Here is a 1,153,433-nt window from a genome sequence, read left to right as displayed (position 1 = left end):
GTTATGATCATACTCTTTAAGATACAGGTAGATGGTACTGAATATCTTCTTTTTAAGCACAGGGCATGTTTAATACCAGCAAAATGCTGTATGCTATAACAAACGTCCAGCTGAATTTCTAAAATGTAAAGAGAAAAATACTAAAATTTTTCCTTTAGCTCTTCATGTTAGGCTAGCCATGCTTATGTTTTCGTTTGTTTTTTTTTTAAATCTCAATACTGGAAAAGTAACAATCACAATTAGAAAAGTAGCATTTTCTTATGTGTGGATACAAATTCTACTCTCAAAAAATTTGTATTGATTATTTTTGTATCTCCTCCAATAATAAGTGCTTCTTGGGAAGCAATATGACCCTCTCCTTGGGTAGACACACACACACACACACACACACACATGCAAAATAAGTGTCCTATTTCTCTCTTGGGCTGGCATTACTTCCATAAGCTAAAAATGGTTCTCCAGCTATCAAAACAGTTTAATATGGGTTAGAACTTAAGTAAAAATCAAAGCTGTCAAACAGTATATTTTGGGAACCATTAATAAGCTGACTTCACAATTCAGATGGAGCATCACTGCTGTGTAATGTTTACATGTTGCACATGTAAAGGTTTAGTCACATGTGGGGATATAATTTTTATGCCTAAATTAGTCATCCACAGCTAAAGACCAATGACAAGCTTTTGCTTATAATGAAGGCATAGGATACAGTCTGTTTTAGTATAAAAATATAATAATAACTTCTTCATTGTAAAAATTATACATGAATGGTATTTTTGATCATTAGAAAACTATTGCAGTAAACCAGGAGAAATTAGATGAGGGTCTGAACTACTCCATTGAGATTGAAGAGAAGTGGACAGTTTTGAGACACAGTTAGGTGACAGATCTTGTTGGTCCCCTGGATGTAGGAAAGAGGAAGGAATCAGGATTTTGATCAGGTTTCATGTTTGACTGGAAGGGTGGATAGTGACACTATTTACTGAGATCAGGAACACTGGAAGAGAAGCAGAAATAGAGCTTGGAAGGAAGGAGAAGATTAAGAATATAAGGGTAGCTTGGGATGTGTTTGAGGTGAGCATGCGACATCCAAATGAGGATATCCAGTATGTAGGATGTCACTGATGTGATGAGGAGCTAGACCGGGAGTATAGATTTGGAAGTATTAGAAGACAGGCGATAATCGAAGCCATGAGTGTATATATAAGACCACTTTAGAAAATAATGTAGAGTAAGGAGAGGGAAAAGCATAGAAAAATGGTTCTATATATCATTAAATTAGTCACTAAGAGGTGTTACCTTGTTGAAATATTGAAAATAAGTGCTACAAGAGTATTAAGGATGTTGTTTAATAACAATGTGAAGCTGCCAACGTTTATAAATTAATTCTGCTTTCTAATGCCTTCAACATCCTTTTGTTACGTAGTGTGGTTTCCTTAAGTTACCACACACACATTAACTCCCTGTGCAGTTGAGGCCAATCAATTTCACTTTATGCCACACAAAAGTGAAATGCTCCTAACCACACATTTTGTTATTTATTTGTGTTTTAGAAAACATAGACCTGCACAACCAAGTAATTCAATTGAAATTACACAAATCTTCTAATTTCTCATGGATAAATAACCTGTGTAAATGACTGACATCATACAAGTTTCACAACTGCCCATTTTTCAACTTCCTCTCTAACCTTTGGTGATCAAGACTTTTAAGAGACTTCAAGACCTCACCAATCACAGGATCTATATCTCTGTTCTTCGTCTCGTGCTATCAGTTACAAAGAACATTCTGCCACCTCTAAACTCTACGTTGAACTTTACCAAAGAAGCAGGATACTATGCAAGTCTTGCTAATTAAATGTTAAATTAACCCAATGTACCACAAACAAAATAATCCCAGGTCATACATATCATTATAAACAATTCTTAAATTATTTTCTGAAAGCATTAACATTGTAGTAGTCGCTATATAATGACTCCATTTTATTTTGGAAAAAAATTTTAATAATTCAAGAAACCTGAGTTGTCTCATAATATCTAATTCATCAACCACTCCTATCCTTTGTCACTGAAGCCAGGGTTCCAAGTTATTGTTTTAAAAAGTTACCTCTTAAGCCTGGTGGCCTTATGAAAATGCCTAACTTATTGTCAGCTTCACACACAGAGGATTAATTTTCATTTACATTTTCATACATTGCAAAGTTTCCTGTTAGAAAGCCTTTGAATCCTCCTTCTCAGCTGTAATATTATTAACTTCTATTACTTAAAGTACTTCTATTGTAAAATCTGACTGCTTCTGAAAAAGGCTATACTAAGAGCTTAATGTTCATTATGATGGTACGGATGTAACACATTTCCATGATCTTTGGTATCTTAAGATATTTGTACTTCCCCTGAGTCTAAAGAGAAACCAAAATGACATGCACTCTCACAGTATTTAAGGCAGGAATTGACTGGGAAAGATTTAGGTTACTGTAGAGTTAAGAAACCCTGTAAGGTTGGATACCTTTGAAGTGTTTTCCTACCTGTGTTTCCAGTAAAGTATAAAGCTAGGTGGAAAATTTCAGAAATCGTCATTTTTTAAAACATAGAGTAATATTCAGACTCAGAAAAAATAATAGGGAAACTAATACCATGATTTCATCTAAAAAAGTGTCAAATTACTTCTTCATAATCAAGAGAAGTATTTTTGCCTAGAATGAAAACAGAGAAAAGCACATTACTTATCCCCCACATACTCCAACTAGTTTGACTTGTCTTCATTAGTAGTACCTTTCTGCAACGGAATGATGTACGACTGGATGAACAATTCTGATGACTATGTTCTGGTCTGATGGCACAGGTTTTCCAATCAGGACTGGTGGTTCAGTAGTTCCTTATATTGTATTTGGTCCAAATTAAAGGAAATGTTTTCTCTGTCCTATGTATAATAATAATAACTATTTTAACGTATTTACTTTCTATTTACTTTAATCTTAATATTGATGGGATAATCTGTCATACATATTAAACTTCTAGGTTACCTCAGGACTGTTTGTATTGCATTTGTTGTACTGTAATTTAACAGTTTACTTGTCTACTTCCTTTGAACTATGAGCTCCTTGGAAATAAGAATGTACGCAGAAACCACGTCTTGTTCTATATAATCTCAACATCTGGAAAAGTATCTAGCCTATCACAGGCAATAATAATAAGTGTTTGCAGATAAATGTACTAGATATTCAGACTAAATGGATAATGATGGTATTACTTTAGAAAGAGAATAGAGAAGCAGTACATAGTTATTAGAGTATAGCCCTGGCACAATCAACTATAGGTTTAGCTCTCAAATGCATCATCTACTAACTGTATGAATTGGACAAATTATTTAGCTTTCCTGAACTTCATTTTCCTTTCCATAAGAAGGGAATGGCAACGCCTGTCTTTGAGGATTCCATTAAGATTAAGTGAGCGAATGTATAGAAAACATTTATTACTGAGTGTGGTTCACAGTAAAGCTCTCAAAAAATATCAGCAAAAACAAAATGAGCTTAAATACATATTTCTTAAAGAAATGAGGTTTTTTCCTATTCCTTGTTGTAAAAAGGAACTGGACTTTTGGTTCAAAATAGTCAACTGAACAACCATGTTTATCTGACCTCTTTCCCATGATCCCATTTCAATGACAGCAAAGATTAACAAAAAATAAATCTTTGACAGTAAATCTATGCTTAAAAAAAAAAAAAAAACCCTCAAGAGAATTAGAAAACAAGCCACAGACTGGGAAAAAATGTTTGCAAAAGAAATATACGATAAAAAAATAACCTGTTATCAAAAATATATAAAAACTCTTAAAACTCAACAAAAACAAAATGAGCAATCCAATTAAAAATTGTGTATAACCTGACCAGACACCTTATCAAAACAGATGTATGGTGGCAAGTAAGCACATTAAAAGATATTCAACATCATAAGTAATTAGGAAATTTCAAATTAAAACAATGAGATACCACTACATGCCAATTAGAATGTTAAAATCCAAAACACTGACAACACTAAATGATGACAAAGACGTGGAGCAATGAAAACTTTCATTCACTACTGGTGGGAATGCAACATGATACAGTCACTTTGGAAGACAGTTTGGCTGTTTCTTACAAAACAGAGCACACTATTTCCATATGATCCAGCAATCATGTACTTTAGTATTTACCCAAATGAATTGAAAACTTATGTCCACACAAAAACCTACATATAGATGTTTTTAGCAGCTTTATTCATAATTGCCAAATCCCGTAAGCAACCAGGTAAGTAGGTAAGTGGATAAATAAACTGTGGCACTCCAGACAAAGGAATATTATTCAATACTAAAAAGAAAAAAGCAATCAAGCCATGAAGAGACATGAAGGAAGCTGTAATGCATATTATTAAGTGAAAGATGCCAATTTGAAAAGGCCACATACTGTATGATTCCAACTATATGACAATCTGGAAAAAGGAAAACCGGAGACAATAAAAAGATTAATACTTGCTAGGGGTTTAGGAGTAGGGAGGGATGAATAGGCAGAGCACAAAGGGTTTTTAAGGCAGTGAAACTGTTCTATATGATACTACAATAGTAGATACATGTCATACATTTGTCAAAACCCAGAGAATGTACAACACCAAGAGGGAACCCTAATACAAATTATGGGCTTTGGGTGATAATGATGTGTCAATGCAGGTTCATCAATTGTAACAAATGAACCACTGTGGTGAGGGATGTTGATAGGGTTGTGTATATTTAGGGACAGGTGATGTATGGGAACTCTCCATACTTTTTAATCAATTTTGCTATGAACCTAAAACTGTTCTAGACAATAAGTTTTATTAATTAAAAAAAGAAAAAAAAAGCAAACCAATATTTTGTTGTATTTAATTAAAATATAAATGTTTGTAACTGCAACTGTTATTCAAAAATGAAAAAAAATTCCTGGTGATTCACATACAACCTTACTTATTATTATTGTTTGCTATTTTAACTCTCTTAAATAATCACTCTGCTGTCATAAAATTATATTAAGGGTAATTTTTCTCTTAGGGTAAAGTATTTCTGGATTCTCTCGCGTGTTTTGATGGTAGCACACTTTCAAATATACACAGCAGAATGATATATTCTTTTATAGCTTATGAAACCTACTAGAGATTAAATTTATATCAGGCCATGTCCTCTGAAGGATACAAACATGAGCCTTGTATCAGTCTATGTTAATTAATGGTTTACTTCTGTAAACTGCTACTTGCCTTAGGTTCATATTTGATTGTTAAGCACAAGCAAAAAACCTCAGAAATAACTCAGAAGTATTCATATATCATTGCAGATCTGTATAAATCAATTTATAGATTAACATTTATCTTTATTTCATGGAGAAGCAATTACCTATCAATTGTAACCTAGTCTAAATCTTACTTATTACATCATTTGTTCTTTCCATTGCTATGTCTGACTCAAGATGGAAATGAAAATATTGATTTAATTTTTACACCTTACCCTAAATCTCTGGACACATATTCACAACCCCAAAATGACAGTGGATTTGAATCCCATAATTAAAATGTGGCCTCAAGAAAATTTCCAGAGAACTCTCATGTAACAAAAATGAGACACAAATGCACAAAAAAGAGAGATCTATTATGAGAACAAGGTAAAGAAGAAATTTGAAAATCTTTTCTGTTTTCCCAAGTTGACTAAAAGGAAAAAACCATAAAGCAAATTAATGTTAAATAAAATAGAAAAATGGAAAGAGATGCATTTTCAACAACTATCTCAGTTTGGCATAAAACTGTGATTTGCTATGACAGTCTAGGTTTCTTTATCCCAGTTTGCTAATGTTCGATGAAGGAGTGGAGGCAGAAGTGATGATTACCAAGGTGGACTGAAAAGGGGACGGCTGATAGTGAAATGCATACATGGGGATGAGCTAGTGTTTTAGATTAATCACAGTTTAGAGAAATAAAAATTTGGTATAGAATTCTTCCCTTACTTTTTGGTCACATAGCATTCACATCTGTGTTTTATTATGGTCTGAAATATGTAGTAAATAATGAATAAAATATCTATAATCCTATCTAGATTTTTTGTCTATGATCAGACTATCTACAATGCCAGATAGCTCAAGTAATTAGCTCAATGTCTGAATAAAATTGTCTAAAAATATATATAGTTGCTATTTTCTGGTTCTTCAAGAACTTGAGATTGTCTACCTATCATCTCTTCTTTTAGGACTCAACCCCAACCCCATCCACAGCAATCCCGCTCAGTCATGTGATTTGGATTGGGTATATCACCAACTTGAGTACTCTCCCCTTTTCCGGCCTCTTTGGGATTCCTCATTGGCAGTCTCATTGGGCCTACCCAAATGGAATGCTACTTTCCCTTGGCTATGATGATCTGTTTGGAGGTGAGGAATGTGATCAAAGCCAATTCTTCCCAAGAGTTTTGGCAGGAAAACCTGCAAAGATATTGTATGATTTCACAAGCATGCAGGAACCATATAAAGCATTGATAAGCTTTGTGGAAGAACATAAAGGAAAGTTAAATACATGGAAAGGCATACCATATTTCTGTTATGGGTAGGAAGACTCAAAATGAACAAAATACTCTCTCAAAATTGATCTATTCATACTATTCATTTTTGACTAAAACAAATACATAAAATCAGAATGTTCAGTCCATATTTGTATGGAAGAATATACAAAATCAAAAGACAAATGAACACTAAAGAAAAATTTTTAAACCTATGTGAGAGACACAGAGTTAATGTTTATAATATGTAAAAAAAAATAGCACATACCAGAAAAATACAAACAATTCCATAGGAAGAAATGGTTGCCTAACATGAAAAAAGCAATCACAAAGAAAATCAATGGCAAATAATCATATGCAAGATGACCAACAAAAATGTCAATTAACGTGATATCATCCTTCATCCATCAGAGTAGTAAAAATATAAAAGTACTGATAATGCCAAATGTTGATGAGAGTATAAGGAAATAGATTTTCACATATACGAGGTCTGACAATTAAGTTCACGAACTTGCCACCATGCGCTTACATTGGCAGCACTGTACATACAGCTCAGTAAGGTTTCATAACCTTGATATATCAGTGTCTCATAGCTGTGTTCGTGTCGACGTGTGGCGGTGTCTTGCTGTGTGGTGTTCATTATCGTTGTTGTGTGTTTTTGTGTGCCGTCATGAGAATATCTGAGCTTGAATTAGAGGAACAAACATTAAATTTCTTATTAAACTTGGCAAGAGTGGAAGTGAAATCAGGGACATGTTAATCCAAGTTTATGGGGATAATGCCATGCAGAAAATAGCAAGATACAAATGGATTAAACATTTTTCTGAGGGGAGACAACATGTCACTGATGAAGAGAGGTCAGGGTGGCCAGTAACAAGCAGAACTGACGAAAACCTTGCAAAAATTTGTCAAATTGTGCATCAAAACCATAGGCTGACTGTGAGAAGCATAGCAAACCAAGTAAACATTGATAGAGAAACCGAAAATCTTGGCATGAGAACGGTGTGTGCAAAAATGTCCTGAAGGAGCTCTCCAATAAACAAAAGCAAAGGAGAGTCGAAGTTTGCCAAGACCTTTTGGAGAGGCAAGATGATGTTTTGGGCCATGTTATCACTGGTGATGAAACATGGGTGCACCAATACGACCCTGAAACAAAGCATCAAAGTGCACAATGGAAGTCAGCCAATTCTCCATGACCAAAATTTCCTTCAGTCCAAATCAAGAGTCAAAACGATACTGCTAACCTTTTTTTTAATATCAGAGGGATTATTCATTACGAATATGTACCAACTGGAAAAAACAGTTAACCAAGTTTACTATTTGGAAGTGCTGAAAAGGCTGCATGAAAAAGTTAGACGAAAACAACCTGAACTTTTCGTCAACAATTCATGGCTCTTGCATCATGACAATGCACCAGCTCACATGGCACTCTCTGTGAGGGAGTTTTTAGCCAGTAAACAAGTAACTGTATTGGAACACCCTCCCTACTCACCTGATCTGGCCCCCAATGAACTTCTTTCTTTACCTGAAGATAAAGGAAATATTGAAAGAAAGACATTTTGATGACATTCAGGACATCAAGGGTAATACGATGATGGCTCTAAAGACCATTCCAGAAAAAGAGTTCCAAAATTTCTTTGAAGGATGGACTAGGCACTGGTATTGGTGCATAGCTTCCCAAGGGGAGTACTTCAAAGGTGACCATAGTGTTATTCAGCAATGAGGCATGTAGCACTTTTTCTAGGATGAGTTCACGAACCTAATTGTTAGACCTTGTATTGTTGGTGGTAGTATAAATTAGTTCAATAATTTGGAGGGCAGTATTTTTTATAACTTTGTATTAATTAAAAATATTTGTAAACCACTGAAATGTTGATCAAGATGGACTTGGCTAACAAATTAAACTATAACAATAAAATGAATGCTCAATATCCATTAAAACATATAAGAGCGATCTATATGATTTTATGTGAAAAGAAATTTCTTTAATATTATGGGATAAAAGACATGAATTGCAAAAAAATGTATAAAACTAAATATGCAAATAAGTCACATATCAATTATAATTGTTACATCTATTCAGTGCTTACCACTCAGTGCCAGACACTAAGTTACACACCAAGTGCTGCATATGCAAGCCCACACATGTGCAATCACATACTCACTTATACGTATATGTATAAACATGCATCAGACTTTTATTACATTTGTGGAGTGGGAGTGCTGGAGCAGAGGATAGGGTGGAGGGAGAAGGTTGACAGGTAAGGAGGTTCAAGATAGATGATGTTCCATTACTACTACACACAACAGTATTTACTTGAATTATTTTTATTCTGGACATGTATTTGATTTATTTTCAGGAAAAAAAACAAAGATACTATAAAAGAAAGAGAAATATAAATACATGATATTTTTTAAATTATCACAAAACTTATTCATTATTTTCAAAAGATGTAATTTCTATCTGTGCTGTTTTCTCAAATACAGTGCCTTGCTCATCTTTGCATTTCATTTAGTTTCTTCACATGAGCAATTCTTAATAAATGGTGGCTCAATGGAATGAAAAGTTAGTTTTATTAGGGAGTCTTGAAAATAGTAAGGTTTTGTAGCTTGGATTTAGTTCTCATTATGTCAAGAAATTAAAGCTATAAAAGAATACAGCTTTTAAAAATATATTCCTCCATGACATACTTATTTCAAATAACAGACAAAAATATAATTTTAGTTTTCGTGTATAATGTAGCTCTTTGGACATTTAATATTTTTCAAACATAACCATAGCTTTTATTCTGCTGCCTTTGGTAAAAGCAAGTTCAAGTAAATTTACAAACTGTGTGTTACACGAAAACATATGTATGTACACATACAGTTTGGATATTTTTAACATATCTTTCTGAAATTGGTATATTTTAAGATCATGTAAGAAAAATCATTTGTTTTAAAAGAATGCCTCCAGAAAATGGTAACTTATGCCATCACTTCCGCCATCCTGGTTTTAGGATATACTTGGGCTCACAAACACGTAATTAAAATGCTCTGTCAAATAATAAAACATCTTGACTCTGGAAGCAGACATTCACCAGGACTGAAAATATGGAGAATGACAAGAAGGGGTCTTAATTTCAATTTTAAAATTCACAAAGGGTCACTGTCACAAGAAACATTTATAACGGGAGGTTTAACTTTCTGCTTTTCTCTATTGCTATCTTCTGCATCAGTTGTGTTAGGAAATATGACCACATCAGCTCCAAAAGAGAAGTTCATCCCATTCAATAAATCAAACTCAAATAACATGAAAAGTTCTCATGTCTGTGGGGTGAATAATTGTCCTCCAACTGTCAGGTAGCCACATTTCAAAGATCTTGTTGATTAAGGATATCTTAATCAGAAAGATTACTTATATCTTTTGAAAAGAAATATCAAAAGCTAAATTGCATTTTGCTAAAGTCACATACAGAAATATGTGGATTTGAAAATCACAAATACAACAGATTGAAGGACCCATTACTTGGCACCAAATTACCCTCTTGAAAAGAGTGCCCTTACTGTGGAAGTGTGTATTAAACAATATAATAATATTTCGTTTGTAAATTCCTGCACTCTCCAGAATATACTGCTAAAATGATTTTTACTGAGCATTCAGAGATATGGGAAGTTTGGCTTGTAGTAGGACTATCTTTTATTAGATGTATTGCACACTACAAGATGAATCAATTTCTCAATGAGTCCTTAAAAACTGCCATTTTAACTCTAAATTAATATATTCAGTAAATATAATTTGGAAAATTACATGAAATATGATCTTTCATCTATTGAGTCAGAAAGTAAAAAACATTGAGTGACTAAATGACTCTCTAGCTACATTCCTTCCTGCTTAATACTAAATATAATAGCCAAAAAGAATGAGTTCATCCTCTGTGAATAAGCAAAAAAAGAAGTTAAGAACTGAGCACACCTATATTAAAAGATGTTATGGGGTAAAGATATGAGATAGGTCTTGTTTTCCCAACATTATTTTTCCAAGGCATTTTGTAAGTATTTTGTAAATTGTTCTTTGCATGGCCAAAGATTATTTAAGATTAGTTAAAGGGAGATCTTTAAAAAATACATCACTTTGAAGAAGAAAATATTTCAGTTTGTGTTTTGGCATACAAGTATCAGTGATGAGACTTCCCCATTTCTACAAGATTGCTTGCTAATTGAGCCTGTAGAAATATCATAGCGGGTTGGTAGTTGGTCTAAGTGAAAGGTCTGATAGTGAATTATTAAATGTAAAATTAAAATATCATCAGACCTTTTAAAAAATAACTTACAATGTGTAAAATGAACCAGAAACCAAGAAATAACTGTTTGGCATCTGGTAGTACTTAAAAATATAACAAAAATAAGACATTTTAGGCAATTATTCCAATATCTTAGGCCATATATCCATGTATTAAGGGGGGAATTAACAGACATATCTCAATCTATTAAATGTACAAATCCAGAATTAAACAAATTTTAATCTATATTTTCTAGAAATTAAGTGTAGGACTGAGCAACATGACTCCTAGACCACAGGAGCTGCTACCGTAGTAAAAATGTGTGACAAAAAGTCATACTGCCCGGAGACCTATGCAGATTGTAATCTGATGAATTCTGTGAGCAAAAAAAAAGTAGGACTACGTTGGCAATGATGTTTTGATGGGGAATATCTGGATTAATCTGTGGTTCTGAAACGTAAGGGCATCAAGATATTGGGGAATGAATTTCTAAAGCAAAGCCCATCTCCAAAGTGGTTGTGAGAAAGATTGGCTTAGTCTACTTTTTCACAACTTGTCTGATTACAAGAATCAACTAGCACTCTAATGAAAAATATAGATTCTCAGTGACATTTCTTCATCCCAGGTCTGACCCAGAATGGCTGGAGTGATGCCAAAATCTGCGTTTTTGACAAGACCCCAGGTGAATCTTATAAAAAGTAGGTTTAGGAAACCCTTTCCTAATCTCTTTAATTTTTCTGACTTGCACTTGAACAACATTCCTGAAAAGTAATTATTCAGTACTGAATAGAGAAAACTACCCTCATTCTAAGGAGCTCAATTATCAGGTGAGATAATTATGATCATTTCTGTATTACAAATGAAGCAATGGAAATTTAGAAGGGTTAAATATATGATCCACAGTGTCACGGCTAGTAAATGTCAGATGTAAGTTTTAAAGGTTGGTCCTAGGACCTATTTTAATCCTTTATACTAACCATTGTGGAAAATTCAAACATTAAAGCAACTAGTAAATTCTATCAATTTTGACAGTATGATTATTTTAAATCATAAACAACCAATTGTTATATGACAGTCTTCATGTTCCATTTTAATCAGACATATTTGTGTCTTACAAACACAGCTTACTACTCCACTGGTTAGAGGTCATGGCTTTTATTTTATTTTATTTTATTTTATTTTATTTTATTACTTTATAACACAACAATTCAGGAGCTCAGTTCACAGTTGTGAGAAAGAAAATTGCCCAAAAAAAATTCATCAAGTTAAAAAAATAAAAAACAAATACCAGTTAAACAAAAATAAATTACTCTCATATTATTTAACCATTCTAGATTAAAATGCAATACTCCTGGTCTACTTCACTATTGGGTTACCTCATCACTAACCAACTCATACGGCATTAGACTCCAAAGTCAAATGGCAGAAAGAGATGTTATAAGGTATCTACAGTGCATCTACCCGACCTGATTCCCTTCAGATCTTAAGGGCCTTCTCAGATCCAAACACCTAATTCTAAGCTGCCACATACCAGAAGTAACTCTATTTTACCTGCCTTAACTTAAAGTTAGTTTCTTTGCAATGTTATCTTTTTAAAAAATGAATCTGAGAATAGCAAGTAGAAGGTGGTTGTGTACAATTGCTGTGAATGGTAAGCATACACTAGGCTGTGGATTCTTAGAATATTGCCATAAAGACAGGTGGTCCTCTACATTTTTATTCAGGGCTCATATTTCTAACTGCTGAGAAAGAACAGTGACATATGACACAAAATTCAGGGCTAGATATTCAAGGAATTAGTTTAAATCAAGTATTCATTGATTCTATTTTCTAACATTTGTTCTCTGGGGTTAGAAACTGAATTTTCAGATGCCCTAGTCTACCAAGACATGTCATGTTAGACCTCAAGGCTTTGCATGGAATTTTCTGTAAAGGCCTGTTCCTCATTTGCACAGGGAAGTGAAGACTGTTCTTATAAATACGAACCATAAAGACTGGCAATTTATACCACTTTTCTCAAGCTATTTATTAGCAAAAGTAAAATAACAGTGCTTGCATTAAATACGAAGTCTGAAAATGTAGTTTATTGCTTTACATGTATAACTTGGTAGACATAGTTAATCATGTTCTTTAACTGTTACTGTTGTTATGAAAGTGAATCAAGTTTATGGAAGTTCCCTATATGCTCAATCTGTACAAGCCAGAAATCACGACCAATCATGCTATCATTCCATCAATCACTATAAAGCCACTCTGTTTTCTTAGCTTCCACATCTAATCAATCATAAATACTACTGCTTGAAGATCCTAACAATTTCTCAAAGCCATACTTTTCTCTCCATCACCACTGACAGCCATTGTTCAGGCTGCCATCATCTTCAGCCAAATTAATTACAATTGTCTCCTGAGTCTAGGTCTGTCCTCTTTCCATCCATCCTGCGTACTATGGTCATGGTAATATTTCTAAGAGCCAAGCCTAATCATATCCCTTCCTGATTAGAATCCATTAATAACACCTAACATATTTAAAGGGATATATCCGAACTGCTTAGTATATCACACAAGACCCTTTGAAATCTGGCATCTGCATACCCTTCCAGCCCTATATCTCATCACTCACTCCATTCCTCCACCCCAGGGATTAGCAAAATGCTTGACACTTAGTAAACAATCAGTATTTGTTGAATTAATAACTGAACTTTTTAAAGATACTGATACACAGAAAAGTTCAGTGACTTGTTCACTATTGATACAAGCTGCTGTGGCTACCAAACACTGCTTTATAACTTTCTAAATCCATCAAATAATAAAAGACATATGCAATTGCATGGCTCTTTACATAATACCTCCATTAGCTCACACTTTAAAGAGGCAAGTGTTGGTCCTTACTAAAATTTCTTCTCTTCAATAAGATAGACGATAAGAATGGGATCAAAATGCGGCCAGTTTGAATCAAATTAAGAAGTGGCTCCTGTGTTCACATTCTTTATTAATACCTTCCTCAATTTGGCACTTCACTGTATAGGCACATCTCTTCAAACATGTGCTGTGAGTTGTCTTGCATATCTTTCCCTATGGGCTATTTCAGGGAAATTACTAGATTTCAAGTGAGGTGTTGGAGTAACATGTGGGACCCAAGGAACTGTGTGCTACTTTACTGTGATCTCTTATGTCTTTGACAATTTGCAGTTCCATAAATCACAACATAAACATAATTTTTAAATAATTTTATTCATATGTTCCAACTCTCATAGGAAATTTCACTGTGCTTAATGCATTTAATAAATCATTAAGTAAACCAAATGAAAACAGAATGTGATAGAGACAGACATGAAAGGTTTTCCCTGAAATTTAAGTTTACAAATGAGTCAGGAGACCTGACCAATGAGGAAGCAGCCAGAATGTCTCCAGGGAAGAAAAGGCAATATACACACAATTGCAAGTGGTTCAATGTTAAAATGACTCCTGATTATTTCCCTTCACATATCAATACAACTACTTAGTCTAATAAGTTTATGTTTTATATACTCTGCATCTTAGAACTTTTTAATGTTACCCTTTGACAAGAGTCATCATAGAGTGATAATATTTCAGGCTCATGTAAGTTCAAAATAGTGAATTATGATCTTTTCTTCCTGAACTCAGTAAAACTCTCATTGTTTTTCCTCTGGTCTTGCTAGCATCCCCAATATTGCAGGCATGTACAATAAATGAAATATAATTTCTGTTCTTGGTATTTAAGGCCAATATGTTCAGGAAATTAAGGCTTGCACTGTTCTCTCAATCTTCTCTTCATCCTTGAAATCTCCAATTCTGGTTTTGTAAAAGGCAAAGATATAGCTACTTATGTCAATAAAGGTTATGAATAACCTTAAGAATATTAATTTCAATTAATTTTATTTAAAACATGTACTATGCACCACCTTATGATAATCTCTAATCATATCAACAGGGAGGTTTCAACCAATTTTTCTCTCTTACATTCTTAAATGATGTGGCCATATTGATGAATTACTGTGTGTACAATAATACGTAATGAAGAGAAAGAGAGAATATGGAGAAAACTTTTCATTTCCCTGATATACTTTTTAAGCCAAGATTTTTCGATTTTGGTTGTATTTGGAATTGCAAAGGTCAGTACTTGTTTAAATACAAACTAGTTTTCAGAAAGCTACCTAATCTCCACTAATCTTCAATTCCCTAATCTAGAAATTAAAAGGGTTGGATTGGAGCATATAATTTCTAAATGTTTCCTAAAGTTCCTACTACTTGCAGCATTATGCAATTTCACTATTTTCTTGTAGGTTATAATCTCTCAATCCTATTGTGCTGATTTTCATGTTGTCAAAAATATCTGATTTATTTTATTTATGTTAATTGTTAATGTTAAAAGGAATATTTTCTTTGCATGAACATTGAGGGAGCATAACATTTTCCTATTATTCAGAAGGAAGAAGCACAACCCCAGGGATACAAGATAGATTATAAAATCACTTACAGTTATTGTCACATATTTATCATGACCATATCACAGAATGGGGGATTTGAATCCTTTTTTTTCTGATTGCTCAAACAACTATGTAGAATGATGTTTCCTAAATTGGCTTTTCAAGACAATAAAAAGTATTGAAAGATTATTTATGTAATATTTATTACCAAAAGACTCAGTGCTTTAAAAAAATATGATCTAAGTAATCTTCACATCTGTAATAGAAAAGGTTTCTAATATGATGAAACTAAAGCACCAAGAAAGTTACTTGATTCTCTCTGCTTAAGAATAGCAAGTGAGTCTAAGTGCTTTTTACCAGGTAATGAAGAAAATACTGTATAGTACCGTGTTTCCCCGAAAATAAGACCTAGCCAGACAATCAGTTCTAATGCATGCTTTGGAGAAAAAATTAATATAAGACCCAGTCTTATATAAGACCAGGTATAATGTAATATAATGTAGTATAATATAATATAATACTGGGTATAATATAATATAATGTAATATAATACCAGGTATAATATAATTATAATATAATATAATATAATATAATATAATATAATATAATATAATATAATATAATATAATATAGACTGGGTCTTATATTAATTTTTGCTCCAAAAGATGCATTAGCGCTGATTGTCCAGGTAGGTCTTATTTTCGGGGAAACACAGTAGGACCTATCTCAGGATATCTGCCCAGCCCATATTGTTTTCTTTAAGAACATCCTCCCACTGCCACTTAGCAGCCATTTTTATAGCCCTCGGCTGATTGGACCAAGAATGAAAGCCTTCCCCTACCATAGTCATTCCATTGGCTGAGTTGCTCCAGTCAATACTCCCAAATACTGGGTCAAGAGAGACTAGCCATCTGTTCGGTGGCACTCAAGCTGGAAGGCCATGTAACCTAGGAATGGGTGTCATATGCATCCCAAAGTATCAAGAGATGAAGGAGGGAGGGATGGAGGAAGGAAGACAGGAAGGGAGAGATAGGAGCACTATATTCTATCCTCAGGTTGAGTTAAAAAAAAAAAAGTCTATATCTCGAGTAAATTCTCCTTAATTCAATCTAATTTGAGTTGTTTTTTATTATTGTAACAAATTCTCCCCTAAGACCAATGACTCTCAATTCATTCCATGATTGTCTCCCTAAACTTTCATTTACTGGACTAATGAGGTATCTGGTAACTTCTACCAACATTTGCAAAAGCAGTTTAAGAAGATTAATAAGCATAAAAGTTATCTAGTTCCATAAATTATAGCTCTGACCAATTACATTTAATAAGATGTGATTTTTTTTCTGAAAAAGATCACTGTCATTCCCAGCCAACTTTGAGAAATAAAAACAGTCTCTAGAAAGAGACTCCATACAGATACTGGATTTTCTCTTTCTCTACTTTCTCCATAGAAATTAAGGGCTGGCTCTACTAGTTGTTATTAGAAAGTATCTATTATGAATAAATGATGGAAACTAAAATTGATTCATAAGATTTTTTGTTATTTCTTATTATTTCCTAATCCCAGGAAAGCACAAAACTACTTTAAAATGCCTTTTGCTTTATACATTTTGATAAATTAGCATGGGAAATGATTTAGCCAGTATCAATTTTGAAAAAGTACAAGAATATTATTTCTGACTTTAACAATTGACTTCCTATTCTAAATCCTTTTTCTCTGTATATCACTCTCATTATATGGGTACATATAGGTATGTGACATCAACTAGAAAAGCAGAAAGAACCATTATGAATGACACAGACAAGGGATTTATAATGGGGTTTTTGACCTTACTAAACTATGGGAGCAGATTAAACAATCTTTTTAAGACTGTTGCTTCTGTATCTGGTCCTGGGCCTGAAAATGGAAGGCCCAGGACCAGACACAGAAAGATGGACCTGAAATGGGGAGGGCAAGAATTAACTGGAACCAAAGTCAGTCTCTCATGGCCTTCAACTTGGATGATGTGGGTGTCCTGCAGGAGAAGCTGGGACTCTTCCAGTACAGAGCTCAACATGTACTTGACTTAGGAGTTAGAGCGGCTGAATATCTGGCAGGAGCTGCTGGCCATCACAGCCCCACACCAACAAGGTGAGCCAGCAAATGAACAACAACATACAATAGCTGCCAGCAGAGCACAGAGCCCTGAACTAACCCTCCAAGCATAAAAGAACATGCCTTTGTTTAACTTCCACTCACCAAATCTCATGCACAGTGTCACTTGCCTCTCACATTAACTGGGAAGTAGGTAGGCAGAGAATTCTGGGAAATTTGTTTCCAGCTTAACTAAATCGATGTAATGCAAATCCATTGCACTGTGGTTGTTGCTTGCTAATATCCTCTTATCAGTTAGAAACAAAGAAAGCCCAAATCTTAACTTCTACACTTATTTGACAAGTTATTTTTGTGTTGAAACAAAAATTATAATAACATGGCCACGTTTCAAGTTTCCTTGTTTTTTTTTTTTACCAGAAACTGATGTGAATAGGTTAATAATGAATAGTAATAATTAATGTTAATATTTGAATTACATTTGCTTTAGTTAGGTATTTTGCAACCCACAACCTAGTATGTGACCTGATTCTTTCTTTTTATCTGTGTCAATGTCCCTTGATCATCAGGTTGAGCCATATTTATTTCTCATTTCCTTTCTCTTCCCAGCTCTTTCTTGAGTAATTTCCAATAGTGTACAACATAGTGCAACCTATGGTTAGTTCCCATGACTCTTTAAATTGTTCAAATTTTAAAGAGATGGTGTCTGATGACAAATAGCTTGAACTTCTAACATGCCCATCCAAATGAAAATCGTGTTACTGGAGTTGTTATATTGACTTGTTTGAGGGCATAAACACAGCACTTACTTTTTTTTACACTTTGGCTACTTGCAAAGCTTTTGTGGATTGCACAGTTCATTGTTTATGTAAGCTAAATCCACTTGTCACCTACTGTTGGAGCTCTGTTTTCTCCAACAAAGTTTCTTAATGTTTGATAAGGCATGAACTCTCATGAGAATGTATGAAAGATATGCACTTTCTCCTCAAAAAAATATAAATAAATGTGCATGGTATACAATTTTAGAAAGTCTGTGACCCTTAAAGCCCATCTACATATCCTCAGAAATATGCACAGACCCCAAATTAAGAAATCCTATTCTTGTTTAATAATGATGGTTATGAAGAATACTTGAAATCTATAGGATATCAATTCAAATGTATCATATTAAATTGAAATCCCTTTGGGGTGGGGATGCTTAGTCACATTTTTTTAAAGATGTCTCTATTAGGCAGTGACACTGTCATTCTGAAACTGTTTTGGAGTTTAAAGGCTGCTTTCCTCCATCCAAACCGCCTCTTTCATATTTTCATTACTGTTTGACCACCCACCTGGTGTTCTAACAAAGTGGTTTGCACTTAATTGATGCCCAACTTAAATATTTTAATACACTTTAACTTATACCAAATAGTAAATGGATATTTTATTCTTCTTTACAAAAATGTTTTCAAACTTTCTAATCACAGTTTTCCATTTGATTCATGGGTCTCAAAGTTATTTTCGTTTCCATGTGGTACTTACTAATATCAAGGTTTGTATAATGTAGACAGCCTCCAAACAAGGAAAAGATTTCTGTTTTAGTAATTAAGCCTGCTTGCATTTAGAAAGTAGTTTCCCACAATTTAAAAAATAATGTCCAGTTTCACATGGAGAATTTTTTCAGCCTACACATATCTGGATTGATTGTCCATCATCTAAATCACAAAGTGAGGTTCTGATTTGTAATTTGTTCCATCATGAAATTGAGTGTAACATCTGTTTTTCATGTTTCACCTTCTTACCCCTTTTACTCATTACTATTGTTTTTTATCCAGTGGTTTCCAATTGCAAATGTTTTGAAATCTTCATCCTTATTCTTAAAGATAAGGAATTTTTCAGAAATCAGTTTACTGTGCTTAAAATTCAGTAAAAATATTATAGTATCAAGTTGAGGAAATCTATGGATTAGAAAAAAAAGGAAGGATTTATATAACTCTTTGTCTAAAACTGGCTTCTCCTTAGTGAGGTGGTGAGGGAAGATATAAAATATTGACATAGCATTATTTTGCCTTCCTGACAGCTGTGGGCTTCTCCCACACATGGCATTTGTAAAGATGAAGTGATGATGATAGCATGTCCTCCTGTGTGGGTATGGCTTTGGAAATCATCCAGAGTTCTGTCTCCATCAACTCCATCCAGGTGACTCCCAAAAAAGTCAGGAAGAGGGATAATGGGTTGAAGGACTGGTTTGAATATGATGCATCTGCAAAGTGAAGACCTCACAGTAAAATACTGTGGGTGGAGAAAAAAAATAGCAGCATATATTAAAAAATTGACTGATTTTTTTCACATACTTCCCCTTTTCATATTTCTAGCTAGTAAACAGGTTTTTAAATTCCTTGTCTCAAAGAATCTTAAAATAATTTCTTTCACTCCCTTCACTCCCTGAGGTGCTCCCGTGGGATTGGACACTGAATAGAAAGAACTGTGTGGGTCCCGTGTGTGTGTGTGTGTGTGTGTGTGTAGGAGCTTTCCACAGTCAGAAGTCACATACATATGATAACACTATGTGAAAACAGTAACCATCACAAACTAGAGTCCAGAAAGAAAACAGAAATAAATATGTTATACAGTTAAAGGGTTTTATGTTGAAATGGCTGCTCTTCTTCTACTACTGTAGTCTGCATTATTGAGATTTCTAGAAGCATCACTTTCTGTTCTAATTTTAAAAATCATGTTCACAAAACAAAAATGATAACCTGTTTTAGCTCTGTTTTTCAAAATGAGAATGATTAGAAGAGGGCCATTTGGAGCCCTATAATTTAGGTGCCTCAAGCTATCATTCTCCTAATTACTGTAAGAATTCATCTCAACACCATTATAGGGTAACTTTAAATATACTCACACATGCTAAAGCATTCCTTGAAGTGTAATACCCAATATAAAATAAAATAAGACAAACGTGTGTTAAAATACAAGGTGAAAATTAAATAAAGAATTCTCAGAGTAACTTTTAACACATTAAATATTGTGTATTTGTGCAAATTTATCAAACTTATAGTTTCTCTCTACATATATATTTGCAAAGTTTTAATTTGGGAGATGTCAATTTTGCAATTGATTAATTCTTTGAAAAATTCTAGCAACTGAAAATATTAATTATATGATGGTGGGTGAGGAAATCATTCACAAAATACAACCAGACATACATTCTGAAGCAATGCTGTCACTTGGTTGAACTATATCCCTTGCTAAGACACTTTCAAAATTAACATTTAAGATGGTTAAATTCTTTTGCAAAACAGTAACTACAGAAAACACAAAGGTTCCTAAATCTACCTAATTATATCTTCACTTATATGCATTTTTAATGAACAACTAACAGTAATTGCTACTCTGGAGTAGTGAAATATACAAACCTATTTATTTTTGTTTAAAAAACACACAGCTGTCCCTTTGAGAGTCTTCAGGAGGTAAAGTTATGTGACTCACTAATGCAGGAAGTTCCCAGCATTTATGGCTTACACACAATTCTTTTTCATTACGTTCTTTACATTTAGTAGTGAATGGCTAAATTTGGAAATGCTGTCTTTTACTGAAAAATAACACTACATTCTGGCATCTAAAGACTTCTTTTATATTCAGCACATTTCTGAAACCTAGAGTGTAAACATGGGTGTAAAAATATTCCATCAGTCAAGTATCTGTTAAGTAGCTTAAAAAATAAACTTTCAGAGACACTGAAGATATTTTTGTTTGCCAGCTTAGACCTACTTACTCTTCATCAGTATCAGGAAGTTTTACTTTGAATTAATGCAGAACTATGTCCTGAACAGTTAACAAAATATAAGACATAGTACAACTATGAATAATGAGATAGATTTTCTCTACCACAAATAAAAATGTTGGCATTCTATTCATTATCTTGCATGGTAAGTAATAATATTTTCACCAGATAGTTAGGAATGGTGAGCAAAGACATGAACAAAGGACAGACAACATCTGGGGGAGGAGAGAACTGTATCCATCCCTGTTCCCGCAGACCACTTACTCACTCTGAGCCTCAGTCTTCTCACCTGTTGAATGGAAATTATACTGATGACTTTACATTTGAAATGAAGATTGGATACTCTTGTTTCTGGAAAGCACATAGTCCACAGTATCTCAGTCATGAGCTTTTTATATCATTAAGTTATTGTGATCATTGCTAAGAGTTCCAATGACAATTGCGGCACATGTATGTACAACTCCCTCAGATCCCTTTAGATTTTCCTGGATGTGTTGCTTTCACTTCCAAAAGTCACACCTGTGACACCTCATCAGCAGAGGGCTAACCACAAGCTGTTAGAGCCTACTTTTCTGGACAGAGAACAGAAAGTAACTAGAGACTAAGTACAGCCCGTGGCCATTGGCTGAACTTGTGTGGGTACAAATGCCTCAGTTCCCCAGACCCAGGCAATCCAAGGTGTGGCCCACATTCCTCCAGAGCTTCTCCTTGAGATTGAAACAAAGCCAACTTCCCTGGAACTTTGCTTCGTATTGCACCCTTGCTCAGCCTCCTCTCCTTCCCAGTCCCACTGTATGCACCTCTTTTATTTTTTTTTCCCCCTTGGTGCCATTTCTTAGTAAACTGCTTTGCTACAAATCCTGATCTGAGGGTCTGCTTCTAGGGAAGCCCAATCTAAGGTAATGATGAAGAAGGAGGTAGAGGAGGAAACGTGGGAAGTAGATGTGATGATTAATTGCATGTGTCAACTTGACTGAGCCACAGTGTACCGAGATATTTGGTTAAACATTATTTCTGTATGTGTGTGTGTGTGTGTGTGTGTGTGTGTCTATGCTTCTGGATGAGATTAACATTTGAATCAGTAGACTGAGTAAAGTAGACTACCCTTCCCAATGTAGGTGGGCCTCATCCAATCTGTTGGAGGCCTGAATAGAACAAAAGGCTGAGTAAGGGAGAATTCATTCTCTCTGCCTTGTGGTCTTCAAGCTGGGATATCAGTCTTCTCCTGCATTTGGACTCATATTGGAATTTAGGAGTGTACCATCTGCTCTCCTAGTTCTCAGGCCTTCAGACTGCACATCTTCGGATGTCTCAGCCTCCACAACTGCATGAGTCAATTCTTTATTTTATATGCACACTCACACACAAATACACTCACACACACAAATACACACACACACACACACACACACACACACACACACACACACCCTTCCCCTATTGGTTTTATTTCTCTGGAGAACCCTGACTATTACAGAGGAGGATTCAGAAGTAAAGAAGTTCCTAACATTCTTCACTTCCCTAGAATTGGAGTAAGAATGGAGAGTGGACGGCAATAAGATGGACTAGAGAGAGTATTTCTGTGGTAACTGATGAAGCCAGGACCAGCCCTCTTGCTCTCCAAGGATTATGTGGGGGCACAAAAAAATATGGATCAGAAGATACATTCCTTTCCTGTTGGATTTCCAATATGTATAATTATTGTCTGTTTTATGATATTTTTCTGTAGTAGTCTGGAATCCTGCTCCTATGAGCTTGCTTAAGGTCAGCTGCTTATGGTGAGGGGTCACCTGTGAGTCTCCAGTGTTCACTGAACATTTGATGCATAAGTTAGTGACTGAGTAAATCAATAGAATAAATTTCACAGACTAATCTCATCAATGCCATATTTTGAGTATCATATTTATGTTTTGTTTTGTTTTTTTAAGAGAGACTACAAAGCATGACAAGGAGAACAGGGGCCAGGAGTCAAGAAGCCTAAATCTCCACCATTGTGCTGTCACTACATACTTATCTGACATGGGACAAGTTACCATCGTTTTGAACTTCAACTGCCTAACATACTAAAATATTTGAATTTTGAATATCCCATTAACTATAACATTATAGTTTGCCACTAGAAAAAATCAAGTTGAGAAAAATAGAAAACACAATTTTTCTATTTGATAATTGTATAAAACCCAGAGTGAGGACAAGTGACCAATTCTGAACTTGAGACATATAATTTTGCAGTCCTCTTTAAGATTACAAAACTATAAATTCCAAACCAGGTACAAAGGTGTATATTATTTTTAGTGATAAAAATAGTCACAACAAATTATAAAATTCAAAAGTTAAATAGCACAAATATCAAAAGTATAAGACAATAATATATTTTATGAATTAACACTTGACACAACTCTATTTTTCTAAATTTTGGGACTACATATACTCTTTGATTGCTTCTCCATATGATAGTACTTTTACAATCTCATAGAGGAAATAGAAAGTTAATTTATTCTTGCTTTTACATAATTGAAAAGTTATTTTGTATTGAAAACTTCAAAGAAATGTTAGTGATTTTGACATCAGAACTTTTAAATTCCATTGTGATATACTAAGGAAGTTGTTGACATTTTAAACCTTCTACCAGTCTCCAGTCTTTTCACTTGTTGCTTGGCATCCACAAACACAGTTCATTTCAGTTATATTTAAACATTTACCTCATTAGCTATTATGAAAAATATACAAAATTAAATTGAAATAAGTTAAACCACAATGCAATTTTAAATTGCCACTCCACAGTATTGGCCAGTATAATTAAATTCCTCTTCTATTAATATCGTATATTTCAACTTACTGATATGTGTATGTGTGTGTGTGTGTGTGTGTGTGTGTGTGTGTGTGTGTGTCCTATTATGTAAACTAAGTACATTTTAAAGGGTGGTTACTTTTTCTTTTCATTATGAAAACTTCCAAATATAGATGAATAGCCCAGTGAGCATCCATGTACCTACTACCCGGATTCAACAATTGTTAACATTTTGCCATATTTACTTTATTTATACGTTTGTCATTTCACAGTGCCAGTGACAATTTTGCATGATATTTCATCTGAACCTGCCAGACTTCCTTAGGTAAAGATGAGGAAGATCCTCCAAGACATGATATGATATGTTTAGATGCATAAAATATACAACTTTTCACCCAAAGTAGTACAGCAACAGGTTTTCTGATAAATTCTATTTTGTGCAATTCCCCTATATAATGCATATGTTGCATATTTAACTGTATATACTACATTAGCCAGTGTATTCCTGACAAGAAAGAACTTACTTTTTGATTAGGCATGCATGAAAATCAAATCCTCAGCTTCCCAATTTACACATATTCTGATTGGATGGCTTTTCCCAGAGTAACTGAGTCTCCACGCATTTCAACCCCTGTGTTTCCTTCATTCCTCACATACTTCCTGCACTATGCACCGTAGTTCCTATTGTTTGAAGACGTCTAGCCATGGGTAGTAGGAGTATTCCTAGAAGTCATTAGTACCCCTGAAGAGCTTCACTTCACTTTTCACAGCAGTAATTGCAAGCAAAATTAATTATTCAATGCTTTTTAAATGGAATCCCCAAAATGTTCACAGCCATTGCAATCCCACCTGATAGGAGAGAGAAAGTGTGTGTGGGGCGGGGAGAGGGAAGAGGGGACATGGGGCAAGGGAGACGGAGGGTGTAAGGGAAGAGAATGCAAGTTGAAAAGACAAATGGTCTTAAGCATGTACGTCTAAGATAGTTTTCCTTGTCAAATTGAACGTAAGTGGCTTTAAAAGGAGTCTATACACGTGAGAGGGCCCGAAGGTGTAGTTGCATGAGCTTCGTGGTATAGCTGTCTCTGTTCCTGTCTGTCCTCCCATAAATCTCAGGTGAAAATCAAGTCCCAGACACCCAGAGCTAGGATTGTTGAATCATCCTGTGAATGGGCTTATGGTTATAGCAGAAATTGTTGTTAATTTCTGAGTATATAAGCTGAAGTATTTAAGTATGAAATGTCCTGACAATTATAATTCACTTTCAAATGACTTGGAAAAATTATAGAGGTATGTATGTATGCATGCATTGATGAACCAAATATGGCAAAATGTTAGCAACTGTGAAACCCAGATGGTGTATATGTGGATGTCCATTGCACCACTTTTTTCTACTTTTCTGTGTGTTTGAAATTTTTCATAATAAAAGTCTGAAAATAAGGCACTGTAAGAAATTCATTTAATAGAAGAGAAAACTGAGGTCCAGCGAAGTCAAAGGACTTTGCTAAGGTCACAGCACAAGCTGCTCCACATTCTCTGTGGCTGCTTCTCTTGATGAAAGGAGCCAGGATTCTCACTTAGGGGTTTTCTTGAGGTAAAGGTCAGGTGTGCATTTGACTCCTCATTCTGCAATATCTCGTTTGGAGCACAACAGAAACACACAGGGACTGTGACCAAAATGCTAAAGAGTATGACTGTTCCCATCTTTCATCCATGGGTAGGATCTAAGCAGTGGAGAAGGCCAGGTTATAGCTCTGCTGCCTACTAACAAGTCTGGGAGTAAACACAGAGAACTTTACTGGATCTGCTTAGCTGATCTCCAAGAGTGAATTTCTTGCTTACATGCTAATTCTGGTATTTTGTCTGTAAGTGTTTAGCACTTTTTAAAAAATGGATATAGGGTTTAGTCTCTCAAAGAAAGCAGATCACTTGGAGAAACCCAGCGGATGCTTTCTCCTATAAGGAATTTTTGCAACCATATGAAACTGGACAAAGGAAAAAGAAAGGAAAGATGGGTTTACCCAACTCAGTTGCAATGTCTACAGCACTGTGCTTTTGTTTTAAAGAAACCTCCTTGGCAGTTGGTCAGTGCACAAATATATATTGAGTTTGTTTTCTGTGTCTACAGCTATCCTCCTGGAAGGCTGTCACAGGGCAGGTAACGGTAAAGGAAAGATGCCAAGAGTAAAAAAGCAACAGGCAAAGAACACAAGAATTCATCTGTGAACAAAGAGCTGGAGACACAGTAGGAGACTCTCAGTGGAACAACAGGCTTCAGAGCCCCACAGGATGTGCAGGTCCCACCCTATCAGGGAGAGGAAACTGTCAGATCCTTAGAAATGCTCTCTTTTGCTATACTCAATGTTTTATATAAACTCCCTGTCCCCCAGGACTGCTCTAGAGAGGCTGCCTCCATGCCTGCCTGCTCACCAGGTCAAATAACCAATACCAACCACTCCTCCATATTCCTGAGCACAGAATCAAAGGTCCCAGGCATTTCAGCTCTTCAGGATAGACTTCAGGCCCACCAGAGAGCTCTTCCTGTAGCTAGTTTCTATAATGAAGCGGTGTGGGAAAAAAGCAACAAAGAAAAACAGCCATTGCCTTTATGAAGCTTAGAGCTCAATGATCAGAGAGACATTAAACAACATATTAAAAATTAATTTTAAATAATTGCAAATTTACATAGGTTTGCAAAAGAGAAAAGGAGGCCCTAGTTATGTAGACAGGGAGATCTATCTATACATCTATAGGTAACAGACACACACACATGCATTTTACTACAAATACCCAGAGAACCTTGCTATTAGCAATAACGTCTTTGGTTACAAAGAACAACTCTCTTAATGGTGCTTTAGAGTAAGGCTAGATGTGAAAACAAAAAAGGCAAGCATCACGGATATCCACCTGGGCCTCATGGGGACACAGGAGTCACAGAAGCTGGGCTTGTAGAGTCCCTAAAAATTATGGGGACCTGGAAGTACACAAATCCTCCAGGGTGGCTCTTTCCACAAGTTTAACTCTTTGTAACCCCAGCAGAAGGGATGCAGTAATATCAATAATAATGAATATATACAATGTATTAGACATTGTTCTACATGCTTTACATTTATTTGTACATTAGAAGAGGAAACTAAAACGTAGAAAATTTAAGTGACTTCCCAAGTTCATAGAGCCAAGATTTGAACACGGCTCACTTCAGAACCCTCAGTTTTTACTTTCTACTTTCTTCTTATAGTTATTTAACTTTTCTCTATCTTTTGTCATCACCAACTAACCACCTCATCCTCTGCTCTGGATTTTATAAACACTCTTACTTATTAGGAGGTTATACTTCAGAGCTCCTGCCACTGATTTTTCTCTGTATGTCTTTATGCCCCTGTTCCCACTGACAACTTACTTTATCTCTGTATCTCAAGTCAAAATTTCAGAATGAGAAAATCGAATTGTCCCTCTCAAATACTTCTTGTAGTAAAACACATCCTCTTTCTATAATTTGGTTGCCCTCAGGTCAGATGCCTGTATTAGTTACCTACTGCTGTGTAACAAGTTACCTGAAAATGTAGTGGCATAAAATAGGTACTTACTATGCTTATGGATTTTGTGTGTTAAGGATTAGGACAAAGTGGAGTATGGACGACTTGCCTCTGCTTCACTATGTCCGGGCAGACTTAAAGTCTGGGGGCTGTAACCATCTGAAGGCTAATTCACTCATATATCTGGATTGATTCTGAGAGGACTCAAACACTCGGGAACAAGAACAGCTGAGTCTCCTTGGGCATCTCTATATCTATGTATCTTCCCAAATAATCTCTCCATGATGGTGGCTCAGGGTAGCAGGACTCCATATGATCTCACAGTTCTAAAGCATGTACACCAAGAGAAAGAGCCAAGGGGGTATTGTACTGATTTTTTTTTTATGACCAAGCATTGGAAGTGAGGAGTCACTTCTCTTGTAGTATCAGGCTCACTGAGACTCAAAGGAAACAACCCTAGGGCAAACATAGGAAAGGGATAGGGGCACGGATATAGTGAGATAGGAAGCTGCTCATGGAAACATCTAGTTGACAGTATCTTCTATTGTCAGATAACTTTGAGGTCTCCTTGGCCTCAAAGTTATAACCACATCTCCTTTAGAACCCATGCCATCGTCAGCTGGCCCCAAATGATAGAACTATGATTATCTCACCAGAAAATTCAATTGTCAGCTCTAGAAACTGTATTACTGTCCAAATTAGCTTGCAGTCCTCTTCCAGTATGGAGCCTCAAAACCATGAAGCAAAAGGCCTATTTTTTTTCAATGTGATATGAGTTTATTTTGAGGGAGAAGTAGGTATATTATTGCACAGGGAGAGCATAGACGACTCCGGGCACTACTGTCCATTTCAACCCCCGGAGTTTGTGATATTATTCCTGACCTCCTGGACAAGAGTCAGAAGACGTATCTCTTTCAGTTTGGGACTCAGCAAAGAAGATGCTGCAGACTCTATGCTGTCCTGAGAGGAAAGGGACTCTATTCATCCTTCTTTTAAAATAATTAATTTTCAAGTGTTTTACAAATATGATTGCAATGTTTTTATCCTATTGTTATAGTTCAATTGTAAGTTTCCCCATATTAAATTATGGTTATGTTCCCTAATCTACAGTATGGCAAGTACTTTGTATGATAATATTTTTAGAGAATAAAGAGTTATCCAGAGATTATGGTTCCCTGAACACATTTGATTTTGAGGAGTTCTAAAATAACACAATCAACTTTTCCCTCTTGGAGTTATTATTTGCAGTTAGATTTACAGAAGACCTTAGGTGATTTGTTTCATTGTTTTTGTTTTCCACAAATCATCTTCTTAAAGATATTATGTTATGATGCTGTTGCTTTTTTTTTAAAAAAAAGGATAGGTCCCTCTTTGACTTTTGATTATAAGGTGATGTATTTTTCCTCCATATTAAATTTGAAAGCTGAAATCATTGATTCAAACTAGACAAAATGTGAACAGAAGCTTCTCTTTCGGGTATCCCTCTCACATATCATTAATATCCTAAGCATGGAATTATGCAAATTTGTAGCAAGGCCATTTTCTTCTCTCCCCAACACCTCATGTATGCTTTTCAATGACCCAAAGCTAGTTTTTTGACAAAAGTTATCAAATTGCTAAATCTCTACCCAGACTCTCAGGGAAAAGAAATACAGAAGACACAGATTACTAACACCAGGAATAAAAGGGAGCATCTCTAAAGATTCTAGATTATGAATGGGATTCTATGGATAATAAAAATGATTGTCCAATAAATTTGAGTGTCTAAATGAAATGGATAAATCCCTTTGAGGACAGAAACAGTCAAAAAAATCACTAAAAAAAATGCTAATCTGAAAACTAAAATTTTCTAAATTGTATTGATCTTTTCAAAAAACATAAATTTGTGTTTCATTGATTTGCTCCATTGTTTTTATGTTCTCTACTTTATTAATTTCCACTTTAATCCTTATTATTTCCTTTCATCTGCTTTTCTGGACTTAATGTTCTTATTTTTCCAGTGTCTTAACATGGAAGATTACATTGTTAACTTGAGATTTTCCTTTGTTTTTGATGTAAGTGTATTACTATAAATTTCGTTCTAAGCACATCTTCAGTTGCATGCTTTTGATTTATTTGTGATTTTCCTTGTGATTTATTCTTTGACCCATTGGTTATTCAGTACTACGTTTTTTTATTTTACATATGTATATGAATATTTATAGAATGATTTTCGAGAGAATTGACATCTTAACAATATTGAACTTTTCAGTACATTAAGATGGTATATCGCTCCATTTATTTATGTATTCTTTGATTTCTTTTATCAGGTTTTATAATTTGTAATGGGTATGGATATATACATATATATATATGAAATTGAACTTTTAGTTCAAAAATCTCCAAAAAAAAAAAAGAAAAAAAAAGAAACTCTAGTGTTAGGTGGCTTATCTGATGAATTCTACCAAAAATTTAAAAGAGATTATGTCAATTCTACACAAATTCTTTCAGAAAATTGAAACCCATTCTACGAAGTTAACATTACTTTGACATCAAAACTAGAAAAGATATCATAGGGAAAAAAAACTACAGATCAATATCTTTTGTAAATACAGACACAAAAATATGCAACGATAATAGCAAATCTAGCCCAACAATATATAAAAGGGTAATACATCATGACCATATGAAGCATTATATCCCCAAAATGCAAGACTAGTTCAATATTCAAAATAAATCAATGAAATTCACCATACCTACAAACTAAAGAGGAAAACTGTATTATCATCTCAATAGATGCAGGAAATATCAGACAAAATTTATTATCTGTTCATGATAAAAACTCTCTAAATTAATAATCAAAGGAAACTTTATCAACTTGATAAAGTACATCTAGAAAAAAATGTATAACCAATATTAAACCTAATAATGAGAGACTAAATGTTTTACCCCTAAGATACAGAACAAAGCAAAGATATCTGCTTTCACAACTTCTATTCAAAATTGTACTGGAGATCTTAGCCAGTGCAATAATATAAGAAAGGCAAGAAAATGCATCCAGAACTGAAAGAAAGACTAAAACTATCCTTTTTATATATGACATGATTGTCTACATAGAAAATCCCCCCAAAACTAGGAAAAACTACCAAAACAACGAAGTAGGTTCAGCAAAGTTGTAGAATATAGGTTAAATATCCAAAAATCAGATTGTCTGTTTTCAGTGTAAACACTTGAAACCCATATAATTTTACTAACCAATGTCACACCAATAAATTCAATAAAAAATAAAAAAATCCAAAAATCAATCATACACTTCTATATGAACAATTAAAAATGGAAATAAAATATAATTTACAACAGCTCCAAAAATATGAAATGCTTTGATATAAATCTTACAAAATATGTGCAATAGTCCATTGAAAACTATAAAACACTGATGGAAGAAACTAAAGAATACATAAATAAATGGAGAGATATACCATCTTAATGGACTGAAAAGTTCAGTATTGTTAAGATGTCAATTCTCTCAAAACTCATCTATAAATATTCACTAACATATGTAAAACAAAAAACATAGCACTAAATAACCAATGGGTCAAAGAATAAATCACATAGAAAATTAGAAAATACTTTGAGATGAATGTAAATGAAGACATGATATACAAAAACTTAAGGGATACAACTAAAGATGTGCTTACAGGGAAATTTATAGTACAAACACCTACATCAAAAACAAAAAAAGACCTCAAGTTAACAATGTAATCTTCCATGTTAAGACACTGGAAAAAGAAGAATGTTAAGCCCAGAGAAGCAGATGAAAGGAAATAATAAGGATTAAAGTGGAAATTAATAAAGTAGAGAATATAAAAACAATGGAGCAAATCAATGAAACCCAAATTTATGGTTTTTGAAAAGATCGATAAAATAGAGAAAACTTTGGCTAGACTGATCAGAAAAAAACAGAGAGAAGACTCAAATTACTAAAATCAAGAATCAAAGAGGGACATTACTACTGGTCTTACAGAAATAAAGTTTTATAAGGGAATACTAAAGGCATATGAAAGAGAATACTAAGTACTGTACGGCAACACATTAAATAATTTAGATGAAATGAGAAAAATTCTTTAAAAGATACAAACTATAAAAACTGACTCAAGACAGAATAGAAAATCTGAATAGGCTTAAGACAAGAGATTCAATTAGTAGTTTTAAACCTACATACAAAGAAAACTCTAGGCCCAAAATGGCTTCACCAGTGAATTGTACCAAACATTTAAAGATTTTTATATCAATTCTTTACAAACACTCCCTAGGAATAAAAAAAGAACACTTTTCAAATCATTCAGTGAAGTCAGTATTATCTTGATAACAAAGCCAGACAAATACATGCCAACAAAACTGCAGACATAAAGACCCTCAAAAAAAAAAAAAAAAAATACTAGAGAATAAAATAAAGCAATACATACAATGGAATTTATCCAAGGAATGCAATGCTGTTATAATATCCGAAAATCAATTAACGTAATATGCCACATCAATAGAATAAAAGGCAATAAAACCACTTCATTATCTCAATAAATACAAATTATACTTGACAAAATTCAACATCCTTTCATGATAAAAGCACTAAATAACACAGAAATACAAGGAACCTTCCTCAAGCTTATAAGGAGCATTTTAAAAAAATAGAAAAAAAGGAAATAACACTCACAGTGAAAGACTGAACGCTTCTCCCCTAAGATCAGCAGCAAGACAAGAATGGTTGATTTCTCAACTTTTATTCAACATTGTTTTTGAAGTTCTACCTGGGACAACTAAACAAGAAAGAGAAATAAAAGCCATCCAAATTGGAAAAAAAGAAGTAAAACTCTCAAAGGTAGAGTTCTAAGGAAAACACACACACACACACACACACACACACACACACACACACACACGGGTGGAGGGCACCTGTTAGAGCTAATAAACAAGTTCAACAAAGTTGCAGGATACAAAATCTATATACAAAAATCAGTTGTATTTCTATATACTGTCAATGAACATTCTAAAAATTATGTAAAAACAACTCCATTTGCAAGCACATCAAAAAAGAATACAATATTTAAAAATAAGTGTGACAAAGAGTGAAAATTATACTCTGAAAACTACAAAACGTTGAAAAATTTAACGAAGACTTAAATGGAAAGATGTCCCATGTGTGTGGATCAGGAGACTTAATTCTCTTAAAATGGTAACATTCTTGCAAATATTCTACAGTAAAAATCCTAGCTGACTTCTGTGCAGAAATTGACAGACTAATTCTAAAATCCATGTGGCAATCAAAAAGAGCTAGAATAGCCAAAATTATTTTGAAAAAGATAACAGTTGGTGGACACATACTTCCCAATTTCAGAACTTACTACAAAACTAATCAAAATTATATGGTACTGGCGTAGGATAGACTTATGGATAAATGGAATAAAATTGGAAGTCTAGAAATGAATCCTTGTATTTATGATCAAATGATTTTTGACAAGAATACCAAAACAATTGAATAAGTAAAGAATAGTCTTTTTCAACAAATGGCACTGAGACAACTGGATATCCCTTCAAAAAATGAATTAACACTATATACAAATATATATTTACTCAAAATGCATCAAAGATCTAAATTTAAGAGCTATAACTATGAAACTCTTATAACATAGGTGTGCAGGTTTGAGACCTTGGATTATGCAATGCTTTCTTAGATATGACACCAAAAGCCCAAACAAACAAACAAACAAAAAAAGATAAATTGGACATCATCAAAATTAAAAACTTTTTGTGCTCAAAAGACACCATCAGTAAAGTGAAAAGACAGCGCAAAGATTGTCAGAAAGTTTTTACAGGTCATACATATGATAAGGGGCTTGAATTTGGAATATATAAAGAACTACTACAACTCAACAATAAAGAGAAAAATAACCCAATCAAAAAAGTGGGGAAAGAATCTGAATAGACACTTCTCCAAAGAAAAAACTACAAATGGTCAATAAGCACATGAAAAGATGTTCAACATCATCAGCCATCAGAAGAATGAAAATCAAAACTATAATGAGATATTACTTCACAACCACTAGGATAGCTATAATAAAACATTGGAAAATAACTAGTGTTGGTGAGGGTGTAGAGCAATTGGAATTTTCGGACACTGATGGGATTGTAAAAGCATATGGTGTTTCCCCAAAAGGTTAAACATAAAGTTATCAAATAACCCAGTGTTTCCACTCCTAGGTGTGTGCCCAAGAGAAATGAAAATACACGTCCATACAAACTTGTATATGATGTTCATAGCAGCATTAGTCATAACAACTGACAAGTGGAAACATTCTACAACATGGGTGAAACTTGAAAATACGCCAAGTGAAAGAACAAATCAAAAGGACCACGTATTGTATATGAGGTGTCCAGAATAGGCAAATCTATTAAAGGTAGATTAGGGGTTGCCTAGAGTTGGGCAGTAGGAAGTTGGGGGTGTTGATGTAGGAGTACTAAGTTTCTTTATTGGGTATTAAATGTATAATGGTGATAGTTGTTTAATTCCAAATATACTGAATTGTACACTTCAAATGGGCAAATGGTATGGTATGTGCAATACATCTCAATAAAATATTTAAAAGAAAACAACAAACTGATCTATAGATCCAAAGCAATTCCAAGCAATATTACAGCAAACATTTTTTTTTTAGAAATCAACAAGCTGGTTCTAAAGTTTAAATGAATAAGCAAAGGAATTAGAAGAGATAGCCTAAATTATTTTGAAGAAGAACAAAGGTGATGTACTCACACTACCTGATTCTCAGACCTACTATACAGAAATCAATACAGTGTGCTATCATGGAAAGGTCATGGAACTGAATAAACCAAAAAATAACCTCTCACTTATATGGTCAATTGTTTTTGACAAAGGTGCAAAACACATTGTTGGAGAAAAGATAATCTTTTCAACAAATAGTGCTAAAAACATTGGATATTCCTGTCCAATAAATAAACAAACCTCGATCTGTAGCTCACACCATATACAAAACATTTGAACAGATATTTCACTAAAGAAGATAGACAAGTGTCAAATGAAGACTTAAGATACTCAACAACATTAGACATTAGGGAAATACAAATTAAAACCACATCGATATACTACTACATACCTATTAACACTTTGTAAGCGGGCATTTTCCCGCCAAATCGCGTCGTAACGTGGGGCTTTTTTGACATTTTCTTGCCAAAATTAGACTTTCCGTAAAATATTCATATCTTTTGATCTATTTGATATTTTTCTATGAAACTTTCAGTGTTTTAGTTTAAAAAGAGGTCTCTATTTATTTACTTTGCAAAATTTTTGTCGGTTCCAACTAGAGGCGATATGACGAGTTTACTTGTTTCCCACAATGTTAGAAGACTTATTTTAAAATGACAATACCAAGTGCTGGCAATGATGAAAAACAACTGCAACACTCATACACTGGTGGTGGAAATTCAAAATGTAACCATATAAACCTAGCATGTCACTCAGAAATCTCATTCTAAGATATTTAACAACTGAAATCAAAACTTATGGTGACACAAAAACATAGATACCAGTGTTTCTACTAGCTTTACTGGTAATCACCCAAACTAGAAATAATCAAAATACCTTTCAATTAAGAAATGAGTAATCAAAGGAGGTTGCACCCACATGATGGAATATTACTCAGTAGTAATAAAGAAAGTACTACTGATGCATGCAACAACATGGATATTGCTAAGTACACTATGCTAAGTAATTGAATCTAGACACAAATGGCCACATATGAGGTCGGACAATTAAGTTCACGAACTCACCCTAGAAAAAGTGCTACATACCTCATTGCTGAGTATCACAATGGTCACCTTTGAAGTACTCCCCTAGGGAAGCTATGCACCGACACCAGCGACTAGTCCACGCTTCAAAGTAATTTTGGAACTCTTTTTCTGGAATGGCCACCAGAGCTGTCATCATATTATCCTTGATGTCCTGAATGTCATCAAAATGTCTTCCTTTCAATATTTCCTTTATCTTTGGGTAAAGAAAGAAGTCACTGGGGCCCAGATCAGGTGAGTAGGGAGGGTGTTCTAATACAGTTATTTGTTTAGTGGCTAAAAACTCCCTCACAGACAGTGCCAAGTGAGCTGGTGCTTTGTCGTGATGCAAGAGCCATGAATTGTTGGCAAAAAGTTCAGTTCGTCTAACTTTTTCATGTAGCCTTTTCAGCACTTCCAAATAGTAAACTTGGTTAACTGTTTATTCAGTTGGTACAAATTCATAATGAATAAACCATCGGGTATCAAAAAAGGTTAGCAACATCGTTGCAGCAAGTTTGAGAACTTAATTGTCACATCTCATATTTCACTAAACTTTATTTGACATTTATATGTTATCTATTTTCATCAGAGCAAATCATTCAACAAAAGAATTTCAAAAATGGAAGAGAGCTAAATAATCCCCGCCCTTTACATATAAAGAATATGAGATTCAGAGAAAACAACTGGCAACGATTATGCAAATAGTTAATGTCAGATTTGGGACTAAAATTCAGGTAACCAGATTCTTTCAGAGTTTTAAATTTATAGTTTAAAAAACTAATATGATGATTTTTTTTGGTTCTATTTCTTTGTTCCATTTTTATGGAACCACAAAAGACCCTGAATAAGCAAAGCAATCCTAAGAAAAAAGAACAGTGCTGGAGGTATCACTCCTTGACTTCAGCTTGTACTACAGAGCAACAATAATCAAAACAGCATGGTATTGGCAGAAAAACAGACGTGCAGACCCATGGAATAGAATTGAGAACCCAGAAATAAATCCCCATAAGTATGAACAGATAATTTTTGACAATGAAGCCAAAAACTTACAATGGAGAAACAACAAACTCTTCAATAAATGGTGCTGGGAAAATTGGAAAGCCACATGCAAAAAAATGAAACTGGACTGCTATCTGTCACCATGTACCAAAATTAATTCAAAATGGATCAAAGACCTAAACATAAGACCTGACACAATAAACTGCATAGAAAAAAACATAGGTACTAAACTTATGGACTTTGGGTTCAAAGAACATTTTATGAATTTGACTCCAAAGACAAGGGAGGTAAAGCTAAAATAAATGAATGGGACTATATCAAACTTAAAAGCTTCTGCACAGCAAAAGAAAACCATCGACAAAATAAAGAGGCAACCAACCAAATGGGAGAAGATTTTTGCAAACAATGCCTCCGATAAGGGGCTAATATCCAAAATATATAAGGAACTCATACAACACAACAACAACAAAAACAAACGATCCAATTGAAAAATGGGCAGAGGACCTGAAGAGACATTTCTCCAAAGAGGACATACAAATGGCAAATAGACATATGAAAAAATGCTCAACATCACTAATCATCAGAGAAATGCAAATAAAAACCACAATGAGATATCACCTCACATCAGTTAGAATGGCTATGATCAACAAGACAAATAGTAACAAGTGTTGGAGAGGCTGTGGAGAAAAAGGAACCCTCATACACTGTTGGTGGGAATGCAGATTGGTGCAGCCAGGCAGTGTGGTGGTTCCTCAAAAAATTAAGCATAGAATTACCATATGACCCAGTAATCCCTCTCCTGGGTATCTACCCAAAAATCTGAAAACCTTTATTCATAAAGACATATGTGTTCCAATGCTCATTGCAGTTTTATTTATGATGGCCAAGACATGGAAACAACCAAAGTGTCCTTCGATAGATGAATGGATAAAGAAGTTATGGTACATATACACAATGGAATACTATTCTGCCATAAGAAAAGATGAAACAGTACCTTTTGCAACAACATGGATGGATCTCAAGATTATAATGCTAAGTGAAATAAGTCAGACAGAAAACATAGAGAACCATATGATTTCACTGATATGTGGTATATAAAACTGAAAACAACAAAAGAACGAGACAAACAAATGAAGAAACAAAAATTCATAGACACAGACCATAGTTTAGTGGTTACCAGAGGGTAAGGGGGGAGGTGGTAGATGAGGGTTTAGGGGATCAAATGTATGGTGATGAAAAGAGAACTGATTCTGGGTGGTGAACACACAATGTGATATATATGTATATATATATATATATATATATATATATATATATATATATATATATGATGTATTACAGAATTGTACACCGGAAATCTATGTAACTTTACTAACAATTGTCACCCTAATAAACTTTAATTAAAAAACAAAACAAAACAAAAAACTAATATGAGGTATCCTTAAAGTAGACAAAGAAAGAGATTGGAAAATATTTTTAATGTCTTTATTGTAAAATTTATAAGTTAGTTAAGCAAATAATTATAGAACCAATAAAGATAAATTCAGTACAGTATTATAGGAAGTATATTAAAAGTGATTATGGAAACAGAAGATACAGTTTAAGTTAAATTAATGGCCATTTCATAAACATTTCACTTTTCCTTTTTCAGTTTTACTACAGTAATTTAAAGCAAATACGATTGATTATAGAACATGGTGTCCAATTTAGAATTTTTCATAATCATTAGTGTAGACACCTTAAGTCAAGCACACAAATGTCCTTCTAAAAAGGTCCTTGGAGAATTGATAAGAAAACAAAGTAACGTGTTTACTTTTAAATGATTCATGTAGTTCAAGTTTAACATAATTGGACATGGATTGTTATTGGAGTTTCATTTCTGTATTCTTCAGTACACGTGGTGGGAAACTTTTAGTCATAAGGCATTTCTCTCTCAAGGATGTAAATGCCTTTGACATTGCTGGATGATTTTGTCACCAAGGGAATGAGCACCATCTGTCCCTGCTTAGTTGTGTTGAGAATGTTGACCTGACAGCACACGGCGAAACTGGAGAAGCCTGAAGGAGTATCTCCATTCCTTTTGAATCTAGTAATACGTTATCTGAAGTGTTGCAAAACCATATGAGTTTAGTTCTGTGCAATGACGACAGTAGAATTATTGTCAGTCTGTAAAAGATTAATTATGGGAGTTTAGAAACAGAAAGACATACGTAGAAGCTCTCTGGGTTCAGAACTAATAACCTTTTCCAGCTATCGTATAGGAGTAAAAGGGAAAAACAGATTCTTTGTTGAGGATCTAATTGAGATTGCTGAGCTAGAGACTAATCTGAGGGAACACAGATTAGTGTTAAAAGAAGCTACATTGATGAGGGTGTTGTATAATTTGAACAATATTCTACTTAATTCCCAATAAACTTGGGAGATACCTTTGTAATCATAATTCACCTTTCATTTTAGTCTATTATAATCAAAAACCAGAAGAGAAGCAGACACAAATGTCAGGCAACTGCAAAGGTTTTAATTCCTCTGACCCATATGTCTAATTTTATAAGTAGCCTATTATCTCCATTTATAGTACATATGTGTACTAATTAGCTCATCATATTATGTGTCCTGAAACATTCTCTTCCTCCTCCTTCTGTGCTCTCTCTTTCTATTAATGGAACTAGCATCACCTCAGTTCCAAAGTTTGGAATCCTTTTAGCCCCTCCACCCATTAGTTGCTTGGTAATTGATTCTACTTTCAGAATAGACTATATCTCTAATTTGTTTTCAATATTGCAATCACAATTCAAGTCTTCCTTCCCTATCATGTGTTTACTCTCCAAATATTCAAGTTGGATTTCCTTTCCCCAATCTTCCCTCTATAGTCTGATTATGATTCATTTTTCTACAAAACAACTCTAGCCATTTTCTATGATGTATAATCTTTGGTTATCCCAAATGATTTGTTGAACAAAGCACAAATGCAAGTAGGCAATCATGATTTCTCATTGTATGACTCTATTTGCTTTATCTTCCTTTGTGTTCCCTGCTCTCAGTTTTTTTGCCTCTATCTTATTTATGAGGTCTCCTCTTCCTGAAATGCCCACTCACTTTCTATTTATCCATTAAGACCTAGATAACATTTTGCACTCCACACAGAACTTTCTTGGTTCACACAGTTATGAACAATTTTTTGCCCCTTGAATGTTTACAGAATGGGGCTGAAAGTTATCCACGTAAGAATAGTACGAGGACTAGATGTGGAAAGCATAGCATTGTTGGCCCACATATGTACCTTTGCAGTTCAGACCACCGTGTTAAAAAAAGGATGATAGATGACCAGTACAACTCCTTACCCTAATATACTTTCCAAGGAAGACTCTGGAAAATAAAGACTTGTCAGCCTTCTCCCCACATCCAAACATTTGGTTGAATTTATAATAAAAAAAAGTGGTATTAAACATTTAAGCACAAAAAGAACATATGAGAAAGGGGAACATGTTTTTATGAGGGAAAAATGCTTGAAAAATCCACTGGATTTCTTTGAAAGGATAGATAACCATGAAAGTGATTTGCCTCAATGGAGGTGATTGTTAGACTTCTGTGGCAAAGGACTGTCTGTTTCCTTTCAGTTCATGCCCCATGCTTTGTAACAATTACACAATGGTTTGCACAATTCTCTAAATAATCAATGCCCTTTCATATCTCCATGCCTGTACATCCTCTTCTCGGTTCTGTAGGCTATATTAAATGTTACTTCATTTTTGAAACCTTCCCCCAAAGCAAAGAAATAAATTCACATTTCTCAATTTCCTGGTATTTTGGCCCTATCTCTATTATGATAGAACTCACAATGGTGCCCTCATTGCTTTTTTTACAACCTACCTTTACTTATGGACAAATCCCTGCACTGTAATGACTTAGTTATTATTCCCTCTTTGTATCACCAGAATCTAGTACATTAACACATAGTAGGTGGTCAACAATACTGGATAAATGAAAGAAAAAATAAATTTCAATATGGTAGGGACTAATAACCCCAAGTTTCAAAAGAAAATGAGGTTCTGAATTTAAATTACTAGCTCCTATCTAGCCAAGTAATCAGCAGGAGAGCTAATATTCAAACTTAAGTTTACTTACTCCAATACTAATGCTCATTTTCCAAAATAACTCACGTGAACTTCTTCACCAAATCCTTGCATATTCAAGTTAGGTGACACTCTTGAAGTATTAACTAGCTAGATTTTAAAAAAGCAAGAGGCATACTTCTTTATACAGAGGCAGAACTGTAGTAAGTCTTAAATACAAATAACTACATTTATGTACATACGCATTCATAAAAGATTAAGGTAAAACAAATATATTCAAATAATTCTTAACTTTGAGAAAGCCATGCCCTTCTGAACAAATATACCCTTCATGTGACTATTAAAGAAAGATAATTGGACTCCATGAATCTGGGTCTGAACCGATATTTGATTCAAACAGATTTCAGCTTGATAGAAGAACATGGAATGCCCCTCAGTGTTTGTGGTACGAAGAGGATATGAGCTGATTAATGCAGCCTTCTAACTATACCGAGTTATTATTTTAGTCAGGCAAAAGAACTATGTGACTAGGTTTCAAAACAAATTAATTATTTCAGGTTACTTAAAATTGTTTTAAGTGCTGGTAAGCCAGGAAATAGCAGTCAAATATCATGTCCATATTATAAACTGATTAGCCATGTATCCCATGTAATGATTGATTACAGCTGTGTCTACAGACTTGGCCATTGAGTAATTCCAATAAACATTTCCACCTACCAACACTATCTTTTTCAATGGCAGGACTATTGGCAGAGATAAGAAAAATTGGTTACTCTGCCTGTACCAGAATTGAGATAAAACATTCAAAATCAGACAAAGGTAGAAGAGAATAATTCTAAAGAAATCATTCTGCCTCATTAGTAAAGACACGATATCCTTTGTTATTGGATTTCTTTCCCCACCAACACATATGCCATGGACGAATTTGGGAATGAGAGTTCAGACTATGTGGATCATTGGTGTGATGCAGTGTAGCCACATGTGTGTTCGTGCCTTATTCTCTCCTTAAGCACTCTTTTTCTCTACTATTAAAAAAATACATGCAATTTGTTGTCAATTTATGCAGAACTGTTGAAGTGTAATGTCATTTTGGTCAAAATTAGATTGCATAAATTCAAAAACCCTAACCTGAGATCATTCAATTTCCCAAATTACAAGATTTACATATTAATAACTCCTAGGTCATTTTTCTTTTCACCAGCTCTAATTGCAACCAGAATTTATGGCTTGCGATCTTTTAAAATCCAAATGCAATGGCTAAGTGCTTATAGCCTGGAGCCTTGCCACACTGTTATAGAGACCCTCCATATATACAAATCTAAAAGGTTGGGGCTCTGCATTTCATTCTAGTTTTCCCCCACAGCATGGTTCTCAACACATTATTTGATATATACTCACTCTTGAGCAAACCCTACTGCCAAATGTCGATGATGAGAGTATTTATGGCCCATTGATTCAAAATGTGTTCACTTTTCTGTCATATTCATCTTTATCATCATGGAGAGATAAAATTCAAGAAATCAGAATTTTCTCCTTGGATTCATCTTGCCAATTTCCATAGCATCTATGAATTGGAAAACGGGAAAAAAGTGAAATCTTGTTTGCGTATGTATGCATGTATGTATGTTCTGAGCTATGAGTTTTGGGTGTCCTTTGAAGTAACAGGATCTCCTCCAGAGAGAAGGAGTTAGTGCAGATTTTGATTCAGTCAAAACATGCTTATCCCTTTGGCAGCTGGAAAAAGCAAGCATTGTTTGGAGGGATATATCTCAACTCACTGAAGTGAGTTTATATTTATATGCACATGCTTAATGGTCAATTAAAGAGCCATTCCACAGGCTGCAGTAAGGAGGGTTTAAATTCAAAACTCTCTTGGCCTTATTTAACAGCAAAGCAAATGGCAGTACATTTCTCATTGAAGATCTCTTTTCAATGAAGGCATCTGTAATGCATAGTTCACTTGGGCAGTGATTAATCAGAAACCAGGGAAGAAAATCTCCAGCCAGAGTACAGCTGAGCGGAGGAGCAGGGCCAAGACTGAGAGGACTGAAGTGAAAATTGTGATCCTGAAAATTTTCTCTATATTAAATTTAGTTCTACAAATACTTTTTGAATGACTTCTCTGTGCAAGATATAATACAAGTTGCTTCAGGGAATGTCCAGATGTAAAATCAGTTCCTGTGTCCTCATCTTAACTAGGCTAAGACAAATTCAAACAAAATACAAGATGATGATACCTGCAGAGGTGAAGGCACAAAGTACTGCTGTGGAGTCCAGAGATCACAGAGAGATCACATTTATCTGAGTAGATAAGGCTTTCGGGAATACATTCATGCAAGATGGACTTAGAAAGAAGATTTCGGCAGGCTGAGCAAGTGGGTGGTTTTCTAGGTAGAAGGAAAACAAGAACAACACATGACGAGGAGGACAGAGACATGAGACACGTCTGGGAATGCTGCATTCGTGTAGTTTGAATGCTTTGGGAACTTAACATAGCCTTTGGGAACTACTATTAAAACATATTTGGGGGTCACATTGGAGAAAACCTTGAAAGCTCTAAAAGATTTTTTGTACTGTTTCTACAGACCAAAAAGAAGTCTTCAGTGGGGAACTCATTCTTGTTTAGTTTGCTGTTAAGTAAGAGCAGAGAATTTAGAATTAAACCATAGTTTTAAGCTATAGTCTTTGGAAAGTCTCATTAATATTAGGTACCTATACGGCAAGATGGATTTGGGGGATGAATCAACAACTAATGAGGACTTATCACAGTAACATAGGTAGGGGATAATCTGGATTCCAAATTGATCCCCTCCTCCACTTGACAATAATAACGGTAATAATTATAACAACTATGTAAAATACCTAAGAAGCCAGGTTAAACTGACCAGAAGCCATGTGTTTGACTACCACTCTCTCCTAACTCCCATTTGGGCACCAGGCAACTCTTCTTCCCTCACTGCTGTCTAAACAAAGCCTTAGGAGGGCCACAATTACCCACCTCCTCTTGACACCAGCCCCTCTGGTGCTGGGGAAGGCTGTGGGTATGTTACCAGTCCTCCAGGTCTCCATGTCTGAGACTATCTGAGAGAGTGGGCTGCATACCAAGATGGATACAGCATGGGCTCTGGAGACCAGCTACAAGGTTCAAATGTTGTCCCTGCCACATGACAGATATGCTAAAAAGGGGGAATTGGAGCAAATAATACAGGGGACATTGATTCCTGTATTAGGGGCACCATGGTGCTCCTATTTGTATCTCCCTTTCTCGGTCTTTGCACTCTGTTATTTCTAAGTCCTTGATAGACTAAATAACCTTCCAAGGGATCCATAGAAAGCCAAAGGCATAACATCTAAAAACATGAGTCTTTTTTAGTCTTCTAGTCAAAAGATCATAAATCGTTTGCAGAATACAAAATAGAGTTCAGTTGTAATTACAGAAAAGGAGAAACACAATTATCTGTTAAAAGCCATTCTTGCATCACAGAAAACTTTCATCTGTTCTTTTTTAAATGGCAGAAATATATATATATATATATTATTTTTTACAGATATTCAACTTTCTGCTAACTAGATAAGAAGCACATGTGATGTCAACAAGGTCAAGAAATGGAGAAGAAAGAACGGACTGTGGGCTGGTCTGGCAGTGGGATTTTCACGACTTTTATTTTAGATGACATTAAGTTCTCCTCTTTCAATAGCATGTGCATTTTTTAATACATTGACAGAAGAGAAAGAAACACATTTTTATCTATATTTATGTTCCAAAAGTTTCTCGGGAGAGAGCACTCAAAACTTTAAATATTCTGTATTAGGCAAGGTGTGATGCGCCAGCTGTATGTGCCTCTTTTTGCTCAGATCTGCTCCAGCCCAGCCCTTCCTCTGCTCTGTGTTGCAGGAAACCACATTTCTTAAGATCCCTTCCCCTCTGGCATGTAGGTAGGCTGGGCCAATGGGAGGCAATAATAGAAGACTGGACGGCAAGCTAAGGAGCGGGGCCAGGGTATTTCTCTCCTCTGCCTCCAGTCACATCACTGGCACTGACTGAGTGTCCACCCTGATTCCAGCTCTTGGCAGACAGCCCCTCACTCTGTGATTCCAGTTTCCACTACACAGTCCCAGCTTCTGGGATCTGGTTACACCACCTCTTCAGTGTCCCTCTAGCCCCAAAGTTCTGGTGGTTTCCTAATGTTGGTTAATCTCTGGGTTTGCTCACCATCTCCTGTGGGGGTCCCTTGATACTTACATCACCTGTGTAAACAGTCTTGTATGAAATTCCCTCTGTTTGAAATATACACATTGGCTTCTGTGTTCCCTCACTCTGAATGTTAGCACTGTATAACTCTTTAATCCAAATGCTGTTGGCCAGGGTTTCCCTTGCCACAAGTGTGAAGCAGTCACTCAGCTTTCTAATATTTCCTCCCTCTCCTTCTGCATCCACATCCTAACCTAGTGCTTCCATTCAGAGTCCCAGTGGCTTCAGAGTGTCATCAAATGCTGATTCATCCTTCTCCTTCCTTACCTAGCCTGGTCTCAGAGCACATATTGGCAAGCCATCAGAAAGTTAACCCATTATCATAACATCTGACATCTTTACATGGAACACATCCCAGGGTTATTTACTTAAAATACCATTTCTCCCCAAAGCCAGAACCCTTCTAGCATAGCCTAAATTTCTCAACAGCATTTTTGCTATCTTAATTCCCCTTGCTCACAATGTCACAATAGAGTTCAAATACACCATGCCCTCATCATTCTTCCCAGCAATTAGTTGCCACTAACAGTTAATCTTCATAATGGATTTTGCATTTTTCTCTCTCTTTCCTTTCAACATCACTGTCACCCTCAGGCCCACATCACCTTCACCTGGTTGATTTTGTGAGGCTCACCTAGACTTGTCTGTCTGCCTCTAAGGTTAGCCAGCTGTCATCAATCCCAGGTAAAATTTAATCAGCTTTAACACCATTTTCATAGTTAGTTCTTGATCATAAGCTTCAACTGTTCTCCATATATTGCTTATTATACAGTTCAAATTTAGCTTGGCATTCAATACCCCCATGATCAGTCAAAATATACGTTCCCAACAGTAGTTATTACCCTTTGTAATATGTAAACCCTCTCCTCTGATCATTCTGAATATCTCCAGTTAGGCTGTTTGTGACTTGCTTTTCTGGATTCTGATCCCTGAGGTAGACTAATAGTTAGTGAGCAATGTATGTGATTTTTGAGTCCTCATCACTGTCCCCACCCCCTGCCCAAGTGTTTACAAGTTCTAAAAGTCATTGTAATATTCTCTAGCTCTCTGCAGACTTAGAATCTAGTCTCGACCTGTCTTGAATCTCTTGAGTTCCTGAGAATATAAGTCAGGTGTAATGAAGAAGGAGGCATGTGTGCCGAGGACTGGAGTTGAATTAAAGGAATCCATGGTAAACATAATAGTATATTCTAATTCTTCTCTCAAGTAGTCACTTTCTGTATAGCTCCTGAACGCTATATATGAGTTAGGCTCCCAGAGGCTCTTTGCACCAGGAGATAGCTATTCCATAAAAAATTAGATCCCTTGGGAAAAACCACTCTGGGCTATACAGATCCCATGAGGCACTGCAAAAATAAGAGGGCCTTGGAGCTGAGATGAGACTGGATTAGAAAATAGGTTGTATTGCTCAGACTGTCCTATAACCAGGCAACTGCTCTGACATTTAGAACCATTAAAATATTGGGCTTCTGTGCTACTGATATATACAAGAACTTCTAAAAGGACAAGCAAGCCAGCTGTTGATATTTATGAGACCCTATAAAATGATCAAGAAAGAAAATATGTACTTGAACAGTTTATTATCCATAAACACTGGGCTAATTCATCTCTGCTAATGAGGGCTTCCAAAACACATCCTAAATCTTTTGCTGAACATCTGTGCTAAATGTGAGTGGTTATGTTAGTACCAAATAAACTCAGTTTTCACTAATTTATTGCCATGAGTTAAAAGTTATCATTCTTTTATTAAAAATAACTTCAAATACTAAAAGCACAGACCATAACTTTATATGAAGAAATAATATTATATTTTTATTATAGTCATTTTAAAAACAATATTCAATATTCTAAGGACTAGGATAAAAATATTATAGATGAAAAAAATCACAGAAACGCTTATAGATAAGTAAAAACATGTAATTATTTGCCCCTAACGAATGGCATCTAAAGATGACACAGCTAATATTGGTTCTCTTCAGGTGAAGTCATTCCTTGGCATTCATCATTTTTCCAGCTCAAGCTGTCTCCTTCTTTATTTCCCAATACTAAGCAAGGAGAAACATCTAGAGCACTGAAGGGAAATAAGAATGTAGCAGCTGGATCTTTTATTTGCTTAAGAGCTCAAAGCTGAATGATTATAAAATTATATGGTTGTTACAGATAACTTCACAACACACCATCCAAAAATCATTGGAGCTTCCCCTGCCTCTTTATTCATCCAACCCTATTGGAGGGCACGAAGGATGAGGGTAGCAAAGTAGACAATGTGACTCTTCATAGTGCATAAAATCACTAGAGGAGACCCTGAAATATCCAAGTCCTTAAATTCCCTATAATATCCACAATATTCAACCTTTATACTGTAAGTATTTGTTTAGTCATTGAAACGACTGAAAATGTTGGATTAAAGTCTTGGAACTTAATAATTATGTAAAAGAAAATTACTTACTCTCTCTGAAATCAGAAGAAATGGAATCCTAGGAATCACACATACACATATAAAAATGTACATTACTTCTCTAGATGATATAAGGCAAAACAACTGTTTTTGTACAGCTCCCAAATACTGAAGTCTTAAGAATTATCTTGGCTTTCGTTACCTATATAAACCTTAATACTTCATTCTAATTTGCAATTTTTAAATTGCACTTTGGCTTTAAAAAAATGACGCGGAGGGTGAAGACAGAGAAAGTTGTTGACATAACCTAAATTAATGAGTGTTTCGAGCTCTATGGAAAATATAGATTTTGTATTTTGTTGTGTTGTTTTTTAAGGATATTGATTCAATCTTTTTAATTAAATTTATTGGAGTGACATATTTAATAAAGTTATATAGGTTTCAAGTGTACAATTCTGTAATACTTAATCTGTATATTGTACTGTGTGTTCACCATTCAAAGATAAATCTCCTTCCATCACCATATATTTGACCCTCGTTACCTCTTCTACCTCCTCCCTTACCCTCTGGTAACCACTAAACTGTTGTCTGTGTTTATGAGGTTTTACCTGTTTGTTTGATTTAATCTTAATTTTTAATGTATGCCAAAGAGAATGACAGTCAATTTGGGGAGAATAAAAATTATTCTAGAAATCAACTGAATGAAGTTCATGAAAAGATTTAAAAAAATATATTTTTTTAATGCTGAAAATGACAACAGTGAGGGAAATAGCCTGAACAGATATTAAAATATTGCAAAACCAGCTCTTAAAATATACTGTTGAACTAGTAAAGGAAGAGACAGGCATACCACTGGAACAGGGTGAAAAATACAAAGACAAGCAAATGAGAATTTAACACATAATAAGGTAACACTTCAAATCAGTGAGAGGAAAATGGATTATTCAATAAAATACGTAGAGCTCAAGAGTTGGTTATTAAATATGTGTGTGTTTAAATTGCTATAGTATATTTTATACTAACTGGCTCCAGGTAAAGTATAAGACAAAAATTAAACTATAAAATATTTGAAGAAATAGATGTGAATATAAATTTTTTCTTGATGCTGGAAAGGACTTTTTAAGCTTTACAAAATATAGAAAACAAAATAACGTGTCACTGGTAAATTTGACTATATAAAAATGTAGAACTTCTCTATTATAAGGAACGCTGTAATTTTTCTTTTTTAAAAGGAAAAATGGGAGCATAAACATTTGCAACAGACATGAAAGACCTCCTTTCTCTCTGATCTAAACATCTGAATCTATACCTACATATAGATTCATAAAACAAATAACACCTAACATCTAGGGACTATCAAAACAATGCATTTTGCCCTGTGTAATACCTGAGTTGTTGTTGCCCTGAGGTACCCCATTCTAATTGCCAAGATTAGTGGATTCAGTTCAAAGTGTTTCTTTTATGTTTAAAACTTAACTGTCCCCAGGAACAGAATATGACTCAGGGGGAGTGCCAGCTAGACAAGAAGAGAAAGAAGAAAACCTACCAATTCTACCGTAGTAGGGTGTGGAAAAGAGAAAAGCAGTAGAAGTAGAGAATCAGATAAAAATATGTTAGCTCTTCCCTCATGAACCAAAACCATGAAGGAGCAGGGTTTTGGAAAGATGGAGAGAAAAGCCATAAGCAGGAGAGGTCTGTGCCCCTCTTCCAATTTAAAACTCTGAAAAGAAAAAAGTTAAAAATAGTGACCTAAAGTGGTAGGGAAGAGAAAGGGCCTGAGTTAATACTACCAGGCTTCCCTTGGCTCTTTCTGAGTATGAAATGTTTCCAAGGCTGGAGGAGAGTGGAGAAACTAAGTGAGAGCTCAACAGAGGGAGACACGGCTCCAGCTGAGACAGCTAAGGGATCACAGGCCCTGACCAAGTGGAGAGACCAGCTTTAGCTTCAGGAGAAGATTTCACCACAGAAACAAATAACCGGATAGACAATACACTTCACAAATGACCACTCAAGCGTCTTTTTACCTTTTATAAAGTACCCCCATACTACATGGGATCACATAAGTACAAAAGTCCCTTCAACACACAAACATTAGATATCACCTTGGTGAAGGAAAGTGTATCTTAAAGTCTGAGCATGTGCTTGAGATTGAGTTGTCTAAAAAATAAGTCTGTTTAAACTAGAATTATCTGAGATACACTCATTGATAAGTTTTAAGTTCTTCCTGTCCACCACTTCCACCAATGCCCTCCCCCAGGAGTGGGGGCTCATGAGAAAGATTGGACTAGTTGTAGAAAACATACACGCTAAATTTCCTTTCTTTATGGAGTACAAAGGAAATTTGTGATCCTGCTACATACATAAAAATTTCTTTTAAAACAATAAAAAGAAAAATGGGCAGGACATAACTAAGTAATTCCTAAATGGAGAAACTAAAAACCTACCATGACACCAAGAGTGGACTGTAGGTAATAATGATGTGTCCATGTAGGGTCATAAGGAAAGAAACATTCTAGTGATGGATGCTGATAGTCAGGGAGGTTATGCATGTGTGGAGCAGGGGTATATGGGAAATCTCTTCCTCTCAATTTTGCTGTGAACCTAAAATGGTCAAAGAATAAAGTCTATTTTTTAAAAAAAACTTACCATAATAAAACATTCAACCTCATTAATAATTAATAAAGAAGTACACATTAAAGCAACATGGCTTTCTTATCTATCAAACTATTAAACATTTAGCTTTTGAAGTGCTGAGGGTGCAGGGTTGCTGATTCTGGTAAAAACTGGCATTTCTGGAGGCAATTTAGCATATATTTTTAAAGCTTTAAAATTCTTTTTTCTAGTATTCGTCCCCCAAAAGTAATTAAGGAGCCACGTGACCCCTTAACCATGAAACCTTTTTTTTTTTAACCATCATTTATAACATTGAAAACATGGAAACAAGTAGTATCATTGTGCTCCAGACTGTCCCTAGCAGAAAGGTCACTCACTGCAAGACCAGTACCTAGTCAATGTGCAGAGGAATGAATGATAATTAGGTATATTTGACATGACAGGGTGTCTCTTATGTGTTTTTGATGGGTGAAGCCAGGTAGGCCCCTTGCCCTGGTACTCAATTACATCCACAGATTTACATATGAGTAGGAGTCAAGATGATTTTTAAAAGAAAAAAAGGATTAAGACCAAAACTCAGTTCCTTTTGAAATTCAAATATCTGCTCTTTTGAACGAAGAGGACCCTGATGGAGGACTGCATAGAGGAAAGAACAACTGGAAAAAACCTAAGCAGCCACAGCCAGCAAGTCTGGACTGGTGGTCCTCTCTCAACACGACCTAGGTGGTCAGAAGAGAGTTGGTTTTGAGAACAGTATAAAACTAATGCTTGATCCAGTCACCTGGGAGGGAACCTTGAGAAAAACTAAAAATAACCACATGTAGGCCAAAAACTAATTACTGAGAGCTCTAACTCTGGAGATTACTATTTTGGGAGAGGTGTGTCCATGGCTAAACTTAACACCCAGGAAAGGCACCTCCTCTCCTGTATGCCAAGGAAGTGCTATGGGGAGTGGAAGCAGTGAGGCAAACGCGGCGTGCTAAAGCTTGTCCCGGCTGTGCATGAAGGCGAGGGATGCCGGAGGAGTCCTCTGGCTTGATTTAGAAGCCTTGGCATTCTTGGCTACATCATATAAAAACACTAAGGGGCAAAAAAGGACCAGGATTCCTTAAGTATGGTCACATAGGGGACTGGAAGTGTCATAATTTTAATATTGGAGAAAATGTAGCCTCACTTTGATGTTACAGACTAGTCAGTTTTGAAGATATTTGGTTTGTGCATATTTGTTAGTTGGGAGGGTTACAGGGGGTAGAGGCAGGATTGTCTATGGGTGCATATAAAACCCATATGAAAGAATAAATACCAATGCATTAAGCATAGTTGTTTTTGGATGGATGGGATTTTTATTATTTTAAATGTTCTTCTTTTGTCTATATTTTCTAATATAAAGTATTGAGTTTTCATCAACAAAAAGCAACTTTATTTTAGGAAAAATAACCTTAACTGAAATTCCAGTTAATGTTGATCTTGCAGATATTTAATTATTTCCCACAATACTTAATAAAAGCAGGAACTTTGTCACTCATGCTTTATCCAAAATGAACACATTTTCATTTGTCCTTTGACAAGATTCATAATTGCAATGATCTTTTATTCTTCAGCTCAGATAAATATGTCCATTCAATTAATATCGCAGTGAAAATTCACAGGATTTTCTATAAATAGAGACGAAACATAAAATATTATTCAGGTCATTCAAGTTTTATTATTTGGAGATTGTGTTGTACTGCCAAACTGGTGACAAAATAAAAAGATTAAATCAGATTCTCAAGACATTAAGTTGTTGGCCAACAACCAAATTCCTATATAGGCAAAGCAATAAATGTAAATGAGAGAACTTTTATTCATGACACAATTTAATTATAGTCCTTCTTTTCTTTATTCTCAAAGAAAAACGTGAAGGAGGTTTTAACATTCATTTATCAACTATACATACAGTGAACTGCTGTCTCCAAGTTATCTCTACAACACCTACTAGAGAAAGGAAACACTTTTGTGCACTCAATGACTGCATTCTTTTATTCCCCATTACCATGTAACTATCAGGACTTGCTTGATATATCCCGTGATATCACTGCACTGGGAGCTGGTTAGTGGAATCCCTAGGGATCAGTGATACACAGAATGACTATCCTGAAATGATGGAACTACACAATGAAGACATTTTACAACCAAAGAGACTTGAAAGATTAACTCACCCTCATCTGTCATTTTACAGTTGTAGAAATAACTGGAGACCCAGCCATATCAAGGGTCACAAAGCTAATGATAAGCCAAGCCAAGCCTAAAAAGCAGACCTTTTGTTTCCTGAACTAGTACATCTTTTTTAAACCTTCAAGCTTAAAAATGGTGCAAGGAAAACTGCATCTTAACCAAGTTTCAATTTATTTGGATTCAATGGTAATAAGAGCCATTTTTCACCCCCTCATGATTTCACTATTAAACTATTCTTTCCAAATAAAATTCCTGGTGTATATTTTTATACATTGATTTATTCAATAATTTGGTTTCTTCTCATGTGCCAGGCATTATTTTGATTGTATGTTTAAGCAATGGGTCAAAGTTCTCCAGGGAAACAGAACCAACAGGGTGTGTGTGTGTGTGTGTGTGTGTGTGTGTGTGTGTGTGTGTGTGTGTAAAGAGAGAGAGAGAGGTTGATTTTAAAGGAATTGGGGCTAATGTGATCGTAGAGGCTTGGCAAGTCCTAAATGTGATGGAGTGGCCATCAGGCTGCAGACTCAGGGAAGAGTGGCAATTCATGTCCACAGGCAGTCTTTGGCAGAATTCTTCTTGCTTGGGGAGGTCAACCTTCAACTGTTTGGATGAGACCGATCAACATTATAGAGAGTGATGTGCTTTACTCAAAGATCACCAATTTAGATGTTATTCTTATCTATAAAATAATTTCATGGAAACTCAGAATAATGTTTGACCAAACATCCAGGTAGCAGGGTCCTGTCAAGTTGACACATAATATTAACCATTGCAAGCAAGACTGTCAGTTAGGTCAGTAGCTGTCTTTAAACCAAAGTCAAGTTTGGCTTTAGATCACAAGAACGAGTTTCTGATTCCTTTACCGCTGATGGTGCCTGACTGGATAACTAGCTGTTAGGCTCATTCTCTTGGGCCCACCAGCACTTAAGAGGATTATTTAGTTGCTCTTGTGTACATGGAAGTATTCTAAAGAGCTGTACATTTTTTTAAATGTGTTTTGCAATAAACTCCAGGAAAATCAAGATACCCATGGAAATTAGCATGGAAAGTGACAACACTCAGGTACTCATCCTAAGCAGTGGGGAAAATTATGTTCCAGCAGACCATTATAAAGCACCTTCCCAATGGCAGGCAAAGTGACCTAGTGACTCCTTACTCACAAAAGCAGAGCTAATCCTTGTATGGAAATTAGACAACCACAATGCCTGAGAGTATGGCTGCTTAGGGCCCTCCTCCAAAAGGCCTGTAATTTGAAACAGAGTAGCCAGTAGTATTCAAGAATTTGATTAAAAAGTAGGGGGAAGAAGATGAAAATAATGTGTGTTTCTCTCCTTCTGTCCCCATCCACATAAAAAGACTGGGATTCTAACTGGAAACAACAGGCCAATTATGCAAATTTCTTCAGCCGGGTTATCTATGCACAAAATATGAATTGCTCATGTCTGTAAACTACTTTTAGCCTATTGAAGTGAAAATTTGACTTTAATTCCCAAGTAATAAATCATATTCATCTTTAGAATATGACTTGATTAAATATAAACCACACACTCAATTATATTACATTTCAAGATGTTTCTAGACTCGAAAATGCTAATTAAACACAGATCAGTATCTGTTTTCATACCCTGTTAAGAATAATCTTTCGCCTTGGGTTGGAAGAACACAGCTGGTCATTCTGTTCAATATGCTCCCTCAAGCAACATAAAAGAGTGTCCCTATTCCCACTATATTCTAAAGTTTATCAGAACCAGATAGCTTAAGTGTCATATCATCACTTTGAGCATTAGCAGTATAATAAAACAATAATTAGTTCTTCAAAAGTACTTGTTGAAGTAGCTTATCTTTCTTGATGATCTCCATTCATGAATAAAGAGACACTTTAGGATAACTAGATGTTTTTAATGCAAAGGTGTTAAGATGAATAATAATCTGAGTCTGCAGAAAGCATTAAAAACTTACAAAAAATTCCTCAGTTAGTGTGAAAATTTGAATACCTCAAAAATCAGTTGGTAATTCTTGGGAAAATATGTATTTCTAGATTTTCTTTTTTTTTTTTCTTTTTAAAGCACAAGATAGGTAGTAGAATATTTCAATTTTAAAATCTTCCGATCTTGTGATAAGCACGCTCACAGATTCAGTTCTAATACATTCAATGGGCATAATGTTTTAGGCACAATTCATCTTCACTGGGATAATTATGGACTTCAAATTTTTCTTTTATTTTTCTTGGAGTATTATGGCACAAGTTCTCAGAAATATTCTAAATTTTTATCACTTTATTTTTGGATATTTAATTAGAACCTCTTAAATTGATATTTCTTATTTTAAATATAAATGAAGAATTTAATAGATTTATAGGAGTATTTATGCTTTGTTCATATACATGCATGAATAGAAGAAGGCTTATTTGCATAAAAGTCCTCCTTTAAAAGTTTTGGAAGTGTTCAGTCACTGACAAAAATATCAATTATTATAATTTGGACTCAGTGGTTAAACTAGACTGTAATAAATATTATGAAAGATTCCTCTTGTTTAAAAAATAATGTGTGTAACACAAAGCCTGACTATACATGCATCCATTTAAAACTAATTTTTGGATTCCAATCTTAAAAATAATGATTGCTATAATTTTTTGAGTTTCTTTTAATTTGCAATGTTTAAAAATTGAACTATAAAACTTTACTTGAGCCAATGTTAAATCAACTGCGTAAGAAAAAGTGCCATAAAGTTTTTCTTTATAACATTTTGAATAAAAAATTACTTGTAACAAGTTAAACGAGGAAGAATCAGAGATAAAACTAGAAGTTCTGATGGGCAAGATTTGACATTAATATCACCTGAGTAGTTGTGTAACAAGTGTTAAAAGTTTCCTCTGTGCTTCAAGAGTGACATTGAAAAATCATCCTAGTAATCAAAATACCATATGCCTAATCTAGACATTATCATGCTCTCATCTCTTTCCAATCTAGATTGCATAGTTAAGTAGTCCTTTGAAAAACAACATGAATGGTTCTTGAGATTATTATGCTAAGTGAAATAAGTCAGACAGAAAAAGTTGAGAACCATATGACTTCACTGATATGTGGCATATAAAACTGGAAGCAACAAAGGAACAAGACAAACAAATAAAGTAACAAAAATTCATAAACACAACAGTTTAGTGGTTACCAGAGGGTAAGGGAGAAAAGGGGATAGAAGAGGGTAAAGGGGGTCAAATATATGGTAATGGAAGGAAAACTGATTCTGGGTGGTGAACACACAATGTGACATATAGGGGATGTATTACAATATTGTACACTTGAAACCTATGTCATTTTAGTAACCACTGTCACCCCAATAAATTTAATGGAAAAATAAAAATATATTTCTTAAGTGCACTTAAATATGTTTAAATCTTTCATTCTTAACACACACACACACACACACACACACACAAACACACACTTCCAGGTCTCATGTCTATATATGAAATCCTGAATACTTCATTATTTTCCCTTCTAATTTTACACTGTTAGTCATAGTTTGTGTCATATGTTGATCACTTCCAAATTAATATCTCTAGAATACATATCTTCTGTTCTCTAAATTTGTGTCCAATTGCCTACCATGAAATTCTAATTAAAGTCTCATAGACATTTCAACCTAAACATTCTCAAAATATCATCTCCCTATAAATAATTAGACCCTTTCTCTTAAATTCGGCTATCTCAAGGCAATATAAAAGCACAAGATCAAAACATGAATGCCATCTTTTAATTTCCCTCTCCATCAGCCCACACACTTAATCTTTTTCTGGCCCCCTACTTAAAATCCCACCTTCTTAATACTCCCTTTCTTATTTGTCTCTTTTTCTTCATAGTATTTTTCACCATCTAATATACCAAATATTGTACTTATTCATCCTGTCTATTATCTGTTTTCTCTCTCTAAGGTATAATAATTACCATGAATTCAGAGATTTTTTTCTCTTATTCACAGCTGAAATGGTATTTGCACATAGTAAAATCTCTCTATATATGAAGTTCTTATCAGCAAATTATTTCTAGGTTTGTTTTTATGAAATATTTTATCACCTAATTATCAGATGCTTCTCTTCCTTTGAAAGTGTAGTAATTTTTTTTATTAAATGCTGAACATTATGGATAATATACGGTAAAGGCTCTGCATAATACTGTTTTTTAAAGATGGTTGAGTTTTGTTATGGCAGCTACTTAAGTTATTATACTACAGATTTACCTTATTTTGATGAGGTCTGTTTTAGGCTTTGTTAGGATGGTCGATTCTAGTTTTGTTCTTACTCCTAAGACATGATACGTACTCCTACAGAGTGGTCTTTCTGGGATCTCTTCACTCAGGTTGGCTTGGACTCTAACGTTAATGTCCCTGCGCTGGAATGTCTCCTTAGTTCTCAGCCTCCCTGGAGAGGCTGTCTTCCAAACCTCCTGGAATTTCATACTATACTTGCCTAGTCCAGGAATTGACCACAGACCTAAGAGCCCTTTCCACTCAGATTTCTTTGGTTTCTTCTTTGCAGGGCTGCCATTTTTGGTGTCCTACAGGCAAATATCAGCCAATTTAGCACCACAAACTCATCGTTCATTGGGCAAAACTGATGCTCGCTACTTGGCTTCTCTCTCCCTACACAATAGGCTAGAACATGTTCTTTGAGAGAAAGCTGTGTTAATCTGGAGCTTAGCTCTTGTGTTTCTCCTCTCCCAAGGATTGTAGCCCAGCACTGAGGTGTTATCCAATGCCTGCAAATATTGTTTTATATATTTTATCCAGGTTTCAGTTATTTACAGTGGCAGGATACGTGTATATATAATACAAGTTACTCCATAATGACCAGAGACAGAAACTCAACAAACATTTTTTTGTGATACATGGACAAATTAAACACAACTTTCAGGAATTATCCATCAAAACTAATGCAACTGCTAATGCCTTTACAATTATGCCAATTCCTAGTATCTTAAGACCACTGCATGTTAGTTATCAAATCCTATTGATTCTACCCCTTTAATATTCCTTGAACCCACCTTTTATTTTTCCTTATTCCCTCTTCCTTAATTTAGGCCATCATTACCTCTAGTCTAGATTACAGTTATAGTGCTCTGACTTGTCTCCAGTCCTGCCTCACTCCAAATCACTTACCATACTTCAATGAGTGTTTTGTTTTGTTTGTTTTTTAATGTTAATATTATATGTTATGCGTTTATGCAAAATCCTCCAATGGTTCTTCATTGCCCTCAGGATCAAACCCAGACTTCTTGTGTTCCTCTGTAGCCTCATCTCTCTCTGCTGCCCTCCTCCTTTCCCCTTCCCCCTTAACATATATTGTAAATTACCATCAGTTCCTAGACATTCATGGTTCTCTCTTACTGCCAGGCCCTTGCACATGCTGCTTTACTCCACCTGAAACAATCCTCTGTTTGGACTAACTCCAGCCATCCATTCACATGCCATGTTTTCTGGGAACTCTGCAATTTCTCTGGCCCCTTGGATTAGGCACCCCACATGTTCTCATTTGCATTCTTCACTTTCCCCAATCATCATCTCATCATCTGTACTGCACAGTTTTATAATTATCTATGTACTTTTCTGTACCCCCACTAGAGCATAAGTTTCTTGGGGCAAGCCCCAAATGTCATTCATTGTTTTATTCCTATTTACTAGATTATCAAATAAATATTTCTTGAATTAATGCATATTCATTTTTAGCAACTTGCCTAACAAGAATATAGTTCTTCTCAATTTATAATATATCCTCATTTTGTGCAATAAAGTAATAAATACATAAATACACCTCCTTTCAAGAGTATATAAAATAGTAGATGCCAAAGGCCACATATTAATAAGAGTACAACAGTAAAATTATACAAAACAGAATGAAAAGCCTTGGTTAGATCTGTGTCAGATAACTGAATATATGAAAACCTCTATATTTCGGTTTTGTGATACATGGACAAATTAAACACAATTTTCAGGAATTATCCATCAAAACTAATACAACTGCTAATGCCTCTACAATTATGCCAATTCCTAGTATCTTAAGACCACTGCATGTTAGTTATAAAAGAGTTTAGAATTAACTCATCCTCTTCGTTTCATAGATGAAGAGCTGAGTTTAAAGGAAACAAAGTGAGTTTCCTGTATTCCCACAGTTAGCTGAATGGTAGCAGTATAACTCAAGTCTCTTGTACTCTTTCAATTGTCTTCAAATTTATTATGTTCTGTGTGAAAGAAACATTGACCGTCACCAACTTTACTGAAGTCCTAGTATGTGTCAGGGAAAACAACCCCCTTAACACCCCATATCCATCTCTTATCTTAGAACTCACTTATATAACCATGAAAGAAGTAACTACAAACACATTAGAGGAACTGAAGATTGGGTGGGACAGAAAGAAGACTCTGACATAACCACTCACTGTCAATTTCTAGTTAGTGAATAATCTAATAATAAATATTACGGATATTTAATTCTGATCTCTCTAACAAGTGGTTTTTCTTTAAGAGAGAATTTCTTCCTTGGTTTTTATTGGATTTTAGTGAATAACATATGTGGGCATCAAAGATATGTGTTCAATTGAACCCAGGAAGAAAAATATCATTGACTTTTGTTCATCAAGGAGTGAAAGCCACACCACAAGATAATAAAAGTAAGTAACTTCTATTTTCTGAATACATTCCACAAGGGCTATTCATTAGCCTTAAATTCTTTTTGGAACTAAGTGATGGGATAACTTATAAGTAAAAATGTATATGACTTTTGTTTTGTTTTTTAAAAAAAGACTGTCCAAAATCAAATACTTGAGTATACAATATGGGAATCAGTTACATTTTAATCACAATTATTATTGTGATTCAGGGATCTAGATGCTACAAAAAAAAATAGTCTATTAGAAAATGTCTCATATCATGGCATTAATATTATTTTTGAAGAAACATTTTGACTAATAGCTTATTATAACATATCATTTTCTGATCCTGCTGTACACTCCATTAGTGGAGCTGAAAGTATTTATAAGAATGGTCTTATATTTTTTCTTCCAACATATCTATAAGCAGTATTGAATTAATCTATACTTTATAAACAAGAACAGTTAGGTACTTGGGGTTTACCCTCCTTATCTAGAATCCCAAAACCATTTAGCACCAGCCTGAGGAACAGAAGGAGCATCTTAAATTAGGCTCACAGAAGCAACCCTGTTCTGAAGACAGGTATTGACTTTGATATGATCAGCCTGGGGCCCTGCCCAATGGACTGTAGCATTCATTGAGTATTTCTGATGTGCAGAAACTATGCTAATCACTTTACAAGCATTAACACATTGAATCTATTATCATCCCCATTTTATAGAAGAGGAAACTGAGGCACACAGAGTTGAGTAGCTTGCCTGAAATTTACAGCAAACAAGCAGTTGAACTAGAAATTAAAGCCAGGAAGTCTGATTCCAGAATCCTCACACTTAATCACTACCCTGGTCTACTTATCCACACACCCCACCTTTCTATTTCACCCCACAAATGTTGCCTTAATGAAAAAACAAGTTCTTCCTCAATTTCCATTTGACCTTTGCCTTATTCACCAAGAACCACTAAAACAGCTGAAATTTTTTTTTTATTAAAATGCATTCACTTAGGGTAGCAAGGACTCTAAAACACAAGGCTAGCAATTAAGCAAATGGGGTCCTTGGAGGAAATGTTTCTTTGTCCCAAGAGAGTCATTACAACCCACCTAGCATAAGAAAGCAATACAGTATATGCTTTTGAGGGTTCAACATAACACACATGTCAGCTTCCCCAACCAGTATTCACCAGAGAATTCCATGTATCTATGGCCTCATGTTCATGTTTTAAAGGGTACTGACGGATAGTAATGCTATGATAATGCCAAAAATCAAGATCCAAATACTTAGCCCAGACACATGGCTTTCATCAGCTCCACAAAGCTCAAGAGATATTTATCAGCCTCTGATCAAAGGAAGCAGCAGGAACCGATACAAACACAAGACAGGACGCGTGCAGTGTACTCCACTCAAGAACATCCAGGGCAGTGCATCTCCAGGAATAGAGACAGCACATCAGCAATCATTGTGGTAGTCCAATGAATGGAGGTCTCTTTGAACACAAAACCCTGAATACATCAAACTGAAAAATCAGATCCTGATATAGCGTGACTTGTGTGTATATTGCTGTAAGAAATATCTTACTCATGTGAGGGGCCTGTCAACTTGCTTTCAAACATTAGCAGAGTGAAGCACTAAAATCATGTGACTTCTCAAGTGTGCTTAGTTCTGCACAGATAAAACTGCTCTCTTTGGAATCATAGTGAAGAAAGAGGGAAAGGCATCTGCAAACCATGAAGCTATTAAACAAATTTGTTTCGCGAGTACTTGAAGGTACTTGCAGTCCTAATTAATGTCTCTTGCAAATGCACCCTCATAGCTAACGTTCCCTTTCCTAATCTAAGCCATATGCTCCTTCCTTCCTTTTAACGATGTAAATGGAAATCACTGGTGTTTTTTCACTGAATATTTCTATTACAAAAAAGTGTGTGTTTTTTTCCAGGCTGATGCTCTGTGCTGAGATCAATAGGTGAGAAAATCCCTCTGTGAAAAGTTTCCCATTTTTTCCTCTTCTTATAGCCTATATGCAGAGGTAAGGCCTTTTGTGTAATTTTTAAATGTTGCATTAAGTATCTTGCTTGCATTAGAAGCAAGCCTCTACAGGGTAGCTCTTTTCACATAAAGAACAGGTAAATTGAAAGTGGATAGCTGAGTCCAATAGATAGCGTGTACAATTGAAGCACAGTCACCATATCTCCATAAGGAGGTTTATGGTTTACAGTAAGGTTCAGGAAATAACTTGCTTTCTTCTGGAAGCTAATAGATTAAATCAAATTCCTTAACCTTTTCTAGTTACTACTGTAGATCTGTTTTCATTTTAAGACTCACACTTCACATATGTGACTGCAGTAAAGAGAGATATGCAGATAGATGAGATCTCAGAGTTGGAAGAGACCCTAGTGATCACACAGTTGGGTGGTTGGTGAGCCTCACTGCTTCCTCCCTGGAGAAATTATAATTCAAATAACTAGAGGTGGACCTGATGGAACCAGATATATTATTTTTCAAAAGCACTCTTGGTGATTCTCATGCATGCCCTAGATTGAGAAGCACTGATCTTGTCCCCCGATCACTTTTGGGGCCAGTGATATTACATTATTTATTCAATGTCCTTGGACAGTTGTTTATGGCAGGGAGGTGACCACAACCTTAGGCTCTAGACCTCCACTCCTGTGCATTTTCCTCTACCTTATATTATATATTTCTTATAATCCTTGCTTTTAAAAAAATAATAAAATCAGTTTGATGATAGAAATATCTGTAAAAACACAAAAACAGAACTACTCTCCTACTCTCCCCTTTTCAAGGGCCTCTTCCCTACCTTCTATTTTTCTTCTTGCAACCTCTCCAGAATGCCAGCTATAAGTTAATAGTCTTTGCTATCTAACTCCAGAATTAAATTTACATTTTAGTAAACCATTCCAGAATTTCCTCCAAAAGTATTGCTTTTACCCGTGCAAAACACAAAGAAATGACTCTTATCTGCTCCCATACTAAAATCATAATAGCAGACAAATAAGCACACTGTACTTCGTGGGTTTGACCTAGATCATCTCACCGCATCCTCACAACAACTTTATGAGGTCAGTATGTTATTATTCACATTTCACCGATAAGAAAACTGAGCCACCAAAGTTCAAGTAATTTCTCCCAGTAAATTCCCCCAATTTAAGTAATTTCACGTGTCTAGCAACTTGTAGTCAGTCAGTTTAGGCTCAAGAATTACAATGTGAAGCTGTCCTTCAAAAGTAATTTTTTATTTTTAGTCATGACAAACTAACATTTACAAAGCATTTTGAAAAGAGCATTTTACTCATCTCCCATACAATCTCTTTTAAACATTTCATTTAAACATTACAAGATTGAATAGCAACACTATTTGAACAGAAACCAAGGCTGAGGAAGAACCGACTATTTTCACAGGTACTAGGTGGCCAAACCCCAATTTGAACCTTTGTTTGTGACGTGTGCAGTGCTGCAATCAACCGACCACACTGCTTTATATCTGAGCTTTTTTTTTCCACAGCCCTGATGAGCATTTCTTATGAATAGCCCTGCTAGGAAAAAAGTATAAAATGGACTATAAACAGCAAAAACAAATGCCTTGCTGTTCAGATTAAATTGTTGATTGTACTGAAGTTCATGGGCACATTAGGAAACAAAATAAATTGCAGCAAATCTCCCCAAAGATTTTGTTGTCCATCCTTTTATTTTTATTCATATAATCTGTGCTTACTGAGCTGCAGTAAAAGATGCATGGGCTATTTTTATTCGGAGAAAGGCGATAACACCAGCCAAGCAGAGGGACCCATCCATGACCAGAATGCAATGGGCTTCATTATCTTTCAACTCACTCCTAAATGACTCATGGAGAGCTGGCAGATGGGGTTTTCTCTCACCCCTTGCCTTGCACTTATTTAATTATTTTAACTTAGTTTTTGTTCTGCTATCATGATGTTTAATAGGCAGATATATTTAGGAATAGGTTTCTTCTTCTAATATTGACCAGTGTGTTTAGAAAATTTCTCAGACTTTAAATTCTAGATCAAGCGAGGGTAGAGAATAATGAGAACAAAAAAATATATATTGTTGATAACTAACATTTACTAGATACATACAATATGTCAGATCAGTATCTGCCAATGACTTCGCATGCCTTCCTTATTTAGTCATACAATGATTTCAAATGGGGAGGCTGAGCTTTAGAGAGATTAAGAAACCTACTCTGGGTTAAACAGCTCATAAGTGGTGGAAGCAGAAAATCTGTACAAGTCCCTATTCTTAATTTTCATGCAATGCTTATTTAGTAGCAGTTACAAGCTCTAACACTCAGGGGAAAGATACCAAATAGTAAGGTGATAAAGAAACCCACAAATAAGGAAGAAGTAAAACTGTCACTATATTCAGATGACATGATTCTATATATAGAAAACCCTAAAGTCTCCACCAGAAAACTATTGGAAACAATAACCAAATACAGTAAAGTTGCAGGATACAAAATCAAAATACAAAAATCCAGTAAGTTCCTATATACTTTCCTATATACTCACAACGAAATACCAGAAAAAGTTATGAAGAAAACAATCCCATCTACAATTGCAACAAAAGAGATAAAATACCTAGGAATAAACTTAACAAAGGAAGTGAAGGACCTGTACACTGAAAACTACGAGACACTGCTGAAAGAAATTGAAGAACATATGAAGAAATGGAGATATATTCCATGTCCATGGAATGGAAGAATTAACATTGTTAAAATGGCCATATTACCTAAAACAACATACAGATTTAATGCAATCCCTATCAAAATCCCAATGGCATCTTTTACACAAATAGAACAAAAAAAATCCTCAGATTTGTATGGAACCACAAGAGACCCAGAATAGCCAAAGCAATCCTGAGAAAAACAGAACAAAACCAAAGGCATCACACACCTCAATTAGAAACTATACTAACAAGCTACAATACCCAAAACAGTATGGTATTTGGTAGAAAAACAGACACACAGACCAGTGGAATAGATTTGAAAACCCACACATATATGGGCAACTAATTTTCAACAAAGCCAAAAAAATACACGATAGAAAGAAAAGCCTCTTAAATAAATGGTGCGGGACAATTAAAAAGCCACATGCAAAAGAATGAAACTAGAGTGCTATCTAACATGCAAAAATAAACCTAAAATGGATTAGAGTCTTGAATATAAGACATGAAACAAGAAAATACGTAGAAGAAAACATAGGTGCTAAATTTATGAACCATGGTCTCAGAGAATTTGTTTTGTTTTCTGGCTTAATTAATTAATTAATTAATTTGGTCTTTAAAAAAATTTTCCTTTTTTTATTTTTCAGAGGGTTTTTGTGAACTTGACCCCAAAGGCAATGGAAATAAAAGCTAAAATAAATTAATGAGACTACATCAAACTAAAAAGCTTCTGCACAGCAAAATAAATCATCAACAAAACAAAAAGGCAACTAACTGGGGAGAAGATATTTTCAAATGATACCTCTGAAAAGAGGCTAATATTCAAGGAATATTAAAGAACTCATACATCTCAACAACAACAAAAAACAAACAATCCAATTTAAAAATGGGCACAGGGGTGAGGTGGGGGAGCCCTCCAAACAGGTTTGAGTCGCAACCATTCCCCATGTAGGGAGTGTAGATGGCCCTAGTATGCTTCCTGGGAGAGAGAACACAGGCCTGAGGAAGGTCCCGGTCCCAGAACAAGATCAGAGAAGGAGCTGCTCTCGATCCCTGCACAGAAGAACCTCCAGATTCCCAGAAAACACAGATCCACATGTCCTTCCCCGTCTCAACTGAAAGAAAGAAGAGATGAGGAAGAGAAAGAAACGAATGAAACAAATAGCAAAGAAGGTCAGATTTCTAAGAAAGAATTCGAGGGCAACACAGAGGAAGAAATAGAAATGATGACGTTAATGGGATTTGTCTCCTTTGACTCAACAAAAGAGAAAAAGGTGATGGCTCTGTAAATGCCGATGCCATAAACGGGTCTCAGAAGAGGAAGTACAAGCAGGACATGAATCAAAAAGGCAGATTCAACAGACCTTTGGATTACATTGCTTGAGAATTGACATGTTGAAGAATTATGTTTATCCCCTCATCCTGATCAGAAGAGTGGATTTTGTATTTTGTATTTCATATGCATCAAAAACAGGATCACAGTCCTTCCTTCTTGTAAAGTTATAAAATTTTATTGATGATATGTGCAGTTCATTTGACTTGCCTCAAAAGAAGAAAGGTTAAATACTACATTTTTTCTTTTTCTTTTAGGAAATATCATTTGTAACAATGATCAACCTCATTGTTTTTTCCTTATTCCTGAGGAAGCCGTATATTTTTTCCTCTTGGATGCTTGTTAGGACATTTTAAAACACATAAACGTAATTTGGATGTAAGTTTCTCAAATAAAGCAATATTTCTACCCCTTTGGAAACAAAACAACAACAAAAAATGGGCAGAGGACCTGAACAGACACTTTTCCCAAGAAGATGTACAGATGGCCAACAGATATGTGAAAAGATGCTCAACCTCACTAGCTATTAGAGAAATGCAAATCAAAGCCACAATGAGAAGGATTGATGTCATAGGAATGGCGGCAGCGAGGCGGATTTCTTGAATTGTCCTCCGGAACTTACCACAAATTGAACATTTATAATCCATCAAAGGACTCTCTGTTCACCACACAGAACAGCTAAGAGACTCGTACGAGGATTACTTGAAGGACCCAGCTCAAGAGGCACAAGATTCAACACACCCAGAGGCCAACTCCAGACCAAACCAGAGTACTACCGGGTTTGACCTACAAGTGACAGACCCAGAGGGAATTCTCTACAGGCACAAGAGCCCATTCGTGCCAAGCCTCATTTGAGCGGTCACCCCTCACTCAGCAGAACATCTGCTGTGGGAGCCAAGTCTCACAACTAGTCAGTCTAGGAATCAATCCCACCTACTCACAAGCCAAAAGCAATTAAACATCAACTTTAACAGGACAATATACACAACACAAGAGTCACCTTTGGAGCACATGCAGAGGAGAGGAAGGAAATGGTGCAAGTCAAATATAAAGGACACATACTACATAAGATAACCCAGCAGAAACTAAGAACCCTAAGGAATCTAACTAATACATCAGAGCAAACACAGAGAGTCAGCCAGAATGGGGAAATAAAGAAACATGTCCCAAATAAAAGAACAGAAGAAACCTCCAGAATTGGAACCAAGTGAAATAGAGGTAACCAACCTATCAGAGACAGAGTTCAGAACACTGATGATAAGAATGTTTAAGGAGATTAGTGGCGACATAAAGAAGGATAGAGAAATCATAATGAACAACCCGTTAGAATTAAAGAATAAAATAACTGAAATAAAGAACACACTTGAAGGAATTACCAACAGGTTAGATGAAGCAGAGGATTGAATCAGCGACTTAAAAGACAAGTTAGCGTCTGCTAAATGGAACAACAAAAAGAAAAAAGAACAAAAAACAATGAAAAGGGTTTAAGAGGCCTCTGGGATAACATCAAGCACAACAACATGCACATCATAGGAATTCCAGAAGGTGAAGAGAGGGAGCAAAGGATTGAGAACATATTTGAAGTAATAATGTCCGAAAACTTTCCTAACCTGATGAAGGAAACCAACATACAAGCCCAGGAAGTGCAGCGAGTTCCAACCTGGATAAACCCAAACAGGTCCACACCAAGACACATTATAGTTAAAATGGCAAAGGTTAAAGACAAAGAGAGAATCCTAAAAGCAGCAAGAGAAAGACAGCGGCTTACATACAAGGGAACTCCTATAAGACTCTCAAATGACTTTTCTACAGAAACACTGCAGGCCAGAAAGGAGTGGCAGTAGATACTCAAAGTGATGGGGAACAAAGGCCTACAACCTAGATTGCTTTATCCAGGAAGGTTATCATTTAAAATGGAAGGAGAGATAAACAGCTTCCCAGAAAAGAATAAGCTAGAGGAATTTATTACCACCAAACTAGCATTGCAGAAAATTGTAAAAGGTCTTCTGTAAACAGAAGAAAGAAGAAAACAATCTAAATACATATTTAAAAAATGGCAATAACTATGTACCTATCAATAATCACTTTAAATGTAAATGCATTAAATACTCCAATCAAAAGACATAGGGTGGCTGAGTGGAAAAGAAAGCAAGACCCTTGTATATGCTATATACAAGAGACTCACCTCAGATCAAAAAACACACACAGGCTGAAAGTGAAGGGTTGGAGTAAGATATTTCATGCAAATGGAAATGAGAAAAGAGCTGGAGTTGCAATACTTATATCTGACAAAATAGACTTTAAAATGAAGAACATATTAAAAGACAAAGATGGGCACTATAGACTAATAAAGGGATCGATCTGACAAGAGGGCATAATCCTAGTAAACATCTATGCACCCAACATAGGAGCACCTAAATATATAAAACAGATATTGACTGACATAAAAACAGAGATCAACAGTAACACTATCATAGTAGGAGACTTCAACACACCTTTGACAACAAGAGAGAGGTCTTCCAGACAGAAAATCAATATGGAAACAATAGCCTTAAATGACACATTGGATCACTTGGATTTAATCGATATTTTCAGAGCATTTCACCCCAAAGCTGCACAATACACGTTCTTCTCAAGCACACATGGAACATTTTTCAAGATAGACCACATGTTAGGCCACAAAACAAATCTTGATAAATTTAAGAAAATTGAAATCATACCAATTGTCTTCTCTGACCACAGAAATTAGAAATGAACTACAGGCGAAAAAAAGGAAGACACACCAATTCATGGAGTCTGAATAATATGTTACTAGATAATAAATGGGTCAACCATGAGATCAAGGAAGAAATCAAAAGATATCTCGAGACAAACGAAAATGAAAACACAACAACCCAAAATCTATGGGATGCAGTGAAAGCAGTCCTAAGAGGGAAATTCATAGCATTGCAGGCTTACCTAAAGAAACAAGAAACATCACTAATCAACAGTTTATCTTCATACTTAGAGGATCTGGAAAAAGAACAGCAAAATAAGCCCAAAGGGAGTACAAGGAAGGAAATAATAAAGATCAGAGTGGAAATAAATGAAATAGAAACGAGAAAAACAATACAAAAATCAATGAATCCAAGAGTTGGTTTTTAGAGAAGATAAACAAAATCGACAAACCTTTAGCCAGACTTATCAAAAAATAAAATAAAATAAAATAAAATAAAATAAAATAAAAAGAGAGAGAGAGGACCCAAATTAACAAAATCAGAAATGAAAGAGGAGAAGTGACAACAGACACCACAGAAATACAAAAAATTTTAAGAAATTACTATGAGCAACTATATGCCAACAACTTTGACAATCTAGAAGGAATGGACAATTTTCTAGAAGCATACAACTTTCCAAGGCTAACTCAAAAAACGGAAAACCTGAATAGACTGATTACCACCAGGGAAATTGAATCAGTAATCGACAATCTCCCAACAAAGAAAAGCCCTGGACCAGATGACTTGACAGGTGAATTTTACAAAACATTCAAAAAAGAATTATCTCCTATTCTCCTTAAGTTTTTTGAAAAAATTCAGAAGGAGGGAAGGCTCCCAAAAACTTTTTACGAGGTCACTATCACCCTGATCCCAAAATCAGATAAAGACACTGTAAAAAAAGAAAACTACAGGACAATATCTCTAATGAACATAGATGCAAAAATCCTCAACAAAATATTATTAGTGAACAGAATTCAGCAATACATTATTTAAAAAGCATACAGCATGATCAAGTGTGATGCATTCCTGGTATGCAAGTGTGGTTCAACATCACAAATCAATTAATGTGATATACCACATTAACAAAATGAAAAATAAAAATCATATGATCATATCAACAGATGCAGAAAAAGCATTTGGCAAAATCCAGCAGCCATGTATGATAAAAACCCTTAAGAAAGTGGGAATAGAGGGATCATATATCAACATAATAAGGGCCATATATGATAAACCCACAGCTAACATCATACTCAATGGGGAAATGCTAAAACTATTCCCCTTAAGGTGAGGAACAAGGCAAGGTTGCCCACTTTCTCCACTTCTATTCAACACAGTGCTGGAAGTTCTAGCCACAGCAATCAGACAAGAAAAAGAAATAAAAGGCATCCAAATTGGTCAGGAGGAAGTAAAATTGTCATTATATGCAGATGACATGATACTATATATAGAGAACCCTAAAGACTCCACCAAAAAACTACTAGAGCTGATAAATGAATTAGTAAAGTAGCAGGATACAAAATTAATATTCAGAAATCAGTTGCATTTATATATACCAATAATAGAATATCAGAAGGAGAAATTAAGAAAACAATGCCATTTACAATTGCTTCAAAGACTATAAAATACCTGGGAATAAATTTAACCAAAGAAGTAAAAGATCTGTACTCAGAAAATTGTAAGAAATTAAAGAAGATACAAATAGATGGAAACACATACCATGTTCATGGATAGGAAGAATTAATATAGTTAAAATGTCCATACTGACTAAGGCAATATACATATTCAGCACAATTCCTATCAAAATGCCAAGGACGTTTTTCACAGAAATAGAACATATAATCCTAAAATTTATATGGATAGCCTCGGCAATCTTGAGAAATAAGAACAAAGTGGGAGGTATAACTGTACTTGACATCAAATTATACTACAAGACTACAGTAATCAAAACAGCATGGTACTGGCATAAAAACAGACATATAGATCAATGGAACAGAATAGAGAGCCCAGAAATAAATCCATGCCTATATGGTCATTTAATCTACGACAAGGGAAGCAAGAATTTACAGTGGGGTAAAGACAGTCTATTCAATAAATGGTGCTTGGAAACCTGGACAGACACATGCAAAAAAATGAAGCTGGACCACCTCCTTACACCATAATAAATTAAAAATGGTTTAAATACTTAAATGTAAGATCTGAAACCATAAAATTCCTAGAAGAAAATATAGGAAGAAATTTTACAGACATTACCCGAAGTAAGATTTTTATGGATATATCCACTCGGAAAATGAAAGTAAGAGAAAAAATAAACATTTGGGATTACATCAAACTGAAAAAAAAAATTCACAGCAAAGGAAACCATCAATAAAACAAAAAGAGATCCTACTGAATGGGAGAAGATATTTGCCAATGATATATCTAATAAGGGGTTAATATCCAAAATTTATTTAAAAACTCACTCAATTCAACTGCAAAAAAACAAACAACCCAATTAAAAAATGTACGAGGACATCAAGAGACATTTTTCTAAAGAGGAGATACAGATGGCAAACAGACATATGAAAAAATTCTCAACCTCACTAATCATTAGAGAAATGCAAATAAAAACCACAATGAGATACCACCTCATCCCAGTCAAAATAGCTACCATCAATAAATCAACAAACAACAAGTGCTGGCAAGGATGTGGAGAAAAGGAAACCCTTGTGCACTGTTGGTGGGATTGCAGATTGGTGCAGCCACTATGGAAAACAGTATGGAGGTATCTCAAAAATCTGAAAATGGAACTACCTTATGATCCAGCAATTCCACTCCTAGGTATCTATCCAGAGAAATCCAAAACTCTAATTCAAAAAAGTTCATGCACCCATATGTTTATTGCAGTACTATGCACAATAGCCAAGACATGGAAACAATTGAAATGCCCATCGGTAGACGACTGGATTAAGAAAATGTGGTACATTTATACAATGGAGTATTATGCAGCCATAAAGAAGAAAGAAATCTTACCATTTGCAACAACATGGATAGACCTAGAGAACATTATGTTAAGTGAAATAAGTCAGACAGCGAAAGACAAATATCATATGATCTCACTTATATGTGGAATCTAAAGAAAAGAATAAATGAATGAACTAATCAGAAACAGTCTCAGAGACATAGAGGAAAAACTGAGGGTTGCTAGATGGGAGGGAGGTGGGAATAGGGGGAAAGTGAGGGGATTAGAAAGCACAGTCAATAACCACAAGATTGCCACAGGGTTACAAAAGTCAATTTGGGGAATGTAATCAATAATGTGGTAAAGATTTTGTAGGGTATCCAATGGACACTTGTCTCGTTAGGGAGACCACCTCAGGGAAGATGTAGATGCCTGATCACTGCACTGTACACCTGAAGCTGAAGCTGAACAATAATGAATGTCAACTACAAGTTTATATATATATATATATATATACACACACACACACATATATATATATATTTACAAGAAGCGGAGTAAAGCATTAGGAGTAGAGACAGTAGAAATGTAATGGCTGTGTGTGATGTCATAGTGGATGGGGGAGGGGGGTTGTCACTGTGTGAGGGATATAAATGATAAATGTCTCACCATTACATTGTTTTGTGCACCTGAAACTAATAAAAAATGAAAAAAAAACCCACAAAAAACCACAATGAGATACAACCTCACACCTGTTAGGATGGCTATTATCAATATACAAGAAATAAAAAGTATTGGAGAAGACGTGGAAAAAAAGAAACACTTGTACACTACTGATGGGAATATAAATTAGTGCAGCTTCCATGGAGGTGCCTCAAAAAATTAAGAATGGGTCATAAATGCAGTAAGAGCCAGCAATCCCTATTCTGGGTATCTACCTGAAAAATTTGAAAACACTTATTTGTAAAGATATATGTATCCCTATGTTCATTGCAGCATTATTCACAGTAGCTAAGACACAGAAACAACTAAGTGTCCTTAGACAAATGATTAGGAAAAGCAAAAGTGGTACATATATACAATGGAATACTACTCAGCCATGAAAAAAGCTAAATCCATTTACAATGACATGGATGGATCTTGAGAGTATTATATTAAGTAAAATAAGTGAGATGGAAAAGGACAAGAATGCTATTATTTCACTCACATGTGAGATATAAAACAAAGCAGCAAACAAAACAAACTCATAGATACAGACAACAGAATGGTAATTACCAGTGAAAAAGCAGGGGTGGGGGTGAAATGAAGATAGTAAAAGGGGTCAAATATAGGTGACGGAAGGAGACTTAACTTTGGCTGATAAGCACACAATGGAAGATACAGATGGTGTATTATAAAATTGTACACATGAAACATACAATGTTATTAACCAATGATACCCCAATAAATTTAATTTAAAAAAGAAATTAAAATACCAAAAAAGAAAGGAAGGAAGGAAGGAAGGAAGGAAGGAAGGAAGGAAGGAAGGAAGGAAGGATAGGAAGGGAGGAAGAAAGAAATCCACAAAGTTAATATTCAAGCATTTGGATAGGTATCAAATAATGAATAAGGCACCATGAAAATGAAGGATCAGGAAAGAGTCATAGATGCATTGTCCTCACCCCCTTGTGCAGCCACAGGAAGTGCAGTCAGCAGCAGCCTCCAGCAGTCAGTCCTTCAGGATCTACTTTAATTGCAGACAGCCATGTTGACCACAGCCTCACCCACCTGGGCCAGCCTGCATCTTGTGACTGACTAGGCAGGGGCACCAAAGCCCAGTCATTTTGGCCCAAGGCCTTGACAGGCAACGCTCTCTCCAAAAGTCCCCGCCAAGTTGGCCAATGTAAAATTATAGTTAACTCTACTCACCCTCCTAAAGACTTAACTTTAAAAAGCAAATTAAATGTGGTTAAAGATTTTAAAGTACTAATGAAGCTTATATATGGGGCCCATTCTCCTTTGTTTTATAGATCACCAGGCATGCACACTCTGGGAGCTGAAATAAAATTACCAATCAAAACATTTTATGTGTTGTTACTCTGTGTCCTCAACTGTACTAGTTCTCCGTTGACAGTAGAATAATCTGGCCACCTATGCTGCTATAACAAGGGAGGTCACGCCCCTCAGGTGTGTGTTGAGGCAACTGGCTTTGGAAAGCTTTTCTACTGAGCGATGTAAATTTGGTCAAGTGATTTAGCTTCTCTGAACTTCAGTTTTTCTCCAGTATAAAATGGAGACAATATCTTCCTTTTTTATGGCTGTTGGAGGAAATAAAAAATATATGAAGGTGCCAGACACAAGGCTTGGTATTCAATAAATGGTGAATACTTGCTGTAGTTAGTAATTATGGCTGTAATAGTAATTTGTTAACAAGAGTAGTAGTAGTTATTCCATGGAGAAGTTAGCTGGAAAAAAAAAATGCTGCAATACCTGCAGCTTCCCCAGTGTCCCTGGATCCCCACCACTAAGGCAGGTAGCTGCATTGTATAACCTCTCCTCCAGGTGTAATACATCCATGTATTTGAAAAGAACACCTATGACTTCCTCTGTCCACATGCAAGGTCACAGGCATGAACAGATAATTAATCATCAAAGAGGAACGATTTTAGGATTCAAAGTATCCACTGATCTCTTTTCCATCACTAGTGATATCTGACAGGACAAGTACCAATTTGGTTCCTCAAATATTTAGTCCAAGATGTGGTCCACTTACAAGGTACGAGGCACCAAATATGGGGGAGAAAAGATGACTAGTGCTCACTTTTTTCCCTTGAGGAACTACAATCTAATGGAAGAAAGACGGATATGTAAACAGTAAGGGACCTGGGAAATAAGCCAAAATTGGAGACCTCAGAGGAAAACACTAAGTAGCAAGAACAATCTAAAACTTCAGGGACCTTGGAGCCGGTACATGGAAACCAAACAAAAGTGCTTCTACCATTGCCTGTTTCTTCATTTGTGTTCATGTGATTCCAGGGTCATTCCTTAAAAGTTGGTCAATGATTATATGATGTATAATTATGCCATAATTTTAACAAAGAGGCTATGCAAGCCACTCTAATCAGCTCTAATATTTCATGCTAGAGAATAGAGACTAAATCTCAAATTCCTTTTTTAAGACAGAGACATAATTTCTAAGGATATGCTAACACATTTTCTACATTTATTTAAATAGAATCAGGATTAATGCATATTACAAATGGAAAACATAGCTTCTTAAATGCCAATGCAGTGAGAAAGTTTGGAAAAGCCATTGAAGTGATTAGCAGAAAGAAATTTTGTCTGAGCTTTCCTTCTCTGATGAAAGTAGAACCTCCTTAATAGAGCTGCCATTAACCCCCTTCTGGGGCAGCTCCCACACTCCTTCCAGGAAGGAGATTGACCAGTACAATCTCCCATACTTTCATATTAAAGACTTAAACCACTACCAGCCTCCCCCACCCGCCACCTGTTGTTAAGCTGATATGTAAACACTTACCTGTGGCTACTCTGCTAGTTAATCACTACTGAGTCCTCCCACAATAAAATAAACTTTTCTCCTGTTAATCTGTCAGTTAATTTATGGGCTCCACCATTGGAACCCTAAATTGGACATACTTAAATTGGAACCTAAATTGGAACCATTCAAATATGTGACATGAGATCAGGGAGAAAAAATCCCTCCCTTTACTCTACAGGCCATCTAACATAGATCTGAAAACTGCACTTTAAAATAGTAATATTTTTATGATGTATGTTCACTTGTCTTGATTTTTTTTTTCAAAATTTATGGAGTTTGGTGAATTTTGTTATAGAGATGAATGCTACTCCTCTATGTTAGGACTAAAAAAGCATGCCTTTCCATTATATCTTGTTAATTTTTGAAAGATGTTAAAAATAGAATTTTTGCTTAATACAAATATATTTGTGGTTAACATATTTTTTAGTATGTCCAATTAAAATTTCAAATGCACTGAACCAAGGTAAAGCTGTTTTAAAGTGAAGTATGTCTAGAGACAAAGCATGAATATTGAAAGAGTGATGTGTAATCTTGGTTTCATGTACTCAAATTTTAAGAATCATACATAAACTACAGTGGTCACCACACCCAGACAGTGATGTTTCCATAGTAACCAATCTGTTTATAAAGAAATGGGTGATGTGGAAGGAGAACAACAACAAAGTGAAAAATAAGTAACTGGCCCTAACTATATAATGACAGCAAGAAAAACACTAAGATAAGACATGTTGAGATGGTGCTTTACCTGAGGAAAATTTAAGGAACTTGGAAGATTCTGGAAGATGAGTCATGTCTTCTGTCTCTTTTGAATCTTTTTGTAGTCTGAAACCAAGTAATGCACAAAATAGGCACTCAAATATGAGAGAGAGAGAGAGAGAGAGAGAGAGAGAGAGAGAGAGAGAGAAGGAAAGATAGGGAGGAGAGGAAAGGAGGGGGGAAAAAGGAGAATCCAAACAAAACAAACATTCCTGTAACCATTAGCTCAGTAAGCATCCAAATAATAGAGCAAATATCAGTGATCACTTTTACCATCAATTCTCAGACATAATAATCAACCGTTAATGCTAAAAAGGATTCACGGTTCAGTTCCTTACTAAAACCTATTATTACAGGTGTTCACAAATGTTACTCAAATGGCTCTTGAATTCTGCTTTCCACTGTGAAGAGAAAGGCTCAGGCTGAAGGTGAATTATTTTCATAAGTTTGAGTTTAATTCATTTAGCCAGTTTTAAATTTTGAGCACAGAAAAACATAACGTTTCCTTTCCTTATGGCATTTTTACGCTCAAATAAGTCAAAAAGCATCTAACCTGTCAACAACTCAAGTAATAAAATTTTTTTAAAAAGGCATGATTTTGAAGATTCATACATTTAAACAGACATGGACACTTTATAGCATGTTTGTAGGTATTTTGGTTTTTCAATGTGATCTTTGGGGTTTGATTTAGTTTTGTATTTTCTGTTGTAAGTTTATCTATCTTTAAGCTTACAATAGCAATTTAAAATTAAATTGGCCATATTGGAAAAGTTAATTTACTTGTGTTGCAGATTGAAACAGAAATAATTCAGGTTGTTACTTACAAAGCAGTTTGCCTCTGTAAACCTCAATGCTTTAGAAAAACGTCATTTAGTGATAAGTTTGAAATTACTGTGTTGACTGTGTAAAATGTAACTATGTGCTTCTGTGAGTGAATGTGTACAAAGATCCCCTGAGACCATGTTAACATGCAGATTATGATTTAGAAGGTCTGAAGGAAAGCCTGAGATTCACCATTTCCGACACCCAGGTGATGCTAAAGCTGCTGGTCAGCAAACCACATTTTGAACAGCAAAGCTTTAGAGAACTAGAATCTTTCATTAAATATTTTCCATTTTTTTCCTTTACAATTTGTGATTCATTCATTTAAAATTTTCACCTTTAGAATAGCTAAGTGTTCCATTCCTTTGTATTCTTTAGTACATAAAAAGAGGTACCACATGGAATTTCTTTAGAAATCTGTAAGAACTGCTTACCAAAAAGTTAATTTGTTTGCTTTTCTGTCTGTCTTTGGTAGAGATAGCCTTGGTTATTTTAAGTCCAACCCTTGCAACAAATTTTGCTGCATTTACAAAATGTGCTGATGTGAAAATCTCAGAAATAGTCACAGATCCAGAAGATATCTCCAGACCTGACCAACAATAACATCTTTGGCAAAACATGGAGGAACAGGAAGCTGTAACAAGTTTTTTTTTAGCCCCAAAAGCAACCACAAACGATATTTCATACTGTTGTTGGAATAACAGAATCAATGTCCTCCATGTGAACTAGCAAAAAAGACACCATTAAAATGCAATTGGAAGCCATGAACTGAAAAATGGTACAGACTAAAAGAGTAATGATACAAGCAGGACACAAACAGGAAGCCAGGAAATCTTAAGGGAAATCTTCCATGGCCTCAACTCTATTAAAACAACAACAACAAAAAATATATACCATGTTTCTATGAAAATAATACCTAGCCGGACAATCATCTCTCATGTGTCTTTTGGAGCAAAAATTAATATAAGACCCAGTCTTATTTTACTATAATATAAGACCGGGCCTTAATATAATATAATATAATATAATATAATATAATATAATATAATATAATATAGTATAGTATAGTATAGTATAGTATAGTATAGTATAGTATAATATAATATAATATAATATAATATAATACCGGGTGTTAGATTAATTTTTGCTCCAAAAGATGCATTAGAGCTGATTGTCTGGCTAGGTCTTATTTTTGGGGAAACACAGTATATACACAATCAAGTATTGTCTCATGATTTCTTTTTTTCTTAATTTCTAGTTTTAAATTCATACTAGTGAAAAGCAGGAAAATCCACCTCAAGAGATCCTGACACTGGGCAGTTGGGCTCATGTATTACAACCTTCATTCATTCAAAAATGGTAAAACCCAGGGTTAATTTGCCCCTGTAAATAAAGTCAGAAATTATTGGTATATGGTTCTTCTGCTTAAAAGAGACTATATATATATATATATATATATATATATATATATATATATATATATATATATATATATATATATAAACTTATAACTTCTTTTTTGTTGTTGTTATAGTTTTCTATCTGTCCACAAGCTTTTTGTACAATCTTGAGTAGGTAACCCGGTAGTTCAATCTGGTTACCTACTTAAGATTATACTATTTAATTAATCTTATTCACCTGGTTAATGTGTTAGTTTTTAATTAACTATAGATGATCAATGAGTGAATACTTTATAAGGAAAGAGAGCAAAATACATGCATATTTATTTAATTTCATACTAAAATAGAACAAAATTTCAGAAGCTAAAGGTAACATACAGATTTAACAGTAATAAAAATTACCATTTTTTTTAAACATTTGGATGTTTAAGCGTCTTCACTATCGGTGTACTAGCTAGTGTGGTTTTAGCTTTGTTAAAAGCCTATGAGGACACTAAAATAAATTATTATCCACTACTGCCTTTTCCTCAATTTATCTCATACCCATGTCTCTTAGGACAGAGGGGGGAAATGGTATATGACTGACTAGACACATTAATGTGAGTCAAAAAGGCAATCAAGTGAGGTTTCAGATGTTTACCTCTTTGCAAAACATCAATTCATACACACTGAACTCACCAAACACTCAAAATTATTATAAATTAAGAATGCAATTTTATTAAATGGACTCAAAAATCTTTCAAAATATGGTCAAGAATGTTGTATTTGTACCCACGAACAGGATAAAATGACTTTAAATTATCTGACTCCTATATTAAAGTGGTAAATACATTCACTCAAGCATTTATTAAGCACTCCCCAAAAGCCCAAAAATTTGAATAGGAATCACAACCCCCTATTGATGTAAATAGGTAAATGCATCTTTTTCATTTGCAATGTGACCAACAGCAAAAACAAAAATCCCTAATCCATAAGGCTGTACCACCCCATTTTAAAGCACAGACTCCCCAGAAAAGTAGGAAGGATAAGATTCTGGGAACAAATGTAAAAGACGTTTAAGTACTCATGTCCTTATAAGAAAATCATATCCCACAATAAGACATTTCACTAAATTCAGAATGGAACTTTAAATTTTAACAGCTGACAGCAGAATTTCTTACACCTTTCAACATTTTCAATTTCTTATACTGCATTTGTATTTACGTATATAAATTGACCCATGTGATGCTAAATATATTCCCAAAATACTAATAAAAACTCACATTGTTTATTTATAATGTAAATAAGAAGGAAAATATTTGCTAAACTTTATGCCTTTTTATTCATGTAATGAATCAAATTCTCACAGATTATTATAAGGCTTAAATGATATGTAGGACAAAATACAATTGTTGAGAAACAACAAGGTCTTAAACTTAACAATAAATGATCACAGTTATTAAAAAAAACAAAAACAAAAAACCTGCCCTTTTAGTTACCTCATGTATCACTCGTTCATTGGCAGGCTCACATAAACATTCTTTCTCCAATCCAGAGATTGCATTCAAGAGGCACGGGCCACATTCAATTTAAAAATATGTGTGGATTGAAGAATATGTTTTGGTTTGGTTTGGTTTTCACAATTTGATATTTTGACGGTCTTTAGAGAGGATCTGAGCTTGCTACCTCACCCAATTTCTCACCCTTCCCTGTTATTTAACACTCCGTCAAATACACTATTTTATCTTACCTGTCCTTTGCTCTAAACCCTGCACCATAAGCCACTGTCAATGGAAAAAAAACCAAATAATATAGCATCCACTGAAGCATCGTCACGTGTAAGGGAAATGCTCCTTTTCTTTTTCCTTACACCATAATTGGTAAATATCCTTTCATTTCATACCACAGCACGTCAACATATAAGAGGCTAGGGAATACTCAACACAAACCAGTTTGTCAGCGTTTCAGCAACTCTTGTGACTCTGGGCATCCTGAAAAATTGTCTGCTGATCTGTACACAGGTCAGCTTAGTATATGAGTCTTCTTTGCAACATTCTCTTGCACCAGTGAATGAAAACATGAGGTCTTCCCTGTTCCCTATCCCCCTATCCTTTCAACGCTTCAGACAATGGAATTTTCCATTAGAAAGAGAGAGGGTAGCACTTGGAGGGGAAAAATCAGTATTTTGTTCTCCTTCTTCTGTCCACTATAATACAAAGCTTTGCTCCTCCTCCCGGGAAAATGTAAGGCTGGCTGGCAGTCAGTTTGACAGAAGGAGAGCAGTGCAGCGGAAAATTGGATAACAGGATAAAAATCTATGGGGCCACAGGAATCCTATCAAAACTGGCTCCTCCTGTCAAAACCCAGACAAGTGACAAGGAGAAATATAGAATGTTATTTATATTTAAATATTTCTAATGATATCATAATTTTGCTTCTGCCTCTGTTAGGCAGCCATTTTCCTGTGAGCCACCATTCTGCAAACCAAATGTTAAGTTGGAGAAAATCTACATAAGAATCAGACAACTTCAATCAGACATCCAGGAAAACCCTATAAACTCCTCAAATAGCTATTTCTAAATAACAGAGAACAATTTATTTTTTCAAAGGCATTTTCCTTAGAATACAATAGTCAAGTTCAATAAAAACAGATTATTCCTAACTCTTTGGGCATGGGAAAATCAAGCTACCTAGCAGGTAGCTAATAGCTTAATTTCACTTAAAATTAAGTCTGGTATTTTGGAAAATGCCCTACTTCCTTTCTTCATAATGTGTCAAATTGAGTCATTCTGTAGGTCATTATAGCCTTAACTTACTAAACTTTACAAGAAGTCCAGTAAACTGACATTTAAATTGCCAAAAGATACAAATTTTCTTATTTTAAATCTTGGAAAAAAGTTTTGATGCAAATATTCTAAATGAATATGAATTATAATTAATTATATTATTAAAACCCGATGATTTTGGAGTACTTCCTTAAGCGAATACATAAGTAATACTGAAGAATTTAGCCCCATAACGAAGGACAACAGTTATAAATAATACTCTATAAAATCCAATTTATATTACACATCCATAGAACTTGAATTCTAAGATTCCTAAGTACTTATTGGTCATCTTTAATACATGTATACTTTTCTTTTTTTACAGAGGGATAACTATATGTGTGTGAGTGTGTGTGTGTGAGTGTGTGTGTGTGTGTATCTCATATCAGACTTGGGCAACAAAAAGCAAAGTGAAAGATTGTTAACATGCAACTTCATTAATCTACATAAAAACAATATCTTTATTGTCCATAATATACAACACAACATGCCAAGTGCAGGGAGAAAAAGCAAATATAAACGGGTGTTCAGTGGCAAGAACATGCCGTCTAAGACTTATGTTCAGAGTGCTGCAGACAGAGAACGGAGCAACTGAGGATCCCCCATCTGTATTTCATTTCCAGCCGGAACATCTCTGGAATGCTATCAAGGCGCCAAACTTCCTGAACCCATCTTCCTGAACAAAGTTAGTTTTCCCCTGCTACCCACTTCTTCCACTCTGTTCTAAAGGACTCCCTCACTCTTGCTCATATACACTGTTCTCACTCCTAACTACTCTTGCTTATGCTGTTCCTCTGTCTGGATTGTCCTTGATCCCTCCCTCTCTTACTCAAAGCCTAACCTTTTAAGATCTAACCAAAGTATCACTTTACCTTGAAGCCTTTTTTGACTAATCCAAATAATTGTTTACCTTGTGTAAGGCAATGTTCTAGGTGTTCAACATATATGACCTTATTTAGTTGTCACAACTCCATAGGTAGTACTCCATTTTAGAGATGCAAAAAGCTCAGAGCAGTTAAAACATTTGCCTCAAGATACACCGCAAAAAAGTGGCAAAGTCCATATCCAAGTCCCATCTGTCTGACGCAAAGGCTTACGTAGTCAGGGAACTACTCTGTTATTTTGTTCCTTTATAATACCTTTTTCCCTCAGCTCATGTTCTAGGTGGTACATGAGTCAGCATTTAATAGTTCCTGTGTTACTCTGTACTAATCTGGAGTCTCCAGTTAGACTATAAATGTGTATAAGTTTATTTATCCCACGCTCCAACCTAATAGCAGGCATTTAACTTGTTGATGGATTGAACCTAGTAAAACTACAGCATTTTAATACATTTGAGAGAAAGCTGTGCTATTTTGCCATTGGTTTGGGTTATCCATAGTTCTATTACCCCTGTGGGACTATTTGTCTTCTCGTGAACTATAAAATGTGATGTCACACAAAAAATCTTCATTTTCATTCAACAGGTCCTTATTGAGTGACAATTAAGTGATAGCATTTGGCCAGGCATGTGGGAAAAATACTGAAGAGGTTTAAGACAATCTCTACTTTTAAGAACTTATTATCTTGTTGGAGAGAGGTGTTTTTCCATTTTAAGTTATATATATATAACATATATATATATATATATGTTATATATATAATCTGTATTAAGTATATTTTACATGTAAGTATATATATATTATATATGTATATGAGTTAATATATAAAACATGAGTTTATACATAAAATATGCTTTAATACAGTGCCTAGCATATAGTAAGGGCTTAATAAATATTGTATCCATCCATTAATAGTAAATGGAGGATAGTGAGCAGAATTAATCTGTCATTATTCATAATAAATGGTTATCATTTATTACCACAGACATCATTCAACAAATATTTAGTGTGTTTCTATTCTGTCTTTCCATAACGCACAGTCTGGCAAAGTCAATGTTAAAAAGATACAGAAAGCATAACAAATTGGATTTTTTTCTTATGGGGCTCTCTCCAGAAAAATGCCTTGTGGACTAACTCCTAGGTGTGAGCTCACATTTTTCAATATCGTATTTTTTTTCTCCTTAAAAAAATGGAACACAGCAAAAAAGGATTACGTTTTTGTATATCTAGTTCAGATGAACTCTGGCTATGATTTTATTCTAGTATTCCCATAAATATATAAATGCTCTCTTGTGATTGTTTTTATTACATGAATTTGGATACATTAGCCTAAGATTAGGCAAATTAAATGTGAAAATATCATCAATACATCCTAGCATCAAGAGCAATATGTGGTTCTTTGATTCTCTGACTGACTTTAATGGATTACAATGAGGCACCAGCTAAAGGCTGGTGATTTAAATAATAAACAGAGGGTTCAAAGCTGTGGCTAATTCATTACTCACACATCTCTAGTTGAGATAGTAATTTAAAGTTATGTGTGTCACATTAATTGTAATCTTGTTTCCAAATGACAAGATAAATATCTCAAGGAACATAATATACTGTGGTCATAGGTCAAACCAAATGAATGTCTAAAATAGATTAGCACTAAGTACATGCAATATGTCATGTTTATACATTTTTAAATGGATAAATTGTATTAACATTAAGCAGATTGTTCATTACATATCATCAATGTTTAGCTTTACGTGCATTAATACTCTATTCAGTTATAGCATTCTCTGAAAATGCCACACACAGAGATGCTGTAAAATTCCTGGCTGAAAATTTAATACTGGAGAAAAAAATAGAGGCTAATTTGTACCTTTCCCACCAAGACTTAATTGTTTTGTTTCACATATCTGTGAAACCAATATATTTTGGCCTTCAAGTGACTTAACAAAGGGCAATGTCACAACTAGCGAAAGGAGAAAATTGCCAAAATGTCAGGTCCCTACCAAAGTGTCTACATTTTATTTTAAGCCTCTCCATCAGCTGAGACTGGATCAGAACCTCAAACATTGTCCTAGAGTAGAAAACCAAATTGTCTCCCAATATCACATGGCAAAGTAAATGCAGAATAAGGATGCAGGCTGTTATTGTAATTACAAAACAGAGAGTTGGTTTTCAGATTTAGACTCAAATTTAACAGTTGTGATTTTAATATGGATGAAACAGTTTTCCGACCTACAAGCCCTGAGATAGTTGGTGAAGTATTTGTTCAACTCTCGCATTCACTGTGTAAACTAGTCATCAACACACTGATGTTTTCTTAGCCTAAAATTCCTGCTGGGAAAGGGCTTTGTATTACTTGGGTGAATATTTTGAAAAGTCTCTCACGGAGAATGAGGGACACTTGAAGAAGGAGCAGCAAGCCAACTGTACCCAGTCCACAGAAATATTTTGTTTACCTTGTACAGGTGCTCTTTTTGGGCTTTTGCCTGCTACTGCTGTTTGTTTGTATGTTTGTTTTCACCAAATTTGAGTGTCTTTAAAGGAAAGCCAGCAGCCTAGAGTTCAACAGTTGCCTCTACTCCTGCTTTACTTATGCAAAGCTCCACCCCACACCAGGGTTACCTGTGGGCAGTAGAGTTGGTGATAGATTGTTTCTTCTCTGCTGAAGACAAGGCATTTGTTTTGCCAAGTGGAGTTTGCACAGAACTGAAATGATCAGACAGCAGAGGGTTCTTTTCTAATCCTGCTTCCTAGTTGATTCTGTGATGTGCCCAATATTTTTTCAATATATTTTTTAAACTGCTAGCTAGTCAGTTGGCTTCTATAGTTTATAACCAAGAACCTTAACTGATAATATCTAGAAATCTTCCCTTCTGTCTTCTGTCGCTATCAATCCTCCTCCTTTGTCACACTTCCTATCCCAAGTCACATGTTATTCCTTAAGGAAATGTTCTCTGACCCCTCAGGCTAGGACAGGCAGCTCAATCCATGGTTTAAAAGCACTTTTTATTTTTCAGTCTGACCTCTGTTACTAAAAATTATAATTAATTATTTAACTACCATTATATGATCAATTTTCCTCCAGTAGAATTTTGTTCGAGGGCAGAAAACATGACTATCTTGTTCATTTTTGTATCCCCAGCATCTCACATAGTAGGTCTCGCAAAACATAAAGTCAAACACAAACTTTTTGCTGTCGTTACTGTCTTTGAGAGCTTACAACCTTCAATCATCCATTTTAGCTTGAATTGAAAGTGATATTGTCTTCATTTATTTTTATATTTTCCAATGTATTTAATCTATTAATTTTGAAATTGGTGTTTCAAACTCAATTCGATGTTGCCATCCTCTGTCCTCAAAAGTTCCAGTTGAATAAGTACTTTATTCAGTGAATTCTTTCCCTATGGAGAGGCCAACATATAATTAGAAGTTTGCTTCATGAACATGGAATCTGAAAACAAAGTCAATTATTTGATTTGATTGTTCAGTGGCATCTGGCTAAGGAAACTTGACTGAGAACTGACATATTCCTGCCAAGATGTCTGACAGGTCCGTGAGCCAGCATTCCCTCTGCACGAATGGGAAGTGTCAATGCTTGCCTCTCTGGCCCTCATTTTTCTCTGCTGACCAATGATCCCTCCCCTCTTCTAACTGTTTCATCCTTTCTTTAGATATGTTGTTGCCCCTCAAGCCTACATTTGATGGTGTGAGAACAATTTATTTCAAAGATAGTTTTATACCTGATCAGGTTTGGCGGCTAGGAAGCAGGAGAAAGAAAAGCAGTATTCTTAGGACTGACTCTTTAGATGTTGTGGTTCTTTGTTCCAGTTAATTCGGTAAAATCAATGTGGCCTGCATCACCAGCCTGAGGTATAATTAAGATCATAAATCTTTTTAATAGTCAAATTAATCATTCAATCCCCCACAGGACCGATTTAAAAGCACGTCCAATGGCTACCTCTTGAAACCTCTCCCTTTAACCAAGTTGTCAAGAACAGTGGACACTTATGCAGTTCAAAGAAGTCATCTGATTTTCATTCATCTTAAGCAGGAGAATTAACACAGGAAGGAAAGAAAGCAGGGAAACAGGGAAAGAGAAAGACTAAACAACAAGGAAGAGAAGGTTGGCATTCAAGTTGATTGACCAGTTTCACACTAGCCCCAACATTCAATTGTCATTTCTGCTGACACTGCCATTCAAATTCACTGCACTTAACTGATCCAGTCCAGTGCATTTTTTTTCAGCCTTTTTACTCTCCCCAGTGATGCAGCACAAGCTACAGAGGTGTACCACACAGAGGTTAACAAAGTTACAGATCTCCTTTTACCCTTTCAGCCGAGGCCACAATATGCCTATTGTGACAGAGGTCTTCCAGCCCCAGAACATTCTGGAATGAATCTTCCTTCATGATTTCCTACAATTCGCTAGACACAGACCTGCATTCCCTTGGGGCAAATGCTCCTTTGGACACAAAAGTGCACTTATTTGAAATCATCTCCACCTATCTGATGATCTGATAAGGTGGTCTCCAATGGAATGCAGTGATTCTTTTTCCTTCTAGAAGTCTTTGACAATGCAAATTTACTCCACTTTTCTCCAAAGTTGCATAGCAAAAGATACATGGAGAAAACTTTATCAAGTCACAAAATATCCTGACACATACTTTTCCAGAGTCAATGGGTTCCTGCCTTTTCCATTTGCATATTAAGGGATGTTCAAAAATCTCCTCTCAGAATTAAGAGAACTTGCTCCAAATTGGCCCTTTATCGTTGCCTAACAGAAATGTGGCTTGCCGCTTCATTCACCAACCAGAGAACAAAAAACTTGTTATTTCTTGCCAGGTACCCCTCAAATCGCTACAAAAAATATATATATAAAACCCATAATTATTAAACATATTATAAGAAAATGTGGAACTGACTTGAAAAGTATAATATAGTAGATAATTGGACCATTTAGCATAGTTACAATTGGTAACAGTAGCCTAAATTTTGCCCAAGTATCCATCCTTCCTACATGCAGCCTATGTGACTTCTCAGTCCCATGTCTGTAGAGATGGGCCATGTGTCTCAGGACTAAATGGATTCTATTTCCCTGGACACAGTGATTGATTCAGGGATGGGTCCATGACTCAGTATCAGCCTAAGAGAACCAAGTTTTTGCTCTACTCTTGAAGGAGAGAGCTTTTTCCTTTTAGATGAGATGTGTAACCACCACCAAAAAGCTGCCTTAAAATGGAGCCAACCCAGAAGAAGCAGAGCTAGCAATAAATCCTGGTCATATCAGATACAGAGTGCTCAATTAATGAAACAATGAACTTCCTTTTTGGTTGATTATTTTGGTTTGGAATTTCTATGAAAAGATTCTCATCTGATACATATGAACCAATTAGCATATTAGAAGGTTTAAATTAGTGATGTACTGAGTACAAGAGAAGGGTGGGGAAGCACATTTTCTTTTTCTCTCTAAATTTGTGCCTCTTGTAACCACTATAACAACAGGAAGTACAGTTTAATTGGAAATAGGCTAACATAGTTCTAAGAATAATCATCTAAGGCTAACTGCCTGGGTAGTTTTGATGTCAGATAAATTGGCTCGCCTATTATAAACTGCATCTCTCCTGATTAGTATTTGATTAAACAACAAAAATAACCTCTTAGAACTATCAACAGCTTTCTGGATGCTAGTTTTCTTAGCAAGATAATGAGCATAATACATTGTTTAACATGTTTTTAATTGGATGAATATCAGATACACAATGTTTTTCTATCATTGATGCCTTTTGTGCTAAGAATTTCATTACATCCTAGAATTACCACATAAAAATTTCCCTGTATTTGTCACAAACATATTCCTACACACAAAGATAATTGCCACAATGTCACTACACTCACACACAACTTTTTTCAACTATCCACTTGAAGTCCTGGAGCACTTAGCCGGGTTGAAAGATTCTGCTTTTGACCATGATTTGTTCTTTTCAAAATAAACTTCTTTAAAAAAAGAAAAATTTGGGTGGCTTTTTGTTTCAACAGAAGTCCTCAGCAGTTACGAATTGCCCATTCCATGTAGTTCTGTGAGAAGAAGGAAACTGAAAATGTGGTCCTTACACTCCAGAAGTTTATAAGCAGGTTCTAGTCACAAAATGCACAGGGTAAAAAAAAAAATTAGTACCATTTACACAGCAAAATACAAATGAATATAATGCAGAATCATTCACTGATGAGAAAATAAATGGTAAAGGGGTTCTTAGTAAATTGTTGTGTCATCAGAGGGAAGTAGGTTAGTCAGGAAAGTCTGCTTAAACATTCATCAATACTTAGAGTCACATAATACTGCAAAATGAATGATTTTTATCACTCATCTATTCAACAACGATTACACAAATTCTGTGTTAGGTGCTGTGTTCGGTGCACGTGGTCCTTCTTGTTTCAATTAGTCTTTTACTTTGAATACATATCAGTTGTCAGAATCATTTTCCTGGTTCATGACACTATCATTGATTCATTCAGAGGCCACAATGGGTTGTTTCCAGTGTGAGACTATTATAAATAATGTTCGTATCTCTTGTACACATGGTTGTATACGCATATATCTAAGGGAGTGGAAATGCTGAGTGAAATGGTATAAACATGCTTTAATTTAAAAGATAATGCTAAATTATTTTTTAAAGTCATTGAACTCATTTATATTCCTGCCGGCAATAAGTAAAAAATCTAGTTGATCCACATTCTCACCAACACTTGGTATTGTTAGACTGCTTAATTTTTCATGTATAAAATGGTATCTCACAGTGGTCTTGTTTCCTAATTAAAGTTAGGTTAAGCATCTCTGCATATATTTTGTGGCAATATACATGCTTTTTCTTTCTCCTTTTTTGACTATAGCAGCCTTAACATTATAGATATACATAGATAAAGATAATAGAATACCAAATACAAGATTCTAGCAAGTCAACAAAACATGGAGAATCACTTAAGAGCTAAGTCTCTTATATTCTTCGCTCATTGAGGGATATGTGAAATAACACTTGCACTTTGTCCTAGTAACTAAATGAAATATTAACCTAACTCCTAACTATTACTCACCTTATATAATATGAAACAAGTATGCATCAGAATTCCTAATTTTCTCAGGCTTTTCCATATCTCGCCTCATTCCCAAAGCTACCCTGTTTTCCTGAAGATAAGACCTAGCCGGACCATCAGCTCTAATGCATCTTTCAGAGCCAAAATTAATATAAGACCCGGTCCTATTTTACTATAATATAAGACCGGGTCTTATATTAATTTTCTGGCTAGGTCTTATTTTCAGGGAAACATGGTAATAAAATTCCAATCAAATCAAAAGTAGAGCATTTAGACAGGAAAGATCCCTTTTACACAGAATGAATGAATGATCTGAGTCCAAGACCTTTACAGACTGCAGGCTCATGCATTTTGGTCATGGTCTGAAGACTAGTTGACTATCCAGGAACACAGAATTCTCTGGTCAGCTTAGAACCACCCCTGATGACCACACTGGGATGACCTGTACTATGAGACTGCAGAAAAATCACTTCAAACAAAAGTAAAATTGGAATATACATTAGAGTCAAAGCAAGGAGCGTTTGCTTTGGGCACATGGCAGAATACCAATTACAGTCACACTCTTTCAATTTTTCAATTTCCAAATGTGAAAGAAAGATAATGATTTTTCCTTCACAGGGTGCCTGACACTGACTGAAAAGCACAATAAAATACTGGAGACACTTTACAGCTATAAAAACAAACCAAACATAATTTAACAAATTAACAAATCTTTAAAAAAGTTTTTAAATGGTGAAAAGAAATACTTATATGTTCAAGCCATATTCAGGATTTCTGAACTTTTTAAGATCATAGTTGCTTTCCTCAAATGAATGCCCTAAATTACAAAGCTTCAGAATCCAGAGTTTCCAACGGAAGCATACGAGATGGGGAAAGTCTCAACTGTAAGGTCTTCATTTGCATTTGTAGACTGTTGTCTTAGTCCATTCAGGCTGCTATAACAAAAGGCCACAGACTGGGTAATTTACAAACCATAACAATTTATTTCTCACAGTCTGGAGGCTGGGAAGTCCAAGATCAAGCTTGCATGGTGGCGTTCTGGTGAAGGCCTCCTTCCTCATAGCTTGTGCCTTCTCACGGTGTCCTTACATAGTGGCAGGGCTTGAGATCTCTCTGGAGCCACTTGTATAAAGCACTAATCCCACTCATGAGGGCTCTACCCTCATGGCTGAAGCACCTCTCAAAGGCCCTACCTACTACCATCCATTGGGTATTACGATTTCATTATAGGAATTATGGGGGGATATAAACATTCACATGAGAGCAACTATATTTCTAGTATATTTTCTTCCTCAACATTCCAGTGTATTTGAAATAGGCAGATATTTAAATTTGCATTTTTACCAGTGGACAAAATGAGTCAAAGAGAAATGAGGCAAATTTTCCAAAAACCACAAGGGGATTTATCCCCATAAAAAGACCTAGAAGTCACATCTCCTAAATCTTATTGTGGCCTGTAATTGGGGAAACCGCTTTCTGCTCTTCTCATGATAAATGAGTTAAGGGAAAAACAAGTACAATTCCAATAGTACATCAATTCAAATCTTTTTTTTTTTAAAGAGGTATAAAAGTGCCATGTGATCCTTATTTTAATTGTGTGTATATAAGGAATCTATGAAAAGCTTATGAAACCGGTTACCAGCCACCTCAACTCTTTTTTGTGTGTCCTTATAAAAATTCCCATATGTCACAACTGTCACACCTACTTGTTAAATTGGAGAAATTCTTGAATCACACTAAGCAGATGCTGGAACAGATGGAAAGTTTCTTTTTGGGCTGAGAAAAAGAAATTTTCAATTAAGAAATGCCTGGACACTATTTTATCTCCCTTCTAGTTGACTGAACTATGAGATTTCCTTATGTTACAGTTTACAATTAAAAAAAAAATCCATTTCCCTCAGTATTCTTTATTTCTTCATGTTATCTATAAACATTAGGTAAAATCTGCTCATTTTATTCGTGCCTTATAAAATTGTTATGGTGCTTTCAAAAAATTGAAAATTACTGATATAGTTTCATGTAATGGTTACATTTAACACCTTTATCCTTATCCATCTTGTGTCAAATTTGCCTCTTACATTTTCTCTCCACTTACAACTTTAAACACTACCTATTATGGGTCTAACTATAGTTTCTTCAGTATGTTAGTCCCTACCTATCCAAAAAGAAGCATTACAACGCAAATTAAAATAGATTCTTTGGGCAGGCATGGAAGCAGATGTCAGCTTTTCTACCAACTACTGTTCCAGGCCCCCAAGTACAATCTCCAACCAACAGTTACCTTCCTTTGTATCTTTCTGGGGAAAAGGTGAGTGGTTCATTCCTGAGCCATCCACCTGGCAGCTGCTTCTGACAGGCACTCCTGCCATGCCCTGATTCTCCTTTTGAGCCCTTTCCATGCTTCACTGCTGCTACCATCCCAAGCTCTTGATTCCCCCAAATGACCACTAACCTGAGGATATGCAGAACAGCCTTCACAGAAGGTCTGTGACAGTAGAGGGAGATGTACAGCAGCTCACAGCCTGACAGGTATCTTGAGATAAAGTATCAGTCCTATTCCTTAAATGCCCTCAGCCATTTAAACATGCTTACTGTTTTAGTGCAGTTTTAGGTTCACAGCTCAATTGAGCAGAAAGTACAGCAAGTTCCCAGGAGGTGCCCCTATTCAGCACCCCACCCCCCACCCCCCCACACACACACGATCTCCTCTATTATCAACATCCCACACGACAGTGGTACATTTGTCAAAATCAATGAACCTACAATGAAACATCATTATCACCCCAAATCTGTATTTTACATTAGGGCTTACTCTTGCTGTTGTACATTCTATGGGTTTTGACAAAAGTATAATGACGTGTATCCAATATTGTAGTATCATACAAAATAGTTTCACTGCCTTAAAAATCCTCTATGTTCCACCTATTCATCTCTTCCTCTCCCTAACCCCTGGCAACCACTGATCTTTTTATTATCTCTATAGTTTTGTCTCTTCCAGAATGTAATATAGTTGGAATCATACAGTATGTAGCCTTTTCAATTTGCTTTCATTCATCTAGTAATAGGAATTTAAGGTTCTTCCATGCTTTTCATGGCTTGATAGCTCCTTTCTTTTTAGTGCTGAAGAACATTCCATTGTCTGGATGTACCACAGTTTATTTCCCCACTCACCTCCTGAAGGTCACATTGGTTGCTCCCAGGTTTCGGCCATTATGAATAAAGCTGCTATAGACATCCCTGTAAAGGCTTTTGTGTGGATAAAAGTTTTCACTTCATTGAGGTAAATACCAAGGAGCACAATAGCTAGATCACATGGTAAGAGTGTTTAGTTTATAAGAAATTGTCAAACTGTCTTCCAAAATGGCTGTACCATTTTTTATTCCCACCAGCAATAAATGAGAGTTCCTATTGCTCCATATCCTCCCCAGACTTGGTGTTGTCAACGTTTTGGATGTTGGCCATTCTCATATGTGTAATAGTATCTCACTGTTGTTTTAATTTGCAATTCCCTAATGACGTATGATGTTGAGCATCCTTTCATATGCTTATTTGCCATCTGTATATCTTCTTTGATGAGGTATCTGTTCAGGTCTCTTGCCTATTGTTTTAATCAGGTTGTCTCCTTATTGTTCAGCTTTAAGAGTTCTTTGTATATTTTGGATGACAGTTCTTTATCAGATGTGTCTTTTGCAAATTTTTTTTCCCAGTCTGTGTCTTGTCTTCTTCTTCCCTTGACATTGTTTTACACAGAGCAGAAGTTTTTAATTTTAATAAAGTCCAGTTTATCAATTATTTCTTCCATGGGTGGTGCCTCTGGTGTTAATATCTAAAAGGTCATGTTATATCTAAATGTCACCCAAGGTCATTTAGATTTTCTCCTATGTTACCTTCTAGGAGTTTTATAGTTTAGCCTTTTACATTTAGGTCTAGGTTCCATTTTGAGTTAAATTTTGTGAAGGGTCTGGATCTAGATTCATTTTTTTGCATGTAGATGTCCAGTTGTTCTAGCACCCTCAGGCATTTTTTTAATGACTAAATTTCCAGCTTCCCTGAGATCCCAAAATTCTTGTTTATTTTTTATTATGAAATAGTTTTCCTAGTCTTCGTCTGTTTAATTTTCCCAGAGGGCCTCACTTTTATAATCGAACTCACTGGTTAAGCTATAATTAAATGAGCGAGATGTTCCCTTACTGCATGTCCTTCATTAGAATGTGTTAGGGAACATCTGGGTGGGAAAGAAGCGGTCGTTGACTTTGCCACACTTTTATTTCAATTGCAGATAAAACTGACCCGGTACTATCATGTGAAAACATTGATGAACTATCATGCTGGACATCTTTCTAACTTTCACCTTGTGCTTTTCCTTTCTTATCTTTCTCTTCTTTTTCAACATTTTGTGAAATAAAACCACAAAGAAACTTTGATAATTAAATCAAGTTCTGGTTGAAAAATGTAGATGTTGAGATTACTTACTGTGTTTTATATGTATATAAAACCATATATATATATATATATATATATATATATATATATATATATATATATATATGGTCTCTCTATTATATACTTAAGTACCTGGTTGCCAATATTTAATAAATCCTCTTAATTGTCAAATTTCAAATTTTTACTTTTTTATCTTGATGCTGGCAATTCGTAGCATCCTGTTTTCTAAGATGTATTTTAAATAAGTCAACACATTTTAGAAAACAGCTTTATGAGTGAATAGAACACCTTCTGCCCACCAGCTTTCCAACTTCAAGGGAGCATTTTAAAGAATAATTATTACATTTCTCATACCATGTAAGAAAAGACCTGAGGTGCCAACTATTGAGATTTGCTTGCAAGGTGTAATAGAAATATTTCGTTAGAAATTATGTATCATCCCTATCCTTGCGGAGACATGACACACAAGATAAAGTAGAAAGAGATAGTAATAAATGGCTACCACAACATAAGTGAACCCTCTGAAATGTGAGAAGAGCATTAAAACAAAGTGGCTATATTTTAAAGAGTTGAGGATTATACACTGATACCCTTTTCCTGGAATTGCCATTGCATCAGAATACATTTCATTTGAGTAAAGTTCTACTAATGTTCCTTGGAGTCTTTAGCTTTAAGCTTCTGTAAAAATATGTCTTAATTAATTTTGAAGATTTAGGAATATTTCTCAGACACTAACACCTAGTGAAATAGGAATAATCATTATTACTTATTTTTGCTATAGTATCACTTGTACGTGCCTTAAAAATATTGGATAAGTATTTATAAAGACATTCCTCATAATCCTGAAGTTAGTTTGCTAACTGTCTTCTATGACAGCAGGTAAACAAAAATGTGGAGAAATTAAGTGAATTCTTATAGAGAAGTCTAAAGATATAAAGGCAATCATTCTAAATTACCTTCCTTAGAAACTGTCTCTTTTTTACCAAGCTTCTCAAAAGGATTTCAAGGTAAGAAAAAGAAAAAAAAAAAAGGCAAATGTCTAAAATTCAACAATGAGAATAATACGTAAACATCAACACATTATTTTCCTCTGACAATGAAAACAATAAACTGTTAAAGCTCTGTAAGACTGGTCCAAATTAAGATTTAGTACCAAAATAAAAGATTAAAAAAACAACACTTTAACTCCATTAAATAATTAGGCTTTATGTATGTATGTATGTACATATGTGTGTGTGTGTATCTATCTATCTATCTATCTATCTATCTATCTATCTATCTATATATATATTTTTTCCTTTAAATTATATTTCACTTTGCTTATAGTTTGTAGGTTTTCTGCTATTTTTCAATGCCTTTTGTTGTTTTCCCAAGTAAAAGACATAATGATCCCACTAATTCTTTCTAAATTAAAGTTTTACAGTAAAACTGCCATTATCTCTTTATGTTCATTGCTTTTCTTCAGAAAACAAGTTTGAAAATTAAATGCCTCCATTACAAGCCAACAAAATAAGATCACTTCTTAAACTTGTGCCCAATGCTCCATTTGGGGCCTCTTTTGCAAATGTGTGATTACATTTTCATGCAACCGAAGCAGTAAAAATTTCTCCTCCAAATTACTTTGTATCCCCACAACCAAATAGACTTTAGTGTGTGAAAATAAAAGTTTGCTGAGGTTGGAGGAGATTGTCCTATTCAGAATCTTGGCTGCTTTAATTTAAAATGAGTGTCTCTTCTTTTTTTACCCACTGCAAACAAAGGGCTCCTAACTTTTTAGTAGCGACAATGAGAAAGAATTAAAAAGACGGGTGAGTAGCTTTTCAAGTCATCAGCACAGCTGAGGAATTGGCCATTGACAGCTGGACTGATGGAATATTATGAGTAGTCAAAGGAAGCCCATAAGAACCATATGGAGTGACATACCAACCCTTTTGATGTGCCCATCGGAAACTCCCATAGCTGATGCTGTTCGCACAGCTGTAGGGTATTAGGAAGGAGCCTTAAATGAACAAGAGAGCCCTCTTTGGGGTCATTCTGTACCATAATAACGTTAACTAAAACCTGCTGGTAGTGAAGCAACTTAGTGGGGGGACAATAATACATCACTGTTTTGTGATGGCTGACTTAAGCGATAGGGAGTTCTGTCTTTTGTGTGTTTTGAGAAATTAATTTTATGTCTGAGTTTTATAGTGATCTCCTGGAGCTTATAAATGTGGTGTGGTTTTTTTTGTTTGTTGGTTTGTTTATACCTACTTGTATAGCTCTTAAAATTCCAAATTATGTTTTTTATTAAATCAATAAAATTTCTTTGAATTAAATGCAAAAAATCTCCAAAACAGACAAAAAGCAAACAACCCAGAGAGAGAATCTCTAAATAATTTCTTGAATACCTCAAGTGAATAATCAAGTAAATGTATAATTTACAACCAACATGAAAGTTTTGGAACACCATCCTGAGCAGCCAAGGCTCCATTTGAAATGAAAATATAGGGGTAGGTATACTTCTCGGCAAATTATTTCTTTAACATTATTGATAACAGGATATGAATAGATTACTTTCTAGCAAAACTCAACAATTAAGTAAAAAGTAGCTTTAAGATAAATTCAACCTACAACTGTCATTCTACAGTGGAGAAGCCAGGTTCTTTTCCCATTTGAATTTCAAGCATGACAATATTCAGAAAAATGTTACAATAAAATAAGAACCATACACCATAGTTTAAAAATAACCAATGACTCCTTCTATTGTTCCTTCAACAAACACTTAGTAAGACTTATTATGTGTAGCAGCCTGATATCCCAATGATTAATAACTGTGGCTCAGTTTAAGAGCTTCTGTATCTGGACATAGCTGAGAGAAGTGAAGTCAAGTGTTAAGCCAAAAATGTCCTGGCTTCTACATCAAGCCAATATGGGAAGGCCAAAGAATCACTCATAGCTCATTATAAGATAATGATCAGATTTTTCTCATGTGTGTAGATGCTTTACTCAATAAGGTAAATATTGTTGAATCAATAAAAGCACAATCAAGAAAACCTATTAAATAAAAAAAAGAAAAAAGAAAAAAAGAGAAAGTTTCCACGTTTTCCTTTTCAATTGTGCTTTCTGATAGATAAAGAGCACTTAAATCGGGACCAATCCTAACAGAAACGTGTGGCTGTGGTGCAATCCCAATCTTTCTCTTTGCTGCACACAGTTGTCCTTTTTAACCACACCTAATAGCACACGGCATTCATGCAGAGGAGGAGTTGTGAGTCAGGGGCAGGTTCAGCCGCTGACACTCTGTGAAGCAAATGTCTGAGAGTGACATTGTGCGGCTGCTTGTTGGAGAAACTCCCCAAACCCCGAACACTCCACTGATTCCTTTCTTTCACTTGATTTTTAAGTTTTTCTGTTTTCAGATTCCTGGCCTGATTTGTATTGTTTAAAGTCAGTCAGGTGCAGCCACAAGAGGAGAAGGAGGAGAAACTTGGGGAAACAAAGTCTATTATACTCACAGATCCTAGCGATAGGAAGCGTGGCCATGCAGGGCCTCACCGACAAACCCCAGGGTGGTCAGGAGGCAGAAGACACGAGTCATGGCAGAGTGTAGGCCTTTGCCTTCATTGGGGTTTCTGTGGGAAAAGCAAACCAGGGCAGGAAACCAAGTTAGGATTAGCTAGTTTGAATAATTTCAGTGGGCTTTGGGCTACAGGGATGTTTCTCTAGTTGCCTGGTACCTGGCCCTGGGATGATTAAGGCACAGGAATATTGCTTTTGGGGTGCAGAGGCCAGATAGAGAAGGTGTGGCTTGCATATCAAAGGCATGTTCTGGCTGGGCCCTTTGCTATCTCTAAGAATTATCTAGCCCCAGGGGGAGCAGTTTCTCCCTAGCCAGAAAGATTTTTTTTTTTAAGATGTCAAAATATCACAATAACAGAAAACAAACAAAAAAAACAATGCACACACACACACACACTCAAAAACATGGCCTTAAAAAGAACGTAATTAAAAAACTTAGATGAAAAAATACTTTCCATTAATTTATCTTTACACAAAAATAGTAGTAAATCATGGCCACCTATACAGTATGCTTTTCAGGGTGCTTTAAGAAGACTGATGTTAATTTGTTCTCCATCCCGGAATTCTTTCTTTTAAGTAGCAATTTTTATGATCAGCAATCAGCAGAAAAGCCCAATAAAGCTTCAGAAATCCCATGGTCTCAGCTACAGCACTCTCTCTCGTGAGCTGTACTTCAGAAACCCCATTTTCCTTTCCCCACTCTTATACTGAGTAAAGGCTTGGAAATGTAATATTTATTTCTATCTAATAGAGAGCACAGTGTGACAACCAATCCTTTTGACACACACAGGTATGACACAGAGGCTGCTCTGGCTGAGATCCAGGCCATCATACAGACAGAGCAAGGAATTTTTTCAGCCCATTTTGGCGATGTTCCAAGTGCTGGGTCTTGCTTTGTGTTGATACCTAAATGTGTGTGTGATTGCTTGAGGTGAAGTGGAAAGGGACTAGTTGGAAATGTTCCTATATTAAAAGATGTAAAAACTCATAAGAAATAGATTACGCCCACTATTTCCAACGTGATAAAAATTCTTGGAAGATATTTTCTGTAGTTGCATGGCTAGGTCACTACATCTCTTGGTTGGCCTGATTCCTTGCTGGTTTATGCCTGTTGTTCCAGGGTATTTTGAATAGCATGCCCTTTTGTCTTCAAAAGTGTATGATAGCTGGAGTTTACATTCCAGCCCCACTGTTGTCCAGGACAATTGGGACAAATTGCCTCACCACTGTCACAGTTTTATGTGTAAATGGGAATAGCAGTGCCTATCTCATTAGGTGGCTGTGAGAATAGTGTCTTAATGCCGATGGGGGACTTAGAATAGTGCTCGGTACTTAGTAGGTACTCAGTAAGAGTTAGCTATGATTTTACATCATGGCCTTTATTTTATGACTCAAAAGTTATTATGTATTGCTTTCTTACATTTTGGAGTCATCATTAGTCATCTGTCTATAAATATATATATGAAATAAATATCAGGAGATAGTGTCTTTAGAGAGAATACACATTCTCATTGTATATACTATATAATTATTTGACCTGTGGTAAATATAAAACTATCAATGGCCTGGGGTAAATAGAAACCTGTGCATTGACTTTCTAAAATTGGATTTTTGCATGTAATAGATGTAGATAGAGTACACTATTTATTCAATACCAAGATGCAATTTTTCTTTTAACAATTTTCAATACAGAAAACAACTTTCAATCAATGTGTATAAATGCTTTGGTATCCCCTATTCCACAAATAATTTGTTTTTGAAATGAGATTTGGAATCATGAAAATAATGATATTTGGAAATACATATATATACACCACATTTTTATAAATATATGTCAAATACTGTCTTTTAATATGTGTGTGCATGTTTGTGTGTAAAGTTGCTTAATTTATAAAGAAGGATACTGATACATTTGACCATAAAAATTAAAGGACATTTAAGAAAATGACAAGACTAGCCACAAAATAGGAGATGATACGACACATATATGCGTAACTGAAAGTGATAGTATCACAAATATATAAAAGTCATACAGATCAACAAGATTTAAAAAAAGGAGAAAACCAGGAAAAATACAGGAATAAGAGTTTCATACAAAAGAAATACATTTGGCTAATAAACAGATAAATTTGATAAATCTCATGAAAAAATATTGACAGTGAATATCAGATTATAATGAATTATCATTTTCAAAATTTGTGGCAAAAATCAAAACATTAGACAATACTGAGTGTTAGAGAATGAAGCTGTCTCACCAGTTTTATGAAAATAATTTGCAAAGCTGTAAATCTTTTAGATTTGAACACTAGTATATCCTATGGCCAGCAATAGCCTTCCAAGGGACATATGCAAGGTAAATATTTAGATGTGTGAACCCAGGACCCACATAAGAAAGTTCCTAGATCACAGCTCAGAACAGCAAAAGCTTTGAAAATGCCAAATGCACAATCATAGGAAAATGAATAAATAAATTTGGTATATGTTCACCATATATTATAAAACAGTAAAAAATTAACAAATTATAGATACAATGACATACATGAATCTCATAACAATATTGGATGAAATAAAATAAAACTAAACAAAATAGCGTATTGTTTAGATATTCGCATATGCATATCGTATGTATATGTGGTGTATATATGCTAGATGGGTATACAATATGTTATGTATTAGGTATGTATAATTATGTTATTATATAGGTTATATATTATGTATACTCGTATGCTATATGTATATATGATGTATCGTGTTATACATCTATGCATAGTTTATGCATATATAAAACTATTATAAAAAAACTATTTATAAAAGAAATAAACACAAAATTGGGGATATTGTTTACCTCTGAGGGGAGAGAAATGGATCAGAAAAAAGTGTATAGATAAATTTAAGATAAATGTGATAATTCCAGTTTTGGGGTTAGATTGTAGGGTCCTGGACATCTTTATATTATTAAGACAAACACATAAAAGAGAGCCATGCTCATTCAAAGGATAATAGTGTATCAAGGACCAAGAATTATGATTAATCCAATTCTAGACATCTGGAGTCCAGAAAAAATGGCAGTTCCCTTTAAAAGATTAGTGGTTATTTGCTTTTACAGACTTTCCTTGTTGAATTTTGTGTTGTACTTACTATCTCATGAGAGTCATTCCGCATGTCATTACTTCTTCTTTTATACTACATGTCAAAAGATAAAATTACACAGAATAGAAGAGCACTTCCTTTCACATTTTACAAAATCTACTACAGTGATCACTGCTCAGTAGGCAATACACAGTATTGCTGATGTCTTCAAAGACCCACCAGGTAACCAGGGAACTTGATGAGAGAGCAGAAGTAACAACCTGATTTATTTAGAAACAAGCAAACAAACCTAGAGAAGCCTATTTGCTTTTCTCTTCTTGCCGATCCCTTTTATTTTGCAGATCACTGTCTGCTGCACACGCCCGTGCTTCCTGTTCCTAGTGATAAATACTAACAAGGGCGAGTGAAATACAGTCCATCGGCAAATGTAAAATATAAATGTATATTTCCATTTGTAGATACGAGTACAATCAGAGAGAAAATATATGGCAGGAAACATTTTCTAAAGACTCAAGAAGAAAGAGCTTTTGAAATGTATTAATCTAATTATCACTACCTACATTTACATTAAAATGTTATAGAAAAGCCCAGCTTTAGGCATATACTTTGCACTTGGTGATTTTAAGTTTCAAATTAAAAATTGCTACTGTGATCAATCAAACTCCTGGCAACCAAGCAAAGAATATATAATTTAAAGGTACAGTAAATGTCAATGAAATATCATGGGCAGACTAATAAAAATAAAATAAAAACATTAAACCACAAATTTGAACCAACCTACAAAAACCATTCATGAATATGCAGCTAATTATTCACATAGTATGGTCTTAACTAACTCCAGAAATGAAAACAGAAATGTTTTCTCCCTCCCCCAGAACTTTAAGAAGACTATGACAACAGACTTGGCATTTGATCATAATCTCCAAATTGGTGATGTCAAGAAATTCCGCTGAGGAGCATATGTGCATCTGTTTGCTTACATGGCTGCTTCTGTAGCCGTGCTTCATGACTCATCTGTTTTTAGACAGAGTTTACTAGTTCAAGAGGAGCTGGTAGTGAGGTATAATGAACAGGAAAAAGGACAAAGACCTATATGTCATTCATTCACGCAATAAATATTTATTCTGTATCTTCTACCTGCCATATACTACGCTGGATGGCATGTTGAACAGAAATGGCAAGGCCCTGCCCTCATACAGCTTATAGTCCTTTGGGGAATGCAGCCAAGTGCGTGGAGAACTGAATTGCAGAGTGGTGTGTAGCGACTGGAGAAGCACAAGTGTTATAATGCTTTCAGCAATCTGGATTTTAAGAATCCACAGACACATCAACAAATCAGGGTTCTTGTGGAAGAGTAAACCAATGCCTGCACATTAGGATTACCTAGGATCTTTTCAAAATTGCAAAGCAGTGGCCACACTCAGATCAACTTAAATGACAATCTCTGGGGATGGGACATGACACAGGTAGTTTTTTAAGCTCACTAGATGATACCAATGTGTAGAGAAGTTTGGGAACAACTTGCCTAGAAACAGGAAATAAAGGGGAACTGAAACTGCTCTCTGCATAATGGACCTGGTATAATTTTCAGGCTACAAATTCAGATATGTTAAAACAAACAAACAGACAAACAAACAAACAAACTCTGTCGTTTTCTATAAATGACTGTAATTTCTCTTTTAAGCCCCCAATGCCGCTGGGTGGCATTGCTCTCAGTCAATCCATTCCAAGTCTCTCCTTTCTTCCCTCTGTTCTTCTTTTACTGGGCCTGGGGGTAGGAAGAGTTATAATGTACCAAGGTGGGAGAGAAGGGTTAGCAGGGATGAGCTTCTAATCCCCAGCTAATGTCACCTATGTTGATATTATTGAGGGCTCCTATTGAGGGCTCCACTGAGTGCTCTCAATACATGGCTTCTCCGGTGTCATTTCTGAGATCCCTAGTACACCTGGCTCATCCCATCCACAGGGGCTCTCAGTTCACAGCCTCCCTGCTCCTGGCCACAAAGATAGATGTTTTTTGCTCTACTTCCACATTACACTGAAGTTCAAGGAGTAGAGATAGCATTTAAAAACAGTGTAGAAAGGAACAATTGGGAAAGAAAAAGACTGTTCGTAATATATCAAAATAAATCATGATACTTACTTCTCATCAGTGACTGATTATGTAAAGGAAATTTTATGTTTCTTAAAATTTGCTTGGCTTTTATTATCAGTATTATCTTCAACTCTCTCTTTCCTGAAATCTTTTTAAGCTACTTGTCCATTTTGTGAGGGTTAATTTTTTTAATTAAAAAATATAGTCCGTAAGTCTACTTAACTGAAGGCACAAAACTGCAATACTGCGCAGTCTATTAAAAGCTAACAAGCTATAATAGGAGGATGGCCGTGTCTGCATCTCCAATTCAGAGAATTCCCAGTATTTTCACAGGAAACCTCCTGGATCACTTGTGACTCTTGACTGGCTGATAAGGCACCAGTGTCAATTTTTTTTTTAAGAGTCGTCAAATTTTTTATACAAATGGGTTAAACCCACTTAAAGATGAATACTGGCCAGCAACTGTCTTGCAGCCTTTCTTCAGTTCCTATATGATTCTCTATTTTGCATACTCATCCCAGGATTGTGTTTCTAGCATCAGCAAATAATAAACTATTGAAATGAGAGCCTATATTTATGGTTGGCAAAATCAATTGTTGCTTTATGATTTTACAATTTTTTTCTTGATCTCTCAAAAACTAAATACTTCAGAATATACATATTTAGGTCCTATTATATCTCTAGATAACCTTCCACTAAAAGATGCAGCAATCTACTGAAATATCTGAGGATCATTTTTGTTAGGTTAGGAAATATTAAATGTAAAACAAAATAGCAGATCAGAAAAAGTTTTCACTAGGTAAAATGTATTTGCAGATTTAGAAAAATACTGGAAGGAAACAAGAAATCAAATTAATGATTACATATCATGTAATTGGAAAATGAGTATTTTGCTTTCAGACTTCCTTGAACCTTTCAGTAATTATTATAATACTGAATATTTTAATAGTCCCTTGGTGTTTATTGTACTAGATATAAACAGAACTACAACTCTGCTCACTAGAATACAGTTTAGCATGTCCTGGCTTGAGTAAAGTTTCTTTACAACATAACTAAAAGCCCCAAACTGGTTAGTCAGTAGCACAAGAATTAGGATACTCCTAAGCTTTATAAAGAAGTACTGCTTTCTAGAAAGGCTTTTATACATCTGAAAGTTGAGGGTCGAATTTCTGTGGTGTGTTTATTTTTAAGTTGCAATATAGTGATATAGATATTTCAAAGTATTTCTCATTGATCAGTAAAAACGTGCTCAGGCTGAATGCTTTTAAATATGCATGACTAGGTTCCAAGTGACTCTGGTCATTTATTTGCTATGTGGCAGCCCATCTGACTGCCTGTTATGTGGTCAGTAGAAGCAGTCCAGAACTCAATGTCACACAGCAGAGAAAGTTCAGGTTCAGAACACTGACTCTGAAGATTAAGTGATATTACATGGTATCTGGAAAAAGAATTCAAAGAGCTCTAAATGAGAACAAGAATGAGCAAATCTATTGCCTTTTTATTGAGAAAGGAATAGAAGCATCATCCTGGCTAGGGTTAATTTTCTGTATAACAGACAATCTTCCGCTACAGAAAGATTGCTGATGCTTTTTCTATGTATACTCATAGCAAGCAGATTCCAGGTCACACACATTCTGTGACACAAAAGTGAGTTCTTACAGATGCGATGCAAATGGTATCTGGGCTATGGGAGAAAGAGGAGGATTGGATGGACCCGCTTTCTTTTAAGAAGCAGATGGCTTGTAATATCTAAATCGAAACAAAAATACCCAAATACAGAGACTCTTCCTCCTCACTCTTGGGAACTTCAAAATCAGATTTATTGAACTTTAGCTATATTTAGGTATTATTTGTAAAGAATGTGGGTTTCCAGAGATGGTCTTTATGCATCTTGCAGTCAAGTAGGAGCATGTAAGTACAAACAGCTAACGTACAAGGCAGAGTTAGGGAATGAGCCACAAAAGAGATGACTCAAAGTTTGTAAGAAAAATGTCTGACTGAGAGGATCAGAAGCTTTGTGAAGGACACAGACTATGAAATAGACTGCAATAATAGGTAAGATTTCAATAGAGTGCATGTAAAGAATGCTTTCCTGGGGGTAGATAAGACACTACACGTGAGGCAGAGGCAATACATGGAGGTCATGATGGGAGAAACTGGGGCATGGACCATGCAGCCTATACAGGCACACCTCAGAGATATTACAAGTTCCGTTCCAGGCCACCACAATACAGTGAGTATCACAATAAAGCAAGTTGTAATCTTTTGCTGGTAAAGGGTCTTGCCTTCAATTTGTAAAAATAAAAAATAAAAAACCAAAAAAAAACCACGTAGCATCTGTAAAGTGCAATAAAGTGAAGCAGAATAAAATGAGCTATGCCTGCATAGAGGGGTAAGAGAAACATACAATATAGAGGGAGCACATATTCTGACTATAAACTGAATTTAGCCACTGGAGGACTTGTCTGGCCTGGTCAATCTTCAGTTTTCTTTTAACTGCAGAAAAAGAGAAGGTGTGTGTGTGCTTTATTTGAATTAACTACCAATACTTAAATATTGGGGGGGGGGTCACACATAAAAATCTAAATGTTTGGCTTCTCTTGGAAAATCTAAGGTTCTGGTAGCAACAAAGGGCCTGCATTCTGCATATCAGTACCCAGGGCAGATGAGCAGACGGGGAGCTCTGCACAGGACTCAAAGTGTCGGTGGCCACAGTCCTAAGCACTTCCTACTGCCTCTGCGAACGTCAGTTGCCTTTATTATTATGACTAGGCTGGCTTTTCATCATTACTGATGCTGTTGTTGTTTCATAGTAAAGACAGCAGTTTTTCTTCAAACTTCTTTTACATATGTCTCAGGTATCTGACGCCTGTGGGTATTTGAGCTTTTTGACCTCCACCATAAAAAAAAAGAGAGAGAGAGAAAAAAATCAGCAGACAATGAACACCAGTGGGAAGCATTTGGTCTTCATTTGGTAGCCAATGACAAAGCTTTGAAATATTTTGAGGACTGAAGTGACTGATGGGCAGAATGCTTTATGAAGCTAAATGTAGAAAAGGATAATAAAAATAATTGCAGGAGGGAAATTGAGGTGGAAAAAACACTTAGATGGCCAATCCATGGTTCAAATAAAAGGTAAATAGGGTTGGAGTTCAGTGGCATGGGTGGGAATGGGAAGAAAAAGACACATGTCAGAGATACTGGAGAGATAGAATCAGGCAAGTTACTGAATTGCAAGAAGAGATGGAGAAAGAGACAAGCAATTAAAAATGACACTGAGATCTCGGACCACGGTAGAAAGGTAGTTCCACCAACAGAAATAGAAGTGAGTAAAATCTGGAGTTGTTGCTGATTTTCCCAGGGGAAGATTATCACTTACTTTACAGCACGCTGAGTTTGTGGTGCCTGTTAAACATCCTGGTGGAGAAATACATCTAAAGGGGAAGACATTCCTAAAAGTCAATAGAGCACAGCAGTTAAAAGCATGGGCTTTGGAATCAGATAGAGCTCAGATTCCTCATCTATAAAATGAGGGTAACATTAGATCCCACTACTCTCCTTGGGAAACCTAACGAGTAATGCACAGTGACTGTTTAGTAAAAAGTGATTACGTATTTGAATTGAGAATTAGCTATATGTAAATGCTCATGGAAGCTGGGAGAATGAAAGAAATAACTAAAGACAAGACTGTAGAAAGAGAACAAGTGATGTGAATGCCACCCAAAATCGAGAAATGCAGTGATAACTGCTCGTAAGCCAGCCTTTGGTGATTATGGATTCAAGACAGTCACTGGATATGCAATTATGGACCTCAGGGACACAGAACTCCCAGGTGGCACCTACCTTTTGGAACACTGATTGAAACAATCTGTTTCTATGTAAATGACTTGTACTCTTATCTCCAGTAATGTCTACTGATCTCATGATCCATCAATAGAGAGGACTGGTGAGTCAGGCAAGTCTGGATGGATGGATGGATGGATGGATGGATGGATGGATGGATGGATGGATGGATGGATAGACGAATAGACAGGGGAGATGGTGTACTGTGCAGGACTGCTTGAAATTGAAAGGATCCTGTCACAAGATCTTACACGAAGTTAATTAATTTAGAGGTGCTGTAGACTCCTGGCATTAGAAAATCAAACATTTGTATTTTCAGTCTCTCACAAAAGTCGACGAGACACAGACAAATGAGAAAATTGGCTAGTAAGTAACTCTAGCTAAGTGTCAGAATTTATATCTCAAAATGTCTCCCTTGTTAAAAAAAAAATGTTTTAATTATTAATTTCCAACCTCTCTCCCCCAAGATATTTAACCCTAGAGCTGGAAATAGAAGTAAAGAAGCCAATGAGATCAATGGTTGGTCATAAGACTAGACTGTTCAATTCAGCAGTGACTTAGTGACTTAGAATGATATGAACATTTCATATAGAAGCAAATAAAATCAATTAATGAACAGTTTTCACTTACACTGAAATCAGAATAAAAAATTTGCACTTAGTAAGAGAAAATTTTATTGAAAGTTGAAAAAATTGTTAAAATATGGTGAGTTGCACAAACATTTTCCTTGCTAATTTAGGGATACATAAGATGTCATACGTCAAGAGTGTGCATTATTGGTTGCTTATGAGCATGCCTTTTTATAGAAAGAAATAACTTCCAGAAAGAGAACTGGTTATGAGGCAGAAAGATAGGAATTTAGGTCTCAGTTTACCATTTAGCTACTTACTTCTGTACTTTGACACCTAAATGAGCCGTGGCAAGTATGTCACTGAATCAGCCCAGTCCTCAGTGTTTTTTAACACATAAGAAAAGGAGGAAGGCAGATTGGACTAAATGACCTCTAGCACAGAGAATTTTCCAGGTCTGACAATTTATGAAACTGAATAAAAATGAATTCTACAATATGTATTGTGTTAATGTCCCATTCTATTTTAACACTCCTTTCGATTTTATGTCTGAGATGAGTAAAAAAAAAAAGGCTCAAATGTCTTCACAGAAGACCTTGATGGTTTATTAATTTCCCTCAGTACTAGGTTCCAAAATGACTGATAAAGCGGAGCCATCATGTAAAGGCAATTCTCCAAAGCTTCTCATCAGGGTAAGCCTACAGATTGCTTCCTAAGAACAAGATACAATTTTAAAAATTTCTAAGTAGACACGATAATCACAAGGAACCTCTTTTCTTTTAGCTGCTCCTTGTACACAGTCCAGCTTAGGCCCTTAGCCTCCTACCAGCTCCTCAAGAGAGACCATCATCTACCTGGATTTTGCTGCTTTTGTTAAACTCCCTTATTCAAGCAAGAGGCAGTAGTGCAAGGGTTCTCCAAAACAAAACTCAAAAGAACCTCAAATTAGAATATATAATCTGTTTTTGTGGCTTATTTATAGCTCTTGACCAAAGCTGTTAGAAGGAGAGCAGCACAGGTTATGGGGCCCACTTTCTAGCTTCCTCACATATATCTAGATTCAGGTGGAATAGGTCTAAATAAAACAAAATAAAATCATCAGAACTGTTTTTCCTCATATGATACATTGATTGTTCTTGGACTGAATTCTGTTCCTTCTGATATACTGAAAAGTGATTAAAGTGATTCATAGTAGGAAAAAAACAAACAAATTCCTCAACAATAATTTTATAATAATTTTCATAATTTCAAAGTTGAAGGATTCAAAATGTATTTTGACATATTTGACCTAAATTTGTTAAATGTTGACTAATTTTTAGAATATATATTCATATGTTCTTTGTGGCTTTCATAACAAAAATGTTCCCAATCTGCAAACCTCCAAACTAAAACCATTCAATATCAAACTCAGAAATCTGCTCTACTGGCTAGATCTGACTGCTGAAACAGAAATATGTTCAAAACACAAATCATTTTATTGACGTGAGATGGGCAAGGACCCCTGGGAGAGATTACAAAGCATGCCAAATAGATTTCAGGCAATTTAGATCATAATAAGAAGTACATCCAGAACATCAAGAATTTACAAGACAGAGACATATTATTTCTGACAACTTTATGGCATGTGCTTTTCACAATTTCTAACATTTCTTCCTTGAATGAAATGTTCACAATGAAACTGGATAATCAGATTTACTCTTAGCCTCTTTACCTGGGTCACATAATCTTGTCAGAAATTCTAGAGAAGTATCTAAATATCCTGATGCTACTAAATACTCCTTTGAAGATCAGAGTCCACTAATTTTAATACTAATCAAACTAAACCATTTGGAAACACCCAGATTTATTTTGCTTCTGTAACTTAGTAGCTTACTATGTTCATTACTTCACTTCTATTAGGTTCTGATGAATTCTATTCTAGTTAGAATGATTCAATCATACTAAGTATTGGCCTGATTCTCCGATCCTTCTGCCCATATAACTTCAACAAAGTCAAAATCCCTTTCAAAGTACTTCAACCTTGAGAATTCATGTGCTGTCCATATGGTAATATTTGTACAGTTTTTAAATGATTGTGTCTTTGTTGCTATTATTATCTTCTTCTCAAACAAAACAAACAGAACAAACAGTGCATGTCATGCCCATCTTTTTCAGAGAAGCAATCTTCAGAAAGTACGTAAGGCCCAACTGGAAAATGTTCTAACAATACCGTCTTCCCTGTTTTCTCAATTTACTACAGGTGGATAATCTCTAAAAACCCAAGACAGTGAACAGATTGAATCACTTTTGACTATTTGAATCTTGAATGAATTCCAGAGTGCTTAGAGTCAAGCTGCTTTGCCTTTCTTTAATAAAGAATTCCTCAAATAAAGATTAAATGATTTTTCTTTGAATATTGGCCCAAAGTACTAGAATATTGTGTGCTTTGGAAAACCACATTCATTATAAAATGAGCGTTTAAACATTATAATTGCACTAATATTTTAATCGCTGTTGCCATAAATTTGGGGGCAGGGGCTCTCTTAAAATCTTTCTTTGGTATGCTGAAGTTCTCTAAAAGAGACAAAATTCTAATAAATTGAGAAATTAAAACATAACTGGAATATTTCATTATATAAATACTATAGTGAGCTTTGAAAAGTTGCAGACTTTCAACACTGAATAATAGTGTAAAATATTTTCCAATCTACTAATTGGGCCTCAGAGTTTTAGTTTGGTATGAGGTCCATCACCAGCATGATTTGGCTACTCTAAATTTAGCATTGACCACCATCTTAGGCTGAATTTGCCATCAACTGAAACGAAGGCCAGGAAAGTGAAAGTATGCAAATGGCTTAATAAGATGGTGCATACTCTATTAAATTATAATGCATCTGACAAAATAAATCAAAATATAAATCTTGACCAACTAGCATTCAGTCTCCAATTGAGATCGAATTTCAATATACCTGAAAATGATCTCCCTGTTTAAACTATGTACATTTAGATGTCCTCAAAATTTGCTTTAGATTTCCATTGTTGATGAACATAGTCAAAGCTACCTCTTATTTCCTTGATTTAAATATGGCAAATGTTAAGGACAAAGATAAAATATTGATTCTGGACATAAAGGGAGTAAGCAGTAGCAATAATGCCTAATAGATTTGTCATGGTGTATGAAGAAAATGTACTTTTCATAGTTATCCTGTATCAAAAAAAAAAACAAACCTTTCAATGGAGCCATCTCATTTCACCATATGCACAGGAAACTTACCATCATAATCACAAGGGTCAATGAGCACTGTAGAAACCACATTGTGAGGTTAAATAAGCACAGACTTTGCTGTCACTTTCAGGCTGAAAAATTCTGGTCAAACTTACATTGATTTTGGAAGAATATGAGCTATTAGCTTAAAGCTAATAGCTAGCATAAAGATAAGTTATCCTAGCAGTTGCTTTGGAATTTCAACATTAGGGGAAAAAATCAAAATTGGCACCTGCGTTGTTGTGTAAAATGCATAGCTACATAAGAAAAATCTCTCTCTTTTTTTTTTTTTTTTGTAAAAATTCTGTTTCCCCAGTTGCACTGTTTGAAAGTGAATCTGTGTACCAGAAGGTTGTCCAGGATTATGAAACGTAATGCAATTTACCACAAGCAAATATAAACATTTTCAAGGAAAGCACAAGGCAAGAGACATGAAAGACCATATGTTTTCAATGCTCTCCATGTCAAAACAATACCAGTCTCCAGAAAATAACTGCTAGTCATATTGAATTATTTAGCCAGATATCTTCCAAAAGTTACTTGAAGAAAGTACAGTGCACTCCATGTACCGTGTAATGGATAAAAATAGATTTCCCCAAACCAAATGTATTACATTCATGAATTATTTTATTGGCCATAATACTGTAAAAAAATTTCAGTTTTACTGCTCATGGGTTAGTGGCAAAGGTAAAAATGAGATAAGAAAAAAACAGAGGTTTAATTTTCTAGAAAATGTTTCTCAACAAGCTATGTAAACTCCTTTTAATTAAACTAATATTCTTAATACACAAAAACAGACAAGGCATTTCCCCTCCCAGAGACTAAGATTTTTTTTCTCCTTCTGCTGAGGGACTGTAACATTTCACAGGCTCATGTAGTTCTTGCCATGCTCTACTTCGAGGTACACACACCACCACCACCATCACCACCACCACCACCACCACCACAACAACAACAACAAATCTACCTGGGAAAGAAGGGGTTGAGGTAAAAGTTCTCTAAGCCACTTTCGAGCTTTAATGTTCCATGAGCTAGCTTTTTAAGCTGTTTTGCTTTGTTTTTACTAAATTTATTGGGATGACATTTGTTAACAATATTATATAAGTTTCAAATGAACAATCTTATATCATCTATGCATTGCATTGTATGCTTACCACCCAGTCTAGTCTCCCTTCATCACCATAAATTTGACTCTCTTTTTAACCTGTATTTTAATACTGTTCACTTGACTAGATGGATGGAGCATTGAAAATGATGTGTTCAACCATTCATCTGTTCTCAAACTACTAGAAATGGTCACTTATATTGCACACCACTTGCTAAATAATGATATCACAACTTGGCGAATGAATCCTCAAAGAAAAATCTCTAATATCAAAGGAATAAACCATGCCCCAGAAATAGCTACCCACACTAAAGAGAAAGAAAAGGGAAAGCAAAATGGAAGCATTTTTCCCTGGTGATCGTTGGCAGAATTAGTAGATATTCCCTTCCAGAATTTCTCTCCTAATCTTTTTTATATTTCGAGAGCCTACAATTTACTTCCTATTCCTTCTATTTATCAGAACCTACCCTGTTACCAGACCATTTGCTAAATGCTTACTATACCTTATCTCACATAATCTTCCCAGGAACCTACTGCACATCTTGACACACAGAATGTGCTAAATAATTTGCAGGACCCAGTGCAAAATGAAAATATAGGGTTCATGGTTCAAATAAGCTAGTGGAAAGTATCATTACAGTTACTAAAATATAAAACCTTGCTTTTCCTTTGCAGTCTCTTTCTCAGGGCATTCTTATTTGCTATTTAATGCTGTGCTTCCTTGCACTTGTGATACCTGCTAAGGGGTGCTGGGACTCGCCCGTCATGTGCAGTGTGTGCACACTCCTTCACGTGGAAAGCTCATCAGCTGACCAGATGCCAGATGTGCCACTTTGCCAGCCACTGGCTCAAAGGCTGGCCCTGGTTGGGATCAGGGGTGTTGAGTTAGGCATCTTCCCCACCTAGAAGCCAAACACCTCAATCCAAGCTAGAGCAAACACACTAGGTACCTGGATCTGGAGTGAAGAAAAGTGTCCTTTCTGTCCCCACCTGGGTGCAATGCACCCTAGACTGTCAGAGTGGAGAGACCCTCCCTGTACCTGCACCTGTGCCCAAGCCTTTGCTAAGGAAGGAGGGCCCCAGTTACCATGTTTCCCTGAAAATAAGACCTAGCCTGACAATCAGCTCTAATGCATCATTTGGAGCAAAAATTAATATAAGACCCAGTCTATATTATATTATATTATATTATATTATATTATATTATATTATATTATATTATATTAAAAACCCGGCCTTATTTTACTATAAGACTGGGTCTTATAGTAAAATAAGACCAGGTCTTACATTAATTTTTGCTCCAAAACACTCATTAGAACTATCTGTCTAGACCTTATTTTTGGGAAACACAGTATCACCAGAGGGTCAGGAAGGCCAGTCAGGGTCCAAGAAGCCAGGTGGCTAGGGAGCTGGCAGCCAAGAACCCACATTGGGGTGGTGGAGAAGCAGTAGTGAGCCCCCCGCCCCTCATTGTCATATCCAATTACACTTACAGATCACAAAATCAAAGTTAAAATTACTGATGCCTGGTCAAGATGGCAGAATAGGCACATGTGGTGCTCACCTCTCAGAACCACATCAATTACAATTAAACCAAAGAAAAACCATTATTGAGAATCTCCTGAAGTGTAGCTGAAATGAAGCCTCACAACTATGAACAAACAGAAAAAGCCAACTTGAGACTGCTGGGAGGGGCAGAGACACGGAACATGCTGGTCCCACACTCACTGTGATCATTAAAAATCAGGAGGGCCATCTCAGCTGTTGAGGTCTCCTAAAGAGCAAAGGGTCCCAACTCCACACCAGCTTCTCCAGTCCAGAGTTCCAGTACTGGGGAGAGAAGTCCCCATGAATTCTGGCTGGGTCCCAGGTGCTCCTCTTACAAGGCCCACACATGGCTGATGGACTCACTCACTCTGAGCTCCAGCACTGGGGCAGCAGCTCAAAAGGCACCAGGGATATGCAGGGAGGAACCGAATTGTCTAGCTTCAGGGTGAAGGCTGGAGGGGCAGCTTCCCCCCAGTCAGATAAGCTGCTGGAAACCATTGTTTCTTTGTTGAGCCCTCCCTCTTCCATTGTGCAGATATAGGCAGATGCTATATCTGAGTCTTCATCAAACTGGCTATCAACTTTTGTCTGCCCCATCCTAATTATTCCCAGACACCCCACCCCACCTAAATTTTGGGAATACCCAAGCCTCTGGTTCCAGTGGCTTTTCCATATACAAAGCCTGCCTTGATTAATGCTACAGACTTTTCTAAAATCTCTAAAAGGTTTACAAAACTCATACAAGCAGCATTTGGCTTCAGTGTGTCTCCTACCTAAGCCCAGCACTAGTGACAGGCAGGCTTGGTGTGCAATGTGACCTCTCAAGGTACCTCCAAGCACAGCATGACCATTTCTGGATTACTTTGTGAATCATGCCAGGTGGCCCCAGGCAGGACACAGACTGCAGCTGAACTTGGAATGCAGCAGGTTCCCTCCCAAGAGGCGCCGGGGATGGCAGGCCCAGTGGCCAGCTTTGGACTGGGCTGGAGCATCAACCAGCTGCCTCCAAAAATGACACATCCAAAAGGCAAACTGGGCAGGTACTAGAGCCCTGTTAAAGCAAACCCTGCTCTGTAGAGTCAGCCCCTGCATAACAGCTCCTTCACTGTAGTTATGGCAAGTCCTCATAACCAATCAGACTGAGGGTCAATCCCTCCCATTGATGTGTAAACAGCAACCAAGGCTCAACTACAACAGGAGGGCACACACAATATACACAAGGGGCACTTCTGGATTGCCTGAATTTGGTGACCACGGAGATTGTGTCACTGCGCCTGACAAGACACCTACTACATAGGGTCACTCTACTAAGACCAAGAGACATAGCAGCCATACCTAGTACATAGAAACAAACACAGGGAAGCAGCCAAAGTAGGGAGACAAAAAAACAAAACATGTCCCAAATAAGAAAACAGAATAAAACTCCAGAAAAAGAACTAAACAAAAATGGAGATAAGCAATCTACCAGATGCAGAGTTCCAAACACTGGCTATAGGGATGCTTGATTATCTCAGGGAGAACTTCAACAAAGAGATAGGAAACATAAAAATGGAGACAGAAAACATGAAAAAGAATCAGTCAGAAATAAAGAATGCAATAATTGAGTTGCAGAATATATTAGAGGGAATCAACAGTAGATTAGATAGAGCAGAGAATCAAATTAGCGATTTAGAATATAAGGTAGCACAATTTTGGGGTTTTTTTTTAGTTGACTGTTTTTATATACATTTTGACTTTAGCAATGATTGATATACATACAGTCTCTTGTATCTGGGTTAGAATATGTATGTCATGAACGACTTTGTGAATCCACAAAATGTTCAACAGATCTTTCTAAATGTACCACTTTTATTAAAAAGACACGTGTTCTCAATAAACTAACAGTTTCTTTGGAAAACTGCAGTCTGATGAAGTAGAAATGAGATGAACTGGCAGCCCAGAGTAGAGTTGGTTTTGGTAGTAGTTGAAAGGACAGATCCAGACATTGGGCATGTGGTGAGCTCTATCTAGGTGGGGCCCGGAAATGGTAAAGAAAGTGAGATAACTCTCCCTCTTCTTTCTTCTCTCCTCCTCCTCTTCCTGCAGCATCACTGCCAGCTCCTATACTGTTTTCTTCACAGATCAAAAGACATCTGTCTTCACCAGCTAGGATGTATCAAGAAACATCTTCTCTAGACTGTTCCCTATATTTTACCACAGGCAGATTATTTGGGGACTGTCCCTAAAGATAGTGACATCTGATTGTCTCAGTTTTACACTAATTATAGTCATGTTTTTAACACAGAACACAAAAATCACAGGTATGATCTTAGTAGTTAAGGATTCCCCTAAAATTTTTATTAGGATACATAGCTACCTAATATATTTGAATTGTAAACCTAAGAGTGATTCACCATCAGGCTTGCCAAGACCTAAGTTGCCTGAAAAAGGTAAGATGCTATGATAAGGCAGACATAGGACTAAGAAATGAAACTAACTTCATCGTGGTTCCAGGGTACATGAACAGAAACCTAAATTAGACAATGTAAAAAAAGTATGAATATACCATATTATGCCTGGCCCATTTTAGTATCCATAAACAATGGGACCCAAACCTGTGGTAGACAACAGCAGTAGTTGAAAGCAGGGACAATCCTTATGGACAGCCAGGTGGGAATATTCTTCTGAAATCTTTTTCTTCCTTATGTAAATGATTACATTTTGGGAACTGGAACACAGATATCTGAGGCTCTAATAATAGTTTCTAATTGTTTTCCTTCTAAGAAATATTTGGCACCTTTCCACCTTTTGCTTTTCTTATGTCAAAACCCTCTCCAAATTTAGTTTACATTCTCTTCTCCAATCTTAGATTATCTTGACAGACCCACATGCTATAATAAGAGGTTTCCTCCTTTTGACAGACCACGTGTTTTTCATCAGAGGCAATAGTATAAAAAAATGTTCTTCAACATTATTTGTGTCAACGTTTCACTTCCCTTATTCTTCCTTCTATTCCAAACTCCTGACTGTCGAACGCAGGAAAATGTTTATTTATCTTTTTAAAATTCTATCTGTAAACCCAAACTGTTCAGTTTCTACCTTAGAATTACAACTTACAAGAAATATATTCTGGATATTTTTCTCAGTGGTATCATTTTATTCTTGGTGTATTAGCCAAAGTGTGTAGAAATTAGTGAATTGTAGAATCTTGATACAGCTTGTGATTTTTCCTGGAAACTATGCACAGCAGGAGGTCTCCCAACCACCATGGCTTTTCCTGGAAGAATAATGCCAAAGATCAGTATTTTTCCATAGAGTGTGGGCAGGTTTCAGCTTCATTAAAGTTCAGATTTCATATATTAGAAGACGAGGATTATCTAACTCCAGAAGTAGTTTCTTCTTCACCTTTTTCTCTGTAACATCGCATATTCACTTGCCAATATTTTAACCCTAATCTTTGTTTTCCTATACCTCCTCAAGCCATTTTATTTATTTTGTTTCTGTTTTGTATGTCTTAACATTTTGCCTAGGAGCGCTTCATCTTCCTAAACAAGTAGGAGCTAAATCAGACACTGATCAACACTTTTTTCAAAGTTTTGTTGTGTTTTCCTCTATTACGTAATAGTAACATTTTTTTACGTACTTTTTCATGTTATATTTTTAAGCTTTCCATCTATCACTAAGCTTTCCATCCCCCCAGTGGTTATATTCTCCTAAGATATTATTTATTATTAACTACTACCACAACCAGCATTGTCACCACTGCGCCTAACACATTCATGACATTAAATAAGAATCCAGTAAGTGTTTGGTGAATTACAAAATTAACCAAAAACCATTCCTTTTTGGTCATAATTCTTTTAGCTCTAAATGGATAACAATCCTGTATAGCAGAAAAATACTGCAAATTCTTGAGTACTAGGGGTTCCTTTTGAACTCTGAATGTCTACCTCTCAGGTACAAAATCTACTAATCTTCTGAGTATTAGAAATTAGTACTGATGCACACCATCCAATGAGCCCAAACTCCTTCAATAGACACAATAGCACCCCCACGTCTTTGCCAGCAATGTAACAAAGTATTTTATTCATCGCTTCCTGCCATTATCTCTACCTCCTATCACTTCTTGCTTTTGTGATCTCAGATTCCTAGGAACATTGTTTCAAAGTCTCGTTTGGCTCCTTCACAATCCCTTGATCCTTTTTGTTACAAATTTTCCATTTCTAATTCAAGAATAAATTAGATTCCAAGAATAAGTATATTTATGCCCTATATTTATGTTTTTACTTTTTCGTAATCAGAGTGAAACAGAAAACAATATTATAAATTCCTTTGTAATATTTTAGTAAGTTTACCTTGGTTTTCAAATATCTTTAGAAGTCTTTTTATAGTTACATAATAACAACAGAAATCAACAAATTATTAAGTCAGGACATAGAAAAAGAGAGAAAACTGTTGCAATTAGATTTGGAAATCAAATTCCAAGGCACTCATAATTCAATAAATGCTAAATATCAGTAACATACTCTTCATTGAAAGCTACTTGTTATTCTATAAATCTTTACAGAAAATATTTATCTTTGAACTTCCAGAACCTCGCATGATATCTAGTATGTAATACACAAGTTTAGCTAAACTATATACAGTATTGAATCAGATACCAAGCAAAGTTATAACAGAAATAGAGGACATTTATTTATTCTTAAGACATTTGCAGTTTAACAGAGCTGCAACATATAAGAAATGTAACAAATGTTAGGGCATATATATTAATAAGATTGCATATGAACTTAAACTAATGTCTTTATTGAAAAACTTCTTAGAGCCTTTAATATATTCAGCTGCACTGAAAAAGGTGGATAAAGAGAATTACACAAACTTAATTGGTAGTTCTGTAAGTTTTTCCTACCCCTCCAAAAGAACACTGATTAATAGCTTTCAAAAAAGCAGCACTCCATAAAAAAACCTTTCAGAAAGTGATGAACTAATGTGATGGCAATGCCTAAAACAAGACATTAAGCAACAAAAAGATTCATAGATAGTAGTCCTGAGCTGAGTTTTGAAGGAGACATGCTGGCAAAGATGGGAAAAGGCAAGACTAATGTATGTTCTTTAACTCACATTTTGAAGAGATGCAAACAAATTGAACATAGATTAGCTTAACTGTAGCAGTACCTGTAAACCAAAGCTGGCAAGAAAGGAGCATGTAGGTAGAATTTACTAGAGTGGAAGAATAACTGTCCGGCTTTTAAAACAGAGGTTTCAAAAAGACTGTGTCTGCGGTCTGTGCGTATATCACTACTGATGAGATTATGGATTTACATTCCAATGACAAAAACATGACAATAAATGCAGTTTGTTACCTACACTAGGTAACATTAATCTAGTACTGTGTCCTACTAGTCCAAAAGTAGGTATGTTTATCAGTGTGAGGGACTGAAGTTCATCTTCCAAATTGAGTGCCCATTTGGATGAGTTGAAATACATTAGAGCATTTGTGCTCTTTTACTGAAAGGAGGAAATATGAGGTATTTGGAAGTTGGGGTTTGGAAGAACCTAGGGAAAATAGAGAAAAAAAAGATATATAATGGATATCCTGATGTTATTCAGCAAGATAGTTCTAAGATGTGTTTTGTAACATATAAGGAAGAAAATTTAGATTCAGAGCTAAAGCTGCTATTCCCAAATAGAACTCTGAGATTTGAGACTCTGGCACCTAAATGAAAGTTTGAAACTAATATGGGTAAAGGAACATCTCAGCCTCTGGACTGAAAGAGGACGGCAACTTCAGGTGGGGCCTGCAAAGCAGTGACCAAGCAATGGTAGACACCCTTGAGGCCAGTGGAGTGGCAAGGAAGCTGCTTTCCCAGCAAGGCAGCTGCTTTCCCAGCAAGGTGTCAACTGCAGTCATTGTGATGCGATACCTCCCTCAAGTGACTTACTGGTGGCATGGTGAAAAATGTGAGTCTATTGTTTTTCTCCTGCACATGTGAGACATCCCTGGGATTGTGCAGACATAAATGATGCTGAAGTACAATATGTATGTAGAAGAGCCATAATTATTTAGCATTAACATTAATGAGACTTCTTTTGAACTTATAGGTTGGTCAGACCTGATGATATTTATGGAACGTAAATATACAGTGTTTCTATACGGTGATTGAAGACATACTTCTTGATCAAGAATGAAAGACACTAGTATCTATAGAGATCTGTACAATAATTATGTATAGTGCACCAATCATGACACAGTAGGTGCAAAATAGCTTGCATTCCAACCCAGCATCACTGTTGCCATGGGATAGTATAGTTTAAAACACTATATAGGTATAACCAAAAGGCTGTATAAAGCTAAAAGACCTCTACTGTTTCACCTTTGTTCTCAATGCTTCTCTTGTTCTTTCAACTGTGCCCCATTGTCTTACAAATAAAATCCAGTTTCATCGTCATGTCACATGAGGGTCCATCATAATTTACCCTGTCACTCTGACTTCATTGTCCCTCATTTACATTCTAGGATCCAGCTGACAATATATGATGAATGAATAAATAATAAATACATTTGTTTTCCAAAACACTGTTAAAGGCATGGTTGTGACAAAAATTAAATTGCATAACTTTTCATAAAGAGTTTGATCCCACATTTCTCCATGAAATGGGCATAGACTATAGAACAAGAATATGACCTAATTAAGGTCATATTAATTAAGAAAAATTAAGAATAGTTCTAATTCATTTGCAGTATGCCACTACTGAGCAAAGAGACCTCTATATACCAAAATTCCTGTTTCAAAATGCTCACAAGTCTGTAAAATTTTCCAGATACCAAAACGGCTCTGCATTCAAAGCTAGAGAGGCTGACTCTTACCCATAGACAGTGTTTGTGAATACACCCCAGAATGTCTTCATTATTGCAGCATCACCTTCCTCTGTGGCCCCAAGATCCAGGGCCCAGAACTTCATCCCTGTTGACACTCTCCATCCTATCCAAATACATGGATGTTGAAGGCGGTCACCATCTCCAAATGGCCAGTTTTAATGCAGGCTTTACTGGGATCACATTGCGATATGTCTATAGATATAATCACTACCATTTTTTTCTGTAGTTTGCCTAAATTAATAATGATAATAATTTCTATCCCATGTCATTCTGACTACTCAGTAATAGTCATTGCAGTGAAATGCACGCACCATAAAGAAAAGTCCATAGCTCTAAACATAGTCTTCATGAGTGGTACCCACCACCATATTTACATGGACTAGTAGCCCCACACTCTCTCTTATCAAGATACAGTAAATAAACTACTCCACTGAAACATAATGACTATTTGGTCTAAATCAGTAAGAGTCATATGTTTCCAAGTAGAAATAGCTTTTCTGGGTCCTAGCCCAAGACAAGTTCAAAGCAGGATTCTGAAACATCATTTTTGGTCACTCTGATTTCTCTCAAAATAATATAGGCTGATATACAGTATTTTCCTTTAAATCGTTTTTTCTTAAAATTATTTTGAATTGATGGTTATGATTGATGAAATGCATAACTAATAGTTATGACGAAAGCTTAACTATTTACCAATTGATCCAGAAAACTAAAAAAATGTTAAATGTTACTTCTTTAGGTGGTAGAGTCATCTTTAACAAGAAACTGTTGGGACAACAACTTGGTCAGGCTTATCGTCCCTATTTTGCTGATGAAAACTCAGCTCAAGAGCCTTCTTAGTTCTCTGGTGCAGATGCTGCCACTTGATACAGCAGTTTTCCTTCTCTGTAACTGCCTCGGTGCACATGCCAGCTACATGTGGTTAAGGCCTGGATGAAGTTTCAGGCTCTAGGGTCTTTAAATGCACTACAGCCAGCAGGGTCTGGAAAGGTTACACCAGAGTAACCCCTCTAATGCAACACAGCTGATTCCCCTCTCATTTAAAAGGTCAGTTCAAATCTTTTTATATTTTTATGTCCCATATCCAACATTTATTTTGCAAGCCAAGTGCATTAAATCTAAGAACTTCAAAGAATCACAGGCTTTACATGGACTTTGATAAATCATTGAATAGAACCTCTTGCTTACAAGCAATGCTGTAGTTAAGCCATCCCAATAAAGTACCCTAGTTTTAAAGACCATCATAGAAAGATTTTCCCAGTCTGCCTAGATATCCTATTACAAACCCCTAGTAGGCTTACTTCACCAAAAATTCGTTTTCACATATCATCTAAATCCTTCACATCCTAACAAGTATATTTTTTCTATATACTTGACTAGCTCACCATCTTTCTTACCAACTTCCATTGCTTTTTTCAGTTGATGGCCTTATTCTCTTAGTTACCAGTGATGTAAATTGTACATATCTATCTTTTAGGACTTTCAAGCCATCACTTGACTGGTCACCAATCCATCCTTCCTTCACAAACTTTCCTGGATCCATTTTATTTCCTCACCATTTCCAGGGTCTTCAACCTAGTTCGCTGTGCTATCTAGTGAGTAGAGTGGAGAGAATGCTGAATAGAATCATGAAAAAGTCTCCAGCATTGGTTCTGCCCAAAATAGACTAATGGCCTTGGATAAGTCATTCTATCTTCCTAAGCAAATGCCTCCTCAGTAAAATGAAAGAATTAAAATAAATTTCTCAGGTTAGCTTACTGTTCATTATTTTGTAAGTTTATGATTCTTTAAAACTTAATTGGTTCTCTATTTTTATATTCTCCTCATCCTGCACACTACCATTAAATTAAAATTCTCAACTTGGATTACCTCTTTATGAGAAAACTAAGGTTTACAGAGAGTAACTTGCTCTTCCAAGATCACACACTTCAGAACCGATAGAAGGAGGACATATTCAGGGCCAGGACTAGAGTCAGGCTGGCAAGGTGCACAGGGCACAACATTTAAGGTGACACATACTCTCAGGCTAGTGCAAGTGCAAGGTTGGCATCTAAAAGTGCACCCTGAATACCTTGCTTGGCACTCACTAGAGACATATGTTCACCTACTGCTGGAACTACCTGGTCATCAGGACCAGTGAAATTTATGTTACTATTATTAGATTTGAAGGCCATATCATATCATTTTGTTCAAAAAAATCATTTCCACCATTATTCACTTGAAATGAAATGAAGAAACATGCATCCTGCTTTATTTTTTTAATACAACAGAATTCCAAGGTAAATAAGTAATATCGGCATAATTTTATAATATTTTTTCATTCACCTATCAATAAACAAATTTTATTTACACATGGATGTTCACATCATGATAATGTTGAACATCGTACCATCATGAGATGCATAGCACTATATTTTGAGACTATCCTCTGCAACCTGTGAACCAAAGGGTCCAGGTTACTTCTGACAGGAAGATAGTTTCCTCACAAAGGCACACATGCAGTTGTTTATCTTCTAATGTGTAATGTTGGTATAAGTTCTGGTCAATGGACTTGTCCTAGGTTGAAATTAAATTGTGCTTATTCCAGGATTTGAGCCTGAGTGGGCATAACTAAGAATCCGAAGGAACCCAGCCTCCCAGAACACGAAACTAAGAAGCCTCTCAGTAAACACTAAAAGAGAAGAAATAATTGAGTTGTAAATATTTTGTTCAAGAATAGCAGATTAGTTTCAGAGGAGAGATGTTTCTGGGTTTAACATTCATTCAACAATCATTTGTTGATCTATTATTTTATTCCATGTGTCCTGTAAGTTTCCAGGGATACAAAGATAAATGGACCTATTTCTGTCCTAAGAAGTATATAGTCCAGAGGGGTATCTAGAAGGTTACAATGTATTATGTCATCACACTTTCTGTGGGGGTTAGAGGCAAGTTGAGTGTGTGCTGTGAGAGCGCGAGGAGAAGAATCTCACCCACACTGGGGCAGTCAGGAGGTGACCTCTGATCTGAAGCTTGGAAAGGAAGTAAGAGTTAAGCAGACAAAAACAAATAGGAAGAGCATATCTAGCAGAGGAAATAAATGGTGGCACAGAGGAAGGACCATAGTTTCTGCCATGGGATTACCCTCTGCCCTGGGGCCATGAATTCACATAAGAGGTTAATAAGCAGAAAGCAGGTTGCTTCTCAGAAATCTCTACGGGATATTAAGAATATAAAGTCTCAACTCCATCAGTACCAGTAGTTTCTGCAGTGACAAGAACAAAGTACCTTCAATATCCTTGAGGGATTGATGGGTATCAGTGGTTATCTTAATGCATTTAGCTGACATTAATAACAACAAATATGTGTAGTAAAGAATTTGGCCTTGTCAAAGAGAAGGGCTGGCCTTTGGTATACAATCTCAGTTTATGGGGAGGCAATTTCTCCTGATAGGAATGTCTCTGTTAACCTTGGAGCCTCAGGTCATTCTGGATAGTCTAACAATGTGATTTAGGGTGGGAAAGGACCACATCTGATAGAATTTAGGGTGAGGGCTGACCATGTCAGAAAGGCCAACAATACATTCTAGGATGGGGGCTTTGGATTATGCCCAGATGGGTTAGAGACTAGAGACTGAGATCCACTACATGGACAATTAATCATTCCTACCTACATTATGGAGCGCCCAATAGAAACTCTGAACACCGAGGCTCCAGTGAGCGTCTCTGTTTGGCAATACTCAATGTATATTGTCACATACTATTGGCAAGAGAATAAGTCATCCTGATTCCACAGCGAGAGGACAATGGAGGCTCTGTGTTTGGTGCTTCTCCTAGATTCTACCCTTTGGATGATTTTAATCTGCATCTACTCCCTGTAGTAAATTGTAACTGTGTGTATAATAATTTGCAGTGAGCTCTGTGTGTCCTTCTAGTGCGTTATGAAGCCTGAGAGAAACTCCTAACTAGCAGTTGGAATTAGAAGTCAGGTTAGTCTCTTTGGGGGACTGTTTACTCTAACTTACATTATACCAAAATTCTCACAAAGGATAAGAGTTATAGCAAGCCAGAGAAGGAGAAAAGAAAATGGCTGACATTATTTATGGAGAATAAATGAAACATCCACTGAAAACTTCCAAATAATTTGGAAGAAAATTGAGGAGGACTAAAATTCACACTGAGTGGGTAAGGGGATGACTAGAAGTTTTAATTTTAGCACAAATTGTTACGATTTTATTTTAATACCTTATCTAATATAGTCTAAGAAATACAGGATACATGTATTACTGTAAATATTGTATTTCCTATCATGGTCAAATAAGCTCCTCTCAGACAAACACTTCTGCAGATAAAAGTATAAAAATCTGAATAAAACAAAATAAAGCTGGCTGAAGACACTGGAATGTGAACAAAAGTAAGATGGTACTGAGTGGGATTCAATACTTAGATGAAGGGGATGGAGTGATGTATCCTATTTAAAAAAAAAAACACACAAAAAACAACAGTTTGTTTTTTTAATCAAAGTGCAGGGTGCTATGTGGGGCATATACATGGGATAGCTAGAATTTGGATAGAAAGCCCTGGTCATATGGCAAAAAGAAAGATAAACTTTGGGAGAACTACAACCACTGAAAAATGGGGGAGTTTTGAGAAGGGAATCCCAAATCTTTAGCCCCTTAACTATGTTTGTGAAGGGCAGTTACAACAGGCCAGCTAAGACTAATGTAACTGCAGTTAAATTTGAGCTGCTATCTACTGCAGGAGAGAAAGTTTATAATTTGAGTTCTGCCAAGCTGAAAAATATTACAAAACTCAATATTCTTCACAGGAACTTACATAAACCAGAGACTCTACAATATATCATTTACAATGATAAGGATATAATCTAAAATTACCTGACATACAAAAAACAAGAAAATATAAGTCATTCTTCAATGAGGCCAACCCTGAGATGACATAGAAGTTGGAATTAGCAAACAAGAATTTTAAAGCAGCCATTATAATTATTCTCAAGGACATAAAGGAAAATGTGTGCAATGAATAAAAAGATACAAAATCTCAGCAGAGAAATAGAAACTATAAAAGAATCAAATGGTAAGTCTACACCTAAAAATGCAATACCTAAAATTTTGAAATGTGCTAGATGAGATTAAAAGCAGTCTGAAATGACAAAAGTCAGTAAACTTGAAGATAGACCGATATAAATAACCTAATCTGAAGAACAGAGAGAAAAATGGAAAAAATAAAGAGTCTCAGGGATTTATGGGATATCATCAAGTACACCCAGTTATACGTGGGTATAACTGGACTCCCAGGAAAGTAGAAGAAAGAATGTAACAGAAAAAAAATATTGGAAGAGATAATGGGCAAAATTTCCCCAAATTTGATAAAAAGACGTAAATGTAATGATTCAAGCTCAGCAAACCATAAACAGAATAAACATCCCTCCAAAGCCATATACACATACACAGGTTCATAATAGGTTCATAATAGATTCTAAAAGCAAAACAGAAAGAGAGGAATGTTGACAGAAGTCAAATAAAAATGATATGTTTCACATAGGGAAACAATATATTCAAGTGACTGCTGACATCCCATCAGAAATGATGGGGGCTAGAACAATGAGAAACATCCTTAATGGATCTGTCAACCCAGAATTCTATATCTAATGAAAATATCTCTCAAAAACGGAGGCAAAGCATGTACTAGAGGGACATGTACCCATAAATGCCAGGTAAGCACATATTTATTTACTGTTTTGTCTGTTTCTTTGATTCACACTGAAAATTTGTTTCCTAACGTGCCTCAAAAACTCAAGATTTATAACTTTTCATGTAAAGCATTCTCCACCCTCCATTCAGCATTGTACAGTTTACCTGCCAGTTTACCCATTATATCAACATGTTTTTAAACTTTATGGAATTGGGGCTCTACGTTCTCTCTACATATATTTTTATATGTGCCATGGTTATACCACTGCCTTTAAAAATGTGAAACACTTTGGCTGTTTCCATGTCTTGGCCACATGGAAACAACCAAAATGTCCTTCGATAGATGAATGGATAAAGAAGTTGTGGTATATATACACAATGGAATACGATTCGGCAGTAAGAAAAGATGATATAGGAACATTTGTGACAACATGGATGGGTCTTGAGAGTATAATGCTAAGCGAAATAAGTCAGACAGAAAAAGCAGAGAACCATATGATTTTACTGATATGTAGTATATAAACCAAAAAAAAACCAAAAGAACAAGACAAACAAAGGAGAAACAAAAACTCATAGACACAGACAATAGTTTAGTGGATACCAGAGGGTAAGGGGGGTGGGGGATGGGAGATGAGGGTAAGGGGGATCAAATATATGGTGATGGAAGGAGAACTGACTCTGTGTGGTGAACACACAATGGGATTTATAGATGATGTAATACAGAATTGTACACTTGAAATCTATGTAATTTTACTAACAATCGTCACCCCAATATATTAAAAAAAAAAAAAGGGAAACACTCCACTAACCTCAGCTGTGTTCTAATTTCCCATCAACAAGAAAGCTGACAGTGCTTCCCTTAAAGGGTAGGGAGAAAAAGACCTTGGGTTACTTCAATATTTTGAGAGCCTTATGCAGAGGACATCAAAATGCTGTTTACAGGAATGTTAAAAAAAAAAAAAATCAAACTGCCACTCAAAGGTAAACATAGAGGTTTAAATTAATACGAAGTGTTTTGAATTCCTGGGACAAAATAATCATGGAAATACAGCATATTTAGACACTATGATATCCTAGATAATTCAGATACCCTAGATAACTTTAAAATAATGATAAAATTAGTAAATTGAACATTGCTGTATCTATTTTTAAATTTCCCTTTTCTAAATCTACCAAATTAAAATCTTCTTTTGAGATATCCGATACAGAGAAAATTTTCTTTTTATTTGTTTCCTCATTGCACAACTATTAATCCTCAGTGAAATAAAAATATTAAATAGTGTTTATGCTTGGAGGAGTTGCTAAGATTCATAAAAACCATTTTCCTTCCTTAAATATCTAGTTGTGAAACCAGAAATGCTAACTGACTTCCAAGTTTGAGCAGCAAAGTAAGCAGAAATGCCGGGTAAGCACAAATTTATTTACTGTTTTTTCTGTTTCTTTGATTCAGACCGAAAATTTGTTTCCTAACCTGCCTCAAAAACTCAAGATTTATAACTTTTCATGTAAAGCATTCTGCACCCTCCATTCAGCATTGTACAATTTACCTGCCAGTTTACCCATTTTATCAACATGTTTTTAAACTTTATGGAATTGGGGCTCTACCTTCTCTCTCTACATATTTTTATATGTGCTGTGGTTATACCACTGCCTTTAAAAATGTGAAACAGTGCAAAATAAGCATCACAGTGATGCTTATTTCAGAGGATCTCCATTAACATTTCTTTTGGGACTCCTGACTATAGATCTGAGGCAAGCCACATGGAGAATTCTATTGTTAACTGAATTCTATCGTTACTTGAAAGCCAAATAAAGGTTGGGAAGCTTTGACCTTGTGGTTTGGTTTTATACATCAACCTTCTCATGTTGTAGTCACTGCTCTTAACCCTGATATGGACTCTTCAAAATTGAATAGTCCTTTTAAATAAGCATCTTTCCACCACACAAAGTATTCTGTAAGAATTTTGCAATCACAGACCACATATTCAAATTGATGTGTTCGCAAATCTTCCTTCATATTGGTCATTTTCATTCTCATTAGTCTCACTAACCTGAGTTACTCAAGAAATAACCACCCACTACTTGTTTGAAAACGTCAAATTACTTTTTCTTGTTTTAGATTTTTTAATCCATGCTTTGTTTTTGAAACTCAAGTTCTATATCCTAAAGTAGTTCAATATAATCAGTAGCATTGAAAAATGTAAGTGAATCTATTAACACTTAACAAAGCTACTTCTTGCTGTTATGAATTGCCCCTCCCTCTCCTTTTCTCTTTTATCTACTACTTATTTTATGTTTACCAATTGTCAGCTACCCCGGTAAGTATTTTATATACATTCCCATATTTTATTCTCACAAAATTCTAAGAGGATGTTATTTTTCCCCATTTAAAGTTGAAAAACTAAGACTTCCAGAAAGTAAGTAAAGTACCTTAAGTTGTGAAGTTAGTAAGGGACAGAAATAAGATCTGAAACATATGGAGCGGATTCCATTAGTTATACTACACTGTTTCCTATTTTCTCTCTTTTAATAGAGTGAGGTAATATATAATAGTCATTCAAATTATATATATATGTTATAAAACTATATGTATTATATGTATATAATAATTATATACTATAATTACATCATCTGTATACTACATTATACTTATATAACATATAATATACATTTATATATAAATCATATGTAGTAGAAATTATATAAATATGTAGTATTTAGAAAATTATAGAAAACAAGTTATGCAATCCAATACATGCATAATGTAATTGTTGTATCTGAGTTCTAAACTGAACATTATGAGTCAGTATATTTTAGTCATATCTCATACTTTGAAAACATCCTTACACCAGATTTATGTAGCCCCTCAAATTATGATTGCTTTTCTACAAAGGTCAGTCTGATTAGTAATGGCCTTGTTAATTATGCCACTATTGAAGAATTACAACTGATTATTTCAGCCAACAGCAGATGTAGTGATAATTTTTGTTAAGGCAGCTTGTATCTATTACAATGAAAAATTAGAATAAGATTTTATTTATAAAATTGGTCATTTTGTTGAAAATAACATTAGCAATGGTTTGATAGTATGGAAATACAATAACCTGCTGGCAAATGTATGGCTACTTTTTGATGTTGGCAGAGATCTGATTGTATACACCAGCACAGCATACAGTGAAATAATATTTGTGTGTGATGATCCCAGTTGGTTCCTGTACTATATTAGGCAAGTATTTTTAAGTTGCATAAATACATTCAGCTTGAATTTTCCTGTGCTTGTGTAAGATAAATACCCTTAACACTCATACACTCATATTTTAGGCATTTGGTTTAGAAATAGCAGCATATATTCTCTTTGTGATGCCTTGAGTTCATTTTTAAAGCACATCAGTTTAATATTTTGGCAGAATAAACTGGTTTCTGACAGATGAAAGTACGTGGTCTAGTGAAACATAGTTTTCAAATAAAGGAGACTGAAGCAACTAACTTGTTTTTATTCAGGAACAAAATTTCAAAGGACTCAGATCAGCTTGAAAAAGATCATTTGATTTTTAATAAGGGTGTAACAACTTGAATGTGCTTATATATGGGTTTGATAAATAGGCCTCCATTTTAAGTGACAAAGAAGATTTAAAATGTACATTTCACAATGTAAAACTTTTATTAGATAAACTGATGCTTCATTGTTGTTTTTTAAGCTGAGATCAAAACTTGCCAGAAATGAGCTCCTTTTTCTTACCTTTACTATTCCTTAATAATATGGTGTATTTGGCAATGATTTCAAATAGAAATGTTGTTGTTTTCTGCTTTGCTTTTTGGCAGAACAAGCTGTCTCACTGAGCATAAGCAACGAGGAATACAGGCAGAGTATAAAGGAAGTAAAACTAATGAGCGCTAGTATAAAAAAGCGTGAAGCCAAATTATAAGTGGGTGAGAAAAACGTATACGAAATAGAAATATGAGGGCAAGCATGAGAGATACGCAGGCATTAGTTTACGAATAGGTGTGAACATAACTTAAAATGCTTGTGAAAGAACGTGTAAAACAGGGTGCAAAATAAATTAAGTGCATGTTTACAACTGTGATTTCTAAAAGAACTCTCACCAACCAGACTAAGTAAGGGTCGTGGGGCCTTAAAGATAATGTCTACCTGGAAATGATGTAATTTCCATAGCTGCACCAAGTTATAGTAGCCTTTGAAAGGATGTACAATACATATTCAAGCTGGGTTACTGGCTAAGGGCAGCTTGGAGTTTTCAGTCAGCCAGTTTTGATATCTTAGAACTCTGCTAGGTTTGGCTCATATGTGAACCACAAAGATTCCCACTATGCACTTCATTCCCAAGAGATAGAAAGCATGTCTAAGTGGGGAGACACAGCTTGATTTATAATCTGGAAAGAGTGTGGGACACAATTTAAAATGATGTGTAAACGCTTGAAATTCTTGAGGATTTTCTTTTCTTTACCTTTGTCTTGTAATGTTGTAAGTAAGTCACAGTTAGATGAATTTCCATATATATTTTCGGTGCTTGCCTTTGAGGTTCTTTTATATCATGTTAATTGAAAGATTTCTGATGTATTTCTTGGGAAAATAAAGATCACAGGATTTGGAATCAGAAAAAGTGAGTTGAGTCCTGGCTAAGCTTGAACAAATCATTTATCTTATCTGAGTCTTAGTTTCCTGGGGCTAATAAAATATCTCAAAAGTGTTGAATAAGTCTGTCAAATGATAATCACTACTGAAAGAAAAGATTAGCTACTATGCTAGATGCTTTATCTATTGTAATTCATTTAATCCTCATAATTCTCAAGTGAAAGATTTTTTATTTCACTTTTCAGATGAAAAATGAAGACATAAAGAAGTAACTAACCAGCCTCAGCTCATAGGTAGTAAGTGTGGGAGCCACAGTTAAATTCAAGCCTGTCTTATCTCAAAGCCCACACTTTTTTCGCCAAGTTACCCTATCTGCCTAAGCGGTATGATTGTATTTTGTAAACTGAGAAGTTCATTATGTTTTATTATTGAAAGCAAAGATTAGTGATTAGAATTATTAATCACCTAATATAATCGATCAACACTTTGCTCATATTTTGAGCATGTTTTGATACACTGTAGGAATTTCTTATTGCTACTTTCTATCCTGGTTGATACATAGATGAAAGCTCAGGAAGAGATCTATGGCAGATATTTCCTTTTCTTTCTGGGGCCACAGCTAGACTACGCTTCCCAGTCTTCAACTCAGTTAGAGTGGGCCACGTATTTAAGTTCCAGATGATAAACTGTGGACAGAGTCATATAAAAGCTTCTAGGGCTGCCCCATAAATCTCCCATTTTTCTCTCTTCTCTCAACAACTGTTCCAATGCCAAAGATCCAGGAGGGGACTCCAAAAGCCCTCGGGGATGGTGGAGCCACTGCACAAAAGAAATTATATCCTTAAATAACTACATGAAATAGAGCTTCTATCCCTACCCAGACCCTGCCAATCCACATTGGATCAATGAACCTTTGCTATATTAAGCCACTGAGATGTGAGAGTTATTCATTATAGCAGTTAGTGCACCCTGACTTGCACAAGATTTTACCTTAGATATGGTTTATTAAATCAGACCCGTGGGCCATTTAGCTCAGATGCCCGTCTCAGACAATTGCACAGGGGCATATTACATAAGAATAATGTAATAATAACAATGGCTGACACCATTCTATAAAGTGCTTACTATGTGCTAGGCACTATATTAAATATAAAGCCACTAACCTTAGCTTTACACGTATTATTTTATTAAACCTTCACCCTATGATACAGGCACTATTCATTATTTTCATTTGACCAAAAAGGAGACTCTACCTTAGTTTAAATAATTTGCTCAAACTCAAATACAATTCATTTTGACTCCCAAGCCCATGCCTACATCCATTGTATGGGAAGTTTTCAGTGCCTTAGATTTCTTAAACAATCAAACGACAATCTATCACTGTAAGTTTATCTAAACAGTTTGGCAATGTGTTTATAATTTCTATTTGGAATACCTCAACTCCATACATTTACTAACTTCTTTATATATCCTCAAAATTCCTGCTTGGAGCTAAAAGAAATGACCCCCTCATTCTCTCCAAATCATTGGCTTTCTTGATGTAAAACATATAAAATAATAGCTAATAACAGGTTTCAAAATTCCATTTTTAAATTGACTTTATAAAACTATCTCAGTTAGTTTCAAGAAGCTTTTCTGATAATTTCCTTGATTTCCTATTTGGTTGTGAAAGAATGTTGAGCTGACATCGACAAAAAAATCATCTACCAGATGTCCATCAGTTCAGAAATAAAGTTCTCATTATTTTCCATAAAGACTACCTTACACTTGTGTGTATCAAAGTTACTGGCCATTTTCTGCTCACTCTTAGATTCTGCAGTTTCTTCTTTACTCTAAGATTTCACTGGCAAGAAAAGTCTATGTTATATATAAATGTGAACATTTCACTCTGCCTTGTTTACTCTAATATTTATTACAATAGTCAAGAAAACAATTTCCATCACCATCACTAATCCATAATGGACACTAGTGGGAGTGCTGTATCTATGTGGTAAAATAACTGTTTATTCCTAACCATTCCTTCCTTTTTTAAAAAGCCAGTTCCCAATCACTGACAAAATATCTTCTTTAAAATATGTGGAGGCTTTTCGTGCCAGCACGAAACCAGAGGAGTGATCAGGGTGGAGAATGAAAGAGTTAGAGAATATCTTGAGATTACCATTGAAACGAGTAATGAGAAAGTTGCAGAATTTTAAAAGATGTTTATCTCATCTGATTAAGACTGTCTATGAACTGGTTTGTTCATAATGAAAAGCATTATTCATTGGTAACACGATTCGTACTTACTCTTATGCAATTACTTAATTTTAATTTTCTGGGCTATAGAAGAGCTTATAGGTCTTTTCAATCAGTAAATATAATATATAAATATATAAATATATAAATATATAAATATATAAATATATAAATATATATATATATATATATACACACACACACACACACATACATATAAAATCTTAGACTCTTTTATCTTAATTTTACTATTTTGTACATTTGTCCTTTCCAGTTCTCTAGTAAGGATGGATATTAAAAACATAAATGACATCTATAAAATAGTAAAAACTGGATTGTCATACAGATTAAATTAGTGACCTCTAAATAAATTCCCCAAATTAAAATTTTGCTTCTAAAAATGCCATTCTCCAGTGATAACTGTTAAGCACTTTTCATCTATACAGTCCCCTAGGAGCATAGCTTTCATTTTCTCCTGATTGTAAGTACAGACTGGAAGGAAATTCTCATTGTTTTCTTTCCCAGTAATCCATCTACTGTATTTCCCCCTGTAAGCTTCTCTGTTTACAGAGAAGGGCAAAACCATCACATAAAAAACACAGAGCTATTTTTACACTTCCCCTTAGTTTTCTCAAGATCCTCTATGAGGAAAATCTAGAATTCCATAGAACATAAGTGTTTTCTCTGCTTTATGTATCATTTCCCTCAACTGCCTTTCCTCCTCCACAGAAACAGCAGAATAACCTATTTAAATGTAAACTGAGGGTTTGAAGCTCTCAAATGATTAACCCCTTCCTGTTCAGAATAAAGTCCAAGTGTCTTCCTATAGCTACCGTGCTCTTCCACAACCTCGTCCTTGTCTACCTATCCAGTCTTCCCACCTCACAGATTACACACCAGCAACACAGAACGAGCACACCAGGCAGTTCGCTGTTTCCAGGCCTTGGTTTATATGTCTTTCACCCTCTGCTATGCCTAACTCCTCAGGGTCAAACAATTCAGTGACACCCCCGTACCTCAGGTGAGACTGCATTTTCTTTCTCCTAGATATTATAATAACTGTACTTATCATCATCATTGTTTTGCCATGTTGCATTTTAACAATCTGTGTATGTATCTGTCTTCACCACATTACACTGTGATCTGGAGGGCGGAGAGTTTCCTGATTCTTTCATGTGTAAATCTCGGTACCTTAGCAGATGTTCTAGCACGTAGTAGACATAATAAATATTTCTTGAGTGAAAAAATTAAATATATTGAAAGTTAGCTCAGCTGAACCATCCAAATGTAAGGTTTGATTCAGCTGTCCTTTTACCTGAGCATCTCTTTTAAACTGTATATGTGGGGTGTTTGTGTTTTAATGTTTACGTCTCTGTTTTTTGTGGTTTGTTTTGTTTCTGCACCTTTACTCACACATTATCTGTTTTCTATTTTTCTTTTGCTTTTTTGAAGTTCTTATACAGTATTACATGGTTGGCAAAAATTACACTACAGCTTATGTTTTTATAAGATTGTCTTTAAATAACTGCTTTAAATTACAAACTATGATATAACTAACAAAATTATTTCAATGTATGTATATTTACACCACCCATTTTGATCATCTGCAGATTCAAAATCAATATCAGTCTATAAATTAGCTTTATTCACTGTTGTTTTCAGATTATGTTAGTTCACAGGGGTTTCAAATTCCAGCATTCTCAAAATTGAGAGTTTTGTCAACATCCATCACTCAACCCAAAATTTCATAACTACTTTTCCCTCCACTTTTGATATAATTAAGGTATAAAAACAAATATACCTAAAGGCAGAACAGTTTGGTTGGGAATAATGCATCTAAATAAAAGGTCCTGATTTGGTGATAGAATTAAAGCTAAAAATGGCTGTTATAATAGTTTTTAGTATATAAGAGTAAAACTCTTCACCATTCAAAAGTGCAAAATAAAGGCTGTGTACATATTACACTGTAAGGAGAATAAAACACACAAATCAAGCAGAAAAAAAGAATGCATTGTACATATATGTGCATGCACATATACAAAGAAAGAGATTAATAATAGTGACTTAATAATGGCATTCGTTATATTTTAATGTTGGTGTGCTAGCAATACACAAAAATTAAAGAAAGACATGATCAATAACAAATTACATTCATACAATATAACTCAAATAATATAACACATGGAAAATAAATAGAAAGAACTACATCAAAACGTTAACAATAAATTTTGTCTTGGAGTGAAAGAAATATAGATTTTTCTTCCCTCTGCTTTTTTGTATTTTCCAGTTTTCCAAAATAAAGATCTACTCAAATGGAGAGAAATAACTTCTGTTAAAAAAAAAAAAAAAAGGAACCAGCAAGGACATAATCTTTGCCTTTCTGTAAACCCATACTTCAAGCTGTAATCCCTAAAAATTTATAGCTTGAAAGTATTTTCACATTTAATTTATCATTTGATCCTTACAAGAAAACAGATTTCTACAAACATTTCTACAGATTCTGCAGGAATTTAGGAACTTCCAAAGATCGCCAGCTATTAAGTGACAGAGACATTTTTAAAATAAATTCTAGTTATAGTTTAAGTATTAACTATTTTAATGAAAAGGGCAATCATAGACCACTAAAGAAGGTGCAGGAGGAAGAGGGAGAGTCGCAGAGCCAGAGAACAGGAGGGATTACTGGGGTGTAAATCAAGAACTACTAATAATATTTAATGAGCGTGGAACACAGACCACACTCAGTTCTGAGCACTTTGCACACATAATGGCCTTTAATCTTCTACGAGGAATTTAACATCACCGTCTCCATTATACAAATGGGAAAATTGAAGTACAGAGAGGCTAAGGAAGCTGGTCAAAGTCACAAAAAGGTAAGTGGCAGAGTCAAGAGTCAAGCCTCGCATTCTGACCCATTAACCTGGACTCTTAAAACCTACTCTATGCTGCTCCCAGCATAAGCCATAGAAGTCACCAACAAACAGACCTCCATCAGTTTCAGGCTTTCTTGAGAGACCTGAATGATTATAAATGAACCAATTTTCAATCATTTCAGCAAACTGAGATTTTTAAAACTTCATCATTTTCTTAGGATATTAGTTCTAGTTCCTTTTTAACAAGTGAAGGGAAATCAAAGGATTAAACAGCAAAATGTAACAGCGATTTAACAACCTAAGTTTTGCTAATCACTAGTTTATGGGAGAAAAAAAGTGTTTTATTACATGAAAATACAAATCATCTGGATATATTAATCATGAACTAGATTCAATACCAGAATAAATAATAACAGAAAAAAATTTCCTAACCTTGAGGCCACAATATAGGAACAGCATCAGCCCTTCCCATTTATCTATAAATCGAACATTCTGGTTTTGGCTTTCCTACTCCTGCTCAGAGATATGGTTGTAACAAATGATTTTAAATTACACATATATAAATATATATATATATATTACATATATATATATATATATATATATATATATATATATATCTCGAGAGAGAGAGAGAAAGAGAGACTTCTTTTTAGTTTTTAGGAGTCTTGTCTTCTCACACTAAACCCACAGATGGAGCAGTTTTACCTTGGATTTTACTACTTGGTTGAAAATAAATAGAGTTTTCTGACTCATGATACCCACTGAGTCAAAAAGAAATTTTAATCTTTGAGTTCTGTAAAAGTAGATTTGAATTTAACGACTGAGCCATTTCAGAATATATGCTCCAGTTCCTACTAGCTCTAGACCAAGTGAATATAAATCATCATCTATTGAAATTACACTTGAACATGGTACACTCAATAATAAAAAGCGTAAGAACAGTGTAACTAGATTCTAATGTATATACTAAGTCTTAAGTTTATTTCATTTTCTTTAGGTTTTCTACATGGAATTTAGTGAATCAATTATTAAATATTAGTGTCACTCATTGAGTTAGATAATCCACGAGCTTCACTGTTCCAGTCTTACCTATTGACTTCCTTTGTCTAGATTGATTTTTTCTCAGATAGACACAGGATAAATTGCCTAGCTAGATTTTAAACTCTTTAGCTTTAGGCATTTTCTTTGTTTTTTCTTTCTTTCTTTTTTTTTTAATCCTTGCAAATTTAGACACCATAGTAAACTGTTGTTTGCTTCATAATGGCCTCTTCAGTATGTTTCACAGTCTTTTGTGGAGAATAATGACATAATGATAGTTCTCTCAAACCTGTATTTTCTACTTGATAAACTAGCAATTATGCGATTAAAGTATTTTTAGAAATTCACATTAAGTATATGATACTCTAGAAGCCAGTCCATCATGTAATTACACATTCAGCAGAGAAATAATTTACATAACTAAAAACCATTTCAAACAGTATCCAAGAACAGTACGTGATATATATAAATTTTTTATTGGGGAATATTAGGGAACTGTGTGTTTCTCCAGGGCCCATCCACTCCAAGTCATTGTCCTTCAATCTAGTTGTGGAGGACAGAGCTCAGCTCCAAGTCCAGTTGCTGTTTTCAATCTTCAGTTGCGGGGGTGGGGGGGGGGGCGCAGCCCACCATCCCATGCAGGAATTAAACCGACAAAGTTGTTGTTCAGAGCTCGTGTTCTAACCAACTGAGCCATCTGGCTGCCCCAGTATGTTATTTTTTTAATTGATACATATTTTAAAAATATTAAATAGTTTTATATATAATATGCTTTTTTGTTAGTTAGGATTATAAATTCTAAATATTATAAATTGTTTCAAAGTTTCATTTTCTGTCCTTAGTGAAAGGAAGCTATGCTAGACTTTGCTGAAAATGTGCTAATGTTCTGGATACATTAGGAGCAACACAGAAAAACCTTAAGATTCCCTCCAAAAATCACATATTTACAGAGAATAAAGAAAGGGAGGCAAAGCCCAGGACTTTTCTTAGATATACCTTAAAGACACATTTGACTAGATCTTTGTGATTTCCTTTAAATGTCAGGTCATTACACCAACATTGTGATGAGTTGGAGGAGATATAAATATATTCATACATATTATTTTCCTTAGGAAACAGGAAGGATATTTTACAGGATGCCCAAGAGATTCAAACAGCATTTACTGGGAGGACCCATCCTCAAAACATAAATATAATAACATCTATTTCTCTTCACTCTTTTGTTCAACTCCTGGAAGAATCAGTTACCTTGCTTTTCCTCAGTCCATTGAGGAAAACTATAGAAAGTTACAGAAGTATATCTCGAGAACTAACCCTTCAAAGGGATAGCCTCCTACACACAAGCACGTGGGCGACTATTGCCTAAAAAGAAAGTTTCAGTTATTAAGTAAAATTAATCAAGTTGCCAAACCATATATGTTATTTTAAGACACATGGATTTTTTTTTTACAGAAAGATAATATAAATTAATATTGGATCACAGCTATTAAAAAGGGTTAATTTGTCAGTCATTGTGTAAAGGATAAAAATGATAGAGATACCATCTGACATGGGCATAAAGCTTCACAGAGCTACAACTTACAGAGCCTTGTGGCCCCATCATTACTGTGGGAATTAGGTAGGGTGGGGAACACTAAGTGTACTTTCTTATCACTTGGGGGTGAAGACACTTTATCAAGGATAGGAGGTGGCAGGGGTAGGACTCTCTGTCCTGGGTCTTCTGAGCTCATGCTCACTGCTGTTACATACCGTGTGTCTTCTCAGTGCCTGGGTTTTGTCCTTTCTCAAAGAGCAAAGGCTTTCCATAATTGTGTAGTGAGACGAGTAATACTTAACAAAATTTACTGCTGTACAGAGGGAGTTGTCTAAGAACATACTGTTTTGTTCGTCTCTACCCGAAATTTGTTTATAAGGATCACAACTGTTAAAAAGGAACTACTGTATTTTGCAAAATGAAACAAACATTGCAACATTTGAGCTCTCAGCTCAGAATTTAAGAACACCGTGTCCTGTAATTTTGATTTTTAGATAACCAACTGTAACTACGTATGCAACTCCTGGCTGACCTTATCAGTTTATGTCTAGGAATTTTTGGATGAAAAAAATATTGAATTGTTTCTTGATCCTACTTCTATCTGTCCATAAAATTCCCATCTTCCTAGGCGCAATGGGAGACAATGTGGTAAGCATATCAGTGTAACACATCACAGAAGTCAAAACTTGATGGGAAATTTAAATCATACTACACTTTGGGTATTTAAAGAAAAAAAATACAACCTTGAAGAAGCCTTTTCTGATTTTATTTCCACTGTACTTTGTTATGTGCTGACAAAATTTCAATGCACAGGAGCTCTCTAGTCTTCAAAGTAAAAACTGTGGAGGTCTTGAGGTCAGGCAGGCCACCCTGTTGTCACTCATTTCCTGTACTAATGTTACACCTGAAGAAAGCTTTAATGGTTTGGTGTAAACAAAGCAAAATTAAAAAAGAAAACTTTTAGAAAATACACTTTCAGAAAATTAAAGATAATTAATTATTGCATTTAAAAACTCCATCATTTGTGCCTTAATAATATGACCTATCATAAAAATGCCATTTTAATTGTTTTACCATCTGTCTAAATGTTTTGTATTTATTGTTATTTCCAGCAGTTAACAATAAGAAAATAGCAGTGATATGGTCAGTATGAGACCACTTTTTATTAGAAATCATGAAATTAATGAGCTGTGAAGAAAAGGTTGCTAATCATACTTCTTTTGCAATCTTGTAAAAAATAATTACTAATGCTCATGGATAAAGTATATGTAAAGTAAATACATATATGTGCATAGTCTGACAGGTGAACTTCTTTAATCCAAAACAAAATTACTTAATAAACTATAAAATAATGTACAAATGGAAAGATTATCATTATTATTATTATTGTTATTATTACCGTGTTTCCCTGAAAATAAGACCTAGCCAGACAATCAGCTCTAATATGTCTTTTGGAGCAAAAATTAATATAAGACTCGGTATTATATTATATCATATCATATCATTATATTAAATTATATTATATTATATTATATCATATCATATCATATCATATCATATCATATCATATCATATTATATTATATAAGACCTAGTCTTCTGTTAATTTTCACTCCAAAAGACGCATTAGAGCTGATTGTCTGGCTAGGTCTTATTTTCGGGGAAACACGGTATTATCATCATCTGCAGTTTAATGCAAAGAACAGTATCAAAATTTTAGTGTACAGATTCAAACAATCCAAAAAACTTTAAAAGCGAGTAGAAAGAATAAGATAGATTATGGTTTTTGTTTCATTATATTTTTAAAATATAATATACATGATATCTATATTTGGGAAAGCAATAAATCTGCACTTATACTTAAAGATAAGTGCGTGTCCACTCCTACTTACTGGGCAAAACACAAACTGTCCATCTGCTACTTGCTAGACAACACACCAAGAGTCACTAAGGTTATTTTCAATAAGGCGTATAAGAGCTGGGTTCTAGACTCCTACAACATTCTCAGATCCACCTACTAAGTTACTAAGTCTGTTGCCTCGGCTAAGTTACTTATGTTTCAGTTTCTTCATTTTGAAAAGCAGATAATGTGGTACCAGCTCCTGAGGATGTGTGAATATATTTGAGTCATGGTAGGTTTCGAGCTTAGCCAGACTGCCACATAGTAAGGACTCAATATATGTTGTTACAATATGGGTATATGTTTCCTCACAGGGGCATTTCAGAGCCGCTGACTGCTTACCAAATTCTTTGTTCACACCAAGGAAATTAGAATCCTACCCAGATTCACTTTCATGAGTTAGAGTATTTGCCCTATAGAGTATATGTAGATGAAATCTTAAGTGATCCATGCTTTCAAATGTAACTGGTAAACTGATAACCAAAATTATCTTACCAAAAAAAAGCTCTAATACATTTCAATAGCTTAATGGTCACAATAGACTTAATAAAGCTTTATTCCTAATTCTTGCCAAGTGACTTCATTTCTTCATTCATTCATTCATTAAAAAAAAAAGTATTCATGGAACCCCTATTACATCCCAGGCACCATATTCAGTTGTGGGATACAAAGTCAAGCAAAAAATAAATACAATCTCTACCTTCATGTCTTAAGGAAGATAAATATTAATCAAACTCATTGCACAAAATGAATATAAAATTACAACTGTAAAAAGTGCTTCAAAGGAGAAAAACCAGTGCTTGTGGTGGTTTAATTATGTTGGTGAGGGAAAGCTTCCCTGAAGACGTGATAATTGAATTGATGTCAGAAGAATTAACAAGATAAAAATTGTGAGCTACTATGTTCCAAATATAAGAAGTTATGAGTGAATAGGAAGGAACTCGGCCCTTTTAGGGGCTTGAGGGAAAGCAAGTGAGACTGGAGGTCAGAGAAGCAGAAGCATGGAGTGAAGGAGATGAGGCTGGAGGAGGGAGGCATGATAAGGAGTTCATGTTCTTATCCGAACCTAACACCAAAGGAAAACCATCGAAGAATTTTAAGTCTGGGTATGCGGCTGGTTTTGAGGAGAGGAAGAGGTTGACACAATCCAATGTCAATTCTGTTCTGTTGACATGATCCAATGTGAACAGTTTAGAGGGAGTCAGAATAGTTGTGGAAAAACCAGTTAGGAGGCTGTTGCTGGGGTTCAAGAAAGAGAATGTGGAAGCTTAGATCAGGGCAGTTGAGCTAAAAATATGTGCAAGTGATAGGGGGAGAATTTGGTTTTCCATAAAACATATTCTTTTCTTTCACTGATTGACCAGGCACACTTTTTGTGTAAAGACATTCTCCTTTTGAAATGGTCTAGAGAATCCAAGTAACGGTTAATGGTGGGTAACGGTTTTCATACACATTTGAATTCAATGAGGAACAACCAAACCGCTAGTTTCTAAGTAATCAGTAACATCTCCCTTTAGGTTAAACCTTTGTCCAGTATTACCGTGAAACACGCAACACTGAAAATGAACCAAAGGAAATTTTCCTTTGAAATTTCCATTGAAACATATTTTGATTATGAAAATACCATAGATAAACAATAATTTATGAAAAATTAGATCAGAGCAGTAATACCTTTTAATGCAAGCTGAAAGAAAAGCAAATATATCCAGGAAAGGGAGGGAATCATAGGAAATAACCAATGGCATTATCTTTGGAATCTCCCAGAAGACTGCCTTAGGAAGAATATCTTCTATATATTGGCCACTAAACAACCATATTTTATACGTAAAAGTGGTATATAAAATAGCCAAAGCACCTTCACAGTACCTCATAGCAACTGAATGAGTGAATGAATCTCTCTCTCTCTCTCTCTCTCTCTCTCTCTCTCTCTCTCTGTCTCTCTCTCTGTCTCTGTCTCTGTCTCTCTGTCTCTCTCTCTCTCTCTCTCTCTCTCTCTCACACACACACACACACACACGAGTGCACACAAATAGAACTGAAATGTATAAAGCTCACACATCTTGAAGGATTAAGCAGAAAAACAAAAAGGACAGCACAAAACACATCTTCATTTCACAAAACATGCACAGAAACATCCATTACCATTTTCTCTAAGATAAATTGTATCTCTCAACTCAAAGAAAACAAAATGAAATTATTGGCAGCCTAGTTCACCCTGAGTAGAAGTGAGACATTAATTTAGATCGTTGTGCACATTGCAAAGTTATTGCACTGCAGGGATTTGCAATTATATAATGCAGAATCAGAACTCTGTTTGGGTGTCACTTGACTGCCAGCATCCATGGGTGAGCTGTGTAACACTCCTCTGTCATGTAGCTCATGTGAGAAAAGAATTCTGTTGTTCCAAGAAATGGCACTCATCTTGGAGACCTTCCCAGTTACACAAAAGAGCGCAATTTCCACATTATCCCCAGGCATATTGTCTAGGATGATATGTCTGTGATAGCTTCATGTGTAAATTATATACACAGTTCTACTAATGAAAGACGAGCAGACTGCTTTTTGGTGGTTGCAGTGCAGAAAAACAAAATCAATCTGTTTTTCATTTTTTTAAAATGACACCTGAGCTATCTCTAATAATCAACAGTCTGTGAGGGTTAGATGGTAGATGGGGTAAATGCTCTATGATTATCTATCAGAATTGGAACTGGCAAGCCATGTCAAAAAGAGTGCAGACAACCACCTCATAACTGACTTATTTCAGTACTTTTGTTTTAAGTCCTTCAAACTTATAATTTATGGTTATCTCACTTTTTCATCAGGCATTGCACTCTTTTGTATGTTGGTTTAATTTTTCTACCTATGAAAGTGTACTCACAGAAGAAAGACAAGAAGTAAAGGAAGGATGAATATTTTCATATTTAGTGCCCATTTGGTAACAAAATTCCCTATTTGGTGCATAGTGTGTGCCAGATACAGGAGATAAACTAGAACACAGGACAGTGTTTTCTTTCCCTCTGGAATTTCACAACTCTCCTATTAAGTCCAAAGCATGAAAACTTTTGTAAACTAGTTTTCAGTACAATTTGGAAGATGTATTTTATTAAATTCAAGCATTTTAAACCGTAAAAGAAGAACAGAGAATTTAAAATTAAGGTAGACCTAATAATATTTGTTGAGCATTGACTATGCATATAAATTTTGCACATAACCTTGTCATTGGATTATTATAATCTTTATTTTAAAGATGAGAAAATTTAGGCTTACTCAAGTTATACTACACGATCACAGATTTTATAAGGGGAACCTGAATTTAAGCCAATTTTCTATGGTTCCACAGTATTTCTCTCTTATTCATTTCTCTGTACTACTCGATTTTAACATTTATTACAACTTGAACATTCGGGCATTGGTGTCCTAGTTTTTGTTTATTTAATTTTATTGCTTGACTTGATAAAATAAATTAATCCATTCTCCTTTTATCTTATCCTGAGGTTCTAAGTGGGGAAAGTTAACCAAGTCATATTCTGGGTTATTTCATTATAGTTGAATACATAATCATGTTGCTCTTTCAAACAATTTTTCTATTGCTTTCATGCAAAAATTGGTTTACTGAACACATGTTACATGCCAAGCACTGTGCTAGGTGCTCTGTGAGTAAGATGGATCCTTGCGCTATTCTTACAGGAAAACCAGAACTAACAATAAATAAAATAAAGGTCTAATAATTGATATGGTAAGAAGAATTCCGGGTGCTAAGAAAGCAACTGCCAGCAGAAGTGGCATTTGAATTGTCACCTGAAACTTGCAGAATACCTGAACTAGCTTTGATATTGATTTTTCCCACCTGGACTTCATCTCCCAGGATTTGGCTTTTCTCCATGTTATTCAACTGAATTTGCTTTCTCACTGGCCTCCAACCATCACCTAATTTCCAAATGGACTAGGTCACCATATGGCAGTCTACACTGTTGACGAATAGCAGCTTTTGGTGATTCTCTCTTTTCTTGGTATCCCTGCTTCTACACTAATCTGGTTTTCTCCCTTCATCCCTGACCCCTTCCTTCCACTTCTCTTTCTCCTTACTGCTGCTCATCCTCTTTACACCTGCCCAGACGCTGTCCTCATGTCCACCCTTCTGTGGCTTCTACTATTTTCTCCCAAACTCTATTATTCTTTTAAAGTCATGTTTTAGACTATTTTTTATGTTTATTTTCCATAAAGTAGCATACCTGACAGTCATATATATCTGCATAAAAACAAGATAATGTATATCATATATACTATAAATAATGACATAAAACAAAATTATAAATTTAATTTAAAAAGCTTAAAATTATACCCCTATATTTAAAAAAGTTATCTGGTAAGTTATGTGACTCATTTTTATATTATATGTGGAATTAACATATGCTAGAATTTTAAAAACAGAAAATAGATTAGATATGCTTGGGAAGAAAAAGAGGAAATTGCAGAGAATAAGTTAAGTGTTCATATCCCAAATGCCACTGATCCCTAGATAGTCCTTTTGACTTATCAGGGGACAGAGACATTAATCTTTGACTAAATTGGTGCAAGCAGTGGCATTTTTTCCACAATTACTGAAATTAAGGGAAATGTTACCCTCTCCTAAGATAACACACATTATCCAGAAACTCCTATGGCTTTCCAACAACCCAACCTCTAAAAATGTATCAGAAAAATGAATGAAACCCTTAACTGAATAGGATAGAGTAAAAAAACAAAATGTTTATTCTCTCACAAAGGTGAAAACATAAGTATTTCATGAAATTGAAAAAAAGACTTTGAAGCTAGGAATGAATAAATGTATCTGTATTAGATAACATACAAGAAACTTATTATGAAAAAGGTAATCAAATGATTTGACCTGAGTTAAGATTGCATTTGCTTTCTAAATTTGCCATTCTCATAGATTAAAGGAGAGCATAGAGAATTATGGATGTTTACAGTTCATTAAAAGCTCATGGAATATATTCTATATCTAAAGAAAACCCATCTTTCTCTCCTTGCCTCTTTCCTTCCTTCTAGTGAGGTAGGTCTAAATAAAGAGGTGATGGAACTATAGTGGCCCAGCCTGATACACGGTATTGTGATGTGAGACACCAAAGGGGGTTAGGAGGTTCACTATGTGGAGGGAGCAGGGTGATGGCTACCCTGGAGCACAGTTGGAGCTTTAAGAAGGTATCTGCTTAGGGGGCAGCAGTAGCTAGGCATGGAGTGACAAGGTTTTACATACAGGCGAGATCAGATTAGTACCTATACCTAGGATCACGAGAACCAGGTTTCTTACTGTCCGGAGGATACCAATACAGAAAGGAAAAACACTGAAATGAACTTTATAGTGCTGGATTAGAATTAAAGTATCAGTGTAAACTCAAAGTTTTCAATATTCATTGATAGATATAAAAATACAAATAGGTATAACATACAGGTATATATTCCCTAGCACTGCCCACTGAAAGAACCTAGGAACATTGACACTCTAGTAGAAATAAACATATCTAACACCCAGATCTTGATTTCTAAATACCATCGTTCATAAAAAGAAGCAGAGATGCTTGGACAAATTACTAATTCCAGGGCTCAGGCAGAGAAAGTACAAGATGAGCCTTCCTGTGTCAGAAAGTAGGAAAGTGCTCAATGAATGAAAGCAACATGCCCAAAATACACAGAAAAATGGCATGAATGGGCTCCTACTGGTCAAATCTGGGACAATATGGGTAGCAAAATAAGTAATAGCATTAGCAAATCGTAACTCATTGAATAAAACAGGAATCCATGAATCCATATCAATAAAACTAAACAAATGAATAAATAAATGGGAAAAAGAGAAAGTCTTTTCTTAACAGTGGACTACAATTAATAAATACAAATTGAATGATAATATTAGAAAATCACCATTTGTCAACCATCACTGTAATAATTCAGTCAAGAAACATCAATGAATGTTGAAACTAAAGAGAGTTTGATAAGAAATGAGACATTTGAATAGTTTCAAATTATCTCCACACAAACATTCATTAAATTATGAAGGGAGAATTAGTAACTTTACATTTGCAGAAGCCTAACCAACACAATTTTAACCAAGTGATCTAAGTTACAGTATTGAGATGAACTGAAGTAATGGAGCAACAATATTCTATAATAGGGTAACAAAAAAATATCATTCCTTCTGTGATAGTCATACCAAAAATGCATACTCTGAAATTAATATTAAGGAAACAAACATACTCAAATTGAGGACCAGTCTACAAACAGCTGGCCAAGTGACTAGGTCAAAAAAATCAAGGAAATGCTAAAGAACTCTTCCAGATGGAGAGTTTCAAGAGCGGTGGCATCTAAATGCATCACATGATCCTAGGTAAACACTCTTGTTTTAAAGGCCTTTTTCTGAGGCAGTTGGTGAACCTTGAATAAGATCTGTTGACTAAATGGTAGTAACGCATTAATGTTAATTTTCTGCCTTTGATGATTGCACCCTGATAATGCAGGAGAATGTCATTGTTTATAGGAATTATACAGTGAAATATTTGGGGATGATGTGGCAATATGGTGTCAACTTACTCTCAGGAAAGAAAAGTTCTTTGTATTGGACTTCCTGCTTTTCAATAAGTTTGATATTATTTCAAAATAAATAAATGCACTCATTCACACACACTATATATGTCTAGACGTGTGTAAATCTATATAAGATAGATAGATAGATAGATAGATAGATAGATAGATAGATAGATGAAATACTTGAGTCAATTTTCAACCAATCCTTTTCTGTATTTGTCACAAACATTTTCATTCATGCGTGAAAAATGTATAATGTTCCCTCTTACACCTAAACTTGTGGACAGACACACATGTACCAAATTTTCTCTTTAGTGAAAAATATTTGATATTAATTTCTGTCATTTTCTAAGGATATTTTTAGATCTAAAGAGAAGTTTTATCCACAAAAGAAAGCCAGAAATTTAACATTAAGGAAGAAATACATGGATATTATATTTCTTTGATTTGGTGTGTATTTTTTCTATAAAGCATAAATAGGCATTTCTTTTATTTGAGCAAGGAAGGATGGCTACTGAAAACTGAAAATAAGCTCTGAACTTTGGGGAAAGTAGGAATTTCTCCAAGAACAAAACTGCTAATCAGCACAGGAGGTTACACATAACAATCAGATGGAAAGAGAGCCCAAAGAGTGCCTTCAAGTGATGAGTCGACCAAAATCCTCCAGCGAAGAGCTATCTGCATGGGTTTTATCAGACATTGTCTGAAAAAGAAGCTTCTAAATGACAGTAACATTTAAAATGAAAGGGCCCATATGCACATTCGTGCCATTTTTCTCTTAAACTGACTCCACTCAAACTTTGGCCCCAACCTGTATACTGAAACTGCTCTTTGTAAGACTGCCAAGGACTTCCACACTGACATTTGCACTGCTTAGTGCTCAGTTTCATCTCATTTATTCTATCAGCTGACTTCTACAAAGGTCATCACCTCCTCCTCCTTTTTTCACTTTGCTTATACGTCTACACTAGTTTTCTTCCTAACTCATTGGCTTCTACCTCTTAATATTGGAGCTCCAGCATTGGACAGCTTCTCTTTTCTGTCCATATATTTTTCTTTTAATAATCTCATTTGGTCTTACAGCTCGCAAAACCATCTGTGCAGGCTGGACTCCTCTCTTGATCTCAAATTCAGATAAAATAAAACTGTCTACTTGATATCTCCACTTCGATATTTATTAGATATTTTCACTTTCACTTTCCCAGACTCCTGACCTTCCCTTCCAAAAGCTGCTCTTCTAAATGTCTTCCTATCGCTGTTGATGGCATATCCACCTTTCTAATTGATTAGAACAAAAAGCTTGGAGTCATTCTTGACTTTTTTTCTTTCTCTCATAACCACATCCAGTGTGGTATAAATCCTGTCAGTTCCACCTTCAAGATATATCCAGAATCTCACTATGTTTCACTACCTTCACTGTAACTTCCCTGGTTCAAGCCACCTTCATCCTGTCATGATCACTAAAATAGCCTCTTAAGTGGTCTCATGGCTTCAACCTTTGCCCTTACAACCTCTTTCCAACACAGAAGCCAAAATGATCCTTCAAAATTTGTCAGATATTATCACTGTTCTGGTGAAAACTTTCCAATGGCTTTTTATTTCAGAGTAAAGGCCAAAATACTTATAACGTCGTATAAAGCCCTACAAAATCTGCTTTCTGTACTTTATTTTTACTTCCCCTATAGTACTTTCCCCTTGCTTACTCCACTCTAGCCTCTCTGACCTGCTTGTTGCATCTGAAAAATTCCTGGTGTGCTCCTACCTCAGAGTACTTGGTAGTCCCTCTAACTGGAAAGCTCTTGCCCCAGATGCCTACCTGGATGCCTCCCTTACTTCTTTCATGTCTTAGCTCATGTCATCTCTTCAGCAAGGCTTTCCCTGGTTACCCTACTTACAATTGCTGCTCTTTTCATTCTAAACCACTCCTTGCTCTCTAATTCCCCTTTCCTGCTGTATTTTTCTCCATACTGCATAACACTGTCTAGCATCCTATATAATGTACTTATTTATTTTATTTAATGTGTATTTCCCTGCTAGAATATAAACCACACAAGCACATGTTTTTATCTTTTAGTTTACTACTATATTTCTAGCACTGAATTAGTGTCTGACACATGTTATCCATTCCATAAATATTTATGGATGAGTGAAACTTAATGGGAAAGCAATAAACTAAAGTAGCAATAAACTAAATAAACTAAACAATCAGAACTTGGTGCAATACAGTAGGAAACGGAAGAGATATAGTGGAAACCAGATCGATATATTGCATAGATAACAACATCAGTAAGATCAGCCTGCCCAACTATAGCTGGTTGAAATCTTCCCTGGGTTACAAGGTATCTCAGTCTGAATAAGGATTAAACCCTAGTTGGTGCAATCTGGTACCTAGTTGAAGCAGGATAGGGCCAATAACTCATATCATAAACTTTGGCAAACAAGTGTCTACATAGAATTTCAGATAGTAAAAGTATACCACATTTTCCAATAGTTTAGAGTGTTAATCTATGAGCCCACATTCAAACAGACAGGTAAACACGCAATAAACAAATGAAGAATCAGCACAAAGGCTAATGTTAGTTTAATAACTGTGCTTTTAGCAATTCTATCAGGTTGTTGCAAAAGTAATTGCAGTTTTTGCAATTTTTTCATAACTTTTGAAACCGCAATTACTTTTGCACCAAACTAATAAATATCACAGGAGAGTGGGACGAGTCATCAGATAGCTGATATTACCTACTTAAGATTTGGCAAATCACAGAATCTTGAAAATTTTTATGTCTGAGGACAGTGTTCTTAATTTGAGAGCCTCTTGGGAGAATGAAAACAGTGATTTTAAACCTACGGAATACAATCTGATCCCTCAGAAAAGTCTCTGGTCCTTCAAAGTCTCTGAATTTTCCTGAAGGCTCCTTGTAAATACTTGGAAAAGACTTCGAGGAGTCTCATTGTCTGGCAGTAGGACTAAATGATCAAAATCTCATGCTTTGAATACAAGTGTAACTTTGAAGGAATAATATAATCTTTCTGAACTTCATTTCCCCATCTATAAAATAGGAATAATAAACATAACTTCTTCACTGGGTTATGCAAACTAAATGATATATAGGGGCTATTAAATAAAAGTTAACTACATTATAGCCAATGCAGCATATGGTATATACAAATATAGATACAGAAATATCAGAAAGATTAGGATTCACCTACCATAGGTAAATATGACATAAGCAGTGTTTGTATTGTGTGTCTCAGAAGTTTTTTTGCTTCTTACTTCCACTTTCTGAAGCTTTCGCTCTTGAATATTCTTCTCATATGGCCAGTATTCACATATTAACTCTACCCTCAGCTTTGGATATTTTAAGTTTAAGACAACTGTGAGTCATCCAAGTACAGATGTCAAGAAGCTATCTAGAGAAGACTTCCAACCAAAATAAAGTTGAAACAACTAAAATAGTAAAACAAAATAGATAAAATAATTATTTTTAAGACACTTGATATCGAGCAATAAACAAGACTGATCTGTGAGATACAGAAAATAAATGAGGTGAGCCTTAAGATGATCTCATTTAAATCTCTGAGACAGTTCCACAAGGTAAAATAGGAAATAAGAAACTGGTAGATGCCCTGAGTTGAAGACATAGAGTTGGAGTCTAGGGATATCAGGAAGGTTAGACTTCAAAGGACAAAAACCAACCAACCAACCAAAAAAACTAAAGCACTGGAGAAGAGAGGTACATTCAGAGAGAACTCTGCCAATCTGCAGAGAATCTCTCTCGAGTATTCAGTAGAGTACTGATTAGCACATCCATTTAAGGACTGAGAAAGAACTATCTGAAAGACTGAGAGAGAGTAGAACTTGGAGATCACATGGGCTGGGAACAGGCCTGTTCACACCAGCTAGACTGTAAAATCTCATTTTATGGGACATTAGGTTAGTGCTCAGTTAATATGCTGCAGTAATAATTGCCCTAGACCAAACACTGCTCTGATCCCAGCTAATCTTAAAGAAATACCTGAAAGAGTCAAATTGTTTCCAAGTAATTTAACTGTATTCAAGAACAAAGCTCAAAAATATTTATAGGAATAAAAAAATATCCAGCATGAATGAGGTAAAATTCACAATGTGTGGTATCAAATCAAAAATTACCAGGCATGCGAAGCAGAAGGAAAATCTGACCCATGACAAAGGAAAAAATGAATCAACTGAAACTGACCCAGAAATGATACAGATGTTAAAATTAGCAGTCACGAATTGTTTTTCCATATTTTCAAAAACTCAAGGTGAAATATGGAAGTTATTTTAAAAAGACAAAATAAAACTTCTGGAGATTAGAACTACAATGTCTGAGATGAAAAAGACACTGAGTTATAGGAACATAAGATTAGGCATTATAGAAGAAAAGACTTAGTGGACTTAAAGACATGGCAATAGGAATGATCAAAATGAAACATTGAGGAAAAAAGAGATTGAAAAATAAACAGAGCTTTATGAAGCTCATTCTAAAACTCACATAGAAATGCAAAGATCTAGAAGAGCCAAAACAACTTTGAATAACAGAAAAGATGGAAGTGTAACACTACCGGATTCCAAGATGAATATAAGCTACAGTAATGAAAGCAGTGCGGTATTGGCATAAAAATACACAAATAGATCAATGAAACAGAATAAAGTCTGGAAACAGACCTACATATATATATAGACAACTGAATTTTTTGACAAAGGTAAAGGAAAAGACAATTGAATTGAGAAAGGATAGTCTTTCAAAAAGTGGTTCTAGAACAATTGGATCTCCATATGCAAGAAAATGAACTTTGGCCCATAACTAATACCATATTAAAAAATTAATTCAAAATGGACCCTATGCCTAAATATAGAACATAGAATTATAAAACTGCTTGAAGAAAATATAGGAGAAAATTGATGTGACTCTGGTCTAGGCAGATTTTCGATATAACACCAAAAACATAATACAGAAACAGATCAATCAATTGTACTTTATCAAAATTAAAGATGTATGATCTTTGAAAGATACTGTTGAGAGAATGAAAAGACAAGCTATTTGCAAATTATATGCCTGCTAAAGGACTTATATCTAGAAAAAATATATGTGTGAATATATATATTTATTCTCAAAACTCAATAATAAGAAAATAAACAACTCAATTAAAATATGGGCACAAGAGTTGAACATATACTTCACCAAAAATGACATGAATATAGCAAATAAGCACAGAAAAGACACTCAATATTATGTATTATTAGGGAAATGAAAATTAAAACTACAATGAGATAACAGTACATACCTATTAGAACTAAAATTAAAATACTGACCAGACTAAGTGTTGACAAGGAAGAGGAATAACTAGAGCTCTCATACATGTGTGGTGGGCATAACAGTGGAACAATCAGATTAGAAAAGAGTCTGGCAGCTTCCTAAAATTTTAAACTTATGCCTCCTGTATGATCCAGCCATTCCATTCCTAGGTATTTACCCAAAAGAAACTAAAACATATATCCCCTCAAAAGCTTACGCAAATGTTTATGGCAGCTTTATTTGCAATAGTCAGATATTTGAAACAACTCAAATACTCATCAGCATGTGAATGGATAAATGAATTGTGGTGTATTCATACAATGGATTACCACTACAACAAAATACTACTGCTCAGCAATAAAAAGGAATAAACGCTTGATAAATGCAACAACATAGGTGAATCACAGAATAATTGGATGAGTGAAAAAAAGGCCAGATGAAAAGATTGAAAAAATATTTCAAATGGTTAAATTATCATTGTTTATTTGTATTTTGTCATCTTAAAGCAATAGCCCGAAACCCTTTAAATACTACAGGGACACTTCATTCATGATATCAAATTCTGTTATTTATATAAAATTCTAAAATATGTAAACCAATGCATAGTGACAAAAAGCAGTTGGTCGCCTGGGGACTAGTGAGGGGGTGAGGGTAATGGGAGGAATTAGAAAAGACACGAAGAAACTTCTAGGGTGATCACTATGTTTAGCATGTCGTTGGGGTGATGGTTTCATGGGTAACCACATGTGTCAAAACTTACGAAGTGTACATTTTAAATATGTGTGTTTTATTGTATGTCATTTTTTTTTTCAATTAAGCTGTTAGAAGGAAAAGGAGGAAGAAAAGTAGGAGGATGAGGAGGAGAAGGAAGGAGCAGGAAAGAAGGAAGTAGATATCTGAGCTTAGAGAAGAGGTGTTTGCTAGAGATAAATTTGGTAGTCATTAACGTATAGAAAGTACTTCAAACCTTGGGAATGAATGAAATCACCAGCGAGAGATTAGTCAGAAAGAGAAGAGGGTCTAGGATATTGCCTTAAGAAACACCAAAATTTAGAAGTTCAGAATGACGAGGATCATGACAAACTCTTCTGTTTTCTTAAGTTGCTTAAATACAATTGATACCAAGTTTGAAGCCTTTAATCATTTTATTCACTACACACTGAACCAGTAGGAATACAGATCCATTTAAGATAGTTTGTCATGTAACAATTATTGTATCCTTTAATACTTGTTCCTATTCATTAGTCCATAGCATTTAATATGATTATAATTGATCTCAATTTATAAAGTCATCTTTTGTTTTCTCCCAATGTTATTATTTTTTAAAGTTCCATTAAAAGCTCTCTATTATAGTAAAAATACTTCTTATATTTCTATTAAATATGCTAGCACATACTGAAGGCATAACATTCTAACTTAATATTAACCTAACAGCATTATACTTGGTCTGTGTCATCAATAGAGTACAGAATATAAAGTAGCCACAGAAATGAAAATGTGAACATAGTCATTTTAATTGATGTTTATGAGCTTATGTGTCAGTGTATCCTAAATTAAGCATATTAGAGTACAAAAGAATTAAGTTTTGTGTTTAAGCATAATGTTAATTATTTCAATTGACTAAATTAACTTTGTTTATTTCCATGTTGTTTTATTAGAGCTATACAGCCTTGAAACCTTTTAAATACTAAAGGAATGCTTGAGAGTAAATCCTCATATTTATATCAGAAATGGAGTTTTATTTCCAAAATCAAATGTATCTCTTCTCGTATTCTCTCCCCAGTGCAGTCTATTCACTCTGCTTCTTCCTGCCCATTGTCAAATGTTTTTGTAAATACTGTTTATGCTCACTGGCTCCACTTCCCATTGCTCTCAGCCAGTCAGTCTTCTGAAATTGCTGTCTCAGAGCCCACCATGAAATCTCAGTCTCCAGCTTCCCTGAGCACTCTTCTATTCTCCTGTTACTTGAACTTGCTGCAACATTTGACACTACAGATCGCTCTGTTCTCCTCACAACTTCCTTTTTTCCTTCCGGGATTCTACCTCCTCTTACTTTGCTGGCTGTTCCTTAATCAGTTTCTGAGTTTTTCCTTCTCAGCTTAAATTTTGAATCTGCGTGTTTCTATGTTCTACCCTTTTCTTTCTCTCCCCTTCCTAGACAAACATATCTCCATCCATATTTTTCCCGCCAGCCACCTAAATTATTTGCACTTCCGTGAAAGATAGCCTATTCTCCCTCTTGGAGCCAAAACACCCTTGCCTACCTCAGTTTCTTGGCTAAGTGGACATGGAAGACTCAGGTCCAAGAAAATATGTAATCCTTAATGGCTCAGAGGCCATGTGTATTCAACAATAAGCAAGTCTTAGTAAAGAATAAACCTTACCAAATAACTATGTTGTAATACTATATAAAGCGATAATCAGACACTCAGTTTCAATTTTTAACAAATTTACTTGAGGGGTAGTTTTCAGGAAAACAAAAAAACAAAAACAAATACAAACTTGAGGTTGTCAGTTTCTGAGCAGTATACAAAAGTTGTGGGAAAACACTAGAGAATAAAATATAAGAAAGGATATGCACTTTCCACTTGGCCTAGAGCCACGGCTCATTCTATATGAATCTCATAAACGTCCTGTCTAGTTCAAAATAGCAAGAGTAAATTAAGGCATAATTTTTCACCAGAGGATACAGCATTATGCTGAAGCTAGAGAAGCTCTGTTCCTAGTATTCATGACTCCTCAGTTTTATAGATGAGTCCAACTTAAAATACTGACACTTCAAGTTATAAACCTCCTTGGACTAGGCCCAAGATATATCTACAGTGAGGTATGTTTTAGTGGCTAAGAAACCCAGAGGATTTGGAAATTCTTTATTCACGCATATGCCGCTAATGCCACTAATGGAAGAATATGTCTTACTGACACAAAAGCAAATTTCTCTTCATTTCTCTTCAAATCACATTATTCACTGAAAAAATTTTTCATCAAAATCACAGTTTATGAGTAATGAAATATAAACAATTTGTATCTGTGTGTTCTATAATCACATGAAATTAGCCTGTATAAAGTAATCAATTCGTTTTTCATTGCTTAGGAATACTTTATTTGCATTATCTAAATAAAATTTTAGTGTTTATAGGTGTCATTATCTGAAGTTTTATATGCACTTAGATCTTTTAAATGCCATCAAAATATTCCATGTTTACATTTGGTAAAGAAAAAACGGTGTGTGTGTGTGTGTGTGTGTGTGTGTATGTGTGTGTAGAGAGAGAATACAAAAGAGATAATGGGATTAAGAGATGATAAGAGACCAAACACTTATTCAAATTAATTCTGTACATAAAATAATATGTGGCTCATAAAATATGTTTCACTAAGTGCAACAGATTTTATTTGTTAACTTAAAATGCTGATTTTAAAGATCTCCATATTCACATTTAAAAACACATATTGCACATTATGTAACATGTCTGTTTTTTCCTTTTAGTTTTGTAATCATTTTAATATCTAAATCACACGAAAATATTTAATGAGCTCTACAAATAAAATTATTTTTAAACCTATGTTTCTCTCAGTACTTCCTATTTACAAAGCAGCAGATCACATCAGTACCTATGTACAATCAAAAAGGAATACATTCTGTTTATTATTCTTTCAAGACAGTTTATGACAAATGAATTACATTCATGTAGTTTTCACATGAGAATAGAAAATTATAAATGTTAGATAGAGACTATAAGTATGGAGTAGGTAGGTCAATGACATTTACAAAGAATATTATCTTAAAGAGCCGTCCATTAATAAGCTTCTGAGCATATTGCTTGGCAGACACATTTATAACCCAGGGAATAGCCCACTAAAGGCTTTCATTTCAGTTACTACGAAGATTCTCAAGGGTGACTCTAGGAGTCTGTGATGAAAGACCATTGTAGTTAGTTAATACGTTTTCCACGACTAATTGTCTCTACTATTTTCTCTACTAATAAGATCGAAGTCCATTATTTAATTGTTTTAGGTTTCAAGATCTTAAAAAGAATAAAGATATTAGACTTTACAATTAGGGAAAACCCTACGGTACTGGAGAGTTCTCTGTGTAGAAATCTGTCAAGAGTCATTGAGCCGATGTCTAATATCTGTACTGACTTTTACCAGAACACAACTGAAATGAGTGTGGCATGTTAATACTGAAAGGAAGTTTCTCATCTAATCAACAGGTGAAAATTTTCCCCATGGTTCTAAGAACATGGGCTTTCTGCATGGTTTTCTTATTCAAGAAGCCTAGCTCATTAATTTTGAAAAAGACACTGCAGAGCTGCTCCACCCAACCATCCCCGCCCTAGGAGTTAAGTCAACAGAAGGTGAAAGGTCATGAGATCACAAGAAGAGCACTAATGTGGCCAACTGTTTTTATGAGCTGCTAATTTCCTTTAACATTGCTTTTATTTAAAAAGGGCTAGTGAAAACGGTATTTGTGTTTACGTGTTTCTTTTGAGCTCTGCCACTTCACATAATCAAGACTTCTGGCCTAAACAGTGATTGTCAAAGCCCAGCATTTATAGTGAAAGAAAACAATTACTAATCTCTGCAATTTGTTGTTATTTGGTGATTATTGAGCATGTGAGTTAGAAATTCAGAATTCTTATACTATGTTAGTCTATCATGCCCCCTACTTGTCCACTTCAATATAGATATTCATCATATATATATATATATATATATATTCATCATATATATTAATTATATATATTAATTATGTATATATATTTTAGAAAAGAGGTTTGGTTTTTAAATATATTGATGGAGGAAAATCACTTCTCGGCCTTTTGACTAAGATCAAGTGTGATGGAGGAAATTTCTCAAAGAAAATCTAAAGCTCAAAAAAATACTCTTAGGATTTCTTTTTCCCAACTTCAGGGTTTAAACCTTTTATCTCCTCTCAGAGAAATAAGTTTTGAAATAATTTTAAAATGTCCAAAATGGCTTATGTTATATGTTGGTCCAGTTTCTTACTGTACTAGGATAATTTTTAATGTTCTTCCCAAGTTTTATATTGAGGTTCATCTTTAAAACAGGCATATTCTAGAAATCTTGTAAAGGTAGAAGTAGCAACATACTTATATTGTAGCAAAAACATTTGTATCTTCTAAAGTCAATCATTACAAAATTTTTATCTTGCCTTCACGAAGCGTGTTTAGAATTAGTATTCCTAAATTATTCTATTTAAAGACAGATAAGTCCCTGAAAATCCCCATCCAATGTCAATGAAAGTGGTACACAATCCCCACCTTAGAGGTGGTAGAAAATACAACCAGACTAATGAATATAAAAGTTCAGATGACTTCAGAAAGCCATGATAAAGGGGACATAATCTTACCCTAAAATATGGGTTTTCTGGTCATTAATTGTATTGTTAATATTCAAGCCACATATTTTGCATCTGCCTTCATGCATTTCTAAGATAATGCTATTTTATTTTCAGAATGTTCACCATTGCTAATTTGATATTGTTTCCCAACATTTCCATCAGAGGGCCCTACAGAGTTCTCAGTACGTGGGTGAAGCACATCACCACCAAATCAGTGTTGTCATCCTCCCAGGAACACTTTCCTGGCTCAGTTTCACGGGCCCTAGTGAACCACAAAAGCCTAAGCAGTAGACAATCAACTTCATAGTGTTTCCCCAGAACCCCTGCAAAAGTGATAGACAACAGCCATAAGAGCATCAAGGATTCATTGCATGGAAAATAAGAGTAAAGTACCCAGTAAAAGACAGATATGTTTCCCTGGGAATGCAAAGAGATTTCAAGTGGTGGGCAAAGGCAAGACTTGAGTACATTGCCTGGAACTTCTACCAGGGCATCAACGTTGAACTCCAATGGAGAGTAATTAACTGGGAGGATCAACTACCAGGAGCCAGAGCCTGACACTAAGTCAGGGTGGGGATGGGGATACTGATGGAGGAGGGTCTGACTGATGTTGCTGTGATGTGTGTCTGGCAGAAGCAAGTGAAGGTGGATCTGACACTGGCAATCATTTATGTCCCTTTCAGCCACCTTTTAGCTCTCTGGCTCCCTTTTCCACATTCTGCTCAACAATCACCCTGCACACTCTTCCCTACTAGATAATCACTGCTTACAACCTGGTGAATGTCTTTCTGTACCCATCCTCATGAAGTCACATGTAGGTAGGTAGGTAGGTAAATTGATGGTTTGGTGATTACTTGGAGACCTATTATATACACTCTTCTGCACCTGTACTTCTTAGTACATTTTAGAAACGCCTCAATGATACAGACCTAATTCATTCTTCTCAGTAGCAGCATAATACTTTATGTGTTAATATAATTCATCCAACCATTCTCTTACCAGTGGATATTCGCTTTGTTTATTGGTTCATTTGCCATTACAAACCATTCCTTCAGGCAACAGATCTTTATTAAATACCCTCTAACGCTTGGTCAACTGTAGGGAAGGAGCAATGAACAAAACAAAGGCCCCAGCCTCACAGAACATCCGTTCTAGTGGAGGGAAGGAGCAATGATTTATGTAACATAGTGTTACATTTTTATTACGCTAAAGAAGACAGAAAGTTAGAGAAAAATGCTTATTTAAATAAGGTGGTCAGAAACCTCTCTCAGAAGATATTTGATCAGAAACCTAAATGACGTGAGGGAGTAAGCCATGAGGGGTGTTAACAGAAGAGGAACCTAGTCAGGAGAAATAGCAAGAACCGAGGAGGGGAAGGGAGACCATCTGCAGAGTGACTGAGATTGGAGGGCAATGCCACTGTGCCTGAGGCCCAATGAACAGGAGGAGAAAGTCAGGCAAAGGAGCAGAGAGACACCCTGCCCAGTGTCCAGAAGCAGTAGGGTTTGGAAGGCTGTGGTAGATACTTTAGAAGTGACACAATACAGACCCACAGATATTGCTACATTGGTCTCCAAAAAGGTTATCACAATTCACATTTCTACAAGCAGTCTGTGAATGAGCTTTTCCCCATACCAGGGGGTAGTAGGTTCTAATTGTTAATAAGTTGATATTTAAAGTGATATCTAATTGTTATTTTAATTTTTGTGTCTTACTAGGAACTTATTTTTATTTAACAAAAACCTGAATGGTACTTACTGTGTGGCATGCACTGTTCTAAACACTTTATATGAATTACCTTGTTTGACAACCCAGTGTGGCAGAAACCATTATTTTAGAGAAGAGGAACCTAAGGCAGACGGCTACTAAGTAACTTGCTTCAGGTCACATAACTAGGTAGCAGTGGTTTCGGAATTTAAATATAGGCAATTAGGCTCCAAAGTCTATATAGCTGTTTTTCAGCCATTTGAGTTTGCTATTCTATCATCTGTAGCCTAAACCTGAAAAGTTAAGGAGAATAAAATATCTGTACATAAAAGCTATACAAATGTAAAATATTCTTGTTAGGTTATCATGTCTGTCAAACCTAAAGAGAGGTCTGGATATTAGATCCACCAGCGAGAAACAGAAGAGTTTCACTGAAAAACAAACAAACAAACAAAAAAAAACCCTCATGTTGAGAAAAAACACAATTCTGGTATAATCTCAGGTCTGATGGCCTCCACAGTAATAGTTGTCAGAGCTAGAACTAGAGCCTTGAAATTAGTAGTATTAACACAAAGCTACTGGGCAGGATAAGTTACTAAGAGGCCCAGCAGGTACCCATGTGAGATACAATGTTCGAGGTTGGAAGGAAATGGTCTTTTAAAACACTGACTTTTAACTGCAATTATAATAATGTATATCAATAAAGATGTGTAAAAACCATTAAAAGGAGCTTGTTTTGATCACCATTGTCCAATCTTTTCTCAAAACCTCCGGTTTTATTTCCTTCGATTGGTACCCCTCATATTCTGTGAGGGAGGAAGGAGCAGCCCGGACAAAGCACACACGGCCTGAAGGTCAGTGGGAGGCACAGCCTTGAAGACTGAGAACCACAAATATCTGTCAAGTCCGCGTTGTCTTTTCATGCAAAAGGTCTGAGGAGCTCTTAATAATCTAATATTCACGATGTAAGAAAACACTATTTCAGACCTTCAAACATGTAGCCCTTTTAGAGGATTATGAAACACCCATTTAAAATAGCCATGCATTTGCCAAAAGGAGGCTAAGAAAGAACTTAGGCATGAAATTGATTGCATCTCAACTTTAAAACTCTTGATGCGGGAAAAAAACAGAGGATGCTTGATGTACAACAGGTCTACATCTTTTTGGTCTCACTAATTTCATTAAGTTTTAATTCATATGTTGGGCTTCAAGATAAACTTTTAGAATGAAACAAAAAGAAAGTAAAATCAGCCTTCAAAAACCAAGGGATCAGTAAAACTTCAGTCATACTCTCTAGCCATCATTTGGCTTTTAAAATCCTGATTACCTTCCATCAAAAAAAAAAAAAAAAAAAAAGCATTTCCTCTTGTCTAGACAACATAACCTGCTTCTTTCTCAGATAGAAACCTTGGGAAGCGGGCTCTGTCTCATTTCACTCACACCATTTATGATTCTACACAGACCAGGGCTGCGTGTCCCTTCCACGCCACAAGAAGGAAACCCTGCAAGGTGGTGCTTCCATCCTTCCTGGGCACAAGCCTTCACCAAATTCTGTTTTGAAAAATATTTTTCCTGTTTTCTTTTCACTTACCTTGTGAAGTCTCATCTCCATCTGACATCTGACAGTGGCTTTGGGTGTAGGCTAACGCAAAAAATCGAAAGCGGCAAGCAGTGGTTAGGGAGGTGAGTTTCCGTGGAGTAGACAGGTTGAGCAATCTAATGCAGAGGATGCCAAGTTCAGATCAGACTCCAAATACTAAAACTGAGAAGTCAACGATAGTGTAGTATTGGGCGGCCCAATATTTTTACACTACCCACACATGGAACTGTGAAACATTTTGACAATTTTCTTTAACTACAGAGTTCTGCTTTTTAGAAATATTTCTTCCAACTTACAAAGACTTTTATATAGACTGTATTTTTGAGAAAGGGAAACCTTCTTCCCTTAAGATATATTATCCAGGAGCCATTATATGCACCCCTGATAACACATTGCTATTGCATCCTTCTGGAGGGTACTTATACTCAGGAGGGTATCTTATATTTCTCTGCATTCCTCATCATACTACTACAACGTGTTCCTAGGAGTTTAAAGTATGCATGCATATATCCATTCATCCATTTATTCACTCAGATAATTTATTAGCCATGTATTAAGCCTCTCTTCTGCATTCCCTGAAGATATACCCGCAGATAAGACATAGTCCCTGCCCTCAATGAATTTATAAAATCTAGTTGGGAAAGAAAACTGAGGAAACAACTGTGAATACCATGTGAGAGTTTGGATAACCAAGTTTCTATAGAATACACTGGGCCCCAAACAGGGAAATGGACACTGTGAGGTAGAAGAATGGACCAAAGGAGAGACGATTTTAAAACTGTTGTAAAGAGTATTGCTTGGGCATTTTCCATGCAAGGAAATGCATTCCCAAATTGGGGCCCAGCATGTGCAGAGATCCAGGCACAAAAGAGTACATTATGTTCTGGGAATTGCAGCTAGTTCTATATTGATGAAGTGTAGAGGACCCTGACGAGGGATTCAACAGAGATAGTAACAAGATGATTATTCATGTCAGGAGTCATTTCTCTCATAGAACAAAAATAAATGGCAAGCACATCTACGTATCACTTCCTAAGAAATAGTTTAGTCAAAGATTTGATCACTTTAAAGAAAAATGTTAATGAAATGTATCAAGGTGCTTTCAAGAATATAACCCATGACAGAAAAAAAATTTATGTGTATATTAAACATTTTCACAATGGTGAATGTTCTCAGTGCTAACACATGAAGCAGAAATAGATTATAAAATACTAATCCCTTTTGAAAAACCATATCCACTTTATTTCCATTTATCACAATGACTTCTATTAATAGGAAATTACAGCATCTATAATAGTGTCTGGCACATAATAGGTACTCAATAAAGAGGTGTTGGTGGAAGTAACACATGAAGGCAAAGAAATTCTTTGGGCACTGAGCCTGGCTCTCCAGCTTGTACCTGCTACTGCTCCTTTGATAACTAGTCTTTTCACCTTGGTGTTTTTAGAATTGGATTCACTAGGTCTCATTTTGGTTCCTACACCCAACTTTTCCTCTATCCCACAAGAGACGGAGATACTTGAAAGCTTTGGTAGGTGTGTCTGGGCAGGCTCAAAGGACACAGCCATCAGGCAATCGGTCTTGCACATGCAACCCAAACGCGCAGAGCTGCAGTTGCCACCATCCGTGGCAATTCAAAACGTACGAGTCAAAAAGAGAAAAGCAAAAGCTCCATAGGCTGCCACAGTAAAAGAAACAGAGAACCATTACCTCTGTGCTCTGCCTTCTACTATTTAGGTAAGCGTGTTTAGGGGGTGGGGTGGTGATGATAGTGGGAAAAGTGCAGGAGAGAGGGGAAAAAAGAGAATGGTTGATAAACAAGTATGCTTAACAGAAGGAAGTCTTAGGTGATGATATAAAATCTCAGGGCCAGACCCAGAGACCATTGCAACCTACAGAAATGTCTCTCCAGACTCATTCCTGCCTCTATGTACCTCATCACTTCTTGGTATGCTGCCAATCACTCCTACTTTCTTCTGGTCCTCTTCAGAACCCCTTGCCTTATACTTCTTTCACCTCTTTGTTTTGCAACTATCCCACTACTGTCTTTTTGTCAAAATGGATCAAAGCACTTAGAAATTATGAGCTGGATGGGACTTTATAGACTATCAAACTCAAAACGTTCATGTCATGTTTGAAGAAACAGTAGACAGAAGAACTCTAGTTTCTCATCAACCACATTTCTGGTGTGTCGCAGAGATGAACCTTTGTCTTCTGACACTCCACCTATCCCTGCCACCAGGGTCCAGGGTCTTTTCACCATTATCGGGTTATCACTGCTCCTTGTTATCCCAATGTGTTAGTGGATGATTATGGCTTAATCATTAACTCTTTCTAATAAATCACCAGTTGGTATTGACTCCTCTTTCCCCTCCAATCTCTGTGCTTTTCTTCCATTTCATCCACTTAAAAAATGTAAGCCCCAGCCTCATTTGTCCTGTCCTTCCATGAATCCATCTATCTCAATTCCACTCTTCGCTTCTGAACTCATGGCACCTCTGATCTGAACTACTTATTTTGCAAGCATGTGTTTACTTTTTTGATTAGTCTCTTCAATTGCTACTTGACTTGCTTATGTGTATCTTTTCTTCTTGTCTAGAAGATAATCTTCTTGAAGGTGGAAACCACATTGTATTTGTTCCTGTATTTACCCATTAAGATTGTACTGTGCACAAGATAGAAATTCAAGATATATTTGCACAGTGAATAGACCTGGTAATAGAATGGGTGCTTTAATAAAAGGAAGCTTGTAATGGAAGATAAACATTTCTTGGCCTGTGAATCTTGCTATACGACTAGCTTCTAGAAAAATGGGCCAGGCAAAGTTCTAGACATTCTTCGGCCTTAACCTGTTTTTGTGAATTAAATAAATAGGGGGGGGGGGAAAGAGTTGTCATTCAGCTCATTCAAATTAAAGGCTATGCCTAACTTGTTGATCTCTAAAGTTCTACCAGCTCTTAAATTCTAACTACTACAATCCACGGTCATAGTCAGAATTTGGAACACTTCGATTTACAATGTTCTTCAAAGTTTTTTCCTGAAACTACACTGCAAGTCTAAGGAAATAAGTTCATCCTTCAGCCCCGCCCTTGACAAACTTCTGTTTTATTCCTGAGAAAATATAAGAAGATGTGATAGAAATTATGGGTTTTTTGTTTGTTTGTGTTATGTCACGATTGGAGGCCTAAATACAAGCATATCCCAGGAAATTAATTCGAAACTCAGAATGTTTTTCCCTCATTAACAATATAACACATGGAAAGTAGATCCTAAAGCATGTAATTAATTCTTTAGTTGAGATACATTATAGGCAAAATAAATTTCGCTAGTTAGACTGAGGGCATACCTGCTACCATTTCAGTTTTGTATATGGAAATTTGCATATAAAATTCTAGAATACTGAACGACAAATAAATATTTGGAATAAAATCTGTTCATACTTTAGGATCTATTTAAAGCTACATTTTATCTGGTAAAAAGCAATGTTCTTGAACTTATTTTTCAAACTAGAATGTGGTTATATAGATACATTTCAGTGTATCTATAGCCTTTCTTTGATTGATCCCATGAGAAGGTACAGAGCTTAACATCTAATTAATTTACAATTTGTTTGCAAAATCTATTTACTTCCTTAAGAAGGAATCAACTACCACATAGCATTTAATACATAGCATTTAATACATTTGCTAGGGCAAATTTCACTTCTATACACAAAAATTTTTAAATCTTAAAGTGTTACTTATAATTTAAGCTTTACTTATTTATGTTCATTTTAAATTGAAGTAAAACTTGCTCACTTCTGCTGCACTTAAACTAAGTGACTTCAACTAGAAACAAGTAACAGTATTTTTAATTGTTTAATATTTTTCTCTTACCTAGAATTTCATTTTATCTAAAAAGATGGTTGGTATATATCCTACACACCTCTCTATATGAAATTACAATAAAGGTTTTATTCCTATTCAACAAATTATTAAGCATCAATTACATGTAGGAATATGTGTCACTGTAATATCAGAGTCAGCTGAGTTTGAAATACAGATTTTCTCTGCTCTCAGTCAACCTTCATCACTTGCTGGGGTGTAACTGATGTCTTTATCCACATTACTCAGATGAAATCCTAGCAAAAATTGTACTCAACTCTTTAACGCAAAATTTCCAGGAAGCATTATAATAGTGGCACAGCCCAGAAGAAAGAGCTTGGTCTTTGGAGTGAGACAGATATGGATTTGAATTCTGGCTCTGCTTCCTGAATTCTGGCTCTGCAATATTAGCTGTGTGATATTGCACAAGTTAATTAACCTCTCTAAGCCACAATGTTTTCATCTGTGAAATAATGCTTACCTCTCGGAACAATGTTCGGCCAGCACACAGAGGTATTGCCATACTGCTTAATAAATAGTTGAAGCACTTCCGTATATCAGTAAGTAGCTGCTGCCCAACTCCCAGGAATCCCATGTCTCAGTCTGTACCACGATCCTCTGGACCTCCCCCAAATTTGGGAACCAAACGGTCAATGCCTCACCAAGCAGGGAGGCTTCTGGGATTCTTCTCCAAAGTGGCTATTCTGATTGATCAGTGCCCTTGTTCCACTGGTTATTAAACATAAAATAATAACATAAAATACTTCACACAGTCATTCTTAGGATTTAGTGAGCTATCAATGCCTACCATTTAGCAGGGTTTTGTGTTCTTTACTGTAAACTGTCCTATCTCTGCTCAGTCTCGCAAGGCTCAATGTGTCAACTGTGGCTTATTGAGAAAATCTCTTCCTTCATAAGATCACAGAAGCTTTTACCTCCAAATTATTTCCTCCTTTCTTTGTTCCCTGACAATTCTGACCATATGTCTTTAGTGTAAATGTATTTAGCAATCTTAAAATGCAGAAAAAATAAAAGATTTCTAAACTACATCAAAATGGGTTAGTAGATGGACTGAGTCAAAATGAGTTGTTTTTGACTTTCACATCAATTCATTAAATTAATGAAAGTGTGTATACTGTTTCTATGTTCGTATGGTTTGTTTGACAATGTATAATCATAAACGCACACAAAATTAAGGAGAGAACAAGGGTTTGTGATTTGGTTTAACTGTGAAATACAAAACCAGATAATTCTGATCTCTTTGTTTCAGGCAAAGAAAGGTTCAGTTCTCAAAAGAAATGATAAAATAAATTCCTTTTCTCCAACTGAGTGGTTAAAGAAAATGGCTAACTCAGAAAAACCAAAATCCCAAAACCACATAAATCCTTGACTTTGAAAACACCAAGTGTATAAGGAAGTACATAGATGTATTGCAAAGGTGTTTGTCCTTTCCCCATTTTCCTGCCAGTCCCTTTTAGCGGAGAATGATAATGTGAGTGTACATCCCTACGTATTTCTACTCAGAACTGACCTGTGTGCACTGGGTTAGAAGCATTTCTGCTCCTCTCTATTCCTGTTGGCCTGATGGGGCACAATTAGCATAGACTATTAGGTAGGGCAGCGAGTGGACAGCTTGCCAATCAGATTTACTATTGAAACAGTGGGTGTTGCCACTTCTAGCCATTTCTGACACTACTGTTAGGAATCATATCATGACATTAGCCGAGTGCTATTTGGCCGTGGAAACCTAGTAGGTCATCAGTTTATGCCCCCATCCTCCATACAAGTGGCAGGTGGAGCAGCATAGCCCCTGCTAATGCCATTAGCTGGAGGCTCTGGCCTGTCGATGAGAGTTTACGGGGTTTTGTTGTTGTTTTTTTTAATTCATCAGGCCATATGCTGCCAGGCTCTCATGCAAATAGACAAAATTACAAATAATAAAAAAGAACCAACTGGTTTAGTGGTCAGCTGTTTTCTGTCATCACTGCCATCTACGTGAAAGGCCAGTTAATGACAAAGGAGTTTTAGACTCCCAGTGACATCACCCTAAAGGGATGGGTACTTCGAAATCCAAGCCCCATTCAAACCGTGTTAAACCTCTGCCCTAGGGTAACTCAGTGCCAGTGTCTATTTGGCTAAAAAGCAGGGAAGCCTGGACTTCCAGCTGGCCTGGAGATTGGGCAGGCGTCTCTAATGCTCCCTCCAGCTGAGGCCCATTGTCCACTGCTGCGAGCAGAGAAAAGGTTAACTTCCGTTTAGGTTGGGTTAAGTTGGGGCTTCAGGGTTTATCAGATTCAGCAACACTTAGAATAAGCAGATTTAGCAATACAAGATTAGTTAATGCAATTTTCTGTTTTAAAATTATAAGAAAATTAGCAGTTGTAGGCTGTTTGGAAATCCCTGACTTTTATATCGAAGACTGCAAGAAAATCTCTTCAATCAGATTCTAAACTCTTCCCCTGAAATACTTTCACTTAAAATTAAAATGTTGCTAAACTTTTGTATAATTGCTGCTATTTCTATGTCATCCTTATTACCAAGTTTCCAATTTGTAAAATGGAGAATTTCACCCCCTTGACAGCATTCACACATGTATCACCCATTTTAACACAATAGATTCACAACCAGAAAATGAAGTAGACTGACTCAGAATTCATGTCTATATGTGTATATTTAAAATGATTCCATTTACGAAATGTTGTGCTCATGTTCCTGTGCACCTCGCTCAGGTCACTTTGAAGCCATAATTTGCATCTTTTTAAAGACAATTTAAAACCAAATCTGCTCAATTAATATGCAATGCGTTACAGTTCTAAAATCGTCAAAATAAAAGTATCATGGATATGTGTATGCCTGTATGTGTGAAACTGGGTGATGACAGTGTCTTGTTCAACTCTTGCTACATAGCAAGGATATATTGAAGAGTGCTTTTGCCCACAGTGGCCAAAGCACAACCAATGTCTTGCAGGCAAGCAAATGCAAATTATTCTCCTTCCTATTTTCCCTACCATGTCACCAAAACCTGAGTTCCTTAGTGTGTTACTGGGTTTTCATCTGCCTCCTGGCTAATTTGTAATAGAAAATGTGATTTTGAAACGCATGTGGGCTTAACTCTGTCCAGAATGGTTCCCAGATCCACTGTGGGGAGGGCGGCAAATCATAATAGAAAGTTGGCAAAGGTTTGTCTCCAGCAAACTGTCATAAATACACTTTACCAAAATCCAACAGCTTTTTAATAAAGAAAATTTGTTAGTTCATGGATAAAATTAACATTGTTAGAAAAACTATTACATGTTGTATATAAAAAACAAGGACAATGAAAGATAATGCTCCCTTTAACTTTTCAAAAGAGAGAGATCATAGAGTCCTATAATAGAGAATAACAGTCTCTGTTGTCGCTGATATTTATGATCCTATATTGCAAATCAAATTAGTTAATTTTTTTTTAATTTGAAAGGGTTTACTTCACTGGGAGACAAGGTTCATGGTGTAATGTCTTACAAGGAAAGGTCTACATTTTCAACAAATTGAAAGCTGAGAAACTAGCAGCTAGATTGACCTTAACTTGAATATATGTTGACAAGGAGTAATTCAGTCAGTTTACGAAAGATAAATTATGAGATATTTCAAACATTTTCATGTTATGGGAAAGTACATAAGTGAGGTGTGGAAGAACAGATAGTGTTCTAGTATCTTGCTAGAAAATTTCAAGATAACAATATATTTCACAATACATTCTAAAATTTACAATTCACATTTAATGGTGATAACATTTCTTCTCTCTCATGAAAATTCACACCCATAAGAGGCAAATTGATTTACATGATGCAAAAATTTATCTTTATATCACTATGTATTCAAGTAGGACAGCTAAACATAAATTTTAGGAACAAAATGGCTAATCAAATTTAGTTATTAAAAAACCAAGCACGTAAACAACTTATGGATGAAAATCTCACTCTTCCTTAGCTAAAGTAATAAGGCCAAAAATAAATAAAATGCAGATGGTTCTCATATACAGGAAGCAAAACATTTAATCATATCCTCTGGTGATTCTTTTACATAAACAGTAGATTGAACCACAACTCTATCTCACTGAATTGAGTGAAGTTATTTTAAAGAATAAAGAGGTTGTATTCTGGAAACAGAGTTGAATTCATTCATTCATTCATTCATTCATTCATTCATTCATTCAACAAATATTTATTAGACTCTCCCATTATGTGCCAGACACTCCGTTTTCTAGGCACTGGACATCCATCTGTGATCAAGATAGTCTCTAGCCTCATGTATAGGCAAACCCTAAACAGGAAAATAAACAAATAAGCAAGATAATTAGAGGCTGTGGTAAGAGCTGTAAAGAAAATGAATAGGTAATATAATTGAGAGTAACTGGCTGAGAAGAACATTTCAGATAGCTGAAGATGATTCGTTTACTGGCGTGAAAAGTATAATATCATTTACTTGTGACATATTCAAAGACAGACAATATCAGAGAGTCAAATCTTTTCAGAGTTAAATAGGGACTTAGAGATTATTCAATGTTACTTCCTCATTCTATACAATAAAATCAAAGTTCAGGTAGGTTAAGTGGCTTACTCAATGTCCCATAGCTTTAGCTCAACAACTAGCTTTCACTGTTAAAAAGCAAATGGAAAAGCTTTACTGGTATATATTACTTTGCTAACTATTGCATGTTGGTGAGACATACATCTAAATGCCACAACTAAATCTAGTTATCAACTAGCTACAATGGAAAGAAATTATAAATAATGATCTTCATCTAATTAGATTGTTTAATAACTTGTATATGGCATGTGGACCTAAATATTTGACATAAAGTTTCTACTTTCATGCCTTCACAATAATGATTTTTCTTTCCAGAATGATCTAAGAAGGCTATATTCCTTGGGTACTAGATACATAAATAGATGCATGGAAAACATTAGCAACAAAATGTTCACCTGAATTTTATAAGAAAAATCATCATAATACTAAAAATCTATTGGGCTAGATCAGATCTTAAAGTTTAAATAATAAAAATAATAATAGAGGGATGACACCATCAAACACCTATAAAGTATTTTATCCTTATTTCAGTAATCTAATATAATCCTGAAACAAATAAGAATGGCATAAGTAGAATGGATATTATTATAATTCTTTTACAAGTGATAAACTGAGATTCAGAGAGGATAAGAGACTTGTCCAAGGTCACACAGCTAGCAAGTACCAAAGAGAAGTGAAATCTCGCCTTCTCATCCCAACCTTCACGTGTTTTCACCAGAACACCTCACAAACACGTATTATGGAAGCATTGGGTACTTAATACAGTGCCAAGTTCCAGGCCGGAAAGAGACATGGGCTTTGCCTGTCAGCAGCTCATAGTGTAAATGTACATACACACACACACACACACACACACACACACACACACACGGATCAGCTTGCTTGAAAAATGAATCACCCTCAGCAGCGAGGTCTTTCTATACAAGGTCTCACTCACAAACATTTCCCTCTCAAAAAAGTTCCATTAGTAAATTCTCAGGCACGAAGGTATCAATAGTTCCCAGTGTTGGCGCACTATCTAGCTAGCTTGTCTTCGTGCTTTCCAAGGGCCATATTAAAGAATACAGCAAAGAAGTGCATGTGAGTAATTATAACAGACTCATTTGCTTCCACCATTAACCTAAATGCAGTATATTTAAACTATAACAGACAAACAGAGGCAGCACGAGTTAGGGAATGCCCCAGACATCAAAATAGTTTCTTTAACTAGGAAATTTATCCCACCAGCTAAAGAAATCCACTATAGAAAGACAGATTATTCCATCATCTTGTGACCAATACTGCTATGTTGTGAGTCCAGCTCAGTGTCATATCCCTAACTGCAGATGAGCTGGCTGTTGGGATTGCCAACTGCTCGCTCAGAGACTTGCATGTAAAGCTCTAAAATGGCCCATTACATCAGGTAGTTCAGAGGCATTTCATGATCCTGACTTCTAGAACAAGCATAGATAATTAATAAGGCTGACAGAGCCCATTATTTTTACACTCAAGTGCATCACATTAAATTAACAGACAGAGGCCACATGATGTGTGACATTTTCTCCACTGATAATCACTTTTGCCACCACATTTTTTTCTTTCATGGGCTGGAATCCAATAGCCAGTCACTGTGCAGCGATTCTATCAGCACCCAGCATTTTGTTTTGTTTTGATTTTCCTTAACTGGGAAAGCTATTTTGAGTCATTCTCACTGGTAGGACTCTGACATGGTGGGAAAAAAATTTGAGATAAAATATTAGCATAAAGAGAGACAAATAGAGAGCCGGCATTGTATCAGTCAAAGGATACCCAAAGTAGATTAGATAGAAATATATATATATATATATATATATATATATATATATATATATATATGACCTTAGAAAATAATCTGATTATACCCTCATATTTTCAGAAACGGTATTTTTAGATCCTAATAAATTATATCATAAAACACAGCTATCCTTTGAGGAATTAAAGAAATTATTTTACCTACTCTGTGCTTTCCAATTACATGATGTGCTGTTTTATAAATTCTCACTTTCATACATTAAAAGAAAAAGTCGAACTTAGTACTTCTATTATCAGTAATGATAGAAATAGTGCACTTGTATATTTAGAGTGACTTTCATCAGAGAAATAACCATTGAAAAGTGATTGCTAAAATTAAGTAATTCATAAGCATTAAATCTGACTGCAGAACAATGAAACCTATATGAGCATACTAGAATGGATATATATTCTAATGTTTGCTGCCATCACAGTTTCTTTGCAAGGAATTGTAAAGCCAATGCTGCTGCCTTTTAGAACTAAAAAAAGAATTTTCAGTACATAACTTTAAAATCGTTCTTACTTCATAGTTACATGGTCTTTCTTCCTCCCCTTCTTTCTTCTCTTTCTTCCATCCATTCTTCCTTCTATCTTTTCACTTAAGAGTTTACTAGAAATTGACCACCTAACTAATTTATATTATATGGCTCTAGATCAACTTTGTAAGTAAAATGTCAAATCTACCCTTAAATGCTGAAGATTTGCCACCCGTGAAACATTCATCAGCCACATAACTCATAGTTGTAGTGCAACATCTTTACCTGTGGAACGCAAAGTCATGAGTATTATGCTTTAAACACTGTGCATTTACTATTGCTCAACACAGCTACTAATTCATTTGATGAGGGGGCATTTCTATGTCTATGCAGAAATGATTTACCCTGAAACAGAGTCCATCTAAATCACATTAAAATAATTTTGCTTTGAAAGTACCATTCCAAATGAGATCAATTAATCTTCCCAGTCCACTACAAAAATGTCACCTGTGGACCCTACCTCCAGCTAGAAAACTCTTCTAAAACTCCACATGGCCACACTAACATCTCCAGTTTCATGGACTTATTGGTTAAGACAATAAAATCCTGGATCTATCCATCTCTTTTCTGAGACACTTTATTCAGAGGAAAGAATACCTTCTCCCCATTGTGCTGATGCATTTGTAAGCTCAGCATTGAAAGTTTTCCGATGGCATGCCCTGAGCTTTGTCCAGTCCACTGCTCTAGGCTCTCTGTCTCACTGATGAAGTCTGTCATTTATTGGAGAGCTGCAGGCTTCTCCCTGTCAGCTCAGCTTTGTGTGCAGATAAGTCATGTGTGTAAAGCACACTGAATGCCACACTGACAGATACCTACAAAACATGAGATACAGATGTCATTTTTAAAGCATCTCAGAAACGAAATCATTTGCTGAGGCAGTCTTAAGGGCCTAATAAGCAAATGTAAATATTTTAGGATTGCTATAATGTTGATTGAGTTTCAAGGAATTGGCCCCCAGATTCTTTCAAACCTGAGAATGGAAGGATCCCTGTGTAGGGGACAATCTGACAGAAACCACTTGACATGGTGTGATTCAATGAGATGTATTTGAGAAGGTTACCAGTCCCTCACTATTGTCCTTACGGGCTTTGGCCATGATGGTGTCTTCATTTCCTTGTGTGTTAAAGACCGCAAACACTGAGAAGAGGATCACAGACAGGATGACAGAAGTAGAGAAACGCACCACAGATAAAATTCATTTTCTCACAATCTTGTACAAGACCTCTCTTGATTATAAAGACATAACTCTATGTAGACAAAAATGTATACAGTTTTTTCCTCCTAAATAACATTCTCCATTAATTTTGAAGCAAGACTACTGATCTCAATTACCTGATAATTCCTTTTATCCCACATCTAAAGTCTAATATATTGGATATGTTTTAGAAAAATTGGTGTATATCTATATCTATATCTATATCTATATCTATATCTATATCTATATCTATATCTATATCTATATCTATATCTATATCTATATATATATATATATATATAAAATGCTATACCTTGATTTGTATCTACTTGTTGACTTTGACTGTCATTTCAGATTCAAAAATCACCTTTGAGAACATTAATGGTTACCTCCACCTACGCTGGGTAAGAAAGTCCCACCCCCATCTGCATCACGATTGGCAAACCATCCCTACTTACAGAGTCTAGAATCTAAACCATTCTCCTTCCTCCTGGCTTTGAATCTCATATAACCATACGTTATCAATCACTACTCCTTCCTGCGGATCATCAACCAATTCCAAGGTCATTTCTCACTATTTCTTCAAGAATCATTCCCAACTAGCTTCCAAATCTTCATATATTGAATCATATATCAGATTATATCCAATCCCCTCTGCTATAGATTGAATATTTGTGTCCCCCCAATATTCAGATGTGATGGCATTAGAAGGTGGGGACTTTGGGAAGTGATTATGCCATGAGAGCTGATCCCTCATGAATGGGATTAGTTCTTTTATAAGGGAGACCCCGGAGAGTTCCACTGCCCTTTCCACCATATGAGGTGACAGCAAGAAGTCATGGGTCTATGAACCAGAAAGCAGGCCCACAATAGACAGGAAATCTGCTGGTGTCTTGATCTTGGACTCCCCAGTTTCCAGAACTGGGAGACATAAACTGTTGTTTACAATCCAGCCCGTCTATGATATTCTATTACAGCTGCCCAAACAGACTAAGACAAGCCCTCTAACCTGACTAACTTACCTTCCTCCTTCTTTGAATAAAACTTGGTGACGTCTACTTATTTCAACTCCTCTATAAAGCTTACCGTAATAGTTCTAGCCCCGGGCTTTTCAAACTTTACTTCAAGCCAGTGTGGCTGGGGCATCTTGTTAAAATGCAGATTCTGATTCAATAGATCTGGACAGTGCAATCTCTGCCTGAGAGTGCGCATTTCTAACAAGCTCCTAGGTGAAGCTGACGTTGCAGGTTCCCAGATACATTTTGAGTAACCAAGTGCTACCCTCTAAATTCATATAGGGCAGGGCAGGCACCATGCATGATTTATTCACTTTTTGTCTCCCGTGAATCACTGAGTACTTGACACATCACAACATTCAATAAATACTTGTTGAGTAAATGATCGACTGAATGAATAAATGTGTAACATTTACTCCGTCACTTAGCAAATTCTGTTTAAAATAGAGTACTTTTATATGCACTTCTTCTTTGACTGAAATTTAGTTGAGGGCAGGTATCATATTGTACTTTTTTGTATCTTTGAAGGGCTCTATATACCCTTTGTGTCCACAGAACATAAGCACTCAATATAAATACTGATTAAGAAGTCAACTGATAAAATGACTGATTGAATAAGAAACTGGCAAAGGAAGGGCATCAGATGTACCCTACACATGAGGAACCCAGAGTGCAAGGGTCATTTAACAAGCTGGCCAGACCAACAGACTGTAAGCTTCAAGTCCAGCAAAAGGCAGAGGAAGAGGGCAAAAATATTAAAATGAGCCACCAGGAAAAAACAAAAAAGACCTTTGTAGACACAAGCACACTCTAATGAGAAAAGTGCTTCAGTTAGTTAAAATGCCAAGCCAGTGGTTGATATGCTTGGGAATAAAACCAAGCATTATTACAGTGGTAGGCAGATGGTGCATTTTTTTTCTTAATTCAAAGCTTCACTTTTGTAAATAACAATGGAAATTGAACAACTGGCACATGCCAAGCTTTGCAGACTATATTAAGGGTTTTCAGAAATGAATTTCCTCAACAATTTCTGCCTTTGGAGTATTTAAATGTATACTGACTTGCAGTATTATTTATTCAATAATTCACATCTGTGTGCTATTTTCTTAATCAGGCTGCACCCACCCAGGAGGTAGGGACCTGATCTATGCATATAGTAGGCAGATAGTGATACTTGTTGAGTAAATAAAGTATTTAGAATAACTTGAATGGCACACCACTCTGGTTGCAGATATGGATCTTGTATTAAGTAGAGAAGAGCATGGAAGTGAAGGGTCAAGAAGTGGAATTTAAGGCATGTAACTTGAATGGATTCCTGGATGGAGAGGGACTTCACACATATTGGATATGGATTTCTTTCTTTTTCTTTTTTTTAAATTACATTGCCAGAAGATGAACTAGTTTAGAATTCTGTCAGTGACTGGTTCTTACAAAATATCATTTATGTAAATAGATGAAAACTGTGGTGCCCTAAAGCTTTCAGGGTCACTTCACCAAACATTGACTCTGCCACCAGATTACAAGTAAGCCAGATACAAACAACTTACCAGTACGGGTAATGCACTATATTTTTTTATTATATTTATCAGAAAAGCAGTTAAGGTATTAATTCCTTAAACATATAGGGTATATGTGTGTGTGTGTGTGTGTGTGTGTGTGTGTGTGTGTGTGTGTTATGTAATATATATATATAAACTAGCATATATATATATGTATGTATATATATATATATATATATACATACATATATATATATGCTCAAATAACTTATGGTTCAAAAAATACCTATAATGTTTAGGATTCATGTTTTAATCTATTAAGTACCTATTCTATAATTACTTAGACAATTATGCTTTGATTCTGCCTAAAAGGAGTCTGCAAGAATATGGGGGCTTCTCATACAAAGAGTATTTAAAATAGAATAGAATTAGCAATCTGTAACTTAAAATTATACATAACATTTAGCTTCATTTAAAAGTAGAGCGCCAGAAGAAGCAGATTTCCATGGCATTTTCATTATGCAGAGAGGTAAACAACAAATAAATAAGCCATACATGAATATGAAATTAACAGCATGATAATTGCTTTACTCTTAGAGTGTGTGCGATATTCAATCCTCAAATAAACACTTACTTAACCTCATTCTCACATATGCCTATTGCTTTTATCAAAAGCAGCACACCTAGAATGTTCAAACTAAGACAGCTTCCACAATAAGATACAGAGTCCACAGAATTCACTGCCATCTCTTGGAAATTTCAGAGTGATTGCTTTGCAAGCTCTAGTATTGGAGATACACTCGAGAACCACTGGAAATTGAGAAGTCAATAAAAAATGCATTGCACATATCATTACTATTGTGTATAGGATACTTAACTCCTCTGCTAGTTCTTCCAACAGCCTCAACCATCATCAGCACAGCCGTTCCAGGGAAGTGCTACCACCCTGCTAGCCCCAGTCCATGCTCTCCCTCTCCTGTACAAACCCCTGTTGACTTGTTTTACTACATTTTTGCAGGAAACTGCTGAATCTTTTTTTCTGCTGAATTTTTCCATCTCTTGCAGTAAGCAGAAATTCTTTCTGTTTCCTCATGGCTCTCAGTAACAGCTAAAGTCTATCTTGTGCTGTGGGCCCAGCTTTGCCCTAAATTTAACCCCAAGTAATAGTTTCTCCTTCTTACTCACCCTGAAACTGACTCATTTATAAAGAGACTGGTGGCATTACTGGAGTTTTACAGTAAAAAAGGGTTAAAAGGTCAGTAATAATGTTACCTCTACCCTTATGAGTGTGAAACTAGTAGAATTTAAAGTTATTTGTTGTAACCTGATAAACACGTCTCATTATTTTCCACGTTGTACTCAAAGGTAAGGCTTAGATGTATGGCTTATGTACACATGACCCTGTCTTTCCTACCAGGAAGTATCAACCACTTCACTGGAAGCTAGCAACTGAAAACAAAATAAAAATAAAGAAAGGAAAAAAATAAAAAATTATGAGGTCTAATGGAAAGGAAATCTTGTCATCCCAAACAGTATTTTTAAAAATTATTAAATTCTATTGTCCCAGTACGTCTTTGTTGAACTAAACTTAAATTTGACACAATGGGCAAATTTAAGCCTGAGGCTTTTATGCCATTATCAGAGCCTCTGTCAGTGAGTGCTTTCACCTAATTACATTTGATGCAGCAAATCAACAACACCACTGCTGGTTATGACCTCTGCCAAGAGCACTAGCGAGCTAGACAAATGGAGCTTAAGATGCTATTAGTTGTTCTGTTGCAAAGTTCCAGATACAGCCCGACAGGAGGCTGTTGCATGGCTTGGGCATGCATCCTCCAGATGGCATTCTGCTCTGGCTTGTGGCAAAGCTCACAGGGATACTGGCACATTTTCTCTGTCAAAATGAAAGTTTTCCAATTACAAGGAGATAATGTGAGGAGATGCAAACTTAATCTCTTGAACAAAAGGTTGCAAGCTGTGTAATAGCCATTTCAGGGGAGAGATTTCACTATCGTTCAATTGATTTAAACATTGCATATCACAAAATGGGCTATCTTTCCTAATAAAACCAAGGAATTGGCTGCAGTTGATTTTATTTCCTGGAACAGTGTTGTAGTCGTTTCATCATCTAAGGGAGGCTTCTTTTAAATCAGTGCTCTTCCACTGAACTGAACCCTGTGATTATTTTTTTTCCTAATGTGCGAACAGGTACAAAGCAGCCATTTTTTCCTTTCCGTTAAACACCAAATGCCTTAAATGAAGGCATTAGGTGTGATGTTACAACAGACCACTACGGATACCAGATCATAGAATTTCATTAAGAAGACTATACATGTTCACCGATTAGAAAGCACTATCATCATCACAACCAATTCGTTAAAATGTTTGTTTCTTCATTTTCTAACCTGCTGAGCACTGGCAGAAATGATATGCAGAACTGTCAATAGCTATGGAAATGAGGTGATATGCCTCAAATTTATCCAAAAATAGCTGACCCCTCCAAGTAAGTCAGTGGTACTTGTTGCAAGGTTACTTCTCAGGAAGATGTTGATTTGCCACTTAACATGAACGTGCTGTGGGAGAAAGCAGAGGAACACTGTACATCCACTACATCGACTCCAACAGGAACACTACATAGGATGAGAGTGTACATGTGCTGGCTTCCAACAAAACGTTCGTTACCCAGGATAACTGTCAGCACACTCCTGCACTGAATATGTTATACAGAATTTCAGCAGCGAGTAAATGCAAATGATCATATCATTCTAATGTAAGCAAAGAACCTTCAATATTTATGCTGGATTTTGTGTGTGTGTGTGTGTGTGTGTGTGTGTGTGATTTAAGGAGAATTAACCAATCCAAAATTTCTAAGCACAGATTTGGAATGTTAAAAGGGACAGGATAGACTTCCAAAAATTAATTTAGCTATCTCACACAGAGATGCATCAAATTCCAATATCATTTAAAATACATATTTCACTCATTTAGATGAAGACCAGTGGTGCAAGGTGGTAGAAAACACCAAATTGCAGTCAGTAGGGTAAAACCATAGGCAGCAGATGTCTTTTGTCATTTCCATAGACAGTAGCTAGGAAATTATCATTTCTTTGCTGAAAATTCTGTCAGCTAAATAAAGCAGGATTACAAATTCTAAGTATTCTCAACTGCAACATTGTAAGATCTGTAAATCAGTCAGATATACAAGCAAGCCCTTCAAATCACTCAGAAAACTTAACAGACTCCTGTTGAAGAGTTAACATTGTCAAGCAATGAGCATTTTTAAAAAGTCTCAATATCAACATAAAGTGGTCTATAACAGCTGTTGTAAAGCTCAACATCAATTTTATGTCGGCTCAACTGCTAAACAGCCTTCACAATGACATCCCTCAGGAGGCATTTAAGGGCCCAAGTGTATAGCAATTTAAAAACTGAGCAGGAAATCAAAACTAATTCCTAGTCTGTTTACGAAAATATGTCTCCCTATGTTCTTGTACCACCACCTAGTGGTTACATAGCTCTCAATCGGCCCATTAATAGAAAATAAATAGCTGTTGTGATGTTTTAAAATGCAAAGGAGAAAGAAAGGAAGAAAAATGGGAAAGAGGGAGGGAGGAAGAAAAAGGAGGAAAGGAAAAGCAGAGAAGAGAGAATATTAAAAGAAAACTGGAAAAAGGAGAAGAAAGTAAAATAAATAAAAACAATTTCCAGGTCTCAGGATCCTCATAAAATTCATAGAAAATCATTTGAAATTAAATCATTATCTAAAACCATTTTTTTTGTGCATTTACCAAGTACACGTAAATTCTGAAGTTGTCATAACAATGGCCTGTTTAAAAAAAAAGGTGGGTGAGTTTCTAGGGATTTATCCTACACTATAGAACCTACAGATATATTTACCCATACGTATGAACTAATATAAGTACAAAATTATACCATTATTTGTAATAGATTCACTGTTGATCAGTAGAGCTATTTCTATAAATTATGACACATCCATAAAACAAAGAATGAAATAGGTATTTGTCTTGCTGTGGAATAATCTCTAAGAAAGTTGGTTAAGTGGGGTAAAGGCAAGATGTAGAACAATGTGTTTTGCATACTACTACTTGTATAAATATATAAATAGACAAGAAGCTGGAAAAATTACCTCGACAGAGGGAAACCAGGTGAGTTGAAGCCAAGGTGGGCAGAAGATATTTTGTAAACCACATGGATGTATTTTCTATTCAAAACTAAATAAACAAATTTTAAACCTAAAAATTAGTACATGATTTGAAAAAACTAAGAATTGCATATGTTTTTTTCAAATCAATAAAGCTACCTCAGAAATTTTTCATTTGAAGAAATATTTGTCATATTGAATGTGAATGTAAATTTAACATAAATGTGACCAAAATATGAAATTTCAAATTTTCTCTATAAAAAGAAATACAATAGTCCAAAGGGGAGAAATTGTTTGTAAAAGGCATAAAATTAAAGTAATGAAAATACTACAAGCATTCACTCTCACAGTTTGATAAACTCTGCGGACCCGGGTTGAGGAATATTCTTGCTGGAAGAGTCGGCATTTCAGGCCCTTCATGAAACTAGTACATTGGAGGCAGCTAGTTGCTCATCAGATGTCTAAGAGCAGAAAAGTGGAGAACTATCTATTTAGGAGGTGAAAAGAAGTAGAGAAGGTGCATAAATTCTTTAATGGCGGAGGAATGATATCAGGACCATTTAGACTCAACTCAACCTTCAAAAAGGACTGTGTTTTAGATGTAGCTATTAGTATCTTCAAAATGAGACTATACCCATTGTCACAGGGAGTAGTAGATACAACTGGCAGAAGAATAAGGTCCATTGTAAAATTTTGTGCTAAGAGGTGCACTTGTCAAATACAAACATTTAACATAGACCATCATTTCTCTGCTCCTGACATATCAAGCCGTTCTTTATTTTTTATTATTCTGGGAGCTTGAGAAAATGAAAATCTCTGAGAAGTCCTAGAGCAGACCCTGAGTAATCCAGGGAAGCTGCAAAATAGGGTTAGGAAGGGAAAAAACTCAGCAGGTTTTGGATCATGAGACCTGCAGAAACTGATGTTATGGAACTTAAGAAGGGCATACGAGACCACCAAAGGAAGAAAGCTAAGCATGAGTGAGGCACAGACAAAGCTTCTACACCTACCGTCCTAATATAAGAGAAAGCACTGGAATGGTTGGCTTTTGTTTCATGACCTGATAAAACCTTTCTAACATTAATGTAAGAGTCGCTTTTCTTCTTCTGTTGATATTCATAGTTTTCAGTCTATTTCAAAGGTCAATATTAAGCTATGCCACTGTGATGGTTAATTTTATTTGTCAACTTGACTGGCCCACGGGGTGCCCACATATTTGGTTCAACATTATTCTGGGTGTGTCTGTGAGGGTGCTTCTGGATGAAATTAATATTTGAATCTGTAGACTGAATAAAGCAGATCAGCCTCCCCAGTGTGGGTAGGCCTCTTCCAATCAATTGAAGGCCAAATAGCATAAAAGGTTGAATTCTGTCCAGTGCTTTATCTGCATCAATTGATATGATCATGTGATTAATTTTTTCTCTAGTCTATCAATATAGTGGACTATACTGATTGATTTTCAGATATTGAAGCAGCTTTGCATAGCTGAAATGAAACTCACTTGGTTATAATAAATTCTTTTTATATTGCTGAATTCTCTTTGTTAATATTTGTTAAGTGTTTTTGTGTCTATATTTATGAGAAATATTGGTCTGTAGTTTTATGTTCTGTCCTTGGTTTTGGTATAAGGTTATTACCAGCTTTATATAAATAAATTGGAAGTATCCCTTCATCTCCTCTTTTCTGGAAGAGATTGTGTGGAACTGGTGTGAGTTCTTATTTAAATATTTGGTAGAATTTTCTTGTAAAAATATTTGGGCCTGAGATTTCTTTTTTGGGGAGTATTTTAATTATGAATTAAATTTTCTTAATAGTCATAGGGGTATTCAAGTTATACATTTTTCATTGGGTGAGTTGTGGTAGTTTGTGTTTTTTGAGGAATTTATCCATTCCATCTAACCTGTCAAATTTATGTCTGTAGTATTGTTGATAATGTTCTCTTATTGTTCTTTTGATGCCTATAAGATGTGTAGTGAAATCTTTTGTTCCATTCCTGATATTGATAATTTGTGTCTTTTGTTGTTGTTGTTGTTGTTAGTATTGCTAGAGGTTTGTAAATGTTGTTCAACTTTTCAAGAAACCAACTCTTTCATTTTCATAGATTTTTTTTCTACTGATTTCTGTTTTCAATACTATTGATTTCTGCTTTTATCTTTATTATTACCTTTCTTCTGTTTGCTTTGGGTTTATTTTGTTCTTTTTCTAGTTTCTTTTTTTTCACAGCAAATACTTCATTTACTTAATAAAGTAAACATATTTCTGTTTATTTTTCTATTTTCTAGAGGTGGGAGCTTGTTGATTTGATACCTTTCCTCTTTTCCAATATATTCTAATATAAGTATTTAGTGCTATAAACTTTATTTTCAGCATTATTTTAGTTGTGTTCCAAAAGTTCTAATATTTTCAATAATTTACTTTCATTCAAAGTTTCACAGTTTAATGTACTTTTTAAATTTCTCCTATGACTTCCTCTTTGACCCATGGATTATTTATAAGTGTATTGTTTAGATTCTGATTATCTGGAATGTTCCTATTTCTCTGTATTGATTTATAGTTTGATATTATTATGATCAGGGAACACATACTGTAATGATTTCAAGACTTTAAAATTTGTTAAAAATTTGTTTTATAGCCTAGGATTTGGTTTATCTTGGTACATGGTCTGTGTACATTTGAAAAGAATATGCATTCTGTTATTGTTGGATAAAATGGTCTATAAATGTCATTTAGATCCTGTTGGTTGATGGTGTTATTTTATATACTATTTCTATCAATTGGTAAAATGGGGGAGGGGGGGTTGAATTCTCCAACTTTAACTGTGCATTTGTCTGTTTCTCCTTTCATTTCTGTCAACTTTCGCTCACATATTTTATATCTCTGTTTGTTGCACACATATTTAGGATTACTATGTTTTGGGGGTGGATTGACATTTTTACCATTATATAATGTCCCTCTCTGTATCTAGTAATTTTCTTTGCTCTGAAGTCTATCTATCCACTATTAATATAGTAACTCCTGCTTTGCCTTGATTAATGTTAGCATACTATATCTTTTTCCATTCTTTTACTTTTAACCTGCCTATATCATTACATTTTAAATGAGTTTCTTGTTGGCAGTAAATAGTCTAGTCATGGTTTTTAATCCACTCTGCCAATCTTTGTCTTTTAACTGGTGTATTTAGAACTTTACATTTAGTATAATTATTGATATGTTAAAGTATAAGTCTGTCTTTTATTTCTTATTTAGTTTGTTCTGCTTTTCATTTCTGTTTTCCTTTTCCTGCCTCCCTATAAGTTACTTCAACATTTTTTAGAATTGTGTTTTGATTCATCTATCATATTTTTGAGTGTATCTCTTTGTATATCATCTTAGTGGCTGCTTTAGGCATTACATTATATGTACATAACATGCCACAACCTACTACTGATGTCAACCTTTTACCAGTTTAAGTGAAGTATAGAAGCCTTAATTTCCCCTCATATTCCTTTAGCTTCCTCTGTTTATAACTGTCTTAAATATTTCCTCTACCTACATTCACAACCACAGACAGTGTTATTATTTGTGCATCAATAATCAAACATAATCTATCAGGTTGGTGCATAAGTAATTGCAGTTTTTGTAATTATTTTTAATCTTTTAAACCGCAATTACTTTTGCACCAACCTAATAGAAAACTTAAGAGAAGTAAATTCTTTTCTATTTACTTATTTTTTTGCCTATGGAAAAGCCCTGGAACTGGAATCATCTGATATCTCTGAAGACAGGAACAGGACGTGCAGCCTTGATTGAAAGTTAAGTTTGTCTAAGTGACAAACAACTGGACTCCCATCCCCACCCTGTACTACCTTCCACCATTCTCATATTATAGGTGCTTCCAGGACAATAGATAGTTAAAAAAGGACTGAGTTATTTATAGGAAACACGGGTATTGAAAAGGAGTCTACAAACCAACAGTAATATTCCAGTCGACCCTGCACCAGACTCCACTCCACACTCAGATGGTGGCAAACACAGTTCTACTCCCATGGTGAAAACTGGAAGATTTCTTTGATTATTAAATTAAACTTGAAAAAAAGCCCTATATATACTGGCCTTTAGGTGTTTTTAAGATTGAAAATCCTTATTATCCCATAATGAAACCCATACAGTAAACAAGCACAACCATGCATGTAGAACTTCCAATCAGCTTTTTAGTAACTGACTCTTAAATATGAACAGTCAAAAATCACCTGGCATTTAAGGAAAACATCTGATGTGAAAGAGAGAAACCAAAGCAAATAAGCAGAAAAATAAAAATTTTGGAAGAATCAAGGACAATACAGTAATCTGAAGAAAAGTGAAAAGAGAGAAGATATTGCTTTCATGAAGAAAGAATGAGATACCAGATAAAGGAGCATTTAGAGAATAATAAAGAGCTCTTGAAAATTAGAAATATAACAAATAAAAGATAAATATATAACAAATAAAAGAAATATAACAGGTTGGGAAGTAATGTTGCGGGTGCCTGTTAGAAAAAAGAAAAACAGAAAAAGCATGAAAATAGGAGAGAAAAATAAGAAAATAATAGAATCAAATGACGAGCTCCAACATCTATTAATACAAGTTCCAGAAATTAACTCAGATAAAATGAGAAGGGAAGAAAGTATCAAATAATATATAGTATGTGATTCAGACTGGAATGGAAGAAGAAGGATCCAGGAGAGCTGACATTGGGGGGAAAATGGAAACTGATAGGTTAGCCATGTGTTAAAATCTGTAAGAGTTTTAGAGACCTAGCAGACAGTTTGGAAATGAATTAACAACAATATCACAGAAAACTAAGTAAAAATAAAATTAGGCAATTTGGGGGAAGGAGGAAGTTGTATAAGAAAGTAAATTTAATTATAAAGTAATATTTTGCTTTGCCGTGGAAGACTTTTATGTTGTCATAATAATGTAACATTGAATACATATTTAACCCAATGTGAACAGAATGAGGGAAATTGGGAGAGGCTACGGGGAACGGTAGTGAAAAATTCCATCTTCCATGGTAGAAAGTCATGTCAATAGATAATGTCTCAAATTGGAAAGCCAAGAAATAGCAGTATACATACGTTATTGAAAACAGAGTTTAAAGCCAGAAAAATATAGTTAAAAGAGTTAAAAGTAAACGCCTCCAGGAAATGAGGATCAGAGGGTGGAGAGGCATGGGACGGTAAGGGGCCTGTGAAATTTTTCACAAGCTTTATGATATTATTTTACTTTTTCTATATGTATGTGTTATTCATTAAAAATTGATTTGAAAATATAAGAACAGTGATCACAATGCACTCTGAAAAAACTTGAGCAATACAAAATTACTACCAAAACATTAAGATTTTTCCCCCCTTTCCCATTGCCCAAGGTGACGTATCCTCTCAGTTGTAAAGAATCTGGTTTGTATACTTCAGAACATTATTTTCTGCACATAGAAATGTACATCTAAGTTTCAAAAGCAGTTCAGGAGGACGTAGTTGGTATGGTTAATTTTATGTGTCAACTTGGTTAGGCCACAATTCCTAGATAGTTGGTTAAACACTATTCTAGATGTTTCTGTGAGGAAATTTTTTGGATTGGATTAATATTTAAATCAACAGACTGCAGTAAAGCAAATAACCCTCGGTAATATGGTTGGGACTTGGCCAATCAGTTGACAATTTTAAGGGAAAACAGACTGAAATCCCTAGAGGAAGAGGGAATTCTGCTTCTAGTATATCTTCAGACTCAAACTGCAGTTCTTTCCTGGGTCTCCAGCCTGCCAGCCTACCTTGCAGATTTTGCCTTTGCCGGCCTCCTTAATCATGTGAGCCAGTTCTTTAAAATAAATTCCTTTCTCTTTTTATCTATCTATCTATCTATCTATCTATCTATCTATCTATCTATCTATCTATCATCTGTGTGTCACACATCCTGTTGGTTCTGTTCTCGGCAGAACCTGACTACTACAGCAGTGTTAAAAGGATATATTGAGAATGGACTTGAAGGCTGAGAGGCATCAGAGGGTGGAGAGGCATGGGACGGTAAGAGGCCTGTGAAATTTTTCACAAGCTTTGTGATATTATTTTACTTTTTCTATATGTATGTGCTATTCATTAAAAACTAATTTGAAAATATAAGAACAGTGATCACAATGCACTCTGAAAAAAGTTGAGCAATACAAAATTACTACCAAAATTTTCCCTGACCGGACATGGGATATATGCTAAAGAAGTCTTTATAGAGAAAACGCAAAAGCAAAGATAGACTGGTTAGTTGCTCTATGTGACCGCAGGGAAATGCATAATAGGGAACATTATTAATATGAGGCATGTTTGTTCAAGGATTTAAATTTTAATAGTAATTTAAGAGATGACATGCTGGTAGTTGTGTTCACATTAACACGCTGCAATTCTTCTTTCACTCAAGTCAAAGGCTAAAAAAACACACACGCTTGGGAGAGAAGCTGAAATAGTGGAAAGCAGTAAAGAATCAAACTGACTTACTTTCAAATCCCTGAAGACAGAGTTGCTTTCAAATTCTTATTCTGTCTTGAATTGGCTGTATTGTCTTGAACAGGTAATTTCATTTCTCTCGTCTTGTGTTCCCATATCTATAAAAATGAGGATAATTATACCTCTCTCACATAGTTATGGAGATAATTAAATAAGAGGATGTATGTGAAAGTAAAACCCACATTATGTTGGACAAGAAGTCATTAACGAGTAATGAATATTAGTTGCTTCTAGGGAGCAGTTTAAAGGACCGGAGGAGGTCTTAAGTGACTTGCTGGCAGGGGGAGTTTCATGTCTCTCATCACAGGGGAGAGAGGGGAAAGGGAGGAGGAGGGAGGGAGTGATTGAGTGAGGGGGGAGGGAAGGAAAAAGGGGGCAGAGGAGGAGGAGGAGATGGAGGGGAGAAGTCCTGAGAGAGAGAGAGAGAGAGAGAGAGAGAGAGAGAGAGAGAGAGAGAGAGAAACCCTGATCACCCAGAAATAAAATGACTGCCATTCAGAAAGATGTGGGTGGAGTGTCCAAGTTAGTGAGGCAGAGAGCTGAGCTACAGGAACAAGGGAGGAGGAACTGGAGAAAATATTTTTTGTTATATTCTTTGTTTGTCATTGTATGTGTAATGAGGTTACTTTTTAATCGCTGGCACCAGAATTTCTCTTAGAGAACTATCTTTGTTGAGGAAAATGTCCTGCTTGTGTGTTCCTTCCCACCTTGGGGCCCACAAGGGCGTTCACAGGGATCAAGAAGTAGGAAGAGGGGGGCCAGCCCGGTGGCTCAGGCGGTTAGAGATCCATGCTCCTAACTCCGAAGGCTGCCAGTTGGATTCCCACATAGGCCAGTGGGCTCTCAACCACAAGGTTGCCAGTTCAATTCCTTGACTCCCGCAAGGGATGGTGGGCAGCACCCCCTGCAACTAAAATTGAACATGGCACCTTGAGCTGAGCTGCCGCTGAGCTCCCGGATGGCTCAGTTGGTTGGAGTGTGTCCTCTCAACCGCAAGGTTGCTGGTTCGACTCCCGCAAGGGATGGTGGGCTGTGCCCCCTGCAACTAGCAAGGGCAACTGGACCTGGAGCTGAACTGCACCCTCCACAACTAAGACTGAAAGGACAACAACTTGAAACTGAATGGCACCCTCCACAAGACAACAACTTGACTTGGAAAAAAGTGCTGGAAGTACACACTGTTCCCCAATAAAGTCCTGTAAAAAAAAAAAAAAAAAAAAAAGTAGGAAGAGGAAGGGTAGCTGCTCTGCATGACATGAAGGGAGGAAGGGACTTCCTGTGTGTTTGTTTCCCTCTGGATAAAAGGGGCAAAAAATGAGTAAAGGCCAGAGAGAAGGAGAGAGGAGAAGCCAGCAAGATAGAAACAGACCTGGGAGGAGGCAAGAGAAATCGGTGAAACCCTGAGGTGGTGGGGTGGCCAAAGAAGAAATGCCTGATGCTATTGTAAGATACTGGTTTTGCTGTACTGCAAATTCCTACCTTCACCATTGTCTCCCCTATTGAACTCCCGTGTGAGGTGACTAAGCTCATGGATGCTAAGTGGGGCTTTCATTTGTATATCTGTACCTTTGTTCTCAGGAGCATATATTTTAAAGACATCAGAGCAGAAGGTGTGCCTGTGGCCCATAAGTCTCAAGGCACTTACTGGTTTTCAATAAATTCACTTTTCCAACATTATTCCTCACTCCTTCTCAATTCAAGTATTCTCCTGCAATTATTTCTCAACACATCATCTACCAAATGTACTTTTTAATTATCATCGGAGGTATCACCATTGTCTTTTCCCATCTTCTGCTCCCTATTTCATTTCTATTTAAGGTTCAACTCAATAGCCTCTTCTTCCATGAAGCCTCCCTGATCACTGCAGCCCAGTCTGCCACCCTCTCTGCAACTCCCCCCACTTAATGTCTTTAGAATTTGTGTGTGTGTCTTTAATTTGATGATTAACTTTTATCTTTTTACATGCAAATACCTTACTCTCTAGACTACTTCAAGGAAGGGGCCAGCAAATTGAGTAAAAGTAACCCAAAACATCAGAGAGTATTATTGTTTAATGGAAAGACAAATGACAAGGAAATTGTCTGAGTTTTTCAACTTTTCAGCTATATTTTTTAAGCAGAAGCTTTCATAGCATAAAATCTGGCTAATTCTCATTTCTTTCAAATTTTACACTAATAACCTTCATCAAAATCACAAGCAACAAAAACATGTTATTTTGGGGAGGGTACGAGTCATGTCCCACCAATGAGTAGAGCAGAGCTACTGTGTTTATTTATCAAATGCTCAGTGAAGTATTGCTTCAAAAGGACTCCCTATTAGTACTAAATACAGTTGTCTGGGCTCAACATTATTTTTGTCTGAGGATCTTCAATCAATATCTCACACCTTTAACAGCATGGCTAGGTGCATCAATCAAATTATTTTATTGATTGCTCGACAAATGTAAAAATAATGGAATTTTAGAGCCACAGAGCTATCTGCAGAAACACTTTGCTCTGCTTCTGCTTCTTCTTGTTCACTTTTGGTTTCTGATGATACTGTTCAAGACATCAGAGTGATGATGACATGCTCTGCTCCCTAGGGGACATATTTTTGCTTCCAGTTTCACTAACTGAGCATTGTATTGGGCTCACACTGCCCAGCACTATAATAGTGCATTACTTGGGACAAAACTACGCTTGGCTAACTCCAACAAAAATCACTGCAGATTACAACTACAGAGACCAAAAGAGAATAATGCAATGAAAAATGAACACCAGTGTTTTGTAGCAGGTGAAATATCCCTCTCACCCAAACACATAAACTTCACCAGCAAGAGGCATCTTTTTAGAAGGCTATTGCTATAACATATGTATCTTGACTGCAGCAACGACCATAAGCAAATAAAAATGATGGCTTTTTTTTTTTTCAGCCATAAAGAAGAATGAAATCGTACCATTTGCAACGATATGGACAGTCTTAGAGAACATTATGCTAAGTGAAATAAGTCAGACAGAGAAAGACAAATATCGTAAGATCTCACTTGTATGTGGAATCTAAAGAATAGAACAAATGAACAAACTAATCAGAAGTATAGAGGAAAAACTAATGGTTGCTAATTGGGAGGGGGGTGGGGATGAGGGAGAAGGTAAGGGGATTAAAAACCACAAATTGGTATTCAATATTGCCACAGGGATATGAAAGGCAGTCTGGGGAATATAATCAATAATGTAAAGAATTTGTAGGGTGTCAGATGGGCACATGTCTTATTAGGGAGACCACTTCATGGACGGTGTAGATGCCTGACCACTGCGCTGTACACCTGACTCTGAAGCTGAATAATATTGAATGTCAACTGTAATTGGCAGATTCTTGGATCACTTTGCCATAATCTCTGTTAGAGTACAGTTGGAAGGGCTCCCGAGCACCCATATACTATCAACCCAGATGATGAGTTGTGGGCCACATTTTAAAAAACACTGCTTTGGTGCTCATAGCACCAAAGTCACCTGTTCGATTCCCACATGGACCAGTGAGCTGCACCCTCCACAACTAGATTGAACAAAAATAAAAAGAAAGAAACACTGTTTTGGATCTTAGACAACATAGGCTTATGCTCTCTATAATGAGAACTGGAAATACTGTGGATGGTCCCCCTCCCCCAATATTGTTCAGAACCTGAGCCAATCTGGGCTCTGAAGCAGTTAATCGTGTCTGAAACATGTTGCATTGGAACGCAAGGACTTCTAATATGAAAATTTCCAGTAAGGAAGGGTCAGTATAACAAGGTCATGCGACTGACAGTTGCTTTAGGACAAGAACATTTGATACTCGGTTTCAAGACCTGTGCAAATTTATAATGATCAAAACAGCAAAACACTCCAGCGCTATATTTGTGGTGACTCAATTATGTGGATACGTTTCTATTTAATTAAATAGTCAGCATTGGATGCGAACTGGGTAGGTTGCTGCAGACAGTGGGTCCATACCATCATCATTAATTTGGAGGCATGTGAGTACATAGGATCATTTTCAGAGTTGGGGCACAGCACTAGCAGCATAGGAAGCACCTGTACTAAGATAGTGAGCCCTGCGTTCTCATCCACTACAGTGTAACTCAAGGCCTCAGGCTTTTCAGGTCCCAGGTCCTGAGTTTGAATCCTGGTTCTGCCACTGTGCTGGGCAACCTTGGGCAAATTACTTAGTCTCAATAAACGCTCCTGTATTGAGGTGTTTTTAAGGAATCAAAGAAATCCCATATGGAGATGACAAAGCACAGCAGTAGTGAGTTCTCAGGCTCTCTTATACTCCCTTCCTTAGTAATGTTTCCTTTCCTGATTGATAGTATGACTATACAGCAAGTCATCCAAACTAGAAGGTTCAGGGCCATTTTAAAAAATCCACCCCCTTCTTCATGCTGCTTATCCAATTAATCAAGTCTATCAGCTCTGTTCCTAACAACCTACCAACTGCCATCTGCTCTATCAGGTCTTTATACTTGAGTCCTTGTTTATCTAGAATGTTCTTGCCCTTCCATTCCTCTATAGGAGAGCGAGCCATGTCTCACGCTCTCGGAACGGCACAAAGCCTTTGATCATTCAGGGCTGCACAGGCTTACCCAGGGCCACACAGTGCTGCAGCTGAAACAGGACACTACACACCTCGATTACTCCCTATGGCTGAGCTCCTTCCTCATGTGGGTGCCTGTTTAGGAGGTAAAGAGCGACCCTTTAATACAGGCTCTGGGCAGGGGCCTGCAGATGGCTGTCATCTTAATGTATATAATTAATATGCCCCCGCCCACTCTTGAGGCCCCTAGTGCCACCCTGTAAAACAGTGCCCACTGCCATCTCACCCCAGGGGCTTACACCTTAGGAAAGAGGAATGAAACCACCCTTTTCACAGAAATCTTAGGCCAGATGAAATGCAGCCATTGTTTCAATTTGACTAAAAGGGTTTTTCTATGAGTATTTTTTAACAAAGGGAATCAAGACACAAAGAACATCTATGCTAATTAGAAGTGTAGAGGCCAAGACAAAAAGAAATCAAGAGATATTTTCAAATGAAAAAAATTCTCTGAACGTAGGAAATACCTGAATTATGCATTTAAAAATGAAAACCATTTCAAATGATTTCTTTTACATCACAGCTACCCTACTTCACTACCTCTCAGATAACTTCTGAGAGCTAAACAAGGACTACATGTTAGGAAAACAATAACTGTTTGTTAAGTGATTTTTCAGACATCAACATACCTACTATAAACGGTAGACCTAGATGGCAAAGAGGAGAATTCATCAAAAAAAATTTAAAAAGCACCCAACAAAAAAATCATGAATTTTGTTGCCTTATTCTTGCTGTTGCCAATTCCTAGAACCAAGTGTTGAAGGCTTGAACGTCAATTACTGAGAGCACAATTATAAACCCAGCAGAGGCAAACTTAGAACTGGCAGGAAAAGAAAAGCAGCAGGCATGAGCCCCAGGGACAGGGCCATCATACATGGTCCAGGAAATCCGTCCTCAACAGGGTTAAACACATTTAGGACTTAACAATGATTAAGAGATTTATTCAAACATTTGCCAAATACGAGACAGCTGTAGGAGGTTACCTAAAGAATGTGTTCTGGGATTGGGCGGAAGCACTGATCCTGCTGCTCATGACAAGGACGCTTTTCCATGACACAAGCTACCTTCTGCTGTATTATTCCATCTTCAGTGGCATTTTTTAAAAAAGTGAATCTATGGTTGGAAGTGCTTATGCCAAACAAAGAAATAAGCCCCCTAGGAGAGGGTGGAGTAGGTACAGTTAATCATAGATTAGAGCTAGAAAAAGAACTAAGCTAGTCAGATTGTTTGGGGGATAGAGTTCCTTTTCTGAAAATAAAGACTATAAGAAGCTGTTTGACATTGCATACATCCAAAAAACATAACGGACATTGATGGAGCACCTCACATGTGCCAGGCAAATGCAGTTACGTTCCACTCTTTACAACTCTTAATCTCATTTGAACCTTACAGCAACCCTATGAAATAAGTACTATTGCTAGACACATTTTACAGGTAAAAAATTTAAACCAAGAGAGGTTAAGTAATTTACCCAGGCTAAACAGCTAGCATGGGGTAGAGAGCCCATGTTGTTAAGTGCCAGCTATATGCCCAGCCTTACTATGGAATGTTGATAGTTTTAACTATCCAAATTTGGTCTGCTTCTCAAAAACTATAAAAACAAAACCATAAAACCTTCAAGTAACTATGAAATCATTCTTCCTGTCTACCGAGCATAAAATTAAAGATTTAATTAATACAGATAAGTAGATTACACCATAAGAATAGAGAAATTAGAGACAGGGGAGTGCTATCTTGATGAAAACCAAGGTAGGGGAAAGTCAACAATGCTCTTAAGGTCTAAAACAAAGTTGTCCTGTTAAAAACAAAAAGAAACTGTACAGATGGCCCAAGATAGTATGAATGCAAGACCTAGTTAACATATCTTTTTATTTTACATTCATAAAAATCTCAAAACATTTTATATCTACAACTCCAAATAATAATACTACATGTAGAAATAAATTTAATGTAAATATTTGTTTCCATATATTTCCTTAACGTCACATTTTAAGATATGAACACACAGTTTCACAGCCAAAACTCCCCTTCCCCTCTCCACAGGAAGCTAGGCCTAGGCATGGGAGCCATGGCTGGCTGGACAGAGGATCAGGGACATAGCTGGGTAGGACGCAGGCTGAGCACACGCCGAGGAAGGACGAGGAAGGAGAGAATGCTCAGGCTGGGTTGAGTTGAGAATGGTAGCAAACAACTCATAAAACAACTTCTAAAACAGTGTGCCGAGCTAGCTAGCCCCTTTGATAATGGGCTATGGGGGATTCAATTTTACCAAAAGAAAGAACAAAACCAAAGCTTCACATTCCTAGCACAGAAACAGAAAAATAGCCCCTCAAACATGCTTTGTGTACAAGAATTTATTAAGGGAACAAAAACGTGTCAACCCGCAGGTTAGACACTGAATATAGGAAAATAACAACTGTTCCCAAGAAGGCTACTCATGGTCGAGAATGAGACAAACCAGATTTTCAGGAGTCCCTAGCTACGGAGGGGCTGCAGGGTTCCCTGGAGTGGAAGCAGAAACATCTGGCTTCGGGAAAGAAGAAAGTTGACTCTGCCAGCTGTGATAGCTCCCCTCTCCATGGAGAATGCAGCCTTTGTGTGAAGTCATGGCACCCTGGGCACGGGTGTGGGGGCTGCGAGGCAGCTGCGGCTGCGGGGCAGTGGGGGCTGCAGCCACAGCCAGTGGCCACAGCCAGTGAGTTCTCAGGCCTGTGCTGGGGAGGGAGGCAGAGGAAGTCAAAGCAGCCACATTTACATGGAAGGAAGGTAGCAGTAGAGAGACTTTCAAGCAATAACCTCTCCTTTATTTGAACTAGAGAGACACTTGAGGGGCCAAAGCACAAGACAACTATTAATACACCTTCTGAATGGTCCCCATGCTGAATACCTAGGGAAATAAGATCTGTTGCATATGACTGTAGAGAAATCTTTAACAGCAAATAACTGATAATAAGTATTTCTTGAGCTACTATCAGTTGGCTGGGAGCTGGGCATGCAATGAAGAGTAGGAAGGCATGGTCCTTCGTGTTCATGTCCTTCAGAAGCCCAGGTGGGGAAGATGTATGGCCAAATACACACAAAAGAGAAAGTACCCTAACTACAGATTGGAGTGATTTCTACTAAGGAAAGAGCCTGGTTATATGAGAGTAGATGACAAAGGAAGTTGGCCTAAATGGGTTGGTGGGGTGGAGCAGTTTTCCCAATTGAAAATATTTTGTAGTGATAGAATAGTATGTCATGCAACTCAACTATTAACATTGAAAATTACCTAAGAAATCCATTCACTGTAGCAGATGACCTAGAGGTTTCTATAAGTATGAAAGGGAAAGAAGTGTGCTTTGGACAGATTTGTTCAGATTAGCCCTGCTAAGTAGACCAGACTCTAACAGGCAATATTTGACTTATTGTTGTAGTTTCATATACAGTACATGTTGTTATGTCATTATAAAATGAGGTTTCTTAGCTATTTCCATTCCAATCGTGCTCGGGATTCTTTATTATTTATCAGTTTTCTTAGAAACCCCCAATGAGGAAAGCTAATGATCTTACATGCACGCTCACTGAGAGAAATTTTACCAATCACAGCACACAATAGCTCAAATAGGATGGCTATATATTAGTGAAATGAGTAAAACTGATTAAAAGATGAAAAAATATAATATCCATATTTAACATGTTTTAAAATATATTTTTAAACATACTATTTAGCATATTTAATCTTTGAGACCAATTAAATTTTCATAACCCTTAAAGTGACGTAATTATTATCGAATACTGCTATGTGAAGTTCAAAGAAATATAACTGTTTTCTCATAATAACGATGACGATAACAACACATTCAAAGATACTGAAGAAAAGAACTGATTAAAATGGAAAGGGACTAGCTAGTTGGAAACAAACATTTGAGTAACAGTTTTGTATTTTAAGCTGTTGCAATAGTAATTAAGACTGAAATTGCTTTCAAGTTAACTTACTTTAAGTTAAAATACTTTTATATTTAGCACCATCTTTACCCATTCACTTAACAAGAATAGAATAAGCATTGTTCTAAGGAGATAAAAACTTTAAGAAGTTTCTTTCAGTTGCCTATCGGTGATTTTCAATACATTTTCAATGTGTTGAATTCTTAAACTCAAAAAAATAATTTCCAAGTTCTTAAAATACTTCTATCAAAGTTTTGAACAATATCTTGCCAAGAAAAGCCTGCAACATTAAAAACAGTATCATTCCTAATACTTGCTGAATATCCTTAAACAAGTTGTGGATTTCAAGCAATTCAACCCATCACGGCCAGAAAACTATGATCTAAATGATTTGAGGTGCAATGCCTACTGAATTTCTATTCATTATCCTCCTGATAAGGGAGTATGCAAGCCATCAATACAAAATCTTGATCTTCCTATGTGTGGCTAAGCTTACAAAGAAAAGACAACATCAAGAGAGCTTGAAAGGCAAGATCTCCTAGATGCCATTTTTTTTGGCAAAAATGAGGACGCGGGGCTTACCTTTGCAGCCTGCCAGGAAGCACCCACAACTTGAAACTTGAGGATGTGTTGGGATATCCGGTCCAGGGTTGCAGATATGGCTTGGAGATGTGCTGTGTAAAGCATTGCTACTCAAAGTCTGTTCTCAGGATCAGCCCTTAAAAAGGCAAACTCATGACCCTCATCGACAGAACCAGAATCTCTAAGATAGCGCTAAGTTTAACAAGCTCTCCTCCCAAACCTTAGTCTGACTAAGGGCAAGAACTTCCGGTCTCATGGCCCGCTGTGTGCTGGGTTATAGAACGTGCTCTAAACATACAGGTGAAGGAGATTAAGTTCCTTCATACCAGCAACATGGACACCACCTGGGAGTGTCAGAAATGCAGAAGTCTCCTCCCCCAGCACTACAGAATCATAATTTGCATTTTAGTTGGAAGTTGATTTCCTCTGTTCTCCTGGAGGGTACTCCCTGGAACAATCAGCCCCTGCCCCCTGCTGCCTGTCCTCTCAAGCAGTAGCTAGGGCACTCTGGGCTTCTTTTCACTCTCTTCCCTATCCAAATCCCCTTCACCCAACAACTTGCTTCATTCAGGTTGGGGGTCAGGTGATTTTTCCGAGTTAATGAGCTTTAGTGTATAGTCACTGAATAAACTCAGTGTGTTACTGATTCCTGTAACATCAGTATTAAAAAAAATGTATTTCTCTATGCTGCACACCTGAAACTAACATAAAATAATATTGAATGTCAATTGTAATTGAAAAATAAATAAATAAATAAATAAATAAATAAATAAATAAATAAATAAATAAATAAAGATTTCTGGAGATGCCTTTAGGCCAAAGAATGAATCTCTAATGGTGGGATTCTAGGCACAGTGAGAAACTGGTCAAGAAGGTAAAGGTTTTGTAGGAGCTGTACTTTTGATATGCTACAAATCAGACATGAGGTTGGCTAGCTCGTCCTGGTCTTCCACCTGGATTCCTTCCCTTTATATTTTAAGAATTGATTGAACAAATGGGAATCTAATCATTCCCACTGACCCATCATCTAGATTTGTTTGAACTCTCTCACAACCCAAGACCATTGTGAGCCCAATATTCAAGGTATTTTAGGCTGGTAACATTTTAGTGGCTCCAGGAGGGGAAAAATTAACGTAAAAGTGAGATACGCCTGGGGTGGGGGAGCTTTTGAAGGTCCTATATGCACCACTACTTTGCAACATACTGAAATGTCCTGGAATTGCACTCTTGCCTCCTCCATAACCACTCCACTGCCAAATCTGGAAATCCAGGTTTCCAAATATCAAGATTATAGGATGGGGATGGTGGCAAGGAAACAAATACGGTTTTTAAAAAGTTTTCTAGGCAATTCTGATACACATGCCCAGCTTCTCCAACTGATAATCATCGATCAGTTGTGTAGGTTTTATTATGAAGTTTTGAATAATTTAATGGTGGCTACACTGTTATTTCTTGAAATGAAACATACCATAAAAGTATAAGTTTTCTTTCATATGTGGAAGGTTATTTTATACCTCACGTTGATCTCTGCATGATTTGATATACACAAGTTTTGAATCAAAACATAGGTCCAAGCCTGCAAAAACAACAGCTATTATAATTTTTAATTTTAAAAATCTCTTGAACTATACTGGTAACTTTTAATCTTGCACCATTTGAAATCAAATCACAAATTGAAGAGAGCTACATTTATTACACACTTCTTCATCAATATTTACTTAACATCGACCATGCACTAAACACTCCAGCAAACAGCCTGCTGCGATTTGGGCAGTCACTTATTGTCACTTAAAATTCACAGTGAAGTTTGAAAATATGATCCTGTACTTCTCCCACTTTAACCTTGATTTCTGTGATTTAACTGAAACATTTGAAGTAAACAAACCAAACCAAATCATCTTGAATTTCAATAGTTTACAATGTACCTCAATGATATGAAACAAGCCTTTCTAAAGTTGAAATTGTGGCAAATTTTTACAAGATGGACCATAAAGGAGAAACCATTTTTTCTTTTTATTTATTATAAAAACAATATTACCACATAAAGGGGAAACTTAAATTTACCCATAGTGCGACCACCCTAACATCTTTTTATCTTTATTCACAAACATAATTTTCACATAATTGTCGCCTGTGTATTTACACAATTTTGGGAAAATCACTATTTAAAACCTTATGTACAGGATTATGTGTAGTCTCCTCTTTAAGGAAATTACCATGTTTCCCCGAAAATAAAACCTAACCGGAAAATAAGCCCTAGCATGATTTTTCAGGATGACATCCCCTGAACATAAGCCCTAATGCGTCTTTTGGAGCAAAAATTAATGTAAGACCCAGTCTTATTTTTGGGGAAATACGATATACAGTGTAAAACCTACAATATGCAATATGCTCCATAATCCCCAAGTCCCCGATAGCTTCCACCTTCCAGACCAAATTACAACCGCCTTTCTCTCTCCACTTGAGTACAAGAACTAAGATGAGGTTCACATTAGTCTGAGTTCACCATCTCTAAAATAGTGTATGTAAAACATAGTTGTTAGCGTCTTGGTTGTTTAGTACATTGTCTTTGTGCAATCTTTATAAAATCTTAAAATTCCATCTTAAAAATCACTATACTGACTAAACTGATTTCAATCATTTTTAATTATTATTCCACTCTTCTTGAGCTTGTTTTATAGGCAAGATAGATGGTACAGATGACAGATGCAGGAGATCTGCATCTAAAGACCATCCGAAGGAGAAACAGACTTTGGGTAGAACAGGCTGCAGCACTGCCAGTCTGGGTCCATCAGATGTCGACTGGTGACCATGGACCAATCCCTTTGTCCTCTTGCGCTTCGGTTACTCTACTGTAAAATGTCAAATGAGTATTTGCATTCTATCTCTTTGGAGATATGACAAAAACCAGAATACAAGTAGAGTATTTTGAAATCCTTAGATGAAAGGCACCGTTTTTTTTAAATTGAAAGATCTCACTTTTATTAATATTCATTAGGACACATATAACTTATTACTAGCCTGTATAATAAAACTTCCCTGTAACATTCTGGTTAAAAATTATAAATGAGTTCACCTTTCCAATGTGTTCTGGAGAGCACGTTGAGGCAGTTTCACTTAGTGACACACTGACATCTAGTGGAGATTTATGGTGCACTGTGGGATACCATACACATTTCTGGTGAGGCCGAGTTCTGCAAAAGCACTTTGTGGTCCTTATGCAAAGCATCAAGAAAAGACACAAATTTAAAAAGAAAGGTGCAATTCCTGAATACTTAAGTTTTGCTTGTTCAATTAAAAACACTGACCAATTCTCAAGACATTTAATCCAAAGTTATGAGATGATGCAGGTGGAGGTTATCATTTTAACCAGAATGGTAGTGTTGGAGTTGTGAGATCCCCCAAAACCGGCCTCTGATTCAGAGTTTAAAGGGGCAAGTATGTGACTGTGCGCTCATCTGCTCTTTCTTTCTACAAGTAGTGCTGTGAGGGTGGGGGGAAGAGGAAAGGAAGAGAAGAGAGGGGAGACAGGGGAGGGAAATGTGGAAGAAGTAAGTTTTCTAGATTTCTTTTTTTATCACATCCCTTGAATTTCTGTACCTCTTTGTGGTTAGAAATTTATTAAATCCATATTTATTAAATACACATACATTTGCTTAAGTTCCCTTAAGCAAATGTATGTGTAAGCTTTTTGGCGTATCATTAAGCATTTATGTAAAAACCTGCTCATTTACTACACTGCATTTACTTTGGAATAAAAGTATAAAACAAAATGTTTCTATTACCCTGAGCTTTCACAAATATAGTGTGGCTCTGTTTCCTTTCCATCCATTCCAAAAGCTACAAGAAATAACTGTTGAGTGGCGATGGGAGAAAGCCCATTTGACACCCGCATGTGATTAAATTAACAAATACTCATTGCAAGATTGTCACAACCGCATTATATCTGCTACTGTACAAATTAAATGTTGTCCCCTCCTCCACTTTACTGAAAGTGGGCAGGACTAAGTGCAGATGGTCTACTTGGATCTACACTAGTCTACTTGTTTACTTCTGAGCTTCAGCCACTGGATGGGACTTCTTTACACTGTTTAATGGCTTCATTATTCCAATGAACAGGAAAAGCTGAAGAGGAGGAGTTCTGGGAGCTGGAATAAATAATTTTTTTATACCGCCCTGTGCTTAGCTGGTTTCTGGCAGACAGACCCTTTCACCACAACTTTTCTGGAAAACAAAAAAAAAGAAGAAGAAAAAGAAGAAAGAAAAAAAGAAAGCAAAGTGAAAACATTTTTACTGTAAGTCTGAAGGAAACAGGGAACTAAAAAAAAAACAAAAAACCTCAAGGATTAGGAAATGTGTGATTTTTCTCTGGAGAGGAATGTGCACGAGTTTGTTCCCACCACACCCAGATGCCTCTAAATTCTTTGACTCCTGCATTCTTTCATTTACGTCTGGGAATCAGAAGAATCGTCTAGAAATGATTAGACCAGACCAGCTCTCAAGTATAAGATCCTAGAAGAATCTATGGCAGTTACATTAATTATACCTAAACATCCTTAAGTAAATATGTATCTCTTATTGGTGACGTTAAATTTAAAAATATGTATATATACTCACTTATGTCCTTCTTGGCAATTAATTAAACTTCAATCTTCAGAGCCCAGAGACAAAAACAAACAAAAAACAAAAAAAAGATGTGATACAACCTATTAGCACAAGGGAAAACAATATTCTAATAGTGAAGCTTCACGCTACACTCAAACACATAATTATCCATGCAATTTGCAATTTTATTGTTTTACTGCTTAAGTCTTTCCAGATACTTCCACTAAATAAGTTTTTTCCTGACACTACAACATTTCTGCAGTGTTGTTCATTGTTGTTTTTTTTCACTTACATAATTGAGAAAATTAGGCCCAGACAAGTGAATATGAATACATATATTCATATTCACTTGTCTGGGCCTAATTCTCTCTCTCTCAATCTCTCTCTCTCTCTCTCTCTCTCTCTCTCTCTCTCTCTCGTTCTCTCTCTCTCTATAATAGGAATATATATATATATATATATATATATATATATATATATATATATATATTCCTATTTACAGAGAAAGACAGTAAAGGAGAAATGTGAAAGCTTAGTTACTCTATTACAGGCTGGTGGTAAGTTATCTAGAGTTCAGTATCCTGAAGACCCAGAAATCACAATTGAAATAACTTATTATTGGCATATTTTACTCACAAAGAAACTGTTGTGATAAATCAATGACCTCTAACTACTCTAAGTGATAATGCAACTAAAATCTAAACGTCATCTTCTCCATATTCATCTTTCAAGAGAACGTGTCAAAATGTCAGGATGTAACAAACCCTTGGTAACTAGTTTTCATATATATGTAATATACATTTTATTCAATGAGCTGTTTTATTTTGGAAATGGTGATTTTAAAGGTTTCTGGGCAGGATCCCAACTTTGGAGCTCAGGTTATGTGAACAGATTCCAGCGACTTTCAGGGGAGCCTTCAGCCATTTTGGTGTGCCTATGTGTATGTGTCCTCCTAAGTCCCTCTTCTGATGCCCCTGTCCCAGGTATGCCACTATGCAGTAGATAGGAACTGAGTCTTCTAGACATGCTCAGAGTTGTAGATGCTAAAGAAGAGGCGACGACTAAGAAATCAGTCCGTGGGGATGTTATCTGATGTGAATCTAGACATGTGGTCAGAGTACCTGTACACAACCTATTTAATGTCAGAAAAACAATTTACAGGAACATTATAGAATCAGTACTAATAGTCCCACCACCAGATCCACCAGCCTTTGTGATCTTGGTTTCCCTGTAAATGTAAAGAAAAGAGAGACAAGTTTGACTTACAGAATCTGAGGAAACTTTTTATTGATCTCTGTATCCTTCCAGTGATATAAGAACAGGCAATACAATGTTTTTAACTCAAGCTCAAAAGCGTAAACCTTTTCCCAAAGCTGAAACGGGCTGGTCATTTTCTCCATAGTATAGTACCCTCTCTTAAATCAACCATCATCCTCCATCAACATAATATCCCACAACTGAGTACAAAAAGGGGGTGCTTTTGCTGTTCCTCTTCAGAGGTCCCCCTGGAGTGTTCTTATCTTGTGGGACTTGGCATCCTGTAATACTTACCAGCTAGTGTTCCCCAAATGATCACCAGTTACATAAATCCTACTTTGAAAATACATAAAGAGAAAAAATGCATTTCTGGCTAATCACAAAGAAAGCTCTAACCAGATCCAAGTGAAAAGGAATACCAAAAGGTTTTCTAAATTTAAGTAACAAAACATAGGGCTTTAGAGATGCTATTCCTTGCAATCTTCCAGCTGGCCTTAGATAAGGAAATGCTATCTTAGCAAGGTACCTGAGAAGAGATATCAGCCAGCGGAACACAACGAAACCAAGAAGAGGACCAGCACGAGACTTAAAAACCTCTGCGCCTTTAAACTCACTTCAATAACATTTGAAAAGCCTCCCTTTTGATTTGAACTAACATTAGCCTAGCTAACAGGTAACTTTAATCCTGGAAAGTTTTGTGCCCATGTTTAAATATGGCCAAATACTTGTTAATCTTACTAGAAACATATCACTATCATGAAAATAAAAGCAAGTGGTACCATATGCCAACCTGATATACAGTGCTTATACACTGATTATGTACTTGCCTGTAATGTCATTTTATGAAGGCACTTGCATATAGTTAATATGTAAGCTAAAACACTTCCAAATATTCAAATCCAGCCAAAAAAAATATACAAAGTTGCCCACTCACGACTGAATTATTCTGGACTGAACAGAAGGCTCGATTTCAGCACTGCCAAATGCTCTCAGGCACAGAAGCAATGCACCATCTGTCTTGAAGCACCAAGTACATCAATTCAGATGTAAAATACTGGGGGGCAAGCAACGTATCTTAAACAATCCATTTTCTGAAGCTTGGAACTTAACATGGCCAGCCACAGGTTACATGCCTCAATACTCTGAACTGCTAGTAGTAAAAAAATTATGAGGATGTCAGAACATCAGAGAGTTGTAGTCCTATGAGCAGAAAACCTTGAAGAAGAGTCAGAGGATGAAGGAAGTGTTCTCAGTGAGTCACTATTGCTACTGCTCTGAGAAAATATTTTTAAGGGAAAGATGGAACTGCTGCCATTGGCAAGAATGACTCTGGTATTTCACTACAAAACAAGTGCATTTGAAGCTGCCACTAAAATAGAAGCTGCCTCATCATGGGAACACACTGATGTCATGACAGAAAGCTAGGTTTGTGAGGAGCCTGGACTTTATTCTGTAAACAATGGGCAACCACTCAAGTCTTAGGAGCAAGCAGTGTCCTAGTGAAGAGCTTACTCTGGGAGGATTACTGTGATAGTGACGGGAAGAAGAGATGGGAGTCTTCTGTACAGACATGAGGCTAACTTACAAGGTTCCAGCAGATAAGGGGTAACCGAGGGACTGGATAAGGCTAGGACTACAAAGGAGAAAACAGAGTCAAAACACGATGACCTTCAGCAATGAGAGAAAAAGTCAGCAACCATCAGCCTGTGTGTTATGTGACATATGCGGAAGAATATTATGATTTGTGTAACTTATGAAATAAGAGCCGTGCCCTGTTTCTTCTAAGCTCAGATAAGTATAGTTGGGTTTAAATGTGCAATGATCACACCAAAGGTATTGCTCAGCAAGACTCACTTGTGGGGAGGCGGGGGAAGTTAACTTCTAAGCAATTTGTTAATTCTTGACTCTAAGCAAAATTAAGTGGTTGCACCAATTATGATTCAGGCCTCCCTTTGTCAAGCTAAATTTTCAGAGAAAATAAGCTAAGACATGTTCCATTTCTTATGTACGGACCTTGGGAGCAGGAAATCAAGACAGTTGCAGGGAAATGGAAGCAAGGCAGAGTGCAGGAGCCACGGTCACGAGCTCAGTGCCCCGTGGAATCTCTGGAAACGAAACCTGCTCTTCCAAGTCTCTACTCCTTGAGTGAGGCCCAGGGGGACAGAGGCCTGGAGCTGGGAGTGTCCTACCATGAGACTAGCATGGAAGTCAGGGTAACAGGAGCTGGTGTCTCTGTCCTCTGACAATTATATCCACAAAGCAGACCTGGGGTAAAGAATGCTCAATTTCCTAGAATCATCTGAAATGGGCAAGAAAGAGCTGTTTTTCTCTATCTAACTGAGAGAATTCATCTGCCACCTCATCCACTGTGGTGTTTCCAAAGCTCTCTGTACTCAACCTAAGAGCTCTTTTCCCGACAAGACTACGATGAGCTTTTTGGGAAACATGAGTTTCTTCTGTTTCCAGAATTTACAGCAGACAAAGCTTTCAAGAAATGCTTAAATTCCTCTAGTTAAATTTGGTGTCAAGGTAGATTCTTCAATGACTACGGAAAATCACTTGAAGGAAAGAAAATACTAAGGTGCTAAGATTTAAACCAACGAAGTGGTGCCCCCAGCCTCACTTTCAGCCAATAGGCACTTCCTAGTTCATGGAGCAGAAGCAACAAGCAAGCTTCCCACTACATTGAGGCTTCGGCTGGACCCATGCCCTGGTCCTCTGCAGCTCTGTTAACTATGGATGGGACAAGATGTCTCAGTTCCCAGCAAAGGCCAACAACTTCACTTGAGTGCTAGATCTTCTACCTGTGCCCCCCCCCCCCCCGCCCACCTAGAATTCAAGAATCTGGCGAAGGCCAATACTGCTAAGTGCTGGATAGTGTTTCCAGAGCTCCTAGTCTAGTCAGGAAGAGAGACAAATGTCCAAGGAAAGTGCAGAGAGCTTTGGAAATACCCTCAGTAAATGGTGTGGCAGACGCTTTTCTCCAGAACACTGCCTCTGCCCTACATTGTCCATTTCCCATATCTACTCATTCCCATCAACATACAATGTAGTTTTTCGCATCTTAGAAAAAGCAAAACTCTGATTACTCCCCATTTCTCTACGTTACTGCAAATTGTTGGAAATCTCCAATTTCTTTCCATTATCTTTGGCATCTACTCTAGTCGAGCTTTTGACCTCACCGCTCCTACAAAACTGTGCTTGTAAGTCACTAATGCCACCACCATAAAATGGACATTTCAGTCCTCTTATTTGACTCATCAGGAGCTCTGCTGTTGACCATTCCCACCTCCTTGAAATCCTTCCTTTCCCAGTCCCCACTCTCCCAGAGTTTTCCTTTTACGCTTCTGCTCCATACTGGGTTGCTCTGCTGATTCATCTCCTTGACTTCTTATCGCTGGAGTGCCCGGACTTCTCTAACAACACTTCCTTGATTTGGGTTTCATAGTTTAAGTATCACCTGTACACTCACGAGTCCCAAAAGTACATGCCTGGCCCAGAACAAACTCCTGAATTCCAGACAGCACTAACACCTCCATTTGGATGTTTTACAGGCATTTCAAATTTAGCCTGGAGAAAACTAAGCTTAATCTTTCCCCAATCCTGCTCTACCCCTAAGTTCATCTTAGTTAATTCAACTCCAGCATTCTAGCTTGCTCTGTATCCAAATTTTGATTCCTTTTTCACATGACATACTCAAATCTATTAGCAAATCTTGTTAGCTCTATCTTGAACTGGAATCTGATCCTTTTACTACTCCCCACACTGACGCCACTCAGGCTGAAGTCATCAGTATCTCTTACCCTGCTCCCTCTTCCCCCGTCTTTTCCCTAACAGTAACCAGAGATTCTAATAAGATGGCATATCCTATCACTCTGGCTAAAATACCCTCCAATGGCTTCCCATCTTACTTAGTATCCTACCAAACGCCTTACAATGGAATATAATGGACTACATACAAGACCCTTTGTCATCTGTCCAGCTGTCATCTCCTTGATCCCACCTCCTACTCCTCTCCTAGTTGCTCATTCAGTCCCACCTTCCCTCAACTTTTTTCGCTGTTTTTCTCATGCATCAGGCATGCTCTTGCTGCAGGGTCATTTAATGTGCCATTCCAGGATGTGCTATTCTTCTGCCTGGAATACTCTTTCCCCGTGTGGCTAATCCCTCACCATCTTCAGCCCTTGACTCAACTTTTTGGTGAGGTCTTTTCTAGCTTTTTAGAACTGCATTGCAACCTTCCCCTTTTTCCCTCCCAGCATACACTCCCAATTTCCTTTCCCTGTTTTAGTTTCCTCTATAGCACTTATATACCAGGGGTGCCAAAAAATGTATACACACGACTTGTATTCATCTTTTGTTACCATTTTTTATTGAATATTACAATTTTAATGTTTTTTTCTTTCTTAAAATGTGTACAATTTTTTATTGGCACTGTGTATGTGTATTACTTTTTATTCAACTTCTGTCTCCCTGCACTGAAAAGTCAATGCTATATAGAGATTTTTTGTGTGCTGTGTTCACTGTTAATCCCAAACACATAATAATATTTGCCAGAGTATACAACTAATAACTTGAGTGAAATGAACCGAATCCCTGATTTCTACGGGCTCCTGATCAAGCTGAGGGAGATGACATAAAACACAAATAAAATTATGTGTCATTAAAAAAAAACTATAGAAAACTCATGTATATTTGAAATGACCTTTTACCGTGAGGGAATTGTGAGGCCAGGGAAAGAACTTAGCAGAGGGCTAAAGTGCTCCTAAAAATGATAATCAGGTAGGGGTGCCAGTGATACTCCTATACTGTATAGATTTATTCCCTCACTCCCTTGTGTTCCTTGTAATTACTCTTCTCCATTACTTTATAGATGAAATCATGACATGCTCATATAAAAACTGTCATAAGCGCTTAGTCTCAGTCACTACAATATTTTCACACACTTGGCCCCATAACTGTCAGTACTTCTCTTGGTGCCCAATACCTCTCACAGGTTTACCTTTGTCCCCCTCGGTCTGAATTAGGCCTGGAGCAATAAGCAGCAAGCATACCTGATCCACTCAGCTGACTTATGAAATACATTACAATGACTGAGCAGCTGTTGGAATTAACACTCCTGGAATCAGGGAGCCTTTACCCAGTCACCTATCAATTTTACATATTGGCCCAGGAAAACATGGAGCAATAAAGAAACATAGGGACCTGTTGGATTCTTTTATCCTGTTCTATGTCCCTTTCTCACAGAAGCTAGAATTAGGGGAGGGAGGGGGGACAAAAACAGAGACTTGGATATCTCAATAACCAATTTTCAATACTCAAGGCCTGACCTCTCCATATTACTGTACAGTAAACTAGTTCCTGTTCCCTAAAATACTTCCCTCAACTTCTTTTGAAAGTTTTTCAAAGGTCATCACTTCATTTCACCTATTATATTTCCCTAAAAGAATATGGTAAGCAGATACACATATTCCTCTGTGTTCTCCTTTCAACAGTAAAAGGGAAAAGGATAAATAAATCAATTAAGATAGTAATATGAAATTATGTAAATTTTTTAGCAAAGTATTTTGGTATATAAGGACTTTTGAAATTACCAGCTTAAACCATTCTCCATTTTAAATTTAGTAAACATTAAAGATGGCACTAACCCATTGTTACTTCTCATATTTTGAGTTAACAGGACTGTATCCAGCATCTATCACATAGAAAGCACTGAGTCAGTATGATGGGGACTTGAGACAGGGCTGATATGCTTCACATGGTCTCTGAATAATCTTATGGAGAAGACTTACATGTGTGGTATCATATTTACTCAGCAAGCATTGCTGAAGTTGGACAATTAAGTTTGTGAACTCATCCTAGAAAAAGTGCTACCTACCTCATTGCTGAATATCACTATGGTCACCTTCCAAGTACTCCCCTTGGGAAGCTATGCACTGACGCCAGCACCTAGTCTACCCGTCAAAGCCATTTTGGAACTTTTTCTGGAATGGCCATCAGAGCTGTCATTGTATTACCCTCGATGTCCTGAATGTAATCAAAATGTCTCACTTTCAATATTTCCTTTATCTTCAGGTAAAGAAAGAAGTCGTTGGGGGCCAGATCAGGTGAGTAGGGAGGGTGATCCAATACAGTTATTTGTTTACTGGCCAAAAACTCCCTCACAGACAGTGCCGTGTGAGCTGGTGCATTGTCATGATGCAAGTGCCATAAATTGTTGGCGCAAAGTTCAGTTCGTCTAACTTTTTCACGTAGCCTTTTCAGCACTTCCAAATAGTAAACTTGGTTAACTGTTTATTCAGTTGGTACAAATTCATAATGAATAATCCCTCTGATATCAAAAAAGGTTAGCAACATCATTGCAACAAGTTCGCGAACTTAATTGTCAGACCTCACATATGTTAGATATTGGGCTGAGATAGAAACAAGGAGTATAGATATTATCCTCCAAAAGCTTACCACCGAGAAATACATATAAGGTATTAAACTGAAATAATAAAATGCTAAAATGCATACTAGAGACATTGGGTACTAAGAATAGTTTGAAAGACAGAGAGTGATTATTTTAAAAGCATCAAATAATATTAAGTACGTTTAATATTATAGATTGGGTAAAATTTAGCAAATCATTACACTAATATTTTCATAGTTAAATCAGCAGGGACATTTCTTCAATTCTCATTCAACAGAAAATGGATTCACATTAGCAAAGATGTGTCCTCTGCTAAGAAGGAAAAAATCTATCTGGGCAAATTATAAACTACTTAAGGATGTGACAATGTATTCATCTCTGTACGCATCATATTGCCTAAAAGGACCTTCAATTAGCAAGCACTTAAAATTTGTAGAATAAACTCATAAGAGGTCAAAGGGTTAAACAGCATAACCACCCACCACACAACCCCTCCAAAAGAAAAAAGCAAGAAAAAAGGATTCTTGCTCACAAGAGAACCTGGCTTGTTGCTGGTACTTGGAAATATGCACGTGCTTGAATTCCTTTTATTACTTCTGATGTTTGTGCAGAAAGACAGACAAAGGTACTTGATAGTAAAATAGAAAGGTTTCATCAAAGGCATTGGACTTGAGATACACTTTAGGGATTGGAGGATTTGGGGAAAAAAAAAACTTCTAATGCTTTGTGTTGGGTACACTGGCATAATTGGGACTCCAAGCTAATTGGATTTCAACAAAGTAACCTATAAATATGGACGATTTAGAGTGAATTTAAATTTCTCTAAATACACTCATTGGTAGTATCTAGGTTTGTTGAACAATTCCTATGCTATGCCATAGTCCAGCTTACATCTGAAGACATCCAGGGATAATACCCAGGGCTCTGCTGCCTAATCAAAGCCAAATCACTTTCTCATATATAATTAAATTAATGACAATATTACTAAAAGATGTTTACACTGTCCCTGTGCCTGAATCTGGGCAATCTAACTTATTTTTTAATTTTCAAACTTAGCTTCTTATGTTTGGTCTTACAGGATATTATCATTTAAAAAATCACCTTGGGCTTCTACTCACATGAGCTACTGAGACCCCAAGAAGTTGAGAGTACAGCAGACAGCAAACTGAAACAAGAGAGATACTGCTGGAAATCCAGGATACTGCCTTCAGAGAAGTGCTTATGAGTTAACGGAGAGTTAGGGAGAAAAAGCAGTTAGGCTAGGTGTGGTAGCATGCATCTGCCATAGAGGATCACTCCTCATTTCTAAGTAACAAGGTTGATTCTGACCAGGCTTTAACACTACCCATCACTGTTGGCAATGCAATGTATATACCAGTCCCAGAAATTCACTTTATGACCATTTTGAAAGGGCTATCAGTCCACTGTATAGAAACATTCTATTGCACACTGGAGAGCTATACATTTAAATCATTAAAGAACTTTACCCCCAAAAAGTTGACAAACTAATTACAAAAAATTGACGTTTCAAATAATGCCTATCTACTAAAATGTAATTATGAATTGTTTTTGAGTATTACTTGAAAAATATTTGACATAAAACATTTATATATTCTATTTATCTAAAATAAGGAACACTAACAGAAATATAAATGAATAATATAATTGTAGACTCATTATCTCAGCCTCTTAAAATAAACAGCAATGGTTTTATAAAAATAATTATTTCATATCATGCCATAATTCTGTCAAAAGACCGTAACATATTTGTCAACTGAATATGTGTTAATGTACTGCATTAACATGACCACAATGCAGCTTAATATCTGAAGTCACAGGACTAAAATTGACTTAAATTTTACAATAGTCATTCTTGTATTGTTAAAAGAATACACTTGGAAAAGTTAGTGGGCTGACTCCAAATACACAACACCTCAAAGTTCTTATTAGCACGAGTAGCATATACATGGGTCAATTCAAACTGGGTATGTCTACAGAATTTTATCCCTGTGATTTCCTGGCAAAAAAAGCAATGTCTAGACAGGTAATACAGCTTATTTTCATAAAAGTAGTTATCAAATGCTTATAAATTTCCTGATGTGGTTATGTGATGTATGGTTAACTAAATTTAATATAACATCATTCCTTATTTTCCAAACTAAAAAATGGAAAACCAGTGATGTTATAAGTATTCCTATGACAAATGTCTAAATAAACATACCTCAGATTCATTGAAAAGTATCAATAAAGCCTTATTTTGTAAGGTTCTATCTGAGACTTTAAAATAGACTATTAAAGTAAGGATTTACTAAAATACAAAAGTATACATATGTTTATGAATAATTTTCAGAAGTTATCAATGTATCTCTTGTTATCTGATATATATATATATATATATATATATATATATATATATATATATATATATATATATATATCCTATGTTATAACAAAAACTCGTAGCCTAGTGGTAAAGAATGGGGCTGGACCTCCACATCATAATGGTTGTGCAATCTGGGACCAGTTATTTAACCTGTTTGCATCAGTTTCACCCTGTCAGCTGAGGATCATCATTGTCTCCTCTCCTTAGCTCTTTAGGGGGTATTAAATAAGATAAGCCCCTTTGGTAATGAAATGGTGCCTGACACATCGTGGTAGCACAGCCCCTCTGAGGGCACATGGTTATAATGAGAACAGTCCAGGCTCCACGGTAACGTGGCCATTCCTGAATACTTATGCAGTTACACTTGGGCTTGTAACTTGTAAAATTTGCTCTTAAAGAGAAAAAAATCTGGGTTTTGAAATATCATAATTGACATCTAGAGCAAAGTTTCAAAGGAAAAAGGCCCTTATTTACAGTATACATAGATGAATATCTATGTAATTTGGAAGCAGATATTTAGTATTTCAAAAAAAGAGAAAAAAAAATTCAGAATTTTAAGGGGACCTAATAGTAGGAAACCAAATGATGAAGTTTTTTTTTTTTTTCAGTCCATTTGAAACTGTTCCCTGAAAGAGAAAGCAGAACAAGCATAAATTTTAAACTTACTTGAGTTTGAGGACAGAGAATAGGGAAATAATCAAACTCATCTCTTTTGTTTAATAATGAACAAATTTAAAGTCAAAGAAGTATCTTACTCAAGGCTACAAACGTAGTTTGTGGAAGAGTCATAATTTATAATCCCAGGTGAGTAGAGGGAATTACAGCCCACAAAGTAAGCCAAATGGCTGTGAGTGGTAATTAGGTTGATAGCAAATGAAGGAAGTCCAATGACAGTGTCCCCAGATATTCTCATATTCAGTATGATGGAAGCTTCTCTAGCACCAAGAGAGAAATTCATTACTCTAGGATGTAGAATGCACACTATTGGAACTGGGGAAACCTTTCAATAGCTAACACACAGAAAGCCTTAGAGCTCACAGGGAAGGTCCCTACTCTCATCACAGTGACTTGCACTACATTACAGATTATTCGTCACTGCTTAAAATAGTCAAGGCTTACAAATTTTCATAGGCCTAAGCCTGAATTCTTCAAAAAACTACCTATTGGTCTGGTGTTCCTTTGTCATATGGGGAGGATTTTTTAGGGTGAGTTTAACTGAAAGATAAGTATATAAATATTTTATTTTTACTGCCTTAAGACTTCTATTGACAAACACCCAAATAGGAGACCACTATTCTTAGTGAGGGTATATTCAAACTATAAATGTTTTACTTTTATCTTGAAGCAATGTATTTTTATGCTAATAATTCCACTCTATAAATTTTAAGGTTGTAGGTGCTCTATTTCCGTACTTAGGACTGGAGAAGACATTTGCTTCATATTCCACAATCCTGGTTACATGACCAGAGAATGACTTCAATAATTATCCCAGTCATAAAAAAATTTTAAAAAGCACGTTTATACTGTGTACCAAATCTGAATATTGCAAAGTAATTCTAACTCCTATAAGAAATCTAGTATTTAATAATTATAACCAGAAAGAAGGAATCTATATAATCTATAAACCCCTTGAAATTTGGGCAGACTAATCCAGAGTTCTATTGTACCTTTAGGGCAGATAAGGTACAACTCAGCTTAGCCATCAGCTACATCTGCTGGCCAAGTACCACAATAAGAATGGTCTCACATACACCCCATACATCATGAAAATTCAAGAGTGGGATTAGAAGTAAAGTAAAAAATGTACCAAGACATAGAATAGCTACCAGACTATAGTTATTTGACAATGCTGCCCAATGGTAGAAAGAAATAACCAATTTGGAAACAAAATGTTCCACAAGACAATATTAGATTTACCGAGTGAGCCAGGATTTTGTATTATTTTTAGCTCAAATATCTTATTATCAAATGTAGAGTTTTATATGTTTTCGAGACCAATGGTTTAAAATCCGGTTTTGCATATTTAAGCTCATCATGTTCGTTTACTAGGACTTAAAGGAAAAAAACATTACACACTTAATAAGATTTCAAATGTTTTCAATTTAATAATTCATTTATTTGTACTAGTCTTTAGTAGTCAATCTTCATATCCACATTTTTACTTCAACAATCAGCTCAGACATACCTTCTAACAAGACTGACTTAAAATATTACGACAGGAAACTATGCCTTCAGGAGCATGTTTATTGTGTTTGAGATGATACATCAGGTGCTCTCTGAGCTACAAAGGGTCAAAGGAAATCCTCTCATTACAAACTGACAAAGGTAAAAGGTAAAACATTTTTCACAACAGCATTAACCACATACTCAGAAATAGATCTGGGTTTAATACAAATGACATAATTCCTAGTCATCTACGGCTACTTTTATAACTTCATACAGATAATGAATTAGGCTAAAATGCACTATAATATTTGGTAGACTTCAGGACCAGTATCCTTAGTACATCACAAAATACATTTTGATATCCCAAAGAAGCAAGACTTGCAAGTAGGCATTTTAAACATAACTAATCTACAGCTACAAAGTTCTACTCTTGATAGCGTTTACCTTTTTGGGGAGTCTCCCAGTCTCCAAAGGATAAAAGCAGAGAGTAGAATCAGTATAACATATACACAGAAGTCCGTATTGTAAAGGCTATAAAGATTTGCAGCACAGTAAGAAGATGCCTTCTGCTCCTTCACACTGCATACAAATGACGTGAATTATGTTGCGTATCTCTTGGTCCACTGTCTGGCTATCCTGTCATGTTCTGCTCTGTTGGTCAAATACTGAGTGGCTATGCTTCCGACCAGGGGATCCGCTGGAAAAGTGGGAAGAATATGGAAAGATGTTATATGGTGTCCTCAGGTACAGTTTAATATGCTAGTAAATGGAAATGCTCACCTTTCACTAGCATCTTCATATATAATGGCTACATTTTCAAAATAAAAATATTTAAACATAATCATCTGTATATTTTAATATTCAAACTAGAAAAGCCTCTTTAAAAAATGAATGTTGAGCTAATATAATTTTTATAAAAGATGTAGGTGTGCCTTTAATATACAAAACCTGTTGTATACTCTTAGCACTTCATTCAATAAGAGTGCTAGATGATTAATTTCTGCTTTCTTATAAATATTTAAAAAAATGTAATTTTAAAATAAAAACTCAGATCTAACAATGTAATGCTATTCAGAATAAAATGTTTCCTTCAATCTGTGAGATAATATGTCTTAAATTACTATCCTTATCTTCATTTGAAAACTTAACCATTTTGTTTAAAATAGAATTCTGAACTGGAAATTCAATCTGAGATGTAAACCTTTATATTGAATTTGTTTTTCAAAACGGTAAAATATGTACATGTGCTACAATATTTGAAGTGCACCAAACAACAGCCCGTAAAAAGTAAAGCTCTCTTCCTTCCAGACTCTAACTACTCAGAAGTTTCTCTCCCGGACACACGACTGTTACCTGTTTATAGCATTTCTATCCAGAGCTGTCATAAACATTTACAAGCATTTAGAATACTGTTGTGCATATGTATTTTTTTCAGTGCCCAGTTTTTTTACTTAATATATCTTAGAGAGCTTTCCCTATTAGTTCATATAGAGTGGTCTCATTCTTTTTAACAGGAACATCCTCTATTAAAGGATATTCACATTGTTTCCAATCTTTTGCTTTAATAAATGTCACAATAAATTCATTCATTCATTCATTTCTTCCTTCCTTCCTACCTACCTATCTACCTACCTCTTTGGTATATGTACAACTGCTAGGTCTAATATAATAGTAATAGCCTTTGGTGATTAATGTTTAGGAAAAAAAGTCAACTTCTTTTAAAAATGACCTCTTAGTAAGATAACATACTCAAAATCCTTGGCTTAAATACCACCTTTCAAATCAGCTACCCATGTTAAAGATTATGTGTGGCAGTTATGCATTTCTTTAAAATGTTATGAATTATGCACTAATGACTTTATCTCTGAGGTTATACAATCATAATCTAGTCCAACTCTCTGACTAGCCATAATTTTTTTTAATATCCACTATTACTATATCAAACACAACTAACTATAATCCAAAAAGGAAAAAAGAACAAGATGCCCCTCATTACTAAGTGCTTGCTTTAAAGCTCATTGGAAGTATAAAACAAAAGGAGTCACTGGTGTCAGAGACATTTGTTACTGTCAAAAGTGGTTTGTACAGCTACATAATTCAGAAAACATGAGGCCATCAATAATAGGGAGAAAATAATTACAGGGCAGTATTCCATTACAACTAAAGAAAGTTATTGTGAAACTTTTGGTCAGTTCTAATAGAAATGGCAGTAATAATTTCCTCGCAAAATGTTTTATGCTGACCTTTAAACCAACAGCATTTGTTAAAAACCAAAAAAATTCATTGGTCTCTGTAGCCTCATTGTCTGTGTTAATAAAAATTTGCTTACCAGGGTTGCAGTCTGTCAAAAGAGAACAAATTGACAGCAAAACCTTTGAAATAGTCAAAGCAGGACTCCAGTTGTCTTTCAGGATGTCCAGACAGATGACCCCCTGACTGTTGATGTTGCAGTGATAGATTCTGGTGCGGAAAGTAACCTGGGGCAGTCACATTAAAGACAAAGAAAAGGAATACTTTCGTACCAACCAAAACTCTCACCAGCAAATATGAAGGGTAACACATCACAGATGACACTAAACAGCAAATAATTTAACTGACAAGCTAATCAAATAGTATGTTTAAGTGATAACAAATTTAAATGGTTTTAATTCAGTTGAAAGAAATTTTATTTTTACCCAGTATAGCAAGAACTATATTGATCTTAAGCCAAAGTAAGTAGTGATTTCATTAATCAAAATGAATGACACAGTAATTCTATATATGTATGTGTGTGTGCACCATATACACATGCATGGACGGGCACAACACACCCCTGTTTAAAGACAGAAAGTGAAGGAGAACAAAAATGTTTTGATGCCAGAGGTAAGTGGAACTGGTAAAGAATTTTTTTTTTTAAACATCAAATGAAAGTTACATTAGGTTGTTAGTAGAAACAATCGGTATCAATCCAGCTAATTTCTTGCCATGTGTCAGAAAATACTAAGAGAAGGATTTAGATAGAGGAAGGTGGGTTAAATCATGGGCCTATTTCTCAGCCTTTCATTTCTGCAAGTGCCTCAATGTCTAGTTAGACTAAGACAAGCAATATAAATAAAACAAGCAAAATCTTAAGCTACTGAATAAAAGAAACTAATATATCACTAAGATATGTGAAAAAAGAGGATAAATCATAGGAACAAATACTGTCAAGTTTCAAAACAATCACAAAAACTAATTGGGTGTTTAATTCTGAATTTGGAGTTGCCGAGAAAAAAAAAAGAGTTTGTGATTTCTTGGAATTAGCAATGTACTGTGATCTCCCAAGTAGAGTCTAGAAAGAAAATATTAAAAGCCCTCAAAAGTGTATTTCTGATAGGGATGCAAAATTAAAAACAAGAAACCACCTGTCTATAGGGCAAGAAACCACTGGTCTTGCAGGGGTGAGGCGAAAGGAGACTATGCACCTCTAGAACTGTTCTAATATAATACATACTAATTACATAGAGTTCTTAAAATGTGGCTAGTTGAACTGATAGGCTAAAAGTAGAAAATATATACCAGATTTCAGGGTGGACGGGTGGCTCAGTTGGTTAGAGCGCGAGCTCTGGGCAATGGGGCTGCCGGTTCGATTCCCACATGGGCCAGCGAGCTGCGCCCTCTGTAACTAGAATGAAATCAATGAGCTGCCGCTCAGTTGGTTGGAGCATGGGCTCTCAACCACAAGGCTGCCGGTTCGACTCCTCGACTCCCACAAGGGATGGTGGGTTACGCCCCCTGCAACTAAGATTGAACACAGCACCTTGAGCTGAGTTGCCGCTGAGCTCCCAGATGGCTCAGCTGGTCTGAGCTGCGCCCTCCACAACTAAAATTGAAAGGACAACTTGACTTGGAAAAGTCCTGGCCCCAATTAAATCTTTAAAAACAAAACAAAACAAAAAAATATATATATATAGATACACACCAGATTTCAAAGACTCAGCACCAAAAAGAGAATGAATGTAAAATATCATTAATAATACTCTTATATTGGTTACCTGTTGAAATGACAGTATTTGGGATATACTGTTAAATAAAATATATTATTAAAATTAATTCAGTTTCTATTTTTTTAATGTCGTTACTAGAAAATTTAAAATAAATGTGTAGGTTGCATTATTTTAGCAGTTCTGCTCTACAATGTGGGAATAATATATGTTCAGATTATTGACAGCTGATTGATTACAAGCATTGTTTACAAATGCAATACATTATTTTGAGTCCTTTCAGCTATTCACAATGAGTGAACAGAAGAGAACTAAAATTTTATAATTCTTCAAGAAGCTCAACACTTTATCAAAATTAAGCAGTAGAGAAATAATTGTACCGATCACTAAGATAACAGCAGCCTTATTTTTTTTTGACTTGTCCAACTACAGATCTGAATAATATTGTAGAAGATATCTTAGTCAAGAGGAATTAATCAACATTAAAGTATTAGAAAATTAAAATATTGAGACTATCAAAAAAATTAACAAGCTAAATTGATAACCATTACATTAACCAAAATGATTATAAATCATATATAGAACTACAGGTTGAAACCATTACATTAGTCATTTTCTATTTTTCCATTAAAAAATGTTAAGAAAAGTCTTTTACAGATTTTCCCTCATGTACAAAGACGATTTTGTAAAAAAATAAATCTTGCAAAGTTTTTTCTGCTAATTTTGCTACCATGTTAAAACCACTTTCCCATATGAAAAATGAGGCATGCAGAAAGAAGGATCACTAGTTACAAATACAGTCATGAGCTACTTTGCTAAAGTTTTATTTGTTTTCTGTAATGCACAAAACCACTGAATGCAAATTGAGCAGTGAGTGATATACTGCCATTTAATGAGTCATTGTGTGTTGTATTTGGGGGGGCGGGGGTGACAGGGTCTTTTTCTGTTTACATAATAGCTTACTTGTTCTATTTGCAATTTCATTTCTTTCATCTGTACATAGTTAAGAGAAATAACTGCCAAAAAAAAAGCTATCTTCTAGTTTTCCTAACTACCCCCCTTCTCAATTATTCAGGTTTCCTAGGAGACCATGAAGTAAGTAGTTATATAAATACTTATGTTAAGATATAAGTACTTACCGCATGAGCTCCTTCTTCATGTGAATACAATTTGTGGCATTATTAACATGTAAGTTTTGTCCCTTTATTTGATTGATCTAGCAAGACATACCCTAATACCTGAGAGCATTAAGTAAGACAATCACTTAAATATCTTAAATCCTGATGGGACCACATAGTAAAGCACCCAAAAAACTGATAGCTATAGTTGAGAGCAAATACCTCTAGGAGATACTGAACCTTGGTATCTGCAATTTAAGGTAAATACCAATAGGTGGAACTATTGTTACCTTATTAGATAATGGACAAATGATCCTGTCATTTTTAAAAATAAAATGAACGCTTTATTTACGCACTCACGTATGCGCTCATGCATTCAAGTGTTACATATATTTTAAATAGTATTTGGAACAGAAGGAACTATGTTGAAAAGAAAAACTTTTCATCATAGTTAAAGGGTTGTTATAACACTAGTATGCTCTGTGACTAAAGCATAATTATACTCAAATTTAATACTGATGGTTTTACCTGATGGCTTGACCATTTCATAATGAGAACTCAGAGGAGGAAGCTATTTAAGTAACTTATGTTTAAGACTTGAAAAATAACTGCCAGTCATTATAAGGCACAACTCAACTCTTCTCTCCGTTATCTGTCTACTTCATATTCAGAGATAACAGGATACTTCAAAAATCTATCTTTAAGTCACCTAGCAACCTAATTCCCTTTACTACATCATACCTACAGAGGGCACAAAATAACTTTACTAAATAGTATTGATTTTCAAGTTTTTGCTCATCCATAAAGATAAGGTATTTAGCACAAAATTCAACTTACTTAATTTAACCCTTATTTCTGGAAGCTGTCAAACAGATTTTCTTTTTATCTCAATATGTTCCTTAAGGAAGAAGGTTCACAAGATATTTTCCCTCATATCAAAAATCTAAAATTTAACTGCTTTATTGATGTGCAAAGTGGCATACTTTTATTTACAATAAATCCTCTTTCTGCTGATTACGAAAGATATTTGTAAAAGGCAGAAATCAATTACTTTCACAGTTTTAAAATTCTTGGTTACATGAGTTTCCATATCAATCCATGAAAAACAATGAAATTAAAATGATTACATCAATACACATTTAACCGCTAGAATAAATTTTTTGGAGAGAGATAAATATTAAAGAATGCACTTCTAGGATCTTACCTTTGGTGGCTTAAATGGATAATCGGATGAAAAGGTGATATCCAGAAAAAACACACCACCTTCATATACAGACCCTGGTGGACCAAGTATAGTCGATCTCCATTCATAAATGTTATCTCCTTTAGGCCCAGCACTATTTAAAAGAAATTAAAAATCAATGTGTATATCTGTAAGCAATGAATGTTAACATCTTAAACCAATTAAGTATTAAAGGTAAATTAGCAATCTAAAGCAATGAGATACGCACCAATGAAAGGACGCATGTGTGTGTATAAACTTATTTGCAAATATTTAACTTACAGAAAAACTGCAAGGACAAAGAACATCCTTATAATGTTACACAGAATCTCCTTCTGTTAGCATTTTGCCCCATTTGCTTGATCACCCCACCCCTCCCTCCCTTCTTTCTCTCTATATATGTACATGTGTACACACCCACACACACAAAGTGCTTTTTTTCTAAGTCATTTGGGAATAAGTTGAATATACCACATAGCCCTTTCGACATAAACACTTCATTGTGCATTTCCTAAAATCACCTCCAATAAAATCACAATAAAGCTACAATTCAGTAAATATAATGGCAACACTTTAACATATAATCTGAAAAAATTATGCTGTGAACTGACCCAATAATGTCTTAAAAAAATTAATTTTTCTCCAGATACAGGATCCAGTCTTGGGACGATCCATGCCCTACATGTCTAGTCCTCTTTAATATGATGGAGCCCTTTAGCCTTTGACTTTTAACATTTTTTAATACAGCTCTTTTTTAAACAGAATGCTCATTATTTTGCACTTGTCTGATGTTTCCTCATGATTAGATGCAAGTGATGCATTCCTGGCCAGAACAGTATTTAAGTGACGTTATGTTCTTCTCAGGGTATCACATCCGGAGGCATATGGGAGTCACCTGTCCCTAACTGGTGATGTTAATTTTCATTACCCAGATCAAATGCTGTCCAGTTTTCCTACTGCTTACTTAGGATCTTTTTCCTACAACCAATAGACAACCTTTGGACAGACACTTTAAGACCATGCAAATATCCTGTTCTTCATTAACATTTCTTCCTTAGATTTAACACCTATTTGTGATTCTTGGATGAACTGAAGAACTACTACCGTGTTTCCCTGAAAATAAGACTGAGCCGGACCATCAGCTCTAATGTATCTTTTGGAGCAAAAATTAATATAAGACCCGGTATTATTTTATATTATATTATACCCGGTCTTACGTTAAAATAAGACCAGGTCTTATATTAATTTTTGCTCCAAAAGGCAGATTAGAGCTGATGGTCCAGTTAGGTCTTATTTGCAGGGAAACACGGTATGATGGAAATAAAATCATGACTTTGCAACTCCTACCTTTCTTCCACATCTATCAGCTGGCTCGAGCCCTTTCTTCTCCCATTTGTATGAATGTGTACATGCCTGGTGAGGTCTCAAGGATTCCTGTGTTTTTCCTAATGATTTACAATTCACTACAGACTTTAATTATTTTGATGTTCAAATCATCCCAGATTTGTCCAGTGGGAGCCCCTTCAAAATGTCCCCTATAACCTTGTGATAGGATGCCATCATTTCTCTTTTTGTTTTTTGTACTTCCTTACTTTCTGGCATAACGAGATGTCCTAGGGTTCCCAGCCTTGGAATCAACCATTTCCTTCAAGCAGCTCTGGGTCCTTTTAGTGAGAATGTTGTTAAAACCAATGTCTGAGTGCTAGGTACTACTAAGTCCCAGGTACATTGCATTGTGCTCAACACATTTCATTTATAAAATACAAACAAGACTGACAATTCAAATAAAATTTAAATTCACAATTATTTGTTGGTAAGATGCACCCAATACTCCTTAAAACTTAAATTCTCTTCAAATTTACCTTACAGACTTCCATTTTTCTCTAACCTTTACATGGTAAATTATCTTGATTTCCTAAACTAATATATTGTATAAGCTTTTCTTCTTTTAAAGCGACCTTCAGTTCAGAAATTATCTGCATGTTTGATTTAAAATAAGTGCAAACCAGCATTGATAAATCAACCATATTAATTACAATATGACATTCAGATATAGTTAAAATGATTTAACTAGCATATTTTATTAATTCTGTAAAACATAAACTATGAATTGTGAACATCAGCTAAGTGATGCTATCAATAATTAAATATATGCTCTAAAAAATAGTTCATACAGAAAGGGTATAGAAAATTTGATGGTATAACCAAAATGTTTACAGGATGCTTCAATAACCTATCTTTATGGCAGATATATATGACAAATAAAATCTTACTATTTTGGCCTAATATTTAGGGAAAATATATTTTTGAATACTATATAAGTTTGAAGCATACACAGCAATTGAAACTAATTACAGTAATGGCTCGTTGTTCTGTTATCATTTGAGAATCAGGTATATTCCTTAAGTGAATTTTCACTGTCACTAAAAACATACAAAACCAGGTACCAATTTTGCTTTAAAACAAACAAACAAACAAAAAACAGATGTGATTCAATGACATATCATGTTCTAAGTTAATTTTTCTCTTAGTGACTCAAAATAATCATTCAAAAATTAAATTATAGTGTCAGAGACTTCTATTATATAGCCTCTTTACTAAAATGTTTCTGAACTACACATCACACACTGGTGATGGTGGTGGTGGTGGTAATGATGTTACCTCAGGTTTACTCCATCCTTATTATAAGCCAGGCATTGTTCATAGCATCAGAGAACGTAACTCATTTAATTCTCCTTACAAATCTATGAGGTAGGTACTATTATTATATTTCTATTTTTAGATGAGGACACCAAAGTTGAGAGTTAAACAACTTGCTGTATGTCCCACAGCTACAAACTAAACAGAATTTAGATCAAGTCTGAGAACTAGTCTGTATTGTCCTCAATGATTTTGCTTTATTTCCTCTTATAATTTCAGTGCTGCTCCATCTAATTTAATCCCCAGTTAAATTTTGCAAATTATTATTTGTGTGAGAACCCAAGGGGTGCTGTTCTCCAAAGAAACCAAATTTCCTCAGCAATACTTTTTTGGTTCCTAGCGGAACTATGTTATGATTCAGATGGTTGAATAGAAGGTACACTGGAGATTACTATATTTTAATGAATCACGTAATTTCAGTCTGGAAAGGACCTGGTTGAGGCCAAACCCCTCCCTTCACACGTGAAGAAACTGAGAAACAGAAAGTAAATAATCCATCTTAACCGCCCCCCGACAGTTGCTAGAGCTGGTATTCCCACACCAAACTCTTGGTTTTTAAATTTGCTGTCTTCTCACTTACATGCAATGTTGCCACAGGCCAAAATATGTTTATTACATCTTATTATATCTTTCATGAGATATGTAATATATAGAATATTAAATGTGACTTTCTCTTTGTCTTGGAGTAGATGAGTAGGGCTGTAGCTTATGGTAGGTAGAGTGATTCCTTTACTGTTCTGTTCCAAAGATACCTAGCCCAAGGTGAGTAAGGGCTAAAATTTAGCCCCTATGTTGGGTGCCTTGTCTGAACAAAGGAGCCCTTGTTCCTTCTCACAAAGGTGCCAACTGCTAGTGAAGACATGGGGGCAGGTAGGGAAGGAAGGTGTTGGATGCAGGATTGACTCTCCACCCTAATTCAAACAAAGCATTTGACAGGCTAGCAGCAGACCTGCCACTGAGGATACACAGCTAAGTAGAAAATGGGTGATAAATGCTGATAGGTGCTATTTACACCTTTCACTAGTTTTCACTCTCTTTTCCACAAACGCAACACTATAGCAATTCTACACTCAGCCCTGGATCATCTATTTTTTTTCCCTCTCTTGTGAGTCACTCACTCCGGGAAGAATACCACAATGTCATTTCCCCAATCTTTATTAAAAACAAACCTCCATTCCTCTTACTCTTCCAGCGCCCATCTCATGGTACTTTAACAGGCTTACTCCAGAATTGCTCCACTGAAAACAGCTCTCATCCAAGGTCACCATCACTAGACTCAAGGCTCATTTATCAAATCCTAAACTTATTTGCCTAGTGCAGCAACGTTTAACACTTCTTCCTCCTCGATACATTAGGTTGGTGCAAAAGTAATTGCAGTTTAGGAGCGGCCAGTTAGCTCAGTTGCAACAAGGCTGCTGGTTCGATTCCTGCATGGGACTGTGGGCTGCGCCCCCTGCAACTAAGATTGAAAACGGTGACTGGACTTGGAGCTGAGCTGCGCCCTCCACAACTAGATTGAAGGACAACAACTTGACTTGGAGCTGATAGGTCCTGGAAAAAAAGACTGTTACCCAATAAAATTAATAGAAAAAAAAAAAGTAATTGCGGTTTAAAAAGTTAAAAATAATTGCAAAAACCGCAATTACCTTTGCACCAACCTAATAGTCTCTCTGTTTGGTTGCTAGAATAATATACTTAACTGGTTTTCCTCCTAACTTTCCTGGTCCCTCACTATTGCTATTCCTTAGCTATTCCTTATCTCCCTAACCTGTAAATATTGCCAGTCCTCCAGAGTTCAGTCCTTGGGCCTCCTCTTTTCTACCTACATCTACGCTTTTAGTGATCTCATGCAGGTTTATGGCTTTCAATGGGGCCAATAAACTCTTAACTCCCAAATCTGTATCACCAGCCTAGATTTCTACCCTGAAATCCAGAACTATTAATCTAAATGCTCAATAACAGTCTTCAATTATTTTAAATCTAGTAATTTTGAAAAAAATTTAGCATCTCCCAAATTCAGTTCTTGATATTCCAATTCCTTCTACAATCTTTGCTATTTCAGCTAATGGCAACTCCATCCTTCCAGTCTGTAAGGGCAAAAGCCTAAACCTCATCCTTCACAACATTCTTTCTACCCCACATCCAGTTTGTGAACAAATCCTATTAGTTTGATCTTCAATACACACCAAAAATTCTACTACTCTCCACGCCTATCAGCCCTCCTTGATCCTCTGCCTGGTTAATTACAAGAGCCTGCCTGCCTTGGGGGCTTTGACCCTAGCCCACCATGGCGATCTCTTCTCAATATGACAACCAGGTAGAGCCAGAGTTAAAAAATAAATCAGATTACGTAACTGGTCAAAACCTTCCAAAGGCTTACCTTATTCTGTGTTAAAGTCTTATGACCCTACAAGGCATTGCATAAATTGCTGCCACCATCACCACCACCATTCTTCTTATCTGTTCTTCTCTTTCTTGTTCAACTGGCTGAGCAACCTGTTTCTCCAACATATAATGTCACTTCTGCCTGAGGGCCTTTGCACCAGTTGTTTCTCTGCTCTTCCTCAAGATATCCATAGGGTTTGCTCCTTCACCTTCTGCAGGTCTTAACTCAAAAGTCACCTTCTCAGTAAGGCCTTTCGTGGCCACTCTATCTAAAGTGTCACACATGATTTCCACATTTCATATCCTCCTTTTTAGTTTTTTTCCATAGCATCTACTACTCTCTAGCATATATTTTATTTATTTATCTTACTTATTTGTCTGCGTTCTGCTATAATATACTCGTAAGTTCCGTGGGGTTACATGATGTGGACTGGGCTCTTCAACTTACAGTGGATGGAACTTATTTTTTGCTCTAAAAGTTAGATGTGTTTTAATAACTCAAAGTGACTGAAGAGCTGTGGGAACTGCCCACAGGGAGAAGAAGGAATATTCTATAGAACTAGTGTAATGGCAGAGGAAAGGGAAAGAAAAGAGGAAAGGGGGAAGCAGAAAGGGAATTTTTCCTTATATTACCTTCATAAGGAAAGGTTTTTACTAGCAACTTACTTCACTGATATAGTAAAAATAAAATTAATTCCTGTTCTGAGTCAAATTACGAAAAAACAGAGATAAAATTAACAGGGGTTTTGTTTACTGAAACCTCAATTATACACTAATGCCAAAAAAAATGATCAATTGTTAAATTCCATAATTGAGGACCCAATCTTTTGTTTAAATACCACTAAGAAAATGAGGAACACCTTTATTTTGTCTTCCCCTGCAAACATTCATTTCTTCCTTTTAAATACCATGTTTCCTATAAGCCATTATATCTTCCACACAAAACAACAAAAGTAAAAGCAGGTAGGAAGTTTAGACAGTGATAAACTTGCACCTGGGAGTTTTCTGTTACTAGCTATTCCTCTTGCTAACAAGTGACACTATTTCAGACATCAGCAGCTTGAGGACCGGTAGGTATCTTAGCAAAACCAATTTCTCATTGCTTATTTTTTTCAGCAATTACGGTTACTGGAAGGGTCATAAACACTGTACTTTTCTAGCAAAGGAGTGATTCCCTATAAGAACTTCCAAATGCTAACTGAATAATGGATTCAATTTATAAATGTACTTTTTTAACACAACGCTTTTAACATATATAACTTTTAAATCATGTACTAAGCCAAATGCGAGATTTACATTAAATTCTACATGTTTCCTATCCCTATGGCAAAAGTCTTATCTTAAAATGAGCTGAACTAAATTCAAGGATAAAAGAATAAAAGAATGGCTTAAGTCTGACTTGACATAACTATGAAAATTGGTATATGGTGAGAGTCCTACTTTAAATCGTTAAATTGTTAACATAAATACTCCTATGTGTGTAGTCTGCATTTGGAAAAAAACATATCTTACTAATACAAAGTTATTATTTGAGCATGGATTTAATTTTATGGCTACAAAAAGGAAAGAGCTTGAACTAAGATGCCATATTGGTGTAACTTCTATAGGCTGTATCAACCTTGACTAAATTCAAAGCACTATATAGTAACATAAAATCTATTAAAAATATAAATAAAATCAAAGAACAAAATAAATGAAGAGATAATCTGTGTTTATGGATAAGAAGACAATATTGTCAAGATGCCAGTTCTTCCCAACCTGATCTATGGATTCAATGTCATCCCAATCAAAATCACAGCAAGTTATTTTGTGTATATCAACAAACTGACTCTGAAGATTGAGGCAAAAGACCCAGAATAGCCAGCTCAATACTGAAGGAGAACCAAGTTAGAGGACTGACACTATCCAACATCAACACTTACTATAAAGCAACAGTAATCAAGACAGTGTGGTATTGAGAAAAGAATACTCAGGAGATTACTGGAACAGAACAGAGAGCCCAGAAATAGACCCACATGAAGTCAAAAGTGACCTTGACAAAGGAGCAAAGGCAATACAATGAAGCAAAGATTGTCTTTTCAAAATTATGCTAAGCGAAATGTCACACAGAAAAAGTCTAGAACCGTATGACTTCACTGATATGTGGGATATAAAACTGAAAGCAACAAAAGAACAAGACAAAGAAATAAAGAAACAAAAACTCATAGACACAGACAATAGTGGTGACCAGAGAGTAAGGTGGTTGCGGGGTGGGAGATGAGGGTAAAGGGATCAAATATATGGTGATGGAAGGAGAACTGACTCTGGGTGATGAACACACAATGTGATATATAGATTATGTAATACAGAATTGTACACTTGAAACCTGTAATTTTACTAATCTTTGTCACTCCAATATATTTTAATTAAAAAAAATTTTAAATGGTGCTGGATCAACTGGACCTACTCATGTAAAAAATGAAATTTAGACACACAGACATTATACTCTTCACAAACATTAACTCAAAATGTATCATAGACCTAAAATAAAATTCAAAACTATAAAACACCTACAAGATAACATAGGAGAAAAATTAGATGACCTTGAGTATGGCGATAACTTTTTAGATACAACACCAGAGGCATTATCCATGAAAGAATTGATAAGCTGTACTTCATTCAAATTAAAATCTGCTCTGCAGAAGACAATGTGGAAGAATGAGAAGACAAGTCACAGACTGGGAGAAAATATTTGTAAAAGACACGTGATAAAGGACTATTATCCAAGATCTACAAAGAACTCTTACAACTCAACAAGAAAATGAACCCCATTTAAAAACGGGCAAAAGACCTGCAGATACCTCACCAAAGAATATATACAAATGACAATTAAACATATGGAAAGACAGTCAACATCCTATGTTGTTATGGACTGAATTTTTGTGTGCCCCTAAAATTCATGATGAAATCCTACCTCCCGATGTGATGATATTTAGAGGGGGGCCTTTGGGCAGTGATTAGGTCAGACGATAGAGCCCTCATGAATGGGATTAGTGCCCTTTAAAGAACTCAAGAACTCCTTTGCCCTTTCTGGTACGGAAGGACACAGTGAGATGGTCCCCATCTGTGAACCAGAAAGGAGGACCTCACCAGACACTAAATCTTGAACTTCCAAGGCTCCAGAACGGGGAAAAATAAACTTCTGTTGTTTATAAGCCACCCAGTCTATGGTATTCTGTTAGAGCACTCCAAACGGACTAAGACATGTCATCAGGGAATTGCAAATCAAAACAAGATACTACTACATACCAATTAGAATGGCCAAAACTCAAAACAGTGACAAATGCTGGCAAGAATGTGGAAAAACAGGAACTCTCATTCATTGCTGGTGGGAATGCAAAATGGTACAGCTACTTGGGAAGACAGTTTCTTACAAAACTAAACAGACTCTTACCATACGATCTAGCAATTGCCCTCTTTGGTACTTAATGAACTAAAAACTTATGTCCACACAAAAAGCTGCACACAGATGTTCACAGCAGCTTTACTCATAACGGACAAAATGTGGAAGCAACCAAGATATCCTTTAATAGGCTGAGTGGATAAACAAACTGTTGTTGCCACACAGCAGCCTACCCGTCTGTCCCCTTGTACCTGCCCCTAAAGCAATGAGAGTCCGTGAGACGGATCCTTTCAGGGGCTTTGCTTCACCTTTGTGCTTGCACCTTATGTCTCCCTGTTTGGCCCCAGAAAGATGGATGGTTAGTCAATGACGGGTCCCTGGGAGGCAGGGAAGAATGATCTAAGCCAGACACAGTCACGTGGGGACCATCTGGAGAACTTGCAGGGTCGACAGAGGTGGGCACAGCCCCCACCTTCCCCCAGCTAAGGAGAGCCTCTGCCTCTGTGGCTGCTTTCCTTACCACATCCTGCGGGGGAAGTGACTCAGTGATGTGCTCTCCATCTACTCATATGCATAAAGGTTTTTGTCCCTTGGGGAGGTACATATATCCAGGTTCTGCTGCCTGCAGGCAAGGGTGATTGGTTTGAGTCAGTTTCCTAGTATAATGTGTGAGATTCACAGATCTTGAGATTAACGAGCTTTACTTCCACACCTAACTAATAAAAGCTATGGGTTGGCCCTATTCGGGGCCCAGTCCTTTGGGGCTTGTGTCCCTTGGCCCCGCTTGCAATCTATTCTTGGCTACTGTCTTTTTTAACCTTGTGCTGCCCTCCTCGCTCCCCACAACTCTTGATGCTCTGGACGCGACAAACTGTGATACACACAGATGATAGAACATGATTTAGCACTCAAAAGATAGGCGCTATCAAACCATGAAAAACTTAAATGCACATTACTAAGTGGAAGAAGCCAATATGAAAGACTATATACCGTATGATTCCAACTATATGACATGCCAGAAAAGGAAAACTATGGAGACAGTAAAAATATCAGTGGTTACCAGGGCTTTACGGGGAGGGAGTGATGGACAGGCAGAACACAGAGATCTTTAGCGCAGTGTAACTATTCTGTGTGATACTACAATGGTGGGTATGTGTCATTACATGTTTGCCAAAACTCAGAATGCAGAACTCCAAGAATGAATCCCAACGCACACCATGGACTGTAAGTGATAATGATGTGGCAAATCCAGGTTCATCAATTTTAACAAAAGTTACCAGTGTGGTGTGGGATGTAGGCAGTGGGGAGGCTGTGTATGAGGGAACAGCGGGTACATGGATGGGAATTCTCTGTACTTTCTGCTCAATGTTGCTGTGAACCTAAAACTGTTCTAGAAATAAACTATATTAATTAGAAAAAATGCAAATAAAGTTTAGAACAAGTAAATGTTTCTGTATTAAAGCAAGAAGTAGTAAATGTTCATGTGTTGGTATGTAAAAAAAGTTTCCAAATTAAAAACGGATGTGCCCAAAAACTTGTTTTAAAATGAGGTACTATGGAACTTGGAACACATCTGAACCACAGTAATATAAATGGTGGTTTCCACGGTGGCTCACAAACAGCAAGTTCAGCCATTTCCCCCATGACATTAATGAGGTACTGTGTATCTGCAGATCCCTGACTTTTCTCTGATTAATTGAGACATCAGGCGTGCCTGTCCTCCCCTCCAAATTGCTAATTCTAACACCCGTCGCCTTTCTCCTCCTAGTACCCGCTACTATCTCAGCTGAAGCCTGAGTTCTACCTGTCCTGGAACACAGGAAGTGGATAAAGGTAACCTTAGTTATCAGTGAGTTGTTCACTTTAGCAAGGTTATCAATGGTGGTCGGAGCTTTGGGATGATCTCGGCATACAGAAGCATCAATTTAATTACATGAAGTACATCAAAGGCTAAATGAACATGTATACACTAGACTGGAAACCTCAGCAAACTTTGCACTGAGAAAATGTACCATAACAAGAATAGCACCTGAAGCAACAACAGCAACCATTTGCTTGTCTGAGTGCTCGTATGCGGCCAGAAGTCACGAGGTTAAATGCTGTGTATCTCATTTAATCCTCCTAGCAATACTATGAGAGAGATACTGTAACGATTACAGATTCACAGGAGAAAAACCAAGGCTCACAGCAGTTAAGCAGCTTCCCCAAAAGTCTCACGGCTAGCATGCAAGCAGTAAGCTTCTATCTACACAGAATACAATCTTAATCAACTCTCTGTATCTCTTGCCAAACTTCAAACAATTGTTTTATAAGTGAACAGGTTGTATTCCTAAGTGCTTCGGAAAAAGTCATTATTTCTCTAGGTTAAAAGTAGATAGCAGTTCACAATTTATTAGGGAGAGGTATAAAACTGGGAAAGGGGAGAAGGCTTAGGAAATAAAACAGGGAAAAAATTCTATAAACTAGAATGATAGAGCTAGCTATCTGATAGCACTTCACAATTATCTTCCTATTCCCCTGCCCCAGAATACCCTCTTTCTGGTAAATTTAAGACCTTGTGAAGTCTGGTGAAGAATGGTATTGCTTATTAATCCATACTGTGTCTTTTTGAGCGTATACATTCACTTTGATTCTGAAAAATGTATTTGAGCTTTTACATCATTATGCTAGTACAGTACTTTGCATACTTTCCACAGTAGATTCAATGGAGGAAATAGAAATATATTCATTCATTAAAGATTTGAGTGTCTACTTTTTGTGCTGGGTACCTGTGCTAGAAACTAAAGATAAAATGGCCACTGCCTACAGGGAAATTAACACCTAGCTGGAGATATAGATATTAATCAAATAAACGTACAAAAAAATGTGAAACAGAAGATGTGCTACAAAGGAGAGGTATACCTTGGGAATGCCATGGGATGTGACCTAGTTAGGAAGATCAGGAAAGATTCACAGAGGAAGCAATACTTGAGATGGTATTTTAAACACCCAGTGGGAGTTAACTAGGAGAAGGTAAAAGGCAGGGCTGGGGAAAGCTGAACAGCATATGTAAATACCCTGAGGCAGTAAGGAGCAAGGGGAGTGGCAAGGCCTAGAAATAAGGCCACAGAGGTAGAAGCAAAGAGCACAGAGGGGGGAGTGCAATAGGAGAACTAAAGCAGGAAGTAGTCACAAATATCCATGCAGGGCCTTGTCAAGCCGAATTAATGATATTTGTCTTTATTACAGATGGAATAGGAAGACATCAACATATTTTAAGGAGGGGAGGAGGCCATACTAATATTTACATTTTGAAAAGCCTCCTCCGATTGCTGTGTGGAGAATGGTCTGGAAGAGGACCAGAGGGGCTGTAGGTGGACTACTGCAGCAATGCAGGTGAAGATGATAGCAGGCTGGACTAAAGTGATATTACAGATAAGAGAAGACTTGAGTTATTTAGGAGGCGAAAATCAACCAAGCTTATGTTTTTGGAATATGGGAGATAAGGGATATCAAGAAGAATTCATAGTTTCCTGGACTGAGATGGATATAGATGCCATTTACTAAGGCAGGAACAATGAAAAAGGAACTGGTTTTGGACATAATGGGATTAAGATGTCTTTGAAATAAAGAACAGCTATGTCAAAGATGTTATATATTGCAAAGCTATGCAGAGGGCGCCAAAAAAAATGTATACACATTTTAAGAAAGGAAAAAACTATTAGAATTGTAATATTCAATACATACCGATAACAAATGATAAATACAAGTCACGTTTTACTTCTGTAATCACAAGAGGTGCTCAAAGTGGTTACCATCAGCATCCAGACACTTCTGGTTATGGTGAACTACTGCTTGAGCAACGTTGACCAAAGCGTCCACTTGTATACATTTTTTGGCACCCCCGGTATATTGCAGAGAGATATATACGAGGTATACCGCAGATATAGATATATATATCTCTCTCTCTCACACACACACACACACACACACACACACAAAACTTTAAAACTCAGAGTTGAGGCCTAAGGTGTAGATGTCAATTTGTGAGACTCTGGTACATACACAGGTGGTAATTCAAGTCCTGCCGGTGGGATGGGCCAGATTATCAAGTGCAGATGAGACAAGGAGATGACACCTGGGATGAGAGTGCCACATATACATCATGATAATATATGGTAGACCTATGACAAGTGTATGATAAAAGGGCACAAAAAGTAAACAGGAGCAAAGCAGAGGAAAGATTAATTACATGAAGGTATACGGAAAAAAGCTGGGTTTGAAAAGGATGTTAGGGAATAAGGAAGACTTCTAAGAATATAGGGATCATACCAGCTCACAATGAGAAAAATAAACAGTAATTTGTACAGATCTCCTAGACATGTTAAATGGTGTGAGGCAGCGAGAGAGACAGACAGACTAGACTGGGTTAAAGACAACAAACAAGCTAGTAAACGTTCCAAGTCTAGTTTATCTTGAAGCTTAAACTAAGCACAGACTAAAAGTACCCTTTTGGCCATTAGTTTTTTTATATATCTTGTTTTGTTTTGAAGTGTGACATGAGGGCCAAGTATGGAAATGTAGGTTCTACCAGGAATTGTTTGTGCTGTGTGCTGCATTTTTGTTCAAAACATTAATAATGTCAACATAGAATCCCTGACCTGCAAAAAACTTTCAAAATTCAATAAATCTATTTTCTGCTTTATGGAAAATCATTTTCCTCCTTGGCTAATGTAATTATAAAGCTTCATAATATAGGTAGTAGGTATAGCTATAAAACAATGAGGTACTCCCAAAACTCAGTGTTAATGACTCATTCTTATAACATTTACTGAGCACCCACTATGTGCTGGGCACTACTAGGTACTCAAAGTAGTGTGATGAACAGACTAGACCCAATCTGTGCCCAGAGATAATAAATATTGAACAAACAACACAAAATTAATAACATGAAAGAACACTGGAAAAAATATAAAGTCACTTACATAACAGGGTATCTCCCAAAAAGAATACAGGAAAAATAGTAGTTAAATTAATCATCTGTTTTTTTTGTTTTTGTTTTTTTATCCTAACATATCTAAGACATGGGCTATATTCCCATCAATTAACATTAGTTCATTCAAGCTTAATAAGGGAACAGTGTGGACAAAATCTCCCAGGTGATTTTAATAAGCAACCCCGTTAGCAAAAAGAGCAGATCCTCAAATAAATACATTGTTTTGTTCAGCGCTGTTTCGTTGTAAGTTGATAAGATGTTGTAGGAACCAAACTCTTGTTCACATCAATTAGCCTTTGGTAAAATTGATTTTGTTATACAGTTGACCCTTGAACAATGCTGGGGTTAGGGGGCGCCATCCCCTGTAAAGTCAAAATTCCACATATAACTTTTGACTCCCCCAAAACTTAACTACTAATAGCATACTGTTGAGTGGAAGCCTTACCAATAACATAAACAGTAAATTAACATATATTTTGTAAGTTATAGTGTATTCTTATAATAAAGTAAACTAGAGGAAAGAAAATGTTAAGAACATCATAAGAAAAATACATTTACAATATTGTACAGTTATTGAAAAAAAATGCAGGTATAAATGAACCCATACAACAGTTCAAACCTGTGTTGTTCAAGAGTCACATGTACTCCGTCTCACTTAAAGTTGCAGAACTTATCAACTTTAAGTGGGGAGTTACTATAGTAAGTTCCCTGGTGGTATTACTACATCTGAACCCATGGGTCATGACCTTGGCTGCCAAGTGGACTCACCTGTGGAGCTTTAAAAATGACTGATTCTTAGGTCCTAGCCATAGCTACACCATTTCCCAACTACGAGATTCTGATTTAATCAGTGTGGGGTGTGTTCTGAACTTAGAGAGGTTTAAAAGCTCATCAGTGATAGAATGTGCAGCCAATATATTCAAAATGACTGCAGAGAGGAGGAGATCTGATATGCACGAAAAACAGGAAAAGACAATGAATGAAAAAAACAACAACAAAACATTCCAATCCTCAGATATGACATAATTACCTGGGATCTGTATAGTTACTTCCCTTGTGCAGACAGATATTACAGGCTATAATAACTTTGGTAAAACTCAATTCTTTAGAATATAGTGATTTTACCAATAACTTATTCTTTTCGGCTCAGCCAGAGGCATGCCAGCCTCCTTAGACAACTTCCCCATCACAACCTCAAAAAATTACAATGATAACCAGCAGAATATAACAACATTTTTTTTAAATTGGTCAGACAAGAAAATGTCTCAAAAATATTTTTACTCATATAATGCATAAATAATTCTGCCCATACATTTGTCATTAAAAAGTAAAAATGTTATGACAGTTTAAGATCCTTGTTCTTCCTGCTCTATGCTTCCGTGCTGTTTCCCTCCCTCCCTCTCTGCCTATAGAACAGCAGACTTAAAAGCCTAAACACAAGGTAAAGCTATCAGAGACAGGTACAATGTTATTTTTAAATCCCAGTTAAACATTTAGTAAGTTCTCTCACTTTGTTTTCTAACATTTAGAAAATTCTACATAATGGAAAAATGTTATTAATTATGTACAATACTTATTAAGGCTAGAACATTAACCAGTAACACCCCTAGGTCTTACATAATTGTTGTGTTATAAAACATTTTTAAAACAACTGAATAGTCTGAGACGTATAACTACCATTCAGGGACTTTACTAATATTTTATCATCTAAAAGAATATAAAATGTAAAAAGGTTCACTAAGAAGATAAAGAATACATTATGTGACACAAAACAGTTCTATTGGCATTATTGGAATATTGAAATTAGGTCAGAAACTTCAAATTACAATAAGCTAAAACCAAATTCTCCTTAGAATAAAGCCTTACAGAAAACACAACATCCTGTTAATGTAAACTCACATTCTCTACCCTCTTGAAAGATTCTTTTTTTCCACTTTCATCCCTCATTATTTGGGTTTGCCCTGAAGTTCAGTCTTTAGCACTCTACTTTTTCCTACGTATAATGCCACAGGTCCACAGCTTTCATATCACACACACACACACACACACACACACACATTTATTACTTAGAGACATCCTGTTTCACATAAACTACATATAGACAGTTTCTAAATTTTGAGTTGCGGCATTATTTACGAGTACTTTGCATTTATCACTGTTTCGTCAAGTACTACTTACTGAACATTGTACTTATCTGTTCAGTTGTCACCTCAAACTCAACAGTCAAAAGAATCTTCAAAATAAAACCTGGACCTTCTAAAGACCAAAAATTGTAGTACTTGATTGCAAAAGTGTGAGACAGTCATGCTCACACTACTAGTGAGAGGAGAAAGAAGTACAACTTTTTAAAGGTTCGTTAACCACATGTCAAGAGCCATTTGATCAAGTAATCTCACTCCCAAGAAGCTGTTCTAAGAGAATATACAGCGATGTGGATCAAGATTTTTGTAGAAGGAGGCTCAAAGCAAAATAATAATGAGACTCAAAATAACTTAGAAGTCTAACAAAATGGTACTATGAACTATGATGTAGCCATTAAAAATCAAGATTTTGAAGATGATTTAATGACTTGAGGAAATTCTCACAACAGAGTAAGAGGTCACAAAACTGTACACAATAGCAATCAAAATGTGTAAAAATATGTATATGTAGCTATCATATTTTAAAGAGGAATGGTTACATCTACAAAGAAATCATAGTTGATTTTTATTATACATTTTTTTTGCTTTTGTGTATTACCAACTATTCTACAATATAATCAGAAAATAAGTATTATTTTTAAAAAATGGCAATTTCATTTACCATTCCAGTGGTGCAGGCATAAAACTCAAGTTTTTAATCTCCTTCCTTACCAGATCCTATATCCAATCATTCCAGCAAACTTTTTAAAGCAATCTTTATTATAACACAAGAACAGAAGTATTGAAAAGCCATGGAAATCCTGTGGAATCCTTGGAAAATTCCTCATGCCATTTTTCCAACCTCCCTGATCACTCCTGCCTCTTTCAATATTCTTTATCTGAATTTATTAATAAATAGAAGGCCCTCCCTAATGCTATAAGTAACTTTTTCCTCTTTTTGAACATATCTAGTACACACTGCTGTTTGGCTTTCTGGTTAGGTCACACTGACGGAGGGCAGACCAGAAGACGAGCACAGCAGCCTGAGGTCAAGGCAGAAACATGAAATATTTAAACAACCCCTGGAGGCACAGAACAGTAACATCTTTCACAATAACCTCTTGAGTTAACAAGAAAAGACTGCATTATGTTCAGTACATACTCTGCTTCTTAAGACAGGCAAATGTTACTTTTCAAACATCTGGAAAACTTAAAGTATGCTTGAAAATTGATGTGTTAGACCAAAGAGATGTGACAACTACATGCAATGTGGTACCCTGGAATGGATCCTAGAACCAAGATATTAGCGAAAAAATTGATCTGCATAAAGCCTATAGCTGAGTTAACAGTACTTTACCAATACTAATTTCTCAGTTTTGACCAACATAGCAGAAGGCTTCAGATACGCTCTCAGCTGTGACTGCCTTCTACTGCCTAAGGAATAAGGTCCCCCTGCAGTACTAAGCCAGAAGTAGTAGGGTCGGCCCTGATGACCCTGTGCTGCGTGATGGTGGAGTTAGGTCTGGTGCCTCACACTCCAGTGCCTTCTAGATCACACTGCCTCCTGTCCAAAGCCTGGTTATCATTCAAGTCACCAAGTGAAAGCACCAGACATGAATATAATTCACAAAACCTTATCGCAATTTGCAGTATTAAGAATCCTTATGTTTCACGGCACGCACAGAAAACCCCGATATCCATCTGAGCTATATACTAACATTTCAGAGTAAGCTTCTATTTACTGTACAATGCCCCTATAATGAGAGGTAAAGGGCTTTGTCTCAAGTGCTATTTGATACTCTGGATGAGGACTAAAGTCTACTTTAAGAAGGGAAAAAAAGTCAGTGAATCTTTGAAGCGTAACTCTTCATTGTGCTTCTTTAGAGGAAAGGAAATGTGCTGAAGCATCAGAAGGAACCTCTTAAGAGATTATTTATGAAAATTCAAGTCTTCCATTCTTCTAACATAGAGTATTTCATTTACTGCAGTCCTACTCTTTTGATCAAACTAACAATATGACAGTAGGACAGTAATTTTATAAAAATCCCACAAACTGTTTTGTTAAAGAGCATTTAAACTATGATTATTTGAATATTATAGCTGCTGAAAAGTGACTTCCTTTGTCATCAAAAGAAACAGTTTTTCAGGTATTTTTAACCTACGGATCCAACTGAAAGCTCGTGATTATCCACTCTCCTCCTTTACATTACACCTTACACTATACAGAGATTACATTTTTTCCTAACCTTACAAGTTTCTATGTTATAGCATTTTTGTATGTCCCAAAGCAGCTAGTATAATGCTTTCCACATCACACTTAAATGCTTGTTGAATAAATGTTAAGCATGATAAAAGGCATCATGGCACAAGATTAATTCTTTATAACAAAAATTTTGAGCTATCCACCCATTTTTTATTTTATGTACATCAGAAGCCAAGTACTATAGACTGTGGTAAGGATAAAAGTGATAAATAAGATGCCACATAACTGAATTTACAGATATGAAAATGATTAAACGCAATACAGTGCAACATGTGCAGAACTAGAGTTTAACACCGTGTGGAAGAATGAAGGAGGAGGTGCCAACTCTGCTCAGTTGGGTATAAACAGAAGCTCTATGCATGCCTGACTCTAAGGCAATGCTCCATTTTCCCAGGAAAAAGAAAAAAGTTTCCCAAGTCAATTTAAGTATATCAATTTTTAGGAATGTCAAAAGAAACAGAGGAAGGTTAGTCTGTGTTTTATAAACTACAGTAAAGCTGTTGGCTCTGTGGATCGTGAAAGCTTTGGAGGACTGAAAGAAACGGGTGTGTCTCAGCACTTGACTGTCCTGATTGCGGATGGGAAGTCACTGTCAGGACAGAATATGGAGACAGAATGGTTTCTATAGGCAAAGGTGTGAGACAAGGGTGCATTTTGTCCCCCTATTTGTTTAATCTGCACATACGAAAAACTGACTAGACTCAGAGGAAGGAGGAGTGAAAACTGGTGGCAGAAATATCAATAACTTAAGATATGCAGATGACACCATCTTACTGGCAGAAGGTAGCACTGATTTGAAATGCCAAATCAAAGTGCCGAAAGAGGACTGCATCTGAACATCAAGAAGACAAAGATAATGACTACAAAATACACAACTTTAACATAGATAATGGAAACACAGAAATGGTTAAAGATTTGCTTACCTGGGTTCAGTCATCAGTTCAAATGGAGACTGCAGCCAAGACATCAAGAGATGGCTGGGAGTCAGAAGGGCAGCAATGGAAGAATCAAGTAAGATCATCAAGAGCAAAGATGTGTCATTAGAGACCCAGGCTAAGAAGAATGATGACAGGGGGAAAAAAGGGATTCATTTGCAACATGGTATCAGAGAAGAGTTCTATGGATACCCTGGACCGCCAGAAAGACTAACAAGTGGGTCCTAGAGCAAATTAAGCCTGAAACATCACTGGAGGGAAACATAATAGAACTGAAGCTGCCCTACTTCGGGCACATCAGGAGAAGGCAGGGTTCCTCGGAAAAGACAGTAATGCTGGGAAAGATAGAAGGCAGCCGGAAAGAGGAAGAGCGAATATGAGATGGACTGACTCCATAAAAGAAGCCATAGGCATGAGTCTGCAGGAGCTGAGCAGGGCTGTGGAGAACAGGACACTGGGGACATCACTCATTCACAGGGTCACCAGGTGTCCGAGCCGACTCAATGGCACATAACACGTACACGCATAAGAAAACAGTCAAATGGCCACTTTAACTATTCACTAGTTCAGCTACAGATATTTAAAATCATCCAATAAAATAATAAATTAACTTGCAAATAATACTTTTCTCGTCTCATGTTTCATTAAAATTTTATTCAACTCCTTGACATCAGTGTCTTTATCGTTGGAATCATTTTCTAGAGTATATTATCTTCACTTCTAAGTTATTGAGATGCAGCATTTTTTGATTCTGTAATGGAGTTATCAGAAATTTTATCACCGCCTAAAATACCATTTGTACAATCTTAAGACGAATGTTTTTCCATTCAACCTAAAAGCATATTTATTATGTGCTCAATTTATTATATTCCTTTTACCCATTTATTATATTCCTTTTTAAATGTTTTAATCAGCTTTGTTGAGGTATAATTTATTTATAATAAAAGTCACCATTTTGAAGTCAACAATTTGGTTAAGTTTTGATAAACATAAACATATAATTGTGTTAACATCGCTGCATCATGATATAGAACATTTCCACTATCTCAAAAGAAGTCCCTCATGTTCCTTTGCAGTTAATTTCTCCCCACCCCTTCCTTACCAATGAGAACTACTGATCTGCTTTCTGTCACTATAGTTTTGCCTTTTCTAGAATGTTTTATCAGTAGAATCATACAGTATGTAGAATTCTGTGACTGGGTTTGTTCACTTAACATAATCCCTTTAGACTCATCCATGTTATGGTGTGTATCAGCAGTTCATTCTATTGTATGCGAGTAGCTACTATGTTCCCCCCAAAAATAAGACCTAGCCGACCATCAGCTCCAATGCGTCTTTTGGAGCAAAAAATAATGTAAGACATGGTATTCTATATTATATTATGTTACGTTATGTTATGTTATATTATATTATAATGGGTCTTCAATATTAATTTTTGCTCCAAAAGACACATTAGCGCTGATGGTCTGGCTAGGGCTTATTTTCGGGGAAACACGGTATATCATATTTTGTTTATCCATTCACCCAGTTGGTAAATACTGGTTTTCAGCTTTTGGCTATTAGTACTACAACTGCTATAAATATTCATATATATCTCTGTGAAACTATGTTTTCATTTCTCTTAGGTAAATGTCTGTAAGTGGTAGTGCCTGGTGTAGTAGTGTCCTAAGGCTACCGTAACAAAGTATCACAAATTGGGTGGCTTAAAACAACAGAAATTTATTCTCTTACAGTTCTGAAGGATAGAAGTGTGAAATCAAGGTGTCAATAGGGCCACGCTCGCTTGAACCCTCTAGGAAAGAATCTGTTACATGTCTTTTTTTCAGCTTCTGGTACTGTCAGTCATTCTTGGCAGTTCTTGGTTTACTCCTGTATAACATCAATCTCTGCTTCCATCGTCATACAGTGTTCTCCCTTTAAGTTTCTGTCTTCACATGGCCATTTCTATCCTCTGTGTCTTCCCTCTTCTTGTAACGACACAAGTCATACTGGATTAAGAACTCCCTACTCCAGTATGACCTTATCTCAAACTGTAATGACCCTATTTCCAAATAAGGTCACATTCTGAGGTACTGAGGATTAGGACTTAACCCCAACTTTCTGGGGGACACAATTCAACCCATAACACTGGGTCATATGGTAAGTGTATGCTTATAATAACAAAATGCCTATTATTCAAAGTACGTTTACCATTTTGCCTTCTCAACACTAATTTATGATAGTTCCAACTACTCCCCAACATTTGGTATAATGTTTTTTATTGTTTTTCAATTTTAACCATTCTAGGATGTGTATAGTTGTATCTCACTGTGGTTTTAATCTGCATTTCCCTCATGACTAATTACATTAAGCCTCATGGAATTTACATAGCTTTGTACGTGACATGTCTATTAAATCTTTTGCTCAAGTTGAGCTGGTTTGTTTTCTCAGTTACGAAGGAAGGGATCTTTGTATGTTCTGGATACAAGTTGTTTATCAGACAAAGATTTTGCCAGTATTTTCTACCTATCTGTGGCTTGACACTTAATTTTCTCAACAGTCTTCTATTTTGATGAAGTCTAATTTACTCATTTTTCTTTTATTTTATGCTTCTGTGTCCTAAAAAATCTTTGCTTAATCCAGTCATGAAAACTTTTTCAGGTTTTATTTTTAGAGTTTTATTGTTTTAGCTTCCACATTTATTTCTACGACCCATTTTAATTTTTATGTATGATATGAGGCAAAGGTCAAGGCTCATTATTTTGCATATGGATATTCAGTTATTGTAGTACCATCTGTTGAAATCACTTCCCTAATTAATTAACTTGGCACAATTGCCAAAAAATCAATTGACCATTTATTTGACCATTTATTTTTTTGGACTTTCTATTCTGTTCCACTGATCACTATATGTCTATCTTTATGCCAATACCACACTACCTTGATGACTGTAGTATTATACAGTAAGTCTTGGAATCAGTTAGTGACAATCCTCTAACTTTGTTCTTCACTTTCAAACACTAGAATGTCCAAGATGGTGCACCCTATGATCCAATCTCTCCATCCTATCCATTTCAAACAAAAATTTGATATTTCAAATATACCACTCAAGAAAATGAGGATTATGTCTCTGCTGTTTAAAGAATGTACTGTATTGATATCACCTACCACACAGGAGGCTTACTTTAATATATACTTATAGAGTTCAATGCCACATAAAATAAATACTGAACCCTAACAGCTGACTGCTAAAGGATCAAAAGGATCCACTGTAAGTGTATATTGCCTATGATGCGACCCTCCTCCTGCCCCCACGCCCCACTGCAAGAATCCTGAAAACAAATAAGAGTAAGACTTTAATTAGCAATAATAGTTATTTAAAAATTAACTCATTTTTTTTAGGTACATATTTTTTTTAAAAAATCAATAAAGTGATAATTCTTGCATATAAAAAAGAAAAATTAGTAACTGTAAGTAGTGCAACAACCAAAAGAATACCTTAGGAAAAGGGATATTCTATACACACACACACATCCATATATATGTATTCATATACATATGTATATATAATACATACATATAAATATATATTATATATAAGGATGCATTTCTATCATTATATGTCCATCCTTATATACCTTTATGTATTTATATCTACTGTGCTTCCCCAAAAATAAAACCTAGCCGAACAATCAGCTCTAATGCGTCTTCTGGAGCAAAAATTAATATGCGACCTGGTCTTATTTCACTGTAAGACCCGGTCTTATATAATATAATATATAATTAAAAATATAATACAATATAATACCAGGCCTTACGTTAATTTTTGCTCCAAAAGATACATTAGAGCTGATTGTCTGCTTAGGTCTTATTTTGGGGGAAACTCTGTGTGTGTGTGTGTGTGTGTGTGTATAAATGTATATCAGTATATATCCCTGCATCATACAAATCACAAAACAGGTACCTGAAAAATTTTTTACTTGTAGGTTCCACTTTTCACTATTTAAAGTGGTGTTGTCCCTTAAAAAAAATGAATACAAATTCTAAAACAAAACTGTTCTTTTTCTGTAATACACACAAATTAAAAATTCTGAATACCAACTCTGAAGTACTTAAATGACTTGAATAGCCTATGAATAATTTGTATATTATATATACTCGTATATTATGTAGCTTTGCCAAAGGGGATTTTGCTATTTATCTAAAAAGAATTTATCTACTTGGAATTATCTGAAATACTAGTATCTTATCTTTCCCCTCTCTACCTTTCATAAGTTACAAGTCTCAAATAAATTCTTCCCTGAAGATGTTATTACACAGACTTTGAATGTATCAACTCTAGCAAAATTTCCAGGATAATGTCAAAGTTCTGTTTAAATTCAAATTCTAGTATTTTCTATTACTCAAACCTTTTCACCTGTTGAAAACCACATGTTGTCCTCAACACCTCTTTGGAGATTTAAATATAATTTATAAATGAAATATAATTCAATGTGCATACTGAAATTTGAGTAGGGCTTAAAGTACTAGTGACACATTAGCTCCAGGAAATTTCAGATAGTGTTTGATAATCCTGAAATTACATCAAATGCTTGTTCATAAATTTCAGTTGTTCTGAATCATACTTGGGAATAAAACACATTTAAAAATGATATTTTTTCAACCTCATTTTCTTTGCGCATCCAAATTATGGAGATATACTTTAAATATGCTTTTTTTTCAGACTGTAAATTTCGTATTTATAATGAAAAAAAGACCAGATTAAAAAGATTTCGACCATTAACAAAGAAATGCATATAAATAAGAAAGTGTTAAGATACAAAGAACATATCCAAAAACACTGAATATTTTTTGAAAATTCATTATCTTATCCACACTATCTACACAATGGAGGTTCCCTTTGATAGGGACCACTTGCGTAAGATGGCCAAATGATTTTTCTGCAGTCTCATATATGAAAGAATGATATACATTTTTAGCAAATAGCAGACGCTGACTCTCTAGAGAAATAAATGTCACCAATTAAAAATAAATGTAGAATATGTGTTATTTCATACAATTGCTACCAGATGAATAAGGCTATGTTCCCCTTTTCCTTTGAAATGATGTTCACTTTAGCTTTCTTAAGACATTACTTCAACATAAAAGTTCATTTAGTCAGAGACATCTCCCTAGGTAAGCTGGGTATAGAACCTGCTCAAATCAAAGCAGCACTTCTTCAGAAAACAAAAATCTCAGAAGGGTATTTGTTTTCCAGGTTTTGCTAATGGAACACCTCCCTGATGGAGGTTTCCCATTGCAGAAAATAATTCTTAGACGATAAGAACAGATTACATGGTATTTCGACATTGGGATTTGTGAGCCTGGCAAAGTTTGAGTCGGAAACAATGGCATTTAAAAAGTCATTAGTCTGCAACCATTTAAATCGGGAAAGGTGTGATTGGCATTAAACACTTCTATAGTCCTTGTGTTATAGGAAAGGACATTAAGATACTAACTTAGGATTTCTTTAAGTAGGGATGGTAAAATGTCAAGGGAATAAATGAGAAGACCAGAGCTAACATCATACTCAATAGAGAAAAGCTGAAAGCTTTTCCTTTAAGATCAGGAACAAGATGCCTACTCTCTCGCCACTTTTATTCAATACAGCATTGGAAGTCCTATGAAAAGCTATTAGTTAAGGTAAAGAAATAACAGGCATCCAAATAAAAAAGTGAAATTGTCTCTATTTGCAGATGACATGATATTACACAGTGACAACCTTAAATACACCACAAAAAAAAACACAAAACAAAACAAAAAAAAACAGAACTAATAAACAAATTCAGTTGCAGGGAAAAAAAAAAAAATCAACAGATGAAAATTTAGTTAAGTTTCTATAACGAACTACCAAAAAGAGAAATTAAGAAAATAATTACATTTACAATTGCATCAAAAGAGAATAAAATACACAGGAATAAATTTACCTAAGGAGGTAAAATATCGGTACACTGAAAACTATAAAACACTGATAGAAGAAACTGAAGACAAAAATAAATGGAAAGATATTCTGTACTCACGGATTGGAAGAATTAATATTGTTAAATATTCACACTACCCAAAGCAATCTACAGATTCAATGCAATCCCTATCAAAATCCCAGCGACATTTTTCAAAGAAAAAGCATCAACAATCCTAAAATTTGTATGGAAGAACAACAGACCCTGAATAATCCAAAGTAATCCTGAGAAATAAGAACAAAGCCAGAGTTATCAATCTCCGATTTCAAACCTTATCACAAAGGTACAGTAATCAAAACAGTACTGACTTAAAAAATGATATAAAATGAATAGAACAGAAACGAAAGTACAGAAAACAACCCCACACATATACGGCCAATTAATTTGTGACAAAAGAGTAAAGAATTATGTGCAAAGAACAGTCTATTTCCAAAAGAATGAAACTGAACCAGTACCTTACCAACATAAAAAATTCAATTCAAAATGGATTAACAACTTGAATGTAAGACTTGAAACCATATAACTCCTAGAAGAACATACAGGTAATAAATAAACTCCTTGGTATCAGTCACCAAAAGCAAAGGCAACAAAAGTAAAAATAAACAAGAGGGATTACGTAAAACTACACAGCAAAGGAAACCATTAACAAAATAAAGCAACCTATAGAATAGGAAAAAATATTCAAATCATATCTCTGGTAAGAGGCTAATATCCAAAATATATAAAGAACTCATATAAATCAGTAGCAAAACAATAGTCTGATTAAAAAATAGGCAGAGCATCTGAACATTTTTCCAAAGGAAACATACAAGTACACATGGCTAACAGGTACATGAAAGGTACTCAACATCACTAATCATCAGGGAAATGTAAATCAAAACCATAATGAGCTATATCACCTCACTCCTGTTAGAAAGGCTATTATCAAAAAGACAAAAAAAAAATAAGTGTTGTTGAGCATGTGGGAAGAGAGAATCTTGTGCATCACTGATGGGAATGTAAATTGGTGCAGCCATTATGGAAAAGAGCCTTGAAAAAGTAAAACTAGAACTATCTATGGATTCAGAAATTCCACTTCTGGGTATCATTTATCAAAAGGAACCAAGAACACTAACTCAAAAAGATATATACACCCCTATGTTCATTGAAGCATTATTTACCATAGCCAAGACGTGGAAATAACCTAAATGTCTGTCCACTGATGGATGGATGAATGGATAAGGAAAATGTGGTATACACATATATATTCTCTTTTGCCCTCCCCCGAATTATCCAGCCATAAAAAAAGAAAGAAATCTTAACATCTGCAATGAAATGGATGATCTTGAGGGCATTATGCTAAATGGAATTTAGTCAGACACAGAAAAACAAATATTGTATGACCTCACTTTTATGTGCAATCTTAAATAAACACTCATAGATACAGAGAACTGGTGGTTTGCCAGAGTGGAAGATGGGGAGTAGGCTAAATGGATGAAGGTGGTCGACACAGACCTTCAGTTATACAATAAATAAGTTCTGGGAATGTAATGTATAGCATGGTGACTACAGTTAACAATACTGTATTATAATTTTATAATACAATACTGTATTATACTGTGACAATAGTTTTATTAAATGTATTGGGGTAATGTTGCTTAGTAGTTATATAAGTTTTAAGTGTACAATTCTATAACACATCATCTATACATTGCACTGTGTTCACACCCAGTCAAGTCTCCTTCCATCACGATATACTGACCCCCTTTACCCTCTTCTACCACCCCCCTCTTCCTTTTTCCTCTGGTAACCACTAAACTGTTATCTGTGTCTATGAGTTTTTGTTTGTTTGTTTGTTGCTTTCAGTTTTATAACCCATGTGAGAGAAATCATACGGTTCTTGACTTTGTTATTTGCTGCAACATGGATGGATCGAGAATATCATGCTAAGCAAATAAGTCAAATGGAACAATATTGTATTTTGTATTTGAAAGTTGCTAGGCATAATAATTTCAAGAGCTATCCATGTTGTCGCAAATGGCATTATTTCATCTTTTCTCACGTCAGAATAGTATTCCATTGTGTATATATACCACATCTTCTTTACCCAATCATCTGTCGAAGGACCCATGGTTGTTTCCATGTCTTGGCCACTGTAAATGAAGCTGCAATGAACATCGGAACACATACATCTTTACAGATAAATGTTTTCAGGTTTTTTAGGTATACACGGTTGGATCTTGAAATTATTATGCTAAGCAAAATAAGTCAGACAAAAAAGTCGAGAACAATATGACTTCACTGATATGTGGTATATAAAACTGAAAGGAACAAGACAAAGAAAGAAACAAAAACTCATAGACACAGACAATAGTTCAGTGGTTACCAGAGGGTAAGGGGGAAGGGAGATAGTAGAAGAGGACAAAGGGGATCAAATATATGGTGATTGGAAGGAGAACTCACTGGGTGGTGAACACACGTGATATACAGATGATGTATTACAAAACTGTACACTTGAAACCCATGTAATTTTACTAACCATCGTCACCCCAATAAATTTTAATTAAAAAAAAAGAAGACGGTTCCTAGGAAAGTCAATCTTAAAAAATTCTCATCAGAAGAAAAACATTTTTAAATTATATATGATTATGGATGTTAACTAGACTTAATTGTGATTATTTTGCAATATATAGATTTATAGTGCCACTGTTATATACCTGCATATATACCTATGTTATTATATATACCTATTATTATGTTATTAGATATATAATGCCACTGTTATATACTTGTATATATACCTATGTTATTATATATACCATATATGTTATACATCAATTGTATCTTCTTTTTTTCTAAAAAACATCAAAAAAGAGAAAAGACTGTAGAAGTCTAACTACATTGTGATACCAAGTATACAATGCTCAAAAGTATACTGTTTAGGAATATAAACAGAACCTATTATTCTTAAAGTAGTAGCGGAAAAATTTTTAAAAACTTCATCTGGGTGAGGCGAAGCAAAGGGACTGGATATGGAAAGACAACATCAATAGATTCAATGATATATTCTAGTTCTTAAGGGAGGTGAGAGGTCATCATGTTTATTTTATTATTATGCGTCACAGCATGTTACACCTATTCTATGCATTATACCATACATGTATACTTAATAATGAATATACTTATACTTACATACACAATAAAATACTTTTTATGTATAATCAAATGACTGGGAAAGTAGAATTATAGAAATGCAGAGTGGGAGACAGCAAATAAAACCTATATTCAGCGTCAATTATTTAAAAAATTATACTAGGAGAGAATGTGGGCTCTTCTGTCACCGTAAAAGACCATTAAAAGATACAATATGCTTCAGTACTCGTGTTTCATAATTACATTATTTTTTTAAGTTAAATCTCAGAATTAAATCACTTTACATCTAGGAATTCCTGGTAAGATCTTTTCACTTAATGGGATCAAATAGTTCTACTTTCAATGTCTTCCTAAATTAAAAAAAAAAACAAACTGTCAAATTCTAAGAAAATGCCAAAACAACCTATAGAATATGTAATCTACCTCTGCTATACTCAAAAACCCGTTTTTCTATGAAAATGTCTAATGTATAATCCTCAAATCAGTTTCAAATTTTCTGACTAAATCTTCCAAAGGCTTTAAATTTTTCTGCTGTTTTAATTAAGACTATTTAAGTATTCATTATCCCAATACACTTGATTCTATAGCAAGTCTCTTCAGTTCTATCATTTTATTAACTACTCTGTTGACCTTCTAAATGGAATAAAATTGCTTCTTGGCATTATTCAAATTTTAACATATGTTTTGAACATTAAAAATAATTTTTACATAATTTAGGAAAAAACGTTGAGTACAAGTTTATGCAAATTTCCATAAATCCATTTCCAGCCCTTTTGAAAACTGTTCCATATAGAGTTGAACTATTTTAGAGTTTTAAAAAACAAAAAAGGAATACACATTGACATTTCACTTGTTCTTACAGAAGATGAGATGCGAACTCAAATTTTTCTCTTCTATTAAGTCTAACAGATTGTCACTAAAATGATTCTTTACTGCAAATATATGTAGATGTGACTGTGGAAGATTATTAATAGCCAATAATATGATTCAAATCCAGAGTTAATTTAATATAATGACCCCATCTTTCCATTATTTCTGAGACAAGTTCAGTAACAGCACTGTAGTTACTTAAATCCAGGGGGAAAAATGACATGGTATTTAACAACTATGATTAAAGGTACATCGTAGATAACTGTTCTAAAAGAATACCCTTAAATGCATATCCCAGGCAATTGTACCTGTTTTCATAATAAATGTCGAAGGAAAATACCAGTTGTCTTGTCAAACAAGCCTGAACACATTTTTAACATCAACAATCATGAAAAAAATAGGTAATATCTTCAATGAAAAAATTAACATTATGACACTGTGAAAATTGTACTTATTTGTAAATAAAATACTGTTAATAAAAACATTTCCCGAAAACAAACTTACTTCACTATATATATTAACAGCAGGGTTTCTGGTCCATTTAGAAGAGTGTCTAGGATACTGAATATGTTTAGGAATTCAAGTACACTGGACAAAGTGGTCCGGTTTCTGGACGAATGCCCAGATGCTATCTAAATCTAAACTCTGTTGTCCCTAAAAATTACTTGATATTTTCACCTGAGAATACTTCCAAGTTTAGTCCCAGAACCCACCAGCATGTGACTGACTAAAGCCACAAGAATTGGTTATACTGGATTCTAAAAATTTTGAACATTTCTTTTCACTCGTCCTATCAATGGGATCATGACATTTTGCTATTCTGCTTTTATTAATCAAGATTTTAGTAATAAAGATTTTGAAGCAACAGTATAATATACATCAGAAAAACTTACTTTTGAAATTACTACATTTGAATTACTATAATTCAAGTGAATTACCTAAGTAAAAAAACAGACACTCTTATTTCATTTCTATTAAAGACTCCGGGGAATCCCGTACGTTGTTTGTTTTTTTAGTGTGTACAGTTTTTCATTTATAAAACTGCTACACAAAACTGTCCTTATAAAAATAAATTACACAATGATACCATCTAGGTGGTGGGCATACAAGGAGTTGATACAGGGAGTTGCTGTAAAAATTTTAGCTTTGCTTACACATTTTCATAATATTGAGAGAAAAAGATTACTGTAATATTAACTCATATCTTCATAGTAGCAGCACATCACAACTACATCTACATAATATCATTTATATGTAAAAGATGAAGCTTGAAAATAAACTGGGTAAAAATTCAAAGTATAAGTTATAGTTCTACAATTGTTTTATTAGAGCTTTACCTAGCTCTGGTTATTGCTTGTTCATTCCATGATGATTAAAACTCAATTTCCAAAATACTTTATTAAATATTCCTTCTTTTTAAAAAACCTTTCTGAATTGCTTTTCATACAAGGTGAGTGAATGACAGATGGTAGGACAGAAGGATGGAGTCCCACTTTTTCCTAACCAAGCTTTAACATACTCCATAATTCACTTTAATAGTCAATCATATATACTGTCAACCATTTTCTGAGAACAAGTCATTCAAAAGACTAATTTTGGAAGAAGACAGATGAAGATATTAATGAATATATTTTTAAATAATCCTTCGGTGAATCATTGCTAAAGTCCTCATATCAACCAACTTTTGTCTCATAACGGAGGACTGAATATACATGTTTATCTCCTCCCCTTTCACGACCTCTTATGATGTTAGTGAGGAGGGAGGGCGGGGAGTGACCAGTCAGATCTATGGTAAACATGAGTACTGGGAGAAGTTATAAACATAAGAAGTATCATAAAACAGGTTTTTGCATTGCTGTATCACTGGAGGCAGTAAAGGACAGGGAGGAATAAACTGGGTCTAATGAAGGCTGATAATAATAGTAATCATGTAATATTTACTGAGCACTACCCTTAAGTGGTAGGCACTATTTTAAGTACGTTTTATGTATCAGTGCATTTAGTTCTCACACTCCATGAGGTAGATACTATTATTATCCTCACTGTATAAAAGAAATTGAGGTACAAAAGAAAGAACTTAATAGACCTAAAGTCACATCTAGTAAGTGATGATGCAATACAGAGCCCATGCCGTTAAGCCTTTGCTATACTGGATGTCCATGCTTGTTATGCCCAGAAATACCCAGAGGTTGTCAGAGTGGAGTTACTTAAAGAGCGTAACTATTGCTGAGTCAGGCAGTGTAAAGGAAGCTGCACACTGGCTATACTGGCTAAAATCCTTTGTCTTCTTTTTGATGTCACACAGCAATCCATGATTCCTTTAAGTAGCAGGTTCCTTATCACCAAATGGAAGGACAAGGCACTAAATTATTTAAATTATTTGTTAACAAACATCATTGATAATGGAGATTTTGTGGCTATATTTTTTGAGGAATCAGAAGACAAAGAGGATATACTACTTAATGTAAACATAAACTTAAGAAATTAAGGTAAAAATATCTGAATCCAACTTTAAAAATTTAGTAACTTAACCCAACTCATTCCTTCACTGTTCAGTATACAGCTGATTCTCATTTATTCATGGATTTTTGTATTTGCGAATTCACTCACTCCCCAAAATGTATTTATAAATATCAAATCAACACTAGTGATGCAAATGTAGTCTGTCGAGGCATGGGCAGAGTGGCAAAAAAACATCTGAGTCCCAGATGAGGCAGAACAAAACAACACTGCCTTCTTGTCCAGCTCTGGTAATATAAAGGTCTATTTAGTACCATGGCTCTTTACATTTTTGCTGTAACATTTTTGTTACATTTACATTTTTGTTTTGTTGGTGACTTACTGTTTGAAATGGCCCACAGGCATAGTGCTGAAGTGCTGTCTAGTATCCCTAAGTGCAAGAAGGCTCCGATGTGCCTTATGAGAAAATATGCGGTAGACAAGCTTCATTGAGGGCCATGGGTTCAATGTTAATGAATTTACAATGTATATTACAGGTGTCTTTAAAAAGAAACCTAAACAAGGTTATGTATTGATCTGTTGACAAAAATAAAACCAGAGGCTCACAGGAACCTAACCTTGTATTTCCCTTCAGAAGCAATGCTTCAGTATTTACTAATTCAGTGTCTGTTGGCAATATTATAGAACAGAACCACTGCAACTAACAAGAAACGACTGAATTTCTTGTTCCAACCATCTGATAAATCTTCCTGAAATGATGGAGCTAGCAAAATTAATCTTATTTTCCAGACAATCTTACTGAAAAGGTTAAACTTCCTACCAGGCAACTATTAAACATTGATTTTTATTTTTGCATGATTCCTAGACTTACTATACTGACCATAATAATCAGACAGGACATCAATACGTATACATTCCCATTTAAATTCTAATATTATTGTTAATGAAACATTGCATATGTACTGCATTTTACAATTTCCAAAATGATATACACATTATTTCATTTTCACAAAAGTTTGAGGGCAGCTTTCACACTCTTAATAAAACAAGTGATCGAAAGAAAAGAATTAGTAGTTTCACATACAAGAAAGACTAGGTCATGATTCTCAGGACCAAACCTCCAAACCTGCAGGTGCACTCAGAAATCATTTAGGTTAAGACAACAAAATTCAAAAACATTTCCCAACCTACTTAAGGTCTTTGAAAAAAATGAAATATAATAAGCTAATAGAAATACCTAATTAGTCTATAAAAATATTAAGAAACCTATCACTTCAAACACTACTAAATTACATGGTTACATGACCACAGATATCGATATAGCACATCTAAAAGAAAAATTGTAACTGTGAGGTGGGAGTGGTTTACAATTATTTGAATAACTGATTTTTAAAACTTATATAAGGACAGAAAAATATAATTGAAATGAGTATATAAATTCCAGAGGGAAAAAACAACACTCCACTGGGATTAATATCTTGTTTGCCAGTAAAAACACTACAATCCTGAGTAATCACATGTTATTTAGTTGCAACTATGTTATTATGTATGCAAATCAACAAAAGTGGTATATTGCTGTAGCAATTACATTCTCCATGTTTCTGTACCTGTTAAACTACCTTTCTTGAAATAATTACTGCTTTTTATTCACAGTAGTCTATAAAATTATTGACAACGTTTGCAATAACCCTTTCATAAGTTTAAAATGCATATACATTAAAAAACTGAAACATTTCCAAATAAAACATTATGGAACAGGAAGGATAAAATTCCCTTTCTTTTCCATGTTCTATCATTCTCTAAGTCTAAAAATGTAATAAAAACTTTAACCTACCCAGTCAGCTATAACCATATCACTCGATTTTACACTCACACCAAGGAATTCCTGGATATTTTAAGATTAATTTAAACTTTTGTACTTCGTATGACTATCTAATATTTTTTCTTATGCCTGACATATGAAATCGACTTTTCGTTGTTCACCTTCTTTGTCTTAGCTTTATACAAAAACTAGTTTGAACATTTCCTATGAATCTACAGTAAGGCTTTTATCTCATCTTAGTTGCAAACCAGTTGGTAACATTTGGTCAGCCAGCATACGGAAATGTGGTAGTGGCAGTGTTGAAGAATTATGAAAAGAGGAAGTTAGAGGACAATAATCTGGTTTCAGTACATTGTTATTTATGATCAAAATCTTCTCATCCATCGTTATGGGTTTAATTGTGTCCCATCCCAAGATATGTTGAAGCCCTGACCTACAATACCTCAAAATGTGACCATATTTAGAAACAGTCACTGCAGAAGGAATGAAAGATGAGTCACACTGGAGTAATGGTGGGCCCTTAATCCAATATGGCATCTATCTTTATAAGAAGAAAAGGGATACAGAGACACTGAGGGAGAAGATGGCCATGTGACAATAAAGGCAGAGACTGGAATGGTGTATCTACAAACCAAGGACAGCCCAAGACTGCCTGCATATACCAACAGAAGAGGCAAGGAAAAGTTTTCCCCTATAGCCTTCAATGGCCCTGCCCACACATCTTGCTTTCAAGAACTTCTAGCCTCCAGGGCTGTGAGACAACACATTTACATTTAAAGCCACACATTTTGTGGTACTTTGTTACAGCAGCCCAAAAATACTAACACATCAAACTTCAAAAACAAACACAAACAAACAAAAAACACACACCAGTAAATAGACTTGAAAACCAGTGGTACATTGTGCCCTCCAATGAAAATAACTTTTAATATAATTACAAATGAAGCTTCCCAACCGGAGAGGTTTGCAGTTACTATTCCTTCAAAATGCAAAATGAAAATAAAATCCATGTTATGCTTTCCAAAGTAACAACATGAAACAAGTTAAAAATGCCACTGCACACTGTATTTTGAAAGTTTTAAAAGTTTTCTTTTAGGGGCGAAAAGAAGGTAAGTGCTTCTGAGTGACTTTCATGGGCAGCAAATTTTTAGAACTGGCTGAACATAATCAAATGATTTAATGTCTGTCAACTATAAGTTTCACAGACCCGTATTCTCATAAATTTTAGAGCTGCAAAGGAACTTCAGAGTTTTAGTATTTCAACTTCCTCATTTTACAATGAAAAATCTGCAACCTGAGAACGCAGATGTCTCCTACTCCTAGCCCAGACAATTGTTTCTCAGGAAAATAATTCTCCCCTACACAATAGGCATGAAAGTTTTCTAGATCATCTAGATACTGGGGAAAAAACAACAACAATTACATACGTTGCATTAGTACACTGTGGCCATTTATTGAAATATTACCATTGTATCAATTCAAAGATGAAGAATCCTTGCAGAATGAAAAACCAGAATGTAAAAGCCCCAACTAACTCCTGCAATCAAAATTATTTCCTTCAAGCTCTTCAGAACCAGCTTATTAAAAGGTCCAGTAAAAGAACAAACATTAGAAATTGAAACAAAATGCAGAGACATCAGGAAATGAGACAGGCACACAATTTTAACTACCTGCACACCCCTGGGTTCTGAGGCACAAAAACTAATAATGAATAGATGGATCATTGACACTGAAATGTGTTTACATACTTGTACACACACACACAACACTCCTATAGGTATATAGTGCACTCACTATGTCTTCTGTATGTTAAATATACCTTATGTGTATAGATGAATATATTAACCACACATGTAAACACGGGGGTTTGTGTGTGTGTATTAATGTATGACATCACCAGAATTACATTCCTGCAAGAGGGGCAGAATATTTACATATAAATAGTGTTCTTTAGATTTTACTAACATTAGTACTAATACAACCCTTTTCAAGAAAGGACTCAATCCCTTAGATCAACTGCTCTCTTTAGAAAGGCAGCCTAAATCCCCTATCCCCTGGCTATCAAAGCCTCCTTTTTAGTTGATAACTGAAAGAAAGGCAAACTAAAGGAGTATTTTGGATCTAAATATTAAATTAAAAAAAAAATTAAACCTTTTATTTAACACTGCTTTTAAATACGCCAGACATGACACAGGAGAGTAAGCTACACAAAATAGATTAAGGGAAAATTCAGAGCTAGAAGGGGCGGAAGAAACAAATCTAGAAGCAGCGACATTTACTGAGTGTGGTGTGCATACTACTGCATGTCCCAGAGTTGATTTTAGACCACGTACAAATAAAACTGTCTTCCCTTGGAGAAAACTGCCCAGAACTATTGCACTCATGGTCCAGTCTTAGGAGAAAAACTGTTGGCTTAATACAGGAGAATCTTACTTGGGTTCCCCCTCATATTCCCCCAACTCAGCCTCCAGAGTCCCAATGTCAGATGTACCTACCTCTAAGCTATGGTTTCTGAGACCCTCTCACTGGCCCTGCCTTACTTGTCCCAGCGGCCTCTCTTGGGCCTCAACTTTCACCTCTACACTCCTTCAATCTCTGAAGAGTCCTGGCCGCTGTCCTGCTTTCATCTGAGCTCCCAGTCCCATGCTTCTTCCAGATTTCCCAATCCCTGTGTCCCTCCTGTGGGCTCCCTTCTCCGAAGAGTGCTGCATCCTCAGTTCCAGGTTCCATTCCTGGTCCAATGCAATACCCCATTCCCAGCTCTCTCTTTTAAATCGAAGGCAGGAACTCTTTACTCTAGCCCATCTTCTTGTCTGCAACACAGTTCTCAGATGGAATCCAAACCCACTTTTCTGCCAGTCCCAAACCCACGTTTCTGAACTGCTCTGGCATTCCCAGACTCTAGCCTCTAACCTAAAGAGATTTCTTTCTCTCAGGGCCTTGGGTCCTTCCTTTCATATATCTTTTTTCTTCTTTTTTTCTGGGAGGAAGACAGAGTTCCTTCTTTGCCTTTTCATTTTTTCATACCAGTTTGTTAGTTTTGATTTTATTTATCAAGCAGTTTCCTTCTGAAATAAATTTAAGTAAAACAAGAATATAGATTTACAGAAAACTATCAAGTAAATCACAGCAGTAGTGACACATGGATAGGGCAACAGTTAATAAAATGGTACAAAAATGAATGAAGTTTTGGATGTACTGATGCTGTGTAAAAAGCATCAGTTTTGGAGTCAAGATACTTGAGTTAGAATTCTACCTTCATCACTTACTAGGCAGGTAATCTGGTCAAGTTACCTAACCACATCTGTAAAATGGGGCTAACACGCACAGCCTCAAAGAGGATTGTAAGGATTAAATGAGAACATATTAAGAAAATGGCACTATGCCTGTCATACAGACGATGCTCAATAAATGTTTTTTCATGGCTCTGACTCCGACTCCATTTCCACCATTTTATTGATAAAGAAAAAAAGGTATAAAAAAGGTAAAGGTTACATGTCTTTTCCAAGTTTGTATAGCTACATTGGTGACAGATTTAGGATTAAAACTCAGTTTCCCTAACTCTGAACCCATTACATTGTTCATTACCATTTATTTAAAAGTCTTTATTAAAAAATCTTCACTGGTACTGTGTTTCCCAGAATATAAGACCTAGCCTAACAACGAGCTCTAACGCATCTTTTGGAGCAAAACTTCATATAAGACCCGGTCTTATTTTACTATAAGACCAGGTGATAATGATATGATCTGATATATAATATGATATTATATGATACCGGGTCTCATATGAAGTTTTGCTCCAAAAGATGCATTACAGCTGATTGTCCGGCTAGGTCTTATTTTCGGGGAACACGGTAAATTACTCCAATCTCATTCTCATAGCTCTAACATGCTCCATGGTATACTACGTAACATTCTCAACATGGTGAGAAGAGGACACAATTTCTAGTTTTCAGGTATTTCCAGTACAGTTAGCTGTGAATTACTGAGCTGATAACCTTTGTGAGTCTCGTCTTCAGTATATGGGACAAAGACCAAGCAATCCTTTAGTGATTGCATTTATTCCAGACCTCTTTGTGTTCTTTTAAACACCCCAATTTTTTGTTACCATTCAGTTTTGATGGAATTTGTAGTATCTGTTTTTTAAAATGTCTATTATTTCTTGGGGACTTCCTAAACCAATTAGTTTGCTTTTAACCTATCCTTATCTGTTGAAATGATAAATACAAAGTAAAAAATAGTCTTGCCTTTATCATTTAATGAAAATTGTTCATTTTTCCAAGAATGCTGACATTGTCTTTTAATACTACCCTTAGTTTGTTTCTTTAAGATTAAACTTTATCATTTATCTCACCACTTGGTTTTTTAAAAAGTAAAATCTTTTACTTTTGTTCCCCTTTTATTGTAAAAATCCACCAAGTACAATCTCTGCTCTGCTTTGTCTCAAAAAATACTACAGTTATTGACAAATGTTCTAGATTCATTAAGACAAAAAAAAAAAAAATCAAGTGACCAATTTAGTTTGGGAGGAACACATACAAGCCACAAGACAAAGCTACATAAAAAGCTGCATCTTTAAAATGGTCTAGTGGCTTAATATTATAGTCCATAAATGCCTTATTTCAATTTTAAAATATCCTTTTACAGACCCTGACTTTTAAACTAAATTGACATTTATAGAGTTATGCCCTTATTTCTCACGCTCTTGATCCTTAAATAAACATTTAAAAGTGTTGAGTCCCTTCCATTTCAAAAGGGGGAAATTTCTTAATTAAAAAAAAAACACAAACACACACACACACCAAACATCTCTTTACTTCATTTTCCTCTGCAGCTATGGGCTTCAGTCCTTCTACTCCCCCTCTTGACCAAACTTCTTAAAAGAGTTGCACCTCCATTCTCTCGTTTCCCACTTACTTTTTACTCCAACTTGTTTTCACCTCCATTCCTCTTTTAAAAGTTTTGCTAAAATCATCTCCTACTAGAGAACAAATCCACCAAATATTATTCAATCCTCAACTTGCTTTATTTACTTTGATACTGCCATGAAACACTATCTTCCTTAGGTTTCCCTGACATATATCTGTCTTGTTTTATTCCTACCTCCAGGACAGTCCCTTCCATTTTATTTGCTGACGTAGTCTCCTCTAAACCATTCAAAGATGATATTCCTCAGAGCTTCCCCCTCCCTTTTTTATCTTCTCAGTCTACATTCACCTACACGAACTTTAACCATAAATTGCCATCTAGACACCTAAAGTTCTTAAATAATTATTTCTGGCTCAGACTGTTTCTCTCAGCTAGAGTAGCAACACTCCATTCACACCGAATGTACCTCACGTAACACAAACTCAATTCAAACTCAATTCCTTCTGAACATGAACTTTAGATTCTGCCCCCAATTCACTCCACCACAACCAAAACCATTGAAAACAAAAGCAAAACCTCCATCCCCACTCTGGTCTCCATCTAAGATACGGTACCACAGGCACTTGATTGCTCACGTCATAAAGATGGGAGTCATCCCTAACATCCCATCTCCTTCACCACCCATGTCTTGTCAAACACTAGATTCTGTCCATCTTCTGGCATATCTCTCACATGTATTCACTTCTTTTAACCCTACTGCCACAACCATCATCTCCTCCCTGGACTACAGTTTTTCTTAACTCATTTGCCAGTATCACCTCTTGTTTTCCCTTCTGCAGCAGATATTATATTCCAAAAATGACCCCATTAATATTGTGGTCCAACTGCTTTTCCACAACCTTGCCATTCCCCGTTAAGAGGCATAATCTCTTTCTCGTCTCTTGAATTTGGGTGAGACTTTGGTCTGAAAAGGCAACGCAGCTTCCATCTAGATCCCCTCTCTCCTGCGCCCCCTCTCCCCTCCCTCTCCGTCTGTCTTTCTCGGTGTCAGAATGTTTCTGAAACCCAGCCATCATGTTTTAAGGAAGCCCAGGCCACATGGAGAAGCCACGCTCCCCCTCCTCCATCGCTCTCTTTCTTTACTTACTCTCAAGGCAGTTAGCTGCAGGTACAAAGCCATTTAAGCAGCCAATTGAGAGACCTACGTGAAGAGGAACTGAGGCCTCCTGCCAATAGTCAGTGAGAAACCAAGACCTACCAAACAGCTACGTGAAGGAGCCATCTTGAAATGGATCCTCCAATCTAATGGAGTCTGCAGATAACTACAGCCTGCTAATAAGCACCCTGACTGCAACTTCATAGAAAATCCTGAACCAAAAGCACTGAGCTAATGCTCCCCAAATTCTTGACTCATAGAAAGTATGAAAATAATGTTTGCTATTTTAGCCACTAACTTGTGGGGTAGTTTACTAAGTAGCAATAAATAATTAACACAACCCTTAGGGGACACTATCATAACACTTAATGTCTTTCCTTTTTCACGCTTAATACATTTGCAATTTTAAAAAAATTAATATATATATGTTTTCCTCACTGAAAAAGATGTTTATGGGCAGAGACAAGGCCTGACTGTTAGTTTTGACACCATGTAATGTCTAACGCACAGTAGAAACACCAGAAATATTCAATATGAGGAATGTCAATATTTATCAATACTTCTAAATTCATGACTACTCACGTGTTATAATGATAAAACTTTAGTCTAATGTGTGAGGCCACCAAATAGCTTAATATCTTAATTCAAAAGTAGACATTAATTACAAATATATACGAGTATACACAGGGGTTGTCAAAAAAATGTGTACGCATTTTAAGAAAGGAAAACTGTATTAAAATTGTAATACTCAATATACACCGATAACAAAAGATGAATACAAGTCACGTTTGACTTCTGCAATTACAAGAGGTGCTGAAAGTGGTTACCATCAGCGTCCAGACACTTCTGATTATAGCGAACTACTGCAAGCAGTAACGTTGACCAAAGTGTCCACTTGTATACATTCTTCTCGCCCCACCCCGGGGTGTGTGTGTCTGTGTGTGTGTGTGTCTCCCAAAGTATCAGTATATAAAGAACACATTGCATTTATTTTACTAGTCAGATCTTCCAAACTGGCTTCAGGCATAACAAAGAGGTTACTTTGTGCCATTAAATGTTAAACCTCTGTGTGCTTAGCTGACATCACGTTGTTGTCAGATAAATGACTTAAAATCAACCACACACACATAAACCTGTATCTATGAGAGCACATGTACCTGGGCGTGTATGTGTGAGACACACACACATTCCCACACATCCTTGACCATGTTTGTTTGTTTTTTAAGAGCTAGTAGAGTACCTAAAATATACAACAAACTACCTAGGGAATAATGTAAATCATAAGACAGCACTGATTCAGATGACAACTGCAGCACACAAACAAGTATTCAGTAGGAAGTTTTAACTCACTGTCTGCAGAGGTACTCAAGGCACAAGTAAAGGTCTGAGACAGATTTGAATACTGCCAATTAGCACATCCATGTAAGAATAAAATACAAAAAGAGAACATAATGAAACTATCAGCAGGAGATCTATATATTCAGTATTCTATAATACCATATTTCTTTTTATCAAAAAGGACTTTTTCCCCCTAAATTCATTTTATCAGTCAAAGGCTGTTTTAGTGACTCTAAAGTCCCACTAGAAAACATTGTTTATCCAAACAGAAAAAGGAAGTATAACCCTGAGAAAACTTCCACTAGCTACTATTTTCCTTTTATATCTGTGTAATGAAGTTCACATGTAACTTCTCAATCCATTTTGGCAGCCATAACAATTACCAAAATCTAACAAAAACAGTGTCGATCCTAATAGAATTTTTACACTATAGCAAGGAGAATTTTCAGTCTGATAAAAGTATTAAAAACATGTATAGTTTCTGCAGATAATCTCCCTATTTCCAGACAGCATACAAAAAAAAAAAAAAAAAAAAATCAAGGCAGAAAGGTATACCTAGAAATACATGAACATCTCTTTGACGACTTCTACAGCTAAAAATATCAACCACTACTCTTATTTTAAAAAGAAATCAACTAAAAGCAATCACGTCAAAAATTAACTCCTCAATATTAGAAAGGACAGGACAAATAAGAAACAGTAGTACAATAACATGTTAGTAACCAGTTCTAACAAACTGAAATTGAGCCCTCTATTGATTTCTTTGAAAATGAGACTTATATAGAGAAGCACAATTAAAATAGAAAATAATACAGCCTACCACAAATATAATTTTCTAATTATTATACCAGTATTATACCAGAAGAAATATTTTGGTTGACTTTCACCATACTATTTCTAGTCAGTAAAGCATTACCATAATCCAGAAAGTGTTAAAAGAAGAAAAACAAAAAAAAGGATGTGAGTAGAATCTTATTACAAACCACGTATCTGTCTAGAAAAGAACAGAAAGTAGAAATGGTATTTACAATATCAAGATGCAAATACAGTAGAGGACAATTAAAGAGTAAAAAATATTTTAAAAACTTGAAGTTAGTTTATCAAGAAAAATAAGTTTGCACTTTTATAATAAAAAGCATTTATAAAGCAGCTAAGTGCCGATGTGCTTTATTAGTACCATTTTGCAATCCTAGATATCAACAAATCCTTAAAATGGTACTTCTTATATTTCCTAGAGGAATTACTGTTAGCATGTACTTTAGAGCACAGGAGTCAGAAGAAAATTTTAAAAACACTTTAGCAAAAGAAAACTAAACACTGAAAGGAAGAAAATTGTAACTGTTCATTGACTTCAAGCAGGTATATACACTACAATACACAAAAGCAATATGGCGATTTAATAATTCACAGGGGGCTTTATAGATAAATAGTGGAAAAGATCATTTACTTTTCAGTTACTTGTTTTGTATATGCCCAATCCCTCAACATCAAAAATATTACACACGCTTAGGAAAAATAGCACACTAGCATTAATTTAACAATTACTCGATTACTGAGGAAAATCAGGGACTAGATAGGATATTCCTCAAAAGGAGCAGGAGGTGAAAAAACATCCGAGTTGGCTAAAAGAATCACTTCCTTTATCTTTATACAAATAGTATAAAATATGCTGTTTTAGAATAATCATCTTTAGCACTGCTCCAGTATTTAATGCATCAAGGCCCAATATTATTCTATTCAACAAATTTATGTTCCCACTGGAAAATAAATTATAGCCTAGTGTGATGGGGAAAGAGTACAGCTGACCCTTCAACAACACGGTTTGAACCACATGGGTCCACGTATGCGTGGATTTTTCAATAAATGTACTGGAGAACTTTTTGGAGATTTGTGACAATTTGAAAAAACCTCACAGATGAATTGCATAGCCTAGAAATATTCAGAAAAAGTTAGGTATGTCATGAATGCACAAAGGATACATAGATACTAGTCTATTTTATCACTTACTATCATAAAATACAAATCTACCATAAAAGGTTAAAATTTATCAAAACTTATGCACACAACACTTACAGACTGCACATGGCACCACCGACAGAGAGGAATGTACATAAATGTACACAAAAGATGCAGTATTAAATCATAACTGTATAAAATCAACTATAGTACAGATTATACTGCTAATAATTTCATAGCCACCTCATGTTGGTATTGCAATGAGCTCAAGTGTTATGAGTATCTGCTTAAAATGCCATGTGACGCTAAAATCTCCAAATGAGCAAGCAGCTTGTCTCTCCAGTAAATTGCATATCTCAAGTAAAAAGAGATCTCTTGCGGTTCCCACACATTTTCCATCATGTTTAGGGCAATACTGTAAACCTTGATTAACAACATGGGACCCATACAAAATGCCACTAGTGAAGCTGGAAGTACTCCCAAGAAGCAGAGGAAAGTCATGACTTTACAAGAAAAAAAAGTTGAATTGTTTGATATGTACCCGTAGATTGAGGTCTGCAGCTGTGGTTGCCCACCATTTCAAAATAAATGAATCCAGTGTAAGGAACATTGCAAAAAAAGAAAAGAAAATTTGTGAAGCCATTGTTATAGCTACACCAGCAGGCATGAAAATCGTGCACTTTTTGCTAAATATATTTTATTTTGTACTGAAAATGAAGCTTTATGTGGACGCAGCATTGTTCTTAGAAAGGCATAGCTATAGACTCAAACATGATTGGAGAAAAAGCAAAGTCATTGTATTACAAGTTAAAGCAAAAGGAAGGTGAAGGATCTAAAGCTGGAGAATTTAATGCCAATAAAGAATGGTTTGGTAATTTTAGAAAGGTTTGGCTTAAAAAATGTCAAGATAAAAGGAGAAGCAGCTTCTGTTGAACAAGAGCAGCAGACGAGTTCCCAGACACCACTAAAAAAAACACTGAGCAGAAAGGATATCTGCCTAAACAAGTTTTAAACCCAGACTAAAGTGCCCTATTCGGGGGTGGGGGGGGCACAAAGGACATTTATTAGTAAGGAAGGTAGCTGAGCACCAGGATTTAAGGCAGAAGGGATAGGCTAACCCGACTGTTTTGTGCAAATGCAGGTGGGTTTATGATCAGGACTGCTCTTAGCTATAAAGTTGCTAATTCCCGAGGCTTGAAGAGAAAAGCCAAACAACAGCTGCCAGCCTTTTGGTTGTACAAAATGAAGGCCTAGACAGCAAGAACCCTTTCTGAAGTGGTTCACCCATGTTTTGTCCCTGAAGTCAGGAAGTGCCTTGCAAGTAAGGGACTGCCTTTTAAAGTTCTTCTGATACTGAACAATGCCCCGGCCACCCAGAGCTCCATTTCAACACCAAAGGTATTGAAGTGGTCTACGTTCCCAAACACAACGTCTCTCACTCAGCCTCTAGATGAAGGGATCAAAAGGACCTGTAACGCTCATTACACATGGTATTCTATGGAAAGGACTCTCAACACTATGGCAGAGAACTCCACTCAAGAGAACATCATGAAAGTCTGGAAGGATCACACCATTGAAGACGCCAGGGTTGTTACAGAAAAGCTGTGAAAGCCATCAAGCCTGAAACAGTTAATTTCCTGCTGGCGAAAAAAGATGTAGTGAATGACATCAGAAGATTTATGACAGAGCCAATTGAAGAAATCATGAAAGAGATTGTGAATATCGCCAGAAAGGTATAGGGGAATGAAGGGTTACAAAATAAGGATCTTGGAGAAATTTAAGAGCTAACAGATACCACACCAGAGGAATTAAAAGATGACCACTCGGTGGAGATGAGTGTTTCTAAACCAGTGCCAGAAGATGTGCAAGAACATCAATGAAGATAGCAGTGCCAGAAAACAAACTGACGCTAGAAAGTCTGGCAGGAGGGTTCGATTGTTCAGGATTGCTTTTGACTTCTTCTACGACGTGGGACCTTTCTGTGATACAGGCAGTGAAACTAAAGCAAGTAGTGGAAGGATGTGTACAGTACAGAAACATTTTAAAGAAATGAAAAAGCAAAAAAGTCAGACAGCAACGACTACGTATTAATATTTCCGTCAAGTTATACCAAGTGTGCCTGCCTCTGGCGCCTCCCCTTCCACCTCCTCCGCCTCTGCTGCCCCCGAGACAGACCAAGTCCTCACCGTCCTCCTAAGCAGACCTTTATGATGATCCACTTCCACTTAATGAGTAGTAAACAATCATCGTGCCATACAGTTAATAAACTTCTCTGTTGTGTAGGTATGACTGTCTTTGCGTGCAAATTGAATAACCATATGGCAAGAAATGTATAAAATGTTTTGTGTCATCATATCATCACTGCCTCAGAATCCACTGTGTAGAGCATCACGTGCAAGACGTGCCGGACACGGACAGCCTACCCTTACCCAGGCCTGAGGTGAGTGATATTTAACATACAATTAATAATGTTAGTCTTCTTACTGTTTTATAACTTTGCTTTCAAAGAATCACATTACCATACAGTATGCCTCCCCCTCTAGTTATTAGAAAAACTGTATCAGCCTATCATCACAGGCAAGTGGTTTTTAAAAAACTGTAACAATGTTTCCAATACTGTATTATGAATATGACTGTAAAACTATATGCCATAAACATAATGATTCATTCTCTAGTATATAGACCAGCCTAACAATGAAACTCTTGTGTCGATTATACTAGGCTACCATAAAGCAACCGTGTTGCTGTTTTTTCTTTATCATGCAATTTTCAGTGCGTGAATTGTTACACCTGTATATAAATTTGAGTTTCTTTTCTACATTATCTTTTCATTTTTGATGTTTAGTGATAGTAATACACGTTAACATTTACAGTGTTTTGTATCATATAAGATGATATTGATGTAGACACTGACAGACTATTCATCTTGTAAACAGACAATGTAAACTTACGATCAATAAACACAGCATAGTAAATATATTTTCTCTACCTTATAAATTTCTTAATAACATTTTATTTTCTCTAGCTTAGTTTATTGTAAGAATACAGTATATAATACACATAACATACAAAATGTGTTAATCGTAACTCTTTATGTTATTGTTAAGGCTTCTAGTCAATAATAGGCTATGAAGTTTCGGGGGAGTCAAAAGTTATACACAGACTTTGACCATATGGCGGCATGGGGGTCAGCATGTTGTTCAAGGAAGGGTGTGATTTGAGACTGAGTGACTTATTCAAAGCCTACAGGTGAGAATCACAGTCACAATCTATCAAATTATTATTTCAAATTTATCTCTGAAGAAATTAAACCACCATCTCTCGGTATCTGTTTAATGTTTGCTTGTAAGAAGCTGATCTGTCTAAAGCATGCCAGTGCTCTTTAACCCACTTTAAGTATGCCATTTTCCCAATTCAAAGCCATTGAGGAATTCCCTTCCCCTTCCACTATCCTCCTTCCTACTAGAGACTCTATCACAGCGAGGCCCAATCTCTCCTTCTCCTGGAACCTGGAGCTGCCACCAGCACTGTTGTAAATGGCTTGGAACTGGGAAACCTTTCCTTACACAATCAGTGCTGCAGTATATGACCCTGGAACTAAGTGCATTTTCCACCAGCAGTCAGCTTCTATGCATGTAAACAAAATATGAATGCCACTTTAACAATTTATAAGACCAGTACAGTTAAGAGCATGAACTCTGGAGCCAGTCTACCTGAGTTCAAATCTTGGTTCCACCTTTTACCAAATGCATAATCCTAGGCAATTACTTTATCTCTCTGTGCCTTAGTTCTCTCATCCCAAAGTGAAAATAACATTCATAAGGCTGCTGTGAAATTTGGAATAATGCCTGGTACATAGTAATTCTTCAATATTAGCAGAATTCTTTGTGAAGTGTCCATTCCCATGTAGAAAAACAAAACCTTTATGCAAAAATAGCTGCCTGACTGGCATAGCAACCATACTTGTCTATATTGTAGAGACCCTATCATGTCAGAATCAGTTATCACTAAGCCCAAAGTTTACACTGATTAAATCTTGACACTTGTCAAGTCCTACTGAAAAAAGCCATATTAAAGACTACTGAGACTACAAAACACTGCATTTGTTTGGTATTATTTTCAGTGTATGCTAGGGAAACAAGGACATATTGACTTCTCCATTCCTGCAGAAGCTTGGATAAAAGTTCAAGACTCCATTCAATATAGTAGCCACTAACCACATGTGGCTATTAAAATTTTAGGTAAGTAAAATTAAATTACAAATTCAGTTCCTCATTAGTACTAGCCATATTTGAAGAGCTTAGATCCTACACGTGGCTGCCATCAGACATTTCTACCACTGCAGAAAGTTCTTTGGGACAACACTGAAGTAGACAGAGCTGGGCAGCAGCACGGTCTGCTCCGCTGGCCTCCCTTCACTGTCTGGCCTCCCAGTGAGTAGTGGCAGAAAGAACATGCCGTTGCAGGGCTCCTCCAGAAAAGGTAACGCTAGAGACCAAAGCTGATCCAATGGAAGGTCCAATGGACTAACTAATTTCAGCTCCAATTTCCATTTCCATTTCCACTGTTAGAGAACAACAATGCTCTACAGCTATTTGCCCATGTATTTCTAAGCATAACAGAAAAAAAGAGAGGATCAATTTTTACTTAGTTCAGTTTTAGTTGACTTCCTCTCCTTTCCCCCAATTCAGTCTATTCTGTTTACAAAACAATAAAAGTGCTAATATGGTTTGTTTACCAATGGGGAGTAACAACTGGGATTAACAAAGTAATTGTGAGAGAAACAGGCCGCCATGTTTTTCCCTGTGCCATACCACCTACTGTTCAGATGAGGGGAAAGAATAAGGAAGCAAGCTGTTCCAATTTGATGGAAGAACTCTGAAAACCTGAAGGGTCACTTTTCTTTTTCTCATCCTATTCAAAGGGGTAATGGGTATATAGGATCTGATTTATCCAAATTATAATTCCAGTTATCAAATCACCACAAACTGTTAGAAAAGATAGGATTATGTAACCCTCTTGCTGAATTTGGGTCAAGGCAGTTATGACAACTTTGAAGGACTGGGGGATGAAAGAGACCTCAGACTACCTGGGTCAAAATATTACCTGCTCAGCGATGCCTCAAGCTAAATTAGTTCATTGTTTCATAACATTCCCAATGCAGTATCTTGCTAGATAGGAGATTAAATTATTAAATATTCTAAATGTTGCATGGCTTTTAAAGTAATTTCATTCTGAAATTTTGAGTGCTGAAGTACCAGTAGTACCTTACTCAAAGATTATTCTTTCAGAAATGAGTATTACCTGAAGCATTAGAAGGATCCCCAAGAGTTTCTAATATTTTACTATTTGCAAAACACAAATGTTTTGACATTGGGTTGCCTTATGACGAAAAGACCCAAAGAAGGGTGCCAGATTTAGCAAATAAAAATACAGGATGACCTCTCTGATTTATTTCATACAACTGCATACAAATCTACAATTATCTCAAAATAAAAAGTTAAAGAAAAACAGGACATCTAGTTAAATCTGAATTTTAGATAAACAAGGAATATTTAGTGTAAGTATATCTCATGTATATTTGGGACATATAAACAACAATTTACTTGTTGAAATTCAGATAAAATTAGGTGTCCTGTATTTTATCTGGCTACCCTATACCTCAGAATTTTAGCCTTCATGGAATCTAGAATGGCAATGAGTGGAAGTTGACAAAATCTGAAATCACAATCAACATGGACAATATAAAATAGACACTCAACAGAGAGGAGAGCCTTTAAAATAAGTGAAGACATGCCTATGAGAGCAAACCCTAGCCTCTGAATCTAATGCCAGTGCAAGAGAATCCTGTCAGGGGAATTTTTTCTCCGTTAGTGGTGCTCAAGTAAGTCTAGCTTCACTCTGTTAACACAAATCCCAAATAGTGTCACAAACTTGCGCCTCTCCACACCCTCCCATTCTGGCTTGCTCTCAGAGTAAGGGCTCTAGAAAATAGAAATGCCTCCTGATTTTGTTGCTACAGAAAGACTAAGCTTGGACCTTCTCCTTCCAGCTGTGGCAGCCACCTAACCCTCAGCCCAACCACTGGCAATTAGGATCAGTATCTTGTTTTAGTTGTAACTAAACAAACCAAAATCCTAGCTATAGGCTCTTCAGGAAAACTAACAGAAGCAATTCAAGACATCTAGCTGAGGTTTAACCAAAAAGTACGTGCATACCTTGGAGATACTGCAGGTTCCCTTTCAGACCACCGCAATAAAGCAAATATCCCAATAAAGTGAATCACAATTTCTTTGGTTTGCCAGTGCGTATAAAAGTTTACACTATACTGTAGTCTATTAAGTGTGAAAGAGCATAATGTCTAAAAAAATGTACACACCTTAATTTAAAAATACTTTATTGCTAAAAAATGCTAACCACCATCTGAGCTTCAGTGAATTACACTATCTTTTTGCTCATGGAGGGTCTTACCTCGATGTTGATGAAAATACATCTGCAAGACGAAATAAAGGAAGTACAATAAAACAGGGTATGCCTATAAACTTGTTTTGGTAAAGTCATTCAAAAATCTAATTAACCCTACCCCCTTTGCAAACATTTTTGCCATTCCACAACTCAAACAAATGTAATTTCATATTCATAAAAAAATATTTAACACAGATATCCAAAATTAAAGTTATAAAAACAGATCTGTGAAATGCAATAGAGAAAAAATGTAGATTTATATAACCACCCCAAATTCTTCAACAGTTCTTTAACAGGAAACTATAAGCCAAGGGAATCAAACCCAAATGCTCTCAACTGCCCAGCAGGTAGTGTAAATAAGTAATTTAAGGAAGCCAGCATACTGGGAAGAATGAGGACTATGGAGAACGCCTGCCACTCCAAAAGAGGCACCTACTGATTTTGCTAGTCAGGTCCATTCACTTGACTTGTGGTAACCATTTCACATTTGCAGCCCTTCTCATAACCTACATATGCTTCCAGCGGAGTGAATGCTACCCAAGTCTCAGGGATAGAATATTCACCTAAGAATGAGCCATATGAATATTTCACCCCAGCTCCACTTATCCCATTGTGACTGATTCATGGATGAACCCAATTAGAGTTAATGAGATGCAGTTAGACTTCTGATGAAAATACTGAGGCCAGGACTTTCACACTACTTCACACTATATCTGTACCAAAAGGATGTAGATGGGAGGTAGGAGCAGTTATCTTATGACTGCAACTAGAAAGCCTGTCTAATAATGGAGAGAGGTACCCTGTTTCCCTGAAAATAAGACCTAGCCGGACAATCAGCTCCAATGCGTCTTTTGGAGCAAAAATTAATATAAGACCCAGTGTTATATTATATTACATATTATATTAATTTTTGCTCCAAAAGATGCATTGGAGCTGATTATCCGACTTATTTTCGGGGAAACAGGGTAACAGATGGAGAGGTAAGTCAGATGCTGATGGCATGCCTAAGGCCAACTCTGCCTTGAACTTTTCAATTATGTGAAACAACTTATTCGGTTTTGCCATTATTTAATTACACCAACAAATTCATGATTTTCTTAAGCCAGTTTGGTTTGGGTTTTCTTCTACTGCAACCAAATGACTCCTGATACAGGTATTTAAAGTCAATTTTTAAAAATAATTCACACACGGGCCGGCCCAGTGGCTCAGGCGGTTGGAGCTCCATGCTACTAACTCCAAAGGCTGCCGGTTCGATTCCCACATGGGCCAGTGGGCTCTCAACCACAAGGTTGCCGGTTCAATTCCTCAAGTCCCTCAAGGGATGGTGGTGGGCTCTGCCCCCTGCAACTAAGATTGAACATGGCACCTTGAGCTGAGCTGCCGCTGAGCTCCCAGATGGCTCAGTTGGTTGGAGTGCGTCCTCTCAACCACAAGGTTGCCGGTTCGACTCCCACAAGGGATGGTGGGCTGTGCCCCCTGCAACTAGCAACGGCAACTGGACCTGGAGCTGAGCTGCGCCCTCCACAACTAAGACTGAAAGGACAACAACTTGAAGCTGAACAGCACCCTCCACAACTAAGATCGAAAGGACAACAACTTGACTTGGAAAAAAGGCCTGGAAGTACACACTGTTCCCCAATAAAATCCTGTTCCCCTTCCCCAATAAAAAAAATAATAATTAAAAAATAATAATAATTCACACACAAACACAGTGCTGAGTTTGGCTGATAGGCTCTGCCAGTATGCAAGTATTTGCAAATATAAACTCGTGTTTCATTTAAAATTTTTTCAAAACATTTTCTGTGTAAGATACAGTCTACCTTAAGATTTAACAAATACTAGCTTTCAAAACTACAGTTGGCAAAAGCCCAAGAAGCAACAGTGGCCTTGGTTGTCACTTACAATATAATACACATTGTTGTTTTTCACACTAAAGCAGACTATATAATGCCTTGGTCTCTTTAAAAAGAAATAAGCCCTAAGCATATGCATACAACACAAACATAAATTTAAAAGTACTCCTTGCTACAGACTATTGTGCTAAACTGATTATCCTTCTCTCTTCTGCCCAAGCCTGCAGATACATTCTCTCTCCTGCACACACACATATTCATACCTCCTGCCGTCACAGTATCTAAGGCAGTATGATGAACAGCATTATCTTTTGAATCAGACAGTCCTGAGTTTTAATCTTGCTTCCATCATTAATTAGTGTGTCTTTAGACGAGTTACATAATCTCTCAAAGATTTATTCTTCTCATTTCTAAAAAGATGATAATGAGAGAATTGAGAAATAATACATGTAAATCACCTAGCAAAGTGCCTCGCATAGTCAGTAAGTAATAGCTGTTGTTTCAAATGGGCATGCATCGCTGAAATTGACACTTGTTATTGTAACTCAACACACACAAAAAGTGAAATGGCAAACAAAATGTACAAGACCAGAAGTCTTGGAAAACAGTTTGGTTCTATCATGTATTTACTATGTGCAACCAAATAAATTGTTTTATGAGCATTTTAATAATCAAATTTCGTGTTCAAAAACAGCAAACTAACTTACGGAATTATGGTAGTGAATAAAAATCTCAAATCCAAAAAACGGGGAACTATATCTTATTTAAAGTTCATATCAAATGAAGTCTAACTATAATTAGATTAAGTCAATTTTATATTGTGAGAAAATATTATCCCTCTTGGAAGGAAGTTCTTAGAAAGATATAAATAATTTGAATTAAACTTATTTACAAAGTATTTCTATAAATGTCTAGAGAACACCACATTTGCTCATTAGAGGTTGTCTGAAACGTGAGTATTGCTAATGGCAAAATTATCTACCAGATAAAACAGTCATAAATACATTACCTTAAAAGGTGCTAATATAAAAATATAAACTCTTAACAAATGACATTTCAGCTTAGAAAACTAATGAAAATATATTTAAGTCCAATACAAGCTCCTTACTAAATAAACTCCCCATCTAGGAATCCCCATTAAGCTACATACACTTCCTGTTACAAAAGGGATGTTCAGGATATACTGTCCACTCCTCAAAGAGAATAGGAAGATTCCCCCTCAAACAAAAACCTATGAATATACTACCATAAGATACCAACAACAAAACATCATGGGCAGACACACGTTTCAAAACAAAACCCTCTGGAAAACAGCCTGCATCTCTGTACTGGGTGTCGAGCTCTCTTATAGACCTTTAACATGTAATCACCACTAGCCAAGAAGGGTTATTAATCTTCCTTTTACAAACTGGGGTGTGCCCCAGTTCTTGATGTCTATGCACAATAAAAAGGAGTAAGAGGGAATAAAGGACAAGTTAATCCATGATAGGTAAAAAGACACAAACAGGGAAATATTCTAAATCCATGCCTGTCCAACACTGTGCATACCTGTGGTTACTAAGCACTTACCAAGTGGCTAGTCTGAATTGATATATGCTAAGTGTAAAATACACACCAGATTTCAAACACATTGTACCAAAAAAAAACAAAACTGGTAAAATAGCTCATTAATAATTTTATATTGTTTGCACTTTGAAATAATAATTTAGGATATTGGAGTTAATAAAATATATTAAAATTTCACATATTTCTTTTTAACTTTTAATGTGTCTACTAGAAAACTGAAAATTACATATGTGGTTTGCATTACATTTTTACTGGACAGCACTGTTCTAAATCATGACATCTAAATCTATGAGTTTCGAGGATTTTTATTCGTAATCATTTCTAAAGTTTGTCACTAACAACAACAAAAAATAAACATATCTGTCAGTTTATACAATCTACATTTCCCGTCACTTTTCCATACATTTTCATACACACCTCTTAGGATGCCCTAACAGCAGTGAACAAAATAAACATATTAAAATACAATATAGATTATATTTGAAAATAGATCAGAAGACATTATTTTACTAATGTACTAGTGCTTTTATCGCGAAGCCAACAACTGATACACATTTTCATTAAAACAACAATCCCTTAAAACAAATCCATTCCAAAAGGTGGTTAGTAGGCCGATCATAAAGTCAACCTGCTCCTGGAATGTCACTTGTGAGCTAGGTGTGAAAGGCCACATGTACCTCTAGCTGATGCCAACTGGGCTTCTATGATACTGCATTGCCTGCTACTTGTGATAGGCAACTCCTTGAAATGCCATGCACCAACAGCTAGAAAAGTTCTTCCTTGTAAACTTCCATTATTAAAAACCAAAGACATGGATAAACATCACATTTTTTATCACCAAATATTTAATAGTGAAGACAGTATCATCTTACTAGATAGAGGATTTAAAAATTAAAATTGTAAAATATCCTCATCCATAGTTGAAAACAATGTATCAGATTTGAAAGGTGAATGCATTCAGATTATTTTCACCCAGAACCATCCATCCATTCATTTGTCAATGAGTTACCCAAATCTCTTTAACCACAACTCAAGTTATAAACTAATCTGTGACTTCTAAATCCCAACTCCTCTTTTCAATATCCTGCAGAGATTTCTTATTGCGCTCACATGTCAGGGTCCTGACCTTCAGTTTTGAGAGGTCTCATTAGGCCACTTCAGGCCTAAGCTCTATTTTTTTCTTTTCTGCCTATTTCATCCATTGTGCTTGAGCAAACCTACTTATCTGGTGCTCCATCAACACACCCCTTCTCCAAGTCACCTCTTTTGTTATATTTCCACTTCTTGTTCCCCTACACATTCATAATGGGACGGGGGACTTCCAAGACTCGAGGCAAAAATGTTATTTTATTTTCTCCAGCTGATTAAGATGCTCTTTAAATTCTACTTCAACATACAAGCTCTTGACTTTTCTTTCGGGAGGTTATTTCTCTCCCACCTATCCTTCCTGAATAAGCGACATATTTTACCTTGTTTCTTCACACTAATTTACATTAAATGCAATTAATTCATTTATAAAACTCTGGAGCTTGGAAGGAATTTTGTGGTCCCCTAAACCTGAAATATTATGCTGATGTAGTTTTCTGAGGAGTTGGTTCATAGTTTCCAGTAGGTTTTTTTAAAGGCCAGGGAGTACAACCCCTCTAGTGTTGTTTCTAGTTCCTGCCTCTTTAAGAGCATGTGTTAATTTATATGCTTCATCCAAGCAATATGAATCTTGATAAATTTATCACTGATCTAACTCTTTATGAACAATACATATCCTTTGTAATGCTGATGCAAACATTTCTCCTGTATGTTTAAAAGTTTTGTTCCTTTTCATAGCACCTGCTTTACCGACTGGAATGTCAATCACCTCCTTTATAATTTTACTTATCGATTCAAAATTAAAGTTAATCTGCAGAGTCTAATCATGGCCACCACACTGGACAACTCCAGGGGGTGTCACTCACACTGTATTCTGTTTAGCACAGCAGAGCAGTGTGAGTGGCACCCCTTAGAGTGTACAGTGGGGATGTTCTGGATCAACCAACAATAAATATGCCCATTTCGCAGTTTTCCAACAGTTTGATTTTTTACAATATATTTTAGGTTTCATTCATCTGGAGCTTATATATTGTAAAAGCTGTGATTAACAATTTTTTAAGTCACTATTCATTTATACTAATTTCATTTAATAAGTATTCTTAACTCCAGTTTTGGAAAGTTACTTTAACAGATTATTTTTTTAAAGGTGTTTAAATATACGGAGTCTCAATCTGAATTTCTAGTGAACATAACTTTAAAAAATATATATGTATCTTCTATGTGCTAGAAAGTGGGATAAATTTTGATAATGAAAAATGCAAAATATGGTTGCTGAACACAAAAGTCTTAGTCTTATCAGAGAAGTAAAATCATTACTATCCCGTGTAATAACTTCTTATTGTGTTCCACTCATTATTACTATTTGTGGACTAGAACAGTTTTTCACTTTTAAATCTTTGTGTTAGAATTGGTTCTAACACTTCATTTTTCAAAATGCTCTTTCATAAGCATATCTATTTTTCCACAAAACAACTGCTGTTTACGATTATGTACAACATGCATCACGTATGTAATATCTAATATACTAAAAAACAAATGAAACAATTATTATCTGCATTTCTGAGAGGACGTAAATAACTTGTTCAAAACCTTTCAGTTACTTTGTGGAGCTCAGACTTGAACTTGCATTTGTCTAACTTCAAAGCCCGTTATCTGAGTCAGCTGGCCTTCCTGTATGTACAGAAAGGACAATTTTTTTTGGTGAGGGGAAGGTTCATTCGGTCTCTGCCTTCACAATATTTATACCTTTTATCTTTTCAAACTTTATATTATAGTCAGTTATTACAAACCTATAATGGAGGCACACCTGACTTTTTTCCCCCTCATTATTCACAAATATTTTCAATAAACACAATATTGGCTTTTTGTTAAAGAAAAGCCTATTTTTATTATTTTAAGGAAGAATTTGCTTCTACTTCAGTGTTTAATTTGGGAGTTTTAATATACCAAATGATATCACAACTGATTAGGGAAATGGAAACCCAAACCGCAGTAAGATACCTCTTAACACCCACTAGACTGGCTATAATTAAAAAATAACTGAAACAAAATAACAGAAAATAAGTGTGGCAAGGATGTGGAGAAATTGGAACCCTCATACATTGTTGGTGGGAAACGTAAAATGGTACAGCCTTTGTGAAAAACAGGTTTGGCAGTTTCTCAAAAAATTAAACAGATAATTAACATATGACACAGCAATTCCACTCCTAGGAATATACCCCAAAGATCTGAAAACAGGTATTCAAATAAATGCTAATACACAAATGTTCATAGCGGCACTACTTACAGTAGCCAAAAGGTGGAAACATAACCAATGTCCATACCCAACCGATGAAGGATAAAATATACCAAATGCTTTTATTTCGTATTTTGTATTTCATGAAATGCTCAATCATTTTTCTTCTTTAGTCTCTTGCTGCAGTCAGAGGACTGGGAATTGCCATTCTTTGCAGTCTTAAAACAAAATCCCTTTGTTGAGGGGTATTATTCTTTTCTAATAAATAAATTCTACTTGTTTTTACAATTGTAATAGTCCTATTCCTCAATGAAATTAGACTGTCATTTTGGTAGTAACGGTATTGTGCTTGGGGATTTAGATAATATTTGCCTCAAAACACGTTTAAGGTATACACCTGAAACTAATACAAATAAATAGATAAATAAATAAATAAAATATTTATGATCCTTTCCCATCTTTGTCTATGCTCTAGAATAAAAGATAAATTGGGAAATAGCTGCCACTTAGAAGTTTAGAATGTATTATCCATAAATTTATAAATAAAAGTATACATTCTTTTAAGTTATTTCACAGATCTAATTTATATTTTCAAATGAATCATCCTCTTGATTATCTAAAGAAACAGCTGTTAGTTTTTTTTAATTTTTCTTGTCTTTTATAAAATAAAAACACATATTAGTGAGATTTAGGAATATCTCTGGTGCTTTTTTAGTTCATTCCATCATGCTCCAAAGTTGTAACTTACTATGTTCTGATTTACTTCTATTTTCAGCTGTTTGCACCAAAATTTCATGCCCTCATTAACTCATTAAGCTACACATACAAAACTTTAATGTTTAGCAGACTCCTCCCACATGTTTCTTTCCATTATGACAGGCAATCAAAGTATAGGGGGTGCTTAAGTAAAAAATAGCTAGACATTAAAATCAAGTAAGAAACATGATCTTAACTGTCCTTCTCTACTTTCATAGAGAATAAATGGTATTTCATTATCTACCCTGCCTCTTTTCCACTCTCCCCATCCCAACTAAGACCTCACGCCTCTGAGTACTATTTCTCAAAAAATGATTGGAATGGGTAGCTCGTACCTGGATCCTATGAGATACACTTCTTAAAATGCACATTCTCAGGCCAGCCTTGGACTAACTATATCAGAATCTCTTCTTTGGATAATTGCTGATTATAACAATCTCTTGGTTCACCAAGTCCAACCAGAACACTGCCCACATATAGCATCAGAGTGGCCCTATAATTTACCATACAGCTGGAGCATTTCTGAAAGTGAAAGGGAATGCTATTAATAATTACACCAACATAACAGATATAAACCAGGATGTATGGTAACAGCAGGATTGCTGTGGTGCTCCGCACTTTGAGAATTTGGGTAGTTTCAGAACTACTTTCAACTAGCAAGTTCATTAAAATTATTTGAATACGTAGTTCAACAGCATTATATTAAGAGCTGAAAATATGAAGAAACAGAAGATCCATACCCAGTCCTGGTGCCCAGTTCAGTTGGGAAGAAAGGGCACATAACAAGAGGTGGCAAGCAGCAAAAATAAAAAATACTTAACTGTCTCAAAAAGAAATGCGCAGGAAAAAGTCTTCACAAGAAGATGTAGGATGTGAAAAGGGCCTTCCTTAACAAGGATCACTACTATTTGGAGGATTACAGCCATTCCATACAATGAGAGAAGGTAAAGATGCAGAGCCTAGAAAACCCATGTAATGCTCTGGGGATGGGAAACAAGCCACTTTTGCTCGAGTATAGGGCTTTCATACATAATGGAAGATAAAAATAAAGATAAGTTAGGTGCCAAATGCAGAAAACTTTGATGGACAACCACTGAGATTTCTGAGGGAATTCCATAATCAAAAAGCAACGTTGACAAATGTGGCCTTGAGTGCTCAGGGGAGATCAGAGGGGATAAAAGATACAAAGGTGAAAAAAGGACAGATAGTACACGTACTCAGAAACACTAAATATTAACGATGAAATAAATAGAAAAGATTTCAGGAACGTCAAGAAAGAAGTTGAAAGTAAACAGACCTAAGGTGGGCACCTAAAACAAAAAAGAAATTAAAGAAGTCATGAAGAAAACACTGATAGCTATATTACCAAATGGCATTATTGAAATAAAATAGAAGAAGAAAAAAACGAATTTAAAAAAAATGAAAAAAATCCAAGACAAAAAAGTGGAGACGTAGCTATATACATGGCCCAATAACCTAAGATAAATGAGAAGCCAGATAGTGAATAAGGAGAGAAAAGATGACAGAATTAAGTGGGCTTTAAAAATAAATCTCAGAAACAGTAAAAGGTTAATAATTAGAAAGAGACCGGAAACACAAGGAAAGGAAAAGTTCAGTTTGAGACAATGGGGTAGCAGAAAAATCCTGTTACGAACACAGGCTTTCCTATAAATAAAATTAAACTCAAGGGAATATACAAAGATACCTATTTGCAAGAGAGCAGGTGTATGTACATGTTAAGCTCATGCAGGAAGTTCAAATTCAGTGTGAGATTTCAGAGTTTGGGGGAGGAATAAAGAGTAAATTGCTAGAGGAAGAAAATACCATTTTTTGCATAGAAGACATTACATATGCAGCAAAATCACACATATTTGGTTATGATAGGCTTTACATAAGAAATCTATGACAAATTATTATACATTACTTGAAGCAACACTATACAATTTTCTTTTTTTTTTTTTTAACTACAGCATAATGATTTACTATCATTACAATGTGGAATCGAGCCAGTAATTTGCAACTGGAAGTAATAACCCTTCCTCTCCCACGACATTTGGAATCTGAGGAGGTGGTTTCTGGTGGCCACAATACTGGGAGCGGGCCCTACTAGCATTTAGTCAGTAGAGTCCAAGGATGCTCAACATCTTCCAAGACAAAGCACACTCATCCCCACATGCCAAGCAAGGCGCTGATGAGAAACTCCCTAAATAGACAAAGAAGGTTGCTTTGTCTTGTATATTAATAACAATAAGGTTCGTCAATTTAATTCTCGTGGTAAATTAATCTGATTCTGATAAAGGTCTTTGGATTCCACTTTGATCTATTTTAATTCAGAACTTAAAAATAGAACTTTAGTTCTAATAAAGATATTTCAGTTATTCTAATGCTAAGACATTAATTAGCCCTTGACAAATGATGAAGAGGTGGCTAGGAGAATACAGTGTTTAAAACAGTAGCTTCAATAAGTATTCAGTTTTCAAAATAACATCTAGGGCAATGGTTAAGTTGAATGCATGCATTTGCATGATTTTACCACCAAATATGTCCATGCAATTTTAATACAGCCAAAGTTTCCTAAGGCAAAGCAATTTAAGTTGAAGTTTACTTAAAATTACGAAGATCTATAAGGATTATAATGGCAATATACTAAAGTAGTGCAATGGATTGAAACACAGCAATGATTCTGAAAAGGATACTAGGAAACAAACTTGTTATTTTGAAAAAGATTTAAAAAAGAAAAACTGGTAAACAAGGGAAAGAATTAAGCACTTATTCCGCTCTCACTATGTAACTTACCAAACTAGGTAACCAAACAGAAGATGTGGGTGTCTCTTTAGAGATGTATTCCAATGACTGCTAGCATCACAAAGACAACCAGATCTTATGTGTCTCCTGATAGAAAAACACACTACCACCTTTGAAAAAAAGAGAAAAGGAAAAGAGAAGAAAAGAAAGGAAAAGAAAAGAAAAGAAAAGGAGAAAACCAAGCCTCTTGACCTAACTCCCAAATTTACAAGAAACACTGAACACAAAGAACAATATTAAACTACGCCATAGGAATGCAAGAAGCAAAATCCAGACTGAGAAACTCTGCCCAGTTTCATCACTAAATAAATAGCAAAAATGAAAAACAAAAAACAAAAAGAGGAACTTACAGATCAGAAGAGATATAAAAGATATCAACCAATCACAATGTATCTATTTCAAAACTGATTCAAATAAATTGAGGGGAGGGGTTGTCTAGGACATTCATAAGACATTAATAAATTTAAAAAGACTGATTAAGGAATTTGGATAAAATTTTTAGACCTGTTAATGACATTGTGGTTAAGTTAAAAGGAGTCCTTATCTTTTGAAAATGCATACTGAAATATGTTATTTAAAAATACAGATGAAATGATGTCTGAGATTTGTTTCAATGTAATATGGAGGGTAAAATAGAGGGGTTATAGATGAAACAAGATTGGTCAAGGGCTGGTAACTACTAAAACTGGGTGAAGATTACATGGGGATTCATCATACCAGTCTGTTTACTTTCGTATATATTTCAAGCTCTCCATAAGAAAAAGTTAATCTTAAAAAACTAAGAAACCTCAGCAGGAGGGAAAAGCAATCATTTGTAACATGTTTATTTTAGAGTTTAAAAAAGAACAAAATGAATACTTGGCATAGTCCTCTGATGGATATGGGAATATTAAGCATCTGGGAGGATATAACAGAAATGTCTTTTAATTTTTTAAACAAACTGGCGTAAATAAAATAAAGAAAATAAAAAGGGACAGTAGTTAAAATTGTCATTGAATTCCACGCTGATCACATGTATCTAAATTTGTGTTTGAACCCTTCAAATGCCAGACTTTTCCTCATTGTGATAGCAAGTAAATTTACTACAAGCATATATACATCACAAATGCAACAAATAAAACCAACACTCTTAGAAACAAGTGTGAAAAATAAAACCATAAAGTCAAGGCCTTATGGTAGCCTCTATATTTTGTTGTTGCTACTGTTTAAATTGGGAAGACTACAGAAAGCAATAGGAAGCTATAAAAAAATATGTAGGCACAATCTTCTGAGATCGATTCTCTAGGGGGACCCTGAATAAATGGATTCTTGACCTACTAAAATTTAATGTGAAAAAATGATCCATTTGTAAAGGACCTATAAGGTTGTAAATAGCAAAATGAACTACAAATAACCACCCTCAGAAAGGAAATGAATGTTGTTTATAAAAAGTGAGACACATGGATGTAAAAAGAGGATCATCATGATGATTTATAAGTAAAGGAAAATAAAATAAAAAGGTAACAAAATTCATGTTTCCCCAGGCCTTTCATTCAGACGAAAACATGTGGAGCTATACTCCCAAAAGCAATTTCAGACTAGAGATGTCTTTATTTTTCCCCAGACAAGCAAGAAGTTAAACAGAATGACAAAGTACATTTGCTCTGGGACAGTGAAGCAGCAAAGAAACTTCTGAATGGCATAACTGCTCCAACTCCCTACAAAACAGGCAGACTACACCTCGGACAATGAACGAACACAGCACTACTGCAATTGCTTTCAAAGTGCTGTTTCTTACAAATAACCATAAAATTAAAACTATTATTATATACTCCAAGCACCAAATAAAGGAGACTGGGATTCTTAAAAATTTAAATAATCCTAGAAATTTGACCTTACTGCTATTATTCTTAAGGTAATCATTTCCTACTGACCATCACATCCAAAATAGACACTAAAAACAAGCTTATGCTGTTTATCTGTATACTTTATAAAACCCATGAAATGTTGAGAGAAAAAACTCAAAGCTTTAGAGTTTAATATTTCATTTAGACAAGACGCAAGGCACAGACTGATTTGTAAAACTCAGTACTTCCATTAATGTAAAATGAACCATGTAAACTTCGCAGGTCACTGAGAACAAGCATCTGTTTTGCCAAGTGGACAGAGCAGCTCATCTTCCAGAGATGCATAAGAAAAGCAAGTCCCTATACAAATATCTACAGATAATTTTTGTATAAATTCACAAGTTTAGGAAAAACAGTGCTTAAATAAACTATGAGAAAATATAAAACAAGACAAAATTAAGAGGAATCTAATATAAAGCCAAATTTCTGTAAAAAAAAAAAATCAGATCTGGTATAAGTATTAAAAAATATTAAGAAGCATTGCTAAGAAATCAACATTAAAATTCTCCTAAAATCCTGTGTGACTGAGGCTTTTCTCCATAAAGCTAAAAATTTTTATCTGCAAAGAGATTTTTTCCAACTTCAAAGCAATTCATAAACATGGACTGCTTCACAATACCCCAGAGGAAAAAAGGAGAGGTAGATTTAAAGTTATTCCTTTGCCCACAGGAAAGCCATACACAAAGAACTACAAGGCAGAGAACAAAGATTTGCCTTTTCTGTTATGATCACATTCAATCCCTTACCTTTCTTACAAGGAAAGGGAATACGGCAAGAAAACTGGCAAGCTGGGGAATGATCCCTGAAAAGAAAATGCTTCTAAATAATTTTTAAAAAGTAAATAAATAAAAACAGTAAGAGCCTAGTACTCCCAAGCCAAAGGAAACTCACTTCTTTCCCCAACTTACCATCTGGACCTTACTTGTTGAGTTCTAAAACCCTACAGAAATAGTACTTTGAATCCTTCAAGAGACTATATACAAACAAATGAGATTTATTTACACTAAGCATGCACCTACAGACCAATATCAACTCTGAATGCTTCTACCAGATTTTTCGAGCAGCACTACACAAAAGTGCTTCCCTCCGTATCAAAAGTAAACCTAGTCTTTTGTCCTTGATCAGTTGTGTACATGCACTACATATGTGACATTTGGCAATTTTCTCAACAACCCTGATTCAGTTTTGAAATTTTAACAAGAATGATACTTCTTTATAGGGTTGTTTTGGGAATTAAAATAGTGTATCAATAGGTACTATACTATGGATCAGAGTACAGTGCCAGGCTGGGTGTGCAATTATTTCCTCTTTCCTCTTTTGAAGTGACAGTGCGAGTCATCTTATTCATGAAGTATGTATCCTTTGCAGCAGAGAAACTGATTAGAAACTGATTTCTCACTGAATCCCCATATGCTCCTGCACATTTTCCAGCCACCGAGCAGTTAGCTGAGGCCATGTGATTAATTCATGTCTTACTTCCAGACCAAAGCACTTGAAAGTTAGCACATGACCCTCCAGCTCTCTTGCCTGAACAAATGTTCCAAACGGCAGGGCTGGAAGACACAACCAGCATAGATCTGAGTCAACACGTGGAAGACCCACCCAGGAGAGTTCATATGAGCAAACCTTTATATGTTGATGTGTTATAAGCCTTCTAAGTTTGTTAATGCAACACAGCTAGCAAAATTTAGCATTTCCTTTTACAACAAATTACACTCAAACATTACAAGACAAAATACATACATAAAAATGGCAAGTCCTATGTTTAAATATTAAAGGATATCTTCCTTTCTGTATAATTCTCTTAATCTAGACTAAATGGAATGATTAAAAGACAATATCTGATAGCAAAGTGGAAAAGTAATCCAATATGAACAGAATAATTTGAAAAGAAACTGGTATTATAATTTCTCCTTAAGGGGAAAGAATTCTAAAATCAAATGTCTAAATTCTTTTCTTCTAAAGGATACAAGTTACACAACAACAAAAAAAGCCATGATCCAAAAAATAACAACTGAGAAACTGAAGAGGGCTTTTAGGAAACAGGTAAAAGAAAGGAAAGCAGAGCAAGACTTTACAACACATTTTCACTGTGAGTAAACTAACTAGTAATTTGTCATTGCAAAAGAAGTAGTAAGTATAGGGTCACAACTGCTTATACACCATTCTGGAATCCCAAAAGCTCTGATTATCAAAGCTTTTTTTTTTTTTTTTTTTAAACATTAGAAGTAATTTGGCAGTAACATCAAACATGACCTAACCTGAAACTCTTTGTAGTCTCTATGTATCCCACTTACTATGAATACTCACACCTTTTTTTGTGTGTAGAAATATGCATATGTATGATTAGGGAGTACTCTTTGATTATGTTATATAAAATACAAAAAGCACATCATATTCCCTTTCTAAAATCTGAAAATGTCTGCATTCTGAAACACAACTAGCTCTAAGCATTTGAAATAAAAATGACTGCGGACTTGTTAACAATAAAAACAAAAAAAATCTCCATATTGTCTTAATGAAAATAAAATCCAAATGCTCAACATCACTAATCATCAGAGAAATGCAAATCAAAACCACAATGAGATGTCACCTCACCCCAGTCAGAATGGCTATCATCAACAAGACAAATAGTAACAAGTGTTGGAGAGGCTGTGGAGAAAAAGGAACCCTCATACACTGTTGGTGGGAATGCAGACTGGTGCAGCCATTATGGAAGGCAGTGTGGAGGTTCCTCAAAAAATTACGAATAGAATTACCATATGACCCAGCAATCCCTCTCCTGGGTATCTACCCAAAAAATCTGAAAACATTTATCTATAAAGACAAGTGTGCTCCAATGTTCATTGCAGCTTTGTTTACGGTGGCCAAGACATGGAAACAACCAAAATGTCCTTCGATAGATGAATGGATAAAGAAGTTGTGGTATATATACACAATGGAATACTATTCGGCCGTAAGAAAAGATGGAATAATAACATTTGCAACAACATGGATGGATCTTGAGATTATAATGCTGAGTGAAATAAGTCAGACAGAAAAAGCAGAGAACCATATGATGTCACTGATATGCAGTATATAAACTGAAAACAACAAAAGAACAAGACAAACAAATGAGAAAAAACAACTCATAGACACAGACAATAGTTTAGTGGTTACCAGAGGGTAAGGGGGGAGGTGGTAGATGAAGGTAAACGGGATCAAATATATGGTGATGGAAAGAGACCTGACTCTGGGTGGTGAACATACAATATGATATATAGATAATGTATTACAGAATTGTACACCTGAAATCTATGTAACTTTACCAACAATTGTCACCCCAATAAACTTTAATTCAAAAAAATAAAAGCCAAATAAAGAGCATGGGTTTCTAACCTGTTTATAATTCAATGTAAAACTGAATTTTGATGATTTTTCAATAGTAGTTCTCTTTTATGGTACTTCAATCTTCCTAGTAGAACACAGAAACAATCAGCCTAAAGTTAAATTATGTGGGGGTATAATTAACTAGAAAACATAAAAGAAATAAAAATACTGCTGTAAGCATTTCTGGCCTCAATAGACCATAATTTATCAGGTACTCAAGGGAGCCATTCTGTAGGTTCACATATAGATATGTGTGTGTGTTATAAAAAATAGTATACACATACATCAGATAATATAAAATACAGCACAAGAGTAGTGGGAGGTGGGGACACCAGCTCTGAGGAAAGTGTAGGAGAATATATTAAGCAGGCATCACTAATAAGATAGGAAAATGGTAAAAAGCAAACTATGCAAACTTTCAAGACGCAAGGTGGTAGACTATCTACATTCTTTGTTATGGGGGGTTGTCCTAGGTATTGCAGTACACCTGACCTCTACTCACTAAAGGTCAGCAGCCCCCTCCTTGTGAAAAGCAAAAAAGTCTCCTGGGCATCGCAAATTGTTTGGGAGGCAAGTAGGGAGGCAAAAATGGCACCCAGTTGAGAACTACTCATCCAGAGGCAAAGGATTAGAAGTTTAATGATGTTTCTTTTTCTAGACTGTAATAAAATGCCAAGTATACTTTTCCCCAGTAGGGAAAAGAAAAAAAGTCATTTCCTATTTCTCTGTATCTACAAGCAGTTTATTGTTTTTTAATCTCAATTTTGTAGAGAAGATGAGAATGACAGATGAAGTTCTCCATTCTCAATCAGAATGCCCTGGCACTATAAGTAAGAATGATTTGTTGATTTTGTTATGACTAAACATATCTACCTGTTATAGCAACTCATTTGAGGGAATGAGGTACCAAATCGTTTCCTATAGAAAGAACAAAACAACTTGGGAGTGTTGCATGCAGCTGGAAAGTAACCATATAACTTTTGTATAATAAATGCACAGTGTTCATCCACTTTCTAATTACATTATCTGTACTGAGCTAATAGATTCCTAATAAAATATAACCTATTTGGGGGGAAGAATACTGTTATCAACCACATCATTCCCTTGGAAAAAAGTTTTTAGTTGCAATAGTACTGAGTCCTTCTGCTACACTGACATATATGAGGGAAATAATTAGGCTTTTTGTGATTATCTATCTTAAGTAAATAACATATGGGATATTTAATAGATTTTCTCCATTCTAAAGTCATTGTTTTGCCTGAATTTTTATTCCTGTGAATTTGAGACTTCAATTTATTTATTAACAAATCTTCACATGCAAAACACTATGTGAAGAGATACAAAAAATGTATGACAATCTTCCTTTCAAAGGAACATTAACTCTTACAGAAGGCAGACAAACAAGTAAATAATTATAGTATACAGCTATATTATGCATTACACTTGTGGTGAAGCAACTATTAATTTACTGAAAATTAAAATATTTAAAATTATTAGAATGTTCAAAGGCCAAGAAAATCCTCCTTTTTGAGGTCTATGTGGATGTCAAGATGTAATTAATAATAAACTAATAAGAACTATGCATTGGTAAATGACCACAGTAGGGTGGGATGGAAAACACCTTCATTCAGAGTAGTTCTGTACTTCTCTGTTTTACAAATCAAGCTTCCAATTATGAATTAGTTTTTATAAAAAGGGAGTTCAGGATTTTTTTCTTTTGAAGAGCTGAAAATAAAAGGACTAGATGATTCAGGGGATAATTTTGTTTTATACAATAGAGTACACTCACATCACTGTCTAAACAATACCGTTGAATGTATAAGTAAAAAAAGAAAAGGCAATCTATCTATATAGGAGGGTTTAAAATCAAGCAGTACTGTATAAGCAAGCAACAAAGCTATGTAGATTATTTTGATCACGTTATTTTGATCATGACCTGCCTTCATAAATCAATTAGAAAAAGCTTCCCAAGCCTGTCCTTAGATCACAGACAAGGAAAGAATACTATGTTTAGGTAGCTGGTAACTATATCAATTCAGAGTCTAAATTTTACAAATACTGATACAATCTCATTCTCAATAAAACTACAAATTCTTATAATAAAATATTTAAAATGGGAAGCATAACTATCACCCTTATTTTAAAAAGTTTCATAATTTCCTGGACAGTCAAAGCATTCTCTATTGAACTAAGTTATCATTAACCTTACGCATTTTCCTTTGAAGGGCATATACTATTTGTTCATCTTTGTCCAATATTCTCACGTTTATTTTCTTTTTTATTCAAGTTTCAAGGAACTGCTTTTCCTAACCTCAAACAAACAACTGGTTGCTATGTTCTCCATAAATAGGTACTAAATTGATGAAAATGAAATTATTCCTATGGTAGGATGAAACTGCCTCTCCTACTTTAATCATGCGGTGGGCACTTTATTGACTCAATTTACAGTTACAAAACTTTAAAACATATTAACTCATATAATCCTCAACAAACCAATAAAGGGGGTATCATTTTAATCTCCATTTCACAACTAAGGAAACTAAAAGAGAGAAATATCCCATAAATTATCCAAGATAAACAGCTAATAAGTGTCAGAGCAGGGAGGGATATGAACCCAGACAGTCTAGCTCCAGTACCAGTGCTTTTCAAACCTTAATATACAAGTACACACAATTGACCTGGGCATCTTGCTGACATTCAGATTCTGATTCAGTACTTCTGCAGGAATGGGAGACAAATTTCTTCATGTCTAACAATCTCACCTATGATGCAGATGCTACTGGTCTGAAGATCACCCTTTGAGCAGCAAAGTTCTAGTCTACCCTAGAAAGTGGTGTAAAGTAGTGGTAATCCTCAAAAGGAGGTAGAGGTAGAGTTCATCCATAGTTAGACAGTTAAGCTGATGAGTAAATCAGCGTCTGCCAACTTCTGGTTTAGAACATAACTGCTTCTTTTATTAAATTTTTTTTAAAAAGGAAGTTAGCAAAATTTGCTAGTATTATTTATAGTACCTGCTTTCAGGTTTTGCATATAAACATATTAGTACTTTAACTTGATACTGAACACCTCCTTCCAATAAACCTTTCCCACATTCAAAAATTATTTATAAATGTCCCCGAATATCTACTTTAACACAGATTCAATCTGCACATATTACAGAATATTTTAAGAGCACATATTTGTGCTTTCTCATTTATAAGTTAAAAATTCAGCATCTTTCCATACTTTTGTAGCTTGTACAAGTGGTAACTGAGAGAGAAGGACACACTGTGGGCAACAGGTGGAATATCAATGTCTTAACAGCACATCCCCCAATAATTCTAGTCAACAACTTTCTCTAAAAACAGATAAGGAAATACCAGAAACACAATTTCCTTTCATTCTTATTGGTGTATCAACAGTTTATACTCTAAGCTAGAATATAGTATGTAAAGATTATAAATTGAAGTCACAAAATATTGTATCCCTATGTTTAGGATACTTTGGCCTGAGATACTCCAAGCTTGTAAAAATTATATTAAAACCCATAATGGAATTCTGATTAATTAACTACACATGAAAGTCAAAAGAATTAGGTTTTATCAATTTCAGGCAATATGAATTCAGATATTCTAGAATTTATTAATATAAAATCTATTTTAATCATTTAATTTAAACTATACAATCATCATAAAGCTAAAATTCTCACCAATGCACCTGTGAATTATAAGAACACCACAATCTGTCACATACCTGACATGAAAGTAAAAATACAATACAAATTTGGACTCAGCTGTCAAAAATCCTAAAATGCCTCCTCTAAACACTTAATATTCCAAATTCCTGCTCACGGGCAAAGACTAGATATTCTACCCAAAAGAATCTGAAGACACTTATAATAAAACACACATAGCATCTGGATATTTCCCATGTCAGGCATATATGGAAGAAGACTGTCCCCAAACTAGTAAGAAACAACTTTTCCCAGTCCTAGACTAAGACTCATTTTGTTTTTCCTTTAATCACTCACACAGGCACAAAGAAACTCATATAAAAAGAACTAGAGAATAAAAGATGTCAACTGCAATAGTTGACAGTAAACGTAAGTTGTGACAAGGGAAAGCAGAGATGATGTATTCCAGGGTTTTGTTCACAAGCAAGACCAAAGGTTTGCTATTTCACTAGTCTAATCCCTAAATGTGAAGTGCTATCCCATGGACTGAAATGAAATCTGGTATTCAAAGAGAATAAAAACAAACTAAACTTTCTATCTCCTAGAAAGATTCTACTTCCTCTAAAATAATCCTCAGTGACCTTGTGGAACCATTCCTAGGTTAAATTGCAAAGGGTATTTCTTCAGCAACTGCAACACTAGGCTACTGCTCTAAGGGCATTCAACACATGTCAACTGGGCTCTAGATTTATGCAGGTACACTAGTTTGCGCCTTTTGCAGAAAAATCAAAAGAAGAAACCTTCAAAAATGTTTGACCTTACATGCAATTTTAAAACATTTAAGAGTTTTAAATTGATAGATCATTACATCTTTTATAATGGGAAATATCACAATACACTCTGCAATTTAAGTGATTCTTCCAGAGAGCAAATTTAAGTTGACCACCCCCCCCCAAATGGCTACAGATTTGACACACCACTTAGAAGCCTAGAAATACTTTGATTTATTTATTCTCTAAAGCGGTGCTATTCAATAGAAATAGAATACAAGCCACATACGGAATTTAAAATTTTCTAATAACCACATTAAATTTGTACAAAGTAAAAGTGAAATTAATTTTAAAACGTATTTTATATAACACAATATATCCAAAATATTATCATTTCAACATGTAACAAATCTTTTTTAAAAAGCTCAAGATATTTTACATTCTTTTCTTCATACTGTTTTCAAAATCTGATGAGTATTTCACACTGAGAGCATATCTCATTTTGGACTAATGTGAACTGGTCAATAGCCACAAGTGGCTATGGCTACATTATGAGACAGTGCAGCTCATAAGTAATACTTTCAAATCAAATATAACACTATCTGTTTAAAATTAATTTACATTCATGTTTTCTACTTTAAAGGAAATGGCTGATTACAAATATGAACAAAACTGTTAATTCACTGGATAAATCAGGATCAGATACCTTATCTGAAGATCTGGTTAACGCAAACAAGCAGCAATTGGGTAATACCCTACTGTATCTCAAATAGACTTCAGAGATAGATCTGATCATCATCACAAGTGAACACAACTTGCAGCAAAAATACAGGTAAGACAAGTAAACATTTTCCTATCAAACCATAACACGGCCTTATTTCTAGGAGCCACTCACATTCTTGACCACTTATCTCTATGAAGTTATCTACCAGACTGTTTTTCTAAGTTAGATGAATTCTGGAAGCCATACAGTCACACAAAGCACTAAGTAAGATGAATTGAAAAAAGTATTTCAAACAAAAAATTATCAAGCAGTTATTGTAATGTATCTTATGCCAACCTTAAATTACTCAACACGAGTTTCACAGAAATGAATTCTTCCAATAAATTCCAATTCATTTACTGCTTGTCATACATACTGCCAGTACCTAAATTACTAAGCATTCCCCAAGTAATTAAGATATTTGATTAAAATGTAAATAATTCCAACAATGCATTCTCTAGAAAACAACTAAAACCATTAGCTTAGCACATAAAATTTGTCCTTAAGGCAAGTTACTGAATAAATCAAACAGAAACAACTACTCTCCTGTTTACTGCATTTACATTTTATAACACATTCAGCAATTTCTAAATTTGGAAGGTCAGTTCAGATTGCACACAAGCAGTAACTTTAAAACTTAGCAAAATTTTAGAAGTTCTGGAATAATATACTTCTAAATAAACACACTACAGAAATATCACAACAGAACAAAAATCAGCACCGTTCATACCAATCTCAGTAAGAAGCACAAAATCAGTATATGCGTAAGTCCAAAATGTATGACTTAAAAAAGTATTTTTTTCCTCTCAAATTTACGTAATTCCCATTAGAAATTTTTTGTTTAATTTACTTGAAAACCTGAAAAGAAGCAACTGTAGCCTCTTTTGCAGAACATACATCCAAGGACGATCCATTAATCGCTTGGTATTTTTCCACAATTTGAAATTAGAAAAACAAAATTAGTGTCTTACCTGCAGTTAGGAGGAGGATCAAGGGTTATTTCAGCTAGCTCCTTCTGAATTCTGTTAGTGAAATGAGAACAGACAAAAAGGATTTGAGATAGTCTACAGAATAACCGGGGAATTACACTGCCCTCTACCACCATGCAGTTAAATGCAAGGCTGGCTTTGCCTTCAGTAATGCTAACATGGCTGCTTCCTCTTTGTTCTCAGAGGCATAACCCAAATCCCTTAACAGAAACTTTGCAGCTTTTTTTCTCACTTGCTACTGTAAATAAGTAAGACATTTACACCTGATTAGAGAAATAGTCCTCCACCAGCACTCAGTAAAAGATATAAAATCCATTTTAAAACACTTTTTACCAAAGAAATTCTCTTTTCAAGCTTATATGCAAATGAGACAAGAAGGGAGGAGGGAAAGCACCAGAATATTTGACAATGGCTTGAAGTCACTTTTACTGAGGTGAGGTAAGAATTAACAAGCTCCGGCTCTTGCACATTAATAGTTTTGACAACATTTTATCTGTCAAAAAAAAGTTTAAAATTTTCAAACATCTTCACCAGTGAACAACTTCCAAAGGACTCTGTCATTATTTAACCATATCCATTTTCCCTGATCTTAAGTACAATACAGCACTTAAATTTAATAAACTTGGGGGGAAAGGTGAATAAATTATATAGATTTGAGTAAAGGGCAAAAAAAGCAGTTACATTATTTTATTCAAATTTAAAATGTTTTCAAAACTTAAGATGTGTTTAATATATTCCTCAACAGGACTACAATAAATTGACAAAGATTGTAAATTATTCCAAACACTGTTGTTACTTAATACTTTCATTCTTAACACTTGATTATTGATACAAGAGATGAAAATCCATAGAAAAATAAGAGTACTTCTGAATCACTATAGAACACCAGTATTTGATGCGTTTTTAGATTTTCTTTTTCCTTTGGTGGTGATCAATAAAATGTCAATAGTCACTAATACTATAGGTACATTTGACGTATAATTACTAGAATTCATGGATATTCCACTGGTACCACTGATGGAGTGCCATTTGACAGAATATTATTTTCACCATCATAGATAATAAAAATCAGCAGGAAACAAATGATTTTTCACTTACACCCAACAAAATGTTTCTCCTGCTGTTGCGTGTTAAAGTGTCAAACATATCCAAAAGTTTTACAGGTAAAGGGCACAATGACAATGAAAGTTTCAATCACCAAGTGCCACCTAAAATTGTTAAATGGCTACTTTTCAGTTTTATTTGCCCTCACAGGAATTCAGAGGCGTAACCATAATTTAGCTACAAAAACTAATACCTGGGATGCATGACTTAAAGTCATGTTTGGAAAACTGAAAGCAGATTTGCAGCACAATTTTTAAATCTGCTTTCAAATATAGCCAAGGCCTTGAATTTACAAAATTTCTAGCAAACGTGATTGTTTCTGATCACTAAGTTTCATGAAGAGAAGAACTGCTGATCTCTAACAGTGTCAATTTCAATGAAGAAGAGTATGACTCATAAAAAGGAACATCTTCAATGTACCAGCTAATTTGGGTTCACCAAATTTTCCTTGCCAACTCCTTAAACAATCTGTCAGAATGTTAGTCCAATCTCTCTACTCAAGGACACTTACTGAAGTTACCAAAGTACTGAATGAGTTTGCTTAAAAGTATAATTCTAGAGAGGTGGCTCATATACCACTCAAAGAATGACAACTCATTCAAGTAGAAATAAAACAGATCACGAAGTAAATATTTTTCAACAACTGTAAAACCAACAAAAATGCCCAACCATTTGGAAGACAACCTGACAGTGTGCTTAATCCTTCTTTTATACATTACCTTTTAGCACTAGTGGATAACTTAGCAGTGGTTTTGCTAGACAGTTTGGTGTTTTTCTTCTGCTGGGTGGCAGAAGGTTTTCTTTCTTCTTGTTCTTCAGGCTCAGGAGCGGCTGGGTCTCGCTGGTCCGCATCTGAACTACCACTGCTGGTGCTGGGGCTCTCATCATCGGACCTTTGCCTATCACTGGACATCTTGATGAAGTTATAACTTGGAAAACTTGTAAAAAGAAAAAAGGGGAAGAAAGGAAACGTTAAGCCTAAGAAATAAACCCACAGCATTTTCTTCTCTTAATATTCACCTACAACCATATTTTAATGAAAACGCTTCAAAGTGTTCACACTTATCTCATCGTACAGCAAGGTTACAGGGGAGGTGATGTGTCTCACAACGCCAGCGCTCAGGGATTTACCGAACTCAAGTTAGAAAACCCACTCACATTTTTTTCCATCCCTTGGACAATCTATCAATTGTCTACTTTCTCAGAAGGCATGAAACAGATTTGCCAGGGAACTTAGGCAATGAACATTAATAACATATGACACACAGTAAATAACAGATCTCGCTGAAAAATGTTAAAAAGTCACTAATAACGTCTAAATATTTACACGCTGACACTGGTCAAAGCTACCAAATTCCCTTTCCGAGAGGAAAACATACCCTGTTAATCGCCCATATGCTTATTTAAGGTGGCGATTCCTCCTCTGTGCACGTAAGCCTTTAAATACAACACTTAGGAATTTAAAAATCAACTAACAAGCTGCTCTAGCCGTTTCCACAGCCAGCAGCGAAGATTCATCCGGCCAAGACCGAGCTGCCACCCTGGGAAAAAGCAGAATCCAAACTGCACCTTCTGCAAAGCTCCCAATACCATCAAGGTTGCTCGCTCAATTTTCACATCACGGACCGACATTTTGTCCAAAATAACGAAAAAAATAAAATCAGAAGAAAAACAAACAAACAAAGCCCCAAGAAGTGCAACAAATTTCCGCGTCCGAGGAGGCGAGCCGCGGCCGGCGGCGGCGGCCACGCAGCTCCGCGGCCCTTTGTGGGGAGGGCCGCGCGGGGGCCGCGGGCAGCGCTCGCCGCGCCGGGCGCCAAGTGATGCGAGCAGCCCAGCCGGCCCCACCGCGGCTCGCGGACACCGGAGGCGCGGGCGCCGGGCGCGAACAAAGCTGCCCGCCCCCGCCCCCTCCCCCACCGCCGCCGCCCCAGCCGCCCCCCACGCGGCCCCCCGGCCCGGCCGCCTTACCTCGGCCGCCCGCCCGGCCCGCTCCCGCGCCGCTACGGTGTGGGGGAGGGAGAGAGAAAAATACCCTTCCTTAAGGAAATGGAGGCAGCTGGGGGGGGGAAAGGGGGGGGAGGGAAAAAAAGAAGCCGAGGAGGCTCTGGCCGGGGAGTGTGGAACATTGAAAGTCGGAGGGGGTTGTGCAGTGCCGGGCTCCGGCCGGAGGGTGGCGCCGCCCAGCGCCTTCGGAAAAAACGGGGGGTGGGAGCTCGGCTGGGCGAGGGCGCGAGCTCCCGGTGAGGCGGAGAGGACGCGGGAGACCCCCGCGCGTTGTGGCCTCCCGCCGCCGCCGCCCGGCTCGGCTCCTCCCGACCGCGCAGTCAGCAAGTTCCGAGGCGAGCGCGGGGGGAGGGGCGGGCGCGGTGGCGGCGCGCGTGCTCGCTGCTTGCCTGGCGGAGGGGCGCGCGCCGCCGGCGGTCGACGGGCGCGAGCTGCTCCCGCGCGCTCCCGCGCGCTCTCTCCGCGCCTCTGTTCACCTGGGGGGCGCACGCGTCCGCCCGCGCGCGGCCAGGACAAAGAGCGCAGCGGGGACCCGGCGGGCTGGCCCCTGCCGCCCTTGGCCGCGGAGCCCGTGCCTGAGAGGGCGGGGGCGAGGGCGCCGTCTCGCGGGGCTGCTGTGCCGCGGGGTGGCTTCCGGCCTGAGCCCGCCTCCAGAGCGAGGCTGCCCATTGGGCTACCCACCCCGCAGGGTGGGTCAGGGTGCCTTCGGGGCGGGCGGAACGAGGTCATCCTCGAGGCTGGCCACATCCCCTCTGCCGGCGCAGGGGCGGGTGTGCACCCCGGTGCCCCCACGCGTGGGCAAGGGCTCTGGGCGCATGGTAGGGAGTTCCCCGCTGACCTGAAGACTAGTGGGTATCGTTGACAAGGCCAGGCAGGCCGAGGAAAACTGCCTCTTGCCCCTCATGTGAGCTAAAGGGGCAAGATGGGGTCTTGGGCATTGAGGAAGGAAAAAAAGGAATTCGAGACTATGGGACCAGCCTCTGCTTCTCCTGGGCCCTCACCCTGCCTTCAGATGCTTTGAAAACTTAAAAATCCAAAATAATTTTTTAAATGTCCCGCTCAAGGTTTTTTAAAGTGAGGGAGGGGAGTTAGGAGGTTCCAACCTGACAGTTTACTGTGGGGCTGTTCTGACGTGCATGCTAGATGCCAGTTCTGGAAAGAGAAGCCCTGAGTGCTACTTGGTCAGGATGTCCACACAGAAAAGCTTCAGATGGGATAGTGAAGGTCAGTTTTGTTCTATCATTCTCTCTTGCAGTCCAGGTGGACTCGGCAGTTTTTGCTCCAGGCACAGAAGCCAGAAGTACGAAAACTTCCTGTTTGCAGTCCAGATTTCTCCAACTACTGAGAACTTGCTCCAGTGATGGAGCCCCAAAGGAATTTGTGGATTCCTCTCCCAGAAGCATCCAGGGGCAGGAGTGCTGGGAGAAGGTGGAGTTCACAGAGGGAGTGAGAATGGCAGAGTCAATAGTAGATGAGCTAAAGTTAAAGGGGGGGAAAAAACTGAGTGAGCCAACATATTTACTTATTTTTCCTCCAAATAAAAGTTTTGGTAGAGGGTTGCTTACAACTCTGAAGGATAAAAATTTCTGTAATTTTCCAAAGACACAGTCATTCAGTGAACTTTATTGAGGGCTATTCTGCTAGGTGCTGGACACACAAAATTCACTCAATCACTGTGACTAAAGCAAGGTCCCATTATGTTCTAGAAACTCCCAGTCCAGGAGGAGAACAGTTCATTAAAGTTCACCAGGTTGTTAAGGAGGAAGGATACTCCAGTCAGAATGAACAGCATGTCTCAAGAAATGGTGAAGAAAGAGTATGGTGTGTGTGTTGACAAGCATTTTGATTTGGCCAGATCAAAGAAAGCTTGTGGAAAGAGCTTGTTAGTGAAAATATAGACAGAAGGTCCCCTCCAACTTTTACACTGTGATGCTACAGCAAAAAGCCAGCCAATTTGGAGTTTGGACTTTGTTTGGAATGGGCTGCTGTGAAAGGAAAGCTGTATATAAAAATGGATTCTTTTAGGAAATTTAACATCACAGAAATAGCGTGAAAGCCCAAAGGCCAGTTGCTGATAGCATTTGGGTAGGGCCAGGAGATTGGGAGATAAAGATACTGAGCTGTGGTTTGCTAGCATCTTCTATAGAAGAAACAATATTGAGCTGAAAAGCAAGGGAACTGGATTCTAGTATCATTCTACCAAGTTTATGTGACTTCAGGGAAGTTACTTGTTCCAACTTAATTTTTCTCATAGGTAAAAGATTATAGTAAATGTTCTGAGTCCTCTTGCTCAAAAATTCCATGATTCTTCCATGAGTTTAAAGTCATGGAGTTCCACTCAACATTCTTTCAACAGAATACTTAGGAACTACCAAATGCTGGGCAATTGGAATGAAATATAGGTGCTGCTGTTCCTGAGCTCATTGGGTAGTGGGACAGCCAGAAATGTACCAGTAGACTACAGAATGAGCAGTGCTGCATTAAAGGAGTGAACAGAATGACTGGAGCATTATTAATTATCAATTAATAATTAGTAATGGATTATTAATTAAGTTTGGGGTCATGGGGTGTGGTTTAAAAGAAGTAACAATCAACTGGGCCAGAGGGATCAATAGGTGATAATATAGATAATGCTCTTGGCAAAATACCTGGAAATAATAGGTGTTCAATAGTACTTACCATATTGTTAAAGTCACCATAAAGAGAATGAATAGCTCTGTAAGGTTAGGGAGAGTAGTGGCCTGCCCTCGCAATATCAGGTGTCCTGTTACCTTTATTCACATGACTAAAGGGGTCATTCAAGTGATTCTTGCCAGCTCACAGCTCTCCGCCAATGTAATGCAACATCACCATCTTGAACAGAAGCAACATGTAAGTTATGCATTGTTTCTAATTTGAAGTTCTTCTGAGACAGGTTAGCTAGCATGTTGCTAGGTAGACAGTGTGTGTGTGTGTGTGTGTGGGGTCCCTGGTGGAATAAACAAAAAGCAGCCATATCCTGAAACTCCGGGTTCTGGAATGTCTCCTTCACTCCAGGACAACGTTCTGAGAACGCGCCTAAGATTAATAAATTATCTCAAATCCCTTTTGGCTGGACAAAGGAGCAGATCTGATAGCTAGAAAAGGGTTATTTTGTTCATCCCTTCAGGATGGACAAATGGGACAAACCTGATAGGTAAATTCCATTAGAAGGCCCCTTCCCCAAGCAGACAAGGGAAGGTATAAAAGCAAGAACTTTTGCCTCAGTCACGACGCTTCCCGGTTTCGGGAACCCCTCCCACTTGGGAGCTGCAACCTCTTCTCCTGCCGCTAATAAACTATCTTCCTTTACAACTCTTTGCCTCTCCCTGGTCCGTGTGTCCATTCTTTGGCTTCACAAGACACGATCCCGGCCTACACCCGGAAATTGCCCCTAGATCCTACATCATTACATCACTTCCTCAGAGGACACCCTCTTTGGTAATAATTTTCTCTCTTGTTTTTTGTCATGTCTACCCTTGAAATTAGGGATCATATTTATAGTACATCCCCTGAGGGTGTACAAATTTGACCTAATGCAAATTATTTCATAAAGCGTATAATATTTCCCATATGACTTCTCAAAATAGTATCACAAAGCAAACACCAGCTACTACAAGAAGATCGTTCCCCCTCTGTCTCCTATTTTTCTCTTGGTGTGGGTCCTGCCAGCTTCTCTTTCACAACTCTGAGAGACTCAGAGGTAAGAGGAAAGATACTAAATCAAATTATAACACATATTGGCACAATTACCTCTTCTCCCCCTTTTCCCTCAAATTTTGTGACCAAAGGGAGCTGTCATAAGAGCAGACAAAGAAGGCCCCAGAATCCTTTAAACTCCCCAGTTTGGGAAATGCTTTTTTTCCTGAGCCTTCAATGTGTCTCAGTGTTACATATGTACATAAGTATATCCATGTATGTCCAAGAATTCTACAGGAATGTATCATTAATTGCCTAAGAAGTTTCTGAATTGAATGATTATATAAGTTACAGTGAGGCTACAGATCTTTTTAATCATCCACCATGGCCAGCAGCATACATCACACATAATGGATATAGAATAAACACTTAATTATTTTGTTGATTTCAGAGTGCATTGTTTGTCTCTTTCACTCAATGACTTTTCTCACTATCCCTTCATTTCACCCCTTTCTTTTTTTCAGGCTATTTCAAATGCTACCCAGTTACTTATATCCTTTTGTCCTCTGGCTATAAAATGTTCTCTTTCTACCCATGAAAACGGGATTGTTTTACTAGGAAGTCATTTCTTGGCCCCAGCTTAGTTTAAGAAGCCATGTTTGCATTGTGAGTTTCAGTGTCTCTCTCTGGACCCCCAGATTCCAATGCACTGCTTGACATGACTACATTCCTCCATTGTATCATGCATGGAAAACCTGCTGTGTGCCAGACCCTAGGATGGGCTCTGGAAATGGAAAGGTGCTTAAGCCTCTGACTTCAAGGACTTCAGGGCAAAACTCAGATCATTTCCTGCTTTTCTCCTTTGAGGTAATTCTGAGGGAGGGTAAATATCAAAAAGAGCTCACGTCTTTATTCCATAAAAAGCTCGTACGTGTTAAATGAAAACATAAGCACCTTAATAGGGCAAAAGGCATGAACAGAAAATTTTTAAAAGAAATACATTTAATTAACCTTAGTAAAAAACAAACAAACAAAACCTTGCTAGTTATCAAAAAGGAAAATTAAAATGAGATACCTATCAAAACAACAAAACAATTTTTAGTGATTATAATCATTGCTGGCAAATTGGTATAAAATAAATTCCTTTTGTCCATTTCCAGTGGCAGTGAAAACTGTTACAAGCCTTTTGAAAAGCAGTTTGGAAGTTGGTATCAAGAGCCTTAAATGTGTTTATACCCTTTAACCAAATTTCTCCATTTCAAGAAATGTATCTTAAGGAAACATTCTAAATGTGAAAAAAACAACATAGAAAAATTGGAAATGTCCAACTATAGGAAAATGACTACACAAACTGATTCACCCATACAATGAAATTTGCAATTCTTAAAATAATACACATGAAGAGCATGCAAAAATACACAAATGGATTATAATAAAATGTTAATGAGGGCAGGATTTTTCTATTTTGTGAAATTAGAGCCTGACTTTAAAGCTTAGCAAGGTATCTGGCACAAAGTAAGTGCTCAATAAATATTTGCCAAATGAATGCACAGTAGCTTTACAGCTAGCAAGACAAAAATATCTGAAAGGAACATATTCTAAAAGGTTAAATTAATTATGCTAATATTTTAGAACAATTTTGAATAAGCTTTTTCATTATTTCTATATTTAGTTCTTTTCTAATTTTCTTAATAAACAAGTACTACTTTAATAACAAGAAGAAAAAGATGTGACTAAATGGAAAGAAGTACATTTGGTTAAAATAAATACTGTTTCAACAGTTTTTTAATTAAGTTATTTTATAAATTAAAAGAAATTATGAAAATTCAAGTGGACTGTTTTAGAATTTGTGAAAATTATAAAGTCGATATAAAAAAATAGGCAAGACTATTTTTTAAATCCTTAAAAATTCATGTGAGGGACTCTACATTAAAACAATAAGCTCTAGCTCAAGGATAGATAGATCACTGGGACAGAAGAAGTAACCAAGAACTAGGTGATTTAATACAGAGCAAATGAAACTTTACCTAAAACACAGAAAAACAAAGGCTTTTTCAATTAGTGATACTGAGGTAACTAGTTACCAATATGGACAAGCTCACATTTAGAACCATGCCTTATATCATACATCAGCATACTCATAAATTACAGATGAATTCAAGAGTTAAGTTTTTTAAATGTCACTCCTTAGAAAACTTAGAATAATTTGAGCACTTAATGTAGACAGAAAGGAATTATGATATGCTACACTGAAAACCAACAGAAAAAAAGTCACAGAAGAAAACACGTATTTGACCAGGTACAAAAATTGAATCCTCAATATGTTTCCCGACACACATACACCTACATGCACCAAGTTGAAACAATGAAAGAGACAAAACAGCTTGTACTATAAAAAAGGATTAATATATATCACATATAATTCTGTATAGCCATAAAAATATCAAATTATCATAGACAGTTAAAGGACATGTCAGAAATTTGAGGTTATTAAACTGTATGTTGCCTTAAAAATAAAATCTAAGAAATGTATATTAAAATGAGGTACTACATTCTTGTCCACAAAGTTTTCAAGTCTAAAAACTGTATGATGCCAAATACCTGTGAGAATATTACGAGAAGGGCACTTTTCTATATTGCTGGTGGCATTGTAAATTGCTATAAGCTTTTTTTGGAAAGCAATTTGGCAATGTGTTTCAAGAATCATAAAAATGTTCATACCCTTTAACCTAGTAATTCTACTTCTGGGAATCTATTCTAAGGAAATAATCCAAAATATTAAAAAATGCCATATGCCTGACAATGTTTATCCCAGTGTAATTTATGCTATATAAATATGGAAACCACTCAAACTGTCCAACATAAGGGCTGTGCTTTAGTAAATTATGGTCCATTCACTCAGTGGAATATACATGAATATAAAACAGTGAGTATTATAACTATCATTTTTATCATCAATTTCACCTCTTGGTTTAAATCCCTTTCTATGAGATCAGCCTCTGTTTTGCTTAGTTAATAAGACTAACAAAAGATGTTGTGCATCATTTCCTTAACTGATAGTTTTACTTAATATTATGTCATTTAAATTTTTCTAAGATGCTTTGGAGTATCTTGTGTGTGAAATCAGGTTAAGTGTATTTTTTCTGCTTCAGAAAACAAATTGTATACACAATATGATACCTGCTTACTTGTGATTCTGGCCACCTTTCCTATATTGCACAAGTGGTTCTCATTGGAAGAGATTCAATAATAAATGATATGCTTTAATTTGACATGATAAACAATTTTAATTTGACATGATAAACAAGTTCACATTTTAGTTGAATGTCTTTTTAACTAAAGAAGTAAAAAAGTATTTTTAAATGGGGATATTAATTAAGTTTTTGAGAGTTATACTTTACTTTTTTCTTAGGTCCAAATTCTAGAGGCTTATCATAATTTATAAAAGATCTCAAAGGCATACCTGGTAAAATGTCAAAGTGCATATAATTTTAACTTCTCTGGATTATAATATTCTAAAACAACTCAGATTTTGAGTAAACATCAGAGTGATGTGAGTGGGTCAAAAAAACAGTAAGTAATTTTCAGTAAGAATATATACTCAGTGTGTGGTGGCAGTAAGTAGCATACCCAACTTGGACTCATAATGACCACTCAGTACCAGTACATATAATCCAAGAAAAGGATACTGAAATACTAGACTTTTTTGACCAGCGAAATTGAGTCTCAGTGACACTAAGTGACTTCCCTAAAGTCTTAAAGGTAGCTCTTGACAGAACTGGAGACAGAACTGGAATTCTGTTCCTATTCCACTACAATATTATATCTACCAGGGCATATAGTCCAGTTTCCCAAGCTCCTGTAGAGATGTCAAAAGGATGTCATCAGATAGTTCTTTTCTCATAGTGTAACAGTCTTTCCTCACCCTTGTTCATAACCATGAGATAGATCTTCTCTGATACAATGATATAAATTTGGTAGTCCTGTTATAATCACTCATAACACACTTTGTATTATACAATACTTATCACCATTTCTAAATAAATTTGTGTGATTATTTCTTTAATATTTTTCTCCCCCTACTAGAATGAGGGCAGGGACCATATCTGTTTTTGTGCCTAATACAGTGCCTGGCGTATAATATTTAGTAAATAATTTCTGAATGAGTGGATGGCCAAGTTACCTTCACACTCAAAGTCAATTGATGGAATGTTATAGAATAACAACAACAACAACTCAAAACATAATTGTTTTTTACACTGCCTAATACAAGGTCTGACACTAAGTTCTCAAACTTGTTGCAACGAAGTAGCTGACCTTTTTTGATAACTGAGGGATTATTCATTATGAATTTGTACCAACTGGAAAAACTGTTAACCAAGTTTACTATTTGGAAGTGCTGAAAGGTTGCGTGAAAAAGTTAGACGAACTGAACTTTGCGCCAACAATTCATGCCTCTTGCATCACGACAATGCACCAGCTCACATGGCACTGTCTGTGAGGGAGTTTGTAGCCAGTAAACAAATAACTATTGGAAACCCTCCCCCCCCACACTGTCACCTGATCTGGCAACCAGTGACTTCTTTCTTTCCCTGAAGATAAAGGAAATGTTGAAAGGAAGACATTTTGATGACATTCAGGACATCAAGGGTAATATGATGACAGCTCTGATGGCCATTCCAGAAAAAGAGTTCAAAAATTGCTTTGAAGGGTGGACTAGGCACTGGCATTGGTGCATAGTTTCCCAAGAGGAGTACTTGAAAGGTGACCATAGTAACATTCAGCAATGAGGTATGTAGCATCTTTTCTAGGATGAGTTCGCAAACTTAATTGTCTGACCTCGTATATTTATAGATCTGATTTTCATGAATAGTAGCAGAGGCCAAGCATACAGTTAATTAAAGGACAATAGGTTAAAGGACAAATAAAATAAGGGTGTTGGGTATGTGCTCCTAACCTCTGACATACATGTCAGAAGAACAATGACCACATTTATAACAATGATCACCAAACTACTTATAGAACCATGGACAGAAAATGAATATTGGCTTATGTTCTTTTCTAAAATACAGTAGGGTAGCAACATTTTTCTAACCTGTTTTATAAAATGTCTACATAGAAGAGATCAAGTTATGTGTTCTACAAAGCTAAATGTTAGCAATTAAGATTAAAGTCAATCAACCTCAATCAATCTCAGACCCATTGGCAGAGGTATTGAAAAGGACTGATAGAAAAATAAAACTGTTATATATTTGGTCCAACTTTCTCTAGCTCTTACTCAGAACATATTGGTCATTGATCCAGAAACCTGGCACCTGGGTTCTAGTTCTGATTACATTGCTTCAGCGGTCTACGATACCAGATTCCTCATCAACAAAATGAAAGAGTCTGGAGGTTTTTTCCAATTCTGGAATCTCTACGATTTATGCTATTGTATAAGGAAGTGCTGTTGAACAAACGGAATTAACTAACATGGCTAGTAGTGCTTTTTAAACATTTGCATTGCTTAATGGCAAGACTTAGGCTAGAAATGATTTAAGGTCATATGTATCCATACAAGTTGATTAACCGTTAAAATTCAATTTGGCCTTTAAAAATGTGAATGTCTTTCTTATATAAAGGCTACCATAACAAGCCACCCCACCTCACCCCACCCTCAGTTATTTTGGTTATATGAATATATAAAACAGGTGTCAGTTTAAGTGGCGGAAAAATATACTAGTAGTTCTAGTTGTTTGGAATTTTATAAAGAAAATAATCAGTGTCATTTTTAATAAGGTTGTTTACATCAGGTGAGATATCTACTTCCTGATCAGCTTAATTCTAAACTTATTTTTGTTTTCTTGTCCCTAGGGAAAAGAAATTTTTTAAAAGTCCATAACTTACTGATAGCCATTTTGGCCACACATTAAAACCCCCTACATAATAAAACTTAGGAAATACAGTTATTTACATATCTGAGACTTTATTTACTCATATAATGAATGTAACAAGTATCTTTTAAAAGACACAGCACAGGGCGAGAAGATAGGTGCCAAACGAACTATGAAACCATCTGTGCTCTAAAGCGTTTATAATCTAGCACTATGGTTTAAGGGAGAGGGTTTCAAGGTCCAAGAGCAGGAGTTTCCTGACTAAAAAATCAATGGCAGAATTTCATTCACCTATTCTTCATGTAATAAGCAGCCTTTTAGACTTATGACTTTATTGCCTTCAAATACATTAGAGGAGAAGCCAGAGGATATAAAAGAAGGGTTTATATGCTTATTCAACAAACAAACCAAACAAACATTGAGTACCTATTCAACAGATGAGAAAAGTGTATTTTTGAGTTTAGATGGCATGTCCTTCAAAACACACACACACACACAAAAAAAAAAAAAAAAAAAAAATTAAAAACAAAAAATGGAGCAGGCTCTGAAGCAGTAGGCTCCAGTTGAATAGATGGAAGTCAAGATCTAGCTTAGGCTAATTCTATGGTTAAAAAAAAGCAGCAGTTGAATTATTGTTATTTTTGCATTGTAGCAAGTTACCCCCCTTTTTAAAAGTAGAATAAACCTATAATACTTCAGACATTGTTTGGGGATGACTCCCCGACATCAAAGCTGTATACCCAGTGTCTAGCACTCTGTTGAAGCTCAAGGCAAACACTTCTGTAACATTTGTCTTTTATGCTGTACTTTGTAGACATTGACTCATTTAACACTCTCAATAGCTCCAATGAGACAGGTACTGTTGTTATATTAATGTTACAGATGAGAAAACTGAGGCACAGAAATAAAGGGATTGGCTCAAGTTCACATGACTAGTAAATGATGGACTCTGGCCAGGAAACCCACACTCTTGACTGTTATGTTACGCCACTTCTAAATAAATAGGTGGCATTCGAAGGGAGGGAATGGAAGAGAGAAGAAGGAACTAAGAGCACCGTTGGCTCCATAGTCAGAAGGGAAAGAATTGGGACCTCTGGCACAGGCTGGAGATGTTGATAGCCTGTGAAGAACGGGGAAGTGCTGGTTTTTAGGCCTCCCTGGGGGGTTAATTTTTGGGCAATCTTTGGATGGTGGGGTTAACAGAGACAGCCCAATAAGAGAGATATGTAAGGAATCCCCCGTAAAAATAAAAAAATGATTTCTCATCCTTCTGGACAACTTTTCTCCTGCCAATGTTTGTCTACCATGTTTCCCCAAAAATAAGACCTAGCCAGACAATCAGCTCTAATGCGTCTTTTGGAGCAAAAATTAATGTAAGACCCGGTCTTATTTGACTATAAGATCAGACCTTAATATAATATATAATATAATATAATATAATATAATATAATATAATATAATATAATATATTATATTATGGGTCTTAATTTTTGTTCAAAAGATGCATTAGAGCTGATTTTCCGGCTAGGTCTTATTTTTGGGGAAACAGGGTAGTTCATTTTCTTTCTTTATGCTATTCTCTTCCTTTGTCCCTTTTCTCTACTATCCCTCTTAGCTTGTTATGTTGACTACATTTTAAATTATTGTATTAATTAAATCAAATGTATATATTATCTCTCTCTCTCTCTCTCTGCACTTCTATTAAAACAACTGAAGTTATTTAAAAATTGTTCCTTAAAGTGTGGTACATGCAGGTTAGTGACTCTTAATAGAAGAAAAGTCTCCCAAAGTTGACTAACCCCTAAAAAGTAAGAGATTATGAAAATAAATCTTGGTGCTCTATCACTTCAATGTTATAAGAGATGGCCAAATCTTAAATACAAAGCATTTCATGTGGAAATTTATAGTTTTCTTTTAAATTTTAGAAATATCTCCAAATTTAGATTTAAGAACATTTTAACATTGATTAGAGTCCTCACTTTACAATAAGAGCAAGAGTTCATTCATGCCCAATGTTGGCTAGGAGATAGTTCATAAAATGCTGAAATTTTGGGGTTTCTGAAAAGAACACTAAATCACTGATAAGTTATATTTGTGCGCTTAACTGTAAAGAACAAAAAACACTTATCATTTATACTTGTGCATTTAGCATGTGAGTATATAAAAATAATAAGCATTTACAGGAGTTGTCTAGAGAAAATTCTCAACATCATCGAGCAATTTGTGTCTAGTCTGGTACAAACAATGTATGAACTAATGACTTAACTTGAGCATACTTAGTCTAATTAGTAAAACAGTACAAATATATATATATATATATATATACACACACACACACACACACACACACACATACATATATGTATGTGTGTGCGTGCCCGCAAGTGTGTACAAATAGTCAATTTGCTACAAGCACTTGTTAAAGACTAAAAATAAGGATCAACATTGGAGCATTTCCAAATACAGGACCAGATAAACCTCGTAACTTAGGTGCTGCAACCATGGAGTAACGGACTGACGTCAGGAGCATATAGGTGGGTTCTAAATTGCTGAGCTAAGTCACTACAATGTGTTTTAGTGTGGTATGTGTGATGGACAATCCAAACAAAAAGGATCCCATTTTAAAGAGACTGATTTGGGGTGAGGGAAGATGATGTGATATTCATCTCTGTATAGCTTCTTAAAACTGATTTACTGCAATGGTTTGTGGAAGTAACAGATGTTTATTTGAATGAATATTCATTGGCTGACATCAAGTCCCAGTAGATGACACTTTCCTCTTAAGAGGTCATGTTTTCCTCTTCTGTAGTGTTTGCTATTGTGGTTGCCAATCATCTATTTAGAAGACATAACACTAAGGAGCTACGTAAAGCGGAGTACTGATGTATAATGATGTAGATTCTGAACCAGAGGTAATATGCTAATTAGAAACAGCAATAATGTCACATATAAACACAGTGACTTACCTTATCCTTGACAGCATCATGATAGCTTCTCATCAACCAATCATGAATTTTCTTTCAAATTACTTTATTAGTACACTGCTTGAGTTGTAAAAACATTTATTTAAGAAAGAACATTACCAAGAAGTGAGGTGACTTTAAATCACCACAGAAACCAAATAAAGAACTTGATTGTGAAGAAGCTTTAAAAAAAATTATAAAATTTTGTATGAATAGAAATTATTTGGAGCCTAGCTGCACTTCTACCATTTGCTATACAAAATCTTCCTTTCTTCTATGTATGTTTTTAGAGAAAACAGAAATATCAGAAGTACAGATAACCTGTTACAATTGTTTATTTCATAAATTCATGCACTGGGCCAGTTTATCATACATAAAGTTACTTTGGCTCTGCAAAAGATTATTTTGGCAGAAGTTTTATTACTGTGTCAAATTGTCTTTTAAGAAACTTGGCCAGGATTACTGCCCAAGATGGTAAGTTATAAATTTTAAAACTTATTACTATATACTCCCACTGCCCTACCCCAAGACAGGAATACTACTGAATATTCTGGTGCTATGATCCAAGTACAAATGTGTTACAGAATTCCAGAAAAGAATAAGATAATTTTAGGAGCAGAGTTACAATAAAATAATGATTTGGTTATGTTTCTTGGTCTATGAAATGCCTAGGGTATTTAGTAACATAAGTAAGTCTCCATTATCTATGGTCTTAGGAACAGATATAACATATATACATCGAAATCTGTAGCTAATTCAAAGTATCACAGCTAAACCATTAGAATTAGCCTTCTTTCTCAAACTCACAAATGTGTTTTTTACTATTTATATTAGTGGTTCTCAACCTGAGCTGCACATTTGAATCATTTAATGATGACTGGGGAGCTGTTGAAAATCCTGATGCACAGGCCACATTCCTGATTAATTAAATCATAAGCTTTGGGGATAAGACCCATACATTGGCAGTGTTTTAAATCTCTCTCAGGTGGTTCCCATACACAGTCAAGGCCGAGAACTACTTAGTGGTAAGGATGCTGAGTATCAGTGAGGAGGAGAAACAATAAAAAAGAATGTCTATTTACTAAGTTAAAGAGTAAATGTCAGTGAGTGTTCAAATTGCTATATACCAATGATATGTAGAAAGAGATTACTGGGCTATTTTTCCCTCATTTCTTCAAAAATCATAACTTCAGTTCCATCTATTACATAAGAGGGTAAATTTCCAGATTATAAAAGTGTTTACCTCTTTATTAAAATCGAAATACAATAGTGATATAAATTTCCCCTACAATTCAGTATATCATAATTATTTTTAATTTTTGGAGTTCTTTTGCAGAGAAATAGTTTTGAAGAGATACCTAACAAAACTATTCATTAATTCTAAAACTATATAATATACATATTATTGCATAGTCATGATGTGAAATGAGTAATTTTCATATGGTATTTGGAGGTAACAGGGATGTCCTTGGGAAGTGGATTTTAGCCATTCTCAGTTTAGGTAAAAAATGATAAATCTATACTTTGTGCTGTTACTCCCTGAAGTTTGTTCATTTTCATAAAGTATGTTTTCCTGAGTTATAAGCCTTATCTAAGTAAGAAAGATGAATTACAGTAACCGCAAAAAAGTTCCCGCTAACTTTAATGTAATTTCAGTAAGTTGGAAACAGTGATTTATTTGCTTAGATATAATTAATATAATTAACAAGGAAGGCAGTATGCACAATGATTAGATTCAAACAAACCAGGGTTCAAACCCTAGCTCTGGCCCTCCTAGCCATGTTTCCTGGAACATATCATTTACCTAGTCCAGGACTCACTTTTTTCATCTTTAAAAGAAGCATATTTATATCTTCTGTGCAAGGCTGTTGTGGAAAATTAAATGTGGAAATGTTGACAGAACCTTTAGCATAGTGCAGGGCACATAGTAACCCCTGAATAAATGCTAGTTATTTTTTAATTATTCAAGCAGGTTTTTGAAAGCCTCCCCCGCCCCCCGGTAATATATGTTGTTTTTTATAACTGTCCATCACAAGAGGGTTATAAGAAACCTTTTTATATTCTTAAATTTAGGTGTAGAGTGCCAAGGAGAGTATTAGTAGCTGCACAGGTGCATTCGTGGCCATGAGAGCTGAGTGCGGAACTCACCGTGCTCATTCACTGAGGTACCCCATTTTGTGACCAGATGAGAAACATGCAATGTGTGCCTCAACAAAGCTGAAATCACCTCCCATCTCAGACCATCTGAGTTACTACTGGAGAGTGGGAATCAAGCGTGTTAAATCATCATATTTGGGTGGGGGAGGGTCCTTCCAAGTCTATATATTGCATTTCATTGATTCTAACATGCACATTTTAACATCTCTGAAATCAAAATGCATGATCTGATCGATAATGTCTTAAATCATTCTCAGCCACGCAGCACTTCTGATGTCGTTGGCATTGTCTGTGACTCCATGAACTTGGCCATAGCTCTTCATATTGTTGTGATGGATGGTAAAGACCCAAGGCCAAGTAAGTTTAAAAAAATTATTTAAATAACTGTAAAATGAAAATTCTAAGTTATAAAAAGTAGTGTCAAGTTTATGTGGCAGTGATTCTTCTTCCTTAATGTTAAATAAAATAATAATGCATGTTAGAATCTAATCTTTAATTTCATGTAATAGTTTGTATAACAGTTTTCAATGGTTTTTGTGAAGCAATTTGACAATATGCTTCAAAAACTTTTACAATGTGGGTATATCCAGCAATTGCAATTCCCATAATTCATTCTAAGGGAATAATCAAAATTAAACCACCATAATTCTTCTGTCTCAGTCGCTGTTTAGTCTAAGTTTACTAATGTAGTAAGCAGAAAAATGCTTCCCTCCAAAAAAATAGATGTCCAAACCCTAATCCCTAGAACCAACGAATATGTAAGGTTACATGGTAAAGGGAAATAAGGTTGTAGATGAATTAAGTTTCTTTATCAGATGATTTTAAAATAGGGAGATTATCCTGGATTATCCAGGTGGGTGACAAGGAACATTAAAAGTGAGAGAGGCAGAAGAAAGGAGACAGAGGAGATGACATGAAGCAAGAAGCTGCAGTAATATGATGTGGTGTAAGAAGCATTCCATCTGCTGTCGATGACTTTGAAGATGGAAGAGAGAGCTACAGGGCAGCTTCTAGAAGCGAGGCAAAGGAAAAGGGCCATGGAGATTCTGTCTCCCCTGGGTATGCAGCCTTCCCAACACTTTGATGAGAGTGAGAGACCCAGGTCAGATTTCTAACCTACAGAAGAGCAAGAGAATACATTTTTGTTGTTGTAAGCCACAAAGTTTGTAGTGATTTGTTATATCAGCAATAAGTAACTAATATACTTGATAAGGTAGAAAAATTTTCATGATTGTCCGTATTAGGTAAATTATTACTAGACTTGTGAATTTAATAGACCAGTAGAAGTTCAAAAAAGTGTTAGGGCCAATTGCCACCTTTTAATTTTGCTGCTTTATTCGAAATTATAACATCAATATATTATAACACAGTTTTACAAAGGGATAATAATATAAATATATGAACAAATGTTTAAATACATTTATTTTAGAAAAAAATTCATTCACATTGTTGTTATTTTTTCTCGTTTTTATCCAAGGACCAATATAAACATCCCATATAGCACTCTTTTATGATCAACTATTTGGAACCTCTACAGTAGCTGCATTTTGTTGATATTAGTTCATAGATTTAAGAATTCCCTGAAAAAGAGGGAGATCGGCACAAAAATAACAAACCAAAAAAAGTAAGATCATAAATTCTTAGTTCAGAATTCTCAGAGGTTTGGAGTTAGGCATCTTATGATTACTTTGGCTGTGATTTTTTTTTTTTTTTAATTCCTTCATCATCTTTTCTTTCCATATATCCACAACATATATTAGTTTTCTATGGCTGCTGTAACAAATGACCACAAACTTGGTATCTTAAAAGACAAACATTTATTGTTTTACAGTTCTGGAGGTCAGAGGTCTGAAACCAGTTTCACTGGGCTGAATACAGGCTGTTTACATGGCCATGCTCCCTCCAGAGGCTCTAGGATGAGAATATTCTGTCTCCTTGACATTTGCAGCCTTTTAGAGCTGCACTCCTTGGCTCACGGCCCCTTCCGCCTTCTTCAAAGTCATCAGTTTGGCATCTCCAAATCTCTCTCTCTCTCTCTCTCTCTCTCTCTCTGCTGATGAGGTGGTCACCTGGCCTTACTTCTTTTGTGTCAAGTCTCCCTCTGCCCCTCTCTTACAAGAATATTTGTGATTACATTTAGCACCCACCCAGAAATCCAGGATAATCCTCCCACCTCAAGATCCTTAATCACCTCTCCAAAGTCTCTTTTGCCAAATTAATAACATTCACAGGTTCCAGGGATTAGAAATTGGATATATTTGGGGCCATTATTCAGCCTACCACATATGCTTAGTTTATGTATGTAGTGCACAGCCATTATATTTGTTTTAATTTAAGTAGGAAAATTTTCTTTGTAAGAATCTGTTAAGTTACCTATTAACATTGTGATATATTCAAGGTGCCTAAATCCTAGAAAGCCATGACTACCGAAGAAAAGAGGGTCACAACACAATTTAGCGGTTTTGAGTAATGTAAGAACCTATTTCTCGTGTATAATATCCTCTGCAGAAAGCCTTCTCCTAGGTAGAAAAGTATAAACTACTTGCGAATATTCCACATTAATTGTGGAACAGTCTCTAAAACTCCTGGTGCAAAAATGACAATCAGACTGGCAGTGCAGAGCAGCCCACTGAGGGTCTCTTAACAAGCGCTCAGGCACCCCCACCCCTTTTCAGCTGTGCATTCCTGAGATCATCAGGTGCTGAAACATATAAAAATGTAATTTAAGAGAGCTCTGAGGGCCACTTCTTCTCTTCTACTGAATTGCTATCAAACAACTGGAGGATCAGTTGTACTGTTGGGAAAAATAACACAACAAAACAAGCTGCCAACCCAATCCTGTGCCGCCATGGCTGCTGAGGTTCAGTCACAGTGTCTGAGTGACTGACCCACCCAGTGCCCAACTAACCACCGAGGAAGAACTTGGGTATAGGGAGGATTTGTCTCTGTGTCAGTTCCTAATACACAAAACAAATTTCTTCTTGTATGCGTGGAAAAATGAGAGAGACTCTAAATCAGTGGTGTCAGATAAAAGTCTAGGAATTACAGGATTTCACAGGTGCCTCAAAAGGGGCTGCCAGGATAGACAGATAGAACAGATCCAGCTCAGGGTCATTCACACTAGGTTTATCCAGAGCAACCTCACTTTTATCTGTTTTACTTATTGGGGTTCTGTGTGAGTTTTCGTTTCTAAGAATAATTCAACTACTTTTTTAAAAGTCAGAAGTAATTCTAAAGGAACATTGTGTTAGTCTGTTCCAGCTGCTATAACAAAACTACCATAGACCAGGTCACTTATAAGCAACAGAAATCGATTTCTCACCGTTTTGGGGTGTGGGAAGTCCAAGATCAAGGTGCCAGCAGATTTAGTGTCTGGTGAGAGCCAGCTCCTTGTTCTTAGATGGGCATCACCTTGCTGTGTCCTCACATGGTGAAATGGCAAAGTTGTTCTCTTGGGGTCTCTTTTAGAAAGGCACTACTCTCATTCATGAGGGCTCCACCTTCATGACCTAGTCATCTTCCTACTGCCTATTACCATTACACTGGGGATCAGGATTTCAACCTATGAATTTAAAACATGTATGAAAATAACCTAATTAAAAAATGGGTAAAGGATCTGAATAGACATAGACATGTCCCAAAAGAAGACATACAAATAGCCAACAGTTATATGAAAACATGCTCAATATCACTAACCATCAGAGAAATGCAAATAAAAACCACAGTGAGATATCACCTCATACCTGTTAGGATGGCTATTATCAAAAAGACAAAAGTGTTAGTGAGGGCACACAGAAAAGGGAACAATTGTACACTGTAGGTGGACATGTAAATTAGTACAGCCATATAGAAAAGAATATGGAGGTTCCTCAAAAAATTAAAAATAGAACTACCATATGATCCACTAATCTCACTTCTGGGTATATAGTCAGAGGAAATAAAATATGGATCATGAAGAGATTATCTGCACTCCCATGTTCATTTCAGGATTATTCCCAATAGCCAAGATTTGGAAACAGCCTAAATGCCCGTTGATAGATAAATAAAGAAAATGTGATATATATATATATATATATATATATATATATATATATATATATATATATATATCACAAATGTATACATATCTATATCTATATCTATATATATATCTATTTAGACATAAATAGAGTCAAGTATGAACAAGGTAGCAGTTCACCTCAGTGGGAAGTAGACAGACTTCAATAAATAGATTCAGATCGCATTTGATAAATAGGCCTAGGTCCTAAGAACAATAGCCAAATTCCTGTATTGCATAGTAGTAGCTTCCAACCTTGGTATTTCATATGGGGGAAAAACTGGATTTCCCCTCATCTTATGCACAAAATTAAGCTGGGGGCAAGGGGTGGGGCAAGAAGGAGATTAAAGATCTACTATGTATGAAAAGCAAAACTTTAAAACTTTTTGAAGAATAGACTAATACCCATGTCTGAATCATAGCAGAGATTTCCAATCTTGTTTAAAAGCAATTTTATGTTATTAGCTCCATTTTCTTCACTCATATTTAATACTAAAACTAGAACTATAATAAGAAAAGCACATATCCATTATTTGTTGTATCCTTACATAAATCATAGATTTCTAAATTGAGCACACTTTAATATATGTACATTATCAGTCCTAAATTTTCTAATCCTTTTTGATGGTGGTCTATTTTTAGTTATCCAAAGCTCTGAGAAATTTGGGAAAGGGGTGGGGTGATGGTGAGAGAGGCATGCTGAAAGTGAATACTGAGAGTATGGATTTGAGCACCTGCCCCAGACTCAAGTTAGCATCATGGCTGCTACTACCTGGAAATCACCTATATCAGGTTTTACAAGAAATCAGGGACTCCTATTTCAGATAATTAAGTAGGATTCAGTAAACTACTTGGGGTAGAAGATTCAAAAAAGTAGAGAAAGGCCATGAAGTGTGCTATCTAATTGGAGGGATAAGCCAAATCTACAAGTTAACAATACAAAGTACTGTATAATAGACAATGAATAGTATTGCAATAAGGTACCACAGTGTCTTTTTTCCATTTAGTATTTTACTTCACCTTGTCCCAAAATTATTTAAGGTAGCTTACAAAAGTTGTATGAATATGATACTAACAATAACTATATAAGCCTCCAAAAGAGAAGGGGGTTCCCATTGATGGGTTTTCAAAAGAAGAACTGATATAAACAGAGAGAAGCAGAGAGCATTTTAATCAGAAAATAAGGAAAGCAAGAAAGGTGATAGTCCTCTTGTGCGTCTGGGACAACAGTTTATCTCATATGAAAATATTAAGGTTTAAAGGCCATATTAGTTTGCGAGGGCTGCTAGAACAAAATGTCACTAACTGAGTGGCTTAAACAACAGAAATGTATTGCCTTACATGGAGTCCAGAAGTTGGAGGTCAAGGTGCTGGCGGCCCCGCTCCCGCTGAAGGTGCTACCACAGGATTTGTTGTAGGTCTCTCGCCTGGCTTCTAGTAGTTCTGTGCTTGTGGCAGCATAACTCCAGTCATCACATAGCACTCTCCTGGTGTGCATGTCTGTGTCCAAATTTCCCCTTTTTTATAAGGACACCAGTTATATGGGATTAGCTCTCCACCCTTCTCCAGAATGACCTCATCTTAATTATTACATCTGCAATGACCCTATTTCCAAATAAGGTCACATTCTGAGACACCAGAAGTAGAGACTTCAACAAATAAATTTGTGGGAGGGCCCACAATTCAACTCATACCAAAGCCCAATGAGTCTACTTAAGTCTGTATGCAGTAGTGAGCAACTAGGTGATGAATTTTTTTTTCCTGTTTTCTTTGTGTCAGGAAACCGATGTGTTCCACCAGATATTTTAGAAAGCTGTATCTAGTGGTAGTGGGCAAGAGCAATTGAAGGGGACATAACCTGGAGGCAGAGAGGCTAATTTTAGGCAATTTAAGGGCTACAATCTAGTACACCGCCTACAAGGGCCCCATGATCTGTCCACCCTACCTCGCAGGCCTCAGGGCAAACTGCTGTCTTCTTTCCGTCCTCCATCCAAACAGGCTTTGCCCTCAGCTGAGAAGGCTCCCGTATTCCAAATGCCCCACCCAGGTCCTTTCCTCATCAGTGTCTTTGAACACATTGTTCTTTGCGCCTAGATTGTTCTCTCCCTGCTTCACTTAGTTAAGGGCGCCACGTCAGAGCTCAAGGCAAATGGCACTTCCTCAAGAAATCTTCACTTGAGCTCTCCAACTATATCTGTCTCTCTAGTTCCTTGTGCTTACAATCACAGTCCTTCTCTAAAGCATTACCACACCTGTAGTTTTATGATTAATTGTAGAATTTTCATGTACTGTCTGCCCAGCTAGACTACAAATTTCATGAGGGTAGGAATAGCATCTGTCCCAATGTCATTGTTATAGTTGAAATGCCTTGTCAGAGTAGGTGTTCGATCCATGTTTGTATCAAGGTAATAAAAATCTGTGCTGGGTAGGAGCTTTGGGAATGGAAAAGAAAGGAGAGGGGACAGGTTCAGGAATGTTTATGATCTGATAAATGGACATGCTGGGCAAGGAAGGAGAAGTCAAAGACAGCTCAAAGGTTTCAACTGTGAGAGAAGGATGGTACCACTGTTAGAAATGAGACTAGCAGGAACCAGGTTTGGAGTCCTATTTTTGGCATTTTTAATGTAAGATGGATGATGAGACATTTAAGTAGAAACATCTACCATTTCATTAAAGAAGGTAGACAGATATTTGAGGTTGATGGATGGGGCTCCTGCTGGTTCTGGGAAACTCCTAACAGTCATTGTTGAGGTACAGGATGTTCTATCTCATTTGATCTACATTTCTAATACTATATCTTCACGGCCATTTTTCAATGTGTGTATTTTTATTATTAAAATATTCATGTTTCATGTAGATAATTTGGGCAATAAAAAATAAATGAAGAAGACCTGGTAAGCTAGGTACACATAAGTAGAAACTGGCTAGGTACATGTGTACAAGGTTTGCATAGAAGGACGCAATCTCTTTACGTAGATATGGCTGCACGGTTAAATTTCCCTTTAGTAATCTTTCATTGTTGGGTCATATTGCATGAATAGTACTTTTTTTAAATTCAGGTAATACTATACATACTATTTCAAATTACTTCAAACTCTACTTTTCACTCTATCTTTGATCATCACCACATAATAGGTTATATCTTAATAACCTAAAAATTAGGTTACTTCCATTTTTCCTTTTATAAATATGCTATGATAAACATCTACTTACATAAATCTACTTTTTCAAAGGGGGTGATCAGACATGAGCACAAAGTAAAATTGCTATGCCTTTTTAATACTCTTGATATTATATATTACTGAATAATCTTCCCAAAAGTTGAACCAATTTATATCCTCACTAGCAGGATATGATATTTTATAGTGATGACACATTCTGGCAAATTTAAAGTGATCTTTGATTAGTTCTGGGTGATTCACTGGGTCTAGTCAATGTCAAACAGGCATTTAGGCTTTGAGAAAGGAAGATAGAACGAGGTCATCACTACACATCGGTCATAGTGACATAAATTTTAGGGTAAATTGACTTAAACCAATGTAATAAATATTTCAGTCTTTTTACACTGAGTTAATTTGAATTGCATGTAAGAATAGCTTAAATATAGAACACCTATCCTAGAAATGCCTTGTTACTCTTCACTTTTATGTTTCAGAGAACCATTTAGTTTTTAATTAAGGCATCATGGCACTATATTTGCTATGTGTGAGATATCATCATATCAACTGAATATGTTGGTCTCTACCTGATTTGCCTCAACTCTCTGTTGCACTTAGGATCCAAAGGAAACTATTCTGAGAATATTTTCTTCCAAAACTGGGATTCAGATTTAATAAACCAATGCTCAGATGTTATGGGCAAGGTTATTCTCCCATGAACTCTTACATATTATTTCATCATAGATTTTTTTTTTTACTAATTGTTTTATTTTTCAACTAGAGTAACATAAAAATTATATTAGTTTCAAGTGTACAACATAGTGATTAGACATTTATATAACTTACAAGGTGATCACCCCAATAAATCTAGTACTCATTTGATACCATACATAGTTTTTACAATATTATTGACTATATTCCTTATGTTATACTTACATCCCCATAACTATTTTGTAACTACCAATTTTTACATCTTAATCCCTTCCCTTTTCTCACCCCCCCAACCTCCCTCCCAGTTAGTAACCATCAAAATGTTCTCTGTATCTATGACTTTGTTTTGTATGTTCCTTTGTTTTGTTCTTTAGATTCCACATATAAATGAAATCATATGGCATTTGTCTTTGACTTACTCCAGTCAGCACAATACATTCTAGGTCCATCCATGTTGTTGCAGATGGCAAGATTTCATTCTTTTTTATGGCTGAGTGATATTCCATTGTATATATGTACCACCTCTTCTTCATCCATTCAGCTATTGATGGACATACCTTGGCCATTGTAAACAATGCTGCAATGAACATATGGATGAGCATGTCCCTTTGAAGTAGTGTTTTGGGTTTCTTCACATAAATACACAGAAGTGCAATTACTGGGTCCTTCTTTGTCTCTTGTTACAGCCTTTGTTTTAAAGTATATTTTGTTTGTTATAAGCATTGCTACCCCAGTTTTTGTTTTTTTTTTTCATTTCCATTTTTATGAAATATCTTTTCCATCCCTTTACTTTCAGTCTGTGTGTGTCTTTCGATTTGAAATTAGTCTCTTGTAGGCAGCATATGTAAGGGTCTTGTTTTCTTATCCAGTCAGTCACCCTATGTCTTTTACTTGGAACATTTACCCCTTTTACATTTAAAGGAATTGTTGATAGATATGTAATTATTGCCATTTTATTATTTATATATTTTATCTTTTTTTTTTCTTCTTCCTTTTCTTCTTAAAGAAGTTTCACTAACATTTCTTGCAATATTGGTTTGGTGTTGATGAATTTCTTTAGCTTTTTCTTGTCTGGGAAACTCTTTATCTGTCCCTGCATTCTAAATAACAGCTTTGCTAGGTAATCTTGGATGTAGGTCCTTGATTTTAATCACTTTGAATATATCTGCCAATCCCTTCTGGCCTGCAAAGTTTCTGTTGAGAAATCAGCTGAGTCTTACAGGAGCTCCCTTGTAGGTAGCTAACTGATGTTCTGTTGTTGCTTTTAAGATTCTTTGTCCTTAACCTCTGGGACTTTAGTTATGATGTGTCTTGGTGCGGGCCTCTTTGAGTTCACTTGAATTGGGAATCTCTGTGCTTCCTGGGCTTGTATGTCTATTTCCTTTGCCAGGTTAGGGAAGTTTCCTGTCACTTCTTCAAATAGGTTTTCAATTCTTTGCTCTGTCTCTTCTCCTGCTGGTATCCCTATGATGTGAATGTTGGTGTGCTTGATGTTGTCCCAGAGACCCCTTAAATTCTGTTTATTTTTTCAGAGTCTTTTTTCTTTTGCTGTTCTGATTGGGTGATTTTTGCTACTTTAACTTCCAACTCACTGATTGGATCCTTTGCTTCACCTAACTTATTGTTGATTCCCTCTAATGTATTCTTTATTTCAGTTATTGTATTCTTCATTTCTAACTGGTTGCTTTTTATGTTTTCTATTGCTACTTGTATGTTTCCTATCTCTGTGTTAAACTTCTCACTGAGTTCATCTACTCTTCCACTAAGTTCATTGAGCATCCTTATAACCAGTGTTTTGAACTCTGAGTCTGGTAGATTGCTTGTCTTCATTTTGTTTAGTTATTTTTCTGGAGCTTCATTCTGTTCTTTTATTTGGGATATGTTTCTTTGTCTCCCCATTTTAGTTGCCTTCCTATGTTTGTTTCTATGTATTAGGTAGGGCTGCTGCTCTTAGTAGAGCTGTCTTACATAATAGGTGTCCTGTGGGGCCCAGTGGCACAGTCTCTCTGGTCTCCCTAGTTACCTGAGCTGGGTGCTCCAGGTGTGTCCCTTATGTGGGCTGTGTATGCCCTCCTATTGTAGTTAAGCCTTGGTTGCTGTTTGTATATCACTGGGAGGAATTGACCCCCAGGCTGAGGACTAGGTGTGCCTATAGTGGAGGAGCTGTTGTGTGTGGGCTGGCCCTATAGAGCAGGATTCACTTTAGCAGAGCTCTGGTGCTTTCCCAGTCTGTCCTTTGGGTGTGTCGCGTATGGAGACAGCTGGATGATGCTCTAGTTCAGTCTGAAGCTGGTCACCAGGTGTGCCAGCCCCAGGGCCTCCTGGGAGGGGCCGCTTCATAGGACAAGTTCAGTCCCAGTATGTGCCCTGTCTGGGGCCACCTGGCATGAGCCACAAAGTGATCCAGAGATGGTCACTACCTGTGCTGAGCTTGGAGGCTCCTGGGAGAGGCCAAGCCATGAACCAAGACTGAGAGTGCTGAGATAGAGGCTGCTTTGTAAGAAATATGGGGCACATTGAGGCCAGATGCTGCTTATTTGGGTTTTGTGAACCTTTGAGAGATTTTAGGGAAGTCTGCAGCATGAGGCAAGGCAGGTGATTTAGATGGAAAAGCCACTGGATGCAGCTTAAGTGGGTCTGCAAGTTGGGTAGGGCAGCTCAGTGAATCACCAGAGCAGGGAAAACAATGTTAGTCAGGTTGATAGAGACTCAGATATGGATGCCGTCTGTGCCTGAACACCAGAAAGCAGGGGGATCAACAAGGCAACAATGGATTCTGCCAGCACTTCTGTCTGGGAGAAAGCCACCCCTCCAGTCCTTGCCCTGAAGCCAGACAACCCAGCTTCTCCCCACATGTCCCTGGCATCCCTTGAGTTGCTGCCCCCCTTAGAGCAAGTGAGTCTGTCAGAGAGTAAGTCTGTGTGCGGGCCCATTAATAGAAATGACTGGGACTCCAGCTGGCCTCCATCCCACTCAGCCACAATCTCCACTGGTTTTCACAGCCAAAGTTATGGGGACTTACCTTCCCAGCACTGGAAACCTGGGCTGGGGAGACGGGCATGGGGCTGAGACCCCTCATTCCTCCAGGGAGGACCTTCACGGCTGAGATATTGCTCCCAATATTTAACTGCCACAGCAGGTGTGGGAGCAGCTCGCTCCACATCTCTGCCCCTCCTACCAATCTCAAGGTGGCTTCCTCTGTATATCCTTAGTTATAGGACTTCTGTTCAGCTAGACTTTAGGCGATTTTCAGTTATGGTTCTTCTGTAGCTTAGCTACAATTTTGATGTGGTCATGAGATGAGGCGAGCACAATGTTTACCTCCTCCAGGATCTTGACCAGAAATCCATCATCATAGATGTTTTTAATCTGAGGTGTAACTTATTCCATTACATTTGCTGCACTGGAACCTATAAATAGCTTCTTTATAGAGACAGATGAGGGTTCCATTTTCTAGAATAAAGATATATATAATGTTAGGCAATTTGGAGAAAACCTTTTCACTGCTCTTGTAAAAAAATTCTGTTCTAAAATGGAGAATAAAAATTAAAAGTCAAATGAAAACACAGAAAGAAAGGATGGAAATTGAAGATCACCTTAGAAAAGAAGGAGAACCAAGAAGAGAAAAATGTAACTACCTGAAGGTGGCAAGGAACTCTGAAATTAAAATGTTTTTAAGTTGAAAATTCCCTTATATTTTCCTCAACTAAGATAATTCTATAATTTTAAAATTTTGCTCTTTCTCTCTCCTCAAATGCTACAATAATTAATCTTACATTCACTAAATGGTTTTATGTGAACATCAGTGAGGACCCATTTTTCTTCATGGATGAAGAAATTTGGCTTAGAAATTGGATTAGTTATACATGTTTGGAAACAGCTTATATGTAATACAACAGTTTCCACTTAAACATAAGGTTGTGATTATATACATCTTTGCAGATGTGAAATTTAAATATAACAACATTTCCTGAGTGACACAATGCATCATTTAAAGACCCATAGTAGAATGAACTGTACTTTGTTATTTTAAGAGTTTTTCATAGATGTTAAAAATTCACTAGAAGAGTCAATTCTATCCAATTTTTATGGAGTTTTTAGCTAAACATGGTACACACTGCCTTTTATGCAACTAATATTTATTTTTCCTTTCATCCTACTAACAAATTCTTATTTTGTTCAAAGCAACATCACTAAAAATGCTGACCTCCTGATGCTCCCTGGCATCCAGGGTAGGTAATGTGACACCTCTGGCCAAAGGCAAGCGGCAATCTGTTGTGCATGTATCACAAGTTTCAATTCTCCTAAGACAGGTGTTAGTCCGTCACTCTTCCATCTTATTCTTTCCTGATGCTTAGATGTGAAGTATAGGGGTGCAAGAACCAACTTGCAGCCATGAGGCAACAAGCATGATGAGGATGGCTAGGATGGTGGAAGACAAGGAAGGAAGGAGCCTGGGTCCCTAATGGTGTCACTGTGCATCACTCTGGTCAAGCCCTATCTCATGTCTAGTCTTTCATGACATGACAAAACTCTTCTGTTTAAGCCACTATGTTGGAGTTTTCTATTATTTGTAGCTATGTGCAATCCTAACTCATACAGTAACCTATTTTCTTACAGATTCTTTGCCCTTTTCTGTTAAGGTGAGATGTGCCAAATACTTCTGAGATAATATAGTGCTTTATTTAACATAGTGATATATTTCCATATAATTTGAAAACAGCCACTGCCCTAAGCCTTGCAAGTGAGACTCTTGCCCCAGTGGTCTTGGTTACTCCCCGGAGGACTATTGGACTTTCCATGATCTAGCAGGGATCCCAGGTCAACGTCAAGGGCAGCAAGGGACCTCCAGAACCTTGCTCCAGCTGGGCTGTGTATTCTTCCAGCTAGGTTTTTCTCATGCCTTAAGGTTGTTAAAGACTTTGAATATCATCTCAGATAAAGCATCATTGGGACAGCATCAATAATATTTTATATGCTTTATATGGTGATATTATATACAATATATTTAATGCCCATTTACTTATTTTTCTAATAGAAAACTTTCTGAATTTCCTTCTTTCAATTTTAAAAAGATGTCCATTAACTTATTTTCCTTTATAGCATATAACCTGGGTAACAAGAGTCTATTATTCAGTTCTGGGTGGATCTTTTTCTGATTTTCTGTGGCCAAATTTATTTAGTCTTATGCTCCAGGGATCTGCATCTCTCAGGCCTCCTCATCTCTGCCTTATCTCCTCACCGCCTTAAGTAAGGGACAGAGAAGAACTTGAATATTTGAACTGGAATAAATCATGAGTACTCTGTATTTAATACACTCCTCATTATAAAGCAGGTATTTCTTACTCTATTCCCAGATACTCAGTTGTATAAAGTCTCAGCTTTTTCTATGATCACTTCAAGCCAAAGAAGATGTATTTGGCTTTCTTTCTTTTTACAGATGTCACAGAAGGCAGTCCTAAAATCTGCGTTTACTTTTCCTCCTCCTCTTCTTTTTAAACTTTACATTCCTTTATCGGGGAGGGGGAAGGGGAGAAGCCCCATTTTTATTTCTCTACCTCTATTTTACTTCCAGTCTCTATTTCCTCTCCCAATTTTCACTTTTCCTAATTAGATGCAATGGGAGGGGCTCACCACTGTCTTGCATTAGAATTGAAATTCTCGCAGTCATTGAAAATATACACAAAAGGGAATTACATGGTTGGACAGAGTTAGGAAGAGATTACTAAACTCAGCGAGCTGCTCTGTTAGATAACCCATTAAAAAATATACTGTAATTTATGTGTTAAAAAAGTTTTTTTTAAAGGATAAAATCATAACTCTCATACAAATATAAAATGAGCACGTCAAAAATTTTACTTAACTCACTGTTTAATGAGGAAATCAGTACATGTTACAATTAGCTCAAAAGACAACTTACAGTCAGATGAGGAATGCTGAAATGCATATATAAATGGATGGAACACTGGCCCCAAAAAGTCATTGTTCACAGAGCAATAATCAATAGCTTTCCACCAGACACAATTTGTGTTTCTATGGACAGGAGTTATTTGCATTACTATCTGTTTTCTACAAGTTAATTTCTATCACTACAAAGTTGTAAAATAGCCCAGTCAAAGACAAGCAAAGGTGATCACCAGGAGTATCAACTAGCAAGAACACCCCAGAAATTTCAAAATCTATCACAACTTTTCCTTACACATGTAACCTGGTAAAGTATAACCAAAAGGTGGTGCTCTTTCTTGCCCCCATCCTGGGAACTGATTTAATGGCCTTTTCTAGGAGTCAATAAAAATGGGGGTGAAGGCGAGTGGGTGGGGAAGGAAGACAGTTTTAAAGAACAAGACTAGGAAACTAAGTGAGAGTGAGGCAAACTGTCCTTTCCAACAAGACTTGCAGCAGTGTTAAGCTCTTGGGCCCTAAAACCACAATTCATGGTTCAAATCCCATTTTTGCCACTTAATACGCTTATTACCTACTGAGCAAGTTACTTAGTTTATTGAAGCCCCAGTTTCTTTATCTAGGTAATGGGGTTACTAGTAGCACCTAACTGATAAGTTTGTTGAAGGAGGTAAAGTGAAATGGCCCAAGTAAAATGCTTAGCATAATAACTGGCTTGACAAAGTGCCCGTTAAATGTTAGTTGTCATTAATGTTTTGGTCAGTATTATCATTTTCTTTTAAATGAAACTAATATGTCCAAGCAAAACCAGCTCAGAAGGATATGATAACATCAAATTAAATTTTAAACAGGTTGATTAAGGAATAATTGGTATATGATAACCTAGATACATTTAAAGTATACAATTTAAGTTTGACATATATGTATCGTGAAACCATTGCCATAATGAACATATCCATTATCTCCAAAATGCCCTCATGACTATAATTTCTTCCTCACCCTTCCCTGTTTCCCATCCCCATTTCCAGACAACTATTGATCTATTTCTTTGTCACTATAAATTAGTTTGCATTTTCTAGAAGGTTTATAAATGTAACCATATAGTATGCTTTTGTTGTTGTTGTTGTTTTTTTTTGTTTGTTTGTTTTTTTTTGTCTGGCTTCTTTCACTGGCTTCTTTCATCCTGTAGCCTGTATTAATAGTTCAATTATTTTAATTGCCAAGTAGCATTCCATTATACGTACCTACCACAATTTATTTACCCATTCATCTGTTGATGAAATGTGTATTGTCTCCCATTTTTAACTGTTAAAAATAAAGGTGTCATAAACATTTATGTACAAGTGTTTGTATGGATTAATTCCTCATTTGGGTAAATAACTAAGAGTGAAATTGTTAAATTATATGGTAGGTATATTTAACTTTTTAAGAAACTGTTATATAATTTCTACATACTATATGTATATTATTTTTATATTAAAATACATAATTTTTATAAAAAATTGTTTCTATAATTTTTCATTCCTAGCAGCAATATATGAGAGCTCCTGTTGCTATACAACCTTGCCAGTGCTTGGTATGACGAGTCTTTAATTCTAGCTATTCTTTTTTTTTTTAATTTTATTGGGGAATATTGGGGAACAGTGTGTTTCTCCAGGGCCCATCAGCTCCAAGTCGTTCTCCTTCAATCTAGTTGTGGAGGGCGCAGCTCAGCTCCAAGTCCAGTTGCCATTTTCAATCACAGGGGGCACAGCCCACCATCCCATGAGGGAATTGAACTGGCAGCCTTATTGTTAAGGGCTTGCGCTCTAACCAACTGAGCCATCCGGTGACACTTCTGGAAGCTTAGCCGCAGCTCGTTGTCTCCATTCTAGTTGTGCAGGGCACAGATCACTGGCCCATGTGGGAATCGAACCCACAGCCCTGTTGTCCAGAGCTCGTGCTCCAACCAACTGGGCCATCTGGCCGCCCTAATTCTAGCTAGTCTAATAATTGTATGGTAGCATCTCATTGTGATTTTAATTTAAATTTCTCTAATGACTAATGATATTGAGCATCTTTTTATGGGCTGACTGTCATGTACTTCTGAGCTAATATAAGATGCTTTGCTAAAACTATTGTGGGACTTTGGTCAGTTGGGTAGTAAATTCATGTGTAATATAGTTCATCTAACCTAAACCCACAGCCATAACAGGTAAAGTTTAAAATCCATAGACAAAGTCCAAAACATGTAAACATCTTCCTGGCTCATAAACAGAGAGCAGTGTGAATGAGTAAATAGGACTGAAGCTGAAGTCCTCCCAGAAAATGGGCCTAGAAACAGAAGTGGGGAATGGATGGCTCCTGCTGGTATGAAGATTAAAAATTCATAGAGAAGGGGAACCTTGAAGCTCATGGCTTGTGTGGGGTCTCCCCTCCTCACACCTATAAAAGGAAGCTGAGAAAAGGCCCTATGCTCTCTGCTTTTCTCCTTGCTGCTGATCTGCTGTCTGGGGCTTACAGGACACTATAGGCTAAAGAAGCAAGATAATTATGACTAGGAACTGAGTCAGCTAGCTGCCCTCTGGCCCCAATGCCTAAATCCATTATAAACCCATAGGTCATAATAGTGTAGGAATCCCAGGACACATTATAAGACTCAATTCTGGACCTGCGGTCTGAAGGCATGGGAACATAACTAAAAGTAGGATAGGTGGAAGAGACTGATAACAAACCAAAACAACAACAAAAAATACATCAAAACAAAATCTACTCTTCAAAATGAACCACATGAAAAAAGTAATGATAAAAAAGTCAACAAAATCAACAACCACAACATAAATTCACCTTATATGAAGTCAATTATAAAATATGACAAAGACCTTAAAATAAGTTTGCTTTCTTCAAAAAAAGAAATGAAGGAATTGCATTCATTGACGAGAACAAGATTTCATGAAACAAAATAGGCACAAAAATATATGGATAGGAAAAAGAATTCGTTAGAAACATTGGAAACTAAAAATTATACTTGCAATACAAAATATAGAAGATGAATAAACTCTAGCTAGGTATGGTAATTGCAAAGAATGGTCATACATTCTTTGTAGCTCTTATCATCAAAAGGTAGAGTCTATCATTTCCCCACCCCGTGAACCTGGGCTAGGCAACGTGACTTGTTTTAGCCATGGATCACTAGCAAAAGTGATACAAGCAGAGGCCTGAAAAACACTTGAGTATTGGGTCTTACACAATTTTGCTACTGGAAACACTGAAGTCAGCAAGAAAGAAGCCTGGGTTACCTCCTGGGTAAGTGAGAGATCACATGGCATGAGGGGTTCAGCCATTGCTGCCCAGACCCTTGCTGACCTGCTTGGTGAAGGGAGTTGCATGAGAGAGTCCTGGCAAGACTAGCAGAAAAACCACCTAGCCAACCCACAAAATCATGAGAAATAATAAATTGTTCTTATTTTAAACCCCTGAATTTTGAAGTGATTTGTTAGGCAGCAACAGATAATTCATACACTGGCACAGTGAAAAAGAAACTTAGGTAATGAGAATATAGTCTGAGGAATTCACCTAAAACACAGCGCAGAGAGACAAGGAGATTAAAATATGAAAAGGCAATTAAGAAATATATAGAGGATCAAGAGTTCTAGAGGAAGAGAACAGAGGGACTGGCAGAGAGGTAACATTTGAAACAATAGCGTGCAATTTTCCAGAACTGAAGAAAAGTCAGGAATCTCCAGCTCCAAAAGTATTAAGGTATATTTTATATAAAATAAAATAATTTACATATAAATTAAAGTTTACTGTTCTTACGAGCTGTTTGCATATTGACTTGAAAATGTGAATTCGGTTCAAGTTAAACTGAAAAGGATCAGTTTCTCATTTTGAAATCCAAGTTTCTTAAAATTTGGCAAGTGGCTAGGATGGTGGCGAGGGAGGCGTCCTTAGCAAGTGTCAGCATATTGAAGTGTTTTGTCTGTCAAGCCTCCCTTTCCTTTAGGAACTAACCCTCCCATAAGCCACATGATTTTGATCGGCTCGACATCACAAATTCTCAATCCCAGCTCCATGATTGCAGGGAGGTTTATGAACCAAGATGATTCAGTGTTTTTCTCTCCCAGGAATTTTACATTTTAGATAAATTCATTATTAAAATGCCGACATTCTTGTATTGCACATATGCAGCATATTATTTCTTTCATTTCTAAGAATTTGAGAAAGGGGAGGCACACACATGCGCTCCGACCACCGTTTTGATCTAATCTTTCTTACATGTTCTTATTCCACTTAAGTTACACATTTTTCAAAATGGGAGATAAAAAGCTGCAAATTTAACATCAGGAAAAAGGCTGCTAGAGACAGACATATTAACAGCATTGAAGAATGACAGACTGGAGACTGATAGTAAGGAAGAAAACCAAAAAGCTTTAAAAAGGAGACACTACTAGTCAAAACCCTCAGTGGGATGTTAATGTAGGGCTATATATACACATGTTTCCGCAGACGCTGAGGGCACCAGTAGGAGTTGAATATACAATGATAACTGTGTGGGTCATTAAGGCATTTTAAAGTACTTTTTTTTTTTTGTACTCTGTTTAATAAGGCAGGAAAGTGGCAAGAGTGCCTATACATTTGTAAAAAGATTTCTATCAAAACAAAACTTTTACTGTTTAAAGGAATAAACACTCCTGTAAGATTTATTTCACAAGAACCTGGGATTTTTACTCTATTAGCTAAAATCTGAAATTTATCAATATTTTTTTGATTTTCTACTTTGTCATGATCATGTTTTCATAAAAATCACTCTAGAGTTCCATGCGGATAAAAATACAATGTTTTTCTTTTCTTGGTAGGGTATGTAATGTTTTAAATTTTATCTAAGGAAAATTTTCTCTTCTGTGTAGTTCAGAAGAGTTCCATTTTTCAAAAGGTGACTCTGTGTCCCGTCAGCTTGTTTGTATTTAATGCATTGACTACTGATTGTTCTGAGTCACAAAAAAATCAGGACCTAATTATTTCTGCTACTAGAAAATTGTGAGCAGAGCTTTCCCCAATTATCTTCTTTCAGACATGTTTGAATTATGTTAAAAAGTGTGCTGTGTAAGGACTAATTTTCATATTAGGAAATAAAAAAGATGAAATAAAAGCTCAGGTTAACTAATTTGTCATTTGGTACTAGCCTTCTTTTAAAATAGGAATGAATCTCCTGTACTCTGACGAATGTTATCCAGTCTCTGCTCAAATGCTTCAAGTTACAAGGGGTTCATAACTTTACAAGACACCCCTTTTTATCTTTAGACAGCTCACATTGTTAAAACAGTGTGTTGCTTATACTGAAGCAAATATGCCTTCCTGTAACATATCACTTAATTCAAAATAGTGCCATTAATGTTTCTATATGTAGGTCCCAAGCCTATTCGTGGTTCACCTTCTATCTTGTTTTCATTTGTCTAAATTAAATTTCTCTAATTTCTTATATAGACATCTTTTGAAAACTAAATGAAAACCAAACTTTCTTCCTTCTTTCCTCCTTCTATTCATCCCTCTTTTCCTTCCATCCTCCCTTTGTTCCCCCTAATTCAGTCCAAAAGCCATGAAGTAGAGCTAAGTAAAGTAGGGGTGTATGTGGTGGGAGAGGAGTGATGACGTAGCACATGGTATTAGAGCCAGAATGAGGTGAAAACACAAGTCTTGACAGGAGATGCAGGCTCAAATGATGTCATCAGGGCTCCCTCCATCTCTTGGCTTCCAATCAGTAGCAATATGGCCACTCTAACTCCAGATTTAATTAAAACAGAAGTCTGGGGCTCAACTCTCTCAATCCAATCCCTGAATCAGTAACTGCAGCTGGCTTGGAATACCATGATTGGCTGAGATTAGGTCATGTTCCAGCACCTTTGGTGAGCATGAATTTAAGTTAATTCCATCCACATTACACAGAGATTAAAAAAGGGATTGTGGAAATGTCTGGGGCCTTGTTTGTTTGTTTGGTTAGATTTTTAAAAAAATTTTGTAGTAGTTTATTTGAGCCAAAACTGATAATTGCCAGGAAGCAAAATCTCAAATGCTTCTGTCTGGGTCTTGTTAAGAGGAGGAGAAATAGATCCCAGGTAAGCTAAAACAAGAAATGTCTAATCTAGGTGTTAATATTTTGAGTAACAATATCTAGACATTTTTTTATAGATATGTATTTCTTACAACAGGATTATTCCATAGAAACTCTATTTTATGACTTGTTTTTACTTAAGACCAATTATAAAAATCTTTCCATGTCAATGCCTATTCTTTTAAAAAATCATTTGATAGCTACAAAATACCAATTTTATTTAATAGTCCTTTTCTTTGTTAAACAACACTGTGCAGACTGTTTACACACAACTCTTTGTATTCTATTCCAGGTATTTGCTCAGATAAATCCTTAAAGATAGGACCATCAAGTCAAAGAATAAGATAATTGTTAGGATTTTCAACCATTTGTAAGTACCATTCTTCATTTAGCATTCAAGAAACACTCAACAATGTTTGTTGACTATTATTTTGCCTATCCATCCTCCAATTCATCAATGCCTCTCTATATTAGTGTCAAAAAGGAGCATGAAACTCCCAGTCTGTGTACAGATATTAGTGGGATGAATACTTTCTTTTCCTAAAAAGTACACATTTATTTTTCAAGTGCTTATGATTGTATTAATTTGTATATTTAGCAATATTGATATTTACACCTTTTTGTTGTCCCCTCCCCTCTGATAAAAAAATAACCCTTTTATCCGAGTTAGTCTGTGTAACAGTAATTATGACATGTCACTTCCGAGATGTGGCTATAAAAGACAATGTGGGTATCTATCTATTATTCACTTGGTGGTAAGTCAGCTGCCATGTTTTGAGGACAGTTAGGCAACCTCTCAAGAAGCCCCCAAGGGGGAGGAACTGGGGTTTCTAGTCAATGACTAGCAAGGTACTGAGGCCTGCCTAACACCCACATGAGTGAGCTTGGGTTCTCCTCCAGTTGAGTCTTGAGATAACTGCAGCCAAGCTGATAGCATGACTGAAATCTAATGGAGATTTCGAGATAGAAAGAGTAAAGCTGCTCCCCGATTCCTGACCCACATAAAGTGTGAGATAATAAATGTTTGTTCTGTGGATGAAAAAGGGGAGCTGTAATATATCTAACCAAAAGTAATATCACAGGATATCTGAACATGAATTCTTAACCAGGCAGGTCAGGGGTAGTCACACCTCAACCTACAATTCCCCTAGTAAAAGGTTATCTTTGCCTTAAGCAAGCCCTGTCCATTATTTTTGTACATCTAGGTTAATACACCCTTGAAATGCCTCTTTTTTAGACCCTTCAGAAGTTTAACCACCCTCAAGAGAGCACATAATCTTGTTAACCATTCTGTAATCCAATTCTCACTTTGCTTTCTCCCACCTTCATGTAATCTTCCTTATGTTCCTTCCTCAATTCCAAAGTTATAAAAGAAACTGCAAAACTATCATTCTCCAGAGCATTTGAGATCTTGCTTCCCAGCATTGTCATCAGTTTGGCTCAAATAAAATTTTATAAAAATTCTTTCCAGCTTTGGACATACTTATGTTGACAGTTCTTTTAAGATACTAAGATTTAGGGACAATTTGTTACACAGCAATAAAAATCATATATACCCTATACTGTTAAAGAGATTAAACTTTTAATAAAAACCTTTCCACAAAGAAAACTGCCAGCCAGATGGCTTCACTAGTGTGTTCTATCAAACATTTAATTAAAAATTAGTATTAAACTTACACAAACTCTTTCAGAAAATAGAGGAGAAAATGAAGTAATTCTCACTTCATTTGATAAGGTCAGTACAATGTTATTACCAAAACAAGATGAAAATACTACAAGAAAAAATTCATGAACTAATATTTCTCATAACCATAGATGCAAGAAACCATCACAAAATATTAACCCATCAAATTAATATATATTAAGACTATAATATATCGTGACCACAAAGGGTTTAAACATAAATGCAAGATTCTTTTCACATTAAAAAATCAGCGTCATTTAGATTACATCCTAACAGTTTAAAACAGGAAAAACCCCACAATCATTGCAAGAAATGAACAAACAGTATTTGGCAAAATTTAGCACCTATTCAAAATAAAAATTTACATCAAACTAGAGATAGATAGAAATTTCACTGATCTGATAGAATGAGATAGGGCAAGCCAATTGTTCAGTGTTGAAATATTAAAACTTTCCCCCCCTTCTGTTCCACATTGTATGAGCTAGACATTCTAGCCAAGGCAGTGAGGGAAAAAACAAAAAAAAAAAAGACAAGATTTGAGGGAAAACAAAACTATTTTCAGATGATATGATTGTGCACTGAAGATCCTAAAAATTCTCCAATATGTACTAAATGTAAGTGAATTTAACATGTTGAGAATCTAAAGTCAGTATGCAAAACAATTATTTTTCTCTATAAATTGAAAAAGGAGAGTTTTTAAAAATTAGCATTTGCAATAGCATCCAAAAAACAATAAAATGGTTAAAAATAAATATAACAAAAAAGCTGTAGAACCTCTACACTGAAAACTACAAAACACTGCTGAGAGCAACTAAAGCAGACCTAAATAAATAAAAAGATACACAATCTTCTTAGATGAGAAGACTCAATATTTTAAAGATGTAAATTCTTTCCAATTTGATCTATATATTCAATGAAATCTTAATAGAAATAGCTGCAATAATTTTGAGAAGTTGATAAGCTGATTCTAAAACTCATCTGGAAGATTTAAATAACCTACATTGCCAAAATAATCTTAAAAGTTAGAAGGCTTACATTACTTGATTTCAAGACTTGTGTAAAGGTATAGTAATCAAAACATTGTGGTGTCGGTCAAAATATAGACAAATAGATCAAGGGCACAAGATAAAGAGCCGCTGAATACACCTGTGTATATATGGTCAAATGATTTGATACAAAAGCACCAAAGTACTATGGTGAAAAAAAGTTTTCAATCAGTGGTGCAGGAACATTTGGATATCCGTATGGAAAAAAAAAAAAAAAATGAACACACCTACCCCTACCTACTCCATATTATCCACCAAAATTAATTCAAGAGAGTTCACAGACTTAAATGTAATAGCTAAATTTAGAAAGTTCTAGAAAAATCCATTGTAAAACAGCTTTGCAATCTTGGATAAAATGAAAATTTCTTAGCAACGACACAGAAAGCACTAATCATAAAAGGAAAAAAAATGTTGTTAATTGAAGTTCGTCACAATAAAATCTGTTCTTCCAAAGACACCACTAAGAAATAAATGGTCAATTCACAAACTGGGAGAAAATATTTGCATCATATATATCTGACAAAGAACTTATTGCTCAGCATCATCAAGCACAGGAAAACAAATTGAAACAATGACATACTTCCTATTAGAGAGGTTAAAATTAAAAAAAAAAGAAGTCTTGCAACACCAAATGCTGTCAAGAATACACAACTTTAGAACTTTCAAAAATTCTCATAATGCTAGAGGGAATGAAAATGGTAAATCACTTTGGGAACTAGTGTGGCAGTTTTTTATAAAGTTGTATGTTTACACAGCATTGCACTTACTTCCTGATGGTTAGACAAGAGAAGTGAAAATATGTATCAACAGAAAGCCTAATAGAAGAATGTTTATAGCGACTCTATTCATAATTGTAAAAACTGGAAACTGCTCAGATGTCTGTCCATCAATAGGAGAATGGATAAACAAACTGGTATATTCATACACATCAAAGGGTTAAATTAGTGGCATACTTGGCAACATGGTTGTATCTCAAAAAATATTTTGCTAAGTGAAAGAAGCCAGGGTCCAAAAAGTACATATTGCATAACTCTACTTATATGAAGTTCTACACCTGGCAAAATTAATCTTTTGTGATAGTAATCAGAACAGTGCTGCTTTCCAGGTGGGAGGGACTGACCAGGAAAAGAAACCTAGGGAACTTCCTGAAGAGAGAAATGTTCTGTAACTTGAGAGGTGAGGGTTACATTGGTACCTTCATTGGTTAAAACTGAAAGATACCCTTAAAATCTATGCATTTCATGGTGTCTTCATCGTATATCAATAAATTTTAAAATAGCATACATTTTAATCGTTGTTCTCCATTAGAGCCTCTCGTTCATCAACCCATTAATTAGCACACATCAGGCAGGGTAATTCAATTTCCAATGAATCAATCTATTTGAATCTTTATGCAGTCAATGTTGCCCATTGTCTCCAAGAATATCAGAGTTGCTGAATCATGTTAAATAAAGCTATGCTATGTTAATCATGTTAAATAAAGCTATTCAACATACTAATAGGTCCAGTTATTCTAACTATTGATGAGATTAGACACAGAAGTCAATTTTAAGTTTCATAATTTGTTAATTATTCATTTTACACTTATTTTGCTTTGTCTATCATGTGCTATATTTATTTAACGTATTGTGGTATTTAACTTCTTTAATAAATCAGATAGTGTCTATTTCCTGGCAACTTGTATTTTGTTCCAAAAGGTGAAATACACAGTATATAAAATAAAGAAGACTAGCAGAATAGGATTAAACATGAAATCCTTCTAAATTGAATGGTGGGGGCTTGGGAGGAGGAACATTGGAGCAGGGTATTGAATAAGAGGAAGAATGAAAGGAGTTAGGGAGTCACTGGATGATAAATTTAGTTGTGCTTGGTCTGAATCAAAGAGATGTCATGGGGCCACTTTTTCCAGAATGGTCCAAAAAATGGCAGAAAGAATGGGAAAGAAGCCATTGTTTATTTATAACATGTTCATTACAAACCTCTTCAGTTACAGAGGCAACCATGATAAAATATTATTATCCAAAAATGAAAACTATTTTTTTGTAGAGGTCTGATTTAACTAAAGCAATATTATTAAAAGTATTCCACTCTGTAATGATTGTACAGATTTCTTTGTTTCAATGGTTTATGAGTTAATAAGTTTTGGTTCCATCAATATCTATCAATATCTAGTTGAAGAGCATTTGTGTATTATAGATAACACTATTAAGGATTAAATATATTATGTTATTTTAGAATCTAATTATTTTAGATAGTTATTACTGTAATATGCAATGATGGTTTATAATAATAACGGTGATAATGAGACTGCTAATGCTCCTTGAGTTCTTAATATGTATCAAGTAGTATTCAAATATTTTCCATGGATTTGTCCAAATAAATCTTCACAGCAACACTAGGACACAGTACTGTTATTATTTCTATTTTACAGATAAGGCAAGTGAGCTAAAGAGTGTATAACTCACATTCAATGTTATTTAACTAGCAATGAGTAGTCCAAAGCTTTCCTCTTAACCAGCATTCTATGATTCAAAGATGTCAATTTGCATGTAATCGAATGCTCACCTAGATGCTCTTTTCTTTTAAAAATATTCTACTGATAACATTGCTACTTTCAAAGTCCTTTTTTCTTAGGGTTGTTTATTGTTTATTTGTGATAGCATCTTCAAAGAACAGGGACAGCAATCTTATTGATGTGTTCTTCAGTGTAAAAATGAAGCTTTTATCCAGCATAAAAATATTAATACAATCTTTTCCCAGAGAGATGGATTATCAGGGAAAGTAAATGACAACAATCTCTGGCAATAAAAGTAATGAGATAGACAGGACAAAAGTAATGACATCCTCTAGCATAATCTCGGCAGAAAATAACTAAATCACCTTGAAGGAGATAAATGGTTACAAAACACCATCCTGTCTAATATGGATTGACAGGGAATGACAGGATCCTTCAAGACGATGGCAGCCCACAGGCCCATGTCTTTTCAAGGGATCAAAGGGACTGACACTGCCTGCCAGTCCCATCTAAGCAGAAAACAACTAGATTCTCTTCAGGTGGATATTTACTCTAAGATATTATTTCTGGGTAAAGATAGCTTATTTGGGAAGGATGACAGCATTTTTTCCTACACATCCTGTCATCTGTTAGAGTAGGACTTGGATGGGGGAAGAATCCTCCAAACCTGTCCTTGGGATCCAAATCAGTCATAAATCCTTAGCAAGCTAGGGAAATTGAACTATACTGTGACACAATTGTGGAGCATTTGGTTTACAGATTATCATTAATTTCCCTTCTGTCAATATAAAAAATTTATATAGACTCAATTTATCATTCACCAAAGTGGATTTTAATAATTGTTTAGAAAGAAAAATAGCTTTAATGGACTTAAATATTAAAGAAAACAATCAAAGTTCCAGATAAAAACCCCAAAACATAGAAGACTATTTTTATATTCTTGGGAACAGAGAAGATTTTATAAACATGATATGAAATCCTGAATTCCTGTGTAAAAGATTAATTTGATAAAAATTATCAAACTATATAAAAAGTTCAAGACAGTGGAATCAACATTCATCAATATTACATTGCTTACTGTTCTTAACATACTAATAAATCCTATAAATGATTAAGAAAAATATGACACCTGAAATGGTAAAGTATATGAACAGCTACTTTAAAGAGAATGAAATTCAAATGATTATTGACTATATGAAAAGATGTTCAACGTCTCACTAATCAAAGGAATGCAGACCTGAACAGCAAGGAAATCTTATTTCTTACTTACCAGATTCTCCACATTCTAAAGAGGGACAGTGTTCATTGATGTTGAGGTGTCAGAGAATGCACTATCTTCTGTATTATTTGTGGATTGTCAAATGGTTTGCAGGAGTAAAATAGAGTAATTTTGTCAATTTCTCTGAAAATCGAAAATGTGTATATTCTGTGATTTATCAATTCCACTTGGAATTTATCCTACAGCTACACCTTTAGAATGATACAAATATTTATATACACTGATGTCCACTAGAGTACTGTTTGCAAAATTTACTCTTGGCATAATCTGAGATTTATAGAAAAATTGCAAGAATTACCGAAAAATATAACTTTTACCCAGAATTCACAAATATTAACATTTTATTACACTTGCATTCTTCTGTTTCTCCTTTTTCTCTCTTTCTCTCTCTATACACACTCACATCCAAGCTTTTTTCCTGCACTGAGAGTAAGTTGCAGAGTACTCCTTTACCCCTAACTACTTCATTGTGCATTTCCTAAAAATCCAGGACATTTTCATATAATCTCAGTACATTATTCAAAGTTAGGAAATTAATACTGATGTAGTATTATTTTCTGATCTAGAGAACTTACTCAAATTTCTTCAATTGTCCCAGTAATGTTCTTTGTAGCAAGAAAATCTATGGGTTTTAGTTGTTATCTTGTCTCTTTAGTTTCACTTAATTTGAAACAGTTTCAGTGTCTTTCTTTGTATGTCATGACATTGACATTTTTGAAAGAGTACAGGTCAGGCAGTTCGTAGAATTTTTCTCACTTTGAGTTAGTCTGATGTGTTCTCCTGGTTAGGTTCATGTCACACGCGTTGGGCAGGAATACCACAGAGTGATGTTGTGTTTTCCTTAGTGCATCATACCAGGAGGTACATGATGCAATTCTGTCCTCTTACTGGTAGTTAACTTTGATCACAGTGTTTGCCAGGTTTTTCTAGGGTAAAGATACCATATTTCCTTTTGTAATTAATAGGTGGGTATTAAATACCTGTGGGTATTTACTTTGTGACTAAAGAAATATTCAGTTATTCCTCAAACTTTCATCCACTAATTCATACCTGAATCAATGATTAATATGATGGTTACCAAATGGTTATTTCCTAATTCCATCATTTCTTTTATATTGTTTGCTTTCTACTATAAGGAAGAGTTTTCTCTTTTTGCCTATATATTTTTGCCTATACTGTGTTTCCCTGAAAATAAGACCTAGCCAGACCATCAGCTCCAATGTGCCTTTTGGAACAAAGATGAATATAAGACCCGGTCTTATTTTAATATAATTATTATTATTATTTTAATATAAGACCGGGTCTTATATCATATCATATCAGATCAGATCATACCAGGTCTTATATTCACTTTTGCTCTAAAAGACGCATTAGAGCTGATGGTCCGGCTAGGTCTTATTTTCTATATATATATTAGAATTCATCCATATATATGTAATATATGATAATAAATGTTTATAAAAATTATTTTATTGAATATATATATATTCAATAAAATAATTTTTATAAACATTTATTATCATACAATATTAAAAATATTATCTTAATTCTTAAAATATAATCCTTATTATTTTGGTGCTCAGATTGGGCTATATTTGGCAAATGGGACTACTTCAAGAGAGCTTCTATCCTTTTGACAGATCCCACTCATTTTAGAATTCTCTCCTATTTTCTGGTACAATAAGATGGTTTAGTCTAACTGTCCTTGTCCTAGCTCTGGAATTACCATTTTCCTCAGGAGCCAAGGTTCCATTTAGTGGAGAATGATATTTAGAAACCAGGATCTGGGCAGTAGATGTGTAGAACACTACTCTTTCTTTGTTTTTGAACAACATTTAAATAATAAAAAATTAGAAACAATTTAACATTTATCAGAAGAATCAGTTAAAGCATTTCCATGCAATGGAATTCCATAGGGCCATTAAAAATAATGAGGTATCTTTATTATACTGATATGGAAGAGGGTCTAATATATATTATATTTGGGAAACGTAAGCTAGTGAAAAGTTGGTATGGCCTGCTTTAAACATTATATATAAATAGATGTATATTCAAATAGAGTATTTAAAAAATCTGGAAGATTACATAACAAACTACAAATTTTTTAAAAATTTCTGGCAGTGAGCTAAGAAATAAGGTAAAATTTTAATTTCTTCATAGGTTCTTATAACTTCTTTTACATTCAACATTTATTAACTTTTATTTAAACACATACATCTGAAATCAATAGACAAAAATAAAGTAACAAAAACTGTTTGGGTGTTAATAGCTTGCAAGAGAATAAAAGTAATTTGTGTGGAGGCTAGGGAAACTCGACTACATTGTATATTAGTAAAGTTGCTAGGATTAGTACTCACTAGTCAATTAGTTTGTAATAATTGCCTAGATCAGTCAGTTGATTTTCTTCAAGTCTCATTTAGTATCCTCATTAATTAAGTACTTTCATCTATAAATAGATTTTCCTTTCCTAGGCACAAACTTGTTAACATATCCCCAAATCAAGACTAGTACATACCTCCAGGGCAGGCTTTACAATCTCTTAGCCCACTCTTGATTGCAGCTGAAGCTACAGGGACAATTCTGTGCACTGACAGGGACCAGCCTAGATCACGTGCAGCATGCTTCCACATTCAGCTGGGGCTTTCAGGAGATTACCCGGCCCTCTTACAAGCAAGGTCAGGAAGTTGGGAAGAGACAAATCCCCCCAGGAGACCCGGCAATAGTGGTGGATGGCAGCTGAGGATAAATGCCCTAGAATAGGAATCAGAAAATTTGTTCTGAAAAGGGCCAGATGGTAGTTATTTTAGGTTTTATAGGCCATACAGTCTCTGTAGCAACTACTCAACTCTGTCTTTATTGCCCCAAAACAGTCATAAGAAAAAAGTGAACAAATTAGCATGCTTGTGTTCCAATAAAACTTTATTTACAAAAAGGTCACTGGCCAGATTTGGCCCACAGGCCATAGTTGCATTCCCCTGCTGTATCTCCCGCCTTCAGGGTGACAACCCTGGGGGGCATTTTATACAGGTTTCTGAGGAAGTGGAATTGACACTGTTACCCACAACAGTAACCTGGATACTATCCCCTTATATTGGTTTGTTCTCTTTTTTTATTTACTCTACTTGCTTCCTCACCCCTTCCTCCTATGTAACTTCTAAAATAAAACACATACACTCAAGTCCAACTCTCTCATCTTAAGTGAAGACACCGAGTTTCCACCTGAAATTGTCTTGTGAATGAACCGAGAATGCAAGTGGAGAAGATCGCATCTGCCTGATTACTATGGAGTCATAAAAAAACAAACAAATTTGGAGACGATGCTACAGACAGTAGTACCTCACACTCCAAAGAGGGCATAATGAGTAGGAAGGGAGGAAGAGCCACATTCTATTTTTCATTGTCAAAATTACTTAAATGATTTCCTGTGAATAGTGGAGACTTTGGAGGCTCTCTGACATTTCACACTGAAAAAATACATGGTATAGATCTAGCTTTAGGGAACATATAGAGTAGACAAAGTTTATTTTCAGTACCGCATATTCCCAATTAGGTTGTGCTTCTCTGCTCTCCCCTACAGTACACTCTTCCATCAGCTCTCATCTTGCTCCCTGATCATCCAAAGCCTCTCAATGCATCAGATTTTTATTTATTCAATAAATATTAATAGCTCTTGGCACTAGAAGCACAAGAGGGAACAAAACAGAGAAAGTCTCTGCCCTCTAGGAACTAATACATAGATAGCCAGAGAATGACAGAAATATGCAATTAGTCAGGGGGTAGTGAGAGCTATGAAGATGCAGGAAAGGGTGAGGATGGTTAGATGTTATTTTGCATAGTGTGTTCAGGGAAGGCTTTATGATAAGGTGATGTTTGAGCAGACACTTGAGTTAAAGTGTGCAGATAGCTGGGGTATGATCTTTTCCAGGCACAAAGCAAATGCAAATGTCCTGAGGAGGCAGCAGTAAGTAGGCCAGTGTGAACAGCAGTAATAGAAGGCTAGAAGGGTGAGAGGTGAGATCTGAGAAGTAGAGAAAAAATGGAGGGGGGAGGGTACAGGTGACAGGAGGGTAGAGGAAGGGGGGGATAATGAACATGGATTTTATTTTGATAAATCAGATGAGTGAGACTTTTTGACTTCTATTTTAAAATGATCCCAGTGGCTGCTGTATGTAGAGAATACACTGCTAGAAGGCCACGTGCAGAGGATTTCAATAGGAACCTATTGCAACAATCCAGATGAGAAATGGCCATGATTAGGATATAGGAAGAAAAGTGGAGGTGAAGTAGTCCATTTCTGGGTATCATCTGAAGGTAGAGCTGACAGGATTTGCCAATGGAATATGGCTCAAGAGAAATTAAGGAGAGATGGATGACCTCAAGTTTTTTGGTTGAACGTTGAGAGGAAGCAGATTGCTGTTCACTGTCATAGAAAAGATAGTGGGAAGAGAAGGCCTGGGGGAAATTCAAATAGTTGGTTTTGTCATGTTAGATTTGAGATCCCTATTTGACCTCAAAGAGGGTATGTCAGATATACGAGCCTGGAGTTCAGAGGAAAGGTTCGGACTGGAGATAAAATTTAGTTGTTCATTTGTAGATAGTATTTAAAGTCATAGCACTGAATGTGACCACTTACAATGTGATTGTAACTAGGGTAACAAACAGAGGGGTCCCAGGTCTGATCCTAGGGAGATGAACACTAGATTGGGGAGAAGATCCAGTAGTGCACATTGGCCCACTGGCCATAGGTTTCAGGAGTGTGTGTGTGTGTGTGTGTGTGTGTGTGTGAGAGAGAGAGAGAGAGAGAGAGAGAGAGAGAGAGAGGAGCTAGCAGCTATTGAGTATGTTCATACTTCGGGTTTTTTTCTCCTTCTTTCTACCTCTATCAAAACATACCCTCAGAATTTACCTCCTTGAAGTGGTAAATGAAATCATTCTGGCACTAATAGCATCAACACCTGACTAAACTGTTAGTATTTTAACAGGGACCGTTAAGTGCCTAAAATGCAAAAGTTTGCAATTATAGGGTGTGCTCTGAAATGCCAATGGAAAGAAATGTTTTGAGGCGCTGTTGATATGGAGATTCAGTCACATGGGTCAAACAATCTCCTGACTTCTGAGCTTGAAGTTAACTCTAAAAGAAACATACCTGGAGTAAAATAATCCCATCATTTTAAGGAAAACAATAAACATTTTCAATTTTAATAATGATATGAAAATATCAAAAGCTATTCTTTAAATAGAGAATGCACTAATGAAACACAGGTAAATGTCCACTAGCAAAGCAATCAGTTTGGACATACAAATCTTTCTTTTCTTTTTTCTTATAAAAACAACAACAACAACAACAAAAAACCCTAAAGTTAAATGAGAAATAACTAATTCCCTGTGACATATAGTTTTGAAGTATCAAATTTAAGTGAAACAGGTTTTTTTTGGTTTTCAAAAAGCATAGTTTTGTAATTACTGGGGAACTCTAAAGAGTAGTAGGAATATTGGAAAAGATTCTTAGAAGTAGGAGAATTTCTGGGAAAATTTTTAGCTCTACTTTAAAATGTATATATTATATGCTCTGCTCATATGGGACACTTTGCTTTTAAAGAACTTTGTCACTGCTGCATCTGTAGTTATTAAGCACCAACTACTTTACGACTTTGCACCTTATCCTTACTTATACTGTATATATCTAGATATTTCTTATACATTTGATAGTGTATCATTTCAGTTTCTCAGTTTCTACTGTATTGGCATCATATTCTTTAGAAATATTTAAGTCCCATGTTATTTCCTTTGTTATTTTTAAAAAGAAAGACATGAACAGGACAATCATTATTAAGAGAGTGAATTAGTATGCATTTCACTATTTATCCAGTTCTTTTATGATAAACACTTAGGAGGAGGAATATATCTGTCAGGAGAGTATAAATTATGCTTCAGTAACAAACATCCCCAACAATTTAATGGTCACAACCACAAAAATTTATCACTCATGGTATATGCTCATTGCAGGGTGTCTGTGGCTCTCCTCCATGTTTTCTTACCTCTAGGAAGCAGAATAAAGGAGCTACCTTTCTCTTGGATGTTGCTGTTCTTGAGGCAGAGAAAAGAGACAGGGCAAAGCATGAACTGGCTCTTAAAGCTTCTGCTCAGAAGACATACACTCACTTCTGTTCTAAGTTTCATGAACATTTCTAAGAGCGATAGAAAAGGAATGTTTAATGCTCCTACAGGGAACACTGCAGGGAGAGGAATCAGACTACTTGGCAAACAGAAATATAATTTACTACAAAGGATGAAGAGCTGAAATTAGAAAAGTCTTTGTCTCTCCACTTCTCCAATATAACAACCATAAACTACTATATATTTTCCTTTTTTTCCATTTATTCACCATGCTCAATGAAATATTTCTCAGCAACCAGAAATCTTAATCTGTCTTTTAAATTCATCTTAAAATTCATACTAATTGAGAATAAGAACAAATTCCAGGGCCTGGGCCATTGACATTCTTATCATTGGATAGTTCTCATCTAACCCCATGTAATAGTTCTTTAATTTTTTGTTTCCAGTTGAGGCCTTGATATTTAGGTCTGCCCTCATCTAACTAATATCACTTATTCCAGATATATACTACAATTAACTTCTGACTCTATCTCTTTGAATTCCTCTAATAGAATTTTTAAAGAAACCAGAATTTCCTCATAGTTGTAGTGAAAAGAACACAGTATTTGAACTTGGAGGAGATGTGTGAGGTCCTGGTGCTGTCTCTATCTAGCTTTTTCTCTTGGGTAAGTATTTGACACTCAAAGAATCTTAATTTTCTTATCTGTGCAATTGTAGTAGTCACACTTGTCTTACAGGGCTGCTGTAAGGATCAAATCAGGTATCACATGTAATTCCATTAGGAATTCCATTGGGGAAAAATGTTGGTTGATGCTATCACTCTGGGTGAGTTAGAAATACACAATTCTGGCATGTTATTAATTCCGAAATGAGGGCAATAACAATGAGATTTTAGGAGGCCTTCACGTGTTGCTTTTTTCCCCATATTTTTCAGTTGTTTTTCTTCATATGCTCAAAATATATTACTTTGGAAAAAGCCTGGATGATGAAATAAATGGAAAGAGAATTTTCTAACCTGTAGGTCTGGGATCACTATATTGTGTACACAAAAAGTATGACTATAATAAAATGAATTTTTATTTGTCAAGTTTGCAGTTTCTTTTTGCCTACCACTCGTCAGGCTTCCCAAGTGAATTTGGCGGCAGCAGCCTTTCTGTTAGCAACTTTGTCGCCCATTAGCATCCTTGTAACGGATTAGCTCCTGAGACAGCTAATCCACAATGATAAACTCATTTCTACAGGTCTGGATTTCTGATAAGACTAGTCTGCTAGGCCTTACTAAATATGAAATGCCAATGGCTGAAAACATAAAATCTGCCTGTATTGGAAATTTCATAATTCTCATGTATATCTTTAAATTATAATAACTGTACGGTACTGGCATGACAGAAATACTAGTAATCAAACTTCACTGAATAACGGTTTACTTTATAAACACCTTTCCCATCCCATTTGGTGCTGCCAAGGCTTTTACCATAGGAAATCTGTGTAGATAGGGAAGAATATTCCCCCAATTTTTTTCTGCTTAAACCAAAGAGGAAAACATGTGGTCAAACTCATTTATCACAATAGGTTGTATGTAGTATGAAGGTTTCCTTGGCGATATCCCTGACTAATTTGTACTTGCCAGTAACTCAAAGACCATAAAAGTAATATAGTAGGAAAACAGATTTCAAAAATTTCAGTGAAAAGACAGGTACATTTCTCACAAAAGGACTTTATAAATAATATATGGCATATAATAGGTAAGAGATTTCTTCCTTTCTTTTTCAAAAACATTTTTTGAGTGTTGGAATTTGCAAATGGCATTGACAAGGTAATATAAAAAAAAATAAAGAAAACGAGGCACTAGTAAAAAAATCAGTATGATTATATAAGGAGCTTTCTAATTGACATCTTTTGTCTAAAAAGATATGTAAAAAGATGGAAACTCAAAAATAGGACTCATTCAAAAGAGTAGCAGAAACATCTAGGAATAATACCAGACAGATTAAAAACCAGAATAAATTGAAGATTTGAAAAAAAGTCACTAGAAACAGTCCTTATGCCTTTTAAGCTGTTCAGATCAGGAAGAAGAATAAGAAAACAAGGTTAGACACATTGTTAGAGGCCAATGATTTCAGGCTTCTCGATGTCATAAACAACATCCAAAACCCGTTTTGCTTCCATATTTGCTACAAAATGGCAAGGTTTCCAAGTAAAACTGAAAGTCAATAAATTATAGAATTAGGTCACCGACCAAGGTATGTAAGAAGGTAATATGAAACTTCTGATAACTACAAATGAGTTTGAGTCTCCAGAAGCAGATGAAGTGTCATTTCAGGATGACAAAGAAACTTTCATCAGTTAGCTAAGATAACCTACTAGTAATATTCCAAAACGAAAAATCATAGAGTCCTGCGAAAGTTCCTAGAACTTGAAAGACAATATCCCCATTTCAGAAAAGGAAAAACCTATCCATTGTCAGATGGTAGAACAAATAGTTATATAAATGATTAACACTTAGAAAAATATAAGATTCCACATGACTTTTTTTTTTTTAGTATAAAACATTCCTAAATGTTTGAATATACGTAGTTAATCAGAGTTACTACATTGGTAGGTAAGAATGTTAAGACTGGTTTATAATAATTTTAGAAGAAAGAACTACCTCTCATAATATCCTAATGGATAATCTGGTAATATAGGTAGGATAATGGCCCATGTGTATTGACAGCTTACTTAACAATCATGACTAAAACAGTGATGGCTATATTACCTTTAAATATTGGCAAGCTGTGTTTATCACGGATAGAGCGCATGTTGGCTAAGGGATACTGAGGATGTTCCTTTCTTCCTGATGCTGTCTGGATCTCGGTGGCAGCTGTGTGGGTATGACAGCCTGTTTTCTTCCTCAGGGCCTGCACGGATCCCATCGGAGGAAGCTACAATAGTATTAAAGGGAAATAATTAGGCTGTGCTCTTGTCCTAACTGTGCCATTTGGTAGCTGTGTGGCCTTGCAAATATCCCTATTTGTAAAACAAAGATATAATAACTGCTGTAAGTCATTCTTATAGGTGGCTGTGAGGTTTTAAAAAGATGGTAGTTTTAAAAGGCTTTAAAAAGTGTTCCTAGACATAAAAATGCAAGGAAAGGGCATCATGAGTATCTCTGCGTCGATCTGAATTGAGGGCAAACATGTGAGAACACAGAGTTCTCTTCCTGAATCCGTCCTGATCAATAATTTCATCAATGGAAATAGAAGACATAATTATTACATCAAAAAGCTTGGCAACGACGGCCTTGAGATCTACAACTTTCTTTCCCAATGCTGCCAAATTATATTTCCAGGCAAAAATATCAGACCAAAACAACAAGATGAAATTTAGTAATCATAAAGGGCTGCTATCTAGACTTGGAAATGCAAATATATAAGTACAAAACAAGAAAAGAAAACAAAAAAAACCAATTGTACAGCAGCTCATGTGAAACAAACATGGCTAATAAGAATATGAAGAAATGTGTAGATCTGTTCAGTCTCAGATAGTCAGACCACATTAGTCTAATGCCTGGGATATAACTGATACACTAGAATGTGACTTCGCTGAATTCAGCACCTATTCCCCCCTTACTTCAAGAGAGACATCTACAATCTGTAATGTGACCAGTAGATGCTGGAAGTGTCAGGAAACTATGATCTACAGGAAGAGTTGAAAGAACTGAAACAGGTTAACCTTAGGAATGAGACTAGTGAAAAACCTTAATAGCTGTCTTCCAATATCTAAAGGTCTGTCAACGGTTGTTATAAGGATTATTTTCACTCCATGTCATTCCAGAGAGCAGAGAAGAAATCAGTGGGTGAAAGTAAAAAGAAGGCAGATTGTTGGCTCACAGAAACAACTTTATAATAACACCTCAATCTGTACAACAACAAGAAAGGTTGCTGGGTGAGAAAATAAAATCTCTATTGGCGGTTGAAGCCAAGGCTGGCTGCAGTCTGTTAGGGAATCTATACAATACATTTCTGCTTTAGGCTGACTTCTAAGGTCCTTACCAACGCCCGGGTTCTATGATTTTATTAGAAATTTGTCTTTATTTTTAAGACTGTTATATGTCCAAATGTTTCTTTTTCCTTCTCTTATTACATGGATATCAATAGACAGTTTGCAGTAGAAGGCATATTATTTTTCTGCCCACAGGACGTTTTAAAGAAGCTAGTCAACCCTTAAAAATTGCTGATTTACCATCTTAGAGGTTTCTTTACTCTGCAGAAGTAATTTATTGCACACAATTATGATATATAATATCTCTGGCTTATTAAGCATAAAAAAATCCATGTTTCTGCACTATTATGGTTTTCTACCTTAGAAAGCCTTAACGTTCATAGTTAAGGTTACTATGGAAACCATAACTCAATTCTTTGTAACTATAAATTACTTTTGATATATACTTGTTAACTTTGATTCTTATATTTTTTAAAATTGTATTTATTTAACTGTGTTTTTCCAGGACCCATCTGCTCCAAGTCAAGTAGTTGTTTCAATCTAGTTGTGGAGGACACAGCTCACAGTGGCCCATGTGGGGATCGAAACAGCAACCTTGTTGTTAAGAGCACCGCGCTCTAACCAACTGAGTTAACTGGCTGCCCCAACTTTGATTCTTTATGTACATCTGCTATCTAACTATTGAGAGTGACAAACTATATTCTCTCCATAAAGACAGTAGATTAAATAGGTTAAGGAGCTTTCCCTGAATGATTATAGAAAGAACCATTTGAAGTAGTTTGTTATTACGGGCAAGAATAGAAAAATGAGTCTGTTGTGTGATAAGGAAGGGCAAAACAGAGGGACACAGTAGATTATAGCATGGCTTGCAGTGAAAATAAAGTGACCATAAATCAGCAAAATTATATTGTAGATAACATGTATAAACTGTGCTAATCGACAGACAATTAGGGATGAAACAATACATGAGCTGTACACAACTATTTCCCTTTTCCATGCTTAAGGTAACATCAATAATTAATTATGGCACTTTTTTCTACTGACTTGAAACAAGTCCTCAGAATCTTCCACAACACAATATTATAGACAGTGCTTAATTGATATCAATTCTTCTAATTTCTTCTAGAAATCCATAATTATGAATGTAGAAAAAGCAATAATGTCCATAAATTTTGCACCAATCAGATTCTACTTTTCCTATGGATAGACCTAGGAGGTTATTTGGATAATTTACTAAAGGAACAATGATGCTGACATTAGTGATACCACAGGGAAAGATGACTGCATTTTATTGAAAGATTAAGACTTAGACTCAAAAGGAGTCCTAGCTCTGGCACTTGGGGGAAGAACTTAACTTCTCTGAGTCTTAATTTCTTTGTTTGTAAAACGTACATACGAGTACTAATATCTACCAATAGTGTTGTTCAGAGGAAAGCACTTAGGACACTTCACAACACGTACTCTATACTGGGCTAATAAGGGGTGAGGGGAAACAAGTACACTCACCAAGCCAGCCAGATCAACTAAATCATACTGGGGATTAACAGGGTCTGGACCATTGCAGCCAGCTCATCTTTATAAAATTCATGTATTTAAATGAATGTGAAGGTTACACTAAACTTTGTAGTATATATTATACAACCCTAAAGAACTTGGACTAAGTTCAGCCAGTAACCAATTTGGGGTTATTATTGTTTTAATTTTTCTAGCTAGATTGAAATTTCCCTGAGGGCAGAGATAATATTTAGTTTGATTTCGTGTCTGCAATTGAGCCTAGCATTATATGACTTGAAAACTTTTTAAGATAACTTAAAAAGTCAGTAATAAGATGCATGAGGGATAATTTTAACCTAATATAACTTCAAAACTCTAGATAAAAATAGAGATTATTTCTTCTGGTTAGAGAATACCATGACACAGGCTTAAACAATAGCATGATGAATGTAGCTTAGGGGCAAAATAATAAATTACCATTATAGAAGACTATAGGGCACTGAGAGAAGTTTGGTTAGAACCTAGTTCTACGGATTAACAAACCAATGCTATTTCTAGTATATTATGCAGAATTTTCCAAAATAATCAAATGGATTAGACCACCTGTAGAAATGACATATTCCCACCTAGATCATTAAGAAATGAAAACATTTTTCTTGATATTACCTAGGCCACCCTCAATATCACACTTATTAATATGTACTTCTTTCATCTGTAGTTAGGATACTGCACACAAATATGTCTGCTTTTAAATATTAATTAGTAATAGACTACTAATAATCACAGCAAGAATAATTATGATCAAAAGAATAATAATAAAAATATCTAGGAAGCTATATATCATCAGGTTGGGAAACACAATTATAATAGCAAATAATCAATTCTAAAATGCCAATCAGGTGACATTCATGTGAAATATAGGCTTATGAATGATTTAGAAGAAGATTCATATGTGTGTGTGTGTGTATATATATATATATAAACTTAGAAATGAAGGGAGCAAAAATATAATGAGAAAGAAAGCAATATCTGGCTGGAAAGCCTAACTATTGCAAACATTAGAGGGCAATTCCAGTTTCTCCAAAATAGGTATTTAGACAAGGAGAACAATAAGACAACAAAAGTGTGTCATACTAAACAGGGATCAATAATAAGCAATGACCAGAGAAAAATATGGTCAAGAAGAGGGCCATACTGTGGACCTGTCTGAAAGGATTTTGATCGTATGCTGGACCTCATCACAGAGGCTACTCTAATTTAGGATCGAATCTATTACTGTCAAGTTTTTACTATTGGGCACATGACTACTGAGGTTTGTCCATAATAGTTTTACTTAAAAAGAAAGTTTCTTCTGGGTATTTTCTGACTACAGTACTTACAAGAGTCTCCTAGGTTTCTAGAGGCGATCTTGAATTGTAAGCAATCTGATGATGTCCCTAACCTGATTCCTTTGGTCCCGAAAATAAGACCTAGCTGGACCATCAGGTCTAAAACGTCTTTTGGAGCAAACATTAATATAAGAGCCAGTATTATACTATGTTATGTTATGTTATGTTATGTTATGTTATGTTATATTATATTATATTACATTACATTATATTACATTACATTACATTAAACCCGGTCTTATAGTAAAATAAGACCAGGCCTTATGTTAATTTTTGCTCCAAAAGACGCATTAGAACTGATGGTTTGGCTAAGTCTTGTTTTCAGGGAAACACGGTAGTAGGACATTATGTTATTCTTGAAAACTGTGGGATTGTCTTAAGTAGTAACTGTTATTACAAATATGTTACATGTAGTAAATCCAGAAATGAGATTAGAGGGGGAAAAAATCACACTGCAATTCTGTCTCCCAGAGATACAGCAACTAGTTCTCTGATTCATGAGGTCGAGGCCCATGTCCTTGTTCACCACCGTGTCCACGGTGAAGAGTGTGCTACCTGGCACATAATCATTAATATCTGTTAAGCAAAACAAATGCTGGCATTTTGTTGTATTCCTGCCTAGAATTTTTTATTTTGGTGTTATGCCCACCTAAAACTTTTTATATGTAAATATTCTTTTAAAATGAGATCATAGTGTGTATATTTTGAATTCTGGAAAGTAACTGAATTTTGAACAGTAATCTTGGATTGTGAATACATTCTCTTATTACTATAAGATTTTGTAGACTCATTAAGTATGAGGCTTGGAAGGGAGCTCAAGTTATATACTCCAAAGCTTTCATTTTACATACATTGGAAAACTTAGACTGGTGACAACATAAAAAAGGCTGTTCTAAAATTGAGGCCTCTGAATTTCAACCAGATTTTTTTTCTGCCTTACAATGACTCTTAAACAATATCTTAACCCAAGCTTTTTGAAATTGAAATTGAAAATTCATGCTTCTACAAGAATGTTATTCACTTATTTTTGGATATTCCTTTGAATACTTCTCACTCTCACGGATATAAATTTAAAAGCATTTGGCTAAATTTAAGTTCTCTATGAAAATATTTGCTGCTAATTACCAAGTCTAGGTAATTTCTAATATTTATTTTTTCTGTAAGTCGGTAAGTTATATTTATTTTAAGATTTAATATTTTATTCCACTTCGGTATGCATAACATATTTATTATAACTTGATTGATACATATTTTAAAAATTTCAGTGGCTTTTCCATTACCAAGAAAGCAAGGAATCTCCATAATTAAAGAAAGTTGCTCTCCTTAAGTGCAAGCATCTGCTTTCCCCCAAACACCAGTCAGTAATTATAAAGATTTATTTTCCTCCCAAATATTTTCATTCTTCGTGTACACTGTTTCTTGTACTATTCATCTTATTTGACATAACATGATTTCAATTAGGGTTTTAATGGTCAAGATACATGTTTCAAGATTTTAAAGGTTAGTAGTTACAAGCATGCCCAGCATATCCTGTCAAAATACTAATGTCTCAGGCTATTTAAATAATAGCCTCAAAAAAGGTAATATCGAATAAAAATCATGAGCATGGTATATTTTAAATATTACTATGGAACATTATTAAACAATTAGAGTGAACTAAATAATATAATAATGCCACAGTTCTACACTTTCCCCACTTGCCTCTCGTCCTAGTTAAAAGAGATTTCTCAAGCTGGGGATGTACAGCCAGTAGCTCTTGAAAGTATACTGGTCAGTCTTTCAACCATATATAGCGCCTTCCCCCTCCTGCTTTATTCAGATATTCTAGACATCCTGAACATTTAAAAAAGTAAATTTTGGTAGCCAATCCCCATCCATGCCATCCTTCTAAGAACAGGTTTTCCCCTTTCTCCTTTACCCTAATAACCCAAGATTGCAGTTGTGTGAAAGTCTGTGGCCCTTTCGGACAAAATGAAGAAAGTGACAAAGCTACAAAACAAATCTTGACTTTTGGTAAGAAGCAAATGGAGAGAACGAAGAAGAGAAAGAGAGGGAGGGAAGTGGGAAGCGGGAGAGGAAGAAAAAAAAGACACAGCTACTATGACTTGCAGATGACTTTCATCTGGTAGCATTGCTGAAGCTAGTTTTCTATTTTAAGATTATTATTATTATTATTATTATTATTATTATTATTATTATTATCTTACAAGTAAAGGTTAAAAGAGAACTGGAGTAAGCAATTTCTACTTATCCTTTCTCAGTTCTTCCATTCCTGGGCTCTGATCTTCTGTTCTTCTCCAGCCTGGAACTATTTGCAGTGGTGCTTCCAGCGTAGCTCTCCCTCTAATTGCTATCCATCTGTTTCCATTAAGCCTCTAAGCCATTTGTCTCATTTAAATATCTCATTCCTTTTTCTAAACACTTCAAACCAAGTTCTGACCTCAAATATTTACATAGCATTTCCACAGATTTCTGCATCTGAGGACAGTGTCATTTGCTATTTTTTAAAGAATGTTATTCAGCACCTTTCACACTGTGAGTGCTAAATATGCAATTATTATTACTTTGATAGTATGATAGTAAAAAAAGTTGAATGGAATGTTCAATTCATCTTTTTATAAGATATTCTGTAATTGAATTTAAGGGCAATAGTGTCTTTCTCTGATCCAACTTCAACATAATTAACTTGATAAATTGTTTTCAGGTTTTAGGTCTTAGAAATATGATTAAATAAAACCAATCAGCAGTTGGAGTTATCACAACAGCTCTAGTGTTCCGCTAGCAATCTAAAACAATACTTTAACAACATCCCTTGTCTCCAAAATCTGTCTTGTTACATGTGAAATAAAAGTCTCAATAAAAAGTCATGAATAAACAGATTCCATTCCACATTTACTATGATAGAGGCAGTAACTTATTTTTCCAGCGATAACTTACTGAGTGTAAAATACTTCCTCCAAACAGCCACGATGATGACAACACACACACACACACACACACACACACACACACACACACACACTTCATATATCTGCTTTACCTGCTGCCGTTCCACAGTGTGAAATCAATAGTGTAAGAGTCTCCAAACATCTCCTAAATGTTGCTTCTCCACTTGTTAGCAACCATCTGTCTCCAATAATCCTAGGTGCCTGTTTAACCTGTGAAAAGCTAAAAGGAAAAAAAAAAAAAATGCTGTTCTCATCATATCTTTCTTGGCTCCTCAGAGTTTATTTTTAAAGCTCTTTCCCTCAGCAGTTTACTTCATTGCTGTCCAAGGTCATCATTCCTCCAGGCATCTTTTTTTATTTTTCCTCTTGATTATTGTCCCTTATATGCATCTTATACGTTCTTCCCTTTGTCCTTTGCTCATGGAGTTCCTTTCTAATTAAGTATCTGTCAGTCACTTTTCCACTAGACCAACAGTTCAAGACACAGTTCAAATTTAATTCTAGCCAATGATTCACCTCGCCATTACCAAGTTACTCAATTCTTTGAATGTTTTCAGTCTTTACTATGACCAGAAGCTGGTGGAAGTTATTACTTGTTTTTTTAGTTTTTTTTCATCCCTCGCATCTCATCATATACTTGTTTATGTGTGCTTTTTCTAGGTATCATTTCAAACACATTTTATGATCTACAAGGAAAAGAAAAATTATCTTGTTAGAAGCCTCATATCTTAATATATACCCATGTACATAAAGTATTCAGTAATACTTTTGGAGTTTATCTACAAAGATACTTTTATAAGAAGAGTCCAGTTTACCAGGATTTTGCATTCATATATACCCTAGAAATTAATTATGATAATATCTTCTGGATTCATTTATAAGATTGCCTTATAAATGTTATAGATGAGGTTTTTCTTTATTTCATTGAGTAAATATTCCAGGAGAGGGTCCAGGATGCTTCCCTACAATAAAATCCATTCTAAAATCAATAGTATTATAGTAAGACTACAGAATCCACTTGCCCGACACCCCGCCACATTTAAATTTGCCATGTGGTTTTCTACCCCATTTCTAGTCAGGTAAAGGCTGTCAAAGAGGAGAACCCTGCCAGAGACTTGGTATGTCAAATAGTTAGACTCCACGGTGTCAAACCGCAGTCAGGTAAATCCCAGGCTGGCTTCCCCTTTCTGATCTTTTCCCCTCCTTGGCCGTAGCCTTCTCGTTCTCATTTTCTCTTTCTGAGTTCTTTCTTCTCTCTTCCTCTTTGGGAACTCCCTCTCCACATCTGTGTTTATTCATTATTTCAGAAATGTCTAAATTTGAAAACTATATGTTTCTACATAGTAAGGTGTATTTTTGTGTCTCCATCTCTAAATGATCCTGAAAACATTCTCTTTATGTAATTTGCTAATTCCTTTCCTAAATCTGTCTCTCCTTCCCATCCTATTCTGCAAAGTTTGGGCACATCAGCTGGTTTGAGGCTTACAAATACCTACACAGGCTAGTTGGCAGCTGGCTTGTGCATAGAAACCTGGTAAGAAGCCATCTTTCTTCTGTGTTTTCCCCCCACTTTTCTTACCTCTTCTTGACCCCCTTTATCGGCCATTTTCTTTCAGCCTTCAACTTCCTTCCATTCTTTCTAAGCTAAAAGCAAGGAGAATTTCCCTACTTTTACTCCTTAAATTTGGAGTCAATTCCCATTATATGCTCCAGTGAGTTTTCTTGGATACTATGGGCATCTGATTTAATCGGTTTGACATGAATTAATCTTGGGATTTACCTGTAGCCTTCTTTGTAATTTTGTTTGGCTAGTGCTCAAGCCTTGATTTTCTTGGCAGTAAGTTTCTGAAAGGAGTATCTAGTAATCAGCGTAATACATAAAGACCTCCTGGGGTCTATTCACAATATTAGACAAGAAAATTATGTCAGTTGACCTAAGGTCTTCTTTCCTCCATTATCCAATCTGCTCTCAACTTTCTGATAAAAGAAATAGATTAAGACAAGGGAACAGGTGTAGAGTGCTTATCATTGATAGTCTCTGCATAGATGTTTTAGTATGTGTTTAGGAATATCCATTTCTGCTCTTTAGATCATTTGGCTTTTTATCTTGAACATCCAGTTAAAAGAAATGGAGGACTTTTCCATTTTATTGGAAATAAAAGTCTCCATCTCTTTCAGCATGAGAATTAACCACATCTTCTGAACATGTGGACATTATGTGTCATGAACCAATCATATGTTTTCCCTTAGAGCTAAATTTGTAGCTGCCCTCTGGCAAGTACACTGAGCTATATGCATTCTAACCATACTTTAAGCTTCAACTAATTTTTCCTATACTCATTTTAATATTTATCTCAGTTCGTTTAATTTTTTATGTTACGGTGTAGCTATATAATAGGACATTATGATTCTGTTTGGGATAAAGAGGAGTATAAACAAATAAGCCCATAAAAATCACATTGCCTATTACTTGTATATAGAAAGATAGGTATACTTTGAAGTAGATATCTCAATTTGAGAAAAAAACAAACTGCAGTATAGAAAATGATGAATATTGATGAATCACCAAGTTTATTTTTGTACTTTTAATATTAATTTTAACAATAATTTTCTTAAAGATTTGGAATTAGTATTTTGAAATAGAAACATGAAATTAGTTATACATCTATAAATATGTAAAAGAAGGCAAGCCCCCATACTTGTATATTAAAAATATTTTTGTAAATTACAAAGTTAAAAATATGGGTAACACTATACGGGTAATGTAATGTATGGGTAAAATTATCCCAATAAAATAATATTTGTGACAATGTTTTCAATATTTAAGTCATAGTTAGTTCTTAAATTATTATTATTCATTTGTTCTTATAAATCATTCACCTAGGCTTATTTGTAATTTATTATTTAGAATTCTATAATTTTATATTTGTGAAGTTTAAAAAAGTATTTGCATAAATCATTTATTCTTATAGTATCCAATTAGTATTGAATGATACAGACAGTTTGAAATTCTTCCAGACATTCTTGTGGCCCTCTGCATTGCTTCAGGGAGTGGAATATTGATGGCTAGATAGACACTATTAGAAAGTTTCTGCTCCCAAATCTGAAGCTTAAAAAAGTAGTGACACCCAGGTGGGAGGGAGGCTGGGGCTGGGTGAAACACGTGAAGGGATGAAGAGGCATAAATTGGTTTTTACAAAATAATCACAGGGAAGTAAAATACAGCATAGGGAATATAGCCAATAATACTGTAATAACTATGTATACAGCCAGGTGGGTACTAGATTAATTGGGGGATCACTTCGTACATTATATAAATGTCTAACCACTATACTGTACACATGAAACTAATATAAAATAAAAACCACAATGAGATATCACCTCACCCCAGTTAGAATGTCTATCATCAACAAGACAAATAGTAACAAGTGTTGGAGAGGCTGTGGAGATAAAGGAACCCTCATACACTGTTGGTGGGAATGCAGACTCATGCAGCCATTATGGAAGGCAACGTGGAGGTTCCTCAAAAAATTACAAATATAATTACCATATGACCTAGCAATCCCTCTCCTGGGTATCTAACCAAAATATCTGGAACCATTTACACATAAAGACAAGTGTGCTCCAATGTTCATTGCAGCTTTCTTTACAGTGGCCAAGACATGGAAACAACCAAAATGTCCTTCGATAGATGAATGGATAAAGAAGTTGTGGTATATATACACAATGAAATAATATTCAGCAGTAAGATGAAATAGGACCATTTGTGACAACATGGATGGATCTTGAGATAATAATGCTAAGAGAAATAAGTCAGACTGAAAAAGCAGAGAACCATATGATTTCACTGATATGTGGTATATAAACCAAAAACAACAAAAGAACAAGACAAACAAATGAGAAACAAAAACTCATAGACACAGACAATAGTTTAGTGGTTTCCACAGGGTAAGGGGGGAGGAGGATGGTAGATGAGGGTAAAGGGGATCGAATACATGGTGATGGAAGGAGAACTGACTCTGGGTGATGAACACACAATGTGATTTATAGATGATGTAATACAGAATTATACACCTGAAATCTATGTAATTTTACTAACAATTGTCACCCCAATAAACTTTAATATAAAAAATAATAATAATATTGAAAGTCAACTGTAAATAAATTTTTTTTTAAAATTAAAAAATATATTTTTTAAATGTAGCAGCACCACAGTTAAAGTGTCCTTTAATGGAAAGGTTATATAGAGTAATAAAACACATGCTGGGTTTTTAAAAGAAAAACTGTAAATGACATAGAATATTTGCATGTCAGCAAATATGCCCAAATCATTTGCAATTTGGAAATTATCATCCTTCAATTAACAAATGATTAACCATATAGTAGTTTTGAAAACTTGCTCTATTTATAAAAACTACAACTTCTAAAAAAATTCATTTCATAGACCTGGAAGTGGGCAGCTAACAACTAAGAGCTGATTTTTAAAAATGGTAATAATTATGATAATGACAAAATGTTTAACACTTTGCAACTTAAAGTGCTTTCTCATATTATTCTTTTCATTCCTCAGAATACGATTATTTCAAATTTAAATATGAGGATTCCGACAAAGAAATCATGCAGAATCAAATAGCAGGGACGTGAGAACAGAAGCCCTCTGCTTCAGCTCCCACACCATTTTCAGGATTCTGCTTTATATCTCAGTTACGTTAACTATAATATCCAGCATTGCTTGGGAACACCATTACTGTTGTTAGATAAAGTTTAAGAGAAACTGTAAATATTAATGTGGGATTTTGATAACTTCTTATAATTGTAGTAAATAATATAAAGCTTAATTTTTAATTTTTTAATTTGTGTTAGGCCAATTTATAGAACACATTTGTTATTCCACTTCCCTGGGCAATATGAAAGGATCCACACTGCTGTATACCTTGGCTTACACCATACAGAGTTGTCACTTCTAGAAGTAGTTCATCACAGACGAATGCCTAAAATGTAGAGCGGTTTTTTTCTTGCATCTTATTAATAGCCATGAAAAAGTAAAAGGATTATTTGAGAGAATCAGTGATACCCAAAGAATAAAATACTGATTTCTTTTTTAAAAATAGCATGTTGAAAACCACCTCTGTTATTTTTTAACTCCCTGGGTTTTGAGTTTTGCTCAATTAATTAAGATTTAGGAGGTTCAGAGTGTTCACTAACTGGTCTTAACGTAACCTCACTATTAGAATAACATAAACCCTTGGGTTTACTTTTATGTTACAGGGTTCAAAACAGTGTCAGATTTCAGACAGTGTTATAATATGGTGCATGTCAGTCCAGACTGCACTTTTGAATCATCTATATAATTAAGATCACCCTAACCCAAGGGAGTTAGAATTGCTGGAGGTAGCCCTGGACATAGAACATTTTTAAAGCTCCCACTTCATTTGAATCTGCAGTCAAGGCTTGAAAACCATTAAATCTACTTGGGACTCATATTGGAAAGGAATGATTGTTTTCTCTGCCACAAAAATTTCTAGGTATGGCCAACGTTCCATTGTGTCACACTTTGCTTTCACATGCCCTTGACAGACATGGTTCTTCTGAGCAGAAGTCATATAAGCCTCTGTTGCTTCCCAGGAATGCTCACAAAACAAAATGGACTTTTTATTTTGCAATAGAAATTCACAGAAAGTTGCAAAGGTAGCACAGAGAGGACCCAGGTACCCTTCACTCAGTTACCCCTAACAAGTCCATCTTACACAATTATAGTACAATATCAATGACAGCAATCTGACATTGACTTGATGTATGTGTATAATTCTATGTTATTAGATCACATATGTAGATTTGTGTAACCATCAGTGTAATCAAGATACAGAACTATTGGGCCGGCCCGGTGGCTCAGGCGGTTGGAGCTCCATGCTCCCACCTCCGAAGGATGCTGGTTCGATTCCCACATGGGCCGGTGGGCTCTGGACCACAAGGTTGCCGGTTCAACTTCTTGGGTCCCATGGGGAATGGTGGGCTCTGCCCCCTGCAATTGAGATTGAACATGGCACCTTGAGCTGAGTTGCCTCTGAGCTCCCAGATGGCTCAGTTGGTTGGAATGCGTCCTCTCAACCACAAGGTTGCCAGTTCGATTCCTTGACTCCGGCAGGGGATGGTGGGCGGCGCCCCCTGCAACTAAAATTGAACGTGGCACCTTGAGCTGAGCTGCCTCTGAGCTCCCAGATGGCTCAGTTGGTTGGAGTGCGTCCTCTCAACTACAAGGTTGCCCGTTCGGCTCCCACAGGGGATGGTGGGTTGTGCCCCCTGCAACTGGAAAACGGCAACTGGACCCAGGGCTGGGCTGCGCCCTCCACGGCTAGGACTGAAAGGACAACAACTTGAAGCTGAACGGCACCCTCCAACAACTAAGATTGAAAGCACAACATCTTGACTTGGAGAAGGGGCCTGGAAGTACACACTGTTCCCCAATAAAGTCCTGTTCCCCTTCCCCAATAAAATCTTAAAAAAAGAAGTGGTAACTTTCTCCCCCCCCCCCAAAAAAAAAAAAGATACCGAACTATTCCATCACCACAAAGATTACCCTTATGCTACCCCCTTATAGCCACACCCAACTCCTTCCCTAGGCATCCCAAACCCCTGGCAACCTTCAATCTGTTTCCCTATTCTACAATTTTTTCATTTCAAGAATGTTATATAAATAGATTTACAGCATATCTTTCTGAAATTGTAGGTTGTTTTTTTTTCCCCCACTTAGCATAATGTAGTTGAGATCCATTCAAGTTGTAGTGTATATCAACAGTTTGTTTCTTTTTATCGTTAAGCAGTATTACATCTTGGTTGTTTCCAGGTTTTGGCTATTACAATAAATCTGCTACAATAATGTTTCATTTCTCTGACATAAATGCCAAGAGTGCGATTGCTGGGTTGTATGGTAAGTGTATGTTTAATTGCTTTAAGAAACTGCTAAACTGTTTTCCAGAGTGGCTGCACCAGTTTATATTCCTACCAGCAATGTATAACAGATCAAGTGTCTCTATTCTTGCTAGCATTTGGTGTTACATCTTATTGTATCATGCTGAGAAATGTATAGTGATATCTCATCATGGCTTGAATTTGCATTTCCCTAATAGCTAGTGATGCTGAATATGTTTTCACATGTTTACTTGCCATCTTCGGTGAAATGTCTTTTCATGTATTTTGCCCAGTTTCTAATTGGATTATTTATTTTTACTGTTCAGTTTTAAGAGTTCTAGGTAAGTGCTTTGTCAGATATGTTTGCAAATATTTTCTCCTACTCTGTAGCTTGTCTTTTCATCCTCTTAACAGGATCTTTCTCTTACACAGAGCAAAAGTTTTTAATTTTGGTCAAGTCCAATTTGTCAATGTTCACATTTATGGACTGTAATTTTGGTGTCATATCTTAAAAACTCTTCACCAAGCCTTAGGTCCCCCAAATTTTCTCCTATGCTATGTTCTAAAAGTCTTACAGTTTTACAGTTTATATTTAAATTTGTGATTTATTTATTATTATTTTTTTAAAGTGTAGGTTTTTTTTAAAAAAGATTTTTATTGGGGAAGGGGAACAGGACTTTATTGGGGAACAGTTTATATCTCCAGGATCCCTTTCCAAGTCAAGCTGTCGTCCCTTCAATCTTAGTTGTGGAGGGTGCCATTCAGCTTCAAGTTGTTGTCGTTTCAGTCTTAGTTGTGGAGGGCGCAGCTCAGCTCCAGGTCCAGTTGCCCTTTTTCTAATTGCAGGGGGCGCAGCCCACCATCCCTTGTGGGAGTCCAACTGGCAACCTTGTGGTTGAGAGAACACGCTCCAACCAACTGAGCCATCAGGGAGCTCAGCGGCAGCTCAGCTCAAGGTGCCATGTTCAATCTTAGTTGCAGGGGGCGCTGCCCACGATCCCTTGCGGGACTCGAGGAAGTGAACCGGCAACCTTGTGGTTGAGAGCCCACTAGCCCATGTGGGAATTAAACCAGCAGGGTTCGGAGTCAGGAGCAAGGAGCTCCAACCACCTGAGCCACCGGGCTGGCCCTGTGATTTATTTTGAGTTAATTTTTGTAAAAGGTTTGAAGGTTGGGGGTGGAGGGGGTTGTGTTGTGCAGAAGCCCAAGTCTCCCTTCACTTCCCCATTGTCTCCCATGACACCACAGAGGGGGTCCTCCTTACCACGTGGTAGAGATGAAAGTCTCAGCTTCCTACTCTGCCCTCTCTAAAACCACCTTTGAGGTGGGGAGGGAGTTGCAGCACCTTCTTACAGCCTTGTAAGGGTAGAATCTAGACTCTCCACTGGGCCTTTGTTTGTGGGGGTGGTACTGCAAGATTTTCTGTGGTTATTGTCTAAATGTTTTCTGTCCCTTTCCTGGTCCATTGTCAAGAGACAGCAGACTTCTTGAGGCTTTTTTTTGGTCTGTGTCATTAGTGTTTCTGTGTTGCTGACTTGTTTAGTACCCAGTCTGGGATGTATGAAGTAAAAAGTTAAACGCAAGGAATTCACCGCCTGGTAGTTCCTTGGGTTCTGAGTTCCCTGGCCTGCCTGACTTCTTTCCACCTTTGAAGGTCCTCTTCTGTTTGTTTTTATGCAATGCCCAGGATTTTTGTTGTACTTAGTAGAAGGAATAGGAAGGATGAGGTACCTCTACTAATCTCCCCAAAAGCAGAAGTCAGCATGAATTTTAAATACGACACCTGGATTACATTTATATGAGACTAACCTCCAAATTGGATAAAAATCAATCTGCAGTTTTTGAAAGCTATGGTAATATACAGAAAGTAAATTTTACTTTGTAATATGTAATAATGATTATAATGAGTAGTTTTTTTTGGTACTTAACCATATTCTATGTCATTTAAAACTCAAACAATACTATGTCTTAAAGAGTATTATTATTCTTTTACTAATGAATAACCTAAGCCTAGACAAGTTAAATAATATTCTTTTTGTTAACTTGGTCTTTCTAATTTCAGAACTTGTATTCTTTAACTATGATGCAATATTGCTTTAACTATACTTCCAAAGAATAATGCAGTGAAAAAAAATTGTATCAGGTGCCACGCCACACTGTATTTTCATACAAATTTACAGAAAATTCATTATTTGAATCTGGGCAAGTACTTTCAACTTTCTAGCTCTTAGTTTTCTGAACTGTAAAATGAGGAGTTAATCTTGATTTCTAAAATCTTTTCTTGAGTAATAATTTTATGGAGTATCTAAAAATACAGAGAGAAACATAACTTGAAATTTCACCATAGTAGGGGAATTCTTAGTCCATGGAGCTCCATGTGCAATGTGTAGCTAATGTTGGTAATGCCAAGTGAGACTGAATTAAGTAGACTGTTTCAGAATTCTCATCTTCTACCTTTGATATTTATCACCAGATGTAGACTTAAAACAAACACCTGTTTCTGAAAACACGGATTCTGTAAGTCATGGAGTAGATCCCATGAGCCTTTTGAGAGCCAACGCTGCAACAACAATATGTGAAAAGCATTGCATTGGGTGTTAATGTGGGGTTGGGGAGGCATGTGGATCCTTTTGCCGGAAATCTGCTACTCTAAGTACTTAGCAGGATTGTTGTATATTTAGATGTTTCATTAAATGGTGAAGTTGATGGTTAATGTCCTGATTAAAGCACACCTATGTAACATCTCTTAAGATTGTTACATTATTTCATGTCAATCATTTTCATTTTTTCTGCTTTGCCTTTCAGTCTATTGGTATTATTTTATGTAACAAACTTGCTGAAATTCTTTGAAAGGAGAAACATATTGCCATGTGAGAAGATAATGGATCTGTACATCTGCTGAGTGGTCTTGTTTTCACAGAGGAAGTTCATAGGTACAAGAAAAATAATTCAACACAAGTTCTATAGCTTATTTTTTTTTCAGTAGCTTTTCTCAGCTGTTGTTATCCTTCTTTAGAATTGTATTATATAAATGTCTAGCAATCAATGAACAAAGTGATTTGTGACAGATATTTAATGCAATTTCATAAATCTTTGTAAAACATCTAAATTTTGCCTGGATGGGTAGTAGTTGCTTGAGGGGATACTAATGCAATAGCATAAATGGGCTTTTCTAGGACACAGCTACATCTTAACTAGTAAGCATTATATATATATATATATGTATATATATATATATATATACATATATATATATATATATATATATATATATACACACATATATATATATATATATATATATATATATATATATATATATATATATAATTATTTTCTTCTAAAAGTTTTTAATGATACCATATATACCATTGTTACACAAACTGTTTTCCTTATAATATTAATTCTACTGTATAGGTGCATTATATAATTTTAACAAGTTTCTTTGCTGTAAGAATCCTGCCTTTAACATATCCCTTTACATTATTAATCTTCAAGAAGATTATTTAATTTGCAGCATTTCCCAAATTTGTTTATCCTTTGAACTTTGTTTTCCCTTCATAGTAAACATTCGTGAACTAATATTCTATAAACTGGATTTTGGATATTGGTGCTACAAACAAATATAATTCAATACCCATAGTCAAGGTACAAATTACTGTAAAGTGGGGTTATTCAAGAAGATTCGTAGGGAAAAAAAGGTTAGCTAGGACTTGATGGAATTTTGGGGTGTTCCAGATTTGCATACACTTCAGTAATATACATCTTTTATAAATGAGAAAGGAAAAGCTAGTAGTTGTGTGAATCCTCATTCTTTTCCCTTTTATTCCTCCTCCCGACTCCTCTGCTAACTAGTCCCAGTGCTGATATTCACAGGATTCTGATCCAACTCTAGGAAAGCAATTGTCAAAGGAATTAATCAAAAAAGAAGAAAGCAATTTGTACAAAAATATTTATAACAGTGCTATTTTAAGCAGTGACAATATAGGAAACTATTTAGGACCGCATATTTGGAGACAGTTAAGAAATCCACTATGGAATAGCACAAGGGCACTGTAAAAGACACATATGTGGACAAATTTGCTATAATGTATTGCATGTTAAATAATATGAATCGAAAAATCTGATTCTAAAAATCACATATATGTGCTAATTATAAGTATGTATAATTCAGATCAAAATTGAGAGTGCTTAAAAAGATATGTTGCAAATAGAGTTGTATATTTGTTCATTTTTTTGCATAAGTTTTTTTGTTGCTGTTCAAAATAATAAGTGTAAAAAGAAAAATGTCACCTAGTTTACCTCTCTGTCACAGGCTGGGTTTTCTGGAAGCAAATGTGGAGATGGGTTTTAGAGTGCAAGATGTGAAAGGACAGGGGAGGTAGCAGGACTGGGTGGAGGGAAACTGAATCAATGCAAGTCCACTAATCTTTGACCAATCCAGCAGGAGCTTTGCAGGGAATATGGCCCCTCAGAGTGTTTTTGCCCTAAACCAAAATGCTGAGGGCCCTCCAACTGTTGTCTTGCTCACTCAGCAGATATGGGCCGCCTTGAGAAGAGCATGATCTCAGGAGATGCAGCTCTTTACAGCAGAGGTGAACCCTGAAGGAGCAGATAGTAGCTGGGTTCCTGCTGACTGTATTTCCCAGAGCTGGGCGGCAAGTACTCTCTGGAAAGGGTTCTGGCAGAGTATCTCTGAGTCTACCACACAACAGGTTGCACTCAACCTGAGAGAGAGGCTGTTTCTAAGAGATATTTTTCCTACTTTTTGGAGACTTTCCTCAGTGGCACACCAGATAATTATTTCTCTTGGAGCAATTTTGGTTCAAATTGGCCAGTCATTATATGCTGTTCCAACGAGAGTTACTTGACTAGATTAAGGACCAAATGCCAGGCAAAGAGCTGATGATGAAACTGATACTTAACCTTAATGGTCAGGACATGCTCAGCACTGTTGAAATGATAAATAACATTCACATTCACATTTTTTGACACTCTCCAGAGAAATAACTCTGATTAGCTTGAATAGGGCAGAGATGATCTCCACTCATTTTTCACTTCACTTCTGTAGGTTGTTCCCTGGGTAACTACCTCCTTCACAGAGCCCAGAGAATTCCCTTTATTGTAATTCCTGGCTACTAAGTTTATGCAAAAATCCACAATGAGAAATATATCAAAATTTTAAATAAGGACAGGATCAGTAAGAGTGACATGCTGAGCCATATTACAATCAAAGGTAAATGAAAAAAAAATTAGTACTACTGATCTGATTTTTATTTAAGGTTTTGATATTATGTTCATCATGGAGTTTTTGCACTAATTTTCATTTTTAAAAATATTGCATTAGAATGTGATTGCTTTCAATTACTGAGTTTTTGGCAACCTCACCTGAGCTGCATGCCTCACTCGCCTCATCCTAGTCCTCGCCCTGGTAATTTGATAAACTCTTCCAAAGTTTCTCATTGTTATTTCTAGGAGGGTTGGTCTGATATGAACTATTTCTCTGTTACTGGAAGTGGAACCCACAATACTCAGAGGCAGTAGTTTTGTATAATAAAAGGTGAAGGCTTTCAAAGGATCTGTATAGTTTCTCTTATGCACAAAACAGAAAGCCCTCATTTTCTAAGCTATCAGACACTCTTTTTGTAATTATTAGGGCTTCTCATTTTTTCCCTGCCACATTTAAATTACTTTCACCCATCAGACTGATGGCAGAGTTGTGTGCTATTCATGTTGGCCTCCCCCCTTCCCTATTTTCTAGTTTCTTAATTTCTAAGCAGGTACTAAATGTTTTTTCCAGATATTGAAAAAGAAAAAGTGGTGGTATGAAGCAAGAAATATATTAACTAATGTGTATTTGGTATATTTCCTTTCAATTTTAGCATTCGTTTTTATGTTGAAAAGAGTATAATCTTGGCCATGTAAAAAATGTCACCAAACACTATAATCTTTCATAACAGACTCATACTTAATAGTATATCCTATAACCCAAACAACATCCTAAAGAGGTCCAGCTATTATTTATATACTATTTTGACATCTTTAACTGGACAATAGAGGATACATTCGAATTATGTTATGAAATCTGGAATGGAAGGAAGGGAACATATATATAACAACAAAGAGCTGTAGGTATTCACTATGTTTTAAAGTTGCATACCTTTTTTTAAAAAATGGAAAACTGATATGTAACAAAAACATGTAATAGAAAGGCACATCATAGTCTGGAAATGCTTTTTCTCCTTTTCAGCTGGGTCTGAATATAACTGGGCCATCTTGAGGCTTGACTCTTTTCTTCTGTCATATCCAGAAGAAACACAGTTGCCACACCAATTATAACAGAAAATGTCTTGAAAAGCAACGGAAAACTTCGTTCAATTTCGTTGAGGGCACTGTGGGGAGTACTAAACAGGTATCTAACAGAAAAAAAAAAATTATTAAATTTTTCTCTACATATCTTTCCCCCAAATTCCTACCTTTATTGTAACCATACATTTTATTTCCCCACCTCTCCTATAAACTGTCTATCTGTCCTGTCAGATGCTTCCAGAATCTTCTATATCAATCCCCACTTCTTCCCTCCCTCCATGTTTTGTTCCCTCTGTTAACACTTAAAGAACCTTTAATTTGCTTCCTTCCTTGCTCCCCAAGCTTCATTCTGTTGCATCGCAAAGTCACTCTAGTTCCAGGTAACTAGAACTAGAGTGACTTTGATTCTATTTCTCTCCCTGTAACGTCTAGCACCACCAGCACTCTAAATCAGTGGGGCAGAGAAGTGGAATTGAGCGAATGAAAGTCTCTCTTTCACAGGCAGGAGAAGAGGAGAGATGGTGAACACCTGACTTTTAATGGTTTGTTCTCTTCTATCCTATCAGTTGTTTCTGGTGATTATTATCTTGTTCCTTATAATTTGAGTCAGTTACTGGTACCTAGAGTCTGCTAAATTCTATAGAGGTGATTGAATATTTACAGTTCATACACATTTACATTCAAACATGAATATAACATTTTTTTGGCTAAATTCATAGTGTTTTATTTGATATGTAGACTTAAAGCAGACCCTGAATTTTCAGCATCCTTTTCATAATCAATGGATGTAGTTAAATCTGACACTAAAGAAGCTAATGTGATATCTGTTAATTTCTTTTTATCGTGAGATTTTACATGACTGATTGTTATGTGAAGCTTCTGCTTTCCACAAATAAGGGCTTCAAATATTTCTAAGCAGTCCTTCGGGGCTATGGTCAGGCAGGCTGTAGTAAGACTATAAATATAGTCTCTCTCTCTCTCTCTCTCTCTCTCTCTCTCTCTATATATATATATATATATATATATATATATATATACATACACATATACATATACATATATATATACATATACATGTGTATATATATATATATATACACACATATATATAATACTTGTCAAGCTCTTCTGTCAGAACAGGCCTGGTGTCCAGTGAAACATATTTAAAACCATTTCTATCCAACCACCACCCCAGAATTAATCACAAAATCAGGGGACAGAGAATAACATTCTTATTTATTGTGTGAAAGTTTTAGGAGAATCCAATAATGAAAGGTTTTGAATTGTTTTTTGCTATTTGCTTTTATTTTTGCTGTCAAGTCAAGTCTTGTATTAGTCAGGGTTCAATCAGGGGATAGGAACCACCACAGTAATTTGAACAGGAAAACTTAAATGTGAGGAATCATCAACTAGGTATAGGATGGTTAACTACTAAAAGAGGTAAAAGAACCCTAAGGTATTCAGAGGTAGCAAATGTAGAAAGAAGCCACTTCTAGAACTTAGGGAAAGGTGAAAAAGGCAGGAACTTTACGAAGAAAGGATCTCTTACCAGGCTAAGATTCAGATCCCTGATGAGAGGCTGTGGCCACCTAAGGAACATGCTACCTGATGCTGAGTTGGTGGACAAAGTGGATGGAGGTTATCTGCTGCTGCACCACTTTGAGAGCTGCCAGTACTGTGGAGAAGTCTTTCTCCAGAACCCTAGGCCACCGATTTTCTCACCACCAGTGAAAAATAACTGGAAGAGGAAAACCTCCCTCCTTCCTCTTCCAGCCTTCCAGTCTCCCTCCAGCTCCCTCTATTGGCAGAACCTAACGCTCAGCCAGCTGGCAAAGGAGAAATGTGGGGTGCAGAGCCCAATGCCACATCACAAAGCAGGGCAAAAGGATATATGTGGAGATAAAAACAAACAAACAAATAAATAAATTAAAAAACAAAACAAAACTAGAATGACCCAATTCATCGTTGTTATTAAAGAAAGTTAAGTCACTAAGCAGTATTATCTCCCTTCTAGTACTTTTAAGTTGGTGCATGATGGCTTGGATGATTATAATATTGGGTTGGTGCAAAAGTAATTGTGGTTTTAGCAATTATTTTTAACCTTTTAAACCACAATTACTTTTGCATCAACCTAATAGCAACAAAAGTGTAAATCAACTTTCTTACATTTACACTAAGCTTTATGGGACATGTATAATTCATAAGAGATGGGGTTTTTGGATTAGCTGTTGCTCATTCATATACCGCATAAAACCAACGAATGTGAATAAGGGAAAATTCTTCAGAGGTTAAGCCTAGACAATTGGCTTCCATTATATATAGGAATACTGACTATAGTTCATCATGTAAATTCTTTTTGAATACTTCTGACAAACAGGGTTTTGTTCACAAGCTGATAAGCCATTTTCTTATCTAGGAAGTTCTGATTTTCAGAAAGTTTCTTCTTATGCTGTGAGAAATCTGCTTCTTTTTAGCTGCCTGCCACTGGGCCTCATTCTGTCATATGAAATGTACTAAAAAATTCTGGGATAACCATTATGACTGCCCCCTAAATATTTGGAGGTTCTGTCTTATCCTGTGGTAGTTAACCACTCCTCATACGCAGTTTCTGTATCCCCACTTCACTGAGTTCATGATCCTATAACACGCTATTCCTTCTTAACATCTCTTTTACAATGTGATGCTCAGACATGAACTGTATTAGTTAGACATGATAGGACTAATGCAAAATAAAGTGGATATACTACTTTTAGGATCTGGATATTATATTTCCATGAATGATGCCTAAAGATTTGATTGGCTTTTTCAACAATTAAATCACATTTTTGTTTTAGTTACCACCTTTCTCCCACTGGCCCCATCATTTAAAAAAAACCTAGGGATCTCTTTATGAAGCATCAGTGGTTCGTGATTCATTGCATTTTTTATATATATAAAAAAACATGACATATCTTGTTCCAAGAATAATATCACTTTGCATACTAAATCATTCTTCATTTTCCCTAAGACAACCCTCCCCACTGGGATAACAGGAAGGGCTGGTGTGGAAGCTTTCCGTGACTCTTTCAACCCTCCTCATAAGCTTTTAACATTTGCTTTAGAACTTGCGACAGCAGAGTTTACCTGTCACTACAAAGACAAAGGTGCAAGTTGGGCATCAAGCTAAATTACTTTTCAATTACTCCTCAGGAAGGGTTGGTGACATATTTATGTTCTCTATATTACCTAATGTGAAACATGCTGAGACAAAAAACGATCCTTTAAAAAGCAGCATTTTGTGATGGGCGCTGCTTCCTTTGTTTTGTCTACTCTGGGATCCAGAATCTTGATCGTGGTTGTTAGTTTAAGGTCCAATAAGCCATGGAATCTACCTCTAAAGACACCTGGAAGGGTTCTTTAACTTAGTGTGTTTGAACCAGGAAAAGGATTTGCTTAAAAATGATAATATATACTTAAATACATGAATAAATATCATATACATGAATATTTATGTTAGTACACAAAAACTTGTGTAAGTACCTACAACAATGCATGAGCTGTATGCTCTTAACCTAGAGTTCTCTTCCCTCAGTTACGTGCTAATTCCTTCACCTCCAAGTCCTTGCTCAGATTTCACCTTGCCAATGAGGCCTGGCCTGACTCACTCTTAATATTGCAAATGGTCCCTCCTCCCATCTCCCAGCCCCATCTTTCCTTCCCTACTCTACTTTTTCTTTATCCACAGCATTCAGCATTTTCTCACAGACTATATCATTTACTAACCTATTGTATTAAATGCTTGCTACCAATCTTTTCTCCCTGACCCTTGCAGCCCCTTCAGTGTAAGTTCCTTGAGGGCAGGTATTTTTGTCTCCCTAGGTTCTCTGTATACTGATGTAACACAATCTTTATTGAACTAATACGACATTACCTTCCTGTTTCTTCTCACCAGCTGATGATAATTATCACAGACGAGTATATTCATTGTCCTGGTTAGGTTAAATTTTTTCCCCAATTGTCCAAGTTCTGCAGCTTCTCTTGGGTGCATTCCATAATATTTTACTTTTACAGACTGCCTGGATTGATGTTTGTTGTTTTAGCCTATGCTCAAGCTCTGTAAACTTAAATAAAGTACAGCCTTTAACTAAATGAACCTGAGGCTTTGCTTGCCTTTGAAACCTTTTGCAAAATGCAGTGGCTGGCTCTGTTTGCCCTGCAGCTAGCTCCTAACGGAATCAGCTCCATCCGCAACCTTCTCTACTGGTGTCTGGGGAAGGTTACACTTTATAATTGTCTGCTTCAGTGAGAAAAGTCACTTTCTAACTGGAAGCTGCAATGACACTTCTATCTTAGTGTGCAGTACTGCGATACTTCCTGTGGAATACCATTAGACGTCCTCTACGCAGGCAGAGACTCAGGAACATTACTGTTTAACCATTTCCTATCTGGCTTCTGACCAATATCCCTAACCACTTTACATAAAACTCTATGTATTCATTCGTTCAGGCTGCTATAACAAAGAGCCATAGGCTCGGTTGCCTATAAACAACAGAAAGTTATTTCTCACTGTAAGTCTGAGATTAGGGTGCTAGCATGGTTGATTGTGGTGAGAACCCTCCTCCAGGTTACAGACTGCCAACTTCTCATTGTATCCTCACATGGCAGAGAAAAGATAGGGGAAGCAAGCTCTGATGGGCACTAATCCCATTTATAAGGGCCCTTCATGACTTCAGCTTTTCCTAATTACCTTCCGAAGGCCCCACTCATACTACCATCCCATGGAGGGGTAAGGTTTCAATATATGAATTTTGGGGGGAATACAAATATTCAGTCCATAACACCCTCTTTCCCTGTTAGTCACATTACCTACACCTCCATCGTTCAGATCTCAACTTAAATATTAATTTTCTAGAGAAACTTTCTTAGGTCATTTAAGGTGGGTAAGTATCCTTTATACAAGTTTGCTGTGCCCTGATTATTTTTTCATAGTACATATTTTAATTTGTAGTATATTTATTATCTGTCTCTCCCACTAGACACTGGACTGTAACCTGCAACGTACCTTTTTTATGTACCCATTCTGAGCATAGTACCACAGCAGTAATCCAATAAATAAAGGAATCTGAGGACTTACTGGTATATGGCCCCCTTATAATACCTATTTGATATATATATAATAAGTTGACATAAATTGGCGCTTATTTAGATGTGGACCTGTATTTTTTAAAGACTGTGGTGCTGCATATCCCAGTTATTCTTATATTTAATAACTTATTAATAGATATTTTCTTGATTAGAAATCTAGGACAAAGCAGGGGCCATTTAGCTATCAGTTTCCATAACTCTTCTGGCTTATGATCATGTCTGTCTTAAAATGTGGCCACAGAAATCTGATGAGGCTGCATCATCACACACCTGTGGGACATCTGTTGTAGGTAGTTTGCATATATATATATATATATATATATATATATATATATATATATAATAGATTCTACAGTTTAAATAGGTAAGAGACTAAATGTGAACATACTCAATGCAAACATCTAGAAGATATAAATATTGGACTTAATATATGGTGATGGAAGGAGTACTAACTCTGGGTGGTGAACACACAATGTGATATATAGATGATGTTTTACAGAATTGTACACTTGAAACCTGCGTAACTTTACTAACCATTGTCATCCCAGTAAACTGTAATTAAAAATAAATAAATAAAAATAGAATATTGCACTTATTCATAAGTTCAACAAAATCTTTAACATATTAAATAGTGCATCCCACAACTTGTACTAGAAAGTGCATATTTCATAATTTATATTTGTACAAAATAATAATAATGAACTGTGTTAAGTTTCTATGCATCTCATCCCATCTAACCTCACTTCTATGAATTCAGTATTACCATGTTTTCATTTTACAGAGAGGGTTGAGGTTTAGTGGTTAAATAACTTCAACTAAGGTCATACAACTAGAAAGCAGCCAACTTGTGGAAGAACTATTGATCTTAACCACTGTTTCAGATGATTATTTAAATCATCACTTCCTGGTATCACATGGTTTATAAAAGTAAGACATTTTAGTAGCTGCAATACAAAAACAGTACTAAATGAATTAGGAAAGAGAGGTGTTGTTTTACTTTTTTTGTAATTGCCTAAAAATGAAGGTTACAGATCTCTGAATAAAGAAGGCAGTGAATTGGCTTTTTGCATGATTTGAAAATAATACCCATGTTGGAATGGGTAGAACAATACAGAATCATCTCTCTGGGCTTATTCACTGCCTTCTCCAGTCTTGTGCATCTACCACCTTGCACTCCTGTCAAGTCAAGGTTATAGAATGTCTGCTCTATGGTCCAAATACCATGCAGAAAACGCCCATAAGTAGTCTATTTTCATGGGACTAATTCATTTTTATAGCTGTTCCCTGAGGCCTGAAACAGAGAACCAGCACTGAAGATGGGATTTCCAAAGTAATTATATCTGACAGACAGCCAAAAATGTGAGAAGACATTGAAAAATTACAATAACTTGAAATCCAGAGAGCTAATACTCCATCAATTCCTACTGTGATTAGTTTAGTTTGACACTTTTCGAAGTGCAAATCTAAGCTATTTACGTGATTTGTGTTTCATTTCAGTTCACGAATGTTTATTTTTCCTTAGAAAGTTTCTAAGCTTTGACTTGATTAGCAGCCAGTTGATTTTTATATAAGAGCAGAGCAGAGACAATGAGACAAATTACACGTCTGTGCTTTGCTACTTTAAGGAAAAAACACTGTTCTGACCAAAAATTACTGTTCTGACCAAACAGTAATTTTTAGCCAAATGGCCCGATGTTGGTCAAATGGATTCTTTATGTGTGGAAGTAAACATGACTACAGTATAGAGGCTACGAGTTCTTAAATGACCGAAGAAAATGAATTGCTTGGATTGACCTCATGGTGTAAATAATTTGGGAACTGTTCTGCTTCTGCACAGAGAGCCCTAGGGGAAGAGATCACCAAATGGCTAAACAGCTAGGCCCCAGGCACCTGAGCTGGGATGGTAGTTGGGAGGGGAATGCAAACGTCTAAACAGGAGGATCCCAAAGGGAGCCTTTTTATATTACATCAAACCTGGAAGCTGTTCTGTTCTCATCCTGCCAAAAGCTAAAGTGAGATATAAAACTCCTCCAGCTGCTACATTAAACCTTAGCAAAAAAACTGTACAAACTGTAAACAGAGAGGGGTCATCCCCAGGAAGTTGGCAACTGCAGTAATCATTTTATTCAGTTACCAATCACATAGGTCAAGGCTTAAAATGAAATAAATGAGGAGAGTGTACTTTTGTTTTGTTTTCTAATTCACAGAAGTGCAGAGCTTTGCTTATGAAAACAACTTCAGGCAAATTCCCACAGTAATGGTCTTGGTAGACCACTGATAAAGAATCTGTGCTGAAAGAGTGCACTTAGAGCAGATGTAGACAGAGAATTAGACAATTTCTTCATTTGAGAGCAGAAGCCCTGATGACAAAGAGCTGGCCTTGTTGAAGTAGACAGGAATGGAATTCAGTAAGGATGACAGGCAGGCAATGAAAGAAGAAGTCCACGGGAGCCTGTCACTCACCTGGGCGTTTCCCAGTGGCTAAGGGTTTCACTACATCCCGACAAAGAGGGATTGATTAATCAGTCAATACCAGAACAATACTGTTTAGTTTTTGAAGCATATTGCATTATAGTCACCTCTCTAGTAAACAGTACGGTGTATAGTTCTTAATACAGAGCGTTTGGTTGTTTCACTCTCAGTAAGCATTTTGGATGTTTTTAATAGCGTTCAAAGTTCCGTGTTAGAGAATTCCAAGTTTTCTGGACCATACCTAAAGAAATTAAAGTACTGTGGTATTAACAATACTCCAAAAAGTTAGAGGATTTTTTAACAATACTATATTAGTAAAGATATATACTTGAAGTAGATGGACTTCTAAACGGTATTCTATGTGAATAAACTACAAAACGTGCTCAAATACCACAGAATAGTGTGGGAATAAGGTCAATTCCTGCCAATGTGTTACAGGTTACACAAGTGACTAGTGTGTTTTGTGATGCAATGCCAGTTAAAACAGGAGGAGGCAGCTGCTCTGTAGAATGTAAACTAAGCTGCCAGTTGTTCAAGGGGTTTGCTAGACCACCTGCTTCTTACTAGATAACAAAACACAAGCCTTCTCTTCATATATTAATAATTGAGTACAGCACCTAGTTGATGCCAACAATGGGTATGCATTTTTTTCCTACTTGACACGAGTATGATTTTATAAACGATTACACATGTATTTTTTCCAGCATTTTTTAGAGGCGCATGTGTTTTGAAGCATGGTATGTGCAGAAGCATTTGAATATTATATGGTAAGACACAAAAAGCAAATACAAGCGATTGTGTATGGTTTATACACTGCAATAAGCAAGTATGGGACACACAGAACTTGTCTTCATGCTAAGAACAGTTGCTTATAATTTGAGCCCAAGTAAAGGCACTGCTGACTGGATTTGGAAAATTAGGTCAAAGAGAATTCTTCCAAACTAAACTCAGCCAACTCCTCTACTGCCGATAGTATTTTATTTACTAGAGCTGTCAGAACTCCAAAGCTGAACTTCGATAATAGTTGATGTGGCACTTTATAAATAGCACAAATCAACTGAAAAATGAATTACTCATGGTTTGTGACCAAAATGAAATAACAATGATAAACCCATCACAAAACTGTCTAGGAATGGGAGAAAACGTGGCAAGGGCAAAATATTGGTAACGGATTGTGCAAGCAGACAAAACTATGACTTTGGAAGAAGGAAACTTGACTTTACCATGAAATATTGTTAACTCTAGAGCTCCTCAGAAGTAAGGCATGTTGAATATTTTGGACCATTCAACATACACATGCTAAGCATGTTTATCTTTACTATCTAATTGGTTGAAATTATATATACTCAGGACAGGTGATATAGTTGGTTGGATAAATAATTTTAAATGCCCTTTGATTCTAAGATGGTTAAAAAGCATGTTTTACTTTTTATTTAAAACACTTTGTAAATGGCATTTTACTAAAAATTGAATCCACCATGAAATCATATTGTTTGAAGGTGTTCTAAAGGTTGTAGAATGAAGTTTCTAGTTAAATATTCATGACAAATCCTGACTATTTTGAATGATAGTTTACATATATATTTTTCAGTTCTGCCTATATGTATACAGTGTTGGGAGGGGGAAAAAAGAAATTGAAATCCAAAGGGATATGCCAATTCATAAATTTAGAATTAGCTGATTATATTTTAGAGCAAAGCAAATACTCTGAACGCATGCAGGCAGCCAGCAAGTAGCTACAAATCTGTGGTGGATTTTCAGCTCTATTTATGTGGAACTAAAGCTCCAGTTGTTACACATCATCCTACTTTTAGTAAACAGCAAACATTCCATTTGCATCACTAGTTACATTGAGCTTACTCTGAGGTTCTGCTGCTCATATATTTTTTTCTATCAGTCTCTCCTGAGGTTGCCCCTGACAGTGTAGCTAGTACATATGATTAGTCATATCCTTGTGTGTGTGGAGGGGAGGTAGATAGTTCAGTGTTCTCACAACAGGCAATCCCCAGTATTTCAATTGCTGGCTCAGATATCTGGATCTCATAGATTTGTCCTTGCATCCTTCCTGGTGTCCTACACAATGTCAGGCTCATATTAGGCACTCAGTAAATACATGCTTAAACGAGAGTCTCACAAACAGCAGGATCAGCGGGGTAGAATTCCCTCTTTCTGTTGACTACAGAGCATCTCATTTTTGCTCTCTCCTATTTAAATGTTGCAGAACGCAATGTAAGCTGCCTTGATGACACTGTCTTCTCATCCTTCTTCACAACTCACTCAGGGGATGGTAGTTAGTGGAAGGACACGCAGTGACTTCTGGACAAAGAAGGAAAGTTTGGAGGAAAGGGGAACGTTTCCATACTGCTAAAGCCCAGCATCCCTCTTCTCTCTCCTCCTCTGTACCCCCTAACTTCCCACATTCTTATTTTCAGGCTTTGGAGCAGTAGCCCCCAAGAAGATATCCATCAGGTGGAGTCCACACATCTGCTGCATGTAGTTACTATACAAGAGATATGCTTCTGCGTTCAAAGGGGGAACTCTGAAGGCATTTTTCCGAGAGAAATTTTATTCCCTCTTATGATAAGTTTAGAAAAGTAGTGCTTCTAGTATGCTTTAGTAGCATTGTGGAGAAAATAAACAATTGTGGTTCATCTCTGAAAGTTATCTACCATCTGAAAAACTGTTTTGAATTTTTGTGTGTATTTTTTTTTTAATATGAAAAAGCTTTTAAATTCTAATAACTTGGCATGTAAGACTCTGCAACTTGATCTGTTACTAAGAGAAGGATTTTAGAGGATGTTCTGGTGTACCATTCAAATCCCCCCATCATTACTGATGCACTCATTTTTAGCTGCTGGCAGTGTTTTCTGAAGGCTTAGAGCTGAATCCCTCTCCACGAATTTCCTTCCTTCAGAGGCGTCTGTCACTTAATGTTACGTCCAAGGTTACACCTCCTCTGTAGGATTGGTCTTCATCTAGTGACTGGTCAATGAAGTCAAAGAACTGACCCCCTTGCTTCACTTGGGACAACTCTGAAGGGCTATCTGAGCTCCATGGCTCCCTGTGAGGTATTGTTGCAACTCTTTCTCAGTTTAATTCCTCCCTTTGTCCAATCCTGCTCCCCTCCCTCCCTTGTGAGTGCTGTTCACTATACCCAAATCTCCCCACCAAATCTCTTTCACATAATTCTTCATTTCATGGAGAACCCAAGCTAAAATAGAGAAAAATCATATATTACTGCTGTCAACTTAAGGCTAGGTAATCTCTCATGATACCTAATACTCCTTTGTCCTTATTATGTTAATTATACTATCATTTACACAATTTTAATTTTTTATTCAAGCAATCTGTATACATGGCTTAAAAAGCCAAACAGTATTGCAATATTTACAATGGAAACAGCAGTGCCCTGTCCCATGCCTCTCTGAGAAATTAAACTACAATTTTATGGATTTTACAACTGTAGTAGTTATTTATTAATTTCCTACTATAAAGGATTAAGATTTAAATCTCAACAGTCCTCCATATTCACCACTATCCATTCCCTCATTAGCCAAAGTGGAATATAAATAGTCATTGTTTAGATTATCCTTAAAATATTCCATTCTCATAATAATCTTTACTGCTGAGCCACACAGTATATTTTGGTTACAATTCCTTTTCTTCTTAAACATTTTTTTCCCCTGATGGTTGTAATTTCCTTTTATTTTTTAAAATTTGGTTTGCTTAGCTTTTTTGGCATATTGCTAATTCATCCCAAATCTTTATGTGAAATGCATCTCAGTATGGTGAAGCATATTTGATTATCTTTCAGTTCTGTCTCCCTCCCCCCACCCACCCTGCCCTTGGGGATATCTGATATCTGTCTTGGTGCCCTCTATCCTACTACTCCAATCTAAACTGCTTATTTTCCATGCCTGGGCCATCAGTTGTCATCTTGTCACTTCTCTTCACTCTTGCCCTGGGATTTCTCTTTCTTTAGTATTGAATTCTGTGTATCTTGAGTCACATGTCTTTTTCTCAGCTTGTAACTGTTTTACTAGAGCATATTCTCTAGAACACTCCTGAGAATGGGTGTATCTCTAGAATAAACTGTTGAAGCTGTAAATGTCTGAACTTTTGTTTATTGTACCCTCACACTTTCTTGATAGTTTTGTTGGGTATAGACTTATCGGTTGGATATAATATCTAATTTTCCTCAGAACTCTGACGGCATGTCTCCATCATCATTTTGAGAATTATGTCATTCTGATAGTTTATTATTTGGATATGACTTCTTTTGTTTGTTTGTTTGCTTCCCCCCTTTTCACAGGCTTCCTTCCAAAGATCCTTTCTTTATTCCTGGTGTTCTAAAATTTTCAATTTTTCCAACTTTTATTTATTTTCCAAATTTCCCAAACAAGTAGGAATATTTTTAAAATGGAAAAAAAGATAAAGTTTATCTTTCAAAGCAATGCAAATAAAAATTTCTTCCTATGTGCTGATTAGTTAATGCTTGGATACGTAACAGAATCACTGACTCATTGTACTGCATTTCATTATTTCATCATTTGTGATTATATGTGGTATGATATAAAAACATAGAAGATGAAGATGAAGGGCATTCATCCATTTCATTTGGATATCATACATCGATATTTGGTTTATTGACAGTGTATCAATATCCCAGACCAGATTTTCTAGAGAAACCAAGAAGAAAATAAGCCCCATAACCAGCCAAGTCCATGAATTTCACTATATTCAAGCTGCCCATTATTTCCAAATCAAATTGATGCAATTTCTAGCTCCTGTTAGTCTCTGATCTCCTTCTCTAGCACACAGGCTCCCTTTGGGATTTCGTTTTTAACACAAACTTTCACCATGGGATTTTTCTCACCTTGTTCTTCTAGACACACTAAAGAATTTTGATTCTTCAAGGTTTATTTCAAAATACTTCAAAGAGGGACCTCCTGAAGTGGGGTAAAATAGATTTAACAATACCAACCTACCTCATAAGACTGCTGTGAGGAATAATAGCATAAAGGACTACAAAGCACGTTGTAAATATAAAGTTCTATACAAATGCTTAATAATAATTACTGGGTACTGCACAATGCAGTCTTTTGTACATTTATAGAAGTGCCCATGAGTAGGATAAGTTTCCCTCCCCAAGCTATTTTTCAGGTTTTATAATAAAAGTATTTTATTTAAAATCCTGTACAGAACATCCTCGTGCTCCAGTCCTTGGATGCGTTCCCAAGTAAGAAATGAAACAATGTCAGGCTGTGGGAAAAGAAGCCGGTGCCCTGGGTGCAGCTTTCTTCCTGTTTGAAGACACTTTGGCACAGTCGGAAAACCAGAGATGTATAACCCCATGCTATTTTTGTTTTCTCTGAATGGATATATATCTGCAGTGCTCTCTGCATTCAGATTAACATGAAGATCTGCTTAATTTGTGCAATCTTACAAATGCTTTGATGCTGCAAGGAAATCAACTTTATGCTTTAAATTTCCAATTGGCATTGGCATTAAACAGCTTCAAATTTCTTGTATTGTTACAAGTATCTTTTACCAACCCCTTTAATTCACCAGACATTTACAGCTTTGGTCTACTGGTCTGCTTTCTCATTAGTAACCAAAGCTTCCAAGTATATCATTCCTTCAGTGCCTGAACAGAATTCACAACCACTTTTAGAGACCATTTACTTATGGGTATTACAGTCCCCATGAAATATATATATATTTTTAATAAAAATAATTTTATTTCCAAATCTTATCATTTTTTTCCTAAGATAATTTACCCTAGGTTATCTCCAAAGTAGTCCCCCATTGTAGTAGTTATAAGGATGAACTTGAATGGTTTTCCAAAGCACACGACTCTGTATTTCTGTCACATCAAGATCCATGGTAACTGTCAGGGGTTCGGGGTCCCATTGGATGGAAGTTCTGACTACTCTCTGGTAGAACAAAAGGAAATCTTTTGTGTATGGAGAGTATTCAGTTTAGTGTGGGGAACCCATACTCTTCATATCCCCGAATGGAAAAGCTCTATATCTGATCAAATCTTCATTCTTCATCAAACCTTTATTGACTTGCTACTGTGTTTCATACACTGTGCATGGAGCTGAGAAAAGCTAATGGTAAACAATGCAGAGCACCTGACCTGAAGCCAATCAAAATCTGATAGTTAAGTTAGGCTTGCACCCACATGCAATCTGAATAACATGACATAAATACTATAATGGTGTATCACATAAAGTAAGGTAGCAACTGGGAGGAGGAAACACTTCTTGGGCAGGTCAGAGAATTTTGACAAAGGGTGTTTGCGGGTTCCCAAACCCCATTTTATGTGGGTTTGGATGGATGATTAAGCATTTTGCAAACATTTGAGTTTTGGAAATAGTAAATGACTTATGAGCAAATGTGGCATAATTGTCAAATGGTGAGGAATTCAGAATGCCTGGAGAACTGATTGTGCCAAGGATACGGTGGGAGAGGAAAATGGAAAGATTGGCTGGGGCCAGAGTGAGAAGAGCCATGCATGCTATGCCAGAGTTTGGAACTCGCTTATATGCAGTGAGGGAGTTAGCTAACGTTAGCAGGGATCATATTTGTGTTTTAGAGAGACAACTCTGATGCTGTACGAAGAACATTCTAATTTAGGAAGCCATTGAAATGGTTCAGTTAGAGATGATCAGGATCTGAACAAACACCAGTGACGTTGTCTAAAACAAGTCCACATCTGGATGTAGAAGTTGCTTCTAATGTCAGCCTTTCCGCAATGTCCTTAAGAGAGATGACTAATAATCTCAGAGAATATGGCATGTTTCTGAAAGACAAATCTTTAGTTTTGGTAAGACACAGAACCCCTGGCTGAGTAAAAGATGAAACCTCTAGTAAACTCTAGTAGCTTAGTAATGATCCGGAATCTTCAGAGTAGATAGGATTCTCGTTGCAGTTTAATTTTGCTATTATCTTTCTTCTACCTGGAGAGTGATCCTTAAATAAAGTTTACATGATTGATATTTTCACCCTTCTCAATTAATCTAATCATACTACAATTTCACTTGGCTACAAATATAGCAACAGCAATTATGTTTTATGCCTGATTTCTATTGTCTAGTAAACTACTACTTTTACAAACTGCCAACTCAGGTTTATGAAGTATTAAGTGTTCAATTTATAACAGCATCCACCAGAAACATGAATTTTCAGCCTATACTCTTAATATATAAGAGGAATTGGCTGCATCCATCAAACATCCGTTTTCCCACGTATATTATTGCCCTTGAGATATTTGAACTTTCGCCACTTTTCTCATTCAAAACTTTGATTTTAAAAATCAACTTTGTTGAAAAGTAATTTATGTCAAGTAAAATGAGCACGTTTTAAGTGTGTAGTTCAAAGAGTTTTGCAAAGCTTCTGTACTTTTAAGTGGATACCCCAACCAATTCAAGACATAAACAATTTCCATCACCCCAGAAAGTTCGCTTGCACCCCTCTACTGACAAACTCATTTGCTGTCCCTCCCCAGGCAACCGCTGATCTGATTTCTATCTTTGTTGATTAGTTTTGCTCATTGTAGGACTTTATCTGGATGAACTTCTTTTGTGTTAGGCTTCTTTTTGAGATTCATCCGTGTTGTTGCATGTACCAGTAATTCAAACCTTTTCATTGATGGGTACTATTTTATTGTATGAATATGGCATGGTTTGTTTATTCATTCACCTGTTGACAGACATTTGGATTGTTTCTAGTTTAGCCTACTATTGAATAAATTGCTGTAAATATCAGTGTATAAGTATTTTTTGAGGACGTATGTTTCCATTTCGCTTAGAAAAATATGTAGGAGTGAAATTGATGGTTTTATGGTATGTATAAGTTTAACTTTGCATGAAACTGTCAATCTATTTTCCAAAGTGGCTGTACCATTTTACATTCTCATCAGCAATGTGAGAGAGTTCTAGTTGCTTCACATCCTGACTTGTTAGAGTCAGCTTTTAAATTTTAGTTGTTTTAGTGGATGTGTACTGGAATCAATCTCATTGTGACTTCCTTGATGACTAATGATGTTAAATATCTTTTCATGGGCTTATTGCCCTGCCCATTCATGTCTGTTCAAGCTTTCAGCCCATTTTATAATTGCTATCTTATTATTTAGTTTAAGAGTTCTTGATGTATTCTGACTAAAAGTCTTTTGTAAAATATAAATATTGTGAATATTTTCTCCCAGTCTGTGTCTTGCTTTTTCATTTTCTTAATGGTGTCTTTCAAAGGGAAGATTTAAATTTTAATAAAGTCCAATTTATTAATTTTTCTTTTATGGTTTGTGGGTTTTTTGTGTCCTGCTTAAGAAACAATTGCCTATCCAGTTTAGGGAAAAATTTCTCCAACATTTTATTCTAAAAACTCTATAATTTTATTTATACATTAAGGTTTATAATCCATTTAAAATCAATTTTGTGTATGATGTGAGGTTCATTTATTTTATATGGATATCCAATTATTTTGATATCATTTGTGGAAAGATTTTTCCTTCCCTTATTGAATCGACTTGGCATTCTGCTGAAAATCAATTGGCAATAAAAACATGGCTCTTTTTCAAACTGTACTGTGTTCCTTTGGTCAATACATCTATCTTTCTATCAATATCACACTCTCTTTATCAGTGAAACTTTATATTAAGCCTTTCTTTTGCCAATTTTAAATACAGTTTTATTTAAGATATCACATTTTTCACTTTATAATACTGTGGTTATAAAGTGCATTGTTATTTCTTTTCCCTGTGCATGTATTTCATATTCAATATCAAGAAGTCCAGTTATTTACTATACGGCAGCTCAACTTTAAAACTGCCATGGAATTTGCTACAAATTTGGGTCCTTCCATGTTTTGTGTGGAACAATGCTAAATAAATCTATACTCAATGATGGCTTCATCAACCTCTTTTAAGAGGCACCACCAGAAGGAGGGGTTCCTCCACCAGGGAAGCCCCCAGGCATCCCTCCTGGCATTCCTCCTGCACTGTGGTACAGCTTGGTAATGACGAGGTTGCAGACTTTTTCCAGCTCTTTCTGCTGATGTTCAAATTCTTCCTCCTTTGTAGTCTGGTTCTTAACAAGCCAGTTAATATTTTCATTGCACTTTTCAAGAATTTTCTGTTATCATCATTGATCTTGCCTTGGATTTTTTCATCTTCAACAGTTGCTTTCATGTTGAATGCATAGGATTCAAGTGAATTCTTGGAAGACAACTTGTCCCTCTGCTTGTCATCTTCAGCTTTGTACTTCTCAGCTTTCTGGACCATGCATTCAATGTCGTCCTTGCTCAGATAATTCTTGATGTTAGTGATGGTAATCTTGTTCTCTTTCCCTGTACTCTTATCCACAGCAGAGACACTGAGGATGCCACTGGCATCAATATCAAAAGTGACTTCAACCAGAGGAGCACCACGGCATGCAGGAGGGATGCCTGTGAGTTCAAACTTGCCAAGCAAATTGTTATCTTTGGTCATGGCCCGCTCACCTTGATAAACCTGAATGAGCACACCAGGATGGTTGTCAGAGGAGGTAGTAAAAGGCTGTGTCTGCTTGATAGGAATGGTAGCATTGCGCCTGATGATGACAGTCATGACTCCACCAGCAGTTTCAATGCCAAGGGAAAGAGGAGTGACATCCAACAGGAGCAAATCTTGAACATTTTCAGATTTGTCTCCAGATAGGATGGCTGCCAGGAGAGCTGCACCACAAGCAACAGCCTCATCAGGGTTGATGCTCTTATTCAACTCATTTTCCATTGAAGAAGTCCTGTAGGAGTTTCTGAATCTTGAGGATATGGGTAGAACCATCCATGAGGAGATTATCATGGATCTGGGACTTGTTGATCTTGGCATCCGGGACACGGGCTTTCTCTACAAGGTCCAGGGTGCCACAGAAAATGTCAGTATTCAGTTCTTCAAATCAGTCCTTGGTGATAGAAGTATAGAAGTCAATTCCTTCATAGAGAGAATCAATTTCAATACTGGCCTGGGTGCTGGAAGAGAGAGCATGCTTAGACATTCATAAACAGTATGGAGGTGATGGCCAGCTCTCTGATTCTCACTGATGTCTTTCTTATGCTTGTGCTTGAACTCTGCAATAAAATGGCTGACTATTTGGTTGTCAAAGTCTTCTTCACCTAGTGGGTGTTCCCAGCTGTAGATTTGGCCTCTGAGATTCCATATTCAATTGTGAGAATTGACACATCAAAAGTGCCACCTCCCAAGTCAAAGATCAGCACATTTGTTTCAGCTCCAACCATTTTTGTCTAAGCCAAAAGCAATGGCAGCAACCGTTGGCTCATTGATGATTCTAAGAACATGGAGACCAGCAATAGTTCCAGCATCTTTGGTAGCCTGACACTGAGAGTCATTGAAATAAGCAGGTACTGTGAAGACAGCAGTGGTAACAGTATTCCTGAGGTAGGATTCTGCAATTTCCTTCATCTTTGTCAAAACCATACATGACACTTCCTTTGGGTAGAAACTTTTTGTCTCTCCCTTGTAATCTATTATACATGGGCCTTGTGCCTGCTAGCGTCACTCACCACCATGAAGGGCCAATGCTTCGTATTAGATTGGACAACAGCATCATCAAATCTACATCTAATCAGACATTTGACATAAAAAACCATGTTGGTGGGGTTCATTGCAACTTGATTCTTTGTGACATTACTGATCAATCATTCGGTATCAGCAAAGGCAACCTACCTTGAGGTGGTTCGGTTTCCCTGATCATTGGCAATTATTTCCACTTTTGCATGCTGGAAGACACTCACCCAAGAGTAGGTAGTGCTGAGATCAATGCCAACTGCATATCCTTTAGTCATGGCTGCTTTAGTGTATGCATGGCTTGCAGTGAAGAGAGACCCAGACAGCTGCCCCTGCGTTCAATGAGGCTCATTTATATGTCTTATAACGAAGTAGTGTAAGCTCTCCAACTTGGTTATTTTTCAAAATTGTTTTTAGTAATTCTATGTCCATTGCATTTTCATATAAATTTTAGAATAGCCTGTCAATTTCTCCAAAATTCTTTTTGGGTTTTTACAGGGATTGCATTGAATCTATAGGTTAATTTTAGGAGAATATACTTAAGATTATTTATCCATAAGCATGGTATAACTCTCCATTTATGTAGATTTTCTTTACTATCTCTCAGCAATATGTTTTAATTTTCAGTGGAGAGTTCTTGTACATCTTTCATTAAATTGATACTTATGCATCTTGAGTTCAGATATAATATTGGAAATTGTACTGTAAAATCTAATTTCCAATTGTTTTTGCTAACATAAAAATACAACAGGTTTTGAATATTGGCCTTTATCTTACAACTTTGATAAACTTTCTTATTGATTGTGGTAGTTTTCTTGTAGATTCCTTAACGTCACTTCACCTGCAAATGGAGAAAGTTTTGCTTTTTCCTTTCTAATCTGTGGACCTTTTATTTCTTTTTAATGCCTTATTATATTGTCTAGGATATCCAGCACAATGTCAAATAGAAATGGTAGGACACACATCTTTGTCTTGTCCCTGAAGCTGTGAAAAAAAGACATTCAACTTTCATCATGAAATATAATGTTATCTAGGATTTTTGTTGATGTCTTTTATAAGGTTGAGGATGTTTCCTTCTATTACTTGTTTGCTGAGAATTTTTTGTTGTTGTTGTTGTTGCTGTTATCATGAATGAGTGTTGAATTTATCAAATGATTATTCTCTATATTTGGAAATTATTTTATGGTTTTTCTCCTTTATTCTGTTATTATGGTGAATTACATTAACTGATTTTTCAATTTTGGACTGATGTTACATTTCTAAGGTAAATTTCAGTTGATTGTAAGGTATTATCTTTCATAAACGTTACTAAATTCAATTTGCTAATATTTTATTGAGCATTTTTATGTTCATACTCTGGAAGAGTATTGATGCGCAAATTTCCTTTGTTTTACTGTTTTTGTCAGGATTTTATATGAGAGTTATGATTGCCTTATAATGTGAGTCCAGAAATTGTTTATTTCTCTGTACTGTGTTTTCATTGTAAGCATGATTTACTCCCACTTATCAAGACATAGATATTGTTTCTATAGATTTTAGTATAATTTGAAGCTTGGTGAGAAAATGTTTGACAGCAATACAATATCATTATTATCAATTTTTTAAAAATCATCTTCGTTAATACAATAGTTTTACTTTTTCACAATAATTTCCAAAATCTTGGCATTACATAACTACTATATATACTTAATTATTAAAGAATATAGATTTTTTTTGGACCAATAATAAGATTTGTGACATTTTATCAAAACCATTTCTCATCACTCAGTCTGGACTCTCATTGCTCACCATCACTTAAATATCGATCTTAGTAAATAGAGCTGGGAATTGAAGCACAATGACTTAAAACCATACACTTAAACGTAGTTCATCTGTTAAGCCAATATAGAAGCTCCATCATTTTATAATTCTGATCATGAAAAACTAAAAGCAACTTTATGTAAAGAGGTGGTACTTTACCTTCAGTGTGACTTAAATAGCTTGTGATTTTCTACTCCTTGTGAGGAGACAATGCTACTAAAATACATCTTTGGAATATCTTTAAACATGAGAAAATAACATTGAATATTTTTTAAATTGATTGTCTAGTGGAACAAAAATTATCTCCACAAAATGATGACCAACAGAATTCAGCTACATATAAATAAGCTGTAAGTTCTATATCTTTAAATCAAATCCTTTTCAACCTTTTAAAATTATGAACATAATGAATATTAAATTTGTTCCTCATACATTACAGATAATGTGTTTTCAACAGTTATTAACAGAATGGTGTTGTTAGACAATATGTGTCTTAATTTATTTGCAAAGACAGAAATCCTTTTTAATCTCCCATTAGAACGTGTTTAATACCATTTTTGCATTCACTTTTATTATCCTCAATCTTTTGTTAAGAACAGATATCTACTGAATATGACATATCTTACTCCATTTTCCAGCTGAGTAAACTGTCACCTCTAGGAAATAATTTCAAAGCAGTGTAAATCCGGCCCCACCCCCAATTTTTTTTTTTTTTTCTTCAGAAATCTACTACAATTCCTTAAATTAAGGCATTGCTTCCAAAAAAGATCTGTCAACCTGAAAATATTTTAACCAATCATAATGTTAACATAATTCCCAGGCATCTAAGGAAATGGACCTAAGAGAGGTAATGTTGATGTTGGAGAAACAGAAGACAAGCTCTAGATGTGACGTACTACTGGATGGTTGCCAGGAGAAGGTGCAGGGCAATAGAGGGGCTAGGCATTAAATATCTTGGGAGAACTAAGGGGAAGAAAGGTGGCAACATGAAATAACAGGAGGCACTAACAACAAACAAGACTCAAGTATTCTGCTTAGTGTAAATTGTTTTCTAGAGCAAAATTAAGCATATGTTGTGAGTAAATCTCACAAGATTTTTAGGTAAGGTATCGGTCATGGTCTTGGGATGCCAGTATTCTTCATTAACCAAACCCAGCAGGAAGTCAGTGGGTAAAGAAGCCCATTACAGTCCACAAGAATTCTCCCAGAGTAGAGAGCAGGTGAAGAAGAGTGGAAAGGGTATCTATAGGGGCAAATGAAAGATATCCTGCACTGGAAGAAAAAAAAGAAAAATTTACCCTTTTCTAAATGGGTAAGAAAAAAATATTTGCTTTCAGAGTTGGATTTAATATACATATTTTCATGCAGATACATTTTTTCAGTGGTATAAAACAAATTCTAGAAAATCTGTTTTGAGGATTTATATTTTAGTTGGACTACTTTTCAGTTGAATCTATCCATATGCTCTATGTAATATAGACTTGATCAGGAGTAACAAGCTTAAATGGATAAGTGTATATTCGCATTGCATTTTAGTTCTATAACTGTATCTATCTCAAGTAAGAAAACTAATATTTTTATGTTTTCTTGAAAAAAATAGAGGTGAAATGTTTAGCGTATTTTATGTTGGAGAATTTTTAACCTGTTTATACTACTTGTTATCCAAGAGTGGTATATTTAAATAGGGGGGCACTAAATTAAAACATTCCATCACTAGCTAATGTAATTTTTATTCATGTTATAAGAAAAAAAATATATAGATGTCATGAATTCTACACTAGTAAAGAAGGCTTATGTTCTCAAGTGTTGCTAGTATTTAATGTAATTAATTCCACTTAACAGTAATAATCTCATTTTTAGTTTTTAGAAATGTTGATTCCAAACTTGTTTATTTGGAGGGAGAGGAAAGTTGAGATTGAAGCTTTTAAAATTAATAGGAAAATTTTCTGTTCAAGATTTATTTATTTTTCTTATTTTATCAAGATTTTTTTGTATGTTTGTTTTATTGATTTTTGTGAGAAGGAGTGGTTGGAGGATAACTGAAATATATGATTTCTGAAGTTTTTTTAATCTGCTGCTTACCACCTTAAAAATATAATGTACACAAATTGATAACTACTATAAGGATTGAATTATTGATACTTTAATCTAGAACAAGCAATACTGAACAGGCATGGGTCCAACCCGGTCTTTTGTCAGATTAAATAACTTAATTCTAAACATATCTATTCTTAAGGAACTGTGAGTAAAGATAAATGTGATCTCATTGCTATAATTATGTATATATGTAGCACTGTTATGGGGAACATATTTATGACTATAATGTGTGAATAAGAGAGAAAGAGAGAGTGAGTTCACAGTTACAATGTACTTTATATGTCAGGCCCTGTTTCAAGCATTTTTTTATATAATTATAATTACTTCATCCTATAACAACCTTATATTATTATAATCAAAAGGAAAATTTGCAGATAAAGTACTTCCTCAAGGTCACATAACTAGTGGATTGAACCCAGGCAGCCTGGCTCTGGAATTGGGGCCTCTTATCTAGTACTTGATTCTACTTCTTACTAAACTTGAACAGAGTATGACCAAAGGTATTCTTTTTGTTCTGAATGACTATTATGTATTATGAAGAAATGGTAAGTACATCAATAATGATTTTTTTCCTGAAACTCCGAGAATACTCTACAGTGACTTTCATATGGAAGGTAAAAAACAATGTAAAGAATCTTTAAATCTTCTGTTAAACCAAGTCAGTTAGTTAATTCTTTTGCCCATACAAGATGACAAAGATAATTTTAACTGGCTTATTCATTAATGTGATTCAGTTTGGGGAAGCACATGTTCAGGTAACCTATTATTTTGGCATTATGTAGACATAAGCCATGTGAGTGATTGTTAAATCTAAACTTGCTAGTTTCAGCATTGTTTCCAAAGTTATTAGTATGTGATGTTTGGAAAAAAATGCCTGAACATTTCCCCCTCATTAGTATTCTTGGTATAAAGGCATTGAAAAAATCCACTGAAACTAAAAAGAAAAGAAAAAAGAGAAAAAAGAAAACAAAACAAAAAAAAACTCCGGCAGTGCATTCCCTTTCAAAGAAATATGGCTAAATTATCTAATAAATGTTGAATATATTCAGCCAACTGTTTAATGAAATGAGGAGATCTAGGCTCCTCAGGAAAGGATTTCTCACAGTGGCATTGCAGAACTGGCAGGGCAAAGGCAGAAAGACAATTCTTCTGTTCAATTTCTATTGAGTTTTATAAAAACCATTCAATTATAAATGTATTCATTCTCTGATCTGGGGCTCTCCTGTGCATTTAACCTTCTCTGAGTATTCTTATCATTGCACATATTAAGAGATTCTACACTAAGTTATCTTTAGTGAGAGCTTTTTCAAGCATATTTTATTGGCACCTTGAGATGAAGTAAAATAACTTATGCCTAAGACTCCAGCGTGATACTCTGAATATGACATAGGATCTTTGGAATAATAATTTATACTCACAGCACTATGAAATACCAACAATTCACAAAAACAGTCATGAAATGGTAATGGAATATATAGAAATGGGGCCTTTAAAAGCATATTTTTAAGAACAATGAGGTGAAAAATCAATATAGAAAGAACTAGGGTTTTTATTTTTCACCAGAGTCCTAATGGCACATTGCCACAGAAATGAATCAACACAATTATTCATCATCCATCGTATCCAGAGTTATAAGCACAGTTTCTCATATACTTAAGAACATTTCAGCTCCCATGACCAGAGTTTAGCCAATGCAGAAGGCAGTAAGTGTCTCTTATGACTAGTAAATGGACTTGATGGCTAAAAGCTAACACATGTTTTGAATAAATAGCCAGTCATTAATCCAAAAGAGAAATCCCCACGTGTCAGAAATAAAGAAGAACTTCAAAATCAGAGTGAGCAGTAGCTGAAGTAAAATGCTAGTTGGCATCAAAACCACACCAAACGAAATCATACGCTGGTGTTGCAGGGTGGGGCAAGTGGCTGGAGACACAGGAGCATTGTTGGTCTCACACCGGAATGGAAAGTGAGTCCAGTTTGAAGAGTCCTTGTAGTCAGAGAGCTTGAGTTGAAATCCTAGCCAAAGCCAGGATTTAGGAAAGGATTGCCTTGAAATGAAAATGGTGCTCTGAAAGATTTGCCTTGACATGGACAAGTGACTAAGCAGCTGGCCTTTTCCTCATGAGAGAGGACACAGAGTCACTCTCAGAAACCAGAACCCTGGGTATGGACATGGAATCTGTGGCAGATCTAGACACATATTTATCGAATTAGTGAATTAACACTGTCTTCACACAGGTTCCACAGGCAGGTACCTAACATAATGCTATCTCCAATTTTCTTGAGTACCTTTCATGGTCCAGGCATGTTCACTGATGGGGATACAAGCTATGAAAATTAAAAACAAAACAAAACAAATAAAACCCTTGCCCTCACAGGTCTCACATTTTAGTTGTCTGAGGATCAACCACAAATAAACACATAAATATAAATAAAGTATGCCATGTGATAACAAGTTCTATGAAGAAAAATAAAGTAAGTTGAGAGGATATGAATAGAGGGAGGGCAGTATTTTATATGCAGTCATCAAGGAAGGCTTCACTCATGCACGGACATTTGAGCATGCCTAAAATGAAAAATTAGGGTGTGACCATGCAGATATCTGGGAGAATGCATTCCAGGCAGAGGGAACAGTGAGGACAAATGCTCTGAGCGAAGAATGTACATGGTTGGTTCAAGAAATAGCAAGAAGAGTGGTCAGCAAGGGAAACAGGACAGGCGATGCATTCAGGGACTTTCTGGGAATGGTTTATACAGGTTTTGTGAGCTCTGTGAAGAATTTTGGTTTTCAGTTTCAGTGACATGCTCTCATTTGGGAGGATTAATAGCAAGTGTATGGAATATACACTAGAACAGGGGTGTCCAAACTTTTTCCAACGTTTTTTACAAGGGCACATGCGGTAAAATACACAAACAGCCAGGCCACTCACTCAAGGTGAAGTACATATTGCCTCACCTGGTTTATTTAAGTAAACTAAATATATTTTTGGAATTTGCTGTGGGCCAATTAACAATGGATTGCGGACCGCAGTTGGCCCGCGGGCAACAGTTTGGACACCCCTGCACTAAAAGGAAGACACAGAAGAGTGGGAAGACCAATAAGAAGGCCATGTAATATGTATATGGACAGGGGTGTGAAAAATCTTAAATTATTACCACATGAAATCCACCAGTATTAAAAAAAAAATACATGATGATCCAGAGGGTTTATACTAGGCGTAAGGACAGACTAACATCAGCAATACCATTAGAGCAGTACACCATATTAGCAGACTAAACGGTTAAAGAGAACATCTTAATAGTTTCCAAAATGAAATTAATAAAATTTAAGTTATTACATATAAACTCCTGGCAAGCTATGAACTCATGAGAACTATCTTAACTTGATAAAGGTTAACTACCAAAATTCTCTACAAATATTTAGTGGCAAACATTTAGAAGCATTTTGAGTAAAGTCAGTTCAGTTCTATTAGTCAATATTTTACTGAAGAATTGGACTGATGCATAAGAACCAGAAAATTTAAAGAAATAGCATAATGAGAGGGAAGGAAGAGGAACAGTGATTCTCATTTGTAGGTGACAGACTACACATCAAGTCTAAGAAAATGAGTATAAAATGATTCCTGAATAAAAAATCCAGTGCACAGAAATAATTCTGTGCATCAGCAATCACCAAATATAAATTCTTTCAGAAAACAGATACTACTCAAAAAATACACACACACAGAAATAAAATTCACAAAAGATGTATAAGAGCTGCATGAAAAAATGGAAGGCATAATATTAATAAATATGAAAATTTGCCATGGTAATGAATGAAAAGACTGAAAACTGAATATGTCGATTTCCCCTTTATTAGTTCATAAATGTAATGCAATTGAAATAAAATTCTTAATAGCATTTTACATGGAACAAGACTATCTGAATCTGAAATCTATATGAGGGGTCATGGTCTAAAACAAGTCTGAAAAATTAGAACAAGGAGGAAGGGGCTTGTCCTAGCATATCTTAGGACAATACAAAGCTCCAATAATTGAAACAAAGTGATATAGACCTAATGCCAAGCAAGAATGAGAAGTTAGGACATGACAGAGGAATCTTAGAATTCAATTGGAGAAAGACGGATTAGTAAATAAATGATTAGGGATTTTTTGTTTGATGAAGGCTGCTATTCCTAATACCTTCTTGAAATGCAGGGCATCACAGAGGAGGAGGGAGAAAACACTCCTACAAACAGAGAAAGCTACTGGAAAGAAAAGGGATTTCAATTTAACTCATTCCCCCAGGCTCTCATATAAAAAAGAATATTGACTTTCATATGAATTCATTTATCAGTTTTCATTTATATCTAGTAATATGTCATAGATAGCTTTTAAAAATATTTTGCTTGTTTTCTAAGCATTGTCTTTTCTAAAGAAGAAATGTACCTAAATTCACATCTTCCAATTTTGTTTCACCAAAGTGCCTTTTCTCAGAACTGAGTAAAATCTATAATAAATAGTACTGCGGTAACTGATTTAATGAAAGGGAGTAGCTGATGTTCTGGCAGCATTAAACTAAACTAATCATATTCAAATTTTCCATATAATTTTATTACAAGATTTCAGTTTCAATATTGACCCTTTTTTTGATGTTTTTATATATTTTCCTCAGGCTATAACACATTTTAATAGTTGAAAACAGAAGGGAAATATTTAAAAACAACATGGTTTTTATTTCAAAAGCCAATTCATAAGCTGTTCCATTTCTGGTAAATTAACTATAGGAGATGGAAAAATGCAAAGACACAAAATGTGATTTATAATGACTTAAAACACACTGATTCATTATGGCTTTATAAACAAATTATGTGAGACTGAAATATGGCTAATCAAATAACTTTAATACTAAGACTTTAATATGTAAGGCAGTCCTTGCAGGGAGTAGGCAGTGGTCCTTTCATGTCAGTATATAGACTAACCACTTGAGAAGGCTTTAGAAGGGAAGCTCCCCGTAGGCCACTCGAGAGACCCCAGGCACAAGTTCTGGAGAGGATCCTAGGTTGCTTCATTTGGAATAAGCCCCCATATGACTCTTATGTAAGAGCCCTCTAACCACATTTTGGGAAAGGTGGAGAAGGGGAGTAAGGGGACTCTCTTTCCTGGTTCCTCCTTTGACAAGTGGTATTGCCATCTTCCTCTTTCTCCTTTTCTGCTCTGAATAATTCAAAGAGGCAGGTAGTTGAAATGGACATTGGCCAGGGTGGGCAAAGAGAGAAATATCAACCCCCTTTATACTCTTAATCCTAAGGTCTTTTAAAATGTACTTGGCTGAGTGTGTGTGTGTATGTGTGTGTTTCTGTTGTTTTAATGCATAGTGATTTGGTCCAAAAGACCTGAGTATTTAGTTTAATTTTTCAAACATTATTTATCCTCTTTGTCTTGAATACCAAAACAGTAATTTGGCCTAAGTCACAGGGGTGCAGTGATGCTGAAATGAAATAACATGAACAAAATGATAAATGTGAAGCAAATGCAAAATCATATCTTCATTACTAGATTTTATTTATTAAATATAGCTGAAATATTCTAAAGACAAATGTCTATACTTTCTGACTATGGGTAGTTTAAAGAAATTATTGAAAAAGGGCACCATAATGCTACAGTCTGTAAATAAGAATTAGAATTAGAATTCTCTACCTGAACAAATATATTCATTAATCTTTGATTGCTTAATTAATGTAACCAGAAAGAACCACTTCTCCAACCAGAACTACAAATATGGCATCTTCTATTTCCTTAGTTAATTACTTGACCCCTTCTCTAACTCCATCAGCTATGGAAGGCAGAAGTCCCAAATCTCCCCTTTAGGACAACATTGGAACAGCTGTCCAAGATTCCTGGGGTTCATTCAGGTCCTAAGTCGTTGGAGCTGCTTCCAGTCATGAGGGGGTGGGCAATGGGACATGCCGATCAGTTCACTACAGATCCCTGATTCAGGGCAGCCCTTGCCTCTGTTTCCACCATAGAATGTTGCTATTGTAATTTGTCCCTTGCAAACAGCAAGGACTATTCTTTTTCATTCAGTCATGAAATCTTTGTTAGACTACATTTGTCTACTTGGCATCCAGGTTATAGCTTTTTAGTTCCATTCACATGTAGAATACTTATTTGTACCTAAATGGTGAGGCACAGAGGCTTGAGAGGGCTTCTAGCCTCACCATATACTTATGAACTGCTCGGTGCTGGCCTTGAGATGCTCCCTTATATCATGGCAACATCGTCTTTGTAATCCTTGGTGTCTTTTTCTAGCAATGATAGCCCGGTCAGACCATCTCAAGTCCTGAGAATGGGGAATAAGTTAGATTGAAATCAGTCTTCTTTCTAGTAGCTTTCTCTGTTCGTAGGAGTATTTTATCCCTCCTCCTGTATGATGTCCTGCATTTCAAGAAGGTATGAGGAGGAGCAGCCTTCATCAAACAAAAAATAGATGCTTTACACTCTTCACTAGGAGTAACTGGTGCCCAACTGACATTTGTAAACAAGGAAGGGCCAGTCTAGTGACTCTCAAAACAAAGGATAAATGCTCCAAGTTGATTTGTGTTTTTTGAATCTCAACTAAACAAGGGGTTAGAGCCTTTGTTTAGTTTGAGAAGTCAATAATTAACACAGAATTTTGAAATTTTGTGCTTGAATGCTTTTAAGTGGGATATGCATTCATTTTCCTTACACGAGGAATGTCTCCTCCTACTCCCTGTTACCTTACATTCAACTGGTCCCTTCATGCAGGCGTTATCTACTTCGTGCATGCAAACATTTTCTTTAACACAGATCCTCAAAATTGACCAAAACTTGATTTTTTTTGTTTGTTTCTAAAAGGAAAAGCATAGCTTACTCGGCACCCTGATGCACAAGTACAGGCATACCTCAGAGATATTGTGGGATTGGTTCCAGACAATCTCAATACAGTGAGTTACACAATGTTTTAGTTTTCCAGTGCACACAAAAGTTGGGTTTACACTATACTGTAGTCTACTAAGTGTGCAAGAGCATTATGTCTAAAAATGTAAATACCTTAATTAAAATATTCTTTATTGCTAAAAACTGCTGACCATCGTCTGAGCCTTCAGCGAGTCATCATCTTCTTGCTGTTGGAGGGTCTTGCCTCAGTGTTGATGGCTGCTGACTGATCAGGGTAGTAGTTGCTGAAAGCTGAGTGGCTGTGGCAATTTCTTAAAATAAGACAACAGTGAAGTTTGCTGCACTGATTGACCCTTCCTTTCAAGAACGATTTCTTTGTAGCATTCGATGCTGTTTGATAGCATTTTACCCACACTAGAACTTTAAAATTGGAGTCAATCCTCTCAAACCCTGCTGCTGTATTATCAATTAAGTTTATGTAATATTCTAAATCCTTTGTTGTCATTTCAACAATCTTCACAGCATCTTTACCAGAAGCAGATTTCTCAAGAAACCACTTTCTTTGCTCATCCATAAGAAGCAACTCCTCATTTGTTAAAGTTTTATCATAGATTGTAGGAATTCAGTCACATCTTCAGGTTCTACTTCTAATTTTAATTTTCTTGCTATTTCCACCACATCTGCAGTTACTTCCTCCACTGAAATCTTGAACCACTCAAAGTCAGCCATGAACGTTGGAATCAACTTCATCCAAACTCCTGTTAATGTTGATATTTGGACCTCTTCCCATGAATCACAAATGTTCTTGATGGCATCTAATGGTGAATCCTTTCCAGAAGATTTTTCCACTTACTTTGCCCAGATCCATCTGAGGAATGACTTACTATCTATGCCAGGTATCACTTTACAAAGTATATTTCTTAGATAATAAGACTTGAAAGTTTAAATTACTCCTTGATCTCAAGTCACTCAAAAGGCTGCAGAATGGATGCTGTGTGAGAAGGCTTGAAACATTAATCACACTGTACATCTGCACCTGAGCCCTTGGGTGACTAGGTGCGTTGCCTATGAGCAGTAATATTTTAAAGGGGATTGTTTTTTTCTGAGCAGTAGGTCTCAACAGTGGGCTTAACGTATTCAGATGTGCTGTCATCCAGATTATTGATCCATTTATAGAGCAAGGCAGGATTCTCAGGGCCCTAGGATTTTCAGAATGGTAAATGACCAGTGGCTTCAATTTGAAGTCACCAGCTGCATTAGCCCCTAACAAGAGACTCAGCCTGTCTTTTGAAGCATTTGAAGCCAGTCTTTCACTAGCTATGAAAGTCCTAGATGGCATTTTCTTCAAATATAGAGCTTTTTTCTTTACTTTGGAAATATATTGTTTAGTGTAGCTGCCTTCTTTAATTATCTTAGCCAGAGCTTCTATTGGGTTGGTGCAAAAGTAATTGCGGTTTTGGCAATTTTTTTTTTTTTCCCCACCTTTTAAACCGCAACTACATTTACACCAACCTAATAGATAACTTGCTGCAGCTTCTACATCAGCACTTGCTGCTTCACTTTGCACTTTTATGTTATGGACATGGTGTCTGCTAGCTTCAAACTTTTCATCTGCAGCTTCCTCACCTTTCTCAGCCTTCATAGAATTGAAGAGAGTTAGGGCCTTGCACTGGATTAGGCTTTGGCTTAAGGGAATGTGTAGCTGGTTTGATCTTCTCTCCAGACCAATAAAACTTTCTCCATATCAGCAATAAGGCTGTTTTGCTTTCTTATCGTCCATGTGTTCACTGGAGTAGCACTTTTAATTTTCTTCAAGACCTTTTCCTTTGCAGTCACAACTCGGCTAACAGTTTGGCACAAGAGGCCTAGCTGAAAGCTTATCTTGACTTTTGACATGGCTTCCTCATTAAGTTTAATCATTTCTAACTTTTGATGTAAAGTGACAGATGTGCAACTCTTCCTTTCTTTTGAATACTCAGACGTCATGATAGGGTTATTAATTGGGCTAATTTCAATATTGTTTTTCTCAGGGAATGAGGAGACCCAAGGACAGGAAGCAAGACAGAGGAATGGTTGGTTGGTGGTGACACATACATTTGTCAACTAAGTTCACCATCTTATATGGGCACAGTTCATAGCACTCCAAAATAATTACAAGAGTAACATTCAAAGATCATTGATCACAGATCACTATAACAAGTATAATAACAATGAAAAAGTTTGAAATATTGCGAGAATTACCCAAATGTGACACAGAGACATGAAGTGAGCAAATGCTGTTGGACAAATGGTACCATAGACTTGCTCAATGCAGGGCTGCCACAAACTTCAATTTGTAAAAATGAGGAATCTGTGAAGTGCAATAAAGCCGAGTGAGGTATGCTTGTATAATCTTTCCTAATTGAGTCATATATCAAGAAATTTTTACATTGTCAAATATTACCTAGGGTTCGGTTCTATGTGTATATTTTTAACTTTATTATTAAAAATAATCTAGAGATAGCAAAGGAAAAAAGAAAAAACTTTGAGTAAAGCACCAAATACCTTCTTTATGGGTTTAAAATATTTTTCTTTCTGCAAAAAATATTTGCCAGCTTATAAAATATGCATGTGCCCTTATGAAAATGATAATGAATTTGATAATGGTGATCATCAGAAGTATAAGACCAATGTTAAAGGTCATTTTCATTTTAATTTAAACTGTTTTCTAGACTATGGTAATTTCAGGTATAAAACTGTGAAAATGAGCTTCTTTGAAGGGAAAATATCAGTAAACTAGGAAACACTGACAATGGACCTGTTTTGTATCTAAATGATGAGGCAAAGCCATGACCTCCCTGGATTTCCATTTTCTCTTATTCAGAGAGAGGATATAATGATTCATAGTGATTCTGTAAGCATATCTTTATGATACATGAGTGAATAGTTGAATTTCTAAAAATTGTTTGCAAATTGATTTTTTTTCAGGTTGAATTAGAAATGCAGTAGGATAAATGTTTTTAAGAAATGTATGCTGTTTTATGGACTATATTCTTACTTCTTAATGTCTTATAGCTTTAGGTTAAGGTTTAATACATTAAATTTCTAATACAAAAATGTATTTACTTGCACAACAATTCCCTGAAAAACTTTTAAAAGAAAGATGTCACAATTTCTAGGATGTTATCTTTTTTAATTACAGGAAGACCAACATTCTAAATAAATGTCTTATAAAAAATGTTTTTCAATTGTGTAAAAAATCTGATTAACTGGCCAACATGATAATCTCCTTTTTTTCTTTCTCATTTTTTTCAGGTACTTAGGTAAACAAATTTCAGACTTAAAAAGGCTAAATATGGAAGTTTTTGAGAATTTGCAATACTGATCAAGATAATAGTAAAAATACTAGGGGACAATTTAAAATAAATTATAGTGTGTAGAATAGAATTCTAACTTGAAGGCAATAATAAAAGAGTTCTTATCAAGAAGTGTGGTAAAGTATTAATAATGAAAACAACAAATTATTTTTACTATTGTATGTTGTTTAACAAATATAATATTATCAAGTTTTGTGTTTAATGGATGGAAGGCCAGTTTGAAGCTAAATGGCACGCATTCTCATCAGTACACTGATGCTCATAAATATATTTCATATACTTGTTAAGTGAGATCATTATTAGTCATCTTCTTTTCATAATCACTAAATACAACTACAAACCCTGGGGAAGAAAAAGAAAAAAATACATGTACAACACTGGATATATATTTATACTTAAATTACACTTAACTCATCCTCAGTTTCTAATTCTTTTTCAGCCATCACGTTTATATAGTTCACACTTGGCTCACTCACGTTATGTGATTTTGAATTTTTATCTATAGCTTGATAAGTATACCATCTTGGTTCATTAGAATTACAAATCAATTGTAAAGAACAATGGTGATTTATTTTTATAGCTCAGAGAAAGAGTTACTTAGTCATAAATGCATAATCTAACTTTCCCAGTATTCACTGGTTATGTAAGGCACATTTTGTTCTCCCCTTTATACAAGGTCTTTTCTTAAAAAGAAAAAGATAAGAAAAATACATTGAAAAAAGTTTTTATATCTGTAGTCTTTTTTTCAATAGTTCCATTAAGTTTTTTGCTAGTCTGCAAAAATCTTTCCCATTTTTAAAATCCTTTTCAGAAATTTCAACACATTGTTTTAACTGTATCCTTAAATATTTTACATGCCTCTCTTTTTAATGACCTGTGGTATATTTCAAGTGATAAAGACACCATTAGTTCAAATGCCTTTTTCCTCTACTTGGTTTATAGCAGCAAAACTATTTTGTCTTTTATAAACATACAGAACAACATTGTTTAGTTTTCTAGGTCTCTTAAGTATTAATTTCGGGAGAAAATAGTTCTCCTACTATAGCTATTGTACAAAGTGACAAAGGTAGAAACAACTGCTTCTGTCCCAAAGGTACAACAATCCACACTCCAAGTGAATGTCATTCCAAGAATCAATTATGTGTTGAGAAAGAAACCACTCAAGGCATTAGACTGTATTCTCAAAAAGGAAAACAAAGGAATCTCTAGTTTATAGATTTCTTACTGGAGAAGAAAAGCTTAGACTCATTCTTTTCTCACTTTTTTAGATGGTTTTAATCTCACAAATATATAAGCATATTGCTTTACATTTACCTTCCATTTCTTTCTTTTTCCAATGGAAAACCGTGTTTCAGTTTATATAAGGCATCAGCCTTCATCTGGCCAAAATGTTTATTCTCAAATGTTACATTCTAACTCAAATGTCTACAGTGAAAATAGCTAGGAATTCTATTGACTGCAACAAATAACATAAATTAAAACAATTTTAACCACATCAAAATGAATAGTTTTACCTATTTATTTGGTGATAACTTGTACTGTAATAACCAAATGTCAACATTTAACTTTTCCCTTTTTGTTCAATTCAGGCTATGGTTTTTATTTCCCACTGAATTTATTGGTGGGGAATTGTTCACATCTGTGAAGAATGTTCCTTTTCAAAGAGGTTAACCATCTACGTCAGTCACATTGACCCTGGGAGCTCAACAAACATGGAAATAGTTGGGGACTAGCAGTACTTGGATTTCAGGCTATTAGTTTATGTTAAAGCCAATCCAACAGCTACTGTGGGTATGGATACAGGATTAAGACCCTTAAGAGACTAGGAAGAACCATATACTTGCCAGGCCTAGGCCAGATGGGTGGTGCTATTTTCACTGGATGAGAAAACAAACAAAATTTGAGGCAGACATCAGGTCACATAAGTGGGGCACATAGGTGAGAGATCATGAGGTGAGTGTTCATATTTTAGTTGGCAAATTTGGCCAAGATTTCACTCTAGTCATCCCGAATCCTATAATTTGAGTGGCCATATTCATTGCAAAGCTCTCTAGTGTTCTTAAGCCACTGCAGGACTTTGAAAGTACCTAGTAGATTGAGACTCAGGATTAGGTGGCGTTAACCTAGTAGACTGAAGCTATTTCAACTCCTGATTTAGCACGCAGGGCAGGGATTAACACTATTTAAAATAATATAAATACTTCAGAATGATTCCCTATCAACGGTAAAAAAAATAAAACATGCTGAGAAATCTTATTATCTGCTAACTTGGATAATAGATTCTTATCTTCTTTAAGTACATTCTATTTTGTTTATTTGTTTGTTTGTTTTTAATCAGCAGACACTGAAAACTCCAAATTTCTCCCAGAGAACCCTTTCGATAAGCCTTCTACTGACTCTACTTAGTGAGAGATCCAGGAACTTCTCCAAACCCAGAATCACTGCATCAGTACTAAGTATGGGAGTACTATATTGAGATTTGTGACAATTTACATGCCTTCGCAAGACACAATCAGGTCACATTTTTAGCTAGCTACCACTGCTCTTTACTACCATGTTTCCCTGAAATAAGACCGAGCTGTACAATCCGCTCTAATGCTTCTTTTGGAGCAAAAATTAATATAAGACCAGGTATTATATTATATTATATTATATTATATTATATTATATTATATTATAATATAAGACCCAGTCTTATAGTAAAATAAGATACAGTCTTATATTAATTTTTGCTCCAAAAGACACATTAGAGCTGATTGTCCTTCTAGGTCTCATTATCGGGGAAACACAGTAGCAATATCAACATTGTCAGCATACCAACTGCCTAGTTAAAACCTAGGAAGTAGATTCAAATGATTTCTCTTATAGGTGAATATGGCTCTGTATGCTGTTATTTAGTACTCTGTAACATTTTATAGATTCATGCCTGGAAGATTGGTCTAGGTTCTAACAGTGTAACATTAAATCATTTCAACAACCTCTTAGTGAGTCTATTGCTTCCTTCTTATCCTTTGTTTCCTCCATACAATATACTAAATAATGATTTTCTTTGAGTGATTTTAATTACTTATTTCTATCTTAAATTTATCTATCCAATTCTAATTGATTAACTACTTTTATAGGCTATTTCGTACTCATGCAATTTTTAAAAATTATTTATTATGTTTTCTTATTCTGAGGAGAATCAAGATGGTGTTGAAAGCATTGGGTTTGAATTCCACTCCAGCCAATTGCTTGATGTGTGATTAATGTCAAGTTTCTTCTTTAGCAACATGATGATAGTAATACACCCTTTTAGGTTTGTGAGGATTCCCCGAGATTAAATGGAATAGCCAGTGCCAAACCCCTAGCCCGGTGTCAATTATATAGTAGGTCTTGAACATTTGGTAATGCTCCAGGCCCTCCTTTAACTTGCTTAGTCTGGGAACATTTCTTCTGAAGATTCTAAATATCTTAATGGTAAAAATTAGTAATATTGGCAAAAATATTATTCTTTTTATGCACATGTTCTAAGTATTACTGTCAAATGTATCAATAGTTTCTTTTATGGCAGATGCGCTTTACATCTTTCCAAGAGGAGAGTACAAATACCGGGGGTGTTAAAAAAATGTATACACAAGGCTTGTATTCATCTTTTGTTATCAGTATATATTGAATATTACAATTTTAATACAGTTTTTTGCTTTTCTAAAATGTGTATATTTTTTTTGGCACTCTGTATATTTCAAATATATTTATATATATATTTCCTTTGAATGCTTTTGTAGTTTTATTTTAGACATTTATGTTTTTAATCTACCTAGAATTTATGTTATTTTTATCTTGACACTTAGTAAGGGAGCTAACAATCTTTTTCACTTCTATTTGCTTATTATTCTCACTGGTTTGAAATGCCCCGCATCATGGATTTTGTTCTCCTCCATTTACATATGTGTATTAATATATAATTGTCATATAATTCTCATTGCTATATTATTATAGTATATTTTGAAATTTGATAGCATAAATTCTCCATATTTTTTCTTCTTTTAATTTTTTTCTTTTTGCTATTTTGCATCTTTCCTGTCAAGTTTCATTTAAAACATCTTGTTAGAAAAAAATTGTGTTAGATTTTGATTTGGGATTGCATTATTAATTTATTTAGTGGAGAACAACTACCTTTATTATTTTTTTTCCATTTAGAATAGGGTATGTTTTTTTTAACCATATCTTCTTTTATGTCCTACAGTAAAGTTTCTACTATAGATATTGCACATTTACATTAGTTTTATTCCTAGATGTTTTCTTCAATTTTCTGTCATTTTCAATTATGACTAGGATGTTCTTTTCATTATGTTTTCAAGTTTGTCATTGCTGATGTTCATCAAGTTAGAAAAATTTCTTCTTACATTACATATTTATTAAATAAAATTAATTTTAATAAATGAATGTTTTACATTTATTGGAATGACTTTATAGTTTTTCCCTTTAATTTTTAAAAACTATATTATGTTGAAATATTTTATGGTGTTGAACCTTCCTTGCCTTTCTGGTGTTAGGCAATTTTTTATACACTGCTATATTTAATCTGTTAAATTTTTGTTTAGAAGTTTTACACCTGTATTTAAAAATAAGTATGGCCTATATAGTTTTATTTTTTTGTGTCATGTTTGTCTAGTTTAGGTATCAAGGATATAAAATTATCTTAGAAGGATATCCAAAGTTTTCTCTATGTTTTTCCCCAATGCTTTGGAAATTTATTACCTCTAAAATTTTTTTAAAATTTCTGAAATCCCTAAAAAATTATTGATTGTATACCTTAAATTCTAATTTAACTGGGCGTCTTATACCTTTATTTGCTAAATCTGACAACCATTGCTTAGAACAAACAATTCTTGGCACATAGCAAACACTTGGTAAATGTAAACGTCAGTGGCTCTATGATTTTACTGCTTTGAGAACAGAGGATTTTACCATTGAGATTAATTTTGTAGACTAAAAAGTGATGTTTAATCAGCGTTCTCTTGGGTAAAATTTTCTTATATATTCATTATTTATAAAGCCAATTTTGATAATTCTGGTTTTGAATTCTAAATGGTTTTAATTACTTTTAGTTTACTCTGTCAATTTATATGCAAGATATATTAAAATCTCCGACTATGATTGTGTTATTTATTTCACTTATATTTCTCTCCATTTGTGGTTTATATATTTCTGCTTTAATAACTTAAAAGTATAAAGAGTATATACATTATATTACATTGTTCTTTTCATTTCTATTTATCATTCTTTTTACTTCTCATGCTACTCTTGATTTCTATTTTGTCTCATACTGACATTTTTAGATCTGCTTTCTTTTTGTTAACAATTTTTGATGCATTTTTCTCCATTATATTTCTTTTTAAATAATTTTTGTCATGTTATTTTAGATAAATCTTTTGCATACACTATACATTTAGATATACATTTTGGTTTTTTACCTAATTTGAAAATCTCTAAACTTTAATAGTCACACATATTTCCTTTATGTTGTTTTGTAATTTGTGTGTCTGGGCTTTTCTAGACATGATTTTAAAAAATGTTTATATTTACCAAACTTTCTTGTTGTATAATACATTTTGCCTTGCTTTCTATTATTTCAATATTTTTCTTTAAACATGAATTCTTTTGGTTAGCATAAACTCCTAGTTTCAGACATTTTTCCCCTTTAGAACTTTTCAGATTTGTTCCATTGTCTTTTTACATCCATTTTTCACCGGAGTCTATCATCTCAATCTCATTCCTTTGTAAGTTTTTTTAGTACTACTAATGACCACATATTTTTATTTTCAAGATTTATAATTCAGCCTGTTATTTTTCATGGATAAGTCGGCCTCTCACATGTCCCTGAAACTATTTATGATTATTTATTGCTTCCTTTCATTATGGTTTCCCTTCAAATATTTTGTGATTTTGATAGTATTCGTATCTGTGTATTTGAGAAGACCTGTCTATGAAAGCTAATTTTGATTAGCATTGAGAGGAAGGTGGAAGGAATCACCCTGCAGGCATATTCCCATTTTAATAACTGCACCAGGTGCCTCTCTTAGGCCTTTTATCTGTGCTTCTATGTTTGGAGCAGCCTCCTTCTCTGTAACAATCTTTCTTGCACTTAAAGGTTGTAGTTTTTCCTGCCATCACTGGCTTGTTGTAGACTAATCTTGATTCATCTTCTGGGGCTTGGACATGTTACCACCAGGAGAAAAATCAGGGATTTTTAACAAAAAGAATACAAGAGGATTTAGCTATTGGCTAAACAACCAATAAGGTGTCCCATACAGAGAAAATTTAGCTTATCTAAAAATTTCACTAACGTGAGACACTTATTTTGTTTTCCTAAATGCAAATTATTTTTTTAAACTGGTAAAATGCACATGGTTTAAAATTCAAGAGCTGCAAAAGTGTGTGCAGTAATAATTAAGTGTCCCTCCTAACCTATTTCCTAGCCACTTAGTTCCCCTCCCCTGGTGAACCATTCTTAGCAGTCTCTCACATTTTCTGATAGTACTATATTTGCCAATCAATTACAAAACAATGGCTTTTCATTAGAATGATATGCAGGTTTTTGCTCCCTGCTTTAGGCATATGGGTTCCTAAATCACATGAGATGTTTATTTAGTATTGTGTGACCAACACCTGTAGACCCTGAAATACTGATTCCACAGACGATAATAGTTATAAGGTGAACTTTCTTTGTTGATTATAAAACCAGCGAAGTATTCCCTTGCTATTATTTCCTTGTGTACTATAAAGATATGGGGTGAATGTTCCATGGAAGAGCATAGAAGTACCCTTCTTCCTCCAAAGCCCAGTCCAACTGGGGCAGGTGTAAGGTTAGAGGGCAACGACCGTGATCCCCACCCCACTCTTTGTCACCTCCCTTAGACTCTCCCCTGGCTCGCTTGGTCTCTCTGTACTTCTGACCCACCGAGGTGTCTGTCATACCCAACACTTCACCTGGCCCTGGATCTTCTCTACTGAAGATCTGCTCTTTAGACTAAATTCCAACTAGGTCAGCCTCCAAAGAGGAGAAAATATAACACTTTCCATGGAGGTGGTTTCAAACCATTTTTTATTTATTTATTTTCTGTGATCTACGATAAGAAATACATGTCATATCTTTCTCACACATACACATTTGAAACTAAATTTTAACAAAACAATGCTAATCCCTACTATCTGTGATGCAATTTTATATTTTCTAAGCTGTAATTTTTTTGTTTGAAAAAATGGTAGGACCCACTCTGATAGATTTTATAATCCACTAATGTATGGCTCCCTGAAATTAGAAAAAAAACTTCTGATGACAACCAGCACATTTTCAAAGACATTCCTCTTGTAGCCTTATAAAGAAATGTCTACCATTTCATGTAATTTACTGTGAAACAGATTTCTAATACAGTGAATATTATTGTCATCTATTTTAATTCAGGCCTATACTTTTCTGGAACAATATTACTCCAGTTGACAAATCTGGTCACTTCTGGTACACTAGCAGTTACTGTGTTTATAAATCCTAAATCAGGTTGAGTCTTTTCTTTTTTAAATAATTTGTTTTTCCATTTTAAGCTACTTGTAGTTCTCATTAAAGTAGATAATATAGTTGATTATATATCAAATACAGAATTTCACAGTGAAACTAAAGTGTCTCTAATAACATACTCCATAGAGTATACATGCATGTAGCTCCTTTCTATCTGCAGGACCTATTACTGTAATTCTCTAAATATATAGAGCGGGTATTTACTTTAAATAGAAACATTGTATATGTCAGTATATTTCTAATAGAAAATGTGTGAACTGGACACTTTTGCCCAAAATTGGAATTTCTTTTATATATTTGTAGATAGGCCCCTTAGTTCTCTCCTCCACCCTCATCTATGTTTAACAGAACTGGACTGCAATATTATATTTTGCAAGTGGGCATATTTAACATATGAGTAAATCATTTGGAAAATTCCTTAAGTTTAAGGCTTTAGTTTATTTTGTAAATTTTTTTCTTTATAATTTCTGAAACTTAAATTTATTTTAAGTTCACTTAGAAAACCTCAGCATATATCTGTTTAAAAACATTTAATTTTCAAGTACAAATTTTTAAAATCGAGGCTGAATTCATTAGTACTTACAATATATCTTGGTCCAGTGGAACAGATGTTGCCTGTATCTACAAATATTTCAAAAACAGATTGAAGGCATGCAATATGCAATTCATTTTTGGCACGATTCATATACATTTTGCCAGGAAACGTTTGAACAGATTTTAAATCTTTGTCCTCATTATCTTTGAAAAATATACAAACTCACACACATTTTTGCAAGGTGTCGGTTATGAGTTACATGCTGTGAAGAGTACCTTTTAACCAATATGTTGTTCAACATGAAAAAATTTGACTATATAACACTTGGAAAGACGAGGTAAAGGTCATGTGTACTAATAGCAACATCAGACAAGTTTACCCTAGTAAAAAATATTTAGCCTGGCAGGTGTATAAAATTAAACTCCTTGAGAAAATTAACAGCACCTACATTCTAACATATTTCAAAGAGGCAGTGCTTTATTCAAGAATCATAACTCTCTGAGCAATCCTTATTTTTCATGCCTCATCCAATTATGTTTTGGAGTCCAGTTAAATTGTATCTCTTGGCATTTCTCAAAGCTCCCATCTCTATATGACATTTCAATTGTTTATTCCACCTGGAATGTTCTTTTCCCCTTATCTCCATTTAGAGTGTGTGGAGTTTGGGGAAGTTTCATGTAGCTCAGTATACTGGAGGGACAGTGTACATTGTAGGGCCTTCTGGAAGATAAGACTGGGAGAGTGGACAGGAGCCAGATAACTTGTATGCAATGTTAATGTTAGGAAATTTGCAATTAGTACTGGAGAGTTGATAAAAAATAGTGGAGGATTTAAATCAGGGAGATGAATAATAGGATCAGAATCTAATCCAGATATATTACGGAAAATGAATTTCAAAAAGAAAAGCCGAAAGCAGAGTGGCCAGTCAGGAGTTTATTACAATACTTCAGGTGTGAAATGCTTACGATTAGAATCGGTGCATCCCACAATGCTTCACATTCCTGTGATTTGTGGTTGCTGCCCCTAATTTAAAGCCTTCCTCTGTGTATTGTTTTCCATATTTTCATGCTCATGTTAAAAGGGCTCTTCTCCTCTGTCCCACCATATCCCCTATCCAACACGGCCCAGACCTTTTCCCATCACCCGCTGCCATGCTTATCATATATAATCTACCTCTCCTACATCTTTACTCTCTAAATAGACAGTTGATCTCACTCCCTGGCCTTCACTGAAAACTGACTTCTCCAGCATCTATCCTAAGTGGGTGCCACCCATTGTCCACCACCAAGCAGGGGATGGATGCAGGCTCAAAATTCTCATGCCTCAAGGCCACATCCAGATGCATGATTCCTCATCTCTCTCCTCCTTGGAGGTTCATGACATTTTTTTACAGCATCCCCCCTATACCTTTTTTACTCTCATGAACTTTTTAGCCATTATCATTCATTCATTATATATTTTGGCACCTGATTCTATCCCTGTTCCTGACATTATCAGGGGAACTGCAGTGATCGTTGGGTCTTTCAGAGAGCAGCCTACCTTCTTGTTAGCTTAGCTTTCCCTACACCAATGATCGTCACACCTATTTCAGTTCAGATAGACACTTCCATGCCTCTAACTCAGACCCTGTTTCATCTGAAATATTCACAACTTGCTCTTGCGTCACAAACTCTTATCCTTCTAGTTCTTCTCATCACTATTTCACAACCTCACTAGGATCTACAATTTCTTGCTCCCTTTATTTTTGTCCATAGTTTCTTCCTTTCTTCACTTCCTTCTCTGTCCATACTCCAATGGTTGAACCCCTTTCTTGCCATTTTTCTCAACTCTTGCCATTTTCCCTTCCCCTGTATCCACCAACAAAACCAAACTTTAAGTCTATTTTCTTTGCCCACTTTTTCCATTCTCCTTCCTGGGCTACTAAGTACTAATGGAGAAAATTAGCACAAACAACAGACTGATGGTCTGACAAATTAACAGTTTCAACAATAACCAGGTCCTGAAAGCTTTCTCGAAAACTTTCTGAGTTTCTCTAATCGGTTCCCTCTTTCAGTTTCCATAGCAATTTTTTTTCAAATTTCCTTTCTCCTCACACCTTTAATCTCTCTGTCTCACTCTTCACTCAGAGCAGACAATTTGCAGAGGAAAAAAAAAAAATCAGATGGAATTTTCCTCAAACTCCTCCCACTGCATTTATACCTCCCAGCTCCTGCCCCCTTCTCTTGCCTCCCTTCCTTTAGGTCACAGTGTCGTAGCTGTCCCTCCTTCTGATCAAGGACCTTCCTGCTTCTGCCACCTCACCCTTAAGTTTTCACTATCATCCATCTTTTTTTTTTTCAATATCTACAACCACCCTCAACACGAGATTTCTTCCTGTCAAACTTTACATGGTCAAGTCTCTCATTTTGTTAACAACCAGCCAAACTTCTTCCTCCTCTGTCTTTCTCTATCATCTTTCTCTTTTCACATTCAATGACCATAAAGATTGTCTTCATTTTTCTCACGTTCTATTCATTCCTCAGCCTAATTGTAATATGGTTTTTGTTTCTAAAACACCAATGAATTTATGAGCGAGATAGTTTGATGCTGAAGAGTCCCTATTTTACTTGCCTCTATCACTGCATTTTAAAAGTGGTGTCTACTTTTTCATCTTAAAATGCTCCTTCCTTCTCCTGTTTGGTCTATGTGACATTATGTTCTCCTGAGTTTCCTGCAACTCTCTAGCTTTTGTTTCTCTGAGTCTTTCATGAATTGTTTTCCTTTTAAAGGTGTCATATCATCAGAGTTTATCTTCAAACTTGCAATAATCACAATAGTAATAGCCAACATTAATCAAATTCTTACTTGTATTAAATGCTTTTTATAGAAGACATTTTAATTTTCATAAAATTCTAAGAGGTAGATACCATTATTATACTCAACTTACAGAGAGATTAAAGAGCCTGAGCATGCAGATGGCAAAAGCAAGATGCATACCCACATCTGACTGAACAGTCTGTCCCTTAATCACTTGGTTGTGTTCTTATTCTCTGTGATCTCATCCACTTGCATGTTTTCACCTACCAAATGTTCATGATTCTCAAATTCAGCATTCCTTCCCAAATGTGGCTTCGAGGACCAGTCCCATGCATCCCACTCCCTCCCACTGTACTGCACAAGCAGCTCCAAGCCCACAGTTCTCAAACTAAACTCACCATTGCATCACTCTCTGCCCTTGTAAAATGTCTCTCCTTGTCGTTTGTTTCATTTCAGTCAATGGAGCCACAATTTCCTCTGTTTGCTAGGTTAGAACCTTGCTCTCATCCTTGACTCTCCTCAGTTAATCACCAAATCTTCCTACTTTTACTTGTTTATGACTTCTGGAATCTTATAACTTCTCTTCATTTACACTATCTAGATTACAAAAACAAGTAGGGGTTCCTTGTTCCCAGTGATCTCACCATTCCTATCTGTTCTTCATACTGAGGCTTCATTCAGTTTTCTAAAGTGCAAATTTGATCATATGAACCCCTACCTTTAACACCTTTCATGGCTTGTCACTGACCTCCAAACTCCTTAGAATGCCTTAAAAGGCCTTATGACTTACCTTCTGCGTGTTGTTATAGCCTAACTTTCCACAGTTTCCCACCTCAAATTCTATCCAGCCAAGCCATATTGAATTACTAGCATTTTTTACATGCACTGACATATGCTTTTCTTTCTCTTGATTCTAACCTTTTGCAGATTATTAAATAATCTTACTTATGTCTAGAATGCTCATCATTCTCATTTTCCTCATAAGAATTAGGTTTCAACTTATACAGCACCTGTTCTGAGAAGTGCTTTCTAATAACACAGACCTGGGTCAATGCCCCGCTGATGTTTATCCATAGAATCTTGTGCATATCTTTACCTCAGAACATATCATAGTGCATTATAAGTATAATTTATTGCTTGCTCCATTAAAGTATAAGCAGTGTGACAGTAGGGCTTGTATTTACCTTTGAACCTACATTGTGTCTAGCATATATCAAGTGATCAACAAATATTTATTGACTCAATGAATTAATAACTGTCTAAAAGTGTCATGCTAAAAAATGGAAGCCATCTGTTGTACTTGGCAGCTAATAATCTCTGCCAGAACAGCTTCATTAGGGTTGAGCAGATTAGAAATGAATGGGAAATTAGGAAACAGAGAGGTGAGACTTCTATTTTGAGAAACTTAGGTACTAAACAACTTAATTCATAAGAGCAATGATAAATAAATAAACACACAGGAATAACCTCTCACTAGTCATACAGGGCTTATAGGAAGAAAGTTGAAAATCTTGAGTGGAGATGTGAAAGAAGAGACGAACACATGGCAAGGCATATCACATTTCTGGCTAGGAAAACAATATTGTAAGGCAGACTCATTTTCTTAAATTAATTTATAGTTTCAATGCAATGTGACATAAACATTTCATTGAATGTTTTATTAATAATTTTTATTATGAAAATATTTCATGTTTGTGGGAGAAAAAATTAAACACATTTCTCATTCTCTTATTTCTTCTTGTATGTGCATAAGTGTATATGTGTACGTATTCATTCATACATGAATACATATTTATACATACACACATACATATGATAGTCTTTTTTTTAACACATATGGACTCTTTCTTTATGTACCCTCCAACAACTATTTTATTTAAGTTAGCAGCATAACTTGGATATCTTTCCATATCAATACATATGGATCTACCCTTTATATTTTTAAACTTCTAACATTGCAATTTATCATACACACAAAAGAGTGCAGAAATCATCCCTTCCTCATGTCCCTTTCCAATCATAATTCCCCAAAAGTAAACAATAGTGTTATTTTTCATAGTATTGATTAATGTTACCCATTTTTGAACTTCATATAAATGGAATCCTGCAGTATGTTATTATTATGTCTGGTCTCTTATACTCAACATTACATTTATGAGTCATTCAGTAGTTTGGCTTGTCATTGCCATATTACATCACATGAATATAACACAATTCATATATTCCTCTTCAGTGGATATTTGGATTGTTTCCAGACTGTGATTATTATGAAAGAGCTGCTGGGAACATTCTTGTATGTCTTATTGTGAACATATGTACATTTGTTCACATTCAATATATTTCTGTTGGGTATACACCTAGATGTGGAACAGCCAGGTGATAGAGTATTCATATAATTAGTTTTAGTAGATACTGCCAAAGAGTTTTCCAAAGTAATTATAGCATTTTATGGTCCCATAGCAATGTATGCACCACAGTCTTTTTAAAGAGCTAGAGTATCACATTGTGCAATTATAGCATACCTTTTTTTAACATTGGCTATTTTCAGTATTTTTTTTACTAGGCCAAACAATTCTTCAATTAACATTTAAACAGGTATTTTTGTTTACTTATATGAGTGTATATTTAAGCATGTCAAGGGAATAAAATGTAAAAAAAGAAAATTGACAAAATAATTTTAATGTTCACTTGGAAAAATTAGTTTTCTCAAAACAAATAGGGCAATGACACTTTTTAAAAGATGAGTAAAATGAAAATATTTTAGAAAAGTTACAATCATTTAAGTTGTAGCCCTGGTACAGAAAGGAATGCCTATATCAATGAATAGGAATTATAACTACATTAGCTAGGTTTCAAACAGAAAAACTGATATTAACTGACTATTCAAAGTAGACGGAACTTAATAGATTTAATGGGTTACACAGATGATAGAAGAGACTGAGAAGTCACCCAAAGATTAATAATACAACTGCAGCTGCTATACTTTTAGTCTGGAGGAACAAAGGAAGGGAATGGAGTTCCTGGAGCTCAGGGGTGGGTCAGCTAGGGAACTAGGTAGGTCACGGGATGCCTGTCTAAGTAGGGATAAAGTACCAGAGAAGAAGAGCACCTTCACCCAAGATACCACCAGAAGTAGAAAGAGGAGAACAATACCTTGGCTCCCCTCTCCCTCCTATCAGTGCCTTCCACTATAAATGCTGGTAGCCTGTTAATAAGGGAGTAAGGAAAAAGTCTGTGTAGGTCAGTCTGATTGAGATACAGAGCAGAGCAGCAGAAGAACAGGAAAGGACAATAGGCTAGCCTAACAAAATGGAGAATAAAGGTGACATCACAAATCTGAGGGGATGGGAATGATGATTTAATAAACACTCCTGGCACTATTGTTACTTATTATGAAAAATATCAAGTTAAATTGGGATTTCACCTCATACTGTAGCCCAAAATAAATTACAGAAGTGTGAAATAGTTAAATGTAAACAACAAAAGTCTCTATGAAAAAGAAAATTATGTACATTTTGAGGAAGAGGGGTGATTTATAGTACATAAAAGCAACAGAATAAATCTAAAAGTGAATTTGATCATTCAAATTTAAAATAACACCATAAGTAAAATTAAAAGGCACATAAAAAAGTGGGAAAATTAGTGGAACACATATGAAAGAGGGTTAATACTCTCAATTAAACAGTCTCTTAGTTATAAATAAATAGAAAAGCGGGCAAAAACTACCAAGAGATATTTCATAAAAGAAAATAAAATGGCCAGTAAACATAGATAAAATAATATCCAAACTTTCAATAAGCAAAGTCATGTCAATTTAAACAAACATATATTTGTCTGTTAAAGTGACAAATACTATAAAATATTGTTAATGCCATAGTGTGGGAGAAATAAATGTACGCTACAGCGATAAATGAACTAACATGCTGCCCTTAAAATTATTTTTCAAGAAATAGTTGATGACATAGATAATATTCTTAATATGATAAGGTGAAAACATTAAGATTTAAGCTATATTAAACTGAAGTTAAAATTCTGTTATAAAATAAAACAACCCACACATATAAATGCATAGAATAAATACTAAAAGGAAAACAGCAGTATGTTAAAGAGCTAACTAAAATGATTATTTCTGGACCATGGGATTACAGTAACTCTTATCTAATTATACATTTCTAATTTTTTGAAATACTATTCTACAGTGATCCTATATAATTTGAAGAAAAGTAATGATTGAACATATCAATGAAGTGAAGTCAAAAGATAGAGAGGTACACAGTGTTACGGAAGCATTATTTGCAAAGACGGAGAGATGTATACCAGTTTGCAGGCTGAAAGGGAAGAACCAGTCCAGAAGAACCAATTGCAGATGCCAAGGATTAAAAATTGCTGAAGACTGGTTGAGCTCTAGAGTCCTGTTGGGGAGATTAGGCTTGGATAGGGGAGCATGAGGGAAAAAATATAAAACAACAACGACAACAACAACAAAAAAAACACCTTTGGGAGCAAGTATGAGAACCAGACTCCCAGGGCGTTCATGCTCTAGAACCTTGATTTTCTCTCATGTTTTCAGGCAACCTTTGTTGAGAGTAGGGGGCAGGAGGTGAATGGCAGATTTGCAGAGACTCTTGGAGGTTCTGAATATTTGCTGAAGAGAATAAGAGAGAAGGAGTTCCTTAGGAAAATCAAAGTTGATTAATGGGTTGTCCTGAACCCCTCTTTGAGGTCAGACATCTTACCTCTGTATTGATGGCATTTTCCCCTATACTTATGTCAAGTTTTCCTTGAAAAATGCCTAGATTTATGAATAGAGGTACTGGAAGTTTGGAATGTTCTCTAGTGGAGAATTTGCAAAGTGGAAATAGTAACAAGGAAAAGAAAAAAAAAAGGTTAGGAAATTGAAGATGCAGAAAAACTGACGTCTGTGCTGGGATCCATGGTGGGCAGGAAAGGAATGTCTCCTGGAGGGGGTGGGACAGGCAGAGCAGGCCACTGGAAGCAGGTTACTGCAGTGGGTGAAGGAAAAGTAAAAATACCTTCTTTACTGAACACCCATAGCCTTTGAATCTAACTTTTGGCAATCACCACACTGTGTCTGTGGCGCCACCCTGCGTGCTCTGCCCTTGGTAGCTGTTCAAGTATTTTTGTTGAAAGACTGAAGGCAACCAAATATGTTAATTTTTCACATTCTGGGAAGTGCTTTGGTTAAATTTAGAACTACTCTTTTGAAGATTATGCAGTCAAAAGTATTAATTAAATTGGCAACAGTGCCTGCCAGTGATGTCAATAAGGCATTCCGTGGGAAGAAGCCAGCTGAACGTGTTACTGGGACTACAGCAAGCCCAGGGCATCAAGTTTAACTGCATTTAAGGAAGTACTATCTTTTTAAAGCTTCAAAGTAATGATGAAAAGACCTGTTTCACAAACATGCATGGTTTATTCTAGATTAACTGACTTGTGCTTGCAAAAGTGATAACTGTGGATGTTCTTTGCTCAAACAGTCTCTAGTCAAGTGTGTGGCGGGAAACCTTTCACTTCTCCCTAAAAGCTTGGTTTCAGAAAATATCTTTGTCTAATACTACACCACCAGAGCATACTCTTCTTAAAGTGTACTCTTCAAGGCCTATCAATTTTCCATAATGTATATAGAAACTTACAAGATTCTACGTCTTTATTTTACAGGAGGAGCAAAGATGGAGAATACAGTCATAAGCCGCATAACAACGATTCTCATCAATGACAAACTGCATATATGACTGTGGTCTCATAAGATTATAATGGAGCAAAAAAAATTCCTATCACCTAGTGATGCCATAGTGCAACACATTACTCACGTATTTGTGGTGATGGGGTGTGAACAAACCTACTGCATTAGCAGTTGCATAAAAGTATAGCATATACAATTATGTACAGTATGTATACTTGATAATGGTAATAAATGACTATTCTACTGGTTTATGTATTTACTATACTATACTTTTTATCATTATCTTAGAGTGTTCTCTTTCTAATTATAAAACAAAAAATTGCTACGAAACAGTATGCTGTGTTACACCAGCAGCAGCATCATACATCTCATGTTTACAGTATCTCTTGACCTCATCATTTTCTCTTGTACTTGATTTAATCTCACGTTGTTTTGTTCATCATGGCCACTAAGTGTTTGTACAACGATGAAATTACCTAATGGCACATTTCTCAGAATGCATTCCAGTTGTTTAGCAACACGTGACTGTAATATCACTCTCTGATGGTGGTGAGGCTGGAGGGATGGGGTGAGAGGGAGGAAGAATTACAATTCCTTTGGTAACCTCAACTGTGTTTCTACACGTAAACATACTCATACATACCGTAGTTACTTGCTGTTACTTGTTCACTCACTCACATAAACTTTTCCCATCTCACTTTTTTCGGTAGGATGTTAAAATCCCAACTCTGATATTTAACTTCTAGTGTTTTCAAGGCTCTTATATATTCATGAATCTAGTAGTCCTCATCCCAGTGAACATTCTTAATTATAGTCAATTGCCCCAAATTGGCTTTCTTGAATTTGAATGCATTTCCCATTTCATTTTTCAAGATGAATTTGATAGAATGTCTCGTAGTGATTGATGCGAGCTCATTCAGAATGTGTGAATAATAAATTTATTGCTCTCTGGAAATAAGTAATAGATCAAAAACTCTCTTTGATTTAATATTTTACTGTTAAAGATTAAACAGTTCTAAATAACTTAGCAACCCTTTCAAACTCAAATTGTTTAGTGCTATGTTTAAGGAAACTATTGAAATTGTTTCCGTTCCCTTGGGTACAGTTGTGCAATTTGGATTTAGCTGGTCTGCAGATTGTACTCATCTATGTTAATGTTTCTGTAATGAGAATGATCCAACTGTGTCATAACCTTTTGGGTCTTAACCTCCTTCATTTACATAACCTTTTACATCTCATTTACACAAGCCTTCCCATTTTAGGATGAATATATCAGACACCTTCCACTTTCTCCTATGACATGATTTTTTGATTTTTGTTGTTTAAAAAATCAATTGGTTTGTCTTACATATGAGAAAAACATGTTGCTCATAATAGATTTTTAAATATTTAAAAGATGCTAGGTGTTACAACAAAGATAAATAAATTAAAAGGGTTTTAGCACTATGACCATGATTTTAAGAGAAAATTCAGTAAATTACTTTTGGTCTTAAAATGTTAAATTTGAAAATATTTAAAATTATAAGTAGATTGTTAAATAAGTGACATATGTGTATTTAATCTCTTGTTTCAAATAAAACACTTAAATTTAGAATAGTGCTACTACTTAAACACCCTAAAAATATACATTAACAGTATATATGCATTATAGTCCTTTATATTTAAAATTATACCTAGTTATATATATATATAAATTGTACCTATTTATATGTATTTATACCTATTTATATATATTAAAAATTATTCCTATTTATATATATAAATATATATTTAAAATATTATACCTATATATAAAACATTAAGAATTATACTTATTTGTATATATAAAATATATATTTATATATTTTATATATACACATATATTGACAAGTATTGATTCTTGATAAAATAAGATATTATAAAAGTTTGACTTGTTCAACTGAAAATATAATTGAAGTGATTGTATTTTTAAAATCAATGACAGAATTTGTTTAAGTAGCAAATATGATACATATGCAATGATTTGTTTTTAAAATCTTATTTACATGCAAGTTTTTTTTTTTTTTTGTTTTTTTAATATTATGAACTATTCTATTCTATTTGTGTTACTCTGAAGGACAAAGACTAGGTGTGTAATAGGAAAACCAGTTGTAACCTGCGGTACCACAGAGGATTTTTCTGAGAAAATGTCATTGGAAAGCTGAGTTCTAAAGGATGAGTAGAAACTAAATGGCAAGGGGGCCAAGGGCCTGGGAAGGAGTAATCTTTTTATGTAAACCTGACCTATGAGTGCCTCACACTCTACTAAAACCCTACAATAGCTTTTTGAAATTCTCACCATGACTTGCAAACTCCGCATGATCTAGTCTACTTACTTCTACCTACTTCTTCCCCAGAAGCACCCATCATGTTTGCAACTTCTTGTTTAGTGGCTATATTCTTGGAGGATGAACATGGACCTTGTACCCTCAGAATCTAGATTACTGTTACATTACCAAGAAAATATTTGTTAATAAATGTGTCTACATAAGCCTTAAATCTTTAAATTTTAAAGATAATGTGTCTTATTAGTCATTGTAGGAACTATAGCTACCATTTACTGAACACAAGTATTAAGCACAGTCCGAGATGCCAAATATATTAGATATTGACCAGAATCTAGAGGTGAAAAACTGAGGTATGGAAGTTCAGTAAATTGCTCAAAGTCAGACTGTGATGTGCTCTATGGCATTTCATAAAGACAGAATCACTAAATTGTCTTAGTATCTTCAGGGGAGGGGAAACACTATAGTTGATGGCAGTCTTGATATAGTTCATTCAAAATTTTAATACTTTTATTTAAAACTTAAGTTTTTATATGCTATTAAATTTATTATCCTTTTAAAGCATTTTATTCATCAATATTATCAGACATGTACTATATATAAATGAGTAAAGTAGGTGATATGAAACATATGGTTTTACATATATATTTATTCCACACACACAACTGTAGAAGCTATTTATGCCATGAGGTATTTGGTATCTATCTAACGTTGGGAGTTTGAAGAAGTGTGTAGGAAAACTGGCATCTATCTGATTTTGGGAGTTTGAAGAAATGTGCAGGGAAAGAATTAGGAATGGATAATGAACAAAACAGTGGGGAGTGAGCATACTAGAACCAGTGAACACTAGAAATCTATAAGAACAGACTGAAATCTGTGCCAGTTTGTCACCATTTCCAACTCTGATGATGTGTGTGTAGGATAAGTGATGCCTTTTGCCATGGAATTAAACATTCATCTGGTAGAAGTCAAGGAAACTGACAGATCTAGGGAAAGATGCAGCAGCTGCAGGCTGGGCTTCTGCTCCATGATAATACGGTGAACCAGTAAATAAATAAAAATGTGAGAGAGTTGGACAGGTCCTGTTGTCCTTGCCTCAATCTCTGAGCATGAAAACAATATGACTACTTCTTCACTTCAGCCTTCAAAATCTCATACAAAAATGTCTCTCATGGCCCACTCTTACACAAATCATACAGGGAAAAGAATTATGGGAAATGTAGTTCCCCTGTCAGTGTGATCATTTACACACTGACATATTACAAAGCCATCATAATCTCCTTTGAGTGTCCTTGGGGGTTGTAACTTTAGAACTACACAAAAAAGTAATTCAATTTTAGTATAGTACTTGGTACAACTTTGAAATATTTACATAATAGTGATCACATAAATGTTTTGAAATATTTACATAATAGTGATAACATAAATGAGTCACTACGTGTAGGGTCAATCTGTGAAAAAGCACGGAAAGATGAGCTGTAGTTGCAAGAAAGAAGGTGAATGCTAACTACCTTGAAAATATAAAAATATAAGGTACGTGATAGAAGATGAGATGCAGAAGGGATATTGGGATAGAAAAAAAGTGCAAGGAGTGATAGATAGATAAATATCTTAATATTTTAAGTGGTGAGTTAAGGGATCCTACCTAAGTTTAACAGAACAAGAAACTGAGGCTTAAGGATATTATTTAAAGTTACATATGTAAGCAAAAGGTGAATTAATGATAATGATCTAAGGGAGTTACATTGCGTAAGATGACAACGAGGACAATGATTCAATAAACTCTGGGGGAAGGAAGCAAAAATAGGAAAAAGAGAATATACATATGCTAAATTTCAAAAATGATAATGCTGAATTAATAGATAAAATTAAGAGTTGTAGAATAAATCAATAGATTGAAATATACAGAAGTATATCATTTAGTTATTAAAACAGAAATGGTTAAGAGGTTGCCTCTGAGGAATGGAAGTGGGAATAGGAGGAAAGTAGAGGGATACTTTACCTTTCATCATGTTTTTTGTAGTATTTGAGTAGTTATACTAAGCATGCATTAATTTGATTGCAATAATTTATTTTAAGGAAGAGAAAATAGTAGAGGTCGGAGGATAGGATCTTGACCAATTTCTGCATTAAAGGGGCAAGTGTGAAGGAAGGGGCAAGAAAGGATGAAGACCTTTAGACCTTTAAGATGAATGCTATACAATAGCATATTAATTTTTTTGACAGATTTAAACAACAGGAAACTTTTCTCTTGTATAACTTTAGAATGAACTTGGCCACTGGTCTACAATGATAGTAGAAATATCTATCAAATGACTCCTTTTTTTTTCACTTGGAAATAATAAAACATTCTGATGAAAATTTATGGCAAAATCCAACTATAATTTTATAAAACCTGAAGCCACAATATTGTTATATTACATTACTAGGCTAGAATATACCGTGTTTCCCCGAAAATAAGACCTAGCCGGACCATAAGCTCTAATGCATCTTTTGGAGCAAAAATTAATTTAAGACCCGGTATTATATTATATTGTATTATATTATATTATATTATATTATATTATATTATATTATACCCGGTCTTATATTATATTATATTATGTAAGACTGGGTCTTATATTAATTTTTGCTCCAAAAGACGCATTAGAGCTGATGGTCCAGCTAGGTCTTATTTTCGGGAAAACACGGTATATGTATACTATATTATACTTTAGTATGATATGATATGATATGATATGACATATTATTATGTGATACACAGTATTATATGATATGATATGATCACATCACATCATATCATGTCATATCATATCAAAAAACTTCAACCATACCACCATTTCTAAATATTTGGATACTTAGTGCTTTATAGGATAGGCTAAGTATTCCAAAATATCTTATTTGTCAATATGGTATAATAACATTTTAGTATAGTCACAATAGAAATAAAATTATTCTTCTGAATAGAACCTAATCAATACTGAAAAGAAATTACATGCCTATCACATGGATATACTATTTAGGATTAGAGGTTTACCTGTTTATAATTTCTTATAATTATGTTCCAGAGCATTGGTCATGCTACTATAGGTTCTAAATGTTTTAATTATTTTTTTCTAATCATTAGCTTTATGTGTTTTCTGGATTAGTTATATCACTAAAATACAGGGGCATCATGTCAATGTCATTCACACTGATATTAGTATATTTCTAAACTTTGCCTATTTCTCATCTTTACATGTTTTCCTTTGAATAACATCTCTATGAATTATTCTCAAGTGCATTTACTTCAACAAGTTATGTTAGTTTAAATCACTTATTCTTTTGAAATACTATATTATATAACCAATTTCTGCAAATTTGTTAGTGATTTGAACTAATTTGTTCTTTAGAAACTATGCTAGAATAATTATGCTTTGATCTTATAAATTAGCCAAATGGAATATTGTTTATAATGTAATTTAAATGAAAACTGCCATTACATTAAATAGTGTTTCTTGGCTCATTGCTTAATGGACCTCATTCAATGTATTGTTTATGGGGAAACAGCAAAACTAGATCCACTGAGTTAACAGGATAAGAGAAGCACAATTGTCCTCACCAATGTTTTCACTACATAGGAAATAATAAAAACCAAACCTTGGTTTTCAACAAAATTTTCAAACTATTATTTAAGAATTTATAAATTAGAGATGTAAGTTGTGTATGCATGAAGCTAACATCATGAAAAGCAAAAACGTTAAAACTGTCTTTTTTGGGATTTAGCCCAGAAACCGCATAGAGTTTATCAAAATGATAGTGATCACCACACTCATTCATGCTGGCTACCCATGAGATGCTGGGTCTCCATCCTGGACCATTTTATTCCCTGAAACTATTTCATCCTTGACATTAAAAAATCTAACATTCTACTCTCTGAGCAAGTTCAGATTCTTTCAATCCTCTCATTTTTTTAATTCCTGTCAATCATGTCTTGACGTCATCAAGACCTTGATCTTGACCTCTTCATTTTCTTTCAACTAATTTATTCAATAAAAATGAGAATTTATTGTGTGCTTAACATTGTTCTAAGTGCTTTATACACATTATCTTATTTAAAGCATATGATAAGCATATGAGGTAGGAATTATTATCCCATCTCATGCATGAGGAAATTGAGGCATAGAGAGGTTAAATAAATGGCTTAAGAGAAGTGGGACGACAATGATTCAAATTCAGGCCTCCACAGCCATGCCGTACAGCTCTTAATGTTTTCACTGCCCTCCATATTCAACCTTGACCAATCTCAGTATCTCTCTCTCTGTCTCTCTCTGTCTCTCTGTCTCTGTCTCTGTCTCCCTCCCCTCAATTCCTTATTTCCTAGCCTTGCCAGCTACTCTCACCCTTAAAAAGACCCAATTCCATTAGCTCTCTGTTATTATATTCAGGTTGCCGAGCCTTACTGGAGAAATCACACGTCCACAAGTACTAGTACCACTACCCATTCATTATCTCTAGTCCCAGCCACGTCTTCCACACTACCTAGGTATGTGCCTTTGTCAGCACCCTTCTCTATTACAAACTTAATTTCCTCAAACCTCCTGTTCCACAATTTCCTGTTCATTGAACTAACCCAAAAGATTGGACTGTCAATTTGCTCACATAAATGAGAGACCTTCTCCAATATAAAACTTTCAAGAATACAAGCAATCAAGAAGCACAGGGGAAGCATGCAGAGGTCTAAGACATCCTACCTAGCTCTCAGTCTATCATTTCTAAGTCACACAGGCACAGTGTGGTCCAGAGTAATAGATGAAGTCTCTCAGAAATATCATGTGTTATTACCTTATATGGCAGGAACATTAGGTTATGAAATATCTCCATTTTGTACCCCAAATAGTCACTTAGCTTGCATGACATTTTCCAGAGAGCCATGCCCCATAAATCTATACAACTAAGTTCTGTTTATCATAAGCAATCTTAAAATAGGATCATCTTGCTCAAAGAATTCCATAGATAAGGGCTCTCCTTCTAGCAAATATCATCAGGCTATTTACAAGGGTGTCTACAAGAATCAGCATGTCTGCAAGAATCACCTGACTTTTATCCCTCCCCAGAAAGTTTATCCTCAAGTACAAACACACACAAGCCAACTGCTTTAACTCTTTCCTCCCTCTCCTATTTAGTCAAGAATCATGCTTCTATTTTATAAAAAAAAAATAAAGCATCTCTTAGGTAGGAACGTCCTTTGATTTCTATTTCCAAGCCAACATTCCTTCTAAGCAATAATTTACTATTTGTCCATCATTTCTACAGTGCTTGTTATGTGCTACTTTACTAATATTAATTCATTTTATCTTCATAAAAGCCACGTGAGGTATATACTGTTAGTATTCCCAACTTACACATAAGAGATATGAGCACCAGAAAGGTTAAGTAACTTGTCAAAAAAATCACACAGCTAGTAAGTGGTAACACTAGGATTTAAGCACAGCAATTTATACTGTGCAACAGTACCTTTCTTAATGCCCAGCTATTTTTTTTTTTTAATTAAGAACACAATTTAGACTTACAGAAAGGGTGCAAAAAGAAGTCAAAGAACGTGTTTATAACTCTACCCCCTTTTCCTCTAATGTTAACATCTTATCTTACCATAGTGAATTATCAAGAACAGGAAAATAACTTTGGGACAATATTACTGACTAAACTTTATTTTTTAAAATTTATTTTATTTTACACATTTTATTTTTTTATTGACCAGTTTTTCACTACTGTCCTTTTCTGATCCAGGATCTATGTTGAAATAGAGTGATTTCTCCTTAAAAGAATGAGGAGAAAACAATAAGAGTGACAAAACATATATATTCATGAAGGTCATAAAAGACAAAAAAGATTGAGGAAATATTAAATGAACAAGAATAAACTGTCAATTATGAATAAACTGCACACCAACAAAAAAGAACCTGAAATATTTAGACTGTAGAAATGGAAACAATGGTGCAGTCTGAGTCCAACTTCTTTTTGAAGATAATAAATTCAATATTTCAAACACTAACTAAAATATTTTGGGGGGGAGGGAGTGATATAATCACTGTCTTCTCACTTTCATGGAATGTCATGTAGGAAAATGATTAGATTTATTCTCTGAAGCTCTCTAGGATACATCCAGAAGTTTCAAGAAGGCATATTTGCACCTAATGAGACCCAAACAATTCCAAAAGCAAAGATAAGTAGAAATAGAGTTACGCTGTGAGTTGTGCTTTGTACAAAAGTCACCAGTTTTGGGTGGGCGATTGAACTAGAATATTTTCAAGGTCCCATTCAAGTTTACATTCTATGATTCTGCAATTTTCTTTTCCCACATACAATTAAGAATTACTTAAAGATATTTGTCAAGTCTAGGGGCACTAAATAACTGCTGTGTTTAATAATATTGCTCATAATCTCCTGGTAGAAACAGCTGAAACACTTGTAGATTGAAAGGAAGATGCAATAATTATAGAACTTTGGCTGACAATGATTACAAGGTTTGTTAATGTGCATACCTTGTTCTCTATGACTTTAATAACCCGTATCATCTGCTATGATTTCAGGTAATGAGCGATTTCATTTTTCATTAAAAAAAAAGTCTTTAAATCTGTTTCCTCTCACTTTTATTGTTATTATAAAAGTACTATTGTTTCTTTCCTGAAAACTATTTGATAACAATGAGTGAGACAATCATTAGACCAGTATTGTGTTCCACATAACTTTGAAATTATGACATGGGACATGGGGATAAGAGCTCATTGAGGAGAAAGCATATTATAACAAGTTTCATGTATATATATACATTTTTTTTTTTTCTCTGCTTACCAGCACTTTTTACAGATGGTTTGAAACTGGATGAGATTCAAATAATTTGGAGTAATAAGTAATGCCAGGTGCAGATCAGGTCCAATTTCATTTGTAAAATGTTGAATCCAACATTTCAAATAACCAAAGTATGTTAAAATTGGAAACAGATCAAAATAGCTGGCTAAGGCAGATACTGCAAAGTAACTGATGAAGCTCCATACAACCAGAGGTTTTGGAAAGGTAGCATAACACACACTCTAAGATGATTTTCATCACTAGGGAGACTTGGCAAGCAACTAGGAAGGGTCGAGGTCTAATGATTATGAAAAATGTTTCAATTTTCAATGTCCTAAAGTCTACTGAACTTGGAGGTTTTACTTAGGTAACAATGACTGCTTGCAATATGTCAGATGTTATTTCAGATGCTTTCTTCATGGTGTCTTATTTAATCCTCCCCTCAACCCAAAGAGGGGATTATTTTTCAGAAAAGACAGTTGTCAGAGAAATTTGTCTAAGGTCTCACACCTAATACATAGTTCCAGGCGGATTCCAATCCAGTCGGGCTGTCTCCTTGGGCTCCTCTCAGCTACTGTGCTCTTATAAGAGTTCTGTGTTAATCTTAGGACATGTCCTTCGTTTGACACTACAGCCAATTAGTTGGCCTTGGCGAACATGATGATTTATACTTTTACCTCATCTGTTTAAAAAGAATTCATGTGAATCATGAAACAAAATACTATTTTACATAAAATATACCTGACCTTTCTGAAAAGTAGAAAATTATAGAATGAAATATTTATTTAAAACTCATTCATTTGTACAGCCAATATTCATTGACTACTTGCTGCATGCCAGACACTGTGAAAAGTAGGGTGGGGGGAAAGACCTGTCCACTACCATCAAGATGTATATAGTCCAGGGGAGGGGGTTGTGATAGACAATAGCTAAGTAAAAGATTTTACATTTTTGGCTAAACATTGAGGGTGGCGTGGAGTATGCATTTAAACTGAGATATGATGTTGAGAAGTAACTAGCCATAAGGAAGGAAGGTAGGAATGGAGCAGGAACATTCTAAGCAAAGTAAACAGGATGAGCAGAGGTTCTGAGGTGGAAAAAAAGCTTTTACTTATGAAAAAAAAAAAATTGCAAATGTCAGTGAGCTGGGATACAGAATACAAAGGGAAAAATGGCTGGAGGTGAGGTTATAAGGGCAGAAGGCAGAAGGTACTAGGTGTCTGGTGGGCTGTTTAAATTACATTCTAAGTGGCCTAAGAAGACATTGGAGTTTTTAAGGAAGGGGAACGAGATGATCCAATTTGTGTTTTAAAAAGTTCACTTTGGTGCCTGAATAGAGAATGGATTCAGGCATAGATTCTGGGCTGAGATTTTCAAACTCAGGCATTTGAGCACTTTTTAGGAGCCAGTGGGGGGGAAAAAAGTTTGAAAATTATTTCTATGGGTGGATTTCCTTTCTGTTTAACTCCAAAGGATTCTATCTACACTAGATTTTTGTTTTATTTTGTTATAAACCAGTTTTGACTCCTATGTTATTTATTATAATGCATTTGCCTGTGCTTTTAACCTATTCATGTTTCAATCCTTTTTGTCTACAAATCATAGATTTATTTCAAAGACAAAATGTTTCCCTAAGATAAGGTATCATACTCAAAATCATTCTGTACCTTTCCAAATATATGCATACCATATTAACAGAACATCTGTTAGCTTATTGCTTTTTTCACATTTTATCCAGCAGTTTAGTGTCATGTCACTTATAAAATGTGTGTAAGTAGATTATGTTTGAGATTTTATTGAAATTTCAGGTGACTGAAACAATATTTTGGAAACCAACTCTCATCTAAGACATTCGAATGCATTGCAGTCATTTAAATTAGCCTCCAAAACATGTCAAAGGGCTCTGGAAGATAACCAGGTGAGTGTAAACGGGAAGGCTTTTATATATCTTGCTCTTGTCTTCATATTTTATATCTTTTAGAAAAGAAGAGGGAACAACAATGCTATAGACATTTTCTTGTTGTTGTATTCGTCTTCTCTGTTTCTGTTCAGCTTCTAATACCTACCTTTTAGAATTATTTTTATTTATTTATTTTTTAGAAAGACCACTTTGGGTGCAGTGTCAGTGGGATCCACTGCTCCACTTGTGTAATGGAAGGTAAGTGGGAAAATTCCTCTCCCCCCACTCCCTTGGCAGACAGAACCAGGCATGGTAGGCCTTTGAACAAAGCTACTGTGTGCTGCAACAATGAGTGTCCAGTTGTGGGGTGCAATGTTAGTGTCCTGGCCACATCCCCATGACACCTAACCTCCAGATCCTTTTGGGTCTCACACATGTGTCAGAAGAAGCTCCCTTCAATTTGCAGACGTTATACCCTTCTAATAATTTCCTTTTCGCTCCTGACAGCCAGTTGGTTCTGTTGCTTGCACCAAGAACCCTACCATCATTACCCTGCACCTATGTGGAGGCAGCTAACGTGGCATTGTGGAAATTTAACTGACCTGCTTTGTGTAGGTCACATATATAGTTCTTGACAGAACAAATAGTAAAAATTGGTCCTCCTTCCCTAACTGTTGAGTACCATGATTAAACAAAATAAATTTATAAATAAATATTTGTTATAAAAATATTTTTATAATTTCAAAATATTGAGTCAGTTTTGAAATCACGGATGAAATAAACTTCTATTACTAAACTTCAGAAAAAAATATGGTCCCTGTCACCAAACATGTATATTTTTTTATTCTATATTTCTGTCTTCTGAAGGAGCTATTTTATATGAGAGTAGTGTTAAAACCATCTCCTGGACAGGTTACTTCCAATTCTCATTGTCTTCCCTGCAAGAGTCACTTGTGTTATTTTTTCAACAACCTTCCATTTTAAAAAACAACAAAATAAAACTATTCAAATTGCTGTGGTTTCTGGACAATGACTTTTTTTTTCTTTTTACTCTGTCTTCTGGGAAACTGAAATACAATTTGGAAACAAATGACAACTCAGGAGTCAATTTTCTAGCTCTAAAAGAAACTCAGCACAGATTTTTAAGTTCAGGTTGAAGCGTTTAGGTTTTGATTTCAAAGGGAGTTCTGAATTTGTCATAATACCTTCTTTTGTAATGAAAACAAGCATTGAATTTTACAAAGGGAGATGCTAGCATCTTGCACCATCCTCATATATTATACTTTCTGTTCTGTGCTCAGTTTGTGTTCACAAGAACTCCTGCGTGTTTTTTTTTTGTTTTGCTCTCATCATGGGGAGCATTCAGCATATTGCCTACCACTGTTATTTACATTTAAGTTGGCTGATAAAAATTCAACAGTTTTCAAACTAGTAAAGTGCTGCTGAGGAGTAGAGAGACAACGACCTCTGTTGTTCAGAAACAATTTGAGCTATTCTCATTTCTGCACTAGAAGACTCCATTAATGTTCATTATTGCCAGTGCTTATTTTCTACATGAAGATGAAGACTAAATCTTCATCTATATGGGAAATTGTTTTGATTGCAGGATCCGACTAGATATTTGAGTTATTTAGACAAATGGTCAATTAATTTTAGTAAGTGGTTTGACTGATCTCACTCTGAATTAATTTATTAAATTCATTTTAAATGATTCAATTGTTCATTTTGACAAAATTTATTTATTTAGATAGGAAACACTCATGACCTTCCAGGCACTGTGTTAGGCATTATGCTATATCTTTTAGTGTTTTTATCTCTTGTTCAATTATCTTCAAATCCAAACTGAGATGATATTATGATATTATTCATTTATATTAATATTGTATTAATTAAAATTATGTTGGATTGACTGGAGCAATGACATAGGAGTTGTTAAATTCAAACAAATCATTTTTGAGAGAAATACATTTTCTTATTCGTAAAAGAGAAGTGAGTGATTTTAGGCCAGTTTAGAGAAAATTTGGTGAAACATCTTGGTAAAAATCGTACAGGTAAAAACATCTTTCAAAATTATGTTTCCATCAAAAGAATTACACAAAATGCAGTTAGCTCACAATAATTAAAAATGTATTTTTATATTCATAGCCAGTAAGCATTCTAAAATGGGGAATCTTTAGTAAGTATAAAATAATAAATTAATAAGAATATGTTATTTACTCAATGATTATCCTCGAATAATCTTTGCTCTTCAGTTTTGGATTGAGGGTCAGATGTCATCTTGTAAATCCTTTCTTAATCCTTATGGTAGGAATTAATTACTCTCTCCATTGTCTTCTCACAGCATTTTTATAACCTTATTATAGTGCTTAACACATTGAATCTTCATTATTTTTTAACCCGTCTTCCACATTACACTGTTAGTTCTGAGGTAATGTTTTATTCACAGCTTTGTTCTCACAGCGCCAGTTCACAGAGTGGGCAATCAATAAATGTTCTTTAATGAATTGAGTATAACATTTTCTTAAGCAAATATTTTATAATTTTCCTTTTTTTTTTCTTGCTATTATTTTCTGGTGCTTATTTTTTCCTGTCTTCTCTTTGCATTTACAACACAGCAAACGTTCACCTTACTGCATTTGCCTTCTCACTGTCACTTTCAGAAATTCCCCTGCTTTCTAGTTATCTTGCCTTTATTCCTTATTTTAAATGCCTCACATTACTCTTCTCCGATACTGGAAATCCCTTCATGAAGTTATACCACTTATTTTGGAATCTAAAACCTCCATTATCAAAGCATAACCCTGCAATAATGATTACTGAACACAACTTATTATTTTAAGAGTGCAGGCAACATTCTACACTAATCTAAAGAGATGGGCTCATGAAGGAATGTAAAATTAAAGGCTTTTTATTATTTTTTAAATTAAGGTTTTGAACAAAAGCGTATTTTAGAAAATTGCTGTGCTTAGTAATAAGAGGGAACCATGGTAATATACCCCAAGATCAGAGGTTCTACCATTTAAATCATTCCAGGGGCTAATTATTTTGTGGACTCGGCTAATACATTTGCTTCAAGGTGGATTTCATATATATATGGCAACCTTTGAGTCCTGAGGCCTGTGAGGGAAATGTCTGTAGTTTATGTCTGCAGTTAGGTCCTTGCCCCACTGTTTGGGTCAAAACAGGAAGGTCCATAATGACTGTAATGTGGCAGAAATTTGGGTGTTTCAGAAACTCCATAGGGTTAAGAGAGTAAGAAAATATATGTACAAGTTACATCATAAATAGAAAATAACTAGAATAACAATTAGAAAAGAGAGGTCTTTCCAGGTCTGTATTTTCAAACTTTCAAATTTTTACTTTGTCTTCTTCTTCTCTCCTTCTTCCTTTTCAGCTAAAGAGTGTGGAGCTAGTCATTTTGGGGTCCATTTGACTTTCGGTCTTACCTAGGTTCTGGTGATTGTTCTTTGTGTGCATTCTCTATTGACTATAATTAGAGATAAAAGAGTGAAATAATTTGGGTACCGTATCAGAGTTCTACAGAGAAACAGGACCAAATGGAGATCTATCTATCTATCTATCTATCTATCTATCTATCTATCTATCTATCTATCTATCTATCTCTATCTGAAAATGGTTTATTATAAGGTATTGGATTATGTGATTATGGAAGCTGAGAAGTCCCATGATCTGTCTGGTGCAAGCGGAGACTCAGGAAAGGCCTGAGAGCTGCAGCACTGATGGCAGGATGAGATTGATATCCCAATTCAAACACTAAGCAGAGAGAGAATTCAACTTTCTTCAGCCTTTTTATTCTTTTCAAGTCCTCAATGGGTTGGATGAGGCACACCCACACTGAAGGACCATGTGCTTTCCTCAGTCCACCAATTCAAATGCTAATGGCTTCCAGAAACACCTTCACAGACACACCCAGAAATAATGCTTAACCAGCTCTTTGGGCATCCCTAGGTCCAATCCAGTTGATACATAAAAATAACCATCATAGTCACTAAACCCTCAACAATCCTTATTTCACTGCTTTGCTAAGACCTGCTCTAAGCTTCAACATGGACCTGAAATGGTCTGTGTGTTAGTGTTTGGAAACCTCTAAGTGCGTTGACCTTAATCTTCAGGCTTTCACTAATATCTATAAATTGGTAACTCTCAAATCTATATTCTTTGCCTAGCCTTCTTTTTTAAATTTCTTAAATTCACATCGAGCAAGCTACCCACTAATAGGATGTTGTCTAAGTAGTTCAGCTTCCCCACCAGAGCTATCCCTTCCTTTATATTTTCCATGGCAATAGGTCATAGAACATGCCTTTGGTCACGTTACATGTGAGAGGAACCCTGGATTAGTGGTTAGAAATATGGATTCATGAGCCAGATTGCCTGGGTGGGAGTTCCTAGTACTACCACTTAATAGCTCTGTGACCTTGGGAAACAGCCTTTCATTCACAAGATAGGGAAAAATAATGGCAGGGTTGGTATAGAGGATTCAAATGACTTAAAAGGGGTTTACAATAGAGACTAGCATGCAGTATGTTCTATATAGGTGTCTGCTAAATATAGATTAATGAATAATCAAAAAAAACAAACCCACGTTAGAGCCCTGAAAGCAATTGTTCATGTGTTCTTCAACTCAAACCCCCACTCATCCATTATGTCACCCATCTGTTGATAACTACCAATTTTTTCTCCTATTTATTTCTTAAATAATTCTAGACTATAAACTTCATAAAGACAATGACCATATTTATCTGTTTATGATGTTATTTTTAGTTCTTTGAATACCACAACACCAGGCATACATAGTAAGTCTCCAGTATAATTTTTGTTGAACTGTTTAATGAATTATACATCCTACATTATAATTTTTCTATTAGTAATCTCCCCCACTAGATTAGAATTTCTTGAATACGAGGACCTTTCTATATCCCAGTGCCAAGGATATATTAGGTACAAATAAATATCTGTTATATGAATGAATGAATGAAAGTGTTTGGACAGGAAAAGGATTTAAGCCTAATAAGTTAGATTTCTTTGTGGCAGTATTGGTCTGAAAAACATTTACACTGCTAAAGTTAATAAGGCAGAAACACTTAATGTTATGTTGGCTTTACTCAGTGTCAGTTTTAAAAATATAACAAGCATTTAACTCAGACAGACCATCAAAAGTAACTAAGACATCTAAGGCACACTAAAATAAAGCCAATTATCTTGACAACAAGGGATATTTTGTATTTGCGAGGCATTTAACTCCGAGAGCTGAGGATGTATTTTTAGTAACAATTCAGACGGTGATACTTCTGGTCCCTTCCATATAACTTGAAGAATTCTACTCCAGAAATAGAATAATATTCCTGACCACACTATCATATTTATGCCAAGTTATGCTAACATACAAACTAAAGTAATACTTAAGAAAATAATAAGACTATAAACATTCTAGATGATTAAACTATTTTATTACTAATATAATAATAAATACCTTATTCTCAATAATGTATATGCTTGAATTGTATCTAAATATTATTGTAACTTATAATGAGTGACTGTAATTGGACTATTTATAAAATTAAAAGAAATCTTTTTTATTTTAAATCTAAATTAACACTGCGCTATATGATGAACCAAGTACCAATAGCACAATGCATCGTTCAACAAAATGACAACTGACTGATTCTGCTTTATAGAGAGAAAGCAAAATAAGCAGAGCAAAGTAACTGATACGAAGGATGGCAGTGCAGAGATAATACAGACAAGAGATATGCTGATTTCCTTCCTTTTATGCAGCACATAAGAGCATTCTTTGTTAGCAGTCACAGCATACTATCTTATTTACATTTTTCTTCATATTACAAAATAAAAAAATATATTTAATATGGCCAAGGATAAGCATTCCAAATATACCACCAAGTATTTCTTCAATATTCTAATTTTAAGAAAATATTTCATAAATGGTATGATAACACACAAAATGATAAAGCTATGCACCTCTTTTTCTATGTTCACTAGAGTTTGTATCTAACAGGTGACTATTTTTGCACTGTGGAATTTCCATACCATTTGCAACACAGTATTTTAACTGCCTTTAAAAAGTCCAAGAAATTACTACTCCTTTATAGGAAACTGTGATCCAGAAAAAAAAAAAAGTCATGCATAAACAATTTCTTTTAAACATGTTGTTTAGTTTAATAAATACTTGTTGCTCACTCACTGTGCAGGAAGTCTGCTAGGAAATAAACAAATGGACACACACACACACGCACACACACACACACACACCACGCCAGTGTCTTATCTCTTGGTGCCATAAAACAGGTCCAGCAGCAGTGGACAGATGTTTAGAGAAAGGGGTGACAACCTCTAGTTTATAAGAAGAGAAACACCTCAGGGAGAAGGAACAAGGGGAGTCGGGCATTGAAGAATGGACGAAACATTGACAGGCCAAGATGATGGGGAGGGCAGTAAGTGGAACAAGATCCACCAGGAAAAGCACAGAGGCAGAAACTGTGAGGTCAGTAGCTTAGCCAGGGTGGGTGATGAGGACTGTACTGGAAGCAAGGGGAGGTAAGCCAGATTCCATCAATTCCTATCACTGACAGTCTTAACGACCAGCCTGAGGAGTTTGCACCTTGATCATAAGCAAGGAGGAGCTGTTATAGGTTAGCATATATTTGAATTCAAATATTTATTCTATGCTTGGGCATTTTATGAAGCTTTTTAAAAAGACAATTTTTTTTTAAAGAACAGTTTTAGGTTCACAGAAAAATTGAGAGGAAAGTATACATTTCTCCCATATTCCCCTTGTCTCCACATATTCATAGCTCCCTCGTCATCATCCCCAGCAGAGTGGATAAACCTACATGGACACATCATCATCACCCTAAATCCCTACTTTACATTACAGCTCACTCTTACTGTTGTACATTCTATGTGTTTGGACAAATGAATAATTGCATGTAGCCACCATTATAGTATCTTAAAGAGTATTTTCACTGCCCTAAAAACCTCTGCACTCAGCTTATCCATCCCGTCTTCCTTCCCCCTATTCTCTGACAACCACTGATCTTTTTACAGCCTCTTTAGTTTTGACGTTTCCAGAATGTCATATAGTTGGAATTATACAGTACATAGTCTTTTCAGATTAGCTTCTTTCACTTAGTAATATGCATTTAAGTTTCCTCCATGTCTTTCATGACTTGATAGCGTATTTCTTTTGAGTGTTGAATAATATTCCATGTCTGAATGTACCACAGTTTATTTATCCATTCACCTTAAGGACATCTTGGTTGTTTCCAAGTTTTGCCAATAAACGAATAAAGCTGCTATAAATATCTGTGTGTATGTCTTTGTGTGCACACAAGTTTTCAACTCCTTTGAATAAATACCAGGGAGAATGACAGCTGGATTGTATACTAAGACTATGTTTAGTTTTGTAAGAAACTGTCAAAATCTCTTCCAAAGTAGCGATAACATTTTGCATTCCCCTTAACAATGAATGACAGTTTCTCTGGCTCCACATATATGCCAGTATTTGGTGTTGTCAGTGTTTCATATTTTGTTCATTCTAAGTGTTGTGGTATCTCACTATTGTTTTAATTTGCACTTCCCTGATGACATAAGATGTGGAACATCTTTCCAAATGCTTATTTTCCATCTGTAATTCTTCTTTGATGAGGTATCTATTAAGGTTTCTGGTCAATTTTTAAATTGGGTCATTTCCTTTCTTCTTGTTTAATTTTAACTTGTTCTTTCTGTATTTTGGATAACCGTTCTTTATCAGATATGTCTTTTGCAAATATTTTCTCCCACTCTGTGTCTTGTCTTCTGTAGAACAGCAATTTTTAATTTTAATCAAGTGCAGTCTAGCTTATCAATTATTTCTTTGATGTACCATGTCTTTGGTGTTGTATATAAAAAGGCATCACCAGAGGCAAGGTCATCTAGGTTTTCTCCTATGATATGTTCTAGAAGTTTTATAGCTTCATGTTTTACATTAACGTCTGTGATCTATTTTGAGTTAAATTTTGTGAAGGATGTAAATTCTATGTATAGATTCATAGTTTCACATGTGATGTCCAGCTGTCTCAGCACCATTTGTTGAAAAGACTTATCTTTTCTGCATTTTATGGTCTTTGCTCTTTTGTCTAAGATCAGTAGACTATATTTATGGGGATATATTTCTGGGCTCTCTATTCTGTTCCAATGATCTATTCATCTATTGTTTTGCCAGTGCCACATGTTTTGGTTACTGTAGCTTTACAATAAGTCTTGAGTTGGGTAGTGTCTTTTCTCCAACTTTGTTCTTTTCCTTTAGTATTATGTTGGATACTCTGCATCTTTTGCCTCTCCATATAAATTTTAGAATATGATTGTTGACATCTACAAAATAACTTATGGAGATTTTGATTTGAATGGTGTTGAATCTATAGATCAAGTTGGGAAGAAGCGACATCTCGATAATATTGAGAATTCTTACCTATGGACGTGAAATATCTCTGTATATGTTTGGTTCTTTGATTTTTGTTCATCAGAGTTGTCTTTTTTCTGACATATACTTTGTTAGATTTATACCAAAGTATTTCAATTTTTTGATGCTATGTAAATAGTATTGTGTTCTAATTTCAAATTCCATTTATTCATTGCTGTATGTAGGAACGTTATTGATTGTACATATTAACCTTGTATTCTGCAGACTTGCTATAATTTCTTATTAGTTTCTGGAATTTTCTTGTCAATTCTTTCAGATTTTCTACATAGACAATCATGCCATGTGCAAACAAAGACAGTTCTATCTTTTCCTTCTCAATTTGTATACCTTTTACATCCTTTGTCTTGTTGCATTAGCTAGAAATTCCAGTATGATGTTGAGGACTGGTGAGATGAGACATCCTCACCTTATCCTGGTCTTAGTGTGAAAACTTTGAGTTTCTCACCATTTAATATGATGCTAGCTGTAGGTTTTTTTGTAGATAATATTTATCAAGTTGAGAAAGTTCCCCACTGATTTATTTTTATGAAGAAGCCTGCATCTCTGGAATAAATGTCTCTTGGTTATGGTGTGTAATTTAAAATAATTATAAGATATTTCTGAAACTTATTTGCTAATCTTTGTTAAGGATTTGCATCTATATTCTTGAGGGATATTGGTCTAGAGTTTTTCTTTTTCTTTTGCACTCTTTTTGTCTGGTTTTCGTATCACGGAAAATAAGCTTCATAAAGTGAATTTGGAAATGTGTCCTCCTCTTCTATTTTTTTTGGAAGAGATTGTGTAGAATTAGTGTTATTTCTTAGATAGTTTGGTAGAATTTCTCAGCAAAATTATCTGGGCATTGAGATTATTTTTTTTTAATTTTAAAATGATAAATTCAATTTCCTTAACAGTTATATGGCTATTCAGATGATCTGCTTCATATTCAATGAGTTGTGGTTGAGTGTTTTTTTTTAAGGAATTCATCAATATTGTTGAAGTTGTCAAATGTATGTAGAGTTGTTTGTAGTAGTTCCTTATTATTTTGTTCATCTCTGGTGTCCATAGTGATAGTCCCTATTTTATTCCATATGCTGATAATTTTAGTCTTATCTCTATCTGTGCGTCTCTCTCTCTCTCTCTCTTTTGAAAGTCTTGCTAGAGATTTATCAATTTTGTTGATCTTTTAAAAAATCCTCCACTCATTTCATTGATTTTCTCTATTGGTTTTCTATTTGCACAGGATTTTTTTAAAATTATTTTTGTCATCTCATAATAATTCAAAATGTACAAACAAGAATAATGTAATAAATAATTGTAAATCCATCATCTAGATTTAACTAAAGTTAACGTTTTGCCAGATTTGCTGATCTTTTACCTTTAATCAAATATTCAGGTAAAGTTTTGTTAAAATCCAATCAAATTAATTCCCTTTTCCTGAACTAAGCAATATGCTTAAGGTATGTATCCTTCCAATCCATATTTTCACAATTTTACAATTTTTGGAATACTAATTTATATAAATGTTTACAAATAAGATGTTGTGTTATTGTTTGTGTTTTAAAACTTTACAGCAAAAGCTTTCTCCATACATTTTTTTTGATAGAGGCATGGATTAAAAAAATACACTTGTACACTGTATGAATAACTCTACCAAACTTATATAAAATGGTAACTGTCATTCGGCCTTTGTTTTGGAGATATAAAAGCGTGAGATGGGAAACAAAGTGAATGTGAGAGCATACGCTGAGCTTCAGCTGTTGGCTACTGCATGGGAGGAGTGAAAGCTTTTCCTTGCATTTTTGTTCAAGTGTCTGAAAACTCTTCATTGAAGAAGCTTGCCATTTGGAAAATTTTACTTAAGTCAGGTTTCTGAGATGTAGACATGCCCAGGCATTTATTTCTGATTCATTAATTTCATTGCTAAATAGTATTCCTTTATATAAACATAGAACAATTTTCTTATTTATTTTCCCATTGATGGATGTTGAAGTTTTTCTAATTTTTAAAAATTACAAATAATACCTTAATAATTGTCCTTACATATTTATCCTTATGTGTATAAGTGAGAGTTTGTATACACTGAGAGGGTTTCTATACACTGAGAGAGTCCTATACACTGAGAGGGTTCTATGTAGAACCCTCATAAATGTGAGGGTTCTACATCTTCACATTTATGAGATATTTTAAAATTGCTTTCCAAAGCAGCTTTAACTAATTTATATTTCCAATAGCAGTATATGAGAGTCCACTCATTTCCTTAATCTTTGACAAAACTTAGTGCTGTAAAACTTTTTAAATGTTGCCAATCTCATGGTTATAAAATGGTATCTCAGTGGACTAATGTGCATTTGTTGATTACTAGTGAGGCTGAGCATCTTTTGTGTATTTACAACCATTTAGTCATGTGCTGTTTACTTATTGATTAAGTAGAAGTCCTTTATCAAATATATGCATTGTAAATCTTCTCCCATATTGTGGTTTGTCTTTTTTTTCTTCTTCTTTAAAGATTTTATTGGGGAATATTGGGGAAGAGTATGTTCCTCCAGGGCCTATCAGCTCCAAGTCGCTGTCCTTCAGTCTAGTTGTGGAGGGCACAGCCCAGCTCCAAGTCCAGTCGCCGTTTTCAATCTTTAGTTGCAGAGGGCACAGCCCACCATACCATGCAGGGATTGAACCCGCAAGCTTGTTATTGAGAGCTCACACTCTAACAAACTGACCCATCCGGCCGCCCCTGTCGTTTGTCTTTTAATGTACTCCCATAATGTGGCTGCTTTTATTAAAATTTGAAGATAGATAAATATATTCGTATTTTTTTGTTATGGTTATCTTAATGCCTTTTAGAAGTTTTAGTTTTCACATTTAAGTTTTTATGGCACTAACAATTTATTTTTGTTCTGTTATGAGGTGGATACCTATTTTTTTCCCCTTTCTATATGGTAGCCAATTATTAATTCAGTCATGTCTCAAGTTTCTGCATAAGTACGGGCATTTCCGGGCTTTTTATTTTGCTCATTAGATTATTTGGCATCTTTGCCCCAAATTATAATATATGATGTTTTATTATACTTTTATTATAGATCTCAATATTTGTCAAAGCATGTTTTCTCTTTTCATTTTCTATAAAATTGGCCAATTCTTGTGACTTTATTCTTTTACATGAGTTTTAGATTCAGTTTGTCTGGTTGCACATAGAATCCTATGGGATTTTCATTTGGATTGCAGTAAATTCCATGTACGTTAGTGGAGAATTAACTTAATTACCATATTAAGTCACCCCGTTAGTGAACTCAGTGCATCTTGATGATTCATCAGGTCTTCTTTTATGTCCTTAAAGGTTGTGATTTTCTCAATAGAAGTCTTCCTCGTCTTTTGCCAGGTCCATTTTGATTGTTGTTACTATTATATTTTCTATTTAGTTTTCACTGGTGTACTGGAAAGGTATTAATTTTTGAATGTCAGTCATGCATCCAAGAATGTTGCTGTCATGTCTTATTATTAAAAGTTTGTTTACAAGGTTTTTCTTATTTTTCTTTACAATCATATTTCTTGAACACAAAGATTTGCCTCTTTTATTCTTTTTACACCTTTTTTCCTTGTCTTATTGCAAGTGTAACAGTGAAATGCTTGGTCTCTCTGTCCATCTTGTCCAAGCCTGCACTGTTCCCATGGCCTTCAGGCTAATAACTCTTGCATCAGACAGGCTAATCATTAGACAAATTCTGCTTGGGGCTTGAGGTTTTACAAAAACAGCCCCTCCCATTTCTCCCTTCACTTGACATAAAAGAAACCTGAACTCCGTACTTTCTTAAGATGGATTTCAGGATTAGGTCTCACATCTTTTCCATTGTTGCCTTCGAGATCAGTAAAACTTTCCTTACTCCAGACTTGACATTTTGAATTTTGGCCTTTTGAACCATCAGGTACATGGACTGATAACAAAAGGACCTCCAGTATATTTATTGTACTAGACCTAACAGTCATAATTATCATTCTCTAGACTGATAAGACAGCTCCTAAAATTTTACCATTTACTATGGAGTTTACCATTGGTTTTTGCTAAATATACTTTATAAGGTTAGGACATTTTCTATCTATTTCATGTTAATAAAATTTTATTTTTAAAATCATGGTTGAATGTCTATTATAGCAAATGCTTTTTTTCTGCATCTTATAAAATGATAACATGATTTTTATCCTCAATCTGTTAATGTAGTTAATTACATTGATAAATCTTCTGATAGTTAACCATTCTTTCACACCAGCACTTTGTTTTGTTTTAAATACATGGTTGGAAATTAGAGTGCTTTTAACTCAAGATTATGTGCTTTTGATGTATTCTACAAGAGACATAATCATTTTCTCAGACTCAGAACTTCACTTTTTTTTTTTTTTACTTAAAGTTTATTAGGGTGACAATTGTTAGTAAAGTTACATAGATTTCAGGTGTACAATTCTGTAATACATTATCTATATCTCGCATTGTGTTTTCACCACCCAGAGTCAGTTCTCTTTCCAACGTATATTAGACTCTGTTTACCCTTTTCTAGAGCCCCCCCTCACCCTCTGGTAACACCAAAACTATTATCTATGTCTATGAGTTTTTAGAACTTCACTTTTTGATTGTCGTAATTAGGTAAGATTATGAAACTTTCCCTGTTACATCATGATTTGAATAAAAGGGGTTTGATGTAAATCAATATAGTTTAATGAAAAACACATACCTTAATTTTTGTTTAGGTTAAGTTCCCCCTATTGCTAATATTTGGTTTTAAAATTACTCAATTAGGTTCTGTTTACATGGAAGATTACATTAAATATACACACAGGAGGTATCTAATGTAATTGTTGTCATTTTACCACGTATCTTGTCCCTAAAATACCATTTAAATAAACAATCTTTAGCTCGAGACTCAAATTAACTTTTTTTTCCACATAATGTTGAATTATCTCGATCCTGGGAGGGGTAGGATATCAATAATATCCTTCTCTTCTCATGTTTTTCTCAATAAAATGGTACAGAGTTTGGCTTGACTACTTGAAACCTGAAAACTATAAACGTTTTTTCCAGAGTTTCTCAAGTTATATTTTTAGTGCAAATCCCTGTTATTACATTTTGAATAGAAACATAACTTGATCTCCAAAAATAGTAAAACATAAGATTAATATTAAGAAGTGATAAATGTCATATAAAAATCTCTTGGCATAAAATACAAGATATTCCATTTTACCTTTATTTTATATTAGGACGTATTTAAATTAAATTATTTTAAAGCAATCATTATCACCATCAGTATGACACACTTGCCTATCATTAGAATAGACAGGAAAAAAAGATGCCTGGAACAATCATTGATTTAAACTTTCATTCTTGGTGAGTTATATGAGTAATTACTAGTGAATTTAATTCAAGAAAGAGAAATCATAGATGTGTTAAATAAAGTCATTAACTATTTTTGCAGACTGGAGAACAAGGCATCATGAGATAAATGATCTATATTCTGATTTTTAGTGGGCTTTAGTCCAAAGGTTGTGAATTTGAATTGATAAAACACTATTTATATTTTGTATGGATGTCACTTTCTCTTCTTTTTTATTGGATATTTATTAATTTTAATTAATATTATAAGTGATTCTCACTAAAAACTGAAACAATTTTAAGAAATCTTACAAATAAATGAAGCACATTCCATACGTTTTGATCTAAAGAATAACTAGAGAATGTTTATATACTTAAAACCTAGGTAAATGTGAAGCACACTGAAATTCCCTGTTCACTAAATTAAGGATGTTGAGCTTGCTCTACTGTATGTCTGTCCAATCATGTACTGTGTAAGCTTCAGACACGATCAAATTGATCATGAACATTTGAAAAGAGAAAAGCATGATTGACATGACAGCAGTCTAACACTGTCCAGCAGCCTTTCCTGCCATGACGGACATGTTCCATAGCTGCACTGTCCGCCAACATGAGGATACTAAGCACTAGAGATGTGGCTAGTGCCATAAACGACTGAATTTCACATTTTACTTAATTGTCGTTAACTTAATCTTATGTACAGATATCACATATGGCTACTGATTGCTATATTGACCAGTGCCAGGCCAAGACTTGTGGGTTTCCCAAACTTGTCATTAAAGCCATCATCTGTTATTATAATATCAACATAACCCTGCTTCTATAAAATGGGTATATAAAACTGGAAGTTCGAATATTATCTATTATTCAAATACATCAGGTAAATTTTTCACATATATGGATGGATCAACTTAACCTTCTAAATAATATGTGATCCTAAACTGGAAAGATTCTGAGCAGAGCAAGTGATGGAGAATTTTATTCTATGTAAGGAGAGTTAGTAAAGAGCTAGTATTTGATGGATATGTTCCTACCAGTTTTCATGCCAACAGAATTTTGATTATTGTGATATTTGATGGTAATTAATATAATGAAACAAATATAGAATACCCATTCTAAAAACACCTTTACTTTCTGTGACAAATCCCTAATTGGGATTGCTTGTTGGATATTTTCTTTAAGAAAAATTTTTCACCAGATCTAGATATATAGAACTCAGAGGACCAGAAAAATAATTTAATATTTGAAACATATTAATTTCTTTTTAATTTGGACTCTACTGAGGTCCATATTTTCAAAGGAAATTAAACTGTCCTGTAAAATTACACAGCTATGTATTACATTAACGTTTTAAGAACTTGAAATAATAAGAAACCACATTTTTACACTGCAAATGACTGCAGTTGTAAAATCTTTTATGTAAATCTCTTCATTGCTTAGTATTTAAATTATAAATTAAAAATGATGAAAAACTGTTTTATATACTATATATGGAGAGTAAAACAGAAAAAGGAGTGATTTTCTGAGGCCTCCAAACTCAGAAGCTAGATCCTACATTTTTGTTTTTCAAATAATATTTCTATAAATGTTTTTATTCTAGAATAAGAAATAGCATATAACCACATAATTTATTATGTTTAGCAGCTTTTTGGCAACTGAATTTCAGACATTAAGTATTATCTAGACTTTATCTAATATTTTTTAGTATTCCTAACATATGTACATATGTATATACACATAGAGATAATTACATACATAATTAAGACCAACATAGAATCCTTTATTAATATTGCTTAAATGACATTATTAGTGTTCTCTCTCTCTCTCTCTCTCTCTCTCTCTCTCTCTCTCTCTCGCACACACCACACACACACACACACACACACACACACACACACAGCTAAAATATTATGTAATACTAGGGGTGCCAAAAGAATGTACACATTTTAAGAGATGTTATCTATGTATTACTTCTCGAAGTTGAATTGAATTATGGTAGCAATGTGTAGTATGACATTTGCTCAAAAGATGGCATAATTAAATGAATGATAGCATCATTCATTGTATTACAATTTAGCACAGTTTTTTCCTTTCTTAAAATGTGTATATATTTTTTGGCACCCTCTGTACAATTTTCAACAGTTTAAAAACACGACTCTCATACAAATATAAAATGACTACATGTCAAGGATTTTTTAACCCATTAAAGAGTAAACCAGCAGAATGGTAAACTGATCAAGATGAAAATTTTATTAACAGTGGTTTATGTTATCAGTCAGGAAAGTAACGCTGAAATACATTGGTTTTGTTAGAGACATAACTGATTATTGTTCTATAGGGCAATAAAACATAATCTTTGTGGCTATATTTTCTACTGTAAGGAAGTAATTCGCATCTCTCCTGGACAAAAATGTACAATTTCACATGTAACTTACAAAGTTGGGCCCTCTTCAATAGCAAATAGTGCAACAAAAGTACCTCCCCTACAGAATAAAAGTCCTCAGATGTGCCTGTCAGACAATGCTCCTGGAAGACCCTGAAAGGATAACAGACCATTCTTTTTCTTATTCTCAAATTTTGGAGACTTTTTTTTTTTTTTTAACTAGGAAGTATTACATTGTAGACATTTTAAAATCGGGATAATACTTTTTTAAAAAAATTAAGGAACTCTTTATTGTAACACCAAGTCATAGATTATTTCTTTGGAGGCTCTTGGGAGGTAAATAATTTTATTTTCTAAAACTTCATGAGAAAAGTTTTTAGCAATGCTGATAACTTTGTAATACAGAATTTTGTATATTTCAATATGGAAAGAGAAAGAATTCAAGAATCCTTTTAATTTTAAGTGCTCATAAAAGTAGCAGTGAAGTCTGCATTCTTGACAAAGTAGAACATATCAGTTTTCTCTTGGTGAAACAACTGCCATTGTAGAGACCACTCTGCTGCATGTAACAGACTAAGACTCTCCAAAAACTAAAAAGACTATTTGGTAAATTTCTATTTCTTGAGGGCGAAACATAAAACTGGAATGTTATCACGATATTGGAAGAATTTCCCTCCCTCTCTCCTTCGTCCTTTCTTTTTTCTCCCTCCCTCCCTCCCTTCCTGCTTCCCTCCTTCCCTCCCTTCCTGAATGCTCTCACTACAGAACTTTTTGATACAATGGCCAATGAGCACAGGTATCTAACTCCCTTGCACCTCTTTCTCTATTCAGTAATCCCAGGGAAATGTCCAACAGAATTAAAAAAATGAGAAAACCTGTGTATTAGTTTCCATTGCTGCTGTAACAAATTACCACACACTTAAGTGGCTTAAAACAACAGAAATTTATTTTCTATAGTCTGTAAATCAGGAATGCAACACAGGTCTCAATGGACTAAAACCAAGGTCTCAGCAGGGCTGCATTCCTTCCTGGAGATTCTGAGAAAATTTGATTCCTTGCCTTTTCTAACTTCTAGAGGTCTCCCATATTCTTTGTTGTGACTCTTCCTGTCATCAAAGAATCACTTTGTCTTTTTCCTAGTCACATCTCCCTCTGACCAAAGCTGTAAAAGCTTCTTTACTTTTAAGGGCCCGTGTAATTAGATTAGATATCCGTAGACAATTGATGATTATTCCCCCATCCCAAGGTTCTTAACTTAATCACATCTTTCAAGTGTCTTTTGCGACCAAGTTAATATATTTACAGGTTCCTGGTATAATCATATGCTGTTTAAATACAGGGATATGTTCTGATAAATGCATTATTAAGTGATTTCATCATTGTGCAAACTCATAGCATGAACTTACACAAACCTAGATGGTATATATAGCCTACTGCACACCTAGGCTGTGTTTTTTCCTATTACTCCTAGGCTACCTGCCTGTAAAGCTTTTTATTTTACAAAACAACACGATATTAAATCAAGTACAAGAGAAAACTGATGCTAATACAATAAAGAGATGTGGTAAACATAAGCTGTATGAGGTTGCTGCCAGTGTAACACAGCATACCGTTTTACAGCGAAATTTGTATTTATAAGTAGAAAGACTACACTTTAAAATAATGATAAATACCCTGTTTCCCCGAAAATAAGACCTAGCCGGACAATCAGTTCTAATGCATCTTTTGGAGCAAAAATTAATATAACAACCAGTATTATTATATATTATATTATATTATATTATATTATATTATATTATATTATATTATATTATATTATACCAGGTCTTATATTATCGTAAAATAAGACAGGGACTTATATTGATTTTTGCTCCAAAAGACACATTAGAGCTGATTGTCCGGCTAGGTCTTATTTTCAGGGAAACATGGTAGTATAGTAAATATGTGAACCAGTAACATGGTCATTTATTATCAAGTATTATATAGTGTACAGAGTTGTATGTATTATATTTTTACATGACTGGCAGCACAGTAGGTTTGTTTATACCAGCATCATCACAAACACGTGAGTAATGCGTTGTGTACCATGTTACAACATCACTAGGCGACAGGTATTTTTCAGCTCCGTTATAATCTTATGGGACCACTGTTGTAGGTGCAGTCATCATTGACTGAAACACAGTTATGAGATGCATAACCGTATGTGGACACCTTTCAGGGGCTGTTATTCTGCCTACCATGACCTGATGCCACACTGTAAAGTTGGAAAGTAACTATCTACAGACTCCAAGCTTCAGGAAATTTCTTCTAGAACTATGCAGTAGGACCCAGATTAAAGAAGTTTATGTTCTCTTTCCTGTGAAAGTGTGGGATGCCTGAAAAATAATTTGAGGTAACCCAAGCAGCCCATAATTTAGTGAAGTTAGGGCAGGGTCATTGAGCAGGATGCAAGGCCACAGCAAGCAACTCAGCAAAAAGATGAAAAACACAATGACAGGTGCTTCTCCAAGAAGAAACCCTGCACAGGCTTGGTTTCCTTCTCAAGTGGGTGTTGCAGCAACAGAAAACCCCAGGTAGGGTTTTTTTTTTCCTGTATTAGACGGTGGCACAAAGTTCTCTCCCAAATTTTTCCGGAGATGCACTGCAATTCAATTTAAAGTAGTGAGTGAAGTATTTGCAATATTAGATGTTAAAACAAATTGTAAACTTAAAATAGTGAAAAAAAAGAAACTGAAGCAAGAATAGTCAGAAGACCGTATTGCAGACAAAAATTCAGCAGAAGAGAAATGGTATGTGTTTTAAAAAAAATTGTGCTAATAATATTAAGATTTTGGGTTATTGTATTTTTTTCTTTATGATTCTTTATCTTTTCTATATTTTAAGAATAAATCTGAATTATAATATAACATATATAGCATATTTTCTCACAGTGCAAAATCATATGGCAACCATATATACACACATACACAAACATGCATACACAAATGTTACACCTCACACTTGTATTAAATTGAAGAATTTAAGTAGGCTTTTCTTTGATCTCACTTGTTGAAATTAAAGAAATATTGAGCTACATATAACATAAAAGAAAGCAAAGAACAAAGCCTCCCATGGCTAAGAAGACTGGATTGTAGAAAAATTACCGTATACTATCCAACATTTTATGTTTCTCTGTTTTTCATCAAAGCAGATCTGGCAGAGAAACACATGTTTTCAGTTTTGCTCAGTAACAAGATAATCTTCATTTTAGAAATGATTATGCACAATGTATGTGAAATGCAGTAAGCCAACTGACTCACACTTTGGTGTCATGCAAATAAAACCTAAACACAAGAAAGTGTAACATCTAGTAAAATGTGCATAAAACCACAAAGTCTAAGATAAGAAAATGGATAGCTAAGAAATGCAATTAACACATTCACTGAGGGCAACTAGTAGGACTTGGATATGAGCCATACAAATATAAATTTGTGCTTTTGGCTAGAACAACTTTCCATTTATAGGCAAATGTAGGCTCACATTTGCAGAGAAGTTTTTGCATTTGATTAAAAAATTGAAAGTAAAAGCTTTTATGAAGAAGATAGGTGGAAGGCAGGGACATAGGAGTGTCAAAATATGAAATTCTAAAAAAAATGGTGCATATGCTTCATGAGTTTTTGATATTTCAAATGGTGCTCATGTTCTTTGTAATATTTGAGAAAATATTTAATCATTTAATATTTTATAATTTAGGTGAGAATCAGACTTTCTTCATAAAGATATAGATTGATTGTTTTTCCCTAGGATAGCAGATAGTTGAATCTCTCTATACCTCTCTCTCTCTCTCTCTCTTTTTCTCTCTCTCTCTCTCTCTCACACACACACACACACACACACATAGAATTACTTATGGATTGATCATTTTTGTGGGTTGGACAGGTGGGCTTCTTTCAATTAATGATTGTATCTAGGCATACAAAATCAGTTTGACTGTTTTGTCTAAGTGACAAATTAGTATTAATTATGAAACCCATAGAGCTCAGATAAGTTACTAATACTAACAGACTACCAGGTAGTCACTTATTCCAAGTAATTAAATTGGTTTGGGTTGTTGAGATATAACCAGACACTTATATGACAATAGAGGTTACTATTCAGAAAGTCATACTCAAGTGTGCTAAAAGAGTGAAGACATGGGAAATTCCGGGGTGGCAAGAGGGCACTGGTTTGGTTTTCTGAAACATAAGAACGTCGCTGGAAGGAAAAGGATAGAAGATACTTTTTTCTAAAGTGAGTCCTACATATAAAATCCAAAAGTCAGTCTATTTCAGTGATTCTTGAAATTTTTGGATTTGTGTCACGACTTACAGTGATTACTGCATGATCACATTGACAATATAACAAGATCTCAGCAAACTAGAAAAGCAGCCATAACCATCACAGGATTCAAGAGTCTGGCCCTTAGCCCTGGGTCTCTGCTTGGGAATAAATGATTTCTTAAAAACCCAAGTGGCAAAGATTTGGAATTTACCAAGAAACCCTCCATGTTACTTAGAAGCCAGCTTGAAAACACACTAATCAGTTTTTACTTCTTCCTCCCAGCAAGTCATAACCTGCTCCAGAGCATATCACAGGACCTCTTTTACTCCATATTCCATCTGACAAACATCTCAGTGACCATATGTATCCTTAGTTGTAACCAAAATACATTTTACACATTACTCAACATTTGGCAGCACACTTAGGAAACATTTGTGGTACATCCCCATATGCCCCAGCATGCCAGTGGAGGGCAACTGATTCATTTGATCATTTCAGTCACATATGAGACAGACAATGTTTGACAAACATGACCTGAAATGTACATTTAAAAAAAAGAGAGAAAGAAAGTAAAAGTGAAAAATAAGCCCTAGTTGATTCTGATTTGGAGGAGAAAAAGGCATTTTGGGGGGCAATAATGGAATATGATTTTGAATTTGAAATATTCATGTAGAGTTCCCTGTTCTGCATCTTCTTTTAATTGACATTGGAGCATATCCAAATGTTTGTTGTTGACGTGTATTTATATGGTAGAAGGGTGCAATCTGTGAGCTACAAGAGGATCATGACAGCTGGTAATTTATTTCCAGTTTATTAATATTTTCCAACTGTATTCTTTGAAATTATGTGTTCAGAAGTAATTGAGAAGTTAGATAAAATTCCCTGTTAGATAAAGTTAAATAAAATTTCCTGTCTAAGTGACAAATTAGAATTAATTATGAAACCCATAGAACTCAGAGAGGTTACTAATGCTAACAGACTACCAGGTCGTCACTTATTCCAAGTAATTAAATTGGTTTGGGTTGTTGAGATATAACCAGAGACTAGTATGACAATAGAGATTATTATTCAGAAAGTCATACTCAAGTGTGCTAAAAGAGTGGGGACTCATGCTTTGTATCTGCATGAGTTTGTGTGCCATTTTTATAAGGGACTAGCTATGTAACTTTGGGCATGATACTTATAAACTAGGCTTTAGTTTTCATATTTGTGAAACGTAGTTAATTAATAAAAACTTACCTCATAGGATTACTGAGACGATTAAGTAAGATCATACATGGAAAGCACTTATTACAACAGTGCCTGCAGATAGCTAACTCCTCAATAAATGTAACCTGCTATTATTATCCAGCATAGTATCCAACTATATCCAGGTATTTAAACCCTCATGGGGTAAAGGAAATATAAATGTAACTCTGAAATCACATGATGACCAAATTCAAAATGTTATAGATCCTGAGAAGCTTAAATTAGGATAATTGTGAGTAATTTCCAGGAAATGGTCTGAAAAAGAAACCCATGCAAACAAAAATTATTCTGTATAAAAAAATCTATCATTTAATCTAGGATTTATAAGAGCCCAGGAGGCATGTAAATGTGTTCCTTCAGTTCTTCCATGAAATATTTCCACATATCCTAGGCAGTGAGGAAAGGCCATGGAGTCGCATGATTACATGAAACAAAATGAAGAATATCAGAATAACTACTGCTTCTCATTATTGCTTTCAGAAATTGCTTTCAGAATCCATTGGGCAGGCATCTGTTTCCTATGTCCAGAAGTATCCAGAAAGTAGTTCAATAATTTGCATTTCATGCATTAAAAAGTCTAGGAACACAAACAGATGTCCTCTTATTTTGCTCCGAGATGTTGAAATACAGGATAAGGACTTGGAATATTTGAGAAAACAAAATAGGATGAACAGGTACTGGCTGAGACAAGTGGTGCTAAGCATGACATAAGTAGGATCCAGAAAGTCATTCTGAAGAGCGAAAAATGGAGAGTAGACAGCAGCAAGGCCACTGGACTTTCCAGACTGGCCCAAGGTGAGCTTCCTTTGGAATCTAGTCACAAAAAATTTCTCTCTCAGGTCACTTGGATGCTAGTTTGGGTTCTTCTTTTACCAATCCATCTTCTACTTACAGGCTATGGGAAAATATTAACTTCAAAGTTGGTCTTTCATTTTCTGGGAAAGATTGAAACTTACAAAATAAAATGGCACGGTCTCCATGGCCAAAGACAACGTCTTTCATAGGATGAGTTCTATTTAAGTGAGCAGCTCCCTGCTGTATTTGTAGCTTCTTACACATCATGAAGTTTTATTTTTTTTTCGGTTGTTTGTTTTTTCCTTTTAAAGAAGCTGACTTAAGAAAATTGGAAGGCATAGTTCTTCATTTTAAAATAAAAGTGTGTTTCAAAGATAATGAAATTTGGGTATTTTTAATTAATTTATGTAAAGGAATTCAGAGTGATATAAAATTAAAGATTTTTATGGGCCTTTTAACAATTCTGATACTTTTTTACTGTAAAGGCCATTTTATCCTATAAATTAGTCCAACCTTTCCTTAACTATCATGCCAAAGAGGTAAAGTTTCATCTTAACATCTCAATCAACAATGTTACCTCCAGGGTCCAGCTCCTTGCCTTCCAATAGCACAACAGGGGTTCAAACAAATCAGCAATTCATTAAATCAAAACTTGAGTTTACTGTGTTCCTTCTTATACTAGGAATAGTTGCCATACACTTCTCAATTTGGATATTTAAGTTTGAAACACAAAATAAAATAGCACCGTACACAATTTCTATCAACGTAACAACTGTCAATTTTTGGCAGTTAGAATCACAGAAATTAAAATTTTAGAGTTAGAAAGATTCCCGAAAAAAACACTAAATGCAACCTCCTCTGTTATAAGTGAGGTAACAGCTGTGGATGGCCAGGGCAGTGCTGGTTCTCATCCCAAGACTGAATACTCATATACAGCTTGGTCAGCCAAGCTGTTTGGAATACTGCCATTTGGCTTGCCTTCATGACACATGCAATAGGTTCCAGACCTGGACTACACCACAGGTAAAATGGACTCATTTGATATAAGGATGATTTGTCCAAGAAAGGTAGAGTAGCTACTACTACATGGCATGGATTAATCAATAATATATATGTAAATTTAAATCCTATGGAATGACACAAATTCAGGCGTAAGTAATTAAAATGAGTTAAAATAAATTGAGCTGTCAAGAAGAAAGTATTTCTGGGTCTAGACCAGATTTCTAATTCAATTCTATAGTTACACATTATCTTAGGTTGGGTTTGCTGGGAACTCTGAGACTAGTATTTAAGGCACAGGTAGCTTATTTGGGAGTTGATTGTATGTAGCAACAACTGGGAAGTGGAAAGGTGAGACAGGGAAAGGAAGACAATATACTCATATAAAGTATTTAATGAGCAGCTTATCACTGTGGATGATTGTGACTCAACCCCACTGGAGACCCATGGGAGAGTATATACAATAAACCTCAGGGGTGTCATATCTGGGCATAAGGAGGCTAGAGTTTACCATTATCTGTGGGCTACCCCCAGAGGTGTTAGCTTTTCAGCATTTCTGGTCTTCTTTCCTCTTGTCAGTGACTAGGGAATATCCTAATGGATGTGTGTGGCACATGCTCAGTTGTATCATATATACATACCATGTTTCCCTGAAAATAAGACCTAGCCAGACCATCAGCTCTAATGCGTCTTTTGGAACAAAAGTTAATATAAGACCTTATATTATATTATATTATATTATATTATATTATATTATATTATATTAATTATATTATATTATATTATATTAAAGACCTGGTCTTATATTATAGTAAAACAAGACTGGGCCTTATATTAATTTTTGCTCCAAAAGACATATTAGAGCTGATGGTCCAGCTATGTCTTATTTTGGGGAAACATAGTGTGTGTGTGTGTGTGTGTGTGTGTGTGTGTGTGTGTGTATAATTGATTAATACCTCTAGAAAAGTGGTAGTACAGTGGAGGAAGTCTGAATTTACCAGGTTATTTCTATTGTACCAAGTTAAAAAAATATATGATACCAAGATATTCTCAAAATGTGGAAATAAGGTTACTGTGAGAATGATATGAAAAATCACAGTGGGCAATAATAGGTTCTTTCAACCTATTTATTGGGGTGAAGCTTTAGGTGAATTCTGCCTATAGCATCAAGTCTAAGCCTACTGATGAACACTAAACTGCATTATCATAACTAAATAGACACCAATTCAGTCAAAGTGAGGTGTTTAGCCAAAAAAAAAAAAAAAAAAAAAATTGATTGAAGAACAGTATGAAAGAGAAAACAGTTGTTAGTGCTCCAAAGATACCCGACTATGACTGAGGCTAGAACTCATGCCTTTCAATGATGTAGATCATACTGCTAGCTCCTCTTGCTCTGATTCATAGTCACCAAATACCCTTCTGATTTGAATTTGACTTCCCAGTCAGGTTGAACTACAAAGAGAAGAGTTACTAGGCAGAGAATATGGATGCCTGGTTGCCTTGACCATTTTGTTTTTCATTATAAATAAGTAAATTTTAAAAAACTAACCTGAGCCTATACCTTTGGGATTGATATTCTGATGTCGGTCATGACAAAGTCAAGTTTTTGGGCCCACATAATGGTAACTTCACTAGTACACTGTGAGTCTACCTGTAATGCTTCTTTGTGACTATCTGGCCAGCATTTCTCTGGAATAACCCCTACAACTCTCAGCAATGGAGACCTGAGCTTTAGGAGCTGAAGTGTAGGATGATGATGTCTCTATTTGCATTTCTATAAACTCTTTATTCATTTGTATAATAGAAAGTCAGATTTTAACACTGGCCATTGTAGCAGTGACTAAAATAGAATGTGTAGTTCAATTGAACTTTAAGTTTAAATCAGTTGGGAAGACATTCATTTCCTTATGTGTGTCTCAGAACTCTTAGTCCCTTAAAGAGTTTTGTGAAAGAGTTTATAGGTTTTAAAAAAGTTTGGAAACATCACACACTCAATTGCTATTTAGAGATTCAGAATGTGTATTCGCCATTAAAGATTTGAGAAGTCTTGAGGATATCTTGTTAACTTAACACAGCATTCTCCCTCTCTTCCCCATTCCCTCCCCACTTTATTTAACCAAACCTTTATTAATACCTGTTAGAACACATTTGTGGATTATCATTACCATCAATCTCTTATTCTATTTCATGTTTAAAAGTAATTTAATATTAAGGTTTGTAATTGGGAGAATTAATCTGGTTTTGCACATTTATAAAGGTTGAACGCATGATTATTTACTTTGCCCTGCAATAATATTCAAATCAATTTCTGCTTATCTCCCTGTTACATGAGGTTTGTCCTCTGAGTAACATTCACTTTACCAAATATGGCAAAAATACATTTTCATTTCTCACATAGCTAGAAAATCTTTGCAGTATCTGTGCAAATAATTTTCTTCCAGCATTTCCTAGTGTACATCTATTTGCATTGCTCTGTCAATATTCTTGAGTTGCAAATGTAAACATTGAAATGATCTGAAATTTCCTCTAACAGAGAGGTTTCCACCACTGATATTCATTTCTCATTGTATGGCTCTTAGAGTGAACAATTCCTTTTTTTGTTCACACATTAAGGCTTTGCCAGAGGCAGATGTTTATGACATTAATATACAGAATGTTGTATGTATCTCTTTCATTATCTGGAAGGAGAGCAGATAAAAACAGTTCTGAAGTCTAAAGGCATGAGCAAACACAAAAGATTTCAAAGACTAAGTGCTAGCTGAGGTTTTCCTCAAGTTCAGTATACAACCATTTAACATTAGGGGAGGGGTGTTTGTGTGCATATGTGCACAGTTTATATTGAAGGGGAAAAAAAGATGAATAGAGAAAAACATTGGGCTTCATACAACTACTTTTGTGAGAATCCTAAATGAAATTTGGGGGTGTCCCGAGGAAGCCAAAGAAACCAGAAGCACCTCGACTGTCAGACTCTCCCAGAGTTGATGTGATCGAGTGGATTACACACTTTTACTAATGAGACTGAAGCTTAATCTCAGCCTTAAAAAGAGACTTGTGGAATTTGCAATAACTCTCCTTACTGTCCATAGCACGCTCTTTCTCATTTAACTTTTTTAAAAATTAGACATGCCTATGATAAACACTTATATGTATCACATAATTTCTATTTAACTGCATCTCTGAGGAACTCAGAACTGTCTGAATATTTTCAGCCTCCATTATTAATCACACTTATTAGTATGAAGGAGGGAGCAGCCAGGAAATATAATTCCCATTTTAGAGACAAGAGAATAGGAACTGATCTGCTCAAGTTCATAGATGGGGCCTGGAGTGGACACAGGTGGATAAGGTAAATTCCATGACTTGTTAAGCCCAAAGCTCACTACTACACCTGTAGAGCCTGAAAGCTGGAAAATCAGCCAGTGACAGGTGCCTGAGGGCTAGAGGCAGAACAAAGGCACATAAGGAGTTGGTTCCTTCTAACATCATAGCACTGCCATGCAACAAGGTAGTCCTTGTATATATCTTGAACTATGAATTGTGGAAATGAAGTAGAGCCCAGAAGGGCTGACAGTTAATGAGGGGCGTTAACACAGCACACAGTTGGATTAACCTGGAAGTTAATTTGTTTCCTCACACAGTCCTCTTGAAACAAAGGCAGCCTTTCCCTCCTGGCCATGACAGTATAGGAAACTCAGCACAGGACCATGGAAACTCAGGAGGAGGTACACAGATGCTTTTCTGCTTCTCTGTACCACAGGAAAGCTATAAGGGGAAAAGAGAGAATTCGCTATTGCTACAGTAAGAAAATGGAATGTCAAGTGAATTCCCAAATCTCATTTTTATAGCCACGAAGAAATTGGAATTCAGAACTCATGCTGTGAAGAGACCTAAGATTCATGTGAAATCCATGGCCACATCATAGGACAGTGCCACTGACACTTGTGAGCCCATTGCTGTATTTAGCACAGCAAGAGACACTTGAAAATAAAAAATAAAAAAAATCCACATTTCATTTTTTTAAAAGCAGCTTTATTCAGATATAATTGATGTACAATAAACTACAAATATTTAAAGTATAAAGTTGGGTGAGTTTCAATGTGTGTGTGTATGGTATCCACCCAGAAAACATCAACACAATTAAGAGAGTGGCATATTCAGCTCCCTCAAAAGTTTCCTCATTTCATGAGCTCCTGTCCAGAGAATTCTCTCTGATCTCTATAGTACATCTCTAGGAGCAGTGAAATAGCCCAAGCAAAGTAGCCAGACAGCCACCAGATAAGAAAGAAAAGCTTAGTCTAATTGTACTCAGTCTGACATTCCTTTGACTTGCTGAGAGTCATTGTGACACTTGACAGAGAACACCATGCAGCTTCTCTCTGTCAGTCAGTTCTTGTATTAGTTTCCTATTGCTGCTGTAACAAACTGCCACACCTTGGTGGCTTAAGCAACACAAATTCATTATCTCACGGTTCTGGAGGTCACGGTTCCGAAATGAGTGGCAATGGGCTGAAATCCAGGTGTCAGCAGGGCCGCATTCCTTTGTGGAGCCTCTCTGGGAGGGTGTGCATCGTCTTTTCCATCTTCTGGGGGCTGCTGGCATTTACTAGCAGCTCAGTCAGCAGTGTCAGGTTGAGTCCTCACATTGCATTACTCCACTCTCTGCTTCTGTCATCACATTTCCTTCTTGGACTCTGACTAGGTTTCTGTCTCTCTTTTATAGACCTATGTGATTACAGGGGCCTACCCAGAAAATCCAGGATAATCTCATCTAAAGGACAGCTGATTAGCAACTCTAATTCCACCTGCAATCTTCATGCCCCTCTGCCACCTTAGCATAGCATGTTCACATGTTCTGCAGATTAGGAGAGAGGCACCTTTGGAGAACTTCATTCCGCCTAACACAGATCTATTGCTGCCCATTTCCCCACCCACAATCATGTCGTCTCTCTATAGTCATGAGTGCTCATACTATGTGAATGTTAATTCATATTTTGGTTTACTTTTGCTTTTTTATGTTTATCAAGTATTTTCACACATATTACCTCTCAGTTCTTAAGAAGTATGACAAATCCCCATTCTACACATGAAAAATGAGGAAAAGAGGGACTGCTTTTGCTCTTCTGCTATGGAATTGGTGGCAGTGATGATGCTGAAGTCCAGTTTCTCTCTAGATTTGATGTTATTTTTGCTATGAAATTCTACTTCTCACGGAACTACGCATATAATAGCAATCTATATAAGTACATACAGATGTGTTTATTTACCTGTATGTATAAATGCATACAAGCCATTCTTAGACTCTCTGTTCACTGATGAAGAGGAGACAAGGATACTTCCCTCTCAGGGCTATTGATAGCATGAAAGAGAAAAGATATTTAGTGCCAGACACCTAGATAAGGGAAAGAAACTATTGCCTTCATATCTGAATTTTGCATATCTCCTCTCATACTACCCAAAGTGTTTGGTTTAGGTAAAACAATGTTTAAAAATTAGAATTTGAGGGATTTTAGGTGGGCTCATAAACTTGAGGACTTGTCAATCTCTAGTGTTTTATACCAAGCTAGAATCATGACTTTTTATCACCTGCTTGGTCCCTATAGGGCCATAAATTTGTATCCCTGAAATAAGTCAGTAAGGAGAAATGAAAGAAACCATGCGTATTTTGAGACAGCAATTCTTTCTTAACATACACAAGCATCCAAACTCATTGGTTAAGGAATAGTGCATTAGATTATGCTTCTTTTCTTCAGGCAAATCAGAAACCAATTAGCAGGAAAAAAAATAGAGAAAATAAAAACATTATGCATTTATTTTTTGCGGGGGGAAGAGAAGCATATACTTCTTTATTTAAATGCTAAATATATATAATCTGTTCTTCCAATGAGAGCAGATTCTCACACAGTAGTCTTTAGCATCAAACTGTATCAAACTACTCTCTCTCTCTTATTTTGTTCCCCTGCTACCTAAAATTCAAAAGCATGCTCCACTGCTATTAAATGATCTTCCTGAACTACAGGTCAGACACCTTTGATAGAGGAAATTCTTTTCACCTTTCTGTCCCTGATGATGAGGTGAAGGTCAGATATAGATGAAGCACTGACATAGCATTAACAGAGGATTGTGGTGCTTAGAATTAAAGCAAATCAATTATTTATTCCTGCACATATCTTTTATAATGTAAATAATTCCAGGACCGAGGGAGAAATGATTATATATATTTGAAAAAGAACAAATGATACCACATGCAGTACTCTGCAAATAATGTATCCATTTTGTTACCAATATGAAGAGAAGGCTGCCAAAAAAACTGAAATTGATGCACAAAATATTTTCACCTAGAGTTCAAAGCTATCTCCAGAAGCAGCAATTATTTTGTGATTAAAAAAAATAGTATAAAATGTGTCTACAGAAAATAGGTACTCTATTAAATAGAATTAGCAGAAAATCAGATGCTGAGTGAAACTGTATAAGAATTTTTCTTCTGACTTTTGTAACGAACCTCTTCTCCACGTAATTTGTCTTAGTTTGGGCTATTTTCCTATGTAGAGTCACGGTTTTTTGCGTTTTGGATTCAAAATAAGGAATCCATTTTTAGAAATAATGATAGTAATATAGAGGCGTGGGTTATTTTTTAAAAAAGCAATACATTCCAAAATCATTCAGCAGGATAACTGGTTTGAAAAACAAGATGCTCATTTCCAGGCAATTTAAATCTAATGAAAGGTATTAGGAAACACTAGAAATTTGGAAAAAAAAAAAATTAGGAAAAAAATTGATTACATTAAAAAGCTATTTCAAATTTGTGTTACAATAATGTCCATCTTACAGTTTTTTACATATCTGCTCCTAATTTCCTACTAAAAAGAGACCGAAACCTTCAATAATACTGATTACCCATGCAGTTTTACATGCTGTTAATGGAATTTGGGGATAAGATCTACTAAGCATGAGATTAATAGGCAGCCTAGCAGAGTCACCTGCTTGTGAAAAATGTGGTGGGGCAGGAGAGAGGTATTTCATTTATTCCCTATTCTCTGACCTATATCTTAGGAATTAAGAATTTGAACATACACAAAACTGAACATCAGCCCCCTCACTCAATTTTAAGTATCATAGAATAGGAAATGGACTTGTTTCTGCTGACATTTTGTAATCTAGGACCTATTACAGTGCCCGAAATATATAGAGTGAATATTTTTGAATGAATGAATAGAAGTCGCTAGTAAGAACTGAAATGCAATACTTAGAATAACATTAATAAAAATTAAAAACAAGCAAAACAGTTCTAGGGTAAAATAAGATATATGATATGGCTTGAAACTATCTGCTAGTGTGAGGCAAAATCAAGAGACTCATACCTACAGATATTCTAGGATTTTCTTCTAATTACAAGAATAAAGAAAAACATTTATGACAATTTAGGAAAAACATTCTTTTTACAACTTTTCAGTGTAGAGGGAGCAAACACTGCTGAAGGGCGTCCTAGAATTGGAGCTGCTTTGGAAAGGTAGCTAAACTTAATTTCCCAGGAACTTAAAAGTAGGACATTTATCTAAGAGCTGTCCTATGTTCACATAAAACCAGTATGATCACAGGGAGACACCTGGCCTTCGAATCAGAGACCATGTTCTAGGCTCAATTAAGCATTAATTGAGCATATGACTTCTTGGATCTCAGGGATATATTGTGTTTTGGGGGGTCAGGAGCATGTCTCCCTGGGATGTGCCACTCTGGCATGCAGATGGTTTTGAGCTGAAAACAATGAAAGCTCAACAAACTCAGGAAGAGTTGAGTTTGTGTGTGTGTGTTTGGTTTTTAACATCTCCCTTTCCTTCTTAAAGAGATTCCGGTAGTAAAACCTGTTTCAGGAAGAGAACCTCAGCATTATCGCATTAGCATATTCACTTTTGCACGTATGAATTAAGTATGGTAGACAGGAAGGGTTCATGCAAAAATTTGTTCATTGGCTTCTCTTCTGTCCCATTGTTTCTGAGTTGCCTATCAAGAATTTGTTTGCCACTTTCTCAGCTACCTGTGAATTGCTTATTTCCTCTTTCAAATCCCAGACCACTTACCGAGATTTTCTCCTTTGTCCAAAAAATGCATATATACCTCATTTTGCCTCACTGTCTTTGGAATTTCCATGCTTATGTGAATTCCCCATGTGCACATATTAAAATTTGATTTTATCCTCTTCATTTCTCTGTTAATTTGACTATTAGCCCAGATAGAAGAGCTTAGAAGGTGGGAGGAAAATAATTTTTTCACACCACCACACGTTCATTAATTGAAAAAGCTCAGTAATTTTAGATGTTAATTATTCCCAAATTTGTCTATATATTCAATCAAAATCCCAGCAGACTATTTTGTTGAAGCAGACAAGCTGATTCTACAATTCATATGGAAACGCAAAAGAACTCAAATAGCCAAGAAAATCTTGACAAAAAATAATTAGAAGACAACTTAATTTTGAGGTGTACCATAAAGTCAAACATTAAATTAGTATAATATTAACAAAGGAATAGACAAATCAGCAGACAGCATAGAGTTCAGAAACAGATACACCCACATATGTCAAACTGAGTTTCAATAAAGGTACCAAAGAAATTACATAGGAAAGAAAAAATATTTTCAGGAAATATTGCTGGAAAAACTCTGTTCTATAGAAGAAAACAAACAAAAACCGATAAACAAAATACAATGTTGACATCCTGCCTAACCCATACATAAAAGTTAATTCAAAACAGGTCATAGATCTAAATGTAAAAATCTAAAGGATATAGCTCCTGCAAGAAAACAGAAGAAGATAGTTTCCTGACTACAGAGTAGGCAAAGGTTTCCTAGGGCAAATAAATTATTAACCACAAATGAATAAATTGATAAATAGGACTTTATCAAAATTAAAAACTTCTATCAAAAAAATGATCTTAAGAAAGTGAAAAGGCAAGTCACACATGGGTAAAATGTTCACAGTACATGTATCTGATAAATGACCTTCATCCAAAATATAAAAATAAAATTTAAATAAACTATAGACACTTTGATATATATTTCACAAGCGACAGGATTGATCATAAGCATATAAACGGGAGACCAACATCGTTAGTAATTAGAAAAATGTAATTAAAACCACAAGATGGTACCACTTCACACCCATAGAATGCATTAAATAAAAAAGAGTGATCACATTAAGTATTGACAATGAGTTGAATCAAGTAGAACTAATACATAGACAGTGACAGTGTAAAAAGATAAAACCACTTTGGGCCAATGAGATTTCTTTAAAGTAAAGTTAAACATATATCGTTCCTACAACTCAGAAATTACACCCAAGAAAAAATGAAAGCATATGTCTACAAAGATTTGTAGAAGAATGTTCATAACTTTGTTTACAACCAAAAACTGAAAACAGCTCAAATGTTCATTAACAGAAAATGAATAACCGAATTGTGGAATAGTCACATAATAGAATTTACTTAGAAATTAAAAGAACTGTGGATACACACAACAATATGGATATATCTCTACAGCATTATGTTGAACAAAAGAAAGCAAAGAATATAAACTTATGATTCCATGATTTTCAGTTCAACAACTGTAATACTCTAGAACAGGTGTTGGAAAACTTTTTCGATAAAGGGCCAGATAATAAATATTTTAGGCTTTGTGGTGATGAGTGTTTATTATCTATATTTATTTACTTTGTCTTGCACACAAACAAGTTTCTGGATCTAAGGCAAACTATTGTTACTTTTAACAATCTCTGCATAGGTTCCCCATTCCCTATTCTCTCCCTTCAGGCTAATGTAATGAAAGCCAGAAGTTCAGGCCTGCAATACAAAATGGACGATTTGTACCAGAGGAGAACACCAGAATTACGAATCTGGGAGTTTACATGGGAACACTATACAGCTGTCCTTCACTCCTTCTGAGAGAAGGACATACATTTTATCTCTCTAATGTAAATAAATCTTCACTGAGAAGAAAGCAGGAAGGTCGCTATTTTACAATCCTTTGAAATAAAAACAAATGGATCCCAGTTCCATTGCTCTTTGAAATGTAAATATATACCCTTCAAATGTGAAGAGTAAATGTTTCTACGGAACAAAAGGAGGCATTTTCTATCTTTATGGCAGGTCACTTTTCTTGTTGAGCAGCTGGGTCTTTGTAGGAACACTGAAAAATCTAGAAAAGACTGACTTTCCCAGTAAAGGGTCTCAATGTCTCAGTCTGAACCCCTCTACTTGGCCTTTGAGTTGTGAAAGCAACAGTACACGTGCATTGAAAAATGGGTGTGACTTCATTCCAATAAAACCTTATTTACACAAACAAATGGCAGGGCAGATTTAACTAGCATCAGCTGTAGTTTGCCAGCCCCTGTTGTAGAATGATAGAAAACATAGCAATAGTTTTCTCAGGAGTGTTGTATATTGACTGACAAAGAGGGCAAGGGAATTTTTAAGAGTGGTGGAAATATTCTTCGTTTGGATTTGAGTAATGGTTATATTGGGGTATATATTGTCAAAACTCATCAAATTTTGCTGTTCAGATCCGTGCATTTTATTTTTGTAATATTAACCTGATTAAAAAAAATCACTACAGACTCTTGCAACCGTTAAAAATATAATAAGGGAATATTATGAACAATTTTATGCTCCCTAATTCAACAACCTAGAAAAAAATGGACCATTTCCTTGAAAACCAAAAACTGCCAAAATTCAACCAAGATAAAATAATCTCAATAGCCATATAACCATTAAAAAAATTGAATTCGTAACTTAAAAGATCCTGAAAAAGATATATCCAGGATAAAATGGTTTTACTGAAGAATTCTATTAAGCATTTAAAGAGGAATTAACATGAATTCTATACAACCTCTTTCGGAATACAGAATAGTAAGGAACATTTCCAACATTTTTATGAGGCCAATATTAATCTCATAACAAATCAGATTATCACAGTGCAAACACTAAACAGAGCAAAATTATAGGCAAATGTCTATAATATATACATAAATATCCCTAAATATATACATAAAAATCCCTAACAAATATTAGCAAATAGAATTCTGAAATATGACCAAATGGGGTTTTTCCCAAGGATACAAAGCTGGCTTAACATTTTGAAAATCTATTGATGTAATCTACCTATATCAACTAACTTCTAGATCTATAAAACTTAGATTATCTACAGAGTAGAAAAAAATCAATGTGCCCTCAGATTTTAATTTCCAACATTAAATGTTATAAAGTCTCCTATATTTAAATGGTAAATAAAAGATAGCTTGTTCCCAATTTCAATGCTTGCAGGAAACTCACACATCCTTATTCATGTGTGCACACCCCGACATACATATCTGCTTCTACACATAGACTTAAAAAAAAAAAAAAAAAAGGATGCATTTTTAAATGGTGGTGCTTCTAGGTAGAAGTATATGTAGTTTGAATTTTTATTTTACAATATACTTTCTACAACTGCTCCTAATATTTAGATCCAGGAAAAAAAGGAAAAATAAGCAATATGAGAAGAGATATACACTGGTATTGCTCTTAAGTAATTTTTTTTATATCTTGAAAATTATATCAAGTGTCAATACAAATAATTCTACAGTTGCAAGAATCACTAAACTACTCTCACAGATAATTCTCCTCAAATTTATGTCCAAAGGACAATGTGTGTGGCATTTGACAACTACAACTTTAACAACTGACCACGAAACCAGGTTTAAACAGATTGCAAAACGTATTAACATTGACATATTGAAAAAAATGATACAATTTCTCAACACGAACTATTATGGTCAAGTCATAAGGAATTACCCTTTTAAAATGTTATCCTAAAAACATCAACTTTCTATTATGACAAATTAGATGCCTTTTATAGATAGATGGTATTATGAAAATACAAATGAAAAGTACATCAGTAGCCATTACTATCCTAATAATCCAGCATTGATATAATGTCCAAGAATCGTATGTAACTACAATGAAAGCCCCATGGCTTAGATCTGCCACTGGTTTCTTAAATAATCAATCTGAAAAGCTGAAATGGTGAGTCCTTACCAAACAAAAAATTACATTTTCATTAACAATAACATACCAATTTATATTTTAAATAAGCATTAATGAATAAAGCCTGTATTTAATGTCATAGCATAGAATCCCAGACATCTCTCTTTCCTGGTTAATGTGTAATATATTTTCAAACAATTCCAATTTTCCCAATTTAAAAATTGTAGATGTGATTTTTATTCCTCGAATGAAGAAAGGTATAGAGACTAACAGAAAAATAACTCTAAAAGTCTTTTTTTTGTATGTGGATCCCACAGGAAGTACACACATATGCGTATACACACACAAACACACACACACATACACACACACGGGTTATGAGTGTTAGCATGTCCATTTTCCACAATAGACAGGGAGCTGGAGAAGAAGAGGGAGCAAAGGGAAAAGGGTCACTTGAGAGTAAAAGAATCAGGTCTGAGTTGCCAAACTCCTCCTCTACCTTCTCTTTCTGCTTTGAACTCTATTTATCCTACTCTAGAAACTCTACTCATAGTTTAATTATTAAAAATGTCATTAACACAGGCTAAAGCTCTTCTAGGTTCCCCACTGTACCACAGGGGTGTAAAACCGAGAAACTGCATTCCTCAGATTCCCTTGACAGGAGGATTCTAATTAGAATCTACTACTGAGAAGCACTTACATGAGATTGATAAGGAAGAACAAAAAAGTCATATCCTTCAGCTTTAGACAGACTCTAGGTAGACGGTAGAGGTAAGATTTTACCTTTGGCATTTTGATATCCTTCTGTCAGTCACTTTGATGCTACAGGTATCGGAGACTATTAGTAGCGACTTACCTACAATTCTTGCATATTGAGAGTTCCCAAAAGAGGCTTCCTGGCCTTCACTCTTATCTTCCTACAGTTGTGTGAACTTTTAACTCCATGTTTGATCCACAAAGCAGCAATTTCATATGATTTGACCTAAAAATAATATAAAATTTGAAATTATTTTTAGTAAAAAAAGTAATAATAACTCTGCCAATGCCTCAAATGGGCCACAATTCCATCTTAAACAAAAAATGGGCTGGGAAAGGATATGCCTTTTTCACATGGGAAAGTATGTCTATAAAAGGTATAATTCCAGCATCCCGCACATATTCCCTGCCATTACAGAAGCATTTTTCTTTATTTAACCTTCCCAGCTCTTGATTAGCTTGGATTCTTCATTCTACTGGCATATTCTGTCTTGCCTTGGGTTCTAGAATAGCCCAGGCTTAAAGTTGTACTTCCATTACTTTTTAGTCACACACTCATATAGTCTACTCTGCACTTCACTTTAGGAGCTATGGACTAGTGTCCCACTTTCTTCCTAATTGTCCCCCTCTAATAAATATGAAACCCTATCATTTGTTGAGAATCAATAGCCAAGAGCCCAGTCACATGGATCCTGGGTCTTTCCACAAGAAACAGGACCTCTAATGTCACTTTGCTCTGCTTGACTATCAGGATACTGTTTTCTTCATTTTGGATCCTATGGTGTTGATGGATATATTGAATGGTGACTAAATGTTGTTATACTACTGTGAACAGTACCTAGCATACTTCATTAATATTAAATAAAAACAAGTGAAAGATTGATGAGAGCAGACCCAGGTTAATGGGAACTCAGTGTCAGAAACTCAAAATATCTAGAAAGAGCCTTTTATACAAATTTACCACAGGGATAGAGGTCAAGCAGGCACTTGTTAAGCCCAGGTCTTTGCCTGCTTGGTCAAAATTGATGCAATATAGAAGTTATTTCTTTTCCATGAAACAATACAGACTTGGGCAGACAATCTGAAGCAAGTAAGTATGGTCTTCCTTCACATGGCTGACTGGCTTGGCACTCTCTAGTCCCCTTTGAAAGAGGAAAGAAATGGAAGGAAACTAGTTTATTTTTCTGGACAGCTTGACCCAGAAGTTGCAAGTATATAATTTCAGTTCATCTCCCAATGCCTATGATCACATGATTACACTCATCTTCATGGGAGGAATTTCTAGTAGTAATGCCATGTGTTAAGCTAAAACTCAGGGGTTTTATAACAAAAATGAAGAAAGAGAAGTGGTTATTGGAGGACAATTAGCAGAGTCTGACATACATGGAATTCAAATTTAGCCCTCGGTGAAACCAATGGATTTCTTGTTTGTTCCTCTGTGCTATGCTACTTCTCTACATTATAGGTTATAAGAGATATACAAACTTTCAACAGAGATGAAACATAATCAGTTTTTCATCTTTGGATAAGCACTTGGGGAAAATGAGAGAGAGGTAGAGATACATTATGAGGCAGTTGTAAAAGTTAAAGCAACAGATGATGCCTTCAAGTAGCAGTTCTGAATGTTGTTGGTATTAGGATCCCTTTCCACTCTTAAAAATCATCAAGTATCTCAAACAGCATAGGTTATGTGGGCTACATCTACTGATATTTACCTATTTAGAAACAAAAAGTGAGGAAATTTTAAAGCACAAGAGTATACAAACACATATGCTATTAATCATCAGAGTAATGATGCCATCACCTGTGACACAAGCTTCTGGGAAATTCTGCAAAACATTTGGGAGAGAGAGCAAAATAGGCAAATAATATCTTAATATTACTATGAAATTGTTTTGACCTTACAGGCTCCTTGAAAGAGTCTTGGAGAACCCCAGGGATCCCTGGATTACACTTTGAGAACTACTGACTTAAACTAAGCCCCTGTAACTGGGATTCCATTCTTATTACTCAGCTAAACTTAGTTTACTAACACCTGTTCTAACTTTCCTCCTGTTTATAACCACCCTATTCAGGTATGTACACTGATTTTCTTCTATTCTAATTGGGAATCTGGTCTAACTATCTTCAGATATTCTGGATTTTTCTCTGGGCAGTATTTGCAAGGTGATACCACAACCATTCACTGCTCACAGTCATCCCAGAGTTAAACCTTTGACTTTTGGTGTTAGCCTTTCTGGGTCTGACAGTACACATGGACTACTACAGCAGGTGAAAATGGGGCAAGGCCAAGGGCGTCTGCTCCATAGAAGAAAAAATTGCTTCTTTTGACCCCTAGGAATTGCCAAGAGCATATCTGAGGTTTTTGTTTGTAAAGGAAATGAACCATGGTTCTATGCTGTAACTATGAAGTTTATTATAAAGATCGATTGTGCTGAATGTTTGAAGTGATGGTGTTAGTTGGAGAAAGCCGTCCACAAGCAGTGTTCTTGTATAGCAATTTTAGAAAAGTAGCCATTTCATTAGAAAGCCACAGGAGGGAAGTTATTTTGAGTACCTGCATTTGTGCTTTTTGGGTTTTTTTTTTTTGTTTTTTTTTTGCAGTTGAAAAATGTGCAGCGTTCTTTAAAAATCAAGCAAAATATCATTATCACAAATCTAAAAAATGAATAACAATTCAATAATCAAATATCGAATTAGTATTCACATTTCTCTGGTTATCATCTTATAAGTGACTATATATTTTTGCTCTATACGTTTTGTTTGTTTGAATAAAGATAAAAATACTTCCATATATGGCAACTGTTTGTCAAGTCTCTTAAGTCTCTTTAAGTTTGTAGATTCTCTCTCTCTCTCTCTCTCTCTCTCTCTCTCTTCCACATTTTTTTGTTCAAAAAACCAGTAGTTTTCTTATAGAATTTCCCACTGTCTGGATTGTGCTGATTGCATCCCTGTGGTATCCCCTGTATTTCCTGTGTATTAATTATTATATCCAAGTGTATTATTGAAGACGACTTCAGAGATGGTGTTGTCTATATCCTCAAAAGTTATATACTATCTGACTGCAACTCCTTGTATAATCTTAGCTATTGATGATCATTTTTCAGATACAATAATTAACTATGAATTGCAAAATTGTAATATTGTAATTCTAAAAACAGTCTTCATTTATTAGTAGGAATAGTTCTATAAAAAAAAAAGTTTCCCAATATGAAGTAATTGCTTACTCTGAGTTACAATTAGCTAAAGAAAGGCAGAATAAGTGCATGAGTCCCCCCTTTCCAGTGGGAGTCTATTCAAGTTGCCTCCTGAATCCTTTTATTAGACCCTAATAGTCATTACTAGTTTCTTTGCTTTTTTGCTATAACAAGAAATCCAGGCTTATTTTCAATTTTTTCTACCCTGGATGTGAAAGCATCTATTTATCCAAGGATCCTTGGCTCCTTTTAGGAAGAAGTCATAGTAGTGATCACAATGTGGACACTAAGAATGCTCAGAGCTACAAAACTGTCATTGTTTCTAGGTCTTTTCAGTGTACAGAATTAGGAAATATATTTTTCGTTTTTTGGGTTTGAAGATAAAACATATTAGGAAACTAGAAAAATAAAACTAAACCCAAAGTAAGCAGAGTAAAAGAAATAATGAAAATTAGAGGAGAAATCAATAAAATTGAAAACAGGAAATCAATAGAGAGAACCACCAATGAAATCAAAAGCTGGTTCTTTGAAAAAAAATCAATAAAATTGATAAGTCTCTAGGCAAACTAAGAAAAAGGAGAGAGGACACAAATTACTAATATCAGAAATGAAAGAGTAGACATCACTAAAAATCCCATGGACACTAAACAAATGGAAAGATATCCCATGTTCATGGATAGTGAGACTCAATATTGTCAAGATGTCAGTTCTTGTCAACTTGATCTTCAACACAATTCAAATCAAAGTCTCAATACATTATTCTGTAGTCATCAACAAATTGATTCTAACGTTTATATGGGGAGGCAAAAGACCCAGCATACCAACACACTAAAAGAAGAACAAAGTTGGAGAAATGACTCTACTTGACTTCAAGACTTATTATAAAGTCACAGTAATCAAGATAGTGTGGTATTAGCAAAAGAATAAACATATAGATCAATGGAACAGAATAGAGAGCCCAGAAATAGATGTAAATATAGTCAATGATCTAGGATAAGGGAGCAAAGGCAATACAAGGGAGAAAAGATAGTCTTTCAACAAATGGTTTTGGAACAACTGGATATCCAAAAAAAAAAAAAGTACAGCACAGACCTTACACTCTCCAAAAATTAACTCAAAATGGATCATAGACCTAAATGTAAAACACGAACCTACAATTTCATAGAAGATAACAGAGGAGAAAATTTAGATGACGTTGGCTGTGGTAATGACTTTTTAGAAACAGCAGGTCTTTGAATAATGTTGTTTAGTTCAACATCATTTCATTATAATGTTGATGACATGTCATAGGAACTTAATTATTATTTATATCAATAAGCCTATGGTAAAACTGGTTTCATTTCCATTGCTTTGCTTAAAGGTGTTGAACCTGTCAATGACATTAGTGAGGACTTACTGTATAACATCAAAGGTATGCTCCATGAAAGAAATCATTGATAAGTTGCAGCACTAAAATTAAAAAAATAAAATTTGTTCTGTGAAAGACACCATCAAAAGAATGAGAACAAAAGCCACAGAGTGGAGAAAATATTTGCAAAAGATACATCTGATAAAGGACTATTCCCCAAAACACGCAAAGAAAACTTAATACTCAACAATAAGAAAACAAATGACCCAGTTAAAAATGGGGTAATAGTAGTCATGGGGATATAAAGTATAGTATAAGGAGTATAGTAAATAATATTGTAATAATTATGTATAGTATCAGAAGGGTACTAGACTTACCAATGTGATCACTTCATAAGTTATATAAATGTCTATTCACTATGTTGTACACCTGAAACTAATATAATATTGAATGTCAACTGTAACTGAAAAATTAAAAAAAAAATAGGTGTGTACATAGGATCTGTATTGATATGCAAGACAGTTAGACATAAATGTCTTTCTGGATCTTGGTGCAGTTGTTTGTAATGGATTCCCCACTCCCTGCTCCCCGCCAAACAATTCTTGAAGAATTTGATAAATGTTGCTGCTTATATAAGACTTCCCTATACCTCTTCTCTGTTCCTATAGCACTTGCAGATACTTTTATTGAAAGCATTAACACACTGCCCTTAACCATTTACAAGTTAGCCTTCCCTCATTATGTGGATTTCTTGAAGTCAGAGACCATATATTTTTTTCAAATTTCCACTGCTAGTGCTTAGCACAAATAAAGATATATTTTTGAAAGAGTAAAACAGACAGGGTATTAATAACTGATGGAAGACTTTGACAGATATAGTGAAGAGTTTTTGATCTAGAGAGCAATGGGAATCCATTGGAACTTTTTCTTTTATATATTTATGCTTACATGTTTTTGTCAGATAGAAAGAACAAATTCCTCTTGAGATAGTATTTATTTTTATGGCTCAATAAAATATTCATTTCATTTTTCTTATTTCTATTTTTCTCACTCATGGTTACATTATTGCTTTTATTATATTAATTCACACAGTACATTATAAAATATATCTTCTTTCAAGGTTTTGTGCCATGTGTAATATACATATTAACTACTCACATCTATGAAAATCATTCTCTCCTAAATTGAATTACATTATAAGTTAAGTGCCATATATTTAAGGTGAGTAATACACACACACACGCACACACACACACACACACACACACACACACACACCCTTAATATAAAATAGAAAAACAAAGAATTCTAGAATCTTTAAGATTGTTAGTTATACCATTTGGATAGTATAGCAGCACTGGCAGACAAAAGAATGATCCCTGAATTTTTCACTTACTGGACCCTTGCAGAGCCATGCCACTAATAATAGTCAATGAAATATGAATAGAAGTGTGGTGTGCTACTTCTGGAATAAGAAAAAAATGTATGTGAAATTTCTACTTTCTGTCTTCTCCTGTGGAAACTGAAGAGGCAATCTCATGTAAGTTGCAGCTATAAAATAGTGAGTCTCTGTCCATCTGTTTGCATCCCTGAATGACTATGTGGAACAGAGACCCTTGCTGATATACCTGGGATATGGAGCAAAAGTAAATAGAAACTTGCATTGTAAAAACCACTGAAGTTGTTTGGTTGTTTGTTACTAAACACAAACTAATATATTGGGTATGTGATGGAATGGGATAAATTATAGAAGAAAATGCTTAGATGATTAGTTAAATAATAACACCTTTAAGATTATTTTTGAATTATAAGTCAACAGTGATAAGGTAATAAAACTTGAAATAAATTTGAAATGTTTATTTTGAATAAAGTTAGTGAAGTAGATGATGGGAACAGAAGTGATAAACAGTAATAGACAATACTATATTAAGTGAGGATCCAGGGAACACCAGTCTGTATATTTGTCATTTCCTATGTGACTGACACTGTGTTAGGCTCAGGGGCTGTAAAGATAAACAAGATAGACAATATCTGTGTCCTAATTAAACTTTTAGTCCAGAGATAAAGATAAGCAATTAAACGTAAATATATTAGTTAAATAATTATAGATTTTTGAAAGTGTTATAAAGAAAATAGGCAGGTGGGAGGTGTTGTGAAAGAAAATAATGGGGTGATGTAGGAGGCTGGTTAGTCATACTTAAATAGGTGGTCAAGAAGAAAATATTTCTGGGTAGGTGATATTTAAATTGAGACCTGGAGGGTAAAAAGGAGCCAGGGATTCAAAGAGCAGGAAAAAGAGCATTCACAGTTCATGAGCAGGAAAGTGCATGCATAGCTTGCAGAGCGGAAGTAATGTTACAGAGATGGGCAGGGGCCAGGTTTTGTAAGCCCAAATACAAAGTTTAGATCTGATTTTAAATATCACATTAAGAGTTTTCCATTTTATTCTAAGTAAAATTAGGATGTGACACAATCTAAATTATATTTTAAAAGAATATTTTGTTTCCCATGTGGGGAATGGGTAAGAGGACACTGTAAATGGACACTGAGAGAGCAGTAGAAGGAGCTGGGTGGTGGTTAGGGCAGGGGTAGAGGGAGTGTATATGGAGTAGTATGGATAGATTTGGAATATATATGTAGGGGATGGAACCATCAGAAGTTGCTGATGGATTGGATGTGGAGAATGAGGAGAAGGCTAATCCCTAGCTTTCCGACACAAACTGCTGGGTGGATAGTGATGACATTTATTGAGAGAAGAAAGAGGAAAGGGAGCAGGTAAAAGGGAAACTAAAAGCTTCACTTTAGATGTGTGAAGTTTGAGATGCCTTTGAGACATGTAATGTTAATCAGACAGTTGACTACAAGAGTCTGAACTCAGAAAAGAGCTAGAGATATGAACTTGGAAACTATCCCCATGGAGGTGGTATACAAAGCCATGAGAATTGATGAAGTGGCCGAGGGAAAGTATAAAGGTAGAGAAAAGAAAACTGGGTCAGGAATAACATTTGTATTACAAAAGGTTCCTATTATATAAAATGTGATATTCAGAAGATATCTGAACTTACGTGTTACGTAATAATTTACAATGAAATTTGATGGTATTAACGAAATATTGGTAGTGGCAAAGTAACAAGCAAAAATGTGAGAGGGAAATGTATGTTTTAAATGGCAATCAATGATGCGAAGATAGAAAGCGCTAAAAAGTCAAAAGCTTTTTGTTTTGCTTTAATAAGACTAACTGAAATGTGTTTTCTATTTTTAAAAGAGTAGTGAGAAGAAGGCTGGTGTCATTGCTTTTTGTTGCTTAAGTTTGAAATCTATAATACTGCAGAATGCATTTCATCCCATGAATAAAAATGATTAAAATGGAGGAAAAATCTCCGTGTGTCCAGATATACCTTAAATATTAAGGTATGCTTAAGACAGTAGTGCAATGATGGAAAATTCATAGTACGGGGGATATACATTCTATTACTAAGATAGTTTATACCTACCTGTAGTCAGATTAAAGGTAACTTTAGAACAAAGGATAGACTTTCCAATTGCAGACTCAAGGTTGCAATTTTATACACATATAGGCTCTCAAATCTCTAAGGGGAAGTGGAGAAAAATAAAAACTTACTGGAGTAAAGCAATGTGCATCCTACATTATTATGGCAACAAATCGATAATGGTATTACAATAAAATCTGGTGTAATCACATTTTCCTTCTTTGGTATTGCAGCATTAATCTCTGTCTCATGGGAGATGGGATGGACCACAGGATATATAATGGCATACAAAATATTTTGCCTGTTACAGCTAAGGCAGTGTGACTAGTAATTATGGAAAGTTTTTATTATTTAACAATCACTTGTTGCTTTTTTCAGCCTCTTTAAAAGCTTAAACATTCACATCTCAGAGTCCCCAACCCCATACAAGCACTATTGATATTACACATTTAAAAAAATGTTCCTTCATTCTCTCCCTGCACCTTAATGCTAGCTGAAAGGCGTAGAACACCCAGGCATGGCATTGACACTGAAATAATTGAACAAACAAAAACTGGTACTGCCTAAGCACCAGGTTAAGGGGCCAAAAATGGGCCGGAGGTCACTGTCTGGTCACTTCAGTAAAAGCGTGGCAGAAGAGAAGTGCATAAAATTGGTTTCTGTAGTCCTATTTCTTCTATAATCAAAAAGTATCCATTCATTTACAGAGGAATAAAAGGCATATAGCTTCTTTTCTAAAATGAAATCCAGCTAAGGTTTTAACTTTAGTACCTTTCAAGTGCCTGTACAAACTCGGTAACTTTTTTTTTTTTTTTAATTTTATTGGGGAAGATAGGAGAACAGTGTTCTTCTTCAGGGCCCATCAGCTCCAAGTCATTTGTCCCTCAGTCTAGTTGTGGAGGGCACAGCTCAGCTCCAACTCCAGTCGCTGTTTTCAATCTTTAGTTGCAGGGGGCGCAGCCCACCATCCCATGTGGGGATTGAACCGGCAACCTTGTTGTTGAGAGCTTGCGCTCTAATCAACTGAGCCATCTGGCCGCCCTTGGTAGCTCTTTTTATGTTAAATTGATTATTATCTGAAGAGTCTATACCATGGATTTCCAATTTTCTCTTCAATAACTGTTGATTGTAATTTTCAGAAATAATGGTTCTAAATATGCAAAGATCTTTATGAACAAACACTCTATCAGAACAGAATATCTCTAAAAGGTACATATAAGTATTGTTACTGCATACATATTTATTTTTATTATAAGTATGTTATGGCCCTATGTTCAAAAACACATATTACTAAAATGAGGTTGCATAATCACAAAAGTAAACTCTCACATTGTAATCAGTACAAATATTCACTATGGAGAAATGTGCGAAGTATTTTACAAATGAATATTCTAGCTGAGAACAGGAGTTTGAGAACTAGAGATACATTGCTAAGCATTCAAGTACTAGTCAGTACTATCAACTAACTGTTTTGTGATTCTAGGAAAGAATAGAGACTATCTGGAATGTTAAGAGAATCCAAATTGCCAAATGATTCTAAATAATCACATGAACAGCAATATCTTATTTCTAGAAGCAATCAACAGAAACCCATGCGAGCAGTTAGTGTATCATCCATTTTAAGCTTTCTGTAAACAATTTCCATAATCTTTCCTGAACCTGCTTCTACAGCATTCATTAGTATGCTTTTGCTGTCAGACACGGGTGCCTCTGTGATGGATATTAAATATCTTAAGGGAGGCAGATCTCACTAGTACGTATGCAGCAAGCAGATGTGGTGGCTTGCAGAAGCCAAAGCTCTGCTGAGAAGCCTGTAGGCAAAGCCTCAAAGAGTGATGAGTCACAGCTACCCATCCCAGGAAGACTCCTGGTGAAGCAAGGTCCCGTCTCATTCTTTTATCCCCATGCAAAGACATGGGCCACATGGTCTTAAGATGACAAGGTTGGATTCTCAAAGCGCTTCTCCTTACTGCAAATAGGAGTCTGAAATTGTCACTGCCTGGCACATTTGAGATACTCAGGCTACACAATATTGAGGGAAGCTCTTGTAGTGTTCTGAGATTCAATTTCAACATGGAGGGAGGAGGGGTTCCCCCACCAACAAGCAATTCCTGGACACTAACAGGAGACAGCATCGGATTCCATAGGTTAAGGGTTCAGTCCTACAAGACTACCTGCCCCCACTTCAAATGCCAGTCATGAGCACAGGCTTCTGACCTGTGCTTCTCACCAACCAGCTATAGATTGGATGTTCCAGTGGCCCCCCTCCTTGGCAATGCAATTCAGATGCCAGCTGCAAGTCCAGGTTGTTACCCGCAATTCTGACCAACTGAGTATAAATCAGAGGTTCCCATTATCCCTCTCCTTGGCTTCAATTAATTTGCTAGAGAAGCTCACAGGACTCAGAAATACATGTTCCTTACCGTGTTTCCCTGAAAATAAGACCTAGCCGGACCATCAGCTCTAATGCGTCTTTTATTAGCAAAAATTAATAAAAGACCCGGTCTTATTTTACTATAAGACCGGGTCTATAATATAATATAATATAATATAATATAATATAATATAATATAATATAATATAATATAATATAATATAATATAATAAATATAATATAATATAACATAATAATGCCAGGTCTTATATTAATTTTTGTTCTAAAAGATGCATTAGAGCTGATGGTCCGGCTAGGTCTTATTTTCGGGGAAACACGGTACTAGATCACCTGTTTAATATAAAAGGATATAACTCAGGAACAGCCAGATGAAAGAGATGCACAGGGCAAGGTATGAGCAAAGGGTAGGAGCGTCCATGCTCTCTCCAGTACACCACTGTCCTTGAATCTTCTTATGTTCAACAACCTGGAAGCTCTCTGAACCCTGTCCTTTTGGGTTTTTATGGAGTATTCATTACATCATCATGATTGAGTAAATCACTGGCCATTGGCAATTGATTCAACCTCCAGGCCCTCTGCTGTCTAAGGGAGTAAATTCTAAACCTTTTGTCACCCAGCCCCCATACTTAGGTGGGGTCCAAAAGTCACCTCATTAACATCACAAGAGACACCTTTGTTGCTCTCATCACTTGGGAAATTCCATGGGTTGTAGGAACTCTGTGCCAGAAACGGGACTGAGACCAAATATATATGTATTATAAATCACAATATTTCATTAGCATATTGGGTAACTGCAGATGATGCTTGTATGAAGAAATAGTATTCATCTCCCCATTCAACACATAAAGGAACAGTATTCATCTATCCATTCAACCCATTTACTTGTTATTGGGTTATTGAGTTATGTAAGATGTGCCACTGTCTCGTTTCCAAATTACCATACATTCAGTCCCTCTTCTGAATGTTCTGGTTTCTGAACTGTGAAGTGGAGACCTATAACTTTGATGGTCATCAGATGTAAAGCTAGAAAAACTGCATTTTATAACCTAGGGAAACTGAAAATTCTTAGCATATTAATAAGGAATGTTTAGTCCTGGCTTATTGGGAAAAATATTTAGTAGTTTATCTGAAGATGTAAAGGCAAGATGCTGTCACATTTTAAAAAACTTATTGTAGGACAGTCCCTGTGAGATGTACAGTTTTGTGTGTGTCTTTGCTATCTAAAGATCCTACTCTGAGTTTTTTACATGTAAAAAGTTAATATTTAGGATAGAGATAAAGCATCAAAGCAATTGTCCTGCTTGAAATGTAACTTGGCACCCTTTGAATAATGAACTGTTTTTAAGAGTATACTAATAAAACAATACAATTTATATATTAATAAACGATACACTGTATATTAATAATTTACATATTATACATAATAAATTGTATACTGCATAGAACAATTGAGAAGCTTTAGGTCACATATGAAGATGTTTCCTTAGTGAATGGGTTAAAATAACCATTTCTTTCAATGCATATAGTGTCTCAATAAGCTGTAAGATATCAAAAGTAGTTAATTACTGATAGTAGGCAAAATATTAAAATACATGGAGGACTTGCCTTTATAATAAATTATAGTTGATTCAAGGTTATTTCCATATTACATCTCGGATTTGTCTTGGTATATACTTTCTAGAGATTGAGAGAAAGGGGTTAAAGTGACTGAACAAAAAGTATGACATGCATGTGACTTTTATTCTCAATTGCGTCATGAGGTAAAAGGCTTGAGAATTGCTGGTTTAAACAAAATGAGAAATAGTCTAATATAATTAGGGTGGCCATGTAATTTATCAAACAAACTGAGACACTTCTAAGAATAAAAAGGGGGAGCTTATCAAATTATATCTGGCCATACATACTTTAAGTAGTGAGCTGCGAAGTTAGTAAAAAAAAGATTTGAATCCCAATTCTTCCCGTTCTTAGGTATATGATATCGGAAAAGTTACTCTCTCAATAAAATGAATTTTACAACTGCAATCTCAAAGGCACTGTGTCAGTTAGGCTCCAAGCAGGAGACAGAAACCTCACAGTCACAGGGTAAGTTGAATATAAAAAAGTATTAGCTTTAAAGGGGTTGGAGGTAATGGAGAATTGGCTAAAGAACTCTACAGAATGCAGCAGTAACAGTTAATAAGGAGTGACTACCTGAGGATACCCGAGACAGAGCACCCAGGGGAGAACAAGTGGAATGTGCTGGCTGCAAAATGGCCCAAGAAAGTACGAGGGGAAGCCATCCACAGGGAGATGCTTCCCTTGTGATGTTTGGCTGTGAAGCTTGCTGACTGACAGGGTGCCAGGGAAACTTTCTGGCGAAAGTGTGCTCACTGCAGGAGCCTGGCCAGCGGAGCACACCAGACCCATGAAGAGAAACACCCCTTTCTCCTTCAACATTCCTCAGTATCCTCTTCTGACAAAGCTTCACCTTGTTCAACTTTGCAAAGAAAAAATATTCAAAGGTTTCAGTTCTCTGTTTTCAGACCAGGGAATGATGATGGGTCAATTTGAAGGTGAGAGACAAAGAATTGATAAATAGCACAATCACACTGAGAATGACATGAGGTACTGTAATGAACATACTTAATATATTAACATTGAACATAATTCTCTATTACCTCTGACCCCCCCATTAAAGCTAATAATCCTTTGTATTAAACTTACTCTATTCAAGTTAACTGTGAGGTTTCTGTCTCCTGCTTGGAGCCTGACTGACACAGTACCTTTGAGGTAGCACAGTGCCTGGAATATGGTAAGTGATTAATATATGCTACAATATTACTACAGTTTCTATATATCAAATTCTAGTTTTATCATTAAATGAGGTTAGAGCTCTAATTAATGACTCTAACTGATGTGAGACAATGGATAATGTTCAGAAAGATGAGACAATATCTATTCTCTGCAGAGCCAAAAGAAAAAAAAAAAAAGGACAATCACTTATTTGACTCATATAGGTTAGGGAGAATCCTGACCTGTGATTATTTTTTGAAACAGAAATGTAAGTCTCTAAAATAGAAGCAAGGCTATTTTGCTAGGGCTCTAGTATGGGAAATTCCAAGCTTAGCGTTTTTAATGTTCAAACAAAACGTATTTCCTGATTAATAAAGACACTTTTCCACTGAAGCTTCATTGCCTTCCTTTTGTATCAAATGGAAATGTGTTGTCATCTCATTAATCCTCAATGCTCTTGGGAGGCAAAAGTATAAAATTATCCATCCCGTTTTATATTGCCTTTACTTCTCATGATTGATTTAATATCATGCCATTAAACCCAAGTTCTCTACCTTTAACATATTGCTAGCAATAGACTAGCAATTTTTGATCCTGAATCATAATATTTTGGTAATTTGGGGCATGGATTTTTATACTATACTTAGTGTGTTTCAGTCTCCTAGATCACTGATTTAAAGGTTAAACATTAGCTTTTTATATTTGTTGAATTTGTCACGTATATACCTGTTTTCCTTACGGTTTTCTAAATCCAATCTTCATTTGCTGTAATAGTTGACTCCCACATGTTTATTTAATGTTTCCCCTCAGAATTAGCCTTTTATGCAAACTTACATCTTGACCTCTCATTAAATTAGATTTAGAGCCTCCTACACTTTTTCCTTTTAATGATTTCTTTTCAATTTTACCTGTTTTCTATTCTTTTGAGCATATATAATGACTAATTAAGATTTTAAAAATCTCAATACCTATTCTCTTTTTTTCTAGAAAATTTATTTTCTTGGATAATACAGTCATAGAATGCAAAGTTTAAAAGCCCCCCTTTGTTATATCTCTTGAACCATGAAGATGATCTTCAAATCTTTTCTCTATCATTAGCTCAATTATCTTTTATATAGTTATTTTTTTGTTTTGTTTTTGTTTTACATATTTCTGTCATGTCAATGAAGAGATTAAAAAATTCAAATGAAAAATATGAAACTAGTAGCTCAGAGCAGATGAGATATCAACTAAATTTATCTGTCTTACATTATACTGTTTTATTGTATTTCAGTCTTGCGTGAAATATCTACTAAATACATTCTTATTGGGAAATAGTAGATTTGAGAAATAATTTAGCATTTCATATTTTACTTTGTCATGACTTTTATTTGTTGTTGTTCTAAAAATGCTCTGAGGGAAAAGTAATAGTCAATAACAAATATCAGAACCAATTCTAGGACTGGACACTAGAACTCTATAGTGCATAATTAAAAATCTTCTCTAGAATCTGCAGTCATTTTTTTCTAAGGTATCTTATCTTAACCACTCTTCTGGAATATAAATAATTCCTCTTCTTTAGATAGCTTTAGACCTAGCCACATTTGCATATTTACTGTCCCTGAATCAGTTATCCTGTTTCCACTGCTTTTTGTTCTTGCTTTTCTCTGAAAAAACTTTTCTCACTCTCTGGCTAGTTCCCCAATTTCCAGTTATACTTAAGGTTTAGTTCAAATCTTCCTGTTTTCTTAAAATCTTCTCTGACCTCCCGAGCTGACTATCTTTGAAACTCTTATATCATTTATTTTTCTTATTGTTGGCTTTAGTCATTTTATAGGTGACATTTATTGCTTTGTATTCTCAGGTGTCATTTCACGATGGTGAGATAGATAGATATATATATCTATATATATATATATAGATATATATATATATATAGATATATATGTATATAAACATATATATTCATATATATAAATTAATATTTGAAATAATCGATACAATTTATATTTTAAATATGTATACATATATAAGTTATATACATGTAATTTTGTTTCCTAGTGACTTAAATGAAAAGAGTAAGTACATAACACTTATTATAGTTCATGGTAAGTGGTCAATAGCTATGTGTTGGTTCATTAAAGCAAATGTTGGTTAAATTTGTTTTGCTTTTGGGGAAGAAGACACCAGGTTTAAGCAGGTATTCTTCATGGAACTCTCTGTCCACTAGTGAGAAATACGTAAATAAATATACGAGATAGCAGAGCCCAGTCTAGACCCAATATTCTGAAGCAGAGGGGAAGTGCAAAAGAGGAAATGTTTGATAGAGGACCTAACATTTGAGGGGAATCCTAATATAAGGGAATAGGAAATGAATTCTAGGCAGACGTGAAAGGGTGTGAATATATTTCCTGCTTCAAAGGCAATACCTCAATTGTAACAGAGATTGAATCAGACCTGGAATCATAAATTAAAGATTTTAACCTTTATGAGATTGAAACCTGAAAACCACTGCACATTGAGCATGCTTTCCGAGAACCGGGAAACCTCATGTATCCTCATCTGAAGTCATCTTGATCCTAAATATATGTATAAATACTGTCAAGATTCTTATAGGTACATGGTGTCATCACAGTAGAAATAGCTAAAATCTCTTTCTTCAGGCAAACATAATAAATATTTCCTCTCTAAGATGTTGTAAGTCTTAATGTTAGAAAGTAAAGTGAATTTTAATGTGAAAATATTTCCAGAGATCTGCTAAGGTTTGATTTTCAAAGCTTTTAATCTTTAGTAAAATTGGGGTAAGTTTTTATTTTTTCTTAATAAACATTATAGCACTTGGTACTGTGATATAAACTCTAATAAATGCCATGAATGCAAGTGGAAATTTGAGGCATAGTATCCCTAAACAACTTTCCACATAGACACTCCTGTTGCAGTGTTTGTACATGCAGCTCTCCATGTAAATGCTAGATTAGCCTGAATGATGAATTTAAAACAAGTGGGTACACTCACTGTGGCCCAAATTAAGCCTGTTCTAAAGTTGCTATAGCAACATTATCTGTACCAAATGTCCTGCTCTACAAAATAATTGGAAACATTTCCTGTTATGTAGGGAGAAAAATAAAATCACTATTAATTTTTTATATCCTGCTATACAAAATGCATTATTCTCAAGCAAATTTTTTTAAATCAGCAAAATTCATGAATAGATATATGTAATTGTTATATAATTATTACAGCAAAATCAAGAAGAATAAGAATAAAGCTAGTCAGCAGGCACAATATGACACACCTAGGAGTTAAATAAAATATTTGAATAAAGATACTGTTCATTTTTTTAATAACACTTAAGATCAGACAGCAGATTGAAAAGTTCCTTTGGGCTTTGCATGAATGAATTATTTACCGATTAGATCATGAGGGACTTTCTTCAATATTTGGAAAAAGGTAAGGAGCAGCTGAAGTTTTCAGGTTATTGGTAGGATGGTAAATAAACAAATCCAAAGAGATAAAAACACATGACAATTCAAGAAACAGAGAGGTCTGAAAGTTTTTATGAGGAAAACTCAAAAGAATGTACATTTAGAATTTGACCACAATAGTTACCTGATGTAATAAAACTCCAGACCCACCCAGATGCATTACTTTCTGAAAATGATTTTAAACCAAATCTATCAATACATTGTTCCTATAGGAAATTATTAGAAAATACTGTAACATTTAGAAAAAGCAAAGACTCACATAAAATGGAAGAAAAATAATCCCTACAAACAGCATACAATTTATTGGCCAATAACATATGAAAGTGTATTCTATGCAGTTTATTCAACATGTCAATACTATTTTTTTTCTTGAGTTTTACAAAGCACTTTCTCACAATGTAATTTTAATTCTAAAGTGCCATTTCATGCTTCATTATCTCTGAGTGGAAGTTGTAGTTTGTAGTTGGCCCTCAGCTGCATTTGGGAATCATGGTTTATATAGCTAAGTTTATTTTTCTAACCATTTGAATGAGGTGAATAATACTTTTTTCTATATATTAATTAGGCTTTCCTAGTTAACAACACTAGACTTCAAAATGAAAGTGGCATATTGTTGGAAACAAGATGAAAATATGTGAGCGGCAACATTTTGGAGAATGCTTACTTCAATTTATTTGTAAAGTGAAACATTTTTATTATCCAAACCTTGCCCCCACTCTTACCTCCAATTTCCATTGCTCTTCCTACCAGGTATCAGCCATGCTGAATATTATGGCATAGCTCAAAGCAAACATGAATAAAGAGGAAGATTCCCAGTACCATTTTGGGTTTTAATCAACTTTTGGGCACTAATGGATAGCAGCCAGCAGCTCCTATCTCATCTCTTATAATAGATTCTAACCTGAGTCTGTAGGTTTGCCCATAGTAGCTCTGCCCACTACAGATAGATAGATAGATAGATAGATAGATAGATAGATAGATAGATAGATAGATAGATATAGATAGATATAGATATATGTAAATGCGTAAGTGCATTCATCAGCCCCAAATTAAGTGTATTCATCAGCTCCAAATGGAACTTAAATTTGTTATGGAAACTTGAAAAAACTAGGATTGAATTAAACTTTTCCACCAAAGAGTTATGTTGTGTCTGTTTAATATCAATTCCATTATAATTATAATTAAGCTTTCCTTGTCATCTGCTTCATAAATCCAGCTGATTTCTAGTTCTGTGCGTTCACCTGTTCTATAATGTTCTCCCTTAAGGGTTTGCATATATCCAAATTATTCACATCTTTTTCAGGAAATCTGCCTTGGCTGATGTCAACTGATGTCATCCTTCACTGTCTACTTCCCCATGCTTTAGATGAAATGTTAGTCAAACAGAGCATTTATGAGCTTGGGTTTTGGAGTCAAATTCAACTGAAGTTCAAATTCTGCCACATGCGCTTAGTAATACAAATTAATTGAACAAATGAATTATGAGAGCCAGCTGTGGGCCAGACACTGTTATAAGGTGTCAAGGTACAATAGTAAGATTCAAGAAATCTATTCTTCTCAAGCTCATATTCTAATGGTGACAGAAGAGGGTGGGACATGGATAGAAAATTTAAAATATTACCGATCGTGTTAAGTTCTGTAAAGGAAGTAAACAAAGTCATGCAATACAAAGTAACTGGGGGCTCCTACTTCTTTTGGGCTGGGAGTCAGGAAAAGACTTCATGAGTGGATGACATTTGGGTTGAGACCTGGAGATTGAGGAGTCAGCCATATTAGATCATGGGGGAAAAGCATATGCCCGTTAGAGGGAAAAACAAGAACCAATGTCCAGAGTAGAAAATAACATTCAAAGAATAGGAAGGGCAATATGGCTAGAATATGGGTTGGGGGAGTGGGGAGCAAGAGCTGTATTTGATATCAGTAAAGACTATTAAAAGGGGTTTGGATTTTATTCTAAGATCGAGATAAAAACTGATGACTGTTTGAGCTATCACATAAACTTTTAGAAAGCTGAATTGGATCTAAATATTTAAAACTTATGAAATGTTGCATGAAATACCCATATATTATGCATATGTTGTACAGGAAGAGTTCCCTAATTATTAAAAAAATCAATTGTGTTGACTTACAATTTTCTTATTGGGTTCCAGCTGAACACAAATATCCTGGGTGATGATTAGAGCAAGAAAAGCAAAGACTCCTTTGATGCCCACACCAAGCCACAGAAGCACCGGGAGAGTGAGCGTCTGACTTTTCCACACCTATAGCTTCCTCTATACAATGGTGTTAACAAGAGGAATAAATGATGAACAATAGATATTTGAGTCTTGAGCTCAGGGAAGAAGTCAGGGCTGGTATTATAGATTTGGGCATCATGAGTGTATAGATGTTTGCAAATCAAGGGAATGAGATCATCTAAGGGGGCAGCATAGGAAGAATGGGGTCCCAAAGGGAGCCCTGGGTCATGCCAACATTTAAAAGTACATATGGGGACAGGAGCAGAAGTCATCAAAAGAGACTAATTAGGATCAGCAAATAACAGAAAAGCCAGAAGAATACGAAGAAATGTTTAAAGAAAATGGACTTGGTAAACTGTGAGATTGAGTATTACATAAAAACTGAAGCACTTCTGCTGGATTTGGCAACATGAAGGTACTTGTAGACCTTGACAAGAACCATTTTGATGCAAAGGTGGAAATCAGTACGTTAGGGCGAGTGAAGGAATGTGTGAGAAACGAGGAAGTAGAGGTGAGGGATACAGTCAACTTGTGGGAAAAATTTTTTCGGTGCAATTGGCTAGGAGGTAACATGGAAAAAGACGATTGTGGCCAGAAAAATTAAGAGATTCAGGATTTTTAAATAGTTGATATTAGTGGATTAGTTGTACATACTTGTTAAATGTTTTGTTATCTGTTTTCTCATCTGTAAAGGAGGTAAAATTAACAATAATACTTCAAACGGTTGCTATGAGAATTAAGATGTATTGCAAGCAAAGAATTAGCAGGATATTTGATGTATGGCCCAAGGCCTCAGGTAAACAAGAGTATTCTAATCAGGCAGAATATTCCAGGGATTTAGAGGTTACCTCCCAGAAGCCAAGGACAAAGGCCAAACCTCTCTTAGGCAAGGTTAATCCTTTACTGCACAATTTATAATCCAAATGAAGATATATATAATGATATAATTTAAATAACATTGGATGATTTAATTAGTAGTTCATGTTGTTAACAAGGAATGTCATAATGCTAAGTTATGCTTACTTAATAAATAGTTTGTTCAAATAGTGCTTACTCTAGATATTCAGAGAAATAGCTGAATATCTGAGTTTCAGTTAGGGTGTTAAGGGAAGGTATTATAGAAAAAGTCCTATTTGAATTGGACCATGAGGGATACCTTGGATTTGAACTGGCTGAAAGAAAGCGGAAGGACTTCCGGGAGGGTAAACAGAGAAAGGCAAGATGTGGAGGCTGCTTTCTGACGTGATGATAAGAATAAGAGAGTAAAGTGAGGTAAGACTAGAAAGGCAGTATATAAGTTTTCTCAGGTTACCTTAATAAATTACCACAAACTAGGATTAAAACAACATAAATGTATTCTCTCACAGTTCTGGAGGCCAGAAGTCCAAAGTCCACGTGTTAGCATGGTAGATCCCTTGCGGAGACTCTAAGGGAAAATCCATCCCATGTCTCTTTCTTAGCTTCAAGGACGGCCAGCAATTCTTGGCATTCTCTTATTGTAGATGCATCACTAATAACTGCCTCCATCATTATATAGCCTTTGCCCTTTGTGTCTGCATCTTGTCTCTGTGTCTCTATTTTTAATTCTTATAGGGACATTAGTCATTGGCTTAGAGCCCACTGTAATGTGTTAAGACCTAGGACCTCATCTTAATTAATTAAATGTGCAAACTTCTTACTTCCAAATAAAGTCTTATTCTAAGGTTACAGACATATAGGAATTTGGGGGAAAACTGTTCAACCCAGCACAGGTGGATTGGGGAAAATGTGAGATAAGGCAGGCTGTAGCCTACAAAAATTGGTACAAAGGTTTAAACAATGCTTGAATACCTTTTAAACACAATTCACTAAACAAGGTCTTTCACACATTTTCAATCACTTTTTTCTAAACACTAGAATACCTTTTTTTCACTGCCAAATACAATAGCCCTCAAGAGTAGAATTTATGTGTGGTGGGAGTGCAGTAATTTGATTTGATTTCAAAGAGGGAAAATCCATCCCATGTCTTTCTCCATTCGATTTCAAAGAGACATAAAGAAGAACTGGATAAAGCTGGGGCAGCTTAGTGATTCAGGGCGCAGAGTCCTTGGCTGGGAAGCCTGGGCGTCATATCCTCAAGAAGAGAAGGAGGGCAGGGGTAAGCCAGTGAGGGCCACAGAGGAGAGGGCATGGGAGAGAGACTCCTTCCTCTATTCTAGCTTAATGTTTTATTTTCTGTTACTGCTATTTTCATTAGTGAAAATAGTTTTTACTGCTATTTTCATTAGTGAAAATAGCTTTCCCTAAAGTTCAGTTTGCTTAACATCTGTGGTCTTTGTTGAAAAAGTGAATTCCTAGACCTTATAGTGGACCTACTGAATCAGAATATCTGTGAGGGAATCCTGGGAGTAGGAGTTTTTCACACTCTCACCAAGTGATTCTCAAGCATAGTAACATACGAGGGCCGCTCTATTAAAGTTTGGTTTGTATTTAAGAGGCATATATTTTGAGGAAGGTTAAAGAGGTATTATTCCACAGATCAGATTTATTAGAAGAATGAAGATTATGGTTTTGAAGTGTGTGAGTTCCTAAGCCCAGAATTATTGGGGTCCAGGTCAAGTCCAGGCAGGAGCCCATGTGAGGTAGAATGTGAGCAGAGAGTCTCTAGCTGTCTGGACAGAGGAGGACTAGGATGTGGTTGAGGAGATGAAAAAAAATACAAATAATAATGTCAAAGAAAATCTCTGCCTAAATAACAACTTTATGTAAAGGTAGGTTTGTACCTAAAAAGTATCATTTCTTGTTCTCTTTTCCCTCCTTCCAGGTTCCAGCACTCACACAGGATATTAAGGGTTCACCTTCCTTAGTGTTATCTGGGAATGAAATTGCCATTTATAATTCTATTTCCAGAGGGGGAGGGAGCTTGCTTTTTAGTTGAATCTGGGAAAGATACATATATATTTTTATGTTCGGTATATACTTGTAAAAAAAAAATAAAACAAAATTAAAATATATATATCAGATTTTACTGAGGAAATAGCATAGCATTCATGTTGTCTGTACTGTCTTATAATGCCTTTGCTAAAATTTTGGAACTACGGGACTGTCTAGTCATTTTGAAAATGTGTAACTTACTTCTAGCTACTTAGCATTTCAAAATAATGGCAATATTATTTGAATCACTATTTGAAACTCACTGCTTGAAAAAAATGTTGGTGTTTCTTCTAGGTGCATGGTGGGTGTGGCTTCGAAAAATAGAATTATTAAGCTTTTCAGAATACTGATGACCCATGGAGAGAAGGTATAGGATATTTGAATTCTAGGAAGTTTTAGAAAACCCCAAATAATTCCCTTCTTGAGACTCTGGAATGAACAATGATAACTGACTTGGAAAGATAAAATTGATTGTGTCAGAAAATATTCAGCTTCTTAATATTGTTAGATAATGGATCAAGTTCTGGAATTGTAGTGATTTTTTTTTTCTTATTCAACTGATTTTTTTTTCTTTTTTGCCATTCCTTTAAAGGAATTGAATGCAAAGAAAATGAGAAAAGCAACTTTGCAAAGTCCTGTCTTCATTGTAAATTTATTACAATTCTCTAGTAAGAACCTGCTCTAACTCAGCTGAGGATTTCAGAAGAGTTTGTCTTCTCAGGGAAAAGAAAGAAAAACATGTAGTATGTATTCAAAACCCCGTGATGCTTTCCACATTAGATAACTTATTACATTAGCATTTGATTAGTTTGAACTCCTCTAATTTCTACTGTAGAGCAAAAAAAGGTCAGGTAGGGCAGATTTAAAAGAAGATGGATTTGTCATGGTCATAATCAATATTTCTCTAGTATTGTAAGGCTCATCAGTAAAATTGTCCAGATACCTTCTCATTTCATGATTTCTTTCCATTCTAGTTTTGAGCATTAACAGGCTAAGCATACTAAGATTCTCACTAGTAAAGTCTATCCAAGTAGAGTGAGCAGCAGGTGAATAGTTTACATCCATAACAAAGGCTTCCCTTTCACAAGGAAGTAACACATGCAGAGAAGCCCACAGGCTGTGGAGTCACTAGGATGAAGCGTGGACTCAAATTCTAGATCACCCCACCTGCCTAGTGAAGTGACCTGGGCAAATAACTTCTCCAAGCTTTACAGTCCTCATTTGCACAAAGTAGCATTGTTGTTAAAAGTTAGCAAAGCATTTTCTGAAATATGCCTACTATATAATAGGCACTGAATAAAGATTTGTTCTTGCTTCTCTTTCCAATAGGCAGCACCTCTCGCAAATTGACATCCCAGCTGCCAGGGGCATTGCGAATGTTCTGAAGACTACAGGTTGGCCAGAATTGGTTGGAGCCTCTGCTGAGGTTTAATGAGGGGCCCATATGAAACTTCTCAATGGATCAGTGGAAGTGAAAAAGTGATTAGGAAAACAAATTATTACCTGATCATTTATGACTCAACACATAGATGGAAATAAAAAAGCCCAGTTTTTACTGAGGGCAGGTATGGTGTTGGCAATTTTCTTTATTCATTTAATTCCTACGTCAACCTTATAAAATGAAATCAGCAATCATTTATAGAAAGGGGAACTGAGGTTCAGAAAGCTGGTGTAACTTTCTAATGACATATAGTATACAGCAGTGTACAAACAGCATGCTGATGTTTGCTGTAACATTGCCTAATACGGTGACTCACATGGGTGAATATCAGTAAGTCGTCTGTTCTTCATGTCAAAGAATGGCATGATCAAACACTGATTCATGAGTCACCCTTTAATCTATGGCAAGCACAGAAATCTGAAGGCATATAGAAACTATAACAGAGTTGTAACATTAACTTTAGAGTCAGACAGTTGTGGGTTTGAATCTGGCTCTGTCCCTTGTTATTTGTGTGTCACTGGGAAAATTATTAAACTTCTTGAGTTTTACTTCCTCATCTAAAAACGAGGATAATAATGGTACCTACTTCAAAGAGTTGTTTAAAGATCATTTGAAATAATGCCTGTAAAATACTTAATACAGTTCCTGGCATATAATTATGCATTTATTTTTAGTTGTATTACGACACTGGAGTCTCAAAATGTTTCACAAAGTTTGAATGCATTAACCACTCACATCGGAATCCCTGAGGATCTTATTAAATAAGAAGTTTACTGGGTCTAGTTCCACACCTCATGAATCAGAATATCTGGGCAGTGGGAATTTGCTCTAACTAGTTGCCCTGATATAATTAAAACCAGCTACTGATGCTACCCACCATTCATTCACTCCTCTGGCAACAATATCATGATTTCCAGCTGGGGAATTATACCTGCCCACTACTCTACTTTTACTTCTTGTGGAGCCCCTGACCTGTGCCTGGTGCCTGGTTGGCAGTCCCCTGGTCACACAGGCTGTGACAGATCTGTCCCAATCAGAGTTGATGTGATATATTTAGGCTTCTAAATAGATTGCTGGAATGCTAGGACAAAGATAAGCCCTCCTCCCTGCTGGTTATGGACCTAAAAAGATGGAGCTCTGGAAATGCTGGCAGCCATCTTGTGACCAGGAGGCAGGGTGGCAGTCTAAGAGTAAAACCAGAGAAAGCGGAGAAAGACCATAACAAATCAGATAACACATTGGCAATTCTTTTGTCAAATGAACTCTAGCTAAGTCTTAATTCCATGTTCCTGCATAACTTGACACACTGGGTTGACCCCAGTGACCTTCAGGATTCTTTTTGCCTAGGCTTGAGGCAAGGCATATGACTTCCGAGATTTCTCACCTCTACACTGATATCTGGATCTTGACCTTCTGGGCCATGCAAAATAGGTACAAGAATACTTCATCTAACTTTCATGCTTTGACTAAAACTTGGTTCTAGTAGCCAGAGATACAAAGTCAGATATCTAAAGGGCAAGACAGGAAAAATAATTAAATAAAACAGGTTGGGAGTCCAAATAAAACATCAAGGTCAACCTGACATTCAATGTCCAGGCTAATTGTTCACAAGACAATTGGGAGTAAAGGGACTGGAGGATTTGGGAGCGCTTGTCTTCTTTAAAGGGAGCAACTGCTACTCAGCTCCAGTCAAAAGTTGCCATAGGGGAATGCAATATCAATATTATCAGAGTAGTCAAGCATCCTGAATTTTATAGGAAATTCATGAATTTTAAACACTCACAACTAACTTGAAACATGCTGTGCAGACATACACTGTGAGGGCCAAACTATAGACACACATGAGACCCCTGTAATCTCCTTGGTAGACCTCACAAGAGGTGGCAGAAGAGAGAGTTACTGGGGAGACTTTCTCAAATAAGAGAGTACCTTTGAAGAGAAGAAACAGAAAAGATCCATAACCAAACATGGCAAGAAGAAAAGAAATGTCTTCATTGTATCCATTGACGAGGTTGGTGGTGGGAACTTAGGCTTCTTAGGAGTGCCTTATGCTCTTCAGTCCTATAGCTCTTCTTTCCTTCAGGGGGAAGGAAGCCTTTATTTTCTTTCAGATATTAGGTTGTGTTGCTAACAGTCTCTACACACCTGTTTTCTTACATTTCCCTTTTTAAAGCTGGTAGGGTCTTTTGGTTTCTTTCTCTCCAGAAAACATGATTAGCCAGAAATCTAGCCCCATGAAAGTACTGAATTAACCTTACAATCCTAAGAAGAAAAAATAACTTAAACGTCCATTTGGTTAACACATTATATTTATATATGCTTTCAACATGGGCTCTTATAAACTGTAGTACTCTCCTATTATCCAACATATTACATTTTTAGATTTCCAGGTATCCGGGCAGGGCACAGATTTTTGATATAAAATGTCTTTCTAATTCAGTCCTTCAAGATTGGGAGGGCCATGATGGACAACACCTGGCCTTCTCCTTCTCAACATTTGTAGGTGGGAGCATGCTAAGATGAACATCCAAGGCCAAGGCAGACAAAAAAAAGAAAAAAAAAAAAAAAGAGAGAGAAAAGACAGGCTCCAAGAAGGTTAACATGAAACTTTTGGGATGTGAAGTGCTGGTCCCTTATTTGCATTCATACTAATGAGGAAGTATAGCGATATATCTCATGGTTGCCCAGTTCCCAACAGTCCATTCCTACCATATCTCCATTCTCAGTCCTTGCCACACATGGAAAAATATTCAGGATCCTGAACTATTGCTCTAATTTCTAATTTGTGGGCTATTGTTCTATTTTCAGGAAAATCGGGAGAAATGGAGAATTACTAGAGAGTTATTGCTTACATGATCAGGGAAGGTACGTGTTCCAGGAGTAAATATCTGCTATTTTCTTGACTAGCTAATGGAGTACTCAGGGAAAAAAAAATTTTTTCAACATGAGCTGAAGATATAAGAAAGATAGGACTGGAATAAAAACTAGAGTTTATTGGATTGCTGGCCAAAAATGTGTATGAAATCAATAATCCCTGAGTAGGACATCTCCCAAATTAAACAAACAGACGTTCTAATTCTAGACAACAACTTGGATAGTTTTGTCTCACTCAACATAAATGGTTTATCTGAAAGCGTATGGTAGACATTACTAATGTTTACCAATATATGATTCTCCTCTCATTCTTAGTACATGAGAGACTATACTTCCCAGTGTCTTACAGTTAGGTAGGGTCATGTGACCAGCTCTAAGCAATGGCACGAAGCACAGAAAAGGTGAGTATGAGGTCTTTATGCACTTTCTTCTCTTAAAAGAAGACCACATATTCCAGATGTTACAGGTCTGGTTGGTAGAGCTGCCATCAGCCTGGGATCATGAGTGACTATCTAGAGGAGAGTCCATGCTGACTAATAGTGAATATGTAACATGGACAAAGAATAAGCTTTAGTTATGGTAATACCATGAGATGTCAGAGGCAATTTTTATTGCAGCATAGCAAAGTTTATCCTGACTAATAAAAAGATACGTTTAAAAGACAAGGGAATTGCCTTGTCTCTGGAACTCGGGGGAAAAATTAGAAGCAGGGTAGCAGTTAGTGGTAAACTCTCCTATCTGTCTTCTGTTCTGCCTTCCTTTAATCCTTGTTCTATGCACCAAAAAAAAAAAAAAAGAAAAGAAAAAAGAAAATGCACCCATTCTGTCAATTTTCAGTTCTATATTCACACATATGCCAATTTTATAAAATGAAAATAACTGGGAAAACATGTAAAGTACACAGCTTAGTCTTGTGCATAATTTAAACATTTTTTAAAATTTTATGTATTCAAATGCATTCATGAAAGGAGACATGAGCATGGAAAGCAGATGAGAAGTTGATTTTCAGTTCTCCTACTTTTACTGTTCTTTGCCAAACATTCTCTTGGTAACACATACCTATCCTCTCTTCCAAAGATATTCAGGATCCTAGGAACTTTTTCTACCATATTAAAATCTGCACTCAGAAAACACTGAACTAAACTCATTTACTCACTTAGTCATTGACACTCATCTTCTGTGTGGCAGGCTGTATCTACCCTTGAGGGAGCTCACAGGTTAGGGGCAAAGCTCATTTGCAAAAAAAAAATCCTTTATGTGAAGTGTGTTGCGTTTATATCCACACAAGAGGAGGGACTAGGAGAAGCAAGCACGTATATTGTAGTAGTCTTGGATATCAAGAGAAAATTTACTAACAAGGCCATGGTGACTTTTGCTCTTTAAAAGATTATCCTAGTGACATTATAGTGGATGATTGGAGAAGGGTGAGATCAGAGACAAAGAACCACATTTAGCATGAGGTAATGGTGTCACAAACTAGGCCAGTTAGCAAGGGGGATGGAGAAGAGAGAACTTGAGGTAGAGATATCAGGAGGCAGACACTAATGTAAATTTGAGAAGTAAAAGAGAGGGAGGAGTTTAGGAATAGTTTCAGCTACAGGTCAGTGAAAATGTTTTCATAATGGACTGGTTAGTGAATACTTTAGACTATGATTCAGATCCAGTCTGTGTTGTATAGTCTTTATTCTTTATGTTTTAAACATGTAAAAAACTATTCTTAGTTTGAGGCATGGATTTGGCCCACAGGCTATAGGTTTTGGTAAACCGTGTCCTAGATTAAGATACCTCAAGGGGGATAGCTTGAGTTAGGTAACAGAAGGAGAGAAGGTTCAGTCTGCAAAGGAATCTGAAAAGTACCTGCCAAAACTACTAACTAGTTGGCGGTTCTATCATAAATAGAAAACTCTTTCAATAAGACTGAAATTCTGACATATTGATCAAATTGCCCTTTATTAAAAAATCTATTTTTACAACATGTTCTTTGCTTTAGAAAATAAACCTTTGATTCATTACTCCTGTAATATTTTTATTCTAAGTCCTATATGCTCAGTACATGCTTTTGTGTTGCACTTGTCAGTTTTGGTTATAATTGTGGATGAAAAAGGGGCACTGTAATACATCTAACTGAAAGTAACCTCATAGGGTGATCTCATCATAAATTCCTACTTGGATAGATCATGGTTGGTAGTCATGCCCCAGGCATAACTTCTTTAGTAAAAGGTTTATCTTTGCCTTAAAAACCCTGTCCATTGTTCTTCTGCATCTAGGTTAACACACCTTTGAAGTACCAGTCATCCTCTTTTTCTAACCCTCAAAGGAGCTCCTAATCTTGTTCACTATCCTGTAATCCAATCTTCATCGTACCTTCTCCGGCCTTCACTTAATTTTCTATTTATTCCCTCCTTAATTCCAAGTGTATAAAAGAATGGCAAAACTGTCATTCTTCAGAGCATTTGAGATTTTGCATCCCAGCACTGTCATCAGTTTGGCTCAGATAAAATCTTATAAACATTTTCTACAGATTTAGACATTTCTTACATAAATTTTCTTCAGATTTATGTGTCCTACATTAAGTGTCGGGCATTTCTTATGTTGAGATAATGTCCTACATACTTGAAATTAAGAACATAGTTTCTCATTACAATGTCATAACCGATTATATTCTTTAATAGTAGATGCTGCTTGGCTTGATGCATAATAAATAGGTGCTCGATACAATCAATTAAGAATAATGATAAAATTTCCATCGAAAATTTCTGTTCACTTAGAAAGTAATCACCAGTTTCAGAAGGCTTAAAAGTTTTCAACTTTGGGAGGATAGAAAGCAGTTAGTAAGGATGCTTTTCAATACCATTTGTATTTTTACAGTTGGATTCAAAGATGAGGATAAAGAAATGTTTCCATTCTAGCTGAAATAGAATTTCTAGGCCTTTACGTATGAAGAATTGCTCCTTTTGTTTCTAATTACTATGTATTAAAATGTGCACACACAGTTAATTCTTGATTATCTGAAGGTGGGTTAACTGGTTTATGGACTAATAGGTTTGTGGATTAGTCTGTTTTCCAATGGAGATGGTTAAGGAGCAGCAGAAATTTAGGATTAGGTCCCTTCCTCTACAGGGGCATGCAATCAAGCCCTGAGACATCAACTCTGATTGTCGGTTCCCCAGGTCTAGGGTCATGCAATCTGGCATACTTGATCTACCTTACTAATAGTCCTACCCAAAGTTTGCCTGTTCAGCTCCTGCCCCTTGAAAAGCTGTACTTCAACTCCAATATCATAATTACCTAATTGTTTAGCCTCACTGGAAAATGAGATCTTCCCAGATCCCAGCTGTGGTTTATTCAAAGTTTGATTGATTTGTAAACTGGCTCATCTACTTTGAGTTGATGAAAAGTTTACTGTGGTTTTATTTGAACTGTGTGTGGTTTGGGGTTATGTGTAACCTGGTTTATTTCTACTCACCATCCAAAAATATCTCTGTTAATCAATTATTGATTGTAATTATGTATTCTCTGAATTTCCCTAAAAATGTAATTTCAAAGCATTCTGACCAATTCTGTTTTATCTTCCAAAAGTTTCTTTCCATTTCAGGGATCCTATTTGTTTTTAATATGATGTTCCTGTGACAATGTAAAACTGTCCAATTCACAAAGTTGTTTTTAAGTATTCAACTCCAAAAAAAACTGGGCTGAAACTGATGTTTTAACTTACGGAAATGGTTTCCAAATGTTCAACGCTATCTGAATATTAGTATACCAATCAGAATACTAGTTTTTTATTCCAAAATGTGTTTACTTGATAACATTATTCATGTCTTCTAACTTTTTACTGTATTCTTTAAGATATAACAAGGCAATACATGGAAAAAAGTCTATGAAAAGAAAAACAAACAAACAAACAAACAAATATAGCACTACAAGCTGAAATCAAGAATACTTTATCCTTTCAATACCAGAAGACTAAATGAGATAGGTTAGTGAGGAGATACCAGAAAGACATAGGAAGAAGCAATGTAGTAATCCAAGTGTGAGAGGAAAAAAAAAAAAAAAGTGAAAGAAAACCTAGAGCTCTTGCTGACCTCATTCCAAGCTATATGCCTCTCTTCTCAATATGTTTTATAAAGAATATTGACATTTAAAGGCTGGAGGCAAGTCACACGAAGTAAACAAACAACAACAAAAAAGTCCTAATATGTTTCTGAATTAAAGCCGTGGGTGTGAAGGCAGAGTAAGCTTTGCTCTTCGAGGCATTTCCATGAGTTATATTTTTACAGTTTCTCCTTAGATCTCCAGTAGAATATTCAGGTAAACTTTGGAGAATGCATTTACTTAGCAGTCTCAGTTATCAGTTTGCATGTACCGTGTTATATCTGGTACTATGTTGCTAAATCAGATTGCTTTAAACCTAGTTTACCTTGGAATATTACCTCTAGCTCCTTGTTCACTGCTAAACATTTTGTTTTCCTCATCAATACCTTAAACTTGAATGTTTAAAGGATGTAACAAAGTTAAAGTAACTGAAATGGGGTAGATAATCAATAACTGTAATTTCTTCTTCCTCTGCTCTTTTATCCCCTTGTCTAGTGCTTTGTACTATTAGGCTTCATCTGGATGCCCAAAGCTCCAAGGGTGTCATTCTATGGGCCTAGGAAGTTCTTCAAAATGAAGGCCTCCACCTAGCTCCTCATCCTCAGAACGTGCATGTTTCTGGACGTCATTAAAGCTTTGCAGATATTCCAGTCCCAGGAATATCTACCACCCAGTGGTTGGGTAAGTTTACATGACTACTTCTGGTCATTGACTTGAGAATAGAAGTAAAAAGTATCTCTTCTAGGCGAAGGCACTGAATTTAGCGAAAGACCCTCTAGAGTGCTTTTTCACCCTGAGCTGTAGTGACCAGTCATACCTGAGATAGTGGTTACCTCATTAGCCTGAATCCTAGAGTGAAAAGATGTGGAGCAGAGCCCTAGCTCTCCTTTGAAGGGCGTGAAGTAAAAGTGAGAGATGAAGCATTGTTTTCAGAAGCCAATAAGTTGGACGGATATATTTTTCTGCAACATAACCTAGCCTGTACCCTAATATACCATCTAATATTTCTCTTTCCTCATTAGTATGCATGAAAATAGAGACTCATTGAGGGAAGAGACTTTATCTACGTTGTAATGTTCTCTTCTGTATGTTCAGTGCCTGCACAGTGCTTAGAGTATGGGCAATACGCACTTAATAAATATTCATTTTAAAAAGAAATTAAAGACTCTACTTCTTGCTATGGTGATATAGGTTGTAATGGGGGTAAATAAATGTTGTTTCTTATGCAAATGAATCATAGCTCTATTAGCTAAGCAAGTCACAGGTTTTCGTTCCCAGTACTACTTACTGGTGATTGTAGACACATTGGAAGGCTGGCATATGAGATGATTTTAGTTAGATCTGGGTTCCTTCAGAAAAAGGAACTTGGGCAGCTACTTGAACAATCTCATGAATAGAAAGCTTCCAAATTGGTTTAAGACTAGATATGAGTTATTTAGGGGTCTACCGGGCACCAAAGAGAGGAAGAGAGAGCCAGACTAAACCTTGACTGTTGTGTTAAATAAGGTCCTGCTGACTAACCAGCACTATATTTGTAGTTACCAGTATTGTAACAACTTACTTACAACATAGTTGAATTTTAGGAGAGATTCTAGCTAGGAATTATTAAGGCCATTTCATTTTTTCTTACCAAAAAAATTGAAAAATTTACTTTATGAGTTTTAAGCAAATGGAAAAGATGCATTGATTTTGCCAGCTGAAATTCACTTCTTCAAAATGCTTTTTGAAATGCATGTAAATAGGAAACTTTTTTATAATAGACACACTACTGTGTGATTATAATTCCAGTACACTAAGAGCAAATACAATAAAATTATAATAAAAGTATGAACATCTTTTTTCCAAGAGCCAGCTCCATGACAGGCTGATGCCAAAAGAGGGAAGCTAGAAATATGTGAGAACATTTCTTAGAGGTCTAACTACACTGTAAGAATCATCCAGTTATAACATCCAAAGACCATGACATATGGGCTCTAGCCAGGCCATCTAAAGTGGGTGATGGTAGCATTAGTGTAAGGGGGTGATAACTTATGCTCAGCACATGGCTGACAGTCTAGGGTCCTAAGTGGTGTCTCACTTTGTATATAACAGCAGCTATCTAACATTTATGTAAACAGAGTCCTGGTACTAAAAACAGAAATGGAGGCCAAGAAGGGAAAGTGAGGACGTTGGGCCCTGGAAAGCATTGGATTTTGGAATCTAAGTTCAAGTTGGGCACCAAGCAAAAAGCCCTGATAGTGACAGTCAGAAATGAAAATAAATAGAAATGGACAATAATCCTATGAGAAAGTTACAGTAAATGATTTTTTCACAATCAGTTATTTTCTTTCTGCTGAAAAGACAAGAATGGCAGGATGTCCGGTGGGGAGATTGCTGGCATACACAGGGTAGAGAGGTTTCTTTCCTGACAGTGATAGTTTTCTGTGATCACTTAACACTTACGGAAGTTATCAAGTCTTTACACTTTCTTAAGCTTTACTTTTCTTGTTGAGTATTACTAGTTTCCTTTGTTCTTAAGATTTGGCTCCTTCATAAATTGGCAAAAAGATTCTAGACATTATAAATATTCAACAATTGAACCATTTGTTACACAAGGATATAAAATATTTAAAATTAAATTATCACAATTAATTATACCTAATTTCATAACTAAAAATTATGAAAAGAGAAATGTGTTTAAGTTATAATTTATGAACAATCTATTCTTTCAAGCTTTCAAACCAAACATGATAAATTTGTAAGCAAACGAGTTATTCCTCATATATTTAAATGTGAGTGAAAAGCAATGCACTTTTAGATTTATTAGAAGTGATAAAATGTTTAGTCCTTGAACTACTGATTTCTTTTCATTCTTATCTTGGATGATACCATTTCCACTTACGAATTTTACTCCATGGTATTATAACTAGACGACACAGAAAAAAATGTTTAGTAAAATTGCAGGCTATGGGCTCAGACTGTCTGGGTTTTGAATCCTGACTCCTAACTGTGTGACCCAATTAACTTACCTACTGTGACACTTATTCCTGATCTTTTACATTTGTAAAATTGATAATAATAATGTATGCTTCATAAGGTCATTCTGGCTATTAAATGGAGATATAAATGTAAAGTCCTTGACCTCCTGAAGTGATCTGTAAATAGCAGTTATCATTTACTATCTCCATATGTAAGCATCAGACCTGTACGTAACTGCCTGTTGGCAAAGTCCACTGGGATGTTGCAGACACACAACACATTCAGGCTCTTCAAAAACAGAACTCACTGATTCACCTCTACATTGACTTTTTCTCTGAAATCTTTGCCTAATTGCTTTGACTCTTATCTCCTGAATCTAATCAATCACCCTGACCTACTGATTTCCTTCACGTATGTCTACCCTTGCCTTAGGTTGGCTGCTCCCCTTTAGTCAGTCCCTTGGTCAGTCTCCCAAGCTTTCGTATCAGCCCTCCACTTTGTCTCCTGTCCTCTAGTCTAGTGCTTTGCCCCACGCCTCCCTACCCCACCTTATATCCATCCTCCATAAAGCAGTCAGAGCAATCCATCTAAAACACAAACCTAATTGGGTGACTCCCTTAGAAACTCCCAATGGCTTCCCATCACTTACAGAAAAAAATCTGAGCTCATAGTATAACTTAGAAGCTTTAGGTCTTAGGTGGTGCTCTATTTCTGGTTATTGTCATTTGGGGGATCCAGCTTTTACTTTTGTTATTTCCTTTTCCTCCAGGAAGGTGTGTTTGTATCCCAGCTTGGGTTAAACATGACAGTTTGCTCAAATAGAGTCTGTGCCTACCTCTCGTTGACAACTTCTATATCATATCAAATAATTCTTGGGGGGAGTCTCCTCTGCTACACTATAAACTTCTCAATTGCTATGATTATGGCTCACTCATCTTTGTGCCATAAGGTCCTGGCTTATACAAGATTTTTAATGTTTCACTGGACTGTCAAACATCATTTTAGTTAATTTTCCCAGTATTTTTCACCTCCTCTCTACCAGGGGAAAAAAGAAAAGAAAAGAAAGCAGATTCTCTACCTCTTATAGTTTACACTTTCTGGAAATGCTGTAGCTCTATTTCCATCATTTACCAGTCTGGCTTTTATTTCAGGAACTGAGAATCTGGGGTATAAAAAGAATACAAGGGTCTCGTAATAAAAATATTCATGAAAAACTGGGCAAGTCTGTAGAACATTCTGAAGATGCAGGATCAAGCTTACAAAGAACTGAGCAAGCTCAGAGGATTTGGATTTGCCTCCAAAAAAAAAACAAAACCAACCAACCAACCAATTAACCAACCAACTAACCAAAAAGCAAGCAAGCAAACAAACAAACACGCAGGGAGGAGAGGAAGATGTGGTTCTCTTTAAGGCTAGAACAACTCCGACCACCTCTAGAGCTGTGCTGTCCAATGTGGCAATGACCAGCACCTGTGGTTACTGACCACTTGAAATATGGCTACTACCAAAACGAGATGTGCTTTAACTGTACAATATACACCATATTTCAAAGACTGTACATAAACACAAAGAAGGTAAAATAACTCATTAAAATATTTTAATATTTATTACTTGTTGAAATGACAATATTTTAGATATATTGGGTTAAATAAAATATATAATTAAAATCAATCTTATCTATTTATTACTTTTCATAATATGGCTACTAGAAAATTCAAAATCATATATGAGGTTCACATTATATTTCTATCAAACAGTCCCAAAGGATGCAACAACACCTTATAATTACTTATTTTTCCCTTCAGTTGGAGCCGTTGAAATGCTCCTTTGGGGAATATGACATCCTGTTTGGGCAGGGTCATTGCAGAATCAATTTGTATACTCAGGAGTTCCTAGTGAACAAAACAGGCCCCTACCCCCAGAAATCAGGTGTAAATCTAAATAAGTTTTCTTAGAACTACTTCTAAGCTCTACTCCTAGGATGACCTGAGATTCAGCTGAACAAGGCACTTGTTCCCCATGGTTGAGTCACTTCCAATGGGGCATGAACAATGGTTGGGCATCTACCTACTGAATGTCTGCTGAGCCAGAGTATGGCTAATTGGCCATATGCCCAGAGTGTTACGTCCCCCTTTGGGTCAGTAACAGCCCTGATTCTAGGGTGAATAACTGCTTACCTCTCTAAGGTGAATTAACTCTTTCAGGGCACTAGGGCACCATTTAGCACACTGAAATGAATAATTGATTCAATGGCTCCCTAAGGACACCCTGGAGTACAGAGAAGAAGCAGAGCAATTTGAAGCTCACATAGCAATCCTGCAAAGCCTATTAGGGGAACAAGACAAATTAGATGAAAGTGCTCTGTCCAATTGGGATATAAAGGCAGTTTATATGAGCAAGATGTAATTGCCTAAGTGGGAATCTGGCTAAGAAAACAAGGCTTTTCTGAGAAAAACTTTGGAAGGAAAGAATAAAGCATGGCTAAGATCTCAGTTCTATACAAAAGCAGATTGCATGCTTGTGTACTATACAATTATATTTCAAAGCATTTTGTCCACTATATTGTAACTATTATTCCAAAATTTTGAATAGCAAACTGAGAATGAGGAAACTTGACTTCAAGCACAGTGTTACCACTAACTCCCACGAGGCTTTGGGTAGCTGACCTTTTCTCCATGGGCCTTAGTTTCTCCATTAGATGATGTTAGGGATTGTGCTGGGATTGGGATGTTTTACATGGGATTTGGTGAAAAGATTTAGGAATGTCTAAATCCTGCCCCAGACCATAGCCAGCTGGGAGTGAGACATACAAACAAGGAATGATAGCCCAAGGGAGCAGATTATCACGTCACTGTTATCTGAGCCCTTGTCTCACACTCCAAGGAATGCTCTGGTAAACTGAGCTGGAGCACATATCCCAAGAGTCTTTTTTCCTCCCTGTACCTGAAACCGTGAAGCAGGATTTCACTACACCTTGGAAGGCTGCAGTGAGGACTAAAGCAGAGCGTGCAAGTGATGGTTTTGTTTCAAGAAAATAGGCTCCGGGTCAGCCCCTTCTTTGCCCTACATGAGAAGCCCAATGCATGGTGGCCCCATTTCCCCATTCGCCACTGACAAAAATGGCTTCATTAGATTTCTCAACTCTAACCCATGAGATACCCTTCTAGAGGAGGACTAAGGAAGGAAGGGGCAGGGGACTTCCTCAGGGAGAAGAGAAATGAAGAGTTTTCCTACTGTGGCAGTCTCTTCCTGATTCTTTTACTCCTATTCTACTTCCACTATTGTTTTATTATGCCATCTGCATGGGAATCTGAGATCTTTAGTGTTGACCTAACATAAAAGTGATTCAGCCGGTTTCTACTTTGCATCTCTAAGTGGAAAAAAAATTGTTTTTCTGTTGATTACTTGCTTTGCCTACCTAGAAGCTCTTTGAGATCTATTGAGAAAGCTTATTAAAGACCCCGACCTCGATCATTTAGTGTAATAGCTCCTCTGATAATCCAGCAATAATATTAATCACCATCATTCATGCAGTGCTTATTATGTGTCAGGTGTTGTTCTAGATGCTATGATATATCAATACATTTAATATTTACAACGAGCCTCAGAAGTGTTTTAATTACAACTGGCATTCCTATTTTACTAATATAAAAGCTAAGGCACAGAGAGGTGAAGCAACTTGTTCCAGATGTCATGGTTAATAGGTGACAGAGCAAGAATTTAAACCCAGGGTTAGGGAACTTAGAGCCACCAGGTTAGACTGCTGTTCAGTGTCAGTTTTATCCCTTAGACTACACATTTCAACCATATAATAATTTCCATTTATAGGGACAGCAGTTTTCAATGTTTAAAATCCCAATTTTATATTAATTTAATTCATATAAAGTGCCTCTAGTTGTATGTAAAGTACTTATACATAAGTGAACAGTGATTATTAAAGTACTCTAATTAAGAACATATTTATATTTGTTGTAGCTAATGTTTTAATTGCATAATAAAATTTTACTAATACACTGATTACAAAACATCAGAAAGTTTCATTCCATTTTATGCAGAAATGAAATATAATCGTGGAAGTCTAATGATGTTTGGTACCTCTACTCTTATCACCTTTTTATTCAGACAGGCAGAGCTACAACATGCAAATTAAACAAAAACATTAACCATAATAAGTATCACTGACCTATGCCATCATCTTGTCATTCATTAATTTGCAAAATTTAGCAAGTTACAATGAGCATTACTGTTGTTGTGCTGGGGAGTTAATATGATGTGTGAAAAATCATCCCTTAGAGGTCTAGCTGGGGGGGGGGGGGGTAGAGACACCTTAAAGACTCTCTTAGTAAAGGATTTTCATTGATTATACCTCCTAAGGGAGAAATTCTGAGGCCCTTAGATCAGTCAGTGGCAACTTGGCATAAAAAAGGGCAGCAGTTTGAGTCACAATGGGTCTAAATAATGCAGCAGGTAACTACCTCATCAGGGGTTTAAAATCTTTTAAAGTTTACTTGAATTTTTCTTTACAAACACCTACCTAATAAACATTTTTCCATTTTTGTCACAATTAAATGCAGAGCTTGTGATTTGGGTTCTGAAGTCAGAACCTAGCTCTATTCACACAGATAATTTTAGAAACACTAAACATTACTTTCACCTTCTCTGACTTGAAAGATTATCTGGAACAGGAGTAGAAATGTAAGGTCTCTGCTGGTCACATTTTCCATAATAGCTTTGGGAAAATATCTGTACCTTCCTTTCCTCCATATGATTAGATTACATGCTATTTTGTCATCTGGGTTGAATATGCATTTTAGGTGTAGAAATAAGTATCCTGACATAAGCAAAAGGCTAATTTTCAAATACCATCTTTTTCATTTTTTCTGTCACTCCCAGGTTTCCATTTTTATTTTGCTTTCTCTTTTTTTGTCTTACTTTTTTTCTCTCTTTAAAATTTGATTTCAGTCTTTCTCCTTCTGTTTTGCCTTATTTCTACAATTCATCACCTCAGGAATACAATCTGTGGCGGGGGAGGTTGCCACAGCTGGACAGAGGGAGGTGACAATGTTGTCTTATTGTCACTGCCTGGTGAAAGCAGTGGGGTTTCACCTTCTCTTTCCAGCTGCTGAAATGCTGCACAACCAAATGCAATCCTGGTTGCAAAACTGCACCTAAGATGCCACTATGTCACTATGTTTCCTCCCCAAGACATTTCATACGTGCAAGGATGGAAGTAAAGTCCCTAGCACTTAAATGGTGCAAAATAAATGCTTGCTGACTCATCATTTCACTGCAGCTCTCTGAGGCAGCAAATGAGGCTTATTTCATGGTCCTGGACCTGAATGGTAAGCAAAAATTATCCCTGGTAACCCCATTTCTGTGTCTTAATTTCTCTAATGGAGTATTTAAGGATTCACTACACATAATTGTTTTGCGATAGGAACTTGGTCCATATTTACTTCTAATTACAGATTATTACTCTCAAGGGACAGAATGTTACATAAGCCTAGATACTGTGTTTCCCCAAAAATAAGGCTGGGTCTTATATTAAGGTTTGCTCCAAAAGATGTATTAGGGCTCATGTTCAGGGGATGTCATCCTGAAAAATTATACTAAGGCTTATTTTCCGGTGAGGTTTTAATTTGGGGGCAACACAGTATAATTATTATGCACGATAGAACCAATAGAAGGTACAGATTAATGAACAAGCTCTGTTTTAATTCGTTAATGTTATCACCATTAGTCCTAGTTTTTACCTGAAGATACCTGGCTGTCTATATATATTGCTTTGCCTGACCTCTGGGCTCTGCTTCCGAACTCCAACTCCTGTTAACTGCTAGCTCCATTAGGTTTGGAATCTCAGCCAGAAATAGAGTGAAGCAACTCTATGTGGTACCATGGGGTCAGCTCATCCTGCTCTGCCTCACATTTCGGTCATTCTTTGTCACCCAGCTAAAATGAAACCCTCTGTCTACCTGTCTCTGTCTTCTGCTCACATGTACGTTTTCTGCTCTTATCCTAACTGACCTCACAAACTTGCTCACAGCACTTCAAAGAAGTCTTGTATTATGTAAAATTAAGAATGCTTCCTTCATCTCTTAGCCTGGCTCTTCCTAGAGGCCCATGCTTCTCTGGATTCATCCCAGAGAGGTTCTCCTAAACTCCATGTGGCATGGTCCTAGGAGCTAAATGGTTTTTCCCAAATCCCAACGATAATATGGCTATTTATGGAGCATATTCTATATGCCAGGCACGAAGCTAAGTACTGTATATAGATAATACTTACTCCTCTTATTATCCCTTACGATTTACATGAAAAAAAAAAAAGTCATTGAGTGCTCACTATATGCCAGGCATTATTTTTTGAGTTGGAGTTTCCCCAGAAGCCAATCCTGAAAAAAATGATTTGAATAAAAATTGTTTATTTGGGACGTGATTCCAGGAAACATTACTGGGCAGTGGGGAAGTGACACAGGAAAGGAAACACACCCAGTAAAGTGTGCGTTATCAAACAAATGACCATTGTAGGTAAAATCTGGTTAAAATGGAAAAATCCAGGAGCCAATGTAGAATATCATTCTCCCGAGTTATCTCACTCAGAAGGAAAGGCATCTGGCTACATACGCGTAAATGGATTTACAGACAATGTTGAGATCTGGCTGGAGTTAGCGAACCTTCATTTGTAATAACACCAATCTATTTATTCACTTCTGTGTGAGTACCCAACCCCCACCCCACCGGATGCTTTGATCTTCTTAACCTTAAATTAGTCTGCATCCAAATCTCTTCTCCTTTGTTCATCTCAATGTGAGCTCTGCCTGCTCAGAGACTGAGCCATCACCATCTTAAACCTCTCTGTCATGTTTTCATTTCATTTTATTATATTTCATTTCATTTCATTTCATTTTCATTGTAAAAACTGGAACTTTTCAAACCTCTCTTTTCTTGAAGTAAAAACATCCTTTAGTGACTGCAGAATCTATATGCCAGTCCCAATCTCTCTGATTATCTTCAGACCTGCACAAAACACAATATAATTATCACCTTCCCCCACCAAATTTGCCCCTCCTCTTCTTTCTCTCATATTTTGGTTAGAGTCAATGCTATCCCTCTAGTTATCTTTAGAAAACAAACAAACAAACAAACAAATAAACAAACCTCAATCTGGATTTTGCACATGAATCCTCCTTGTCATTCACCTCCCACATAGAATTCGTCTTGAGTTGAATTCGATTCTATCACTTTAATATCTGTCAAATCTCTCCTACTCTGAACAACTTAGTTTGGGTCTTCACCTTTACTACAACAGCCTCCCAATGTATTTCCCTGCCTCCATTTCAGTTTTTTTTTTAACCCATCTCAGTTCTTCTTCACTCTTTTTCCTAAAAGACAAATATAATGATGTCACTGCCTAACTTAAAAGCCTTCTATGGTTCCTGGGGACCCTTAGAATTAGTTCTGGGATGTTGGCAAAGCCTACGACTCCTTCATGATGTGACATCTGCTTACCACCTCCACCCTGCTTTGTCTTCTCTTTCTCTCCATCTGCTTCGTACCCACCCACCGCATAAGTCCCCATCTCATCTGCAGGACATGCTCACATACCCATGCTTTTGTCTAAGTCACATTTTCTGCCTGGAATACCCTCCAGGCTTCTTGACCCCAAATAGACACACCCTACTATCAACCTGAAAAAACGACTAAATATTTGTTCTTCCAGCTCAGCTCAGGATATGGGAGGTCTCCCTAACCTGTCAGATCTGGTTTGGATGCCTTCTTAGTTGATTCTGTAATGTCAAGCTCTCTTCAATAATAAATTTGAGTTTGTGAAACAAAAAGACCAAAGTGTACACACTTTTGCATTTCCAGCACCTACCGCTGTGCCTGGCATACAGCAGGTGATCAGTAGCTGTATGTGGAATGTGAACCTTATAAAATTGCTGTCCTCACACAAACACCCAATCCATCTTTTAAGAAAAACATTTAAAAGCATCACTTCTTATATAATATTTTCTTTTTTTGAAACTCCTGTCTGGCTGGGCTTTTTCATTCTACCCTCAATGTCTCATATATGTATATATCTATCTCTCTCTCTCTCTCTCTCTCTATCTATCTATTATAGATATCTATATAGATAGAGAGAGAGAGAGAGAGATAGATATATAGGTATAAAGTTAAATAAAATTAGAAGAATGAACTTTTTATTCCTTAAAGCAAACTTACAAGATGGATGGTTACAAAGATGTATCTTTAGAGACAACTAAACTTCATTAATCTAATGTAAGTGTGAAACATCCACTAGCTTCCATCAAGATGACTAAACATTTCAAATAGCTATTTTCTTAAGTAATTTTTTAAAATGTGTACTTCATTTATGTGTCAGGAAAATGCACCATTTCATTTGATTAGTGTAAATCAAATTGCTACAAACTGCTCTCTGAACCAAAACCATGCTGTTTCAGATGTGCATTAAGTAGTAAATCAACTTTATTGGAAATGCTGGGTCTCATCTTTTCAGAGCAAATGCTGTGCACTTTTTTCAGAGGTTCAATAATTCTTTTACATCTGGAGTCTCTTTAGTAAATTGTTCCTATTTAGTAAATTATCACTGCACTAAGTAGCCCAAAGTAATTAAACTATTAAAAAGTGTCCAAAAGTTACCTCCCTGTGTTATTCCTGGGCTTTTAGCTGAATGTATTTAGCCTTCTCTGCTTGTCCTTTCAGGGATTTCTCAGTACCTTTGACAAACTTTTGACAAAGATTTGCCAGCATCTTTTGGCGGGGCTTATTTTATGACCTGCTTCTAGGAAGCTTTTGGACTGAAAGGCCTTCAATAATTAAAGCACAGTGAGGTGCTTAGCAAAGGAGTGCACTGCTGCCCATCAGGAATCAAAGTTATTGTTGGTGGCCGACATCACACTTAATGTGCATCTGTTGAAGTAATTCACCTTCTATAGCTTTTTTCTCATTTTGATAGAAAATTTATCAGCAACCTAAGAGAGTAAAACTGGTTCAGTTTCACATTGAAATGTGTTGCATTCAAGTGCAGTGAAGTGTGATTTTAAGAACTGCTTAGAAAACAGTATCTATAATGTTAAAAAAGCTTTGTCAGGTAAAAGGAGGTCCATTTTGGATATGAAGCGGTTCCTTGCCGGGCAGCATAAAATATGGGATAGGGAAGCTTTCTTCTTAAATTAAGGTAATTTAATTTGGTACTTTCAACGTACATAAGTATTCACTCCTATTTTACTGAATATGCACGTGCACTGAATCTGCTCAAATATGACAGCCAGTGTTTTCTAATCTCTGGTCACACGCATATTAAGTTAACAGATTTTAACTGCCTTGTAGGATGACATTTTAGCCCGCATGGTTTTAGAAACAGTCCTTGCTACATGCTTCATCAGTTGCATCTGTGGATTGAATGTTCCTTTGAAAGCACTACCATAAATATTTCTGCAAATGAGTGATCTGTTCCCATTACATCTGCTAATGCTATCTTATGGCAGAGCAAACAAATAGTTCAGACATCACATCACTGCACATAGGAACAGTAAGGGGTACTCTGGCAGGGTGTAGCTCATCACTGAGAATTGCATCCCTGACTGTCTCTGAGGAGCTAACCTGTCTTTTCAGAGACATTTTTCTTGATAACCTGTCACAAGGAGAACTGTGGCTGTTCAGTGAACAAAGAATATTGCTAACATTGTATATGTTAAAAAGCAGCAAACTTTAATCTCAACAGCTTTTGAATGTAAACATCTTTTAAGGCCAATACATTTCGAAAAAACAAACAAACAAAAAACAAAAACAAGAGACAAGCATCTTGAAAATAGAAAAAAAAAAATTTGCATCTAACCCAAAATATTATTTACCATAAATTTAGAAAAATAAATTTTAAAACAATGTTTGGTAAATGTATCTTATTTCTGAAGTCCAAGCGGGTATTATTAATATTATCCTAATAATTTTATACTGCACACTTTTTTTCTGTGAAAAATTTACCAGAGATCGTTTATATATTTTCCTGTCCAATGAGTATTATTTTTATTTGTAAAACAAGGGAGAGTTAAAATATTCTCCACTTTGAGAACAATTTGAGATATTCTTCTATGTGAAGAACATAGAAAATGGCTGACATTTTAAGCTCTGATTGCATAAAAGATTATTGTAGTTCTCAATATAAAGAAACAGGGAAAATATCTCTATCTTTTAATGCAGCTCAAAAAAGTATGGGAGATTGGTCAGATAACATTTTTTATGATCAGTGATATATCATATCTTCAAAATGAGGTGATCACAGCAACGCATACAATATCCATGGAGTCAACCTTTTCATTTCTACACCACAGCCTGTGTACTGCCAAAAAAAGCCATTTAGGATCCTTTTATCTGTGTAGAATGCAAATGCTTCTGATTGGCAGCTTGAAATAAAACGTTTCAGTTTTTAAAATCAAATAAAGAGGCATAAGGCTCACATGAATTGACAAATTCTACAAGTCCTATAATGTGCTAGCCTTGGCTGGCCGTAGTTGCCATGAGCTAGACTAAATACCCTGTTCATCTCTCAGCTCTATTTTTCTGATTTCTGAATTTGAGATTTCTGAGATGTGTCATCCTGTAACTGAACACAAGAAATGCAAGAGATTACTCTATTAAGAGAACATTCTTGTTCTGAGATTCGTATAGAGGATAGCTTAACTACCTTAGTGCTTTGTGAAGAAAAATGTTCTCAGAAAAATGGTTGTGTTAGAACTAAGCAAGTTTTAAAATACATATATTTTAAAAGGAGAACACAGAGGCATAGAGTTCTTCAGTTTCTCCAAATTGCACTGCTCACTGAGACGAGGACAGAGATATTTAATTCCTCAACTCATGCTTTCACCTACTCCTGTATCTTCCCTAGCAGTTTCATAGACGTTGGTATACCAGTTCCCACTGCAATGAACTGACCATCTTGGGTGGCCTCTGCTCAAATTTCAACCATCTCTTTCCTTTTTTTTTTTTCTTGACTCCCCAAATTCTTTTCTTTTCAACCTAATACAAATATATCACAGAATATTTGAGTCTTGAAATACAAAGGACTGCTATTGTTAAACCATTATTCTGCTTTGAGGATATTCTGTGGTCTAATATAAAATTAGCTTGATAACATTTGTTCATATGAATTTACAGCATGCAAGAAAAATATTACCAACATAGACAAATGGACTTAAGATAAAATTCAATGTCACAAACAAAAGAATAACAACAACAAAATAGCAATGAGGTGGTGCCTTCCCAAGCCTCTGATGTACATTGAGAGAGAGTCTCACCAGCAGCTCACAGACTGCCCTTTTTACTGGGCTTCTGTTCTGACTTTTACTAGGTAATGACTTTGTTAGTGAACATTGTTTGGGGAAAAATAATACAAATAGATTAAATAACATAGCCTTGGTAACTGTCTATAAAAAGTTAATGCAGTTATCCTTACAGGTACATTTGATAGGCCCTTACTGTATGCAGAACCCTGTCATAGGAGTTTGTTAAGAATGTCAGTTGTGTCATTTCCCAAGGACCTAATGATTAAAGCTAAATATGTACAAGCTGTGTGGACACCTGCAAACAATCTATGATCTAGGAACAACATACTTTCACAAACTGCACAACTCATGGCCAGAATGCCCTTCTACATATACTTAGAAAGAAAAGAACGAAGGCAGAGATGGAAGGAGAGAAGAAGTGAAAAAAGAGAAGACATATTTTCTTACCAAGTAGGGGGACAGAGTCAGGAGTGCAGCTTCCAGGCTCTTGGTCTCACGTGGAAAGGTGCTGGCTCAGGTAGTAAATGGCCATCAACTGTGATTGGATGGCCATCAGCTATGGCTAGTTGGCCGTCAGCTGTAACCAGTGAGCCACTGGCCACTAATATAACTGCCGTGGCTACACTAGCAGCAAAATGGGGGCTAGCAAGAAGATGGTGGCTGAGCTAGCAAGAGTGGATTGCAGTGAGCACGGCAGATTGCAGCTAGCAAGTGGGGTTGGTTGGTTGATAGAGAAGCAGACGGCAGGTTGTGGATAGTGTGGCTCCTGCTTCCTGTGTCTCCAACCCAGCCGCCGGTGAGAATATAGTGGTATGACTCCCCTATCTGTGGCTCCATGGGTGTTCCTTTTTGGCCTCACCATGTCCTGCATTCTTATGTGGGGAGTGGGACCAGAGTCCCCATGTGACACCCTGCATGATACCAAGTTAAATTTCATTCATAAAGGCAAAAGAAAACCTGGATGAAATATTTTGGTTAGTTTCATACATCATAATAAACGACATTCAATTACATTTTGTCATCAAATAAAAAGTGTTGAATGTAAGCCACTTTAAGGTTGACTGAGTCTCAATATCCCCTTCCCCAGATCTGGCGAGACATATTGCAACCCCTGTGAATGAATGTTCTATTTGTTCAGTAGTTAGTTATGAACAACCACTTAGCTATTTGTATCACGCAATTCATACTCTGTTATTAAGTTTGATGTTCATTCACACCTATGTGCTCTGAATCTTCCTATGTGAGTCTAAGGCAACTGAGAGACGAGGCCATCTTTTGCAGTCTCCACTAGTGGGTGTCAGACAGTATCTACTATCTCCATAAACCAGGTGTTGAAGATAGTTGTTCAGAACTTACTTACAGAAAGACCTCTAGCACATGATTTAACCAAAATACATTATATCCTAATTACGACATTACCAACGGTGAGGATTTTAGGACAATTATAAGTTCTCCTGGGCTATTGATTATTCCGGCTTCAAAAAATTTCCAGGCAATCATCATCTTGTCTATGAAACACTTTGAGACCTTTTCACAAGCTGAAGGTGAGGCAGTGCCATTTTCTGAGAAATGTATGATTTTTCAGGCATTATTTTGGTCTATCTCTAAACAGGTAGCCATTATTCCGGAACCATCTCTGAGGTAGACTTAACACAATTTGGAGACCAGTTAGAGAAGGCACAGAAAATAGCAGATCAGACTGAAATATCTTTAACAACAACTTGCCTGCATCAAATGGCAAGACAATATGCTTTAACAAAAAAGCCCATAAAATACAGAGTTCAGTGAGATGTTCGGAAAAAAAAAGAAAAAGAAAAGAAAAGAAACATTCATTGCGTTAGAGATGCTAAAATTGTTGTTTGTGACAAAATCAATCTTGGATCTATCTACTTAATTCTTTCATCAATTATAACTCTTTTTCATTTGGTGCAAATTGGTAGTGATTAGAAACTTAAAAATTAAAACTTAATATGTTACAACAATGCCGGTGAGTGTTCTTCTTTTCAGTAGTACTCAGAGAATTAAAATCATAATGTTAAAAGGCTGTATGTGTGTGTATTTTTTGGGGACTGGTTTAATATAAGAGCTGCTATATTGAAAACTATCATTACTTAATTTGGATGAGTTTTAACCTTACATATCCAAGTTCCCATATTGTTTTTGGATATAAGCATTGTTTTAATTAGAAATACTTTTTCAAAAAGAAATTAAAATTATAGAGACCATTTATATGTGAGCAAAATGGAAAAAGTAGGCAAAAGCACAAGTATCCTTAGGAATCCCTGATTCCACAATATTTTATTCTGCCATCTCAACCACTCCTAATATAGTCACTGCAATCGTCTCAGGGTTCTAAGCCCAACCAACCCTTCCCCATACCACCATTACTCATATTGCATACTATTCTAGACTGAAAGAAAATATTTGTGAGGACCAGAGGATTCATATTAGTAACACTCTTTGCAGGTAAAGGAAGGGCAAGACCTAAGAAAGAAATTTTACTTTAAGTGGGGTAACTACTGAAAGAATCTATAAAGGGAGATAAGATGGTAAGAGCAGTGGTTTAGGAACATTAGCTGAACAGTTGTGTGCAAGGTGGGCTCCGATCCAGGAGTGAAACATAATTTCCCGGAGAAACAGAGACACAGTAACGATAAAAATGGAAAGGGATCCACACCTCCTATGTGGCAAAGAAAGAATAAGCAGGACTTAGGGGATATTTAAAGATGGAAGGATTCAAAGATAACGCTAAGTTTTTAGCATAACTAAGTAACATAATTGAAAACTTATAACATAAAAATATAAGAAAAAATAACTAATTCTGGGTGGTAAGCTATTAAATGTACTGTGAGACTTACTAAATTTGAGGTAACAATGAAACACCCATATTACATTAAAAAGTAAGTAACAATGAGTCCTTTCATTTGTATAAAGGTTTATATTTTCAAAGTATTTTTTCATGCTATTTTGTTAGGTACTCACAACTTTAGGCATTTTTATTATGCCTATTTTATAAATAAGAAACTCAAATAAGTTTAATGAGTTATCTAAAAATACAAATAAGTTGAATGAGTTATCTAAAGAAACTCAAATAAGTTGAATGAGTTATCTAAAGATACACAGCTTATAAGTTGCAGAACCATGATTCTAACACAAATGTCTTATTCCTAAATCAAGAATAATTACATTTATACTTGATATTTGGAGATAGGAGATTGCAATTTGTCCTTGACAAATTGCTAGTTGCAATTTGCAAGTTGCTAGGTAAGAGAAAATAATGAAAGCCAAGACTTGGGAGTCCAGCAGATAAATATAAAAGTAACTGTAATTAATTTATCCGTATTTCTTGGGTTGAATTGCTACCTAACTTGATTTCTTCTCCTAACTATCAAAACAACCTTTAAAGTGATGTGAAATCTATTTTTTTCCTAAATTGGTTCCCATACCATTGTTTCCTCCTTCTGCTCTTTCCTACGGTGATTTTCTTTCTTTCTCAAGGCCATGGAAGAGTCTGTATTATCTATCCTGCCATCCTTACTTCCACTATCCCATTTGTACTTCTCACTATTCTTTTCTGCTATGGGCATCATGTTCCACTGAAAATCTGTAAGCTGAATATGGTTTCATGTCCCATGAGTCTCTTCAACTCTGCTTTAAAAGTAAAACCATTAATTCAAGCAAATCATCTTAAGGAAGAGATAACCTTAAATCCAGAAAAGGAGAGGAATTAGTCAAATGAACTAGCATCTTATCCAACTAAGTAACGTCTTTGGATATGCTGTCATCTGTCTATTTTCCACCATCTTGCTTAAAAATTCTAAGGAATAACTACTCAAGTTATCTGGAAAGTCTATTTATTTTGAACACATTTTTTCCCCACAAATCTGGAAAAACAATGTATCAATGAATATTTTTAGGAATATAAGGTAAATCAAAGAATCGGTCCTTTTTTTCAGGAAGTGTTCCATAGTTAGGGGTAGAAAGTATGAATGTACATGGATGTATGTGTGTGTGTAACATAAAATAGTATAGGTGAAATAATATAAATTAACGAATAAAAAAACAATAGCATGGTGATACTTAATTGAGAATGTTCTGTGGAGATTTGGAGGGTGGAGTTAGGCACCCTCCAAATTAGGCAGTTAGGCAGTGAAAGAGAGTCTAGATTTAGATGGTAGAAATAAGATGGGATTCCAACTGGGGAAAACCGAAAGAAACAAAGGCACAAATAGTCACTGGAACATGTACTAACATGTACAAAAGGCACTGAAGATGTAGACTTGCTAGGGAAAAATAAGTAAGAACAAATTTAAATTGGAAGTCAATGTTCACCACATAAACCTCAACTTTCTAAGACTAGTTTAAGTAGTATAAGCATATCTTAGAGATATTGCAGGTTCATTTTCAGACCACAAAGCAAGTATCACAATTAAGGGAGTCACAATACATTTTGCTGGTGAAGGGTCTTGCCTTCAATTTGTAAAAAAAAAAAAAAAAAAAAAAAAAAGCAACATCTGTGAGGTGCAATAAAGTGAAGCACAATAAAACGAGGCATGCCTGTATTTCTGTTTTAGTCATCTTTTGATTCACTTTTTTTCTTTCAGCTGCATTATCTTTATAATATCAGGTAAACACTTTAAAGAAAATAATGAGCCAATTAATGTTTTTCCTTAAAGTAGGATTTCTTTTTTTAACCTTAATTAAAACAATTTGTGTAGAGATTTTTTCCCACCAATTGCAGGTTACCAAAAAACCAAAAAGAATGAAAAACAACAAACAAACACTGGTTTTGGAATCAAAGATTAATGTAAGCATAATACATAATTTTCCTTGCCTGCACAAACAGATTTAATAGGCAAACAGTATCAAATGACAATATCAGGCAGTTTACAGCCAACTAAAGACATTTGTCTAGCATCCTTTATCAATCTCCCCATGATAATACCTAAAAACACAGAGAAAACAAGTCATAATAGCACCAGAAAGTCTGTCTGACAGTTTGTCTCTCTCTGATGTAGGGGTGCAATCTTCTAAGCTGCAAGGCTATTGGAGCCACGCGGGCCACTGCAATGAGAAAAATAGACTCCTGGAGTTGATATTCCTGAAAGAAGTAAGAAGGTCCTTCAAACGCCTCCATCTCCAACTCCAAGCCCATCATAGCTTGATCAAAAACAAAAGTACTGGGCAGTTTCCCTCTGCTGTGTGGCTATGGCCTTTGGAAGGGGTTGGGTTACACATTATGCCATCTTATCCTACATACATTCAGAGTTGTGACTCCTAACATCACCTGCACAGAAAGAGGGTAGATTGGGAAAGTAAGGGGCACAGATGTTCCATCCTGGAAAGTGCTATGAATCTAAAAACAGTCTCAGTATATTTATTCTCCATCGTGATCTGGAAATCTTTGGCTCCAACACTTAGAAACTGAGCTATAGGGTTTACTGTTGACACTTTATGGTCTGTGTTCTTGCTCTTCAATTGTTTGGGGAGACCAGTCAGAGAAGCATATCTTCACACATGATTCCTTCAAATTCACTAAAACTGGGAGCCAGCTCAGCCAGGGTGAAGGACTGTCCTTAAATTTGAGCTGGGTGCTTTTCAGATTTTCAATGGTTTCCCTGATTTTGGAACATACTGGTGAGTTGGTGAGAATTTGGGTTGCAGAGATGCCTAATGATTCTTATTTTGGGGTTTATTAGTCCTGAACAGACATCTTTTTTGTTGTTGCTTTTGGTCCCTAGCAATGTCAGTGGCTCCTATGAGATTATTATTTTTCCCTCCTGCTGGTGCTAGATCAGAAAAAAAATAAAATTATTTTTTCTTTTTTTTTTTTAAATCACCGTGTAACAGCAATCCGAGTTCCCTTTCTCTGGACTTAGCATTGTTAGCATTATTTTTCTATGATTAGAAAAATGACTCTGAGGGTAATACCTATCTCTATTCTCAGTACACCATTGCCCCAGTTCTACTCTCTAACTGGAGAATATTAGCAAGATTTTTTTTTTTTTCCTAAATTCCTTTCACTGCCTTATTTTCTTCTACTTTCTTGCATTGCTCTCTCAAAAATTGGTGTCATCCTTTTATTTGATCCAAATTGTATTATGCAATGAGATGAATAAATTTATATTATCAGAACCACATTGAAGAGAGTAACTATTGTATATATGTACCACAGGTGATTACTACATTACACATAAATTTTGTATTGCAGATGAATACAGATAGAAAAATTGTAAGAAGATAGACATCAAGTGGGTAAAGAAGATGTGTTGTATGTATGCTGCACTTCATTAGTGACTAAATTCATACCATACTTTTGTGCTGTAGGAGAGAAAGCTATGATGGCACTTCTTACAGACTTTACTATCTTGAACAGAAGACTTTAAATAAATAACTAAAAAGAAAATTATATTTTTTTGTGAGTGTAATGCAAATTAAGGTAAACCCCAAACATGTCTATCCATTTTAAGCTTTATCAAGATTTGAAGTCACTAACAAGACAATACCATTATTGAAATTTCAGTATTAAGAATAGTTACCTTGGCATAAGGCTAAAAGGATGCAGCATGTCCTTTCAGTGTCACACTAAAGCATTGTTATTGGTACTAAGCGTCCTAGGTTGCCCAGGACTTTCCTTGTTCTTGCTGTGAAAGTCCCTTGTCTGGGAAACCCCTCAGTTTTTAGAAAACCAGCCCAGGTGGTCACCAGTACACTCAATGAATATTTAAGTGCCTGGGGGATGTAGCTTTGTTTGACTTTTTATTTACTATTATTTAAGGGCTCAGACTTGGCGAAGTTACATGTTGATTTGGAGACTTTGTCTGGTAGAGATGCAAATAAACTGGTAGAAAAGATAACTCCACAGTCCCCCCCCCCCCTTTTTTTTTGTGTAAAGATTTTATTGGGGAAGGGGAACAGGACTTTATTGGGGAACAGTGTGTACGTCCAGGACTTTTTTCCAAGTCAAGTTGTTGTCTTTTCAGTCTTAGTTGTGGAGGGCGCAGCTCAGCTCCAGGTCCAGTTGCCGTTTTCTAGTTGCAGGGCGCACAGCCCATCATCCCTTGTGGGAGTCGAAAAATTGAACTGGCAACCTTGTGGTTGAGAGGACGCATTCCAACCAACTGAGGCATCCGGAAGCTCAGCGGCAGCTCAGCTTAAGGTGCCGTGTTCAATCTTAGTTGCAGGGGGCGCTGCCCACCATCCCTTGTGGGACTTGAGTACTTGAACCGGCAACCTTGTGGTTGAGAGCCCACTGGCCCACGTCAGAATCGAACTGGCAGCCTTCGGAGTTAGGAGCATGGAGCTCTAACCGCCTGAGCCACGGGGTCAGCCCCACAGTTTCCTTTTTTAATAGAAAAAATTGTATTGTGCTGTAGGACATTATCTAGTTTTGTATATGTCCTAGATATCTTGATTTAATATTCACTTTAGAAATGAATACAAATAGCCAGTTTTTTTTAAATAATTAAAACAATTCAATTATAGTTGACATACAATATTATATTAATTTCAGGCATGCAACATAGTGATTAGACATTTATATAACTCACTAAGTGATCACCCCTATAAATCTAGCACCTGTCTGACACCATACATAGTTAATACAATATTATTGACGATATTCCTTATGCTATACCCTACATCCTTATGACTATTTTGTAACTACCAATTTGTACTTCTTATTTGCTTCCTCTTTTTTCACCCATCCTCGCAAACCCTCCGATCTGGCAATCATCAAAATGTTCTCTGTATTTATGAGTTTGTTTCTGTTTTATTTGTTCCTTTAAATGTATTCTTTAGATTCCACATATAAGTGAAATTATATGGTATTTGTCTTTCTGTGTCTGATTTACTCCACTCAGTAAAATACCCTCTAGGTCAATCCATGTTGTTGTAGATGGCACGATTTCATTCTTTGTTATGGCTGAGTAATATTCCATTGTATATATGTACCACTTCTTTTTTACCCATTCATCCATTGATGGACACACAGGCTGCCTCCATATTTGACTATTGTAAATAACGCTGCAATGAACATATGGATGCACATGTCCCTTCGAAGTAGTCTTTTGGGTTTCTTTGCATGAATAACCCAGAAGTGGGATTACTAGGTCCTTCTTTGTCTCTTGTTATAGACTTTGTTTTAAAGTGTATTTTGCCAGGTATAAGTATTGCTACTTCATATTTTTTTTCCCCATTTTCATGAAATATCTTTTTCTAAACCTTTACTTTCAGTCTCTGTGTGCCTTTTGATCTGAAGTGAGTCTCTTGTAGGCAGCATATGTAAAGGTCTTGTTTTCTTATTCATTCAGCCACCCATGTCTTTTGATTGGAGCATTTAATTCATTTACATTTAAAGGAAGTATTGATATATATGTAGTTATCACCATTTTATTATTCATATTTTTTATCTTTTTTTCTTTTTCTTATATAAGTACCTTTAACATTTCCTATTATACTGGGTTTGGTGGTGATGGACTCCTTTAGCTTTTTCTTGTGTGGGAAGTTCTTTATCTGTCCCTCAATTCTAAATGATAGCTTTGCTGGGGAGAATAATCTTGGTTGTAGGTCCCTACATCACTTTGAATATTTTGTGCCGGTCCCTTCTGGCCTGCAAAGTTTCTGTTGAGAAATCAGCTAACAGTCTTATGGGAACTCCCTTGTAGGTAAATAACTACTTTTCTCTTGCTGCTTTTAAGTTTTGGCATTTTAATTATGATGTGTCTTGGTGTGGGCCTCTTTGGGTTCATCTTGGCTGGGTCTCTCTGCATTTCCTAGGCTTGTATGTCTATTTCCTTCACTAGGTTAGGGGAGTTTTCCATCATTATTTCTTCAAATAGGTTTTGAAATCCTTGCTCTCTCTCTTCTGGTACCCCTAGGATACGAATGTTGGTATGCTTGAAGTTGTCCCAGAAGTCCTTTAAACTATCCTCAATTTTTTTGGATTCCTTTTTCTTTTTTTGCTATTCTGATTGGGTGTTTTCTGCTACCTTATCTTCCAAATCACTGATTCAGTATTCTGCTTCATCTAATCTACTGTTGATTCCCTCTAACGTATTCTTTATTTCAGTTATTGTATTATTCATTTCTGATTGGTTCTTTTTTATGCTTTCTATCTCCATTTTTATGTTTCCTATGTCTTTCTTGAATTTCTCACTGAGATCACAGGTCATCCTTATAACCAATGTTTTGAACTCTGTGTCTGGTAGATTGCTTCATTCCATTTTGCTTAGTTCTTTTTCTGAAGTTTTGTTCTGTTCTTTCATGTGGGACATGTTTCTTCATCTCCCCATTTTGGCTGCCTTTCTGTGTTTACTTTTATATATTAGGTAGAGCTGCTATATCTCCCGGTCTTAGTAGAGTGGCCTTATGTAGTAGGTGTCCTGAGCGGCCCAGTGACACAGTCTCTCTGGTCACCTGAACTGGATGCTCCAGGTGTGTTTCTTGTGTGGGTTGTGTGTACCCTGTGTTATAGTTGAGCTTTGGTTGCTGTTTGCACATCAATGGGAAGGACTGACCTGATTGTTTGTGATCACTGGCCATGACTACAGTGGAGGAACTATTGTGCTGGGGCTGACTCTACGGAGTAGGATTTGCTTTAGCAGGACTCTGGTGTCTGCCTAGTCTGCCATTTGGTGTGCATCTGAGGAGACAATGGGGTGGTACTTCGGTTTATCCAAAGCTGGCCACTGGATATGCCGAATCTGGCACCTCCTGAGAGGGGCTCCACTATAGGCCAAATTCAGCTGCAGCCTGTGCCCTGTTCAAGGCTACCTGGCATGAGCTACAATGCAATCCTCAAATGTTTTCCACCCATGCTGTGCTTGCAGGTGCCCTGAGAGGCCAAGCTGTGAACTGAGGCTGGCTGTTGCTAGTCCTGGGCTTAGGACTGCTCAGCTAGAGGTATAGACATGCTGACGCCAGATGTTGCTTGTTTGGGTTTTTTGAATCTTTGCAAAATTTCAGGAAAGTCTGTAGCATGAGATAAGATAGGCCATTTGTAGAGAAAAGCCACTGAAGGAGGCTTGGGTGGGACTGCAAGTTGGGTAGGGTGGGGTCTCAGGGACTCATCAAGGCTTAGTGAAAAAAATGATGTTAGACAGATTGATGGAAACTCAGATATGGCAGCTGCCTGCATGTGCATGTCAGGAGGGGGGAGGGCTCAACTAAGAAACAATGGCTTCTGCTGGCTCCCCCATCTGGAGAAAGCTGCCCCTCCCGGCATTGCTTAAAGCCGAACAACTCAGTTCCTCCCTGTATGTCCCTGGTGCCTTTTCAGTTACTGCCCCAGTGCTGGAGCTCAGAGTGAGTGCGTCTGTCAATGAGTAAGTCCATGCATGGGCCCTTTAAGAGGAGCACCTGGAACTGCAACAGTCTTCTGTCTCACTTGTTTTCACAGGCATAATTTGTGGAGACTTCTCTCTCTGGCACTGGAAACCTGGGCTGAGGAGCCTGGTGGGGGACTGGCACACCTCACTCCTCAGGGGGGACCTCTGCAGCCAAGATATGCCTCTTGATTTTTAATCCCCACACATGGATGTGGGACCAGCCTGTTCTGCATCTCCAGCCCTCCTGTCAGTCTCGATGTGGCTTCTTGTGTATATCCTTAGTTATAGTACTTCTGTTCAGCTAGATTTCAGGTGGTTCTCAATGATGGTTGTTTTCCAGTTAAGTTGCAATTCTGATGTGTTCATAGGAGGAGGCCAGCATAGCATTTACCTACTCTTCCATCTTGATGGGAAAATATCTAGTTTCTTAAACTGTTTTACCACCCCATTGGTTCTGTCCTTAATGAATTGATAAATCTTTGGTATGTTCATTCTATATTTGTGTAACAGTTGTTAAATTAATCAAACGAGAAGGCCATTGGACTGAGGTAACCAACATGAACAAACCAAATGCCTTGGTAACCAACATGAACAAACCAAAACCAACATGAACAAACCAAAACCTAAGCCTGAAATGCTTCAAGGTGAAGAAATCAAAACCTAAGTACAATCTCAATCAACAAACATCCAACTAGGCTTTCTGAAGTAATACAATGTTAAGCTATAGCCAGTCAAACAATTTCCCTGCTTTGCTTCCGTCTGTTCTCTGTAGAGTCTTTCCCTAGCTCCTGTTAGTGAAGCCCTTCTAACCACTTCTGGTTTGGTGTGCCTGATTCAAACTAATTTTTGCTCAAATAAAATCTTAAAATTTTCAATATGCCTCAGTTTATCTTTTAACACAGTCCTATTTTAACTTTTATAAATTTATACTGGCATCACTAAAGAAAACCAGACCATCATGATCTCAATGCAGTTCTTTTATCTAATCATATTTTAGCCAAAATATCCATGTATTTCTCTAAATTTTTGTTTACTTATCTCCAAGTATGAGGATAACGTAGGGATTTTGTAATGATCAAATGAGACATTGTATATTAGTTATGAAGCAACAAGCCTTATATACTGTAAAAATATATTTATGCTTTACAGTCTTGGATATCAACTCATGAGCAATTTTCTTCCAGTGGAATTAACACCTAAGAATAGGAAAATATTTCTTAAACTTTTATCAGTGTATTCTCACTGGAAGAGTCTACAGCATTAGATTCAATACATTATAATTCAGTACATGGTTTGATGTCTCTCTTAAGTCTTTTTTCCTTTACTGTCATTCAATATATATCTTCATCTTATATGTGTGGGAAGAATTAATCAATTCTACATGCACTATCTTGTATTTGTTCTTATTGAATTTCCTCACATTCAATTCAGACTATTTCTCAATTTTTTAACATCAGTCTGAATTCTTCCCAAATAGCTTGGTCTCTGATATTTTTGTTATCTTTTGCGAAGATAATGTACAACAAAGTAGAAATATTGCATGAAAACATTCAGGTTTTTTTCAGAATTAAAAAAATCTGATAAATGTTATTAATGATATAATAGAGAATATTTTAATCCCATGGCAATTTATTTCTGTATTATATACTTTGAACATTTCTCTAACTTTTAAAATGCAATTAACTAATTAACCTTCAGAGATTCTCAGTAAAGTTACAGAAGGAATATAATTCACAAATATATGTTTTCAAAACTGTCAAAAGTTATTAAAATATTCCAGATTTTTCTTTTCTTTGCCTAATTATTAATATATTGTTTTTTATATTTGAAAGTTAATACAAAGTGTCATAAAACCCCTCTGGGAAAGACATCAGAGTGACAAAGGGCACTATTATACATCATTACAAATGCAGTAAAGAATAGTGGAAAACAGATTGTCTCTGGGGTCATACAGATTTAGGACCAAATCCAAACATTGCCACTTGTTAGATTTCTAGTTAGCTGCTTTATCTCTCTAAATGTTAGTTTATTCACATGTAAAGTGAGGATAACAGTGATCATTTAATGGGAGGTCTCTCTTGAGTCAATGAGATAAACACAAAGTTACAGAGAAAGGTAGCTGGACAATAGTATTCAATAAATTTTAGCATTTATATCATTATTGTAGGATGAACTTACCAATTCAAAATATGAATACACACAGTAAATGCATGTTTTACAATAGTAAAATCATACAGAGAAAGAGTGATTAGATACTGGTAGGGAAGACTTATCTTTCCTTTTGGCTTCCCTAATTATATAACTGATCTTTGATCCAGAAAAGGTGATTGATAGGATAAGTGTCCCCAGTAGGTTCAAGGAACAGGGCATAAATGACATCAGGCCAGAGCCCTTCACTGTGCCTGATACCTGCAAGGATATTCAAGGATGGGATGTGAGTCAAAAGCCATGCTGGCCTTGATTAGTACCAAAAGATGCAGAGTCATATCCCACTTTGAGGGTCCCGCATTCCCCAAACCCTTACTTCTGAAGCAATATTACAGTATCAAAGATGAGACAGGGTGAGTTAATAACCTTTGAGTGGATACACATTATTTAGTAGGGATAGTCTTACTTCTTACACTTAATTTCTTCAAGTCAGTATGAGACACAAATTAAGCCAATTACAAGGAGAGCCATTTTATAAATTCATGGTACCATTAAAATAAAAGTAGAATTTGGTTTGTAATGGAAAACTTTCTTTCCCAAATGGCTTAGTCTATTGCCTTAGCTGTCATCTGAAACTATAAGTGCTGGGTGAATTTGCCTTCTCTCTGATTGAAGGCACTCGCCTATTTCTTGCCTATGTTTAAAATAAAGCATGAGATAAGGGCAGAGGACAGAAAGCCTTCTTCTTTTAGATCAGGAATTAGCAAACTATGGATTATAGGACAAATGTGGCCGGCAGCCTATTTGGTACCACTGGTACCACTAAGAATAGCTTTATATTTTTAAATGAAACAAACAGAGAAGAAGATTATACAGCAGAGACCATTTGTAGCCCCAAAGTCTAAAATGTTTACTATCTGGTCCTTTACAGAAAATGTTTAGGTGATTCCTGCTTTAGATTTATGACCTCAAGCCCAATTATAAGAGCTTTCTAGAATAGGTGTCAACAAACTTTTTCTGTAAAAGGTCCGAGAGTAAATATTTTGTATTTTGGGATTTCTGGGCCATTACGGTCTTTGTTGCAACTACAGAGGGCACCAAAAAAAGAAAAATGTATACACATTTTAAGAAAGGAAAAAAACTGTATTAAAATTACGCTGATGATAACCACTTTGAGCACCTCTTGTAATTGCAGAAGTCAAACGTGACTTGTATTCATCTTTTGTTATTGGTATATATCATTACAATTTTAATACAATTTTTCCTTTCTTAAAATGTGTATACATTTTTTTGGCACCCTCTGTATTTAACTCTACTGTTTTAATGTGGAAGCAGCCATAGACAATAAGAAAATGAATGTGTGGCTGTATTCCAACAAAATTTTATTTGCAAACAGACAGCAGACCAGCTTTGGTGTATTGTCCCAATTTGTTCAGCTTATTCTAGAAAACTGCTCTTATATCTGAACTTGACCTATATGCTTTATTTCTTATTATATTCTTGCTTTGGTCTCTTTGAACTCAGTTTACTCATTATGGTATTTTTTTACCCATCTATTCCTATTTCAAGTACCATGATTTAGCTCCCTAAATGACCTTTCATTTTTCTAGATTTCTAGACTTCTTGGCAGTGACCTGCTGCTCACCTGTACTCACATTATCCATCACATCATGCCTTATCTTTCTTTACCTATCTGTTCTGAAGTCCAAGCCCCAGAGCGATGATACCCATCCCACACATTTTTTGATTAGACAAAGTTATTGAAAACAAGGCTAATCTTAAAGGAATCCCTATTTCCACACAGGATGCAGTTTGATATCCACAAAAGACTAAAGTCGTTGGAGTCAGACAGAACTAGGTTCAAATTTTCACTTAACCAACTTTCTTCCAGAACGAACTTGGACAAAGTTTCTATCTAGGCCACTCTTCCCTCAATATTAATACTTATACTTCAGGCTTTTGCTAAGGATTAAAATTGTAAATGTATGTAAAATGTCTGACATGTTATAAGTATCAGCCAGTATCTGTTTGATGATGATAATCCAAAATCACGATTGTTGTAATTGTCTCCTAGAATGAGTCAGCTTTTAGTCTTCTTTCTTTCATCTATTATGCACACAAATGTTAAGTTAATCTTCCTATGACATCTTTTTCAAAATCTGCTCTTGAATACCTAAAATGATTTCCAGTTGTATAGATGGGATATAATATTCTAATAACCTGAATCCATAGATGTTGTTGGGACTAAATTTTCTCCACTGAGGTCATCCAGACTAGAAATCCTTAAAAAAAAATAGGGGTAAAGGTTACCTTGAACCTTAATAAATTTAACTCTTTCATACAAACATTCTACTAATTTCTACATAGTATTCATTCATGCACGTACATACACTCAACTCTGGTAACAAAAATTTATCATGTGCCATCTCTATCAGAATCTGTGCCTATATCTATACTTCCTTTTTGACCTAAATTTCACTGAACATTTACCTGATTAATGAGTGCTTATTATTTCATTCTTGTATGCTAGATATTTAAAATGCACTGGTAAAGGCATGACCCTGTCTAAAATATCCTGGAGACTAGTAGGGAGGTGTCAGTAGGGTCCTTTCAGAAACAGATGAGGAGACAGGAGTGCAAAAGGTTTATTGGAAGTAACGCCTGTGGGTAATAAAAAGGAGGAAGAAGAGGAAGCAGGACTGGGCAGGGAGAGATTTCAAGTCATGATGCAGATCTGACAAAATCTCATTGAACAAAATCTTGGGGAGCTCCAGAGCAAACGTTGCCTGTTAGAGGAGTTCTGTGTTGGGCAGAAATGGCCAGGCCCCAGGACCTCTGCGGAGCTAGATCATTAGGTGTCACCCAGGAAAAGCATGGCCTTGGCATGAAAGCTCAGGCAGGTCCTGCAGGTGCAGCAACTGGTAGTGCTGTTACCTCACTGCACTCCTTATAGCTACACAAGGTTTTTTTCTTGAAGGAACAACTTAGTAGCCCACTTCCATAGCTTCCTTTGGGAGACAAAGGCAAAAGAAGTGCAATCCTGTGACATACGAAATAACAGAAGTGTATATAAGCTAAAGGAGTTAATTAACGTACTGTATCAATGCTAAGAAATGTAGCATTGAGCACACAGTCAATTTGAATCTAATTAGAACTTAGAAGAGTGTAGAATCAAGTAGTTCAAGGGGTATGTTTCAACAACCAACACTTTTTAGAGATTATAGTTTTCACTTCTAAACTCTTTGAAAACTTGGCTAAACTTCTGATTCCATAATTGCAATTTTATGACTGAGTGGCTGGATGTTTGATTTACTATATTGCTGTTTGTTAAAATGTAGACCCTCAGATTATAAATTCATTCAGAATTCCTCAAAATGGAATTCCATAGGTTACTGCAACAGAGAATATTAACCTATATGTTTTAAAAATGTTTCCATGCTTAAATTAACTAGGAGAAGAATGGTGACAAACAAGATAGACATAGATCTTGGCTGCAAAATTTCTCAGGGCTTTTAATGTGCAAATACACATTACAATCTCAAATGGTGAAAGGGGCAGGACAAATAGAGCACAGTAGTCCTCGCTTATCTATGGTTTAGCTTTCCACAGTTTCAGTTACCCACAGTCAACCACAGTCCAAAAATATTAAATGGAAAATTCCAGAAATAAACAATTCATAAGTTTTAACTTATGTTCTGAGTAGTGTGATGACATCTGTGCCATCCCCCTACATCCCACTGGGGTGTGACTCATCCCTTCCCCAGCATATCCACGCATATACGAGTACACGCCCACCTGTTAGTCACTTCGCGACTATCTTGGTTATCAGATCAACTGCCTGGTACAGCAGTACTTGTGTTCAGGTAACCTTTATGTTATTTAATAATGGTCCCAAAGTCATTCACATAACTTTTATTACAGCATATTTTCATAATTATTCTATTTTATTAGTTATTGTTAATCTCTTACTGTGCCTAATTTATAAATTAAACTTTATCATAGGTAGGTATGTATAAGAAAAATATTACACATGGATAAAATATATATATATATATATATATATATATATATATATATATATATATATATATATTATCCATGGTTTCAGGCATCCACTGGGGGTCTTGGAATGTAGCCCCCACAGATAATCGGGGATTACTATATACACAATTTCTCATACTTAATGGAACATACAACCGAAACTAGTTTGGGAATTGCTGGACTAATGAACTTTAAATTTATCCATATGAAGTAATTTAGTCAATTGTTCCAATTTTGAAAAATATCAAAAAATAGATTATTTTTTCAGTTTTTATCTGCATATTTGACATTAGATAGACAAAACCCAATTTTCCATTTCTTTGTTAAAGGAAAATGTTCTTTCTGAAATAAATCTCATATTTTGAAACCATTAGTTAATAACACTAACTAGAGGCTAAAGGCAGCTATAATTATTTGCATCATCATCTGGAATTGGCTTTCCTTTTAATAGAGCCCATTTGCACTATAATAAAAAGCATGATAGGAACTGATTAAAGCTGGCTGGAGCAGTTTTCATTTAAGAATTTCTCTTCCTGTGTTAGCTGATGTTTCCCTCTTAATGTTATTTTAATGCAGTCGTTTTATGTTTGAAAATGAAGGCAATCATGTCAGTGCACGAGCTGGCAAAAGACAGTTATTGATTTTTACAAATCAGTCACCTTTAAAAATCCATATGAGATGAATATTTATTATTTTACAAGTACAAATCAGTTTCTGTAGAAACAAGAATAAATGCATGATAAAGCAATGCATTTTGAAAGAATGGAAATGTGAGAAATAGCTTGCCTTAATGTGTTTCTCTACATTGTGTCATTATAATAAACATTCCTCATTGATTATTTCTCCCATAGTATCGGCAATTTTCATTAGATTGCAATGTGCCAAATGCAAAAACTGACAAACTTTAAAAATGACATACTCCAAGCATACTTTTGCTCACTGAGTTATTGCAAGTCACATGTAACAAATACGAATTCGTCTAACTTCACCAAGAGAAGTGTTAGTGCAACCCTATGCAAAAATGATTTTGGTAAATTGAATCATATCAGATACGTATCAGGGCATGGTTTTTGAAGTGCATTTCACAGTGCTTTAGAAGGAGGTTGCAGACAACTGGCTGAGAGGTTGCCCTAGGGGTGGGGAGGCAAGGAAGAACAGATTGGATGGTGCCAAATCTCTCCCACACCGCACTTCTAACAGGGAAATTACATATTCGAGTTCTGTGTAATAATTCGAGGCTAAAAAAATTGAAACAAAACAAAACAAAACCCCAAATGAATGAACTTTACTAGGCAAATTTTCATGTTTAAATGTGTACCATCAAGAACCCTTTAAAAATAAATATTAACAACAAATTATATAGAAACGTGCTTTTATATAAAGAATGCTCACACAGAATTCCTTGAATGAAGTAAATCTGTTATAGCATAAGATGATACAATATGCTTTGATAACAAAAGGTCCTTAATAAGATTTGAAAGCTTTTCCTTCCTCTCATTTTCTTTCATATCCTTAATGTCAGAAGGGACCTAGGAGTAGAAAATGGTTCCCGAAAGTCTATTCTAAAGGCTAAAGTATGATGGAAAAGGTTATTTTTTTACCAACCTCAGAATAGCCAATCTAAGGCAACAGGGCAAACTATTATTCAATCAATAGTGTTGACTTCCATGTTAGAAATATGCATAAAATTTCCTCTAGGTTCAATCCTTACACTACATTCCTAGAGGAACACAATTCTTTTCCTTCTCACTGGCTCCAGGTCATGTACTACCCAGTTGCCAATGTTGGCATTTAGCTCCCCAGAAATAATTAACTTGACAGAACAAATAAAGGTTAAAAGATCTTTAATTGTGACCAGACATCCAAACAGGTAGCACTTACTTTGACAGAAGGTTATGAACATGTTAAGGCATATCGCATCCAATTCAGCAAGGGCCTGAATTCCAACCAGAGGAAACAGATTTCTGTTGTATGAGCTGAAAAAATTGGTGCAGGTTCCCCTAATACTGACAGAGAAAGGTGTGACCCATTCACCCATTTCTCAGCCAAAATGTCATGTTGTTAGGGCTCCAACAACAACAAACAAGTCTGTAACATTGAACATAAGGAAATACGTTTTCAGAGTGCAAATCTCTTTCAGACGTATTAAAAAGGCTCATTCACCCAACACATTGAATTTTAGCTTGATTATCTCAACCCACCATATTCTAGAGGAGGCTTCCCAGCCATTCAGAAATAAAACAATGTAGCCAAAGAGTTGTGTGTATGCTGTCTCCTTGGCATGTGTGTAAAGCCCTGACTCTGGCTGTGTTGCATGGCTTGTCCTGAATCCCCTAACCATTTCAGCCATCACCAAGGAAAGGATGCCTAGTCAGTTTCTAGGAGCAAGAGGTTCTGCTGGCTTCTGGTATCAACCCTCCTGCCCAGAAGTGGAGCTCACTAATAAATAAGTGAAATAATAATAATTGTGGACCATCCTAGGGAAAGTGGGGTTGGACTATGGCTCCTTTAGCTCCATGATCAAAGCCAATGACGCTTCTACCAGGTGGAAGGTGAGTGAAGTTGGGTTGGGGCAGCATCGTCAGATTTGGGTTCAGGGAAAATTCTATAAAAGTTTGTAATCAGCTTCATGTCCTCAGTCCTGTGAGACAATTAAATTGTCCTAGAGTGATTTTAATTGTATCAGTTTGCTTTTGAAGAGATGGAAAACCCTAGCTTCCGTTGTTGACCTGTGTACTTAAATGTTTTTTCAGGTTAGACAGAGAAACCAAAATCAACTTTTTTTTTATTTAAATGGAGTGGAGTTAGTAGGTAGGGAAGTTAGGCTCTTATTGTCCTTAGGTTCTGGAAATGTACACATAAAGATCCTTCAAATGAAGGAAAAAACTTATAAAAGCCATTAGTTGAGGCCATTAAAATAATCCTTTAAAACTGGTAATGTTTATTCATTGTTAGGAGAACTTGGAGACAGAATAAGAGTGGCAAGAGGACTTCATTTTAGGATATTTTGAATCTTGATGCGTGTGAATATGCTAACTACCCCAACAAATAAATAAAAATAGAATTAAAACAAAAACATAAGCAAACTTTCTGGAGGAGGAAGCAATTTTGTCCATAAAGGAATAGCAAACACACAGTGTTTTCTTCTTAAATTGCTTTACATTAACTAATCCAATTTTTACCACAACTCTGATGTACGAAGTCTGACAATTAAGTTTGCAAACTTGTTGCAACGATGTTGCTAACCTGTTTTGCTATCACAGAGAGTATTCATTATGAATTTGTACCAACTAGACAAACAGTTAACCAAGTTAACTATTTGGAAGTGCTGAAAAGGCTGCGTGAAAAAGTTAAAAGACCTGAATTTTGCGCCAACAATTCATGGCTCTTGAATCACGACAATGCACCAGCTCACATGGCACTGTCTGTGAGGGAGTTTGTAGCCAGTCAACAAATAACTGTATTGGAACACCCTCCCTACTCACCTGATCTGGCCCCCAATGACTACTTTCTTTACCCAAAGATAAAGGAAATATTGAAAGGAAGACATTTTGATGACATTCAGGACATCAAGGGTAATACGATGACAGCTCTGATGACCATTCCAGAAAGAGTTCTAAAATTGCTTTGAAGGGTGAACTAGGTGCTGGCATCGGTGCACCGCTTCCCAAGGGGAGTACTTTGAAGGTGACCATAGGGATATTCAGCAATGAGGTATATAGCACTTTTCCTAGGATGAGTTTGCTAACTTAATTGTCTGACCTCGTATTTACTATAACTCAGTTTAACAGAGTAGGAAATTAAGGCACAGAGAGGTTAAGTTCTGTGCCCAAGACACAGATCTAATAAATAGCAGAGCTGAAATTTTGATCCAGCTCCAACTGTTTGGCTCCCAAAATCTGAGTTATAAAGCCTTCAGCTTTGACTTTACCTGGAAACATTTTAGAAACGTCGATTGTTGGGTGCCCCCCCCAGACCCACTGAATCAGAATCTGAAGGGTGGCGAGATACCCAGGTGACTGCGCACATTAAAGCTGGGAAGACTGAAGCCTAAACCACTGCACATGCAACACTGCCGCATGACTCCACAGTGAGAAGAGCATATCCGTTCTCCTTCAGAGAGAACAATTCAATTCACTGCTTCACATTATGGATCAAAATTCAGTTATCGGAAAGAATATTTAGGGGAAAATTTACTGAAAAAAAATTGCAGTGTATTCATTGGAGGGCATTTGGGTTTTGTCAAAGCTTCCAAGGTCATTTTACGTGTGTCAAGGTTTTAAAAACATGACTCTAGACACCAGATAACTCTAAATCTTGGTTTTGACTAAAGCCCTGTGAACTAGTTCTCTTCCTGACAATTTGTTTCATAAAAAGTACCTCATTTCAGGATTGAAAATTTCAATCCAGACTAATAGTCAAAACTCTAAACTTCATTCAAATGAAAGTTTCGTCCCTCATCATGCACCTTAGAAATGCAAGTTATAAGGTCTGTTGAGCATTAATGCTGACAGACTGTTTATCGCGTCCTGTGTGAATGGTTCAATACCTCACTCTGAAATGTGGAGGTACTTGGGCTTGACCTTTGGGCCTTAGAGGAAACTGTCTTAGAAAAAGTTCCATTTAAACATCTTGACACACACCAGACAATCTCAGTATTCATCTCCTACTAGACCACGAGAGGCACCGTATCATCTGAATACATCCCATGAAGACACCATATCTTTAGTCATCATTGTATCTCTAGTGCCTAAATATGTTTTGAATGTGTAAGACCTGGTCCTTCTCTAATCTGTCAAATTCCCATTTATCCTTGAAATTTCAATTCAAACATCACTTCCTTTGCAAGTCTTCCCTAATCCCATTCACAGGAAAAAAGTGTTTTCTTCCTAATCTCTTATAGAACTTTAGTTGCACCTCTATTATATTGCTTATCCCCAATCACACTTTTATAATCAACATGTCACGTGTCCCCTTTAAAGCTAGATGTAAGCAGGAAGAGTACTTTGTGCTCGACGCCCTCCTCCGTCCCTATGTCTAGCACAGTGTCTTGTACAACCTCAAAAATGATCTCCCCTCCTCCCACATTTGTTTGTTTGTTTGTTTCTTTTTTAACTTTACTTTTCCAGCAAGGGATCACCAAAAGGTATCATGCTGAGCATTAATGAGGGGAGTTTTCTGTGTTATGGGAAAGGGTCCAGACATATCCTCCATAGTAGGATATAAGGGTCTAAAACTCTTCCAGGAAAGAAAAAAAAAAGAAAAAAAGAAGAAGAAATAGCTTCCATCCACTTTAAACAGGATGGCTACTGAATGCTACGTATTATTGCATATCTTACAGCGATTTCTATCATATCATGCAACCAGCATGCAATCAAGACCACAGGTATCAGAACAACCTGGCTTAGACATAACTGGTTGTCAGTTAATTTCTCTGAAACTCAATTACTCATCTAGAAACAGGGATGTAAAGTATGTATCAGGAGCTTTATCAGAAAACACATTTGTGTATATCACTGACTTATAGCAGGTACTTAATTAGTAGCTGTTATTATTAAAATTAATATTGCCAATTCATTTAATGCCATCTATGTGCCAGAACTGCTCATGGAGACCACGTGCCCCTTCACATGACTGGGAGCCACTGCCATTCCCTGAAATGTATCAGCACTAGAAGTACGAACTTTGATTTAGATAGCGCTTCACGGTGTTTGCAGCTTATATTTATCACCTGGGTCAAGAAATATTAAACTTGAATCAAAGATCATTTTTAAAAAACTGTATTTTTAGCACTTAGCAAGTGTCAGAACTCCAGTCTCTCTATGACATTTTTTAAAGAACAACAACATAAATAGATGTCTTGAGAAATCTATGTATGTGAGAAAGATTATTCATACTAAAAACAAAAATTGCTACCCTTATTGAGACCTCTATCCCTTATTAGTCCAGCTGCTCTGTGGACCCAAGAAGCCTTCCTGGGTGATTTGTATCTTCTCCCAAAGTAATGGAGGCTTGTATTCTAACACCTGCTGCCACCTGCTCCTGGTAGGCTAAATGGCTTTGCGGCCTCCTTGACTTTCAATGAGAAGATAAAATGATCACGTGGAGCCAGGAGGGCATATTATGGGGATCCAGTAGCAGGAAGAGAAATAAATTAAAGCAGTCCCTCTCTATGCCCTTAGGTAAAAACAGACTTAAGAGATTTAAAATGTTGAACTTTGGGTTCAGCTGGGCAATCAAATAAGCAGCTGAAAGGATCTAGAGGGAATTTGATGATGAATATTTGAGGCTCAACTGTCAAGAGGGTTTAGAAACTTTCCCGTAAGGCCAGGGTCGGAATGGTTTACAGTGAATGTGCCTGATAACCCAAAGGATTCTTCTAACTTATCAGTAAGAAGCAAATGTAATTTAAGAATTAGGCCTATTTCTGTCTTCACTTGGTGTTTATTTAAATACATGTCTTAGAAGATGAAAAACAGGTGCTAACTTTGAAATGTCCTCTTACAGAACACTTCTTACTTCTTTGGCTAAAATAGCAGTTTCACAGTGAACAAGATATAGAGGTCAAGGGAAAATATCTAGTGTACAGTAGAAAAAGAAGACACATGAATTTCATGAGTAGTCTAAACTTCAGGGCATTCTTTTAAATAGGGACGTTTGAAACTAAAGCTTCATTCACTGTGTCACTAAATCATTTTATGCTTTCAAATAAATAGAGATACCCAATAGGTAGCAACCGGTAGTCCTTAAACATGAAGGGCTAAAATGGCTACCTGACATCAAATGCTGGTTCTATTGCTTTTTAGCTGTGTGAATTCTGTGCCTCAATTTCCCCATCTATAAAATGGAAATAATAGTATCCTGCTCATAAGGTTCTTAAAAGGATTGAAATAGCTAATTCATGTAAAGCACTTAGATCAATGCATGACACATAGTAGGTGCTCAGCATATATTTTTTGACTAAACTTTTAAAAATATATACATCTATTACTGTTTTGATTCTTCTTTGTTGGAAATTTTATATTGATCTTGTTATTCCCTTTAGCTACTTCCATTAAAAGCCTTCCAATTTTTCCCCAGGTGCTTAGTATTCACCACAATAACTACATTAATGATAACAATAGTTCTATTTATTGGGCTCTTATATCTCACATCCTTTGCATCCGTCATCTCATTTATTGTTTGGCTAGAATGGAGTCCAGAATTCTTAATATACCATTGTAGCACTTTCCAGATTTTCTCTCTTTTCATCTCTCATTGATGTCAGACTTACATTGTCAAAATAACTCAGGTGATTTTCAATTGCATAGTTTGCTCTGACTGAAATGCAGAAACTGCTGCTGTCCACTGACAACACATTTATTTGTACTGTAAAATTCAGGTCAATTATCTGCTCTTTCACAATCCTGTACTCCATCCACTAGCAGCTTGTTTTCTGTCGCAGTTATTACAGCGCTGTGCAAAATCAAGCACCAACATAATCATCTTCGAGTTATGTTGTGCTCTCAAACTTTCCTTTTCTCTTTTACGACTCCCTAGCTCTACTTCTATAAAACTATCCTAATTATGGAACAAACTAATCTACGTTTGCTGTGCCATTATTATGTGCCATTATGTCTGGTTATAAAGCTCAGCTCCAGCACTGGGTAACCTTGGGCAACTTGCTTTATCTCTCTAAGCCTCAGTTTTGTCATCCTGAAAAGGGGATAATATAATACAAGTCATCTTATACTATTTCCTGGCACATTAGCTGAGACAAATGTTTTTAAAATGCTTAGTGTGCATGCTCAATATTGTTCTATATAAATGTTATCCATGATTAATTGTGAAATAAAATAAAGAAGGCCAAATTCTTCTTTCGTTCTCTGTGTGTGTGCGTGCACACACACAGAAGACAGGATTGACTAAAGGATTACCACACACACTATCTACATACATACATTACAGGCATTTAATAAATGTTTGCTGAAGGAATAACTTCTGTCATGCACAATATATTTTAAAATCACAAAAGAATGTCTCTAGCATGACATGCCTAAATAAAGGCATTATTTCTAGAAATCCCCAGTTAATGAAACAGAAACATGAGAATACAAAAACAAAACAAAACAAAAACAACAACAACAAAAAACCCCACAGTTCCTTGGGAATCCCTAACATCTTTTTTCTCTGTTCCTTTATTCATTAAACAATAGTTGAATGCCTATTGCACAACTATCAACAAATCCTTTACTAGATAAGCTATACAATAGCCTTTGGCTAAAAGACATAGAATTCTAACCAATCAATTCAATTGTCTACTTGTACTTGAATTTTACCTTTTCTTCCTTTTGTAAAATCCTTACTTTTTTAGTGTAAATGCCACAGTTATACCAAATTCAGTTATGTAGAAGAAGCAAATGGTTTGGCAGATTATTTGGAAAAAAAAACAAAAAACATGCATAACAGATCCTAGAGAATGGGGAAGTCTGAATATTTTCTGGGCCACTCCTTATTAATTAATGGCTTCACGTAGGCAAGTATGTGCATGTTTAGCAAGAAATCTATGGCTTAAATTGACATCTCTTCCCCCCCCCCGCCACCCCCCAATGATTAAAAAGGAACAGACACTAAATTTTTCAGTGTTAAGGTCAGCAAAATACCAGTTTATTCTATTTACGTGTGTCTTAATAACTAAATTGCTAATATCTTTAGAAAATCATTTGAGTTACTTTTCCTTTCCTTTCATTAACTTGTTTTCACAGTAGACTACTTTTTCTGAAGGATAAATCTGTACTATTATAGCCAGAGGGGCATTTAAGATACTGCTTTGCACCTGGGAAACCCGTTTAATTACTTGAGCTGTCAAAATGTTTTATTGTAAACAGCTTTTCTGATAGATCCTGTTTCCCTCCTATGAACTATATCTTCCCAGTAGACAGTCCTCTTTTCAGAGGGGCTTAAAGTACAGGTATCATAATTTAGAGGAATGAAGGTTTTATGAAAATGTCCCATCCTTCTTCTCATGTCTGATTATAAAATATTGTATGTTCGTTTATTCTAGCTTGTGTGCATCCTAAAACACTATCATATTAAGAAATTTTTAAAAAAAAATTAAACAGAACAAACTCTCTATTCTACAGGTAAAAGTCAGGTTTTAAGTGAGATCAAAAAATACTTGAAGTGGTATATATCTGATAAATCTATTCAGAAATGTAATCTAACAACATTAGAAGTCTAGATGTTATAGAATTTTATACTTCACTGCAATAAACTGAATATCACATAAATAAACTCAGGAACGAAAACAAGTTCCTGTGATAAACAAATGTCTTTTCACAAAACACAGCCAAGCTTTAATGAGCTTTTGTCTTGTCTGGCCTTGATTCAGCCTAACATCCCCAACCTGTTAAATCCCTTCTTTTTCGGGAAGCTTACTCCAATTCCTGTTCCTGCCCTGGCTTGGAATACCAAGAACATTAACAATTAAGGAAGGTTTTCCTTCTTTATGAAGAGAAGCACTGTCACAACTAAGGTACTATTAATTCTCTGTTCTGGAGTTTTCTCATACAAGTGCAAGGGCTATTGGTTAGGTGAAACAATACAGTGGGGACTCTATTATGGATATTTGAAGATTATAGAAAGGTAATGGCCGAAATTAGAAAAGAATTACTAGCACATCCATTTAAATCGGCTCCTATCTACAGTCCTATTGTTAAGGATAATCTTCTTATATGGTTAGACATTGATAACCGTCATATGACAATATAGACTGAACCTAACAATTCCTGTGAAAGATGTGTAAAATTCAAACTGGTGGTCTCTTATTGGACAGGATAATTAATAAGCTAAGGAGACCCCAACTGCATTATGTATATTATTACAGTTCCAAATAGAACTTCAAGAACTCCAATTAAAAAAAAATGGAGTTAATAGTCCTTCTCTACTAAATATTCAAACTTTCTCCCATGAATGTGGGCACTGAACTGTCCAACACAATGTATGCAATTGTGTTCCTCAAAGATGCTGCGTTGTAACTGTCAAACTGCACACGGGTTTGATCCCTGCTCTCAGTTCCACTCAGCCTCTCAACCCTACACACTCTTTCTTGCTCTTGTAAGAATTAGAATTATGGTCTTTACCTCAACTAACAACCTAGGTTCTGAGTGTTTAAGGAGTCAAAAAGTTACCAAAAATGTAGGAAGACAGGAAGACATATAAAACTCTGGACAACCAGAACAGATACTTGGAAGCAAGTAAGAGAATATAATGGGTAAAAATGTGTAGACCAGTAGTTCTGAATTCTAACCGCACAGAATATCTGAGAGCTTTGAAACAAATGCCCATGCCTACACTCCACCTCTAAGTTTCTAATTTAATTTGTCTGGGGTGGGCCCTGAGTGTGAGTTTTGTGCAAAGGTGTCTCATAAATCTAATGTGCAGAGTTGAGAATAACAGATGTAGATTGTGGAGACCTAACACTGGAGTGGCCAGGTAATATGATGACTGGTTAAATTAGAATTTCTGATAAACAATGAATAATATTTTAGCATAAGTATATGCCAAATATTGTATGGGACATATTTATACTAAAAAATGAATGGCCATTTTTCTGAAATCCAAATTTAATTGGGAATCCTTTATTTGTATGTGCTGAGGTATAGGGACAGATTTATCTTTGAGTTCTGGTGGATGGAGGGAAATGGCTCAGCATTTTTTCTAATGGAATGAAATTGCCTGGCATTTTTCCTAAATAAAAAAAAATGCTGTTATTTCCTAATAGCACTGAGCTTTAGCAGATAAGTGATGAAATCAGGTGAGAGATGGAATAATATTAAAAATGAAACTTTCTGTGTGGAACAAAATGACAATTTTTATTTTAATTTTTCCTGTTTCAGAGTTTTCGAACCCTAGAGAATCCAAGAGAATTTAGGAATGTTAAAATGCAATGCCAATAGATATGTTAACATACAAGTCTTGTTCGTGATAAACCACCCATCCCAGCAAGGTCTTTTAATAAAACATATAATTAAAAAATAAGACACAGCAAAGGAACTAATATTTGTTGAGAAATGGCCCCCAAACCCTGAACTGCAATGTGGAATGCCAGTGTGCTGGTCTGAACTACGTGTGTGTGTGTGTGTGTGTGTGTGTGTGTGTGTGTTAAACAGATGAGGACTCTGGCCAAGTGTGGTCATTGCAAATGACCCAGAACTCAAACAGGATTGCTTTACACACTCTCATTTCAAAGTCTTATTTAAGGTCTGACTATTTTAATGTTTGAAAAAAAAAAAAAAGAAAAAGACCAGGGATCATTGGTCATAGAGAAGAGAAAGAGGAAGATTATTAGAGCTTTGTCATTATGCCTCCGGAAGAGAAAGAAATGATCCTCGGCTGGAGGAAAGTCACCTTCGATTGACCTAAGGAGTTCCATGGGAGAAAGGATTGTGTTGCTTGATGGTTCCTTACTGTTTTCTCCAGGATGTCCCTATTTCTTTTATCCAGCTGGGTTTTTAAAACTTGGCCTGCTTCTGAGGTTGGTTTCTTTTCTATCATATGAAGGTTTAAAACTGTTCGTTACTCTTTTTGCTCCCTTTTTTACTTTCCCTCCAAGTTCTACTCTAACTAAAAGACCAAAACCTAAATTTTAAACTGTTTTCATTCCTCACTGATTTTCTGCATTTTTCTTTCAGAGCCCAACAATACTTGTCAGCTCATATGACAAATTCAAAAGGCTTTTCACCCTTAACTGGGATACTCCCTCTGCTTCTGAGCAAACCTGTTCTTGGAGCCAAAATGTTCCAGACATGGATCTTTTTATTTCCTACTAAATCTTTGAGTACGAGGTAATTCCAATGAGGTCTACTTCTATTTCCACCCAGGTTTATGACTCATACTCAGTATAATAAGGGCCCTATCCCTCAATATTTAACTCTGCCATACTCTACGTTTCTGAAATCCACAAATACAGTAAAGGATTTAGCTAATGATCTCTAAGGGTCCTGATCAGAAATAAAGTTACAGAATTCCCTGGCTGCTCTGTGTGTGTGTGTGTGTGTGTGTGTGTGTGTGTGCGTGCGCACGTGTGTTTCGTCTTTTATTTTGTTTTACTTTAACTCTCCCACACTCAACTTTCTGAAAACCATGCTTTGTATAATGAATAAATTGGGAGCATTTGGTTGGAGTGATCCAGACAGGCTGAAGGAAATCCAAAAGAGTCCCCCTGAGTCAACTGGCATTGTTGTGATATGGGACCCCCTCACTATAGAAATTTTAAGTCTCCTTTTCCGTAGTTTCTTACCGCCTTAGCTCCTGGCTTTGATTACTTTGCTAATCAGTTTCTGAATCTTAGACTAAAGATTGCTCATAGCCTGAATCACAGAATGTCTCTCAGGTAACTACTTAAAAGCCTGTGACTTCCCAGCATCCCCCAAGCAATTCTGGACCTAACTCTTGGACATTTCCATCCCAGAGACCAAATAAGTTTTAACATACCCCCAGGCCAGTAATCACTGTCCAACCCATCCTGGGTCTAGCTCCTGGACAACTGACACCATTTAAAATGACTGGTTGAATGGCCACAGGCTCTATGGAGCCAACGGAATTATTAATTAAAATCTATTTTTCCTCATTCAGGGGCCTTGGGGATACAGAGGATACCCCATCAAGATTGCCAGTCACAACCAAAGAAGCCAACACGGTCTTCTAGGCGGATCTTGGGACCCCTTACTCTCATCTGAGATGAGATAGGGCAGGAGTTCCCTGAACACCCCAATAAGTAGGGACAGCTCTACACCCCTGCCCAGCAGGAAGCAGATATAGAAGAACAGACCTCCTGTCCCTCAACTTCCGATAGAGATTTTACGAGGTTGATGTCTCTCAAGGGGAAAACAAGGCAGACAGTTAGACATAGACAAGCAGGTCTCTACATTACCGCCCAGAAGACCTCCTGTGGGGACAGAGCCCCAGAGAGCAGTTTCCAGACTCGGCCTCATGGAAAGGTGCTGGCTCGGGTAGTAGATGGCCGTCGGCTGTGGCTAGTTGGCTGTCAGCTGTAGCCGGTTAGCCAATTGGCCACTGATATAACTGCTGCAACTGTGGTGGAGAGGGTGAATCGGTCGGTTGGCAGAAAAGCGGACAGCAGGTCGCATGTCATATGAATCCAGACTCCAGTGAGACTACAGTGGTATGACTCCCCTACCTATGGCTCCGTGGGTGTTCCTTTTTGGCCTCACCATATCCTGTGTTCTTGTGTGGGGAGCGGGAGCTGAGACCCCGCAGGCCGCCCCGCACGACACCTCTCCTCTGTCCAAAACTTCCCCTTTTCATTGTAAATAAATAGATACAAGATACCCAACTAGATTAAACCAGCCACTCACACCTACTCAGTTTAAAAACACGAGGTGATAGTCTCTTCTCAATCACAGGTGTCAATCAAATGGTCTCACACCGGGAATGGAATAGCCCATTTTAGAGAAAAAGGGATAACAACTCCAAGTTCTCACGAGTCAGGTCCTTTTGAGCCCAGGCCCTTGGCCCTTTGGGCCTTTTGCCTTTTGAGCCTCTTCTTTTGTTTTGTGTCTCGTTCAATTCTTTTGCTCAAGATGCCAAGCCCCTGGACACTGCACCGAGGAGGGCCCACCCTCCGGTCACAGACACCTCTGACCAAAAATGGTAAAACATCCCAGAGCAGGTACACAATGACAGAATCTAGGGCAACCAACCAGGCAGTAACTTCCAGTACTTGCCACTAGACTTCCAAAAACAAAACAGAACAAAACAAAAAATAAACTTGCATAATATAGCTGAGCCTCTTTGGGGCATGTTTCACCAGGTTAGTGGGGACCTTTGCACTTCTTGTCTTTTGCTTGGAATATCAGCTTGAACTGTGCTGGCAGTCAGAGGCTTCCTCTAAACCAGGGGTTTTAACTGTCCTGTCTTCACACCAGCAGCCTCACCTGGGAGCTTGCTAGAAACACAACTCCGTGGGCCTATCCCAGGCCCCGTGAATTAGGGAGCCCAGCTATCTGTGTTTTTATAAGCCCTGCAGGTGGTTCTGATGTATAAGAACCACTGCCCTAAACACCAATAATATAGGAGTCCTCTGAGCTTGGATTATGATGGCATTAGGCCCCTATCCTGCCATTTATTTCCATCGCATATCTTCTGATCCCAGAGAGAATGCTGGCACCAATGACAACGCAGGGCAGAGAGACACAAACAGCATTACTATCTGAGGCTTTGGCTGCAAACCCACGCCAGGGTCTCTTTTCATTGTTCGTGCCTGAGAAGAGTCACAAGAGTAGGGGGATGTGGGGTCAGAGCCAGGAGTGTTGTTTCTAGGCTCTCGGCCTCACGTGGAAAGGTGCTGGCTCAGGTAGCAAATGGCCATCAACTGTGGCTAGTTGGCCATCAGCTGTAACCAGTGAGCTATTGGCCACTAATATAACTGCTGTGGCTACGCTAGCAGAAAATGGGGGCTAGCAAGAAGATGGTGGCTAAGCTAGCAAGCGCGGATTGCAGTTAGCACGGAGGATTGCAGCTAGCAAGTGAGGTTGGTTGGCAGAGAGAAGTGGACAGTAGGTTGCAGATAGTGTGGCTCCTGCTTCCTGTGTCTCCAACTCAGCCGCCAGCAAGAATATAGTGGTGTGTCTCCCCTACCTATGGCTCCGTGGGTGTTCCTTTTTGGCCTCACCATGTCCTGCGTTTTTATGTGGGGAGCGGGACCAGAGACCCCCGCATGACTCCCTGCATGACGGGATATCCAAAATCTCCTCAGAGGCAGCAGCCTGAGCCTTCTTGCCAGTCTCATCAGAGGAAACAGTTTTTAAAAATATTTACCTCGGCTACTTCATAACACTGTAGAGAACTCCACCATCCTGCCCAGCAAAATGTCCTGGGGTATGACTAATACTAGAGCAGGATTTCTAGCCCTTGAGTGACTGGGAAGAGAACCAAGAGCATGACTCCCCTGGAGCCGAGATTCTCCGGCTTTGGTTTGCACAGGGAGCCCCTGGGTCATGTAAAATACAGATATTCAAGCCTGAGAGGTTCTGATGCAGACGGTCTAAGGTATAAAGGCCAGAAGTCAGCATATAACAGATCTCAAGCCATTTTGTCATTGCTTCCATAAGAATTTTAAAGAGCTACAACCTTAAACAATAGCTACAACACCTTTAGCCTATACATTATTTCCATTTCCCAAACTTCCTAGGTGGAGATTTCAGAGCCCTTTCCCAGTTAAAAATACCAATAGGTGGCTTTGTAATGATAATGTTCCCATACATTCATATGGCGCTAGTACACTTTTAAAAGTTCTTTCACATGCTCCGTCTCAAAATAGAGCACAAAGTGATACTGCTCTGAGAATGTTGCTTCCTTGGTCCAAGCAGTTACTTAGAGAGAATATATATTTGTGGTCATATACAAAGTGTACGGATTGAAGCCATGGGTGAAATCAGGCACAGTGGAGAACAAGCTTCCAAGGGAAATCCAAAAAAGGATACCTGTGCTCCTTAGGAATAATTAAATTAAGGTGCTTTTTAGTAACTGCACTAGTGTCCCAGCTGTTTTCAAGGCTGTGGTCTAACATAATGGATTATGTACTTTTTTTCCATACTTGACAAATTTGTTTGCAGTGCAACTTCTACAACATACTGCCAAATAAATACTAAATGTGTCTATGTTTATTCATTTGGAACAGCGACATAAAAATCAATCAAGAATTCTCTTTATTTAGGAGTGGAGGGAGACCTCTGAAGGACACATTTTCATTTTGTGATAATAAAGGACCCTACTGGGCTCTATCTCAACTGGTTCCTTTTGTTGGAGAAAAATGCTACTGCAGCCAAGGTTGCAGGTGTGATTCCCACATAAGAGAAAAACTATTCTCTGGTCACAGACCACACCCTGGCCTCCAGCCAGCTGCCTTGCAAATGTGTGCCATTGATCAGGACAGATTTTAAGAAAAAATCGAAGAGCTATTAATACTCCCATACACAAAATCAAAGCTCCTTTCATACTGGTACATGCAGCTGGGGCTTCGTGTCTGTTGTATTTATCATTTAATTGGATTTTAAAGCATTTCCTACTTTGAGAACATCTTTCTGTGCACAACAGTTTTCACCATGTAACGTATTAGGGGAATTCGAGACAGAATCTCTCAAATATTAAGTAGATAACACTATGAGGAACAATACTCATGATTAATTCTGACATTTTTATCTGATTACCTCTGGTGGATAGGCACATTGCTAATTTGCAGTTTTCTTACAGATATTTTGCTTTAACAATTGTTACATGGGCATATAATTTGACATTGTTATAACTTCATTTGGTTATGCTTATTTTCTCACATGATAGAGGTTATAGGTAAGGATGCACTAATTCTAACTTGGAACGTTTGTGATGACTGCTGGAAGATTACATATAGTTTCACACTGTGCGGAACATAAAGTGAGTGTGTGAAACACACACACATTAAACATATAGCATCACATCTATGTCAAATTTCTCCAAAGAGAAAAAGACAAAACCAAAAATCTAAGTAAGTGTTGGTTGACTACCCTTTTCTTAGTTCTCACTTATTTTCTGTTTTGACTTTTCTTCTTCCAGACAAAACTAAGGTGGGTAAAAAATGTAAAAATCTTTGTTGCAAGAGAACTTTGTTGATGTAAGATTTAAGGATTGGATCCAAAGGACTTCTCCCATGGGCTTCTACATAGAGCAAAACAAAAATTGAAACGCAAGTCCGCAGATAGCAAGCTGTGACTGTCCCTGGGGCCCAGCTTCACAGACTGCAGCTGAGTTACATTCCACCACTATTGGAGAATGCTTCTGGCCCAGGTTCCAGGCACAGTTAGAGGGACGGTGCGGCTGTGCTCCAAGCGCTGCCTGCTCTGTATGCATCACTAAATGAGTTTAAACTACAAACATCACTAAATGAGTTGGTACTTGAACAGAAATTTTCAATTAATGTTAGCTGTAACTATGCTATTCTTCAGCTGGACTTTAGAAATTATCGGGTGAGAACCGAATCTCTTAGTTTCCACATAAGGAAATGACCAACCAACTTAAAGACTTGTCCAAGGACACAGAGCTAATTAGACACAGCATCCTCAGCTACTAAAATGATCACATTCTTTTATACCAGCAACATTGTAACTGCCTTCGTTCTTAAAAAGATGAAGCGTGTAATGCCTGCATAGTGTGCCTGACTCCCACCTGTCCGCTATCCTTATTTCCTTTCGGAATACGACGCCTTGCTCTTTCCCCATGCTTTCCTCTCCTTCAGTTTCAACCTCATTTTTGTAAGCCATCCCTGACCCTCCTCCTTGCACTACATCTCTCTGCCTTTCCCCACTCCTGAGCCATCTGATAGTACCAAGTCAGAAATAAGAAAGGGAATCAAAAATATCTTTTGCTTATATCATTTGGCAATTTTTGTTAAAGGTTTAGCATCTGGACAGGACATTTTGAGTGTCCTTTCTATAAGTGTCTGCATCAAAATGTTTAGCTTTGCAATAGAGATGAGCCATAAAAGCATCCATGGATACTAGATAAGAAATTTTACATTTTAACTTCTGACTCTACCACTATCTGTAGATGTGCCAGGCGTATGCTACAGCCCTTTAAAATTCTCTCAGCCACAGCTAGTTCTTGTTCTGCACTGATCTGCAGGGCCCAGCTCTGAGTTGGGCTCCCGGCAGCCTCACACAGGCACAATCTGCCGACAGTGATGCACAGCCTACCCTCCTGCCCTATCTCTCTTTACTGCTTCCATGGCTTCTGCTGTGGATGGGAGAGTCCCCAAAGAACCGTGCTTGGAACCAAAGCCTGCTCAACTCGGAAGGAGGAAATGGGAATCACTGGTAAATGATTCACCAGCCTCCCTCCCCAACTCACAGGGGTGGTCCTGAGATACAGTTGATCTGGCTGTTGGGGGCTAGGTCTCCTGGATCAGGTGTCCAGCCAGCTTACTTAGACAGCCTCCTATTATTGGTTCTCTCTCCTTCCTGTTTCACCACCCCTGTATCTCATTTCTGTTCTCTGGATTTGAACTCTTTAATAAAATAACAGCACTCAATCCTGCTTTCTAGGTAATCCAGGCTAAGTTAATATGCTTTGGTATATAAACTTTATGTTCTTGTCGAATCTCAAAATGAAATGGGTCAATAATTTACAATATACAATTTAACATTTATCAATTATGTGGCTACATCTAATGTACACAAACATTTTTAATGCCAAATTAACCAAGACTTTGGGTGTTAATGACATTCCCAGACTCAGTTAAAAGGGGTTCTACTTTACATTTCAAATTCACTGGCTTTTGCATAAGCAGAGTGTGTGTGTGAATTAGAGTAGGGGAAGAGGAAAAAATAGCATTAAAATGAACTATAAATTTATGTTCCCTATGTTTTTCCTTATAACTCAAAGTGTTGAGTTCATCTGTAATAAAATCAAGATAGTAATAGGTGTTAAATTAAAAAATAAGTGTATATTTGGTCAAGCAGCTTTGGGAAATTTTGAGTTAAACCATTCTTTTGTTTATTGTACAACTTCTCACAGTCTTTCATATGTACAACTATAAGATCATTTACTGTTATGTGTCAATATATCAATGTATTACATGCTAGGGAGCCAACGGTGGACAAAAATATTTACAATTCTTGTCCTCATGTATGTTTCAGCCTATTAAAGGGAGACCAACATCTATATGATGATAATGTACATGAATGTAAACTTGCAAATGTGAGAAATGTATGACAGTTTGTAATAAATTTCTAATGAAAATTGTGTACGAATTCTGACAATTAAGTTCATGAACTCATCCTAGAAAAACTGCTATAAACCTCACTGCTGAATATCACTACGGTCACTTTCAAAATACCCCCCTTGGGAAGCTATGCAATGTCAGCATCTAGTCCATCCTTCAAAGCAATTTTAGAACTCTTTCTGGAATGGCCATCAGAGCTGTGATCAAATTACCCCCGAAGTCCTGAATGTCATCAAAATATCTTCCTTTCAATATTTCTTTTATCTTCGGGTAAAGAAAGAAGTCACTGGGGGCCAGATCAGGTGAGTAGGGAGGGTGTTCCAATACAGTTATTTGTTTACTGGCTAAAATCTCCCTCACAGACAGTGTCGTGTGAGCTGGTGCATTGTCATGATGCAAGAACCATGAATTGTTGGCAAAAAATTCAGGTTGTCTAACTTTTTCATGCAGCCTTTTCAGGACTTCCAAATAGTAAACTTAGTTAAATGTTTGTCCAGTTGGTACAAACTCATAATGAATAATCCGTCTGATATCAAAAAAGGTTAGCAACATCGTTTTGACTCTTGATTTGGACTGATGAAACATTTTTGGTTGTGGAGAATTGGCTGACTTCCACTGTGCACTTTTATGTTTTGTTTCAGGGTCATATAGGTACACCCATGTTTCATCATCAGTGATAATAAGGCCCAAAACATCATCTGCCTCTTCAAAAGGTCTTAGCAAACTTCGACTCTCCTTTGCTTTTGTACATGGGTGAGTTCATTCAGGACCATTTTTTGCAAACACCTTTCTTATGCCAAGATTTTCAGTTAAGATTTTCCTGACTGTTTCTCTATTGATGTTCACTTGTTCAGCTTCTCACCAATTCGCTGACGATTTTGACGCACAATTCGATGAATTTTTGTAATGTTTTCATCATTTCTGCTCGTTTCTAGCTGCCTTGACCTCTTTTCCTCAGTGACACATTCTCTCCCCTCAGAAAAAAGTTTAATCCATTTGTACACTGTTTTCTTCATGGCATTATCCCCATAAACTCGGACTAACATGTCCCTGATTTCACTTCTATTCTTGTCAAGTTCAATAAGAAATTTAATGTTTGTCCATTGCTCTAATTCAAGCCTAGGCATTCTAGTGATGGCACACAAAAACATGCAACAACAATAATGAATGCCACTCAGCAAGACACCACCACACGTCGACAGGAACACAGCTGTGAGACACTGATATACCAAGGCTATGAAACCTTACCGAGCTGTTTGTACAGTGCTGCCAATGTAAGCAAACGGTGGCAAGTTCATGAACTTAACTGTCAGACCTCATATGAGTACATCTAAGGAGGCTAAAGTCCATGTAACTTACAAACATAATTTGATCACTAATCATTTTTCAGGGGAACTTGTTTTTTGGTGGGGAGAGGGGAGTGAAATGCTGGATTAAAAATGAGTTAAGTTTATAGTTGAGATTCAAGCAATGTTCAAAGGGTTGTCCTTGAGGAAGATTCTTAACTTCTGTCTCATGTGAAAATGAGAAGTTCAAACTCATTGACATTCAGTGAGTTTTCCATCTATATATTTTTGATTAAATAAGTGCAACTAAAATACTACAAATTTGAGTATATTGTTTGAAATTTCTGTAGGACAAACTGCTATACCCTATCTCGTGGCTGCTAATATAACTGCTAATTACCACTTATGTTTGAGTGATACTATGGGAAATGGAAGCCATAAATTCTACATTAGGAAATTTTGCTACTTATTACCAGCAGAAAGATTAAAGCTATTGTACTCTCAGCCTCTTTAGGTTATGACATAATAAAAGGCATCCTCTTAGCTCAGAGAATAAGGCTCGTACAAAAACATTAGGGATGGAGAATTAATCTATTTGTCCACATTTTCTTTAGAGCACTATGGACAAAAATTTTGTTGAATTTTATATGGAAAAACTTCTATAATGTCATTGGAGTTCAAATAACCTCAAAATATTAAAATGACTTTTTAAAAACTCAATTAAAATTAACATAGTTTTCTGTCTTAAATGCCACTTCCCAGCTAGCTAATCTCTATAAAAAGTCAGACTTTCTCCCCCAATTGTCTCTTCCTTAAAAAAAGCTTTAGTGTGAGCTATGTATGTCTAATCTGTCTTGGGTAATATGGATTTAATAAGACATATTTCCTTATGTGTGGCACTTGGAAAGCTCTTGCCACAATGTGCTGTTTTAAGTCACACACATCTGGTGCTATTTTGTCCTGGCAATTACATAAAGTTCCTTCCTTAATTTACTGGGAAAAAATAATAACGTGACAAATTGTGACTATGTTCAAATTAGCTTTTAAGTTTCTCCAGTTGGGTGAACTGAGCAAAAAGTTCTATAAGCATTTCCTTTTTAGAGCTACATAAAACTTTCTCACTCATTTTTCATTGTCACGAAACGTCCTTTTAAATGTCAAAAGTCAAGTTTAATGGTAGCATTCTAACATTAGTTCAATAAGCCATCCTACAAATTGGGGCTAGATATATTTCTCCCTGAATATTATGTGTCAGAAACCCAGGCTCTACCACATACAAATTTTAGAACTTTTGTCAATTCATCTGATTACTATTAGCTTCTGTATTCTGTACCCAGAACTAAAATTATCTAGTCTGTCTGCCTACCTCACAAGATTGCTTTAAGAATCAGATAAAACAATATATGTAAAAATGTTTTGAAGTATAAAAAGAGTTTTACAAATATGAGGTATTGTTCTTTTTGTTCTCTAAAGATTCATTTTATTAAACTCCATGTCTAGAAATTAACAGGATCTTATTAGATACTATGGACGATATAAAATTTGTACCATTCAGTGTTTTTCAATTATAAAGGACTTCAGAACACTTAAACCAATTAAGAATATAGTACAGATTAAATACTATGTGCTATAAGCGTGAAGTATAATAGCTGCTTAAAGAAAAACAATAATCAGTGTAAACTGGAATAATCAGAGGGAGCCTCACAGACTTATACTAGGCAATGAGAACAATAGTGTTTGAGTAATTGGAAAGAATTTAAATACGTGGAAAGCAAAAGAGCAAGATGGAGAAAATATTCCACAGGGGCAACAGCAGGAACAAAATGGTGAAATGTCAGAATGAATGAACCACTTCTCAGGTGACATGGACAGATCCTTCAAAAAAAGAGAGGAAAAAAAAAGAAAAATCAAAACTATCTCTTTCTTGCCTCTCGTACAAATTTGAATCCCTGCAATTCTTTTGCCCACAAGGAATATGTGAAAGAATTCAGGACCAACAAATCATTAAGAACACTTTGTTCACAAACACCGAACACCTCCTGTTTCTCATTGCTCTTCTTCCACCAAAAGCCGCACAGACTATTTTTGGCATCACGTCAACATGCAACCTGTCACCACACTAATTAATGTGTTTATGGCTAGAAAAACAATAATAACAATGACAATCTTGCGTTTCAAGTTTAATCTCTGACAGTCACTTTTCCAAATACAACTTGCAGAATTTATCAATCAAGAGGGAAATCTATTCATGCTTTCAAATCAAGGACAATATGGTGACTCTTCTCATTACTTGATTCATAGAGCACTAGTAAGATTGACCAGAATAACTCTGGTTAAGAGTAAGGGATGAAAGGACCTAGAGAAAAATATAAAGAATATGTCTGTCATTGCAATGTTTGGGGTTATCATATAACTGGGGACAATTGTGGAATCATAAAATTTGTCATGGTTATCTCAAAAACCGAGAAAGAATATACATATGGTAATGTGGAGTTTTTTTATAATGTGCTCTTGGAGACACTTTCCCCCAATATAGGAAAGCGTATGCATGCTTCTTGCCCTCACCCAAGAGAGTTCATTGAGTCCTGAGGAAGTCTCATCACTGCAGGACAAATTACAAAGTAGTTTTGTGATGATATTGAATCAGTTTTGTACTACTTCTCTCTGTTTCTCTTCTGGTTTTAAGCTACAACTGAGTTACTTCTTATTAAGCAAAATCTTCATCTTGTACTAATTTTACCTTCAGAGCCCCTCCATCCCAGAACCCATTGATATGTTCATTGAACAAAAAGTTATGTAGTACGATGAATGTATGGGTGCTTTCTGGGGACTGATGCTCCAAAGATATATCAATTATTTATCAAGGTCACTGTGCATTTACAATATTATTTCATTTCTCACTACATCGAGGCACCTTGTTTTATTGTTTGCCACCTCCTTAACTTCTAAAAACACTACATTTTGTTTAAAGGCTCTATTTCACTGAAAGCACAGTCAGGAAGATCTACCAAATTCTTCTTCATGGACTACAAGCCATTTCAAGTTTTGGCATAAAATGGGTGTGGATGGGTGCGGAGAGGGAGGATGCAGAAACTTGTAGCTCCTACCTACCATGCTGGGTTCCTTGCTCACGCCTTGCTGTTGGCACAACTGAAGAGGGATGGGTGAAGACAGGTGTTATGCTTCCAGTGATCTATAACAACTACACCTGACTGTTGGATGAGACATCAGCACTAGCTCCCTCCTCAGAGGCAAACAGGAGGCTTCACTGTATATGTGGACTAGTTCCTCACCACAAAAGTGATTTTATCTTTGAATGCAGTGGAGACAGATTTCTAAGCCACGATATTAAAACATTAAATCTTCACTAAATCCAATTTTTTCTTAAAATAAATAATAGCCTCATAGAAGACCATTCCTGTAAGAAGGAAATTATTGTTCTAACTTTATAAGGTATTTGCCTGACCTGAGAAAAAAAAAAAAAAGCTGAATCTTAGTCAAACCATGAGCACTATAGCAATTTCGTTCTTTCATGCCTTTGTACCTGCTGGTTTCTTTAACTGGAAATACCACTTCTTTCTGGTGGAAGAACCCAGCTTAAGTGTTACCTTTCAGGTGAAGTTTCTCCTCACCTTTCTAAGCTAAAGAATAATGCTCCCTGCTCTGTTCTTTCATTACATATTCTTGTTAAACACACTTCCATTGGAACACTGATTATTTGTTTTAACATTCAACTCAACTTAGTTCTAAACTCCTTGAGAAAAAAAGACATCTTTATATTTGTGTCCTTAGTGCCAGGCTAATAGCAGAGACTCAGTACTTATTTGTGAAATAAACATTGTCATGGTCATATAAAGTGGCTAGCATTAGAAGGACAAGGGACAAGAACCCATAACCATTTGTCTATGTCCCCAGTGACTGCCCTAGCTGTGAAAAGGTAGGAGTAACCATAACTATTTATACCATTCATGTTAATAATATCAATTCTGGATAAAATGGATGTCAAGGGCAGCCTTAAAATGAAAAGGTATCCATTTTTTCAGAGAGGCATTCAATAAACATTTACTGATTAATCACCATGTGCCATGAAAGGCGAGATAAATGACACAGTCCCTGCTCTTAAGGAGACAAGAAAATAAATCTTCACAATACAGGGTATTAAGTGTTGTGCATTGGGATAAGAAAGGCACCTAATCCACACTAGGTGGGTCAGGAAAGGATTCTCCAAGAGGGTTATGGACAATGTCCTTGAAAGGTCAATGGGACTTAAATGTGAGGAAGCATAGAAAGCATTCTAAGTAAATGGAAAAGCCAGGTGAATGTTCAGTGTTGGGAAAGAGGCTAGCATGTCTGTGGACGAGGTAGTTTGACATAGCGAGATTTGTGGCCTGAGGGGTAGAGACAGAAAAGCGAAAAGGAGAGTTCTACCTGGCTATGGCTCCTGAGGAGAAGGTGTAAATGCATGTGAATGACTAAGAAGTCTTTAATGGTACACTTTAATGAATTCCAACTGTGTAATCCAGCCAAGTTCCTATAGGGCAGTATTTTCCAAATCAGAGTCTGGGATATGCCATCAAATTTAATGCAACTGGGGGATTTTTGTTTTTTTGAAGATTTAGGACAAATATACTAATTCTATTTATTAACATTTGTAAAAAGTTGATTATGTAGCTGTAGTATAATAGAGTTTTATCCTCATGGATGAGTGATTGATTTAGAACAAAATTAAAGTATCCATAAGAATCTTCAATACTAATATCCTGGACTGAATTTAATTCAAATTCAACTTTGTATAAAAAAATGCTACATTTCTGTTAACTCTAATCCGAATCTTTCTTTGTCTTTGAACTCCTAAATCAGCATTACCTCCCTCTAGCGGACAGCTGTCATTTTACCACATCCATGTACAGGAGACCTCCTTATTTCTCTGAGAAATTCACGGGAGAGAGGAATAGTCTGATGTGCAAAACAATACACATAGTAGAACACAAAATTTCCATGTCATATTATAATTGTTTAAAAGACATAAAGGAGTCATAAATCAGTTCCAGTGTTAGAATAATCATCTACATTGTGTATACACAAACAAACTCATTCATAACATGTGCTAGATTTTTCAAATGTCTCAAAACCATATTTGAAAAACTTGAATGGATCAACAAAGACAGCAAAGTAAATTGTGTATGCTTATTTACATCAAGTGAGTTGAAACATTTTAAGCATCTCCTAGTACAAAACTCTATGCTAGGTCACAAATAGGATACAGAGATGACCCAAGCACAGTTCCAGTCCCCAAGGACCCATCATTGTGGAAGAGCTGATGGATATCTGCCTGTCCAAATACTCTTCATTGTAAATGTAATATGCTTATCTTCTGAATAAGCATTCCCCGACCCCAGGTCAACTTGTAATTATTTTAAGGTCTTTTGCAAGACACAAAGTAACTGCAGTGAACTAGGATTAAGATATGCCGGCCAGTTGTTCCTGAAGTTCCTTAGAGTATCTTTCAGGAATTTTCTCAACTTCCTCTCCTCCCCTCAAAAAATGAGTTAACATGTCTATCAATACGTAAAGCTTATTGGAAATAAAAGGGAAAATCAGGTTTTTGTAAATCAGAAACACGAGGAAGCAATGCAGGAGAGGAAGAGGGAAGTATTAAAAAAAAGGAAAATTTATTTCTGATGGAAAGTCCTAGGTGGATGAATACATTAAAAATATTTTGTAGGAACAATATTATACATGTCTAGATCTCAAGATATTTGCAAAATATTAATTCTCACCACACATCTGAGATCAGTGGGTATCATTTTTGCTATTGGTGAAGAAAAGTGCCAAGTTGCCTAGGGCTATGCAGCTTGTCACAGTGTGAACCAAACTAAAATAGGATTCTCAGCTCTTTGAATTTCTGATATCCAATTCAGCAGATTTCAACTTTCCACTAGATACTTTGCAAGTTAAGCAGTTCTCAGATCAGCTTGTGCCAACTGCTTAAATACCATCAGCTCGTCAACTGTTGAAATTGTCAAGTGCCCACGGACTTAGTATGTCCTTGAGGACTAGTACCTACCTTGCTGTATTGTTTGAACTTAGATGATAGTAAGAGTCCGAGAGGCCATCATTTCTACAAGGATTGCAATCATGGGTGAACAATTCCTACGTTAAATGGGCCCCAAAACTGTTTTAATATTAATCTAATGTTATTTAAAATTTTAAGCCAATTCTATTTATAGTGTCAATATAGCCATAACTTTTATCCCCCTCTGCCACACTACCCTTTTGATGTCTATTTATTTTCTTTGCCATTCACAAGAATTTCAGCTGTATGACATTTTGTTCACTAGCTAGGGTAATAATTTCTCAATACACATTGTTGAGCGAATGGTACTTTTTTTTATATAATACACGTTAACTTCATCTTTCTCAGTATTTAACTTTCTTCATCCCATCCCTCTACATTCCCTACATTACTTTCCTGTATTCAATTTTTCAATTCCTTAACGTCCAGAACTTTCAGTCATGCCAACAAGAAGCATGGTTCTAAGCATGATTTATTTTTATTTTTTACTTAATACCAAAAAGAAAATCGAAATATAAGGCACTTCTCTATATTGTGTGTACTCAATGTCAAACAACCAGTAAATTACATAGATATTAAAGTGGTTATGTGGTATATGAATATGTAGAAAAATTATATTCCAATAAGCACACATATGCATGCATGACTACTCCCTTACGATTATTTGATTTTTTCTTTACTTTTTTTTAAAGCAAATTGTATTGGTATTATGTAAGTATTAATTCACTTAATCAACATTGGGAATTTGGTTTTCTATCTAAGGAAATAATGGGGTGCCTCAGCCTTGATCCAGTTAAGTCTTTTTTCAATAAGATATTAACATTAGTACTTTAGTAATGTAGGGGATGTAAAGGGATGGCATGAAGAAAGTGAAATAATGAGAAAGATGAGGTTAATGTGTGTGATATAAAAAAAGTGCCATTCACTCAACAAGTATTTATTGAGAAATTACTATCCTTAGTTAGTGAACAAAATGTCATACAGCTGAAATTCTTGTGAGTGGCAAAGAAAATAAATAGACATCAAATGGATAGTGAGGCAGAGGGGGATAAAAGTTACGGCGATATTGACACTATAAATAGAATTGGCTTAAATTTTAAAATAACATTAGATTAATATTAAAATACTTTTGGGGGTTGTTTAACACAGGAATTGTTCACCCATGGTAGCAGTCTATACAGTAGTATCTATGAGTAGTTCATAATAGAGAGGATTTCCACTAGGTGTTCTTTCAAGCGTCATGCCCTTTCAATCATAAGAAACAACCTAAAACAATGCTTCATTTATGATGAAACTGCTACCATGATAACATGCTGACTTTATAGGGAGACCTCTCTCTAAATACTAACTGTGGCTTTCCGCTCTCAGGGGCAAACTCCCATTTGCAAAGCATTGTTGTTTTGGGTCTTAACAGCAGTGCTAAGAAGTGGTCTATTTGGATAGGATCAGGCTCCAGGATTAGTTTGATAGTTTTATATTCACTCCAAAGAGACGTGGATCTCTGTGACAGTCGATTAAATAGTGAAAAGATAAAGGGAGTAAAATGATACCATAAAGGGGACCTCTCCAGGGGAAGATGACATACTACTCAGAGGATCATTACATCACTTCTTTTGATTTGTTCTAATGAGACATACGAAGTCAGACAATTAAGTTCACGAACTCATCCTAGAAAAAGTGCTAAATACCACATTGCTGAATATCACTACAGTCACATTCGAAGTACTCCCCCTGGGAAGTTATGCACTGATGCCAGCGCCTAGTTGACCCTTCAACGCAAGTTTGGAACTCTTTTTCTGGAATGGCCATCAGAGCTGTCATCCTATTACCCTTGATGTCCTGAATGTCATCAAAACGACATTTGGGGCAGCCGGATGACTCAGTTGGTTAGAATGCAAGCTCTTAACAACAAGGTTGCCGGTTCAATTCCCACATGGAATGGTGGGCTGCGCCCCCTGCAACTACGATTGAAAGTGGTGACTGGACTTGGAGCTGAGCTGTGCCCTCCACAACTAGACTGAAGGACAACAACTTGACTTGGAGCTGATGGGCCCTGGAAAAACACCCTGCTCCCCAATATTCCCCAATTTTTAAAAAAATGTTTTCCTTTCAATATTTCTTTTATCATTGCGGGCCAGCTCAGATGAGTAGGGATGGTGTTCTAATACAGTTATTTGTTTACTGGCTAAAAACTCCTTCACAGACAGTGCCGTGTGAGCTGGAGCATTGTCATGATGCAAGAGCCATGAGTCATTGGCAAAAAGTTCAGGTCGTCTAACTTTTTCACACAGCCTTTTCAGCACTTCCAAATAGTCAACTTGGTTAACTGTTTGTCTAGTTGGTACAAATTCATAATGAATAAGCCCTCTGATATCAAAAAAAGTTTAGCAACATCGTTGCAACAAGCTGCAAACTTAATTGTCACACTTTGTATACTGTCTTTGTCCACATGTTTTGTATTACTAACATGTATCTGAATCTCATTCATGGTTGTTTTATTTATTTTTTTAATTTCTAACTTTGTTTAAAACTCTCTTCAACCAAATATTGTGCATAGCAGACTCTTCTGCATGATCACATCCTTTCAGACTTTAAACCCAAACTTCTTCAAAATTTACGTAATATTTTGAATCCCCAACATTTGTATTGGCAAATAGGACTGTTACACATTCATTCATTAATTTGTTCATTCAATCATTCATGTCATGTAGCAATATGCATTAAGACTTTACAACCACATTAAGGCAAGGTGCTGATATATAAAGACCCATTATCTCTAAATCTTGAAGAAAGACAGACAAGTTTCAAGACAAATGTAACATATGAGGTGTGATCAAAAACTACGGTGAATGCTGCTTCTGAGTGCCATCCAATGGAAAGGCAGGGATCTTCGATACGGGAAGTGGCACATCAAACCTTAATAACAGTGTGTGACAAGTTCCAACTTGTTCAGTGCAATCAGTTAGGTGTGAGCTACAGTTGAGAGAAGGTGTGTTTTAAAGTGTGCCATAGATCATCTTCCATCATGACAATGCTCTGTGTCACAGTTCACTTCTGATACAGCAATTTCTGTCAAATAAAAACATTACAGTGTGTCCTCATACACTTAGTCACTGGATCTGGCACTGTGTGACTTTTGGCTCTTCCCCAAAATCAAAATGACCATGAAAGGTAAACATTTTGAATTGATTCAGGACATCAAGGCAGCCATAATAGCGCAACCAAAGACACTCACAAAAGAGGACTTCCAGAACTGCTTCAGAAAGAGGCAAGAACGATGTGACAAGTGTGTTTGAAGTGACGGGGGAGTATTTTGAAGAGGATTAATGGCAATGTGTCTTTTACTGTAATATTTTTTTCTATTTAAACATTCAGTGTATGTTTTGATCACATCTTGTAGTATAATTAAGTGCTATTATAGAAATATACATAGAGTGAAAAGAGGTTGGCATAACTCACCCTTGGCATAGGATATTGGGCAAGGATTCCTAGAGAAGATGACATTTGTTGTGACAAGTCATATGTAAATAGAAAGAAATAACTTCCAGTCAAGATGATGGAGTAGGTAAACTCTGAGATCACCTCCTTCCATGATTACACTGATACAACCAAGTTACACAACAACGATCACTGAGAATCACCTGAGGACTAGCTGAACAGAATTCCTATAACTAAGGATATACAGAAGAAGCCACATTGGGACTGGTAGAAGGAGAGGGGATGCAGGCTGGGAAGGTCCTACACTCAAAGTGTGGCGATTAAGAAATAGGAGGGATATTTTGTCTGTGGAGGTCCTCCCTGAGGAATGAGGAGTCCCAGCCCCACACCGGTTTCCCTAGTCCAGGGGTACCGTACTAGGAAGAGGAGTCCTCACAATGTATGGCTGTGAAGACCAGCAAGGATTGTGTCCAAGGAAGATAAAGGGCTGCTAGAGACCAACGCACTGCTCCGAAAGGGCCCATACGCAGACTCACTCATTCACAAACTCACTTGCTCTGAGTTCAAGTAGTGGGGCAGCAGCTTGAAAAGAGCCAGGGACATATGTGGAGGAAATAAATTGACTAACTTCAGGGTGAGGGCTAGAGGGGCAGGGGTTGGGGTGACCCTCTCTGGGGATAGAAGCGCGGGCATGCACCATTGTTCCTTTGTTAAGCTCTCCTCCCACCTCACCTGGTACAGGCAGGCTCCAAATCTGTATTCTCCATTAACTGCAAATACAGTTTGCCCTGCTCTGGTGATTCCCTGAGATCCCACTCCACCCAACTTGCTCACCCAGCTCAACCCTCTTCCAGCAGCTGCTGCACAGGAGCAGCCTGTCTCTATTTATGCTGTAGACTCAATCAAAGGTACACTCACCCCATACGATTGGAGGCTGCAACTACAGAATCTCTCAAAGGTACGCAAACCCTACACAAACAGTGGCTATACTTAGCGTGAATTGTAGCTCCTACCAAGTGGTCCCAAACCCAGCACAAGTGGCAACCAGTGTCAAATTTCACTGAACCTCCCATTAAGTGGCCCCAAGCCTGGCATAAGCAGCAACCAGTCTTGGCCTATAATGTAACTTTAACTAAGTGGCCAAAAGTCCAGCACAAGTGACCACTGGCCTCAGCTTGTATTGTAGTGAACACCAAAGGGTCCCAAGCCTGGCAGAAGTGGCAGCTGGCCTCAGTGCACAGTGTAGCCTCTGCCGAGTAGCTCCAAACTCATGTGAGGACACACTACGAAAACGGCTATCTGTGAACCAGGAAGTAGACCATTACCAGACACTGAATATGCTGGCAACTTGATCTTAGACTTTCTAGCCTCCAAAACTGTAAGAGGGATCAAACACAGGTAATAATATGTCAATACATTATTCTGCCATGCTATGGTATGTGCAGTGTTTATAGGGAGAAAGGCCTTTAAAAAAAACAACAACCATATAATAGATTGAAGGGGGACAGAAAAAGATAGTACCACAGGGAACGCTAATTAAAATTGTCAAACGCTTTTCATCCCTCTCCTCTTTTGCTATGTCCTGTCTGGAGTACCTTCTGTGGGTTGTGTAATTGGGGCTGACATCACTTGTCCTGTGTAACATTGTATACTCCAGCGCACATGCATTAAACAGAATGCCGATTAGTTCTACATACATTGCCAAGAAAAATGAGAAAAGAAACACTTTAGAAAACACAGTAATACATGTTATTTTGTGTGTGTTTCTTTCTTTCTTTTTTTTTTTTTTTTTGGTCAACAGAGTCAATTGAGTCTGCCCCACACTTGGGCATAAAAGCTTACTTTTGTACCACATGAGTTAGTCAAGAGCAGCATAATAATTTGTTTGATCAGACAAGGGAAAACACTGCTTTGAAAGCCAGGTAACTATGTACTGGAGTACACCATTACAACAAAACAATATGAAAATGTATGGACAACAGAAGGAATTAATGTGCTTGGATTAGTGATTTGAGATGGAATCTCTTTCAGATGTCTATTACAAATCATGACAGGGGGGTGGAGAAAGAGAGAGAGAGGAGAGAGAATATAAAGAAGGAACTGACTGTCCTATTATGGAGTGTGTGATGAGAATGAAGGACAGATATGCTGTCGAGCAGCATCAGCGCCAATAGTCAGAGAATGAGCGTAAACTCCAGCATTAGTCATCCAGTAGCTGAGTTCCCTGCCAGAAACCACAGTCAATGGAATAACAGGGGATAAAACATCCCAAATGCCTGCAGGCCAAGCACAAAGAGACAGAGGCCTGAGATCTTTAAAAGACACAGAGAGATACTGACAATCTCAAAATTTACTGAGAAAGATGATAAATCTGAATAGAAAAACCTCATGAAAGGATCCACATTCGAGAGGCAATCTACCTCATTATAAAGCTTAAAAGGATGTGATGGAGTAGAGATTTCTGTAATTTAGAAAGAAAACTAATTCTTTAAAAATAAAAAATAAAATCTTAACTCTGGAAGACAGAGAAAAAGGTGTTATTTTTTACTTTTCAAAATCTTCTTTTGCTCTATCGCTGCGCATATGTTTCTGTCAACATCTGGTTTCACAGAAAATAGCGGCTCGCATGAGACTTGGATCATAAATGTTTTTACTGAAGACCCTGCATCTTGTTGCTCAGAATTAGGTCACGTGGGTACTAATTTGATAGTAGGAAGCATCACCACCATAGACCAACAAAATAACACCCTGATGTGGTTGTCACACGATTGCCCCAGTTACATGAAGATGCCCTTGGCACAGGCTTTCTGAGTCTTTCTGAATATTCACAGTATCTTTCCCCAGTATGGTTCATTATTGGGAGGTAAGTGAAAGGACTTTGGGAATTGGCATGTCTTCATCTTCAGGTTTTCAGACATTCAGAATGTCCCTGTTTTATTTTCTAAGGAAGAGTCACAGTTATAACTTAACAGTTTTAGCCTATGATGGATGATGCCCTGGCATCCACTGCTCTGCACATACTAAGGATTTAAAACACACGTGGTACAGGTAGCCCTGAAGGCGCCTCAAAATCCTCTTTCTGATTGTCTCCACAGTTCCTGCTTTCAGCCCTTGCTCCCTGCCCCCTTGTCTCTTCTTGGATTTTATTCCTCCCCCCCCAGAATCTCAGTTTGAGTCACATGATCATATTACTATATTCTTTGGTTTCTTGATCAAACCTTGGTACTACACACTTTCAATTTTGGAGTCCCAACAATTTTGGATTAAAGATATTTCCATCACTGGTCAAACCAGGCAGAACCTCCAGCTTTGTCAGGAATGGATTGAGAAAGATTTAAATCCAAGTATTACCAATTTCCATAAACATATGTACCTGTGAGGCTAATGCAAAATAAGGTAAATGAAATGCATATTACAAAAAATAAAGATATAATTTTATATTCATGATTGATGAAATACATTTATAATGCCTTGCTAGTAATTAAATATGTGTTTTTTTTCTCCTCTCCAGCAAGAGAGACACTTTAGAATAAATGCAAGTAGCTGTCATATTCTTCCTTAGAAGGGTAGGTCTAGATATCCTGAAATTTATTGGGGGTTGTGAGAAGGCAAAGCATCTTAGCTCCATTGCAAATACTCTTTCGGAGGGTTAATGAGAGGGCTTCCAGAATTACTGAAGGTCACTTGCTTTAGGAGAAATCTAAGGGGGGTGATCATTAGAGCCTAAGGGTCTTCAGGGTTTAAGAGGATATTCGTCCAAGGTAAATTCCAAGGGAAGACAGAACGATGATAGTTTTAGGTCCATGAGATGAGGGATACTAGAATTCCCTATTTAGTGCTCCCAAAGCCAATTGGTGTCCATAAGAGTGACTATGTATGAGAACCCAAAGAAATGTAAGTGAAAAGTTATAAATTTAGAAACCAGAGCATTGGCACAAGGAGATGTGTTGGTTCAAGGTGGGAGAGGTCTGTGTAGGTACCTGCACCATAAAGACGTCACTAGAGTGGTCCACCAGCAGGACCAGGGCGTTGTCGGGTTTATCAACATTATAAACAACACTGTGTTGAATATCCAAATATAGGACCTTTACTGGATTTGTCAGATATATCTTTAAAATAAATTTCTAGACTCACCATGAATCATATTTCATTAGCTCAGGACATCATGATGGCCATATGTCTTTACATTTTTCCAATTGATCACTCTTCGCCCTACCATTTTATTAGAAGGAATTCTATGTCTCTGTTTTGAGACATTTCTCTCCTTTTTTTACATGTCTAAGAACATAGATATTTACTCAGTTCTACTTTATAAATACTAGGCTGAAAGATAACCGAAAAATCTGATGTGACCACTAGCACTTTTGTTATTAGCTGCCTCTGGACAGCTAAGACTGGCGTTGCCCATCTCTCAGTACCCTCCTCTTCCTCTGTGCACAGAGGCACTGGTCTTCTTTCTGTTTGCGGAACAAACCAGGAGCTCTCCTGCCACACAGAATTTGATGTTCCCAGGTTTAAATTGTTCTTCTCCACCCCACCCACCTCTTTTCGTGGTTAACTCCTAGTTAATCTTTCACATACCTGCCTAAAGTATACCCTTTGAGGGAAGATTTCACACTCATTCTCTGGCCTTACTACCCTGAGACACAAACAAGAGGCCCTTGTCCTGGCCTGTCCTTGAGAGAGCACTTTACATCAGACACACACATATGCACACGCACACGTACGCATGTGCACACAAATATTTATTAAACTACCAGTGGTTTTCAGTGGTTTTCTCCTTAGCTCTTCAGTTGTTTTTTCCTTAGCTTCTTAGCCACTTTCTCTGAGAAGCTTAAGAATAGTGCAAATGTCCAGAGGGGAAAACCAGTGAGAACTGGAGTGGTGAGCCTCTCATCGTACCTCGATCTCGGCCCCTCTAATCACAGGACCCTGACCTTCCCACATATGTCTCTCTAGTCTTGTAAGATTATGCTCTGCTGGAGTCTTTACCTCTTCACCATGGCTTTCTGCCTGAATTTAGAGTCTCTGTACCAGCTGAAGCCAGGATATACAGATGCTTAAAGAAATGACTCACAGACTATTGGTTCACCTTTCTGTGGTTCTCTTTCCTTGGGGATCTTAGTTTTTCAAGTCTTGGCTGCCTCAGCAGCCCTATGATGTCCCAAACATATATACTTATAGATAGATAAATCTGGATATTTTGGGAATTTTTGGTAGACATACTGTCTGCCCTAAGCTAGTCTATTCTAGCTTGAAGCAGAAGTCTTCCATGAGTGAATCCATTCAACTCTGAAATGTGCCACCATTTAAAATATCAGCATCATAATGTTTTGTTTGAGCAGACAAGGGAACACACTGATGTGAAAGCAAGGTGATACTTATATACTAGAGTACACCAGTTTTTAGTTAACCTAAAAACATCAACTTCACAATGTAAGTTGGATGTGAAACTAAGGTAATTTACTTAATTGCCAAGTTAAATGTCGGTTCAAGTATATTATTCTTGAGATTGAGTTAATAGCATCATTATAAGACACATGAACATTTTATTGTATTTAAAAGGAAATCAAAAGTTCCTGAGTCTTTTGTTTAACCAAATCAGTAATTTAGGTTTTAGCATATACACTATGAAAAAAATTGAAATATAAGATGGTTTTCTGAAAATAGGAAAATATCTAACATGCAATTAAACAATTTCTCTTGATAATTTCCACAGCTATAAGTGCTGTAAACTTTTTATAGCAAGGTATTTACTACATCCAGCAATTTAGTTATAAATATCAGCTCTTTCTATCATTATATATCAGGGCTAATAAGATAAAAACCTATATGTATATTATGACTAAAATAGTTTTTGCAATTTAATGTTTAACAGAATCTTTGCCTAGTAATAGAAAATACCAATTTTGTTTACTTATTAATAGAAGTCACTGGTTTTATTTCAATTGCCATTGTTGACTTTGATTAATGACCATTATTAACACAATTAAATTTATATGTGAAACTAATTTTCCATGGATCATTTAGGACCTTGACCAGTCATCTTGCATAACTCTGAGATTAACCAGTTGGATTTATATTGGTAAATTACCACATATAAATAATGTTTTTTCTCTTAGGAATGGCCTATATTACTTTAAGAATACACATTATTTTTAATTGTTCTCTTTAGAAAATGGTTTTCATTCTACATTTATTCTACTAAAGTTGCTTCAATTTGTGGTTGTTTTAAACATGTGTTAGGTGTCAGAAAAACAGAAGAATATGCTAAAGATTTAGCAATAATAATTCATAAGGTATCAAGACTTACTGCTTGTACCATGTTCCCCCAAAATAGGACCTAGCCAGACAATCAGCTCTAATGCGTCTTTTGGAGAAAAAATTAAAATAAGACCCAGTATTATATTATAATACATTATATTATATTATATTATATTATATATTATATTATATTATATTATATTATATTATAGACCTGGTCTTATAGCAAAATAAGACCGGGTCTTACATTGATTTTTGCTACAAAAGACACATTAGATCTGACTGTCTGGCTAGGTCTTATTTTCGGGGAAACATGGTATTAGTGTTGATTAAACATGCAAGTTCTGGATCAGAATGCCTGTGTTTGAATTTTGGTTCTACAATTTATTGTCTTGTGTGAGTTACTTAACTTTTCTGTCTCAGTTACCTGATCTGTGAAATGGAGATATAAATGCTACCCAATATTACTCAAGTGGTTGCTTAATACCTTCTTGGCACTTAGAACAGTGTCTGGTACACAATAAGGACTGAATAAATGCTAGTTGCTATCATTTTTGTACAGGTGAAATTAAATTAAAACAGGCTGAGACAGTCTAGAAAGGTCTAGATCAAATCTCAAGAGGAAAGATTAGAATTTAGAAGCTGGATGTAGAAGTGAGTCCCACCTATTTTGATTGGGTAGTAATTTGACCAAATATTTGAATTCTGTAGTCAGTTTACTGACAGATTTTGGTCTTCTTACACTTTACATCCTCTTGCCTATTATCCCTGTGTTCATAATATTATGAGAACATCAATAATATTGACTGCTTAGCAAACTAACATGCTTACAATTTCCTCTGTACTTTGTTTTACTTTTTCTAAAATTAATAATGCCTTTTACTATTTTCAGTTTTTCTATAACACCTAATTGGTTTGGTAATCAATCAGTTATGTTTCATTGCTGGATCTTTCTGTCCTTGCACTTGAGTCTGTGCACAGCTCTTGTCCTGAGGTTTTCCCTTAGCTATCCTGGGACATTCTTTTGTATCTTTGTTATATAGGATCCCGTTACCTAGATCCTAAAACTTGTTCTTTCTTGGTGGAATATATCCTTCAGTTTCCCAAAAAAGGGTTCATGTAGATAAAATTTTTGAAGACTTACATGTGTGAAATGTCTTTATTCTACAATTATAAAGCGTAGGTCAGAAATCAGCCTCTCTGAGAATTTTGAAGGTTTTGCTTCAATTCCCTTTTCTTTCCAGTAGTGTTTTTGAGATGTCTGATAGTATTTTATTTCCTATGTTTTCATTTGTTTGGAAGGCCCTGGTCAATCCAGATGTTGACTTAATGAGAAATAAGAAACAGAACATGGAAGTGTAGGGTTGTGGCATAGCGAGACTTCAATTATGCAGTGTTAGTTATTAATTTTGGACCCTTGAATGTTACTGTGGCCCTATCCTGGCCCAGTGTTACAACAGCAATGAGCCCGTACTTCTGAGCTCCTTGTATCTGGTTAGTCCTTACTCCTTATGGGTGCCTTGACCAGAGGACTTTCAGTACCTCTGAGAAGAGCTAAGAAATTGATATTTGTTAACTTGTATACTTGTTGTGTATATATTTTTACACTGCTTATTTACTGGTTAGTTCAAAAAATAAAGTCAGGGTAACTTCAAATCGTTCTTACCAATCTCTCTGAAGCTAGACCAATTCTTCGTAATATGGCTCTTATGACTTTTATCCCTAGCATTGTGAAATTACAAAGCACTTTGTCTTAAAAGTTTCCCCCTTCCTCACTATACCCCTCCACCCCCAAGAATTTGTTAGACCATTTGAACTTGGAAGCTCATGTGCTTTCATTCTGGAAGACAGATTTATAGTCATGTATTATTTGTTTGATAATGTCCACCCTTCCAAGTTCTCTGGACTCTCTTTTTTAAACTCCTCTTAGCCAGATGTTAGTCTTTCTGGATTAATTCTTTAATCTTTTCTCATGTCCATGTTTTTTGTTTGTTTATTTTTGTTTTTTAATTCTATTGCTTTGGAGATTTCTTTGACTTTATTTTCCAAACCTTCTATTGATTTTTTCAGTTTGGATATCATGTTTTTTATTACCCAATGCATTGTTCCCAAATTGTTCCCTGAATTATTTTCCTGTTTCCTGTATGCAACATCACATCCTACCTTTGAAGTACTTAATTAGATGATTTTCTAGAACATTTTCTTCTTTTGCTTACTTTGTGTCTGTTTCCTATGAAGGTCTTTGTTTGTTTTTTTGTCTTTCATGTTGTAGACATCCCTTAATTTTCTGGCTATTCTTGATTATCCAACAAATTTAAGACTAAGGCATGAAAAAGCTGATTAGAAACTATTCATACATCAATGTGACTTGCTGGCTGGTGAGATTTCAGTAGCATGATTGTGTAGAGATAAAGTTATTTTATTTAGGAATCTATAAATGTCAGTATCTGTAGGCTATTTATCTAGAGCTGATCAGTTTCTATAGAATTTAATACTTCCTCCTTCTACCTGGTAAGTGTTCTGTCCTATCCATTTCTGCCTCCACTCTGGGAGCTGAGTATAACAGAGAGGCACAGGGTCCTCCAAATCCATGCGTGGATTCTTACTTGTTCTTTGTATTATCATTGCAATGCCTCATCGCTGATCGCTGCTGTGTCTGGTGTTTCTGAATCAAGATATTTACTGGTTCACTTTCCTTTTTTTTGTTTTAGTTAAAGTTTATTGGGGTGACAATTGTTAGTAAAGTTACACAGATTTCAGGTGTACAATTCGATATTACATCATCTATATCTCACATTGTGTGTTCACCACCCAGAGTCAGTTCTCCTTCCATCACCATATGTTTGATCCCACTGGTTCACTTTCTTTAGACAACAAGTCTCTGGTTTCATCTGAAGGTAGAGAGAGTCTTCCTCATCTGGTAGCTCAATGTGCATGGGGTAGAGAAGTGGTATCTGGGTTGACCAACAACTTTTTATACAGACTTTCAGGCAACCCCATGCTTTTCAGCCCTTCACTTCACCCTGCTTCCATGATACTTGGTGGTTTCCATTCCTGAGACTTTCTGGATTCCTATGGGTGCAAATTGGCCTACACTTCTTTGGTATTTCTCTGAAAGATCTTTTAGGTGGTAGTAATCCCTTCTCTGCCAAGACACTCTGCACATTCAGTTCACTTTAAGTCTCTAATCATTGGTTTAACTCTTTAGTCAACTACTGATTCATGTCTTATTCTCTTTGTTCCTGTGTGTTTATACATTTTGAATAAGAGGTTGGGGGCTGGGGAAGAGGTAAGTGAATATGTTTTTCACCATGTTAAACTAAAAATTCATCATCATACTATTTAACTCAATTTCTCACCTATGAATTATATGTAGTCAAAAAAGATCACAAAGGAAAAATACTGATGGTGATGGACAGTTTTATTAATGGAGTGATAGTTAGGCTGAGATAGGACAAATGAGTAGATGTTAAATCTACTGAAAGTAACGCAGTGCACATGGTAGAAAGTACTCCAGGCAAGGAGAAGCATATGTGGAGACTCTACAAAGCAGGAGGGAGAATGACACATTTGGAAACCTGAATGAAAGCTTCACCCAAGGCAGCAAGGAGAGTCCACTTTGATATAATGTTACAGAACTAGGCAGGTCTCAGATCATAAAAGATTTTGGACACTTGTTTAGAAATATGGTCTTAGTTCTGATGGCCTTAAATCTGCAAGATTTAAGCAAGGAAGTAACATGATAAAATTCAGTTTACAAAAATCATTCCAGTTGCAGTATAGAGAATGAATTGGAAGGACAAATATCAATGCAGGAAAATAATGTATTACAATGGTCCACATGAAAGAAAATGCTAACGAGGATCAGTGTATTATGAGGCAACATGAGGAAAATTGGATGAACTTAAGAACTTTTTAACAGTAAAGTTGGATTATTGAAATTTATTGGGAAATTTACTATGGCATGTATGAGAGGTAGGCAGTCAAGATGATTCTTGGGTGTAGGATTTGCATAACTAGATGGATATTGGTACAATCTACTGAGATAGGAAATAGAGGAGAAAAGTCAACTTTGGAGGAAAGATTATAAATTCCGTTTTAGAAAGTTTTAGTTTGGTGCATGAGACACCAAGTAGGCAGCTGAAATACGGTCTCAGGTTAGAGAAACAAATTTACAAGCTATGTGGATGTTAATTAAAATAACAGGTATGGATTGGGTCACCTCAGAAGAGAGGAGAGAGTGAAGACAGAAAATTGCCAGATTCTTCAAGAAGAAAGACTCACTAGTGCAAAGCTTGTAATTCAATAAATAGTTCTATATAAGGATAAAACTGCCTATAAACTTCTAGTCTCTACTGTAGAGCACGGCACAGAGTAAAAAAAAAAAGTGACTGAATTGAACAATAAAAAAGACAATTAATTGTAAAGCTTTTTAAATTCACCATTCTCATATGATTTGCAAAAATTACCTTCACCAACCTTCTTTTGTTATCTAAATCTTATCTACTATTCATGCTCACCAAATAGCATAATTATTATAAAATCTCTTAATATCTCATTTCCAAGAAATGCTTACCTTACACTTGAAACCACAGTACTTTGTTGGTATCACTACAATAATACTTCTATTTTCCTTTTATTTTAGTAATTTACGAACAGGTCTTACCTCTCCTATAGCGTAATTTCCTTGAGGTCAAGAGCTAAGTCTTTTTCAGCTTCGTATTCTACACATCTGTTTAGCACAATGGCTGACAGGTAGTAAATGGCCAATAAATGTTTACTTAATAAATGCATGAATGTGTCATTATGTTCAGACATGAACTGCTGTAACAACTGAGTGGCAAAATCCCAGGTGTTAGGATAATAGCCATTTCACATCCTAGGAGCAGTGAAGCACCAAATTTTGAGAAATCTCAATTTCTTTTGGATTTCCGTGGTTGTGTTGTATATAGCCTAGAAGAAGGTAGGCTCATACACGTGTATTTCAAAATGGATTTGTCCCTAAATAAATACATCACAAGCTGAAATTGGATTATTATTTTCTTTAAACTATCAAGCAACACAAGAAGGTAAAGAGACATTAGAGCTATTATTCATGTTTGGGGTCTCTAGGTATTCCAGATTCACACACACACACACTTTTTAAAGATATCCAGAGATAAAAGTTTCATAGCTTTCTGCAGCAGATTTTATAACACTAACAACCTTTATAATTAATGTTTCTTATGTTAAACTAATGTTTTTAATGTAATTTGGTTCAAATCCATGGTGAATACTCAAAACTGCTTGCCAGCACTTCCCATAGTTCCTCATTTCCACTTTTCAATTATTTGAAGACAGTTATTAATTTGTCCCCAGATAACTTACATGGAGATTACATAGCTTTAAATTTTCTCATTATGTACACCTTATTTTCCATCTTATTATTTAATAAGTCCATAGTTGACCATTTTCAGTTTTAACATATCCTTCCTAATTTGTTTTAGGAATTTTTTTTACAGTGTTTTGAATAATTATCCAGTATTAATATTATCTTATAATTGCCGTTCAAGTTTTTTGAGGAACATTTAATAATAAACGTAATTAATTTATAAATTTTAAAGGCAGATTTGCTTTGCTAAAATAATTATTGATTTTTTTTACTTCTCTAATCCTAAACCAAAATATTAGAAGAGGGCCATAGGTTTTAATCTTATAAAAATATTTTGAATAAAAAATATACCTTCAAACAGTAATCTATAATGAAGGTTAATTAAAACTGTATTATTTCTCTCTCAGCTATCAACAACTAGTTTTGGCATAGATTACTAGATTTATAATTAGATGTAATTTGACTTAATTAGTTTGCTATAGCTCTTAATTATGGTATATCTTTGCCCATTATGGCCACTGTAACAGTAGTTTAGGATAAACATTGATGATCCATCTCCCTTGCCAGTGGGACTAGCTGTGTCCCTTGAGTTATTTGTGTGATAATGAGAATGAGATTTCAGTAGCATGGCAGACAGTCTAGCATGAAGCACTGTTTTGGCAGAGTTCCCTTTACTGTCTTTTAAAAATGGCAGCTATTCCACCAAAAAAAAAACAAGTTTCATGCGGATTATTATTGTCCTGGTATGGGAGGAGTTAAAGGGAGACTTAGGCAAACATTAAAAAAATCGAGAAAGCCAAGTTTTTATTTTTTTTTTAGAAACTTCCTGACATCTAAAATATTAATATGAGTTACCTAACTTTGCCTTGCTGACTAAAATGTCACATGTATACTTTGAATCCATCTGTTTGGGTAAGAATTTCACATGCTGGTTCAGACTCAGACTCATCCTCAAAATTTATTCTTAAAAGGGTTACTATGCAAGAATGTAGTACATGCCGTAGCTAAAAGGAAGAAATCTTATATAATGTTTCCTGTAAATACAGTCGAAGTGATACCAATTTTCAAAGAAAACATTTTCAAAGGAGTCAGAGAAGAATGGTCTGTAGCTGCTGAATACTCACTCATGTTAGATACGGAGGCACAGATCTTACATGCCACAAAAATGGTTTGGTGTTGAAATTAAAAAAAAAAATCATATAGATTATATGGTAATTTGGTATCACTCCTCTTATTTGCAAATCAAATAATACTTAGTCCATTTCATAATAGCCAATTACAGATTACTCAAGGGACATGGATCATGCAAAACAGCTCATATTTCACTGAATGACTCTTTCTGGTGTATTTTGAGCTATTATCTTCATTATAGTGCAGCAGATGAATCTAACTCATCTGTACTGTAATTGATATAAATCAAACATTCGTTTGCTATTATTTATTGCCTACTATAATGAGTTTTAATAATATTTAGAGGGCACTGCAATAAAAGCAATCATTTATTGTGTCTGCTTACAGGGTCACTCAAGGTTTTCAACAAAAGCCAATGTCATTTCCTAATCTTTTAATATTCATAAGGTAACATCACTTGCAAATGGTATATTATGATTTATAAACATTTCCTGGCCAGGAACATAAAAACATCATTATAGTTCCTTCCCAAGAAAAGCAGTCAGACACTGTGGGTCAAATAGCAACATGGGGTACCAGAGTCCTGTGTGCTTAACTGGATCTTGTTTTTCATTGTCCATTGCTCTTAATCATATCACTTAAACTCATTCTCAACTATAAATTATGAAGGGCTTGTCAGAGCTCTTTTGCAAAAGAGGATCTGCATTAGTATTTAAAAAGGAGGTTGTGTTTTTCCTCTCTCATCTCAGTAACAACAGAATTGGCATGGTATGGTAGACAGCTCTGGAGAAGGCATAAAGACTTAGGTTCACATTCTATTTATATCAATGACTACATGTGTGACCTTTGACAAATGAGTTAATCTCTATAAGCATCTGTCTTCGTTTATATAAAACGGGAATAATAAAACTGAGTGTACCTATTCAAAGGATCTCTGCAAGGATTATGTAAAATCCACTTAAAAGTATAAGGCAATCCAAGTGTTAGTTGAAAACACAACCTCTATGTGAGAGAGGTAGAGATAATTTTCCCTCAGAAAACCCTCTATACAATTATAACAGATTGAAAAAATATATTACTTTACTTTCTAAATATCATAGAATCCCAGTTCTCAGGAACTTAACATCAATCACACATATCATTGTTAAATTTTGTCTGCCACATCCCCAGACTTTGCTTGGGCACCTCCAATGATGGGCAACTCATTGCTCCTGACAGAAATATACTAACTCTAATAGTTCTCTCTCATTCAGTGCTAAAATTGCTTTCACTTCAGGACAGACCAAACAAGCCCAGTGTCTCTCTTCTTTACTCGTTTCTATGGTATCGTAAAAAAAGTGCATTTCCTCCTCAAATCTTGTCTTTTCCATATGAAATATTTCCAGTTCTTTCAACAATTCTTTATTAAACATGATTTCAAGTTACTGGTATACGTGACTCAATATATTCGAACAATAATTAAATTTGATTAAACTTAATTAAACTCTCTTAAAAGTACTACATATCTACCCTGTGTTAGAGAGGTGCTAGGTGCCGGAGATTCAAAGCTGAAAAAGGTGTAATGAGTGCTCTCAAGGTGCTCCTACCGCAGCCAAGCCAACCTTCATATTTATAGCCATCTACAGAACAACATGGTCAGCTGAAATGTATTGAACACATACTTCAACTGTTTTATCAATACAGAGCGAAGCGCTTTGCCATGGCTTGGAATTCAGCAGTAAACCAGGCAACAATGGTTTCCACCTTGATGGAGCTTTCATTATTGTTGGGAAGAAAGACAGGTAAAGAGTCATTTTTAAATGGTGTATTAGGCGAAGGAGAAAAGAGTATTTTAGAAAGATGGAAGAACATTATGTTTCTGAAGGCAGAGACCATTTCTATCTTCAGGTGAGTCCCCAGTACTTAGCAAAATGCTTAACACATGTACATATTCTGTAAATACCTTGAATAATGAAAGGGACAGCAAACAGGGGAGAATTCCTATGGCACGTGGCATAGAAGGGAAGTGAGGCTAGGGAAGTAAGAAGAGACCTGTAGCAGATACGGTGAAAGCTGCTTGTATTCCTTTAGTAACTCCTTTAGATCTTTCTCAGGCAAATAGTACTGAGGCCATGTTGCCTGCCCTTGAAGCAGACCAGAAGTGCTGGGAAATTAACTTTCTCTTCTCCTCCAGAGCAGCTCTCAACCAAAGATTTGTGAAAGCTGGTGTATAAACACCCACTTCTCTACCAGTGTGTCCCTCATCGACCAAATGACTTGCTCAAATCCTTATTTTAGTATCTACTTTAGGGGAGCCCACTCTTAACACAGGGTCACATAATGAAAGTCCTTATAAACCATATTTAAGGGTCGAGGTCTATCACAACACAATTTGTAAGTGCTTATTAGCAATATAATTACATAGTGAGGAAATATTTTCTGTAGCATTTTCAGGACTCATCTAGCCTTGGCTGGGCTCTGGGTGGAACCTCACTACCTGCTCCCATAGAAGTGCCAGGAAAGGGGATAAGAGCCCACATGTAGTATCATCCTGGATAACAGTTGCATTCCAAACTGAAGAAACTGGTCTTTATATAAACTGAGGTTTGGGATAAAATAAAGATATGGATAATATCCTGACTTCCTGGAGAGTTTTCCTAACTTGGTGGCCAGAACATACTGCATACTCTATCGACAGTGACTTAGAGCTTGTTCTGGGACTCCTGAACTGTTTCATCACAGGAACTGAGGCGATACACCAGCCCCAAGGACATGAGCTACGCTGGACATTGGTAGCTCAAGAGCACAGGTCTGGACACGAGTACAGTGACTACTCCAGACACACTGACAGACCCAACCTGTCTGCCTTGGAGCTGCCTAACAGGCAGGTCACAGTCCCAACATACCAACTCTCTCAGAGAGATACACCATTCCAGAGCGTCCACCCTACATGCCAATAGCCACAGTGGACTGTGGATCACACAGCCCCACTGGTCAGTCCCAGTACTCTAGGCATCCTAGGGAGTTCAGGATGAAATCATTTGCAGGGCCCAAAGTGCCATGTTCTTTCTATGTAGCTATATGGTATGCTTCCACCTTAGAAAACACTGGTTCTCCAAAGATCGATAGATTATTATTTCCAATTTATAACTCCAGGCAATGAATGTACCAGCATCTAATGATTATGTGACCATCACCCACTTCTAATTTATAATTAATGGCCATGACCTGAGACATTTTGATTGTGACTGCTAATGAGAATCTAAAGTGTATCTTAGTATTTCTTTTCTTATTCTTTCTAAATTTAATCTCAGCATGAAAACAAAGTACAACATTAAAATTCTTCTATTTTTAGCTTAATATCACACATTTTACACGTACACACGCGCGCACACACACGAATTTTGATTGCTTCTGGGCCCGTCATAAAGGCAAATTTTAACAAAATCACTTTTTACTGTCTGAAAATCTGTATTTAGTTGTGGTCAACTCTTAAGTTGTTCTCTCAAGAATATAATCATTGGATTTTTTAAGTGTTATACAAGAAAACATTTTCATCAAATTAAAATGAAATATTTAAATATATATGAATAAATACCCAAATGTACTAGATGCTAGGAAAAAATTATACAACATTGACAACAGCTACAAGATATAATTTTCACACACAAAAAAAAACTTGACAAATATTTTTGTAAAAAAACAACAACAATAAAAGGGTTTGAGTGAAACACAATTTTATAGCTATACACTAATAAACTATTCCCACATTTGTAAATTTCTGCTAAAAATCATAAAGAGATATGCAATGATTTGACTACAAAGAACGTCAAAACTTTATTGCATATAGCATCAAAAAATTAGGGGAAACCTGAATATTTAGTTATATAGATTGAAAAAAATAATATTGGGGGTCTCTATGAACATTCTTCTCAGCCATTAAGAATGATATTATAGACAATGGTTTATTGATATTAGAAAATAATTTATTTTTCATTTTTTAAAAACAGGTTATAAGAAAGTATATAAAGTGACTTTAGATTTTTATGAAATAAAACACATGTAGCTATTTACAGAAGAAATAGTTGTAAGGATAGACATCGAAAGAGTGACAACTTATTTTTGTGTGGTGAATATTATGAGCGGTTTTAAAAAATTTTTCTTCACTTACATGTATTTATTTTTTTAAAGAAGATCACACTAGAAAAATAGCTAAGATACAGATTGAAAAAGTATCTTTAATGAAAGAGTTAAAATTTTATCCTGGATGTCACAGGAAAATATCCCAGGTTTTTAATGAAGGAAAGCAAAACTGTCAGATGAATAGCTAGGAAGATACCTTAACAGTTGGTATCAAAGTTTCTCATATAAGAAACTCTATTTTCTTTTTAATAAGTGAACATTTGGATAAGCTATTTGAAACAGGCAGATGAGGTGCTAAAGACACAGCCTGAAACATGATAACTAAGCAAAGTAGAAACAAAACCACTCTGCAGAAGTAAGTATCAGGAATGTAAAGGTGAGGGAGATCATAGAAGAGGAGGTATAGTAAAAGTATGGGTGGGGGGGGGAGAGAGAGAGAGAGAGAGAGAGAGAGAGAGAGAGAGAGAGAGAGAGATTAGAGAATATGGCAGAAGGCCAGACTTGCACAGAATCATAACCAGTGATTGGGAGGCTGAATTTTAAATATATATCTAATATTTAAGAAATATCTAATACTGCTTTCTTAGTTCATTGCAATGATACAACATAAACCTGCTACATCACCTGATACCTTCGCTAGAGTCCAACAGTCCATACAGTTTACTATGGCAGTGTTTGAAAGATAAAGTGTTGGAGACATAAACGGAGGAGGGTCTGGTTCAGATAGACCTGAGTCATTGTTCCATTTTTCAATTTCTATGGGACCCTAGGCAAATTTCTTAATGAGTTGCAGTTTTCTGAGTTAACATTTAACAATCGCTCTTGTTTATCTATTTATTTTTAAATTTTTACTAAATTTATTGGGGTGACATTGGTTAGTAAAATTATATAGGTTTCAAGTATCCAATTCTACAATACATCATCTATATATTGCATTGAGTGGTCACCACCCAGAGTCAGCTTTTAAAAAACTGCTAGCAATTATTAATGCTAAACATGTCATGTGCTGGACAGTATTCTAAGGGATTTTACAGATCTTCATTCCTCTATTCCTTTATTTAATCCTCAGGACAGCCTTATGAAGGTACAAACTATTTTACTGATAACCTCAAAGTGCCTCAGGTGAGAAAACTGAAGCACATCGAAGTTACCTTATTTGAAGTCATACAGCTTGAAAGTGAAGGAACTGGAATTTAAACCAGGAATTCTAGGTCCAGAGCATGGACTTATACCCACCCATTTTACACTGCTCCTCAGAGGTCGGTTACAAGGTTGGGAGAACTAAACAAGAGGATGTGTGTTAACAATAATTATTTTGACTGACACATAGAGAGATGCTCAGCAAATTTGAATTATAGTTCTTCTTCTTAAATTTGCTCTCTATTTATAAAACTGTCCACAAAGAGATTGTGTCCAATGTCTTAAAGATTAAATATAAAATTACTTTTTACATTTCCCTGACCAAGAAATAAAAGAATTCTATGTAAAAAGGAAATGAGATCAGATGCATCGTACTCTCTCCAAGTAAACTCTACTTTCATTTCTATTCCATTCTAGGATTTTATTTAAGACGAAGGCCAAGCTCATTTGTCTGTAACCTCTTGAGTTGTAATTCATACTTTTATCAAAGTACAGTATCATACCTTATTTTACTTGTTCCCCATAGCACGATTCACAAGAAAGATACTCTGTGGCCATCATCAAAACTACAAGAGATAACAAATGCTGGAGTGGATGTGGAGAAAAAGGAACCCTTGTGCACTGTAAGTGAAATAGCAAATTGGTCCCGCCACTATAGAAAACAGTGTGGAAGATCCACAAAAAATAAAAAAATAGAACTACCATATGATTCAACAATTCCAGTTCTGGGAATATATCCAAAGGTAATGAAGACAAACAAAGCTATCTGCACCTCCATGTTCATAGTAGCATTATTTGTAATAGCCAGCATGTGGAAACAACTTAAGTGTCCACAAATGGATAATGGATGAAGAAGTTGTGGTATATATGGAATATTATTCAGCCATAATAACAAGGAAATTCTACCATTTGTGACAACATCGATGGAACTTGAAGGCATTATGCTAAGTTAAATAACTCAGACAGAGACAAATACTGTTGATCTCACTTACATGTGGACTCTAAGAAAAAGAGTCATAGAGAAAGATATCAGACTTGTGGTTACCAGAGATGGGGTGTGTGTGGGGGGGAGGAACTGAATTGCAGGAAGGTTCTCAAAAGGTACGAACTTCTAGTTATAAGATAAATAAGTATTAGGGATGTAATATACAACATGACTATGGCTAACACTGTGTGTGATATATAAGAAAACTGTTAAGATTGTAAATCCTAAGAGTTCATTACAAGGAGGAATAAATTATTTTCCTTCATTCTTTTCTTCTTTTTATTATATGTATATGAGAAGATGAGTGCCAGCTGAACCTACTGTGGTGATCATTTCACAATATATGTAAATTAAACCATCACATGCTGTATGCTTGAAACTTGTAAGTGATGAATGTCAATTATTTTTCAATAAAACTGGGGGGAAAAAGACAGTCTTTGCTTTATGTCTGTGAATGAGGAAACTGAGACTCAGAGTAGTAAGTGTCTTGATCAAGACCATGTGTGTAGCAAGGAAAGGAGTTCTGTTAAGAGTTGGGGTACCTGTAACAGTCCAGGGTGTAACTGTCAGGATCAACATGGTTTTTTTTCTTTTACAATTTTCATAATCAGCTAATTATACATATGTGGAGATGGAAACAAAATACAATATTAAATCAAATATTTTTGCTATAAATATGCAGTATATGTGTACAAAAAAATCAGGCAAATTTTCTAAATATAAAAGCATAATATATATCAAAATAAAATATTTTTGGATTATTTTAATCCAGTTACACATATGTCACAGCTGCCATTCATTAGAGCAGATAATAAAAATTACATTTAGAATTTCCCACCTATAATAATTTCTGGAGATAAAAGAACTGAATCTTACAGCAGAAGGAAAACACAAAGTGTGGAAATAATAAAAAATCAAAGGCCCAGACAATCCATTAATTTAATGACAGTAATTCTTTTTTTCCTAACTTCTAACACGTCTGTTGAGCTGATATCTGAAAATAATTTAAAAATCTTACTTAAATATAGTTAAAACCATGAACAAACCGCAGTAGCAAATAGACTTTCCATGTCTGCAGTCACTTACTAATAGCTGACAAATAGTTTCTATTAGGCCCTATCTTAATTGGTACTTGAACTTTTTGCCTTAAGCTGATTTGGCTTCTATAATCCTTTCTGTCTTATCAAATGAAATAGCCAACTCCTTTAAAGCTTTCTATACTGTGTACATGCTTCACATATTTATATTTCAGCTTTTTGGACATTTTCCCCTTATTCTTGATTGAAGCATTGGCTGTGTGATTTGTCACAAAGGAATTAGCTTTGAAATCTCCATGTAACAAGATATTTAGTTTCTTCAATGTGAAAATCCACTTAATTTCATAAAGCCCAGCCCACATATTCCAAAACCTGACAACCAACCAACCAAAACCCGATCAACCAAGCAAACAAACTAGGATATGATATATATCATATCCTAGTTTGTTTGCTTGGTTGATATATATATATATATATATGTATATAAAATTATATATATTATTATAGCAGATGCTGGTAGAGAACAGTTTTCTATCAGCTCTCAAAATTAAACATTCATTTTACCCAGCTTGCAATAAAAGTATGGTGACTTTTATTCATTTGCCATCCCAAGCATCGCCATCTGGTAAATTGCTTAGATTTATGTACTAGGATGCTGTAGAGCAGCCCGCTACTAACAACCTCCAGGATTGTTACCCACCCTCTCCTTGCTTCAGCTACACCACCTATTGTCTTCCCTGCTAAGCTCAGTCAGTCCTGCTTTCTATTGTGGTGAAATTATCAGGCCAAAGAAGTGCGAAACTCATGCTAGCACTGTTAAAAACACTGGGTACAACTGTACACATGACATTAAGCTGGATGCCAGGGAAAGTTTAGAATCCTGGGTTGTGACTTTAGGAACCACCCATTCCCTTAGAATTGGTCAATTCAGCGAATTCACCTCTGCCTGGAAGGAAAGCAATGGGCTATTATTGATTTTTTTCCTTCAATCTGAATGGAAGTGAAATGTTTAGCTGATTGGGTGAATCTACTTAGTTAGAAATATATTCAATTTAGTGAAATAGCATTATGTTTTAAGTCATTAAAAAATCATTACTGGAAAATAGTTACATGTGTGTACGAAGGTCTGACAGTTAAGTTCGCGAACTCATCCTAGAAAAAGTGCTATGTATACCTCATTGTTGAATATCACTACAGTCACCTTCAAAGTACTCCCTTTGGGAAGCTTTGCGCTGATGCCAGCGCCTAGTCCACGCTTCAAAGCAATTTTGGAACTCTTTTTCTGGAATGGCCATCAGAGCTGTCATTGTATTACCCTTGATGTCCTGAATGTCTTCCTTTCAATATTTTGTCATCAAAATGTCTTCCTTTCAATATTTTCTTTATGGGTAAAGAAAGAAGTCATTGAGGCCAGATCAAGTAAGTAGGGAGGATGTTCCAATACAGTTATTTGTTTACTGGCTAAAAACTCCCTCACAGACAGTGCCGTGTGAGCTGGTGCATTGTAGTGATGCAACAGTCATGAATTGTTGGTGAAAAGTTCAGGTCGTCTAACTTTTTCATGCATCCTTTTCAGCACTTCCAAATAGTAAACTTGGTTAACTGTTTGTCTACTTGGTACAAATTCACAATGAATAATCCTTCTGATATCAAAAAAGGTTAGCAACATCATTGCAACAAGTTCGGGAACTTAATTGTCAGACAATGTGTACACACACACACACAAGTATATACATATATATTTCTGTATATTATATAGCTATATAATTTATGAGAATGTTCCAGTTTTGTTTTTTTTAATTTTTATGATTTTATTTGAACCAAACTAGCAACATGCTGTAGAGCAAAATCTCAAATTCTCTGAGAATCCTCCAATTTTTTAAATAGTATATTTTTTCTGGTTATAGGAATTCTAATTTTAAAAAATTACATTAAAGTTATAAAAACGTAGGCATTTTCTCTAACTTCAGGTTCAACAACAAAAATTAAATTTAGATATACCTTATATTTTAAATGTTCAAAACAATAAAACGTCTTATTTAATACTAATGTAAAACCAGGTGACTTTTTCAAAATAGACTTTTGAATACTTTATGTATTTATATATATTTTTCAATAAGAGAATTTAAGATAATAAAAATAACATTAGTTACTAAGTAATTCTAGCCCATCAAGGAGAAACATATTAGAATGAGTTAAATAATCCAGTGAAACCTGTAGTGAGTCTCCTGTGTGAAGTGTATTTATTTTTCTCAAGTCCATTTTATATTCCATACTCAGTAACATTTGTAATACATGACTTTCCCATGCAACAATAATTTAATGATACCTTTTTCATTGCTTGAAAAGCAAAAGAAATATTATCAGGCAGTATTACAATAACTTAAACTAATTATCTTCTAAAATGATTTTAATGCAGGCAAAATACAAGAATCATCATTTTAACATAATGAGATTTATTAAGACCATAATTCAAAGAAGTAAACCAGACTTCTTATATGCTACCTCACTTCCTATTGTTTCAATTAATATTTTGAAAGTCTATGTTTTATACTGTGAAATTTTAAAATGTCATATCCTAGCAGATTTTGTATTAAGAAACAAATAATATCTTCTAGGACATTTGGTTGTAGCTGTCATATATACACATTCAAATTCAGGGCATACATGGCAAACACAACTGCTAAAAGTGACAGACTTACTAAAGAGTTTTAAAAATTGTTCCAATGTCCATAATTCAAAAGAGGTGAAGAAAAAAGTTAAAGAAAAACTAATATGAACCCAGACCTCTTAATAAATCCCAACTCTCAATTTATTAATATGCTATGCAAAGGCTTACCAATGTTACACGAGACATTCTTCTAAGGAGATAAGGAGATATTGTAAATGAGATAATTAATTTTTTTTTTCTTCTAAGGATAAGAATAGATCCTGTCTTTAAATTCTGCACACAATGATCCACTGCAATAAAATGATTATTTTCTCTTGTCATCGCCTGACTCATATATTAGTATTAGGTACATTACAGTATCTAAGGAATAAAAGAGATTAAAGCACATATTTCTTCTTCAACCACTTTTATCTCTTCTTCTTCAGTGGAGTTAGCTTTTTTTTGTTTCTTACTGTAATTTTGAGATTAAGTTTTTTGTTTTTTTTCAGGAAATATCAAAGAACTAGAAAGAGATCTTTTAAAAATAAACTAAAACAATATATTTTAAAAATGACCTTTCTTTCATACCCATGTGCTTATTTAAATATGCAGTCCAAGTACTACAGACAACATCTAACATAACAGGCTGTTTGGAAATGAAAAATTCATCAATGTGCTACCACACAGAGTGAAGTATAGTATTAATGGGTTGGTGATCACTCAGTGATGAGACACTAAGAAACACCTACAATTTAACATTTGAGGGAGAGTCATTATTGGTTGTAAAATTACAAGACCTTTAATTTTCTTTTTGATCCACTGCATAGTCTCACTAAAGTGCATGAGTACTATTTTCTGAATTTTTCACAACTGCTATTGGATAGCTTCATACTGGCTAGAAATCATTGCTCTCAGGAAAAATAATGTTGTAACACCAAATACATAAGGTCAGATGTCAAGTATCACTCTCGGATGGAAGATAACATTGTAATCTGGAAGAAGGTGATGTGAGTTATACACTTTAGGAATACCCTCCCCATAATCACCAAGGTTTGTTTTCATTACATGAATTTGATGTGCACTGTCTCATTTAATCCCACAATAATTTCATAAAATAAATACTACTATTAATATTAATACTACTATTTTATAAGAGGAACCTAGCAATTCATTCATGGCTTGCACAAAGTCATGTATCCATAATTACAAAGGTACTGCTCCAAACTTTATTTTGCCCCTATCTCCCCCTTACTGTATATGGTAAGAAAATCGGGACACGAGTTCTAGTATCTGTCAGGTGCAACAGACACAGTAACTGAGATCATAGGCTCTGGAGCCAGGCTGCCTGGATTCATATCCTAGCTCTGCTCCTTAAATGGCTAGTATGTAAGTACTTACCCTCACTTTCCCTTCGGGAAAACAATGGTGCCTCTCTCACAGGTTTGTGGCAAAGATTAGATGAGGTAGCATGTATGAAGCGCTTGGAACACTGCCTGGCATATAAGAGGTCCTCTGCAAAGTGGGGTGATTGCATATACATTCATTTTTCAGCTTATCACCTTTCATTATGTGCAAGGTACTGCAGGTAGGGAAAATGAGTGACAGTCTATGCTCTCAAAGACGTTAGAATCTAAAAAAGAGACTTGCACATCACTAAATCAATGTCAATCATGGTTATAAATCTATGGCTGAAGGAGTTTCAAGAAAAGGAAACATCTATTGTGCAGATGAGAAGATGCTTTGTGGCTGAGGCATGTTTAGACATAACTTGGAGGAATGGATAGATTTTGAAGAGGATGAGGAAAAACAATGGTAGGTCATTTGTTGATCTAGGTAGATGAAACAGTGGGCAATCTTAAAATCTCTTCCAAAAAATCTAGGCTCCTTCACTCTTCCAGAGTAGGTGCACTGTCCATTCTCTGGTCAAACACACAGAGTGTCTTCCTAGTCACAAAAGAAAACTCTTAAAGAAGAAAATTGAGGTCAGGAATTTCAATGTCCTAATCTTCCACAAATAGCAGTTTATACATTTGATTTTTTTATGAAGAATTTTGTGTTCTGAGACTAATTCCAATCAGTGTGTGTGGGGGGCGGGGAACTTCCCAAGACCAAGCACTTCTCTACACCACAAATTCAACTCAGTTCTGACCCTATCTAACTGGGGACAGCATCAGATTCCACAGGGTAAGGGTTCAGTCCCACAAGACTGCTCCTCCTCACCTCACCCCCCAACAGCCTTCAGACACCAGTTAAAAGCCAGGTTATCATTTGTGCTTCTGACCAAGTTGTTAAAGATTGGGGGTTCCAACGATCCCCTCCTTGGACTTCAGACATCAGCTGCAAATCCAGGTTGTAACTGTACTTCTGATCGACTGTCTACAAGTCAGAGGTTCCCATGACCCCCTCCTAGGATTTGGATAATTTGCTTGAGCAGCTCACAGAATTCAGAGAAACATGTTACTTACTAGATTATCAGTTTATTATAAAATGATATAACTCAGGAACAGGTACATGGGAGAGATGCAGAGGGCAAGGTATGAAGAAAGGGCACGGAGCTTCCTCAATCTCCGCATGTTCACTAACCCAGAAGCTCTTGGAACCCTGTCCTTTTGGGTTTTTAGGAAGGCTTCCTAACACAGGCATGACTGATTATGTCATTGACCATGGTTGGTTGAACTCCATCCCTAGCCCCTCTCCCTTCTCACATGGCTGGCTCCACTGGAAACTAGCTTCCATCCTTAGGTGCTTTCCGAAAGTCATCTTATTAACATAAAAAAGACATCTTTATCATTCTCAACACTTAGGATATTTCAAAGGTTTTGGGAGCTCTGTGCCTGAATGAAGACCAAACATATATTTCTTATTACAAATCACTATATCACAAAAAGAAGAAAACCAATAGCTACAATCTGAAATTGGCTGTACGGAATTTAGTTAGAACATGCCCTAGTCTTATCTAAAGAGAAAGAGTTTGAATGTCATGGATCTTTTACATCTTATCTCTAGAATGTCATGTCTTTACCCCTCCTCCTGGCTCTTCTTTTCACTTCAGCTTGGCTTTTAGTTCAGCAATCTAGGGAGGATAATGGAAAGACTGCCAGATTTAATTTGGCCAAAATTTGTCCCCACAAACCAAGAGCTCCTATTCCTCACACTCGCCAGATTAGAAACTTAAGTGTTATTATCAACATTTTCTACTTGCTTGTCTCAAAGATCTGGGCCTTGAGATTAAAATTCCAAAATGTCACTAAGATTGGTGGCTTTAATCCCTATTACTTTACCACTGGACTGTTACAATTACTTTGCAATTGGTCTCTCTATTTCCTGTCCATTCCATCACAATCCATTCTAAATGTTTTCCCAGTGGGGAAAAAAAACAGTCTAAAGAATAACAGTTTCTCTGCTGAAAAATCTCAGTCTTTCTGTTTTCCACAGAATAAGGTTTATACTCAGCCTGCCACTCAAGGCTTTCTTGAACCAGATCACAGCCTGCCTAGTCTCCCTTTCTTGCCCTCTTACTGCCCTTTGTTTTGGAGACTTTAACTTAAAACAGATTGGAATGATCACTCTTTCAAAGAGGTTCTCTCTCTCAAATGGTTACCCCTTCAAAGAACTTTCTATTGGAATTCTACATATTTTTGAAAATCAACCTTAATAACTATGTATCTGAATCTCACCAGGAGTTCCCCTATTCTCATATCACTTTGTATATATCTTTTGGGACATCCAGTACATTCTAAATTGTGTTATAATCACATATGTTACTTCTCAACAAGGAGCCACTTACAGTTAAAAACAAACAACAACAAAAAACACCAAAAAAACAAAACAAACAAACAAAAAAAAACCCAAACACCACACTCCTAGCTTAGTTTCGTAAATAAACCCAATAGATGTACACATATTTCAAATGAATGATCAAATGAATGATCAAATGAATGAATGAACCATGGAGAGTGCAAGGAAGAGGATAAGAAATACAGAAAGTTTTCAATTTGCAAAAACTAGATTTTCCAATGGTTTCACTTATTTAGTGCAGACCTGAACTCAATCTTCTGTTAATTACATACAAAGACTTCTGCTCTGTGTAATAGGAGGGGGACATGTAGGTGGGCTTTTGTTAAAGCAGGGAAATCCTGAAATCATAATTTTCAGATAAGAGAATAGGCCTTTGGGTATCGATATATAATCCAACACCATTAAACTTATCTACCAAGATAAAAATAGTATTTCCATGTTGAAGTATTTCTAAATTTATAAAGTAACATACCTTTGTAGTAGGCTCCAAAGGTCACAAAGTTTTAACTAGACAGACGCAAGAATCTTTTAAAATTTATACAGCTTACGGAAAAGCTTCTCATTTATCTATGAAAAGGTACTTGCAATCGTGTCTCTCAATTAGTTAAGGCTCAGTGTTAGAGTTCAAAGATTCTAAGGATGCTAATGTGTCCAGGTTCTTCAGCTTATAAAATTTGAAAGTCACCCTGGTATTTAAATATGCTGTATGAATTTGAAAGAATAATAATACAGGAATCATGCCATTGTTATACTGACAAACAGTTTGTATGGCCTGATGCCCTATACCTACTGGATTCTAAGGTTACTGAAGGGAAGGGATGAAGATTTGGAATCAGATAATTGAATTCCACTTTCATTGTTGTGCTAGCTAAAAGCATCACTTGGAATTTATAATAAATTAAAGCCAGCTTTAACGAACTAAACCAGCTTTGGAGGCAAATGCTTCATTTCAAAGCCGTGTACGCATATATGCTATTTGTAAAGGTGAAATTCAATTGGCTTACACACTGAAAGCTGTGTTGGAAGTTCATATTCCAGCCACTTATATCTCAGATAATATGAAGCATTAGTTTGCTCTCATAGAGTAAACAAGCCACGATGAAAAGATCACTAACACAATTTTTGGTAACCAGCTTTGGGTGTGGCTTAGTTATTCATTATACATTCATTGGTTTCAGACTCAGACTTTGAAAGATAAAGGGAGCTGTGTTTTAAAGTAACAGGGCAAGGAACTCCTTGCTTTTTCCCAGCTCATGACCTGAAGTGTCCTGTAGGACCTGTCCCCTGCCTCCTTGACCAACCTTACCTGGCCCACTCACCCTCTTATTTATTCTACACTGACACCTTTGGAATACAAAGCCCCTTCTCCATTCAGAGCCTTTGTGCTGAACTCTTCTAATGGGCTTGTGATTATCCTGTAAATTTGCTCTGTGCAGGAGGGCGGCCACTAGCCACCTGTGCAATGGAGCACTTAAAATGTGGCCATGTGAATTAAGCTGCACTGTGTTAAATACACATCGGAGTTTGAAAATTTCGTGTATAGAAAAAATGACCGCATTAATAATATTGGCTACATGTTGAAGTGAAACTATTTTGGACATGTGGGTTAAGTAAATCATATTATCAAATTAATTTTGTCCATAGTGTGGCTACTAGAAAATTTTAAATTACAGATGTGGTTCACATTTGTGGTTCCCATTATATTTCAAATGGACCATACTGTTCTATATATTAACTCACATGTTACCACAGAGTAAAATCTGTCAGAAGGCATTTGTTTATTGTCTTTATTTTATTCATTGCTATATCCAAACCACCTAGACACATGTGAGGCATGATGTAAATATCTGTGGGATGAATACATGCATGTTATATACAGTGATGAAGAGCTTGAGCTCTGGAATCAAGCTGCTTGGATTTCGATCCCTGTTTGGCTATCATTAACTATATGAGCTGGGGCAAGGTACTTATTCTCTCACAGGGTGTTTGTGAATATGAAACAAATTCTAATACCAAAAGTGCTTAAATCAGTGCCTGATGTGTAGTAAGCGCTCAATAAATATTACTTATGGATAGGTATTATTATTCCATCCATACGTAGGAATGAAAGACACAAGAATGCTGATCCTTTGTTTACTCAAGTGGCAGATTGCAGAGCCGTGAGTTAATTCCTGGACAGCCTTCCTCCAAGACTGGTTTTTCAGTTACACAAATGTAAATCAATAGTTGATACAAACAAACACCTGAAGCCACTTTTACAAGTTACTTCAATAGTATTAAAGGCAGATATATGATTCATATCTGGCCAACTTGAATGATATCAGATTTGGGACTCTAGACTGAATATTACCTGTTCAACATGTGGCACGTGATAACAATTATTATGTTAGCTAATATTTATTTAGTTTTGTTAGCACAGGCACTCTTCTTACATAGCACAGGTATTAACATATTCAATTGTTAGAATCGCTCTCACAGTGATGCATCATCATCCCTACTTTCCAGATGAGGAAATTGAGATACAGGGAGGTAAAGTACATTGCCCAAATCACACAGCTAAGAAGTGAAGGAGGTGGAATTCCACCTCAGTTGGTACGGCCTCAGAGCCTGTGCTCGCCCTGTTTTTGCTATATTGCATTTGCCTCTCACATTTTGTGCCTGTAGGTAAGCGTTCGGCCTTGTAGTTGCTGTGATTAACTCAAAGATAGAAACTGACTTCTAGTGTTTATCAGTAACAGTACATTTTCTAAGAAAAATTGTTTTTTTTTCCGATACAAACAGTGGAATGGACCATCTGAAAGTAAAATTTCTTTCCGAAAGACATCTTTGTAATCCATATAAACCTAGGCCATCAAAAGCTCTGCTGTCCTGGGGATTGTGTCACCTTAATCGGACTTAAAGCAAGAATAAATTACCTTGCATGTCATACCACATCAGGCCAAATCAAGCTCAGTTTTACTTCTCTGTTCAGAAGCCCAGAACAATAGATCTTATTCTGATGACACGACATTTAAATAAAACCAGACTAAGTTTATGATTGAAGAAGCCATCATCTTTCATTAGAATGAGAAAATAAATTTTCAGTACTAGACTAGTAACATGTTTGAATGGCTCAATTCATTTTCTAGCAGGTCACGGCCAATATCCACTACAGAGCAGCCTTGTTGAACACAACCCTCTTAAAGAATCTACTTTGTCTTGTTGACAAAGAAGTGTGTTCTTTCCCCCGATAAGAAATGAAATAAAACCAAAAATCGCTAAACCCTCTAAATGCTTTTACATTTCAGTAATTTCCTTCTGTGACAGTCTCTCCCGTGTGAGGGGGAAAGGAAGCAAAGGATAAGGAAAAGGACAGATCGTTATCAGCAAGACTCTCAGGCATATAGCAGGAGTAACTGAAACCTAGAGAAACCAGCAGTCAGAGGCAGCCGCACAGAGGCAAGCAGCAAATCCGAGTCAGAGAGGCGAAGTTCCATTCAAACCCTGTGAGTGACTCATCACAGCTGTGTGTTTAAGCACCTCACAGACCTTTTCCAAGTAATTATTTATAAAATGAGAGGGCTCAATTAGATTCCAAGATAATTTTCCATCAGTGAAAGGTCTTTTTTAAATCCGTACCCGTGTCAGAGAATTCCAATGTCTAGAATCTGTTAGAATGGAAGGCAGGGACATGATGCTCTCTGGTAGATAAAGTAGCAAAATCCACACACTCTGACTGGTTGTGGCCAGTCATCAGGGAGAGTTAACAGGGAAAATGGAAGTGACTGTGTGATCAAAAGACTTGGGAACACTGACAACTTAGGAGCACAGAAAAGGAATGTGAAGATGCCTACGAGCATGTGGGTTGAAATCGAAACATGTGTGCTGTCTTGTTTTGTGTGTTTTTTTTTTGGAGAAGTAGGATGTGAACAGTTTCCTTCTGCACCAACAGCCAACATTTAGCAAGGAAGAACCATTCCTATACTCCCCTCCTCATAGGGTTTCTGTCCTCGACTCCTATCACATTCACTCTATCACATGTCCTCTCACCCCCGTAAGCCTGAGACTGTACAGGGTTCCAGGCAGAAAACACAGAAACATGTCACATGTCCCCAGTGACAAGGAGCTCCCAATCTGACCAAACTGTCCTTTCCATATTTTATATTTGTTTCATTCAATATGTCAAGCACTCATGCTATCACTCTTATGAACATGACATACCCCATACTGGGTGAGGGCTCATTCTGGAAATCACTTTTTCTTAACCTCTAGATCAAAAACTTATTTTGTGACAGATCCAGGGACTTAGCCTATATATAAACCAGCATGTTTATATTAAAATAAGTGAGTCCTTTTTCATCTCAGTTTTTCCCTTTTCGTTGTGATAGTAACATGGAAAGCAGGAGTAGTATTTCCCAGACTAACAACCCCAGACTATGTCAAGTGGAAATCCCTGCTGATTATGTAGCTGGTCTCTGTTCTGAAAGGCTGTACCCCAGAGAGAAGAGAAGGACATTAGTCTCTCAGTGCTGCCAGGCCCAGTGAGAAATGACTGCTCAGTGTTGCCACCAAAGCAGCAGGTTTGACTACTCTGCCTATTTGATTATTGGACTCATGAAGATCACGGAAAGGTTTTAGTTAAAAATAAGCAAACAAACAAAAAATCTTCCAAAAACCTTCAATAATGAATGATTTAATAGAAATAAGAGCTTCAGTTTTCCAACTTGCTAACTAGAAATTATTATTAAAAGTTTGCCTTAGAACTGAGTACTCTATGCACACAGAAATTTTTCCAAACTTATCTGCATGCATTTGCTCATCCTGGTTGGTGGCCCCAGATAAGAGCCTTACAAGTAGCAGAGCGGTGTGGTGAGAGCATGGAGTCTGGAACAGTATTTCCTGAGTTTGAATTAAGATTCTGCCAAGTATTAGCTGTTTGCTCTCAGGCAAGTTCCTTAACTTCACTGTGACTCAGCTCACTCATCTGTATAATGGGAATAATAATAGAATCTCATACTGTTGTCACGGGGACAAAATGAGATAATATATCTATGGTGCTTAGGGCAGTCTATACCATAGACTTAGCACCATATGTGCATTAATGATTCTTAAAAGGATTGTTTCTGGAACTGGAGTCCAATCATTTTCCCTCAGGAAGAATGAAATATTTCTACACTATGTGATAGAGCAAATCTTTACTGCTACAGAAAAGAATTACACAGTAGAAACAGTACTGAAAAAAAATTAGGAGACACATTTTGACTTAACTAGCCAAACTTAACTAGTTTGGGGTTCTTGGGTACATTTCTTAGCTTTTCTGAGATACAGTTACTCGTTTGGAAAAGAGGAGGTTAGAGTAGCTAATCTCAAAATTCCCTTTCAGTTCTTTGTTTAGTATGAGAGAGGAAGGTTTCGTAGGATTCATAATAGCTAATGATTACATGCATAATATAATCATTCATCTCTGAAGCTGAAAGAGAAAAGCATTTTTAACTGACTTAGCTAACACCTAAGGACTACTCTTTTTTAAAGTCTGTTCCAATTATTTGGTGCTTATATTACTAGAAATAGAGTCTACTGGATTAGAGTTAACTGGATCTCTTGTGAAACTCACTCCAGGGAATGGATATCCAGTGCTGAACCACATTTCCAGGAAAGTATATAAAATAACTAGGAATCTGACCCTGATGTGGCCAGCCAGTACTGTAACAATTTCACGGCCCTGGGCTCCCGTGGAAGGCCGAGGCAGTCCAGCCACGGAAGGCTGAATCTTGGCAAATAGCTCATTATCCTGCAGGAGAAAGAGGGCTGGAACCGAGAACACTTGTTGCTCAGGAGCTTTTGAAGACTCAGTGAGCCCCCAGATGGTATATTCAGCAGATGCTTCGGTTTGTGTGGCAACAGGTTGTAGATGTGAAATTGCTCCTGATTCATATCAAGGCAGAAAGTCTGAAAACCTGTCACCCATGACTTTCAATCATAATAGAAGATGAGAAGTCATATCCAAGCTAAAAATGAAGTGTGAGAGGTCGTGTCTGTGGTGTTGATGTGACTCCTGGACCTCCTGGTGCATTCATCCTCTATAACGATTCATCTGGAACCTCTTTAGCCTGTATATTTGCATGAGACATAGCCCACCAGTCCTTGAGAGAAGACTACCATGGTTTATAGTTCTCACATAGCTACGATCCTTCTAATCCCATATAACCCCTTATAAAACAAATAGTGGAAACTAACAAATCCCTTTTGATATGTGATACTAAATGATTAGCCCTGCAAAACTGCAAATTAGACCTTAGGGTGTTCTCGAAACAGGCAAAACCATGAATGCTAAATGCCCATCATTTAATTACTTTAACAGAGAAGATTTCTGCTAATGGTAAGAAAAAAAAATTATGAAACTAGTTGGCAAAAGGGCTATAGATCAGCACTGTCTTACAGAACTTTCTAAAAGATGGCAAGATTCTAGATCTGTGTGCTGTGCAATATGGTAGTCACTAGACATATGTGACCACTGAACACTTGAGATGTGGAAAGGGTGACTGAGAAACTGAATTTTAACTTTTATTTAATTTAATGAATTTAAATAATGTGGCTAGTGGTTACCATTTTGGATGTTCAGCCATAGTCAGGAAACTTGACTTCTTACCATTTAGAAAACAACTAAGTTAAGCCCTCTGCCATTATTCCACCGGCTTTTCTCAAAAACACTTGACAAATTCACATTCTAATTTTCAAACGTGGTTTTGAGCAGTCTTTTGGAAATCTTGCTCCAAGGAAAATTATAAGGTAGATGATATCTGTGTTGTTTCCTGTGGCTTTTCTTACAATCAATCTCCTTTGATGCTTTTACCTTTTTTCTAACCATCAAGCACTGTCCCAAGTCACATCCCCCTATATTAGTTTAAAATGTCTCCTAGGGAAATTTTCATTGCAAAATTTGACTTACTGAAGAACAAACAATGTTTTTGAATCCCAAAGTCAGTGCTTTTCAAAGCATGGTCTGAGAACCCCTGGCATTAGAATCGTCTGGAGGCTGGGGTGAAGTGTATGTTAAAAGTTTGTATTCCTGGGGGAAGAATGTGTTGAAAATTTGGACTCCTGGGCCCAACACAGACACTCTGATTCCAAAACCTCTGGGAAAGGGAACAGGAGTCTTTTTGGGGACCAGCAGAGACTGGAACCAGGCTGCCTTAGTTTGAATTCTAGTTCCAGCCTTTACTAAGTGTTAAACCTTAGGCAAATGATAAAACCTCTTTGTAGTTCCACTTTCTTTCCTGGGTAATGGGATAATGATAATAATTAACTCAGGGTTGTTGTGAAGGAAATATTAGTTGATATATGTGACATACTCAAAAGAGTTCCTGGTACATATTAAATACTATATGACTATTATTCCTATTACTTTTGGTAAGCAACTTGAATGAGTCTTATACACCCCTAGTAAGAATGAGAACTCCAGTCCAAAGAAAAGAGTGAAAACAACAGAACAATAGGGAGTCCAGATTGTGTCGTGGTAGCTCCTATCTTGTGTGTCTATGTCTTCAGCTATACAATAAGATGGTGGTATTTGCTCAGAGTTAAATGGATAAAGAAAACAAATGTGAAAGCCTTTCACATTTTATGTAAAGCTGCACTGTGGTTTATACACGACAATACTAGGTTGGGGGGTTTGAATGGAATGAGATGCTTAGAGGCTGTCAAATAGAGTATCACACTGGGGAACTGTAAGAAAGAAGAATCAAACCCATGTATACTCATACAGAGGGAAGAGTAGTATTCCCAATTTACAAATTTGAGAGTGTAATGGACAAACAGTTGTGCTTACAACACATAGACTTTCAGTGGAACCACTGTGCGTGCTGGGTTATAAAGTCTTTGGATTCATAAATCACATACATCTGCCCAGCGGGACAGGAACTTCTCCCTTGTCAGCAAGCTGGAGTGAAAGCTTTGCTGATCATCACCCTGCCAGCTAGAAAATGGATCTCACCATCAATTTATTCTGGAAGTAAGAAGCTCCTTGCCTCTGGGAGAGATTATAAGATGGAGTCATTTTACTCCTGACACCTTCAGAGCCAGTACTCCTTGTGGGATAACTCAGGATTCACGTTCTTCTGTGCCCCTGGCAGGGAAACATTTTCTACAAGCTACTGGCTAACACCTCACAGAGGAGTTTTATTTAAGGCCCGTCTGGGACCAGAAACCAAAACCCAATAAATTGACACTTTCTAGAGAACACAAAATATCTCAAGACTGAAACTGGTAGACTTTTTCTCTTTTCTTTCAGTGTTATACATCACTATGGTTTTGAATGGATGATTGAATTCTGAAAGTAGCATACGGCAAGTTTTGACATTTTCTTCCCTCTCAATTTCTGAAATAGACATGTAAACTAGCTCATCTCTCATTTTACTTAGATAGCATACTGTACTCCATTTCCTTTAAAGACACCATGCATGCTGCCCTCCTCTGCTATGAAATACAGTTTTAAGAGTCCTACATGCCTATCATAGAAGTATTTCTTTTATGAAATATGTTTGTACTTCAGATCTTACTTCATAAGAGCACAGGTCAATCTAATTGCCCAGTATATTTATGTTTCCAGAGGCCAGTTCAGTTCATCCTTCCCTTAGCACAGACCACCTAGCTGCTCTGAAAAGGGGTTTGGAAAAATCCAACTGGCTCTACCCCTGGGACAATGGAGGCCTGAGAGCTCTGATCAGCTCTGAAGCTGAGCCAAGTTGAGCCTCTGACACTTTGGAGAGATTGTTATCTAAGCCTCATTACAGAGTGTTCTATTAGCTGTAAAAAAAATGTCAGAAGTTTTTTCAACAGGACTCATCTTCTGAGGGCCTATGAATGGAAAAACCAACAGCTTCTGACTAGAGTGAAGAGCATCAGTTGGGTACCGAAGAGGGTCAAATCGACAACTCGCAGGGCTGGTACATGACTGCACAGGCTCTAGGGCATGGGGGACCAGCCACTGAACATACTGTTATTTATCTATCCTTCATACCAGGTTGATGGTGAGTCTTATTTTTTTTCTCCTCGATTTGCAGTTAACTTCCATTGTATGAGCACTGAAATAAATGAACACAATGGAACAAGTTTATTGAGAGAGAATCCTTTATTGTACCCCCTTTCTCTGCTCCCATCATATTTTAAAGTAACTTGCTCTCCACTGTTCTAGGAAAAGAAACACTAGCACCAAAAGCAAAGATAAATCAAATATATTAATTATTGGCTTTTGAGCTTCCAGTGGCCCAGTGCAGACAATGTAAGGGTCATTTGAGAAAGTTTCAGAGGTAAATCACTAGACACCTTTTCTTCTTCTTTTTGTTTTTCATTACTGGCTGACTTTAGTACCAAAGCCCCATGCAAGTTCTGACTTCACTTCAAGTGGCTCTTCACCTAGTGGAAACTAATGGATGCCTTTGAGAATCTAATGAAAACAACAGACTCAGTCACTGGTAAAAATATCCTATATGCACAAAAGTTTGGATACACTTTTAGGAGGTTATTGGATATCATGAAGTCTATCTACCCAGAACAAACCCAATTTAAGCCAAAACACTACATACAGACTAAAGGGAACAGACTTTGGAATCTGACAGCTTACATTAGTACCTTGGCTCTATTACTGGCTGTGCAAAGCACTTTATGAGACTTCAATTCTCTCACCTATAAAATTAAGATCATAAAAGCACCTATTTCCTAAAGTGTGAGGATCAGATGACATAATGCATATAAAACAGCACAGATCTAGCATATAGAGAACATGCAGGTGAAGTTGGCACTATTTGAATATCCGTAATTTAAACACAAATATGGATATTGATAGGATCCCACAAAACTGAGGATTAGCCTAGATGTTGGCATCCTCCTCTCATATCATCCCAGAACTTGTCCCTGAGGTAATACACAGTGGATTTCAAGAATGAAATGTAGACAAAGATGTGAGAAATGCTTGAAAATGGAGTGGACGTGGCGAGCCATCAGGTAGCGTGGTGTGGGAATAAGGCAGCATGCAGAGGGCTTTTAAGATGTATCTTTTTTCATTGTCCTGTCTACATGATAGCTCAAGGGACAGACAAACAGCACCACCTATCCATTGCCACTGGATCAGCAGATAACATTCTGGCTGCACAGGTGCCTGACAAGAGTTAGGAGACATATCAGGAGGGCCTGGTGATTACAGCAAACCCCATAGCATCACCAAACCCATCCCCAGTATGAACAACTACAACCAAGGGGAAAGGCTCATCTGGTTAGGAGAGAGCAAAGAGGGATTATCAAGTCCAGACTGTGACGTGGTGGGCTCTCTGCCGGGATCATCCTCCTCGCACCCACCTTTAGCCCTCAGAAGCATCACAAGCTACAACCTGGGCCTCCATGTTTACCAAACCAGCTGGAGAAAAACAAGTTCAAAGGCAAAGCTCACTAGACATCTGAGGGGCATAACTGCTACCAAAAAAAGGCAGCAAACTCAACTGAAAATACTAGGTAGTGACAGCTCTTGTTTATTTACTTACTTACTTTATTTATTGCCTATTTATTACTCAAAGTGAAACTAATGAAAATTCTCAAAGAATTAAGAGAGTAATTGGAATATAAAGGAGAAACAGCATTTATAAATAAGAACTAGATAGGCATACTTGGAGCAAACAATATGTGAATTTCAGTAAATTATTCATATATTGGATAAATAAAAGGAAACAACAAAAAATGACATAGGATACTGGAAAATAGGTGAAGATATTCTTTCAAAAAAGCACTTGGGAAGAAGAAAGAAAAAGGGGGAAAAAAGATGAGCTATGGAATCAGCAGAATCAGCAAGTAATATCAAAATATATATTTTAAAAGTCCCATTAGGAGAGGGAAAAAAATGTATGTAGACATGGAATAGAGAGTATTTCAAGAAATTACATCTAAAATTTCCCCAACTGAAACAAGATGGAAAACTTCAGATTGAAAGAGTTTCAGAGTATAAAAGCATATACAATGAGAAATCTAAACCTAGAAACCTTATGGTAAAATGTATGGATATTGAAGACAAAGAGAAAAATGTGAACGTTTCTAGAGAGAAGAACAGACGACTCACCCACAAAGGAAAACAATTCATGTTCACATCAGACTTCAAAAAACCACACTTGAATGTAGAATAGAATGGAATAACATTTTCAAAAGATTTAAGGAAATAGCTCCCTGATTTTAAATAAAAGTAAAAAATCTAGCAATATGTTGCCATATAAGATCATTAAAAGACATATTGAAAAGCAGATTATTTTGGAGGAAAGTGGAAAACTCATTCTAAAATTTATAAGGAAGACTAAAAGTCCATAAATACCTAAGTCAGCTTTGACAAAGAAAATATAAGGTGCATGAAGGGGTGCGGGGGAAGGACTTTCCCTAACAGATATTAAGATATAACCAAAGCTGTAGTGATGAAAAGCAGCACAGTATTAACTCAGCAACAGATAAGCGAGTCAACAGACCGGAAGTAAGATATAGCACCACAAAACAATGCAGAAAAGGCTTATAAGTGGCATTCAGAAAACAGGCTCACTATACGAAGAAAAATAAAGCTAAACTTGCATGTTATCGTAGCATAGATAGTAGACAGATTAAAGCATGTGTTAAAAAAATACATTTAAAATGTAAAAATAAAAAAAATGTGACTTGGCCATAGGAAAAAAAATAAAACTTTTAAAATGAAACAATATAAACTCTTAGGCAAAAGAAGAAAGATGGAGTTTATTACATAAAAATTAAAGATCTCTATGTAATGAAAAACAATATAGACACAGTCAAGAGACAAATGGCAGAAAGAGGTTTATAAATCAAAAAGAAAATGGTGGGCAAAATAGATAAACAAGCACTTTATAGAAAGAGAAGACATAATGGCTAACAAGAAAGTATATGAAAGGACTGAACATAATCAGTCCTACTATGAGTCAGATAAAGGCAAAATTAAACAATGATAAGATATCACTTTACATCAGTCAGAATGGCAAAAATAAGAAAAGCATTCAATAATAAATGTTGGTAAAGATGAGAAGAAAGAGAAACTCTCGTATACTGCTGTTAGGAATGTAAATCAATACAGATGTTTCTGAAAGAAAACTAGTATTTTATTTATCGGAATTAACTATCCATTTGCCTTATGACCAGATGGATTCCAAGCTTGGAAATATATCCAAAGAAGTTCTCAAACAGCATCTTAAGGGAACACTATAACAACGTTCATCGAGCATTGTTAGTGATGGCAGGAAGCTGTAATAAACGTGGGTTGTTGCTCACCAAGTATATGTGTAATATGAACCAGGCAGATAATGAAAAAACAAGCTATAAAAAAAAATAAGAAAGTGGATGTACATACCACAGAGTAGAGAGATTTCAAATGTGTTAATTATGAAAAGTAGGAAACAGACAAGTTTCACAGAAAAAAAAACCCTATATGTAAATTTAAAAATACCCTCTCACAAAATAATACTACAGGGATATGTGTATATTTAAGACTTGTATCACAAATACGGTGGTGGCCATGAGTACTAGGGGAATGGGAGAGGGTATTGGGAAGAAGGATAATAGACAAGTTTGAAGACTTGAATTGACCGATGATAACAATGTGCAAAGAATTGAATTGTATGATTGACTCAACTCTGCACTTGAGGTCAACTTAAAAACACAAACTCTTTTTTTTTTTTTAATTTATTTTTTAAATTTATTGGGGTGACAATTGCTAGTAAAATTACATAGATTTCAGGTGTATAATTCTGTATTACATCACCTATAAATCCCATTGTATGTTCACCACCCAGAGTCAGTTCTACTTCCATCACCATATATTCGATCCCCCTTACCTTCATCTCCCACCCCCCACCCCCCTTACCCTCTGGTAACCACTAAACTATTGTCTGTGTCTATGAGTTTCTGTTTCTCATTTGTTTGTCTTGTTTTTTTGTTGCTTTGGTTTATATACCACATATCAGTGAAATCACATGGTTCTCTGCTTTTTCTGTCTGACTTATTTCGCTCAGCATTACACTCTCAAGATCCATCCATGTTGTCACAAATGTTCCCATATCATCTTTTCTTACTGCCGAATAGTATTCCATTGTGTATATATACCACAACTTCTTTATCCATTCATCTATCGAAGGACATTTTGGTTGTTTCCATGTCTTGGCCACCGTAAACAAAGCTGCAATGAACATTGGAGCACATGTGTCTTTATCTCTAAATGTTTTCAGATTTTTTGGGTAGATACCCAGGAGAGGGATTGCTGGGTCATATGGCAATTCTGTTCGTAATTTTTTGAGGAACCTCCACACTGCCTTCCATAACGGCTGCACCAATCTGCATTCCCACCAACAGTGTATGAGGGTTCCTTTTTCTCCACAGCCTCTCCAACACTTGTTACTATTTGTCTTGTTGATGATAGCCATTCTGACTGGGGTGAGGTGATATCTCATTGTGGTTTTGATTTGCATTTCTCTGATGATTAGTGATGTTGAGCATTTTTTTATATGTCTATTTGCCATTTGTATGTCCTCTTTGGAGAAATGTCTCTTCAAGTCCTCTGCACATTTTTCAATTGGGTTGTTTTTTTTTTGTTGTTGAGTTGCATGAGTTCCTTGTATATTCTGGATACTAGCCCCTTATCGGAGGCACTATTTGCAAAAATCTTCTCCCATTCAGTTGGTGGCCTCTTTATTTTGTCAATGGTTTCTTTTGCTGTGCAACAGCTTTTAAGTTTCATATAGTCCCATTCATTTATTTTAGCTTTTACTTCCATTGCCTTTGGAGTCAAATTCATAAAATGCTCTTTGAACCCAAGGTCCATAAGTTTAATACCTATGTTTTCTTCTATGCAGTTTATTGTGTCAGGTCTTATGCTTAAGTCTTTGATCCATTTTGAATTAACTTTGGTACATGGTGACAAATAGCAGTCCAGTTTCATTCTTTTGCATGTGGCTATCCAATTCTCCCAGCACCATTTATTGAAGAGGCTGTCTTTCCTCCATTGTATGAAAAACACAAACTCTTGAGATTATTATGCTAAGCGAAATAAATCAGACAGAAAAAGTAGAGGACCATATGATTTCACTGATATGTGGAATATAAAACTGAAAATAACAAAAGAACAAGACAAACAAATGAAGAAAAAAAACTCATAGACACAGACAATAGTTTAGTGGTTACAAGAGGGTAAGAAGGGAGCGGGTGGTAGATGAGGTTAAGGGTGATAAAATATATGGTGATGGAAGTAGAACTGACTCTGGGTGGTGAGCACACAATGTGATATATAGATGATGTGTTACAGAATTGTACACCTGAAACCTATGGAACTTTACTAACAATTGTCACCCCAATAAATTTAATTAAAAAAAATAACAACAACAAACTCATATACCATTAAGGCTAAATGCAAATTAGCAAATAAGAACAGGAGCACTAAATAGAAAATATTAAAGAAACTAAGAATGAACATTTAAATTTAGATAGACTTAAATATCTTTGTAAGAAAATGTTAAGAAATATAGTTTTTAAATCTCCCATAATACAACATACTATTCATTTTTAGGAATAGTTTCCTTTAATAGATCTTGCTTATTTTCCCTTATTTTCAAGGATCGCATATCTGAAGTGGTATTAAAATTGTAAGTCAAAAGACAATAAAACCAGTCATACCTTTTTAAAAAAGGTAAAACTTCAGAAAGTCACCTAATATTTAGTAATGATGATATAAATAATAATATCATTGATGTCTTGAATTCATATAGCCTCTTATTTCCTAGGTGCTCAAGGAACTGTGACTGTATCTCACAAAATATTTGACACACATATTACAGTGTCATCATTTTTCTTAGGTTATTACATCGATTTGATGCAATGAGACCTGGTGGTGCCTGCTCTTCTCTGTCAGCACTGGAAGGATTTGTGGCCACATTCTTATAATGAAGAGTAAGGCTGGGCTGTTAGAACTAGCCGAAGGCAGTTATCCTAATAATGGAGATGAGAGTCAAGCAACAAGAGAGGAGACTGAAAAGAAATGACCAAAAAATCAGGGTGGAAATAGTTTCAGAAATTGGAGGAAGTGCTATTGGAATCTGTACATGTTTCAGTGATAGATATTTCTGTTGCCTCCATATGCTTCCTATATACACTGGTCATCTACCTTAAATGTCCCCATATCTGTCACTACCACACTATTTCCATGATATAAAATCCCTGTCCTTTTCTAGAAGCAAGCCTAATCATTCTGTAAACTCAATTTTACTCTATTTGATCATGACTAGTGTGAACTAATATTATGAAATATTGATATTTTACTGATCCCCTCCAGATATGCTCTTTATCCCATCAATCTTCCATTCTATACTTAGAAACACTTTTTATCTATGAATTTACACATTTCTCTATATTCCTTCCTCTAGAGCCAGAAATGTAGTTGACAAAAACAGCTATGCAGTGACACTTTTTTTTTTTTTAATTTAACATACTTTCTTCTTTCCTTAAAGAATACTGACCATATGTCTTAATTGCTGAATGTGGAACTTTTCAGCAGTGTTCTGAATAAATTTTTTCTGCTGTTTAAAATGAATTCTATATTGGGATTTTCATCTCTTGAGTATGTCGACCATTGTTATAATTCCTTAAAGACAACCCAAAACTAAACACTGTTACATAACTTCCTGAATCATGTTGACCATCTTATAAGCAACCATCAAAATTTTATGGATACAATAATTGACAAAGATTAATTTTCTTCTAAGAGGAGATGTCTCCTTAATAAACTTGAAATAAATAGGTTTGGAACTGTAACCAAGCATCTTCTCATTGTAACAAAAATACGAAACAAGCAAAATTCCAATGTAACAATTACCCAGAACTTTCTATGTCTCCTCCTGTCAGTTGAGGATTAAGAGAGGAAATTTCAGTAGTCAGATTACAGGGCTACAAATCGCACATGCTAAGGCCCAGGAGGAAAAAGGCTCAGAGTTTATACAATAGTTTATACTGTTAAAAAGTGTTATTTTTCCATTAGATAAAAACATACAAGGTCTTTGAAACAGTGACTGAAAAGGGGGAATCCTTTATACTCAGTAGAATATTGAAAAATCCTTCCCCGAGGGAAAACAATAAAATAATCTTATGATGTTATTATTAACAAATGTAACCTTTCTATTCGCAGGCAATTTATCTAGTTCTTGCAAATATATGCCATCATTAGTCTATTTTCATCTGTCTCATGCTTTTTGCTTAATAATAAAGTATATGGAGTTCTCATAAACCACAGATGTTTATGTAGAGGTTTATTACTTTCCTTCATGTAAAGCTTAAGTGTATTTGCTAAACTTCTTCTCCTTCCCTCTGTCATTTTCCTAATTAACAATTTTCAGCATTCCCAGGCTGGGTTGCATTTGCTTTGTAGCTAAAAGATCAAATACTTAATTTGAACTAAATAAATCAGTAAAGAAACAGAATACCAAAGAAAGCGCTCAGTGCCCTCTTGCAACTTCTTGGCAGAGATATTTACTTTGCAATAGAAATATCCCTCAGGAGTCTGTAATTGGGGTGTAAGGGGGGCGGAGGGTTAAGGGTGGAGAGAGATAAGGAGGCAGTGATATAATTTGGTCGTTACTCTTCTCAGATATTTAACTTAACAATTTACTAATCATCATTTTGCTGATCTGACTTGTCCTTAAAATAACTATCCCTTTATTTTATAACTTTGCTTTATTAGCACCATCCCTTTATTTGGAAGCTTCTGGGCTCAGTAACAAAAGTGTCATACACCAGGAAAAATAAATCAAGGGTGTGGCTCACTTAAGAGCTGATGCATGAACTATCCAAATTTATAAAGAAGATAACTTTTTTAATTGAGATATAATTCACATGCATATTCATTCTTTTAAAATGCAAACTTCAGTGATTTTTTTTCTCTATTCACAAAGTTGTGCAACTATCACCTCTATCTAATTTCAGAACATTTTCACCACTCCAGAAAGAAACTCTATACCTATTAGCAGTCACTCCCCACTTCCTCCTCCTACTACCGGTAGGCTCTGGAAACCACTAACCTACTTTCTGTCTCTATGGATTTGCCTATTTTGGAAATTTCACATAAATGGAATCATACAATATTTATCCTTTTGTGTCTGGCTTCGTTCACTTAGTATAATGTCTTCAAACTTTATCCATATTGTAGCATGAATCAATATTTTAATCTTTTAATGGCTGAATAATAAATATGCCATTGTGTAGACATAGCATATTTTGTTTATGCATCCATAAATTGATGGACATTTGGGTTGTTTGCATTTTTTTACTATTATGAACATGTTTGGACTGCTATGAAAATTCATGTGCAAAATTTTGTGTGGACATCTGTTTTCAGTTCTCTTGGGCATATACCTAGGAGTGGAATTTCTGGGTCATATGATAACTTTAACTTTTTGAAGAAAACTGCCAAATTGTTTTTCAAAGCAGCTGTACTATTTTTATATTCCCAAGGTTCCCATTTCTCCACATCCCCACCAAAACTACTTTATTGGCTGTCTTCTGGCCATTCTGCATGTGAAGTGGTAAGATAGATGAATTCAAAGAAAAAAAATCACATTAAAGAAATCTTTCACCACAGGATTTCCTTAAGTGATGGGTTGTCTTGTTCATTTATGTCAATTAATTATAAAAATCAATTTTGTCAAAACTGTAAAGGTTTCTTAACTATAAGAAAGTGATCCCCTAAATGTACTTTTTAATTAAAATGACATGGTAAATAAGAAGAGTCTTTATATACGTGAAGGGAGAACTAAAATGCTGAAAGATTGATATTGTCATTGGCAGCAACTCACTTATATTCAGTGACGTTGTTGAGCATATCTATCACCTTTTAAATTTCTAACACCAAGTCATTTTTGGTGGAACCCTTTCTCATGTGCCTCATAGACAGAAACTCCAAAGACGATTTAGCCATTCTTGATAACTCAGGGAAGGTGCTGTGGACATCTCTCATACTCTGTTTAAATCCAATTAAACAATCAGGGACTTCTCACATGAGCTATACAGAGATGTTTGCTACTGCAATAAATTCCCATGCATTCTGAGATCTTTATAGAGTTTTCTTTTCCTTCTCTTTTTACTCTTCCTTTGTGAAGAGGCTACATTTCTTGATACTGTCAGTGAGAATGCTTTTGAATACTTTCTATTAAATTCATCTTCTTGCTTGTGATTTTTAAGTTAGAATTAAACATTAATTTGTCTCAGAGAATCTCTGAATCTCCTGAATGTGTATATAAAATTTTATATATATATATATATATATATATATATTTCCTGGAAAGGATTTGTTTTTGGTTTTTCGTTGTTGTTTTTTTAAATCCGAAATCAAGAAAGGAATCCATGTTTCCAAAAGGTAATGATCTCTGCTCTGGATAAAATATAGTACCACTGCTTATTAACACTGATCAGTGGTAAATTCTGAATAAATACGATACCAATGTAAGCATTTATTTCTTGTCAATATTATTAAATCATGCATCTTTATTTTGAAACCTATAGGCAGGATAGATATTTGGTAGGTTGTTTTCCTCCAGATCACTCTAATTTTGACATGATTCAATTTGAGTGTAATAGCAGGCCCTGCCATCTTAGACATTAATCCTGGTTAAAGATCTTTAGGTCTTACACTGGTTATGCCTCAGAAATGTATCTACCCAGCGTCTCATCACTTTATCTCTTTTTAAAATTAACTCTTCTAAGACCAGTTATTTTAAATGACAAAAAACCCCAAAACAAAACAAAAAACTTAACTCTATACATTTACTGACTATACGTAAAGTAGACAAACTTTATTTTATTTTGTCTAGATAGTCCTCAGCTGGTAACTGATTATCTAGCAAAGGCCTATTGCTGAACCATACCTTTCTTCCCTAATTCTGTGAGAAAATGTATTCTCTCAAAATTGCCACAAGACTTCTATCAACATATCAAACTGAGATTCTATTCTTTGACTTCAGGAAAATCAAATGTTCAGTACTAGGATCTTAGTTACATAAATTATGCTTTATCCATATGATAGAATATTATGCTGCAGTTAAAACTCTGAATAATAAAGAATTTTAATGACATGAGTGAATTCCTATGACATGCTGTTAAATTTAAAAAGTGAGATGCAAAATTATATCTGTAAGTGATATATTTTATGCACAAATGTATCAAAAAAAGATTAAAAGAAAACATAATTATTACATGCTTGCCTCTGGATTTTGAAATGCATGGTAAGAAATTTGGATTTTATTCTACTGAGAATTAAAAAAAAAGATTTTTAAGTAGGAAGTGGCACCATTTCATTTACGATTAAAAAACACTTTGGTTGACATATAATTATCAAGGGGTAAGAAAGTAATTAGGAGTCTGGTGCTCTAGTACAAGTACAAGCTTTTAGAGACTCAGAGCAGGGAGAAGATGGTGGAATGGTGAGAAGCGATGGTATTTATGATATAATTTAGAGCTAAATACGACATGATCTGGGTTTTTGAACATAACAAATGGGTAGATAGTGGTGCTATTGACTGAGAGTAGAAATTTGGGGAGATGAATAGATTTGGGGCAGAAAAGGGAGTGCTGATGATTTATGTTTAGTGTATTAAATTACAGATAGCTATTAGATAGCAAAGTCAAAGTGTACGGGAAATTAAATCTAAGTATCTAGAACTTAGCAGAGAGACTAGGGCTTGAATTAGACATTTGGGACATCAGGGTAGATACTATTTAAAGGCAGGATATTGCATAAGACTGTCAAGGAAGAACACGGTGATGGAGAAGAGAAAATGACAAGGGCTAAGCTTAAAACATTCTAATATACACAAGAAGAGCTGGCTACTAAGAAGTGGCAAGAATTGTGAATGGTTTGAGAGTTTGTCCTTCTTGCAAGCTGAATAGTAGCTTGCTGAAGTTTCATGAATCCTAGCAGAAGGCATGAGGCTCCCGGGTCAGAAATAAAGGACTTCATTACTCAAAGCACAGCAGGTAGCATGGATATCAGCATATTTGCATCACCTCGCCCTTGCTCACAAAGTTCTATGGTGGGTGGCTCGGATGGGTCCAGGTAGATGCTGTGCAAGCAGTAGATGTGTGCTCTAACTGAGAACTGTGAACTTAGTAAACTTGCATCTTTCTAATAGACACTAAGCCTTTTGTAGTTTTGCCCAGAGGGAGAATTAGTTTATTACACTGGGCCATAAACAAACCTATCTTTTATACTGTGGACAGACACCATCTCATCTTCCAAGGCTCTGGCTACACCAAAGTCTTGAAAAGATAGTATGGAACCAAGATAGCCAGTGCCTCTGTTGCAAGGTGTGCAGAATCGGAAGAGAATGTTGTCTAGCCGGAAACAAATAATAGAAGCAAATTAGAAGAAGTGAGTAAATTAGAAGGCATAAGTATTATTGAGTGTAATTGAAGAAAATCCTATAAAATAGTTTGAAGAAGTCAATCATGTCAACTACTGCTTTGATGACCTTGATTAGATTTAAGTGGTGGGTTCAAAACTTGATTAGAGAGTTGAAAAGAGAATTGAAAGTGAGGAAGTGAAGACACTGAGTACAAACAGTGAATATATACAGTGGGTATATATAGGGCCTAACTGGAGACAGACCTTCCTGGCATCTACAGGAAGTTTTTAAGTCATCTTTGTATATTGATGGGAACCACCTAGGTGAGAGTGAGAAATTGATGCAGGAGATAATGGGGAAATCTGTAGGAAAAAACTTTGAGAAAAAATAAAAATGGTTAACGTTTGTAAAGTACTTATTATGCCCAGCTCTGATCTAGTTACTTAGCCTTTACTAATTACTCCTCACTCAACTTTGAGTGAGGTACTATTATTACCCCCAGGTTATAGATGAGAAAACTAAGCCACATAGGTTAAGTAATTTGTCTTCACTTTTAGTGACTGCATGGTACTACCTCAGAGAACTGAATGGAGGTTATTCCAGAACGCAAATGAAGGATTAACCGTGGAAAGGAAGACATTTATTTTACTTCAATGGAAACATGGGTGTAGATGTAGGGTTCTTGGTGAAGTTCACTGTGGGAAGAGGAAGCAGTTCTCATCTGATAGCATTGATTTTCTCTCTAAATATGAGATATTAATTGGCCATACGGGGATGGGGACAAGTATTAGAAACTCAAAGAGATAGATAGATAAACATGCCTGCAGTATCCATTTTAGAAATTAAAGAAGGCAGTTTATTGGAGAGGTGAAGTATAATTACCTGGCAGTGTATGAGTGTCCATTAAGATTCATAGATGTAGGTAAAGAGTAAGGGATCTTTTGGATTTATAGAGAGGCACAAGTGTTGAGGGAAAGGCTGTATTTATTTTGATAGTCCCAGAATCTAAGCTGGGTAAGGAAGGACATGGGACATGGAGGTGGCTGAAATTGAAAAACGATGGAGTGAATGGATTGGAGGTCCTGGCATAGTCAGCATTGTTAGAATGCAAGCACAAAGCAACAGAATTGAAAAGATTGGAGGTCAGAGAGAGAAATGCTTGAAACTGAGATTTTCCAAGGCAGTGCAGTTAAGGAACAAAAGATCTTTTGAGGGGGGCATGTCAAGGAATTGAAATGCCAGATGTGGGATGGGTCATTGTTGAGGATAATAAATCACTAGAATGACGATTACAGTGAGTCATGTATTAAAGCAACTGGTAACTATGGGATCCCTGTGAGAAGAACAGTTGCCAGGAGTTGGTAAATGACAGCAAAAAGGAAGAAGAAAGGCTAATAAAATGCACTTCAAAGAAGCAAGTGTTGCTGACTGAGAAATAGTTTAGAAGCAAAAGTGAGAGAAAAAAAAAAAAATATATATATATACACACTATATAACTAAAAGCAATTCTGCCTCCTATAAATAGGAGTTTACATTTACTAAAGTCCATGCATTTATATCAATGAAATAAAGTATGGACCTATAGAAACCAGAAGTATGCTTTTATAAACTGGTAGTATATCAAGTTAGCTTTGACAGCACTGAAAGGAAAATTATTGTCTAAATGTAACATGGCTATCAAGTATAACAAAATCTGAAATGTTTCATTTATAATTCTTCGTTATGATTATTCCTGCAAAGGATACATGATGACGATGTGAGAGAATTAATTCGATTGACCAATGTGCTTCCGCATAGAAACACATCTAATGTGAAATTGGCAAAATAACATGAAATGAAATGAGTGCATTCAATTTTATGTAACTAATATTTATTCTAAGCTTTTTCAAAGTTTATATTTACACTGGAAATGAACATAATGAACAGTCACATAGGTTGGGTAATATTTAAATAGTAAATCATCTAATTAACTAGTCACTTGAAAGTGAAAAGGGAAATTTGAATCTGTTGTTTAATTGCTACATTTCAAGAACACAATTTAGCTGGCTGCATCTAAAAAGAAATAATAAAGATCATGAAAGCATTTCATAGTAATGAGCAGGCTCTGGTTTCTATTTATTGCATACACAAAAGATACTGACAACAGTTTTGGAAAAATGAGTAAAGCTCTCAGAATAGCTAGTACAGAGATACAAAATACTGGAGTGAGACAGATCAATTTTAATACTATCTCCTGGAAAGAGGACAGACTTTCTTAAAGCTATAATGGAAGGAATATGTGCCCAGAATGACATGGCTTTAAACAGTCACCTTTGCACCAAACTCCAGTTCCAGCCACATACCTTCCTAGGAAAGTAAACACTTGGCTGTCTAAGAACTCATCTGTTACAGTAACCATTATTGTGTTCATATTCTGGCAGCCTCTCACAGTCTTCCTTACACACGATGGGAGAAGGTTCCAATGTCTGAAATTCTTTCTTTACAATTTCCCCCTTGTGTTAAACATTTCCTCTTCCACATCCAGAACAAACAAACAAACAAACAAACAAAACACACACAAAAAACCCGTGTAAATGAAAAAATAAATCCCTAAGTCTTCCTCCCACCCCCCCACCTTTGGACACCTATATGTAGTAATGGGGATGGGAAAGAATAAGTGGAAATAACACTGTGAGAAAGAAGAGAGATTCCAAAAATAGAATCTACCTGGTGTATATTTTTCCCTGTATTCTTTTTTCACAGAAGGTTGGTGATGCTCCATTGGGCAGGCTAACAGCACCTGGGGAATTAGTCTCTCTCTATCATGACATGTACCTGATGTAGAAGAGGATAAAATGACATGGGAAATGCTTCTGATATGATGGTAAGTGGAGGAAAAAAATAGCAACAAGAATATAAGGTAATTATGCGAACTAAGAGTTGAAGCCCTTACAGTAATTCACAAAGCCCTACCCTGACCCCCTCCTCCAATCAACTCTTTCACTTCATCTCCTACCATTCCCATTGCTCCCTGCCTTCCAGACACTTGGCCAACAGCCATGATCGTGCCTAGGGGTCTAGGCCTAGCTCTGGCACTTGCCTGAAACTTTCTTTCTCCTGATATCCACATGGCTAACTGCTTCACCTCCTTTAAATCTTTGTTCCGGTGTCACCTTCTCAAGGAAAGCTACACAGTTTACACAATTTATAATTGCAATGCCCCTCCCCCAGCCCCACCACTCCTGACACCTTCCACCCCATACTTTCTCTAATTTTTAACCAAAGTACTCATCACCTTCGAATAGTAACATAACTTACTTCTTTTTTGTTGTGTTTTCAATCCCCTGGAATTTAATTTTCATGAAAGCAGAGATTTTTGGTTTAATATATCCCAAGCTCCTAAAACAATGTTGGCACTTAATAAATATTTGGTGAATGAATTGATAAACAAATGATGTTGTCAATATGTTTATTACTATGTTAAAAATTTTATCCACATATTATCAAGGCTTCAAAAGGGTAATGGAAATTCCAAGTTGAGGTGACAGGATTGTGAAGAAATGCAATCCTTTTAATTGTTTAATTATAATTTCTAAAATATTTGTATAAGAAATAAAAAAATAAACCGAAAGTCTCTGTAGAGAGTTTTCCTTCCCTTACATGCAAAGTAAGAATATTATAAACAGATATGATGGTCAGATCAAGGGAGATGGCCAATTCACCACTAGTCAAATGTATTTACCTGCCTTTGAGCAGATTTCAGCCTGTATCAACCAAAACATATGGCATAGAGATAGAGCCTCAGGCAGGAGAACACATACATTCACTTAGAAATGCATTTTAACTCTAAATTTATACAATGATTTGTTACTCCAAATATGTGTCTAAAAAGAAATTCTATACAGAGTTTTGCTTCATTTCCAAAACTACTTCTTTATATATTTCAATGTGCATTATTACCTGAGATAGCTTTTTTTTTTTTTTTAATTTATTGGGGTGACAATTGTTAGTAAAATTACATAGATTTCAGGTGTACAATTCTGTATTACATCATCTATAGATCCAATTGTGTGTTCACCACCCAGAGTCAGTTCTTCCATCACCATATATTTGATCCCCCTTACCCTCATCTCCCACCCCCCAACCCCCTTACCCTCTGGTAACCACTAAAGCTTTTTTTAATTCAAGCTGGATGATGAATAAGTCATAAGGCAACTCATTAAAATTATGCTAAATATAACAACATTAGGATTTAAAGGATAAACATTTATGACTTCTTTCTAATTCATGGTAATGAGTTTTATAGTATATTCAGTGTGGGTTACTGTGTGAGATAAGTGATTTTTCATTGCACTGCATGAAAAAATGTAATTCAAAGTGCCTGTGTTACTTAGGATACTCTGTTACTCCTAATTGTCCTTTCGTATTATGACATACTGTTAAAAACATTGCGCAGAAAAAGTTTTCTGTATCTTAATTTTAAAATGAGAGTAAGAATTTTATTTACCAAATAATAGAACAAAAGCATCATTTCCTGTGAATTTATGAGATAGTTTTTAAAACAAATAAAATTGTATTATTTATTTATGATTTTATTTACTTGCTTACAAATGTCATGAAAAGAGAATTCAGAATAAAAAAGTAGAAAAAGCTTTCTTAAAGAAAGTGATACTTTAATTGGGATTTTAAGGTAGTATTTTGTCAATGAAAAAATTTATTGGAAAAAATCAGTATGTCACACACAATGCACATTATAATGAAAAGAAAAAGGTATTTGATAGTATCCCTCAAATAGTATCACTTCCATAGCAAAAATTCAGTAAATATTTGAGAAAATAAATAAATATGTTCTTTACTTATTTCACTTGAATATAGGGTGACAATTTTTTTGAGGTCAGATTCACTGAGGTATATTTATATACAGATACATTCACCTGTTTTACTGTGTTGATTTATGAATTTTCATGAGCATATATAATCATCTAACTACCACAACCATTAAGATATGTAACAGTTTCATTACTACAAAAATTCTTTCAGGCTCCTTTGTAGCCAACTCCTTCCCAGAGCCCCAGCTTAGCCCTAGGCAATAACTGGTCAGTTTTCTGTCAGTATAGCTTTGACTTTTTGATTCATTCTGAAATGTTGAACCAGCCTTGCCTTCCTGGGATAAATCTTGCTTGGTCCTGAGACAGATGATTGATAGATAGATAGGTAAATAATAGATTCTATCTGAAGAATATTCATGAATATATTCATAAAGGCTAATGTCTAGTTTTCTTGTATTGTCTCTATCTGGTCTTGATATCAGGGTCTCATAAAACTAGATAGGTGTGTTTCAACTGCTTGACAAGTTTTGTAGAACTGTCACAATTTATTCCTTAAATGTATGCTTGAATTTGCAAATGATGGCACTTAGGTCTTGAGTCACCCTTGTTGGAAGCCTCTTAACTATAAATTTAATTTATTTAATAGATATCAGACTATTCAGATTATCTGTTCTTCTTCAGTGTGCTTTGGTGGTTTGTATCTTTCAAAGAATTTGTTCATTTCTTCTAAGCTGTCAAATTTAAGGGCATAAGACTGATGGCCTGTTATTGCTCTTTTAATATCTGTAGGTTCTACAGTGATGTTCCCTCTTCATTCTAGGTGTTTGTCACTTGTATCTTTTTTCTTTTTTTCTTGATCAGGCTGGTTACAATTTTATCATTTTAATTGATCTGCTAAAAAACAGCTTTTGTCTTCATTCTATTGCTTTTACGTTTCTGATTAAAAATTTCCTCCCATTTCCTTTGGCTTAATTTGATCTTCCTTTTGTAATTTCTTAAGGTGGAAACCTAGATAATAGATTTAAGGCCTTTCTTTTTTCCCAATATAAGCATTTGATGTATAGATTTCTCTCTAAGCATTACTTAATCAATATTCCACAAAGTTTGATATGATCTGTTTTGATTTTCATTCAATTCAAAATATTTTGTGATTTTTCTTATGACTTCTTCTTTGCCTCATGGATTTTTTAAATGCGTTTAACCAATTTCCAGATATTAGGATATTTTGCAAATGTCTTTACATTGCTGGTTTCCAGTCTACTTCTGTTATGGAGAAACACATTATATGATTTAAATTCTCTTAAAATTGTTAATATCTGCTTTATTCATCAGAATATGATCTATACTGATGAATGTTCCATGAGTACTTGAAAAAAATGTGTATTCTGCTATTTATTGTTGGATAGAACATTCTATAAATGTTAATTAGATGAAGTTAGTTGATAGTGTTTTTCAAGTCTTCTGTAGACTGACTTTTTTTGTTTGTTTCTGTTATTGTCTACTTGTCCTATTGATTTTTGAAAAATGAGCACTGCAGTCTCCAAAATTAATTGTGGATTTGTCTATTTCTCCTTTTAACTGTTTTGCTTCATGGAATTTGAAGTTTTATTTTTAAATGCATATACATTATGGCTTATTGTTTAATTGCACCCTTTATTGTTATGTAATGTCTCGCTTTATTGTTGGTAGTATTCCTTGCCTGAAGTCTATTTTGTCTGTCACTCTAGGTTTCTTTTCATAATTTATGGCATAGTATAACAGTTTGCATTATTTTGCTTTTAATCTACATTTTCCTTTATATTTAAGTGGTTTCATCTAGGCAGAGTAAATTGGGTCTTGCTTTTTTATCTGCTACAGACTGAATGTTTGTGGCCCCTTCCTCCTCCCTGCCCCCCTTCCACAGTTCATACCTTGAAATCCTAAATCCTCAGTGTGATGGTATTAGGAGGTGGGGCCGTTGGGAGGTGATTGGGTCATGAGAGCAGAGCCCTCATGAATGGGATTAGTGCCCTTATAAAAGAGACCCCAGAGAACTCACTTGCCCATTCTGTCATGTGAAGACACAGTGAGAAGATGGCTGTCTGTGAACCAGGAAGCCGTCTCTTATCAGACACTGAATCTGCCAGTGCCTTGATCTTGAAAACCTAGTCTCCAGAACTGTGAGAAATAAACTTCTGTTGTTTATAAGCCTCCCAGGCTATGGTATTTTGTTATAGCAGCCTGAACAGACTAAAACATTATCCTGCGTGATAATCTCTATCTTTTAATAAATATATTTAAATCATTTTTATAAAATGCAAATATTGATGTAGTTTAATTAAAATCTATCATCTTGCTAATTGTTTTCCGTTTGTTCCATCTGTGCTTTGTTCTTTCTTATCTCTCTCGCTCTCTCTTTTTGGCTTAATTTTGATTGAGCAATTTACATGATTCTGTTTAATCTCCACTATTAGCTTATTATATATCTCCTTAAAAAAAAGTAGTTGTTGCCCCAGGATTCTCAATGTATAGCACTAATAATGGTGTATTTTCATATACTATTATGCTGCTTATTATCACTCCAAATGATATTTTATATATATATATATATATATATCAAATTATATTATATATATATGTGTGTGTGTGTGTGTACACATACACACACAAATATATCAGCATACTGCCAATTCCTCTGTCCCATCTCTGTCTATTGATGTCATCCATTTACATTTACATATGTTATAAACCCCTAATGCATTGCTATTTGTTTTTCTTTAGGCATTCAATTATTTTCTGAAGCAATTAAAAGAAAAAAATGTCTTTTATATTTACCTTCATTTTAACTTTGCCTAGAGTTCTTCACTTGCATATATTAATATTTGTGGTGATCCAAGTTTCTGTTTAGTATCATAGTCATTTGCCTTAAGACCTATTTTTGTTGTTTTTCAAATGTCCTGTGGTGCACATCTGCTAATATTAAATTCTTGTATGTATGAATGTATGTATGTATGTATGTATGTATGTATTCTTGAATCTCAAAGACTCATTTTTAAAAGCTATTTCTAGATTTCTATTTGACTCTTTCTTGTAGCTTTTGTCTCTTTACTAAATACATATGTGTTCAGGTCTGTTGACTATGCTTTTTACTAGCAATTATAATTTATTATTTATTAATGGTAGGTATTTAAAATTCTCTGTCTGATACTTATAATGTTTGGATCATTTCTGACTTTGGTTCTGTTACTTGATTTATCTCTTGATAGAGGGATCTTTTTTCTTAATTGCTTTTTTTTTTTTTTTTTTTTTTAATTGAGTGACAGTCATTGTATATAGCACAAGTGGGGACTGAGGCAAGTACTGTTTCTTCCTGGGAATGGGTATGTCTCTTCTGTGAGACCACTAGTATGGGAGCTGGAGTCATCTACTCAGTGTCGGAGCTAATTTGAGCTTTACTGTTCCTGTTGTTTCCTGCAGGGTTATCTTGTGTTAGTCTTGGGGCTGTGTTGCCAGAGAGGTTTTTTTTCCTCAATATTCTTGCCCCGTGCTCAGCTTTCAGTATTTTTTTTGTGTTTGCATCTCATAGTGGTTGTCTCAGTTGTCTTACCTCTTTCTCAGGGACAGACATTTGCTGCTTGTTATTTGGTACTTTCTGACATTATAGCAGTGATAGGCAGTCTGTGGTCCTGTTCCCACGTCATTCTTAGGCGGGAATTGGAGCTGTTTTTTCTAGTGATCCTGCCCCACATCATGTTTCCTCTCTCACTTTTTTTTTTTTTTTTTTCACAAATACATTTGTATCTTAGAGGCTTAAAAAATGATTCATCAGCATGAGCCCCTGTTTTTCTGGACAACTGAATCGCTTCACAGGTCTGATAATTTTCTTATAATTTAAAAGGGAGCTCAATTTTTGTACTATTTGCCATGATATTTTCTCTGGTATTCTAAGATTCCTACTTTCTAAGTTCTTCCATCACAAGACTACTGGTGCATAATACCCCAGATTTACTGTCCTCTAGGGAATTATAGGCTAGTGTCTAGAACTAGCCAATAGCCTTTTTTTATATATAAAGTTGAACTATGACTGATTTTGTGCTACAATGGCAGAGGTATTTGCGACAGAGATCATATGGCTCACAAAGGATAAATATTTATTATTTGGACCTATATAGAAAAAAGTTTGCTTATCCTGGTCTAGAAATTATAGAGTATAGAAATTGTAGGAATTGTAGGCCCCAGGGTCTAGAAAGAGAAAGAATGAGTCAAGTGTCAATTAGGAGACATCTAGACCAGAGAGCAACACAGAATAAGTCTGCTCCACATTACTCTTAGATTTATTTTCTTCAAATGAAATTTTTCCCATTCACTTCCTCATTTGTATTATGGTATGGTTTCTACCACATCAATCACAACTACCAGGGAGTTCATTCACATATCACTGTTAAAATGGGGCTTTGGATTTAATAGTTTCAGTTACATACTTCATTAAAATATATGTAATAGTTTAAAAATCCTGACAATTTTTTCCTTATATCTCTACTTTAAAATGCAGAAGCCTGAGTATAGTCTGATCAAAATTTCCAGTTTGGAAATAAGTCACAAATTTTTTCCCACACATATTGAAAGGTATCAGACAAGCAGAGTTCTCATTCCCACCTAAACCTCCTCCTGCCAATTTATTTTAATTTGCTTTTGAGATAAATGACAGGAATGGTTTACCTGTGAATTTTCTTTTAATGAATCAATATCCAACAGAAACATCAACACATTTAGGTTATAAAGAATGATCTCCTTTAATAGGCAGAAGTTAACATGCTTTTTAAAACAAACTGGATTGGAAACATCTACTTGAATTCTATTTTTCTTTCAACAGTTACAAAGACTTCAGAGTTTTAGCCAAAGCAGATTTTCAAGTGTAACTTATATTTCTTTTAGTTCTACCCTTTGAGCAATAGCATGTGAAAAATTGCATCAAATAACAGCTTCTCTGAGCTAAGCCTTATTTCTTTATTGATAACATACATATATACATTATAAATATATATCTATATACACGTGTATTAATGTGTGTATATGTCTATATTTTATATGCATAGATACTTTTTGTTTCACTCTAAATTACAGATGCATTAAAAATAATGAGTTAATGCTTTAAATGTGGACCAAATCAAACCGATTGAAAAATTTAAGACTAATCTTGTAATTTGTATTTAGTTTATATACTATATATGTGTTTGTATTTACCCTCTCCGTATTCCACAGTTTGACTCTCCTGAATTTCTTTCACTTTTCTGTAACTATACCAACATCCTGTCTCCCTTATTTCACATAACCCATCTAACGGTGATAGGCAGTTTAAGTTCATCTCTAACTCTAGATTTTACATAGGAGTACAATGCCCTCTTATAAAGCTGTTTTATTCTCACCCCAACTCAGAAGATACTGAAATTGGTGTCAGATTTCAAAGCCAAAGATAGGAACTTAGAATAGTCAATTTGCAAGATCAATAGTAAGAACATAAAAGATCAAAGTCAAAAGAAATATATAAAGAAAACAGATAATCACAAAATCTTAGAACAAGAGTTAAAATATTAATTTTTATAATTATTTAAGAATAGGTTTGATGTTTACATTGTTTTATTACTATATGTGATAGAAAATTCCCCTCCTCCAAAATGTCCATGTTCTAGTTCCTGGAACCTATGAATATGTAACCTTACATAGTAAAAGAGACTTTGTAGATGTAATTAGGTCAAAGAACTTGAAATGACAAGATTTTCCTGGATTATCCTGGTGGGCCCAATCTAATCAGAAGAGTCCTTAAAAAAAGAGAGGTAGAGGAGTCAGAGGGAGATGTGACTATTGAAGAATGGTCAAAGAAATGCAACCCTGCTGGCGTTTAAAATGAAGGAAGGAGGCCATGAACTAAATGCTGATAGTCTCTAGAAGCTGAAAAAGGCAAGGAAATGGATTCTTCCTTTGAGCCTCCTGAAAGGAACACAGCCCTGCTGACCCCTTGATATTAGCTCAGTGAGACATGTGCCTGAATTCTGACCTATAGAATTTTAAGATAATAAATTCATATTGTTTAAGCAACTAAGTTGGTAATGATTCGCAATTATCACAATTATTTTTGTTTTACTGGTTTTATTGTTCACTAACAATTTTCTTAATATCCTTGTTACCCTGTTCCTATGTTTTCTACTTTGATTCAAATCTTAGTCTAAAGAACTAATTATTTGAGGGTTTATCTTTCACATAGATGGGTTATGTGAAAGAAGGGAGGCAGGATGTTGGTATAGTTACAGAAAAGAACTAATTATTTGCAGGTTAATTATTTGAGGTTTGTTTGTTTGTTGTTGTTGTTTTGGAAGGAGACATGTGGGATTTTCTAGATCCTTCTGCATATGAACATATGGGTAAATTTCAGTTACCCTTACTCATAAATAGCAACCTGACAGTATAGAACTCTTGGGCTACAATCTTTTACTCCCTTCACCCTTTAGATTTTTATTAATGATCTTTTCCTCCAGCTCTTTTTTCTCTCTCTGAGGGTGTATTTTTTTCTTTTTATAGGAAATCTTTGCTTCCTACCTACAACTTTTATATCTGCGCAAATCTCTATTTCTCCTGTCTATTTCTAGTTCTTTTGCCCTGAAGACACAAATAATTTTTCCAAGATTTTTTCTTATTATTTATTTTTCTTTTCTCTGTCTGCTCAGTTCTTTACTCCTTAGTTCCTATTATTTGTATGTTTTATCTCTCAGATATGTTCTTCATGTCTCTTATCTTTTTTTCTCACTATTTTACTTTTTAAAATAAATTTTGGGAAAATTCTTAAGCTTATTTTCTATAGTACTAATCTGTTTATTTTTCTCAATTTGCTGTGTCCTTCACTGTACTTTTTAATTTAGCAATATTTTCATTTCTTTTAAACCGGATTCAGGCCTTTCAGATTTTGGGTTATTTTCATTTTATGTTTGCTTCCTCTAACTTTAGAAACAAAACAGTATCCTTTAAAGCACATGAGGGTAAAGGTTTTCCAAACTTTAGTTTTCTTCATTTTCTCATTGCTCTGATTCCTCAGAGTAGATACCACCTCTTGAATTCAGTGATATTTCTCTGTTTTCCATCCTAAATTCAAATCCAAACTCTCTCTCTCTCTCTCTCTCTCTCTCTCTCTCTCTCTCTCTCTCTCTCCATATATATATATATATATATATATATATATGTGTGTGTGTGTGTATACACACACACACACACACATATATATGTAAGCTTGGGAAGTTAGTAATTCTAAGTTCAGATTCCTCCTTTATAAAATATTCTTAATAAGGGCACCTACCTTATAAGAATTCTGTTATGATTAACTGATTAATACATGAAAGAGCTTAGCACAGTGTTAAGTACATAGTAAGTGCTCAATAAATGTTAGTTGCCATTATAATCATTGTTATCATCATCACCATCATCACTATTATCATCACTATAGAGGAAAGTCTATGATTGTCCAGGCAGGAGCAGAGGATGGTTTTGTGAGACTGGATTCTTACTTTAATCTGACAGATGTAGATAAAAGGAGGGGGAAAAAAAACCTTACAATTACTACGATATTACGTTGCTGTTTCAGAATCTCACTTCTCTGGGAGCAGTCTTGACATCACCTCAGGTTGAGGCAACTGTGCAGAAAGCCTTATTTCTGGCTGAGGATGGCTTTCCCTTCTTTGTGCAGCAGCCAAAAATTTGCTGGGTTAGTCTACTTCAACCTTCATTTCTCTCACGTGCTTGTCCTTGCCCACTTCCTCTTGGTGAAAGGTGACCATAGCCATACGCCAGCTTTTTGCCTGACTTGGTGGTCCGCATCAAGGGTGTCTGTTCCAGGGGTGGGGCGTAGCATTACTAAGGATTCCCCAGCCGATGTGGACAGTCACATGGGGACTTGCCTCTAGCCTTTGTCCCTATGAATTAGAGGTAATTGGGTGGCAGTGGGTGGTGGTGGGGGTGGGAAGATGTTGAAGTCTCTTGTACTTGTTTCCCTTGAAAGCTGTGATTCACAGGTGGGGATTCACAAATTTCCCTTCCCTTCCTTAGATACATTCCTGTACGCACTTACCTTGCAGAAATGTCTCAAAGTGTTGGGCATGAATATCTCATTTTCCTAATTTCTACCTGATATAACTTTCCCCATTTTTTATAGTCTATTTCCATTTTACTTGCCAATTGGGAGGGAGGGAGTTAGACATGAATGCACATATTAATGTTACAGAAAGTCAACTATTACTCTTGTAATAAGTTTATTTATTTATTTATTTATTTATTTATTTATTTATTTATTGTCAAGCTCATCTTAGACTCAATAAAGGGTTCACTGTTTAAAAACTCAAAATAAGTCAAAATTTCTCCTAAGGCTTTCACGTTATGACAAGCTATAAATGGGAGTCTTTCTCCATTTTTTTTTAAAGTTCTCAAATCTTATTTCTACTGCTTTGGGATCTATTTAAGGTCCAGCAATTTCTAAAACTACTTTGCTCTGTTAACCTAAAATGAGCTAGCATTACTCTGCTACAATAACAATGAAAACTAAGTCAGGTTTTTACATTTATTGAAATTCTTATATTTTCAACTACAGCCCTATCTCCCTGTAAAACTGTTCAGCACTTTAAATAGGTGGTTATATATAGTGGAAATGGAGTCCCTCGATAATGTGAAGCAATCTAAAAGGCATAAAAAGTACTTTCAAGGCGATCTCCTTCCAACTGAGTTTCAAAAGACGAATATGTTTTGTTTTAAACACTGTCAGTGTTGTGTGGTCAACTTTTTCCTACCTAGCTAAGAATGAAATAATCAGACATTTAACTTTACCCTTTTAAATCACTGGAGATAATTGTTTTGTGATGTGGAATTGTATTTTAGATCATATATTGGTTTATAAAATGTAATCAATTTTTCATATTCCTTAGTTCTCTTTTTATGAATTTCCATTTAAAGCTAAGAGACTCTGAAAAGAACTTTATTGCCAATTTCTCGTTAAAATCAATTCTGTTTAGAATATCTAGAACAACATTAAAAAGCTATTTACAACTGCAAATAAAAAGGCAAAAGCTTATGGGAGGACTGATTGGGGCTCAGTCTGTGGCTCTAACAATAGTCATGTGTCACTTAACTACTGGGATATGTTCTGAGAAATGCTCATTAGGCGATTTTGTTGTGTGAACATCACAGAATGTATTTACACAAACTTAGATGGTATAGCCCACTACACATCTAGGCTGTGTGATACAGCCTATTACTCCTAGGCTACAAACCTGTACAGCATATTACTGTATGCAATTGTGACACAATGCTTAGTATTTGTGTACTTAACCATATCTAAATATAGAAAGGTGCAGTGAAAAAAAAAAAAAGTATAAAACAAAGAAGTGGTCCACCTGTGCAGAGCACTTGCCATGAATGGAGCTTGCAGGACTGGAAGTTGCTTTGGGTGAGTCAGGGAGTGAGTGGTGAGTGAACATGAAGGCCCAGGACATGACTGTCCACTACTGTACCCTTTATAAACACTGTCCTACAGGCCCTCCTTCCCACTCCCGTTCCTTCCAACATGATAAGAAATAGAACATTGAAGCTGTCAGTGCTGCTCTATGAATAGGGATGTGGGCTGGACTGACTCAAGGAGAACTTGGCTGGGTGAGGTGAGATCGCCATAATAGTGATTGTCAAGAGGGAGAGAAAAGCAACCTGAGAATCAGTTGGAATGAGAAATCAAGATGGAGAGATAAAGGGACATAGGAGTTCCCATGGCTATGCTCTGTGGCTATTGCGTGTTAGATTAAGGAATTTTGTGGTATTCATAAAAATAAAAAAAATAGAGTGTTTCACATGGAAAGGGTGTAGAATTGAGGACTTAGTTTTTTACTTTGGAAGTTTGTTTTTTTATTTTATTGATCCTATCTGGTGCAAAGGGCTCTCTCTGGCATTGAATTGATGGAAGAAATAAAACATATCCTTTCTTTACATCATTACAACCTGAAAATATTTCCAAACTATAGGGACAGGCTGGCTCAACACTAGCACAGAAAGCTTTTACTAAAGTGGCAATGACAATTAATAGTTGTTAAGGTAACTCCCGTCTACCTGTGTCCTTGTGCAGGATCTCAGGTATTCAGCTGAAAATTGATAGCAATGTACTCTGAAGACCATCTTTTATTCTTTCCTTCCTCCCTTCCTTCCCTCCCTTCTGTTCTCCTGTGATGGATATAATCTAGAAGAGCAAACAGAATTTAGCAATGCATTAAATATACTGAATAAACACAGATCAAATTGAATTATTTTGTTTTGTGTTCCTTTCTTAAATTACTCTGGGAGAGCTCAGATGTTAAGTCTTGCCATAGTGATTACCAAAATTTACTGGACATAAAAGTGATTTTGGATGCTTGTGAAAATGCAAATATCCAAGCTCCACCCCTTTGAGATTGTAATGCAAGTAATGCTTGGTCCACATTGAGCTGGTTTTATCACTTTCCTCTGGGAAAAGTTGAGAGTTCCTGGAAAAAACAGGAACTCTCTCTCTCTCTCTTTCTCTCTTTCTTTCTTTCTTTCTTTCTTGGTGGAACCAGGAAAGAACAGGTTAAGCCAAGAGTGTGAGTTTAACCCAGGCCTTTTCCTCCTAGTCTCATTATTCAGGGATTTGGCTAATAGAAGAAGTTTCAGAGTGAATGTGAAAGCAGCTTCCTTTTGCTCCTGCAATTAAGTGCAGGGTAACCAATCGCACAACTTTAGTAAAGCGGCCTTCTTTACTTCCTACCCTCACATACAAGCAGTCAGCAAGTCCTCTGTTTCCTTTACTCAGTGATTCTACGGTCTCCCCTATCTCCATGCCACTGCCAGGGCTTCTGTTTACGCTCTTAGCATGTCTGCTACACTGATCTTGCTCTGCCCTCCACCCCCAATCCTCTCCCATTCCGCTGCTGTGATTCCTTCTAAGGATCTTCACTGATTTCAGGAAGATCCTAGAAGGAATCACAGCAAATGTCTGAGCCATTTATGATGGAATACTTTCCTGTTGCTCCACCCCAACACGAACCTCCAGCCACGCTGAACTCTGATGACATCTCGGGACAAACTCACTCGTCCACATTCACAGACTTTGGCTTCCTGCCCTTCTCTTTGCCTAAAGCACCCATTTCTCACCAAAGAAGGCTGACTAATGTCTACTCATTCCCTGGAGTTGTTGTTTGGCCTCCACATTAAGAATTTAGACATCAACAAAATTTCTGCGTGAATAAAAACTAGGAACTTAAGTGACTCTCAAACCTTTGTATGATTCTTTAATCAGAACAGCAAAGATATAATGCTGCCTTTAGAAAATTTTTAGTGACTATACAAAATACAGAGGGTGCCAAAAAAAGTATACACATTTTAAGACAGGAAAAAACTGTATTAAAATGGTAATACTCAATATATACCAATAACAAAAGATGAATACAAGTCATGTGTGTACATTTTTTTGGCACCCCTGATATTAACTGTGTACTTTGAGTCCTGGGATTACAAATTATTATTTTATCCTTGTGCTTTTCTGTATGTTCTAAATTGTATGACCCAGGCATTTACTAATTTTATAATAAAAAGAATAATTCTTGCAATTTTTGATGAATGACTAACAGCACAAAACCTGTCATTTCTATATTATTTCTTTCAAGGAGTTGCAAGTTCATACATATTCACTCAGTTGTAATTTGACATGTTTCTCTGCTAGGTTGAAGATTGACTTAGACTCACTTCCTAGGCAGGAAGAGTAACTTGAAAATAGTATTTGAGGGAACCAATGGCACAGTGGTCTTAGAAATGTTTGCTCCTCGCCCTCTCAGCAGAAACCACTGGCAAAGGTTCTAGAAACTCAATTAATTATCAAGTTGCTACCATTTATTAAGTGGCACAGGTTATGTATGAGGATATCCATACATATCCATACAGGGCTAAAGAGGTCTTTTCAAACAGCAGACGCAGTCCCTGCCCATTCTCCACCCCCACCCCCAACATCATTTAGTGGAGAAACCACAACACTGCACTTAAAATGACAGAACACATTTAAAGTGTGCTAGCTAGTCAAGGTTCTTGATGACAAACAAGAGAAACAACATTGGCTAAATTGTTGCAAAGGAGTACATTGGAAAGGTCTTGCCAGCTCACAGAGGTCACAGAAAGTCTGAAGAAGCAAGCTATGTAAAGAGAACACAGCTAGATTCAGATTATAGGCGTGATCTGCTTAGGACTCTAACGGCTTCGCTGCCCTCTGCCTGCGCCCCATCACAGTGGCAGAACCAAACTTTCTCAGTGTCTGAACTGCTTCACGAGTCTAAACCTCCTGAAGCTGTGGCTAGTTGGTGAGCTGAGTTCATATGCTCATTACCTCAGTGATAAGGGAGCTGGGGATTCTCCTGAAACAGGAAATGAGTTCCAGTGCTAGGTAGAACTAAAAGAAAACAATGCTCACCACACAGAGCACCACTCTGAACCAACAGATGCTGACAGACAAGCTGACAAAGTGGCCCTGATCCCCGAGGGAAATGCTGCTTGTGATAAGATTGGAATCTTTCTCTGGGGTTGACCATCTGCTTAGAGAAGAGAAGATGGAGATGCTTGTGAAACTTTTGTGAAGGAGCAATAAAGAGGGAGAGGAGGAAACAGAGAAGAAACTTTGAATCAGAGGGAGAAGAAACAAATAGAGGGAGAAGTGACCAAGGATGGAACATCAAGATGTTGCGGAAAAGTGGCGAGGACGGAGAGACTCAAGCGGCATACAGCGATCAGGGAGAACACGGCTTTATTATGCCTGTGTGCTCAGCGGGATTGTTCCCAGAGGCTGAGCACTTACTGGGGTTGGGAGCTTTGTTTTATAGGGTTAGGCCTCCGGGTTGGGGGGAAATCAGCCCAGGTGCCGGGGAGGTCCGTCCCTAACAGCTGTGATCGCTCAACACTGTTTTGACGAGAAAGCCTCTAACTGCTGTGTTTGCAGGAAAATGCTCCAATAAGGTATGGGAGAAGGAGGGGGATGGAAAGTTTCTAGCGGCTGTGCTTGCAGGAAAAAAACATTCCAACAAAGAGAACTGAGATGCAAGAAGGAAAGGAAGATGCTGCAGGAAGGCACATAATGACAAATGACCCAACAGAACAAACTACCAAAAAAAAAAAAAAAAAAAGCTGTGGTAGATCTTTGCTCTCTACAGTCTACAGTCATAATATTAAGTTAATTAATGAAGAATTTACACTGAGAATTAGTACTTCCTAGAACATATTAGGTAGGCACTTGATAATGCTTGTTAGTATGGGGTCATTCATGAATACTAGCTATGGACATTTTGCCCACTAAGTAATAACAAATCCTGTTAGTGCTGTAGCAGCATAAGCAAAAGGTGAAGAATTTTGAAACAAACAAAAGGAAAATATCGCACTATTGGCTTCTATCTCTATCTTTATGATTTTCAGAATATATAGTTTTATAAATTACCTATTGTTTTTTATAGTAATGGCTATAAGTAGCTTTGTGAAATATTCAATGTATTCAAGTACTGAATTTTTTTTTTCCAATGTACAAGTCAGTAGCTTTCCTTATCTTTTTCTTTCTCATCTGGCTACCTATAATTTGTTTTATTTTTGAACAATACTTGATTTTATTACTTATGTTTATTCATCTTGAATAAACACATGTTCTCTGATGCATCTAATAACTAAAAGCACAATTTAAACTAGTTTGTTGTTTTTCTTAGCACAGAATAGGAGTATTGGGATTAGAATGGGAAAAAGAACTTGGAACAAATCCAAGTGAAACAAGCCATATTTATATTTACTGGTAAAAAAAAAATGGACCATAATTATTTATTCAATCCTCATTATTTCATTAAAGTTTTGAGATGCATTTCATTAAAAGATAATGTTTAAATTCATAATAGGGAAACTATTCCTCTAAAATACAATTAGTTTGATAGAAGGCAAATGTATTTAAACAGGTATTAGGATGTTGAATCAGACAGGGTTCTATGAGAGAAAATAGAAGCAGGGTTATATTAAGACTTTTTTTGTAAGGAATCAACTTACATGATTACGGGGGCCAGCTAAGTATGGTGAAGAATTTCTTCTTTTTCAGGGAAACCTCAGTTTTACTCTTATGGCTTGGATGAGGCCCACCCAGTTTAGTGAGAGTAATCTCCTTTACTTAAAGTCCGCTGATTATAGATGTTAGTCACCTCTCAGAAACACCTTCACAGAACAATTAGATTAGTGTTTGATTAAATAAGTAGCCAAGTTGACATATAAACACCATCACAGATGTTCAGTGAGTAAAAACAAAAGGTCTTTGCAGAGCTGGAATAACAAATTAGCAAGGCATACACTCAGGTCTGCAGAGTGGCAAGGGAGACCCTACCACCAAGGCAGATTTCTGGACATCCACTGTAATTTTGAAAAAGACATATCTGCCTTGGGATTGGAGAGAGAGGGAGACACACACACAGAGAGAGAGAGAGAGAGAGAGAGAGAGAGAGAGTTGTTTGAAAATCTCATAAATCATATCTGTGGTGAGAGATTAAGAATAACAATCACAACACAGGAGCAGCTACCATTGACTAGTTTCTTACTCTTCCAGGACCAATGCTAAGCATAACCTCATTTCATCTAACACACCCTCATGGGCTAATGCTTTACAATACTTAATCTTTGTCATATACTCTTACATGTGGAATTATTTCTCCTATTTTACAGCTGAGAATATTGAGGGCCAAAGAGTTTAAATAGCATGTTCTGCGTTTAGAATACAGTGATGTGTGGATTCCAATACAGTTTGTTTTTCCACTCAAAGCACCTATTTGTTCTACAACTTGGTAAAATACCAACAGCTACTTTTCACTCAGAGGGTTTCTAACAGAAAAGAGGAAGTATTAATACAAAGCGAAGATGGGAGGGGAAAGGAATTATCTTTTGTAACTGGCTATATAAGTGAGAGGGTGAATCACTGTGCCAGCAGTAATTACCAAAAATAAGCAGATAACTTATTCAGTGTCCCCTGAAAAGGGGTTTGTGTAATGAGAATAAATCATGTAAACCTGTATATTTGGGGAATTACTGCTTAAGTGAACAATAGGGTATCCACTCATAATATTGCTTTACTAGAGGGAATTTAGCTAACATATGACAGAAGATGAATAATAATAATAATAATAAATAACAATAATAAGTTTCTTAAACAGTGTCACAATACATAGGTTTTTCATACTATTTTAGTAATGTACCTTAAATATTGTTAACAACAACAAAAATTAATTTTCTTCCTAAATCAGAGCAGATACAAGGTTACCCATGTAATATTGCTCTCTCTGGATTTGGTCAGGCTGAGTCTGGTCAGGAAAACAGAGTGCCTACCATTATTCTAGGAGTAAAGGATTCAACATAGAAACTAAGGTTTGCACAAATGTGGCAGGAGCTGGATGGCTACAGGCACTGGACTGAAGAAATAGTCACCAGCGATTTAAGGTCAAAGACTGGCGATGGCTGGGAATGTTGAGCTTGTGGTGTGTCCTAGGAATATGTTGTATCCGCCTACTTGGCCTACAAAGCTGGAGCTGGTGGAGGAGTCTCTGATGCTGTTGCATCCAATAGCCCCTAGGAACAATGGCTTCCTTCTTCCTTTGCCTTCCAGATCTTCCACAAGTGCCTCTCTTTGGCAAACTAGTCTGAAACCAGACAGGAAAGGGGGCTCTGGCAAACAAGTCTCCAGCATCAAGAGGGTAGTGAATTGACAGACCACTTAGGTTATGACATACTCTCTTAAGGAGAGAAAGTATGAGGTTAAAAAAACTAAGATATCAAGAATTGCATATAGGGTGTGTGTGTCACCTATATGAATGTGTCCTTACAATGAAAGAAAAAAAAAAAAAAGGATGAGATAGTTGTGATAAAATGTATGCCTGAGGGAAGACTGATGTAAAGCCTTTTGAAATATAATAATCTCTTTCGATAGAGTGAGATAGCTATTTTAGTTTCTATTTTTGCATGCTAGATACCACAGAGGGAGGAAAGGAAGGAAATCAGGTCAGTAGTAGATATCAACCTCAGGAGAAAAAGAAGCCATTGCATCATCACCTGTAGTAGGCTAACAGGCTGCTGCCCCAAGAGCCCACACATAGTGTAATTCTCCTGGCTACGTGACTGCTGAATAGGCAAGGCTGCTTTCCCACCACCACTCTGACAGAACACTAAAACCTGGGCAACTTAGCTCACTTATAGAACAAGCATTATAAAGTAAATCATTTAAAAATGGCACTATAAAATACGGGTATAGACCCTTACAAAGAAGACAACTTAAGACCTTTTAAAATGAGGCAATATTTAGTTTTTAAGTGAGGCTGGATGTGCATTATTATAATTTAATATTTAATGAAGGCCGCCAGGGTGTGCTAGGTGTTGTACATCACCCTGCACAAGCAGCTGTGTATATATATGGGAATCTGGACTCCTATAATTATAGGATCATATGGGAAAATGGACCATAACCCAGAAAGGTGAGATGAATAACATTAATCATAACTAGTTCATATATTGCTTTTCCACCAACTGAGGTTTCATCTTTTATGATATATTAACATTTATATTATACCTTGCTGCTTATGTAAGACACTGAAAATTAAGACTGCTTGGAAAAGAGTTAAACTCTCTTTGTCCAATTGTAAATTTCCTTTAAACAGAACTTGCTTTTTTTTTTTTTTTGATATGTGAAATACTTTATTTCTGTGGGTTTTGCGAATTGTTGGTGTTGAACAATCTATTTTAAAGTGGGACAGTAGCTGCATAAGACACAATATTTGTCAAAAGAAGACAAAGTAAGTTGAAAAAAAAATCTTTAAAAGTAAAAGAAACTAATAGATTCTGGGCCAAAAACTGTGCTAGGCATTTCTCACATGATTTGCCTATGAAAGATAGTTTATTCCACCTTAGAAACACCATATTAGAGATAATGAGACATGATAGCATGCTGTTAGGCAGACAGGAAGGTCCCTGGTGGAATAACCAAAAGGCAGCCATATTCTGAAACTCCAGGTCCTGAAATGGCTCATTCACTCCAGGACAAAATGTAATGGTGCCTTGAGGTTAATAAGTCATCTTGTAAATCCCTTTTGGCCAAATGGAGCAGATCTGATAGAGAGGAATGAGTTATTTCGTTAGTCCCTTCAGGATGGGCAAACAGAGCAAATCAGATAGACAAATTCCATTAGAAGGCACCAGCTCCCTTCTTCAAGCGGGCAAAAGAAGACATAAGAATAAGAAGCTTTTGCCTTAGGCACTGGGCACCCCATTCGGGACCTCCTCTTGCTTGAGAGCTGCGACTCTTTTAATAAACTATCCTCTTTTGCAACTCCTCGCCTCTCCCTGGTACATGCTTCCATTCTTCGGTTTCGTGAGACCCCGATCCCAGCACTCACAGAAATATCCCACATCAATAACAATCAGAGTTTTGAATATTAAAAATCAGCTATTGCAAAAGAGAAGTAGTATTGGGAAAAATGAATTAAAAAATAATGCACAAATGCACCAAAAAGCTCCTTGTAAATGAAAAAAAAGTTCCTTTCAACAACTGTTCTTGTATCATTCTATGGGAAAATTGGTTTTGTGGGAGAAAAATAGATAGTAACAAAATCTCAGTTCATTAGTTCTGATGCTAACTTCTAAAAGTTCTTAGAAATCAAGCTAATTTGTAATAAGGATGGCTGAACTTCTATAATTTAAGGTACAGATGAGATGAACAGTCTCAAATTCAGGTGCTTGTAAATTTTTTTTGGTACAACAGTTTCCCATGTACGAACTGATTCCCAAGACTTTTCTATTACTTCCACAGCTGGGGCTAGATATAATCAAGAAGAATTACTGTGGTACCCAGAAATAAACAAGAGTTAATGGAAGTTCTGCTGAGCCACAAAGAGAGTATTTTCAGTGTTTGGCTAAGGGTTCAATTTCACACTTGAGAACTTTCTAGTCTGTCCTCTTTTCCGTTGGTCTGTACCAGTAACATTTCAAGGAGGGATGAAAAAAAGTGAACCAAGCTGACAGCAGCAATGTCTTTCAGGTAACAAGTACAATTGGCAAAGAAGGCAAATGAGGACTTCACACAAGCGTAAAAACAGCAGGGTATCTGGGGACATCACATTTCATTGCTTTGTTTCTGTTTACTACAAGATATAAAAACAGTCATTTGCCACTGGGGAGATGTTTCACGAATTGAATGTTATAATTCCATAATTGGGTACTATGACTTTAGGAGAATAAATGAACTTTTCAGGAAGATTTTTTTTCATACCATGATCCTAGAAGAGGTTCTAATAGTCCTTCAATAAATCAGTATTAATTGTTTAAGCAGCTCCTGGTTGGTTCTTTCTGGCCTGAATAAAGAAACTTAGGAATTCTTTTCTGTTTCTTTGCCAAATTTCATTTAAAATTTAACGATAACAAGCTACTTTAAAAGTAACGATATAATTAGTTTTCTTCTCTCTCTCTCTCTTCCTCCCTTTCTCTTTCTCTTGCAAAACAGGTATTTCTTTCCCTATACATTCACAACTTCTCCATTTGAGTCCTTTATTTTGGTTCATCTTTCAATTTTCTAAAATACAAGATACAGTCATTTTAAAGAAGAATGCTTGAGTTGTATATTTCATGAACTCTTGTATATTTAAGTATCTTTTTAGGTCCTTGACTCTTCAACTTTATGTCATGAATAACAACTTGTCTAGGTAGAGAAGGTATTGAATCACACTTTTTTTTCTCCTTCCAAATAATGTACACACTGCTCCATTTATACTGGCATGTAATATTCCAAAATCACGATACCTTTTTCCCTTTCATAGATAACATATTTCTTCTTTACAGATGCTTGTAAGGTCTTTTCTTCAGTAAAATATTTAAATACAAAAGGTTATCTGATTTTTTTTAATATTTCTTTTTTTTTAATTTTTGTTAACTTTATCGGGGTGATATTGGTTAGTAAAATTATATAGGTTTCAAGTGTATAATTTTATAGTACATCATCTATATATCACATTGTGTGTTTACCACCCAGAGTCAGTTTTCCTTCCATCACCACATATTTGATCCCCTTTACCTTTTTACCATTCCCCTCCCCCTTTACCCTCTGGTAACCACTAAATTGTTGTCTGCTTTTGCTTGTTTTTTGTTGATTTCAGTTTTATATCCCACATATGAGTGAAATCATATGGTTCTCAACCTTTTCTTTCAGACTTACTTTACTTAGCATGATAATCTCAAGATCCATCCATGTTGTCTCAAATGACAGTATTTCATCATTTTTATGGCCATGTAATATTCCATTGTGTATACTACTCATACCACATCTTCTTCATCCAGTCTTTTATCAAAGGACACTTCAGTTGTTTCCATGACTTGACCACTGTGAATAATGCTGCAATGAACATAGGGGTACACATATCTTCACAGATAAATGTTTTCCAATTTTTGGGGTAGATAACCATAAGAGGAATCATTGGGTCATATGGTAATTCTATTCTTGTTTTTTAGAAACCTCCATACTGTTTTCCATGGTGGTTGTACCAATCTACATTCCGACCAGCAAGCAGTGTAGGAGGGTTCCTTTTTCTCCACAACCTTTCCAGCACTTGTTATTTCTTGTCCTGTTGATAAGAGCCATTCTAACAGGTGTGAGGTGGTATCTCATTGTGGTTTTAATTTGCACTTCCCTAATAGCTAGTAAAGTTGAGCACTTTTCCATATATGTATTGGTCGTTTGTATGTTTTCTTGGGAGATGTGGCTGTTCAGGACTTCTGCCCATTTTTTAATAGGATTTTTTTTTTTTTTTTTTTGAGTTGTATGTGTTCTTTATATATTTTGAATATTAGCCCTTTATTAGAGGTGTTGTTTGCAAATATCTTTTCCCATCTCCATTCGGTTGATTGCCTCTTTGTTTTGTTGATGGTTTCTTTTGCTATGCAGAAGCTTTTTAGTTTGCTATAGTCCCATTCATTTATTTTAGCTTTTACTTCCCTTGTTTTTGAAGTCAAATTTATAAAATCCTCTCTGAACCAACGATCCATAAGTTTCACACCTATGCTTTCTTCTATATAATTTACTGTTCCAGATCTTATGTTTAGGTCTTTGACACATTTTAAGTTAATTTTAGTATATGGTGACAGATAGCAGTCTAGTTTCATTCTTTTGCACATGGCTTTCCAATTTTCCCAGCATCATTTATTAAAATGGCTTTCTGTTCTGCATTGTATATTTTTGGCACCTTTGTTGAAAGTTATCTGCCTATACATATGTGAGTTTATTTCTGGATTCTCAATTCTATTCCATTAGTCGGTGTGTCTATTTTTTTTGCCAATACCACACTGTTTTTTGTTTGTTTGTTTTTATTAGTTTTAGGTGCACAAGACAAAGTAATACTTAGACATTTATCATTTATATCCCTCACACTGTGTGAACCCCCCTCCCCCCACCCACTATACCTCTGACATCACACAGAGCCATTACATTTCCACTGTCTCTTGGTATATATATGGTATATATATAAACTTGTAGTTGACATTCATTATTGTTCAGCTTCAGGTGTACAATGCAGTGATCAGGCATCTACATCATCCCTGAGGTAATACCACACTGTTTTGATTATTGTCACTTTGTAGTATAAATTGAAGTCAGGGAATGTGATACCTCTGGCCTTGATCTTTTTTCTCAGGACTGCTTTGGCTATTCAGGGTCTTTTGTGATTCCATATAAATCTGATATATATAGTTGTTGTTTTTCTATTTCTTTAAAAAATGTGATTGGGATTTTGATGGGGATTGCATTAAATCTGCTTTGGGTAATATGGCCATTTTAACTAGTATGTTGATTCTTCCAATCTATGAACACAAAATATCTTTCCAATTCTTTGTGTTTTCTTCAATTTCTTTTAATAATATCTTAGTTTTCAGTGTGTAGGTCCTTCACATCCTTTGCTAAATTTATTCCAAGGTATTTTATTCTTTTTGTTGCAATTGTAAAAGGGTTTGTTTTCTTCATTTCTTTTTTTCTGAAATTTCATTGTTAATATACAGGAACTCAATGGACTTTTGTACATTGATTTTGTATCTTTCAATGTCACTGTATTTGTTTATTGTTTCTAATAGTTTTTTGGTGGTTTCTTTAGGGTTTTCTACATAAAGAATCATGTCATCTGTAAAAAGTGACAATTTAACTTCGTCATTCCCAATTTGGATGTCTTTTATTTCTTTTCCTTGCCCAGTTGCTCTGGCTGGGACTTCCAATGTTGAAAAACAGTGGTGACAGGGGGCAACCCTGTCTTTTTCCTGATCACAGAGGATAAGCTTTCAGTTTTGGATCAGTAAGTAAAATATTAGCTGAAGGTCTGTCATATGTGACCTTTATTATACTGAGGTACTTTCCTTCTACACCCATTTTATTAGGTGTTTTAATCGTAAATGGATGTTGTATCTTGCCAAATGCTTTTTCTGCATCTACTGATATGATCATATGATTTTTATCCTTATTTTGTTTATGTGGTATATCGCATTGATTGATTTGTGTATGTTGAACCATCCTTGTGTCCATGGAAGGAACCCCACTTGATCATGATGTATAATCTTTTTAATGTATTATTGTATTTGGTTTGCTAGGCCTTTGTTTAGGATTTTTGCATCTGTTTTCATGAGATATTGGTCTGTAGTTTTCTTTTTGTGTGTGTATTGTCCTTACGTGGTTTTGGTATCAGGGTAACGTTGGCCTCCTAAAAGAGTTAGGAAGTATTGCCTCTTCTTTAATTTTTTGGAAGAGTTTATCTTAATGCAACTTTTTCTTTTATAAACAGAAATGGAATGGAAAACACGATGACCTTTTAAAACAGATGCAATTATCCAAATGTTGATACCCAACTTACGTTAAGTTTAATTTTTTTCACTTTTTTTCACTATGACTTCATTCAGACTCATAGGCTACTAGAGAAGACCTCAAACTGAAATAACAGTAATGGTGCACAACGCATGTGTTCGTAAGACAAGACAACTATAAAAAACACTATACCTGTGATGCTTTTCTCTAATGCCAAATAGGAATGACAGCCAGGACTGAAGTAGAAACAACACCACAAATGGCATTTTCACCGACTTACCTACCTAATATCTAAGCACACACTGAAAATAAAGCATATACGAGAAGAAGAAAAGAGACACGAAACAATATCCTGAAGCCAACTTTGTAATTATAGAAGACCACTGTCATCTGGAAAAAAAAAAAAAAAAAAGAAAAAGAAACAAGAAAAAATCATCGACTTACCAAAGAAAAGCCTGTCAGTTTAAAAGTTTTATTTGGCTTCTTGCTGATGTGCCTTGCTGCAGCCAAAGCATAAAAACAGGCCAAAACCACAAGAAGGTCTGCCATTTTCATCATAGACTAGAACATACTGCTAGCTTGGAAGGACTAGGGATTTAAAGGGATTTAAAGGAAAAGAATATAGGGACAAAGTTCTAAGCTTAAAGGTACTCATACCCCTGCTTCCCTTTAATCTCCTTGGGCATCAAAGTCTTTACAGAGAATAGATAAATTCAATTTTAAAATTGTTCAGCTTCAATTTTAAGGGGAAAATTTATAAAAGATCAGATCAGATAAATACATGGCAGAGTCAAAGATGTACTACAATAACTCCTCCTAATTAACATCAAGATCATTTTGTTTCATTGGTTGCATTGCCTTTCCTGTATCCTATATCACGACCATCTTAGTTTATCTAGACAGGTCTTCCCACCAGTTCCTTTTCCTTTAGAAACTCTATTTGTAAGCTATTCATGTAAACTGATCTACTTCCCCATGAAAAGTGATAAATTTTGCATATGGTTCTCAGGAAGTGACAATTATTATAAAGTCATAAAAATGTCCACCACATTCTTCTTCTACCGGCGGTGAGAAAAAAAAATGTATACAAGTGGAATCTTTGGTCAATGTTACTCAAGCAGTAGTTCGCCATAATCAGGAGTGTTTAGATGCTGATGATAACCACTTTGAGCACCTTTTGTAATTGCAGAAGTCAAACGTGACTTGCATCCATCTTTTGTTATTGATATATATTGAGTATTACAGTTTTAATAGTTTTCCTTTAGATGAGGAGACTGAGAGGACAATCAGTTAACATTTCAGTAGAGATCAGTTGACAGGTGTAGTGAAACTTGCACTGTAGTTTACGAACTTGACATTGTGGGAGTAGTGCAGTTTTAAAAAGCTACTAAATGGTACAACAATTGACTACTTTTCCTATATACTCAACATTTTTAGCATCAACATTAAAAAAAGGAATGACTCAAATCAAATATTCTCATTGTTTGTAATACTAATAGTGTTTTCAGTTCTTAATAAAAAAAATTAAGACAATGTGTTGTAACAACTTATTTGTTCAGCAAATATTTTTTTAATGCTGACTGGTAAACAAACAGCCAAAATCCCTGCATCATGGAGTGCACCTGTGAACTACAAAAAAATGAAACCATACAAGGACACTATTAAAATCTTGGTAGTATTAGGGAACGTAAATACATCTGAAAGTAAAAAAAAAAATGTGTTATTATAGTTAATTAGCCTTTAGAGCCTCAGTTATGAGCCTTCTTTAGTTTCAAAAATTGTTTTTAAAAAAGTATCTGCTAAACTTCTCCCAGTAGCAAGTTAGGACTCAACATGGGAATTGGGAGAAAATGATGTCAAATGACTAAGACCAAATATCCAGTCTAAGTTGACTGAGATCTGAAGAGTTTCCTGGGAAATATAAAGAAGCTCCCAGAAGCTTCTATAGTGCTGTCATGGCTGTGCTAGCATGCCCATGTGAAGCCATGTGCCATGCAGATATGCACAAATATTCATGAGTCTTCTCAATTCCTCTCGCCTTTGACTCTGTGCCTCAATAACACCCCCATTCACTCTCCTTGATTGTCTCTGATTAGCCTACCTGCCAGAGAAAAATAAACATACAAGAAAGATTTGTCCCTCTTACAAAAAAATCCAGACCAGCAAATATCGTGAAAATAACACAAAGTGAGTATCGTCCAAATATTTAATATTTAACCCCAGAATACATTTCTACATCTCCACAATGTGGAAGATTTAAAATGCTTACCTAGCTTTAGGGTTACTATGAAATTCATTAACAGAGAGCCTTGAGGAAGAGTGTTTATAAAGCACTCAAAAAGGATAATCACAATGAAAGTCACATTTAGCAGGAATGTAGAATGTGGTTTAGTTTCCTTTGGTTATAAAGCTCATCTCTGTACATAAAAATCCAGATTTTGCCTGAATGGATAAGCCAATTAGAAAAACTGTTCACAGTCAGTTCTGCAAGATATTATATTCAGTAATTAATTTTATAATAACTGGCTCACACATATAAAGTAGTCCATTTGCATAAAAAATTACTGCTTAAATGACAAATCAATTATTGCACACAAAGTCAATTATTATACACTTGTTTAAAACTGAATATCATAATTAAAATTTGAGTAATTTGCTGTTTTTCCTATTGCAACACAGTACAGTAATTAGTATTCTAGCTCCGTGAGATTAAGTATCTCCATAAAGTTATTAAAATAAAAACCCCTAAATCTAATGTATAGTAAATGAATAATTGTAATAATTCAAAGAATATTTTGGGTTTTTTTAAATAGAAATAATCATTTGAGCCTTTTCCTTTCTAAACCTTATGACAGAGTCCACATGGCTATTGGTTATCACTCTTTCCTGAAATAGGTAGGGGTCAGAACTAAGCATGCAAAGCTTGAGGGCAAGCATCTTTATGATTAAATGAAATTCACCTATATAAAGTAATTATAAATCTTTTCAAAAGCATCGGAAAGGGAATTATTGAGTTTTCTAGTTGGAACATGTAACTCCCAGTGAACAGAAGATAAGTACTTCATTTGTTTTAATTCTGCAGAAACACTCAGCAAGTGAAAAACATTCAAAATGGTAGCAGAATCATCACGGTTGAGTAAGAGAGTCTACGGGGAGCTATTCAATAAGCTTTTGCTCTTGAATACCACGGATCCCACAGGCCCACATGACCATATGGACCACGCAAGTTGCAGGTACTCACAGATATGTTTCTGCCTAACCCTTTTCTACGAGCAAAGTATACACTGAATGTCAGCTCTGGCTTCCAATTTTATCCAGAATCTGACCCCTCTTCACCTCTTTCACCTTACCATCCTTCTCAAAGCCACCATCATTTCTTACCTGGCTTACTGTAATAACTTCCCATCTTACCCCTTCTAGTAGTTCAACAAAATAGCCAACATGGTCCTTTCAAACCGTAACTCAGATGAAGTTATGAACAGATACGTTAAGCAGATAACTCTGCTCAAAATCTATCTATTCAAGGCCCAACCTGACCAGCCTGGTGATGACAAAAGCTATGAAGAAAAATGAAGCCAGATAAGAGGTTGCATAGTATCCAAGGGTACTATTGGAGAAGAAGCAGTGAAGGAAGCCCCTTCTGAGGAGGGAGCATTTGAGTAGAACCCTGCATGAATTGTGAGAGTGAACCAAGAGGATATTTGGGAAGAGCTGCCAGATGACAACTATGGGCATGCCAAGTGGAGAGGGAAGTTGGCATACTAGAGAAAAGGAGGCCAGAGTGATGGGAGCAGTGGCTCAGGACATTTAAATCTCTGTCATCTACCTATCTGTAGCATTATCCTATTGACTGTGACCTAGAGAGGAACAGATGAGTCAATGAAATTCTTATGTCCCTTGTACTCACTGGACCACAACTACTAAAAATGGTGGTGATTACATTTTTGCTCAAATTATGATTTGAAGCCTCTACAGATCTGAAATTCTGTGCAGTACCCCATCTCCAAGTATACCTGATCATTTCTAGAAGAGGCATTGTTTTCATATGACTGACTGTGGTGCTTATTTGGGGAAACCCATTCCCTGTGGATTGGAAAAAAAGTATAACATAGCAATTACAAGCTAAAGCTTTGAGTTCAAACTGCCTGGATTGGAAATTGAACATTGCCACTTACTAGCTATATGATATTGGCAATTTATTTAATCGCTGTATGACTCCATTTCCTGATGTGTAAAATGGGGATACCGTGTTTCCCTGAAAATAAGACCCAGCCGGACAATCAGCTCTCAATCAGTGTCTTTTGGAGCAAAACTTCATATGAGACCCGGTCTTATTTTACTATAATATAAGACTGGGTTTTATATAATACAATATAATTTAAGACTGGGTCTTATATTAATTTTTGCTCCAAAAGACGCATTAGAGTTGATGGTATAGCTAGGTCTTATTTCCGGGGAAACACGGTAATACTACCTTTCTACCTCCTAGTAATTACAGTCATAGTAATGTCATGAGGAATAAAAGAGATATCTGTAAAACATTTAGAAAATGTCTGACATCTAACAAATGATTAATACATGTTATACATTACCTGTTAGACATGTAAGACATATTAGACGTGTCTTGGGGAGAGGAATTGTTTCCAACTTCACCACGGCCCCCACTGAGCATGCCCATTTTGAGAATGTCTGTGCTTGGGCCAAGTGTCCTATAGCACGGTGGTCCAAAGCTTCCCTTCTGTCATGCTCAATACTGGACAGAGGCAGGAGATGAAATCTCTCTTTTAAACTCTTGGTCACTTCTTATTCCCTTGGCCCCAAACAGAACTATCTGGCTCCATCATTTTGTCAAGCTTCTAGCCTGTGGTTTCTGGTCCTCTCTGCTCCACTTATGAGGGGTCAAGTTCAGACCTGTGCCCCCTACTATCCTCTTCATGCTACTACTGGCTTCTGCTTCCTCAATTTCTGAACAAATGTCCCCATACATATCATGAAAACATACAAAAGGAATGGGGGACGAGAGTATTTTCTAGATTATTAATGTCTATTTCTAGTTTAGCCAGCCAAATACACTCTTTTGTGTATGTTGGAGTTTTATCTACTGGTGGGGTCAGATTTAGATTAGATAATCCAGGGATACCTGGTTTAAAAGGTATATTATTAATTAAAGTAGACTAGAAATGGATTTAAAAATATAGAGGCCAAATATGTATGGCTCAAATGCAATAAAAATCTTATTTCTTACTCATGACACAGTCCAAGGTGGATGTAACTGTTGGGCAGCTCTCCTCAACTTGACAATTCAGGGAGTGACCCAGATTCCTTTCCTTTTGAGACTCAGGACATTGTTATCATCTGTATCTAACTATTTAAAGAGAAATGGAATGTAAAGGAGGCATGCCTGCTTCTAAAAAGCCTTAGTGACAAGAGCACCCTTGCCTTCATTCACAATCCATTGTAAGTCACTCACGTGATCACACCTAGCTCCAAGGTTTGTCAGACGTATTCCCAGGCCAAGAAGCCATTTCTCAGCTACACCTGTATACTACAGAAGGAAAAGAGCAAAACAAAACAAAACCCCCTTTTTAAAAATATTGTTTTGTCTATTTATAGAGGTAGGCAGCTTGCTATTTCTACACATAGAGAAAACAGTATCACATCATCACAGTTGAAGACATCAAAATACATAAACTTTTCATGCAGTCTCAGAACTAGCTTATTCTAGATCAAAATTAAAGATCATCAGTGAACTATTATCAGGTGAAACTAAACATTTTTTAAAGGTATAACTTTAATCAGTACATATATTTACTTCTCCTGCCACATTCTCTGCAAGGAGTTATAATTCAAGTATGAAAATATTTACTGACAAAGATTATTAAATTAAGTCTTCCTTCTAGAAATCTAGTAAAATTTAATCTTGGTTAAAGAAAAATAGTACAAAGAAGTAAAAAGTGGGACCCAAACACAACTACCTCCCCCACCTTTTTATTTTCACCTCTTCCGCTATCCAACCAAGGACTCACATTAAGTCTCTGGCAAGCATGGGGAAGGTGGTAAGTACTTCATGGCACTCATTAGCAATATTTTCAAAAACTATTTTTAACCTTAATAAGCTAATTTCAATTCATGCTCAGAGAGCTGTTAAAATTACAGGATTTCAATGTGCTAAACAAATACCCTGACTCAGGCTGCATCTTTTTCTACATTACTAATGCATTACACATAAGCTTCCCTAATACTGGTGCCACTGTACAAACAGTACTGTCACTTAGAACCACGTTCACCTTTTGTAAACAAATGATTCAATTAATAAACCTCACCAGGGAATAGTACTTTTGACGTAAAGGTTGCCTTTCTAAGATTGCTTTATAAAACATTCACTTTCCTGGAGCTTATGACCTATGTGCATTCAGGATTTGCTAATGAACTGCTCAGCTGCTGAGTTGAGTAAATAGAAAAGGCCATTTCTCTTTGCTCTTTTCACACCTTTTAATTGGAAGAAGTATATTTTGGTCTGATTCATATTTTTACTTGTATGTGTCAGAAACTTGTGTGGATAAGAATTTGGTTGAAACTCTGCAGGCAGCAGAGGTCCTGTTTTTTAACTTGGGCAGTAAGATTGCTTTTATTCTACAGGACAAGGACTAATAGATCATGAGTGACATGATGGATTGGTTTGAGAATTACATTCCAACTTGAGTGAGTTTTAACTCTCATAATGTGTCTGTCCATGTTTCTAAAGCAATTATTTTCCAAGTAGAATGCACAAGTTGGCCCAAGGGGGTTAAGAGAGATTGTATTAGTCAAGACTCTTTCTGGTTGCAAGTGATAGAAATACTTCTCAACATGGGTTAAGCAAAAAATGTAATGTTCATGCTCACGTATGTGCATGTCTAGGAATGAGCTGATTTCAGGCAAGGTTGGGTGTCTCAACAGGGAAAGCTGGCACACGTGTATTAGAATAACCAGACTGTTTTATTTACACAAGGACTATTATATGAAGGTGTGAGAGTGGTAAACGCAAATGACCTAGTACAGTAACCCAGGGTTAGCAGGAATAGAGCTGTTACAACTTCTAGTTTGGATGATATGAGGGAGAAGGCAGCGGAACCTGGAAGAAGTCTTGACAAACTAGCCGAAGACAGTCCTGTAGAGGGACCCAGGAGATCAAACTGCTTTGCTTCCCTCTGTTAGGACTCCCCAGTGCCTCACCCCCGCGAAAGCCTAAAGGCACCCTAGGTACTCCAGGTCAGACACCTGGGGTAGAAAGCCTATGGAGAAAAATAAAGAGTGGTCCTGAGAAGACAAACAAAAGCTATCTCTCACAGCTAGATATGATTCCCTCAGGACTAGGTCTCCATCTCCTATTCTTTCTTTTCTCTGTATCACCCTTACCATTAGACACACTTTCCCCTCATGGTGGCAAAAAGAACACCAGCAGCTCCATGCCTAACTCCTGAGAGGGCTTTATTTTCCTGGGAGTTGAAGGTAAGTCCCCGAACTAGCTCGCAGATCCTTCTCTGAACCAATCATTATAGGCAGGACATAGACGACACTGACAAGCCAGCTTTAGACTATGTGTGGAACTTGAGCTAAGTTGGATTCAGCCATACCTGAACCAAATGAACTGAGTTAGAGAAGTCTGTGTCTTCAAATGGAAAGGTAGAGTGTTGTGATCAAACGCAGGGAAATTGATACTGGACAGGTGGATACCCACTGAATAGATATCAACTTCTGGGACGAAAGTTGGAAGCAGTGTGTCGTGCGGGAGACCCTGCTCGCTGCGCCATTTGTTGGGCAGGGCGGCCTGCGGGGTCTCTGCTCCCGCTCCCCACACAAGAACGCAGAATATGGTGAGGCCAAAAAGGAACACCCACGGAGCCATAGGTAGGGGAGTCATACCGCTATGGTCTCACTGGAGGCTGTGTTCACCAGACGTGCGACCTGCTGTCCGTTTTTCTGCCAACCGACCGACGACTTTCCTCCACTCTCCTTGACTCTGCTCCTCGGCTCTCCTCCATAGCTGCAGCAGTTATATTAGTGGCCAATTGGCTAACTGGCCACAGCCTACGGCCAACCAACCCCAGCCGACGGCCATCCACCACCCGAGCCAGCACCCTTCCACATGAGGCCGAGAGCCTGTAAACTACTCTCTGGGGCTCTGTCCCCACACAGTGTGTGCGCAAATCCACTCATTGCACCCATCAAGCATTTCCCCAGTTATCTTTTGTTACTTTTGCCAAGATCCATCCTGAGAAATGTGTCTTTTTCCTTGGGATATACCTACTAGAGAATCTGGAGACCTAGTATTTCTTCATCTCTTCTGAGATTCTGACTTTTCAATTTAATTCTTTGGTAATTATTCATTTCTTGAATGGAAAATAACACTATTCTCCCCTGAGAGGCACATACACGTTCTTTGGGAAGTCTTAACATGGGGTTTTTGGAATCCTAAGGAGTTTAGTTATGGATTAGTTCTTGCGATCACTTGTAATTATAGAGAAATACATTATTTTTATTTTTCTGAGAGGGAGAATCCATAGCTTTTCTTAGATTCTCAGAGTAGTGACCCCCAAGTAGTTAATTGTCTCTGCTGGCTCACCCTCTTTCATGAACAAGTATTCTTTCTGATGGTTCATAGCTCCCACAGAGAGCAGCTACAAGAATTCTTCCTCAAAATGTGAGTTAAAGAAAATCCAGATTGCTGTTTCTTCTGCTTTTTAAATTGTAAGCAGACGGGCCTACTTTATGAAGAGATAACCATGGTCTATAAGATGAGAATAAAGTATTTAATCTAAAAATATCAAAATAAGTAAGTCATATACTTAATAATGATACACCTAGAAGTGATGATGTTTCTAGTAATTAGCTAATAAAAAGAAGTTTTTATAAGTGTCTAGGGTTAATGTTATTTTAAAAACTCATTTTTGTCTTATATGTTAGTTTTATGTGTCTATAAAATACTATATTAGCATTATTGAAGTGCTGAGAAGTCCTGTAACCAAAAAACATTTTAAAATCTTGCTTGATCCAGGTTTTTTCAAACTTATATTAACCAAAATTTTCACTAATTGTCATCTTGTAGAGTTAGTAGTATGTGCCACACATTTGGGGAAACAAGAAGACAAACATTTACCAAAACCTATTCTACATCCAAATCCTTTCTTACCTTCCAAAAGGAGAGGAACAGGGAGGGTGGAGAGGGGAAATTACAAGTAAATAATTGAGTTTCTACTTTAATATTTTTAGTCATGGGTTCTGAGCCCAGTTCTGTGTCTCTGGGAGGTAAACCATACATGGAAGACTCATAGCTTAGGCAAGGCCCTAACTTCTACACAGGAGAGTTCACATGTCTGGGTATCCAAAGGTGAAAGGGACAGAGTACCTGCAGGCAGAACGCTAAGCAAATATACAAACAACTCTAACATGGCACAGGACAAGGGCTCCTTGGAAAAGTACAGCATGAATTGGTTTGGGAGTACAAAGCAACAGTAGTATGCATCTAGGCCTCAACTTTACATACATTTACCTTTAGCATATCTCTAGTATTATCAGCATCACTGTCCCACTTTCACATATGATGTTCAACGTCCCCGCAGTAGTTAGCAATAGAGCTGGAATGGGAATGCGGATCTCTGTGCCCCCACAGCCTATGTCCTCGCCATCACACACGGATCCGAAAAGACCCCTAGAGAGAGGCATGTCTTAGAGCATGAGTGTAAAGGATGAAGAAAAAGCGCGAGTTGCTCAAAAAGTCCTGCTCGAGTACACAACACGCTTCTTGAATTTTAGTGGGAATTCATTGTCATCATTTTTGTTGGTGCTGTTATTTGTGATAAACCTCAAAAAAATAGAAATTACAAAAATGCCTTCTCAGACCTAAGATTGTCCTGAACAATGGAGTGAAAAACTATCACCGAATTCTGCAGTCTGCAAACAGATTTGTAGAGCTGTGTTAATTGACCAACAACAACAAAAAAGGATAAGTTAATTTTTAAAAAATCATATGCCTTGGGACTGATCCAAATATGGATCTGTACAGTGGTTGTGTCTGATCTTTAAGATGCCTGCTATGTCTTTGACATAACCTTGATGCTGGAACAAGTTCCCTGAATCTCATTAATGTCACCAGTCTACCAAAATTAGCATAAAAGAGACAAACTGGGATTGCCGAGAAGATCTCGAAGCAGTCAGTATAAAACAGCAGCCAACATGGTTATGTACCTTTGCCCCATGAGAAATATATAACAAACATACAACAGCAAAAGTTCAAAGAGCAGCTGAAGAGCAGGCTGAACTGAGAAGCGTTCTAGAGACACTGCAGCCCAATTTTAAGTGGCACGGCAGAGCTGGGAACAAATTGGAAACATCACTGGCAGACAGAACAATATGGCATGAAGTATCACAGATGGGGTGACTTTTTGACTAAAGGTGTCAAGCAGACTGTGAGAAAATGAAACAGATGCTTAGATGGTGGCTGCAGATGAAAATGAAAGGGGATCTTTGTGTATCTGCAGCGTGGAGAACACTGCTGTGCATTTTTCAGCATCAGCAACACCCATACAACCAGATCGTGGGCACTGACAGGACAGACTTTTTAAGTTTTTGAAAACTTTGACTCCTAAGAAAAATTCTTAAAGAATATTGAGCATTCTAACATTGTGATTTGCTATGGCATTTTGTACTTAGTGCAGTCCAACCTTCAATACATAATCAGTCTATATCATGCTATTGTATTAACGCTCTATCTCCAAACCACATGGGCCTGTTTGGGAGAAATCCCAAACAGAATAAGACAAACGGGGCAAGATGGGGGAGGAGCAGGAATATCTCTAAATGCCATCATGCAAGATTTTGTTAAAAATAAACTAGACAGGTTTAGCTAGAAGAAAGAGAATAAAGAGATTTGTTAAAGTAAATTAAACCAAAATGGAGACATAAGGGTTATCAGATATTTAAAACATTAGCCTGCAAAAGAGTAGATTGTTCTTGATTCAAAAGACCAGAATGAAAATCAATGGAAAGAAACCACAAAGCAACAGATTTTAGTTCAGTGCAATGAATAACTTTCCAATTATATTTCAATCTCACAGAAGGATAGATTGCACTGAGGTAGCCAGTTAGCTGGCAGTGGTCAGTGACTGCACAGCCATTTGTTTGGGATAATATTGAATAATCTCATTACTGAATCAGAGGTTAAAGTAAATGTACTTAATATGTTTTTGTTTGTCTTGTATTCCTCCTACTAGGTTGTAAACTCCTTGAAGTCAAGAATAGGGTGTTCTACATATTTCATATCTCCACAGAACCTAACAGAGAACCTGGAACATAGCAGGCTCTCAAAACTTCTGATTAAATTAATCTCATATTTCATCTTGACACTGCTATGACATAAAGAATTCCAAAGCATTCACTCAATTCAATCAATCTAATTCAGCCCAGAAGTAATCAATTCAACAGATTTATGAGGTCGGACAATTACATTTGTGAACTCATCCTAGAAAAAGTGCTACATACCTCACTGCTGACTATCACAATGGTCACCTTTGATGTATTGCCCTTAGAAGCTATGCGTTGATGCCAGCACCTAGTCCACCCTTCAAAGCAATTTTAGGACTCTTTTTCTGGAATGGCCATCAGAGCTCTCGGCCTATTACCCTTGATGTCCTGAATATTATCAAAATGTCTTGCTTTCAATATTTCCTTTATCTTTGGGTAAAGAAAGAGGTCATTGGGGGCCAGATCAGGTGAGTAGGGACGGAGTTCCAATACAGTTATTTGTTTACTGGTTAAAAACTCCCTCACAGACAGTGCCATGTGAGCTGGTGCATTATCGTGATGCAAGAGCCATGAATTGTTGGCGAAAAGTGGTTTTCATCCACTTCCAAATAGTAAACGTGGTTAACTGTCCAGGTGGTACAAATTCATAATGAATAATCCCTCTGATATCAAAAAAGGTTAGCAACATCATTGCAACAAGTTCGCGGACTTGTCAGACCTCGTACTCAAACAAATTATCTAAGATAATGTGATTCTTTGTCACCAAAATTGCTTAGAATCAGTTCACATTATGTGTATTGAGAGGGGCAATGTCAGTTGACTGACTCTCTTTTTCACTTTCCAATCTTATCCTATCAATAGATATAGTTATTCACACAACAAAGTAAATTTCAAACTTTTAAGGGATTCACACCAGTCAAGTAAAAGTAAAATCAGATCGTCATCAATACTTTCTAAACTTTAGCCATTCCTGCATATCCTATTTTTAAAAAATTAAAATAGATCACATTATTAAGAGATTTCAATTGGATTATTTTAAAACTTGATATAGGTCTGCATGACCCACTTCAAAATATCATGTCAACCTTTGGAACTTTGGTACTGGACTCCATCTTTAAAAGTCTGGCAGTGACATTTTTGTCTTAATAGATGTTTCATTAAGGTCACTGCTACATTTGCTGTAATAAATACAGGAGCTCATCAGCGCTGTCACAATGCACACTGAATAGACTGAATTATGTGGTAAAGGAGATGAATCAATGATTATTGGCAAACTCTAAGAAAAGTGCTGCTCTGAAAAAATACCTCAGAGAAAACGTGTTTCCATGAATGTTTTTCACCATCAGCATAGTTTTATTTTGATAAAATACTCCAATAAATTAGGGCTATCTTTTCAAGATTCACATTGGAGCTCTATGATTTAAGTACCCTCTAATGAGCTCACAGGGATCCGCGTCATAGCTGCAATGCTGGGAAAACCTGTCACAGAGTGCTCAATGAAAATATGAGGCTTTCTCCTGACCCAAGAGAGTAATCAAATTGCTATCTGTTTTTCTTTTTTTTTTTTTTTAAAGAAGGAAACTGAAGAGATATTAAAATAATGAGGAAACATGCGACATGGGTAGTATGGAAGTACACTCAGGGCTATTTAAATAATCCTTTGTGTAAAATGAACCGTCAATCTGATTCCAAGTGTGGAGAGAGGGCATGGCAAATCCGAAGCAGCTGCAAGGCAGCTTACATTGTGTGTTACCAATGTTCAATTTAAGAAAAGATTGAAGAACATCAGGCCATTATAGAAACAATTTGTGCAGAATAAATTTCGGGCTTGCCACCCGTTTCTCAGAGAAAGCAGCTTTCCATCGGAGTTAGGATGTCATGCGACCTGGCTTACTTGCACTCATGCAGAATGATTATTAGGCATAAAATTAGTTCAAAAAATAGATGTAGAAAAGTATTAAATGTTTGAAATGAGAGCAATATTAACCATCAAAGTGGTATTTAAGTTTTATTAACTGAGAATAGGTAGTTAAGAGAAGTATGCTTCTTACTGAAACTTTTACGTTTTTTTCCTGTCAGATATTTTTCTACAGCAGTCTACCAAATAATGGGTTAAGAAGAGATGGTCCAGATTTATGAATTAAGCTTATGTATGTTCTTCACCATGTGTTACATGCTATTCAGGAGCAGGAGAAGGGCCAGGGAGCAGAGGGAAGTCTGAGGTGGAGGGATAGGGTACCAAAAAGCAAATGGAATTATCCTTAGTGCTAGAATGTACTCTGCGAATTAAAGGGCATGGGCATTCAGAGAGAAATTGGTTATCAGGAATTAAAAGACTGCTTTTGTGGAGGATGCAGGATTTAAGGTAGATCTTTGAAGAAGAATACGGTTCAATAAAAGTAGTGAAAATAAAGTGCACTTCTTTGACAATAAAACTTAGTATAGCTGCTCCTCAATTTACAATGGGGTCCAATAAATCCATTTTAAGTTGAAAATCTCCTAAGTAAAAAATGCATTTAATATAGTTAACCTACCAAAGATAGCTTAGATTACTTACCTTTAGCTTAGAACACTTATATTAGCCTACAGTTGGGCAAAATCACCTCACTGCCACTGTTTAGCATCACAAAATAAATATTGGACTACATACCACCAACCTGGGAAAAGATCAAAATTTGAAATACGGTTTCCACTAAATGTGTATCGCTTTCATTACACTGTGAAGTTGAAAACTGTTAACTCAAACCTTCATAAGTCATGGACATCTGCTGTTTAGAGCCCAGTTTCAATCCTGTAACCTCTTAAATTCATGTCCTTAGCAAGTCACTTAACATCTTTGTCCCTTCATTTTCTCATCTATAACATGGGAGTATCTATCTTTTTAGTTTGTTTGAAGGATTAAATGAAATAAGACATGTAAAGCTTTTCGAATAATAGCAATAGCTAACTTCATTGAGTAGCTGACATGTAACAGATACACAATAAAGTTAGCTATTGCTGTTATCATCTTCAAGAGAATCGTCTGGCTTGAAATTTCTATTATTAATTCACTTTAACTTAATTTTTAACTCTAGAAATGTGACTTTCTGTACATTTCTTTTCTCAACAAGTAAAACAAAGAATCTTAGTTTGTTGGGAAATAAACATGGACTTAAAATAATACAGTTGCTTTTAAAAAAAAACCCACAAAACTATCATGTCATATTCCTGTTTTTCTTTGTCTGGATATATGAACAGAATCCAAAAATTTCCTGCTCTGTTTAATTAATAAAAAGTCCCATACAGTTTAAAAATCAAATCTAATAAAATCTGAGACATATAATTCAAAGCTCTCTTCTTCCACAGACCATGGTTTAGACTTCTGGCTGGAGGTTCTGAAGTGAAGAATCGTGTGGTTGCTCTTAATGTAGCTTTCCTCCCCTGCATTCTAGCATCTCAAGCGTTGGGGTGGAGTGGTGGTTGCAGGTATGGGGAGGAGGACAACATCTCTTTCTTAATCAAATGAAGCCATGACCTTCTCCTTATAGGTTGTCGCTGTTCTTTGGCTAACACCAATTTATCATCAATGCCTTCTGCATGGCTGTTATCAAAATGCTGATTCTCTTCTGAGGCACATGTTTGGGTTCTTTGGAGGGCCTTGCTGTTGCATGGTTCATGGTTATGGGGGTTCCTCCTCTGGCTGAACCTCTTTCACCCCCACCCTGTCTTAGTCCTTGCCACCCATGGTCAATCTCACAGCCTCCTAATACCCGTATCCCCAGGCTTGATAAATAGCCTTCCTGGGTAAGCTATCTGTTCTGGTAGCTGCTTGTTGAAGGGGAAATTCACACAACCAAACATGGGAGAGCATCTCTAACCCTACTAAATCTTTCCAATTTACTTCAAGATTACATAGACAGATTGGGAGATATTAAGGGTACAAACTAGCAACTAGTAGATAAATGAATCCTGGAGACCTAATCCACAGCACAGTGAGTATAGTCAAGAATAAACAAAATAGTATAAAATAAAAATGTATTATAAATTTCAAAGTTGCAAAGGGACTAGAGCTAATTGTTCTCATCACAAAAAAGCAAAAATAACTGTGTGACCTGATAGAAAATGTTAGCTAACATTTCGGTGGTAATGATATTGTAATAATAAGTGTATCAAATCAACACATTGTACACCTGTAAACAATGTTACATGACAATTGTATCTCATTAAAAAAACAAACAAAAAAACCCCCAAACAAACAAACAAACAAAAGAACATTACAGAGTCAGAGGAGATCTAGAAATCTGCCTAAGCATACATTTAACAAGGAGATCAGAAGCCAACTGCCCCGTCTTGCATATACCCCAACTCAAAGAGTGATTCTCTTGGAAGCTGTTCCCTCACATATATTGGAGGGAGCATATCGCCAGCCAACAACTCCCCTGTATTCTCACAGTTCTCTAATTATATGTGGCCTGAAAATGAAGAAAGATAGTGGGACAGGCTTATGGTGAAGGTAGATGGCTGCTTCTGCTGCCTCTATGAAAGTTTTGCAGGGAAGTTTACTTGGTGAAACTTCTTCAGAATGTGAGGTTCTTGCTCTCTTTTAGAGCCTCACCTACAATTCTGGGATAATATGAAGGCTTCCTGAGCATCCTGTAACACATAGCTAGAACTCACTACCTGTGGTGAACTTAATAGAGATGTCTGTGTTAAATTCACTTTTCAAATTCCAGGTCAAGTAGCAACTGTTCAAAAATGCATCCCTGACTCTCGATAATTGAAAATATAATTTCTCATATTTAAATACTCATGGTCCTTTATTCACAACACTATGGTACTTATTACATATTCCTGTATTTTATAATATTTATTTTCATGCTTTTTATCAATTTTAGGTAATAATATTCTTGGAAATAAACTATGCATGAATCAATTCATATATCCCACAGCAATACCAAAGCTCTTAGAATGAAATCATTCTTTTAAAAAAAAAAATAATTTAAAACTTTTTCAATTACAGTTGCCATTTAGTATTATTTTATATTAGTTTCAGGCATACAGGATAGTGGTTAGACATTTATATAACTTAAGAAGTGATCCCCATGGTAAATCCAGTTCCTATCTGGCACCATACACAATTATTACAATATCATTGACTATATTCCCTACACTGTACTTTACATCCCCATGACTATTTTGTAACTACCAATTTGTACTTCTTAATCCTTTCATCTTTTTCACCCAGACCCCAAAGCCCCTCTCATCTGGCAATCTTCAGTTTGTTCTCTGTGTCTGTTAGCCTGTTTCTGTTTTGTTTGATCATTTGTTCTTTAGATTCCACATATAAGCAAAACCATATGGTATTTGTCTGTCTCTGTCTGACTTATTTTACTTAGCATAATACCATCTATGTCCATCCTTGTTGTCGCAAATTGTAAGATTTCATTCTTTTTTATGACTGAGTAATATTCCCTTGTATATATGTACCACTTCTTTATCCAATTGTCTATTGATACACTTAGGTTGCGTCCGTATCTTGCCTATTGTAAATAACTCTGTAATTAACATACAGGTGCATATCTCTTTTCAAATTAGTGTTTTGAATTTCTTTGGATAAATACCTAGAAGTGGAATCACTGGATCCTGTGGTAGTTCTATTTTTAATTTTTTGAGTAACTTCCAAACTGTTTTCCATAGTGGTTACCCTAATTTTCAATCCCAACAACAGTGCATGAGGGTTCCCTTTTCTCCACACCCTTGCCAACACTTGTTTTTCGATTTACTGATGATAGATATTCTAACAGGTATGAGGTGATATCTCATTGTGATTTTAATCTGCATTTCTCTGATGATTAGTGACATTGAGCATTTTTTCATATATCTATTGGTCATTTGTATGTCCTCTGTGGAGAATTATCTATTCAGGTTCTCTGCCCAGTTTTTCTTAATATGTATAACTGAAGGAAATTTTTGTAAAGGGGATTAAACTCTATAAACCTAATACAATGTTTTAGAGGCCATAAATAGGTATTAACTTTAAAAAATGGTAGGGAAATTTTGTTACCAGATTGAATGGTAGAATTTTTCAAACACAGTAAATTTCTCTTCTAGAAATATAAGAAAAAAAAAAATTCAAACAGAATAGAGGTGCATGAAGGTGCCTGCTCCAACATACTAGTGAAAATCTGAAAACAATTAATGTCCAATAGGAGGGGGATGGCTTCAAGTTTCACATATTATAATAAAGTCAAAAACTGTGCAACCATTAAAAATATTCACTCAGAAAAATCTAAAATTAAGGAGGTATGGGAAATATTTGTGACATTATTGAAGAAAGAATACAAACAAGTAAATATGATTTAAATTACTAAAAGGCATATATGAAAATGGGAAGAAAAAATGAATTTAGTGGGAAATAACTGTGTTATTTGTATGCCATTATAATTTAAAACTTGAATATATATATTTAAAATACATATTCATGAAAAAAAGAATCTGATGCATGACACTATAGGAGAAAGAAGTTTCTTTCTGTGCATTAATAATCAGACTGTGCCCAGGTTTTTCAGTAGCTAAAAGTTCTCAATATCTTTTCCAAGTGATTATCATATTCTCCAGTTCAGTACCTTCTCTCATAAAAAGGTGTCACTTTTCTTTGGATCTTATTGTCATTTTTCCTTGGATCTCTACCTCTCAATCTAAAGCTGAGGTGTCAAGTGACCTTGACAAGTCATCAGTGAGAGCTTGGCTAACAGAGATTGTTATTTAATTCTGTCAATCCCTATTAGAAACAAATGGCTGTCATGGTATCAATTTGAATCTTTTTTCTTCTTTATGTTTTGCCATGTTTTTTTCCCACTGGCCTAAAACTATAAGCTCACTCAGAAGACCAGAGTTAATAAATATGGGTGTTGGACTAGTTGATGCTTATGTTTAATAAATGAAAGAAGCAAAAATACATCAAAAACAAATCATTAAGTGGCCAGCCACCTCCACTGTTATCCATTTTAGCAATTCCTTAAATATACACTTTGGTTTCATTTTTTCTAGAATACTAAAGCAACAACAGTGAAAATAAGGGTGTACATATAAACCCACCCATGTAGCTAATTGGGTTGAATGTGCTGACCTGTGGAAAACCAAATATTGCAGAACAGTTGACCCTTGAAAAATGCAGGGGTCAAGGGTGCCCGCCTCCTTTGCAGTCGAAAATCAGCATATAATTCTGACGCCCCCAAAACTTAGTTTTCCCTTGGTATCCATAGAGGATTGCTTCCACCACCTCCCACGGATACCAAAATCCATGGATGCTCAAGTCCTCTACAGAGATCTGTGTATACCATCAGCCCTCTGCATATGCGGACTCCCAAAGGCAGATCAAAAAGAGTACTTGTCTTTATTGAAGAAAAAAAAAGTCCACGTATAAGTGTACCCACACAGTTAAAACCTCTGTTGTTCAAGAATCAACTGTATTTCCAAATCCTCAAAGCCTCATGCTTTCAGTTGTTTGTATTGATAAGTTCTTCTGGACCATTTCATGATCATGAGCTCATGTTTCTGAGAACACCAATTTGGAGCACGATAAACGTTTGTTGTCATAAACTGGTAACCAATGAAGATGTCTCCTTAGGAATCAAATCTACATCCTTCTCCTTAGTTGAGACTAAATTAATAAGCCACCAAATTTCAATGTATTTTCTCTTAAAAATAATATATTTTTTAACTGAATTACTGTTTTACAAAATTACTTTCTCATAGCAGAGAATATCATTTCAATTGTATTCCTCCTTATTGAAAGACTTCACAACACACTGAGCCCTCAGGTTTCATGTCACCATTTTTGGCTTTGTGTTTTATTTTGTTTTTGACAGTTTATTACGCTAGTGAATTTCAAGCTATATAACCTTAGTGTTCTAACTAGAGGTCATCTCATAAAAGCAGTGCCTCTGTGAGAGAAAAAAACAATTATTTTGAATGCATTACTGCACATTTTTCATTTATTTCTTGGCCCTTATTATACAGTGATATTCGTGGAAATCGGTAGATACGTGATGTCAGTTTACTCTGCTTCACCCCAAGCCCATAAACTGAAATGTTCCAAAATAGCCAAAATAACATTAGGTCTTCCACTTTATGTTCATTACTCATGCAGGAAGTTAATCATCTGGCTATAAATGAAAGCTTATAGCAGTTTCAGTAAGGCAATGTTTATTTTCTTTTTATTTTTACAGAAAGAAAGCCTAATTGGCAGAGGAAATTAAGATTGACAAGCCTTGAGATGGTCTCATTTCCAAACAAAATATTTCCATTGTAAATTTCTCAGAACAGAGATGTCCAACAGTTTTATGATGAGAAGGGAGTGATTGTGCCCCTTAGTTAAGACTCAGTTAACTGGGAGGAGGTGATGGTCCATGAGTGAGAAGTGGAGAAGCAGAATTTCAGAGCTCACTTTCAACTCATGGTCACAATCACAATCTTCTCTCCATATTTCATTGCAATTTGGAGAGATGTGGAGGTTTTTATTACTTTCCTTTCCTAGAACCCTAATTTGAATTCTGGAAATCCCTGGGTAAAGAAGATTGACAACCACTGTTAGCTGGTTCCATTATTGACCCATAGATTAAACCCACAGGAGAATACCTGTATATGTATAAATACTCGTAAATCACTGACTAGCAAAAGGCCATTCAAGAGATTCAGGCTCTATTAGCAATGACTTGAACAACTGTTAGGCAATTCTATTTTCAAAAGTTAACTTATAGATCAAGAAATCACTAGAATTTAAGATTATACTTTTCTAGTAAAAAAGGATATTAAATAGGATAAAAAGATTTGGCAATAGTAGTAAATAACCTATCTGGAAAATTTTCTGTTCCAAAATGGCTGATAAAGCATAAACCTTTACCTTTTTTATTTTTATTTTTATTTTTTTTGACGAAGCCCATTCAAATGAAAGAAGAAATATGCAAATAAGAATAAATCCATGATATCACAGAAGTGATACTGTCAACAGACCTAAAATTTAAGAATTTCTAGAAAGCAGAGAACAGTTGGGAACAAACCATGACAAACCCAACATAGCTGACAAGAAGGAGAGGATCTCTGAAAATATATAGTAACTTAATAGAACCAAAGCATAACCCTAAGATTAGGAATGGATCTTGGAAGAGCAGTGAGCTATCTAGCAGAGGCATTTGGAATATTTGTCCCGATCTTCTCAATCTCAGTTTCTGGTTACAATGTTTGCCTCCAAGGGGGCTTGGGGGAGAGATCTATTAGAGCTTGCTAAATAAAGTGAGACTTGCTGAAGAAAACCCTCAGAATTAAGATGGGAGTCAGAAGAAAAGCAAGCCAGTGCCCCAATGTCATCATGGTAGACAAGGGGCCATTAAGAGGGAAATTCTATGGACATGAAAGGACCAGCACTTTCTCTCCCACAAACTAGAACCAGCACTTTTTGTGACCATTCCTTTCCAGGGGAAGAGAGATTTTTATCTATATCCATTTAATAGAATTGTAAGTATGAATAGACCCAAGATCACCAAGTATTTGAAGAAAACCCACACCATTATGAACTAATCCAAAATGAAAGTGTTGATGCCAAAGGTAGAAGATAACTTAAAATGACTAATATAACTTCCTCAGAGAAATTCAAAGGCTATCATATCCATACTATAAAAACAGACTTCTATAAAATATTAAGTAATTAAGTCTTTGAAATGAAAATCATGATAGCGATGATTTTTAAAAATCTAAAGAACTGATAGCAGGACTGTTTTTCTATATAATCTTTTATGTTGACTAAAGTTTCACCTTCAGGTTCCAAATGGTGGCCTCTCAACCAGCTCCAGGATCTCCACTCATGGCCAAAAAGTAACTGCAGCTGCTACAGGTATCAATTTTTTTCCAAGAAACAATCCAGCATCTGAGATCTCTTGTGGTAGCTGCCCATGGGCCCAGGGTTGACTCTCTCACAGGTCTGAGCCATTCATGGCCCACGGGTGGCCTGTGGTGATATGGGCAGGTTCAGTCACTTTAAAGAGAATGGATGTGAGGTGACTCACTTCCTCATGGTAAAATAATTGATAGGAAAAAGTAAGAATGGATGCTCCGGAGCCAATCAATTCCACAAGTCAAACAAGTTAAGAAGCAAAAATATGGAACATCTGAGTTATTTCTTTAATGTGGTTAATTTCAACAGTCATGTTTATATGTGTAATCATTAATACATGTTTGGATAATACATAATTACTCAATCTATTTCAAAATGTAGAATTTATACAGGTCATTTTTTTTAAAACCATAGGTCAATAAAATTCAAGATTGACAACAAAATGATAGAAAAAGAATATAACCACTGAAAATGTAATGGCATTCTTTTAAAAAATGTCTTGTGTCAAAGAGAAATTCGAAATGCAAATTACAGATTATTCAGACCACGTGTAATCTGGTAATAACAATAACTGGGGTCTGGATACCAGGGAACCTAGACTCTCATTTCTTCTTTTGCTCACTAGCTCTATGACTTTAAGCATGTCACCCAACTCCTCCGAAAGTCACCTTATTCTTCTAATAGTCTCATTCTCCTGTCCTTTTTACTTTGTTAGCTTGGGAAGAAAAAAAAGTGTTTTGAAAAATATTCTAATGATTACCTATCTACCTACCTACCTACCTACCTACCTACCTACCAACCTACCTACCTACCTACCTGTCTATATTATAAATATATATTGCTATATATAAAGATATAGACATATTTATGTATGTGTGTTATTGTTGTTTTCAAAATAATTTAATATTGTTAATCCTGAAAATATCAGTTATCATAACTTCTAAAGTTATATACAATAGCAGTAACCAGGATTTTATTTTCTGTATGTTTATTATCTTAAGACAGCAATAGTGCATATCACACATACAAAACATATCTCGTTATTTGGGGTAGTGTGGAGGACAGAACACAAATACTGAGCTAGTTGCCCTGATATATTTTTTTTTTCAAAAATGCTGACTGATCATCTTCACAAACATTTATCAGTACAGTATATACAGAAGCCTACTCACTCGTGTCAAAGTAGAGATATTTTACCCCCAAATTCTTCAAAATAATTCTCTTGATGCTATCTTTGATATCCCAAAACCTTCTCTGGAAAATCTGTTGGCAACAACTAAACATTGGTAAGAATTATTGTATTTCATACCTCAGATAAACCAGTTGATTTTCTGTTCATAAAGTTATGTTCATGATTGTGGTTCTTGAGAACTTTATTAACTTGAGACATTTTAAATACAAATTTGTCACTAATATGTAGGATTCAAAATCATAGTTGGTTATAAATATTTGCAGTATATGATGAAGAATAATGTTGGAGTCAGTCCTATTGAAACGCAGTGATTTCAAAACCTCAAATCTATCTTCTAAATAATTTGCCAACAGCCACTGACTTATTTTTTTTTTCATTTTTGAAGATTAAAAAATTTGTGTTATCCCTGCTATAGTTAAAATAGGGAAACAACAAATATTAGTGTTAAATATGGCCAAGTACAATTTCCTTTTTTAAGCAACAATCCTCAGTATGAATCAAAAGGGCGTCATAACCAGCAATCACATTCATACAATGCGAAGAAAATAATCTGATATTTAACAGACAGTTTTTGCATTATGCGGTTCCTTGATGATGAGGTTGAGGGCATTTCACAGATGGATGAACATAGTTTTGAAGGTCAATGATTGGAGACGAACAATTCAGTCTGTCGCCGAAATCACAAAACAGTTGCTGGACCAATATTACATTGCGTCTTCTAATCACTGCCCACCCTTTCCCCTGTGGCAGCCACATGTCAGCACATTCACAGTGAAGAATGTTCATACAGCTTCAATGATAGTGAAGAGTTCCAAGTGTTAAGAAAACAGCCTTTTTTCCTCATGAAAATTTTAGGCACAACGGAGCGTAAGTAAAGGTTAAGCATATATTTCTTTCATGGAGGCCAAGAGAGAATGAGGACAGTAATTTGATCTTTGGGAAACTGGAAATTTCACTTGCTTGCTTAAGTCTTCTGTTCATCCTTGACTATATATTTGGATAAGGAAATATTCTAAACTATCATTTCAATTTCCTCTCCAAGTAATATTTTGGCAAAATACTCAGACTGCAATTTTTCACAAGAATTTCTCAAATGGCGTGACTTTTTTTTTCCTTAATGATTAAAAGGACTATATTCAACAAACTTGCACAGCCTTTAAAAATTGCTGGTATGTTTTACAACCATTTAATCTCATGCATTTCAGTGAATTGCATTCTCTGGAAAAAAATCATCAGTAAACTAATTAAAAATATGTTTTTGTGATTTTTATTTAAATCAGAGGGCCACCTGGTATCACTGCTCAGTGTTTATAAACATAAAACTTGTTAAGAAAGTTTGACTCTATTGTCTGTAATATATATGAATCTAGATTTGAATTAATGATCTTTTTTTGACAAAGATCTCCAAAAAGCTGTCAGTCTCACTTGCAGATCAATAAATGTGTGTGTTAACTGATGAGTGTGAAATGTTCTAGACACCCAGATATATCTGAAACTCAATAACTGAAGTTTATCTTCATATACCTTTATCTGCAGCCTAATACCTTACATCATTTTATGATACCCCAGGACAGCTTCAAACCACCCCGCTTTGACAGTGCCCTCATTTCCATCGTGTTGTACATGTTACAGGTGAAACCTAAGATATAACATAATGGACTTTCAAAATTCAATGTTACTTATTGGAAAATTAGAGTTTACTTTCTTACCTTAAAGTATAACTTAAATATAGTGAAAAGAACCAATCTAATTTAAAGTTTGATCAGTTTTGACAAAGGTATACATCAGTGCAACCCAACACTATATCAAAACATAAAACTTATCCACCCTGCCAGAGAGTTCCCATGTGTCACATCTATCGATCTCATCGTTCCCCTCCACACTCGACCACTGCCAGAAGCAAGCAACGTTCTGTTCTCTGTCACCACAGATGAACTCTGCCTGTTTTAAAACTTCACATGAATGTATGTAATCTTTTGTGTCTGGCTTCATTCACTGAGCATAATTTTGTTTGAGATCCATCCATGTTTTCCCTTGTGTGACTAGTTTATTTTTATTGCTGAGTAGTACGAAAGTGTAGGAACATGCAGTTTGTTTATCTATTCTCTTGCGGATGGAACATGGGTTGTTTTCAATTTGGGGACGTTATGAATAATGATGTTATGCATACACTTGTAAAAAGCTTTTAGTTAACATATGTTTTCATTTCTCTTTGACAAATACCTAGATGTTGAATTGATTGATAAGGAACATGTATGTTTATATATACATATATATATTTATTTTTCTTAAGATATATATATATATATATATATATATATATATATATATTCAAAAATGCTTCCCAAAGTTTACAGCATTTTACACACCCAGCAAGAATATAAGAGAATTTTGGTTAGTCTATATCTTCCCCCACATCTGCTATTTAAATCTTTTTCATTTTAGATATTCTAGTCAATGTGTAGCGATATCTCACTGTGATATTAATTTTCATTTCCCTAATAAAGAATGATATTGAATACATTTTCATGTGTTATTACCCATATACATATCTTCTTGATTTATATAACTATTCAAGTCTCTTGACCCCTTATAATTTGCTTGTTCATTTAATTTTTTTATTTGTTTGAGACTAATTTTTTAGAGCAGTTTTAAGTTTAGAACAAAATTCAGAGAAAGGTAAAGGGATTTCCCACTTACCTTCTGCTCCCACACATGAACGGCCTACCCCATCACCAGAATGGTACATTATTTACCCAGGATAAACCTACACTGACACACCATAATCACCCAAAGTCCATAGTTTACCTTAGTGTTCATTCTTGATGTTGTACATTCAAATGTATAATGACATATAGCCATCATTATATTAATACTATCATAAAAAGTATTTTCACTGTCCTAAAAATCCTCTGTGCTCTGCATATTAATCTCCCCACCAGTACCATATTGGCAACCACTGATCTTTTTATTATCGCCACTGTTTTGCCATTTCCAAAATGTCATAGTGTTGAAATGATATTGTATTTATAGTATTGTCAGATTGGCTTGTTTCACTTAGCAATATGCATTTAAGCATCTTTGATGTATTTTTGTGGCTTGATAGCTCAGTTCCTTTAAGGGACAAATAATATTCCATTGCCTGGGTATTTATTCGTTCACCTATTGAAGGATACCTTAGTTGCTTCCAAATTTTGGCAATTATAAATAAAGCTGCCATAAACATCCATGTGCAGGTTTTGGCATACACATAAGTTTTCAACATCTTTTGGGTAAATACCAAGGACCACAGTTGCTAGATCGTATAATAAGAGTATTTTTACTGCTGTAGTAAACCGCCAAACTGCCTTCCAAAGTGGCTGTACTGTTTTGCATTCCCACCAGAAACATATGAAATTTCCTGTTGCTCCACCTCCTCACAAGGATTTGGTGTTGTCAGTGTTTCCGAATTTGGCCATTCTAATAGATGTGTAGGGGGATCCCGCTAGTGTTTTAATTTGTGTTTTCCTGATGAGACATGACGTGGAACACTTATTCATATGCTTATTTGCCAATTTTCTTTCTTTGGTGAGGTGTCTGTAAGGGTCTTTGGCCTATTTTTTAGTTAGGTTGTTTGTTTTCTTATTGTTGAGTTTGAACAGTTCTTTGTATATTTTGGATACAATCCTTAGTCAGACGTGTCTTTTGAAAATATTTTCTCCTAGTCTCTTGCTTGTGTTCTAATTCTCTTTATATTTTTAGTGGAGCAGAAGTTTTTAATTTTAATGAAGTCTAGTTTATCAATTATTTCTTTCATGGGTCATGTCTTTGGTATTGTATCACTATACCCAAGGCCAGCTAGGTTTTCTCCTATGTTATTTTCTCAGAGTTTTATGGTTTTGGTTTTGTGTTTTAAATTTAGATCAATGATACATTTTGAGTTAATTTTTGTAAAGTTCTATACCTATTTTTTTTTTTTTTTGGCACATGGCTGTCTAGTTGTTCTAGCACCATATGTTAAAGAGACTATCTTTTCTCCATTGTTTTGCCTTTGCTGCTTCATTGATGATCAGTTGACTACTGTATATTTATGTGTGTCTATTTTGAGACTCTGTATTCTGTTCCATCCCCCTCTCTCTTTCACCAATACCACACTGGTTGATTACTATAGCTGTATAGTAAGTCCTGAATTTGGGTAGCATCAGGGCTTCAGCTTTGTCCTTCAATATTGTGTTAGCTACTCTGTCTCTTTTGTTTCTCCATGTAAACTTTAAAATCAGTTTGTTGATAGCCATTAAACAATTTACTGAGATTTTGATTGAGATGACATTGAATCTACAAATCAAGTTGGGAAGAACTGACATGTCGACAATATTGACTCATCTTATCCACAAACATAGAATATCTCCCCATTTATTTAGTTCTTTGATTTCATTCATCAAAGTTTTGTAGTTTTTCTTATATAGATCTTGTCCATATTTTGTTAGATTTATACCTAAGTATTTCATTTTTTGAGTAATAATGTAAACGGTATTGTGTTTTTAATTTCATTCCACTTTTTCATTGTTGGCATACAGGAAAATAATAAGCTTTTTCTAGACCATAAAAACTTACTATTGATCATTCAAAGCTTTATAATGTGTAATAATTTCTCAACATACTACCTAATTAAAGTGCTGAAGGCATCAAAGCCATCACAGCCTCCCCTCAAATTCTCTCCCCATCCTGTAGAACATATGACCTTGGCAAGAAGATTTTAACAAAATTGTCTTTCTCAATTCCATATGAAAATAATAGAGATGCTTCCTTTTCAAATAAAAATTATAATACTGACTATGATTTCGCAATTAAAATACCTCTACCTGCTACCTACCTAAATATTCTCATGTGATACACTGATAAAAAATCTGGGCTTCAATGTACTTTTAAAACCTCTCCTTGAAAATGCATGAGACACATAATATATCTCATTACTCCTTTCCTACATTAATATTGGAATCTTTAGTTTAACCCCTAGTATCAAAAACCTTGAATTTACGAGTATAAGACTTTCAAGTATTTCCCAAAAGTAAAACAGTTCTCAACACACTGAAGACGAAGGCATTTCCAGATGAGGAATAGTAGGGTCAGTCCCACAAATGCAGCGCTCAAGCGGTGCCTACCGCTAACGGGACACGATAGAATTTCAGTGATTCTGTACCTTATTATAATGCTGTTTTAAAAAGATTCGACTATCTATTAAAAGGGTTAGTGTCACTATTTATTGAAATCATTCAAAAATACACTACCAGAGGGGGAAAAATAGCTCTGCAGACAGTTTTAGTATCTGAATTTCAAAACTGAGCAATGAAAATCATTCTAGTTAAGTACTCTGACATGAGGATCCTTCATTAGATTAAGTGATTTAATTTAAAAAAACTCAGTCATATTTCTTTATAGCCACAATTAAGCTACTTCAGTAGGCTCTGTCAGTGAAAACATCTTAATGTTTTCCAAATAATATAATGCCATCAGGTCCTCTATTACTGTGTTTGCATTTCATCAATATGTCATTATATAGAAAATTAAATAAAAGAGAAGAAGGTGCAGCAGCGAGTTACTTATGGTATGTAGTTATATGCAATCTGTTACTTTCCATTTACCTTTTAACAGGAAATCATTTATGCAAATGGGAAAATTCCTTTTGTAGTCTAAAAGGTAATCAGAATCCATGTCAACACACTTGTCCAAGCTGCAGTTTAAATTGAAACACATAAGAGAAGATAAACTTGACAAATTGAAATCCCTTAATTTTTCAGAATGTGTCCCATGTGACATGTTTCACTGTATTATGTATTTTTTAGAATTCAAATATGATCGTCTTACATTGGTTTCAATCTTTGTAATTTAATTCATCTAATTTTTAAAATAATCTCTATATACTACAATATGAGAAAGAACAACATTTAAAGATAGTAGTAATCATGACTAAACTTTGGCTCTCCCCACCATGAGAACTTATGAAATGTTGCAAACACATACTCATCAAGCTACAGTGTTTTTACCTCTGATAACACACATAGTGAACACAATGAACTGTGAGTAGTAGATCACACCTTCATTTCTATTTACAAGTCACAAATTATACCATATTAAGGAGACTATATCAAGTAGACTGAGTTACAGATAAACATCAAGATGTTCATTACTGCTCATAAAACGTGCTCTTGTATATAATTTTGACTAGAAGGAATTTTAGTAATATTTTATGCACACCCATAGCAAATAGTATGAAGTATACAGTTATACACACACGTACTGCTAACTCCATATACCTAATTTGTAAATGCATATAAAATTATTGATGGACTCAAATAAATATTTCTCAATTGCACAGAGTGTGAATCAGTTTTCAAGAGATTAGACACTTCTCCCAAGAAGATATACAAACAGCCAACAGATGTATGAAAAGATGCTCAACTTCACTAGCTATTAGGGAAGTGCAGATCAAAACCACAATGAGATACCACCTCACACCTGTTAGAATGGCTATCATCAACAAGACAAGGAATAACAAGTGTTGAAGAGGCTGTGGAGAAAAAGGAACCTTCATACACTGCTGGTGGGAATGTAAATTGGTACAGCCACTATGGAAAACAGGAGGAGGGTTCCTCAAAAAATTAAGAATAGAATTACCATATGGCCCAGCAATTCCCCTTCTGGGTATCTATCCAGATAAATCTGAAAACATTTATCCATAAAGATATATGTATCCCTGTGTTCACTGTAGCATTATCCATGGTGACCAAGTGTCCTTTGATAGATGATTAAATAAATTAGATGAGGCAAATATATACAATGGAATATTACTCAGCCATAAGAAAGGATGAAATAGTACCATTTGTTACAGCATGGATGGATCTTGTGTTTATCATGCTAAGTGAAATAAGTCAGGCAGAAAAAGTCAAGAACTGTATGACTTCACTCATATGTGGGATATAATACTGAAAGCAACAAACAAACAAGAAAAACAAAAATTCATATACACAGACAAAAATTTAGTGGTTACCAAAGGAAAAAGGGAGAGGGGTGTGGTAGAAGAGGAAAAAGAGGATCAAATACTCATATACAGTGATGGAAGGAGAACTGACTCTGAGTGGTGAACACAATGCAGTATATAGATGCTGTATTATAGAAATGCACATTTGACACCTACATAATTGTACTAACTCCAATAAATTGTCACCCCAATAAATTTAATAAAAATTATACAGACAAATAAATAGACAAATAAAGCATCTTTTTTCCTAGAATGTAATCTTTAAAATGTAAGCCATTTTAAGTTTTCTAAATAACTATGTCAGAACAACAACAAAATAATGTGCATCTTGAGTACAGATGATGAGACAATCACATCTTGACTCTCTAAACCCTACACTGTCCAAGAATCATTGGCCCAGTTCACATTGCTAAAGACATATTTTTTATAAAATTGGATTCAAAATATTTTTCAATATTAATATAATTGAGATGGTACACACTCAAAAACACAAAACTTAATATTCCAATTATAGTGGCATCTGCAGTCCTATGCATTTCTCCCTTTTAGTCTTAAAATTGTTTTCTGGATATTATTACTTTCAAAATGGAAATATATAACATTCAAATATTTAGATACAGGAGGCGCATTCATCTTATGTGCCTCCAGATATAGATGTAGGTTGTAATAGGCATTTTATTTGTATAACACCCCATCCCCTTAATGGACTGCAAGTTCTAGAGACAGAGATCATAACTCTTTTAATCATTATTGATCACTATTGTAGCCACAGTGTTGGTGTATAACTAGTGATCAATATATTTTTGTTTAACTTTTAGTCATTCATTAAACAAATATTTATTAAATGCATTGTATGGGCACTGTGATGGGAATAAATATTCTGATGTGAACATAGCTAAGACACTCAGAGTTTAATAGGAGAAATAAAATACAATGTGACAAGGGCAACAACAGAAAAGTACATCATTTATAAAAGTATCAAAGGAGGAAGACATCTCTCTGCTCAAGTCTATGAAAGATTCCTGAAGTAGGTGACACTGGAGCTAGATTTTCAAAAACAAATGGGCCTTTTGCCAGACAGATCATGGGGGGATATATGACAAAATTATAATAGCATACCTTTTGAACAGGCACATTAGACATGATAACAAGATAACACATATCTCTGAAACATAAAATACATCAATTCTTAGAATATATGGCGGTTCTCACTCCACAAAGAGTGAATTCTCACCCTCAAAATTCCATCAACATCTCCTTGATATTTTTAGTGACTGATTCTAGTCTTTCATAATATCATTATTATTAGAGTTCCATTCTCATTTAATCAGCATGTCCCACTTACCAGCATGAGATGCAAAATGAAGTCACATTTCTTTGATTCAAATTAAATTTTTGAGGCTCTATTCCATCTCTTCAGAATCCTCTCATTACTGATTGCTCTAAGACCCCCAGGGATAATTTCTTAATCCAAAGGGTCCATTTCGGTACTATCACCTCAGGGAAAGAGGCCAGGAAAGCATGCTCTGTCAGTGGAAGTGCGTCATTGCTGTCTGCTGTTCTGTGACAGCTTATATCAGAATGCTGATGGAACCTGGGCAGTCAGACCGACAAATACAGTCCAGGAAGGCAAGGTGTTTGCTGAGGACAATATGTGGTGACTTGAGCATACACTGAGCCCAATGTTTGGTGAGCTAGCATCCAGGTATAATTCCTGCCCTTCTAAACCAAGCGTTTTCTGCCCCTCTGCCCAGTCCTAGATAAAGATATAAACAAGGTAGTCTCATGCTTAGATCTCATGACTCCATGCCACCTTGTACTTGGGCTCCTGGCATGAAAGTTATTTAATGACACAAATCTTTATTTACACACATAGCCCTTTAAAAACACACACACACACACACACACACACACACACACACACACACACACACAAAAAAAAAAAAAAAAAAACAAGCACAGACCTAGAGGGGTTTTCTATTTCAGTCACGTGCTATGCCATGAACTTACCTTTTTCGTGTAGTCCCCAGGAGTACGAGAGACCCTACCTCTTCCAGGCACACTGCTAGTCACCTTTTTCCTATACTTAGGTGAATTGTATTTCTATCTGTGAAAATCCTGAGTCCAATCCATCCTACATAATGCTTCCCAATTAAACTGCTTAAAGCACAATTTCTACTGTACCAGTTAAAATTTTTTATTGGTTCTGTATTGCATATCACACTGTGGCCACATTCCTTAGCCTAACATTCAAGGGTTTCCATGTTCCAGTTTCATATCTTCTATTCATACCACACCACTTTATATAATCACGGAAACAAATATTATTTTAGTTGTAAGGAATTGAGTATCACCTACTTCTAATTCAACCATTTTATTTTACCGGTAAAGAAGCAGACATGGAATTTCAAAGTTCTATTACCGACTTCACAAGTTTACCACTGCATACTTTATGCTGAGAAGAGTGCTTGGACTGTAGAAAGTGCTCACTAAATATTTGTTGCATGAATTAAATTTTTTCTTCTTCTTTCTTTAAACTAAATTAGGCTTTTATTGTGAGAGATTTTAACTTTAATTAATTTATTTATTGATTTTTTTTTCAGATAACACTCTAGGTTCTGCTGCTTTTCATGCAGATATTACAGACTTTGGTAAGACAACTCTTAAAATGGCTTCCGCCTATATTTCCTTTTTTTAAAAAATCATTATTTTTATTAGTTTCAGGTGTACAAAACAATGTAATAATAGTATCACTGTGTGAGGGATATATATGCATTAAATTTAAGATCCATTGATTTTTCAGTTTACTTCCAAGGTATACAAGGTGTGATCAAAAGATACAGTGTATGTTTAAATTAAAAAATTTACAGTAAAAGACACATTGCCTTTAATCCCCCTCAAAATACTCCCCTCACTTTGCATACACTTATCCCATAGTTCTTGCCACTTTCTAAAGCAATTCTGGAAGTCCTCTTTCATGAAGTCTTTACTTCATCCTCCATCAGACAATGCTCTGTCACACATCCCTCTGGTATGGCAATTTCTGTCAAATGAAAACAATACGGTGTGTCCTCATCCACTTCATTCACTGGATCTGGCACTGTGCAACTTTTGGCTCTTCCTCAAAGTCAAAATGACCATGAAAGATAAATGTTTTGAATTGATTTAGGACATCAAGGCAGCCACGGCAGTGCAACTAAAGACACTCAAGTCCCTACAATTACTCTGTGAAGTTTACTGGCATGGGAGAACCACCAGCAGGAGCTGGGAATGTGGATACTATACCCAGAAAGGGGTCTTCTGGAAAATTGGAACAAAGGCAACTGAACTGTGCATTGCAGGGCAGCATGATGAATATGTCTATAAAATTGTTTATACAATCTCATACCCGAGTTTACAGCAAAAAGAAGTCGGCAAATGCGCGTTGGTAAACGAGATGTCCAGAGAAGTCTAATGCTTGAGATGTGGATATGTCGTAAGTCTGAAAATACTACAGGATGACGAATCTGAGCTGTGAATTGACAGTGGGCTCATCACATTTTCTGGACCAGTCTTCACAGAACTTGAAAAAACCAACACAGAGAAATCTTCCAAACCTTTCAGTTTTGGAAATAAGTTTTATGTACCCCTGAAAAGACTTTGCTTATCCCAAGGTGAACCGCTTATGTGATAACGCAGATATGATGAGAGCACGCACTGCTGACACAATGAAACTGAAGCGCTACGGTTCCGCAGTGAAGGTAGACCTGCGTGGTAATCAGTGAGCCTCCCTTCCTGAAGGTCAGGGTCTTGGCAACAGTTGGGCTCACTTAGAATTTAAATGTTGTGTAGTGATAATTCAAGTAACTTTTTATTTTGAAATTATGTAACCTTGTTCTTTTAAAATATGCTTTATTTGGGGGGTTGTAGAGAGTTGGTTCACAGTGTGCTTGTTTGTTTTGTTGTGTTGGAGCCATGTTGAGTGATGTTACAAATTTTTAAAGAAAGAAAAAAAAAAAAAGACACTCATGAAAGAGGACTTCCAGAACAGCTTCAGAAAGTGGCAAGAACTGATGGGATAAGTGTGTTTGAAATGAGGGGGAGTATCTTGAGAGGGATTAATGGCAATGTGCCTTTTACTGTAATAATTTGTTTTTAATTTAAACATTCACCATGTTTTCTGATCACACCTTGTACGTCAATGTATACATATAGAACCTGACTCTCTCACATCACTCATATGAATACTGAAACAAATAAAAATTACACATGTATCTATATTCACTCACCTAATATCAAAATGCATAAATATGGAACAATTATAGTTACCATATTACTTCTACTTCAAAAATAATAATAAGTGTTTATTGAACACTTTAGTATGTGCCAGGCATTGTTCTAATACTTTATATGTATTGATTAATCTTCAAAATGATCCTATACTATAGATACTATTATTACATCTATTTTACAAATGAGAAAATTGAGCCCCAAAGAAATTAAATAACAAGTACACTGAGAGAAGACTGTAAGAAACTTTTGGCTGTATCTCATGCAGGAGCAGACAGTGTCACAGGTAAGTCCAGTTGTCTGGCCTAAGTATCTAATCGAATGGACATGCCAGTGCGAACATGGCAAACACTGGATGAACATTTGGATTTGAGGGTGTGCCTGTGTACTTTACGTGTTTGTTTGGATTATTTTATATTAGTGGGAGCTCTAAGACATCCAAGGGGAGATATTAGGATGGTAATTGGCTTCGAGGTCAAGAGAATAGTCTTGAGTAGGGATATAAACCTGGGAGTCATTAACTTACAATTTATATAGTGTCCTGATATGACCTGTACATATATACGCCCACATGCTGATACACACATACATACACACACTCAGATTCTAATCTATAGATCTGTCATGTGGAACTACAATTTAGCCTAGTTTTTGAATTTAAAATATACCATCTTTTGATGCAATGCTTAGGGACTGCAAGTTAGGATTGTGTTTAGCTGTTTGTAACAGATATCAGATTACCAATATTACTTAGTTAACAAGTCTGAAAGTAGGTATTTTAGGGACAGCGCAGTTGTTAAAGGACCCATTAAATGTTTCTTATAGCTTCCTACTCTTCCATCCTAATGGGGACATTTGCATTTACTGGGCTGGGCTGGATTCTAGGCAGGAAGAAGAAGGAAGTGAAAAAGAGGAAGGGTAATGTCCATATCAGGAAAATAAAGCATTTCATTTTGTTTTCACTGGCTGGAATGTGTCACATGGCTATCCCTCTAAGAAAGGCAGCTGGCAAATCAAGGTTTTGTCTGAGTATACTGTAACTTCAAACAAAATTGAGGTTCTGTGTTGTTAAGAAGGACGGGGATAGTGAATATCAGATAGAAAATTGGCATTATCTGTCAGAGAGTGGTAGGGTTTTAGAGCTTTAATAAAATTTGAAAACTGTATAGCATAAACTCTTTCATTTTCCAGATAGAAAATCTGAAACTATTTGCTTCAGGTTATATCACAAATAGTCAGAATTGATCATAAGTAAAGTTGGTAAGAAACAGAACCTAGGTGTTCAGGCTCCGTGTTCAGTGGTACATTCCTCACACTCACCGCAGTGACAGTCACCTAAAGTGTATCATACTGATTAACAACCTTATCCTAGAGCCTTCCATTTTGCACTCAACTCTCATGGTTCTCTCTGCAAATCACCAGTATCATACTTCCCACTCTACTGTAATTATTTGTGTGTTTATTTGCCCATTAATTGGAAATAGCCCCTGGGGCAGGCACTGTGACTATTCATTTTCATCTCCCTTCCCTTTATCTACCCAGGCTCTCAGAGAACACTCAGAATATTGTAGACAGTTGACAGGTTCTTGTTAAATGAATTAACCTAACAACAGAAGAATATAACCTCAGGACAGCATTTTAGTGGGCTCTAATGAAAGGATGTGAAACATTGTTATGATGTTGAATTTTACCCCAACAGCCTCTGAGCCATTGGCTAAAATCATTATTACAATATTATAATCACAGATTTTAGGGATGACTGGTAAAAATCATCTGATTCAGTCCCTGTGTTCATATAATCTCTTGTTTTATCAGAGTCAGCTAAGAACCAGAGATGCTACATTGCTCAAGTTTACTGGATCAGTCGGCGGGAGGGAGGAAACAAAGCCAGAAGTGCTTCTTCTTAAGGCATTTAGTGCTGTTTTTGTTGTTTTTCAATACATTGCATTGCCAAAACTTTAACATAATGATATATTTCACATGTTCAAAGTCTAAAATCGTCTATGGTGTTGTAGAATACTGACCCTTTGATGTATTATTAGGTGAAGATGCAAATGTTTTCACATGTATGATATTATAAATGGACAACAGCAAAAGAGAGCCAGAATTTATTATCAAGATTGAACTTCAGTTTTTCCACTTCTAGGGATTGATACTCATAATATATCTGTAGCACCCCTCAAAGGCAGTTCAGATATTCTACTTTCTATTTGTAACTGGGAAAATAGAGGTTAAGATAAAGGCCAGAACAACTGTCAGAAAGCACTAGTTTTGCTACTCTATAAACATATCCATTTGCTTAAATTACACTGGCTCTTAGCATCCACTTTTGCTATATGCAACACGGCCAACACTATTTTCTCAGCACTTTACTCATTTGAAAAGGAGAACATGCATTTTATAAGATTAAATAAATTAGACCAGGCTAGGATATGACACATGGTCCTTGTCCCCGTGATGTAAACAAAACCAGGGAAGCCTTTTAAGAGCTGGAGAGCAGGTATAAAGACAACCAGGTGCAGAACTAAACAGGAGCTCATGTGTGTGTGTGTATCAAATATATATTAATAGGAATCTTCATATTTTTGTTACATGAAGTCACGTGAGCTGTATTCCCCTGGAACACATCATGTTTCCCCAAAAATAAGACCTAGCCGGTCCATCACCTCTAATGCGTCTTTTGGAGCAAAAATTAATATAAGACCAGGTCTACTGGTCTGAAATTTTTTATATAATTTTTGCTCCGAAAGACCCATTAGAGTTGATGGTCCATCTAGGTCTTACTTTTGGGGAAACACAATAATATAAATTTTGTTGACTAAAAGTGACTTATGTGTCTTCTTTAATTCAGTACAACTTACAGCGGGAAGGATAAATTTGGATGTTATCTGAACAACAAGAGATAGTTGGGTAAGTCAAACAGGATCAGGTGGAGCTTGCAATGTCAAGGTTATGACCCCTAATATATCTAAAGGGTTAGAGTCTAGGATTCAGTTTACAAAATATATTCTCATTCTTATACTTGACCCAAGTCGATACTTTCTAAAACCTTGTAATATAATAAAAGGCAAGTTTCCTTATTTCCAGATGAGGAAAATGAGGCACAAAGAAGTTCTGCAGCCTGCCCGATTCTGATAGCTAGTAAGTCCCAGAACTGGGAGTCAGAGCTCTAAATCCAGGGAGTTCTGCTTCTAAACACTGGGTTTCCTTTACTTCACCATCTTTTCCTGTTTCAAGTGGAGTAGTCTAGGTTACAGGGGGGGAACTGATGCATATTGTAAGAGCCAAGCTGATATTTATAGATTTATTTTAAAAATTATTTTTTAATCTAGTTTAGTTACTAAACAACTACACTCAAGACACATAACCATTTGAAACCTCAATCATTTGCTAGAAGTATAAAATACCTGAAAAGTAATTAGTTCTGCTACATAATTGCCTTGTGCTATATTTAGTGATTATTATTTTAATTCATAACTGTCTAATATCTACCTACCTATTGTTATGGTACAAAGCAACTCTTTTCTGTGATATGTGTGCCTGTAATCCTGTCTTTATAATGCTCCGTGAAAAGCTGATTACGAGCAGAAACCATTAAAGTCTATATTAAAGGAACTGAGGGGAAAAAAATCAATCAGAAAACTGATACAGGGCATTAAATAGAAAATAAATCCTTTCACACATGTTCATTCTTTTAAAAATATATGCATTTCCTATACAGAGAAGTTTTAGTTAGAAGTCAATTAAAAACTTGTATCAAAATAATGTGTATTGTGAATAATTCAGGAACTTCTTCCACACAGCACTGTTCTTTTGTAACCAAACTGCCCTGCATATAACATTAAATATACTACTACTACTTTTATATTGTATTTGTTTAGTGGTTTATAACTAAAAAAGAATGTTTACATATTTTATCTTTTTGCTTTCTTTATATTAGTTTTTGCATCCTCTTCCATGTACATACTTACTATATTTTTAATCATCTTTTTTTGTGTAAAATGTTAGCTCATTAATTATTCTTATGTCACAGTATAAAGATATATGTGGGTGTTCAGTTTTGAGAATATACAGATAGTATAAGATTTTTAGCTAAGCAAGAAGACAAATGTCTTAGACACCATGCAATAAATTTAATGACAAAATATTTCATGAACCATCCAGAAGCTCCTAATTTTCTTGAATCATAGAAACTTAAGAATTCCAGAAACGTAGTGATGTTGTCATCATCCTTTGATAGTCAAAGGTGATTCTTGTTACCTATATCCTCATCTCTACCTGGAAAATGCTTGAAACTCTCAGTTGGTTTTTTCCACACATACCAGGACCCATTGCTGCTAATGGCTGCCATTGAAGGATCTGATTTATATGTGCCTTGATTTCTCATTCCAAAAGTTTTACTTAAACTTTTTAACTCTATATTCTGGGTTAGCTGATCCTCTGCCATTCTTCTCCCATCCTATAGCTCAATTCCTCAGCTTGAAATTACATAACTCTGTAACGTTTGTTCTACCCATCCACATCATTTAGTACCTCTTATGTTTGTGTCCAGCTTCATCATTCTCTTCTATGTCCAAACTAAGACCATGTACATAATGGGTATGGGCCAGGTGGAGAACTAGATGAAATCTGACTTTAGGAGATCAATCCTCCTCAGTCTACATGCTCCTTCTCATCCTAGTATTTGTGACTCCCACAACCATGCCTCTAATCAAAATCTGCTTTGAGGAAAGAGTACTATAAATATTAAATTCTTTTGTAAGTTTAAGTTGCCTTAACCAAGATGTTTTAATATTAACATAGTAACTCTAATTCTGGAATGAAAGACTATTAAAGATACTTCAGGCATCAAATAAGGAAGAAAAAATCATCAGAAGGTTGTGATGAAAACAGTAAAGGAGAGAGTTTGTTTCCAGAGTATAAATTTGGCTGATTCTTTATCTGCATCAGAACCTGACTTTGTGACCCTAAGAGTAGTTTTCTCTACTCTGCTCCTCTCACAGACATTTTAGAAAGATTATGGATGAGCTCTTTGACATTTTAATTTAAACCCCAAAAGTAATATTTGGGTTAAGAAGAATAATGTCAAATTCAGTGCCAAAAGCAAAACGTTTCAACTCATTTATTTCATTTAATTCTTGAAAATATTGTGGAGGAGGGAATATATTTTGGGGAAGAAAAATATTGGGAATGGAGACATCCTTGGGTAAACAGACAATATAACTGTTAAAGAACCTGATTTGTAATGACTCAAAAGGCACCAAAATTATTTCCCCTCTATCATTTTACCTACCTCTTAAAATGAAATCTTGCCACTTTTATTATACTTGGAGCAACTATTAGATATGATACTAAAATGTCAGCTTTAAGATAAAAAATTGATCAAAGACATCACCTTGATTTTTATTATTTTATATCTTGAAAATTACAACTTAAAGCGTACATGTAACAGTAATGGGCTACAGGAATGCTGGCTATGTATATATCTTTTCATTGGCAGAGTGTATTTTCCCAAGATGGCTGCACTAATATATATTCCATCTTACATATTCTTCTTACAATGAAACATCAACATTTTGATCAAGAGGTGAAGTCTATATTTCCTTGCTCTCAATTTCTTTCTCTCCCTGCTTTCTCTCTCTCTCTCTGTCATCATTCACTGTGGGAACCCAACCACCATGCAGTAAGCAAGCCTATACTAGCCCACAAGGAAACATCATACAGAGAATTACACCTGGAGAGAAACTGAGTCCTCTAGACAATAGCTAGTCACAATTGATAGCTAAGATCAAACCTTCAGACGATTACAGCCCCCAGCCTCTGAGTTCTCCAACTGAGGCCTCAGGCATTGTGGAACAGAGATAAGATGTCCCCTTTGTGTTCTGTCTAAACTCTTAACCAACATGATCCATAAGCATAATAAATGTTTTTTTACTCAAATTTTGCATAATTTATTATATAGCCATAGTAACTGAAATATTGTAATATCAGAAATACTTATCTGATATCTTTGTTTCCTACTCTTGGCTTCTATCATCAGTGCAATTCTTTATTGTTTAAAGTAATGATTAGACATAGTTCTACATCATCTATTCCATCCTGTCAATGTCGCCAAATCTCCTATGTAGGTTCAATACACTTCCAGAGATAGGACAAGGTACAACCATATTTCAAGACTAATTGAGCAATTTAGAAGCCATATGGGAACAACATATTCTTTAGACCTCTCTGTAGTTGTACCCACATACAGAGATATTCAACTAATTTCAACAGATATTTATTGAATATCTGTATGTGTGAAAGATGAAAAAGAGATAATTAATATTTATTAAGTAATGTGCACATGGCTGACACTACTAGTTCTTTAAATATTTACAACAATCTTATGAGATGGAGCATCACTACAGATAAAGCTCAAGGAAGTTAAATAACTTTCTAGATCTAACTGACAGTGGGTGATAAAATAAAGATTCAAACGTATATTTGCATTATGACAAATATATGCTTTTTGCACCCTGCCTCATTTTTATAATGGGATTGTAATAGGAACAACTTCAATGGTTGTCATGCAACTTAAGTAAGACAGTTTGTGAAAACTGCCTAGAACATTGCAAATAATAAATATTAAATATTATTATTATACCATTTGCCTTAATTTTTGACAGTGGTAGACACTGTAAAAATACAAAAACGAGTACAATATACAGTCTTCAACTTCAGTAAGTTTACTTAATAATTTTGGCAGTGTTGAGTTGGAGCTATAGTGGTTTAGTTATTGAGGCAAATACACGAAAAATTATAATCTGAAATAAATGACTCAGAAAGTTACAGAAATGTGATTACATTCAGTTGAAACATCAAGAAAGTTCTCAAGGATACAATGGTACTGAGAGTGGACTTTGATGGTTAAGGTTTTATTTTAATAGACAGGAAGAGTGGCTAATTCCATGTAGAAGGAATTGCAAAAGAATATAAAGGCAATGGGAATTATTCAAAAATTCTAAGACGTTCAGTATCTCCAGAGAAAATAACTCAGTTTTTTTTCAAGAAAAAATGGATATGTTTACAGGCTTAGGGGAAGGAGTCAATAAAGATTTTAAGGATAGATATAGAAACGTGACGACTGTCCTGAAAGAGGTAAGAATGGAATGGGTAGAGGGAGATGGGAAAGGAGTGGTCCATGAACAGCAGGTGGAGCACCTCATTCTCAGAGAGTGGAGAAAACCGTTACCAGAGAGGAAAGGGTAGGGAACGGAGGGAGGACGCATATGGCAGCCTGAGGTCCTCCACTGAATACGCAAAGGGATTATATGAGTGATGGGAGAGGGCTTGAAGAGGATGGAAGGTTTCCAATGATTCTGAAAGGGAATAGAAGCAGCAGCTGAACAAGGACAAATCCAAGGACTGTTGATAGTGTTGCTCCCACGATAAATATTTGTTGTTGATCTTGCATGTGCTAGATATTGAGCGTACAATAAACAACAAAGTAGATACTGTCTCTGCCTTCAAGACGGAGATTAGGCAAGCAAATGGAAAACTATTATTCAGTGTGATATAGCCAAACAGAAGTCTACTGCACAGACACCTATAGGGCACAGCTTAGGAAGGGCACAGAGCCTCAAATGGGTGAGTTAGAGGAATGTTTTCCATAGCACATGACATCTAGAGTGAAAACAACAACAATAGTAAAACAGTAGGTGTTAACCAAGCAAAGAAAGAAAGCAGTAAGGGAAGTGTTCCAACATATGGCCTAGTAGATGCAAAGATCTACCATTATAGGGAGTCTGGTATATTTTTCCCTGAAAATAGTACCTTCTTTATTTACATGTTACATCAAGTAATGTGAATTAAACCCCCAAGATATTAGGGAAGCACTGTGTGGTTTTTACATAGGAGAAGCATTAGCTCAAATCTACATTTTGGAAAGACGTCTTAGTCAAAACTCTCAGTGGCAACCCCCCCCCACAATTCCACTTCAGCTGACTGAAGCAAAAAGGGGAAATTTATTAAGTACATATTAGAGTGCTTTTCAAGCTTTTTCATTTCCTGGCACAGATGGAAATAATATTTATATAACACCTTTGGGGAAAATAGATGGGCTGCTGTGGCAGGAGGCAATTAGCTTGGGGACTCCAGCTGCCCCTAAGGGCTCAAGGGGTCAATATCATAGCACACATCTTCAGCATACCAGCTGGGGAGCTCAGATCCATTATATGGAATTATAGACTCAGGGATAAATCAGGAACCTTGAAAAACTGGCCGAGCCTCATGAGGGGCTAAGATTAGGAACCCTAAAGCCATCAGAAGTCAAACTTGTCTCTCTTTTTCTGGGACAATAAAGTCCTATATCTGCTCTTGTCTATATATACTTCTTTTTCTCTCCTTGAGCTAGATTCTTAGCTTCCTTGCACACATGGCAGAAGATACAGCCTCATAACTCCCACATGCAAAATTCTTCCAGTTAAAATATTTAATAAGATAAACTAACAGCTCTTAGTGTTAACCCCAACTTCCCAAGAGAGAGTACATGATTGGCCCAGGTGACCATCCTCTTTGAATTTTTTTGTTGTCAGTCAGAAGTAATAAACAGAGGGCTACAGAGGCCCACCAACATGTGGTTGGAGGTGGACATTTCCAGAGAAGTGGCTGCAGAAGCTGTCAGATGCCAAAAGGTACCTCAAGCTGCAGTATGAAATATATCCAGAAGGGAAGGCAATACGGGAATAATGAATATGAGTTGAGAGTCAGCCAAGAAAGGTTCCAGAATGGCCAGGGCTGGAGGAAGAGCAGTAGTGGAGAAGTGCAGAGATCTGAGCAACCGTGTGAAGGCAGAACTAATAAGGCTTGGGGTTCGATTGCATGTGAGTATAAAAGAAAGGGAGCCAGATTTCTGGCTCGAACAACAAGCTGAAGAGGATGGTTATCTTTCACTGACAAAAGATGAAAAAAGAAGTTTAAGAGATGGGATGAGTTTCAGTACTAGACACAAATTTGAAGTTTTCATGGGAAATCCAAGTGGATATATCCAATAGTCAGCTGGTTATGAGAAACCGGACCTCAGAAGAGCTATGTAGAAAGGTAGAATTGGGAGTGTTTTAGAGAATGAGTGAAGTTTTGAGTGAAATTGTGAAGTTATAGAATTTAAAGTGAGAAGACAAGTGGTAGAATAGTGGAAAGAGACCTCTAAAAAAAAAAAAAAAAGAAAAGAACCCCTTAATTTTTAGGAACGGTCAGTGTCAGAGGCCTCCAAAGGGATGAAGGAAAAAAACACAAAAATAAACGGGGAAATCAAAGAGTAAAGAAAGGATTTTTTTCTACAAGTAGGAAGTGACCATTGATGCCAAATACCAAGAAGTAAAATAGGATACAGAATAAAAAGGGCTCAGTGGATTTCGCAATAAGAACCTTGGCAAGAAAGCAGTTTAAGTAGAGGGATGAGTACAAAGGCCAAATTAGAAAGCATTTATGAGTAAATGAGAGGCAAGAAAGCAGAGCGTGAACAAGACTTACAAGAAGTTTAGCTGTGAAAAAGCAGAAAGGTATGCCAACAACTGGAAAGGGTTATGGGCTGAGGGAGTGTTTTGTTTTGTTCTTAAATATATGACATTAATTCCATACAATAATGTGGCTGGCTGGCATCCACGGGCTAAATAAAGAGTGGAGCTAGAAATGGTGTCAGTAGCTAAAAAAGAGTGCTGAATCTTTGCTACATGTGACCAAAAATTTAGAAAATAATGCTTAACTTCAGGCTTTAGAAGTGGATTCTCTAAGTCACTCAACATATATGAGGTGAACCAAGCCTTCAAGACACCAACAGAAATCATAGTCATATTGCCCATGTGAGAGCAAGCCCAGCCCATGGAGAGGACCCTTACTGAAAAGGACCAGGCTATTCCTAAGCTGAAAATGAGGCCACTCAGAAGAAAAGGTAATGCAAAAGAAACTGAAGAAGGAAAATTTAGGGGTATAAAACATACAGCATCTAATACATGCAAATAAAAAGTAAAGAAAGGGGGACAGCCTGATGGCTCAGGTGGTTGGTGCTCCTGCAACTAAAGATTGAACATGGCACCTTGAGCTGAGTTGGAGCATGTCCTCTCAACCACAAGGTTGCCGGTTCGACTCCCGCAAGGGATGGTGGGCTGTGCCCCCTGCAACTAGCAACAGCAACTGGACCTGGAGCTGAGCTGTGCCCTCCACAATTAAGACTGAAAGGACAACTTGACTTGGAAAAAAGGCCTGGAAGTACACACTGTTCCCCAATAAAGTCCTGTTCCCCTTCCACAATAAAAGCTTCAAAAAATTTTTTTTTAAGAAAGTAAAGAAAGGGAGAGAGATAAGGTGGTAGGTAAAGGAGAGCATATTATCAAGGAAAGTTGTGAGTGAACATGTGCTTGCATGTTTTGTATTGTTTTTATAGAATGGGGAGACCTAAGCCCTTACTATTATGTCTAGCACACAGTAGGTTCTCAATCCATATAGTCATGAAGGATGAAGGACAAGAGGGAGGGAAAGAGGAAAGGAAGGGACAGGGGAAGGAAATGGGGGGAGGAAAAGTGTCTGCAGGTTCAGTAGGGAGAATCTGAAAATTGATGTCATTGAAGAAATAGAAGAAAGAAAAAAAGATTGACCAAAGTCCCAGTGAAGTTTGAAAAGGATGGGCTCCAGAATCTGTGAGTTTATTTTTAAATTAACTGAGGTAAAAAAGTTTCAAAAGGGAAATAACAACAACAAAAAGTAAGGATAGAAGTATTTTAAAGGATAGAACAAAGTCCCAGGAAACGCAGGCTGATAACATCAAAGATAACTGTAGCATCTTCAAAATGGTACTTAAAGGCTGAACTGAGCTACTCTTCCCCGACTTTCATGAACAATAAAGTAAAAAGTTAAACATAAAGCCTTTGCTGATTATTTTATTGATTTGTTGAATTTTTTACACAAGAAGCTAAACTGTAATCTCTAATGAGAACCAGATGTAACAGGATGTTGAATTGAACTGAAGCACCAAAATAATAAATATCACATTTCAATTGAAGTACAAGATAAAAATGCAAGAATTCAAAGGAGGTGGCCAAAAACCAGCTGTATGATTATTAATCTCTTACTGGCATTTAGTGCATAAAAGGTTTGGAAATTTGAGAGGAAGGTTGCAGAAAAAAAGAACTTTTGTAGAGAGTTGGTATTCTCAGAAATTCCCTCCCAAATGGGAGAAGTCAGGTTTGCCTCTTCCTCACCTCACTCCCAGGACAGGGGGCTCCTCTCGTACCACTGAAAAGCTTTGACATGTGTCCCTGGAGCCTGGGGAGACACAGTGGGCTGTTTGTCTGCCTCACACCTAAGAAATCAAGATTCACAACACTGGCTGGCCAAGTGCCTGGGAATGGAGCAAGTAGGAAGTAGCTGTTTGGGGAGAGGTGGGGTCTGCACTCTGTCTTTCTCAGCGCAAAGGAGATGGGTGTTTCCTGTGGACCAAATGTAGGCCTGCTGTTACAGAGATAATGTAGCCTTTTTAAGATGCTTGGCCTCGAGGGATCAGAGAGGTTGAGCAGAAAGAACCTGGAGGTACTCTGATGGAGGCAAAGGAGCTCTAGAAGATATTATAAGAAAACAGTTTAAAAAAGATGTGTTATCTCTGTCAAGGTCACTGTTGATAAGAGATCCCAAAGGCGAGGACTCCCCAGGGAGCTCACAAAAGTAACATGACAGAAACGACGTCCATGACCAGACAGTGCTGACACCAAATCATGAATGTTTTCTTTCATTAAAATTTTCCTACCTCTCTTAATTTTACTTCCTGTGCCTCCGTCCATATTCAACCACGGAAGAGTCAAAAACTTTCTTATTAAGATGAAAAAGGGGGTAGAATTTCTATATTGGGAGAGAGAGAATCTCACCAAGCCTTTCCCCACATTTGCCACTAAAGGAAGCCAGCCTGGGTAGGTCTAAGGAGGGAGACAATTAACTTAAAAGTAAATTTGGAGTGTTAATTATTAGACCACACTGGGTATATTAATTATGGAAATGAGACTGATCTGTGTTTTGAAATGGCTGGGGGAATTTCTGTTATCCTTGAGTGACCAGGAAAGTCATGGGTTTACCTAAGATTTCATCAAAGGGTAGGATAAGCACTAACTAGGTTTGAACAGTGGAAAAAGTCGACTTGTTTTCTGATCGCCCCACAAGACCCTCTTGTTCATCAAGATGTTTACACAGGTATTCATAATCCTTCCACTATTTGCTCTCTTTCTCCAGGAAATAGAAAAACAGACATTTCTAGTATTTTGAGAATTTTACCTGTCTTGCAACTTGAAATTTAAAAAGGCAATTCAGTAATGGAAAAATCAGATGGAACCTGCAGTTATTTCATTTTCTAAAATGTTGAAATACAGTTTCTTTTCATTTGTTTTCAGAGAGAAGTGAGTTAGAAGAAAAATTCCTTCCACCTGTAGAATATAATCTGTGCTGACCCCGTCCATAGATTCCTGGATTAATTTACTTTTACTAGTGCTTTAATGCTTATTCTTTAAATATATTTCACTAATTAAATTATCCCAGTTACACATATTAGGAAAATAATGAAATCTGCAACTGTTAATGTTAAGGGTTAATTCTGTCCTTGATGATACGGTTTCACACTGTAAATTATTTGCTCTAGGTAGAGAATTCCTTATTGTTTGCATTCTGAGAATTCACGACTAAACTGTGGAATGCTGATTTCCACGAGCAACACTTGAAATATGAAAGCAATCATTTGGAGATGAACCAAATTCTCTATCAAAGAAACCAACAACATAGTCAAGTCAAATACCAGAATTTGGGGTGTCATCTCTTATCAAAAATCACACATTGATTAGTGAACTTTCATGTAGTGCCCGACCCAAGCATTTGAAAATAAAGCAGGTTTGCCCTGACTGAATGATTCTTGCAGTAGATACTCTCTACCATAGCATATTCTCTAACAAAATCAATTTTTGGTTAATTGCTTGTTGAAATATGAATGTTACATTTTTATAGATGTCTCTTGAGGTTTTAAATTTTAGAGAAGTAAAAGGTAAATTTATTTTTTCCTATGATGACAGATTTGTTCAAATTTTCATTTGAGGCATATTTTCTTTTTCACTTTGCTGTTTTATGATGCTGAAATTTTTGCTGCATTCAAATGATAAATTTGAATCACATTAAAGGTGTTTCTTAGAATAGCTTTGTTACTTGAAAAACTCACAGTACATATAAAATACATATATTAAAACAAATGTTCACATGCCTTATAGAAATGTATTTTAATATATTCTTTTCCAATGGTAACAGGCTTTAATGCTACAAAAATAGAAAAAAATATATTATGCCTTTACCAAGGTCAGAGAGAAATCTGGGAACAGAATTTTGACTAACCTGAATTCAAAAGCCTAGTCTAAACCCCAACCAAGTGTTCTTTTTCATAGTCTACTGAAAAAAAGATTTCTTATTCATCACAAACCTAGAAGTCTCATATTCAGTCACTAACTAAAAAATCCATTTCTTAACTTGGTACGGGGTGTAGACGGTACAGAGGCAGGGTTTAACATTACTACTGAGCAGTGTCTCTGGAAAGAGATTCATAACAGCTTAGCTTGGAGATTTACCTTCTCCCATAGAATGTCTTTGCATGGAAGCAATTTTTAAAACTCCCCAATGTAATCATTAAAAATAAAATATACACACAGCATTGGAACTCGGAGCCCATATGCTTGCTTCTTCTTGTTTTCTTAATTCATATTCCCCAAGAAAGGATCATATGGCTTCTGGAGGCAGAGAGTATAGCTCACGGCAAAAATGGAGCCAAAGCCCTCCTTTAAGAACTGCTGTTGTTGTAAAGATATTTGCCTCTTTTCTCAGTAAGTCATTTTATCTCTAGAATTTTGAGAAAAAAATTTCACCTGACAAATGCTAATCCACCCAAGAAGCATTAGGAATTTCAGGCCAGGAAATCGAGAATACTTTATACCACATGAAGTTGAAACTGTTTCCAAAATTTTATTGTAATTTGTGCCCAGATCTTAAAACAAAAATTTGATATGACTCTAAAGAGATTCCTTTGGGCCTCTGCCCTGTGTTCTTAGCTTTCCTGCTGTGTAACGCATACCAGAGTGTTCACAGAAAATCTTGGGCCAGCTGTACAATCCATCGTGCTGCCCTAGTTTTCATGCCCACCAGTTGTTAGAGTCCTCTGGCTTCAGCTTGTTCATTAATTGTTCATATAGTCACTCGGTAAATTCCAACCCACAAAAGCAAAGGTAAGCATTATTCCTGGAGTTCTTGATCATAGTACAGAGTGGAAGTTTAGCAGTTAACACAGGAGACACGGGCCTTGCCACTATGCCATTTATGTCTAAGTAGAAGAGAATGAGGGTAAACCACCCCTGACATTATTAATTATCCAAGTACAATTGTGGGGTTACAAATGGCAGTCTAGGGAACAGTGGAAGGGTATAATGGGGGAATCTGAACTAATGTGGAATCTTGAGTGGCTGGGAGCCCATGGGGCAGAGGCATTCCAAGCAGAATAAATGATCATATGAAGAGCACTGAGTGGGAAGAACATGGTGCAGTTCAGGAAATGAAATGAATCAGGGAAACTATAAAGCAGGTTTCTCAGCTGAGCTCCCTGGAACTACACGATGGGTTCTGCAAGATGTCACAAGGGTTTTCGCTAGGTTGGGGGAAAGAAGGGAGCATTTTGTTTAAATGTCACATACCATGCAGTGTTAGCACTTGCAGTGATGGCTAGTTACTGCGTGGCCCTAACAGCAATTTCATTAGTGGTCTTATATCTCCATCGGACAGGATCTAGTAGGACTGTGTCACTTGGTAGATTGCATTCTCAGCTTTGCCATGAGGTCACTGATAAATGGTCAGCAGTGTGTTGCACAAAAGGGAGGGTAGTAGACTGATGACGTCAGCCTCTCCCTTCCAAATGGTTTCCCACAACCTTTTATGTGTCAATGACTGCTTTACAGGAGTGACTGAGTTCTACTGGTATAACAGAAAATTGTAGGGGGATTTTCATTCTAAAGAAGGTATTTTTATGTGTTATGACTGGTTCTCTCATGTTGCTTTGCTATTGCTGTAAATGTTGCAAAACATGGATTTTGTAGGTTAGCAGTGAATTACATTGTGAAGTTTCATGTTTTTGTGATTTTTCTCCTTTGCTATTTATCATGTCATTCTGTTTTATACTTTATCAGTGTTTGTCTTCCCCAATGTCTGACATTTCACCTTGACAATTTTTTGAAGAGTTTGAGGTGGAAGAGGATTGTAGACTCTGTCTGTGGATAATTCTCATAAGGTTAGTGAGAAGAGTTACAAACACCTAAGTCATCTCTCTGTACTAGTGGGAGAAGAGATACAAAATCAGTTCATTTTAACAGTAATAACTAATTATCAATTTTTCATGGGTTAGTTATCCAAGTTGTTGAATTCCATTGTGCAAATGCCTCAATGGCTGCAAGAAAATTAAAAAGACACAAGTACAAATCCTAGCCATTTGACAAATAAAGGGATTGATTACTTTAGATGGCTATTGGAATCTCAAAACAAGAGTGAAACTTTCGTTTTTTAAAAAAGTCACATTTAGTCAAAAGACTCAGGAAGCAAGTTATTTAATAATAGAACTTATTGTCCAGAAGAATGAAAAAAAAAATCATGTACTTGGTGAGAATCTAATAATGCCAGCACATAAATATATAGTGAGGAAAACGCTGACAAGTTAGTAAGAGAAATCAAAAAGGTTCCATATTGTATGGTATGATGTCATTGATGGTGTCACATGATGCTGAAGAGCTTTGGGATAATAAACTAAACAGCTTCTCATTGCAGGTTGATGGGTCATCAGATTTCATCAATAAATGTCATGTTGTACCGTTTATATGATTTCTAAATGGTGGTAAAATTCAAGAAAATTTTCTGCTGCATCTAGTTTGCTCCAACAAGCAAAGGCGAGATCTAATTAATGTTCGGCCACTGTATCTGAAAACAAAAGGCCTGTCTTGGGGAACTGCTGGCATTGGTACTGAGGGTGCCTTAACAATGATTAGCTCCATGAAAGGTTCCGTGGCTATTACAAAAAAAGAAAATTCCAATATTACCATGCCCGTTAACTTCTTTACTGAGAGGCACTAGTGTCAAAAACTCTTCAACGTGAAATAACAATGTTGTAGGTGATGTTATGAAAATGGTTAACTTTATTAAACAAAGACTGTTTCACTCGAAGATTTTCAGAAACCTGAATAATAAATTTGCTACCAACAAAAACCCACACACTTAGCATAGGAAGAGATCTCTACAAGGTGTGTGAGCAGAAAGGTAAATTGCAGGAATACTTAAAAAAGACAAAGATGGTCAGATTTTACTATGCACTTAGATGATAAAGGATAGCTGCAGACATTTGTCATCACATGAACCAGTTGGATGGTCTCTGCAAGGCCCTGAAGAAAATGTTTTGACTTCAAGTAACAAGACGTTTGTCTTTAAAAGAAACAGAATCATTGGGAAAAAAATCATGTTGCAACAGGAAACCTTGAAATTTTTTCCCATTCTGCTTGGATTTGAGAGTGAGAAAGATTGTCAGCAAGGCTCTAGTCTTAACAAAATCCACTTGGAGGAACTGCAGAGCAAAATGGCTGTTATTTTCCGCTCCCATTTAACACAAGAATGAGGGGGAATTTCTCCAATCCAAGAATTTCATTTTTTTTGTTTGTGAAGTAAAAACAAAAACAACACATTCCACATTAAAGAGGTGAATTTTATTCTTCGTTTTCAGTTTATGCATGTACAGGCTTATAAAAGAGATAAAAAAAAACAATGTATGTGTGTAATAATTTTGTAACTGTCTAGAACTATATTTGAGTCTGATATATGAAGAAATGTTTTCAACAAGAAAATGTTTTTCAAAATCTTGTATACAATTGTGTTTAATCTATATTTTTAATTCATATTGCTTTGGCTAATGGTTTTGGTAACTTTACTATTCAACATTGTTAGTAAATTTTCATGTTGAAATAACATTAATTAAAATTAATTAATGACTTTTACTTAAATGAAATCTATGGAGCCCATCATTAGAAAAAGTAAAACCCATCTTGGCTCAAGATAGTTATTTAAAATAAATTTATTATGTTTGCTTTATAATTTTTTTTTTTAAAGAAATTGAAACAACAGTTTCCAAACCATTAAACAACATGTTTTAAAGGAAATTGGAGAAATAGTCATTTTTTTTTTTTTAGTTTTAACTAAGGAAAAATACTACTACTCTTACACATACCATATACCATATACCAAATCTTATTAGCATTATATATAGTAGAAATTTATAATAAGACTTTTAGGTTTATTTGTATACTTCTTAAAAATCAAACATATAAATTTTAAACAAAGGAAAATCTGAAGTTTCCTTTACCTACATGCTGACTTGCAGTAGAGTTAAAATCCTTTGTGGTGAGGTGAACAATATGGGAGTAGGCTAATACATTGATCAAAATAACATAAACTGAAAAAATATCATTTTTCACTCAAGAAAGCATTGACAGTAAGCATTTCACTTACTTGGTTAAATTTGTTCCTAATATTGTATTCTATTTGATGCTATTATAAATGGGATTGTTTTCTTAATTTTCTTTGTCATAGTTCATTGTTGGTGAATAGAAACACAACTGATTTTTTTAATTCTAAATACCCGCATTTTACTCACTCTGCTTATTCTAACAGGTTTTTTATTGAGTCTGTAGGGTTTTCAATAGGTGATCTAACCATTGTTGAGGGTATTGAAGTCCCTGCCATTATTGTATTGCTGTCTATTTCTGCCTTCATATATGTTGATATTTGCTTTATGTATTTAGGCGTTCCTATGTTGAGTGCATAAACATTTACAAATGTTAAATCCTCTTGATGAATTGACCCTTTTATCATTATATAATGACTTTGTCTCTTATTACAGTCTTTGAGTTAGTCTATTTTGTCTGATTAAGTATATCTATTTCACCTTTCTTATGGTTTTCACTATCAAGGAAAATCTTTTTTCCATCCCTTCACTTTTAGTCTGTGTATGTCCTTAAAGCTGTAGTGAGTCTTTTGTAGGCAGTATGTAGTTGGGTTTTGATTTTTATTCATTCAGCCACTGTATACATTTCTATTGAAGAATTTATTCCATTTACATTTAAGTAATTATCAATAGGTATGGACTTAATACTGCTATTTTGTTCATTGTTTCATGGCTGTCTTGTAATTCCTTTGTTCCTTTCTCTTTTGCTCTCTCCCTTTGTAATAAGATGATTTTCTGTAGTAGTATGCTTGGATTATTTATTCTGTGTGTGTGTATCTACTATAGGTTTTTGCTTTGTGGTTACCCTGAAACTTAAATTATATTTATAACAATCTATTTTAGGCTGATTATAACTTAACTATGCACAAAAGCTCCTTATATTTATACTCCCTCCCATTTTATTTCTTGGATGTCATAATTTACATCATTTTACATTGTATAACAGCAAACAATTATCGTAGTTATAGTTATTTACAATACCTTTGTCTTTTAACCTTCATACTACAGTTATTAGTGATTTACCTACCATCAGTACAATGTTAGATTATTTTGGATTTAACTATATATTCACCATTACCAGTTAGTTTTATACTTTCATATGTTTTACTGTTACTGGGTATGACCCTTTAATTTCATCTTGAAGAACTCCCTTTAACATTTCTTTTAAGGCCAATCTAGTGGTGACGAACTCCTTTAGCTTTTGTTCATCTGGAAAACTATCTCTCCTTTAATTCTAAAGGATAACTTTGCTGGGTAGAGTATTCTTGGTTGGCAGGTTTTTCTTTTAGCACTTTGAATGTATTATGCCACTCTGGACTGCAAATGCTCATAGTCTTATTGGGATTCCCTTGTATTTACCATGTTTCCCCGAAAATAAGACCTAGACAAACAATCAGCCCTAATGCATCATTTGGAGCAAAAATTAACATATGACCCAGTCTTATTTTACTATAATATAAGACTCAGTCTTACTTTAAGACTGGGTATAATATAATATAATATAATATATAATATATAATATAATATAATATAATATAATATAATATAATATAATACCAGGTCTTATTTTAATTTTTGCAAAAGATCTAAATTTTGCAAAAAATCTAATGCAAAAGATGCATTAGAGCTGATTGTCCAGCTAGGTCTTATTTTCGGGGAAACACAGTAATAAGCTGCTTTTCTTTTATTACTTTAAAGATACTATCCTTGTCTTTAACTTTTGATAATTTAATTATTATATGTCTTGGTGTAGGTATCTTTGGAATAAGGTCTGAAGATTTAAGGGATAGCATGGTGACTACAGTTCAAAATACTCTATTGCATATTTAAAATTTGCTAAGAGTAGAATTTAAATATTCTCACCCAAAAGAAAAAAAAGTAAATATGTGAGGTGATGGATGTGCTAATTAAATCAATGGGGGAGTCCTTTCACAATGTACACATATACCAAATCATCACTTTATACACTTTAAATATGCCTCAGTAAACAATCCTTAAATAAGAAAACACTGCCAATTGTTATTGGATTATTTTGTCTACAACTTACTATTCATACTAACTTACTGACAGCTGTAGATACAATAATCTTTATGCAGGCATCTCTGAACTCTGAAAATTATTTTAAGGGTTCCCCCAGGATTTAAAAAAAAAAATGAGAAAGGCTTGTCTAGAGAAAAGGAAATAAAATGTTGACATATACTGGATGAGACTGAAAGGTTAGGACTAGATCTGGAGCGGAGCTGCCATAGACTGAATGTTTCGTCCCCTCAAAACTCATATCTTGAAACCTAATCCCCAATGTGATGGTATTTAGAGATGGAGCCTTTGGAAGGTGACTAAGTCATGAGGGCAGAACCCTCATGAATGGGATTAGTGCCCTTATAAGAGATCCTAGAGTCCGCTTGCCCCTTCTGCCATGTGACACAGCAAAGATATAGCAAAAAGACATCCATCTAAGAACCAGGATGTGGGCTCTCACCAGAGACTGAATCTGCAGGTGCTCAATAATGGACTTCCAAGCCTTGAGTAATGTTGAATTCTGCTAAAAGAACAAGATTTGCCCTGAAGATCACATCCAGTGTGTTCTTATAAAAAACAAGGGACAACATTAGCAAGATTTGGCCTGAAGATGACATCCATTGTGACCTAACAAAAAGCATGGGACAACATAAGCAAGAGTAGATTTGTTGAAGTTTAGGTACCGAAGCAAAATCAAGCAAGGAGAAAAGTAAGTACAGGATGAGCAGGTGGGAGGCAGCAAATTAAGAAAACCTTGAGAAGTTGGTTGTGAAGGAGAGGAGAGAGATAGGGTGGTTACTGGTAAGCCTGTTTTTAACATTGAAGGACATGTGGCCAGAGTACAAACGGTGGCCCATGTGCTATATGTCTAAATATTTAAAGTTATAAATGGAGACATGTTAAATAAAAGATCTATATTCCTACCTTAATCTTTATTATATATTTATAATATACAAAGGCCAGGTTAACATTTGGAATTTTTGGACTTCTCAGATTTTTGCACTAAAATGTGATAGCAAGGAGTGTGCGTGCTTCAAGTCTGTATCCTTGGCCAGTAATTTGTTTATCCTTCTCCTTTGGTTCCCTGAGGGACCTTCCACTCATGTATGAGGACACCCCAGTCTTGATGTCCAAGCTGTAGCCACAGCCCCTGCAGATACTCCCAATTGTCTACATCTCTGACCCAGGTGCAGTGTGGTCCATACTTGGGAGGATGGCCCTGAGAAGCAACTTGTTCAGGTCCTGGAAGTGGGCTTGAGGTCCCAGGTACTTGAAGTATGATTTGCAAGGAGGGAATGTGAACTCTGGGTGGATACATCTGCTTGGCTCTGTGGATTCCTGGCTCTATAAAGAGCAATGTGGTCATCAGACCAAGGCCTTCGAAAGCATAGGATCTATGTCAGAGGTCCCACTTGCTTAGTTCTGAGGGTGATAGTGAAAGCTGGAAAGAGGGAATTTTTAAAACTCCAGGCACATTTTCCCCTCTTTTGGAAATGAATTGTTCTTCTTGGCAGGTAAGTAGAATGGTCTGTTTTTATTTTAGTTTTTCCTATTTAATATTATCTGGAGGAGGAAATCAATAGGCTGTAGTATGGTTTCAAATGAAATAGTCTGGTTACTGAATTCTTGTAAGACATTGATTTGTGAGTTATTTATTCAAGTTCACTGAATAAGCAATTTACAAATCATTTTTCATTGAACTTGATTCAGCACTCTGAAGTAAGTAAATAGTGAATCTCTATCAGGCTTTTTGTGCAATGTCAGTCTTGCCTAAATAGAGAACACTGAATTTATGTTATAAATCTAACTCTATTGTGCTATATTTGGATTCTATTTTGTTGTTGTTATTCCTGAGATTCACATAAAGGCTAGAACTACATTAGCAAAATAAAACGAAAAATAAAAGCCTGCAACATTATTTGCTGCAACAATATATTTCAAGTTTAAGATGTTTCGGCCTTAATTATCCACATGACCAGCTTAATTTTCTTCATTTTAATAGTGCAAAACTGTCCAAACATAGAGATTTTTCCTAGCCTTGTTCCTTTTAAATTTTGATAATAATATTAGATTAAAAACACTGTCTCTTATACTCTGCCTCTAAACTTAAAATTGGTAGATCTCCACAAGAAGGATTTTCAATATATTTTTCCAAGTCAATATAATTAATCCACTACATACAATATTTGATGTAATGTTACAAAATGTACAGATTTTGGAAATATCTCATTTATCATATTAAAAAAGACAATATTAATATTCTACTACCCTATTCCTTTCTCTACTTAGATTCGAAGAAGGAGAGAAACTGTATTAAAATTCTTATTGTTTAAGAAATCATTAGAGAACAAGATAATGAGAGGAAATTGTCTGGTAATTATCAAATAACTATTTTGATAATTAATAAACTGGAAGAATCAGAGATTAGAGATATGAAACAAAGACATGTTTAGTTATTTAAAATAACGAATTGACCTAAAGGTCAATCAATGAAAATTATTCCCAGAAACTCTCCTGTTACATGGATTTATACAACTATATTATATGGTATATAAATGCCTTATGAATTACTCTCACATTTCCTTCTGTTTCTTCCACGTTTGATGTAGAGTATAATAAGAGACCCCGAAGTACTATTTAGAACTCTCATGAGTTATTTGAAAATCAGGAAGATTTCAACAATTTTGATCACATTAATGATTGCTTTTCCTCATTAGGATAAACTCAGCTTTTGAAAAAATATTAATAATAAGGCAGTAGGCAGAGCCTCACTCATAACCTAATTACATACAAAGGAAGCAGAGATCTGCAGCCACATGTCAGGCTTTATTGATGCTTTTCCCAGGTTCATGGGTACAAATATGCCCATCTTCTTTTGAACATGAAATCAAAAAGCAGAAAGCAAATAAACAGAGATGGCCAGATGACTTTGTCTTGATGCTGAGTAAAGGAGAAAATCTGTTTTTCTCTTGGAACATACCCTTAAAGTGACTCTTTTCCACAAAAGACACTTAAAATGCCCTCACTATAACTCTCCTTGCTGCAGAGCACCCATGTCTCATTCAGAATGCTCATCAGGCAGCAGGAACACAAAGACTCTTCAACTAAAGGGGTCCGAGTGGCAATGCCAGGCAGCCATTCTCACTAAGAATGCGCATAAAGCATTTGGGGGACAAGCTAAGTCTTCTGTGGAACTCTACCAGGAATGATTCATCACTTAAAGTTGTCTTTTGTGTGATTCTGGAAGTAAAGATTAAAAAAAAAAAAAAGTCATAATTGGCTTGAAACAAAAGTACAGACATCATGGCACAAGAAAAGTGTGAAATCCACTAAAGGGGATTCTCCCATGACCAGAATTTTTGTGAGCAGATTTGAGGTTATTACCTATTCCTAAGCAAAGAGGAAGTGAAAGATAGACATTGACAGCCAACCCAATAGCTTTTGCAAATAGTTGTATATAAATATGCATATGAGACTGAATAGAGTTCTTATTTGAACACTATCAAAAAATCCTTTTGTTGGTTTTGCAGAATATTAAGTTAAAAATGCTTCTAGGTACTACTATAGTTAGATAGCTGAACTGAAATATATCAGGTTGTTGAATTAGGCTTCTAGTGAGCACAGTGGGTGACCCAGGTAATCTGTACCCCATCTCAATGGAGCACATTAAATAATGTTTTTAAGAAAATGGATCAAAAGTAGAAAACTTTTGCAATAGTCCTTCATTTTTGTTCTAGAATGATTCACAATATATGAATAATGTAGTTAATAGAATCTCACTACACATGCTTGGATGAACTAGAAATATAACTTTATATTCTATAACAACTTAAATCCATTGCAAGCCTCCTAAGGGAGAAGAAATATATTCAGTGAATTTGAGGTTTCTATTCTTCCTTCTTAAGGTTGTATCAAAGAGCAAGAAGGTTTACATTTGGCCAATCCATGACAGATGGGAGAAAGGCACGGATTCTTGGATCCTTGAATCACTTGGACACAAGGTAAGTTCTAGCTTGTAATAAGCCTCAATTCAGTGAACCTGAGGTATGGGCTCTCTGCAAAACTTTCTATGGCTTGCAATTATCTCTAGGAAGCTCATAGTCATTTCTTGTTTGAGGTCTTATACTATCTCTGGGCTCTAACCAAGAGATGGACACAGATGATGCTCCCTCTAAGGCCCATTAGCACATTTGTGTGTCATTTCTTCTCCATCTCTTCCTTTCCCAGACTAAGGAAGTTGTTTTCAATATGCAAATTAGGTTTAGGTAACCTGATACTCTTCCCCTTATTTCTCCCAAATATTCAGTCTAATCTTTGAAAACTTTTCCTTCTCCTAAAGGCTTAGAATTTTGTAAACCACAGTTAGGATAATGCATGGGGTTTCTTTTCTCTTTGCACTGTCACTCCTATCACCAAAAGAATTAAACATAGAGTACCTTAGCTACTCCAAACAGGTATTGCCATCCAAGAGAAATAACCACAGGGGAGAAAAATAATATTGGTTAATAGCTTTTAAAAAGTGTTTGTTTATTTGTTTGCTTTTGCAACAATACCTTTTATAATGAGATAACCAAAAAATGACTTTTTATTTTGAAATTCTAACACATACATCTTATAAAATACTGCCACACGTATACACTACAGCATGGGTTTTGGCTTTATATCACCAACTTTCATGGGCCATGAAAAGCAAGTGATGCATAAATGGTACCTGGAAGAATACTCTAGGCTGAAAAACTTGTTTTTTTAAGATCTTCAAAGAAAAAAGATAAAAAACAAAAACAAAAAGAAACCCTTGCAAGTTAGGCTTCAACAATCTAAATATTATGATTTTCACTTTTTAAATATCACCTTGTTCTGAGCCCTTGCTTTTAACGATGAACAGAAATTTCTAATTATGTCCAGCGGCAGTCATGACATCAAACAGGAAGAGAAAGCCCTATGCCTAACACACACCCAGGAGAGACGTCCTGCAGAGGAAATGTCAAGAACAATGTTATGCCAGGGATTTCTCTAAACCCATCATTGCCAGGCACCTGTGCTCCAGGGCGTCCATCCAACCAACCAGAGAGCAGGCACCTTGCCATTTCAGCAGATGGGTATTAATGCTGAAGGCAAAGGAACCATGTACAGTATATATTTCAATTACAAGTGTGGAAACTTGGAGTCCCAGTTGGAATCATGTCCATTCCTTTCAGAGCCAGTAACAAACTACAGATTGTACCATCCAGAATGTGCTTTACACAGAATGAGCTTTCAGGAAAAATACACATTTACAAAGGGAAGAACATATTTTATATGACAAGTTGAGAGTCAAAGGAAACAAGCTGAATAGTCCTTAAAGAAGTGTCCTAGACTTTTTATTTCTACTGAAAAGCATTGAATAGGCACAGGAAAGGGAATGTTTCCACCACACAGATATATTATGGTAGAAATGACAGAATTTTGAAAGCCTGTGTATCCCTAAATGTCAGTGTGTATTTCCGTTTTTTGAAGTGTTCTAGTCAAACAAACCTCAAAGGTGAAGTGGCTTCTGGGACAGAATCAGCTTGCATTTTTTGTCTGCATATTCTAAGACACAGATGTCCAAGTCTGTCCTTCTGGGTCATACTGACTTCTACATTGTTAAATTTTAAAAGGATTTCAAGTAAAAATGTCTAGGTCTCATATTTATTACTAGTATTCTGGCCAATTATCATTTCAGTATATGATAACCTAGAACACTGTATCACTCTGCATTTAATTATTTACATAATATCATTAGCATTGTCAAAAATTCTTTAAATACTCCCTTAATACTTTATATATTATTCTGGCCAGTCAGCATTACAAAGCAGTGGTCACACCTGGGCAAATGGTTGCAATTATCCAAAGAAACATCATCTAGATTGTTTCATTGCTTCGGCATAAAAATACACAAATGCCTTCTAAAGGGTTGTAATCTGTTCTTTCTAACTAGTTGAGGTATAAAAAGAGAGATTGTTTTTCTTTACATTGACCAAAAATATCCCATTATTGCACTTGGTACATCATTAGTTCTTACGAAATTGTTTTATAACACTTGGCGTTAGTATATGGGAAGAATGTCAGCCTATCTCGGGACGTCATCTAGCCCATTAAATGTCTCTAAAGTCTTGTTCAAAGATTCAACTATTTATTTTATTGACCACAAACGCTGCTGATATCCTAGTTCAGGGAAGCAGTCACAACCCAAGAGCCAAATGGGAATTAGGTATAGTGGTAAGGTTCCTGTGGAGCCATGCAATGTGTTACAGTTATGTACCGGTTACAATGGCACAGACTTAGGCCACTGCAGTTATTCCCAAACCTGATATAGCTCTGCTTCGTTTCTAACATGCTGTTGAGGCTCTCTTTTAATAATTGGCTCTGATAACACAGAAACTGTAAAAAGTAACACCTGTAACACCCAAGGGAGATGTACAGGCAACCAGATTGCTGAACTAGTCACCAGAGAATAACAGCAAGGAAAACAGTCACTGTACTTACTGTCTGTCCAATGTGGATTGAAAAGCAATGTGACAAATCTAATTCCTAACCTTCTCATCATTTCCAGTTCAGATTGGCTCCTGTTTCCCCTGTCTCTTAGAGTCTTAGAGTTAAGTTTGGAACTCCCACATTTCTTTCACCATCGTCCTGAAATAGGGGTCCCCACAGGCATATGCCCAGCATCAGGCTGGTCCAGATCTACATTCCCAGGAAAGAAACAGACTTCCTGGCCTGGGAATAGCCACCGACACTGGTTTTCAGTGGCGTCCAATCTCACCAGTGCCACTGCCTCCTAATTACAATAATTATATTGTACTACATATCATGAATACATTAACCACTTACTAACACTGCCTCATCTAACCCTCTCAAAAGTTTAAAGCAGACCCCGCCTTCAGATCTAACATTCTCTTTCACAACAATATTGTGTCATTCCACATATACTATCCTGAAATGAAATTCATAACTAATATAACCCACCTATACACATAATTTAAAAAAATTAATAGAATGCTCTAGCTATACTATAAAAGAGAAATAAGAGATTTATATTAAAATAATGTTTATGTTCATTAATAGATTTCAGTTACTTTGTTTGAATGAGGAAATGCCACAGCAAAATGACTCCAGAAGACACAATGAGGTAGTCAGTGGTTTGCACCTATATGTGGTATCACTGTAACTGCAACCTCCTCAAATACAGTCTGATAAGGCTGTTTTACTGAAGATCCAATATCATGCATAGAGTTGCTACTGGCTGTGTGAGTGTTTTTTTCCCCAAAAGAGTGACCAACTTTCGATAAGTAAGCATAAACAAAACAAAATCTTCCCTCAATTTAAATGACAGTAATCCTGGAAAATTCAGTGTATTTCAAAACCATGCCAAAAAAAAATAAAATAAATAATAATAATAATAATCTTATGTTTCTATGCAAAACACAGTTCCTTAATAGGCTTAGATAATTATAAAGAGGATTTTCACCTACATGCATGCCTTGAAGACACTGAAAATTAGTTCAGGGCATGATAGAATCCTCCATGGTTGGACTGTCCCACACATTGCAGGGTGCCTCCCTGGTCTCTGCCCTCCAAGTGCTACCATCTTTTCAAATCCTGGGACCACAAAAACTTCCTCCAAGGGAAAGCACTACCCCCTCCCCATTTTGAGAATCACCATCCTAAAAAGTAAACATCATTAGTCCTATTTTACAAATGATAAAACCTGTTCTTGGAAATTTGCCTAAAGTCAAATAGCTAGTAAATGAGACCCAAAGCCAGGTCTATTTTTTTCTAAAGAATGGGCTCCTCTCATTACACTACACTGACTTCCTGGGCCAATTATTGCTCCATTTAGAACATATACAGATAATTTAATTAGGTAGGGCTGAAATGAGGACTAACCAGTGCCTAAACTCCAGACTCATGTTCTAGAAATTTCTATCTATGTGCAGCCTTACATAAAATTCTATGGCTTCTTTAGCACTTCCACTATCTGTTCATTTATTTATCTAGTTTTCTAATTTCTATTTTGATTCTAAATTACTTTAAATTGATTGTAATTCTGTAAAAGTTGAATCAAAGAAAATAAAGAATCTGAGCTATGAAACCAACTATTTTAATTCAGTTGTATGTATTAAGAGTGTTCTTTACTACTCTAACATAATTCTGGGGCAGCCTTCAACAAGGATCCTTTGAACATGTAATCATCACCTTTCTCTTAAATCTACCCACCTTCAGGTTCTTCACTTTGGCCTTCCCCCCACTGCTGAATACTCACTTGCCAAATTTGTTCTCTCAATATAAGACTATAAAGCAGGGATTATCTCATCAATTAAAAGGACCTTTTCTTATATAATTTCTACATAATAATCATCAGTATTTCTAGCCTCCTGTTGCTAGGAACACTAAAGTGGTGGTTCCTAAACTTTAGCGTGCCTCAGAATCATCAGGAAAGCTTGTTTAAATACATCTTGCTGGACCCCACCCCAGAGTTTCTGGTTCAGGAAGTCTGAGGTGGAGGCCAAATTCTTCTAACAAGTTCCCAGGCACTTCTGATCCTGTTGATCTGGGAACCACACTTTGAAAACCACTGAGAAAACTTCTCTCCACTAATACTGGATAGAGGAACTACTCTATAGAGTTTACTTAAGGACTGAAAAACTATATAAATATTTAGTTGGAACATACTGAACTAAATATTGAACAAATTGGTACTGAAACCTTCATTACAGTTACTTTAAAAATCCTTGAACTCCTGTTGTGAGGTGATTAAGAGGTGTGACTAAACTAAGTTTCCATACCAGCAACTTCAACACTTTAGGAACCTTTTTACCCAAGAAAAGTCATGCTATAGTAAATGCAGCAAGACCTACAATTATACAACAATACAATATCAGTAATAATAACTAATATTTATTGAATATTTACTATAGGCAAGGTGATATACTAAGCACTTCCCTTGAATTGTCTCAATTAACATCAACCTTGTAAGATTCAGTTATAACATTCTTATTTTATAGTCAAGCAAATCAAGATGCAGAGAGGCTACATAACATGTCCAAGGGATCAGTGCCAGAGAACTTGTTTTGTTTGGCTCCAAAACATGAGTGCCTATCCACCCTGCTAAATGGGTCCCTCAACAGTTTCCCCAACTCTTCCTTCCTTCAGTAGGTGTTAACACTGACTAAAGCCCTTCAGCCATGAGATACAGGTGTTCATGAACATCACAAATACATCCCACATATGGAAAACTCCCTAGTGCCTCAGTGGTCCCATTGTGAAGTGGTTAATTACCGGATATGTGTGACTTTAGGATCCAAAAGATTGAAAGATCATGGATTCTTTAATTAGCCTCATGCTCTTTTATCATATGCAAATCTGACCTTTTAGGCATGACGGACCATGATAAAATATGTTAATGGATGGTTAGCATGTGTCACCTTTCTATGAACTGTAATAAATTCAGAACAATGTTAGCATACTTTATATTAATTTTTGCAATTATTCCACAAGCTTGGCTTTAATTTCTATAAGGGCTCTGAGTGACCATCATGTAAAACATGGTTTGAACATTGAAGTAACAGTCTGCTGATGTGGGAGGAGTCTTAATAAAACATGAAAATTATTGTGAAAACCTGGCTTTATCTAGTCTCCTCAGCCACATCATGACCTGAAGTGAGGAACTCTAAATAAAGAAAAAGAGCAGTTAGAATAAATCTTTCCTTCATAGTTGAAAAACAACAATAAAATAAAACGTCTTTTTAAATAAATGACTACAAAAGTTAATAAAATGTCAGTAGGATAAGTGATCAACTGTTGTGACATTAAGAATAAGAAGTAATACATATTCTAAAAGGTTAGCCCACAATTAGGGTGTCATTTTACTTCATTCACATTACAGACTATAAATATATCATCTATAAACAGTCTAGAAAACACACTGTGATAAGTAAAACCATCAATCCTTGTAGCAAAATATTATTCAAGCCAAAGCCCTCACCGTTTATAGGAAAAAATTTATAGTGTGACTTACTAAGATTTTTATGGCAATATTGATGCTTTGTTTTTGAATTAACAAACCACTCACAGCTTATCTCTAAATATCTAGGTTTCTAAATAACTGGGTCATATAATCTTTTGGAAAGTGATTTCCTATAATCATTTTTGAGGAATTCACCTTTAATTAACAGGAAAATGTTTGATGTACCTCTATGTCTTCCTTGTGAGAATAAATTTTTGCCTAAGGTATAGTTTAAAACAAAATTTTCTTAATTGGTTCATTATAGAGCAGTATGCTAACACATTGCAAGAAAGGCAAAAGAATGATTTGCAGTTAACAGTCTCCACACAGTATGACAATCACAAATACTTCCAAAATTGTAGGCTTGAGATTATTTTATCATATTAATAGAAACTCAACTAGCTTGTATTTATAAATATAATAGGTGAAAATTTTGAAATAGTATTTTCCACTTGTTTTTCTAATATTGGCATTGATTTTTCACTGTATCTGAACAAGGTGAAATGAAAATGGATAAAAACGGTATATACATTGCATAAAAACAAATGTTCTTTCCCTTTTCCATGTTTTACTGAGTTGACTTTAATGGAAGGATAAGCAGATACTCTCAATCTAGTTCTTTAACATTTTTGATATCTGCTCAATTCTGGAAATGTTTGAATTGTGGCTGAGGACAGAAAGGGAGGTGGAAGAATGAGGGTTGGAGACAGATTTGGGATCAGAGCTGAAGACAAAGGGATAGGAGGAGACAGGGAAGGAAGGTGGAGAAGAAAGTAAACAAATTGGGGCTAAAGTCAGAGAAAGGCAGAAAACTTTGCCTAATGGAATAGGCTGAAGATGAATTAGAAGTAGAGACATAAAAGGGAAATCATGACAAATTGTCTTCAGGATCTGGAGCATCCAATACCTTAATTTCTCTTTCCAAAATAATCCAAATCGCAGAGGTTCTATCACACCATGTATAAAGTTCATATTCTAGCTAGATATAAACATATGACAAATGAAAGTTTGTTACATCTTCTAATGATTAGCTAGAACAGAAAATACTGGAAAACAACAACAACAATAATAATAATAGCAATAATAAGAAGAAGACGACTTCCAGTAAACCAGAAAGTTATGTAGAGCATATTTACATAACAACCTTTTTTATAACTACTTAAATACTTAGGAGAAGGGACTATTTAAAAGCTATGAAAGCGTGAATGTTCTTCCTTCAACTTTTAAGTAGTTATTATCCTCAAAATGTGATATTATCATTTTTAAGTGAGTCACTGATCACATCCAAAAGTATAGCCATCTTCCCTAAAGGGAGAGTCTCTGCAAAAATGTCAAGGCACCATGACATTCAGTAAATGATTTCTTCTCCAACCAGGTTAACCAAGTAATCAGACAAAAGGGAGAAAATCATACTCAGGAACTATAAATGTTGTGATTGATGCCTATGTAGATACTAAGATAAGTCTCAAAATATCAGAAGAGTTGATTTCATAAAGTCTGTCCTTAATGTGTTGTAATCGTATTTTAAATTGTATATGTTCCAATACATATCAATAACTCCTATCTGATAATAATGATCACAAAAAGCAAAAACATTTGTATATACATATGTTGTATTAGGATTTTTGTGAATTCAGAGAAGGGCCCAATGTGAACCCAGTTCTACTCTCACAACCTTAGGCAATAGGCACAACCTAAATATTTCTAAGATCTTGAAACACAACATAATACCTTTTTTTATAAATAAGAATTAATACTGATTTCTGAAGTGGTGTTTGTGGTAGTTAACTAACATTCTCTTCTATCTAATCTATTTTTATATTCATTAAACTCTCATAATAAATAATGACTATTGGACACAGATCCTAGCTTTGACCTGTTGGATTGCCCAAGGAAATCTTGGCATCTGCTTCCCAATATGCTGAATCACTGAATAGAAATAGCCTGCAGCTGGTGTCAGACTGGTTCACAATAGCCCATATGCAAAAGGAAACCCGATCACAGTGTTTGACTGAGGTGCATTATTTATGGCCCTTGGTGACTTCGAGCCATGTTACACTGCATTACACAAGTATTGCCTCTGTGGTTCAGGACTGGAGGAGAAACAGATTTTATTAAATACAGCTCATATTCAGTAAGAAAAAAAGAAACAAATATATGCATCTTCCACAATAAGAGTACTTTAACATCTATCAAAAAAGCTATTAATAATTATTCCTTTAGTCTTGAAGCAGTTGATGCTATTTTTATGCAAAATTTTAGATCACAAATCACACTGGAATCAAAATTAGATATTTCTGGTCTTGGCCAGGTCTGAGTCATGTTGTAAAATCCCTAATAAAAATCATTTCCACTGTTGGCACAGGCTGTCTGTTACATTGCCAACCTGGATAAAGGCAGCTCTATACATGGGAGTGAGGGGTCAGCATGGTGTGCCTTCTGCGGAGCCAAAACTATTCCACGGTTCAAATCCTGTATTCTTGTGCAACAAGCCCTAGAACCCCTCTGTCTCCATTAAGAAGAGTGTTTCTTAGAATACAAATGATAGTAGATCTACGTTTTCTTCCCATTTTAACACTTTTTAATCCTCAGTACCTCCAGACACATGTTTTCAGTCACAAAATCAGAAATATTTCCCCCCAGGAACGCCTACAACTATTTCCTACTACATGTATTGAGAGTACATGAGATGCCAGGCTTTTGCTAAAGTGTTCTGTACACATACTCTCCTAAAGATAACAATAATTCATATGGTTCTTGAATTTCTCTGATTTATTTTGCGTAGCATAAGAATCTCAAGATCATTGATATGTGGGATATAAAACTGAAAACAACAAAGGAACAAGACAAACAAATAAAGAAACAAAAATTCATAGACACAGACAACAGTTTAGTGGTTATCAGAGAGTAACGAGGAAGTGGTGGTAGAAGATGGTAAAAGAGATCAAATATGTGGTGATGAAAGGAGAACTGACTCTGGGTGGTGAACACACAATGTGATATATAGATGATGTATTACAGACTTGTAATTTTACTAACCATTGTCACCCCATAAACTTTAATTTTTAAAAAAGATAACAATAATTCAATGAGTAGTTAATCAGAAGCAGTTATTAGCATAGTATTCCCACCTCTCCTGTTGGTTACTTAGTTTGGTGTCTTCATGCTAGTGTGTACCTAGGTTATTACATTTTTCTACAAGCAGATTTTGTGTCTCTTAAGAACTAAAAGAACCCAGAAGGAGCCTAGAAGGGAAAAGTGAGAGAAAGGAGAGTAAAGACTATTAATAAACCATTTAAGTTTTGTAAGCCAAATACAATTTTTGCAAGCACAAATTTATTACAAGTGATTTAAACAAAAGAACAAAAATGTCTTATTCTCATTTTGTCCCCATATCACTCTTTCCATGCATCTATTACAAAATACAGCAAAATATACCATAATTCTAAGTTTTCATATCTTTCCCTCAATTAAGGCAGGGACCATCCCAATCAATTTTATATTCACAGTGGCCAGCTTAATGTACAGCATTTAGTAGATATACAAATACACTTTTCTTTTTAATGAATGATGACTGAATGAATGAACAGTCTTGAAGCACCTGTCAATGTTTTCACTATCCTCAAGGAGCTCACTATCCTTGGACTCCATTCTAGAAAATACCAACTTTCCAAGGAAATTCCTTAAAAACAACTAACATACAAGTACAAGCAAATGTACTTGGGTTGACCCTTTTTGCCAGCTCAGGATATAAATGATCACATCTGCTTTAATTGCTAAAATAATTGCTGGAAAACTCTCTCCTACAAGAAAGAATTTCCAAAAGTAGCAGCCCCTCTGGTATCTCTCCACTCTTCACCTTACCTGAACCCTTGTACAATATATTTGGAAGGCTTACTCAGAATGAAAGAACGAGTTCTTCTCTGAAAGAGAAGTGAGGTGATTACCTGAGGCTGTAACAAGTTCCCTAGAAAGCCAGATTGGGAATGGTTTGCCTTTGGGGCTATTAATAGATGATAAGTTGAAAACTTGTTCTACAAAAACAATTTGGAAACTTTACTGAGTTACAATTCACATATACTATAATTTACCCACTTAACGAGTGCAATTCAATGGCTTTTAGTATATTACAAAGTTGTTGTTCTTCAAATTTTAATGTTTTCCTATTTATTGCCTTCAGTAGTACCCTTGTTGGCCTGTGTATCTACCCAGGTCACAGTCATTCCTCTGAGAAGGAGAATAAAACTTTAGTGGTACCCAGGGTCAAGGATGCTCAAAGCTTAGGCAACTAGTTTATGATTCCATGCTTTAAGCTCATAAACTTGGCCACTGTTCCCAGAATACAACCCTTATCCTGATGCCAGTTTGCCATCTTCTAAGACTGGTTATTGATCTCTGGTTAACGGTCCAGATTTCCTGTGGTATACACTGAGACATGCAGATCTCCCTTCAAAGAAAAACAAGCTGTGCAACTGTGGGGAATATCATCAGCAGATGCCTCTAGCTTGTAGTGCTTTTAAGTGCCTCATTCAGCTGCACAGAGTAGCTTGACACAAGATCCCACTCCTCTTGGAACAACCCATGTCCAGTCACTGAGTGAGTCAGGGGTATGAAATCCTAGCCATTTTGGTCTGACATGGGATACTCTGATTGGCAATACTCCTTCCAGAACTTCCTGCAGAGTGGGCTAAGACTTTGCTTCACAGTTTGGCTTTTTCCTCTTTCCAATACTACTTCTCCCTCTTTTTTACAGGTGTTAATCCCTCATAAACATCTCGCATCTCAGACTCCATCTTAGTGTCTCAGGAATGATGGCTGTTCTCGGGATACCAACAGCATAAAGTGGTGACTAGTTATTCAAACTTTCACTAGAGGTAAATTACGTGGGTGTCCCAGTAAAAAGGAGTTCACTGGCTAAAGCCTATCAGGTATTTGTGACATGGGGAAGAAATAGTAGCTCTAAAGACAACAGGGTTGGATGACTATTTCTAAGTGTTACTGATGCTCTACAGAAAGATATTACATAGAAAAGGGTGACAGCCAGTTAAAATCCAGGTATGAAAGCCGGTGAAACTCTTTGGTTACATACATACAAAGAAGTTCTAATTATCCATGGGGAGGGCAGAGAAAGTTGAATACCAAGCCCAGTACATAATAGTATGAATGATTTTATTTCAAAGAAGGTTAAACATAAAACCAAGGGAGGTCTATCATGTGTAGGTCAGAAAAATATGCCAGCTTGTTAGAAAAATCCCAAAGTTGCTGTAAGACCTAGCCAACTAAGAGGAGCCAGAGAAATAAGCATAGAAATGGATTCTGAGGGTATTTGATCAGCTGGACCAGAATATTAAATTGGATATGGAAGAGTCTATTGATTTTGGAGCTCTGTATCCAGATACTCCCTGGTAGATACCCCAGGAGATAGTGTGAGCTTTCTATTAGGGTAGCTCCTAAAAGCATTGGAAAAGTGATGGCTTATTTTGAGCTAAGTTGAAATGCCAAAATTATCATGGCTGACAGTGGAGAAAGGAAATAAGGGCTCAGGGAATTGAGCATCTGAGAATGAATATATCATGTAAGGTTGGAAGAACAACCTGATCATCATGTTTCACAGGAATGCCCAGAAGACACACTATTTACCAAGGCCACGGGGATGCAGTGGTGACACAGCCAACAGCTTCACCAAAATGTTTAGTGGGGACACTCCTCTTCAAGTAGGTTGACAAAACAAAACAAAACAGACAAAAAATTGTTACATAAATTGGCTTGTTGATAGCAAAGAGATGATATGATCCTAAAACCACAGAGCTAGGTAGCAACTCTTAATCTCCATAAGCTGGAGTTGTAATCATTGTAATGACTTAGTATGTCAGAGGTGCTGCCAAGAGAACCTGGGCTACAAAGAATTATAGAGACAGTTAACAGAATACAATATCCCACGAGTCAGAGAGACATGTATCCAACAAGGGTACTTCCCAATTTGTAATAACAGAAGAAATCAAGCATGAATGACCAGAGGGCTGACGACAGTTATTCCAATGAAAAGTCACAATCCATTGTCCATTTTCAGATTTGAGCTATTTCCCAGACTCATAACACAATGACTGAAGAGATGGTTGAGTCCTTAGAACGGAGGAGTCTGCACACATCAAGCTTACACAGTAACGATTCCCCCATTCTCTCCTCAAAGGGATCCATGGCCATCTACTCAGAAAACCATACCTTGTAGAAAGGAGGACATCCAGACATTTTAAAGAAAGTTGTATGTAAGTTCAGAGTTGACACTGATATTTGGACACCTTAAATGTCAATGTCTCTCTGGAAGAGTTGGGGAATGGACCAGTTCAGGTCTCTGAAAAACAGATGCTAAATTGGGATTAGAAGTGAGAGAGGTTTATTGAAAGAAACTCCTGTGAAAGATAAAGGGAGAATAAATAGGAGTAGGCAAAGAGAGTCTTGAGTTTTGCTCCAGGACTATGTTAATTCTCTGGCCTTCTTTCATGTGTGTAAGATCATCTAGACATCATACAAAATACTACTTGACCCTTTATTTTGGAGACATTTTGTTGGTTGGGCCAGATGAGCAAGAGGTGGCCAGTATGTTGGAGGTATTGATAAGTGACATGCACTCCAGAAGGAAGGAAATACAATTTATTAAGATTTGGGGGGCTACTACAACCATAAATTTTTAGCAGTCTAATGGCCAGTTTGCCAAGACACCCCTTTCAAAGTAAAGAACAAATTATTGCACCTTGTGTGTCTTACCATAGATAAAGAAGCACCATGCTTGTGGGCCTCTTCCATCTCTGGAATCAGTGTGCTCCACATCCACATCCAGGATAATAAGATTATCAGCTTTAAGTGGATTGCAGAGCAGCAAAGAACTCTACTGCAGGTCTTGGCTGTACTGCAAGCAGCCATCACACTTGGACAATATGATCTGCCCCACCCTGTGGTATGGGATGTATCAGAGGTGGGAAGAGATGCTATATGGCAAGTCCCAGTGGGAAAACCATAAAGTGGGTCCCCTGAAGTTTTTGGAACAGTCTTACCATCTGCAGCATAGAATTGTATAGCTTTTGAAAAATAACTCCTGGTAGGCTACTGGACTATAGCAAAGATGGAATGCCTGACAATGACTCACCAAGTGAACATATGGCCAGAACCATCCATCATGAGTCGACTCCCATAAGACCCACCAAATAATAAGGTACTGTGGATCTAGGAGCAATCCATCATAAGGTAAAAGTGGTATATCTGTGAATGAGCACGAGCAGGATTGAAATCAACCATAGTTATGCCATGCTCCTCACTCAGCTCATTTTTATAGCCGTATGGGGAACCTTGTATCACCAGCTAAAGGAGGAGGAAAATCCTTCTAATGAACATATTTGGTGCAATGTCCCATCTTATTCATTTGGGATAAAACCAGTGAGGTTATAATATATTCAGACTTGTAAACAATGGTGAAAGGTCTGACCAACTCTTCAGGGATATGGAAAGAAAGATTCGAAGTTTTGGAATAAGGAGGCTGGATTAGACATGTAGAATACCTATGAGATAGACATTTGTGAATGGACATGAAGTGTGAAGATCTGTTATCATAACTTGATGCCCACTAAAGAAAGGATGCGATAATCCACCAAGTAGACCAAAAAAGCTCAGTCAGTTAATGCCAGTCATCCTTTGTCATCTGCCACCTCAGTGTTGGCTTGAGGAACAGATGAATAAAGAGGTCATAGTGGCAGAAAAGGAGAAAATGTATGTGCCAACATCATGGACTCTCACTTATCAAGGCTAGTTTAGCTACTGAATTTCTAACCTGTTAATGACAAATATCAATGTGGAGCCCCTGACATAGCATCATTGTTCAAGGAGTCCATTCAGCCACATGAACCACTTCCATCCTGGAAGGACCATTAGTTTATATTCATAGGACTATGTATAACATGTATTCCAGGCATGGGTTTGCTCTTTTTGCCCAAAGACCTCAGGCAGCACTCTGAGGAATTATTAAATGTCTGATGCACCAGTATGGAATCAAACCTAACATTTCCTCAGACCAGGAGACGACTTTATAACGTAGGATGGGCCACTGTGGTCCATGACCATGACATTCACTGGTTAGTTCACAAACCACACTCTCCAAACATTGCTTGCCTACTAGAGCTTTGGAATGTCCAGCTGAATGAATAGCTGAAGCCCCAGATGAGAGGCAAAACTGTGTGGATGGGGTTCAGTCTTCCAGGATTCAATATTCACATAGAATCAAAGAACTTTATACAGCACTGTGTCTCTGATAGGAAAAATTCAGGGGCCCAAGAACCAAAAGGTAGAAGCAGGAGTTGCCCTATTTACCATCATAACCAAATATCCATGGGGAACTCTGATTAAAGATCCTGGCCTACAAAAGGTTGCCAATTTCACCAGGGGACACCATAAAAGTCCTATGAGCTCTGACTGCTGTCTGGAGATTTGGGGCAAGAAGAAAAGTCATCATCTTGGCAGGAACAACTGAATTGGATCATCAGGAAGAGGTAGGACTGCTGTTATACAATGAAGGATGGGAGAAATACATGTAGGACCCAGTGGAATTACTTGGAGACCTCGTGGTAATCGTCTGCCCTTGTAAGTATAAATAGATCAGCAATGCAGACATAGTGACTAAGAGATCGGACCCCTCAGAGATGAGAGTCTGGCAATACTACCAGGTAAGCCACCAAAGCCAGCGGAAATTGTGGCTGAGGGTGCAAGCAATCTAAAAGAAATGGTGCAGGGAGAAGAAAGTAGCCCTAAGATCAACTGTTGCAGTAGGGATAGAGTTGACCCTTTCAACTTTCCCCTCAGGAAAAGAGACTCATCAGAATCCTAGAAGAGGTAGTCCCCAAACATACAGAGAAGTGGATACAAGTAACAATAAAAGGGGGAACTATGACAGATATGGAGATGTGCTACCCAGATCCTTCTTCAGTAAAGGAAATGCTGGCTTCGGGGTTTGCCACAGCTGTATGAGTTATCCACTGCTGCTAACAAACTACCCACCAAATTTAGCAGCTTAAAACAAGAATTTTATCTCAAATTTCTATGGGTTATGAATCAGAATATGGCTTAGCTGGGTGTCTCTGGCTCAAGGTCACTCATGAGGTTGTTGCTCATTTGTTGACTGGGCTGCAGTCTCATCTGAAGGTTCTACTGTATGAGGGTTTGGAGGGTTCACTTCCATGCTGACTGACATAGTCCCTCAGTCCTTCTCCAAGGGAGACTCTCTGGAAAACTGTCTCACAACATAACAGCTGGCTTCCCCAGGGTGAGTGATCCAAGAAAAAGTGTGAGAGTATGCCTCATCCAAGGTCATACCCTTTCCAGGTCAGCCCACATCCAATGTCTGAATAAGGCACAGATAGAAAGGCCCAGACGTTTTACTCTGACAGGTAACACTCACCTCCAGGCTCCCTGCCAGGTTGTCCTGATATTGTCAGGCCTGCATCACAGTTTAGCTTTTTTCCTCTGGTCAATCCTGCTTTCCCCTCTTTCCTCTCATGATAGTTGGTCTCTAATGAACACCTTATTCCCCAAACTCCACATCCCTTGATGGGGAAAGGTTTGGGGAGGTGGTGGTAGGTGCTTTAGTTCATTTCTTATCATTGCTGAGTGTTTTCCTCCCAAGAGACTCTATGTCCCCTCTATTGGTCCACTACTTCCTCCCTATGGACCAGACCTATAAGCCAATGGACCAGAAGGGCCAGTCTCATCTAAGCCCCAAACGGTCTTGTTATACTTTTCCCAAGTTAGCAGCTACTTTCTGGCCTTTTATATTTAAGATGGGTTTGGTTGTGGAGATGGTAGAGGAAGGAGTTGGGGAGAACTTCTCAGATACTTTTTGTGAATTGTTAGGTCTACCCTACACTTAGTAATTTAACCTCAATAGAGATACAACTAACTTTTGAATGGCAAATTTCTTAAAATTTCATCAAATCTATCTAGTAAACAAATAATGATAATATGAGAGGTTTTCTCATAGAGGTGCATAGGGATTGATAGGAGGCACATCAAATGAAGCAAATAACTTAGTTTTGTTTTTATTTTTATTAATAATCTAGTGATTTAAAACATTTTAAATTTGGAAGGCAAATACTACTTAGGTTCCACGTCAAGCTGTGATGAAATAAGAACTCTCCAATTCTTTTGAGTGTACATAAATGATCAAACATAATCCATACAATTTAGAAGCAGAGTTATAATGAAAATGCAAATTAATTCAAATGTCCATAATGAGATCACTCAGCCATATGGTCACTCATAAAATTTATAATTATTAACATCAGTAGCCCAGTCAGAAGGCAAAATGGAAAAATTATGTTGTAGTTTGATTTCCTTAGAATATTTTTAAAATTTTCATTGAATTTTAAGAAATAGTTTCCATCTCTGAAATACTTTTTTTACACCAAAGAGCACTGCAAACCTTGTAACTACAAAACTTGTAACTATAATAACAATAATAATTATTTCCCATGTTGTATAATGAATAAAAAGGTCAAAATACTACATTCATAATGTAGCATACAAAATAGATATATATCAACAGGGATTCCATAATGAATAAAATTAGTACCTATACTGTGTCAGGAACTGTTGTCGGCATTGGAGAGATACAGCAGTAACCCAAACTGACACGAGTCCCTGACTTCATGGAGTCTTGCAAACCAGGGAGACAGAAAGCAAAGCGTGTTTTATTAGAATCATGGTGCTAAATCTGTCTAAAGTATTTACTGACTGCTTATTTTACTGCTTTTTTTTTTAGCAAAGAAACATATTTCCGAAGGTTAGCACTTAACACAGGCCTATAGGTAATGTTTTATCGACAAAGCTGTTGATGATGTCCCAGTTTAGTATTAAATAAAAAGAAAATGTTCAAGAATTCATAAACATTTGACCTATTATTATGTTAAAGAGGATCCTTGGAGGAAAATCCTACTGAATAAATTATTTACCTTAGTCAATTGTACAGAAGTAAAAGTTAACTGTTGGCTTCTGGAAGACAGAAGGAGAAATAGTGCAGTGGTCTGACTGTGTTTACAAGGACACTGGCAAACTCTTTTACTAATACAACTAACAAAAGGTAGAGTTCTTGATTCAATGACTGTTCAAATACTTAGAGCAGTTTTACTTCACACTGTAATCATCATGTTTAAAGAGCCATCATTTTTTTCCACCCTTGATTCAAAAGAACCAATACTTTGTGTAACAATCTAGGACAACCTTAGTAAAGTAACCTAAGGACCCTTAAATATCCAGCCCTTTTCTCCAAACAGTGCTAATCTCTTAGTCTGGCATCCTTTACCTCCCCCTTCCTCTTACTCTATTTTATCCTTACATTGTATTTACAGTAATTTTATGTGTTAACTTGAGTGGGCCAGAGGATGCCCAGACAATCTGGTTAAGCATTTCTGGTGTGTCTGTGAGGTTTAGCATGTGAATTGGTGGGCTGAATAAAGTAGTAGACTGCCCTCCCCAATGATGGTGGGCACCATCTAACCCACTGAGTACCCAAGCAGAAATCAAAAGTGGAGGAAGTTGGATTCTCTCTCTCTCTCTGACTAACTTTTGAGCTAAGACATCAGTCTTCTCCTGCTTTTAGACTGGGACTTACACTATCAGTGCTCCTGGTTCTCAGGTCTTCGGACTCAAACTGGAATTTACACACTGGTTTTCCTGGGTCTCCAGCTTGCAAATGGCATATCATGGGATTTCACATGAAATCCTTACAAAAAATCTCCTTTTACACACACACACATGCATGCACGCACACACTCTGTTTCTCTGATACACACACAGTTTCTCTGTAGAACCCTGATTAATACACTATTCAACACCATGCATCAAGAGTCAGTATTAAAGTGACATTTCTTATATTAAAGCTTTCCCTTTATTGCCAACTAAAAAGGAATCAATTCTCTGATCCAACTTCAGTATCTTCTATTTCTCTAATTTCTCATTTTGGTCTTGTCCATGGTACAACTGTCCATGGTAAAATTCTTACCTTAGCCATTGGAGTACTATCTTTATGCCCTCCAGTTTCCAAAACAGTGCTATGAATGTTTCTTACATTTGTTTCACATCCAATGGGCCTTTGTTTATAATTAGATCTGGCTAAAAATGAATGCCAGTTCTTCCATTACTTAGCATTATGGTTGTTGTTAGGGATAGGGGCATCTGTATTAAGTTAGCTCAGTGATTTTTTTCCTGAAGGACAGCCAAGGTAAAGAAAGCCAAATTATGAGCATTTTAAAATGGCAGGGAAAGAGAAGACTAAAGAGAGAACAAAATCATATAGTCATTGGACACCAACCAAGAAAATAGGGTCTCCACATAAGAGCAGAGAGCAAGATCTGGACTAAACTTAGAAACCTGGAAGCAAAAAATGGAAAGGAACTTATGTATAAGACCTAATATCAGGAATATCAAATAAAATTTAAAAATCAGCAAAGGAGAATGAAAAATATTAAAATTAAAATGATTCTAAAGTTTTAAGAAGATAATATAAACCTGCAAAAAAATAAAAAATAAAAAGGATACATTGTAAATGTCCATTAGGAGCAGTTCCTTCACTGTCCATAACATCCATGCGTATAATAAACCAAATATACATTGGAAACATTTGTAATCAGTTGATTGCAAAATGGCACTGATATAGATGCTTTTCCTAAAATAGAAATATAATCCCAGTCATGGATAGGTTGAAGTCAAGGTCAAGAATATATCAGTATGGCATATTTTGGAAGTAGGCACAAAATTCCTGGAAATAGTTTACTGTTATCAATATAGGACAAACTAAAATGAACCTCTTCAAAAAAAGTTGAAGAAATGAGTTAGCACACAGGATCAAACTGTCAAATAGGATTCACGTGACTCAGATATTCTACTCAACATCAAACTTAACTAAATAATTACAAGAATACAAGGCACTGAAGATACTTGGATGAAGCAGAACCAAGTCTAGGATATAAATGGCGGCTCCCTAGGTCCTTTCTTCCCACATGGGACATGCACCTCTAGCCCAGGATAATAGATAAGGTCTGAAAGGAAGACTATTGGGTGGCTCACACAGTAGGGCATGTTTAAATTACAAAATGTCTCAATTTTATACGCAATAGAGTTTTGTGGCCTATGTGACATTCTCCAACGAGCTATGTCATTTATCCTGGGTTCCATTTATTATAGGTAGTACTTCTTCAGGGACATCCTGCTGAGGACATTTTAGAGATAAGTTATCTTCCTCCTAGCAAATAGCATTAGTCTATTTACCCAGAGGTCCATTCAACAAGATTAGGCTGAGTGATTTGCCTTTTTTGTTGTTGTTTTTCTTTTTTTCTTTTTTTTTTTTAATTTTATTTTATTAAATTTATTGGGGTGACAATTGTTAGTAAAATTACATAGATTTCAGGTGTACAATTCTGTATTACATCATCTATAAATCCCATTGTGTGTTCATCACCCAGAGTCAGTTCTCCTCCCATCACCATATATTCGATCTCCCTTACCCTCATCTCCCACCCCCACCCCCCACCCCCGTTACCCTCTGGCAACCACTAAACTATTGTCTGTCTCTATGAGTTTCTGTTTCTCATTTGTTTGTCTTGTTCTTTTGTTGTTTTTGGTTTATATACCACATATCAGTGAAATCACATGGTTCTCTGCTTTTTCTGTCTGACTTATTTCGCTCAGCATTACTCTCTCAAGATCCATCCATGTTGTCACAAATGTTCCTATATCATCTTTTCTTACCAGCGAATAGTATTCCATTGTGTATATATACCACAACTTCTTTATCCATTCATCTATCGAAGGACATTTTGGTTGTTTCCATGTCTTGGCCACCGTAAACAAAGCTGCAATGAACATTGGAGCACACGTGTCTTTATCTCTAAATGTTTTCAGATTTTTTGGGTAGATACCCAGGAGAGGGATTGCTGGGTCATATGGCAATTCTATTCGTAATTTTTTGAGGAACCTCCACACTGCCTTCCATAACGGCTGCACCAGTCTGCATTCCCACCAACAGTGTATGAGGGTTCCTTTTACTCCACAGCCTCTCCAACATTTGTTACTATTTGTCTTGTTGATGATAGCCATTCTGACTGGGGTGAGGTGATATCTCATTGTGGTTTTGATTTGCATTTCTCTGATGATTAGTGATGTTGAGCATTTTTTCATATGTCTATTTGCCATTTGTATGTCCTCTTTGGAGAAATGTCTCTTCAAGTCCTCTGCCCATTTTTCAATTGGGTTGTTTGTTTTTTTGTTGTTGAGTTGCATGAGTTCCTTGTATATTCTGGATACTAGCCCTTATCGGAGGCACTGTTTGCAAAAATCTTCTCCCATTCAGTTGGTGGCCTCTTTATTTTGTCAATGGTTTCTTTTGCTGTGCAGAAGCTTTTAAGTTTCATATAGTCCCATTCGTTTATTTTAGCTTTTACTTCCATTGCCTTTGGAGTCAAGTTCATAAAATGCTCTTTGAACCCAAGGTCCATAAGTTTAGTACCTATGTTTTCTTCTATGCAGTTTATTGTGTCAGGTCTTATGCTTAAGTCTTTGATCCATTTTGAATTAACTTTGGTACATGGTGACAAATAGCAGTCCAGTTTCATTCTTTTGCACGTGGCTATCCAATTCTCCCAGCACCATTTATTGAAGAGGCTGTCTTTGCTCCATTGTATGTTTTTAGCTTCTTTGTCAAAAATTATCTGTCCATATTTATGTGGTTTTATTTCTGGGTTCTCAATTCTATTCCATTGGTCTATGTGTCTGTTTTTCTGCCAATACCATGCTGTTTTGATTATTGTAGCCCTGTAGTACAAGCCAAAGTCAGGAAGTGTGATACCTCCATTATTGTTCTTTTTTCTTAAGATTGCTTTGGTTATTCAGGGTCTTTTGTGGTTCCAAACAAATCTGATGATTTTTGTTCTATTTCTTTAAAATATGCCATTGGGATTTTGATGGGGATTGCATTGAATCTGTATATTGCTTTGGGTAATATGGCCATTTTAACTATGTTGATTCTTCCAATCCATGAGCACGGAATGTCTTTCCATTTCTTTGTGTCTTCTTCAATTTCTTTCAATAACGTCTTATAGTTTTCAGCATATAGGTCCTTCACATCCTTGGTTAAGTTTATTCCTAGGTATTTTATTCTTTTTGCTGCAATTGCAAAAGGAATTGTATTTTGTATTTCTTTTTCTGAGATTTCATTGTTAGTATATAGGAAGGCAATGGACTTTTGTGCGTTGATTTTGTAGCCAGCAACTTTACTGTATTCGTTGATTGTTTCTAATAGCTTTTTGGTGGAGTCTTTAGGGTTTTCTATATATAGCATCATGTCATCTGCAAAGAGTGATAATTTAACTTCTTCATTCCCAATTTGGATGCCTTTTATTTCTTTGTCTTGCCTGATTGCTCTGGCAAGGACTTCCAACACTATGTTGAAAAGCAGAGGTGATAGGGGACATCCCTGTCGTGTTCCTGAACGTAGAGCAAAGGGCTTCAGTTTTTCTCCATTAATTATGAGATTAGCAGAGGGCTTGTCATATATGGCCTTTATTATGTTAAGGTATTTTCCTTCTATACCCATTTTATTAAGTGTTTTAATCATAAATGGATGTTGTATCTTGTCAAATGCTTTTTCTGCATCAATTGATATAATCATATGATTTTTGTCCTTTATTTTGTTTATGTGATGTATCACATTGATGGATTTTCGTATGTTGAACCATCCTTGTGCCCCGGGGATGAACCCCACTTGGTCGTGATGAATAATCTTTTTAATGCATTGTTGTATTCGATTTGCTAGAATTTTATTTAGGATTTTTGCATCGGTATTCATTAGAGATATTGGTCTGTAGTTTTCTTTTTTTGTGCTGTCCTTACCAGGTTTTGGTATCAGGGTAATGTTGGCCTCATAAAATGAGTTAGGGAGTACTGTCTCTTGAGTTTGTGCAGAATTGGTATTAGATCCTCTTTGAAGGTTTGGTAGAATTCACTAGTGAAGCCATCTGGTCCCGGACTTTTGCTTTTGGGAAGGTTTTGGATGACTGATTCAATTTCGTTACTGGTGATCGGTCTGTTTAGATTTTCCAGTTCTTCGTGGTTCAGCCTTGGAAGGCTATATGTTTCTAAGAACTTGTCCATTTCTTCTAGGTTGTTGAATTTGGTGGCATATAGTCCTTCATAGTATTCTTGGATGATCCTTTGTATTTCTGTGGTGTCCGTGATAACTTCCCCTTTTACGTTTCTGATTTTGTTAATCAGTGTCTTCTCTCTTTTTATCTTAGTAAGTCTAGCCAAGGGTTTGTCAATTTTGTTAATCTTTTCAAAGAACCAGCTCTTTGTCACATTAATTTTTTCTATTGTCTTTTTGTTCTCTATTTCATTTAGTTCTGCTCTAATTTTTATTATTTCCTTTCTTCTGCTGACCTTGGGTTTTACTTGTTCTTCTTTTTCTAGTTCTTTAAGGTGTAACATGAGGTTATTTATTTGGGAGTTTTCTTGTTTCTTGAGATAGGCCTGTAATGGCTTTCGCTGCATCCCAAAAATTTTGGTAGGATGTATTTTCATTGTCATTTGTTTCTATGTATCTTTTGATCTCTCCTCTAATTTCTTCTTTGACCCAGTCCTTCTTTAAAAGTATGTTGTTTAATCTCCATGTATTTGTGTTTACATCGCTTTCTTTTTACAGTTGATATCCAATTTCAAAGCCTTGTGATCAGAGAATATGCATGGTATGATTTCAATCTTCTTAAATTTGTTGAGACTGATTTTATGTCCCAATATATGGTCTATCCTTGAGAATGTTCCATGTACACTAGAAAAGAATGTATAGTCTGATGTTTTAGGATGAAGTGCTCTATAAATGTCAATTATGTCCATTTCATCTAATGTGTCATTTAGGGCTACTATTTCGTTATTTATTTTCTGTTTGGATGATCTATCCATAGCTGTCAATGATGTATTTAAGTCCCCTAGTATAATTGTGTTTTGGTCAATTTCTCCCTTTAGTTCTGTTAGTAGTTGCTTGGTGTATTTCGGTGCTCCCTGATTGGGGGCATAAATATTGATGACTGTTATGTCTTCTTGTTGTACAGTCCCCTTCACCATTATGAAATGTCCATCTTTATCTCTTGTTATCTTTTTCACCTTGAAGTCTGTTTCATCTGATATCATTATGGCTACACCTGATTTTCTCTGGGTACCATTTGCTTGGAGTGTCAATTTCCACCCTTTCACTTTGAGTCTATGCTTGTCCTTGTAGCTGAGATGTGTCTCTTGTAGACAGCATATGGTTGGGTTTAGTTTTTTGATCCAATCTGCTACTCTGTGCCTTTTTATTGGTGAGTTCAGTCCATTTACATTTAGGGTGATTATTGATATGTGAGGATTTCCTGTCATTCTATCTTTAGTTTTCTGGTAAGGCTGTGTCTCCATTGTTTCTTTGCCTTTTGTTGTTGTCTATTATTTCTGTGTGGTGGTATTCTATGATGTTTCCTCTGTTTCTTCTTTTATTTCAGTATATATTTCAATTCTGGATTTATTTTGAGTGGTTACCCTTAAGTTTATGTAAAAGAAAGTTTGATATTTAGAGTATTCCATTTTCTTCAGCACGCTTACTTTCTCCATTCCCATATTCCGTTCAGGCCTTTACTCTCCCCTTTTTGAGTTGTGGTTGCCACAAATTGTCCCTGTTGATGGTGGTCGAATAGCCTCCTTTAGTATTTCTTGTAGTGCAGGTCGTGTATTAGAAAATTCCCTCAGCTTCTGTATGTCTGGAAAGGTCTTTATTCCTCCTTCATATCTAAAGGATATCTTTGCTGGATATATTATTCTTGGCTCATGATTTCTCTCTTTCAATAGTTTGAATATTTGGTTCCACTCCTCCTGGCTTGTAGAGTTTCTGCTGAAAAATCTGATGATAATCTAATGGGCTTTCCTTTGTAAGTTACCGTCTTCTTTTCCCTGGCTGCCTTGAGGATTCTTTTTTTGTCGTTGATTTTAGACAGCTTCAATACAATGTGCCTTGGAGAAGGCCTGTTGGGATTGAGGTAACTAGGTGTTCTATTTGCTTCTTGGATTCGAGGGTCCAGTTCTGTCCACAAATTTGGGAAGTTCTCATCGACAATTTGTTTGAATATATTCTCTGTTCCTTCTCTCTTTCTTCTCCTTCTGGTATGCCCATTATTCTTATATTGCTCTTTCTGATGGAGTCAGAAAGTTCTTGTAGAGTTCTTTCATTTCTTTTAAGTCTCAAGTCTCTTTCTTCTTCTATCTGTGTCATTTCCAGGTTTCTATCTTCGATGTCACTGATTCTTTCCTCCATCTGGTCAACTCTACTACCTAAGCTGGTTATTTCATTCTTAATTTCTTCTATTGAGTTCTTAATCTCCAGAAATTCTCTTTGGTTCTTTTTTAAAATTTCAATCTCTTTCGTAAAATGCTCATGCTGTTCTTTGATTGAGTTTCTGAGTTCATTTAACTGCCTATCTGTGTTTTCTTGTATCTCGTTGAGTTTTTTCAGAACTGCAATCTTGAATTCTCTGTCATTTAAGTCACATATTTCTGTATCTTTAAGTGCCTTCTCTGGAGATTTTTCACTTTCTTTCTGAGCTATCTTGTTGCCTTGGTTATTCATGGTGATTACTGGTTTACTATTTCTCTTCCTAGACATCTACAGGAGTGACTTCTGCAACAGGTTGATAGGAAGAGGTCTTTCTTTTGTTTTCCAGTACTTGTTGGTAGAATGTTTTATTATTTCTCCAACTGCAACTTATTTTTCTTCTCCCACACGGTAGTGCTATGTTTTCTCTGCACTATTCCTGCTTCTCACACAATGGGGGGATTCCCTGGGAGACGGGCTTCTCCTCTGTTAATAGTTCGTCTAGGTCACAGGGCGCAGTGTCCCGGTGGGTATGCGGAGAGCTTTTGATGTTCCAAAGCTCTTCCAGCTCCTGATTCAGAGCCCGTATGTTTCAGCAGTTCTGTTTACTCCTGCAGGGATCCGCCCAGAGAGGTGGGGTCAGGGGTGGGGTAAGTTGTGAGAGGTGGCCCAGAGCAATGGCGGCAACCACCACCACAGCTGGTCCTGCTTCCACGGCTCCCTCCCCTTTGCCGGAACTAGTTGGGCTGTGACTTTGTGTCTGCGGCCCACAGTTCTCAAAACAGCAAATTTTCTGTTGTTTTGATCTGACACGGCTACTGTTTCGCTTCTAGCACCGGGCAGGTGGGGGCGGGGCGAGCTCTGGGAGGGGAGGGAGGGGGCGGCTGGTCTCAGTGCCTAAGGCTCCGTTCTCTGCTCGGCAGTGTGGGCTTAAACCACTGTTTTCAGCCTTTTTCCCTCAGTCTTTTCTCCGAGGTCTCTGCCATGAGCGTTGGGTTCAGCCGTGGTATATGCTGTCCCCTCAGCCCTGTGGGCCACAAGCGGAGCCCTAGCAGTCCGAGTTCTTCCCTCACTCGCAGCTGCGGTGGTTCCGGGAAGCAGCGAGCTCGGAGCACTGAGCTGGGTCTGCGTCCTGTGCCCGCGCGGCTCCGTCTCCGCGCGCTTCTCCCTTTCCTCCTCCCTCCACTCGCGCGAATCTCCCACCTGTAGGTGATTTCAGTCGGTAGTGGGCCTCTTCGTCTTGCCTGTCTGCTGTGCAGGGAGTCCTTTGTGGAGTTTTTGTTGTTCGATTCTTTGTAAATTCCAGGGGAGCTTTACAGAGGCTCACCTCACGCCGCCATTTTTCCGGAAGTCCGTCTGTTGTTGTTTTTTTGTTTGTTTTTTATCCTTAGGGGACCTCCCTCTGATGAAGGGGGAGAATAGATCCCAGGCATTTTGGCCAGCTGATTCAACATCTTCCTTCCAGAAAGTTAAGACATTGCTTCTTATGACAATGTAGTGCTTTTTGTAAGAAACTGTAAGGTGATGTTAGGAAAGTAGGGAGAAAATAATTTTAAAAGACTTAAGGCAAACAAGTGTTTATAAAATTCCTGAGTCTACAATTTGAAGACGCAGAAGTAAGAATGGTATTTGGAGGAGGGGCAAAATGAATAATAACTCTATTAAGGATACTTTTAGTAGCGGGGATAGAAACACAGGCTAATGTGTTTAAAAGTGCAGAGTCTGGAACGTCCTCATGTGAGTGGTACCAACAATGATTCTCAAGCTGGCACTTTGCCATTGGATCGCATCCCTTCCTAAACAACTTATATAAGCTTAGAAAATATAAACCACATGTGATAGAATATTAAAATGAGACTCTTTCTGTTCCTGAAGCCGCACATGAAAATACAGGCTTTGTCCTTAAGTGACCTGTAACAGACCATCATGACCTAGAACCCATTAGAGGATGTGAGCTATTGGGACCCAAGCAGCAAAAACTGTGAGGAGTGAACTGCCAAAAAAGAATCAAGGGCAATCGGAGAAGCTGCAGCCAGAGGGAAACACAGGACTTGCAGAGGGATATTCCTGGTGAAAGAATGTGAGGAAACCCTGAATGTGCTCCTCAGAAGGGAGCGGCTTTAAAATCTACCAGGATCACACAGCACTAGGCAGCTTAGAAAAGCACCGATCATGTCATAACTTTCTTGTCCTCCTGTGCTTTGCTCTCTCTCCTTTTACCTCCAAGTTTCTCCCATTAGCCACCTGAAGGAAAAGTAAAAACACTGTAAAAACAAGGAGAGAGGAAAGATTGGTTGTCCTATATTCAGATCCTGCCTTCTGTGAGTCTGAAAAATTTGTTTATTATCCGGACCAGACTTTTTAAATTACTGATTTGAGATTGTGTGTGTGTGTGATATCTATTACCTAAGAGTAATCAGGAAAATTTGTATCCAGTTGTCCAGGTGGAGACAATAACCACTGATTAGATTTAAAGAGGCTGTGAGAAACAAAATAAAATTGCCTTTGCAATTATACCTTATGAAAACTGCCTATTCAATTTATTGGTCACATTTATTCACTAACTTTAATATTAATATTCCTGTATAAAAAACATAATTAACATAGTTTATAGTACTCTAATTGTGAAAAATATTAAAGAAACCAAATTGACTCAAAATAAAAATGTATATGATTTAAACTATTGTTTCTATTTATTAAAATAATGAATCAATAATTGGCACGTAATCGAAGAGTGCATATTTGCTATTTTACAAATTGAGAAAATGAATATAGGCAAAAGAAAAAAATAATTGTATTCTACCTTGCAGATAATAACCACTATTAACACTTTGGATTATATCTTTTCAAGTGTTTCATAGATTGGATGAAAATGTATCAAATTTCCATTTCAATAAATATAAATCTTCTTTTTAATTATCAGGCTGTTATTATAGCCCATTGTAGTTAATCACCCGGTAATATCAGATATTCTTTACAATTTTACATTATTACAAACAACACCCTTTACACTCATTATGTATTTTTCTCCACTTTTCTACTCATTTTTAGGATGGATTCCTAGGAATACAACTGGAGGTTCAATATATCTGATCTTTATTTTTGCCAGATTGCTCCAGATAAACATTAGACTAATTTCCACTTCATCCTTTGCAATGTATGAAAGTAATTTTACTCTTTACCTCTCTGAGAGTTGAAAAACAGTCCCTTACTACTGTTTGCATTAGGTTCTTGGGTTGCCATTGCAAAGTGCCACAAATTGGTTGGCTTAAAATAACAGAAACGTATTGTCTCACAGTTCTGGAGACCAGAGGTCTATGTGCCAGCAGAGTTCTGCTCCCCCTGAAATTTGTAAGAGAGAATCTTCCCTTGCCTCTTCCTAGCTTCTGCTGAGGGTCTGCAACCTTAGCAGTTCCTTGGCTAGCAGCCACATCACACCAATCCCTGCCTCGGTTGTTACACGACATTCCCCGTGTCCAGATTGCCCTCTTCAGATAAGGACACCAGCCACATTGGATGAGAGCCCACCCTAACGAGCTCATCATAACTTGATTAGGTCTGCAAAACCCCTATTTCCAAAGGAGGCCACTTTCACAATTACTAGATGCTGGGGCTTCAACACATCATTCCGGGAAACAGTTTAGCCCATTTCATTGGTCTAATCTGTATTTCTTTGATTGTCAGTGAAGTTGAGACTGTTCAATATTTTATTTAAAACGGTTTCATGCCTGATCCTTTGTCTGTTTTCTAGTACAGACATGGATTTTGAAAAATTTATTGGGAAAGTCTTTTGCTGGGAAAGTCTTTTAATATATTAGACATATGAGGTTTGACAATGAAATTTGCGAAATTGTTGCTAACCTTTTTGATATCAGAGGGATTATTCATTATGAATTTGTACCAACTGGACAAACAGTTAACCAAGTTTACTATTTGGAAGAAAATCAGGTTTATTGACTCAGAGAGGGAGAAGGTACTCAGGAGGAACCACTGAATGCTGTTCTCCACAAGAAGGAGAGAAACATCCTTTGTAAGTTTCGGTCTCTGACAGAAATATGCCAAGGAGGCAGTAAGGGGCTCAGGGACTCAGTTCGGGATTTGTTACTGCTTCTGAGGTGGGACTGAAGAAGCTGGGTTAATGTGGGGTTGTGTTCTGTCACCGTACAAGGAAGGCTTAGCAATTGTGTATCCCCAGGAACAGATGGGTGTAGCAAAGTGGTCTGGGACATCAAATCATTAGTAAGAAAATAGTAGTTACTCAAAGAGGGCATTATTTTGCATTTTACCTTTGCTGCATCACCTCAGAAGCAACAGTGTGGTTCCAGTCATCTTTAGAGCCAGTTTTATCTGTTTCTGCACTCAGCGTGACAAACGGCAGAACTGCTTTTTCCTTTTCTTGTCCAAGCCGATTTTCACTCTGTCCTAGAAGAGCTTTTACTCTTTCCTTATATTTAGTATATATTTAATATACATATTTATATATAATAAAAATACTCCATAATACTAACCCATTGGTTATACTTTAACCTACTAACCCGAAATGCATCATGAATCAGATATTCATATATACTTGACTATTTTTATTCTTTTTATTATTATTCTTTTTGATTATAGTGGCTCCAGACTTATGTGGTTTTGATGATTTTGCTTCATGTTGTTTTATTCTTTCTTATTTTAATGTCTTGATTGATTCTTTTCATGTTTTTAATCTTGAATTATAAATTTAATATTAATATTGCAAAATGTGCTGTCAGTTACGATTAACTTCAACTATGAGTATAAGAAAATGTAAATAACTGATGTTTAAGTATTTTAGAAGGTTGGCAGTCTAGGACAGAAAGGGTGCTTCCTTGTGTGCAAGAACATGTTCCTGTTTTTATTACTCAGTGGTTCATAGCCTTGACTTTGTGGGCCTGGATAGCAGCAATCATGTGCCCAGTTGCAGGATGGGGAGAGAAATGAAAATTGAAGAAGGGATGAAGAGGAAGAAAGCTAAGAGACATATACAGTTTCATGAGAAAGGCTTTGGAAAGCTATCACAGGAAACTGCTGCTTACATCACATTGCCCGGAGATGTCACATCTATACCTACTTGCATGGCAGGCTGACAGACATGGCCTTTATTCTGGGCTATGATGAGATCAGCTAAAAATTCCATTGCCATGGAAGAAGAGAGCAGATATACGGAGTGACTATCAGTCCCTATTGCCCAGTGTCTCTGCACCAATTCTTTTATGATATTTACTTTTTCCTTTCACTGTTATCAAAGTTACTCTATTTTACATTTCTTACAGAAGAATGTATCCACAATAATGTTCTAAGTTTTACTCAAAAAGCAACTGTCCCAAGAATTCCCTCCACAGCCCGAGTTTCGCTCCATAGCGACAACTACTATCAGATCTTTGAGTATTTCATTATTCAGAACAATTAGGTTTGTACTTGCATTTAAAAATGTGTCTGTTTACTATGGATGATAAGGATTTAGCTTTTTCATCACTTCTCTCCTTCACTCACATATTTCCCACCCATGTAGCACCCAATTTATTATAATTCTTGGTTAGAACAGTATTCCATTGTTAATGTAATTATGACTAAGTAAATGCTAAAAGCTGAACCATGCAGTATAAAATGATTTTATTTCCTTTCTTTTATAAGCTGTTCCAATAATTTTCCGCTTGTTGCTTAGTTTTCTAATTTGTCCCTGTATTATCTTCCATCAGCCATCCTCTGAATTTCTTCCTCTTAGATCTCTTTCTCCCTAGCTTCCAATCAGTACTGATTTATCACTGGTACACATCTTTCACCCTTGTATTTCCCTCCTCACTATCATCATGAGGATTCTCTTTGCCTCTCTCTTATATGACACCCTCTGATTCCAGGTTCCTCTCTTTCTTGGTCCAATCCCTCTTGTTGACAGAGTAAGTATTCCAATAGTTAATAAGACAGTTGAACAAAGTTTTTCAAATTTTTCCTTTTTTGAAAGTATGATAGAAATGTATTCTCAATCTTAATTTCATGTTTGAAAATACTATATGTTGACATTGTTGATATCTAAAGGACAGAAATAAATTCTGGACTTGTTTTATGCTGTGAACCACTCATAAGTGTCAATTTGATGCAAATATCTTCAAGAATAAATGGAAGGTTTTGTTATCTCTAAAATCCTGAAATAGAGATTTTAAAATATCTTGACCTGAATCTGCTTTCTAAACTACATATATAAATACCTGCAGTCTTTTTTGTGTGATTGAGTCTGGCCTCTTTTTTGGTATTTTTACGTCTAAGGTAGAGAGGACCCCCATCTCTTTGGAGAGGTATCCTTCAGGTTCAGAAAAGCAGTTCCCTGCATTCAAGTGAAACCATCAGTAAAAGAAAAAAAAAAAAATCTCAGAGAAAAGTCCATCACAGACAGGCTTTCTATTTGGGTTAACCACAAATTTGATATTTTGATCTGCAAAAGCAGAGCGAGTCCTGGTGTGAATTCCTACAAGGACAAGGGGCTGTATGTGCCTTTCCATGTTCTGAGTTTGCTTCGATTTCCATTTCTTACATCTCACAAAGCATGCTGTTTTATCTGGAAGAAGAGCTGAAGTTAAGCTGGTTCCACCTGTATTCTACCTAACAATATTTACTTAAAGTTTATGACACGTTATTAGTATGTTTTTGCTTGCCTCAGCAATTTGCTTCAACTCATTTTGTTTAACCCCACCAGCATATCCCTTTGATAGTTGTAGTGATTTGTTGAAAAAAAGCAGAAATTTGCTCTTGGACTTCCCTTTATCTCTTCAATATTTATTTACCTTCTAAGGAAAAGATAATAATGCCTGAGCAATAAACTAGAATTTTGTCATCTTGATTTGAAATTTTGGAGAGAAAACACAGCACTATTTTAGAAATCAGCATAATGGTGATAGTTTTTGTTTGTTTGTTTGTTTGTTTTCGTATTCCACCAGAACAAGTTACTAGGATGCAGAATTCAGGACAAAAGTTTATGAAGTACCTGGTATTTTGAAGAGAGCAAAATTAGAGTGAAAGAAAGAAAGCCACTTCAGAATTAATTAGAAGACAGCCAAAATATCTCAGTTACCTTCAACTATTATCTCAGAGTTTCCTACCCCAGTCAATAAACTTTGGAAGCTAAATAGGAAGTTAGGAGAGAGGTGTGAGAGGGAGGGAATGGTAGGGGTTCTAAGACATCAGCTGCATTCAGAGGAAGAGCCTGCAGAGTCAAGGGGAGGAGATTCAAAAGAACCACTTGTAGAGGTTGGGGATGCCAGTAAGAAATGGAGATTATCATTTCATTCCCCAGTAGAATATATCTGCTGCAGTGAATTTGCTGACCTTCTATCTGCATTTATTTGAAGTAGAGAGGAAACAACTGGAAAGAGAGAGCAAGGCAGAGAAGAGTTCAACCATGGAACAACTTGCACTTTCATCACTTGGCATGGCAAGTTGTGGCTCAGGTAGATACAGCAAAAGTTAGCCTGACTTGTGCACATCCTAGGAACCCTGTCCAAGATGATCGATCACCTGGAGAAATGACCTCAGTAACAAACAGCTATGGTGGACCATTCTAAGGTATATATGAAAAAGGGGAAATGGAAAAATCTTAGCAGTGATGAGGATGTCTCCATAGGGCACCTGAAGAACTCGACCATGCTTTCAATGAAAGTGATAGCATCTGTGTGTCTGTCAACAAGAGAACATCGATGGAGGTTAAGGATCTCCAGAGGAGTAGCAATAGCCAAGAGAATAAGACAACTGAGAACCAGACACCTGTCCATTTCTGCCTTTCTTATTCCCTTCTCCCAGACTCCAACCCCAAAAGAGATCCTGATCCAGAAGTGAGACGGGGTGGGGGGAGGTGAATGAAAGAGTAGACTGTGCTTTCTCCCCACTTCTGGGTGAAGTCCAGATATTTCCGGCAAGAGGGGAAGGGATGATAATCAAATGAGATGTGAGGTAGATGCTTTAAATTGGCCTCAATTAAAAATAACTTTTCAATAATTGAAAATGATCAGAGTTATCAGCTCTGTCTGAGATAGCCTTAAGGACAATAACGAGGACGTCTACACAGCCCAGATGGGACATCAACTAGAGGAAAAGATTAAACAAGTTCATATCCTATTGGGCTTAGCCTATTAATAGGAATAGATATAGAAGAAAATAAGTATGAAATGAGATAACTTTATTAAAATTTCCTAAGAGAAAAGTATACAGACGAATTTAGTTTCTATTTGGATAATGGGAGGGGGAGAGGATGTCAAAGGATACTGAAGAATTTTAAGAATTTAAAATTGGCAATGAACAATTTTATGTCATATGATTTTTTAAAATCAGCTTTTGTTACATATAAAGTTAAAAAAAATACCTCAGAAACATTTTCGCACATTCTTCTCTTCAACGGATTCAACAACTCCATGTGCCAAACACTGGATAATTCACTGAGATAAAACAGGCCTGCTCCTGCTCTCCTGAAACCTATGTTCTTTTGTTTCTAGAAGCTCAGAAGAAAGTTTTTCAGGACAATTAGCAAAGGCACAGAAATCATAATGAGCTATGATCTTTCATATAAGGGCAAGAGATAGTATTGTTATATACCAGCACTTGTTATAGCACTTTTTATATACCAGCTGCTTTTATAATCATTCTATAATTAATCATCAGCATAAAGTAGTTATCCCTATGTGGGGAATGAACAAATTGAGCCTTGGAAACATGAAGTAACTTGCCCAAGCTCACCCAGCCACATTCATGCCAGAGCAGGAATAAGACAACAGCTTTATCTGGTACCAAACGCTGCAGTTTTTTCTACTATATCATGCAGCCTCTCTGAAATGGCCACATAGACAAAAATCTAAATATGTAGAGGAGATATCTATAATTTGCAGGTTGGAGATCAGAGCAATATGGGGCCATCTTAATTGTGAATATTAAGCAAATTTCATATAATATGGGGTCAGTTCAGATTTTATCTTTAAGGTGTCATTTCTTTACTAAAGAACCATAATAACATGCGTGCATGTATAAGGTGAACCAATCATATGCATAAAATCATTTTGGATCATTTAGAAGAAATGTATTATTTTAATAAAAACTTCCACTTATTATAGAATTCCCCCAATATAACCATTGTGACTCCATGATTTTCAAGTATTTAGATAAACTAATTTCCTTTGTTGCATTATGACACTGCTTGGAAAGTTTACAACTGTTCTCCAAACATGAAAAAAAGAAAAAAGGAAAAAGCAACCATAATCTTCCCAGGGTAAATATTACTGTAACCCCCACATGGAATAAAATATACAATCCTCATATGTATATTGTCAGAGAACAAGTATTATGATGACAAAGCAACTAGAAAAGCAACATTCTGACCTCTGGTATATAGTGATGTACCCAATTACTAAATGATGTGAGGAAAATGCATACATATGCAATTATTCTTATCTACACACTTCCTGGCTTTTATACTTTTAATTAGGCTGTACTCATTTTTAAGCATTTATTTATTCAGCATGCACTTATGAAGAAACTACGCTCACTTTGGTTCTATGAGAGAGGAGAAATAAATACAGTAGAATCTCTATAGCTATGTAAAGCAGATGGAGGTCTGTACACACTTATTTATAATACAAAATATACTATGAAAAGTGTCAGAAGAAGTAAATGTGGTGGTAAGAGAATTCAAAGTACTGACTACTTTCAGCCAAAAGAATCAAGGAAGGCTTTTTGAAAGAAGCAGAATTTGAGCTGAACTTAAAAATGGATTTTGAAGTTTATCAAATGCTATTAGTATTTTAATTGAGGTTAACATCATGTGTTTCTTCTTTTGATCAATTAATGTAACTTAATAAGTTCTGAGTAGTAAGTCATCCCTATATTTCTGTAAGGAAAAATGCATTTAAAAAAATATTATGTTGGATTCAATTTACCTGTATTTTATTTTATTTTGTACTTTTGCATATTTACTCCTATACATTCCAGGAGACTGATGGGTAGTTTTCTTTCTGTGTACCATCTTTAGAAGTTTTATTATCAAGTTAACATAATAAATCATATAAGCTTTCCATCCTTTTCCACATACTAGAAAAATTTACCAAAGGGATCTTCAATTCCTTGGAAAATATGAAAGGATTCCCAGGTAAAACTATACGCTTTGGATCCATTTTTTTTAAGGTACCTGAAAACTTAAGGTGTTTTCAGTTTCCTATGGACACGCCAATAACTCTGTTCATATTTGTTACTTCTTTCTAAGTTAATTGTAGTAATTCATATTTTCCAGATAATTATCCATTTCATTTCATTATGATTTTAGAATTTATTTGCATAGTACTTTACATAATTTCCTTTCCTCTTACTGTCTTTTAATAGCCTTCTTTTCTATTGCTATATCATTGTTCTTCCTCTAATTTAGTTTACTTTCTAATTGAATCTTTTTAAAATTTCTTGGTTTATTTACTCATTTTCACCAGGAGGGCTGGTCCTCAAAATGAGTAAAACTGGGAGGCACAAAGACTGACAGAAAAGGATATACACATTGGCTGGAATAAAAACTTAGAGGTAGAAAAAAAGAAGGTAATGTTTTTACTGAATGAAATACTTTAATAGCAGTGAGCAGAGAAAGAAAAGACTGGGTCCTCCATAAGATAAGAAATATTGTTTGCCTTGATAACATAATGATGCTTTTTAAAGTGCTGTTTTATTATCCCCACTTAAATGAATATTGTATCTTAATAGGCAAGCACACTTATTAAACTAAATGTCTTCAGATATAGGTGGTGTAGCGAATCCAGATAGAAGTACACTGAATAGATACCTAAGAGTGGAATTGCTGGGTCATAAGGTAGTTCCATTTCCAGTTTTTTGAGATGCCTCCATACTGATTTCCATAGTGGCTGCACCAATATGCAATCCCACTTCTAATTGAAAAAAATATATATGTACCCCTATGTTTATTGCAGCACTATTCACAATAGCCAAGACTTCGAAACAACCAAAATGCCCATTGGTAGAGGACTGTATTAAGAAACTGATCCAGTGGTACATTTATACAATGGAGTATTACTCAGGAATAAAGAAGAATGAAATCTTACCATATGCAATGATATGGATGGACCTAGAGAACATTATGCTAAGTGAAATAAGTCAGACAGAGAAAGACAAATACCATATGATCTCACTTGTATGTGGAATCTAAAGAACTGAATAAATGAGCAAAGTAATCACAAATAGTCTCAAAGATATAGAGGAAAAACTGATGGTTGCTAGATGGGGTGGGAGGGTGGGGATAAAGGAGAAGGTGAGAGGATTAGAAAGCACAAATTGGTATTCACAGTATTGCCATGGGGATATGAAAGACAGTTTGGCAAATATAATCAATAGTGTTGTAAAGATTTTTGTAGGGTGTCAAATGGGCACATGTCTTATTAGGGAGACCACTTCATGGATGCTATAGATGCACTGTACATCTGAAGCTGACACTGAATATTTTTGTCAACTATAATTTAATAAATATATAGTCATGGGATATGGAGTACAGTGCAGGGAATAGAGTCAAGGAATTGTAAATGATATATACTATGTCAGAGGGTCAGTAGATTGGGAGAGGGGGGTTATCACTTTGTGAGAGGTGAGATGTCTATTATATGGTTTTGTATACCTGAAATTAATTTAAAAAAAAGTGCACTGAAAATTGAGAAATGTGTGTGTTAGCCACCGTACAAGGCTGGGGAAGCTGGTTTTAAGCAATTTGTTTAACTTCCTCTTGCTTATCCTTTATCAACAACAGATGACACTTGTCCCATCTTTATCCTCCAAGGGTATTTTAATAATAAGTGAGGAAATACATAAAATATTTACGAACCTTTATAAATGGGCGGTTAATAAGAAAACCGCAAAGTTTTTCTTTTAAAATATATTTAAAGACATATCCTTCCTGGCTAATATTTATAGATTTGATCTTCACAAGAATATTTATCACATACTTCAATTTCGTGTTTTTTACCAAATTGACATTAATGTTATTAAAGAACTGGATTAGTCTGAAAAATCTCAAGGCAGCATTGTAGCTCCTCTCTTAGGTATAGGTAACTGGCAATGTTAAACATGAGACTGTCTCCATATTGAAATAAGTAGAGCCATTTCACAAGGAAGCCTCCGTTATTTATATTGTTGGCCCTCTCGTCTTCTATCAGCAAGCACAAGTACAATGAGATCCTGGAACAAATGAGCTTATTAAGATCATGGTTAGACATATCGTTTTTCAAATCACACTCTACAAGACAGATATGCTGGCAAAGCTGTAATAAATGTCAAGGCTCAAGGCATCCACCATTCTTTTCAGCAGCCTGATGGCTGGGCTAGAAAAGCTTTTCATAAATTTTAGTGCACACCTGTCAAGTGGCAGGTGTGATAGTCTGCTATCTGGATCCTGAGCTGTGATTTCTGGGCTGGCAGCACTGTCATCATTTTCAACACAATCATATGCTTTTCTCTGTGACCAATGAAATCTATATGATCACACTGAGAATCGGTGTGTCTTGGCAGATCTGCTGGTGGTACTCAACACATGGAGAATATTTTAGATTGGCTGCCATGAGGTGTTATTTCCCATTTGTTAAATATCGGGGGTTTCATGATTATAACAACAGAAATACATTCATTTGTATACAGGTTTTGTCCTTGTTGCGAATACAAAACCCATTCTACCTTCCCCGCACTCCTTTAACCTCTAACAATTAGTCCTGGCCTGAAACAACTGTAGTGCTAATTATGTCATACTTTCTTTAGGGGAAAAAGAGGAAGAAACACTTCTTTTCTCTTAATAAGCTAAATTTGTGAGTTAGAAATAAACTTTTGATCCAAATTAGGAGAAATCATATACAAGCATACACACACATACACACAAAATTTCTGAATGGAAATTCATCAAAGTGAGATTTGGATGTAGGTGAGTCAAGTATCTTCCATTTTCTTCTCTGTACATTATGGTAATGATTGTGTTTTAGGATGATAATATATCCATATGTTCCTTGTATAAGAAGAAGTAAATTTTAAAACAGGAGAACATTCATATTGATATTAAGAAGAGAATAGGACCCCAAAAGACCATACTGAGATGAAAAGTGGAATATATTCATAGAATGCTTTTAAGATATTGTATTGCTATGTCCTCACAAACACTGGGTGGGATGATTGGATGAGATATTAGTATTCTCATTTACACAGGTAAAATCTGAAACAATGCAGTTCAGTGACATGCTTAAGTTTCCAGTTATGTTTCTATATTGGGACTAAAAACCTTGGTTTTCTGAACCTTGGTCAAACCTTCCATCCCTTCAAGCCCCGCCCGCTACTGCCTTATTAGTTTCTGGTCTTAAAATGACATCAACAACAAATATATTCTTACTATCTTTCTATTTGCTATAAAACATGCCATTCCTTCCATTTTTAAATATGTTAAATATATACACACGCTACATATATATTTAAAGTTATCAATAAAGTCACAATTTTATATTAATAAAATAGATCAATTACTTAGTAAAATTGTTCAAACATAAACAGAAATTTAGATTCTGAAACATGAATAGAAATTTCAAAACTAAGCTTTCCATTGAAGGAAAAATAACTGTAATTATGTTGAGCACAATAACTTTTTTTTTGGAAAGCTATGGCAAATGCAAGGCCTCTGATTTGTCTAATGAATGTCTGCCAGACATATTTTTTAAAAACTATCCGCTAAGTGGAAATATTAATTTCTACTGATGGCATAGTCTAGTCTACCAGAACTAATAGCAATTCACCATTTGGGCACAGGCACATTAAAAAAAAAAAAAATCTACTAACCAATTATTACTTGGGCAAAAGCTTAATAGGAGAATTTTAGGAAATGGTTTATCTTCCCACCTCCTTCTTTATACCCAAATCTCTGCTCTTTTATGGTAATAAAGTAGTTTATAAATATTTTACTTTCCTCAGCCCCTTTTGTAAATGGTAGGAAGGAGAGTATAAATATTGGAAAACAGCTCTTACCTCACATTTATTGTTTTGGAACTAAAACATTAACATATTCTAATCCATATGCAGAAGGACTATATTCACATACTAAAGATTCCTTGGTAATCTAGAAAATTCACCTGAAATCCTGGGCACTCAGGCTAGCGATTACCAGCTCTGTTCCTGGTACTCTTAGGAATTAGAATTGAGGTGGGATTGAGGGAAAATGCTTGAGTGGACTAAAAATCTCCAAACAATGTCAAGGAAGTCAGACACATCAACCAAACGATTTTAACTACCAGATAGTAGGGTCTCACGTGCCTGACAAAAGGACCACGCTGCCCTTTAGCTGTGTCATTGTTTGAATCTTCCCGCTCTGAGCTGTTCTCACAAGGCAAAGTGCAAGCACATATTTGACTACCTCTGTCTCTGAACTGGAAACACCAGCATTCATGCTCAGCCAATTCATCGGGCATGAGCAGTTTAACATTCACTCTAGTAGACATTGACCAAACCCATTATCTAGTGAAGAAAAATTATATAATGTTATGCTTTGTAATACTGGAAGTGTACCTGTAAAGGTGAGATGGTAAATACCATGTTTCCCCCAAAATAAGACCTACTCGGACAATCAGCTCTAATGCATCTTTTGGAGCAAAAATTAATATAAGACCCGGTATTATATTATATTATATTATATATTATATTATACCCAGTATTATATTATAATTATTATACCCGGTCTTGTATTATATTATTATATTATATTATATTATATTATATTATATTATATTATATTATACCCGGTCTTATAGTAAAATAAGACGGGGTCTTACATTAATTTTTGCTCCAAAAGACACATTAGAGCTGATTGTTCGGCTAGGTCTTATTTTCGGAGAAATACAGTAACTGCCACAGGTTGACAGTTACTGCTCCATTCCATTCGCAACTGAGCCCAGGGCTGCTGCTGGCACACTGACTCTTGGGCGTGGCCAAGCATTTCCCACAAGTGCCTGTTGAACTGGAACATCCATCCCCTCACTGGATGGAAGAGCTTCAAAAGTCCTGTTTTCTGTTTCTGGAAGCTTAAAGTCAAGACCAATTCATCACATTGAACAAGCAATTGCCATTTTGATATTCATCTTTATTTCCAACATTTTTTTCTGTCGTCCAATAATTGCTAAAATTTATTTAATATGTGTCAGACACATATTTTAAGAGTTTTATATTGATTAAATCATGTAATCCTCAAAACAATCCTAAAGAAAGGTACTAATATTATCCACATTATAAATGAGAAAATCAAGGCACAGGGAGGCCAAGGAATTTGTCTAAGAACAGTGTCATCTCACCCTTGAGTCTGGGGTCTGAACTTGCTATGTGACTCTATTTCATCTACTGATTTCTCTACCCACTGGTTCTTTGTCTGTCTGCATCTCCATCTGGACCATAGCACTCAAAATTTCTAGGCATCCTTTACAGCCTCATATATTAAAAAATAAACAACTTTAATTAAATGGTTTATCTTGAAATGAAAAGCTTTGAGGTTTTTATTTTATTGCATTTGAAAATCCAAAAAAGTAGCTAAAAGCGGCCTTAATTATTATAGTCTTTTCCCCTAGAATGCTTAGGTGGTGTACTCCCCAAATCAAACACTTCATTGAAAAACGATGCATTTTATAGACCATCTAATATCCCAGAGTCCCAACAAAAAACTGAGATAAGGCACATCTGACCTTGAAATCCCTGCTGACTTTCTTAGCTCTTTGTAAGAAATGTTCTAGTTCTCTGGGCACATGCACCTTTCCTTTCAATAGCTATTGAAGTCATTTGACTAGGGACTGAGGAGGGCTGTGAATAAAACAGAAAGGACACTCATGCTAATTCTGTCCCCAGACACTGACATTCTATCTTGGATAAAGTAAAGCATCAAATGTATGTATGTTAATTTTAGAAAAGGTTTAATGGGAGCTCTGGCACTTAAATGAATCTAGAACTTGTTTGCAGCATAAAATGAATGTTTTAATTAATGTCAGGCACTTTCGTCTTCCTTTTTCCTCCCCTGGGGCGAGGAGCCTGGCTCTGCTCTAGGTACTGGAAGTACAGAGACAGTGCCTGTGGCAACGGCCCTGTTCTCTTAAGATTTCCATTGGTTTCTACAGCAATTTCAGCACCCTGAGACACATGGCTTCCAGGGGGCATCTTTATGTCTGTATTATAGCTAGCCAATTTTCCAGGTTTGAATTTTAAGTTATATTAAGTGTTCCACTGTCCTCTCCAGCTGTCATCCCCATGGCCTGGGAAACAAATACCCACATCTTACCTAAACTGGTGATCAAAAATTGTAAGTAAATGAACAAAGCAATTGAGACTATTAATCCAAAGGAAATGCTCATTAAACGCTGACAGGGAAACCATTAATACTTGAATAGTTTCAGGGAATGTAATCAGACTCCTGATTAATTCAAAACCTTGTTCTGCTTGGCAGCCTATGCAATCCTGAACAAAATGTGGCTTTTCCCAATCAAGCTAAATTCCTATGAGGTAAGGATTTAAAGGAGACATAGGACTTATAAATAGCTTCTTTGCTGGAATGCTCCATAGTTTAGAAATTTAAGAGGATGATAAGCAGCTCTGCTGGTTTATGTTCTTGAATTAAAGACGGAGCTGACTGCCTTTAAAACAGTTTTCTGGTGGGGCGAGTGTTGCATTCATTTGGACATAGCTTTTACTTAAAGAAGGTGAGGGCTGATTATTTTTCATTTGTAAAATAAAACTACAACTTTAGTTAGTGAATTGTAGGCATGCTAATATTCCCCGAGCTGCATTGCTAGAGGTTTGCCTCACACATTAAGCCATCTACTGGCTGCAGTTCTAATATCCTTCACTTAAAGTAAGCGACACTAACAATGTGAATACTGCTTTAAGGGCACCCCAAGGCCTTGATTCAATTGCTTTTTGACAGGGCTTCTGTGGAGAAATGATATAAAAACCTGAGATACCATCATTCCTTCACAGGCGGCTAGGTGAGCGATCTACGATTAAAACAAGACAAGACGAGAAAATCGGCAACTACGTACTTGAGCCCAATCACAAAGTAAGCGCTAAGTGTCCAGCTTCATCACAAATACCATCATTGACTCTATGACAGAACTGTTCTAGGAGGTTATGTATTTTCTGAAAAGGATTTTTCACCAATATGCGAGATGGGAACTTTTGTTATTTTCATTTTTACAGATAAAGAAACTGAGTCTAAGAATGAGTTGTTCAAGTTCACTCAGCTAGTCATACACCCAATCAAAATGGAAACTCCATTCTGTCAGATTCCAAAGCTAAAATCTAGCTTGGACCAAACTACTATTGACATTGAGGGGCTAACTCAGTGTAAGCTGTTTGTTTCTTGTGCAGTATGGAAAGAAAACCAATTTTCAGTCACTTTGGGGTTAAATAATATTCTCAAACCTTACTTGCTTATTATGACAGATTACAATAAGGTAAATGTGTATACACACACACACACACACACACACACATATATATATAAAATATGTATACTGGTTTATTCTTTTTAAAAATAAGAATGGAGCCACTTTTATATTACATCTATAATTTTTCTTGTTTTTGTTTAATATCTCATGGGCATTCTTTCAAGTTAGTCATACTGATCCAACATATTTCTCATAATTGCATCCTACTTCATAGTACGAGGACAAACCATCTGTATCTAAGCATTCTTCTATTAGAGGGTATCCAGGGTGTTTCCCGATTTTGCTCTGACAAACAATGCTACTACAAACAATCTCTACATATGAATACATATACATATATAGAGTAACACACATGTCATATATGACATATGTTATATATGTGTTTTATATGTGCATGTATATACATGTATACACACATATATACGTATATGTATATACACACATATAAATATATATGCACAAACATACATATATTCGTATATGTCTATATGTGTGTATACATGTATATACATGCATATATGTATGTATGTATATGTGGAGAGAGAAAGAGAGAGAGAGAGAAACATACACAACACACTCTGGGGACTTACTCCCATTATAGATTCCAAAATTGCTGGCCAAATAGGTATAAACACATACAACTTTTTCTAAACTATTTAATTGCTTTTCACATCCACCAGCAACTCATGAGAGTATCTGTTTCTCCATCTCTTCTCTATATCCTACTCATTGCTGTGTTTAGCTTTTGACAATCTGATGGTGAAAAATGATCTCAATATTATTTTTATTTTATATTTCCTGACTAGTCAAGATGTACAGATATTAAAGTATAGTTACATTTACTTTCTACTAAATATTCATGATATTAGATGTGTTTTTCTTTTGGCGGTGTTATGAAGTTGTAGAAGCTCATAGTGTAATAGTGTCAAGGGCTATGAGATCCGAGGTTTTACCCCACTTGCAAGTCAACAGTTCCTCTGCTGTGGTTTTGTGGATTCTGCCAGAAGACACAAGATGCCTGAGCCAGAGACAAAGGGCATTATTTCTCACATCAGGAGGCATTGTGAGCATTAGCATATTTGCCTCAGTCCTCCTAGCCTCCAAGTCCCTGCGGGGTGTCCTGATGGGTCCAGAGGATGCCAGCATGTGCCGTGGGTTGTGCTAGAAGACAGAAACCCACCTGCCCTTTGCTCGGGAGGGAAAGGCTATCTGTACCTTTCAAGTCTATTCATACACCTCTTTGAAAAGGTAGTCCCAAACAAAGGGCAGTTAATGCCTCACTTATAACATGTACAAAAACAGAAAAGACCCACCAAGAACTGTCTCCCAGCTCTTAGGGAAATCAGCCTTTCATCAAATATACTGTATTCCGTATGTTTTCTCCCAGTTACCACTTATAATAGCATGTGTATATTGTCCCTGTCTGTCATTCTTCCTGTGTTCTTTAGTCTGATATGAGCGCTATTCTCAAGTTAAATTTAGTATAATAACATGGAAATAATTTCCCTAATTTTGACTACAAATTATTGCTTTGCTTCTGATCAAAATGAAAACAGATATTACCTAATTGCTACTTTATGAAAATACATGTACATTATTTGTTTTTTTCATGCCCTAGGGAATAAAAGACATAGAAAGGGAAGCCCAAGAGGACGTTTGCCCAATCAAAATAAAGACAAGGTTCATAACTCTTTATACTTGCTGTAAATTCAGAGCATTAGCAACATTAGGACTATGCATAGAAGAAGGCATAGAGGCTGGCACAGATCTTCGTTTTGCAGGGTTTGAAGCTTCTATAACTTGGGAGGGGAGTGTGTGCTTGAAATGTAAGAACAAAATTACAAACATAGCATTACTCTGGCCTGTACAAATTGATATGGCCTATACAAATGTGAGGCCCTGAAATGTCAAGTAAGCGTCTTTAACTTCACAGTAAATCTGCTTTATCTGGTAAAGGGTGTGAAAGAGCAGGTTGAAGCCAATCAGGATATGAAATTTTTGCTTTTCTAAGGCCATACTGCTGCTTTATTAGCTCAGCTAAATATGCACCATTGGTCTCTCCTAGAAAATAGTCCATGGCCTCTGGCCATCCTGACCTTGGATTATGCTGAGCTGCAATTCAAGGTAAGCGATGTTTTGTTGAGTATATCCACTGGGGGCAAACATGATCCCATCAGGTCCAGCAGGGTTACCTCAGTGCTAGGGAACATGGTAAAATACTACAGCAATTCATTCTGTCAGGTGCCTTCCTGGAAGGGCAAAATCTGCGCCAAATGATTTTGAAAGGTAAAGAAGGCAAGAAAAGAGGTGTAGAAAAAGTGTCAGAATACAAGGGGTGACATTTAGGAATGTGTATGATGAATCAGGACAAAGTATTTTCAGACAGTTTAGTCTCTATTTCATCTTTTTGTTGTTTATGTATGTCATATTTAAAACAACAACAAAACAGAAATTGGTAGAGCTGCCTCTTTTTCTTTAAGTTGCCCCAGTCACTTGGTTCATGTTTCACAGTTAGCTTTAAAACAATATTAATTGATGCCTAATATTTGTATGGTTTTCTATAAACCACTGTCACAAAGATTCTAACAACACTCCTTACCCTTACAGAGTTCATAGTCTTCTTATAGAAATAAAACCAGTACACAGATAACTCCAGTGCTCGATAGAATATGGCTAGTGGCATGAGAGAGCAACAGATGGTTATTTGAGTTTATAGAAGAAATTATTTTTAGAGGGAGTAGCAGTTAAGATGACACCTGAATAAAATAAGGTTGTCTACAACACAGACAAAGAAAGTGTTCCAAGCAGAAGAACGGGTGTGTGTGTGTGGGGGGGGGGGTGAGGGGGAATAAAACATTGCAAGAAACAGGAATTGGTCCAGTTTTAGTTGGAAGAGATGGTAAAATTAAAGTGATTAACAAAAAATGGTGGTGGGACCACATTCCTGAGATCTCTGCACTCCTATCAAGTGTAAACCAATGAACGTACTTGGCAATAGGAAGCCGTTTTCTGCAAGGGAATAGAATCAACAGGGAAGTGATTTTGGAAAGTTAACCTGAAAGATGTAAAGAGACAGGAAAAGTAATGGTAGGCCAGATTAGAGGTTAACAGAGTACATGAGGCACGGCAGTAGTTAGGAGGCAAAAAAGGCCTTCTGTAGATCTCCTTGCAGAGATTAAATCTCATAATGGGAATGGGAGGTGGAGAAAGAGAATGGCAGCCTCTGGGACTCGAACACCTCTGGGATCCTGAAGGGCAACTTGTTTCATTTCTGGTACATTATCATGGTGACCTATACATTCTTTCTCTGTTCCCTTTACCATTTTATGTACATTGCTGCCCTAATGCCCTTTTCCTCTACCTTTCTTCTCTGTCTTCACCTATCAGGAACACTGACCACCTTTTTTGTTTTGTTTTGTTAGTGGCGCAGTAAAATAGAGCCCCGCTACCACTGAAGATACTGTGCGAGGTTACCAAAGTTGGCGGTGGGGAGGGAGCTCCATTATTCTTAAAGGATATGTAACTTCCCTGAAATTTCAAGACAAGGAAGTACAAGTGACAAAAATATGCAAACAATAGTACCACCAACTACCTCCAAGAGTGCAAAAAAGAGCACCAAGAGACAGTTCCCCACGGAGGATAGTAAAAAACTATAGAAATGTGGAGAGTGAGGAAGTGGCTGATGTCAGTTGGTGATACTGTGCACAGCCTTCATAACCAAAGAGAGTCAAAGGGCTGCAGCAGAATTCCTATGTGGTCTGGGAAGGGAGAGGCCATTAAAGATGGAGGCACTGGTAGGGGGCATGGTTTACTAGGGAGTTTCACATCAACCAAGGATTTCCTCTTCTTGTGTTTCACCTCTTCACCTCTGTCTTGTTCTCATCACCACAGGCATACACACATGCAAGTGATAGATTCAACAAGAGAGATGATCTAATGTTATAAAATATTGTACATCATCATCTTATCCCTACAAAGTTCGTCTTTCCATGTATTTTCATACCTCTCAGTTCTGTAAGGTAGAAGAATCAGGCAATCTTGATTTTCCCCACACAATGTCAACAGATTCCTGACAGTTATAATTACAGACAGAATGTGAGCCATGGGTTCACAGCAATTGATTTCTGTGACAGAAAAGTGGATCACACTCTGCTTGCAAAGTAGATGTACTGGCATCATTTGGAAAAGACTTCACATTCCCACTAAAGCTGGCAAATTTGTTCAAAATTTCAATAAGTCCCTTGCCACATGTTACAGTGGGACTAACCGAAGATCCACCAATACTGGGATTTGAGTGCCATAAAAAACTATGGCAATTATAGTAATAACTGTGTAAGAGCTTCCATTTATATAAGGCTTTACAGTTTATGGATATTTTTATTTACTTTGCTTCACCAGATATCTAAAACAAGCCTGCAGAATATCACAAAATAAGTAAGGTATGAAGCATTTCTAGAATCCTGGTTCCTAGCCTAAAGTGGTTGTCGGACCTGAAGCACACAGTTTAGAAAAAGAATATAAACTCACAAATATATAATTTGGTACAAAATGAATGCATACTTAGAATGAAGAAAGAAATCACAATAAATTACAAAATTTAAAAGGTCAACAAATAGCACAAACATACAAATTCCAGGAAAATAATAAAAATTTTAAAAAATGCCTGACACAATCTAAAGACTTTTTTTCTAAAAGTTTTGGATGCAGACTCTTACATTTTGTAATATAACCATAATTTTGTGATACTGTTTTCCATAGAGAAAGCATAATGACAAATTAGGCTTTTCCCTAGCATAGTTGATTGAAATGTTTATTATTGGTCATTGAGATACATAAAACATGATTCTTCACACTTAGTTTTACTCTGTAGTAATGCGTTAGGTTTGTGCTCTCAATCCAGGAAGTCTAATAATAAATTCCATTATCTCTAAAATATTATATGTACAGTACACTTGTAATTGTGTTTATTTATTATTGAGACTATTCCAAACAGGAGAGAACTTATCTTAGACTTGATGTCAATAAGAATTAAATCCTCTGCTTACAATTTTACACATCTGCTGTAAAGAATTTACCACCGACTACTTCTGGCTCTCTATACTTCCAACCTTATTTCTCATTAACTGCCCACATACGAGTATGCCTTGTGATGGATGTTATGGGACATGTTTACATTGAGGTATGACCTCTAGCCCTGCACCTATCTGATATGACACCGGTGAGTTGGCCCAGTGAGCAACTTCTAGAAGCAAGTCCTACCCTGAGTCACAGATAGGACTGCATACCTTCAATATACCTCCTAACCTACAAACAACAAAAATATATGTCTATCCACACTAAATATTTCTCTGACTGTACTTCTCCTCACCTATATGCCCAAAATTTCTCTAGCCACACAAACACTGTACACAGGAGAGGAGGGTGTTAGGAGCCTCCCAGTGAAAGGAGATAGCCGTCTTAAGGGGGAGTGGTCAAAATATGTTTCTTCACAAGTATTATAAAACCATATGGCCGTATAAACACAGTGTTAAGACTATCTCTGGTCCTTGGAAAGGAACTGAGCAAAAGAGATCACTGAAGTTTAAGTTCAATGAGCCTCATGGTAAGTCTGCCTTGAATCAATGATATATGAAAACAAGTAACAGTTACTGACTTCATTCACCTTTTCCACGTGTATCACAGGAGAAGAATGGCAAGTGTAGACTAGTCAGGTTATAGTTCCTCATGCTTGATCAAAGATCAGAGCATGAGGTCAAGCAGATACAACAAAAGAAAGTTTAACTGGGAAAATAGTTAGAAGTCTAATGTAAACGTAGGGAGAATCAGAGGCAAGAGATGAGAATAAGGATCTGGACTCCGGATCACGGGGTGAAACTACAGAAGCAGGTATATCTAGAGATGCCTTCTCCCCTGGACCCTGGCTTTTTGATAACACCTGGATTTTATAAAAACACACATCCAAAGATGTTCAGTATAAGAACCTGTCCACTCCAGAGTTAGAAAAGACGTGCTGGTGTTAGTTTAAGTTGTTAAATGATGACATAAACCTCTAATCACTCTGGTTTGGTTGACACTCTAGTGGTTTTATTAGGAATTCCTTTCAAATGAGTTACTCGATCAATGAGTAACCCAGCTGAGGAGATGCTGTATCATTAGTGCTTCCATGGGGATGCAGATAATGACACTGACATAAGTATTTCTAAACATTTTCTTTTACGGTTATCAAGCTTTTTGAGCTTAGGAATTTACAGTCACTGGGAAGGGAGGGAGTATCAGAGAGAATATTTCATTACCAGAAAATAAATCCCACCCCACCCCAAAAACGAAAACCAAAACCAAAACAAAACACCTCACATTTACAGAAAAAAAAATACTGTTGCACTCCTTTTTGTTCCATCAATAGTGAACGTTATTTAGAGGTCTAATGCTGAGCATGAGTATTGTAACTGATATTCCCCTTGAAATCTCTCTCTCCTCGGAAGACTACAAAATTCAGAGGGATCAGGTAGGAGTCAGACAGCAATCTGAGCTACACCTTCCAAAACAACTTTGCCTGAAGGGTGATCCTAGGTCCATCTATGCTGGAAATCCCAAGGGTGCCAATTTAAAATGCAGAATCACCAGCTCACAGAGACTTAAAGATCTGGAATCTCTGCATGTGATTCCACAAATATGTGTGGCTGTCAAGCACCCCAGGGGATTCTTATGACCTGAAAGTGACAGAAGCTCCTCCTATAAAGGAGTGGGGATGGATTTAAGACAGGGTCCTTATGTACCATCAAGATGCCTCAAGGAATTATCTCAAGTCACAAGCCAAGAGTCTCCGATAATCCTAAAGGGAGGATGCTTGCATATTTGAATTCTCCCTCTTCTCCTCCCTCAGCTATCATTCCTGAAGAGGAATGCCTTCCTTTCTCATTACAACACCAATTCAACTTTGTTGCTTCCCAATTCTGCTTCCTTGTTTTTTCTTCCCTACTTATTTTGTCTGATGCAAATTCATTTTCGTATTTTCATCACCCTTCTGTTCATTCAAGACTCACAGGACTAAATGGGATCTCAAACCCAACCAATATTTTAATTCCCTCTGTGATAGTCCTAAAAAGTCACCATATGATTTTGGCTTGATTGACTCTATTGAAAGGGAACTATGGGGCTGCTTGTTCCATTTGTAGGACCTATTATCCGTTAGAACCCTCTTTCTTATCACAAAAAAAATATGTGTCTCTATAATTAGCACCATTGGTCATAGCTCTGCCTTCTGGAAATATACTTCTGGCAATTACATTCTTCTTCCACATGACGGTTTTGACTACATTCCAACTGATGAGTATTTCGCTTTGAATATTTTGTAATGTATCCAGGATGAAGGTATTCTTTGAATGTAAAATGGGAATTAACAGTCTCAATTGCCATTCCTGTGATAATACCTTTATACCACAACCTCATTAGATAAAAACTCCAAAATTGTCCTCAGAAAAATAATCTGTTTCTAGAATAAATTAGCTGAAAGCCTGGGAAACTTGGTTTCATTTGTTCATGTGTTTGTTGCAATAGTGGTTATCTAAACCAGGGCAGTTTTCTCCCCAACCTCCCACGTGCTGCCCTGACTGCAGGGAACATTTAGCCATGTCTAGAGACACTGAGAGTTGTCACACTTGGGAGAGGGGTGCTACTGCCATTTAGTGGACAGATGCCAAGGATACAGCTAAAATCCTGCCATGTCTAGTACAGCGCCCCATGCTCACCCCTGCATCCCCACAACAAAAGATTATCCAGACCAAAATGTCAAATGTTGAGGTTAAGAAACCTTTCATCGAGACACCTTTAAGAAGTCAACACTGAAAAATGTATACAATGATTAATTGCTACTCACTCTTTCGTAGGATTCCTTTCCAAACAGCTGAAATTTTCACACTTCATGTAACTTTTCACCTGGAAAATTGTTAATATAATTTTACAAGTCAAAACCATCATTGACAATGTTATCAGTCACTTAGAAATTTATCTGAGAGGAAAATGGTCACTATTTAGACATATTTATTTGAATTCTTTCTCTGTATATAGTCTCTAACTGGCCTTAGATAATCAATCTCCCTCTACTTCTAAAATAAAATAAATGGCAGTGCATGAGAGCCTGGCTTTGAGGTAAGATACTCAAAATCACCTTTCTATAGATACTTGATCTTTAAAACAACTCTAACAAAATAGACTGTAATGTAAATATGTTCAAAGTACATATTACCTAAAGGTGAAGCCAAAAGTAATTTTAAAACATTATTATTCATTTGCATTTTATAATCATTCACTATAATGATATGAAAACAGAGAAGACATGATATCTGACTTCGACAAAAAGTCTGGTGAAGAAGACAAAAATATAAACCATTTACTCAGAGCTGATAACCTTCCTTCTGCCACTGAATCTTTCACCCACCGGCATCTCTAACCATGTATGCTTTGCATCCACATTGGCTCAATGGATTCACTGTCTGTGTTTCATAAGGGCCAACTTCTCTGACGTACTGGGTCCCATCTTTGCCACCTCAAGGACTTTTCTCATGCAATTATCTCCTCTCCCTCCTCCCTTATCCAATCAAATGTTATCCCATTTGTTATCCCTTTATTATCATAAAAACATGCTATGATAGCTATCACAGCTAGTCCCCAGTCTCATCTCTACCTTTACTCCTTTCCACTCTTCCTCCACCGTCTTAGCTTAAACTCTCAGCATTATTTGACACAGCTCATCACTCCTTCTTCCTTTATTATTATTTTTTTAACTTGGTATTTGGTACACCATAGTCTCTTGATTTTTTTCTTACCCATATGGTTGCTACTTATTCTCCTTTGCTGAATCTTCTTCATTTCCCCATCTTGAAACACTATAACGTCCCTTACTCATAGGTTATCCCATCCATCCCAATGACCTTGAACACATTCTATATGCTGATGCATTCCAGATTTATATCTCCAGAATGAAGCTCTCCTCTGAATCTCCATAATTTGCACTAAGATATCTAATGGGCCTTTCTATCTTAGCAGATCCAAAACTGAGCCCTTGACTCTCTCTCCTACCCCTGGCCAAACATGTTCATCTTCTAGAGGTCCCTATCACAGCAATTATTGCCATAAAGCATCTCAGGTAAAAACCTAGCCTTCACCCTTGAGCTATCCCTATTTCTTATAGCTTTTCTTTCAATCCATCAAATGAATCCTTTAAAAAATTACATTCAGATAATATCCTGCTCCAAGCTATCTCCATCTCTCTCCCGGATTTATCACCTGGTGCCCGAAAAGTCTTCTGCTTCTGCTCTGGTAAACCGACAGAGTTCTCCCCACAGTAGCCACAACAAATATTTTTAAAGGGAAATTATGCCATACCATTCAACTCCTGGAAAGCTTGCAGCACTTTTCTAACACTCAGAATAAAATCCTAAGTCTTTACTGCAGCCTATTAAATCCTACTTTATTTGGCACTGGATGTCTTCTTATTCCCATTCCCTGCCATTTTTCTCTTGCTCCTGACACTTCGTTGGCCTCTTTGCAAGTCTCAAACACTCTCCCACTTCGGAATCTTTATACTGCTTCCTGAAGTAGTACGACTTCCTATGCTACTCCCAGGTAAGCTCTAGCACTTTCACAATTTCATAATTTGATTTTTTATTATTCTGTATACAAAGCACATCTACAATTTATTTTTGATGAAGAATATGAGATCAAAATACAAGCTTATTTTCTTAGAGTTAGTTATCCCCTTGTCCCAATATTAATTGTCTTAAAATCCATTAACCTCCATAGATTAGAAATTACATTTTTGTTATATACTAAATTCCTGTCTGTATTCAGGTCTTTGTACGTGTTTTGTCATCTGTCTCATGAGCAATATTTTAAATTCAGCACATACTTCATTACGAAAATTTTCAATAACTTAACACTTTTTAAGTTAAAAAGTCTATGAAGGGAAGCATTATCAGAATGGTAGAACAAGGATCTCCAAAGACCTGCTTTCCATAAAATCCATTAGGACAATAGAAAAAAATAAATAAAACTCAAAACCAACGCTTTCAAAAGTAATCAATGGTTTGCAACAATCCACAGAGCACTTATTCGAGAATATTGTATGAAACTTGGTCAAAACAAAACAAAACAAAACAGTTCTGTGGTATTTTAACTTGCCCTATTTCCATCCACTCTCTCACCTCTATAATATCGTTGAAAACCAGCAGCCTTGTGGTCTACTGTGAAAACCATCAGACTAGCAGGCACTTGGTAGGGCAAAATGGATTTGAAGCTCCCCAGGAAGTCCCTTCCCAGAGAACTATTGTTAAGTTGATCTGTATGGAGGTTCCCTGAAAATTACCATTTGCAGGACTTGTATTTATTTGACCTGACTCAGAACTTAACACAGTGAGAACAGCCCTTCCTTTGGGGGAACATACCTAAAATAATCAGGGGCAACTGTTCAACACTGCAGCTGCCTGAGGCAGTGGTAATTGTTGGGACAAACAAGAGGTTGAGCAAAAAACATAAAAGAAAATGCTGAGAATGAGATGTTCCTATGGGGCTTTAAAAATCTCAGGTATATTCCTGGGAATCTAAAAGGCTATACACATGTGCAGGGCTGTACTCAGGAAAGACTGTACTAAGGGCTGTGTATGTGCTGAAGGAAGATTTCAAAAGTTCCCAAGCTTTCACCTATGGCTCTGCATAATTCAGAAGTGAAGGCTAAGGCATAGTGCAAACTGCACCAGCATTGAAGGTGTGCCCCAACCTACACACAAAGCCCCTTGGCAAAGACTGGGAAACTTATTGCCTCAATACATTTAAGGAAATCTCTATCCAATTATCAGCTGACCACTGAGCTAACTAAACAGAGACTCTAGTGGCTACACATGACAAAGAATAGAGACGAAGAAAAAAATAACAAACCCTTGGGGAGGGGGTGGAAGTGGTCCGATTTTAGAGTAACCATATATATTATTTAAGATACCTAATTTTCAATAAAAAATCATGAGACATGCAATGAAACAATAAACTATGTCCCATACACAGGAGAAGTTAATAGAAACTGCCTCTAAGGAAGCCTATATGTTAGATTTAATAGAAAAAGACATTACATCAGCTATACTAAATATGTTCAATGAAATAAAGGAAACTATGTCTAAAAAATAAAGGAAAATATGAGAAAGATTTATCACCAAATAGAAAATAATAGAGATTTTTTGTTTTCAAGAACAAATTAGAAGTATTGAAGTAAAAAGTAAATAAGATGAAAAAAAACGTAGCAGAAAGGTCCAGCAGAACATGTGAGCTTGCAGGAGAAAGAATCAGCAAACCTGAAGACAGGTCAACTGAAACTGTCTAGTCTGAAGTACAGAAAGAAAATAAATAAATAAATAAATAAATAAATAAATAAATAAATAAATAAAAATGAACAGAGACTCAGAATTTCAGGACAACATATGCAAAATGAGAGTCTCAAAGGAGAGGAGAGAGAGAAAATGGTAGAAAGACTATTGAAGAAATAATGGCTTAAAACTTTGCAAACTTGATAAAAAATATTAATTTACCTATCCAAGAAGCTCAATGAACACCAAGATAAACTCAAAGAGATCCATACCTAGACACATCATAGTTAAACCTGAAAACCAAGGACAAAGAGAAAATCCTGAATGCAGCAAGAGAGACATGACTATGTACCAGGGACCCTCAGTAAAATTTACAGATTCTATCTTATCTTAAACTATGGAGACCAGATGGCAGTAGGATGATATTTTCAAGGTGCTGAAACCAAGAATTCTATATCCAGCATAATTATCTTTCAAAAATGAAAATGTTAAGATGTTCATGGGTAAACAAAAACTGAGAGAATTCATTGCTCTCAGACCTGTCCCACAAGAAATAATATAGGGAGTCCTTTAGATTGAAATAAAAGGTCACTAGAAAGCAACTTGAATCCACAAGAAGTGAGAACATAGAAAAGGGTAAATATAAAGTACAGATAAAACAGAATAAGTGCCCTTTTTGTTTGCTACTTTTTCATTCTCTTACCTTATTTAATGACAATTGAATAAAGCAGTAATTATACAACTGTGCTGATGCTTGTAAAGCATAAACATGTAATTCATAAAAGTTACAATAGTAGCACAGAGAAGGGAGAAGGAAACGTAGATATATTGGAGAGAAATTCCAGTATCCAATTGAAATTAAACAGTAATCATAATCCCGAGGACGATAAGTAAGAAAATAACCAAAAATATATGAAAAGAAACAAGGGAATTAAAATAATGTGTTAGAAAATATTCATTTAACACAAAAGAAGAGTGGCGAAATAGAGGAAGAAAAAAAGACATGTGGCATATAGAAATCAAAGAGCAGATTAGGAAAGTGGATAAGAAACAATTTCCAACTATATGCTGTTTAAGAGACACACATTAAAGGACAAAAATGGGTTGAAAGTACAAGAATGGAAAAAGACAAACCACACAAAAGTAATGAAGAGGGCTAACATGGTGATAACACTATCAGACAAAATAGACTAAGACAAAAATTGTTACTACAGACAAAGATGGATGTCTTATAATAAGAGGGTCAATGTATTAGGAAAGCATAATTATAACCAAATATGCACCTCTCAACAAAACCTCAAAATACATAAAACAAAAATGGATGGGATTGAAAGGAGAAAGCGATAAATCAATAGTAATAGTTGGGGACTCCAATACTCCACTTTAAATTATAATAGAAGTAACAAGAAATAGAAGACTTTAACAGTACTATAAATCAATTAAACTTAACGAACATCTATGGAACACTCTGCCCAACAACCACATAATACAAATTCTTCTTAAGCACACATTGGCCTTTTTACAAGACAGACAATTAATTAGGCCACTAAAAATGCCTCAATAAAATGTAAGATTTTTAAAATTACTGAAAATATATTATCTGACCATAGTAGGATTATATTAGAAACAAATAAGCAATAGAAACTTAGGAAATTCACCAATAATTGGAAATAAAATAACACACTCCTAAATAATCAATGGGTCAAGAAGAAATCACAAGGAAAACTAAACACACACACACACACACACACACACACATATATTTAGGTATGAATAAAAACATAAACACAACATGTGAAGCTTACAGGATGCAGCAAAAGCACTGCTTAGTAGAAAATTTATAGCTGTAAATTCCTCTATTAAAAGAAAAAAAAGATGTAAATTGAAGTATATACATTGTGTGGTGCTCCTGTTTCTGTAGCTTCATGAGGATTTACAGAATTGTATTCAACATTCTGCATAAATCTGCCTTCATTTTCATTTATTAACCCCTCTTCATTTGAGAGAGCAGCAGCAATTGCAGTTAAGTCTGTTAACTCTTGTACTGGCTACTGAATTAATCACAGACTCAGCTCAATTTCTTTATCATGACTGTGTGTGATCTTGCAATTCTTCAACAGTTTAGCAATGAAGTGCTAGCTTCACTGCTCAAAAATTTTTTAAAAACTGCAATTTTTAAAATGATCTATCTTTTAAAGCAAAATTAACATCTATGAGGCTGCATTTTGCTATTGTACATTTGTAATCACTCCTATGTGAAAGATTACTTTTTATTTACTGTACAATACTCACAAATAGCATTCTTATTAGTTTGTAACATTTAAATCAAGAATATTTGAAATATATCTATATCTATATCTACATCTACATCAGTATTTTTTCCATTGTATCTCATTCAGAAATATGTTGATATGGAGATTACACCATACCTGAGAAATTGTACATTATCCTTTCATCATATATATAACTTAAGTTTTCCAACCTCCTTTTTTATACATTAAAAATAGCACACTTTCAGTTATTCAAAAACTTCTTGAGTATGTACATTGAGGTCAGGTAAGGTCATAGCTGATGTAATAATCAGTTTTATTCCTGTATCAGTCACATTTGCTATATATACTGACATCATGAAAACACTGAGGAAATAATATTCAACTATTACGCCCTTGTAAAATTTTTATACTCTCATTCTTAACGTTTCTGATTTTTGTTTTTGTTTCACAAAAGAAAAAGAACAGTGATAAAGCAGTAAGAAGACCAAGACATTTATTATCAGTGCCTAGGGCCATGTGAACTTTGCTGACCAATAGATATACATGGCCAAATTAATTTACTAGAGTAGTAATTTTTCAAAGCCATTCTTGTCTATAGTTTTAGAATGAAAGTGCCAATACCATGAATAATAAGGGAGAACCATAAAGGAGAAAACAGGTGATTTTCAGTTGTGTTTGTGTTATTTAAAGGAGCAGTGTAGAGGCAAATTCCGTCAGCCAAGTTTATGAGTTGGATAGTCCTAACTTAAAAGCATCCATATTTGTATTTTGTATTATTCATAAACAATATTACCAATGACAAACTATTTCATCATTTAATAAAAATAGTACTTTCCCCCAGATCAACCACCAACTTTCTGTGATACATTGACTCTCAGTTGCAATAAAAATGACTGAATTGCATATATTTAAGAAGAGTAAGAAGAGGAAAATTTTAAATTAGTAACCTAAACTTACATCTCAAGAATCTAGATAACATAAAGCAAACTAAATCCAAAACAACTAGGGGGAAGAAAATAATACAAATTCGAACAGAAATAAATAAAATAGAAAGTAGAAGAACAGCAGAAAATCAACAAAATCAAAAGTCATTATTTGGAAAGATAAACAAAATTTACAAAATTTAATTAAACCCACAACCAAAACAGAGAGAAGGCTCAAATTACTGCAATTAGAAACGAATGAGGGCTTATTACTACTGACTTTACAGATTAAGGGACCGTAATGGAATATGAACTATTGGATGACAACACATTAGATAACTTATGTGAAATGAAAAACTTCCTATTAAAGCATAACTACTGAAACAGATTCAAGAGAAAAGAGAAAATCTCAACAGACCTATAACAAGTAAAGAAATTATATACAACATCTAAGATATGATCTATAAAATAAATAATTTATAAGCTGGATTTTACTGAAATTAAAAACCTCTGCTCTCCAAGAGATTGTATCAAGAAAATGAGAAAACAAGCCACAGACTGAGAAAAACATATGTAAAAGACATATTTGATAAAGGACTGTTATCCAAAGTATATAAAGAATCCTTTCAACTCAACTGTAAGAAACAATCCAATTTAAAAATAGACCGAAGACATTAACAAACACTTCACCAAAGATGATACACAGATGGAAAACAAGCATATGAAAAGATGTTTCACATTATATGCCATCAGGAAAAGGGAAATAAAAACAAACAAAAAACTGAAATACTACTACCTATGAGAATAGCCAAAATCCAGAAAACTGACAACACCAAATGCTGGCAAGGGTTTGCAGCAATAGGAACTCTCATTCATTGCTGGTGAAAAGGCAAAATGGTACAGCAACTTTGGACAACACATAGGTGGTTTCTTACTAAATTAAACATATCATTACTACAGGATCCAGCAATCATGTTCCTTGGTATTTATCCAATGGAGTGGAAACCTTAGGTCCACACAAAAACCTACACATTGAAGATTACAGCAGTTTAAGTCATAATTGTCCAAAGTTGGAAGCCACCAAAATGTCCTTCAGTGGGTGAATGGATAAACTGTAGTACATCCAGATGATGGAATATTATTAAGCACTAAAATGAAATGAGCTTTCAAGCCTTGAGAAGATACGGAGAAACCTTACATGAATATTACTAAATGGAAGAAGCCAGTCTTAAAAGGTTGTATACTGTATGATCCCAACTACATGACACTCTGGAAATGGCAAAACGATGGAGAAAATAAAAATATCAATGGTTATCAGGGATGAATATACAGAGCACAGAAGATTTTTAGGGCAGTGAAAATATTCTATATATTATAACTATAGATATATATCAATATGCATTTGTCCAAATCTATACAATGTATAATACCAAGAGTAAATGTTAAAGGAAATTAAGGAGTTTGAGTGATTTTGATGTGTCAATGTAGGTTTATCCAGGGGAACAAATTTACTACATTCACAATTGATATTGATAATAATGTTGGTTATGCATGTGTGGAGTCAGTGGTTCTATGGGAAATCTCTGTACTTTTCTCTCCATTACATTGCAAACCTAAAGCTTCTTTCTAAAAATAAAGTCTTAAAAAAAAAAAGGAAAAAACTTACTAACTACAAAATTATACTAATCAAGTCAGTGTTGTACTGGCGTAAGGATAGACACACAGATCAAGGGGATGGAATTGAAAGTGCAGAAAGAAACCTGACATTTGTGGTCATTTTTTTTTTTAAAGGTGCCAAAATAATTCAATGGGTAATGAATAGTCTTCTCAACAAATGATGCTGGGACAAATAGATATCCATATGCAAACTAATAAAGTTGTACCCTTACCTCATAGCACATATAAAAATTAACTGTGTGTGATCTTGAATTTGGCAAATTTATTTATTGTTATTTTCAGATATGACTCTGGAAGATCAAGCAGCAATAGATAAACTGAAATTCATCAAAAGCAAAACTTATCCAGGGATGCAAGGATGGTTCAACATCTACTAATCGATCAACGTGGTGTACCACATTAACAAAATGAATAAAAATCATATGATCATCTTAATAAATAAAGAAAAAGCATGACAAAATTCTATATCCATTCATGATGAAGAAAAACAAACTCTTGACAAACTCATAGAAGGAACATGCCTCAACTTAATAAAGACCGTATACAAGCCACAGCTAACATCATAATCAATGATAAAAAGTTAAAGCTTTTCTCCTAAGATCAGAAGTAAGACAAGGATGCTCACTCTCGTCAGTTTTATTTAAAAAGTAGTGGAAGTCCCAGTCAAAGCAATTAGGCTAAATAAATAAATAAATACATACATACATACATAAAATAAAAAAGCATCTTAATTGGAAAGAAAGAAGCTAAACTGTCTCTATTTGCAGATGGAATTATTTTATATGTACAAATACCCTAAAGTCTCTACCAAAAAATTGTTGGAACTAATAAACAAATTCAGTAAAGTTGCAGGATTCAAAGTCAACATACAAAAGTCAGCTGCATTTACATATACTAATAATAAACTATCAGAATGAGAAATTAAGAAAGCAATCTCATCTATAATTGCATCAAAATGAATAAAATACCTAGAAATAAATCTAACCATGGAGGTTAAAAAATCGGTACACTGAAAACTATAACATTAATGAAAGAATCTGAAAATACAATAAATGGTAAGATATTCTGTGCTCATGGATTGGAAAAATCAATGTTATTAAAATGTCCACATTATCCAAAACAAGCTGCAAATTGAATGCAATGCCTGTCAAAATCCCAATGGTGTTTTCACAGAAATAGAAAAAGCAATCCTAAAATCCGTATGTACGTAGAACCCATATATCCAAAGCAATCTTGAAGAAGAAAAACAAAGCTGGAGGCATTAGACGCTCTGATTTCAAACTATATTACAATGCTATAGTAATCAAAACAGTATGGTATTGGCATAAAAACAGATACACAGATCAATGTAACAGAATAAACCCACACACATATATATGTAGTCAATTAGTTTATGAGAAAGGAGTCAAGAATATGCAATGGGGAAATTATAGTCTCTTCAATAGATGGTGTTAGGAAAACTGGACAGCCACATACAGAAGAATGAAACTGGATTGCTGTATTACATCATACACAAAAATCAACTCAAAATGAACCACAGAATTAAATGTAAATCCTAAAACCTTAAAATGCCTAGAAGAAAACAGAGCGGGTATGCTTGACATCAGTCTTCGTGATGAATTTTTTTGGACTTAATACTAAAAGCAAACACAACAAAGGCAAATATAAACAAGTGAGACCACATCAAACTGAAAAGCTTCTGCACAGCCAATAAAACCACCAACAAGAGGAAAAGGCAACCTACGGAATGGGAGAAAATATTTGTAAAACATATATCTGATAAGGGGTTATTAAACAAATATATAAAGAACTCATACAACTCAATAGAAAATAATCTGATTTAAAAATGGGCAAGAGAACTGAACAGACTTTTTTTCCAAAGAAGCCACACAAATGGCCAACACGTACATATAAAGATGTTCAACATCACTAATCATCAGGGAAATACAAATCAAAACCACAATGAGATATCACCTCACACCTGTTAGAGTGGCTATTATCAAAATAGAAGAGATGAGTTTTGACAAGGACGTGGAGAAAAGGGAACCACTGTGCACCGATGGAGGGAATGTAAATTGGTCCAGCAACTATGGCAAACAGTATGGAGGTTTCTCAAAAAACTGAAAAAAAATAGAACAACCACATGATCCAGCAATTCCACTTCTGGTTGTTTATCTGAAGATAAAGAATCCTGTATCTCGAAAAGATATCTGTACCTCCATGTTTACTGCAGCATTATTTACAACAGCCAAGACACAGAAAAAACCCTAAATGTCCATCAATGGATGAATAGATAATGGAAATGTGATATATAATATATAAATATTATTCAGCTATAAAAAAGAAGGAAATCCTGCCATTTGTTACAACATAGATGGACCTTGAGGGCATTATGCTAAGTGAAATAAGTCAGAGCGAAAGGCAAATATTGTATGATCTCCCTTAAATGTGGAATCTAAAACAAAAACAAACTAACAAAAATAACCTCATAGAGAGAGCAGACTTCTGGTTGCCAGAAGCAGGTGGTAGGGAGTGGATGAAATGGATGAAGGGGGTAAAAAGGTCCAAATTTCTAGTTATAAGATAAATAAGTCCTGGATATGTAATATACAGCATGGTGATTATGGCTAATAACACTCTATTATACATTTGAAAATTGTTGAGAGAGTACATCTTGAAAGTTCTCATTACAAGAAAAAAACAAATTTGTAACTATTTCAAATAAAAGAAGAAAAACACAGACATTACTGAGTGAGAAAATGTGAAACAGTGCTAACATTTATGTAACTATTCATTTAACTTTGGTGTTTAGAACTTTTCTAAAGTATATGGAAACTCTGAAATGAAAAATAATTGGAATTAACCACTAACAAAGGGTAACAGACAACAGAAGCAAGCAACTCTGTCTACTAAATAAAGCAGCTAAAACTATTAGAATCATCATAGTCCCTTTTAGACTCAGCAACATTAAGTAAGAGAAGCACTAATGTTTCCAAGGTGAATGCTGAACACCTTGGATTAGATCCTCCATTTTTACTTCATGGGATATTTTAGGTACCTTTACAAACACATTAACTCCTTCCCTTAAACAGGAGATAGCATGATGTCAAAGAAATATTTTGTCTTCGAGCCCCACTTGGATTTGAATCCTCACATTGGCCCTGGGGCGAGCCATTTAATCTCTCATTGGCTCCGATTTTTCATCTGCAAAATGCATTTAGAATACATTATTGAGGGATATGTGAAAATTAAATGAGATATTGTGCGCATGTAGAAGGACCTGGCATAAAATAGGGATTAAATAAATTCACATTGAACAGATTTATTTTATTAAATTAAATAAGTGGTACCTGGTTTTGGCATTATTTCAAGCTGTTAGAATATATTTAAAAATTCCAGCTCTTGCACCAATTATTGCACTGAATCCCGGTGGCCTGAAAAAAGTGCATGCTTAATACAGAGATGTCCAAAGCATTTTACCTATTAGGAGAATGTAATTCAGTGACATATGAAAGCATTCCATAGTTCTTGCTGAGCATTAGTGGGTTTTATATCTGTACTTCGCAAAAACCTCAGGAAGAGTTTCTCACAGCTATCATGTTTGTAGGGCATGATCTCCTTCTCAAAAACAAAATGTCAACATCCCTGCACTAAGTTAAGGATTCTCAACAATAATTCTGTTCCCATTTAAAAGGAGCATAATGAGGTCAGTTTGAAGACCACAAGTTGCTCCAGGAATATTATTATAACTATTAAATTTTGTTTGATTGAAACTGCTTAATCATAAAATTTGAAGTTTCAAAAAGAAAGGTATACACAGAATTTACATATCTTAAATAGGCATTAAAAAAATATGTTGAAAACTTTAAGTAGATCAATTTAAAGCTGACCTATGGCCACTACAAACTTGAAGGGTTTTTTTTGTTTGTTTGTTTGTTTTTCATTACGTGACATAGTCCATATCAATCCTTCAGGTATACTGATATTTCAAGTAAAAATTAGCAGAAAGAAAACCTCTAACTTACTGAAATCTACTTTTGACATTGCATCAATATGACCAAGAAAATCAAAGCTACATGAATGGATGAGAAGATTTTAAAAACTTGGGGGTTATTGTTGTAAAGAAACAAGATCAATTAATAGATGCCAATGAAAAGAAATTGCTCAAAGCTTCTCATAGTTTAACTTACATTTTGTCCAGTCTTACAAATATATTACGATCCTCAACGTCAAGCCATTTCAATTTAACAAATGTTGTGGTGCTCACTATATATGTGCAAGGTACTGTGCTTGCTAGTTAATTTCTCCCCTCCCCCATTCTGAGTATTGTCAGATGTGTTTCTTTTAAAAATCCATTTTTGTTTTTCACTTGCCTCTCAGAGAGTATTAAAGAGAATGCATAATTGGTAATTTTTAAGTAAAAATTGTGTGCTTCAAAGGACATTTTCAAGTGAAAAGAAAAACCCTACAGAATAGAAAAAAAATAAATCATATGCTTGATAAGGGACTTGTATAAATAAAACATAAAGAACCCTTACAACACAACAATAAAAAGACCATCCAATTAAACAATAGGCAAAGGATTTGAATAGACAGTTCTACAATGAAGATATACAAATGGCCAACAAGCATATGAAAAAAATGCTCAGTATCACTAGTCACTTGAAAAATGCAAAAAAGAAAACACAATGAGACACAACTTCACACTCGCTAGGATGGCTAACATACAAAAGACAGAGACTATCCAGTGTTGGTGAGGATGTGGAAAAATCAGAACTTTCATACACTACTACAATTGTAAAAAGGTATGGCCAGTTTGGAAAACAGAAGCCATATACTGCATGATTCCACTTATATGAAATTTTCAGACTAGGTAAATCCACAGAAATAGAAAATAGATTAATGTTTGCCAGAATCTGTGGGAGGAGGAATGTGTGACTGCTAATAGGTACAGCAGTTCATTTTTAGGGCAATAAAATGTTTTTAAATTAGATAGTAATGGTTGTACAACTCTGTGAATGTCACTGAGTTACATGCTTCAAAAGCATGAATTTAATGGTATATTCAATAAAGGCTATTATTATGAAAAACAGCCTATCCATCATCTTTAGTTTCAAATTTGCCCTACAAAAATATGGACAATTTCTCTCAAATCCACACATACACCCAAATCCACAATTTCTGGGTTTGTGAAAATATGCATACTTGACTTTTCCATAATTGATGAAAAAACAAACAAACAAAAAAAACTTCTTGTTGTTATAAATTAGCAAGTCGCTTCTATGTAGATGTGTAGATCCCTGGACTGTCATAAACCTTATTTGACTCTTTCCGGTATTTATCCAACATAGTGTCAAGTATCATGCATATGGATCATTCCGGGAAAGGTTCACTGTACCTTCCTAATTAGGAAGACCTTAACAAGTTGTATTAATTTTTATCAGGGCATTGCCATTATATTAAAATTTTAAGTATTTAAAACTTGTCAGGCAAAAGCATTTCTTTATGTCACTTAACGTGCTGTAGTTAGAGAGCTATGAGAACTAAAGGAAGCTCAAATTAAAATATTTGCACTGTTATTCTTTTTTCCCAAATAACCCAGTCTGGACGATAATGTTATCACTTCTGTAGAGCAGTAAATTCATCAATTTATATAGGTCATTGTTATTTTTCTCTTCCACAAATTTCTTACCTATTTCACACAAGCCCTCTTTGGGAAACCACTGGTTCAAACCTCTGTGGGAAACCACTGAGAGTGACAGAAGTGTGTATTTTCTAACACCTCTTTCTGTCAATATTTTCCTTTAAATTATCCCTTGTTCTATTAAAGTTTGGCACTTAAGTCATTTTCTAGTCTATAGCTCTTTGTATCTTTTGCCTGAACCAAGAAATAAGAAGACTCTCTAAGGAAAATCAAATTGTGATTGGCCATTACAAAAGAATCTATTTCAGTCAGAAATACACTAGTTTGTTTCACTTGACAAACTAGAGCAAGACAACTAGATTGTAAATAAATACTGTGATTGACATCGCACACACTGAAGACAACCAATTAAATTGTCAACTTCACATGAGCAAATAGTAAATAATTCATATTTAGGATCTTGTGATCCATATAATACAATTGGCATTGTATACCAGAATTATTTAAAAGCTATTTTAACATTAGCTCTAAAGAAATATTATCAACTTTATCTCAATTATTTATTTACACATCATAATGAATATTAACACTCCTAATTATTATGTGAGTGGGAAAATCATAGGCCTTATTATAATTTAGATCACGTTAGGAAAAATTGTATGTAAAAGAATAATGCACAGGAGAATTAGTATTAAAGTAAATGCATTTAGGATACTACCATTAGCTAAACTTTTATAAAAGAAAATTAAAATACCCAAATTATGACATTTTCAATCAATTAATTAAATCAAGTGCTTTAAGTACATCCCATACAAATTGTTCTTCACATATTAAATCAGTTGACTTATTAATTGGATATCCTGCTTTCCTCCATGACTTACATTACTAACCAATATTCTTACATTATTCTGATAGATAAGATTGAGTGTTTTTATGTACAAAGAGTAAAAGTCTCCATTTGACCTTTCGAGATGCTTGAAAGGCAAACAGAATTGATTGACTGTCACAAAAGTGATTTAAGTTGACATTACAATTTTAAGGTTGACCAGCTGTGTGCTAACATATTTTGGAAAGTATACCACAATATCCTTAATTTTGTTTTTGCCCCCATTCTAAGTGGCCTTTGGTTATTTAAAGGTAAGGGGTGACAAACTGATACTCTGGCTACAAAAAATGCAACCGTGAACTTACTAGAAAAGTGAACACTTCAATAAACAAAAGTTCAAGTTTAGACCAAATGTCATAGGCTGATGCTGTAAAGGCAAATATTCTCTACAAAAGTGTTATTTTTGCCTTATATACATTTACACTTTACAATTTTATCTATGATTAAAAATTGGGATATTTCACACAAAAATTTGAATATCTGGCTTCCTTGGGGAAAAAAGAAAATCACAATCTGGCAACCGCATGCCCATTTTTCACACATAGCAAGAAATCAGTAGAAATGAGTAAAACATGCTTTTTTAGATGGGGGCATGCCCGAAGCACTGTTTTCAGTCTGTTGTGTTTAGGATTCATTGTGCTTTTAACTTCTTAGCTTTGCTGATGTATATTACTACCCCTCTAGGACCTAAGTTTATGATTTTATTACCGACCCCTCTAGGATCTAAGATTATGATAAAGCCAAAATAGATTTAAATACTTCTATTGAAATAACAACCAACAAACAAAATTTAGTTTAAAAAAGTTTAAATTGTCCCATAGAATATCTTAGATACTTTTATTTTGATAGACAGGTAATGACTGATATTTAGAAGTATTGGTGCACATATGTGGTCAAGTCTAGCTTTCAAAGCAGTATTGAAAGGAAGACTTAAAACCTGAGGCACATGGTCCTCTTTACTTGCTCTTCTCCCCTCATGTTCTTTAGAATCTACCACGATGGATGATGAAGACCAAACACATGTGAAAAAGAATGGGATTAGAGGAGAAAGACAAGAATGTCGTCCTTTCTAATCAGTCATATAAAATACGTACCCAAAACCCAAAATTGCCTTATTTCAAGATCTAACCTGGAAAATAATCTACATAACACACATGTATTAAAGATATATATTGATGAGATAACATGCCAGAAGTTTAATAAAAATTTCCCCAGAACTAAGCTGATTCTTTCCAAAAAGGCATACACTCCCTTTACTAATCTGTTATTCAGAATATCAAATGGTGTAAGCTAAGTATTATTAAATGCCTTGAAAAAAGATATACACTTGGACGAAGCATAGGTCCTCTCTAGCACAGGATTTCGCATTATGGAAATGATAATCACTGATGTATCCAAAGATTTACATACATGGAAGTTCTTCAAAGCCTTATTTGTAACAGCAAAAAGGAGGCAGTGATACCACAATATATTCATCAATGGAGTGTTGGTTAATTTGGTACATCGGAAATATAAACTGTAGGAAATCAGTTAATGGCACAAGACAATATTCATAATATCGAATGAAGTAAGCAGGTCCAAAGTAGTAGGTGTATCAAGATCTCAATTTCATGGTAGATGTGAGCAAAATAAAAATGAAAGGATGTGCATCAAAATATTAACAGAAATGGGATTTTAGGTATAATGGATGAAATAGTGTCCCCTCAAAAATTCATGTCCCTGGAACCACAGAATGCAACCTTATTTAGAAATAGGAACTTTGTACATGTAATTAGTCAAGATGAGGTCATACTGGATTAAGGTGGGTTCTAAACACAATGATTAATATCCTTATAAGAAGAGATAACACAGACACATAGAGAAGAAGGCTGTGTTACGATAGAAGCACAGACTGAAGTGTTGCAGCTACAAACCAAGGAATGCCAAGGTTTGCTAACATCTACCAGAAGCTAGAAGAAGCAAGGAAGGATTCTTGCCTAGAGTCTTCAGAGGAAGCACAACCCTGCTGACACCTTGATTTTGGACTGCTAGTCTCCAGAACTGGGATAGAATAAGTTTTTGTTGTTTTAAGTCACCACGTTTGAGGTCATTTATTATGGCAGCCCTAGGAAACTAAAACAGTAGCTAACCTCTATTTTCCTCTTTATGTGTATGGTTTTCGCCCTATTTTATAAAATAAATATATTTATTGTGAGAAAAATGTTATTAAAACATGTTATATATTGTGGACTAATAATTAAATACTTAATAACTTAATTATACTATTCTTAGAAATAAAAAGTTATAATCCATGTATTTTAGAGAAAATAATAAAAATCTATGTTCAAACATACTCTAAAATACTAATGAGCACCTGAAGTGCCAATACTTTTATTATTTATCTTCTACATTTATGAGATTTGGGGATAAGCAAGGAAAATCTCTCTCCTCTAAGAATGATCAAACATCACTAAGATTTATTAATCAAATCAAAGTAAAATGAGCAGCTTGGTAAAAGCAATAAAGAACTCTGGAATAGCAATCATATTTGGTTCATATAATATTGATTTGGTTTTAGTAAATAGAGATATTTCTCAAGTGGGCATTGAGAGAATTAAATATGGAACAAATAACACAGAATATACTTGGACACAAGACAGAAACAAACTAAAAAATAAGAGCTTAGAATTGGAATATTTAGAATTCATGTAGTACATCATCCAACAATTCAAGAATTCTTCAAACAACATTCCTGACAGGTGATAATTTATTCAACAGAATGAAATTTTCTAAGTACCCATTACTTGCCAAGGATCTATGACTATATCATCCAGTGACCATCTCTAAAGTTAGAAGCTTACTTCTTCAGAGAGCAGCCTATTCTATTCTTCCAGAATTCTAGTTCTTAGGAAATTCGTACACTTAGATAAAATCTCTCTAGACTAAGTTATTTATATTCTCCTCCCATACTTTTCCTTCTTTCTTTCATTCATCCTTCATAACCAACTTGTATCATACCTTGAAGTCATAATTTTAAAGAATTTTAGAAAGGAAACCAAAAGATTACTAATTCCTCACCAATGACAAAATTCCCTTTACAGCATGCTTTACCCCCTCTGTTATCCTCTCTGTTTTTGAGCACATCTATTTGAAAAAGAGCAAGTCCTCTCATCAGTGAGCAGGGAAATTTATTTCAGGCGTGTTTTATGTGGAGATGAACTTTGCCCTTCTGTGAATTTCATCAATCGGTTCTATTCCTTCCTTCCAAAGCACAGTAAACTCTTCCACGCCAAGTTTAACCAGGCCTCTGAAAATCACCATCAGCTCTCCCTGAGACCTCTACGTCATTAGGCAAAACACTCCTTGATACCTTTCCTGGTTTTGAAACCCTTTATTATTCACCTTCCTGGTCAGATTTTTATGAGATCTCAATATATGTGTCCATTTACACATGTATTGGTGCCTGGAACTCAACATATTACAGATGTGATTATGGCCAATCAAAGTAGCAGCATTAATCTGGCCGCTGTAGGGAAAAAAAAAACAAAAAAAAACCCAAAAACCGTATTAACCACAGTTGGAGTTAATTGGTTAGCTAAATCCTAGAGTATTTTTCACTAGGATCTCTTTTAATTCTTGGAATTGTTCCCCTTTCTATAAACAGGTAGGTTTTGCTGTTGTTGTTTTTAATCTCAATTAAAATACAGAACTTTCTATTTATGCCTATTGAATGTCACTGCCTTTTTTGCTAGCTTTTCCACATCTCTCTGAACACTACTTCTCCTACACAAATAGCATCCTTTAGAAACTTGCACCATTTATTTAATAAGATCTTCCCTGGCTTCTCTTAAGCAGAGGGCTTTAGCTAAGTTCTAGAGTTCCATGGATGTTCTTCAAGTATTATTCACGATGATGATGAAGATGATGATGATAGCAACTAATATTAAATATCTCTTTCTACCAAACTGTTGTTCTAAGTGCTTTATATACATTATAACATCTAATACCAATAAAAATCCCACGAGATAATAACCATTGATATTCTTGCTTTATAGACAAAAACACTGTTAATAAGTGACAGAGCCAGAGCTGTTTATGAGTTGATGTGGCTAAATCAATTGTTTACAGGCTATGTCCATTCTGACTGGTCCATGGCCAGCATTACCACTTGTTAAATATTATTAAAATTACTCTTGCATCGAGTCAGGATTTGAACCCCCCTTGCCTGATTCCAGATTCCGTCTTCTTAACCAGATTCCATTCTGGCTCCCTAGGATGATAAAAACAAGGCCAAATAATTCAGTATGCCACGTTTGTTTCAACCAGAGATGCTCTGCTTTTATCTCATTAGGTACTTTCTATGTAAGTATTTGATGTGAAATTAAATTATTAAAAATATTTCCTACCAAACGTTTTAAAAGCACTAAAGTATAAATGAAAATATATCATATAACTAAACTTAAAGCATACAGATTCTCCCATGCCACCATATACTAATATTAAATATATTAGTTAAAATGTCCCTTAAAAGTGTGTGCAATATTGTGTGTACATATATGGGTATAAGTGAGAGATAACATTTTACCCCCTGCGAGAAGATGCACAGTTCATTAGATTCTTAAATGAGTTACAGATATGCAAAACGTCAACATTGCACAGATCACCTCTGATCAATTGTATACCTACATTTGTCCAATTTTTTTACAAGGACATGAAGCAAAAGGAAAAATTCCTTATTAAAATCAGATGAATTGGGATTATAATTCTCAAACTCAGGAATATGATCTTGAACAAATTTATGTTGCCTCTGAGCCTCAGTTTTATATCTGTGAAACAGGTGAAAATAGTACCTATCTCAGATTACTGGAGGAGCAAAATAAAATAAAATTATATATATATATATATATATATATATATATATATATACACACACACACACACACACACATATATACATATACATATATATACACATATACATATATATGTATATATACATATTTATGTATTTGGAAAAATACATATGTAAATACAAATATATATGTATATATATATATATTTATGTATTTGGAACAAACTCTGGTGCACAGTCAGTACTGGATATGCATCACTAGTGTTATAAGGAATGTGGTATGTCAGAATTGTCAAAGCTAAAGTATGAACAAGATACATCTTCCTGGATGAATTCTACTCAAATTTTGGGAAATATTATTTATACATTAAAACAAATATTTCATTGAATAGAAAAAATCATCTGCATGAATATTTAAGGCAGAATGGGGAACTTAGAAATTCATTTATGAGGCAGAACACTCCTGTTGGAATACCTCAGTAGAAACATTTGAGAAGTACCAGTGTGGGAATTCTCCTACTGAACCGTTTAATAAGACTCTCAAAAAAGGGAATAACTTTTTTAGCCTAACAAATAAACTAAGAAGAAAGAATGATAAATTTTACTATAAACTTTTTGTGGCATATGCTGTCAGAAGACAGATCTCCATAGGTTTCTCACATGTCTTGCAAGTTTAGGCACTGAAAGCTTCTCTGAATTACCTTTTCAAGTATGTTTACTTAGCCACAGCCTTGGGAAACAGAGATAGCATACGCTTGTTTGCTGTCCAGCATAGTAATGTTCCCTTATTGCGGAAAAGTGGCGAGCACTGAGAGATTCAAGCGGCACGCAGAGATCAGGGAGAACATGGCTTTATTACGCTGGCGGGCTCAGCAGGATTGTTCCCAAACACTGAGCACTTACTGGGGTCGGGCACTTTGTTTTATAGGGTTAGGCCTCCAGGTTGGGGGGGACATCTGGCTGGGGTGCCGGGGTGGTCTGTCCCTATCAGCTGTGATCGCTCAACATTGTTTTGACAGGGAGGCCTCTAACTATGGTGGCCGGAGACAGCTCCGATAAGGGAGGAGGAGGAGGGGGATGGAGCTGGAGATCCTAGCGGGGCCCGCAGGAAAAAACTGTCCCGACACCCTCAGGGCAAATTTTCTTCTAGGCTATTATAAAATGTTGGGATTTTCAAAGCTTGGGGTTACCATCCTGTAATGTACCCACTACATGTACAAATATCACCTGGTCCTTGCCCTGAAGCCCTGTGGGAATTGGGGCCTAGAAAATAAGATTAAAAAGAAGCTGACATTGCGGCTACTGCTATTACTGTAATAACTGTCCATTTTCTCTGGTCCAGACGTCTCATATCTTCTTCCGGAATCCATGAAAATTGTAGCAAGCTAAATTACTAGCTTACAAGTAGGGTAAAACTTTAGACTAATCAAAGTATTGATATATATATTAATAAGTTTGAAAGGTAAATGATAAACAAGAAAAAGTATTTAACTCTATAAAAGACAATGGTTAATAGCCTAATTTTTTAAAGAGCTTTTGAAAAGGAATTAAAAAAAAAAAAAAAAAGATGATCATCTAAAAAAATTGGTCATTGGCAGGTGATCCCTGGCAGACCTCAAAAGTGGCACCTTTTCCCCAAGCACCAAGGAGCAGCCCAGCAGGCTTCCAAAGCTGTGTGCCCCCAAACAGGGTCAAGGAGACAGCTCCCACACACCAAAGTACCCACAACAGTAGAAGCCGAGCCTCACAGACACCCACACTAGAGGCCTGCCTTAAACACAAGCACACCAGCAGCAGTTACAACCAGGCCTTGCCAGTGGCCAGCTCTGCACAACCGTGTGCCCATAACAGTCACAGCCCAACACAGGAGGGCACGCACAGCCTGGACGGGGGAAAATCCTGGAGCAGCTGGCCCTGATGATGAAGGATTGTGCTACTGGGCCCCGCATGACACCTTGTACATAAGGGCACTCTTTCAGTACCATAGATGCAGAAGATCTAATTAGCACATAGAACACAGAGTCTTAGGCCAAATGAGCTGACAGAGGAATATGCTCTAAATTAAAGAACAAAACAGAACCCTAGAAAAAGCACCCTATGAAATAGAGGTAAACAGTCTACTAGATAGACCGTTCAAAGTAAGGGTCATAAGGATGCTTACTGAGCTCAGGAAAAGTATGGATGAACACAGTGAGACCTTCAACAAAGAGACAGAAAAAATATGTATTTTTAAATCATAAGTAAAGAATACAATAAATGAAAAATACAAAGTAAGAATCATCAATAGATTAGATGATGCAGAAAAACATATCAGCAACATGAGAAACAAGATATTGGAAATCACCCAATCAGAAAAGCAAAAAGAAAAAGGAATACAAAAAAATGAGAGTTCAAGGGACCTGTGGGACAATAATAACAACCTCATTACAGGGATCCCAAATGGAGAAGAAAGAAAGGGGAAGAAAACCTCTTCAGAGAAATTGGTTGGTAACTTCCCTAACATGGCAAAAGAAACATACATCCAAGTCCAGGAATCACAACGAGTCCCAGACAAGATGAACCCAAAGAGACCCGCACCAAGACATATCACAATTAAAATACAAAAGTTAAAAACAAAGAGAAAATCTTAAAAGCAGAAAAACAACTAGGTACATACAAGAAAAATCCCCATAAGAAAATCAGATGATTTTTCAGCAGAAACTTTGCAGGCCAGAGGGCATAGCATGACAGATTAAAAATGATGAAAAAGCAAATGAAACCATCACCAAAATGAAAAAGCAACACACTGAATGGGAGAGAAAGATATTTGCAAATGACATATCTGATAAGGGGTTAATATCCAAAATATATGAAGAACTTATACAAATCAAGATCAAAAAACAAACTATCCAATTAAAAAATGGGACGAGGACCTGAATAGGTATTTCTTCAAAGAGGACATACAGATGGCCAACAGACACAGGAAAACATGCTCAACATCTCTAATCATCTGGGAAATACAAATCAAAACTAAAATGAGATATCACCTCACACTAGTCAAAATGGCTATTATAAAAAAGACGACAAATAAGAAGTGTTGTCAAGGATGTGGAGAAAAGGGAACCCTCTTGCACTATTGGCAGGATTGCAAATTGGTGCAGCCACTGTGGAAAACAGTACTGAGATTTCAAAAAACTTAAAAAGAGAACTACCATATGACTCAGTAATACAACTTCTGGGTATCTATCCAAAGAAAATAAAAACACTAATTTACAGAGATATATACATCCTTATGTTCACTGCAGTGTTATTTACAATAGCCAAGATATGGAGGCAACCTAAGTGCCCATCAATAAATGAATGGATAAAGGAGATACACACACACACACACACAGAAATACTACTCCGGTATAAAAAAAAAAAAAAGAAATATTGCCATTTACAACAACATGGGTGGTTCTAGAGGGTATTATACTAAGTGAAGTAAGTCAGAAAAAGGACAAATACCAAACAATTTCACTTATATTTAGAATCTAAACAAAACAAAACAAATAAACAAAACAGAAACACACCGATAGACGCAGAGAACAAAACTGATAGTAGTCAGAGGGGCAGGACATGAGGAAAGGGCCAAAAAAGGTGAAGGAGGAAAGAGGTACAAACTTTCAGTTATAAAATAAGTCAAAGGGATATAGTAATATACAGCATAGGGAATACAGTCAATAATAGAATAAAAATATTGTACAGTATCAGATGGTTACTAGATTTATGGCAATCTCTTCAAGTATATAAATGTTAAATAACTATGTGGTACACCTGAAATTAATATAATATTGTGTGTTAAATATATTTTAATAAAAAGAATAAAGTGGAATGAAAAGAAACCAAATTTTTAAATGGGCTAAATGTATGAATATATAATTACCCCAAATATAAATATAAATGTAAAATATGAAAAATATATAAACCTTTCAATAATCAAAGAAAAATATATTCATCCTCCAAAAAATTTAAACTGGGAAAACACAATAAATAATGATACCACTGAATTTAATATAGGTGTTTGGAAAATGTCTCCATCATTACCAGCTGGTGGGAGTATAAATTGTGAAACATTTTTTGGAGGAAAATTTGTAATATATCACAGTTCCTGAAAGAATGCATACTCTTTGATATTATCATCCAATTTTAGAAATATATCCAACAAAAATAATTAAACAAAATATTTCATCATTTTCATCATTCTATACAATTGGAAACAGCACAGATTTCCAATGAGAAATTAATTTTTGTTATTGATTATGATATAGGAACACAGACTATTATAGTATACTACTAAAATAACTTAAATATACATTTACTAGTATGAAAGGATAGGGCATTAATGATGCATTTTGAAGTGGAAAAGAAGCATTACAGGAAAATTGTTATAGTAGAATCCCAATTCTGATAGAGAAATATTTGTATTTATATGTATAATTCCTCATAAGGAATTTGAAAGCCTATAATCAAAACTGTTAACAGTAACTTTCTCTACAACATAGAACTCCAAGTTACTTTAATTAGATGTTTTTCTGTCTCGTGTTTTTGTGACTCTTATTTACAAAGTTTTAAATTATAAAATAAAAAAAAAGAAAGGAAGTCACCTTGTCAAGATTCTGTTTTGTCTATCTTGGTCCTTGGAGATCTCTGTCTTTTTAGTATATGGTCAAAATTCACGCTAACAAAGATTCCGTAGTGCTCTGTATATAGTGGTTCGTTTCAGTAGGCTGCCCAATCTGCATTTCACCTTCTCCCACATTTTTAATCATACACAGATCTCTCTTATTTTCTGCTCCTTGGAGATGCAGAGTGCAAACCTACACACTCTGCTGCGTAAGACCCTTCAAGTATTTAAAACCTTGCCTATTTCCCTTACCCGCTTCCATCTTCTCTTCTCCGGTTTACACATATGGCTTTCTCAGTCAGTCTTTCTAAGCCATTCCTTACATGGCTTAGTTCCTAGGCCCCTCTCCACTGACATCACCTATTCTCACATTTCCTGGCGCTCAGTGGTCAGTGACTTTTTACAATTTCAGCAAAACCTTCCTCCATACCCAGTTTGCCAAAGAGACTAAAAAGACCACAATTTCCATTATTTCCACTTTAATTTCTATTAATGCACCTCGTTTCGCATCTTTTTAACAGTCATATCACTCTACTGACATATTGAACTTTTCACTTACTAAAACTTTGTCTTCATAAAAGTACTACCAAATTAGGTATCTACCATCTGGCATTTCCTAACTGATTTTGTATTTCAATATTTGTATTTGTGCATTCATATTTAAGTAAATTTAGGACTTCACATTTCTCCCTTTTACATTTCATTTTACTAACTTTGGTCCTTATCCTGATCAGCAAATAATTATACATCTTCTAAGCTTGATAAATCGAGATGAATTTTGTGTGCCTGTATCGGTTTTTGTGCATTTCTTATGCACATATACTTTTACAAAATGTAGTTAAGTAGTGTGTTTTCCCTCACAGAGCTCAGAGAGTAAGTTGTCATCTTGAGAGGACATCACTTAGGAGTGAAGGGCACCACTAGAAATTTAAAAGGAAGGAACAGGTCTTTTTAACACGAGCCTCAAGCCTTTGAGGGTTCACAGACTCAGAGGCAGGTAATATAAGTGAGTGAAGCAGGTTCATGCTGGAGAGTACTCGACCATCCAGAGGGGAAGCCAATTCTGATTGCTGTCATAGCAGAATGTGACAAATGTTCTGATTTGTCACAAGAATCCAGAAAGCTGGGTTTTTTAAGGGAAATCATCTGATTTTCAAATTGCTTCAACTACAAAAAGTTTAATGAACTCTGTCTTCCAAATTAATCATATCCACAGGCTAAGTATACCCTGTGGATGACCAATCTGTGATTCTTGAGTGGTTAGAAACTAAGAGAGAAGGCAAGAGTCTTAGCACCCAACTCCCAACTACTGATTGCTTGCCAGTATTGGCAGTTTCATGGTTTTGCATTTATTGAAAACTCACCAAGAATTCTGAATACTTTACTGAGCACTGATTCAAAATCGCTTATTGATCTGCTTCTATACTCTATAATGTTATCAATGGAAAAATAATCATTATCAGCTTATTAGCATCTACCCAGAATCTAGAAAAATTTCAACAAAGTCAAATTCAGAGTTTCAAGTATGAGTCCCTCTAACTGCCTTAGATCAGGATTTATCGGAAAATAGTTACTCAGTATCTCATAAACACTGTAAGGAAAATTAAACTCACAATATGAATCTTTTATAATCTGGAGCTATTCCAGTGCCTTAGGATTTTTAACAAGACTTCCAGGGAACCTCATCTTTGTTAAATATAACTAGTTATACAACACTTGACACAATGTCAAAATTCCATGAACAAAAAACATTCCCTCCTTTGACCTATAGCAACTGTACAATTTTATTCCATGCTTGATAGCTGATTCTCACAAGACCTCTGACATACCAAATACAATCCATGACAGCTGATTTCAGCTAACGGCAGTTACTGCAGACAAATAATTCTTTTTGACTATGTGTCTGAAAAAAGCAAGAAGAAATGATATACTTGATCTTATCATGTATAAAGATAGCCTTCCATTAAACATAAATCTGAAATTACTAGGAAAACTTTCATTTTGTAAATTTACAGATGACTTAGAAAATGCAGAATATTACTGTGGTACCAGGTTCCCTTTGATCAGCTTCCTCCACAGAAAGGTCAGCACTGAGTAAGCAACTGAATATGTTGGCTCAAATGATAATAAATAGGCAATAGGAATCAATTATATGGGTAAGAGGGTGTGTGTGTGTGTGTGTGCACATTATAAACTTCTCTGTAAGTACGTAACCCAGCTGTGACACTAATTAGCCATATTACCTTAGCAAGTACTATAACAATGGTGCCCATACTCTTATTCAACATAGTACTGAATGTCACAGCTAGAGCAATCGAGCAAGATAAAGAAATAAACCCAGACTGGAAAGGAAGAAGTACAGTTCTTTGCAGATGATATTATCTTATACATAGAAAAATCCTAAAGATCCAACCAAAAAACTGTTGGAACTAATCCATAAATTCAGTATAGTTGCATGATATAAAATCAACATACAGAAATCAGTTATGTTTCTATACAACAACAATGAAATATCCAAAAAAGAAATTAAAAAAAAATAATCCTATACACAATAGCATGAAGAACAATAAAATACTTAGGAATAAATTTATCCAAGGAAGGGAAAGATCTGTACAATGAAAACAAGACTTCGATGAAAAAAAAAAATGAATACACAAACAAATGGAACAGTAGCTTATGTTGGAAGGACTTCCATTCTTCACATATAAAAAGGAATTACAGTTGACCATTAAACAACATGAGTTTGAACTGCTCAGGTCCACAGATCTTTTATTTATATATATATATATATACAGATTTTTTCGAATAAATACAGTAAATGTATTTTCTCTTATGATTTTCTCAGTAACATTTTATTTTCTCTAGCTTATTTTGTTGTACAAATACAGTATATAATACATATAACAAAATATGTGTTACTCAACTATGTTATTGGTAAAGCTTTCAGTAAACAATGGGCTATTCATAGTTAAGTTTTGGGGGAGTCAAAATTTATAAACAGATTTTTCAACCTTACAGGGGCTTGGCATCCCTAGCCACCATGTTGTTCAAGGGTCACCTAGAGATTCAAAGACGGCAAAATATTCCTCCTCTAATGTTCTGAGTTTCATTCAAAAACAAATTGCCTTGAGGTATTATTTAAATATCTCATTTGTATATTTCACCAACAAAACTGTAACCTTCATGATGATATTGTCTTACATATATATTGTTTCCTTTATCACATCTGAAAGCACCTTGTTCTTTTCACTCAAATTATGGCAGACTGATTAATACTTTCTCTCCTCCTCTGGAGCACACAACTAGATTATATTTTCTGTCCTACCTTGAAGTTATATATGATCATGTGACTGGATTCTGAAAAGAACGTGGACAGAAGTGAGGTACGCATTTTTAAGACAGGCCCATAAAACCCTCACACACAACCTTCCACTGTTTCCCCTATATTCCAGCTAAACAGGGAAAACTTGAGGGTCTGGAGGAGAACTGAGCCACAAGACGGAAGAAACGTGTCCCTGAGTTGTTGCCCATGGAAGGCTACCCTGATTGCTACCCAAGAAGGAGCAACCATGTTGAGCTGTAGAGTGAATAAAAAATAAACTCTTTACCATATAACCCTCTGAAATGCTGAGTTTTTAAAAATATGAGCATTTAGGTGCCTATATGTACCATTTATCTCAATTGTAAGAATGTGTGTTTTTTACTTATCTCCCTAAATAGTCTAGAAGCTCCTTAGAGGCTGGAACTATGCTTGGTGTTGCGTACCAGCTCGTTTCCTGGCCGTGTATGGGATGTAGCAGGTTCTCAGTAAATCCTGTTGAATGTATGAACACAGGAAACCATGCACAACAGGTACAAGTTAATAAATGCTTATTGAACTGAAGTACAGAGGCTGAGAAAGACATCCAAAAGTAAATTTTAAAAACTACATTTTATTTCTTATTTTGTCTTTCCTCTTCTGATCCAAAACATTTCAAAATAGTCGGAAGCATATCTTGGTGGTTTTATAAGTGTTTAAATCAATTCAACCCTATCATGGCTACTACCAAAGGTCCTTTGATATTTTGTTCTCACGCTTGTCTATGTAATTTTTGCTTCCTATACTGAATGTGATTACATTGCTATATGACATATACTAGCAGTTAACAAATATTGCTCCTGTATTAGCACCATTCGACTGCTATGCTGGTTTTGTTTAATTTGTCCTGATTGTACAATAACTTTCTTCTAGCCAGACAGTTCAGATGCCTCCCTAATACAACCTGCATCGTTATATGAGCCCCTGTATAGATCAGATAATATCAACAACCCCAGCGCAAAATGTGGAAAAGCAATTCCACTTTGTCTTCGCTGATTGCAAAGCCAAATCAACGCCAAAAGGCATCTTTACAAGTTATTGCACTTACTGTCAGTCAGTGCCAAAATAGACAATCTTATCAGCGTTAGGAGAAGCAGTACAGTGCTTAAAGTATATGTGCTGCCAAGACAACAGGGTGTATTGCATCTGTTGCCTCGGATACACATCTACAACATCCAACAAATAAGCTATACAGTTTAGTGTTTGAGAAAAGCCAGGGACATGCCTATCAAGCAAAAAGTTGAAGAGGAACAGCCTTAGAAAACAAGCACAATCCAAGTAGTCACAAAAGGAATAGAGGTGAAGGCACTAGCTAAATATCAGATCCATACGTCAGATTTTCATAGGGGGAAGTCCATAAGGATCTCCACAGCACTTGTTCAGCAGGACTTCATGAAGTGAAGAAACAGTTTGACCAAAGATAATAATTTTCCATTAACCTGTAAAGGTCATGTAACTATACATATTAACAATTTTCACCTTTTGCCAAGATTAATTTCTCTACGAAATCCTATTTTGTGTATGATAGGGTCCTCTTTCCACAGATTCTTAGATCTTCGTCTCATCAAGCAGTGAAGTTTGTTTACCCTCCCCTTCGCTCAACGCTGGCCTATGGCTATTCTGACCAATGGTGTACAGTGGAAGTGATGTTATCCCAGCCTCAGACCTAACCTTTAAAAAGACTGGCAACTGCCACTTTGTTCTCTTGGAGACCAAAGCCTCCATGCAGAAAGTTTGACAAGCCCGCTGGAGAGACAGCATGAAGGTGAGCTCAGCATTCCAGCTGTCACCATCAAAACACCAGGCTTGTGAGTGAAACCATCTTGTTTCCTTCCCACTGGTCAAGATAGCAGCTGGATAGTACCAAGGAACACAAGATGACACCATATAAAGCAGAAGAACTATCCAGCCACACGATTGTTAGATATAAAGGTACTAAGTTTGAGGGATTTTTTTTTAAATATAGAAATATAATAGATAATTGAAATACATGAACACGAAACACAAAAATTTGCTGGTGTGGCTTTACATGAGTTTAGCATCTATATGTTAATGATCAAACAAAATGATCTCATGAGAAGAATGAGGGAAAAATCTTGGTAGATAGCTACCTGTTGCAGGGGTAGGTCACCTCAGAACTGGCCTACCAGCATTATATAGTTCCTCTAACACATTGCTCAGTCACCATTCCTTAGCTTCTGCTGCTGACTGGCCTAAGGGATTTTCTTCCAAAAGCCATAAAATTAAATTAGAATTCACTGCTTAAGCGTAATGACTTCCCACTGTTTATGTGGGTTATCATTTACAACCAACTGGCATTTAATCAAACCACTACTTTTATTTCAGGACCAGAGGCCAAACATGGTGGTTTTTCTCTACCTCCCTGTTGAGTCAAGAAGCTTCAGCCAAGCTGTGAAGGGATATCAAATTGTTTATGAAAAATCAGCATGCAGTATTGTTTCAAACATATTTATGATTTCACACCAACTTAGGAAGAATTTTGTTCATTGTATTGATTGGCACATATTTTACATTTACATATATAATAATATTAAAACCTCCTGGAGAAAAAAATAAGAATGAAAGGAACATATGCACATTGTGATACAAATTTACCTATGAGGCCTCCAAATTCTGACCCTGCCCTGAACTGGAAGTATACAGAATATGCATATTATAGCCAAGCCCAAGTGAACAGTATATTCTCTCACTTGAAGTTTCCCATATCTGCAAACTTACTTCTGCTGTTCCCTCAGCCTAGAATTCCCTCCCTCACTCCCTCCTTCTTTCGGCCCCTTGAAATCAAGATTCAGCCAAATACCATGTCTTTAATGGCTACGAACGGGTTGTCTGCTCTAAATACCTCCCTCTAATTCTGAGAAATAGTGCTCTTTCCATGAAGACCTGGCTTGCCCTACCCACCCTGACACCAAATATCCATGTGGATACAGGAAAACAAACAAACAAACACATTTCCTGTTTTACACTAACCAGGGTCAGTTTCTATCGTCATTTGCAACTACATTATTCCGGACTTCTTCCTTTTGAAGCTTTTCCTGTCTCATTAAACTACAAATTTTTCACCTCTGAATACTTATAGTGTTTATTCCAGTATCAAAATTATTATTTCAAATAAACTTGTAATAAATTAGCTTGAGGCAGGTATGTGATTTGTGTACTCTTCCTAAGATGAAGTGGAGTGTCTTCCTTGTACATACGTAGTAGGTATTTATTTAGCAAATGGTGTTAAATGATGTAACAATAAACAGAACTGCAGAGAACCTTCTCTTCCCTTTGGTCAACTGTATGACAGTGAAAATGCAAATTTGGTAATATACTACTTGGTTCCTATGAAAATCACGTATGGAATTCCTCTCCTGCCAGAGTCCCTTGATAGTACTAAAGCTGGGGGGAAAGGGAAATTTCTGCCTTTTGGATAAATGTTTAGTTAATATTAGGTTTGTAGTATTTGTGTAATTTGAGCCACAGCATAACAAATTTCATCTAATAAGCTATATTATGACAAGGCCTATTTATCAATTTATTTAAAGTAATTCATTGGCTTCAAAATTCCCTAAGGTCTCATAAAGCAAAACTTTTGAAAATATATACATCTTTATGGTGTTTCAGGTAAATCACTAATTTAACAAAACAGGCACAATAAATAGGGTATTTATATATGGGCAATCTCCGTTCAGAGAAGCATACATTTTATTTTATATGTGCTGGTAGCTGTCATGGTTGTGCCACAGCTGTTAGAAATTACAGGTTTTCAGGAGCAAGCATCAGCCATCACGGTAATTATTATTATTTTATCAAACACAATCGCAGGGAGTATTGTAGGCTGACAAAAGACTTCTAGGTCTTTGTTTATTCACTGCACCATATATTCTGTCCTCCGTGCTGGCTGAGTTAAAGTTCTCTTACTCCTGATTTAAAACCTATTATTAGAGAAAGTAAAGGTTCCATCTTTAACACAAAGTAATACTGGTGCTTCGCTAGAGAGAACACTAGTCTGGGAACGTAAATAAAAGAAAGCACAACCTGAGAAGCCTTACTCAGAGGGCTTTTGACAACATTCCCAAATAGGAACTGGAGATGACCATGCAATGTCAAGGAATAAGAAGTAAGGCAACGGGCAATTGCCAGGCTAAAAGAATTTACAACCTCAGAAACAAGATGAGCAGCTCAAGGAGGTCAAGTTTTCTATCTAAGCAAAGATTATTGTCGTGAAAACTCTCTCGTGGAAAAAAGGGACCTTTTCCCTCCTCAGACTCCTCAGTGAGCATGCAGAAAAAGAGGTGGCAAAAGCAGAGAGCTTAATTATCTACTGCCTCAGAGAAATGAGCCAGAGAGAAAAAACGTTTGCTGCAGAAAAGAGCTGGGTGGGGGGCCAAGGACCAGTTAGCTGGAGGCTGGACATTGGAGTGGAGCATTTCTAACAGTCTAGGGTTGCGGCCACTATCACCAGCAAACATTTTAAACTATGTATTACACATTAATATTACATATACTTTTAGTGTCTGATCATACCAAAGGCAGGGGAGGGGGATGATGGAGGTTACACTTCATTGGGCACTACTCAGGGGAAAAAAAAAAAAGAAGAGATGTTTTACCACTGCTTATTGGGTAAAACGAAAAAACAAAAACAAACAAAAGAGTTCTAAAGCCTTTTGCCAAGAAACTTAAAATACTTTTATTAATGATGTGAAGTCTCTCAGGAGCTGATGCTACAGGATAAGAATGACATCATCCCTAAAAGGTTGTAGGATAGCCTAATTTTATAACATGAAGTTGGATGCCATGATTTGGCTCATAAAATCCAAAGCTCATGAACAACAAGACAAGTTATAGACTTGACGTGATGTTTTGAAAGGTGAATTACCTTTTCCACATCCTTTTCCATATAAATTAGGTGTTTGTTTTTTTTCTAGTAGAACTCAGCGTTTTAGTATTAAAGTTAATGAATGTTTTAAAAATGAGATTTTGTGTACTTAACCGAGAACTGGAGAATAAACAATCCATTCATATGCTGAAATGCCATAGTACATTTGCCAAAGCTTAAATATCATTAGCTTCATTAAAATTTAATATACATCATTACATTTCAAGCTTATATTTGCTATTATTGTTTGTTCCTTTTAAGAGCTTCCCACTCATAATACTGTCACACTCAAAAGAGAAAGTTCTACTTGAGGTTCGGTTGCTACATGAATTTAAAGCTGGGCCTACTTAGAAATCACATACTTACCCTGAAGTTGAAAAAGATGGTTCTTTGGAAAATCACAGTTTAACTCCATTAGTCCTAAGCAAACAGAAAAAGAAAAGAAAAGAAAAGAAAAGAAAAGAGAGTCCAATTTGGGTCACTGGTCTGTCTTTTCAGTGCCAAACTGAAGCGCTATTCGATAAGGTCATACTTGAACATTTAACCCAGTCAAATTTTCTCCTTTTATTTTCACAGTCCAGTAGCCTCACCATGAATTTCCCCTGCAAATTAACCCACTGACATTTCTTCAAATGAGCCTATTCTAAAATGAGCAATTACTTTTCTTTGTTTTTTTTAATTTAAAAATCTCTTAAAAGGCTTTGAAAAGTAAAATTCACATATCACAAAAGTAGACATCAACAGCATTGTGATGGTTTCAGAAAACATATTTTAGTAAATAGGGAATGCACCAAAATTTCTAAAAAGTATCTACAAAAAAAGGAATGGGGGGGCACTGATGCTTTTAAAAGTAAAAACTGAAGTATAAAAATGATTCAAAGAAAAAAATAGTATAAGCTCTAAAGACACTGTTGTTAGCAATGAGGAGTTAAGCTGTACATTACTCAATTTCTATAAATAAAGATGCAGCAAATATCCAAAGTGCCTCAAGATATGAAATGGTTATTGTTGGCTGTTTGACGAGATTCAAACTCTGTGAAGAGGAATTGAAAAAGCAATTTGTTATAGCTAAGTAAATCTGAAATACCGTGTTTCCCCGAAAATAAGACCTAGCTGGACAATCAGCTCTAGTGTGTATTTTGGAGCAAAAATTAATATAAGACCCAGTCTTATTTTACTATCATATCATATCATATCATATCATATCATATCATATCATATCATATCATACTGGGGCTTATATTAATTTTTGCTTCAAAAGACTCATTAATGCTGATTGTCCGGCTAGGTCTTATTTTCAAAAAACAGGGTAAGAACTCAAATTTGTCATCGAGCACTAGGAACAAAAATCAGATTCTTTCCCTTTTTCTGCAGTCAGAGGATAAGCACTGTGCATCATTTTTTCAAGCCTCCCTATACATAGTTAACACACACAGATATCCTTGCACAAAAGGTGACAAGCCCACATCATGGCTACCTTAGTGTCACCTAGTCATAACTCTATGTAGAAACCAGAGTTGAAAACACCACCATGTAAGAGAGACAAGGATAGAAATACCATGCAGGCAACATAAGAAGGTATCACTAAAATTATGGGTTTTATTTTTTCCCCAATATTATTTCTTTGAAGAAAAGTGTTTGAGAAAAGTGATTTTATTTGGGGGGCAGTCGGGAAAATTTGAACTACACTGAATATTAATTGACATTATGGATAATATTAATTTCCTTAGGTATGATAAAATACTATAATTATGTACAAGAATGTCCTTATGCTTAGGAAATATATGCTGAAGTAATCAGGGATAAGTCCTAAGAAAAAAATAGGAAGGAAAAAAGAAAAAAATAATAAAACAAATGTGGCAAAATATTAACTTTTCTGAAGATTTGACCATTCTCAAAATAAAAATGTCATGAAATATTTTATAAATAGAAAAATATAATAAACTTTGTAGATTTGAATTCTTATGATGACATTTCTAATTATAAGTTATCTTATTATTTTTTTAAAGAGTATATGAGGTAACAGCATAAAGCATAATTTCTGGCATTGATCTTTCAAATGCTCACTTTAGCTTTCAATGTGATATGTACCTTTCAATCTATCACTTTAGACTTTTGGTAGTATGAGCGATGAGAGCTGACTAGGAACAGCTCTGAACTCTTGGAGTGGAATTGCGAAACTAATTTGTTTTATCAAGGTAAATCTAAGATTGTCAGAGAGGGACAGAGATGCTGAAGAGCTGAGAGGCTCAGGGGAGGAGTGTTACATTCTGGGTGAAGGACCAGTAATTGAACTCTAAGTAAAACTCTGAATGAGTAATGGTATACGTACGTATGTCTTTCATTGGACAGGATCGGGTATAAAGCAGCCAAGTCAGAAGGAAAAGCACTAGCTCTTTAAAATATTTTGTTGTTGCTTTTCTTTAGCCACATCATATATGTATTGCTCATTTATAAATACTAATTTCATATGCACATGAAAATCAGTGTCTCAAAATTTAAGCTTTATCTTCACCAAACTTTAGGAACACTAGCTTAAAACATGAGCAAAAATATCTATAAATGCTCTAAGAGTAGATTTTAAAATGACAGGTATGCTCTACATTGCACATCTAGAGTAGATATGTGAATGGAGTGTATATTTCTTTGTATTCATTCATCTTTTCATTCTACAAAATTTCAGTTTTAGATACATTTTATGCACATTGCTATACTTCTCTCTTTTCCTCCTAGAATATTATTTATACAGGCCTCTACCATCTTACATTTCCTTTGTAGATAGGACCCTCTGTTGATAATATACACTTAGCTCCTCCTCTCATCTTAACTTTGTGTGTGTGTGTGTAAGGATATATGGAATTTCAAGGAACCTCTGGCCTGTAAGATGTTGGAATTGCCCAGGATCACCTAAGAAATTCTCCAGGGCTAATGAGCAAGTGTGAAATGTTACAAGATACCAAAAGCTTATAGAAAGATAAGGTTATTCTATGAGTTCTCCTAGGACAAACATATGAACTGGGGAACTGGAGAGAGAGGTCTCAATTTCAGGCTTATTCCTTACGTTAGTTTTTTGTTGTTGTTGTTGTTGTTGTTGTTGTTGTTTTTCTGTATGCCCACAAGGAAAGGAAGGTTTTTATGATAATAATTGCCAGGGGTTACTGATTGGAGAAGAGACTATGAAAGATATCACAATGTGGGAAGTCAGCATGACTTATGAAACCTTGTAAAACTGTCTTGTTTCGAAGGGCTTAAATGAAACACTGCTTGCGTCCATGATGCAGTGATATCCCAAGGTTAACAATTTTCTAAGATTTTTCAGACCACATAGATCTCTATATTCTCTACATTATTCCAGAATCCCAAGGAAGCCTTATTTGCTGAAGACAGAGGGGAGTCAGGTAACAGCAGTGCATTTGACTTCAGAGGGAAAGGTAAATACCTGACCATCCCCAGAAAAGTATCCCTCATGCGGTGAGGCTTAAGAGTCCCCACAACACGGTGGCTGGTGTCTAAGCATGAGTATCCCGAAGGAGCCCGGTAGAAGCTGTATTACAGTTTATGACCCAGTTTCAGAAGTCACACAGTAACTTCCACTGTAGTCACAAGCTTCCCTAGATTCAAGGAGGAAATAGAAATGCTATTTCTTAGTAGGGGGAGTATTTAAGTAACTTTGTAAGAAAAGTATGTATGACAGGAGATATTGTGGCCATGTTGAGAAAAATGCGACCTGCCACACCCTCACAACAGGATTTTCAGAGGTAGAACGGTGAACGGTGTGCCAGATTATCTGTTTTCCACTTGACATCATCCCTGCTCTACCTATAGTCTTTTCTGCATTGCAGAAGAAAAGCTTGAAACTACAGTTGTCAGAATCCCTTTCCCCATAACTTCTGACTTAGATTCTCCCATGAGATGTACCTGCAGGAGGCTTGGAAAGAAAAGAAATAGGAGGGATTATTTAGCAGCAGCTGTGGGCCCCAGCTGAGATCATCAGAGGCAACTTCCCTGGGCTTTTGAAAGTTTTCCTGAGAAACAGCCACTGCGGCACCTGGGATCAGTAGTGGGGGCCCTTGACCAATGGGGAATGGTCATTATTATTCTTTCTGATGAAATTTATAATCATGATATTAATTTTTCTTTAAAAAAATGAGGTCTTGAATAGGCTGTACTTAAATGTGTATATTAATTTGGGGATGACTTAAGTATTTGAAATATTGAGGCTTTTCATCAAGGAATGTTTTCTTTTGTGCTTTCTCAACAAAGTTCTGCAATCATCTTTACATAAATCTTGGCCATTTTGTTAAGTTTAGTCTTAAATAGTGTGGTAATTGTTGATGCTGTTGTGAATGGCTTGATTTTTCCCATTACATTTTTGCATGTAAATTGTTAGAGATTAAACTCAGCAAGAAGAAAAAGGGAAATCCAGAGATCTCTGTCAGTTTGTTTCCCAATGTTCCCCCACACCTACATGTGCACACACCCCTCACAACAGAAACTACAATATACCTTATTCCTCAGCCTTGGAGAATTGTGTCTTCCAAAAATATATTAAACAAAAAATAAATACCGAAAGAAAAGTAATGTGATTATTTTTCAAGAACAGAGGTAATGTTAGTGTTACTAGTAAACAGTATGATTAATCATGTAAAAGAAAGTCCAAGAAAAGGTTAAGTACTGAACAAAACATTAGTAGCATTTTCACACCTGAACTTAGTTCCTCTCAAAACCATTTCCTTAATTTATCTATCAAACATTATCAAAAGCCCTCTATTAACTCATCCTGACACCACAACTTAACCTTTTGCTATACAATGAACATCTCTTGGAATTGACTCCTAATTCTAGAAGCTTTTTACCTTTTAAATATCACTGGCTTTTTAATAAATGAATCTCATGTTTGCCATAGATTTATGCCCTCACCAGTGAAGCTTTTAACAATGCAGATGACAAAACCCACAACAAGGTCTCTGGGGTTGTTATATCTTTAATGATAATCGAAATATATAGTCAGAGTTGAAAACCCCCTGGTCTCAATCCTCAGAGAAATTATAACTGCTCCCTCAATCACAATAATATTCATGATTTGTTAAAAATAATAGTCAACATTGATTACTTGCTAAGATCCAGGCACTTATTAAGTACTTAACATACTATATAAAAAAATTCCCAACCAATTCAATATATTATTATATGATTTCATTGATGGCATTTTCCCCAGAAATTTGGTGGGAAAGCATCTGTTCCCCAAACTGTAAAACCATTCTATAAGGAATATTCTTGATCTTGACTTAGATTCTGAAATGGACAACAGGACTTCTTTTCTAACTATTAAATATTGTCTACTGGACATTTGGATGAATCGAGGAAATTGATCCCCCAAGTCATTAATAAAAGACTATTTCTCAAATACCTCTAAAATTAAAGGACTCCAATGCCTGTGACTCTCCCTAAAGAAACAGAATTTCCCAAAGTGTTATTCTGGGGAGCATTATAATTGTGAGATTTTAATAGGTGAAAACAGGACTTCTTTGTTAAAGAAATTTGGGAAATGAGAAGTTAAATGAAATTAAATAGGATTCCCTACTACAGAATTTCTCATAGCCTCTAATATGACCAAGTGTTTCATTAGTTTCTTATAGAGATATATGCATTTCTGAATGTATTTAAACATGTAACTCTTATTGAAGAAGAATCACTGAAGACCAGAGTTTTGAGAGACATAAAATTGAAAATACTGCAATAAGAAATAAAAATGACAATGATAAAGTGATTTATCCCTGGGCAGTGATTTAACTTTGCAAAGTCTTAATTATCAGTGAAAAGTAAAGTTCAAAGCTCCAATGTTGCTATTTTCACTTGGTTTCTTCCCACAAAAATACAGCCTAAGACAAGGATCTTCATGTAAATAGTTCATTCTGGGAACTGTTCCTAGGGAATGAAAGTGGGAAGACTTGAATGAAGAAAAGAGGGGCTTCAACCCGAACACGGTATTCAACTGGTAAAAGCCATGAACAATTGGGGTTTAACTGGTAGTCCCAGGGGTTCTGCCTTTGCTTCAATTAATGGACTGTGACAGTGAGAACTCGGTTATGTCTGGAAGGTGATGAGGAATAAGAATATTCCATTGCAATGGTTGACATCAGCCTTCTGTTTGCCAGCTCTTGATTATTATTATTATTGGGGTACACAAGTCAAGCAACAACAAAGTCAGGTGTCCCTCTATTTCATCCCTAGGAACACAATGCTCTATGAGTCGCTGACACAGATTCCTGCAAGTCAAGACATCCACTGACTTTGCTGCCTATATTATTACCTGGTAATAATCAGGTAAAATCTTCCAATTGATTCTCTAGTATTTTAGAATCCTATCTATCCAACTACTAATGGCAACATCTCTTACTGTCAAACCAGCATTGACATTAGGGGGTGACAACACCCAGTGAGCTTTTCAAAAATACAGGTACTTACCAGCATCTTTATTTCTTGATGCTTCAATGAAGGATGTTTCCTCCTGGCCTTTCTGAGAAATCTAGTCAGTGAGTGGGTACTCTTTTCTCAGATAGTAAACCCAATCAGTTTCCCTCCCCAAGATTTCAGATCCCTTTCTTAATACTTTGCCAAGCAGTTCTAGCATCTCTAACTAATTAACTACATGTCAATGTGCCCAAGCTTCAAGGAGCTATGCTAGCAGCACATTAGGGAAAACTCCAAGTGTTCTTGCCAGGAAATTAAACCATGAGTCACAGAAGAGTGATGCCAACACATTCCTCCCTACCCAGCCTTACATTATTCCCTTTCTGGTCCGATTCCCTCAAGATCCTCTCGCATATGTGTTCCCCCAACTCCAGCTGGTACACATCAAACCAGACCTGGGTTGTGCTACTATCTGATCCAAATTAATGATCTTGAGTCAATGAAGGAGCTTGGGGGCAAGGTGGGATATTGAAAGAGGTATCATTTGTGAGGCAGCCACCCCAGCTGCGGTATTTTAGGTCTTCAGGCAAAGGAAGGCAGCTCCCTTCTAGGAAGGTGAAAGAAGCTGCTGTTCCTAATCTGCAGGGCTTGGGAAAATATGGATATTGACAGGTTGTATTTACGTGCAGAGAGGTGCTTCAGTAAAGCCGTAGCAAAAAGATAGGCTGAGAAGTTGTAAGGTGGAGTATAATAAGTATCTGACAAACCAATGAAGCATTTAAGGTAGGTTTGGGTTGTGAGGTAAGCTTCCAGTCCATTACTAAGAATTTAATGAATGAGAGCAGCCCACAGTAAGTGGCAATAAACACAATCAAGGGTGAAGAACAGGCAAGCCCTACTCGTGAACTGGCCGCTTACTAAAGTGAAAAGGCAAAGCAAATATTAGGTTGGTGCAAAGGTAATTGCGGTTTAAAAGGTTAAAAATAATTGCAAAAACCGCAATAACATTTGCACCAACCTAATAGCAGAAAATGCAAAAAAAGTAATCCTTGTTCAAAACAGTAATAGACTTTTCTATTTAGGATTCATTAAATCATCAGAGAGAAAAATCTGAATTAATAAGGAATTAGAAAAAGCATCATCATAGAGCAGTTCTTCTAGTACACTTGACATTAAAAGATTAAGAAACCACACAAAAAATATGCATTTAGGGGCCTTGAAATAGCTCTGATTTGCTCAACAATTTCCAATTCAGATTAAAACAGAGAAAGAAAAAAAAAATAGGTCTTTTTAGAAAAATAGATTTACAGCCTGCACATCTAAATTTCAACTAATGGATCCCTAATTAAAAAGGTCCACTTGTAGAAATAGTATTTTCCAATTATTTAAAAAAATAATAGTAATCAAAAGAAAAGGAAAGAGGTTTATTCCAGTAGCATGGCATAGTACCCTAGGGCCCATCTGATTCAAGTTATAATCATCCCTCTGATTAAAAATAAAAATTCTGGACAATACACAAAAACTAACAACAAATTACCTGGCTGAAAATTCTACAGATAAACAGAAGCAGAGTGGAAAACTCAGAAAACCATTATGTTATTTTTTTTTTCTCTCCCAACCTCTCTGAGGAGAGGTTCCCATTGCAGAACAACATGCTATTTGGGCTTCAAAATCCCTGATAGAAAACTCATCTATTTAGCCAGAAGAATTAGGAAAATAGCCCCTGCTGGACTGATAGTTTGGGGGAAAGGGATGAGAAGGAGAGAAAGCTCCAGAAAGCGACTACCTATTCCTGTCTATGAATTCATGCAAGGCTCAGCCCAACCCCTCAATAATGCATTCATAAGACGGACCCAGCTGAAATGGCAAAGACATAGAGAACCTAACTGGAATTTGAATAACTGCCCACAGAAGACACAAACAGATCTTATGGAGTGAATCTAGCCAGGTTGATTGCCTGCCAATATAAAATCAATACAATCATGCTCTACATAATGACATTTCAGTTAATGACAGACACATATATGACAGTAATCCCATAAGATTATAATAGAACTGAAAAATCCCTATCACCTAGTGACTTCATAGCCCATTACTTCAAAGGATTTGGCAAGGTGAAGAGATCTCAAAAACAAGGCAGGGGTTTTACAATGACAGACAACTTTAACCTGGATATGAATAAGAGTGACACTGAAGAAATCCTAAGGTGGTTCATAGGAATTGACTACTACGTTGTTGGAACTGGAACAGGAGCACATGGCTAAAGAAGAGGCCAGATAAAAGGAAACTGCAGGAGAAGAAGAACTCCTGAGAAAATTCAGTGAAGGGGTTAGCAGAAGCTTCTGCAGACCTCACCAAGCTCCTTAAAAACTGAAGTCATGGACCCCAACAATGAAAGTTTCATTAATAGAGAGGACTGTTCATGGCCATTGTCTGCTTACAAGCAAATCTATGATGAATGAAAGAAACAAACCAAGCAAACCACCATGGCCATGTTTCTGAAAAGAGAGACCCCTCAAGGAGAGCCTCAGGCAGGTCCTTCAGGGGGTATTCCAGAAGAAGGCATGGTTATCATAGGAGATGACAGCTCCATGTATGTTATTGCCCCTGAAGACCTTCCAGCAGGACAAGATGTGGAGATGGATGGCAGTGATACTGATTACCCTGACCCTACATAGGCCTAGACTAATGTGTCTGTGTCTAAGACTTTAACAAAAAAGTTTAAAATTAAAAAAAATATATTTTAAATAGTAAAATTCTTATAGAATAAGGATAAAGAAATAAAATAGTTTTGTGCTGCTGTACAATATGTTTGTGTTTTAAGTTAAGTGTTATTACAAAACAGTCAAAAAGTTTTTAAAAATGTAAAGTTTATAAAGCAAAACGGTAACCATAAACATTATTGAAGAAAGAAAATATTTTTTTAATTTAATGTAGCCTGAGTGTACAGTGTGCAGAGAGTCCACAGTAGTGTACAGTCATGTCCTGGGCTTTCCCGTTCACTCACCACTTGCTCACTGACTCACCCAGAGCAACTTCCAGTCCTGCAAGCTCCATTCATGGTAAGTGCTCTATACAGGTGGACCATTTTTTACGTTTTATGCCATATTTTTACTGTATCATTTCTATGTTTAGATATATTTAAATGCAAAAATACTTACAATTGTGAGAAAATTATCTACATTATTCAGTACAAGAACATGCTGCATAGATTTGTGGCATAGGAGCAACAGGCTGTACCACACAGCCTAGGTGTGTAGTGGGCTGTACCATCTAGACTTGTGTAAGTATACTCTGTGATGTTTACACAATGGCGAAAGCACCCAATGATGTATTTCTCAGGACACACCTCCATCCTTAAGCAACACATGATTTTAACATTTTCTAGAGAACCAGATCAGGACTCAAAGTCTGTACAGTATAACATTCACAATATCTAGGATGCAATCCAAAATCACAAAAGGAAGAAGAAAATGTCAAGGAAAAGCTCAAAAGAAAGGTAATCAAGAGATAACAACCCCGAAATGGCCCAGATGTTATAATTATTAGTCAAATCTTTCAAGTAGCTGAACTCCATGAGATAAAAAATACTTGAAATGAATGAAAAAAAAGAGGCATTCACAGCAGTGTAAAACACATTATAAAGAGAACATGTAAAGTCTCAGTCCAAGATGGTGATAGGAAGCTCCTGAAATCACCTCTTACCATGGAAACACCAAAATCAATGGCTATACATGGGACAATTTCCCCTTAAAGAAATCCTGAAACTGGCTGAGAGATTCCTACACATCAGGCAAATGAAAAAAATACCCACAACAATATAGGTAGGAAAGGCTGAGACACATTCTCACCATAAACCCAACCCCCAGCACGGTGACATACAATCAGATGGGCGCATAACTCCCAGATTCTCCCAGAGGAGCAAAGGATTTGGTCCCAACATCTAGGGTCCCAACTTTTATTATTTTTTTATTATTGGGGAATATTGGGGAACAGTGTGTTTCTCCAGGGCCCATCAGCTCCAAGTCGTTATCGTTAAATCTAGTTATGGAGGGTGCAGCTCAGCTCCAAGTCCAGTCGCCGTTTTCAATCTTTAGTTGCAGGGGGCACAGCTCACCATCCCATGTGGGAATCGACCCAACAACCTTGTTGTTGAGAGCTCGTACCCCTATAGTCTTAACTTTTAAGACTTCCACCTTAGCGACATTTCCCCTAAACACCTAAGTCTAAAAGCCAAAGGAGCTTGTAACCATGAGACCCATAAGACTATAGCAAACAAAGAAATGGTTCTTAATAGGTTCATGAAGACTCACTATGCTATTCTTCCAGGGTTCAGCATGAAGGTAGAAACAGAAATACCTATCCCTCAGTCTTTCTCTGACAGGAACTTTATTTGCATACTTCAAAAGTTGCTGCCTAAGAATCACACTTCTTATTTAGCATCCATGTAGGGGCTGACTGCTGTCCTCTATGGTGACCAAGGGGGCCAGCAGTGCCGCCTCCACAGTCTCCCTGGGGCCCACTCCCAGTCCCTGGTGTCTGCCTGGAAGGAGCTTGTGCACACATGTGATGTACCAATCGTTATAGCAACTTCCCAGGGGATCCAACCCTTTATCACCAGGCTCTGGTGGCCAGCAGATCTCGTGCTCACTGCTCCCACAGGATTGCAGCAAACAAAGAAACAGTTCTTAACTGGCTATTTATTCAGGGCAAAGAGCAAAGGGAACAAACAGAAACACCCATCTTCCAGTATTCCCTTGAAAGAGGTATATTTTCATATTTCAAAAGCTGCTGCCTGAGGATCTGGCTTCCCACCAGCCTGCATCTAAGTGCTGAGGGATATCCTCCCCTTTGGGACACTGACAAGTCTTGGCACATCGTCAACTATGGGGAGCCAATAAAACAAAGAAGGAAGCTGGGACAGTCAAAAGGTTTGGGAGACAACTGAGAGCTCAGACTGAGCTGAATAATAAGTTTCATCTCTTACACATGACCACTCCATCAAAACTGGGAGAGTTGGCTGTTTTATATAATACCAGAAAACAACAAAAAGAGTCAAGGAGACTATAAAAACAAAGGAATATGCTCCAAGCAAAAGAAAAAAAAAATAAATCGATAAATAAATAAATAAATAAATAAATAAATAAATAAATAAATGCAACACCAGAAACAGACCTTAGTGATATGGAGATAAGTAATTTATCTGAAAGAGTTCAAAATAATGGTCATAAACATGTTCACCAAGGTCAGCATGCATGAACAAAGTGAGAATTTCAACAGAGTTAGAAAATATAAGAAAGTACCAAACAGAAATCACAGAGCTGCAGAATACAATAACTGAACTGAAAAATTCAGTAGAGGGTTTCAACAGCAGACTAGAGAAAGTAGAAGAAAAGACCAGCAAACTTGAATACAGGATAATGGAATTCATCCCATCAGAGGAGCAAAAAGAAAATAATAATAATAATACAAGGGTGAAGATAGCTTAAGGGACACATGGGATACCACAAGTGGGCCAGTATTTGCATTATAGGAATCCCAGGAAAAGAAGAAGAGAGAGAAAGGGACAGGAATCTATTCAATGAAGTAATGGCTAAAAAATCCCCTAACTGGGGAAGTAAACAGATATCCAGATCCAGGAAGCCCGGATAAATAAAAAATTAAAAAAATGATTTAAAAAATATAAACTCAAAGAGATCCACACAAAAACACATTATAATTAAATTGTCAAAAGGAGAAAAATCTTAAAAACAGCATGAGAAAAATAACTTGTCATATAAAAGGGAACCCCTAATAAAACCATCAGTAGATTTTTCAACAGAAAATTTAAAGGACAGAAGGGAGTCTCATGCTATCTTTAAAGTATTGAAAGAAAAAAAAGATACATGCACTCCCACGTTCATCGCAGTATTACTCACAATAGCCAAGACATGAAACAATCTAAGCACCCATCAATGGATGAATGGATAAAGAAGATGAGGAATATTATTCAGCCATGGGAAAGAAGGAAATTGAATCATTTTCCACAACATGGATGGACCTTGAGGATATTATGCAAAGTGAAATGAGCCAGACAGAGGAAGATACTAATGCATGGTATCACTTACAAGTGGGATCTGGAAAAAAAAAAAGTCAAACTTTAACTCAGAAACAGAGAATAGAAAGGTGGTTGTCAGGGGCTGGGGGTTGGGTGAAATAGGAAGAGGCCAGTAAAAGAATACAAACTTTCAGCTATAAGATGCATAAGATCTGAGGAGCTAATACAAAACATAGTAACTATAGTTGAGAACACTGTCTCAAATAACTGAAATATGCTAAAAGTGTAGAATTCAACCCCCTAAAATATAAATATGTAAGTTGATGCATGTGTTAATCAACTCAGTGGGGGAATCCTTTCACAATGTATATGAATATCAAATCACTATAGTGCACATATACTTTAAATATTTTGCACTTTTATATGTCAATTATACATCAATAAAGCTGAAATTTTAAAAAATGGAAATTTTAAAAATGAAAAATACAATTGTTGATTTTTTAAAGCTTCTAGAGTAAACAAAACAAATTTAGAATACAAGAATTTTAGAATACAACAAATTGGAGGATTTTACTCTATCTGATTTTAAGATTCATAAAGCTACCGTAATCAAGAAAGTTTGACATTTTTGAAAATCGATTTCATAGATTTGTTCCATAGATCATTGGAATAAAATAGAGAGTCAAGAAATGGACCCCGTACATGGATGGTCAATTGATTTTTGTCAAAGGAACTAAGGCAATTCAGTGGAGATAGGAAAGTCTTTTGAAAAAATAATACTGAATAAACCGGATCCCCAAATGGGGGAAAAAAGGAGACCCACTTCACACAACTCACAAAATTTAACTCTAAATCGATGCAAGACCTAAACGTAAATCTAAAACTATAAAACTTTTCAGGGAGAGAGAGAGAGAGAGAGAGAGAGAGAGAGAGAGAGAGAGAGGAATGTTGCTTTTTAAGTACACAAAGATTTGTAGAATACTAAAATCATATAATAAAGTTGATAAATTGGACTTCATCAAAATTAAAACATTTTAGTCTTCATAACATACTACTGCTAAGTAGCATTGTCATACAGACTGGGTGGAATATAAACCTATCTCAAAGCCTGTTTAATTCCATTTATATGACATTCTTTAAACACCAATCCACAGTAATGGAAAACATATCAGCAGTTGTCCAGAGTTATGAGTTCTCGGGGGAATTAGCTGTAAAGTTATAGCATAAGAGAGTTTTTAGGATGATAGATTAATTTTTCCCCTGAATACAGTAATTTTCATAATTCCATATACATGTTAAGATTCAGAGAACTCTACACACAAAAACATCAAATTTACTGTGTAATTTTAAAAATTAAAAAACAATAAACAAAAACCAACTATCCCCTAGAGTGGTTGCCCAAATAAATTTCCTACCACATTCCTAGTAACTGTGTATGAGAGTGTCTCTTCTTCCCATGTACTGGTCAACACTAGAAACAGAAAAACTGTATTATTTTCCAAACTAAGAATTAAAAATGAAATCTTAATGTTTTGATTTGTATCTCTTTAATTAAAACAATATATTTTCATATGTTAAATGGCAATTTAATGTGCTGCTTTGTCTTGTTTTCTTTAGAGGAAGGGTGTGTGTGTGTGTGTGTGTGTGTGTGTGTGTGTGTGTGTGTGTGTGTGTGTGTTGAGGTAGGGTGGGAATTGTTTTGTTAAATTCCAGTTTATATCCCTTGCTTATTTTTTCTACCTCTTTAAAATATTTTTTGTACAACCTCCTGTAAAATAAAGAAATGAAAAAAAGTTGAGTAATTTAATTTGGCAGGATTGTAGAAACCATTAATGAGAGTAACTGGAGCTGAAATTAGAAACATTCTGGTTTGTTTTTTTCAAAGGTCATAAATGGCCTTGGATGTCTGCTAAACAATTCAGATATTTAGAAATCTAGAGCCGAGTTGTCAATGACCTGTATTCTAAAGCTATGACATCAGAACTATTAGCGTGACTACTGAGCTCAATCTGGGGACCGAAATAAATTTGACAGATATTTATTAAGTCTAAAAAGTCGAAGAACTATGTCTAGGGTAACATATGGGCTTACCATTATTTTTAAAGGCTATGGATCGGCAACATAAGTGGTAAAAACTGTACTTCAATTAATAGCATAGCCTTGATTAAATTTCTGTCCCTGACTACCAAGAAATGTTTCTTTATTTGGAACTGTCACTATACCATATATTCCAAGAGGGAAAGGACTTAGTGCTATTAATCCCTATAGTAATGTGAACATCAGTTACACCCTTAACCAGATTAGAACTCACTTTTCATATTCTATCATCCTCTGTAGTTTGTCCAAATGCTTATGTAGCATAGTACCTGGAAATATATATCTAAAGCTTCGGCAGTTTTTGCATTGTTTTGTTTGGTTGATTTTTGTTTTTCTTTTGTTCTCTGGGTTTTGATGGGAGGAGGGGGATTGAGGAAAAAAGAGAACAATATCTACTCCCTATTTTATCAGTCAGTATTTCAACCTCCACTTTTTGTTGCTCTCCTCAAAGAGAACTGGCTTGTTTTAAACTATTCTTTAAATCTAAATGGGATTTTAGAATGCCAAGGGATGTTGAATTAGCTTATTTATTGATCTAGCATAGTCATTCTTCCTTATTATTTTGACTTTTGTATAAGCAGGTTTGGACCAGGCAAAAGAAGGTAGGAGGCAGTCACCCATACCCACTTCAGAACGAACACTGTCTGTGTTGCCAACTGTGATTGCTAAGTGAATGGGACATTAATCAAAATCAAATTCTAAATAAAAATCAAATTAATTAATTGCTGACAACCAATACAGTCATATTGAACGACAGAACTAACAAAATAAAATAATCTATTTTTTTCCAACTAAAAGAACAAATCATCAAAACAAGTTTTCTTCTTAAAAATTCTGTATAATTATATGATTAAATACACTCTCCCTGTACCCCATGTAAATTAGAAAACTGAATGTTTGGGGAATACTTTCAACTCAAATTTTCACTCAGGGAAGTAAGTTACTTGTAGTTTGTATAAACAACATTTAGGCATAATGTTTATTTCCAAGTCGTAAAGTAATGATATAAAATGCTTTGGAGCTGAATTCTGCAACCCTCTATGTTTGCCATTTTATAGTATAGTACTTTTCCCTCCTGTAAACATTTTTAATGAAGAATTTAAATGCATGCAACCATATGTCTCCTTTCCAGGCAACAACTACTGAGAGGAAACAAAGTCCCTGATGTTCAGTTAGCTTACGTGTTAAGTAAAATAATATCCTAAGGAAGACACACACTACAGCATTTGATGTATAACGTAGCCTTTACCATATTTCGTGTAAACATAAACCCTAGATTATTTCCACAACTGTGTTATTCAAAAAAGAATAATTACATATTTTAACTAGAAAATTGACTTCAGAGATCAGATCCATGCCCAGGCACTAAGCTCATGGGATGACTCACAGAGAAAGCTGCATCAAGCACTAAACCTTGGAGAGAAGGGCCTAGGAGAACACCTCTCCGCCACAGGTATGCTCCTCCCTCCAGGTGAGAGGTACAAAGAGATCTTGCATATTGTGGTCCCTTTGCTTTCCTCACAGTTTCTGTCACAAAGCAGGACTGCTATTGAAACTTAATCACAGCCATTTTCTGTTATAAAGATCTAGGCAGCCACAAAACACCTCCAGTTTGGACCTTCTTATTTTACAGATGTTCCAAATATCAAGAGCAAGTGGCAGAAAATCATCCATTGGGGTCAAGAATATTAGAGCAGCATGTTGCCTTGTGTTGACAATTTTCAGTTAAGCAGTTATGGTTCCGTTTTAAAGGCCATTGAACTTCTTTACATGTTAATGTTTTTCTAAGTGGCGTAGATATAGTTTGATGGTACATACTAGGGTCAAATTTTATCTCCATTATTTAAGAGTCCAAAGTTGTCGCTCAGATGTGTCTAATTTAAAAAGCTCAAAAATTATCTTCTTTTCTATCTGTTGGATGCAGAATCTCATAATGTTCATTTATTATCAGAATGTTAATTCTTCATCCCTTGACATTATACTTCTCGTGGTCTAGTGGAAATCTGGCATACCTTTGATTTGATAACGTTTTTCAAATATTATGTTTATATTATTATTGAAATTTATTATTTGTGCAACGTTATCGATCTGCCCTGAACTTGTCTCTGTAGTCCTCCAATTACTATCTCATTATAGAATTGGCTAATGCTCTGATTTTCAAGTCAGATTCCTGCTGTCATATTCATATTCATTGTATCTCAAGTAATCCCTTTTTAAGCACAGAAATATTGAACTGCCTCCATCAAACTCTGTACTCAAATTTGCCTTTGACATTTTACACTTAGGCATTGAACAGCATAAATCCTTTTAAACTGAGATTGGTAACAATCTTTCTGACTGCTGAGTATCTGGAAGATTGATTAAAAAGAGGCTTATAAACAGAACAAGACAAGATCAGTGGAGTTTGCCAGTAATTCAAATAGACCATTAGGCTATTTGGAGAAATCAATACTGTAACTTACATTGATATAGGGGTTTAAAAAAGCTCACCATTAATGAACAAATGGTAAATTAAATACTAGTGGATATAGAACAACAACAACAACAAAATTCGATAAGTAATAGAAATCTTCCCAAGTAAACTGGGTAGTATTATCGCCAAATGTTTTTCTTTCACAATAAATGCTATAATTTATATGATGCATTGTAATAATGACAGAATGATGACATCTTTTTTTATTTCCTAGCAGCATCACTACCTCCCTATTTGTTTTCAGCTTTGAGCAATGGTAAATTTTATTTGTATTATCTAAGAATATACTAATAATTAATAATCAATCAGCCAACAAGAATTTTATTGCACACATTCCTTTCATTTAGATTTAAAAAATGAGTGAGGAATAAAAAGTAAGTATACGTTTTAGAAGTACTTACAATGTGTAAGAAAATAAAAACAAAACAGAAATATTCGTACAGCAAGAACTATGTGAAGCACTATGCAGCTAGCACTGAATGGCATGGATCAGGCTACGGGAATGTAGGATCAGTGAGTGAACAATCTACGGGAATGGAAAGTAGCTCTGTAGGCTTGATGGAGAAGGAGAGAATTAAGTTGAGACCTGAAAATGGAAAGATTCTGAAGCAATGAGAATAACCCAAGAGTGATGGAAAGGGAGGTAGAAGGACATTTAGCAGAGAGACTTTGTATCAACAGTTACTATGTTCAGTTGTCATTTTAACTACATGAATTAAAAACATTGTTATTTTAAAAGATAATGTGGAACAAGGAAGTCTATTAAGGCAAAAATTAATTTCATGGTTTCAGTTCTGTCTGTTACTCCAAATAATGATTCCACTGGAATCTGCTGGTGTAATTTAAACTTCTTTAGTCAAGCCCATGAGAATTTAGAATAAGAAAAGGATACTTATCTACTAGTTTCAGTGCCTATGGCTGAGATTATAGATATGAATACAATGAGTTTAATCATGAGATATTAGTATTTTCCTATGCTATCCTTTATTTATAAAGAATGTGAAATTGCCTAGGTGGACATTATATGGATTCAATTCATCAAATAGTTATTGAATATATTAAGTACATTTCTGCTCTTAGTAAGTGTCACTATAATGAGAAATGCTAATAAAGCGCTGAGATAGTTTTCCTCCCTAAGGTCCAAGATTAGAGATATAAGCTATTCAGTAGCTGAGAATTGAGTTGTAAGTGAATGTAGGACTCAAATAACCAAGGGAAAGAATTCCAGGCAACAGAAAAGGAGCAAAGTAACAAGATGGAAATTAGTAGATGGTATTAGAAAAAAACAGAGGGGAGGATGCTCAGGAGAGTGAGAGTTTCTGGGGTTGATGGTTAGAGAACACAGTGTAAACAAGGTGAAAGGAGATTTGGGGAGTTTTGGAAAACAAATCCATTAAGAAGTACTATATAATGTAAACACAGATTTTGATTCAAGATTTGAATTCTGGTATTGGTACTGACATTGAAGGGCAGTGAAAAGGTGAGTAAAATGTATCTTTCCTTCCATAGCTTAATCTAGAAATGATGAAGGACTTGAGAAGATACAATTCCCTGTAACCTCGGGGAGTTTGTTAAGTATCAACAAAAGGGTGCTACAAAGAGTACCTAGGCATTCTAAGTCTTCTGGCTGTGAAAAATGACAATTTTAATGAAAATGGAGAGACGATTTGAAAGATGATTCTGAAATCTCTGATCTCAGTTATCTAGTTTGCTAAAATAATCCTTTCCTCCAAAATCCAAATCAGCCACATCTCACATCAAACCCTGTACAACAGGAAGTCTGTTTCTCCCCAAAGCCATCCTCATCAGCTACCCTGCTGCAGGTCAATGTTCTGGGTCACCTCCAGCCCCCTCAGCTCTGGCCATTCAGTAGTTGCTTCCCAATGAAGCTACTGCTCACTTTAGTTCACCCCAGTCCCAATGCCTGCACGCAGACCACTTGTTTTCGTCTCCCAAGCAAATGTAGATTAGCAATAAGATATAATAATGAAACAAAGTGGAAAAGTTTTCATATTTAAAACTAAATATGAGGTATCGCTGACACAAAACTCACTGCCCCAAGTATCTCTTTATTATGCCCATAGAAATTTCATAAAAACCCTCTCTTTTGTGCATTCTAGCCTGCCATCCCAGTCTTTGAGACTGCACTCTCCACAGACCAACTTGAATCTCCCCTATTTCTGTGCTTTTTATCAAGGTCTATCATGTCAGCCAGTCTCTAAACCTTACAAAAAACCCCAAAAATATCAAAAATAAGTTAATATTATAATATCTGCTGACTATGAAAATACATATTTTATGTAACTGAATAAATTGTGTAACACTCCATATGACATCTTCTGGAGTCACTGATATTTACATTCCCAAAGCCATGGTAGGACTAAAAATGTATCCATACGACTAAAAGCCTCACCAAAAATTCTTCCTTAAAGACTAGCTTTCACTCTAAAATTCAGATACTGCTGTGGTTTTAGCAATGTAATTCTTCCTTATTTCACAAATAGAAATGGTAGGAGCAGTACTGTAAGAAATTCACTCACTGAGACTTCAGTTGGGCTCTCAGCATTCCTCATCTGTTATTTTCTGGTTCTTGGTCAGTCTCTCTCCATTTCCTTCTCCCCTCTTCATCGCCCCACCCAGTTTCTCAAAGTTGCTTTTGCCTCTTTTGCAAGGGGTGAATACTCCCGCATTACCCATTCTAATTCCCTCACAATCTTGGTTCCATCCTGCCGATAACTTTGTAAGTTCTAACAATGATTCCTTCTCCCTCCTCCTCTTCCTCCCGGCTTCCCCTCCCCCTCCTCCTTTCTCCCTCTCCCCCTCTCCCTCTCCCTATTACTGGATACTGTACTATCTACTTGGTTTCATGCAGTCTATCAACATTATCAAGTTTCTCCAACCTTAGCATTTATCCTCAGACCCTGTATCCTCTTTTGTTCCTATCCAGACTTTCTTTTTGTTTACTGTCAAACTTTCTGAAAGTTTGTTTTCTGTGTCATTTCACCCTCCCTCTTGAATGATAATTGTTTTCTATAGAATTATAAATTGGAATTTGTTTTATCCCAAATCTTTGAATATATTATTGCATTCTGATTTCTGTTGTTGTTATAGAGAAAAATACTATCAGCCTAATTTTCTTTCTGTTATAGGTGATGCCACTTTGTCTCCAAATTCTTATAAAACATTCTCTTTTCTATTGTTCTAAATTTCTATTATATTTAGGTAAAGATTTTATCTATTATGTTTGGCATTCATTGGGCTTCTTGAATTTGATTCATGTTTTCAGTAATCCTAGCAATTCTTAGCCGTTATTCTTTTAAATGGTATCTCTAAATGGTTACCATTCTTTTAAATGGTAACTTTCACTCTGGTCTCATCTTTTAGACCTCCAAACAGATATATGTTAGACCTTCCATTTATATTCTATATGGCTCTTAACCTCCTTTCATATTTTCCTTCCCTTTATCTCTATTTGCTGCATTTTGAGTAATTTTCACATCCATCTACTTTTCTCGTATCTTCTTTAACTCTGTGTAATCTGATGTTTAACCCATCTCCTGAATAATTTTTAAATTAATAACTTTATTTTCCATTTCTAGACTTTCTATATTTATTCTTCTTTTTTCCATAGTATTGTGTTCTTTCATCATGTTTTAATTATTAGTAATACAAATTACGGTCTAACCTCAATAGTTGCGTTATGTGAAGGTTTTAATGGTTTACTTCTGTTGTCCTATCTTTTGATTTCCATTCCTGATGGCTTGTTTCCACATGTATTTTGTAAATACAGATCTTCAGCATAAGTTAGATGAAACTTTATTAATGGTATTCTGTAAGTCTTGGGTTGAACTTATGTCATCCAAAAGGATTTTATGTTTGATTCTGCACAAGTCAAGAGGTTTAACCAGGTTGTCACTACCTTTTTTTGTTTTCTTTTATATTAGTGATAAGGCTTGCGGTTCTTCCCCCATGTGGGTAGTACAAATTAGAATTCCACACTGGTATACAGACAAGTCTGTGGTTATAAAGTCTTATGAAAAAAAAATGTTTATCCACAAATGTTCAAATAAAGGCACAATTCCCTATGATAGTGGGTAAACTTTTTCTAGTAGGCCCTTTTACTGAGTGTTAGTCCTTCATGGGTTCAGCTTTCTATGGGAGATCTCCGTTTCAGATACCACATTGTTGGGCCCAAGACCTGATCACCTGCCCTTACATGGCATTAAATGCCAAGCCCCTTGGTGAACAAGATTAACAAATCTCATAGACCCTGCTGTACTGTCTTACTACTCAAATTTTCAGTTACCTTCTTGTTCTTAGCCCTGTGGACTATCCTTACATTTTTAAGTGACCAATTATGCTTTTTAAATAATAATATATTTTTTTAAGTATAAACCTCCCAAATGGTATGATATGAGTTTCTAATTTATCTAATCTGCCATATTACTGGAAATAGACATCTAGTTTACATTTTCCCAGCTTCCTTTTATTCTTTCCTACACACTGCAATCAGACTTCTCCTTCTACTTTACCAAACTATTCTTATCCAGTTGCCAAATCCAATGAACACTTGCTTTTGCTTGACTTCTATCACGTTTAAGCAATCCCTCCTTTCAGAAGTGTTCTTTCCTATTATATTTCACTACTCTTTCTTTGGTATTCCACAAGATTTTGCCTTGGCTTTCCTCCTGCTTTTGTCCTCAAATAGAGTACGAATTCCAACTTATGTATCAATGTGCTCCACTGCAATGAGCCTCAGAGTCATATCTCCATCTGCCTACGGTGTATTTCCACCTGAATGTCCCATAAAACCTTGATGTCAAGATATTCAAAACTAAAGTACTTCCTCTTCTCTTTACCTCTTCTCCAACTTGGTTGGTGGCACTTAATCCACTTAGTTTCACAAGAAAACTATTATAACATTCATCCTAGACTCTGACCTGTATTTCATTCATCATATCTAGTTTAACATACAATCTTATCTATTTGGCTTTCTATTCAAACTTCATAATTCCTCCATAGATTGTTGCAACAGGCTCGTTAAGAATAACTAAATCAATAGTTTCTTTCCATGCAGTCTCACTCCTTCCCTCCATTTTTCATGCTGTTATCAGAGTGTTGTTGTTGTTGTTTTCTAAAATATAAATGAAATCACAACACTTCCTTACTTGTCTGTCAAAGCCTTCCCTTTGTCTACAAAATAAATTCCAAACTCCCTCAGATGTTCCATAACAGTCATCAAGATTTGGTCCCTGCTTACTTCCCTAGCTTAATCTCCTGCTCTTTCCTCTTCCTTGGCCTCAAACATGATGTTCTATTAACTACTTCCAGTTAGGGGGTAGTGGGAAAAGTGGACCACTAAAGTAGGCACGCCCATTTCAAAGAAGCCAGGCTACTAGGCCCCAGCAAACCACTGCTATGAAGACACTGAATCCAGTATTGCCAAATCTAATTTTTAAAACAAGCCTCACATCAGATTATTGTATGAAATATCCCAATTTTAAAACATTGCATCTAATTAAAAAAAAGTTATACTCTGGAAACCAAACTACATATATATATGTATATATATATATATATATATATATATATATATATATATATATATATATATGTATATATGTATATATATATATATATATATATATATATAAATATATATATATATATACAGACACACACACACACACACACATTATGAAACACACTCCGGACTGAGAGTTTTTGTGTTCTGAACTAACATCTGCTCAGATGTAAAGGCAAATTCTGATGTCTAATGAAGGGTCTGACATACGTGGCTCAAAATAAAGGATTTTTGCATGTGTACAGACTAAGACACAATGTTAAAAATACCACTGTTTAAAAAGTACTTGAAAAAGTCATTTGAAATAACTGAGTACTTTAAAATTAAGAAAGGTAATACGTTAATTCATTATAGTCACTCAAAGTATGTTAAAAAAATGTCCTAAGTTATATTCCTTTTGCCCCCCCAACAGACATATTTCATACAATTGTCAGAAAATTGAGGTTGGCCTGTTACATTTTCCCCACTTATTTAGCCCCTTCTGCCTCCACTCCTGAATTCCACATCTTGAATAAACAGAAAATTAAATCAATAAAATCCATTGCATTATAACAGACCCCTACAAATTATCTGTGACTCCATGAATGTGTACACATGGCAAGCTTCAAGGTTGTTAAATAGGCATGCAAAATATTTACATAAATGGTCTCGTGATTTGGTTATAAATTACATGAATTATTCAAAATAAAGGTGCTGTGTAAATGTGAAATAATAATGATGATGGAATATCCATTATTAACCATATAAAAAGAAAATGAAATATTTTGTGTGTACTTAGCGCATAAGCAAATTCTCTTACTAGAAACAATTAAACAGCAAATAAAATATGCTTATGTGCTGGAATGGACAGCTGGATTTATGCCACTCTTGCAATATCTCCATCTTAAGCCATATGGTTCTTGCTCATTAATGCAATTTTTAAAGAAAGTCTCACTTGAGAATAAATCTGAAATATGATAAATAAACGCAAACTTATAATATTGTTGTCCCTTGTTTGCACCTTAAGTGTTTTTATTGAATTTATATCAGCAGTGGGTTTATCCCCAGCAACACCTCCATATACAACATGACAAGTACACATCCTCGGGAACTTAGCGTATGTAGTGATTACGTTTCTCTCCACTAACAAAGGGTGATTTAGAACAACAAGGCTAACCTTAGCTGATGAAGACAGCAATAGCACAACAGTGTTTTTAGATATTCCAGGGATGACATTTAACTTAGTTCAAATAGCCATACTGTTTCCATCCAAACAGTAATTAAATCAAAATTTAAAAAACAAAAAACAAAAAACAAAAAAAACCTTGCCTGTTATCCAAGAAACTCCTTGAATTTAAGGTTTACAGATTTTTGTTTTCAATTCTGGGACAATAAAGTTTAAAATGAAGACTGCTCTATATGATTTGTTCAAAATAAACCAGCTCTTCTCTTTAAAAAGATTTAGTGAGAGGAGACTATTCTTAAGAAACCTTTCAGAAATCACATGTAAGGAGAGGGATATCTCTGTGAAAACCGCTGTGACAAATTCTACAGATAGAGCACTTTCTCACTTCTAATGGCTCCATATTTAAAGAAACATGTATCTTTTCTGCCTAGTGTACTTGAAGAGGTACATTTTAATAAATAGAAGGTAATATTAATGGTAATTAAGTTACCATTAAATAAAAATGATAAGCTGAAACAAAAAATGTGTTTGACTATACTGAATATTATAAAGAGAAATTTCTATGTTTAAGTTCACCCTAAAATATATGGGTTGCATAATTTTGACTTTAGACAGATGACAAAACCAGATTTTAAGGGCCAGCAATTACCATTCTCCTTTCTTGTCAAATACCATAAAACTGTCAAAAAGAAAATACTTTCAACAACATAGGAAAGAAATCTAAAATATTCTACATTCTGGAAGTCATTTTAACATTATTTAAGAAAGGATGTACCAATTCAGCCTAGGGGTCTCCAGACTTTGTCTTGGGCAGTACATTTAGCCCAAAGCTCAGAAGTGGGAATCAATCAGAATTGGCCTCAACTTCCTGATTAACAGTCACGACAGGTAACAAACACAAAGGTCAACTTTGGGTGGCGCTGCCTTCTAAAAATCTACTGCATGGATGAAAGGGTAAAATTGCTAAATGTATAATCTTTTACCCAAATCCTTGGGAAGCATTATTAGTTAGGGGTAAACAGTCTTTAGTCCCCAATAGGCTGCAACATCAAATGAAGCTGGAGTCATAGAGGAAGGTAAATTAAGGCAGCATTTTAAGGTGTTGTTCTTCCCAACTCCCAAGATTTAGAAGTAATTTCCCTGGATAACCTCCCTCAGATTGACAATCAGCGCAGGCGTGGAACACACCCACTGACCTCAGCCTTCCTCTCTAACTAGGAATTGGTCTTTCACCAAATGGCTGTCAGCAACTCCCCAGTGGGCATGGACTCCGAATGGCTGAAAAAGCACTTTAGAGCAGCTTCCCATGAGACCATTCTCTAAAACCCAGTGAAATGATTATGAGAAAAAAACAGTAACAACTAGTGGGGAGAGAGGGACTGCCAATCATTTCAATAGTGTGACTCCCTTGAGAAAATTCTGTACTTAAAAAAAAAAAATTCCTTAACATTTTTGTTGTTGTAATGTTTTCCTTTTTAGAAGTGCAAGCTATATCTATATTTGATTTCTTTTTTCCCTCTTCATTTGTTTATATGAGGTCTTTTAAAATGTGTCACAATGAGGGTATAGCATTGAGCAAGTACCATAGCCTGTGTGCCAGCCTTTCTCAAACTGCAGAGGGTGAACAGATGCTAAGGGCTCTGGGAAGTGCTCAAGGATACATTTTAGTTTGGGGTGGGAAAAGCTGTGGGGAATTGAGTCAACACAGGTTACACAGTAGTACTAGAAACTAGACTCTGATGCAGTCAGCACTCTATTCACAGATCAACAAGAAATGTCACGTCAGCAAAGCAATACCATGTATCTCATATTTTTGTTTAAATTTTATTATGTTCATAGTTTTTTATATGTTGAATCAGTACATTTAATTTTACGTTTGTATAAGAGCTGTTAACATTCGGGTTTTATCTATTTTATGTTTGAACATTTTTAACTAACATTATGTTAAAACCAAGTTAAGTCAATATAGAGAGTTCTGTAAGAATTCGGAGGGAGAGTTTCAAATGGAGTACAATTTATAAGAAGCTTTAAAACTCAGCCATATCAAATAACAGTATTACCATTTATAACTGTAAAAATCAACTCAGACCCTAAGGGACTAAATCAAAGTAATTCATTAAGAATATAATCCTGCATTTATGCATGGATCTCAACTAAGAAAAACATCAGAAAATCTGTAAGGATTTCCAACTATACAACTCTCCATTACTTCTAAACTATTTGAATTCATGCAGCTGAAGTCCCAGGAAATAATCTTGTGTTTCCTCTCTAGATCATAAAAACAGCCTACAAGTTTTGCCGTACCCGAAACTTGTCATAACAATGAGGCAAGTATTTCATTTCACCTTCCTTTTAGTGCATCAATTGGAATTGTGATTCTGCTAAACACAGCTTTCAGTCTCACATGCCAACCCAAATCCAGGAATTGTGTTTAGCCTCCCAGAAAAGAGCACAAAATAGTCTATTCTTACTAGTCATAAAATTGACCCAGTTTGTACTTCTAAACGCTTTCTTCTCTACACCTTATTTTGCTTGGTACTAGCTGCTTTTCTTCCTATAGATAGAAATACGCCCCGCTATCTGCCAAATCAGTAAACAAGTCGTAGTCTCCATCATTCTACAGCATGTTAAACAACAACACTTGTTAGATAAAACGAATCCTCTTGGGCCAGTGTTTTCCAAAGAACAAGAAGACAGAAAAGAATTATCTTTGCTTCATTTATGTTTCCTCTTAATGAACTTAGCCTTGCAGAAAGGAACTTGTAGCCTAGTTCATAGAGCCGGTGGAGCCAGGTAAGTCTCCTCTAAGTAAACACTGCACAGGGCTTTGATAATGTATTAAACCCAGGAGAGATGTCTAGGGAGATTTTAGGATTCAGACTCAGTTTCTAGCTGGCAAGTAAAAATGTCAGGCAAGAGTGGGCTATGCGACATAGTAAGATACATAGATTCAACTTATGAAACTGACCGTTTGGGTTACCTTACTGGTAAAATGTCATTGTGGCAGGGAAGGGGGAGCTAGAGCCTGAAGCTGTAGTTACTTTGGCTGAAACAATTTTTAAAACAATTGATATTTAAAAATCTTTACACAGGACACTCAACCTTTATCACTCCCTACTGTCTACAGCAGGCCAGATTTTCCTGCTTATATTTCCTACCCAAGACTTGAAGGCATTACGTTGCTGTGTAATCCCTGGATAGTCTTTAAAAATTCTCTCTGTCATAGTTTATGGGTCCTGCCAATATCTGAAATACCTTCTATGCCTAACAATCCTCTTTGCTATTTCAGAATGGTATAATATTCATCATGCATTAAGTCCTTAGAGGATTTTATGGGCAAGGTCAGCTGTAAGAGCCGATTATTGCTCATTATTATTAAGACTCCTTTGTTCCACACAATCCCTTCATACAGTAGGGAAGCACCTCTCAAGGGATGAGTTTATCTCTGTGTACTTTTGCAATAAAAGCAGTATTCATATGCGGGTTTTGCCTTCTTTTAATTCCTTTCTGGTCAAAGAAAGCATATTTTTCTGGTTAATGCTCTTAAATTATTACTTTAATTTTTGTCCCTTATGAGGTGTTATCTTTACCTGTTACCTCTGAACTTACAGTGACTCTGCTCCACAGAGACACGTAACCTCCTGGCTTCCATTTTTCCTAAATTTGGTTCTCACTAGTCTAGAAGACAAAAATAATAATTTTAAAAATTATATAATCATAATCAATGTTGTTTTAATCACCCTTAAAATGACTATATTCTATTATCAAGCACCCATTCTCCCTTATGAAAATCATATATGTCATCATTTAATGTATAAGTTTTCTTTCTGGGCAAGCAGCTGACATTGTACATGAAAGATCTAGAGAAAGCCTCTCAGGAAAAGACACCAGAGCCATGAATGAGGATTGATTTCATGATGGTAGAACCAGCATTAAAACTGTCTGGATTCCCCCCTTCTGCGTAGAATGCAAAAAGCTGGAAAAAGTGTTGTTCAATCCTTAACAATGACAAAAAGGTAAAAACTACAAAATCATAACTTTAGTTGAACAATCAAGAGTTGATAGGCAAGGCAACCAAGTCAGCTCAATTCCAAAGAGAGGTAAGTGTCTCCAAAGAGAAACAGAACATGTGAACTTCTTCACTTGTGACAGACCCTGGGAGTTAAGAGTGATCACCATACAAGTTGGTGAGAGGAAATTAGCTACAGTTTTTACTAATTGGTAGACTGTATGGATTAATGTGTCTGGGAGAACTAAGGACTCCAGACATTGTTGCTTTCCTGTTTTACTTACTAGCAGGCTTTTTTTGTTTTTGTTTTTTTCCCCATGAACCTCCATGGGGTGCTGCTAATGAGAAAAAAAGAAGCAAAGCAGTTCAGAGAGAAACCCACTATGCATAACAGACCTGGAAGTGGTTAGCAGATGCCTGGCCCCTTCTCTGACTTAAGCAGAAGACTTGAACAGCCAAGGAAAGGGGGCAAAGAACCCACTGTTTTTAAGGAACAGAAAAGGACCCACTGTGGCTGAAGAAAGGCTAAGTGCCACATGATCATCCAGTGTGTAAGTTTCATACCACCGCTGTAAAAAATTACCACACCATGAGTGGAAGTGGATTAACACACTTTATTATCTTATACCTCTGAAAGCCAGGAGTCAAAAGTGTGTCCACAGTGTTGCATTCATTCTGGAGGTTTTAAGAAGAATCTGTTTTCTTGACTTTTCCAGTTTCTAGATGCTGCCTACATTGCTTGACTCATGGCCCTTTCCTCCACTTCAATGCATATCACTCTAAATTTTAAACTCTGCTTCCATCCATATTTCTTCTCTTGGACTCTACTGCCTTCCTTTTTTAAAGATTCTTGTGATTACACTGCACCCACTCAGATAATCCAGGGTAATCTATTCATCTCAAGATCCTAAATTTAATCATATAAAAAGTCCCATTTATCATTATAGGGTGATATTTTCAGACGTTTAAGATTAGGATGTAGAAATCTTTGGGGGAAGTGTCATTATTCAGCATACAAATAGCCAGAATTTGGGTCCACCATCTTTTGGGAACAAATTGAAAGAAAGGTCATTATAAAGTGAAGAAATCTCTGAGCAAAAGATAAGGAAATGCCTTTATCTTGCAGGAAAGACATTAAACTGCAAAGGATGGTGGGTAGATCTAGAATGAAAATGAAACCTGGACAGGAGCTCACATGTATGTTCTAGATTGGCATCACCAAAGGAAAAGAAAAAAGAATCAACATTATCATGTTGTCTACCACATGCCACACCCAATAAATATTCCCTAAAGATTATACCATCCCACTTAATTCTCACAACCAATATGTAAAATGCACATAGTCCCAATTTTACAAGTGACGGAAGCTGAGCTCTTTCAACACAAGTAAATGAAGGATTGAAACAGCATCTGTATGTAGTTCAGATTCCATAGTTTATGTTACATTATTTTTTTTTTAATTCAAAAATATCGAAGAGAATTTTAAGAGATAATTAGTCAAACTGGAATACTGGACTAGGGAGCACACTGGGGAAATATGTCATTTTAAAGAAGGGTTGAAATAATTGGGGATAATAAGATTGAAAAAGAGAAGAGAGAGAAGATAAAATAATGCTGTCATGCGGAAGAGTACTGTACTGAACCTGGTATCTAAAACCTAAAAAAGAGAAAGTCATACAAACAGTATGGAGTTGAGGTGTTTGAATTGTATTAAATTGCATTGTGTCTTTCGATATTTGATAGATGATTGGATAAAGATGTGGTATATATACACAGTGGAATACTACTCTGCCATAAAAAAGATGAAATAGTGCCATTTGCATCATGGATGGATCTTGAGATTATTATGCTAAGCGAAGTAAGTCAGACAGAAAATGTCAAGCACGGTATGATTTCATTGATATGTGGGATATAAAACTGAAAGCAACAAAGGGACAAGATCAGATAAAGAAACAAAAACTCATAGACACAGACAATAGTTTAGTGGTTACCAGAACGTAAGTTTAGTGGTTACCAGAGGGTAAGGGGATAGTGGGGTACAGGGGATCAAATATATGGTGATAGGAGAACTGACTCTGGGTGGTGAATGCACAATGTGATATATAGGTGATGTATTACAGAATTGTACACTTGAAACCTATATAACTTTACTTACCATTGTCACCCCAATAAACTTTAATTTAAAAAAAATCCCAAAGAAAGAAAAAGCTACATGAAAATGTTTTGCAGGTATAACTGTAAACTGTTCATCTATTCAAGAGGAAAGAGTATAATTATAAAAATCACATAGTGAACCTGAGGTAGTTCTTTTTCATGGACGGAGTAAGAGCATGTATCTGTAGTTCTCCGCATAGGCATTGGCACACGTAGGTTATGCTCCCGTTCTCTTAACTATCCATGAGGGAGGTGTTATCATTTATTTCACAGCTCAGCCAAGTAAGTTTCAGAGAGCTATGCTCCCCACTTCCTCACTATACTCTAGTCATCTCGACCTTCTCTCACACCTCAGAAAGACCAAGCTCACACCTTCCTCCAGGTTTTGTGCTTGCTGTATCCTCTGCTTAAAAGTCTTTTCCCTGACCTTGCTTTAGCTCCCTTCCTCTTTTCACTCAGATCTCAGTTCCCAGTTACCTCCTCAGAGAATCTTTCTCTGATTGCTCTTATCTGACAGTACCAACATGTCTGTTTAGTGACTAGCTATTTTTTTTACACTTACCACGGTTTGTTATTAATTTATTTTTAAAAATTATATGGACACACTATTATGTATACTTTATGAGAGCTGAAACATTGCCTGAAATGGTTCACTGCTATATTCTTTGTTCCAAGAACAATGCTTAGCAGAGACTCGATTCTCAATGTTCTTTTAGTTAATAAATCAAGTACACCTGCCATTTTGATTAAAAGAAGCAAAAACAAAAAAAACAAAAAAAAAAAGGAACTCTTCACAGAAAGCTTATTTTAATTCTAGTGTACCTCAGATTTACTAATACTTTAGGAAAACTAATACTTTAAAATATTCCTCTTATAAATATTCTTGATTAAATATGGACTTCTTCCATAGTACCCAGAAATAGCTTATTTAGAGACTATTAACTAAGGTTAGGGTTGTTTCTACAATGCCAACTGCAAAACAGCTCTAAGAAACTTTGCAACTGTCATTTACAAGTAACCCAGGCAGTGTAAGATGCTACTGTCCAGTTTCTACCATGCAGATTGAGTAACATAATCAACTGGACCCAAAGACATGGTGAAAGGATCTTCATATTTTCCAAAGCCTCATATGTAGAAGAAGCTTAAAATGTTTTCCCACAGACAGGAGATCTAGACATATTCCTTTTTCCCCAATGAAAATAATTCAGATCTGTGCTCCAAATAATTAGGGAAATCAGTCAGTAGGTCAGAACTAGAAGACATTTAGGCCTCATTTACTATAACCTCCTCCTTTTGTGAATGTATCAGAGAGTCATGCACCATGCTGAGGGCTACACAGTGGTAGGAGGTAGAGACGAGAGTTCTCAAACCCATCTGCCCTAACTCCTCAGTTTAACTCCCTCTCTACTAGGTCACACAATCCGGCTCTGCATTTCTAGGATTCTTTATGCCCTGTCCAACTTTACCTCATCTTATTTCTCTCTTATTTCTTTTTGGAAGAAATTCCAAATGTGCATTCACTTGTTCAATTCACCTTATGATCCATATCCAGTTCTGTTCAATTCTACTGCTTGATCATTGCCTAAACCACTGATTATCTTAAATTATCCCCTTACCAATCCATAGAACTATTAATCATATATGTTTGGCTTAAAGCTCAAAACAACTTATATCTCATTATTTGTGTGAGTCTATTTTTCAAAGTGAGCTTAGGTGCTTGCAGTGTTTTAAGTCCTTTCCTAGAAAACACTTAAATGGCCAAGCCATAACCTTGGAAAACATATGCTTAAATGCTGATGGGGCATTTTGACTTACAGGTGCAGTTGAAATAAATGCTTTTATGAAATGCGTCCCATACATCCTTGTAATGGACTTCATGCATCTCAAGAGCTTCATTCACCATTTCCATAATCATCATGCTGCTAGTATCAAAGGAAATTAGTGTGTGCCCACTTTGCTATCTTTCCTTCATGATTACTATATAGTAGTTATCATAAAATAATGATTGAATTGGCCAAATAAGACCACAGCTAAATGGTTTTCACAGAGAAACTTTTAATAATTTTATAGGAACTAAAATTAGTTATTTATATAAAACTAAAGAAATTGTGAGGAATAAAATTGGTTTATTGCTTTTTCCTCATAAAAAGTCACTTGGTTAAGAGGGATTCATTGTGAGTGTGATATCTGAAGGTATCATAATCAAGATGAATTTAACTGACATAGCTTGACTGACGTTGTATAAAAACTATTGTAAGACTGTCATCAACCTATTAGAACCACTGAACTTCTAAAAAAAAGAAATGCTTTGTGAACAGGTATATAATTTTATTGACATAGCCCCAATGCTGAAACATAAATTTTGAGTTAAGGTATATTCTTAACTTAAAAGTACTAACTTGGTAATTCAAAGTCATACTAATAGAATAAGCTAATAATCATGAAAGTTCAACTAATATATATCAATAGCTATTTTTCTACAAGCAGCACCTATCATTAATTCTGCTTTCTTAAATAAATCTTCAACCCTGAAGCCAGACCAACATGAATTCAAATTCCAGCTATACTATTTATTAGCTGTGATCTAGGACGACTCACTTAACGTGTGTGAGTCTCAGATATTTCACAAGTTATTGAAACTGTTGTGAAGATAAAACACCCTTAACATTAACAGTGCTTAACAAGTGATTATAAAGGTTAGCCTACAGTATTAATAAAATATTGATTTTTATTAATTAAGTCACATTATATTAGAATTATTATGATGGCATGCGCAAAGTATCATTTAAAAACCATTTTTTGGAGATTTGTCTGTTCAAAATATACAATAATTTGGGTCATCTTTGTGTACAATATAAATGATGACTATATTGGAGAGATGCAGAAATGTCCTATAAATAGATATTTTAGATTAAGTTGTTCTAAATGGCATAACTTACTACCAACTACTAAATTCAACAAAAGGTATTCCCCCTTTCTCGACTCCCCTAAAAACAACATTATTATAATGATGGCTAAATACAAGAATGTGTATTAAAAAATTATTCACAAAATCCCAAACTGGAAACAATCCAAATAACCATGAACAAGGAAAATGGTTAAACGAGTCATAACATATTCATATACTAGACTAGCACACAACAATAAAAAATGAATGAATTACTGATACACACAATGACATAGGTGGATCTCAAAACCATTATGGGTGAAAGATGCTCAGCACAAAAAGGTACATAGAATATAATTCCAATCATTTGAAGTTTAAACACAACAAAAACAATCTTTGGTGATAGAAGTTAAAATAGTGCTACTTCTGCAGGGTAGTACTACTTCTGCTACTTAACCGGGAAGGGGTGTGATAAAACCTTCTAGGGTAATATAAATGTTCTACATATTGATCTGGGTGGTGCTTTCCTATGTTGATATATAGGTAAAATAATCAAACTGTACATTACGATTTGTGTACTTCATAATATATAAATTGTATCTCAAAGAGTAAGTAAATATACAAACATAATGACTGAGACCTGACAACTGGACCACCTATGCAAAGTATTTTGCCTCTTAGATTTACACTGACTAGAACTTCCACTTCTGACTGAGTTGGAGTAATAAAGACTGGATTTACCCTCCTACCCTAAACAACTAAAAATCCAGACAAAATATAGGCATCATTTAATACAACACAGCGATTACCAAAAGTTTACAAACAAAATAAACAAGCTCGATAACTGTTCAGACTGCAGTGTATAGTGCGTTTTTACGCTGCACCACAGGGAAGGTAACCCAGGTGAAGTGTATTAGGCTTTCTGAGTCAAGGAGATGAAGTTGATAGTCTGGGAACATCAAGACAGGTACTTTGATGAACATAGTGACAAAAAGGAGGCCACACTCCACAGAGTGAGAATTCCAGAGATTTGCGAAGTATTTTCTTGGATCTTTAGCTGAGTAGTAATCAGTGCATGCACGTGAGAGAACTATTCAAGGCTGGGATAAGAATTATCTAAAAGTATTCAAAGAAACAATAATCACATTAAATGTAAATAATCTAAAGACACAAAATAGGGGGAGGAGGTCCAATATGGTGGCATGTGAAGACACTGAACTCACCTCCTCCCACAGAGAAACAAAATCTAACTTACAAACAGAACAATTTCCCCTGAGGAAGAACTGAGGGCTGAGCGAACAGCTTCTGCACAACAAACAAAAGAGGGACCACACAGAATAGATAGGAGACATCGAGACACGTTCATGGAAAATCTACCCCCAATAAAATGACCTGCATTAGGGAGTGATATCACTGAGGAAAATCTACCCCCAATAAAATGCCCTGAGGCACAGCAAACGAACAAACAAACAACAACAAAAACAAAAACAAAAAACCACAGTGATTTAAAGGACACCCAGATTATACAGAAATGAAATGCATTCACTAGTTCTAGATCATCTGCCAAACAGAAGGATAACTGCTGGAACTTTCTCCAGGACCATAGGTGCCACAGAGTGCCATTTTTTTGTGTTACCCTTCCACCTTGATCATGTGAGTGGGGGCATGGTCTAGGTGTTCTAGCTGCCCATCAAGGCCATTCTAGTGAGGCACAAGCTACTAAACAACCAATGGCTAAAAGAAGAAATAAAAAATGAAATTAAAAAATACCTCTAGACAAATGAAAGTGCAAGGACAATGTTCCAAAATCTGTGTGGCGCAGCAAAAGCAGTCTAAGAAAGAAGTTTATAGCAATATGGGCCTAATTCAAGAAACAAGAAAAATCTCAAATTGACGATCTAATCTTAACCTAAAGGAACTAAGAAAAAAAGAATAAACAGAGCCCAAAATGAATAGAAGACTGGAAATAAAAATGATCAGAGAGGGAATAAATGAAATACAAACTTGAAAAGAAAAGATTAATGAAACTAAGAGATAGTTCTTTGAAAAGAGAATCAAAATTTATAATATTTTAGCTAAACTTACTGAGGAAAAAAGAGAGATGGCCCAACTAAATAAATTCAGAAATGAAAAACAAGTTATGGCTGACACCATAGAAATGCAAAAAATCATTAGAGAATAACACAAGCAATTATATGCTAGCAAATTGGACAAACTGGAAGAAATAAATTAATTAATTCCTGGAAACATACAAGCTTCCAAGATTGAATCAGGAAGAAACAGAAAATCTAAACAGACTAATTCACAGTCAAAAATTGAATCAGTAATGAAAAAATTCCCAACAAACAAAAGTCTAGAACTAGACAGATACATAGGTGAATTCTACCAAACATTTAAAGAATAATACCTATCCTTCTCAACTAACTTAAAATTTGAAGAGGAGGGAAAATTTCCAAACTCATTCTATGAGGTCAATTATCCTGGTATCAAAACCAGATAAAGGTACTACAAAAAAAAAAAAAAAAAAAAGAAAGAAAGACAAAGAAAATTACAGGCCAATATCCCTAATGAACATAGATACAAAAATCCTCCACAAAATATTAGCAAACCAAATTCAACAATGTATTAAAAGGATCATGATCAAGTGGGAATTATTCCAGGGATGTAAGGATGGATTGATATATATAAATCAATCAACATGATACATCACATCAACAAAAATTAACATCATTGATCATCAACACAGAAAATGCATTTGACAAAATTCAGCATCCATTTATGATAAAAACCCTCAATAATGTGGGTATAGAGGAAACATACTTCAACATAATGAAGGCTATATATGACAAAACCATTGGTAACATCATACTTGATGGTGAAAAGCTGAAAGCTTGTTTTCAGGAACAAGAAAAGAAGGTCTTCTCTCACCACTTGAGTTCAGCATAGTATGGGGAACTCTTAACTACAAGAAAGACAGAAAAAAAAAATAGAAAGGCATCTGAATTGGAAGTAAAACTACCACTTTTGCAGATGACATGACAATATACATAGAAATCACAAAGGTTTCCATTATATATATATATACACACACATATATATATACATGTATATATGTGTGTATATATGTGTGTGTATATATATGTGTGTGTATACATATATATATACACACATATATATATTAGAACTAATAAATGAATCAATAAAGTTGCTAAACACAAAATTGACAATAAGAAATCTGGTGAGTTTTTAAACAATAATAACAAACTATCAGAAAAAGAAGTTAAGAAAATTATGCCATTTTCTGGGCCGAGGACATGGAGACATTTTTCTAAAGAGGACATACAGAGGCAAACAGACATATGAAAAAATGCTCAACCTCACTAATCATTAGAGAAATGCAAATAAAAACCACAATGAGTAACCACCTCACCCCAGTCAAAATGGCTATCATCAATAAATCAACAAACAAGTGCTGGCAAGAATGTGGAGAAAAAGGAACCCTTGTGCACGGTTGGTGGGATTGCAGACTGGTGCAGCCACTATGGAAATCAGTATGGAGGCATCTCAAAAAACTGGAAATGGAACTACCTTATGACCCAGCAATTCTACACTTTGGTATCTATCCAGAGAAATCCAAAACACTAATTTGAAAAAAATGTATGCACCCCTATGTTTATTGCAGCACTATTCACAATAGCCAAGACATGGAAACAACTGAAATGCCCATTGGTAGATGACTGGATTAAGAAACTGTGGTAAGTTTATACAATGGAGTATTACTCAGTCATAAAGAAGAATGAAATCTTACCATTTGTAATGATATGGATGGACCTAGAGAACATTATGCTAAGTGAAATAAATCAGATGGCGAAAAACAAATACTATATGATCTCACTTATATGTGGAATCTGAAGAATAGAATAAATGAACAAACTAATCAGAAACAGTCTCAGAGATATAGAGGAAAAACTGAGGGTTGCTAGATGGGAGGGGGTGGAGATGGGGAGAAGCTGAGGGGATTGGAAAGCACAATCGGTAACCACAAAATTGCCACGGAAATACGAAAGACAGTTAAGGGAATATAATCAATAATGTAAAGATTTTGTAGGGTATTTGATGAAAACTTGTCTTATTAGGAAGACCATTTCATGGATACTGTAGGTGCCTGAACACTGCAGTGTACTCTGAAGCTGAATAATAATGAATTTCAGCTATAATTTAATATATTAATGTGTATATATATATATACATATATATAAATATATATGTATATATATATATATATATATATATATATATATATATATTTTCATGTTTCGCCGAAAATAAGACCTAGTTGGACAATCAGCTCTAATGTGTCTTTTGGAGCAAAAATTAATATAAGACCTGGTCTTATTTTACTGTAATATAAGACTGGGTCTCATATAATGGAATGGAATGGAATGGAATGGAATGGAATGGAATGGAATGGAATGGAATGGAATGGAATGGAATATAATATATTATAATATAATATAAAACTGGGTCTTATATTAATTTTTGCTCCAAAGATGCATTAGAGCTGATTGTCTGGTTAGGTCTTATTTTTGGGGAAACATGGTATATTCATAGGATGTGGAGTACAGCATAAGGAATAGAGTCAGTGGAACTGTAATAGCTATGTATCATGTCAGAGGGGTAGTAGATTGGGGGAGGGGATTATCACTTTGTGAGGGGTATGTCTAAGTATTACATTGTTTTGTACACCTGAAACTAATAATTTTAAAAAAGAGAAAACTATCCCATTTTCAATTGTATCAAAAAATAAAATAAAATGTCTGGGGATAAATATAAGCAAGGAGAAGATCTATACTCTGGAAACCAAGAGACATTGATGAAAAAAAAATTGAAGAGGATACAAGTAAATGAAAGGATATACAATGATCATGGATTGGAAGGTCTTCTCATGATAATAAAAAGGTCAATACCTCAGGAAGATATAACAATTTTATATATCTATATCTATATCTATATATACACAAAGCAATTATATATAGAGATCTATATATATAAATTATATATTTATATCAAAAAGAGCTTCAAAATATGTAAAACAAAACTTACAGAAATAAAGGAAAAATAGATAAGTACACAATCATAGTGGGAATCTTTAACACATGCATTTCAGTAATTGATACACCAACTAGAGAAATAAAATCAGTAAGGTAGAGAATCTCTGAATAACACTATCAATCACTTTAATGGACATTTATGGAACTTAATAATTGCACAATAAACACTGGTTTTCAAATACACATGGAATAGGTATCAAGATAGACCACAGCAGGGCTATAAAATAACCCACAATAGATTTTAGGAGAGAGTAAAACCTTACAAACATATTCTCTGATAACAACAAATTAAAATGGTAGAAGCACCAAATATATGGAAATTAAATAAATCACTTATTTGAGACCATGGATCAAAGAAACAATAAAGAAAATGAGAAAATATTGTGGAACTGGATGATATTTAAAGCATCACATACCAAATTTTGTGGGATGCAGCTGAAGTAGTGCATAGACAGATATCTAAAGCATTGGTTGATTATATTAGAAAAAAAGAAAGGTCTCGAATCCAATATCTAAGTTTTCACTTAACCAAATTAGAAAAGGAATGGCAAGTTATACTCAAAATAGGAGAAAAGCAGAAAATAAAAACATGGGCAGAAATAAGTGAAATACAAAACAGAAAGACAAGAGAGAAAATTAGTAACATCCAAAACTCATCCTTTGAGATCAATGAATTTAATCAACTTCTAGCCAGACTGACGAGAGAGAGAGAGAGAGAGAGAGAGAGAGAGAGAGAGAGAGAGAGAGAACATAAATTACCAATATTAGGAATGAAAAAGGAAACATTATATATACCCTACAGATATTGAAAGGATAATGTGGGAATATTATGAACAACTGCATGTCAATAAACTATAAAATGTAAATGAAATGGACAAATTTCTTGAAAGATAAAAATTACCAACGCTTACTGAATTAAAAATAGATGATATGATATAGCCCTATGTCTAGTAGAGAATTGATCCTCCACTTAATAAACATTCCCTTTCAGCTGTTTGGCCTTTTCAGCTTCTCTCAAGGGAGGCAGATTCTGCCAGTAAGGCAGAAAAGAGCAGAATAGACCAGTAAAGACCAGTGTGTGCCATATCTCGCCCACAACAAAGTCAACATCAAATCTCCATGAAGTCTTTCTTCCTCCTCTCAGAGGCCCCACTTATCTGTATTGTGATGTATGTATGCATTTAGGAAAACCAAAGAGAAAGAAGCAAATGACTGCTCTATTCTCAAGCCCAAATGGAATATTATAATCTACTTTTTCTATTTATATTAGGGTTCTCTATTTTATCTCTGCTCAACTTGCTTGGTATTTTGGTAGTGTTGGCTGGCCCTTCTGACTATATCTTCTACAATTATCTTCCATGTAATGGTTAGTACTGCCATCTCTGAAGTGAGACTGTCAATTTCAAATCACGGCCTTAACCTTTAGTTGTATGACTTTGAGTAAGTTACTTAAACACTTCTTTATTTGACACTTCTCACATATAAAATAAGTATGATAATATTATTGATATCATAGAGTTGTGAATATTAAATGACTTAATACATATGAAGACTTTTGAATAGTAAGCACTCAATACACATTAGCTATCAGTATTATTATTATTACTGTTACTCTTGTTGTTCCTTATCTATGGGCAAACCTCCTTGTTGATTTTGTAAGACCAAGGGTAAGGTTATTGTTAATACAACTTAAATCATTTTTGGCTACTTGGCTAACTAACAAACTACCTGTATTCCTATGGTTCTTTTTAATTTTCAAAGTCATTTTGCATCTATTAAGTATCACTATAAAAAAACACTTTTTGTTTCAGCTGCTGGTAAGGAGTCTCTAACGTATCAGGGAGTAATGTCCTAGCCAGCGGCTGAGAATATTTCTTAGCTGAAGAGTGTATTTTATGACTTCTGTACGGTTTTCTCTGAAAATCAACAAGGTGACTACATTACAACATGTATTAATGTGTTTATGCTTTGGCACTCCTGTTAGACTTTTATTTAATTTCCAACAGGGATAATGATTGGAAGAAGGTTTTACATAAACAGATAATGTGAGTGGCAAAAGAAACTGGCATGTATTCTAATAGAATGCAGATGTCCTGAATACTGGCAAAAGGCTGCCTCTGACATAATCATAAAATGTTAGTCTATCGCTCCTCAGCCTTTTGCCTATGTTCAGGTGTAAAACGTTAGAGTCCAGAGATATCATGAATTACAAAATTTTGGCATTGGAGCATACCTATGAGGTTGTTTTGGCCTGTTCCTTGTTTTAAAAAATAAAAAATGAGAGAAAGAGAAGTTCAGTAACTTATTCAAAATCAGATGTCAAAAGAAGTTCCAGGCCTCTTGATTCACAGTCCAACTTTCTTACCACTATGCCAGTTTTCCTCTCTTGTTGATTTTTCTGCCCTGAATGGTAGTTCCTAAGCTTGCAGCTGAATTTACTTTTCCATGGCTCAGACTTTCATTCAGAAGTGTTTCCATTAATAATGAAAATGTTGATTGAGGCTTATTCCAAATATTACTGTTTAAATTATTTTTCATTTACCTAACTAATCTCCTTTCCTCTCAAAAGTCAGAACTACAAGCTACTTGTAAAATTTATAGTAGACTGTCTCCAAGATATATTAGTGCATGACTAAGGCATCAATAAATAACCAAAGAAGTATGTGAGATTTCTATCAGCAATTTTCTCCTTAAGGAGAACTGGAAATTTTATTTCTCAAAGAGCTTGAGTTTCATTGCTCTGGTTGCAACTGAGTGGCCAGGATGAGTTACTTAAACCACTTAAACTCTATAAATGCTTTTCATATGGTCAACACTGAAGTGAGTCATTCAGTCTGGAAAACCTTTGCTAGAGATTTCAGGAAGCTGCATCTCTTTACAGTGTCAAATTATTAGAGACTGTAAAGTTCTCAAGAGTGTGCAGAATATCAGAAAATAAATCTGATAAACTTAAATAACAGAAAAACAGTGAACCAATGTTACATTCAGTGATCTCACCGAAAAATTATGTATTCATATATAAAGCACAGTATTGTTTAAGGCCTAAAATTAATGTCCAATATTATGTGCTGCCTTGACATCTGGCAAAACTGGGAGGGCCGCACATGGCCTACGTGCAGGTCCCCTTCCCACTCTGCTCCCAGGATTGTTTAGCTCCCCTAGCCAAACGACCCTCCATATCAAACAGACCAGGTGCAGTTCTTGCTCATCCCTGAGGGGCAGCTGCAGTTCCCAGGCAGCCTGCAGCATCACTCAGACAAGCTAATCACACCCTCCTGTGGGAACCTGGGAGCACCCACCGTATTGTTACTAGGAAACCTGCCTACCACTGCTCCCGCTTGTTCACTCTGTTCCCATGTGTGCTGTCCTCCTACCCCAGGCTGTGAGTACATGTGATTAATAAATTGCTGTCGAGCTCATATGTCCAGTGTCTGGTGTCATGTGTTCAGACCTCTGCATAAGTCTAGGGCGGGAAGCCCTCCACCAACAGGGTGAAGAGGGGGCAACTGAAACACACACAGAAATGATTCTGCTTTGTGGCAAGTTGGACTCATTAGCTGAAATAGGAGACTCCAGTGTCTGGTCCCGTTCTACATTGTCGGCATGAAGTTCAAATACCTCGGCCCATGCACCCCCCCTTTAAGGTGTATAACCCCTAAAATTATAAAACAAACATTTTATAATTATCATCCTTGTTCCTGTGGGTGGCCAGCTGTTTTCCATTTCAAACAACAGAATGAACCAAGGAAATGAATCAAATGCTGAATGAGATTACATAAAAGAAAGTAACAGGTGTTAAACATTCTACTGGATTTGCTTCATTATCACCTAAAAAACGATAGATTATCATTTAGAATTTCTTGCAAGAAAATTAGCAAATGATTTCATATGGATTTTTAATACTATGATTATACCAGAATAACACATAATTTTTACAAAACACTTATAGGAGAAGTACAGGTTTACATGATATTCTTAAAACAGATTTATATCCCTTGCCTCCTGAAGACTCATTGAAATGATAGTAAAAATATAAATATAGTATAAACTGACAACAGTGAAAAGACTGAGAAATGGGGCATGAGAACAGAAGTGATTTTAATGAATTTCTAAAGTTAATGCTTTTATAGTGAGAACCAAGGCAGAGCAGAAATTAGTCTGGAAAATAAGTGATGGTCTAGAAAATAACCCAGAAAAGGTGGGGATTCAGATTCAGAACATACAAGAATGAGAGAGAGAGAGAGAGAGAGAGAGAGAGAGAGAGAGAGAGAGAGAGAGAGAAGACGAGAGGGAACGTGAGCAGAAAAGAGAAAGGGGACAAAAGCTGGAGGACTGATTTATGGATTTGGGAACAGGGTAATATAAGCCACATCCACTCTCAATATAGAGGGCATGCTGTAACCGGCAACCAAGCAAAAGAACCGCATCTTGGATATGGTTATGTGTATGTGTTTTAAATTAATTATTTCTGGGATGTGGCAAACACCTCCAATCTCAATGCTCAAAATTTCTTTTCATCTCAAAGATGTTTTGCCACTTTTTGGAATCCTGTACCTTCCAGTGGAGATCAGTCACTCCTAGGTGCTAACATCTTGAAATACCATCTCTAAATATTGGTCATTTTCCACAGTGTGACTTCCACCCTCCAAGCCAAAATACTCAGAAAGGGGAATTGATCTTCTGGCAGGTATGGTAGTAGAGATGTGTTATTCTCGGGGCTTATAGTACGGTAGCGAATGTTTTGCCTTCAGATTTAAGTAGTGGTGTCAGCACCGCTTGAACTATAGAAGATTTGTTTGTGCTTAAGCATCATTCTTAGCAGTCTAAGCTTCAGAATCCAGTCCTTAGCCCTGAGTGGCAAAGGTGCCAAATACTTAGGGCAGCCATGTTTTTGCTAGAGAAGCCCCCAAGTTTTCCTTGGGCATTAAGTCTATCCCCATAGCTTCACAGACTAGCTCTCCAGCCATATTGCAGAGATTCCTATGAATACATTTTAATACATTCATTTACTTTTTCAACTAGTCAGAGTATGTTCTATTGTTTGCAGGAAAAATTCTGACCAGCATGTGTTTCCATTTGTGTTCCATTTTCTCCTAATGGAAATTTACCATGGTGTATATGGTCTTCCAGATAATTCACATATTTTATCAATACAATCACAATTTTATTTCTCTCTACTTTTGTACCATGTTAAGATTTTGTATTTTTTCAAGTCTTCCAGAAAATGAACTTTGTTGTCACTTTTATTTTTTGATTCCTTTGTTGGTATTTAACATTCTGAAATCACGTTTTGTTTTTTCCCATCAGTCCTTTACGATCAGTCTCTCCAATCATAGTTCCTTAGAAGTGCATAGTACACCTAAATTAAAATGTATTAATCAGTTTCTCCCATTAGTTCTGTGTCCTGTAGAGGCATCCGGCCTTGCTGTTTGGTTTACTTTCCTGCTACAAATTCATATATTCCCTTATATGGAGTACAATTTTTCTTTGCCTAGTAATGACAGTGGATGTGGGATCCTTCAGGATCAGGGCCCATCACCTGTTACATTCTCTCTGAGAGACAGTAGAAAATGAAATGCAAGTTTTTCTCCAATGGGCTAGCAGTGAAAGCATCGGCGAGCTATGCCCTCACCACTGAAGTTTACTGTAGTGCAGAAGTCACTCTAACTTTCAGTACACGTGGCAAGGAAGCCTAACACCATCATTACACTGAAGTGCTGCAATGTCCTTGGGGACAGGTAGTATTAGGTACCATTTACATGACGCAGTAAGAACATAGGAGCAGTACCCTCAACTCGGTGGAATCTTCTACCCAAGTCATCAGGCTCTCCCAAACTGTCATCATTTAGAACTTTAGGTCTGAGACATTTCCAGTGAGAATCAAAACTAGCACAATTTACTTTTCCTATAATATATTAAGATTGAGCACATTTTCTTATCCTTGGAAAATTCAGAACACACCATTTCTTCAGTACTAATAATGTGGTTTTTTCAGTGATTTCTAAATTCTTTTACATGTTATACAGCGTTCATAGCTACAAAGTCAATTGATCATGGATGTCATTTTACTTGGTCAAATAGATTATTTAATTGCTTGATTAAAACATTGACTACATTTTTATCCTCAACAAGAAAGAAATAACAGATTGAAAAGTGGTCACCTATTGTAAAATATAATTTGCAACGTTTCATTCCCTCAAAACTGAATTCACTAACATACATTTTTGGAGAATATTAACCTTAACCAGGATGAAGCTTAGGTCTGACAAAAAGACAGACCTGCTTGGTCATTTCTGTGAAATGTACATTGTCTTTATATTAATACATTTTATATCCACCTTCTGGTGAGCTTGGAGACTAAATACAAAATACAGTTATGTGTTTAGGCATCTCAGATTAAAATGATGTCTATCCATCTATTGGTTAGATAATTAAGGGTAAATACTAAGTGATTCTAGCAATTGAGTTAGAGAAACTAACATGTGGAAAATTTATTTTTTTTTAAATTAAAAATCCAAATAATGTCTAAAGAACAAATGGTCAAAGAGTATCAAGAGAAATTCTAAATATTTTGAACTCAATGAAAATGAAAACGCAACTCATCAAAATTTATGGGATGCAGTAAAAGCAGGACATAGAGGGAAATGTATAGAATTAAATGCATATTTTACAAAAGACAAATGACCTGAAATCAATAATCTAAGATTAAACAATCAAGATTGTTTGTCAATCTAATGTGACAAAACAATCACCTTAGGAAAAGAAACAATTTAAGCCTAACAAACAAAAAAAACATAAATAATAAAATTAGAAAAGAAATCAGTGAAAATTAAAGAGGAAAATAATAGAGAAAATCTCATTCTTTAAAAAGATCAATAAAACTGATAAACCAGAAGTTAGGTTAACCATGAATAAAAGAGAGAAGACAAAGGTTCTAATATCTAATATCAAAAATAAAGTAGGAATGATCATTACTGACCACATAGACACTGAAATAATAATAAAGGAATTCTGTGAATAATACAAGGAGACAAATTTGATAATTTAGATTAAAAGGACCATTTCCATAAAAGGTAAACACTGCCAAAACTCATACCAAGAAAAACAGATACTCTGAATATGTACAAGTGGTGCCAAAAAAATGTATATAAGGTCTGACAATTAAGTTTGTGAACTTTGTTGCAACGATGTTGTTAACCTTTTTTGATATCAGAAGGATTATTCATTATGAATTTGTACCAATTGGAAAAACAGTTAACCAAGTTTACTATCTGGAAGTGCTGAAAAGGCTGCGTGTAAAAATTAGAGGACCTGAACTTTTCACCAACAATTCATGGCTCTTGCATCATGACAATGACCAGCTCATGTGGCACTGTCTGTGAGGAAGTTTTTAGCCAGTAAACAAATGACTGCATGGGGACACCCTTCCTACTCACCTGATCTGGCCCCCAATGACTTCTTTACCTGAAGATAAAGGAAATATTGAAAGGAAGACATTTGGATGACATTCAAGACATCAAGGGTAATATGATGACAGCTCTGATGGCCATTCCAGAAAGAGTTCCAAAATTGCTTTGGAGGGTGTACTAGGTGCTAGCATAGGTTCCCAGGGGGAGTACATTGAAGGTGACCATAGTGATATTCAGCAATGAGGTATGTAGCACTTTTTCTAGGATGAGTTCGCTAACTTCATTGTCAGACCTTGTGTATATTGCTGAAAACCCACAGATCTCACAGCATAAACAGAGAACCTTACCATATGAAAATTTTTAAAATAGTCATTTAGACATTTGGGGTTTCTTAGGATGGAATGCCGAATGTGACAAAACAATCTAATTGTATGATAAATGTATGAAATTAGCTCACAAAGAGGGTAACTGTGGAAATTGGTAGTCTATAAGACTAAAGGGGAAAAAAATTACATAGGCACTATACTCTAGTTGGCAAAGTTGTTTCCCAGTGGGAGTACAGGTTAAGAAAACTGATATCACTATATATGAAGACTAGAACCGAACAATTAAGTAAAGAGATGGTTTATGGTGGGAGTCAGGTTTCTTACTATTAGAGTGGGAGGTTATAGATAAGCAAAAGGAGGCTAGAATGATCCATGTGGTAATGGATTATTAGGTGGAGATATCAATATGAATTCATACTTAGCTTAATATAGATACAGATGGTTTCATACAGAAATATTTATAGATATACACAGGCTGGTATACATGCATATATTTCTTTGCTCTATCAGATGAGAGAGCCTAGTAGCAAATACATTTCAGTAGCAGCAACAAGCATATCTAGTGCGTAGATCTTGGTTTCTCAGGCCGCTCTTCACTAAAATGAACCAAGAAGAAATGGCTGATTCTAGGATGGGGACAGAAAACATACAAGTAGAGGCTAGACTTTTTTGTAGTGCCAAACAATAGAGAAGGTCTAACAAAAATCCACAATAATGACGATATGTCAAAGGGACACAGCAGTCAACCAAAAGAACCCTCAATGGTCAAAGCTGAAACAATTCAAGCAATAAAATAAATAAAGTAGCATTGGTTATAACCCTGAGTAGAAAATAAATATCCATGAGTCTATACTAATATAAATAAATTAATGGGGGAGAATAGACAAATCTCCCATACAGAAGAATTTCAAATAATTTATGTAGATAACTCCACTTTCAAGCAGATGGAGCATAATTCCCCACTCCTAATATAGGCTGTGCATTGAGACTTCCTTCCATCCAGTATGAAAAGAGGAGGTGGTAAAGAGTAACCAACCGTACAGTAGAAAGTCCTAACAAACACTACCTGAGTCAGGTGATCAAGGTCCACACCAACAGTGGTAACATGATGACAGTATATATCTTTGATGTGATGTGATGAAAATGGCACTTCATCTTTGTGGTCTTCCTCCCAAAACCCATAACCCCAGTCAATCACTGCCTGAGTAGAACATCAGGCAATTTGCAATTGAGAGACATTCTGCAAAATATCTGACAAGTACTCCTAAAAATTTTCACGGTCATCAAAAACAAGGAAATTCTGAGAAGCTGTCATCTCCAAATAGGAGTATAAGGAAACAGAATGAGTAAAAGTAAATATGATGTCTTGACTGGATACTGGAACAACAAAAAGACCATTATGTAAAAACTAAGGAAAAGCAAATAAACTGCAAACTTTAGTTAATAATACTGTATTAATATTGCCCCATTAATTATAATTAATGTACCATAATGATGCAAAATGTTAATAATAGGGGAAATTGAATAAGGGCTAAATAGGCGCTCTCTGTACCACCTTCACAAGTTATCTATAAATCTAAAATTGTTCTAAAAATGAAGTATTAGGTGGGTGCAAAGGTAATTGCCAGTTTAAAAGGTTAAAAATAATTGCCTGCAATTACTTTTGTACCAACCTAATATATTAAAAGATAAAAATAAAAAGACAAATTTGTATATGCATTACCAGGTGTCGGCATGGTTTTTTCCTGTGGGCATGACTAGCAGCTTCAACACCCCCGCCACCCCTGCCACCCCCACCCCGCCCCACCCCGCCACCCCTGATACTAATCGAAGCTGTCTCCGCAGGGTCCCGCTAGGAGCTCCATCCCCCTCCTCCTCCAATACCTTATTATCCGAGCTGTCTCTGGCAGGCACCATAGTTAGAGGCCCCCCTGTCAAAACAATGTTGAGCGATCACAGCTGCTAGGGACGGACCTCCCCAGCACCCAGCCAGATTCCCCGCCAACCCAGAGGCCTAACCCTATAAAACAAAGCGCCTGACCCCAGTTAGTGCTCAGTCTTTGGGAATAATCCCGCTAAGCCCACTGGCATAATAAAGCTGTGTTCTCCCTGATCTCTGCGTGCCGCTTGAGTCTCTCGGTCATCGTCATTTTTCCGCAACACAGGTACATACAGAGTAGCTTAAAAGGACATCTAAAATCATAAAAATACTTTATATTAGCAAAACAGAGAAAAAACATACAAATGCAGCTTTTTCCTTTAGCTAAAAGACCATCCTATTGTTTTTATAACACCTATAGAGTTTAGAAGATTAGAAATGACTGTCAAGTCTTCATAAGGTATTTTTTCCTATATAGAATTTAACAAAGTTTCATCCATTATGAAGTAAGTAAGTTGATTAACCAAAATGCTAATTTGAGGTAACTATTGCTAGTCTACAGATGGATCCTAATTGTTCTTGGAATTAGATTATTGTTCATTTCGTAAATGTATGTTATTAACTCTGAAAGTCAGTCTCCAGGCAAACTAAGAGTGAAACTGTCCTCATGCCAACTTCATCTCTGAATATCTTGGATTAATTTTCAATTAACGGGGTCTCTGAGGTGAATAAACATAAGATTGTTTTTGTTAATTTTGGCCTTATGTAGACATTGTTTAATGTATTCACTGAGTAAAACAGACACTCAAGGAATAGCGGGGAGAGGGACCAAGTCACAGGAAGAGTAAAGAATTATTTAATAACTGTATATCAGTTAGTGTTCAATTGCAGACAACAGACGCTATTGTGGCTATAGTAAACCAAAGGAATTTAACACCGAGAATAAGATGCTTACAAAATTGCTGAAAGGTGTAGAGGAAGTGCTCTGGGCTGGACTGCCAAGAACTAGTACCAGATATCACTGCATAATTGGCTCAAAGGAAACTGCTACCTGGGTTACAGTTAGGAAGCTGGGAATCTGCTTCAAGTGTCAGGAAGCTGACTCAGGTCATGCACCAAGAAAATGTGTAACGCCTCGGGGCTCTCCCTTTCCTCACTTCACTCTGCATTCAAGCCTCCCATGAGTGCATTTGATTAATTGAACTTAAATTACATCTGGAGCTTCTGCTCCAAAGGAAGTCTGAGAAATGTACTTTTAAGCTTTCCAGTGTCTGCCATACAGAAAACACATTAACAAAGGTGGAAAAAATGTTTAGTCAGTTGATGTAGCTTAGCCACCATGTGTGACATTAGATTGTAATGTGAGTAATGCCTTCAAGGGGCTATTATTTCCTGGCCTCTTACTGGAGGCGTATTTTCCCTTTGGAGTTTAACAATGATCTATTCATATAGAACCTGTGGCTAATATATCACCCAGAAATCCAAATGAACAGAAAGTATAGCGCCCCTCGAATTGTTACAGCATCATAGATCATTCACATTTGTTCTTCTAGAACATCTTCAGACTGTTATGTCTGTATCCAATATTCCTTTTCAAAACTTTTCCTAAATTTCATATAATCTCTCTTTGAACTCCTCAAAATGTGAATACACTCTTTTCTCCACTCTGTTCTTCTTCTTCTCTCTCTCTTTCATTATTCAGCTTTAATCAATATGAGAAAGGCCCCTGTGAATACACAGATACCTATTAATTATCAAGATGACTTTGGCTAAGCTCACAACTTTAGTATTTGTCTTTCCAAATAAAAACATTCGCCCCGCTGGAGGAAAATATAAACTGGCTATTTACCCCATTACCAAACATGCCCATAGGCTAACCTCCTCGTGTGCTCTCACTTCCCAGCATAGACTTCCTCGATGCCAACGTAATTTGGTTTTCTATGGAGAAGACCAAATTATTAAACTCCTATTCCATTAAATGATAAGCTGAAGTTATCCTAGAAAAATACAAAACAGATATAAAAGTTAGTCTGACTACACTTTGTACAGAGTGGTATATTGTGATTGAGTTGGGGGGGAAAACTCTATAAAAATATACAAACAGGAATTATTAGAGAAAAATCAATAGGAAGGATTGGTTGCTGAGATGGACTGAGAAGATGATTGTTGTAGTCAGAAGAATTATTGTTGAATGAGGTATGAATGAGCTCTTCAACAGCAACAACAAAAAATGTCCTATGGAATTCTGTCAGCGATGTGTCACTCCACTCTGGTCACACATCTGTATAAAGACAGATGAAATGTAAGAAACTGCCAAAGGTTTCTGAACTTCTACAGAACATTTCAAGGGGCCTCTCAATTACAGACGGCACAAATGAAAAGGCACAATTTTGAAACAAATCTCCCTCTTACTATTTTTTTCATTCATTCTTTAAATTTTTTATAATGCATTCTATAATAGAAACTGTTATAACAAAATGTTCTTTAAACTGACTGGAAATAACAATAAAGAAGAGATCTGAACGCAATAAAAAAAATAAAATAAAAAAATAAACTAAACTAAAATAAAATAACCTTGTCCTCCCAGTCTATGAAATTCCTCAGATAAATTTTTGAAATGAAGTATTCATCATTCAGAAAGAGTGCCAAGAAAGTGTTTAAGAGAACCCTAAATTTAACATTCTTACACTTGAATTGCTACTATATCAAGAAAAGAATGTTCCACATTGAATTTACTATCACACATCAAGTTATTCATGAAACATCTATTCTCCTATAAAGTATACTTTGTTTTATCTTTACTTTTGTACACTGTACTTGAAGATAGGAGTTCTCTGTGCATACCTTCAGGGAAAAGAATGAAGAAGCAAAAATTTGCACCCTTAAATTTTCACTAAAAGCCAATTTTACAATAAATTTTTATGAACCAAGACAGGATAATAGATTTTTATAAAAGAAAGTTATTTTTTAAATCAGAAGTAAGCTATTCGTTATTTTCCCTTATATATGAACTTTAAAAAAATTATTTCATAGTAAGATTAAAGCAATATTTCTTTTGCTTTGCCTCTAAGTAGTGAAGGACCTATATTTAACATACATGTATACTTTTACAGCAGGCATCCAAACAGGTGAATGATAATATTACCTCATACTTCATTTACCTATCAAACACTTGTATGATTTATTGTGTTAGCAAACTAAAACCCTATCTTACTTTTTCCCATATTTTCATTATCAATTAACTGAAAATAATTTTAAAATAGGTAAATAGCAGAAGTTTGCCAAATAAAATTATTTTGACCACACACGGGACCAAAAAAACAGCATCTATTAAGTGCCTATTATTAATATAAATTTGGCAAGATGACTGAAGCACTTGCATTCATTATTTTAATCTTCTCAACAGCTTCCTGCAGTAGGTATGAATAACCACCTTTAAAGAGACAGAAAAACAGAAACCAAAGAATTTAAGTAGTACTACACAGAAAGTTACACTATTGATAAGTGATGAAATTGTTATTCCAACCCAATTCTGTTATTCTCCAAAGACATGCTCCTTCTACAGCCTTATACATTTGCTGCTATGAGGTTTACTGTTATAAACATTGAATAGATTCTTTTCTCATGCTCAGGCCCAGAAAATAGGTATCTTGACTACAAAGCTGTCCTGTAAGATGTCTCTGACCAGCTCTTCAAATAGACCTTACCATTGTCTTATTTTTTCTTGGTCCAAGATTTGTAATGATGATGTGTCTTCATAGGAGAAAGTAGCACATCTCACAATAAGAAGATTGTTTTGACAAAAGGGCATTTCTTTTGGAAGCCACCTGTTTCAGAAGTTTTTCATGCTATAATTTGAATTATTAAGTTTGGTTACTAAAATAGCACAAAAGGGACACCGATACCCGTAAAAGAATAATATCCCAAAGTTTCCCCCAAATTAATTCCACATCCACTGTTTCAATGTGCATATAATTTTGATAAAATCTTTTCTTAAAACTAAACCAGCATAATGGGAAATTCTGCTTAAGGTAGTTATAAAGGACAAAGTTTCATCGGAAAGGCTGCCTTCATGTTCTGTTCACATCTGTCCTCACTGGGCTTTGTAAAGCAAACACATGAAAGGAAGATGAGGCTGAAGGAGCCTGCGGATTAATGAGGAATCAAACTATTGTCTTTCTCTGGGGAGAAACGCTCAGTTGATGCCAAAAATAAATGATATGTTGTAAAGATTCTGTAGGGTATCTGATGCACACTTGTCTCGTTAGGGAGACCACCTCAGGGAAGATGTAGATGCCTGATCACTGCACTGTACACCTGAAGCTGAAGCTGCACAATAATGAATGCCAACTACAAGTTTATATATATACATATTTACAAGAAGCGGAGTACAGCATTAGGAATAGAGACAGTGGAAATGTAATGGCTGTGTTCAATGTCAGAGGGAGTGTGAGGGATATAAATGATAAATGTCTAACTATTACATTGTTTTGTGCATCTGAAACTAATAAAATAAATAAAAATTTTAAAAATAAAATAAATAAATAAATAAATAAATGATATGGACCCAGATTTTGGTTTCACTTTAGCCTGGGTGACCCCTTTCAACGTCATGGAAGAAAGAGCAATTGCCTATCCCCAAAGATGTTCTTAATTATGCTTAAAGGCTTACTCTGCAGAATTTTTTTTTTAAACTGGACATTGTGCAACAATGAAATGGTCATCAGATAAATGTACCCCAAGCAACCCAACATCATCTTCTCTGTCCCAGTAGAATCCATCATATCACAGTGCATTATGTGACATGTTGTTATAACCTGAGCTAGAAAGGTTCCTGCAAACTGTCAATTATGTTGCAAGAATCAGAGATAATTCTGAGTGTTTACTGATGCTCATCCTATATTTCTCGACAAGGGCATTGTACGATTATTCTTTAGTAATATTCTGATTTCTCCTATTAAGAATTATTCAACATTGAAGAGAAGAAATGATAGGTTTAAAAAAAAAGTTAAATGAGTTGGTGTCATGCAGGGGAACCTGCGGGGTTTCTGGTCCTGCTCCCCACATAAGAACACAGGATATGGTGAGGCCAAAAAAGAACACCCACGGAGCCATAGGTAGGGGAGTCATACCACTATAGTCTCACTGGTGGCTTGATTCACACGACGTGCAACCTGCTGTCCGCTTTTCTGCCAACTGACCGACTTCCTCTTGCTAGCTGCAATCTGCCGTGCTAACTGCAATTCGCGCTTGCTTAGCTGAGCCACCACCTTCTTGCTAGCCCCCATTTTCTGCTAGCGTAGCCACAGCAATTATATTAGTGGCCCATGGCTCACTGGTTACAGCTGACGGCCAACTAGCCACAGTTGATGGCCATTTAATACCTGAGTGAACACCTTTCCACGTGAGGCCAAGAGCCTGGAAACTGCACTCCTGGCTGTGTCCCCACAGTTAGTCTGTGAGAGGATCTATAAACACATCACATTCAACTGGGGCAAGTATGACAATGGCTTCTAACATTAGGTCATAGCCTGAAGTGTATTCCAAACTTGATATAACTTTTCCTTAGATAATGGCTACTGATTCTCTTGGCAGGGCTGGTTTATCCAGCTAAATTCTCTCTGCCTAAAGAACAAGGACATGTATGTTACTTAAAAGCCTCAAAGGGTTTTGAAACCTACCAGATGAAAATCTAAAGGGTCAGATATGATAATCCTTCAGTTTTTCCCCCTAATCCTGCATCTCATTTCAGTGAACACGGGAATAATGGCATATACTCATTAGGCTTAAAGTTAAGAAAGCTGATGTCCTAGAAGAAGAAAAATGTTCAAATTCTTTCTCAGCTGTTGGTACATAGATATAGAAATATTTGGATTTTGAGGGAAATAAATAATATGTTTCAAAGATTTCTAAGAAATGTTATTAAAGTAAGTTTAAAACAAAAATGTATGTGGATATTAAACATTTTTTTACACTAAAGGCAAGTAAGCAATTCTTATCAGAATTTTTAAAATTACATTAAAGCAAGTAACCGAGGAGTTGTAATATAATTAGCTAATACTGTAGATTTAATATTCAAAACAATAAAATTAATTATTCCTTAATTTTTTTGTGTGTAGCAGGTTCCTCCAGGAGGTGATAATGACTAGTTATCTGTGCTCAATATACACAGCCAAACTTTCACAGAAATTTTCATAAAAATACTGAAAGGGATTGTCGTGCTGGGTGTCATGCAGGGTCTCTGGTCCCGCTCCCCATACAAGAACGCAGGACATGGTGAGGCCAAAAAGGAACACACAAGGAGCCATAGATAGGGGAGTCATACTTAGTATATTCTCGCCGGCGGCACTATACTCTCACTGGAGGCTGGATCCACACTGTCCGCAACCAGCCATCCTAACTGCAATCCGCGCTTGCCAGCCCAGCCACCATCTTCTTGCTAGCCCCCATTTTCTTCTCTTCTCTCCCTCGTAGCCACAGCAGTTATATTGTGGCCAATGGCTCACTGGTTACAGCTGACGGCCAACTAGCCACAGCTGATGGCCATGCAATCACAGTTGGCCATTTACTACCTGAGCCAGCACCTGTCTATGTGAGGCCGAGCGCCTGGAAACTACTCTCTGGGGCTCCGCCCCACTCCACCCCTACAGGCTCTCGCCTCACAATCTGCGACAAGCGTCTTCCGCGAGGGACCTGTGCGAGGAGCCTGGGGTGAATGCAATATCCTGGACACAGCCAGGCTCTCTGGGCACAGCCAGGGTTTCTCAGGGCACCACCAGTGCTTCTGGGCACCAGACTTCCTGGACTTCTTAGGGTACCACCTGTCTTCCCGGACACAGCCAGGGTTTCTCAGGGCACCACCAGTACTCCTGGGCACAGCCAGACTTCCTGGACTTCTTAGGGTACCACCTGTCTTCCCGGACACAGCCAGGGTTTCTCAGGGCACCACCAGTACTCCTGGGCACAGCCAGACTTCCTGGACTTCTTAGGGTACCACCTGTCTTCCCGGACACAGCCAGGGTTTCTCAGGGCACCACCAGTACTCCTGGGCACAGCCAGACTTCCTGGACTTCTTAGGGTACCACTAGTTTCCCCGGGCACAGCTAGGATTTCTCAGGGCGCTGCCACTTTCTCTGGGAACAGCCACACTTCCTGGACACAGCCAGGGCTTTCAGGGCACTGCCACTCTCTGTGGGCACAGCCACACTTCCTGGACACAGCCAGGGCTCTCAGGGCACTGCCACTCTCTCTGGGAACAGCCCGACTTCCTGGGCACAGCCAGGGTACCTTCAGGGCTCAGCCAGACTTCCTGGACTCAGCCAGGGCTCTCAGGGCACTGCCACTCTCTCTGGGAACAGCCCGACTTCCTGGGCACAGCCAGGGTATCTTCAGGGCTCAGCCAAACTTCCTGGACACAGCCAGGGCTCTCAGGGCACTGCCACTCTCTCTGGGAACAGCCCGACTTCCTGGGCACAGCCAGGGTATCTTCAGGGCTCAGCCAGACCTCTCAGCGCACTGCCACTCTCTCTGTGCCTCTCAGGGTACCCTGCTGGAACAACAGCGACTCACAATCAAGGTGCTTACATATTCTCAATGGCGGCCAGTCAAGAGACAAAAGCAAATATCCCCAGTTCCACTAACAACAGTTCCCAAACAAACAGTCAAGCGGTCCATTAAATTAGGGATGGAAGGCAATTCCCCATAGTCCATAGTCATTCACCAGGGCTGTCCTGGGAGTGAGGGACGACCTTGACCTCACCCTCATCTCCCACAGAGGACTCAGCAAGCGTTACCTCCTGGGACTATAAGTCCTGCATCCGGGCTGCCTGAGCAGGAACTTCCCCGGCCCACAGGGCTGCAACGACCTTCGCTTTCTCCGGCCTGTGCTGGTTGGGGAACCGTCCACATCTTTCCACCTCTCCACGGGGCTCCATCTCTGCAGCAGCTGCATAGCTTTTCCTGTGCTGGTGGGAGAACCGTCCATGTCCTCCCACCCCTCCATGGGGGTCCAGCTCTCCGGCAGCTGCTCCTCCTGGTCTTCCTGAGACTGAGTGTTCATACACACAAACTGCTCCACCATCCTTTGGAGAGCTTTGGCCGGCACCATACCCTGCTCGCTGCGCCATTTGTCGTGCGGGACGGCCTGCGGGGTCTCTGCTCCCGCTCCCCATACAAGAACGCAGGACATGGTGAGGCCAAAAAGGAACACACAAGGAGCCATAGATAGGGGAGTCATACTTAGTATATTCTCGCCGGCGGCACTATACTCTCACTGGAGGCTGGATCCACACTGTCCGCAACCAGCCATCCTAACTGCAATCCGCGCTTGCCAGCCCAGCCACCATCTTCTTGCTAGCCCCCATTTTCTTCTCTTCTCTCCCTCGTAGCCACAGCAGTTATATTGTGGCCAATGGCTCACTGGTTACAGCTGACGGCCAACTAGCCACAGCTGATGGCCATGCAATCACAGTTGGCCATTTACTACCTGAGCCAGCACCTGTCTATGTGAGGCCGAGAGCCTGGAAACTACTCTCTGGGGCTCCGCCCCCACAGGGATATAAAGTCATAGATAGAGACCTATAATGATGCTATAAAATTTTTTGAAAAACCCTGGGTAAAATTCCCTTTATGAAACTGCACAGTTGAACTGACTGAGAAAGGATCAATGTCCAGATCCATGCTGTGCAGTGTAGTATGGCTGCCAGTCATGTGGCCACTGGGCACTTGAAGTGTAGCTCTTTCAAATGGAAACATTCTGGAAGTGTAACATATACATCGGATGTCAAAGACTTGAATGTATGTAAAGTATCCATGAGTAATTTTTCTATTGGTAACATGTTTAAATAAAAATATTTTAAAATACTAGGCTGAATATGACATTAAAATTGATTTAATTTGTTTTCATTTTTAAAATATGGTTACTAGAAAATTGGAAATTACATTATGTGGCTGGCATATTTTTAAGGATGTTGGTCTAGACCTTTGAACCAGCTACATGGCTAGAGAGAAATTAAATGAGAGCAAGTTTCCACTCTCTTCCAGGGAGCCCTAATATCAAAAACATAGGGCCAGAACCACTGACCTCCCCCTTAGGTAAGATATAGTCTCTGGAGAACAAAATTGGTTCCTCCTTCCAGACCTCCATGATCTATCAATAACTTTCTCCTACATTCATTAATGAAGCAACATCTCCCAGCAATGTGACACGGCCAAGAGTAAAGAGCATAGGCTATCTATAAAACAGTGCCACCTGGGATCTCATGGTAACAGGTAAGGACAGAGACAGGAAAAGCTGTGGGAACACGCAGTGTTCATGATGGACAAAAATTTTCTTCTAGCACATATTCAGAACTAAAGTCACCTTTTCATATTAAAGAGAATATGAATATGTCAAAGGAGTAGTAAATAAAAATATTTATAAGACAAAAATTTCACTAGGGACTGTCCAGATCAACTTCTGTTCCAATATGTATTCTCAGAAAGAGAATCTGACAGCACAGAGATATATAGCAAAGAGGATAAAAGCAAATGAACACATCTTGTCCAATAGCATGTTGGGCTTGGCTAGGTTTTTGTTTTGTTTTGTTTTTCCAATTCAAGAAGCCTATGGAAAGATTTCATAAAATGAAACAAGGAAACTAATCTACTTAAGATTTAGAGGAAAAGCATGCCTGTGAACATAGAAGAAAATGTGACTCTGTCTGTTTTCGTAGACGCTATGAAGCAAGATAAACTGACATGGCAAGAAAGAACATTAGCTAAAACAAAAAATAGAGTTGATAGATATAAGAACATAATTCAGAGAAACTGAAAATAAAGTTAAAATATATGTTGAAAGCAAAGGAGTGCAAAATCAATACTAAGGTAGATAGAAGCAAAATGTAGACTACAGAGGGTGCCAAAGAAATGTAGACACATTTTAAGAAAGGGAAAAACTGTATTAATATATACGGATAACAAAAGATGAATACAAGTCACATTTGACTTCTGCAATTACAAGAGGTGCTCAAAGTGGTTACCATCAGTGTCCAGACACCTGATTACAGTAAACTACTGCTTGAGCAATGTTGACCAAAGTGTCCAATTGTATACATTTTTTTGGCACCCCCAGTATTAACTCTTTAATGCTGGTCAACAAACTAACTATATCCGAAGCAAATGGACTGCTTTTCAAATATACAAACATGAGACACTAACTTTGTACAGTCTGATTCAGCTGATGTAACAGGGCCTGAAAATGTGTTATAAAGAGTTCTCTAGGTTATTCTAAAATACATGTGGGAAAGACTAATGTGGTGAACCAGAGTTGCTAAATGCCAAAGGAAAAGAAAGGATAAAGAAGGAAAATGATAAATAGAGAAAGCAGAGAATGAAGATAGAAATGAGCAGTTACAAGCTTTTTGGGGGGAGAAAGAAATAAGAAAATAGGAATAGTTTCAGAACCTTTAAAAAAATAAAAAGATAGATAGATATCTGCAGACTAAAATGGATTATAGAATTCTGTGGAAAATAAGTGGAAAGAGAAACACACTCATGGACATAACTTGATGAGATTCTTGATTGTAAAGGGTAAGAAACAGATCTTACACACACACTCACACACACACAGAGTGACCTGGCGATAATTTCAAAGGATAAAAAAAAATCATGACTTTTCCAACTGCTTATCTGAAACTGATATCCAGCAGGAAATGAAATAATGATTCACAAAATTTTAGAAAAAATTTTAGACAAATACCTATTATAATATTAATTAACTAAATTTTATGTATGTGCAAAACAACAACATTATGTATATGCAAAGGTGCAAAAAAAATTCAAATAAATAAAAAGTGCCATAAATAATTTAATAATAATTTAGCAACTTACATAAATCTTCTTAAAAATATCTCCAAAACTGGTATAATAGAAAAATAATAGCAAAACATTATAGCAACCAGATATCAGCAATTGTGACAAATCTACCATTAAAACCGCCTGTGTGAAAAGATAGATTATAGTAACATTACAAGAACAAGACAGAAAAAGAATGCAAACTGAAGAGAATATAAAGAAAGAACAATATTATTCATGTATACAGAAAAAAAAATGAAAAAAAAATAATTTCTAGAATATACTAAAAAAAGATAAAAAAATAGAAAACAAAAAACAAGAACAAAAAAACAAAAGACCTTTCAAGATTTTATTTTATTCCATTTTATTTTATTTTTCCAAGGAAATTTTATTAAACTTGTGTCACATAACATCAGAAAAAAATAAAAAAAAAAAAAATAAAAATTAGAAAAAAAAAAATTAAAAACCTAATTAGAATTCTTAAGAGTATTTTATGGATATTGTAATTGTAGATGTGCTGTGTGTTATACACTTGTCCTCCAAAGAGTCAACAAAATGAACAGAAAAGAAATAGAAAGAGTAGGAGAGATTAGAGCTTGAGAACTTCCCACTTTCCTTCTATCCTATTTCCTTTCCACTCCAATTCTATTTCCAACCAGGAGCAGATGATAGTGTACTCAGGTAGGTAAGTGATGAATACAGTGACAGGACACAGACCTTTCAATTGAAGAGAGCCTAAACTAAAAAAATAAAAATGAGAGCTGAGTCTTGGGAGAAATTCCTTGGGGAGAGGGGAGAGAGCCTAGACTGGCCCTTGGGGTGTCCCCTTATTCCCTCATCAACAAACAACAGAGGAAGATGCAAGGGAAGGTGTCCCTTATATTGAATCTAAAGGAGGAGTCCAGAAAGCAGAGGATCTCCAAAGGGTTCTTGTTTGCAGGCAGGGGGTACCCAACAATGAGTACCATGCAACAAAAGAAAAAAAGAAACTGACACTGACGGCATACTGCGAAAGGACTCCATCCAATCCACATAATGCACACCCAACCCATCCACCAAACATTAAAATGAAATAATTAAAATCAAATCATATATATATTTCAGAAGCTAATCATCCAATCCCTTTAGTTCCAGAAAGCCTAAATCCAATTAATATAATAGAAGATAAAAGAGAAGAGAAAGATAAAATATGGGCAAAATTTAAAAAAATGTGTTGTAAAAAAAAACTATAAGCAAAAATGTGTATTGGAATGGCTAAATATATGGGAAAAAATAAATAAAGTGGTTTTGTTTTGTTTTGTTTTGTTTTTTGTTTGTTGTTTTTTTAAAAATAGAAGAGAAACTGCAATGGAAATCCTAATATTCATCTTGTATTAAAATTTCTGAACTAGGATTTAGGGCTTGATGGGGCAAAACCAGAAGTAAAAGTTTTAAAAGATTTCATCTGGGAAGTGAAAGCGGACATTAAGAAAAGTGAGTCATGAAAAGTATAGTCAAGTTTGAACTTTATGGAGAAAGAAAGAAGCAGAATATGATATTTGGGAAGTAATTGGTAGGTTATTTTAATATATGGATAAATATATATATATATATATATATATATATATATATATATATATATATATATATATGTATTTGATTATAAGGGATGAAAAAAGAAGGAGATAAGTATTAATGGAACTGGCAATCAAAGTAAAACTCCTAAATTTACATGGATAAAAAGAGAATAATGACTTGATCAACCCAACACTTACAAGTAAAAGAAAGATGAAAAAATAAAATTAAATTAAAAAAGTAGAACTTCTACGTAAATGTGGATGCAGAAAATTCTAAACATAATATTAGCAAATAATAGGTAACACTTTATCAAAAGAAGTAGAGAATGCATTGTTCATTCAATATCAGATAATGTATCAAAATAATTCATTATAGCAAAAAATGTAAAACAGAAAAATCATATTATATTAATAGATGCTGAGCAGACATTTGACAATATTCAGCAGACAATCCAAATAAAACTCTGAGTAGGAATAGAAACAATTTATTTAAATATAAATAAATCTACTCATCAAAGTTCAATAGCAAATATCACATTAAGAGATAAAAACACTAAGATGATTTTATTTACAGTTTGGAACTCAGCAGAGATGTTCACTGCTCTCATTAATTTTCAATGTTATTTGGAGGTTCTGGCAAATTCAATTTTAAAAATGAAATAACATAAATATTTTAAAAGATAAAACTGTCATTTGCTGATAATGTACTTGTATACTTGGAATACCAAAGAGATTCTAATTTAAAAATTACTGAATTTTATAAAAGAGATTTGTGACATGGATAAGAGATATTAAAAAAATCAATAGCTTTATGTTAGTATATGAATCTGCAACAAGAAACAAACAGAAAAAGTAAAACAATAACAATCATCATAAAATAAGCAGAAATAATTCTCCAATGGCCCCACAAAAAGGCACATGAAGAATCTTATAAAATTTAATTGACACCACACTTCTTTAAGAATAATTAAAATCACCAAAAATACCTAACAATATCATATCCTGACCAAGATGCAGAGCAACTGGAACTGACATACTGCTGGTAGGGATGCAAAATAGTCTAAGTACTTTGGAAAAACAGTTTGCTAGTAGTGTCTTATAAAGTTAAACATAATTTATCATCCAACCCAGCAATCCCACTCTTAGTTATTTACACAAGAGAAATGAAAACATATGTCCCCACTAAAAACCTGTATGTAAAATACATAAAGCAGCTTTATCATAATGACCACAAAATGTCTATCACCTGGTAAACAGAAAAACAAACTGTGACAATTCAATGGAATACTCATTCCATGATTAAAATACAAACTACTAATACATACAACAACATATATACATTTCAAACGTATTATGCTAATCGAAAGAAAGTCGACACAAAAGGCTACATTCTACAGGCCTTTATTTATATGATATCTGGAAAAGGCAAAACTAATCGAAAGAGGAGAGATCAGTAGCTGCCAGAGGCTGGGGGTCAGGGAAGACGATTAACTGAAAAGGGCACGAGGAAATCTGTGGAGGTGGTGGAAATGTCCTATGTCTTGATTACGGTGGTGGATATGACTGTATACTTTGTCAGAGTTCATCAAACAGAACACCTCAAATATATGAATTTTACCTCCACAAACCTAACTTAAAAAAAATTCATTGAAGGATTTAAAAGTATGACTAACTGGGATATCATACAATGTTCTCGGATGATGACTTAAAATCATAAAGTATTAGTGTTCTCAAAATTATCATGCAAATTAATGCAATTCCTCGTAGAGTCCCAAAAGGATGGTTCTAGAATCAGATAAAATGATCTTGAACTTTATATGGACAAATTAATGTTCAAGAATAGCCAAGAAAACAAGAATAAAATATAAGTTAGGAGATTTACACTAGACATCAAAATATACTATAAAACTACTATAATCAAATTAATGTAGTATCAGTATAGTAATAAACAGACTGGAGTACAATAAAGGATATAGAAATGAATTCTAGTATAAAAGTTTATTTAATATATACTAATGATGTTTAAAAAGAATAAAGAGTTTAATAACTGATAAACATGAACCATTTATCTAACTAGGAGAAAACAATGTTGAACCCCTATCTCATATCATAAACAATAAATTACAGGGGGATAGAAGACCTTAATATTAAAAAAATTAAAACTGTTTAAAGAACTTAAAAAGAAATCTCAACCAAGACAGAAAAACCCTGAAGCCATAAACAAGAAAGGAGACATATTTGGAATAAAAAATATAAATGATGTATGTAGGAAAATATACTAAAAATGTTTTAATGTATATTATGTGCATGAATGTAATATACCAAGAGTACTTTAAAATTGCCAATAAAAACAAGTCAATGGAAAAATGAGTGAAGGCTATAAGCAGTTCACTAATGTGCAAATCTAAATGGCCCAATTTTTAAAAAAAGCTTAAACTTAATATAAGTTTAGAAAATATAAATTAATATAACAATGAAATGTCACTATATTATTCAGACTGTTAAAAATTTAAAAGAATGACAGATATTGTTTAAATGTGAGGAAAGTATGACCATACATTACTGGGGGAAATGTAAATTATTGCCGTCTTTTTGGAAAACAATAAGATAATATCTTCTGTTTTTTTCTTAGCAGTTTTGCTTCTAGGAATATATTCCATAAAAATAAAATCACCAGCATAGAATGTCCCTTGTGCTTTTTCATAATAGCGAAAAACTAGAAATAAAATTAATACTCATCCATAAAGAGAAATGGCAGATTAATATGCCCCATAATAATTCTGTGAAATATTACACAGAAATAAAAATTGAATGAATCCGTTTTGTACCAGTTGATGTGATAATATTTCCACAAGACACTATTAAGTGAGGAAAAAAGATGCAGAAAAGTATTTGATGGATGGATGGATGGATGGATGGATGGATGGATGGATGGATAAAACTTCTTATATATGGGCATAAGGGAAAATATAAAAAGATAAAGAAAAGGTTATTCGGTACTCAATAGGATTGGGAAGAGACGGGAAAGTAGGCAGATGACAGAGAAAAAAGGAGGGAGAGACCACTTAAAAAAAAACTGTACTGACTTTAATAATTGACACATAAGAGATTATCTCTTATGTACAATGACACATATAAAATACGTGTGATTCTATGGATGTATGAATTAATAGAGAGATGTGAAAAAACAAAATTAGATCTATTTCTACTGACATGGGATCATACATTGTCAAATAAGATAAATTTATGTAAAAAAAGCAAGTTCTTGTGTGAATGTTTTTTGTTTGTTTGTTTTTGTATATATTTGAATGAGCAAAGAGGAAGGTAATAGAATGATAATAAAAGGCCGCTAATCTTGAATCCAGAGGCTTGAGAATGGGTGACATGGGGTTGCATACAATATGTAGGGTGTACTACAGGTTTGTGATAATCAAATCTTTCTCTATACATCTTTGCAGTATTTAATAGTTACAAAAAGTTTGTATTACTATGGTAATTTAAATAACATCAAATAAAGGGAAAATATATTGCGATGAAGAAAGAAAATAAAATTACTGTTTAAGGTTAATGCTTTCAAAGTGGTTGGGGAAGCAAGACAGATCCAGGGAAATGATTTATTGTGAGCCCCTGGGGGAAAGTTTCATTTTTATGAACATACATTTAAATCCAAAGCAAACATATTAAGCATTTACTTTGGACTAGCATGTCTGAAAGTGTGGATTTCAGACTACCTTCTTTAGGATCACTGGGGGAACATATAAAAAAGAAATATTCCCAAACTCCATCCCAGAATTTCTGAATTATAGCCTCCAGGGATGAGATTCAGTAATCTGTATTTGTTTTAAACAAGTCCTGTCTCCTCCCTGAGATAACTCTTATGCAAAAAATCAGCGGAGAGACAGAGCTTTAGACAAGTGTTTCCAAGAGTTCACAGATCCTATGAATCACCCATTTAAGAAAACATGATCCAGCAAGTTTGGGAAACCCAACCTCTGGCAGTTTCAGCAGAACCTCCTATCAGATAATGGACACAGCCAAGAAATAGGACCACTGCTTTAGTGCAATGGATATAATTTTACAACAATATTAATAGTGTTTATGCAACAGAAAAGGGAAAGTGAGATCACAGGTTGTTTTGGTGAGATATTTATGCTAATATTTTCTCACACTTAGAGTCTCTCTTTCCACACAGGCCACCTTATCATAACTATTATCTTCTTCCTAGCACACAGCTGATTCCCTCACCCATCATTTTTGGGCTTTTTGTCGTTCAGAGACCATCAAATGGCAAAGACAGAAATTCAGTTCCTTCAGCAAAAACTCCTAAAGGGGACCCCTCGGCTTTTGTGAGCAACAACAGCAACAGAGTCCCCAGCTACGATAGAAGCTGTTTGAGCAGAATGCGTATCAGTGAGGACTTACATATTTTTCCTTGTTAAGTTCAGAGCCAGCAGCTCAGTTACCAACCTCCAACAGGTAGACAATAGATGGCACATCCAGTCTAAGTTCCATCTCAAACTGTGTGGATTCTGGAGAAGTCACTTCACTGTGCCTCAGAGTCCTTGTCATTATAAGAAGAGAATGGACGTGAGGCACTGTATAGATGTATTTAACATCCTTCTGTAAATTTTATGATTTTCAGTGGAAGTTTTGCAGCAAATGCAATGCTATGTGTACATTTAGAGGACTTCAATAATGCAGAGAAAAACAGATCTTAAATTGGCAAATACTCGGGTATTCTATGGCCTTTCCACTATATTTAGGGGGATTTGCCTTTTTGCAATACTTTCAGATTCTGGGTTCTCTTAAAACCCATATATTGTCAAGTTTTGTTTTTTTAAGACCGAATGAATGTGGCCAGCTTGGAGATGCATGTATAACAAGAAGAATAATGTTTTAGCTGGTATTAGAATTCTTCTCAGAAAGAGAGAAAACATTTGTTAAGAAAATGCAGCAATGACCTTGTTTGGATTGGAAGGTGAGAAATAAAGAGACCTGAGCAGAGTAAAACTGTTCTGCTTTACACAAGACTATGAACTGTTTGCTTAACAAAAAGGGGAAGGAAGAGAAAAGAAAAGAAAGGAAGGGAAAAGGAGAGAGAAAAATAAAGGAGAAAAAGTAGAGGTGAAGCAAGAAGAAAGGCTGCGCCCTGTGTGCGGGTTTCTGAAGAAGAACCCCCAATGTTTGCATTAAAACCTACAAAATTCACAAAATGCTTGCTGCTAGATTAAAAAACAAATAAACAGAGAAGGCTTAGAGCTTTGCACGTAAATGACAAGGAGAGGAAATGAGGCATCATTCTCTACCGAGAACTGGCAGAAATTATGAAAAGCATTCTGGCCATGCATTTGGGGCTTAAACCAAATTTGCAGGAGTTCTCAAGAGAAGCTCACAAAACATCTAACCAACTGTTGTGTATTCTTAAGGATCAAGTATTAGTACATTAAGAATCTGAGAATTTACACGTGGATCCAGAACAAATGATAGCATGTATGGGTCAAATGAAGGCTTTCGTATCAATAATGAAATGTGACTATCTGGGGAGTAACATCACTAGACCTTAAAAATATGAACAACATTGTTTTTTTCTGATATATGCATACAAACTAGCTCAAGTAGCTAGCAATATTCTAAGTCTGTAACCAATGGAAAGTGCTTTTGTCATGTAGAGAACATCAACTGGCAGAACTATTTGTATTATTTAGACAAACACTAAGTGGGAGTAAGTAATATAAAAGCTATTTCATAATTGACTTTCAACATTTTCATATTTATTTGTTCACCAGGTATTTATTGAGCACCTGCTATACACATCAGAATAATATAGAAGAATTCATTTTTGAAGACGCTCAATAACTAAGGAGACAGAATTTTAGACATAGAAAGCTATAAAGAAAAGAGTAAGGAAATACTTTTTAATTGGCTAGAAGAGAATTTCAGAAGCTGAAGTTTCCTTTGTTATATGTTAGGAACTACATCAATACCTAATAAGTCACTCAGATAAGAAAAGCTATAATAATTCACTTTGAATTTAGTAATCAGTGAAGCCTTCACATAATGGAGAAGTTAGCTGTGGTTAGCGTTCCAGTATGAACACTGATGTGGAGGCTAAATGGTAGGTTACTGGGCTGAAACAGGGTTTTTGGGGAGGAACTCTGGGGCATTTTGTGGAAGAGGAAAGGAGTAAGCACCAGGGACATGATCTATCCCTCTCTAATTATAAGACTTGGAGCAAGTTGCTTAACAACTTTGAAATGTCTGTTTTCAGATTATAAAGTGGAAATTAATAATACCTACCCTGCCTTCCTCACAGCTGTGCTATAAAAATCAAATTAGTTCATGTACATAGAAGTAATACAAACTCTTTAAAGTTTCGTACAAGTTTTCTTTTTGTTACTATCAGAGACAGACCTACGTTATTAAGATAGATAACCTTGGGTTCAAAAGGAAGGGTTTTATTGGTGTTCATCTTAGCCATCCTGAAACTTAACACTAGTGTTTTCTCTAACACCTCTTCCCTCAACTTCACAGTTTAACTTTGCCCCTGGAGTTTAGGTGTTTGATATTTTGGTAAGATATCAATCATTTCCACCACCTGCTACCCGACCATGATCCTGCCTCCAGACTTAGGAAGACAAACTGTTGTCCACTTGTGCTCCGTTGACACTGATTTGGCCCATGCTAGGGCATCAGACCTGCATAGCTCAATCACATCTGATGTGAAAATTAAGATAAACAAACCTGGAGTGTAACATACATCCTCAACACTAGACCATGTGTCTGGATTTATTCTGAGAGTAAATGGAGCCAAAAGGTTTTTAAGCACATATTGGGACACTTGCAAATTTACATATACAAAGCACATAGACAATGTTTACATATATTATCTCATGACTATTCAGAAACACTCTTAATAAGTATTAATTAATTTATGGCATGCCTTATTCCAGCAATGAATTAAGGTAGTTTTCAAAAATGCATACAACATAATAAATTCAGGTTTTAAAAAAAGTAAGAGAAAATCAGATGGAATGTAAAATAAAAGTAGAAAAGATATGACAAATCTAAGAGTAAGTGAGGTTAATATATAAAACCATAGTTCAAAGTTACTTATCTTTGTTAAATATAAGCCAAAAAATGTACCTGTACGTATTTTATAGCATCCTACAGAAAGAAGAAAATGCAATCTGTTTCCCAAAATGTAGTTATAATTTTTAAACACTTTCAAATTTATTCGATAAATATTTATTTCATATCTACTATGTAAAAGGTAAAAGTGCAATGACCTACCAGCACAGTGGTGATCAAGATGGACAAAATTTCTGCCTCTTGCAGTTTGTATACTTGTGGGGGAGATATATAATACACAAACAAATACAGATGGTGCCAAAAAAAGTATACATATTTTAAGAAAGGAAAACTGTATTAAAATTGTAATACTCAATACATATCAATAACAAAAGATGAATACAAGTCACGTTTGACTTCTGCAATTACAAGAGGTGCTCAAAGTGGTTACCATCAGCGTCCAGGCACTTCTGATTATGGCGAACTACTGCTTGAACAACATGGACCAAAGTGTCCACTTGTATACATTTTTTTGGCACCCCCAGTATATACCATAACATCAGGTAATACTAAATGATGGGGAAAAAATAAAAGTATGGCTTAGAGGGTGACTAACAGAGGAGGTGTACTTATTTTGGATCCAGTAGCGAATAAAGGCATCTTTGAGGTGGTCACATTCAAGCAGAGACATGATTACAGTTGATTTCATTCTGAGTTTGACAAGAAGCCACTGAAGATTTTAAGTAAGAAATGATATGATCTAATTTATATACTAAAAGAATTCCTTTATATGGAGAATGGACTGTGGGCACACAAGAGACAAAGCAAGGAGATGAGCTAGGACGTTATTCCGATAAGAGAATATGACGGCTTAGACAAGACTGACACCAGTGAAGGTGATGAATAATTGAATTTGAAATATATTGCAAAGGGGGCTTGCCCATGGATTGGAAGTGGGAAGTGAAGAACAGAGCAGCACGTAGGAAGACTCCTAAGTTTTTATCTTAAGCAAATGAGTGGTAGGTCTATTTATTGAGAAGATGATGTCTGAGAAAGAAGCAGGTTAGGAAGCATAATCAAGACATTAAATTTGATATACCTACCAGATATCTCAATGAAGGTGCCTGAGAAGAACACATACGAAGAAGGGGGAAAAAATGGGGAATGAGGAGAGTAACGTGTAATGATTGTTTATATAGGATTTAAATATTAAGTTACATTTTAGATAGGACTAGATAAAATTCCTAGGGAGAGAATACAGAGAAGAGACCATGCCTAAGTGCTGAGTCCTAGAGGCATTTCAGCATTCAGAAATCAAGATGCTATTTTCTCTTTGACACTATTCCCTCTAAGGTGATCAGTCATTCCAGTTTGCTCAGGAACCAGGGCTTTCCCAGGGTGTAGGACTCTGCATGCTAAAACCAGGAGTCTCAGGAAAACCTGAGTGAGTTGGTCACCCTAGACCCTCAGTCCATCCATTTTCCACTCTGTCTTCCCTGCTGTATGCCCAAGAAGGCTGGCCTCTACAGACTGCCATCGCACCGGGCTCCCTCCCCTCTGTCTTTATAGGGTTCAGCAAATGGGAGACATCAGCAGACTAGAAGGTGGGAAGTAAGAAAAGTAGGAGTATTTATTTCTGTCCCTCACCACCTCCCTGCAAAAATGGCACCTGTGCAGCTGCCCTGTTTGATGGCTCTAAGGTCTTGCTCCAATTGCAGCTCTCCCTCCCCTTGCACACTCACACCTAAGGGAGGTAACAGCTTCCTGATCTACTAATTCCCAGGTGCTTCACAGGCCTTTACTGCTCCCACCAACCTGCACACACTCCTCTAAATAGCGCCTAAATTAGCCTCCCTGGTTAAACCCGTTAAGGTCAAGCAATACACGGCTTGGGAGGAGCAGGAGTGTCTCCCACAGGGTGGGCCTGTGAGCTAGAAGGAGGCTCAGGAACCAAGAGGCCAGGAAAGCTATGAATCGTCACTGTCCGTGATTTTCCATTTGGAACTACCTTCTCCTAAAAGGTATTTTAGAAACTTGTGGGGGTGTTTTTGCTCTCATAATAATTGGGAGGGTGCTACTGGCATGTAGTGGACAGGAACTAGGGGTGCTAGAAGTCCTCCTATATTCTGGATGATCCCAGAATATCAATTATTTTGGCAGGTTCCAATTATCAAAGAATTGCCTCATGTCTTGGTCGATTTTGAAATGCCTGGTTGCACATTTATGTAACTGGGGGAAAAACAATTTAATCTGAGCTTAGACCCCACTTTAACATAAAGTATGTTTGTACATTTTTAATGTACATTTTAAATTTTCAATAAATGTAAACACCATGTAAATCAAAGGAAGGTTGTGTGGATTTATTTGGAAATTTACCAAATATATCATTTCAGAAAAACTGTTATTCTCCATTTTAACACAGCAATTTCAATCTGTAATTCTTTATTTATTGCAAGCAGATTATTATTTGTTTATTTCTTCTAGTATAGTTGTACTTGAGCAGCCATATTACGTTTGGGTAATTATATTGACTTTTCAACATTGTATACATTGGTAGATATTATCTATGAATTTCATTTCAAAATAGTAAAGGGAGTATAGCAATCTATGTTATAATATATAAAACAGTTGTTATGGAGAGGTATGGGTCTGATACAGAAGAGAATAACTGATAAACATGGACACTGCCATCGATGAGAATGATGACAATTTACTGGTAAAGTGAGCTAAATGCTAAAATCTTCAATAAGTGAGAAGGAATGACTAGGACAGGAGATCTGAAAATCTGCTGCACTTTCAATCATCTGGGGAGCTTCTGTAGGTCCTAACCCCCAGGCTAGCCACATCAGAACTTCTGAGGGTGGGACCTAGGCGTCAGTGTTTTTAAAAACTCCTCAATGTAGCCAAGTGTGCAAACCAATGAACCAAAAATCAAGAGAAAATTACAAGGAGGAACTGAAGGTGATGAAGTCTGATGAAATGCCATTGTAAAAAAAATCAGTGGTTTTTCAGTAGAGTGGTTGGGGAAGGGAACACATTTAAGTCATATTAGATGTACAGAGACTATGCTGATAGAAAGAGTTCTAGGAATGACCTAGGAGAGACAGGTAGAACACATGATGGGATCTGTCCTGATATCTTTAAAGGAAGATGGGCAACCCATCTAATTACAGACCCTGCAGCAGACACTGTCAGTGCTCTGCTTAGAGCAGGGGTGTCCAAACTGCGGCCTGCGGGCCAACTGCGGCTCACAATCCATTGTTAATTGTCCCACAGCAAATTCCAAAAATATATTTAGTTTACTTAAATAAACCAGGTGAGGCAATACGTACTTTACCTCGAGTGAGTGGCCCGGCTGTTTGTGTATTTTACCGGATATGGCCCTTGGTGAAAACCGTTGAAAAAAGTTTGGACATTCCTGGCTTAGAGCCTCTGGGATTCCTTTTACCAATGCTGGTGCCCTGCCCCAGCTTCTTTGTGTATTTGCTTACAGCAGCTGGCATTTGCAGCTCTCTTCAGAGGACTGGTCCTGAGCTAGTGGGATCACCTGGCAGAGCTGGAAATGCCTGGGAGCTTACATTCCCACTAGGGCAGTCTTAGCCAATCAGTGACTGGTGCAGACACATGAATACCTGGCTCCCTTGCCTTCTCAGCAAAAACTCTAGGGTTTATTGGTTTATTTATTTATTTGTTTGTTTGTTTGTTTATTTGTTTATTTATTTGCTATAGGTTTTTTAAAATTAATTTTTATTCAATTTATTGGGGTGACATTGGTTAATAAAATTATATAGATTTCAAGTGTACATTTCTAATACATCATCTCTATATTGCATTGTGTGTTTGCCACCCAGAGTATGTTCTCCTTCCATCACTATATACTTTGGAGAGGCTGTGGAGAAAAAGGAACCCTCATACACTGCTGGTGGGAATGTAAATTGGTACAGCCACTATGGAAAACAGTCTGGAGGTTCCTCAAAAAATTAAGAATAGAACTACCATACTACCCAGTAATCAATCCCTTTTCCAGGTATCTACCCCAAAAATCTGAAAACATTTATCCATAAAGATATATGTACCCCTACGTTCATTGCAGTTTTACTCACAGTAGCCAAGACATGGACATAACCAAAGTGTCCTAGGGCTTAATTTTTATTCTAGAGTTTTTCTGTGGGATCAAGCTGAAATGATCCTTCCTACTTTGCCTAAAATTGTTACTCTACTTGGCTTCTTTCCCTTCCTTGTACTGCTTCTCTCACTTGTTTACCAGTTTCTCCTTGAAAACACTTTAATAATTCACTTGCTCTTGACTTGTCTTGGGATCAGCTTCTTTCTTACGGTGGACAGGTAGTAGCATGTGTTAGCAGGAGCAGGAGGTATCTTGGGAGACTTCCAAAGCACCCGCTGAGGAGACAACAGCACTGAGCAAATGGGGGACAGTGCAAGTAGAATTATTGAAATGCCTAATTTTGACAGATCTCAGAGTAAGTTTTTCCATGGGTCCTTGGAAAGAGGACAAAATTCTCAACATCTTCCAGGAACTCTAACACCAATTTTCAGAAATAGTTTCCTACATCGTTATTCTTCACTCACTATGACCCAAGTGTTGTCATTTAGAAACAAGCAACTATGTAGGTTGAAAAAAACAGTGTGGTAATATGCATACCCACCTGATCTGTAGTCTGGTTTCATCTAGAGATAGATTTTTAGAGTATCTAGAAAAACAGAGGGACCAACTCTACCAGGTAACCCACCTCAGACATTGTTTAAAGTAGTTAATCTTTCAAAAAATATTGAGCATCAGTGAGTTCAAGGGTTGTTGTTTTTTCTGATTAGCATTCATAACTAAATCTAAGTTGCTGGTTAAGTGAAGAACAACATATTTCAAGTGCCAGTCAGGTGGTACTATGATTGTCAGATATACAAACTATGATTTGGGGCAAGATTCTCATTTTTTTTCCACTTCTTTCAGTCTTTTGGTGAGGCATTTGTATAATTTAAGAAGTGATTTCCCCAATAAGTGTAATATCACCTGACACCATACATAGTTTGTTTTTACATTGTTGACTATATTCCCCATACTGTATTTTACATACTCATGACTATTTTGTGACTACCAATTTTTATTTCCTAACCCCTTCACCTTTCTCACTCATTCCCTAACCCCCCAATCTAGCAACCATCAGTTTGCTCTCTGTATCTATGAATCTATTTGTTTTGTTTGTTCATTTGTTCTTTAGATTCCACAAATAAGTGAGATCATATGGTATTTGTCTTTCTCAGTGTGATTTATTTGATTTAGCATAATACCCTTAGATCCATCCAAGTTGCTGCAAATGGTAAGATTTCATTCTTTTTAGTGGCAAAGTAATACTCCATTGTATAAATGAACCACAATTTCTTTATCCATTCATCTATCGATGGGCATTTCAGGTGTTTCCATATCTTGGCTATTGTGACTAGCTCTGCAGTAAACATAGGGATGCATATATTAATTTTCTAAAATTTAAAATGGGGTTGATAATACTTACCTAAATAGTAAGTGCTCCAGCTCAAGAAATGTTTGTTTTCATCCCACCCATATCCTTTACCTCTAGACCACCTTTAAATGATACACTTTTCAAACAATGGACATGCATTGCTTTAATCCCAGTGGTGTAATCTTTTTAATCACTGAGTTATTTCCTTTTTAATCATACTAGAGAAGTGAACAGATAATTTCCCTCTAGGATTTTTCTGTTGTGCATCTTCAAGTGATACTTAACATTTAGACAGCTATTGTACTATAAATCTAGAGTATATGTGAATTTAGAGCCCCAATTCACCTTAGCTTATTAAATCTGTGCCTTAACAGCTTTTGCAGAGCAGAAATATCAACATGACTGAGTTGTATGCCTTCCCCGTGAGCATATTTGTCTTCCTTTATTGTTGTTTGAGTTAGTCTTTTTAATTTTTTTAAAGACAACAGTATGTTTGCATTTGGCCTAGCTCAGTTATAGTAAATTCTTGCTCTATCCCATGACAGGGTTCCTTAGACTGCCTTGTAACTGTCCTGTATCCTGTCAAACTTGCAATTTAAATATTTGGATTTTTCTTCTTACTTTCTTATGGCTTACGTTCGTTCCTTCTAGTTTTTGGTGGTGACTGCATCCTGACCACATCACTTGAAATTCACCTTCCGCTTCCCTTGATACGGAGCAAATGACATTAGTAAGTTACCTATGTGCCTCAAATTCCTCAACTGTAAAATAAGGATGATAATAGCCATCTCTTTCCTAAGGATGATGTGAGGATTAAATGAGTTTATATATAAAATGTGCTTAGAATAACCCTGGCCCTCAGGACACACTCAGCAAATGTTAGTTATAATTTTTATTCCTTTTATCACCTGTTCAGTGCTTTCCTCATCTCCTCCACTCCTTACTTAGCAAGTTAATGAGGCAAAGGAAGATAGAGGACCAAAACCAAGGAAAGATCAGTCCTCTTCTTGGGTTCACTCATCTTGGGTTGACTATTACTTTTGGACCTATTGTTTCAATCCAATGTTTAACCACATGTAACTGTTCATTTCCCTCCTGTCCCCTGCTCCCCCATGGACTTCCCATAGATCTCCTGAGCCCTCATTTCAGTGAACAAAACCACAATGAAACATGCTAATTTTACTTTCAATTTATTATGACTGAAACAGGGAACAAGCATCAAATTAAGAGGAATCAGAGCTGGAAAAAAAAAAAAAAGCACAGTGTGGACATACAAGGATAATAATAAGTGAAAAACCAATTCCTAGTACCGGGCCTTCATCAAGTTTTCAGTGTTCACTTACCTATATCCCTCCTTTAGTTACAACCATTGGAAAGATGAGAGATTTAATAGAAAGCCAAATAGATGTTCTGGCTCCATGGATTGAGATTATGTTCCAGTCATTAAGGGAGTAGCACACAATTCCCAGCTACAACTGATGTAGATTGAAAAAAACAAAAAGAAAATTCCCTAGAACTAACCTATTCAATAAATACATGTGTAAATACCCACTATGTGCACTGAGGTATGAAGTGATAAACAAAATACTGTAATTTTCCTTCAAGCAGTTCATGAGCTAATAGCAGAAATAAACTATACAAACAACTGTAAGTCAGAAAATATTAAGTCCTATAGGTAACACATAAATTAAAATCTTTCAGCAAAATCTGAAAAGTGTAGTCAGTTCCTACAAATTCATTTCTTTCTGCATCAGAATCCACAAAAATAGCTACTTCACATCCAAATAAAAGTTGACTAAGTGCCTGATCTAAACAAGGTCCTGTTCAGATTCTATGTTAGATGGTTAACAGGGAACCTATGATCTTGTCTGGGATGTAAGACATACAGACATATGATCATATAAAAGGCTTACTGTTAAAAGGAACATGGGAACACCAAGAAGAAAGTATTTCTAATCAGATCCTGACAGGTGACATGGGTGGAGACAGCTACCTCCCTAGTCCACGCCCACTCTCAGGTCTCAAGTGGTCTACTGCGATCACTTTGCAGTGGTATTATTGCTTCTTCTCTTTCCCCAGGCAGCTTCCCCTTCCTTACACTGTGGCCAGAATGATTTTAAAACGTAAAAATCAGATCATGATTCTTCCTTGTCTATGGCCCTTTAAATTTCTCCCATTGGCCATGGAGTCAAACCTAGACCCATTTCCATGGCCAGTGGAGCTGGGGAGGCCCTGGGTCCTGCCTACTTCTGTATGCTCAGCTCACACCTCTCACCCACTCTGCTGTATTCACGCTGGCTCCTTGCTGGTCCTTGGCCTTCTCAAGCATATTCTCTTGTCAGCTTCTTTTTACTTATAGTTCCCTCTTCCTAGACTCTCTTCTCCACACTTGATCGTAGATTGTACCTGTATTCTAGTCTTGTCTTGTGAGAACACTTCCTCTCCCCCAACTTGGTAGTAAGTAGCTGCCAGTGTTTCTTCCTGGCAGCTACTCTCTCAGTCATCGGCCTGATACTCTGCTAACTATTCAGGTGCGTTGGGACTGAGCTCTCCCTTTACAATCCTTAGAACAGATTTCAAAGCAGGGCTTCTTAAGCCTCTTATTGGGGGCAAAGCAGCCCCATGTACCATTGCTAGGGCAGTGAATTAGGTAATGACTTGGTCAAAGTATGGTGAAAGTGTTGGGTATGAAACCTGTACTCCATTTGCAATGTTTTCACTCATTACCTGCGTGACCTCAATCAAGTTACCTAGCCTCTGTGTCTTTGTATCTCATAGGTCCAAACTTCTTTATTCCTCCATTTCTTCATCCCGCACATACTTATTGAGGGCTTACTTCATGCATGGTACTGGACTAGCCCCAAGGGCTAAATTGTGCTTAAGACACCCACAATTTAGGCTTTTAGGAGCTTAAATTTGAGCCCAGGAGACAAATATTAAGTAGTTTTATCCCACTTGCTGGTAGAATAACAATCGCCCTCCCAGCTTCTTGACTGGGTGAGTCCTCTGGATAGGGGAGAAGATAAATACTCGGAATTTTCTAAGTCCTATACAAAGACCAGTAGAAAGAATTTAAGCTGGCATAAGGTACAGGGAAAACTATCATTTCAAAACTCCCCATAGTTAGTTATCTTGCTTGTTTTTGTTTTTCCTAGCGAGTAGATGGCTTTGTTGTTTGAAAAGGCACAGTAATAGGTCCTGCTTTTGATGTACAACTTATGTACTGACTCATAAGCTGCTGAGCATGCTCTAAAAGCAGGAGAGTAAACAAGGGAAAAGTATCATTTGTCTGTAAGACCTGTCATCTCCATTGAGAAGAGGCTACACTGCACAGAGTAAGTTAGATTTAGGGAAAAGTTTGTATGCCTTAATATGGATTTAAGCTACGTGTATGAGAATTATTGTTTTCCCTTGAAGGGGTGTGTAAGTTTGTGTACGTGTGTGTGTGTGTGTGTGTGTGTGTGTGTGTGTGTGTGTAAAGTGTTCTGACAGTTCCTACCAATAGATTTAAAAAAGAGAAAAGTGGAAAGTCTGCCAAGGTTAGCTACCTTGAAACAAAAACCCTCTCTAGGTGGTCTTACAGAATACCTCCATGGTTTTATTTCAGACTTAACTTAGATTTTAAGAAACATTCCACTGTGGTATGCCTTCCCTAAACCTTGTAGTTAAGAACAGCAAGAATTATAATGAAGATCAGCACTTCTGAGCAAGGCATTGAACAAACAAATCAAAATTTACCCCAGGATAGTCTGAAAAGATCTTACTCTCTAAGGTATAGAGAGCAGACCTCAAGACTGGGAAAAGGGGTTAGGAATTAAGGTTGCCCATAAGAAGAATCTATATGAAATGTTTTCCCCTTAAACTTTTGGAATAGTGATATTTCAAATACAGTTTCAAGATGTTTTTCTCTTGTACTATAATTTCCTCTGCTAATCCCTAGCTCTTCAGTAAAGTGAGCTATACATAGACAGCCTTTTGTTAGTGGGATTGTGGGTAATTAGGCTAAATTCAGTAGAGAGAAAGGTGGCCTTTTTTACATCACCTCCTGCTGAGCTAGCAACATATACTGGAGACAATGGTCCCAGAGTTTCACAGAGGGAGGCAAAGCAAATAATATTGAAGCATTGCTGAGAATAGGAGACAGGAGCCCTTAATGTCATGAAATCAATGCCAAGAGAGTGGATTCCAAATGGCCGGGAGCCCAACACTCCTTTTTTCCCAAATATACCAGAGGAAGGAGATTTTCAAAGGGATGAAGCTGACATTTAGAATACAAACAAAATTAAAATTGTGATGGGTTTTCTCAGGGAAAGCCCAAGATAATAAGGGAGCAAAGAATGGAGAAACTACCTTAATTCTTAAGGGTCTGAAAAGTGAGTAGGATTTATCACGTTGAAGGGAAACACACCAAGAAGAGCACCATTCGTGAGGAAAAGAGCAGGGTGAAAGCTGAGGGGTGTTCAAAAAACTGAAAGAAGGCCCAAGTGGTCAGACCAGGCACCCCAAGACAACATGAGGCTGCTGGAGCTGTTGGGGGTCAGACCCTATGAGGACCTGTAGGGCAGTTTTAAATGCTGAACTTTATCCTAAGGCAAGAAGGTTGAACATTTCCTCGATGTCCCTAAGTCTAAGTGTCACCAATAATGGAAAGCAGTGAATTAGTGTTATAGTTCGTAAGAGAAGGAAAGCATAGTCCCTTGAGTAACCAGAAAGCTTACTGGAGTGTGTAAGCTCTGAGAATGATCATGAATGATTGGCAGAATTCACAGTCCAAGAGATTGGAACAGGGTTTCTAGACGAGAGAGAGAGAGAGAGAGAGAGAGAGAGAGAGAGAGAGAGAGAGAGAGACACTCATAGTCCAGAAGATGAGAATGATCTTTGTTTTCATGACAAGAAGAAGCTAAGTCTATTTGTAAGGAGCAACACCTATTCTACCCCCACCCACAACAAAAAGAATTATTTCTACTTGCAAAATATCTCAATTGTAATTATTTCCTTTTCAATGGCATGTGTTATTAGATATTTTAAGACAAAATGAGATTTGATTTTCTTTGACAACCACACTGCTGGACAATTTCTGTCTTTATCATCCAACCACTGAAATTCCTTCAATATTACAGGTTTAATCATGAATGTAAAATAAATTGTTTTCAAAGGAACTAGGGTTACATATTTCCCTTCCTTACTGTGTCTATGCCATATGAGTATACATGCCATTAAGGAACAAGCCATAATTCCTGATTTCTTGCCCATTCCTCCTACATGGCCTCAGGAGGACCCAAGTTCTCCATCTTTCTGTTCAACCACACACTGTACATCAGATATGTGGTAGCAAGATGGTGGTAACAACTCCACATCAGCATCTATTCCATGAGCAGAAGACTTTTCTTTTAATAAGTTTCTTTTTAGTGGGAAATAAAAGTCTCCCCAAAACTCTCCAATGGCAGTCTTTCCCTCATTGGCCATATCTAGGTGACATGTATAAGTATAAATAAAGCAATCACTAGGTAAAATATGATTAAAATGGGTTTTGAACCAATTGTAATTTATCTCCCAAGGCATTATGAATTGCACTTCTCCTGAGCAGAGGGAAGATAAAGGGGAGACAAGATAGGGTAGGAAAGGGGGTAGAGAACGAATAATTCTGAAATTGGAGGTCCTGTTTAAAGAGGCGAAAGCATCTTGTAGGAAAACCAATAGCAGGGTGCTCTCTCTCTAGTCCTGAGGGGAAAGGAGAGAATGGTTACCAACACCCAGAAGGAAGAGGCACTGGTGATAGCTCCTCTCCCCCAGTTGAGGTTTCCCCTTGGCCAATCTCCCCTGGAAGCCATTTCATTTCCTGTAGCAGGGTCAGGGTAATTGGGGGACAGCTGATTTGCAGGTGCAAATCTAGCATGATCAATAGAACCATTGACTAAATCCATTCTCGCTGTCATTGCAAATAAGAAAAAAATATACTATACTTGCATTTTCAAGCAACAAAAGAAGTAACTCTTAATTGAATAACATGAAGAGTTGTTCTCTTTCCCTTCCTTTTCCTCTTACTTTACCTCTCAAAGTATATCTACATTGACTGTTTCCTTTAGTTAGTAACAGATTTTTTTTTTTGTCTGATCAGTTAGCAACATGTCAGCAACCACTGAAAATGGTTATGTCCACAGGCTCACAAAGAGGAACTTGTTCAACCATTGTACATGTTGGACAGGAAACTTTCATGGAGTGGTCATGGGAGATGAGGCAGGTGAGGAACAATTTGACTCAATTGTTTCAGAGAGTTAACATTTTCAAATGGTTTTAAAGCCCTTTAAAACAACAACAACAAAAACAAACAAACAAAAACCATAATAATTCTAACCTACACAGAATAATGTTATCTTATTTTTGTCTTCCTGGCTTTCTTTCCAAAATTCTTTACAGGATTCTTTAGTATTCATCAGATTAGTTCAGATTCTTGTAACCTCCTATTCCTGCAAAACCAGGAGGATGTAAAAGACAGAAAGCTATACAGAAACCACAGGAAGAACAAGTATAACTTGAAGGCATTAACCCTCAGATTTTCAGTTCCCTACTTTAATCTATCTCCATCCAGCTCTTCCTTCTGCCCTTTTCTGCTCTGATAGTATAACAATAAACTCCAAACAAATAACATGCCACCTCCCTCAGAGGTCTATCAATTACTGTACTTGGCTTTAAAGCACCTCACTTTGTCTTGCTCCTGGCTGAATTACTAGAGCACATTCCATGCTGCTAATATTAAGGTACATGTACCATGCTTAATCAATTGACTCCATGTTTTAAAACATGATGGTTTCAGGTGAAAGATCCAGAGAATGAATAAAACAGTTATGCAGGCCCCATTATATGGTACTAATTGATTTTCAGTACCTCTTCTAAGCCAAAGAAATTTAAAATGGGTTAATTTGGGATAGCTGCTAGCAACATTTAATCTTTTCATGCCTGAAATTCATACTTTATCTATGACCAAAATTAAGAAAACTCTCTGAAATACTTGATATCAAATAGAATGGAAAAGAGAAGCTGGACTTTGTTTTACATCGCTAATTTTCTAATAGTTATGTGAATCCTTTTGCTAATAGAAAGACAAGTAGTCCACAAATGTAAGATGCACAAGAACAGACATTTTATCTGTTTGTTCACTAATATATTCTCAGTGCTGAAAACAGTTCTGGCCCATCGTGGATGTTCAATTAATACATGGTGAATAATGAATGAGTAGGTAAAGCCCCAAAGTAAGACCATCAAACAATTTAAGTATCAAACGTACAGTTTATTCTAGTTGCTAAATACTAAAATAGTATAAATAATAATAATACCATTACCATTTTTATTATTTACTCTTTGCCAGACCAAATTGAGTGTTATATTCATAATAACTTATTGAATACTTACAAAGGATTAGAGTCCACCATCAAACAGGTAGTAAAATTCAATTCTTTAAATCAAAAAGCTGAGACTTACAGAGGTTACTAGTTTGTGAACCCAGGATGCACCTTTGTATCTGTGCCGAAAACCAATCTCTTAAGCTCAAAGCTATACCTACAGCTTGAATCACCAAAGTGTAACATCTCAAATCTGAAACTCAAGATTTAGTTCTTTCATCAGAAACCTCTCTTGACTTAGGCTCAGGCAGTTTTAGATGTGAATGTATACGAGGCCACTTTCCTCTGAGAGAATACACAAAGTATTTCATTTCCTTGGGTCAGGGTTTTTTATTTGTTTGTTTGTTTTTCTCTCTAGAATGAGTTTAATTATCCTGTTTCATGAAGATTTTATTCGAATTAGATAGAACATTCGCGTGAAACTTGTCAAGTATATAATCAAAGCTTATTTTTGTGATTTCGTGACTTTACCCACAAAAGCACAATGAAGTAGATTAATTAAATTATTATACTGTGAAACAAAAATGTGTAGAAATGTGATCTAAGTAATTACAACACTGAAAACACTTACTATCATGTGATTATTTTTTCTTTTCGTTGGGTGGAAACAATATTTTACTCCCAGGATCCCAGGGTAAACTCTCCTTTTCACTTTGGTAATACAGAGAACAATTTCTATTAAATCTTCAAGACCCATTTTCAGGGAATATTAGCCACTATTCATGACTAATCAAGGAGACATGACAGGTCAGACTGACATTAACATAAAATCATTCTTGTTCCATATATTTATAGCTTGATTTTCAGAGCCCAAGAAGAGGAGAGAAAACTAGAGTACTCTGCCTGCTAATTACTTTTTACTAACTCCTAATTACTGATTTTGTTTATTAAAATTGCCATTTCTTCATAAGATCACAGACATTTTCCTTTAATGCTTAATTTTTCCAAATTACAGGTGAACACAAGATACCCTCTGGGACCTATCTTCCCTGCTCTACTTGCACTGAAGGGTATTTTTAATTACTTAAGCTTTTTAGTGTTTTTTTTTTGAGACATATTACATACAAGAGCAGAATCCTCTTCAAATGAATACAATGTCTAAGGCAATGTTTGTATGAATTCCTCATTTCCTTGAGGCATTCCACCCAAAGGAGGGCAAGCCATAACGGGCAAGAAAAAAATAAAGAACAAGTAGATCAAGAGGAAAGAAAATTAAATTAGCATACTCCCTCATGATGTTGATTTGAGAAATTATTAGGTTCTTACAAATCTCTGGCAGACAGCAGACAAAAACAACAACAACAAAAAAAAAACCTGATGTCTTGATATGATAGAAAATAAAGTACTAATGGGGAGAAGATGATAAGAACTGCCAGGTGGCAAATTTTAAAAAGTGTTTGGGTATGAACCAAACAGGTGTAGAGCAGCAGTTCAAGTGAGACAGAGGAGGATGCTCTGGATTTGACTGAGAAGCGTACAGGATGGTTCTAGAGAGTAAGTCAGGCTAACACACTGTTTCTCTACTTAGACTGGTCATGATGGTCACCTGGGGACCATCCCAATGGCTAGGCTGCCACTCAGGCCATTGAAACTAGACTCTCTGAGAGTGGGATCCGGGCATCCACAAGTTTTTAAGCTCTTGGTGATTCCCGAGAGCAGCCAAAACTGTGAGCTACTGGGCTAAGCAGAGAGATTCAGTACATGATTCCTCCCGCCACTGTGAATTACACAGACATTTTAGTAGGCAAAGTCATTAGTTTCCAAAGAGACAGTAATAGACTGAACCCATTTTCCTGTATGAATTCACTGACTGTTTCCTGACAACTCCTGTCCCTTGTCAGCAGATCTGGTGACAATGCTCTGTGCAAAGAACTGAACTGTAGCTCTGATTGAGTCTCCTGAGTGGCCGACTAATAAACAAAGGGGGCTGTTGGATCTCTGCACTTCCCTTCAGCTGGTGAAAATCCAGATCTCTGGTGCAACTGTAGGTACAGCTTGTCTGTCTTCTTTCCAGCTGCCCAAGGAAACACTTGCCACCCTCAAGCAGCTGTCCCCAGGCATAAATGAATTAACCTCTGCCAGGGATCGCCAACAGTTGCTGAAATCAGCTGCTGGTGGGAGGTGAAGGGGAGGGGAGGGTCATGTGGGGCACTTCTGTAGCCATTGTCAGTTCCTTGGGGAACCCCACGATCATTCCCCAGTGTTAATGTGGGTGGATGGAACACAGAAGGGTGGAAGCTTGTGAAAAAATTGCAAATAAATATCTATAAATAAAGTTACTAATTAAGGAAGACACACTTGACAAGAAGTTATAAATGACTTTCCATTTACTTGGAAACTTAAATCTCTGACATTTAAAAAAAACTGTCTTGAAATACTATATTCCAAATTCACAGGGCTAGCTTATTGTTATCTCATCACTGTTCCTTTTTTAAAAAAATCTGGGAATGAACAAATTTTCTTCTTTGGGCTTGTCAGATTTTATAAACATGAGTTAAACCTTTTTTTAAAAAAGCTACTTTAAATGAATGAATTTTTTCTTCATTTCAAACAGCCACAGTTCACATATTTTTAAAATGCGTTTTTCATGAATTGGAATATATAGGTGTTAACAAAGTCTTGAGCTTAAGACATATATTTCAATTTCTCTGGCACCTGATGAATGTTGCTAAGCAGTGGGAATAAGTGAACTTCACAATCTAGAAGGCACCAACATCCTCTGCCTACTTTAATACTTATTTTTTACCTGTTACCCTCCTCCATAATGTTCTTTCTTTACTCTCTTGATCTCAGATTTTTATGCCTTTAAGGTCTTATGGCCTGAGTTTATCACATTTCTAGCTTATTATCTTTTTAGTTCAAGATACGGTAGGTTAGCCGACAGACCTGTAGTTAACAGTATAAACAAAGAATAGTTTTGAAGAACTGCCATAATGTACTTCAGGTATTTTTACTGTTCAAAGTCTATAGATTTAAAATGACACTGATTGAATATTTTCTGTCTTAAAGCCTCAGATGAATCAGTAAGTTTGCAAATATAGTATTTCAACTCTACCACCGATGTCTTTTTGAGATAATTTTTTCCCCTCAAGGTAAAACGTAGTTTTAGTACACTTTTTATAAAATTGCCCAAGAGAGACTATATTCATACAAATACACCTTTGGAGTAGAGAAAGATAGATTTAGAAGAATTTAGAGAATTAAAGAAAGTTCAAAGAACCATTAGGTAGATAGCCAACAGGTGGCAATTGGAGCAAAGATGGAACGAGAGGAATAAGGAATATATTAGTTAGAACAATTTCTATTACAAATTGTGGAACTCGACTCAAATGGTCTAAACAAAATAAGTATTAACACTTAAAATGTTGCCATTTTCATTTGAATCTATGTTTTCAAAAGATCCTTAGGAATCTGTTTCTCTTCCTTTTTCATCTCCATTTTCCTTTGCAGGCCTTCTTTCCTGGTCAGTATCTCTTACGTGATGATAACATTTACAGGAAGATCCACACTTACATAGTACTATCTAAGCAATCACAGAGGAAAGAGAGCACCTCTTTCAAATATGTCTAGTCCAGGGGCTGAATTTCACTGAACCGAATTAGATGAAATGCCCTTCTCTGAGCTGAACTGTGGCCAAGGATTATACCAATGCACCTGGGTCACTTGCTGACTCCTGGATCTGGAGAAGGGGAGAGTTATTCCTACCTCAATCACATGGACTAAAAGGGGAGAAAGGTTTGTAACCCAAAAGAAAATACATGTGAGTGCGAGTGCGCGCGCACACATGCACACACACACACACACACACACACACACTTTATATCATTTAGCACCCCATGTGGTATCTTCAAAATAGGATGATTCAAGAAAGACTGGATAAAGGACTATTCACTAACAAAGATGTGGTCAGGGTATAGAAAACACACACACACACACACACACACACACAACAGAGAGAATAGGAACAAGAAGAGACAACAGTTACCAGAATCTGGAAGAAGAGAATCTTTTAGGAATGGTCACTTTGAGAGAAACAATAGCCTTTTGTCAAGGGACAGAGCCAGCACAAGGCAACTTGGCAGGGAAGAAGCCAAGGGAACAAACACCCAGCCTCTCCTGCCTCCTTCTGATCTCTGTCAGGGATCTCCATTGGCTATACCCAACAGGAAGCCAGACGGCAAGAGAGCTCCCAAGGTATGGTAAAAGCAGAGAGAGGGAATCTGCCAGAGCAAACACAAGATGTCTAGCACATATAATCACTACTAAAAGATATAGTTCATGATAGTGTTGAGTTGTAAATGCATGACAAAATAAATCCTATTACAAGAAATGGCATGGAAGTAAAGATATCTGTACAACTTAAAGGAAATCAGTTCTCAACTCTGTATAAACTCTAGTTCCCCAGATTTATTTCTCTCTACTTTTTTTCATAGCCAAGTTTCTTGAAAGAATAGTTAACATATGCTGCTTCTACTTTCTCATAGTGCATTCGCTCCGCAATTGCAATTTGGCTTTTGCCCCCATACTCAGTTGTAGTGATTTTCCAAATGCAGTTCCAAGACCAGCAGCATCAATATTACTTGGGATCTTGTTATAGATGCAAATTCAACTGGCCTCATCCAAGACCTGCTGAATTGAAAATGCTGAGAAGTTAGGGCTCAGCAATCTGTTTTAGCAAACCTTCTGGGGGATTCTGAAGCCCACTGAAGCCTGAGAATGTTTCCATACAGAAACAGCTATTTCTGAGATTACCACTGAACTTCACCATGCTGGAGTCCATCAACACTTGTCTGTCTTCATCTTTCTTGACCTTGACCTTTTAGTGTGGGATTTGACATTGTGATCTTTTCTGCAGGGAGAATCATCCTCTGTCTTCCCATATTCCTGTCTCAGTTCATAAAGCAGAAATATCCATCCTCTTAGAAGTAGTAGGAGGAAAACCACTGTCTATGTCTTCACTCATCATACCCCAAACCTCCCTAATACTGGTGAGTACTTGACTGATAATAAGTAGAGTTAATAAAGTAAAAATAATACGTCTTGTGGGAACTGCCCCTTATTTTTTTAAATTGCTTGCTTGCAAGCTTTGTTTTATGTTCTTCCTTTCTCATGCATCTTTCATGCACAAAACTCAGCAGGACACTGTGGGAAGGAGAAACCTGTAGTTTTCCAGCCATCGTGACTGCTAATGGGAAGGGTAGTATCATTCAAGGAGGGACCCATTTTGGCCCCAAGTCTAAGCCAAATTTTCCCTAGCTTTAGGAATAATGCTGATATCTTTATCAGAATCTTATGTATATTTTTCAATGCAGAATTCATGAAACAGAGGAGCAGTGTGGTTACTTATTATCCTAAATCCCCAACACAAGATGCATTGACTGGAAAACTGTGAGAATAGGCTTAGGACTTAACAGTTTTAGATAAAAATATGACATAGCATGAACACTCTAATGTGGTTAAAGTGAACATCTTTAATAAGTGGTGGCTTCCCAGTTCATTGAACTTTGAAGTCAGCAGAAGCTTATATTGTAGCAGAGTCTTCATGAGAGTGGCCAGTGTTAACAGACTTGGGCTGTGTAGCTAGACTTCACTACATGTGAACTAGTGGCCAGAGGGAGCTATAAGCAGGAATTCTATTGGTGGGCTCGAGCTGAGAAGCTCAGTTAAGTTTAAGCAGGAAAGAAATTCATCCCAGCAGTCATGATGGTCATTTCAGAACCTTCAAATGGAACAAATAAAATCTGGTCATAAGTGCACATCCAGCACTTCTTTCCTGAGGTCAGGAAAGATGCCCTTCAGGAATTTAAACTGGAGATGTACTATCACTTGGTCCCACACAGAGTGAGTAAGCCCTTTGTCAGAACCAGGAAAGGCTACTCAGAATGAGCAGACTTTCATACATATACTATTGGGAAGTGACTCAGCCTGAAATATGGGGCACAGGGCTGGCATAAGCACGTCCTAATTGTAGAAGTTGAAATTTTTGGAGTCTTGAACATTCGTAGAAGAAATCTAGGATTGCTGTTCCCAGCTCTATCCTGTTTCTTAGCTGCTGCTAAATGATGAGAGAGAGAGAGAGAGAGAGAGAGAGAGAGAGAGCACGTGCAAGGAAGAAAGAAAAACAAATCTAGTTCTGCTAAAATAAAAGTATAAGTGATAGAGATGGCGCCATTGAGATCACAAAGATTAACCAAAATCAAGGGAACTAAAAATGCAAAAAAGGAAAGTTTATTTTGAAGAAGTGTGTAACACAGGTTATTTGTTTTCAATGAAATTCTGCTCTTGAAGCTATGAAAACTATGGGCTTGCAGAACTGGAAACTATTGATAGCCAAGTGACTGTTACCATGGAGAAGTTAAAACCAAAAATATTTCTACATTTCTTATCTATCCTCCAGATACCATTAAGTGCATGATTGTTGGCTGACACCAGCAGTGAGAGTCTGGATGGTATTATATTCTAGACCAGGGGTGTCCAAACTTTTTTCAACATTTTTTACCAAGGGCCGTATGCGGGAAAATACACAAACAGCCGGGCCACTCACTCGAGGTGAAGTACGTATTTTCTCACCTGGTTTATTTAAATGAACTAAATATATTTTTGGAATTTGCTGTGGACCAATTAAAAATGGATTGCGGGCCGCAGTTTGGACACCCCTGTTCTAGACCCTGGTTATATTACTTTGCTAGGATTGCGGCAGTGGGCCTACGGAGTTTTGTGCTTTCTCAATCATGTGAGTGAGCAACTAGTATTGCGATGATCTAGTGTATCTTATTGGTTCTCGAGCTCCTTTACAGGAACCAGTAGAAAACACTATAGGTAACAGCTCCTGAAAGAATCCTCACTGGCATAAAACCCCAACTGAATTGAAAATCAGCAAAATGAAACATAATGGTGAGCTAAATTTTGGATTTCATACTTTGGGAATTTAATTTAGAAGCAAATTAATTCTGGGCATTAATTTCTCCTCAGCAATTTAATAATTAGAGAATGTTCTGATTGTGCAAATTTGGGTCATGTTTTTACTGCTGGCATTGTGTTATCTGGAGCATTTTCATATTGTAATTTGGCTGAATATATAACTCCTGATGAATTATATAATTGAATACAATTTGAAATGGGGAATAGAATAGGTGGTACATTTATAAATCAGCATAGTTGCTAGATTATTGAAAGTATTCAAATCATTCTGTTGCAAAATCTGAATTACCCACTGTGGTACAAAGAGGGTAACAAGGAGTAATGGACGGTGTCAGGGAATGACTCCACAAAGAACAGTCTCATCTTACAAACCACAGTTTTCTCCTACTCCCTGAGTTTCTCATGGGCTTAACTGTCAAGTCAAAGTGTCAAGAGATAGAAAGCTGTGGAATATAAGAGAATCATTCTCTGATACTGATTATATTCCAGCTTCAACTCCTAACATGGGAACTAATGCCTTCTCCAATCTCCTCATTCACTGCTCCCAATGGTGAGAAGAAGTGGTGAGATATGGATGAAAGCAAACATGGGTGACAGTCACCCTTTTTTAGGGAAAGTTAAGGTGATATAAGTTTTTTGTGAACACTTTCCTTTATAAAACTATCTTCCTTTGGCAACTGAGACTTTTGAAACATTTCTCCCATCTCCTTGTCCACTCATTCTCAGTATTTTTCACCAGTTCCACTCCTTCCACACATCCCTTCAGTGGGTTCTCCAGGGCACCATCTTAGGTGCTCTCAGAGTGATCTTTTAAAAATGTAGACCTAGCACTCTTTGGGTTAAAATCTTTCAATGGATTCTTTCAGCTTTCAGAGTAAAATCTAAACTCTTTAGCTCAGTCTATGAAAGTCTTCATGATCTAGTTCCTGATGACCTCTTATAAATAAAATGAGTAGCGACATGATCACATTTGCAGATCTGAAATACCATTTTGATAGCAGTGTAGATTAAATAATCCAGTAAATATTTGTGAATGAATGAAATATTGAGGATATGAGACCCTGACTGAAAGATGTGTTGGAGAAAGTGAAGAGGGAAGGGGGAAGAGGGACTCAGAGAAAATAAGTTGGTAAATCTACAGCCAGGGTAAGTAATTAACTAGAGATGGGATATTTAGTTGGTGGCATCATCCTTCAAGAAAGACACTCCAGCTATTTTCCTTCACAGTCCCACACTGGCAGGTGGACATATCTGGCTTCACACAGTCTCTGAAAAGCACCAATTTATCCACCTACGCCAGTGCTTCAGAAGTACTGGTTTGTGATTTTTCACTGATCTCCAAACTGCCCTTTTACAGTCTTATTTCTCCATTGCGTACAATTGTGTAAATTCTTATCCAATAATAAATAGCATGTTCCATTTCTACTCATAACAGTCCTGCTTCCCTGGCTGACACTCACTGCTGCAATTCATGGTCACAAGAGTGGTTACAGAGGAACAGAAGTTTAAGAACGAGAACAAAACGTCAGTGCTCTGACTAAATAGTAATAAAGGCATTAATGACCCTGTTATCGGTGGTAAAGGGAGCTCTGGTATTCCACAACATGCAGTGGCAAAAAGTCACTTACATTGTCACCTTTAGTCAGAGGCCTATACGGGGCAAGGCGTTGGGTGATGAAATATTTGCTCTTATAGAAAACTGTAATACAAATGAAAGTATCATGAATTGTTTGGTTGTTCTAAGTACACTAGAAAACCTGGAGGGAAAATGATGGGCTTATGCTGTTAAAGTCCCATTTCAAGAATCGGTAAGGAAACAAAAAGTTTCTCTGTCTGCTCCCAAAAGATACCCTTATTTCCTTAGTTGTAGGTCAAGATTTCTGGAAACAAACCCAAAGTCTAATCTTCTGATTGGCTGAATTACAACCCCAATGGAATTTCTCACCTCACAGGAGAGACTTGACAGAGTGGGACCCTAAAAGTATGATGGGCAGATTCCGATGACATATAGACCTTGACTCCTGAGATTGCGCTGATCTGCCTTTGCCAGTAAAAAGCAGTCCTTCTTACCTTGTTCAAGTATGGAGATGGCCTGTTACCTTGCAGGGATCTATCTGATCAAGACCGATTTCCAATAACTCTTCTTGCTTCTAGACCTACAACCAGACCGAAGTCCTGGCAAGCGCCAAGAGGTCAGGTTCAAAATAAGTACCAAACCCACCAAAAGATTTGCAAGTTTTTTGTCATGTTTTACCAACAGAAACCTGAGTAAATACATATAACAATAGCTCATAAGAGTGTCAGGTTGTAGTACAAGAAAAATTATGTTTGATTTAGCTGAATTTGTTGATATGGCAAGGGTCAACTGGAGCGCTTAACTTCTATTGTAATAGGCAAAAGAGCCGAAGCAGTAATTAAAATGGTTTGAACAACAGGGATCCCTTGCAGTTGACAATTACTAATGGTGTACCTAAGATGAGAAAAGTCCTGAAGTCTTACTGATTTGTATAAGCAGAAATTATCTTGGAATGAAGAATGAATATCTGACTAGAATCATTAAAATAAAAAGTCATAACTCCTTAACCAATTCCAAGACTTGAGCCAGTTCACAAACAGAGAACCATTTGAACGAAAGGCAGGCTGAGTCCCTCGAGGAAGGACCCTGATACAGTGCCAATAATATATTATAAATATTTTTCTTATTGCTTCCTAAGGGACATGCAGCATCTTACAGAGGAGAAAATAACCAGACCTTGGGGGAATTTGGGGTACTTGCTCTGAACTGAGATAATTTCTGGAAAACCAAAACACCACTGTGGACCCCAGCCAGCCACAATGCAGGGCTATGGAAGTCAGGCAATTTAGGAAGTTTTTGACTCAGTTCTTTCTCATGGTAATCACGGTGTGCCCTTAAATCAGTCCACAGCTTTCTTCCCAATTCTGGAACACATTATTGTTAAAAACATGATAAACTACTGGCAGAATCTCCACATTGGTTCCCTTTATTATTTTCTTCTCTCCTGTTCCCTTAGTATCTAACATAATATATGTTAATAGTGATTAACCTAATATGTCAATATTTAAGTCAGAAGATCTCAAAGACAGAATGTGACTCAGATAGAAAAGGAATGAACATCACCCAAAGATGGATGAAATGGCTATGGGACTTTGTGTTCTCTTTTGGGAGAGAATATGATGTTAGGATGTGTTCAATAGCATGTAGATACAACATTTTAGGTAAAATCATGATTTAACTGTTAGATGCAAATTTGGTTAAAAGCAGTACAAATGAATGGCACACTAACAAGAGCTGGTTTGTAGTTGTCTTGCATTTTATCAAGTTGGCTAATCTGGAACTCTGTTTCCCAGAATCCTCTTCCCCTGTATGGTTCTGAGTCAGAGATGATCCAAAGAGAAATCAGTGTGATTTGGAAAGCAGAAGTGAAGCTGAAGCTATTATTCTTTAAATGTCATCCTAGTGAAAGGCAGTGAGAAACACAATGATCTTCCCAAAGATGTTAGCTTGTCTTTAATCTTCTTGATGTTGAGAGACAGATGCAGACATAGCAGTGGAGTCCGCTTGTTCTCATCTCCCCTACTCTGTATTCATTATTTCCAAACTGCTAACTCCACGAGTAGACAGGAACCCCTAATTATCAGCAGGCATACAAACAGTATCCTCCCACAGATGATTCCACCAGTTCTCCTTTATAGTTCTATTCTAGCAGCTGCACATGTGCTGCTTCACAGATTCTGTCAAGCTAATGTGTCCACCCAGGCCAGGAATCACAGGGGCTGGTTCGTGCCTCTGTCCTCCTGCTTCTCCCACAATTGCACGGTCTCGTTCCTATCATAAATCCCTACTGCACAGTACACAGACTGTTCTGCGGCCTTTAAGGAAGCCTGACTGGAACAGGAGCTTCTCACATCTGCAGCCACAAAGGGACAGTCCACGGGACAGAGTTTCCAAATGGTACTTACCTGCAAGGAAGCTGGGAAAGACTGGAGAACTTTGACAACTGAGTAATAGTAATGTCACCGATTTCTTTTTTATTTTCAAATGTTAATTTCTTATTTTAAAGAAAGAGAAAATAATAGCTATATACTAATTATTTTTAAAACTACCAAGGAATATAAAAATTATATCTTATAAAATTCAAGACGTTCCCTTCATCGCGCACCCAATGACCCCCTTAAAAGGAGCCCTTTCTTTTGTGTACAGAGGATAGGAAAAACGGTTTAGGTTGAAGTTACATTATACTCCTCTACAGAGTTCATTTATACTCTACTCCTATCACTCCTCAGAGGAGAACACAAACTGAAAAGTGAGTAACAGACCATAAAATGCCTTTTGAAGGAACAGGTCCAGCATCCTTGCTAAAACAACAACAAAAGAACAAAAGTAAAGATTAGGACTAGATGGTGAAGAAACAGAACAAAGACCATCCTGTTAAGAAGTTAAACAGATGGAGAAGATAGAACAGCAACCTAAAACAGCAATAAACTCCTTAGGAGATTTTCCTGATGTCGGGGAAGATCTGAAAACGTTTAAGAACACAAGAATGATGTTGGTGAAACCAAACCAACACAGGAACATAATAACCAAGATTTCAATGGTTTATACATAAAAGATAAAAAACTGGAAGAAAGATCATAAGGAGAGATGGTACCTTAAAAATGAGAGACTCCCACTTCCCCTGCCAATAGAGAAAAGGATAAGAGCAGAAGCAGAGATGCCAAAAAGTTCCAATAGAGAAAGGAATACAATTCCTCTCTTTTTGTCTCTCTCTTTCTTTCCCCACCCCAACACACACACACACACACACACACACACACACACACACACTGAACGGTTTCTTTCAATAATCATGATAATTAAATCATTAACACAAAATCAAATTTTCAAAAGGAACATCTTACTTATTTAAAAGCCTGTCCTGGCTGAATCTACAGTAAGCTTAGAAGTATGAGGCAGATGAAGATGCCCCCCACCCCCTGCCACCACCACTATACCCTGCCTCACAAACACAAAGAGAGACACACAGAGAGAAATGAAGAGAGGGCGAGAGGGGGAGAGAGAGGGAGAGAGAAAGGGAGGGAGAGAGAGAGAATCTGAATAGTTTGCATTGAACAGAAAGTGGCCTGTATAAAGGAATTTGGGGAATGGTGAAAAAAAGGGTATAAATAGCACAGTATCTCAACACATTAGTTGGGAAATTATCTAAACCCATCATTACTTTAATTTGATTGAATTAATTACAGCCATCAAGCTGTGACTTCAAAAAAGGGAAAAAAAGCATAATTAAGAAAAACATTAAAATATAACCTCATCATCAGTGGTCACTCTAGAATCTTGTAACTAAACAGTCTATTGGCAGGCTTTGAAGAAAGCAATGAAACTTGGCTTATATCTGAAGCTGTGTTACCAAACAAATTGAAGCATAACTGTTGCAAGAAATACGATGCGATACAGTACATTAATTTAACTCTTGGTCCTTAAAACCTCCATAAGAACAATCACACTATCACACACTATAACCTGGTGGTAATAGTAGTAGTAGTAGTAATAGCTGGCATTACTAAGAGTTTACCTTGTATTAGACACTTTGCTAAGTGCTGTACTTAGCTCATTTAATTCTCATTAACCCTAGAAGAGCAGCGCTATTATCATCTCCATTTCACAGATAAAAAAAATTGGAGTTGAGATACAAAAGCTTTACTCAAGGTCACAGGATAAGAAAGGAAACTCAGTACTTAAAGCCACAGCTCTCTGACATGCAAGTCTATGCTCTCTATCACTAATGCACGCCCCCTTCTTCCATTCACAGACTTCCGGAAATGTTCATCCAACTATAAGCACTTTTCAAACCCCAGCAAAAATTTCTATAGATTTTGTTAATTTTTCATAAATACAAATCTGTTATGAACCTCTACATATTATTTTGGTTATTTTCTTGGCCTAACTATCTTTCAAGAAGACAGTCTCTGTGAAATCTGAGTTTCATTTAAATTCAACCCAAGTTGAAAAGGGTTTGCCACTCTTCTGAGTACTGCCAAATTCTGGGGTGGAATTGTTGACCTAGTTCTAAGTAAGGGATAAATGCACATAGCTTAAATGTAATCTTTGGAAAAGGAGTTGAGTTATTGTTCATATCTCATTTGTATAGAACGTTGCCCTTTCTAATAATCCATTTTTTATTATAAATGTTTAAAGAATAAAAATAATGGTGCTTATACTTTAACAACAATAACCCATGCTACTTAGACCATGGTTTTTGTATCTTATAACCCAAATACCCCACTTAGGGTCAGTCTTAGGGAATATAACAATATTTTATACTGTGTAAGGTAAAATATCACATACTCAAGTCCATATACCTTTAATCTGGCAGGTAAAATGTGTAGGCAGAAAACAGCTGTCTCTATTTACACTAAATCTGATACAGAAAAGGGGAAATCTCATTGATTATTTAACTATGTGATGTTAAGCAGACTGTTAGTACTGACTATTGTATTGATGGCATATAGGCATTGATTTTTGTTCATATAATAAAGTGTCTGGAACACTAAAAAAATCTACTAATTAGAAACATCAAAATTATAACTTGTGACACAAGCTTCAGAATCAGAAAATGCCTCTAAGCTTCTTATTGTCTTACAGTATTTATAAAAAAAATATATTTAGAGGAATATTATAAAATTTAGAAATTATTACAAAATATGATATAAAACTCCAAAAGCTAAATACTAAATGGTAAAGAAAACAGTCAGAGTTGTAGTTGTAGTAATCTTAATTTGGTATAAATTGGTGAAAAACAATGACATCCAATGTGATTAAATAAGAATCATAGGTTAAATAAAAGAAATAGATAAGTCAAGAAAAACATTAGGCAAGAATGTTAAAACTTGTTTTAGTAAAGGTATATTTAAAAACAAGGAATAGAAATCCTCTAAATCTAGCTTAATGAAAACGGGGCCTAATATAAAGGTGAACATGCAAATTTCATGGGCATTCAAAGAGAGGAAATGAAGACCACAAGGATCTCAGAAATGGATGTAGAAGGCAAGAGTAAAGGCACGTCTCCCTGTCTCTCAAAGATCACCATGTCTCTGCTTTCCCTCTCACCAGCTCCCTAGGGTTGCACACAACTCAACATGGCCACAACATCCCAGCTCTCACCTCAGATTGTTATTTCACGGATAGTTGTCCAAACTTATCAAAGGGGACATGTTCCAAGGACCCCAGTGGATGCCTGAAACTGTGGATAGTACCAAACCTTTTATATATATATATTATTGTTTTTCCTATAGATACATACCTATGATAAAGTTTAATTTATAAGTTAGGCACACTAGGAGATTTAACAACAACTAATAATAAAATAGAACAATTACAACAATATACTGTAATAAAAATTATGTGAATGTGGTTTCTCCCTCTCTCTCTCAGAATAACTTATTGTACTCTATTCACCCTTCTTGTGATGATGTGAGATGATGCAAGGCCCACGTGATGAGATGAAGTGAGGTGAAATGATGTCGGCATTGTGACATGTTGTTAGGCTACCAGTGACCTTCTGCAGATACCTCAGAAAGCAGATCAAAATTAGTGCAAATTTCTTTTTCCTTCTTCACAATTTCATGGACAGAAGATTTGTTCTTACCTGCATATCTTAGCAACCTCATATACTTTTTTTTTCTTTCCCTATTAAGTCAAGAAATTTCACCTTTTCACTTAAATGAAGCGCTTCTCCTTTGGCATATAGGAATTGTTAGCATCCTACACTTGTGTTTTGCAACCATTACTAAGTAAAATAAGGGTTATTTAAACACCAGCACTGTGATACTGTGACAGACAGTTGATTTGATAACTAAAATGGCTGCGTTTCCCTGAAAATAAGACCTAGCCGGACCATCAGCTCTAATGCGTCTTTTGGAGCAAAAATTAATAGAAGACCCGGTCTTATTTTACTATAATATAAGACCGAGTCTTACAATAATTTTTGCTCCAAAAGATGCATTAGAGCTGATGGTCCAGCTAGGTCTTATTTTCGGGGAAACAGGGTAAGTGACTAACTGGAGGGAAGCACATATAGTGTGGACATGCTGAGTCAGGGATGATTCACATCCCAGCTAGGGCTGGATGGAGCAGGCAAGACATTGCATGAGATTTCATCACACTACTCAGAACAGTATGCAATTTCAAACGTATCAATTGTTTATTTCTGGAATTTTCTATTTAATATTTTCAGACCTTACTTGACCACAGGTAACTGAAACCATGGAAAGCGAAACTGCAGATAAGAGGTAGACTACTGTACTCACTATTATCGGTGAGCTCAATTCCCAGCTGTCTTATTGGCGGGTTGTTAGCCCCTGGGTCAGGCACTCATCCCAAGGCACCTCAGCTGTGGCATGGGCCCACCTGAAAGACAATTTTAAAGAAGGGAAACTTTGGTTGGAAAAAACACACCAAAGTGTACACCTACCTCCACCTACAAAGAAGATAAAAGAAACAAATAATAAAATGCAGTCATCAGTCTATATATTTAAAATTCAAATAAGCAAAAGAAAAAAAATTATGATGGTAAATGGCACCTGCCCAAATAAAAGAAATAACAGGGACTCCTAAAATAATTTACTTGGTCAATTTTTATCCCATTTTTAATGCAAGTAACATAACTTTGTTTTTAGCTTTCTGTAAGTTAAAAAAATAAATGTTTAACAATGCTTTTGATTTTTTATTTTTTAACTCAACAAAGGCTGTTTGAACACTGTAACTAAACTTCTAAACTTCACAGCTTCAACCTGCACATTTTCAAATGGACAGGTCTCTGGATAACATGTAAAATCATGACCACAGAATTCAGTGCGCTGTTTTCAAAAGTACTAAAATGGTATACGAAAAGGATTTGTATTATATTCAAGGAAGGAAGGAAGGAAGGAAGGAGGGAGGGAGGGAGGGAGGGAGGGAGGGAGGGAGGGAGGGAGGGAGGAAGATTAGAGTTTAATGCAATTTATTTTAAATTGAGTTTTTTTGGATGAACTCATAAAATATCTGTTATTAATTAAAAATCAAACTTTTCTAATATCTTGTAAATATGCCTTCTAGGTATATTTCTAAGAGTCAGCTATGAAACTTTGTATATATGACACATAAAGTAAGTCACAGAGCTATATGAAAATGTCATAAGCACTGTTTTTCATTCATTATAGAAACATTTCTTAATTCATCTATTTTTTTGCTTAGAATCTATAAAGTATTTCCTATGGAATTCTTAGCAGCATGCTTTCCACAAAGGAGGCATTTTAAATTCACTGACTGATTTTAATTTGTGGTGATCTATCTTTCTTTTATCTACAATTCCATAAGTTTTATTAAGTGTCCACTTCATGAGAAGCACCACACTTAGTGAGGCAATTAGGTTTTAAACCAGCTTTTAATCAGTGATTAAACTTCCATTTTACTCTCTTTTTCAACAATTCCCTAGCAGATGAATAAATACATACACGAATGAGTAAGTCCTTAGATAATTGAGGATTGATTACATTTCCTAATAATTTACCTACTTTAATTGGTTCTCCTTTGCGTCTAAATTCTCTTCCTTGCAGGATTCCTCCCTTAGCACTCTTTCTCTGTGCACGTTGAAATGACAAGTTAATGTCAAAGGGAAAAAAAACTAACACTTTTATACATAATCACTAGAGTTATCTTGAATTGATCTTCTTTCTTTAAATGTGATTAATTGTAGAAATTTGGATTTTTTTATTTGTAAATTTTTTATTTGTAAATTTGTGAAGCTAAATTTACTGCTATTTTAGCTAAGAAACGTTTATGTGGATGAAAACACTACCAATTAATATTTGCCAATAGTGCAGGGTGTTTGGTGGTTTATAAATCGTGTACATCATCGCTCTGTGTACCCTATGAAAAGTTCTGCAAATTTTATCATTTATCTGGAATTTATATCCCAGCTTTCTTCCAAGTAGCAATTAGTATAGGCCTCCACTTCTGTTTTCCCTCTTGCAGTATTTTAAAAATATTGCTTATTTAGCATTAACCATATTTTACATACTTTTTCACAATTACTCTAAAAATGAAGCCAAATTACAGCAGATTAATAAAACAGTGCTGCCTACAATTTCAGATCTTGACAGGCAGGGCAAATCTATGAGGACTGGTAATTTAAAGACAGAGTACGTATATGTATCCAGAACAGGAAAGCTATGGGCTGAAATTCTAGAGTAACTTGAGTCCGAGAGAGTTAGGAAGAGATGACAAAGCAGTTATTAAGGACAAATCAGAAACTAAGTGTCCTAGCTCAGGTGTGAGTATGTAACAAATCCAAAACCAAAATAAAAAGGAGAGATCAGATGTCAGTTATTCGGCAATGGTTGACAACAATTCTTCAAAACTAAGGTAGATAGCAGAATCAGAGGCAGATATGAAGGGAGAATGGGATAGATCTTCAGGGCCAAATAAGAAAACAGTAAAATAGGAAGTACTACATCCAAAAGTCAAAGGCCTAGAGGATAACAAGGAGCAGGAAGTGAAAAGAATACTCTATAGCAGCTGTGTCCAAAAGAATTTTCTGCAATGAAGAGTTCTACCCTGCACCATCCTAATAGTGGCCTATCCACGTGTGCCTTTGGAGCACTTGAAATGTGCTCAAAAGATTTAATGCACAGAGGGTAAGGGGACCGGGGGGTGGTAGATGAGGGTGAAAGGGATCAAATATATGGTGATGGAAAGGGAACTGACTCTGGATGGTGAACACACAATGTGATTTATAGATGATGTATTACAGAATTGTACACCTGAAACCTATGTAACTTTACTAACAATTGTCACCCCAATAAACTTTAATTTTAAAAAGTGATAAAAGTACATAAAGGAATAAAAAAAAGATTTAATGCAAGTAAAGAACTGAATTTTAAAAATATATTTAAATTCAATTAACTTAAATTTAAATACATATGTATAGCTACTATATTGGACAGTGCACCTCTATGGGTATGACCAGGTCTGAACAAGTCACATGGCCTGTGTTTCATTACCACATGATCTTTTTCAACGTCCTATCCTATTGCCATACTTCCACCAGTTTAAAAAAGGGCAAGCAATCCAATTAGAAAACATGCAAAAGACATTAAGAAACATTTCACCAAAGACAGTATATAGATGTCAATAAACACATGAAAAGATATTCAACATCATTAGCTATTAGAAGAATTAAAATTAAAACCACAATGAGATACCACTACACACATCGAAATGATTAGTGTACACTGTTGGTGGCAATGTGAAATGGTGCAGCCACTCTGGTAAAGTTTGGCAGTTTATTAAGAAACTAAATATTCTACCACCACAATACCCAGCAATTGTCTTCCTGTGCATATATCCCAGAGAAATGAAGAATTATATTTACAGACCAACCTGTGCGTGAATGTTTATAACAACTTTTTATTCGTAAACCTGTGAACAACCCAGATGTCCTTCCTTGGGGGAATACTTCGACACACTGGTACATCCACACCATGAAACACTATTCAGCAATTACAAAGAAGGAAATATTAACACAAAACCACCTAGATGAATCTCCAGAAAATTATACTGAGTGAAAAATACCAATCCTAAAAAGTTACACAACATATGGTCCCATTTATATAAAATTCTTGAAATCACAAAATCACATAGATGGACACCGTTAGAGATTGACAAGGAGGGGGTGGAAATGGGTGTAGATGTGATTAGAAAAGAGCAACACGAGAAAACCTGTGGTGATGGAAATGTTCTCTGCCTTGACAGTTATCAATGGCAATACCCTGGTTTTGATATTATACTCAAGTTTTACAAGATATTATCATTGGGAGAAACTGGGTAAGAGTACATGGGATCATTCTGTAGTATTTCTTACATCTCCCTGTGAATCTACAATCAACTCAAAATAAAATGTTTAATTGAAAAAAATCCTCGGAACTAAAAAAAAAAATGTAGAGCACAAAGACTGTTCAAGGTCAGAGTGGAAAACAAAATGGCGTTTCTTGGCATTGCTTGATAGCTATCTGTATTTGAAGGTGTGTCATATGAAGGAGGAAGAAAATAAATTTTTGCTTTAAAGGATAAGACTAAGAAAAAAATAGAGTTAGAAGAAGACAGATTAAGCCTCAATGCAGAGGAAGAGCTTTTCAGTAGTAAAATAAGGGGTGTCCAACACTGGACTGGGTTGCCTGGAGAAGTAAACTTTATATAAGGTGTTCCAGTAGGAAAAATGTTGCAAAAGGCAGATTACATTTGGTGTAGGTTGGACTTCACTGGGGAATCACAAATTCATATGCCAGCAGGGAGATAGCTAGGTGATAAACATGAATTACTAAAGCATTCTGGGAGGAAAAATAAAGATCAATATGGAACAATGGGCTGTAGAAACTGGAGAGGCCATCTGCCCCCTCAGCTCAGGGAGATTGTTGACTTTGAGAATACTGACCTACAGGAGCTAGATCTTCAGATGTGTCAAGAGAAACTAGAAATCTGGCTTTTTATATAAAATTTCCCAATAATTAAAACGTCTTCATTGATTTGTTAATTATGTTCAAATACAATGAGGTCTAAAACTATGTAGTCCAAATAAAATTAACCTATTGCTTTAATTGTAGCACTTTACATGAGTCACAAAAAATGGTGTCAATCATTGCATCCCTGCATTTCAATTTCCAAAAACCTCTTATACTGATATCTCATCAGAGATTGCTGTTTCCATGAAAACATCTTGAGTAAATATCTCATTTACTGCAATTTGTGTTTGACATTAAGGTAGCAATTAGACCAGCATCTTTCTGTTAAGCCCTGCATAGGATGGCTCATTCTTTTTTTTTTTTTGGAGGTCATTTAGGAAAGCTCTAATTTTATTGCAGAATATGTTATCTTTGCCATATTTTCAGACATATGATAATATATTATGTTTCATTGTTCAAATTTATTTCATGAAGGTATGTCTTTTCTTCTGATATGAATGGAACTTTCTTGAGAAAAACTGTCAAGTCTTATATTTCCTTTTTTCTCTCCTCATATTACTTACCACACTTTGGATTATACTTAAATAAGTGATCAAAAGTGGTTAGTTTACAGGGCCCTGCATCAAATAATATAATATTCCTTTTTTGGCAAATAACATAATTTGCCCAAAAGGGAAAAGTTGGGCTGGCAGATTTCCTCAGCCCTGCGTTCTATAGACTTAGCATCAGAGGGAACCCAGCTGCATACCCTCTCTGTGGGACTTTCCCATTTTAATTTTCAGCACCATTAGTGTTTCCCCAGGAGTTTTAGGGAGCGCTCCAACAGACAGTGATCGAAGATATCCATTCACTGTTTTGAATTTCAAAATGAAATAAAGAAAACAATCACACAAACTCTATGTTCCATGCATTTTATGTAACTGTGGCCTTTGGAGGAGTTTGCATCATAGGGCAGCTTACATGGGATTTGTAAACCAGTGGAGAAGGTAAATGGATCTTATTCATTCCCTTCATTTCTTTCAATTCCAAGCAGAAGATGTCATGGTATTAGTGTCTACAATGTCTATGGTAGGGTACTATGGCAAGTGCAGGAATTCTACAAATTAGGTAAAAACATGACAGGCGGCACCTGACAACAGAGAAAAGTAATGAGTCCCCAGGCTTACAGAGTTTTCAACTTTCCATGTATCCATCAAACACAGAATTTTGAGCTGTAAAACTAACTTTGTACTTAAAGAACATAAACTTGCCAGAATTCAGTAATTTTGTGCTGGGGAGTAGGAGGGACACAGACACGGATGGACACACACACACACACACACACACACACACACACACACACACTTCTCCTTTGCCCATCAAATAAAATGAAAAATTGTAAAGAGCCATCCATAAGTGCTTTTTAAATAGGTGGCAAAGATAGAGTTCAGCACAACTGGTGTCTAGGGAAGCTTCATCAAAAATTAACTTCAAGAAGTTTTACTTCCACACACACAAAGTCTGAGACTCAAAACCCCGTTTCAGAAATGCCCATATGCCAAGAGCGAAAGATGTAAAGCTGTTGTGCTTTGAGCAGCATGTCCTGGGCAGGACTCCTGACTCTTCATGACAGCATGGTTTTCACTTCACTGTTTCCTGAACTGGTTGTCTTCTGCCTCACCCCCACCCCCACCCCTGGAAGCTGTATTTCCTTTAACTTATTTATTTAACTCCATCACACTTCTCCACGCTTAGCGCATTCCTTTGCCCCACTGTTCCTCCAAATATGACACGTCCCTGTCTTTTCCCCTAATGTGGTAACTCTTAGTTAGCTTTCATAAACGCATGTTTTTATTGAAAGACCAAAAAATGACAAAAAAAGATCCATATCCAACTGGGTATTTCAGCTTCAAAAATCAGCTCTGAGGACACAAGCTGCATTGAGAATGGTTGACCAGAATTCTGGGAATGACAGTATGTAAACCTCAATACCAGAGCAATCGTCTCAGATCCTGAAATACCACACAGCAGTACAAAGGAGAGAGACATGCTCTCCGTTATTTCATGTCATCTTTTAGTCATGAAAGAACAAAGATTACCAAACAATAGACAATTTCTTTCAAAGTACAGTTCCTCTGCTGACTTGGAGTGTTAGATCTAAGTCTAGTGAGAGCAGTAGTACGTGTTACTTGGGCTTTTTATTTTTTTTTTTCAAACTACAGAAAAGAGGAAGATGATTTCTTATTTACCTGGGTTACTGGACCAGCCTCTTACCCGGTCACCGACTTCTGCCCCTGCTTCCGCTGCCCCCTCCAGTTTGCTCTCCAAGAGCAGCCTGAGTGAGCATTTAAAACATCAGATGGTAAATCTCTTCCACTCAAAAATGCAAGGGTTCTGCCTTTCGATTGAGATTAAAGCCCAAGTTTTGCGTCATCTCCTCTCATCTCCTCACACACTCATCTCCTTTACTGTGCTGAGCTCATCAACCACCCCTCACACCCGTCACCTGGTTCCAGCCACAATAGTCTCTTTGCTGCCCTGCAAATACAGCCCAAGGGCACCTGCAATAGCTGATCCCTCTGCCGCACCCACCGCTTTCCCACAGACCACCGCCTTCACGACTTTGCTCAAATACCATCTCAAAAAGACCTGCCTCCACCACCCTATAAAAGGTCAAAATCCCTTTTTCTTCTATTTCTACAACACCCCTAGTTCCTTTAATCCTGATTTATTTTTCATTTGTCCATATTATTTATTATCTCTTTTGTGTACTGTCTGCTAATAATGGAGGTCTACAAAGGCAGGGATCTTTGTTTTATTAACCCATTTAACTCAACTGCCTAGAACAGTGCCTGCCACGTGCTTGGTAGACACAATTAAAATTGTTGAACAAATTAATTAATGGTGAATTGATTTGCATTTCTTCTAGGAAGATAATAGAGGCATTAGCCTGGAAAGAAAAAGAATTCTATTGTTAACAGTGTCATTGTAATTCACAATCACTGAATTATCAAAAACTGTTTATTTTCTGATTGTAAAATCATGGACTTTTTTTCCCCCCAAAGATTCATGGAAGACCTTCAAAATTTATAGCTTAAAGATAAGCTATAAAGTCTCAGGTGAATTTCAGTTAGCAAGTGAACTGAAATTTGAAGAGCATTTTGTAATTGTCTTCATCTAGGAAAACAGGCCTACTTTTGCTCAGACATGTTGCCTAGTCCCAGCTGCAAAGATGTGGGAACTAGAATTTTGTTGCAGCATCAAAGTTTCTCCTGCTGCTTGGTGCACATGTCAGTTAGTCAAACTCCTTCCTGGATCTGGAGCTTTTCCTGGTAAGATGTTCTGGTTTGGACCCTAGGCTTATGTCCCTAACTCATACTCTGACATCCTAGCAATGATTTTCAGTCCTGGCTTTCTAATCTCCTTGCTGCTGGGTCTCTTGACTGTGTACACTCATGCCCTCAACTTGTTCCTTGAGCCTTGGCTGATTTTCCAAATACTGTCCCATGTGCTAGATACAGTATGCATTACACAGATCCCTCTTTTCAGAAACACTTGTTGACCAGCTGTGGCAAGAATGGTCAGCAGTCTCCAATTCCCAGCCTACCAAGGACTGCCTCAGCTGCAAAGGGCTGTCTGCCCGATGCCTCACCCTCGTCACTCCTTTTCTAATGCAGCATGCACCCAAGGATGGCTTCATGGTGGACCCTTTAAGGAGTTCTTGCTCCAGAGCTTCCTTTAGGTTGGCCAAGGCATAGTCAGGCATGTATCACAATCCAACTGCTCCCTCTGCCCAGTCCTGCTTTCACCTCTTTCCTTCACAGGTATTAATCTCTAATAAACATCTTGTATCTCCAAACACCATCTCACTACCTGATTCCGGAGAGCCCAACTGGCAAGAACCTCCAACACTCCTAACTAACAGTAACGTCAAAAGTGAAAAACCTGAAGAGGTAGAAAGTGAAGCAGAATATATGTGCACAATACTCAGGGAGCAACATATGATACATACCAGTAAGAGACTTATGTACTACTGAAGGAATGCTAATAACAGTAATGAATCATCGGTGTATTATGTGTTCTTAACATCAGCTAATAACATAAGAAGGCGCCTTTGCTTTCTTAAGGCTTTGCTTTCAAAGTAGCTTTCTTAAGGCTTGAGCCAAAACTCTCTTCTAACTTACCCTCTGGAAAATCCTCCTTCATTTTAAGTTAGTAATTTTTTATAAAAAAATAAAAACATCAATTCATGACATAATCAGAATGTAATTTAGATTCTGAATGAGGACCTAGGAGAACTAAATTTTACTATACATATAATGTATAACAATTTCATCCTGAAATCTGTATATTACAATCTATTTGTCAGAATTCACTTTCAACTATATACCTTTCTGTTTTAAAACCATTAGGTCTAAGATACAGTAAGTTTATTGTTAATAATTGTTAATATTTCTGTTGCTGGTTGGTACCACCTTATGTTGGCTGAAATCATTCACCCCTATTTGTGATATTCCCCTATATTATTCAAGGTAAAATTGCCATTGATCCAATGCATCTATTGTCTAAGAGATATCTTGCTAGATCCAAAATCATGCATACACCCTGCCTTGCCTTTGCCTAAGGGTGATTATAGTTAGCATTTTCCAAACTCACTCTAGTCACCACGCAATCCTTTTGAGTGGCTGATTTCTGCGTCAAAACCACTCGGCTTGGCCCTGTATGAGTGGTTCTGAATTCCAAAGGCTGCTTGTTTAAAAATTCATGAGCTTCTCAATGGTGCAGTTCCTTTTCTGGCTGCCCCACTGCTCAGTTAGTTCAGACAACAAGCTGCTTAGGGATGCATAATGTTTCCTTTTAGCTGCCAAAACCTACAGGGAGGTTGGTATTTTACTGCTATTGTGGAATTTTCAGAAGTTTGGAAAACAGAGGATTTTATTTTTTGTTTTGTTTTGATATAGGACACTTTGACAATGACTTTGGCAGTGACACAAAAATCTCCATGCTTGTAAACCAGAATAACAGTTGCAGCCATCTGGCTTGCATGTAGCATGCTCTGAGTGAGATAGATATAAAAACAGTCAGCAATCAAGAGGATTAAAATGGCTTTCCCACTAGTTTCTGAACTGAACTACCTCATGATAAAGATAAAACAGGCAATGAAAGGGTTGCTGACTCTTCATCAGCACACTTCTCATCGTGATAAAAATTGTTTGACACCTGCATTATTCCTTAATTTCTCAATCCCTCTCCATTATCACCATCACCATTCACCCAGATTTTCTTTTCTCCTCAATACAGCATCCCCCATCGTAAAAAACTACAAAATCTATTCAACGATCCACTATATGGCCAGTTATGTTTATTATTCTCCCTTTTGAATATGACTACGGCTTGATTCCAAGGAACAGATGAAATCTCTTTAAACAGAATAATGTGAATCACTGACTTTGAATTTTTAATTTCAGGGCTTAATCTTTACATGATAAACATTAAATATTTTATTAGGAGAGTTTGAAACAATAAAACACAGAAGAAAGTTTTAGTTCTTTAAAATGAAAGACATAGTTCCTTTAGATCAGGAATTGTGCCTTTCGTCCTCTTTAAAATTATTTAAAGGCTTTTAATAATAATAATTGACACATATCATGATCTATAAATAGCGCTACAAATCGTAATCTTGTTAATTTCCAGTACAATAATAAGAGACCAAAGTTATCCAATGACCTAGAAGCAGATTATGAGACATTGTGCTAAAGTTAGAGAGTAAAGTAAGGCAGAGTTTAGGAAGAAGTGTGTGTCTGTTTCCCCCCAATCTGGCTTGCTCCCCAGAATCCTATCCTGACTACCCAGGAGTGTTACCTGCTAGTAACCTGCGGAAGAGGCTCAGTGCTGTCACTTATTTTGCACTTTTTACATAGAGTAACATATTTTTATCCAAGGCTTTTAGAGATTTCTCACTTAGTTGTCGAGCTCAGAAAACCCAGAGCTGGACGAGATGAGACAGGAATTTTCCCAGACAAATTAACATGTTGAAGGAAGATGATGTAAATGGCCTTGTGAATTTCCCCTGTGCCGGAGCACACTTTGCCGCACAGCTAAGATATTAACAAGTGATTGTTTCATGCATTTGGTCTAGTGATTTACGAAGTTGTTTCCTGATTTAATAGAGTGCTAGAAAGGATTGTTGTTATACCAACTAAAAGAATCATAAAATGGTAATGAATGTTATGAAACTTCATGAATATTTCATCTGAAGACAGGCTGTTAGATTTATCTTGAGGTTAAAGAGCACACAAGCCATAAATCAGGCCCAAGATGGAACAGCTTGAAGCTCATAGCTGGTGAAAACTGTTCACATGTTAGGCAAGGCTATCTGTGGGTGTTTATGACCCTAGTCACATGTTAGAACCCCGTGAACTTAAGATAAAGAAAAAAATTCAGTTTTCGAAACATATCACCTTACAAAGGCTCAGCAGTTTTCTAGGAAGCATTAGAGGTATTTTTTTGAAACAAAACTGGCATTATTATAATTATCTCAATGAATTTATTAAGTATTCAAAACTATAATCTATATTCAATAAAAAGGTATCACAGGGCTATTGAACTGGTGTGAAAAAATGGAATAATGAGTATAAGCCTTTTCTTTAGCTGTGAATTACACATTACACATATAACCATCATTTACATTAAATCTTTACTGTATCACCAGTTTTAAGGCAATTTCTCAGTTTGAATATTTATAGTTAGTTTAAAATTCACTACTTATTTTGTTAGATAGGTATTTTTATTTCTTCCAATAGAACCCAAAATTTATGCTTCCCTAGGCTATATTAACGGCATAGAAGTGAAATTTACTTCAGTGATTATAGGATTTCCCTTCTAGCTCTCTACCTAGCTGAGAGCAAGCCCTTTAATTCCTTTAAATTAACTTTCTTCCCTTTTCTTATGTTTTTCAAAGTATAAGAAATGTTATTTAAATATGGATATAACCTTTCTGAATTATTTGTTTTAATTAATCTGGCAGTGGAAATATAAACCTAAGACCTCATTCATTCATTTGATTGGTCACTCAGGATAATTTTGAATGCTTGCTATGTGGCATGTACCTTGCTGGAGAAGGAGATAAAATGGTAGATGAGTAAAACATAGTCCCTGCCAGTAGAATGTTTTGCTTCACATAAGTAAATACCATAATAAGAAACTATAAAATAGTGTGATAGTGACATAATAGAAGCTGTTATGAGAGCATATGGGAGAAGTACATTCCCTAGAATTTAGGGGTCAAAGATGGCACCTTAGAGAAAAGAATGTGTAAGGTCAGACCTACCTGAAATATGAGTAAATTCATAATGAAGTAGGGTGTAAACTAGGAGGAAAAAAACCAAAAAAACAACAAGGTCTAACAGAGGAGCTGAAGAGAGCTTGTGGTGACTGTACTGAATGTGTGCCCTTGTGGGAGAGGATGGGAAGATGGGGAGGGAAGCAAAGGAAGTCATAGACCATACCTATAAATCCTGTCAGTTTTACAGTTTGAACTCCACCTCAGGGTAATGGATTTCACTGAAGGTGTTTCAGTAGTGTAGTGATATCATTCGATTTCCAATCCACCTTGTTTAAAGTTACATTTCCTTGGTAAAGAAAATGTTTTATACTTCTACACTTCACATTAAAATGAAAATTAAGAATTGGTACCGAATACCGAATTATTTATGTAGAAAATGTTGAACTTCACCAATACTCTTGAATGGTGGAAAAGAGGGTGATCGAATAAATACATGTCTTTAAGAATCAAGTCAGATTGGGGTAATTACCCTGAAGAATTTCCTAGTAATAATGGAATAGTTCCAAAGATAGGTCATGGGATCTCTCTACGAAGGTCTTAAAACTAAAAATCATCCTTCATTTTAAAGAAGAAAAAGTAGCCTTCATTTTAAAGAAATCGTTCCGCCAAGTTGTATTTCTACATTTCTGCATCCTCATCCTGCTCATTATCTAGAATATGTAGTATTAAAATAATAACTAATATTGATTAAGGGAATACAATGTCAGTCCCAGGTCACACATATTAGCTTACTCAATCCTCATTTTTAAATCTGTATAGTCAATACTATAATTGTCTCCACTTTAAAGATGAGGGAATCAGGCACAGAGAGCTAAATGATGTGTCTATGTTATCCCATCAGCGAGCTGCAGAGCTGGGACTTGAACCAGTCAGGCTCTTATCCACCATGGGGTGTCCCAGTGTTCTCAGCCATGACATAATACATAGCACCGCAGTTTACACAGTTTTCATAGTAATCATCAGTAGAAATAGCAATGAAAGCTACTATAAAAGGGAAAGAACTGTTCCTGTTAACGCTTGAATATCATTTTGTGTTTGTTTTTGAGGAGTTCTTATTCACAGGAAGAAAAAAATCCCAATTTGATTTTCTGCAAGGCAAATCCACGTTTGCAGATTTGACACTTGTAACTGCATTTGTACACTGATGACAGTCATACACCACTTACAACAGGGATGTTGTGAGAATTGTGTTATTTGGTGATCTCACTGTTGTGCAAACATCCTAGCATGCTCTTACACCAACCTACGTGGTCCACCCTACTGCACACCTAGGCTGCGTGGTACAGCCTATTGCTCCTAGGCTACAAGCCTGTACAGCATGTTACTGTACGATATACTGTAGGCAACTGTAACACTATGATATTTGTGTATCTATATATGTCTAAACGTAAAATAGGTACAGTAAAAATAAGGTATAAAAGATAAAAAATGGTCCACCTGTATAGAGCACTGGCCATGAATGGAGCTTGCAGGACTGGAAGTTGCTCGGGGTGCGTCAGTGAGTGAGTGGTGAGTGAACGTGAAGGCCTAGGATGTTACTGTACACTTCTATAGGCTTTATAAACACTGTATTCTTAGGCTACACAAAATTTATAAAACACAAGATTAAGTCAAGCACAAGGGAAAATGATAAAGTTGTTTTACAGCAAACTCTTGTTTTAAATAGAAAGAGTACACGTTAATGATTAAAAGTGTACTAAATACATAAACTAGTAATAGTCATTTATTATCATTATTAAATATCATGAGTGTACCTAATTGCGTGTGCTACACTTTTATATGACTGGTAGTGCAGTAGGTTTATTGTCACCAGCATCACCACAAACACGTGAGTAATGCGTTGTACCATGATGTTCCCAGGGCTATGACATCATTAGGAGAGAGGAATTTTTCAGCTCCACTATAATCTTATCAGACCACCATCGTGTATGCGGTCTGACATTGACGGAAACGTCGTTATGTGGCACGTGACTGTACTGATGAATGTACTTGATTGTGCTCTTACTTTGGTACCATGTATAGTAAATGCATTAAACAAATGACATCAGTAATAAGGGAATAAATAATTTTTAAAACTTTCCTTCAAAGAATATATCATACTGAACTCTCACTCTCATTACCCTAAACTGAGTTACAATGTTAGTACCTAGTAGATGTCACATCCTTCATTCAAAATGGAAATTTTGTCTTAATTGCTGGAGGAAAACGCCTTACAATTTAAGCCATTGGATAGTCTCCTCAATACAAAGAGTCATTTATTCACTTTTCTGACCTGCTCCAGTCTAAAGAATAAGTAGAGCAGAGGATGACAAAAGGTTTCCAGCAGCAACGGATTAATAGTCAGATTCAGTTTCCTACGTTTTCATTCATTTTGAATGAATACAAAGTATAATCTTGCTGCTAATACAAATGCAGCAAACTGAGCTATTAAATTGACAGTGTGATCTATCCCACTTCACACTGCTTTATAAGCAAAATGTATCATTCTCAGGAGCTTTCTCCTGGTTAAATAATTGTATGAAATATATCTCTCGCCATTACCTTTATTGATAAAACACAGCGTGTCATCTTAATTCATCCTTCCCCTGCTCTATTCTATCATCTTCTACCAAGTGATTGGGATTCTGATCGCCCTGCATTCTGCTCTCAGATTGAAAACCTCGATCTACTCATCTGTTATTCTTCACAGAAGCAAAGCTCTGGTGTAACATCTGTTTTCTCACTGAATCTTCACGAGAGACGCAGATGCCAGCAAGCAATAACCTTGGGTTTCCCTTAGAAATCCTCAAGGGTCCCTGCTATGTCAGGGCTTGAAGCTAAAAGAATTAATGGACAAAGTGCCATTATTCAATTTTCATTTCTGAATTTGATTTGGGGTACGTGAACTTGGTGGGATAATGATAAGGTTTTACTGATCTTTGAAGCTAGTCATCACTTAATGAAAAGGTTTAGAAAACTGGAAGCTTTAGCTACATATCTTAACCTTTATTCTTTCTCTTTTCTTCCATTGATATTCAACTAAGCTCACATCTTATTTGAACCTCAAACACAAAGAACATTTGTTTTGTCTCAATCAGGTAGTCTTATGATATTTCCTACTTCTAATGGCAAATGGTAATTTCCAACTTCTAGTCTGAAATTGTCATCCATTTGGTATTTTTTGTCCATTTCTTGATGGAATTTACTGAAAATTCATTTATCTACTTAATTCAAAATACTGAGAAAACGTTACAAATAAATTTAAATCAGAAGCACATTTTGACTGTGACACAAGTCAAAACAAATATATAACCTAGAAAATGTGTAGCTATTGATCATTTTGATAATTAGTCATAACTTATGCTAAAAGCCAAACTATACTGATCATTTTTGTAATTAGTCATAACTAATACCTAAAGCCAAACTTTAACTAATACCTAAAGCCAAACTATGTGTGTGAATTAACCATAAACATATACTTACAAACACTTAGACATATATTCCTATACATATACACCATATTAATAGAATTTATTTCAGTTTTCTTTTTTTTAGCTGTGTTAAGGTACAACTGATAAACAAAACTGTACACTGTACACTGTAATGATTTGATATATATATATGCACTATGAAAGGATTGCTCCCATCTAGTTAATTAATTCATCTGTTACCTCATATATTTATCTTTCCTTTTTTTTTTTTTTTTTTTGGTGAGAACAGTTAAGTTCTACTCTCTTAACAAATTACAATTACACAATATAGAATTTTAAAGTCAATATTAGAAGCACTGAGTCACCTATTGTTTCATTATCCATTACTATAGAACAATCCACCCAAAACTTAGCAGTTTAAAACAATAATTTATTATTTTTCACAGGTCTCTCATGACCGGATTCATCTGGGAAGTTCCTCTGCTTCATGTGGCATCAGCTGGGGCCAGTCATTCAACTGTATTCAGCTGATGACTGAGCTTGACTGCAAGATCTAAGAAAGCTGTACTCGTATGCCTGGTACCGTCAGTGCTCTTCCACATGGCCACTCCCCATAGCTAGTTTGGACTTCCTCACAGCATGGCAGTCTCAGGATAGTCAGCCTTCTGCATAGCACCTAACTTCAAAAGGAAGAAAGTAGAAGCTACCAGTCCCCTTAAGGGCTAGGCCAGGAATTGGCATAGCATCATTTGAGCTGAATTCTATTGGGCAAAGCAAGTCATCAGGCCAGCTAAAACTCAATGGGAAGGGATGGACTCTACTTCTTCATTCATGGAGCAACATGAATGTAAAGAAAAGGAAGAAATTGGTGGCCATCTTTGGAGACTATCTAACACACCTACCTAAATTTAAATTTCAAACTCTGTTTTTAATTAGAAAGGAAATATTCTCAGCCTTCGTTATACTAGATAGTAACTGTTTTTTTCCAAAATATTGGTCTGTCTAAATTCCATGTAACCACATATAAGTATGTTTAAAACCCATGGATTACTTTGCTTGTGATGCTATCCTAGACATTTACTAATTTTAACACCTCATATTTCAAACATGCTGTCTTTCCCTCATTGTTCTTCCAATCTTCAGTAGCCTGTTCTTCATTAGTTTACTTTTCCGCAGGGATACAAATTGAAACCAAGCAGAAAAGGAAAACTAAAGGCAAAGTTATAATGTGTTTACAATATGACCCACTCAATCTAGTCAAATCCAATCATCCATCCAGAAGGTCAATAGGCACCAGGACCCTGAGAAAAGTAGACAAGCAGTGTTTCTCCCCATCCATCTCATCAGACATAACTGCTCTGGTTTTCAATTATCCACACCAGTGGTTTCCCCCATTGACAGGAGTAACAGAGAGGACTTCACATTTCACAAGCATTTAACAAATGTTAGTCACAAAACATTCTTTACAGATGTATCAAAGAGAGTCATTCTAATTATTTTGTGTGAAAATATTGATCGAGACCTCAATACGCACTAGACATTGGGAATGTAAAGGTAAATTATCTCCTTATCTAAGTTTCAGAAAGCTAAGAAACCTTCTTCCTAATGTTTCTAGTTTTGTTTTTGTTTTTGTCTTTAACATATGAAACAAAATGACTTTTCACCAAAGTTTCCATTCGTACCATTCGTAGTGTTTTCAATATCCTCAAGTGAGATTAAACCAAATAAAACAGATGCATTGACATAAAGATATTTAACAATAAAAAAGTTTTCTCAAATAAAGACAGAGAATGATTTTGGTAACGATTTCTCATCTGCAGATCATGCAGCAAAGCCCTCTGTAAATTATTGCACAATGGGAACATAAGCTCCCACAAGATATGAGTGGTACATGGAAAGTTTGGTTTATTGACTAATTCAATACTTATGTATTGAGCACTTACTATGTGCCAGGTTGGTGCTGGGCATGCAACAGAAAGCAAAAAGATGCAATCTCTGCTTTCACAGGGCCTCCTGTCTAGTGGTAAATACCGACACACAGTCAGCTACAACTAGTGTGGTATATTTCAACAGTGAGTAATATGAAATCCTGTGGGAGCACACTATAGGGTCCTCTAATCCAGAGCAGGGGGTCAGGAACAGCCTCAATAGAAAAGGATGAACAGAAATGGATTACACGGAAGTTTGGGTGTGGGGGTGGGAGAGAAGAGTGTTCCAGGCAGAGGGAAGAGAATGTGCATAGGTCTAGAGTTAAGAGAGGATGTTTTCTGGGAACTGAACATTCTTTAGTCTGGCAAGAGGACTATTGTGAGAGAAGACTGTAGGATGACAGTGTAGCTTCAGCAGGAATGCTACTGATTCCTGGGCGTGGGAAAGGGGGACTTGGTTTACAGAAGTCCATTGACTTCCCTATTCAAAAGATTTCCACTTATAGAATATATCAGGTACATTTTTAGCTTTGAACACAATATGTATATGTATTTGAGCATCACACACACATACACACACACACACACACACACACACACACAAACAGAATAAGGAAGAAAATGCAACATGTTAATTAGCCATGCTGCATGATGAGACTACAAATGAGTGTTTTCTAAATTTGCTACTTCATACATTTTTTGTATCTTCAAATTTTTATACAATACTACAAATATATTTAACAGAAAAACATCACTATTTAAATGACACAACTGCATGATGTTTCTGAATTTTTTTATAAGTCCTCTATTTCTAAAGGGCTCTTTCTATATAACTGTTTGTTTTTAATAATAAATGGTTTCTATTTGGAGCACAAGTCAGCTGAATTGAGTAACAAACTTCAGCACTGGATCTTTTATAAAAACAAAAGCAATATTAAGAAACACAAAAAAAGGTATACATTTTAACCATGTTCCCTACTCAGAGCATGATTCTTAAATTTGGTAAACACACACACACACACACACACAGAGGGTGCCAAAAAAAATTGTGTATGCATTTTAAGGAAAGCTGTATTAAAATTGTAATACTAAATATATGCTTATAATAAAAGATGAATACGAGTTACATTTGACTTCTGCAATTGCAAGAGATGCTCAAAGTGGTTACCATCAGCGTCCAGACACGTCTGATTATGGTAAACTACTGCTTGAGCAATGATGACCAAAGTGTCCACTTGTATACACTTTTTAGCACCCCGGGTACACATACACATACACACACACACACACACATACACACACGTCATACATACATACGATTCAAATCCAATGTACCACAAATTACTTTGAAGATGTTATAAATATCCAGAATATTGCTAAAATTCATCTCTCTCACAAATCACCTCTAAACTTCAGCAAGACATAAGTAAACAGAAGTTACCATTTTTCTGATTCTAACAGGCTCTTCCCAGTTTTCTGTTCATTAATTCACCCCACACAATGCTTTCCCCATTATTTGTTTGTAAATTTTGCTCATCAAACCCAAATCCTCAAGACCATCATGTGGTCTGGAATTTAACTCCAAACAGACAGGAACAAAAATTGTTGTTTAACCTTGTATGTATGGGTGAGACCACATATGATGCACACAGAATAAATGCATCTGGTGACAACTGCAATAAAGATGACAAGAGTGATGTACATCCTCAAAAAGCAATAAAAATAAAAAGGGCTTTGTTCTCCTAGCTCCATTTCTCAGAGCTGAGTTTAGGCCATTTTCCATAATTCCAGGCATGACCGTCAACACGGAAAGTGAATAACCTAGCCTTAGCTCACACACAGAACTTCAGAGGCTGCCGGCATATTCAAATCATCAAAAGTCATAACACAATTTGTTTACTTTAAGGAAACTCTCACTTGGATATCAAATGTGAAGAGTTTTAGAGCTAAGATTTTAAAAAAATAAATAAATAAAACAAAATAAACCAAAAAAACAAAAACAAAAAACTAACATGCCTCAATTATTAACTATCAGTTTACAGTTTTAAGTCTTCACTTGGCCAATTCATTTTGCAAAGACTGTTATAACAAGCCTTGGGCAGAGCGAGAGCAAACATTTGTGTTTATGTTTAATCTGGCTATTTCCACATATGCTCACTGGGACTTCAGGAACAGAGCCACAGGGAGAAAGTGAGGACGGTCAGTCATATTGTGCTGATAACAGCAATTTAGGTGGGCAGGCCAGCTGTGTCAAAAGAATACCAATATTAATATTTATTATGTGTGTTTCTACTGCCTTAAATCTACTACAGACATTGTCATATTTATCTTTAGGCAGTTTTTGTTAGGTATACAGGTACCAATTTAAAAAAAAAAAAGTTTCTCTAATCCTATTCATGGTGTCTAGTTCCAAGTAAGAAAAATATCATAGGTATTTGAAGTTCCCCAAACTGATATTCTCTGAAAGCATAAGAAAAAGCATTGCAGTTATGTATTACCTGTATAGCTGCCCATCAAATCAAAAGTGTGACTTACAGATTGAACACAGGAAGAACACTGATCAAATCTAAAGGAAATGATTGGATTTGCAACAATGCTCCGATTTTCATTTTCTCCCACAATAGTACACCTTGTTTCAGTTCTTTAAAGTCTAGAGGGGAAAACAGACCCCTGATTCAAGGACTGCATGGTAACTGAAGAGGCTAAAGCGATCTGGGGATTATCTACACGGTTTCCCGGACTCGAAGGAGAGCATCACCCAATGTTGGGAGCAGTACAGTCACAAGTGGTGAGACATGTTGTCTTTTAGTCACAGATTCTAATGAATACAAACCCTTGTTCTCAACAAATCTGTCTTGATGCTTAAAGTTCCATTTTGGGGACATCGTTTTTATACTTAGAAATTTTAAAAAGGAATGAATGAATCTAGGATTTCCGTCCTTCCTTCTTTCCCGCTCTTTCCCTCCAACCCTCCCTTCTTTCTTTTCCTTTCTTCTTTCCTTGTTTTTGATTGGCTGAACTAAATAAACCTCATTCCTTATAAAAAGTTTGAGACAACTTCCCGAACAATCACATTTTATGTTAAACAACCCGGTGCCCAATAAAATCTGCAAGTAGCAGAAAAGGCACATGATCCACAGGAAGGAAACTCAGATACTTTCAGATTGATTGATGCAAGCTTGATCTGATTACGAGGGCCACTTGTAATTAAAGAGATGCAGCCCAGGAGTCATATTTAATGATTCCAAGTAATGGATCAAAGAGAAATGTATAATGTACATGTGAGGCACGAATTATAGACATCACTCTCAAATTTTGTGTGTCTTGGAATAACCTAACATACTTGTAAAAATGCCCATATCTAGAGACACCCCCCCCCCAGCCCCAGAGATGGAGCTGAGGAATCTGCATATTTAATTAGCACCAAGTTTGTTTTGAAGTAATTGGTCTATGGACCACACTTGGAGAAACATGGGGTAAGAGTATATATTCTACTCCTAAGGGGAAATCAGTAACAGTCTTTAAAATAGTCATTCAATAATGCCCTATGCCCAGAACTTAACAGAAAATAGGGCAGAAAACAAGGTATACACTATCCTGTTCTCATGGAACTGACACTATCTGTTGGGTACAAACAAGAGGAAGAAAAAACATGGCTATAGATAAGAAACCTAGTTAATTTTTTATTATATCCTTCACCCCTGATCTTGCCTCTCAATATATTTTGCACAGTATAAATTTTAAACAAAGAGAATTAATTTAGAAACAAAACAACATATTTTTAAATTCATGTATAGTGATAAGTCTCTAGTGATGAAAGGAAATACAGAAAAATATTTCATTAGGGTCTCACTCAGTATCATGATAATTTAGAGTTTAAGGTCTACTTAGAGATAGCAGACTGGAAAAGCCTACCATCCTGGATCAGACTGAACTGAGGTGCTTCACTTGCTTTTCACGTTGGGCCAAATTGCTAGGTGTGGAATCATGTGGCTTAGGTGAGGGCTCCCATGGGCTTGGATCAGGTCTGCTCGGTACACTTAAATACTGATGCCTAAGGAAAGGTTATTTAAAACTCAAGAATTCTAGTGGTTATCTAACCAATTTTGACCTCTTAGAGCTTTCAGTTGAGCTGGGGGCCCTAAATTTTAAAAACCAGACACAAATTATACTCAACAATGTGATAGTGAAAAAAAATAGTACATTAGGAATGCTACAAAAGAAGAGATGAATGAAGTCTGGAATAGGAGCAAGTTTCTTGTGGAATAAAAGGCTTAAAACAGATATTAACAGATAGACAGAATTTAATAGATAGAAGGGTATCAATCATGAATATGAGTACCAGGGGAGGGACCAAAATAGTCTGAATAGAACTAATAATTTTGAAGTATCAGGAAACAGACAGAGAGAATCAACCCAGAAAGAGCCGGCCTTGAAATCCAGATCAATTGCAGCAACTACAAATTTATTACAGACTGAAATGAAGATTTAAACAGATGTCACCAGGTTCTTTTCAAATGATCTATAGCCATTTTCACATTTTCATTAACAATGTGTAAGGAGTCCCCACACTCCTAAAGACTCCATTTTCTTAATCTACCTTTGCAATTGATGTTAATTAGGGTTGTTTTTGTCTACGTGTCTGAAGGGTATATAATGGTATTTCCTCGTTATTGCAATTGACATATTACTAAGTGTGAACACCATTTTTATTTGTTTTGCCTTGTTTTGCTTTTCACCATTTGAATGTGTTCTCTCATGAGCTGCCTGTTCATATCTTTCACACATTTTTCTATTGGCTTGTTTGTCCACTTCTTGCCAGTGTTTAAGTTGGCTCTCTGTCTTTCCTATGCCTTGCAAGTTGTTCTCCCAAGTCTACCAATTACCAGTTGACTTTACTATTGATTGATTTAACCATACATTTATCTAGTCAAATAGGACTATCTTTTCTTCTGTGATGGCTTCATTTCCATTTTGTTCAAGAAAACCCTCCCTGCTTATTGGACCCAGCAATCTCACAGCTGGAAATCTTTTTCAAAGGATAATAACAAGGGCACATAAGGATTTATGTGCAAGGTATTTAATACATCAGTATAGAAGCAAAACATCTGTAAACCAAGAGCAGGTCTGCCAATAGGAAAATAGCTGGACAGATTACAATTCTTCAAATATAATGACAGAGGCCAGAAGAAGTTGTGGTTTTCCCCAGATCATGGCCAATAAGCAAAGAACCAAGAGTCAAACCCAGGACTTATGACTCTAAAGTTCTTGCTCTTTTCAATTTTAATAGCTATTGTCAGATTGATTTTTCAAACACGAAAAGGATGGTGAAGATCTAGAGTCTTTTTCTCAAGGCAATCCTTCCAGTGGTGATTATGATATATTTTATGTAATTCTAGCACTGGATTTGTAATTCTCATCATTTTTCTGACACCACATAAGTCCTAAGAATATAAGCTTAGGATTGTGAAGGAAAAACTATTATGATGACAGGCAGACTTACTGCAAGCTGTCCTACATGTCTACTCGGCTAATACAACATGTATTCTCTTATTGGTGCCCCAAAGCTGAACAGGACATTTTTCTGTTCAGCGTGAGCTCATAAATTTTCCATATATTAGAGAGCATTTGTCCCTACCCTACCAGTACATCTGCTTATATATGCAGGAATTTGAGAAACCAGTGAGCATATCCAACCATCTCTGACAGAAAAATTATATAACCATGACATCTTGCATACAGATTCAAATGTTTAATGAGAAGGCACTTGTATTTGAATTTCATGTGTTTGAAGAGATGAATACCATGTGTTCACAGATTTTTTTTTATGTGTTTAGAGAATAAAATGACTCACAAATCTATCCACTTTCCTTAATTCTTCCAAAAGGGATTTCTGGTAAAGATAAAAGCCTTTATTTTGTCTCAGATATTACCCAGCAAAGACTTTTATTTGATTGTCAACTATTACCAAATGCTTCACTGAACTTTATAAATATACGGCCCTAAGAGGTACGGGATAAGAGAGATAAGGGGAAAAGTGGGAAGAGTCATACACAGACTTACCATAAAAGTATTAAGAGCCTTCAAAGGGAAACAAAAGTCTCTCACTCACACACTCACACACACACACGCACACAGTAAGTTAAAATGTGCTGAATATAAAAAGATGAAGCAGGGTGATGTCAAAAAAAGTATGGGCTTTAAAATCAACCAACACTGGATCTGATCTTCAACTCTGCCAATGTGACTTTGGTTTAATTTCCTTTTCTGCTTTAGAATGAGAATGATAGGGCATACCTTACATAGTTGTTATAATTAAATAAAGTAATATGTGTAAATCATGTAACTCAGTGCATAAGCCAAAGAACCTGTTGTATAATCGTGACTTTGATCATAAGAAAAGAACTGATGAGGTACCACCAACTTTCAGAGGAGGAGGAGGGAGAAATAATTTTAAGAAACATTATGAAGATAAAATTTATAAAGTTTGTTAGAAGTTAACACTTATTAGAGGTAAGGGGAAGGGAGGCAAGGTTGATGAACGTTTTGAAGACAAGTGATGTAAGGGATGATGGTGCCATTAATAAAGCTAAAAATACAAAAAAGTACATCATTATTTTTTAACCATCTTGCTTTAACCAGGTATTTTCCTGGTGTTTAGAAATAGAACATGAAAGTCCTTTTCCCATGGGTCTAGTTTAAGCAATTTAACTTACATGTTCAGCAAAAGTGTTCGATAGTATAAGAGATGTACTTTTATAAAACTTCACCTGCACAGGCCTCCTTGGACCATACAGCTGTTTTGGAATCACCTGACGGCGCAAGAAAACGAGTTTGACAGACTTGAAAAATCTGGCTGTTGAGGAACAAATTTTATTGCGCCCACCTTAGTGATCAACAAAATCCAAACCAAAAATGAATCCACAATTTCAAAATCCTCTATGTTAAAAGAAAAAAAAGAAAGACATTGAATACACAATGATGTAATCTTAGGTTGGAAGATGGGTTTGAATAATGAAATCCTCTATTACATTAAGAGACCTACAAGAAATGAAATAAAAACCCTCAGGTAGTTTCACAGAGCACAAGTGACTTGGTACCCTACAGGAATGCTGATAAAGGTAAATTAGCTGGATAAAAGGATTTTTCTATTCTCTGCTAGTAGGCTCTTGGTATACATCTAAATACTTCATATATTTTGCATTCTTTAATTTTCCTTCAGAGGTGATTAGCACAATATCTTAAATTATTCAAAATGTAAAGCAACTTTAAACCATTTCTTCACTGCATTAAGAGAGAAAAAATACTCACTGTGTCTGAATTAACCTTAGTAACACATACAGGAAACAAATGAAGGGACCGTGATTATATGAACAGTTTTTCCCCACAGGAAGTTAGCTAACTGGGTTGACTCTGCCAGGTCACAGCAAATAAAAGCGGATTCTGTAGCACACTATTTGGCCTCCGGAAAAGGAGAACACCTTTTAATAAAATACTGCATTTATTCAGTCTTTGGATTTTCTCCTAAAATAAATACTGTGGTTTTCTTTTTTCCCAGCTTTCATAACAGTAATATGCATAGGTCTTTCTAACTGTAGTTTTCCCCATTAGAGTTCTAAAACTGTCTAGAACCCTACCTCTACTCGACACTCCTCCATACTTAAAAATGAAGTACTATCATAGTAATATCCCGTAAAACTATGGGATATAACCCTCCAGAAAGTAGTAAACATTCTTTGGGAATATGGCTCACTGGGAAAGTCCTACCCAACAAAAATCTCTTATCTCATGCAATATGAGAGGAGAGTCTTTTTTATATTTTCATTAACATTCATTAGTTCCTTTTAAACAGAGAATATAAAAACAAAAATAAAACAGTCCATAATCCCACAATACATACAAACTCCAGTGACATTAAAAACAAAAAACAAAGATGAAAATCCCACAATACATACAAACTCCAGTGACATTAAAAATAAAAAACAAGATGAAAAATGTGAAAAAATTGCAAATACTACTGAAAGATACAACATGAAAAGTCTCCATCTCCATTCCCAGTTCCAAGCCCTTTCCACAAAGGTAAATGTTGTAATTTCTTGCACATCCTTCAAAAAAATAATTGGCATACCCAGTATACTAATCGTTCAAAATTTTTAGGCCAAAGAATCATACAAAACAATTATTCTGTGCTTTGCACATTTAATTTAATGTGTCTTGGAGATCTTTCCTAATGAGCATATACAGATCTGTTCCATTTCTTAAAAAGAGCCAAGTAGTGTTCTGGTGCAGATGAGCCATAATTAGCTAACAGTGCCCTCAATGTGTGGACATTTAAAGTCGTGTCCAATTCTATTTTGTTTTTCAATTACAAATAATGCTGCAGGAAACCTACTGCACATAACTTGGAGAATGTCCATGAGTGTATCTATAGGGAAAATTTCCTAAGAATGAATTGCATGGACAAACAGTATATGCATTTGAAGTTTTCATTGATATTACTAAATTGCCTTCCAAAAAGACCAATTTACATTCCTAACATTTAATACGAGAATGCCTGCTTCCTCCTGACTCACCAAACTTCACCAAAAGGTGTTGAAACCCTAACTCCCACTACCTGTGCCTTATTTGGAAATAAAGTCTTTCCAGATAATCAAATTAAGATGACGTTATTAGGGTGGGCCCTAATCCATTGTGATTGTGATTTAAGAAAAAGGGAAAATTTGACACAGCCGCAGACAGGCACACAGGGAGAATGCCAGATGAGAAAGATGGTAAAGATCGGGGTGATACAACTACAAGCCAAGGGACGCCAAATTCTGCCTGGAAACCCCCAGAAGCTACGAGTAAGGCATGGACAGATTCTCCCTCACACGAGGAACCAACTCTGCTTACTGCTACTATTATCTCACACTTCTAATCTCCAGAACTGTGAGACAATACATTTATCTCATTTAAACCACATAGTTTATGATAGGTGAAAATATCTCATTGTTTGATTTGTCCTTAATTCATCCTTTCTCTTGCCTTCACCTACCCTCAAACGTTTTTATTTTATATTGCTCAGCACCCTAGTGCAGTATCTTACATGCAGCAAATAATGATAAACATTTCCAGAGTGAATAAATGCATGCTATAAATAGGTAGGCTAGTAAAACTCATCGGTGAAAACGTTAGATCATTATTATTTTGATTGGCATTCTTTTGTGAGTGAAGTTGAGCATCTGATTACATTATTATTGGCCCTTTTATTTTTTTTCTAAAAGCACTTCATAGTCTATGCTCATTCTTTTATTGAATTACGCATTTTTATTATTGATTTGCACAAGTCCCTTGTAAACCAAAGAAATTATCAGTTTGTCATATGTGTTGCAAGTACATTCCAGCTTTCAACTTGTTTATTTAATTTAATGAAAGCACTTTACACTAATTCTTTATATGTTTGTAATATTTTAATGCTGCTATATAGCCAATTAAATTAGTCAAATTAGTTAAATTAGTCAAAAGCTCTATAAGGCTTTTGGAGTTAGTGTCTTATTTGGAAACATCTTTATACTTTTAAATTACAAATAAATATAGCATATTGCATGGTTCTAGCTTTTACATTTAAATTTCAATTCATGGCTCTATAGCGCAATGGATAGCGCATTGGACTTCTAAATTCAATTCATATATTAGATGGAATCATATATTAGGTCAAAAATGCCAAATATCAGCATTTTCATATGGTTCAACTTAATGACTTATTTCTCAGCACAGGTAAAGTAGTCGATCTTGTTTATTTTTTTCTTAATGGCTACCCAGGTCCTAATACTATTTGATGTATAAACTACTTTTTCTCTAACAACTTTTAAACAAAACCAAATATGATAAATATTTAGGTAAATTTCTGTTTTTTCTGACCTGTCTATTCATATTTCTAATACATTCTATTTTTATAATTATGAATGTTTATAAAAATTATAACTATTATAAAGCATCCCTCATTATAACTATTATAAAGCATATTCCTACATATGTATCATTGCAAATGAACTTAAGAATCAACTGGTCAATTTCTCCCGTTCTCCATTAAAAAAAACACACAACACAAAACCATTTGCATTGTGATTCAATTTGCACTAAATTTGTATAGATTATTATTGGGAAACTGATATCCTTATAAAACTGAGTCATCTTATTCAAGAAAAAATTATTCCTTTCTATATAAAAGCATTTTTTTAATTTCCCTCCAAATTATTTGTTTTCTTAATGTAGTACTTAATTCTTCTTAGATTTATTTCTGGATATTTTATTATTTTTTTTAATTGACATTATAAATGAGATCTTTCCTTTGTGAACATGTTATTATTAATATTAGTTGATTGAAAATCTATTGATGTAGATATAGTAATTTTGTAATTGACCACTTTGCATAATTTTTTAATTTATGGTAATTTGGCAATTTTCTTAAGTGGTTCAGGTTATAAGCATATCATCTACAAACAATAATGTTTGCCTCCTTTTCAGTATTTTAGTTTTCTTATTTGCATTACTTTGTACTTCTACAAAACTCAAAATAATCGCGTTAATATGTGTTCTCCTTTTCTTAACTTTGATACTAAAGAGATTATTTTATCATTTTGCCATTAAGCCCTAACTCCAGACAAGGAAAAGGAGAATGGATAAATTCTGACATCTGAGTCTCACATTCTACAAGCTTAAAATTAATTTTAAAACACTTGCCTCATATGGCTGATTTGAAAATAAAATTATGATAAATATAAAGGCCTGAGCCACTGGTAAGAATTCAATAAATATTATTCAATTCTTTCTACTGAAAAATTTTAGATGATTTAAATAATTTTAGGTATCTATTAAAGGAGAATACTATTTTATTTAAGCAAATAGTATCTGGACCCAAAATATTCAGGAATAAATAAATCATCACATATTTATTATGTTGCTTTTATGAGAAGACACCGTGAAAGCGCTGGCACTGCCATTTCCACAAAGATATCCCTACCCATTCTCTTGACTACACTGCAGCTGCCATAGACAAGGCTCTCACCACCCAAACTGCTAAGTGGCCTCCTATTTCAGTCTATTAATAATAATAGCAAGCACATTTACTGCGCTTAATATGTGCCAGCCATTGTGCTGAGTGTTTTAAGGATATTAACATTTAATTCTCATACTTTCATTCCTATTTTACAGATGAAAGAACTGAAACACAGAGTTTGAGGAACTTTCCAAGGTCTTTCAACCAGAAGTGGTCAAAGTATTATACTAACCCAAGCAGTCTGAGCCAAGGCCCATACTCATAAAAAGCATTTAATACTCACTTAAGTATAGAGCTCACACTTCTGTTCATCCATTCATTCAATATGTGGTGTTGATTCTTCCTCGTTTACATCTGTTCCCTCACTTTGCATCTCTACTTTCCTTCAGATTTCTTTATCAAGCACCCTAAAATAAGCCCTGATTAAATTCTCCTAACTGACTACAATTGTGTCCTAAAGAGTCTTCCTTCCTAACTCCTCTCTGTTCTGCATCCACCCTCATTTTATCTGAAACTACTCTGCTAAGTTTAATGTGTGTTTTTTTAAATAGAGTTCAAGTGCAAATACCTTAATTTGGCATTTGTAAATGCCCTGTAAGTCAGATTCCAATCTATCAAGATCCCCAAAATATTTCTGTGTACTTTTTGCTTTGTCTAAGCTGAATTTTTCATCATTCCTTGAGAATACCCAACATTTTCCAAATTTTCATTCATTTTATATATTATTTCCTCTATCAAAACTGGCCTCTCCTTATCTCTTTAGAAATTCTAGGGTTTTTTTTAGGACCTTTTCAAATGTTAACTACTCCCAGGAATCCTTTCTCAAGTCCCAGGCTGAAAGCGTTTTTTCCCTCTTCTCCCTAACCTAGCAATTTGAACTATGCTTGTCGTGTAGTTCTACTTTACAGTTAGTTATTTGTGTACATATGGTCACAGCTTGGGCAGGAGTGCTGATAAAGTATTTATAGAAGAGACTGTATTAAAGTATACTTAGGGAGGTTTTTAAGATTTGGTTGAGTTTAGATAGGCACAGAAGGGAAGCCTTATATAATAGAATGAGCTAAAGGAGAAAAATAAAGAGGTGAGACAACTAGAAGCGGAAATTTGTATGAGGGAGAAGTTGGAAATAAGGCTAAAAAGGTAAAATGGAGCCAGACTATCGAAGACATTTAATTACTTATTGAATAATTTAGCTTTGATCTTGAATGCAATGAAATACTTCTAAAGGTTTTACATTCGGGAATGGAGTGCCTATACTGGGAAGGTTAATCAGGTGCAGAGTGTGGGATGGATTTGCAAACGGGAAGACTGGAGGCATAGGGATAACAGTGGAACCAGGATGAAAATTCAATTATCATTCTGGTTAAACTTGAATCAATTCTTAGAGGTAATTGGCCAGAGTCTATTACTGTATCAAAGAAATTGTCCCAAAGCAGTTACTTAACAGCAAGATCTTGGAAGTCAAAAGGACACTATTCCTCTTGGCAAACTAAGTATTTTATAATCAAGTTTTCTCTAACAGCAAGGAGAGTCTCTGGGCTGGAACCTATGAATAAAGGCCTACACTTCCGCAGTTATCTCTTTTCCTTCTAATCCCTGCAAACACATTTCTGAATATCCTTAGTGGGGAAATGGAACCAATATTTGTAGAGCGATTATTAGATTTTACCTTTAATCTTTACAACAAGACTACAGTTTACATATTATTTTCCCTGTTTTACAGTTGTGGCACAGGAATCTCAAAGACATCAGGTAATTTACCCATGATCATATAACTGATATGTAGCAAGAACAAGAATTTGATTGCAGGTCTGGCTGCTAAAAATCTTATCCCCTTTCAAGTCCACTATGCAGTCTCCTCTAAAATATGGGATTCTCTTAGACACATTAGATACGTAGTATGTCTGATAGAACTTTAATAAGAAGTTCTGCATGAGACTGATTGTAGTGAAATGAGCCCATTATTAACAATTTAATAAGAACCCTTATTCATTACTTGTAGAATTAAAGAATGAGTAAATTAGTTGTCTCTGCAGTGGTTTTCTTCCTTATGAATAAAGGAAAATATTGGCACTTCACTCATTTTTTAAAAAATTCCTTTCAGTAATTCACCTTCAAAAATCTGAATAATTTATTTTCACCCCAACTTTTAAAGATGAAATTTGGCACAGTGAGTAGCGCAATGTTTTATGAAGCCTCAGAGAACCGCAAAATTACTAAAAATATTTTACAGTATAGTAAAATATTTACACATTTTAACCAAATATATAGTTGACTTCTGTAGTAGTCAGCCTCCAAGATGGCTGCAAGGGATCCTTGCTTTCTGTCATTCAGGTCCTTGTGAAATCTCTTATCACACTGTATGAAAACTGGTCTGTGTGACCAACAGAATAAGGAAAGTACGTAATTCCATGACTGTAGGTCATAGGAACATTGTGTATTCTGCCTCTCTCTCTAGAATCACTTTCTCTGGAGAAAGCCAGCCGCCACATAATGAGAAGCCCACGTGGTGAGGAGCTGAGCTTTCCTGCTAACCGCCACATCAGTGAGCTTAGGAGTCGATCCTTCAGCCTAGGCAAACATTCAAAGGACGATGTCCCTACTGATGTTTGGACTGTAACCTCATGAGAGATGCTGAGCCAATCTACACAGCAGCTATTGCAAAATTCCCAACCTACAAAAAGTTTCCAATTGGCCTCCTAGATATGCTTGAATTTCTGGAAACACAGCCTTGTTGGATGTTAGCCAGGAATATTATAAGGCTGAAGAATACTGGTTAATGCTTCAGACTAGTTGTGTGTGCGCACATGCACGGGACTGGCAACATAACTTGCAGGACCTGGTACAAAATGAAAGTATGAGCCCCCTTGTTCAAAAATGATTAAAAATTTCAAAATGGCAACAGAGAGCATTAAATCAGGCATGGAACATGGTTACTGAACACGGAGCCCTATCTGACTGCACAGGTCACCTGCCCATGAGCAGGCCCTGTGTGCGTATGTGCTAAACAGCCATAGCTAATATTGACTTCCCAGGTATCAGGCACTCCACAAACATATTCTAAATTAATCCTCACACAACTTTATGAGATAGGCTCTATAATTATCCCCATTTCAAATGAGGAAAATAAAGCTTAGAGGTGTTCGTTAACTTGCTCAAGCTCAAACACGTATTAAATGACAAAACTGAGATTCAAACTAAGCCTAGAAATCCTTGAGTCCAGACTTATCATCGCCACATTAAATTACTTTAAGGACAGTGTTTTGGTTACTATTGCAGCATAAAAATTACGCTTAAATTTAGCAGCTAAAATAACCATTTTATTTTGCTCATATTTTACAGGGCTCTCACCTAGGCAAGTCTCACTTGTCTCTCATGCAGTTATAGCAATATTTTGGCTACGGCTGTCGTCATCTGAAGGTTTAACTGGGTTGGGCATCCAAGACAGATCTACACATATGGCTGTCAGTTGATGCTAGCTGTTGGCCAGGAATGGGTTGTCAGCCAGAGCATCCACACATGGACCCCCAGCATCGCAGTCTCATAGTAACTGGACTTCTTCCATGATGGTCCTTTCTCCCAGACTGAGTATCCCAAGAGGACCACTCAAAATCTACAAGGTCTTTTTTGATTTAACCTCAGAAGTTACACAGTGTCACTTCTGTTACATTCTGTTGGTTATAAATGAATAAGTATGTCCATATTTAAGGGGAAAGAACATAAACTCCACATTTCAATGAGAAAAGTATAAAAGGATTTGTGGGTATATTAAATCTACCACAGAAATTAATTGGATAGTTATTTGAATTCGATGTATCTGAAATTTGCATCCACTAAACATGTGCTTAATTTAATGAAACTTAAAATACGCTGGATCATTGCTTATAAGTGCAGCTGAGATTTTATGATTAACTAATTGTTGTGTATAACATTTGATAGAAGAAAAATTAAACTCACAATACTTGTTGATTTTATTAGTTGATTAAGGAAGTCTAATTTATAAGCATACATGTAGCATACCTTTATCATGGGGGTCACGATTTAACTTTGAGTCTAACCCTTATATTCAATATTTAAATATAAAAGCAAAAAAAGTATAGCTTGCATTAATAAAGATATTAGTGATAATTGCTACATATATTTATCATTTCTTCTTATATTAAGAGGTTGTATTTGTATTTTTGAGGGGAAATTAATATTTTGCACCCAATTTCCAGCATGTAAGGTTTTTTCCACACACCACCAAGCAATTATCTGACACAGCTGGGGATTCTACAATTCTTTCAATTCTGACACTATCTACCCAGAGATAATGTCAAATCTCAGAGGTTAAGAGCTCAGTCCCACAAGACTGTGTCCTCCCTACCCCACACACTTTAGACACTAGTGGAAAGGCGAGGTTACAACCTGGGCTTCTGACTAACAAGCTATAGGCTATAATTCACAGGTTACAATGAACCCCTATTCAGCTGAGATTATTTGCTAGAGTAACTCACAGAACTCAGAGAAACATGTTACTTACCAGATCCTTAGTTTATTAGAAAAGGATATATAACTCAGGAACAGCTAAATATAAGATACGCATAGCACAAAGTATGGGGAAGGAGCACACAGCTTCCATGGTCTCTGAATGGGCCACTCTCCCCAAATCTCCATGTGTTCACTAACCTGGAAGATCTTCCAAACCCTGTCCTTTTGGGGTTTTACAAGGTTTCATTACATAGGTATGATTGATTAAAGCACTGGCCATTGGTGACTGAACTCAATTTGCAACCCCTATTCCCTCGCGGGAGGTCAGGGGATGGGATTGAAAGTTCCAGCGCTCTAATCACATGATTGGTTACTTTGGCACCCAGACCAATAGGTTACCTAGGGGTTTTCCAAAAGTCACCTCATTAACATAACAAAAGACAACTTGATCACTCTCAAATTCTAAGGTTTTAGGAGCTCTGTGCCAGGAACCAGAGAAAGACCGAATATATATTACTATAAATCACAATATCACACCACTATTTTTAAAACTGTGAAAAACTTAACAATTGTTCAAAATTGCATATGTGTATGAGAGAAAGAGGAAGGAAGAGACAAACAGGCAGAGAGAGAAACAAACAAAGATTAAAAACAAAAGATTTGGATCAGGAGTTGGCAAAATATGCAGGCCACACTATACAGACCTGTCGTGCGGGGTGGCCTGCGGGGTCTCTGCTCCCGCTCCCCATACAAGAACGCAGGATATGGTGAGGCCAAAAAGGAACACCCACGGAGCCATAGGCAGGGGAGTCATACCACTACGGTCTCACTGGAGGCTGGGTTCACTGAACGTGCGACCTGCTGTTCGTTTTGTCTGCAACCCACCGACGACTCTCTTTCACTCTCCTCTCCTCCCCTCTCCTCCATAGCCGCAGCAGTTATATTAGCGGCTAATTGGCTAACTGGCTACAGCTGACGGCCAATCAGCCACAGCTGACGGCCATCTACTACCCGAGCCAGCACTCCTCCACGTGAGGCCGAGAGCCTGGAAACTACTCTCTGGGGCTCTGTCCCCACAAGACCAAATCTAGCCTGTACCTGTTTTTATATGGCTTTCAAAATATGAATGTGTTATTATATTTTTAAGTCTTTTTTAAAAACTGAAAAGAAAGATATTTAATGATGTGAAAATTGAGGAAATTGAAATTTTAATGTCTGTAAATGGAGTTTTACTGGAGCACAGCAAGCTCACTGTCATGTGGGCTGTCATGTGGGGTCTCTGGTCCCACTCCCCACATAAGAACACAGGTAATGAAGCCAAAAAGGAACACCCATGGAGCCATATGTAGGGGAGTCATACCATTATAGTCTCACTGGAGGCTGGATTCACACGACATGCTACCTGCTGTCTGCTTTCCTGCCAACTGACCGACTCTCCTCGCTAGCTGCAATCCACCGTGCTAACTGCAGCCCTTGCTTGCTAGCTGAGCCACCATCTTCTTGCTAGCCCCCATTTGCTTCTAGCGTAGCCACAGCAGTTATATTAGTGGCCAATGGCTCACTGGTTGCAGCTGATGGCCAACTAGCCACAGCTGATGGCCATTTACTACCTGAGCCAGCACCTTTCCACGTGAGGCCAAGAGCCTGGAAACTGCTCTCTGGGGCTCTGTCCCCACATTTGCCCTGCACCTCTATGTCACTCTGACAATGTAAAGCTGCAAATGCAAACATACTTCTTCAATAACCATAATTTAATTTTCCCAACTTACAAATCAGAGGCTTGTAAACAGAATTTTCGTGAATGTGTGTGCAACTGTGGGGGCAGAGCCCCAGAAAGTAGTTTACAGGCTCTCGGCCTCACGTGGAGGGGTGCTGGCTCGGGTAGTAGATGGCCATCAGCTGGGGCTGGTTGGCCGTCAGCTGTAGCCATTGAGACATTAGCCACTAATATAACTGCTGCAGCTACGAAGGAGAGCCGAGGAGAGTGGAGGAGAGTGAAAGAGAGTCGTCGGTGGGTTGCAGACAAAACGGACAGCAGGTCACACGTCCAGTGAACCCAGCCTCCAGTGAGACTATAGTGGTATGACTCCCCTGCCTATGGCTCCGTGGGTGTTCCTTTTTGGCCTCACCATATCCTGCGTTATGTGGGGAGCGGGACCAGAGACCCTGCAGGTCTCCCCGCACGACAGCAACAGATGTGAAAATTCAGAGAGAATAAAGCTGGGGATTATTTTTTTCCATTTTACTCTTTTATTTATTTAGTACTGCAGTGTAAATTATTAAAGAGATAGGTGCTCCTTGTGACATACTTTCTATTGTTCTTTTAGTTGTCACTAGCATAGGATCAATGGGCTGGCAGGTATCTCAACCACAAACTGCAATTTCAACCAGGAACTCCAGTGTTCTACCTTAAATGACATTTCAATTTTATTTCCTATGGAAAATCAATCATTCAACACCATGTCAGGGGTGGTTGTTCAATCCATGTGTAGACGTAATTACCCAGGGGAAGTAACAGACTAGGGACAGAGTCTACATGTCTTCCGGGTTCGCACATGGGTGGGAGCCCCAACAGCTGGGGTATGGACAGGGATGAGCATAATTGACCCTCCAGCTACAGAGCATGGAGCCAAGAGGTTTCCAAAATACAATGCCCAGGTGGGAGAACTAGATCAATTGCTTCCTGATGCAAGACACCTGCAGCTGCCAAAAATGTTTACACTAACTCTAATCAAACTTTTAACATCTAACTTTCAGTTATGAAGAAATACAGAAAAAGGAGAATAATGGGTATCATGAAGAAAAGTCTAACGAAATCAGAGTATGAGATTTTCTATAGTAAAAATGGCCTGCTGTCATGGAAAACATAATAGGAGAGGGTAGAGGGAGAAAGAGGTAGGGTAAGGGTGAATCAATACGTAGTTAGTTTGCAGTTTGATCCACCCTGATATTCAGCTGTTTCCTCTTTGTTTCTCCCCCTCACTGATTGACATAAGAACTCTGCTGTGTTCCCCTTCTCAAGGCTACACATACCTCGTTAATCCATTTAATCAGCAGTATCCTAACCTGATAAGAGCAATTTCTTAATTGTCAGGTACTTGGAAACCCGAACCCATTTTTTCAGCTCTCTAGTAGTTTTTCCTGGTGACGCATAAAGCCCCAGGCCACAGTGGCCAATCCTGTTTTATCTTAAAACAGACCAGACCCCAGGAAGCGAAGTCAACCCTAGAACCTGCCTGATCAACTCCCCCTTTCTTTTGTTCTTCTTCTGTACCTAAAAAAACCTTCTGACCAATCTAGGAATGGAGAGATAGCTTTGGACAGGAATCCGCCAACCTCCCAAAATGCTGGCATTCTGAATAAACCTACTTTTCTTTCCACCAACTTTGTCTCTTTTGATTGTTTCATTTGTTTGTGTAAAGAATAATCATGGTCATATCTTAATTTTAAAAGTACAATTAGATTTTCTGAGAGAAAATTGGGGAAATTTGAATATGGACAACATATTAAATGATATCAGGGATTTGCTGCTAAATCTAGTTGATGAGATTATATTATGTGGGAGAATGTCCTTTTTTAATTCTTATATTAGAAATGTATACTTCAATGTTTAGGTAAATTCTTCCAGATCTATAATTTACTTTAAACCAATTTAGCCCTTTTTAGACGAGTATATAAAGGTGAAGCAATATCAACGTGTAAGTAGTAGTTATATGTGTGTTAATTGTACTTTTTTGTATGATTGAAGCATTTATAACAAAATGTTTTTTAAAAAATTATTTCTGGGCAAAGAGGGGGATAAACCATACAGATGCTTTATCAAAACGTTGACCTAAGAATTAACACTAGAATGACAGAATCCAGCTATGCCACACACAAAAAAAGAAAAGAAAAAATAGGGCAGAGCGAGCAGGTTTGGAAAAGAAAGTGGAAGGCAGAAGGCATGACCTAGAGTGATGTCCTGAGATACTTGCACACAAGCAGGTGGTCCTTATTACTTGGCACAGGAGCTTGTAATGTAACAGGCATGTGCACACACAAAACTGAACGTCTGCAGCCTCACCCTCTTTCCTTTGTTTGCAAATTTCAGCTTATTCCACTACTGCTCTTCTTGAAAACCGTTCAAGACTGTACTGATTTTTTACATAAGTCTTTAGTGATTCATGGCCATTGTCTTTTGAAAATATTTTAAATACCATCAAAAGGCTCTGTGAACAGCAGCATCACTGTCCTCATTTCTTTCCATCACTTTTGACTCCCATGGATCTTTTCCTTTCACTTTTGGAATTTTGTTTTTGGGTAGCTTTCACACTTTGGGTATTTTGTTTTTCTTCCTATAATTTTAGGCTACATCAGAATGTCCGCCTCAGCTCTCATTCGGATTCTGCCATCCTAAAGCCAAGACATCTGCCTCTGCCCACCATTCCTCTTCAAGCACAAGGACTTGGAGGGCAGCAGTCCTTCCTCCCCAAGTTCCAGAACTTCCAATTCATTGACCAATTCTTCCTTACGCCCAAGAACTCGATTCACAGTAGCAGCTTCCAAGTTACTAACTCTAATTTCTGAAAAATTAAATAGCATACAAAAGAAATACAGCATTTAGCTTTGGCTGCTACTTACCTCAGCTGATTCAGCAGAAATATGAACACGTGAATTCCCTAAAACTCATTTTGCCTCTGTTATTCATATAAAGAAGAAGACTTCCTTTCCCTCCACTTGGCCACTTTGTCCTCACTTAAATGTTCTACTTCTATCCTCGTTTTTCGCAGGCATTTCTTTATAACATACTTCATTACTCCATCTTATATCCTCCCCAACTTTGCCAAAGGTTCCCCCAAAATGAGGACTACAGTCAGAATTAGAGAACAGAGTTCTGACTCCCCATGCGAGCTAACTCCACTATGTCATACTTACTGCTTTTCCTTTTAACCAGCAAGGAAAATCAGGTTGGTGAGAGAGAGACTTGCATTAAAAAGAGGCTATTAACTCCTATTAGTAAGAAAGGGGAAGGATAGATGTAATCAACCATCTCCTCTAAGGAGTGAGGTTTAGGAACGGTGAATTACACCTCAGCCTCTAGTAGAGCAACCTTGCTGGAAATAAGTCAATGAAGAGAATGAGGAAAGGGGGTGGGCAAAACTAAAAGAGAACTGAGCCTTAATCACAGAGGTGACTGCTGTGTGGTAGGACCGAATCTCAATGTGTCCCCTTGGCTTTTTGCTGTGACTGAATCACAGTAGCATTCAAGTCACTGTCTATTTAAATAGAGTCACTATTATCACATTAAAATGCCACTCAAGTCCATCCAAGGGGTGATGCCCAGCATAGAAGAATATCCTGACCCGGGACCAGGACTGGTCCTACTTTTTACTCGTTTTCAAATGCACCTGCGATATGCAGGAATCTATTTTTTAAAGCCTGTGTGTTAGAACTGCTTATATTAGATTAAGTTACACGTGTAGGTTAAGGGAGATTCTCCATAGACGCCCTTTTTCATCTAAGGACAAATTTCATATGCTTCAACCTATAGAAGAGAAGACGAGACAAGCATTTTAGGGAGAGTACTGAAACATGCCATTCATGAGGCTGTGGAAGAAGAGATCATGTAGCTACTCTGAGTGAGTTTAAAACATTAGGTTCAGATGAAATCTAACTTGAGGTAGTAAGACATTTAGAAAAATGATCTCAGAGCCAGGTTAGTGATTTGGAGAAGTCCTAAAAAAGAGAGGATCCAGATAGCCAGAAATGGTAATGTTCAGAAACAAAAAGGAAAGAATATGGAAGATACAGCAGTGGATACTTGGCAAAATCTAAAGATTGAATAATTGATCATTATACAGTTAGTTTGTGAACATCTGTAAAATACTTTAGCAAGCAGTGATTGCTAAAGCATTTGTATATTTTGAGGCAATAGCCAAATCATAGTTAACAGTAAAACAAGACAGAAGACACAAATTAGAAACAATAAATCGGGAAAATTGAATACAAAATTTTAATTATTTCCAGATAATATAACTGTATAATCAGATAATTACAGAGAATCAATTAAAAATGCATTTGAATTCACAAGACAGTTCAGTAAATTAGCTCAATAAAAGATACGTAAGATAAACCAATAGTATTTCTATGTTTTGCCAACCACCATTAGAAATTTTAATGGAGGCAAATTCAGAAACATGGCACCTGGCTGGTAATGCATGAATTGGTGTTGTTCAGTGTCCAAAGAAAATAGCTAAGAAAATTCAGAAAAAGATGAACACTCTTAACAATGCTGCAAAATAGGACTATATATAGTCTAACCTATTGTGGGAATTGGAGAAAACTGGCACTGGTACCAGAAACTATGGAGATCAAATAGCTGCTACTGTGGCCTAGTTATATATATATACTTTACATTCTTCATCTTTTATATTTGAGCAGTCAAGAAACATTGCTTCATTTTTTTTACCTGAAAAATTAAAAAAAAACATTAACATCAAGCATCTTTTAAAATTAAAGGTTAAAAACTAGTAAAATTTAAAACAATGTACAATTTGAAAATAATTTAAAGAGAAACAAAAATAACAACAACAACAAAGGTCATCCACATAGCAAAAAGATAGATATAAAAGAAGGGGGGGGGATGAGCAGTGGGAGGATGGGGAGGAAGAATAAATCAAAAATAGAAAATGTAAAACAATATGGAAGCAGTAGGCAAAACACTCAATTATGGAGATATATGAAAATGGGTTAAAGAAGAAGTCTCCAGTCATGAACCTTAAACAAAGTATAACCACACAGTATCTGTAAGAATCACACGTAAGAAAATGTGACATAAAAAAAGTTAAAAAACTTAAGCATGTGAAAATGTTTATCAAACAAACAGAAAAAAGAATGCAAAAATTAAACATTAATATCAAAGTCATGCAAGTACAAAGATAATTAGTAAGTGAAAGAATAAAATATGAAAAGTAGTAAGAAAAAAGTAACTAGCACAAACTGTAATGTATTATATCAAAGCAATAAAAAGTATAAGAGTAATGCTTTTTAGAAAATACAAGGAGAAACTAACAGAAACACAATCTAATGGGAGACAATGAACTACTTAGTATTTGATTGATCAGTTAGGAAAAAAATAGAAAATCTGAATAGGGTAATAAGATAGGTCAAACTTTAGATCCACAAATAATTTTTTTAAAGTACATAGTTCACATTTACCAGAAGAAAAAGCTTCCTTTGTTCATTCAATAAATATTAATTGTAACCTATATGCCAGACAACCCTAGTAGCCTGACCCAAAGATGGTGCCATCAAGTGGAAGTTTATAAAGAAAACTCCAGGACACCCCCAAAAGTGCAACTGTTTTAACTATACTCTCTGATCACAATGTAACAAAACTAGAAATACACACACACACACACACACACACACACACACACAATGTTCTAAGTACTACTGGAGAGAATTTACATCAAAACTGCCATTAATAATACTTAGAAATGAATGGCAATAAAACGTTATATATTAAAAACTTATGGGGTATAGGCAAAATTTAACTCAGGTGTCAATCCACGGTTTTAAATTATTTCATTATTAGGTAGGAAATATAACTCAATAGCCAAAATATTCAACTCCAGATAAAAAAGTAAAACAGAGTATAAGTAAAATAAGTTTTATGAACATGTAGAAAATCAAGCGTCTCTCCTCTTACCCTAACAACCAAAACAAACCAAATAAGCTGCAAAATCTTAATTTTTTAGCCAACAAGAAATCTGTGGATACAAGAAACATAAATAAATCCATTTGAGAAATGAAAAGGACCTTCGTGGAAGAGACCACAGCGGCTTACATTCCAGGCATAGTGACAAGAATGAGGACAAATGCACCACTGATGGTTTTAAGGAGGAATGAAGAGAACTTGCAACAAACGTTTAACCACCATATGGAATTACATACTGGAATTCAAAGGAGCCACAGCCACAAAGTGTTATCTGCACCCACATGACAACCCTTTCCCATAGTTCTCCACCTGGTACAGAGGCAATGCCCCAGCAACTAAAAAAGCTGGCAGTCAGATTAAGAACAGAAAGATCACCCATTGTTAGGAAAGCTGGTGGTTCACCTGTAAAGCACTGAGAAATTTCTGGAATTTCTCTAAGTATGAGGTTAATTGGGGGACAAAGAGGGTTTTTTGTTTTTTTGGGTTTTGTTTTTGTTTTGTTTTTAATAGATGTCCTCAAATTGAAGAAATTCCCTCTTTGGTTTGCTGGGAATTTATTTTATTATGAATGAAGGTTGAATTTTCATATATTTTTCTGCACCAATTTAGATAATACAGTTGGCATCAGAAGTGAAATTCTCTAGAGTGACCCTGATGCACTAAAACATGGTGAAAGCATTACTTGGGAAAAGGATGAAGGGACAAAGAGTGATAAACCTTTAATGCCTAGATAGCTACCAAGTCACCTGTAGAATGAGACAGCAGGTGCTCTGCCATCAGTTACTAGAGGCAAAAGTTACTGATGAATTTTAGAAATACCATGCTTCCCCAAAAATAAGACCTAGCCAGACCGTCAGCTCTAATGCATCTTTTGGAGCAAAAATTAATACAAGACCTGGCCTTAATTTACTATAAGACCCGATATAATATACTATACTATACTATACTATACTATACTATATATATAATATATATAATAAATATATATATAATATATAATAAATATAATATAATATAATTAATATAATATAATATAATATAATACCAGGTCTTATATTAATTTTTGCTCCAAAAGACACATTAGAGCTGATTGTCTGGCTAGGTCTTATTTGGGGGGAAACACGGTAGCAGACCCAACTCCCAAGAACACATACAGAAATGTAAAATCATGACAAACAAGCTAAACATAACATCTCTTATTTTATCTTTAATAGCTAAAATCAAAGTAAAGCAATGTTGGGGTGGATTCTGGTGCTACATTAAGCTCAGATTTTGGCCTGTCCCAGGTACAACCTCAAGCTTTATAGCCATCACCAAAAAGGAAAATTACGCTGGAAAAACAAACAACACTTCAATACCATCTGGTCACCAAAAAGGTAGTGCAGGTTGTGGGGGACAAAAAAACCCACTGAAACAGGGGAGTATAATGTGAAGGAATTGTCTCATTTTGTGAATCGATATCATCGGCTTCCTGAAGAGGCTTTACTAAATGGATTGTGAGAGTGACTAATTTAGATGCAGTTTTTTTGTTTGTTTTTTATTTTTGTTGTTTTTTTGTTTTTTTCGTTTTGTTTTGTTTTGTATGTTGCAGAATGGACGAGTATGTCTGGGGTGATGCAAGACCAATAGCTCACTACTGAATGATCACAGATGACTGTACAGTTTCCCCAGGGGAATGGCCCTGAACATAGCTGGCAAGCAGACCACGTCAGGCCTCTACTGGCAGCCTTGGGAGGCTATAAATAGGTCCTGACAGAAATAGACACTTATTCTGGATAGAGATTTGCATACCTGGTGCTAGATGCAAAGTCTCGAAACACTTTAAAAGGACTGGGAAAGAACTTGACTAATTTGGACCACCACATTCCATTCCTTTAGAACAAGGAACACAGTTTATAGCCAACAGTATGAGGACAATCTAATGATGATTCTTACAATGTAGAAATGGGTTCCAAGTCTGCATTGTCAGTGTTTGGAATTTGTTTATGATGAACTGTTACATAACTATGATGAAGGCATAATACGCTATTTTATTAACTGGAACACTTACTTCATTTTTATATAATCCTTCACTTTATTGCTTTTATATTCATCTTTAAGTCCTCATAAATTGTATGTTCTCTATAAACTACCTGGTGTCTACAAAAATAGCACACAGCAAATCCACACAAATCTGTAAAGATAATGTTGATGACAATGATTGATATGTGTATAAAAAGTATACAACGTTAAGTAAAACTTAATTTCCATTCCATTATAAAAGAATGTCTAGGGAAAATTAGAACAAAAGAAGAAAATGTAAGAGAAAGAAATTAATTATAGAAATTTCTAAAAGCAAGATTTAAAAAAAAAGGGAAAGGAAGAAAGAAATCACTTAACAAAACTGTTCAGGAAAACATGTAATAAGAAACAAGAAATGCTTAAGGCAATGATGCTGCAGCAATTATATCCACATCCCTTTCTACTGGACACTTCAAGAAGTCTCAACTCACATGGCGGGAGACCTCCTTCTTAAAGGTTGGTTTACTTATTGTCTTAGCCTTTTTTCTTTTAAAATTACTCAACTCTCCATCAATGGTATTAAAGCAAAATGCTAACATGGACAAGAAATTGATTGTTGTAAGAATTTGTTTTATGAATGGGTTACTTGATTATTTTGACTGAATATGGGCTAATAATGGGCCTTGCCATGTTATAGTAATTCATTAATGACAGACATTCATTCCTTTATATTCATCAAATGCCCCCATTTTGTACATTTTCCCCATAACGGTAGTGATGGAAGAAGTACCACAGAAAATACAGGCCTCTCCCAGGTCAAGAGCATCCACGGATATAGCCACCTGTGTTAAAGCTGGCAAGGATATGAGTTTATCTGGTTGAATTTCCTCCTTTGAATACAGGAGAAATTTCAACTCCACTGAGACTCACCTGAAATCACACAGGTGGTTAACTGCAGATCTAGTGTGAAGTCCCAATCTTCTCACCAGTTTTTCTACTCCCTACTCTTTCTACATTTCTTAATCCAGATATCCTATATCAAACAGGGAATCAATTTATATTTGTCAGGTTTCTACAGAGAAACATAATCAGTAGAATGGGTATATACAGAGAAAGATATTTATTATAAAATAATTGGTTCACATGATTATGAAATTGGGCAAGTCTAAAATTTGCAGTGTGGACTCGTAGCCTGGAGACCCAGGGGAACTAACTGATGGTGTATATGACGTCCAGAGTTTAGAGAAATTCATACAAGAATCCTAAAGACATACCTATCTTAATAAGTCACCCAGGAAGCTTTTGTTCAAGTCTCAAAGTGTGTGGATAGGGGATGAACTTAAAGATACCAAAATGTCACCATTGTAATTCTAACCAGGATTTAATATTTAAGACAACAATGACATTATTTAAATGTAAGAATTATTATTTATTACCTTCCATTCCTATCTTCTGGTTCATTTGGGTTTCTGATCTGTATTCAAGAGCACTAAATTTACTTTGAATACAATTCAAGGATATTGCTTATTGCAAAATGATTCGAATATGAAACTAGTCTTTTTAGGGGCACCATCTGTTGTTCATGACACTTTAAATGAAGGCGATTTCAGTTGCTAAATATTCCACAGAAACATATGAAGAGAACTCAAAGGGTTTGGGTTTCTAAGAATATACAATATCCCCTAAGCATGAAATAAAACCCTTTCTTTAAAGTGTTTGCAATAACAAAGAACTGTTTAATTATATTTAATATACATAGATCTTTTCTGGAAAAGCAAAATAACACAGGAATTAGATCAAGCCTTCTGTAAAGCAAGTGGAATGATAATCAGTGATGATCTTATTTACAATCAAGTAAGGACAGAAACAAACGGAGGGAAAGCAACTTGCCAAAATTAAGTGGTTCTGAAAAGGCTAACTGATGTGTTCCCCTTTACTTAAAACATAAATGAGTCAATTGTGCAAGGACAGAGTTGAGCTTTGGAGGGCAAGTGTTCTAATGTCATTTCTCTGGAGGAGTTAATCAGACTTCCCAAGCCTTAGCAATTCGTTTTTAAATGACTTGAACACGCTAGAACATCTCAGAGGAATAATTGATGAATACTAAGATTCTACATCCCTTGAAAATAAGAAGTTATCAGGCAAATATTTAGACATAAGAGTAACTATTAGTAATGTTTTGAGCTCCTTGGATGAAAGGTTTTCAAGAACAGCTCAGTCGGACTATTACAAAAGAATAGGAGCTGCCATCTTTTGTGAACCACTCTAATCTATAATAATCTACCCTGTCAATAAACCAGTTAAACTGTGGCTTTGTCGGAGAGCTGGGGTCAGAAAGAATTCTCGTAGATTGTCATTTTGCTCTCTACAGGGTGTGCTACATATCATTTTAAAATGATATGCTGTGTTCAATATTTTATATGACTGAAGGATAACTCTAGACTTGGATTTATTGCCACACATACTTGCAGCTAAATCATATAATATTACTTCAAACACTATTTTAAGTGATCAGCTAGCATAACTGATGATTAACTCTTTTATATATAAATTCATTTGGTCTCATTTGTCATTTACTACTTTATTGTTTTACAGTTATCTAAAATATTTTATACCTGGAAAATTCTTTGACATCTTTACATACAATCTAATTCTGTTGGAGTTTGATAACTGAAAAAGAAAACTTGCTCTTGTTTTGAAAAATTATTTTAAGATTTTGTTTTGTTTTTACCTTGAAGTTGCTATGATTTGGTAAAAAGCTCTTTGTTTTGGGACAAAAACCAATGCTATCTTATTGTAAACACTTGTTTTCAATATGGCTAAGAAAAAAAATCAGGACAGATATAATTTCTTACATTTATATCTGAATTACTGATATCTTGTGCAAATATCAATTCATCCTGAATTTCAGTTAAAATTGTATTTAATTGTCCCCAACTTTCCTCACAGTGACTAAATACTTAAACTTCAACAATAATGTTATATTCCAAAGTTTAAACCAGCAACTTCACTCAACAAAAATCAATGACATGCTATCCAAGACATGTATCATTTAGTACATAGAGAACTCAATAAGCCAATAGTTTTCTTATTCAAAAGAAAGAAGAAAATTATCTAATATGGGCAATGATTACATAATGATTACAGAAAACATTTATCTTTTTTGAAATAAAAATATTAACTGACAAGAATATGAGGACAGAGTTGTTCACAAAACATGTTGTTTTTTCCTTTTCTTTTCTGAAAATGTTTTGACAGTTAAGCAATGTAATTAAGTGAAGCAAGACCTGGGTTTGTAAGTATAGAGACTGATATTCTATTTATTTTCTCAAAACTTTAATGGAGCCTCTTGATGTGATATGGGACCCACCAACTAATTACTATAGCTTCTAACCTTACACTCAAGTTTAGTCAGGCATTGTGATTGCTGTGTTAAAATAGAAACTAAATGACTCAAAGTAATTCTGCACAATTATTTTGTGTAACATCTGCACAATAAATAAGGCATTATATTTTGGTATATAGGATCAGATGGCAGTAGATTATGATTAATAAAATATCATAAGGTTCTATACGAATAATATACATTGATCAAATACATGATTGCCTACTGGACATTTACCTATGAATAACCTCTGGAAGCACTGTGTGTATGTAATATTATGTCTCAAGTAGATATAAATCAAGAAGAAAGGTGATCCAGGAAGCAGAGGAGCCAGGTATTTGTGTCTCTCTCACTCAAGTGAAGATAAAGTCCATGTAACCTAAGGTAAATTAATGAGTGTCTAGTTCTCATCCCCCTTTCCCACCTCCATAAAATAAAAATGATTACACACGCCAAGGATCACAGAAATGCCAAATGATAATCTTGTTCATCTACACTCTAAATCTCGAACAAAATACCCCATGTAAACTGCATTAAGCTAACTTTACTTTTCAATGTCAATTTTATGTCTATTTAGAGTTACTCTGTGGGGAAAAGTTCTATAGCAAACAGGCTGAAATGATGAAGTCTCTGTAAACTACACTACAGTGGGGAAGTAGTCTCAAGAGTGGAGATGGATCATGTTGTATATACCATAAATTTCCAAATTTGTTTGTCAATTATATCTCAATAAAGCTGGGGGACAAAAGGTAAAAAATGTAGAAGAAAGAGCTAAAGACAAATAAAGCTCCAGGCCTACTATGTTTATATAATTTTAATGGATTGCACATAAAGAGTAATGTGATGGGAATTGTATAAAAGAATAGAACATGGGAGATTTATCAGAAAAACGAATTAAAGGTTTCCAGGAATATAACACATTAAATTGTGCTAACAGTGACAGTAATGATTAAAATGAAATCAAATTAAGTACTTAAAATATGAAGAAACATTAAATCTTCAGGTAAAAGCATAATATCTTTGTAATTGCCAAGTCTGTGACCAAGATTTTCAAGACAATTTCTGTTCTCGTGACTAGGTTTATAGACTGCTTTTATAGCCACTGCTAACTTCCACATATAGTAAGTAAATCATCCACCAAATTACCTATCATCCCTTCATGAATTTATCTGTTTTTCAGCTAACAGCACGTACTACATGGCTGGCTGAATTAAATTCTGATTAGGAATATTATGAAATCTCTTAACATAATTCATCATTTGAAAATTTCAAATGTGCTCTCTCAGAGGATTCTACAAAATTAACACCTATGTTGAACTTAACTATAAATTATTTAATTTCTAAAATAGCGTATAAATATTAGAAAGGAGGAAGCAAATGTATCTTTATTTGCAGATGGCATGAGTTGAAATGCCAAGTATGTGGGTCATGTGTTCACCCTCTAGACAAATCACTGTCCCTTAGAGGGGAGTGAAGAACTGTCAATGGTCCAGCTTGAACCACATGCCTATTCCAGTGAGTACCTATTTGGAAGCTCTATAAGAACACTATGGATTAAATAGAATCAGTTCTCCTAAGGAAGGAAAGAATTTTTAGCAGAAGGCAGGGGAAAGGAATGCTAGACAATTGAAAAAAAAGAAAAAATGGCTATCTTATTGGATTACTATGAGCTTTAAATAAGACTACAAACTTAAAGTACTTAGCACAGTATCTAATATATAATAAGTTCTCATAAAATGTTAATTATTAAAGTAGAGACCATCTTGCCCTTTTCAGATGCTCCTACTTTTGACTAAGAAGTAAAAATGACTGCCTTTTCTTTAAAAAAATATCGAGAAGGCAGGATTTCTGATCAATACTGCAGAGTAGGTAAATGCTGTGCTTGCCTCCTCTCATGACCACATCAAAATTACAACTAAACTACAGAATAATCACTATTGAGAATCACCTGAAGTTTAGTTGAACAGAAGTTTTAAAACTAAGGACATACATAAAAAGTCACATCAAGACTGGTAGGAGGATCTATCCGGAGAAATCCAAAACTCCAATTCAAAAATCTTTATGCACTCCTATGTTTATTGCAGCACTATACACAATAGCCAAGACCTGGAAACAACCGAAATGCCCATCAGTAGATGACTGGATTAAGAAACTGTGGTATATTTATACAATGGAGTATTACGCAGCCATAAAGAAGAAAGAAATCTTACCATTTGCAACAACATGGATGGACCTAGAGAATATTATGTTAAGTGAAATAAGTCAGAAAGAGAAAGACAAATACCATATGATCTCACTTATATGCGGAATCTAAAGAAAAGAATAAGTGAATGAACTAATCAGAGACAGTTTTGGAAACATGGAGGAAAAACAGAGGGTTGCTAGAAGGGCGGGGGGGTGGGGATAAGGGGAAGGTGAGAGGTTTTGAAAAATAGTCGGTAACCACAAGATGGTCATGGGGGTTTGAAAATTAATTTGGGGAACGTACAGAGGGATAGTGGATGGGGGGAGGGGGGTCCACACAGTGTGAGGGATATAAATGATAAACGTCTAAGTTTTGCTTTGTCTTGTGCACCTGAAACTAATTAAAAAAAAAAAAATAAATAAAATAAAAAAATAAAAAAATGGAAAGGAAATGGAAAAAAAAAAAAAAGACTGGTAGGAGGGACAGAGATGAGAAGTGGGCTTGTCCCACACCCACAAGTGGCAGTTAAAATCGTGAGGGATATCTAGGCTACAGAGGTCCCCCCTGAGGAACAGGGGATCCCAGCCCCACACCAGGCTCCCCAGCCCAGAGTTCCAGTGCTTGGAAGAGAAGTCCCCATAATTTCTGGTTGTGAAAACCAGCAGACATTGTGGCTGAGTGAGATGGAGGGCTGCTGGAGTCCCAAGTATTCTTTCTAAAGGACCCACACATGGACTCACTCACTGACAGATTTACTAGCTTTGAGCTCCAGCACAGGCTCAGCAGCTTGAAAGGTGCCAGGGACATACGGGGAGGAACTGAATGGTCTGGGCTCAGGGTGAGGGCTGGAGGGGGAGCTTTCCCCCAGACAGAAGTGCTGGCAGAAGCCATTCTTCCTTTGTTGTCTTCCCAACCCCCAGCATGCATACCCAAGCAGCCGCGGTTTCTGATTCTCCATTAACCTAGCTAACACGCTTCACCATAGTGATTCTGTGAAACTCCATCCCACTAAACTTGTGGGCTCACTCAAGCCACTTTCAGTGGCTTCTCCATATAAACAGCCTGTCTTGGCTCATGTTGCAGACTTTCCTAAAATCTCTGAAAGATTCACAAACCCCAAACAAGCAGTATCTGGCCTCGGCATGACCTGTACCTCTTGCTGAGGGTCCCCAAGCTCTCCATTGCTAGCAGCCAACCTTGGTTCACGATTTGACCTCCCCGGGCACCTCCAAGTCCAGCACAGGTGGCAGCCACTTGTGGATTGCATTGTGGCTCATGCCAAGTGTTCCCTGTCATGGCACAGGTGGAGGTTAAACTTGGCCTGTGGCAGGGCGCCTCCCAGGAGGCCCCAAGGCCAGCATGCCCAGTGGTTGGCTTCTGACACTGCCACTTCATCAGACAGCACACCCAAAGTGCACACAGGGCAGGCACCAGAGCCCTGTTAAAGCAAATACTGTTCCATTGGGTCAGCCTCTGCACCACAGCTCTTCCACTGTAGTCATGGCCAGTCCTCACAACCAATCAGCCTGAGGGTCAATCCCTCCCAATGATGTGCAAACAGTAACCAAGGTTCAACTACAACAGGAGGGCACACACAAGGGACACACCTGGAGCACCCAGCTCAGGTGACCAGGGAGACTGTGCCACTGGGTCCCACAGGACACCTACTACATGAGGTTACTCCACTAAGACTGGAAGACACAGCAGCCCTACCTAATACACAGAAACAAACACAGGGAGGCAGTCAAAATGGGGAGACAAAGAAAAATGTCCCAAATGAAAGAACAAACAAAGCTCCAGAAAAAGAATTAAACAAAATGGAGACAAGCAGTTTACCAGATGCAGAGTGCCAAACACTGGTTATAAGGATGATCAATGACCTCAGTGAGAACTTAAACAAAGAGATAGGAAACATTAAAGAGAGAAAGAGAGAGAAAGATAGAAAACAAAAAAAAAAGTCAGAAATGAAGACTATAATAACTGAAATAAAGCATGCATTAGAGGTAATCAATAGTACATTAGTTGAAGCAGAGGATTAATTTAGCAATTTTGGAAGACAAGATAGCAGAAAGCACCCAATCAGAACTGCAAAAAGAAAAAAAAAAAAAAAGATAATTAATGAGAATAGTTTAAGAGCCTCTGGGACAACATCAAGTGTACCAACATTAGCATAATAAGGATACCAGAAGGAGAAGAGAGAGAGACCAAGGACTTGAAAACCTATTAGAAGAAATAATGACAGAAAACTTAACTAGCCTAGTGAAGGAAATAGACATACAAGCCCAGGAAGTATAAGGTCTTAAATAAGATTAAGCCAAAGAGGTCCACACCAAGATACAACATAATTAAAATGCCAAAGGTTAAAGACAAACAATTTTAAAAGCAGCAAGAGAAAAGCAGTTAGTTACATACAAGAGAGCTCCCATAAGACTGTCAGCTGATTTCTCAACAGAAATTTTACAGGTCAGAAGGGACTGGCACAAAATATTCAAAGTGATGAAAAGCAAATACATATAACCAGCATTATTCTACCCAGCAAAGTTATAATTTAGAATGGAAGGACAGATAAAGAACTTCCCAGACAAGAAAAAGCTAAAGGCGTTCATAACCACTAAAGTAGTATCTCAGGAAATATTAAAGGATCTTCTTTAAGAAGAAAATAAATAAATAAATAAAAATATGAATAATAAAATGGCAATGACTACATACTTATCAACAATCACTTTAAATGTAAATGAATTGAAGGCTCCAATTAAAAGACATAAGGTGTAGGAAGACATATGCTTCCTACAAGAGACCCATTTCAGACTGAAAGACACACACACAGGCTGAAAGTAAAGGGATGGAAAAAGATATTTCATGAAAAAAGAAATAAGCAAAAAAAATCTGCAGTAGCAATACTTATACCAGACAAAATAGACTTTAAAACAAAAGCTATATTAAGAGACAAAGAAAACCCAGTAATTCCATGTCTGAGTATTTATCTGAAGGAATCCAAAACGCTAATTCAAAAAGACATATGCATCTACATGTTCATTGCAGCATTATTTAAAATAGCTAAGATATGGAGCAACCTAAGTGTCCATCAATAGACAAAGATAAAAAGTGGTACACATATACAATAGAATATTACTCAGCCATAAAAAATAATGAAATTTTGCCATCTTCAACAACATAAATGCACCTAGGGGTATTATGCTAAGTGAAATAAGTCAGACAGAGAAGATTACTCATTGACCACGGATTTCTACATTCAAATATAATTTAGGATACTTTTTTAATGTGCCAATCCAACAACACCAAAGTGACATTTACATACAGAGAAAAATAGTTTGAATTTGCACAGGTAGTATGACTACCCTTGAATAACGTATGAATAGGATAGAAGAATGATTATTAACAAAGAATAGTTATGAGGCTATACGAAATCCATTTTTGTGGGGGGAGGGGGGAAATAGTGTGCTTTTCCAGGACCCATGAACTCCAAGTCAAGTCGTTTTCCTTCCATCTAGTTGTGGAGGGTGCAGCTCAGCTCCAAGTCCAGTCACCATTTTCAATCTTAGTTGGAGGGGGCACAGCCCACCATACCAGGAGGGAATTGAACTGGCAACATTGTTAAGAGCTCACGCTCTAACCAACTGAGCCATCCATCCGCCACACTGGCAGCTCAGCGGCAGCTCTTTGTCTTTAGTCTAATTGTGGAGGGCAGAGCTCACTGGCCTGTGTGGGAATTGAACCGGTAATCCTGTTGTTAAGAGCTCATGCTCTAACCGCCCATAAAATCCTTTTGATGAGCTACCAGGAACGCACCAAAAATGCAAGTTATTTCTTCTGATGTCATGGATGGATGCTATGTTAATTCCATAATTTTCATTTTTACATATACTAGAAAGAAAGAAAAATGTTGATTCTTCTTTGCTTACCGTGTTTCCCGGAAATAAGACCTAGCCGGACAATCAGCTCTAATGCGTCTTTTGGAGCAAAAATTAATATAAGATCCAGTCTTATTTTACTATAATATAAGACTGGGTATAATGTAATGTAATGTCATATCATATCATATATCATACCATACCATACCATACCATATCATATCATATCATATCATATCAGGTCTTACGTTAATTTTTGCTCCAAAAGATGCATTAGAGCTGAAAATAAGACCATCTAGGTCTTTTTTTCAGGGAAACACGGTAGTAGGAGAACGGCTGCCTAAGAATTAGAACTATGTTAGCAAAATATAACTTTAAATCTTATTTCAAGACCTTTGCAAAATTTTGAGTATAGTTAGCAGGAATGTTCTTGAGAGTAAGAGAGATCGAGATCTTACTAACATGCAAAGGTCAAGGAAAGATATACACAATCTTAAGAAATCCCCAAGGTAGGAGTGGCAAGAAATTGTAAGAATAGTGGTTTTAGGTTATTTTCTGTTATCTGCTATGTTGTAGACTGCCATCATGATTTCAAAAGCTCTATTAAAATGTTCTTTATGTTGAAGTGATGCATTGGGAGGGACATGGTCACTCAATGGCAAAGTCAACAGCAGATTCAAAAGGGATATAACAAGCAGGGATCAAGAATTCAACATGAAATCTCACAAAGAGATGGCTGAGAGAGAGAGAGAGAGAGAGAGAGAGATAAAGACCTTCCCCATTTATCTGGAACCTCCTAGCTACCACTCAATGGCCAAACTTTGAAGTTACCGGTATGCTTGCATACAAATATATGACTGGACTGTCCACTATTTTCAGACAGACCATTTAATTTTTCCATGCATCATTAATTGTTTGAGTCACTGAAGTTTTTCAGTCACTGATATTCTTGCTTATTAATTATAGATTAATATTAGTCTATCTTCATCAATTAAACCTGCCTAGGGTTATTGGTTAACTCCATAATGTTAAGAGTGTTTATGAGCTATACCTTCTCAATAACTAGATTTTAGAGTTTAGGATTTACAAGTGTTGTAGCTTAATACAGAATTATCCATTATCCTCGTTCTACAAGCAATATGAATCTAATACCTCAACAAAATTATATGTGTGCATTAAAATAACAATGTTTTCCCTTCCAGAAGTGGAAAGAGAGTAGATGAGTCCCAGGCTTACTTGCCCAGCCTAAGGAGAACTCTGCAAAAAATTTGAAGAACCATTGGCCTACGAGATACCTTCAAATTCGTGCTCTCAACTGAGAATAAAGCTATTATTTTCTTGCATGATGAAGAAGTCACAATAGGGCAAGCCTCTGTTTGAACCATCATTTTCTAACTGGTCCTTTCATAATGCCAGGCAAATTTTATATATGACACAGATTGAAAAGAGAAGAATTACAGCCATCACTATATTGAATAAACTAGATCTATTGCCTGAACTCTTCTCCCTCTATTAGTTATAAAGGCATACCAGATCCAATTTAAGATTATCTTTCATGATCCAATTGTAATAATAAGAACCATTTACACTGTACATTTGGTGATTGTCATGTCACTCTCATGTAAAATTACATTTTCTCTTAGAGATAAATTGTTGAAAACTAAAGGCAGTGATCTCTCACCTCCAAATGCCTGTTGTCCCTCAAATTCCCTTCACATAGTTTCCTGGTAACCAAAAGGCACAAGATAAAGGTGAAAATGTTACCTAATTTCTCAAATCCACGTTTAATATTAAATAATAGAGAATCTGTAACCCTGATCTTAGACTCCCCACATTAATCAACCAGACAGTAATATAGTGGAAAAGGAGGTAAAATATATCGTCTTCATTTGTATTCTTTTCAGATTAACATTTAGAGCATATGGCCACCATGGTAATAAGCTAAAATAGTCAAAAGAGATGGTGAGATGGTTCAGATAATTAATTCATGTCTCTCAACTACAGATGTAACATTTTAAAGGTTTCCATTACAGAGTACAAGAGAACTATAACCTAGGATCACACTGGAGCATGCATTTTGTGAGTACAAATTCAGAAAGTACAATTACGAAAAAAAACTAATGAAAGGAAAGTAGGTTTAAACATGATAACATCACAAGGCATAACAAAAGTATACCATGTTACTATTACTCCCCTAAAGAAAGAAGTTAAAATAGAAAGAATGATCCTGTGTTGGCAACCCCACCCTGGCTAAGCAGCCTGTCTCTGAAAGGCCAGCCCCTGGGCCCTCCTAAAGTCAGAACGAGCTGATGCACGTCAGCAAAACAGACTGGACCGTCTAACTGTAGATTATCGCCTCTGGGAAAAAACAGTGGAGGGGAAGCTCTTGGTTTTCATAAGAAAATTTAGGTTCTGACTTATCACTGAAGGGGGTCATAAAACATGGGGTCACCCTGAGCAAAAGGGTTATGCTTTCAAACTACTTCAACTGAGAAGGATAATTTCTTCTGATTATACACAGGTCAAGGATTTTGTTCTGAGTATCCTAATGTTTTCTGGGCAAGCTTAACTTCTCGAGGTCCAGGTTGGCATGTGTCAGGGGATAACAGTGACACATCTGCTTCACCAACTTCCTAACCCTATCTGTGCCTGGTGCTCTTTTCTGTCCCAGCCAATGAATGTGCTGGTATCTCAAAACTGCAGGATTTGCTGAGCATACCTAAAGAGCCCCGCATCGTAGCCCCACAGGGATTTGCCCTAACTTGAATAACTTATATGTCATTTTTATTTCTGATTATTAATGCAATGAGGAGAGCTAAATTTTTAAAGCAATTCACAAAATTGTGACTGCTCAGCCTTCTTTCCTAACCAATGACAAAGCAAGAGTAGTGAACACAGGAAATACTAAAGGTTTTGTGTGTAAGTTTGTAGGGTAGGATTTTTAAATATCCAGTAAAGTCAATCAGAAAATAAAAATTACTGTTTATGGCTGTGAGAAAATTAGAAAAGACTAAATCCCGTGAAAAATACAAATTTTCCAAAATCTTCAGTTAGTCAGAAACTCAAGTTGTGTTGGATTGCAGTTCTACTGACTTCCCTAGATGTTTTCTGAATGCTTATAGCAATTTGGCTTATATTAAGCTTTTACCATCCTAAGATTGCTAAAGAGAGATGGGAAGACTATATTTCTTAGTTCTTGGTTTGGTTTTATGATGGATAACTTTTTTTTTTTATTACTTCAAATCATTTCACAGAACTTTAATCCCATTTTGAAGGAAAAGAAATAGATGTTGATGGTGCTTTTGAAATTAGGAGTAAGCTGCCAGTAACCTTGATGTCAGGTAGTGGAGCAAGTGATAAAATAATGAAATGAGAGGACACCTTATGGTGAACAAGGTAAATCCCAGTCCTCTCCACCAGAATCCATTAAAAGATCAATTTGTTCATTGATTTCTTTGCTTGTATAAAAATAAAAGAAAGGTATCTTTCACTCTAAATCTAACTTAGAAATTACATTATGTTGGTCTATTGCTATTGTCCTTAATTAGTTAAGAAGTGTTATCCTGAGCTATTACAATTACTATAAGCTATTAAAGACATGGAGTTGGTCCTGCTGATATACCTGTTGTTTTGACTCAACAGGAATTCTAAAAAGAATTATCTTATACTTGATAGTTGTCCATTATGGGCATTCAGAAATTTTAACATCTCTATATTTTCATTGAAAATATCCTCCAAATAAATCTAAATCCAATTCATTTTTAGTCATCCAGAAATGTTATTTTCCATATTTTTCTTATGAAGATTATTTCCTTTTATTTTTATCAGCAACAATTGTTTTGGTGCCCTCACCTTGTTTTTTAAAATTGTACTTACCTTCTGTACATAAATTGCTTTCTTCGGGTTTATATAACACTTTTTGTTTTTGTAGTAAGAACACTTAATATGAGATCTATCCTCCTAATAAATCTTAAGTGTGTAACAGATTATTGTTGACTGTAGGTACAATGTTGTATAGCAGAGCTCTAGAGCTTTCTCATCTTGCTTAACTGAAACATTATTCCTGTTGCTTAGTAACTCCCTATGCACCAATTATTGATGTCAGGCATCTGTGAGAATTTAAATTAAAAGTGTATTGATCAAATCCAAATCCCCATATTCTCTTATGACATTCTTAAGATTATTCACCTTAAATATATATTTTCCTAAATGTTTATTTGATATCCAAAATTTAACCAAAGTTTCAGAACTTAATATGGATATCACTTCAGAATTGCTTTAAGGTAACTCTGAACATTTCAGTTAATTAATATTCACCTTTATTGTTGTATACATTTATATCATCTTATTTTTTTCTTTCTAGTTTTGGTTTGGTACCTTTTTCAGAGAAATTAAGAGAAATTTACAACCATTTTGGGAGTCATTAACTACTTTTTCCAAATAGGACTCCCTGCCATCAAAGTTCCCCCACTATAGGTTAAGGGAAGGACTGAATTTGTTCTCTCTTGGAAAAGAAGCTTTTTCTTCTTGAAGCTCATTTCATCTGATTGGGAGACAGGAGGTCCTCCTAGACTTACTATATAAACTTTAAAAACCAGAAATCTGACCTGATCTTATACATAGTCTGACAGTAGATATTAAGGTGAAACATATTTATAACATATGCATGTACCAGCAAAATAAAGGATCCTTATTGTGACAGAAACGTTCTGTATTTTGACTGCATCAATGACAATAGTCTGGGTGTGACATTGTAATATAGTCATACAAAATGGTACCAATGGAGGAAGCTACTTAAAGGGTACATAGGATCTCTCTACTTCTTACAACTGTATGTGAATCAACAATTACCTCAAAATAAAATAAACTTCATGCTTCTAAAGTGCTCACTTACTGTGTTTCCCAGAAAATAGGACATAACTGAAAAATAAGCCCTAATATGATTTTTAGGATGACATCCCCTGAACATAAGCCCTAATGCGTCTTTTGGAGCAAAAATTAACATAAGACCGGTCTTATTTTCGTGCAAACACAGTAATCCCTCTCTGCCCGTCTGTGGAAGTTGGCAGACATGGAGAAAATCTCCCTGAGGTGTCCCAAATCCAATTTTCTCCAGGATAAAGCACTGTACTTGATTTTCTCTTACATTTTGAGTCAGAGATTTCTCTTGCATTTGGGCTCTGGAGTCCTAGTCTCAGTTTTGCCAGTAAATTAATGATCTAATTCATATTACTTTACTTTCTTGGACCTCAGTTTTCTCATATAAAATGAGGGACTGAGCTAGATATCTTTTAAATTTCTTTCATACTCTAAAATTCTATAATTCCGGGTACATGGAACTAGTGGCTAAGTAATTTTGAAGAAAATTATAGTAACTTTGACACATTATCAGAAGTGAGTCCTTAAGTAGGACATCTAACAACAAAGTCAATACCTTGATCTTGAGATTATACTGCTAAGCGAAATAAGTCAGACAGGAAAAGTAGAGGACCATATGATTTCACTGATATGTGGTATACAGAACTGAAAACAACAAAAGAACAACAAAAACAAATGAAGAAAAAAAAAACCTCATAGACACAGACAATAGTGTAGTGGTTACCAGAGAGTAAGGGGGGCGGGAGATGGTAGATGAAGGTATAGGGGATCAAATATTAATATATGGTGATGAAGAGAACTGACTCTGCGTGGTGAACACACAATGTGATATATAGATGATGTATCACAGAATTGTACACCTTAAATCAATGTAACTTTGCTAACAATTGTCACCCCACTAAACTTTAATTTAAAAAAAGTCAATACCTTGGACTCTTCAGGTATTTGTTGCCACACAGCAGCCTACCCGTCTGTCCCCTCGCACCTGCCCCTAAAGGAGAGTCTGTGAGACAGATCCTTTCAGAGACTTTGCTTCACCTTTGTGCTTACACCTTATAACTCCCTGTTTGGCCCCAGAAATATGGCTGGCTAGTCAAAGATGGGTACGACTCCCCACGGGGTGGGGGTGGGGGCAACCCAAGCCAGACACAGCACGTGGGGACCATCTGGGAAACTCATGGGGTTGATAGAGGTGGGCACAGCCCCCCACCTTCCCCCGGCTAAGGAGAGCCTCTGCCTCTGTGGCTGCACTCCTTCCCACAACCTGCAGGGGAAGTGACTCAGTGATGTGCTCTCCATCTATTCATATGCATAAAGGTTTTATCCCTTGGTGAAGTACCTATCCTGGGACTTAGCTGCCTGCAGGCAAGGGTGATTGGCTTAAATCAGTTTCCCATTGTAATGTATGGGATTCACAGATCTTGAGATTGACAAGCTTTACTTCTTTTACTTCCACACCTAACTAATAAAAGCCATGTGTTGGCACAATTCGGGGCTCAGTCCTTGAGGCTGCAGTCCCTTAGCCCCGCTTGCACTCTATTCTCGTCAACTGTCTTTCTTAACCTTATGCCACCCTCCTCGCTTCCCACAACTCCTGTCGTGCTGATGCGACAGGTATTGATCAACAATGGAAAGCTTTGAGTAGAAAGAAAGAGCACTTCAGGAATCCTTGAACAATTCAGTCTCCAGTTGTCAACTACGCATTATTCTTCCCATACTCCTCCCATTTTGTAACAACCTAGGTGACCTCTAACTCAACATTAATACTTTTCAAATGTACATATTAACATTACTTCTTGATGCAAAAATTTTGAACCAGGATCTCCTTAAGAGGGAGCTCTGTGATGACTGAGTGTCTTACTATCCTTTCACATTCTCAAGAATATACCTCATGATGGAAAACTGTTTGACTTAGTCATTCCTAAACTCCGTACAGTGTAAAAGCAAATTCAGATCAGTTGTAAAAATGCATCCATGTAGTTACTTTAATGTTTTGCTTTCAGTTTTTGTTAAAGATTGAAAAACGAAAAACAAAGACCACTTGAAAACCATTACTGAATATTCTTTTAAAACCTTTTTAAAGAGATTGTCTTTACATTGTTCAGGTTCCTCTGCAAAGGATTCATGCAGATTCAGCACAAATAGGGATATATCCTTGGAGAATTTAGAACCAGGAAAAAGCTTACTTCTAAAGAATTTATGCATCGACTTTCTTCACATAATTAGAATTTATATCCTATAAAGTTTTTTACATAGTCAGTGCTGCCTAATGCTCAGATCTCAATTTAAAGCTCAAACTCGGTACTCTTAGATTAGTAGTATTAAACACTTCTTGTTATACATTTAGAAAATCTCGTAAGTTACATCATATTAAGGAAAAAGATTTCTGGGTCCACACCAAGACATTCTGATTAAGCAGGTCTGGGATAAGGGCCTCAAATTTGCCTTTTTAATGAATATCCAAAATAACTATGATGCAAATAACCAATGGACCGCACATTGAGAAATATTAGCTTAATTTAAATTGTCTTCACTATTTTTGAAACTTCAAATGTGTATATTCTTATAGCAATAGCTTTATTATACACTTATTTTATTATAGATCATCTTCATTATTTTCTAGATTTAAGCATTATAAAATAATTTGTGCATCTCTGCATAAATATGAACGTATACTGGGGGAGTGCCAAAAAAATGTATACAAGTGGACACTTTGGTCAACTTTGCTCAAGCAGTAGTTCGCCGTAATCAGAAGTGTCTGGACACTGTGTGCACCTCTTATATTCTTATAGCAATAGCTTTAATAGCAACCCTAGCAGAAAATGGGCAAAGAATATGAATAAACAATGTAAAGAAAAAAATATCAAAACATTAACAAGCATTTAATGAGATGCTTAGGTTCACTGATTATCAGAGAAATGCAAATTAAAACAAAACTAACGTATCACCTTACTTTTAATACACTGGTAAACATTAAGAGGCTAGACACTGCCAAGGACTAGCAGGAATATAATGATACAAGAATGCAGCTATTCTGAGAAAAAGCTGTCAAACTTAGCCAGCTCTTCTCTTGCCGTAAGACTTTCCAGATAGGTATACAACCATCTTTATTTTCACCAAACCACCAGGAGCTCAGTCAGTTTCAGTCTTTGCTTTCTCCTTAAATCACCTCTCTCTTGACTTAAGGGAAGGCATAAAACACCTCCTTCTCGTGTGGAAGGGAATTAGACTCCCAGCACACCAACAGTGAAAATATTATTTCAAAATCTAACCCTTGACCCTTTGGTACCCTCCCCTCAATGCCAGTGAAGGGTTACTAGGAATCACATAGCCATCTTCACGCAGTCTCCCACCATCTCCCTTGAAAATCCTGCATTATAGATTCATACTACTTCAGAATGTGGTGTATGTTGAATCAGTTTTTCAGATTTACCCTTTTACTAACTATTGCCAGTATTTACATAGGTCCAATTGAAGAAGCAGATAAAACCAAGTGAAAAGATTTGACTTGATTTCTAACTGAGAAGGAGAGTAGATTCACACTACAAGAAGTAGGTTAACTTTTACAACTCACCCAGCACCTGAATATCTTTAGGGTCCCTTCTAGTTCTGAAAGTACAAGATTCTAGGAAGATTAGAATCCAGTTATCGAAAGCCTATGGAAAAATGGCCATTGAATTTCAAGAGAAAGATAAAGAACATGATATATACTCATAGATATATACGAGGTCGGACAATTAATTTCGTGAACTCATACTAGCAAAAGTGCTACCTATCTCATTGCTGAATATCACTAAGATCACCTTTGAAGTACCCCCCTTGGGGACCTATGCACTGATGCCAGCGCCTAGTCCACCCTTCAAAGCAATTTTGGAACTCTTTCTGGAATGGCCATCAGAGCTGTCATCGTATTGCCCTTGATGTCCTGAATGTCATCAAAATGTTTCCTTTCAATATTTCCTTTATTTTCAGGTAAAGAAAGAAGTCATTGGGGGCCAGATCAGGTGACTGGGGAAGGTGTTCTAATACAGTTATTTGTTTACTGGCTGAAACCTCCCTTTGCTTTTATTCATCAGTGAGCTCCTTCAGGACCATTTTTGCACACACCTTTCTCATGCCAAGATTTTCAGTTAAGATTTTCCTGTTTCTCTATTGGTGTTCACTTGGTCAGCTATGCTTCTCATAGTCAGCCGATGATTTTGATGCATAATTCTATGAATTTTTGTAATGTTTTCGTCAGTTCTGCACGTTACTAGCCGCCCTGACCTCTCTTCCTCGATGATGCATTTTCTCCCCTCAGAAAAACGTTTAATCCATTTGTACCCTGCCCTTTTCTTCATGGCATTATCCCCATAAACTTGGACTAACATGTCCCTGATTTCACTTCCACTCTTGCCAAGTTTAACAAGAAATTTAATGTTTGTTCGTTGCTCTAATTCAAGCCCAGACAGTCTTGCGATGGCACACAAAAACACACAACAACAATCATGAACGCCACTCAGCAAGACACCGCCACACGGCAACGCCAACGCAGCTGTGAGACACTGATATACCAAGGTTATGAAACCTTACTGAGCTGTTTGTGCAGTGCTGCCAATGTAAGTGCACGGTGGCAAGTTTGTGAACGTAATTGTCAGACTTCGCGCGTGCACGTGTTAATCACTATAGTTATGTTTCTGACAATATAACTTAAAAGTGATTATACTTAACATTTTGTTAACTCATTTTTAAATAAAACTTATGAATAAATCATAATAATTTACACTTATGGATTCACCCTTAAAATTGAGAAAGTGCTATATTTCAAGTTTTTATGTAATACAGAGTATTTTTCTCCAAAGAAATGAGGTTCTTTTACTTTCAGAAAATTGGGTGACTTTCTCTATCTTCTCAGTATATTACTAGAGGCTTGTAGAGAAGTATTTCAAAGTGTGGGCAAGACCACATGTCTCAGATGTACCTGAGTATTATTTAAGGTATGCAAATTCCTAAGCCCATCCCAGATATATGAAAGTAGACTGTCTGAGGACAGGACTTTGGGATTTTGCATTTTAAAATCTCCCCAGTATTCTTAAGCAATAAACTCACATGCTAACGTACTTAAATGCTCAATTCAAAATTGAAAACCCACTGTTTTGTAATCTGCATTTGTGAAAAGTTCCTTTTTTAATATGTACTAAATAGATTCTCTTTAAATTTATAAACATCACCTTCTACAGAAAATCAGACTGGTTTCATGTTTAGGACTATGCATTACAACTCAAGAAATATTTTATTCCCTGTGCCACCATTTTCCCCTATGAATGATATCAGTACATTATTTAAATTCACTGTGATAAATAGGATATACAGTAATTCCTTTTCTTGCCTCAGAGACGTACTGTGAGGTTAATTAAATAACAGCTGCAAAATACTTTCGGCTCCTTAGAGAAAGACATTATATAAGACATTATATTATATATGCAGCATTCTGTCCTCTCCTTTGAACACAGGGATAATTGTTCTTGAGAAATCATCCCAATGGCTGAGAAAACCACCATGACATGGCTTGGTTCACAAGCATTATTTCACAAGAGCAAATTTTTGTCACACTTGGTGTCAGACCCAGTGAACAGGATGCTTCTATTCTTTGCACAAAGACCACTGCCATCTTGTGGAATACCATGTTGTCCTTATCTTGGGCTTCTATTTCATTTGTGTGAAATGGTGACAAGATAATTTGGGTTTTCTGTTGAGGAGGATTGGTGACATACATAATTTTAGTCATCCAGAGGCTTGTTATCTGTGGTACAGGAGGGCTCTGGGAGACCACCCTGAAGGTCAGGCAGTGTTAATGGGAGGAAGAGCTTTATAAACAAGACATCTCCTGGGGCCTTTGAACTCTACTTATCTCTCAAATGAGGCTTGCCACATCAATGTGCTTTAGTGTCTCATGATAGTCTGGAATTAGGGCTAAAAAAGAGGGGGGAAAAATCATCACTGGCGATCATTAAATCCAATGATGATTGCTCTGGGAAAAATATGTCAGTCACTAAATGTTGTTTGTATTCATTTGTCAAAAGAAGAAGAGGGACTGATTACAGAAAATAAATGAAATAAGACTGTGAAACAGCCCTGAAATCTATCAAGTTTGATAAATAACTGTCATATTTTGACAAACATGATGAATTTTTAAACCCATTCTACAAAGACAGGTTTTCATGAAGGAAGATTCCTTTCTAGATTTTCTCAGATTAGTTGAAAGGCTTAGATGTATACCTAGAGAAAATGCAGCAAATGTCTTTAATTTATTCCTGAGAAAAGTTTGCCTTAAGAAGTAATACTACATGAAAAAAACATAGTCTTTCCGAGCAGAAATATTGCCTTTTACTTCTATGAAGCAGGCATTCCTTCAGAACACATATATTGGGTTTTCTTTATTTGCATTTTTAAAATGTTTGTGGCTGAGTCAGCTTTAGGAAAAAAAGTAAATAGATGAAACTTGTCTTTGATGCCTTCATCTCCCCACTTTTACTCCACCCCACTTTAACTATCTTCCCTCAGCTGGGAGTTTTCTCACCTCTGTCCAGAGGCCTTAGCTGCTCTAGTCATCAGATAACTGAAATTAAAATCAATATACACTAAAGTGTTAGAGACTGAATAAGTCACTCCACTGAGCAATAGGTGCATCTCTGGATAATTATCAGTCAGTCAGTGCTTAATCCATAAGGTAGAATATCAAAAGAAAGAATCTAGAAAACTGGGCAGGAAAGAGAGTTTGTTTTTTTTTTCTTTCTTTCTTTCTTTCTTTCTTTCTTTCTTTTTTTTTTTTTTTTTTTTTTTCTGGAACCCAAGATTTCATTATATGGGCAGCCATCTCTTCAGCTTATTGATTTTTAAAAGTTCAAAAAACACTTGGACAAGAGTAACATCCTAAGTCCTTCAAATAAAATGTTGTCTTCTTACCCTAGCATCAAATCTTATCTCAGTACAGTTGGTACATCCAAAAGAAATAAAAGTCAACCCAAAGTATAAAAGAATAATAGATGAGTTTACTGAAATATCTTGAAGAGGCAGCAAAAAGAGGGACGAGGAATACAACACATAATACAAAGACTTTTTTTTCTATAATGTTTTGGATAGATTTTACTCTTAATTTCATGAATTAAAGCAATTAATCCCCTAAATTTTTCATCTTTGTGTTTCCAAAAGCACCCCCAGCCTTCTATTCCATTTTTCTTATGTGAGCAGAATTCTTTATGCCGCATTTCTACCCAGTGTCTTAGCCAGTACATCAGAAACCCAGAAACGACAAAGAAATCCCCTTAAAGAGTGGAGAGAGGGTCAATTATTTTGCTCCTTTAGCATGAGTAATATCACATTATCAAAAAAGAGAAATGGTCTCTGCTTGAGTACCATTTTATCCCAGCCACAGTTGGTCCTCATTCAGCGCTCTGAAGGAAATGTGTGCAAATCAGCAGTGCATGGAAGACACTTCCCTTCTTCCCTCGGGTCTAAGTACACAGTCACTGGTTGATGATGCTCGTCCTGGAGCACCATTCCCCATGCTTTGGCCTCGCAAACTCCAACTCATGCTTAAAGAGCCTCTGTTAACTCACATATGGAAATGTGTTCTCTAGCAGAGATTTCTATGAACGTCCTCCCTCACAGGCTATTTGTTTGTTTCTCACAGCAATGAAACTTTTTTTTTTTAATTTAAGATATGGGCATCTACAAGAAATCATATATTTCCACTTCCCAATTGCCTGTCAGTTGAATATGGCCATAAAACTAAGTGCTGGTCACTGATATGTGAGCTGAAATGGATGCGTTCATCTTCAGAGATGTGCTCTTCAGGGAATTCTCAAGAGTCACAACTTCCGTACTTTCCCTTTCCTGCTGGCTAGAGTGAGGATGTGGGTGGGAACCATTATGGACCACGTGGAGGAAGCAACACACTGGAGATGACAAAGGAGGAACCTAGTACCTTAATACCATAGAACCACAATACCAGCCCTGCAATATTATGCCCAGAATGTCAGGTATGAGAAAAACGATTGCATTTATTTTGAGTCTCAGCATGCAAACTCAGGAGGTCTCCATCATTTCCAATAGCACTCTGTGCAGGCTTCTCTTGAGACAGATTTCTTTGATTCAATAAATGGTAGCTTTCTTATATACAGACTGCAAATGTGGGGCAGACAGGATACCTGTTCATATCTGTATTCCAGTACCAGGTACACTGTATGTTTACAATAAATATTTGCTGGCTGGATAAATGGATGGATGGATGGACAAATAAATGAAATAGACAAATGATTGTGTGATCAGTTTGTAGTTACTCAGATTCAGATATTTTTACCTTGTAACTTAATGAAGTTTTCTAACTTGGGATTTGAGGCATACTATTTTAATTATAATAAAAAAAAGAAGTAAACTTTGTTAGAAAAAATGCTGTAATGGGTAATATGTGGTGATTTTCTAAAATGATCGATGTGAGCACAAATATATTCAATAACACTTATTTCTCAAATGGGATTATCTTCTAATCAACAGTCTCTCTTCACACAAAGTCCTAGTACCAGTACTGGTTCTGTTTTTATCTTTCTTACTTTTATCAAGTTCTTCTACTGACAGAGGTAGAAGCTCTAAATAAAACAAGCTGTAAAATTTCTCAGAAGCTACCTGTACTTACATAAATCCCATTTCTAATATACAAGGCCTCTGGACTCAAGCGTTGCTGCTATTGAACTCTTATTGTTCCTCTGTCTCCGTCCCTTTGCATTTCCACTTTCATACATTGTTCTGTACTGCTGTGTGGGAGAAACTTCCTGAGCAGTCAGAAAACCAAACTCTTCATTTATACATAACAATTTGCCCTTGGTACAGAGTATTCATCTGGGTTGAGAGGGCAATTTCACCCATTCTTTACTCCAGGAGATGTCACCTGTAATCTTCTGTTGGTGTCTGCAGACACTCCTACAGACTGCAGTTGAAGGACTCCCAGAAACAGCTCTCCTGTCTCAAGATGGCATTGGCTTGCCTCCATGGCATGGCTGGCTCCATGTTCCTGAACTTTCTGACACCAGTAATAGTATCACCCACTCTAGCTTCACGGTTTGCTGGTCTGCTCATGCGTTTGAATGTGTTTTTCCTTTGGGGTGTGGGGTTCTTGACCTTCAGTTTCCACTGATCTTTCTGTTCTCTCTCTTTTTAGCAAGTTGGGCATTATTGAGCCATAAGAATCCAGATGTAAAGCATAACAGTCAGGAGAAGTACCTCTCGGAGTATTTCTTCTACTTCATGTCCCTTCCCCATTTCCATCCCTCCCCAAGATACACACACACACACACACACACACACACACACACACGCACACACACGCACATGCACATTCTCTTTCTGTGACCTTTCCCTGTCCTCATTTCAAAATCTCTCCCTTCCACAACTACTATGAGGCAAGGGTCAAATGCTTATGCTTATTTTGCAAAAGCTGCAGCTGGCATTCAAACTGCTGCTATACTTGCAGAAAAATAATTTTCAATATCTGTTCTCCTTTAACTCTTTCACAGTCTACTTAACGTGGTTAACTCCAGTTATTGAATAAGACCTATAAAACATGATCTTGTCCTTCAGAGATTTTATTCTATGAAATATATATACATGTATACATATATATATACATATATATGTATATAAAAAAGCCCTATTCCTGTATGCAGTGTTTTTTGTTTGTTTTGTTATGACATAAGTTTATGTTTATCTGTCTACAACATGCCATAGCATTTTAACTTATTTCATTCATCACTCTCTTGGAGTTTGAAACCAAAGCCCTGGCAATACTGATTAAGTGGGGATCTGAATAAGTTATTTATTTTTTTCCTGTTTTAAATAGATAACCATTTCAGATGTGGCTCCTTCCCCTCTTTCTCTCCCGTCCCCTCTCTCTCCTTCTTCTTCTTCTTCCTCTTCTTCTTCTTCTTCTTCTTCTTCTTCTTCTTCTTCTTCTTCTTCTTCTTCTTCTTCTTCTTCTTCAATACATGACTTTTATTGCATCTTTAAAATATCACAAATAAGTCTGAGGGACCACTTGACATCTTGGTGTTTCTGTAGCTGGACAAATTAAATTGTATTCATCAGCCTGAACTGGCTTTTTTCAGAAGTATAGACACCATCCAAAAATTTTCTGCTATCATTGATTTTAACTGTTGTGACTTGTTGAATCAAAGCAGCTGAATTTGATAAAGTTCAATATCATTTCCTTCAGGAATTAACTTGTCTTTCTGGGCTTGAGATACTGAACAAGCAATGCCTGACCTCATCCAAACCCTGTGGATATATTTTTCACCCAAGAAATTTCGGATTTCGACAAGAGGACCACTCTCTTGAATACCGACGTTGATGAGGAAGTGAGTACACCCAGCCCTTGTGTTGTATCGGAAGCCCCGGTAACACCCTTATCATGTTCTGTGCATGACCACAGAGAGTGCGAACAGGAGCCAGCTCCTTTCCATTTCCCCTCCATTTGTTAACCCGGAGCCTTTTCTTTTTCTTTCCAAGGAGACTGAGTTCTACATGGATGTGATTGAAGTCCCTCCACGGGGTATCTCTGGGGCCTCTCCCAATAACCGTGCATCACTTCACAGTGATGTCCACGTTTTCTGGGATGTCCACCATCTGATTGCTGAGAAGGGCCTGCATCCTCACAGCAGATGCAGCAAAAAGAGCCAGACGGGGCTCATATTCGAATTCACAACTCTGTGACTGGGCAGTGCTTACCTTATATATACATCTGATGAACTGATTTTAATTTTTGCATGAGTGCCAGTGGTTTTTTTTAATCATGCACCTATAATGTACAGGATCAGCTATGAAAATACTCTATGCCCCTCATATAGAAACACTAGGAAAGCCATACAGGTATGTACTCATTTTTTCCTCAGCTAACCCATGTATTATCAGCACCAAATTCTGATAACTCAGCTTTTTTACTGCCTTTTATACAGTAATTTGTCAAACTTATAGCTTTCTTCTTCCATTGTCTATTAGCTCAGTTCAAATACTACAATTTGCTAAGCTTTACTCGATATAATCCTCTCAATTTTCCCTACTGAATTTTACGTTTCATTCCTCAAATATCCTTCAAACCTCATTCCATGCAATAGTGCTAATACATTTCAAATTGATAGGCTCCAATCCAGGAAAATAAATGGCAGGAGGTTGACTTGAGAAACTGTATTTACCCAGACCATTTATCAGAATAGTTGAAAAATAAACTGTGGGTTTGATCATTTTTTAACTTTCTTTACAGTGTACTCAAGGTAAATATCTCAGATACGTGTGCTATGATAAAGCATCTTCTCAGCTTGGGAATTATTAAATTACTTCTGTTTAGTGTCTAAGTGTATGCTAAAAGGGTATGCTAAGTGTCTTCAGAATGTTTACTTAAGACAAATATATATGACATATGCTTTCTTCTGACATAAAAATGTTTATGCACATGACACAATCAAAGGTGTAAATAACCACTTTCCATATTTTGATATTATATGAGTTAAAGTATTGTTACTTTTACCCTTTAAATAAAAACTCTTTAAATCTGGTAAAGAAATAAAATAGGCCCATATCACGGGTGCTTTGGGTTACAAGCCAAAGAGGGGCAATTGGAGGGCAGAGACACCACGCTTGGTACTTAGAAAGGTTAAAAGTGGTGAAATGGATAGCTATGAAAGACTATTTTAAAATAGATGAAATGGTTTACTTTTACTAATAACCCATTTTGAATATACGTATTTTAATTCTGAAATTATTAAATTTAATTATATCAGATGTATTTTCATTTCAAAATTGAAAGCAACAAAGTGCAAAGATCAGGAAAGGGGGTATTGTTTGCCTTTCTAAGCCGGGTACATTTTAGGCAGCAGGGCTCTCACAGAAGTGAAAAGGAAGTGGAGACCATAAGCTCTACAGACAGCAAACCAGCTGATCACATGACGGGATGATCAGATTGAGAGCTGAAACCAAACAAATGAATAATTGATAAGAATATCAAGTGAGTAAAGTAGCAGGTCAGAAAGGCACAAGCCACTAAATTATAAAGACAAGTCCTGACTGCCTAAATCTGCCTCATATGCTTTTCACCATGGTTACCTGTCATTTTTGTTTGGCATTTTTAGAATGCTTTAAATCGCTAAGGTAAATTATACATATATTCTTCATCGATCACCACTCCCCCAGCCCCTGATATGCTGATTATGCTAAACACTTTTTCTACTAAAAATAAATCTGAGTAAAATCACAAGGGAATTTCAAAATGTCCTTATATATGGTATATTCTGAGAACGGAACTGGAAACTCCATCAGGTTACTTAACAAATTCATTTATTCATTAATAAGTATTTAATGTAGAATTGATTTATTTCTATTAGCAAATGTTGTCTATGTAGCATAAGCTACATAAGTCATTTAACATAAAAAAAATCTGTATTTATTCTTCATTATTTCAGCGGGACTTAAGGTATTTTTTTTGTTTTTGTTTTGATGTTACTATTGGCTACAGTAAAAATGAGATTGTAGCATAATAACATTTCTAGAGTTGGTTGTGTGTGTGTCTGTGTGTGTGTGTTTGTGTGTGTAGTTTTCAATTGTTTGTATTTTGGATAGTTTGTGTTTCCTCTTTATCAAAAATCTCAGAGAACTCTGCAAACACATCTGGGACTTTTGCTGATTCTTCTCTTTAGGTAAAATTACATAAATATTTTCACTTACAGCAAGTATCTCCCCAGGCTTGTTTGGTGCTGTTGTTTATAGTTTCTAACCTCCTGCAAAATACTTTTACTTTGACAGAAATATGTCTTTTCAACATGCATTAGGCAGCTGACACCATTACAAACATGCACATTATCAGAACTAATCCAAGGGTAGAAGTATCCAGTAAAGTCTTGTCGAGAAGTTCATACATTAAATTAACATTTATTGAGCACCTTCTCTGTGCCCAGCACAGAGCTAGGCAACAAGGACATGAATGTGACACCAATCAGTCTACACTTGAGAAACACAGGCTTTTATCATAGTTTGTATATATTGCATACTTAGATGCACTTTCAATCATTCATTTAATAGGTACCTAATGATATAGTAATAAGTGCCAAGAACTGTAGGAGTCCAGAATTAAATATTGATATTGATATTGATATTAATATTTATATTCAGTCTTCTAGGTACTCACAGACTAGTAGGAGGATGTAGTTAATGTGAAATCTCTATGATAACTGCATTAAAGAAAGTATGTCAAAGATACTGCGATAACACAATAAAGATGATTAGCTTTACCCAGGGCCATCAAGGAAATTCATACAACCATTGGGCACACTTGAGGCAATACTGATAGACAAATAAGGAAAGAAGGCCTTGATTTTCTCATTTATTCAGGCAGCAAGTTTTCTACCAATGTGTCTCAATTCATCCTCAAAGAACACCAACTTCAGACCACCCACCGAATGGCTCTGTCTCTGGGCACAGTTACCACTTGGCATCTGCTGAGATGTGCAGCGAGGGTATTAATTACTGCTCACCATGTGATTAATGTAGCTGATAGTTCTTGATGAGGTCAGTGTTTTGTGGATCTTAGATTAATGATTCCAATTTGACAGACAGCAAGCCACTAAATGGTTACCAGGTGGCAAAAATATTGTGTTACCCTAGGCAGAACCGAAGAGAGTAATATAGCTAAGAAATCAGCTCATAGCAGAATTAATTACTTGAAAACAGTTTTCCCACTTTTTATCCAAATAATCTTAAACAGAAACTCTAATATTTCCCATTTTTATTTTTAGGAAACAAACTAACTTTTCAGTGTTTTCTACCAAATATCAAATTATTTGATTTTTGAAGTAAAACAGATTTTACTTCATGAAGCATGGTGTGGGATATTAGTTTTACGATGCACAGCAAATGTCTAGACTTTGGATGGAAGGGACCACATTAATGTCAAGTAATTTAACCTTACTACTTACACATTTAACCATTTAGATAGACTAAGTACATTTATGAGAAGACATTTGGCAGAAGACATTTCCTGAGATTCGTTAAAAAAAAAAAAAAAGTATATTGTCTTAAATTAAGTACCTAATTAAAAAAAGATAAAGAAACAGAAGTCAAGAGAAAATAAACTGACAGAAGGAAATTGAATGGAACAGAGTTATATTTCTGTTTCTGGTCTCGTAAGAACAGCAAAAATCCCAATGTACAACTCTCTTACATTTTTCCCAGCTCATGAGTTCATTGAGGAAGAAGCCATTCATTACTTATTCTTGTACTCCCAGCACTGAGCATAATGTCCAATATAAGGGTTGAAAAATTTGACTGAGTGGTTTACCAACCAAATCTGGAGTACAGAGTATGGAGACTTGACATGTATGCCACTGGGCACACAGGACCGCAACTTCCCATATCCAGAGTCAATCTGCAAAGAGGTAGACCATGCCCATGAATGAGTACACACAGGCATCACATGTGAGGCTACAATAAAAACAAAATTTACACTCACTCACCTTAAGGACCTTAATATTGTTCCTGAAGCAAGATGGCTGACGGTGGGTAGGACTATTTTGTGTCCCAAAGACTAGAACATTTCACCTCACAATGCTTTCTATGTGTTCCACTCAAGAACGCTGGCCTAACTTATACCCTTCTACTTATGCTTTTATTTTTATAAATAAAGCTGCTAAAGTGCTAATAAAATCTCATATTATCAGCAGAGTGACGCTTTTCAATGGTCAGTTAATCCAGTCGTTCTTCACCTAAAACCCTACAGTGACACTCCCATTTCCCTTTATCTCTTTGGTTAAAGCCAATGTTCATGTAAAATCTAGTCTCCCTAATTTCCCTGATCCCCTCTGCCCCTCTGAGTGCTGGCAGGCCTCTCCTATCTCGGCTTTTGCACTGCATTCACTGTTCCCTCATCCTGTAACCTTCTTTTCACTCCCTTTCTGTGTTCAAGTCTTGGCTCAAAGGTGACTTTCTCAATGAGGTCTGCTCCACCCACCTCATTTACAATTAGAACCTTTCTCACCCTCCCTTCCCATCCCCCTTATTGTTTTATTTTCTGCACAGCACTTACATAATGCTCTTATTTTACACACACACACACACACACACACACACACACACACACACATTCAATTTAGGGTTGATATCACTCCACTAGAAAGTAAATTCCATAAAGACAGGCGTTTGTCTCCTTTGTTTTCTGCTGTATCCTCAGTCCTAAAGGAACACCTGACTCATAGGATACATTCATTATTGTTGAAGGAATGGATCAATCAATCAGTCATCCTGGACTTTGTACATAGGAGCTGCACAAAGGAGTAATAGAGATTAGAAAAAAGTAGAGTTTAATTTCTTATTGGGATGGAAGAGTAAGGGACCACTGAAGAAGTCAAGCTAGAAATGCTCATTCCCCAACATTTATTATAAGAGTTTTTCACAGGCATCCAATAAATGCTGTATTGGTGAGAGAAAAAAAATTAAGAAGAAATGAACCTTAGTTTGAAAGCAGTTTTGAGGTTTTTGGAACAATGATGAATGCCTATGTATAATACAAGGAAATTTACCAGCAAAGACAGACTTTAGTCAGACTTCACATGTCAAAGCTTCGGGCAGTGTCAGGACACTCCCCCACCCCCCCAGTGGCACATACATAATAAGTGAGTGCTGAAGAAGTATCATGTTTCAATCACCTGTATAAGTAACTAGTCCACAGTCTCTAACAAAACAGCTTTTCATACCCAATACATACTTGTAAATGCCTACATATATCAATATATGAAAGATTTCCTCATGTATTTTCATGATCAGTTTTGATGGTTTATGATTTTAAAAAAAAAAAAGGATATCCAGGAATAGTACATCAAATGATAACCTCATCTTATAGAAAATAAAGGTTAAATTAATAGCCATTAATGTGAGAACCTTGTTCAAAACAAATTAGGTGAGAGCCAAAAATGGCCAATTTACTCAGCAGTATGCCTAAACTGGTTCTAAACTGTGATGAATCTCCATACAGTGCTCTCTATTTCCTCATACTCAGAATGCTCTGGGCTTTTGGTGTGTAAAAATGGCACAAGAATTTAACTGAACAATTACCCATAAGAGAAAAAATTGTTTTTAAATCCCCTTGGAAACATCAAACTATTAAATCACTGTTAATTCCAAATTTGAATTAGTCATATGTCATTTAAATCCATCATGCCATTGATTGTATTGTATAATGCATCATTATTCTATGTCATTAAGAAAGAATAAAATGCCAATTATAATTATAAGATGTCATTGATTAGAGAGCTATAACCAAGGTGGCCAAATATTCTCTTTTTTTACCAAGGAAAATGTAAGAGTAAATTAATTACTTGAATAAGTTACTATTTAGTAAGAATGCTCTTGTGACCCTGTGAATTATCAAACACTACACCAAAGTCAAGAAAAATTGTGGGATATCCTAGAATGGAATAATTCTGACTTGCATGAATTGTACAGTTAATCATGAGGCACAATAAGATTTAGAAAAAAAATTAGCCTCGATATAAAAGAAATTACACTTTAGCTATAGTCTTTTTGAAAGAAATATATGCTTCCAAAAATGTAATATTGCTTCTGGACAATGTTGGCTCTTCTTAAATTCATGAAGTAATTGATTTTCTCAAATTGTTTTTAGTGGAATTCCGAGTTTTCACAAAATGGCTTTGTCTAATGAAAATATTCACCAATATGATCTTTTATATCCAATTCTTCTTCATGCTGTGCTCTAATGGGAAACTAGAAAATGTCATTCTAAAAACTGTTTTGACAAATAGCAGGTAAATCATAAAATCACATAAGCAAGATAATGTTTAAAATGGGAAAGGATTTGGCAGCCAAATAGCCAAGAAAGAAAAATGAAAACTACTAGTATGAACACTGAAAGCATTTATAGAATTTCAAGAATGCGTGACTAGATCTTTCAAAATGGGAATTATGAACAATAAGAAATGTCATACAGCAATTTCATTTTATGTAAAACTATGTAAGTAAGTGCACCATTTGATTTAATAATGAAAATATGAAAAAGACAAACTGTTAACAAAATATAGTCTGCAGTAGCTTCTTTCAGTAATAGTGTATATGTTTTAAAAGGAGAAAGTCAATAGATTTAAAAACATTATTCATCTCTTTCTCACAGCAGGGTGACTAAGCCTGCTGTCACCAAGCGTGTTACCTCATTGTTCCCTGATGGAGTTTCTTTAATGGGATGAGATGAATGCAAGTGTTTAACTATTTTAACATATCAACAACAGAAAATAAAAGCAGCTACTGAAACAAATGATGTGGCTTCCCACTAATTGAATATGTTTATGTTTTTAGACAGAAGGGCACTGATGCCTAAAATTTTTATAGTGCCATAGTAATAGGGATTAAACAACAGATTAGGTTCAATACCAAATAGGTCTCTCAAATCCTCTGCCAATCCCACATAGACAGACTAGTTTACTATATGTTAAGGAGTCTGTGTGTTAATTTTAAATGTGAACTGAATCTAAACCATGATTTCAAAAGTTCATCACTTCCTAACTACGGTTGGTCCAAATGCAGGCTATTGCCTAAATTATTAATAGGTCACCCTGCCTTGGATGTGTCTACAGTAATGAGAGTGGTCTCTAGAATCCAGAAAACCTCTGTCTGAAATGCAAGACACTTTACTAGTCTACTGCTCCTTGTGTTCTCTAAGGCACCCACAAACCAATGAGGTATCACTTGGAAAAAGTCAGAGTATTAGTCCTATAAATGAACCTCTCCAAAATTTCCATAGTTGTGGCCCCAAACTTTCCTTAAGTCCAAACGAAAGCTAAAATCCCCTTGATCCCTATTTATTTTATCTGTTTTCTTTTCTCCCCAGCCTGTTGTCTCTTTCATTGGGCTCTCTTTTCCTGAGCCTCTCAATTTTCTCATCCAATCTCACTCACTGAGAACAACTTGATAAATTTTTGCTGAGGAAGGACCTAACAAATGATTGCTTCTAGAAACATGTACATCTCAAAAAGTGATGCTAGGAAAGGATTAATATTTACTATATCACCTACAGTGGGGTCCCTGCAGATGATTTTTAGGTCCCTCTTTGGTACAAAGGACTAGGCTTACCCTCATCTACGCTTTTATTCCAAGTTGAACCATATTTCATATTTTACATGCTACAACAATGTTTCCTTTCAGCTTTCACTCTACCTATTAACAGTTCTGCATGGAAACATAAGGATTTTCCAGAATAAACAGCAAACATTTACATATATAGTTTCATAAAACTCACCTTGTTCCGTACAAAAGGAGTTTGGTATTACAGAATAATTTGCAACTCCAGTGAGTAAGTCTACAGAGTTTTGCAAACAGTTACTAAGAATGTTTTCCTTTTATCTAATCACTTTGAGCTAATGAGATTAAAATAGCATTTCATCAAGCCTGACATAAAATTTTTACTACCATATCCTTTAAAATAGGGACTGCAGCCTGAAAGCATCTAAGGACATGTGACCAAATGCAAAAAGGAAAGGAGTTTTTATGGTTTAGAATATTTTAAACTCAGGACATTGATTACAGTCTATATTTGTGGTCAAAATTTTCCTTTTAAATAGTGATAATAGGCCCCAATTTGTAGCCACAATTTTGGATTTTCAGGATGGAAAGAAGGAAAGAAAGGAGGGAGGATGAATGAAAAGGAGGAAGGGGAAAGAGAGAAGTTTGGAGAAGGGGGGAGTGATGGCTTTCTGTTCTAGAACAAAATATCTCCATTCTGAATATCAAAACTGGCCAAGACAACAAACCCCACTGTTGAAATACACACTAGGGCATGAGGCAACAACCAAGGTTTCTCCATTGATACGACTTTGCCATGAGATTAAGCTCGATGTTATCAGCCCTAGATACACGCTAGAATCCCTGGGGGAGGTCGAAAGTTATGCTGATGCCCTGGAGCTACCCCTGAGATTTTGACGGAATTGGCCTGGGGTGCAGGCTGAGCATCAGAAGATTTAAAAGCTACCCAAGTGACGTGCAGATACACACCGTTCATTAAAAGACAGAAGACAGAGCTATTCCAGACACCTGTTTGAGCTGACTAAGCTTGACAGAGCCCCAGCTCACGAGATGTCTCACCTCCTGTTCAATCTTCATAGCCTTCCCCACATTTACTCAATGAAATGGGGGACAATAGTGGATCACAGTCTTACCTAGCAGCCCTCTGACCCCCTAATCAATTCATTCTCTCTCCTCCCGGCCCCGGGTTCTGACTCACGCTGCACTAGAGAAGGAGACACGCAGCCTAGCCAATAAACGACCGCCGCTGCTTGGATCTTTCTTTGCCCAGAGCAGAACCAGAAACTGCCTTTCAGTAATGCGCGGACTGCGCAGGAATGCCACTGCCATCTGGAGGCCTTCCTGGGCGTCTCACACCTCTTCCTAAAATGACATGTGAATAACTAATCATATTCTCCCACTTCATTTGTATACTAGAAACAGGCTTAAATATTCCCCCGCATGTGGGGGAGGGAGGTGTGTGTATGTGGGTGTGTGTGGGGGGAGCTCCGTGGTAACCGGCAGAACCTGGAGGGCAGAACCAGCCCTCCCTATATGTCAAATGGAACACATTAGCCTTCAAAATTTTTTCACCCACCTGTCTGCCTTCAAAGAGAGGTTAGCCCAAATGGGATGAGTTTTGTTACCAGGAAAGATCTAACACAGCGGTTTTCAACCTCTGTGTGCATTAGAAATCACCCCGAGGGCTTGTGGAAATCCAGATAGCTGGGTCCCACATCCTGAGTTTCTGATTCAGCGGATCTGGCTTTGGGCTTGAGAATTTGCATTTCTAATAAATTCCTACATGATGTGGGTGGTCCAGTGACTGCACTTTGAGAGCCACTGGACAAACTGGCAAAGATTAATTTTGAACACTAATAAATCCATCAGTCCTACATCAGTTGAAAAGACAAGACTGGGCGAAATATTCATATACTGGGGCAGTGACCAGAATAAAAAAAAGATGATGTCACTATGAGATTGTTCCTGGTTATCAGTGGAGTAGCGTAAGGGAACCAAAAGCTACCAGCAAAGAAGTGCTCTGGGTGATAATTGGACAAAATTGCCTCTTCATTGTTTTGCCTCGTGTCCTCCGGGAAACACTGTGTGCTCTCTTACCTAAATACCAAATTATCCTAATCCATTTAGTTTATTTGGGTGCAGACCTGATTCGCAAACCAAATGACAAGCTGCAACAGATTTCAAACTGAGGGTTTATAGGCTTACAGTGGCTCAAGATATATTGGTTTGCATTCCAACATCGCCATCTAGTGGAACTTTGTTTTACATCACACAGCCTAAAATGGAGGTGGTTTACTTTTGACAGGAAGAGGGCCACATCATTTGCTAATTGTGATACAACTGAGAAAAGAGAAGGGCAAGTAAACAAAACACTGAACTGTGACTATGGCAAAGACTGTTGCCATCATATATGATATGCTTTCTGAAAACAGAACAAAACCATTAGCTGAGGAACTTGCAAAACACAGAAATAGCTTTTCTAGAGAAGTCTAGTAAGAATAGATAGTGGAAATGGGAGAACTATATCAAAACATTATGTTCATGTGCTGTGTTTATGTGCTAAAGCCTCAAATTTCCTCATAGTAACTGATAATGAATTATATGAAACATTTTTTAAAGTTCATATTCTATACAAAAGTACAATGATTCATATAACCACACACCTTATAAACAGTTAAATAAATTGAAATGTCTATTCTCTACTACAGTCTCCAGGAAGAAATAGAGTAAAGAGGAAAAGAGAGATGATGCAAAGCATTGCTGCTAACTCTGAGAAGGGATCAGAAAGGAAAAAATTCATGTTAAAATCTCCTTCATTGGCCACAAAATGTTACGTGCAAAATTCTCTCCTAGGTGAGCTGATAAGTTAAGGGCCAAGATTTGCTGAATGTAAGTTAAACATTAAGAAGAAGCAATTTTATTTTTATAATCACTGTCCCACACATGATTGGTTGACTGCTGCTTTCCTGCCTCTGAGTATCTCAGGCAGATTCCATCCCGTTGATGTCTGATCATTTTCATGATTCATAAAAATAAAATTTTAACTAGCCCAGGCTAGTGAAACTGATGACCCACAAGGGTCTGGCCTGACCCTGTTCCTCTGACTCCAATGTCATGAAGCCAACTTGTTAGAAATGCAAATTCTCAGGCCCAAGTCCAGAGGAAAAGTCCTCTCAACATCTGTCACATGAGATTCAATGCAGGGTTTCCCCTTCTGTTGTTCAATTATGGCTTAGCAATAACACACAACTGCCTTGATACTTCAATGCTTGGTCCCAAATTATTCCTCAGATATTTTTATAAATATTGTTGATAAAATTTTACCTAGCCCATAATTCCTACCCCAAGTAAGATTTCAGTATGTCCGGAATTTTTAAATTACATATTAGAAAATATATGTAATTCTATAGAGAACCTCTGAATATATTATATTTCATTACCTTCAACTAAGATTTTATTAAATTGTGTTTCTATTTCTTTTATCAAGAATCCTTGTTCTAATAAATCTTCATTGAATTGTGTATGTACTCAGAGCTATGCTGTGAATGAAGGATAAGTATTCTCGGTCAGGTTCCCAAGAGGCAGACTCTGAGATGATGATTTATGAGCAAGTGATTTATTAAGAAGGTGCTCCCAGGAGAAATCAGGAAGGGAGCAAGGAAAGCAGAACAGGGAGGAAGGCCTCTCAAGGATGTGTTTCAGATGCAGTCCCATGGAGGGTAGCCTCAACTTGATCCCACAGGGAATTCTGAAATGTGTCTAAACTGGAAGCAAAGGAAGCTGGGCTTCATATTCACACGCATATTGTTCAGAGAAAAGGAGCCCGAGGCTGGCCCAATAAGCAGAGTTCCTCAATGCTGGCCACAGGAATCAAAACCATGCCAAGGCTGCACGAGGGGTGAACAGATGGGTAAAATGGGTACGAGGGGATCTGGGTAGAGCACCAACAGTCTCTACTTCCATCAGCATAAAACATGTTTCTTTTCCATTGGCATACTACATTCTAGGTGAGTAACAAACAAACAAACAAACAAAAAATTGGATACCAATTTTAAACCAAATATCGCGAAGTGCAAATTTATGGTACAGCTGGAGCACATTGCAGCAAACCAAAAGCAGCGGTTGCCAAACTTTGCTGCACATTGAAATGACCCGGGGATTTAAAATTAACTGATGCCTGACTCCCATCCGTAGGCGTTCTGATTTATTTGGTATGGGGTGCAATCTATACATAGGAATTTTTGAAAGCCACTCCCCACCGCTAGATGATTCTAATCTTTAGGAAAGGTTGTGAAGCTCTGATCCAAGGCAAGAGAGACCAGTGTGAATTGTTTTCATTGGGAAAGAGACATCATGAAAGGGTGAAATTTGAAGGGTCTTGAAAGATGGTTAAAATTGAAGTATCAAGAAATAAAAGGGGCAGACATTCCTGGAAAGAGATGCAGCATAAGTTCAAAGACAAACATTAGCATGACTAATAAAGAAAATAAGAAAACCAACTTGAAAAGTTCTGAGACTAGTGAAAAATAAGGTTTTATAGATAAAGTGAATCTCTATTACAGTTGACCCAGAAGTCAAGCGAATTCTTTTGAGTTTGACCCAGTGGGCAACCACTGTAGATTTTTGACGAGAGGAGTGAAATGATAAAAGTCATGTACAAAGAAAAATATCCCAGCAACAATACAGAAGACAGATTCAAACTGCAAGCGACTTGAGCTTCTAAGGTCTGCTGAGAGGCCATGCCAGTAATCCTGGTATTTGATAGGGTCTTCACTAGGGCAGTAGCTGTCAGAATTGAAAGAAAAGCACAAATAAGGAAAGTTATTTTAAAGAAAAGAAAGGTCTTGGAGCTTGGATTTAAAAGCCAAAAAAAGGAAGGAATTAAAGATAAGTCCAAACTGAACAGGTGATTGGAAGTATTAACTGATGTGTTTTCTCCACATGTGTGTTAACCCTCTGACCCACCTTCAATTGGGCTGGGGGACATGAAGGAGGCTTTGCTCTTTCTGGCATGTCAAAGACGGATAAGAAAAAAACAGAACAAAACAAAACAAAATCCTTTGCTTTGAATTAAAATAAATAACAATAATAATACTGCATTGTGCATATAACACAGAAGATAATAAAGGCAAATCGTTAAGAAATCTTTTTTCTGTCCTCCCTCCATGCAAACTCTCCCAGGAAAAGCAGAAGATAATTAGGTGGGAAGAAGAGAGCTTAGATACTCAGAGGAAGGACTTTGAACTCTCTCCATCCCGATTCCTATGCCTCCCCCACATTCCTAAGTGGCATAGATCAAAAAGAATCAGAAAAATGCACAGCCCTCCTTTATCCCTAGGGATCCAAGGATAGAGTGAAACAGTATCCTCCTTTCTGTTCACCATGATGGCATCAGGACTCGTGATGTCTCAGACACGCATGTCTTGCCGATGGTCTCGGGAGCCCTGGAGAGGGGTCCTCAAGCAATTGAAGCTATTAGAGTATTGGTGGCCCAAAGGGATGCCAGATATGTTGATGCATAATTGTGGCAGCAGAAAGTGACATTGGGCCCTCAGTTCCCACACTGTGTGGTACCCAAAGACATCTTAGTAAAAGTAAGAACTGATGCTGACACCCAAGAATGATAGCAGGAGGAATACACATCTCAGCCAATGGCAGCGCGGGGCAGATCCAGACCGAGACAGGGATCCCTCTCCACCAACAACGCACCTCTGCAATGAAGAGAAAAAGAGCAGGAAATATATTTTTATACATAAATGTATAAAATGCTATGATATATAATCAATATACATGTATACATGTGTATACATAAATATGTAATACAAATATTAAATATGAGTGGGAACTCACTGAATTTGACTGAGTTTAATAATTAAGACATCATTAAAGTGACTGACTTTTCCTAGAAGTGATTGGGTGGCTTTGTTACTTATTATAGAAGGAATGATGTTTGAGTTGAAAATATAATTACATTTTCATTACAGGAAAATACAGAATGTTACATTTTACACATCTGAATTTTCACTCTTTGTAAGTCATATTGACTTCACAAGGTTTTGAGCTAATATGACAGGAAGAATGGTGGTGCCAAGACAATGAGTCTGGCTTGGGGCACGTCAAGTTTAAGTAACAAGACAGGCAGTAGAAAACATCCTATTGATGGATGGAATGCAAAACTAGAGCCAGACTAGAAGGTAAAGGCAAAGTAATAGACTCATTCAGTAGTCATTAGAGTGGAGGTGACAATTTAAACCTGGGTGAATGTGCAAAGAAAAGCCCACGGGTAAAAGCCCTGAACCTTTAAATCACTCCTATAGAACATAAAAGTGAGCTCGATATTTTAAATACTGGGAAAATTATCCAAGCATTTTAAAAAAATGACATGACATAAAATGTACAAAGTTTTTCCTGTGTATTTTTCATTATTTGATCAAACTGAATAAATCATAAGAAATTTGGTAGGCCTATATTTTTTCCACTATTTATTTTATATATTTATGTACTTTAATATTTTCAAATAGTATAGGTACATGGGAAAGAAAAGAGATCTCAGAAATAAAAATGTGGGTAGCTGAAATACATGGCAAACGCTGAGAGATAAGGTTGAGAAAATTTCCCAGAATCAAGAGCAGAAACAAAACAAAACAAAATCCAGAAGATGGAAAATAACAGAGAAATGATGGGTGATAGAAAAGAATCCCAGGAGCAACAATATCCAAAGTAAGAGTTGGAGAGAGAGAAAAAAAAAAGAGGAGAGGGGAGGAAAGAAGAAGGGAGGGGAGGGGAATGGAGGGAAAAGGGAAGAGAAGAAAAAACAGAGGAATGAAAATTATCAAAGAAATAGTAAAATTTCACAGAATAGCTCCGGCAGTGAATAATGTTGTATTGTATGGTTATCTCCGTTTATTGATTTTTATTTATTTACAGAATCAACCCATTAAGGAGTCACAGAAGATATCTTTTTAACTCTAGCATAGAGCATAAATTCTATGAGCCTTGACAATATTTACATTGCAATTTAACACTGACAGTTTGGGAGGTAGAGACGGGACGATACCTGATGGAAGTGTGGGAACCCAGCTGTCGTCACATTAAATAGCATAGAGGAAAGAGAAACTGTTTTAAGGTGATAGCCTACAAGACAGAGTTTTGAGAATATTATTAAAAGTCCTAATAGTAACCAACAGAAACCCTAGAAATAAGATTTTATCTGACTAAATAGGGGAGGCAGATAAACTGGGGTGGGGTAATACGTGTGACTGAGTAAAATCCCTGTGGCAGGCAGCCTCCAAAATGTCCCCAGTGATCCCTGCTTCCCGCTATTACAATCCTTCATGCAATCCCATCCCCTGAGTGTAGGATGGACTTAGTGACTCACTTAACAAGTAGAATACAACACAAGTGACTAAATGTCACTTGCCAGATTAGGTTATAAAGAGATTTGGTTCCATATAGGCGCTCTCTCTCTCTCTCTCTCTCTCTCTCTCTCTCTCAGATAGATGCCAGATTGTAGTTGTCCATATGACAAGGAACGGAGGGAGCCAGCCTTTGAGGAATTGAATCCTACCAACAGCCATGCACATGAACTTGGAAGCAGATCCTCCTTCAGTTGAGCGTTCAGTTGAGAATGGAGCTCCGGCTGACAGCTTGATTACAACCTTATAAGACACTGTAAGATGAAGGACGTAGCTGATAGCTAAGCCATGCCTGGATTCCTGACCACACTGACTGTGAGATTAGTATACTGAAAATTGAATCACTGATTTAGAAGAAAAACCAAAGAAGCTGTCCAAGAATGAGAAGAATATGAGCAAAAGTTGGAAAATTATTAATGTAAAAATGACAGACAAAAAAAAAAATCCAACTTAAGAAAATAGGCATTTGCTGCAAATTAAAACCATGATGAGATTTCACCTCATACCCGTCAGAATGGCCATCATCAATAGATCAACAAACAACAAGTGTTGGCAAGGGTGTGGAGAAAAAGGAACCCTCATGCACTGTTGGTACAATTGCAAATTGGTGCAGCCACTATGGACAACAGTATGGAGGTGCCTGAAAAAATTAAAACTAGAACTACTATCTGACCCAGCAATCCCACTTTTGGGTATTTATCCAAAGAAATCCAAAAATACTTATTTGAAAAGACATATGCACCCCTATGGTCATTACAGCATTATTTATAATAGCCAAGATATGGAAGCAGCCTAAGTGTCCATCAATAGACAAATGAATAAAGATGTGGTACATACAATGGAATGTTATTCACATACTTAAAAGAATGGAATTTTGCTATTTGTAACAACATGCATGTATCTAGAGCAGAAGTGTCCAAACTTTTTCAACGTTTTTTGCTAAGGGCCATATGCGGTAAAATACACAAACAGCCGGGCCACTCACTCGAGGTGAAGTACATATTGCCTCACCTGGTTTATTTAAGTAAACTAAATATATTTTTGGAATTTGCTGTGGGCCAATTAACAATGGATTGCAGACTGCAGTTGGCCCGCAGGCCGCAGTTTTGTCACCCCTGATCCAGAGGGTATTATGCTAAATGAAATAAGTCAGACAGAGAAAGACAAATACCATACGATTTCACTTATATGTGGAATCTAAAGAACAAAACAAACAAAACAGAAACAAACTTATAGATGCAGGGAACAAGCTGCCGGTTGCCAGATGGTAGGGGGTTAGGGGAATGACAGAAAAAGGGGAAGGGATTAAAAAGCAGAAATTGGTAGTTACAAAATAGTCGTGGGGATGTAAAGTATAGCATAAGGAATATAGTCACTAATATTGCAATAATTATGTGGTGTCAGATGGATACTATATTTATTGGGGTGGTCACCTCATAAGTTATATAAATGTCTAATCACTATGTTGTATACCTGAAACTAATATAATATTGTATGTCAACTGTAACTAAAAAATGTTTAATTTTTTTAAAAAAGGAAATAGGCATTTGCAAGGACAAATGAGAACAAATGGAGTGAAATCAATAATCAATAAAGAGCAGAACATTTTCTTGAACTATAAAAACGATCTTAGCCTGTAGTTCAGAAAGACTGAGTATGTTTCATGCAACATTGATGAAATAGAGAGCCACGCTTAGAAATCACCTGGAAAAAATCATTTCAGAGATGAAGGGGAAAAAGCCTATAAACAATTCAGGAAGAATACATGGAATTGATATTTAAAAAAATAAATAAAACTCATTCTTCTCCAGGACACTGGCCACTAAAAGAGTGAAGCATTGTTTCTGAAGAAAAGTTGCATGCTAAGGTTATTCATGTGCAAAAGCCACTGAAAGGCAAAGGGCTATAGAAAATAAACAACCCATTACTTCTTTTCTTAAAAAAAATATGTGGAGATAAATTCTTCCCAATAGAATGATCAAAATAATTGATAATGTGAAAAATGGGATGCTAAAGGTCTGTGGGGAAACACTGATATCAGTTAAATATGTGGAATGAAATCTAAATAAAAATATAATATTCATCTGATACTAAAAGTAAATGTATGTAAATTCTTCATCATTGATAGCAAGAGGCTCAAAAGTGATTTCATTTTTATTGAATTTGATGAAGACATTACATTCTAGAATGTTTTTGAAAGATTGAAAATGGACCAGTGGAAGAGTTTATCAGTTAAATTTTACTGTGTAACAAACCACCCTAAAGCTGACTGGGCTAAAACAACAACAATTTATTTAGCTCATAATTCTGTGGGTAAACAATTTAGATTGTGTTCGGCTCGCCAACTGTTCTGTTCTCAGCTGGCCTCACTAATGTATCTGAGGTCAGCTGCCAGGTGGGATGGGAACTAACTAGTTGAGGATGGTCTCTGCTGGGACAGCTCATCTTCGCTTCATGTTCTGTCATACCAGAACATGTCATGCATGTTCCGGTATGACAGCCTTGGTTTTTCCACATGGCAACAAGGGGAAGCTTCTAAGAGAGTACTTTGGAAGCATGCAAGACCTCTTGAGGTCCAGGCCTGGAACATGACTACACTTTCACTGCATTATGTTGATCAAAGCAAATTACAGGGCCAGCCTAGACTTGAGGGATAAAAAAAAAAGACTCCAACTCCTGATGGAAAATTCTAAAAAAGGGCATGGAGATGGGAGAAAAATAATTGTGGCCAATTTTGCAAACAATGTACCATGACCCGACCTCTGGCAAAATACACTCACTTCCCCCAAGACATCCCAAAGTCTAATCTAATCACTGCATTGTGCTCAGTGTTCAGTATCTTGAGATCTACATTTGCTCTGGATGCAGCTCCTCTTGACCTAGAAACTTCTGACTTAAAAAGTCAAGTTATCTGCCCCCCATACACCAAATGTACAATAGTGAAATATAGTAGGATACCCACAGAAGACACGCCTGTTCAAAAAAGAGAAGGATCCAAGGCAGGCAACAGTCATAGTCCACAGAAATTATGAAATCCAGCTAAGCAAATGTTTCTAGGTGCCCCTGCTTGGAGGTAGGAAATGTTCCTTGATTAAGACACAGTTCTCTGATCCCTGGAAGTGACTTCTCAATAAATTGTTCTTTATGAGTCTTGGCTCCACCCTCTAGATGCCCTCCCTTTTTGAATCCTGCCAGGTCACCATGAGAATAAGCCTGCTCAACGACATGTGGCCCACAGCAGACAGCCAGACAATCCTCAGAAGAAGAGCCACCCTATGAGTGCATGAAGGAGTCCAATGGAGCCAATGAGAGAATTTTTGTCATTACAGTGAGTCCTGAATGCTGATTGTGATACACAGTTGGTTTATTGTTCTTTGTGTATTATTTTTATCAATTATAACTTTAATTGCAAGAAAAAAACATAACTCAAATAGATTAAGAAAAAAGAATTTAAAGATAATGAAATTGGAACTTCTAGGGATAGGTTTATCTCTTTTAAATTGTATTAAATTTATTAGGGTGACATTGGTTAATAAAATTAAATAGCTTTCAAGTCTACAGTTCTATACTACACCATCTGTATTGTGTGTTCACCACTGGGAGTCAAATCTCTTTCCAGTTTATCTGGATGCAGAGGCTCCAAGTGTGTCACTAGGATCGGGCATATTTCCAACTCCATTTCCTGGCACATTTGCAGACAGGCTCCTCCCTTACAGAAGCAATAGAGCTTCAACCACTCCAGAACTTATATAATCTCAGATTCCATTTTGGTGGTAAACTTCACTTCCCTCTATCCCAAAAGTCTCCTTAAAGTCTGCAGACATCTCATTGGCTCTGATGGCATCACCCAGGCATCACCTGGGCATCCCTGACTAATCACTGAGGACAGGGAAAAGTGGGAAGCTGATGGCCACACCTGATTCACATATCACTCCGGCCCTCCATCCAACCCCAATTACTGAGAGTGAGTGATAAGTGGATTCCAAGTTTAGAAATACAAGTATTAACTAAAATAGCTGAATAGAAGACATAAAAGAATAAATGGAGCTAGTAATAACACACATGCATTTTACTGACTGGAAGGATTTCATATTTACACGTTTAATGTCCATTCTTTTTATTCTGCTCTTTCCTAATAGAATGGAGCTATTAATATTGGCAGAACTTGCTATCATAATCCAATACCAATCACGTGCCTTTCCTTTTTCTCACACCCTCTATCTTCAAAATTACCAAAAACTCTGCACTTAATAGAACCTGGTAATTCCAGGTGGATGGGATTCATGAAATAAAACTATCTATATTCAAACATCACTAATCATCATGGAAATGCAAATCAAAACTACAATGAGAATTTACTTCACACCTGTTAAAATGGCTATTATCAAAAATACAAGAAATAACAAGTGTTGATAAGGATATGGAGAAAAGGGAACCCTTGTGTACTGCTGGTGAGAATGTAAATTGGTGAAACCACTATGAAAACAATATGTAGGCTCCTCATAAAATTAAAAAAATTGAACTACGATATGATCCATCAATTCTACTTCTGGGTATTTATCTGAAGAAAACAAAAACATTAATTTGAAAAGATGTATGCACTCCCATATTTATTGCAGCATTATTTACAACAGCCAAGACACAGAAACACCCTAAGTGTCCACCAACAGATGAATAAATAAAATGTGGTGTATACATATATGTATAATGGACTACTGATCAGCCATAAAAAAGAATGAAATATTGCTATTTGTGACAACATGGATGGATCTTGAGGGCATTACCCTCAGTGAAATCAGTAAGTCAAACAGAGAAAGACAAATTCCAGATGATCTTAATTAATTATGGACTCTTAAAAACAAAACAAAAAACACTCTTACACACAGAGAACAGACTGATGGGGATTGAAGGGCTAGGGGCAAAAATGACTGAAGGGAGTCAAAAGGTACAAACTTCCAGTTATAAAACAAGTAAGTCATGGAAAGGTAACTTACAGCATGGTGACTACAGTTAATAACACTATATTGCATGTCTGAAAGTTGCTAACAGAGTAGGTCTTACAAGTTCTCATCACAGGAAAAAAATGTTGTAACTATGTATAGGGACAGTAGTAACAGATGTTAACTAGACTTATTGTGGTGATCACTTCTCAATATACACAAATACTGAATCATTATGTAGTATACCTGAAACTAATATAATGTTACATGTCAATTATACCTCAATAAAAAAAATTAAAATGTGAGGATATACCTACTGTTTGGCACGCAAGTTCTACCTCTATCAGTATACTTAAGAGAAGTGCTAATATTGCATAAGGATGCACATTGTTTTAAGCAGCAAAAAACTGGAAACAACATAAATATCCACCAATCACAGAATAAATAGATTGTAGTATACTCTTTACATAGCTTTGGAAATTAAAAAAAAAATCTATTTCTATATTATGAATAAATCTTGCAAACACTGTTGAATGAAGCAAGAAAAAAAACACCCAACTATCTATATTTGCAATATCTCATACTTAATATGTTGAAATAAAATTTAAATAAATCCCCGAATTTTAGCTGCTTAACTAAACCTTGAACTCTTTTAATGTTTATCATAAATGTTTCACACATTTCAGAAAAATCAAACCAGACTATTTCATTGTTCATACTCCTGGAAGATATTGGGATCTAAAAGTAATTGAATTCTTTACTTGCAAAGATACCCTCTTATTTATAACTGAAATTACAATGTGTAGACATTCAGTAGAGATAATTAATGGGAGATAAAGGATTCTTTAAAAAAGAAGTACAATAAAGTGAAAATGTCACTAAAAGAAAGGCACAATATGAAAGTAAAAAAGAAGCCTAGCACACTGAGAGGAAACAAGGGAGCAAGAAGTATTCAAAAAAATGTCTAAGAGCTTAACTTCCCTGACCTCAGCATAGCAGAGAAGAAAATAAAACGTATTTAACATTTCTCGGGCTTCAGAATATATTGTACATTGAAGCCACACAAGATAAATTATTTAGACTGTTTCAACCAAGATTGGCAAAATCCCAAGCTGTCATAAACAGGGTTTAAAAAGCTTGATACTGCATAAATAATTTATAGTTTCTAAACCAGAAAAGTTCTAAATTTGAAACTCTGCATTGAATAGGAGACTCTGTAGCAACCACAGGGCACTCATCTCCCTTCAGGAGCTGACTGAGATACTTTATAAAAAGGTCACCATCATAAATAAAAGGACCGTATTTCATCTCTTATTTCCTTTTTTTCAGAAATGTAAACCAAACACAGGATATTGAAGAGCTATGTCATAGCAATTTTTAAGTAAATAAGAACAACAAAAATGTTCTCTACATGCTCTTTATTTATTATGTGAACTGCATGCCAAATTACCCTGCATTTTTCTTTTAACAGGAGGATGAGGTTAATTCTATATTTACCCAAGTTCTATATCAAAAAACATACCCATGATACAACATGCTTTTAAAATGAAGCAAGAATTATAAACCCCTTGGGAAGAAATCTGAGTACAGAATATTTCTAGATTTTTAGAAGAATGTTTTATATTTTCTTACAACTAATTTGACATAATTTTTCAATGATGTGTCTCTATCAAGGGTACCCAAAGCATTCAACTGGGTTTATATAGAAATATCCCTTTCATCTCACATTCATGTTTCATTAGTTTCTATAACAATTCACTTAGATTATATAATGAAAATAACAAATATAACTGACAAGCACGTTTGGGCACAGGACATTTCATCTTCGGGAAGCACACAACGAACACATCAGAACACCAGGTGAGAGCTGACCTGCTTGGGCACAGCCATGGCATTTTATTTCAGTCAAAATGTTTTGTGGTTAATCTGGTGTGTTTATTAAGTAGAAGTCAGATGAGAACACTTCCACAATATAACAAGGAAAACAGCTGCTGTCTACAGAGCGTTCACTATGGACCTTGGCACCATGCCAAGTGCTTTACTGACCATCTATCTCATTTAAATACATGAGCAGGCAGTGAGATGTGTTGCATGTGATCATGTCCCTAACACACAAACAGATCAATTAATATTTTTTGTCAAGAGTGATGAAGGTAGACTTTCTAGAGTCCCTTTGTGTTTAACACCCTGCATAACTTGGCCCCAAATGACTGGACCAATTTTATCTCCACTATTTTCCCATCTGAACCTGCTACTCCAGCAAGAACATCTAGCCACCATTCCCATAAAGCCCTGTGCCCTATAGCAAGGTGGTTAAGAGAGCTTTGAACTCAAACTGCTGGGGGTGTCTCCACACTCTATCTACACTTACTGGCAGTGTGGCCATGGCTAAGGTGCTCAGCCTTTTTGAGTCAGTTTCCTTATTTATAAAAAAATAATCAGAATGATACAATAAAGAAGATAATGCAATTTCTACCTCATAAGTGAGATACTGCCTATAAGGTACCAGTCCAGTGCCTGGCACATAGTAAGTGCTCAATAAATGTTGCCTATTATTATTGATGTCTTTCCTGTTCTCTTCACAAATAAACTTCATTGTCATTTTATTTTTCAGTGACAGTTGACACTCAATATACGTACTAGCTTCAGGTGTACAGTTCAATGGTTAGACATATAACTTATGAAGTGACTGCCCTGATAATTCTAATACCTACCTGGCAACATACATATTTATTACAATATTATGGACTGTATTCTCTGTGCTGTACTTTACAAATCCGTGGCTATTTTGTAACTGCCAATTTGAACCTCTTAATCCCTTCACTTTTTTCACCCAGCCCCCTAACCTACCTCCCATCTAGCAACCATCAGTTTGTTCTTTGGATCTATGAGTTTGTTTCTGTTTTGATTGTTTATTTTGTTTTTTAGATTCCACATATAAGTGAAATCATACTGTATTTGTTTTTCGCTGTCTGACTTATTTCACTTAACATAATACCTTCTGGGTCCATCCGTATTTTTGCAAATGGTAAGATTTCATTCCTTTTTACAGTCTAGTAATATTCCATTTACCATATGCACCATATCTTCTTTATCCATTTATCTATCAGTGGACACTTACGTTGCTTCCATATCTTGGCTACTGTGTCAAATGTCCTTTGTCTCTTGTTAAAGCCTTTGTTTTAAAGTCTATTTTGTCTGATATAAGTATTACCATTCCAGCTTTTTTTTTTTTCAATTTGCCAAAGTGTCTTTCTTCATCCCATTACTTTCACTCTGTGTTTGTCTTTTGATCTGAAGTGAGGCTCTTGTAGACAGAATATGTAAGGGTCTTGTTTTCTTCTCCATTCAGTCACCCTATGTTTTTTTATTGGAGCATTTCATCCACTTACATTTAAAGTAATTATTGATAGATATGTAATTATTCCCATTATTCATATTTTTATCCCTCCTCTTCTTCCTCCTTTCCCTCCTCCCCCTTCACCTCCTTCTTCTTTTGAAGAAGTCCCTCTATCATTTCTTGTAATATTGATTTGGCGGGGATAAACTCTTTTTGCTTATTCTTATCTGGGATTATTATTGTTTTATAATAGTATTAATCATAAAGAAATTTGAAAACTGATGGGAACTTCCTTCTAATAATTTCTGCCACTTAAAAGAGGATGGCTTTGAAAGACTACCTAGTTTTATTTTATGTAATAGAATACATATTTTAAAAACATATTTCTAAAGCTCCAGACTAATTTATAGCATTGCCCGGGTGTTTGTTTTTGTTTTTTTATTAATGACTAAAATCAAAACACACATTTAGGATTTTGCAGTATGACATGAATTACTAATATTTTGCCTAGTGTCAAAAGAACAGTAAAAAATAGTCAAGTGATAAAGTATTTCTATATGGCTAACATTGTGGCATGTGCTTTATATGAACTATCTCATTTAATCTTCAGAAAACAATGAAGTAAGCACTACTATTATTATCCTTTTTTTATGTGAAAAAAAGAAAAATGAAGCTTAGAGCACTTAGTAAGTTGCCCGAAGTCACACAGCTGGTGAGTGGTAGAGTCAGGATTTGAACTTAGTCTGAGGCCAGAGCCAAAGTTTTAAAGCTCTGTGCTAGGCTACCTGGATTCTTCACTGTTGAAGACAAAAAATGTCAAGGGCTCATAAAGTGAGATCAGAGATTTTTCAGACCAAGACTGAAGGCTACAGGTCCTACTGATAATGTTCCTATTTCAAGAGATCTTGTCATAGGAATACGGGTGACTCTGTGCTGTGTTGGAAGGAGAAAGGACTTGTGAGTCTTGGGAAGTAATGGAAATTTGGGATGTTGTCAAATCTTTGTGAAAGCTTTTCTTTCTGAGAGAGATCTTTTTTAGGACAACGCCTGATTCTCATGGCCTGAGGGATGCTAAGAACTATAAAGTTTTCCTGATAATCTTCTAGTTAATATCTTGTACTGCAGGGCCCATAGTTATGGTCGTAGTAGGGATGGAATAGAAAATGGGTCCTGATTAGCTAGCAATTATTACATTTTAAAATTATAATTATTATTGTGGCTTTATTATCACTATGATTGTTCCCATTACCACTCTTGGGTCTGTATCCATACCATCTCCTCCTCACTCTCAATCCCTGACATTTCCTATAACTTAAATAAATCTATCAAAATATACCAGGTCCCACCCCAGGCGGCTTTTCCTGATGATATTAGCTTGTTACGATTGCTCCTGCATGTGAATTCTTACAGCACTTTTTGCCCCCATCACTTTTCAGATTGCTAGTTATTTTTTATGTGCACTTGACTTATCTCTGCTTATACAGAGATTATAAATTCTTTGAGAACTGCTCGTATGTCTTGTATGTCTCATCACCTTAATATCTTCCTTGTGAGAGACATTCAACCAAAATATATTGATTTTCTACTTAACGGATACATAACCACAGCACAGCAGCACCGAGAAATCAATTAGCCTTAGGATCTTCCTTCCTCACTACTGTGACCTGCACACCAAAGAAGAGGAGAAAGGTGTCTATGCCAGTTGCGATGGAACAGGTGAGGGATGGAGATGAGCCTGCTCATTGAAAGGATTTAGGATTTCACTCTGAGGTTCTGAGAGAAGGAATTTCAGTCACTCCATTCTTAACACAACCAATCCCAAAATGAATAAATAGAAGAAATTAAGCCTTGATTGTTTTCTAATTAATTAATGCTGGAGACCCTTCAATGTAGTGTGGATTAGGAATTATTGGGCCTGCATATGAAGTAGATGATAATACTCATTTACTGAAGATCCCCTACCTGAAAAACACCACATCAAAGAAACCAAGGCTCAAACATGTTAGGTTATTTTCCTCTAAAAATAGAGCTGATTAGTATCAGACCGTAGATGAAAATGTGGGTCTCATTTCTTGTATTGTCCCTCATTGAACAATACACAACTGACTATCAAAAACAGTTTTACTTTCATAAGCCTTGACTCACTATGACATCGGGTACTATTGGAGCCAATTCAGGATTATTAAAAATGTAATCAAGCACTTAAGGTTCTCCCACTTTTTTAAAATTCCAAAATACATTTAAGTTATCTAAGAATAATTTTCTAAATGATGGCAAGTGCTGTAAAAAGAAAACAAGAATTACACCATGGAAAGCACAGTCACTAAGAGGAAGAATGAAACAGAGCAACCCATTTTCACATATACTGTGTTTCCCCGAAAATAAGACCTACCGGAAAATCAGCCATACCATGATTTTTCAGGATGCTTGTAATATAAAATAAGCCCTAACGTGTCTTTTGGAGCAAAAATTAATATAAGACCAGATCTTATTTTGGGGGAAATATGGTGGGGCTTATTTTATATTACAAGCATCCCGAAAAATCATGCTAGGGCTTATTTTCTGGTTAGGTCTTATTTCAGGGAAACACAGTAGCAGAAGATACAAATTCTTGATGTTAAAGACAGCCATTTTAGTGAAAGCCTATCTTTATTTTTATTTTTATTAATTTTAAATTTTATCTTTGTGTTCGCTTCGGCAGCACATATACTAAAAATTTTATCTTTAATTAAGAAAAATAAAACTTTTCATTGAAAAGCATGCATTTAGGACAATCCTGAGGGATTTAGTGAAGACTCACACAGCCTACCTGTGAGTCATTCTCGGTTCCGCTTTCCCTCAAGGTCGTCCCTCAGGGAGTCCAGCTGCCCTGCCTACATCGGCATCTATCTTACCCATTTCTCCCCAGCTCCACAGCCACTTCCCTATTCTAAGTCACTGTCATCACTTATTTCCGAACTAGTAACATTGCTTCTTTTTAAATTATCTTTATTTTTTCCCCCTTGGTTGTGAGTATTTATATTTCCTTTTTTATATTTTCTCTATTTTCAAAATTTTATATGATGAGCATATTATTTAATAACCACAAAATGGGAAGAAGTTATATGTTTAAATGCATATTATATATTATAAAATCCATATTTCATATTTATATATTCATTACATAAATATATATGATATCTATTTAGCACTGGGCTAAACACATTTACGTCACCCTCATTTACTGACCCCACCCAAACTGTCCTTATCAAGGTCACAAATGACCTCCACATTAACAAATCCAGTGGGCCAATTCTCAGACTCCATCTTATTTCATCTATTTGACACTTTCTCTTCCTTGAAAAACTTTCTTCGTTTGATTTCTAGTACATCCAATCCACCTGGTTTTCCTCTTACTTCCTTAGCTTACTCTTCTCAGCTGTCTACCGTTTCCTCCTTTTCTCCCTAACATTCATGGTGCCCAGGGCACAATCCTTGAACTGCTTCTTCATTCCCTTTGTGACCCCATCTCATAGTTGTAAAACCTGTTACCTCCCAAATGCATACCTCATGCCCTGACTTCTCTCCTGAAAACTCCACTCACATAGCCAACTATCTACCTACCTCTGCACTTAGATGTCTCAGGCATCCCAAACTTACCACATCCAAAACTGAACTTCTATTTATCCCTTTTAAACTGTTTAACATCCAATCTGTCAGCAAATATCACTGGCTTTATACTTAAAATGCTCAAAATGTATCCAGAATTAGGACTTTTTTTTTTTTTTTAACGACCTCCATTATTATTATTTGCATCCAAGACATTATCTTCTCTTAATTACTGGTGAGCCTTCTCACACATGCATAGTTTTAAAAGTTAGATTAGACTCATAACAAAATCCAGCAGTCTACTATCCCCACTTCCAACTGTCATACCAAGGTGGCAATTGTTTCCTATCTTTTAACTTTTTCTTATGGTATTTTTTGCCGTATTTTTAAACAATATGCTTAAATTGCTACATCTTGTTTGTCAGCTTTAGATATCTATTTATTTGCTAGAAGAAAATTATTTCAATCTTTTAACACACAACCACACATACATACACACAATTGGCATTCCCTATGTCCCCATTATATAGAGCAATTTTTGGTACAAATATTAAATATTAAGTTATTGTGATTTTGCAAATCTTATCCACAGCTTGTGGAGCCATATTGTGAACTATGATAATGTTTCCTTTCTTGAATATTTTTTATTTACCTTGAGTCATGACGCATTTAATCAGTGGACATTTTCATTCATTCATCTCTAAACCCATAGCCCAAAATGTGAATTTCTCTTCAACAGATTCAAGTACATCAGGAAATCTCTGCATTTCCTCTTGTCTTGCTTACAGATATTACTCTTTTATTTAGTCCTTTTCCCTTATCCAGACTGGCTGCTCTCTGGGCCCACAGCACATCTGACTGTGATCCCTTGGTTTTCTGTCACCTTCATCCTGGGAATTCCCTTGGCCTCTTGTCAATGTCGGAACCCTCAGCTCCAGGATCCTGTGTTGTTTTCCTGGTTTACACCTTTGTATTGGTGAAAATTTCCTAATTAATTTCTAAGAAAGAATGCATGAGAGGCAGATGTTTTGAGACCTCACCTTCAGAAATATCTTTAATTCTACCTTACCACTTGATTGATAGTTTCACTCAATATAGAATTCCAAAAAAGATCCAATCTCTTTTTATTTTTGCTCAATTTTCCAGAAATTCCTCAATCCTTCTAATACCTGTAATGATTTTTTTTTTTTAATTTCTGTTCCAACCAAGGACTCTTTTTATTCTCCAAAGTACTTTTATTTATAACATTCATTTCTTATTTAGGAGATGCAGTATCTTCTGTGCTACACATTACTAATGTTAAATAAAATTTGATTATCCTCTTGTTGGAGACACAGGGAAGATTGTACTTTCCCATAAAAGTCTTACTTTAGCCGAATAATTTTAGAAAAAAATGACTTGTGTCATTTCTAGATGGAAATATTTAAAGGCAATGCTCAAATCCTCCTCCACCTCTTGCTTATTATAGTGATGGTGGAAGTACCAGTATGTATTGACAGGAAGATCAAAACAGCATGGAATACTGAGATACCACATAGAAAACAACAGCTCAAGAGAGACACCTGGACCAGCAGCAGACATGGAATGAGCAAGCAAAAAAATTTAGTTCTATTTAGGCACCCAGATTTTGGGGTTGTTTGTTAACACTGTATTAATTATCCTAGCCTCACAAGTTCAATCACTGATATCACAAGTGGGGCACTACCATAACAATAAATGTCAAATATATAACACTGGCTTAATGCCTGGATAGTAGGTGGTCAGAGGCAGGAAAATGGTAATTTATGCTACGTAGTTGCAAAATATTTGGTACAACTATGAAGTGGGAGACAGATTGTGTTATTAATGATCTTTTTGTTCCAAAGGTAGAGGTAGGAAAAATAGAACTGAATTCTATGATAGATTTCTGTTAGTATTTGACAAGATCTAAGAAATAGATGAGAATTGTCCAGCCTTCAAGTAGGAATGAAAAGAATGAAAGAAAATGACTATATAAGTTTGAGGGCATTTTAGATTAGTAGAGGTAACTACTTTTCAAACAAAAACAGTAAAATATAAGATGAGAATATCTTATAAGAAGGTAAGCTCATTTAAACTCCATCTTAGCTGGGATCAAAATAAGAGTATAGTTGCCATAACCATTATCAAAACCTCTGAGGAGTTCAAATGTCCTAAGGTCACCCAGATAAATTATTTCAATTGGATAAAAAGCATAAGGAAATGTTAATTGGTGCCTCTCACTAGAGTCTAATAGACACAAAATCTTGAGCTGCTAAATTTTCGCAGATATGAATGGTCCAATCTTCTGCCTGGAGAGTACAAGCCTCTCTAGGTGCAGTCTCAGCTGAGTGGAGGAAGGAGGGGAGCCGTACGATTTTCCATTCACTATGAACACTTTCATTTAACCTCACAGTTCTTTAAGATGATACCCAAAGCTCCAGAGAATAACCTATATTTTCTTGCTCAATACATATGATGTGACTATAGTTATCTCTTTTTTGTTGTTGTTTTGTTTTCCTGAGTTCATTCTTTTTTGTCCCTCCTTTGTAATTTTAGTTGAGTTACAGGAAGGAATAAAGGTAAACATAAGTGTTCAATCCACCATACCATGTTTCCCCGAAAATAAGACCTAGCTGGACAATCAGCTCTAATGGTCTTTTGGAGCAAAAATTAATATAAGACCTGGTCTTATTTTACTATAAGACTGGGGCTAATATAATATAATATAATATAATATAATATAATATAATATAATATAATATAATATAATATATAGGATTGGGTCTTATATTAATGTTTGCTCCAAAAGACGCATTATCCGGCTAGGTCTTATTTTCGGGGAAACACGGTATTTAACTGGAAGGCTATGTTACCTCTTACCTGATTTCCCTATTTCCTCTCCACTGCCCCATGAACCATTCTCAATACCACAAGCCGGATGATCCTTTAAAATAGAATTAATATTGTTTCCTTATATTAAACCCTCTAACGGATTTCCACTGTATTAAAATCAAATTCAACTCCCTAATCATGGTCTACAAGTGCACACACGATCTGAGCCTTGTGTATATTTTAACATCTCACATCACTTCTTCCCTCATTGTCTATGTTTAAGCCACTCCAGATTTTTAAATGAACAAACACATGACTGAGTAAATCATTTCTATATGATGCCGATGTTCTAAATTAGAATTATTTATTCATCATTTAACTTTGTGATTTGAACTTTCAAAAAAAAATGTGAGAGTATTTCTCCTTTCTAGCTATGATTTTAAAAATTGCTTGCAGACGACTCTTACTGAGAACGGCAAGAAATATGGCATAAAATATTACTACAACTACTACTACTACTACAACTGCTACTACAACTACTACTACAACTACTACTACTACTACAACTACTGCTACTACTACAACAACTACTACAACTACTACTACTACAACTACTACTACTACTACAACTCCTACTACAACTACTACTACAACTACTACTACTACTACAACTACTGCTACTACTACAACAACTACTACAACTACTACTACTACAACCACTACAAGTACTACTACTACTGCTGCTGCTACAACTATTACTACTACAACTACTATTATTACTACTACTACAACAACTACTACTGCTACAACAACAACTACTACTACTACTGCTCTCCTCAATCTTCCCTACTGCAAGATCATTTTATTTAGTTCTCAGCTCTAATATTACTACTACTGCTGCTGCTACAACTATTACTACTACAACTACTATTATTACTACTACTACAACAACTACTACTGCTACAACAACAACTACTACTACTACTGCTGCTACAACTATTACTACTACAACTACTATTATTACTACTACTACAACAACTACTACTACTACTACTACAACAACTACTACTATGCTACAACTATTACTACTACAACTAGTATTAATACTACTACTACAACAACTACTACTGCTACAACAACAACTACTACTACTACTGCTGCTACAACTATTACTACTACAACTACTATTATTACTACTACTACAACAACTACTACTACTACTACTACAACAACTACTACTACTACTGCTGCTACAACTATTACTACTACAACTACTATTATTACTACTACTACAACAACTACTACTACTACTACTACAACAACTACTACTACTACTGCTGCTACAACTATTACTACTACAACTACTATTATTACTACTACTACAACAACTACTACTACTACTACTACACTACAACTACTACTACAACTACTACGACAACTACTTCTATGACAACTACTATTACTACAACTACAACTACTACAACTACAACTACTGCTACTACTACAACAACTACTACTACTACAACTACTACTACAACTACTACTACTACTACGGTCGTTGTTGTCATCATCATCGGGCACCCGTAGACACAATAACTGAGGAAGCAAGCTCATGGAAAGAAAGGAACCGCAGATGAGTAAGCCAACATTCTGTGAGTTCATTTTCCTTTCAAGTATTTGTCAATTGAAAATCAGCAATTGCAAGACTGGAAATCAGAATTCCTAGCAGAGGATAAAAAACCCTAATATGAGGTGGAGATGCCAGCAGAGCTTTTGCAATGTTATCGCAGAGAGAAAAAAATGTAAAACACCAGAAAAGGGAAGTATGAAGAAAAATCTAGATGAATATTGATTGCACTAAATAAGAACATCTCGTGAAGGTTTAGGTATATGTAGAATTGAAATGACTGACATAAATACATGGCAGAAGCGGGGGGAGGAAATGTAGTTAAAGTAGTCTAAGTAGTGACTCTATTATGTAATGAATGCATATTTTAAATGCTAGGGTAACTGCTGAAGAATAAGGAAAAATACTGTATAGCTAAAAAGTTAATTGGGGGAAAAGGCGTAGTTTTAAAACTTGATTAATCCAAAAGAAGGTAACAAAAAGTTGAACAAAACAAGAGGGAAATAAGAAAATAAAATTGTAGATATAAAATCCAAATATAAAGTGCAATTGGACTGAATTATTAGTCCAATTAAACATTAATATTATCAAATTGGAATAAAAACTATAATGATGATTACAAGAGTCATACTTTAAATATAAGGACACAAGTTGAAAAGAAAGGATACAAAGCATGTAAACACAAACCAAGAGAAAGCTAATGTAGTTATTCTAATATTTCAAAATATTCTTGAAGATAAGAAGCATTTCTGGAGATAAAGACCAAAATGTTATAATGATCAAATGATCAATTCACCAGGAACACATAGGATTATAAATTTATATGCACTCAATAATATTGATTCAAATATATAAAAGAAATATGCATAAATGAAAGACTAATATACATCTTTCATAAAGTGATAAAAGAATTAGACAAAAAGCCCAGTAAAGATCTGACAAACTGCACACACCCACACACACATACTTGTGTGTATATGTATATACACACATGCAATCCTGCCCGAAAGAACCTCCGGATGTACATTATTTTCAAGAATAGTGAAATATTTATCAAAGTAAAACATTCAAGGTCTGATAATTAAGTTCCTGAACTTGCTACCACGATGTTGCTAAACATTTTTTATGTCAGAAGGATTATTCATTATGATTTTTACCAACTGGACAAGCAGTTAACCAAGTTTATTATTTGGAAGTGCTGAAAAGGCTGCGTGAAAAAATTAGATGACCTGAACTGTTCACCAACAATTCATGGCTCTTGTATCACAACAATGCACCAGCTCACATGGCCATAAAGCAAATCTCAACAAATTTAAAGGATTGCGACCTAGCAGACTATCTTCTCTGACCATAATGAAATTAAGCAGAGTTCAGTAACAAAAAGAAACTAGAAAATCTCCACATTCTTAAACACTAAGAAATAGACTTTTGCAGCCCAGGAATCAGAGATACCTAGCAAGACTAATCAGACAAAGAAATATTGGGAAGTTTCAAAGAATCAAAAGCAGCAATGCAAAGGAAGACCCCACCTCAGATTATACAGATATTAAAAGAGATAATGAGAGAATTTTATGAAAAACTCTAGAAAATTTAGATGTGGAAAAATTCCTAGAAAGCTTAACTTAGCAAAGTCTGAATTTTCTTGTATTTTTAAAGATATTGTCTATAATTTAAAACTTTCACACAAAGAAATCTCTCTAAATGTCACCAAAGAAAAACATCCAAGGAAGAAACAGCATCAATCTTGCACTCTTCTAGAAGTTAGAAAAGAGGAAATACTTCTCAACTCATTTTATGAGGTCGCTATAAGGTGAAATCTAATGGGCATTACAAGTCAGGAGAAAAAGGAATCTTGATGTCTTCTCACACCACACCCAAAAATCTACACATAGATTCTAGATTTAAATGTGAAAGGTAAGCTATAACCCTTCTGGGATAAAGTACAGAAGAACTGCTTCATGAATGTAGGGTAGGCAGATTTCTTAAACAGGATCCAAATCATAAGAAGAAAAAAGAAGATACAGTTGTATACATTAAAACTTAAAACTTTCAACTTAAGACACCAAAATGAGAAGGAAAGGGCAAACCACAATGATAAAGGTAACTGCCATATATATTTCTAACAAAGGACTTGTAGCCAAAGTATGAATCGATATCTATTAATATATCTATACCTGTATCAATTCATTCAAGTCAATATTACAAAGACAAAACAAAAACAGACCCAAAAAGTTCATAAAAGACGTGTCTAAATCACCGAAAACAATGAAAAAATGCTGAAATTCATTAATCATTAGGAAAATTAAATCACAATGGAGTAATACCACATACACACCAAAATGTGTAAAATTCAAAAGTAGTAAAATACATTGAGATTTTAATGAGGATATGCTTCATACTCTGCTGAGGGGAGTATACATTGATACAATCACTTTAGAAAACGGTAGTCTTTACTAAAGCTGAATATAAACATGACTCCTAGGTATATACACCTAACAGAAGTGCATTCAAATAGTCACCAAGTGATACGCAAAAGAGTGTTCATAGTAGCACTAGTCTCAATAGCTAAAAAACAAAAATAAGCCAAATATCTACCAGCAGTAGAATACATAAATAGATATGCCATATGATACAATGAAATACTGTACTATACAGCGATGAGAATCAACAAAGAATAGTGATTATCATTATGTAAGGGAGAATGAGTAGAATGGTGTGTGGTGTGGGGTCGGGGGCTCTAGGTGCTCCTGGATGCTGGTAAAATTCCATTTCTTGATGTGGTGAAGTGGGGCCGTTCAAAAGCTTTGTGAGATATCATTGAGATGTACACCTGAGATTTGTTCACTTCATTTGTTATAACTCAATCCATTTTTTTAAATTTTATTTAATTAAATTTATTGGGGTGACAATTGTTAGTAAAATTACATAGATTTCAGGTGTAAAATTCTGCATTACATCATCTATAAATCCCATTGTGTGTTCATCACCCAGAGTCAGTTCTCCTTCCATCACCATATATTCGATCCCCCTTACCCTCATCTCCCACCCCCCACCCCCCACCCCCCTCAATCCATATTTTACTTTTTAAAAAAGTTTCTGAGATAGTTATATAGGGAGAGTCATCATTTGAAATTACAACCTAGTCTCACCTACACAGAAAAGGATATGTAGATTTTGCAGGTTTTTCCCGACAGGTTTGTTATCTGTGCTGCAGAAGCCAAGTGGCTTTTCCTGATGCATTTGGGTAAAGTGAGTGAAGTGACATCTGAGATGGAGGGTAGGTGTTAAAAATAGCTTTTAATATTAAAAATTGAAAAATCACATTTTGTCAAAATCACCCTGAAAAGTTCTTTAAAATGGTGAAATATTGGAGACCCACATAGATTCGCTAAATCTAAAAAAAAAAAAGCCAGTTTTTTTCTTCTAGTATTGGAACACATCCCTCATGTCTGTAGGGGATTACGGTACATGGAAAACTTATAACTTTAAATATTAGAATAATATTAACAAGGCAAGATGCCCAGAGGAACTGAGTTAGAAGGAAGGAACAGCAGATTAACAGATCACATAAAACTCTGGAGCAAACTCCTTTCAGTGGAAAGGTGGGAGGAATGGCCAGCACTATGTCAGTGGTTCTCTCTGTCCTCATTATCCTCCTCTCCCCCTTGGATCTCTCTCTTTTCTCCCTCCCTCCCTCAGTCTCTCTTTCTAAGTGATTATGGTCTAACTCACATTAACTAAATGTGCATCAACATTTGAACATAGAACAAAATTCTCTTTTCAAGAACATCCTGATAGTTTTCCAGATGGGTGGGAATACATTATTATTAGAAAAACTATCTGTCCTTTCTCTTAAGTACTATTATTTTAATTCTATATAACGTGTTTTTTTTATTTGTTTGTTTTGGGATACACTAAATGCTAAGTATGACCTTGGGCAAGATACTTCATTTCATCAACTGTAAAGCAGGGATAATAATTCCTGGCTCACTGGGATTAGGCTGGGGCCTAGCAAAGATTAAATACTATACATTTTTTAAATAATTAACAAAAACTAATGATCTCTCTGCTATGAATACTTTAAGCACGTAACTTGAGAATAAGTACTTCATAATAAAAATTAAAAGTCTCATTGATCTCCTCTATTTGTATTAGTGTCCTTTTGCTACTTTATGTCATAACAAATCCAGTTCATTAAGATTTCCCTCCAAACACTAAACTCTTCATTCACATCATTTGAGCAAATGTCCTAAGCTGCTTTAGCATTCCCTTCTGAAGCTCTTATTTGAGAAACAGGCCTTAATACAGCTCAAGGATATTTATCTTGTCCATGCCCTGGAGCTTTCGGGAACAAAGATCTTTTTCCAGATTCATCACAAAGGAGTGGCCTGTTGAATTCATTGTCCCTGCCAATCATCTCTGCATGGAATCATGAGGCAACTCTTACGTTATCTGTGAGGTACCACCTACCAGGCTTTTCAAAGCACTGGAGGGAGTCCATGATAAATAATAAAATAAGCTAACAGAATAGGCCCAAACTAGCTCTCAACAATATACGTGTCCTGCTGATCCTGGCAGGAAGGGAGAGAAGAAAGCATCTTGTAGTACACACCAATGCCACATTAATACAGAATTGTCATTAAAAAGTTGTATGTATTTTCACCAAAATTGATGACATGTTATAGATGCAAAAGAATTATTCTAAAATAGTATAATGCCTAGATAGTATTCCATAGTTGTTTATGATTGTTTTCTTTTCCCTCACATTTTGTTTATTTTACCTACGTGCTATGGACTGAATTGTGCCCCCACCACACACACACAAACAGACACCAAAATTAATATGTTGAAGTCCTACCCCACCCCGGCCCCCATCTGACAGTATCTGGAGATGAGATCTTGGGGAAGTAAGTGGATTTAAATAAGGTCATCATGGTGGGGCTCTCATGATAGGATCAGTGCCCTTATAAAAAGAGACACCAAAGACCTAGTGCATGTTCTCCTTCCCTCTCTCCCTCTCTCTCTCTTCCCCCCACCCCCTTAAGACTTTATGAGAGCCAGCTCCGTCGCAGTTGATAAACTTTATCACATAAATATTCCATATTCTCATTTTACTATCTGTCACAAGCATTTTGTGGAGTAAGATTCATACTATTCTACTTTACAAAAAAGGAACTCAAGCCTACATATAAAGTTTACTTACCTAAGGTTACTTAATAAAATACACACACACACACACACACACACACACACACACACACACACAGTTATATAGAGACAATATAAATATCTAGAAAAATTTCTCTACTAGGAGAGCTTAAAATTTTACAGAATTCTATTTTTATCTTTTGTGTTTGTGTACATATAAGTTTAGTTATAGGAACGAATGCAAAATAATATACCAGTGTTCAACGTTATTTGAAGAGAACTAACCTTGTGAAAGCAGAAAATGCATCTCACCAGTTCTAATTTACACTGTTACAAGAGTACCTTGTAACCTTTTTAAATGTATCTAACATCTTCCAATAAAAATATCTCACAGGAAACAAACATACTGTTCAAAGAAACTATATCTTTTAAAACAATTCAAAACACTCTATAAAATAAGAGCTCATTCCATACTTTTATGTTAAAAATCTGAACACCCACAGGGTTTATTTTCAAGGAATAGCAGACATTAAGTCCTGAACTCTATGGAGATGCACCCAGAACAGTGGTAGTTTTATATCCTCTACAATAGGATCCAATCTCCAGAGGATGCAAGATCTACAGCCATCTGTTAATAAAAAGGGAGTCTTGTGCATAGAGGTTAACTTTTCCACCTCGGGCTTTATGAATTAATTCCGTATCGGCATCAAGCTTCCTTTTATATTTCTTCTTTGGCAGCAAGACTCGAATGCACAGTGGACTGAGGATGGCAGGGAGCTAAAATACTAGTGGAAAGAAAGAAAATTGAGGCCACCAGGTTCTTCTCAGTCGCAGATGCAAAATTTTCCTTAAAAACAATGATAAAGAAGAAAAATTGCCAATATGCACATGAAAGATGTTCAACATCATTAGTCATTATAGAAATGCAAATTAAAATCACAATAAGATATACAATATAATAGAATAGCTAAAACAAAAGATTAATATTTTATCTATCAGTATTTGGTTAAAAAAATAGATTAAAAAAAACAGTAAGGATAAAAACTTTGAAAACCACCGTCGACTTAACCTAAATGATACCTAACCGATAAGGAATACACAGTCTTTCTAAGAACACATGGAGCCATAAAACAAAAAACAATCACAAAGTAGATTCTCACTACTGGATTTCAAGACCACTTGATTTCAAAGCTACAATCATCAACACAGTTCGTTTTGGTGACAGCTAGGCAAATAGCTCACGGGAGTGGAACACAGCAATAGCCCCACACTTATATGATCAGTTGATTTCCAACAAAAGTGCCAAAGAGAAAGTAAAATCTTTTCAATAAATATGAATAACTAGATATTCATATGAAAAAGTGTCACATTTCCTAATCTGTACTACATATAACAATTAAATTTATACAGATTATAGACCGAAACATAGAAACTAAAAATAAAAATAAAAAAAAAAGCTACTGAAAAATATATCACATCTTTCATAACCTTGAGGTAAGCAAAATTCCTCAGGTTACTGAAAACATCAGCTATTAAAAATGATAAATTATATTTTACCAACATTAAAAACTATCTTCATCAATGAAAGTCTTAAATGAACAAATTGGCTATAGACTTAAAAAAATATTTATGATACATATACTTGACAAAGAATAAAATGATATAAAAATTGACAAGACTTAGACACTTAATAAGGAAGATACTAGAAAGGCGAATAATGTTCATTGGTCATTAGGGAAATGCAAATTAAAACTACCATCAGACATGACCACATACTTATTAGAAGGGTTACAATAAAAAGGCTAAAACAACAAATGTTGATGAAAATGTCAAGCAATCGGCACTATTCTACATTGCTGGTGGGAGTATAAAATTGTACAATTACGATGGAAAATGACTTGGCAGTTTCTCCAAAAGTTGAACAAGCTCTTACCATATTATCCAATTCTAAATATTTATCCAAGTGAAAATACATAGCCTCGAACAGCGTTGCACAAGAATATTCTTTTTTTTTATAATTGAAGAAGTTTATAGTTTTATTGCAGAAGCGAAAAGCCAAGAATATTCTTATCAGCTTTATTCATAGTAGGCAAAAGCTACGAGAAATCCAAATATCCATCAACAGGTAAATAAATAAGTAAACTGTGGTATAGTCAGACAATGGAACACCACTGAACAATAAGAAGGAATCAATTACTGTCACACACAAAAGCATGCATAAATCTCAAAAACATGTTGAGCAAAAGACACCAGACATGAAAGAGTATATACTGTATAATTGCACTTATGCTACTTTCTAGAACATGCAAAAATAATTTGTAGTGAAAAAAATTCAGAGCAGCCATTGCCTCAGGGGTTGTGGAGATTAACTGAGAAGGGATATAAAGAAAGTTTCTGGGATAATGAAAATATTCTGCATCTTATTAGGGTTACATGGTTAGATTACATGGGTGAACGAGTTTATTAAAACTCATGAACTATAACACATAAGATCTGTGTGTTTCATAGTACGCACTTAATATGTTACAGAGGAAATCAAAGGCTAATGTGTTATTTCTAAAATGTAAGCATCATATTAGAAACAAGAGGATATTTGCTTTAAGAAACTTATGGTATCTACTTTCAGTCCTGCTAAACAGTGGAGTAGCTCTCTATTCATGGATTGCTATATGGAATCATAATCTCTTTTTGTAAATATAGTTCCAACTATAAAACTTAATTTTTGACCAATAATTTGAAAAGTTGTTCAATGCCTAACCCTGTAGGAGTTAGGACTTCTATCTGGTCTTCATACCAGGCCATTATAAACTTTAATTAAAAAAATAATAACTTGTTGAACATTTTAATTGTAAAGTGAAACATCAAGACCATACATGGGATAAAAACTCTCCAAAAATAATTTAAAGGTAATATATTCCACACAGTACATGTATAATTTTCTTAACCTCCTATTCAATATAAGGTATGTGGGTTGTTTCCAAAATTTTGATATTTCAAATAATATTTACTATTTATTATTAAATATATACTATAATATTATAAATAATCTTTTGAACAATATCATGATGAACATCTTAGTAGTATAAATTTAAATTACAGTAGCTGCTCTTGCTAATTAAAAAATATATATTATTATATGTTATAATATTATTTCCCTGAGCCTAAAATTGATGCATTCACAGATTTGGCACATATAAACACATGTTTGGCACATATAGACATATTTGGCACATATAGTGCCCATATAGACTCTTAAATATTTAAATTTCATATCTAAGAATCCATTTACAAGCAGAATTGAAATGGAACATTAATGAAATTATCCAGATTTATAGGGGAAAATAATTAAAGCGTATTTTTTACTGCAATTATCCACATTTGCTATCTATACTAATTCCATTACAGACTGACTTGGCATGATCACATTGATTTTGAACAATTTAGACCTTTAAAATGATATATTTAAATTGAATAAATATCAGAGAAGAGCTGAGAATAAAGATAGGAAATTGAGAAAACAAAGTTAGACAATTGGTCAGAATTTCAAAGGCCGAATCCACAGTCAGAGCAAAGAAATAAAAACTTAAACAGTGATATAATTCAGAAAACAGTGGGAAAATAATGAGAATTGTGGGGAGGAGTAAGGAAGGGAAGGGAAAGAAAAGAAAGAAGAGGAAGAGGACAGGCGGCTTGCCCTATGAATGACATAATATTTGACCCAACTTCTTAGGGAAATTTTAATGTAGCCAGTGTAATACACCCCACAATTACCAGAGGCTGTATATAAAATGTGCCGTAAGGGATATCATCATCAGAATATGCATATGCCCAAAGTGATCGCTTCTTCCAGCCTTTTTCTTTCTGCCTAACGTGTCCCATTCCCAGAATTTAGATTATAAATTCATTTACGGAAGTTCACATGCTATAGAAAATAAGATATAATCCTCTAGCTTTTTATCCTTAGCATGACAGTAATAGTGCATTTAGAAGATTAACTGTCACTGTATAAAAGGAGAGCACCTACCGTACAAGCTGAGCTACCTATTATTAAAATAGGTGTTGAAGAAAGAAAAGAAGCTGCAGAGAAAGGGAGCATATACACATAAGACTTGGGTAGCCAAAACGTTACCACTGACCTGTGTGGCTTAGGTCATAAGTGGCCGGTCCTAGGCCAGAAAAAAAACCTAAAACAAGAATTAAGCACCAATAAACCAAAAAGGAGGAGGAGAAAAGGAGAGAGAAGGAGGTGAATGTGTACACACACTAGCACATGCATGTGTGTGAGGGATGGAGAGGTACAGGAAAAATCCATGTCTCTGCCCACAACAAATGCAGTGAACATAAGAGGAGCTGAATGTGAAAAGCAATCTTCTGTTTTGCGAAGGGGTAGCCCTGATTCTTAATTTCAGAAATAATTATTTTGTTCACCCATCATGAATTTTCTGGAGAGAAGCTTTAAGACATAATTTTCACAGTGTAATATTTCAATGGTCGGGAGACCTTTGTGAAAATTAAGAGCATCAGGTTAATCAGTGAAAGAAATAAAGGGATTTTATATATTTTTTTAAAAACGGTTCCTCTTATTAAATTCTCTGTACTGGAAACTGTAGCAGGAATTTGTCCTTGGCATTAGAATAAATTACAGCTGATCTCCTCCTAGGAAAGCTGTATTCCTGTCCACTGTGCTCAGTGGGGGTGAGCCGGGAACAGCTTGTCAGATTACACAGCATTACTGAATGCATACTGCTCTCATCTGATTGCTTTTCAATCAGAGCCGTGCCTCTTTTGCTAGCTATAAATCATCTTATATAAAAGAGCTTTTGAATACAAAGTCAAAGAAATACATTTTTCTGGAGGTCTCAATGCAATCCTTATTTGATTACAAAACCCAAACTGCAGTCTACCTGGATGAAGTATGCTGTGTTTCTGTAATGCAAACGATACCAATACAAAAGGTAGGACCTTCTTACTAAACTGCAAAATATTCCAATGTTTATTCAACCACACTAAATTGGAAAAATAAGCCATAGTGTGCTTTTTTACGTATTTTAAATTATAGTGTAATTACAAACATAGTCTCTATCTCAATTCCCAAGAGTGATACAGAAAATAGAGTACTGGTATTTATATGAGTACAGGAAGGGAAATTGTGTTGCGAGAGAAAGGAAAGAGGAATGGACAGTGCAGAACAGGCCAATAAAACTTCGCCTCCCTAATCTCCAAGCTGTTGATTGGGAAATATCTCCAAATCTTTAGGAATTGACTTAGTAGTCAAGTAGTCTGGGTTCAAAATCAAGTTCTAGGACAAATTAACTCTGAGGTCTCTGGTAAATTACTTCACATCATTGAATCTCAATATCCTCAGCTACATAAAAGAATCTAAAAAAACCAACATGGTTTTGATTTTATCATATCTAAATATTTTATTTTTATTTTCCAATAAACTGAGTATACCGTATGCATGGCACCATTGTCATCTCTGCCTGTTTGCCATACTTTTAAGTACTGGCTAAAATGTAAATAGAAATGGAAAAGACAAATTACATAGAAATGATGCCTCAAGTCATTTTTGAAAAGTATCAAGTTCATTATTCAACCAATCCTCACTGAGTACTACCACGTCCACAGCAAGGTACGGCACACTAGGTGGTAGAGAAATGAATAGAAGAGCAAGCGGTAAGATCAATAGGAGGTGGAAAGGAGGGAGGGAGGGGCTTTGCTAGCTGCTAAACTGGATTCTCAAGCCCAAGGAATACAGAGTGAGCACTGCACTCATCAGAACAGAGCTTCCCCAAGCACAGCACTGATAAAATAGGCTGTAATATGATTCTAGGTGATAGAGGAATAATTTTTATTTTATTGTTTATTATATATATGAAATAACCATTAAAATAAAAAAGTATTAGATATACAATTTATATATGATATATATATTAAAAAACTGGCATGTCACTTGTATTTTCAGAAGTATTATTGATTAAAATAAGGTAACATAAAATAAGTTAGTTGAATAGTCAATTTAAAGAAATATTACATAATCATAACAATGTACTTACTCTAGCCAGAATAATTCTTGAAGCATAACGCACATAGAATCATAGAAAACCTGGTCTATAAACCGGATGATCTTAACGTGAGTGTATAATAGAACATATGAGAGAAAACAGGAAAGTAAAAGTGCCTAAGTTCCTCTTTACATTAATTTTAGACCTTGTTAGAAGGTCATAAGCAGATGTTTATGTGTGTGTTCAGAAAAATTTAGGGTAATTTCCCTAAGAAGATAAGAGTGTGCAACTTTCAAATAGCCAGAGGAAATTTTTCTACAAGGTGTAATTAAAACAGTTAATCCACAAAAAGGCAGAGAAATAAGAAGGAAAAAAGAAAATAGAAGAACATAAAATAAGGTAACATTAATAAGTCCAAGATGAAAGGACCAAAGTCCTTAGATAAAGAAAGACAGACGACATGGAGAGGCCCACATGGACAGGACCTGGGTCTCCACCAGCCTTTATTCCACATCAACTGGCAACATGTGAGTGAACAAACCTGCAGGTTAATTCCAGCATCTAGCCAAGTCTTCCAAACATAAAGAGCAGACGCAAGCCATGCCCACTGCACCCTATCTATTTGCATAATAAATGGTTTTTAACGCCACTAACTTTTGGAAAAAATGCATTATGTAGCCACAGTAATAAAATACACACACACACACTCATAAAGAGAAAAAGAATACTAATAATAAAGCAAATGGGTCAAAATATAAACTATTAGTGAAGTCTGGTAAAGGGTATATGGGAGTGAGTTTTACTATTTTTGTAACTTTCTAAGATTGGAATTTGTATCAAAATTTAAAGTTACTGGAGAGGAGACAGAAAAAGAGAGGTAGAGATGAAAGAGGGAGGAAATAGCAAGGTGCAGATAATAGAATGAAACAATGTAATGTATGTCTGGATTATTTTTTTAAATGAATACTGTCAATAAAATACAAATTATTTGAAAATCTTGACCATAACAATGTAATTGGTGATCTCATTGAAATGAACTAAGAAGATGAATGTATATGAAGTTTATAAATTGTGACATAATTAAAGATTATTGTACACTGATAATTAAATCCATTTGTCTTTGATATTTTGATGACTTTTAAGTTATCAAAAACTCATTGGTTTATACATAGTTTTTAATTTCTTTTTTTAATGAAGATGACAGATGCAAAAGTGACAACGTAAGCAAGACAAATAAAAAGAAATCCACTTGACATATTACAGGGAAAGAGCAGAATACTAAAGACAAAAAAGAAATCTTAAAAGCCGCCAGAAAGAAAAGAGACTACATAAAAAGGAATGACAAACCAACAGGAGGCTTCTAAACAGTAACAATAGAAGACATAAGATAATGAAATTATATCTCCAAAGTGTTGTGAAGAAAAAACACTGAACACTTATCTAGGCTTTTGTAACCTCTTCTAAATGAAGGCGAAATACACCCTTCCTAAAGGAAATTCTAAAGGACGCACTTCAGGAAGAATCGAATTGTGTCCCCAGAAGAAGGTACGAGAAGAAATAGTGAAAGAAAGTGCTGAGCATGTAGGAAATTGGGGTGGATGTGGTGAAGTTCCCCAGTGTCCCCTACAAAGAAGGGCTGGTTGCTCCAACAGCTGGAGAGCTGGCAGCAGACAGCCTTCATCTATCAGCCCCTCGAGGGAATGGCCCAACTGAAGAGAAGCACCTTATTCAAGGTCAAAGAGCAGCCCACATCTGATGATTGATCAAGGAGGAGATGTAGGCTCAGGTATTTTGGACAAACGTGGGACAACTTTGGAAGGCCATTTAGCTCCCAGTGGGGTTAGCCAAGGCTGTCATGAGACCTACAGTGCAGCCCAATTCCTCCCCCAGTCCTTCCTGCTTCCTTCTCCGCTCTTTCGCAGGTGTTGATTCTGAGTGCACACCCTAATAAGTATCCTTCACTCTAAGGAGAGAAGAAGGGAAGGAAGAATGGAGGAAAGCAGAACTCAGAACGGAAGGGAGGGAGTGGGAGAGAGACAGAGAAAAGGAAAGAGAGAAGAGAGGGACGGAGGCAGGGAAGGAAAAAAGGAGAGAGGGAGGATAGAAAGAAATGGAAGAAAGGATGGATGGTTGGAAAGAGAGAAAGAAGAAAAAAAGAAGAAAAGGAGAAAGGAGGAGGGAGGGAGGGAAAGGAAGGGAGTGAATAGAAGGAAAGAAAGAAGGGAGGAAGGAAAAAAGGAAGGAAGGAAAGAAGGAAGGAAGGGAAAGAAAGAAGGAGAAAGAGGGAGTGAAGAAGGGAATAAAGTGATTTTTAAATGGAAAAAAGCAATAAACAATACTTGTAAAAGAATGACCTACACATGACCTCAAAAAACAATACATCTGTCCATACGTATACAAATATATATAAATGAATAGAAAATAGACAGGAAAAATGTTTACCACACTGCTAACAGTGTTTGCTTCTGGGGAAGAAAATGGGATTTTGGCAGAGAGAAAAGATCCTTAACCTCTTAATTCCTTTTCCAATATCATAGAAAACTTTAACCATGGGAATTTATTCATTCATTCATTAAGTAAAAAAAAAAAAAAAGGGGTTAGCTGCATAATACTTGGTTTGTGTGTTATTCTAGCATATTTTATAAGTACATTTCCCTCTGAGTAACTTCTTCGACTCAAATGATTTCTTTGAACTAAAAAATATAATTCCAATTACAGAATACAAGCAAGCCCATTTGATGTTTTTTCTTTCTTGGAACTCTTTCCCAATGCTGACTGACCCATAAATTAAACTGACCAAATGACATACACAGCAATCTAACACTGTTTCATAGAACAAAGAGATAAATATAAAATATAGAACTATGAAATTGCAACAGAACCTCAGGCTGATTAATAATTTGAAGATTCGAGTTCTACAACTTAAGCAGTATGACTGCTATACTAACTCTGAATGTCTGAACAGTCAGTGCTTTATAGGACAAAGGGCTCAGCAATTACCATTAGAAGATCGTAATTGTATGAGTTTGGGTACATTATTTAAATTTCCTTATGTTCTTACCAATTACACTTTCTAATTGTATGAATTTGGGTAAGTTATTCAACTTTCCTTGTTCATTTCTTTTCTTCTGTAAAGTAGAAAAAAATAATAGAAATACTTCTCACACAGTTAATTTAAGGACTAAATGAGGTCATATGAGCCAAAGGCCTTTGTCCTCCGTAAAGCACAATTACAAATCAATTAATATGGTAGTATTTCTTGAAGGTAAAATGGTATGTAAAGACCAAAACAAAGACACAAAAAATTTCACTAAAGGTGGATTATGATCTTTCTAAAATGCCACATGTATGCTTTCCCCTGTTAATATTAGACAATAGAAATAGGCATCGTGTCCATGTTTTTTTCTGCTACTACTTGTTAATGTGTAAAAAAGCATTAGACACAGTACAGTGCACATTATTTAACATTCTTTCTGAGATCTGCTATTCTTAAGGAGAATTAAGAGAATTGACGAGCTTTTCTTAAATTACCCTCATTCAATAGTGTACCATATTACAACACAAGGGGGCAGTATTTATTTAAAAAATTCCTCTGTCAGCCGAGTAATGTAATCCACTGAGGCCGTGCAATGTAACATCTATTAATGATACGTCAAGATTAAAACAATTTAGCAGCCATGTCAACTATAACTCACAGCCACTGGGAAAAAAATCAAAGTACTACATTTCTGGAAACACTTGAAAAATTCCTAAAACAAGAAATTTGTGGGCTAACACAGCTGTAGAGATGAAATGTCTGCCAAGTAGAATAGAAAAAAAAAAAAATGTGTAGTTCTAGCCCCAGCTACTCGAGCTGTCCTCATACTAGCAGCAGGTTAGGGAGCATGTCCTCGTTTCGGCAGCAGCAGCAATTAGTAGGTGCAAAAGACAAAATCAAGTGTTACTCCACCACCCTAATAGGGTCCATTTGGGAAATAGCAAGTAAACTGAATGGCTGTTTCCCTGGAAACGGGAAGCAAGGCTCCTTCCAAAGAACTTTCTACTTCATGCTTAAAGAGCTGACTTACAGGGACCTCAGTTTAATATGTACAAGCATCAGAGATATATAGCCCAGTGCTTCTTTTTATGGAGACATTAGTGACATTTTATTCATGGGTCAAGTCATAGGTCAATAGGAATAACCTCTAATGGGCTGAAAAAGTAAAACATAGAACACTACAGCATGGGCTGAAACTCATAATCACTGAAATGATTCTAAGTGTAGGTCAAATGGCAGAGCACGCCAGCCTCCTCAAAGCGACGTGGTGGTATTAACATCTGTGGAGCGCTCACCATGCCAGGCTAGCTTACGCTTCATGTAGTTCATTTCATCTCCTTACCAAAACTGTGAGGTAGATAACTGGTACAGTATTAAATAAGGCACAGGTTAAATAAATAGCCAGGGCTGGGCCAGAGCCAACAGTAAACCCAGAAGGTCTCCCTCCAGAGCCTGAGCTTTTAATCAGCGCATGACAGCCTGCTTTTCACAAGGCTGGGTTCTGTGCTGGCATTCTGGCAGCCTGGATTTCAGTCTTCCACTGACCCTCTATCTGTGAGGCCGGGAAAACTGCATCATTTCTGGACCTCGGGGTCCACTCCAACCCCACCCAGCAACTAGCCACCACCATCACCTCCATAAATAAAGAAATTGGACCAGGTAATCCACAAGACCTATCTTTGGCTCAGTAATTCATGACACTATTATGAAAGCAGCTATCAAGTTGATGCAAAGTGTAGGCTCTGTGTTTTTAGACACGTGCCTTCTGTGATCACTGATAGCAGCACAGAAAACTTCGTTTTTAATTTCTCAGATAAAGGCATACAATAAATCACCAGTGTACCTGTTTGAATAAATGTATGGCTATATCTCGTCTACTTTTTATCTGCAAACAGATTTTGATATAGAGGGCTATATATGAGCACTATATGTCTATATTAAATGGGGATTGTGGGGTACTCACATCAAGAATATAAAAAGGGCACCACATAAGGAAGTTCTAGGCAGTAAATATGAACTTCACCTATTATATTTTGCAACTTTGACTTTAGCTGATTCCAGTCTTTCCACTGGGATTTAAACAACGTGACAGCTTTGAGAAGCTTTATAACCTAACAGAACAGAAATCGCTTGTGCTTTAAAGATTTTCTAACTACAATTGCTGACCTTTTCATTAAAATTTCCAGAAATTGAATGCAAAACATGGAGATTCTATTAGGTACAACCAGTTTTAGAGGTCTTTAGATATTCTTATAGAGTATCAATTTTGTATTCAATTATACTGTTTCACATTCATCATGAGTATTAAAATTGTTTCTTAAAAGCATAATTTCAAACTAGCCATTTTTACAAATGGAAGGAAATACTTTTAATGAATTTTCAACTGTGAGTATCTTAAGTCCTTTGAGAGTTTTAAACATGAAGTCAATTTATTTCTGCTGTATTCCTGTTCAGACTGATGTTGCCAGAGGCTTATTAAAAAAAAATACTTTCAAATATAAAAAAATTTAGAGCTCAATTATCAAAATTGCTAAAATTTCAGATTTGAAATAAGTGCTAAAAGCTTAAACAATCTAGGGAGTAGTGTTTTAATAAAAAAATTTTTTTTTAAGATTTTATTGGGGAAGGGGCACAGGACTTTATTGGGGAACAGGATGTACTTCCAGGACATTACTCCAAGTCAAGTTGTTCTCCTTTCAACCTTAGTTGTGGAGGGTGCCATTCAGCTTCAAGTTGTTGTCCTTTCAGTCTTAGTTGTGGAGGGCACAGCTCACCTCCAGATCCAGTTGCCGTTGCTAGTTGCAAGGGGTGCAGCACACCATTCCTTGCGGGAGTCGAACCAGCAACCTTGTGGTTGAGAGCCCGTGCTCCAACCAACAACTGAGCCATTCGGGAGGCAGCTCAGCTCAAGGTGCCGTGTTCAATCTTAGTTGCAGGGCTCGAGAAATTGAACTGGCAACCTTGTGGTTGAGAGCCCACTGGCCCATGTGGGAATCGAACCGGTAGCGTTCGGAGTTAGGAGCATGGAGCTCTAACCGCCTGAGCCACCGGGCCGGCCAGAATTTTTAAACCTTAAATATTTAGTACTCTATGAAATAGCAATATCATTCTGACAGACTTTATAATTTCTGACTCCTGAATTAACTTTGTCCTTCCCCCCTCCCCCCCATAATGTAACTGCTGTGGAGACAACTATAAATTTTAGGAAATCAGCTTCATCAAAGCTGAATAATCTTTTCTTATGGCAGAATAGTATTCCATTGTGTATTTATACCACATCGTCTTCATCCAATCCTCTATGGAAGGACGCTTTGGTTGTTTCCATGTCTTGGCCACTGTAAATAAAGCTGTAATGAACATTGGAGCACATATGTTTTTACGGACAAATGTTTTCATATTTTTTTGGGTGGATACCCAGGAGAGGGATTGCTGAGTCATATGGTAATTCTATGTTTAATTTTTTGAGGAATCTCCACATTGCCTTCCATAGCGGCTGCACCAATCATGGATGGATCTTGAGATTATTATGCTGAGTGAAATAAGTCAGACAGAAAAAGTCAAGAACCATATGATTTCACTGACATGTGGGATATAAAACTGAAAACAACAAAAGAACAGGACAAACAACTGAAAGAACAAAAACTCATAGACATAGACAATAGTTTAGGGGTTACCAGAGGGTAAGGGGGGAGAGGGGCTCTAGAAGGGGATAAACGGGGTCTAATATATGGTGATGAAAAGAGAACTGACTCTGGGTGGTGAACACACAATGTGATATATAGATGATATATTACGGAATCGTACACCTGAAACCTATGTAACTTTACTACCCATTGTCACCCCAATAAACTTTAATGAAAAAAAACAAAACTGAATAATTCTCCTTTTCTGTCTTCTTAATAATTTACTTCTTGTTGTCTGGTACATTTACAAATGAGGAACTCAGTAAAAAGTAATCCTATGTGATAGTCCTAAGGACTAAAACTATTCTTTCAGAGACTGAACAACGCTGATAGAAATTTGCCATTCAGCTTACGTTGTATTTTCCTACCTGGAAATAAAGAAGTCGGCATAATCCTATAGCATAAAAACTGAAAAAACTTGATTTCTTTACTATTATAATCTTCTAATAATCCTACAAATGCTAGAGATTAGTCAACATAATTTTAATTATCTTAAAGATTTACATACGCATGAATGTCTTTATTTTTTAAGAGCAATACAGACCTAAAATAGTCAAAACTTCCACAGAATTCTTCTCTGAAATCCACTCAAGTCTAATAGTTCTCTAAAGGCACATTAGATCAGACCAAACAGCTTTTCCTAGAGTCATAAATGAAACTAGAAAACAGGATTCCCGACAGTAAAAACATAATGAGCAAACTAGCTTTATTTGTGCCAAAATTAATTGGAAAAGTTGTTTGGATTGATTCTTAGCTTGATTTAAGCTACATTTAAACAAATAACCCAAAACTATATCTAGGCAAAAAGACTCAATTTAATAAACTTCAAAAGCCATTTTGAATTTTATTATCTTACTCTCCGATTGTAGATTATGTTATTTTTTTTCTTAAATTGTTGTGTTTGAAAGGAGAAAAGGAAACTAACATTTATTATGTTCCAGCAAAGTGCCTGTGGAAACTGTGAATTATCTCATTTAACCCTCATAACTTCTCTGGAAGGAATACATTATTTTCCGAGATTTCCGATGAAGGCCTTCAGACTTGAAAGTGATGGTGCTATGCTATTTATCAAAGCGCCTAAAAAGACTGACCTGGGAGCAAAAATCTCTCCATAGCATACTTTTAAGCTCTTTATGTGGGAAAAAAAAATAAAATACCTGAACCAACTGAATAATTCGGACTTTAGAAGTCATAGAATTGGCTGACAAGAGTTTGCCGTCTAACAGATGTGTACTGAGAGCTCACAGAGCTTGGCTGGGAACTGGGACGAAAATTAATATAAGGTTTCTGCCTTTGAGGGCCTAATAACTTAAGACACATATAGAGAGATACTTGAAGAGCTAAGCATTTACTTAGATTTCCATAAATATCTGATCCCAGATTTGTTCTCTTTCTAACCCAAATTTCTCCCAAGTGTCTTCTAACCATAGATAAGTAGAAAAAATCTCAACCGAACTTCTGGTCTTTGGTGACATCTTCTAGATCTCTTGCAGACCAATAGAAACCGGCCTCTCTCTGAGCACTGCATTCTTTAATGTTTGTGGGGGCTCTTGGACCTCTTGTCCATCACAGGAAGGTAAGATCCAGTTATGCGAAACCCAGGCTTTCCAGACTAACTGCAAGAAAACATATGCTTCTACTGGTACTGTACACAACTTAGAGATTATAGGCAATGGGGCTCTCTGGTATCATTTGAGGACTACAAAATAGGTTCCTTTTCAATTCACAGAAGAGCTCCTTTATTTGCTTTCAACAGTGAGAGCAACTGCAATCACAGTCGTTCTTTCACTAGATCTAGAACAGAGATGACAACTCCATAGAAGGTGTGTGCCAACTTTTTCTCCCTGTACCACAGTCGGCATCAGTTATCAACCTGCAGGGGAGTGAGGAAGACGCTGCTTGGAGCACTTCTCAAAACAGCACTAGAATCCATCTATTGAAGGAGGCTCGCAGGCACATTTGTAGTCTAGAGACTGTTTCTAGATGCCACCTACTTACCACCCCTGGCTCTTAGAAAAAGGCCTCTTAGAATGCATATACCCAAATGCAAAAGGGAACCACAATAATAGATTCCAAATAAAGGCATTGCTGCCTGTAGGGGAAAGAGGGCACTGCTCCAGCTAACTCCAGTCTGACATACACAATAAGCAGAGATCTGAAATATATTCGCTGACCAGCGCTACTACTTTTCTCATGCAACCAGAACTCCAATAGGATTAAAACTCTAACTCAGGAGTTTGATGTAAGGACTTGTCTGGAGGCAGCTGTGGGGGACAAAGGTCAATGCTAGGACAAATTTCAGAGAAATGGGCATCAGCATAAGGAGTAGCAGACCCCATTTGTGGAAGGCAAAGCAAGAGACCTCACTTGCCACAGAAATTGGTCGCGCACGGTGTTACTGCCTCAGGCTCTAAATAGTCCCCAATCCCATTCCACCCTACTCTCTAGGCAAGACAACCTTTAATTCATCAATATAAGATTTTTAAAAAATAGAAAGTTTTCTCTTTGCTTGGGACTAAAATTTTTACTATAAAGTCAGGAAACTTTGGCAGAACCAACTGCAATTCCCTCTAATAGAAATCTCCATGCAAGCAAACAAAAAAATAGCATACGAAAATCTTCAGTAAATAAAACTCCAAGTATTGCCTTTGTGATCACCTGTCCTAATCTCTCCTCCATATTCTGTGCTCCTTGCTGGGCTTTGAACATAATGGACAGCTTCCTGCCACCGGGCCTTGGCACTGGGTGTCCCTCCGTAAGGCAGCTCTTTCTCCAACTACCCGCGTGGCCCACTGCCTCACCTCCTTCATGCCTTTGCTGAGACAGATCACCTTCTAAAAGAAGCCCTCCACGATAAACTATTAAAACTTATAATCTATTTGTCCTTTGTTTCCCCACCTGATAAACAATCCTCCTTCTCCTGCTCTATTTTTTCATGACATCTATCATGTTATATTAAACTATAATATGTATTTGTTGATTATTGTGCAGACAGAAGGTCTGACGTTGTTCCTCAAAAGGTCTGCTTGGGAGACTGGCCCTGGGATTTTGGAATGTTCCCTATTTTACTAACCGACAAGGCAGGTTTATATGTCTGCAGCACTGAGCTCTGCCTGCCTAGGCTATCTGTCATAACAATAAGCAATATGACACCTGCTTTCCTTCTGGGAGTCTGGAATTTTGGTAATATGTGGTTGGTTGGTTGGTTGGTTGGTTGCATAGGTGGAGGGAATGTCTACGTGACTGGCCCCTAATAACAATTCTGACTCTGAGTCGCAAGTGGGCTTCCCCGGGTAGAAACGATGCTATTGCTGCATTTCATTGCTAGAGGAAGAACATGTTCTGTATGATTTGCCCACCTCCCACCACAAAACCCCGGGGAGAGAGAACTTTGGAAGGCTGTGCCCGGACTCCTCCAGATTCTGCCTGATGTCTGTGCCCTGATGTGTATCCACAGCAGTGAGGACAACCACCTCTGAGCCCTGTGAGTGTTTCCAGCAAGTCACCAGCATGTGAATGATCATGTGATGTTCAAAAATTATATTCACTGCTGATTGTGCTTCCTCCCCCATTAGAACGTGAGCTCCCCAACAGCAGGAATTTCTAAATGCCTTCAGTGCATTGGTATATTAATTAATACCATATATTAATACACAATCTCTTTAGCTCATTAAAATAGCCCAAGTGCCTAAAACAATGCCTGTCACGTGGACATTCAATAAATATTTGTTGACTGAATAAAGAATACAGCAAATATTCTCTTATGAAACAGATTTATTTTTAAGAAATTATTAAAATATCAATTCATATTCTCTCTCTAAGGTCATTAAGAGGACATTGTGTCTATAAAGAGAGACGACTCCGCTTGTTATAAGGGGAAACTGCTTTTAAATGAAAAACAAGAGCTGAATTACAAACATTACGGTGACAGCAAACAGCAGATTGCATACTGCAGAAATACCACACACATGAATGAGACCACCTACAGAAATCCTCCTCAAACTCAGAAAAAAAGGATGAAGAGAGGAATATAGTGCGTAAAAAGTAATTTAAATTTCAACAATCCAAATCATAAACACCCGAGGAAGAGAAATCAAGTTACCCACACTACCCGTAGAAGACTTGCAACAAGTAATTGTCTAATGAATTGAATTAAATAGGAAAAAGTCATATTGGTATCAACATATCCTCAAATATAAAAACAATTGATATATTTTAAGAGAAAAGATAGTGACACAAGAATTAAGTAGACAGATGAGATATCATATGTGAGGGCAACAAAGACATTCCCAGATATTCCTTAATATAGAAAGCATAACAATTATGAACTCTTCCTAGAACATTTACTGAAGCAAACAATCTTGCCAAGAAACTAACTAAATAACAAATTCAAGCAGCAGAATAACCAGCATCGTATGAAATTATGAAATAATTAAAGAGTTCCTATTAAATTAAGAATAACTACAACTTTATTTAATATGGTTTTGGTCAGGCTTTCCTCTAACCTTTGTGGCTTGTGGGACAGGAGAACAAAATTAGGTCCATGTACCATATGACTAAATAACTAAAGTTAAAAATCAAGAGGAAAAGCCACTAGTTAAAATATGCTCTACCCCATAACTTCACAAACGTACCTCTCCCAGTGAGTGAGGTCACCGTCTTCGGATGCTGCCCAATGTAGCGTTACGGTCCATGTTCTGCGATGATTCACTGATGCATCTGTAGTCTACGACCTGTTTCTTGGTTCCACCTATTCACCAGCCCTAATGACAAAAAAAAAAAAAAAGAAATTAAAAACTATGTATAAACCAATGAGTTTTTGATAACTTAAAAGTCATCAAAATATCAAAGACAAATGGATTTAATTATCAGTGTACAATAATCTTTAATTATGTCACAATTTATAAACTTCATATACATTCATCTTCTTGGTTCATTTCAATGAGATCACCAATTACATTGTTATGGTCAAGATTTTCAAATAATTTGTATTTTATTGACAGTAACACCAAGTTAGACAATCTTCCTTGAGTCTCTGTAGATCTGGGATAATTTTTTTGACAATTTCAATTTGGAGAAATTTCATTTTGCTATCATAGCAACAACTGGAAGTGTTAATAAAAATATTAAAGCAAAGTTTCAATTCATAAATGCTTATGAATTCTCGATATTATGTTCAAACATTATAATGGGTCACATATTATAAATTATCGTTACAGAAAATATTACAAATATTAATTTTCACCATGTCAGTTTATAGTACATTGCAATTTTAACCATCTTTAAAGTAACATCAGAACCATACAGTAATATAAAGAATTGTATTAGTTTTCACATATTATACCTAGACCTACATATACACAAAATTTAGAGTAACGTGAATTGTTTAATATTGCAAAACACTCCTAAGGTGCCAAGTGTAACTAACCATGGCAAACATTGCATTAATTGATAAGCACTTCCATAACTGTGAATTAGAACATGAAGAAAAGCAAGAAAACAAAGGATAAGGGTGGAGGAGGTGGTAGATGAGGGTAAATGGGATCAATATATAGTGATGGAAGGAGAACTGACTCTGGGTGGTGAACACACAATGTGAGATATAGATGATGCACAGAATTATGCACTTGAAACCTATGTAACTTTACTAACCATTATCACCTAAAAAAAAATTTAATTGAGAAAAAAAAAAGAAAGAAAACAAAATCCTATTATAGCCAGGCTATGTGACAGGAAGGGTTTTTCTAGCAATTAACGTGTCTTGTATACCCAAGCACTAAAATCTTCCAAAGCCTCCTTGCATTCCCAGTGTCCATTACCAATGTCGGCAGTGGCACACTCCATGAACCTTCACAGAGGCACAAACCCCAAAGCTTTTCATTGGCTCTTGTTTCAAGGATATTGGGCAAAAGTTGGGGAGAAGCATTTCTCTGGAGTCTGAACAGTATTAGTCAAAAAAGTCGATGTTTAAGATTACAGGTTGTACTATATCAGCGTCGGGTACAGAATCTCAAGTAGCAGTGACACTAATAAGCTCCTCAATAAATTTATTTCTGTGTATTCTTGAAACGTGGAGCCCTATAAAGTGGAATTTCAAGTGGAGAGCCACCTGGATGGTGCTAACCTACCTAGACTTAAAAGAATATATGAGTTATCAATTTGGAGAAGAAAGTGAAACTCTCATTGTCTACACATAATCATTTGTTTAGAAAATATAATTTTATTGGTGGAAAAGCTATGAGAATTAATTATTTAAATAACCTTTCCAGTTATGAAAACATGTTTTAGAAAGCTCTACATAACTACCATTGATTACCAAAAACCAGGGAAAAAATACGGTAAAGCAGTAAAGACAACAAACCTCATTAAACACATGTGAATAAAATGAAGGTGACCAAAAGTATTAAAAAAACATCAAATGGTATGAAAGGGGATTTGAACAAATGGCGAGATAAACTATGATTTTTTTTCTTTTTTCTTTTTTTATTAGTTTCAGGTGCACAAAGCAATTTAATCATTAGATATTTATCATTTATATCCCTCCCCCCATCCACTACTCCTCTGACATCGCACACAGCCATTACATTTCCACTGTCTCTATTCCTAACGCTATACTCCACTTCTTGTAAATATATGTATATGTATATATATATATATATATATATATATATATATATATATACATATATATATATACATATATACATATATATATATATATATATATATATATATATATATATATGTATAAGATTATAGCTGACATTCATTATTGTTCAACTTCAGCTTCAGGTGTACAATGCAGTGATCAGGCATCTACATCATCCCTGAGGTGGTCTCCTTAATGAGACAAGTGTACATCGGATACCTTACAAAATCTTTACAACATTATTGATTACATTCCCCAAATTGACTTTCGTTTCCCCGTGGCCGTCTTGTGGTTATTGACTGTGCTTTCTAATCCCCTCACCTTTCGCCTTATCCCCATCCCCCCTCCCATCTAGTAACCCTCAGTTTTTCCTCTATGTCTCTGAGACTGTTTCTGATTAGTTCATTCATTTATTTTCTTTAGATTCCACATATAAGTGAGATCATATGGTATTTGTCTTTCTCTGTCTGACTTACTTCACTTTACATAATTAAACCATGTTCTTAAATAATGTATTGAATCATTCTATTTTCAATTTGGTTAAGCTAGAGTGATGTTCCCAGATTCTTCCTCTCTTTATGGTTCCACGTTAGAATTGGCCAAAAGATGTTAGAAAAGGATTTGGGAGGTGGAAGTGAAGCAAGCAGCTCTTGCTCTTTGAAGCTGATAATAGTCATTTGCAGTGACAGGCATACAGGTTTCAGTGAATTCCAGCGTGTTCTCCCTCTTTTGCTCCATGTCCAGCTCTTTTTCCTGACTGCTGATCTTGCTAACTAACATTGGTCCCAGCCCATTATCAGATTCCATCAAATTCTCCCCTCCCTGGATATGTATATTGCTCCTCCTATCAAAAGGAGAAATTTGTTTCTTCTCCCCCTCTAGACTTGTGGCTTTTCTTGACTAACAGACTGTAGTGGAAGTGATATTGTGCAACCCTGAGTGCAGGCTTTAATAACCTGTGGCTTCAACCTCTGCAGTATTAGAAGCATGCTGCCATGCTAGAAGGAAGTCCCAGATGTCGAGCTGGAGAGAAATGCAATACAGAGAAGACCTGAGGCATCCTGGCAACAGTGAGCACAAAGGCTCCCAACACCTGAGAGAGGCCTTTTTGGACCTTCTGGTCCAGCTGCAGCAGAACTCCCAGTTGAATGTGATGAGATATACAACCACAGCCTACACTACATGAAGCAGAAGTGCTGCCCAACTGGGCACAGTTAGGTCACAGAATTGTGAGAAATAATATTGTTCTTGTTTTAAGCCACTAAGTGTTGTGGTGGTGTGTGTCACAGAAATAGGGAACTGAAATGGAAGAAACTTACATTGTAAAGACAACAATTGTATTATCTCCCTGCACGTCCTCTGGGTCTTGATAAAAGCATTCTAAAGGTCATTTATAAGACTACTCAGTGATAATAGCCAATCGTTTTTTTGAAAACTAAAATAATGAGAGGATGCTCACCCTACCAAACATTGAAACATTTTTAAACTTCAGTAATCAGATAAAGAATAATAGCTATCATTTACTGAATGCTTACAGTGTCTTAGGCATTGTACAAAGTACTGCCATGACAAATAAATAATGCTATTATTCTTCATGCTTACAGATGAAAATCTGAAAGCAATATTCAAAGCTTTTATATTAATAATTATAGGGCATCGATGCTAAACCAGAATAGAAAATGTACTCAATAAAACTACAAACATGTTAGCTAGGCCAGTCAGACTGTCAGAGTTTGTTGAGATGAATTACATATGTAAGAACATTGAGCCTATCCATGCATTGTACCAAAGGAACAATCATCAGAACTGAAGAGGCTTCGGCCTTCTAAAATGTCCCTTGCCGGATCTAGGACAGCCATGGCTCTAACCCCAAGGGGAAAGCCGAGGAGAAAAGAATGGATATTCCATGATTTCAGCCATTCTGCCATCTTGCTCTGTACAACAGGGCGTAGCAGGGAAATAATCACCCGGTAAGGGTGAAGTATGGTCTCTACTTAGCACATAAACTTCACTTTGGATGGAAAACCCACCCCTTGAGGGCAAAGATCAGATCTCCTTCATTCATAAATTAAAGCTGAGAAAAAAACCTTTAAGATCAAAGAGCAATGCATTCATTGCACAGATGAAAGAACTGAAGCCCAGTGGGTAATGTGATTTGCTCAGGGTCATATGTGGGCGCCAGAGTTCCTCCTCAGACCCCTACCGCCACTCTATTCCAGAGCGATGATTTTCTCTCTATTCTTTCCTTACGAAGCCCACTTTTGAAGTACCCTCTCCAGCCCCAACCACTTTACTACTATGAACCGACGGCAACTTAAAGAACGAAGAGAGCCAAGGCACTGTCTGTCTTGTTCACCTTGTGCCTTAGCACTGGCACAATCCCTCTCCCTACAATACACCTTAGGAGCAGGGATCAAGGGAAGGAGGTGAAACGCAGATTAGCCGACGGTTACCTTCACCTCTCCTCAGCAAAGGCAAGCTATTTATAAAAGTAAATTGTTGAACGTGTGTATCACCTGTTAACACACAAGTAGTGATTTCGATGTTAATAAACTGTAAGACAAAATAATCTTACTCTCTGAAAAGGAGGATTTGTTTTCCCAGCATAATTGTGTTTTCGCTTTCATAATTAATACAGTCATTAAATAGGAAGAATTGCTTCCTTTCATTTATCACCAAGAGGACAAGATGTTTACTTGTAATGAATGATTAGAAGGCTCTGAGGTGGGCAGCCTGCACTTGGCCGGAAGCGCCATTTCATCTGCAGGAACGCCAATCTCAGTTCATGGAGCCACATTAAAACCATATGTTTCTTAATTTAAAGACACCTGTTCTCAAAAGGCAATGCCAGAAAAAAAGTAAAATTCAAAAGCGATCAGAATGTGTTACTAATGAAAGGGTGCTTCAGGATAATGGGTTTTCATAACACCCTAAACAAACAAAATTCTCCCTGAAGCTTTGAGACTGGTTGAAATACCTACCCTGTCATAATGTTTTCTTTATTAAATGATTGTTAAATTGAAAAATATTAATTGTATGCTGCTTGTGTTTATGGAATTTTTTCTATCCTCAGCAGCCCAGTGTCATTACAGTACAAAGTCTTGAATATTCTCTAGCTCGCCTCAGCATTCTTGGCAGAGAGAATCTACCAGTGCTTCTCCTCAGCGGAACTTGCACAACTTGGCTGAGAAAATTCTTTGTTATTTAGGACGGTTCCATCAACTCCGCCCCCTAGATATCTACAGTGTCCCCAGTCATAGAGACAAGGAAAAATGTCCTCATTTTTCTCGACTTAGAGAAAGTGCCAGGCTACACCTGGGTTCCCCCTCCCGGCGTATAGCAGCCCAGGTGTGCTCTCAATGCAGTGAGTTGGGGCCTTATGGAGGCTTGCCTCATTTGTTTCCCATATCTCAAGGATTACTACCCTTCATTGTCTCATGTCTTGAAAGTCATCGTTTCATATATTTTGTCCACTTTTTTGTTTGTTTCAGACAAGGCAAATGTCACCAATCAGGTATTTTTTAAGCTTAATGTGGATATGGATATAATTCTGATTTTGTTTTTACCAAAATACAGGCTTTGATGGGGATAAGAAAGAAAGGAGACCTGAGGCTCAGGGAGTGTCTGAGTGGGAACGGGCACTGGGGCGGGGGTGGAAACAACAGGAAGGCAGCGGACACTCTACCTCCCAATTTTTTCTAGGGATGGCCTGGGGAAAAAAGTTCAAGAAATTCTAGACTACAGAGTTATGTCCTGGCTTATATTTATGATTCAGCATTTACAATAAAAAAAAAAGCAATTCCTTACTCTCTAAGACTATTTGGCCTACGCTTACACAAATAAAAAACCTAACATAGAGCCACCTTCTTTATGACTGGTGTTCTGTAAATTGTCCTTATACACGGTGACGGGCAGCTCTCTGAAAGGCATCCATACTCCAGCACGGAGATAAGGCCATCAGCGCCCACAAAAGGCTGAATCAATAGGCAGCCCTGTGTTCTGCATCTTGACTCCCACCATCTCCTCCCACCACCTTCCTCACTCTCCTTCAGGTCACAGAGCATGTAATCATTATGTGACTGAGCAAAACCAATCATTGAAAGATGACTGTCATTCTAACCTACACAGCCTTTTACAGTCCATCCTCTTGAAGAATGAAGTAGGTATGTGGTTGAATTTGAGCAAACCCAGCAATGTCAAATATACATTCTTCCAGTGAAGCGAGCAGAGGGGATACTTAATGAGGTTCTAATTACTTGAGTGCAATTTCCCAATAATAAGAAAGCAGTATTATGTGTACGTCCAGTTAGGTTTTCTTTATAAAGGTATGAGGACCCTGGCCTGAATTTATTGCCAGGCTAGATGGAAAACCTTTGGTAAAATAAGTCACGTATTCATTCCAATGAGGAGATGTGACTCTTCCTGAGGGCCTGTCCAGGGTTAAAAGGAACCAGTCCTTATCTCTTTATTTGAATAAAATCTAGATCTCTGTCATATGAATGTTAATCCATGCAAATCTAACAGATGTTATCTGAATGAATGGAAACTGTCAGCATGACTCCGTTTAAACAGCATGTTGCTTGGCCTTTTATGCCGGCAGAGCAGAGCTAAAATGTGGCAGGTGTGGATATGCCAGATGACACTCTGAGTCAGACTGTGCTCAGAGGGATGAGTGTGACGATGCAAGCCATTAAGAGGAAGGAAAAAATACCAAATAATAAATATGTTCTCCATAAAGCCAAGCCTCAGTCATCGACTTAGAAGGGGAAAACTAACATCATGCTTAAGGACTATGTTGATACAGAGTCCACTAGGAGACAGCCTATTATAACAAGCTCTAATCTGCCCTTCACCCAGGAGAACAGCAGCACTTACTGTACCATTTCCATACGAGGTGGCTTTCTGAGTGCCCTTCTATGTAAAGGGTAAAGGCTACTGCCATGCTGTTATATACTTCAGCTCATGGCCACAAATAAAATGTACATGCTCCCTTAACTCTTCCTCACATTTTCAGCCATATTCAACATAAGTCTCTGATACTCTTTAACCACAGTTTTCAGCTCAGAAATTCCTAAGATAATGATAATCAAGGCATGAAGTACAAAAAGAATCTCCTTGATGACTGTAAATTTAGTTTGCTGCTAAAGGTATGGTGTTTGGCACACATAAGCCCTTAGCTCTAGTGGGCCCTCCAGGTAGTGCATACTATCCAAATCCCTGCTGGGTTCGCCCAGGCTAGATTTGCCTTAATTTCTCACTTAGTGCTCTAGTCTGCTATTAGGCTGTCTTGTGTAGTAAGGACTGTGAACCTGGTTAACTATTTGAAAGCACTCATTTATAAAGAGATGGAACCCTGTCCCCTCTAACGCTCAGCTGCAGTCTGGTTTGGAATAATGTGATGATCTGAAGACTTTGTTACTATGCATCCAAGGCTTTGCATGTCAGCACTGCCTAAACCCTCCTATTGCTATCTACCTCCTCCAGACTGGACCAAAGTTTACTCTGGGATCAGATTGCTAACTACTCCAACTTGAAGGTAAGCCATATAGAAAGGCCCTTATCTCTCGGTCCACAGAACTCTGGATGACTCATGGATGAGTTTCAGACAATCCATTAACCCTCAACATTAATTTTATGTGTAGTTTGGGGCCTATGCAAATGAATTTTCATCAAACTTCCAAAGGATCCATAGCCCAAACAAAGTTTAAGATCCAATATCCAGAAGAAATACCCCTTTTTCTTGCCCAGGTTTCTCCTAGTCTTAGTTTCCTCTCCCGACTGTTGAGCACCACTGAGATCCCAAAAAGTACAACAAATGATCTGGACTAAATTATAACAGCTTCAGAGCAGGTTTTACACATCAACTACATCATTCCAAAACATCCCTTTACTCTAATTTCTTCTTCACATTTCCCACTTGGGGTTAAGAAAAATCAACAACTGCTATTACTTAATGATGCAATATTACGACAGTTTCTTAATGGATGTTTAATTGATTATCATCCAATTAAAACATTTGCTTGCAAATTGCACAGGATGCCAGGGGAAGATATCAGTTTCCAAGAATGTTCTCTGCCACAGGTTATGTTTCTTTTCCTGTGCTTTGCTGTTCCTGCTGTTTTGATTAAGCTATCATAGTTTAAAGGGGGAAAATATCCAAACTTAATTGCAGTTGACATTGAAGAATTTAAACACATGCTAACTGTTTTTTTTATTTTTATTTGAACAACCATTTTCACACTGAGTTTGTGATTTCAGAAACGAAAGCTTTCCTATCAAGTCACAATTCATAACTTGTCTCAGTTCTTACTGATTTTTTTCCTTCCATTATTTTATGATGGTGAAATGAACAAACATAACTACTATCTTAACCATTTTTCAGTTCTTGCTGATTTCTATAAAATATCATTCACTGGTACAACAAAATGCATACTATTTTTGATTACACATAATAAACTAGTGCTGATTTATTTTTATCAGACATTTTTCTTAAATTTATGTCTTGCTTTCTCCCACTTCTCCCTGGAAATGAAGTTAAGATATCTCACTGCTTGGTAGATTCTGCAGAGAAATTACCAAGAAAAAAGAAAACTCTTCTTAGACTCTTCTATGTTCTCTCTTTTTTTTTCTTTTAGCCAGATAGTCACACTATCTACACAAACTACCAATAAAAGCCAGCAGCAAAAAGAAAACAGATTACACTGTCAGTAACAATAAGAATAAAATTAAGGTCTGAAATTCCTTAGAGTAATACTTCTCTGTTTCATTGTACATATATAAAAAAAATACGGGCAATATATTAAGAAAAAAAAGGTATGTATTTGAAATCCTAATAACAAATAGTCATTTAATTTACTAACATGTGAATACATTAAATTTAAAACTACAACTTTCAACAAACGAATTTCTTTACAGTTAAGCTATTTTTGCTGCAGAAAACAAATCACAAAGGTTAGGGGTATGTTAGTGTGTCAGAATTTGTTTTACCCTGTTTTGTTGTTATTGATTTTTCAAAAGAACAATAACTATCTACATGAACATATAAAATCCTTGTAAGGACCTGCATTCAGCATTTCAGCATGGACACTCAGTACAGAGCAAAACAGGGGCTTTTATGTGAAAGAAGGTAGACGATGAGAGAATGCAGTTTATGGGGTTAGCTTTAGAAGTCAAGTTTTGAAAAAAATTAAAAACAAAAGAAACCAAACAAAACACTTCTAGGGCATCCGAGCATCCTTTTCCCCCTTTTCACAAAAGACCTCACCCTACATAAGCCCTGGGAAGAAGTAAGTACACATCTCCTCACACTCCATTTCGAGATGTGGAATTGTAGTTAAGGTCACAAATGTCTTCAAGATTGGGAAGTCAACATAAATAACTGAATCTGTTGTGTATTTAGGAGTGGTGGGGACAGTGGTAAACTGAAGACTGCACACCTGAAAGCCTTCAAATTTAAAGAAAAAAAAAAAAGAAACGTATGAACAGTCAACTCAGCTGTGGTTTACAGCTCACTCCCTACCACTCTCAGATCCAAGCTTCTGAGGCAGGTCTCATGGCCTGGGGAGGGGCTCCAGCAGAATATCACTTGACAGGGATCCTGGGAACTGGAGTCAGGGGTTCCTGGGAGGGATGATAAATAAGACCACCAGCCTGGCCAGTGCCCTGTCACCTCCTTCCTGTCTCCTGAAAGCCTCAAGAATTGGCCAAGCTATCTCTGCTTTTAGTACCACATCTTTGCTTCTGTCTAGGGCTTTTCATTGGCCAACTGAGAAACACAGTAATCTCTCAGCATTTACCCTATTCTCTGGGCCTTAAAGCAAGCATGGAACAATTTTCGTGGTTTTCCCCCCCACAGCTTTACTATTTATAGTTAAAGATAAAATGTGACTTAAAGATAAAAATGTGACTTTCACAATGCATACATATATCAAATCAACACAATGTACACTTTAAATATCTTACAGTTTTGTCAACTATACCTAAATGAAGCTGAAAAAAATATATAAATGAATAAAAATGAGACTTCAAAGATTGCTTACTACATACCTAGTTTTATTTATTTTTCTCATTCTTCTGCTTCAACTCCAGTAAAAAAGATGAAGATGACATAGGTGAAAAGGGCAGGGTTACGTAATAAAATTTGCCTTGTGTTCAGAAGAATCTTGACGCATTTCATAAGACCATAGAGGGCATAGTCTCTTGGTAGGGAGCAGAATAGAGATAGGGGTAGATTTTGGCAGATGATGGGAAATAGTCTAACAATCTGAGGCTGGCCCTGGGGCTGAGAGAAGTCAAGGGCAGAAAAGGGAACAACAGCAACTGCCTCAGTGGCTTATAGGCTTACTCTCCCCTGACCTCTCTTCAACCTTTCCCCTCATGTTTCCATAGAACCTACATTAAAAGATAGAAAATGAGCAATGGATGAGATGATTTTGAGAGAGCAAAGAGAAAAACACAGGGTGAGAAGATCCTAAGCTGAAATAGACAAGAGGGAACAGGCAGCCTGAGCCCAGGGGGCTATACCTGTAAGGCCCAGCATCTGTTTGGGCCAAAGTCCAGGGCTGCTGACATCAGCCAAGCAAATCTTTCATGATCTTTCACCAGTATTCATGGGGGTTACTCTGTAAACATCAGAGTAATGGTGTGAACTAAGCATTGCCAAAGAAACATCCATAGTTAGCCACTATTTCAGCAATGGTTTCATCCTACTTTCTGACTTTATAGCATAGTTCCAATTGTCACATAATTCTAGACAAACAACTGAGAACAACATTTGAAATACTCACTTGGTTTCAAACACAAGGGTGTGTGTGTGTGTGTGTGTGTGTGTGTGTGTGTGTGTGTGTGTTCTGGCTGGTTTATGTTACTGAAGTCAAGTAGAAAACTTTTCTGTATTCCTTTAAAAAGAAAAAGAAATAAAACAACCAAATAATGAAATTAAATGAAAGGCAAAAACTCTGTTAACCAATGAACAAATGAATCAAAAAAAAATAAAGAGAGGGCAGAAGTTGTTCTGTAGTATTCATTTTTGTAAAATATATTGACTAGAACCTGTGACCTTCACTATTTCAACAGAGAAAAAGGAAGTCAACATCTCAGATGGACAATTTTGCTTGGAAGCCTGTCTGAGGAAATTTTAACTTGGCTGGTACAAATGTTTTTTGCCAATTAAAATTGTGCAATAGTCTCACAGATTAAAATATTCTTGGCAACTATATCTCCTTGAAAACAAATAAAACTGAGAGTGGGTTTTTTAAGTGCTTAATTTAAGAATGTCTTAAGTAGGTCTAACCACTAAATATTCATTTTTTAAATATAATAAAACATAATAAACATTCTAAAGTACTATTTTGGAGCATTAAGAATGAAGACCCAGAAATTTTTCCATTATCAAAACAAAACAAACTAGTTCCTAATCTTTTGCTATGTGATAATTTTATAAGCCTGAGAAATTATAAAAGTTGTTAAAACCATTTCCTGTTGATCTCCTACAAGCTGCGCTTTTGATCTGCTACAAGTCCAAGGCACTGGAAACACAATCAAGAAGTTTCACTATGATTTAGGTAACAACATTTCATCATAAAGTGGCTATGTAAATAAAGCAAAGGACAAAGGATATGAAAAATAGATCATTCACATAAGAGGAAATCCAAATGGACAACAGACACATGAAAAAGGTAGCATAACTCATTATTAAAAGCATGAGACTCTAGACTCAGACTATCTAGATTCAAGTCTAGACTATCACTTCCTAGCTGTGTGACCTTGATCTCTCTATGCCTTTTCACCTACAAAGTAAAGATGGTCAGATATTCTATTAATACCTCACAGGGATACTTTCAGGAGTGAAGCAAAGAATCCATTTTAAAAAATTAGCAAATAATTGCCGAGGTATATGCACTCAGTAAGTCTTCGCTATTATTACTATTATCAAAAAACAGATTCAACCTCATTAGTAATCAGAAAACCACAAATTCAAATTTTATTTTACCATATTGGAGTGGAAAATTTTTATAAAGGGTTTGATAGTACCCAGTATTGGCAGGAGAGTAAAAAAAGTGGTACACATTCATACAATTAGTGGGAATACATATTGGTTCTGCCCCTCTGGATGGCAATTCAGGGTGAAGGAGGTTGTAGGAGAGGAGAGGTAAAATATGCATATGCAGTGTTCCCAAACTCATCTTAGTAGAAAATATTTTTTATCATCATCATCATCATTTGTTATACTCTGCTCCTTGCAAGGCATTTACCAGAAGTTGTTCATTTAGGTGTTGTATTTGACAAAACAAGATCACAAGAAACTGAATACACAGTCGCCCCTATCTGTGTGCAAGCTCTTTTCTAACCTAACTACAAATAACACTTTCCTTTCGGTTAGTCTCTGTAGATCATTATATTGAATCTATATTTAATAAAACAACCATGTGGTATCTATTGGCTCTTTATTGTAAATAGTCTTTGATATATAATACTTAATCTACATTTTTTTTCTTCCTCTCTCCCTCTTCTTTTTCCATTGGTAAATGGTCCCAAGATTTCGTTCTTCTAATCCGAATCAGACTAACTTCATACATTATGGTGGGGAAATTCCGTTGGCTACAACATTAAAAAACAAAAACAAAATAATAAACTGTTAAGGAGTAGCCATGGTGTAATGGAAGGAAAACTAGCCCAGTCCAGAAGCCTGAGTTGTAGCATTTTGAGACCTCAGGCAAGTCTCTTAACCTGGCTGAGGCTCAATGTTCTCATCTATAAAGTATAAGGATACTATGGTTCGCTGAAATCATAAAATGAGAAAAATATATCACCCCAAAATTGTTGTTTTATTTTTGAAACAACTTTGTCCTCTCAGTGTCTATGGCAGTAGAGCTATGACCTTGTACAGGCCTCTCCTGAGCTCAGTCAGGGAAGTCTAAGGAGAGCAAGACCTTCACTTGGATCAGTGCTGAAACGAGATCCTCCAGGATTCAATATCATCATCATTGTGGGAGAGGGTTAGGAGCAAAGAGAGGGCTGAGATGGGGAGAGTGAATGATTTTTAAAGTAGACCAAAGTTCTTTCCCTCCATTTGATCTTGACAGAGAGAAACAAAGAGATTATAAGTCAAGACAGAGGAATTAGTTCTGTCTTCATTGCCCCTAAAAGAATAAAATCAAGAGAGACCTAAGAAGAATAATGAGGGGAAAGAAGCCTGGGAGTGCAAGATGGAAGGAATTGCATGCCTAAATTTGCTCTAGACCTTAATCTAGCCTTAAAATAATCCCTCAGATCTGGGATATGGGAAAACAGGAGTGAAGCATGAGCAGGTGCAGTGGTTGAGAATTTCCTGTGTCTTACTCATGATGTTCTAAGCACAGTCCCAAGTAACTCTAAGGGCAGTTGAAATTTTGAGATTGAGGATTTGGCTCTAATTTGCTCAATAAGAAGGCCCAAGCTTTAAAGTCACACAAGATCTGGAATTGGCCTCCTTACTTCTTCCTTCCAAAACACACTACTACTACTACTACTACCACATTTCCACATACGCATATACTTCCTGTGATACTCTTCAACTCCTTGATCTTAAAGTAGGTTAGGACTCTGGAGGAAATTCCCAGAGGCCTGGTCTTTCATTACCTGAGGCCTCCCGATGTAGGATAACTTATTCTAGCAGAGCTTTGGGCTTTAGGAGCAGAGCTTTGGGTATTATTCTTCCCCTCATGATCAGTATCACCTCTCTGGTCACTCTGCATGCAATTAGAGTCCCCAAAACGATACTCCCTCTAGAGTTATTGCTTCTTTCGGGGCAGTAAATGTGTCTACAAAGACTGCTAAGTTTCTAAAGGCTTATTTCTCAAAGCAGGAAGTCCTACAAGCAACTCAAAGTGAGTGATCCAGAATCTCTGCGTTCTGCAGGACTTATTCTGGGTAACCCTGGGGAACAGTAACAGAAGTACAGGGCGTGCACATTTAGATCATTAAAAGTGATAAATGTCCATCATTACTTGCTGTCATGGGTTGATGCAATTTGAGGAAGTGTCCCAAAATTATAAATGGGGTTATTTAAAAATTAGTTAGCTAACACCATTTTGACTTTTTTATGTCTTAAGATCCAGATATTGGTGATACCCAGTTTGATGTCAACAGGGCAGAATTAATGAAAAAGCAAAAGTCTTCTTTGACCCCCTCCAAACATCGTGTACTCTATGCTCCGTCTCTTTGACCACTCAGTACTCAAATCCCTCTTAATGCCTACTGGTGGGCTGGATACTTCCATGCACTGTCCTCCTCTGACTAGCCCATCCCAAATAGGGCCTCATTACCTAGGTCTTTACCTCACACTAACTTCTAATCAATGTTAATTGTCATATATTCTACTCTTACTAGACTCTTTTTTTTATTAGCTTAAAAATTGTTTATTACTAAGAAAAAGTCTGTTAAGCAGTATTACTCATTGGTTCTAGTTATATTAATAAACTTTAATATATTACAAACAAGTTCATAAGATACAGTATTTTTCCACAAGACCCTTTGCCAGAGTTAGTAACAAAAGAATCCTCAGCAGCACCCCCACTTCAAATTGGGTTGTATCATCATGTATCGAGACACAATGCCATGTTAAGGGCACACAGTAAGGCCACCATGAAACGATGCCTTGAACTCACTCTTGTCGTCAGTCCAAGCAGGTGGGACGCTTTGTAGATAGAATGAAGGGTCACAGTGATATGACATCACATCCTGCATTTTATGTTCTCTGTTGATAAACCTTTTGTTTCAGGATACCTCTGACTATAGTTAGCAAAGGGAACCAGAATACTACCTCAGAGAAAGAGAACTAATCTGGATGCCCAGACCTGGCTCTTATGGTAATTTTAAGGGATGATCATAAAGGAGGTATCTATCACTAGCTCATGTGGGAAGAAAAGTGCAAAAATTTTCAGGAGAGAAGCCCTTTTTAGGAATAAAGAGTGCATTCGACCAGGAATGCTTTCCTTATTGTATCTCTTGAGAATCTAAGCACAGCAATAGTAACTAGAAAGTATGTGGGTTTAATGGAAGCAAATAAGGTTTTTGAGGGAATTATCTAGTATTTTATTTTATTTTATTTTTACTAACAATAAATTGCATTGTTCTGTAATTGTTCCCTGGTCTCGTATTATTATTATTATTATTATTTTTTTTTTTTTTTTTTTGCTTCCACAGAAATACCTAAGCAAGAAATCAGTCTCTCCTTTTACATCCCAGTTCACAAATTGAATTTCTTCTTGTTTTCAGCTTTTAGTAAGCTAAAAAAAACCATTCTCTTTCTCTTCTTGAAACCAGAATTCTGGGGTCCCTATCTGACCACTAGAAATTAGATCACTAGAAATCCAGAGCTTTCAGTAGCAAATAATCTTCACAAAGTAAGTTTATATCTGTCAAGATATTCAGTCCTTTTCAGTGGAGTTCTTCTAGTTTGTACTGTTTTCCCTTTGGACACTACAGGCACAGTGATCTTAACTTGTGGTATCTCAGGGCCTTAGAAAAATGAGATCATAAAAGATTTATGAAATGAAAGACATCAAATGAAAAAGACACAATTCAATAATAATAGTTGGAGACTTCAGTACTCAACTTTCGATAATGGATAAAACTATGCAGAAGATTGCCAGAACACTAGAAAAACAATATAAATCAAGTAGACTTAACAGAAATATATATAATAAACTCCAACCAACAACAACAAAGTGTACATTCTTCTTAAGTGCGTATGGAAGAGTCTCCAGGACAGATCATATGCTAACACATAGAACAAATCTCAAAATATGTAAAAGAGTTGAAATAATACAAAATGTGTTCTCCAATCAAGATGGAATGAAAGCAGAAATCAGTAACAGAAAAAAAGTTGTGAAAACTACAAATATGTGGAAACTAAATAACACACTGCTAAATAACCAGTGGATCAATGAAGAAATCAAAAGAGAAAACAGAAGATATTTTAAAATGAATGAAAATGAAGACACAACATACCAAAACTTAGGGGATGATAAATCAACCAAGAAATAAGGAGAGAAACTCAAATCACTAGAATCAGAAATGAAAGAGAGGACATTAAAGAAATAAAAAGCATAATAAAGTAACACTATAATTAACTATATACCAATAAATTAAATATCTTAGAAGAAACAGACAAATTCTTAGAAAGATACAAACTACTGGTGATTCAAGAAGAAATAGAAAATCTGAATAGCTCTATAATGACTGAAAAGAATAAATCATTAACCAAAAAAATATCCATAAAGGAAAGCCAAGACCCAGATGACTTTGTTGATGAATTATACAAAACATTTAAGGAATTAATATCAATTCTTCACAAACTCTTCCAAAAATTGGAAGAAGAGGGAACACTTCCTAATTCATTACCTTGTATTACTGCTAACAAAACCAAACAAAGACATTACAAGAAAGAAAACCCTACAGACTAATATGAATGCAAACAAAACAAAATACTAAAATGAATCCAGTAACATATAAAACAGTTATACACCATGAATGACCAAGTGGGATTTACTCCAGGAACGCCAGGTTGGTTTAACATCTGAAAGTAAATTGATGTAATAATACATCATGTCAACTGGAATGAAAAACAAAAATTACATATGTATTTCATTAAATAAATAAAAATAAATAAATAAACGGGACATAGTCCAAAACCTTTCATGACAAAGACACCTGGCTAACAAGGAATACAAGAGAATTTCCTCAATTTGATAAAGGATATTTATGAAGAAAGTGGAACTAATATCATGCACAATGACAAATACTAGATGCCTTTCCCCTAAGATCAGGAAACGCATAAAAATGATCTCTTATACCACTTCTATTCAACATTATACTGGAGGTTCAAGCCAGGGCAATTAGGCTAAATAAATAAATAAATAAAACACAAACAGATTGGAGAGAAGAAGTAAAACTTTCTATTCTCAGATGGCATGGTACTGTATATAGAATATCCAAAGGAATCCACTAAAAATCTGTAAGAACTAAAAAAATGAATTCAACAAGGTTGTACGTACAAGGTCACTATACAAAAAATCAATTGTATTTCTATACACTAGTAATGAACAACCTGAAAGTAAAAATAAGAAAATAATTCCATTCACCAAAGCATCAAAAATAATACAATACTTAGGAAATAAATTTAACAAAATAAGTGCAAAACGTATACTTTGAAGTCTGAAAAACATTGCTGAAAGAAATTACAGATGATCTAAACAAATGGGCAAAAATCCATGATCATGGATTGGAAGATTTAATACTCTTAAATTGGCAATACTACCCAAATCTATCTACAGATTCAACACAGTGACAATGAGATCTCAACTGGCTTCCAGAAAATTGACAGACGGATTCTAAAATTCATATGGAATTACATGGGACCAAGAACAGACAAAACAATCTTAAAAGAAAAAGAACTACATAGGAGGCCTTACACCTCCTGATTCCAAAACTTAATACAAGGCAATGGTAATAAAGACTGTGTGGAACAGGCAAAAGGACAGACATAGAGATGAACAGGAATAGAACTGAGAGTCAACAAATAAAATCATGTTTCTATGGCCAACTGATTTTCAATAAAGGTGCCAACTCCATTTAATGGAAATTCTATCAACAGATGGTGCTCGAATTACTGAATAGCCATATGCAAAAGATTGAAGCTGGAACCTTTCCCTACACCACACACAAAAATTAACTCAAAAATGTATCAAAGACACAATTGTAAGAGCTAAAACTATGAAACTCTTAGAAGAAACCAAAGGGTAAGTCCTATGACCTTGGATTTGGCAAAAGATTCTTGGATAGGACATCAAAAGCACAAGCAACAAAAGGAAAAATAGATGAATTTAACTTCACCAAAATCAGAAATGTTTGTGCTTCAAAGGATACCACTGAGAGAGTGAAAAAAAAAAAGAACTTTTACAACTCAACAATAAGACAAAATAACCTAATTTTTAAAATGAGCAAACATTTTGAGTAGACATTTCTCCAAAGAAGATATAAAAATGGCCAATAAATGTATTAAAAGATGTTCAACACCATTAGTCATCAGAAAACTGTTATTAAAATCACAATGAGATACCACTTACTTCTAGGAGGTTCGACTCAAAAGCCAGATAATAACGAATGATAAGGATGTGGAGAAATCAGAACCTTCATACACTGCTGGTGAGAATGTAAAATGGTGTCCGTTATAGCAGTTTTTCAACATTTAAACATATGATCCAGCAATTCTGCTCCTTGTACATACACAAAAGAATTGAAAACAAGTATTCAAATAGTTGTACATAAATGTTTAAGCAACACTGTTCACAACAGGCAAAAGGTGGAAATGACCCACACGTCCATCAACTGGTGAACAGATAAGCAAAATGTGATATATCCATATAATGGCTGTGTTATTCAACCATAACACATAAATGAACTACTGATACCTGGTACAACATGAATGGACCTTAGACACATTATGCTAAATGAAAGAAGCCAGTCACAAAAGACTACATGTTACATTATGCCATTCATATGAAATACCCAGAATTGGAAATTCTAGAGAGGTAAAAAGTAGATTAGTGATTGCCTAGGGCTGGAGAGGAAGTGAAGGGAAATGAGTAGAGAGGGTAACCGCTAAAGTGCATGGCGTTTCTTTTTGAGATGATAAAAAAATGTTTTAAAACCGATCGCTGTGATGGTATCATATATTTGTGAATGTACTAAAACCCACTGAATATATTTTAATGGGTGAATTGTATGGTAGGTGAGTATCTCAATAAAGCTGCTTTTTAAAAAAGCACTACTCTAGTTTGAACAACAAAAGTTATTGGCTCCAAACACAAAAGAAAATAATTTAATGTCTATAAAAGAAATGTTATGTTTATTTCAATGACCATTAAATTTAACATTAACAATTTAATTATCCTGGACAGAAATTTGTAGATTAGATTCTCTCATTTCAAAATAATTCTCTAGGAAGCACAATGATTCTTTAAAAATCAGAGCTGAAATAATTTCAAAAACAAAACTATAAAAAGCATTTACATTCTGTGCACAGAAATTACATTTAATGTGACATGTGCATACATTTAAGTGTGTTTGATATACCGTAAGGCAGGGTTTCCCAAAATAAGTGTCGGAGGCTAACTTTTAAAATGTCACTGCTTTTACCATGCCTGTCCCTACAGGCACATGCCCAGACATTGTGTTTGTCAGTAAAACAGCCTCACTAATTTTAATTCCATTCCTTTTGACTCAACACATTTTGGTTTCCAGGGACTCTTAGCTCCAGCTTTCTCCTCTGGGTTTTGATCATTAATTCTTTTGTCATCTTTCACACATAGAGACTTGTACTTTCAGGTAAGGAATACAGAAAATGTGAACAGATAATCCACTAAGAAATGAGCTCATTTTCATGCAAATATCTTTATTAAGAGAAAATGTCTGTGTGCAAGAAAGAAGAGTTAAAGTGCCAATCTATGAATGCCTAAAGTGAAATTGGCATAGAATATAAAATTATTCCTCCTTGAGCTAAAATTGTAGCTAGTTAATTGTTTTTAATTTGGCCAATTATTAAAATAGAAACTTGGAAATAGAAAATGTTGTGGGTTTGAATCCCTTGTCCTTCACTTACTGGTTGTGTGATCTCGAACAACATGCCCAAGGTCAGTAATCTTATTGTATAAAAGAAGATAATAAATTATAAGATACATCGTAACATTATAAGGGGGAAAAAAGAGGTATGCCTAGCAACAGTAGGCACTCAAAAAAATTTCTCTACGTTAATATTCTGAAATCTAAATATTCTGAAAGGGATATCTGTAATGGCTCCATTGAACCATTCAAGAAATGTTTCTCGATCCCTAGTAACTAAGATTTGTTCTCCATTCATTCTAAATACCAGAGATAGATGAAACTCTGCTGGTAAACTACAATGATACTTTCCCTACTCCCTCCTGCTCTCTAATTTTTTATTGCCAATAAAGTAGTTCCAATATAGCTCCCTGTGCAAATTGAGCAGAACAGACTTGAGAGCAGGGCAATCACTGAAATACATGGGATGGGCCCTCGAGTTTGCTGACAGTAGAATAACTAGTCATTCCCTCCTCTCTGGTGCAGCGTTGTATCTACCGACTGCCTTACATCACAGGGATGCTATGAAGAACTAAAGACCTAATGAAAACTCGTAAGATGATTGCAGGCACCCAATGCCTATTCAATTAATGAATGAATAAATGAAGTAGAAAAGAGCTAAGGAAAGGAACAAAGGAAAGAAAGTTATCTTCAGCTGTAAAATAAAGAAAAAGCAACTTGAATAAAGCCAAGAGGCATGTTAATGAAATAGTTGCGAGAAACCTAATGTTTATATATGCTTGATGTAATTTTGTTTATCTCTCAATTTATATTTCTTCCTATTTCTCACTTTCCTTCACAAATCAACTCTTATGAAACTACTGTGCCTATAATGTAAGGGCACGTACCTAGTGACAGAAATTTTCTAATGAGATGTGGCAAAGAAGATAGATTCTGACCTTTTCATATACCTTCTTTGAGCCCATTCATGGTTACGCTTGAAAGAAATGGAGTCAGGGAAGCTAGGGCTTGATTTAGGTAAGTCAGTTTCTAAAAGCAGTCTGGAAATGGACCACGTGGAAGAGAAAGGGATTTGCTTGTCTGCTTGTGTTTACAGTTTGCCTTCTGCAAAAATAGGGACTATATACATCCTACTAGTGGAGCAAGGAATCAGATAAAATTATGAAGGTGTCTTTCAAAAGGATTTTTAAAATCCTACCCATCCTTCCAGAAAAACCTCTCACCACTTTTGAGAGAATGTTGACACCTTAAACTAACCAATCCAGAAAAAAAAAGCAAAATTTACCAGGGCCCCAGGCTCTGAAAATGTCGACAAGTCTCACCCAGAGCAATACCTCCAGGAAGGTCCCATGTAGACTTTGGTCCACACTGATTACTGCAGAGATGCCCACTGGTATTTGACTTATGATGACTGGCACTTCTGTGCCAGGATTAAAGAATGAAGTCTTTGCTAACCGGAGATCCCACCACTTTAGGTGTGCAGGCAGTCATTCTTCTTGCAAAGGTGTCATCTTACCTCTCCCAATATGCTGAGGCACTAGCACTGAATGAGGCCCAAGTCCCCCCTACCTGCAGACTTACCCACCTCTGTCCCTCCAGCTTTCCCCATCTCTCACTGTAAGCTTCTTTCCCTCCACTACAGCATACAGTCATGGACCATATGACGACATTTCCGTCAACAACTGACCACATATACTCATACGATGACAGCCCTGATGGCCATTCCAGAAAAAGAGTTCCAAAATTGCTTTGAAGGGTGGACTAGGTGCTGGTGTCAGTGCATAGCTTCCCAAGGGGAGTACTTCGAAGGTGACCATAGTGATATTCAGCAGTGAGGCATGTAGCACTTTTTCTAGGATGAGTTCGTGAACTTAATTGACAGACCTCATATCGGGGTACAATGAGTCTCTCCCTGGACCGTGGAGGCAAGGCAGAGGAAAGCACAGAGACAGCCTGCCAAAGAGCCCCTTTGGAAGGGCATGACCAATAGACTGAAGGAGAAATGGCGCCTAATGCTTCAGCTCAGGTTTCCCTTTTCTGAATTGTGTCATCCTCTTGTGTATGCTTCAGTAAAGTTTTATAAAATGCCACAGCTGTGCTTTGGGCAAATAAGGGTCAGGGTCATGGTTCTCTTGGGACATAATTAAAACTGATGAAAACAGCAACCAGATGAAATGCTTATAAGATGGCAATGAACAGAAAGGCCTAAAATTGTCATTTTCTGGAAAAAAGTGAGCAACAACCAGCTACTAATAATACACTCAGGTTTATTGAACCAGACACATTTGAACTAAAAGGTTCTAAGTTTTTCACAGATTATCTCATTTCATTTTCACAATAGTCATATGATAGAAGTAGCATTATTATTCCTGCTTTATAGGTAGAGAAACTAAGGTAGAGAGATGCTAAGTAACTTGACCAAGATCAAACAGCTGGTAAGTGGCAGGGTCAAGGTACAAATACTGGCAGTGACCTTTGCCGTAGGGCCAGTCACCTTAACGACCATGATATCTTGTCTCTTGGGACAGGTTTATGGAACAAGGGTGTATTCCCTGTAGATTTTCAGAAATCAGGAGGGAAACTTGATAAAAGCCACTATGTCAAATCAGGCCTTTCATAAAAGATCTCAACTAGAAAGAAAAAAAAAAAAAATTCAGCTTTCACAAAACTCTCCACTAGATAGAGAATTTGAGAGAACAATTCCCTAAACTTCATATTCCTCTTGGTGACTTCCTGTAACCTGTGCTTAGTAATAATTCCTAGTTACTGATCAAACACACAAATATGAGACATGTCCTTTATTTATTTTTATTCCTAAATGCTCCAATATATTGAATTCCAATTTTTAAGCCATCCGAATAGTCGGCATTTTTCCCAGCTGAGCTCTGAGTGCACTCGTATATTTGCAGTGGCCAAGACATGGAAACAACCAAAGTGTCTTTTGATAGATGATTGGACAAAGAAGATATGGTATATATACACAATGGAATACAACTCTGCCATAGGATGAAATAGTGCCATTTATGACAACACACATGGATCTTGAAATTACTATGCTAAGTGAAATATATAAGTCAGACCGAAAAAGTTGAGACCCATATGACTTCACTGATATGTGCGATATAAAACTGAAAGCAACAAAAGAACAAGACAAACAAATAAAGAAACAAAAACTTATAGACACAGACAATAGTTTAGTGGCTACCAGAGGGTAAGGAGGAAGGGGGTAAATGAGGGTAAAGGGGATCAAATATATGGTGATGGAAGGAGAACTGACTCTGGGTGGTGAACACACAATATGATACATAGCTGATGTATTACAGAATTATACAATTGAAACCTATGTGATTTTACCCACCATTGTCCATTGTCACCCCAATAAATTTTAATTTAAAAAAAATGAATACTTGTAGTATTCTAAGATAGTGTTAACTAATTTGCTGACTACAGATATATGACTTTTTAAATATTTCCAAATGGTTTCAATTTTAACTCAATATAAACCTAAACTTCAGGCAGTGAAATCCCCGTTATTGCTTTTTCAGCATACTTCCATTCTACTTAATCCAAGGATTACAGAACACATGCTCCAGGAGTGAATGAGATTATAAAGACCTTCCCTCTTCACAATGTAATTGGGCCATTTTCCTTCACTGAATTGTTTATTTAAATGTCCACAATTTTCACCAAATTGCTTATTCAAAAGAATTAGAAAACAAAGACCTTTTAGATATGTTATGCTTGATTTAAGCAGAAGAAAGCTCATCCTTAAACGATTTTAATATTGCATTGTTGCATGTTGTAAATGCTATTATTTATCCTCATTTTAGACTGAAGGAAACTGAGCCTCGGTAGGTTGGAGTACCATAAAGCAGCCTTTGAGATAATCTCCTGATATTCACGTCCTTGGGTCATGCCCTCCCCTAAGTGTGGGATGACCCTTGTGATTTGATTCTAACAAAAGAAATACAGCAAAAATAATGAGATGCCACTTTTGAAACTAGGCTGTGCCCTTTCTCACCCCTTCTCGCTTGTTCACTCTCATGGAAGCCAGCCACCATGTTGTGAGCTGTCCTAGGGAGAGGTCCATCTCAGTGGCAGGGGACTGGTAACTCCAGCCAATAGCCAGTGAGGACCTGCAGCCTGCCAAGGACCACGTGAGTGAGCCTGGAAAAGACCCTGTCTGTGGGACCTTGAGATGACTGAAGCCCTGGCCAACATCTTGGTGGGAGTCTTGTGAGAGACCCTAAACCAGAAGCCAGGGCTAAGCAGCACCTGATTCCTGACTCTCAGAATATGTGAGAGGAGAAATGTTGTTTTAAGCACTAAGCTTTGGAGTAATTGCTATGTGACAATAACTAATACATTTAAACTGAGGCGATTTGGCTCTGCATGTTATGTTTTAGCCAGTATGCACTACTGCTCTCTTGGATTTGTGATTGACTCTCTAAGCTTCTCTCACAGAGGCTACTGTTTGTGGCCAAGACTAGCACGAGCCTGTTTCCTCCTGTTTCCCAGTGACCTGGCTAGTGCTGAGCTTCTAGCACATAACACATACCGTAACCACCAATCCTTCTCTTATACCAGAGAAAGATTCCTTGTCTTCTCGTTTGCACCACAAGGTCATTATTGATCATTCTTGTTGGATTATGACTCAGAAATACCCATTTTTGTTACCACTTCATTTATCTCTCTCTCTCTCTCTCTCTCTCTCTCTCTCTCTCTCTCTCTCTCTCTTCTTTTAAGCTTGTTTTTTAGCTCTTCTTTACTCTTAGACCTCATTTTGCTCTTCATTGCCACTTTCTCCTGCAAACTGTTTTCTCCTGCTTCTGCTTTCGCTTACAGAAAAAGGCACGATTTGCCTTCTGGAAACGTTACATTTGTCTGAAAAGAACTGCTTTCTGGAAACATCATCAGAAAGAAAAACACAGGTGGGGGGTGGTGCAAGAGAACACTTTTCTTTAGTGAGTTTCTTGTTTTTGTTCCCACCCACCTCCCATATCAAAACATCCCCTGTGACAGTTAAAAGCTGTTGGCCACCCCAATTAAACTGTTTTCATAGGAGCTGTCAGAAATAGTTCCAAGAGCACTTTTAAGTTATTACATGTGGGTTACATAAGCACTGGAGGCTTGTTAAAACACTCAAAATATGGTATGAATTGAGTCACACAACAGTGGGTCAAAGCTTTAGCTTTTTAGTGTGACTAATATGATCTTCTGAGGATTTATACACCCTGGACAAAAACATATCCTATATGAACTCAATAAGAGAATAAATTTTGCTCCTTCCAGGAATCTATACTTCTAGCTTTAAAAAAATATGGCTACAATTACTGTACAGGTGGCTTAACTACACTTTTAAGTATAGCTGTTAACAGGACCAATCACATTAGAAATCGGATATGGGAAGCAAAAGTAATTCTTTATTTGACTTCAACTAATCTTATCTTACTCAAGATTCCCAGTAGGTTGTATGGAGAAAAAAACAAAAAACAAAAAAAAAACATATAATCAAATCAAAAACTGTTAAGCCACCCCTCTAAACCCAAATGGATAGTATAATTTAGACAACTCCCTTCTGTACTTCTCATGAAAACTCAAGTGGTATGCTGAGTGGAACAGTTCTTCCGAGAGCTCTGCAGACATTTAGCATCCCCACGCCCCTCTTCATCCCTACCTCCTTCTTCTACAAAATGCCAGTAGCACAGCATGATGATGACCTTAACCACCCTTACACATTTCCAAACATCCCCCTGCAGGTTAGCCCTCCCTCCTAAAAAAAAGAAAAAATCTAATAATGCTCAGATATTTAGGTAAACCTTCTAGTGTGCCAGATCCATCCATCCCACACCTCTTCTCCAAGAGGGCATCTGGGCTTTGTACGAAAAGGGACAACTGAGGATTCTTAGATCTGTGCAGTGTTTCCAGGTATTCTGGTCTCTAAGGAAACGGTCATTATTCTTCACAGCTCAAGTCAACAGTTAGTGTCATTCATGAGCTGGTCTCCACATATAAAGTCAATCCTTGCTGATACGGGATTAAATAAAAATTATTCTCAGATGTGACACTTTGAATATGACCTTGGTGCTCAATTGATTTGTCCAATTATACCTTCGATAAAAGGAGGAAATATTCTTTTTGATAAAAAAAAGTTAGATTGCTATGAGAGTAAGGAGATTCAGTAAAATAACTTGTTTCTCCATTCTTAGGTATCAGTGAGAATCAGATCCCAAAAGCAGAGTGTATCAAACTGAAGAATTGAAATAGCTTCAGAAGAAAAAGAAAGGGTGCTCTCATCTATCTACAAAAAACAGAACATTAAAATAATACCCAAAATATTCTGAATAAATTGCCACATTAATATTTTCCTCAATAGTTTATTATGTCTACCGTAATTAATTCTTATTTCACTAGGCCTTGGAAATAAGCAGTTAGCTTTGATACAGCATGTCTGCTTTTAAGAGTCTTGGGAATCCTGACGTGGTCCCCTTGTACAGTCTGAAAGTTTCCTAAGCAATGTTATCTTAGAAGATTGGACCCAAGACTCTGTTTTTTTGTTTGTTTGTTTGTTTTTTAATTTTTTAGTAAAGGATAGTAGGCATATATTGTTATGAGAGTTTAAGGTGTAAAACACAGTGATTTGACATTTATATACCTAGTGGTGTGATCACCACAATAAATCCAGTAACCATCTGTCATCGTACACAGTTATGATATTATTGACTACATTCCTTGTGGTATATACACTACGTCCTCGTGGCTTATTTATTTTATAACTGGAAGTTTGTACCTCTTATTCCCTTGCATCTTTTCTACTATTTCCCTCATCTCCTACCCTCTGGCAACCATCAGCTTGTTTTCTGTCTCTATGCAAATGGGACTACCTCAAACTAATAAGCTTCTGCAAACAGAGAGAAACTATCAACAAAATGGAGACAATCTACTGAATGGGAGAAGATATTTGCAAATGATATATCCAATAAGGGGTTAATATCCAAAATAACACAGTACTCATACAAGTCAACATCAAAAAAAAAAAAATCCAATTAAAAAATGGGCATAGGACCTGAATAGACACTTCTCTAAAAAGGACATACAGATGGCCAAGAGACATACTCAACATCACTCACCAACAGAAAAATACAACTCAAAATCACAATTTGAGTTATCACCTCACACCTGTCAGAATGACTATTATCAAAAAATCAACAAATAGTAAGTGTTGGCCAGGATGTGGAGAAAAGGGAACGCTCCTGCCCTGTTGGTGGGACTGCAAATTGGTGCAGCCAATATGGAAAACAGTATGGAGGATCCTCAAAAAATTCAAAACTATAATTACCATAAGACCCAGCAATTTCACTCTGGGCATTTACTAAATAAAAAATAAAAACACTAACTTGAAAAGATATATGTACCCTTATGTTCACTGCAGCATTATTTACAATAGTCAAGATATATTACCAACCTAGGTGTGCATCCATAGATGAATGGATAAAGATGTGAGATATATATGTATGTATATATCTATATGTGTATGAGTGTGTATACACACACACATATATACATATACTATAAATGCATACATATACAATGGAATATTACTTTGCAATGAAAAAGACTCTGTTCTTTGAGATATCCATAGTTCAGAGAACCTAGTGCAGTCTTTTCCAAAGGGCTCTGAGACTGTTTTTTGTTGAAGACACCATCACGTGCTGTTGCCTAAACTAGAGTCTTAGGCAAGCTTCATTAATTCATTACAGTACCAATAATATCAGAACGAAGGACAGTAAAATTTTCTACTAGCTGTTTTATAAGGGTTTAAATCAATGTTTCCCATGAATTAGAACCTATGAATTAAGAACAGTGATGGCAGTGACAAATTTCCAGGGCCTTCCCTTAAAAACTATAATCTCTGAAATTTTTATGTGAACTTAAGTTAGGGAATTCTTACAATAGCAGCGAGGTATTTAAGAAATATGCAGCATACCAAACAAACCTAACTTTTTCTACCATCCTTCTAGTGCTAGTACCTATTGTCGAAAATATAGAAATGCACCCTTTGGATATTCAGATGATTCTTTGAGAAAGGACATGTGGCCTTCAGCTATTAACTCCTTCAGCTTTAGAGCTTTTGAGCTCAGGTCATGCTCTTCTTGGGGTGGCCCCAGCCAAAGACCAAGCAAGACGTGCTAGAAGGGCCTAGACTTTTGCTCAATGCAAGACTCTTCTAATAGGTAATCCTGATTCCGGACCTCTTTGTTGGGCTTTAAGAGATGTTGTCAGATCTACACTGTGGTCTGTTAGTTCTTCCTGCTCAGTCTTGCTTCCCACTTTTTCCTTTAACAGGTGTTACTCCCCAGTAAACTTTTTATATACCTGTCTCCATCTCAGTGTTCACTTCTCAGAGGACGCAACTGACACAGTGGTACCAGGAGTGAGACAAAAAAGCAAGTGTTATATTGGGATTTTGAGACTGGATCCCTCACTGCCTGACTGCAAAGAAGAGCCCATCCCAGGTGGTATGCGGAGCATAATCAATCCTTGGCACAAGAGGGTAGGACAATGGCTAAAACTTTCCACTGGTGGAGAGCATGGGAACATAACACCAGATAAGAAGTTTATTGACTCTGGGGCATTCTTTTGGAATACAGGATTAAACACTCCAGAAAGGATCCAAGGGGGTGGAGCAAATTCTTTGCTAGGGTGACTCCTAGATACCTAGAGAAAAACAATGGCTCATGCTGAGAAAATTTAAATGCCTGCATTGCCATAGCTGACCTTGGAGAAAGGAAATCAAAAGTCTAGGAAAGTAGACTTGCTGGAGTAAACACGTAAGGTGAAGCCAGAAAACTTACTAGAAAATTATTTGCCACAGGAGGGCTCTGAGGACCTATCATTCCCCAAGGGCAGCAGGAACGCGCTAGTCAGAAGGATACCAGCATCACAAAGACATCCAGTCCTGGCTCCTCTTTACGGGTCAGGGCTGACTAAAGGAGAGGCTGCCACAAAACTTGGCTCATTAGCAGCAGTGAGGATGATGGGGCGACACGTAACCCTCAGAAGCTAGGGTTTATAGGGTCACTATAATTGGTGATCCAATTATAGTGACCAGAATGTCAGAGCAGCAGGCAAGAGGAAGTTGTGAACATGGTTCATAGAACGTGGTGTCACTAGGAAAAAAATACACGAGCAGCCAATCAAAGTGTTGCTTAAAATACATAAAATGTATTTGGATGAGCAGGAGGCTAGGAGGGTCACCCCAATAAAATGTCACCATCTCTTGCCCAGTTTCTGGACCTGTACCAAGTTTTCAAACCACTGACTGACGGCTTAGCTGGATCTCAGGAAGAAGCACTCTGCAAATATCATGTCAAGTATATATTGTCATACTTCCCCTGGCCCTGGCCCACTGCATTTATTTGAATGACTGTGCACTGGGAAAAGGGGAATACTCACATAGTTTGATGACTATTAGATATAGGGTCAGAGCTGACATTGATACCTGAAGAAGCAACATCATGGCCCTCCTATTGGAATGGAGGCCTATAGAGGCCATACAATAAATGGAGTGATAGCCAGAGTCTAGCTCACTATGGGTCCATGGGGATCAGAGATCCACTCAGATGTCCCAAGTATAGCTGCGATTGATATACTTCACAGTTAGAATAATTTCCATCGATTGTCTTTGGCCTGTAGAGTAAAAGCTATCATAGTGGCGAAAGCCAAGTACAAGTCTTTGAAACTGCCTCCCCTGGCCAAGAGAGTAAATCTGAAACAGTATCACAGTGCCATAGGAATGGTGGAGATCAGTGATATCCTGAAATACATAAAGGATGCAGGAATAATCGTTCTCATCACATTTCCATTTAATTCAACAGTCTGGCCTCTTCAGAAGACAGATGAATTAGCAGAATCATTGTAAATACCAGAAGTTCAACAAAGTAGCAGCCCCAATCACAGCTGCCATGCCAAGCATAGGATTATTTCTAAAGCAGGATAATATGTAGGGTTTCTGGGTGGGAATTCCTTCCCACCTGTTCTTGGGAATTTTTTTCACTTTCCTGTTGCGGAATGCGGAGAAAAGTTGATCGGGAAATCGAGAAAATTGGCTCCTTGAACCCAGTAATACCCACAATGGGAAATACATGTAGTACTCACAAGGTACCTCTTAGACATTTTTCCTATTTATCACTATCTAAAGTTACACCGTGTTACAATGTTACATGCCACCAGACATGCACGCACCAGAACCAGCTATCGCAGGACCAACTAATTTTAGCTCTTGTAAATCAGAGCACATTTGATCATGGAGAACAGAAAACAGTTAGTATTTACACAGAGAAATACTTATTTTCACAACCCAGGATTTGACTGCAAAGCCATCCTCAGGTGAACTAACTAAGGAAATCTGAGGTAGTTTACCTTAATATGACATTGTAGTCAAATCCTGGGGTGTGAAAATAAATATTTCTCTGTGTAAATACAAACTATTTTCTGTTCTCCACGATGAATCGTTTCCACAAAGTGATGGCCAGTACCACCAATCACGTTCGATCAGTTTGTTTGCGGCTGACGATTGTGATGTATGTACGTGTTCTTGGCTCTCTCAGCTGCTGTGGGTAAGTCAGATCTATTTAAAAACAACTTGCACTGCTAATATTTTATTCCAACACTACAATAATTTCCAATTTCATATCATAATGTTTTGTGGCACTTTTTAGCTATAAATATTCGCTGCACAATATAGGTCTTTCTTAATTTTTTCTTAATGCTTTTAAAGGAAATGAAATTTGAATTGATTAAACATAGAAATAGAGATCTTGTCCTTCTCACAAAGTACTTGAGCAACGTTAGTTGTCTATGTGAGATGGAAGAGGATGAATTTTTTGCCTTGTCAAGTAAGAATGAAGTTGCATGATTGACGAAGTCATTAATGGAAAGACTTTTAAAACAAATATTTACAGCAGAAGTTCCAAGAGAAGAAATAAAGGATGTCCTTACGGAGAGTTCTGACGTTAAATCAGAATCTGATCTAAAGTGTGAATTGACTATAAAGCATTATCAATTTCAACATCAAAGCCTAGCCCTATGCATGCAGACAAAATATTTGCTTCTCTAAGGGAGGAAATGATCTTATATAAAGCAACACATTCTTTCACTCCCAACTTGAAGATGCTTTTAGATGCACACATAACAATTCGACCAACGTCTACAGAAAATGAAAGAAATTTTTCCACATCAAGTATATTTGTTACAAAGTGAAGATCACGATTGTCTGATAGGGCAACTAATGCTCTAAGTTTCTTAAAGTTTCATTTTAAAAATGACAAATAAAAAACTATTTGAAGTTTTTTTTTAATTTCAAATGAATAATATTTGCATTTGTTTTCTATTAATGTTTAATTTAATAAACGAAATATTTAAATGAGATTGGGAATGTTAATACATTGTGTGATATATGTAAAAACTCACTGTATAATATGAGGATTAGTTAAATAAAGTTTGTATTAATTACATTGTTTCTAGTTTGAGAAAACCTGAAATATAACAGAAACCCAGCCAAAATGATACCATAGTGACCCTTGTTTAGTGCTTAGGGCAAGAGATGCACTAGTCATGAAATTCCGATCGACCTCCTTTTAGGAAATTTTACTTACTCAAGTTTTGCATCGATCTTTTACATACAGGAGTGTCTCGAAAGATTGCGCCGGGGCCACAAATCCCAGTTACCCCACCTTTTCTACAGCTTTTCTGTTTATTAACATTTACTGTTAGTACCATTATTACAGATGATCAACAAAAATTAAATAAAAAAGATTATTTGAGGAATTCTCAAGAATTCTTGGGAAATACGATTCCCCGTTCTTGATTCCAGAAGGTTCCAAAATGTCGGGAATTTGAAAACCCTAATAATATGGCCTCAGGTCATGTTATGTGGCCATTATTTGTAGAATACATTCTTTTCTATCCCAATCAAGAAAGACAATTAGAAATAGTTGACATCCACATAAAATGAACAAACAATAATATTCACTGATACTTTAGCCCCCGGGCTCTGTTAACTTTGTCTTTCACATAATATGGTCCAAAGAGACCTGAATCATTTGGAAATCGTATGGAGCATCATATTGATCCATTTTATCCATGACATCAAGCTGATCAAACGGGTTGAGCAAGAGGTGGCTAGCAGGCTGGAGGCTTGAGGTCCACAGCATGGGACATTAACCCTATAAAGAATCAGGAACCTGTCCCTTCATTAAAGGTTTTAAGGGACCAGTGTTCAGGGCAGTTCTAGAACATCCCCTTCAAAATAAAAGACAAACTGCTGCATCCCCTACAAGAAAGGAGAAAGCAGAGTCCCCAGGAGGCTGCTTTGGATTCTGTAAGCAACATATTCCACGCTGAGGAATATTTTTCTGGCCCATATGCTAGGTGACATAAAAAGCTCCCAGCTTTACAAACTGGCAAAAGAACGGGTTCTGCAGCAGATTTGAGTAGTGGTATAGAATACGGCAGATTCTATGTCAGACTTGTCAGTTTTAGAAAAGATGCAGTCTGGAGTGAATGGAAATCTTAGTTGCAAAATCCCAGGTCAGACCCCTGGGGTTCTGGAGCAAGGTTGCACATCTTTTAAAAATTAGCTCTTGGCATGCTAATGGTAAAGAGACAATGCTTGACCAGGGGACACCAAGTGACACAAAATGAAATGTATCTCATTGAACACATGTTATAAATTCTGAGGGGCCCTGTTGCAATTCATCACAAGATAAAAGAATTCCATTTGGGATGAAGCAAAAAGAAGACCAGAGGGCACAAACAATCTGCATGATTGTTGCATCAGTACCCCTCAGCTCACACTGATGGCCATATGGGATAGTAGTGTCTTCAACAATTAGTTAAAAGAAGAAAAAATGGCTGAACTTAGTTTACAGATGAGTTGGCTAAGCATGTGGATGAAAGTCGAAATTGGAAAGCAGCTCCATGACAGCCTCACTCAGGAACAACCTTGAAAACAGAGGAGAGGGACAGTCTTTCTAATGGGCAGAGTGTCAGGTGGTGCACCTGGTCATCCCCTTTGTGTGGAAGGAAAAGTGACCCAATGTTGGGACATAAACAGATTAAGAGGCAATGGCAAGTCGCCTGGCTGACTGATCAGAGGTCTGAAAAGGAAGAGATTTAAAAGACTGCAGACACTGAGGTCTTAGAGGATTAGAGGTATGTGGATATACAACATATTAGTGTGAAAAGCGAGCAAAAAGTACGAAGATTTTATTATCACATATCAATGTCTCAGGAAGTACACATTATGGAAGAAACACTACACAACTGAGTAAACAAAATTACTCAGCTGGATGATGTTAGCCTGTCTTTGTTAGTGGCCACCCTAGTGCTGGCACAATGGACACTTCAATGAAATGGCCATGGAGGCAGAAATGGAATCTAAGCATAGGCCCATCAGCATGGAGCCTACTTACCACAGCTGACCTGTCTACTGCTTCATCTGAAACCTCAACCTGACAGCAAAGAGACCAATATTGAGCTCCTAAAATGTCATTCCTTTAGGAGATTATGTAGCCCCTTGGTGGAAAGTTGACTACACTGGGATCTTTCCATCCTGAACAGGACAGCAGTTCCATCTCATGGAAATAGATTATTTTGGGTATATATTTGCATTTCCTACCAAACAATCTTCATCCAGCACCACTATCTGGGGACTTACAAAATGCGGGCTCCACATATGTGGAATATAATAGAATATAGCATCCAAGCAGAGAACCACTTCACAGCAAAGGTGCTGCAGGAGGGTACCTGTGATCATGGGTTCCACTGGTTGTATCACATGCTGCATATCCCAGAAGCTGCTGGCCTACTAGAGCACTGGAATGGCCTCCTAGGGGTGAATTTCAAGCACCAGCTAGGAAATAATACTCAGCCAGAATGAGGTGCTGTTCCCCAGGATGCAACAGACCTTGATATGGCAGCTTAGGGTCCCTAACAAGAACAGTGCACAGGTCCAGGAAACAAGGAATTAAAACAGGAATAGCCCAATTTACCATCATTCCCAATGACCCATTAGGGGATGTAGTGTTTCCCGTTCTTGCAACTCTGATCTTTGTGGAATTAGTGGTCCTAGTCCCCTAAGGTGGCATAGTATTGCTAGGGGATTCAGCAAGAGTCCCACTGAATTGAACATCATCTGTTGCCTAGACACTTTGCACTTCTTGAGTTCAGTGACAAGTAGGCAAGAAGAGGGCTTAATGCTTGGCAGGAGAAGCTAACGCTGATCAGCAGGAGGAGGTAGCCTTCACGTTATACAATGGGGAAAAGTAAGCATATGTGTGGTATTCAGGTGATTCACTTGGGTACCTCTTAATAATTAAGGTGATTCACTTGGGTACCATCATGACTGTAAATGGGCAAGTACAGCAACACCTGCCTGAGAAGGAGTTTATTACCAGGGGCTCCAATTTCTCAGGAATTAGGGTTTTCATACCACCTGTTTAATCACTGAGACCTGGAGAGGTGGTAGCTGAGAGTGAGGGAAATTTAGAAGGAATAGTGGAAGAAAGAAACAGGGAGTTCAGCTGTGGCTCAAGACCGACTGTGAAGATGGGGGTTGTAGTTTGTCCCCTAACTTCTTTTCTCAGTTTCCCTTCAGGAAGAGAGACCCATTGGAACCTTGGAGGAACAGTTCCCTGAATGTGTGTAGACAGTGGATCTACCTGGTGGACTGTGACAGAAGTGTGCTCTTCAGACACCTCTTCAAGAAAACATGCCTAGTTGTGAAGAGTGTCATTAGGTGACAGCCTTCCACTGTTAACATTTTCAAGTTCACCTCAGCTTTTGATTTGAAGCCTCACTCTTCTTGAAGTGGCTCCAGCCAATGACTGAGCAAGACTGTGTTACAAGGGCCTATCACTTTATTGCAGTGTGGATAAATGATACCCCTGCCCCATCTAGTTTCCTCCCTTTTCCTTTCACCTTTTTACATTCTTAACTCTATCTTACTGTTTGCTTCCTGGAGGACCCAAATGATAAACCTAAGTCTTTTCTAGCTCCATTAAGCTCCCCTAGGCTCAACTCTAACTTTCCTATTTCTTTTGATAATAGTAGAGGTGGTATTGTGCTTTTTTCAGATGTGTGTTGTCATGCAGGGTGTCATGTGGGGTCTCAGCTCCCGCTTCCCACCTAAGAACGCAGGACATGGTGAGGCCAAAAAGGAACACCCACAGAGCCATAGATAGGGGAGTCATACCACTATATTCTCGCTGGCGGCTGGGTTGGAGACACAGGAAGCAGGAGCCACACTATCCGCAACCTGCTGTCCACTTCTCTCTGCCAACCAACCTCACTTGCTAGCTGCAATCTGCTGTGCCTACTGCAATCTGCGCTTGCTAGCTCAGCCACCTTCTTGCTAGCCCACATTTGGTGCTAGGTAGCCACAGCAGTTATATTAATGGCCAATGGCTCACTGGTTACAGCTGATGGCCAAACAGCCGGAGCTGATGGCCATCCAATCACAGTTGATGGCCATTTACTACCTGAGCCAGCACCTTTCCACGTGAGGCCGAGAGCCTGGAAACTGCACTCCTGGCTCTGTCCCCACAGCACACAAATGTTTACCAGGTTTATCTTCTGTGTACTGTATTGGTACAACTAAAATCAATTCACTTAAATATTTTAAGACACCAAAATGCACTTTTAACGATAGCCAAATCTCTTAAATATTAAAAAAGATAGATAATACTATTATATAGTAGCACTTATCTCAACCACAACAACTGTATCAACTAATTCAATTCTTAAAACTACTCTGTGGGGTGGGTACTACTTTTATTCCTAACAATCAGGAATCTCACACAACAGTGTGACATAACCTACTCCAAGGTCAATCATCCATAAGTATATCAATAGATTCATGACGTAAATATAAGTAGTCTGGCTCCAGTGTCATTTTCCGTAGCATTATACTCTTCTGCCTCTAGGAAAGGGTTGGTAACACCAGCACACTAAAACTGTAATAGTGTTTGGAGAAACCAGGCCTGGTTTAGACAAGGTTCAGGAACATAAAGACACAGTCGTTTTAAGGAATGCTAGATCTCAAAACAGTAACAAGTAAGTGACACTTTAGGTTTTGTTACTATTGAAAAGTAAAGCTTAAAACACATTGATATTTTACCTCTTATCTCTGCACAGATAGCTATTTCCAAGTCCGCCAAAAAATGTCCTTCTCATCATGATGTCTGGCCAGCTGGTACCTTACCCTAAAATAGAAGCATCATCTTCTACAGAATTAGTTTCTCCTCATTACTTCACGCTATTTATGGTCCAATATTCTCCAATTTACTTGGGGTTGACATCTTGGAATTTAGTAGGCACTTAACACTTGGAAATATTTTTGTTTATAATGGGTTCTTGATCTAATTACTGTAAAAAGTCTGAAAATGGTGTCTGCTGTTCTTAAGATTTTCATGGAAGATTACTACTACGGTCTACTTTTTACAACTGCAAAGAAATAGATTTAAAGTATATTCTGCTTCTTTCTAATCACCACCAGGTTCCCGACTAGCCGCCTGAAAGCACTTGCCGTCGCTTATCTGAAGAACTACAATTCCCGGCGTACACTGCGGCCTTCTCAAAACTAAGCCAGTAATTGCTTTACGTCATTTCCACCCTCACACGCGGTGGATGCTGGACTTTGTAGTTTGTGTCAACTTCTCTTTTGTCGCCGTCTTGGGAAGGGGAAAGCGTGGCCGGATACACTACTCTGAATGTGGTATTATGATGTGTTTTTTAAAAAATAAGTAGGATAACGTATCAAAGCCAGTGTAGCATCAGGTTTATATGCATTTCACGTCCCGCCTTCCCTCTACTGCCGGTGCCGGGAAGGGGAAGTGACGTGTATCCGGTGTAATGGCGGCGCGGTGGAGCTCCAGGTAATTATCGAACTCCGTAGCCAGCGAACCGAAGTGTGGGTGGTGGGTTGCCGGGCAGGGTGGGTAGCGAAAGGTGCCCAGGAGTGGGTGCGGGATTGCCGGTACGGCCGTCGGTGCCGCCGGGGTACGCGTGGCTCTTCCGGCCGCGGGCGGGCCGGCGAGGTAGAGGTGTCAAAGCTGGTCGGGCGCAGGAGTCTGAACGGGTGGGGAAACTGCCTGTCCGCCTGCGCGGACGGGCCTCGCTTCCTATGGGGTTCCTGGTACTGTCTCTCCACATTGCATTTGTTCCTGAAATCCGGCACCAACGCTGCTTCTCCCCTATTGTGTGCAGTGTGTTTCCGCCGCGGATCCCTTAGAGCCTCGCTAGTCGTTTCGGCTTCCACAAGGCCCCTTTCTTAGTGCCCGGCCCCAGACTATGGGAGTAGGATTAAAGAACTGTAGTTCACTGAAAAATAGAGTCAAGTTCACTGTGCCTCTTTCCGGCGTAGTGTCCCCGTGACTGCTCCTTAAAATTTCATTAGTCGTTTCTTTTTCATACATTTGCCCCGTAAATAGTGATTCTTCCTAGTGTTTAGTCCTGCGGACTCTGTTTCTCAGTGTGCGGTGTTCTTCCTCTGTCGTACTTGACCATCTCATAAGTTGATCTACCTCCAAAAATGTGATAATTCCCAAACTTGGGTCTCCAGTCCCCGCCTCTTACCGAGCTCAGAATCCCACAGTGCACTTGCGTATATAATGGTAATCTCATGATTAATTTCACTGAGTCGTAACTGCAATATCGCTTTCCCTGTTTTCACTTAATCCTCACAGGTCTTTGAGCTCAAGGGAGAAGGAAAAGACTAGGGAAAGGCTATTTCAGATGCAAGGATTAGGTGATTGAAAGTGCGGTAAGAGTGCCCTTTGCATTTTTAGGCGTCCACAGACTAAAAATAGGTAAACAAGCAAACTTAGGCTTCAGAAGACCAGTTAACCTGCCTTAACTGTATTTAGACTTGTCTTGTTTTAGGATTGCCTGTGAACTGAGGAGTTAACCTCAATTACCATCCTACTTTGGAGACACAGATTTAGAATTGGCTTTAACTGGGATTTTGATCAGAAGAGGAGTTGTTAACAGGCAGCATCTGTAGGAGCAGGAGACCTACTTGTGTTGATACTGGGTGATGGACTAGTAAACCAATGATTTCAGTCTTCAGCACGTGTTAGGTCTGTCACTTGGGGCAGGTTACCTAACATCTTTAGTCTGAAAAATGTGTATAACGGTATTACCTAGTTTTGAGGATGAAGAAAAATAATGTGTATAAGGCACTATGCACAGTGCCTGGCGTATAGTTTTAGCCATTGTATTACAGTTACTACTATGATAGAGTTGATGAAGTCACTCTGTGCCTCAGTTCTTGTTCTTTGGTTATGAATGTTGCCCTTCCACTTTTCAGTGTCCAGGCCACTTTCACAGAGCCTTGTCTGGCTGAGGCTCTGAGACTTCAGAAGCCAAGAATCTTGATCTAATATTCTGGCCCAGTGATTCTGAATATCTCCTGAATCAGCAGCATCAGTAGCTCCGTGGAACTTGTTGGCAGTGTAAATTATTGGGCTTCATCCTAGTCCTGTTGAATGAAACTGGGGAGTGGGGAGCCCATCAGTCTCTTTTTTTGTCAAACCATGCATGTGATTCTCGTGCCTGTTAGTTTGAAAGCCACTGTTCCAGCCCGTCTCCTAGGGATCTGTTATGGTCCAGACCCCACCCCAACCCCAGAATCAGGTTTGCTGCTTTTCTTGCTTCAAAGTATTTGAGCTACAAACCTATTACTGTGCCCCCACGTCCTTCCCTACTTTGGATAGTTTAGCTCCAATCACTTCCGGAATTCTGACACTTCCTAGACTACTTAACCGTCTTTTCTAAACCACCCTTCTTAGCTTTGTCAGTTTTCGCAGCTGCTGGATTGTTAGAGGTTAACTCTCCTTCCTGACGATTGAACATTGCCAAGTGGTCTACAGTGGCTGTGGTAGCTGAGACCACCTGAGATAGTACATGGTAACACATTGTTACCTAAAATGCCCATGCCTTAATTTGAACATTATTTTCTGTTTGTTGCCCACTTGTGTTTAGACTGCATTGTGTATTTTGTGGTGTATCCCTAACTTGTTATAAGTCATGGCTAGCCTAGAGTTAGTTTAGGGAAAAAGTGCTTATTGGTAATATAGCTGATCCCACTGATGACTTTGAGGGCTTCCTTATTGCATTTCTCTCCTTTTCTGTTCAAGTCTGAGAATCCTAGTATGGGAAGGTGATGGAACAAAAAGACCTCTGATGTATTAGTTTCAGCAAACGTCCAGACTTACTAAACCTATAACCCTAAATGTTTTATTTTGGTATATGCGTTTCCCAAGTGGACATTGAAGAGACATTTCAATGCCGACAGCAAACTTCCAAAGCATTTTCTTCAAAAATAACACATCAGAAGAGGAAGCAATGGATTAAAGCAAGCCTTCGCTGTTTGTAGCCAAGCTAATAAGACTTTCCCAGTGAACAGATACCAAAAACATGGTGTGATCTGCCTTAGCCTGGGGACATACGGGCTCCTGTGATTATAGAATGGGTTAGCTAATGGGAAGGGGAGACCTGGTGAAGATTCACGTTTAACTTGACTTTGAGCCTAACTCCTAAATGAATCAGGCTAGACAGAATTCAGCACTTCCATCTGAAAAGTTACCTTGAGAGTCACTCCTTCCCTGAATTAGTTTGTCAGGGCCGCTTTTTCTCAGGAGAGCTGGCGACAGGAGCCTCTGGTGGAATGCAGTGCTATGTGTCTAGGGGCTACTCGATAAATCTGTGTAGGCCAGCATCTCCAAGTTTTCCTTAAAACTTAGAACGTGGTTCACTAAATGGCTCTTTAAATAAGAATTAGAAAGCCCACTTTCAGAGCTGTGCTATGTAAGTTGGCAGAACAGATCCAGCCCATATGCTTAATTGGTTAAACTGAAGAACACATTTTGGGGGAGGGGCAACCAAGTGAATGAAGGCATACAGCAGATTCAATAATTAGACTTGTAAATTAAAGTAAATGCACCTTAAAGGTCCAATTTCCTCTTGCAGTGCCATCAAAAGAACTGTATGTTTTTCATTTCAATAGGAAGGTCTCTTCAAGGTGATCAGGTTCACCTGGGGTGAAGACTGGCCATGAGCATCTGAGAGTGCTATCTTTATGCCATTAACTGACAGGCAGCTTGGGGGTTCCTGGAAGTAGGGGTTGATAGGTGGGACAAGGCTGCTGTGATGTCCCTTGGTAAAGAAGTCGTCCGAATACCATTAGGGTGGGTTCTGGGTAGGCAAAAATAGGAATCATCCTCAAAAGTCCGCACACCCTGTTTTAGATTTCATTCTAGAATTGGAATGGACTACGTGGCAGGCACTGTCCTAGGTTCTAGTAGGTGTATGACTGTGACCAAGAACTTCAGGTATCCAGTGTTGTCATACAAGGGCTTTCACGCTTTAGCTTCATGAATCTTGTGTTCCGTCTTATATCTGCTTAATCTTTGTATGTACCCTGTACTCAAACAACTTGGAGTCCCCTAAATTCTTTTATGTCTGAGTCTTTACACGTGCTGATCTTCTTGCCCTAATGACCGTCCCCTCTTTCCCTATGGGGAATGACCTCCCCTACTTGTCCTTCAAGACCCACTTCTTTCTGTTTGTTTGCCCCAGACCCACTTAGTTGTATTTCCTCTAACTGTTGTCACACTTAGACTTCTATTCTCTGCCTGAGGAGTGCATTGTTTGCAGCTTACTTATTTAGGTATATACATCACCTCGCTGTACACACACACTGCCTTCAACCCTTTTTCCTTAATTTGTTTCCAAAGAATAGGGGGTAAAGTGAAAAAGCAGAAAAAGACCGTGACCATACTGTTCTTCCAATTAAGCTTAGACTTTCTCAATGTCTCTATGAGTACTTTTCTGAAGCACTTATTATAAGTATCAGTGACGGCTCCAGCCTCATCAGTTTTTTCAGTTGTTTTCTTACTTGTCCTGTACAAAGTCTTTCAGTTTTTATGACCTCACCAAAGAGCCTCTTCTGCACAAATACAAACGTGAACACAAAATGAATCAGGACACATCCAGTGGGTGATGAGAAGCAGTAGAGCTATTTCATTACCACAAGACATATGTTAAGTCAAAGTGGTGAGGGTTATGGTGTAGGTTTGAAATTTACAGTTTTGCCTCTTTGTTATCATACAAATGGGTGTAAATTTGGCTTAGTCACTAGACAAGAAAACCCATAATAATAATAATTGTTCAATGAACACGATGCTGGGGTTAATGAGGAAAGTTAAATCCTGTTGATGAGCTGTGAACCAAGGGATGTATGGGGAAACTAAGGCAAGGCAAGGTGGGCTTAGCCGGATGTAAATACAGGTGATTGAGGGTTTAGTACCACTAGAGATGCCCGTGAGGATTTGTTTTTATTCTGTAAGTAGAGGGCCTGCTACTGCAGAACTCTTCTATGAAAGGATAACGTGTGGAGACAGGCTGGCGATGCAGTAGACACAAAGACAAAATTTCCATTTTAAAAACTTAGAAGGCAATTTGGAAAGTATGGAATAATATTGCATATATCGTAGTGGAATGTGCTTTTAAGGCCTGGGTTTCCCTGTGGGCAGCTATTTAAAGGATGCGTTCGCCCCACAGGGGTGAAGTACAGTGGAGCCCTACCAGTTCACAGTATACATATGTATATAATTTATATTTTTAGAGGCAAGTTGGAAAAGTTTTTATACCCTAGAGATAAAGAAGACCTTATGAAAAATCTTATTAGAAAGGTCAGACACTTTGCCTTCTTCTAAAATGAAGGTTGTCTTATGGGATCTTTCCTAAACGGAGCCGTACCCCTACCTTCTGTATACAGTTTCAGAGAAAAGGGGGTGTGGGACGACAGGCAGATTTGAGCCTATCTCCTATTAAATGAGAAGGTGAAATCAATAGAATTTGAAGACTGACGGGGAGTGAGGAAAAGGAAGTGTCACTTGGCTGGCTTGGTACGTAACACCTTAGAGGAGGAGTTGGTTTGAGGAGAGGAGGAAGTGATGAGTTCCAATGTGGGCTTCCCTTGTTCAGAGGGTCGTTGGAACATCCACATGGAGGTTTCCTATAGGCATTTGCATGTAGGGTTTGGAACTCTGTAGAGTAGATTGGGCTGGAGTAAAAGTCCTTATAATTGTTATTGGAAGGTGTGGGCGTAGAGATGGTCTTCCGGAAGGATTATGGAGAAAAGAAAAGGGCTGTTCATTTGTTCATTGAACAAATATGTATTGAGAGCTTTCTATGTTGGGAATATGGCAATGAACAAAACAGGCAGAAATTCATGAGCAAAGACTAAACTCTACGGGCTAGTAAATATTAGAGAGGTGGACAGAGGAACAGAGACTGGAGGAAAACCTGATGAATGGGGTGTACCTGGAAGTTGAGGAGCAATGACAGATAAAGCAAAGAAATGGCCCATGTAGGAGTGGAAAACCAAATGTTGGTGGGTAAGAGGAGTAAACGAGAGGTTAAGAATTGGAAGTATCAAATGTAGACTCATTTATCAACACACACACACACACACACACAACTTGGCTGTTTCAGGAAAGAGACAATGGAGCTAGAGGGGGGCAAGAAAAAGAGCATTTGCCACATAAATATTATACTTTATATTTAAATAATCATTAAAGAAGTTCAACATGTAGAATTTTTCATTAAAACTAACTCAATTGGACACCAATACTATAAATCAAGAAATAGACAATAGAAATTTTGAAACAAACAAAAATTGGCAAATCCCTGCTTTCAACACTATTCTTGTGAAAAGGAACACATTAGGAGATTTTGCTATGTACCAACGAAAGATTTTTTTTTTTAAATTTAAGTCGTGTATCCAAATGATTATATCACTAACTTGATTTCTTTGGTTACTTAAATATAGACCAATATGGACTGGCGTCATGATGTAGGAAATGAATGGGGGATAATACTAGCTCCTCCTGGTTTATAATGAGTTCTTTTAGTATGAGTTCATTAAAAAGATAAGAACTTTTAGATTTTGTTATTATTTTTAAAACTCATCTAAGTATATCTTAAGATGTCCCCAAATTGTGCTGTGTCCCCCTACACAGTCAGAGACCAGTCAAGGCTTCTGTATTGTGTTTATTCCTCATCACTTAATGCAACCCAAAGGATATTCAGATACTACTGTCTGCACAGCTTCCAGCCCTGTACTTGAACGGAGATAGGTTCAGTCATTCAAATGGTAATGAGTCACCCCGCACTCCTAGTGTACAAAGACTAGAAAGCAAACAGTGGAACACAGGTCTGCAATTCTTTATTTGTAATTTTTGGAGTTAAAAGTGTTTTGACATTCAGAATTTTTCAGATTTTGGGGAAGAAATACAGTGCAAATATGTTTATTCAGTAACCCCCCTTTCATTAGAAGTGCTCTATTGAAATAATTGAGAAAACGGTGCATTTGGGGCATTAGTTGAATATTTTCCCCCTTTGGGGGTCCTGGCAATCTCTAATTAAGCACATTCGTATTTCTGCAGTGCATCAAGTGAAGAGTCACATGAAGTCTCAAGTTGGTGCATGTCAGGTTTTGCTGCCAAATTAGTTTATCACAAGCTTTAAAAAAAGTTTGTGTTTTCAGAGCTTTTCAAAATTCAGAGTTGCAGCTAAGGGTTGTAACCCTGTATCTGGTGACTTCCTGAAAAGGATAGGACTGTGTCAGCCTTTTTATTTTCTTGAAATTATGAACTATGCTAAAATCAAATTACATCATTTTTCCTTGTGTGACATATCATGGTGCAAATTTCTTACTAATATGTATATATGTATTAAAAAAACTAGCAAGAAAAAAGTTAAAGCGGTTTTCTTAAACAAAGGGCTTTCCTTCAGTACAGGTAGGGAAAGGCCTTAGCAATCTTGTCATTAGTGCTTAAGGTCTGTGGCCAGTAGGCTGTTCCTCTGTTTCCCGAGAAGGAAAATCACTATTTGGAAGGAGCAGGCGGTTGGGTCCTGTTTGGGGATATTTCTGAGGATCCTGTTTCCCCACTCCCATTACATTTTTTGCCTTTAGAACAGACTTAAACTAATTTTTACTTCAATACTGTTTAATATTTAATATTAAATACTAATATTTTCAATACTAAATTTAATATTTTCAATACTGTTTAGTACCATTTTCCCAGTTGGACACTTTAAGGTTTTTTTTAAACTCTGTTATAATGTTTGAAGTTTGCCAGTCCTGCTGTGACTGTATAGAATGCAGAAAAGTAAACTACAGGGAATCCACTTTGTTGATTCCCTCTAACAATTCTATGATATTATGTTTTGGTAAGTTCCTCTCACCTGGGTTGAGGACAACTAAGGGACAATGGTAGAAGTGTTCTACTGAAATATTCGAGAAAACAGTGCATTTCACACATTAGTTGAATATTTTCTCATTTTCTGAATTTTTGAGATAATTGCAGAATTTACAGTTTCATAACTTCCAGTTAACAGTTTAAAGTTACAAATGTTATTAAATATTCTGCTTTCTGATACTTGCTAAAACTGATAGAAACATCTTCAATATTTTTAAACTGCATCCCCTTATTGTAAAATCTCCTTGCTCAGGAAAGCAGGTGTGGTTTTGCTGAGTTGCTTACTTGTGACAGGGAGAGAGAAATTTAATAATTCATCATAAAATCCTCCTACCGTGTTTGCCCGAAAATAAGAGCCAGCCAGACCATCAGCTCTAATGTGTCTTTTGGAGCAAAAATTAATATAAGACCTGATCTTATAGTAAAATAAGACCCGGTCTTATTTTACTATAAGAGTTATAGTAAAATAAGACTTATTTTACTTGTAGTAAAATAAGACCGGGTCTTATAGTAATTTTCACTCCAAAAGACGCATTTGAGCTGATGGTCCTGCTAGGTCTTATTTTCGGGGAAACACAGTAGTGATGCTAAGAAGAGCAGTGAGAGCTATAAACTCTAGATAAATTGCTCTCATTGCAGGAATTTCCAGTTAGTCTAAGTATCAAGAATACACATGTTGAACTTTCAGAATTTTCCTATAGGCATATTCTGTATAAATCTGGACGATGATAGTACTTTATGCATCTTTTTGTTAGAACTGCAATAGTAGTCTACTGTATAGTATTGTCAATTTCACTCTTAAACATTTTAGAATGTGGAAATGTAACAAATTGTACTTGATTGCCAGAAATTATTTGGTGATGATGGTTGAAGGGAAGAAAGGGGAAAGATGACACTGATCAGAAAGAAAACTCATTCAATTTAAATAAGGTAATTTGAAATAAAATAAAACACATAGAAAATTGTCCACTTTTCTTTTTTTTTTTTTTTTTTAATGTGTTGTTGGTAGGTTGAGAAGAGAAACCAGAAGATCCAAGAGGGATAGCAAAGGAAAATGCTAAATCTTGCCCAACAGAGGCGAGTAATTTGCTCATATTGTACCTGGTCACACTGAATTCTACATATGCTGACTAAATAAAGGAATAAAGAATACTTAGTATTTTTATTATGCGTCTTTAAAAAGAAGTAGTGCCTCATTACGTTAACATCATAACCTTTGCTATCTGGAACTTTGGAAGAATGGATCAGTTTACGATAGGAACATTTTCTGGACAGTAGAGACTGTCTACATTTTATAACTTACCAGTTTGGCATCAGTTTATTAATGTTGGCATTTTCATTGCGATGCAATATCAGATGGTGTTGGCATCAGATAAACCTTTTTGAAATTTAGCTCTGCTGTTTTCTAGCTATAATTTACTCGGACACATTGCTTCAAATCTCTGTACCTCAATTCTCCCATTGGAAAATAAGGCCAAAAAAATCACCAAAGCAGGATAAGTATGAGGATTGAAAAGATTATATGAGTGATGTGCCTAGTATCTCTGTGGCTGCAGTAATTTGTCATTCTTCATTATTGTTGCTATTGTTGCCTCACTCTAAATTATACATTTCTGACTTCTAAAACTGGAAATGTAATTAATTAGTTAATCTCTGGATAGCTCAAGAACATCGTCGGAATGTGCTGTAGAATCGACTTGTGCAGATGGTATAGTAGTTTGTTGCAAAGCTAGTGTTTATACTGACAGTCCTCCCATTGGCTGGTTTTGCGGTCACTATTGCACATCAGTACCTTTTGGGAAATTTGTCGCTATATTTAAAATGACTTTTGTCTCAATGGAATAGGAAAATGCTTTTTAAAAATTTGTAAATTATTGGCATGAGAGTTTAGAATATCTCCATTATCAACTTGAGCACAGCATTTAGGTAACAGGTGATTTTGAAATGAGTCTTATTTTAAATACATACTAAGTTCTCTTGGATAGAAAATATGTATCTATAAGATTAATATAAGTAATTCCAAGAGTCCAAATCCCACCCTATTCTCATTGTTCTACACAGAAAATCATGATGTGAATATAGTAAGTTAGCAAGTTTACAATCTTACTGAATTAGAAAGTGTTCTCTTCCACTATTTTGTCTCCTTTGCCCAAAATAGGGACTTTTAGAAGGAAAGCTGGGTAGAGGATATTAGTCAATTAAGTTAGTGCTGAATTCAAGTTAACATGGATGGGTTCTTACTATATATCCCATTTTAGAATAGGGCAAATTGTTCAATTCAGGATCCACACATTTTTTTTTGTTATGTCTATTAAGTCACTTATTCTATATCAACTGTCCAGCTCCTTTCTTTTTTTTTGTCCCCCATGCTACTGAATTGTTGGAGACACTGGTTCATTTGTCTTGTATATTAAAGCCCACCAATGAAAGCTCGCCAGTAACATACCTAATTAGTACTCAAAGTTTATTAATTTACTGCAGCAAGGGAGAAACTGCATACTATAGGGAGTCGTGGTGTGCCTCAGAAAGTGGGGGTTCAGGAAGGGTACTTGAAGAGTTTGTGAGACTAGAGCTAGTCATCAGGTAGTCATCATGGTCTTGTTAGGGATTGGGCAGAGTTTGTAAACTAGAGAGTTGCTGGAACAGTCAATGGTCGTCTCGTCTTTAGAACACATATCCTATAACCCCTCAAGATGTTATAATTTTTGCTTCAAACAGACCTATGTATTTTAGATAAAAGAAAAAGTGGTCTTTCACATTTCCCAAGAAAGTTACCATGTCCAGTGTTCTTCATTTCTTTCTGAAAATCTGAATATCCATCTGGTATCATTTCTCTTCAGCCTGAGGAACTTCTTTAGCATTTCTTGTAGTGATGCAGTCTCTTAGTTTCTCTTAGTTGTGTTTGTTTAATAAGCAAATGTGGTTATTTCATCTTCATTTTAAGATCATTTTAGCTAGAATTCTAGGTTAACTTGTTTTTGTGCTTTTTTTTTTTTTTTCAATATTTTCAACATTGTTCCACTGTCTTCTGGTCTCTTTAATTTCGATGAGAAGTCAGTAGTAATTCTAATAGTTATTTCCCTGTATGTAACAATGTTATTTCCCTCTTTCTGCTCTCAGGATTTTCTCTTTATCTTTAGTTTTCAGCAATTTCATTATTGACTACTATATATGACTGTGTGTGTCAGTGTGGTTTTCTTTATCCTGCCTGATATTCTCTGAGCTTTATGAATCTGCTAATTTATACCTTTTACCAAACTGGGGAAACTTCATTTCTTGAAATGTTTTTCCATCCCATTTTTTCTCTTTTTCCTTCTTGGACTTTAATTACACATATATTGGCCTTTTGATTTTGTTACACATGTCTCTGGTAGTGTTCATTACAATTTTTTGTTTCTCCGTTCTTCAGATTGGGTAATTTTTATTGATCTTACCTCAAGCTCACTGACTTTCTTTATCTCCATTTTTCTATTAATTCTAGCCAGTGGATTTTTCATTACATGTATTTTTCAGTTCTAGAATTTCGGTTTGGTTTTCTTGTATCATTTTTTTTTGTTGTTGCTGTTTGGATTTTTTTTTTTTGCTGAAATTTCCTATATTTTTGTTTTTTGCAAGCATGTTATCATTTGCACTTTTGAATATGCCTTAAAAATCTTGTACGTTAATTCCAGCATCTGGGTCATCTCAGCGTTAGTGTCCTTTGATTATTTTTTTGTTCTTTTCCCCCCTAAGATTGGGCCACAGTTTTCTGATAAGTTGAGTTTTGTTTTGTTTTGTTTTTGTTGTATCCTGGACATTGTTACTATTATGTGAAGACTTTGGATTCTGTTACATTCCACTGAGGAGTGGTGAATTTTTAGACAATTAGCTTGATTAGACTTACATTGCAAATTCTGTCTCGGACAGTTGTTCATATTTCAATTCTGTTCTTTGATCCTTAGCAGGACTCTGTTTTATACATGTGTTGGTACAGGGGTGGTCAGAGATTTGGGAGAGCTTATACACAGCAAGTTGGGCTCCTCTTCCCTGGCTTTTCCTGCTTTGAGAGTCCCCTAGAAGGATATTAGTCTAATTTCAGCTGCAAATACATGAGATAGTGTGCTTTAGATTGAAATTACATTTTATACATTGATAAGTTTGTAAAGACTTGTGTATATAGCATTTACTAACCGTACCAACCATTGTTATAGAAACTTCCCTTGACTTAGTGATCTGTGTACCTCCCATCTGTATTAAATGATAGCAGCTCTATGTTACTTTAGTGTCAAGATTATTTGTGTACATGGTCTAGTGAAAAGAATACTTAATCGGGTGTCCTCAGACTAGGATTCTAGTTATGGTCTGCCACTTACTGGTATTATAGCTTAGGACATTGAAATGACTTATCTCACCTTCAATATTCTTATCTTTAAAATGAAGAACTTGTATCAGATAATCTGTAAAATACTTTTTGGCATTCAAATTAAAATTTTTTTTTCAGTTGCATTCAATCACTTTGGTACTGAGCACAGTTTTCTTTATATTTTCTATCTCTTTTAATTCAGTTTTCTCCTATTTCATTTTGTTTTTGTAATTTTGATACTGTACAAACTATTTAGATATGCAATTTTCATAAACCATAAACCACTTAGATAATATAATTCTAATAAAATACTTGAATGGCAGTTCTATGCAAACATAACTATCAGTTCAGCATTTTTCAAAAATTCCTAAAATTTATTTAACAGATGGATAGTGAAAGACATTTTATTTTGGCATTTAATGTTGATGATTAGGTTTATTCTGAGCCAAATACTTAGTTCTCACATATGCATATATCTGAAACTTTTTGCCTTTGATAGATCCCATTAAGAATTGATGATTTTAGTTTAGCATCTTATATTTCTGTGCAGAGTACTTTTATTTCTGAGTGGTCATTATTACAAGAATATTGGATATTTCATTTTTAGTTTATATAGAAACATTGAATCTTTTATACTCAGCTTATACAAAGTTCCTCTTATAATTGTTTCCTCTGGTCACTTGGTTTTTAATAATGTCGCCATACTGTTTTATGAAGTAGGTATAGGTCTCCCTCACTGAGAACAAGTTGAATGAGGTTATCTGGCATCAGTTATTAAATTAACATTTGTTCCTCTCAGTCATTAGAATAAAATACTTGATTGTGTTTAATATACCCTTTTTTATTATTTGCTCTTTTGTTCAGAGTATTTTCTACTAGAATGTGTTATTTATACATTGTTATATGGAACTATTTAAGGATTTTTAGAATTGTTTTACGTTATTGATTGTATCTGTGCTACTGGCTTAAGAAAAATAAGGTGGTCAAAGTTAACGCTTTCTTTTTCTATTTTATAGGTGACTTTTGCAGACAGAAAAAGTAAACTCAAATTCATTCCATTTGATATCTGTTGTTTGGACCAGCTTAAGAAGTCTGATTTATAGGATCAACTGGCTACAGAAAATGAAAAGTAGTGTGGCACATATAAAAGTAAGTTTTTAAAACTTGTGATACAGAACATAAACTTGTAGTCTATTACGTACCCTTTAAACAAAAATGCATTTAAGTAATTTGGACATTAGAACCAGGCATCATATACACATCTAACTTACACAATTTCAGATGTAGATACTTGATCATATGGGAGTAATAGTGTGAAAAGGGGCAGTTGGAAGAACATACAGAGTGTGTGTGTGTGTATGTACATACATACGTGTGTACATGTACGCGCACACATGCATCTGTGCCTGCATGAATCAAAAGTGTGTGTGAATGAGCACATGCAAAAGAAAAATAAATAACAGGGCAGGAAATTTCACCCTTTTCTTAAAGAGCATACTTTCCTGAATAAGTGTGGAATGAAAGACAGGAATCTCCTTCCTCAACTGGTCTCAGTTCCTGCATGTCTATCTACAAGTGTGCCTTTTGTTATATGTATAAATGAGCTCTTTATTCTGTGCTATGCTTTATACATTATACATTCATTTATTCAACAAATATTCACTGAATTCTTACTGTGTCTCAATGACTGTTCTAAGAATTTTGGGTGAAACGAACAAAACAAATCCTTGCTCTCATGGAGTTTACATTCTAGTGAAGGGAGACACAATAAATCATAAACTTAATACATAAGTAAATTACATAGTAGTATGTTAGAGTGTTAGTGCTAGAGTTGTGCTATGGAAAAAAGAAATAGGGTAAGATTGATCAGTAGCATTTTAACAGCGAGGGCCCATTGAAAAGGCGGCCACGTGAGCAGAGACGTGAAGGACATGAGGAGGTTAGCCATGCGGGTGTCCAGGGGAAACGTGCCAGGCAGAGGGAACAGCAAGTGCAAAGGCAGAGTCTAGTGTGGCTGGAGCAGGTTATGAGAAAGGGAAAAGAGTGAGAAATGAGGTCAGATCAGCAGTGGGGACCAGGAAGTCCCTCTGTTTTCAGGATTGTCCCTCCGCTGTGAGTGAACTTAGAGGGAGAGCAAACCATTCCACTTCCTTTTCTTTGCAATTGTACAGATCTACAAGCAGGCACGTAATCACTTCCTGGGCCTGAGTCGTTAAAGGGGAAGGTGTATTTTTATGTAATTATAAATGTGGGCACTGCTCCCTTCACTGCTTCCTCCAGCACCTCTGTCCCCCTAAGCCTCCTTCTTTAAAGAGAACCAGTGGACTGTCAGCTCCATAACAGCAGGCACCAGGTAGAAGGCCTGGTGCATGGGACGTACTTAATAAACAGAATTGATAGACATACAGACTGAGGCAGGCTCTGCTGCCATCATTTCTAAATTCTGTCCATTTAGAAATGAAGACACATATGTCAGCCTCCCTTCTAGTTAGACATCCAGCCTGGGCTTGCATATCTCCTTTGGCAGGGCCTCACCGTCTCTGAAGCTAGCCCCATCTGTCAGTAAATACCTTCGCGTATTGATCTGAAATCTCCCTCTTTGGGACTTGTACTCATGGTCCAGTGGCACTTAAACAGTTAATGAATTGCAGTCTGTGTTAGGAGTGGGCCTGGTAGGTGCAGACTGCAGACCATTAGGAGCTGGAGACGTAAGAAAATAAGGAGACCTTGTGTGGAATTGGCTCTTGACTGAGCCTGTTAGACGAGAGCGCTCCGATTTCCCCTGATAACTTTTACACAGGGGAGAAGTGTTCAGTCTTTCTCAGGTCCTCTCCCTGCACATCTTAGACCAGGCTTCTCCACCTTTCCCTCTTGTGGTCCCGATGGGTCCTCTGTGATGCCCCCCAGCCTAGGAGTGGGTGTCTTCACACTTTGGCTTGGCCCTCCCAGCCAGTTCTCAGCTTGGTCTCCATCATGTTCGCCACAAGCAGGTTCACTAGTGGGGTTGGGTCCAGTCTTACCCGAGGTGAAGCTCAGGTCGTCCCTTGAGGTTGTAAGGACTCATCTGTTAGGCTCAGGAAACTTCAGCTGAGGATCCTTGTTCTTCTGTTGAGCCTTCCTGTAGCTTCCTTACTACCGCGCGTCCCCGAAAATAAGCCTGGGTCTTACATTAATTTTTGTTCCAAAAGATGCATTAGGGCTTATGTTCAGGGGATGTCCTCCTGAAAAATCATGCTAGGGCTTATTTTCAGGTTAGGTCTTATTTTCGGGGAAACACGGTAGCTAAAAGTAAGCTCCCTACCTCCGTCAGCCCCTCGGTCCCCTTGCTCTTATAGACTTACTCTCTGAGCCCAGTGGATGCTCGGAGCCTCTGGACTCAGGCTTCCTGCTCCACTCACCTTCCAGTACGGCTCTCTCTACATTGTTAGAGACTGCAGGTGGCTTCCCGGTGTACCACATTTGTTTTGCTTAATGAACAATTTAGAGAATTTTTAAAGATAATTTTGATAATATGTTATTTTTTAACCACTGCTCTGACTTGTAATCTAAACTCTATGATAAAGGAAATAGGGAAATTCTGGGTATTACTTGGATCACACCTCGCGAGGATTCTTCACTTACGTCAGCTGAATCCTGTTCAGCTACTAAAGCCCAGGTCAGGTGCCCTAACCCACCGTTACCCCTCAGTACCCTGTACCACAGTTAAGGTGCCGACTCACAATCTGCTCTTAGCACTTAGTGCACGTGCCAGTCGCTTGTTAAGCTGATCACATTTATGACATCCTGACTCACAACTTCAATATTTTTGGTTTCTCCCTCTTGCTCACAACAGATGTTGCAGAGATGTGTTAAAAATCATTAGCACAGAATTGAGGCCATCTCCCTAAAGTAATCAAAATAATTGCACTGCCCTGTAAAAGAAAAAGTAGTGCAGTTGTATTGTCTCTTTCGCCCTGTCTCCCTCCTCCTTTTCCTCCTTTTCTTTTTTTGTCTCCCCAGGAACATATAATCTGACATGTTTAATAGTGGAAATCTTTATAACCACTCTCTCCTATAAGATGATAAATTCCTTGAGAGTTTTCCTATCTTTTGTATCCTCCAAAGAGTATACACAGGAAGGGCTGTGTCTTATAATAAATGATCAGTAAATGCTATGCTTGATGTTACCATGAATTGAATGAATCTTATGCTCCATATTTGGTGTAGGATCTTGATGTCAGGTTTTATGGAAACTTAGGTGATACATATTGAACAAATCTGCTTCATTGTGTTGCTAAGTGAAATAATTTTTAAAACTTTCCTGTATACGTTAGAAACAGAATCTTAAGGTGGTAGCATTGAGTGTAAAACAATAGTCAAACTATGGCTACTGTAAATTATCAATTTGATCGCATGGCTTATTCTCCTACATGGATTAGTCTTGCTTGTGTATACTATTGAAAAAATTCTGTAGTTAATTAGACTTTTTGTAATTAACTTGTGATAATATTAGACTCAAACTTTGTTAATTAGATAGTCATGAAATTAGACGAAGTTGGAGCTTGTTTACATTTCTGTGCAATATAATTTTCTATTTTTAAATGTATCTTTTTCCCATTAAGGAGGCAAGCATGTAAGTATGTAGAACAAGTCAGTCATAATTTGACTTATTTTTTTCTTAGGTTTGAAGATCTAGGTACTTTGACAAACATAGTATTTTCCTTTTCTTATAGTTAGGTTAATTAAAATTATTTTAATTCTTTAAAGCTTATCAATATGAATGGTGACCAGTAGTATAAAAAATTTAACTCTAAAGATAAATATTTTGGCTTCTTAAATATATTGGGATTTTTAAATTATGATATGTTCTCAAACTGGATGGTTCATATCTCTTGTCTCATGTGACACGTCTCTTCAATCTCATTATATTGAAGTTATTATTTGTATGCCTGTTATTTTTCAAAGGTTTTGGCATAGGAGCCTGTATCTTACGAGTCATGTTTTTCAAATCCCTAGAGCCTAGCATAGTGCTGTACATATTAATAGATACTTCACCTGTGTTTCCCCGAAAATAAGACCTAGCTGGACCATCAGCTCTATATGCGTCTTTTGGAGTAAAAATTAATATAAGAACGGTTTTATATTATAATATTATATTATGTTATATTATATAATATTATATTATACCCGCTCTTATATTATAGTAAAATAAGACCGGGTCTTACATTAATTTTTGCTCCAAAAGACACGTTAGAGCTGATGTGTCCAGCTAGGTCTTATTTTCAGGAAAACATGGTATTGCTAAAAACAAAAATGACTTTTCATAAACATATTAAAGTCAGTTTCTTCTAGCTATTTATTTTATCCAGATTTAGTAATCTGGATTAGAATTAAGGTTATTACCAGCCAGAGGAGATAAGCAGGTAAGTACAGCATTAAGACTTGGGTATAAGCACAAAAGTGAGCTCTAGGAAATCTCTGATCTTCAGTCATGTTTTTCCCTACGAGAAAAGGCTTTGGTCTCATGTTTCACCAGGAGAAGGCCTTTATAAAAAATGGTATTCTATAAATTTATAACTTAACTACATAGGAATAAGGAATCAACTAAGTGGCATCGAAAATTTGATAGTTATTCTCTTCTACCTGAATTTTTTTGGTTAACAAAATGGACTTGGTCCATGGTGAAAAACAGATTTTTAAAAAATGTTTTGAAGTCATTTCTAAAGCACTTCCAATTTTCTGAGATATGTATTTTATTGTCTGTGTGTGTTGTTTTTTTTAACATAAATTTTTAAGTGCCTTCTTCCCTGCCTCTTTTTCCCTTTGAAAGCATTCTTCTGGTCATGACAGAAGGGAAAACTATAATTCGCATCAGAGGGCCTCCTCTCCAGAAGACAGGTAAATGGTTCTATGTGTTCTGAATGCAGTTTAAATATTTTATATAAGTTTAATAAATTATTTAGCTCTTAGGTTCCTAATTTTAGGATGAACAACTTCTTTTTGATGATTTTATAAACAATATTACTTGAGTAGGCTGAGGACAACTCATCCTTGAATGACTGTTCTAGGAGTTTCTAGTCAATCTAGAGTTTAAGTAAATTTTTAGGTGAGAGGAAAGAATTTTAATATCTCTATACTAAATAAAATGAAAGTTTATAAAATGGAAGACTGAGTTGAAATCATGTTATTTGGAAGTGCTGCCTTTACTATTACTACTGTCCTACATTTACATACCTCTTTATAGTTCTCAAAATATTTTTATATATGGTAATTGTCTTAAGGTCAAAGATCCAGGAATAAGACCATTAATATTCATCTTGCATTCATAGTAGGACTTCAGTTATTTCATTTAGTAAACTATGACCATAAAAAATAATTCATGAAGGGAAAAGCATCCTTTAACTTCCATTTGTCTGATCTCTTCCTTACTCCTTATGTACTTTCTTCTCTTTCTGCTCTTCTATCTCTAAAAACCTTTGCTTTATGGACATCAAGTTAATTGCCATGGTTTGCAATTACTTACTACCTTTCATTCAGTTACCTACTCTCTATATTAAAAAAAAAAAAAAGAAAATTTTCTCCATACAGACACATGCACACATCTGTGTGTGTATGTATAAGTTAATTGTAGATCTGTATGTGAAATACAGATTCTGTTGCTATGTGTATTATGTGAGTATGGATTTAACTTCTCTTAAGCTTTTCTGATTTTACTGACTTTTAAAATTCAAATAGCAGATCTCATACTGCCTGCTCTTGTTTGCTAATTTCAATCCGTACTCACTGCTATCCAAAAATGCAGTTTCAAGAATAATAGCTGATGAATACAGTCTTGGAGCGGAGTTAAACTGGTCTTTATGGAGGCCAACCGATGACATTGGTCTCATTTGTTCTGTGCTTTGATAAAATGGATATGTACAGACAAAGCAAAAGGAATCATTTACAGAATAGTCTTTTCCATGCTAACTATATATGACATCCAGATATACATATATGATATATATCTTTTACTAAGGACACTATGAATCAGGATGACAAGCTTGGTTAAGTGAATTCCAGGAGTTGTTTTGTTGTACACAGAGTGAAAGCTTTTATAATGACGAATGAATGGGTAGCAACAAAATGAGCTGTTTGCTGAAACAGTTTGATAAGACATTGTTCAGTCATAGAGCTGCTTTACTTTACCAATATATGACTTTGTAAGTATAACACAGTCGATTTCAACTTACAGCTTTGGTTTTCTTATTGTATGTTAGATACACGGAACAAGAGAGGTCTCCTCGGGATAGAGATTACTTTGATTACAGCAGGTCAGATTATGAACGGTCAAGAAGAGGACGGTCTTATGATGGTAGCATGGAGCTACGGTTAGTATTGGAAATTTCAACTATAGAAAAATCATATTTGTTTAAATTTTCTTTATGCTTTGTAATAAAAACAACAATAATAGCAGCTAGCATTACATGGATGGTCTGAGGTCCCAGACTTTCTAATAATGGACTTTATGTGAATTAACTCCTTATTGCAGTAAGTATATGAAGTGGATATCATTATGTCTGTTTTATAGATAAAGAAACTGACGCTCAGATAAGTTAAGCCATTTGTTTGTGCTGTAGAAGCATGTCAGTCTCAAGTCCAGGTCTTTCTGACTCAAGACCCCAGACAAGATCTTACTCATTATACTGTCCTGCATAAGGAGTTGACTTTTGTGTGTTTTTGAGATTCTTTACTGAAAGAAAGAAAGTCATTTATGTTATATGACATAGAGTGATCTAAATTTTTAACTTTCCTGCATAATGGCAGAGAGACATTGAGAATGAAGTTTTCAACCTGTAGTTTTAATCTAAATTATTTTTTATGTGTGTCTTGGAGAACTTGACTACCCACCTTATGGGTCATTTAGTTTCCTTGTCTACTATGTTTTATTGTTCACTAAGTTCTATATGCTTTTTGATGTCTTTCTCATATTATCTATTCCATGACTACCAAGACTATACCCCCCCTAGAATTTTGATCAAATCCCTCCCAGTTTCTCAAATACTGTCAAAACTCTTAAAAACTAGATACTATTTTTTAACAATTTACAATAGAGAAAATGGGTTTAAAGTGATTAAATAACTTACCTGAGGTTGCAGGGATCACTATGGTAGCTAATGAAACGGGTTTGAACTCAATTCTGACTCCAAAGCCCATGTTTTTTTCTGTTACCTCTGACTACTATTTCATTGTAAGTCTGTGTCTGGTCCAGTGTATGTGCATAAAGTCTCATTTGATCCACACATTCACACTGTGAAGTAAGCAGGCTGTGTGTTAATGTAGAATATAAAGGCTAACAGTCCAAAAGCATTAGAAGAGAAATATTCTGTTTAGACTGAAACACGACTCTTATTATTTCTGCAGTCTAAAGGGACAAATACTGTAATAATAAGGACACAATTTTATTAGCCACCTATCAGTCTTCCTTGGTATTTCTCAGAATCATAACCAATGGCAGTGAACGGCTGCTGTAGCTACCGTGTTTCCCCGAAAATAAGACCTAACCGAAAATAAGCCCTAGCATGATTTTTCAGGAGGACATCCCCTGAACGTAAACCCTAATGTGTCTTTTGGAGCAAAAATAAATATAAGACCCGGTCTTATTTTGGGGGAAACATGGTACTCTCTTGCAACGTGTTATACTCATAAGAAACAAATCAGGCTAGAGTTCAGAGCACCCGCCTTTGTTACTAATTGGGGCTTCTATTCAAAACCACTTTTTGCCCCTCTGTTTACTCTTAGTAAGTTAAGTCTCTCCTCATGGGCAGTCACTCAGATCTCTTTATACTTCATTTTCAAAACTGACTACTTCTCTCTGTCTATTTACAGACTATCTCAAATGTACCCTCGAGATTTAGCTAAAATCTTTCCAGTGGTTCCCTGGTAGTGTAGCACTAGCATTAATATAATGCTAATAGGAAACTTTTTATTTACTGTGTTCATATAGCTCATGGTTGCACAAGAATGAGCAGAATGAGCAGAGTTTGCAAGGCAGTATATGTAAAAAAAAATAGTTAAGTAGACAAACTCTTCTCTGGGGAAGGATAACAAAAAGCAAGGATTCACCCTTTCCTATTCTTGATAGTTTCAGAGAACAATATCCTGATTACTTTAAAAGTGTTAGCTTAGAGGTGGGCTGTGAGCTCAGTTGGTTAGGCTGTAGTGCTCTTAATAAGGTTGCTGGTTCGATCCCCACATGGGCCACTGTGAGCTGCGCCCTCCACAACTAGATGGAAACAACTACTTGACTTGGAGCTGATGGGTCCTGGGAAAACACACTTAAATAAATAAAAGTTTAAAAACCAACAAACCAAACAAAGAAAAACTTTTAAAAAAAAGTGTTAGTTTAAGAAAGGATACCTGCATTAGTAGGGAAAAGTAACTGTGGCTCGAAGATCGTGGATTTTTTAAAAATTGTCTCAAGCAGAAGCTTGTGATAGTCTAAAATTTCTAATAAAAATACCAGTTGTATCAAGAAATGATTTCAAATATTTATTTATTTATTTATTTATTTATTTATTAACAGTTTTACTCCTAAATTGTCATTATTGGAGATAAACTCTGGTTTCTCCTTTATACAATTTATCGTGTATATCACAGGCCTGTCTGTCTTCTTAACACTTGTCATGTCACTATCCCATGAAACTATTAGTGATTCCCCATCACCTCCAGTATGACTCACTTAAAGTTTGTTGCTTATATTTTGAGATTTTAATCTGACTTGAACTCGTCCTTCCAACTACATGATTCTTTATTTGCTGACTGTTCTATTCCTTCTGGCCTGAACACCCTTGTTCAGTTTTTCAGCAGTTGTTCTCTCTTCTACTAATTGTAGAATGCCATTCTCCTTCCCCTCTCTATTTTCTCCTTCTTGCCACCAATATAAGTTCTGTCAAGCCTTGAAGACCCCAGGTTAAATTACATTTTCTCTCTGGATTTATGGGGTCCACTTACAGTCTCACTCATTTGGTATGCAAAAATACATTTAAAAAGGTATTTTGTCTTTTCTCCATTAAAAAAAATTTAATATTACAGGAGTAGAGACCGAGAAAAACGCAGAGAAAGAGAAAGAGATACGGATCGGAAAAGGTCCCGGAAATCCCCATCTCCTGGGAGAAGAAGCCCAGAGCCATCGGTAACGCAGGATGAACCTACTGCAAAGAAGAAGAAAGAGGAACTGGATCCTCTCCTTACTCGCACTGGTGGAGCATATATTCCTCCTGCAAAGCTCAGGATGATGCAAGAACAGATTACAGATAAAAACAGGCATGTTGATATTACTAAGTATATAAGGCAATGATATCCTCATTGAAAAAAAAATCAACTATGGTCACATTAGCTTGGATGTTAAGAATTTACATTAGTTCACAATGATAGAGACCTCAAGTTAGACTTCTTTCCTTATTTACTCTATAAGCTCCATTGGAGCTCTGCATACTATTTGCCCTGACATTAGCTCATAGCTTCTTTATTTGTTTGCATGTGTGAATTTAAAAGTTTGAGGAAAGAGACACTATTCCTTTCATAGTTGCATGCATGCCTATTAGTAGTGTCTATTTTTCATAAATAATCAAGAATACTGTTGATATTTTAGCCCTAAAATGAATCTTTCTAGTTGTACCAAACCAGGAATCTGCATACTTTTTCTGCAAAAGGCCAGATAGTAAATATTTTAGTCTGTGCGTTATTCTGGCTGTATATCAGCTACTCGACTTGGATAATATGTAAACAAATGAGTAGCTGTGTTCCAGTAAAGCTTTATTTACCAAAAAAAGTTTGGGGCTGCATTTGGTTCATGGGTGTAGTTTGCAAACCCCTATGCTAAGCCATGAAACTCACTTGACAATTTTCTCTATACCCTCCTTTTCTTAGATCATAACACCTTAGACTGTAATTTTTGCTGCACTAAGGCAAACGATCAAAATTCATATATGAATATTCACACTCAAAATACTTTTCCTTTTCAAAATAGTTGAGCTGTAGAAGAGCTGGGTAGGAAAGTGCAGCTAAGTTTTCAAGTCCTTTTTCTCTAGTGGAATGAGGTAATAACTAGGAAGATATGGTGCAAGAATGAAATGGTCACTCAATTCCAGGTGGTTAGTAAAAAAGATTGGGATAGAAGGTAGCTATCCTTTAAGAAAAACAGATTCTAGGTGAGCCAAGAAAGAGTGTTCCTACATCTCTAATTGGTATTTTAATGGCAACTTGAACTTGCTTGAGAACCTTATATAAATGAAATCTAAATTTGTTTTAAAAGTGAGACTGAAGCAGAAATGTCATTTATGTAAAATGAGTGAAGATTTGAAATCAATGTAAATTATAAAAATTTGTGAGCAAGAAAGGGACATTAGCTGACATTAAATTGAAAACTAATAATTAGGTTTCTCTTTACGTGTCATATTCCAGCACTTGGTTTCTGTGGTTAGTGGGAGCTTCCTACTCATGGAGGCACCCAGCTCATGCAGAAGGCAGTAGTGGCAGTGTTAGTGAGAAACACTGACTTGTCTCCAGTCTAGTCCAGAGCAAACTCCCAACTGTAAAAGACCAGCCCTGCACCATCATTCATTCAAGTCTTACTTCTTTATAAAGTAGGCAGACACAGCAGCATATGAAATTGTAAGCATATTCCTGGAAGGTAATTTTATATCTAGTTGAAGTGTGCTGCAGGCTGTCAAGGGGACAGAGAAATAGAAGTCTCTAACAGAAGTCCATCGTCTTTGCTTTCAGCAGATACTTCATCAGGTGAATTGTAGGCTTCCTAATAAGGAAGTACAGTTGTACTTTATGTAGTCTTTTGATCAAAGTTTAATAGAAGTTGTGATTCTATTGTGTTTAATAGAAGTATTAAATAATTACTGATATTATTTAATCAGTAATATCTTATCAATCAGGCTAGTTATTAAGCCACAGTTCTTATTTCTCCACAGATAGTAGCACACCAAAGGGTTGGGGGTGGGGGGGCACTGGGAGTGTTCCACCTCGGTGGCAGGCAGTAAGGGGGTGTGTGATCTATAGCAAATTTAGGAGCAGTAATAAAACAATGGCAATTTAGTCTACTTTTCATCCTTAGTGTTTGCTGGGGACAATGTCAGTGATAAAATACTCTTGCCCATCAGGGCAAACGGCTCTCACCTCCCCTTCTTAGTGTACCACCCCAGAGGTCCATGGGTAGAATTCAGGCAATCCATGAACATGAACAGGGGAAAAATAATTGCGTCTTTATTCTTACTAATCTGTAACTAAAATTTAGCATTTCTTTCTATTGGGAATATAGGCAACAGACCGTAGAATTAACAGACTACTAATTGTAAATATCTCATAATTTTTGTGGCCATGATACTTAGAAAGTAAAGAAGTTATTAGGCCTACTGTCACTTCTTCTTACTTAATGTGTTAGGAATCACAGAGAATCAAACTTTTGTTCTTTTCATGTTTTAAAAACTATATTTCAGCATAATAGCTAGCCTTTGTAATTCTATGTATTTGTATGTATTATTCCAAAAGAGGTATAAATAAGAAAAAAAAAAAAAGACTTACTGTGGCTAAAATCATGTTCTTCAGAGAATTATGAAAACTAAAGAATTTTAGACCTTTAAAAGGTCTTAGATATTACCACGTTCGACCTAAAGAAACCCAATTAAGCTAAAGAATTTACCCGAGATCTAAGTTAAAAAAAAACAATATAGCCATCTAGCATTCAGCTGATATCGCTGTGAGATTACTGCCTAATGTAGAGATTTTCTTTAAAATTCTTAGAACAGTCTTTCAACACCATAATTTCATATGACTTTCCCTTTTCCTGTAATTATTACCGTTTCTTTATAGTTTAAAACATTTAATTTTGTTGTCTGTCATGCTTTTATGAGAAGGGACATAATAAAAATTCCCTTTATGGCTTTATTTGGGTGTTTCAATTGAAATTTAAAGCATAATAGCTTTTATTTTAAAATGTTTTCTTTAAAGACAAGTTTAAGGAAATGAAATATTGTAATACAAAATAAGCATCTTTTGAATCTGACTAATAAATGTTGTAAATTGTTATATGGATGTAAGAATAAAAGATTATCCTTACATATCCTTGATAATCCTACATTGTTAAAGGGAAGCAGTGTGTATATAAGCATCATATTTACATAAAATCAAATATAGTTTAGGATATAATCTGTGTTTATATAGTCCATATATGCTCACTTTGGGGTCATTTTTTGAAAATAATGTTAAAAACAAAGGAACAAAGTAATTTTTATGTTCTCATTATAATCTCTTGTTATTGTGATTGTTGACTAAGTTTTAATGTTTATTAAAATTGATTCTCTTTAGCTTAGCGTACCAGAGGATGAGCTGGGAAGCCCTAAAGAAATCAATCAATGGTCTTATCAACAAAGTGAACATTTCTAATATAGGTATTATTATTCAAGAACTTCTTCAAGAAAATATAGTTAGAGGAAGGTAAGCATCAGCTATTTTATTAGTATTTCATAGCAATTTTTCAAAGGAACATAATATCTACATGAATAATGATTTATGCTACAACATTTCAAAGGTAATTGAGAATATTTAAAATGCAGTTTTTATAAAAATGTAAGCTATTAACAAATAACTTGTAATTCACTGTTAGAGGTTGTGTGGAGTTTTTGTTTTTTGAGAAGCACTGATGTCATATAACGATTTTTGCACAGCCATAAATTTACTGAATACTTCAATAAACTCATGAGGAATAATGAATATTAAATATATGTGCTACCTCAAACCAGTTTAAGTTGTAATGAAAGCAAAGTAATAATGTGGAAGAAATGAGAAAGATCAGTAATAAACTTTCGGAAAGCAAAATAGAATGACAACATTTTCTGTGTGGTTTTAAGTAGTTGGTGATATTTAAAAGGCTCAGGAAATAGAAATATCCTGTATTCATTCTGTTCATTATATTAAAATCTGAAGGCTATTTTCCCTTGTCATTTGACATGACCCCGATTCCTCATTCCAAAAAACACTGAGGATACAAAGTAAGGTGTAGCGTATTGTTAGGGTATAGAAGGTCGACCAAGGAGGCAGCCACTGTTCTCAATGGTAGATTGAGTTCTTCCATTTTACTCAGAAAGAAGCATACTCAGAGAAGTTATATTGGCTTAAGATTTTACAATTTATTAGCTGTGTTCTCTTTTCTCATTTTCTACTCTAATGATTCAGTTGTCGTACCTAAACCTGGTAACTATTAAGACATTGTTTTCCTGCCTTTTGGCAATCCAATAATTATTTGTCATTACATTGCTAAAAATAAGTTAGTCCATTTTCTCTCTCTCCCCTTAGCAAATGCATATACAAATATTCCCATTTCAAAATGAGATAGAAGCACAACCTTTTATATTTTTATGTCAGTGGTTTAGCATTATTCTTGCAGTGCTTTGATGGTGTCTTTATCTTTCATAGGAATATTCCTAATATTTTACTGAAAATAGGCTTAAAGGCGGAAACCACCCAAATTTGTTTTTAACCACATAATTAATTTTATATAAAGTAATGGACCAGTAGGGGAAATCTTATGTTGTCTAAATTTAGTACTTTTGAAGCAGGCCTTTTTTTCTTCACTGTTGTGAAAATGTTAAATTATTTCTAAGAAGTTTAAACTCAAATTTATGACTAGATATATATATATAACATACAGAAACAGGAAAAGGAATTAGATATAAAAAATTTGAGGAAAAAAACTAGTAAAATCTGTCTGTTTTACAAAAGCACAAATTGAAGTTTCTTTTCTCAAAAGCAGTAAGACAAACTCTTCCCCTAAATAAAATGGTGTAAATTTAGTGCTGTTGTATCTTTTGTAATTATTTACAGAGTAATATTACTGGATTTTAAATGAGGTGTTTTTCTTCTAATTAAATTGGTGATTATTGTTGACTCCCTTTTCCTTTCCTTTTTTAAACAGAGGTCTGCTGTCCAGGTCTGTTTTGCAAGCACAGAGTGCTTCTCCAATCTTCACCCATGTTTATGCAGCATTAGTGGCAATTATCAACTCAAAATTTCCACAAATCGGAGAATTAATCCTCAAGAGGTTAATTCTTAATTTTCGAAAAGGCTATCGAAGAAATGATAAGGTATATATGATGGGCTTATAAGTAGACTGCCACATAAGGACAGACTGATAAACCAGTATCAACAATTGTTGAGCAATGGTGGTTTCTACATAGAAATTCTTTTTTAAAACTGCATACTTCATGAGAACTATATTTTTTTATTTTATTAAATATACCTGGCCACTAATGATGAGCCACAAAAATGGTGGCTATAACTGGAAAATTATAACTATTTAGCCAGAAGTGACACTGTTTCACATGTATTAGTTTTTATCTTTTAACTTGCTTATAATGTAAAAATTATCCCTGTGTGTTATATTTTAAATAGAGTGCATAAGTAAGCTGTAGACTCTATAGAGCAATGAAAATTGGTTTTAGTTTATAGATTAACTTTGTCTCTACCTTCACTTTTCAGCAACTATGTTTGACTGCTTCAAAATTTGTGGCACATCTTATTAACCAAAATGTGGTAAGTAATTATCTTCAAAACTTGGTGTCTTTCAGTGACATGAGACCACAGGCTTGATGTACTTCAGCGACACATCTCTGTTTTTGTTTGGATTTTATAGCCCTTGGGCAAAGTATCTTGGATAATATCAATTTGATCTCTTAATACTGTATGTGGTTACTTAACTATAGATTATTTCATCAGAGAAAGTAATTTGTTTTTATAAAGCAATTAAGTTGTTACTTCCTTCATGCCTTTTCCCACTACCTGTTCATGAATACCTAATAATATCTGAGAAAAAAATCATGTCCCTTGAAATTACATATTATATGTAGTCATATAGTCATAGAATCAGTTTATAAAATATAGTAGATTAAATAATTTTAATCAGTTTTAAATGCAAATTTATCTTTTTATTGTTTAGCCTTATGTTTATTTTATATTCATTCATTAGTAAGAGGGAAAATTTTGAAGTCACACTTAATCTTAATTCTTTAACATTAAGTAATATTTTAATTATTTCCTACATGAAATTCTCTCATGTTTACTCTTAGAAACCCTTTAGATTTTAACCTAGTTAGTCATATTATTCCAATAATAACTTGCTGCTTAAGACCCTGGAAACTTAATTTCACATGTGTACCAGTATAACAGCACAGATAATGTTTCAGTTTTTGAATGTATCTTTTACTTACATTGAAGATACTTTAGGCATTGTCACAAAACAGTTAAAATGGTAAATATTATAAATCTTCCCAACTGTGGTACAGGGCATTATTTTCTTGTCACTGGTAAGACTGTATGATATCCCCCTACACCCACCCACCCCCCAAAACAAGTAGTGTGTGTTTTTGATGTGCTCAATGTAAAAGTAATTTCCTGAATTGAGATTTAGACTTTTTCCATCCCCTTCTCAAATAAGTATTTGATTTTTAGAAAGGCATTTGTAAGGTGTTTTGAACATGCTTCCTATTTCTTTTCACAGTAAAGCTTCTCAATAGAATTTTATTTTCACTCTACCTGGCATTGTTTATAAGTATTAATTTTTTAATATGGCTAGTATAAATAGTTTGATTTAGGAAAAATAATAATAATACTAGACGTTGTATTCAAAATTCATCGCATACCAGAAGCTAAGATATTTTCTGATAAAATTATTATTCATGTAATAACTATAGTTTAAGACCTATTTGCTGTCTAACAGTTGCTGATAGAATGAATTGGAAAATGGATATAAAACTTTGTCATGGAAAATCATTCTTCATATAGTGATTATGAAAATATCTCAGATTAAAAATTACTACATGATTTTTAACACATTTTGGTTAATTGTGTTAATTGAGGTTAATTGTGTTATTTCCTGTAAATAATTATATTTCCTATATATAGTGTATAAGAATATTTCTTTTGGAGATAAGTCAAATAGTTGTATTCAGTGTAATAAATTTAAAGTTTTGAAGCAGTCATTTGGAAATTCTTAACAGATGCGTAATGAAAGTGGTAGAATAATTTGGAGTATTTCTACATACGTTATAATATTATCACTGCACGTACAATATCACTGCAAAAACTAGGTTTACTAATTTTTAAAATTATCAATAGTAGGTTAGTATATGTAAAACATTTTCTCTGTTCCATATGTCTTTATTCTATTTAAGGCACATGAAGTTTTATGCTTAGAGATGCTCACTTTGCTCCTGGAAAGACCAACAGATGATAGTGTTGAAGTAGCTATTGGTTTTCTCAAGGAATGTGGCCTCAAATTAACACAAGTGTCACCAAGAGGAATAAATGGTAAGTATATATCCTTGGTTTCAGATTGAGCTTTTGGTTGAGTATTATAATATTTATTGTTTATTTTGTTGTCTTTCTGTTCAGCTATATTTGAACGCCTTCGAAACATTCTCCATGAGTCTGAAATTGACAAAAGGGTTCAGTACATGATTGAAGTGATGTTCGCTGTGCGAAAGGATGGATTCAAGGACCACCCTGTAATCCTAGAAGGACTTGATTTAGTGGAAGAAGATGATCAGTTTACCCACATGCTCCCTCTGGAGGATGACTATAATCCCGAAGATGTTCTTAGTAAGTCAAGAGGTAGAGGTTGGGGAGTGGGGCACCAACAAATGTAAATACAACAAAATAAATACTTAACTTTTCATTTATTTTTTTAAGATGTTTTCAAGATGGATCCTAATTTCATGGAGAATGAAGAGAAGTACAAAGCCATTAAGAAGGGTATGTAGAATTTTATAAAATAATTTATTTTGGATGGGAAGAAACAATGTTTGTCATTATATAATACTGATCGACAGGTATAGCTCACTACCCCACCTAATGAAATCTCTGCTCTTCTGAAACCTTTCTCTTCACTGTTTCCCCATGCATTAGTTTTCAGTCTAATGCTTGTCCATAGTATTACTTCATTCCAAATTATTTACATAATTGTCCCTCTCCTCTTTCCCCGTGTTTAAATTATGCAATCCTTAAGTCTCATCCCTCTTAAGAAATATTCATATATTACTAGTGGCCTTTGTTTCCTCACTGCCGCCTAAGAATTATTGCTTTAAATGGCACCTAATTTAATATTCAATTAAGTGCTATACTTTATTATTTTTTGAGGGTAGGTTGATTGCCGCCTCATAATATCAATCCCAGTGCTAGATGTGATAACAGTGCTTAATAAATTGATAAATTGATTATTGTTATTTGTACACCTTGATTGTATTGTAAGCACTAACTTTGGACAGACTTGGGTTTGTGTTTTGTCTTTGCCATTGTTAGCTAAAGGACCTGGAACAAGTTACTTGTTTGGTGTAAGAGTAAATGTTCCTTGTTTGTGTAACGATAAGTGAAATGCAGTGCTTTGTATTGATACAGAGCAAATATTTAGACAATGATACAATTTTTTTCCCACATTTATGTCATTTTTTTCCTAAAGCTACTATTCAGGGGTATTGCTATGATTATATTTATGTAATAATTTAATACTTAATGTATTATTATATAGTAATTATGGATTTATTTCCCTGCATTGTGATTCTACCTGAGAAGTACTCATTGCTTCAAAAACTCCTAGGAAGGACAGAGACTTAGGACTCTGTCACTGCTGGCACTCTATGCTTTAGTCATACTTAGAAGTGGAATGTTGAAGTGGAAAATAAAGGTGTAAGGTGCTTTCCATTTCTATCCGTTATCCTAAAAATCTGCTACAATAAATTGTTGTCTCCTTTTAGATTCTGATTTCCTAGGGGCGTTTCAGTGCTAGGGCCAGAAACTCAATTCGTTTAGAAACATGGAGAATTCCTTAGGTACTTTTTCTTCTTTTTCATGGACCTCTTTTTCTAGTCTCCCTAAAACATGCTAAATGGTTTTATGGAATTTTTATTATACCTCGTGATTCTTATTATTATTTTTTTTTAATCTTGAGAATTCCACTTTCATTTCTTTAGGACTTAGGCAGTTGGCCAATGCCAGAAAAGTAGCATTTCCCTTACCAGAGCCCTTCTTAAACTCTTTGGTCTCAAGATCCCCTTATACTCTTGAAAATTATTGAGGACTCCAGAAAGCTTTTGTTTATAGAGGTTATATCTATTAGCATTTACTTTACTAGAAATCAAAACTGAGAATATATAAAAGTTAAAATAATAATAAATCTAGTACATGTTAACATGTTACATATTTTTACAAAAATAAGTACTTTACAAATCAAATTTAGTAAAAAGAATGGGATGTTTTATATATGTGCAGTTTAATGTCCGGCTTAATAGGAAACAGTGGGATTCTCATATTGTTTCTGATTTCAGTCTATTGTAATAGGTTGTTTTGACTGACGTATGTGAAGGAAATTTAGACTCACACAGATACGTATTTTCAAAAAGGAGTATTTTAATAGCCTTTTCAGATAGATAATTGTGTATATTCCTCTTTACCACCATGCCAATGTTTAATAGCTGGTGGTTTCTTAAAAATGGATTATAATGTGAAACCTCAAACAATATCCATGAATGTTCATATTCTGTTAAATTAAAATCATTTGGCCTGTCTCTTTGAATGGATATTTTATCCATACATGATTTTGTAACATGTTTCATTGGTTGTTTGGAAAATACTGATGCACTGAGTAATGCCCATTTTCCTGGTGTTAACACATTATCAAAATTAAATTAACACGTTAATATAATATCAAGAAATCACATTTTTTAATATAACCACCTGTCTTGTCAGAAAAGTCTAAGTATTGGGAAGCTATCAAGCTCACAGGAATGGATACAGGTTTTCCAAAATTCTTATTTTTTCTTGAAAACTTTTAATTTTATCATGGTGGCAAATAAAGTTGGTTATTTTTCTTGAAGTGACAGTCTCACTTTGTTTATATTTGAGTGTGGGCCAAATATCTAACAACCATAGGTTGTCAGCCATTCTTTCAAGTAAAAATGAAAAAAAAAACAAAAAAACACACGCTGATTCGTCTTGCAATTCAGGTGATCACACAGTGCTCCTCCTGAGATAACCATCATCATTGTATGTCTATCTTTACAGCTGTCCTGTACATGCATTCCGTGTTTTGTTACTCAGATTACTATAAAGGCCTATACTCAAGGGCTGAGATTTCATAAAATTGATATTTTTCTACTTCTTCGAGGACATTCTTAAGTGAAACCGGCTCTTTTCGCCGACGACATGAGTGTGGCAGTGTCTAAGAACACAACTGCTACTGCAGTTGATGCTTTGATTTGTGCCAGGTTGCAGCAGTTTTAACCCCCATTCCTTTTGGACTATCATTGCAGATGACAACCCAGTGAAAAGGCAGATAATGTCTTAGTATTATTATGAAAATAGTTTAAACCTCAAAGACCACCTGACAGGTGCTGGTGATTCCCCCAGGAACTCACAGACTATACTTTGAAACCACTGCTTTATTCAGTTAATGAAATCCAATTGTCATTGCCTAAGTGATTTTAATAAGTAGATTCTAAAGTGGACAGATGAGGAGAGGATGATGTAAACGACTAGACAATTCTTTTGACCTTCATTCTTTCATAACATTTTCCTCTAGAGCTGGCATTAAAAAAAAAAAAAAAATGGCCACAGCAGGAAGTGGGCACAGCTTTGGTAATTAGCACCTCAGAATGACCCAGGTGTACTTGTGTTTTAGGTCTTACAGCATTTGGGAAAACAGCAGGAGTGCCTGTCTTCCTACTATTGAATACTAAATAGTTTCCTCTTTTAACAGTCTTTTATAAACTAGACACTTCAGATTATTTCTTGAAGTCATATATGTTCAAAATATTCTTGAGATGTGTACATCAACTAAAGGCTGAATGATAATTCCATTTTTGTAAAACGATTTATTCCCCATAGGATGAAATTGTCGGCTAACATGGACTATTATATGTGGCTTCTGATTTACACTGCTTATAAATATGAAGAAATTAGATTTTTCCTAAAAATGAGTTGGCCCCAAAACTTTTTATTAAAAACTCTAATTATAATAGAAATGAAAATGTGAAGTGTTGGCCAAGTTTGTAAAATCTTTCATCAGGCTGATAGAACACACACCATTGGACAAAGCATAATTTTAGTTTTTGTTATTTGTTTACTATAAATATAGTGACTGTCCTTATATGGTCCTTACTTACATCACTGTTTTCATCTAGTTCTGAGTGTGAGTTTTAAGAAGTGATAATGCAATGAAGTGCTCATCTTACCAGTTTTCTTGAAGGCTTTTAAATTTCAGCTTCTGTTTTATATATGGAAAGTCTTTGGATTGATTATAGTGTTCCATTTAATAGGTATATGTTTCAATAAAAATCTCATCAATATTTATATAAAGTGAACACTAAATTACACAGTTGTTTCTTCTCTCTGTCTTTCAAAAAAACAGTCTTAGCCTAAATTCTTCTTTTCTGTATCTATCTCGCCTTAGTTTTTTATGATAGACTGTCATCCTTAAGATGGTGAACTAAGAATATTTTCTATTCCAAATTTATATTTCCAGTTTTCTTGCTCTTTTTGGAAAACTTTCATTATTTCTTTTTCATCTCTTCCTTGTTTCATAGCCCTCTTCTGTCAGGCGGAAGAATGATACATACAACTATCTGTAGTCAAGTTAGTCGTAATGCTCTCCAGCCACCTAGGCATTCACGTGAGGCCTATGTGGTTATTTCTATGGGTTGACAAACTGTTACACCACTATGGATGTGAACTGAGAATCATCTTCTCAGAATGAGATGTGTATGTATCACTTGCTCTTCAGTATTTTCTTAAACTTAATTTGTTCTTTTAGAAATTCTTGATGAAGGAGATAGTGACTCCAACACAGACCGAGATGCTGGAAGTAGTGAAGAGGAAGAGGAGGAGGAAGAAGAAGAAGAAGAAGGAGAAGAAGATGAAGAAGGTAAAAGTACAGCTTATTTAAATACGACTGTAAAATACTCTGAAATTAAATTAATTATAATGTAATTCTCTGAAACAGTGATTCTCGATCTGTGGGGGTTGGGAGGGTTGCTACTTATTGGCAGTAAGTGGGTGCAGGCCTGGGGTGCTGTTAAACGTTCTACAAGTCGCAAGACTGCCCCCCACAACAAAGTCTGATCCAGCCCAAAATGTCAGTATTCCCAAGGTTGAAAAACCTTGCTCTAAAAGTATTAAACAAGGAAATTCATTGTTAACAGCATAATTTTAATGTGATATTTTATGTCTTTGATTATAAACTATGAAAAAGGTGCATTCATATTGAGTTCATTTTATTTATGTAACCCTGACATTGATGTGACAGATGAGAATGACTAGATATTTGCTGTTCATTTGGGCAAAATAGAGTGGGGAGGCCAAAAGCTGTATTTGTACAGAAGCAGGTATGATGTTCTTCCTCTTCAGCTTTGATTACATTACATTTCACAGAAAAATAAGCTCACTACTTTGGTGGAGTCTCAGTGAAAACATCAGAATATGCATACACTGATCACTATTTATTTGTGTTACATATTTGAAAATATTTAAAGTAAATCTTTCCCTTTTAGGGCATAACATATTTTAGTTCTGTCTTAGAGTGAAATTGCTCTTCTATAATATATTTTATAAAAATGAGTTTAATTTTCCCAATGTCTTCCTTATTTAAAACACCTTGTAACTCCATGTACTATATTTTATTTTAGAATTACTTTGTCTTATGTCTTCGAAAATACTCCTCGAAAGAAACTGATTAAATATAAGGAAAGGTTTCATGCATTAGATAAGAAAAAATTTTGACAAGTACACGTATTTATATTGGACTAATGCAACCTGTGATGATGATCCAGTGTTCTCTGAAACTATTTCTACCCATAAGTTATAGTTCTTCCAAATTATCAAGATACTATTTAGAACTCTAGGAATAATGTTTTACCAAACAACAGCATGAGTACAGCCCTTTATAGTGTCTAAATTAGCAGGTGACACACACAGAAAGAAAAATAGTTTTCCTAGCTTGGTTTTGGACTTCTTTGAGCTAATAAAACTTATTAAAATACTCCAAGATATGGCAAAAGACTTGAAATAGTTACTTTGAAATCTACAAATACTAATTTACACTGTAGAAAATTGTATTGTTATTCAACTCAAATTATAAATGTATTTAGAAAACTGTTAAAACAGAAATGTATTTTCAGATCTTGACATTTATTTTTGTAGTTTTATAATTTTGTTATGTTTAATTTCTTTCAGGACAAAAAGTGACTATTCATGACAAGACAGAAATTAATCTAGTCTCGTTCCGTCGTACAATTTATCTTGCTATTCAATCAAGGTACGATAACTAGCTGAGTTGATTCTTATTTTTTATCACAAATGGGTAAGGAGATAGGACTTTTAGAATCTGATGACAAGAAACTTGATACTGTTTCAGGGATTCTCAAACTACCTGCTTCTGCCCCTATCCTAAGCCCAAGCTGATAGATCTCCACTGTTGGTTCTTTGCTTCAAAAACAAATTGTCTTTACTTATTTGGAAGGTCTAACTGTGTTACATAATTAAACGGCTTGTTGTTTTTTTTAGCTATGTCATTTCTTATAGTTAGCTATCACTAATAAAAACTTGAAAACAACTGTTAATTACAGAGCTAGCACAGTATTTAACTATGTAATGGAAATTTAATATTCTATTTTTTTCAAATTTGTTTTTTAATTCTGATTCTAAGGAGAAAAGTACTGTTATGTTAACTTTTGGACACTGATTTGTTGTGCAGATGGAAATGTACATAAATGGAAGTAGAAATTCGACTTAGGAAGGTTTTTAGAGCCCTTTGAAGTAATATTAAGTAAAAACTGTATCTGTCATGAAAAACAAGACCTAACCCCTTTGAAGTCTGTGAGTTTGTTTCTGAAGAAAAGTAAAGAAAATGTTAAATGTTTTGAATATCTGTTGTTTTATATGTGAATCAACCTATTGATTTAGTGGACAATGTTTACATTTTACACTGAAGGAGGACTGTTTTCTCTGTTTTGCTTTGTTACTAGGTTTTGTATATTTCCGTTTGGTATGATGTAATAACAATAATGACTCATAAGTAGGAGTCATCTTGTTTTCAATCTGTCTAAAAACTTTTTGGCTTGGATTCATCTTCAAAAAGAAATGTTAAACAGTAAATATTGGTTAGAAATTTTTTGGTTTATCCTTACCTATTGCTTTGCCTTTCTTATGAGAGAAGAAACTATTAAATATTACTCCATGCAAACTTAAAGTGGAAGATGATAGATTTTTGTTATAGATGACTATTATTAGTTTGACCTTTCATTTATCCTAGTTTAGAAATTCAACAGTAATGAGTTGTAAACAGCAGATTTAATATTGCCATTAACGTTAACTTTGAAGAGGTATAATGTAACTATTTGAATAATTATTTAAAAGCAATTATTTTTTTTTAAGTTGACCTAACCTTAATGATTTCTGAATCACACAAAATACTTGAAAAGACAGGTGACAGCCACTATTACATAGTAGTACCAATCATTGTAGCAGTAACTCCTGCCTTATGTTTTGGTTGGCATTTGTTAAGAGTTCTCAGCCTCTACATGCCTAGTAAAAATTTATATAGGACAAAGGTTAGTATACTTAAAAAGCTTATACACATTTTAGGAACTGCAAAGACTTTAACAGAAAGGTATTTAAAATACATGGTTGGGAGATTCATGTAATGGATTATAAAACAGTAAAAAAATTAGTTGTCAAACATATCACTGTAAATAAGTACTATTATCACTCATTAAAACAGCTTAAGTGGTTTGTTTTATTAAAGCAACAGCACTCAGTACTAATGACGGTTTTGGTGAGATACGCATGCTGATAGACTTCTTTATGGAAAGCCTTTTGGTAACATGAATCAAGGGCTTGGTACTCATTCCATTCGACCCTTCTTTTTCATTATTATATTTCTTAAAGAAATACATATTGACAGATAATTATATACAGAATTTTTCAATGAAAAAAAGGAGAAGATCTTACTGTTTAATACAAATAATCAAAATGTCCAGTTTATGCTACCATTGTAATTAGGTTAATTGAGCTTTGTTATGGATGTTGGCAGGTGGTCTGATACAATGTTAGGTGGGGAAAAAACTACATAGACTGCTACATAGTACCATGCCAGTAGTAGGATCTTAACTGGATTAATAGGCACATTTTAGAAATAATACATTAGAAAAGAAAATGTCACATTTTTTCATCTTAGTGCTAGATATTGTTTAATATTATCTGGTATAAAAGCCTTTCCTGATATAAATTTTTCCATTTTAGGGTTTTCTTTTTTTATGCAATTACCTGGTATCATCCTGGGTTATTACCCTGTTGTGCCCAATGAAACCCAATAAATAAAAACAAGCTAAGGAATACTGATGACCGATAAAACTAAATTCATAATCATTATATGAGATGTGAGATACAGTGAATGTTTAAAAAAAATTTTATTACAGTGAAAGACACATTGCCATTAATTCCCCTCAAAATACTCCCCCTCACTTCAAACACACTTATCCCATAGTTCTTGCCACTTTCTGAAATGGTTCTGGAAGTCTTCTTTCATGAATGTCTTTACTTCATCCTCCATTATGACAAGGCTACGTGTCACATATTGCTTCTGGGATGGCAATTTCTGTCAAATAAGAACATTATGGTATGTTCCTCATCCACCTTATTCACTGGATCTGGCACCGTGTGACTTCTGGCTCTTCCCCAAAGTCAAAATGACCGTGAAAGGAAAACATTTTTTAAATCGATTCAGGACATTCAGGCAGCCATGGCAGTGCAACTAAAGACACTCACAAAAGAAGACTTCCAGAACCGCTTCAGAAAGTGGCAAGAATAATAGGATAAGTGTGTTTGAAGCGACGGGAAGTATTTTGAGGAGGATTAATGGCAATGTGTCTTTCACTGTAATAATTTTTTTTATTTATTTAAACATTCACTGTATCATTTGCTCACACTTCGTATTTCAGTGGATGATTATATTACACTACTGTTATCAAAAGAATGCTAGTTTGAACATTCTAAAAGTACAGATATATTAACATTTCTGCATCAAAATTCACGTGTTGATAATTCTCTTAGGTGAAGCATATTGAAGATATTTTAAATGCAGTTTATATGACTGTTGTATAAAAGCAAAATTTTTTCTTTTGAGTTTGGTTATTTGCTATTTTTATACTTAGTTGGTTTTTTTTGTTTTTGGTTTTTTGTTTTGTTTTTTAATGTAGACGTCCTGTATTTGGGTATGAATCAAAATAACTTATAAAAAGTGATTAGGCACTAGATGTCATGCTGAGCTCCTGGAGCATCTTTTACCTCTTCTGACTTGGATTAGAGCGAAGTAGAAATGGTTAGCAGTAAAATAAAAATTAAGTCTACTTTCTGTCTCTGTGTATTTGCCTGTCCTGGACATTTTGTATAAATGGAATCATACTATATGTGGTATTTGTGGCTGACCTTTTTCACTTAGCATAATTTAAGGTTCATCCATATTGTAGTAAGTATCAGTACTTCAATCTTTGTGCAGTTAAGAGCTATGTCTTTTTTATATACACAATATAATATGAAAATATAATAAATATTTAAAACAATTATTAAAGTAAGATTCTTGTATATAAAAGATAGTAAATATTACTACAATTTAACTATGCTGCGAGTTTTTCACCTAATTATTATGACCATTTTATCTCTACAGTTTAGATTTTGAAGAATGTGCTCACAAATTGCTGAAAATGGAGTTTCCTGAAAGCCAAACAGTAAGTTAATATATATATTTTTTCTGTTAGGAAGTATATTGGTTATAAAAATGTTTAAGACAGTTAATAGGTTTCATGAATTGAAATAATAACTTTATACTAAATATTATTTAAATGTAGATTTTCTAAAATTTAAAATAACTCAAAAAGTTTGAAATAACTCAGAATTTAGGAGTCCTGGACTATTTTGTGTATGCTACTCATTCTAGTGAATTAAACGACTGCTTGAATGGAATGTGGGAAAGGGAGGAAGTCTCTGAAACACCACACTTTGCATAAATTTCTTAATGGTTGCCTGTAAAGCAAACAATGGCTTAAATACAGTAGCAAATTTGTTCTTTAATGAATTACTCGGTTTCTACGTTATGCACTAAAGTATTCTTTTGTGGTAGAAATTATAAAAATCATCATATATGTTGTTACTTTGCATTAATTAGATATCTGTTAATATCTAATTAACAGAATATCTAATTATACAGAATCTGTATCTTTTTTTCATTCATTAATTCACTCAACAAAGTATATCTTATATGTTAGGCACAGAGCAAGGTATTCATGGATTCATCTATAAAATATATATTAGCCCCCTCTTAGCTCATGGGACTCATAGTCTTATTACTCAGTATATAAACTTCACTATTCAAAGTATCACAGAATGCTAATGCCAAGGATACTAAAGACTGGATGAAATAGATTATTTTGGGTATTTTTCTCTAGTTGTGCTCCTGTGTATGTTGCTCCCTGCTCATCCAAATTTTAGATGCTTGAAACCTGAGCCAAGACTCGCGGGATTTTGTTTTTCACACCTTGCCGCACATGTGCTAAACCCAGCACAGAGTCTGATAGGCTGTTTGGTTTCTGGTTCTTCAAAAGATCTTCTTGAGTATCTGAGCTAAGTTACCATTAGATGTAAGTTCTTTGTTTTAAGGCTTTAAATGTGATCTCCTACAGGAATTGGCAGACTGTGGCCCAGGACCCCTACCAATTTTTATAAAGTTTTATTGGGATACCGCCATGCCCATTGGTTGTGTATGGCTACTTTTGCCCTATAGCAGCAGAATTGACCAGTGCAACAGACTCCAACCTATGGCTTCTAAATCCTAAAATATTAACTATGTGGCCTTTTAGAGAAAAAGTTGACCAACCTTTTTTCTAGAATGTAGATTTTCTTGGAATGCCATAGTATAGAATTTTGAGAAGAAACTATTCTTTTCAAATTATTTTTTTTCCCTCTTAAATTTTGGTAAAGGGTATGTTAATAATATTAAAAATAGTGTAGTGTACCTGTTTGTACTCTGATACACTTGATGTGCTGTCATTGGAAGGAAATAAATTAGTGAATTAACCTTTAAAATTATAATTGAAACTGAAATTACTGTGTGATCTTGTCACATTATTTGAGGAATATAATTAAGTCATTATACATTTTTATTAATATTAATCCAGATGATAGTTGTTCTAGGACTAACCTCAACATATTTCAGTAACATTTGGAAGAGTGTATTAGTGCATCTATTTTCATGTACTCAAAAGACTGTCCTAAACTGCTATAATATTTAATTAAAATGTTAAAATATTTAATTATTATAAGCCACAGGGAATAACTCTTGTAATTGCATTTGGTCTAGGGAAGAAAGTAATTTGTTTTGTAAGTAATGCTGACTGTATTAACAATGCTATCAGCATATTGCCCTGTTATACTGTTTACAACCTGATTAACTCTTGTTATTGTAAAATACAATGTTGGTAGAAAAGCTGAAAATGCATTTTAATATATCAAACTCACAATAAGGCAGAAGTGAGAAAAGTCTCGTTAAATTTTTAGTACTGTGTTAAATTTTGACAAAGTACATCTTTTCAGAACTTATACTCTTACAAACACCTTATTTGATTGAGGCAACTTGTGACTAATCTTAAAAACCTAACACTAGCAGTATAAAGACATCTGAAAATAACCCTCCATTGTGAAGTGAGGCCTTTGAGTAGATTGTTTTATAAGTAGATGATCAGCTTCTAGAGCTGCACTGTCCCATAGAACTTAGTGCAGTGTTGGAAATACTCATATTCTGCACTGTCCAGTACAGTAGACACTAGTCACATAGGACTTTTAAGTACTTACGTTGTGACCACTGTGCCTGAGGAACTAAAATGTTAGCTTCCTGATACTAAATCATTTACATTTAAACAGCTGCATGTGGCTATGGGCTACGATGCTGGACAGCTTGGTTCTAGTGTCTGTTCTGTGCTTCTCTGGTGTCCCCTTCCTCTCCCTTGCACATATATATATGCAGTACATACATATTGACCTAATTTTTAAAAATATTGATTTATTAGGTCGCATCTTGTGTTATTAAATATGACAAAATATCAAAATTGCTAATTGAGCTATAAAGATAAATCAAATACAAGTAAAAATGAACTGAGAGTGTGTACATTATATTTTATAGGCTTGCTTTCTGTTTGTAGAAAGCAAATATATTACAGTTACTACATTTGGAAAAAAAGTAATGTTAAATTTTCGATAAGTGTTTTTATAGAAAAAGATATTTAGTCAATTTTACAACAGTGGTCAGAGAATGAAGTTGTGCCTTTTTCATTTTGTCTCCATTGATTTCTCCATGTTGCATGAGTTTCTTCATCTATGAAATTGCTATAATCAATATATATTTGATTAGAATTACTTCAGGAATAAACAATATTTGTTAATTATAAATCATTTGTGAAGATGGTATTTTTCTGATCCTAGATTTATTCTTGCATTTATTAGTTTAACAGAATTGTCACAGGAGTTTTCAAGGCACTTAAATAGCTGATTGGACAATACATGTATTCCAGCAGTTATGGAAGGATTCCATCTAATTGTATAGATCCAGCTATAGACAGATCTATAGGCGTAACATTTATTTTGAGGCTAGAAAATTCAGCCACAGAGGTCTTTGTTCTTTTAAATATATTTTTTCTTTATCAACCAGAGGCTCATTTAAGTAACATTGAAGCTGTGCTTATTTATGCTTTTGTAAAGATTCTGTTCTGCTTTTTCCATACTAACTAAATATATTTCTTAATAATTCAGTTTAAATCTTTGGAAGATGTCTAATTGAATTGTTAGATGTATTGGTGAGACATATTGGTGATCTATCATTAAAAGAATTCTTTATAGAATCGTTTTAGAATATAGTATATTCAATCTCTTCTTGATGTATCTGTTTCATATGCTAGGTTTTCTTAAAGTGCTTCATAGTTATATGAATTTAGAATTTTATAATTAATTAGCATAAATGATATATGGAAACTGTCAGCCAGACCGAAGGCTTTTAAAAACTATAGGTATCACATAGATTGAATTTTTATTTTGACTTACTAACTAAAGTTTACAAAGTTGTGCAAGTTTTGTGTTTTTAAACCCTTATTTAAAAATTCAGGCAGCCTCTATCATATTGATAAGGTACCATACAGCATGGATTCATTATGTTCTGAATCATTAATGTTACTTGTTTTCCAAATAGAAAGAGCTCTGCAACATGATACTTGATTGCTGTGCTCAACAAAGGACCTACGAGAAATTTTTTGGCTTATTAGCTGGGGTGAGTTCCAGCCTCATTTTTTATGTTGGAATTTAATGAAATCACTAAGGGAATTCTTAACATGAAGATTGTGGATTAATGTGTGTGCTTTGTGGTCTGGTCTAATATAATAACATAACTTTGCTAAAAGTAAATTGTTCTTCCCTTCCTCTGGTTTTCTACTTTCCATACCGTCCTCCTTTCCCACTTTATTTTTGTAGTCCCTTACCATTGCGTGGCACTAATCCAGAACTTTTTGAAATTCTACACGCATTTAAAAAATTTCCCAAAGGGGACAATTAAATGCTATCTTCTCAAAATCTGAAAGCAGCTTCCGAAGTGAAGTGCATGTTCAGGCAGCACAAATAGCGCATGAGCTAAAATGATTTTTAAATCCAAACTCAACCCACAGTGAAGTTTATTTGTATAGTATACAAATGTATCTGTCTATGATTTGTATAATTTGTATAATTTATTTATGATCTGTATAATTTTATTGTAGTATATAAGTACCAGGTAGATAGGATGATATATATTAACTTTTTTGGGCATCTCATCATATAGCACCAAAAGATTGATGTGATACACAAAATATGTATTTTTCTGATTCAACAAATTTAGAAGGATTTAATATGCTCATAATGGTATTGATATGCAATTTTTAATGGTATTGACATTCAATTTTGTAATTTATTAGCGATTTTGCATGCTAAAAAAAGAATACATGGAATCCTTTGAAAGTATATTCAAAGAACAATATGATACCATCCATCGCTTGGAAACAAACAAATTGAGAAATGTTGCTAAGATGTTCGCTCACCTTCTGTACACTGACTCACTTCCATGGAGTGTAAGTAGATGTTTATACTTCCTTCCTAATCCCCTATTATTCTCAGATTTGTATTAAGTATAATAGAGCCATACTTTTCCTATGTAGGAAATGTACTTTTAAAATGAAATGTGTAGCGAACTTTTACTATAATGGCTATCTTTGAGGTTATGTTCATATAACATGGGATCAAAAAGCTAAGTAAATAGTGCATGAGTGTAAAAAATACCATCCTGGATGATATTAACAGTCGAAACATCACAGTACTTTTTAATAGTGATGGCTATGAGTATTTTCAGAGAAAAGATTACAGATTTTTATCATCTGTGTATATACACGTGTGTACACTTATATTATGTCAATAGTTTTGTGGTTATGCATCTCTGAGTTACTGCTTAGTTTCTGAGGGACTATCAGTGTTTCTTCTAGTTAGGACATGAGAAAGGTGATTGTCTTAGGATGTGTTCTTTTTAGCAGACATTGAATTTGGGTAAGAGATAGGGAGGAGTTCTTGTAGTCATAGTTAGAACAGGGGAAGGTATTCTTGATGAGGAAATTGCACTGGATTGGTATTTGTAATGCATTCATTAAGCTGGCATTTATTGTACAACTACTGTTCATTCAACACCGTTTATTTAGCCACCAACTATGTACCCAGTTACTGAGAGAGAGACTGGGAATCCTAAGTGAATTATATATGGTCCATGCTTTCAAGGAACTTACCGTATTAGTGAGAAGAGCTAAGATATACCCATAGCAGTAATACAGAATAAAAAGTGATAGGTTATAAGGAAAGCAACGTTGCCGAAGGAATTTAAAAAAAAAGGAGGAAAGAAATTGCATACCAGAGGAAAGAAAGAAAGAAGAGGATCACATTGTAGAATACTGCAACCTAATGGTAGAACGAAGCAACATCATTGAGCTTATAAATGTTGGATAGATTTTTGTGATATTTTAAGTACTAAGTATGTCCAGCTGCATTAATACGCATTTTGTAAGCTAACGTAGGATCCAAATCATGATATTTTTCTTCTTTTTTCCCCTCTTTGGGGAGATGAAATTAAAATTTTAAACAATGAAAGCAAATGGACTCGTGGAACACATAACTCAACAAAGTGGAGGTTGCTTTTATTTTTATTTGCCCTAAAACATCTCCCTATGCATTTCAGTTTTTATGTCTCAATCTTAGTATTCAGAACAAACCATCGCTCTTTCTGTCTTTACCCTTATCGTGTTTATATGTGCCATACAAAACTATAGCCTAATGCTCTAAGTGGCGTTTTGCCCCAAACCATCACATACCCACATTTTGATGAGTGAAGCTTAGGAGCTAGTTATCTTTGCTTCAAAATTATACAGTCAAGGCAGAATATATCCCTGCTATAAAAAACACATTGCTCAACAAAGAGAATGAACTTTATTTCTATAGCATCTTAACATTTTGAAAATTAGCATAGAAACTAGTCTTAAACTTTGCCAAGAAATGATATAGATCAGCACAAGGGAAGATATTCAGAGATAATTCTGATTGAAGATGAGATTAAATCTTAATTTCAAGAGAAACTCAGAGATTATAAACGTTGGTCACTTTGTTTTGTCTTTTGAACAAAATTAAATAGTCTTTTTGCATTTTATTTTTCAGGTTCTTGAATGTATAAAGCTGAGCGAAGAAACTACTACATCGTCCAGCAGAATTTTTGTTAAAATATTTTTCCAAGAACTGTGTGAATACATGGGGCTTCCTAAACTCAATGCAAGATTAAAGGATGAGTAAGTTTGTCATGCACTTTTTCTTTTTACTGTCCTCAGGTGTTTTCTTTCACTTTAGTGACATGTCTACCCTTGGTTGTAAAAACAAGAGTTAAGCCCCTAGGACTTGATTCATTCGTTAGTTACTACCCCAGATCTCATATTCTGCATCCCAGCACAACATGCAGTTTCTAATGATGCTTTTTAATTCAGTAGAGAAAACACAGAATTGATGCTGCTTTTAATTTAGTTAAAACATAGAAAATCATTTTTGCATGTTCACTGGAGTTTTCCAGTGATGAGTATTTATACTTTTATTTTCATTGTTACCCTAATTTGGAGCCTTGAAACACTGATTAACTTTTTATTATCAATGGACAATTGTGAATGTCTACAGATGAATATGTCATGTGATTGATCAGATTATTACACTGAACTAGGGTCTTGTTCCAGGACTGGTATATAATCTATTCCAGCTTTCTTATTTCCTGTTTATTCAGATTGCCCATGGGCACTCACATTGGCTTCTATTCCATTCACACTCCTGAAATCACCCTTTCAAATTTCTGTGACTACCTGCCACATCATATAGTGTTTCTCAGTCCTCAGGCCCCTTGACTTCTCGGCTTCACTTTACAGCTGACCACGTGGTTCCTCACTTTCTTGTCATTCTACCTTACTCTTCTCAGTCTGTCATCTCCTCAGCCTGCCTCTCCCCACTGTTCGCCCAGTGTCAAGTTCTGTGTGCTCTCCCTGTGCTGTACCCTCTTCCCTTGGCTTTCTGCACTTAAAGGGCCCTGTCTGCTTTACCAGGCTCAGCTAGTTGTGAGCCCTCACCAGTCCAGCAAGCTGTGCTCCAGCCGCACCAACACTGCCCAGCTGGCTAAGCAGGTCTGGCTCATTCAGCCTCCTTACCTCTATTTCCAGAGCTGAGAATCCCTCTTGTGTTCTGTCCAGCAAACTCTCAATCATCTTATTTGTCACCTTTTCTATGAAATAGTTTTCCCTGACTTCTGGTTAGTCATTCAGTGTGGTACTGAAAACCACATGTCCAAAACCACATTGTGTAGTTAATGTTTTTTGTTTCCCTCCCTAGAAGTAATAATTCTATGTAATCTTCATTCATGATTTTTCCCTTTTGTTTACTGCTTCCCCCGCCCCCCCGTGCCTCGCACAGTGCTGTGTGTGTGTGTCTGTGTGTGTGTGTATATACGTACACAATGCATACATACAGAGGATGCCAAAAATTGTATACACATTTTAAGAAAGGAAAACTGTATTAAAATTATGCTGATGGTAACCACCTTGAACACCTCTTATAATTGCAAAAGTCAAACATGACTTGTATTCATCTTTTGTTATCAGTGTATGTTGTTATAATTTTAATACAGTTTTTTCCTTTCTTAAAATGTGTATAGTTTTTGGCGTCCGCTGTGTATACACACACCAGGAGGATTTTTTTTTTTACTTTTCTGTATACATACAATATACATTCTGTATACATACAACAGACATTCACATACAATATACCAGGGGTGCCAAAAAATGTATATACATGACTTGTATTCATTGTTTGCTATCAGTATATGTGGTATTGAGCATTACAATTTTAATAGTTTTTTCCTTTCTTAAAATGTGTATACATTTTTTTGGCACCCTCTGTATATACATATGTACATTGATATGTTTGCATATGTTGTATACATATATCTGTTCTCTGTGTATGTGTGTGGTGTGTGTATAAAAAAGTTTTTAAAGACCTCCTCCCTCTGTTGTATAATTACAGAAATTAAGTTTACTAAATTATTACTTGACCCTACTCATTTCGTTTCTATAGCATATAGCTTAACCTAATAAATTATATAAATTATTCACTTGGTTGTATTTTATGTACTAATTTAATACATAGAAAATCTGAAAAATTACTGTGTAAGAACTTTGCCTTTTTATCCTTAAGCAATCCATTCTCTTTTGTGCATTTTTTCCTTTTTTTTTTTTTAGAACCCTACAGCCATTCTTTGAAGGATTGTTACCCCGAGATAATCCCAGAAACACTCGGTTTGCCATCAACTTTTTTACATCTATAGGTCTCGGAGGTTTAACGTAAGGATCATTTTCAGAATTTTATTTTCAGTTTACAAAATTATCTCACAGTTGCCTTCTAAGCAAAATCTAACAGAGATTATATTTTTGATTAGGGATGAATTACGTGAGCATCTCAAAAATACACCAAAGGTCATCGTGGCACAGAAACCGGACGTTGAGCCTAATAAGTCCTCCCCCTCTTCTTCCTCTTCGGGGTCCTCCTCTTCAGAGTCTGACTCCTCCGCCTCTGACTCGGACAGCAGTGACAGCAGTCCAGAGTCTTCCAGCGAAGAGAGCGACTCTTCATCCACCAGTAGTCAGAGCTCTGCCTCAGGTATTGAAACTCACTTATAATCGATCGCGCTGGTGATGCTTACAATGAGAGAACACAATAATTTGATTTTTTATTTATTTTAGGATTTAATTGTTTAAAAGCCACAATTAATAATATAAATGATCATTTGTCACTGTTGCAGTCAGAGTGAATTAAAACATGTGCGATGCTAAGATTCCCTTTTGGAAGACTTCATAGACATGAGGATATTTCATTGGCAAATACTTATTTGAGTGATGACTGAAATACCATTTATAGTATCTACAACCTAGTTTACGGGAGCTTTCCTGGTGTTGATATTTTAAAGACATTTTAGGTTTTACTTTTAATAGTGAAGATTTGTTAGTTATTGACATGTATCACACATTTAGTGTGTACCTCATAAGTGTAAGCTGTGTACATTTTCATAAAGAGAGCACATCCATGTAGCTAGCTCCCAGAACAAGAACTACCCCCAGTGTCCTTGTTCCCTGTCCCCGGTACTGCCCCTCCTCCCATGCACCGCCTCACGGCAGCTACTATTCTGATTCGTAATTCCGTAAAGTAGTTTGCCTGTTCTTAACTTTATAATTGTACGCATATGTAGGAACTCCTTTATGTGTGGCTTATCTTTCAAAATTATTTTTGTGAGATTCATCCATATTATTGCATTTAGTTCATTCATTCTTCTTGCTGTATAGTTTTCCACTATGTGAATATACCACAGTCTATTTAACATTCTTTTTACTCATTTGCAGTTTAGATTTATAGTTAGTGTTCCCATGAATACATGAATACTCTTGTACATATCTTGGTGACTGAGTGCACGTGCATGCGCGCGCTTGTGTCTGTGTGTGTCTGTGTGTCTGTGTGTGTGTGTGTGTGTGTGTGTGTGTGTGTGTGTGTGTGTGTAAGGACATACATACATTTCCGTTGGATATGTACCTAGAGGTAGAATCACTGGGTTGAAGCTAAATGTATATTTAGCTTTAGTAGATACTGTCAAACACGTTTCCAAGTGGTGACTGTAATTCACGCCCCCATCAGCCATGTATCAGAGTTCCCATAGCTCCTGTCCTCACTAACACTCTAATTGACCATTGTTTTCATTTTAGCCATTCTGATCGATGTGTAAAGGTATTGCAGTATGGTTTTAATTTGCATTTTCTTGATCTCTAATGAAGGTGAGCACCATTTTATTATTGGCCATTTGGAAATTTTCTTTTTGTTAAGTAGCTGTTCAAGTCTTTGCCCATTTTTAAAATTAAGTTGTCTTTTCTGTTGATTTCTAGGAGTTCCTTATGTACTCTGGATATGTATCTTTTGGTGTGTGTGTGTGTGTGTGTGTGTGTGTGTGTGTGTGTGTGTGTCACAAATAGCTAATCCCATCCTTGTCACTCCAGCCCTGCCAGGCTGCCAGAGCTCTGCTGGTCTCTGCATCAGCAGGTGCTCCCAGGGACAGGGTAGCAATATAATGTCAGCTTACCTCTCTGTGGTTCTGCCTTTTCTTAAATCTTAGCCCTACTTGTCCTTTTTTTTTTTCTTTTTTTTTTTTTTTTGCCAGCTAGCTGTCTGATGCCTTATATTTTTTTCCTTTGATTTTGATTTTTCATTTTATTTAATTTTTAAGTCATAAGAAAATTGCAAAAATAGTACAGAGAATTCACATATTGCCCTCACCCAACTTCCCCTAATGTTAGTATCTTGCACAACCATAATTCACTTATCAAAACCAGGAAATTTACATTTGAACAATACAATTAACCGAACAACAGAATCTTAACTTGCGTTTCACCGGTGTTTCCACTAACATCCTCTTTCTTGTTCCAGGATCTTAGCATTTAATTGGCATTTCTTCTTATTTTTCTACAGCCTGTGAGAGTTTCTCAGACTTTCCTTGTTTTTAATGGCTTTGACACTTTTTAAGTCCTCTGGTCACTTAGTTGTGGTGTCCTTCAGTATGGATATGTGTCTGATATTTTCTCATGATTTGAATGGGTTATACATTTTGAGCCAGAATACCGTAGAATCCATGTGTTCTTAGTGCATCTTATCAAGGAGTTCATAATATCAATATGTCGTATTGGTGACATCACTTTGATCACCTGGTCAGGTAATGTCTACCGGATTTGTTCATTGAAACTATTTTTCTCTGTATATTAATATCTTATAGGGAGATAATTGATTCTATGCAAATTTCCTTTTTTCTCCTCTTTCACTTTCCAATATTTGTGTCTATCTTTATATCTTGTCTGCAACACTTATGACTGTGGCGTTTGCCAAACGGTGACCTGTCTATTTGTCTCTTCTACATGAACTAATTCAATTTCTTCTGTAAGAAGAGTTGGGCCCACCGCCATTATTTAATTTAATTATATATTTTATCATTGTGGACTCATGAATATTTATCTTATGGGTTACAATACTGTCATGTATTTTGTTGTTCGGATCATTTCAGCTTTTGCAATTAGGAGTTCCTTCACGTAGACTCCTTGCTCTTTTGACATACTCCTATCCATTTCCTTGAGCACTGCCTTCCTTTATAGCACCTCAAGTTGTTCCAGATCTTTAGTACCCTTAAGCAGAAGATTTTAAATTTTTATAAAGCATTTGTAGTTGTTTTCAGCAAGGGCACTGGTCTTCTACAGCCTTGTCCATTCTGCTTGGAAGTCTGTAGTAAAGGATTTTTTATCAAATGTGCCATTTTCTACAAAAGTCTGTGTTGTTTTCCCCAGGGTCAGCTCTGCTTTCTTCCACCATAGTATTTTATTCTGTATAAGAGATAGTCTAATTGTGTAAAATTCATATCATTTGTTCTTTTTCAATGCATATTTCAGAAAAGGAGCTCTTTTCCCTGTAGCCTTGGTTGGTTGGAAGCCCGATCTTTTCACTCTTCTTCCCTGGCTTGTTACAGTTCAGAATGTTTTATATACTTTGTGGCAGCCAGAATTATGGACTCTCAGTGTTTTGTATTATTAGAGCAAGATTCCATTTGCTCCCAGGAAGTCTTCTTGAATTGAAATATGCTAACATTGTTCATTTAACATTCACCTCTTTTATTCTAAAGAATTTGTTATTTTGTGTATCTGTTTTGAGAACAGATGATAACACAGCATGAATTTCTGCAATAAGGAAGCTTGCTGATTCAAAATTAATTTGCGTCATCATGCAATTGCAGTAGAGAGCTTTCCATTTTATTAATAAAATATCAAATAGCATAAAAGCAGTATGAGTTGCCCCGAAATTAGAAAATTTTAAAGCAGACACCAGAGAGAGGAGATTGCATGTTATTATATGGCTCGTGTTTTAGTGTGAACAAAACACTGTGAGCGGCGCAGAGTAGGGTCAGGGAGACATTGATTAGCGCAGAGCCAGATGGTTTCTTCTTGGGGAGCTACAGCTCAGCTGAGCTGCTTGTGAGGAGCCCGAGAAATAAGTCCTTAGTGGAAAACCAATGGACTCTACCCAGGGTAGGCATTTGGCAGAAGAAGTACAGGTTGGTACAGTGAGACCTGGATGGAGATAGGATAAGAGTACGTAGTTTGCTACCCTATTTCCTTCTTTCTATATACACATGAATTCAACAAAAATTTTGCTCGTCTCAGCACCTTTGATGTATGTACCCAAACTAAATAACACTGTAAATAAAATGATACATTTGTTTCATAGCTCAAGATGGTAAGTTATTTCACTGTAATTAATTTTTATATTTGTGATTATATCAGTAAAATTAAATTGTTCAAGGCCTTTTTAGAAGAGTTTTCTCAGGAATCATGGCTTCGTGGCTCTCATAAAACTTATGATTATATATCTTGACACAGCTTCTCCCACTGGTGCAGTTGGTGCTTCTCTAATAGCACTGGAGAGTAAAACTGTGGTTTCTGTAGAAAATTTTTATTTGAAGTACATAAGTTCATGTTAAGCAAACCCAGTCATTTTAGCCCCACCACCACCACCACCACCTTTAGGAAGTGATGTTGCTGGCATTGTTTGATCACTGTATTTTGATTATGTACCGGATCTGACAAAATACTTCATATGACATAATGTGTATGGACTACAATTTATGTTTTTGAATAAAATTTGTAAATGGAAATGTACCATGTTAGTCACTCCATAAAAAATTTCACAACATTTGCTATAATTAAAGTTCCTATTCATTGTTTTGAAACTAAGGATTAAAACAGTACTTTGGTAACTAATACCAATATATTGTATACTCTTAAAAATTACACATTTTTGTGAAATGTTCTGTCACACTTTTCATTCAGTAATTTAGCTTTTCATCCAGTTTATCTGAATTAGTAAATGTGATTGTTTAATTATGAAATTAGCTTAAAAGTAAAGCTAACTATATTTCATTTTACCTGTGCAGCTAAAGATACAAGAAAGAAAGTACAAGGGAACACCAGAAGAAAAGAAGTAGATAAATTGATTAGAAAGCAACAAACAAATGATAGGATACAAGAAGAAAGAAGGCCAGAGCAAAGGTACCAAGAAACAAGGACTGAAAGAGAAAGGAGGTCAGAAAAACACAGAGATAAAAATTCAAGAGATCCAAATTGGAGAGATCCCGTAACAAAGTACACTTCCGACAGAGGTGTTCCTTCCGAACGGAATAGTTACAGTAGAGTCATGAGTGACAGAAACCAAGAAACGTACCTAGATTTGGAAAATAAGCATGATGATCCCAAAAAGAAGAGAGGAGAGAGAAGAAATTCTTTTTCTGAAAATGAGCATAGACACAGAAATAAGGACACTGAAAACTTTAGAAGAAAAGATAGATCAAAGTCACGAGAAAAAAATAGAAAACATTCAAGCTCTAGAAGTGATGAGGATAGGTACCAGAATGGTGCTGAGAGGCGATGGGAAAAATCTAGCAGGTACTCTGAACAATCCAGACAGTCAAAGAAAAATCAGGACCAGCGAAGAGAAAAGTCTCCAACAAAGCAAAAAAAATAATTGTGTAAAATTGCAGAAACTGAACATGCCTTATATTCAGTTGAAACAAATTATTTTCTACATTGATTAACGAACTTTATAGAAAATTCTTGTATAAAGTACTGGTTTGTATTTGTACATTTAAAAATGTTGTCATTTTAACATGTTTTATATAACATGCTTCTCAAGGCCCTCCACAAAAAATTATTTGAAAAGTTTCACCAGAGAGGGATGTAATTCTTGCTTATATTTTGATAATAAAATGGTCAAATGCTCATTAAATCAGTGATTTTTTTTTTCATTGACAAAAGTTTTTTCTGATGTTTCCAGTTCATAGAATTATTATAATGCATTATTACTAGCTTTTCATTTGTAACTAAAGACCAAAATAAATGAACCACTTCAGTTGAGCGTTTTTGCTTTGTTAGTGAGATGCTCTGAACCTTTTTTAGGAGTCACCTGTTTTTTAAAGTAGAGGAATTATTTCAAGTTTTATATTATGTCTTGAGCAAAAGAGGTATGTATAATTTTTTTCACAAGTGTTTTGGTGAAGCTTAGTGTATATTAGTTTTTAAACAGATACACAGCTATGTTACTTATAATTAGGTCTTCTCTCATTGATAGCATTTCTCTCTGGACTGCTAGATTAACGTTTAATTGAAATTCTTTGTGATTAGTGCTTTTTCTCAGCCTTGAAGTTATATCATTGGTGAATCAATATGTATTTAATTTTTAAATTTGGCATAACAGGTTACTGGAAAACATACAATGTGAACAGCCTAACTGTGAAATAATTCCAATTTTTATAAAAATTCTAAGTTTCCATCATTGTAACTCTCACCAGTTATTATGTGACCATATTATTTATTACTTTTGAAATAAAATATTACCTCTGAAATTTTAGATTTGCTGACAGACATTTAACCCTACTTACTAAATAGACTACTTGTGCTTGTTCACTTTAAAAGTTTATCAGATCCATTTTAGTTGATGTCTGGGTTCAAGAATAATGGGACCACCATCTTAATGTTTGGCTTTCAGGCACACACTGATTCGAACTGTTTTCTATTTTTGTTGCTTAAAAATTTGAGTATAAGTAATAAAGTCCATGTAAATAAAGAAATATTCTCTCCTCCCACCTGCTTGCCCCCCTCCAAACAAAGTATTAATTGAATATGGCACCTTCGAAAACTTCTTTTTAGTGTTTTCCCCTGCTGTGTGGTTAGAAGGTGGTGAGTGGTTAACTAGAAGGGACCTTCATGGGCATAGTGCTTGTCACAGAACTAGGAAGCTCAGCAAATTGGATTTAATGGGCACATAGGCTATGAGCCCTAAAGGAAACAAATGAGAGATTATTTTTATAATTGAACACTATTTTAAGGGGTGGTAAAAAGGAAAAAACAGTGGACTGGAAATTTTATTTTCTTCACTTTAACCTTAGTTCATATTTTCTTTCCTAAATGTAAAGATGGGAAAGAAACCATTCTTTTTATTGAGTAGTTAAGACTTTAAAGAGTTACTACAGTGGAATATTTTAAATGTAACAAATATTTATTTAGCTTCTAAGATGTGCCCAGGCCTGTTCTAGGAACTGGAGATCAAACAATGAACAAAACAAAGTGTCAGTTCTTATGGAGCTTATATTATATATAGTTGGGAGGGAGAGTGGTGAAAGACAATAAACAAATTATAATACATCCAGTGGTGATAAGTGCTCTGAAGAAAAGGAAAGGAGAGAGTGTGTGATACTGGTGTGTGTGGGGAGGGAGGGGCAATTTTACATAGGAAGGTCAGAGAAGCTTGATGAGGTGATGTTTGCCCAGGTAAATGAAGGAAGTGAGGGCTTGTGCCCTGTGGATTGCTGCGAGCGGAACCAAGGCAGAAGCGGCTGAGGCAAAGACTTATTTATAGTAAATGTTTCCTGGAAATTTTTGTTAACATTTCCTAGTCTACTTATTTGGATGGTTTTGCTCCTTACTAGTTTGTTTACTCTTAACAAGAGCAGTTAACAGAACTCCCAACTGCCTTCCAGCAGAAGGATTTGAGCGTAAGCGCCTCACGTCAGGACCGGTGAGTAGGGTGTTGGGTGTGGACCTGGACTGTTCTGCTTGTGCAATAACATTTCTACCTCAGAAACGATGTTTGCACGTGCACTGTCTGCCACTCAGGCACATTTTTTACATTCTAGGATTAGCATTTCTTAAGGATCAGCTGAGTTCTAGATATTTTGCATACATTGCTCACTGTTTTTCAATTTCTCAACTTCTTTGCCTCCAGGGTTTCTCCATGCCTACTACCTCACCTCTTCCCATCATCATCCTCTTTATGTTCATTTCAAAATCCACACCACCTCTGAAATCTCTCCTATAATCGTCACACTGCCTGCTGCCCTTGCAGCTCACCTTCAGGTCCGCTACTCTAGGAATCTTTTTTCAGTTCGTGGAAACCAGTAGATCTGTTGACTGTTTTAATTAGTTACCCGCCCATTTCTTCACTTCCCCTGTTCTGTGGCCCATCATTTTAATGGATGAATGAATGAATAAACTAATTTAGTTTTTACAAAACAACCCTGTGAAATTGGGCATCGCCTCCCCATATTACAGAAGAGGAGACTGAAGTCCAGAGAGGCTAATTTGGCTCAGACCACAAAGCTGGGTAGTAGCAGGATCAGTTTTTCACCCACATCAGCTTCATTCCAAATCACAACTGGATGGAAAGAAGCTTAAGAGAAGTATTTGAGTGCCGGCTCTACTACCTAGCAGCTGTGCGAACTTGGGTGAGTTATTTCACCTCTCTCATCTTCACATTCGTCTTTAAAATATTGATTGTGGCCACCTTACAGTTATAATGATGATTAAATGAAACAATGCAGTCAAAGGCCACCAGTAGTGTGTAGCACAAAGTGGACCTTAAAGAAATTCTAGCTTTCTTCCCACTATGCAGCAGACTTAGAAGGAAATTCAGGCTCGTTAACTGACTCGTGATTGCTTTGTTTCATCTCATCTGTACTAATATTTCATTTGAAAACAAAAATGTTACAATAGCTACACAGAAAACGAATGGATATTTTTGGAATCACATTGTGATGGTAATTCCCCATGACGTCTATCATAGGACTGCTTTCCTAGATGTATATATTTTAGTTCAAGTAAACCCCTTGTACCCCTTATTTCACATTTCCCAAATGTTTTGTCAGAAAAAGAAAAAGGTTTGGGTCATGTGATAGTTATGACTGAATTTTTTATTCTTTAATACTTTATGCCATTTTCATTTTGACTCAACTGATGTATTATTTTTCTCCCAATTCATGTCCGCCTTGTAATTATGCTTTCATGAATCAAGATTTTTTAGAACCCTGATTGCTTCCCTACCCCGTCCCCAATTTTCACCTTTTCCAATGTAGTCAAATATCTTTTCTCGTGTTTCAAGTTCTTTCATTCTATTCTGTTTATTCCACTGAATGTTTCTTCAGTCAAGCAAACTAACGCCCACTGATGCTTTAGGAGGGAGCCCAGAGGCCCATTGTAAACTTTAGGAAACCTCTGTTCCCTTGACATACACATCTTCACATACACACTTTCAAACCCTAACTGAAACGCTCCCAAATGGTTTTCCTGGCTCTCCTTATTCCGATCTCTTGTATCCCCTTAGCCTTGGTTATGCTTTAGAACTTCCATGTATACCCACTCACATGTGCCTTTTTTAAAATGTCCTTAAAAACCTTTGAGTACATTGCATATCTCCAATTAGAACATATATGTTTCCTTGAAGTCAGTCCTATGTACGCATTTTGTTTTCTGGAGATAAAAGTGAGGAATAGTCGCTACCAATACACCCACCCTCCCCACCACCCGAAGAGAGAGGTGAAATGCTTGGGCCAGCTTTGCACAGGTAGAAGAAAGAAGAAACTTAGCTACTCAGAGTCACATAAGTGGGTGCACATCTGTGTGTACACTGCAGAAAAGAGCATAAGTCTTGGTGACCGAAGGAGGTGCTTTTAGAAAAAGATTCAGGTTCATGTAGAACAACTTTTAATTAAATTACCATTTAATTTGACTATTCTGCACACTTAAGTCTGACTGGGTTTTTAGCTCACCTATCCCACTTGCTGGCGGTTGACCTTGGGGCTGGTCCTTTAACCTCTGTCTCAGTTTTCTCATCTGTAAAATGGTGTAATAACAGTAACTCCCTCAAATAGTGATCTCTGACTTGCTTGTAACTTAAGTGCCCAGTGTGTGCTGTTGTTACTATTACTGTTTTGATTACTATTATTGCTATTAAAGTGGACATTGTACCACTAGACCAGAAACTGCAAACTCATACCTACAGGGGCCAGATAGATAGCACAACAGAGACAAATCGAGTTGGGTAGTAAATTGGAGTCATTTAAAGGCAGCAGCAGTTTCTCAGCTCCGTCCAATTGTGCCTGCAGAAAAGAAGGCCAAAGGTTGACAAATCTGCCTGGTTTTCAAGAGAATTAAAGAATCAGAATTTTTATGTATTTTCTGGTTTTTAAATGTTGACTTTTTTTCTTTTTTTTTTTTTTTAATTCTAAAGCAGCCCAAAATTAGGCAGTCCAAACAAAATCTCTACAGATAAATAAGCTTTGGAGTAATTAGTTTGTGACTCCATTCTAGAACCTCGAAAACTATTACTTACTTTTGAAGTGACACTATTACACGAAAAAAGATCATGGTTTTAGTTTGTGCTTTTTATAAAAGCAGGAGAATAAGACCCTTCATCTTTCTTGAGAAACCTCACTTACTTTGCTAAGCTCATCAATCTCCTCTAGCTAAATTGCTGTAAAACTTTGTCATTTTAGTTCTGCACTTAATGGATCCAGAATATAATTCATTTTCCCTCAAATCTGCATCTTTTCTAACTTAACTGCAGTTGAATCCATCAATCTCCCATCACTTTTGAGTTTCAAAATCTGTTCTATCCCCAGATCACCAAATTCTATCAGTATTGCTTTTGGAAACCTTTGGTGGATATCTCTATCTTCCCACCCAAACTGCCACCACTCGGCCCCTTTTAGTTTGTGGCTGGATTTAACAATTGTTCATTGATCGTCTGTGCACCAGGTACTGTTCCGAGGACATAGCAAAGAGCAAACAGGGGCCTTGTTTTCAATTGAGCCTAAATTCTATCGGGAAAAGAGAAAAATCAAAACAATAAAAACTTACAGTACTTTGAAAAATGATAGCTATTCAGTAAAGCCAAAAGAATAGTGCAGTGATCACCTATGTACCATCCACCTACATTCAGATTAATCTGGAGCACGATTTTTATCCTGTCACTCCCTTATACACCTAAGTCCAATGACTCCTCTAGCCTATAGGAGAAATGAAAAGTCCCAGCCTATTACTCTACTCTCTTTAAAGTTCAAGTTTAACCTATATCTCTTAATGTTTTTTCTAGGAGCCACCATCCTTTGAGCTCTATTGTGTAGCAGGCATTTTAAAGTACCTAATTTTTACAGCAACAGTTGTAAGGTAAGAGATATCCTAATTTTACAGCTCTCGTTCCGATGTCTACCCAGCTAAGACTTGGCAAAGCCAGGACTCCATTGGCCATGTTACACCACATGACAGGTAAAAACATTTTTCCTTAGGAGTTGCTCACCACAGACCCGGCTGTAGCCAGGCTGGTTATTTAACAGGCCTGAAAAGGCCATTTATACTGCTCTTGTCTCTGGATTTCTGCCTCCCTCTTGAACCTCCCACATGAGATGTCCTTTTCTGGTTGCCCATCCAAATCTTTCAGGATTCAACACACATCCGCCTTGCTACTAACATGAAGGCTTCTCTGAAGTCAGTTTCCTACAATGCTTTTTCCTTCTGTAGCATTTGATGCCATTCAAGGCACACATGGCAAGGGCCTCGTAATTAGCACTTCCGTATTGTACAGTGAGCTCATTTTTATCTTTTATCTTACCCACTACGTAGGGTGTACATTTATCAGGGGCAGAAATTGTGTCTTAAATATCGCCTTCCTGTCTGCACCTTGCACTATTGACTTTTCGGGTCAGTTAATTCTTCGTTGCAAGGGCTGTCACGTGCACTGTAGAATGTTTAGCAACCTCCCTGGCCTTACCTGCTAGGTGCCAGTAGCACCGCTCTTCCAATTCTGACAATGGAAAATGTGTCCAGACATTGCCAAATATGCCCAAGTATGCCCTGGGAGGCAAAATCGTCCCAGGAGGTCAGCCCATCCGTAGACCTAGCACTTAGGAAACACCCTTTAGTGGACCTCCATGATCGTGCTTGTTCTGGAACCTCACTGTGTCCACTCATAGAAGCAGTGTCTACTTGCACGGCCCTCTTGTTTTTGTGAGAGCAAGGTTTGCCTTAAATAAGGAACCCATCATTTAATAGAGTGGAGGGCAGCAATAGTCCAGCTGTTTCTGTTTGGCAAAATATTCTGACATTGTAGAGAAGACATTCGGGTTGACATTTTAAGAGGCACGTTGTATTCAAATGGAAGCATGATTAATCTGTTAATATAATTGTCCCATAGAGGTTCTGGTTTCTCCCTGTGGCTGTGTTTTATAACCAACACATTTTAGAAATTGAAAACAACCATCTGAGACTACTCTATTACTTTTAATCCTGTGTTAGAGAATTAGATTATTCAATATTCAAACACCTTCATTTTTGATCAAACACTTCAGTGATAGTCAAATGGTTGTTAAAGTGAATTAACTTGTCATCTAATGAGGAATTTTATACACTACAAGACCTAAAAGACTGGGCAAATGGGATTGAATCTGCTGCGAGTTTGCTTCCACCCTGGAAAAACCTGGAACACGTTTCTCCGGTATGAATTAGGAGTCCTTATGAGGCCCATGCTTTACACAGCACCCTGTTTTGCTTAACCAGACATCTTCCCTTCCCTTCTCTTACACTGCTTTTATGACCAAGGCATGTGTAGCCACTGTCAGGGCTGTACTGAATATTTGCACTTTTGTCTGAGGATTATTCCTTCTCTCTGATCAGATAATTCTGATAAACCTGCCAACGAAAGAACTCCCTGGCCTGGCCATACATAGTACCTGAACCCCCTGTACTTGGTTTAGGAGTGAGCATGTGTCCTCTTGCAGGCCATTCAGAATCCTTCCCCCGTGCCTTTTCAATTTAGGTCATGAAATACAGGGCCATGTCTAACGGCACATGGAGCAAAAGGGGTGTTTATTGAAGCTGCAGCATCCACTGTGGAAAAAGCTGATCTGAGGTAGAGAGGGTCAGTGCAGCTCCGAAAGAAGAAGAGCCCAGTGGGAGGATGAGAGTCTGAACAGTTTTTGCTTGAGTCCCTAAACTGAATTGTAGCTGAAGCTACACTTCTCAGTTAAATGACGCAATGGAGTCCCTTTTCCACTTAGCTACTTTGATTTGGATTTGTACCACTTGCAAAAAAGCATCCATATTAATTCAGGGTGATTTCTGTTGATGGAAAGTTTGGAATCATTTGGGTGTCAAGTACAGCTCTTCCCACCTCACTATTACTTTTGCTTACCTACTTTTCCTTGCAGCCCTTCCTTTAGATTATAGATGGAAATAAATGTGCTCATAGACCTAATAAAGATGTCCTGTGAAAAAATACAACAAAGGACATTTGGATGGCTCTTCGTACTTTATGGAAACATCTAATCAGTGATTTTAAATTAAGTTAATTTTATTAATAGTGATTGTAAATGAGGTTAATCTCAAATGGTTAATTTTATTAAGAATGCTCTTTTTATAAATAACGGAGAACCTCATTTTTTCTAAAGCACTCTTCTCAGGCTTTGAAATGTATTTACAGATACAACAATTCAATTCAAAAACAAAAATTGGTTTCATATTACCAGTGAAAAGGACTAACTGAAGCTATTTTGGGAGCTGTAATACCTCCTTCAAACCGCAAAGATACTTGAGTACATGACGTTAACAACTAATGTATTCTGATCATTTACAATATGAAATACTGAACAGTGAGAACACTGTGAACATGTTTAATTGTCTTACACAATATAAATGTAGTCTCAAAATCCCATTATACACAAATACATGCAGAGACTCTTCCTTGAAATACAGAAAAAATGTGAAAAGTAAATATTGCCACCATTCCTCAAGTGTTGAGGACAGTTTTTCTCAGATCAATATTATCCTTAATATTATCTTTTGTCCAAAAAGTAAAATAAAATTCTTATGGACAGTTATCTAAAGAGGGAAAATAGAGGAGGGAAGATTCTGTTTATAGTTAAGGAAAGACGCTAGATGGCCAGCCGAGGCTGGAGGCGAGTATTGGTGAAATGATTGCTGAAGTGGGAAGCACCAGAGAGGAGCAGAGCAGACCGTTACTGATGGAAAAGAGCTGTTTTACGACTGTAGATACTTCATGGAGGTCAGGGTTCAATTCTACATTCTTTTGTATCCCCAGTTTAAATCTAAAATCTCTTGTAGGTGCTCCGTAAGCATTTGAGGAATGAATGGCGAAGCAGATTATTTTTTTGTTGTTGCTAGGCAGAATGATTTGACATACTTAGGGATTCTGGGGGTTTTATGAAATTTAAAATCCTTGATCAACTACTATTAACCCAACTGGAGTCCAAATTTTATGATACAGCAAGAGAAAATAGAAGGCAAAAATGCACTAGCTTAAAACCTAGGACACCAAAATGAAGATTAAATGTATGTATAACAGTGTGTTAAAGTAACAAATGGATAGAAGTGGTGGGAATATAAATGAGTGAAATCAGCTTAGAAAATTGGTTGGCGGTATCAGCTAAGGTTGACCATATATGTTCCCGATGAGCCAGCATCCGTCTCCTATGCGCCCCACAGCTCAGTGGAACACAGATGCTGTATAGGGGGAGGTTGGTGAAAGGGTACAGACTTTCACTTAGAAGATAAATAAGGTCAGAGGACCTAATATATGTATGACATGTGACTATAGTTTATTACACTGTATGGTATAATTAAAATTGGCTAAGCAAGTAGAACTAAATGTTCTCACCAAAAAAAGGGGAGTGTGAATATGTGAAGTGATAGATGTATTTATTTACTCGATGGGTGGAGACCCTTTCACAATGTACACATATGTATATCAAATTATCTCTTTATACACTTTAAAATCTTACAATTTTATTTGTCAATTATACCTCAATAAAACTGAAAAGAAAAACGAAACAAAAGCATGCTGGGTACCTGGGTACTTGAACAGTAAAAACACTGTGAACATTTTCAATCTCCTTTCTTCCCAAAGAAGAAAATCTGATGAACAAAATGTTAAACAAAAGATGTCAAACCCAAAGGAAAACATACTATATGAACCCAACTATATGAAATAAGAAAACAGGGAAAACTAATCTAGTCAGAATAGTAGTTTGGGGAGGAGAGTGGGATGACGTTGGGAGAAGGGATCAGTGCGGTTACTGGGGTGCTGGTATTATTCTAGTTCCAGACCTAAGTGTTAGTTACACACATACCTTCATTTTGTTCTAATGAGCTGAATTGTAAATCCTTAGTAGTCGTACACTTTCTGTGCAGTAGAGAAAGCAAGTTAAAAGAAAAAAGATATAAATGTGTAAAATCTCCTATAGTAAACTGTGTTTTTGACCCTTTTTCTAATACAAATACAGCTGGAATCACTGCCTCATTTACTGTAAACAAAAATGTATGATGTGGGACATTGCATCATGGCCACAGATTTCTTTAATCTCTTCATGCCCCTTATCATTAGGAGATATACTCTATTACTCCGCCGTTGGGACCAAAAGAGATACCCAACATTGAATCTGAGTTTTTATCTGAACCCTACTTTGAATTTCAGCCTTTTTACCACAAGAATATATTTTTATACTTCTGCAAGTGGTTTGAATCTAGGTATATGACTTGGCCTCTCTTGATGCTGGAAATCCTTCTTCCACCAAGTTCATGAGCCCAGGCTAGTTTACTGGATGATAAGAGGCCATGGCCGTCCCCCTGGCCCACATTGCGCTAACTGCCGCACGTATAAGTGAAGCCCCCCGACCAATCAGCCTGCCAGGTACCAGGCGTGAGTGAACCTTGACCTGTCTGGCACAAACCAGAAGAACCACCCAGCCAACACTCAGAACTGTAAGAAATAATAAATGTTTACTCGTTTAAGCCACTGGTTTTGAAGTAGTTTGCTATTTATAATGTCCTTAACTCTAGGAGACTGACTATATAGGAGAATGCTGTATAATCAATCAGTTCTGTGGACTGTACCATTGTAGGCCGTACTCCTTTCTCTTGGTCCTTGCCTTTCTGATGTGTATTACTAATCAGAGGTACACGACTGGGGAGACTGGTGAATGTGGCCTCAATGGGAAAACCTACCCAAGTATATGCTCTACTGAGAGAGGTTTAATGGCAGCATTTGAAACAACTCCTAGCAGAGAGTTGTTTCTTAGAGAATGCTATCGTCTCTGTTATTCTATATCTATTGGTCTCAAGTACTTTAAATTTGGAAAGGCTAAAACCAGGTTTATGTGGTGAGTATTTTGAAATATGAACTGATATGGTTCTCTCTTTCCCTCCCATCACTTTTTATTACCTCGTGCACCCTTTTCTGTATCTAAGTCATTAGATGAGAGACCTATTATCCTCAATGGGGGTTACCCCAGTAGAAACATAGAACAAAGATGTCAAGTCTTGGCTTTGAGGTTTCAAAAGATATAGTTCAAGAGTAAGGCAGAGATATTTGCAAGAATATGTGATGAACAGGAATTAGTTTTTATCACTCCCATTAAGATAATGATTCTGTGAACTTCAAGGGAGTCAGGGGGCTCCATATGCATTAGGAATTCTAAGTTAAGGAGTCCTGCACTCTGCTGCTCTTGGGTTTCATAGGAAGGTGACAAGCCCTGCAGAATTTTTTATATCACCATAGCACTGGAGAGTATACTAGAAATGTCAGAATAATGAACAGACAAAAGAATCCTGTAGATTCTTTCCAAGACTCAACTAGGAGAGGAAAATACACAAAAAATTTTTCTATGAATATGATACTGAAAACCTGTGGATTTATGGTTTGGTGCCTCGTAAGAGGGAGCAGAAGGTACAGCAGCAGACTCAGTGTGACACCCTCTAGACTGCTAGATGACAACTCAAACATTGCAGGATCGCCAATATAGAAGAAAGGTGATAACTGAAATGTTCCATGATGCACCCATGATAATCCAGAATGAGAAACTCAATCTAGGGGAGAAAAATGACGAATAAGAAAATCATGACTTCATTGAATTTATCCAAAATTAACCAGATTCACTTTTCTGCCACTAAACGCAGTGATTTCCAAACACAGTTGTTGGATGAAAATAAGATGTACATATTTTGATCTAAAATGGAGAGGTTGTAGATATAATTCAGGGCCAGATCATACAGAGCATTGTAAACTGTGTTTTGGGCGACATTGAAGGGCTTCAAAGCTAGATACCAGTGTGTGTTTTAGGAATTATCTCCCAGCAGTGTGTAGAGCAGATTGGAGAACAAGCGAGAGGGAGGGAGCCTAGGCTATGGAGAAGGATGGTAGAGGCATTGAAGGGAGTGGACGATTCACAGTTGAGGGACTTGCTTAGGGTAATGCTCACTTACATTAGACATAATCACCAGGATAGTACTGAAACTCCTGTTATATTGAAAGTAACTTCATTAAGAAAACATTGAGGAGCCCTGGGGTCAAACCCAAGTTAATGTGATTATCATCCTGCCTGGACATTGGAGTAGTAACAAACTTCTCTGATGAGCTTCATGTTGTATGGATTTTAAGACAGGGAGTCTTACGCTCTTTAAATACATATGCTGGCTCTTTTACGTCCAGTTGGGGTGGAGGATATAGAAATCACAAGAAAGCATTGCTTCTACCTTTACAACAATAATCTGGGTAACTTACAAATTGATAGCTTTTGGGTTTTTTGTTTGTTTGTTTGTTTTTCCTTTGGAACACAGACAAGAGTTGAGGATTTAAAGAAACCTAATGAACTACAATTCAGAAAGTAAGAGATGTACAGGTGTGCCATCCTTGGTAGAACAGCTGGCGGAGGAGAAAGAGGCCACAAAAGCCGGTAAGAACTTTCAACACATTTTTAAAGGGCGACTAAAGGCTGGTGTAATGATTCAGAAACCCATACACAATTTGCTCTCACCCATTCAGTCTTTTCCACAGTCCTTCACTGAGTTATAACTAGAAAGACTGTGGAAAGGAAAAGAAAGGGAGAGATTTAACCCCCATCTCCAAAGGTTTTCTATGGAGGTGTTTGGGTTACACAGGTGTATGCATTTGTTAAACATTGGGTTGAACTATACACTTAATATCTGTGCATTTCACTGCATATTATTATATCTCAATAAATATGGCTGGAAACCAAAAGAATACTCATGACGGTTTAGGCCACTTAAATGCTATACTGTTAAAATAGGACACAGTGTTCACCCTTATGCATATTACATGATAGCTTATTTTCTTATGTTAGAAAAACTGACGCAACTTCCAATGAGATTTTTATAAGTGTTATTTCATTGTTTCCCTTTAATGATTTTGCAGACTGCCGTTATATAGTAAGTCAAATACAAGACTTTTAAAAAGTATTTTTCTTTTTAGAATATTTTTTCTCTTTATTCAACTAGTTATTAAAATGCATTGAAGCCTAAGTAAATTCTCTATTTAAAAACCTATGGGTATCAGTGCTTCTGTAACCAGTGGGCCTTATTCTAACCCTCTCTTTCTATAAACACATTAAGTCAAAAATTAAATCAATCTCATCTTTGCCACAGACTCTGAAACAAGTTTAAATCTCAGCAGTCTTATTATAATTTTACCAGTCCCAGATCCCTAATTAATTTGACATTAAATATAATTAAGAAACTGAAGTAAGTCAGTGTAAGAACCTGCATGAGTTCCAAAGAGTAATTAAAAAGCTTCCTTAAATCGTTGGAAACTTGATATTATATTTTTACTCACCAGAGGAAAAAAACAGAACCCAGAGGAGACTTTCCACTTTCTCGTATGTAGCATTTTAAAAAATTGTTTATCTGTAAATAAAATACAAAATCCTAGATAATAGGATCATCTGAGTTTGCTGTTTTATGCAAAGACATTTATCACATTGGGAAAACACATGCTTCCTTTTTTTAAGTGTATTTATCACTATAATTTTTGAAAATTTACTATAGTTTCATGAAAGAAATTTTCAAAGTATCTAAAAAAGATGGGAAAATAAAAATATTCATAGTCTCATGACTCAAATGCAACTCCAACGATCACTGTGGAGTATTTCTTTCAGGCTACTATAAAAGTGGTTTCTATCAAATACTGACTATATAAAAAGTATTTATAATATTTTTAAAGTATAAACAATCAATAAAAAGGAACACCTGTGTACCCACCGCCAATCTTAATAGATGTCACCAATATCTTTAAAGCCCTATACATGCCCACGTGATCCAATGCTTCAGTCCATCCCACAAGTAGCTAGTATCCTGAATTTAATATTTATAATTCCCGTGCTTTTATTTATAGATTTGCCACATATGTGCCCCCCTAATCATTCTATCACATCTCTTAACCTCTCTTACATATTTGCCACTTCTTTGACTCTTTTTGCAGCATTCTGGATACTTTCTTTAGACCTGCCTTCTGATTTTTCTAATTCTCTCTTAATCTGTGTCTAATATTCTGTTTACCTTGTCTGCTGAGTTTTTGATTTCCATTACCTAATTTTTCATTTCTAGAAGTTCCATTTGTTTCCCTCCACTCTGTTTCTTTCTTCTTTTTTAATAGACTCACGCTGTTGTCATATGTACAATTCTCTTTTATTTTTTAAAATATATTTAACTTGCTTTCTATTTGATGCCTGGCTTAAATATGTAAAACTTTTGCAGGTCTGATTTCGCCGTCCATTGTTTCTTGGGCGTTATTTTCATTTTTTAACATGAGCTAACGTTTTTTACTTGTGCTAATTTTTGAGGCTGAGTTGTAAGTGCTGTTTCCACTTATATTAGAATCAATCAGAAGCCTGAGGATACTATCAGTTGGGACCCCTTTTTAATTTTTGGCTTAAAGTTTTATGGGCCACACAGGTAGTGTGAGTTTCGGGTCCTAAAACTTTCATGAGGGTAACCTTGTGGTTAAATTTTCAGGGATGATTATCTCGACACCCCCACCCCTACCCCACCATCAAGTTTGTTTCCTTTCTGTGGAGTAAGCTTATTTCAGCTTACCTCTTATACTCAGTATGTAGCTCTTTGGCATCCCAGCTTTATGTAGGGTCTACAATTAAACTCTCTATCTTCTGTAGACCCTAGGATTTGTTTTCTAAACTTTGCGCTTAGAGTTAAGTTTGAAAGTGCTCAACAACTGGCTCTCCAGAAGAAAAACACCAAATCCTGATTTGTCAAATTCTGTGTTGTACCAAGATATGTCATTGAACATGAGGTTGGGAAGAGGTCTGTACAGTCAGCGTTCAGGGCTGGTGGTACACAGCACCATCAGCCCACTGCTCACACCGCACGGCTATGAAAACTGAAGCTCATTGCACCAGAGTTTGGCACATCCCTCAGGGTGAAAAACCAGGGAGTAATTACTTACCTCCTTGGATTTCCTCTTTGAGTTTGTTTTAGGCATCTCTGTATTGCTACCAGAGTGGCAACATGTTTTAAAAGGAAGGATTTTATTTGTTTTATTTTTATTTTAGTCTAGAATTTCTTGTTTTTAGCAACAGGGCTGGGTAGGGTACCTAATCAGCCTTATTGCCAAAACAGAAGTTCATCTTTTTGTTTTCTTCTTTTTTAAAAACACAATATATTGTTTTTATTTTGAATAATACATGTCAATTATAGAAAATTTGAGACATATACAAAGTCTAGAGAAGAATATTAAAATCATTCCTAAGCTCATAAACCAACGTGAAGTACTGATAAGATTTTGGTGCATATCTTTCCCATCTTTATATTATGTGTGTGCATTTGACTATCTCTGTGTGTTTTTATCTAGTTTCCATCATACTGTATCTATCAGTTTGTAATCTAGTTATTATTTCTTTATAATATTTAATGGGTTTTTCTCATGTCATTAAACATTTAAACATTCCTCTACAGCCCACTTTTATGGCTCCATAGTATTCTCACATGAGTGAACCATAATGTTGATCATTTATATTATTTATATTACTATTTATATTATATATATATATATATATATATATATATATATATATATATATATATAATTTATATTATTATAAAGTCTTCACCATTATAAATGATGCTGAAATGAACATAAAAGGTGTGCTTCTAGTTACTTCCCTGGGGCAATGACTTTTTTTTTTCCCAACTTGGAATTGAGACAATCTTCCTATAAGGTGTTAGACCATTTTTTTCTTTTCTTATTTCTGCTTTGCTCAGCTGTATCTCCTTCTGCAGCAGTTCACTTTTGCCTACTGTGTCTCCAATTCTTCATCATTAGCAATCCTTTATATATCCATGTTTGCTTTATCAGCCAAACATATTAACCATTTAAGATTTGGTACCATGAAGCCATGAAGGGACATATATATCAACACACACACACACACACACACACACACACACACACACACACAGGTTACCAAAAAAATGTATACACATTTTAAGAAAGGAAAAAACTGTCTTAAAATTATGCTGATGGTGACCACTTTGAGCATCTCTTGTAATTGCAGAAGTAAAACGGGACTTGAATTTATCTTTTGTTATCAGTATATATTGAGTATTACAATTTTAATAGTTTTTTTTTCCTTTCTTAAAATGTGTGTACATTTTTTTGGCACCCCCGGTATATATATATAGTTTTTTAAAAGGCCAAAGGAAAAGTCTGCTGAGTTGTTTTTTTTTCCAGTTCTGTGTTCTCTAAAATCAATATTGCTCCTGGATATTGATGACTGTATTAACTATTGATATAGCCCCCTTGTAAACTATCAGAAGTATCGCTTCCAAGCAAGTAAAAATATTGCTAATCCATTGTGGCCATCTTTGGCAAAGGCATATAGAGAGAGCAGCGTACAAACACTCGGTGAAGCCAGTGTTTGTAGCACAAATGAGTCATCAGCTTATGAGAAATTACAAGGAGGTCTGTCCTTTCTTGACGAACACTCTTCATCTCTCCTGATGCTCTGTGACTTGTTTTGATTTCATCTCTTTTGGGGTGAATTATCTATCAGGAAAGGACAAAGCAAAGAAAGTGAAGGAATGACTTCAGGTTGACCTCTGGAAGAGAATAAATTATTTAATATAATACAAACTTGAGGTAGGAAGAGTAGGTGATATTTCCCAAGAGACTTGTGATCAAAAAGAGAACATGAGACTGATATTTTAAATAATTCAATAACAGTAAACTGTGGACTGTCTCATATTTAAAGCTAATTCCTCTAAAAAAGTCAAAGTTGTAGAAATAAAAGTAACTTCACTTCTCCAGTAGAAGTATTGGCGATCTCATATGTTATCAGAAGCTATTCAATGTCAGGCTTTAGCTCTAGAAGCATTACAGATAATATTTTTGACTGAATTCAATTTTCTCTTTCCCAGGTGAGTGATATATCTAGAAAGACTGTTTTCTACCCACCTCCTTCTCCTCTACTCCATAGTAAGTATTAAATTACCCTTCTGTCATATTCCTGACATTCGGTCCCATGTACTCGGATACACAATAAATAACAATGACATACATGTATTTTCTATTTCACCAATTAATGTTAACCCTTGATCCAGAAGCCAAAATACTTTTGTTAATATCACTTGCCCTAGACAAGTCCTAATGTAACCGTGTAGCAGATGAAAAGAATGTAGATTGTTTTTTTAAGACAATATGGATTTGAATCCCTGGCTGTCACTAGATATCTTTGTGACCTTGGTGAAATTATTTAATATTTCTAACATTTCATTTGTAAAATGAGTGTAATGATGCCTACTTCACAGATTGCCTCTAGTATTAAATGATATAATATATGTAATTAGCACAATATTAGGATAAATGGACTAAATACCTTATTAACCGTCAACATTTATTTTCCGTAGTCACACTCAATTCAAATCATCTAGTATATATTGAGCACTTATGTATGAGATAGTGGTTTGGCAAGTTGGAATAGTATATAGCACATTTTAAAAATGTATTTATTTTTAATAAAAATTATACATATCTAAGGTGTGGAACATAATGAGTATATATATGTATATTTTATATATATGCGTAGTGAAATGATTACTACAGTCAAGCTAATTAACATGTCATCTCCTCATATAGTGACCTTTTCTTTTCTTTCTTTTTTGTAATGAGAGCACCTGAAATTTACTCTTAGCAATTTCCATTATTCAATACAGTATTATTAACTATAATCACCATACTCACATTAGTTCTCCAGACTTACTCATCTTACATAACTGCAACTTTGTACCTTTTTACCAGCATCTCCCCATGTCCCGCCCCCCCCCGCCCCAGTCCTCCGTGGTAACCACCACTCTATTCTCTGCTTCTATGTATTTGTTTTTTTTACATCCTACATATTAGTGAGATCATGCAGTTTTCTTTCTTCCTGTGTCTGGCTTATTTCATTTAGTATATGATATCTTCCAGGTTCGTTGCAAATGACAAGCTCTCTTTCCTTTTTTAAGGTTGAATAATATTTCATGTCATATCTATCACAATTTCTTTACCCATTCCTCCATCGACGGATACTTCAGTTCTTTCCATACCTTGACTATTGTGAACAATGCTGCAATGAACAGGGAAGTGCAGGTGTTGATTTCATTTCCATTCTGTATCCATCCAGAAGAGGGATTGCTGGATCATCAAGCATTTCTATTTTCAGTTTTCTAAGGAACCATCATACTGTTTCCTTAATAGCTATACCCATTTACATTCCCACCAACAGCATGCAGGGTTCCCTTGTCTCCACGTTGTCACCAACACTTGTTATCTTTTATTTTTTGGTAATAGTACGTCACACATTAGATATAAGCCTACCTTCATGAAGTTTACAGTCTAGTTGAGGAACAAAGTTTACACATTTTAAACATGTACATAACAATATAAAGCAATATATAATCAAAATATGATATACACTTTTTAAAAGCTTTGGTTTAGAAAAGGGAGTGAGATTTGTGTGAGCTGGAGAAGTGGGAAGTTCTTTCAAAGGAGACTTAACACTTAATCACTCTCGGAGTAAAATGAGTAAGAACTGAGGCTTTGGAGTCAAGTAGGTATGGCATGAATTCTGGCTCTGTCACCTCGAACTGTGTGATCTCGGACAAGTTGTTTAAATTCCTTATGCCTCCATTTCTCTCATTTCTCAGTGTCTGCAGACTGCTGAGTGCTCAGCCATAGGGTTGTCTGGAATGTTACATGAGATCATGCATTAGAGTGGCTAGTGGAGCTCTTGGCCATGGTGGCTGATGTGTAAAGGTGGTGATGGTGGTGGTAGGAGATGCTGTCAATGAAGACCGGGAAACGAATGAACAAAGAAGCTAAATGATCAATTTTCAAGGCACCCCTATTTTGTTATTTTGTACTTGATATGATTTTAAAGTCAGGAACTTGAACTTAATAAATACCACTGGAAGATTGTAATGATCATGCTTTATTTGCTATTCTTTATTGAACTTTTTAATAAAATACTGAGGATTTTTCAGGCTAAATTATTAAATTCAAGTAAGTTTCAGGACCAAAAGGCATCCATAAATCATTTTAATTCCTTGTAGGTGTACATTTAAAAACCTTCTGTACCATAATGTTAATTTTAAAATCAATTTATTTTCTAATGTTTGGTTTCTATTAATAATTTTTACCGTAGTCCATTTCCTTTAGCTATAAGTCTACTTTATATAATTTTATCTCTTTCTTTTAATAAAACTATATTTATCCTCATACTAACAAATATACAGTTGAATACAAAACACAAAAGCAATCAACAGTGAAGTTATTAATATACCTACACAATACACAAGATTGAATTAGAGGCATTTACATCTCTGACAGATAATCCAGAGGCAAATATGTTGAATAATGAAAACCTGCTTTGGTGCACTATTAAATTATTGAAAATCCAAATGGTAAATGTTAGTATGATAACAGACTTGAATATTTGTTATATTCCTTCCACTTTTGTATTTTTCTCTCAGTTGACAAAAATATTATTATTTTCATAACCCTGGCTATACCAAATATCATAAAGAAGTACTTTTGAAGAATAATTTCATCATCAGAATTCAGGCTGCTTACTTTGAAAAAATCAGTTGATTCCACCTTTAAAAATTCCAGTAATATCAGCCTTTTAATAAACCAGCCAGTTAATAAAACTCCCACTTTAGAAACTAAGAAAGACTTAGTTAATCACAAGTTCATAAGTGGCACTTGAGTGGATAAAAGGAAATTCATCCAGGAGACAGAAACCACTGAGTCAAGGTTAAGGCCCAGCATGGAGAAAGGAAATGAAGAGAAATAAGCCAGTCAGAAACAGGGCTGGCACTAAGGGCTTGTGTCCTAGAAGATGAAGGTGAAGGTGAAGGTGACTCCTCAGGACTGTGTGCTGAGGGGCAGGCTGCCTCATCATTAGCAGGATGCATGAAGCAGTGGTGAGCAGGGCCAGCACTGGCCCCCGCGGAGCCGGTAGTGGGCATCACTGGTGCTGCTTTGATGGGAATTCGCAGCGGAGATCTCCTCTGTCTCTGTGGCAGCTCAGATATTTCTTAGGTAGCCTCATCACTAGTGCTGACTGTGAGACTCTGACTGTTCCCTGACCTAGGATGGAATATTCACTCTTCTAGGAGGAAATCTTTGATTTCAAGGGTCAGGTGTAGGAGTTAGAGGGAATCCTTTATGTCTCAGGGGTCTATGGATGAACTGCAGGGCGATTTCCTCAGCACTTCATTTTCCTTTGGGAATTCTCTTTATCTGAGGCAGGTGCTTTCTGCTGATAGTCATGTCCTTGAATTTGGTATTGACAACTGTTTCTAAAATCCTGGCTTTCAGATACTCCTTGGTAATCCATTAGGCACACGAGGGGAAACATTACTCTTTCAAGTCATTGGGACCACTCTTATTGAATTTCTGTTTTAAGGTATCAGATGTTTAGTCAATCAACCTGAGCACACATTGAATAACTAGCACTATATTAGATGCTGTAGGCAGGAAGAAAAGATATAATAGATGATGTTCATGCCCCAGTCTAATTTTGATATAGGAAAAATAAATTTAAAAGACAAAAGAGCCCTTGAAATTAAACATAAAAATGGAAAAATGAATATAGCACATTTTGTGTATGTACCAGTCCATCACTGATCATTCATGTCATTTATTTAACAAATATTTATTGCACCCATATGATGTGTAAGACCCTAGGCTAGTGCTTTGATGTTGTAAATGTTGAATATAGCACAGCCTGTCCTTGGCCTGCTCATAATTTAGAAATAGTTACAGCAAATAGACAAGTAATTATAATACCTGCAATGTGCCAAGTAACTGGTACAGAGCTGAGATTGACCTCATTAAGAGAAGTATTATTAGGTGACAATTGTGTTGTGCCTTAAAAGGTGAGGAAGCTGCAATGGAAGGTCGTATACAGAGGGATTCCAGATGGAAGTAAAACTTATAATAGAAGACAAAAGCATAGCCTATCTGTATGAGTTATCTAATGCTGCATAAAAAATTTGCCCCAACATTACTTGCTTAAAACTACAGTAAGCATTAGTTATGTTTCATTGGGATTAGCATGGCTGGCCAGTGCTGGCTTGGGATCTCTCATGAGATTGTAGTCCCGTGCTGGCCGGGGCTGTACTCATGTGAAAGTCTGACTAGGATTGAACTATCTGCTTCCAAGGTGGCCAGCTCATGTGACTCAAGAGTTGATGCTGGCTTTGGGCAAGCATCTCAACTCCCTTTCAAGTAGTCTTTCCATGGGCCACTTTACTATGGTGAGCAATCCAAGAGACAAAGGTCAAAGCTGTGATACCTTTAATGATCTCAAAAATGACCTCTGCTGTATGTATTTTATTGGCCACATACCACTGGATTCATGTGGGCAGGGAGCTTGTAAGGGGATAAAGATCAGAAGGTGAGGACATTGGAGATCATCTTGAAGATTGTATACAACACCATCCAAAAGGAGGGTGATTTCAAAATGATGTATAGCAATTGGTTTTGGGAACATTTGTAGACCTCTATCAGGGATTTCTTGGATAAAATCGTCCTCAGAACAACCAGGGAGTTCAGATTACCAAGACAGACCTCTGAATCAGAACGCTGAATCGCCAGTCAAAAAAGCATCACCTCCAAACGTTGTCACAAGGGTCACTGCACTGAGACCTTTACTGTGACAGACGGCTACTCTTCACCTTAGAGTTTCTTTGGTAACAATGGCAAAGAATTTGGATTCATTTATTTGTTGTATTATTTGTTCTTCACAACCATGATAGGCTGTGGCCAGACCACTTGCACTGAAGACCCAGGTAGACCGTATGGCTGACGAAGAAGCAAAGGACGTAGACAATAATGTCACTGTGAGGCATCAAGAAATCCTGAACCCGGGACCTGGACGTTAAGACTGAGTGCAACAGGCTACGAGGCTTCTGCAGCCCCCCTCCCCCCACCCACCCCCTTTCATAAAAGGCAGAGAGCACATCTATGGGGTCTTCTGACCTGGTGGATTCCTCACTCCGAATGGCTGCCAGCACTCCCAATGTGGGGAGTGCACCCAGAAAAATAGAGGCTCCCTGGGAGCCAAGCCCGCTCATACCACTGTGCATCCTTCCTCTTGTCCAGCCTTTGGATGGTTCCACACTGAAACAAGGAGAAAGCAGCCCTCACAGAGCCTACGTCAGCATTCACACCGCACTTGAACCTGGACCCGCCTGTATGATCTGTCTTTGCTTCACCCCCAAGCACAGGACTAACTAAATCAATCCATGTTTACGTACAAACAGAACTGTAAAGGTACTGAAAACGCAGAAGACTGTGTATCATCCTTTTTTTTTCCTCTCAGTTTATTTGAAGGAAGTGTTGCCGTTGTTCTTCATAACTCCATTAAAATAGGAGAGGTGAAATACTTCTACTCATGAGCTGCTCTTGGAAAGCTGGCAGCGATGGCATTTGTCAGGTGAAAGCTGCTTCCCACTCATCTGCTTCCCTCGTGAGCTGTGCTAAGGAGCTATCTCCTTTCACAGCAGCAGCGCAACTGAGCAGAGCCAAAGCCAGAGAGAACGTGGAATGCAGCCCTTATGCTGGGGAGAGTAAATATGTACAACAGCTAACACGAAAGCTCTCTATTTTCTTTTCTTGCAAACAACATCGCTGAAATTTCTCAAATAAAAGGCTGAAATTTGGTTTTCGCAGGATTATCACTTGTGAAAAGAAGTCCAAAAGCAGTGCTAGGAGTGTACACATTCCAAGAAGAGTGGGTGCTGAAACCTGGGGACAAGGTCAGAAACGGTTCCCCCTGAAACTGAAATGAATAGAAGCAGCGTCTATTCATATACGCCCTCACCCCACACCCACGCACCCTTGCTCAACTTTTCCCTGCAACCCACTCTGCACTGGAAATAGATCAATAGACTGTCAGACTTATGCAAGGCGTACAGGCTCTCAACCCTCTCTCAGACTGATGTTCAGAGTGGGAGTTTACCCAAGGGGTTAAGAGTTGAGGTTTCACAGGAGCTCTCTATATACCTGAAGAAAGTCTGGTGCGTTGAGATGTTAACAAAGCAAAGCAGATTCTGGACTGTAGCAGTTTCGGGGCTCCCTCTCCTGCGTCACCTGTTAGGTGCACTCCCCTGCTCCTTCTCCCATAAATCCATCTCTGTCCCATAGTCAGTACCATTTTGTCCTATTTAAATAACTCTGGTTCAGAGACCACGTCAGTGATGCTATGGGTCCTTTTCTGACTTTGGTGACCCAGCTTTACAGGGACTATGTTCCTGCCACTGACACAGCATCTCAGCCCCAGGCGGGAGTTTCCTGTCTGGCCAGAGCTAAGGTCGTCCTTCCAGGACTCGCCTGACCTCTGACCTTGGATATTACTTATTCCTGTTTCTCAGCCCTGTCACTTACCCACATTGCCCAAAAAGAGTCTTAAAGTTTTCTTTTCCACCTTTATTGAGAAATAATGGACGAACATCACTGTATAAGTTTAAGGTGTACAGCATGATGGTTTGATTTATATATGTTATGAAACGATTACCACAATAGGCATAGTTAACATCCTTTTTTTTATTATGGCAAAATATACATAACATAAAATTTACCATTTGAACCGCTTTCAAGTGTACGATTCAGTGGCATTAAATGCATTGTTGTGCAACAATCAACACCATCTATCTCCAGAACATTTTCGTCTTCCCAAACTAAAATTCTGCATTTTTTAACCACTTCCTTCCCTCCTCTCCCCAACCCCTGAAAACCACCATTTTACTTTCTGTCTCTATGAATTTGAGTATTTTAGGTACCTCATGTAGGTGGAATTATGCAGTATTTGTCCTTTAGTGTTATTTCACTTAGCATAATGTCTTCAAGGCTCACCCATGTATCCGTATTTCCTTTCTTTTTAAGGCTGAATGATACTTTATTCTATGTATTATATATCCCATTTTGCATATCCACTCATCCATTTACACTGAGTTGCTTCCACCTTTTGGCTATTATAAATAATAATATTTTGGCATTATTTATAATAATGATCTTATGAATATGGGTGTGCAGATATCTGTTTGAGCTCCTGCTTTCAATTATTTTGAATATATACCTACAAGTGGAATTGCTGGATCCTATGGTAATTCTTAGCTGTTGTTGTTGTTTTAAGAACTGCCATACTGTTTGGTACAGCAGCTGTACCATTTTGCATTCCCCCCAGCAATGCACAAGGGTTTCAATTTCTTCACATCCTTGCCAACACTTGTTATTTTCTAGTGTTTTGATAATAGCTATACTAGTGGGTATGAAATGGTGCCCAGGGAGTTTAAAAAATTACCAGTGCTTATGGCTCAATTCCAGAGACTCTGATTTAAATGTTTGGAAGGGAGGCCTTGTCAACAATATTTTTAAAAAAGCTTCCTCAGGTAACATTAATGTGCAGCCAAAGTTGATAACCTCAAATATATTCTTGGCTTATGTTACCTGACTCCTGCCCTGTATTCCTAGGCCCTTCCTGGTCTCACACGAAGAGACAAAAGGGTAGAGAGACTTACCAAGTATACACAACAGGAACTAACAAGGACTGTCTGACTCCAAACCCTGTGTTCTGTCCTCTGTACACTAGTGTATCCTAAAGGGGGATTTTCACAGGGTTCCCAGTGCAGTCTGCGAGTACAAAGCACACTAACCCCTTAGATCTGGTTTGTGGGCTGTATCACTTTCCTAGGATTGCCATAACAAATTACCATAAACTGGATGGTTTTAAATAATAAAAATGTAACCTCTCACTTTTCTAAAGACCAGAAGTCTGAAATGATGGCATTTTCAGTGTTGGTTCCATGTGTAGGCTTTGAGAGTCCATCCCATGCCTCTCTCTAGCTTCTGGTGACAGCTGTCAATCTTTGGCGTTTCCCTGGCTTGTAGATGTATCATTCCAGTATCTGCCTCCATCTTCACCTGGCCTTTTCCTCTATGTCTCTGGGTCTTCTCTCATTCTGTCTCTTGTAAGAACATTGGTCATCTGATTTAGGGCCTCTCTTAATCCAGGATGAGCTCCTCTTGAGATCCTTAACTTTATAGCATCTGCAAAGACACTTTTTTCAAATAATGTCACATTCACAGGTACCTAGGTTTAGGATTAGACATATTTGGGGGATGTACATACAATCCACTACAGGGAATTTTATATTGGCCTTCCAAATTGTAATCGGTTCCATTGTGAGTCAAGAGTTCAGCATATATCAAAGCTTAATCTGTTAGAGTCAAGGCTGGAACTGGATTGCATTGGAATCAGAATACCAAAGTGGCCACATAAATCTCTGCTTCAGACCAAAGAGGCCGCCTGATTTTTCAGTCCATCTAGAATGGGCTCTGGAGTCAAGTCTGGCCCCTATAATAGTTTTGAGACTGCCTTGGAGCCAACGAGGTCGTACCAAGACCCTAACTCAAGATGCCGCAGAAATGCCCGGACTAGAGCATACATCCTGCTTTCCCTCCCACCTGCAGAGGGTCTGCTGGAGTGTGGGGTGTTGAGGCTGCTCTAGGATGGGAGAAAAGCTCCAGTCATTGAAAGGAACGCTACTGACAGCATGTGACAATTCTCTGGTAGATCTCCAGGTTGGACATGTTTCCATGGTCTTCTCTCCCTGTCTCCTTGCTCTAACTTAGCCCATCTAGCCTTCATTGTCCACACTGTCCCCTGATGATTTCGAGGCTTCTTGGGAAGGAAAAAAACAGCAACAACAAAATAAACCTCCTTCTCATGGCAAGGGCCAGAGCTGCCTTCCCTGTGGTGGGATGGGAAGTCTCCCTACTGGGCTGTCTCACTCTTCAGTTAATTTTACTGTCCTGTTCAGATCAGAAAGTTCCGTCTCTAATGGTCAGTCACTTTGGGCCCTGTGTAATCTGCAGGCAGTTTGGGGGAGAAGGAAATTGCATTTTGTCTCATAAATACTTTCATTGTGTGCCAGAACCAGAGCAGCCTCACTTTTCCAAATGTGTAGGCATCTGCGGTATTGGGTGTAAAATCCTAAACTAAATTATTTTCACTTTTGGAGCATTTGATAAGGTATCTAAAGTGAGAGCATTTTATTTTTCTCAGCTTTTCAGAGAATTGCACACATGGTTCTCACTGTCATTTTCTTTTAATTTTTGGAATGATTCTATTACAAAGTATGACTTCTTTATGAGTGAATACATCTGAGAATCCAAAAACAGTCTCCCAGTGGATTCAGCCATTTGTAAAACCGTCAGAAAGTCTACAGGCAGAGGTTTCCAGAAGTGAAAGAGGCAATTCATCAACTCTTCATGCATATTCTCCTGACTGCTGAGGAAATTAAATTTGTTTTCACCTACTGAAACCTCAGCACATTTTTATTACATAAATCTAATATGTGTTTAATGCTAACCTGCAATCAATTTACCCATATGGTGAAAACCTAGTCCTACATTTATTTTCTTATTGGAAGTTTTGCCTTAGCATATCCATTGTTGTATATCCTTATGTTTTTGTAAATTTACCATTTTTTGTATGGAGCTGCCAAGCTGGTCATTTTCTTTCTTTCTTTCTTTCTTTCTTTCTTTCTTTCTTTCTTTCTTTCTTTCTTTCTTTCTTTTTTTTATTATTAAAATGTATTGGGGTGACAGTGGTTAACAAAACTACATAGATTTCAAGTGTACAATTCTGTAATACATCACATATATATTGCATTATGTGTTCACCACCCAGAGTCAGTTCTCCTTCTATCACCATATATTTGATCCCATTTACCCTCATCTACCACCCCCTCCTGCCTTACCCTCTAGTAACCACTAAACTGTTGTCTGTGTCTATGAGTTTTTGTTCCTTTATTTGTCTTGTTTCTTTGTTGCCTTCAGTTTTATATCCCATATATGAGTGAAGTCATAGGGTTCTCGACTTTTTCTTTTTTAATCAAAGTTCATTGGGGTGACAATTGTTATTAAAGTTATATAGATTTCAGGTGTACAATTCTGTATTACATCATCTATATATCACATTGTGTATTCATCACCCAGAGTCAGTTCTTTTCCATAACCATACATTGGATCCCCTCATCTACCATCCCCATCCCCCACCTTATCTTCTGGTAAACACTAAACTATGTGTCTATGAGTTTTTATTTATTCATTTGTTTGTTTTGTTCTTTTGTTGTTTTCAGTTTTATATACCACACATCAGTGAAATCATTTCACTTAGCATAATAATCTGAAGATCCATCCACGTTGTCGCAAATGGCAGTATTTCATCTTTTCTTATGGCAATGTTCCATTGTGTATATATACCACATCTTCTTTATTCAGTCATCTATCGAAGGACACTTTGGTTGTTTCCATGTGTTGGCCACCATAAATAATGCTGCAATGAACATCAGAGTACATATATCTTTATAGATAAATGTTTTCAGATTTTTTGGGTAGATACGCAGGAAAGGGATTCCTGGGTCGTATGGTAATTCTATTCTTAATTTTTTGAGGATCCTCCCTACTGTTTTCCATAGTGGCTGCACCAATTTACATTCCCACCAACAGTTTATGAGGGTTGCTTTTTCTCCACAGCCTCTCCATCACTTGTTACTATTTGTCTTGTTGCTGACAGCCATTCTAACAGGTATGAAGTGATACCTCATTGTGGATTTGACTTGCATTTCCCTGATAGCTAGTGAAGTTAAACATTTTTTCATATATCTGTTGGCCGTTTGTATATCTTGTTGGGAGGAGTTTCTATTCATGTCCTCTGCCCATTTTTTAATTGGATTGTTTGTCTTTTTGTTGTTGAGTTGTATGAATTCCTTATATATTTTGGATATTAGTCCCTATCAGAGATGTTGTTTGCAAACATCTTCTCCCATTTGGTTGGTTGCCTCTTTAAGCTGGTCATTTTCTATGTTAATTTTTCCTGTTAGGATACTTAGTTAATTCTATGAAAACACTACAAGTTCAGGGACAGGGTTGCATTCTTCTTTGCTTCCAAGGGCTTAGAGGAATACCTGGTTCATGGTAAGTATCCCATAACTGTTGATTAAAAAACATGTATTTAAAAAAGAAAAAAGAAGTGGGTTTTGCCTTATATAAAACTCAAAAGCTCAATCTACCCCACCATTTTGTTTTACCTATTTTAATAGTTCTATATATGTTCTATTATAAGCCTTCTCAAATCATAGTAATCTTTGTTATACAAACACAAAACAACATGGATAGAAAATGTGTAGTGTACAAAATAGCCAATGGATACATGTAAACTGTTCTATCTCATTAATAACTAAATAATGTAAATTAGAACTACAAGATAAGTTTGGCATACATATAGAAGTATGGTAACATTTGGAGCTGATGAAAGCAATGCCATATATTGTTGAAGGAAATTGAAATAGGTACATAAATTTAGGAATGAAAATATGCATTTTACTTAAAAGATCCATCTCAATATTAGGAATCTAGCCTACAAATATAATTGTACAAATCTCGAAATACACGTGTACAAAGGACTTTGTGATAACCAATAATTTGAAACTAGATCAGTGCCATCTTTTGAGTCACGAAAAATAAAGAAACTATGGTTCATACAATGGAATATGAAGTGTGAACAAAAAGTACGGTGAACATTTAAATAAAATATACATTACAGTAAAAGACACGTTGCCATTAATCCCCCTCAAAATACTCCCTCTCGCTTCAACACACTTAGCCCATCATTCTTGTCACTCTCTGAAACAGCTGGAAGTCCTCTTTCATGAGTGTCTTTAGTTGCACTGTCGTGGCTGCTTCAATGTCCTGAATCGGTGCAAAATGTTTTCCTTTCATGGTCATTTTGACTTTGAGGAAGAGCCAGAAGTTGCACAGTGCCAGATCTGGTGAATAAGGTGCATAAGGATACACTATAAAGTTTTTATTTGACAGAAATTGCTGTACCAGAAGTGATGTGTGACACAGAGCATTATCATAATGGAGAATGAAATAAAGACACTCATGAAAGAGGACTTCCAGAACTGCTTCAGAAAGTGGTAAGAACAATGGAATAAGTGTTCGAAGCGAGGGGTGGGGTATTTTGAGGGGAATTAATGGCAATGTGTCTTTTACTGTAATATTTTTTTTTTTTTAATTTACAGATTCACTGCATTTTTTGATTACGCCTCATACAATGCAACCTTTCAAAAAAGCAAGGTAGATCTATGTAGCCTAGAAAGAACAGTCAGGGGAAATTGCTATGTGAAAAAAATGAATTATGAACTAATATGTACATAGAACAATCTTGTTTTTATTAGAAAAAAGTGGGTGTTCAGTGTGTGTGTGTGTGTGTGTGTGTGTGTGTATGTGTATAGGTAAAAGTAGTATAAGACTGAGATAGTGCAATTTCAATTTTTGTTTTGTTAGATATACTGTATTTCTCACCTTTCAATTTCAGTGTTAGAGAAATAGAAATAATTCAGAACACATAACTAATTTTATACAGTGATTATTAGATCATTTAAAAATAATTTTAATATAAGTTTTTAGTCACTTAGTCTTGAAGTCATCTTTAGAAATATTGAGAAGGTCTGGGATTCTGGAAATTATACATTCATTAAGAAATGGAGGAAAAAAATGAGTATTTTAGGGAGACCTGTACCAATCACACACACACAACAAAAAGATGGAGAAAATTAGGGCGGAGATGGAAGGGCTAGTAAATTACAGTTCAAAGATATATTCACCTGTTCATTTATTTAGTCAGCATTTTTTTTAATTCAACATCTATTGTTCTTATAATGATTCTAGGTTCTGGAACTCAGTGATGAGCAAAACGGGCATAGTCCTGCTTTGAGTATTGGAGTGCTGTGGAGTAAACAGTCCCTGCTCATTAACCAATTCCTTCCAAACACCTCCTGCTCTGGACCCTGGGCATGTTGGGAGAATGGGTCAGGCAAGGCCCCTGCTCCTGTGAAGCTGGTGGGAGCATTTGATGAGCAAGTAAATGTGCGCTATTTCAGGTAGTAATAACAGTTATGAAGAAAGTAAAGCGGGGACAATGACAGCAGTGACTGGAGTGAATCAGATTTATGTAGCTACTTTAGGTCAGGTAATGAGGGAAGGATTTTCAAGGAAGGAACATTTGCCTTGATATTTGAACATTGAAAAGGAGCTAGTCCTGAGAGGATTGGAGAGAAGAGCATTCTAGACAGAAAGAAAACATAAAAGCCCTGAAATTGTTGTGGTCAGATACTGTAGGCTGAGTTGTACCTCCCCCAGTCCATGTTTGAAGTCCTAATCCTCAATGTGACTGTACGTGGAGGAGGTAATTAAGGTTACATGAGGTTATAAGACTGAGGTCTTGATATGTTAGGATTAGCGTCCTTATAAATGCTTTCCCCCTCGCTGCCCCCATCCCTGCTCTGTGAGGACAAAGTGAGAAGGTGGTCTTTTGTAAGCCAGGAAGAGAAACCTGGCTCATCAGAAACCATATTGGCTGGCACCTTGATCTTGGACTTCTCAGCCTTTAGAACTATGAATAAATAAAATTATGTCATGTAAGCCACCAAGTTGATGGCATTTTGTTAGGGCAGCCCAACCTTACTAAGACATCAGGTTTAGGATATATTTAAATTAGAGCTCACAAGACTTCCTGACAGATTGAATGTGAACATTAGGGAAAAACGATCAAAGATAACTTTGAAGATTTTTGCCTGAGTGACTGGGGAATGGTGATGCATTAATTAAGATGGGAAGATGGAGTCGCATAGGGAACGATGCAACGAGAAGGAAGAAACATCAGGAGTTTCACTGCGTACTTATTCATTTCAAGATCTCTGCCTGTTAGAAGTTGTGATGGAGTTGGACATGTAAGTTGGGACTCCGGGAGGGGGATGCCAAGTTGGATGTCATCAGCATTTAGATGAGGTTCAAAGCTGTGGAACTGAGTGAGATCGCCTCGCAAAGTGTGTTGATAGGGAACCTGGAGGTATTCCAACAGTTTGAGGGGAGTCAAAGATGGAGAAACCAGTGAAATTAGAAAAAGCTTGTAAGACAGGAAGAGTAGCAGAAACTGAAATGGTCAAATGCTGCTAAACGGCTGAGATGAGAACAGATATTGAAGGTTGGACTCGGCAGCTGGAAGTCACAGGGCTTTGCGTGACAGGAATTTCATTGAAGTAGTGAGAAGCAAAAAGCCTGATTGGAAAGAGTGAGAATGGGGGGTGAAGAAGTGGAGACGAGTCTTATGTGGACTTTTACTCCAATGGGAAGCAGAAGAATGAGTCTGTACATAAAATTGAGAGACAATTTAAAAAACTATTTGATGATAAAAAATTTTAAATGTATAAAAAAGTAGACCCACTAGTACAATAAACCTCAGTACCCATCAATAGCTTTAAGAATTAGCAATTTTGTTCATCTGTACTGCTATGCACTTACTTACTCCTATATTATTTTGAAATAAACCCTAGATATTATTTCACTTATAATATTTGAGAGTGTACCTCTAAAAGATAAGGACTCTGCAAAGAAATATCACAATACTGTTATGACACCTAAAAACAACTAATGACAGTCCCTTAATATCAAATATCCAAAGTGTTCAAAGTTCTAAGTATCTCATAAATTTCATAATTTTGCATGATTTGTTTGAATTTTGAAACAGTATCTACACATAACAATTTCTTTTGGTTTGACATTGTTATGTCTTTTAAATCTCTTTTAAACTAAAAATCCTCTCTCTGTCTTTTGTCCCTCTTGTAATTTATTTTAGAAGAAACCAAGCTGTTTGTCCTGTACAGTATCCAATAGTTTGGGTATTCCTGGTTGAACTTCTGTAGTTTTGTTTAACATATCCCCCTCTTCTGTTGTATTTCCCCCAAATTGATAGTTAAATCCCAAGGCTTGATCAGATTCAGGTTTAAATTTTTTGGCAAGATAATTTCATAATGGTGCTATGTTAATCCACGAAGAAGAACATAGGTCTGGTTGTCTCTCTTTGTGATGTTAGTGGCCACTGATGCTCAATTCCTAGATACTTGAATTCCTTAGGGAGTGCAAAGTGGTGACATTTGAGTTTATCCTTGCTTCTTTATTTGTTAGCTGGAATACTTCCCTCCCCACTTATCTGGTTACTTACTGTTACCGTTTGTTTAGGAAAGATAGACTAAATCTTTGAGTCTTTCTCTTTTTCCAAATAATAAGCAAGTTTTTAGTATGTTCCAATAATCAATAAATTTTAAAATAATATTATGAACGCGTGGATTTAAATTATATTTAATGTGTTTCAGTATATTCTAGTTATCATCCTTATTGATGCTCAAATTGTCCCCATCTGTGCTCAGCACGAGCTTCTTCAGTTTGGTCCCAGAATACTTTTAACACGCCCTGCTAGTTTTCTATAGCTTCCTTGCTATCTGGTATAATGTGGTATTGTAGGCTCATGCTGTACAATTTCTATCTTACATTGGAATCAGCTATTTCTCCAAAGAGAATAATTTTTATTTTAAATGTGAGATATTGAAGCATATTTGTGCATTGATGGAGATAATCCAGATGAGAGGAGATTGCTGCAGAAGCACAATCCTTGAGTAGGTAAGAGGAGATGAGAAGGGGGACAGATTGGCCTTAGATTGGAGCAGAGACTGTTAATTTATTGTAATCATACATTGGGCAAAGCGAAATGCTGTAGAAATACAGGAGCCTTATGGCCGACTAGGAAATAAACCTTTGCCTGAGTTAAGTTGTCACATTTCCACTTATAGATTCTATACTTACTGGTATAAAATTCAGCTAGTTATTTCTTCAATCAGTGGGTATGTTGAATACTTTTGTTTTCCTATAAGTAACTTTCATAATTTAAAAAAATCACAAAATATATGACTATCTCAATATACTAAACTTTTGAGATTCTCCATGTATTGTTAAGAATTATTTCAAACTTGGAAAAAAATAGTTAACTCTCAACATTTTAAAATTATTTATTTTTGATTATTATTTTTTGATTTTCAAGTTGGGTATTCATTTACTTCTGATATGTTTGAAAAAATGAAAAATATTGATCTTATGGTTTATTTGCTTTTGCTGGCCTGAATCATGGCAATAGTAGGGTCTCACTTTTAAGTCACAAAGTTCCCAACTAATGAATGTCCCTGACACACAAATGGCTATCCCATCTTGTCTGACTTAACTAAAGTGTAATCACCCCTACTCTTCCTTCATATTCGTAGCTACTGATAGATCTATTCCATTCTTTATTTGCAGGGGCTGGAAATTATCTGTTCTCTGCATTTCCTTCTCATGTTCACTTCACTACATTATTAATGCTATCAAGGAATGTCCAGATATTGTAAAAAAAAAAAAACTTAATTCGCTTTTGTAATCTTTAGGCCTGTTATAGGTGTGCTACATGAAGCTGGCACTCTCTCCTCACCAGAGTCCCTGCTCCCTATAGTCAGAGGGATGGGAGAGCAATTTGAAGACATAGGGTGGGTTTGCTTAAGTCATCTTGAAGACTGAAATACATCTTTTAATTCCATTCATGCAACAGACTGCAAAAAGAGAATCTTAGAGCAAGAGCCTGAGGATGGAAGAAAGAAAAAGAGAAATGTAAGGAGTAGGAGAGTCCTGATCTCCTCCTTGCATTTTTGAAATATTGCTTAGAACTACCCAGCAGGGACTGAAAGAGGAAACTGTTCTCCATTCTCTTCTTTCTTCCTATGACATCCAAGACTCTCTGGTCCCAGCATCCTGAAATTGAACTACTTATTAATGGTGCTAACGTGCTACAGGTCACCAGCGTTAGAGTTTTAAAACGTATCATTTGGGGGGAACTTGACAAAAATGATTTGGATGGAAAAATTTTATTCCATTTTTTTCAGTAATTACTTTTCAAAGTATCTTTGGAACCAAACGTAATTATATATTGCAAATACATACACGAGCTGTTTATGCAAAGTTGAATTTTCAAAGTACAAAATAGAATCTAATCACTCAGTTTGCAGAAGTATTCACCCCAGGATTCCTTTAAAACAGGAACTTCTTTAGTATTTGTTTCCATATCATTAACTACTTGATAGAGACTCTATGGGTGGATTAAGTAGCCTAATATACAAAAACTGGAAATTGTTAGATAAAAATGGATGAGAAAGGAATGTTAAATACGTTATAGGGGGTATAAGAAAATAGAATTGATTTATTGATCTGTACGTTTTAGGAACGAATTTCTTTGTGAAAGTGAGAAAGAGCCCTAATTGCTGCTCACTGGGCACACAGCATAATCTTTTTGTAGTTACAGGGAGTAATCAAGTATTTTCTTCTTATAACATGAAATACCAATATTTCCTTATTCCATTCTATAGATTTATCTGCATACTATTTTATACACTTAATAGAAATGATTACATATCTGCATTATGCTTGTGAAAGGAAGTGCAGTGTCACTGTCACATATATCCTAGAGAGTTATTAAAATTTAATGAACATCAGCTAGTGATAAATCCTAGAGTGATAATGTGAAACAGGATGGTAAAATAAGGCAATTGTCTAGATAATTTGGGAAAATCCATGGTTGTTTGGTTTGATACATCTAGATATTATTTAAATGTCCCTGTAGAGTTTAATTAATATTTATACCACTGAGTGGTTTGAGCGGGGCGGGATTTTAGCCACCCTATCCACAGAGAGCCTTTGCTTCTAAGCTGGCAACTGAATCCTAAGTATTTAAGAAAACATCTCTCATTTTACATGACCAGCTAAAGGTTGAAAGCTGATAAATACTTCATAATGCTTATTCAGTTCAACTAACAGTACCGAGCTCTTAACTATGCTAGATGCTAACTATGTTAGATGACTAAATCTCTCCTCTCATGGTGTTTAGTGTTCTAGTAAAGAACACTAAAATAACACATTGTATCTTATGAGATGGTATGCTCTAGAAACAATATCTAAGCAAAATTCCATGGGGATACAGCAAGTGGGGTGATTTATTCTGAGATGTCTTTGTGGAAAATGTAGCTTTTAAGGCTGGTCTTAAAGGATGAGGAAGTTTTTAACAGGCAAAGGGATTGAAAGTAATTTTCTGAAGGAAGAGAGCAGAGGCAGGAAAACACAAGACATCTTTAGAGAATTAGTCCCCTACGTGGGACCAAAACTTAGGCTATGGAAACTTGCTGTAGTATTTGGAAATATGGTCTGAGACCAGAATCACAGGGTTTTGCAAACTTAAGCCCAGAAGACTGAACTTTCCTAATTGGCAGGAGGTAGCTGGGGAAAGTTTTGGGGTATAGGCTGTTCTGTTTAATGAAGGTAGCTTTCGTATCAGCACCAGTTTGTAATATTGGAAGCAGCAGAAATTGAAGCGTTGAAGATCAAATAGAAGACTCTTGTATTTAACTTGTAATGAGGAGCAAATAAGGCTCTGAGTTAGTGTAGGAGCAATGGCAATGGAGAGAGGGGGTGGTTTCCAGATTTTACTGGGGTAGGACTGTGATACCCTAGTGACAGACTGGATAGTAAGGGAGGAGAGGTGATGCAGAAGCCACTTGTATTTACGCAGAGGAAGAGAATGAGTTAGAGAAAATACTAAGACGGAGCAAGTTTGGAGAAGGGCTACCCAGTATGTCAGAAACCAAACGCAGAGATTTTCAGGTGAAGAGAAACAGGTGATTCTGAGAAGCATTATAAGATGAAGGCAGAGAGGAAATGTGTAGATTTAACAATTAGACAATTGCTGATTGTTTTTATTAATGTGGTAAGATCAGAAGACAGATTGCAGTGAGTTGAGGAGTACATGAGAGGTGGTACCTTTTATTTGAATCAAACAAAAGTAGAGATTTATTTTGGAGAAGTGGTGATGAAGTGTCAATGAGAGAGGGTTATGACTCTTTGAGGAGAATAAGGTTGAAAAGAAAGTTGGCATAAGGAAAGCTGATTCTAAGGAGACAATGAAGATGCCAGGTGGTATCTGGTACATGGGTGACCCCCAGTGAGCTTTGTCGCCAGTATTCATGTCCTTCTCTGGTCCCCTCCCCTTGAATTTGGCATGGCTCTGGGTAATAGAATGTGATGTTCTTGGACAGGAGTCCAAACCTAGACTTTAAGAAGACCTGGCAGTTTCTAATTTTGTACTCTGGAGAATCCAGCCGTCATGTAAGTGGTCTAAACCTGACACCATCCTGCTGTAGGGGAAACCCAAGCTATTTACATGGAAATGCCAGAGAGAGAGAGAGAGAGAGAGAGAGAGAGAGAGAGAGAGAGAGAGAGATCCAGCCATCTCGCAGCTGTCCTAGGCTTCCAACTGAGGCACCAGCCGCTTGGGCTTTCCAGCCCCAGAAGATGACACTTGCATCACCGAGGAGCCCAACTCTGCCCAAATTGCACACCTGTGAGCAAATAATATTGATTATTGTTTTAAACCACCAGTTTTTGAGTGCTTGTTATGAAGCAATAGGTGACAAACAAATGACTTAATATATGAATACATGATATTCGAGATTCGACGGATAAAATAAGGCCCCAAAAAGATGAGGGACAGTAGGATCAAGTAGAAAGATTGGTCTTGGAAGTGAGTAAGGACACTACTTTATTTGAGGCAGAAAAAGAATTGAGGACAAGATGGGTACAAATTAAATTAAAGTTAGATATGGATGGGAAGGAAATTGGACCAGTTTGAGATAGTGAGGTGCTATGTTGAGAATGAGGGCTGCGCAAAGGAGCTGAGACCGAAAGAGGGGGAGAAAACATACGGATTGTGAATGAAACAGGGATTCATCCGGGAGGAGTGAATCAATGGAAGAGCGGCCAGAAGAGCCTGGGTGAGTGTGGTGGGCATGAGTGTCTGATGAGACCAACAGCTCTGCAACATTTTGCACCTACCTACAGAGATTGGCTTCCTTCGGTGATCAAAACTGACTGTCCAGATGGGTTAACAGTCGTTCCTATTTGATTCAGGAGATTTGCACTCCAATTATATAAACAAGTGGAAAAAACTATAACCCGACTGAAATTTTGGAGTGTTTCAAAGTCTCCCAGAGACCCTTCCCATTTCGATATAAGACTCCATGGGTTGGACCCAGCCTCTGCGGCACCGCCTGAGCTCCTTGGCTGGCCAGGGAATCGGCTTCTGAGCCTCTGTCGCCGTGGCCGCTCCTCGGGGCCAGGAGCAGGGAAGCTGGGAAGCCGACTGGGAGAACCCCCGAGCCGAGCACAGCCTCTTCCCACAGCCGATCACCATGACCCACTTCATCAAGGGCCCTTCCTACGGGCTTTCGGCCGAGGTCAAGAATAAGATCGCTTCCAAGTATGATCCTCAAGCAGAAGATCTTTGCAATTGGATAGAAGAAGCGACAGGCACGACCATTGACACCAACTTTCAGCTGGGCTTAAAAGATGACATAATCATCTGCGAACTCATAAACAAGCTACCTCCAGGCTCAGTGAAGAAGGTCAATGAATCCTCATTAAACTGGCCTCAGTTGGAGAACATTGGCAACTTTATTAAAGCTATTCAGGCGTATGGTATGAAACCACATGACATAGTTGAAGCAAAGGATCTTTTTGAGAATGGAAGCATGGTGCAGGTTCAGACTACACTGGTGGCTCTAGCAGGTCTGCCTGAAACAAAAGGCTTCCATACAACCACTGACATTGGAGTTCAGTATGCAGAAAAACAAACAAGACGTTTTGATGAAGGAAAATTAAAAGCTGGCCAAAGTGTAATTGGTTTGCAGATGGGAACCAACAAATGCGCCAGCCAGGCAGGTATGACAGTCTATGGGACCAGGAGGCATCTTTATGATCCCAAAATGCAAAACGACAAACCTTTTCATCAGACCACGAATAGTCTGCAGATGGGCACCAACAAAGGAGCCAGGCAGGCGAGGATGTTAGCGCCTGGTACCAGAAGAGACATCTATGATCACAAGCTAACCTTACAACCAGTGGACAAGTCGGCAATTTCTCTACAGATGGGTACCAACAAAGTCGCTTCCCAGAAAGGAATGAGTATATGGGCTCGGGCGGCAAGTACATGATCCCACATACTGTGCTGTTCCAACAGAACCTGTCATTCACAACGGAAGCCGAGGAACAAGAACAAATGGGTCAGAAATCAGTGATAGCGATTCTCAGGCAGAATACCCAGATGAGAATCGTGGCGAGTACCGAGATGACTACCCCAGAGATTACCACTATGGTGACCAAGGCATTGATTATTAGATGCGCAGAGATGAGCTCAGTATTTAGCCCATTGTTTTTATTCAGTGAGAACCAAGCTAGCCTGGAGTAATTTTTCTCTTGTCTTCCTAAAACACTATTATGCTTATTGTACCTAAAAGAAACATTGCCTTACATACATTCCTTTTTCCTTTTTCTGCCTCTTCCCTAAATAGTTGCCTTTTAGTGCTGTAATGGTTAATTCCTACAGCGTAACCAATAACTGGCATATGAAATAAAAAGGAATACTGTGAAAGGGGAGTACTCTTGTACAGCCAATTCTTTTATTACAGATCTATGCATTTTTACAATCTTCTACTTAAACTGGTATTTTCAAATAATAGGAAGCTTTTTTTTGTTTTGTTTTGTTTTGTTTTTTACAGTTTGGTGCCTGGTTTCTATGTGGAAGACTAAACTCATGCTTATAGCTAAAGTGGTGTTTGCCAACTAAATTTAAGATGCAGCATTTTAGAAATTTACATATCAATGTTTCTACAGTATTGTTTGCTAATTTTTAAATAAAATCATGATCCGTGTGCATTTGTGATTATATGTGTACTCATTCTGTCACCTGAGCTGACAGTATCTTTTTTAAAGGAGCGTGTACAAAATCAGCCTTCAGACACATAGGTCTGGGTGGTGCATGTGTTCTTCCTGTTTGTGTCAACAGCAATGTTGCTGTTTTCTTCAACTGTATTTATTGCTGCATTTCTTGGCATAAACTTACCTCATTGTATTTTTTTCTAAATAAATATGTTTTTTCCAACATTGAAAAAAAAAAAGGAATCCATGGACCTGCTGTTTGCCATTTCCAATACAAGAAAGGATTTCCATTAGCAATTGCTGAATCATATAACTGAGATTACAGATAATGCTATTTATACGAAAGAAATTGAGTGCACATTTATTTTAGCTTCCTGTCCTATTTTTATATTTTTACCCATTTGGATTTCTCTCCCATATGTTGGCCTCGGCACTCTGTCTTAAACTGCTGTATAAGTTACAGTTCAAAAAAGCTTCTGTTCCAAATAGGACTTTATTTCAATAGGGGCTATACTTTCTTTCATTCTGTTACTTAACTGACAGATACTGGGAAGCTTAATTAGTCAATTTTTAAAAGCTCTCTATGATGGCAAAAAGAAAAAAGTTAGTTTTTATACCCTCGAGTAGAACAGAATGGCTCTTCTTTATAGCTCCTTATGTGAAACGTGAACTAGTAGAGGGGTTTGGAATGTGACTAGCTGTGGAAAGCCAAAGCTGAGCAACCCAATGAATGCGACTAAAGGGAGTTTTTGACATGACTGTCTCACTGCTGAATAAAGTCCAGTTGCTTCCACCTGGTCCCTCATCTTGTCTTAACCTCCAAGGGCTTCCTGCTCCCAGACCTCTCATTTCTCTGAGCCTCACATACACGGCTGGTTAATGGTTGGCTTTGAACTCCTGATCCTGCTTAATTTTGTGTCAAGATGTAACTGTGTTGCTTCTCTAAGTTCTGGCTGCTCCCTCTGACTCTGTGACACACTGCAATCAATGGGCCTGGAGCTTCACATTTTCACATACCTCCCACCAACTAAGATATGGCCCACAATAAGGAAAGAACTTGCCAAGGTGCAGTATCCATTGACCTCTGCATGCAATGCCTAATGTTGTGGCTGAACAGAGATGGTGCCCACTGACACTTAGGTAATTCTAGAAACTACCAATTTGCTTTGTTCACAGGAAAGTCCCAACAGGTCCTTTAAAACATGATAAGATGGTATGATTTTTCATGTCAGGGTTGATAGATAATGTCCCAGTTGCATTCAATGAGGAGAATAGTTAGAATTCATTACTGATTCCTTCAATCATTAGCTGGGAACTGATTTAGGATCACTTAATGTTTACACCTATGCGCTGGAACTGAACACCCCTTAGGACAAGCACAGATTCACTCTCAAGTTAAATGAGTATCAGGCTGAAGGAGCTTAAGGTTATACATCATGGTATGTCCATGGACAAGTAAACTAAGCATTTCAACTGAAATAAAGCCACGCTTTTGCTATCCCTGTCAAACTACAAGCTAAATAGATTGGGAAGGAAAAAGAGAATCAAACAAATCTATGGCTTGGAAACTGGGTTGGCATCAACATAGCTGGGGAAATTCAAGCCAGACTTGGGATGTGCTAAAAACCAAATTTCCTAAAGGCCTAAGAGACTTTGGCATGGAGTATTGAGCAGTTCAATTCTAGAGCTATTTAATTTGTGCCAGCTACTTACCATCACCAACATCAAACTTGCACTGCAGTGTTACTGCTGAAAATGAACTTTTCTTGGCCTGAAAATGTGCAGAGGGTAAATGGCAAGAAGAGATACAAACTGCTGTGCAGGAAGCTAAAGAGAAACTTTCATAGGGGGAGGCTTGAACATGAAGAACTCCTCACAGACATTTGGCAGAAAGATTTCCATGTAAGGAATAGCTGTAACCTGGTTTAAAACAACAAAATAAGCAAACTCACTTCATATGAGACCTTCCAAAACAATAATTATAACAAAGATGTCCCAAAGATCAAAGTGAAGAGTGACGCTCGTAGATGGCGACCTAGGGGCAGGTAATTCTTGTTTCTGGTATAAAAAGACAACTTTTGATACAATGCGTGCAATGGATGCTGTTATGCGCCACATAGACGCCCCTTCCGGGCTGAGGTGTTCTTTCTCTCAGCTTCCTGGGACACTGGCTGCTGATAGCTCAGCGCTGATTTCCTAACCCTCTGCTGAAGCGAGCTGCCTTTGCCAAGGTCATGCCCCTCCTGGGGAAGCTCACATCCAGTGACTATCGATTAGGGACTACAATGGCCTGCTCCCCTTGTCTTGACTTGGTATAGCTCTCAAGGGTCATCTCAGGTTCATGGTTCCCCTGTAGGTCTGTGGGAGACCTCTATTCCATCTGCTTCGCATTCCTTCTCACTCTGCCCTATTATCCTGCTTTCCTCGTTCTCTAACAGGTCCTGTTCCTGAGAGATCTCCTCAATCAACCTCTTGCAAATCTCTGTCTCAAAGTCTCTTATTCCAGGAACCCAACCGAAGACCATGCAAATCTGATACAATACTGTGTGATGGGACAAAAATTATCAACATATGCTTCTTCCAGCCTTCCTTTCCCCTATTTCTCGAAAGAGGAGTCAGACTTCGCCTGTTTCCTATCTTGCTCTCCAGCCTCCTCCATGCAGCATGCTGCCTTGCAGTTTTGATTAAAGGAGAAAGGTGGTAGGGAAGGATTAGAGGGCTGATGGGAAGAGATACAGGAGCAGCTATGGCAAATAATGAAAGTATTTGGGATGGAAAGGGGATTTTTAACAAATATTATGCTCAACATGGCCCCTTCATCGTATTCAAGCAATACAAGCAAAGAACTTGGATTGTTGGGAAATTAATTTTTGTAACTTGACTGCCATTTCACCCTCAGGTTGGATTACATGGGTCACATTTTTTAAGTTTAACATATGAATATAGGCAACCTCATCTTTGAATGTCAATGATTATACCAGCAAAATCATGCATTTTAAGAGTGTTTTAGCGATGGGGCATTGTTTTACTGCCGTACAACCCATATTCCTTGAACCCTATGAATTTAAGTCAACAAAAATAGATTTATAGGGTCAAGTGCTTTAAGCAAAAGCACTTGTGAAAGTATAAAAATAATTAAACAATTGTTTCAGCCTTCATTAGGGGAGACATCTAAAAAATAACTACTAAAACATTCTTTGAAAACATCTACAAGTGCCACATGCACATATGGGAGCTAAGGATAGAAGAGTCTAATGGTATACTGGTCTTGGGAAGGTATGGGCAGGAATCCTAAGACACTCCAGCAATAAGCCTTTTTGGTATTCTGTACGTTACAGTTTTTATCTTATTGCCCAATAACAATGGCACGTAAGTAGAATTGAAGAGGAATCTGGTCAGGCTGGGGTACACGCAAGAGCATCTGTAGAGACGACAAGCAGAGGTCCCTCTCCTGTTAGACTCTCTCAGCGCAGGGACTACAGCTGAACTAGACTCTCTAAGTGATTTGGGGGTGTTTGTGAAGCACAGCATCCTGAAGTGTAGGATGGATCTTCTATTTTCTTACTTTTTTTCAATTCAGAAGAATTGCCTGGAATTTTTCTCAAGGGTAAGAATTTCTCAAGAATAAGCCTTAAAAATACAAATTAGTCTCTTTAATGATAAACTTAGAACACGTTTTTCGAAACATAATATTTCCATTGGGGTGCAGTTTAGAAAGCTTGTAGTGATCACGGGCTGTTATACAGTCTAGAATCAGAGGTACTTATGTTCCAAACCTACCAAGATGCTCCAAATGCCACCCTTAGACTTGTTCTTTCAAGGCCCAGTAGAGAAGCTTTTTTTTCTTGAGGATCTCTGTCTCTTGAGTTCAGTTGCAAAGACTCTAAATCCAGAGATGCAGGATAATTGGGGAAACATAGGACAAGAAGGTTAAACATTCTTCAGAGGAAAGGACAGGGTGTGGTGGGTTGCCATGTCCCTTCTATGTCCAGTTCCACACACAGAGCTACTAAGCTGTTTCCTAATCCGGTCTCATTTCTGTCACGCCCCTGCCTACGTTTGGTCTTCAGAGATCAAAGCCTATTAGCTTTGATTTTGCTCATTATTATAAGAAACAACACGACCAGCTCCCAGAAGCTTACCCTCGTGCTCCCTTCAAGTCACTGCCCCCTCCCAAGCGCACTTACTATCTTAACTCTTTACTCCTTGGGTTAGTTTTGCCTGCTTTTTGTTTGGTACTATATGTTATTGGATGCATAAAATACATACTTTTTGTATCTGGCTTCTTTCAATCAGTATTATGTTTGTAAGATTCATCCTTACTCTTCTATGTAGTTGTAAATCGTTCATTTTTATCACATAATGTTCTGTTATATGAATAGACCACAACTTATTTATACCTTCTTCTATACTTATTTAAAATTTCCTCCTCTAGAAAATTGCCCCTATAACCAGCTACACAAATTTAACTTCCATTGCTTTGTATAAAACTCTGAGGCCAAACAATGCCCTCCGGAGGGAGAGGCTACCCTTTCCCAGGCTTTTCACACCTTCAGTGTCAAAGCCGTTCTGGTCCACTCTGATAGCCCAGAGCTGCACTGGCTACGTGTGACCTCCGAGCATTTGAAATGTGGCTACTACAAATCAAGATGTGCTGCACGTGTAAAATCCACATCAGATTTCAAAAATTATCCAAAATAATTCAGTAATTTTTATGTTGGTTACTTATGGAAGTGCTTATGATATGGACTGAATGAAATGCATTATGGGAATTGATTTCACCTGTTTGTTCTTTTACTTTTAAATATGTGGCTAGAACAAGATTTAAAATTACGTAGGTGGCTCTCATTGTATTTTCATTGGCTAGAGCTGACCCAGGTCACTGTCTTACTTTGTGGCTCTGTTAGTCTTCTGCTCAACATCAGGATGTTGGGCCAGGTGAATGCTCAAGTTACGTGTTCAAAGAAATTCTCTGAAGACCCAGGTGCCTGTTGGAGCCAGTACATGGATGCTCAGTCCCTGGCGGGGAACAACTGTCCCTTCACCATTGAGACTGGTCCAAGTGAGAATGCACACATGCCAGCCTGGGGACGTGAGTGCCACACGTATGCTTCGGGCAGCCAAGAAACTTGGGTATTGCATTATGCACTTATACCACTTTAATTAAAAAATGACAAGAGATGTTGATTATGAAAGTATATTAGGCTAACAATCATGAGAGACTTCACGTTTCCATCCTCCATAGGAAAACCACTTTTCGCTTCACTTAACACTGTTTATATCTGCTGTTGGTTTATGTGGAAAATGTGGCAGCTAAAGTTCAAACGGTTTATATTTGGCAATATAAATTATAATGAGTCATTCTGGAGGCCAGCTGAATAATGAAAGTGTCAATTAATTTTAAAGTTTTTGACCACGTGTTTAGGTTTTATCATCTACAGACCACATTCTAGATCAATTGCAAGCATCCAAATTTAGGGGTTCCACAAGTCCCAGAGTCATAAAGAAATTAAAATGATCCTACTGAAACAGGAATATATCAGATATTTTTTAAGTGGACATGTGATTCCTAACTACTGAAGTCCATATTCCACTCATATGTGACATTTTATTCTGAAATTGTGCTTAACCTGAAAGAATTCAGAATTCAGGACTGTTGAACATTTCACTGGGCAGACAGATTTTAACATTTCTCAGCACATTTGAGTTTTCATAATCTTTATCCCTGTCTTCCAACGTGTAGCACTCACGTCCCCAGGCAGGCATGTGTGCATTCTCACTTGGACCAGTCTCAGTGGCTGAAGGGACAGTTATTCCCCTCCAGAGACTGAGCAGCCATGTACTAGCTCCAACAGACACCTGGGTCTTCTCCAGCATCATTATTACTCAATGTTGGCAAATACACCCACATACCTCTTACTTTTAAAGTCATAAAAGTTTTAAATTATTAAAAATCTATAGAGATATGACCTCTTGATTGTGCATTATATTATGCTTCTAATCCCCAATTGCCCTAATCCCTTAATTAAAAGTAGAGCAATTTAAATCATTGCAATGATGTTTTTGTGATTCTATATTTTAATTGCATTTAAATGATGAATACTTGATGCTGTATATTTGTCAGACAAATAGAAATAAGCACCCTAATTCCCTAAAAGACAGTTAACTATGATTTAAAGCTAGAAAAGCCTTGATTAAAATAATTAGGAAATTAGAACAACATGTAAATGTGTCCAAGAGGCAAATTCAAGGACTTCATTCTAAATACCTTTATGGGAAAAAGAAAAATCATGCTGATTTCAGAAAGGATTAAAAATTGAACAGGCCTAGGGTTTTCATCAGGAAATGATCTGGTTTTAGAATCTCCATTATTTTTTAAGCTACTTGGGGGACTATTTTAGAAACAGCTCAGCTTGTGTGGAATGATCCTCTGAGTAAAGCCCTGACTCGAATCTGTTTTTCTGTCATTGGATCCTCATGTAAAATCAGCCCATTAAAGTCCTTCTCACATAATCTTGAGGAGAAATATAAAGTGTTTCTTCAGAGCAAGAATGGGAGGTGAGGGATGAATGTCCTGGGTGCTTGTCACCACAGAGTAGTCTGCTGTGCTTGTGAAGTCCCTGTTAGCTCACTGAAGACAGGAAGCAAAGGACACAGCCATTTGGCATTCTTCTGCAGGCTCGGAAATGATTGTCTGCATAGAATCCAGAAGTGTTAGAGCTGTAAAGGGACCTTCGAGATCACTGAATCCAACTCCCCTTCTGTAGAGGAAGCTGAGGTCCAAAGGGGAGGTGGCAAGATTGTTAGAGGCATAGCACGCTCCGCTCAGAAAGTACAGTGAGACAAAGGCAGGAAAATGTGCACATATACCCTCGCATGTGCATGTTCTCCCCACCCCCCACCGCCGTGCGCGTGCACACACACACACACACACACACACACACACACACACAGACACCTTGACTCTTTATCCTCAGTAAGTTCTCCCAGGGTGATAGTGTCATGAGAAGAAGGAGTAACTCTTTTCTTTTTATTAATTTTATTTTTCCAGCTTTCCTGAAGTGCAGTTGACAAAAACTGCATATATTTCAGGTGTACAACGTGATATTTTGATATGCTTATACATTGTGAAGTGATTATTACAATTAAGCTAATAACTATAAACACATCCATCACCTCACATTGTTCCTTTTCTTTATGGTAAAAACACTTAAGATGCACTCTCCTGGCAAATTTCAAGTATACAATACATATTATTAACTATAGCCACCATCCTATACAGTAGGTCTCCAGAATTTATTCATAACCAAAAGTTTGTCCCCTTTGACCAACATCTCCCCATTTCTCTCAAGCCCTAGTAACCACTCTTCTTTCTGTTTCTAGGAGTTTAACTCTTTTTAGATTCTACATATAAGTAAGGTTGTTCAGTATTTGTCTTTCTGTGTCTGGCTTATTTCGCTTAGTGTAATGTCCTCCAGGTTCATCCATGTTATCACAAATGACATGATTTCCTTTTTTTTCAAGGGTTAATAGTATTTGATTGTGTGTATCTCACATTGCTGGCAAGGATATGGAGAAAAGGGAACACTTGTGTACTGTTGGTGGGAATGTATAGTCCATTATGGAAAACAGTATAGAGGCGTCTCAAAAAATTAAAAATAGAACTGTTAAAGAGAAAAACTACAGGTCCAAAATGGCATCACTTGTGCTATAGCCCATGATGCCAAACCGAGACTTAATACCTGACCTAAGTGTAGTTGCAAACTTCACCACAAATATTATCTTAATCAACCAGTCTGGAATGTTCTGGTTAAGCACCAGTAAGGTAGTCGGTCACATGGGTCCTCTCCATCACCCAAAAGAAGAAGAGATAATCTGTATGATAAAATCCTTACCGTTCCCTTCCCCACCAAAAGATGTTATGGCCTAAAAAAATTCCTTTCTTTTGCTAATAGCTCCCTTGTCCTGCCCTGCTTCCTATAAAAACTTTTCACTTTGTACAATCCTTCTGAATGTCCTTCTAGACTTGCTGGATGGGACAATGCCCCATTCATGAATCAATCGCTTAGTAAACCCAATAGATATTCAAATTTACTTGGTTGAATTTTGTTTTTTGATAGAACTATCATATGATCCAGGGGACCCACTTCTGGGTATATAGCCAAAGAAAACCACCTGAAGAGACATCTGGACTCCCATGTTCATTGCTGTATTATTCAGACTAGCCCAGATAAGGAAATAACCTAGATGTCCATGGACAGAGGAGGAAACTCTTTACATGGCCCTGGGCCTGTTCTTTGAGAAGTCACTCCTGAGAAATCCTTCAGAGGAAATTGTTCAGGTCCAGTGCTTCAGTCTTGAGGGGCGGGAGACAGCTCATTTATCTTAAGCCCACAGTTGTCAATAATATGTTGCACGCAAAGAAGGATGTGTAACCTTTTTTGTCAGTGTCGTTTGTGGCACAGAGGACCCAGGTTTTATTCATTTACAGGTTCTACACTGCCTCTTTCCAGATGGGTCATTGTGTGTATGGAAACTTCTCTTTACGTACTGTACATGCATGCACACAGAAAATGAGACTCACCTAAAGGGAAAAAGTCACTAATTTCAGGCAGCCATAGGACAGTACTCCAAATTTATCAGCAATTTGATAATACTGTCTGATCCTGAAGTGAAATATTCAGTCAAAAGTATCCCACCTTATTTTGAGATCTCCAAATCATTCGAGGTTTAATTGCAAAGGGCAAACTTCTGCCCCCGACAAGTTTCTCTGCTGTATTTGGCTCCGACACTGTCTGTTACTCTCATGTCCCAGGTCTTCATGCCCTCATTCCTTCTAGAACAGGGTTTCTCAGTGTTTGTTGGGGAGGGCTGGTGGAGCTGTCCTGTGCACCCTGTGATACTCAGAAGGACTGCTGACCTCTACTCACGAGATGCAAGTAGCATCCCCTCTCTCACCATGAGAATCAAAAATGTCTCCAGACACTGCCCTACTTGAGAACCGCTGTTCCCACATGCCCATTCTGTGGCGATGGGCTGGCTGTACAATCCATGATGTCTGCATACCTTTACCCAGTCTCCAGGTACAGTACCTGGGCCCCACTTTGCAGAGGTCTGCAGAGACCCTCTAAGTATGCCGGGTGAGGAACTTAGCCCGTTCCTTTCTTGGTCTCTGTGGCTGCTGTGTTTTTTCTGTAGCATGCTAAGAATTTCCTCAGACTGAGGGTGCCCTCATTGAGGACAAGAAGAATCTCCATACGGCTGGAGACTATGGAAAGAACTGGAGCCTTTGTGCCCTCCTCAGAGGACCACCCCCTCACCCCCTTTGCCACTGGCATCACTTCTTAATCAAGCTGAGCCCTGGCTCCCAATCAGAGGAGAGGAACACTTCACTTCTTTTTGCCTAAGAGCCTAGTCTTTCATTCTCGGGGTGGGGAGGGGGCTGCTCCACCTCCTCGGTAGTTACACAGTTCCCTCCCAGAAGGCACCAAGAAAACATTTATAAAAAGATAAAGTGTCCCTGCTTCCAATACCATGGATTGCAAATGTGTCACATACCGACGAGTAAGGTCTATGGATACTGCTTTGTGAAAGCAATGTCGATTTCAATCATCCTAAATGAATTACTGTTTTGTTCCAACTAACTCCTTTGGTGAGAACAACAAGTACATAAACTGGTATGGCCAGAGAAGAGGGTGTGTGGGAACAGGAAAAGAGCGGGAGAAGCCTTTTACAGTTTATTAAAATAAGAGTATCAGCACCTTTTCTTTAATATGCAAAAACAAAAAGCAATTTATATATGCATGCTTAAAGTCTTCTGGACCATTTCCCAGCAGTAAAAATGTATCATTTTATAGGCTTCTCCCCCCACCCCCCACCCCCCCCAGTGTTTACGCTCAAATGCATACGGCTGTTGGTAGATTAGCAGGTACACAGATGAGAAAAATATCAGCAGGCAGAATCTTTCCCTTCCTCTCTCCTTAATTTCCTCCTTTACATACTGGAACAGAGCTTAATGCTTACAAAGAGATTCTAGAGGCCATTCCAGGTGAGTGCCGTGAATAAATGGGAAAACAGAGGAACCCCCACTGATATGAAGAGGGGGGAAAAGCCTCTTTCCAAGACAGCTCAATCTGTTTGCATAACTCAATACTTCTCCTGGGGCCAGGGCTCCTAGCAGGGTCACAGAGATGCTGCTGAGAGGTCACTGAGCCTGTGCTGGGAGGGTACCTCCTGCAGCTGTCTGAGGGTAGCATCTCCAAAGGCAGATGGTCTGAATCGGATGAACTCTCCTGATACTGAATTCTGTGGCTAGCTCCTTCTCCTGGCTGCAGACTTAGGTCTGCTCTGATGTCAGGAGGGAGGTTAGATTCAGATTCCTGCATTGTAAACTAGGGTGTGTTTATACCGTGTTTCCCCGAAAATAAGACCTAGCCAGACCATCAGCTCTAACACGTCTTTTGGAGCAAAAATTAATATAAGACCCAGTCTTATATAAGACAGATCGGGTCTTATATTAATTTTTGCTCCAAAAGATGCATTAGAGCTGATGGTCCAGCTAGGTCTTATTTTCAGGGAAACAAAGTAGTAAATGGACATAGTAGAGTGTAACTCAGAAGTTTTAGCAATTTTAATGAATCTAAATACAAAAAAAAAAAAAATAGCTTTATTCAAAAAAGAAATTTTTCTTTCAAAGCAGATATTCTGAATCCCAGCTCTCTGGAACCATCTACGGATGGACTTCATGGGGTTTATAAACCTCTTGAAATTGGATGCATATGCGTTTTCCTGAGGAAGATTCCATATTTTTCATCAGATTCTCCAAGGGATTCATAATTGATGAATGGTTAAAAGCCACAGTCTCAGAGGCAGTCATGAAGGTGCCCTTTTTTGTCTGTGTAGAATTTTGATGTGCTTTTTAGTGTGTGTGTGGAGCGGGGAGAGGGTTGAAATTTCTGAGACCTGATAGTTTCACTAGTGTTTCTCTATGAGCTCTTTTCCTAGATAGTGAGCCATTTGGGGGTTGGAAAAAAATCTCTGGAGACTCAATTCTTTACTGCAATTGGTTTAGGTCTTCTAGAAAGTTGTTTCATTGAAATTCAATGGTGACCTTCTGTGCAAGATGAGGTCACGATGAGAAAGGACCTGAGGGAAAAAAGGAGAGGGAAAACTAAGTCCGCAGGATTCACAATCAGTTTTGTACTTTTCTTTAAGTATGCCTGAGGTAATTTCTTTCCTTCTTGTTTCTGTGAAGATTTCTGTCTCCATTCACCTTCCCTAGAATAAGTGTGTACCTCAGAAGCTATGCAGAGGGCAGGGCGTGAGGACTGACGGTTACAAGTCCTCGGCCTAGGAAACCGGGCTTTGCCCTCCCACACAGATGTCCTTGATCACAGCATTATTGCTTCCTTCTCCAAATGCCAGTCTTCTAACAGAGTCCTGAAATTGGGCTGGGAAGGTGGTCATCTTTTCTTTAAAAGAAGAGTAATTTCTCACCAACATATTCTCTGATCTCAAGCCACGATGACTTCTTTACTGTTTTTAGACACATCAGACACTTTCCTGCCACAGGGCAATTGGCATGTGCTGTTCCCTTTGTCTAAAATGCTTTTCCCAACAGGAAGCTGCAAGTTCAGTGTGTAGCTTTTCCCTGAAATGCAATGAGCATGAGAAGCCTCTGTTGGTGATGGCAGCTAGACTCTAGTTATGAATTTGTTCCCGGTTAACCAGGAGGCATCCTTCTTGGCCGATATATTCCTTGTTGAGGTCCATAGCAGCAAAGCCTTTGTTTCTGTGCCTGTGCTGGTATTTCTGAGGTTGAGAGTATAGAGTGATGGTTTCTTGAAACGCACTACCTCCTGTGAAACCCTTTCTTATAACCAAATTTCCAGTGACAGTCTTCTCTATATTTACTGAATATTTCGTGCTAAATTCTGTATGTGAATCAGTGCATTTAATGCTCTTGACAACCCCATGGGGTAGGTGTTACTCTCCTTTTCCTATGGGGACAACAATGAATTCCCTTATATATGCACAGTACTGTTTTCAAAATCAGGAACATAACATTGAAACAATACTGTTATTTATAGACCTCACTGAGGTGTTGCCAATGTTCTGATAATACCCTATGGCAAAATTCAAAATCATGCTAGCTCTGTATTTAGCTGCCATGTCTTTTTTAGACTCCTTTAATCTGAAATGATTCCTGACAGTTTTTTTGTTGTTGTTTTTTTTTGTAATTCACAACATTGCCATTTTGAAGCGTACAAGCCATTTGTTTGTAGAGTGTTCCTCAATTTCAGTTTCATGATGTTTAGATTCAGGTTATACACTTTTGGCAGGAAGGCCACAGAAGTGATGTTGTGTTCTCTCTGTATAATGTGAAGAGGTACATACTGTCCAATAGTTCCGTTACTGCTAATGCTGACCTTGATCATTTCGTTAAGAAGGGGTCAACCATGTTTCTCTGCTGTAAAATTTCTAGTCTACCCTTCATAGCTTTTTTTCTTTTCTTTTCTTTTCTTTTTTTTTTTTTTTTAAGTGTCTAGTGGAAAACGTATTTAAAAACCAAGATCTGAATACTAGGTGTACTTAAGGTTACTGTGGCATCGTTACCTCTTGGAGGATAGAGCTGGGAAATGGATGAGCTGTATATACATCCATGAGTTTACACTGATATCTCCAATTACGATCTAATCCTACAGGGTTCATCTTACCTTTTCCCTCTCCATATTTGTAACTCCAACCATGGAGAACTTGGCTTCTTTCTCCAACCATGAAGAACTTGGCTTCCATTTCCCCAATGTATTTATTTGCTCAATCCTAGAATTCCAAAAAGTAACTTCAGAATTGTTCCTTCATGCTCCTGGAAAATAATGCCTACCAATTAGAATTCAATATTTGCTTAGAATTCTTTTTGTCTTTAGCCTGAGGGCATGCTCTTTAAAAACTACATTCAGAAGTTACTTGAGGCGGCCAGTTAGCTCAGGAAAAAAAAAATGTTTTTTCTTCAGACAGCATCACAGGTCACTCCACCGCTTCCTTCAGCTCGCTATGCAGAAGTCACTTTCTCAGCAGGTCCTTCCCTACTCACCCTAATAGATTGCTGTCCCTCTGTATTTCATATCCTTCTTACCTGCTTTATTTTTCTCTTTAGCACATACTGCTATCTTTCCTATTCTACATTCTACTTACTCATGTGTTATCTAGTGCATATGTATATGTATACTTCCCACAGAGTGTAAGCTCCATGAAGGCAGGAATATTTCTCTGTTCCATTCAATACCAAAATCACATTCTTAGAATACAGCCTGGTTTATTGCAGATAATAAATATTCTTTGAGTGAACAATCCCAAGAGATTTGGGGATAAAGCTTGCTTCTGAAAAAGAATACGGTGTGACCTTTCAACCCAGTGATTTTGTGATCAGGCAGCCAAACTAACCAGGCAGGCTGGTTTAAGTGGCCCAATAGTCCCCATGTTTGCATCTATTAAAGCATTCATCACCCCTATACCACAATCTCTAAATTGGCTGTTCTCCTCACCAGGTTAAGTTCTTCAGGGGGAATGAACACTAGTCTTTAACTCAGATGAGGCCTGGAGCATACAGCAGATGCTTAATTAATGTGGAGAAAAATGAGTGAATGAAAGAAAATACAAAGCACAGCCACTGAAGCAGATGTGAAGATCCAATTACAGAATAAAGGATTTCAAAATTGTGAAAATATACAGCACATCCCCATTTGTTTTGACTTATGAATTCCTTGGAGAGTGGCTAGGCAGGGTTGGGAAGAAACTATGGTGTCTGAAGAAATCTCTGGAAACAAAATTAGTAAGCCACCTTGGATCAGGCTCAGACTGAAGTGCCCAGGGAACGAATTGGGGAGGAGGGATTAGAAGAGCCAGACTGAGAGGTGGTGATGAAAGTGCGGGTGATTTGGTGGGTGTAGACCATCTTAAAGCAGAGTTCTGAGCTATGACAAGCAACAACTAGAGCAACAGTCCTAAGAGAGCAGTGGGGTGACTCCAGGTGGGTTTTGTGACAGCAACAGGTTTCCACAGTGGCCTTTTACACAGAGGTTTGGATATTCCATCTTTCTAATCCACACAGTGGTCTTTCAACCCCAGTTGAAACCATTGAGACCTGACAGAGCATGGCTGGTACATTCACTCAAACTAATGTATTCACCTCTACCGTCTTTTAATTCAGCCTTACCAACAGTCTTCCAAAACTGATTTCAGTTACCCAAAATGTCGTTGTGGTTTTATTATAAATGGACACTTATGATTAGCACATCTACTGTTCCCTACTCTCCTCATAATTATGATTTCTTTGCTGGTGACATTTCCTTTAGAAAATAGGAAGCTGTCTGTCGTGCGGGGAGTCCGGCGGGGTCTCTGGTCCCGCTCCCCCCATAAGAACGCAGGATATGGTGAGGCCAAAAAGGAACACCCACGGAGCCATAGGCAGGGGAGTCATACCACTATATTCTCTCTGGCGGCACTATACTCTCACTGGAGGCTGGATCCACACTGTCCGCAAACCGCCCGTGCTTTCCAGCCCAGCCACCATCTTCTTGCTAGCCCCCATTCTTCTCCCCTCTTCTCTTTCTGCTAGCGTAGCCACAGCAGTTATATTAGTGGCCAATGGCTCACTGGTTACAGCTGACGGCCAACTAGCCACAGCTGATGGCCATCCAATCACAGTTGATGGCCATTTACTACCTGAGCCAGCACCTGTCTATGTGAGGCCGAGAGCCTGGAAACTTCTTTCTGGGGCTCTGCCCCCACACTGTCTATCACTTTACTTCTATAAAATTGTCACTTGTATTTTTAAAAGTAACACCTTTTACCCTGCTATCCTGATAAAGAAAATAGCCACCATACACAGAACCCCTCTAATCAAGATTTAAAAATCAGAAGGTGGGCATATCAATCAGCAAGTTTCTGACTCAGTACAGAAGCTGTTTCCTTTTTTTCTTCTCTCCTTTATAGTCTTCTCCTAAGTTTTATCTTTTTATTAAATCACAATGCCAGGCAAACTCGGGGGCATGCTGTGCCTGTCATTGTGGTTTATAGATCAAATTAAAGCGACTATTAATCATTTTTCTTGATTTTAAAACCTATTAATTTTCCAGGAACAGTCCCTCAGCAACATGAATCCTTTATTCTCTGATCTGACGCAGTATCATTTGCCTTTCTTCCTCTTAGAGTAAACCTTAGAAAATGTTACATAACACCACTTTAAAGTAAATCTATATTTTTCAACTGGCCAAGTAGATGAAAGTTCAATTTAACAAAACTATAGCTTTGCTTCTATTTTCCTCAGAAATCTTTAAAATACAGTTGGTACTCCAGGTCTAAGCCTACTAACTAGAAATAAACTTGAGTTTCTTTTCTGCTTATTATAAAGCATTTCATGGAGAATGGAGTAAGGTCTACTCTCAGATCTGAGGTCCTTCATATTTTGGTAATGAGAGGCTTTTTTTTGTTTTGCTTTGGTTTGGTTTGTTTTTGTTCTCCAAAGTCTTGAATTTGTGTAAAGAAAATGATGCGGACAATAAAGTCTTCAAGATATTAAAGTTCTTAGAAGAAACTCTGTATATGGTAGACCCTCAATTAATATCGTTCAGTGAATCAGTGCAGTTGAGGATGACGCGTCCTCCTTGCCTCACCCTTTTCCCCAGAGAGAAGGAGATGGTGACGCAGCTGGGGAATGATACCAAGTAAGGTCTCAATATGTCCTGATTGGGACCATAGTGTAGCTAGAGCAATACTGGGTTCTTCTGGTAAAACTTTATTTCTGGGTAGTATGTCGTGAGTGTATTCTCTGGGAATGGAATTTGCACCCTTTGACATGATTCCAAGTGTCATTAAATTAAACATCAAATAGTGTGGCTTTAGAAAATGTGAGTCAAACCTTTGTTCATCATAAAATTAATACAGTTCTTAGGCTGTAAAGAGAATTAAGTCAGAGAAGCGATGTGTGACATGGTGCCTTTCTGTTGTGATCACAAAATACAGTGAATGCTGCTTCCGAGAGCCATCCAAAGGAAAGGCAGGGATCTTCAATATGGGAAGAGGTACGTCGAACTTTAGCTACAGTGTGTGACAAGTTTCAACATGTTTGGTGCAGTCAGTTGAATGTGAGCTACAGTTGAGAGAAGGTGTGTTTTCAAGGGTGTTGTCAATCATCCTCCATCACAACAATGCTCCATGTCACACATCACTTCTGATACATGGCAATTTCTGTCAAATAAAACATCACAGTGTGTCCTTATCCATTGTATTCACCACATCTGGCGCATTGTGACTTCTGGCTCTTCCCCAAGTCAAGATAACCATGAAAGGAAAACATTTTGAATTGATTCAGGACATCGAGGCAGCCACAACAGTGCAACTGAAGACACTCATGAAAGAGGACTTCCAGAACTGCTTCAGAAAGTGGCAAGAATGATGGGTTAAGTGTGTTCGAAATGAGGGGGAGCATTCTGAGGGAGATTAATGGCAGTGTGTCTTTTGTAATTCTTTTTTATTTAAAGATTCACCATATTTATTGATCACACCTCGTACAAAGAACAAACTAATGGTTGCCAGATGGGAGGGCGTGGGAGGGATAGGTTAAGGTAACTAAGAAGTGCAAACTCCCATTTATAGAATAAGTCACAGGGATGTAACGTACAGCATAGGGAATATAGTCAATAATATTGTAATAAACATGTAGGGTGGTAACTGGTGATTAAACTTGTGATCACCTCATAAGGTATATAAATTTCTAATCACTATGATTTACACTGAAACTAATATAATATTATATGGCAACCATAATTTAAAACTAATTTTTTTTAAGAGTCCAATTTATGGGAGAGTCCATTTCTCCTCCAGTTTTCTATGAAAAAAAAACAAAATGTAGCTTTGGCTAGACAGCAAGTGTAGTTTTCCTGAGGTAACCAAGTGGTAGAAGAACAAACTAATCTCATTGTGCACCTGGTTTTCATTTCAGCTTTTCTCTGCCTCTTCATTTACTGTTACGTTTAATGCTAGTTTCCATGTTTAGCCTTGGGAAAGGGGGTAAGTATAGAAGATACTTTTAACATCTGTAGTGATGGACAGAAAAATGACCAATAATAGGAAATGTCTACATGCCATCTGGTATAAACACAGATGTGAGATTTGTTTGTGTGTTTGTTTGTTTGAATAAAAACCCTGCACTCTAAAATGGGAAGCTTTACAGCACTCTACAGAAAGCCAAGAACCTATTCCTGTGGCTCTTAATTAACAAAAAATGATTCTACCTGTCCGTTGCCAACTTATTTATAGAACTCCACTGATAGGCACCGTTCATTTCCCCCTCCGATTCTGAAGGCAGACATCACGGTGCTCTCCAGCATCAATGGCAATACTCGAGTTCTTTCACGTCAAGTATTACAATTTCTTACCTCTTTAAGCTCCTAATACAATAAATCCAGAATTAGAATTCCTTTAGAAACCTCATCATGGAGTATGAAAGCTTAAAAAAAAAAAGCCTAAGGTAGAAGAGATGAGGGACATTGGGCATATTTTATAAAGTTATATAATTTTAATTCTCAAATACATAATAATCTCTATATAATAAAAGAAGAAGACTATCGGTATTTGCAACCAACAATTTATTCAAAGGGAAGGTTGTCTTGTTTTAAGCATTTATACAATTAGTACCAACAATGCATTTACTAAACTTACTTAATTTTGTGGAGAAAGAATTAAATTCATGATTTTTATTAGGTAACCCACACTTCTCAAATTCAGAGGGGTCCATAGTGTATCTTTAACAGAATAAAAGGCTCTGAGGATATGTCCTTTGAGAGCTCACTAACAAGTTAAATTATTCCAGAAATAAAAGTGTAGATATAGTTGTAAATTCCAGTACGTTGAGACCATCCCAAGGGCAATCTGGAGGACTTCCATGGCCACTGTCTTTGAAACCCACTGTCTGATAATCATGGTAAACAAACAAACAACAACAACAACAAAAATGAAATGCTTTCTGTTATAAATGTTTATAAGCTTCACCCACCAAAAGAAAGGACAGGACCAGCCTTGTATGGATGGAACATATGCTTAGTAAGATGTCTCTGTTTTAAACCTCAAACATTTACCTTTCAGTGCAACGAATCCATTTGGCTTGGTCAAAATAAATTTAACATCATTTTCAAAGCCTCCTGATTTCCCACCTCTCTTTCTATGAAAAGTCAATGACAAAATTGAAAAGCACATTATAGTTACTCTGGTATATTAGCTCTAGTTAAGAGAGATTATCCCTGGTAGTATTGACTTCTGGCTCTTTCCCTTGTAACAGATAATGGACATAATTTCAGCTCCACATTCTGCTTGTCACCTATAGGTTCAGTTTCTCTGCTTACACAGGAGCACTCGAAATCCAGTCATACATAGAATTCTCACTGAAGTTAGGAGATACTCAACAATGGCAAAAATTGGGCATTCAGTCTCTATCCTATTGGCCTACGAGTTTTTGTTGGCTCTGTTCTCTTTGATTCTTTTCTAGGGGGTCTCTTAATTTGACAGACACCTGCTATGGTAACTATGTGCTCATTTGATGTACTCATAATTGATACGTAAAACTGACCTCATCTGGGTTCTTGGATTGTTTTGTTATGCTCTCACTAAAAACAAACAAACAAACAAAAACCAACTAATACAACTGGTCTCCATAGATAGAGTCTATTTATCCTTTTTCTTCACAGATTTATTTTTCATTATTTCAAGAACTGTTGACAACTGAGCATTAGCCGGGAAAATGCTGACAGTTTCAACTTTATTAGTTCAAATGTTATTTTCTCTGTTTCAAAAACCTACAAAGCTTGTCTAGGAAAAAAATGATGTGATGTGCGGTATTTGTTACAGAATAATTACAGATTTACTCTTAGAGGATAGCCTAATTGCCTATGCAGTACACTAAATAAAGATGAACCCCTTCTATATAATATAACTAAAACAAACCATATGCTTTTTGGAAATTACAGTATGAGTCTCGCATGTCTGCAGGCTCCTCCTGACATTGCCCTGCCAGACTGGGAATAATAGAGCAGGCAGGAGCAACAGGATCCACATGTCATTGCTGAAGAGGGTTGCTCTCAGGTGAGAAAGCAGAATAAGGATTTGAAAGAAGGGACAACAACTTCTAAACTGATGGCAGAGCTATACATACTTGGGAAGACCCCACCAGAATTCCCAGCCTTTGCAAGTAGTTATAAGAAATGGAGGAAGTTCTTTAAAGCCAAGATTGCTACTTGGCTGTAAACCTGAAAAGACAAGGCAATGAAGTATGAGCCTATCAGAGTGATTAAGCTTGGCCTTGAGGAGTTATCACCATGTCCCACAACAGGAAGCGTGGTTGTTCTTGTCCAAGCATTTTCAGCTGGCTGCACAGACGCTTTTGTTGCTCAGTTTACTGTAGTATAAGAACAGTGGCTTTCAAGCATGTTGGATCACCCCACAGGAAGAAATATAGTTTATATTATGACCCAGCACACAACTTACACATATAAAACCATATAGAGGAACTGAAATAAAAAGTTTTAATAAATTGATACTTATTTCCTATTTTTAGTATATGCCAGGCATGCATGCATTCTTTTGTGTACTTTATGAACTATGCTATTTATATATAGATACATAAACCTATAATAAATCTATAAATTATAGATACAATTGAAGATACGTATTATTTGTAAGATAATACATGTTTTTCTATTTAAATAAGTACTAATCATAACTTGCCAATGGGCTGTGAGCACAGTTTGAAAAACAGTAAGAAGACTCATAAATGCTTCCACATGAGAAGCAAGCTCTCATGGGAGCTCCGCGGCTTCTCACCTTCCAAAGGGTGTCTGCTGCTTTGCCTGCATTCTCTCAACACCAATGCACAGAGTTGATTCCCACTTACTACTCTAAGTGTTCTTACATTTTCCCTTTGTTTAATTTTGCATTCTCAGCTTGAATGAAAACTAGAACAACAGGGTCCATGACTGCTTGACTTGTATCTCCTTTCACAGCTTTTCCCAGTATCTAGCACAGTGTGTCTGTTCCATTGGATGGCTGATAAATGCTGCTGACCATTAACTTTATGGCAGTGCAAAAGGAATGTAATTTGATTATTATTTTAGGTGCTGGGTGTACACAGTCTATGCCCTCAAAATACGTGAGCTATAAGACAGGTAACAGTTTATTTTCAGAATTGTGGTTTATTCAAACTAATAGTCACATTGTCTACTTTTGACTTGGCTGGTGCAAACATCTTGTGTTTACTGTGTTTTCCGCAATGTCATTCATTATATAATCTAACATATGACCCGAATTAAAAATATATATATTTACCTTACTAAAAATGCACTCAGTAGCATCCCGTTTAATTCCCACTCACAGCAAACTTTGCACCTCAAGTGCATAGAATTAGATTAATCATAATCCTGGGTTCATGAAAACTATCGTCATTGGTCCATTCACAATCATCCATCTATCTACCTACCTCCTGAGCTACCATATCCAAATTGGTCTATAGATTTAAAATTGTACCAAATATAATGATACATTATAAAGTTACTGTAATTAAGGCAACATTTAAAAGTATCAAGGATCAGGGACATAACTTTTTAATTGGCCAGAGGAACAGAACAGAGAACTTGAAAAAGCCATGCGCAACTTTTAGTATATGTCAGAGGGTTTATGTTAGTTAGATCACTGGGGAAAGAAAAAGACCATTGAATCAGTTGAGCTAGAGAACAATGTGGGTCACCCACGCTGACTACAGATGGATTAAGAACTTCAATGTCAAAGGATAAACTTGAAAACTTTTACAAGAAAATATGGGTAAATATCTTTCTACCTTAAAGTAGAGAAGGATTTCTTAAACAAGACACAGAAGTGCTAATCATAAAGGAGAAGACTGATAAATTTAACTACTCTAAAATTAAGAACTTATGCTCATCGAGTCATCTTTAAAAAATAATAGAAGGCAAGCTATAAACTCGGGGGTAGAGGGGGAGGGAAATATTTGCAGCACATAAAACTGACGAGGATCAGAATGCAAATTAGGTGAAGAATGTTTGCAAATGACAAATAGTAAACACTTCTCTTCCCTCCTATACGCACCATCTTGCCCCTGCTCTCTCATTTTCCACTGACTCTGATTCCCTCATTCATCCAACAACACATTAGGCATTGTCTGAATGAGTTGTTCCTTTTTTACCTCGGTGCCATTTCCCCTGAGCAAAGTCCATCACTCCCAAGAACCTTCCTTGATGTCTCCAACTCACCACTGCTTACTCCCTCAGAATTCAGAGAGAGTCCATTTATACCTGGTGCCTATGTTTATATATTTCTTTTTGAATTCTGACTTTTTAGATATCCTATCTACCCTGTACCCTACACTTCAATGTTCCCTGAATTTAACAACCCTTGTGTTCCATTCTATTTTCATGGTCTTCCTTCTGCCTGGCTTTTCCATCCCACAGCTCAGCACACTGTTGTGCGTGCAATGGCTAGCCACCAAGTGGCTGACTGATGGCAAACAAAGACTTTACTCAATTTCATCATAAACCCTTCAAAAAAAGAAAGAAAGAAAGAAAGAAAGAAAGAAAGAAAGAAAGAAAGAAAGAAAGAAAGAAAGAAAGAAAAAGAACAAAAGGAAGCTGAGAGTATTCAAGGAAATGGAAAAAAAGAAAAAGACAGCAGTTCACACAAATAAATGCCTCAGCCAGTTATAGAGACATATGGAAGAGATTTAAAAGTATCTATTTATGAAGAAATTGTGAAGGCGGAAGAAAGCAATGTAAACAAGCCAAATTAAGGGGAAATTACATATTAGAGTAGAGAAAGACAATAAGCAGCATGTTTCAGAAAACATTTCAAATGGCAGTAAAATGTTCAAATAGGATGGCAAAAAATAAATGACCGGACTAACTAGGACTATAAGCAAGGGATTGTTTAGAAGATAAAAACCCAAATGTGTTTATATCTCTTACTTTATAAAAAGCAGGTGAAGAGCTACCTTTATCAGACAGTGATTTTCCTGGGACAACAGATGCAGGCAGTTTTTTAAAAAATTACCTGAAAACAGAGAAGGCAGCAATTCTACATAGTCTGTGTTCATGATTTTCATAAGACAAGAAGAAAGCGATGACATTTTTAGAAGATACCAGGATCATAGGAGTTTTAGGATGATTAGAACATAATAAGGTGGGAATTAACCTATTAATTAAAGGTTATATGGGTTGAGAAATCAACAACGAATTTAGTTTGGGCATTTAAAATGCTCCAATTTCTTTGATTACTCAAAAAAACTTGAGTGAGGTGATTATTTGCAAATTGGAACTTCACTAATGCATTGTGAAATCTGATAAAAGGAGAGTTCATCTGCTCTTCAGCCTAGGCCTGTTGAGTTACTCAGGCACCAAAAAGTCTCTAATTATAAAGCTGGTTCACGTACAGACATACCTCATTTTATTGCACTTGAGTTCACCGCACTTCACAGGTGTTGCACGTTTTACAAAGTGAAGGCAAGACCCTCCAGTAGCAAAAAGATTACAACATGCTTCATTGCCATGCTCACTTTATTGCGATGGTCTGGAACCAAACCTGCAACATCTCCAAAGTATGCCTGTATAAGGAATCCTAAGGGTGGCTTTGTAGTACAACTAGGTACCATCTTCCCTACCCGGGTGCCTAAAGTTGGCGTGCATTTTGTGTTGAAACCTAGGGAGCAACAATTACTGGGTAGTAATTCAATGCCTAGTGCTGCATCAAGTGCTGTCAGATTAGGTCAGAGAAAGAAAAATGTTTTCAAACCTTCTGCATTCTGTATGCATGTAATTAATTTATATCTATGCACCCAGTCATTCATTTAGTCAGCCATGGAAGGCATCTGGGGGTGAAGTAAGAAGCACAAAGTCTTTGGAATCTGAAAATATGAGATCAAGTCCAGACCCTGCTATGTACTTGCTGGGTGACCTTGGGTAAATTTCTTACTCTTCCTGAGCCTCATCTGATAAATGAGAGTGGGAATTTGGGGTTGAGGTAGGATATCTCCTTTACAAGATTATTACAGGAATTAACTTTGAGCATACTTGTGAAAATACTTTTGCAATCATTAATATCTTCTAAAACAAGAAAAGTCAAAAAGCAAGAGAACTGAGAAGATTTGAAATTTAGGAATTGTGGGGACAGAGCCCCAGAGAGCAGTTTCCAGGCTCTCGGCATCACGTGGAAAGGTGCTGGCTCGGGTAGTAAATGGCCATCAACTGTGATAGGATGGCCGTCAGCTGTAACCAGTGAGCCATTGGCCACTAATATAACTGCTGTGGCTACGCTAGCGAAAATGGGGGGGCTAGCAAGAAGATGGTGGCTGAGTTAGCAAGCGGAGTGTGGATTGCAGATTGCAGAGAAGCGGATTGCTAGCAAGTGAGATTGTTTGGCAGAGACAAGTGGATGGCGGGTTGCAGATAGTGTGGCTCCTGCCTCCTGTGTCTCCAACCCAGCCGCTAGCGAGACTATAGTGGTGTGACTCCACTACCTGTGGCTCCGTGGGTGTTCCTTTTTGGTCTCACCATATCCTGCGTTCTTATGTGGGGAGCGGGACAGGAGACCCCGCAGGCCGCCCCACACAACAGAATCAATATAGCATTGATTTTATTGGAAGTGGAAATTTGATTGAGGAGATGATGGATCTGATTAAGGAGAAGGTGAGGAAGTGCAATAGCAAGTGGAAGCAGATTTCTCCAAGAAGTTTCTTGTGTATTTGCCTCCCCAAATAGATTAGGTTTTTAAATCAGAGATTGTATCTTATTTATTTTTATATCTCTTGTTCCACTACAGAGCTGCATAGCAGGGTATTGTGTTTAAATATCATGTTAAAACATTAGTTAAATACATGTTGACGACAAAGGAAAGAATGAAAGAAGATAACAGCTTTAGGTGAAAGCAAAGTCAAGGAAAGATTTTTGTGTTTTAGTTTTGTTTATTTTGCAAATAGGAGACCCCTGCATATATTAATTGTAAGAGGGCAGAGTGAGTAAATAGGAGAGATTGAAGGTATTTCAGAAATGCAGGTATTATTTCAAATGATGGAGACAGGCAAGAGGAAATGAAATCAAGAATATAGAGGCGGGCTGTATTGAAAGAGGCTAGAGAAGTTGGCATCAAGCATCCATGAAGGAGGCCTCCTCTTGGAGACATGAAGTTAGAAAATTCTGAGGGATTCCATGGGATGAGGATGAAAGTTGATGATGCTCAAGTTAGATGCTTCCTACCTCCCAGGAATGCAAGAGTTAAGCTTTTCCTGCTGGATAAGAGGGTAGGTTGGGGGTTTTGAGATGGTTGAATATTCTTTGAGCAATTAATGTGAGATAAGAAATGGATAGTTGAAAAGGACCTGGTGTAGGGATATCAAGAGTGATGAAAAGACTGACTGTGAATTACAGGTGAGGAGTAGTGGAGAGGGAGGGCTTAGTGGCTAGGTATTTAGTTGTTGGCGTACACTCAGGGCAAGAAAGGTGTGCTGATGTCTTGTTAAATTTTGCCCTTGGAGAGCCCAACCTGATGGTATTTTTTTTTTTTCATTTCAATGGAAGAGAATAAGCAGGAAGTCTGGTATGCAACTTAAAAATTGCTTAGAAGAAATAAGCTTTCGAAATAGAAATGAAGAAGATTAAAATGTAAATTGGGAATTACTGTGAAGAAGAAACATCTACTAATGGAAGCTGCCTAGAGACGGGTAAGTTCCCAGGAATAGGGAAGCTCGTATAGGCCAGGGAATATAATGATTGGTGGGGATTAAAACACATGAAATGTAATTTAATGATGCTCGGGATACGCTTGAGAGGCATCCCAATGCTGAACTTGAGAGACTATGCCTCTTCATTCCTTGTCCGAATTGTGCTTAACATTGATTAATTTGTATTAAGCAAAATAAGTACATAGATAGGAACAGGTGCTCTCTAGGTTTCAGAATCCCTGATGTTTCAGCAGAATTTTGAACTGGCTTGAGCATCACCACGCTGTGAAAACTGAGGCTACGCTGCATCATCCTCTGCCAACTGCTTTTTGAAAAGAATTTACTATCGTTATAACAAAAGTTAATATGTGAATACATTATGTTGACAAAATGTTTAGTTAACATATAGGATAATTTATTTTACCATTTCTCTGTTGTTGAGCACTTAGTTTGCTTTCAATTCTTTTCTTATTCAAAATATAATGTAGTGAACATCTTTGTATGTGGTGCTTTGCTTTGATGTGGTACGTAGTGTGTCTCCTGCGTAATGTGGGATTGCTGTGCTGAAGGATATGCACACGGATAAGGTAACTTCCTGAGCGGTGATATCAAGTTACAGTCCTATCAACAGTGCAGGAGGGCATGCCTGATTGGTTAATAGTCTCATATAACATATAACGATGTCCTTAGTGTGATGAAGAAGATAAACAGCAAACTCTTTGTCTTCTTAGGCTTTTAAATCTGGAAAACATATGTTAAGGATATATCAGATGGTATATATCACCAAATACAATTGGGAAGATATATCCAAGTACACATCGTGACTTTTATAGTGTGCTTGGAATTCACTTTTGTAAATCAGTTAAATGGATGGGTTTTTCATTTCCTTCAGTCTTTTCATGCATTGATGTATTTTGCTTAGTTGGGATCATGCTATCTTATAGTTTTCTCCTTTCCTCTTTTTTTTTTTTTTTTTGTAATCAATAGCTTTCCATGTTACTATAAAGTCCTAACACACATCATTAAAAATAGCTACATAATATTTCTTTAATGGGATGTCTGTAACTATTCCCCTTAGATGGTCTTCAGTTTTTCTTATTATTAGCAAAGCTACAATAAACATTTTTCTGGCCCGTTTTTTTCTCCACAGTTAGCATTATTTCCATGAAATCTAGTCCTAGATCGAAATTACTGAGTCAACAGGAATAATCCTTTTGAAAGTTTGATAAATATGGCAAAAACACTCTTTGTAGAAAAAGTTGCACCAATGAATAAGATGTTCGTTTCTCCATACCTTTGCCACATTGTTTTATTTTCCGTACAACTTTTTAAGAGTCTGCTATTTTGATGTTATCACATTCTGTTTTAAATAAATGTTTCTAATTTTTAGTGAGCATGAACATGACACATACCGGTCCTTTGTCGGCATAAAATTATCCTTTAAATTTATTTCTCAACCTTGGCTATTATTGCATAATTCTTAGCAGTGGGGAGATGTCTTGTGCATTGTAGACTGTTTAGCAGCATCCCTGCCTTCAGCATAGTAGATGCCTGCAACATCCCTAACTTCTAACAACCAAAAACGTCTCCAGTTGTTGCTAATTATTCAACTGGGGACAAAATCAGACCTTCTGAAGAATCTTATGTTTAGCAAATACATTTCCAACAATGTAATAAACTGCCAATTTAGTTGATCTGTTTTGGCAGTTTAGGTGTTTGTGTCTAAAGTAAGAAAACTTCATTCCTAAGTGTGAAATAACTGCGAGGAGGACAGGTTCACAAGAGCTGACAGAGGCTCATTGAGGTCAATCTGGAAAATGTCATGATGGTGCCGAAGCTGAACAGATAGGGAAACAGAAGCTCAGGGAATTTAATTCCACTGACAAGTTTGCTTTCCAAGTAGCTGGGATGAGAAATCAAGTCTTTGTTCTCCAGGCTTTAGGTATTTTCATAATCCCACACTCATGCCATCCCTGCAATCCATTATAATTTAGCTGGGTCCACCTCCTTCAAGGATCCTTTTCCAGAAAACCCACCTCAGCTACAATGATTGCCATCTTTTCACTAGGACATGCCTTTATTAGCATGGAGTTCTCCGGCTAGTGTTTGATGTTTAAATGCTTGTCACTTGTACTCTAGGCTTGATCCCAATAACTTGAAAACTCTTGGAGGATACTTGGGTAAAGAGCATTCACAGAATACTACAAACCAGGAGAGCTTCAATAGCATCTTGAATTATTTTGTTAGGATTTTGATGGTTCTTTAAACTGACTGAGTAGAACTGGCCCCTTATAAAAAGAAGGACATGAGCTTTGGCCAGTAGTAGGAAAGTGGAAAATGTGAGCAAAACTATTTTTAAATTGAGTAGATTATTAGTATGTTATCTTTAATTAGAATGCGAGATAGGAAAAAGGATTGATGAATAAAAAGTTGAGAAGCATATGACTTCACTGATATGTGGGATATAAAACTGAAAACAACAAAGGAACAAGACAAACAAATGAGGAAACAAAAACTCATAGACACTGACAATAGTTCAGGGGTTACCAGAGGATAAGCGGGGATAGGGGTGGTAGATGAGGGTAAATGGGGTCTAATAAATGGTGATGGAAGGAGAACTGACTCTGGGTGGTGAGCACACAATGTGATATATAGATGATGTATTACAGAATCATACATCTGAAACCTATGTAACTTTGCTAACAATTGTCACCCCAATAAACTTTAATAATAATAATAATAAAGGAAATGAGCGAAGGAGTAAGGACCTGAGAGACAAAGAAAGAATGTAACATACTGATGGGTGTACAACAGGAGGGATTAATACTGAAGTGAAAGGAGAAGCAGCAACCATTGGTTGGTCTTTAGTAAAACCATTTCACTTCTACAGATTGTAGAACTCGGTGTTGTTCTCCATTGCACCCCTGACCTAACTCAGACTTGTACATTAAAAATATATGTACGGAAGATATAATTGAATGACTGAATGTCTGAACCTGGTTTCTTGAAAATCACTAACTTTGCTGCAACAGAAAATCAGGTGTAGCTTTTTATGCCTATGTAAATAAGAATGGAAAATCACCAGCTTCATTCAAGCTTTCATTGAACACCGAAAACTGTTTTGGTTCAGTCCTAGGCACTGCAGGTGGGGATGGATGCACACAAAATACAAGAAACGACCTCTGGCTGTAACAGTCTGATAACCTTGTTGGAAAGGTAAAGGTATGAGGTAGCTATCACCTGTAAGGAGCTGTTTAGAGAAGTCCAGATGGTTGTCCAAAATAGGAGAGATCAAAGGCTACAGCATATCTGGAATTTGTGAAGAAAAAGGGTCTTTCTCTTCAGCCCTCTCAACTTCCTTCAGCCCTAAGGTGGCTCAGTTGAGAATGGCTTCCGAAGGCATGGTGACAGTAGTTGTAGCACGTGAAAAACAGAAAACGAGAAACCATTTACTCTGCAAACAGATATTGAGTTGCTCTTTGTAAGGCACTATAGTATATATTAGGTACTCTAAGGAACTAAAAGACAAGTAGGATATGATTTCTGCTCTGAGTGGAACTTACACTATAGTAACTACTTTTGATTAACCTCAACAAGCGGCATATAAAGAGCCTTTTCAAGATAAACTTGAATTAGAATTTTAGTTCTGCCAATGTGTGACCTTGGACGTATGACAAACTTACTGATTCTCACTTTCCCCATCTGTAAAATGGTGTTATTATTTTCTCCTTCCTAGGATTCTTATGGCAATAAAATGAGACAATGCACGTATAGTACTGGAACACGGTGCTGTTCCATAAGGGCTAAGTGTTGGTTATTCAGACACTAAAGCTTCTTGAAAATTATCCACAATAGTAATTTAGCTAAAATTATGACACAGGTCAAAATGTAAAACTTCTTTAAAACATTCAACTTTAAACAAAAAGGTTTTAGTCATCGGGGAGCTTCCCCAGTTGTGAGTTAAGTGCACAAGGAGGCAAACTGAAGAACTGCGTCTAAAAAAATGAATCAACATTTTTGAAAGGAGTATTATCCCACTTCGGATTTACAAAAAGTGGAAGGAAATCAAAACTGCAAATGCAGTTCAAATAAGATTAATTATTTTATATCTATCTCAGAGCAAAGTGCCAAAGAGGGGAATAAGCACTAACTAGGGTAATCACCTTGCAATCTAATCAGAAGTGGATTTGGGGGTACTCATCTTGAGGCCCAAGAGTTTGCTGAATTAAGTTTCAAAGGGACAGATGCATAAGAAGAGGCACAGTTATTACTGCAGAGCTGTGGTTAGGGTCTAGAAGGAATACTTTTACAATATTGATCACTTCTGTACACAAAAGATATTACCTTGGAAAGGTGGCACAATGTCAACCAATTCCACTAGATCTCAAGAAAATAAATTGTTTATGAAGAAAGAGTGAGAACAAACAGATCTTGGTCACACTTGGGAAGAATACTTAAATCATTAATTTAAAAATATCAAAATAAAGAAATCATAATGTACTCAGTGCAAAAAGGGAAGACATATCAGAGAGCAAGGAATTTAAATATGTGGCCCTTCTCTGCTAAGAGTATTCAAATTAGAAAGGAAGATAAAAGGGAACTCAGTCTCCAGTTAAAAAATTATTGTAGGCCAAGAGGACAATTCTTTTTCACAGAACTCGAGTGATTCACATAAAAACAATCCCCTAAGGCAGGGAGGGAAAAAGACTAGCATCGCTCCTCAAGTAAGCCTGAGATTTAGCAGTATGTTTTATATTCCTTCTTCTTCCAAATGAAGAAACTCCAGTTAGATTTAAAAGATAATATTATAGTTAGATTTTAAAATGAGACAAATGTAAAACACTAATTGATAACTCAGAAATAACCTTAAGGTTTCCATTTAAAACTTCCTAAACTTTTTCATAATGTGTTTCCCCGAAAATAAGATCTAGCCAGACAATCAGCTCTAATGCGTCTTTTGGAGCAAAAATTAATATAAAACCTGGTCTTATTTTACTATAATATAAGACCGGGTCTTATAATGTAATGTAATATAATATGTAAGACCGGGTCTTATATTAATTTTTGCTCCAAAAGACGCATTAGAGCTGATTGTCCGGCTAGGTCTTATTTTTGGGGAAACACAGCATTGACTTTCTTTTACATATAAATATCTAGGTCAAGTGCTAGGTGGAATTTCTGCATAAAACCAACTTACTAACCATAAGTATCTATCTATGTCATTATTTTTTCATCAAATGTATAAAATGATAATGAAAACTACCTGATCAGAAAAACCTCAACATTTGTGTTTCAGTTCATTGTTATCCATCTTGAGTAGGCAAACATTCTTAAAATAAGTAATATTTCAGTGGTTTTGAACAAATACAATTTTTTTTGCTGAACCTGAGTTGAGGCTTTTAAGAACAAATGTCACTAAAACACTTAATTCTCGTAGCATGTGGAAGTTGAAAGAAAAGATTTTCTGATATTTGCAATATTCATGCACACTTGCAAACTAATATAATTCAGTAGCCTATTAAAAAAATGTTATGCTCTCTTCCATCTAGTTCTAAGTTGCTCTGAAAGTCCCAGGTATAATTTTTTTCTTTTGTATTTCTAAGACACTTTAGACCTTATTGCCCAAAGTAGTGTTAAATCTCCTGTTTACTTCCCAAGAAGTTGTTAAATTACAGTGAACATTTGTTAGGTCTTTTACAGTTTGCAAAATGTTTTCCCATTTACTTTGGTTTGGGGGCTACCCCTATGAAGGCAGTATATTTATTTTCCCATATTACAGATGAGGAAACTGAAGTTTAGAAGGAAGGAAGAAAGGCACTCAGCTAATGAGGACACGCTAAGGCAGAACTCAAGCCTTGCTCATCTAGTACTAGAACGCCTGCTTTCCCAATTACTTGATACTGGAGCCATCCAAAAATAGCATCATCAGGAAAGATTCATAGTGGAGACTATTTAAAAACTAAACTGGAGATATAAGATAAGACAGTTTGAGGGGAAGTTTGCAGATTATCTCAAAAGCAATGAAAAAGAAGAGAAATATGAGCAAGACAATTATCAAGCAATGGTACCTATATGCCTATATAGTTTCCAAAGTGTTTCATCCATATAATTATGTCTTTTGAGTATTACAGTAACCCATTGAGACAAGAATGACATAATTAGTTTTTACAGATGAAGAAACTGAGGTCTCTGGGCTTAAAATCAGAATGTGTGTCTTCTATTCCTAGCTCCTAGTTTTCTTCCACTGTTAAGAGTAGTTTTCAAAATGTGGCCCTAGCTTTGAGACCAGAGTGTTGCTAATGGCTGCAGAGCCATCTAAATGTCTATAAGGCCTTGTTTATAGCATCTTATTATGTAAGCTCTTAACCATATCTTATTGAGTAAAACTGACTTATCAAGTCTTCCAATTTGTTGGTGTTGTTCTTGTTATTACCAAGTTCTTTATCCACTGAAAAATGAATTTATGGACATAATTAAAAGGAGTTTGCCTACGTTAATCAATGTTTAGGAACCAATGTACCACACACCTGATAAATACAAATAGTAGAAAAAGGTTTAAATTAATCCCTTTCTGCTATGTTCCTTGTCTCGATGTTTAGGGACCTCTCTGTGCTGCATGATCCCTCTGTGTTGCAGCTAACCTGACAGCCTTCCCAATGCTCCTTGCCTAAGGCTAATAGTTCTCTGAGTTGGTTTACTCCATTACTGACAGGAATGGACAGTAATGGCTCTAGGAAAATAATGGTGGGAGGGGTTGAGGACAGGAGGAATCCCTACTGTAGATAGCACCTGAAAGGCATAGGCAATGCCAAGTTATCTAACAGGCACCATTTTGCAATCAGAAAATCTAAAGAGAACCTGTTTTTTCTATATATTTGAATCTTGTGGGTTTTAGTTTAATGTTGTTTCCATGTTGAAGTGCATTCCGAAGGGAGGCACTGCAACTGTTTCAGTGCTTGGGCTTCCAGAACCCTTAATCTTGCTTTGGCTAAGGACGTGAAGGCACAGTTCTTAGGTATGTCACAGGGGGAAAATTGGGAGTTGTGTGCATGTACTTATGCTTCCTTCAGCTGTTGTTAGGAAAGCAGCCCTCAAATCATTCTCTACCATAGGTGATTAAAAATAGACAGGAAGGAGAGAGCGATATAGTTGTACTTTGCAGGACATGAAAAATGAACATGCTGCTAAATCGTGCAAGCCGCAGGGAACACTTCTCACAGGTGTTCCACTCTGCAGAGGTTACTCATTTGCCTCCAAGTACAATTCAAGGTGTTGACTTGATGCGTTAAGAGCACCTCCCCCATACTCAGCACCTCAGGGACCTGAAGATACCAATACTTGTCTGAACTCAGTAACAACCACACTGTTCTCAACTCTGAAGTGCAGGGCGTTGGAAGCTGGGTGTTTTTCTCATGGAAGGCTTTTGCCGCTGGAATTTCCTGCCTGTTCTGGTGGCCAGAATCCCACCTTACTGACCTTGAGGGACTTGTGAAAGACTTGTTTTCAATACAGCCTTTACTGATGGGAAGAGACCTTAAGACTGTCATCTTGTAAAAGACAATTTAAGCAGTTATCATAGCTCATGTTCTTCTCATGATGCTTTAATTTTGGTGCTTCCTGCAGCAATTTCAAAGAGGGTACAGTTTTAAGAATAACATACCAATAAGTGCCTGTCCTTAGTAATGAGTGAGAATACCTACCTGGATGTGAAGATATTTAGAGTGCTAAACATATAAAGTCTGTCAGATAAATGCTCCTTCTCACTTGCGGGTAGCTCAGGTGTGCTGGTGCCTGCAATAACCCTAGATTCCAAGGTAGGTAATAAACCTGCTCCTTTTTGAAAGCTCTAGTTTGGTGTGCATGTGTGTTTGTCAGATCCCAAGCCCACCCTGGGGAGCAGCACTGGCTTTGGCTGGAGTCTAAAATATTTACTCTGGAAGATTATGCCAAGACATTAACAGCTGCTGGATTAATTATTGATGGAGTTAGTGTCAATCATCTGAGAAGAGAACCAAAGAATAATATTTTAAAATCATCTGGTCAAAAAAAAAAAAAAAAAATCTCTGCTAACACAGCTCTCTTGTCGTTTATTACTCTTGCATTTCGCCAGCCAAAGAAGTAATCTCAGAAAACTGCTCTTCTAAAATTATTTTTCCTTTCCCCTTAAATGTTTTCTTTCCAAGCTCTCTCCCTTTCAGAACTCAGCACCGTGGCTATGTTGGTACTGTTTTCAGAAGATGCCCTACATCAAGGTAACCGATGCCATGTTTTAGTTTTAAAAACTTAAATAAACACGGAAAGAAATCCGGAGAAGCAGGAGCCCCCCACACACGAGTCTTTCAGATCCGCGGCGAGGCTGCGATCCCTTTAGCTCTGCGGCCCTGCCCGGCTCCGCCAAAAATGCCAAGGCTGCTCAGTGTGGTCTTCCAGCCGAGAGCCGGTCAAAGAGGAAAAACAAATAGTTGGACTGACGATATCCAAGAAGAGAGTTTCATGCTGGCTTGCCTAATATGTGAAAGATCCGCCCCACCGCGCCGCCTGGCATCCCGGTTTTGGGACCTCTGCCGTTGCCAAAAATTTTTTCCGCCGGGCGAGGACCGCGAGGACCCCCTGATCCGGACCGAGCCTCCTGTCGCTCGCTGTGCGCGCACGCCTGGAAAGGCGGGATTTAAAGGCGGAGATACTGCGGGAGACTCTGCAGTGCCAACGAGCCCCGGAACGGTCCCGCCTTATACATCCTACTGTGTGTGTTTCGCAAGTCCCTGCTTGGTACACCGTCACCAGCTTCGACGCGCGGGAGTGGCGTTGGCGCGTCCAAAGCCCGGGGTCCTTGGCCAGGCCAGCGGGTCGGGAGGGCTGCTGAGCCCGGCCCGTGTGCGGCCCCCGCCCGGCGCGCCCGCGGGCCGCAGGCACACGCCCCTCACCTGTGCGAGAGGGCGCGCAGGCGCTCAGCGCGCGGGCCGCGGCCGGGAGCCTCAGCCCCGCGTCCGCAAGAGTTGGACAGTTCCGAGGCCGCGCCGGGCCGAGCTGCCGCCGCCGCCGCCACCCGGGCTGCGGCAGATCGCAGGACAGCGTCTGCGCGAAGCCCCAGCGCAGCTCCGGCGGGACCGCCGCAGCCGCCAGAACGTGAGCAACAGCTTCCCGGCTGGAGCAGCCCCTGCCCCACGCGCCCGCGGCCGCGCGCCGAGGTAAGCTCCGGGCGCCCAGCCCAGCCCAGCCCAGCCCGGCGCCTCCGGGACCGGCGCCGCCTTCCCGCCCGTCCTCCGCCCGCCCCCTCAAGGCGAGCCGGCACCTGGGCGCGCAGCCTCAGGGAATGGCCCGGAGGCCCCCTCCCGAAGGAGTTTACACTTGTCCTGCGGTCCCACTTGTAGAGGAGGACGCCCCGATGCCGCTTTGCCGGGGCTGTGGGTGTGAGGCTCCTGTGAGCCCCTGGAGTTAAGAGTGGGTCGTGGAAGCCAGAGGAGCGTAGGAGTCCCCAACGTGGGCTATGGGGCTCAGATTCCCAAGGACGGAGGGGAGGATGGAGGCGAGAGGACAAGGAGAATCCCCCTCTGTCGTGAGCCGCAGTGCCTTCAGCACCCCGGCTGGGAAGTTTGGGGCTGGACGTCTCCCTCTTCATTATAGGGAAAGCGGTATTTGGGGGAAGGAGGTGTGGGAGGAAGAAGCAGTCGAAGCTTGGGGTCCCAAGAGAGTTCTTGCAGCTGAATGAAGGTGAAACGGGGGCAGTGAGGCAGAAAGAAGGTCCCAAAGTTTGCACTTGCTGGGATCCTTGAGGGGGGTCTGGGCTACCAAGCGCTGGGTGAAGGTGTCAGCGCAGAACGGGAGGGCACTGGGGCTGCGGAAGGGACGAGGAGAAGGGGAGGGGAGGACCATCTGTTTCGCCACTGTTATTTGCGGGGGCTGGTGGAGAGGGCTGGCAGGACGATGCTTCCCCGAATGCTTTCCCAGGCTCTGGAGGACAAACAGTTTTTTATGGTGAACCTGGGTATGGGGAGTGTTGTGGTCCTTCAAGGAAAATAAATTGCCATCAAACGCCGGGCCCTCATGGGTACAAAATAAACACAGTTTTGGAATGCTCTCAGAAGTTCTTGGCTTAGAGTATGTCTCTTCATTTTCATAGAGATGTGGTTTGCTGTCTTTCTGGTTTTGCTTTGCTCAGGAACATCGCACCAAGGTGAATGCAACTTTGTTAAGATATAGCAAAAGATGCTCAAAAAGAAGAGATAAAACATTTGTTTCATAGAGTCCACCCTAAAGCTTGGAAACTGGCAGCTTCAGAACAACGTAAGAAGCTGTAGGAAATGCATTTATCAAATTAAAAAGAAAAGCTTTTCGTAAAGTCAGTAAGCTACATCTTAGATAAAGTTAAAGATTTTGGCTTGAAACAGTTCCCTTAAATATTTCAGGGCCCGATTTCACCAGTTTTCAGAGACATTTTATTTTATTTTGATGCCATATGTGTATTGAGTATGTGCCACCCCTTGCTTGTAATAGATAAATGCCCTTAATAGAATGAATGCAAATACTGCATTGCAAGTTCTGTTGTTACTTGAGGTTTCTAAGATGGAAAAAAAAAGTTTATTTGATCGAAGTGTTGGTTGTAGTTCAGATTCTATATTCCCATAAATCAAGCATTTGTGGATTTATAATTTACATTCCTGCTCATTTCCAAGTGATTTGAGGAAGCTTGGAATGAAAACCACAAATCAAATAGCTATTCTTGTAGCTCTCCTTGACCTCTCTTGAATGCAGTTGTAAAAATGCTTTTGAGAAGGTGAATTCTCCTAACAAAGGAAAAATTACTGTCCTCTCTGGACTCATCCTAGTGATATAAATGTTTTGCAGTATCATTCCATATGTACTTCATTTGCATTCTGTTATTTTACATTATGTAAGTAATGATGTCTTTATAGAAGTTTAATAACCACTGAGTAGCACCTATAGTAAAGAAAACAATGTTGATATTTTATAGCATTTTACCAATATACAGATTCACAGAGCAAAAAAAGAGAACAGTGAGCTTAATGTATCCCCCTTGAACAGAGGCAGAAAGGAAGCCACGGGAGGTGTCTCCTCTACAGTCAAACCAGAGAAGGAACTGTCATTAGTACTTGTCACCCAAACATGGCCAATTAGTGAGACCTGTCAGCAGTTGGAGCATAACTTTACAAAGTGTAACTATTATATGAAGATCTATCAAAGTATATCAGGTTTTCTCAGCATTCCTTTTCTCAGGCGAGTGACCCGGCTCAGAAAGAGAAAAGAAAAAAAAATTCTGCAAAACAAACACAATTCCAAAAGTGAGATGTCTACATTGAATAATGCTGTATGGAGCTTTCACCATGGAAGAGAAAAGAATCTTAAATCCTTGAACTACCCTCCTCCACTTCAGATTTTTTTTCTTCTAGCTGTGTTTGAAGATATCATTGCTTGATTTTTTAACAGCAACAATTTTTATTTAAAAAATACAAGCAATTAGTTTACTTCTCTCAGGAGTGACTGCTTCATTTGTGAAAATCTTTAACATATAAAAGAGCAAATTTGGGTTTTTGCTGTTCCTATAAGAGCCTGTGTCTTCAAAGATCTAAAGAACAATGAGCATGTTTATCTCAATTTCCCACTGCTTTTTATTTGCTTCTTGGTTTCATTGTGACACCCCCCAACCCCACCATTTCACTATCTCTATTTTGTTACCGTGTTTCCCTGAAAAATAAGACCTAACTGGAAAATAAGCCCTAGCATGATTTTTCAGGATGACATCCCCTGAACATAAGCCCTAATGTGTCTTTTGGAGAAAACCTCAATATAAGACCCGGTCTTATTTTCGGGGAAACATGGTACTTCCCTCACTCCTGTAGCTGTTCCCCATCAGTCTCAAAGGGTCTTTTTATCCTACTTTTTTTTTTCATTCTGCAGATTTCTCTTGATCCTCTTTGTTTTATAGATGATCTCCTTTTTGCATGTTGCTTTTTATTCAATGGTGTCCTTTTATTAGTGCCAGATTATATTCTTAAAGTAACACCCCTATCTCTACTTTCCCTCCTAAATTTCATATTGACATTTTGAACCACCTACCAGATGGCTTTACATTACTCTTAGGTGATTCAAATCTAGGGGCTCTGAACTCTAATCAACATTTTTCTCCTTCCATGAACAGGGGTGACTATTACTTTATGTTTCTCCCAGTCACCCAGGACCTTCCCAATATCTTTGCTTTCCATATATAATTCACAGGTAAATCCCAGAGACTCCATTTCCATGATTTCTCATGATGCCTGCTTTTCCATTTTTTGATTCCCGTGGTGATGTCTTTATTCGGACTCTTATCTCTTTTTAGAGACTACCATGATGTCTTCCTGACTAGTTTCCCATCTCCAGTCTCTTCTCATTTCCAACCCATTTACACTTGGTTTGCAGAATAAGCTTCTTAAAGCAGAGCCAAGTTCAGTCAACCGGCTAATAAACATTTCCCCGGTGCCCTACCAAATGCCATGTAAACCTCTCCTCTGAACTTTAAGACCCTTTGCAGTCCAGCCCCAAAGCAGCTCCACATTTTTTACTTTGATCTTACAGATTGATTGACTCATTTGTTAATTTACTCAATGGATAGTTGAATGCCTGCTACATGCCAGGCACAGCTGTAGGTAATAACTATAGAAGTGCCTGTGCATTGAATTAGTGATGTTTCACATTTTATTTTTCAATGGTGGAAATCCACTCTTAAAATATAGTATTGTATGGTTGAAATCAGGTCCCAGAAATCCCTTCAGCCTCTCCTCCCTACCCTTAGTAGTCTCTGAGGCATCATCAGTCATGAGACTTCTTGAAACAATTCAAAAAACACGGCTCTAGGCTGAAGGTAGTGTTCCTTTAACACAGCAGGCCTCTGAGCTCTGCATCTTTGCTTATGCTGTTCCCTCTGCCTGAAACAGGCTCTCCCGCTTTCCCATAACCATTTCTGCCTGTCAGAGAGTCAGTCGAATTGCTACATGGCTTCTTGATCTGCCTGTGAACTCAGTTTTTGCTTCTCTAAACCATTTTGCTTGATCTGCTCTTGGAGCACAAGTCAGGTCTTCCTCATACATACGTGTTTTCTATATTCTACCCTAAGGGCACTGCGCCCACACACCTAACCTCGGGCATTCATTTCCAGAAATAGCCAGCTCAGGGCCTAACATATCGTGGGGCATTAACAAATCATTTAATTAGATTGAATTCTACCTAATTCTCTGTCCCCAGCTGTTTGTAATAGCTCTTTGTTTTAACTCCTCAATTCTGTTCTTATAGTAGATCCAGGCCTTCTTAAACTTGTATATACATTGAAATCGTGAGGAGAGCTTATTAAAATGCAGATTCTGGGTCAGCAGGTCCAGGATGAGGCCCAGATACTGCGTTTCTAACAAGTTCCAAGGAGATGTTGAAGTAGCTGATCCATGAGCTGCGCTTTGAGTGGCAAGGTAGTAGCTGATACTTCACAGGTTTGGGATTTTCTGGCTGCCTCTGCCTCTGTGCCAGGTGATTTTCCTACAGTAAGTGTTTGCTTTGATATTACTTTCTATTTTGAATGTGCTTTAGGCTTTGACATGCTTCCCAAAGCTAAATGGAAGATATGGTGATTCCCTTGTATTTTCCCCTTGCTTTGCTGACATAGTATTGCAATATCTAATTCTCTCTATTGTATTTTTCTCTGGCCAGTTCTACTGCTTTGTTACAATTCCTTTCTAATTTTCCCTTTATTTTCAGATTGTGGCTGTTCTCCTTTCTCACTCTATTATGACTTTTTCTTTCCTTTGCTCTCTCTGGTTCTTGAAATTCTCTTCAAATGCGTTGGCTGACTCCCTGCCCCAACTGTTTTCCTACTGCTTCCAATTTTTTTCTCTGTGAAAGGAGTACTGAAATAGGGTGCTGGAGACTCCAGCTCTCATTCTGCCTTTCCTGCTGGCATAAGACATTGGGCAAAGCTGTTTCTTTTCTGGGCTTCTCACTTGTGGACGGAGGGTGGGGATTACACAGCTCCCTGCTCCTGCACTAAGATGCCCTGTGGGACCTTCACTTAGGGCAGAAGGCGCAGGCTGAGAAGGAAGCAAGGCTCGCTTGCTCGTGCTGGTGTCGGTGTGTGCCCCCATCTACTGTTTCTGTCCTAGATAAACAATTTGAGCTTTTGTTGTTCCAGCACTTCTTGCAGCAAGACTACTATTTCTTTCAAAAACAACTACTCCTTGGCATTTGTGAATCCAGTTGTTTTCAACTCTGGAGTCACATTAAAATCATTTCAGGCACTTTAGAAGAAACAGTCATGTTCTTAGCTCATCTTGAGGTAATGATTTGATTTAGAGTATTTTTAAAATCTCCCTCTGTGATTCTAATTCCCAGCCTGGGTGGAAAACTATAGCATCTGGTCTGTAAAGGCAGGGTGGAGTGGTGGTTAGGAACATAGCATTGTGCTGACTCAAACCCTGGCTTTGCTCCTTACCTATTTCATTGACTTGTGGATCTGTGAGATGGGTTGCCTGGGTTGTCGTGAGGGAGTTGTAAGAGCCAGCAGTGGGGTACTGTGCACACCGGGGTTGTCCAGAAAACAGTGGTGGTGGTTTATCATGCTAATCATTCTATTACAGTTTCGGTCCCTGAATCACCTACGGGTCATCTTGCCCTAGAGAAGTTAACACTCGCCTATCCCCTGTTCAGCTTCAAGATATTCAGTGCAGTATAATCCGTTTGAAAACAAATTTATGAATATATCTTTTCGAAAGTCAGTGGAAAAATACAGAAGAAGGTGTATATATTAATAAAAACCCATCACCCTTTATTTTTTATTCATTTGGTGCCACATCAACTCTATAATCTCATAAATAGCAGAGATGGATTAAAACACATATAAACTGATACAAAAAGATGACCAGGCTGTTATATCTACTTTATGAAAAATGACTAGCTCTTTAATAAAAGATAGTTCTATCCTCAACAACTAGAAATGCTTGAAATTCATAGGTCTAAGACTGCATTTTATTTTGGAAATAACTATGAATGTGCTAATCATTTACATTTCTGAGTTTATAATGGGAAGTGGAATTTTAAAAAAAGCACAGACAGAGAGACATCCTATCTTATGGAGGCTAATGCTGATCAACTTTTTCTCTTTTTGGCTGAGATTCTGGAATAGCCATTATGCTATTATGCTGCCATTATATCAGCAAAGCAAAGATTGGATAAATGAACATAACCAATATTAACTGAGGGCCCACATCCCCCCCTTTTTTCCTGGATGCATCTGAAAATAAATTAAAAGGGTGATCAGTAATTACAGTGTGCTGGCATACGTACGTAATCATGAATATCGGTGGCTGTTATGTCCTTTGCATGGGAAAGAACTGTGGGTGGGTACTATTGCTCACCCCTTTCTCTTGCAATAAAATATTCCATTTCTGCATTATTTACTCTTTGACCAGGAAAAGTATTTCTCAATCATATCTTCTCTAAAGTTTATTTTTTATATTGTGATGTGTGCTCTTTTTAACAACACAATTAAGGAAATGTTATAAAATTCTAAAAAGAACATTTGAGCTACGCTAAGAAAAGGCTCATTGTTAGAGATGATTTGCTAATTCTTTTTAAGTCTTTGCTTCAATATACTCATGTTAAGATTGTGTAAAATTCCACAGAGAGCTGTGATTTTTGATGTTTATTAGTTAAAGATGTCAGTCTGCTTGTTACTTTATGTCATAAGGCTTTCAGAGTCTAGAGGCTTAGGCTCTTGGTCAGTTTATACTAGCTGCAGACCAGGTTCAGATTCTAATTCATCTCAGGTTTAATAGGTTGCTACTTCTGTGAATTATTAGCTAGGGATATGGAAATGACTACTGTTCAGCCAAAGAAAATTGTATATAGGGTTAAAAGGGATCTTTGTGCAAAATCCTTATTGATACATTAGAAAAATAAGAATCAGAGAATTTAGATTATTTAAAATTTGAGCCTAGGGAAATTGAACATTACAAAGTAAGGGTACAAAACTTCTACTGGTATTAACACTAGAATATAAACTTCCCATAGAAATTGTGTAGACTCTGTGATGGCCTTAGATTTGATACTTCAGAGGTGGGAAAACTTTTCCGCAAAGACTTTGGGAGAGGTATTACCTTATATGTTATAAAAAATATATAATGCTGAGTATAAGACTACAAAGTGTAAAATGCCATTGTGTAAAATTAAACATACTTGTATATGAATACAGATATTTTGATTTCAGATATATGAAATATTTTTATTTAAATCAATTGGTCATTGCCCATGGTCTTAAATATCTGGAAATGCTGATGATTAAACACATCTCATTCCCTGCATGTATTGCCCTATGGGAGGTGGAAATTGTACAGCCTAATGGTTGAGTTCAGGGTCTGGAGTCAGACTTTGTGGATGCAAATTCCAGGTCTTCTACTTATTAGCTGTGTGATTTTGATCAAGTTACCCAACCTCTCTGTGTCTTAGTTTCTCAAGTCTAAAAGACAATGAGTGTACTTTTGATAGGATTGTTGTCAGGTAAATTGAGATAATACACATAACATATTTAGCAAAGTTTTTGATACCTATAATATTCATACAGTAGCCATCCTTAGATATTATATAGTTTAATAATTAATATTGAATACCTCATAGGTACACTGATTTCTTTGCCAAGAGAACTCTGATTTTTGAAACTCTGAATTTTGAGCCTTTGGTGTCATATTTACTGTGTATTTTTCAGTTATACCGGCGGTGCCCAAAAAATGTACACATTTTAAAAGATGTTATTATGTATTACTTTTCGAAATTGAATTGAATTACGGTAGCAATGTGTAGTATGACGTTCACTCAAAAGATGGCGTTAATCAAATGAATGCTAGCTTCATTCATTGTATTACCATTTTAACACAGTTTTTTTGCTTTCTTAAAATGTGTATACATTTTTTGGCACCCTCTGTATATTGTTCTTACCTACCTTTGCTTAGGAGAACAATGAAATGAAAGGGAGACTAAAGGTCTGGAATTATAAGCAATACAAGGATTCTTGAAAATTTGTAACCATGTAAAATGCAGGAAAATATTTAATAATAAAATGTATAACCTGGGCTCAAGAATTTTTGGAAAGACCAAGTGGTATTTAAATGTAGTTTAAAATGTAGCTTCTGTATGAATATGCTTCATGAACTTGGTACGCATGTATAAATCTGGAATGCTTGGAAGTGACCCATAACAGAGAGTGAGCAGGATTATGTGACCAGGGTCTGTGTAAGCAGGGTGGACTCATTCAAGGACAGTCTCTTCTCAGGCACCTGAATTGTAGTTTAATAGTGACCCAGATCCTCCTGGGTTCACAGGCATTTATTTTAATACTTGAACTGGATTTTCTGTGTTGGAATTTAGACAGAAAAATAATGAACAAGAAACAGACATAATTGGTGAAGTACATGCAGAATTATCAAAAAGTGTAAGTCCTTATATACCTAATCACTACCTATATGGTTCTTAATGGTCAATCTGACTTTCATAGGAATAAAATCATCCAGACACAGACTGTGAAAGGTGAAATCTTAGTCTTGTTTCTCTTTCATAGATCTCTCCTTGTGTCCCATGCATGTCGTCACCAGGCTGGTCCTACAACCATTGCCAGTACAGTGATTATTGGACCTTAGCGTGTAAGAGACTCCCTGGAGAGCTTGCAAAAAAATGCAGATTCCTGGAATTCATCCTTGAAGTTTCTGACTCACCAGGTCTGAGGTAGGGCCCAGTATTCTAAATATTTTCTCTAAATATTTTATAAGTATCCCAGTTGATTCATAGACTGCACTTGGAAATTATTACTAGTTCTCTAGTTTAGCACTAGTTCTCAACTCAGAATGTACATCAAAGTTACTGTGGCCCTCAGTACAAGGCCAGTAAAGGATGCCGGCCTCAGTTCCTCCATGCTGCATTAGTCACAGGACACTCCTTCCTTTAGCTGTTCTGAGTCACCCATGTGGAGCCTGTCAAGTGTGCATTCTAGAGAACCAGACTGTTCTCCCGCTGCCTGCCCCACTGGCCTTTACCCACAGGCTTTAGTCTACCATGGTGCTCCATAGTGATGTGGGCCACCTACCATCTCCCCCAGTATCTCTGTGAACTCACCTGTGATATTCAGATTCCAGGGCCCAAATCTAACTCTGCTAAATGTCAAGGGTGGTAGTAAGAGGTGAGTTCTTGGAGCCAGAATTTCCCCCTGGCTCCCAGACGGTGATTGTGCCACAGTGAGGTCCTCTGGCCAGTACTCCGTGGAGCTTGCCTCTGCTTTCATGAGTCACAGCTTCAGACAACCCCAGTGGTTGTGGTAACCACATAGATGGCAGTGAGCATATGGCCGGTACAGAGACCACCATAACTACTAAATGTCAACAGTGTCTCTTCCCTCTCATGTCTCTAGGCTTCTCCTTTCTCTGCATGCTGAGAACAGCCATTTCTCCTGTCCTTGTGGTTGTATGGTGGGAAACACAGGCTCCTTTCTCTCTGGTCTCTTCCTGTCTTCCCTTGTCCACAGCTGCCAACTAAAAATCCAAGTGACTGTGCCAAATGTACAGATGTGATGGCTCACATTCAGACTGCTGCTGTCCTGGCAGACAGACCCCTTTAGTCCTTTCAAACCCTTGATGTCTTTCTTGCCTCCCTGTGTATGACTTACATAAGCAAGGTTTAAATTGTCGAGAATTTCACAGGTTCTTAGATCTGTTGTCTCCCTCTTTTGTTGCATTGGACAAGGAACCATATAATGTACTCTTGGCTGACATGGGGAATAGGCAACCTGATCTTTGGAAATATTTGATTTCTTGAAATCATGTTTCTGAATTATCAAGTTATTACAGCAAGACAAATTGTTTACTGTGCATGCATAACAATTTGGCATCTTCAGAGTGTATACTTCAATAGACCTATTTAAAAATGCAAATTATAGAATGTTTAGTGTTGCTGTATAAAACAATGGATAAATATGACATTACAAGTTATTAAGTATTATATTACGAATACTCTGTCATTGATTATTTTAAAATCTAGGAATAGTGTACTATCTTGTTAAAGAACCCTTTGTTATCTATAAAACCTCAGAGAATGATTGAGGGTACAGTGGCATAAAAGTTGACAGTTGAGCATCTCCTCACTGCAAGGTCACGTTACGACAGATCTCTACATTCAGCATCTCTCAGCCCTCCTAGATGTCAACTTCTTTTCTCAACGAAAAGGAAGGCTCACTGGTAACTGAAGGGAATGGGGGTTGGTGAAGGTGGGTAACTGGCAAAAAGATATACCTACTTGGAAAATAACGCCGTAAATTGTGACAGGGAATTATACATATAGGAGATAGCAATGTCAGACCCTACAGGTCTCAAGAGATAATTACTGGTCACGTTGCAAGTTTGTTTTCTAACATTAGGAAAAACAATGAGAAGGCAATATCAGAATTGTTCCATAGGGATAATGGCGCTTGTTTAAGAGGCCATCCACTGAACGGATTTGTAACGGTCTCTGGGGCTTATGCTGAGTCGGGCAGGTTGTACCGCTCCAGAGGCCTCTCTGTGTAGCCCACTTTGTTTCTGTTAGCCTTGTTAACCATGGTAAAGTGGGCACTAGGAGCATGATTTCAGTGCTGGTTGAAGCCCCTCTAAACAGCCCAGAAAGACACATTTAGAATCTCCCCACCCCCAGTCAGCCATTTCTTAACCACCTTTAGCAACAGCACAAGGCATGTCTCCCCACCCCCAGTCGGCCATTTCTTAACCACCTTTAGCAACAGCACAAGGCAGGCATGTATCTTGACACCTGGTGCCAGATAAGATGGCTTGGAACAGACATGGCAGCTGCCTGCAAGTAGGCAGCTTGAGTGGATGACATGTAGACAAAGAAGTAAGTTCATTTTCCTGAAGGTCCAGCAGGCGCAACCAAATTCAGTGGGTGGGGTTATAGGGAGGCAGATTTCAACTCGATATGAGAGAGAACTTTCTAATGATTCAAACTGTCCAATGATGGCCTTGAAGTTTCATGCTTGCTCCAAGTTGAAGTACGTGGCCGATGAGAGAGCCAGCCACCAGAAATAGCATAGAGAGAATTCCAACAGTGAATAGGAGCTCAACTTGGCTGATCACTACAACCTGTCCCCTTCTTGGCATTACTGATCAAATAATTTGAGGAGTGACAGTAGGCAGGGCAGGTGGACATACAAGAAAAAATGTAGGTGAAAAGGTGTTCCTGGACTTCTTAAAAGACAAAAGAACAATTACTTCATCTTTTTTATCTACCCTTGAAAGCACATTACCACTTACTACGGAGCACCTACTATGTGCCATAACAGCTTCTCATTTAACAGCTCAAAGGTAGGCATCCCAGTGTGTCCCTTCTTAGCCAGAATTCTGCAGTTGTTTTTCTGCATCTTTGCTGACTTCCCAGGCTGCCCTGCATACCCATCATACTTGAGCTAAAGTCTTTGATAATCTTTTCTTTTCATATCATGTTTCCTGCACGGTGCTTGCAATATTACATTGTAATGATCAGTTTGTATTGATTTTTCTCACTAGATTGTAAGCTGTTTGCGAGCAGACCCCTTGGCTTATTCATCAAGTTAATGAGTATTCGAGAATCTGGCAAATAGTAAAAGCTAATGTTTATTGACTGAGTATTCGAGTACTCTTCCCCCAAAAGAAATACCTGGGATGACTTTTATTCTCAAATCCAGGAACGAAAAGGAAAAATATAAGAATATTGTTTCTTCTCCCAACCCTACCTTTCCAATTCTAATCACCTCCTAATTACCTATCCCATTTAGTCTATTTCAGGAGAAGAGGGGAAAATAGTGAAGAACGTAAGTTGGGGGGGAAAAAGATCCCCAAAATTAGAGAAAGAAAAACCACTCCTTCAGCAGCCCAACGAGGTGTGTTGCCTTTGGCAGCACTAGTGGTGGGGTGAGAAGGAAATCCTGCTCCTGCTGTGAATTAGCTGTGTGACCAAACACTAGTCCTGTGGCCATTTGCTGTTTCTTCTCGGTAAAAGGAGGACTTTTTCAGACAATTTTCAGGGTCATAGTCAGGTCTGAAATACTGTAATTCATAATCTGTTTTCTCTTCCAAGGTTTCCTGAGGTCCTTTTCCTCCAGGTAGTAATCTCCTGGGTAATCAGGAATCCAGAATGATGATGAGAGCAGTGTTGGGAGTTAATATTGGAATAAAACTGTGTTCTTTGTGATCTGACACATCCGGACCGAGTCCCTGCTGTATGACCTTGCACAAATTATGAACCTATCAAGCTAAAGATTCCTCTCCTGTGAAATAGGCATAGTATTTTATATCTCATAGGATTGCAAGGACTCAATGCGATGACATATATGAAGTGCTTATTCTGTACCAGAAACATAATGAGCACTTGGAAAATGATAGCTGCTATTATTTGGAAATACTGTACTCCCCTCTCTCTCTTTCTTCCTCCCTTCTCCAACCCCTGGAAGACACCACATGCAAGTCCTGAGGAAGTTTCTTTGGCATGGTTTTATTGTGCTCTTGAACTTCATTTCTCCTCCATCTGGAATCAGTAGAGGACAGTCAAGGTCCCTTCCTGCCGAGGCATTCTTCTCATATGTATACGGTGGCCAAAAGAGCACCTCATTGCACAATGATCGGGAGTACATTTATTTTAACATTTGCATGGAAGATGTGAATGTTATGCAGGAGACACTGGATGTGGGTGTGGCGTCGTCTATCTTAATATCATATAATGTATCACACCCAGATCAAGATTCCTTTATCTGAAAAAAGGTTTGACTGAGCAACAGCAACACAGCAGCTCCTCAATCTAACAATAAATAGACACCTTATAAAAATGTATGAAGTTCAGGTTGTAAAGAACAAACTGCACATACTGAGTAGTAGCATTTCTTATTAAAATAATTTTAAGTCCATTGTCTCCATATCGTCTATAATAGAAGCTCGTTCTATGGTTAGATACCTCAGCAGCCTGTAAACTTTTATATGAGCTTTTGAAAAGGGGTGATCATTTTACGAGATATGATTTTCTCATCTCACCAAATTAGATTATTTGAGATAGCATCCCTGGCTGTAAAATTTCAATCCTGAGTAAATCTGTACCTCTGAGACTCTGTGCAGCCAGCTAGCAGAGTGGAAATGGAGCGTAATAAATCTGCCCTGAGCCCATTTCTCTCCACACAAGTCCATAATTCATTCTTTGCTTGGTACCCATGACCACTTTTTCGTGGCTAATCATTCTACATCCAGGCTGGCTCCTATCATATGCAATACCTCCTCCTTGGTCCAGATTTCGCCTCTTGGCAGGCTCAAATGCTTCCAGGCTTCTTTCTAGAGCTGTATGCCATCATGGACCCTGGATCCAAGCTGTTCCTAATCATGCGGCAGGCAGTTACTCTAGTTATAGAGGGCCTTATTTGTTACAGTATGCTTTAAAAAAGATATCCTGTTTAAAATGGATTAAAATAGATAACTACATCTCTGGAACATGTCAATGGCCCAGTGAGAATTTCAGTTGTTCTTTCCTGAGTCTCCTCTGAAGACAGAGAAGGAGCGTACTGCTGTGGAAAAGCCACAAGTTTCTTTATTTCAGTCCCATCCCCTTCATCCATGGGGAGTGCTTTTCCGTCACTCCCGTGGCTTTTCTCCTTTCCTCTGCTTCAACATTGCTTTGGTCGCATGGCACCACTGCCATCTGCTGCCACAAAGCCAAGAGTGGCGACAGGTGACTGTCAAGGAGCTTGAAGAAAAAAGAAGAGTTTAGGAACATTTCCTCTGACGTGGAATACAGGCAATCATACTGAACTGGGAATTAAACACACTGTTTCTAGTACTGTTTCCATCCCTCATTATTTTTGTGCTATTGGGCAAGGAGTTTATTTTTACCGGCTCTCAATTTTGTCATGCATGAAACAAGCAGGTATCCGTAGATGAATTTTAAGAGAGAAAATCCTATAAATTATGAATTGTACAGACATGAAAAATTGCCCTCTTGTTCACACTGCAATTAAATTCAATAATAACTTAGTGTCTTGAGATTATGTTAATGGAAGCTGGGACTTAGGAAGAAAGGTTATCGGGGGGATTATGCTCCCCGCCCCTCAGAATATAGTCCAGAGGCTACTCAGAAATACCTTTGTGTAGAAGGCCAGGCTGTCAGCTGGAGCCTGGCTAGAGGGCAGGCACCTAGAGCAGCAGTGGGATGGAGAACAGAAGAACAGAAAGCTCAGTGCGACACAAAACTGACAGCAGAAGCAATGGCATGCTGTTTGAAAGACTGTTAATTGAGTAGCTCCTTAAACTTTTTTTCAGGATGCTTTCATTTAAATGTATTCATTCACATTCTTTTTAACACCTTGAGTTTGTGGAGCGCCTCCATTTCTCGTGGTTGTGTTTTAAGTACTTAACATGTATTACATCATTTAATAACGAAGTAGGTACTATCATTGTTCCCGTTTTACAGGTGATGACACTGATACTTAAGAAGTTGAGGAACTTTTCTAGGTCGTAAGACTGGTGACTGACAGAACATGATCTTGAACCCAGGCCTCCCTTGTCTAGTTTTATAGAGGAGGAAACTAAAGCTCTGAGAAGTTACCTAATGTGCCCAAAGTGGCAAAGCTCAGTAGTGGCAGAACAGACTAGGGTCTCACCGAAGAGAGCATTCCCGGCTGCTCAAGGTTGGTCCATGTACCAGCAGCAGCAGCAGCAGCAGCAGCAGCAGCAGCAGCAGCAGCAGCAGCAGCAGCAGCAGCAGCTCTGGGAAGCTTGTTAGAAATGCAGACTGTCAGGCTCCAGCTCAGATTTACTGAATCTGAATCTCCATTTTAAACCTTGAGGTGTTTCATTTGCACATGGAAGTCTGAGAAAGACAGTAATGAAGTGGAGCCATCTTCCTTCATAAAAATCCCTCTCTGCTGTGTGCTTTCATCGCAGAGTCAGGCCCTCTGGGTTCCGTGAGGGGCTGATCTATAAGGGAAAACATCCCCAACGTGCCTCGGGACAGTTTCCTGGATTTTATAAAACAGAAAGAGTAACCTCCCTCCCCCATCCAAGCATTTTGAGGAGCTATTTAGAAACACACAGATAAGCAAGATACGGAATGCTTATCTCAGTTAAAGCCTTTATACATTTGCTTCTGGGCAAACTCCCTTCTAATGTCATTACCTTATATCAGCAAATACCCCCTTGAAAATATGTAAATATAATAGGACAAGCCGGCAACATATTTGATTAGACATCTAGATGATTAGGGCCATTTAAATTAAATCTCATGCCTCTGTTTCTGCAATGACTTCAGGTTACTAAGGCTGTTGGACCCTCTATGTTCCAAATTCTGAAAATAGCCATTCTAGATGTTTTACAAGAATATGGCTTTAAAATACAAACATAAAAGTAACTGAATGACCCCAAATTTGGGAAATAAATATGCTTTAATTATCATTTTGTTAGTCAGCAAGTCATTAACTTCTTTCAGGAGATGACTTTCCACGGTCAACTAAAAGTATGTGTTTAGTCACTGCTATGTGCACGTACGTCAGTGGGGAGAATATTGTCTAAGAAGAGAATATTTGAAATGTTCTCTTTTTCTTTATTCATCTTGCAAAAGAACCAGTTGGCTTTGAAAAAGTCCTGCCAGCCACACAACATGACAACTCTTGGTAGTACCAAGATAATTGAATGGGAGAGACAACAGTGATTCATTTTGTTCTAAGATATTCAGGACTGCGTTAAACATACTTGGAATTCTAGGGCACTGATATCAAGTGGTGAATATGGGATAATGGATGATTTAGTACTTGCATTCCTTAGGAGGTCCTTAGGATCCCCCAAGTGGGAAAACTCTTGCCAATTTCCTGGTGTGACCATCTGAAAGGGTCATTAGTGCACATATTGCTTTGCACATATAAGCCAAGAAAATGGAACAAGAGCTGCAAATCTTTACAAATAATGATGCGAAAAACAGGATGCATGTGATAAAAGAGTCAGCAAGTTCTTTCACATGAGAGACAGATACAACATGCCCTTTTGTGTCATAACTTTATCTGTGTTGCCTGTCCCTGTCAATTTTAGTAGCACATGGCTCTCAGATTTACAGGTAGAATGATATCTTTGTTCTGGCTATAGTGCCCGGGTCAACTGCCTTCACTAACGGTAGCCCATCCACTGCTGAGGCTGGCATTATATTACACCACATTATGCAACACTGGTTTCTTGGAGTTATTTTTTTTCTCTCTTCCTTGTCCTACATGCCTCACCCTTTTTCAATTCATTGCATTGTACCCAATCAGATAATGTGGCTCACCAAAGAATTAAATTGGGATGAGGCTGCATACTTAAGTAAATCTATGTCAGTATTGCTGCCAGATCCTATCATCTATGTGGAGAAAACTTCTATAATAGATATTCTAGTTTTTTCTTCTGAGCATTTTAAAGCGTTACCACCTCTAGGGATGTTAGGGTCGTTTCTGGATTGAGAAAATCAGTTGGATCTGAGATAATTCATCTTGTGTGGTGTTGGGGTTATGGGCACGATGTTCCTGACATAAGAAGGAAGGAATATCGCAAGTATATGGATATTGAACATGTCACTAGGACAAGGTTACAAAGAAAGACAATGGCATAAATACATCTTCAACATGGTTCTGCAAGTTAAATAGTTTGTAGATTTTGTCAGTCCTTAGGGAGTTATGATTTTATCCAATGCTATGTGTATTTGGATGACCCTTTGTTATTAGATTTTTATTTTACTTCTGAGAGGGCTAGAGCTTGAGACAAATAGTGCTAATTTTTTGCTCAGTCCATAATTAAACATCCTGTACGTTTTTACATGTCTGGAGAATCATATTGATTCTCGGTCCTCCCTACCCCCACCTCTTTGCACTATTGTTGAGCCAAATGGTTTGATCTTCTTATTCAAACATTTCTTTGACTGAACAATTACAAAGTTTTCACCTTGATTTCCTTCCTTTTTTTTTCTTCCTTTTGGTTTAAATTTCAAATTATGTTCCATGTAGAAATAACAACAATAATAGTAGCAACCAGAGACCATAGCTGCTTTACTATGTGGTTGTGTTTCAAGTACTTAACATATATCATGTCATTTAATACCAAGGTAGGCAGTTTCATCATCCCCGTTTTACAGATGATTATACTGATACTTAAGAAGTTGAGGAACTTTTTTAGGTCATAAGACTGGTGACTGACAGACAGAACATGATCTTAAACCCAGGCCTCACTGACTCTATAACCCACCTTCCTCATGAAAACCGT

The 1,153,433-nt window shown here is 36.2% G+C and overlaps 3 protein-coding genes, 3 long non-coding RNA genes and 2 pseudogenes across 20 annotated transcripts in view; 3 read left to right on the top strand and 5 right to left on the bottom strand.

Annotated features, from left to right (window-relative positions):
- Positions 1–14,014: 14,014 nt before the first annotated feature.
- Positions 14,015–158,374, bottom strand: LOC141572878 (uncharacterized). 2 transcript variants are annotated; one of them, XR_012498358.1, is made up of 4 exons: positions 158,226–158,374; positions 95,390–95,506; positions 17,186–19,610; positions 14,015–17,132 (listed from the first exon to the last, which is right to left on the bottom strand). It is a non-coding gene; the product is annotated as an uncharacterized LOC141572878 (long non-coding RNA). The 2 variants fall into 2 exon arrangements; XR_012498357.1 differs by having other exon boundaries at positions 14,015–19,610.
- Positions 82,037–90,040, bottom strand: LOC141572880 (uncharacterized). Its single transcript, XR_012498362.1, has 4 exons — positions 89,902–90,040; positions 89,156–89,225; positions 84,101–84,225; positions 82,037–83,761 (listed from the first exon to the last, which is right to left on the bottom strand). It is a non-coding gene; the product is annotated as an uncharacterized LOC141572880 (long non-coding RNA).
- A 51,010-nt stretch (positions 158,375–209,384) lies between the features above and the next one.
- Positions 209,385–290,013, bottom strand: UBE2E3 (ubiquitin conjugating enzyme E2 E3). Of its 12 annotated transcripts, none has more exons than XR_012498341.1 (7): positions 289,241–290,013; positions 287,989–288,207; positions 286,148–286,198; positions 215,611–215,743; positions 212,864–212,969; positions 211,656–211,803; positions 209,385–210,023 (listed from the first exon to the last, which is right to left on the bottom strand). XR_012498341.1 is itself a non-coding variant. In XM_074338789.1 (7 exons), exons 2-7 carry the CDS (start codon positions 288,180–288,182, stop codon positions 209,966–209,968), a joined length of 690 nt encoding a protein of 229 aa, XP_074194890.1. In that variant the 5' UTR covers positions 288,183–288,207; positions 289,753–289,883; the 3' UTR covers positions 209,385–209,965. The 12 variants fall into 12 exon arrangements, 10 of the variants coding, with proteins under 10 accessions (XP_074194890.1, XP_074194846.1, XP_074194860.1 ...); XM_074338789.1 differs by having other exon boundaries at positions 289,753–289,883; XM_074338745.1 differs by having other exon boundaries at positions 289,241–289,364.
- Positions 290,014–312,861: 22,848 nt separating this feature from the next.
- LOC141572868 (uncharacterized) lies at positions 312,862–1,011,564 on the bottom strand. The gene is made up of 10 exons (XR_012498339.1): positions 1,011,217–1,011,564; positions 975,418–975,546; positions 854,686–854,785; positions 759,927–759,980; positions 726,964–727,022; positions 455,889–456,014; positions 346,392–346,519; positions 332,884–333,119; positions 330,360–330,491; positions 312,862–315,305 (listed from the first exon to the last, which is right to left on the bottom strand). It is a non-coding gene; the product is annotated as an uncharacterized LOC141572868 (long non-coding RNA).
- Positions 921,168–921,746, bottom strand: LOC109451226 (large ribosomal subunit protein uL6; annotated as a pseudogene).
- Positions 1,011,565–1,011,841: 277 nt separating the features above from the next.
- Positions 1,011,842–1,064,264, top strand: CWC22 (CWC22 spliceosome associated protein homolog). 2 transcript variants are annotated; one of them, XM_019739361.2, is made up of 20 exons: positions 1,011,842–1,011,973; positions 1,024,724–1,024,856; positions 1,029,517–1,029,584; positions 1,030,943–1,031,053; positions 1,033,758–1,033,988; positions 1,037,043–1,037,171; positions 1,038,649–1,038,817; positions 1,039,212–1,039,265; positions 1,040,903–1,041,038; positions 1,041,123–1,041,329; positions 1,041,420–1,041,482; positions 1,045,534–1,045,644; positions 1,046,952–1,047,033; positions 1,050,442–1,050,502; positions 1,054,009–1,054,086; positions 1,054,763–1,054,915; positions 1,056,537–1,056,664; positions 1,058,645–1,058,746; positions 1,058,842–1,059,062; positions 1,063,417–1,064,264. In XM_019739361.2, exons 2-20 carry the CDS (start codon positions 1,024,830–1,024,832, stop codon positions 1,064,001–1,064,003), a joined length of 2,718 nt encoding a protein of 905 aa, XP_019594920.2. In that variant the 5' UTR covers positions 1,011,842–1,011,973; positions 1,024,724–1,024,829; the 3' UTR covers positions 1,064,004–1,064,264. The 2 variants fall into 2 exon arrangements, with proteins under 2 accessions (XP_019594920.2, XP_074194829.1); XM_074338728.1 differs by lacking the exon at positions 1,011,842–1,011,973 and adding an exon at positions 1,012,794–1,012,860 and having other exon boundaries at positions 1,063,417–1,064,042.
- Positions 1,064,265–1,100,223: 35,959 nt separating this feature from the next.
- LOC109451229 (calponin-3) lies at positions 1,100,224–1,102,358 on the top strand (annotated as a pseudogene).
- A 33,408-nt stretch (positions 1,102,359–1,135,766) lies between these two features.
- The window catches only part of ZNF385B (zinc finger protein 385B), a 373,053-nt gene continuing 355,386 nt past the window's right edge, over positions 1,135,767–1,153,433 (top strand). The window contains exon 1 of one of the 2 annotated variants that reach the window (XM_074338711.1): positions 1,135,767–1,136,318. The gene's annotated coding sequence lies outside the window, so the exon portion shown is untranslated. The remainder of the gene's footprint in view (positions 1,136,319–1,153,433) is intronic. The other variant, XM_074338713.1, reaches the window with a different exon arrangement.

The sequence above is a fragment of the Rhinolophus sinicus genome, linkage group LG01 (assembly GCF_036562045.2).
Source record: "Rhinolophus sinicus isolate RSC01 linkage group LG01, ASM3656204v1, whole genome shotgun sequence".
Classification (NCBI taxonomy): domain Eukaryota; kingdom Metazoa; phylum Chordata; class Mammalia; order Chiroptera; family Rhinolophidae; genus Rhinolophus; species Rhinolophus sinicus.
Note: the sequence above shows the minus strand (reverse complement) of the source record. Positions and strands in the feature narration are given on the sequence as shown.

What these genes read in the sequence shown, in the direction of transcription:
- UBE2E3 (XM_074338789.1), bottom strand. Translation starts at nt 288,182, where the DNA reads ATGTCCAGTGATAGGCAAAGGTCCGATGATGAGAGCCCCAGCACCAGC. An exon ending in TTATCCACTAGTGCTAAAAG is followed by an intron (nt 286,199 to 287,988) that starts GTAATGTATAAA and finishes TTTCACTAACAG; the next exon opens with AATTCAGAAGGAGCTAGCTG. An exon ending in CCCGTCCACCCTGAAATCTG is followed by an intron (nt 211,804 to 212,863) that starts GTATATATTTTC and finishes TGACTGCCCCAG; the next exon opens with GTTACTTTCCGCACCAGAAT.
- CWC22 (XM_019739361.2), top strand. Translation starts at nt 1,024,830, where the DNA reads ATGAAAAGTAGTGTGGCACATATAAAA. An exon ending in TATCTTGCTATTCAATCAAG is followed by an intron (nt 1,047,034 to 1,050,441) that starts GTACGATAACTA and finishes TTATCTCTACAG; the next exon opens with TTTAGATTTTGAAGAATGTG. An exon ending in CTGACTCACTTCCATGGAGT is followed by an intron (nt 1,054,916 to 1,056,536) that starts GTAAGTAGATGT and finishes TTTATTTTTCAG; the next exon opens with GTTCTTGAATGTATAAAGCT.